This window comes from Typopeltis vanoorti, chromosome 25, assembly GCF_054136105.1.
Source record: "Typopeltis vanoorti isolate ZY-2024b chromosome 25, IOZ_Tvanoo_1.0, whole genome shotgun sequence".
NCBI classification, from domain to species: domain Eukaryota; kingdom Metazoa; phylum Arthropoda; class Arachnida; order Uropygi; family Thelyphonidae; genus Typopeltis; species Typopeltis vanoorti.
In genome coordinates, this window is record NC_143573.1 from 24,877,749 (window position 1) to 26,022,997 (window position 1,145,249).

General features: G+C 36.0%; 3 protein-coding genes and 1 non-coding gene across 4 annotated transcripts; 1 reads left to right on the plus strand and 3 right to left on the minus strand.

Moving 5' to 3' along the window:
• The first annotated feature begins 40,725 nt into the window (after positions 1-40,725).
• On the plus strand, positions 40,726-111,716 carry ATPsyndelta (ATP synthase, delta subunit). Its single transcript, XM_090414660.1, has 4 exons — positions 40,726-40,953; positions 71,488-71,641; positions 87,162-87,250; positions 111,488-111,716. Exons 1-4 carry the CDS (start codon positions 40,816-40,818, stop codon positions 111,608-111,610), a joined length of 504 nt encoding a protein of 167 aa, XP_090270786.1. The 5' UTR covers positions 40,726-40,815; the 3' UTR covers positions 111,611-111,716.
• Positions 111,717-151,005: 39,289 nt separating this feature from the next.
• On the minus strand, positions 151,006-722,658 carry LOC150092609 (inactive phospholipase C-like protein 1). The gene is made up of 26 exons (XM_090414457.1): positions 721,896-722,658; positions 681,698-681,847; positions 667,808-668,014; positions 655,360-655,401; positions 650,334-650,461; positions 625,470-625,582; positions 617,030-617,093; positions 583,725-583,818; positions 568,780-568,897; positions 547,204-547,289; positions 533,574-533,691; positions 506,388-506,559; positions 501,472-501,552; positions 491,462-491,555; positions 457,621-457,800; positions 432,960-433,138; positions 312,922-313,060; positions 289,666-289,812; positions 282,075-282,172; positions 271,884-271,955; positions 263,128-263,313; positions 247,523-247,594; positions 220,379-220,432; positions 201,435-201,527; positions 170,522-170,617; positions 151,006-151,641 (listed from the first exon to the last, which is right to left on the minus strand). The coding sequence occupies exons 1-26, from the start codon at positions 722,197-722,199 to the stop codon at positions 151,330-151,332; spliced, it is 3,399 nt and encodes a 1,132-aa protein (XP_090270583.1). The 5' UTR covers positions 722,200-722,658; the 3' UTR covers positions 151,006-151,329.
• An 89,777-nt stretch (positions 722,659-812,435) lies between these two features.
• LOC150092610 (signal recognition particle RNA) lies at positions 812,436-812,730 on the minus strand. The gene has a single exon (XR_016550549.1).
• Positions 812,731-940,467: 127,737 nt separating this feature from the next.
• alphaCOP (coatomer subunit alpha) lies at positions 940,468-1,130,785 on the minus strand. The gene is made up of 13 exons (XM_090414738.1): positions 1,130,413-1,130,785; positions 1,101,413-1,101,797; positions 1,090,452-1,090,623; positions 1,069,121-1,069,441; positions 1,037,420-1,037,621; positions 1,035,524-1,035,663; positions 1,001,874-1,002,098; positions 989,751-989,913; positions 983,909-984,055; positions 972,888-972,974; positions 957,610-957,795; positions 951,459-951,729; positions 940,468-941,979 (listed from the first exon to the last, which is right to left on the minus strand). Exons 1-13 carry the CDS (start codon positions 1,130,638-1,130,640, stop codon positions 940,841-940,843), a joined length of 3,666 nt encoding a protein of 1,221 aa, XP_090270864.1. The 5' UTR covers positions 1,130,641-1,130,785; the 3' UTR covers positions 940,468-940,840.
• Positions 1,130,786-1,145,249: the final 14,464 nt, after the last annotated feature.

The window sequence follows — 1,145,249 nt, forward strand, 5'->3', positions numbered from 1 at the left end:
TAGAGACTTGGTAGAGTTAGTGGATAGAGAATTGAAGTTCAGAGGGCATATTGCTAAGATGCCCAAGATAAATCATTGGATTACTTGGTTATTGAAGAAAACATACACTAACATAGAGAGATAAAAAAAAAAGTTATTCCTCTTTATAAGGCGTTGCTACGTCCACATCTGGATTACTGTACTCAGGTCTGGTCGTCTGGATCCTTTAGAGGAGGAAGTGGTAAAAAAGATTCAGAGGCAAGTGACCAAGTTGGTGACTGGTGTAAGAAATGCTTCCTACATTGATAGGTTGAGAGATTCTGGATTACACGGGTTACTTAATAGGCGGGGAAGATCGGATATGATAGAGGCATTTAAATTACTAAAAGGTTTTTATAAGATTGATGCAAGGAAAATATATCAGCTGTGGGACAATGGCAGAAGAACAAGAGGTCCTTGGAAACTAAGTAAGTGTCGTTAACAAGTGTATGTCGACGAAGTTTTTCGCTGGGAGAGTGGTGAATGAATGGAATGTGTTACTGTACTCAGTTGTGAGTGCATCATCTGTAAATGTGTTAATAAGAGGTATCGTATATATTGTGTGAACAGCTTGGGTGTACCGCAATAAATCTTCTCACTTCATGGAGATATCGATATAATAATAATAATAATAATAATAATAATCCCCCGAAGGAACATCGCCTTGTCGTGGCGGAGGGGCTTGCGTGCTTCAGTGATGTTGAGAGCTATTCTGGCTGTTGCATAGTTGCCAGCAGGGCCACCCCTGTCAGGCAGGTTTCAACTGAGGAGTCAGACTAACAGTGTTCCATCCCCCATCTTAATGGTGAAAAGGAAGAAGAGATCCATACCGGATCAGTCGATGCCCGGGTCATCAAGGACTGAGCCAGATGTTGGGGATTCTGGGCATCAGGCGACAAGTGGGCTACAGGACCCAGCTCTCCTTGCAGGGCAGGAAGCTGAAAAGCGACTGGAAGAAACCACACGTAAAAATGGACTGTAGAAGAAAACAGAGAAATTATGAAATGATTTTACAGATCAACACAAGAAAAACGAGGTTTCAGAAAGCGTATGCATTTAATTTGTAAACAAAAATTCCCAGAATCTGCAATAACAGAACAAAGACTTATGGATCAAAAGAATTTCATTTTCCGTAACAAAATATTTACTGAACTTGAGCTGCAAAAGTTACATAATAAACCAACAACTCCAGTAACAGAAAATCATCAGGAGGTAGCTATATCAAACTTTAAAATTCAACTCAGTAAACATCAAGCTAAGCTTGTGTAGCGCAGTGGATGTGGCGTTTGCCAACCACGGCGCTTGGCCGCACGAAGGAAGACTTGGTTTCGAGTCCAGTCGGCGACTAGAGGAAATTTTTCTAAGCCTTTTTTCGACTGGTTCCCGAGTTAGTCGATCTCTGGCACGGGCAAGCAGGTTTTTCCTCCCGGAAACTCGGGTTTTTCGTCCTGTAAACTCAAGAAAATCGACCGTAGAACCCACATTATTTCAGACATTAAATATATTGTGTTAGGGTTAGGGACCACGAGATGGCGGCACATTTGAGCCGTCTCTCTTCACTGAGTACCGCTTAATTAGTGACAGCCTTGGGCCATCTATCTCTGATTGGTACCAGTGGAGATTGAACTGCCCACTCAGTCTCCAAAAGTTAGATAGGGCTAAATGGCTTCGCCTACTCCCCGTATACGGGAATAAAAAGGCGTTAGCTGAGTTTTTTTTTTAAACATCAAGCTGACGACATACCTCAGAATGTTTTGACAGAACGGCACTGTAAAATGAAGTCAGGGATATTGGAACATATGAACTCCATAAACGACCGTATAAGACTACCACCATTAAAAGCTTTACAACAATTTAAACTAAAACAGTTCTTCTTAGACGCAAATGCAGTGGTGTTGAGAGTAAAGGAAACAAATCACCTTCTATACAGCACAGCCTGTATCATATCAGTGAAGCTTGGTTGCAAACCGAAAGAGCAAAAGCCGAGGATGAAACAATCTACACCATGGAAATTCCGGTTAGAACGAAAGGTCAACAGGCTTCGAGCTGATCTAAGCAACTTAAAGAGTTTTAAAGAAGGACGGTTGAAAAATAATAACATCAAAAACAAACTGATTAATAGGTATAATCTGGCCAACAAAACAATTGCTGAAGTTACCGAAGAGCTAAAACTAAGAATTACAGCGACTGCACAGAAAATTAAAAGATATGAAGCAAGAATAAACCAATATGTACACAATATGAAATTTCGACAGAACCGACGTCAGTTCTTCCAGTCTCTCTAGAGAAATACAAATGCAAACCGTCATTCACCTGGAAGAGAAGAAACACTCAAATTTTGGAAGTCAATCTGGGATAATCCTATTGAACACAATAAAGATGCTTCATGGATTAAGGAAATAGAATCAGAAATGAAACAAAATCAAATGCAAAATGTCATTATCACTAAAGAAATGGTCAGTTCTCAAGCTAGAAAATTAAAAAACTGGAGTGCACCTGGCAATGACAAACTACATGGATTTTGGTTAAAACATTTAACTAGTCTACATGATTGAATGGCAGAACATTTTAATTATTTGTTGCAGTCTGGCTCAGTGGAAGACGGGATGACATCTGGGCACACTTTTCTCTTCATGAAAGATAAGGATAAGGATGCAGACCCAAGTAACTTTCGTCCAAAAACATGCTTACCAAATATGCTTAAGCTGTTCACTGCAATCATAGCAAATTCCATATACCGTTACTTATCGAATAATCAGATTTATCCGATTGAACAAAAAGGCAATTTTCAAAAATCTAGAGGAACAAAAGACCAGATCCTTATTAATAAAATTATTCTCAGAAACTCAAAAAGACGAAAAACTAATTTAAACATGGCATGGATAGATTACTAGAAAGCGATCGATTCCATCCCACACTCCTTGATCCTAAAATCACTAAAATATTTGGAATTAGCAAAAACATATGTTCGTATCTGGCTACTGCTATGAAACATGGAAAACAACATTAATAGTGAATAATGAACGATATGAAGATATCAGCATTAAACGTGGAATTTTCCAAGGTGATTCCTTGTCACCATTGCTCTTCAACATTTCTTTGATACCTTTGTCTAAGATTCTGAAGAAAACAAAACTTGGATATGAAATTCCTAAATGCAATATTAAAATTTACCATCTGTTGTATATGGATAATTTGGAGCTATATGGAAAATCGGCCCAACAAATAGACTCTTTATTAAACATAGTTCGTATTTTCAGTCAGGACATCAAAATGGAATTTGGTTTAGATAAATGCGCAATTTTATCTATTAAACGAGGAAAAATTAATGACACTAGCAATTTTAATTATGATCAAGAGAAATATATAAAAGAAATTTCAACTGACGAACACTATAAATACCTAGGAATATTAGAAGCCAATGATATTCTCCACTCAAAAGTTAAACAACAGGCAGCATCAGAATACACCAAAAGAGTTAGGAATATTCTGAAAAGAAAACGAAATGGATTAAACACAATCAGAGCAATGAATTCTGGTGCTATACCAGTGATCCGATACACAGCTGGCATAATAAATTGGACAAAAGAAGAACTAGACTGCAAAACTAGAAAACTAATGACTACGAATCATGCATTACATCCACGAAGTAATGTTGACCGGTTGTACCTACCGAGGAGAATAGGTGGAAGGGGTCTGCTGCAAGCAAGACAGACTGTGGAAGAAGAAGAAATTGGTTTAAGAAATGACATCGATAATAGCTCTGAGCCAATGTTTCAAGCAATTACACAAGAGGGCCTTCTAAAGCAACAGGAAATCAATCCGATTACAAAAAGGAACAAAAAATATCCGATATATGCGCTGGAAAAATAAGCCCTTGCATGGGCAATTTCTTCGCGATACTAAGGACAAAATCGAAGTGAACAAAACATGGCAATGGCTACAACACGGATACATTAAAAAAGAAACAAGGATTTATTCTAGCAGCTCAAGAACAAGCATTACAAACAATGCAATCAAAGCAAAAATTTTCAACATCAATAATAACAGCAAATGCAGATTATGCGATCAGAAAGATGAGACAGTAGAACATTTAATCAGTGCCTGCAGCAAAATAGCACAAACTGACTATAAATACCGCCATGATCAAGTGGACCAAGTAGTACATTGGCATGTATGCAAAAAATATGGCTTTCCTACTTCTGATAACTGGTGGCAGCATAAAACAGACACTGTATTGGAAAACGAAACAGCAAAAATTCTCTGGGATTAGAATACAAACTGATCGGCATTTGGAACAAAATAGACCAAATTATCGAACATCGACAGGTTTGGATTATCGATATTGCAGCACCCAGTGATAACAACATAAACAACAAAGAAGTGGAAAAAATTATTAAATATCGAGATCTGGCAATCGAAGTTGGCCGACTGTGGCTTAAACACACTAAAGTCATTCCAATAGTTATCGGTGCACTTGGTGCGACTTCAAAGAAGCTGTCCAATTATTTACAACAATTAAAAATCAATGAAATGACCCCATATGACCTACAAAAAACAGCATTACTTGGAACAGTCCATATTTTACGACGCTACCTGACGGACTATTCTTAGATTCTTGGGTAGAATCTGAATTGTTCTGAATCACCAGTCAAATTTTTATTTATATGATATCTTGTTTTGACTGTGTATCAATTATGTGAATAAAATAATAATAATTTTTTTTTTTTTCAGAGACAACAAAGGAATGTCGCCTTCGACCGCAGGCGAAAAACGGCACATGCAGAAAACAACCGCAGGCAGTAAACAGCTATCAACAACAGAGGGAATTAAAAACAATGAAAACAACAACGGAAACCCAGGTGAGCCAGCTTTAAATGCATTACTTGAAAATAGATTACAAAACCTAAAAGACTATTTAATCGATTTTGTTGGAGAACTATTTAAAAAACATACCGCACAAATTACAGAAAAATTCAACCAATATGAGGAATTTATTAAATTTAATAATAACTCGGTAGAAGGTGTATTACAGACCGTTAGAGAAATTAAAAACTGCGTTAAAGAGCTAAGGGAACGACAGCATAATTTAATTAAAGAGACAACGGAACTACGGCAAGAACTAAACTCTTTAAAGCAACAGTACGAACTCTCAAACCAACAGCAGCACAAAAATAATTTCCTCATAAATGGTCTCCCAGATATAGCTACGGAACATCTAAGAGACCCCGTAATACAACTAAGCCAAAAAATTGGGTCTCCCATTGAATCAAGAGTCATCCAGTCAGTGCATCGGATACCACAAAAAAAACGAAAAGAGAAAATAATACCCGTCCTTCTCCCGTCGTAGTGCGACTCACCAACAGCCCAACATAAACTACACTTATAAAAGCTAGCAGGATTAAAAAGAAAACCAGTAGTCAGGGATCTGAAAGGAGACCACGACAATACCCCAATATACTTGTCCGAATACCTAACGCCACATTATCAGAAAATATTCTACCAAGCAAGGAGTGTAAAAACAGAAAACAATTACCAGTTTATATGGATAAGAGACAGCAAAATATTACTTAGAAAGACACAAGATGCAAAACCAATCGAAATAAAAACCGTAGACGACCTCAACAGGCTGCGACATTGAAAGGAATATTGACAACTCGTAAAGAAGGAACTGCACACCAACCAACATGAATGCAGACCATCAAGCAGACGTAATCACCCCGGAACATGATAATTGCCACATTCTGAAATCAATAACAGAATGGAAACAAGTGACAATCCCCCCAAAAAGGACTATCTATTCTCCACATCAACATAGAAGCATTCAAAAATACTGGCTGACCCTACAAGCTTATCTGAAGGAAGATATAGACGAAATAGACATTTTAATACTGATTGAAGTATCTACGACAAACGAAGAGGCATCCACCTACCAAATGCCACACTTCCGACAACACAAACACTGCAGACAAACAAAACGAGGAGGTGGTGTAATAATATTTACCAAACATAAACTAGAAGTAATAGAAATGAACTATAAATTAGAATACGCAGAAAACATATGCATCGAAATTAAAAACATCAAACAAGAAAACTCCCTGATATTAAACGCAATATACAGACCACCCAACTTAAGCACCACAAAATTCCTAGAAGAACTATACAGATGGCTTTCAGCCACGGAAGTAGGCACCTCAGAATACTTGATAATGATAGGAGACATTAATATAAATATTAAGAACATAAATAACAACACAGAACAATACCTAGACCTATTATTGACATATAACATAACCCCATCCATACAGTTGTATACACGAGAAGAGATAGTCGGAAACACAACAACCTCATCCTGCATTGATCATATAAATATAAGGGCCCCTCAAAACAGCCACACAGCAGCCGTCATAACATGCAAACTGGCCGACCATTTTTTCACAGCATTACAGTTATACACTGAACCAGAACCCATAAAAATCACTGAGACTACAAAACAGTATTATAGCATTCTAAACGAAACAATAGTAAACGATGAAATCAGAAAAACAGACTGGATGCAGATAACATCTTTAGACCCTGCTGAAGCTGTATATAATAATCTTAAACATGCATTTAACAAAATATATAATAAAGCAATAACAAAAATAAAAATACGCCCCCAAAAGAAACAAAATCCATGGATAACAGACAACATACTAACAGACATACAAAGAAAAGATGCCCTATGGAAACAACTTAAGAAGTCGCCGAACAATCTCTTTAATAGCTGAATACAAAAGAAAACGGAATCTCCTAACAACACAGATTAGAACGGCAAAAAGAAACTATTAATTCAAATTAATTAGCAACAAATTAACAACAGCTCAGAATGACATTAAGGAAACCTGGCACCTGATTGATGAAATGCTGGAAATATACACAGAAAGACTGCCTCAGAAACAATAAAACACAGCTTTGCCTGCAACCCCAAATCCCTCAAACAGTTGGCAAACAACTTTAATCAGGACTTCGTGAAATCTGTCCAAAAGCTACAAGAAACAATCTTTCCTTACACAAACCAACATTCTCCACTAGGTCCACGAGCTACCCAGTCGATGTGGTACCCTACAGTAACAAAAGAATAACTATCGCTGGCAATTCAACAAATTAACCCTAACAAAGGACCGGGGATAGACGGAAACAGACCAAAAGACATCAAGAAACACTCAACCAATCTACTTCTAGTTATACAAAAACTGTTAAATAAAATCGTCGAAACGGGACACATACCTGAAACACTGAAGACTGCATTAATCACACGCATACACGAAGAGGGAAAAAGAAATATTATAAGTAATTACAGACCCATCTCCACGTTATCTGTAATCAACCAAATCATGGAGCGCATTGTGCATCAGAAACTCTCCACATACGTTGAAAAATTCAAATCATAGCCAAAATACAATATGACTTTGAAAAAAATAAAGAAACAGCAACACTCCTGGAAGATTTCCCAGATCTAATAAACGCTCCATTGGATAAAAACAGAATAACATTAGTAGTATTCATTGACCTAACAAAAGCATTTGACACACTAACACACAAAACCTTGTTAACGAAACTAACCCATATCGGAATTGAAGGTCTTCTACTCCAGTGGTTTAAAGCATACACGAAAAACAGAAAGCACACCACACGTATAGGATCAGCATACAGCAAAGAGGTACATGTAGCCTGTGAAATACCGCAAGGAGCTCTCCTATCTCCCATTCTATTTAACATATACACATGCGACATATGCCAATTTCCCCTAAAAAGTAAAATCTTCCAGTACGCAGACAACACGGCCATAGCATCCATTCACAACAATGCAAATATCGCTTACACAAATATGCAACACGACAACAATCAAATCACTTACTGGTCACCTAAAAAGGGCATATATATATATAATAACTCTGGAAATACAAAGCAAATGATATTCAAAAAAACCCAAACCCTGCCCATAAAAACTAAATTTCTCACTATCCGACATTCATCCTCCTATACACAAACCGCAGAACCTAAAACCACAACCATCACACAGGTGAAAACAACACGCTATCTCGGACTTCACTTCGATGCTGATCAAAGTTGATATAGGCATACAAACTACCTACATACCAAGCTTAGGATAATAGCAAGCAAACTATACAGATTAAAAGACATTGCCCCAACCCACATAAATATACTAATCTATAAAGCATTATGTGAAAACATTTTAAGATATGCAATCACATTATACGCATTCTGCGCCCACTACAGACTTAAAGGTTACAATGGTTGCATGATAAAATGGTAAAACTGATATTCTGGGAACAACCCACTCTTATGCAGGAAGCACGGACAAAACAAAAATATTTAAGGCGAAACACTTATGCCACTACACAGTCATGTTAAACATAACTACAGCCCAACCTATAGAGTAACCAGAACAACATATCAAATAACAAGACAAACAAACTAAATAACATATAAGTACAACAATCACAACGGCAAAGCCATTGTGACTACGTACCTGACATGATAAACAAACTGCCGTTCGAAACCTAGGAGCCTAGGAGCATACAGAGAGCTGAAACAGGCACTATATAAATATTATAGCGAGAATGAAAATTAGAGCCATTCCTGTCTCTCTCTCTCTCTCTTTCTCTCTCTCTCCCCCCCCCTCCACACAAGCACACACACACAAACCCATGACAAAGCCCTTCTCAAAAACCATCACGACAAGAACACAAAGAAACAAACACACCATGTCTAAATCCAACCCTATTTGTGCAAAAAAAAATGTTAAACTGTAATAGCAGTCGAAGTCTTCCGAGCACGTACCAACAAACAGTAAAATCAACACCTGGCTTGTGATCAGTATAGGAACATAACCATGAAACCACCACCATCTATTATCTATTATCTTACTCAGATAAGCTCTGCTAAGCTTCGAGGACGAAAATTATTAACTTGCAAGTATCTGTTATTCACAATTGTAATGTTATAAATATTATATATATATATATATATATATATATATATAAATATACAGGGTGTTCGGGATAAATTTGACAGTTTCGTAAGGAAAAAGAAAATCTTCTTTGTATCTATTAAATTTAATGAATTGACAAAAAAACATTACAGGCAGAGTTAATTACAATACTATCAACAAGATTTACTCAAAATAACCACCATTAGCATCGATCACAGCTTCAATTCTGCTTCAGAACCTCGAACAAGCTGATGCTACAGTCTCCCTGGGAAGGGCCGCAAAAACTGTTTTAATTTTATCCATTAACTGGGCTTTTGTATTACTGGAAGTGCGATTGGTGTCTTTTTCAACTGCGCCCCATACAAAATAATCCATGGGGTTAAGGTCTGGGGAGTTTGGAGGCCAAACATTTGGACTGGTGAAGTCGTAGAAATTTTCAGACAACCATTTTTGACTTTTCCCAGAGGTGTGGCAAGGGGCCGAATCCTGCTGCCATACATACGGCCTACCATTGGCTACCCTTGTTATCCAGGGCTTGACTACAGTTAGCAACTCCACGAACAAAGCCCGAATTCCAATGCCAGGGTTCTTCAACACCTGTTCCTGCAGATTTGCGAGGAATTCTGCTGTACGAACGCAATCAGATCGTCTGCTAGGGATCTTTCTTCTTGCTACATCCTCGTAGTCACCATTGCAAGTCTCTAGTTCATGCCTGATTGTTTTTACTGTATTCAGGGAGCATTGGGCAGCAGTCGTAATATCCTTATTTTGATGGCGGGCACGAATCATCATGATACAAGTTATTCTCTTCCATGATTCAGGTGGGTTCCAGCTATCCATCCTTTCTGACATCTTGTATATGAATGAAGAAGGGTCCAAACTTTTAAATGAAGAGAAGTGTGTGTTAATACATGTAACTTACGGAAAAATATAATTAATTATAAATATGTCAAATTTATCCCGAACACCCTGTATATATAGTTATTACAGCATCTACGTATGCAATTTATCTGAGACATAAAAATAAATAAATTAATTAAATAAATAAATTATTATTATTATTATTATTATTATTATTATTATTATTATTATTTTTATTATTATTATTATTATTATTATTAATAATACGTATATTCTATATTCAAAAATTCTGTATAATCTTTATTGTAAATATTAGAGGAACATGTGTTCTAATTACATAATATAGATGCAAGAAAGTATTTTTTAAAATTTTAATTGAAATCCAATGTAGAAAATGCAGCAGTTAGTGTTGAATTCTGTAAAATTATAAGTTGCAATGTCACTCAAGATGTTTATTGTATTTGTAAATATTTTAGCAATCAATAAAAAATTATTATATTATCAAAAAAAAAAATCAGCTAACGCCTTTTTATTCCCGCATACGGGGAGTAGGCGAGGCCATTTAGCCCTAACTAACTTTTTTGGAGACTGAGTGGGCAGTTCAATCTCCACTGGCACCAATCAGAGATAGATGGCCCAAGGCTATCACTAATTAAGCGGTACACAATGAAGATCATCATCATCATCATCATTATCAAATTCCTGCTATGTACCCTCAAGGGGTGTACAGGATATGACAGTACTACACAAAAAAATTACATCATTACTAACTTCCTAACTACAATTTTCCTCCAAATCAGTCTGTTACTTGTCAAGACTCCAACATTATCAGATCTTATATTTCTATCGTCTAAGGCACTTTGTACCGTATCAATCCACCTATATCTTGGTCTTCCTCTGGGTCGTTTTCCTGCCAACCTGGCAGAGATCACTTGTGTTGCTAATCTTTCCTCTCCCATTCTATTTAAGTGACCAAACCACCTGAGATTAGCTCTGCTAATGCATTCCTGGATGCTGACAATGTCAAGTTCTTTCCTAATATCCTCATTTTTAATATCATGTTGCCATTAATGCCATCTGTTCACGTCTCTAATCTTTCTCAGGACTCTCATATCTGCTGTCTCTAGTCTTTGGTCAAGTGTTTTACTTCTGACCCAGCTCTCAGATCCATAAGTTAAAACTGGTTTGAACACTGTCTTGTATACAGCTAATTTAGTGTTCCGACTAATTTCTCTCTTATTCCATATGAATTTATTCAATTGACTTCCCACCATACCAGCTTTGCTGATTATGTTGTCTATTTCTATATTTAATTTACCATCTTCAGTAAAAATTGTGCCTAAGTAGCTGAAATGTTTTACTTGTTCCACAGGTTCTCCATTCACAACACAGTTGACATTTTCAATAATTCTGCCTATTTTCATTGTCTTTGTCTTTTTATTGCTGACCTTCATACCATATCTATTACAACAGCTATTCAATTTGGTCAGAGAATCTTGCAGACTTGTAGCGGATTTATTTAGAAGTATAACATCATCCGCATAAAGCAAAGAGCTGACATTAACATCTCCAATTTTGATATCAGGTTTAATACCACTTTCCTTCAAAATGTGATCCATATAGATAATGAATAACAGTGGGGATAATGTACATCCTTGTCTCACACCAGATTTAACATTAAACCATCTTCCTGTACTTCCTTCAATTCTAACTGCTGACTTACAACTCAAATAAAGACTAAGTATTGCTTGATATAATGCATTATATCAAGTATTGCTTGATATAATGCCCCATTGACACCATATAACTGCAGCGTATTGAATAGCTTCTCTCTTGGCACCTTGTCATATGCCTTTTCCAAATCGACAAAACTTAAATACAGTTCTTTGTTGTATTCCCATGCTTTCTCGACTATTTGTCGTAAAGTGAAGATCTGATCCTGACAGCCTCTATTTGGCCTGGATCCAGCTTGTTCTTCACCAAGCTTTTCTTCCACAATTCTTCTCAACCGTTTCTCAAGTATACTGGCATAGATTTTGCCAGGAACACTCAGTAGGGAAATACCTCTGTAATTCTCACATTCTCACAATGAAGATAGACGGCTCAAATGTGCCGCCATCTCGTGGTCCCGAACCCTAACACAATATATTTAATGTGTGAAATAATGTGGGTTCTACAGTTGATTTTCTTGAGTTTATGGACGAAAAACCCGAGTTTCAGAGGGTAAAACCCGCTTTCCCCTGCCAGAGTTCGACTAACTCGGGAACCGGTCGAAAAAAGGCTTAGAAAAATTTCCTCTAGTCGCCGACTAGACTTGAAACCAAGACTTCCTTCGTGCCGCCAAGCGCTGTGGTGTGCAAACGCCACATCCACTGAGCTACACAGGCTACTATTCAAAAATAATAATTTTTTTTTTAATCAGCTAACGCCTCTTATTCCCTTATACGGAGTAGGCGAGGCCTTTGTACCCTACCTAGCTTTTGGAGACTGAGTGGGCAGTTCAATCTCCACCGGTAGCCTATTAGAGATAGCTGGACCTTCTCTATCACTAATTATAGCAGCCACCGATGAAGAGGAGGCTGGCAAACAATTGCTGCCTTCTCTTGGTACTTAACCCTAACAAGATATGTCACTGTCTGAAATAATGTGTGTACTTCGGTCGATTTTCTTGAGTTTATGGGATGAAAAACCCGAGTTTCCAGGAGGAAAAACCCGCTTGCCCGTGCCAGAGATCGGCTACCTCGGGATCCGGTCGAAGAAAGACTTAGAAAAAGTTCCTCCAGTCGGCGACTAGACTTGCACTTAAGTGAAACTTCGAGCGACCAAGCACAGAGGAGGCAAGCACCACTTCCAATGAGCACACAGGCTTCGAAAAAAAAAATTATTACTATTATTATTATTATTATTATTTTCATTGTTGTTGTTCTTATCATTAGGCGTCCATGGAGTTAATGATTAGTTGCAAATCGTCGTCCATCACATACCGATCTCATCATTCCTTGACTTGATACCATTCACTGTCGCCATACTCACCATACTTCCAAACGATGCATTCCAAGCACCCACAATTCTGCATGAAAAAATAAACCCCTATTCCTAACTCCCTTGCTCACACCTTCCTTAATACAACTTCCAGGAATGTTTTTTGTTCTCTTCCAGTCTACAGCCTTTCTGTAAAAAATCTGATCCACATTAATCCGGTAATCACCTCCTCCTTCCTATATGTCCCACCACTTCGTTTTCCAGACATTCTACAATTTGCATTCGCAGAATCTCTCTTCGTACTCTATTCCAGATACCAGCCACCTTAGTCGATCTTCTCTGAACCTTTTGGAAAATATCTTTATTATTTTGAAAACCTGGTAATCAAATTTGTACACAATCCATTACATCAAACTCCAGATGTCAATGTTCTCCACAAAACTGCCATAATGCACTCTACTGATTTCACAATTGTAGGAAAATGTTTCCGAAATTTCAGCTCCTTATCCAATAATACCTGCAGATCCCTCATCTCTTGCAGGATATCTCTACCAATCTTATAATCGAAATCTCATCCGTGCCTCCCAAAGCTTTAAAATTTTACATTTGCTACGCTGAACTGAAATACCAATTCATTCGACCCATCAAAGTATATTCAGGTTAGCGTGCGAGACCACAGCCACCATTCTGCTTCTCATAGTTCTTCCAAACTTTGTATCATCAATTAACAGCAATATGTTATCACTCAAGTCCTTCTCAACATCATTTACATGCAAATTACATAGCAATTGCCTCAGAAGAGCCTTCCGATCCCACACACGTTGGTGATACCTATCAGGCAGCCAATCTCCAAACCAGTGCGGTAATCTACTAACCAACCTCATCCGTTCCAGTTTATTAGCAGCTTATCATGCTGTAACCTGTCTGACGATTAGAAAAAGCCAGATATACTTTGTGCAATGCACCAGTCACCTTGTTATAGTGTAATAAGACTGTAAACCTCTTATCATCCCTTCTATGGATTTGAACAATTTGAGACTTTTTTCACTGCTCTGGAACTCTGCTGAATCTAAGACTAATGTTAAAGACTCAAAGCTATTGTTAACGCTCTGGAACATTCCTTCAAGACAAGACACACAGCCGATACACAATAAAGTTTTATGGAATTATTGACATCAAGTTTACTCAGCTCCTCACATATTTCTGCTCATTCCGTCAGTGGGTCTTTGTCCTTCGCAACTACTCTGAAGTTCTTAATGATGATACCATCACGAGGGCTAAATATCTTTATGAATTGCTCATTTAACATTTCTACTGTATCATCCTCAGTGGTTGTCATGTTACCATTCTCTCCAACCAGTATCTTCCTTTCATAATCATTCTTTCCTTCTTTTACTGGCCACGTATCATAACAATTCCATAGTAATAATTTCGTAGAGTTTCTTTTGGATTTTTTAACATACTGTTTCTTATCCTGCACTTAGCAATAGTGCAGGATAAGAAGTAAGTTTACTATTTGCACTCCTAATGCAAATAGTAAACTCACTTCTTATTACCACTCATCTTATGCACCCACCATAATGCCTTCTCCTTCCAAATTGCGTGCTTCTCCTCCTGATTTATCCATTTATCTCCCACTCTATTTGACCACTTGACCATTGAACTGCATGTAGGAATTGCTTCTACAGCAATTTTATGAGCAGTACCCAAGCAGCATTGACCTCCATTCCTTGAGATTCTTCGTCATATGATATAGCTGCAAGATGTGAATTGGGCTTATCCATAATCATCAATCTTAAAAGCTCAGCATACATTCTTTACTGAGAAGTCCGTTTCAGCTCTTGCAAATTTTAGCTATCCATCTCTTATAGTGCGGACCTTTTATGCCCTTTAATGATGGGACAAATTTCGTAATTGTTAAAATATCCAGCCATTAGCTTCTGACACTCGCACCAAGGCAACTGTTTCAATTCCAAAGCTTTCCCCCTCCTCTGCTTCCATTCTTAAAATATCAGCTGTTTTTCAGAAGAGAAAAAAGACGTAACATTTACATTGCCACGTAAATGAAGTTAGTAACGCCTTTCAGCTCTGAGTATGCCTTATTGTCAAGTGATACTAAAAGAAGATTCGCAGAAGTTTCAAAAATACACTTTAAAATATTCATTATTTGACAATACATAACACCAGTTTATGAGCCTCAAGTCTTCGCATGCTAATTTCGCATAGATCCGAAGTTTACTAAAATATAAATTATGGAAAGTGGTTAACCAATTGGTTAAGAAATTGTTCGATTATATGCAAAACCTCCGGATATCCATTCAATATTATATTGTTAATTCTCTACTACATCATGGAGGTTTGTGTAGTTCAGAGGAAGTTGTGCTTTAATCCTCTGCCCTAGGTCGTTCGAAGTTAGACATAGGTTCAAGTTTAGTCGCCGACTGGAAAAACTTATTTTAAGCCTATCTTCGGCCGATTCCCGAATTAGTCGATCTCTGGAAAGGGAAAGCAGTTTTTTTTTCTCGCTGAAACTGGTTTTTCTTAACGCAAACTCAGGAAATCCATATTATTTCACACAGTAACATATCCTTTTAGGGTTAGGTACCAAGAGATGGCAGCACTTGTTTGCTTGTCTTTTCATCGGTGGTCGCATACAATTGGTTATTAGTGATGGGCCAGTAATCTCTGATTGGTTACCTGTGGAGATTAAACTGCCCACTCAGTTTCAAAAGCTAGTAGAGTTAACACTTTCATTGCCAAGCTGAAAATTGGAATTTCGTGTGGTGGCCAATTTTTTTTAATTTTTTTATTTAGTTAGCAACGTCCACGCGATAACGCGTGATCGACCGTTTGGTGAGAGCCCGCATCACGCGATATCGCTTGATTGACAATGAACATGTTAAAAGACCTTCCCTACTACCAGTAAGAGAATAAAATGTGTTAGATGATTTATTTTTTTTAATATGTCATATGACATGAAGATAAGAATACAGACTTCGATGCTTGACCACACAAAGAATGACTTGGTTTCAAATTTAGTGGAGACTAGAGGAAATTTTTCTAAGCATTTTTTCGACCCGTTCCATATTTATTCGATCTCTAACACGAGTAAGAGGGTTTTTCTCCCAGAACCTCTCGGGTTTTTCAGACTATTTCAAACATTAAAAATATATTGTGTTAGGGTTATGGACAACGAGAAGGCGGCACTTGCTGAACCGTCTCTTCATTGCAATGCACTTAATTAGTGATAGTCTTGGGCCAGTTATCTCATTGGGTACCAGTGGAGATTGTACTGCCCACTGAAAAAAAAAAAAAAATATATATATTTCTTTAACTCAGTTAAATAAGATAGCTATTTATATATATATATATATATATATATACAGGGTGTCCATAAAATAATTTTCCATCTTTGAAGGCATCTATAGCTAAAACCAATAAACGGAATGAGACCAAATTTTATAGAGACTTTTTAAGGCATGGGGAGATGATTTCCGTGAAAAAAAATTTAGTACCAAAATCGCATATAGGGGAAATTTTGGCGCTGGTGGAGTCGAAAACAAGCGGATAATAACATTAAAGGCATATAAAATGGAACAACATTTCGACGGTGTAAGAGAGCTGGTCATTTATTCCAGCTGGATATGTGGCGCGGTACAATGATTAATAATAATAATAATTAAACTAAAACATCAACTTGCGAGAGACACAGCATGTCGCACACCTGATGCAATTTGTTGTTCACCAGAAAGGTCAGCACATTGGAAATTGTGTATGTGGTCCAGGGGCCCTGATTCTAATGAATAAAACATTATTTCTTGTGAGTTCAATCACTACATTAATTTCTGTGTCTCTCGGGTTGTTGTTTTAGTTTAATTTTTATTATTGTTATTATCATTGTAACGCGGCATATATCCAGCTGGAATGAGTGACGCCGCTGTCGCTTACGCCATCGAAATGTTATTATTCCATTTTCTCAGCATTTAAATACTTTCTATATATATATATATATATAGAAAGTATTTTACCTTGGGTATAATAAATGTTAAAGCTACCAAGCTATTTTAAACCTGGTTTTACTCCATTTCCCAAGTAAGCAAACAGACAAATAAGTCAAGTTTGCACCTGCATGTGATGCAAGTCTAGCTGACCCTGCAGGTAGTGCAAGACCAAGGTAACTAATCTTAATATTTACCCATAATGCAAAGCACATCTCCTGGTGGAGATGTATGATGCTTTGTATAAAAGGCGAGGGGCCACTACCCAGACCGGTTTCGACCTTTATTGAGGTCTCATCAGTGGGAGCCAAGCTAGAAATATCAAGATTTTAGTAATACAGAGCTTATAAGTCAGCTAGACTTGCATCACATGCAGGCGCAAACTTGACTTATTTGTCTGTTTGCTTACTTGGGAAATGGAGTAAAACCAGGTTTAAAATAGCTTGGTAGCTTTAACATTTATTATACCCAAGGTAAAATACTTTCTACATTTATATCTCCTCCTGAGATTTTTATTTAATAAGGTTAAAAAACTTTATGGTAACTTGTTCTGGTAAAATACTTATAAGCTCTGTATTACTAAAATCTTGATATTTCTAGCCTGGATTCCACTGATGAGACCTCAATAAAGGTCGAAACCGGTCTGGGTAGTGGCCCCTTGCCTTTAATACAAAGCATCATACATCTCCTCCAGGAGATGTGCTTTGCATTATGGGTAAATATTAAGATTAGTGATCAGAGCTTATTCTACTTTTACCATTAGTTACCTTGGTCTTGTACTACCTGCAGGGTCAGTTAGACTTGTATCACATGCAGGCGCAAATTTGACTTATTTGTCTGTTTGCTTACTTGGGAAATGGAGTAAAACCAGGTTTAAAATAGCTTGGTAGTTTTAACATATATATATATATATATATATATATATATATATATATATATATATATATATATATATATATATATATATATATATATATAATGTTAAAGATGCCAAGCTATTTTAAACCTGGTTTCACTCCATTTCCCAAGTAAGCAAACAGACAAGTAAGTCAAGTTTGCACCTTCACGTAGCAGGTCTAGTTGACCTGCAAAGTAGTGCAAGTCTAGGCAATATATCGCGGATGTGTTTTCTTATTTTATTTCTTAATATATGTAGCAATAAGGTACATTAAAAGCTATGCTAATTATAAGAGCTCATATTGCAGCAATAGTACATTTAGTTTAGCGAGATTATAGAATCTGTCACATTGAAAGCAATAAAGGAACCCACCGCTTCCTTAAAATTAGTCACATTCCGCAATTATATATTAATAGTAATAATAATTATAATGCAGAATGCAAATTTAAATTGAAATGGTGAATAGAAGAAGAAAGTCATCTATTTCGGATCTGTTGTCTTCCTAGTTAAGGAGCACCGCGTTTGGCGTGCTGTAGCTTTTGCACATCAGGTAATTAGTGGCCTACCAGGCTCAGAATTTTTTGCTGAGGAACCTGGACAATGAATTAAAATAAAACTGAAGAAGAACAATTCAAACGAAAGAAATGTGCTTTAACTGAAAACAAGATTATTATTATGGATCACACTTCTGAAACACAGTCAAAATAAGATATCGTTCAAAGATACGTTTTGATGGTAATTCGATTTCTATCCAAGAACCAAAGAGAAATCTGTAAGGTAGCATCTTAATATATGGACTGTGTCAAGTAATGCCATTTCTTGCAGATCATATAGTTCACTTCGTAATGTTTAATTCTTCTAAATAATTGGATAGCATCTTTGAAATTGCACCAAGTACACTGCTAATTATTGGGATGAGTTTCGTGTCTCTAAGTCACATCCGATCAACTTCGATTGCCAGATATTGGTATTTAGGGATTTTTTTCAATTCTTGGTTGTTGTTATCGGTGGATACTGCGATGTCTATATCTCGAACTTGTCCATATTCAAGAATTCTCATGTCAGCTCTATTATGTTGCAAATGCAGATCAGATTGAATTCTCAGGTCCCAGAGAATTAACGCTATTTTATTTTCCAATACCATTTCTAATTTATGCTGGACCACTTATCAAAAGTAGGAAACCATAATTTTTGCAAACATGCCAATGAATAATTTTGACTACTTCATCATGGCGGTATTTATAATCATTTTGAGCTACTTGCTGCAGGAACTGATTAGATGTTGTTCAGTCTCATCTATCTGATCGCATAATCTGCATTTGCTGTTATTATTGATGTTCAAAATTTTTGCCTTCATTGCATTATTATGTAATGCCTGTTCTTGAGCAGCTATAAAAATCGTACTGTTTTTCTTTTTTAATATATCCATATTTTAGCCATTGCCACGTATTTGTCACCTCAATTTTTTTCTTCAGTAGCTTGAAGAAATTGGTCATGCAAGGGTTTACTTCTGCAGCGCACATTCCTGCACATTTCGGTTATTTAGTTGTTCCTTTTTGTAATAGTATTTCGTACCTATTGCTTTTAGAAAGCCTTCTTGTGAAATGGTTTGTAGCATTGGCTCAGTGCTATTGTCGATGTAATTTCTTAAACTAATTTCTTCTTCCACAGTTTGTATCACTTCCTGCAGACCCGGTCCAACTATTCTTCTTGGTAGGTACAACCTGACAACATGGCTTTGTGAAAAAATTTACTCAAGTTTTTCTTTTGTCCAATCTATTACGCCAGCGGTGTAACGGATCACTGGTAATCCCCAGTTATTCTGAAATGCAGTGGCGGCTCGCGGCTTGAAATCGTGGGGGTGCTGCAACTTTCGAAATATACACACTTTAAGTACAGCGTATACATGTTTGGATAAAATATCAAAATTATGGTAAAATTAAAAAAAAAAAAATTAAACATGAAAAAATAGTGTTTATTATCGATAAAATTCAGTGGATGTAGGTAGCCTGTGTAGCTCAGTGGATGTGGCGTTTGCCAACCACGGCGCTTGGCCGCACGAAGGAAGACTTGGTTTCGAATCTAGTCGGCGACGAGAGGAAATTTTTCTAAGCCTTTTTTCGACCGGTTCCCGAGTTAGTCGATCTCTGGCACGGGCAAGCAGGTTTTTCCTCCCGGAAACTCGGGTTTTTCGTCCTGTAAACTCAAGAAAATCGACCGTAGAACCCACATTATTTCAGACATTAAATATATTGTGTTAGGGTTAGGGACCACGAGATGGCGACACATTTGAGCCGTCTCTCTTCACTGAGTACCGCTTAATTAGTGATAGCCTTGGGCCATCTATCTCTGATTGGTACCAGTGGAGATTGAACTGCCCACTCAGTCTTCAAAAGTTAGATAGGGCTAAATGGCCTCGCCTACTCCCCGTATACGGGAATAAAAAGGCGTTAGCTGATTTTTTTTTTTATCGATAAAATTATAGAGTTTGATATAATTCAAAATTACTTAAAAATAAAATATATTCTTCTTGTTTTGTTTTATGAAAAAATATTGTTTATTATCGATAAAATTATAATTTAGTATAATTCAAAATTACTTTAAAACAAAATCCATTCCTTTAATAATTAAAGGAATGGATTTACAATTTTTGAACATTACAATTAAATCCTTTAATTGTAATGTCCAAATATTTAAAGAGACGGAGTAAACACGATAAGCACTACGAACACTCTACTACTAGCGCAAACTGCATAACAGTGGAACTGCGACACGGACAGTGCTGCTAGCGTCCTTCGCCCTCCTAAGTGCTACAACATGGATTTCTATTATTTTTTATACAAAATAAGAGAATTGTATAAGATTGTTGAAAATAAAATTAAATATTACAAGCAAATATAAATAAATTAGTAAATATATTTATATATCGAAAAAAATTTGGGTACTGGAGTTTTGCAGTGGCCATGCACGATCTTCCCCTGCTGAAATGAATACTTAATTATGTTTAATTCATTAACTTTTGTTTTCAGACTGCTTCTGACTATTTCAATGTATTCCAGTGCTGCCTGTTTTACCTTTGACTAAAGAAGATTACTGGGTTCTAAAATTTCTGTATTTAAAGAGTTGGTTATCTGAAATTGCTTTTCTATATATTTCCCCTGATCAAAATGAAAATTGCTAGGTTCATTAATTTTTGCTCGTTCAATGATTAAAACTGCAGATTTATGCAAACTAAATTCTATTTTGGTGTCCTGAGTGAAAATACGATTCGTGTTCATTAATCAGTGTATGTGCTCTGCTGATTTTTCATAAAACTTCAAGTCATCCATATACAGTAGATTGGAAATTTTAATATTATATTTCGTAATTTCATATATTAAAAAAATTTTTTTTTCTTGTTTATTTTCAGAATTCAGAAAGCAGAAAGCAAATAACGAGAGTTTAAAAACAAATCCTGCTAGAAGAATGATCAGTTTAAGGCATTAATTTGGAAAGATTTGGCATGGTAAACAGTGCTGAAATTGTGATATAAAAATAATAATAAATCAGCATACTCCTTTTATTTCTTAGAGGCAGTAGGCGAAGCCTTTATACCCTATCTAGCTTTTGGAGGCTGAGTGGGCAGTTGCCAATCAGAGATAGCTGGCCCATGTCTATCACTAATTATAGGCAGCCACCGATGAAGAGGCTGGCAAACAAGTGCTGCCATCTCTTGGCACCTAACCCTAATAAGATATGTTACTGTCTGAAATAATGTGGATACATCGGTCGATTTTCTTGACTTTACGGGATAAAAAACCGGAATTTCCGGAGGAAAAACACGCTTTCCCATGCTAGAGATCGAATAACTGGGGAATCGGTGAAAAAAGGCTTAGAAAAAGCTCCTCCGTTCGGCGACTAGACTTGAACTAAAGTCTGATTTCAAGCTACCATATCCAGAGGACGCAAGCGTCACTTCCACTGAGCAACATAGGCCTTAAATTATGAGATTTATTTGTATATTTTGTGCTTATGAATATGCTTTTGTGCTTTGCTCAGTTTTTCACATGAATTCTGTATTTGTGTTACTGCTTGTTTTGTAATTTACGTTAAATTGTCTCTGCTCAAAAATATTCTTCTGTTTAAATTTTACACATTATATTCAGCTCTTGGAATCTTTAGTCACATTGTGAACTGTTGATCAAAAGAAATATGAATTTTGTTCTTTGTTCATTTACTTTATTATTAATAGTTTAGCACATCCTCTTTGAGATTAGTTTCTCAGAAGTGAGTAAGCCTTTTTAGGATCCATGTGTGTTGAGGCTTAAGTGCTGTGAAGGATTCATGTTAGAGGTTTAATGGAATGTTATCAGTACTGAAAAAATATTAAAACTAATTTTAATACTTCGAATCGTCTCAGTCACAGAGAAATCTATAGGGATTACAAAAAAAAAAAACGTTTGTAAAAACACGCACAAATAGAATGCAATAGTGAGTGAAACTAAAGTCCTATCTAGGTCCTGCGTCCTCTATGGGCATTTGCAGGTGGCCTAGGATCTAAAAAGGGACCTCTGATAATTAATGTTTCCCAAATTGTGGGAAGTTTTATACAACCGTATTTGTTTAAATTGGGTTGATTCCTGAGTGCAGATGCAGATTCAATGAACAGTCTTTCTTTTTTGAATTTACTAAGGTGGAGCATGGTGGTTTTTTTCCCAGGAGATCCTGTGGGTTGTATCCCAAACATGGTGTGCAAAGTCAGATTAATCATAATGGTGATTGCAGACAGATATATGGCTTGTGTTCTTCTTATCGGATGGTTGCTGATCTGCCTTAGACCTATATCTGTTTGGCGAAAGTATGTTGTGATTTCATTTAGGTCTTGTTGTGCTTTGCAGAGAGCCGTGTTGATGTCTATGTGGATTGCTAGTAGTGCAGTGTCATCTGCATACTGAAATATTTGACTTCTTATGGATATGTTATGAATATCGTTAATGTATATGTTGAATAGAGTGGGTGATAATATGGGACCTTGAGGTACAGTGTGTTTTATTTGTATACCTTGACTGTGACATGTACCTATTTTTGTTACTTGTGTTCTGTTTGATGATGATAACAACAACAACAACAACAACAACAACAACAACAACAACAACAATAATAATAATAATATTGAGCATGATGAAAGTGACATGAAGGAAGACATTTTAAGTGTTTGTGAATTACATATGCACACTACCAGCAGTGAAATTTTCAAGGAATTAAATGATTTCATTGAAGAGGGAGGGAGCTCTCGAATGGAAAAATTGCGGTGGAGTGTGTACTGAAGGCGCTGTCTGTCTTATAGCTAGAAATTTAGGTTTAGTCATTCAAATTAAGAAATTAGCGAGCAATAACTTATTGTCAATGCATTGCTACATTCATAGGCAAAACCTAATCTCCAAAAAAAAAGGCAACTGAGTTTAATTAAGGCCTGTCTCAATCTGTAAAAATTATTAATTATATAAAAACATTGCTTTAAATACAAGACTGTTAGAAAGCATTTGGGATGAAATGGGCTCTGATCATCAAAATCTATTTTTCCATTCGGAAATTCGTTGACTATCCCGCGGTAAAGATCTCAAGAGGTCATATGAACTCCGAAAGGAAGTTGAGCTGTTTCCAATTGACATATTGACCTGTTTTTTTTTTTATTTCCAGGATAAGAAATGGGTAGCTAGGCTGGCATATCTTGGCGACAAAGTTTCTTACGTAAACGAGTTGAATTTAAAACTTCAAAATCCAGATACAACAATATTTAATCCTTGGAACAAGATCGAATCATTTAAAAACAAACTCAATCCATGGCGTAATATGATTACAGAAAGAAATAAGGAAATATTTCAGTCGTACTCAGATTATATTATGGAAGCAGATGATTTCTATTCACAGAATTTAGTTCCAGATATTATTGCAGCCCACTTGAAGATGTTGTTGTCGTTGTTTGAAAAGTATTATCTCGAACGTGAGGATTCCCGGAGGCAAAATATGTGGATTGTGAAACCCTTTGTCGAACACAAAGAGACAGCCCTTTCCCGTGAAGAAAGAACCCTTCAACTTATTGATTTATCATCGGACGAAGGACTGGAAATTACTTTTAATTCTATCAGTAATTCGTAATTCTGGATAAGAATGAAAAATAAATATGAAATTTATATATAAAAAAAAAAAAAAAAAAAAAAAAAAAAAAAAAAAAAAAAAAAAAAAAAAAAAAAAAAAAAAGAGCCCTGTGTAGCTCAGTGGATGTGGCGTTAGCGCACCACCGCACGAAGAAAGACCTGGTTTCGAGTCTAGTCGGCGACTAGAGGAAATTTTCTAAGCCTTTTTTTCGACCGGTTCCCGAGTTAGTCGATCTCTGGCACGGGCAAGCAGGTTTTTCCTCCCGGAAACTCGGGTTTTTCGTCCTGTAAACTCAAGAAAATCGACCGTAGAACCCACATTATTTCAGACATTAAATATATTGTGTTATTAGGGACCACGAGATGGCGGCACATTTGAGCCGTCTCTCTTCACTGCGTACCGCTTAATTAGTGATAGCCTTGGGCCATCTGTCTCTGATTGGGTACCAGTGGAGATTGAACTGCCCACTCAGTCTTCAAAAGTTAGATAGGGCTAAATGGCCTTGCCTTCTCCCGTATACGGGAATAAAAAGGCGTTAGCTGATTTTTTTTTTTTTTATAAAAAAGCAAGGAGATTTCTTCTTTGTTTTTTCCACCACATATCTTTGTGAAAATGCATTTTCTGTCATTACTGTGCTTAAAACGAAAAGAGGAACTGCCTGAAACTTTCTGATTGTCCCCGTTTGGCTATCACTTCAATACATCCCAGAATTAATAAGCTAATGGACAGAAAACAGCAAGAAAAGTTTCACTAGCCTAACTGGTGTTTAAAATTGAGAGATTCATGGATTTTTATTTCTTAAATGTGATAATAAGTGTTTCACCGACAAGTTGACATCCTTCTGCTGCTTCCCCTGCGCATCTGAATTCCATGATCAGTTACAATGCATAAATATTTTTCTCACTACCGTCTTTTTCTCAAACAAACATCATTAAAATCAATTTAATAATACAATAATCAATTTTACACTGAATAATATTATAAATATTTGGTGATCAGAATGGGATATGTCAATGACAATCAGCACAAATTAATTTAATGACGTTGGACTGAGGAAGCTACAATATGCTACATGATATCATTAGTCCAGTGATCGATGACTAATTTAAATGTAAATTTATATTTGTCAGCATGCCACACTGTTCCGATAAGTGGATTAATACTCTTTATGATTATGGCATAATTAATTATTAATACTTATGTTAGTTTAATATATGAACTTTAAAAAAATGTAAAGGCATTGACGAGTAAATCTGTTGGTACTGGGCCCTCGTCCTGTAAAAAAAAAAAGAATTTACCGGGCCGCGATCTCACAAAGGTTGAGAATTACTGATCTATTATATCTATATAGAGCCTGTTTCAGCTGTCTCTTGGTCCTTAGGTTTTTCTCTCGTCGAATGGCAGTTTGTTGATCATTTTAGGTATGTAGAAGCATCGGGTTCTCTTCCATAGAAATTATTGTACTTAAATGTTATGTAGTTTGTAGACTGTGGTCTTGTTATCTGATATGTTGTTCTGGTTACTCCGTAGGTTGGGCTGAAGTAGTTTCCGTATGACTGTGTAGTGGCATCAATGTTTCACCTAAAATATTTTGGGTTCTGTCCCTACAGCTTGTATGAGTGATAGCGCTTCTCTTTGTTTCAAGAATATCAATTTAACCATGTTATTTAGCAACAATTGTAATCTGTTAAGTTTGTAGTCTGCACATGTGCATGATGCAATTGCATATCTAAAATGTTTTCATATAATGATTTATAGGCTAGAATTTTATCTGTTTTGGAGCAATGTCTTTTGGAAATTGAGATGTTTATTTTCTGTGAATGGAGTCTGCGGGTTTTTGTATATCAACTAGTTTTGCTTTTTCAGGATTTATATATATGCCGTTTTCAATTTAACCAGTATAGGGATCAGATTCATGTTTTACATATTTCTTTAAGCTATATTTGCGGTGTTGTGAATGGTTACTATAGTTGAATCGTCTTATTATTGGAAGAACTTACTTTTTAGAGGCAGTCGGCTAATATCGTGTATGTATATTAACCAGATTGGGATAAAAAACAGTTCCTTGTGGTACTCTACAGGTTATGTAGCCCTTTACTTTGCGCTGATCCTATACGTGTGATGTGCTTTCTTGGAGTAGACGTTCTAAGATTCCGATATGTCTTAGTTTCTTCAACAAGGTTTGGTGTCAATGTGTCAAACATTGACACAAAACCAAAAATTAAAAAAGATTTAAGTCTGTGAAAAATCTTCCAGGAGAGTTGATGTTATTTTTTTTTCTTCCTTTTTTTGAAAGAGATATGGTTTGAGGATGATTTGGGATGAATGTGAAGAGTTTGCGATACACAATACGCTCCATGAATTGATTGGTTACAGACAATGTGCCGAAAGGTTTGTAGTTACCTAGTGTTTCTTTTTCCATGTTTATGTATGGGAATGACAATGCAGGCTTCATTATTTCAGGTGTGTACAGTTTTAGTATAACAGGACCTAGTTTAGGTCTGTGTTTTGATGTCTTTTGACTTGATTCCGTCTATTCCTGGTGCTTTTTTTAGGGTTTGTTTGATGAATTGCAAGTGATAGTTCATCTTTTGTTACCATGAGTAACCGGAATGAGTGAACTGCACGTTGTCCTAGTGGAGAATATTTCTTTGTGTGGGGGTGAAGAAATGTTTCCTGCAGTTTTCGGACATAGTTTACAGAGTTCACAGAGTGCTGATAAAGTTGTTTGCCAACTGTTTGAGGGATTTGAGCTCGCAAGCAAAGCTTTTTTTAATTGTTTCTAAGGCAGTGGTTTTGTGTGTGCTGTCCAGTTCATTGATCAGGTGCGAGGTTTCCTTTATGTCATTCTGAACTGTTGTTAATTTGTTTCTGTAATAGTTTCTTTTTGTGAGTTCTAATCTGTGTTGTTAAGTAATTCCGTTTTCTTTTGTATATAGCTTGTACAACTGTATTACTAGGTGACTTCTTATGTTGTTTCCATAGGGCATCTTTTCTTTGTATAACTATTAATATGTTGTCTGTTATCCATTGATTCCGTATGACTGATTTTTATTTTCCTTAATGCTTTGTTATATATTTTATTAAATGTAAGTTTAAGGTTAGTATCTACAGCATCAATAGTGTGCAAAGATGCTATCTGTATCCAGTCTATTTTTTTCTGATTTCGTCATTTACTATAGTTACGTTTACGCTGCTATTATACTGTTTTGTAGTCTGAGTGAGTTTTATGTCTTCTGGTTCAGTATGCAATTATAGGGCAGTGATATAATGGTCTGCCAGTTTACACATTATGATGGCTGTTGCTGTATAGCCTGTTTGGAAAGGTACGTGTATTTATGTGGTCAATACAGGATGAGGTGATCGCATTTTCGACAATCTCTTCTCGTGTATACGACTGTATGGATTTAATTTCCATTCTGTTATAATTGTGCGGTGTTTTTATTAATGTCCATAATGCTTGCATTTATATAACCTATTATGATCAGGTATTCTGAGGGGCCTTCTTCCGTGGTAGAAAGCCATATGTTTAATTCATCAAGAAATTTTGTGATACTTAAATTAAGTGGTCTGCATATTGCATTTAATATCAAGGAGTCTTCTTGTTTGATATTTTTAACTTCCATGGATATATTTTCTGCATATTCTAATTTATAGTTTATTTCTATTACTTCTAATTTATTTTTATTAAATATTATTATAGCACTGCTCGTTTAGTTTGTCTGCCGTATTCGTGTTGTTCAGAGTTTGATATTTGGTAAATACTGCTTGTTGGTTTGTTGTGGAAACTTCTATTAATACTAAAATATCTGCTGTATATAACTTCCTTTCTTCTGATAAGCTTGCAGGGTCAGCCAGTAATTTTGAATGCTTCTGATGTTGATATGGAGAATATATAGTCCTTTTTTGTGGACCTCACTTGTTTCCATTCTATTATCGAGTTCAGAATGTGGCAGCTGTCATGTTCCGGAGTGATTACATCTCCTTGGTAGTCTGCGTTTATGTAGGTTTGTGTGCTGTTCCCTTCTTTACGATTGGTATTAATGTGGCAGCCTGATGAGATCTTCTACGGATTTTATTTGGATTGGCTTTGCATCTTCTGTCTTTTTGAAGAATATTTTGCTGTCTTTAATTTACATCGAGTGGTTTTTTTTTCTGTTTTTACTTTCCTTGTATGGAAGGTATTGAGGTATTGCCATGAGTTAAATTCAGATACTTGGCTACTTTACACCGCTTGCCCGATAACTTTTATGAGGTTATTTTTTCTCGTGTTGTTAGAGAGTCGTACTAAAACGGAGAAGGTAAGGGAAAACCTTCTGTTTTCCTTTTTTAAGACAATTGGTGAACCGACTGGATATCTTTTGGTTCTATGGGAGAACCAATTTTCTGGCTTAGTTTAATTACCATGTCTTTTAAATGTTTAAAAGACACGGTAATTCAGTTAAGCCAGATGTTGTTTTAGAAAAATTTGTTCGTCCCATTGTCTCTAATTAAGTTATGGTGTCTTTATGTTAGCACTTTAACGCTGCTTTTAATTTCTCTAACTGTCTGCAATACGTTTTCTACAGAAATGTCATTAAATTTAATAAATTCATATTGATTAAATTTTTCAGAAATCTGTGAGGTAAAAAAATATCAGCTAACTCTTTTTATTCCCGTATAGGGAGTAGGAGAAGCCGTTTTAGCCCTATCTAACTTTTGGAGATTTAGTGGGCAGTTCAATTTCCACTGGTAGTCAATCAGTGATAGCTGGCCCAAGGATATCATTAATTTAAGCGACCGCATTAAAGAGATGGCACAACAAGTGCCGCCATCTCGTGTTCCCTAACCTAACCCAATATTTTTAATTTCTGAAATAATGTAGGTTCTACGGTCGATTTTCTTGAGTTTACGGGACAAGAAACCAGAGTTTCCCGAAGAAAACACCCACTTGCCTATGCCACAGATCAAATAACTCGGAACCGGTTGAAAAAAAGCTTAGAAAACGTTCCTATAGTCGGTGTTGACTTGTCTATCTTCGGGAGGTTTAGCGCTAAGGAGTACGAACACCAATTCCACTGATCTACACAGGCTCTTTTGAGGAATGTTTTTCAAATAGTTCTCCAACAAATATGATTAAGCAGTCTTTTAAATTTTGTAATCTATTGTCTATCAATAAATTCAAAATTGGCTCACCTGAGTTTCCGTTATTGTACTCATTGTTCTTCATTTACTCTGCTGTTGATTGTCGTGTTGGCAGTTTGGCACCTTTTGTTTTTTGCTGCTTTAGCTATTAACATCTGCTCTTTTTTTTTTTTTTGCATCGGCTGTTTCCCGCCTGCTATTGAAGACGTGGACTCCATATGTTAGGACCTTCCTGTCCTAACATATGGAGGGGAAACATGGACTTTAACAGAAGCCCTAAACAAAAAGCTGAGAACAACACAACATCGCATGGAAAGAAGAATGTTAAAAATAACATTAAGAGATAGGAAGACAAATTTCTGGATAAGATCTCAAACAGATGTCATGGATATTGTAAAATACATTAAACAGGCTAAGTGGAGATGGGCTGGCCATATTGCCAAATGCAGTGATGGGAGACGGACTAGAAAAACAACAGAGTGGAGACAAATGCATGGAGCAAGACAAAGAAGAAGACCGAGAAGAAAGTGAAGAGATGAACTGGAACAATTTGTAGGAGTGAGATGGATGGGAGAAGCAGAAAACCGAGTGATCTGGAAAATCATGGGGAAGACTTTCGTCCAACAGTGGACAGAATCAGAAGGTTGAAGAAGAAGTTGAAGACGTGGGCACTTCCACTCGTCACGCTTTGCATTCTGTTTATGCTGACATGTAGTCTTGGAAACATCTAACAGAGAAAATGCATATTTCTTTGACAGTTCCTGCATGTTATGTGTTTCCCCCCCCCTCCCTTAAGTCTTTCTGGCGTTTTTAGCACTTCAATTTTCTCGTTTTGGCGATCCTAGTGTGACTGCTAATACTGTGATTTCCTTTTTTCCTTTGTTCTCCTGTCGCATGGTTGCCATCGTATGCTTCAACTAACTTGTTACTTAACAGATACAATTTTCACATCAACATATTCAGTTTGACGAACGAAATTATTTGATACATTATATTTATTAATCCACAAGTAAAAACTGTACTTTAATATTAAAAATCTGAGAGCATCGAAATAACATGCTTGTTACCACTTGCTGCTAAAACGCCCACTTCTGATAATAATAATAATAATAATAATAATAATAATAATAATAATAATAATAATAATAATAATAATAATAATAATAATAATAATAATATATTTTTTAAAATAATAATAACTTTATTATTATTCACATATAATATTTACAATACGTACTTGCACACTAATCTGCATACAGATATTTACATGTACTGCTAACATATTTTTTTTAATAATAAATTTTTTTTTTGTATACAAGTACATTCTGTATATATCCATATATACGAGTATTTACAAAAAAAAAAAAAAAAATCAACTAGCATAACGCATAACGTTAGTTACTGGCTGGATGGGTGAAGCAAAAATGCTTTTCTTTTTCCCCTTTATCTCTGTAAGTGATACTGTGAATGAGGTATTATTGAGCTACCTGCTCGCCCTCTTGGGGCCTGAAGTTAGTGATGTTCGGTGTGTAGTAGAATAGATTTTGGTCTTCTGTATTTGCAGTGTATTGCTTCACTGTAGTTGTTGGCTTGTTTGATCAGTGGATTTGAGTGCAGGGTTGCCTTGGAAAAGAATTTCTCAGCTAAGTCGTGGAGATGCGAGCGGATGTAAGGGATGTTTACTTCTCGGTGGATCTGGGAGTTTCTTATGTACCATGGGGCATCTAGGATCATTCTTAGGCACTTGTTCTGGATTCTTTGTAGTTTTTGTATGTTGGTTTCTGAGGTATGACTCCATGCTGGAGAGGCGTAGGTGATAACTGGGCGAATTACAGTTTTGTACAGCGTTAGCTTGTTTCTTACATCTAGTTTGCTTTTGCGGTTGATCAGAGGGTAGAGTTGTGCAATTACTCTGGATGTCTTCACTCCTGTTAGTTTGATGTGATTACTAAATAGCAGTTTGCTATCCAGTTTCACACCAAGATACGTTGCTTCTGTTACCCATGGGATCTTGAGTCCGTGGAGCTGGATGTCATCCTTGCTGGTAACTTTTCTTCTGGAGAACAGCACAGCAGAACTTTTCAGGGGGTTTACCTGGATCCTCCAATCTGTTAGCCAAGTTTCTAGTGTGTTTATGCTGCCTTTCAGCATTCTAATTGCTAGCTGAGGGCTGCGAGATCTTGAAAGTATCGCGGTGTCATCCGCATATAATGCTGTAATGATATTTCTCGGGTTTGGGGGGATATCAGCTGTATAGATCGAGTACAGTAGAGGTGCTAAGAGGGAACCCTGTGGCACGCCTGCACGGATCTTGCGTTTGGATGACACTGTTCCATTTAGTTGGATTTGCATGTGTCTTTTACTTAGGTATGCTTTAATTAGTTTGACTAGTTTTATTGGGAAGTTAATTTGTATAAGTTTGTAGAGAAGTCCCTGATGCCATACCTTATCAAAGGCCTTCGCTATGTCGATGAAGACTGCAGCCGTCTGGCGATTCCAGTTAAAGCCTCCTGCTATGTATTCTACCAGACGGTGTATTTTTTGTGCTGTGGAGTGTTCTCTGCGGAATCCGAATTGTTCGTTTGGGATGATTCCGAGCTTGTCAGTGATTGCTTGTAGCCTTGTGAGTATAACCTTTTCAGTGACTTTTCCAAGACTTGATAAGAGGCTAATGGGTCTGTAGCTTTCTGGAAGTTGAGGATTCTTACCTACCTTTTTTATAGGTATGATATCTGCTGTTTTCCAGGTTGTCGGGAAGTGCTGAAATCTGATGATCGCGTTTGTTATATTAACAATATGTATTATTGCTTTTCTTGGAAGCAACTTTAGTGTTCTGTTGGTGATGCCATCAGGGCCTGGAGCCTTTTTGTTGCTCAGTTTTGCTATGATTTTGGTTATTTCCCCTGGGGTAGTGGGGGAGATGGGTTCTGAGGTATCAGTGAGATTTAATGCTTTCCTGACATGGCGATGAACTTTATAGATGAGATTAATGTTAAGACTTTTGTACGATGGGCTGCACTTCTCCTCCAGGTTGTCTATGAGGGCTTCTGCCTTTTCTTTGTCTGTGTGTACTATTCCTTGTTTGGTTTGTATAGGAGGTAAGGGCTGCCTTTTGGTGCGTAGGATTTTTAAGAGTTTCCATATGGAGTGATCTTCTGGGTTGAGTGTGGTTAATTTGGTTTCCCATTCTTGATTTCGGTGGTTTTGTAGAGCTTCTCTGACTTTTCTGTTGAGTTTGTTTAGTGTTGTTTTGTCCTGTGGTGCTCTAGTGTTGTGATATCTCTTTCTTGCTTTGTTCTTGGTTCTAATCTGGTCCATGATTTCTTCTGGGATCCTGTGGTGGTGTGGTAGAGAGTGGTTTGCTTTACTGAGGCTATTGCTTTCTGCATTTGGCTTGTTAGATTGATTATGGCTATATCTATCTCTTCTTTTTTCTGTATGATGGGTGGTGGACCAATATATTCTGGTAGAGTTTTTGCGAGTTTGTTCCAAGCTATAAAGGAGTGCTGGGGTGAGAACTGTTCTTGATTGCCTAGCCTGAGCTGAATGGGGTTGTGGTCTGATGAAAGTTCTTCTATTGTTTCTAGTTGGTATTGGTATGGGATGTTTTTAAGTATTACGATGTCCAAAACATCTGATCTTCCTGTTGGGCTGTGGTGAGTGGGCTCAGTAGGTCCAACCACAATGGCACAGTTGTGCATTGCATAGTTGTATAAAATGTGTCCTTTGGTGTTAATGGATGAGCTAAACCAGGCTGTATGCTTGGAGTTGAGATTTCCTGCTAAGATTATGGAGTCTTTGGATCCGAGGATAGAGTCTGAGTCAGATATCAGTAGTGGGATTCCAGGTGGGTTGTACGCTGCATAAATCTTCAGACTGCCTGCGTTGCTGGTGTGTACCTCCACTCCGGTCACCTCTAGGTTCATAGTTGGGAGGTCAGTTACTGTGTTATGGTTTAAGTAGCTTTTTATGTAGACAGCAGTGCCTCCTCCTCTTGCACCAAGTCGATCTTTTCTGTACATGATAAAGCCTCGGAGTCTTGGGTTATTTGCTGGTCTGAGGTGTGTTTCGTTGACTAGAATGATGTCAGGTTTGTATCTGGATGCAAATTCTTGGAGTTCCAGGATTTTATTTGTTATTCCATTTGCATTCCAAGCTACAATCTTTAGTGAGTTTGGTTTGTGTTTTCTATTCATGACAGAGGGCTGTTAGGATGGTTTGTGTTCCTTGTAGGAATCTCTTTCTGGAGGAAGGTGAGGGGCTTGTCATGCTAAATTCTTGCAGCATGGTGGCAAGCGAGGCAGTTAAGATTTTTTCTAAGTTGGAGCCTCGCTGTTCGTAGGATGTGGGGTTCTTAGGTCGTGCAGCCTCAGCATACGTTTTTTTCATGTTGGTTGGCTGTGTTGTTGGTGTGAACTGAGACGAGGGGTGAGTTGCCTGCTTGGTAGTGGAGTTGTTACCGGGAGGGGGTCTGAGGCTAGTTTTTGTTATCCCATGATTTCTTGGGTGGGACATGCATCCATTGTAATTGGCAGGGTGTGGTCCTCCACAGTTAGCACAGCATGCCGGTGTTGTTTTTGGCTTGGTGCAGGTGCTAGTCGGATGTTCTTTGCCGCATTTTAGGCATCTGTAGGGTGCTTTGCAGAGCCTTTGGGCATGCCCAAACGTTTGGCATCTGTGGCATTGTCCTGCCGATGCCTTCTTTCTTAGTGGCTCAGTTGTGATTTTGAGCACACATATATTTTTTGATTCGTATATTCTTTTTTGCGTGTTTGATATCTCTACCAGAACTAGTGGCATAGGTTTTTTATCCGATCTTAGCATTCTGCTCACTTTAACTGGGGTCAGGCCTTGGTTGATGAGATCGGCATTGACCTCGTCGGTCGTGATTCCCTCGGCAACCCCCCTGAGCACCACTTTAAGGTTCTTTTCACTGGCCAGTGCAAATGTGTGAAAAGGCAGCATGGAGTTGTCCAGCATTTTTGTAATCATGCGGTAGTCTGCGACTGATTCAGGTTGTATCTTTACCCCTTCGTCTGTGTTTCTGGCCCAGGAGTAGTTGATGTTCTGTTCTCTGAGCGATTTCGAGACTGAGGTCCACTTATGTTTGTCTCGGAGGATTACCGGGGGTACCTTTTCTTTATTTCCCGATACTGCTTGTGTGGGCGCATTTTCTTCCGTGGGATCGTCCGCGATCCTTCGCCTTTTGTTTGTGTGTTCATCTGCTGTTGGTTCTGTCTGTCTGTTGTCCTCGGCGTGTGGGGAGGGTAATGTTTTGTTCTGTGATATCGTCCTCTTCCTCTTCGGGTTCCTCTGCCTGTGTATATAGTTTAAGGTAGCCTGGCCATTCCGTTTCGAACTTTTGAAGGAGTACCTTAAATAGTTCTAAGGCTTAGTCTCTGTTTATGTGTTGAAGAAAATCTTTAACGTTGTCCATTTCTAGTGTGTGTGTGTAGGGGTTCAAAAACGATGGTAAATTCGCATGGAACTTTCGTAAAAATCTTAAAGCTTACCTTTACCTGGGTGGGTGCTGGTAAGGACATAGGTATTGCAGTCTTCAGAGTCTCTTCGCTATCTCGCTGGTAACAGTTCTTTTGGTAAAGAGAAGCAGAATAATCCAAATTCAAAAGATCAGTTCGTAGTTCCCGTTCAGTTGAAGGCATCACATTCAATCAATTCATTAAAAACAAAACTTAATCACTGCTGTAATAATACAAGGAGCCTCGGATCAATCAATCACTGACGAAAGATCTTCTAATCAACCATCAATCCTCAATCAAAATCAACTAGCCCTATTTTTTCCCGTATATATAGGGAGTGGGCGAGGCCCTATGTTTTTAGCCCTATGTAACATATGGAGACTGAGTGGGCAGTTCAATCTCTGCTGGTACCCAATCAGAGATAACTGGCCCAAGGCTATCACTAATTAAGCAGCAGCCAGTGAAGAGTGACGGCTCAACAAGTGCCGCCATCTCGTGGTCCCTAACTCTAACATTCGTATTTAATGTCTAAAATAATGTGGGTTCTACAGTCGATTTTCTTGAATTTACGGGACGAAAAACCCAAGTTTCCGGGAGAAAAAACCCACTTTCTTATGCCAGAGATCGACTAACTCGGGAACTCGTCGAAAAAGGCTTAGAAAAAATTTTTCTAGTCGCAGACTAGCCTCGAAATGAAGTCTTCCTTCGTGCAGCCAAACTACCATGGTGTGCAAACGACACATCCACTGAGTTTATTTGTATCAACAACAGCAGCTGTGTACATTTAAAAATAAATATATATGCAGCTATTTACAATTAGTACATAGGCTGCTAATTCTATTAGGCATTTTCATTTACTCTTTACAATATACTTATGACACCTGTTTTACAATCACTGTTTAAATAAGATACAACATGTCACATGCTCAATTTCTATTTTCCTTATTGTTCTATTGAATTGTTTGAGCTGTTATTTTTGTTGGTATATGTTATACAGTGATTTCAATCTATTTATAACTTCCATTATCAGATCAGTCTATTCACGTTTATATATATATATATACATATACATCCCCATACACACATATACATACATATATATGTTAGCATTGACATTTTCCATATGTACAATTGTTTATACATATATCTTCATTCTATATCTTTGTTTCACATATTTTGGATGATTATTTTATTAACAGTGAACTAAACTGCAATGGCTCCTTTTAAAATAATGAAATATGACACGAATTTTAAGTGCAAAGTGATTAAATTTGCAAAAGAAAATACTAACTCTGTTGCTGCGCGTCAGTTCGGAGTAAACGTAAAACTAGTTCGCGATTGGCGAGCTAGTTTTTCGCGAAATAACACCAGATACAGTAATAAAATCTTTTAAAAAATGTGCTATAGCTAACAAATTAGATTGCTCTGAAGATGATATTGTTTACAATGATGACGAAATTGATGCTAAATCTGATGGAGAAAAAGAATACAATTTATATGACGATATACCGGAAGATGTTGAAAGTTTATTTTTCACTTGGTTAGAGTATAATAAATTTAGTTAAATCCTTTATCCAAGTGTGAGCAAACAAAGTTTGCACCTGAAAGTATCTTCAGGACTGGGGTAAGGTGGTACAACACCAGGGCACTCCTTACAAAAGTGGAGCAAGCTACCAACACTCCTATCTCAGCATTTCCTATAATGCAAATCACATCTCCTTGCGAATATGTATAATGTTATGCATTAAGGGAAGGGCCACTACCCAGACTAGTTTCGACCTTTATTGAGGTCTCTTCAGTGGGAGCCAGGCCCAAGTGGAGATACCAGGCAGAAGCATTAGGAGGTCATCTCTACCTATAGGAGTTGCCAAAAGGTGTGCCACCCTTTTTTAATTGTCTTCAGAAACAACAGACAGTTAAAAATATCTATTTCTGAATAAAAATGAATATTCTGTGTATTATAAGACGTTGTTGATCTACAACAAAATACTAGCATATGCGAGATTGATAAGACAGAAGAACCGCTGATACAGCTATCTTAAAGCAAATTCTCCTCTTTCATTTCAACAAAAAGGTAGCAGCAAAAATTCAAGAGGCACAAAAGACCTATTACTGATTGATAAAATGATTCCGGCCTATAACAGCCTTCATCAGGTGACATTATAAAAGAAAAGAAAAAACACTAAACATTGAAGGTTAAAAAACCATGAAGAACATAGAGATTCTCTATATATAATTAGCATGAAAACGTTGTAGTTGTATTTTGAACTGTTCTTTCGTTTGTTGCATTGTTGGGGGAGTGCGTGCTTGCAGCATCACATGAACGCCAGTACATGATTCCAGCTGAATGACTATCTGGAAGGTTGTAGCTCAAGTTATTATTTAGAAGTTCAGGGTTGAGAATGATTTCCCTAGATTCTACGATTTTTCTCTCCAATTCATCATGGCAAAGAAAGATGTTAGTAGATCTGTCCCAGCGGACTGTATGACTTGGGTTTTCACCATTAGGATCAGCCAAGAAAAGGATATGGCTTGATATGGCACTGGCTCACTGTCTCTTGTAAGCAATATTCCTCCATACGTAATTCAATAGATTTGTCGGTCTGGCCAAAATAAGGAATATCACAACAACACCATATTTTGTGCATACCAGGATATTTAAGATGATGATGAAAAGGTTTTGAGAGGCTTATTAAGGAGCGAATTTTTGGAAGTGGAGTGAACAAAGTTCTGATATTGTATTTTTTAGAACCTTGGCTAATTTTTGTGAAAGTGAACTTATGTAAGGAATAGATTTATTGCCTTTAAATGTGTTTATTTCTTCTATGTGATGACTAGGAGGATTAAGAAGAAAATTTTCAATAATTCTTTCAGAATATCCATTAAGTACGAAAGTAGTTTTGAGATAGTTGATTTCTTTTTGAAGTTCATTTGGGTCATCAAGAAGAGAGCGAGCTCTATGTCCCGAGGTAGAAATTATTCCAAGTTTTTGGGGAGTGGAATTGATGGGACTGACTATGAAGATATCTGTTGGTATGTGTAGGCTTTCCATACATCGAAATTTTAAGTTTACCAGAAGAGCGGGTCAGTTTTACATCTAGAAAAGGCAGGGAACTATCAGTTTCAAGCTCTGCTCTGACTTTATACTTGGATGTCGACTATTGAGATGTTCCAGGAAATCCATTAGGGTATCATGTCCATGGCTCCAAATGAGGGATATGTCACCCACATAACGTTTTCAAACTTTAGGTGTTAAAGCAAAGGAAGAGATAGCCTTGGCTTCAAAATCCTCCAAGTAAATATCTGCAAGAATAGGGGATAAAGGATTACCCATCCCCAGACCATGATTTTGATTGTATATGGTATCTTCGAATCTAAAGTAACCGGACTTGATGCAATCGGTAAGTAAGGCCAACATTATTTTGCATAACTTGTCTTTGAGTAATGTTATGACTTCGTCTGTTGGGAAATTAGTGAACAAGGAAATTATGTCGAAGCTAGACATGAGTTCATCTTCGTAAACAAAGTCCGCTGTGATATTGATAAAGGATGAAGACTTGCCTGAAAAACATTTGAGGCATTTTGCAAGATGTTTGGAAAGTTTGTACGTCGGAGAATCAATACCTTCCACAATGGGACGTAGTGGGATGTTTTCCTTATGGATTTTTGGAACTCCATATATTCGCAGCATAATAGGATCGAGAGAGCGTAGAGACAGACGAAGGTTTCGAGACAGTTCAGTGGTAGTTTTTAATAAGTTGTTGGTACGATTTTGAAGTTCACGAGTTGGATCTCCCTCAAGTATTGAGTAGGTGTCACTTTGTAGTAATTCAAGCATCTTATTTTGGTAATCTTCAGAGTTGAGGATAGCTGTTGTGTTGCCTTTGTCTGCTGGAAGAATAATTATATCTCTGTTTGTAAATAATAATATTTGGTTAACCGATCAAGTGTTGATCAATTTTATTAATTAACTGAACCAACCAACTAGTTGGTTCAGTTAATTAATAAAATTGATCAACACTTGATCGGTTAACCAAATATTATTATTTACTAATTTATGATCAAGAAAAAAACCTTCATGATGAATATATCTCTGTTATTTTTTAAACTCTTAATTGCTTTGCGTTCTGTCGAAGTAATGTTATCTGCGGGTGGTTTTGCATTATTGATAATAAAGATGGATTCAATACGCAGAAGTTTTGCATCTTGTGAAAGGAGGAATGAAGTAACTTTTTCTATTTTGGTAAGGAGTGATTCCTTTGGGATAAATTTTGGAGAAGGAATAAAATTTAGACCTCTTCTGATTTATCATCAGCTCTACTAAGGATGCTTTTTTCTCAGTCTGAAAGTATGTGAGAAGATTTGTTAATTACGACTTTGTCAAAGTTGATGTGGGGTTTTGAGAAGTCCCTATTATTTTGTACTCTTTTTGATGTTTCAAATTTTCTGATAATTATTTTGTTATGATATTGTATTTGGGCTGCTTGAGATTCACATTTCATATTAAAATATGCCAACTCTCATTATCTAAAGATTCTTCTAGTATTTGCGCTAAAGTTCTTTTTTTGGTGAACAGAAAAGAGAGAGTACATTTTGTATTGGAGATTCTTTCAGCCAGTAGGTTTAATTTAGCTTTATGATAGCCTCTCCTCGCACGTTCTGTTGTTATATTCTCTTTAAAGGAAATAAATTTATGAAAGACAGTGTGGAATTTGCAACGTTTTAGAAAGACTAACCTGTTGATTCTTAGTCCTATCCTCTTTAGTGTTTTCTTGAAGTTTCTTTTTGTATTAGAAATAGAAGCCTCGTCATTAAGGCTATAGATGTATGACAATTCATTGCCTCGGTTGAAATACATATTGTAAAATAGAGTTGACTGAGTTGAACCAAAAGTTAGGTGAAAAAAGGGGGTTTAATAGTAAAACACGACTAATTTGGCCTTATAACAGCCTTCATCAGGTGAAATTATAAAAGAAAAGAAAAAACACTAAACACTGAAGGTTAAAAAAACTATGAATAACATAGAGTCTCTATACATAATTATCATAAGTCTCTATACATGAAAACGTTGTAGTTGTATTTAAAGCTGTTCTTTCATTTATTGCATTGTTGGGAGAGTGCGTGCTTGCAGCATCACGTGAACGCCAGTACAGGTTAGTCTTTCTAAAACGTTGCAAATTCCACACTGTCTTTCCTTAATTTATTCCATTTAAAGAGAATATAACAACAGAACGTGGGAAGAGAGTCTATCATAAAGCTAAATTAGACTTACTGGCTGAAAGAATCTTCGATACAAAACATACTATCTCTTTTCTGTTCACCAAAAAAAGAACTTTAGCTCAGATACTAGAAGAATCTTTAGATAATGAGAGTTGGCATATCTTTAATATGAAATGTGAATCTCAAGCAGCCCAAATACAATATGATAACAAAGTAAATATTATCAGAAAATTTGAAACATTAAAAAGAATACAAAATAATAGGGACTTCTCAAAACCCCACATCAACTTTGACTAAGTCGTAATTAACAAATCTTCTCACATACTTTCAGACGAAGAAAAAAACATCCTTAGTAGAGCTGATGATAAATTAGTAGAGATCTAAATTTTATTCCTTCTCCAAAATTTATCCCAAAAGAATCACTCCTTACCAAAATAGAAAAGCTACTTCATTCCTCCCTTCACAAGATGCAAAACTTCTGCGTATTGAATCCATCTTTATTATGAATAATGCAAAACCACCCGCAGATAACATTACTTCGACAGAACGCAAAGCAATTAAGAGTTTAAAAAATAACAGAGATATAATTATTCTTCCAGCAGACAAAGGCAACGCAACAGCTATCCTCAACTCTGAAGATTACCAAAATAAGATGCTTGAATTACTACAAAGTGACACCTACTCAATACTTGAGGGAGATCCAACTCGTGAACTTCAAAATCGTACCAACAACTTATTAAAAACTACCACTGAACTGTCTCGAAACCTTCGTCTGTCTCTACGCTCTCTCCATCCTCTTATTCCGCGCATATATGGAGTTCCACTTTGGACTCCTTGGAGGTGTCAAGGGGCAGCAGAAATAGCAGAAGTAGTATTACTACTACCACCACCACTAATAATAATAATAATAATAATAACTAATATATTTAAGAACTGTTTATGATATCAGGTGATCATCGGAATATGCTTCTTGTAAAATAGGAATTTTTGCAATCTTTAAGGGCGACACCATGCGGATGAATGTTTTCCCCTGGATGCTGTTGAAAACGTTATATTTCTAATATATATCTCTATCAGAATTATAATTACAAAACAAAAATGTTTATGTTTAGTAATACAGGACGAACGTTATTACATCGGTTAAGAATAAACAGGATAATAGGGGACCTAAATTTGAGTAATCGAAGAGGCTTTGCTGATGCCCAGATGCCTCTTACCTTTGCTTCACCATATCAGGTATGCATATTTAAATATTAAATTCTAGTTAGAATAGAAATTCTTCTGCCTGATGACCGGAATAACACTAATTCCATTAATAAGAATTGTGGTATGCTGTTGAATATTTAGAGGTTACTCTCTTCAATTCGCACAGTTCCAAGATATCGTTAAAAAATTTCATTCATAAAATATATCAATTACTATTTAACATTTCAGATCAATCATGAATTACGTTATCAAAATAGAAACCATTTAACAAACAACACAAAAGAGTGGCGGAAAAATCATTCATGTTTTTAAATAAATTCGGAATAATGAAATATTTGTGTACTGAAAATAATTGCTCATTTTTGCTTAAGATAGTGCCAGCAAACTACTGATTTTTTTTTCAGCCTAATTAAGCATACCACACCAAATGTATATTTTATGAAAATAGTTAAAGGATATTTGAAGCACCGTTCATTTGTATACATCCATTGAGCATATATCGGATAGTTGTGGATTTATTTATTTATTTATTTTTAAGACCTATGGAATATCAATTCAAACTGCATTTATAGCTGTAATCTAGGAACTATGATATAGAGATGAAGCCAACTTCAGGCCTCCAGTAAATAGAGCAATTGGTATCACACAGGGTGATAAAAATACGAAAGACATTAATAAATATCTCCGTTATAATCGGATTTCAATTCATAGCCTATAGATCAGGTAGAAAGTGTAAAAATACCAAGTACTTACCCTGAAAGGTGATTGAAATGGATAAATAGTGAAATTAAGTGAGTGAATAAAAATTTACATCAAGGTATTAAACTTTCTCCTACAGTGAACTTAAACACTCTCCTCTTTGCCGACAACCAAATAATAATTACAAATTCTGAAGATAACTTACAGAATGCTATTTTAGATCTAAATGAGATAGCCAAAGATTACGATATGATAATATCAACAGAAAAATCAAAAACTATGGCCTTTAAATGACAAGATCCAGCAAGAACCAAAATAGTAATAGATAACAAGATCTTAGAACAGGTGAATTCATTTAACTACCTAGGATGTAAGATCACATATGAAAATGAAAAAGATATAAACATAAAAATTGCAAAATATTTAAAAATAAAAGGTGTAATTAACTCTATATTTAAACCAAACTTAGTTCAAAAACAAACCAGACTAAAAGTATACAATACATTAGCCCAACCAGTTTTAATGTATGGAAACAAAATCTGGACAATAAAAAAAAAGAAGACAAACAAAGATTAATAACAGCAGAAATGAAGTTTATGAGAAAAACTGCAAAGTATACCCTATTTGATCACAAAAGAAACAAAGAAATTATGAAAGAATTAAACCAAGAACCAGTAATAGAAAAAATTAAAAAATATAAACATAAATGGATAGAACACATTCAAAGAATGAAAACAGAAAGATTACCAAAACAAGCCTTAAAGTACAAGCCATTAGGAAAATGAAATCCTGGACTTCTTAAATGATTCAACTATAACTTCTAAGGCCGGAACAGGCCACGCTAGGCCTAAATCCTTGATACGCATGATGATGATGAAGTGAGTGACGTGAGAAAAAAAAATTTATGGAATCGCATACTGATGATGGGTGATGAATAGTTACATGAAGCAAAGAATTCGTAAGTAAATGACAACTGTGGTAACGGGTGGGGAGGTATGTTATGAGAACTGGTCATGTATGAGGAAGATACTAGGATGTACAATCCATCCTTGAGATATTTTCTTTTAGAAACAAACAAACAAGATCCTGAGGAGTTTTTTTTATAAGTACGTCACCACTATAATAAATAACTCATAACACATTTATATATGTGGATTCTGAGCACTAATCTGAAAAAAAGAGAGAGAGCACAGTGGTTTGTTACAGTATTGTTTAACTTTTATGTTGATGAAATCGTGAGTACTTTGAAGATAATGCAGAGTTGGTAGGATTTAAGCTGGTATCATATTACTTAAATTTGATAACAATTGGATTAGCAGTATAGACTGATAAATGGAATGAACAGCTCCGTGTTGCTTAGCTCCAAGTACTGCACTTTACAGTTAGCATAGCATGCTTCATAAACTGTTGAGAAGAAATAGGATTCAGGAATAATATTGGATTGCTCTAATGATGAGGACAAATAAGTAGAAGAGTTATTATTTTATCCAGTTATGTGATTTTATGAGATGATTCTAGAATGAATGAGATCAAGTACAAAAATATTATTTTATTCAAATAGTCCCCTATTTCTGAATCTGTGAGTGAGAATCCCTTTCTCTGCATCATGGACTTCTTGAAAATTCTCATATATTTGATTTGAAAATTAAGAAACAATCATGAATTGGGACAGCTACAGCTCTGCTGAAATTTCATGATGCCTTTTGTGATATGTTATCTGATCAAAAATATCCAAATACTTGTTCATCTCGAGTCTCTCACTTTTAATTGATGTTATTATGCTTATTTTTTTTTAGTTTATTTTTTTAAATATTTTTACCTTTAATATGTTATTAAAGGCATTATCCACCTTTTGTTGCTGCAACAGCCTTCATTCTTTTGGGAAGGCTTTCCATTAGATTTTTGGATGTTGAAGAACTTGACTGTGCACAGACTTAATCTCAATCCTATCAAACACCTGCAGGATGAATTAGAACGGTGATTGTGAGCCAGGACGAATCTTCCATTAGATTGAGATTAGGTCTGTGCACAGTCAAGTTCTTCAACATCCATTTCATCAAATCCTTCCTGCACAGACATTGCTTTGTGGACTTTGTGTTGCCTTCATCAAACCATTGCCATAGAAGTTGGAAGCAAGTACAGAAATGTTTGGAATGTTATCATAGACAGCATTGTTAACACGTTCATTGCCAAGCTGAAAATTGGAATTTCGTGTGGTGGCCAAATTTTTTTTACTTGATAGCGAGCGACGTCCACCCGATAACGTGTGACCGGCCAAACGGCGAGAACTTGCATCACGCGATATCGCGTGATTGACAATGAACGTGTTAAGATTCCTTCTCACTGGGACAACAGGCTCAAAGCAAACAATGAAAAAATAGCCCCAGACCATGATGCTTCCTTCGTCAAATTTCATGATTGGAACAACACATTTGGCTCGTTAGCATTCTCCTGACATCTGCCACACCTAGCCTCATCTGTTGGGTTGCCAGATGGTGAAGTATGATTCACTATCTGGCATTGCATTTTCAGGAGAATGCATTTTCACTACTCCCAGAGTCCAATAGCAGCAAGTTTTATGCTACTCCACCTGACACTCGTCATTGCCCTGTCTGATGTTAAACTTGTATGTGATCATGTGGTCATGGATGAATGGTTGTTCTACTGTGGTTTCTTGCAGAAGCATTTCAGAACTCGGTAGCGAGTTCTGAAACTCACTACTGAAAAAAGTGTGATTTTTTTTTTCTCGCTGTGTGTCTCAGCACTTAGCAGTCCTGTTGTGCGATTTTATGTGGCCTATTATGTCATGATTGTGCTGTTGTTCCTAGACTTTTCCATTTCACAGTACCATTACTTACAGTTGATAAGGACAGCTGCAGCAGGGCTGAAAATTCGCAAACCGAATTGTTGCAAAGGTAGCCTTCTATGATAGTGGTATGTTGAAAGTTACCAAGCACTTCATTACATCTCATTTTACTGTTAATGTTTGTCTATGAAGATTGCAAGACTATGTGTTTCCTTTTATACTTGTATGAGCCATGGTCATTTTGTTTTGCCATTAAAATTACTAAACCAAAATTGAAATAACTTCAGATTTGAATATAGGTTTTAAATATCAGAGTTCAATATATTCCATAGATATTTATAATTTTGAGGTATTACCTTTTCCATTTCTTTTCCAATTGCCAGCCTGGTTGGCTAAGTGGATAGCATATCTGCTCTCCAGCCAAAAGGCTGCAGGTTCGAATCCTGCTGTGGGCATGGATGTTTGTGATTGTCTAGGAAGTACCAGTGGTGGTTGACGGTAGATGGCATTGGTATAGTTGCAGTCAGTTGGTAATTGCATGGTGGAGACTGAGTTGTAGAGCAGATGCCCTCTCTCGATGAGTCCTTGGACTCCCTGAAGGTGTCAAATAAGGAGGAGGACACTTACTGTAACATATGCTGTGATCAAATATCAGTTGCATCTGCAGGTTCTTATAATTATGTGCACCACAGTTCGAAATTGTTCATTGTTAAATGATCATTTGTTGGTGTTTACACCTTTTGTACTTTGATGTACTAATGATGTACTTTGTGCGTGCGTAATCTAAATTAAAGTGATAAGTGTGTCAAAAGTTAGCGTGGTCTCTGAAACATTAACCTGGTTTTGGCTTTTGTACACTTAAAATGCAATTTTTTCATCTGATTTTGCCACTACAGAGTCTAGCTTAGTTATAGCTGAAAGCAAAATTCTAAATACCAAATTTGATTTCAGTTTCATCTAGCCAGCAGAATTATTAGTATATTGAATTCTTGTGCCGAGTTTTTTTTAATGAAAACACACAAAACCAAAATTGAATCATGTGGAAGTATTTTGTTCTAGTATGCCTACAGACCATAAAATAGTATTAGTAAACCTAAGAATAAAGTTAAAATCTGAAAGCACTTTTAGAGTCAAAAGGAGACCGAATGTAAAAAAACTACAAGACAACAATATTCTAAGAATAAAACTAGGTAAAAACCTGAAGGAACTACCAAAACAGAATATGAACATCGAAGAACAGTGGTGCAAATTAAAGGAAATAATATTGAAATCGACAGAAAATACAATAGGTTACACAGAAAGAGAGAGTAAAAAGGATTGGATCTTGAATGAAGTAAAAAGGTTAAATGATCAAAGGAAAACCATAAAACTAAAACAGAACTATAACAGAAATGAATATAATAGATTAACCAGAGAAATTAGAAAGCTAGTTAAAAGAGACAAGAATAACTGGTTAGAAGAAAAATGCAAATTGGCAGAGAAGCTATCAGAAGAAAATAATCTCCATAGATTATATAAACAAATAGACTAAATTAGTAAGACATGGACAACAAAAATGATAATGATCAAAAACAAAGAGGGACAACTAATTGAAAGTAAAACAAAAAGAATGGCCAGATGGGAAGAATACTTTAGAGACTTATATAATAAAAACAGCTCCCAGAATATTACTATTCCAGCCACTGAAATGGAAGAGGAAACAAATATCTTTACCAAAGAAATAATAGCACACAGCATAGAAAAACTTAAAACTAGGAAAGCACCTGGTATTGATCAAATATACACAGAATTCTTAAAAGCAGGAAAGGAACAACTTTTGGAACCATTAAAAACATTATTTGACAGGATCTACAAAAATGAAACAGTGCCCATTGATTGGACCAAATCAATTATAACTCCTATGTACAAAAAAAGGAGATAAAACAGAATGCAATAATCACAGACATTAGCCTCCTCAGTATTCCAAGTAAGGTTTTTACGAAAGTACTCCAAAAAGCCATATATAGACCTAGCACTAGGAGAAGAACAAGCAGGTTTCAGACCAGGATGAAACATAATTTATCAACTATTCACCTTAAGACAGTTAATAGAAAAGACACTAGAGTACAACCAAAGTTGCTACATAAATTTCATAGACTTTCGTCAGGCATTTGGTTCAATCCGTAGAAGAGAACTATGGAAAACTATGGAAGAATTTGGAATTACCAACAAAACTATAAGAATAATAAAGAAGCTGTATGAGAAATCTGAAAGTGCAGTACTAATGGAGGACACCTTAACCAACTGGTTCCACACAGAGAGCAGAGTAAGACAGGGATGCAATCTGTCCCCAGACCTGTTCAATCTTACACTGGAAGAAGCAACCAGTAAGGCCTTAAAAAATGAAGACTCCGGAATCAAAATATATGGGACAAATGTAACAAATTTAAAATTTGCAGACGACATTGCATTACTTGCAAGCACAGAAGAAAATCTGCAATGAATTTCTTATAAAATAAAGGGAGAATGTATACAATTTGGATTAAATATAGACAAAACAAAGATCATGCAAATAGGAAAAAGAAACACCAATCTGAAAATTGAAATTGATAGTAAGAATCTAGAGCAGGTAGAAAATTTCACCTACCTTGGAGGAGTTATTGAGTACAATGGTGAAATTATAAAAGATATAAACAGACGAATCAGTCAAGCATCCCAAACTTTTGGATGACTTAATAAAATATGGAAGTCAGGAGACATCAAACAAGTAACAAAAGTAAGAATCTATGAAACAATGGTCCTCCCAATACTCTGTGGAAGTGAATGCTGGAATCTCAAAAAAGGCTGAAGAGAAAAAATTATTAACTACTGAAATGGGTTGGCTAAGAAGATTACTTGCAGTATCTCTGCTGGATAGACTAAGAAACGAAGACATAAGGAAGCGACTAAAACAAGAAATAACAATAATAGACAAAATCCAAGAAAGAAGACTGCGATGGTTTGGCCATGTGACAAGAATGGGAACAGAAAGACTACCAGCTAAAGCCATGAATACAACGATAGAAGGTAAAAGATCCAAAGGGCGACCCAGAATTAGATGGATAGACAAAATAAAAGAGGACCTGAAAACCAAATTACAATAAGTGATACCAAACTGGACAAAATTGTTCAGACTCTCCAGAGATAGACAGAAGTAGAAAGAGTTTATTCTACCTCATCATCATCCACATAGATGATAGAAGAGAGAAGAAGAAGAAGAAGAGATGCCTACTAACTGTGCAAAGAAAAAAATCACAATAGCTTGGAATAAAAGAAGAAAAAAAACACATGAAAGTCATGTACATTATGTCAAAAGTGACATCTGGTTATTGTATGCAAATGAGTGGCACTGTCAGCAAGTACATGCAAATGAGGCATAGCATAAAAGCTGATGCTTTGCAGCAGTTTTCCATTTCATATACAGAGTGAGAACAAGATATTTTGTGATAGCATAATTCTTAGATATCGCTGTACAACATCATTTAATTGATGAATTCAGATGGTGTGCCATCATAAGACTAAAGGCCAGATAGTTGCATGTGAGGCATTCCATTGTTCACAGGCAGTGTAACCAATTTCAGCAGTCACAAACAGCATCCCAGAGATACAGTGAAGGAAGACCATGGGTTACAACTGCAGCAGGTGACTGATATCTCTAATTATCTGCACAGGAGTGCTACCCTGAACTAGTTACTATCTCACATCATGTTAGCTATTGGAACATTGGTATCTGTTCCACTCTGTGGAGAAGGCTTCATGAAGGCACTCTGTATGCTAGACAAATGGCAGTCTATATGCCCCTATTCTTATGCCATAGGAGAGCATTTGAAATGGGCCAGGCTCCACATCAACTGTACTCAAGACCAGTGGGGTACTTTGTGTCAGTATTGTTTATGGACAAGTCCTGATTTGCTCTACAAAACGATACTAAGCATGCTGATCTGGAGTGAACCAGGGACACATTATCATCCCTCTAGTATTTGTGAAAGGGAGACACTTATGGTGGAAGTAGCGCTTTTGGGGATGCTGTAAAAACTCGATGTTACGAAAATTAATAAAATCTCTAGTACATCGATTTTTACTGTAGGAACACATCTTTAAAACCTTGTATATAATGTATCTATGTTTTGTATGTTTAAACTTTGTATAAAAATCCAAATAAGCCCAAAGGGAATTAACTTGCTCATTGTTACGGGGACATTTGGGGTCCAATAAACGTAACCCAAAGTGCAGGGGTAGTGAGAATATAAGGCTTGGAATTTTGTTGAGAAGGGCTTCCTGTTTCCATCTTGAGTGAGCTATCCACGAGAGGTTGTGAGGAAGAAGTGCCATTAGTTCTGGGGGGGGGAAGACGGAGTTCCCTCCACCAAGGGAATTTCCAGTCCAAAGCCAAGGATAAAATCGGAGGCGACAATCTAAGAAGAATTCCTGCTACTGGTCCTGAAGCCTTTGCCGCTTTGTTTGAGTACATGCACCCATCAGCCTACGCAGTTCTTCACCAGTCAGTTCCAGATGCCGGAAGACGCCAGTCTTGTGTCCCGTTTGGCCGACGCGATTCCTTAATGTTGCCCTGTGACTCCCATCAAGGAAAAGAAGAAAACACGGAAAGGAGATGAAAACCCCTGAAGCCCTGGAAAAGAAAAGGAAAAGAAACAAGGAGGGAAGGTGTATGCAAGACAGTCAGAGACCACGTACGTCTGAATGTTAATTATTTTATGTTTGTGATTTAAGAGAATTCCCCTCAAGGAACTGCTGAACTATTTAATATAGAAAAATAGTGGTTTAAGATACATGAAATGCTCGTAGATTTGTGAAAAAAATTATTATTGAGTTTAACGTAAGCATAATTAATTTCCCTAAGAAAGATTGGGCTAATTAAGATTTCCTTTGATTAATGTGTGTTAATTAATTGCTTATTATCACATCATAGAGCTGTTTTAATCAAAGGGAATGAAATATGCCAATGTGATTATCAGTCAATTAACTAAGTCTGTAAGATGAGAATCTAAGAGTCATATAATATGTGTGTGGTGCATGGTTGATGACTAATTATGATTGTTAATGTGCACCTAGAAATTTCTTGTTCTGTGTGAATAATATTTAGTATTTGTGATATAGAATGTATTATCTGAGATTTAATTAGAAAAAAAAAAGAGAGTTCACTAAGTATTACATTTGAGTAATTATTCAAAATTAATGAATTTCTTGTATGAATGAAGTTTTGAATTTATGTATTGTATGGTAACTATTAGATATCAATAATTAAATTTTGTACCTAATAGTTTGGTCTCATTTTCTTGTCTTTTGCAATGCACAAAAAACGAAGGAGAAGAGTGCCTATGATCTTAGAATGAATTTCTGTTTGGCATTAAACCTTCTTTTACAAAGAATTTTATAACTGCATGATACTCAATTTTATCCATTTCAAGAAATACAAGACAACACTTTTGCTTCAGACAGCTGTATAAAACAAACTACTTGATAGAATGACTTGCAATTTCACATTGATGCTTATGACAGATGTACCAACTTAAAAAAAAAAAAAAAAAAATCTTGTCGATAGTGATGATCTATGGTTGCGGTCGAGAACTTTTCAGACCACCACCTTTTATATATATATATTATATGAAAGAATGATCATTGACATTTTTTTAAAAAGAATTGAATGACTAAAACCGAGATTTAAGTAAAAAGGTTTTAATATTAAAACAGACTAGTTTCGGCTTGTAACCGCCTTCATCAGGTGACATTATAAAAGAAAGAAAAAAGAAAAAACACTAAAACACTGAAGCTTAAATAAACTATGAACAACATAGAGAGTCTCTATACATAATCAACATTAAAACGTTGTGGTTGTATTTAAAGCTGTTCTTTCGTTTGTTGTATTGTTGGGAAAGTGCATGCTAGTAGCATCTCGTGAACAGCAGTACATGATTACAGCTGAATGACTATCTGGGAGGTTGTAGCTCAAGTTATTATTTAGATGAACAGGATTGAAGATGATTTCCCTAGATTCCATGATTTTTCTCTCTAGTTTATCATTACAACGGAAGATGTTAGTAGATTTTTCCCAGCAGACTGTGTGACTTTGGCTTTCATCATTAGGATTAGCCGAGAAAAGGATATGACTTGATAATGCACTGGCTCACTGTCTCTTGTAAATAATGTCCCTCATGTGTTCTTCCATATGCAATTCGACAGATTTGTCTGTCTGCCCAAAATAAGGAATATCACAATCACACAATATTTTATATACACCAGGGTATTTAAGATGATGATGACAAGGTTTTGGGTGGCTTATTAAGAAACGGATTTTTGGAAGTGGAGTGAACAAAGTTCTGATATTGTATTTTTTTAGAACTTTTGCTAATTTATGTGAAACTGTACTTATGTATGGAATAGATATATTGCCTTTGAATCTATTTGTTTCTTCTGAGCGATGTCTAGAACGATTAAGAAGGAATCTTTCAATGATTCTCTTGGAATATCCATTAACTTTGAAAGAAGTTTTGAGATAGTTTATTTCTGTAAGAAGTTCATTTGGGTCACCCAGAAGAGAACGGGCTCTACATTCCAAGGTGGAAATTATTCCAAGCTTATGAGGAGGGAAGTGATGGGACTGACTATGCAGATATCTGTTGGTATGTGTGGGCTTTCTATATATCGATATTTTGAGTTTACCAGAAGAGCAGGTCAGTTTGACATCAAGAAAAGGCAGGGAATTATCCGTTTCAAGCTTGGCAATAAACTTAATACTTTGATGTCAATTATGTATAGAGACTCTCTATGTTGTTCATAGTTTATTTAAGCTTCAGTGTTTTAGTGTTTTTTCTTTTTTCTTTCTTTTATAATGTCACCTGATGAAGGCTGTTACAAGCCGAAACTAGTCGTGTTTTAATATCAAAACCTTTTTACTTAAATCTCGGTTTTAGTCATTCAATTCTTAAAAAAAAATTAAAAAAAAAAAAAAATATATATATATATATATATATATATATATATATATATATATATATATGTATATAAACAGAACAGTCAGGTTCTCCAAACCTGAAAAATTGTGACAAAAGCAGATAAATTAATTTATCTTAAAACATGCTGTCATCTTTGCCCGATGACTTAGCTGTCATCGGGCAAAGACTGGAGGTGGTTGTTGGTGAAATTGAAATCTGAGACGATGAAGGATTTAATGATAATTTCCAGATGACATTTAAAGTAACAATATAAGAATCAGAGGACTTGATGTGATGTCCTTAAAAGACTTGCAGGATGTTTTGTTAGAGCATAAGCCAGAGAGCTGATGCCATGCACAGTTGGTCTTCAGGCTTGTGTATCATAGGAGAGCTGTAAAGTTGTGGACAGATAGGTTGTAGCCACTTGAGTTTTCTTAGCAAATTTGGTGACTAGTTTTGGATTTTTTTAAAACCTCTTGCTGGTCTTTTAGGGCATCACATCAGGTCCACTGATTCTTACATCTAGAATTCAGTTCATTTCATCCAGAAATTGTTTGGTATAGAGATATCTTCTTCTGACATTCTCACAAATCTCAATATAATATTCCTCTCTACTAATGTTCCAGTGAAACATTTGTTAGACGTTATTGGAGATATTTTTCCACCAGATGTATTTTTTCAACATTGCCTCTGATCCAGTTTCTTTCAGTGGAATAATGTGTTTTACAAACAACAGTTTGGATTAGTGGTGGGAAGATTCCCCACCTCTACTTAGGAGACCAAATCTGCACACAGTAATAGCCCAGGTGAAGTCATTACATTGGTGCACCCAGGGAGGGGGCCAAGGGGCCCTGGCCCCCTCCAAAAGAAAAAGGAAAATCACTAGAAAAATCTTTTCCTAAATAAAATTTTTTTTCTTTTTTTTTTAAATTTATGTTGTGTCGTGTCTTCTATTTCTCTGCTACTTATGAATTAGCGGTCACATAAGGTGGGAATACCTTATAACTCTCAGGAATCCTGGCCGCTATAAACGCAAGGCGAATGAAGTAGTGCTCAGGAGCTACTTCGTTTGTCCGAGCAGGGCCAGGGGAGATAACTGGTATTATGTACTGGCGATCAGTGCAGATGCTCAGCCATAGCTCATATGCAATGCACAGTGTGTATTCTCAAATCGTCTACTCGACTCACCCCCCCCCCCAAGATTAAATCTTGATTGATCGGCCCCCTCCAAGATTAAATCCTGAGTGCGCCACTGAGTCATTATACCTCTTCACCTGAACTTTTGTGTGATATTTGGTCTCCTGAGTTTCAAAGGGATGAAAGGCTGCAGTGGAGTTAAAGTTACAAAGATAATATTAGGATTATGAAAAGTAGATTGAGGATGAATTGAGAGTTTGTGGATTGTACACAATTGTAAACAGAAGAAGGTGATGTGTTATGATGGAGACCTATACACTTCTGAAAGAGTGTTGTGGGATATACTAGTTGATGAAATATTTTGTAATCAGGGATCAATGGAATTTGAGTTTGTATGCAGTTCAAATTTACCTCACCTCTTTTTAGGGATGAGGTAGATTTTTTCTCTTGCAGAGTAGAGTGAGTGGGTAGAACAGCTTGTCTTTTGAAGTGATGAGTACATCCAGCCTGAATAAGTTTAAGAGAAGTATGCCAGGTGTTGTGGGTGAAGTATGACCTTCCTGGATGAGTCCTTGACCCTGGATATTGTTGTTAATAATAATAAAAAGTGCAAATTAAAGAAAAAAAAAACTTGGGTGTACCATTTGAGTATTAACAATTGAAGAATGAGGAGCCAGTGATGTGCATATTCTAGGATTGTTTAGAGATTATTATTTGAAAAGGTGGAGTTATTTTAAGAGATCTAATTAATGACTTTCAGGCATCACTTAAGATGAGTTTTTTGTTTTAGTTGAGGGAGGCATGTGAGAGAATGATGGTAGTGATTATTTGATATGATTTGACCAGAAGTTTTCTTTAAGATAGAGTGGTGGCTTATTCCATTTTGTGACTTGAATTGTCTTGGAGGAATAAACAAGTTCAGAGTTTCCTTCTCTTCTGTTGAGATGTTCTTCTTTTTTATTTCAAAACCTCTGCAAGTCTGATCTATGTAAGGTAGACCATAAGAATGAGCAATTCTGTAAACAGCTGGATGCTTACAGAAGGTGTTACACTCTTTTGGAAATAGAAAGAGGCCACGTATGGTTTGTGGGAGTAAATGAGTAATTCTGATATGACTTGAGTAAGCAAGCAATTTTGATGGAGAGAATTTATTGAGAAGGGAAACAGAGTCTATAATGTAAAACATCAGGATTTTGCTGTAGAGGAGGATTAGAAAATATTTTTTGGATAGCACTTCTTGAATTGGCTGAGTTGAAACGTTATTTTTCTGTCTGATTTCATCTTTTAAAATGAAAACTGCTCTTTTTTAAGGTATTAGTTATATCTAATTTTTTGTGGTGAATAGTGACAAGGTGAGGCATGAAAATGGATGCATGAAATGCCTATGCATCTTGTGTGCATGGGCTTTTGGTAAATTTTGAATGAAATTCTGTTTCCTGGTATGCTTGAGATTTGAATATTAAGACGAAAGGTTAGTTTGCCTTCATTTTCTAATTATAATGTGACTTAATTTTTCATTGGAAGAAGAGTTGAGAGAATGAGGCAATGGAACAAGTGAGATATTTCAGCTGTTCAGGTGTGTTGTTTATCGAAAAAGGAAATATGGAAATAGACAACAGAATAAGCTGAGTTGGTATGGTGGGAAGTCATTTGAATAATTTATATGAAATAAGAGAGAAATAAGATTGAAATAACAAGATGTTTTGGACATTTATGGTAGAGAGAGATGCACAAGACCAGCTAAAATGGAAGAAGCATGGTGAGGCATTTGTCGAGCAGTGACTGAAGAAAGCTGTTGATGATGAAGAGAGAACTTAGTCAAAACTAACTAGTTTTATACAAGACAGTATTCAAACTAATTTTAATTTGTTGAGAGAATGAGACAGTGGAACAAGTGAAATATTTCAGCTGTTCAGGCATATTGTTTATCGAAGATGACAAATGGAATATGGAAATACACAACAGAATAAGTTGAGTTGGTATGGTGGGAAGTCAGTTGAATAAATTTATATGAAATAAGAGAGAAATAAGATTGAAATAACAAGATGTTGTGGACATTTATGGTGGAGAGATGCACAAGACCAGCTAAAATGGAAGATGCATGGAGAGGCATTTGTCCAGCAGTGGAAAAGCTGTTCATGATGAAGAGAGAAATAGCCCAAAACTAACTAGTTGTATACAAGACAGTATTCAAACTAATTTTAACTTAGTAATTTGAGAGTTAGATTCAGAAATAAAAGTTTATTAAAGATTGGAGACCATAGGTAGGGATATTCTGATTAAAAAAAAAAAAAGGATAGTAGACAGATAGCAGAATCTTATTAGAAATGAAGATTTCTAATAGATTTATAATGAAAAAATGAAGAAAGGAAGGAAATTGTTATTATTTATTAATAATGATAACATTTCCAATGATGACTCTCCATTGATTCATTGTTAGTAGGCCCGCAGACAGAATGAATATATCTCCTATCTCCCCTTCAAGTCGTTCAGACAAAGTACTCACAATTGCTTTGGCAGCATATTCCACTTATTTTCCACTCTCCAAGCAAAAAATTTAGTCTGCACCCTTGCCAACCACACTTTTATGCAACTTCCAGGGGTAACCCTTTGTTTCCTCTTGTCTGGTCATGAATTGAAAAATTTATTGAGCATGAAACTCTTCACTCAATGAGACTCTTTCACTCCCCATTCAAAATATTATGACCACCATCCAAATAGTTTATAGTCTACCATCTTGTTATCAGAACTTCTACTACAGTTGAATTTTGTAGGAGATATGCTGTACTTCCTTATCGGGATTGCTTTCTGTAGATTTGCTAATGTTTGAGGTGGAGAATTCAAACACAGAATCTCTTGATCCACATAATCCCAGAATTCTATGAATTGAAATCCATTGAAAATTGCTGGCTATGGTAACATCTGAAATTCACTGTCCTGTTTAGCAGACTACTCCCAAATGATACTGTCAACATGGCATGGCACATTATTCTGCTAGAAGACATAGCTGTCCATTTTGGGAGACAAAATGTTTGGGGGGGGGACACGATGGATAGCTACATTGTGGCTTTCATAATACAGTCAGTCTATCTGTGGATTTCCACCTCAAGAGATTCCCAGGAAAACATTCATAATTTCATAATGCTTGCCTATCTGTTTCTGTTGGACCATGCTATCAGGTTGTTTCTCTTACAAGGTTTTTTGAATAGCCCTCCATACCAGCATAGCCAGAAACAAGATTCATCAGAAAAGGCAACTTTTTCCCCCTTTGGTCTTCAGTTTTATGACATCTCTCGGATGCAAACCATAGATATTGCCATCAATGATTAGACATAAGCATGGGTAGTTTGACTGGATGCTTATTTGTGGAGAACCATGCAGAAGTGAATACATTGAATTGCAATTGGCCTGGGAAACACTGCCAATCTTCCTGTGGTTCCATGATCAGGCATTCCACAATATTTTCTTATCTGGGGAACAATCATTGATGTGGCATGGGGGCCTGCCATTGGCAATGCAACTGCTGTTCTCTGTTCTGTCCATTATCCTTTAGCTTTTGAAACACCTTAGCTTAGGGTGACCAGACATCCCATTTTTAACAGGATTGTCTCCTTTTTCAGCCATCCCATTGTTCTGAGAAAATGCAAATTGAATGGCAAATGTGAAGAGTAGGTATCCATTTGTGGCTCTGTGGTGTGTGTGCAAAGAGCTCTGGTACTCCTTGCAAGAATGAAGATTTCTTCATCTTTTTGTTTATCATTTGCCCTCCACAAGACCCAACCATGTCACGAGACCATAAAAACACTACAGAGAATCAAGATAAGAAGCAGAAAACATCAGAAACTTCTTTCAATATACATCCCTTTTCTTGATAATACATTCAACATGCTAACATCCTATTGGAAAAATGTCACCCTTCTTCATCCACAAGGATTTGGAAGGGTTGGCAGGATTTCCAAAATCTGTTCAGGAGATATACTTATTGTAGCAGCATAAGATGCAATCAGAACAGTTACTTTGTGCAGCATCTTTTTTTTTTTTTTTTGTGTGTGTGTGTGGGGGGGGGATACCAATTATGGTTACTACTCACACTATAATCTTTTCCAGAAGCATAATATCAGAGTGAAATTGCCTCAACATACCAAATGAAGAGATTTGCTCTGAAATGAGAGAGTGACAGCCATGAGGAGAATACTCATACTTAGGGATGGTCACTTGGTTCTATCAGGAACATCATCCTTATATTCATCACACCAAATCACCAACATCTGTCAAAGCATGCTATCTCAACTACTCCTTAAGGCTGTACATCCCAAACCCTTTGTGCTGCTTTAAATTTCAGACGTGTGGTCATTCTGAAAGTGTCTATTGTGGCTCTGTCATCTGTGCTTGATGCTGCAGTAAAGACCATGAAAATAAGGATTGCAAGAGCAAAACACCAATTATGAGGGAGACAATCCAGCTTATCCAGAGTATGTGCCAAAAATGGAAGGATGAGGAGATACAAAACATAAAAACAGGAATGTGTCACTCATCTGGAGGCATAGAGGCAGTATACTACAAAAGTGGCAGCAACATCTAGTAAACCTTCTTAACTTCGATAAAGCAGCAGTAAAGACAGTGTCATCAGGGATCCAAACCTGTATGTTGATCCCACTTCTCACAATTACAACATCCCTGAATAATGTAATTTGCTCACCATCTCCTTTAAGCAAATCAAGGAAAAAAATTAATCTGGGCTCACTTTTGAGGATATGTCAAAGATGATTCCGTTACATGAAAATACACAAATAAAAAAGATAATGGAATGTGCACCACAGAGGGTCAAAGACATCTTTCAAAACCCTTTAATACATGGACGATCAGCAGATGGCACAGATATCTCTCTTCCATTTCCCCTGAAGATGATAAAATAATTTGTCAAATTAATACTCCCTCTAAGACACTAGAGAGAGTGCAGTTACACCCTCAAGTGGGAGTCATTAATGGGTACTGGCCATTATCAATCCTCTAAAAAGAAAAAAAAAAACTCCAAGATTAATGAAAACAAAATTACTCAACACTGGAAGCCAGATGATACCAGCAAATGAAATAATAAAAACATTTATACAAAGTAATTATCATGGATTCTGTCAGAGCATCGATAAAATCAAAGTTCTCTTGCAGTAGTATAAACCGATATATTTCTGCATGCAGGGGTCATACCTAAAGCTGAGAGATGATCCAGCATTACAAAATACTATCATCATTCTTAAGAACAGATGAAATGGACCACTCATGGAGGAGTCGCCATCCTTTTGGGCAACCATATCCCCCCCCTTCCAGCAAGTCCCATTCAAATGAATATGGAAAAAGTTGCTGGCCTGGTTGGCCGAGTGACTAGCATATCTGCACTCCAGCCAAAAGGCTGCAGGTTCAACTGCCGTGGGCATGGATGGTTGTGATTGTCTGTGAAAACACTAGTGGTAGTGGTCAGCAGTAGATGGCGTTGGTGTAGATGATGAAGGTAGTTGCAGTTGGTGGAGACAGAGAGTTGTAGAGTAGGTGCCCTCCCTCGATGAGTCTTTGGACTCCCTGGAGGTGTTATGTAATAATAATAATGGTATGCTGCACTTGCACTCCTCCTGCTACAGATGTCACTCAAGATGACCTTGATGACATTGTATAGCATTTATCATCCTCCTTATGTATTTAATGGAGAATTTAAGTGAACACAATACTGTGGGGCACCGCTTAAACAAATGTCAGAAGAAGAGTTGTTGAGAGTATGCTCAACAACTCTTTTGAGTTGTTGAGAAATGGTTAGATCTTCCATCAGTAATGCAGTGAATTATGTGACTAAGTATCACACAATTCTTTCTTTCTTTCAGGATTGCATGGTGGTCAGCATTCGTTGAGTAGAATTTATGGAGACAAAAACACTCGTGTTGGAGTAATTACTTTACTTACAATTAAGCAAATAACACTGAACATTTCGACCTTGATATCAAGGTCATCATTATTAGGATACCATACATATGCACAGGACACATGGAACACTACACAAAAGTTAGCTAAATCTAAATGCTTTAATTGTTTACACTAGCCTAACCTCTGGTGAAAAAAATAAAAATAAACTACTTCTTTCAATTAACATAAATAAAAATTTTAATATACATAATTAGTGTAATACACAAATGAATAAAAAAAAATTACAGTGGAACTATATCAAACACATCTCTGACTCCATCTTAAACAACCCTTAATCCTTAAAATAAGAGGACGTTAGCGATGTGGTTAGTGTAGTTCCACTATAATTTTTTTTAATCAACTGCATATTATTATACTTGTTATGTATTTAAAAATTGTTTTTATTAAAGAAGTAATTATATATGCAGTTACACCCTGAGTTACGTAAATGATATACATACAATAAAATGTTGAATTGCTATATTAAAATATTAAATATAGCCATTATATATTAAATATATTAAAATATTATAAAATATATTAAAATATATACATAATATATATATATATATAAAATATATACATAATATATATAAAATATATTAAAATATTAAAAATGGAAAATATCTGAAATCAGATTTTCTATTTTTAATATTTTTCATTGTTAGGGTGATTAAAAAAAATTCAATTATAAAAAAATTTATCAATTGTATTTGAATAATATACATACTGTAAATATGAAAGTATGAAAAATATATAATATAAAAGAATATAAAAACAAACTGAAATATTCACTTTTCAAATAAAAAAATTGTCTTGTGACGGCTAAGTTGGCTGTTCTAAGGAATGCTGTTCTGTCTGAAGTTTTATCCTTTTCGATGTTGAAGGCTGAGAGTAGTTGGGATCATCTGAGTTATATTTACTGTCGAAATAGGTCAATTTATTTCCTGAGCTATTGTTGATAGCATTTTCCTGCCTTCATACGTACGAATTATTTTCACCTTTTCTTCTAAAGTAATTGCAGACCTTTGTTTTTTAGATTTATTACCAACGCGTTCGGTTTTGCATTTGCATTCCATTTTAAGGGTAAAAAAACAACGAAACTAGCAGTGATAACAAGTGACTGAGCTAACCGTGCGAGACATCTACTACTGTACTGCAATAAGGCTGTCAAAGACGCACCTGCAAAGCTGCAAACGTGTTCATATGCATTAGTAGATTTATTACATAACTGCGAATTTAAGTAAGTCACGTGTTACGTAACTTGGTGTTACGTAACTTGGGGTGTAACTGTATATATATACACACACAACATTTTTTTTTTCTTTTAACCATTTACACCAGCCAGTGGTCAGGCTGATGTAAACGATTAACAAATTATTTAGATTTAACTTACTTTTGTATAGTGTCATGTAGCTTCTGTCCTGTGCATATGTATGTTTTTCTGATGATGAAAACGTTGAGTGTTATTCGCTTAATTGTAAGTATAGTAATTACTCCAGCACGAGTGTTTTTGTCTCCATAAATTCTACACAATAAGAGTATTATACAAGCTGCCATACTGCAATTCCTAAAACATCTAGTCAGTTTCCTTATTTCCCTAAGCCATGATGGAAAGACAATTGCACAGCAGCCAAAAAAAGCCTCAGAAGAAAGCTTGGGGTATTTTCTGAAGCTACCTCACAACAGTAAACCTCATTGCCTTCGAACTTTCCTGAGCTTGAGCCAGACACATCTGTTGTTGAGAGTCAAAAGGAATCCTGGTTCCAATATACATCCTCCATAGCAAGAACAAGTGACACAAATGAAATCTGGAACAAAATTCAGAAAATGAAAGGCAGATATACCACCTGCCAGCTCTCTATCCTTGAACACAATGGATGCACAGTTTCTGATCTAACAATGATTGCTGACATACTTGGGTAGATTTTTGCTAAAACATCAGCATCATCTTATCCCCATTCCAATGAGGGATTTAAATCCAAGAACTTGCCCAAAAAAGAAAAGCAGAAAAACAACAAATCCATTTTTTTTTTAAACTGCACCGAAGAATACAGGGGCCATTCACTAAAGAAGAAATGAAAGCTGCTTTGCTTAAGCGTGTTCAACTGCTGTTGGACCATATAATATCCATTACGAGATGGTAAAACATCTGTCACCATCATCCATGGATCAGCTGTTCTACTTTCTCAGGAAAAAAAGGCAATTATTATTGTCTTTTTTCTGAGCCACTGAAGGATCTGAAATCCCCAAATGACTACTGTCCCCATTGCTCTGACTAGGCTGCTTTTGCAAGATTCTGGAAAAAAATGGTGAACTCTCTTCTTCCATGGTTTCGCGAGAGAAACAACCTTTTTATCCAGAACACAATCTGACTTCTGAAAATATCATTCTACTATGAGTATCTAGTCCAGCTAGAGGCATCCATTCGTGATGCCTTCCTAAAATGTGAGCATCTAGTGCCGGTTTTCTTTGATATGGAAAAGGCATATGATCCTGCTTGGCAATTTGGAATGCTGAAAGACTTACACAATTTTAGACTCAGAGGGAATCTTCCTCTTTTTATCCAGATCTTATTTAACCCAATTTTCCAAGTCTCAATGGGAGCTGCTCTCTCTTTCCCCTTCATATAACCAAGAGGAGGGAGTCCCAAGATTCAGATTTAAGTGTCATGCTTTTTTGAAATCTAGGTCTACTCGATAACAGAAGTTCTTCCAACATAATGCCTTCTTTGTGAATTACCTCTCTATCTTCTGTCATTCATGTAATATGAGAGTCATAGAAAGACAGCTGCGGCAAGCCATTTACCATCTCTCAAAATAGGGCACTTGTAAACGAGTTCAGATTTTGACAGCAGAAGACAATTTCTGTGCACTCTTGCTACAGACATTGTCTTCATCTTCAACCACATCTCAGATCAGGACTAACATTAATCCCAGTTGCACCAGAAGCTAAGTTCTCGAGACTCATATTTCACAGTAAATTCAGTTTTCTGCTCTACGTTAGTTATGAGACAAGCATCGTAAAGCAGTGAACATCCATTGCATCGTATCTTCTACCTCTTGAGGTGCAGACAGGTGTTTTTTTGCTCCATCTGTATCATTCACTTGATCAGAACTTGATTATGGGTCCCAAGTCTATGCTTCTGCCAGAGAAAGTACCCTACATTGGCTGGACCCTATTTATCATCCAGCCATCAGAGCTTCAATTGAAGCATGTTGCACTTTGTATACTGGGGGGAAAATGAGCCACCTTTAATATTTTTTGTCCACAATGGGAGAACCTGTATAACCTATTGGACTGCCACATGACACTTTGATTTGCAAATAAAAGGTCTCTTACAAGTTCTAGATATTAGGGTAGACAATGTAGTCACTAAACACTACCACTGTGGTACTCTTATATACTACCATGCAGCTTTTCTTTCTGTAGATTACCGAAATTTTCCACCCTCCTATTGTCTACCAGCAGTGCAAGCATGCTGAAGAGAATACTCTGATTTTGTGCTTATCTACACAGTCTGTTCAAAATCAGAGGATCATCTAGTAGGATTTTCTGCTGTCTTGAAAGACTGCATTATATCGAACACAAATCCCAATAGATTGGGATTACAGCTGAGCTGTATGCAATAGAGTTTGCATTAAAATACATCAGACTGCATTGCTACCAAAGGATTAATACAAACTGACTCACCAAGTTCTCTTCTTCTTCTTCTTCTTATTATTATTATTACGGGCAACTCCAAGGAGTCGATAGACTCATCGAGGGAGGCCCTAACGTCATGTCAAGAGCAAGTACCTTATTTTCCGGTGTATAAGACGCACCCAAGAAATTTAATACAATTTTCTGGAAAAAACCTAAACTTTAAAGTATGATTTTCTGTAGGCAGAGGTCCAAAATGTCTTTCAGCTTCCCTATTCCCATGTTCTTCCACATATTTTGCAACCTGCAATTTGTAACTTGAAGAATATGAATGTCGCCTGTTTTTTTCCATCACTAAAATCTATGGGGAAATATCAATCTTTACCTTTATTATATAAGACGCACCCCATTTTTAAGATGAATTTTTAAGGTAAAAAAGTGCGTCTTATACACCGGAAAATACGGTATTCAACATTCACACAGTATCTATCATACCTCACCTTGAACTCATTCACAGTCATGGCACCCACAACAGACTCTGGCAGCTTATTCCACTCATTCACCACTCCAAGTAAAAAAATAGCTCTAACACCCTTGCTAACCACATTCTTGCCCAGCTTCCTAGTCCTCCCACCACCAGTCCTATTCTCAAAAATATCTTCTGAATTAATCTTATAGAAACCCTTCAGTAATTTGAATGTCTCAATCACATCACCCCTTTCCCACCTATCAACCAATTTCTGCAACCCACAAATCTTCAACCTGTTCTCATAAGGTTCATTCCATAGACCTGCTATCATCTTGGTCACTTGCCTCCGGATCCTCTCCACATCCTCCCCATTAAGAAGAAACCTAGGTGACCAAATCTGGGCACAGTAGTCTAGATGGGGTCTTATCAAGGCTCGATACAGAGGAACAATGACCTGTTTGTCTCTGCTTGTTAAAAAGTATTTTTCAGCAACCAAGTGATTTGATGAGCTGGTTTAGCCACTTTTGCAATGTGCCCCCTAAACTTCATCTCCCTATCCACCAACACTCCCAAATCCCTGGCCTCATCAATCTCCTTTAGTACAGTTTCACCAATGCGATATACTGCTGCTAATCTTTTCACCCCAAAATGCATAACCTTACACTTTGCCACATTAAATTGACATCCATTCTCCTTAGCCTAGTCCTCCAAACTATCCAAATCATCTTGCAAAATTTTAACATCCTGTGCACTCACTATTGTTTTACCCAACTTTGCATCATCAGCAAACAAATGAACACTTCCTCTCAGATCCTTTCCTATATCGTTAATGAACAAATTGAACTGTAGTGGTCCAAGAACAGAATCTTGCAGCACACCACTAGTCACTGCCTTTCTTTTGGACTCTACAGCTGAATAAACCACTCTCTGATATCTCTCCATCCACCACCCTCCTATCCATCTCACCAACCCTATATCCATCCCCATATGCTGCAGTTTACTGATTAGAATTCCATGTGGTATCCTGTCAAAGGCCTTAGCAAGGTCCAATAGAATCACTGTAAGCCCATTACTCTTATCCAGTTCAGCTGTTACTGTGTTATAAAACGTGAGCAAGTTACTGAGGCATGATCTACTCTTCACAAAACCATGCTGTCTCCTATACAGTATCCCATTTTCATCTATCCAATCCTGTATTTTCCTGTTGACTATTTTCTTCAAGACCTTGACAACGATTCCTGATATGCTGATCAGTCGGTAATTTACAACAGCAGTCTTGGAACCTCCTTTATGCAGTGGAACTATTTTCCCCTCTTTCTATCCCCTCGGTACTAACCCAGACCCAAGACTCAAATTAAACAAAATGGTCAAGGACACTGACAATTCTTTAGCCACTTCACGTACGACACGAGCTGGTATACCATCCAATCTCACAGATGTATTGACATTGAGGTTTTGTAATAGACTATTCACCTTCACTTCATTCACCACAATTCCCGTATAAGCTATTGGTTCATTCCTGCAATGTCACCACCTGGATGATATACTCTTGCAAAGTGCTCGCTCAGTAATTCCACTATATCAACTGATTCGGTTACCTCCCTACCATCGGCATTCTTTAAAATCATTCTGCCATATACATTTTTTCTTTTACTTGCAACATATCGAAAAAACTGTTTGGGATTCTCTTTAGCCTGCATGGCTAATGTTCTTTCATAATCCGCTTTTGCTTTTCTTACCACACTCGTTAACCTTCTGGCCTGCACTTTATACTGTTCATGTGCCTGCCGGTCACTTTTCTCCTTAAATTCCCTCCACAGTTGTTTCTTTTTTTGCAGCTCAAACTCAATGGTGTTATTCATCCATTTAACTCCTACTTGATTTATTATTCGGACTCTAGGTATACAATTAACCATTGCCTCATGCAACCACTTCTCAACCGCCTCCCACTCTTAATACAGTAAAAAAATCTAAAGCTACAGAAATATTCTGGGATCAAGGGAAATGAGGCTGATGATACTGCAGCTGGTCGTTTCTCATGCATCCACCATAAGTCCATACTATACACTTGATTACCAGCAGATTATCAGACACAAATGTCTATCACAGCAGGAGTCATCTTGGAATACAGAGATTAATAAGTTATACTAAATCAGTGATGGCGAACCTTTTTACCCAGGTGTGTCAAACATCTTTTTTTTTTAAATATTGATGTTGTTGATGTGATACTTGCATACATGCATTATAAATTTAACTACTTAATCATAGATGGTGACTTATACCTATCATATTAGGTTATTTATTTAATAGGACATTGATATACAATCTATGAATTCATATTATACAATTAATTTAATAAACTGAAATTACTGAAATTAGTGTTTTCATCAGAATACCAATATTTTTCAACATCCAAGGTGTGTCAGTGCTGACACGCGTGTCATAGGTTCGCCATCACTGTACTAAATGAAGCCTAAAATTAAATTGTTGTGGTCTAGTCTACTCAGGGTCCATAAACAGAAAGGTGGTCTTGCTTGGCTCTGCTTAGGTCGCAGTCATTTTACACACATCTATTGAGGGATGGGGTGATGACATGCCTTTGTGTGAGTTTTGTTACCGGATTATCCATCTGTCATATTTTAATCAACTGCCCTCATTTTGCCAATCATTATTTTAGTCACTTTCATAATCTGTCCTTGTACACTTTTCAGATTTTATGATTCATTGAGTGTCACCCTGGTTTTTAAATTTTTACAGAGTATTAATATTTACTATCTCATATAAATTAAAGATGCATTAGTTTTTATTAGTTTATTGTATATATGTTTTTAAAAACCTGGTTTTTATGAATGTTTAATGGATTTTAATACTTATTTTTAGATCTGTTTTATATACATCTTTTACATCTCTTTTTGTACACCGATTTTTGTCTGTTTATGCTGGTTTACTTATTTATTAGCTGTTGTACTTCTAATAAATGTTTTATTTGTTTTTATATACAGATTTTTAGACCTATATTGTACTTATTTATTACATGTGCTCTGTCACAGCATGACTTTAGATCCCTTTGCACAAGAATGGTGCAAAGATTGAAGTATCTAACTATTGATGTACCAGTATTGCTGGAGTGGTGGTGATGAGTTTGGAAAAGTTGGTAAGAGATCACATACAAAATTGGGTTGACAGTGAATGTATACTTTGCAGCAAAGAGCATGGACTTACTATGGGAAGGTCATGTTTCAGTAACTTGCTAATATTTAATAACATGACCGTTGAGTTTCAGTGTAGAAGGCTGTTGCATAAATTGGAAGATATGGGATTGGATTATAAACTACTAGTCTGAATGAGAGGATGACTGATTGATTGATATCAAAAAGTGGTGTATGTTTACATCATTGATGTTTAAGGTGACAAGTGTCTGCCTGTAGTGGTGAACCTCAGGGATCAGTCTTTGGACCATTATTCAATCTTTACATTAATGACATTGGGATGGTTTTGACCAGAGACAAATGCTATTTTTGGATGAATCAAATATAGGTAGGCTAATTAGGAATGCAAATGACATAAAATACTGGCAGAATGATTTGAATAAGCTGGAATTGTGGGCATTTGAAAATGCTGCCAGTCGAATGTTAGTAAATGTAAACTTATGCAGTTTGGTGTAATGAGATATCCAACAGCATATTATATTGGCAGGATTATGCTAGAAGAAACTGACCAGGTTAGGGATCTTGTAGTTTTAGAAGATAGGAAGTTGAAGTTCAGGTGTCATATAGCAGCACTTCTTAAATTTTTTCCACTCGTGATCCCTTTTCACCCGAGAAATTTTTATGCGACTCCATTTTGTCCGAGAAATATTTGCGCGACCTCGGGTATATAGGTATACAAATCAAACATTTATTGATAATGAATCATAAAGAAATTTATTTTAAAACAATTCTTTGGTATCCATATAATTTACCATTTACATAAAGAATTACAAACAATAGCTTCAAATCTGAATTAATTTTTGATCGTTGCGCATTCAGAAACCTTTTACTGTTGCCAAATTTTTCATGACACCCACATTCATTTACGCAACCCCATTTGGGGTTGAGACCCACAGTTTAAGAAGCTCTGTCATATAGCATATATTGGAAATACAACTTAGAGGATAATTGCAATGCTGAAATGAACACTGGCATGTTATTTTGCCAGGAAGTTGTTTTGCCTCTTTATGAGGTTTTGATATGACCTTGTGGACTATTATGCACAGACTCCTGGCAAGGTGATGCAGATACAGTGGAGAGGGTGCGAAGGAGAGTGTTAAAGATGATATTTGGACTCTGGAATGTAGATTATGGGGAGAGATTGGACTACAGATGCTTGCAGACATGCAAAAGAATGGCGATGTGATAGAGGCCTACAAGTTTCTGAAAGTGTCATACAGGACACCAGTAGATGGAGCTTTTCATTTTATGGAGGGTGGGTGAGGTGAGGATGAGAGGGTATGCAGTCAATGAAGGAGTTAGAATTAGATTTTTCTCTCATGGAGATGTATGATTGGAATGGCTTACCTTGCCTTTGGGGGTTGTGAGGGAGATAGTTTGAATGAATTCAAGGGAAAGTATCATGTGTGAATATGTGAACAGGAATTCACCAACTCCCTCAGTGAGTTGGTGAATCCCTGTTGCCTCTTGTAAGAATGTTAATAATAATCAGGGCCGTTTCTACATTTTGTGGGACCCTGTGCAAAATGGAAAAGCAAGGCCCCTGAAAGTTAGTAACATTTATGGAAATTTTAAATGGAAGAATATCTTGTTAATTAATTAATTAAATCAAATATGAAAAATATTTATGCACATAAATAAACAAGTATGCTCTTTAGCATTAATTTAAGTAAAGGGAAAAAATTAGTTAAAATTTGTACATGATATATTATTTTATTATGTAAATACACATTATCATATAAATACACCAGAACAATGATTTATTTAATAATATAAATAATAATATAAAAATATGAAAAAAAATCCATTTTTACTATAAAGAATGAAATATGTATAACAACTTATAAGATTTAATAGAAATCTTAATATATTAAATTTTATTTAACCTAATGTGCTTATCAATAAAATCATTTATAACGCTATCAAAATTCAAATTTTTTGCAATTTCATGCTCTATAGATATTATTGCCAAGGATGTAAAACGTTCTTGAGACATAGAAGATCGCAAATAGGTTTTTATTAATTTTAATTTGGAAAATGACCTTTCTGCTGATGTGACCATAACTGGACCGGTCAATATTTTAAATGTCGCAGTAATATTTGGATAAATATCCGAAAAATTATTTGCAATTATGAATTTTAAAATATTAATGGGTGCATCTTCTGGAACAATATTTCTAAAAATAATTAATTCATTGTAAAATTCAGATTCATCAATATCTGTATTTAATTTTTGCTGTTTGCAGCAAAATTTTAATTCATTTTCTGTCATTTTTCTTATTAATTTCATATCATAAAGAAATCCAAATGATTTTTGGTGAATTTCATACAATTCAAATCTTTTTTTGACATATTGTAGAGCAGTATCTAAAATTACAAAAAAAAAATTTATCCTAAAATTATCTTTGTTATCACCTATGTGTGATTCATCGGGGGTTTCATAATCATAAAATGCTTTTCTTCGAAGTACTCGACTTTCTTTAAATTTAATTTCTATTTCTAATAGATTTGACAGTTCTTTAGCAATCTCAAAACAGCTATCACATACAATCCTGATATCAAATCCTGATATTCTCTGCCCTTCAAAGTACTGCACAAAGTCTTTAATATGCTTAGTTGCTACGTCTATGGGAAATTTTGCATTTTGTAATACTTTACTTACAAAATTAACTTTTGACAAAAGCTCATATCAAATTACAAGGCTTAGTATGAATCTATTTGTTTATATATTGAAACCACTTTTACTTTGATAGTATTATCTGATGCAGTTTTAAATAATTCTTTTAGGGCATTTAAAAATTCTGGAATTTGAAAACATACAGCTCTAACTGATTCTATTCTACATTCCATCTCGTATCACATAACAGTTTTGAAGTTAATTGTTTAACAGATTTCTTTAATATGTCCCAACGTGAAGTTGAGGCAGCAAATAATGTATATATTTTTTGTGTAACATTAAAAAATTTTATTGCTATAATTGATGATTTTGTGACATCCCCTAAAATCAAATTTAAATTATGACAGAAGCAAGGAGTATAAAATGCCTTTTCGTTTTCATTTAAGATGTAAGCACGGATTCCCTTATATACTCCTTTCATATTCGTTCCGTTATCATACCCTTGCCCTCTACAATCTGACAATTTAAGATTTAATTTATTCAAAAGTGATTTTATATTTTCATATATACCTTTTACCAGTAGTGTCATTAGTTGTTAAAAATGTAAAAAGGTGTTCACGAATTTCAATATCTGCTTCAAATATATGTAAAAATCTAAAAATTACTGAAATTTGCTACTGATGACTAACATCAGGAGTACAATCAAGAATTATTGAACAGTACTTTGCCTGTCGTATCATATTTACAATATTTTGTTAACTTTTGGTTCCCATATCAACAATTAATTCATTTTGCACAATGAGTGATAGATACGAATTTTGTTTCTCACTTATAATTTTTTTTTCCGAACATTGCATTAAATGATCTTTTAAAAAGTGGATCAAATTCTGCAGTTGATTCTATGATTCCAAAAAAATTACCATTATGGGCTGTGTACAAAGTATCAGAAGCTAAATTATGTTCAGATAAATAAAGAATTGCTGCTACTATTCATCTTAATACATATCTTAACTGTTCTGCTTCAAATTTTATGACATTTTGATTTGCCTGATCAATTGTATTGTGATTTTTTAAATTACATTCCATTTGTGTCCAAGAACGAAATCCAGTGCATTTCATGTGCACTGGATTTTGTTCGTGCGACTTTAATCTTTCACTTACATGTTGACAGTCAGAAAAGCCATTATTAGATAAAAAATTATCATCAGAAGAAAATAATTTGCAACAAAAACAAAAAATAGAGTTGGAAGAGTTTGAATATACAAGCCATGTTCTGTTTTGCTTCTCTCCGTTTGCAGTTGTCCTGACATAGTGAGCTGTGGAAAAACACCTCTTGTTGTCATCTTTTGGAAAATCATTTTAAGTTGGAGGAGATGGTGGACCACATTGTACAATTTGTGTTATTGTTGCGTTCTTCAAATTTTTGACCATGTTGCTGGATCATCAATAGTAAATAGTTCACCTTCCTCTGGTGTCTCAGTTTTAGGATCTTCAATACTCATTGTTTGACCAAACGTCTCATGTTCTCTTCTTCCTTTGAGTATTTCAGAACTCCCGTTATCAACTGATATATCTGAACAACTATATGAGTTCAACTTCATAAATTTAAATAGTGAATTTCTTTGACGTTCCTCATTTTTCTTGTTTTCGCTTTCGTTTTTCATGCCCACTTGGGTATTTTCTTCCATAATAATCTCTCTCACTACTAGTCATAATCTAGAATTAAATACGATAGATTTAATTATAAAATAAGTTAATAAATTAAAACAAAATTACTTACCTGATAAATAAAATATTTCTAAAATAGATTATATTAGAAAATAAATAAATCTAATATAGATTGAAAACTTCTATTGAAGAAAAATTCTGATGTCAGATAACCTAAAACCAGTGTACAAAATATATTTTTTAAGATGTTTTGCAAGTAATGTCACATAAAAAATTTGCCATGACAGTACGTGTATATACTTACTTGTTCATAAAATCGTAAACTAAAATCAAAAAACTCCTTAAAATTATTAAAAACATCTGTTTTAAAATGCACTTTTCCCTCTTTAACACTATGTTGTACGATATTGTTATATATTTTAGAGTAGTTTCAAATACTACCGCTCTAACGCTACGATCTTATTTCGCTTACTATAACAACAATAGTTGGTTGTAAAATTATATACATATATTTTCTATATAATAATATTTTTTATATAATAATTACAATATTAATTTATATAATAATCTAAAAAAAAAAAAATTGATTTTATTTTTTTAATTTTTTGCGCTTTGCGGGGCCCTGTGTTGCCGCACAGTTCACACACCCATGAATACCGCCTTGATAATAATTGAAGGGAGATAATTGCATGGGGCAGTAGATGATGAGAGAACAAAATGTTATCCCTCGAAGCTCTGAGGAGGTTTTGAGCATTGGAGTGATAGGAAATATTTTGCATGGATGGCAGGCAAACTTGAATGTGTTTCAGGAGAGTAGAAGTGCATATGCAAAGAATTCATGGTAAAGTATGATAACTGTTGTTGAGCATGGAATGGATAGATCTGGTGCAGTGAATTCACTGACTGAACAGAAGTAGGAAATAATAAAAATTTCCTTCCTCTGTATCTTTCAGCATACTATTTATCGATGATGCCTCTACTTAGAGTATGACAACCTAAAATGCAGTTAGAAAAAAACGTGAATATCAAACAGTTGCAAGAGGAATTGGCATGTTTAGGTTTGTCTTGCAAAATAAAGTATTTCATTTTTCATAACGTCTTTTTCAATTAGCGTTGAAAAGAAATTAAATGCATAGTATCGGAGAAACAATTTGTCACAGTCTTGTACATATCCTTTTTTAGAGATGCATTATAAAAACATTTCCTTTTTGATTATATATACTATACTGTTGGAAAAAAAAAGTTGGTAAAACATTTAGAGTACTTAGAGTGACAGTGTCTTATCTGTGATGAAATTTAGAAACAGCATTGTTTATTAGACTTCTGTTTTATATCCTGCAGTTTAGTAACAATTAAGAATGTGATTTGCTTACATATTTATTATTTGTATATTTTAGGTATTTTTTAATAAAGTCAATGTAAAGCAAGTTGATGTTCCATCATACAGTGGAAACTTTGGTATATTACCTAATCATGTTCCAGTGCTTGCTGTTCTTAAACCTGGTGTAGTCACAGTATACCAGGAGGATGGGAGCAACCAAAAATACTTTGGTGAGTAAAAATGGAAACATGACAATCTGAATCAAACTCTGTCTTAAAAAGCTGAGCTTTGCTTTGAAAATTTAAAGGATTGGGTTGTCGGTATTTTTAACTTGTATTCTACGTTTATTTATATACTTTTATTTGTTGTACTTATTTTGGTTTTCTTATTAAAATGTTTATAGTAATTTAATATTATTTTGTTCTATTAATAAATATGTTGTTGTCTACTGCAGAGATGAGAAAACTAAGTGTAATATTCCTTCTTTGATATGAAGTTTAATATCACTTTTTTTTTTTTAAATACTGTGGTCCATATAGATTATAAATAATAGTGATTTAACACCTTCATGTTGGGGCAGTTGGAACTCTCTCACTGCCACCCTAACCATCTGGCAAGACAATAGAAAACACTGTGTCCTAAGGCATTTTTGTACTTGTTATATCGCTGGATGTTCCACATAATGTGACGGTTCTTCAATTGTAACCAGGTCTACTCTGCAGAGGAGGAACTATTGTGTTTGTTTTTATTATATATTAGAAAACAATAATTAAGGAAATGCTATATTTGATTGTGATATTTATTATTATTATTATACAGGCATCTTCATGGAGTCAGAAGACATTGCAGGAGAGCCATTATTCACACAACACTTATCATACCTCTCCTTAAATTCATTCACTGATGAAGCACTTACAGCCACCTCTGGCAACCCATTCACCACCCTCCAAGCAAAAAATCTAGTCCTGACACCCATGCTAGTGTAAAAGTATGAGGTTATTTTCTGTTACTTTGTTTCTATTATTATCCTGGGATGCTTTTGACATATATATATATATCCAGGTGATGCTGCGACAGTGTAATATATCATCACTTAATTTTATACGTTCCCCTTTTTATATTCTAGATTCCTACCTTCTGTATTTTATACTCCTTCTACCCGAGAGCAGTGGAAATATTTATTTAGATTTTATGACTGTGCCATCCATGCCTCAATATGGCGCAAGAAATATAGCACTTCCAGTAGGTTATTAAATCTTTCGCAACAAAATCTCTTTATCATCCCCAAGTTATCAATTTGCTTTGCAATATTGGGCCTTTTCTCACTTACTATTTATATCAGTGTTTCCCGCTTAGGTTCGATTTGTATTTTTGAATCAGTGCATTGCAAAAGACATGAAAATGAGACCAAACCATTATGTACTAATATATAAACAAAATTTAATTACTGATATCTAATAGTTACCACAACAATACATGAATTCAAAACTTCATTCACACAAGAAATTCATTAATCTCGAATAATTACTCAAATGTAATACTTAGTGAACTCTCTTATTTTTTGCTCTAATTAAATCTCAGATAATACATTCTATATCACAAATACTAAATATTATTCACACAGAACAAGAAATTTCTAGGTGCGCAGTAACAATCGTAATTAGTCATCAACCATGCACCACACACACATTATATGACTCTTAGATTCTCATCTTACAGACTTAGTTAATTGATTGATAATCACATTGGCATGTTTCATTCCCTTTGATTAAAACAGCTCTATGATGTGATAATAAGCAATTAAATTAACACACATTAATCAAAGGAGATCTTAATTAGCCCAATTGTTCTTAGGGAAATTAACTAAACTCACGTTAAACTCAGTAATAATTTTTATACAAATCTACAAGCGATTCATGTACCTTAAACCACTATCTTTCTATATTAAATAGTTCAGCAGTTCCTTAAGGGGAATTCTCTTAAATCATAAACATAAAATAATTTTGTGTTTATGATTTAAGCACATTAAGACTCAGGTGGGTCTCTGACTGTCTCTGATACGTCTTCCCTCCTTGTTTCTTTTGCTTTTCTTTTCCGGGCTTCAGGGGTTTCTTCTCCTTTCCGTGTTTCTTCTTTTCCTTGATAGGAGTCACAGGGCACTATTGCGGGATCGCATCAGCCATCGGGATAATGGATAGGTTTCCTCTGGCGTCTTGAACTGACTGGCGAGGAACTGTCTAGGTTCGTGGGCATGCACGTACTCAAACAGAGCGGCAAGGCTTGAACCAATAGTGCAAGATTTCCCCTTAGACTGTAACCTCTGGTTTATCCTTGGCTTCGGACTGGAAACTCCCTTCGTGGACGGACTCCCATCTATCCTCTCCGGAACTAATTGACACCTCTCCTTCTCGACCTCTTGTGGACAGATCACACAAGATGAAAACAGGAAACCCTTCTCAACAAAATTCCAAGCCTTATATTCTCACTACCCCTGCACTTTGGGTTACGTTTATTGGACCCCAAATGTCCTCGTACATGTCTTGCGCGTAGTTACGAGAACCCTGTACAACAGCACGTGACTGGCGGTTCTCGAACTTTCGCCGACAAATCCTATTCTTCCCCTTTGATGTCCTTAATCCGGCTGCATGGCCTACGGGACTTTCCGACTGATGGAGGCCGTCCCTTTTCAATACTGACCTTGAAAGACACCTGCTACAGGACTCGTAAATACGTTTCAAAAGGAACTGCCGACTTACAGACACTACCCTTGGTTTCAAACATCCTACTTCTGCTCTTAAACAATGAGCGAGTTAATTCCCTTTGGGCTTATTTTGATTTTTATACAAAGTTTAAACATACAAAACATAGATAAGGACTACAGTAAAAATCGATGTACTAGAGAGTTTATTAATTTTCGTAACATCGAGTTTTTACACTAGCCACATTGTTACACGATTTCTGCTGGGACCCCATATTCTCTCTCTCTTCCTGCTGTGTACTGAAAAGCCTTCGATATCAATCTTATAAAACCTTTTAACAACTTATATGCTTCTATCAACTTATGTCTCCACTTTTTCACCTATTAGCTAGTTTTTAAAGCTCACAGGCCTTCAATCTATTCTCATAGGGTACATACAATAGACCTATCACAGTCTTTGTTGCTTGCCTCTCGATCTTCTCAATCACTTCTTCATCTGGATATGTGTACAGTAGTCTGCATGTAGCCTTATACAGGGGAACAATGATCTCTCTCTCTATCCCTGTTTGTTAGTGCTTTCTTCTACAACCGCATAATCTGAGGCACTGTTTTGTTTACTTTTGCAATATGCCCTCTAGACTTCAAATCCCTGTCCACAATCACTCCCGAAACACCTGGTCTCATCAGCTTTCTGCAGTTCAGTTCCATCAAGATAGTACACTGCTTCTGATCTCTTTCCAAAGTGAATCACGTTACACTTGGCCACATTAAACTGGCAGCCATTTACCTTTGTCCAGTCTTGCAGATCTCTGCATCACCTTCATTTACCATTATACATAATGAAAATTATGGAAACAACTGCCGTGTTGGAGTAAAACTTTAGTTTAATATAAACCAAAATAAACACTTGACGTTTCGACCTTCACATTAAGGTCATCATCTGTAGTATACACATGTACAAAGAAACAAGTTGCACTACAATCTGCACGGCATGCTAAAGTTACTGACCAACCTTCAACTATTTGCCTGACCTCTGGTGGGAAAAAACTAAACAAAAAAACCTTACTACATCAAAGCTAGAGTCCTATCATTGTTATCTATTAGGTTACCAAATTAAATTAAGCTGGAGAGCAGCATGTTTACAAAAAGGAAAAAATTAATAAATAATAAATTTAAAAAAAAAATTACTTATATCAGTATACATATAAATTACAACCAACTGGTATGGATAGTGGCCAAAATGAATAGTTTCTTTATCCTGTTCATCGGATTATAGTTCACAAGCTGATAGCTGCTGTTATTGAAGACTAGTTGATTCATCTGATAGATGTAAGTTGATCTGTCATGGATGACCATTGCATTATCTTTGTCCGATTTTGTTATAATTATATCTTGATTAGCTTTTAATGACTTGATTGCTGCTAGTTCTGTTTTTGTAAGAATGCTACATATGGGTTTCTTTTTATTCAACATGTGTTCAATCAACTAGTCATTAATAATAGCACCTATCAGCTTGTGAACTATAATCCGAACAGGATAAAGAAAAAATCTATGAAATTACTAAGTCTGTCACTTCTTGGCCATCAGACACTGTTAAAACTTATACCCCATTACGTCCTTTCTTCCAGAATATGTGGTGTTCCCAAGGTACACTAACATAATGTTCCGCTTCGGCCGATAGTTGAGGGAATGGACAGCCCTAATTATCACCTAGCCAAGAAATTAGCATCAACTCAAGGAGTTGGTGGGTCATTCCCCCTCCTATATAAAGAACACACAACACTTTATAAACAAAATTAAAAACATAACACTCAGCAAAGATGATTTATTAGTCAGTTTGATGTTTCTGCCCTTTTCACAAATGTCCCAATTAGTGACACAATTCTTCTCCTACAGAGCAAATTTCCACCTGACATGTGGAAATTTGCTCTGTAGGAGAAGAATTGGCTCTCTTTGTCCAAGTACTATGTTCCTGTTACTTTGTGTGGCAAAATAAATTTTACTTAGAAAAAGAAGGTACGGCCATGGGCTCACCTCTATCCCCCCCTCAATTGCTAACTTTTATATGTAAGCTTTTGAGCAACATGCTCTTGATTCCTTTACTCTAAAACCTACAGTTTGGCTTAGATACGTTGACGATGTTTTCATTATCTGGCCACATGGTCGCCAAACGCTAAACACATTCCTTAGCCACCTGAACAAACAACATGAGTGTATACAATTTACTATTGAAATTGAAAATCAGAATTCACTCCATTTCCTGGAGATACAGTAGCCACACGTCTTCCCTCAGGCTGTCTATCCTTCACTGTTTACCGCAAACCTACACATGCCAGCCAATATATATATATGCTAGCTCATATCACCACCCTTCACAAACATTTGGAATCATTAACACCCTCAAAAAGAGCTATAACAATTTGCTCTAACAAACAAGCTCTTAAACAAAAATTGAAAATTATTAGCAGTACATTTATAAATAATAGCTATAGCAAAAATACTATTAATTAAGTTCTTCATAAAACTTCATCAAAAAATAATTACATCAAATTACTTCATCAGAATTCTCACCAGAGGTCAGGCCAAAAGTTGTAACAGTTGGTCAGTAACTTTAGCATGCCATGTAGATTGTAGTGCAGCATGTTTTTTTTATATATATGTATATACTCCAGATGATGACCTTAATGTGAAGGTCGAAACGTTGAGTGTTTATTTTGGTATATATGAAACTAAAGTTTTCCTCTACCACTGTAGTTGTTTCCATAATTTTCATGATGTATTCTGATCACCGTGTAAGCATGAAGGAAAGGATTCATTTACCATTGTGCTTCCCAATTTAGCATCATCAGCAAACAAGTGAATATTTCCTGTATCATTGATATACAAATTAAACAAAGGACCAGGTACTGAGACCTGTAGTACACCACTAGCCACCTGCTTTCTCCTGAACTCAACTCCTCCACAAACCACTCTTTGATATATGTCCATTAGCCATCCTTTAATCCCAATAACCAGAATTTATATCCATCCTCATTTGCTCCAATTTAATGTAAGAGTTCTATGTGGAATCTTGCCAATATTACTGAGTAGCCATTTCCATTATCCAGCTCCAATATCACTATGTAACCATTTCCCTTATCCATCTTCATTGTCACTCTATTATAAAAAGTAAGCAAATTACTAAGGCATGACCTACCCTTCATGTTGTCCCTTATAGAATATCATATTCCTATCTACCCAGTCCTGAATTTTGTCTTTCATCAATTTTTCCACTACCTTAACAACCACTCCTGAGATGCTGATTGGCCAATAATTTGTCACTTCTGTCTTGGAACCTCCTTTCTGTAATGGGACTATTTTACTCTCTTACCACTCCATTGGCACTTTCCCAATACTGAGGCTTAAATTAAATAGCTTGGTCCAAGGAACTGATAATTCCCTTGCATTCTCATAAAACATGGGCTGATATGCCGTCTAATTCCATGGCTGTGTTTGTATTAAGATTCTGCAATATTTTAAGCACCTGCATTTCTTCAATCTCTGTTCTCCTATCAGTCAATGTCACATCAGATATTGCAATGTTATCACCTGGATGGTACACCTCAGCAAAATGCTCATTCAGTAATTCAGCTATTTAGTTTGGTTTTGTCTCCTCCACCATCAGCACCTTTTAAAGTCATCTTCCCATAGTCATTCTTCCTTTTACTTTCCACATAACGAAAGAGCTCCTTAGGGTTTTTCGGCCTCATCAGCTGGCTTTCTTTCATAATTAGCTTTGGCTTTCCTTACCATACAGGTCACTGTTCTTTGTACTGCTCATGACATGCTGATCACCTTTTTTCTTTATATTCCCTCTACAACTCTTTCATTTCCTACAACTCTTGCGTAATGATGCTATACATCCATCTGACTCCTACCTGATTTATCCTTCTGACTCTGGGTAGGTAGACATTTACCTCTTTGTACAAAAATCCCTTGGCCACCGCCCATGCACCACAAACATCTCTCCTCCTCCAAATTCTAATGCCAATGCTCTGCTGAAAGCTGACTCCTCAGCTTATTATAGCCATCTGCTTTGTAATTTCCCACATATCCATTATATATATATATATATATATATATATTGCTTCATGTTCTAAGAATTTTCTTTTATTAAAATGTAACTGGTGAATAGTTACACTTTTTACATAGTAATAAGTGTAATTCGAACTCATTTCAGTTTTCAGTTATACATGTATATACACACACGCATTATGCAAATATAAGATATGAATAAATAATGTCTGATCAGCATTGGAATTTATCCACCCTTTCATGAATCCTAAGTTTATTACTTAACTTTTTTTTTCCTTTTTTTTCTGCAGCTCTACTGTCTTATCAACAATAGATAATATCACATATCACATATTCTAGTATTGTTGTTGGAGATCGACAGATGCAGCTAACTTCTAATAATACATAGGAAGATTTATTTTTATTCAGTAATTGATGAATTTTTAATCACTACATCAGGCCTACACAACTTGATTGTCTTTGAGGGCCAAACCAAACTTGAACCACCTGACCAAGGGCCAGATCACTTCAGAAATATTAGACTAGTCCACTGCAACTAAACTGAAGTAAATTTGTAAGTAGGTCTAAAGTAAATACTAATTAATATGCGTATTTAAATTTTTTAGACAGTTACAATTAAAATTATAATCAAAATTATTTACAAACATATATAGCTGCAAAATTTCTCAATAAAAACCACTTAAACATAAACACAAAGTTTACTAATAATTTCACTGAGAATATCACACTTATTCTCAGTGAAATATCAGTGACTGAATGTTACATTGTGACATTCAGAATGTCACAATGTGACACATTGTATTGCTTTGTTGCCACTATTTTATCAAAGTTTGGTGTCATGTTTGAAGTGGCCGTTCTTAATATGGCCTCTAAATGATATCACTTAAAGATGAACGCTGTTTGGTTTTGTTCTAGTTCATGACCGAATATGTTTGTTCACAAGTATATGTGCTTCCAAACATACAAAATACCTGGTAGGCAGTATCCAACAAACTTAAATTTATCCTGATCCAGAATAGAATAAAACTCTTGTAAAGTACTCTCCCTATGCTTGACCCGATAGTTTTCAGAACACTGGAGATCAATAATTTCCATCTGGAGTTCAACAGGTAGATTTCCTGCTTCGACAGAAAATGGATCCTCAATCACTTTTATGCAGACTTCATCTTTATTACTCAATGGCATTCTTTTCTGAAACTCCTCACTTAGAAGTGATATGTGCTTCTTATATTTCTCCCCCACCATTGAATGATATTCTGATGGAATATTCTGTCGACAAGTTAAGAAATGTAACATATCCCCCTTAGCAAGTTGATTTTCAAACAAACTTAATTTCATTTTGAATGCCTTTATAAGTGACATTAACTGAAAAACCAACTTATTTTTACCTTGAAGCTGTAAGTTAAGGTCATTCAAGTGACCCAAAATGTCACACAAGAAAAATAAATCTTGATTCTATTCTTCATTCATTATTACTGGAAATTTTTCCGTATCTTTTTGAGATTCCAAAAATTCAAAAAAAAAAAAAAAAAAAAAATCAGTTAACGCCTTTTTATTCCCATATATACAGGGAGTAGGCGAGGCCATTTTTAGCCCTATCTAACTTTTTGGAGGCAGTTCAATCTCCACTGGTACCCAATCAGAGATAGCTGGCCCAAGGCTATCACTAATTAAGTGGCACGCAGTGAAGAGAGATGGCTCTATAGGTGCTGCCATCTCGTGGTCCCTAACCCTAACACTCGTATTTAATATCTGAAATTATGCGGGTGCTACGGTCGATTTTCTTGAGTTTACAGGACGAAAAACCTGAGTTTCCGGGAGAAAAAACCTGCTTGCCTGTGCCAGAGATCGACTAACTCGGGAACCGAGTTAGTCGATCTCTGGTCGAAAAAAGGCTTAGAAAAATTTCCTCTAGTTGCCGACTAGACTCGAAACCAAGTCTTCCTTTGTGCGGCCAAGCGCCATGGTATGCAAACGCCACATCCACTGAGCTACACAGGCTTTTCCAAAAAAAAAAAAAATTCAACTAATTCATTTTTTTTAGAGTTACAAAGCGTGACAAAACATTCCGTGGTTCAACCAATGTACATCAGTGTGGTATGGTAGATCCCCATACTCGGCATCATTTTCTTGTAGAAATGCCTGAAACATTCTTTGTTTCAAACCCCGAGTTCGAATATAGTTGACCAGAGCAAATACTGCTTTAATCACATGATCAAACTGTGAAACCTTTGAACATGACACCTGCTGATGGATTAGGCAGTGAAATTTTGTCAATGGTTTACCTGCATGTTCAATAAATGTTACAGCACCAAACTTTTTTCTACACATAGATGGGCACCATCAGTGCATACTGCTACTAAGTTCTTGAAATTTAAGGATAGTTTTTTGCTTACACACATCTTTACATTTTCTGCAATCTCCTTTCCTGTTGTTCTTCCTTTCATTGAACACAAACTCTGTCACCTCAAAATTCTTATTAGTGCCTCTTACATATATTAAAAGCTGTGCAGTATCTTTCACATCAGTACTTTCATCCATAGCAAGCGAATAATAGACAAATTCATTAGCCGATTGTTGCAGGTTATCTTTAAGATCCTCGGTAATATCAGCCCTGCGCTGAACAGTCATACGGGACAAATTGATATTTTCAAAATTATTTTTCTTATCTGGACACAATTCAGAAACGGCAATCATCAAACACTTTTTTATCAACTCTCCCTCAGTAAATGATTTGCCAGCACAAACTATTTCTTGTAATATTTTTAAGCTTAATTTTGTGGCAACTTCATTTGCAGATATCACTTTTTTAAAGGCTTGTTGCTCACTGCTAAGGAACTTCAATAACTTTGCTGCTTTTATTTGCTTCTCAGTTGCATCGAACTTGCCAAGGTTAGGATGTTTCAATTAAATGATGTCTCAGATTGTACTCTTTCAGCACAGCGATAGATTCCTGGCAAACAATGCACACTATTTTGTCCTTAAACAACGTAAAAAAGTATTTGTCCACTCAGGGTTAAATGCTCGATATTCCAAATCGATTTTATGCTTTTTACTTAAGCTCATTATGTTGAGAATATTAATTACAAAAAACTAATGAAGAAAAACTCGCAATAATGCAGGTTATGATAACAGTTATGTAATGTATTGCTCCAGCTACAAACAATCACTACACTGTCAGAGCCAGTCAAGGTACGGTCAACTTTGTGTAATACAATTCGTTCTCGTTCGTAGACATCAAGTCATTATCACGGAGATGTAACTTTGAATTTCCCCGCAGCGACACTAGCGCTAACAAAACCTCGAATTGATTGTAATAATTTGTTTTTAAATATGACAGTAGGAATAACTCCAAATGCAATTTATTGTCAAGGTGAAAGAAACATGATTGTGATGTTAATCGCATGAACGTAAACATGCAGAGTCCTTTGCAAAAATGAAAAAATTTAATTCAATGCTAGGAAAAAGTCATCTAATTTCGTATTCCCCGTATGATTTAAAAAATTCAGTCAGGCAGATAGGCCAAAATAAATAGCATTGCGGGCCGCATGCGTCCCACGGGCCATATGTTGTGCAGGCCTGCACTACATCTGTGTGGAATAAAAGAACAGTGGAATAAAAGTGTTCCTATAGCATGAAAAACATTCTGTCCTCAACAGACACTATACTGCAGAAGCAAGAAAATCAAGCTGTTTTATTTTATTGCTAAATGCAGTACAGAGACATTTATAGTCTCTGTACTATATTTAGCAACAATTAATGTATTTAGAGACCACTAGAATGGTACTTCATAATGAAAAACACTTCCCTCCCACAGACACTATACTGCATGCATGCAAAACAGATTTATTGTAGCACTAAATTTAACTATTTAACTGAACACATCTGTCCTAACATTCTCTTTGAAATTTTCAGTTGGAAAATACATGTTACAGCTGTTCATAATATGGTCATTGGGTACAGAAAGCACACAATATATTAAAGCAAATAATGATGCATATGTGTGTGTGTATATACATGTATAACTGAAATCAGTTTGAATTGCATTTGAGATTTTTGATATCATTAAGACATTTCACAAATCCTAATTTTTCAAATAAAATTCTACTGAAAAAAGTTGCAATTAATATGCCATATAAGCTTTGTGAAAATGCATTCACCTGATTCGGAAATGCTTTCTACATATCCTTCATTTCTAACTGTGGACCTGCAGTTTAAGCATGTAATACTGTGTGTATTTCCATTTTACTTAGCTTTTGTTAAATCTTGAATGAAGATATTTCTGTAAGAACTATCTCATTCAGGATTTAACAAGTTTAAAACACAAAAGGAATATGCTTATATCTAGGTAAAAATTTGAATAACTTAAAATTCTGTAAAGTAACGTATTTTGGCAATTTTGATAAGTATATACATATGAAATTACTACCTAACTTTGTATATTAGCAATGGAAGAAATTACTATTATTATATGAAATTGCTACCTAACTTTGTTTATTAGCAATGGAAGAAAGTTTTGTAAATTATGTGTAACCAAGTAGTAACACAAGTTCAAAGTTCGCCAGCCAGACACCGGGATTAGTGAAATGGCCTCAATGTGTGAGCAGAGATAATCTGACATGGTCTAGTCACTTAAGCAGAAAAGGGACCCAGAGCAAGACTAAGATCTAGGGGAGTTGATGCAGTTTAATGTACCTTAGAAAACTGAAGTATAAGAGGAGAATTGTCAGTAGGAAGTATTGATATTTACTCTGAGTTGCATTCCTCTTGAATATTTTCCACTGGTGCTAATTGTTTCATTTCAACAGTCATCATCATCAAATTCCTGATATGAACCCTCAAGGGGTATACAGGAAAAAGTACTACATGAAAAACTTACATCATTACTAACTTCCTATCTACAATAAATTTAGTTTAATCCTTTATCCAAGTGTAAGGAAACAAAGTTTGTGCCTGAAAATATCTTCAGGACTGAGGTAAGGTGGTACATCCCTTGGCAACTCATAGCAAAGGTGTACCAAGCTCTCATCACTCCTTGTCTCAGTATCTCCTATAATGCAAAGTACATCTCCTTGCAGACACTGAGACAAGGAGTGATGAGAGCTTAAGGGAAGGGCCACTACCCAGACCGGTTTTGACCTTTATTGAGGTCTTGTCAGTGGGAGGCAGACAAGGAGTGATGAGAGCTTGGTCCACCTTTGCTACAAGTTGCCAAGGGATGTACCACCTTATCTCAGTCCTGAAGATATTTTCAGGTCCAAACTTTGTTTGCTTGCACCTGGATAAAGGATTAAATTAAATTTATTATAGTCTAACCAAGTGCAAAATAAACTTCCAACATCTTTCTCTAAATCCAGAGTAATTTAATAATAAGGTGGTACACCGGTTCTCGTAAGTGTCTGCAGCAGGTGTATACCAGATTCTCTGCTCATGTGGATTATCATATTTCAGACAAACAGGACGATCTGCTCAGGTCCGGTTTGAAACACCAGTCGTATATCCAGTACCTTGAACCCAAACAGTCTGGAATTGCAGAACATGCCATCAACACCAGACATAGAGTTAAGTGGAACAAGACAAAAGTCATTCACAAAAGTCGGTTTCCTAATGGAACGGCTATACAACGAAACATGTGAAACGTTACTTCAGTCCCCTAACCTAAACAGATCCGATGGTCTATGTCTTTCTCCCTTGCAGAAGATATAAAGCAGCAAATGCTTCCTAACATATAATTGTATACACATATATATATTTAATTATTAAAAAAATGTAAAATTATTATAATTGAATAATTAAATAATTATTATTTAATAATGAAATAACTAAATAATTAAAATAATTAAAAAAAGAAAATAATAATAATTAAATAAATTTAGGAAATTTAACCTTAGCTACTTAGGTGGCACTTTGTGAACATAACAGTTATTGTTTAATTAGCCTTGTACGTGTGCTGATGATGTCTGTGATACTCAGGTGAAAATTCTACGAATAAAGAATAATTTATGTGAGTTAATTCCGTTATTATAATAGTTAGTAATATGTCTCTAATGGTATTTCCTTACTCATGGTATTCTCTCATGGAGTCTACTCATGGTATTTCCTTACTGAAAGATATATAGAATATCTTTAGTTTCAGTTTTCATGTCACTTTTATCATCTGGTTCCTTTTACTGTACTCTTTCCAAGTTTTTTTCAGTAGCCTCCAGAACATTTTGTCACCTTCCTGATATTTATTTTCTATTTTGTTACCAGTCTTACCATGACTTTTGTTTACATACTTTTACACATATCTTAACTTTCATATGTTTTTCTCTGTATTCTCTGTTTTAATCTGCCAATTAACTTGCCAGGAACTTTCAATATGATTTCTTCTTTTCCAGAAAACTGCCCCTAACTTCTTGTGACCACATAGTTCTGATTTTTCTACCCTTGCCAACAACTTTGCAACATGCTTCCTTAACTGAATCAATTTTATTTAGAGATTGCGACTGGGACTCCAGGTCTGGTTTGTCTCTGTTTTCAAACTTTCATTTTTTTTTTCTTGAATAGTATTTGTGTAATTGAGTCTCTAGTTCACCTATAAAAAAAACTGCTCAACTTTATTTCTTTTTAAAACTTTTTTACATTTTATTCTTTTCAATATGATATTCATATTTTCCTACTTAAAACTTAGTTTTTTAATGTTACTCTCACCCACGAAAAGTTATTTGCAAACCTATAGTTCATTTTGTACCATGGGTGGGTTAAGGATTTTTTTTTTTCTATTTTTATCAATTTTATCTCTCTATATATATATTTTATTTTTAATTTATTTTTTTACATAGTCTGGAAATCCTACTCTAGAGACTGAACCTGGACCTTTTTCAAGCCAATTCAGGCCTCCAATAAATGTGGTAACGGTAGAAAAATCTGGCAGAGAAATTATTTCTCACCTAAAGACAAACACAAACGTTCTTGCCCATGGTGGGATTTGAACCCTCAGCCTGTTGGTTGGAGAGCAGGTACACTAATCATTCGACCAACTAGGCCAACAAGCGATGATCACTTTCAATTTCAAATCCCATTTATATACTTTTGTATCTTGAACTGGTGTGAGGATATCACTCTCAATGATCATAGTCAATAAGACTAATTTTTTCTTGTCTTCTCTCCATGTGAATTTGTGCACATGTTTATGTCCAAAATGGTATTTACAATCACTAGTCAGTGTTCAAAGTCAGCTGTTCTTAATTTTATGCATTTTGAGGCTGTGTTTCTCAGGAGAAAGGCTTCAGTGAAAGTGATTTTGAGTATATGTATTTTGTGACATGTATAAAAAAAACACAAAATGTCAGTCTTGTGGATTCAGCGTAGGGCCTTTGGCATTGGAGTACAAATTGAGGAAAAAGAGCGCTGGAATACCCAAAGCTGGTTGCCACTTGAAAAAATTAGTTTTTCTGAAAATGTAAATAAGAAATCAAAAAGTGCAAGCACCCTGTGCATCAAAATGACAGTAAAAAATCAGAAATTGGACAATATGGAAATAAGCTGTGATTAATTTTAAAACCATCTGAAATTAAAATTCTGTGGATTCTCTGAATAAAAATGAAAATATATGGGCATCCATATAGGAGAAAATGGTTTCTGTGAAGACATTGTGCAAAGAACAGGAAAATGATTGCTTCTACATATGTTCTCTTCAGCATCTCACATGAAGAATGGAAGAGTTGCAGATTGCAAGATTGATTACAGAATATGAGCTGATAGGCATATGGAATAAAGTATTGCTTATTATTCAAAAGGGAGAGGTCATCATTGTCAATAATTTGTTCAATGATACAACCACGTCTATTTTTGTTGGCACTCCAATAAGAATTGAAGGAAGGGAATTGAAAAGTATGGGTTCAGGCAGTTGCAAGTTAAGGTTATCAAGATCGGTTTCATTTAACTCAGCACTTGGTTGTAAGTAAATTGAGCATTCTGTAATTAACCCCATGGATAGATGATTAACTACTGTTTCCAGAGCAGAATTAAGCTGAACATGTTGAAAAGGAGTATGACTGCCTACTAGAATAGCTACTCCTCCATGAGCAGGACCACCTTCAGTTCTTCCCTTGTGTACAACAGTGAAATTCCTTAAGATAAGGTCTTCATTGGGTCTTAAGTATGTTTCCTGTAGACAGAAACAGAAAATTTTGTGTTTCAGCGGCTAAATGTTGATATCACCGGTACATTTATGCTAATATTATATATATTTTGTTTCTTACTTATGTTAGTAAATGCTGTGTTTACGGTATCAGTACTTGGTTGGGACTTTGTTAGAATCTCTGAAATGCTTGAGGAAGAATTCATGCTCATGAAGTTTTTGGTTCGGTTCCATTTCGTCACCCACCACAAAGCCATACATGGATACCCACCAACTGACAAACAATAACTACGGTCGGGAGTAGAACACCATGACTACTCTAGACAGTACACCACATCAAGTCTTGAATCCTGATCCTGGACCGGGGGATGAGAGACTTACTGCAACACCGTTGATCCTTTCAGGCAAGCCCACTAGCTGATTGATTCTGGCAGGGTCCATCCAGGACTGCTTGTCTTGCTGAAGCAGAGGCTAAAGTAGTACAAGACTACCAAGATTCCCCCTTTCCAGATGTCCACGGGATACACCCTATGGCAAACACGCTGCAGGATGTTGGATCCCAGTGATGGTGGTCTAGAAGAAAGGATAGTAAAAAAAGACTCAGGATAAGTAGAACAAAGGATATGGGAAGAAAAGCAAAGAAAAAGAGGAAGAATGAAAAGGGCTAATAATATCACTGGGAGGTCCCACAGAGAGGGACCATGAGTAAAGGACAGTTGTGGTTATCATCTGATCATCCATAGATAGGCAAGTTTTACTTAACAGAGAATTGGTTAAGGGAATAGGTTGCTTAATTACCTATTTTATATTTTATTTAATAGTATACTTTTAATTTTTATTTATTTATTTTCAGTGAGTAGTGGAACTGTCTCTGTTAATGATGATGCGTCTGTTCAAGTATTAGCAGAAGAGGCTGTAGCAGTAAACCAGCTAGATCTACAGGTATTTCAATTTGTATTTTAATTACTGCTGCTTCAAATTTTGCTAATCAAAGAGCATGCCAAGTAATACTTATTATTATTAAGAGAGACTCCAGGGAGTCAGGGACTCATCGAGGGAGGCCATATACTACACACACATGCATCAGCTATCATGCTTATTCTTGAATCCATTCACACTGCTTGCACTCACAACATCCAATGGCAATCCATTCCAATCACTCACCACCCTATGAGAGAAAAGCCCTCATCTTCCTTCTTAGCAGCATTCATTCTCAGCATCCAAGGATGCCCTTCCCCACCCTCCATAAATCGAAAAATTGCATTAATTGAAATTCTGTATGACCCTTTCAGAAGTTTGTAAGTCTCAATCACATCACCCCTCTTTCTCTTGTTTGCTAGTGTCAGTAGTATACAGATTCTCAATCTGTCTTCATAATCGGTATTCCACAATGCTGATATCATTTTTAACACTCTCCTTTGCACTCTCCACTGTATCAGAATCAAAATGGAAATCAGGAGACCAGAGCTGTGCACAATAGTCCAAGTGGGGTCTTATCAAGGCCTTGTAAAGAGGCAAAATGACATCCTTATCTTTACACATGAAAGTTTGTTTCAGCATTGCAGTTATCTTTTGAATTGTATTTGCAATCTTTGCTACATGGCCCCTGAACTTCAACTTCCCATCTATTAATACTCCAAGATCCCTAGACTCATCACTTTCTTCTAGCATAATCCTACCATATTGGTAGGATTATACGACAGTGAATATTTAATCACTTTAAAGTGCATGACTTTACATTTACAGACATTGAACTGACATCCATTTTTCCATGCCCACAATTCCAGCCTATTCAAATCATTCTGCAAGTACTTCATATCAGCAGCATTCCTGATTACCTTACCTATCTTTGCATCATCAGCAAATAGCTGTATGTCACTTTTCAAATCCTTTCCAATATCATTAATGTACAGATTGAATAACAGTGGACCAAGCACTGATTCTTGTGGTACACCTCTGGTTACCTTAAATCTTGCAGACTCACATTCCCCCCGTATACCACTTTTTGATATCTGTCAGTCAGTCAGTCAGTCATCCTCTTATCCATGCTAATATTCTATAACCTGAATCCATATTCTCCAGTTTATGCAACAGCTTACCATGCTGTATTCTGTCAAAAAAAGCCTTAGCAAAATCCAAATGTATCATGGTGTATCCGTTCCCCTTGTCTAGTTTAATGGTGAGATTGTTATAGAATGTGAGCAAGTTGCTAAAACGTGACCTTCCCTAAGTAAACCCATGTTGCTCATTGCAAAGTAGAGATTCACTGTCAATCCATTTCTGAATGTGAGCCCTAACCAATTTTTCCAAATTCTTCCCCACTACTCCTGAGATACTAATTGGTTGATAATTGAATACATCGATCTTTGTGCCACCCTTGTGCAATGAAATTACCATACATTCTTTCCATTCCTGCAGAATCCTCCCTGTTCTGGGACTCGTATTAAACAGCTTGGTCAAAGGAATAGCCAGTTCAGCTGAACACTCTTTTAGCACAAATGCAGATATCCCACCACTCCCTATTGTTGAATTCTTATTCATTTTGTACAACAGCTCTGATACCTCATCCTCATACACCTGATTTTCCTCATCCAGTGAAGAGGTAGCAGTGAGCTCAATGTCACATACACTAGGTTGATAGCTTTAGCAAAATGGGTACTCATTAGTTGAACAACCTCTTCTGCATCTGTAACCCTCAAGGCTTCTGCATTTAGAAGAGTTATGCTTTCATATTCATTCTTTCTTTTACTTGTAGCATATCGATAGAATTCTTGTGGATTGTCTTTAGCATGCAGAGCCAGTTTCTTTTCATACTCAGACTTTGCTCTCCGTACAACAGTTATGACTATTCTAGCCTGCTGCTTATAATTTTCATAACGTATGCAGATTATTCCTTCCACATTATCCTTTTCTTAGGAATCTCTTTCTTAATAAGATTACACATCCATTTGACTCCTACCATATTTATTCTTCAAATTCTTTTATATTGCATCATTTAAGTATCATTTAAATGCATAACATGCTGTCAGTATTCTTCCCATCCTGCAACTGATCCCAGTCCACTGAACTCAGTATAACTTTTTCTGAATGGAACAGTCATAAACTTAGTCACTTTCCAAGTGAGTACTCCATGATCACTGTCACCAACCGGAGGCAGAATACTTACATCTTTAACTGAAACGCCCTCTGACACTATAATCAGATCTAACACTCGTTGACCTCGAGTTCCTTCTGTCACATACTGCTTGAGGAAGTTGTCCCACAATAGCTCGTGCTCTTAGAGAATACAGAGGCAAATGTAAGAAACCTAAACACTGTGTAAAACTAGCTAGACAAAAGTCATGGGAAGACCTTGGTAAGAACATAGAAAATAAATATCAAGAAAGTGGCAAGATATTTTGGAGGTTGTTGAAGAAGCTCAGAAATGGAGGAAAGAGTACTGTAAAAGGAATTAAAAATTAAATGCTCAAGTGTGGGGGTATAAAAGTCTTACAATGGCTGCACTGCATAGTTCGGAAATCCTGGACAGAGGGATGAATTCCCAATGATTGGAGTTGAGCTCTCATAGTACCCATATATAAAAAGGAAAATAAAACCAAATGTTAGAATTACAGAGGTATTTCTCTACTGAGTGTTCCTGGTAAGATTTATCCGAGTATACTTGAGAAATGATTGAGAAGGATTGTTTAAGAGAAGCTTGGTGGAAAAAAAATCTGGATTTTGGCAAAATATAGGCTGTCAGGATCAGATTTTCACTTTATGACAAATAGTTGAGAAATCATAGGAATATAAAAAGGATCTGTATTTAAGTTTTGTAGATCTGGAGAAGGCATATGACAAGGTTCCAAGAGAGAAGCTCTTCAAAATGTTATAGTTGTATGGTATCAGTGGGGCAATACTTAGTCTTTATTTGAGTCGTAAGTCAGCAGTTAGAATCGTAGGAAGTACAGGAAGATGGTTTAACGTTAAGTCTGGTGTCAGACAAGAATGTACGTTATACCCTCTGTTATTCATTATCTATATGGACCACATTATGAAGGAAAGTGGTATTAAACCTGATATCGAAATTGGAGATGCAAATGTCAGCTCTTTGCTTTATGCAGATGATGTTATACTTCTAAATAAATCCACTAAAAGTCTGCGAGATTCCCTGACCAAATCGAATAACTGTTGTAATAGATATGGTATGAAGGTCAGTAATAACAAGACGAAGAAAATAGGCAGAAGCATTGAAAATATCAACTGCATTTGAATGGAGAACTTATAGAACAAGTAAATCTAGCAAAATAAGTAAAACGATTTTTAGTGAAGATGGTAAATTAAATATGAAAATAGCCAAGAGAATCAACAAAGCTGGTATGATAGGAAGTCAACTGAATCACCTTATATGGAATAAGAGAGAAATTAGTGAAAACACTAAATTAGCTATATACAAGACAGTGTTCAAACTAATTTTAACTTATGGATCTGAGAGCTGGGTTAGAATAAAACACTTGATCAAAGACTAGAAACCACAGATGTGAGAGTCCTGAGAAAGATTAGGGGGGTGAACAGATGGCAATATTATATTAAAAATGAGAATATTAGGAAAGAACTTGACATTTTTAGCATCCACAAATGTGTTAGCAGAGCTAATCTCAAATGGTATGGTCACTTAAACAGAATGGGAGAGGACAGATTAGCAAAATAAGTGTTCTTTGCCAGGTTGGCAATAAAATGTCCCAGAGGAAGACCAAGATATCAATCCACTTATAGTAAAAAGTGGCTTAGACGATAGAAATATAAAATCTGACAATGTTGGAGCCTTGATAGGTAACAGACTAATTTGGGAGGAAAATTGTAGATAGGAAGTTGTTAATTATGTAAATTACTTTCATGTAGTACTATCATATCCTGTACACCCCTTGATGCTAAATGTCAAGAATTTGATGATGTTGGTGAAGTGTAAATTCATATAGTTTGAATCACAAAGCAAGAATTATCCACTGAATTTTGGAATTAATAATACCTAAAATTATAACGGATCTCGGTGATTGTTTCACTACCTGTGGATGCATCTGTATATGTTATATTATGTTGTGTCATGAGGTGTCTTTTTTTATGTGGAAATTCCATCTATGGCTAAAATAACAAATGTAGACACAGATTTCAGCTAACTTCTTCCTATCGGAAACAATTTCATTTGTCTCAGACTTTATTAAAAAAAAAAAAAAAATCAGCTAACACCTTTAGGTTCCTGTATATAGGGAATAGGCGAGGCCATTTAGCCCTATCTAACTTTTAGAGACTGAGTGAGCAGTTCAATCTCCACTGGTAGCCAATCAGAGATAGCTGGCCCAAGGCTATCACTAATTAATCGGTACTCAGTGAAGAAGGCGGCTAGCAAGTGCCGCCATCTCATGGTGCCTAACCCTAACACAATATTTTTAATGTCTGAAAATAGTATGGGTTCGATGGCCGATTTTCTTGAGTTTATGGGACGAAAAACTCCGAGTTTCCGGAAGAAAAAACCCGCTAGCCCATGCTAGAGATCGACTAACTCGGGAACCGGTCGAGAAAAGGCTTAGAAAAAGTTCCTCTAGTCGGTGACTAGATTCGAATGCCTTTCGTCGTGCGGTCAAGCACCGTACAATGCAAACACCACTTCTACTGAGCTACACAGGCTCTTCAAACTTTATTATTGAAATAAATTTAATAATTTCTTTCTTATGTATGTGTATTGAAATCATATAACTGAGAAATATATTTAATAATTAAAAAAATATTCACGTGCTTGTAATTTATTGTAATTTAAATGTTAAAAAATAAATACTTTTTATTATTCGTGTTAGTAGTTAACATATGATGATACAACTGCAATGAGTTTAATGACCATGATGTATTTTTGTCTGTATATTGTATATGTTTTACTGGCCTGTTTACTGGTTGGGAGACAAAAATCTAGAGTTTTCAGGAGAATAAACCTTTTGATCTCTGTATGAGACTGGCTAACTCATTCAATGGAAAAACTCTAAAGGTTCTTCCATCCTTGACTCGATTCAAACCTAGGTTCTTTCCAACCAGAGTGCTTTGTCAAAATGAACTGAGTTATGGAGGCTCATTAGTGCTAATGAAATATTTTATAAATTCTCCCAAATTGTCTTTTTCTGAGAGGAGGCCTTTTTCTTCCATCCTTTACTGGATTCAAACCTAGGTTCTTTCCAACCAGAGTGCATTGTCAAAATGAATTGAGTTATGGAGGCTCATTGGTGCTAATGAAATATTTTATCAATTTTCCCAAATTGCTTTTTTCTGAGAGGTGGTATTCCAGTATTAATAAAATGTTAACAGGGGTCCACAGGTACTTAATTCTAGTAACAAGGCTTATACGTTGGTTAGACATAACTGGTAATTAGTTTACGGAATTAACAACGCAAATGAAGTATATTAATTAAAGGTAACTTTAATGAATCACTTCTATATTTCGGCAACGTCACATTGCCATTTTCAGGAACATAAAGATATGGTATGTGCACTCAGGAACTAACACAAAGCAAATGAGGAAGAAAGCAAGAAACTAATATTGTTCCTAATGGTGCCCTCTTGCGGGCTAATTTGGTAGTCTTGGCAGTTGGGCTGAAGTTCTCATAATGAAAGTCTCCCAAATTTGGGGCAGTTTCATGCACCCAAATTTGTTGAGGTTAGGAACGTTTTTTAGAGCTGCTGAAGATTCTTTGAATAATCTTTCGTATTTAAACTTGCTGCGATGAATTATTTTTGTTTTCTTCCAACGAATTTTATGGTGGGTATCTAAGGCATGATCTGCCAGCCGAGAGCGGCTGTACTGGTGAAACCGGATGTAGTCTTGGTGTTCTGAAATCCTGATATTTGTTGTTCTGCCTGTTTGGCCAAAGTAGGACAATTTGCAGCTGCAAGGGACCTGGTATACACCAGGTAGGTCTAGGGGAAGTGGTTGGTCTTGGAGCGGATAAGGGATGCCAACTTTTTGTATGGTCTGTAACAGGAAGTAAGGTCATATTTTTTGAGGATATTGGTTATTTTTTCAGAGGTGCCCTGGATGTAGGGGATGGTGATAGACTTGGTGTAATCTTTATTGTGGAGGGGGGGGAGGGGGGTTGTGGTTTACAGGTTTTAGTATTTTTTGGATTTTTTTGGGGTTATAGCCATTGGCTAAGAAAGTGTTGAGGATGTGGTTTAGTTCAATAGTCAGGGCCTTGTCATCTGAGCAGATTAATTTTGCCCTGTTATATAGTGTTTTTTTCACCCCATATTGTTGTGAGGGGGGGGGGGGGATTGCTGGTCAATGTATCGGCCAGTATGGGTGGGTTTTCTGTAAACAGAGAAAACCAAAGATCCATTAAGCTGGCGGGTGATTAAAGTGTCTAGGAAGGGGAGGGTGTTGTTTTCCTCTTTTTCTAAGGTGAACTGGACTCTGGGGTGTTGGTTGTTTAAGTGTGTTAGGAAGGAGTGGACTGCGTCTGAGCCATGTGGCCAAATAGCAAACACATCATCCACATAACGAAGCCAAATAGTGGGTTTTTGTGGGGCGGAGTTTAAGGCTTTCTCTTCAAATGTCTCCATAAAGAAATTGGCCAAGGGTGGGGAAAGTGGTGAACCCATGGCTGTCCCCTCTATCTGTTTGTAGAACTTTCCTTGCCAAACGAAATAGCCTGAGTTCATTGTGAACTGAAATAGGGCTGAGATATCGGGTGGAAACTTGGCTTGGATGAGCTCAAGGGTTTCTTTGAGTGGGACATTAGTGAATAGGGAGGAGACGTCAAAACTGACCATTATGTCAGTGTGTTGGAGTGTGAGGTTTTCTATACTGGCTTTAAAGTGGGCTGAGTTTTTTATGTGTGATGGTGTGTTGCCAGTGTAGTGTGTAAGCGTTTTGGCTAAATGTTTGGCTAATTTATATGTGGGGGAATCAATGCCATCCACTATGGGACGCAATGGCACATTTTGTTTATGTATTTTTGGGAGTCCATATAATGGGGGGGTCTAGAATTATAAGGTTTAAGTTTGTTGGTGACTTCCACAGGCCAAGAAGTGACTTTCTTAAGGAGTCTGTGGAGAGTTCTAATCTGTGGAGAGAATTTTATGGTGGGTATCTAAGGCATGTATCTAAAGAAATTGGCCAAGGGTGGGGAAAGTGGTGAACTACAAACAGATAGAGGGGACAGCCATGGGTTCACCACTTTCCCCACCCTTGGCCAATTTCTTTATGGAGACATTTGAAGAGAAAGCCTTAAACTCCGCCCCACAAAAACCCACTATTTGGCTTCGTTATGTGGATGATGTGTTTGCTATTTGGCCACATGGCTCAGACGCACTCCACTCCTTCCTAACACACTTAAACAACCAACACCCCAGAGTCCAGTTCACCTTAGAAAAAGAGGAAAACAACACCCTCCCCTTCCTAGACACTTTAATCACCCGCCAGCTTAATGGATCTTTGGTTTTCTCTGTTTACAGAAAACCCACCCATACTGGCCGATACATTGACCAGCAATCCCCCCCCCCCCCTCACAACAATATGGGGTGAAAAAAACACTATATAACAGGGCAAAATTAATCTGCTCAGATGACAAGGCCCTGACTATTGAACTAAACCACATCCTCAACACTTTCTTAGCCAATGGCTATAACCCCAAAAAAATCCAAAAAATACTAAAACCTGTAAACCACAACCCCCCTCCCCCCCCTCCACAATAAAGATTACACCAAGTCTATCACCATCCCCTACATCCAGGGCACCTCTGAAAAAATAACCAATATCCTCAAAAAATATGACCTTACTTCCTGTTACAGACCATACAAAAAGTTGGCATCCCTTATCCGCTCCAAGACCAACCACTTCCCCTAGACCTACCTGGTGTATACCAGGTCCCTTGCAGCTGCAAATTGTCCTACTTTGGCCAAACAGGCAGAACAACAAATATCAGGATTTCAGAACACCAAGACTACATCCGGTTTCACCAGTACAGCCGCTCTGGGCTGGCAGATCATGCCTTAGATACCCACCATAAAATTCGTTGGAAGAAAACAAAAATAATTCATCGCAGCAAGTTTAAATACGAAAGATTATTCAAAGAATCTTCAGCAGCTCTAAAAAACGTTCCTAACCTCAACAAATTTGGGTGCATGAAACTGCCCCAAATTTGGGAGACTTTCATTATGAGAACTTCAGCCCAACTGCCAAGACTACCAAATTAGCCCGCAAGAGGGCACCATTAGGACTTTAGGAACAATATTAGTTTCTTGCTTTCTTCCTCATTTGCTTTGTGTTAGTTCCTGAGTGCACATACCATATCTTTATGTTCCTGAAGATGGCAATGTGACGTTGCCGAAATATAGAAGTGATTCATTAAAGTTACCTTTAATTAATATACTTCATTTGCATTGTTAATTCCGTAAACTAATTAACAGGTACTTAAAGTTTAAGTAATACTTTTGTAAGCAATAATGCTTTTTGAAATTAATACTTTGTCTCTCATTTAATTTTGTTCAGTTAGAACTTTAATGTCTTTTATTCTTTTCCATTCTATATCATGTACATGTAGCTCTTGCATCTTTATTGTTGAGTCTTCTGGATTCACTTCTACTTATTTCATTTGAAAGGCATATTGAAGATACCCTTGATACTAGGGCAAAATATTTGTGCTAAATAAAAAATATTATACACAAGTATTAAATCCATAGTGAGTAATTTCTCTGGAATATATTTAGTTTTCATGTCACTTTTATCATTTCTGATTCCTTTTACCTTGTCTTCTCTCCATTTCAAAGCTTTTTCAATATCCTCAAGAATATTTTGCTATCTTCTTGATATGGGGTGCTTAAGGGTCAAAGCTGTATAACTGAGAGGAGACCTCCACATAGCCTTTAAAGGAATGCGGAGAACCGACCAGGGCTTCTGACCTAATGTCCAATCCTCACCTTCTCGTGGTGCACCCTGTTGGGTATCTACTTTGATACTGAACGAACGAGGATGGGCTGGCAATTTGGGATTTAGCCGACCAAATTGTATTCTTATTGGTTAAACCAAAATAAAAAATGATGGTACAACATGACAAAATTTCATGCCGGCTGGGGCGTCGCCCGGTTAAACAAGGCCCCCATTGTTTTCGCCAGGGAACCAGGGCGAACAGCGAAAAGTCAGCTACTGGAACAAATCTGAAAACAAACCCCAACTCAACATCACCAGAGTTAAAGATCGGTACTATCAACGTAAGAAGCCTGAATGGCAAAGAAATGGAGCTAGCTGAGGAATTAGATAAGTACCAGATCGACATAATAGGGGTGACTGAAACAAAAAAGACAAAAACTGGTGAGATCTTTCTGAGCAATAAATACAAAATGTTATATTCAGGCAATAACAATCAAGGAAAAGAAGGAGTAGCCATAGTATTCAACACAAAATACGAGGCTAATCTTCTTGAATGGCAGTCAGTCTCAAGTAGAGTAATGTGGGCAAATATGAGAATGGGGAACTGGACAATGAGACTTATTTGTGCCTATGGTCCCACAGAAGGTTCTACTAAGGTAGAAGTGGAGGAATTTTTTGAGGCTTTAGAAAAAGCAACTGACACAATGAAAAAGGAAAAGTTGGTCCTTGTTGGGGATCTAAATAGTAGAGTAGGAAATGACTGTGAGACATACAAAAATATTTTGGGAAAATTTGGAGAAAAGAGCAAAGCTAATAATAATGGCAAATATCTGTTGGATTTCTGCTCGGGACATGGACTGGTTATTACTAACACCATGTTCCAACATAAAAATGTGCACAAATTCACATGGAGAGAAGAGGCTAGGAATAAGAAAAGTCTCATTGACTATGTTATTGTTGATAGTGATGTTTTCTCCCTGGTGCAGGACACCAGAGTGTACAGAGGATTTGAAATTGGAAGTGATCACTATTTAGTCTTGAGCAGGATAAAATTGAATTTCATATTGAAAAGAATAACATATAAGAAAGTTTTAAAGCGAATAAAAGTTGAGCAGCTCTCAGATGTAAACTGTAGACTAAAATACAGAAATATTATTGAAAAGAAAATGAAAGAGTTTGAGAACAGGAATCAAACCTTGGAGATTCAGTGGCAAACTCTGAAGGAAACATTGATTGATTCTGCCAGAGAGGCATGTGGTGAGGTTGTGTGCAAAGATAAAAAAATCAGAACTCCCTGGTGGACACAGGAAGTTAAAGAGGCAGTGAAGGAAAAGAAGAAAGCATATCAAAAGTTCCTGGCAAATAAGTCAGCTTTTACTCTTACAGAATACAGAGACAAATGTAAGAAAGCTAAACAGTGTGTAAAACTAGCTAAACAAAAGTCATGGGAGGACTTTGGCAAGAATATAGAAAATAAATATCAAGAAGGTGGCAAAATATTCTGGAGGTTGTTGAAGAAGCTTAGGAATGGAGGAAAGAGTGCTGTAAAAGGAATTAGAGATGATAAAGGTGAAATGAAAACAGGAGAAAAAGATATCCTTGAAGTATGGAGTAATTACTTTGAAAAACTGCTAAATGAAACAAGCAGTGATGACAGCACAGTGATAAAAAACACTGACCAGGCATGCAGTCAGGAATACATATCCATACTTGAAGTAGAAAAAGCCATCAAAGGCTTGAAATGTGGAAAGGCAGCAGGAGTAGATGATATTCGACCAGAAATGCTGAAGTATGGTGGTATAAGAGTCTTACAGTGGCTGCACTGCATAGTTCAGAAAGCCTGGGCAGAGGGACGAATTCCCGATGATTGGAGTAGAGCTCTCATAGTACCCATATATAAAAAGGGAAATAAAACTGAATGTGAGAATTACAGAGGTATTTCCCTACTGAGTGTTCCTGGCAAGATCTATGCAATTATACTTGAGAAACGGTTGAGAAGAATTGTGGAAGAAAAGCTTGGTGAAGAACAAGCTGGATTCAGGCCAAATAGAGGCTGTCAGGATCAGATCTTCACTTTACGACAAATAGTCGAGAAAGCATGGGAATATAACAAAGATCTGTATTTAAGTTTTGTCGATTTGGAAAAGGCATATGACAAGGTGCCAAGAGAGAAGCTATTCAATACGCTGCAGTTATATGGTGTCAATGGGGCATTATATCAAGCAATACTGAGTCTTTATTTGAGTTGTGAGTCAGCAGTTAGAATTGAAGGAAGTACAGGAAGATGGTTTAATGTTAAATCTGGTGTGAGACAAGGATGTACATTATCCCCTCTGTTATTCATTATCTATATGGATCACATTATGAAGGAATGTGGTATTAAACCTGATATCAAAATTGGAGATGTTAATGTCAGCTCTTTGCTTTATGCGGATGATGTTATACTTCTAAATAAATCCGCTACAAGTCTGCAAGATTCTCTGACTAAATTGAATAGCTGTTGTAATAGATATGGTATGAAGGTCAGCAATAAAAAGACAAAGACAATGAAAATAGGCAGAATCATTGAAAATGTCAACTGTGTTGTGAATGGAGAACCTGTGGAACAAGTAAAACATTTCAGCTACTTAGGCACAATTTTTACTGAAGATGGTAAACTAAATATAGAAATAGACAACAGAATCAGCAAAGCTGGTATCGTGGGAAGTCAATTGAATAAATTCATATGGAATAAGAAAGAAATTAGTCGGAACACTAAATTAGCTGTATACAAGACTGTGTTCAAACCAATTTTAACTTATGGATCTGAGAGCTGGGTCAGAAGTAAAACACTTGACCAAAGACTAGAGACCGCAGATATGAGAGTCCTGAGAAAGATTAGAGGCGTGAACAGATGGCATCAATGGCAATATCATATTAAAAATGAGGATATTAGGAAAGAACTTGACATTGTCAGCATCCAGGAATGCGTTAGCAGAGCTAATCTCAGATGGTATGGTCACTTAAATAGAATGGGAGAGGAAAGATTAGCAAAACAAGTGTTCTCTGCCAGGTTGGCAGGAAAACGACCCAGAGGAAGACCAAGATATAGGTGGATTGATACGGTACAAAGTGCCTTAGACAATAGAAATATAAGATCTGATAATGTTGGAGTCTTGACAAGTAACAGACCGATTTGGAGGAAAATTGTAGATAGGAAGTTAGTAATGATGTAATTTTTTCATGTAGTACTGTCATATCCTGTACACCCCTTGAGGGTACATGGCAGGAATTTGATGATGATGATGATGATGATGATCTTCTTGATATTTATTGTTCTACCCAAAGTCTTCTCATGACTTTTATTTAGCTATCGGTACACAATAAATAACGGAAAAAAACTCACGTAGAAAGATTATTTATTAGTATAATTTTCGCCTATGTGTCACAGGCATCCTCGGTACATTAAGCTCAAAATTAAACACTAACTGACAATTCCAAAAAGCACCACCTAAGTAGCTGGTGTAAGATAACTAAAAAGGTCAATAACTTTCCTAAAAAAAAAAAAAAAAAAAGTTTTGCACATTGCTTCACTTTCTTACATTTCCTCTGTATACGTTCAGAGAGCATGCTGACTTGCTTGCCAGGAACTTCAGATATGCTGGCTTCTTGTCCTTGAATGCCCCTTTAATTTCCTGAATCCACCATTAAGTTATGATTTTCTATCCTTGCAGACAACCTCACCACATGCCCACTCTAATTGAATCAGTTAATATTTCATTCAGAATCTGCCACTGTATCTTCAAAGTTTTGTTCTTGTATTCAGCCTGTCTCGTTTTTTTCTTGAATGATTGTATGCTTAAGTTTATTTCACTTCTTATTTCAAAAATCCTCTCTATACTCTTGTGTCCACTTTAATGTATTCAATGAGACTTTTTTATTTCTTGTGTCTTTTATCCACATGGATTTGTGCATATCCTTATGTTGGAACATGGTGCCAGTAACGAATAGTCCATGTCCTGAACAGAAATCCAGCAGATTCGTTACCATTATTATTAGCTTTGTTCTTTTTCTCCAAATTTTCCCAAAATATTTCTGTTTGGTAATTGTTTTCCACTCTGGTGTTTAGATCTCCAACAAAATAAACTTTAACTTTGTTGTGTTAGCTGCCTTCTTTTCATGCTTCAATCAATTCCTCTACTTCTTCTTTAGTAGAACCTTCTGTGGGACCATAGATACATATGTCTCATTGTCCAGTTCCCCATTCTGATATCTGTCCACATCACGCTACTGGACATTGCTTACCATTGAAGATTATCATAGTGTTGAATACTATAGCTACATCTTCTTTTCTATGATTGTTATTGCTTGAATATAACATCCTATATTTGTTGCTTAGAAGAATTTTGTCTGTTTTTGTCTTTTTTGTTATGGTAATGTATTATGTTGATCTGGTACTTTCTTCTGCTAGTTCCATTTCTTTTCCATGCTTCTTATGTTGATTGTGCCAATCTTAAGCTCTGCTGATGTTGAGTTTGGATTCATTCTATTAGCTGACTTTTCACTGTCCTGATTCCCCAATGGAAACATCATGTGCCTTGTTTAACTAGACAATGCCCTAATCCACATGAAATTTTGTTATGCTGTACCATCCTGTTATTTTGGATTTTAGTGTAAGCCAATAAGAATCCAATTTGGTTGGCCAAATCCGAATTTCCCAGCCCATTCTTGTTCTGTTGTATCTAGATGGATACCTACTAATGGGATGCAGCATGAGAGGGTGAGGAGTAATGTTAGGTCAGGAGCTCCTTGTCAGTTCTCTGCATTATGCAAACGTTTGTGTGGAGGTCTCCTCCTAGTTATCCAGCCATGACTCTTAAGCTATCTGCAAGGGGGGAAAAAAAGTAACCTGCAAGAAAAAATAGCTTTTTCTTAGTTAGCTGTCCCTTCATGTGACTTGAAAAATTTCTCTACTTCTCTTTCCTGATGTAATCTTCCATGGAAGTTCATCAGGTTAGAAATTTGCTCACATTTCCATACTTGAAATTAATTTTCATTCAATAAATTTTTTTCGAATGAAAATGTGAGATGGTGTTAGAAGAAGATGGCCTGATAATTTATGATTTGGCTGACTGAACTGTATTCCATATTTTTTGAAATTGCATATATACATTATGATGTTACAATATAATCCATTATCATGAAAAGGCTGAGATGATGTCTGGTTATATAAGGTGTTAGCTGTTTGCCCTGGTTTTCAAACAGGACACCATCAACTTAAGAAGCATATACAGAAAAGAAGTGGAGCTATCAGAAGAATTGCTTATAAACCATGTAAATTAACTGGTGTCATTTATGCTAAGACCAAAATAATTCAGTGTTTTTCTAAATAATAAGGTGATTTATTCAGGCACTAAGGATCAGGGAAAGGAGGTAGTAGCAGTGTTTTTCATAACTAAACATGAATATAAACTTAAATGGAAGCTAGTTTCAAGTGATGTTGGAAAATTTCCACATAAAAAATTGGACAAAACATTTGTGCCTATATATCCCATTGAAGGTTCTAGCTGGAAAGCAGACAAATTTTCCTGAATTGTTAGAGAAGATGGTTGATTAGTGGTATGCCACGAGCATGCACATTTAAATAGCATAGTTAATATGAAGTTGAAGTACACATATACACAAAAATTTAATTGTTTACAATTAATTACAGTTAAATAAGGTTTTTTGTGTGTGCGTGTCTGTGTGTCAACTTTATACAAATTGTACTGTACAGCTCTAGCATGTAGTTCTTATCTCACTTATGAAATCCAACTTGTAAATAGTACCATATAGCTGTAGCATGCAGCTCATATCTCACTTGTGAAATTCAAGGTGATCTCTAAGTTTCAGATTGAAATGTTTATATGTAATAAACCTTCGTGTGCCTATAGAAATATTCATATAAACCATTTTATATTGGTTCATTCAAACAATTTCTGCCATGGGAATGTCAACGTTGAGTGAACTATAACCAGCATTTGGTTTTATCAGACCATTAAGTTGAAGGTTTAACTACTTCATAAACATAATTATAAAAATTCATCTTGAAGAATTTATGGAGACAAAAACCTGTGTTGGAGTAATTACTTATAATTAAGAAAATAACACTCGAGGTTTCAACCTTTGTATTGAGGTCATCATCAGGAAAACATACATATGCACAGGACACAAGCTACATAACACTACACAAAAGTAAGATAAATCTAAATGTAAGATAAAAATAAGATAAATCTAAATGTAAGATAAAAGTAAGATAAATCTAAAGTCTACCAAACTTCGTAATCTAATCGCATCAACGGTAAATGACTTGATGGAGGCTAAACACAAAAAACTCAATGTCATCATTTTGAACTTCCCGACGGAAAACGGAAAATCATTACAAGAGGACATCAACAAACTAGCTGAAGAATGCAACATTGATCCTAAGAATATTGTAAGGTGCCATTGTTTCGGGCCTATAAATAAAAGGAAGGACGGAACGAACTTTCCACTCCTAGAAAAAGTGACTTGCGAACACGTCTACAAGCACATCAAAAATAATAACAGCAATCAACAACAAGTTCATAGATACCTGTCCCCAATCATGCATATGTGCAGAACCAGACATCATTTGCACAATGGGAACAAAGACGCCAGCTTTGAAGACAACTGGAAGAAAAACGTCAAAATGGTGACAACAGTTGGACCATCGACTACAGACAAGATAAACTGGTGAAAAAACCAAGTGGTGCCACTAACAGCCACCATGGAGACCAGCATGCAGGCACAGCATAGGAAATGTGCAAGACTCATGCAGTCCAACATATGACTCACAAAACCCTACACATCCACTTCACCAACATCTGTGGCCTAAACTCCAACCTGAATAGTGTCCACTACCACCTACAGTCTACCAAACCCCACCTACTCTACCTGGCAGAAACTCGAATCTCACCCCCCCAGCACCACTTATCTCAACCTTCCAAACTACTCACTCTTTAACAACTTTCATCCTAAGAGTGGTGTCAGCGCATACATCCACTCTGACATATCTTGCCAGAGAGCACCCAACCTAGAATCACCCAGCTTTGACCTTCTTTGTTTGAAAATATCCCTTCCCCACTCAGTGCAATTCATCTGCTGTCTCTATCGCTCCCCCAACACAACCAACCACCCTGACTGAGCTCTTTAATTTCCTCTCTCTAAAAATTGACTTTCTCCAATCCCACTTTCCCAACAGCGAAATCATCCTCCTAGGAGATTTTAATGTCCACAACACTAGCTGGCTTTCCTCCTCCAGTTGTACAGATTTGCAGGCAGAGATGCTGAAACATTTGCCATCACTAATGACCTTACACAACTAATCCAGATGCCAACCAGATACCAGATAACCCAAATCACTCCCCAAACATCCTAGATCTCTTCCTCACCAATGACCCCTCCAAATACACAGTAAAAGTAGTGAGCCCCCAGGCAATTCTGACCACAACGTAGTGCTCATCTCCCCCCCATGCAACAACGTTTACACAGACACTCCCATACAAGAGTAGTTTGTTACTATAACAGTGCCAAGTGGGACAGCCTCCGCAACTTCTATGCCGCATTCCCACGGTTGGAATTTTTTGCTTCCGGCCTTCCAACCCAAACATATGCACCGAGCTTATTACCAAGGTAATCCTCACTGGCATGAATACAATACATTCCACACAGCACTGTGAACTGCCATTCCCTAATGAAACCCTGGTTCTCCAAAAGATGTGCCAAGGCTGTAGAGATGAAACACCAGACATACCACAACTGGTTGAAATCAAGAACCTCATCCTCCTTCAAAGCTTACACCGAAGTCCGTAATAGATGCAAAAAACAATCAATGCTTCCAAAACAGAGTTCGAAAGATCAAAAAGCAGGAAATTAGCTGCCTGTCCAAACGGCAGCCAAGCCTTTTGGTGTCTTGCCAAAGTAATTGGCCGTAACTTCTGTCCAACACTATTCCCACCCCAACCATACCCAGATGACTCTACTGCATCATCACCCACAGAAAAAGCCAATCTTCTGGCTTCATACTTTGCTTCAAATGCATGCATAACTAACAATGGTAAATATCTCCCAACCATTTCAGACACCCAACACACAATGTCCCCTATATCCTTTTGCCAGGATGAGATCAGAAAAATACTGTCCAAATTAGACACAAAAAAAGTCTCCTGGCCCTGATGGCATTCCCCCAATCGTTTTGAAAGTTTGTGCTCCAGAACTGACCCTTATCCTATGTCACCTATATATATACTCTCTTACTCCACTGGAAATTGGCCTATATTCAGCCCATTCCCAAGAAGGGTGACAAGTCACTGCCATCCAATTAATGCCCTGTCTTGCTTACCTCAGTCCTGTCAAAAGTAATAGAAAAAATTTTCAATTCCCAACTCCTACACTATCTTGAAGACACTCACCAAATAAATGACCACCAGTATGGATTCCGCCACTGCCGATCAACAGGAGATCTACTCGCATACGTTACTCATCTCTGGACAAATGCTATGGAGAGGTTTGGCGAATCCCAAGTGTTTGCCAAATATCTCCAAAGCCTTTGACCGGGTCTGACACAAAGGCCTGCTAGGCAAACTATCATCATTCAGTTTGACTCAGGACTTCTGTAGTTAGATTGCTAGCTTTCTGTCTGGACACACACACTGTGTGATGGTGAACGGCTCCCTATCCTCTCACCATTCAATTAATGTTGGGGTCCCACAAGGTTCTGTCCTCTCACCAACCCTCTTCCTGCTGTTAGATCTTGAATGAAGACCTTCTCATCAAAAGGATCATTCAAGATTTAACAAGAATACAATACTGACCAAGAAATACTTGTACTGTTAGTAAAGAAACAAATTGTTAAGAGAGAGAACATAATTTGAATTACCTTAAGGGAAGTAACAAGGAGGAGAAATTTGTCTGTCTAAATAGAAATTTTGTTGTTTAAAAGCATTAGTGATTAAAATATACTCTATGCAAAATGTATGTCGAAATGCTAACAAAGATCCAAAAGTTATGTGCGAGTTACCTATGATAGCGTAACGCCCGAGACGAAAGCATTCATGGAAAGTGAATCGAACATGCGTTCTACGAAAAGAGCGTTCTTCAAGGAGAAGAATTGTGACGTGATAACGTGAGGGTGAATAGGAAGGCGGCATCAGAAATTTCTGTAATCAAAAGAGGGCGTGACGAAGGAGAATAAATGTGGGTTTCAACCCCTGTTTTTTTTTGTTCTCGTTTGGAGCTACGATGCTGACCAGTGCAAGGAAGCTCTACGATGACCGACAGCAGGCTGTTCTCCGTTACTGACTGACTAGTATTGGACGAGCTGTACGCGAGATGACAGTGTCCACCAATTTGGGCCATCGGTAAAAGTTTTTACCACGATGAGACAGTGGAAGGATCCCTCTGGAAAGCAGTCAAGCTAACGACAGTGACCAGCAAGACGAGCGTTTGCCCAGCAGAGTGCAGAAAATGGCTATATGTGACGAGCAACATGACCTTCACGTGGACGTGACCCGCTGAAGCAGAAAGGTATCTAAGGACAAAGGATGGATGAAAGGGACACCGGTAACCTCAAGTGGCGGTGGTAATGTACAGAAATTTCTTATTCAATCATCAATTAGCATTAGAGCAAAATAGTGAACGAGAATTTTGTTGGATAGGAAGATGGACAATTACTTAGAGAACTTTTGAGTGATTAATGTGTTTAGTGATTTGTTAGTTCCATTGTACTGGTAGTCTGAAGATTTTGTGTGAGACCTAATTAATGTGGAGGGGCCTATATTGGCAATTGAAGTATCATGAACATGTATTTTATGCTAAGTGTGCATTTATTTATTTAACCTAAGGATATGAGTTGTATGTTTATTAATTAGAGCGTTCTTTCATTGTTTGTCAATTGATTTAGTAATGATAATGCGATATGCTTTTGATATGTTTAAACCTATTTGTAAACTCATTAGATTCTTAATAAACATGTTTTGCTATGTAAGCCTGAGCTTGAGACTAATTTTACCACTCATAAAAGTTTGAACCTATGCATAAGATAAGGGAATTTTAGAGTAATAAGGCCATGACTGCAAGCTAAGAGTTCTACAGATGCTTGAAACTTTTAACAAGATTAGGTAGCTCTAGAACTCTGGGAGTTTCTCTGAGGCAAGAATTCTTCTGTCCTAGAACTCTGACTGATGCAGCTTAAACAAACAAATTTTGTCAGAGTTCGAAAAGGAAACGATCCCAGAGAGATAGATTAGAGATCTCATTCTTAGTCGGCATAAAAGGGAATAATAGAATAAAGTTATAAGAAAAAACATCGACGTAACACTGCTATATATCAAAGACCTACTGCAATTGACCTCCAACCCAATACACAGTTTTGCAGACGACAGCACACTACACTCCTCGCTTGCATTTGATAAGCCTTACCCTACACAACTCACCTCAACCTATAGAACATCAACCACCACCACCCTCAACTCTGATCACCAAGCCATCCTACAATGGGGTTCGGATAACTTCATAAATTTCACCGGCAATAAAACCCAGTTCTGTATTATTTCCCATAAAAAAGAACCATTTATTCCCAGTATCCTTTTTGACGATACCCAAATTTCCAGACAGTTTGAGATCTCGCTTCTTGGAATCACCCTCACATCAAACCTTTCCTGGCATAAACATATCACAGCTATTGTATCCTCAGCCTCAAAAAAACTAGGATTTCTCTTTCGCTCAAGACGATACTTCACCCCCGAACAGCTGTTAACATCATACAAATCACAAATCCACCCAGCTATTGAATACTGCTCCCACATATGGGGTGGGGCCCCTAAAAGTTCTCTCAAAATGCTCGACTCAATACAGAGGAGAGCAATTACTTATCAATGATCCATCCCTTACCAACTCTCTTCCCCCCCATGGGAAATGCTCATCTGAAATAACACCAATAATTCCTCCGCTCAGTACTAAGCTCATTGGAACACGTGCAGCTGCTGCACAACATCCCTTCACAGTACACCTAGAAACAAACAGAACAAGTTTCTTTTCCTCTTCTTTCATCCTTGCAACTGCTGCACTGTGGAATAGACTCCCACCTGTTCCCAAGGAATACAATTTAAAGTCATTCAAATCAAATGTAAACAAATTCCTCCTTTCCCAACCCACTACCCATACATGGTACTAATGTACTATAGGTTGACCAACCAACCTCCTGTGTATGGGCCCAACATAAAAAAAAAAAAAAATGCTTTGTTCATTTACCTTAGCCTGACTAGGGTAAATGAACAAAGTGAAAGAAAAAAAAATTAAATGAAAATAATACTATATAAAATATATACAACAGTATAGATTAATTAATAGAATAAAATAAACTTTTTATATATATCATAATAATATACAGATGATAAAAAAAAACGAATAAATAAAAATAAGGTTTTATAGTAGAACTACGTTAAACGAAATAATTATAAAAAACTATTTCGTAAACATAATTGAATAGAAGGTTGATCCCATCTCAAGGCAACGCCAGCCTGCACTAGTGAAGTCTCTTAGAGGTTGATTCATATCAATTTCTCATAGATGTATTTATTGGATAACCTCAGATCTATCAAACCAAGGACCCTCCTTTAATCTGTGAGGGTCAGTATGAAAAAGTAATGCTCTTATTTTTCTCTAGAAAATAGGAGGCATTACTTTTTCATTCTGACTTTTTTTATTTTATTTTATTTTTTTATGAGACTTCCAAACCTACAAAATTTGTAAACCTATTAGAAGTGAGTGTAAATCATAGTGCTGTTGGTGGGCTAAGGATTTTTATTTTATTGATTTTTCTATACAGATGTTTTTTTACATGGTTCAGAAAACTTGCTGTAGAGATTAAACGTGGAACTTTTTCAAGCCACTTCAGGCCTGCAGTAGTTGGGCAGTGGTCTCACACTGGCCAAAAAATCAAATTCATCTACCACTAAGACGATTACAAATTTCCATGCCGACGGCTGGATTTAAACCCTCAGCCTGTTAGCTGGAGAGCAGTTGGAAAAGCTAACTACTTAGCCAACCTAGCTGGCAAATCTTATTGTAATCGAGGTTGTTAATGATAGTCATTACCCTTGTTTTTTCTAATGCCAACTGCATTGCACAATTCACAAATGGTGCAATTTAAATGGATTAATCCTCCATGAGTATTCTCTCATTTTTCAACAAAGTCTCCATCATGTGCTATACACTTTTTTCCATTGCTGAGTGAGATGCTGTACACAGACTTTTCATGAACAGCTCATTTCTGCTCCTCCATCATCTGAAAATCACATCTGTGGAGTGCCTCCTTCAAGGGACACAGGTGGTAGTCTGGTACTATATCTGGGTTATGGACAGGATAGGGGGAGATCAGGCCAGCCAAATGTTGCAATTGCATCCCTTCTGTGCAAACTGGTGAAAGGGCTAGCATCCTCTCAGAGAAATAAAATTTTAGGTTTCTTGTGGAGTGAACTCTTTGGATTTTTTTTTTTTTTTCCTTCTGTCATTTTCTGCAGTGTCTCTATGTACTGTTCTAAATTGATCATGGTGCCCCTTTCCAAAAAAAAAAAAAGTTCATAAACAAGACCATCTTTGTCCTAGAACACATCTGCCATGATTTTGCCCATAAAAGGCTGTCTTTTGAATTTCTTACAATTGTGAGATGATGCCATTCCATAGACTACCTCTTTGTTCCAGGATCATAATGGTGAATCTATATCACCTGTGATCATGCATGACAGAAAAGCATCCCACTCATTCTTGTAGTGTGCTAGAGAAGTTCCATGCAGGTAACTTCTTTATGTTTGTTGCTCAGCATTTCCAGGACCCAATAGGCACAAACCTACCTTGTTATACTTGATGTTATTAATGATTAACTTCATTGCACAATTCACGAGGTGTGATGTGATAGTCCTCCATGGTTGGTACATCTATTGTACTCTTGTTGTTCATGATTGCCGATGGGCTACTTTGAGGCTTGTCTCTGACTTTTGTTTCACTGCTGTTATGTTGTTACTTTCTGTTATTTTATCTATTATTATCACTCTAGTGCCTTCTAAGATTATCTATAAACTAGTTCTCTGGGGCTGTTCCCTTTTTAGACTCTGACAAAATTTGTTTGATTTGCTGCACCAGCCAGAGCCTAAGAACAGAAATTTCTTGTCTTAGGGAAGTTTCCCAGAATTAAGTGTCACCAAAATTTGTAAAGTAAATTAGGAAGCTATAGATATCTTAACTTTGCAGTCATGGCCTATTAACTCTAGAACTGTTTGTATATTCCCCTTACACGTAGGTCTGAATTTTAATTATTGGTGAAGTCAGTCTCATGCTTAGATCACACACAGGCTTACATAAGAAAACATATTTATTATATGGCTAAAAGGATTACAATATATTAGATACAATATGAGGTTAGCATTCTACCTCAAGCAAAGCAATACTAAAGGAATGATCTCAATCACACGCACAACATTCCTACTTTAGGCATATAATTCACTATTATATACATTTCATCTACTAATAATTAGCATATTATTCACATACAATTTGGTACGCATATGTTATAAGACACTATTCTAGTTCTGAACTTATGAATTATTATCAAACAATCCCTTTACAATAATTTTGGAACCATACAATACTTGGGTTCTCAGACTACTAGTCTAATAAGGTTAGAGTCCCTGAACATGTATTATCATTAAAGTTCTCCTTCCTTCAGCCAGGTTCTTATTTCTTTCCTCTCACAAAATCTTATCATTATAAAGCAAGAAAAGTCATAGTACTTTACCACTCTGCAGTGTTGGCATTGAGACCTTTTCATCCATCCTTTGTTGTGGGATATCACTGCTGCTGCAAACTGCTACCACGTGGAGGTCACGTGCTCATTTCGAAATCGCTACTCTTTCTTGATGGACATTCTCTTATCACGTAGGTCGCTATCACTTAACCTGACCTTCTTCAAAGGGAGTCCTTTGCTGTCTTTCATCGGCACCTTTTCACCGATGGCCTGCATTTGGGATCTGCCATTGTCTTGTGCATAGCCTTGCCGGACTTGCGTTAGTCAGCCACGGGAGAGTTGATACTGGTCATCGCCATCTGTACCACTGGTCTGCATAAGGGAAACAGGAACAGAAAAAACAGGGGGGGGATACCAGACTTGTGTAACCGTATTTATCCCCCTTTCCAGCGCCCTCTTTCCATGCTGGAATCTTATTCACCGGAGCCTTCCTATTCGTCCCGACGAGGCGATGTCATTTTGCCGCCTTACGGTGTTTGCTCCTTTCGGGGAACGCGTGCCCCATTCGCCTTCTACAAATACCCTAGCTTCGGGCATTACATCACCGATGGTGGTTAGTCCGCAACAACCTTTGGACTTTTGTTGGCAGTACATTTACTTTCTTGCATAGGACACAGTTTTAATACTAATATTTAAAATACTATTATGCATAATCCAATCATATTATTTCAATAGCATAGTTTCAGATGACATATTCAAATCTCAGACTTATTATCTCGTTTTATATGTTAAACATGACATCTGATAAAATGAGCTTGATTGCTAGGAGCATAAGTATGTTCTTATTCACTGTTGTGCTTCCTCTTAGATTTTGTATGAGTGACTTTTGTTGATCCCCCATTCAAGATCTAACACTGCTCTTAAAATGTCTGACCCAGCATTTAACTGTGCTCACATAAAACGTATCATCTCAATACATATTTTTTGGATGAATGTGAAATTTCATTGGACTCGGTCTTCTGCAGTACACAATTCAATCGCTATTTTCTGCTTCATTCTGCAACAGCCACCTTTTGAACCACTTGTTTTCTGAGTTCATGTGACTAATTACAGTATCGCTCAGTGTGGAGGAACTAGTCTGCTGCTGTTCATTCACTGACGTAAAGTTTTCTTCTGTGCTTGAATTTCAAGGGGGGGGGGAAAGGAGGTATTTCTTTTGCATTGTCTGTGGTAATTCTGGAGGAGAGAAGTATATTCCTCAAGTTGACTACAACTCTCAGGCTCTTCAGTAAAAGCATCCAAGACTCCTTTTGTCTCTTCTGAGCCACTTTTTTTATACATGGACTGATGTGCTACAGATTCCAGAGCCTCCCAGTATGTGGTTCAAAACAAACAAAAAAAGTTTATGCACTTTATTTTAAAAATAAAATAATTTTATTTGTAATAAGGTGTTGAGTAGCATAAAATGTTAATATATATATTTTTTTTAATTAATGTTTTTTTTTCCCAGGCTTGTCGTGAAGGACTTGCCAAAGCCCAACAGGAAGCAAATTCTGCAACAACAGATCAGACAAGGGCTGAAGCACAGATTGCAGTTGAGGTTCATGAAGCTTTAATAAAGGCTGTAGATTAAATAACCACATAGATATGTATAGTTAGTTTGTAGTAGTGTTATCTCAGCTGTTAGATTTATTTGAACTGATATTTTTAAAAGGAAATAAAAAAGAAGAAAAAAACAATCCCTCCTCACTTTTTTTCTCTCTCGAAATCTTTTATAAGTGATTAAACAATTACCAAATTCTACCTATGTCTCTGAGACTTAAGCAGTTTTACAATGCATTACTTGCTAGTGACCTCATTTCATACTTTCTTTTCAGGAATCAATTGTATGGAGATGGCAGGTTTTTTCCCTCTCCTTATTCAGACACATTGAAAAGCAAACTTGTAATTAACAATCACAAACCACGTATGACTGACTGTTATTCAGATAAGATCAAGTGTCTATCTTAATAATGAACGTTTCACTTATTTTGTGAAAATAAGTGAAACGGTAAGTTCCTTGATAACAGATGGCATTGGTATCAAGGAATTCATTTTACTGAAAAATTAAGTAAGCATTTGTGACTTTAAGGTGTTCGTACATCTGGCATCACCTTAATGCCTGATACAACTTTCATGTTCAGTTACATTTTATTTGAAATTCTGTGATAATTTCTTTCTATGGAATTTATAGCTGTCTCAACAATATATAGCTTCATTAATTCTATATTATAGTATAAAATGTGATCCATAGAAACTTGGGATATGGTTACATTAAAAAAAAAAAAAAAAGCAAAAATGAGTATCATAAAATTTTAACTTGCTTGAATCTGTTATGAGTTATCATTTGTCATATATCTGTTATGTATGAAATTTTAGTGAGCTATTAAATTATATATTAAGATCAGTAATTATTTTTAATATGCAACATAGTAAATTTCGTTCTTTAATTTAATATGATGTTACACATACTTCAAATAGAATTAATTGTAATTCAAATTAATGATAATGAATATTTGTTAATGACACGAGAACTCCCCCACTCCTCTGGGTTTTGTTAGAGCATTCTGTTGGATCGTACTTCCTTGTTTTTGATCCGCCATCTTGTTTTAACTCTGTTCTTAAACAAGTAATAAGTTGCTGTTTGATTACTAATTTAAATATAGAGAAATTTATATTTTTAGACTGCGCCACTCTATATCTAGATTAGTCTAATGAAATGTAGTGAAACCAAACATCAACTAATTTTATATCAATATTATTTCTTACGTAGGCGAGTTTATCTCTTATTTTTGAAGCTCCCACTAGGTCCGATAATTTCATGAACGGTGAGTAAAAGAGATTTAGGCAAACACAATTTTAAAATCATCAAAACAAAACATTTAATTCAGGGATATATATTATACACATAAACTTAATTCTGAGAACAAGATAATATAAATGTCTTAGCTTAACTGGTCACAACTTCTTACAGATTCAATCTATGGGCATTCTGCTATCAGACTTATAGCTTTCACAATATTAAAATAACTTTTAATAGAGTTCAATATCACAAAATCTCTTAGTAACAAATTTTACTATTATCACACAGTCAGTAAAGTCTCAATACATTAATGGTGGCAACAACTGCTTTATGAGTATACACTTTCATACTTCATACTCCGGCTGATTTCAGCAAAAAAAAAATGTTATAGTTAATGTGGGGAATAACAGGAGGAATTACACATATATCTCTGCACTGAAGTAACATAAAATTGGACAGTTCTTATCAGATAAATCCTTTGCTCATCAATTTCACTATGGGCACACTTTATAACTATATTTACTTAAGCACAATATGGCAACACTATTTAAAATAAATCTTCTCAATGATAACTGAACTATTAATGGTCACACTTCACGTGTATAGACGTACTTGGATAAAGGAAAATGCTCATTCCTCCTTTAACTCTATTACACGTAGTAATTCTTTAACTTCTAGAATTATTTTCAGTTGCCTTTTACTTTTCCGGTCCTCAAATAGTCCAATTACAGCACTAAAATTCTAGACACAGCAATCTTGCATTTACTTTGCTGCCTCTCAGTATTCTCCTCATTTGTCTGTGCTCTACTCAATGCTCCCATGTCCCCCGAATGGTCAGTCCTGAAAAAGAGAAGAGCCTCGGTTTTCTCCGCTCTCAGCTTATATTCCTCCCTTCTTTTCCAGCCCAAAATTCTTTCTAACACTCTCTTATGTCAATTCCTTCTCTGCAGTTGAATACCACATTTCGTGATCCATGCACGCGCTAGCTTCTCCATAGTAACAAACAAAATAAAATAAAAACAGAAATATTGTATAACATTATACCTTTACATACTGGTAGTGATAAATAAAAAATTAAAATATTATAATTCACATTAGGCATATTAAACTTATATATACACAATTCCTCATAATATTAAATTAGGAATAATCAAAATAAACAGAATAATATTTCAATAAAAGGTCCTATCATTGCTAACACATATTTTAGATTAATTAATAAAATTTAATAAATAAACTCAAGGCATTTATATGAATAATAATTTACAATCATGGGATTAATATCAAATAATTTTTACAAGTACATCCTTTGGGATGGTGGATTAAGTTGGATTCTGTAAGGAATATTAATAACTTAAATTTCTCCTTATTCAGAATCCAACAATTCTACATATTTGAAAATTGATTAGGATACTGTGTGTCTCAGAAGTGATCTGTTTAATATAATTCAGCATATTTGTTGCTGTTTCATGGGGCATGATGATGATGGAAGGTGGATGTTAAATGTCTCTTTACTTTATTTTACCTTAAATTCTTACCTTGTGTGTGTGTGTGTGTTTGTTGTGTTTATAATTTATTATTAAAACTTACGATTATTATCTTTAGTGAATATCCCTGTTACTTGATATAATTTCTCATGCTTGCTTTCACCCTTTTCGCTCTGTGACCACTATTAAAAATGCTCGTGTGCAAAACTTGGTAGACAAAGAAATTGCCCACGGCTAGAGCCAAATTTCTTTGATACAAATCTGGAATTAAGTCCGTGTCAGAATATGGAAAAATTTGTTTGTTAAAGCTGCGCCATCCAAATTCTTAAACAGGAAAATCTTCCTTGTCAGGGAGTTAACACTCAGAATGACACACTATTCGATAATCAAGCAATTAAAATTCCCAATTAAAAAAAAAACTTCGTATATCTTTCCTCTTACTGCAGTCGTAGCTATCCCCACAATTTTACTCACACCGGTTCTATTTTTTATGAGTGGTGCATTGAGTTCACAGATCAGGCAGTTTGTTAGATAAGAAAAAGAATGGTTTATTTCATTACTCTAATACGATGTACAACTATTAAGATCACTTAACAAAATTGAATCTCTCCTACAAAATTAAAAATGATTAACCAGGTATAACCTTAATACTCCTAGTCATAAACAATATGAGACAATATCTACTACCAGTTAAATTTCTGAATTGATCCTATTCAACTAACATTCTTGTACAAGCATTTATCTTATTCTAGATTCAAGAACTATCAGGTTATAACAAACTTTAGCAATTCAATAGTACACTGTACATGAATTCTTACTCAGAAGCTAAGACAATCTATGTTGATTAGATACTAAAGTTCTGGTTCAGTTTTGTAAGTTCAATCACTGGGCATATCCACACAAATTTGCACACTAACTGTTTCTTGCATACAAAGGAATTGAAAAGTTTCTACATTACCGAGCATCAGGATCTCTCTTGCCTTATCTCTCGATCTCCCAAAAAAATTAACACTGCTTGTTACCCCCTCTTACGGTCAGTTGTCTTCAGGTAGGACAAACTAGTGATTACTATCACGAATCACCCTTTCTAATGTGGGCGAAGCTGCTCTGCCAGGTTCGGTCCATGTGGTTCTTCATGTTGATCGGTTTGTGCTGGCTTTTCTGCTTACCGATGATTATGCCTGCACTGGATCGCTATTTGGCCGCATGGCTGCCACTGGACATCGTTCTTTTCGACCGCTCTCAAGTAACTTCTCTGGGAACCACTGGAACAGGAATCCCGAATGAAAAAAAGAGCCTCAAGTTGGTGTCGCCAAGCTCTGTATATCCTTGCTGAGCTGTTCTCCCTCTTACATCACTCTTTTCCGGCCGGCACCTAAAATTCTTGCACTCGATACCATTCTCTCCTAATTGCGTTCTCCATGCATGCCACCTGGACCTGGCATATGTGACTACCTGGGGTCATTTCTTTAAGCCGATTATCTCATTGTATACTTGGATCTAACTTTCTCATATTAACATAACTTTCACTAAATTCCAATCCTTATCGGTTTTTCAAGGACACTTAAGAATATAATACATAGGAGAATTTACAATTAAATGATTATTTCGATACTTCTGTCAACAATTTCACTTATACCTATATACAAGCATTTTCTCCGGGCATTTTTTTGTACCTGTTAAATCTGAATGAAATATTTTACAATATAATAAACCTTGCATTCAAGATTCCTTCCAAAAAAAACTTTCTTTGAAAAATTTTTCTCCCTTATATCATCTATGCACAATTTCTGTTTCATCTGGGTCTCAGGTTGCATCTAGTCTGAACAAAATTCCTTGATTCACCCTTTTCTATTTCATACCTTACATTACTATGTACTTCTCTCTGACCATAGGTGAATTCTCCATTGTTGTGACTGTGTTGTGCTCTATGTGGTGCATGCCTATTGTACCTTGGTTTTCTACTGTTCTTTCTAGGCCAATTAATAATACTAATAAAATTGATCTGAATCGCTCTTGGATAAATTTCTTCTAGACTTTCTTCTGCATTACCAAGATCAACGGGCAGTATGACGTCTGATGCGCAATAAGCTTCAGAATGATCTTTTACTCTTGAAGTGGAGGCCTCTTCTGAACCAATTTGATTGCCTGGTAACCTTTCTCTAACTCCCTCAATCTGCTCTACATTGAACTCATAAGAACTCACTCGTCATACGAACTCAATGCTTCGCATTGCATTCTTATGTTGAGTGAGTTCTTATATCTGTTCGAATGCAATGATCCTTGATTCTCCTTATTTGTTCTTCTTCTACCCAAGAGATGTACTTCATTCCGTGAGTAGTCACACGAGAATTTTTTCTTTACAAGAAAATCATTACCAAAAATCAATTTAACGTGTGGGAGAGAAATCCTGGGCAGGAGTAAAAACTCATGCCAAACACACACATTGAATTCAGGTAAGTATACTCTCAAATGTGCTGACTTGGTTGCATGAATTGTGGAGGCAGAAATTCCTGATAGTCGTACTGGCCTTTTAAAATATGAAATTCGTCTCCTCACATAGGGTTCTATGCTTTTGAAATAATCTCCTGAAATAATAAAGGTCTGGGAACCTGTGTCTAGCAATGCGTCACAATGTTTACCACATATCCTTCCTTTAACTATTATTCCCGAGGATTGTTTCTGCTTTCGTTGATCTCCCTCCCAAGCTCTGTTGGCATACATGTGGGACTTTGATTCCTCATTATTGCCTCTGCTGGATCTTCTCCTGCTGCTAAACAAATTTTGGGCAAGATGTCCAATCTTGTCGCAATTGAAACACCTAAGTGGTTCCCTTCTTTCACATTGTTCACTGACTCTCTCCGATCTCAGAGGAGACACTGCAGTATCTTTAGTTGTTACAGTCGCCAGCTTCTTCACCACAGCATCCAAACAGTCTAGCATGGATTGTTGCAGTCTTTCGACTTCCTGATGTACTATCTCAGCAGTCCTTTCGGTTTGAGGGAGAGATAGTTCAGAAGTTTTCATGGATACCACTGCCAGTTGGTTAAAAACAGCATCAAGGTGGTCCATGACGGGCTTTTGCAGATGCTTGACTTCTTGCTTAATTAATAATCAAACTTCATGCCAGTTATACCTTCTGGTAATCGGTTGGTGTTGACTGATTCAACTCTGTCCCCTTCACTCTTATATAGGTTCTTAGTTTTTCCTTCCTCTCGTGAGACTCTTTCTCTGTCTTAGGGTTACTAACGGAATCACTTTCCTTTTTGATGACGTTAACATAGCCGGTAGCAGATGCGGGACTAATGTCTCCGAGCATTTGCTCTTTTTTATTCATGGCATTGTAGCACTCTTCGATATTTGTTATTTTCCTTTTATAGGCCGGCTCCCTTAGTTCTTGTCTCACTCCCAGCCTGAATTGGTGGACAACCGCCCAGTCTAGGTGGGGGCTTATCCTCGTTGGAGACACATAGTGTTAGCAAGGGTCAACAACCTATTATAGAATTCTGTCATGCTTTCTCAGTCCTTCTGTGTACTTCTCTGCAGTTTCCATAAGTTTGGCTGCAAACTTCGAAATTTTGAAAACTGGGAAATTACTTCTTTAAATTTTGAGTAGTCTAGAGTTTCTTTCATGATAGGGGAAGAATATAGGAAGTTCTTTACCTTCCTTACAAGTTTATTACGCAGCAGGATGAGGAGCTGAAAGTCAGTCCACCTGCCCACCTTCCTTAATTCTTCAACGTAGTCAAAGAAAGCCGAAACGTCGTCGGTTTCCTTCCCAGAAAATTGCGGGAAGAGTTGCTGTGGATTGATGGTCCGAAAGAATTTGCAATCATCCATCCCAGAACTTGATGGATGAGCCATGCTTGTATATAAGTTCACACTATAATTTTCCTTCTTACACAATTTCTGTTATCAAAATTCCTTGTACCCTAAATTGCCTGATCTTAGCCCAAAACCTACTCACTTTGATTTACCAGACTCTTTGATTAATCTAGTAAATCAAATCCTGTCGGCTGCGGCATTGTTAAATTTCTTTTTACTTTATTTTACCTTAAATTCTTACCTTGTGTGTGTGTGTGTGTTTGTTGTGTTTATAATTTGTTATTATTAAAACTTACGATTATTATCTTTAGTGAATATCCCTGTTACTTGATATAATTTCTCGTGCTTGCTTTCACCCTTTTTGCTCTGTGACCACTATTAAAAATGCTCGTGTGCAAAACTTGGTAGACAAAGAAATTGCCCACGGCTAGAGCCAAATTTCTTTGATACAAATCTGGAATTAAGTCCGTGTCAGAATATGGAAAAATTTGTTTAAGCTGCACTATCCAAATTCTTAAACAGGAGAATCTTCCTTGTCAGGGAGTTAACACTCAGAATGACACACTATTCGATAATCAAGCAATTAAAATTCCCAATTAAAAAAAAACTTCGTATATCTTTACTCTTATTGCAGTCGTAGCTATCCCCACAATTTAACTCACACCGGTTCTATTTTTTATGAGTGGTGCATTGAGTTCACAGATCTGGCAATTTGTTAGATAAGAAAGGTTTATTCATTACTCTAATACGATGTACAAATATTAAGATCACTTAACAAAATTGAATCTCTCCTACAAAATTAAAAATGATTAACCAGGTATAACCTTAATACTCCTAGTCATAAACAATATGAGACAATATCTACTACCAGTTAAATTTCTGACTTGATCCTATTCAACTAACATTCTTGTACAAGCATTTATCTTATTCTAGATTCAAGAATTATCAGGCTATAATAAACTTTAGCAATTCAATAGTACACTGTACATGAATTCTTACTCATGTACAGTGTACTATCAGAGCTAAGACAATCTACGTTGATTAGATACTAAAGTTCTGGTTCAGTTTTGTAAGTTCAATCACTGAGCATATCCGCACAAATTTGCACACTAACTGTTTCTTGCATACAAAGGAATTGAAAAGTTTCTACATTACCGAGCATCAGGATCTCTCTTGCCTTATCTCTCGATCTCCCAAAAAAATTAACACTGCTTGTTACCCAGTTGTCTTCAGGTAGGACAAACTAGTGATTACGATCACGAATCACCCTTTCTGATGTGGGCAAAGCTGCTCTGCCGGGTTCGATCTACATGGTGCTTCATGTTGATCGGTTTGTGCTGGCTTTTCCGCTTACCGATGATTATGCCTGCACTGGATCGCTATTTGGCCACATGGCTGCCACTGGACATCGTTCTTTTCGACCGCTCTCAAGTAACTTCTCTGGGAACCACTGGAACAGGAATCCCGAACAAAAAAAAGAGCCTCGAGTTGGTGTCGCCAAGCTCTATATAACCTTGCTGAGCTGTTCTCCCTCTTATGTCACTCTTTTCTGGCCGGCACCTAAAATTCTTGCACTCTGTACCATTCTCTCCTCATTGCCTTCTCCACGCGTGCAACGTGGACCTCATGTACATGACTGCCTGGGATTATTTCTTTAACCCTTTAACATACAAAAACGTCTGTGACATGTCTTTTGTTTATTGCACCAAAATTGATTTTGACATATCGCAGACGTTACGAAGTTCGCATCAGTTTCAAACGAATTAGAGTTTAAAAATAATTTATATGTCAAAGGGTTAAGCCGATTATCTCGTTGTATACTTAGATTTAACTTTCCCATGTTAACATAACTTTCACTAAATTTCAACCCTTATCGGTTTTACAAGGACACTTAAGAATATAATGCATAGGAGAATTTACAATGAAATGATTATTTCGATACTTCTGTCAACAATTTCACTTATACCTATATACAAGCATTTTCTCCGGGAATTTTTTTGTACTTGTTAAATCTGAATGAAATATTTTACAATATAATAAACCTGTCATTCAAGATTTAACAGTGGAATGCATAGATCATAAATGATACAAGGAAATTGAAAACAATAAGAACTTGAGCCTGCATCATGGACATCTGGTTTGCAAGAAATTAGATGAATTGGAAATGAAATACAGAAAATATAGTTGAGTTCACACAATTTGTGTAAAAGCAGACAAAGAGCAGAATTGATTATGCACATTGCATGAACCACTTCTAATCTTGACAACAATTAAGCAGTAGAAAACTCAACTGTTTTTCCAAGTGAGCTGGCCAGTATAATTCTTATGTAGGTTCATTTCATGGCAAACCAGAAAGTGTGAAATATATAGTTATAATTATCAATAATTTAAATGCTTTTAAAATAAATAACAATTTAGGTATTTAAGAAGTAGTGGGGGGTAAAAAAAAATATGACAGAAAGCAAAATAATAATAGTGATGGAATGATATCCTTTTTTTTTTGTATAAAGAAACACATAAAGGAGCGTGGCATCTCCAAATAGAACCTATACATATCAGACTATTTTAGTATACTGAAATTAGTATCAGCAATTATTAGTGCCAAAGAGCTATGATATATACCCTCTGTCCAAAAAAGAAACTGAACTTTTTGAAAAATAGAAGAAACTAGTGGAGCCACCTGTTGGATCTTTTATTGTCGAAAGCGGCAACCTTCATTAGTGTTGTGTCAACTGTTTATGGCATTTGTTTCATTAGAAGCTGAGTTATAGTGCCAAGAGTGACAGTGTGTTTTGACAAACGATTGGAAAATTAGTTTTAAACAGAGAACTGCGATTGACTTTTGTGTTAAACTTGGTAAAAGTTTTACTAAAATGCATCAAATGCTTCAAAAAGCATACAGTGATGAATGCTTATCCCGTACTCAAGTTTACGAGTGGTTTAAGTGATTTCAAAGTGGTCGTGAGATGCTTAAGGATGATGAAAAGTTTGGCCATCCAAAAACTGGACTGAGTGAATTTAACATCCAAAAAGTGCATGATTTCATCAAAGAAAACCCCAAAATCATCCATGCGATTGATTGAAGATGAATTGGGGATTCCAAAATCAACTGTGCACATCATTTTGATCGAGAGTTTGGGCCTTCGTAAATTGAATTCGCGATTTGTTCCCCAGAAGTTGACCGATGACTAAAAAATGTGTTGAATTGAACACTGCAAAGACCTCATTAAAACCGCTCGTAAGGACTCCAACTTCCCTGAAACAAACATGGTATTTTGAGTATGAGCCCTAAACAAAATGCCAGAGTGCTGAGTGGAGACCACCAGAAGAGGGGCATCCGAAAAAAAGTCGCTTGGAGAAGTCAAAAGTAAAGACAATGCTGATTTGTTTCTACGATTCCAAGGACATTATCCACAAAGAATTCATTCCACCTTGCCAAACGGTCAATGGTGAGTTTTATCTCGAAGATTTGAAGCGATTGATAGCAAAAATTCGTTGCGTATGGCATGAATATCGTGATGCAGGCAGCTGGTCACTTTTGCACGATAATGCATCATTTCATCGTTCGAACATTGTGAGACAGTTTTTCAGCAAGTAAAATGATTTTTAGTGAAGATAGTAAATTAAATATGGAAGCAGACAACAGAATCAACAAAGCTAGTATGGTAGGAAGTCAACGGAATAAATTTATATGAAATAAGAGAGAAATTAGCTGTATTCAGGACAGTATTCAAACCAATTTTAATTTATGGATTTGAGAGCTGGGTTAGAAATAAAACACTTTATCAAAGACTAGAGACCACAGATATGAGAATCATGAGAAAGATTAGGAGTGTGAACAGATGCTATCAATGGCAATATATTAAAAATGAGGGTGTTAAGAAAGAACTTGACATTGTTAGCATCCAGGAATGTGTTAGTAGAGCTGATCTGAGGTGATATGGTTGCTTAAACAGAATGGGAGAGGAAAGATTAGCAGAACAAGTGTTCTCTGCCAGGTTGGCAGGAAAAAGACCCAGATGAAGACCAAGATGTAGGTGGATTAATACATTAAAAAATGCCTTAGAAGACAGAAATATAAGATCTGGTAATGTTAGAGTCTTGACATATGACAGATGATTTGGCGGCAAATTGTAGATAGGAAGTTAGTAATGGTGGAAGCTTTTCATGCAGTACCATCATATCCTGTACACCCCTTAAGGGTACATATCTGGAATTTGATGATGAAGTATTTTGCAGTAAAGTAAGATATAAATCTCTTCAATGTTTGTGTACAGCATTTTCAACATAGTTGCAATTTTTAACTGTAATCCTTCATGTCAGAGTGATTCTTTTGTGTTTTCTATTGTTAATAATGTGTGATTGTGTGTGTGGGGGGGGGGGGACGGTGAACATTTCCTTCACCAACTTGGTTTTGTTGCTGTCTCAAACCTGCTACTGAAAGCAAGAAATGTGCATTACCTTACACTATATCTCTAATTGTACATACAAATATTCTATAGATAAAACCATGTACAATATATTTTTATATTCTTTGTCCTTTTATTTTATAGCTTGTTGTTAATGGCAGGACAAAGTAAGAGAAACTTCCATACTGTAATCTTCTCTTCTCTCTTCTACATGTTAGGTTTACTGGCCTCTTACAGAGCTATCTTCAGCCCTTCTATGTCGTACCCATCCCGAGGATAAGTATGCCTTCTGGTATATTCTATGGCTGTAGCTGCGTGTGCTCACAGGGCCGGTTTGTCCGCTTGAGGGAGGAAAAGCCCCAGATGAACTGGGGAGAAACACCCTACTGTCCACTCCCAAGACTGGCTAACAGGATGTTACAAGAGGGATCTGTTTTAGGGCTATTGCTGTTTAACTTGCATATTAATGATATTGGTGAAGATTTGGATGGAGATGTTCAGTTGTTTGCAGATGATGCAAGTTGGGACGAACCATGAAGAGTAGAGATGTTGTGGCCTTACAAGAAGACTTGAATAAATTGAGTTATTGAGCACGGGAGTGGGGATGTGAGTTCAATGTTGCAAAATGTAAGGTTTTAAAATTTGGAAAACAAAAATGGGATGCAGAATTTATGCTTGGTGAGGATATATTGTCACAGGTGGAGGAAATAAGAGTTCTGGGGGTGATAGTGGATAAGGATATGAAATTTAGAGGACACATAGCCAAAATTGTGAAGACAACACAAAGGCTTCTGGGAATGATGCAGAGGACACTGACTTGTAGAAGTAGGGAGATTCTTGTTCCATTGTGTAAGGCTTTGATTAGGCCACACATGGACTATTGTGCCCAGGTTTGGTCACCTGGTTTTTAGAAGGACGAAGAGATGTTGGAAAGGGTCCAGAGGTGACTGACTAAGGTAGTTTCTAACCTCTGGAATGTCGAGTGTGAGGAAAGATTGAGAAGAATCAACTTTCAGAGTCTGGTTGGCAGGAGGAAGAGGGGAGATATGGTAGAGACCTACAAGTTAGTAAGGGGTTGTTATAGGATCAATGCTGGAGAGGTTCTACAGAAAATAGTGGGAGATCAGGGGAGAACCAGAGGTCATCCCTGGAAACTGTATAAAGAGGGTGTGAGTAGGGGAGTGAGAAGCAGGTTTTTTTCAAGCTGAGTTGTGAATGATTGGAATGCCTTGCCTGAGAGTGTGGTGTCTGCAGAGAATTTGAGTGTGTTTAAAGCATGGTATGATGAGCTGTGTGTATGATAAAAGAAAAAAAAAGGTAAAAAATGCAGGTACAGAAGTTGCACCTAGTAGCTTTATTGGACAATCATTTTTTGTTAAAATTTTCATTTTTACAAATTTTTACCAGGTCAAACTAATGGTTGGAGTCACTAAGTATAGAGCTCACATGTACAGTGTATTTGGAAAGAGCTGGGTGTTAAGAAAATGTTTTGGAATACTTGAAGAATAATGAAGATTATGTGATTGGTAGGTAGATGAACAATTTTTACTGAATCATTACTAACACCAGATGGTAATGATTCAACATAAACTGTAAGTCTACTTTATCATCTCTTCCAACTCGATCTATGAAGTTAGAGAAGAGAAGCCAGTTCGAATTATAAATTTTAAAGTCTCCATGTAAGATTATTTTGGCATTTAATTTTCTATAGTCTAGTTACCCTATCTTCACAGATAAATAATTAATCAGAGGCCAGAGTGGTTCTTGGAACTTGGAGAGCGGTAAAGGCTATAATGAAGTTAATTGGCTATTTCATAATTTTAAGCTTTATTGTTGACCCCAGACCCTTCACTACTGTCTCTGCATGATATCTGGGCTTCTAGTATCATTTCAGCAAGAATTTTTTTTTTCAATTCTTCATCTTTTAACATTTTCCTAATTTGAAGCATAACAAATATACCTTTTTTTTTTCCTTTTTTTTTTTGTGGCTCTAAAAATTTTGGGAATGTTTTCAATTAAAAAAGATCCATTTCTGTCCAGTGCTTTAAAAAAAAAAAAGTTTTCATGAGACTTAGTTTAATATGCACTGGTGGCAAAAATCTTCATCAAATTCCTGATTCCAAAAACCTCAAGAGGTGTGCAGCAGGATACTGTAATTTTACTACATGATAATATTCAGGTCCTGCTATTTGTTAGAAGTACTGTCAGATCTTATACCATGATGATCTAATTAGAGAAAATGACAACTTGACCTATTAGATAGTATATGATCATCCTGGTAAAACATCACCTTGCTTACTTATGAGGGGAGAGGGATTAAGTAGTAGATGCAGTGTTTCTTTCCCAAAGAATGATTCCAGCTTCTCCTAGGTTGTTTTTAAGGGATTACTCGTGCAATTTTGGAGCTCTCTAGTAGGATCATCATCCTTAATGGAGTACATGTCAGTATTAGAGTTGCCTAATTTTAATTTCATAGTCCTCTGTATCAAGAATAATAGTAATGTTTTCTGTATATACACATATATATCATCATCATCAAATTCCTGACATATACCTCAGGATCTTAAAAGATAGTACCACATGAAAAGTTACATCATTACTAACTTCCTGTCAACAATTTTCTCCAGATTAGCTTGGTATGATATCTGTCAAGATTCCAATATAATCAAATCTTTAAATTAAAGATGTCAAGAAATTCTATTCTGGTCAACTTTTTTTTTTTATGAAACTTTCATAGGTTCTACATTCGGCTTTGAAATAAGTGGATTTAATATTCACTTGATTTATATAAATTTGCATTGCTGAATCGAAGCCTTTTGGCTCTTTATTTTAGTAAATAAATTCTTTTATGGTTTCATCCTTTACCCTTTTCTAAGCAAACAAAGTTTGCATGTGAAGTAAATGCATATCAGTTGCCTTAGTATCCCATAATGCAAAACACACATATCCTTACAGACATGTATAATACTATGCATTGTGAAAATGGTCACTACTCAGTTCAGTTTCGCACTTTGTTGAGGGCTCATCAGTGAGAGCCAGACCCAGAAGTGATACCAAGGTTAAAATAATGCAGAAGTCATATTTCCATATACAAGTAGTCAAAAGGTGTTACACCTTATTAGTAAAATACTCTGGATTAGAGATAGATGTTGAAAGTTTTTTCACTTGATTATACTTACTTGGTCATGCATTACTTCAACCTGTATCACTTCTGGGTCTGACTCTCAGTGATGAGACCTCAATAAAGGTTGAAACCAGTCTGGGTAGTGGCCCATCCCATAATGCATAGTATTATACATGTCCATAAGGACATGCACATTGCATTATGGGATACTAAGGCAATTGATGTGAAGTCATTAGCCTCTATATATAAGTAGCCCAGTCGTGCAGTTACTTCATACACAAACCTTGTTTGCTTACACTTTGATAAAGGATGAAACCAATATACTTTGATAAAGGATGAAACCATCTTTAATTTATAGTACAACCAACTGAAAAAACTTCAACATTATCAGGTCTTATATTTCTGCCTTCTAAGGCACTTTTTTTTTACTGTATCAATCCACCTACATCTTGGTATTCCTCTGGGTCTTTTTCCTGTCATCCTGGCAAAGAACGCTTGTTTAGCTAATATTTCCTCTCTTATTCCACTTGAGATTAACTCTGCTAACACATTCTCAATTGCTAACAATATCAAGTTCTTTCCCAACATCCTCATTTTTATATGATACTGCCATTGATGCCATCTCTTCAGTCCTGTAATCTTTCTCAGAACTCTCTCATATCTGAGGTCTCCAGTCATTGATCAAGCATTTTATTTCTAACCCAGCTCTAAGATCCATAAGTTAAAATTGATTTGAATACTGTCTTGTATACAACTAGTTTAGTGTTTTGACTAATCTCTCTTATTCCATATAAATTATTCAGTTGACTTCCTACCATACCAGCTTTGCTAATTCTGCAGTGTATTTCCAAATTTAATTTGCCATCTTCACTAAAAATTGTGCCTAAATAGCTAAAATGTTTTACATATTCTGTAGGTTCTCCATTCAGGGTGCAGTTGATGTTTTCAGTGTTTCTGCCTATTTTCATTAAATGCTGATTTTCATACCAAATTTATTACAGCAGTTATTCAATTTGGTCAGGGAATCCTGCAGACTTGTCCTGGATTTATTTAGGAGTATAACATTATTTGCATAAAGTCAAGAACTGAGATTAAGATCTCCAATTTTAATATCAGGTTTAATCACTTTCCTTCCAGGGTTTGTCGGTTTTTAAAAACTGGGTTTAAAAACCAGGTTTAGATACCAGAATTAATATATAAAAACTAATTATTTAATTAAAAACATTAACATTTTGACTTGAAATTGCCTTGGCACAAGCATAGTAGACGAAGATGACTATTGCGAGGATTTCTTAATTCTCTTGATCTAGATAATGACTGTGGATTCCCTATGTTTTCTGACAATTGCAATCAATTTCCTAAATTGGAAAAATTTGCAAATTTTTTAGAAAATTTCCCGTAAGAGATAGCATCCTTCAGAATTATGTAAAACAAGAAAAAGGAAAGGAACTAAGTCTGATTCTTGACTGCCAAACAAGATGGAATAGTTTAGAGACCATGATTGAAAGTGTTATAACATTAAAAGAATGTGTTGTTTAGCTTTGAATGATATTGGTGATTCTCATATGTGGAATGAAGCTCAAATCCTAAAATCATGGAGCTTCTTAAAGTGTTGGGACCAGTACATCTAGCAGCTGAGGCCTTAGGGTGACGAGATGCCAATTTATTAACAAAGTAAAGGCATATTTCAATTCTGTTAAATGAACTAAAAAATTTAAAGACTGAAATTAGTTCCAAATTATTAAATGCTTTAAAAGTACGAATTCAAGAAAGAAGACAAGTATTCTGTAAGTGGATTGATAACCCTTTTGCTGTATTTGCAAAATCCACAAAAATTATCATTATTATTATTATTATTATATAAGGTGCCTCCATGGAGTCAAAAGACTCGACAAAGTCAAAAGACTCATTTCAACGAAAGAATCTAGTGTATTTCTTATTATGTATAACAAAGAAATCTAATGTATTTCCACTAGCTTCAAAACTCAATATTATTACATTATCTGGAAAAATATTGTCTAGAATATATCCAAATTCTTGTATGGAAACAAATCTGATGATGAGTATATTGGAGACGGAGAAACTATTAATCAGGGCAATGCTCTAAAAGAAGCCATGGAAAAATCAATTCATATTTTCTTGAGGAACCTGAAGAAATAATATCAAATCCGAAGACAGTGATGGCCAGATTTTCAGTATTTGAGGCAACCAGTAAAAGAACAAAAAATTTAGATTGAGAGAGAGTATTGCAGGCAATTTTGTATCTAGAATAAGAACAAGATTAAGTAATCATTCAGTGGACATTTTATGTTTTTTGAAATCATATTTCCTGAAGAAAAATACTAAATGAAATAAAAATTTATAATTTATATTTTGTATGGATTTTAGTTTAGTTTTTTTTTTATTTGGTTTTGTATGGAGTATATTTTATTTTGTTATATTTTTTTAGTTCCATAAATATTAAATAAACTGAAAAATTTTAAAATAAGTATAAATTTTTTTTACTGTTTTAATTATATATATATATATATATTTATTTATTTTTAATAAAAATTCGAAAACCGGTTTAACTGGTTTTTTGGAAATACTGGAATTTGAAAACCGTTTTTTTTCAAAAGTCAGTTTTGGTATAAACCCTATTTCCTTCATAATATGCACCCTTGTATCTTGCCTGACTTGACATTAAACCATCTTCCTGTACTTCCTTGAATTCTAAGTGCTGATTTGGAAATCAAATACAGATTATGTATTGCTTGATATAATGTCACATTTACATCATAACTAAATGGAGCGTTTTGAACACAGTCTGGGCACTTGTTAGTAGCCATTTATAAGGCATACAGTAGCAAACAAATTAATCCAAACAAATCAAATTTTTGTCAAGTTTTTGGTTTTTGTTTCAGTTCAAGTGGAAAAGTCTGAGTCAGATTTCTCTTTTAGTATTTAATATCCTGAACAGACTGTGTGTGTGTGTGTGGGGATAGACTTTGATAATACCATACAGTAAGGAATAAATTAATTCTAACGAGAATTTTCGTCAAGTTTTTGGTTTGATTTTGATTCAGTTCACAATAACTTTCGTTTTGGTTTACTATTTTCTGTTTTACTTCACTATTTTGGTTGCGTGCTGCATATTTTAACTGTGGTTAAAATATGCAGCATTAATAAACATTCTACTATGTTTATTAATAGTGTTGTGCATTTTTAATAGCGTAAACAAGTTGACATTCGTAGTGTTTTATTCATTTTGTGTAGCGATGAAATGGATACATCTCCAAGAAAGTGTTTAAAAATATCTACTCTTTCTCAGCATTCATACATCGCTCAAAAACAAATTGCTAATGAGTGTGGTGTTGGTTTGGTTACTGTTAATGCAATTTTAAAGAAGTTTAGGGAGACAGGTACCTTTTCTCCTGGGAGAAAAGGAAAACTACACTTAAGATCGTTTAATGGTTAGGAAAAGCATAAATCCAAGATTGTCTTCAGTAGACTTAAATAGAGACTTGGCAGCTAGTGGAATTAATGTTTCTGACATGACAGTTCGTCAAACATTTTTGGTCGGTCCTCCCTGCTTCCAACAATCAGAAAAATAAGAGAAATATATGCAGAAAAATAAGCTCCGGTGGGCAAAAGTGTACAAAGATTGAACTGTTGAGAAGTGGAAGAAGGTCATATTCTCAGATGAGAGCCATTTCTTTGTCCAAAGAGAGCAAGTACTCTATGTTAGCAAATCAGCGGCTGAGAAGATTTCTCCCACCTACATTCAACAAGTTCCTAAACACCCAGCTAAAAGGATGTTCTGGGGTTGTTTTACACGACTGCCCGGATCACTTGTTCCTGTTGATGGTATGATGAAAAGTGACTAATACATAAAAATATTGGAGAAAAGAGTGGTCCCAGAGATCCAGAAAGACAAAGAACTCATTTTCCAACAGAATCTCGCTCCCTGCCACACTTCAAAAAAAGTGAAAGAGTTCCTCAAAAATCACAACATCCAATTACTTCAGTGGCCAGGTAAATCTCCTGACATTAATCTAATAGAAAATTTGTGGGTCATAATGAAAAAGAGGTTTGGAAATTTAAATTGTGATACAGAGGATAACTTAATCCAATCCATTATAAAATTATGGTTTCGAGATGCAGAAATAAGAAAAATGGGTTATACATTGGTAGAGTCCATATCTAAGCAAATTAATGAACTTATTAGGAACAGAAGAGCATATAAATTATTAGGTAAAGTTGGGGTTTAATTTTTGTACTTATTTTCTTGTAAAATTAAAAGTTTTTTTAAAATGGAATGTTCAGATTAATTTGTTCACTACTGTATTTCTTAAAGGGATAATATGCTGATATTTGAATATAATCATCATCATCAAATTCCTGACATGTACCCTCAAGGGGTATACAGGATATGATAGTACTACATGAAAAATTTACATCATTACTAACTTCCTATCTACAATTTTCCACCAAATCAATCTGTTACCTGTCAAGACTCCAACATTATCAGATTTTATATTTCTATCTTCTAAGGCACTTTTTACTGTATCAGTCCACCACATCTTGGTCTTCCTCTGGGTCTTTTTCTTGCCAACCTGGCAGAAACACTTGCTTTGCTAATCTTTCCTTTCCCATTCTGTTTAAGTGACCATACCACCTCAGATTAGCTCTGCTAACACATTCCTGGATGCTAACAATGTCAAGTTCTTTCTCAATATCCTTGTTTTTTAATATGATATTGCCATTGATGCCATCTGTTCACCTCTCTAATCTTTCTCAGGACTCTCATATCTGTTGTCTCTAGCCACAGATATGAGTGTTTTTATTTCTAACCCAGCTCTCAGATCCATAGGTTAAAATTGGTTTGATCACTGTCTTGTATACAGCAAAATTAGTGTTTTGACTAATTTCTCTCTTATTCCATATACATTTATTCAGTTGACTTCCTACCATACCATATTTGTCGATTCATTGTCTGCTTCCATATTTAATTTATCATCTTCACTAAAAATCTTGCCTAAGTAGCTAAAATGTTTTACTTGTTCTATAGGTTCTCCATTCACAATTCAGTTGATATTTTCAATGCTTCTGCCTATTTTAATTTGTCTTGTTATTGCTTTTTTTTTTAATATAATTGCTTGAGAGAGTATCTGTCATATCATCGATCTGCCATTTACTTCTAAGTTATGCAATGCGTTCTTTTAATTTCTCACCAGATTTAAAATCCAGTCATTATATAATTTTCCGAAAACTTGCTTTTAGATTACTTCCAGAGATTTTCCCTGTCTCTCAAGTATCTTGTCACCAGATTTGTGCTGTACAGATTTGGTTACTAAATATGGCTTGATCAGTGTCTTATATAATGGTTCTAACATCTGTTAGTTATCTTAACTTCATTATCTCATTATAGCAGTGATTTGCACAGTTTTTATAATGTATTTCAAAAACATCTTCAGATGGTCATCTCCAAGTATAGGTGCTTGATTAATTGCTATCAAGGGAAAAGTGCAAGGAAAATATGCTGCAGATGATCACTTTATTGCTGTGTGTTGTGGTTGTTGTTTTTGTCACCATCATACCCTTGTATTTCTTTCTGCATGAAAAAACAAAATCTGGATTTCTATGTGACCTTTCTCTACTTCTGTGGTGTCTAATGTTGATTTGCCAATCATAGGTTCAGCCTATTATATAAGTATGCTATCCATCCTACAACCAGATTAACATATGTTTCTTGTAGTAATCAATCATTTCCAGCCATGTAGATGATACTGCTTTTTTCATTTTCTCAAGACACATCATTTTTACAATTTACTTGTATGTGACTAATCCTAACAGTCCAAGGTGCTCTTGCTTGCCTGTCTGGTATCTCCCATTAGAAGTAATTTAGGCCATAAAATATGTTTGTTCTCCCCCCCTCCCACTTAAAATATGTCTCTAGAGGAAATGAACTGTCTTGTTTATAGCAGACACCCAAGATATATCATTACTTGTGTTATTTACTGGTGGATTCTGTTTTAGCATGGGGATGTTGTCTGATGTCTTATATATAAATAAATATTACATCTGTATGATGATAAAATGGTTATTTTTGACCACAAGAACTATAGGAGAGTGAATGACTACTATTTGGGTTTTTTTCGGTCAACTTTATTTTAAAATTAAGTTATACCAACTAGTTGTTGTTGGCTTCATCAGGGTAAAAGATGTATAAAAAATAAGAACACTTAAACGCTAAAAACTGTTTGCACTAAAAACCATAAAATGAACTGAATACAATTGCATTTTTATAAAAGCAGAAGAACTAGTAGATCATATACACGTTATGCGTACATCACATGCATAGCGTGTGTATGATCTACTAGTTGTTATGTAGGAATGTTCTGTAGTTGGAAGTAAAATTTAATTCTGGCATGTTGAAAGATCTAATGAGGGTCTTCCGGATCTCTGGCAAAATCAATCCTTGGTTTCTATTAAGGTTTTGTTCTGAATGGAGAACTGTTGTGGCTTCTTTTATAATTCGGGAGCGGAAGTCCTCCTCTAAGTAGGGCATTGAGCTTTTATCCCATTCTATCATATGGTTAGTCCTAGCAAAATGAAAGGCTAACCCTGATTTTTGTCTTCTCTATTATTATTAACGTCTCCTATGTGTTCCTTCTTCCTGATTTCAAAACTTCTTGAAGTCTGACCAATATAGTTCAAGCCGCACGAGCAGGAGATGTTGTAAACTCCGGCATATTTAAAAAATGGATGACTGTCTTTCGGAGATCATAAAAAGTGGCGAATGGTCTGTGCATATTTAAAAGCCACTCGTATTCCATGCGGCTTGAGGAGTGGCAATCTTATTGGAAATTGTCCCCACAAACGGAATCACTATGGTAGAATTATAATATATATCTTCAGGTTGTCTTTGTGGGGGGAGTCACAGAAAAGAATCTTGTGGATCAATTTTCTAGGATAACCATTCTTTGTAAGGTTATTTTATATCAGGGACAGTTCATCTTGGAAGTCTTTATCATCTGTTATAATGAGAGAGGCTCTATTTTTTAGCATGTGTACAATGCTAAGTTTCTGAGAAATATGGTGTGAAAAAGTAAATGGTCGTATCAGCCTTACAGTTTATCGTAAACCCACCAATACAGGTAGATACTTGCACTTCACTTTGTCACACCATATTTCTCAGAAGCTTAGCATTGTACACACGCTAAAAAATAGAGCCTCTCTCATTACGACAGATGATAAAGACTTCCAAGATGAACTGTCCCTGATATCAAATAACCTTACAAAGAATGGTTATCCTAGACACTTAGCTTCTTATATCTTGCATAACTCTCAGCAGTATCTTGCCCATCTCTTTTTCTCTCCTTCCCTCCCACCTGTTTCTTCTGTGTTCATCAAGCCTTTGAATGTTAAAACATTCAAAGTTCAAAAACCACACTTGTCTAGAAATTACACTTAAAAAAGAGCTGCTTTCTCTCATGGGAAAAAGTGCATATGGCTTTTCACCCCACCCCCCCCCAAACACTCCACAACTTTATTTCTAATTTCTGAAATTACTATTTCTTTTCATGACTTATTTTTCACGGTATTAAAAACACCACAAACACTTTTATCAACAAAATTGTTTTATTAACGCTAATATTTCACTGATTTTCAACTCAGCATCATCAGAGCACAACACACATGTAAACGTGACAGTGAGTGGGTGAAACAATATAATTGCAAAAGACAAAAGATCTAAAGTCCTATTTTTGGCACCCTCTAACGGGAAAAAAAAAAAAAAAAAAAAAAAAAAACAGCAGTTATCCAGGAGTTTTTCTTAGGATAACCTCTTGCAAATTTTTGGCAAATTAATGCAACCATATTTGTTAAGGTTGGGAGAATTCTTCAAAGCCATTGCTGACTCAAAAAATAATCTTTCAGATCTATAATGACTCCTAAATAGCACATTCGTTTTCCTCCATCTAATCCTGTGTGAAGGAGTGTCCAAAGTGTGATCTGCCAGTCCCGACTTGCCATAGTAATAGTAGCGAATGTATCTTTCATGTTCTTCCAGGCGGATGTTCACTGATCTTCCGCCAAAGGATAAACTTCACCCTTTAGCACACCCAGGAGCGTATGAAGTTCCATGTGACTGTGACTTGGAACTTCATACGCTCCTGGGTGTGCTAAAGGGTGAAGTTTATCCTTTGGCGAGCAGATCAGAGTTGCCAGCTTGACATGAGGTTTGCAGGTGGTGTGAAGGCCATGTTTCAACAATACTTTGGCTATCTTTTCCGATGTACCTCTGATATAGGGAATAGAAATGGTCATGTTGTATTCTTGTGTATTAGGGGAGGGCAGAGTAATGGGCCTATGTAGTATTTTATCTATTTTGTAGGGATTGTAGCCGTTGGCTAAGAACGTATGGCGCAGGTACTGGAGTTCAGTGGTCAGAGCTGTATCATTAGAACAAATGGCTCTGGCTCTGTGTGTAAGTGTTTTTAAAATGCCGTACTGTTGGACTGGATGATGATGTGATTGTTTATGTAGGTATCTTCCTGTGTGTGTAGGCTTTCTGTAAATAGAAAAAGATAGTGATCCATCTGAAAGGCAGGTGACTAATGTGTCAAGAAATGGTAAACAGTTATTTGATTCTTTTTCTACTGTGAAGTGAATTTTGGGGTGTTGGCTGTTTAGGTAGGTGACAAAAGCATCCAAAGTGTCTTGTCCATGGGGCCAGATGGCAAACACATCATCTACATAGCACAACCACACTTGTGGCTTGTATGTAGCTGTGGTAAATACTTTGTTTTCAAAGTGTTCCATGTAAAAATTTGCTAACGGGGGAGAGAGGGGGGGAACCTATCGCAGTACCATTAATCTGTTTGTAGAATTTGCCATCTGGCCCCATGGACAAGACACTTTGGATGCTTTTGTCACCTACCTAAACAGCCAACACCCCAAAATTCACTTCACAGTAGAAAAAGAATGCTATCGTCTTGGTCACTCGCCTCTGGATCCTCTCCACGTCCTCCCCATTAAGAAGAAACCTAGGTGACCAAATCTGGGCACAGTAGTCAAGATGAGGTCTTTTCAAGGCTTGGTACAGAGGAACAATAACTTGCCTGTCTCTGCTCGTCAAAGTATTTTTTAGCAACCAAGTGATTTGATGAGCTGATTTAGCCACTTTTGCAATGTGTCCCCTAAACTTCATCTCCCTATCCACCAACACTCCCAAGTCCCAGGCCTCATCAATCTCCTGGAGTACAGTTCCACCAATGTGGTATACTGCTGCTAATCTTTTCACCCCAAAATGATTAACGTAACCTTACATTTTGTCACATTAAATTGACATCCATTCTCCTTAGCCCAGAACTCCAATCTATCCAAATCATCCTGCAAGATTTTAACATCTTCTGCATTCACTATTGCCCTACCCAACTTTGCATCATCAACGAACAAATTAACCATTCCTCTTAGATCCTTCCCTATATCGTTAATGAACAAATTAAACAGCATTAGTCCAAGAGCAGAACCCTGCGGCACACCACTAGTCACAGGCCGCCTTTTGGACTCTACTCCTGAATAAACCACTCTCTGATATCTCTCCATGAACCACCTTCCTATCCATCTCACCAACCCTATATCCTTCCCCATATGCTGCAGTTTACTGATTAGAATACCATGTGGTATTCTCGCAAAGGCCTTAGCAAGGTCCAGTAGAATCACTGTAAGCCCATTACTCTTATCCAGTTCAGCCGTTACTGTGTTATAAAACGTGAGCAAGTTACTGAGGCATGATCTACTCTTCACAAAACCATGCTGTCTCCTATACAGTATCCCATTTTCATCTATCCAATCCTGTATTTTCCTGTTGACTATTTTCTTCAAGACCTTGACAACGATTCCTGATATGCTGATCAGTCGGTAATTTACAACAGCAGTCTTGGAACCTCCTTTATGCAGTGGAACTATTTTCCCCTCTTTCTATCCCCTCGGTACTAACCCAGACCCGAGACTCAAATTAAACAAAATGGTCAAGGACACTGACAATTCTTTAGCCACTTCACGTACGACATGAGCTGGTATACCATCCAGTCCCACAGATGTATTGACATTGAGGTTTTGTAATAGACCATTCACCTCCACTTCATTCACCACAATTCCCATATAAGCTATTAGTTCATTCCTGCAATGTCACCACCTGGATGATATACTCTTGCAAAGTGCTCGCTCAGTAATTCCACTATATCAATTGATTCGGTTACCTCACTATTATCTGCATTCTTTAAAATCATTCTGCCATATACATTTTTTCTTTTACTTGCAACATATTGAAAAAACTGTTTGGGATTCTCTTTAGCCTGCATGGCTAATGTTCTTTCATAATCCGCTTTTGCTTTTCTTACCACACTCGTTAACCTTCTGGCCTGCACTTTATACTGTTCATGTGCCTGCCGGTCACTTTTCTCCTTAAATTCCCTCCACAGATGTTTCTTTTTTTGCAGCTCAAACTCAGTGGTGTTATTCATCCATTTAACCCCTACTTGATTTATTATTCAGACTCTAGGTATACAATTAACCATTGCCTCATGCAACCACTTCTCAACTGCCTCCGATGCACTATCAACATCCAGCCCTTGTAGTTTTACATGCCATGGCACTGAACTAATCAGACTCCTAAACTTGACATACCAGCCTGATAATTCCACATGTACCCTGTCTTAATTGTAAATTCCACACCTTTAGCCACCTCCCAAGTCAAGACCCAATGATCACTCTCACCAATTGGTGGCAACGTGGTCATATTCGTTACAGCCAAATTCTCAGTTGCAATTACTAGGTCAAGCACTCTCTGGCTCCTAGTATTTTCCATTACATGCTGTCACAGATAGTTATTCCTGAATAACTGCATAACATCCAATTCCTTCCTCACATGTGTCAAATGTTCCAATTAATGTTACCATAGTTGAAATCTCCCATAATAATTACCCTCCTTCCACTCATTTCTTCTATTTGCTTATGCATACTATCTCCATCATCTATTCCATCACCTGGTCTATAGCAGCACCCAACTGTATATTTTGTTCTGCTAGCCTCAATCTCACACCAAAATGGCCTCAAATGTGCTCTTTTCTTTATCCTGCAGTTCCACTTCTATTCTCCTTGGCTGTAGCTCATCAGCTATCATCAATAACACTCCTCCCCCCATTTTATTCTCCTCACTCCTGAACACACACCATACCCTTCACATTCAATCCCACTAGCTATATCATCTTCTGTCAGCTATGTTTTACTTATGCCAATAACCTGTGGATTGGAAGTGCCAACCAAGGCCAAAAATTCTTCCTTCTTGTTCCTAATACTTCTGGCATTAGTATACATGAATTGCAGAAGCCCATTTGTCCCATCCCTATTTTGATGCCTTATACTAACTATCCCATTCTGATTTGTTGTCCTTCGTACTCGCTCGGGCATATTACACACATTCATACACTCAACTGTCTTCCTAAAGTCTGCATATCTACTCCCCCCCTCCTTAGTTTCCCTAATTCTGCACATCCACTTCCACTTCATTTAACAACACCTTCTCAAGTCTCCGTACACCAAATCCATTCAAATGTAAACCATCCATCTTATATAAATCCTTTCACCCATCAAACTCACTCCACACATCCACAAATTCCACACCACTCCTCCTGCATAATCCACGCATAAAGTCATTAGCAATTTTGGCCCTCCTTCTATACTATGTCATACCACAGCAACAGACTCACCATCCTAACTCTCTCACTCTTCTCTTTTGCTACCTCAAGCAATTCCTTCAAATCCTCTCTCATAGCCATTTTGTCTCATTTCAAATCATTCATTCCTGCTACTACTATCGATTCTTTCACCCTCTGTTTTTGCATTCTAATTGACTCGCTTACATCCTTAACGTTCGCACCAGGTTGGTACGATTTTGTTAAACTCTCATCTATCACACCTCTTACTAAAGAATCTCCGTACAACACTTGCTCTTTCACTTTGTTTACACTCACTATCATACTCTTATTTTTCTTATCATACTTTTGCCATTTATTAGTTAGTATACACTCGGTAAACATTTTTGCCAACGCTCCAGCTGCCGATTTGCCCTGTGCATCGCTCCGCGTAATCGTGCGATCTCACTCACTGCATCTGTCTCATCATTTTTATTATCCGCCAATTCATTCATTCGTTCTGTATGTTTACCTTCATTCTCACTTTCAACGCCACTTCACAGCTATTTGGTACTAACTCGCAAATATCACTATTCATACCTTGCATATCACTATTTTCTACATTCTCACTTTCAAAAACGATATCACTCTCACGACCCGAAACACTCTTTAAATCCACACTTTCTGCACACATTCACTCCACTATCGTTGTCTAACCAGACTCCAACTGCTCTCCTCAAAGCATACATTTCACAAACGGTACACTGAATAAAATCCTTTAAATTAAAATTTTTAGACAAAGATGGTGACCTGGACGCCATTGTATTCCTTCTTATTGGTGCCATGTGCACAAATAATTGTATCTATCAAATTACAAATTGTAAACTCAGAAAACACAAAAAAATCACCCAGACACGCTAAGATATGGAAAGTAAATAATACTACGTAAGATTCAAGCAAATTTATCAATTATTACTTAAAATAACACTCATCTGTTCAGGAGCTCTCTACAAATATAGCCCTCTAGTGACCATATTACTATTATTATTACTATTACTATTATTACGGGCAACTCCAGGGAGTCGTTAGACTCATCGAGGGAGGCCCCAAATCATATTCATCACAACTATCTGACATTCATACAGTATCTATCATACCTCGCCTTAAACTCATTCACTGTCACAGCATCCACTACAGACTCAGGGAGCGCATTCCACTCATTCACTACTCTAAAAGTAAAGAACCCAGCTCTAACACCTTTACTAACCACACTTTTGCCCAGTTTCCATGGATGTCCCCTAGTCCTCCCACAACCAGCCCTGTTCTCAAAAATATCTTCTGAATTAATTTTATAGAAACCCTTCAGTAATTTGAATGTCTCAATGATATCTCCCCTCCTCCGCCTATCAACCAATTTTTGCAACCCACAAATCCTCAACCTGTTCTCATACGGTTCATTCCACAGACCTGCTATCATCTTGGTCACTCACCTCTGGATCCTCTCCACCTCCTCCCCATCAAGAAGAAACCTAGGTGACCAAATCTGAGCACAGTAGTCTAGATGGGGTCTTATCAAGGCTCGATAGAGAGGAACAATAACCTGCTTGTCAATGTATTCTTCAGCAACCAAGTGATTTGATGAGCTATTTTGGTCACTTTTGCAATGTGTCCCCTAAATTTCAATTCCTTATCCACCAACACTCCTAAATCTCGTGCCTCATCAATTTCCTGGAGCAGGGTTCCACCAATGCAGTAAACTGCCGCCAATCTTTTCATCCCAAAATGCATAACCTTACATTTTGCCACATTAAACTGACATCCATTCTCCTTAGCCCAGACCTCCAATCTATCCAAATCATCCTGCAAAATTTTGACGTCATCTGCATTCACTATTGCCCTACCCAACTTCGCATCATCCGCAAACAAATGTACTGTTCCTCTCAGATCATTTCCTATATCATTTATGAACAAATTAAACAGCAGTGGTCCAAGAACAGATCCTTGTGGCACACCACTAGTCACAGGCCGTCTTGTGGACTCTACTCCCGAGTAAACCACTCTCTGATATCTCTCCGTCAACCACCCTCCTATCCATCTCACCAACCCTATGTCCATTCCCATATGCTGCAATTTACTGATTAGAATTCCATGTGGAATCCTGTCAAAGGCCTTGGCAAGGTCCAGTAGAATCACTGTAAACCCATTACCCTTATCCAGTTCAGCCGTCACTGTGTTATAATACGTGAGCAAGTTACTGAGGCATGACCTACCCTTCACAAAACCATGCTGTCCCCGATACAGTATCCCATTTTCTTCTATCCAATCTTGTATTTTCCTCTTGACTATTTTCTCTAAGACCTTGACAATGATTCCTGATATGCTAATCGGTCGGTAATTTACAACAGCAGTCTTGGAACCACCTTTATGCAGTGGAACTATTTTCCCCTCTTTCCACCCGCTCGGGACTAACCCAGACCCGAGACTCAAATTAAACAAAATGGTCAAGGGTACTGACAATTCTTTAGCTGCTTCTCATACAACACGAGCTGGTATACCATCCAATCCCACAGATGTATTGACATTGAGGTTATGCAATAGACTACTCACCTCCACTTCATTAACCACAATTCCCGTATAATCTACTGGTTTATTCGTTTCTGCAATGTCACCACCTGGATGATATACTTTTGCAAAGTGCTCACTCAGTAACTCAACTATCTCAACTGATTCAGTTACCTCCCTACCATCGGCATTCTTTAAAATCAATCTGCCATGTACATTTTTCCTTTTACTTGCTACATATCTAAAAAACTGTTTAGGATTCTCTTTAGCCTGCATGGCCAATGTTCTTTCGTAATCCTTTTTTGCTTTTCTTACCACACTCGTCACCCTTCTGGCCTGCGCTTTATACCGTTCATGTGCCTGCCGGTCACCCTTCTCCTTAAATTCCCTCCATAGTTGTTTCTTTTTTTGCAACTCAAGCTTAATGGTGTTATTCATCCATTTAACCCCTACTTGATTTATATATCCAATATTTATTAATATCCTCCACTTTTCCTCTAAACACTTTGATTTCTTGCTTCTAACCATTTTACTCTATATTGTTCTTCTAGTCTTTCCACAATAATGGAACAGTATGGAGTATTAATAGAGTATATTAATCTTTATTGCTTTTTTATTGAATTAGATATGTCTCTTTTGAGCTCCACCTCTTTGGGTTTGTGTCTGGGACTGTTTCTTCCACTACTCTTGATTGCAGACACCACTTTGCAGTTCTCTTTTAGTTCTTTTCAACAATGATTTCATTTCCTTGAGCTTTTCTGTTTCCCTGTGATTTCTCTGATCTGCATCCTTTTCTTTTGGAATTTGAAACTGCAACTTCTCTTGTTATGTGGGAGAACCAAACTATCCACACAGTATCTATTATACCTCTCCTTGAACTCATTACCTGTTAAAGTGTTCCATTCTTGTGATTGTAACATAATGCAGAATTTGAGAGCAGTGGAAATGGGGAGGAACTGCTTCAAATTATAAGCCAGTCTGATTTTTTGGAGTTGTGGTCAGGGTGCTAAAGAAGCTAGTGGGGGCGAAGATTCAGAACTGGGAAGACAGCAGTAGAATTCTCTTTAATGGACAGCATGGGTTGCCAAAGGAATGAATCTCTTTACTTATTATAATAAGGTGATGAATGTATTGGACAAGGTACATGCATATGCAGTAGTATATTTAGATTTTGCAAAGCTTTTGTTGTCACATGATAAACTAGTAGTTAAATTTGAACGGATAGGGTTGGATACTAGATTAGTGCATTGGATTGGAGATTGGCTGTCTGATAGGTAACAGCAGGTTGTGTATGAGGGAGTGATATCTCAGAAGAAGAACACTAGTGGTGTGCCCCAGGGATCTGTTTTGGAGCCATTATTGTTTAATATATATGTAAATGACATTAGAAAGTGGTTAAATGGATATATATATACAATTGTTTTGCAGATGATGCAACATTTGGGAGAGTTATGAGAAGGAGAGCAGATGTAGCTTTGCAAGAGGACCTAAATAGACTGTCTGAATGGGGGAATTTGTGAAGATGTCAGTTTAATGTTGCAAAGTGTAAGGTTTTAAAATTTGGGAAGTGAAGATGGGATACAGAGGATAGGATTAGTGTAGATATTGTGGATAGGGACTTGAAATTTCATGGACATTTTGCTAAAATTATGAGGACAACACAGTGGATTATGGGAATGATGTGAAAAACACTGACATGTAGAAGTAAGGATATTTTGATTTTGTTGTGCAAGACTTTGATCAGGCTGCATGTGAATTATTGTGCACAGATTTGGTTGCCAGGTTTTCAAAAGGATGGTGAGATGATTGACTAAGTTGGTTTCTGGTCTCTGGAATATGAGGACAGATTGAGAGAATGCAAATTACAGAGCCTGGTGGATAGGAGGAAGAGGGAAGAAATGATCGAGACATATAAATTGGTAAGGGATAATTATCAGATTAACCTGGATGAGATTTTTCACAGAATATCTGGAGATGGGTAGAACGAGAGGCCATCCCTGGAAGCTGTAGAAGGTGGTTGTGGAGAAGATTTTGTGCATGGAGAGTAGTAAGTGATTGAAATGTATTGCCTAAGAGTGTGGTGGGTGCAGGTACAGTGAATGCATTTAAGTTGAGGTATGATGAGTTGTGCATGTGAGAGTGGAACCTTCCTTTCTGAAGAATTTTTGAATATGAAGAATTACTGAGGAATAAGTTCTGTTCTTCCATAGTCAAGAAATTCTTTAAGCTACCTTGGCAACTGTAGTAACATGCCCTTCAAACTTCAACTCTCTATCTACTACCACCCCCAAATCTCTAGCCTCACTGATGAAGCTATCCTCCAGGAAATATTCTCGAGTGCATTTCCACGAATGTGGTACACAGCTTGTAATCTGTTTATCCCGAAATGCATAAGTTTACATTTCTCCACATTGAACTGATACCAATTATATTTTGCCCAAACTGATAGCTTATTTAAATCATCATGCAGGCCCTCCACATCACTTTGATTAACCATTACCCTACCCAATTTTGCATTATCAGCAAACAAATGAATATTTCATGTATCATTTATATACATACAAATTAAACATCAGTGTTTCGAGCACAGAGCCTTACAGCACGCCACTAGTCACCACCTTTTCTCTGGATTGTGCTCCTCCATATACTGCTTTTTGCTCTCTGTCCTTAATTACTCTCATATTCTTATAACCAGCTTCATATTCATCCCCAGTTGTTCTAATTTGCCTCACAGAGTTCAATGTGGTACTCAGTCATGCAGGAGTTGATGCTGGCCTTGACATATTTTTTTAATACGAGTCTTGCACTGGGTCAAGTTCCTAAGGAGGGCAAGATTGTCCACTTCATAAAGGAGGTGATAGAACTCAAGCATCAAACTATAGGCCTATCTGTGTGTCAGGTGTTAGAGAAGCTTGTGAGAACTAGGATCCAGAATTGGGTTGACAACAATGGTATTATCTTTGATGGACAGCATGGATTTGCTAAAGAGAGGTCATGTTTTAGTAATCTACTTGCTTATTACAATAAGGTGACATCTCCCTTGGACAGAGGGGAAGGATACACAGTAATATACTTAGATTTCGCAAAGGCTTTTGATAAATTACCACATGATAAGTTGATAATCAAACTAGAGTGGATGGGGTTGGATATTAGATTGGAGACTGGCTATCTGATAGGTATCAACAAGTTGTGTATGGGGAAGCGATATCCAGGAAAAGGAAAGTCATCACTAGTGTGCTTCAGGGATCTGTTTTAGAGCCATTACTGTTTAACTTGTATGTATATTAATGATATTGGTGGATATTTGGATGGAGATATTCAGTTGTTTGCAGATGATGCAAAGTTGGGACGAACCATGAAGAGTAGAGAAGATGTTGTGGCCTTACAAGAAGACTTGAATAAATTGAGTGACTGGGCATGGAAATGGGGATGTGAGTTCAATGTTGCAAAATGTAAGGTTTTAAAATTTGGAAAACAAAGATGGGATGCAGAATTTATGCTTGGTGAGGATATATTGTTGGAGGGGGGGGAGAAATAAGAGATCTGGGGGTGATAGTCGATAAGGATCTGAAATTTATGGGACACATAGCCAAAATTGTGAAGACAAACACAAAGGCTTCTGGATATGATGCAGAGGACACTGATTTGTAGAAGTAGAGAGAGATTCTTGTTCCATTGTGTAAGGCTTTGATTAGGCCACACATGGACTATTGTGCCCAGAATTAGTCACTTGGTTTTCAGAATTATGAAGAGATGTTGGAAAGGTTCCAGAGGCGACTGACTAAGGTTTTAATGTTTCTAACCTCTGGAATGTCAAGTATGAGGAAAGATTCAGAAGATGCAACTTGCAGAGTCTGGTGGACAGGAGGAAGAGGGGAGATATGATAGAGACCTACAAGTTAGTAAGGGGTTGTTATAGGATCAATGCTGGAGGTTCTACAGAAAATAGTGGGAGATCAGGGGAGAACCAGAGGTCATCCCTGGAAACTGTATAAAGAGAGTGTGAGTAGGGAGTGAGAAGCAGGTGTTTTTCATGCAGAGTTGTGAATGATTGGAATGCCTTGCCTGAGAGTGTGATGTCTGCAGAGAATTTTGAGTGTGTTTAAAGCACGGTATGATGAGCTGTGTGTATGATAAAAAGGACTTCCCAGTTGAGTCTTTGACTTCATGGGGTCTTTGGGTAATAATCTTTCTCACTGACCCTTGTACTGCTCGTGAGCTGCTTGCTGGTCACATTTCTCCTTATATACCCTCCGTAACACTTTTTTTTTTTTTTTTTTGTGGCTCCTGCTTAACCTCTCTACCAGCTGAGGTGGATGAAATAGTGAGACCAACTTGCACTTCTTATCCATGTTATTCAATAGGTGTTACAGAATCATATCCAGATTTATCTGGACGTATATATGTGTCCTGGCCGGTTGGGGGGTTAATGGTACTATTCATCCATCTAATGCCTAATTATTTACCTCCGGTATATGTTGAACTACAAGGCAGGTGATTTTGACAATCCAAAGGAAGGAAGTGAGTAGTACATGTGAGAGGGTCAAGGGGATACAATCTGATATTGCTTCCTCCAGATACCACTTCATCATCTCCCATGCACTGCTAACATCCTTTCCTTTAAAGTTTTTATGCCATGGCATAGCTTCAAGCTTCTCATAATCACTTCCCTTGTAGTTCCACAAATATACCCTCATCCTGCCGAAAATTTTCACATTTGACAACCAACCAAGTCAAGACTGCATGATCAGTAACCCCAATAGGAGGCAATGTGGCCAGTTTGGTTATGAATAGTTCTTCTGATCCTATGACCAAATCCAACACTTTCATACCCCAAGTCTCTTCCATCATATGCTCCCTCAGGCAATTATCTCTCAGTATAAATTCATTTCCTCCTTCCAGCATACATCTCCTTAGTTGAAGTCTTCCATTATAATTACTCAGCCTGTACTAATTTGCTGATGCATGTCTTCCACATTATCTATGGCAGGGTTTCTCAAACTTTTTCTACAACGGAACACTTCACAAATCCTGAAATTTTCATGGAACACCTTGGTTATTTTGTAATGTATTAATTAATAATTAATTGGTAATTTAGCCGATTTATTATTAATTGATAATAATTAAGCATCAATTAAACCATTAAATTAATTTGTGCTGATTTTCATTGACATATCCCATTTTGATCACCAAATATATTTATAATATTATTATATTGTTATAAGTACGAGTGAATGCAGACCTTTTCTCCTGTGTGCTTGAGGTGGATGACTCACTATCTTTTCCATCACAAACACCTTCAATAAGAGATTTCTTAATACCAAAATTAAACAAAGTGCCTTGTCTCTTATTCATATTAGAATTTAAATCAGTATTCCTATTACTTTTAAAAAAATCACGGCACTCCGGTTTCAGAACAAGCACTTACACAGTGCAATACGAACTTGCGAAGAAACTATTCAGTATTAATTAATAGATATTTGCTAGTGTTGTAATCGGCTTGCAGGCAATTTTTATGATCGGTCATAAACGGCAGTATTCTCTTTCCCAATCGTTGAAAGATTTCGATGTGTGAAAATTAACGATAATTACTGTCCACCACATCTCCCCAATCCAAAAATTTCAACATCAGTATTTCCATGTTTAAAAATATGCCACTTGGTCACTGACATTTGCTACACAGATGTCATTTCCTTCAGTTTTGAGAACTGAGGATATGCCACTCATTGTTATAATCCGCTTGCAGGCAATTTTTATGACCCGTCATAAACAGAGGTATTCCATTTCCCAAATGTTGAAAGGTTTCGATGTGTGAAAATAAACGATACATAGATGTTATTTGGCGTTCTGGGTCTGAGCTTTTCTACATATTCACAAATATTATTCTCCTCAGAATATTTCTACTATAAAATATTTATTCTTGAAAATCACTCACTAGAAGACAAATTCCAGAAACTTCTCGCGGAACACAGTTTGAGAAACCCTGATCTATGGAACCCCTTAGCTTATGGTAGCAACCAGTCACATATTTTGTCCTATTAGCCTGAATCTCACAAAACTGCCCTGAAAGAACTGCCAGTCATCTGCCTGTCTCTTATTCTTTTGGTTGCAATTCATTTGCTATCATCACAAGTACCCTTCTCCCCTCCATCCTGTCTTCTCTGTCCTTCCTGAAAATACTCAGATTCTGTCCCTGTAACTACATCATGAACCAATTTTTGACTAGGTTCCTTGTATTCTACATCTGCTCAATGAAAATTCAACATGGATGGACTGATGTGACCCATGTCATGCTCACGGTATCATGTCTAGCAAAGTTTTTGTTTTTCCATCAAGTGATCACCTTGTCTGCTTTCTGCAGACATTTTGCTGGAATTTTGTTTTGCAAATTACTATGTCATGCTTCAAGGAAAATTCGAGTATTCTCTCTGTCTGCTTTCACTGCATCCATATTTGTCCATTATTCTTTCTCTCATCATCCATTCCAATCTTTTCCACTGATCATCATTCTCTCTGTGGTGCTGATTCCAAGATTGCATCTAAGCTAATGTATTGAATAACATTTTCTTCTTCAGTACTTTCTGAAGTGAATGAACAGATCTGAGCCACTGTGTTAAGTGGTCTTGCAGCAAATCTTGCCATTCTTTCATTTACTAGTTTGTATCCTAATAATAATTTTCTTCCTCTTTTATTGAGTACAAATCCAACCCCTGCTCCATGTTTTGTATCATTCCCAGACCAGATGATTCTTCCTCCTTTACCTACTGTGGCTCTGTCCACCACATCTCCCCAATCCAAAAATCTCAACATCAGTATTGCTCCTTTTCTTGTCGAGTTTCCAGGGTGCCCATAAAATACAGACATTCTCTCTTACCAATTATCTATTACCAATTTAGTCTTATTGTACCTTTTGGCAGCTGACTTATTAGAACAAGTCAGCTGCCAAAAGGTGCAATAAGACTAAATTGGTAAGAGAGAATGTCTGTGATTTATGAGCATCCTGGAAACTCAACAAGAAAAAGAGTAATACTGATGTTGTTCTAATCCCAATAACTCAGGTATGCAGATGTTTATGTGGACAACATCTGAGCTGGCATATTGTACTTTTCTTTTATGCATTCATACTGCACCAGATTTCAGTTGTGGTTCATTTTTTACTGTCAGTATGTTGACACTCATCTGACCAACCTTTCACGGGAGGTCACTCACATCTGAGAGATATTCCCGTTTTGACTGTAATTCCAAATAACAATCAGCTTTTGACTTGTCTTCTGTCCTTTGAAATTAGAACAGCAATTTCCTCTCTTTAGATTTTCCCACCTTAGTGGAGTAGCCTAAAGTTTTGTAATTTTGCTTCCTTTTCCTTCATATATAAATTTCAAATCCCATCCATAGTTTTGCTGATATTTTAAACAGTGATTTCTTTGCCATTCTTCAGTGGACTAAGAACAACCTTGTGAATTTCAGTGCTGGCAAAACTCGTCTTACTTCTCACAAGACATTCTTGCTTACTTTTGCTACACAGATCTCCAGGGTAGATCACATATATAGATTTTCCTTGAATAGCATGAACACACCAGACCCATAGTTTATAATATCTGCTATTTAGTGACTGATGTTTTTTTTTAATTTATCAATGTCTGATTTATTAAAAAAAAAACTTACAAAAATTGTCTTATTTTACTGTCAACATTTAACACAAAATGTGATATTTCATTCTTTTTTTACTTATTTTACACTAAAATTACAAATAAAATTGATGTATAGTTAAGGTCAAATTGTTTAATATTTATTGGTATCAAAGGAAAAATCCCTCAAATTCTTTTATTTCTGCAACTTGTAAGTTTTAACATTTTCTTCTCCACCAAGTTTTTTAATTTTTGAACAAAGCAATATTTACTTTCCTTGTCACCACCGTGTTGCTTCAATCCAGTAATGTGCTTTTATCAAGATTATGTATTTCTGAATAGGAAGTTTGATGTAGCGAAAACAGTTGATGATGAGAAATAGAACATATGTTCTGGAAGTTTGGGAGGGAGAAATATAGTATAAGGCTTGAGTTCCCAAGAGGGTTCTAATTTTTTATTATGGTCATTTGACACCCTGAAGTTTATGGGTATAGAGACCACGGTTGCATCTCTATTGTTGATTTTTTCCCTGAATTATATGTTTTATATGCATTAAGAGAATATTGTCACATTGTTTTAAGTTAGTCATTAGAGTTAACTGGCAACTTCATTGCTTGTGGTGTGATGTTTCATCGGACGTTCATAGATGTCACATAAATGATGTTAAAAATAAATGAATAACTTTCAAAGTTCAAGTAATTCATTTATTTACTGATTGGTTGATAGAAAATATAACAGTGTAATTTACAAAAATAAGGTAATGCAACAGGAAATCAACTAACTGTATACCATACTTTGGGAACACCTGGTATAAGGGAATGATGCTTAAATTAGAGAGCAAGAAAAGATAATTAAAAGGGAAGTAAACAGTTTTCCTGAATTAACAGAAGAATTTCCTTTTAAAAGATGCTAAGTTGAAAATGTGAATAAAACTGTTAAGAAGGGATTATATAGTTTTCCCAAAGTAACGAACACTCATCTTCATTAAGTATCAGACTTGCCTCTGGTTATATGTTTGAAGGAGTTTCCAGAAGAAAAAGAAACTTTAAAATTATCTTTATGTTGCATTTATTGATGCGAAGTTTGTGGGCTCTTTCACATAAGTTTTATTTAGTGCTTATAAAAGGCAGAAATATTCTGCACATTACATTCATGCATACCACAAAGAAAACTAATGTTTATTTTATATAGAAAAATATTAGTATGAATTCATTTTGTCTCAATGCAGGCTTGGGGGGGGGGGGACAGTAATAACAAATAAGGTTAGGAGCGATCCACATGTTTGAACACATAAAAGACGTTGAAAAAAGAAGAGACCATTAATCAGGCCTGGCATTCTACACAACTATTACAGGCCATCAAGTACTTTAGTAACAAGTAAAAATGTCATATATTGATCATAACTGTTTTATAAGTTTATAAGGAAATTTAAAGAAGCCTCACAAATGATTAGGATCCCTATGCAATGCAATAAAAATCAAGGCTTAATTGGTTTGTATGATTTGCTTTCATCAAAAATTTAACTCCCACAGACCTAGGATATAACATGCATGATACCACAGAATGTGATAGCAATAACTAGCAATGTTCCAATACACATACAGTAATGAATTATATGTAACAGTCGTGAAGTTATCAAAACATCTAATCTTCTTTTCTCCTCTTCCGTCTAAGACGGGTTGAGTCTTCCCTCGAGCAAAATCTTCCAGTCGAAAAAGTTCCTTATATGTTCTGCATCCCGAAATATTCTTTATTAATTTCAGCCAGGTAATTCTTGGTCTTCGAGGTCTTCTTTTTTTCAGTTTGAAAAGTATTAATTAGGACGTTAGGAAGTCTGTGTCCAATGCAAACCATCTCAGTTGTTTACTAATTTTTGATATTATTGTCTTTTTATACAATAATTCTTGTCTGACTATGCTGTTTGTTTTCTTTTCTATCCAACTTGTTCTATTTATTTTTCTTATGCATTTCATTTCAAACGCCAGCAGTTTTTTTCGCCTCTCTTTTCTTAACTGTCCACGCTTCTGCTAGATGACTGTTAGCATAATTATTGATTCATATAATTTGATTTTGGTTTCTAAATCATCTAATATGTGTAATTAATTGTTAATAGGCTTTTGTTATGTAAAAGTTTTTTGTACCAGTGTCCCTGATGATATAAGTCTTATGACTTATGCGATTTTAATTGTTTATTTTTTATTAAACTCTTTATTTACACCAAACTATCCACAGAACTTCTAAACCACAGAAACTTACATTTGCAGAATGGTATTTTTACAAATATATATTTCTACTTGATTATATCACAGGGAATATACTTTTTTTTTACCTGAAAAAGAAAATTATAATTCCATTTAAGGCAAAAACATCATGCTGGAATCATTAAGAACAATTCATTCAATTCATTTCATTTTGAGGTTCTATTATTCTTCTGTGAGTATATACAAATTTTACTCGATACCTTGCATTTAAGGTAAAATAAATGGTTTAGCTCTATGAGTATGTTGCCTTAATTATCACATTATGTACATGCTGACTGTTGGAAACCATCTTTTAAGTAGTATAAATAAATAAATTCAGTGTGATGATACAGCATTCCCCCCTTTATGTGGGAGTTCACGGTGCTATCTAGTCCCTCCAAATTTTATCTGGGCTCCGGAACCGGCATAGGCTGACGAATCAGACCTATGGCTGGATCAGTATTCCTGACTGTAATCTGTGTGTGTATCCTCGGACTAGTTTGCTTGCTTGCGGGATGAAAAACACCAGGTAAACTGGCGGAAAAAACCTTGCTGTCCACGCCCAAGACTGGCTAACTTGGCTATGGCTGACAAAGATCCTCGAGCTCCTCACGTCGTTGATGGGAATTGAACCTAGGACACTTCCTTCCCCAGGCATATGGTTGTGAAGCGCAAAGCCACTAGGCTAACCGCACTGACATTTAAGTAGTATGATTAGTGATTTACTGATTAGAATATGATTAGATAGAATTTACTGATATTTAGCATTTACTTTTAAAATAAATGCTAAATATCAGTGGATCCTAAGCCTAACTGAAATATGAATAGTTTTTTAAGTGTCTCGACATTGTATTCAGGAGGATAACATGACAGGTTCCTTAACTGGATTCAGATCTTATCACGATGTAAAGAAGTTTCATCAGATTGAGACAAAGTTTTCTATGAGGAAGCCAGATAGAAAAATTTTAAATTTTCCATCAGAAGCAGTTAATTTGGGATTAGTGTGAAGACTGAGATGTGATATGGAAGCTGGCTAAAAACAAGTTTACGTGAAAGTTATTTAATAAAATTTCTGAATGAAGTTTTATTAAATAACTAATTCTGTATTATAAATGTGATTTTTGGAAGATTGATTTTACTGTATTTTTTAACAGTAACTTTTGGTAGCATGTTCACCTTTTGATTAACCAAAAAATGCACAAAAACCTACAAGAGAGAAAACAATTTCAGCGATTTCTAAAAAAATTTACTTCACAATATCTACAAAGATTTTACTTCTGTACACTGATTACAAATTGCACTGCATGTATGTGAGAGTATCAAACAAGAGTACGTTACAGCACTATCGTTCAAACAGACTAGAGCCTATCCGTTTTACGCCTGGAAGGCCGTATTGCATCCATCAGAAAAATACCCAAGTTCTTCAGTAATTCTTTTATGCTGTATTTTTTTCTTTTTAAATCAGAATTCCATGTATGTGTGTGTGTGTGTGTATATGTATGTGTAGATACACAAGAGTTTTAATAGTTCATTAGTTGATGACTATAGTTAATGCTATCTATCACTGCCATCTTGTGGTGGAACTGGAAAGAAAACAGAAGTCATTCCATCACTGTCATTTTGGTTGCTGCTACTCTTTTCAGAATTTATTGCGGGTGGAGCAGATAATGGACCTGATTTCTTTAGTATTCCGCGAAGTCGGCCATCACAAGGAGATGTTGGAGTCAGAGGAGGTTGTTGTGCAAAAGGAGCTAACATCTGTGTGTTGAGAACTGGAGTACCAGCTGATGTAGCCTCTTCTGGTGGGCTAATACTTTCACGCTCTTTATGAAACAGTCTGTTTAAAACTGGGCCTAGTTTCTTCACCTATAAAAAAAATGAGAAAATTGTGCAAACATGTACATAAACCTCTTTGACACACTACTGTAATCCATTTTATCTGATATGTTTTAACCAGCTATTTTGCTTGGCTCTTCAAATGTTAGTAAACATTAAATCATTTAACTATGAAACAGTATACAAAATGATGCATTAGAAACATATCCCATTGAGATGGAGTTTAAACTTTTGTTCATTTGAATATTGCTATTTTACTATTTGCTTATTGATAGTAGCTGCTGATAAGCATGTCTACCTTTTCCAAGGTGAAAAATAAAAGGAGGAAGGTTTTCAATTTCAGCTTATAGAGAGAGAAGACAGATATAGCTCCATACTGTCATCACTCACAAACAATTATGATCATTACTCTTCTACAAAATTGCATAGCTATAACGCAAGTGATGTCATGGCAAATTATTTGACTCTCTTTTTGGAGCAAGAAATTCACGTGTTTTCACAGAATGCACTAAAGCAATCAAACAAAGGATCTTGTATAATATAGCAACTTCTATCACTATAACAAACTACCAAAAGTTCAGAGCCAAAAACACGAGATCAATATTGTTATAAATGAAATTCACCATACCAAACTTTCTTTGGTCCCCGTGCTTTCACTGTTGTGAAAACTGACTGCTTTTCCAACATGATTGCCTTCTTCAGGATTTTCCTCATATAAAACACACCTACCAGAACACAAGCCCAACACACCTACCAGAACACAAGCCTTAAGTCTTATTCAAAGCAACCCGTAATTTATGTGAAAAGTAGCATTCTACCCAGCTACAAATATGTGGAATATATTAAATATTCCTGTCACTGCACATGATGATGCAGGTACAGTAATAAAACACTCAAGATCAAAACATTGGTACAAGGAATCCATGTTTCCTATTTAGGTGTGAGATCAGTGCCCAGCTTATTGGAGACCTGAAGTGGTTTGAAAAAGTTCCATGTTTGGTCTCTAGAGCAGGGTTTCCGGACTATGTAAAAATAAATTAAAAAAAAAAACCCCAAAAAAATATATATAAAATTGATAAAAATGAGAGAAAATTTCCTAAACCCACCCAAGGTACAAATGACTTACTAATAACTTTGTGGATGGGAATCACACACACACAAAAAAATAAAAAATAAAAAAGCATCTATATATCAGGACTCAAAAAATACAATCACTGTCCTCTGTATCTATATGGCAAGTCAAGACACGAGATAAAAATGGGGAAAACTGGCAGACCATGCTTTGGATATTCCTTTACACAGGATTTAAAAAATAAGTGTGCTGCATAGAAGTCATTTATAGGTCAGACTATTTTTAGAATCTGTCTAAGGTATGAAACATTACCCTAAACCTCAATGAGTATGGGTGCATTCATTTGTCTACGGAGAGACATTTTAAGACCATAGCTAGCCTGACTTCTCTGCACTAATTTCATTTTTTTAGTGGACCCTATTGGTCATAATGTCAGTCAATACAAGATCAGGGGTTCTAATTCTGACCAGCAAACTGTGCACAAGGGATCTACTGATAAAATTTAATATTGACATAAAACTTTTCAGTTTTATGCATATTGTTTTCAGTTATGACCTTCAGAAGAGAGGATGGAATGCAGACCTACAGAACTTCGTGTGCAAGATTGTGGCATATTCTCACTGTAGCACCAACTATCACATTACTCATCTATTTATGAGTATCCATTTTCTGTACTCCTTTATGGCAAAACAATTTCCCAGTGGCAAGGAGTGTCTGAACTGATGGATGCCATTCTGTGTACACCTTAACAACTAGGAGCCTTATGAATCATTAAAATGCCATGACAATACTCTTTTTGAACTCCATGATATTGGTATTTTTCCTTAACTAATTTTAAACACTCTGCATAACCATACATCTAGCTATGCTATACTAACATTATATGCTACACCAATTTCTTTAGACTATGGTATACACGTTTATTCGACTCTCAGTGCTTATGATTCATTGTTCGGTCAATACATAACACATTTTCTTTTATGAGTGGGGTTGCATGATTTTCCTGAAGTGAAACAAGAACAATAATACAGCAGATGTACACTTATAGAAAACACCACAATAATGAACTATGGAAAGACTGCCTAGATCCCAGTGTTATTTGAAGCTTACTTACTGTTTATGTTAAAGCACATAACCTTCACAATACCAAACTGAATTTTCTCACAACTGATGTCACAATCCATAGCTGGTAGGTAATGCTGCATGAAGTGTGATGCAAAATAATTCCCATTTTGTTTTTAAACTAGAAAATACAAGAAAGGTGAAACTAATTTATACACTAATTTCAGATTTGGTATGGTATTTCAATAAACAAATAAATTCTTTATTTTTGATTTTGCACAAATGGAAGCTAAACCAAATTCATGTTGTGACATTAACTGTAAAGGCATGCATGGTTAGGGATAGCAAAACAAGGAAAAGAGTGGAGAGGATAAGTTCAGGTAAAATTTACACGCAACAGCATATAAATTTTTTATGAGCACTCTGCTGTTTGAACAAAGAGAGCCTGAAAAATAGCCAAGACAACAATGTTCTAGCAAAGAGGGGAAAATTTTGAGGAGAAAACTATAGCTGTGATCAGTTAACAAAGAAAATGCAGAAAATCATAAATTGATGGCCAAACGAAGAACTGGCTAGAACTATATAGCACAAAAAATGAGAACATGGGAAGATACAATGCAAGCAATAATGGGAGACAAAAAAAAAAAAAAAAAAAAAAAAATCTAGAATGAACATTTCAATTTCAACATGCTGTTAAATCTTCATAATGAACAAAATGTGTGGTCCAAAAGTAACTAAGTATTTTTTATAGTGCATATATTCAGCTCGTTGGATTACTTGGTTATTGAAGAACACTCTGATGAGCAGAGATAAGCAGATTATTATACCTCTTTATAAGATTGGAGACTGGCTATCTGATAGGTATCAACAAGTTGTGTATGGGAAAGCAATATCCAGGAAAAGGAAAGTCACTATTGGAGTGCCTCAGGGGTCTATTTTAAGTCCATTGCTGTTTAACTTGTATATTAATGATATAGGCGAAGATTTGGATGGAGATTTTCAGTTGTTTGCAGAATACAAAGTTGGGACGAACCATGAAGTGTAGTGAAGATGTTGTGGCCTTACAGGAAGACTTCAATAGATTGAGTGATGGGACACAAAAATGGGGATGTGAATTCAATGTTGCAAAATGTAAGGTTTTAAAATTTGGAAAACAAAGATGGGAGGCAGAATTTATGCTTGGTGAGAATATATTGTTGGAGGTGGAAGAAATAAGAGATCTGGGGGTGATAGTGAATAAGGATCTAAAATTTAGGGGACACATTGCCAAAATTGTGAAGACAACACAAAGGCTTCTGGAAATGATGCGGAGAACACTGATGTGTAGAAGTAGGGAGATTCTTGTTCCATTGTATAAGGCTTTGATTAGGCCACAAATGGACTATTGTGCCCAGATTTGGTCACCGGGTTTTCAGAAGGATGAAGAGATGTTGGAAAGGGCCCAAAGGAGATCGACTAAGGTAGTTTCTGACCTCTGGAATGTCGAGTATGAGGAAAGATTGAGAAGATGTAATTTGCAGAGTCTGGTGGACAGGAGGGAGATATGATACAGACCTACAAGTTGGTAAGGGATTGTTATAGGATCAATACTGGAGAAGTTTTACAGAGAATAGTGGGGGATCAGGGGAGAACCAGAGGTCATCCCTGGAAACTGTATAAAGAGGGTGTGAGAGGCAGGTTTTTTTCGTGCAGAGTTGTGAATAATTGGAATGCCTTGCCTGAGAATGTGGTGTCTGCAAAGAGTTTGAATGTGTTTAAAACACAGTATGATGAGCTGTGTGTGTGTGATAAAAGGACCTCCCAGATGAGTCTTTGACTCCATGAGGTCTTGGGGTGGTAATAATAATAATGTGTTATCCTTATTTTTTTTGTCTTATGTTCTTACTTGCTTTATTTGCTTTTCCCCTTGTTCTGTGCCCTTTAGTTATTTGTGTATCATGTGGCTTTTCTTTTATTTCTTAGATTGAGCCTTTGCTATACAATGATTGTTATATCATCGTATAGCAAATACACCATGTATCTAGTTCTACACTTTTTTTTTTCTACCACTTAAACTTTAAGATCCCTACAAAACGGTGACGCTGCTGGTGAATATGCCTGTGAACAAGGCCAATTCACGAGTGCAGATATCTATCTCCTATGCTAAAAGAAATCAAGAAAATTTATTTTATTTATGACTGCACAGTCATAAATAAGTTCATGTAAAGCATCGGAGATATGTTCTACCACCTGTGGGATACAGCTAATTCTAATTGTGGGCTTAATTAACAGTCGTGGCAATTCCCCAAATTCTTAGCATACAGGTTTGGAGGTTTTTTTTTTTTTTTTTTTTGCAAGGCAGTGCATTATACAAAGATCAGGCGATAGTCTCTATTACGCAAACAAAACACATTTATTGTAACTCAAAATAATTCTACACTATTATACACTTTTCATACAACTTATTTCTTAATCTTACTTTGAATTTCAATTACTGTCTAACATTTTTACTCTTGCCAGTTACAGTGAGAAGAGATTCTCATATTCTACAATTCTGGCTGACACTCTTCCTAACTTACGTTATGCTAATAATTCGATTTCAAACCTTGCTATCCATGACAACTCTATTAGCCTAGTAACCTTATGTCCATTGGACTTACAGTTATTCTTCCGCACTTAACTATTAATACAAGAAATCTACTCAAGTCCTTAGTAACACATACAGTCCTATCAGCACATGAGATCCTCGGCTGTTTCTGCCGATTCCTCCAATCCGTTCTGTGCTTGGTAGCTATCCTTCCGTAATTCACTTGGGGGAGTATCAACACATCTTCACCAATGAAACTATGTCAAGTGAAGGAGTCCCGCTTTCGTTGCACGAGGCAAGTTCCCTTACTTGCTACACATCACGGAAACTTTCAATGCTTCTCCAGGAATCCCACGGGTCGCGTACCGACAAATCCAATCGGGCCTACGGACTGCAGCTAGAGGACTACGAAAAAGAGAGTGATCTCCTATATACCGTTTTTATGGAGTTTCGTGTTTCATGGTCAGAGATCCCCCCCCCCCCCCCAACATCCTGTGATCACTCTGACGTCAGTGGTCTTGACCTTGAGTGTAGGCGAGAAAAATTCCTTGTTCGAATGACTTTCAGCGCTATTGTTCACTTTCAAGTCCCAGACATAATCCAGTGTAATCCTTTTTACTTGAGGTAGAACTATTTCAACACTAGGCTATTTTTACAACATCACTCCTGGATTTACATAAAGTGCACAATCTTGAATATTTATGCTATTTTACTATTTTTATGAACAATTCAGTGTTACTCCTTTTGCCAGATACCCTTTGTGGGTTTACAATCAGTATGGCAACATATAGTTTTATTATATTTACAATATATATGACCTCTGTAAAAGTCGATGTCAAAAAAAATTAAGAACTTCTAGTGCATCGAATTTTACAAAGGCCTTATGGGGACAGGTTGAAGAGTGGGTTACAGAAATTAGTTGATAGGTATAAATGGGGTGATATGATCGAGACATACAAATTATGGAAAGATTTTTACAGGATTAATACAAAATAAATTTTTCAGAACAGGTCTGGTTGTGAGAGAACTACATGCCATCCATGGAATTTAGTCCTTACACCCTTTTTCACCCATGAGAAAGGGTGTAAGGACTAAATTTATTACTGGGAGAGTTGTCAATGAATAGAATAGGTTGCCAGAGTCTCTTTGTGGGTGCCATGACTTTGAATGAGTTATTTTTTTTTGCCATAGATAGGGCTACATGTCAATAGAAGGTTTTAGTTTTTTGTGAAACATTCACTGAGGACTTATAGTTTAAGATATGAATGATCCTGAAATTTGGTGGGGAGTTCCTACCGCATGGTCTGAACTGTTTGAGTTTGCATTAAAAGTTTAAACAGTTCAAATCATGTAGCTGGAATTCAATCTTCGTATCAGCTAGATACAGTCCTAATAGAGGTTTGTGAATACATTTCGATTAAAACCTCCTTTAGATTTTATAATTTTTGAATAGGCCTGCACTTATCTGTGGCATAAAAAAAAATATATATATACATATAAAAATAAATAAATAAATAATGATAATAAAAATTTTAAAAAACCATTTTGGTATGAAAACACTGGTACAATGGATAATTTTCTGCCTGTTCAATTATCAAAAATAAATCAAGCATTATATATATATACAGGGTGTCCCAAAATTCACGCAAGAAGTAATTCTGATAGAAAACACAGGTTTTTAATTAAAAATTGTAATTTCTTATTGATTCATAAAGTATACAGTATAGGGTTATGCATGGAATAGCATATCGGGTAAATGGCCTCCACGGCTTTGCTGGCACATACGCACTCTTTTGTTGAAATTTTCCATGACCGTTTTGCATAAATGTGGCTGAATTTCGTTGATACAGCACTCAATTTCTTCCTTCAAGGCATGGGTGGTCGTGGGCTTGTTGGCATAAACCTTAGACTTCAAAAAATCCCAAAGGAAAAAGTCCAACGGCGTTGTCACATGATCTGGGCAGCCAATTCTGACCACCAAAATGGGAAATTACACGACCAAGAAATGACTCATGCAGTAATTGAATTGTTTCTCGGGCTGTATGGCATGTGGCACCGTCTTGTTGAAACCACATGTCGTCCACATCCATATCTTGCAATTTAGGCACAAAAAACTGGATTATCATGTCGCGATAGTGAGCACCATTAACTGTTATTGCCTTACCAGCCGCATTTTCGAAGAAGAATGGACCGATGATGCCTCCAGCCCAAAATCCGCACCAAACAGTGACACGTTATGGATGCATTTGTTTCTCAACAATCACTCGTGGATTTTCTGAACCCCAAATGCGACAATTTTGTCGATTAACGAAGCCATCAAGATGAAAATGAGCCTCATCACTGAAGATGATTTTGTTCGAAAAATAAGCATCCACTTGTTGTTCCATAATCCATTCAACGAACTCTCTTCGCTGTGTGGTCAGCAGGCTTCAGTTCTTGAGTCAATTGAACTTTGTAAGCATAAAGATGCAAATCTTTTGTGAGAATACGCAGTAGAGAGCTTCTCGAAATGCCCAATTCAAGATCACGGTGCCGAATTGATGTTCCTGAACTCTCAGCAACACTCTCACGAACTGCTTCGATGTTTTCTGTTGAACGACTTGTTGAAGGACAGCCAGAGTGTTTAAGATCACTAATTGATCCAGTTTCCTTGAATTTTTTAATTAATCTTTTCACAGTTGATGAAGTTAAATCACTATTCCAACCATATTTTGTACGAAAATTGCGAACTGTAGCTGCCAAACCTTTATTATTTTTAAAATATTGCTCAACAATGAAAATGCATTGTTCTTTCGTGTAGCGCTCCATTTTTAATAACCCTGAACTGTCAGCTGTCACGCTGTCTTTTTTTCTCGTTGGCAACACTTTACCGCACAAATGGCGCTAAATTTAAATCTTGCGTGAATTTTGGGACACCCTGTATATACAGTCACCCTTCGACTTACATCTGGGTTCTGTTCCATCCGGCAAGATGTAAGTCGATACATTAAATCAACAGAGTTATGAGAGTTAGGGACTTAACCTTAATAAGTATACTGTCATTTTAATTTTTAAACCTTATTATAAAACTATACTGTGTGTTACTGCCACTATAAAACAGGAGAATAATCACCCAAATCTTCCTCCAAAATCACATCTTCATTACCTTCCCTATGTGAACGATCAGGCTGTGGCTCTTCTGGTGTAACCTTTGTGTTTTTGATGAAAATGTCCAATGTGCTTTGCTTATTACTCCTCTTCTTTTCATCATAAATTTGTTCATAGCAAGTAAACGCATCATGTACTATTATTAAGTAGTGTTCAACATTGGGGTCCATGTCTTCAGCCATTTTGAGAACATTGCTAACTGCAAAGAACATTTCTGCAAGACTTTTTCACTGTAAATTCAACTCATAGAAAGTTACATTAAGTCGTCATCATTCACTTCCAGATTCAGATTGTTTGCCACTATTACAAACTTCCAAAATCATGCACAAACCTTTTCTTTTAAGCTTACATGGTGATCCGAATACATTTTTGAAAATTATAGAGACTACTACTGTGTTTGAATAAAAGCTTTAGTTTAATATAACTAAAATCTGCATTCAACGTTTCGACCTTTATGTCAAAGTCATCTTCTGGAGCATACAGCTATACACAGACAACAAGCTACACTACAATCAAACTGGTTTTTTAAAGTTACTGACCAACCGCTACAACAATTGTTGGCTTGACCTCTGGTGGGAAAAAAAAAATTATACATCAATGCTAGAGTCCTATTATTAGTGTTATCTGTTGATTGTAGAAATACATTGGGCACAACAACAAGTTTATGTATCTATCTATATACATATATTACCATCATGATTATAAACGTACATTCCAGCCAGTTGGTATGGAATGGTTTCTAATACTAGCTGAAGATTGGCTAGAGTCCTGACTTATACTGGATCTTATATATTAGGTAGGCTGAATGTGTGCCATCCAGATACTTGGAATTTTCATGCCATCTTTGTTGTTGATATTTGGGTGGTTTATCAGGATTCCGCAGGCTTCCTTAAATTTCCATTCATACCAGGTTTTTGTATGGTGTAAAGAGAGGGTGCTTTTCCAGTTGATTTGGTGTAAGGTGTTGAGCACGTGATCTGAGAGGCCTGCTTCACCATAATGGTTATATTTAATGTGTTCTTTCTTATGTATAGGGATTGTCCGTCCTGATGTACAGGTGCAGTGGATGCAATAGACTCCAGGATGTGCCAATGGGAGGAGAGGATCCTTAGAGGAGCTGAATATGGTTTTAAGTTTAGTGGGTGGCTTGAAGGTGGCACTGAGGTTATAATGTTGTAGGATTCTGTTGATTTTTTCTGATAACCCTTTAATGTATGGGATGGCTATGGTTTTACTGTAATCTAGATTCGTTTTTGTTGTTGTTTTATGGAGTATTTTATTAATAGTATTTTTGTTATAGCCATTATTTATGAATGTGTCGCTGATGATTTTTAGTTCTCGTTTCAGGGCTTGCTGGTTATGAATGGAAATTTAAGGAATCCTGATAAACCACCCAAATATCAACAACAAAGATGGCATGAAAATTCCAAGGATCTGGATGGCACACATTCAGCCTACCTAATATATAAGATCCAGCATAAGTCAGGACTCTAGCCAATCTTCAGCTATTATTAGAAACCATTCCATACCAACTGGCTGGAATGTACGTTTATAATCATGATGGTAATATATGTATATAGATAGATACATAACCTTGTTGTTGTGCCCAATGTATTTCTACAACCAACAGATAACACTAATAATAGGACTCTAGCGTTGATGTATAATTTTTTTTTCCACCAGAAGTCAAGCCAACAATGTTGTAGTGGTTGGTCAGTAACTTTAAAAACCAGTTTGATTGTAGTGTAGCTTGTTGTCTGTGTATAGTTGTATGCTCCAGAAGATGACCTTGACATAAAGGTCGAAACGTCGAATGTAGATTTTAGTTATATTAAACTAAAGTTTTTATTCAAACATGGTAGTTGTCTCCATAATTTTCAAAAATGTAGTCATGCACAAACCTTTTTAATGTCTTTTTCTATATGCCACTCATACATTGAGAGGTCACTTCGTCCCAAGCTGCAGCAATATTTTTAATAGCATGATAAATATTTAATGTTTTCCAGAATTGCATGAAAGTCTGGTCATCAGGGGCGAATGGTGGTCTTGAAATTCACGCTTGCTCTTGTTATCATTCAGGGAGTGAGAGGTGTGATTGAAGTCTGATTAATGGAATAATGAATTACTAACCATTTAAAACTATATATTTAGAAATTTATGTACATTTAATCATACAAATACAACATTTATTTTACAAATGATATTCTATCTTTTTCAATTTAGCTACTTGAATACAAATTCTACCCTACGGTTCTTCATTATGAACTGGTCAATAACATCATCATAAAAAGTTGGTAATGAATTACTAACCATTTAAAACTATATATTTAGAAATTTATGTACATTTAATCATACAAATACAACATTTATTTTACAAATGATATTCTATCTTTTTCAATTTAGCTACTTGAATACAAATTCTACCCTACGGTTCTTCATTATGAACTGGTCAATAACATCATCATAAAAAGTTGGTTGTAACTTAATTTTTCAAGCAACACGCACACTTATAAAGGCCAGCTGAAGCTCACTGGCTAGAGCTACTTTGACTGCGTATGGCGTTTGTTTAAGACGACGTGAAGAGAGCGAAAATGGCTATGCAAGCGCATGAAATCACAGTGCTGCAGCGAGGACCTAAAACTCCCACAACCGAGCAAGCCAAGGTAGCTTTGCTAGACGAGCAAGCATCGGACTTCGATACACAACACAAAGCTCAAGACGTCTTCTGTCTACAAAAATAAAAGCCTAAATGGAATGCATATAAATGCATGCATTTATTAACAAATAAATATTACTTCTTTCTCAAGTAATGAGCTTGCACAACAAGCATGGAGAATTCGCCCCTGCTGGTCATTTCCTTCAGTAGCAGAAATGGAAAAAGTTCTCCATAGATAATAAGCCTTAAACACTGCAAGAACTCCCCTATCCATTGGTTGGATCAATGAAGTAGTGTTTGGAGGGAGAAACATGACCTTGAACTTGGTGAAGATCACCGCTATAAGACGCTATAAGATGACCTGGGGCATTATCTAGAATTAATAAAATTTTAAATTCTACATTTTCTTTCACACAATAGCTTTTTTTTTTTTTACTCGCGTAACAGTTGATTAAGGCATCCTCACACAATGTTTGAGTCATCCACGACTTCTTATTACTCCGATAATGAACTGGGAGTATGCTTACTAATGTTTTTGAAGATTCGTGGATTCTCACTGTTCCATATCACAAATGGTTTCAGTTTATATCCAGCGACATTACCCATAACAGAATCATAATATGGGCATTAAGAGCTTTGAAACTAGGTATAGATTTTAGCTTTTTGTGGATGAATGCTCGCTCGGGCATTTTTTTTATGAAACAAGGATGTCTCATCCATGTTAAATATTTGCTGTGGCAAATAATTTTATCCAATTTTTCCACGAACTCCTTTGTAGCCTTCTCAGCACTTGCAGATTCACATACATTTTCACATTATGCAGTGCAAAACGTTGCTTGAATCTCATGAACCAACCAGAAGAAGTATTGAATTCGTAGTCATAATCGGGTTCTGCCTTAACGGTTATGGTCATTGTGCTAAGGGATATGCGCTTTTGGTTCAGGTCCTCTATCCATGATGCAAGTAGCTTTTCCATATCACCGATAGGACCTTGTCGTCACTATCGTCGATTTAATGGAAGTGAAAGGATCTTTCACCGCCTCTACGATTTTATCCTTATTTTTCAAAATAGTCGGCACTGTAGAATGAAACCATCTGAAGCCATGTGAGATCACATTGACGGACTTACCAGCTTCATGTTGCTTTATAATTTGTAACTTCGTTTCAAGATCAATTGCTCGCTTCTTTTTCTGTGATTCTTCACTAGGTTTTTTTATTGTGCGTGTAGTAACCATGTTGCACAAAACATCGTGAAATATTTAACGATAAATACACAAATAACCCATTTCTCAAACACAAAATCAATAGAGGAACTGTTGAAGATACATGCCGAATGCCGAGGGAGGTTTCCGCTGAAAGTGCTGTTGCCACTATGCATGCTTTACCTTACGCTCACTTGCATCTTGTTTGAAGTATAGCCGAAAATGTTATTTATTCCCTTATGGAATCATGGACGTAACTCAAACGGATGTAAGTCGAAGGATGACTGTGTGTGTGTGTGTGTGTGTGTGTATTATACATAAACTACAGTTATTTCTTTCATAAAATAATCAGATGTTTTTTTTATATCATGGAAGAAAATTCAAAATCCTATAATGACATTTCTCATATTTCAGTCTCAAAGACTTGGATAAATCACCAGGTTTGAAAATGCATAAATGCATAAATCTTCACAACTGTTTATTTCACCTTTTTAACCTCAGGTGATTTTCAAAATAAGATAAACCCTACTAATTTTTAGGATTAACCAGGCTTGTCTTACAAATAAACTTCATAAACTAAATTCTTTTCTTTCTTAGAAAAAATTTCCCATATCTATTGAAATATATTTTGAAATAAGTTTTTAAGGTATTTCCTGCTACAGTAATATTTTTACTTTGTTTTGCTTGCAATAATGCACTGCTATAGTGGTGGTGTAGGGGAGGGATTTATTCAATATACTATTCACAAATCCCTCCTGCTTTTGTTTTTTAACTGGTGCACTTCTTAAATGTGCACATGCATAACTAGAGTTTATAGGGCGACACATAATTCATTTGCTATCATAGTAATTTATTGCTATGATAGCAAATTTACACAATACCACATGTGTAAATCAGATATTTATCTATAACAAACATGCCAGTCATAGTCATATTCAAATAGTTCATATCTGATTAATGCAGATTGAAATATAATTTTTCTTAATTATTTGTTACTGATATAACCTGAAAGGAAAAAGTTTTTTCTCTTCTACACACTTTTAGTGTCTCTGGAAAGCACATGTAATGATTTGTCATGTGCCTTTCCCATAGGCAAGTATGCAATGACACAATTCATCCAGTGCCTGGCATGAACATATTAAGTAAATAGGGTCAATAAGGCATAATAATTATGACATGATTGGCCAAAGTCTTGTAAAACTGAAAAGTCCCAGAAGAGTAGAAAACAGTTGCCATACAAAGGGATTACAAATAGAGGCATTATTACTGTTACTTCAAACGTGTATTTTTGAAGTAATAAAGTTTTGTGCTACAATACAGCACAAAGGTGATGAGAGAAGAAATCTATGAGGGAATGACATGAGCTCATTATGAGTATTTTAATATTTTCATTACATGTAGCTATAAAGGTACTGAACAGAAGGGAAATATACTATGACTGGTCTGTATTTTGTGGAGTCCACAGACTGATCACAGCAGGCTACTCTCCATACTACACAACTTACTATCTACACTACTTAATCTTCCAACTGCACAGTCTACTTCCCACTAATAGCATTTTTACCTGTTAATTGCATGTGGACTCCCAATTTGCCTGAATGCAAGATGAAAAACTCGAATTTCTGGAAGAAAAAAACTTGTTACTCCAATATGAAATTGGCTGCCTCACTTCAAACGAGAAAGCCAAAGAACGGACAGTGTACTAAAACAAAAACCACTATAAAAATGATCATATAATCAGTTTGTTATGATTAGTAGAAAAAGGAAATCACAGTAAATAAAAAAGAATGTGGGAATTAAAGAAAGGATTATTTACTATTATAATAACAGAATTAACTCATAAAATATTCTTTATTAGTAGAATTATCACCTCAGTATCACAGGCATCCTCGGTACAGGTACAAAGGCTAATTAAACAATAACTGATATATTCACAAAGAGCCACCTAAGTACAAGAAGCAGTTGGCTAATGAGGCCAAATGAAATCCTTGGGAGTTTTTTCAATACAATGGCCAACAGAATAAAAAATGATTATGGAAGGAAGATATTAGTTAGTGAAAATGATAGAAGGATAACCACTGAGGAGGATATAGTCAAGATATTAAGTGAGCAATTCATAAAGGTATTTCATCCTCATGAAAGTAACATCATACAGACTTGAGAGCAGTGGAGAGGGAGGAAGAGCCCCTAACAGTGAGTGAGCAGGAGGTACATGAGGAATTGAGTAAACTTGACATCATTAAGGCTGTAGGACTTCATGTAGCATTCATTTATTAAGAGATAACTGTGCGTTATTGTCTGAATAAGTAACACACAGACACGGATGAAAATATTTAATTAAGGTGGATTAATTACAGATATTTTGATTTACGTATTGTGAATCATTGTCAGTGTAAAACAGAAATCAAAAAAATTAAACAACAATGAAGACATATGGAGAATGGAATCTCTCTTTATATTCAGTCCTGAACCTAAGGAGAGATCCCATTCTCCATATAACTTCATACTTCATTATTGTTGAATTTTTTGATTTCTGTTTTACACTGATGAAGATCGACAATATGTGAATCAAAATATCTAATTAATCCGTTAATTAAATATTTCAACTATATCTATGTGTTTTCAGAACAACACTATTAACATGTCTCTTGAACATGAGTCTTAGATTGGCCCAAATTCCAAAGAAATGAAAAGAGGACAAAATAGTTCCGCTTCATAAAGCAGGTGATAAGACTAAGGCTTCGAATTACAGACCAATCTGTTTGTCTGGAGTTGTGGTCAAGGTGTCAGAGGACAGTGAGGACCAGAATTGGGTTAACAAAGCAGCATTCTCTTTGCTGAATAGCACAGGTTTGCTATAGGAAGTTTACTTATTATAATGGATGCACTCATTGAGATTTTTTACAAGTCTTTGATAGATTGCCACATGACAAGCTGGAACAGACAGAGTTGGATAATAGATTCATGCACTGGATTGGAGATTGGTTGTCTGATAAGTATTAGCAAGTTGTGTATGGGGGGAGAGAGAAATATCCCAGAAGAGGAAAGTCACTAGTGGTGTATCCCAAAAATGTTTTGGGAGTACTGCTGTTTAATTTATATGAAAAAAATGATGTTGGGAAGGTTTGAATGGTGATATACAGTCATTTGCAGATGATGTGAAGTTGGGAAGTAGAATGGGTTGTACCAATGCAAACTGGCTTGAATGGACTGGGTTAATGGGTGATGATGGATAGGGGCTGAAATCTTGGGGACATATTGCTAAAATTGTGAAGACAGTACAGTGTATTATGGTAGAGGATGCTGACCAGGAAATCCCTGAGATGGCCTCTTTGCTCCCATACCCACCCATTCCATGAAATATCTCATCATTGTTAATCTGGTAAATTAAAATAAATTAAATTAAAAATAACCTCTTACCAACTCACATGCCTTATCATGTCCCCCACCCTTCTTATCCACTAGACTCTTGCAAATTATATTCCCTCAATCTGTCATCTACATTATAGAGACCAGAAACCTTAGTCAATTGTCTCTGAACCCTTTTCAACATCTCTTCATCCTTATGACTCCAGTATAAGGCTTTGATCAGACTGCATATGGATTATTGTGCACAGATTTGTCACCTGGTTTTCAAAAGGATGAAGAGATGTTGAAAAGGGTTCAGAGACAATTGACTAAGGTTTCTGGTCTCTATAATGTATATGACAGATTGAGAGAATATAATTTGCAGAGTCTAGTGGATAAAAGGGGGGGGGGGGTAGGCATGTAAGTTGGTAAAAGGTTATTACCAGATTAACAATGATGAGATATTTCATGGAATGGGTGGGGATGGGAGCAAAGAGGCCATCTCAGGAAGTTGCATAAGGAGAATGTGAGCAAGAGGTGAGAAATAGGTTTTTTAATGATGAGCGGTAAGTGATTGGAATACATTGCCTGAAAGTGTGGTGTGTGTGTGGAGACAGTGAATGAATTTAAGGCTCAGTATCATGAGCTGTGTGTGTGTGAGAGAGAGAGAGGGACTTCCTGCAATGAGTCTTAACTCCATGGAGGTGTAATAATAACAGTAATACAGAAGGGTGATATTTTCTCTAAGGGTGTTTCACCAGTTGCATGGATGATGAGTAACACATCTATTTATGTGCATATCTGAAGTCTTTTGTTTCTTATTTCTGTTATCAAATGATATACCTATGGTATCTGTACTTGGATGGGACCTTGTGAGGGCCCTTGTAAAATTTGAGTATGAAGGATTCATGCTCAAAGGGATGTTTTGATTTTGGGCCAGAGATCTCTGTTTGCCATGGAGTTATACATGGATGCCCACTATCTGGCAAGCAATAAATGCATTCAAAAGTGTAATATCAGAGTTTCTCCTGGACACTATATCAGCAGTGCATCAAGCCTTGGGCCCTATCCTCAAACCATGGGATAAGAGACTTACTGCAACACCATTCACCTTACAGGCAAGCCCACTAGCCAACTGATCCTGGCTGGGCCATCCAGGCCTGCCCATTTTGCCAGAGTAAGGGGAGGTGGCAAAGTAATGCAAGACTAGCAGGAAGCCCTCTTTCCTGGATGTCCATGGGTCAGACTACCCACAAGCATGACAGTAGGGCATTGAATCCAAGCAATGAGGCATATGAGTTGGTAAGAGGTTATTACAATTAACGTTGATGAGATATTTCATGTAATGGGTGGAGACAGGAGCAAGCAGGCCATCCCAGGAAGTTGCATAAGGAAGATGTGAGCAAGAGGTGAGAAGTAGGTTTTTTGATGGTGAGTCAAGAAGATGGAATAGCAAAAAAGACTCAAAAGAAATAGAGCAAAGAATAGGAAGTGTAGAAAAAGAGGAAGAATGAAAAGGGCAGGTACCATCACTGAATGATCCCCTCCACTACTATGACCAGGTGCTCAACATGGAGGGGCTATTTTTGTCATGCTCAGGAGTCAGCTGGTTGTTCTCCCTTGCAGTTAGCACATTTGAGTGTTTTGCACCTAGTTTTTATTCTCACACTCTTTACTGTTACAAAAGACAGATGACAAAGCCACAACATGCAGTCTAGCCATGACCGCATTTCTGACATTTAAAGCAGCACAAAGCATTTGGGATACATAGCCTATTAGGGTAAATGATACTACTTCTGAAAACCATTAAAATTGTTCTTGTGGCTTTCACTCCTTGATCTTTTAATTCAGGGAAAATCGCCTCATTAAGAACATTAAGGAGGTCCCACTCTGATATTAGTCCAGAAAAGTTCAGAGTGTTGTGGGGCTACCATGATGGTATAACCCAAGTGATGTTATATAAAGAAGTTTCTCCAACCATTTCTGGGAGGATGTTTCCTAGAAGAATGTCTCCTAAACATAGGTCTTTCACTAATTTTGGGGATGCTTCTGAATCCTTCTAGATAAAGAAGTTTCTCCAACCATTTCTGGGAGGATGTTTCCTAGAAGAATGTCTCCTGAACATATAGGTGAAAAGATTGGTGGCAGTTTACTGCATTGGTGGAACCGTGCTCCAGGAAATTGATGAGGCACGAGATTTAGGAGTGTTGGTGGATAAGGAATTGAAATTTAGAGGACACATTGCAAAAGTGGCCAAATCAGCTCATCAAATCACTTGGTTGCTGAAGAATACGTTGACAAGCAGAGACAAGCAGGTTATTGTTCCTCTGTATCGAGCCTTGATAAGACCCCATCTCGACTACTGTGCTCAGATTTGGTCACCTAGGTTTCTTCTTGATGGCGAGGAGGTGGAGAGGATCCAGAGACGAGTGACCAAGATGATAGCAGGTCTGTGGAATGAACCGTATGAGATGAGATTTGTGGGTTGCAAAAATTGGTTGATAGGCGGAGGAGGGGAGATATGATTGAGACATTCAAATTACTGAAGGGTTTCTATAAAATTAATTCAGAAGATATTTTTGAGAACAGGGCTGGTTGTGGGAGGACATCCATGGAAACTGGGCAAAAGTGTGGTTAGTAAAGGTGTTAGAGCTGGGTTCTTTACTTTTAGAGTAGTGAATGAGTGGAATGCACTCCCTGAGTCTGTGGTGGATGCTGTGACAGTGAATGAGTTTAAGGAGAGGTATGATAGATACTGTATGAATGTCGAATAGTTGTGATGAATATGATTTGGGGCCTCCCTCGATGAGTCTAATGACTCCCTGGAGTTGCCCGTAATAATAGTAATATAGGTCTTTCACTAATTTTGGGGATGCTTCCGAATCCTTCTGGATAAAGAAGGCTGATGTTTTCCCAATCAGACATAGTGAAGAATGAATAACCAGAAAAGACAATATAATTATATGCCTTTGATAGTTTTTTGCTTTTTTTTATTTGCTATTGATGTTCATATGGTTTCTGTACTGGGTTGAGACTTGTTGAGGGCCCTGATAAATTTCAGGATGAAAGGCTCCTTCATATAAAGAAGAAAAAATTCAACATCAGAGCTACCCACCCACCATAGAGCAACACATGGATACACGTTTTCAGTAAGCAATGACCGTACTTGGTAGCAGAATCCTGGATACCATGGCAACATCACAGTTAGTTCATCCATGTCCCTAGCCCATGGGAAGAAGACTTACTGAACACTGATGATCCTTTTCAGGCAAGCTCACTAGCCAGTTAATCCTGGCCATGCTATCTTGGACCACCTGTCCTGCCAAAGTAAGATCAGATTAGTGCAAGACTACCAGAATCCTCTTTCCAGATGTCTATGAGTTCCACTGCACAGCAAACACAGTTGCAATGTGTTGGGTCTCAGTGATGATGATGAACTGGCAAATTCTTCACTCTTTTTCTGACTGAAAAAGAGTGAAGAAATGGGAAGAAAATAATAGTTAAAGATGAAAAATGAAAAGGAGCCAACGCTATCAGTGAGAGGTCTCCATCATAAAGATGCTCCACAGGGAATGTGTATAGGAAAATAACTAAAGCAGTATCAAGACTGACTAAATACAGTGCTTTCCCTTATATCAAAAAAGGGGGAAAAAATCAGAGTTGCAGCAGAGATGGTGGGTAAAAAAGAAGTTATCCCTGGAAGTTATGTATGCTGCAAATAAAACTGAGAAATGGATATTTCTCAGTTGACATGGAGAGCATAAAAGAAAAGTGCAAAAACAGATCAGATAACTGATCATGGTCAGTTATCTGATGACCTATCAAAACAATTATTTAATAACAATTTCAGCACATACCTGTTCTATAGCATGCACGCAATCTTGTCTTGTAATTCTTAAAAGATCTATCTGGGATTGTAGGACACTCATATTCCAGAGAAAGTTTTCTATGGCCTACATATATGTAAAATTATTCTGCATTAATAAAAACATGAAGCATTTTAAAATATACTAAGATATAACAAATAACATGAGACAAATTATATAATTAAACAAGATGTGGCACAAAATACTATGTAGAATTTGGAAATGTATAATATAATACAGTACAATGTATAGCATTTAGAGCTATATATACTAAGACTTCAACAAATTCTTTATGTACCTTCAAGGGGGTATATAATAGGATACTATGATAGAATGACAAGATTAAGTTTTCATTATTAATAACTTCCTATGAACAATATTCTTTAAATTAATCTGCTATTTGTCACACCCTAGAAGTGTCAGATCTTATATTTTGATCTCCTAGGGTGTACCAAATGCATCAATCCACCTGAATCTTGAGCTCTGCACAATTTTCTACCATCTTAGTCTCAAACAGCTGATTTGTTAATCTTTCCTTTCCCATTCTGTTTGTCAGCCTGGTTGGTTGAGAAGCTCCAACCAAGAGAATCCAGGTTCAAATCCAGCAGTGGGCACGGATATCTTTTTTTGGTGGGAGATTAATTTCATTCCGTGTGAAACCACAACCCTGTTTATTGGAGGCCTGAAGTAGCTTGAAAATCACATTTGATTTCTAAAGCAAGGTTTTCAGATTACATATCACAGATTAATAAAATATTAAATATTTTGTAAAAATCTAGTCCTCACACCCCTACTAGCTATGCCTTTAACCCACCCATGGTACTAAAACACTATATATTCACAACCTTTCATAGGTGTGGGAGTAGCATAAAAAAGTTACCATACCATCTCACATTGGCTTTGCTCGTACATTTTTGAATGCTAACTTTGTCAAGTTTCTTCCTAATATCTTCATATTTAACATGAGTCTGTCATTAATGCCATCTTTTCACTCCCTTAATTTTTTAAAGAAATCTCTTAGAAAAATTAGGGGAGTGAAGAAAAAATAGGTTCTCTGATCAGTTCTTTTTATTTCAAACCCAGTTTTCAGATACATAAGATAAAACTGGTTTAATACTACTATATACTATTAAATAGATATTTTGACTAATCTCTAATTAATTCCACATAAATTTATTCAACTGACTTCTCGCTATACTATATTTGCTTATTTTGTCGACCATTTTCTTAGTTACTTTGCCATCTTCACTACTCATGGTGCCTAGATATCTGAATTATTTTACTTATACTATAAGTTCTTGAGAATGCAATGGATGCTTTCCACTTTCCAGCCTCTTTTCATGGTTTTTGGCTTTTTATTGCTGATTTGTATACCAAATTTATTACAGCAGTTATTTTAAATACTCCTGAAGATTTGCACTGTATTTATTCAGGAGTGTAATGATATTTGCACAGAATAAAAAGCTATTTCTAATTGATATCAAGTTTGATTCCACTTTACTTCAGAGCGTGATTCATATAAATAATGAATAACAGTGGAGTGGATCCTCTTACATGTGATCTTACATCAAACAGTCTGTACCACTTTTAATTCCAACTACTGACTTATAACTTAAATGCAAATTATGCACTTTATCCTGTACAATGTTCTATTTATCCCAGGTAATTGCAGTGTTCATTTCTGAACAACTTTTCTCTTGGCAGCTTATCATATGTCTTTTCAGATCTGCAAAACTAAGTTTCATTATTATTAGTATTGTATAGGCACTTCCATGGAGTCTAAAGACTCATTGCAGGAGACCCAAACTATCCACACCTTGAACCCATTAACAGACAAAGCACTCACAACCGACAGTGGCAACCCATTCTATTCATTCACAACTCTACAAATGAAAAATCTAGTCCTCACACCCTTAGTTATCATGCCTTTACTCAACTTCCAGGAATGACCTCTTGTTCTGCACCCACCCCCTCCAGCCAAGTGCTGAAATATTTCCCTTGCATCAATTCTACAAACCCTGTAAATAACTTAAATGTTTCTATCATATTCTCTTTTTCACCTATCAACCAACCTCTTCAATCCACACACTTTCAATCTATCCTCATAGGGAACATTCCATAGACCACTTACCATCTTTCCATCACTTCCTCATCCCCAAGAAACTCAGGAGACCAGACCTGAGCACAGTAATCCAGATGTGAACGTAATAATTTTTTAAATTTTATTTTAATAATTGGGAATTTACTGTTTGTCTGTTGTCCTATTGATGCTGTGGTGCCACTTTTTGAAATTGATACTTTTATTGTAATTTTGTGTTCCACTGTTGTTATTGTACTGAGGATGTCTATGATACTTATGCGAAAATTTCACAGCTAATAATTTTATTTCACGTAAGTTTAAGTTTCCATCTTTAATGTTTTGAAGATATCACTATTAGTAATAATATAATCAGTAAGACTATTTTATCATCTTTCCACGTAAATTGAATATTAGAAAAGTATTGGTAAGACTGAGGCAGGTGCAGAGTGGAATAGGATATTTAGAAAGGAGATTGGTAGTTGGAGGTGCAAGAAGGAAGGTGCCAATGGCAGACAAGTCAAAGATGAATGATTGCAGTGAAATGGTAGAAAGTAGTGTAATGCTGTGTGGGGTCTCTATGATGAAGATGTGAAAATGGAGCAAGTGTCAAAAGTATAGAGCTGACTGTGCTAGTTGAATCAAATGATGAATGGGGAAGTGTGAATGAGGTAGCATTTGACTGATTTGATTTTTATGGTGCAAAGACATAAAAGGTCACACAGCACCAGGACACAAGTCATAGCAGTACATATGGTAATTGGTTAGTAGGAAAATCACAAGCATTCATGCCCTTAGCGGGATTTGAATCTACAGCCTCATGGCTGGAAAGCGGATACGCTTTCATGGAATTTGCGAGTGTTGTTAGAAACAGTGAAGAAGAAGACTGTCAGGCAGAGAATTGTGAGTGTAATTATTATTATTATTACCACGGGCTACTCCAGGAGTCCTTAGACTCATCGAGGGAGGCCCTAAACATCATGTTCACACAGCTGTTCAACATTCTCACAGTATCTATCATACCTTGCCTTGAACTCGCTCACTGTCATAGCACCCACAACAGACTCTGGCAGCTTATTCCACTCATTTACCACTCTAAAAGTAAAGAACCCAGCTCTAACATCCCTGCTAACCACGCTCTTGCCCAGCTTCCATGGGTGCCCCTAGTTCTCCCACCACCAGTCCTGATCTCAAAAATATCATCTGAATTAATCCTATAGAATCCTTTTAGCAATTTGAATGTCTCAATCATATCTCCCCTTTTTCGCCTATCAACTAGTTTCTGCAACCCACAAATCTTCAACCTGTTCTCATATGGTTCATTCCATAGACCTGCTATCATCTTAGTCACTCGCCTCTGGATCCTCTCAACCTCCTCCCCATCAAGAAGGAACCGAGGTGACCAAATCTGGGCACAGTAGTCGAGATGAGGTCTTATCAGGGCTCGGTACAGAGGTACAATAACTTGTTTTTCTCTGCTCGTCAAGGTATTTTTCAACAACCAAGTGAGTTGATGAGCTGATTTAGCTACTTTCGCAATGTGCCCCCTAAACTTCATCTCCCTATCCACCAACACTCCCAAGTCCCTGGCCTCATCAATCTCTTGGAGTACAGTTCCACCAATGTGGTATACTGCTGCTAATCTTTTCACTCCGAAATGCATAACCTTACATTTTGTCACATTAAATTGACATCCATTCTCCTTAGTCCAGAACTCCAATCTATCTAAGTCATCTTGCAAGACTTTGACATCTTCTGCATTCACTATCGCCCTACCCAACTTTGCATCATCAGCGAACAAATGAACTGTCCCACTTAGACCATTCCCTATATCGTTAATGAACAGATTAAACAGCAGTGGTCCAAGAACAGAACCCTGTGGCACACCACTAGTCACAGGCCGTTTTTTGGACTCTACTCCTAAATAAACTACTCTTTGATATCTCTCCATCAACCACCCAGCTATCCATCTCACCAACCCTATATCCATTCCCATATGTTGTAGTTTACGGATTAGAATTCCATGTGGTATCCTGTCAAACGCCTTTGCCAGGTCCAGCAGTATCACTATAAACCCATTTCCCTTATCCAGTTCAGCCGATCACCTTGTTATAAAACTTGAGCAAGTTACTGAGGCATGATCTACCCTTCACAAAGCCATGCTGTCCTCTGTACAGTATCTCATTTTCATCAATCCATTCCTGTATTTTTCCCTTGACTATTTTCTCCAAGACCTTGACAACGACTCCTGATATGCTGATCGGTCGGTAATTTGCAACCATAGTCTTGGATCCTCCTTTATGCAGTGGAACTATTTTCCCCTCTTTCCATGCCTTCGGGACTAAGCCAGACCTGAGACTCAGATTAAACAACATGGTCAAGGGCACTGATAATTCATTAGCCGCTTCATGCAAGACAAGTGCCGGTATTTATGCCAATACCGATATGATAGTAGACAGCAATGATCATGAATGATATAATAGCTAGAATGTGTAGGAAGAAAAAACATCAGTATGTGGATGTATGGGATAAGTTTGAAGGTAGGAGAGAGCTGTTTACTGCAAATGATCTGTATTTCAGTAAGTGGTAATATGAAGCTGCATAGATTGTTGATGACTGGAGGAGAGTGTGTGTGTAGGCAGTCAGGGAAATAAAAACTAGACAATGGGACTGTGAGTGTAAGATACCAGAAATGGTGTGACATAATGGACAAAGGAAGACAAGACAGGAATACAGTGATGGCCTCCATGGAATCAGCAGAGTCAAAAGACTTGCATAATGGGGTAAGGAACTCTGGGAAGGGAAGGAAAGGGGAAAGCTACTGTGCTTATATACCAATGCAAGGAGTATTAGGAATAAGGGTCCAGAGTTTATGGCCTTGATACAGCTCGTCAGTTCACAAATCATTGGTGTTAGTGAGATGTGGTTAGTGGTGGATGCCATACTCATGAGAATAGAATGTGATGGTTATAGCATTTTTCGAATAGACAGAAAAGATATAAAAGAGGAGGTAGAGTATTACTCATGATTTTAGAAGAGTTGTGTCCTTTCAACGTGGAACCTGAAGAAAGCAGTAACGATAATGACTTTGAGGTCATTTGGTATGAGGCCGAGATAAGCAAAATTTTAGATATTTAGTGGTATGTTGCTGCAGAATAGTACCAGCAGACCAGGGAATGCTCAGACAGATGAGACCAGTGAGCACTAGGAGGGTGATAACAATGAGTGACTAACTATGGCAGCGTTGACCAGAGACAGGAAACGTGCGAGTCAGATCAAATTTCCTGTGCTACTTAGGGAGACAACTATCTTGTGCAGAATGTAGTTGAAGTAACACATGGGACTTGAGAGTGTTAGATTTGATATCACCTCAATAGTTATAATATAGGATGTCACCAATTGGGAAGGGAGATCATGTGGTTTCGACATGGTGAGTGGCTAAGCAGGTGCAAGCTTCACAGAACAAGAGATGTGTGGAATGATACAGCAGGACACTATGATAAATTAAGTAAACAGATTGGTGATGTGTAATAGCTTAATCGGTTGAAGACGAGAGAAGCTGGCAGTGCCTGGGACTTAGTCCAGAATCATTTCCTTAAGATAATGTCAGATTACATTCCTAAGGTTTGTGGGATAAATAAACTAGGAGTAAAATGGATGAATCATTAAATTATGCAGAAGCTTCTGAGGATGTCATGGAGAAGATACAAAGAACAGAGTGTCCCTGAACAGCATGAGGAGTAAAATGTGCAGGCTAGGAAGGTGACAAGTATAAGGAAAGAAAATTGGCATATGAAAAGAGATTAACTGAAGCTGTAAAGCAAAACCCTAGAGAATCTTAAGGCTATGTTGCTAGCAGAAGAAATGGTAAATATGGAAGATTGATTTAGGTTGATGGAGATGGAACATGAGTCACACCTGCTGAAAATATAGTAGAAATGTACAGTGAGTATTTTGTCAATATATTTCTTGTAGGAGAAATTAAGAGTGGTGTTGAAATAGCAAGTATTTAGAATATTAAATGGCCTCAATGTTAATACCATGTATACTATGAGACTGTGCAAAAGAGCTGGCAGTGCCATCAACTTGGTTTTTCAACAGAAGTCTGGCAACAGGAACAATCCAAGAAGAATGGAAAGAGGGAAAAATAGTGCCACTGCATAAGGGAGATTCCAAGACAGTAGTGTCAAATTATAGGCCAGTGTGTACAAGTGAAAGTGTTTGAGAGACTTGTTAGAGACAGAATACAAACCTGGATTGATGAGAATGGGAATCTTTCAAAAGAGAAGAGAGCAGCATGTGTCAAATGGAGGTCATGCTTTAGTTAACTTGGTTATATTTACTAATAAGGCAACTAGTGTATTGGAAAAAGGAGATGCTTATACAGTGATTTATATGGATTTTGCTAAAGCATTTGATAGAAAACAGCATGATAAACTACTATTGAAACTGAGCAGGATGGGTAAGAATAATCAGTTGGTAGTTTGGTAAAGGATGGTTAATTGATAGAAGCCAGAAAGTTGTGTATGGAGGTGCAGTTTCCTAAAAAAAAAAAGGTGGTAAGTGGGGTACAACAGGGTTCTGTTTTGGGACCACTGTTGTTTAACTTATATATCAATGATGCAGTTGATCATGTGAAAGGAGACATGGGCTGAAGAATGGAGATGCTGTTTCAATGTTGTTAGGTGTAAGCAGTGGAAATTTTAACAAAGGGCTCGCATCATCAAGCAAAAAAAAAAAAAAAAAAAAAAGCCGTATTTCACACAAAAACTTTTTTATTAATATAGCTTGTGTACTCCAATCAAAAAGTATGAGAGGACATCAACCTCTAAAGGCTATCGTTTTTAAACAAATATTTCATGATCTAAACATGAAATATTTGCAGACAATCAATTGTGTTAAATTATCTTACACGAGAAAAACATTTTTTAACTATCAAAATATAAGAATGAAATCATTTATAAAACATTTGATTGGCTACTGGTTTTACCATACAATTGGCTACCAGAAGGGAGAAGGGTAAAGATAGCGCATGCACTTATTTTATTTTCAAACTTGGGCACATTCGTTATAGAGGAGTTGAAACAATAATTCCAAATAATCTATACACTGCCGAATAGACTAATTTTTACTTAAATATAAAGAGCTAATAAGCTTCATTTCGGCGATATAAACAATATTTTAAATTGAAGCCTCAAAAAAGGCTGAAACCGGTCTGGGTAGTGACCTCCCTCCATAATGTAATAACAGCATACATTTCCTAGGAAATGTGTTTTTACATTATGGAAAATACCTAAGAATAGCGATCTGAACTTTCTCCACCTTTGCAACGAGTTGTCCGGTACCGTACTACGTACTAGGGTCACCGATACTTTATAGTTTACTATATTTGGCATGAAACTCTCTGATTCCAATCTTTGAGTTTCTCATTCGGTTTTGAAACAATGTGGATTTTATATCCCCTTAATTTAAAATATTGTTTATATCGCCGAAATGAAGCTTATTAGCTCTTTATATTTAAGTAACTTAATGGTTGCACCTCTTTGGAAACTCGCATAGCAGAGTATATAAGTTCCTTTCGCTATAATGAAGGGGGTTTCTCACTTCCGAAATTAAACTGCCTATTCTATGCAAACACTCTAAAAACCATAGGGAAGGCCTTAAAATCTAACCATATTTCAGAATCCCTAATTAAATACTTCCTAGGACATTTTCTCCCCTACTTCGGGACCACGGGACATGTTGATCCCAGCGCAGAGGTTGTGCCAGAATGGTATAATCCATTATGTCAACAGCTTAAAAAATTTAAAACCAAAGGGAGGGAAATCCTAAAATTAAAGCCACAAGCAAGATATTGGGAGTTCTTTCAACTTTCCAGATGTGATGTGCCAAATATAGAAACTAACATGGAAACGCTATTTCAAAATATCAGAAATAGCTGGGGACAGCCATTTCACTGGGATCTGGCATGGCGAATAGCCTATGGTCGGTTACCGGTGAAACTGGTTATGTCCCGATACAATTCAAGACCGTGCGACCCCTTCTGTGACGTCTGTCAGAGCGTTGAAACGGTCAGACATTTGTTTTACTTGTGTCCCCCCGCCCGACATGTCTGGCAGAGATTAAGCGCAGTACTGGGAATCCAGCCGCTTACACTAGAGGAAGTCTTGTACCTGCAATTTCCTCCACCAGTCAAGAAAATTCAGAAATTTACAATTTTCCTCATCAATGTAATCAAGTATCACATCTGGAAAGTGCGGAAAAAGTCCCAAATCAGCAACAAAAACATAATACAAGCCAGAATACTCAGCGGGATCTATTTCTACCTCCCTAGGTTTTTCGCACAAGAAAGGCATATACTAGGGGACGGGAAGTTTGTAAATAAATGGTGCAAACCTCCTATCTGCTGTGTCCTGAGACAGGGCCTAATCATACCGTGTCTGTTCCTTTAAAAAGTATCATGTGATCTCTTTTTCTTTCTTCACAGGTTCTTACAGTTCATATAGGAGGGGACAGATCTGAGAACCCGGGCTGCGAAGGCTTACTGCGAGGCGGTGCTGCTCCTTGAGAGCTGCATCTCTCGGGCCAGATTCTTCTCCCAAATCTTGTTTTTCCCTGTGGTGTAAGGTTGGCCAGTTCTTTGCTGCTTCTTTTATATATATTAAAAAAAAAAAAAAAAAAAAAAAAAACCGCGTTCATAACTTTTTTATGCTCTAATTCACGCATAAATTTACAATTTTACAAAATGCCTTCATTCCCACACTAATTTCACCTTTTGACTCCCATAGCTAAGTGTTCTTTTTTTTATTTTTTCGGGAAAAAATAAAATAAAATAAAAAATAAATAAAATAAAATAAAATAAAATGAAATAAAAATAAAATTCGGCTCAAGTTTTATACTAAACAGGTGTCAGGAGAGGACCTCCATAGACACCTGGTTAGTTTAATTGCTAATTTTTTAATTGTTAACTATTTTACAAACGCCTATAAGAAAAGTTTATTTCAAATTTTTTTTAAAGAATAGGTGCAAGGAGAAGATGTTCACAGACCATTTAGCCACAACCTCTGGGTTATACAGCTAAACAGGTTGACTGAGGCCTCTTTGCTACCTCCTACTATCATACTCTACCTTTCGCTCTTCCCCTCTTACTACCAGCTGACTCTCAGCAATCTTTTATACTCCAAAGGCCAATGATGAAAGACATGAACTCCCATTCTACTCATTGATGAAGCCTCAAAAAAGGCTGAAACCGGTCTGGGTAGTGACCTCCCTCCATAATGTAATAACAGCATACATTTCCTAGGAAATGTGTTTTTACATTATGGAAAATACCTAAGAATAGCGATCTGAACTTTCTCCACCTTTGCAACGAGTTGTCCGGTACCATACTACGTACTAGGGTCACTTGCATTAGCTCACGCTAGGTTCGCCGATACTTTATAGTTTACTATATTCGGAATGAAACTCTCTGATTCCAATCTTTGAGTTTCTCATTCGGTTTTGAAACAATGTGGATTTTATATCCCCTTAATTTAAGACTAATTTTTGTTAAGTTACCGTATGAGTTTGTCGCTTAATATGTTTAAAAAAAAAGTTTTTTTTTTTTTTTTTGGAAAAAAAATAAAAATGTAAACAAGAAGAACAAGGGGCTTGCAAATTTGAGAAAAATTTAACAAAGGGCTCGTGCGAGCCCCTTACAGCTCACCACTGGGTGTAAGTTATGCACTTTGGCCAGAGAAGATGAAATGAGATTTACCACAGTGGAGGAACTTTGCTTCAGGAGACATGGAATCTGGAGATCTTGGTGGATAGAGAACTAAATTTGTAAGGTACACATTGCAAAGTTGTAATGGTTATCCAAAAAATTGCTGCTATAATGCAAAGAATACCAGCATGTATGGATAAGGAGGTGATAGTTCCACTGTATAAGGTAGTAATTAGGCCTCATTTGGATTTCTCTGCACAGATCTGGTCACATGGCTATATTGCTGATAAGGAAACATTGGAGAGAGTGTAAAGGTGAGTAACTAAGACTGTCTCAGGATACCTGTGTGAATGTACAAATTTATGTTTAGTAATGACTATTCCACATCCTGAAAAAAAATCCAGCAGATTCCAACCCTTATTAATTCTGTCCTTTTGATATTGAAACCTTCATCAACCAGATTTTTCTTTTCCTTTATGTCAGCTGCCTTCTCTAATTGACATAAACAATTTGCCATTTCCTCCTTACTTAATCTGTCTGTGAGACCAAAGACCCAAATATGTTTCATTGTCTAAATCCTCCTGTTTGATGTTTGCTCACATCACTACTTGAACTTGTCTATCATTTAAGAAATATAATTATCTTCATGTTTATTGTTAAACGGTATAGCTATTCTTTACTTTCAGCAATCACTGCTGCTTTAATATAACATCTTATGTTTTCTTTATTTATTTAACGGAATTTCACTTGATTCTGTCTTCTTTGTTTCAGTAATATTAATTATGTCATTATGCATTTTTCTATTTCCAGGTTCCACTCCTTCTTCTTTGATACTTTTTACACTAATGGTACTTATTCTTGATTTCTGCATGCAGAGTTCAAATTTGTTCCAATAGCTGACTTTTAACTGTTTGCCCTGGTTCCCTGATGAAAAGCAGGGATCTTGTTTAAACTATCAACACCCCCATCCAGCAAGACATTTCATCATGTTGTACCATCAGGTTATTTTTGGTTTAAACCAATACAAACTTAGGTGGCTTACAGTAATGCCATGTCATCAGAAGCTACAAGAAATGAATGTCAGTAGTGCATGAGAAGTGGTCAGGGATTGTTTGAGAGAGGCAGTATCAGACTTCATATCCAAGTCAGGAGGATAAACTGAGTAGGGATTAAGTGGATGAAAGCAGGAACTGAAAAAAAAAGCTTTATGGAAGGAATATAAACAAAAAGGTGATAAGTATGCTCATAAGTAATACAAATGCATATCAACAATACAAATCAGATGAGAGACAATTCACTAAGCAGACCAAAGCAAATCAAAAAGTGCTTTTTCACTACGTAGCTAGTAAGAGACAGAATGATTATGGAAAAATAACTTTATTCACTGCTATATTCAGGCATAAACTTTGTTTGCTTACACTTGGATAAAGGATTAAACTAAATATATAATTTCTTGATATTATAGTTTGAGCTGGCATTGAAGTTTTCCGACCGGATGCCCTTCCTGACATCAACCCTCGCATTTATCCAGGCTTGGGACCGACACCTATTGAGGCTAGCTTGCCTCCTTCGGTAGCTGCATAAGACGAAATGCCTTAGCAAGATAGGAAAGACTCATCCCTAGCCCTCGAATACTCTAATAGCATCAGGGGGAAGGAGCAAGGAGAGGAGAAAGAAGCAAAGAAAGAAGAGGAGGGACCAGTCTACAGAATAATATAACAGATATATATTACATGAAGTAAGGCATGGTCCAGCATCTGGTACCTCGGGTTTGCCATGCCTGTACTCACTAAAGTGAGCCCTTGAGGTGAGTGGTGAGGCCAGCTATGACATATGCTATAGAAACTGTGGCCCTGAGGAAAAATAACATCAGCAGGATGGAAGTAGCAGAGATGAGAATGCTTAGGTGGATGTGCGGTGTGACCAGAAAGGATCATCTGAGAAATGACTATGTCAGGGGAATAGTGAAAGTTATGAACTTAAGAGCGAAAATACAGGAGGCAAGGTTGAGATGGTTTAGTCATGTGATGAGGAGGGAGGACGAATATGTGGGAAGAAGGGTCACACAGATGGATGTGCAAGGAAGGCGGAAGCGTGGGCGGCCAAAGAAGAGATGGAGGGAGCTGGTAGAAGAGGACTTGAGGATGAAGAACTTGGATGTGGTGACAGCCCAAGACAGGAAGGTGTGGAGGAGACTCATTATCAACAGTGACCCCACTTAAGTGGGAGAAGCTGCAGAAGAAGAAGAGAAGAAGATATAATTTCTTGATATTTTTAATTTATAGTATAACCAAAGTGACAGAAGTAGAAATAATATTTGAGTTACTGATCAATCGTTTTGCAAGTACATATCATCCAGGTGGAGATTTTGAAGTTACTGATGTGAGAATGTAGATCCATGAACTGGATGGTATTTCAGCCCATGTGCTGTGAGAATGTGCAATAGAACTGGTAGTGACTCTGGCAAAGTTTCAAGGGAGTGGAAAGAGGATGAGATATCAACTTTTCCATTACATAAAGGTGCTCCAAGTAGCAAATTACAGACAAATTAGTATCTCTGGAGTAGTGGTGAAGTATTAGAAAAACTGTGAAGGTAAAATTCAGGAATGGGTGGATAGGAATATGATATTCTATAGGAGACTGTATGGCTTTGTCGATGGTTGGCCCTGCCTTAGTAATTTATTCACATTTTATAACATATTAACAGTAGAATTGGATAAAGGAAGTTCATTATTAAAAAAATGATGGAAACAACTACCGTGTTATGGTAAAATTTCAGTTTAATATAAAACAAAATAATCAACTCACGTTTAGATTTTCTATGAGATAGCTATGGTTTTACTGTAATCTATATTATGTTCATTTTTTAGTGAAGTTTTATGAAGAATTTTATTCATATTATTTTTGCTATAGCCACTGTTTATAAATGTATTGCTAATAATTTGTCATTCTTGTTTAAGAGCTTGTTCATTAGAGCAAATTGTTATATATCTCTGTTTTTGATGGTATTAATGATGTTTTAATGTAGTGTGGTGGTGGTGGTGGTGGTGGTGGTGGTAGTGGTAAGCATTAGCATGTATATATTGGTCAGTGTGTAGTATGTGTAGGCTTGCAATAGACAGTGAAGTGAAACCAAAGCTATCCCTTACATTAAAGGGTTAGATAAAATAAACTGAATTCTACACCATTACAATCTTAATGATACTTTTAAACCATCTATATCATCTATATACTGAGTACTCTGGATGTCAGTAAAGCAGTGGGACTGGATGATATTTCACCACGAGTTTTGAGAGAATGTGCTAAAGAATTGACAGAGCTTTTAACCTCGCTTTTTTAATGAAAGTCTGGCTGCGGGAAAGGTGCCCAGGGAATGGAAGGAAGGTAAGACAGTGCTATTGCATAAGGACGGTAGCAGACTGGAAGTATCTAATTATAGGTTAGTTTGTGTGTCATCAGTAGTTGTTAAGATCTTGGAGAAATTAGTGAGGGACCATATACAGCATCGGGCAGATGAGGGTAATGTTATCTGTGAGAGTCAACATAAATTTGTGAAGGGGGCGCTCTTGTTTTAGCAATATACTAGCCTTTTATAATAGTTACAAGAGCAGTAGATGAGGGAAAGGCATATACTGTCATTTTCTTGGACTTAGCGAAGGCATTTGACAGAGTGCCACATGATAAGCTGATATTTAAGTTGCAGCACATGGGTCTGGATGTCAGGTTGGTCAACTGGATTCAGGATTGGCTGTCCGATAAGTATCAGTGAGTTGTGTATGGTGGGGCAGTTTCAAGGAGGCAGAGGGTTACAAGTGGGATCCCATAGGGCTCAGTACTGTGACCTATATTGTTTAACCTTTATATCAATGACATTGTCAGTGGATTGCAGGGGGATATTCAGTTGTTTGTGGATGATGTGAAGTTGGGAAGGGTTATTAGTAATAGTGCAGATGTGGTAGCCCTGCAAGAGGATTTGAATAAGCTAGACAGATGGGCAAATGAATGGGGGTGCCGATTTAATGCATTAAAATGTAAGGTCTTGAGGTTTGGGACACATCATGGGATGCTGCATACTCTATGGGAGGAGCTATACTGGAGGAAGTAGGGGAGACAAGAGATCTGGGGTTGATGACTAATAGAAACTGAAATTTATGGGACATATTGCAAAGGTGGTGAAGTAACACAGAGAATTGCTGCAATAATGACAAGGACACTGACCTACAGAGATAAAAGAGTTATCATTCAGTTGTATAAGACTCTGATCAGACCACATTTAGACTATTGTTCTCAGATTTGGTCCCCAGGATTTGAAGGGGATAAATTAACTGTGGAAAGAGTACAAAGGCAGATAACAAGGATGGTTTCAGGACTGTACAATGTTAGTTATGAGGATCGGCTGAGGGAATGTGGACTGCAGAGTTAGTTTGGTAGGTAGAAGGAGAGGTGATATGATTGAGACTTTTAAACTGTTGAGAGGTGGTTAGAGAGTTGACACTGAGGAGTTCTTTCTTTTGGTTGAACAGCAGGAAGGAGTGATGCCAAGGAGCCATCCTTGGAAGTTATGAAAGGAAACTGTGAACAAGAGGGTGAGAAGTGGTTTCTTTGCATGGAGGGTGGTTGAACCATGGAATGCACTGCCTGATAGAGTGGTGAGAGCAAGATACCTGTACCGAGATAAAGGTACCTGTTTCTTACATCAAACAAAAACTTGGTATGAATGCAATTTCAAGGAAGCTTGTGAAATTTTGATCAACCATCCTAATCTAAACCATAGATTTTTATACCACCATATCACAATGGTGGTATAAAAATCCCAAGAATTTGGATGACACACATTCATCCCACATAAGTTCTTTCAAATTCTCCAGCACACCCTTACTTCAGGGCTCTAAGCAATAATTTCAGCCCTTATTGGCCACCATCTATATTGTGTTTTTTCTAATTTATCTCTGAGTAATTATGCAAGAGCATGTTGCTCTCTAGCTTAATATATCTCTTAATGATTTTTAATCAAATAAATAACAGGGCTCTAGCTTTCATATAGCAAAGTTTTTTTTTTCTTTTACCAGAGGTCAGGCCAGGAGTGTTAATGGATGATCTGGGAATATAGTATACACTATACTATATTCCCAAATTTAATCTTCATCAATTTTTAACCACCACTTCAGAAATACTAATTTGCCTGTATAATAAATTTAGTTTAATCCTTTATCCAAGTGTGAGCAAACAAAGTTTGCACCTGAAAGTATCTTCAGGACTGGGGTAAGGTGGTACAACACCAGGGCAACTCGTTGCAAAGGTGGAGCAAGATACCAACACTCCTATCTCAGTATCTCCTATAATGCAAAACACATCTCCTTGCGGATATGTCTAATGTTATGCATTAAGGGAAGGGCCACTACCCAGACTAGTTTCGACCTTTATTGAGGTCTCTTCAGTGGGAGCCAGGCCCAAGTGGAGATACCAAGCAGAAGCATTAGCAAGTCATCTCTACCTATAGGAGTTGCCAAATAGTGTGCCACCCTTTTTTTTTTTTTTAATAAATTACTCTGGATTTAGAGAAAGATGTTGAAAGTTTATTTTTCACTTGGTTAGAGTATAATAAAATTAGTTTAATCCTTTATCCAAGTGTGAGCAAACAAAGTTTGCGCATTACCCCAGTCCTGAAGATATTTTCAGGCGCAAACTTTGTTTGCTCACACTTGGATAAAGGATTAAACTAATTTTATTATACTCTAACCAATGAAAAATAAACTTTCAACATCTTTCTCTAAATCCAGAGTAATTTATTAAAAAAAAAAAAAGGGTGGCACACCATTTGGCAACTCCTATAGGTAGAGATGACTTGCTAATGCTTCTGCTTGGTATCTCCACTTGCGTCTGGCTCCCACTGAAGAGACCTCAATAAAGGTCGAAACTAGTCTGGGTAGTGGCCCTTCCCTTAATGCATAACATTAGACATATCCGCAAGGAGATGTGTTTTGCATTATAGGAGATACTGAGATAGGAGTGTTGGTAGCTTGCTCCACCTTTGCAAGGAGTGTCCTGGTGTTGTACCACATTACCCCAGTCCTGAAGATACTTTCAGGTGCAAACTTTGTTTGCTCACACTTGGATAAAGGATTAAACTAATTTTATTATGATGGACAGAAATTTGAAGTACAAGGGTCACATAGCAAAATTGCAAATGCAACTAATAGGCTGCACTGTCAAACATTGAAGTCTAAAGAGCTGGAAGTCATTTTTCTTCTTTACAAGGCTTTAGAACAACCTCACCTGGACTACTGTACACTGTTTTGGTTGCCTGGGTTTCAAAAGATAAAGAAACCAAAACTGTAAACTGTGGAAAGACTGCAAAGAAGAGTTACAAAGATGATATCAGGATAATAGAATGTAGATTACAATGATACATTCAGAGTATGTGGACTGCAGACAGTGGTAACAGAAAGAGAGGTGATATGATAGAGGTCTATAACCTTCTGAGTGGGTGTTATAGGATACCGGTTCATAAATTTTTTCATTATATGGAAGGTGGGGAAGAAGACACGTGGGCATGTGTTGAAGTTAAGTTTGCGTACTGTTGAGAAAGGGATGAGAGCTAGATTCTTCTCTCACAGAACTGTGAACGAGTGAAACAGTTTGCCTATTGAAGTAGCGAATGCCTCTAGTGTCAATGAGCTTAAGAGTTTGTTTTTTGGTTTAATGGTGCAGGGACATCTATGGTTGTGTTGTGCTAGAATACATGTAATAAATAAGCAGTACATATAGGTCTAAAAAAAAAATCTGTATATCAAAACAAATGAAACATTTCTTAGCAGGTAATAAATAAACTGGCATAAACAAATAAAAATCAGTGTAGAAAAACAGATGTAAAAAAGAAGTATAAAAAAGTATTAAAATTCATAAAAAAACACATAGATTCATAATTTTCAAAAGCATATATACAATAAATTAAACTAATAAAAGCTAAAATGTATATAATTTATATGAAGTGGTAAACATTTATACTCTAAAAATATGAATGATGGCTAGTCCAGCATCACAAAACTTACACATATGCATATCATCACTCCTCAAGTAGGAATGAAGGAGTGTGTAAGGTGACTATGACCTATGTGGAGCCTAGCAAGAACAACTTCCTCTTTATGGTTCCTGAACAGACTAGACTGACACAATTTTAATTTCATGCTTGATTTGATAACTTATTATTGGTCTCCATTCCATGATAACTGCCAATGGGATAAAAGTTTGTGTCTGATGATCTGCCTGTAATTGGTGTCAAGTACAGGCAGATGATGGAAGCTCGAGAAATGAGCTGACCTAGCTTTAGCATATGCATCTTATAATAAATTTAGTTTAATCCTTTATCCAAGTGTGAGCAAACAAAGTTTGCGCCTGAAAAAATCTCCAGGACTGAGGTAAGGTAGTACAACACCGGGCAACTCGCAGCAAAGGCGGATCAAGCTCTCAGCTCCTTGTCTCAGTATCTCCCATAATGCACAGCACATCTCCTTGCAGACATGTATACTGCTATGCATTAAGGGGGGGGGCACTACCCATACTAGTTTCGATCTTTATTGAGGTGTCGTCAGTGGGAGCCAGGCCCAGAGTGGAGATACTAAGGCAGAAGCAATAGGAGAGGTCATCCTTACCTATAGGAATTGCCAAAAGGTGTGCCACCTTATTATTAAATTACTCTGGATTTAGAGAAAGATGTTGAAAGTTTATTTTTCACTTGGTTAGACTATAATAAATTTAGTTTAATCCTTTATCCAAGTGTGAGTTTGCCTGGTGTTGTACTACCTTACCTCAGTCCTGAAGATATTTTCAGGCGCAAACTTTTTTGCTCACACTTGGATAAAGGATTAAACTAAATTTATTATAGTCTAACCAAGTGAAAAATAAACTTTCAACATATGCATCTTAGTTTCCCTTAATGTCCATATGGCTTGAAATCCAGCAGAAGCATACATCCAAGTACATCCATAACTGAGAACATATTGAATCTGAGAGCGCGCACTGGATGTTTCTATAGCTCTTGCATTCTTATTGCCTGAAAAGAACTCTATGAATCTTTTTCTCTCTCTCTCTCTCTCTCTCTCTCTCTCTATATATATATATATATATATATAAATTGTGGCCCTTTGGTAGTGATGTAATCTTATGTATTTTAAAGCAAACTCTATAATGTACAGCTCAGTAGTAAAGTTATTACGCTCTAATGGAATTTGTGCAGATATAATTCACTCTGAAAGAACACAGATCTCGCCAGGTCCTCCAATTTTGAACCACCCATGTATATCGGTGCAAAATCAGAGTATTTCCTTATGTATGCATAAGTTTAAAAGAGGTATACCATGAGTAAACATATCGATATAAAATTAATAACAGAAAAAACTCACATACAAAGATTATTTAATAGTATAATTTTCGCCTGTGTGTCACAGGCATCCTCAGTATGCTAAGCTCAAATTAAACAATAACTGACAATTCCAAAAAGCGCCACCTAAGTAGCTGGTGTAAGATAACTAAAAAGGTCAATAACTTTCCTAAAAAAAAATAAATAAATAAAAAAAAATAAAAATAAAAAATCAGCTAATCTTTCCTAACTTTTTATTTTATTAATTTTTTAATTTTTTTAAATTTTTATTTTTAGGAAAGTTACTGACCTTTTTAGTTATCTTACACCAGCTACTTGGGTGGCGTTTTTTGGAATTGTCAGTTATTGTTTAATTTGAGCTTAATGTACTGAAGATGCCTGTGACACACAGGCGAAAATTATACTATTAAATAATCTTTGTATGTGAGTTTTTTCCGTTATTAATTTTGTATCTTATGTATGCATGAAAGTGCTGGTAGACAATGGGAGGAGTGGAATATTTTGGTTGCATACAGAAAGAAAGGATACATGGTGGTATGTATGAATGCCACAGTGGAAGTGTGTTTAGTGATGTCAACAGGTGTGCATGGATCCTTAAAATCTAGAACTTGTGAGAGAGCTTTTATTCAAAAAACAGAGGGTCATATGGCAGTTGATGGGTGTTGTATAAGTTCTCCCATCATGGACAAAAAATAGTTGGCAATGTTGGATGGTCTAGCAAGGATTTTATTTGCATTTCGCATAATGGAAACAACTGTTGACATCAAAACATCAAGAGTTGTTGATGTTCGATGATAACATTGGGCTCAATGTTATTGATGCTAAATAGAATCCAGCCATTGCAGGGTACTTTCTCTGGCAGAAGCACAGACCTGGGACCAATAATCAAGTGTTGGTCAAGAGTGTGATACAGATGGAGCAAAGAACATCTGTCTCTATCTCAAGAGGTGGAAGATGGGTGTGAAGGATGTTCACTGCTTCATGATTGTCTTGTAACTGATGCGAGTGAGGAAACTGAGTTTGCTGTAAAATATGAGTCCCAAGAACTTGGCTTCTGGTGCAATTGGGATTAATGTTTGTCCAAGTTGGAGTTCTGGTTCAAGATGAAGATGTCTGTGGTAAAAGTGCACACAAACTATCTTCCGCTGTGAAAATCTGAACTCACTGATGATGGTGACAGATGTTTTATCATCTCGTAATGGAAATTATCTGGTCCAACAGCAGTTGGATGGTACTTAAGCAAAACAACTTTCATTTCTTCTTTAGTGCATAGCCTGTTGTAATCTTCAGTGCAGTTCAAAGAAAACTGGATTTGTTGTTTTTCTGTTTTGGGCAAGGAACTTAGGTGTGTGTGGAGGGGAGGGGGAAAACATGTTACCAATATTTTAGGAAAAATCTCCCTAAACGTGTTGGCTGTTGCCGTTGAATCATCAACGGAGCTTCCACTTTGTTTAATGATAGAGAGCTGGTGGGTGATACATCTGCCTTTCATTTTCCAGATTTTTTCCCAGACTTCTTTGGTGTTGGTTGTTTTTGTTATGGACGATGTTTATTGGATATAGGATTTCTTTTCACTCTGACTGCAGATGTGTCTTGCTTGAGCTTGGGCATATTTGAAAGCAGTGAGATTGTTGTTGTTGTGGAGTATCTTTGGAAAATATGCCAAGATTTCTTCTCAGCTTTATTGGCTACTGTGCAATTGTCATTCCACCATGGCTTTGGAAAAAAAAAAGACTAGATGCTTTAGGAACTACAGTTGTGGCAGCTTTTGTAATACACTGTCACATGATTCACTGCATCACTGATAGAAGAAGAGCTGACCATTATAGAATTAAATTCTGCTACTGATGAGAAGGCAGCAGGCCATCTTATTCAATTTTCCATTGTGATATTATGGAGGAAGTAATTACTGCCAAATGAGCTATCTTTAGTTTCTCGCTTGATGAGTGGGAAGAGGAGGATGAGCAGATAGTTAAGTCTATGGCAGTGAATGTTCAGGTAGATATATGGAAGGCGTTGCTTCTGGAGTTTAGGAGGGAGGGATTACTGTTTTGAGCATGTGCTCAACAATTCTTCTTCTGATGTTTGTTCGAGCACTTGACTGTTATGTCCCTATTAAAAGTAAGCATGATGGTAACTGCAGTATCACATTATCAAGGTCATCTTGAGAGGTATCTGTGGCAGGAGTAATGTAGATGCAGTATGCTCTCATTATAGTTCCAACTGAGAATCAGATACCAACTGCTTCTATGTTCACATTTACTGGGACTTGCTGGAAGGAGATATGGCTGCCCACAAGGATAGTGATTCATCCATGAGAAGGTCCATCCCCCTGTCCTGTCCTTACAAATGATAATAGTATTTTGTAATACTAGATCATCTCTCAGCTTTAGGTATGTTTCTTCTGGGCAGAAGCCTGTTTATATTATACAAGATCATCCTCATCAATTTTCCTGATATGTATCCCCAAGGGATGTTCAGGTTACTATGACGGCACTACATGATTAAGTTTACATTATTATTAATCTCCTATCAACAATTTTCCTCCAAATTATTATTATTATTATTATTAGACACCTCCAGGGAGTCCAGAGACATTGAGGAAGGGCACCTGCTCTATAACTCCTGTCTCCACCACTCAATCCACGAACTAACTGCAACTACACCAACGCCATCTACCGCCGACCATCACCACTGGTATTTCCAAAGACAATCACAAACATCAATGCCCACGACGGGATTCGAACCCACAGAGCAGATACGCTAGCCCAGTGCTTCTCAAACTTTTTGAAGTCGGGGCGCATTTAAAATCCTACAAATAATTGTAGGCACACTATATACAAATTTCTGAGAAATATGTTATAATAATTAAGTCAAATATTACAGAAAAAAAATAATGCGATAAAAAAAAATAAAATGAAACATACATTAAGTTTATTCATTCTTGTGTTTATGAGAAACACGAGCCTGATGTGTCCTAGCGATTGCTTCAATGTTTGGGCATATATTTGAAAGGCAAACTCTCATTTCCTTGTCAATACATTGAAGAGTTCCTCTCTTTTTACACTTAATTGTGGTGAGGGTAGAAAATCCTAATTCACATAAATATGATGTTGAAAATTGTAGTAAAATGTTCAAAGCTTTTTTAGATATTGACACATATTCTTCTTTTATAGAAATCCAAAAGGCTTCGAGAGACAATTCCTTATGTTTAATCATCAATCCACGATCAGTGGATATAGCTGCCAGTTCTTCTTCTGTTAATGTTAAACCAAAATCACTTGAAGTTTCCATAAATGGGTTTCTAATCCAATCGTATTGTTCAGTGTTAAGTGATGGAAAATAAGAACTCAATTTTTCTTCTAAACTTGTTAAATGTTCAACTATTATTGGAAGTGTTTCATTTATGCAAGTGTTACTTAACAATGGAAACATTTCCAAATTACCTTCAACAGCTTATCTTTTCCAAATCTGTAGTTTTCTCTGAAATGCTTTCATTTTGTCAGTGGATGTGAGAATATTTTCTTCTTTCCCTTGCATGCTAGTATTCAAAATATTGAGCTGCTGAAATATATCGGCCAAATACTGTAACCTGGCAATCCAAAATTCGCACCAGAGGTGGTTACAAAAATGTAATTGTTTCATCTCTTCAAAAAATGCAAGAAGTTCTTGTCGTAGCTCGTGTACACGGGTAAGTACTTTCCCCCTTGACAGCCACCTCACCTCAGTGTGTAAAAGCAGCTGTCTATGTTGTGAATCCATATCGATACAAAGCTTTTCGAATAAACGCGATTTGACAGGTCTTGTTTTAATAAAGTTTACCATCTGAACAACTTGATCTAAAATTTCTCTTAATTTTTCTCCCAATGTTTTTGCCATCAAGGCCTCCCTATGAAGAAAGCAGTGAGTTATGATAACATTCTCATTTTGTTTTTTTTACAAAAGATGTAAGGCCCTTAACACAGCCTACCATGGAAGGGGCTCCATCTGTACAAATGCCTACACACGACTTCCATGTTAACTGCCATTTATCAAGATAGCTATTCAAAATGTTAAAAACGTCCTCACCTTTTGTAGACACACTTAATTCTTTGCAAAAAAGAAACTGATTTACTATTTGATCTTCATTAATAAAACGGACGAATGCTAAGAGTTGCGCCTTGATGGTAATGTCTGTTGACTCATCAACTTGCAATGCAAAATTTGAATACCGAAGTTTATTACTGCATACATTTTTCTCGATATCAAAAGACATTTCTATAATACGCCTGTGAACTGTATCGTTGGACAGAGGAATCTTGCTTATTTTTATTGGTGCTTCATTTCCTAGCATTGTCATGACCATTTTTTTTGCATGCAGGCAAAATAAGTGACTCACCTAAAGTATGATCTTTCATATTTTTTGCTATCAGTTCTGAGACTTGATAAGAAGCGATTTGAGCTTTATCAGAAACAGTCATTATACTTTTAAAAGAATTTGCTGCTTTTGTTTGCTGTTCAGACAATCTCTTGAAAAAACTTACAGATTTATCTTGTAAATTAGAGTGCATAGTTTTAAAATGCTTACTCAATTTACTAGGAAGCCAAGTGAAACCAAAGCTTAAATAACTTTCATTATATTTGCGAGTAGGCCGCGATTTTGCTTTCTTACTTGCACTTAACTTTTGCTCACTTCCAGAATCTGATTCTTCAATATCACACTTCTTTTTGAGAAATCTATCCATTTTATTTGGGTGTATTTATCTGAAAATAAGCAATATGCACATAACATCCACTTCCAACACTTTTAAAATAAGTAATATACACAACAAGAATAAACCATATTCTTGTTCTCTTTGCAAGAAAAACCGCTATTAATTAACATAATAATGATGTGTTGACAAAAAGAGCGGTATATCCGTAATGAAAAGGTATAATAGAGTAACTATATTTATTTTTATATCTGGACACATATTTCTCTGGAATACCACAGGGCACACCCAGAAATCTTCTAGGGCGCACCCTTTGAGAACCACTGTGCTAACCACTCGGCCAGCCAGGCTGACTGGGTGGTTAGCGTATCTTTTATTTATTATTATTTGTGAGTACTTCAAAATTGTTTCTAACATTTCATGCTTCTAATGCACTTCTGACTGAATCAATCACCTGTCTCTTTCCTGTCATCTTGGCATCAAACACCTGTTGTACTAATCTTTCTTCAATCATTCTATTTAAGTGGCCATACCACCTTAGATTAGCTCTGATGACACATTCGTGAATGCTCATAATTTCAAGTTCCTTTCTAATATCTTCATTTTTAATACGATTCTGCCATTGATGCCATTCGTTCACTTCTCTATTTCTCAGACCCCTCATATCTGTGGTCTCTAATCTTTGATCAAGTGCTTTATTTGCAACCCAACTCTCAGTTCCATAACTTAAAATTGGTTTAAACACTGTCTTGTATACTGCTAGTTTGGCATTTTTGCTAATTTCTCTCTTATTCCATATAAATTTATTCAGCTGGTTACCCACTATACCAGCTTTGCTTATTCTGTTGTCTATTTCCACATTTAACCTGCCATCTTCACTAAAAACTGTGCCTAAATAACTGAAATACTTTACTTGTTCTATAGGATCTCCATTCAGAATGCAGCTGAAGTTTTCTATGCTCCTGCCTATTTTCATAGTTTTGGTCTTTTTATTAATTTATGAGGTAGAATGTGCACTAAACTCAGCTAAAAATGGTAAAGCCCTAGGACCAGATAGAATACCAGCAGAAATAGTAAAGATATTAGAAGGTGACAACATTAACATATTAGTAAAGCTATTTAATAAGATCTATGATACAGGCATAATCCCTCAAGACTGGTTACAGTCGACCTTCATCATGCTACCTAAAAAAGTAAATGCGAAAACTTGTAATGACTATAGAATGATCAGCCTAATGAGTCACGTTCTCAAAATGTTTCTGAAAATAATTCAAAAAAGAATATACAGAAAATGTGAAGACACCATCAGTGATACCCAATTCGGCTTTAGAAACGGCTTGGGAACAAGAGAGGCCCTTTTCTGTTCTCAGATCTTATTTCAAAAATGTATTGACCAAAACAAGGTAATATTCATTTGCTTCATCGACTTCGAGAAAGCATTTGACAAAGTCCAACATGCTGAAATTATTGTACTATTAAAAAGAATTAGATTAGACGGTAAAGACATCAGGATCATTGAAAACTTATATTGGAACCAAAAGGCATCTGTTCAAGTTGATGACATTATTACAGACTCTATTAACATCAAATGAGGAGTAAAGCAAGGATGTGTGCTGTCACCTCTTCTTTTTAACATCTACTCAGAAGCCACATTTCAAAAAGTCTTGGAAGGAAGAAAGGAAGGGATTAGTGTAAATGGTGAAATCATCAGTAACATCCGATATGCCGATGATACAGCTCTTCTGGCTGACAATATTCAGGATCTTCAAAATCTTTTGGAACTAATAAATGAAGAGAGTGAAAAAATGGGATTAAAAATAAATATCACCAAAACTAAATTCATGGTCATAAGTAAGAAACCAATTCTTAATTTAGCACTTTCTTTAAATAGGAAACAAATAGAAAGAGTGGCAAAGTTTAGATATCTCGGATGCTGGTTAAATGAAGATTGCAATCCAGAAATGGAAATAAAAGTTAGAACTGAAATGGCAAGAAAAAATTTTCTCTTGATGAAATCAACACTGTGTAACCGCAGTTCAAACTTAGAGCACACATGGTTAAATGCTATTTATGGTCTGTACTGCTGTACGGTGCAGAAACTTGGACCTTAAAAACAACGTCAATAAAAAGACTTGAAGCTTTTGAGATGTGGTTATACAGACGAATGTTAAAAATCCCATGGACAGCAAAAATGTCCAATCAGGAAGTACTGGAACAAATGGGGAAATCATGTGAACTTTTAGATGCCATAAAAAGAAGGAAAACTGCATATCTTGGTCACCTACTTCGTAATGAAAAATATAAGATACTTCAACTGATTATAAAAGGGAAGATAAATGGAAGAAGAGGACAAGGAAGACAAAGAAAATCTTGACTAGCAGACATCAGACAGTGGACTGGTATGAACTCTGAGAGACTGCTCAGAGTAGCTGAGAATCGCTCAAAATTTGCCAAAGTGGTCGCCGACCTCTGATAGGAGATGGCACTCAAAAAAGAAGAAGGTCTTTTTATTGCTGATTTTCATGCCAAATTCTCATACTATTATTTAATTTAGTTAGTGAATCCTGGAGACATGCATTAGATGTGTTTAAGAGTACAATATCATCTGCATAAAGCTAAGAACTAAGTTTGACATATCCAATTCCAATATCAGGCTTGATGACACTTTCTTTCATAATATGATCCATATAGATGATGAATAAGAGAGGAGATAATGTTTATTTTTTGTCTTACTCCTGATTTTACTTCAAACCATCTTCCTGTATTTCCTTTAATTCTAACTGCTGACTGAGAACTTACATATAGACTATGTATTGTTCTGTATAATGTTCTATTTACCCCATATAATTGTAGTGTTTTGAATCTTTTCTCTTTGCATCTTGTTGTATGCCTTTTCCAGATCTACAAAACTTAAGTACAGATCCTTGTGATATTCCTATGATTTCTCAACTATTTGTCTTAAAGTGAAAATCTGATCTTGACAACCTCTATTTGGCCTGAATCCAGCTTGTTCTTCTCCATGTTTCTTTTCTACCATCTTTCACAACCTCTTTTCACGTATGCTTGCATAAATCTTAACTGGAAATCTTAACCACTTAGTAGAAAAATTCTTCTGTAATTCTCATATTCAGTTTTATTCCCTTTTATTTTTTATAGATGGGTACTATGAGAGCTCTACTCCAATGCAGTGTGGCTACTGCAAAACTTTTATACCTCCATACTAAAGCATTTCTGGTCGAATATCATCTACTCCAGCTGCCTTTTCCCATTTCAAGTTTTAATGGCTTTTTCTACCTCAAATATTGATATGTATTCTGCTTTTGTGGGGGTAAGGGATAATTTTCTTTACAGGGAATTATTCCAGGGTAAAGATATGCACAATACATCTCTATTACAGAGACCTAGCCCTTCTTTACCAAGACTGCACTGCGTGGCGAAGAGTCACATCCTTCCAGAGGTTCCCCCGTTTTCACAGAACAGTGCGGATCTAGACTGGAAAGTCAAAAAATATTCGAGAGGAAGGCAATGGCAAACCGCCTCTGTACCTTGCCAAGAACATTCCATGAACATGCCAAAAATGAGAAAACACGATATGGGTGCTGGATGGTAAGATCCCTGAGCCTGAAGGCATCCAACCTGCAACTGGGGAAGAACAGAGGGCTTCCACAAGTAGAATTAGTTTTTATGATGTGTCCAGGTCAAACCTGGAAGGAAGCTTGGTCACGAATGTTGCTGGTTGGAAAAGGGAGGCTCCCTGTTTTACAAAAAACCACAGGATTGGAACGTGGAATGTTAGAAGTATGAACCAAGGTAAGCTGGAAATAATAAAGATGGAAATGAAGCACAAGAAGCTGGATATATTGGGAATAAGTGAACTTAGATGGACAGGAATGGGTCATTTCAGTCAGGAGACTATATGATGTATTACTCAGGACATGAGACAAGTCGAAAAAATGGAGTATCTTTCTTACTCAGGAAAAAGATGGCTAGGTATGTATTGGGTTATAATCCAGTGAATGAAAGAATCATTTCTCTCAGAGTGAGTGGACCTACAATGAATATGACCATCATTCAGGTTTATGCACCTACTACAGAGGCATCAGAAGACATTGAAGAATTTTATGGCAAGTTACAAGAAGTGATAGATGCAGCACCAAAGCGAGAATTATTGGCTACTTACTGGAGATTGGAATGCAAAAGTGAGAGACACTGAGGAACAAGGAATAACAGGTCATTTTGGTTTAGGTATTTGTAACACTGCAGGGAAGAGACTAGTCGAGTTTTGTATGCAGATTTCTTTGTTTGTTGCTAACACCTGCTTTAAACAGCACAAAAGAAGATTGTACACATGGATATCACCTGATGGACAACACAGAAATCAAATTGACTATATACTTGAACAAAGAAGATGGAGAAGTGCAATTCAGTCTGTCAAGACTTTTCCGGGTGCAGACTGTGGAACAGACCATCAGTTATTAGTGGTTACAGTACATGTGAAACTACGGAAACTGAAAACAACACAAATGTATATGCCGATAAGAAAAAAAACTAAAACTGTTCAAACGACTCTTGATAAAAAAATTGCAATAAATAATGTAGGTACAAATATTTATTAAACATTTACTTTGCATTAATTTTTTATCTTTCCTAAAAGAGTACCATATAAAACGAATTATTAATACAGTAATCGATCATGGACGAATTGTATTTTTTGATTTGATTAATGCGATTTTGATATATGCGGTAACATCGAGGGATTAATTAACCACGTTGATTGAGGGATACCTGTAGTTGATTTGATGTTGTATATAATTTTTTTTTTTTTTTTTTTTTTTTGTAAATTAAAAATTTTTATTTTATTTTTATTACAACAAAAGTGAAGACTCAATCTCTTAATGGGTTAAAATGAGTTTTAAAAGAGTAATTTAGAAGTTAGGTTACATATGAGATATTCTGGGATACAAATCAGTGTGCAAGATTAATTAGGAGTTTAGTTTTGGTGTTTTCTTTTTATTCTGAATTTTAACCACTCAGAGTGTGGAAAGAGTAAAGTAATATGTATACCTTCCCTCCCACACATACATCAGGCACAGGTGGTAGAGCATATTTCTGATATTTAAAGCATCTTAGTGGATTAGGGATGTTCATTCTAACAGGGCAGTTGAGATACCTTGCTCTTAGAAATGCTAGAGGTTTAATCTTGATCTAAGCTCTGAACATATCTCACCAGGAACATCAAGGAGATTCCATTCTGATATCATTCCTCTACAAGAATTCAGTGGAGTTATTATTATTATTATCCAATAATAATAATATTATTATTATTGGATAATAATAATAATAACATGACACCTCCAAGGAGTCCAAAGACTCATCGAGGGTGGGCACCTACTCTACAACTCTGTTTCTACCACGCAATCCACCAACTGCAGTGAACCGCATCATCTACACCAATGGCATCTACTTCCCACTACTACCACTGGTATTTTCACAGATAATGCCAAACATCCATGCCCATGGCAGGATTCAAACCCATAGCCTTTTGGATGGAGAGTGAATATGCTAACCACTCTGTCAACCAGGCTCTTTTTTTTTTTTTTTTTTTTTGATACTAAAATTTTTTATTTATCCAGTTAATAATTAAATAACAAAATAAAGCTTATTTCTTTTTTTTTTTTTTTTTTCTATTGTGCTTTATGAGGTGTGTGATTGTTATTCCACCCATTGATGTTGCACCAGTAGTTCATCAGAATGTTTCTGACATGATTCCACAAGGATGTCACCAGAATGTAGTCTCCCAAAACAGTTTCTTAACTGTTTTGGTAGACCCTGCTAGTCCTTCTAAACCCTTCTAAATAAAGAAGAGTAAAATTTTCCTTATTGGCTTTTCACATGTAGCATGAATGATGAGAAAAACTGATATATTCATCCTGGTATCATGTCTTTTGTTTCTTACTTCTGTTTGACAAAGTACTGATTCAATGTATCAGTACTTGATCAGAACCTTGTTAGCACCCTGAAACATTTCAGGATGAAGAATTCATTCCAGAGTGATTTTTTGGTGCCAGAGCTCCCCCACATACCATGGAGCCACACATGGATGCCCACTGACTGTGCTCGGAAATTGAATACCAGGGCTACCATGGATACTATATTGGCACCATAGCAAGTCTTGAGCACGTTCCCAGACCATGGGATAGGAGACTTACTGCAACAACATTGATTTTTGCAGGCAAGCTCACTAGCCAAATGATCCTGGCTGGGCCATCCAGGATTGCCTGTCTTGACAAAGCATAGGCCATAGTAGTGCAAGACTATCATGATTTCCCCTTTTCTGGATGTCCACGAATATCACACTGCATGGCAAACATGGTGACAGGGCATTGGATCCCAGTGATGGTGATCTGGAAGAAAGGATAGTGAAAAAGACTACTTTAAGTAGAGTGAAGAATATGTCAAGAAAAGCAAAGAAAAAGAGGAGGAATGAAAAGGGCTGGTACCATTAGTGGGAGGTCCCCTTCACCACAGACAGGTGTCCCACAGGTAGGGGATTAGGGGTGTGGCACCAATTGCAATATCATATTAAAAATGAGGATATTAGGAAAGAACTTCATATTGTTAGTATTCAGGAATGTGCTAGTAGAGTGGGAGAGGCAAGGTTATCAAACAAGTGTCCTTTCTCAGAATGGCAGGAAAACCTGCCATCCTAGCAAAGGACACTTGTTTTGGAGTCTTGATAGATAACAGATTAATTTGGAGAAAACTGTCAATAGGAAGTGATAATGTAGCTGTTTCATGTAGTACTATCATAATATCCTGTGCCCCCCCCCCCCACTCCCTCAGGGTACATGTCAGTAAGTTGACAATGATAATTGTAAATAGGTGCTGCAGCATTCTTAATAACAGAAAAGCCATTTACCCAACTATTAAGTGAATGTATTCATACCAATCCAAACTGATAACATTCAATGACCATATTTGGAAGCATTTGGCTAATTTTGTCCTTAGTGGTGGATGCAGTACATGTGTTACTCAGCTAAATCATTATTTTATAGTAGATATTAGTGAAATTGTTATATACATTTGGTGGTATTTTGTCTATTTTTGACTGTGTAGTTAAGTCACATTGTTTAGTCAACTATTATTAAGTGATATACTTTTCGGAATCATTTTTTGTTATGGCACCGATACATACAAGAAAAATGGCAACCAAGACATTGATGTTGGCTGATATCAATGTGCGAGATTTAGTACAATGTAGTGTGTGTTTAATGTACTCATTGTCGAGAGTGAATGGTTTGAGGTATGAGAGCGAGAATGGTGAAAATATTTGTTGGAAATGTTTTGTAAGTAAGTATAAGAAATGTGAGCCATGAGAGAATGAAGTGACTGATAATAAGGATATACGGCAGAATTGTCAAAGTGTTGTGGAAAATGTAGTGAAAGCAGTGAATGATAGTGACCAAAATACAAATGAGAGTTTGAAGGAAGTGGTTGAAAGTAATAATGTGGATGATGAGATACTAGCATGGAAAGAAATTGCACGCTTACATGGGCTCCTTCACAGGACAAAACATGAGCTCGAGCGACTGAAGAAATGATTGGTGTGTGGTACAGAATGACAGAGAATGAAAAAAAGAATGAATGGGAAAAGCATAAAAGTGCAAGAAATTGGAAAAGATAGTATTGTATGGGGATTTGATGATAAGAGGTATATTTAATGAGAAAGTGATGAATATGACAAAGCTGCGCCTTGCCTCAAGGTCAAGGACAGTCAGAGAAGTTTTGTCCAGACCAGAATGAACATGTTAAGTGAATGTTAAATGATATTACAATTTATTTAACCTATGTTAAATAAATTGTAATATCAATTTATTAATCACGTTAATTTGAAAAGTGTACTATTCAAAACCATGTAGAGTGAGGAATCCCTCACATTACATGGGACTACTAAATATAATACTATATCTAATTTCAAATGAATATTGTATTTAGAATTAAATTATACTGAGAATATGTTTTTAAACTAAAATGAAAATATTTATTCTTACTTTTTCAGCTTTCCTGCCTTTTGAACTTGAACTAGTACAGTGGCTAATCAGTTCATCCCATAACTTCTCTCCTTTACTGTACAATTCAGCTAACTACATATAAGCACATATAACTACATATATACCTTACCTTCACTCAACTATTTAATGAATAATAATAACCTAAGTAATATTACAAAACAGTTATTCTAATGTTCAGTAGTAAAGATAAGCTGTTAAATTTAGTTATAGAGATTTTTTTTTTAATTAAAGATCAGCAACATCAAACATAACAACAAGCTCAAGGCTTGCAAGCTTCCCAATGGAAGTAAACTTATGTTAGTGTAATTTGCTCTATAACTAACTCATCTAAAAACTTGAAAGAGCAACTATATAAAGATGCTAAATAAGGTCACTTTGGGACATATAACCTGCATCAAAACAGGTAAATGCAACTAATTCAGAATTTATATGATAATATATGGTATAATAAAATGTGAACTAATAATATTAAAGTCTGGAAGATTTTCTATGAACAAACACAAAAGAAATTTGATGCTGATCACATTCAAAACTATGCTGCATTTACTTCACTTGAAACATTTTAAATGAACAAAACTTCCAAACAAGCAAGACAACACAAAACACCTTCCAAAATAACCAATACATTAAGGCTAAAGCATCATACCAATTTCTAGCACTTCCAGACAATAAATGTTTAAGGAATGTCAGTTATTCAGCAAGCTGTTCAAATAGCAAAAGGCAGAAAATGCCAATGTCCACTAAAATGGTGAGAGCTAATACTTAATATTTCTTTGAACCAAAATTATGAATTGTTGTTACTTAGGAAAAGGTGACAATCAGTTGTTTATAGGTGAAGATAATAGTATGGAAAAACTCCTCTATGAATATGCCTGACCTGGCTAAATAAGTTGAAACTTATTATCAATAAAAGTATCAATAGCCTGTTTGCAAGAGACAGGATAAGTTCATTTTTTGTTTTAAATTTTACTATTTTTGATATGTAAAAATATAATTATTATAAGGGCACCTGCATGGAGTCCAAAGATTCATCATGGGAGACCCAATCTATCATACCTCTCCTTGAACCCATTAACAGGTAAAGCACTCACAGCTGACTCTGACAACCCACTCCACTCATTCACAACTCTCCAAGCAAATAATCTAGTCCTCACACCCCTATTGACCACACCTTTATTCAACTTCCAGGGATGTTCTGGTCCCTCTACCCAAATGCTGAAACATTTCTCCTGCATCTATCGTATAAAATCCTTTAAGCAGCTTAATATTTCTATCATATCCCCTCTTTTTCTCTTATCAACCAACTTCTGCAATCCACACACCTTCAATCTTCTCTCATAGGGTACATTCCACAGGCCACTCCCCATCTTGGTCACTTGCCTCTGAATTCTCTCCCCCACCTTCCACATTACCAAGAAACTCAGGGTACCAGATCTGAGCACAGTAATCCAGATGCAGGCATATCAAGGCCTTATAAAAGGGAATTACAACTTCCTTATCTCTTCTTGTTAATGTGTTCTTCACTAGCCAAGTAATCTTATGTGCTACCTTAGCAACCTTAGTAATATGTCCTCTAAACTTTAACTCTCTGTCTATCACTACCCCTAAATCTCTAGTTTCATCTATTTCCTGGAGTACAGTGCCATCAACGTGATACACAGATTGTAATCTATTTATCCCAAAATGCATAACTTTACATTTCCCGACATTAAATTGACACCCGTTAACTTTTTCCATACTGACAGCCTATTTAAATCTTCCTGCAAGCTCTCCACATCACCTTGATTAACTATTATTCTACCTAATTTTGCATCATCAGCAAACAACTGAATATTTCCTTTCAAGTTATTTCCTATATCATTTATGTACAAATTAAACAGCAATGGTCCCAGCACTGAACCTGCACACCACTATTCATCGGTTTTCACCTGAATTCTGCCCCTCCATATACCACTTTTTGATATCTGTCCAGCAGCCATTCTCTTATCCACTTCTAAGACCACGGTAGCAAATTATTGACCAATCAGTATCTCAGGCGTGGTGGTAAAAGTACTCGAAAAATTGGTAAAAAAGAGAATTCAAGAATGAGTAGATAAAAATATGATACTGTTATGATGGTCAACATGGCTTTATGAAGGGTCGGTCATGGCTTAGTAATTTACTAACTTTTTATAAATAGAGTAACAGCTGAGATGGATAAAGAAAATGGCTACACGATGATTCTGCTAAATTTTGCAAAAGCATTTGACAGAATACCACATGGAACACTGTTACACAAATCAGAACAAATGAGGATGGATAGAAAAATGAGGATGAGCTGCAGAAGAAGAAAAAGCATTTTCTTCTTCTGCAGCTCATGCTTAATGATATTATTCATCCATCTCCTACTCGATTAATCCTCCTTACCCGAGGTATACAATTTAATACAATTTAATATTTAATAATAATAATGTGAGCAAGTGTGTCATCCATCTTGCACAAAGCTTTTTCATTTGCAATTCTTCTTGCAAAATATATCCTACATGTTCTTTTGAAATGCTTATAGTCTCAGCAACTTCACACACTTTTACTCGCTGGTCATCCAATACCATATTGTGCACTTGATCAATAATTTCTGGTGTTGCTACACTTTTTGGACGTCCTTCACATGGATCATCTTCAAGGCTAGTATGGCCATGTTTAAACTCGGCAGCCCATTTCTTAATTGGTGAAAACGAAGGAGAAGAGTGCCCATAAACTTTTATGAATTTCGAATGAATTTCTTTTGGCGTTAAACCTTCTTTTACAAAGAATTTTTATAACCACACGATACTCAATTTTATCCATTTCAAGGGATACAGACAACACTTTTGCTTCAGACAGCTGTACAAAACAAATTACTTGATAGAATGACTTGCAATTTCACATGAAATTCTTATGATAGATGGTCCAACTTAGAAAAAAAAAAATTGCTGATAGTGTTGCCATCTATGTCAAGGCCGAGAACTTTTCAGACCACCCTCGTATGAAAACGGCAACATCCCTTTATTCCCCCACCCACATTTACTTTCTGAATTGACTAACCTATTCAATATTTTTGCTTGAGATACTAGATTCCTCACTTGGTCATTCTCACACTCACTCGCTTCATGGTTGCTTTCACATGAATTCACTTTCTTTCACCCTAATTGCTTAAGTTTCTCTGAATTTGCAAGTCAGCATGATCAGTGACCAATGCTTTCTCCAGACATCTAACACTAAAACCATTCAGATGTTGTCCATCAGTATTGTACAAATCTTTCTTTCTGTCAAACAGAGACCACAGATCCACAAATCCTATATCATTCTTTCTGCACAAACTACATATAGACTGATTAGCTAGCAACATCCTTCTCAGCTCCGTCTCTATCATGGAGGGGTATCAGACTTACAATCTTCACCTTCTCGCTCTTCAGTTGCCTCTTCTAACAACTCCTTTACATCCTCCCTTGTAGAATACTTCTCGCCTCTCAAATCACTGGTACCAACCATGACAATCATTTCCTTTGACTCACCTTTTTGCATCTGGATATCATGACTAATATCATGAATTTTTGCACCCGGGAAACATGATTTTGAAATACTTTCATTGAGTACTCCCCTGATTATTGAGTCTTCATACATAATTTTCTTTACTTGTTTTTTTTTTGTTTGTTCGGTCAATCTTTATTATTTTTCCAGATCACATGCTTCTTTCGTTCTTTCAGCCCTGCTTGCCACTTCTGCAGTTTTTCATTTTCATGCTTTGTCCTACAAAGGATAACATTTAAGCGTGCTATTTCTTTATTGATATCCATTTCGTTTTCCTCTATTTCCATGGCCTCACATTCTACATTATTAACATAATTTCCAATCTTATTGTCGGTATTTGTTCCGTTCTCATCACCTAGACACTCACTTTTAAAACAATTAATAGATATTCTCTCTCCAGTTTCAACTTCCTTCCACATATTCTTTAATTTGCTCGATCCATACATTTCACTGAATAATATCCCGCAAATTCAAATCGCAGGCCGTCTTTGCCGTCATTGTTCGTCACATTGGTGCCATGGCAAAAATATCATAATAAAAATGTTATAAATATACTAATAATCTAAAAACCAAAATCTACACTAATACACTATAATACTTTAATTTTCTGATGTAAAAACACAGCAAAACAGATAAAATCACTAATTTCACACAAGCGCTAAATTACACGACCACTCGCAATATAACCTCTAACCTGAAATATCTAGTCTAGAGATTAATCTCCATGATGATTCCCAAACAATACTATTACTAATAATATAATATTTTAGAGGGTCCTATATGTACAAGGCCATGCTATTTCTGAACATTATTATAAGAGCCCAATTAATGATGCAAAACATACCTGAAAGATTCTACTTAAATGGCAAGAGATAGGAATGAATGTTTTAATTGCCATCAGTTTTCTGATATGTATCCTCAAGAGGTGTACAGATTACTATGACAGTACCACATGATTAAGTTTCCATTATTACTAATATTCTGCCATTACTCCAATTTTGTCAAATCTTCTATCTTAAAAGGCACTTCTGATTGCTTCAAGAAACCTTGATCATGGTCTTCATCTCAGTCTTTTTTTCTTGCCACCCTATCAGTAACCTGTTTTGGTAACCTTTCCCATTCTGTGTAAGTGACCATACCACTTAAGTTCCTTCTTGATATCTTGATTTTTAATATGACTCTGTCATCGATGCCATCTGTTTAGTTCCCTAATTTTTCTCAAACTCTCATAACTGTGGTCTCTAGTCTTTGATGAACTATTTTATTTCTAACACAAGTCTCAGATTGATAAGTAAAAATTGGTTTGAACACTATCTTATACACTGCTAGTTTAGTATTTTGAGCTATTACTCTTATTCCCAATAAATTTATTCAACTGGCTCTCTGGGATACCAGCACTGCTCATTTTATTGTCTATATCCATATTTAATTTGCCATCTTCCCTAGCAATTGTGGTTATATATCTGAAATATTTTAATGTTCTATAGGTTCTTCACTGAGAATGCAGCTGAGGTTTACTATGTTCCTGCCTATTTCCATAGTTTTGGTCTTTTTATTGCTAATTTTTATGCCAAATTTGTTGCAGCTATTATTCAGTTTAGTTAAAGAATTCTAGAGATGTGAATTTGTTTAGGAGTACATTATCTGCATGAAGCAAGGAGCAAAGTTTGATGTTAGGTTTAATTTTACATCCTTTCATCATGTGATCCATGTAGATGATAAATAATAGGGGACACCCTTGTCTTTCAACTGATTTTACATCAAGTTCCCTTCCTGTGCTTCTTTAAGTGTGACTTATAACTTAAATATAAATTATGTAATGCATTGTATGATGTTCCATATACCACAGAAGACTACAATTACGAAGTTTGTCGGGGAAATTCCCAAAACTTTTAAACAAAAAATTTTCTGTCTAACTTAGAAGCTATTTTGCCTTGTCACCTTCAAAGTACTCCCTCCACTTTATATACACCACAGCCGATATTTCTTCCATCCCTTGAAACATTTCTGGAATGCTTCTTTTGGGATACTGCACAGTTTCACTAGTGATTTTTTCTTTATTGATTCAAAACGTCAGCCTTTCAATGTCACTTTCAATTTGGGAAATACAAAAAATCTGTTGGTGCAAGGTCAAGTGAGTAAGCAGGTTGTGGAATGACCAATGTTTTGTGTTTGCCAAAAATTGACAGATTAGTAATGATGTGTGTGCAGGTGCATTCTCATGATTAAGTATCCATCGGCTTTCCTTCCAAGCATCAGGCTTTTTTTTTGCTGATAGCCTCACAAAGATGTTGCATTACCTCCAGATAATACTCCTTGTTCACTGTCTTGCCTTGTAGAAAAAATTCATGGTGAACAATGCTCTCAGAATTGGAAAAAAAATTGTCATCATCACTTTGACTGCACTTGTCTTGCTTTTTTTGGGCCACAGGGAACCTTTTAATACCCATTGTGATGATTGAGCTTTCGTTTCAATGTCATAGCTATAAACCCATGTCTCATCCCTGGTAATGATGTTCTTCAAAAAGTTTTCATTCTCATATCTGCTGCCCCTGAATGAAAAGCTCTTGTCTCACATGAACTCAAATTTGTTTTTGAAAAGGTGAAGCACAATTTTGTCTGCAATGCTATGTATGCTGAAATTTCGTGTAAGAAACTCATGATGGACAGCTTTTGAAATGTTTAATTCTTAAGCTACCTCATGACCAGTTAAACGGCGATTAGAATGTATTACTTAATGAACTTATGCAACATTTTCGTCAATTTTCGATGTTGATGGTCATCCTGAATGGGGATTATCATCAATTGAAGTTTGGCCATCTCTGAAACATTTCCACTACTTGCACGTCTGAGTCTGGCCTAAAGCCTCATTCCCAAATACTGTTTTTTTAACATTTCAAATGTCTCCATGAAAAGTTTCCCAATTTGACACAAAACTTCACACAAATCCATTGATCATAAAAATCACTCACTTTAAACAGAACAAAAAATTGCCACGTATCAAACACATGTTAACACAAACAGACGGTAGTACAATAACTAAGCAAAATATCATGTTGCGGTTTTCACTAAGTTATTTCCCTTGGAACATGTCTGAAGGGAAATAAAGGTTATACCAGTCTTCTTACCAATGTTGCCACTATATTGCAGAATATGAAGCACGCAGCTAGGAGCGCTTGTTTGGCACAATAATTCCAAAGTTCTGGAATTTCCCGGACAAACTTCATATACTGTACCATTTTTAACAGATTTTCTTTTGGCACTTTCGTATGCTTTTTCCAGATCTACTAAGTGAAAATATGATTCTGACAACTCGCATTCGGTCTGAAACCAGCTTGTTCTTCTTCACGTTGCTTTTCCCAAATTTCTTTTACCCTCTTTCTTGAATATTTTTGTACAAATCTTGCCTGGAACACCTCTTTCTAGATAAGTTCCTTTACAATTATCACCGTGTTTTATCCCCACCCTCAGTGCCATAATGAGGGCGTGGCGAAAGAGGCACTAGCCACAGGCACAACTAGGTCTGGGGCACAAAACGTAAAAAATAAAAATAAATAAAAAGTCCACTATTTTATATTGTATTTTTAAATTTCGGCAATACGCCACTTTAGACATACAAATTCTGCAACACAGTGGAATTCTGCTACATTTGGTAACACCGGTGAGTTCCAATTCGTCTCGAGTTATATGGCAATGACAGAGCCTAATATCACAAACTGAACCACTTGAACATATTATTATTATTATTATTATTATTATTCCAGGCAACTCCAAGGAGTCTACAGACTCATCAAGGGAGGCCCTAACATCATGTCAAGAACAACTATTCGACATTCACACAGTATCTATCATACCTTGCCTTGAACTCATTCATGGTCGTAGCACCCACAACAGACTCTGGCAGCTTATTCCACTCATTCACCACTCTCCAAGTAAAAAACCTAGCTCGAACACCTCTGTTAACCACATTCTTGCCCAGCTTCCATGTATGGCCCCTAGTCCTCCCACCACCAGTCCTATTCTCAAAAATATCTTCTGGATTAATCTTATAGAAACCCTTCAGTAATTTGAATGTCTCAATCATATCACCCCTTTTCTGCCTATTGACCAATTTTTGCAACCCACAAATCTCCAACCTGTTCTCATAAGGTTCATTCCACAGGCCTGCTATCAGCTTGGTCACTCGTCTCTGGATCCTCTCCACCTCCTCCACATCAAGAAGAAATCCTGGTACCCATATCTGGACACAGTAGTCCCATAACATTTCTGGGCACATAACATTTCTTTGCAATTGTTCTTTTTTTGTCTAAAGCGTGTTCCATCGCAGCATTAACTATTAATGAATGTATTTTTCCATTTTATGATTTTGTAGAATTTTGTATATCCAAATTCCCGTCTTATCCTAAACATTTGCATAGATAATCTAATACATTCTTCCGTTATCCTCCTAATGTGTCTATCTGCCCATCCCAAGTTTATTACCCTCCATATTATAATTTTAATCGCTTTATGACCTCCTTCGATATTCCATCTACATGAATCCCCCGTTTCATGACCTATCCACAAAAATTATTCGCCAGCACTTATTTACACTCATCAAACTCAGGATATAATGAAACTCAAAATCTTCTCACCCTCAATATTTCCATTGGTCTCTACATTTTGTAGATAAGAGAATTTCAAAAATCATGTAATTATCATTAGTTCTGTTGTCATTCATGACATTAGTTGTGTTGTTGCTGTGTCGTAATTATTGTAAGATATTTTCGCTCTTTTTTTGGAACAAAACATACTGAAAAAGGCAGATAATTTTGTTTATATACAACATACTGAGTAAGTGCTATAAATAATTATAATAAAAACACAAATTTAAATTAAAAAACACTTCTAGAGTAATATGCAACAAAAACCTTCCGTTGCACAGTTTAAAAATATAAGACAACCATGTTCCAACATAAAAATGTGCACAAATTCACATGGAGAGAAGAGGCAAGGAATAAGAAGTCTCGTTGACTATGTTATTGTTGATAGTGATGTTTTCTCCCTGGTGCAGGACACCAGAGTGTACAGAGGATTTGAAATTGGAAGCGATCACTATTTAGTCTTGAGCAGGATAAAATTGAATTTCGTATTGAAAAGAATAACATGTAAGAAAGTTTTAAAGTGAATAAAAGTCGAGAAGCTCTCAGATGTGAACTGTAGACTAAAATACACACAGGTTATTGAACAAAAAATGAAAGAGTTTGAGAACAGGAATCAAACCTTGGAGATTCAGTGGCAAGCCTTGAAGAAAACATTGATTGATTCTGCCAGAGAGGCATGTGGTGAGGTTGTCTGCAAGGATAAAAAAATGAGAACTCACTGGTGGACACAGGAAGTTAAAGAGGCAGTGAAAGAAAAGAAGAAAGCATATCAAAAGTTCCTGTCAAATAAGTCACCTTGTGTTCTTAGAGAATATAGAGACAAATGCAAGAATGCTAAACACTGTGTAAAACTAGCTAAACAAAAGTCATGGGAGGACTTTGGCAAGAATATAGAAAATAAATATCAAGAAGGTGGTAAGATATTCTGGAGGTTGTTGAAGAAGCTTAAAAATGGAGAAAAGAGCGCTGTAAAAGGAGTTAGAGATGATAAAGGTGACATGAAAACAGGAGAAAAAGATATCCTTGAAGTATGGAGTAATTATTTGAAAAACTGCTAAATGAAACAAGCAGTGATGACAACACAGTGGTAAAAAACACCGACCAGGCATGCAGTCAGGAATACATATCCATACTAGAAGTAGAAAAAGCCATCAAAGGCTAAAAATGTGGAAAGGCAGCAGGAGTAGATGATATTCGACCAGAAATGCTGAAGTATGGTGGTATAAGAGTCTTACAGTGGCTACACTGCATAGTCCAGAAACCTGGACAGAGGGATGAATTTCTGATGATTGGAGTAGAGCTCTCATAGTACCCATATATAAAAAGGGAAATAAAACTGCATGTGAGAATTACAGAGGTATTTCCCTACTGAGTGTTCCTGGCAAGATCTATGCAAGTATACTTGAGAAACGGTTGAGAAGAATTGTGGAAGAAAAGCTTGGTGAAGAACAAGCTGGATTCAGGCCAAATAGAGGCTGTCAGGATCAGATTCTCACTTTATGACAAATAGTTGAGAAAGCATGGGAATATAACAAAGATCTGTATTTAAGTTTTGTTGATTTGGAAAAGGCATATGACAATGTGCCAAGAGAGAAGCTATTCAATACGCTGCAGTTATATGGTGTCAATGGGGCATTATATCAAGCTATACTTAGTCTTTATTTGAGTTGTAAGTCAGCAGTTAGAATTGAAGGAAGTACAGGAAGATGGTTTAATGTTAAATCTGGTGTGAGACAAGGATGTACATTATCCCCTCTGTTATTCATTATCTATATGGATCACATTATGAAGGAAAGTGGTATTAAACCTGATATCAAAATTGGAGATGTTAATGTCAGCTCTTTGCCTTATGCGGATGATGTTATACTTCTAAATAAATCCGCTACAAGTCTGCAATATTCTCTGACTAAATTGAATAACTGTTGTAAAAGATATGGTATGAAGGTCAGCAATAAAAAGACAAAGACAATGAAAATAGGTAGAATCATTGAAAATGTCAACTGCGTTGTGAATGGAGAACCTGTGGAACAAGTAAAACATTTCAGCTACTTAGGCAAGATTTTTACTGAAGATGGTAAATTAAATATAGAAATAGACAACAGAATCAGCAAAGCTGGTATGGTAGGAAGTCAATTGAATAAATTCATATGGAATAAGAGAGAAATTAGTCGGAACACTAAATTAGCTGTATACAAGACAGTGTTCAAACCAGTTTTAACTTATGGATCTGAGAGCTGGGCCACAAGTAAAACACTTGACCAAAGACTAGAGACCGTAGATACGAGAGTCCTGAGAAAGATTATAGGTGTGAACAGATGGCATCAATGGCAATATCATATTAAACACGAGGTTATTAGGAACGAACTTGACATTGTCAGCATCCAGGAATGCATTAGCAGAGCTAATCTCAGGTGGTATGGTCACTTAAACAGAATGGGCAAGGAAAGATTAGCAAAGCAAGTGTTCTCTGCCAGGTTGGCAGCAAAACGACCCAGAGGAAGACCAAGATATAGGTGGATTGATACGGTACAAAGTGCCTTAGACGATAGAAATATAAGATCTGATAATGTTGGAGTCTTGACAAGTAACAGACTGATTTGGCGGAAAATTGTAGATAGGAAGTTAGTAATGATGTAGTTTTTTTCATGTAGTACTATCATATCCTGTACACCCCTTGAGGGTACATGGCAGGAATTTGATGATGATGATAATTACATTAAAGGCAGATCAAATGGAATAATAACATTTCGACAGTGTAAGCAACAGCTGCATCATTCATTCCAGCTGGATATGTGGTACGTTACAATGATAATAAGAATAATAATTATTAAACTAAAACAACAACTTGCGAGAGTGACAGAAATTAATGTAGTGATTGAACTCACAAGAAATAATGTTTTATTCATCAGAATAGGGTCCCCTGGACCACATACACGATTTTCAATGTGCTGTTCTTTCTTGTGTGCAACAAATTGCATCCGGTGTGCGACATGCTCTAGAGCTGAGCGTAAGGAGTCAGATTGGATGTTTCAGTGTATCAGTTAGTGGACAGTTAGTTATGGCAACATGTGAACTTAATGATTTTGAAGTAGATGGGGGGAAAATGGAAGCAGTTAACAATTTTGTGTTCCTAGGATCCTGAATTGATAAAGATGGTTATTGTACCCAAGAAGTTAGAAGAAGATTATTACTCGGAAAAAAAGCAATGACAAATTTAAGCGAGATCTTTAAAGATAAAGATATTATCCTCACAACAAAAATTAGAATAGTGAAAGCAACGGTATTCTCTGAGAAAAAGTGAAAGAAGAAAGATAGATGCATTTGAATTATGGGTTTGGTGACACTAAGAATACCATGGACTGCAAAGCAAACCAAAAATCAGTGATAGACAGAATAAAGCTATGATCATCATCAAGCAAAATTGTCATACTTCGGACATATTATGTGAGGAAATGACAGTCTGGAGAAGATGATGATGCTTGCTAAAGTTGATGGAAGCAGGAGAAGAGGAAGACCAAGAATTAGATGGTTGGATGGAGTTAAAGAAGCAACTGGAGTGCACTTGGAGATTCTGAAAGACATGGTCAAGTACAGATCAGAATGCAGAGTGTATGTTCGTGGAGCCGCCAGGAGCCGGAAATGACTCGATGGATCATAACACATACACAGTGGACAGTGTCAGTACTGCAGGTGATGGCGTGACACTCAGCAGTTGACTCAAAGCTATCATCGCAAGCGCATGAGCAAATTCTGTACTCTCTTCAATCACTTTTCATTCATTTTGCTTTAATTTAGATACCTATAAGGCTTTATTATATTTAACTCCAGATATGTAAAAGAGAAAGACTGATAAAGAAAGTGGCAGTATTAAAAAGAAAAGAAAGTCATTACATTAGAGGAAAAGCTGGAAGTCATTAAGAGATATGAAAGTGGCGCTGGTGATACAAAGATTTTCTAGACCTGGGATACCGATAGTCTACAGTTCAGACTATATAAAATAAGAGCAAAGAATACAAAGAACAAGGAATAGTTGATACTGCTTCTTTAAGCATGCAGATCACCCAAAAGAGAAGCCATTTAATAATCGAGAAGTAACATCTTCTATCACTCTGGATTAATGATTGTAACAAAAAAAAACCTCTTGGTACAAGGAATATTCAGGCAAAAGATCTCAATATTTTTACCTCATTGAAAGAGAATAAATTTCAAGAGGAATGTGAAAGCTTTACTGCAAGTTTAGAATGGTTTGAATATCTGGGGAATCTGATAGTGCTGATAAAGATTCTGCAGACAAGTTTCCTGAAGAAGAATTGCAAACGATAATTCGGGAGGGTGATTATGATGATCCTCAAATATTCAATGTCGAAGAAACTGGTCTCCTTTGGAAGCATATGCTGACAAAAACTTTCCTAGATAAAACCGAAGCAACTCAACTAGGATACAAAGTATCTAAAGATCGTCTTACGCTTTTATTAGGTGGTAATGCAGAAGGCAACTTTAAACTCAAGCCTATATTAGTTTATTATGCGCAAAATCCAAGATCTAACATTACTGAAGAAACCAGCACAACTGGAAAAGAATTTGGATTTAATGAACTGGATAATGAAGATGTGAGAAACTTGCTTGATTCCCATTCAGAACAATTAAGTGAGAACAATCTCCTTCAAGTAGAAGAGAATATTATGACTAAGACTAGAACTTGAGCTAGTTTTCAATCACAATGAGCATGCTAAAGAAATTTTGTTTCATGCTGATCCTGATATGGAATGAAGCTTCGAAGTCCGCTGAAATCTTGATAAAGCAGTCGCCAGATATGGCAAATTGCATGACAAGATGAAAAAGTGGAGCACTATTCATACATATTTACTTATTTTTTTTTATTTGTAAAAAAGTAGTTCAAATGTTTAGACATTAAATAAAAATTTAAGCAATTAATTTTTAACTTTGATGATTTTATCCTCTAATATAGCTTATATTGTAATTTTTTTCCAAATTTACACTAACTGATGGATGAATTATAATTATTCCTATTGTTTACTGTATTCACTTAACACAATTTCGCTTAGCACGCATTAATTGATGGATTAATTAATCACGTCAAGCGAGGTTTTCTTGTATAGTCTTTAAATGGTGATGATGGGCTGGGTGATAATATGCTACTAAACTGAGCTTTGGCAGCTGTCATAATAGAAACAAATAGCAAAAATATGCACAAAATATTGTAGTAAAAAAAACAAAAAACTTGTCAATAACAACTCACAATTTTTGCATACAAACAAGACAAAGCATATGATATCATTTGATAGCATATTATTTATAGCATATTATTCCTAGATATCACATAAAGCCTGTAATAGACATCTTATAAAAATGAGGTGGCTTTCATCCCTCTATAGAGGATTTATAGTTGAAATGCTTATCCATAGAAAAGAATCATTCCGGGAACCTGCTTTGTCATTCGCCTTTCATTTTATATTTGTTCTCTGCAACAGCCTTCTCCATAAAGTATTCTTTCAACACTTAAATCTCCAGCACTTCAAAAAGAATATCAAGAGATTACTTTTCTTGTGACCACTGCCCATTGCATTGGTTTTATTATTATTATTGTATGGGCACCTCCATGAAATGAGAAGACTCATAGTGGGAGACCCAAACTATCCACACAATCTATCATACCTCTCCTTGAACACACTAACAGACCTCACAACTGACAACCCATTCCAATTGTTCACAACTCTCCAAGCAAATAATCTAGTCCTCACACCCCTACTAACAACACCTTTATTCAACTTCCAGGGATGACCCCCTTCTTCTGGCCCTCTTTTTTTTTGATAAACCAACTTCTGCAATCAACACACCTTCAATCTATCCTCATAGGGAACAGACCACTCACCATCTTGGTCACTCACCTCTGAATCTTCTCCAACACTTTCTCATCCCAAACAAACCCAGGAGACCAAACTTGAGCACAGTAATCCAGATGTGGACGTATCAAGACCTTATAAAGAGGAATAACAACTACCTTATCTCTACTTGTTAATGTGTTCTTCAATAGCCAAGTAATCTTATGGGGTACCTTAGCAACCTTAACAATATGTCTTCTAAACTCTATCTACCACCATCCCTAAATATCTAGCTTCATCTATTTCCTGGAGTACAGTGCCATTAATGTGATATACAGCTTGTAATCTGTTTATCCCAAAATATATAATTTACATTTCTACATTAAACCGACATGCATTATCTTTTGCCCATACTGATAGCCTATTTATCATTGTCCTGCAAGCTCTCCACATCACCTTGATTAGCTATTATTATACCTAATTTTGCATCATTAGCACACAACTGAATATTTCCTTTAAGGTTATTTCCTATATCATTTAAGTACAAATTAAACAGCAATCGTCCCAGCACTGAACCTTGCAGCACACCACTATTCCCCTACTTTCATCTAGATTCTGCTTCTCCATGTACCACTTTTTGATGTCTATCCAGCAACCACCCTCTTATCCACATAACCAGTGTCATATCCATCCCCCATTTGATCTTATATGCATAACACAGTTCCACGTGGTATTCTGTCGAATGTCTTTACAAATTCCACAGAATCATCATGTAGCCATTTCCTTTATCCAACTCAGCTGTTACTCTATTTATAAAAAGTTAGTAAATTACTAAGGCATGACTGACCCTTCAGAAAGCCATGTTGTCCCCATATGGTAACATATTTTGACCAATTTTTTCAGTACTTTTACCATGTCTGAGATACTGATTGGTCAATAATTTGCTACTGCAGTCTTAGAACCTGTCTTGTGCAAGGGAATTACTCTTTCCACTAACTTAGAACTCTGAGAGAGCTGAGAGTTAAAGAGCTAGTGCCTAGTCAGAAGTATTGCCAGTTCCTTTGCACATTCTCGCAAAATCCGAGCTGATATCCAAACTAATCCCACAGCTGTATTTACAGATGTATTGATTCTGCAATATCCGAAGTACCCCCAATTCATCCATCTCTGTTCTTGCATTAGTGTCTATCATATGTGTTAAAGCAGTAACCTAATGAGGATGAAAAACCCTTTGCAAAGTGGTCACTGAGTAACACAACTATTTTATCTGCTTCTGTTACCTCATGATCATCTCACTCATTAAAGTTAATCTTCCTTTAATGAGTCAAAGTCATTAAAGGAAGTCATCCTTCCTCTTACTTGCTACATAACAAAAGAACTCATTTGAATTTCCTTTGGTCTGCTTAGCTAGATTCTTCTCATAATCTGATTTTGTCTTCCTTGCCATGCTGGTCACCTTTCTCTTTATATAACCTCAAAAGCATTTAAGCATTTCTTCTTCTGCAGCTTGTGCTTAATGATATCACTCATCCATTTAACTCCTATCCTCCTTACCTTATGTATACAATTTTAAATTGTTTCTGTAGATGACCCTTAACCATCTCCCTGTACTACTAACATGCTTTCCTTACAGTGTTTTATGCCATGGCACTGATTCAAGCTTCCTCCTAAGCTTGTCAAAATCAACTGCCTTGTAGTTTCACAAATATCCCTTCATGGTAACTTTGACCAATCAGAGGCAATGTGTCATCACCTTGGTTATGGATAGCTCTTCTGTACTCATTATCCTAATTTGTCTTCCAGATCATCTGTAGAACTCTCTGGTCTATAGCATCAACCAACTATACATTTCGTCTTACTGGCCTAAATCTCAGAGCAGATTGATTCAAATGAACAGCCACCCTGCCACCTGTCTCATATTCTTTTTTGGCTGCAATTCATCTGCTGTCATTAGCAGTACCCCTCCACCCATCCTATCTTCCCTGAAAATACTAAATCCTTCACATCCTATTCCTGCAACTACATCATCTGCTGTTAACCAAGTCTCACTAATGCCTATAACTTTTGGAAAAGTTGCACTAACCAATGCCAAAAACTCCTCCCTCTTGTTCCTGATACATCTGGCATTAGTATATAGAAACTGTAGAATTCCTTTAGGCCACCACCCATCTTTACTTCCTGAATTCACTACCCTATTCAATATTTTTGCATGAGAGATTAGATTCCACACTTGGTCATTCTCACACTCGCTCATCTCACGGGTGCCTTCACACAAACACACCTGCTTCCAAGTTTTCCTGAATTTGTGCTTCGGCATGCACAGTGAACAATGCTCTCTCTCTCTCTCTCTAGGACATCTAACACCAAAACCATTTAGATGCAGTCTATCAGCATTATACAAATCCTTCTTTCTCTCAAATACAGACCACAGATCCTACTTCATTCTTTCTGCACAAACTATGTATAGACTCATTAGCTAGCAACACCCTTCTTCTCAGCTTTGTCTCTATCATAGCATGGTAGGAGACTTAAATCTTCACTTTCTCGCTCTTCAGTTTTGCCTCTTCTAACAACTAACTTTACATCCTCGATAAAAGATTACTTCTTGCCTCTCAAATCATTTGTGCCAACCAAGACAATTATTTTCTTCACCTTACCTTTTTGAATCCAGATGGTGTGACTAATATCATGAATTTTTGCAACAGGGGAACACAATATTTTCACACTTTCGTTAGGTGCTCCCCTAATTATTGTCTCCATAAATAATTTTCTTCTTAACTTGTTTTTCTTTTTTATTTTCTCGATCGTTATTACTACTTCAGACTGCCTGCTTCTTTCTCTTCTTGGCTCTGCTAATTTCTTCCTGCTTCTGTAATTTTTCAATTTCGCCTTTGTCCTGTGAAGGATAACATCCAAGTGTGGTATGTCTTTATTAACGATGATTTCATTCTCCTCTATTTTCTTGGATGTATGTGCGACATTAATAACATCATTTTCCATCCTACTGTCAGTACTGTCCACTCCACTAACATTTGCTGCATTCTCATCACCTAAATAGGCACTCACTTTTGAAACATTTCATACACACTTTCTCTCCAGTTTCAATTTCCTTCCACATATCCTTTAATTTTTTTGATGAATACATTTCACACACTGCACTGCACAAAATCTCACAAATTCAAATCCTCCAGCAATGTAGTCTCTGCTGCCATTGTTCTACCACTCAATGGCACCATACTGACAAATAGTATTAAAACCTAAAAAAAAAAAATAAATAAAAAGAAAAAAAATAAATAAATAAAAAAAAATATATATATACAGTTTACATACAAACAAAATAGCTCAGTCTATCATATACCCATTTAAAAGAAAAACTGCAATAAGTTAACCTATTATTATTATTAATATTCATGCCTCCATGGAGTCAAAAGACTCATCGTGGGAGGGCCTTGCTAGGAAACAAAGTTCATCATACCACTCCTTGAACTCACTGACCGTTCTTGCTCTCACCACTCTATCAGGTAATGCATTCCACAGTTCAACCACCCTCCATGCAAAGAAACCACTCCTCACCCTCTTGCAACTTCCAGGGATGGTCCCTTGTTATCACTCCTTCCCACTGTTCCACCAAGTGAAAGAACTCCCCAGTGTCAACCCTGCATATATCGCTCAACATTTTAAAAGTCTCGATCATATCACCTCTCCTTCTTCTATCTACTAAACTCTACAGTCCACATTCCCTTAGCCGATCTTCACAACTAACATTGTGCAGCCCTGAAATCATCTTTGTTATCTGCCTCTGTACCCTTTCCACAGTTAATTTATCCCCTTCAAATCCTGGGGACTAAATTTGAGAACAATAGTCTAAGTGTGGTCTGATCAGGATCTTATACAATGGAACGATAACTCTTTTATCTCTACAGGTCAGCATCCTTCTCAGTATTACAGCAATCCTCTGGGTTACCTTCACCACCTTTGCAATATGTTCCCTGAATTTCAGTTTTCTATCAATCATCACCCCAGATCTCGTCTCCTCCAGTACAGCTCCTCCAATCGAGTATGCAGCCTCCCATCAATGTATCTCAAACTTCAAGACTTTACATTTTGCTGCATTAAACCGACACCCCCATTCACTTGCCCATCTGCCTAGTTTATTCAAATCCTCTTGCAGTGCTGCCGCATCTGCACTATTACTAATAACCCTTCCCAGCTTCATAGCATCTGCAAACAACTCAATATCTCCCTGCAATCCATTGACAATGTCATTGATATAAAGATTAAACAATACAAGTCCCAGTACTGAACCTCCTTGTGGGATCCCACTTGTAACCTTCTGCCTCCTTGATACTGCCCCACCATATACAATTCTCCGATACCTATCAGACAGCCAATCCTGAACCCAGTTGACTAACCCAACATCTAAACCCATGTGCTGCAATTAAAATATCAGCTTATCATGTGGCACCCTGTCAAATGCCTTTGCAAAATCCCCCCAAAAAAATGGCAATATATGCCATTCTCTCATCAACTGCTCTTGTCACTTTAGTATAAAAGGCAATCATATTACTAAAGCAAGAGCGCTCCTTAATATATCCAGGTTGACTCTCACAGATCTTAACAACTACTGATGAAACAAAAACTGGCCTATAGTTAGACAAATCCAGTCTGCTACCGTCCTTGTCTTTCTATGTCTTTAATTTAAGTGAATAAGGATTCCATACACTAGGTATACTCAATTTGTATTTTATAGATTGTGACAGATTTGTAAATCAAGTAGTTTTGTACTCTGATTAGCAGTCAGTTCACAAAAATAATTGGCCAACTTGTCAAAATTGTTTGAGACTATGCTGGGATAGTGTACAAATTTTAAAAGTATGATATTACTTACCAATCTCAAAATGTTGTCAGCACTGGAAGCTACAAATTTATGTTCACTTAATACCTATAAAAACAAATGGAAAGTTGTAAATGTTATTTAATATTTATATGAGTTATTTTGAAACAGAAAGTTACTTTTGATGTCATCTAATACAGTATTACATAACATGCAAAATTTTTAAAGCAGTATCCTTTAATACATGGAATAATAATTATGTCATAATAATGAGAAATTTCATGCCGGCTGGGGCATCGCCCGGTTAAACAAGGCCCCCGCTGTTTTCGCCAGGGAACCATCGCGAACAGCGAAAAGGAACTGGAACAAATTGGAAAATAAACCCCAACTCAACATCACCAGAGTTAAAGATCGGTACTATCAACATAAGAAGCCTGAATGGCAAAGAAATGGAGCTAGCTGAGGAATTAGATAAGTACCAGATCAACATAATAGGGGTGACTGAAACAAAAAAGACCAAAACTGGTGAGATCTTTTTGAGCAATAAATACAAAATGTTATATTCAGGCAATGACAATCAAGGAAAAGAAGGAGTAGCCATAGTATTCAACACAAAATACGAAGCTAATCTTCTTGAATGGCAGTCAGTCTCCAGTAGAATAATGTGGGCAAATATGAGAATGGGGAACTGGACAATGAGAGTTATTTGTGCTTATGGTCCCACAGAAGGTTCTACTAAGGTAGAAGTGGAGGAATTTTTTGAGGCTTTAGAAAAAGCAACTGACACAATGAAAAATTGGTCCTTGTTGGAGATCTAAATAGCAGAGTAGGAAATGATTGTGAGACATACAAAAATATTTTGGGAAAATTTGGAGAAAAGAGCAAAGCTAATAATAATGGCAAATATCTGTTGGATTTCTGCTCAGGACATGGACTGGTTATTACTAACACCATGTTCCAACATAAAAATGTGCACAAATTCACATGGAGAGAAGAGGCTAGGAATAAGAAAAGTCTCATTGACTATGTTATTGTTGATAGTGATGTTTTCTCCCTGGTGCAGGACACCAGAGTGTACAGAGGATTTGAAATTGGAAGTGATCACTATTTAGCCTTGAGCAGGATAAAATTGAATTTCATATTGAAAAGAATAACATGTAAGAAAGTTTTAAAGCGAATAAAAGTTGAGCAGCTCTCAGATGTGAACCGTAGGCTGAAATACACAAAGATTATTGAAGAAAAAATGAAAGAGTTTGAGAACAGGAATCAAACTTTGGAGATTCAGTGGCAAACTCTGAAGAAAACATTGATTGATTCTGCCAGAGAGGCATGTGGTGAGGTTATCTGTAAGGATAAAAAAATCAGAACTCCCTGGTGGACACAGGAAGTTAAAGCGGCAGTGAAGGAAAAGAAGAAAGCATACCAAAAGTTCCTGTCAAATAAGTCAGCTTGTGCTCTTAGAGAATATAGAGACAAATGCAAGAATGCTAAACACTGTGTAAACTAGCTAAACAAAAGTCATGGGAGGACGTTGGCAAGAATATAGAAAATAAATATCAAGAAGGTGGCAAAATATTCTGGAGGTTGTTGAAGAAGCTTAAGAATGGAGGAAAGAGTGCTGTAAAAGGAGTTAGAGATGATAAAGGTGACATGAAAACAGGAGAAAAAGATATCCTTGAAGTATGGAGTAATTACTTTGAAAAACTGCTAAATGAAACAAGCAGTGATGACAGCACAGTGGTAAAAAACACTGACCAGGCATGCAGTCAGGAATACATATCCATACTAGAAGTAGAAAAAGCCATCAAAGGCTTGAAATGTGGAAAGGCAGCAGGAGTAGATGATATTCGACTAGAAATGCTGAAGTATGGTGGTATAAGAGTCTTACAGGGGTTGCACTGCATAGTTCAGAAAGCCTGGACAGAGGGACGAATTCCCGATGATTGGAGTAGAGCTCTCATAGTACCCATATATAAAAAGGGAAATAAAACTGCATGTGAGAATTACAGAGGTATTTCCCTACTGAGTGTTCCTGGCAAGATCTATGCAAGTATACTTGAGAAACGGTTGAGAAGAATTGTGGAAGAAAAGCTTGGTGAAGAACAAGCTGGATTCAGGCCAAATAGAGGCTGTCAGGATCAGATCTTCACTTTACAACAAATAGTCGAGAAAGCATGGGAATATAACAAAGATCTGTATTTAAGTTTTGTCGATCTGGAAAAGGCATATGACAAGGTGCCAAGAGAGAAGCTATTCAATACGCTGCAGTTATATGGTGTCAATGGGGCATTATATCAAGCAATACTTAGTCTTTATTTGAGTTGTAAGTCAGCAGTTAGAATTGAAGGAAGTACAGGAAGATGGTTTAATGTTAAATCTGGTGTGAGACAAGGATGTACATTATCCCCTCTGTTATTCATTATCTATATGGATCACATTATGAAGGAAAGTGGTATTAAACATGATATCAAAATTGGAGATGTTAATATCAGCTCTTTGCTTTATGCAGATGATGTTATACTTCTAAATAAATCTGCTACAAGTCTGCAAGATTCTCTGACTAAATTGAATATCTGTTGTGATAGATATGATATGAAGGTCAGCAATAAAAAGACAAAAACAATGAAAATAGGCAGAATCATTGAAAATGTCAACTGTGTTGTGAATGGAGAACCTGTGGAACAAGTAAAACATTTCAGCTATTTAGGCACGATTTTTACTGAAGATGGTAAATTAAATATAGAAATAGACAACAGAATCAGCAAAGCTGGCATGGTGGGAAGTCAATTGAATAAATTCATATGGAATAAGAGAGAAATTAGTCGGAACACTAAATTAGCTGTGTACAAAACAGTGTTCAAACCAGTTTTAACTTATGGATCTCAGAGCTGGGTCAGAAGTAAAACACTTGACCAAAGACTAGAGACCACAGATATGAGAGTTCTAAGAAAGATTATAGGCGTGAACAGATGGCATCAATGGCAATATCACATTAAAAACGAGGATATTAGGAAAGAACTTGACATTGTCACCATCCAGGAATGCGTTAGCAGAGCTAATCTCAGGTGGTATGGTCACTTAAACAGAATGGGCGAGGAAAGATTAGCAAAACAAGTGTTCTCTGCCAGGTTGGCAGCAAAACAACCCAGAGGAAGACCAATATATAAGTGGATTGATACGGTTCAAAGTGCTTTAGACGATAGAAATATAAGATCTGATAATGTTGGAGTCTTGACAAGTAACAGACTGATTTGGAGGAAAATTGTAGATAGGAAATTAATAATGATGTAATTTTTTTCATGTAGTACTATCATATCCTGTACACCCCTTGAGGGTACATGGCAGGAATTTGATGATGATGATGATAATAATGAGAAATTGACTGTTGGATTTCTACACTCTTTTAGAAAAAATTCAGGAGAAAGAGAGTAACAAGATGGCACTTTTATGATAAAGATTTGTCTCTCTTAAGAATAGATTAGATACAAGATAATTTAGATAGGTTAGATATGGGATGGACTATAGATAGGAAATACCAATCAGTCAGGAGAGCATGAAACATTAATACACAACCGGAATAATCTCTAGAAGAAATCTTCACAAAAATCAGAGGAATTTTGTCAGAATGAGGAGACTTTTAGTATCCATACCAGACAACATTCTTCTGACCTCTTTCTGGTGAAAATTAAAGGGATCAATGAATGATAAGTAAGGAAGTGGAAGCAATAAGCATATTATTCAGTATATTTGTCAAATGGATTGTGAAGAGAAGTGATTGGTAAGTGGTGTAAAAGGGTAGAAAAAAGTATGGAATGCTTTGTTCCATAAAATCCATCCCATGAATAATTTCGTTTCCTGATGAATGCATCTGCGTTACAAATTTTAAATTTAATGAGACCAACACCGTCTTTATTGGAGACCTGAAATGGCTTGATATAGTTCCATGTTTAGCCTCTAGGGCAGGGTTTCCAGAATACATAACTCTTGGTCTGTCCAATGTATTGCAGGATTACAACATTTAGTGTATGGCAATTATGCTACCAAGAACAACAGAAACAGTGCAGATAATAAGAATATAAACATGAATGGTTTCTGTTAATTTCTTTATTACACATGGACAATCACTCTGGGATTCTTCTAAGCTGCTAGCCTGGTTGGCTGAATGGTTAGAATCATGCTTGGTATGGATGTTCGTGAATGTCTTTAGATGGAAGATGAAGTTTACTGCTCAGTATTGGATCCACTGTCCCACTTACTGGAGGTCCAAAGTGACTTGGAAAAGTTCTATGGTATCTAGAGCAACGTTTCTGGATATGGAAATAACCAATTAAAACTACTACTATTATTATTATCTGAGACCTACAGGGAGTCAGGGACTCATCGAGGGAGGCTATAAATCACCCAAATCAGGTGTCATACCTGTTACATCCTGAATGAAGAACTTTATTAAAGAAATAATTCATTCAGGATTTAACAAGTCAGAAAAATCAGCTGAGAGAAAAACTAGTACTCAAGCAGAAGAATTAAAGTACTAACTGTAAATGGAAATAATTACTTTATTTTATCAGAATTGTAAGACCATGTAAAGAACTTCGTGTATAAAGTAGTATTATACGAATGCGTAAATTAGATGCAAGCAATAGTCCAAAGGTCACGGGCGGGCTTGAGGCAAATTTAAATCTCGGAAAGTGATGCACATTCGGTTCCTGGAAGACGCTGCTATGATCTCACGATGTACCGAAGTTGCCATTGTCGATGAAAGTAGCGGGCGGGAAAGGATCGCAAAAAAAAAAGTAAGAGCGCACTATCGTGGTAAGAACAGGGTGCTGAAAAGCCCCCTGTTCTTACCACAGGGGGGGGGGGGAGTGAATGAAGAATAAAAAGGGTTTGCACCCCCTTCTCAAGTCTTTTTTTGCCTGTTTCCCTGGATGATGATTTGACTTCTCTCGTGGACCAGTGGTTCCTGGTGGTGTTCGTGGTGGCAGTTCGATATCGGAGGGTGCACCTTTCCTTTCGATGTCTGAACTTCTGCCGGTACTAAAGCGTGAGATGTCGGTAAATACGGCCTTTGCCGAAAGTACCAACAGAATACTATCGTGGACGTACATTATAACCGGCAGCTAGAGTTGAGGATGGCCCGAAACAGATCGAGAATAGAAGAGGGAAACTGATAACCATAGTGACCTACCACGTGGATGCAGGCTTATGGAAGATTTGAAAGGTATTCCAAACAAAGAAGGACAGTTCGGATGGACTGGGAGACCCTGCCCCAAGAAATGGTAAAGTACAGATTTTGTTGTATAATTACCCAGTCGGTAAAAGGGAAAAATCATTGCAGTGTATTAATCGAGTATGGACAGTATTTAAGGACTTTAAGTGATTATTTAGCAGTGGCTAATGTCCATAAGACAAATTGTTAGGAATGATTATAGATGATTGTGTCTAGTTTAATATGGTAGATTAATCCAGTAGGTAGAATATTGATTATAAGGGTATAATGTGTATATTATGTGTGCTTGTAGTGTATTAATCGAGTATGGACAGTATTCAAGGACTTTAAGTGATTATTTAGCAGTGGCAAATGTCCATAAGACAAATTGTTAGGAATGATTATAGATGATTGTGTCTAGTTTAATATAGTAGATTAATCCAGTAGGTAGAATATTGATTAGGAAAGATTAATGTGTATATTATGTGTGTTAATTCTCTAACTTGAAAGAAGGGTTTGGTGTTCATGTATTAGGGTATGAATCAGTTTGATACAATTTGGTTGTGACTAGTTTAATATGCAAGACTAACATAGTGGGTAGAATATTGATTAGAAGTGTACATTATGTGTGTTAATTCTCTAACTTGAAAGAAGGGTTTATTGTTCATGCATTTGAATATTAATAAATTTGATATAGTTTGATTTATCATGTCATCGAACTAATTGAAAGTAAGATTGATCTAAGTGTATATTATGTCTTTAGATTCCAATAAATATGCTTTTTCTTTTATACCTGAGTTTTGCCTGTGATATGAACCAAAACTACTACTCATTAACTCAAACCATAGCAGAGGGGGAGGAATTGAAAGAAAGGTATAACATGTTGTTAAAGAGGTTACGACTGCAAACCAGAATTTACTTAGCCTTAGTAGAACATTTGATTTATGAGTATAAGCTCTAAATTTATTCTTCTATGTGCACCAAAGGTCTGGAAAAATCTTCCTGAATAAGAGTCCCTTCTATTCTAAGATATTGGCTGGTGCAGCTTTAAAAAACAAATTTGTCAATATCTGAAGAGGAGACGGCCCCAGACAGAAATTAGAGGACTCGTTTCTTATAGCAAGGAATAACCTTTAACAGTCAGGATAAGCACATGAGTAAATTTAGGAACTGGCCAGAGATATAGAATTTGCTTTCTTTATAGAATGAACACGTAAGAAGTGATACAGATGTTAGAGTCAAGGAAATTTTGTGAGTCATGTAGTTAAAGTAGGGAGGTTAAAAGAATGAGGGAAGTAAAATATTTTAGGAAAAGAGCAATGACATTAAAATGGCACACACGGCAACACATAACAATGGCGGTGAGCCACACTCAAAAGATATAACAACCTTCCCTTAAATTCATTCACACTAGATGCACTTACTACCCCTAAAGGCAAACTATTCCATTCACTCACTGCTCTGTGAGAGGAAAAACCTAGCTCTCACCCCTTTCTTGACTGTGAACAAACTTAGTTTCCATGGATGCCCATGTGTTCTCTCTCTCTCCACCTTCCATATAATGCAAAATTTCATCAGATCCTATAACACATTCAAAAGCTATAGACCTCTATCCTATCACCCCTCTTTCTTCTGTCAATCAGAGTTTGCAATCCACACAATTTTGCAATCTGTCCTCATAATCTAAATCCCATAATCCAGATATAATCTTTGTAACTCTTCTTTGAACCCTATAAAGGTTATTCCTTGCTATAAGAAACGAGTCCTCTAATTTCTGTCTGGGGTCGTCTCTTTCCACAGCTATTTTATCCTCTTGGAATCCAGGAGAACCAAATCTGCACAAAATAATCCAGTTGTAGTCTTATCAAAGCTTTATAAAGAAGCAAAATGACTTCCTTATTTTTAGATGTCAAGGTTCGCTTCAATATCGCAATTATCCTTTGAGTTGTATTTGCAACTGATGGAAGTTTTTTTACTTGGCTATGCTACCAATTATATATTTGATTTAATCCTTTATCCAAGTGTAAGCAAACAAAGTTTGCGCCTGAAGTATTTTCAGGACTGGGGCAACTCGTGGCAAAGGTGGTATAAGTTCTCATCACCTGCCTTAGTATCCCATAATGATATGTGCAAGGATATGTGCTTTGCATTAAGGAATACTAAGGCAAGTGATGAGAACTTATACCACCTTTGCCACAAGTTGCCCCAGTCCTGAAAATACTTCAGGTGCAAACTTTGTTTGCTTACACTTGGATAAAGGATTAAACCAAATATATAATTGTATTTGCAACTTTTGCTATGTGATGACCATTGAAACTTCAAATTCCTATCCACCAATCACCAAGATCCTTTGTCTCCTCAGTTTCTTGTAGCATAATCCTGCTAATATAATGTGATGCTGGAAATCTCATCACACCAAAGTGCATAACTTTACATTTACTAACATTAAACTGATAGCCATTTTCGTTTGCCTAAATTTCCAGCCTATTCAAATCATTTTGTAAGTGCTGAATATCAGAAGCATCCCTGATCGCCTTGTCTATCTTCTCATCAATGGCAAACAATTGCCCATATGATGTTAGACCCTGCCTGATGCCATCAATGTACAAATTGAACAATAGTGGCCCAAGGACTGAACCCTGAGGTACACCACCTTAAATCTGGCAGATTCACACCCACTGCATACCACTTTTTGATATCTGTCTGTCAACCATCCCCTGATTGTCAAGAGTTCATATTCTCCAGTTTACGCAACAGCCTTTTGTGTGGTATCCTATCAAATGCCTTAGAAAAATCCAACATTATCATAGTGTATCCATTCCTTTTATCCAACTCGGCTGTAGCACTGTTATAAAATATGAACAAATTGCTAAAACATGACCTTCCTTTAATAAACCCATGCTTCTCCTTGCAGAGTATAGCTTGTTTGTCTACCCATTTCTGTATGCAAGTTCTTACCAACTTCTTAAATCTTCACTACCACACCATCGATACTGATAGGTTGGTAGTTAGACACATAAGTTTTTGCACCACCCTACTACAATGGAACCATCATACATTCCTTCCATTCTTGTGGTATCGTTCCTGAGCTGAGACTCAAGTTATACAAAAGGGCTAGCCAATTCAGCTGAACATTCTTTTAGCAAACAGACTAATATTTCATCTGTCCCTACTGACAAATTCTTATCCAGGTTATGCAACAACTATTCAACCTGATTTTCATGAACCTCTAACTTTTCATCTAATGTAGCAGTAGCACTGGGCACCATGTTATATACACTTGGTTGATATATCTTAGCAAAGTGATCACTCATTAATTGAACAATCACATTAGCTTCTGACACTAGAGTACCATCTGCATTCAATAAAGTTATTCTTTCACATTCATTCTTTCTTTTGCTTGTGGCATATCGATAAAATTCTTTTGGATTGCCTTTAGCTTGCATGGCCAATTTCTTTTCATACTGATTTAGCTTTCCCCACAATGCTTTACTTTTCTAGCCTGAGCTTTATATATTTCATATATTCTTCTCTCACTCTTATTCTCATGATATTCTTTCCACATCATCTTCTTGTGGATCTCTAGCTTAATAAGGCTGCACATCCATTTCACTCCCAGCCTATTTATTCTTCGAACACTAGGGATACATTCAGATACTGCCTCATTTAAGCACATTTCAAAGACTGCAGTGCATATTTTTTTCCTATTCAGTAACTGATGCCATGGGACCAAAGATAGTATTCTCCTAAGGTGATCGTAATTTCCAGCTTTGTAGTTCAACATGTAACCTGTTCTAATTGGAGCATCAATATAATTATATACTTCCCAAGAAAGCACAGCACGATCATTGTCACCAACTGGTTGTAAAATGGTCATATTATACTGGAGATTCCTTCTGACACTATGAACAAATCCAACTCTTTAACCCCGAGTTTCTTCTTTCACATGCTGCTTAAGAAAGTTGTCTTGCAATAATTCAATAAATTCCTCTTCTTTTTTATCATGCGATTTCTCATCTACTCAATCAACATTTGAAAAATTAAAGTCACCTATAATGATCACTTGTTTGGTACCATAAGGCTAAACTGGCGATGCATTTCTTCATTTCCTACAACTGAGTTGACAGGTCTGTAGCAACACCCCACCATATATTTCATTGTGTTAGCCTCCACTTCACACCAGATAGACTCAAACTCATCGCCACATGGGACATTGTTACCATCATTGTTTTCTTGCATTTTCATTAAGTCCAATCTGGGCTTAAGTCATCTGATATCATTAGTACCCCCATTCCCTCCTATCTCTTCTGTCATTCCTAAAAATAGTATACCCATTACATACAATCCGATTCTGGTAGCCAGGTTTCACTCTAATGCTACATCATATTCAATCTTAGACTATATCATATTCAATAAAGCAACTAACTCAAACCTTTTGTTTCTGATGCTCCTGTCATTTGTGTACAGACATAATAAATTACCAAATAGCCTATTCTTATAATTAGATATGCAATCTATTTGGAATTGTAGAACTTTCTTTTTTCCCTCCTCAGACATACTTAAACGGTCCAAACCTAAAGCATATTTTTTCCACCTCTTCGCCACATACATAGCCATGTTCAAAGATATTCACATCCGAACATTTGCATACCATAGCTGAACTTTCACACACATTTTTTACTATTCCTCCCTTGATGATTTAGTTTCCCTGACTCTCTGCATTAGGTCTCATACCAAGAAGTAATTTTCCCAGGCTCCTGATGCCAAATGAATTCAAGTGCAGGCCATCCCCCTATATATATTATACAAGTCCTTTCTGCCATCAGCACTTCACACATTTAAAAACTCGCATTCATTTCTTCTACAAAGCATATGCATGAAATCATTTGCTATCATCACCCTCCTTCTTAACTCAGTACTATCATATCTGGGTAGCAAACCTACAATTTTTACTCTCATTTCTTTCTCGCTTCTTCCAACAGACCTTTCGTATCTTCTCTCATACTATATTTGTTGCTATTTAAATTATTAGTACCTACCAGAACTACCATCTCTTTTACTTTTCTTTATTGTTTTTCAAATGAGTTTTTCATATCTTTAATTTTTGCCCATGGGAAACTAGAAGTGGTGACTCCCTTGGCAAGTGCAAATTTTAAGATTGAATATTTAAAAGATAAAAGTCTTGCACCATGTATGTTACTCATGCAGTATAGGTTTACCTTTGTGGGTGAAATTCACATAAAAATGCAGTCTTTGGGTTTCATAGATATGAAGCTTGGTTCTATAGAGCTTCAGAAGCCATCATTATTACTGCCTTTTTTTTTTTTTTTTTTTCTACTTTCTATTAATCATTAACACTCTTTTGAGTCTTCCTTATATAAGGATGCAGGCAGGGGTTTGCTCATTCACCTAGTGAAAGGCTTTTTGTGTGTGTGTGTGTGTGTGTGTGTGTGTGTGTGTGTGTGTGTGTGTGTGTGTGTGTGTGTAAATTATATAAATCATGGCCACTTTCTGACTGCTTGATGATATTATTACCCTTCACAGGTAATGCCAACATATACTCGATGTCCTGATTAACTCTCTTGATTGAACAGCGCCAAGAACACTTTCCTTGGGTATAAATCAAGAAGAGTCACTACAACTGAGTTGAAAAATTTCCTTCTATTGTCACATTGTACACATAACATACACTGCTTGGAAAGCAGTCAACAGACACCACAGTGTGAGGAACAAACAGCCATGGCACCCATCTTAAGATGTAGGATTTCCTTTTGCTGTGATGACTGTAGCAATCCCACAGGACATGTTTTCCACACGTGTACAATAGCAATCAATGGGAATTTTGGACCATTCTTTCTGTAGGCATGTAATGATGTCCTGGACTGTTGTGGAGCGATCATCCCTTGACCTCACTCAGTGCTCCAGTACATCTCACAGATGTTCAATAGGGTTGAGATCAGGGTTCTTTGTGGAGGCCAGTCAAGTGTGGCGATGTTCATGTCCACAAACCACGCAGTTATAACCAAAGCATTATGATACAGTGCATGTCTTGATGAAAGAGACAATGGTCATTTCTGTAAAAATGCCACAAAGCACGGAAATGCAGAGAAACTAGAATTATCAGGGTGGATGGTAGCAGTGGTGGTCTCTTGTGGGAATAGGTGTTTGGGAGAAAGGGAAATACATCAGGTACAATTCTGAACCAGTGGAGTCTGGAAGGGATAATGATACTTATAGAAACAGTGACATTTTTATTCTTTATGCTAATGCCAGCAGTATCCGGAATAAAAGAGATGAACTAGTGGTGCTGATAGAATCAGCCTGTCCAAAGATTATTAGGATCTCTGAGGCATTGTTGACAGAAGATGATATACTGACAGGAATAGATGTAGCAGGGTATAGCATTTTCCGACATGATAGGAAAGTCAAATGCAATAGTGGAGTACTGGTTATGATAAGTGATGAGTTATGTCCTCTCAGAGTGGAGGATTTGGAGGTTACTGGCACTAATCGTTTTGAAAGCATATGGTGTGAAGTACATGTGGCAGGATATGATATTTAGTGGGGTGTTGCTATAAGCCAGAAGCATAGAGGGTGAAGGGCAGATGTTTAGACGGTTGAGCTTGACTGAATAACTGATTTTCCTTTTCAGTCATTTTCGACCATAGGTGACGTTGTAGGCTTTTCCCACAAAATATTCCTGGTGAGATTTTTACAGGATAGTTCACCATTGCTTTCCCCAACCCCCCTATTTTTCCAGGCTTGGGACTGGCACATGGCTGGGACATATTCATGACTGTAATCCGTGTGTGTTCCCGGAACTGGTTTGTCTGTTCTGGGGGATGAAAAACCTGAGTTTCTAGGTGAAAAAATCCCTACCTCCATATGAGACTGGCTAACTCACCTTTAGTTGAAAGAGACCAGCTAAATGTTTCTCACGTGACTGATGGGGCTTCGTCTATACTGATTGAGTTACAGAGGCTCTCCAGTTGAGCTTGGAGAGTGAAAAAAGAATGATTTTTATGGGAGATTTTAACTACAGCAGTATAAATTGGGAGGAGGAAACTGCAAACTGTAAATTGTCTAAGAAGTTTGAGTGACAAACATCTTAGACATGTAATAAAAGGAACATTAGGTTCAAGAGTTTTAGATTTGGACACAGCATCAAAGTTGTAAGGAAGACGAAACTGGAGAAGAGTTGGGCCTTGAGATCCAAAGAAAATCCTAAGAAATTCTTTAGTTAAGTGACAAGTAGGAGGAGAAATGATTGTGGAAGAATGACATTGTTGGATAAAAATGGAAATAGAGTGACTGATGCAAAAGGACATAGTTGAGTTATTCAATGAACATTTTATTAGGATATTTCATCCTTTGCTAACTGAGATGGCATCTCTGTCCCTGGTTGGAGAGAGAGAGAGCGTGACCATGTGGTTTTCACTTAGAAGATGAATATACATGAAGGGGTATCAAAGAGAAAGGAATGTATGAGGAATTATAAGGCATGTGATTATAATAGTCTTAGATATTAGATTGGGGTAGTTCATGGATGGAGGAATTGGAAGGGCAAGATATCATCAGTACTTGGGAACTTGTGAAGGAATATTTATTAGCAGCAATAGCAAGTTGTATACTGCAAGTAAAGAAGAGACCACAATTTGATATAAAGTGGATGATAAACAATATCAAATGGGAACTGCAAGTAAAAAAGAGGTTATAGAAGAGTGGAGAGCAGATGCATAATAAGCATAAGACAGGCCATGAACTGGTATGGTAAGGAAAGCAAAACTAGAATATGAGAAGAGATTGGCCCAGAGATCCAAAGAAAATCCTAAGGAATTTTTTAGTTATGTAGCCAGTAGGAGGAGAAATGATTGTGGAAGAATAATATAAAATGGATAAAAATGGGAATAGAGTGACCGATGCAAAGGACATAGTGGAGTTGTTCAATGAACATTTTATTGGATATTTCATCCTGGAGAAAGGTTTAAATACTAGAGGGACAGGACAGGTTTGAGTTTCAGAAATGCAAGAAGAGAGCATGTTTCAAATACGGAGTATTCTGGGTGTCAATAAATCAATGGGAATGGATGGGATTTTGCCATGCATTTTGAGAGAATGTGCTAAAGAACTGACAGCTCTGTTGACCTGGCTTTACAATGAGAATCTGGGCACAGGAAAGGTGCCCAAGGAGTGTAAGATACTGAAATTGCATAAGGGAGGTAGTAGAATGGAAGTGCCAAATTATAGATCACTTTGTATTTCATCACTAATTAAGAATTTGGAGAAATTAGTGAGTGATCATTTACAGCATTGGGGAGAGGAGAGTAATGTTATCTGTGTGATTCAACATGGATTTGTTAAGAGGTGCTCTTGTTTTAGTAATCTGATTGCCTTTTATAATACTATCATGAATGTTGATGAGGTTGAGGAATATTTTTTTTTTTTTACATCCGATAGGGGTGCAACATGATAAGCTGATATTTAAGTTGCAGCACATAGGTTTGGATGTCAGGTTAGTAAACTGGAATGGGGACTAGCTGTCTGGCAGGTATCAGAGAGCTGTGTATGAGAGAGTGGTATCAAAGATGCAGATGGTTACAAGTGGAGTCCCACAAGTCTCAGTACTGGGACCTGTATTGTTTAACCTTCATATCAAAGACATTGTCAATGGGTTGCAAGGGTGATATTCATTGTTTGTTGATGATGTGATGCTGGGAAGGGTTATTAGTAATATGCTAATGGAGTAGCTCTTCAAGAGGATTTGAATAAACTGAACAGATAGACAAATGAATGAAAGTCAGTTTAATTCAGCTAAAATGTAAAATGTAAAGTTTTGAAGTTTGGGATACATCAATGGGAGGCTGAATACTCCGTTGGAGGAACTGTACTGGAGGAAGCGGGGGAGGCAAGGGATCTGGGGGTGATGATTGATAGAAACGTGAAATTCAGGGATCCTATTACAAAGGTGGTTAAAGTAACTGATAGGATTGCTGCAATACTGAACAGACCAATCCTGGACTACTGTGCTCAAATTTGGTCCCCAGGATTTGAAAGAGATATAAATTAACCATGGAAAGAGCCAGAGACGGATAACAAAGATGATATCTGAACTGTACAATTTTAGTTACGAGGGATAGGCTGAGAAAATGTGGACTGCAGAGTTTGGTTGATAGAAGGAGGAGTAGGAGGAGAGGTGATATGATTGAGACTTTTAAACTGTTGAGAGGTAGTTACAGGGTTAACACTGGGGAATTCTTTTGTTTGGTGGAACAGGTGCCATCCCTGGAAGCTGTGAGCCAGAGGGTAAGGAGTATTTCTTTGCTTGTAGAATGCATTGCTGATAGAGTGGTGAACTCTATCATTCCTTGAACCCTATGACCCACGAATGGTCATAGGGTTCAAGGAGTGATATGATACTGTGTTTACTAAGGTGGACCTCCCATAAGTCTTGTGACTCCTTGGAGGCTGGAATCATCATCTTCATAATAATAATAACAAAAGTTTCTTTACTTGTAGAATGCATTGCCTGATAGAGTGGTGAGACACAAATGGTCATAGGGTTCAAGGAATGGTATGATACTGTGTTTACTAAGGGGGACCCTCCCATAAGTCTTGCGACTCCTTGAAGGCTGGAATCATCATCTTCATAACAATAATAACAAAAGCTAAACTACACCTATAGGCAATGGAAAGAATGAAAAAGTAAATCAGTGAGCCTCCAAAAAAGTCAAGACTGCTGGAAACATGCATATTAACAAGTGCTCGCTATGGCTGTTAGTCAAGGATAATGATCAAAGACTCTGTGAGACAAATAATGGCTTTCAAAAGCACATGTTATAGAAAGATTCTATGAATTGAATGGGTCCAAAAGGAAACAAATGAAGAACTGTATTGCAAAGTAAACTGCAAAGAAAATCTAATGCAGAAAATAATTCAAAGGAAACTACAGTTTTTAGGATATCTGCAGAACGGATAACAGTAGAAAGATCAGAACCTTGATGCTTGGTACAATGGACAGTATAAATAGAAGAGGATAGCCAAGGCAAGAGTAGGTAGATGATGTAAAAGAGTGGTGCGGAAAGAATATGCGGTATTTGAGTGATCTGACAATGGACAGAGAGAAATGGCAAAGAATGTTGAAACAAGCATCAGACACAAATGGGTAGACCCATGGGCAATGATGATATTTTGGAAATACCTAAAAATCTTTACACTTGAGAAATCTTTAAATAGTTATATTTATTTATTTTTAACTTGGTCTTAAAGAAGATCTGCAGATTCTAAAAAAAGTCCTTCACTTTTTGAATTTGCTGCAATGGAGCTTCATTTTTTTGTCCATATGATTCTGGGTATAGTGTCCAAGACAAGGACTGCTATACTTAACTGTCCATGGTCATGATTACATTTGTATTATTACTTAAGGAAAGACTTGCCTTAATACTTTCGTTATCAGGTCTAATACCTTCCTTATCTATAATATGACCAAGGTAATTCACATTCTACACAAATACAGTAGCAAACAAATTAATTCAAACACTCACATTTCAAAGAAAAATTTTAATTTTGCAAGAAAATAAATACAAAAATTAAACTCCAACTTTACCTAATAATTTATGTGTGCTCCTTTGTTCTTAATAAGTTCATTAGTTTGCTTAGGTATGGACTCTACCAATGTAGAACACATTTTCTTATTTCTGCATCTTGAAACCATACTTTTATAATGAACTATATTATCCTCTGCACGGTTAGCCTAGTTGTGAGCTTCACAACTATATGCCTGGGGAAGGAGTGTCCTAGGTTCGACTCCCATCGATGACGTGAGGAGCTGAAGGATCTGCATTAGCCATAGCCAAGTTAGCTGGTCTTGGGCGTGGCCAGTAGGATTTTTTCCTCAGTTTATCCTGGGGTTTTTCATCCCGCAAAGCAGGCAAACTGGCCTTGAGAACTCAACATTATGGACATAGTGCTGACCACCTTATCCTGTGAACAGTTTGAGGTCCGATGATTAACTAATTCGACACTGCAAGGTAAAAGAGGAAAAAGGAAGATGAGATTGTATCACAATTCAATTTTCCACGTCTCTTTCCACTATGACCTACAAATTTTCTACTGGGTTAATTTCCCATGGTCAGGAGAGTTACCTGGCCAATGAAGCAATTGGATGGATTTTTGAGGAACTCTTTCATTTTTTTTTTTTTTTTTGAAGTATGGAATGGAGCAAGATCCTGTTGAAAGATGAGTTCTTTGTCTTTCTGGATCTGTGAGACTATTATTTTCTCTAATATTTATTATTATTATTATTATTATGTGACACCTTCAGGGAGCCGAAAGACTCATCGAGGGAGGGCACCTACTCTACAACTTTGTCTCAACCGCAACTACCATCATCATTTACACCAACACTATCTACCGCCCACCATCACCACTGGTATCACAATCATCCATGCCCATGGCGGGATTCAAACCCACAGCTGAGAATGAATACACTAACCACTTGGCCAACCAGGTCATTTTTATGTATTGGTTACTTTCATCACACCACAAACAGGCACAAGTGATCCTGCACCGTCATGTGTGTTAAACAATGCCTGAACATCTTTTTAGCTGGGTGTTTAGGAGCTTGTTGAAGGTAGACAGAAGTTTCTCAGCTGCTGATTTGCTAACATAGGGTACTCACTCTCTTTGGACAAAGAAATGGATCTCATCTGAGAATATGACCTCCTTCCACTTCTCAACAGTCTAATCTCTGTACACGTTTCCCCACTGGAGCTTCTTTTTCTGCATAGCTTTTGTCCACAGTTGTTACATTTTTGGTCAGTCCTCCCTGCTTCCAACAATCTTTGATGGGCTGTCATGTCAGAAACATTAAACCCACTAGCTGCCAAGTCTATTTAAGTGTACAGCAAACAATCTTGGAACTCATTTTGCTTTTCCTAACTAGTAAACAATCTTGAGTAAGTGCAGTTTTCCTTTTACGCCCATTTTCATTTTCTGTCAGAGAGAAGATACCTGTCTACCTAAACCTCTTTAAAATTTTATTAACAGTACTCAAACCAACACCATACTAATTGGCAATTTGTCTTTGAGTTATGGATGTGTGCTGAGAAATAGCACATATTTTTGAATGCTTTCTTGGAGATATATCCATTTTATAGCTAAACAAAATGAATAAAACACTATGAATGTCAACTTGTTTACACTATTAAAAAGCAGAATACTATTAATAAACATCATAGAGACAGTTAAAACATGCAGGACTCGATAAATAGCAAACTAAAACCAAGATTATTGTGAACTGAAACAAAAACTAAAACAAAAAACTTGACGAAAATTCAGTTTGTTTGGATTAATTTGTTCGCTACTGTAGTTCACATTTTGAAGCCTTTAGTTTCACTTTTGCCTCATGAATATTCTTGATTAGCACCTGCAGTAATTTTGCATATGACTTAAAATCTGGAGAAAACAGCACTCTCCACTCATCCTGCTCATAAGAAAAACCTTACAACACTCAAACATAAGCTTCAAGATCATCTACAATAAGCATCCTAAAATATCTTCCTTTTAGAGCAGTGGTTCCCAAAGTGGGAGGTACTGCCTCCTTTGGGGTGCTGGAATGACCCAGGGAGGGCAGTAGTGGCCTCATGAGCAAAAGTGGCCAGTGTAAGCAAAAAGGACAAAATTTAGGTGCTGAAAAAAATTTATTATCAAAAATTTTGATGATATAACTGTTGTATAACGTAAGTAAAGGTTGTAATGGTTGCTTTAATTTCCAAGGAAATGTACAAAATGCAAGCTACAGCCGATCGTCATTGAAGTCTGACAACAGGTCTTAAGAAGCAAAGTGTTGGCATGTGCACTTTCAAGTGAACAGGATTTTACAAGTCCAGTACACATCGGCAGGAAAATGTGCATGTCATGACAGTTAGCAATATGAAGTAGTGCATATTCGATACCTAGTCAGCCTTACACGGATTACACACAAAGCAAATTATTGTTGTTCCACTAAAACAGCAGGTTTCACGTGAGTATTTTTATACCTTTTCTTGTAAAAATCATTTCATTTAAGTACACGAGAAACTTCTAGCAATTTTGTAAATTTAACTTATTTTTTTGGGGTGCTTAAGGGTCAAAGCTGTATAACTGAGAGGAGACCTCCACATAGCCTTTAAAGGAGAACCAACCAAGGCTTCTAACCTAATGTCCAATCCTCACCTTCTGATGGTGCACCCTGTTAGGTATCTACCTGGATACTGAACAAACGAGGATGGGCTGGCAATTTAGGATTTAGCCGATCAAACTGTATTCTTATTGGCTTAAACCAAAATACAAAATGATGGTACAACATGACAGAATTTCATGCTGGCTGGGGCGTAGCCCGGTTAAACAAGGCCCCCATTGTTTTCGCCAGGGCAAACAGTGAAAAGTCAGCTACTGGAACAAATCTGAAAACACACCCCAACTCAGCATCACCAGAGTTAATGATCAGTACTATCAACATAAGAAGCCTGAATGGCAAAGAAATGGAGCTAGCTGAGGAATTAGATAAGTACCAGATCAACATAACAGGGGTGACTGAAACAAAAAAGACCAAAACTGGTGAGATCTTTTTGAGCAATAAATACAAAATGTTATATTCAGGCAATGACAATCAAGGAAAAGAAGGAGTAGCCATAGTATTCAACACAAAATACGAGGTTAATTTTCTTGAATGGCAGGCAGTCTCAAGTAGAGTGATGTGGGCAAATATGAGAATGGGGAACTGGACAATGAGACTTATTTGTGCCTATGGTCCCACAGAAGGTTCTACTAAGGGTAGAAGTGGAGGAATTTTTTGAGGCTTTAGAGAAAGCAACTAACACAACAAAGAAGGAAAAGTTGGTCCTTGTTGGGGATCTAAATAACAGAGTAGGAAATGTTTGTCAGACATACAAAAATATTTTGGGAAAATTTGGAGAAAAGAACAAAGCTAATAATAATGGCAAATACCTGTGGATTTCTGCTCAGGACATGGACTGGTTATTGGACATGGACTAACACCCTGTTCCAACATAAAAATGTGCACGAATTCACATGGAGAAAAGAGGCAAGGAATAAGAAAAGTCTCATTGACTATGTTATTGTCGATAGCAATGTTTTCTCCCTGGTGCAGGATAAAAGAGTGTACAGAGGATTTGAAATTGGAAGTGATCACTATTTAGTCTTGAGCAGGATAAAATTGAATTTCATATTGAAAAGAAAAACATGTAAGAAAGTTTTAAAGCAAATAAAAGTTGAGCAGCTCTCAGATGTGAACTGTAGACTAAAATACACAAAGATTATTGAAGAAAAAATGAGAGTTTGAGAACAGGAACTAAACCTTGTTTGATTCAGCCAGAGAGGTATGTGGTGGTGAGATTGTCTGAAAAGAGAGAAAAATCCTTCACTGCCTCTTTAACTTCCTATGTCCACTCCATTGTGGACATAGGAAGTTAAAGAGGCAGTGAAGGAAAAGAAGAAAGCATATCAAAAGTTCCTGGCAAATAAGTCAGTTTGTGCTCTTAGAGAATACAGAGACAAATGCAAAAATGCTAAACACTGTGTAAAACTAGCTAAACAAAAGTCATGGGAAGACTTTGGTAAGAACATAGAAAATAAATATCAAGAAGGTGGCAAGATATTCTGGAGGTTGTTGAAGAAGCTCAGAAATGGTGGAAAGAGCATTGTAAAATGAATTAGAGATGATAAAGGTGACATGAAAACTGGAGAAAAAGATATCCTTGAAGTATGGAGTAATTACTTCTAAAATTGCTAAATGAAACAAGCAGTGATAGCAAAGTGGTAAAAACCACTCAACAGGCATACAGTATGGATATGTATTCTTGAAGAAGCCATCAAAGGCTTGAAGTGTGGAACGGCAGCAGTAATAGATGATATCTGACCAAAAATGCTGAATTATGGAGGTATAAAAATCCTAGTGGCTGCACTGCATAAATCAGAAGGGAAATAAAACTGAATGAGAGGTATTTCCGTACTGAGTGTTCCTGGTAAGATTTATGCAAGTATACTTGAGTAATGGTTGAGAAGAATTGTGGAATAAAAGCTTGGTGAAGAACAAGCTGGATTCAGGCCAAATTGAGGCTGTCAGGATCAGATCTTCACTTTACGACAAACAGTTGAGAAATCATGAGAATATAACAAAGATCTGTATTTAAGTTTCGTAGACCTGGAAAAGGCATATGACAAGGTGCCAAGAGAGAAGCTATTCAAAACGCTACAGTTATATGGTGTCAATGGGGCATTACATCTTTGTTAAATCTAAGCTCACCAAGTCGATCCTTTCTTGTAACATTATATCTGAAAGAATAGGTGTACTCTTAATTGGAATAGAGAACAATATAATAATAAAATTAATATCCTGCAATGCTCCAACATCTGTAGCCGATAATCAAGAAATAGAAAATTTTTACATGAATCTTATACAGGCATTAAATTATAAGTCAACATACACATTCGTTGGTGGTGACTTTAATGCCAAAATAGGATGTGGGAAAGAAAACGAAAAGTTTACAGGATCACATGGCCTGGGAGAAAGAAATAGAAGAGGACAGAGATTAGCTGAATTTGCTGCAGCTGAACAACTCTTTATCATGAACACTTTTTTCAACAAACTCCTAGGAAGAAGATGAACTTGGCAATCACCGAATGGATGCACAAAAAATTAAACTGACTACATTTTAACAGACTGTAAAAGACTGGTACAAAATGTTGATACAACAGGCAAAATGTTGCCTGTTGTATCAACATAGATTCTGACCACAGACACTTCAACATAGATTCTGACTTCAACATAGATTCTGACCACAGACACTCCTCAGAGCAATTATAAGAATAGACCACAAAAAAGAACAACATATCAGGGCAACATCAAACCACAAAAGACAATCCAAACAAATAGACTACCACAAGTTCAGGAAGTACATAGAAGAGACCGAATGGACTATTAAGAACTGTTACATAAATGATGACTATATTGACTTTATTAATAAATTCAACGATTGCAAGAAAAAATCAGAAATTCCTGTGAAACAAAAGAAAAGAGAACGACTCTCACCTCAAACTATAGAACTACTGAAAAAGAGAAAAGAACTGAAGAAATTTTTCTAGAATACAAAATTATCTGTAAGTTACTAAGGAAAAGAATTCCAGAAGACTACAATGCTTTCAGGATACAAAAATTAAGAGAAGCAGTGCAGGCAAAAACGAGCCTGAAAAAAATAGAGAAAGACATAAATTTTAAAGTCAATTCCATCTGCAAACATACTAATAGAAAAAGGATAGAAGAAATTGTGCAGAATTTTTATAATGATCTCTATGCAACGAAGTGCCAAGTTACAATAGAAATGTAAGATCTGATAATGTTGGAGTCTTGACAAGTAAAAGACTGATTTGGAGGAAAATTGTAGATAGGAAGTTAGTAATGATGTAAATTTTTCATGTAGTACTATCATATCCTGTACAGCCCTTGAGGGTGCAAGGCAGGAATTTGATGATGATGAACTTTTTTTTTATTTTTTTATTTTTTTACAGATAATATCATTGGTGAACCCAAAAAAGAAAAGTAGACAATATAATACAGAATATTTGAAATATGGCTTTATTCAGTTGCCTACAAAACATTACCAATGTTTCCTGATTTGCTAAAAAGTTTTTTTCAAATGAATCTATGGAGCTTTCAAGATTAGAAGATCACTTAACAAAAGTTCATGCTGATAAAAAAAGATAAGGATTTATCATATTTTCACCAGCATCCAAACTAGATGATGATGATGGAGTGCGTATCTTTTACAACATTTCCTTACTGATTACTAAATTGGGGAAAACTACATAGCATAATGTTGGTGAAGATCTAATCCTACCAGCCATTAGTGAGCTCATACGCACTGTACTGCACAAGCCAGCCTCTGATATTATCAAGAAAATTCCTTTGAGCAATAATACAGTGCAACAAAGAACTGATGAAATGGCCCAGGATGTTGAAGACTCATTATGTGAGTATATTAAAACAACCCAGCCTCTCTATATAACTTGATGAGCCTACTTTACCAGGAAATGAAGCCTTACTTTTAGCATATGTATGATACATAAAAGAAGAAAAAATTTGCTAACTGACACTAAAGGAGAATCGATATTTCATGCATTGAATGAGTTTTTTTAAAGAAAAAGAAATCCCGCTGAGTAATATCTTGTCAGTTGCTACTGATGATGCTCCAGCGATGGTAGAGCACTACTGCAGTTTTATTCATTATCATCATACGTATCAAGGATTTAGGCCTAGCATGGCCTGTTCCGGCCTTAGAAGTCATCGTTGAATCGTTTAAGAGGATGTCCTGGTTTTCTTTTTCCTAATGGCTTGTACTTTAAGGCTTGTTTGCAGTTTTATTGCATATTTAAAAGAGGCGGTACCAAATGTGTTCACTGTACACTGTGTGATCACCTACACAGGTCATTACATTATGTAATTACAGCAGTCAACAAAATCAAAAGTCATTCATTGAATGACAGATTGTTTGGACAACTTTATATTGAAAACGATAAAGAATTCAATCACTTGTTGCTCCATACAGAAGCTCATTGGCTACCAAAGGGTGCCTGTTTGAATCGATTTTATAAACTCTTTGACTCAATGCTACAGTTTTTAGAAAACAGAGATGATTCTTTACGAGCCAACTTGATTAATTTCAAAAGTAACGTAGCTTACTGGACCAACTTGCTTAACAAATTTAATGAAACAAATCTACAGCTCCAAGGAGATGAGCTGAATTTAATAAAAACAAAAGCTGTTGTTTTTGCATTTGTGTCAGAACATGTCCTGTACAAACAAAACTTAGGACGATGAGAATTCAGTCAGTTTCCAAATCTGTCAACAGTTGGAAAAATGTTATGAAGACATGCTCAGCTATTGTCAACACTTGGAGGCTCTCCATTGTGATTTAAACCAATGATTTAAAGATATTCTTGAAATGAAAATACCCGATTGGGTTTTGGACTCATTTTCAAGTACAAACACAGAAGAATCTTTACAATTACAAGAAGAACTGATAGAAGTAACAACAAATGAGGAATTGAAATTAAAAGTCAAATACAGGTACCAACAGATGCCCATACATTATCCTGGATTGTGGGCTATAGTAAAAATGGTTTTAATCGCATTCCCATCATCATATTTACTAGAACATGGGTTCAGTGTGGTCACAAATCATCTATTAACTAAAAAGAGAAACCAACTACAAATAGCTGATTGCAGTGATTTAAGAATGCTGCTGACAAATCTAGAATCAAATATCAATAAATTGGTAGTAGCACACCAGGCTGATCCTTCTCATTACAATTGTTTTCAATATTCATCATCATCATCACGAACCATGGGCTCACTGCCCATTGATGTCTGATGCCTGTTTCACTATCTTCTTCCATCTTTCTTTGTCCAGTGCACAGTGTCGCAGTTTTTGTACACCCATTCCACACCAGTCCTTTATCTCATCTATCCATGCCCATATATTATCTTGGATTGTGGGCTATAGTAAAAATGGTTTTAATCGCATTCTCATCATCATATTTACCTCTACATCATCATCATCATCTACCTCTTCTGTTTAAACCATCCAAAATACCAAACATAAATGTCTTTATCTTCTGGTCCTCACTCATTCTACAGATGTGTCCAAATAATTGCAGCTTCTGTTTTATAATCTTCTGCATTAGATTCAGTTTTGGTTGTATCTTCTGATAGAGCTCTTCATTGGTGATTTTCTGTACCCATCCTATTCTTAGAATCTTCCTGTAACAAGTTCTTTCAAATGCCAAAATTCTTTTTCTTGATTCCTTATTTATTACCCATGTTTCAGATCGGTACAGTACACCACTGAAGATGCATGCTTCCAGTACTCTTAGTTTTGTTTGCAGACTGATCACTTTACTTTTCCAGATGTTATCCATGGCCTTGAGATTTGTTCTTCCCTTTGCAATCCTGATCTTTATTTCTTTTTACAGTCCAAGTCATATGTCAGTTTACTTCCCAAATATGTGAATTGGTCTACATTTTCTATATCAGTTCCATCCACTTGTATCTTTTGTTTCATGTTCTTCTCACCATTGTCTTTGTTTTTTCCTTATTACAAGTCCAAATCTCTTCCCTTCCTCATTCAACAGTTTCAGTGTTTTTTGTAGTTCTCTTTTGTAATTATTATCTTTATTTGTAGTTCATATGCGTAATTTATGTTTGTTTTCTTAATTTTAATAGTTATTAAATTTTCAGCTCCAATTTGTCCTATGCTTATGTGCAATTTATGTTTCTTTTGCTGACTTCAATAAATAGTTTTAAAATTTCAGTTCCAAGGTGTCTTATTTCCAAACTTCAAAAATCTCTACTAGATGCATAACAAAATGGAAATTTGTTTCTGTATCTATCTGTGTGTTCGCTTAAAACTCGAGAACTGCTGATCTGATTTTCATACAATTTTCTTTTATATGTATCAAGTAGAGCTGGTCAGGTCTTAGAAAGTAGTTTCCAAGGGGGTGCTGAATACATTTTTTTTTTTGGAAAAGGGGGAGGCAGTAAGCCAAATAAGTTTGGGAACCACTGTTTTAGTGCCATAATTTTATGAATCATTTACATGTAAACGCAAGGTAAAGATAATAATTTATTATAAAACCATATATTTCAGTCTGAAAATTACAGGCCATCTTCAGTGGCAAAAAACAATTAATACATATGAAATGCAAGAATGCAAACAATGGATTTATTTGAAATAGATTGAGCTGTGTGATTTTATATTTCCAGTAATGTTATTCTAACTGAAGATGACTAGGTAATTGTCCCAATTGAAGGATGGTGTGGAGACATTTTTTAGGATTATGAATTATTTACACATAAACACAAGGTAAAGGTACTAATTTATTATAAGGTCATATATTTCAACCTGAAAATTACAGGTCATCTTCATGTCTCCAAAACTGGATTTCTATGGGGAAAAAAAAAAAACCCTTACATTTTTTCTCCTAACTTTTGATAATGCTCAACATAACAGTCAAGACTGGATCTCTATCTTCTCAAACTGACTTTTGTAGAAACTTATAATTTTTAGAAGGTGATGATGCTATAAAAGTGATGTAATCATCACCTTCTAAAAATGTGAGTGATATTACAAATGTATGTGAGTGATATTACAAAAAATCTCTGCTCTCCTTCAGTCACTTCAGAAATGCCTAATATAACAAAGTGGATGCCAATTTGAAAATATGTTCAATTGCTTCTCTTAGAACAATATATTTTTTATAGATGCACTTATAATTTCTGAGGATTAAAGTGCAACTGATAAACTCAACATGAGTCAAGTTTGATGTTTTCAATTTCTTTGCCTGTACTGAAACATCATAGGTTAAAGTTCTCTTTTTAAATATACGAGTATGAAAGTATAATGCTTATTTTTTTAACATAGTCCTGCTTTATCTTTTATATCAAAGGCAGACATTCCTTAAACACAAGGAAATGGTTAATAAACTGTCATATGATAAACTTGTTTAACTCAAAAGTCAACTTATTTAGAAAAATTTTGATTTTTTAAAATTATTATTTTAAACATTATTTTGTGATGAAAAACACATTCACTAATTTACTATATATCTTCTGTGCTGCATGAACCATTTCATTACAGTGTACCTTTGAAAATATTTAGAACATGCTGCATAGCTTTTATGCATCCATACCATTCTCATCTCAAAGAAGAGCAGATGTCAGCATCCTGATTTAATGAGTGGCTCGTATCTAGCTCAACTCTACACTGTGACAGATTCTTCAAATGCACTCAAAGAAATAATATACTAAAAAACTGACACAGATACTCTCCTCATCCTATCAACTGAAGTGCATTCATTTGCTAAACTGCTGTAAAAATAACTTATGTCACAAGATGTCCTTCATAGCAAGTTACATAATTAATTTTCTTTACCTTTTTAAATACCAATATACAGCACTTATTGTAATACAGGATCTAAATATATACCTAACAACATAAATAAATTTCACTATACATTTTGTATTACAGAATAAGGCTGCTACTTTTCTCATCTGCATATTACCACCTTTCTAAATATTATATATCTCACTCTCATACTAGCTGACAAGCACGAGTATAGGATGCTAGCAGAGGCATACATACCAGCCACTGAATTAGAAACTTCTATTTAATACTGTGTTTCAGTATAGGCATGCAACTGCCAGTACCGATCCTCTTCAATTCCCTGCACATAGTTTGGTGAGATATGGGTTGTGAACAGCCTTCATGAAATGCTTTGGTCACTTGCTGCACAAGAGGAAGTTCTGTTTGTCCATATAAGCCTTCTGGGATGATGGCAGTCTCATTTCTGACAGACTGTCTTAGGACTACAGTTAAGCCTCTTAGAAAGCAATATAAGTTATTTTTCTGCTGATTATCCCTTGTGTTTACAAGGGATATCTAACCTTTTGCTGGTTTCTCATCCTGCTGCTTTCAAATTCATGGCTCCAGCTAGACAAGCACCCACATTAGCCCTTTATCAAACTCTGAAAGATTTTTTTTTTCCATTCCATTGTGATCAATGGAGTGATACAAGTGTTTTGCTTTTTTTGCATATACGATATGTAAGTAATGTTTATGTACATTTGCATAAAGGTTTCTAATTCAGTGACTGGTATATGTATGATGAAAATAATCTACCTAAGAAAGCAACCAATTCTTTCATCTTTGAAAAGTACTTTCAAAGTTTAAACTTTCTATAAAAAAAGAAAAAGTAATCCTCAATCATATCATATAAAATAATATTTTATGTAGGTAATGTTTTTCGATTTCAATTTGACATGTCTAAAAATGTGAAAAATGGCTACTTATGAATTATTATAGAAATTATGTAAATAAATTTTTAAATTATTTTCCAATATAATTATGATATTATGAATGCATGAAATGGAATACCTTCTCTAAGACAGTTGCAGCTCTGTTCAAACAAAAGGTTAATTCTCCATGGACTTTCAAAGATGAAATTTTCTATAAAGGAAAGAAAAAGTAATCCCTAATCTTGCATATCAAGAATCTTAATTGATTAATTTAATTAATAATTATATTAACGATATTAAAGTGCTACTTTTTTGTTCCTGTAAAGGAAAATCTAGTATTGCACATTTGGCATGCAGTTTTCATGACTAGGAATGATATATATATATATTATTATTATTATTATTATTATTACCGGCAACTCCAGGGAGTTGACAGACTCATCGAGGGAGGCCCTAACATCATGTCAAGAACAACTATTCGACATTCATACAGTATCTATCATACCTCACCTTGAACTCATTCACAGTCATCATGGCACCCACAACAGACTATGGTAGCTTATTCCACTCATTCACCACTCTCCAAGTAAAAAAACCTAGCTCTAACACCCTTGCTAACCACATTCTTTCCCAGCTTCCATATATATATATATATACATTAGTTCTACCAAATGGCAGACTGTACCCTTTTAATGGTAATTTTTGCAACAGTTCGCAAAACCATCATTAAAAGAGCTAAATCTGGTATAGCTTTTGGTAAATGTAATAAACAAAATGTGATAAACTTGCCAACTATGAAATGGCAGTCCTGTCATCTGGTCCCTTGCAAAAGCCATTGAGCACAATTTTTGTCCATCTGTGCTTCCACCTCTTTCTCACCCAAATGGCAGCATTGCAATATCACTTAAAGATATAGGTGACCTCTTGGAATCATTCTTCTCATCTAACTACAATACGGATGATTATTATTATTATTATTATTCAGGCCTCCATGGAGTCAAAAGACTCATCATGGGAGGTCCTTCCTAAGAACATAAAGTCTATCAAGACTCATCGAGGGGAGGGGGAAAAAAAAAGAAACACAAAGTCTATCATACCACTTCTTAAACTCATTGACTGTTCTCGCTCTCACCACTCCATCAGGCAATGCATTCCACAGTTCAACCACCCTCCACGCAAAGAAACCACTCCTCACCCTCTTGCTCACAGTTTCCTTTCGTAACTTCCAGGGATGGCCTCTTGTCATCACTCCTTCCCACTGTTCAACCAAGCGAAAGAACTCCCCAGTGTCAACCCTGTAACCACCTCTCAACAGTTTGCACATTGCTTCCTTCTTTGTCTTTGATGTAAGCTATGAATGATGCTGGAGTTTTTGTCTGAAGCTACTTATGATAAGTGGCTGCTGCTTCTTTTTTTTTTTTTTTGACTGCCTTGGCACACTTTTTGGAAAAGTGATATAGAATGGGAATTTTGAACAGAGGAAGAAAAACACCTACATTCCAATATGGAGGTTTTATATTAAAGCAATATTACAACAAATATCTGGAGAATGGAAATGGAATTTTTTTTTTACAGGAAGTGTTGAGGTGCCAAAGTACTCTCTCTCTTGGATTTCCTCATGTCTGAGGACTTGTGACCTTCCTGATGATACTTTGCCATTTCTTTCTCTCCTGTGCTTCTCTTATTGATTGTTCTAGTTTAACTCCAGTGATTCTTGATATTTGGTCAATCCATCTGTTGGGGAGTTTTCCTCTTTTTCTTTTCCCACACAGTTTACCCTGGATGATTACTTTTTTTCCAGGCAGTTGCCTTCCCTTCTACATATGTCTCCAAAATATTGCAGTATTCTCTTTTCAATTATGTTTATCAGTTTTGTGTGGATATTCATTTCTTCTAGGATACTTTTGTTTGTTCGCTTTTCTGTCCAAGACACTCTTAACAATCTTCTTCAGCACCAGAGCTCGAACACCTCAATTCTTCTTCTGTCATCTTTTGTCATAGTCCAAGACTCAGAAGCATAGAGAAAGATTGAAAAAACTAAGGTTTCTACAAGCTTAATTTTCATCTTTTTCAAGATGTGCTTGTCTTTCCAGATCTTGGTTAAATCAGTCATTGCTTTCTTAGCTAGTGCTATTCTTCTTCTTATCTCTTTTTTACATCCATCTTTTTTTGTTATTCTCAACTCCATGGTAGTTGAAATGGTCGACAATTTCAATTCCTTCTATATCTATCTCTTCTGCATTGTTTAAAATCATTATTTTGGTTTCATCTTGATTTATTCATAAACCGTGGCTTAGGCTTTCCCATTCTAATTGATTTAGGATGGATTTTAATTCCTGTTCACTTGTTGCTATTATCACTGTGTCATCTGCATATCGTAGGTTAGTGATTGTTCAGCCATCTAATTTAATGCCTCCAGTCCACTTTTCTAGAGATCTTTTCATTATAGTTTCACTGTAAAGGTTGAACAGTAATGGTGAGAGTATGCATCCTTGTCTTGATCCTTTTTCAAATTGGAATGCAGGGGACAGTGAATTTTCAATTCTTACTATTGCTTGATTTCCTTGATATAAGTTCTTTATGACGGTTATTAGATGGTTTGGTATTCCTGATTCTTGCATGAGGTGCCAAAGTATATTGTTGTTAATAGGTGGGTGGAAGACATTCCACTAGAGATGAAACTTGGATCTGAGTGTGATCTGAATTACCAAGAGGAGAGCACCTCAACAGTGTGCCTGGTCAATAAAATATCCAGGATGTTGGGTGAGTGGAAAGGATTGTCTAGTATTACTGTCAGAAGATAAATGATTTCTTTTAAATCATTAATGACAGCAAATACTCTTTGCTTCTCTTCCAGCTTGGTCAGTGGAAATGGAAAAAAAGGAAGCTAGTTAAAATTGTGGAAATTAAAGTCACGAAGAGAGATAACTTCTCCGTTACAGAAGTTTACATTTGTACAGATTAGCTTGTGAATACAATTCATAGATGATCTTCTCCTTCTTATTCTCTCACATTCTACCCCCCCCCCCCAAAAAAAAAAAACATATTTATATAAATGCAAAACACATACTATACAGACATGTTCAATCCTCCCTAAATTATATAATCATTATTATTCATAATAATGCCGGCCTGATTGGCCAAGTGGTTAGCATATCTGTTCTCCAGCCAAAAGGCTGTGGTTTGGAATCCCGCTATGGGCATGGATGTTTGTGATTGTGAAAATACCAGTGGTGGTGGTGTAGATGATGATTGTAGTTGGGGAATTGGGTGGAGACAGAGTTGTACAGTAAGGGCGGCCGTCGATGAATCTTTGGACTCCCTGGAGGTGCCATGTAATAATAATGCATTTATTAAACTTACTAATATTTCGCTGGTTTTCTACTCAGCATCACCAGAGCACAATGACAACTGTGAGAGGCACACAGCATTAAACTAAGTAATTGTAAAATATTTAAATTGCGAGTACTACACCCTCTGTCCAAAAAGAAACTGAACTTTTCGAAAATAGAAGGAACTAGTGGTGCCACCTATCTTTTTGTTGTCAAAAGCAGCAACCTTAATTAATATTGTGTCAACTGTTTATGACATTTGTTTCATTAGAAGTCAAGTTATACTGCCAAGAGTGACAGTGTGTTTTGACGAACGGTCGGTCATCACAACATTCATGCCACATGCAACGAATTCTTGCTATCAATCGCTTCAAAACTTTGAGATAAAACTCACCATTGACTGTTTGGCTAGGCAGAACGAATTCTTTGTGGATAATGCCCTTGGAATCGTAGAAATAAATCAGCATTGCCTTTACTTTTGACTTCTCCAAGCGACTTTTTTTTTTTAAGATGTCCCTCTTCTGGTGGTCTCCACTCAGCACTCTGGAGGTTTGTTTGGGACTCATACTCAAAACACCATGTTTCGTCACCAGTAATGATCATTTCAATGGTTTTAATGAGGTCCTTGCAGTGTTCAATTTGATACATTTTTGGTCGTCGGTCAACTTGTGGGGAACAAATTGCGAATTCAATTTATGAAGGTCTAAATTCTCAGTCAAATTGTTGTGTACAGTTGATTTTGGAATCGCCAATTCATCTTCAATCAATTCTTACAGACAATTTCAGGTTTTCTTTGATGAACACGCACTTTTTGGATGTGGACTTTGCTCAGTCCAGTTTTTTGGATGGCCGGCTTTTCGTCGTCCTCAAGCATCTCATGACCACTTTGAAATCACTTAAACCATTCATAAATGCATCAAATGCTTTTTGAAGCATTTGATGCATTGCAGTAAAACCTTTACCAAGTTTAACACAAAAATCAATCGCAGCTCTCTGTTTGAAACTCGTTTTCCAACCGTTCGTGAAAACACACTGTCACTCTTGGCACTATAACTCGGCTTCTAATGAAATAAATGTCATAAACAGTTGACACAACACTAATGAAGGTTGCCACTTTCGACAACAAAAAGGTACAACAGGTGATACCACTAGTTTCTCCTATTTTTGAAAAGTTCGGTTTCTTTTTGGACAGAGGGTGTAGAGACTAGTACTTATTACTACTAGAGAGAGATCTCTAGGGAGTTTGGGAATCATCAAATGAAACCACCTATAACCCAAACCAGCTGTCCTTCCTTTCTTCTTAGCACCTTGACTAAAATATCTTTTTTTGTGTTTTTCCATACATGTGGGTTTAGGGTCTAATTGAGACAGAATGTCATTTTCCAGTTTCTCCATAAAGAGATCTGCACAAAGGGGGGGGGGGGAAGAGGACTGCCCATTGCCAGGCCTGCTAATTGTTCATAAATCATCCCATTCCATATGAAAAAAATTAGATTTTAGGAAATTTTATTGCTTGAAAAGAGAAGCAATATTTTGAGGGGAATAGGTTGTTCAAAATGCTGATTACTTCTACTGGAACGTTAGTAAATAAGGATAGTACATCCAGGCTGGCAAGAATGTCTGTTTCCGAGATCGAGATGTTCTTCAATTTATCAACGAAATGTTGTGAATTCTTTATGCAGGTATCTGAATTACAGATGTGTGCTTTTAGGTGACGGGTGAGGTGTTTTGACAACAAGCATGTAGGAGAATTAATTCCATCCACTATGGGGCATAGAGGTATTCCATTTTTGTGCACTTTAGGAGAACCATATAGTCACAGCGTTAGTGGATGTAATGACTTTAATCTCCGTTTAAGGTCTGTTGGCCAGATGTCCATATTACATAACAAGTTGTTGGTTTCATTATGTTTTTTCCTATGGGGGTCTGAATCTAATGCATGATAGGTAGATATGTTAGAGAGTAAGACCGTGATCTTTTCCATATAATCTCTGGTGTTTAGGATAACTGTAGCATTTCCTTTATCTGCTTTCGGTGCCAATATACAACCCAGTTTATGTTCATTTCTTGAATTCAATTGATGGTCAAAATGAATATAGAATCACTAGGAAGATAAGAAGTTTGAGTTGGAAAATGAATGGGAATTAAGCAGTAATTGCTCTTTATGTTCATGGGCTTGAGGGAAAGTGGAGGAATGCCAAACTGTTCAGCCTGTTTGACAGAACAGCACACATGAAAATATCCGTAGAAGAGGCACAGAGTAAAAATAATACATCTATGAGATGGTGACTGGACCAAGCTTGTTTTATTTATTTTTTATTTTGCATGATGACACAATGGCCATGAACTCTTTTACAGGGAGGTACAGGACCATCCCTCCTAATTTTATCCGGGCTTGGGACTGGCACAGCTGATAAATCAAGCCTATGGCAGAGTCTTAAATATTCCTGAACGTAATCTGTGTGTGTTCACAAGACTGGTTTGTCTGTTCTGGGGGAGGAAACCCCCAGCTCCATATGAGACTGGCTAACTCACCTTTCATCGAAAGAGACCAGATAAAGGTTCCTGATGTCATGAATGAGAATCGAACCCAGGTCTTTCCAACCAAAGGACTTAGTCTATACCAACTGAGCTACGAAGGCTTTCACTGAGCATGTGAAGTGAAGGGTCCCAAATTACCTGAACTACTTGCTCTTTTTTAGAGAGGCCAACTCAGGTAATTGCTGCCTTGCAGACTGAGTAGGATGCTGGAGCCACTTTGATATCATCATCATCATCACAAACCATGGACTCACTGTCCGTTAGTATCTGATGCCTCCTTCATCATCTTCTTCCACCTTTCTTTGTCCAGTGCACAGTGTCACAGTTTCTGTACACCCATTCCACACCAGTCCTTTATCTCATCTATCCATTCTCTGTATGGTCTACCTCTTCTGTTTAAACCATCCAAAATACCAAACATAAATGTCTTTATCTTCTGGTCCTCACTCATTCTACAGATGTGTCCAAATAATTGCAGTTTCTGTTTTATAATCTTCTGCATTAGATTCTGTTTTGGTTGTATCATCTGATAGAGCTCTTCATTTGTAGTTTTCTGTACCCATCCTATTCTTAGAATCTTCCTGTAACAAGTTCTTTCAAATGCCAAAATTCTTTTTCTTGATTCGTTATTTATCATCCATGTTTCAGATCCATACAGTACACTGCTAAAGATGCATGCTTCCAGAACTCTTAGTTTTGTTTGCAGGCTGATCACTTTACTTTTCCAGATGTTATCCATGGCCTTCAGATTTGTTCTTCCCTTTGCAATCCTGATCTTTATTTCTTTTTTACAGTCCAAATCATATGTCATTTTACTTTCCAAATATGTGAATTGTTCTACATTTTTTATATCAATTCCATCCACTCGTATCTTTTGTTTCACTTGTAACATGCAGAATTTTTAAATAGCTTTGGCACACTTGTTGAAAAACTAAGCTATGGATAGTGGTCCGGGCTTTTGAGTGGAATGGAGGATAAAAGCTTTCATTCTGTAAAAATTATTTCGGTTATTTAGCTGGAGCAGATGTCTTGAGCTAGATAGCAGATATGGTATTGCAAGGAAAGGAGAGTAGAAATCATAAGCCATCCCATTTGGTGCTATTCGAGTGGCACAGGACACAATGCTGAGAGTGACTAGATGAAGGGCATTCTGTAAGAAAGGAGAGCATCACCATGTATTTAACAGGAGAACTTTACAAGAAGAGATTAAGGGTGTTGAGTATTATCTGGTATTCTGGTGGGCATGTGAATAACTTTTGAAAGATTGTTACTAACTGGGAATATCATTTCTGCTAGTTTGATCCATGTAATTCGAGAAAGTAAGCCATTTTTGATTTGTGAAATCTCGACATACAATCAAGCTTCTCCAACATATCTAACTACCTCTATTATCCAATGCTGAAAGCATTCTACATATTTTAAACCTTAAAATATGTAGAATGCTTAAAAACCTTAAAATATAGAAAAAAAAACAATAATGATATAAAATAAACTTCATATATTCATTTTAATTCTTTCTCAACTTTAAATGAGGTACTGTAGAATGGCTCATAAAAAGTCAGGTAAAACTTTCAACTAAGCACAACAATTTTGTATTGTCTATCTTATGAGGAGAGTCTGGCAACTTCTGATAAACACCTAGAACAAAATAATATTAAAGCAACTGATATAACCACAAGAAAGAACATACTAGTAACAGAGTTATGAAGGTAACTTATGTTCTTATATCCTCATATTCTTTGTTGAGGTTATATCAGTTGCTTTCATATCATTTTGTTATAGGTGTTTATCAGAACTTTCCAGATCCCTATTGTATATGCCCTGAACAAACTTCAATTTAATTTAATTAATTTATTATTTATTTTTTATTTATTTATTTATTTTTATGTTGAGCCCATACATGAGAGGTTGGTTGATCCACCTATAGTGCATTAGTACTGTGTATGGGCATGTTTTGCAGCTGAAAGATAATTTGTTGCTAATTAAATCTTCACCTGGTTATATGTTATAGAATGGTTTAGTGAGGGAGCATTAAAAAGTTTTTTTTTTTTTTTTTAATGGTACTTGTGACATAGCAAAAGATTAATAGAAACACGTAGACACAAGAAATTAATAATAATACTTTCATAACACAAACATTCCCATCTAAATCTAACAGCAGTGAAGGCCGGTGAAAATTTTAAGTGGGGGTACTGCATATACAAAAAACACTTTTTTTTTCCCCTAATCAGTAACGAATTTATTAATAAATAAATTTACATATTAAAAATTGCTTTTTTAAAAATATTTCATCCTCACCACGAACAAACACCAATAATAAAAGTTTCGTATTAATAGCAATGACAAGTGTAAACGAATATCGGCATTAGATCGCAGTGCATTTGTTTCATGTAACGATAATTTAAAAATATTATTCTTTTCATATTTTCAACAGTGACACTCGTCATAATTCACCCTTGTATCTATAATAAATAAATAATTATATGTTATTTTAACAAAATAAAATAAGATTTACAAAAAATAGTTCAACACGCACACACACCAATAATAAACGTTTTATATCTCACAGAAATAAGGCACGTAAGAATACTAAAAATACACTGCCGTTTGAACAGTTACAGTTGGGAATGACGTAACGTGCAATGACAAGAGCAAACGAATATCAGCGTTAGATCACAGTGCATTTGTTTCGTAATCTAAAGTGTTAATCGAACAATTCCAATTATTAACTATTCAATCAATGTCAAAACATAAGCTGTAACCTTTAACATGTTGTACTGCATTTATATAGTGTTGTAAGCATTGTTATTATTTATAAACACAAACAAAATTTAATTTTTTCATTTTTTCCTTGAGGTGCTGCAGTGTTGCAGTGCTTATATACGGGCTGCCACTGTCTAATAGATAATCATCAGTGCACAATTACAAAAGGTGAAGCAACAACAATGGATTATTATCCCTTCCAATGATATGAACCATGTGCTAGAGACACACGTTATGATAGATGGTGGTTGAATAAAATAAAATTAAAAAAAAAAGGTGGGAGGAGCTACTGCTTACCATCATCAGGATGAGAGTCTCTTAATTTTTTACTATGGGCAGTCAGTTTTTCTGATTTATGTTTGGATGGTGAGTAATTTAATTTTAATGTTGCTATAATTGTGAATGAGGAAATACCTCCATAATACATTCCCAATAATTATGTATTTCATTTACATTTATTCTTTGGCTGGATTGATAAGAGATCCAACTTTCCGAGAAAGGGACTCTCCCCTATCATATAATAATTCACTATCAGTTCAGGCATTCTAATAAATGTCCATATATCTTAGATGGAAGTCAAGGTCTCTCCAGCTCAACAGGCAGGTTTTTATTACTGTCGCTTGATCTTCAAGCTTTGGTAGATTAATCAGTTTTGACAATAACTTTTGGATGGGAAGAGGTTGGTTCAAATCCTGTATAGGACTAAGAACCTTTATCAGGGCTTTCCAGCTGAAAGTGAGTTAGCCAGTTTCATAGAGGTGGTAGGGATTTACCTCCTGGAAACTTTTTTTTTTCACCCACAAAACAGGCAAACTGATGAGAATATATGCAATTTACAGATTTAACAGATAATGCAGACAGGATTAAATATCCTATCATAAACAGTAATCAGATTTAAAGAAGCTAAATTACTGGTCTGTGACAGGCCACTGACCCTAACATGAATGAAAACAGGAAGACTAAAACAGGAAGATACTAAAATGCGATGGTCTACACTTATGTGTCTCAGAGCTTTAATTACATTTATTTTGGTCACACCTCTTTTGATAATGCACTGACATAGCATTGAATTATGACAACCTAATTCAAAGTAGAACATGTTCAGTTTACTGTAGTATAAAGATACATGTTAAGTTGCTGACCATTAGTTCAGCAACTTAATGCATCCAAAGGTACAGAACATCTGGAATGCTATTCCTGCACTCATCAGGCTATATTGATAAAGTCAATGTTAGAGTATAACATGGTGATTACAGATGAAGATGTGTTGTACCCTTGGATGCATTTGGACCACTGAACCAGTGGTCCAAAGTACCACAAAAGGTATTTTCACTTTTTATTAGGGTTTTAATGATTGATATACTGTTAAAAACTAGGAATACATTTAGCTGCGTTGTGTTGAGTTTGCTATTAATTGATTATTTTAAAAGGAGCAAGGGGAAAAAAAAAAAGAGAAAGAAGCTTCAACGATGGTTAAAATCTTTAAGATGTTTATCTCATTTTTTTATTATTTGGCTCAAAGGCATGTTACACAAAGTAAACTTTCCTTGCATAAATCCCAACTGTTGCTAGATAAAGAAATTAATGCTAAATGAGTTATGCCATCTACTCACTCCCCTTGGTTCCAAGAACAGTTTGGTTGTTTGAAATAATCATGTGTTGTTAGGATTGGTATTCTTCAAATAATTGGTAAAACTTCCAAAAATATGAAGCAGAATGATCAATTTATATCCTTTCCTAATGTCAGTTAGAGGTTCATATAATCAGTAAAACTGCAAATAATAACAACATTGTAAAGATCATAGATATAAAGAGAGATTAAAGCAAAACTTTATTTTTATAGTGAATCCTTGGATCAGAACGTGTTTTTTGACTTAAGCTCTTTTATATGGGGTGAAGTAAGACTTCATTTGTGGTACATGTTATGAAGGCTGTGTCAATGATCTAAAAGCATTTTGATTGGTGGAAAGTTTTCCATTAGGGAACTGTTAAACTTCAGATATAATGTAAGGATAGCACTGACAAGTTGCAATGTATTTTTATTGCCATGGCTTCTAAATAGTCTTAATTTTGTTTAATTTTTTTAAACTAAAGAATGGTTACTTTTGCTATTTGTAAAATGTGATTGTGTTTAACTGCACATGCTCCTATTTCTAAATAAATCTGAAATGTTTTTTGGTGCATTATGTACACAATACACAATTTAAAAAAAAAAAAAATTTTTTTTTTGAGGGGGGGGGATAAAACATTTTAGATTTATTAACATTCTTAAATAACTCCTACAATAGACTGCATTTCAATATAGATAATGAATCAAAAAAACAATTCAATAAATTTTTTAAACTTAACACCTTACTAGATCAGGGAACAATATACATGAATTTACCATACACCCAGAAGTGTAGGAAACTATCTATACTTTGATTTTTACCACCCCTACACCATTGAAAAAAATCAGTTGCACTCTTTCAATTTATAAATGCATACAGATACACAACTGTTCCCAAAGATTTGAACTGGGGAATTACCCTTAAATGAGTAATTTCATTTTTTCCCAAAAAGTATGAAAATCTAAAGCATATTTTATTCAACTGCACTTATCCACAAGAATTAGTAAACTGTGTAAATTTGACAGCTAAAATAAGTGCTACCAATGGTTGAGAGAAAATAAATATTTATTATAATAAAATCTTGAAATTTCCACATATACACAATATACACCAAGCTATAAAACATGCATTTAAACATTCTGGTTATAAAATTGTTTTCAGAAGATACTCTAAATTATCAAATCAATTAAAAATAACAGAAAAGAAAACAACCCATGACATTCTACAGTGTTGCAATATTATTTATCACTTCCCTTGTCAACCAAACTGCAATGGCACTTAGAGGGGAATGAGGATAAACACCTAGAAAAAAATTATATTAAAGCAATTGATATAACCACAAGAAAGAACAGAACATATCTTAAAACCCTTTAAACCTCATATTTCATCCAATTATAATAATTTGTTCTTTTTCTTTTAATATATAACAAGAGTTGCTTTAATATAATTTTTGTTCTAGGTGTTTATTAGACCTTTTCAGCCTTTGTATACTGGTTCTACAATAAGATTCCCACTTGAATGAGCATTATCACGATTATCATATACCCATACCCAATTTTTTTCCAATAAAAAACCAAACTAAGTAAATCCAAAAATATATATACTCCCATCCAGACAACATTCTTGTTCCTTCACATACTTAAAGATGTTGAGACGGAACCCTCTATGAGCCAATGAAGGGCTTCCCGCTTCCGACCTGTGAGATATAGAATCTTTATCATATGTTACTTTCAAGAAACAATATGCATCACACTATCAAAGGTCCAATGTAGTGTTTTAGTTAATTCTCGTTAAATCAAAGGAGTTCTAAAGGCAGCTATGGTAAAAGATGAAGGAATGTTAGAGTTTATTTAGATAATTTAAGTGAGGAGCCATCCATCTCAATGCAGGAATTCCTAACCCACCAGATTTAATGGCTGGTGAAGACAAGCAACTGGAACATCATGCGGTAATTTTAGCCAAGATCTAACTGCTTGATGTACTTGTCTATCTATTCTGTTCAAGACAGTCAAAGTTGGTTTCCCTCATGCTAAAGAATCATTTTGCAGAATTATTCTTCAGCATGAGGAAAATTGATTTACTTTTCCTCATGCTAAATAATAATATTTAATATATTATTTAATATATATATTATTCCCTTTAAACCGAATTTTAATTTTTATTTTAATATATATATAATATATATTAAAATAAATATTTTAATATTTATTAAAATATATAATATATATTAAAATAAATATTTTAATATTTATTAAAATATATAATATATATTAAAATAAATATTTTAATATTTATTAAAATATATATAATATATATTAAAATAAATATTTTAATATATATTATATATTAAAAATTGATTTAACATAACATTAATTGATTTAATAATGCAACACACTACTGAAGCTTCAGTAGAGCTTTATGAAGCTTATTGAGAAATGCCGAAAGTTGACTCGACCAAGGTCGTTGACCAGCAGTCATCCCAAGTACCACTACTTGTCTAAAATACTGATAGGTTTAAGAGGGCAGCTGGAGACATTAAAGATGAAATCCTAGACAACAACATCCATTTTCCTAGAATTTTCCTAGAAGTGGAGGAATTTTTTTGAGGCTTTAGAAAAAGCAACTGACACAATGAAGAAGGAAAAGTTGGTCCTTGTTGGGGATCTAATTAGCAGAGTAGGAAATGATTGTGAAACATACAAAAATATTTTGGGAAAATTTGGAGAAAAGAGCAAAGCTAATAATAATGGCAAATATCTGTTGGATTTCTGCTCAGGACATGGACTGTTATTACTAACACCATGTTCCAACATAAAAATGTGCACAAATTCACATGGAGAGAAGAGGCTAGGAATATAAAAAGTCTAATTGACTATGTTATTGTTGATAGTGACGTTTGTTTTCTCCCTGGTGCAGGACACCAGAGTGTACAGAGGATTTGAAATTGGAAGTGATCACTATTTAGTCTTGAGCAAGATAAAATTGAATTTCATATTGAAAAGAATAACATGTCAGAAAGTTTTAAAGCGAATAAAAGTTGAGCATCTCTCAGATGTGAACTATAGACTAAAATACACAAAGCTTATTGAAGAAAAAATGAAAAAGTTTGAGAACAGGAATCAAACCTTGGAGATTCAGTAGCAAACTCTGAAGAAAACAACGATTGATTCTGCCAGAGGCATGTGGTGAGGTTGTCTGTAAAGATAAAAAAATCAGAACTCCCTGGTGGATACAGGAAGTTAAAGAGGCAGTGAAGGAAAAGAAGAAAGCATACCAAAAGTTCCTGTCAAATAAGTCAGCTTGTGCGCTTAGAGAATACAGAGACAAATGTAAGAATGCTAAACACTGTGTAAAACTAGCTAAACAAAACTCATGGGAAGACTTTGGCAAGAATATAGAAAATAAATATCAAGGTGGCAGCAAAATATTCTGGAGGCTGTTGAAGAAGCTTGGGAATGGAGGAAAGAGTGCTGTAAAAGGAGTTAGAGATGATAAAGGTGACATGAAAACGGGAGAAAAAGATATCCTTGAAGTATGGAGTAATTACTTTGAAAAACTGCTAAATGAAACAAGCGGTGATGAAAGCAGAGTGGTAAAAAAAAATTGACGAGGCATTCAGTCAGGAATACATATCCATACTTGAAGTAGAAAAAGCCATCAAAGGCTTGAAATGTGGAAAGGCAGCAAGGGTAGATGATATTCGACCAGAAATGCTGAAGTATGGTGATATAAGAGTCTTACAGTGGCTGCACTGCATAGTTCAGAAAGCCTGGACAGAGGGACGAATTCCCGATGATTGGAGTAGAGCTCTCATAGTACCCATATATAAAAACGAAAATAAAACTGCATGTGAGAATTACAGAGGTATTTCCCTAATGAGTGTTCCTGGCAAGATCTATGCAAATATACTTGAGAAATGGTTGAGAAGAATTGTGGAAGAAAAGCTTGTTGAAGAACAAGCTGGATTCAGGCCAAATAGAGGCTGTCAGGATCAGATCTTCACTTTACGACAAATAGTCGAGAAAGCATGGGAATATAACAAAGATCTGTATTTAAGTTTTGTCGATTTGGAAAAGGCATATGACAAGGTGCCAAGAGATAAGCTATTCAATACGCTGCAGTTATATGGTGTCAATGGGGCATTATATCAAGCAAAATAAAGACAATACTTAGTCTTTATTTGAGTTGTAAGTCAGCAGTTAGAATTGAAGGAAGTACAGGAAGATGGTTTAATGTTAAATCTGGTGTCAGACAAGGATGTACATTATCCCCTCTCTTATTCATTATCTATATGGATCACATTATGAAGGAAAGTGGTATTAAACATTATATCAAAATTGGAGATGTTAATGTCAGCTCTTTGCTTTATGCGGATGATGTTATACTTCTAAATAAATCCGCTACAAGTCTGCAAGATTCTCTGACTAAATTGAATAGCTGTTGTAATAGATATGATATGAAGGTCAGCAATAAAAAGACAAAGACAATGAAAATAGGCAGAATCATTGAAAATGTCAACTGTGTTGTGAATGGAGAACCTGTGGAACAAGTAAAACATTTCAGCTATTTAGGCACGATTTTTACTGAAGATGGTAAATTAAATATAGAAATAGACAACAGAATCAGCAAAGCTGGTATGGTGGGCAGTCAATTGAATAAATTCATATGGAATAAGAGAAAAATTAGTCAGAACACTAAATTAGCTGTATACAAGACAGTGTTCAAACCAGTTTTAACTTATGAATCTGAGAGCTGGGTCATTAGTAAAACACTTGACCAAAGACTAGAGACCACAGATATGAGAGTCCTGAGAAAGATTATAGGCGTGAACAGATGGCATCAATGGCAATATCATATTAAAAATGAGGATATTAGGAAAGAACTTGACATTATCAGCATCCAGGAATGTGTTAGCAGAGCTAATCTCAGGTAGTATGGTCACTTAAACAGAATGGGCGAGGAAAGATTAGCAAAACAAGTGTTCTCTGCCAGTTTGGCAGCAAAACGACCCAGAGGAAGACCAAGATATAGGTGGATTGATACGGTACAAAGTGCCTTAGACGATAAAATATAAGATCTGATAATGTTGGAGTCTTGACAAATAACAGACTGATTTGGAGGAAAATTGTAGATAGAAAATTAATAATGATGTAATTTTTTTCATGTAGTACTATCATATCCTGTACACCCCTTGAGGGTACATGGCAGGAATTTGATGATGATGATGATGAAAATGACAATTTTTGAAACTTAAGAAGTATGCTAGGTAACAGAATTTTTTGGATTGATAATTAAATTTCTGCACTCGTTTTTGGTGTCAGAAGCTTGCAAAAAAGATTTATGAACATTGTTTGTATTTTAATTTCTGTAATAAATATAAACTTCTCTCTTCCTTTATTTTCTTATTACTATTTTTTGTCCTATCTAAGTTTATTTTACTATGACTACCAATCTAGATTAAGAGATAATAAGAACTGCAAATTTGTAAAATGATATACCTCATTCTCTGCTGCTATCTCCCAACCAGAAACTCCCTGTGTACTAGCCATGCGTAGGGATAATACTCTAAGACATTGTACAATGTTGGCATTATCTGGAAGACCACATTCCTTACAGAGATCAAGCATAGCTTGTTCTTCATCGCCCCGCATTTTCTGAGCTTCAGCTAATGCAGAGGAAGCATTCTATTAAAAAAATAATAATAATTAATATATATGAATGAATAAGATTGCAAATAATCATTAATTCTTCCAAAGAAATGTCTTCTAAAATATGTCTAACTCCTCTAAATTTCAGCTGCTAGTATTCATGTAAGGAATATATTTTATCAAGTGAAACATAAAATGCTTTATTTGTACAGTGTCACATTATGATGTCACAGTTTCTTTCACTAGCTACTCCAACCCTATCGACAGAAATCATAAGTACAAAATTACAATAAATCACTTAGGACCTACGCCACATTCAAGAGGTGAAGTTCCCCTAATCGTAATTTCTCTCTCTCTCTCTCTCTCTCACATACACGCTCAACATACCTCAATGTTACAGAGGTGATATACAGTCCATCAAAAATGCTACTGCTTTTCTGGCATCCACCTACTGGATGCCAGAAAAGCAGTTAATACTAATCAAAAAGTATGCAGAAATTTTAAAGATCAGCAATATGAGAAATTTACTTTTTGTCATATGACTGACCTTCAAATTAACCTTTGATTAATGATTGACTGGAATTTAAGCAATTAGTTCCCACAAAACAGAACTAATTAAAAAAGTTTTTGAAAAAAAATTTTTTAAATATCAATAAATACCAATTACATACTGTTTATATATGAATTTTTAAATTAGCTTTCAAAGGATGAAAATGCCTGCAGTGTGTGTGTGTGTGGGGGGATACATTGTCACCGCTATAACTTCATTTTACACAAATTATGGACTGGAATTTAAGCAATTAGTTCCCACCAGCAGATCTAATTGAAAAAGTTTTTGAAAAAAAAATTTTTTAAATATCAATAAATACCAATTACATACTGTTTATAAACTAATTTTTAAATTAGCTTTCAAAGGATGAAAATGCCCTCAGTGTGTGTGGGATACATTGCCACCACTATAACTTCATTTTACAGAAATTATGGACTCTACAACTGTGTTATAAATAATTATTTTAATTTCCTGACATTTCGACCTTCATATTAAGGTCATCATCTGGAGTATACACATATATAGAGAGACAATGATTTGATCAACAGTTATTCTACTTTCCTGACATCTAGTGAAAATAAAATTACAATAACTAAATGAAATAAAATAAATTAACTACATCAAAGCTATATTCTATTTAAGACAACATTAGAGAAGCATTCTTTCATATAGACAGTTTTATTTCAGTAAAAATGATGTCCTAATTTAACATGCCAATTGTTATATTAGATTTAGGATCCTGGATTACCTATGGTCCAATTTATAATTAACTCTTAGGGAGAAATGTTAAGTGGGTAGAATATGTGCCTTCCATATGCTTGGGATTTTTAGACCATCATTATTGTTAAGATTAGGGTGATTGATAAGAATCTCACAGGCCTCCTTAAATTTACATTCATACCATGTTTTGGTGTGATGTAAACAACAGGTGCTTTTCCAGTTAATTGTATGTAAAGTGTTCAGGGCATGATCAGAAAGACCAGCTTGAGCATAGTTTATATTCCTTTTTTCTGATAGGAATTGTGTGTCCTGTTTTCCCTATATAGAGCAAATTACAGGTGCAATGAATACGGTATACTCCAGGATGGGCCAGCAGAGGGAGTGGATTCTTGGATGAGTTGAGTAAGTTCTTTAATTTTGGAAGAGGTTTAAAGGTGGCTTTAAGGTTGTATTTTTGTAGTCTTGTTTATTTTTGTTTTTAAGTGAGGTCTTGTACAGAGTTTTGTTGATAGTATTTTGTCTGTAACCATTTTTTAGGAAGGTATCGCTGATAACTTTTAATTCATCTAAGTGCTTGTTCATTGGAGCAAATCTTCAAAGCCCTGTTTTTTTAAAGTATTAATGATCCCCAGTTTTTGTGTATATATTGGCCAGTATTCTGGTAAACATTGAAGGAAAGACTGCCAGAAGGAAGATGTGTGACAAGTGTATCTAGAAATGGAAGTGTGTTCTGCTTTTCGATCTCAATTGTGAATTGTATGCATTTGTGTTGTTTGTTTAGATGGCTGAGGAAAGTGTCTAATGTCTGGTGGTCATGGGACCAGATAGCAAAAACATCATCAATGCACCAGACTTTGGATTTTAAAGGAGAGGAATTTAGAGCATGTTGCTCAAAATGTTCCATGTAAAAGTTAGCAATGGGGGGGGGGGTAATGGTTAGCCCATGGCTGTGCCTTCTTTTTGTAGGTAAAAAGGGTTTGGCCACACAAATTAGCCAGAACATAGTACATGTGTAAAGAGTGCTGTGATATCAGGGGAGAATTTGTCCTGTAATAGAAGGAATGTGTCATTGATTGGGACATTTGTGAAGAGGGCAGAAACATCAAAACTGACTAATAAATCATCTTTTTCCAGTGTGATATCTTTGATTTTGTTTATAAAGTGTTGTGTGTTTTTAATTTGATTTTGAATTTAATTAAACTTCATCACAGGTATGTATGTATGTACTAGAAAAAACATAGTATATATAGGGTTCATTACTATCTGTGGTTTCAAGTATCCACTGAGAGTCTTAGAAGGTATCCCCCTGCATATAAGGAATAGACTACTGTAATCTTAACTGGAGACTTTGTTATGCCTTAGATCTTTTGCATACTGCTGCAGAAATGGAATGGCTAAAGTATGAATCATTATTAGTGCATTTTGTTTCTGGCTGCTTAAAAAATTTATAACTGCATATATCTTCATCTTCCATTATGCCCAGTGGTCTGTTATGGTGAACTAAAAACTTCATAACAAAGCTAATTAATTTCATGATAGGGAAGCTCATCCTATCTGCTCTGTAGGTAGGATGAACTGGCTGGTCTGTCTATCTATCTGTCTTGCAGGATGAAAAACCTGAGTTTCTAGTAGGTGGATTCCATATTTCTTTTTATTTAATTTAATGATACCATCCATGAGAGGCAGATATCATTGCATAAGTGCTATAAGCATATCAGTGCTATGTGTGGGTTACAGTAAGAATTAAGAGAGAAGTTTATTGACATTTTTCATTTTTGAAAAATTGACATTAATGACAATTAATGACATAAATGGCAATTGACATTAATGACATTGGAATAAAAGAGAAAGAGGAGCAGGTTTGGTGTGTTTGTAGCTGTTTTAACAGGCCCAGCAGAAAGTGGAAGAATGATGATTGCTAGTTCAGTGGAGTAGTGACCATGGAAGTATCTGTAGAACTGAGAGAACAGAAAGAGTGCATCTGTGAGATAAAGGTTGAAGTGAGTCTGTAAGGGAGAGCTCTAATGAGCAAAATTGCTCACCTTTGAACAGCATCAAGAATTTTTAGGGAGGTATTAGATACACTACCCCAACAAAATGAACAATGTTCTAAGAATGGATGGATTTGGGATTTGTAGAGTTAGCAGCTAGTGGTTGAAAAACAGCATCTTGATGAAGAAGAGAATACAGTTTTTTAGATTATGTGGAAGCTACTGATGTAATGTGCTTATACCAGGTGAGGCTGGAGGTAAATGTCAGTCCAAGCAGAGCCTTGTCTGGTGATTTGTGTATTACTGAGGGTAAAAGAATGTGAGGAGAGAGAGATCCCTTTTTCAAGAGAAAAGGCAAGACTGCATTTAGGTGGCATTGGAGGTGACCAGATTGTCTTACTCCATTGAAGGATGGTATGAAGATCAATGTTTGAGGCACTGGTTGAAGATGATCTTGAACCTTGGGACATGGTTTGTCAAATGAACATGACAAATGGTGAGTATTATCATCAGCAAAGCTGTGAATAGGATTAATGGTGATTGACAGTAGGTCAATTCAAGTATAGGAGAAAGAAAGTAGGTGGTAGAACAAAGCTTCAAAGTACTCCTGCATTTGTGGGGATGCTCAAAGATAGCAGCCATCCACCATGATGCAGTGAATGATCAGAGAGGAAAGCTGACTATTCAGTGACGAAGGTAGTAGGTAGATGAGAGAATGGCAATTTGCATAGCAGGTCTCGATACTAGACACGACTTTCTCCATATTCTGGAGAGGACTGAAGTGATGGTAATTGGTTGGTTATTTGATGGAAGACTTTAATCTCTGTTTTCTGAAATAGACTGGATATATGATTGCCTCCAACACTTTGGAATAAGTGTTAGCTAAGTACAGAAGGATGTGGAGACAACGTGGAGAGATACAATCAGGACGAGAAGACTTTTTTTAGTGTCCAAGTTGGTTAGCATTCAGGTTATGACCAAAGACTAAAGACCACAGATAAGACAGTCCTGAAAAAGATTATCGGTGTGAGCAGATGGCATCAATAGCAATAACATATTAAAAATGAGGATGTTAGAAAAGAACTTGACAATGTTAGCATCTGGGAATGTATTAGCAGAGCTAATCTGAGGTGGTATGGCCACTTAAAGAGAATGGGAGAGGCAAGATTAGTGAAACAAGTGTTCTCTGCCAGGTTGGCAGGAAAAAGATCCAGAGGAAGAGCAAGATATAGGTGGATTGATATGGTAAAAAAAAAGTGCCTTAGAAGATAGAAATATCAGATCTGATAATGTTAGAGTCCTGACAGGCAACAGACTGATTTGGAGGAAAATTGTAGATAGGAAGTCAGTAATGATGTAAATTTTTCATGTAATACTATCATATCCTGTACACCCCTTGAGGGTACATGTCAGGAATTTGATGATGAGGAGGAGGAGGATAATTTAACTGGCATAGTCGTTAAACAAATAAATTCGTTAAATTACAGTGTGTGAATAGTAAGAAAGCCAAAGAATAAAGTAAAAGTAGATATAACAAAATGGTGCAGATAAGACAAAGAAGAATAATAATGCCATTTGGATGAGAGAGAGATGGAAGTGCAGGTCAGCAGAAGGTATGGCTTCCATTTGGACTGGAGGCAAGAGAAGTCAAAAGAAAGCTAGTTGCAATTGTGAACATTAAGGTCACCTAGGAGGATGACCTCACTATTTGGATAGATGGACTGTAGATGGTCAAGCTTTGTGGAGGGGAAAGTTAAGAGGTCAGAGTGCTTTTGATGATTGATACAGCTGTATAAAAGAGATTGACTACATATAAATGGATTTGCTGTAAGTCAGTTGGAGAAACTGGTGCTAAAAGAGAAAATAATAACTGAAGCGAATGTAAGATCTGAGGAAGCAAGAGGTGTTTTGGAAGAGCAGGAGAGTAAGGTAGGTGAGTGGCACAAGTGAAAAGAACGAGAGGAGCAGGGAACACATTGTGGATAGGGAAATGGGGAAGGATAGGAAGACACTGCGTGAGAAGTGTAGATGGTTTCAGGAATAGATGTGTCAGTGCACAAGAAAAGTAAGATAGTCAAGGATGTAGATGGGGTGACATTTAGGTATGGTGAGGTATGCAATATCAATGATGACAGAGAGGAATGGATGGGAGGGGGAGAAGGAGTCATATTCTAGAAGCAGGATCAGTAGAAATTGTTATAGAAACAGAAATGAACTAGTGTGTATGTTTACAAATGTTAGAAGGTATTTGAAACAAGGGGAATGAAAGAGTAGCATTGATAGTTCATTTGACCAACAATTTGTTGGAATAAGTGAGACAAAGTTGAATGAGAATGACATTTTGTCAGGAATAGAGATGGAAGGAAATGTAGTCTCTGAAGACAAACAAGACAAAAAGGGAGGAGAAGGAGTGCTATTGATGATGACGAAGGAAATGTGCCTATCTAAGGCGGAGATGCAGGGGAGGGCAAATAGTGACAGTAGTTTTGAAGTAGTATGGTGCGAAGTGGAGGATATGATGAAATGTTTAGTAGGGAAGGCAGCGAGAAGGAAATAGTGGAATAAGTGTTAGCTAGGTACAGAAGAGTGGAGACAATACAAGACAGGTTTTAGCTGTGAAACACAAGGTTTGAATACAAATGGAGAGATACAATCAGAACGAGAAGACTTTTTTTTTTAGTGTCCTTTTTTTTTAAATGTTTAGGCAAATTAGTCTAGCTAATAAGAAAAGGGCAATCATTACGGGTAATTTCAATTATTATTATTATTATTAAGAGAGACCTCCAGGAAGTCAGGGACTCATCGAGAGAGGCCACATGCTACACGCACCAGCTATCATACTTATTCTTGAATTCACCACATCCATTTTCTACAATCCTTTTGTTGGAATCTTGTGTTACAGATTATCATCTCGTGGTCCACAGCAAATTCTAATATTTTTTCACCTTGTTCATTTCTTTCTCTGAAACCATATTTTACCATGACGCTTTCCTAACCATCATTATCTATTCAGACTTTGGCATTCCAATCTCCTCCGATAATTAGTATATTTTACTTTGGTATTGTTTCACAATAGAAACAATACCAAAGTGAAAAACCAAAGTTTCTAATGTAAAACAATAGAAAGCACAGATGAGGATATTAAGTCAATATCCTCATCTGTGCTGTCAGATGTGGGTGCATATATCTGGACTATTGATATATTAAATGGTTTTGCTTGAAATCTTGCTACTATGATTCGTTCATTGACTGGTTTGTAGCCTAACCGTGCCTCTCTAGCTCTTTTGTTAAGAAGGAAGCCAACTCCTGCTTCATGCTTGGTGTCATGCTCTCACCATATGACTTTGCATCCATTTATCTCTCCTGATGATGTCCATTGCATCTCCACCAATCTTAGTATATCACACCAATATCTTCATTTCCTCGCAAAGTAGTTCTAGCTTTCCTGACATTAAAAGTGTCTGTATATTCCATGTTCCTACTGATAGTAGTTCTATTAGTTTAGTTTCCTATCATCAGCTGTCATAGTACCATCTATAAAAAAGAGAATTAAAACTGAATGTGAGAATTTCAGAGTTATTTCCCTACTAAGTGTTCCTGAGTAAGATTTATGTAAGTATACTTGAGAAAAATTGTGAAAGGAAAGCTTGGTGAAAAACAATCTGGATTCAAGCCAAATAAAGGTTGTCAGGACCATTTTGCACTTTAAGAAAAATAGTTGAATTAGAAATATAAGAAATCATGGAAATATATGAAAGATCTGTAGCTATGATTTGTAGATCTGGAAAAAGGATATGATGAGATACCAAGAGGAAAGCTGTTCAAAACCCTACAGTTATGTATATATTATTAGTCTATATTTGAGTTGTAAGTCAGCAATTACAATTGATGGAGGTACAGGAAGATGGTTTGATGAGAAATCAGTGTAAGATAAGGATGTATATTATTTACACTGTTGCTTATGCATTTATATACATGATATTATGAAAAAAAGAGGTATTAAACCTAATATCAAAATTGGATATGTTAATCTCAACTCTTTACCTCATGCAGATGATATTATACTTCTAAATAAATCCAGTACGTCAGCAAGATTACCTGTTAAATTGAATATCTTTTGTAATAAATTTGGTATGAAAATCAGCAATAAAAAAGACAGAGACAATGAAAAAATAGGTAGAAACATTGAAAGTATTAACTACATCTTGAGCAGAGAACCTACAGAACAAGTAAAACATTTCAGCTATTTAGGAACAAATTTTAGGGAGGATGGCAAAATTAACTATGGAATAAAAGAGAAATTAGTGAAAACACTGAACTAGATGTATACAAGACAGTATTCAAACCAATTTTCACTTATGGATCTGAGAGCTGGGTAAAAAATAAAAGACTAGGGACCACAGATATGAGAGTTCTGAGCAAGATTAGCAGAGTCAACAGATGGCATCAATGATAGTATCATACCAAAATGAGAATATTAGGAAAGAACCTGACATTGTTAGCATTTGAGAACACGTGAACAGAGTTAACATCAGGTAGTATTATTACTTGATTAAACAGAATGGGAGAGGAAAGATTAGCAAAATGTATTCTTTATTAGGTTGGCAGGAAAAAGACCAAGATCTAGAATTGATCAAGTAGAAAGTGCCTTAGAAGACAGAAATTTAAGTAAGATCTAATATCATTAGGATCTTGACAGATAAAAGATTAATCTGGTGGAAAATTGTAGTTAGGAAGTTGGTAATGATGTAACTTTTTCATGTAGTACTATCATAATATAGATGAAAGCTATTCCAGATGAAATAAAATCTTTTACACCTCCAGAGGGGAAAAAAAAACTGCCATCTCCATATGAAACCAGCTAACACACCTTTATCTGACATCATTTTATATATGTTCTTCTACTGTGTGAGAAACTCAGCTCTTTTCAACCAAAGGGCAATATTATTGCTTCCCTGCATGTAGTATGAGGCATACATATTTGATATGCCTCCATAATATATAAGGCCTATGTTTTAAACAGCCATCTGACTGTCAAAGTTAGAAAATCTATAATATATACAAGTGGACATCTTTGATCTCTAAAAATTAGTACAGTTTTTCAATATTTTCTTATGCTTAAAAATCACTGCTGAAGTAGGAGACATCATAATCTGAATATTTAGAAACTCTGGACTTCTGAAAGAATACATGATCAGGGACCTGAATCAGTGAATAGTTAATAGAAATAAAGGAGAATTAAAAAAGAGAAGAAAAAAAAGATGAAACTACAGTAATCATAGTACCTTTTAAATTAAGAGATTTTCTTTTCAGGTAAAATGCCGTTATGATAATGATGAACTTACTTTAAATAACTCATCAATCTGCTTATTTCCAATAGTCCTAGTATTTGACCAATTTCTTTTTTTTCGACATTTCTAAAGGGAGGGAAAAGACAATCAGAATTAAATTAAACTTTTATACACAATGTGCAAACTAGCACTCTACTTAAATATTAAGTATAAAAATATATACATATATACATAATTATACATATAAGATAAATACAAAGGGAGATTTGGATACATAATTATGCATAAAAATCCTCCTTAGTACGTTAGCCTATTCCATCATCTTCCCATTGTTCTTTGTGTGCTAAGTAAATATATTACAAACATATATTACCCAAGGTTCCCAGCAACAAAGCCACTGTAAAAATTGGAATTTAAGATTTCTTTATACACATAGCTGATGGTTTTTAATAAACACAGCTGCCGTAGGAGACTTGCAATTATGTACAAGAGCCTGTACGTAATGCATCATGCTGAGACAACATTCTAAGGGTTGCTAAGGGTTATGCTAAGTGAAAGTTCCATTAATAATATATTCACTCTAAACCAAATTTTGATTTCCTTGCATTCTTTTATCACATGAAAGAAAAAAGAAAGATTTAATGAAGCCAGTGACTTATCACCTCATTATTGGCCTGTAGTATGATCTTGCAAATGTTCACACTACAGATTTTGTTAGTACATCACATTGAATAGAGATCATTATGGTTGTTTTTGTTTATTGCAATAAAATCCTATTTGTTAGCCTGGTTTACAATGTGGATGGTGTATCTGCTCACGAACCAACCAATTGGGAGTATGTTTGTAAGGAGCAAATGAATTTCACAGTTCCTATGTGAGACCATGCCATGCTTACATAACCACTTAGCCTGATTTACACCTCCAGAGGGAAAAATGGAAATATTTATAATCCCAACTATGAAATGTTGAAAAACTGGTATTTAATATGTGACAGTTTTTCAACCTTTCATGGTTAGGATTCACACAAATATTGCATGGATGAGCAACAACGTCTCTATCAAGTGTTGTGATTATTACTTATCCAAGGCTGAAGCCGCTTATCTGATCAAACAAGATGACTTTGGTGTATTTCTACTTATTGTTGATGCTGAAATAATACCTAATAAACTTTTATGTGAATCCACCCACAATATCTTGTAAATCTATAGTCACTAGTATCAATACTGTAGGTAAGCTAAGGTTAGATAATCCATAAACTCTGATCTGGAGACTAAATATGGTACTTTCTCAAACTAATTCAGGACTGATGTAAACATGGTGGTAGGCTCACAGTGGATGGCAAAAATTATCAACCACTTAAGTGATTCATACACATACGTAACTATTAAAAACAGATACAACTAATTTTGACTGAGAGATTTTACAAGAGGAATTGATGATTATGTTAATTATAATTATTATAATATCTCTTTGTATTTGCACAATCCAGTTCACTCATAAAAATGAAAAATAATTACTGTACATATATAAAATATAAAACAGAAGGTGATGCATGTAATTAAATTCTTTTTATAATCACATAAGTTATTACAAAAGACTTGCTTCTAATGGCTTTTTGTTATGATTATTATTATTATTATTATTACAGGCAACTCCAGGGAGTTGACAGACTCATCAAGGGAGGTCCTAACATCATGTCAAGAACAACTATTTGACATTCACACAGTATCTATCATACCTCGCCTTGAAAACTCATTCACAGTCATGGCACCCACAACAGACTCTGACAGCTTATTCCACTCATTTACCACCCTCCAAGTAAAAACCTAGCTCTAACACCCTTGCTAACCACATTCTTGCCCAGCTTCCAAGTATGGCCCCTAGTCCTCCCACCACCAGTCCTATTCTCAAAAATATCTTCTGAATTAATCTTATAGAAACCCTTCAATAATTTGAATGTCTCAATCATATCACCCCCTTTCCGCCTATCAACCAATTTCTGCAACCCACAAATCTTCAACCTGTTCTCACAAGGTTCATTCCACAGACCTGCTATAATCTTGGTCACTCGTCTCTGGATCCTCTCCACCTTCTCCCCATCAAGAAGAAACCCTGGTGCCCATATCTAGGTGCAGTAGTCTAGATGGGATCTTATCAAGGCTCAATACAGAGGAACAATAACTTGTTCGTCTCTGCTTGTTAAAGTATTTTTCATCAACCAAGTGATTTGATGAGCTGATTTAGCCAATTTTGCAATGTGCCCCCTAAACTTCAACTCCCTATCCACCAACACTCCCAAATCTCTGGCCTCATCAATCTCCTGGAGTATAGTTCCACCAATGTGATATACTGCTGCTAATCTTTTCACCCCAAAATGCATAACCTTACACTTTGCCACATTAAATTGACATCCATTTTCTTTAGCCCAGTCCTCCAAACTATCCAAATCATCTTGCAAAATTTTAACATCCTGTGCACTCACTATTGCTCTACCCAACTTTGCGCCATCAGCAAATAAGTGAACACTTCCTCTCAGATCCTTTCCTATATCGTTAATGAACAAATTGAACAGTAGTGGTCCAAGAACAGAACCCTGCGGCACACCACTAGTCACAGGCCGCCTTTTGGGCTCTACTCCTGAATAAACTACTCTCTGATATCTCTCCATCAACCACCCTCCTATCCATCTCACCACCCTATATCCATCCCCATATGCAGCAGTTTACTGATTAGAATTCCATGTGGTATCCTGTCAAAGGCCTTAGTAGGGTCCAGTAGAATCAATGTAAACCCATTACCCTTATCCAGTTCAGCCGTCACTGTGTTATAAAACGTGAGCAAGTTACTGAGGTATGATCTACCCTTCACAAAACCATGTTGTCCCCCATACATTATCCTATTTTCATCTATCCAATCCTGTTTCTCTTGACTAATTTCTCCAAGACCTTGACAACGATTCCTGATATGCTAATCTGTTGGTAATTTACAACAGCAGTCTTGGAATCTCCTTTATGCAGTGGAACTATTTTCCCCTATTTCCACCCCCTCGGGACTAACCCAGACCCGAGTTATGATTACTGACAACATTCATTCATTCAAACTCATTGTTAAAGATTTGCTTAATACCCACAGGGAACAAATTAACAAAAAACTCCAGGAGTATGAACATTACATACAGTACAATAATGACAGTGGAAGAAATGCTTGGAACTGTGCAAGACATAAAATCAAAACTAATGTTAGCAAGAGAAGTGCAGGAAAACCTCAAGCATAAAAATGAAGAATTCCAGAAAGAGGTAAACACTCTCAAGTGCCAAATCAGGCACATGCTACAAAAAGAACTATAAAACAAAAGACAGATTTAAGCTCCATAGTGCAATTGATTGGCACAACCATTGGCTTTATAATCACAACCACAAACATCACTTCTGTTAATCGAGGACCACAAAAAGATAAAGAGAGACAGTCACCAATCGTTGCTTTTTTTTTTTTTTACCAGCAAAAGTCTGAGAGACTGCATTCTAGCAGCAAGCAAGAAAACAAGGCCGACGACATTGATCCTAACTGACAAGTGACTCCCAACTTCAATCTACACATCTGAACACTGGATCCCATACTTTAAAAATCTTCCATACAAGGCAGGGAAAACAAAAGCAGAAAAAACTACAAGTTTCTGTGAACTAAGGATTCACAGGTATTTATGAGATAGAGTGACAATACTCGAGTTAATATAATTGCAAGAGAATCTGACCTAAGCAGTCTATCAGTTAGCTCTTCCCCATCCTTAAAAGCAAGCTTTAAAATTATTTCTAGAAACTATAGCATGGAAATCTCAAATCTGTGAGAACACATCCAGCCAGAAAATATAAATTTCAAGGTCTTTGAAGTGGACAGACAACACTTCCACAAATACCAACTTAACACAAACCTAAGTGTAAAGAAACACTGGTTTACATTGAATAACACTGCTCAACAACACCTTAATGAAAATGGACATACTAATCCTGACTGAAGTTGCAATAAATGACACAGAAGCTTATGCATACAATATTAATAACTACCAATCCTGCACCATATGTAAACCAAACAAAGATAAGGCTGCATCATAGCATTTATCAAAGAAAAATACAGCATGATGGAAAAACAAACTCATTTTGAACATGCAGAAACGCTAATTTTTGGAAATGACAAAGACAAACATAATATACAGACCCACAGACAATAATCCACACAGCCAGCTTCCTGCACAAATTAGAAGCATGGCTAAGGGGTATTGAACCCCGTACAATATATCAGTTCATCCTAACAGGAGACATTAACAAAAATGCTCTTGATCATGCTTCTTCAACCACTAACACATAACTTGATCTACAAGTCAGTACAACATAAATCCTACCATATTTGTCTCAGCTTGGTTTTAATATGCCACCTGCCCCCCCCCCCCCCCCCCCACTCCAACAATACAAAGCCATACAACACTCTATCATAGTAAACAGCATTGTCAACAAACTTATAAAAAATAGACTAAAATTGCCTAAAGAAAAAGAAATGACCCTACGATACATTATGAAAATTATGGATACAACTACCATGTTAGAGTAAAACTTTAGTTTAATATAAACCAAAATATACACTTGACGTTTCAACCTTCACATTAAGGTCTTCTTCTGGAATATACATATATATGTACAAAGAAACAAACTGCACTACAATCTACATGGCATGCTAAAGTTACTGATTAACCATTAAAACTATTTGCCTGACTTCTGGTGCTAAAAAAAAAAAAACTAACTACATCAAAGCTAGAGTCCTGTTATTATTATTATCTATTAGGGTACAAAGTTAGATTAAGCTGGAGAGTAACATGTTCATACAGAAAATAATAGATAAACAGAAAATAAAATTACTTATATAAGCATATATATAAATTGCAACTGGTATGGATAGTGGCCAATAAAAAATGAAAAATTACTTATAGTCCTAAAGCCAGGGTTTGCTGGAAACTAAATGGGCTGAATGTGTGCCATTCAAATTCTTGGGATTTTTAAGCCCCCATTATTATTAAAATTAGGATGGTTAATCAAAATTTCGCAGGCTTCTTTAAATTTCTGTTCATACTAAGTTTTTGTATGATACAAAGAACAGGTACTTTTCCAATCAATTCAATATAGGGTGTTAAGAGCGTGCTCTGAGAGGCCTGTTTCATCAAAATTATTACATTTAATGTGTCGTTTTTTTTTTTTTTTTTTTTTTTTTTTTTTTTTTTTTTTTTTTTTTTTTTTTTACGGATAGGGATTGTATGTCCAGTTTCCCCAATATAAGGTAAGTTACAGGTACAATAGATGCAATAAGCTCCAGGGTGTGCCAATGGGGGAAGAGGATCCTAAGCGGTGTTCAATATGTTTTTTAATTTTAAAGATGGTTTAAAAGTGGCATTAAGATTATAATGATGTAGGATTCTATTAATTTTTTCTGATAATGCTTTGATGTATGGGAGTGTTATGGTTTTACTTGTAATCTATAACATTATGAAATATGAAACCTTATGAAAATTATGGAAACAACTACCATGTTGGAGTAAAACTTTAGTTTAATATAAACCAAAATAAACACTCAACGTTTCGACCTTCACATAAAGGTCATCATCTGGAGTATACACATATATACAAAGAAATAAATTGCACTACAATCTACATGGCATGCTAAAGTTACTGATCAACCATTACAACTACTGCCCTGACCTCTGATGAAAAAAAAAAAAAAAAAAATCCTTACCGCATCAAAGCTAGAGTCCAATTATTATTATCAGCGTCATCTATTAGGTTACAAAATTAAATTAAGCTGGAGAGCAACATGTTTAAAAATGGAAAAAATTAATAAATAAAAATAACAATTATTGTTTTCATGTCACCTTTATCATCTCTAATTCCTTTTATAGCACTCTTTCCTCCATTTCTGAGTTTCTTCAACAACCTCCAGAATATCTTGCCACCTTTTTGATATTTATTTTCTATGTTCTTACAAAACTCTTCCCATGACTTTTGCATGGCTAGTTTTACACAATGTTTAGCTTTCATGCATTTGTCTCTGTATTCTCTAAGAGCACAAACTGACTTATTTGCCAGGAACTTTTGATATGCTTTCTTCTTTTCCTTCACTGCCTCTTTAACTTCCTGTGCCCACCACGGAGTTCTGATTTTTCTATCCTTGCAGACAATCTCACCACATGCCTCTCTGGCTGAATCAATCAGTGTGTTCTTCAAGGCTTCCCACTGAATCTCTAAGGTTTGGTTCCTGTTCTCAAATTCTTTTATTTTTTCTTGAATAATGTTTGTGTATTTTAATCTACAGTTCACATCTGAGAGCTGTTCAACTTTTATTCGCTTCCAAAACTTTCTTACAGGTTCTTCTTTTCAATATGAAATTTAATTTTATCCTGCTTAAGACTAAATGCTGATCACTTCCAATTTCAAATCCTCTGTACACTCTGGTGTCCTGCACCAGGGAGAAGACATCACTATCAACAGTATCAATGAGACTTTTCTTATTGCTTGCCTGTTCTCTCCATGTGAATTTGTGCACATTTTTATGTTGAAACATTGTGTTAGTAATAACTAGTCCATGTCCTGAGCAGAAATCCAACAGGTAATTGCCATTAGTATTAGCTTTGTTCTTTTTACCAATTCCCAAAATATTTTTGTATGTCTGACAATCATTTCCTACTCTGCTATTTATATCCCCAAACAAGGAACTTTTCATTTTTCATTGTGTCAGTTGCTTTCTCTAAAGCCTCAAAAAATTCTTCTTCGACCTTAGTAGAACCTTCTGTGGGACCATAGGCACAAATAAGTCTCATTGACTAGTTCCCCATTCTGATATTTGCCCATCTCACTCTACTTGAAACTGCCTGCCATTTAAGAGGATTAGCCTTGTATTTAGTGTTGAATACTATGGCTACTTTTGCCTGACTGAAACATTTTGTATTTATTGCTCAGAAAGATCTCTGCCAGTTTTCGTCTTTTTTGTTTCAGTCATGCTTATTATGTTGATCTGGTACTTATCCAATTCCTTAGCTAGCTCCATTTCTTTGCCATTCGTCAATAGTACTGATCTCGAACTCTGGTAATGTTGAGTTGGGGTGTGTTTTAGGATTTGTTCCAGTAGCTGACTTTTCACTTTTCACGGAGGAGACTTGAATGGACACATAAGGAGACAGAATAGAGACTGTGAAAGGGAGCATAGTGGCCACAGACTGGGAATGATGAACCAGGAAGGTTGTGGACTTTGCAGTAGCGTTTGATCTGGCAATTGTGAACTCATTTTTCTACAAGAGGGAAGAACATTTGATACATTTAGGAGTGGTAACAACAGTTCACAAATTGACTACATTTTGACTAGAACAAAACATCTTAAGGTTGTGACAAATTGTAAAGTAATTCCAACAGATCAAGTGGCACAGCAACACTGACTGCTGTGTGCAGACTTTAAAATAAGATCGAAGATAAGAACCTCTGGAAGCCATGGGATGAAGACAATTAAGTGGTTTCGCTTAAAAGAAGAGAGTGTGAGGAATCGTATTAGGAAGAGGGTGTTAGAGAGGATTTCGGATGGACTGGAAAGTGTACAAGATTGGTGGAAACATAATTCAAAAGTAATCTTGAGCTGTGCAATCGAGGTGCTTGGTGAGACATCTGGAAAGATTAGAGAGCAGAAGGAGGGTTGGTGGTGGAATAACAATGTACAAGTGGCAGTGACAGCTAAGAAGAAGGCAAAGCAGAAGCGGGATGAGTCAAGAGTGGAAGAGGACAGAGAGGTGTACAGAGAGAGAAAGCAAGAAGCCAAGAGAGTTGTGGCACAGGCGAAGGCCATGGCATATCAAGATCTGTATGATCAATTAGAAACAAAGGAAGGACATAGAAAAATTTACCAACTAGCGAAATGTAGAAATAAAGTAGCAAAGGAAATCTTACATGTGAGGCAGATCAAAGACGCTGAAGGAAGAGTATTATGGAGGGATGTGGACAAAAGAAACAGATGGAAAATATACTTTGAGGGACTTTTGAATGAGGAAAATGCAAGGACTCACAGAGAAGATGGGCAGCCTTCTGAGGGGATGGTGCAGAATATCAGTAAAGTGGAAGTGACGGAGGCCATGAAGAGGATGAGGAATGGAAAATTGGTGGCCCCGACAGGATTCCAGTGGAGGCATGGAAGGTACTGGGGGAAGAGGGAATTGACCTGCTGTGGGACCTGTTCATGAAAGTTTGCCAACAGGAAAATATACCTGAGGAATAGAGGGCGAGTACTCTTGTCCCCATCTACAAGGGTAAAGGGGATGCACAAGACTGTAAAAATTACAGAGGAATAAAGTTGATGTCCCACACAATGAAAATCCTAGAAAGGGTTCTTGATGGAAGATTGAGGAAGGAGGTAGAGATTGCAAAGGAACAATTTGGCTTCATGCCTGGTAGATCAACAACAGATGCTATCTTTGGGTTACAGCAGATGATGGAAAAGTTTCGAGAGAAACAACGGGAGCTACATCTGGCATTTATTGATCTGGAGAAAGCATACGATAGCATGCCAAGGCAAGACGTCTGGAGGTGTCTGAGGGAGAAGAAGGTTCTGGAGAAATATGTCAGGTTGGTGCGGGAGATGTACAGAAATGTGAAGACAAGTGTTCGGACTTGTCTGGGACAGACAGAAAGTTTCAAGTAACAGTTGGCTTGCATCAAGGGTCAGCATTAAGTCTGTTTCTGTTTAATATTGTAATGGAGGTGGTGACGGAGGAGGTGAGAGAAGATGCGCCTTGGACAATGTTGTATGCAGATGACATCTTGCTGTGTGCAGATTCAAGAGAAGAAGCAGGAACTAAACTGGAAAGAGGGAGAAAAGTACTGGAAGAGAGAGGTATGAGACTGAGCAGAAGTAAGACAGAGTATATGTGTTGCACAGTGGGCGGCAGCCAGGAGACAGATCTCGAGCTGGAAGGAAATGTCATCAGGAAGGTGAGGGACTTTAGATACTTAGGTTCAACAGTGGAAGAAGGAGGAGCTGAGAAGGAAGTAGGATGCAGGATACAAGCGGGTTGGAGGAACTGGAGGGAGATGGCTGGAGTGTTATGCGATAAGAGGGTGCAGATCAATCTGAAAGGCAAAATCTATAGGACAGTAGTGAGGCCAGCTATGACGTATGCTATAGAAACTGTGGCCCTGAGGAAAAATAACATCAGCAGGATGGAAGTAGCAGAGTTGAGAATGCTTAGGTGGATGTGCAGTGTGACCAGAAAGGATCGTCTGAGAAATGACTATGTGAGGGAAATAGTGAAAGTTACGAACTTAGGAGCGAAGATACAGGAAGCAAGGTTGAGATGGTTTGGTCATGTGATGAGGCGGGAGGACAAATATGTGGGAAGAAGGGTCATGCAGATGGATGTGCAAGGAAGGAGGAAGCGTGGGTGAAGAAAAGAAGAGATGGAGGGAGCTGGTAGAAGAGGACTTGAGGATGAAGAACTTGGATGTGGTGACAGCCCAAGACAGGAGGATGTGGAGGAGACTCATCATCTACAGTGACCCCCACTTAAGTGGGAGAAGCTGCAGAAGAAGAAGAAGCTGACTTTTCACTGTTCATCCTGGTAAAAACAACAGAGGTTTTGTTTAACCAGGTGATGTCCCAGCCAGAATGAATTCTGTCATGTTGTGCATCATTTTATTGGTTTAAGCCAATAAGAATACAATTTGGTTGGCTAAATCCCAAATTGCCAGCCCATCCTCCTTTGTTCAGTATCCAGGTAGATACCTAACAGGGTGCACCATGAGAAGGTGAGGATTGGAGATTAAGTCAGAAGCGCTGGCCAGTTCTCTGCATTCCTTTAAAGGCTATGTGGAGGTCTCCTCTTAGTTATACAGCTTTGACCCTTAAGCACCCCTCAATTTTCATTTTTAATCTTTTATATTTCCGCACATTAGTTGCTACTGATTTTAAATAATTCATTTGGCGTAGTATACAATAACAAATGACTGTACACCACCTGATAATGAAACAATTGCAATTCTTTCTTAAGTTCTTATTCATTTTCTTATAAAACCACTATGTTTACTGTGTTTTTTAGGCAAGCTTTTGCATACATGATATTCTTGATTTGCATACATTAGTCCACATTATTCACTACTTTGGGTAGGGCATTCAAATATTTTGCAAATGTGTTTGTTCAAATGTGCATGCATATACACCCACACAACATACCTGGCTTTCTGTTCGGCTACTCATAGAAATGCAAAGAAAAAGGGTAGTATTACACAGTGGATCACCATTATTGGATAACAGTTTAACGTGACGATAACCTAGAAGGGGGAAAAAAGTCGTATTAAACCAAGAGAATTTTTTATGTTGCTTAATGCAAAAATGTGTGAATTTTTAATTAGTTTACTGGTTATTTCAGGCACACTAAAAATATTATATATAAAACCTGTTTGGTCATCTCCACTGACAATTCAAGTTTTGTATACACCTGTAGTACATTAGTATCATGTGAAAGCTAAGGATATGTCAGAATTTTTGCTCCAGTAAGAAGGTATAGTATTTCCACCAATACCAGACCTCTGTGTATTTCCATACTAACGTTTGACAGTTCATGATAGACACTAAATGAGAAGTTTATTAGAGATACCCGTCTATTGGCATTTTAGAGTGCTGCAAGATTTCCTAAGTCTTGATACAATGGCACATGAACTCCACAAGGACAAACACTTCATATATAGCTTACTCAGTCAAACATAATGTATTCCTGTAATTCCCTTAGATTTGATATGTGGGTCTATGTCATATCCCATTGCACCATATCCTAAAAATGCTCAATGAGACTGAGATAATCTGATAATCTAAATAAAATAATAAGAATTCAGTTTAATCATTTTATATGAGCTTTCTTTTAGTCTCTGATGTTATTACCCACTTTAGCTGTATCTGTTTGGAGAGGATCTTTGATGATTATCTGCTGTTATTTTCATTCATATGTATTCATTCACAGTCCATGGTTGCATTGTAAATCATTTATCAAATTACAGCTTATCTACTGGACCATCCAATTTTGTCAATCCTACATCTGCCTATCACACTGATAAGCTGTGTCCAGCCACATGCCCAATGTTGACTTGATCTTTTTTTTTTTTTTTTTTTTTTTTTTTTTTTACAATGCATTCTCAGTATATCTGTAAACTGAATACATCTGAGACCACTGTTTTGGCCACCACAGTCCATCTGGCTGTCACAATCATGCCCCATTCAACTCAGGTTTAGTTTGTTTTTGCCTATATTATGTATATACCTGAACACAGATAGTGCTTTGTGAATTTATTTAGCATGCAAATATCTCTAAACATGCATGCTGCTAAATGACTGCTGCTGAAATTTGAATTTAAGAAATTTTTTTTTTAATTTATTTAAAAAAATTCTCTTAGCTATAAAACAAGGTATTAGGATGGGAATATTTGCATTATGTAGGATGTAAATAAAAACCTTACTTATAATGCCTTTATACCATCTCCCATGAAGGTCTGATAATGATAATTACTAGTCTTTGAGAATTTAATTCAATGTTCCAATACCTCATGTTTTTTTTTGTTTTTTTTGAAAAGTTTTATTGAATTAAGGGTGGGAAAATATTAAACTCTTTTATTTAAAAAAAAAACAAGATATTGGCATGGGCTGTTTGTATCATATAGTATTTAAATAAAAACCTTATATATAGTATCTTTATATCATCTGAAGGTCTGATAATGGTGATAATTTGTAGTCTTTGAGAAAATTTAATGAAGTCTGATTAGAAGTATACATATTAAAATACATCTATAGGGCAAACAAAGGTGCCAAGAAATGTACTTTTCTATACCTGTACACACACACACACACAATTATTATTATTAGATACTATGAACACAGTATCCTTACTGAATAAAAGAACTAAAAAATATTTCTACATTCCAAGGCCTTTCACAGACAGAATCTTCAGGAAGATTTACAAAGAACATACAAAACATTTGAAATGCTTTAAACAGCCATTATTTTACAAATTGCAAGGTAATGAACAGTCAGTCAGTCACACACATATCATTAGGCACATCAAATGCCATCTGCATATTATTGTGTAAAACTTATGGGTGATTGCTGGCATAACAGTTACTAATGTCATGAAGTATAATTCCTTAGTTTCTGTTAAATGTGTTGTGTAAGCAAGTTATCTTAGAAGACTCTTTGAACATGCTAGTATTTTACAAAAGTAAGGCACAGAAGCAGATGGCTAGTCTACACTTCTGTTATTCTGCAAGATGTGGCAAATGGACCAATCTTTTCTCCTCTCTTGTCTTCCAAATTGTCTACATGCTGTTTTATTTTTTATTTATTTTTAGGGATTTTAAAACTTCTCCCAGGCTGAGCTACGTAAACCTTTCCACAGGAAGAAGGGATCTTGTATACTGCAGGGTATTTATCAAACGGAATGTTTTCTTATGACATTGACAGATTTTAATAATTGGGCGATCTGTCTCGATGTGCTACCTGCATAGTGCCTTTGCAAATGATTTCTGGACTTGTACGGGACAGTTTTTCAAAATATAATAATTTTTTTAATAACTTCATTGAGTAGCTATTTTGGAGGAGCTGTTCAGAAATCAATTACAAAAGCATTAGTCCCTATCCTATGTTGGCAACATGTCAAAACATGTTAGTCCAATATTAAAATCCATCAACATCAGAACAGCCTTCAGGCCAGTTTACACCTTACAAAGCTTCTCGTATTCTCCCTAATGATAACATTCCATTTTATAAATCCCCTGGAGTATATAAGAACCCTTTTTCCTGTGGCAAGATGTATGTAGGTCAAACTGAGAGAAGTTCTGAAATCCATAAAAAAGAGGTGATGTGGAGAAGAAGAGATGAGAAAAGAATGGTCCTGTTGAAAACATTCTTGCAGAACATCGCACTGTAAATTGGCAATTTGCCTTCATGCCTTATTTAGAGGAAAACAGTTTCAACTAAAATGTTCAAAGAGTCATTCATGATGTAATTTGCACATGTGGCAAGGTTGAAGTAATGCAGAAGTCATATTTTCGTTGAAAGTTTATTTTTCACTTGGTTAGAATATAATAAATTTAGTTTAATCCTTTATCCAAGTGTGAGCAAACAAAGTTTGTGCCTGAAAGTATCTTCAGGACTGGGTTAAGGTGGTACAACACCAGGGCAACTCGTTGCAAAGGTGGAGCAAGATACCAACACTCCTATCTCAGTATCTCCTATAATGCAAAATACATCTCCTTGCGGATATGTCTAATGTTATGCATTAAGGGATATGTCTAATGTTATGCATTACTGAGATAGGAGATTTGGTATCTTGCTCCACCTTTGCAACGAGTTGCCCTGATGTTGTACCACCTTAACCCAGTCCTGAAGATACTTTCAGGTGCAAACTTTGTTTGCTCACACTTGGATAAAGGATTAAACTAAATTTATTAAAGTCATATTTTCATATACGAGTAGCCAAAAGGTGTCACACCTTATTATTAAATTACTCTAAGAAAGTTATTGGAAGTTTTTCCACTTGTTTATACTATAAATTAAAGATAATTTAATGCTAATGACATGAAGTCATTAGCTTCTGTATATGAGTTGCCCAAATCCTGAAAATACTTCAGGTGCAAACATTGTTTGCTTACACTTGGATAAAGGATTAAACCAAGTATATAATTTCTTGGTATCTTTAATTTATAATATAACCAAGTGGCACCACTGTTACCACATCCAAAGATAAAGCTGACCTCCTGGCATTAGTCTTTTCCACAAACTTCTGGATTGGTGAACAAGGAAAATCACCTCCTACCATATCAGAATCCAAGCATTGTATGCTTCCTTTAGTTTTTTTTTGTGCAATATTTGTTCTTCTGCTTCACCATTACAGCAAGAATTCTACAATATTAAATGTGTAATGCCAACTATATGGATTTTAACCCCATGAAGATCATACCTACAGCCTGCTCTTCCAACTTCCCAGTAAATAGGACTCCTATCCCATACATTTCTGAAATAGCCAAACCTTGCTAGAATCCTGAAGAAATAAAATTACGGTAGCAAGATTATACCTATAACCTTCTCTTCCAATGTCCCAGTAAACACAGGACTCCTATTCCATACATTTCTAAAATCTAGCAATCTTGCCAGAATCCTGAAGAAATAAAATTACTTATATTTAGTCCTATAAACAAACTACCCAATTTCCTAGCCACTACCAAACATTAATTCTCATGTTGTCTTGTGGAACCCGAGACAAGTCCTTCAAGTGCTGGATTTTTGATATGGATGTTGTTGAAATAGATTCGATGTTAGCAAGTACATAAAAAAAAGTGTTATAAATAAGGTGTTATGTGAAAACTGAGAAGTGAAAGCTTCCATCTGGCTCAAGAATGAGTATATAAGTAGGAAAGTTATTTCAGTTTTAAGGATAAACTTCTTCTTCTTTGAGTGCCATCTCCTATCAGAGGTCGGCGACCACCTTGGCAAATTTTGAGCAATTCTCAGCTATTCTGAGCAGTCTCTCAGAGTTCATACCAGTCCACTGTCTGATATCTGCCAGCCAAGATTTTCTTCGTCTTCCTTGTCCTCTTCCATTTATCTTCCCTTTTATAATCAATTGAAGTATCTTATATTTTTCATTACGAAGTAGGTGACCAAGATATGCAGTTTTCCTTCTTTTTATGGTATCTAAAAGTTCACGTGATTTCCCCATTTGTTCCAGTACTTCCTGATTGGACGTTTTTGCTGTCCATGGGATTTTTAACATTCGTCTGTATAACCACATCTCAAAGGCTTCAAGTCTTTTTATTGATGTTGTCTTCAAGGTCCAAGTTTCTGCACCATACAGCAGTACAGACCATACATAGCATTTAACTATGCGTACTCTAAGCTCTAAGTTTAAACTGCAGTTACACAGTGTTGATTTCATCAAGAGAAAATTTTTTTCTTGCCATTTCAATTCTAACTTTTATTTCCATTTCTGGATTGCAATCTTCATTTAACCAGCATCCGAGATATTTAAACTTTGTCACTCTTTCTATTTGTTTCCTATTTAAAGAAAGTGCTAAATTAAGAATTGGTTTCTTACTTACGACCATGAATTTAGTTTTGGTGATATTTATTTTTAATCCCATTTTTTCACTCTCTGCATTTATTAGTTCCAAAAGATTTTGAAGATCCTGAATATTGTCAGCCAGAAGAGCTGTATCATCGGCATATCGGATGTTACTGATGATTTCACCATTTACACTAATCCCTTCCTTTCTTCCTTCCAAGACTTTTTGAAATATGGCTTCTGAGTAGATGTTAAAAAGAAGAGGTGACAGCACACATCCTTGCCTTACTCCTCATTTGATGTTAATGGAGTCTGTAATAATGTCATCAACTTGAACAGATGCCTTTTGGTTCTAATATAAGTTTTCAATGATCCTGATGTCTTTACCATCTAATCCAATTCTTTTTAATAGTACAATCATTTTAGCATGTTGGACTTTGTCAAATGCTTTCTCGAAGTCGATGAAGCAAATGAATATTACCTTGTTTTGGTCAATACATTTTTGAAATAAGATCTGAGAACAGAAAAGAGTCTCTCTTGTTCCCAAGCCGTTTCTAAAGCCGAATTGGGTATCACTGATGGTGTCTTCACATTGTCTGTATATTCTTTTTCGAATTATTTTCAGAAACATTTTGAGAATGTGACTCATTAGGCTGATCATTCTATAGTCATTACAAGTTTTTGCATTTACTTTTTATGACTTAAATGATAAACTATTTTATGATAAACTATTCTTGTATAAAGGGAATCAGTTTTTTTTACAATCTCTTGAAGCTCTATTAGTGATCCTCACAATATAGGAAATCATTTTCCAGGAACCTACACTATATTACAGGTTTCAGACAAATGTTGCAGAGATGTTCAAAATTTTGCATCTAACACTTACCAATAACTGACCAGGGGGGGGGGGGAAGAAGAGATGCAAGTCCTCCCTTTGCAATTTAAGTTATACATTAATTAATATGACAGAACCAAGCATGATAAACTATGTTGCTTGGTTCTCTGATATCTTTATGTATGCTTTTATTAACACCAATGTCATTCTATGAATGACAAGTTTTCTTACACTTGGATAAAGGATTAAACCAAGAATATAATTTCTTGGCATCTTTGACTATTTGGTCCTCTTCCTCTCATATGAAGCTTTAGGTTACAAAATGTTAACTTAGGTATTATGTCATGTTTAATCACTTGCAAATATAAACATTACAGTTTCTTCTTCTATTTGTCAAAGAACTTATGTTATGATTTGAAAATACACTATCTACCAATAATTATCTGGACACCCCTGTTATTTGAAGTTATGGAACATTCTAGGTTTGTTAATAGCATAAAAACTAATGTACAAATAGTAGGAAGCAATATTTCATCATAGCAGTTGAATACAGGTGGTATGGCAACACGATGTGAACTCAGTTTCTTCAAGAGGGATGTCATTATGGGCTGTCACATTGGTGGCATGTCCATACGTGCCATTACCACTTAACTGGAGCATCCAAAATCAACAGTTAGCAATGTGATCAACAAATGGAGACGTTCTGGCATCACTAGTGCATGAAAACACCCAGAGTGGCTGCTGAAAAAGAGTGACAAAGACAGTAGGGTGTTAAAACAGGTGGCACACAAAAACCGGCTACAATGAGCACAGACCATCTGTGATGAATTCTGGAGTGCTAGTAACACCATGGTGAGCACTAATACTCTACAAAAAGAACGCCATTTACTGGGTTTCTACGAAAGAGCAGTGGCACACAAGCTAAACATCAAAACAACAACAACAACAACAAACAAGGTGGCTCATCTGGCTTAGTGCAAAGAGCGTGTGAAATGGACAATTGACCAGTGGAAAACAGTACTCTGGAGTGATGAATCAAGGTTCATCTGTTTCCAATGTGATGGCAGGGTGTAGATGTGGAGGCAGCCTGGTGAACGCTTGCTACTACAGTGTGTTGTACCCAAAGTATAGCAAAGTAAAGGTAGATAGTGTATGTGCCTGCTGTGAGAGATGCTCAATAGACACAATGCTCATTAAACTGTGCCTTAAACTCATTTGCTATTGCTGCACTTACAATATCAGGAAATGCATTCCTCGGTCACCTGCCTGTTTCTAAGTAAGAAAAAAAAAATTCTGCTCACGACCTGTGAAAATCTTATCTACATTAATATGGTATAAATCCCTTACCAACATGTGCCTCAATCTCATGACCTCTCTTCCACCTATTCATCAAGCATTTACAGATGGAATGCCTCTCAATCTGACCTTGTGCCTAATGTTCCAGACTAAAATAATACTGCTAACACAAGAATCATCTTGCTACAATAATCCTACTACACTACACTGGATTCTTCTCAAACTTTCATCATCTCCTCAAAAACCAGGTGACTGACCAAATCAGAGAATAGTAGCTCACAGGCAGCCCTAATAAGGCCTTGTGAAGTGGAGCTATAACTCACAGCTAAAAAAACATGAAACCAAGAATAAGCAAGTGGGAAGGCTCGTAACAAAAGATATTTTGCTAATTAACCTATGATTAATTATAAATAAATTCATAAAAAGATGAGTTTACTCAATAGCCTGAGATTAAAATATACCACAGTTTTATTAAAAAAATAAATTTTTGATTATAACAAGAATCTACAGAACATTATTTCGTGTTTAAATAATTCTTGTCTAACAGACTTTTTGTGTATATTAGTGGATTATTTAAAGATACTCACCAGTCTGCAGACACTTCAAGGGAACAGTGAACTGCCCAATAAAGTCATCTCCAATAAATTCATCATCTAAAACTACAAGCCTCAACATTGCTAGCTCAGGAACTGTAACTGTAAACTCGAAGCTTTCGTCAAAAATCGGAGAGTGACCTAAATGGTTGAACTACAAATTAATTAATTGTATACCTTAATTTTTTGAGTCTTAACTGATGTTTAATTATTATTGTATTATAAGATTATTATATATTGTTTTATTATGATGCCTATCTCTTATTACATTTATATTATGCTCTGTTTTGTTATATGTGTTATGTTATAGTCAGCTTTGTAGTCTACTTTCTTTCTCCCATATATAAACTAATGTCATAGTGATATCAAACCTCTTCTATGAATTTTATAAACTTCACACTGTTCAAAGCATTAAAGTTTTCTATGACTAAAGGTATAAATGTTGATTAACATTTTTTACTCTTCAGTGGAGAAGGATTATCACATCACCTTTAGTGCAACAAAACCCAACCGTGTCTTGGACCGACAGTTACCTGTAGCATATCCTGAAAAAAAAAAAATCCACACCCAGACTCCAAAAACTTGCATATTTTTCAGTTCACTATTTGCCTGTACAACTGCCTATCAAATACCCATTACACACACACACACACACACACACACACACACACACACACACACACACACACACACACACACACAATTGACCCTTGAACAATGCCGGGGTTAGGAGCGCAAATCCCCATGCAGTTCGAAAATCCACATATAACTTTTCTCATTTCTGGATCTACAGCTAGTTCCACTGATACCACTCACTCGATGTGATCTCTCCATGATGGACCGGGGCCATTTCTCTTTCTGCTTCTTCATTTTAGAACCCTTTTCAATTCCATCTGTTTCCTCTTGATCCCTGGTCATCCCATTTCTTTCCTGCCTACACATGCTCTCACTTCCTCTTGGAGCATCCACCTTTCTCACGCTGTGTACCCCTATCCACCCTGAGCCTCCCAGTTTCCCTGTTCCTCTTGCACACCCATTCTCTCATTTTCTATACTCATACCACTCACTTCCCCATTCATATCCACTTCTTCAATCTCTCCTGTCTTACTCTCCTGCTCTTCCACATCACTCCCCTCTCGATCTGATTCATTCTCTCTATTCACTTCTCTACCTTCCAGCAGCAGTCTCTCCAAGCGACTCACACCATAACCACTCAAATGCAGTCCATCGCTCCCATACAGCTCACTTTGTCCCTCAAACTCATTCCACACATTAACAAACTGTACTCCCATCTCCTCACACATTTCAGCCAGAATATCATTCATAATCCTTGCTCTCCGCCTCATTTCACCACAGTCATACCTAGGCAACACACTGACTACCCTTCCTGTCACACTATTCTCTTTTATCTTTCCAAGCAGCCTCCTGATATTCATTCTGACATGCTCTTTGTTCTCTCTGAAATCATTTGTACCAATTAATACTATTAACTCTTTTGCTCGCTCCCGCCTCATATCCAATACCTCAATCACTCTACTCATTTTACCGCCTGGAAAACATACTTTGTGCATTTTATCCTCTAGCACACCTTTAATAATGGAGTCGCCATACAACGCCACTCGCTCATCTTTTGTTAACTCTTTCATGCCATCATGATTTATTTTAATAGTTTTGACCTGAATTCTCTTAATTTCATTCCGCATCCATTTCATTTCTTGCCTCATCCAATCCAATTCACTTTCCGAATCTCACAACACATCCTCTCTATCATTAAATCTTTCTAACTTTCTAACTCTCGACCCCCTCCTCTCACTTTCCCTCTCATTCATCCTTCTTTGTTTCCGTACTTTCGGTCCAACATACATCCAACTTTCACTATCATTCTTCTCACTTTCACTCTCATTTATCTTTCTTTGTTTCCGTACTTTCAGACTAACATGCGTCCAACTTTCTCTATCATTCTTCTAACTTTTACTCTCATTCATCTTTCTTTGTTTCAGTACTTTCAGTCCAACATGCGTCCAACTTTTGCCATCATTTCGTCCAATACTATCCCATTCCTAGTCCCCCTCCATCACATGCTGCATTAAGTAATTAGCCCTCAGCAGGTGCATAAATTCTGTTTCCTTCCTGCAATGTCATCTTTCTTCCTTCCAGTCTACATCTCCATAGTTGAAGTCCCCCATAATAATCACTCAATCTGTGCCATTGTACTAATTTGGCAATGCATGTCTTCCATATCATCTGTGGAACTCCCTGGCCCATAGCAACAACAACTGTATATTTTGTCTTATTGCTCTTAATTTCACACCAGACTGCTTCAATGAACAGCCACCCTCCTGCCTGTCTCCTATTCTTTTTGGTTGCAATACATCTGCTATCATCAGCAGTACTACCCCCCATCCTATCTTCTCTATCATCCCTGAAAATACTAAAACCTTCACATTCAATCCCTGTAACTACATCATCTATATCATTATTGTTGATAGGGTCAAAGATATCCCTATCAACAATAATGATAGGGATATCTTTGATCAGTTCAGAATACAAGAGTATACAGGAGACTCACCATTTAGTTTTGCAGGATAAAAAAAATATATATATATTGAAAAGGAAAATATATAAGAATCAAAGTCAAGGAAGCTTTCAGCAGTAAACTATAGAATCAAATATATTAAAGAAAAAAAATGAAAGATTTTAAAACAAAAACCAAACCTTGAAACCCAGTGGAAGTCAGTCAGATGCCCTGAGAGAATATAGAGGGATGGAAAAAAAAAATGGTATGTGTAAAACTAACTAAAACCGTTATTAGAAGACTTTGGGAAGAACACAGAAGATAAATATCAGGGAGGCGGCAAAAAGTTCTGGAGAATGAAAAGCTTAAAAATAGAGAAAACAGTATCATAAAAAAGAAAAACAGATGATAAGGGTGATATAGAAACTATAAAGATATTCTGGATGTCTGATTTTTTTTTTTTTTTTTTTAAATCCCACATATGAGAGGTCACTAAACTTATCACAGTGCTAGGTGAGGGTTTCAGAGAAAGAAGTAATCCATTATCAAGTTTCTTGAAATTGCAATGATTGGGAAATAACAGTACAGGAAAAGCTGGTCCAAAGAACAAAGGTAAAAGGTAGATGGAATGAAAGCAGAAGATGTAAAATTGGTTCAAAATTAATTGGTTGATCTGTGTATGGATGTTGACCAGTGGTTGCTTTTATTTTCACGTGATTACAGGAAATCAGAGGAATAGTAGTGACCAATTTGACAGAGCAATATCCATGAAAATACCTATGAAGACATCATGTAGGAATAAGTACCCATGAGAAAGCAACCAAGGGAGACTAAGGGAGGGGAATCACTTAGCATGGCTACCCTCTTTAGTATAAAATCAAGAATTCGTAAGAAGGTCGAGATTTACAAAGTGTTAAGCAGGAGAGTTGTAGTATTTTGAAAGTAAAAGAATATATCAAGGTTTTTGGAGGCTAAGGAGTCTATGGACGTGATATGTTCATGCCAGGAAACTAGATATGAAGGTCAGCCCAAGAAGATAAAACTGATCTTAAACTAAAATCTGAACATTATCAAAAGTAAGGAGGAGTAATCAGATCAAGGAAAAGAGGCACAGAAATCCTGAATGTCAATCCCAACTGGCATCACTATGGTGCTAAAGGATGTAAGATAGAATGGCTAAGCGAAGGACTATTTGCAGAAAAAGAAACATGGACCAGGTTATGGTCAGAGTGGCAAGAAGAGGACTAACACCAGTAGTGTATTTGGAGGTAAAGCTGGTTAAGTACAAATCCAGAATGTTGCATGAGTGATGAGGATTATCTGGTAACTGGATGATTTATGTTAGCTCATTACTGATAGAAACCAAATTTTTCTTCCTCTCTAACTTTCTCTACAAAGTTAGAGAAGCCACTCCTATGAATTATGGATGTGTTGAAATATCCAGTAAAGATTATCTCATAGTTTGGGTAATTAAACTGTATGGGATCAACTTTAAGCAGTAAATAGTTAAAAAAAAAAAAAAAAGTGAATACAATCATTGGAATTAGTACCATGTTACAGGCAGCAAATGAAGGCAACAAAATAATGAGTCATGGAAATCTTGACACAGGGCAGATCATAAAAAGAGGATTTTATGTCTTATAACTTTTTCATGTAGTATCAGATCTCACATACAATGAAGAAGTTGAGGTGTCTGCAGTCATAGAGGATACCATTTCAGATTAAGTGATGAATAATAAATTGGGTTTGGATGCTTATAAGCAGTAGGGCACATCACTAGTGTCAAAGATATTGTGGAAGGTTTTTTCTTTTTTTTAATATGGAACTTTATTGTTTCATTGCATTTTTTTGGGTATATTTTTATTGTTTCTTGAAATCTTTTTTGGAAATCTTATTTTACTGTAGTGACTATAATTTATTATGCCAATTTTCATGGTAGAGAAATATTTTTAAATTTCAAGGGTGAGAGAGGAGGGGGAATAGGCAAGGATGAAGAACTTGTAGATATGACTTTCACACAGGGAACATCCAGACTATAATCCAACCAAGGCCTTGGCACTAAGCAACCATAAAAATACTATACCTTAAATTATTTCTTCCAGACACATTCTGACAGAGATAAGCAGTAGCAGGATTATTTATCAACTGATTGGGAAGCCTCCTGAAACATTACCAAGTTTATGAACAAACTTCAAGTATCTCTAAAGAGAACAAACTTGTTTATTTAGTGTACAGAAAGATTGCATACACTGAAAGATGTCTCCATGATTCATCTTATCACTACACATAAAAAACAGGAATAATTAAAATAATGAGACAGAGCATACTATATCTCTAACAACATAGAAAAAGAGAAATAAAGAAGTTAATACTCAGCCATACTCTATTTCAAAATGGATGGAAGTAAAAAAATAATCAACAAGATCTTGTAAATCCCTCCCCAACAAGACAATGAGAATTAATCAAGAATTAAAAACACTGTACTCCTATCTTATATTCAACATGTAACGGACAAAATTTCTGAAATATTTTGTCAACATGAGAAAATTAGTTTTCATTCCTTCCACTGGGATGGATTTAACTGGATATATGCAAGTGTTTGCAAATTATGCAAAATTGGTGAGAACAATGAGGAGTCAAGATGTTGTGACCTAACAGGTGAACCTAAACTGATTATATGAGTGGGCACATGTTTCCCACTCAATATTGCAAAGTGTAAAATTCCGATTACTAAATATATACATCTTTCAATTTGGTAAAAAATGATGGGAAGCAAAATCATATACTTGGTGCTGAAATTTTGAAGGAGGTAGAAGAGATGAGAGATCTGAAAGTGGTGGTGGACAAGGGTCTGAAATTCAGGAGCCACACCATAAAAGTTGTGAAGTCATCATATCAGATCATGACAATGATGTAGAAGACCTTGATGTGCAGAAAAAAATTTGGTCACCTGGTTTTTGGTGATGAGGATATGATAGGCAGGATCAAGAGAAGATTTGCAAAGGTGGTAAGTGATCTTTGAAATGTGGAATATGAAAAAAAAATGAGGGAATGTAATTTTCAAATTGAATAGAAGCCTTGTGAATAGGAGGAGGGATATGACTAAGACATGCAAGTGGTCAGGTGGTGTTACAGGTTAACATGGAAGAAAATTTCTAAAGGGAGAGAGGGTAGAACAAGAGATGGCCTCTGGAAACTGTATAATGAGGATGTGAGCAAAGGAGTGAGGAACAGGTCCTTGTGATAGTGTATACTTCCCATGATGAGTCAGCGACTCAATGAAGGTGTGGCAATAATAACATAAGATCAAGATTTCTACATCCTCCTTAACCACCTCATCTACCCTTTAAAAACCAGGACATTACAAAACTTAGTGTTTATGCAGCATATGTTATGTAGAACAAACAGAATGATCTGGAGAGATTTTCATATTAGAAACTGTTAAAGATGTAAAAAAGAAAAGAAACACAAATTGAGATTAGTCTATCACACAACTGATAAAGGACATCCTGTGCTTTGGCAGGAAACAGAAATGCAATATATGTACTTTAACTGCTTTGTCAGAAAATTCAATGAAGCATCTGGTGGCATGTTTGATGGGTAGGACTACATTTAAAGAGCTCCAAAAGATAAGTTATTTAGTTTTAAAAAAATCGTGTTATTAGTTTAAAATTAGAATATATAGTGGAGTTAATTAGTTTAGCTTAAAACGTTTGTTTTAAATAGTGTTAATTTAGTATTTTGATAAGATACGGTAGATACGTAGTGTAGCACATGACACCAATGCAAAGTAGGGCAATGGCGTCCAAATCATCGTCACTGTTTAAAGAATTTAATCAAAGGGAGTTCGCTCAGTGTAAGGTCTGTGGAATGTATGCTTTGCCAAGAGCGGCTGGAGTTTGGTTTGAGAGTGGTGGGAAAGTGTCATGAAAGCGAGGATCTAAAGTGTGTCTCAGGTCGCAAGATTAATGTAGTGGATGAAAGTCAGAATGCAATAGAAAATTGTGATGTAATGTCAGATAGCATTGAGAGTGAGTTTAGAAGTGATGTGCAGTTGAAAGTGAGAGTAAAAGTACACAGCAAGCGAATGGTTTGACTGATATAAAAAATGAAGAGTTACCTGCAATGAGGAAGGTAGCTCAGTTGCACGGAGCAATACATAGAGTGAAGCGGCAGCTGGAGCAATTACAAAAATATCTACCAAGTGGATCAGCTAACAAAAAGAAGCAAGTGTGAGATAAGAAAAATGAAAACATGATCGGGAGTGAAAGAAAAATTAAGGAGCGAGTGTTATACGGTGATTCAGTAGTAAAAGGTGCAATAAATGAGAGTTTGAAAAAATCATGCTTTCCTGATGTGAAAATTAATGATGTAAATGAAGCTATTAGAGCACAGAAGCATGAGGGCGAAAGAAATGATTGTAGTGGCTGCAATAAATGATTTAAAAGGTGAAAAGTTTGCTATGAGAGAGGACTTGAAAGAATTACCAGAGATAGCAAAAGAAAAAAAAAAGTGAGAGAGTTAAGATAGTGAGTCTGCTGCCGTGGTACGACAGAGTAGAGTTGAGAAGGAGGCCATAATTGCAAATGACTCTATGAATAGGTTATGCAGGAGTGGTGTGGAGTGAGTTTGACAGGCGAAAGAACTTATAAAGAAGGATGGTTTGCATCTGAATGGATTTGGTGTTCAGAGACTGGAAAAACTGCTGCTGAATGAAGTGAAAGTAGATGTGCAGAATCAGGGAAATTAGAGCTTTTATGGGGGGGGGGGGGGGTGTTGATGAGCAGATATGCAGACATCAGTGAGGCAGTTCAGTGTAAGAATGTGTATAATATGCCTACGTTAGTATGAAGGATAACAAACCACAATGGGATAGTTAACATATGGCATCAAGATAGGGGTGGGTCTAGGGGGCTTTTGCACTTTATGTACACTAATACCAGAAACAAGGAGGAGGAATTTTTGGCCTTGGTTGGCTCTTCCTGGCAAAAGGTTCTTGGCATTAGTGAGACATGGCTAACAGAAGATGATATAGTTAGTGGAATAGAATGTGAAGGGTATAGTGTACTCAGGAAAGACAAAGAAGAGAATGGAGGGAGGAGTGTGTTATTGATGATAGCTGATGAACTACAGCCAAAGAGAATAGAAGTTCAACTGCAGGATAGTGAAAATAGCACATCTGAGGCTATACAAGATTGAGGTCAGCAGAACAAAATATACAATTGGGTGCTGCTATAGACCAAGCAATGGAATAGATGATGGAGATAGCATGCATAGGCAAACAGACTTAATGAGTGGAGGACAGGTAATTATTATGGGGGATTTCATCTATGGTAACATTGGTTGGAAGGAGGAGAGGACACATGGGAGGAAGGAAATGGATTTTATGCAGTTACTAAGGGACAACTAACTGAGACAGCATGTAATGGAATATACTAGGGGTTTGAGAGTGCTCGATCTAGTAATTGCATCTGAGAATTTGACTATAACGAATATGACCGTGTTACCACCAATTGGTGAGAGTGATCGTAAGGTCTTGACCTGGAAGGTGGCTAAAAGTGTGGAATTTTCAATTAAGATATCATATATGTGGAATTACCAGGCTGATAAGCATGACAAGCTTAGGAGATTATTTGGATCAGTGCCATGGCATGTAAAACTGCAAGGGTTGGATGTTGATAGTGCATGGGAAGTGGTAAAGGAGTGTTTGAGGGAGGTAATGGCTGACTGCATACCTAGAGTCCGGAGAGTAACTCAAGTGGAAGTTAAATGGATGAATAACACCATTAAGCTTGAGCTGCAAAAAAAAAAAAGAAAAGAAAGAAACAATTGTGGAGGGAATTTAAGGAGAAAGGTGACCTGCAGGCACATGAACAGTGCAAAGCACAGGTCAGAAGGGTAACTAGTGTGGTAAGAAAAGTAAAAGCAGATTATGAAAGCAAATTAGCAACATAAACTAAAGAGAATCCCAAACTATTCTTTCGATAAGCTGCAAGTAAAAGAAAAAATGTATACAGCAGAATGATTTTAAGGAATGCTGATGGTAGGGAGGTAACTGAATCAGGCGAAATAGTAGAATTACTAAGCAAACACTTTACAAGAGTATATCATCCAGTGATATACTCTTGAATGAAATGAAAGTGAACAGTGAATGAAATGGAGGTGAATAGTATATTACAGAACCTTAATGTGAATACATTTGTGGGATTGGATGGTATATCAGCTCGAGTCTTATGTGAAGTGGCAAAGGAATTGTCGGTACCCTTGACCATATTATTTAAGTCTCAGCTCTGGGTTAGTCCTGAGGGGATGGAAAGAGAGGAAAAATGTTCCATTGCATAAAGGAGGCTCCAAGACTGCTATAGCAAATTACTGACCAATCAGCATATCTGGAGTTGTTGTCAAGATATTGGAAAAATTAGTCAAGAGCAAAATACAGGAATGGATAGATGGAAATGGGATACTGTATGGGGGACAGCATGGTTTTGTGAAGGGTAGATCATGTCTCAATAACTTGCCCATGTTTTATAATACAGTGATGGCTAAACTGGATAAGGGTAATGGGTTTACAGGGATACTGATGGACTTTGATAAGGCCTTTGACAGGATATTACATGGAATTCTAATCGGTAAACTGCAGCACATGGGGATATAGGGTTGGTGAGATGGATACGAGGGTGGTTGATAGAGAGATATCAGAGAGTACTTTATTCAGGAGTAGATTCCAAAAGAAGACCTGTGACTTGTGGTGTGCTACAGGGTTCTGTTCTTGGACACTGCTATTTAATTTGTACATTAATGATATAGGAAAAGATCTGAAAGGAACTGTTCAGTTGTTTGGCTATGATGCAAAGTTGGGTAGAGCAATAGTGAATATACATGATGTCAAAATTTTGCAGGATGATTTGGATAGATTGGCAGACTAGGATAAGGAGAATGGATGTCAGTTTAATGTGGCAAAGTGTAAGGTTAAGAATAGAAAGTATTTTACCTTGGGTATAATAAATGTTAAAGATACCAAGTTATTTTAAACCTGGTTTTACTCCATTTCCCAAGTAGCAAACAGACAAACAAGTCAAGTTTGCACCTGCAAGTGTTGCAAGTCTAACTGATCCCGCACATAGTGCAAGACCAAAGCAACTCATGGTAAAAGTAGAATAAGCTCTGATCACTAATCTTAATATTTACCCTTAATGCAAAACACATCTCCTGGAGGAGATGTATGATGCTTTGTATTAAAGGCAAGGGGCCACTACCCAGACCGGTTTCGACCTTTATTGAGGTCTCCTCAGTGGGAGCCTGGCTAGAAATACCAAGATTTTAGTAATACAGAGCTTATAAGTATTTTACCAGAACAAGTTAACCATAAGGTGTTTTAACCTTATTAAATAAAAATCTCAGGAGGAGATATAAATGTAGAAAGTATTTTACCTTGGGTATAATAAATGTTAAAGATACCAATGAGTTGCCTTGGTCTTGCACTACGTGCGGGGTCAGTTAGACTTGCAACACTTGCAGGCACAAACTTGACTTGTCTGTTTGCTACTTGGGAAATGGAGTAAAACCAGGTTTAAAATAACTTGGTATCTTTAACATTTATTATACCCAAGGTAAAATACTTTCTACATTTATATCTCCTCCTGAGATTTCTATTTAATAAGGTTAAAACACCTTATGGTAACTTGTTCTGGTAAAATACTTATAAGCTCTGTATTACTAAAATCTTGGTATTTCTAGCTGGGCTCCCACTGATGAGACCTCAATAAAGGTCGAAACCGGTCTGGTCTAGTGGCCCCTTGCCTTTAATACAAAGCATCATACATCTCCTCCAGATGATGTGTTTTGCATTAAGGGTAAATATTAAGATTAGTGATCAGAGCTTATTCTACTTTTACCATGAGTTGCCTTGGTCTTGAACTACATGCGGGGTCAGTTAGACTTGCAACACTTGCAGGCACAAACTTGACTTGTCTGTTTACTACTTGGGAAATGGAGTAAAACCAGGTTTAAAATAATTTGGTATCTTTAACATGTAAGGTTAAGCAATTTGGGGTGAAAAGATTAGCAGCAGTATATCACATTGGTAGAACTGTACTCCAGGAAATTGACAAAGCCAGAGATTTGGGAGTGTTGGTGGATAAGGAATTGAAGGTTAGGGGGCACATAGCAAAAGTAGCTAAATCAGCTCATCCAATCACTTGGTTACTGAAGAATACTTTGACAAGCAGAGACAAGCAGGTTATTGTTCCTCCTTATCGAGCCTTTATAAGAAGGAACCCCATCTTGACTACTGTGTCCAGATCTGGGTGCCAGAGTTTCTTCTTGATGGGGAGGAGGTCGAGATGATCCAGAGGGGGAGTGACCAAGATGGTAGCTGGTCTATGGAATGAACCTTATGAGAACAGGTTGAAGATCTGTGGGTTACAGAAATTGGTTGATAGGCAGAAAAGGGTTGATATGAGACATTCAAATTACTGAGGGGTTTTTAAAAGATTAATTCAGAGGAAATTTTTCACAACAGGTCTGGTGGTGGAACTAGGGGCCATCCATGGAAACCGAGCAAGAGTGTAGTTAGCAAAGGTGTCAGAACTAGGTTTTTTATTTGGAGAGTGGTGAATGAGTGGAATAAGCTGCCAGAATCTGTTGTGGGTGCCATGACTGTGAATGAGTTCAAAGGAAAGTATCGTAGATACTGTGTAAATGTTGGATAGTGCTCAACATGATGTTTAGGGCCTCTCTCGATGAGTCTAAGGACTCCTTGGAGTTGCCTGTAATAATAATAATAATGTTACACGCATGTACTCAATCAATAAAAACCAAGGTATCATATTTCATCTAGTGTGATCATTAATTATCATGAATCATCACACAGATCTTAGATATGATGCACTTATGTTTTGCTATCTGATAATTCCAGCTAACTATGTATTTCATAACACACAGCCATTGTTTAACCATTTTCCAGCACTGATTCCATTCCAACTTTGACTCAGTAAATATTTATCATTTATCTTATACTGACAATCTCCCAAAGTTATGTACAAAAAAGTATAGAGTAGAAAATTATAGAACTAGTAAAGTTTTATCTTAGAATTATGTGAGCTTTATGCTGCAATTCTAAAGAATTTCAATACAACCACAGAAATCTCAGCAGGATAATAGATGCCAGGTGAATGTGTCAAACTGTCAAGTTATATAGTGTAAAGAGATATTTTACATAGATTGAAATGGTCTTCACGAAATTGAGAGGAATAGAAATTTGGGAGTGATGGTGGGTAGATAGCTGAATTTCAGCTGAATAGCAGGCAAAATAGCTCAAAAAATCACTCAGATGTTAATCTCTCTCTCTATAAGATTTTTATATCACCATATCTGAACTACTCTGTACATATTTTGTTACCTGGGATTCTTGGAGATGTGCAAGTGGTGGAGAGGATCTAGAAGCAAGTGAGTGACCAAAATGGTGACTAGACTGTGCATATAAAAATAGATATGTGTTACTAATGAGTTTTATAGAGTAGATACTGAAACATTTTTGATTACATGACTGAATATATGTGTGTGTGTATGTGTGAGAGAGAGAGAGAGAGAGAGAGAGCATGGACTAGGCTTTTTTTTTCTTTTCTCATGAGTGCTATGTTGGTTAATAAGTTTAAGGAGAGGTATGACAGGCATCATATGAACCTCCTTTAATGAGTCTGAAGACTGATTGCAAGGAGTCTGAAATGGAGAGAAGTCTCACATGGAGACTTCCAACTCATCCAATTGTAAAAATCATCATAATTTACAGTTATGCATTTTTTTTTTTACAATTACTTTTCCATGTATTTTTTTTAGTTTGGGTTTCATAACCACATATCATTGGCACTTGCATGTGCCTGATCAGAAACTATGTTAAAAAATGTATAGTAGTCTAATAGCTGTAATAATTTCAATGGTCCTTTATTGTAATTCACAATTGTTAAGTACAGAGTGATATCTGTCCTTAATCATATAAAGAATTCTCCTTTCAATGATGATAATGTGTCAGCCATTACTGACTTCTTGTTTCCATTTAGTTTTCAGTGCCTGGGTGATGAGAGAACCAAGGAAAGAGAGAATGCAAACCTTTCTTTTAGGGTTACACAGTGATCAGCATTCATTTTAAAAATTTTATGGAATTTACAACCTTTGAAGCTGGCCTTTCTGATCATGCCCTGAATACCTTACACAGAATTGACTGGAAAACCACCAGCTGTCTACATCACACTAGAACATGGTATGAACAGAAATTCGAGGAAGCCTGTGAGATTATCAGCATCCACCCAAATCTGAACAACGATGGTTTAAAAATCCCAAACATATGGAAGGTATATATTCGACCATCCTCACCAAGAACAACTATAAACAGGACTGTAGAAAATCCAGTATTGTAAATCAAAAATAAGAATTGTAATACTAAAAATAGGACACCAATTGTTTCTGAAAGAAAACCATCTAAAAGAATGTTTATTCCTGCCATTGTAAAAATAGAATTTAGCTTGATGTAAAATTTTATTTTTTATTTTATTTTATTTAATTTATTATTTTTTTTTTCACCAGAGGTCACGCCAGTAGAATAACATGTGATCAAATCATTGTTTTTCTAGCTTACAGTTAATGATGTAACTCAGCTTGTTCTGTATACTTATGTACGCTCCAGATGATGATCTTCATGTGAAGATAAAAACGTCGGGATAATAAAAAAAGTTTTTTTTAACACGGTTGTAAATTCCATAAAATTTTTAAAATGAAAAAAAGAGAATGCAAAATTTCTTCTGTCTCAAGGACACTGGTGATATGAATTATTTGCTCAGATCAAGTGACATAATTATTGAAACTTGAAACTGGAAAGTGGCCTTAATGAAAAGCTCTACTTTGATACATTGTTGTTTATATAGTAGGAAAAGAAACTGTTTTATCTCTGGTAAAGAACTTCTGGATGTAAATTGTTCTTATTGTAATTAAATTGCCTGAGGTAAGATTATTTATACTTAGTTAACAGTAAGAATGAATGGAAAAAATATATCCTAAATAAGGAAACATTCAATTAATCCAAAGAAGTGACTCCAATGAACATTTATTGTTTTCGTAGGAATTAGTGAAAAACAAAATGTTCAGTCAAGCAAACTAAGTACTTGCATGTAAAAAAAAACTATTAATAGAATGAGTCAGTAAAACAATGAATATATCCATGAAAGTAGATCTCAGGGATGCTTAACGATCAAAGCTGTATAACAGAGAGGAGACCTCCACATAGTCATTAAAGGAATGCGGAGAACCGATCAGGGCTTCTGACCTAATGTGCAATCCTCACCTTCTCGTGGTGTACCCTATTTGGTATCAACCTGGATACTGAACAAACGAGGATGGGCAGGCAATTTGAGATTTAGCCGACCAAACTGTATTCTTATTGGCTTAAATCTATATACAAAATGATGGTACAACATGACAAAATTTCATGGACGTCGCCCAGTTACACAAGGCCCCCGTAGTTTTCGTCAGGGAACCAGGACGAACAGGGAAAAGTCAGCTACTGGAACAAACCTGAAAGCACACCCCCAACTCAACATCACCAGAGTTAAAGATCGGTACTATCAATATAAGAAGCCTGAATGGCAAAGAAATGGAGCTAGCCGAGGAATTAGATAAGTACCAGATCGACATAATAGGGGTGACTGAAATAAAAAAGACAAAAACTGGTGAGATCTTTCTGAGCAATAAATACAAAATGTTATATTCAGGCAATGACAATCAAGGAAAAGAAGCAGTAGCCATAGTATTCAACACAAAATACAAGGATAATCTTCTTGAATGGCAGACAGTCTCAAGTAGAGTGATGTGGACAAATATCAGAATGGTGAATTGGACAATTAGACTTATTTTTGCCTATGGGTCCCACAGAAGGTTCTACTGAAGTAGAAGTGGAGGAATTTTTTGATGCTTTAGAAAAAGCAGCTAACACAATGAAAAAGGAAAAGTTGGTCCTTGTTGGGGATCTAAATAGCAGAGTAGGAAATGATTGTCAGACATACAAAAATATTTTGGGAAAATTTGGAGAAAAGTGCAAAGCTAAGAATAATGGCAAATGCCTGTTGGATTTCTGCTCAGGACAAGGATTGGTTATTACTAACACCACGTTCCAACATAAAAATGTGCACAAATTCACATGGAGAGAAGAGGCAAGGAATAACATTGACTATGTTATTGTTGATAGTGATGATTTCTCCCTGGTGCAGGACAAAAGAGTATACAGAGGATTTGAAATTGGAAGTGATCAATATTTAGTCTTGAGCAGGATAAAATTGAATTGGGGATCTAAATAGCAAAGTAGAGTATTTTAGTCTACAGTTCACTATCAGATGTGAACTGTAGACTAAAATACACAAAGATTATTGAAAAGAAAATAAAAGAATTTGAGAACAGGAACCAAACCTTGGAGATTCAGTGGCAAGCCTTGAAGAAAACCCTGATTGATTCAGCCAGAGAGGCATGTGGTGAGGTTGTCTGCAAGCATAGAAAATTCAGAACTCCATGGTGGATACAGGAAGTTAAAGAGGTAGTGAAAGAAAAGAAGAAAGCATACCAAAAGTTACTGCCAAATAAGTCAACTTGTGCTCTTAGAGAATACAGAGACAAATGTAAGAAAGCTAAACACTGTGTAAAACTAGCTAAACAAAAGTCATGGGAGGACTTTGACAAGAATATAGAAAAGAAATATCAAGAAGGTGGCAAAATATTCTGGAGGTTGTTGAAGAAGCTTAGAAATGGAGGAAAGAGTGCTGTAAAAGGAGATGATAACAGGAGAAAAAGATACCCTTGAAGTATGGAGTAATTACTTTGATAAACTTCTAAATGAAACAAGCAGTGATGACGGCACAGTGGTAAAAAAACACTGACCAGGCATGCAGTCAGGAAAACATATCAATGCTTGAAGTAGAAAAAGTCATCAAAGGGTTGAAATGTACAAAGACAGCAGGAGTAGATGATATTCGACCAGAAATGCTGAAGTATAAAAGTCTTACAATGGCTGCACTGCATAGTTCAGAAAGCCTGGACAGAGGGACGAATTCCCGATGATTGGAGTAGAGCTCTCATAGTATCCATATATAAAAAGGGAAATAAAACTGAATGTGAGAATTACAGAGGTATTTTCCTGAGTATTCCTGGCAAGATTTATGCAAGTATACTTGAGAAACGGTTGAGTAGAATTGTGGAAGAAAAGCTTGATGAAAAACAAGCTGGATTCAGGCCAATGTCAGGATCAGATTTTCACTTTATGACAAATAGTTGAGAAAGCATGGGAATATAACAAAGATCTGTATTTAAGTTTTATCAATCTGGAAAAGGCATAAGACAAAGTGCCAAGAGATAAGGTATTCAATATGTTACAGTTATATGGTGTCAATGGGAAATTATATCAAGCAATACTTAGTCTTTATTTGGGTTGTAAGTCAGCAGTTAGAATTGAAGGAAGTACAGGAAGATGGTTTAATGTTAAATCTGGTGTGAGACAAGGATGTACATTATCCCCTCTGTTATTCATTATCTATATGGATCACATTATGAAGGAAAGTGGTATTAAACATGATATCAGAATTGGAGATGTTAATGTCAGCTCTTTGCTTTATGCGGACGATGTTATGCTTCTGAATAAATCCACTACAAGTCTGCAAGATTCCCTGACTAAATTGAATAACTGTTGTAATAGATATGGTATGAAGGTCAGCATTAAAAAGACAAAGACAATGAAAATAGGTAGAATTGTTGAAAATGTCAACTGTGTTGTGAACGGGGAACCTGTGGAACAGGTAAAACATTTCAGCTACTTAGGCACAATTTTTAGTGAAGATGGTAAATTCAATATGGAAATAGACAACAGAATCAACAAAGCTGATATGGTAGGAAGTCAATTGAATAAATTCATATGGAATAAGAGAGAAATTAGTTGGAACACTAAATTAGCTGTATACAAGACAGTGTTCAAACCAGTTTTAACTTATGGATCTGAGAGCTGGGTCAGAAGTAAAACACTTGACCAAAGACTAGAGACGGCAGATATGAGAATCCTGAGAAAGATTAGAGGCGTGAACAGATAGCATCAATGGCAATATCATATTAAAACGAGGATATTAGGAAAGAACTTGACATTGTCAGCATCCAGGAATGCGTTAGCAGAGCTAATCTCATGAGGTATGGTCACTTAAATAGAATGGGCGAGGAAAGATTAGCCAAACAAGTGTTCTCTGCCAGGTTGGCAGGAAAACGACCGCGAGGAAGACCAAGGTATAGATGGATTGATACGATACAAAGTGCCTTAGATGATAGAAATATAAGATCTGATAATGTTGGAGTCTTGACAAGTAACAGACTGATTTGGAGGAAAATTGTAGATAGGAAGTTAGTAATAATGTAAATTTTTCATGTAGTACTGTCATATCCTGTACACCTCTTGAGGTTACATGTCAGGAATTTGATGATGATGAAGAAGATCTCAATTATATTTGGTTTTTTTATTTGGTCCTGAGTCAATCATTTCCTGTATTCTAAAAGAAATGAGGTTAAAAGTCATTGCATCAATCAAATTGAACTCTTGTAAATTTACTTATCGCTGTGTGAAAACAGCCAAGTGTATCTGCAAGGATACATCAAGTGAGTATACACAACACAAATAAAAACAAATATGAGCATTTTAAACAAACTGGCACAGTCTCTTCACAGAGATAACAGAATTCTTACCTTCCTCTAGTATGTTTATTACAGATCCACCTGAATACTAAATGAATGGACTGGCAATTTGGAACTTAGCTATCCAAGCTACTGGCTAAGTCAGAAACTTTTGGATAGTCATTGGGGTCAGAATTTCCAATTCTCACTTTCCTATAGTGCATTGCATTACCAGATATCTATCTGGATATGAAATGAATGAGGATGGCGTGGCAGTTTGGGACTTAACTAAACCTAAATCAGGATTAGCTTAAACCACACAAAAATATGAAGTACAGCATGATCAAATCTTATGCCAGCTGGGGCTTATACAGTTAAACAAGGCCCCGATCACCTCCATCAGCAAATAGTGAAATGCGGATTTTACAGGGAAAACCTCAGACTCAACAGAATTGAACAAACACACTCTCTACATAAGAAACAAGTAGCAGAGAAATCACAGAAATATTGTCTCAACATATAATGTTAGGAAGACGAAGAGAAATACAAGTGAGATACTTCTAAATAAGATGCTCAGGCAGTAGTGATCAGAGAAAGGAAGAGTAGTTATAGCATTCACATTAAACACGAAGATATCTCGAATGGAAAGAAAGCCTATCTTCATATTTACTGCTAGTATTTTAGTGTTGGTATTTAAGCTCAGACAAGGGAAGAGAGAGACAACCAGCCACTGAAAAATCCAAATAGCAAGGGGAAATCATAATGCAAGAAGTAACACTCAAAAATGAAGGAAGTTGATATCTGAATGTTATCCCAGAAATGGGTAAGAAAGCTATAGGACCAAAGATATGTTGGGAGGATGAGATTAAGGGATGGCTGGAATTCATTGGCATAGAAAAGCTCAAGACAGGATAGAATGGAGAACTATGTCAAGCAGTGGATGGAAAATAGCTAATGATGATGATCAGATACAGAAGATGCTTGCTATAGCAAACTCCTAGGAATCAGAAACCTAGTGTGTTGTAGTGAATTTAGGAAAAAAATATTAATTACACTCCCACACACACTCTACTATCAAGAAACAAAGGAAATGCCAGGAAATAAAAGAACAAGAAATCAAACAAAGGAAATCACAATAAATAAAACAAAGGAAATCACAATAAATAAAACAAAAGAAATCATGAGAAATAAAATATAAGAAATCGCAGAAAACAGAACAAAGGCAATTGAAGGAAATCATATACTGATGACAAAATACAAAGGATTAGAATTATGCATACAACACTGAAAATGATAACATGAAAAAGTACAAATGCAAACAATAATGGAAGGCATAATAAACTAGAACAGTATGAAATTATAAATAAGAAAATCCAGAAATAATGTTTTTCAAAATATTATGTTAGCTTAAATTAATGTCGTTATCTGAAATTTCATAATCAACTCAACACATGCAATCTGTATCATTAAAATCAAAGATAACTGGCTAACTTCAACAGTCTGTTAACTTTATTTATCACTCAATCTCCAGTCATAAACATCTGCTTTGGAGAACATAGGCAACACATTTGACACCACTGTTATGTCAAGTCAGGAATAGCAGACCATGCCTTGGATACCCCTTCACACAAGATCTCATAGAAATAAACCAAAGTGCAACACAAAAGGTCATTACAAAAAGAGAAACTTTTTTTTTTTTTTAAATTAGTAGCAGCTTTAAAACATTCTCCACACATCTGGGAGAGTCATTTTAAGATCAAACAAACACTTATTAGTGACACATATTCATAAGAATAAAGAATAATAATTTTTATGATTGCAAACATTTTGGCCAGAAATTAACAGCCCATCATCAATGCATCAGCATAATCACAAGATGATGCTAGAACAAAAGAATGTTAATCCTATTTGAAGAGTTGAGCCAGATGATCAAGTCTCACCATAAAGGTGGTTACAAAATAAAATGATATTGCAAATAAAGCTAAAACTAAAATTTAAATAATTTTGAAATAAATTTAGATAAATAAAATAACTGAAATACAGTTATTTTATGTACTGAATGACACAGCATTGTATTAAAAAAATGGATGGGGAGAAGGGAAGCTTGCCGTTTATGAGGATGAGACTCTTTCACATCTTGGCAATGGATAGACAATATTCCAATTTAAGTTTGGGCAGTGTAGAAGTATTTTGACACTCTATTTCAATAACCACTATAACCTAAACCAGCACCAATATAAAAGTTGAGTACTGGACCAGAGGATTTGTGGTCAGTGTCCACTCCATGCCAATGGAGTGGACACTGACCACACCTAAGTAACACTTAGATGAAGTCTTAAATTGGTGTTACTTAATTTTTCAGGTTTAATGTTGATATAAGGTGTTCTTTTATTTGTTTTTCAACAGAACATCCTGTTTATCCAACGTACAAGAGGAGGCACTCATACTGAACCTGATAAACAGTACGGGGGAGGAGAGGGGAGAGAAGTGACTGAGGAGATTTTGTTGATAAGGAAGAATGTAAGGAGTAAACTATCTTTCCAGGATCTTTGCAATTGCCTCTGAGATGACTATGATGTATGGAATAATGACTTGCCGTACATGTTCAGGGTTATTAAGTTTAGGCCTGTAAGTGTTCTGAATGCATTTAAACTTCCTTGAAGTGAAGTCATTCTGTAGTGTGATGCACTGGATTATGCTCAGTTCTTGTTGGAAATCCTCAGAACTGGAGCAGATAACATGTGCTCTATTCACCAAATATTTGAAGATGTCTATGTTTTGAATGAATGATGTTCTGAATCATGTTATGTAGCTGCTGTGAGGGTGGATTTACAGTGAACAGATGTTATAAGTATTCCATATGGAGTATGGGAAAGGAGGATGTCCAATCTAATTTTTCATCCTTTTCTTTTTCCATGGTGAAGTTTATGTGTGGATGCAGGCTATTGATGTAGATTAAGCATAGATGCTTCTGGGCCTGGACAGATGGCGAACACATCACATAATGTACCCAAAAGGAAGGTTGAGTATGTATTGAGGAGGAGAATAGGGAGTCTTCAAGATGCTCTAAGTAGAAAGCAAGTGCTGGTGACAAAGGGCTTTCCATAGCAACTCCTTCAATCTCTTTGCAGAATTAGTTTCTGAGGATGAAATAGCCTGAGATTATGACAAAGTCAAACAGTTTGGTGAGAAGTCCTCTGATAACAGATGGCCAGAGGAACACTGTAAATAAGAACTGGATGTCAAAACTGATCATGATGTCTATAGGCTGAAGGGTTATTATGTTCTCTCCGTCCCCCCACACAGAGGCTCATGTGTGTGTGTGTGTGTGGACGGTATGGGAGCTTAAAAGATGCTAATTATAATGAAGAGCCAAAGGCTTCAATTTGGCGACATGAACTTATTTAAGTTAATAAATTAACTTATTTAATTTAAACAATATGGGATAAAATATCCCTTAACTTAAATAAGCTTAAAAAATGTTTAATCACATAGACATCAATATAGATAAAATACATCACTCCTCATACACTTCATGTCAATCATATATTTCAATGCAATATCAATGGTATTACAATTTTAATATGCACTTCATAATGGTAACTGGACATGTATACACATCATTGTTGATTGGGTGGTTAAGCTGTTCACTGTAAACCCACTTACAAATTGCTATATACAAAAATTCAGTCCATCATCTATCTCAAAAAAACAGGCATCTTCAAATCTTTGCTCAATACCGAATGTTATCTGCTCCAATTATGAAGATCTTTCACAAGAGCTGAGCATCATCCAGTGCATCATACTACAGAATGACTTCACTTCAAGAAAGTTTAAAATGCATGCTGGACACTTACAAGCCTAACATTAAAAACTGTGAACTTGTACAATGAGTCCCTATTCTATATTCTGTAGGCATCTCAGAGACAATTGCAAAGATCTTGAAAAGATCCAGTTTATTCTCTACATTCTTCCTATCAACAAAATCTCCTCCTGGTTACCATCCACAAAATATAAACAGTCTCATCTCTCTCTCTTTCTCTCTCCCCCTGGTGTTTACCAAGTTCAGTGTGAGTACCTCTGCTAGTATTCTGAACAAACAGGACGTTCTATCAAAAAATGACTACAAGACACTAATCTTACATCAACAACAATAAATCTGAAAAATCTGGTCTTACTTAGCATGGAGTGGACACTGACTACAACATCCTGTGGTCCAATACTCACCTTTTACGTCAAAGCTGGTTTAAGTTTGTGGTTATTAAGGACAGTGCTGAAGCACTTCTACACTGATAGAAGGAGTGAAGAACAAAACCTTAGAGGCTGAATTACAAAATCTGAAGGAAGTGGTGTTGACTGACCAAACAATGGAAGCATTTGATGTAGCCATCTGCAAGGAGAGAAAAATTATAACATCCTGGTGGACTCAAAACGAGGAAGTCTTAAAAAAGAAGAATTGTATTGAAAATTTCTGCCAAAGAGAAAAACATGAAAAAAATATCGTGTGTACAAGTAGTTAAACATGTCATAGGAAAACTATGGAAAGCACATAGAAGATAAAGACTATCTTGTATAGAAATTATGAAAAAAATATCAACTATTGCTACCTATAAACCCATCAACCAAATTCATAATCTGCTACCTTCTCCAAAAGACCAACTCTCACCACTGATACTGTCTGGAGCATACAAAGTACCATGTTCATGCAACTTATCTTACTATTGACAGATAGGAAGATCTGTAAACAAACGTATTTCTGAACATCAAGACCACATCTGTCTTATTAAACCTCACAAATCTGGCCTGGCACAACATGAAATTGAAAACACTAACCACAGGATCCATTGGCAAAACACTTAAGCTTCTATATAGATCTATACATAAACATGAATGTTTATACAAAGAAAGTGCTGAAGCCCTATTTCATTGACCTAATCTCAATCGCAGCGACTGCCTTACTATTCCGTAAGTGTAAGAAATTGTTATCTTCAATTGTATTAATTATATATGTATTAATTATATTATATATACATATGAGGGACGTCCAGAAAGTATGTTCTGTTTTTTAAATTTTTCACTGCAGCGCGGCGATGTAGGAAATTGTTATTCTCAATTGTATTAATTATATATGTATTAATTATATTATATATATATATATATATATATATATATATTTCAAAGATTTCACTCAACTTTTACACTTCTTTGCTTATAATCTGACTTTACTATTTTTTAATGCAGCAGTCTTAGGTGATAGATAATCTCCATCAATGGGTATAGAATTAACATCTTGCTTACCCAAGTGCTAAAGTGGCTATTTTTAAGTCTGTTGAGTAGGGTTTCCTAATATAGTCAATTTGCTGTGCTATATGCAAAATAGGGTTAATAATTCTTCTTTGCAAAAATATAGTATCAAAATTATGCTTGTACAGTATTTTAATTAATGTATGGATTTCATATGGGACAGAAAAGAACGTTTACAAGAGTGATGAAACTGCAGGGTGAAGGTTTTCCTGTATTACTGTCTACCTTCACTGGTAGACAGTAATACAGGAACGATTTCAAATTAAAAAGGTTCAGGTGTGCTGGGCTTTACTTTTTTGGGAGCTTACCAAAGCTTTACCAAGAATGAATTAACAGCAAAACTGACTTCAACATTCTTTATGGAAAATTTCAAAGTCAGTCTTGCTGTTAATTATGTTAAACACAAAAAAGTGGGAGCAAAGCTACTGAATTGATCAGCACAGGGAGAATGAATCAATAAGTAAAGGCATCTCATCTAAACTGAAAAAAGTTAACAGGTGTGTATTTTGGAAAAGGATAAGGAAATAGGTGTGATGAGACTGCTACCCTTCTTATTAGAGACCTAAAGTGGCTCAAAAAAGGTATTATTTGGTCTCTAGAGTAGAGTCCGCATATTATTTAATTCTTTGTTTTTTGTGGCTGTGATTCACTTCAAACCCTTGACAGCTGGATTAATCATTACTACACAAGACCAAAATAACTATATCATAAAATGTTTTAGATGAATTATGTGCATGTATACTTACCTTCATTGGATACTGTTCGAGTTCGTACCTCTGCACAATCAGATGGGATACCAAATAACTGAACTATGATATAAGGATCAATGGCACTAGCCTTGGAAGATGCCCCTTTAGGGTGAGGAAGCTGTTGAGCACTTATTAGCTAAAAAAAAATCATAATCTCTTAATAATCAATCATATAATCTCTTTCTTGCAAAAGAAAGAAATAAAGAGCAACAAAAGAGGGATGTGTGATAATGATAAAAGGTAGAAACAAAGGAGAGAAATGTTTGGCAAGTGACATATGAGATGTAAAAAAAAAAAGTGGTGCTACATAAACGCAAAAAGAAATAACAGTGTGAACACTGGGGAGGGGGGGGGGGTACTTAACAAATGGGTGATTAAATGTGTTTTTGGAAGATTTGAAAACTGAAGATGTGAAGATGCAGAAAGAACAAAAGAAACAAATGACTATTAGCAAAAATAAATGGCATGAAAGGAGGTAAGTATTTCAGGGAGAGTATACAAGACTTTTTAAAAAAAGCTAGAGAAAAAGAGAGAATTAAAATTGAAAATCTAATGCCATATTATGACAGAGGGGAGTTGAAAAGAAACATGACTCAATGCATAAAATGATTTTGATGGGAAAAAGGATTTGTATCAATATTATCACAAAAGAATTCCAGTTTATTTAGAACTCAGCCAGTTAGAAAGATTGTTGATCTGTGAGAGAAGTGTGCAAATCAGGAAATGGGGATCTATTAGGTTGGATCATGATAAGCTGAATGTACTAGGATTATGTACATACATTATATGAATTTAGATAATTATGTCAATGGTCAAGAAGTGAGGTATGATTGTTGCACTGTAGGTTACCAAATCAACCACCATCCTTATAGATCAATAGTTTTTTCACCAACACCAGAAGTATCAGGAATAAAGGAGTTTGTGACATTGAACAGTGCAGATTAGTCAAAAACTGATAAAGGATACACTTTGTGGAATAAACTACAAATGCTTGTTCACTCTACCTCCCCTTTTCAGGAGAGAAAGGGTGAACAAGACTTCATTCATTAAAGCTTTGTAAAATGATTATAGTGCCAAAAAAAGATCAACAAATCAATTGTTCCTCGTATCCCTCTCAACATGCTGACTATAGCAATGCTATCATCGTTACTTATATCTGTGGTACCTTGGGTAAAATAGCCAGAACTCTGAAAAAGTATAAGCTCTGCACTGCATTCAAACCTTATCTCAAGCTAGCAACCCTTATCTGCTCTCCCGAGAATTTTCTAGCCCTGGGTCTGTTCCAGCTGTTTACAAAGTTCCTTGTTCCTGCAGCTTATGACATTATGGTCACACTGGAAGATCTGATAACATCTGCCTAGAAGAATATAAAAATTACATCTGCTGCCATAAGTATGGTCAGTCAGATCTAGCTAACTATGCCTTGTATGCCTTGCACAGAATCAAATGGACAACTGCTATGTTCCACAACAACAAATACAATTTTGAAACACTTTTTTTTTTAGAATCAGCAGCAGATTTAAAACAACAACAACAACCTAATCTTAATAAATGTGGTGTATCAAACTTTCCAAGATTTAGGAAACTTTAATTCTTAGGCCTCCTGCTCTACACAGCTAAGGCTAGTCATCACGATCAATAGAGGGTGCTGTTGGCTAGCTCTCTTTAGACTTTCAGTCTTATCATTTCCACTTATTATTTTGTGCAATTTTGTGTGTTTTTGCAATGTTAATATTGTTTCCCAAACAATGTCTTAGTGACTGAGATGAAATATAGAACTGATTAAATGTGTTGTTTAACCATTTACATGCACTGTATTTACAAGGGTGGTCTGAAAAGTTCTCGGCCTAACAATGAAAAAACTAATTTTTAATTTCAAAATTATTTTTATTTTTCAACATGATCTCCCTTAAGACTAATACATTTATTCCAGCAATGCTCCCGGGCCATTATCCCATCCTTGTAGTGGTTCTCAGTAAGATCTGCAAAATACTCCTCTACAGCTGCAATCACCTCTTGATTCGAAAAAAAATGCTGACCAGCGAGAAAGAGTTTTAGCTTTGGGAAAAGATAGAAGTCAGAGGGAGCCAAATCTGGGGAATAGGGTGGATGTTCCAACAATTCATAGTGCAGATCCCTTAATTTTCCCATTGCCAAAACACCTTTGTGGGCAGGTGCATTGTCCTAATGAAAGATGATTTTTACTTCTGCAAATCTGGTCATTTCTCATGAATTTTTTCGACTAGTCTGGTTAAAAGATTGGAATAACATTCCCTGGTTATCATTTTACCCTTTTCAAGATAATTAATAAACAAAATGTCTTTAGCATCCCAAAGCACCGATGCCATGACTTTTCCTGCTGATGGAACTGACTGTCTTCTTTGGCACGGAACAACCGGCTTCTGTCCCACTGTTTTGACTGCTGTTTGGATTCTGGTGTGTAATAATGAATCCAAGTCTCATCCATAGTAATAAATCGATGCACAAAATCAGTTTTATTTTTGTTAAAACACTCCAAGCACTTTTAACAAAGTGCTTTAACATGAAGTGTGGCAACCATCTTGTCCAAAGCTTTTTCATTTGCAATTCTTCATGCAAAATATATCCTACATGTTCTGGGGTGAGTTTCTTGCAGGCTACTCTTTCAAGCATTGACCACAATTCAAAGTCAACAGATTCAGATCGGACTTCCAGACAACCAATCAGATGGTGGTATGTGGTTGGACATATTTGCCTCCAACTACTGTGCGCATGTGGTCCTCGTCTTGTGTGCAGGGGGCTGAGTCCTGTTGGTAGTCCACTGCCTACCATGAAATAGGTTGTTGTTTAGAGCCACACACATACACCACAGGTACTAGCATGGTATCTCGATATACTTTGGTGGAGGTTTTGACCCCTTTCTTGTAGAAATGCAACTTGGATACCCCCTGATATGTCACTCACCCCACCAAACCATCTCTGATGTGGGGGTGATAACTTCTCTGAATCCTGGGTACTACGGCATGTACTGTGCAACCATCTAGGGCATGTATCAATTGTTTTAGTGGTTAAAAGACTCTTCAATGGTGAAAATCTTCTCATATGTGAAGAGGATTTCTCTGTATCTGTTGTTTGTGTACTGTCAGAGAAGTGCCTTTGATTTTATCACCCTCTACTGCATAAGATGTAGTGTTAGAAAGTGTCCAGTAGAAAGATAAGCTCTCACCCCCAGGTCATCAGTTAGTACACATGACATCATTCTCTGAAAAAAAAAATTCATCTCTCAATCACTTTCTCAGTTCTCATAGGATTATGGCAGAGGCATGCCTTCACAGCTCTTACAAGCTGTTGTGTCTTAATGCAAGTATTCTTCTGTATTGTAATAACAGTTAATAGTCAGATACATAAACATTCTACTGATCCTGAGTGTTTTTAGCATGCTGACAATAACAGGTGGCTGCATTCCAACCTTGTGAAGTGCTATTACAGCTACACAGTTCTCATAATCTTGCCACTGCATGTTAACCAATACAGCTTGACAACTCTGTCACTACTGATAGACACACAAATGTTGGCTGCACACAGTGCCACTAATGGAACCAGGCTCACACAATTCTGTGAGCAGTGCAGGGGTGTGCAGAAGTTGTAACAGTATTTAGGGCAAGACTCTGTGTGTGTGTGTGTGTGTGTGTGTGTGTGTGTGTGTGTGTGTGTGTGTGTGTGTGTGTGTGTGTGTGTGTGTGTGTGTGTGTGTGTGTGTGTGTGTGTGTGCGTGTGTAAAAATCTTAAAAAGAACAGAAACATCATTATTTAAATTAAGGGGATATTAAATCCCACATTGTTTTAAAACCAAATAAGAAACTCAAATGAAACTCTCCGATTCCAATCTTTGAGTTTCTTATTTGGTTTTAAAACAATGCGGGATTTAATATCCCCTTAATTTAAATAATGTTTATATCACCGAAATGAAGCCTATTGGCTCTTTATATTTAAGAAACATCATTATTTTACCTTCAGATAAAGGCAATGACAGTCATCCTCAACTCTGACGATTACCACAGTAAAATGCTTCATTTACTTGAAGATAACATTACATATTCAATTCTTCAGGAAGATCCAACAAGGGAACTACAAACCATACAAACAATTTGTTAAAGACTACAAGTGAACTTCCTTACAATATTCACCTTTCTTTATGCTCTCTACATCCTCTTATACCATGCATTTATGAAGTTCCGAAGATCCATAAGGATAACACCCCTCTTTGCCCAATTGTGGAAGAAATTGATTCGTCAACTTATAAGCTTTCTAAACATCTAGCAGAATACCTCAAGTGTTTCTCCAAAAAACACCATAGATTTTGTTTCTTATATCAAAGATATTTCCATCAACGAGAATGATATTATAGCAAGTTTTGACATTATCTCATTATTTACTAATGTCCCTACTGAGGAGGTACTAACATTACTAAAGAACAAATTGTCTAAAAAGATGTTTGCTTTATTAAAGCATTGTATTCAATCTGGCTACTTCAGATATCCCGACTCCATTTACAAACAGAACCAAGGCCTAGCAATGGACAACCCTTTATCTCCGGTTCTAGCAAACATTTTCCTAGAAGATTTTGAAACGAAAGCCATATCGTCCTCCTCATTTGAACCAAAACTGTGGTTACGTTACGTTGATGACATTTTTATCATATGGAGTCACGGGTACACATCTCTCATAGATTTTCTTCATCATCTTGACAACCAACATTCTAATATAAAATTCACTGCCAAACTATATGCAATAACTGCCTTCCGTTCCTGGATGTAATTCTTACATGATGCTCTGATAGATTTAAAATCTCTATATACAGAAAACCCACTCATACTAATAGATATCTGCACTGTCAATCTCATCATTTTCCACCACAAAAGCTCGGAACTATTTCTACCTTAGGACACAGAGCACGCTCTCTTTTAAATGAAACAGATGAACTCCAAAAAGAAATTAATCACCTTTCTCTTATTTTTAAACAAAACGGATATTCTGAAAAAACGATTAAGAAATTTCTTCTGGATCCTCCTAGGCAGTGCACTACAGAAACTACTATTTTAAAAGGTAGCATCTCCATCCCATACATTAGTTCAGTCTCCAATAAATTGGCTAAAGTCCTTAAAAAATACAACATCAGGACATTTTTCACTACTCTTCCTAAAATCTGTTCTCTTATAAGCCATCCGAAGCCTATTCATCCCAACCTAAAATATCCAGGTGTATATAAATTATGATGCAATTGTAATATTCCTTATTTTGGACAGACTAATAAATCTATTGAACTACATATAGAGGAACATAAGAGGGAAATCTCCTATAAAAGATCACATGCAACTGCGTTATCCAGTCATGTTCTTTTCTCAAACAATCCTCATGATGATCTCCAAAGTCACTCAATTTGCTGGGATAGATCTGAAAACATTTTTTACTGCAGTGATGAGTTTGAAAGGAAAATTGTGGAATCCAGGGAAATCCTCCTTAATCCTGAACATTTAAACAACAATTTGAGTTACAACATCCCTGATAGCCATACTGCAGTTGTTCAATACTGGCATTCACGAGAGCCTACAAGCACGCACGCAATAAACAATGGCACGTTGGATAGAACAACTTAAAAAATACAAAGTTTTTTATATGTCAATTATGTATTGCTTTTTTACCTGTGATTCTCAGTTTTTTTTTAGAAACTTCAATTTTTATTATTATTTTCTACCTTTAGTGGATACCTGATGAAGGCTGTAAAAAGCTGAAACTAGTTGTATCATTCTCATTAAAACTTAATATTTTATCTTGGTTTAAAGTCATTAAATCTCTATTTTTAAAATGTATCATAACAACCGAGTCGAAGCTCATAATTATATATATATCTTTTCATACTGAAAATACTATGCATAATCACCATGCATGAGTTTAACCACAGAGCATGAAATCATGATAAACTCTGACAGGAAGCTACCAAGGCATCAGAAACTGCAAGAGAAGGAAGTCATTATGGAGAAAGTTGAATAAAGTGTAAGTGAACCAGATAAATTTGGTGAGAATGAAATGAACGAACATTAAAAAGTTAAAGGAATTTTGAACAAAAATGTAATATAATGTAAAGGCCCTTATAACGGTGCTTCCCTACTCTAGATTTCTCCAGAGCTTGCCAATTGAAAATGACTGTTCTTCTGACAATGCTATGGTCTGTGTAGTAAGGAAGACAAAATTGGATTAAGAATTAGTAGAGAAAGCCAATAGAAATCCTAAAATTCATACAATAAAGTTTGCTAAAATTTGCCAACATTATTCTTCTGATCACAGAAGAATAATGTTAGCAAATGTAAATGGTAGGAAGTCAATAATTAATCCTTTCATGCACATGTTCACTGTGGTGGACGGCTACTATTGGTTTACTTCACAGCTCCATGAGACATGTTTTGTAACCTGTGATGCATGCAGTCCACTCTAGTGGGTTTCCTCTGCACAGTGGCTAAGAATGCAACTTCCACAGTTGTAAATTGCTTTTAATTTGTACTGTGTAGCCAAGATGGCTGACTTGATTGCGGAAATTCATGCATGAGAGGGTTAAGCATAAATAAATGAATTATGGCATGATCATTTTCTCAGGGCATATCTTCAAGTAAAAATAATTTGACAACAAACATGGAGGGAATAGAAGAGAATGAACTGAAGGTACAAATGCCAGTGGTATCAGAAGGAATAGCAGTATATATGTTGATGGAAATTATACTTTTGACTTGGCTGTTTAAATTTGAGGCTAAGTACATGCAAGGCTCCCAAGGAGTGAAATGAAAAGAGTTTAAAAGATAGTAGTAGTTTTGTTGCAGAAAAGAGATTTTGAAACAGTGATTTATATGCTATTTATTTAATATTTGTGTAGTAGTGATTAAGGTCTTAAGAGAAGTTGGTTAGGACCCAAATTCAGGAATAGCTGGATAAGGATACTCTACAGGGCAAGGCAGCATGGGGTTTGAAATTAAGGAGGTCTTGTTTTAGCAATTCCTGAGATAGATAAGGGAAATGGATGGATGGATGTATCATGATCCTGTTCATTTGCTAATGGCCTTCCAAACTTACCATCAACCTTCATATGCATGCCCATCTTCAATGCTATTAATATAAAAACTAATCAGCAGTGGCATAAGCACAGAGCCCTGTGTCAATCCACTAGTTTTTTAATCCAATCTCAGACTCTATATGCTACTTTTTGATACACAATCAGACTATCCTGTTATCCATTTCATTTGCTCCTGTTTATGAACTTCTGTCAAATGTCTTGATGACATGCATCAGGCAGAATGATGCATGAAAGTTACTACATAAACTGGAGAAAATGGGATGGATAAAAGGATAGGTTGAATGATGCATATCAAAAAGTAGCATATAGAGTCTATGAGACAGAGCATAAAACTAGTAGAGTGTTGCAAGGCTCTGTGCTTACACCATTGCTGTTTGGTCTTTATGTTAATGGCACTGCAGATGAGCATGCATGTGAAGGATGATATCAATAAACTGGTGTTATAAGAAAATTATAATGGATACAAGTCCACTGATGTAGTTTGAATTGAAAAATTTGCAGGCTACATATTATGTATGGGACTTCGCTACAAAAAAAAAAGTGAGGAACTTGAAGAGGATTTGGAGTGAATAATGAAATTCTATTGAAATCTGGGAGCACACATAAACATGGAAAAGACAATGAGAAGGATTACTGCAATGTTCAGGAAGATACAAACAAGTAGAGACAATGATATTATTGTTTTCCTTTAGAGATTTCAATAATGTCAGGCCACTGCACTCAAGGAGAAGTATCTGAAATTCAGGAGGAGAGTGAAGAAGGGATAAGGAAGTAGTGGAAAATGGGGACATGGGTACCACGACAATATAATTTCTGTGGCCATGATTAAAGGGACAAATTAGGGAAATGAAGGCCTTCAAATCTGGATAAAGATAGAAAATAAGAATCGACAGAGATGTCAAATTTAGTAGAGCTTTTACATGCAGATGAGGGTGCAATGCCCAACACAAGGGGAGAGAACAGGGAAGTCATACCAAGACAATGAGTAAAAGTAGTTGGCAAAGGTATGAAGACTAATTTCCGTTGGTAGATGTATTATCAGCAAATGATTTTAAGGAGAGGTATGATAAATATAGTACTGATTATTGTGGTTCTCTGAGAAGTTCTTTGACATTATAGAACAATCCAAACAATAATAATAAAAAAAAACATGAAAAATATAAAAACAATACATAGATCAATATTACGCAACTTTTTTTATTTTATCCTAGTGAACTACCGCACTCAGTTTTTTTTTATTATTATTATTATGAAAGCATTCCCAAGTTGAGGGAGAGCCAATTTAGACATTTTTACTTAAACATCTATCATATCTCCCTTTGAACACATTTACCAAAGAAGCACTCAACACCTAATGGCAGCTCATTCTGCACATTCTGCTAATTTAGACATTTTTACTTAAACATCTATCATATCTCCCTTTGAACACATTTACCAAAGAAGCACTCAACACCTAATGGCAGCTCATTCTGCACACTCACCACATGCTAACAAAAGAACCTGGACCTCACACGCTTTCTAACAATACACTCCTAGCCAGCTTCCAGGGTTAACCCTAAGTTTTACCACCACCAAGTGTATATATTGTAAGATTCCCTTACTAACTTATATACATGTTTCTACCATATCCCCTTTCCTGACCACATTCCCTCAGTCTGTTGTCGCATACTCCACATATTCCACAGGTCAATTATCTTGGTTACTTGCTGCTGAATCTTTTAAGCTGTCTCCTCATATCCTTGGAACTCAGATAAACATATCTGCACCCAGTAATCTAGATGTGGTCATATCAAAGCCTTGTGAATTGGGAAAATATCATTGTTTCTACAGGTCTGAGTTCTCTTTAACAGTGCAGTTATCTGATGAGATAACTTAACCACCTTAGCAATGTGACTCCTAAACTAACTCACATTCCACAATAACTCTGAAATCTCAAGCTTCACTGACTACTTCCAAAATGCATAACTTTCCATTTCAATGTCAGTTTTCATTTTCATTTATCCATATAACCAATCTCTTCAAATCAGTCTGCAGAGATTCTGTATCAGCTACATTCCTTATCATTCTTTGTAACTTAGCATCATCAGCAAATAACTGAATATTACACTCAAGACCCATCCCAATATCATTACTATATACATGTTAAATAACAATGAACCAAGTACAGGACCTTAAAGTACACCCACTGATCATCCTACCCATAGACTTAGCACCAGAATACATCCCTTTCTGATCAGCCACTCTTCAATTCATGCAAAAAGTATATTTTGCAAACCTATCCCTTTGAGCAAGTATAACAACTTCCAATGTGGAAGCCTGTCAAATACCTCAGCAAAATCAGAAGTATCATAGTATATCTAATTCTGCTGTCACTCTGTTATAGAACATGAGCAGTTTGCTAAAGCAAGATCTACCTTTAACAAACCAATGCTTGTTCTCTATAGAGAATCACACTGTTGTCTACCCATTTCATCTGCTTTACCCTGCATTCAGAATATTACTGGGTCTTTCTGAAATTATCTTGCTAAAGTGTTCACTTAATAACCAAGTTATTTCTTGTATATCCAACACCTTTATATCATGCACATTCACTAAGATTATTCTTCCTTTTTCTTGCTACATAGCAATAAAATTCTTTTGGATTTCCTTTGGCCCATTGAGCTAAGTCCTTTTCATAATCTGATTTTGTCTTGCTCGCCATAGTTGTCACTTCTCTTCATAGCACTCCAGAGTCTCCTCATTACTCTTCTCACAGTATTTCATTCACAATAGAATTTTAACTACCTTAAAATTCTATTGTGAATGAAATAATGAAATAAGCCTCAAGCTGCCTTCTCAATTTATTATTATTCACCTGGCTTATAATTCCATAAATGCTCTTTCTTAGTCAATGCTCTCAGATACATTGTCACCCCTCCCCCAAAGTTAAAATTCTTTCTCACTAATCAGAAGCTAATGGTCAACTGATTTCTACTGATTCTCACACTATTACTAGATTCAATGTCTTTGTATCATGAGTTCCTCCTATTATTTTAATTACACATTTATCCATCCTCACCATTCTTCACTTATTAGTCCATATTTCCTTCCTAAGCAATTGGCTTTTTATAAACCTTTCTTAATGATAAAGCAATTAATCATCCCATACCTCACTTTGTTATATTTTTGTTGTATCACTGACACAATAATTAGAATCGGAGGAAATACAGTCAAGACAACTAAGGATGTGGGATCAATGTACTATCTGTTAAAATCCTATGTCCTCCAATCAGTTTATCTGTTTTTGCAAGAGGAAAAACATATATGGAGGTACAAGGGAAAAACTTAATTCATGTTCAGTCAAAAAAATAATAAAATAAAATAAATAAAAAATAATCAATCAATTAATTAAAACACTCTTATAAATGTTCCTTGCACCTTAGAGAGAATTTGAACCCAAGTTTTTCACAAACCAATTGATCTGTGCTCTGGAATCACATTTGTATTTTCTAGAACTGAACAATAAAATACGATTTTATTGTTCAATTTTATTTATTCAATCGAAGGTGAGTTAGCCGATCTCATACGGAGGTAGCAGGGTTTTTTCTCCCGGAAACTCGGGTTTTTCATACAGACAAATCGGCCCTTCAGAACACACGCAATTTACAGACATAGAATACTAATTGTGGTGGTAGTGGAGGTAGATGGTGTTGATGGAGATGATTTGTAGTACAGGTTCGGTGTAGTGGTTGAGACAGTTGTAGGTGTCCTCCTGTGATGAGTCTTCGGACTCCTTGGAGGTGTCAGGAATAATAATAATTTTGATGAAGGTAAGCAAGAAAACATAGCTAACAGAGTGTTCTATAGACAGAAAGGCAGGTGAAATACAACAGCCTTAAAAATTATTTATGTAGGTCACAAAGAAGTTATGAGAAATTTAAATTATAACAATGCAGACTGAAAAGAAGAATAAATTCAATGGAAATAATGATAATTGCTTTTATTTTTGAATGATAACTATCTCATAGTGCTTAATGGAAAAAAAAAAGATGCAAGATTAGAAATTTTGGAAGTGACTCATTTATGTCAGCTAAATTATTACAGGGAGACAGGTCACACAAAGTGTGACCTGTCTCCCTGTAATAACATAGCCTACACAGTGCTTCACACACACATACTATTACTTGTAAACCCCTTTCCTCAGGCATGACCTGACAGAGTGTGGCAGGAGGATTGTGTGTGTAGCTTACTAGGAATTCTGTTCACTCATTACTGAAAGTTTCAGGCCTGCATACTATCTGGCAGTTAGTCTGCAATACTACTATTTTTTTATTATTATTGTACCCTTAAAATGGAGATTCTGGAAAGTATATCTGATAGGTTTTTGAATGGTATTACTCACAGTGCATGGAGAAGAGAGGGAGGAGCAATCCAAGAATTCCCCCACCCCCACAAAATTCTGCAGGACAACAATGAAATTCAATCCCGAATCCATCATGTAAGATGATAGTGGTGTTTCACCACATGATGAAAGTCATCTACCACCTAGATCTAGATGACATTCTCTCTAACCAGGAGGGTATCCTTCTGCAGAAGGAATGCATACTGGGTAAGCCAGAGCCCCTTTTATGGAAACAGGCCACACCACAAGAAGGTATTGTTGACAAGTGACCAGTAGAGGCTGTATATTGAGCATTACCTGCCCATTAGTGGCCTGGTCAACCTCAGTTATACCAGAATTATTATTATTTTTAAATAATAATAACGCTAACTACTCAGCCAGCCTGGTTGGCTGAGTAGTTAGCGTATCCTCTCTCCAGCGAACAGGCTGCGGGTTCAAATCCCGCCGTGGGCATGGATGTTTGTTTGTGAAAATACTAGTGGTGGTCAGTGGTAGATGGCATTGTAGATGATGAAGGTAGTTGCAGCTGGTGGAGACGGAGAGTTGTAGAGCAGGTACCCTCTCTCGATGAGTCTTTGGGCTCCCTGGAGGTGTTATGTAATAATAATAATAATAATAATCAATAAATAAATTGTGTATGATTCACAACTGTTAATGTGTATTTACATAGCTTCAAAAGTATCTGGCATTTAATATGAAAAAAAAAAAAAGCTTTCTTTATATGTTTCACTGTAAGGTGCTAGTATGGTGAATTCCTCATATGAAAATATTATGAAGTTGTAAATAAATATGACCTAGGTGAGCTTCCAAAATGTAATTATGTTTAATTATATATTTATAAAAGTTCTTACTAACGTCTCTAAAATCTTCACCACCACCAAAGTACCTACAGTACTTTGATAAACAATTAGCACTTATCAACCATATGTCATCCAAAAGCAACAAAGAACAGTTTAGAAATATCATGAGATTGGCTACACACACACACACACACACACACACTTGAATTTGACTAGTTCAAAATGGGCTATATTATATCATACTAACATTCAAATACATTCTTTGCTAAGATCTCTCAACCAGGTGTATGTAACATGTAAACTGAATGAAGAGAGTGGTACATGAAAATGAGGTTCTGTTGCATACATTTGATGAGATATTGGCATGTATGGTAAGGGAATGTTCAGCGAAATTGGGACTTTTGACATGTTTGTGTAATTAGAGTCTCAGCTCAGGAAAGATATCACAAGAATGAAAACAATGTATGATAGTGCCATTGTACACAAAAACCTACTGTCCTATCAGTGTCTCTGGAGTGGTGGTGAAGATTTTAGAGACGTTAGTAAGAACTTTTATAAATATTTGGATTAACAGATAACTATACTTTTTAAGGAACAGCACGTGTTTACTACCTCATGTTTACTACTAAAGGGTCATATTTTAGCAATTTACTGACATTTTATAACAAGGTTACAGATGAATTGGATAAAGGGAATGGATATACTATGATACTGTAAGACTTTACTAAGGCATTTGCATAAACTGGAGAATATATGATTGGAATATAAGCTATTCACCTGGATATGTGTAAGTGGTTGATGGACAGCTATCAGAAAGTGGTATATGGGATGTGTGAAATCTGAGATTTAAGCAGACTGATGCACCCCAGGGATCAAGTCCTTGGCCCACTGTTGTTGTTGTTGAATCTATACATTACAAAAAAACAGATATGAGCTCACAAGAGATGTTCAAATGTTTGCTGATGATGCAAAGATAGGGTATTCAGAGATGCTATTGATATCCAGCAGTTCCAGAATGATTTGAATAGGCTGGAAATTTAAGCAAATTATAATGGATGTCTATTCAGTGTTAATAAGTGCAAATTTATGCACTTTGGCATGATGAGATTTCCAACACAATATTATATTAGTGGGGTTATGATAAGCTAAGAATCTTGGAGTTATGGTGGATAACTGTAATGTTGAATGAACATCGATAAGGAAGGTCATTTTATCTCTTTACAAGGCCCTGATATGATCAACATCTGGAGTACTGTGCAGAGACTTGGTCTGGATTTGGATGGGGAAAAAGAAGATGTGAAAACGGGAGCAAAGAAGAGTTACAAATATTATATCAGGATTATGGAGTGTAGATTATGACGACAGACTGAGAATATGTGGGGACAGCAGGCACTGGTGAGTAGGAGAAAGAGGGATATAAACTGAAGAAATTTTTCATTATATGGAAGGTGTAGAGAGAACACTGGAATACACGGAAGTTTGTATGCAGTTAAGAAAGGGGTAAAAGCTATATTTTTTTCTTTCGCAGAGCAGTCAGTGAGTGGAACAGTTTGCTTTGTTGAAGTGGTGAGCACACCTAGTATAAATGACTTTAAGATGGCCTCTGTCATCGAGTTCTTGGAGGTCTCAGATAATACCAATTATCTGAGACAGAATAATACCAATACAGTAAGTTTTAAAATATTTCAAATATTTGATACTGTTGATATTTGTGTTATGATACTTATGAGTCTACTGAAAAATTAGACAACCTGCTTTTACACATATTTTGGACAGTCTGAGGGGAAGACCTCCACATAGCCTTGAAAGGAATGCAGAGAACCGATCAGGGCTTCTGATCTAATGTCCAATCCTCACCTTCTCGTGGTGCACCCTGTTGGGTATCTACCTGGATACTGAACGAATGAGGATGGGCTGGCAATTTGGGATTTAGCTGACCAAATTGTAATCTTACTGGTTAAACCAAAATAAAAAATCTTGGTACAACATGACAAAATTTCATGGCGGCTGGGACGTCACCCAGTTAAACAAGGCCCCCGTTGTTTTCGCCAGGGAACCAGGGCAAACAGCGAAAAGTCAGTTACTGGAACAAATCTGAAAACACACCCCAACTCAACATCACCAGAGTTGAAGATCAGTACTATCAACTTAAGAAGCCTGAATGGCAAAAAAAATGGAGCTAGCTGAAGAATTAGATAAGTACCAGATCGACATAATAGGGGTGACTGAAACAAAAAAGACAAAAACTGGTGAGATCTTTCTGAGCAATAAATACAAAATGTTATATTCAGGCAATGACAATCAAGGAAAAGAAGGAGTAGCCATAGTATTCAACACAAAATATGAGGCTAATCTTCTTGAATGGCAGACAGTCTCAAGTAGAGTTATGCGGGCAAATATGAGAATGGGGAATTGGACAATGAGACTTATTTGTGCCTATGGTCCCACAGAAGGTTCTACTAAGGTAGAAGTCGAGGAATTTTTTAATGCTTTAGAAAAAGCAGTTAACACAATGAAAAAGGAAAATTTGGTCCTTGTTGGGGATCTAAATAGCAGAGTAGGAAATGATTGTCAAACATACAAAAATAATTTGGGAAAATTTGGAGAAAAGAGCAAAGCTAATAATAATGGCAAATACATGTTGGATTTCTACTCAGGACATGGACTGGTTATTACTAACACCATGTTCCAACATAAAAATGTGCACAAATTCACATGGAGAGAAGAGGCAAGGAATAAGAAAAGTCACAGTCACTATGCTATTGTTGATAGTGATGTTTTCTCCCTGGTGCAGGACACTAAAGAGTACAGAGAATTTGAAATTGGAAGCGATCACTGTTTAGTCTTGAACAGGATAAAATTGAATTCATATCGAAAAGAATAACATGTAAGAAAGTTTTAAAGCGAATAAAAGTTGAGCAGCTCTCAGATGTGAACTGTAGACTAAAATACACAAAGATTATTGAAGAAAAAATGAAAGAGTTTGAGAACAGGAACCAAATCTTGGAGATTCAGTGGCAAGCCTTGAAGAAAACCCTGATTGATTCAGCCAGAGAAGCATGTGGTGAGGTTGTCTGCAAGGATAGAAAATTCAGAACTCCATGGTGGACACAGGAAGTTAAAGAGGCAGTGAAGGAAAAGAAAAAAGCATATCAAAAGATGCTGGCAAATAAGTCAGTTTGTGCTCTTAGAGAATACAGAGACAAATGTAAGAAAGCTAAACACTGTGTAAAACTAGCTAAACAAATGTCATTGGAGGACTTTGGCAAGAACATAGAAAATAAATATCAAGAAGGTAAGATATTTTGGAGGTTGTTGAAGAAGCTTAGAAATGGAAGAAAGAATGCTCTAAAAGAAGTTAGAGATGATAAAGGTGACATGAAAACAGGAGAAAAAGATATCTTTGAAGTATGGAGGAACTGCTTCGTAAAATTGCTAAATGAAACAAGCAGTGATAGCACAGTGGTAAAAAACACTCAACAGGCATACAGTCAGGAATACATATGCATAGTTGAAGTAGAAAAAGCCATCAAAGGCTTGAAATGTGTAAAGGCGTAGATGATATTCGACCAGAAATGTCGTCCCTCTGTCCAGGCTCGACTTCCCGATGATTGGAATAGAGCTCTAATAGTGCCCATATATAAAAAGGGAAATAAAACTGAATGTGAGAATTACAGAGGTATTTCCCTGAGTATTCCTTGCAAGATTTATGCAAGTATACTTGAGAAACGGTTGAGACTGTCAGTAGCAGATCTTTGCTTTACGACAAATAGTTGAGAAAGCATGGGAATATAACAACGATCTGTATTTTTAAATTTTGTCAATTTGGAAAAGGCATATGACAAGGCGTCAAGAGAGAATCTAGTCAATACGCTACAGTTCATCATCATCAAATTCCTGCCATGTACCCTCAAGGTGTGTACAGGATATGATAGTACTACATGAAAAATTTACATCATTACTAACTTCCTATCTACAAGTTTCCTCCAAATCAGTCTATTACTTGTCAAGACTCCAATATTATCATTATCAGATCTTATATTTCTATCGTCTAAGGCACATTGTACTGTATCAATCCACCTATATCTTGGTCTTCCTCTGGGTCATTTTCCTGCCAACCTGGGAAACACTTGTTTTGCTAATCTTTCCTCACCCATTCTGTTTAAGTGACAATACCACCTAAGATTAGCTCTGCTAACGCATTCCTGGATGCCGACAATGTCAAGTTCTTTCCTAATATCCTTGTTTTTAATATGATATTGCAATTGATGCCATCTGTTCACGCCTCTAATCTTTTTCAGGACTCTCATATCTGCGGTCTCTAGTCTTTGGTCAAGTGTTTTACTTCTGACCCAGCTCTCAGATCTATAAGTTAAAACTGCTTTGAACACTGTCTTGTATACAGTTAATTTAGTGTTCCAACTAATTTCGCTCTTATTCCATATGAATTTATTCAATTGACTTCCTACCATATCAGCTTTGTTGATTCTGTTGTCTATTTCCATACTGAATTTACCATCTTCACTAAAAATTGTGCCTAAGTAGCTGAAATGTTTTACCTGTTCCACAGGTTCCCCGTTCACAACACAGTTGACATTTTCAACAATTCTACCTATTTTCATTGTCTTTGTCTTTTTAATGCTGACCTTCATACCATATCTATTACAACAGTTATTCAATTTAGTCAGGGAATCTTGCAAACTTGTAGTGGATTTATTCAGAAGTATAACATCATCCGCACAAAGCAAAGAGCTGACATTAACATCTCCAATTCTGATATCATGTTTAATACCACTTTCCTTCATAATGTGATCCATATAAATAATGAATAATAGAGGAGATAAGGTACATCCTTGTCTCAGACCAGATTTAACATTAAACCATCTTCCTGTACATCCTTCAATTCTAACTGCCGACTTACAACTCAAATACATAAGTATTGCTTGATATAATGTCCCATTGACACCATATAACTGTAGTACATGTCAGGTATTTGGTGATGATGATGATACTTTAAGTTCAGGAAAAAAAAAAAGAATATATATCACCATATAATATAAAATAAATAAATGAAATAAAATAAAAATCACATAATCTTCATAATTTTAAGGTCCTATCAGAGTTATCAAAAATTACGATAACGTAGTGGTCCATCAACCAAATTATTTCAATTAACTGACAAAGATGGACAAATAAATGGGGGATCTCGGTTTAATGGTGTATAGTAAGTGGCCAGTTTATTAATGATATCAATCTAACAATGTGGCAGATGAACCACTATGTGCCTTTGGAATAGTTTCCGCATGCTAGGATATAAACTCCACAAGGTTCTGGCAAAACCCATGGGAAGCATGAATGCCTATATTTCCATTAGATTTTCTGGCAGCGGATGCTCACCATGAATATTTTGTTTTCTTTTCCTTCATGGTATATATAATGATCACAAATCATTATAAAAATTATGGAAAACAACTACCTTGTTAGTGTAAAACTTCAGTTTAATAGAAACCAAAATAATCACTCAACGTTTCAACCTTCACATTAAGGTCATCATCTGGAGTATACACATATATTATTATTATTATTATATGGGTATCACAAGGTCAAAGCTGTATAACTGAGAGGAGACCTCCACATAGCCTTTAATGGAATGCGGAGAACCGACCAGGGCTTCTGACCTAATGTCCAATCCTCACCTTCTCGTGGTGCACCCTGTTGGGTATCTACTTGGATACTGAACGGACGAGGATGGGCTGGCAATTTGGGATTTAGCCGACCAAATTGTATTCTTATTGGTTAAACCAAAATATAGAATGATGGTACAACATGACAAAATTTCATGCCGGCTGGGGCGTCGCCCGGTTATACAAGGCCCCCGTTGTTTTCGCCAGGGAACCAGGGCGAACAGCGAAAAGTCAGCTACTGGAACAAATCTGAAAATAAACCCCAACTCAACATCACCAGAGTTAAAGATCGGTACTATCAACGTAAGAAGCCTGAATGGCAAAGAAATGGAGCTAGCTGAGGAATTAGATAAGTACCAGATCGACATAATAGGGGTGACTGAAACAAAAAAGATCAAAACTGGTGAGATCTTTCTGAGCAATAAATACAAAATGTTATATTCAGGCAATGACAATCAAGGAAAAGAAGGAGTAGCCATAGTATTCAACACAAAATACGAGGCTAATCTTCTTGAATGGCAGTCAGTCTCAAGTAGAGTAATGTGGGCAAATATGAGAATGGGGAACTGGACAATGAGACTTATTTGTGCCTATGGTCCCACAGAAGGTTCTACTAAGGTAGAAGTGGAGGAATTTTTTGAGGCTTTAGAAAAAGCAACTGACACAATGAAAAATGAAAAGTTGGTCCTTGTTGGAGATCTAAATAGCTGAGTAGGAAATGATTGTCAGACATACAAAAATATTTTGGGAAAATTTGGAGAAAAGAGCAAAGCTAATAATAATGGCAAATATCTATTGGATTTCTGCTCAGGACATGGACTGGTTATTACTAACACCATGTTCCTACATAAAAATGTGCACAAATTCACATGGAGAGAAGAGGCTAGGAATAAGAAAAGTCTCATTGATTATGTTATTGTTGATAGTGATGTTTTCTCCCTGGTGCAGGACACTAGAGTGTACAGAGGATTTGAAATTGGAAGTGATCACTATTTAGTCTTGAGCAGGATAAAATTGAATTTCATATTGAAAAGAATAACATGTAAGAAAGTTTTAAAGCGAATAAAAGTTGAGCAGCTCTCAGATGTGAACTGTAGACTAAAATACACAAAGATTATTGAAGAAAAAATGAAAGAGTTTGAGAACAGGAATCAAACCTTGGAGATTCAGTGGCAAACTATGAAGAAAACATTGATTGATTCTGCCAGAGAGGCATGTGGTGAGGTTATCTGTAAGGATAAAAAAATCAGAACTCCCTGGTGGACACAGGAAGTTAAAGAGGCAGTGAAGGAAAAGAAGAAAGCATACCAAAAGTTCCTGTCAAATAAGTCAGCTTGTGCTCTTAGAGAATATAGAGACAAATGCAAGAATGCTAAACACTGTGTAAAACTAGCTAAACAAAAGTCATGGGAGGACTTTGGCAAGAATATAGAAAATAAATATCAAGAAGGTGGCAAAATATTCTGGAGGTTGTTGAAGAAGCTTAAGAATGGAGGAAAGAGTGCTGTAAAAGGAATTAGAGATGATAAAGGTGACATGAAAACGGAAGAAAAAGATATCCTTGAAGTATGGAGTAATTACTTTGAAAAACTGCTAAATGAAACAAGCAGTGATGACAGCAGAGTGGTAAAAAACACTGACCAGGCATGCAGTCAGGAATACATATCCATACTAGAAGTAGAAAAAGCCATCAAAGGCTTGAAATGTGGAAAGGCAGCAGGAGTAGATGATATTCGACCAGAAATGCTGAAGTATGGTGGTATAAGTGTCGTACGGTGGCTGCACTGCATAGTTCAGAAAGCCTGGACAGAGGGACGAATTCCCGATGATTGGAGTAGAGCTCTCATAGTACCCATATATAAAAAGGGAAATAAAATTGCATGTGAGAATTACAGAGGTATTTCCCGACTGAGTGTTCCTGGCAAGATCTATGCAAATATACTTGAGAAATGGTTGAGAAGAATTGTGGAAGAAAAGCTTGTTGAAGAACAAGCTGGATTCAGGCCAAATAGAGGCTGTCAGGATCAGATCTTCACTTTACGACAAATAGTCGAGAAAGCATGGGAATATAACAAAGATCTGTATTTAAGTTTTGTCCATTTGGAAAAGGCATATGACAAGGTGCCAAGAGTTAAGCTATTCAATATGCTGCAGTTATATGGTGTCAATGGGGCATTATATCAAGCAATACTTAGTCTTTATTTGAGTTGTGAGTCAGCAGTTAGAATTGAAGGAAGTACAGGAAGATGGTTTAATGTTAAATCTGGTGTGAGACAAGGATGTACATTATCCCCTCTGTTATTCATTATCTATATGGATCACATTATGAAGGAAAGTGGTATTAAACCTGATATCAAAATTGGAGATGTTAATGTCAGCTCTTTGCTTTATGCGGATGATGTTATACTTCTAAATAAATCTGCTACAAGTCTGCAAGATTCTCTGACTAAATTGAATAGCTGTTGTAATAGATATGGTATGAAGGTCAGCAATAAAAAGACAAAGACAATGAAAATAGGCAGAATCATTGAAAATGTCAACTGTGTTGTGAATGGAGAACCTGTGGAACAAGTAAAACATTTCAGCGATTTAACCACGATTTTTACTGAAGATGGTAAATTAAATATAGAAATAGACAACAGAATCAGCAAAGCTGGTATGGTGGGAAGTCAATTGAATAAATTCATATGGAATAAGAGAGAAATCAGTCGGAACACTAAATTAGCTGTGTACAAGACAGTGTTCAAACCAGTTTTAACTTATGGATCTGAGAGCTGGGTCAGAAGTAAAACACTTGACCAATGACTAGAGACCACGGATATGAGAGTCCTGAGAAAGATTATAGGCATGAACAGATGGCATCAATGGCAATATCATATTAAAAACGAGGATATTAGGAAAGAACTTGACATTGTCAGCATCCAGGAATGCGTTAGCAGAGCTAATCTCAGATGGTATGGTCACTTAAATAGAATGGGAGAGGAAAGATTAGCAAAACAAGTGTTCTCTGCCAGGTTGGCAGCAAAACGACCCAGAGGAAGACCAAGATATAGGTGGATTGATACGGTACAAAATGCTTTAGACGATAGAAATATAAGATCTGATAATGTTGGAGTCTTGACAAGTAACAGACTGATTTGGAGGAAAATTGTAGATAGGAAATTAAAAATGATGTAATTTTTTTCATGTAGTACTATCATATCCTGTACACCCCTTGAGGGTATATGGCAGGAATTTGATGATGATGATGGGTATCTCAATGAAGTCAGAAGACTCATCACAGGAGACTCAAAATATATATACAAAATATATACAAAGAAACAAGTTGCACTACAATCTACATGGTATACTAAAGTTACATAGATTTTTTCAACTGTTAAAACTATTGGTCTGAACTCTGGTTTTAATGGTTGACCAAATCAATGTAACTTTAGTATACCATGTAGATTGTATTACAGCTTGTTTCTTTGTATATGTGTTATCCTTTGAGAAGTGTTTGCCAAACTGTGTTAGTAATAGCAATGATATCCAGGTAAGAGGCACTATTCAACCCCTGCTGTGCTTATCAAATTGCCAAAGGAATGTCAGGAAAAGATACACTTCCAGACCATCATTCTGGGTATATGGATTTATGTTGATGTTACTATAATTTTATCTTTCCATCTGCACGAAATAACAGGAAGTGGAATTTGTCACTCCCATGTGACTTTTCTCCAGCACTCTAGGTAAATGTTGATGTTATTTCATCAACTTATCTCAGCGTGATATCCTTGATGAATGACTGCTGCATTCAGATACTCGCTACCAGTCTCTGATTGTATTTTACAGTCATTTGATTAACTTCAGCATATCTTTTGGACCATACAATTCTATCAATCCTTTCTCTGCATGCCTAATACTGACTTTTTTTAATCACATTATTCTGAATATATTTAAGATATCACTGCATGTGACCATCCCATTACAGCACAAGTTTTAAATACCCTTACTGGGTCATTATCTTTACAAATTATCACTTTACATACTTAAACACACAAACAAACACACACCTATCTCCTGGAGGAAATATATTTATTCATAACCAGTGCCTGCTATAAGTTGTTAGTCATTTATTAGTCTGAATTTATAATAAGCAATAATTTGAGGTGCAGATTCTATTTAATATGAGAATGTCTCTGTTTTGGCCAATGAGTGCATGTGTTTATATACTTTGAGATTCAAAGGTGGAAGGCAGACTACAATACTGTAGGAAGTGTGGATAACGAAGCTACAGAAATCAGAAGCTAGAAACTTTGAGGGTAAATGGACAAGTCAATGATTTTCAAAGTGTATGCTGTAAAGACAGTGAAGACAATACAGATTTGTTGCTTCCCTTTGAGAATACTGATAAGAAGAGACAAAGAAATGGCATCTATAAGCATTATTATAATACATGGATAGACTGTACTTATACTGCTGTGTACAAATTCTGATTTTCAGGACTTTAGGAAGATGAAAACTCTACAAAGGGTTTGGAAACTAATAACACAATTAATGTGGTGTGCCAGCTTTTACAAAAACAGAAAATATACATGATGTGCAAAGCTGATATAACATATATGTGATCCAAACATTGTATAAGTTATTATGAAAGCTTAACAGTGGAAAAATGTCAGAGGAAAAATGGGGAGCACTTCCATTTTTGCATGAGAATGGTAAGTGATTTGAATGTGTTGTCAAAGAAAGTGAGAGATAAATGAAAACACAGACTGTGAATAAATATATTATTATTATGTGACACCTCCATGGAGTCAAAAGACTCATCGAGGGAGGACACCTACTCTATAACTCTCTGTCTCCACCACTCAGTCCACCAACTACAGTGTACCACATCATCTATACAAATGCCATCTATTGTCCACCACCACCACCACTAGTATTTTCACAGACAATCACAAACATCAATGCCTATAGTGGGATTTGAGCCCACAACCTTTTGGCTGGAGAGCAAATACACTAACCACTCATTCAAAAGAACAATCCTTCATATAGAAGGAAGTGGAGAAATCTGCATATGAAATGGTTTTTCATTTTGCCTCACCCAAGAAAATAGTTTTTTTTTCTTTTTGTTGCGGGAGAAGTATTTTAAAAGAGAGGTATCACTTGTAGTACCATAAGGGGATCTGTTTTGGGACCATTATTATTTGACTTGTATACAACGGTGTGCTTGAGCTGGCTCATACAAACTTATGCAAGCTAATTGTTAATTTTTGAAGAATTTTGTGAGCTGGTTATTAATCTGGCAATAACTATAACTGCACAGCAGAACAAACCCCAATCCACAAAGTTAGTGGCATTTGGATGATAAGCTTGTATACAATGACACAGAAAATCCAACAGAGTACACTTATTTTGGCACCTTTGTGCTATCTTTCTTCTGCCACTTTCCCTATGCAGTGGTCTGGGTAGGGATTATCTCCACTAGTAATTTTACAGAAATATGATTTTTATAATTTCTTTCAGACTAACAATGGGCAGACCCTTATCTCCTCCATCCTCTGATCTCTTCATGGAGAATTTTGAAAAGGGTTTTTCTAGCTCAAAGTACTTTGAAACCAGCTGCTTGGTGAAGACATGTCAATGATATCTTCATTATTTGGAAATATCTACCAAATCCTCCAAAATCTACTACTATTTCTTCATTCTCTTAACTCTTTTAAGCAATTATTACAATTGAACTAGAAAAGAATGCTAAATATTGATTCCTGGATGTCCTCATCATTAAGACACCTGACAATGGTGTCATTCTAGGAGTGATCATAAGCCTACTCACATGGGATGCCATCTTCATGCTTCATCTTGAATATCAACTTAAGACAGAACTTCAAGTTCTCTTGGATTTATTTGTTCTGAATGGTTATTCCAAAAAAAATTTTGATTTCAAACTGTCCCTTTCTCCATAACCAAATTGTTGAGTATAAAGACTGGATCATCATTCCATACACTGGTAATCTATCCATTAGGATTTCTACTTTCAAAGACCATAATACCAGAGCAATTTTCAAGCCAATACAAACCATTTGCAGCCTCCTCAGATCTTCAAGGACAACACACCTTTTTATAAATAGATGGGAGTACATGGAATACCATATTCATGTTGTCTGACCTACACAGGGAAGACAAGCTGTGGATTTGAGGTGGAAAAAAAGGTGTGAAAATTGTGTGAGCACAATTAGAATAACACTATAAATATATTTAGAATATATATATATATATAGACTATATAAAGAAATGTTTATGCCTGACAGTTACATATTCTCCAGTCTCTTCTATTTTGCAGAAGCGAAAGAACTTACCAGGAAGGTTTGCAAAAATTGGCTAGCTCACCTTCATTAAAAAAAAAAAAACCTACTAGATGAGATTCAAATTCAGCTCATTCTGAAAAATAACGAATCTCAAATTATGAGTTAAATGACTATATGGAAATAAAAATAGCATGGGTTGCTTAAAGGTCAAAACTAGATAACTGGGAATAAATATCATATAGTGTTTAACATTTAAAGTGTCCATATCTTCACCATCATGTGATGTGACCTATTAGGAGGTATCATATCTAGATACTGAATGAAGAGGGATAGGCTGGTAATTTAGGGTTTAACCAACCAAATTATATTCTGTACTGCTTTGAACCAATAAACAAAATAATGGTGCCACATGGGGGAAATATCATGATAGCCAGGGTGTAGTCCAGTAAAACAGTAAAAAGTCAGCTAGTGGAAGGAACTCAGAATCACTGTCAACATCAATTTAAGAAGTATCAACAGAAAAAAATAAAAATCCAACTGGCAGAAGAATGACAGAAGTACCAGGTCAACAAAATTTGCATTACTGAGAGAAAGAAGACCAAACCAATTGAGATTCTACTAAATAATAAATATAAAATGTTACATCCAGGCAATAGTGATCAGGGAAGGGAAAGATTAGCTATAACATTCAATGAAAATATGAAGACTTTTTTTTTTTTTTTGATTGGTAAGCAATTTCAAGGAGTGACATGGATGCATTTCAAATTGGCAGTTGGATAACAAACCTTATTAACACACGCCTATGGTCTGAAAGTTCTAATTCCAAAAAAATAAATGTTTCAGGGAAAATTGGATTTCTGTCCAGGGGCACAGACTAGTCACCATTTTCCCACTTGTTATACTAGAAATTAAAGATGCCAAGAAGTTATATTCTTGGTTTCATCCTTTGTTCACATGTAAGCAAACAGTTTGCATGTGAAGTCACACCAAGACTGGCTAATTGTATATAGAGGCTAATGACTTCACATCAATTGCCTTAGTATCCAATAATCCAATGTACACTTGGATAAAGGATGACAGCAAGAATATAACTCCTTGGCCTCTTTAATTTACGGCATAATCTTTAGAGGTACCTGTGGCATAGCATATTTATTAATAGAACATGCTAGACGCCTCGATTTTGCAGTTATACCTAAACGCATTCCGTATCTTGATTTTTTTTACATAATATAGAACATAATCTGTCAGGACTTTCTAGCGAAGAAGCTAACAAACTACGATTTGAAGTTGCGACTTCTCTTTTTAAAAGAGAATTACCTCCATGTAACCTATCCAATGCTGAAATCAATGGGCTAACTTCTTTAAGAAAAAAATAAAGATTTATCTATTTCAAAAGCCGATAAGGGAAAAGCTGTTGTGATCATGGATAAGACTGACTATGAGAGAAAAGTATCCAGCCTTTTAGAAGATACCTCCACTTACCAAGAAATCAGTCATAATCCTACAAATTCACAAATTAAACAATTAAATAAGTTACTTGATGAAGTTATCGGTTGGGATCCTAATTACGTGGATAAACTACGTACTTGTTTTGGAAGAACTCCTCGCTTATATGGGTTCCCAAAAACACATAAAGAAGGCTATCCAGTAAGACCTATCATGAATTGTATTGATTCGCCTACTTATCGAATTGCAAAAGTCTTATCACGTTCCTTAACTGCTCTTACTGAACACTTCAGATCGTATAAAAAATTCGACAGATTTTCTTGAGAAAATCAAGGATATTCAAATCAAAGAGTCTGAGTTATTAGTCAGTTTTGATATTGTTTCTCTTTTTACCAATATCCCACTAGCTGACACGGCTGAATTACTATATGAGGATTACCCTCCAGATATTGCAAAGATTTTCAAATTTGTTATCCACTCAGGTTATTTCAGTTGGAAAAACAAGATCTACAAACAAGTTGAAGGTACTACCATGGGTAGCCCTCTATCTCTGCCTTTGGCAAACTATTTTTTGAAACATTTCGAAGATACTATGTTTTCATCCATTCATCCTCAACTTTCTCTTTGGTTTCGTTATGTCGATGATGTTTTTGCTATTTGGCCACATTCTGAAGAACTTTACACATTTCCACAACAGATAAATAGCCTTCACCCACGTATTCAATTCACCATGGAAAAAGAAAATTCTGGTCAAGAAAAATGGAGGATGTCCAAGAAAATTCTTGGACATCCTCCTTACACGTACATCTTCTGGTACTTTATCTACATGTGTTTATCGAAAACCTACATTTACTGGCATTCATCAAAAGTTTGCTCATCACACATCTCAAAAAGTTGGCATTATCAAATCCTTAATTAATAGAGCACATAAAGTGTGCTCCTCTCCAGTAATCTTACAACATGAACTTTCCACTATAAAAAAAAAGTTAATAGAATCAAATGGTTACTACCCCAATCAAATCCAGCAGATAATTGAGTCCTATGTTCCAAAACCTCAGGTTTCTTCAACAGACTGCAGAGTTCCAATCCCTTAGGCATCTCAAAACCGATAAGAGAATTTTGAAGAAGTATCATCTGATTCCCACATATATTCCTATCAACAAAATATCTTCTTTATTGCCATCTATTTATTCACACGGTATTTGGCTGGCGTTTACCAAATACTGTGTGAATGCAATGTATCTTATTTTGGACAAACAGGCCGTTCTGTGGAAAAAAGAATTAAGGAACATCAATATTATATTGAATACATGAAACCTCATAAGTCTGGTCTAGCACAACACAGCATCAACATCACTCATAATATCCAGTGGGATAAAACTCTTCTCCTCCATAGATTCAGGTTCAAATATGAACGCCTTTTTAAAGAAAGTTGTGAAGCTATTTTACATCAGCCGAATTTAAATCGAAATGCTGTCTCTCTCTCTCTCTCTCTCTCAAAAATCTGGGAGACTTTTATTTTATGCAACCAGCAATAAAAATTAATTATCTTTAAAGGATTATTTAATTAATATGTAATAATTATTCTCCTAGCATGCAGCAACAATTCTATGTGGTGATCCACCAACTGTTCTGTACTTTGTATTCCATTCTTTTAACTGTTTGTATGACACTGAAGATGTACTGTAAATTTCAGTACGAAATATTTGTACCTTTATTAATTAAAAGTTATTACTGTGGTCTTCACGTGTTCTATTAATAAATTTACTGTATAATCAAGTGGGAAAACTTTCAACATCTATCTCTAAATCCAGAGTATTTTAGTAATAAGATGTGACACTTTTTGACTACTTGTATATGGAAATATGACTTCTGCATTACTTCAACCTTGGTATAACCTCTGGGTCTGGCTCCCACTGATGAGACCTCAAAAAAGGTTGAATCTTTGAGTCTAGCTCCCACTGATGACATTTATTAATGAAAGGCATTGGGTTTGCTTACTTCCGCGTAGAGAGGTTCTAGTCGGTGGTGGGCTTTTGCCCATCACTGGGTGGAACCACTGCTGAGCCTCCTGTCCTGAAGTGATTCAGGTCAGGAGTAATGAGTTTAGTAGTGATCCTTTAGAGTCACTCAGTGAGATTTAGAGTGATTTTGTAGGTAACACATCATTTTTGGAGAGGTATCCCCACACTTAAACATATCTCAATAAAGGTTGAAACCAGTCTAGCTAGTGGCCCTTCCCATATGGACATGTATAATGCTATGCATTATACATGTCCATAAAGATATGTGCATTGCATTATGGGATATGAAGGCAACTGATGTGAAGTCATTAGCCTCTATATACAAGTAGCCCAGTTGTGAAGTGACTTCACAAGCAAACTTTGTTACACTAGCATAAAGTTTATTGGTCTGCTAGAGGGACTCATGGTGTGTAGTGTTTGTTGAGAGTTCCTGATAAGATAAGTGTTATTTTAAGTTATCATTGACAATTTTGCTTGAATATTACGTAGTTTCGTATCTTAGTGTGTTTTTGGTGTTGTTTCAATTATTAATTTGATAAGATACGACAGAAGCATGCACATGGCTCTGGTAAGAAGGAAAATGACGGCTAGTAATAATGGGTCGTCATCTTTGTTCAATAACTGTAACATAAAGGAGATTATTCAATGTACTATCTGCGAAATGTATGCGTTGCGGAGAGTGGTTGGAGTATGATTAGATGATGATAGTGGAGTGAATGTGAGCAGAAAATGTAAGGAAAACGAGGAATTAAAGTGTGTTTCAGGTGGTGAGTGTGATATTTTTGTCAAATTTCAGAATGTAGAAAATAGCGACATGATAAGAAATTGTGAGGCTGTACCAGAGAGTTGTGAGGGCGGCGTAGAAAGTGAGAATGAAGTATTAATATAGAGCAAATTAATGGTTTAACTGATAATAAAAAAGATGAGATAGATACAATGAGTGAGATCGTGCAATTGAGCGGAGCGATATATAGGGCAAGCGGCAGCTGGAGCGTATGCACAAATGTCTACCAAGTGTACCAGCCAATAAAAAAAAGTATGATAGGAAAAATAAGAGTATGATTGTGGACATAAACAAAATGAAGGAGCGAGTGCTGTATGGAGATTCGTTAGTACGAGGTGTGATAGTAGACAATTTGACAAAATCGTACCAACCTGGTGCGACCATTAAGGATGTAAGTGAGTCTATTAGGGAGCAAAAGCAAAGGGTGAAAGAAATGATAGTGGTGGTGGATACGAATGATTTGAAAGGAGATAAAGTGGAAATGATAGAGGACCTGAAGGAATTGTTTGAGGTAGCAAAAGAGAAGAGTGAGAGAGTTAGGATGATTAGTCTTTTTCCGCAGCATGACAGTGAAGAGTTTGGAAGGAAGGAAGGTCATAATTGAAAATGACTTTATGGTGGGTTATGCAGGATGAGTGGTGTGGAATTTGTGGACGTGTGGAGTGAGTTCAATGGGCGAAAGGATCTACATAAGATGGATGGTTTGCATTTGAATGGATTCGGTGTAAGGAGATTTGAAAAAGTTAAAGGGAGATGGTAAATCCCATTTTATTTTATAGCCGGGTACAAAACTCAGATCGAAATCCATCGAATCCATAGAGTTTCATGCCGAAAAAACTATCGGCGAGCCCAAGTGTAAGTAATCACTTGGGTAGTACAACACCAAGGCAACTCCATGCAAAGGTGGAGCAAGATCTGTCACTAACCTTAATATTCTCTCATAATGTAAAACACAGCTCCTAAGAGATGTATATATACTGTTTTACATTATGAGAAGAAGTCACTACCCAGACCGATTTCAACCTTTTTTGAGGTCTTATCAGTGAGTAGGTAGACCTGGAATATCAAAGTTCTAAGTGAACCGAACTCACATATACCTCTACTATAGAATTGCTGAACTGGTGTACTCCTATATTGTTATTACTACAAACAATAAGCCAAAAGGCTATTTTACTGGCGAATAAGTTAAGTTAAAGGGAGATGGTAAATCCCATTTTTTTCGGCATGAAACTCTATGGATTTCGATCTGAGTTTCATACCCGGCTATAAAATAAAACAGGATTTACTATCTCCCTTTAACTTAACTTATTCGCAGGTAAAATAGCCTTTTGGCTTATTATTTGTAATAATAGCAATATAGGAGTAAACCAGTTCAGCAATTCTATAGTAGAGGTATATGTAAGTTCGGTTCACTTAAAACTTTGATATTCCAGGTCTACCTACTCACTGATGAGACCTCAAAAAAGATTGAAACCAGTCTGGGTAGTGACCTCTTCTCATAATATAAAACAGTATATATAAATCTCTTAGGAGCTGTGTTTTACATTATGAGAGAATATTAAGGTTAGTGACGGAGCTTGCTCCACCTTTGCATGGAGTTGCCTTGGTGTTGTACTACCCAAGTGATTACTTACACTTGGGCTCGCCGATAGTTTTTTCAGCACGAAACTCTATGGATTCGATGGATTTCGATCTGAGTTTTACACCCGGCTATAAAATAAAACGGGATTTACCATCTCCCTTTAACTTAACCTATTTGCCGGTAAAATAGCCTTTTGGCTTATTATTTGCAGAGACTTGAAAAAGTTTTGTTGAATGAAGTGGATGTGCAGAATCAGGGAAACTAGATTTATTAAAGGGGGGGAGGGAGTAGATATGCAGACCTTAGGGAGTCAGTTGAGTGTATGAATGAGTATAATATACCCGAGCGAATAAGAAGGACAACAAGTCAGAATGGATAGTTAGTATAAGGCATCAAGGTAGGGATCTAACAGGGGTCTGCAATTCATGTATAGTAATGCTAGGAGTATTAGGAACAAGAAGGAAGAATTTTTGGCCTTGGTTGGCACTTCCAGACCACAGGTTATTGGCATTAGTGAAACATGGCTGACTGAAGATGATATAGCTAGTGGGATTGAATATGAGGGGTATAGTGTGTTCAGGAATGACAGGGAGAATAAAATGGGGGGAGGAGTATTATTGATGATAGCTGATGAGCTGCAGCCAAGGAGAATAGAAGTTGAATTGCAGGATAGAGAAAAGAACACATTTGAGGCCATTTGGTGTGAGATTGAGGCTAGCAGAACAAAATATACAATTGGATGCTGCTATAGACCAGATGATGGTGAAGATAGTATGCATAAGCAAATAGAAGAAATGGGTGGAAGGAGGGTAATTATTATGGGAGATTTCAATTATGGTAGCATTGAATGGAGGGAGGAAGGAATTGGATTTTATGCAGTTATTAAGGGATAACTACCTGTGATGTAAAGGAAAATACTAGGGGTCAGAGAGTGCTTGACCTAGTAATTGCATCTGAGGATTTGACTGTAACGAATATGACCACATTGCCACCAATTGGTGAGAGTGATCATAGGGTCTTGACTTGGGAGGTGGCTAAAGGTGTGGAATTTACAATTAAGACAGGGTACATGTGGAATTATCGGGCTGTTAAGTATGACAAGCTTAGGAGTTCGATTGGTTCAGTGCCATGGCATGTAAAACTGCAAGAGCTGGATGTTGATAGTGCATGGGAGGCAGTTAAGAAATGTTTGCAGGAGGCAATGGCTGACTGTATACCTAGATTCCGAATAATAAATCAAGTAGGGATTAAATGGATGAATAACACCATTAATCTTCAGCTGCAAAAAAAGAAACAACTGTGGAGGGAATTTAAGGAGAAAGGTGACCTGCAGGCACATGAACGGTATAAAGCCCAGACCAGAAGGGTAACAAGTGTGGTAAGAAAAGCAAAAGCGGATTATGAAAGAACATTAGCCATGCAGCGCTAAAGGGAATCCCAAACAGATTTTTCGATATGTTGCAAGTAAAAGAAAAAATGTATACAGCAGATTGATTTTAAAGAATGCCGATGGTAGGGAGGTAACCGAATCAGCTGATACAGTAGAAATACTGAGTGAGCACTTTACAAGAGTATATCATCCAGGTGGTGACATTGCAGAAATGGAAGAACCAACAGCTTATATGGGAATTGTGGTGAATGAAGTGGAGGTGAATAGTCTATTACAAAACCACAATGTCAATTCATCTGCGGGATTGGATGGTATACCAGCTCGTGTCGTACGAGAAGCGGCTAAAGAATTGTCAGTGCCTTTGACAATTTTGTTTAATTTGAGTCTCGGAAATGAGGAAATGGAAAGAGGGGGAAATAGTTTCCCTGCATAAAGAAGGTTCCAAGACTGCTGTTGAAAATTACCGGCCGATCAGCATATCAGGAATTGTTGTCAAGGTCTTGGAGAAAATAGTCAAGAGGAAAATACAAGATTGGATAGATGAAAATGGGATACTGTATGGGGGGGGGGGGAACAGCATAGTTTTGTGAAGGATAGATCATGCCTCAGTAACTTGCTCACGTTCTATAACACAGTGATGGCTGAACTGGATAAGGGTAACGGGTTTACAGAGATTCTACTGGACCTTGCTAAAGCCTTTGATAGGATACCACATGGAATTCTAATCAGTAAACTGCAGCATATGAGAATGGATATAGGTTGGTGAGATGGATAGGAGGGTGGTTGATGGAGAGATATCAGAGAGTGGTTTATTCAGGAGTATAGTCCAAAAGACAGCCTGTGACTAGTGGTGTGCTGCAGGGTTCTGTTCTTGGACCACTACTGTTAAATTTCTTCATTAGCGATATAGGAAAGGATCTGTGAGGAACTGTGCATCTGTTTGCGGATGATGCAAAGTTAGGTAGAGCAATAGTGAATGCTCAGGATGTCAAAATTTTGCAGGATGATTTGAATAGTTTAGAGGACTGGGCTAAGGAGAATGGATGTCAATTTAATGTGAAAAAATGTAATGTTATGCATTTTGGGGTAAAAAGATTAGCAGCAGTATACCACATTGGTGGAACTGTACTCCAGGAGATTGAGGAGGGCAGGGATTTGGGAGTGTTGGTGGATAGAGAGTTGAAGTTTAGGGGACACATCGCAAAAGTGGCAAAATCAGCTCAACAAATCACTTGGTTGCTAAAAAATACTTTAATGAGCAGAGACAAACAGGTTATTGTTTCTCTGTATCGAGCCTTGATAAGACCCCGTCTAGACTACTGTGCCCAGATATGGGTGCCGGGGTATCTTCTCAATGGGGAGGAAGTGGAGAGGATCCAGAGACAAGTGACCAAGATAATAGCAGGACTATGGAATGAACCTTATGAGAACAGGTTGAAGATTTGTGGGCTGTAGAAATTGGTTGATAGGCGGAAAAGGGGTGATATGATTGAGACATTCAAATAACTGAAGGGTTTCTATAAGATTAATTCAGAGGATATTTTTGAGAACAGGACTGGTGGTGGGAGGACTAGGGGCCATCCATGGAAACTGGGCAAGAGTGTGGTTAGCAAGGGTGTTAGAACTAGGTTTTTTACTTGGAGAGTGGTGAATGAGTGGAATAAGCTGTCAGAGTCTGTTGTGGGTGCCATGACTGTAAATGAGTTCAAGGTGAAGTATGATAGATACTGTGTGAATGTTGAATAGTTGTTCTTGACATGATGTTGGGCCTCCCTCGATGAGTCTAAAGACTCCTTAGAGCTGCCCGTAATAATAATAATAATAAAGGATGAAACCAAGAATGTAACTTCTTGACATTTTTAATTTATAGACTAGTCACCATTGACACCTTGTTCTAACATAAGAATGTGCACAAATTTGCATGGAGAGAAGATCCAAGATGTAAACGTGTAAAAATACTTATGTGTTCGTCATACATGTTGTTTATTTTTTTGATGGTATATATTAGAGCACAGAATAATAAGTAAATAATTATTTATCAACTTATTGCTGATATTTCTCTGGTGTTATAACCAACATCTTCAGTGCACAAAAACACAGTTTGTCACAATATGCAAGACTATAACAACATGGTGTAATCAACAGACTAGTTAAACAAAATTGTAGCAGCAATACAAAGACTAAAGTCCTAATTTGGTGCCCTCTATCTGAAAAAAAAAAAAAAAAAAAGGTGCAGCTACCACACAAAACTAGAGTCCTAAAAAAAGAGAAAAAAAAAAAAAGCCTGTGATTTATTAGGAGCGTTTAGTATTTTGTTTATCTTATGGGGATTATAGCCATTGGCCAAGAAGTGTGGCGTAAGTGAGTCAGTTCAGCAGCAAGGGCACTGTCACTGGAACAGATTGCTCTTGTTCTGTGGGGTAGCGTTTTTAAAATACCATACTGTTGAGAAGGGTGATGTTGTGATTGTTTGTGTAACTAGTTTTTACTTAAGATGACTGTCTCCCAGATTTTAGGCAAATTTATGCAGCCATATTTGTTGAGATTTGGAGTGTGTTTCAGGGCTTCTGTTGCCTCTAAGAACAATCTCTCTGACTTGTAAGAGCTTCTGTGTAGTACTTTTGTTTTCTTCCACTTGATCCTGTGTGCAGTGGTATCCAAAGTATGGTCTGCTAGGTCCGAATTACCATAGTGATAATGCCAGATGTATCTTTTATGTTCAGTGATGCAGATGTTCACAGTTCTTCCTGTTTGACCGTAGTAGGCTTGATTACACGAGCAGGGCACTTCGTAGACTCCTGGATGTGATAAAGGAGGAATGCTGTCTTTGGGTGAATGGATAAGATTTGCTAATTTGACACACGATCTGAATACGGTGCGTAGTTCATGTTTATTAAGAATTCTAGAAATCTTTTCAGATGTGGATTTGTATATGGGATGGTGACTGTTTGTTGTAGTTCTCTGTGGTGGATAGTGGGAGTGATTTATTAGGAGCGTTTAGTATTTTGTTTATCTTATGGGGATTATAGCCATTGGCCAAGAAGTGTGGCGTAAGTGAGCCAGTTCAGCAGCAAGGGCACTGTCATTGGAACAGATTGCTCTTGTTCTGTGGGTTAGCATTTTTAAAATACCATACTGTTGAGAAGGGTGATGGTGTGATTGTTTGTGTAAATATCTCCCTGTATGCGTGGGTTTTCTAAAAACTTCCAGATGGTTCCTTATGGAACCATCTGAAAGATGCATGATAAGTGTATCCAGGAAGGGACAGTTTTTGTGCTCTGAAGATGCTGGTTATAACACCAGCGAAATATCAGCAATAAGTCAATAAATAATTATTTACTTATTATTCTGTGTTCTAATATATACCATCAAAAAATAAACAACACCCAAGAGGTAAAAGTCTTACTGGCAATATCTTCATGAAGGCAGAACAGTGTCCTGAACCTATTAATTTATTTTTAACAGTATTGGTGAGAACACAGACTGATAAGAAGATAATTACTATTTATTAACTTATTTGTTGATATTTTGCTGGTATTATATCCAGCATCAGAGCACATAAACAGTTTGTCATCACAGTATGTGAAACAACAACAATCTGGTATAACAATGGGACTAGTTTAACCCCCCAACCGGCCATAACGTCTATAGATGTCCAGCTAAATCTGGATACGATTCTGTAACACTCGAAAGTTTATTTTTCACTTGGTTAGAGTATAATAAAATTAGTTTAATCCTTTATCCAAGTGTGAGCAAACAAAGTTTGCGCCTGAAAGTATCTTCATGGGTAGTGGCCCTTCCCTTAATGCATAACATTAGACATATCTGCAAGGAGATGTGTTTTGCATTATAGGAGATACTGAGATAGGAGTGTTGGTAGCTTTCTCCACCTTTACAACGAGTTTCCCTGGTGTTGTACCACCTTACCCCAGTCCTGAAGATATTTTCAGGCGCAAACTTTGTTTGCTCACACTTGGATAAAGGATTAAACTAATTTTATTATACTCTAACCAAGTGAAAAATAAACTTTCAACATCTTTCTCTAAATCCAGAGTAATTTATTAAAAAAGGGTGGCACACCATTTGGCAAATACTATAGGTAGAGATGACCTGCAAATGCTTCTGCCTGGTATCTCCACCTGGGCCTGGCTCCCACTGAAGAGACCTCAATAAAGGTCGAAACTAGTCTGGGTAGTGGCCCTTCCCTTAATGCATAACATTAGACATATCCGCAAGGAGATGTGTTTTGCATTACATTATAGGAGATACTGAGATAGGAGTGTTGGTAGCTTTCTCCACCTTTACAACGAGTTGCCCTGGTGTTGTACCACCTTACCCCAGTCCTGAAGATACTTTCAGGCACAAACTTTGTTTGCTCACACTTGGATAAAGGATTAATCTAATTTTATTATCTGTAACACTCATTGAATAACATGGATAAGAAGTGCAATTTGGTCTCACTATTTCATCCACGTTGACCGGTAGGGATGTTAAACAATTGCAATGGATAACACAAAGACTTTAGATGACTAAAACACAAAGACTAAAGTCCTAAATACTAAGACTAAAGACTAAAACACAAACACTAAAGTCTTTGTGTTGTCTACTGCAATTGTTTAAACTAGTCACATTGTTATACCGACTGTTGTTATTTCGTGTACTGTGACAAACTCTTTTTGTGCTCTGAAGATGCTGGATATAATAACAGCAAAATATCAGCAAATAGGTTAATAGTAATTATATTCTTATCAGTCTGTGTTCTCATCAATACTGTTAAAAATAAATTAACATGTACAGTGAACACATAAGCCTTTCCACGTGTTTAAGTGTCCTGAACCAGCATGACATTATCTAAAGAAACCATTAAATTTTAAGCAGGAAAGAAATCAATGGAGAGAGATGATGGTATTATATTCGAAAGGAAATAAGGAGAGGAGTGGAGAGCAGATGCATGAAGAATATAAGACTCATATGCTAGGAGAGTGACTAGTATGGTAAGAAAAGCAAAATTGAAATATAGTAGAGATTGGCCCTGAGATCCAAAGAAAATCCCCAGGGAATTTTTAACCATGTGACCAGTAGAATGAGATATGATTGTGGAAGAATGACATTCCTGGATAAAAATGGAATAGAGTGATTGATGCAGAGACATAGTGAAGTTGTTCAATAAACACTTTATTGGAGTATTTCATCCTGGAGAATTAAATTTTAATATTAGAGGGATAGGGCAGGTTTGAGGTTTAGAAGTGCAAGAGGAGAGCATGTTGCAAATACTGAGTACTCTGGATGTCAATAAAGCAGTGGGACTGGATGGAATTTCGCTACAGGTTTTGAGAAAATGTGCTAAAGAACTGACAGTTCCCTTACTCTGGCCAAAGGAAAGGTACCCAAGGTGTCACAAAAGGATGGTAGCAGACTGGAAGTGTCAAACTATAGACAAGTTTGTGTTTCATCAGTAATTGTTAAGATCTAGGAGAAATTATTGAGGGATCATATATGCCATTGGGCAGATGAGCATAACGTTATCTGTGAGAGTTACACATGGATTTGTTAAGGGATGCTCTTGGTTTAGTAATCTGATTGGTTGAGTAATCTGATATATATATATATATATATATATATATCAGAGGTATTTGAAGCAGTTAATCTGTTAAAATAGGTTGCAGCACAACCTATGTGCTACAACTTAAAGTAACACGAGATAGTTGATGAGGTTAAGGCATATTCCTCCTTTATTTTTATTTTTTTATAAAGGCATTTGACAGGGTACAACATGATACGCTGATATTTAAGTTGCAGCACATAGGCTTGGATGTCAAGTTAGTGAACTGGATTGAGGACTGGCTGTCTGCCAGGTACTGGAGAGTTGTGTAAGAGGGAGTGGTATCAAAGATGCAGAAGGTTACACAAGGCTCAGTACTGGGACCTGTATTGTTTAACCTTTATATCAAAGATACTGTCAATGGTTTGCAAGGGGGATATTCATTGCTTGTAGATGATGTGAAGCTGGGAAGAGTTATTAATAATAGTGCAGATGTGGTAGCCCCGCAAGAAGATTCAAATAAACTGAACAGGATGGGCAAATAAATGGGATTATCAGTGTAATGCAGCTAAAAGTCTTGAAGTTTGGGATATATAGATGAGAGGTTGCATACTCTGTTGGAGGAACTATACTGGAGGAAGTACAAGCGGCAAGGGATCTGAGGGTGATGATTGATAGAAATAAAATTCAGGGAACATATTGCAAAGGTGGTGAAGGTAACCTAAAGGATTGCTGCAATAATGAGAAAGATGCTGACCTGCAGAGACAAAACAGTTGTCATTCAATTGTATAAAGCCCTGATCAGACCAAACTTGGACTATTGCTCTCAAAATTTGGTCTTCCCCAGGAATTGAAAAAGATAAACTAACTGGGATGGAGGCAGAGGCAGATAACAAAGATGGTATCAGGACTGTACAATGTTAGTTACTGATAGTTATGAAGACAGGCTGAGGGAATGTGGACTGCAGAATTTGGGTTGATAGAAGGAGGAGAGGTGATGTGATTGAGACTTTAAATTGTTGAGAGGGAGTTACAAGGTTGACATTGGGGAGTCCTTGCATTTGGTGGAACTGGGGGAAGGAGCAAGGATTAAGGGGCCATCCCTGAAGTTATGAAAGTAAGCTGTGAGTAATAGGGTGAAGAGTGGTTTCTTTGCATGGAGGGTAGTTGAACCATGGAATGCATTGCTTGATAGAGTGGTGAGAGCACAAACGTTCAAGGAGTGGTATGATAGACTGTGTTTTCTAGGATGGGCCTCCTACAATGAGTTTTAACTCCATGTAGGTCTGAATCATCATAATAATAATAATAAAAAGAATTTCTGTGAACTAAGCGAATTGAATAGTTGTTGCATGTTTTAAGAAATTCAAGAGAGGTCTATGAGTATGCTGGAGGGAGGAAAGGAATTAATAATAATACTAATTCTTGGATTGGTCTCACTTTTTCCATTCCACTTCAACATGTAAGAAAGCTTTTTTAAGGTCTTTTCAACTGCAGGCGAGTTAACTGGTCGTATGATAGTGTCAGGGTTTTTATTACCAGAAATTCAGGATATTTTCACCTGGAGAGACAGACTTCTTTAGTTGTTTTGGTCATAAAATTTCAACAACTAATCACTTGATAATCTCAAAGAATTGAGGGAAAAGCTCACTTTTAAATAAGTGATCACAATACTTAACAGCTTTTAAATGAAGCTATACATGAACTGGCCTCATAAGGACCTTCTTACTTTAGCCTTTTAGCATTAAAACTGACACTCCACATTTAAGGTATTCCGAAAGGCAATAGTGATAGCAATACAGGCAAAGATATTACAAGCAAAGCACATACTCTACTCACCAAGGCAGAGGTCTGTTCCTTAAAGCTGAACTCCGACATTTGAAGAAACAGAGAATAATTAACTAACTTGTAATTAAAAAAGAATTAGATGGGAAATCCTGGGAAAGATATAAGAGAACATTAGACAACTAATTACTGCATACAATACATAGTTACAATTACAGCAAAGAATTAAAGTACGTATATTTTGAGTTGAAATGATTTTAAGGGTCATGACTGTTTGATTTTTCATTACTTCTTTTAGATGAGCAAGGTTGATATATGTGGAAACAACTGTCAAGGTTCACTGTGGTTTAGAGATAATGTATTAATCTAAGTGTATATTTAGCAACTTAAAGATAGGTACTAAAATAATGAACACTCGCATCTGATACAAGGTTTTCATAAAGTGTTTCACAGAGGTGAATCATGGTAACAAAAGTAATAACCATCCTCCAAACCTCTAATCCCACAACAATTACCAGCAGGCCACTTAGTGAAAGCCAGTTGAAAGTATGCTGTTGAAAATATAAGGTTTATTTTTGTAGTAAATTAGCAATTGGGATTTGCACTTTGGTTTAATTTTATTTTTTGTAGCTTAGTATAATCGAGTGATTGTGGATCTTTGTGTTTGAAAAAGAAGAATGGTTCGCAGTCATGAGTGCAACATGTATACATGGCAGAATGCAGAAACTGAACAGATAAGAGAGGATATGAATATGCTAAAAGTGTGATATTCTGTTGGACTATGAGTTACAAGTAAATGCTAACTGACTGATGGAACAACGAAGAGTAAATGTGGGAGCAAATTACTAGGAATCACAGAATGGAAGTGAGTGAGACCATGGAAGTGAAAGAAAGTAAAGCATATGAAACAAAAGCAAGTGGTATTGTGAAAGTGAAGGAAAGTAAAAATGAGGAAATGAAAGATAGTGTAATTTCTAGGATGCAAGACTTGAAAAATGAGTTGATTAGAATGAGAAGTGAGATAAAATAATATACATAGTGAGATAAGAAGTTTGGTGGATAAGAATGAAAAAGTGCAAAAGGTTAAGATGAGGAAAGAAGAGAAAAGGGAGCAAGAATGACTTGAGAATAGCAATGTATAGAGATTCCATTACTAGAAGTGTGGTAAATAAGAGATCCCATAAGGAGGAAGAATGAGCACGATAACTGATCATTACATATGAGAAGCAGAGTTGCAAGTGAGCTGATGATGGTAGTTGTTTGAACAAATGACTTGATTGGACATAAGGAGAATATGAGGAAATTGTTGAGGAGATCAAAAAATAACAGTGTGGTTAGAAAGGCAGTCAGTGTGTTGCCAATGTAAGATAGTGATAAGTTGAGATGGAGAGCAGGGATCATTAGCAGTATGTTGACAGAGCAATACGAGGAGAAGGGAATTGAGTTTGTAAATATGTGGGATGCATTTGAGTGAAGGACTGATTTGCACAAAAGTGGTGGGTTGCATTTAAATGGATCTGGTATTAGAGACAGTTGCTACAGGAGGAGTACAGTGATATGAGCAAGACAGCAGAGGAAATAAGAGGTGAAGCAAACGATGAGAGAGAAACTGGTGAGACTGAAGTGATTGTAAATGAGAACAACAGTAATGTAAAAGATAATGATGAGAGAACAAGAATGCAAGATGGACAGGAAGACAGCGTATAAGGAGAATGGATGTTGGAAGTAGTAGTGAATGTCTGCATGAGGATGGTCAGCATGACAATGGGATGCAAAGGGTGTAGTTCAGTCGGAGGAGACAGTGTGAGGGTGATGAACGAGACTGGGAATGGTTAGTTATGGGGGAAATCATAACTGACAAGTGGCATGAGTAGGACTGGTTACAGATTTATAAATGCCAGGAGCATCAGAAATAAGGGAGATGAAATGATTTCACTGATTGAGTTTATTCACCCCAAAATTGTTGGAATAAGTGAAACATGGTTGGGTAAGGATGATATCCTGACAGGAATAGAAATGGAAGTATAATGATTTTCGTTAGGATAGAAAGGACAAGAAGATAGAGGGAGGGCTGTTGATGATGACAGGAAGAAATATTTAGTTGGATGTTGCTATAGACCAGGAAATGAGGAGGGTGGTCATAGAGAAATGTATAAGCAACCTCAGTTACCAAACAAAGGAAGAGTGATTTTAATTATGGTAATATAGGCTGGAATGAAGAGATAGCATTTTGGTATAAGGAAAATGAATTTCTCAAGAGAGAACTATCTTAGTTCGTAAGTAAGGGAAAGCATGCGAGGATTGAGAATCTTAGACCTAATAATTTCATTGGAGAATGTGATTATGAGTGAGGTGTGGTATGGCTGGCCACCTTGGTGGTGGCCAGCCATATGAAGACTTCTGTGAGGAAAGGATATGTTGAACTATAAGGCTTGTGATTATGAGAGGCTTAGGAGACAGCTTGAAGCATAGCATGGAATGAGGAGATAAGCAGGAGTCAGATAAATGTTGCATGAGAACTGACCAAGAGATATTTAAAAACATCAATGTGCAAATGCATTCCAAAGATCAAAAGGCCGAATAAAGTAGGTGTCAAATGGATGAATGAAGGGATTAAGCACAAAATTTGGAAGAAGAGGATTCTGTGGAAGCAGCACAAGATGAAGAATGGCAATAATCAATTGCATGAGAAGTATAAAGATCAGGCCAGAAAGCTGACTCAGTTATTAAGGGCAGCAAAATGCAATATGACAGAAATTAGCAAATCAGACCAAGAAAAACCTTAGAAAGGTTTTTAGATATGTAGCAAAGAGAAAGAAGAATGGTTATGGTAAGATGATGTTAATAAAGATGATAGAATAGCAACGGTGAAGAAGACAGTTGAGTCAGTGAACAATTTATCCTGATCAGGGTGATATTATGAGAAGCTGATGTGTAGAGAAAACAGGGCAGGGTGACTTAATTGTGAGCGAGCAGGAAGTATATGAGGAAAAACTAAGCATGACGTCAATAAGATTTCATGACACATCACGTGTCTTAAGGGAATGCTCCAGAGAGTTGGCAGTAGCATTGGCATGCCTGTTTAATAAGTCTTACAGCAGCACAGGTTCCAAGAGAGTGGAAAGAAGGTAAAATTGTTCCACTCTATAAAGTCGGTGATAAGGCTTCGGCTTCAAATTATATGCCGCTCTGTATATCTGGAGTTGTGGTGAAGGTACTGGAGAAATCAGCGAGAAGCAGGATACAGAAATGAGTTGATAACAGCAGTATTCTCTGTGGTCATCAGCATGGGTTTGTTAAAGGGAGATCATGTTTTACAAACTTACTTATGTACTATAAAAAGGTGAAAAATACCTTGGACAGGGGAGATGCATATACAGTGATGTACTTGGATTTTGCAAAAGGTTTTGAGAGCCTGCCACACGAGAAGCTATTAAATAAATTGAAACAGATGGGATTAAACAATAGACTTCTGAGTTGGATCAGTGACTGGCTGTTGGATAGGTATCAGAAAGTTGTATATAGGGGTGCAGTATCCTGAAAGAGAAAAAAAAAGGGGGGGGGGTCAGTATTGGTGCCATTATTGCTCAATTGGTATATTAATGATATTCGGATGGGTTTAACTCATGATCTGAAACTGTTTGCAGATGATGCAAAACTGGGGTGAACAATGCAAAGTCAAGCAGATGTAGTAGTCTTACATGAGGACTTGAATAGATTGTATGAATAGGCAGGTAAGTGGAACTTCAGTTCAATGTTGCAAAGTGTAAGATTTTGGAATGCAAAGTGTAGAGTATAATGGGATGCAAAGTATACACTTGGTGGGAAAACTTCAAAGGAGGTAGAGAAGATGGGAATGGTGGTGAACAAGGATCTGAAATTCAGGGGCCACATTGCACAAGTTGTGAAGATGTCACATCGGATAATGGCAGCGATGTGGACAAGCAGAAATAAACAGGTTTAGTCACTGTGTTTTCATGGTGATGAGGATATGTTAGACAGTGTCCAGAAAAGATTGACAAAGGTGGTCTTTGGAATATGGAGTATGAAGACAGATTCAGGGAATGTAATTTACAAAGCCTCATGAATAGGAGGGGAGATATGATTGAGACATGCAAGTTGGTCAGGCATTGTTAACTGTATAAGGAGAGCATGTGCAAAGGAGCGATGAGGGGGTTCTTTGAATGAAGAATGGTTGATGGGTGGAATGCATTACCTGAGTGTGTTGTGAATGCAAAGACATTGAATGAGTTGAAGGTACAGTTTGATGAGTTTTGTGTGTGACACTGTGTACCTCTTGCAATGAGTCAGAGACTCCATGGAGGACTGTTAGATAATATGTAAAGCTCTTTCATTTGTCCTTTTCTAGTAATTTCTTCTTCATTTAAATAGGGATACATCTTACTATACGTTGCTCTTCTAACTTTACTTTTTTTATGTTTTAGAATTAGTTAGCATCTGTGTATTTGTTGAGCCAACCAATCTTTTTTTTTTTTTTAATGATAGCAGTCTAAATTTAACTAAAGAAGACACATAACGCTTATGTTTAATCACACTGTAAAGCTGTTGATAAAGATACTAGATGGCATACCTTAAAGCTAAGAGAAGCAGAGTTCTTCAGATGTTGCATATTACTAGTTAATTTAGAACATGTTTTTGGGATTATTTTTGGAAGGTAGAGACAAGGTAGTTTCTAGGTAGACTATTTTTATTTTGAATAAGAGTAGATGAGATCTTTCATTTGCTTTTTTTTTTTTTTTTTTTGTGGCTTAAGGATGGCTTCCAGAAAGAATATCGAGAGGCTTGTTTTTATTTATAAGAATCACTTTCTCTTTTCCAATTCAAGAATTACTGTACACTTTCAAAAAAATGTTTAAATTTTACCTCATTCTCATCCTTTCTGAGAGTTTTTGCAATAATTTTGGATGCTATCTGCAAGGCAAATACTAAGTAGTACAATTTGAATCAATTAATTTTGATATTAATTACTATTAACCTTTGTATAATTTTTTGGTTCTTTTCTTTACTCCTACCCCTCAAATTTATAAACTCAAAGGGCATCAACAGATGATCATTTTATCATTAGACCATAGGCTGTTATTGTCTTGTACTTAATAGTCAAGAACTGGGTACTTTTGTTAATTATTGGAGTCATTTACATGGATGAAAAAATGCCAGTGTAATATATTTGCATTTGTTTTTCCAGAGTTGGTAAAATGGAAGAAATACAAACATTTAAGTAACTGCTGAATAGAATATAATGGTTGTTGTCATTATTGCTGATGACTGTACTGAGGTTCATCACCAGATTAAAAGCATCACATCTGGCACTGAAAGATAAACTGTCAGCTACAACTGGGGACTAAGACTTTCACAACATTTGTTAAGTATAGGTGCTTAATTTGTGCTAACATGATCCTGCAGTTTAGGAAACAGTACACAACGCAAAGAAGTTGTCGTAGCATCTGTAGATGCAAGAATGCCCATCATAGAAGTTCAAGATGCTACCTATGTATGCATGCAGAGATACCTATTATGTTCAGTAGCACATAAGAACTTCCAAACTGCAATACCAGCTTAACATAATACACATGCCTAAATACAAATGGCATTCTGCAATAAAGTACCTCCGAATCTTGGTTTCAGCTAACCTTTGAGCATTATGTATGTCAACATATTCAGCCTTGCAATGGGGCCTTGATAAATTTGCACAATTCACTAATTTCTTTCTGGACCAACTTAAAAACCCTTTTTTCACTACTCCTTGGCCAAACAACACACTACCTACCATGGTATTTATGCAATTGAAACACTCATCATTAAAGTTGGCCTGGGTGGCTGAAAGGATAGCATACCTGCTTTCCAACCAACAAGTTGTGGGTTTGAATCACACTATGGGCATGGATGTTTGTAAAAGCTTACTCTAGACGAGCATGATAGCTCTGAGTTATAGGGCTTGTCTTGATTGTTAAAAAATAAAAAAAATAATCAATCTGACTATTCCTAGAATTCAATAGGCTTTGAGCGACAATCAAAAAATAAAATGATATAACACTAAACTTCTTAAATCTTACAGTAACCCAACAAAACCAAATTTCAAAAATATAAACAAGCCTTCACTTCCAATCATGCCACTCACTCTGCATTAAGAGATCAGCTTCACATTTTCCTGCAAAACTATCCTTAAACAACTCATAAGCATACGACAATTTACAGGATAGAATACCCGAGGAAAGCAACAGTGGGTAGCTGACAACAGTGTAGTATACATCAATTACACAAAAAGGACAGGAAAATACTTATATAACTTTGGAATTCTTCCTACAATATGCAGACAAAACACAAGAACCTGCACAAAGGAAATTAAACCACCCACTAGACTTATTAGCATTCTACAGAAGATAAACTCAAGCCCAAAAACTTAGAACATCACTGCCATTATAGATATATAGTTCTAATATGGTCACACGTTTCCAATGGAAATCCTAGCTATGAAACTGAAAACAAGTGTACACAAATTCTTCTTCTTCTTCAACCTTTTGGTTCTGTCCACTGCTGGACGAAGGTCTTCCCCATGATTTTCCAGACCACTCTGTTTTCTGCCTCTCCCATCCATCTCACTCCTGCAATTTGTTCCAGTTCATCCCTCCACCTTCTTCTCGGTCTTCCTCTTTGTCTTGCTCCATCCATTGGTCTCCACTCTGTTGTTTTTCTAGTCCATCTCCTGTCACTGCATCTGGTCAGCTCATCTCCACTTAGCCTGTGTAATGTATTTTACAATAACCATGACAACTGTTTGAGATCTTATCCAGGTATTTGTCTTCCTATCTCATAATGTTATTTTTAGCATACTTCTCTCCATGTGATGTTGTGTTGTTCTAAGCTTTTTGTTTAGGGCTTCTGTTAAAGTCCATGTTTTTCCTCCATGTGTTAGGTCAGGAAGCTTTCCTTTTTAGACTCATAGGGATGTCACTTCTGAATATGTCTCTCATTTTCCTATAAGCCATCCATCCAAGGTGAATTCTTCATTCAATATTTTTTCTTTGGCAATCCTCAAAGGATAACAATTGGCCCAAATATACATATGAAGTAACTTGTTCTATTTCATGGTTTCAACTTTGACAGTTCTATGGGTTATGTATTTATTCATCATAATTTTTGTTTTTCTCTATTTATTTTTAATCTAATTACTTTGGAGGCTTCATTTAGCTGATTTAGCCTTTCTTCTAGATCTTCAAGATTATCTGCTATTAGGCCAATATCTGCAAATTTCAGATGATGCAGCCTTTCTCCATTTATGTTTATTCCTTTTGTTTCCCAATCAAGGCTTCTAAGGACTTCCTCTAGTGCAGTTGTACCATTTACCGTTGTACCGATGCCTTTTTTTATTGGGAACTTTTCAGTGTTTTTATATAATTTAATTACAGAAGTAGCATTATTGTAAATATGTTTTAGTGTTTCAATATATGGTTTCTCAGTTCCCTGGGTTTCAAGAGCTTTTAGTGTTGCAGATGTTTTAACTGAATCAAATGCTTTTTCGTAGTCTATATAGGCCAGACATAAGGGTTAATTGTATTCAATTGATTTTTCAATGAGCTGTCTTAATGTGTGAATATGGTCCAAAGTATTATAATTCTTTCTAAATCCAGCTTGTTCACAGGATTGCATTCTCTCTCGTTTAGATTTTATTCTATTATTTATCATTTTTGTGAAGACTTTATATATGGTGGGGAGTAGGCTTATAGGTCTGTAGTTTTTAATTTCTTCCTTATTGCTCTTTTTAAAAATTAATATTAGAAGTGAATTGTTCCAATTTTTTGGAATTTTTCTCTGTTTTAGATATTTATTAAAGAGTTTAGTCAGCTGTTTGATGACAGGGCTTCCTCCGAGTTTTAAGAAGTCTACCATAATTCCATCTTTTCCTGGGGCCTTTCCATTCATTACCCACAGAGCCATTTCCACTTCACCTTGTAAGATCTCAGGGAAATCGTGTTCTTCTTCACTGTACACAAATACAGATCCCATATTCCTGAGATATATCCCATGCAGTATTCTTCACATGGGATACATCACATGTAGAATTTTAAATCTGTTTTTGAAAGACAACTGTTATCCTGCTAATAAACATATGACCATCTGCCATGCCAGATGCATGTAGTGACTCTAGCCACTCCTAGAATGCAATAAGCAATAATAAACACACATACCACCATCCAGAAACAACTGCTATCCAGTGGTGTTTTGGTGAGTGAATATGAGGACTTTCCATAATTTTATTGGTAAAGAGAATAGCTTTCCCACACTTATTATAATTCAGATTTAGCTGTCTTTGAATTAGAATATCATGAAAGGGAATAATCATTTTGATTTCTCCTAGTCACAATTTTCTGATATACTATTAGTTGATTTTTTTAAATTTTTTAAAAAACTCAGATTTTTTTATCTGAGTTTTTATGAATTGTAGTCCTATCCTACTATATATTACTTTACAGCAAACTTCACTTTTCTCAAGTTTATTCTGCTATGCATTTTCTGGAAATACTCACTAATGGACAAGTGAGTGTTTAGCATTTTTTAAACTTTTTATTTTAATATCTCCTTATAAATCATAAATTAATGTATTTCTAAACCACAGTAAGCATAAAGAGATGTTAAATATATCACCTTGATAAATGAAGAGCATAAAAGTACATAATCAATGAAGAGAGAACAGAATGGGCAAAAATAAAAATAAAAAAGTGTAACCTAACTGGTATACATATGAGTATGTTATACCACATTAGCCAGAGTGATTAAACTGCAACTGAAATTGATACTTAACTACACAGATTAAAAAAAAAACAAAAAAAAAACATAGACAATGCATTAAAGTTAGAAAATGTCTGATTTAATGTATGATTATGGTAACAACTAAGTATTAATCCAAATCCAAATGATTAGCAGTTCAAGTCCTCAGTTCATTGCACTGTGAAACTTGTATAAGAGACAAATGTTAAATGAAGATAACGGCAAGAGGAACCACTAGTTTTTATTGAATACTTGATTTCTTGGGAATAAAGGCATGAATAAAATGCTGCTTAATGAGTATCATTTAGGCATATTATAAATGTGTGGGAGTTCTAGCATCAACTGATGTGAAAACTCATTTAATCATGAACCTGATAATTATAAAGTTCTGTTCCCCTTATTAATGGCATGATTATATGAACAGGATATGTTTAGATAACATTTTTTTTTTTTTTTTGTCAAGCTGTGCAATACTTTTAAAGTGTACTATGATCACTGTGTTGTCCATCATCATATAGCTGGTGAACAGATGTTTCTGGTCTGATTCTTGTAAAATTCAAAACTTATTTTGTTTTTCCTAATGATGTAAAGATGTGGAGAAATTTAGTTCTTTTGCAATTCTAATGGTCTTCTAACCATACACTTGCTGATCTGATATATCCATGAATAAATCGACTAATATTAGAACTGTTTCATGTAAGATTAAATATAGAAACATATGGTACAGACATCAAAAATAAATTTAAATGGAATAACTGCATAATTTTAAAGCATATTTTATGATAATCCTAATTGGATTGTAATAAAATTACAGTCCAATTATTTAACTGGGCTAACTAAATTTAATTATATGGACCAGGATATTTAATAAGAGATTACGGTCTAAAAATAATATAACACACACTTAATTAAATTAGGTTGATGAATCAAATCAGAGTTACACAGCTTTATTTCTATAATACTATTAATAGACAATGGCTTTTGTGACAGATATTTCCACATTCCCCACCTCTGTCCTCTCCAATACAGCATGTACTCAGAAGCAATAGCAGATGGGTAAGAGCAGAATTGCCTAATTTCTGGTATCTTATGTAATCCAGGTATTCTTCCAAGCATATACTTACTAATATTCATATAGAAAGATCAGTAATATGAAAACACACAGAAAAAAAGGAACTATTTCTAAACACCGAGACATGCTTTCATGTTTACAACTTCAGCATATTAAATCTATTTTTCTCTTCATTGGTTTTAATTCCAAACTAGCATATAAGGTTTATTTCAGTAAAATTATGGAAACTACAACCGGGTTAGGAATAATTACTTCAATTTTCCAATGTTTCAACTTTTATATTAAGATCATCATCCGAAGCATATACACATATATATACAAACACAAGCTATATTACATTTCTAACAGCAAGCCAAAGTGACAATGATTTGATCAACCATTATTCTACTGGCATGACCTCTAGTTAAAATATAAAAAAAAAAGCTACATTAAAGCTTATTCTATTTATAATATCATCAGAGAATGAATTCATATATAGTTTTAATAGCAAAAGTGGTGGCTTGATCCATAATTTAACAAGAGTCTGATATCAGAGTTATGATCATGGATTGCTTACAGTCCTAATTATATATATATAAAAAAAAAAAGCTAATGCCTTTTTATTCCCGTATAGGGAGTAGGCGAGGCCGTCCTAATTATAATTAACTCTTAAACCAAAAGGTTAAGTGGATAGAATATGTGCCATCCATATTATTGAGATTTTTAGACCATCATTAATTGTTAAGATTAGGGTGGTTGATAAGAATTTCACAGGTCTCCTTACATTTATGCTCATACCATGTTTTGGTATGATACAAACAACAGGTGCCTTTCCAGTCAATTCTATGTAGAGTATTCAGGGCATGACTAGAAAGGCCAGATTTACAAAAGTTATTAAATTTAATATGCTGATTATGTTCATTTTTTCTGATAGGAATTGTGTGTCCTGTTTCACCTATATAGGGAAAATTACAGGTACAATGAATGCAATATACTCCAGGGTGGGCCAGTGGAGGAAGTGGATCCTTGGATGAGTTGAATAAGTTTTTTAATTTTGCAGGAGGTTTAAAGGTGGCATTAATGTTGTATTACTGTTAGTATTCAGTTTATCATATTCAGTTTATTTTATCTGATATACCTTTAATGCAGTGGTTCTTAACCTGGGCAGTAGTGCCCCCTGGGGGTGCTGTGAACACTGAGGGAGGTGCTAAGTGTTATAATATTACTAATATAATAAAAGCAAAAATTCTGTATTTAATCTAGCATCCCTATTTATATTGTATGTTTGGCAACACTGTTCAAATTTATTCGCTACTTATTTTTTAGAATTTTTACATTGAAAGTTAAGTAATTGGGTTACTTTTCGGTCTGAATTTTCTACACTGAAAATAATTACTTTGGGCTATTTATAGCAGAATCCACTACTTTTCGTAACGCCCATCTGATAACCCTGGTTTGCAGTTTACATCTAGCCTGTGGTATCATGTGGTGCACTTCATTGATACTGTGTAGCACTGTAGTCCATTAAAATGTAAATTTGTTGACTTAAAAAATAATTTTGAAGCTTAAGTACAATTTCAGCAGCGTGAGTATGAAAAAAGAAAGTGCATCATATTCAAGTGAATATTTAAAATATGGAGTTATTCCATCTATAAATGAGCAGTTCCCAATGTGCTTAATATATGAAAAAACTTTCTCAAATGAAGTCTTCAAGAATGATTGAGCTTTTTAGAACAAAGCATCCAAATAAAGCAAAGAAGAATGTAGAATACTTTCGTGAATTAAAGACTAAATTTAAGACATTGTCAGCATCCAGGAATGCGTTAGCAGAGCTAATCTCAGGTGGTATGGTCACTTAAACAGAATGGGCGAGGAAAGATTAGCAAAACAAGTATTCTCTGCCAGGTTGGTAGGAAAACGACCCAGAGGAAGAGCAAGATATAGGTGGATTGATATGGTACAATGTGCCTTAGACGATAGAAATATAAGATCTGATAATGTTGCAGTCTTGACAAGTAACAGACTGATTTGGAGGAAAATTGTAGATAGGAAGTTAGTAATGATGTAAATTTTTCATGTAGTACTATCATATCCTGTACACCCCTTGAGGGTACATGTCAGGAATTTGATGATGATTAAAAAAACCACCCTGGACTTAATTGCAAGACGAGATTTTCTGCAGTTTCCAAGTCTACAAATAATAGATGATTTAATATTAGATACAGATTTGGATTGCCATTGTTTCCATCTTCTGACACTGAAAGAAGACTTGATGATCAGATTCGAAGTATTGAGTTTAAAATATCCGACTGGATCATAAATCCATTTCTTTCTGATGCCACTTCTGTTCATTCAAATTTCTGTGAAGAATTTATTTACTTGAAAAATGATTTTGAAGCTCACGTATAATTTCAGTAGCATAGGTATGAAAGATTCTGGCAAAACACACAATGAAAGTATTCTCAGCTTTGCAAGAAATAAAATTACTGCTAATTGCATTTCCTTCTTCATACTTGGTCGAGAAAGGATTCAGCTTCGTGTTGCAATTGTTAGCTAAGAAGCAAAATAGATTGCAAATAAGTGAAAGAGGATATTTGAAACTTCATTTGTCAAACACTGAACCTGATATTGAAAAATTAGCAGTATTTCATCAGGCTCAAGGTAGTTATTAATGATTGGATTATTAAATACAGTAAGCTTACATTTTTTTTGAGTAAAAATTAATTTGTATCAAAGTCATTCATTTTTAATTAACTATTAGTTGAAATATGATAATTTAGGTTTGCATAATAATATATTATAATTATCTTATTGAGTCATTAACCTAGTGTAAAATTGAGTAGTGTTCATTATGTTCATGCCAGGCCATACAAATAGCTGAAAGGGGGTGCTAGGCAAAAAAAAAAAAAGGTTAAGAACCACTGCTTTAATGTATGGAATGGCTACAGTTTTATTGTAATCTAGTTTATTTTTGTTTTTAAGTGGAGTCTTGTGAAGAATTTTGTTGATAGTATTTTGGCTGTAGCCAGTTTTCAGGAAGGTACTGCTGATAACTTTTGATTGATGTTTAAGTGCTTGTTTACCTGGAGCAAATCTTTAAAGCCCTGTTTTTTATTGTTAATGACACCTAGTTTAAGTGTTGAGTGGTAGGAGTTTATGTGTAGGCTTATGGCAAACAGTGAAGGAAAGACTGCTAGAAGGAAGGCATGTGATAAGTGTATCTAGAAGGGGTGAGTTCTGACTTTCAATTTCAGTTGTGAATTGTTTGCGTTTGTGTTGTTTGTGTAGGTGGCTGAGGAAAGTGTTTAACGTCTGGTGGCCAGATAACAAGATATCGTCAATGTATCTAAGCCAGACTTGCAGTTTTAAAGTAGAAGAATTTAGAGTACGTTACTTGAAAGCTTCCATATAAAAGTCAGCAATTGGAGATGGGAGGAATAGCGGCGAGCCCATGGCTGGTGAAAAGTATTTTGCCACACAAAATAGCCAGAACGTAGTACATGAGCAAAGAGTGCTGTGATATCGGGTTAGAATTTGTCGTGTAAAAGAATTATTGATTGGAATATTCGTGAAAGGGCAGACATGTCGAAACCGACTAATAAATCACTTTTTTTCTAGTGTGATGTCTTTAAATTTGTTTACAAAGTGTGTATTTTAAATATAGGAGGGGGGGAGGAGAATGACTACCAACTCCTTGAGTGTTGATGCTAGTTTCTTGGCTAGATGATAAATGGAGCTGTCAATACCTTCAACTATCGGCCAAAGTGGTATGTTCTGCATGTGAATTTTGGGTAAACCATAAATTCTCGGGGAATGAGTGTAGTGCAGAAGTAGTTTTTTAAATTGTATCCGAAGAGCCAGTATGTGACTGACTTGAATAATTTTTCTGTTTTCTTTTTAATCTGTTTAGTTGGGTTATAGTTTACAAGTTTATAGGTGCTGTTGTCTGCGACTAATTGATTAATTTTTGCTGGTAAGTTGTTCGGTTTAAAATAACAGTGGCACTGCCTTTATCAACTCTAGTGATTACGATGTCCTGATTTGCTTTTAAAAATTTCACAGCTGTCAATTCATATTTGGTTAGGTTACTAGTTATTGATTTAGTATTATTTAAAATGTTCAAGGTTTCTAATCGTATTTAATCAGCTATGGTGGTTGGGAGAAATCTTATGTTTCTTTCAATATGGTATATAAAATCCAATTTCTTAACAGCCCTGGGTGCCACAGCAAAGTTTAAGCCTTTACTAAGTAGCGAGAGTTCATTATTGTTCAGGGCATGGCTACAAAGGTTAATCACATGACTGTTCATTGAAGGCAGTTGGTAGCTTCTGTTATCACTTAATTCTGGTTGTTATCCTCTCTTGTTAGGCTGTTCTTGTTATCCTGGCTTGTGGTTGGCTGTTAACATTCAATGATGAGAAATTTGTCTGTTGGCTATTTGAATATTGCTGATCTTTAAGTCTAAGGAATTTGGCTACAAGTTTTACTTTATTTGTTTCCAGGATATGTTTAGCCGAGTTGTCAGTAATCCTCTCAAGGATATCACTAATATCTTGATTCAGATAACTCAAAAGTTCACATTTTAAGAAGATTTGCTCCAGTGAACAAGCACTATCAACAAAATTCTTCACAAGACTCTACTTAAAAACAAAAACTATATTTGCAATAAAACTGTAGCCATTCCATACATTAAAGGCATATCAGATAAAATAAACAGAATACTACAGAAATACAACCTTAATGCCACCTTTAAACTTCCTGCAAAATTAAAAAGCTTATTCAACTCATTCAAGAATCCGCTTCCTCCACTGGCCCACCCTGGAGTATACCGTATCTACTGCACCTGTAATTTGTCCTATATAAGTGAAACAGAATGCACAATTCCTATCAGAAAAAGGAACATAAATGGCATATTCAATTTAATAACTATGGTAAATCTGGACTTTCTGATCATGCCCTGAATACTCTACATAGAACTGACTGAAAGGCACCTGTTGTTTACATCACACCAAAACATGGTATGAGCATAAATTTAAGGAGGCCTGTGAAATTCTTATCAACCACCCTAATCTTAACAATAATGGTGGTCTAAAAATTCCAAGAATATGGATGGCACATGTTCTGTCCATTTAACCTTTTGGTTTAAGAGTTAATTATAATTAGGACTGTAAGCAATCCACGATCATAACTCTAATATAAGGCTCTTGTTAAATTATGGAATAAGTCACCACTTTTGCTGTTTTAAAACTATCTATATGAATTCGTTCTCTGATGATGTTATAAATAGAATATAGTTTTAATGTAGCTTTTTTTTTATTTTCACTAGAGGTCAGGCTAGTAGAATAATGGTTGATCAAATCATTGTCACTTTGGCTTAGTGTAATGAAATGTAATATAGCTTGTGTTTGTATATATGTTACTGTAAAAGCCTGAAAATTGATAAATCCTAGCATTTACCATAGTGAGGTGTTAAAAGTCTAAAAAATGCTTGTAAACGCTCCCATTTCGGGTTTTATGAACTTCTGGTACTAGGTTGAGTACAAACCATTTTGGTAAATGCGAGCATTTACCAACACCAATTGGTAAAAGCCTGTTTTTGTTTACAATATAATAATTTATCTTTCAATTTAAATTTCAAAACATAATGTCCAGAATAACATTAAACATAATTGTTTTATTATTTTACTAAATTTAATTAATGTATTATCAGAAAATGTTCATGCAATAAAAGTAACTTATTAATTACAATTTCCTTCAACATAATCAAATCATAATTAAACTTATTTGTTACAGCAAGGTTGACTATTGTGACATTTGGAATTATAAAGTAAATTGGCTGATTTGCACAAACACATCTTCGTGGTACGCTTCTTTGAACAGTTGTTGCAATTTTGGAATCCTTGTCCACCGATTAAAGGAAGCTTTTCTTTTTACCACTTCACCTGCACTTATTTCTTCCTTTCTGACTCCTTCGATGCTTAAAAACTTTTCTTTGCATAAACTGGTTTCTTGTGTACAATGCTTTTAGTTTACCCAACTTAGTATCAAGTTCATAAAATTCTTCGCCTTTAATGTCTATGATTACAGCTATTATTGATTTTGGATTCATCTTCGCTTTATCAATATCTGGTATTTTTATTCTAACATTTTGTCCGAGAACAGGTTTTTGGAACCTAACCTAACCTGATTCTAGATCATAGCTGCTCATACCCATCTATACTCGCACTGTACTCAGGCTTTTACCAACAGGTGTTGGTAAATGCTGCATTTACCAAAATGGTTTGGTAAAAGCCCGAAATGAAAGCGTTTACAAGCCTTTTTCAGACTTTTACCACCTCACTATGGTAAATACTAGGATTTACCAATTTTCGGGCTTTTACAATAACATATATATATGCAGGTGGTCTGAAAAGTTCTTGGCCTCGACCATAGATGGCAACACTATCTGCAAAATTTTTTTTTCTAACTTGGTACATCTGTCATAAGCATTCATATGAACTTGCAAGCCATTCTATCAGGTAGTTTGATTTATACAGCTGTCTGAAGCAAAAGTGTTATCCCTAGAAATGGATAAAATTGAGTATCGTGCAGTTATAAAATTTTTTGTAAAAGAAGGTTTAACGGCAAAAGAAATTCATTCGAAGTTCATAAAAGTTTATGGGCACTCTTCTTCGTTTTTGACAATTAAGAAATGAACCGCCGAGTTTAAACATGGCCATACCAGCCTTGAAGATGATCCACGTGAAGAATGTCCAAAAAAGTGTAACAACATCAGAAATCATTGATCAAGTGCACGATATGGTATTGGATGACTAGCGAGTCAAAGTGCGTGAAATTGCTGAGATTATAGGCATTTCAAAAGAATGTGTAGGATATATATTTTGCATGAAGAATTGCAAATGAAACAGCTTTCCGCAAGATGGGTGCCATGTTTGCTCACAGCAGATCAAAAACGCACTCACATGAAAATCTCTGAACAGTGCTTGGAGCGTTTTAACCAGAATAAAACTGATTTTGTGTGTCGATTTATTACTATAAATGAGACTTGGATTCACTATTACACACCAGAATCCAAACAGCAGTCAAAACAATGGACAGAAGCCAGTTGTTCAGTGCCAAAGAAGACTGCAGGATAGGTCATGGCATCGGTGTTTTGGGATGCTAAAGGCATTTTGTTTATTAATTATCTTGAAAGGGGTAAAGCCATAACTGGGAAATATTATTCCGATCTTTTAACCAGACTAGTCGAAAAAATTCGTGAAAAAAGACTCAGTTTGCAGAAGAAAAAACATCTTTCATTAGGACAATGCACCTGCCCACAAAGGTGTTTTGGCAATGGGAAAATTAAGGGATCAGCACTATGAATTGTTGGATCCACCCACCCTATTCCCCAGATTTGGCTCCCTCTGACTTCTATCTCTTCCCAAAACTAAAACTCTTCCTCGCTGGTCAGCATTTTTCTTCGAATCAAGAGATAATTGCAGCTGTAGAGGGGTATTTTGCAGATCTTACTGAGAACTACTACCTAACAATGAAAAAATGAATTATAAATTCATTTTTTCATTGTTAACCCTTAGAGAACTTTTCAGACCACCCTCTGTATGTGTGCACGCGTGCGTGTGCACATATATATGCGATTACTCCATACATGAAGGTCAAAATGTCGGGGAATGAAAGTAATTATTCCTAACACATTTGAAGTCTCCATAATTTTACTAAAATGAATGCTGATAACCATGTAACACTAAAAGAAAGGATAGCAGATAAGTTATTCAACACTTCACCTTCAATACTCACAAAAGGACATTCTTAGGTTTCAGTCTGTTACATCAGGGATTTATCAGCAGAAAAATCTATCCAAGCTTTTGTTTCTGTAAACTTACAAACTCCCCATCCATTTCTCATGCTGGAACTATTCTGCATCTCTCCGAAAGACCACCTTTTCCCCAGTCCTTGCATGTTTGATATTTTTTATTATGGATTGACAAACATCAGTGAGCATGCACTTATTACAATATATGGATCATATAAAATACCAGAGATCAAATGAATCCAATGTAAATCTGTGATGCTATTATTATTTTCCGGACTTAAATGAAGTCACAAGACTCATTTAAGCCTTTGATATGATAAGTGATATGATCGCCTTCGGTGGAATATACCATACCTATATACTACTGCTTAAACTCATCCACTATCTACTCGTTCACCATTCTCTCATGCAATGCATTCAATGCTCCCACCACTCTCCATGCAAAAAAACTTGCCTCTTATCCTTTTACTAACCGCTCCCATTTGGAACTTCCAAGGATGGCCCCCTTGTCCTTGCTCTTTCCCTTTGTCCTACCATATGAAAAATCTTCTTAGAGTTAACACAATAATAACCCCTCAATTAGCTTGATTGTCTCAATCATATCCCACCTTTGTCTTATAATCACCAAACTCCATACCCTCAGTCTATCCTCATAATCAACATTTTGCAGTCCTAATATCATTTTTATTATCCATTTCCCCACACTCACCGATGTTATTTCATCCCTTCAAATTCTAGTGACTAGATCTGAGCACAGAAATCCAGACGTGGTCTAATCAAAGCTTTATACAATGGGATCGCAACACTTATCTCTTGTGGTCAATGCCCTCCTAAACATTGCAGCAATTCTCTGAGTTGTCTTCACAACCTTTGTCATCAGAACTTCAAATCGCTATCCACAATCAGCCCAGGATCTCTTGCTTCCTCCACTTCTTCCACTATAACTCCAAAAAGTGAGCATCAAGCATCTCATCTGTGGGTCCCAAATTTTAAAATCCTATATTTAGTTGCATTAAACTGATATTCCCATTCGTTTGCCTACCTTTCCAGTTTATTCAAATCCTCTAGGAGAGCCAAAACATCAGCACTATTACTAATAACCCTCTCAAGCTTCACATCATCTGCATACATGAATATCTCCTTGTAGTTCTATGACAGCGTTATTGACATAAAGATTGAATAGTAATGATCCCAGTGCTGAATCCTGTGGAACTCTGCTTGTAACCTTCCTGCTCCCCCCCCCCCCCCCACACACACACATACAACTCTGATATCCATCAGAGTGCCAATCACCAATCTAATACCTGGCCTGATATAGAAACCCATAGGTCACAACTTAAAAATTAACTTGTCATGTGGCACCCTGTCAAATGCCTTCGAAAAATCCGAAAAAAAAAAAAGACAGTGTATGCCTTACCCTCATCTACTGTTGATGTTGCTATACTGTAAAAGGTAACAGATTACTAAAACAAGAGCATCCTTGAATAAATGCATGCAGCCTACATAAATAATATTGCCTTCATGTGTCCAATTCCATATATGAGTTCATACCAATTTCTGCAAAATCTTGAGAACCACAAAAGAAATACAAACAGCCCTATAGTTTAATACCTCCATCTTACCACCATCGTTATGCAGTGGCACTATCTTATCCTCCTTCCATCTCCAAGAACTGTCCCATTGCAAGACCTTCATTAAACATACAAGCTAATGGCACAGTCAGTTCTAATGCACATACCGATAAAAGACGTGGTGAAATTCCATCTAGTTCCCTAATAAGTTGCCTTAATGACATTTAGCATACTTAGTATTTGTAATACATTCTCTACTAACACTTCATCACTTAATATCCTTCCAGGAATAAAGCCTGCTGCACCAGAATGCAACATTATAATAAAATGATTAATAAATAGCTTGACTTATGTCATCTGCTTTGGTCACCAATTCTCATCTCCATTGAGCAAGGTAATCTGCCACTATCATTTTTCCTCCTACTTGCCACAAAGTGAAAAAACTCCTTGGATTGCAGCTGCAGTCTCCTCTCATATTCTAATTTTTCTCTCCTTATAATACCAGTCACATTTCTAGCCTGAGTCCTATATTCCTCTTTGAACTGTTTTCCACCTCTCTTTATATGGTTTCCATAATTTTTTTCTTCTGTAATTCCCCTTTTATTTCTCTTGTCATCCATTTGATTCCAAATTGCTTTATCTTCTTTATTCAAGGTATAAGATTTGCCATTGCTGTCAACAACTTTTTCTTAAGTATTTCTCATGCACTAATACCTCTGTTTCCCTTCAAATTCTTTCATCCAATGCAATGCTGCTGGTTTATAAGTCGATGATAATTGCCTGCCTTATTACATTAAAATTCCACATGAATTCTTTCTCTTTTGATACCTCCACATACCTATTCATCCTCTAAGTCAGAACTACATGGTCACTATCACTAATGGGAGGGCAAGTTTGACATCTCGGTCAGTACCTCTGATGCTGTGACCAAATCCAAAATACTCTTGATGCTCATGTTCCCTCCACCACATGCTGCTTGAGACAGCTGTCTCTCAAGAAATCTATACATCTATGCAATCTATACAGTAGCGCTATAGTTGAAGTTCCCCATAATGATTACTTGTTTTGCACTTGCCAAACTAATCTGCCTAAACATTTCAGCTCATCACCATTTATATTCCCTAGTCTGCAGAAACATCCCACTAAATATCTTCTCTTATAAACATCTATCTGACACCATATAATCTCAAAGTCATTAGTATTATTTCCACCATGATTTTCCTCCCTGAGAGGACATAGTTCTCCTATAATCAGTAACTCTCTGCCACCACATTTACCCTCCCAATCCTGTTGAAATATGCTCTACCTTTAATTTTTGTCATAGTTAAAACATCCTCCTCAGTTTACCAAGTTTCACTTTCACCGATACCAACAGCTTTTGGAGAGGCCAAGTCAATCAATTCCACAAACTCATTCCTTTTATTCCTAATGCTCCTAAGCATTTGTATACAGAAAAACCAGTGCATTGCCAGTATTCTTATAGCCATTACTATTCCCCTTATACTCCACCTGGCTCTCTAATCTAGTGTACTCCCTCTCATTTCTTAAGCCACTATTCCCACATGAGATCATCCCTGCTACATTCCATCTGTGCAATTCAAGTTTCTCTGCTCTGACATACTGACTTGCCCAGAAAACAAAAATTCTCTCTAAATGACAGCACCCTTCTTCTTTCAAATGTAATCCATCCCTAGCATACAGCTCTCCTTTCCTCAAATGTACTCCACATATCCACATATGCCAGATCGCTTTTCCTATATATTCTATCATCTCATTTGTGATCCCAACTCGTCCCCTTCACTCTGCATTATCAAATCAGGAATCCAACTCACTATCTTTCCTTGGATATATTTCTGATGCACTATCAACCTCTAATCTTGTGCTACATGATTCACATCACCTCTCAGATCACTCGTCCCAATCATTACTATCATCTCTTCCACATATTCACTCCTCTTCACTGTCATTACCACACTATTGTTCCACCAGGCAAGCACTTCTCTGGTACTCTACTCTGCACACCCCAAATCTCCATACACAATACACCAAATAGATTCAGTCATCCAATCTCTGGTATGCCTGGTATCCCTGACTCTCACAGCTTCCAACCCCCCCCCTTTATCTCTCTCTATTCCATGCTTCCACATTTTCTCTCAACATTCTGTAATTTCCTCTCTTCCAGTCTCTCTCTCATTCTCTCACCTTCCCTCTGATGCTGGTCTCTTTCACTCTTGTTCTTCTTGCACTAACCAACCTCTCCATCCTCCTCAATTCAGTCTTCATTTTTTTCTTTTTTTTTTCAGCAGTTCTATTTTTCTCTCCATACATCCTACTTTCAATTCACACACACAATCTTGAACATCAGACAAATCATCTCCGTCTGCTACAACGCTCAAGGCCTAAATCCATATGTATGTCTTTAATATTCTCTCCACTCTCCAACACACTAATGGTATCCACAAATTGAATTTCAACCGTTTTCAAAGTACTATCTCCAATCGTGCTAAATTCTTGTACAATAAGATCAAGATACGTATGTCTCCCACTACCTACATTTCATGCTTATACACATTTCTGTCATGTCCCACACCTGCCACATGTTTAAACAATGGGATGCATACATACCGCATGTGTAGCAAGCTACAAAATCATGAACTATACTACAAATAATGCAGTCTTTAAATAGTGGTGGGCTGGGTGAGGTGCTAAAACTGACAGCCACAATATTGAGAAATAATGAGACAACAACATCCTAACAAAATACCACACAATCATACAAAAAAAAAAAAAAATTCAAAAATTTGAATAGCACAAATTTTAAAAACAGTAGTGGTAAAGAAATAAACATAATATTTTTCTTTACTACCAGCACAACCCTTCTTTATAGTATACATACCGAGTATACTGGAAGAACAGTCTTACATAAAAGAATGCCATTTTTATTACTACACAGTAATAAATTGCTGGGGATTGCAAGAGAAGCTACAAGGGTGTCTGAAAAGTTCTCGGCCTAACAATGAAAAAAATTTATAATTTCAAAACTATTTTTATTTTTCAACATAATCTCCCTTGAGACTAATACATTTATTCCAGCGATGTTCCAGTACCATTATCCCATCCATGTAGTGGTTCTCAGTAAGATCTGCAAAATCTCTACAGCTGCAATCACCTCTTGATTCGAAGAAAAATGCTGACCTGCTAGGAAGAGTTTTAGTTTTGGGAAGAGATAGAAGTCAGAGTGAGCAAAATCTGGGAAATAAGGTGGATTTTCCAACAATTCATAGTAGAGATCCCTTAATTTTCCCATCGCCAAAACATCTTTGTGGGCAGGTGCATTGTCCTGATGAAAGATGATTTTTTCTTCTGCAAACCAGGTCTTTTCTCACGAATTTTTTAGTCTAATCTGGTTAAAATATCGGAATAATATTCCCCAGTTATGGTTTTACCCTTTTCAAGATAATTAATAAACAAAATGCCTTTAGCATCCCAAAACACCGATGCCATGACCTTTCCTGCAGTCTTCTTTGGCACTGAACAACTGGCTTCTGTCCATTGTTTTGACTGCTGTTTGGATTCTGGTGTGTAATAGTGAATCCAAGTCTCATTTATAGTAATAAATCGACACACAAAATCAGTTTTATTCTGGTTAAAACGCTCCAAGCACTGTTCAGATTTTCAGTGTGTTTTGTGAGTGCATTTTGGATCTGCCATGAGCAAGCACAGCACCCATCTTGCGCAAAGTTTTTACATTTGCAATTCTTCATGCAAAATACGAGGGCTGTTCAATAAGTAATAAGACTAATTTTACTGTCGCGAAACCACTCATCACATAATATTAATTTCTGTGGAATAAAGAAATGTTGCTGTCTGTATTAACAAGAGGTTGATAGATGGTGTATACGGGCTGATGTGCCAGAGTATCACATGACTAAACGCAAGCTTGTTTCAGCGTGCCTACGAGCCACGACCAGTCGTCGAAATGGAAGCGTCCTTGGAACAGCGTTATGCGATTAAATTTTGTGTGCGTTTGCAAAAATCAGCATTGGACACTTTTAACATGATACGTGAAGCTTTCCATGATGAAGTATTTCGAGGGCAAGTGTTTTTCGCTGGCATAAAACTTTTAAGGAAGGAAGGCAAAATGTGGAAGATCTTGAACGTGAGGGAAGACCTTCAACGTCCATCACAGAGACAACAATCAACACAGCAGCGATTTTCTTCAAGGAGGATCACAGAATTACAGTATGCCTGCTGCATGTTGTCCTGAATATTTCTGTGGGAAGTGTTCACTCAATCATGGCTGAACATTTGGGACTGAAACGGGTTTGTGCCTGATGGATTCCCCAACTCTTGACACCGGAGCAAATGCAGCATCGAGTGGATGTGTGCACAGAATGGAAAGAAAGACTGGAACAAGAAAGCGACAACTTCTTAAAATGCATCATTACAGCAGATGAAGCTTGGTTGTATCACTATGACCCTACAATGAAACAACAAAGCAGTGAATGGAAGCATCGTCTTCGCCTACCCCCAAGAAAGCAAAAACTGTAAAGTTATGACCATAATGTTTTTTGACTACGAAGGCATTGTTTACCAACAGCTGTAGAACCCGGGAATACTGTAAACGGCTCATACTATGCGGATGTTTTACGAACAATGGTACAGCACGTCAAAAAGAAGCGTCCATTGCTGAAGAATGGCTTCTTATTGCACCATGATAATGTAAAGCCACATATTGCTGGTTGTGTAGTGGACGTTTTGCAGAAGAACAACATAGATATCCTACCACACCCTCCATACAGTCCTGATCTCGCACCGTGCGATTTCTGGCTGTTTCCTCAGCTCAAGAAACCACTAAGAGGCTGCCATTTCGAAAGCAACAAAGCATGTGTAAAAGCTGCAGAGGCGGTTTTGAAAGAACTCTCAAAAAACGGACTTTCACATGGGTTTAAGAAGTGGATGCAATGTTGGGACAAATGCATCGCATCTCACGGTAGTTACTTCGAAAAAGACCACGTAAATGATGACAATTAAAGGTAATCTGTTTTCTGTATAAATATAGTCTTATAACTTATTGAACAGCCTAAGTATATCCTACACGTTCTTTTGAAATGCCTATAATCTCAGCAATTTCATGCACTTTGACTCGCCAGTCATCCAATACCATATCATGCACTTGATCAATGATTTCTGGTGTTGTTACACTTTTTGGACGTCTTTTATGTGGATCATCTTCAAGGCTGGTACGGCCATGTTTAAGCTCAACAGCCCAGTTCTTAATTGTCAAAAATGAAGGAGGAGTGACCATAAACGTTTATGAACTTCGAATGAATTTCTTTTGCTGTTAAACTTTCTTTTACAAAAAATTTTATAACCGCACGATACTCAATTTTATCCATTTCAAGGGATACAGACAACACTTCTGCTTCAGACAGCTGTATAAAACCAACTACTTGACAGAATGACTCGCAATCTCACATGGATGCTTATGACCGATGTACAAACTTAGAAAAAAAAAAATCTTGCTGATAGTGTTGCTATCTATGGTTGAGGCTGATAACTTTTCAGACCACCCTTGTACATATCACCTAGATCAGTCATACTGTTCCTTGAATTTCTTAACACTACCTACACTCACAACCTCCAAAAGGCAAGCCATTCCAGTCACACACCACTGTAAGAGCAAAAACTAGCTCTCGCCCACCTTTTTTTTTTACGCAGTCATTCTCAATTTCCATGGATCCCTTCTCATTCTATCCCAGCCTTCCATATAATGAAAAATGTTATGGATAGTGAGAAAAGTAAAATGAGTTGTGTTTTGTCTCCAAACTTCATCTTTCTATCTACTAAAACTTGAAGATTCCAAGTCTGATTAGTTTCTTCTGGAAAAAGCCCACTGGATATCTCACCACACCAAAGCGCATAAATTTGCATTTACTAACACTGAACTGGTAACCATTTTCATATACTCACAATTCCAGCCTAATCAAATAAATCTGCAAGTAATGCATGTTAGTCTCATTCCTGATTACCCTGCTTATCTTTGTATCATCAGCAAATAGTTGAATGCCTCATATCACATCTTTCCCAACATCAATATTGTAAAGAATGAATAACAATGGACCAAGAGACTAGTCACCTTAAATTGTGTAGATTCATAGAATTTAAGGTGATGTTTTGATATCTGTCAGTTAGTCATCCTCAGTAGCGTCGACAGGGTGTAGCATAGAGGCAGTCTGCCTCACAGCGCAGCTTAATAAGGGTGCTCGTTCAGCCATATTGTGGTAGGCACCGTTGCTATGCTAACAATTCCTGTTAGCGTAGCAAGTGCGAAAGAAGTTTTTCCAAGCTAAAACTGATTAAAAATTATTTGCGAACTGCAATGACCCAAGAAAGATTGGTTGGTCTAGCAACTATATTGATACAGGCAGACATAGCTTATAATTTAAATTTAGAAGAGCTTATAAACAGTTTTATTGTGCGATAACCCTGTAGATTTATCCCCTATCCCCCTTTAATTAATATTATTATGTAATCATTTTGCATTAATGTTTCTCTTGTAATAAAAACTTATTAAATCACTTAAGGAATTGAACAACATAGATACGAATATAAATTGAATTACACTTTAATAAATATTTCTGATATTTCGGCAATGTCACGTTGGCATCTTCAAAAGGAACTTACAAAAAAAGGCACATGCATGTAGGCACTACAACACAGTAACTGAGAATGAAGAGATGAAGCTATTGTTCTCCTAAAAGTCCTGATGGTTCCCTCTAGCGGGCTAAGTAGGTGTTCTTGGCCATTGGGCTGAAGGTCTGCTGATGTAAGCCTCCTAAATTTGGTGCAGTCGCATACAACCAAATTTGTTGAGGTTTGGAGAGTTTCTTAGGGCTGAGTCTGATTCCATAAATAGTCTTTCGAATTTGTATTTGCTACGGTGTGTTACTGTAGCTTTCTTCCACCGTATTCTATGGCGTGTATCCAAGCATGGTCTGCAAGTCCAAAATGGCTGTACTTGTGAAAACGGATGTAGTCCTTGTGTTCAGAAATTCTGATATTCGCTGTCCTGCCTGTTTGGCCAAAGTAAGACAATTTACAGCTGCAAGGGACCTGGTATTCACCAGGTAGGTCTAGAGGAAGTGGTTGGTCTTTAGTGGAGCGGATAAGGGATGCCAATTTTCTGTATGGCCTGTAACAGGAGGTCAGTTCATGTTTTTTTAAGATTTTGGTAATTTTTTCTGAGGTGCCTCAGATGTAGGGAATGGTGATGGATTTAGAGTAATCCTTGTTGTGGAGGGGAGAGCTGTGGTTTGTAGGTTTTAATATTTTTTGGATTTTTTTTTTTTTTTGGGTTTAACACACTTAAACTTGATTGTTTAAGTGTGTTAAGAAGGAGAGGAGTGTTTCAGAGCCATGTGGCCAAATAGCAAACACATCATCAACGTAGCGAAGCAATATGGTTGGTTTTTGTTGGTCAGAGGCTAAGGCTTTTTCTTCAAAGGTCTCCATAAAAAAATTGGGCAAGGGTGTTTGTAGAATTTTCCCTGCCAAACAAAATAGCCTGAGTTCATTATGGACTGAAATAGGGCTGAGATATTGGGAGAAAATTTAGCTTGGATTAGCTCTAAAGTTTCCTTGAGTGGGGCATTTGTGAATAAGGAGGAGATGTCAAAGTTGACCATTATGTCAGTATGTTGGAGTGTAAGGTTTTCTATGCTGTCTTTGAAGTGGGCTGAGTTTTTTTTTTATGCGTGATGGTGTGTTGCCAGTATAGTGTGTGAGCTCTTTGGCCGAATGTTTAGCTAATTTGTATGTGGGGGAATCAATGCCATCCACTATGGGATGTAATAGCACATTTTCTTTATGTATTTTTGGGAGTCCATAAATACAGGGGGGGGGGGATAGAGTTAAATGGCTTTAATCTGTTGGTAACTTCAGGCCAAGAAGTGACTTTCTTAAGGAGTCAATGAAGTTTTCTAATTTGTGAGTTGGTGGGATTGTATTCGATAGGGAGGTAAGTAGCCCAATCTAATAGAAGAGCATTAAGCTTACCTGTGTAGTCCTTTTGTTTGGTAGGGAAAAATTCTACAAACAAATAGAGGGGACAGCCATGGGTTCACCACTCTTCCCACCCTTTGCCAATTTCTTTATGGAGACCTTTGAAGAAAAAGCCTTAGCCTCTTCCCCACAAAAACCAACCATATGGCTTCGCTACGTTGATGATGTGTTCGCTATTTGGCCACATGGCTCTGAAATACTCCTCTCCTTCTAACACACTTAAACAACCAGCACCCCAGAATCAAGTTCACTCTGGAAAAAGAGGAAAACAACAGTCTCCCTTTCCTAGACACACTAGTCACCCACCAGCCTGATGGAACCTTGGTTTTCTCAGTTTATAGAAAACCCACCCATACAGGCAGATACATTCACCAACAATCCCCCCCCTCACAACAATATGGAGTGGTGAAAACACTATACAACAGGACTAAACTAATCTGTTCTAACGACATGGCCCTAAACACTGAACTAAATCACATCCTCAACACTTTCTCAGCCAATAGCTACCCCCCCCCAAAAATATTAAAATCTACAAACCACAGCCCCCCCCCCTTTCTCCCCTCCACAACAAGGATTACTCTAAATCCTTCACCATTCCCTACATCCGAGGCACCTCGGAAAAAATTACCAAAATCTTAAAACATGACCTCCTGTTACAGGCCATACAAAAAATTGGCATCCCTTATCCGCTCCACTAAAGACCAACCACTTCCCCCAGACCTACCTGGTGTATACCAGGTCCCTTGCAGCTGTAAACTGTCTTACTTTGGCCAAACAGGCAGGACAGCGAATATCAGAATTTCTGAACACAAGGACTACATCTGTTTTCACAAGTACAGCAATTGTGGACTTGCAGACCACGCTCTGGATACACGCCACAGAATACGGTGGAAGAAAGCTACTGTAATACACCGTAGCAAATACAAATTCGAAAGACTATTTATGGAATCAGACTCAGCCCTAAGAAACTCTCCAAACCTCAACAAATTTGGTTGTATGCGACTGCCCCAAATTTGGGAGACTTACATCAGCAGACCTTCAGCCCAACGGCCAAGGACACCTACTTAGCCCGCTAGAGGGCACCATCAGGACTTTTAGGAGAACAATAGCTTCATCTCTTCATTCTTAGTTACTGTGTTGTAGTGCCTACGTGCATGTGCCGTTTTTGTAAGTTCCTTTTGAAGATGGCAACGTCACGTTGCCAAAATATCGGAAATATTTATTAAAGTGTAATTTAATTTATATTCGTATCTACGTTGTTCAATTCCTTAAGTGATTTAATAATGCATAACCAATGTATAAGCCTATAATAAAAACAAAATAGCAATTGGAGATTTTCTTATATTTTTGTCTTATAATCCATCAGGGGCAATATTTAATTGTTTGTCTCAGGGGACGATCTAATGGTCGTCCTCTTAGAGGATAAGAGGACGACCCTGGTCATTCTCTTATCCTCTAACTTCTGTAAAAGACTTCCATACTGTATTCTGTCATAAGTATCATGGTATATCCATTTCCATTATCTATTTCAACTGTAACATTATAAAATGCGAGTTAAGTAGTCAAACATGATCCCTTAGTAAACTCATGTCGTTCAGTGCATGGTACAGATTCTCTATCAACCCATTTATGTAAGTAAGCTCTTACCAACTTTTCCAAAAATTTCACTACCACCACTCCAGAGATACTGATAAGTTGAAAGTTAGACAAATTAGTCACTGCACCATCCTTGTGCAATGAGGTCACCATACATTTTTACATTTTTTCCCCTCCTGTAGAATCTTCCCTGTGCTAAGACTCAAATCTTATAATCAGGTCAAAGGTATGGCTAGTTTAACTGACCAAGGCTTCAGCATCTGTGCTGATATCCCATCAAACCATATCGTTGAATTATTTGGTTTATGTATCACCTTTATAACTCCACCTCATACACTCATTCAACTAATGTGTCCATTTACCAAACCAGACAGTCATTAGCTGGATCTGCATCCACCATTTCCATTTAGTAGTTATTCTTATGCATTCATCTTTCATTTACTTGCAGCATAATGATTGAATTTTTTCAGATCGTACACCGACCCAAAACCTAAGGATGGCTTTTTGAAGATCACAACCGCAAATTCAAATGAATCAGCATGTGGCAATTTGTATAACTGATGATTATGAATAGACAAGCAGGTACATATTCAAATTTTTGCATTGTGCACAAAGGGGTCATGTGATAGCAATCAACAGGATAAATGGCAAAAGGGTGCACTAAGCAAATTGTATTTGAAAGAAGCTCTTTTCGTGAAGGAATAAAGTTGCAAACGTGGATGTCTTGTAAGGTCTCAATGACATCATCTAGATCAGACATGGGCAACCTTTCCTAGTTCGGGGGCCAAATTATCATTCTGTCTCTGAGTCAAGGGCCAGATCAAATTATTAACTAAAATAAATTAATATTAAATGAATTAAAACAAGTTGCTACTTCATATTTCATTTATTCATAATATAATGCATTGGTATAAAGCTCTACATAAATTTTATAATATAATGAACGACATAATTTAATGTGAAGATTGGCCTTGTACTTCAACTACAAGACTATCAATATTGATGTTAATATTACTTAAGGATAATTGCATAGAATTTTCGAGGTTTTCGTCCGTTATTCTTGTCCGAATTTTTGATTTATTGTATTTCATCCTCGAAAAAAACTGTTCACACGTGTGCTGCCGAAAAGACAAATGATTTTTCTTGAAAAGGTGTGTAAATTTGTATATTTTTCTTCCACTTTGACGGATTTTTATAAATAAAATTTATATATAAAAATCCGTCAAATTGTGATTGTTAAATTGTTAAATTGTGATTTTAGCACTAAATCCGCCTGAAGCTCAATAAGTTCCATCTGCAAGTTTTCTGGCACGTTATTTTCATCAGCATCCATCGGACGAGCAAACATAGCGAATGTGGCATCTTTGTTTTTGAAGTCTGCAAACCTTGTATCAATTTGCTCTATTAGTGCCTTTAGTTCATCTCCATAACAATTATAAGGGATATTTTTATGAGTTGTTAGAGTAGAAAAATGATAACAATTTTTAGCTCTTATCTGACTTTCCAACAATCTTAGTTTATTACAAAAAGCTTTGACATGTCCATGCAGTTCATAAACCAATTGTCCTTGTTTTTGCAATTTAAGATTCAGCTCGTTTAGGTATCCGGTGACATCTACAAGGAATGCTAAATCACACACCCACTCATCATCTTTTACTTGGTTAATTGTATTTCCTTTTATATCCATAAAATCTGCAATGTCTTGTCTCAGTTCATAAAATCGTTTTAACATTTTATCTTTACTCAACCACCTCACTTCACAATAATAAGACACATCTTCATAATCCGAAAATAGGTCTGGCAAATACTCCTTAAATTGGTGGTGATTAAGTGCACGTGACTTAATAAAGTTAATACTGGCTACTACTATGCAGTGAAAATTTGTTAAATTTTCCAAATGGATCTGTAATTCTATTGCTCTTTCATGAACTATTCCAATAAATCCTTTCTGTGCACCAACCATTGCAAGGGCTCCATCAGTGCATATGCCAGATAGTGAACTCCATTTAAGCCCAAATCTCTCGAAGACTGTGTTGACTGTTTCAAATATATCTTCACCGGTAGTTGTTCCTTTTAATGGCCGAAGCGCCAATAATTCTTCTGTGATGTTGAAATCGGCATCAACTCCTCGAATAAATATTGCTAGTTGTGCTGTATCGGACGCATCGGTGCTGTCATCCAAAACAATTGAAAATGCTTCCAATCTAGCAATCTTCTCTTTTAAACTTTTTTTGATATCATCAGCCATAATTTCTATCTGTCGGACAACAGTACATCTTGACAAACAAATATTCTTGAAATCTTTTTTCTTTTCAGGACATATTATACTTGCAACATCCAGCAGACATTCTTTGATAAATCCTCCTTCACCAAATGAATGCTTAGCGAGTTTTTCGCTTACCACAAAGTTGTGGTGCTGTGTTCTTTGCTTGTTGAACATTTGCTGCTGAGTATCCAAGTTCTTCTTTAACTTCTGTATTTCATCTTTTCGTAGTTGTCCATCAATTTTTGGGTGATCCGCATGTCTCAAAGTAAAGTGTCTCTTCAAGTTGTATTCTTTGTTGACGGATATGGATTCGTTGCACAGCAAACATACAGGCAAACCTTTATTCAGAATAAAATAATCCTCCGTCCAGTTGTCTTAAAATTGATGATTCTCTGCATCTACTTTTTTTTTTTTTGCAAAAACCCCTGACATTGTCCCAAATTTATAAGCAATATTGAGAACTGTCAAACAAAACTGTCTTCTACACCTCAGGCACTGAACAGAACACAATATCAACACAGGTACCGAACAGAACATAACATCAATGCAGGCACTGAACAAAGCACAACACCAACACAAGTACCGAACTGACACGTTGTAACACGTTCACACACGCCGCTAGTCAAAGTGAGAAAGAGACCTTGGTTGGAGAAAACATAGTGTGTTTTGCGCAAGTCATATGACGTCAGCTTAATGTGAGTTAGTAGAACATACCATGTTTTATCCCACCATGAATCAGACAAACTTCGCTGAAATAGATTAGGACCAGATCAAAAGAAGTAGAGGGCAGATCTGGCCTGCGGGTTGCCCATATGTGATCTAGATGATTTCAAGCAGAGAAGAATTATTGGACGGCTCGAAGAAGGCAGCAGAATTACTGATATTGCCAGAGAGTTTGGAATTTCATATAGCATTGTATCCAAGCTCTGTGCAGCATTTCAAACCAATGCAATATTTGCTAAGAGATTGCCCTCGCTCTACAATGGAACATGTAAACAGATTTTTGGTTATAACAGCAAAACATAATCGATGCGCCACCACAGCTCAGCTTTCAAGTCCACTCCATTCAAGCATAGGTATGCAGATATCTCAACAAACTACGGAAAGATGTCTGTGACAAGTAGGCTTATATGCCAGAAGGATTGTAGTCTGTGTCCCTTTATCCACAGCTCGTGCTCATTTTCAACAGGCGTTGTATCCACAAAAATTGGACAAGACACCAATGGGATACAAATGAGTTGTTTTAGTATTTCCTCCAATTCTAAATGACATTTAATCTGTCATGAAACTGGTACTGCTTACTATCACAACAATGTTTTTGAAAGCGATAGATACGGTGGTGCTGGGGAAAGTGATATGACTAGTGAACAATATTTCAATGAAATTCTTCAATGTCATGTTCCATTGTTCGATGGTGCTGTAGGCATAAAATTAATTTTTATGGATGCCAATGCCACACCACATCATACATGAGCAGTGGAGATATTTCTGGAGACTGAGGATATTGATTGCATTGAGTGGTCAGCACATTCCCATGATCTCAATCCCATAGATCGCATTTGAGCTACAACAGGGAGATGCATTGCTGGTCAAAATTCCCCTCCACAAAACAAACAAGGCTTTATCCTTGCTCTGAAGGAGGAGCAGGCCAGTTTGTCTTAGGAACTGCTGAATGACTTGGCGCTAAGCATGATATGACATTTTGAGAGCTCCATCGCAGTTCAGGGTGGGCACATTCCATACTGAAATGTCTCTCTGCACAGTTTTCTGTAAGTACTGTACATTAATTCCTTAGGAAATTTGTAACTTTTGCCAAAAATGTATTGTAATTTAATTTGTATGAAATTTAATTCATATTTTTGGTGTAATATCATTTATTAATATACTGGCAATAAATTTATGTCCACATTTGGCTGTAGTCATGAAAATTTTTTCATATATAAAAATGTAGTTCATCCTTAGCTTTTGTACACCAATGTATTAACAAGTACAACAGAAAGTGGAGCAATGACGGTTGCCAATTCACCGGAGCAATGGACACTGAAGTAGATACGAATAGAGACAGTGCTGAAACATTGCGCTTGTGAGACAGAGTTCGAAGTGAATCTGGAAGAAAAGGATCATCTATGAGTCTAATTGCTCACCTCTGGATAATGTTGAGAATTTTAAGAGCAGTTTTTAGGTGCACGCCCTCCACCCCGAAACATACTAATAAATTATATCAATAATTTATTAGTATGCTAGCAATAAATTTATGTCCACATTTGACTGTAGTCATGAAAATTCTTTTATATACAGGTAAAAATGTAGTTCATCCTATCTTTTGGACACTACTGTATTTAGCTTGCAGAATCAATTTCTTTTCATACTTGGTCTTAGGTTTCCCTAAGACATATACAACTTTTCTGGTCCATGACATAATTTTCATAACTGGCATCAAGCTCATGTAAAGTATTCCTTCCACATCATCTTCTTCTTATGAATCTCTTGCTTAATAAGATTACACATCCATTTCACTCATACCTATTCATTCTTTGACCTCTAGGAACACATCCCAATAATGAATCATTCATGTATTTTTAAATACTTCCCATGCTGTATTCTACTCGGTCACACTTTCTGGCTTAGTAGTTCAGCATACCACTTTTTTTTTCTGAATGAAACATCTTTACATTCAGCCACTTCACATACTACACATCTGTTATATTATCTGTCAACTAGTTTCTACCCTTCTTTCTTTTTTTTATTCTTACTTTTCCCCACCCATGCTATTAGAGTATTCGAGGGCTAGGAGTGAACCTTCCTATTTTACTTTGTTCTTCTTGTGCAGTGGGAGCCTGTGTTCTCCTACCACCTCCCATATGAAGAAAATTAGATACTTTCTACCAACAACTACAGGATCTTATTTACAAAATAAACAAAAAGGATATCATAATAGTAATGGAAGACTTCAATGCTAAGAAAAGACCAAACTGATGGAGAAAGAGCTAGAGAAGATTAAGTGGGATATAATAGGTATTGGGGATGCAAGGGGTGGTGAAGCGCAGTACATAGCCTCTCCCACTCAAATGCAAACTTCATCTTCTCGTGGTCCATCTTGTTCTAAAAGTACAAACAAGGCACTGGAAACTGAGTATAGGCGGTATAATCCCCACAGAATAAATGCTGTTAGATCTGCCTGTCCAGAGGCGTTAGGTAGCAGCCCTACCACTCGACTTACCCAGCGACAGGCTAGTTACCTGCCCTGGGGAAATTCAATATACTTTCAAGTCTCATCCAAAGAAAAGCGGGACAGATTATCAGGGAAAAGACCACAATTCAGTAAGAGGTAAACGAAACTGGAAAAAAGAACACATAATGAAGATTGCAACATGGAATGTGAGAAGAATCGCATACAAAGAAAAGGAACTTGATAAACAACTAAACCAAAGTAACATAAAGATATGTATAGCAACAGAAACAAAGAAAAAAGAAAAGGTACAAAAGAAACAAACAACTACATACAAATCTACAGTGGGGGTAAAAAAAGAAGAAAGAGCAAAAGCAGGCATAATGATTATGGCACATAAATCTCTAAAGAACAATATTGTATATTATAACTATTTGAAGAAAGACTAATAGAAATTAGACTCCAGAGAGGCCACATAATAATTGGTGCATATGCATCAGAAGAGGGCAAAGAAGAAGACAGTAATATATTTTATAAAGAATTACAGAATGCCACAGATAAACAAACAAAACTAACCATTTATTACTAGCAGGAGATTTAAATGCCAGAATAGGAAACAAAAAATACAATACAAACTTAGGCAAATTTGGCAAAAATATATGTAATCAAAATGGCCACAGACTGCGAGCTTTTGTCATTTATAATAATATGAGAATAATAAATTCAATGTTTAAACACAAGGAAATACATAAATATACTTGGTCAGCCAGAGGATGCAAATCAATAATTGACTAAGTTATCACAAATTTTAAATTAGCAGAGTTAATTTTAGATGTAAGAGCATATCAAGGCTTTGAATTAAACTCTGATCATTATATGGTATCAGCAAAAATTCGATTTGAACGAAAGTGGCTAAAAATACATAAAATTGAAAATTCTTATCAACCGAGTTACAAAATTTCTTCATTAAGGATCCCTATGTTAGACAACAATATCAAAAATGCACAAACTTAAAAACAGAAACTGCACATGAATCAAGTGATACAGAAGAGGAATGGGAAAATTTGAAACAAATTCTCAACAAAAGCAGCAACAGAAAGCTTAGGAATAAAGCGCAAATCAATTAGAAAAAGAGGATTACGAGACTGGAACAAAGAAATAGAAAATATAATAAAAACAAAAAAAGGAATTACCAGAAATGGCTAAATTCCAAAACAGCAGAAGCAAAAATAGAGTATAAAAGAAATAGTGCAATTGCAAAACGAGAAGTAAGGAAAAAATATAGAGAAAAATGGAACAATTTCCTAACAGAACTAGAAAAAGATATATTTAAGCCACAACCCAAAACCTATAAAGTAATAAAATAAAAATGGGTGACCTATTTCCAAAATCACTGGACAGATGAAAGCAATGAAATAAAATTTCATAAAAACAAAGAATGATCTAACAGAAAATATCACAATGTTAGAACTGAAAAATAGGAAAACACCAGGAGAAGACAATATAAATATAGAACTATACAAAAATGCATTTGAAAAATTTAATGAAAGACTTCTAAAATTTTTTTAATATTGTTTGGACATCTGTAAAATGTCCTAACTCTTGGAAAAACGCACTGGTTATCCCTATCTATTAAAAAGGAAATAAAGAGATTGCAATAACTATAGGGGAATCATCATCATAATACTAATTATGGATATAGACCATATTGGTCTGTTTCTTTCTCATTATCCATCTAATATCCTTTTTCTATAGGGGAATTAGTCTGCTAAATACAGGATATAAAATATACGCAGGAATATTAAAAGAGAAGTTAAAGAGTATTGTAGAGGACAAACTACTAGAAGAATAAAATAGTTTCCGAAAAGGAGGATCTGCATAGATCCAATTTTTACCTAAAATTATTAATCTTGCTCTAATTATTATTAGAGGAAGACCCCACAGAAGATGGATGGATAACAACATTGAAATGGAGACGAAAGAGCTGAAGCTGCAAAACTGGAAGGAGTTGGCTAAGGATATGAAAAAATGGAGAACTGTGGTGCTTGAAGCTAAGAACCTTAAGGGTTCGTGAAGCTTAAGAAGAAGAGGAAGAAGAAAATTATTAATAGAAAAAGAGAAGAGAATTTCAAAAAAGAAACACACGTGGCCTTTATTGATTATAAAAAAGCCTTTGACAAAATTAGTAGACAAAAACTGTTTAAAATATTTACCAATTTATATATATATATATGTTACTGTGAAAGACCAATATCTGGCAAATGTCGATGTTCTCTGGTGAATGTCAGCATTCACATAGTTGCTTGGTGTATGTACGAAATATTTGCTAAATATCATTATTTCTCACTTACACCGGCAAATGTCGACATTCGGCATGCACTGATGGTGAATGTTGAATAAAAATATTTTTATTACGTTAAGAGAAAAATGCAACTTTTTAATATATGATATATGTCAAAATAGGATTAATAATATTATGATATATGTCAAAATAGGAGAAAGTTTTGCTCTTTTACAACTGCATTTAGTCATGGAACACTTCTTTTTGCAATTACAGCATGTATAGCCTTGTCCTCCACTTCTCGAATTAGTTGCAGCTGCTTCTCTCAGCGACATTTCTTGAGAAGAAATCTCATCTATGGAAAGTAACTTTTCTTTACAAATTATGAAGTGATTACGGGTATAAAGCTGCTTGAGGGTACCATTTTTGTTTGCTAATTTATAAAAGTCGGAGTTTTCTATTCCAACAACAACCGCCAACACATTTCGGGCATCTGTACGACCACGGTTGACATCAAGGACTTGTATTCGTACAGTGTCACCAATTTGAGCAGGAGAAAATTTTCTTTTTGAGGTTTGTACATTTTTGTTGCTTGCAGTAGAAGATTCTCTTTCGCGGCCGCTCTTTTTATAGAAATAAACTCGTGTTGTTCAGTCAGGGCTTGATATGAAGACGTCGCAGGCTAGGTTAGGTTGTCGGCTTGTCGTTTCGATCCCCACCAGAGCTTATCTGTGCATGTCGACATATACCGGCAATGGTTAGAATGTATAATAATATAACCAAATACATCGGTCTTTCACCGACATATTTGGTACGTGTCGACATTCTCTAATTTCGGTCTTTCACAGTAACATATATATACACACACACTGGGGGGGGGGCTACGGCACCCAACCCCCTGTGTTCCGGACTGGTAGGCCAGTTCTCCAATTCTGATGCTCTGATGCCTCAACACTCAGGGTAGCCCCTGAGTGTCGCGTCTGCAAAAGGGGACTCTGCCCCCCCCCCCCCAAGTTCCTGGTAGGCTGGTTCTCCTTGAATTCTGATGACTTGAATTTTGAAGAGTCGAAAGGGGGGGTTCCCCAAATTTGGGAAGCTTGTATCCTAGAACATCAGCTCAACAGCCAAGACAACCCAATTCAGTCCACCAGGAGGCACTTTTAGGACTCTAGGACCAACGGCAATTGCCTTCTTCAGCCTCATTTGCTCATTGTTAGTGCTTGCATGCACATATCATGGTTTTATGTTCCCAGAAGATGGCAGTGTAACAGTGCTGAAATATTGGAAGGTATTGATTAAAGGTTTTTAATTAATATTTTAGTATACATTGTCATTTCCTGAAAAATTTAAAGTCAGTCATCCAGAGAATGTCCTTTCAAAGATTACTAAATATAATCTTGAATGGAATCATTGGAGGAAGACGATCAAGAGGAAGACTAAAAAGAACTTGGATGCAGTCTTTGAAGGAAAGGTCACATTTATCGAGCTTCAGAGAGATGACAGAAATTGCCAGAGATAGAACCAGATGGCAAAGAGTTACACATAGTGGGACTCAACCCATCATCTGATGGATGAGAAAGAAGATAACAAATTACCTCCTAGCTCTTTTTTATATACTTACCTGTGTAGCCCTGCATGACCCAGCCAGATAACTTGAAGATTTCTATTCATATCTAATGCTTCATTCTTTGCAGACATGCTTACAGATACTAAATAAGTTGGAACTAGACTAGTACACAATCATCCTTTCATCATAATTGCCTCCATGATTAAGTGCATTAGTATCATTAACACAGTAACATTAGTATCATTATATTATCCGGTTTACCAAACTGCCCATATTAGGTCTCGTATCAATAAATAATTTCTCCATACTCCTGAAACCAAACACATTCAAATGTATTAGAAAGATTAACAAAGCTGTGAAGTAATGATTCATCAACATAACTTAAATGTCTGCCTGAAACTGTTCAAGTTTTGGGAAGTAATCTGTGTTATATATACTTTATCACACCAGACAAAATTTTTTCTTTTGGACTATAATGGTATATGCACCCAATATGAAAACAATACATCATTGTTTTCATATTTTATTCAGTTCACACTGACCATAAAGCATGCTTGAAAATTATTTTCAATGTTTTCCACACAGCATTTTATAAACTTTCAAATATTATTAAATTGAGGTTACCAGTATATGTATGGAAAGGTTTAATTGCTGGTAGTTATTCATAACTGTGCTTCTCGGTATAAACAGCAGAAGAAGAAACCATAATTTACTAATGTTTTGCTAGCTTTCTAACCAGCATCATCAAAGCACAAATATATAACAGATTATTTTTAGAATTATCATCAGCTATGAAGCTCCTCTGCCTTCAATGAGTATGGCTATATTAATTGGCCAAAGGTCTGGGAGACAGTAATTCTAAAGACCAAATAGCAGGAACCTCTCTGAATTAACTTTACTCTTATCTGACCCCTAGAGGATGCCTCATGGATATTAGTTCCTTTTTGGTTACAATCTGAACTGTTTCCATAGCAGTCTAATTGAATGTTGTGTGTTACCAAAGTTGAAATTTATGCTCTGCTCATGCTGGTTAGGAAACCTGCAAAATATTAGCAAATTCAATAAATTAATTATTGTTTCTTCTTCTGGCGTTATTTAAACCATGAAGCGCTGATATGAATGAGTTATCAGTGTTAACAATATTAAGGTATTTTCTGTCTTGTAAATAATGCTCAAGTTTGATATAGCTTCCTGTTAAGATATTATTGTATGCATAGGTCAAATGTAACTTAATTTTTAAATCCCAATATCTGAAATTAAGGATATGTTATGGAATTGTGAATGCATGGTAGTATTTACTTTTTTGCTCATTTCTTTAGCAGAAAACTTTAGTTTTATTCTAGTTTCAATTAAGTTTAAAAAATTCAAGGATGGCTATGTATCTATGCATTTGTGTGTGAGCATGTGCATGCTCTCTATTATTATACATATATATTTATCTAGCCATTTCTGTTACTAATGGTATGTGTTTTCAATGGTTAGAACACACACAGGTTCATTTCGAAGATCTTTATATAACATAGAAACATATATTACAAAAGTCCACAGACTTACAGAAAATCTCTCCTGCCTGTAACATATCTATCATATCAGACTATCAAGCACCAAACTCGCAGCTTCCCATGTTTTATGTCTCTTCTCTAGTATTAGAGAATAGACATAAAACAGGGTTTCACTTGCTTCCATTTAATGTGCAAGCTTCTGTGATGACGACAAAAAATAGTCTTGTTTTACAAGGCTTCATTTCCCTTTGCTTGCTTTCAGTTCTCATTTCAATAAGTCATAATTATGATATGCTAGACATGCATTACTTTGGTAACTATAAGATACTGAAATACTTCAAGATATGGTTTGCAACAAGCTATATGCTCAATTTATGTTACAACTTTCTTTCTGTTTTCTTTAGAACATACATAATGTAACTCTAGTGTATTTTAACAACACCACAAAATAACCAATCTTATGAACAATTTTTGATAAATCATGGCGGTGATGGATAATAGCTGCCATTAAAATATAATTAATATTTGAATATAAGTAAATATTCACTATAATCTTATTTGGATATTTTTAAATTTAATTTTTTTTTTCAATTTCTAGCATTTAAATTAAGATATACAAGAGGTTTTTGAATTGTGGGGTGCAAGGTACACCAACTGATATAGGTAAAGCTTTATTAAAACAAATTTTAAATAATTTTTAAGATTATATAAGTTATTTGATTTGATGCTTGGTAATAATTAAGTGACTGCACACTGTATTCAAAACACAATGTAACTCTAGTGTATTTTAACAACACCACAAAATAACCAATCTTATGAACAATTTTTGATAAATCATGGCGGTGATGGATAATAGCTGCCATTAAAATATAATTAATATTTGAATATAAGTAAATATTCACTATAATCTTATTTGGATATTTTTAAATTTAATTTTTTTTTTCAATTTCTAGCATTTAAATTAAGATATACAAGAGGTTTTTGAATTGTGGGGTGCAAGGTACACCAACTGATATAGGTAAAGCTTTATTAAAACAAATTTTAAATAATTTTTAAGATTATATAAGTTATTTGATTTGATGCTTGGTAATAATTAAGTGACTGCACACTGTATTCAAAACACAGAACTACCGAAACTGCTTCAGGCCAGATTGTGGAGATGCAGAAGTGAATCAAAGATAGTTTTATCCTAACCAAATGTTTCTTAATGCACACTTCCTTTACATGAACCCACTCACAAAATGGAATATAATAATTTAACAAAAAAAAATTCAGAACTCAGTTTATTTAAAATGATATTTTAATGGTACCATCAACTGAACACACTCATTTTAAATTTATTTGTTTCTCTCACTCTCTCTCTCTCTCTCTATATATATATATATTGGCATCATTCTTCAGAAACATTTTTCATTTATAGCACTATTTTTATGAAACAAATTATTTAGTAATATGCTGATTTAGAATAGCTTGAAGCATGCAGGAATGCATCTTGAGCATGTGATACTATTATTACTGTGCTCAATGTTTCAACTTACAGTCAAGTAACAAATTTATGTACTAATCATTTGGATTAACACTTATATTCATAATTTTAAAAAAATTAAAAAAAAAAAAATTCTCTCCAGAACTGCTTTTTATACAGTTCTATTTTTATATTTGAAATTTGTTTCCTCTTTTAGTTAGGTAACTGTAAAGTCAAGTATGAGTTACAATCTAATCACTCGGATTAAATCTGAATATAGCATACATGATAATTGCAGTTCAGTCATGCTACTTCATTTCTACACTTTAATCTCCACGAATTATGTACTTTGATTCTTTGCTGCAGGTCTATGTATGGTATGAAATATTTTTTCTTTTAATTCTTTTATGCAGGATGTTTTGGAACAGATGCTTTCATTTTTTATTTCAATTACTGACCAATATATTACATGTGATGTATCAATGTGTGTGTGGTGTTCAGTTCAGCAGACATGGAGGAGGTGGTAGAGCCACTGGGAAAACATTTTCAACATGTGCACTACTAACATCCAAAACCAACTCAGTTGTCATCAATCTTTAGAAATTTTGCAACTCAAGAGATATAAAAAATTTTTCATTTATACATTTATATATAAAAAAAAAATTAAAAAACAAATAAGACCAGAGAGAGTTCTGTTATCACATTTTTAATTAAAAATAAAATAAAAATTCTCTAATCAGAAAGGACCAAGAATCTACTCAGTAGAAATGTGGTTTGAAATCCTTGATAAAAAAGGGATTATATTGATGCAAAATCAAATTAGAAAAACTAGGTATATTTATATAAAGCAAGAATAGACACTGGACTCCGAACACAGACACACACATAACTCAATAAGCTACTTCACAGATATCTTCTCCATGAATCTACAAAATGGCATTTCTGCAACTTGTCATACAATGGTGAAACAGAATGCATAATATTAATTAGAAAACAGGAACATATTGTGCTAGTATGTGCAGAATATGCACATATTGACACAATATGTACATATTCTGCAGTGAGTCAGATGTTAATTATTATTATTATACGGGCACCTGTTGGAGTCTGAAGACTCATTGTGGGAAGCACAATCTATCACACCTCTCCTTGAATCCATTAACAGACAAAGCACTCGCAACTGAATCTAGCAACACATTCCACTCATTCACAACTCTCCAATAGTCGTGAAGTGGAAACATGACATCAGATTTTGTTTAAAGAGATGATCCTCTGCATCCATCCAGATTTCAGTTTGACCAAAAATTTAAAGATGCTTGTAAAGATATCATTAATCCTCCAGAATATCTGCTTTGCTTACATTAAGACACTACTGCAACTTCCTTCCTAAAAATTAGGTATCATTAAATAAATTAGTCACAACTGAATCTAACACATTCCACTCATTCACAACTCTCCAAGCAAAAAATCTAGTCCTCAGCTCCCTACTAACCATACCTTTATTCAACTTCCAGGGATGACCCCCTTGTTCTGGTCTCTCTAGCCAAGTGCTGAAACATTTCCCCTGCATCAATCCTATAAAATCTTTTAAATAACTTAAATGTTTCTAGCACATCCCCTCTTTTTCTCCTATCAGCCAACTTCTTCAATCAACATACCCTCAATCTATCTTCGTAGGGAACATTTCACATCCAACTCACAATCTTGGTTGCTTGCCTTTGAATCTTCTCCACTATTTTCTCATCCCCAAGAAACCCAGGGTACCATATTTGAGCACAGAAATCAAGATGTGGGCATATCAAGGCCTTATAAAGAGGAATATGAACTTCACTTCATTATCTCTATATATTAATGTGTTCTTCAGCAGTCAAGTAATCTTAAGGGCTAACTTAGCAACCTTAATCTTTAACTCTCTGTCTACCACCACCCCTAAATCTATTGCTTCATCTAATGAAACATGACATCAGATTTTGTTTAAAGAGATGATCTTCTGCATCCATCCAGATTTCAGTTTGACAAAAAATTTAAAGATGCTTGTAAGGATATCATTAATCCTCCAGAATATCTGCTTTGCTTACATTAAGAAACTACTGCTCCTTCCCAAGAATTATGTATCATTAAATAAATTAGTCACACTGCCCAGAATTACAAGCTTCCTTACGCTTCTGCTACATTTGTGCATTCTATGAAGGATTCCTACATACATAACTTGATTATCTAAATTATGTATATGTATACTATAAATAAGGCTAAACTGGTCCATGCAAAACAAGATTCTAGGTAAACACATTAATACTTGAAATATTTTTATAGAACAGTGTTAACAAACATTTTCATTTCAACTTTCTCTTTTTTTAAAATTATATTATATATATATATATATATATATATATATATATGACCCATAGAGAAACGGTCACAAGATGGATGTGCCAATGCCATGGGTGAATAAGAGGACAAGAAGAAAGGAGGAATTGGTTTACATTTTTTTTTTAAACAACTGAAGGTTGTATTCTTTGGAGAAGGCAGAGTGTGAGAGATTGTCCCAAAGAACAGAAGTAGATGGAACGAAAGCAGATGCACAGAAGTTGGTGTGGTGAGTTTCAAGTTGGACTGTAAAAGGATGTTGGTTAGCTACTGCTAACCAACACCCTTTTACAGTTCAGGTTCTTGTAGTTTTGGAAGAAAATAATAGTGGCAAATTCAGCAAAGCACTTTCCATGAAAGTCTCGAAAGAAAGGGCATAAGGAAGAAACTTAACAGCTATGAGAGGAATTGAAGTGAATCTGTGAGTGGGAGCGGGGATCATTAATTAGCTAGAATGTCCTCTTCTTGACAAAATCGAGCAATCTTACAGGATTTTGGTGCATCACACAAATATGTGGGCAATATTTGTATAGTTAGCAGCTGTGAAGATCCGAAGCAGTGTGTTGTGCAAAAAAGCACACCAAGTTTTTTGTCAGCTGCAGGGGCTATGGTTGATATGTGTTTGTGATAAGAAAGTTTGGAAGTGTATGTCAGTCCAAGAAGAAATCTGATCTTATTTGGATGTCTGGATATTACTGAAAGGGAGGTATGTGAGCTCTTTTTTGCAAGATATCAGACAAATCTGAGTTTTGGAGGCACTGAAGTGTACAAGGTTGTCCTTGTCCCATTGAAATATGGCTGGAGCTCAGAGTTCAGGACACTGGTCGTGGTGGATCACAAGGATTCTAATCTTGAGCGCTACAAGGTACTGTATGTGAAATGAAAAGAAGGAATGGAGTGCATTGTCATCAGCAAAGCTATGGATAGGATGTGAAATCTGTGAGAGCAGGTCATTTATATACAAGGGGAAAAGAGTGGGTGAAAGCAGAACTCTGAGGTACTGATGCATTGGTGGGGTTGGCAGTTTTCTAAACCAAACTGCGCTGCCAAATCCGGATGAAATGCTTTTCAAATGTTGAGAGCAACTATATGGGTTTCTATGAATTTTTCCCATGGCTTGAGTTCAGAAGTGGGTGGTGAAAGCTAGATGACTGCCTGTGGATCATGAGTGTGGCAGAATCGGTTTTGCTGGATCATAAATTAAGCTGGTATGTCCCTAGGTGGTGCAGGAGTTGGCTGTCAATGACCTTATCCATAATTTTAGAGAGAACAGAAGTGGTAGCAATTAGACAGTACTTGTTGGCTGATTATCACCTTTTTTTTTTTTGGGATAGCCTGGATGCGGGCCTCTTTTCATGTTATAGAGTAGTTACCATTTTTTTTTGTTGTTTTTTTATTGATCCCATATATGAACAGTTGAGGGAGCAATAAGCACATCAATGTTGTGTATGGGTTGCAGATGAGGACTGAGATAGAAGTTAATTGATGTTTTTCATGAAGAGTTGAAAGCTGTAGTTTTTGTGGAGGGAATTTGGGAATACCTCATGAGAAAGGCTGTTCTAGAGAACAGAGGTAGATGGAATAAAAGAGGAAGAACAGAAAGAGTTTCAGTGTGTTTGTAGTTGAATAGTAAAGGGGTTGCTGGGTAGCAACTGTCTTGTACACTAGTGTCCAAAACCTAAGGACAAACACTATTCCTGAAGATTATAACCACAAATTCAGACAAATCAACTTCTGTCAATTTGTATAACTGATGATTTCAATTAGAAAGGGGGTACACACATTCAACTTTTTGAATTTTGCAAAAAGGGCCATGTGGTAGCATTCAACAGGATAAAAGGCTGCACTAAGAAATTGTGCTTGAAGGAATTTGTTTTCATGAAAGAATAAAGTTGCAAACTTGGATGTCTTGTAATGTCTCAATCACATCATCTAGATAATTTTTTGCAAAGAAGAATTATTGGAAATATTGAAGAAGGCCACAGAATTACTGATATTAAACATGACCCAGAGTTTGGAATCTCACATAGCATTGCATCCCAGCTCTGCGCAGCATTTCAAACCAACGGAATGTGTTCCAGATGTTTGCTAAGAGAGCTCCCTCACTCTACCCAGGAGCACGAAGGCAGATTTTTGGTTATAACAAAAAGTAATTGATGTCTCATGGCAGGTCAGCTTGAAAGTCGGCTCCATTCAAGCACAGGTACATGGATATCTTGACAAATTGTGGCAAGATGTCTGTGATAAGTAGGCCTACATGCCCAAAAGCCTGCAGTCTGCATACCTTTATCCACAGCTCAACACATAGAGGATATTTTCAGTGGCATTGTATCTATAAAAATTAGACAAGACACCAATAGGTAAATGTACTCTTTACAGATGAGAATTGTTTTAGTCTTTACTTCAATTCTAGGTGACACTTGATCTGGAATGAAAGTGGTACTGCTTACCATCACGAGAATGTTTTTGAAAGCGATAATTACACCAGTGCTGGGATCATGGTGGGGAGGCATTATGCTTAGTGGCTGCACCAAGAGCTACAAGTGCTGGAAAAAAGGGACTATAACTGTTGAATGATATTGCAACAACGTTCTTGAATGTCCTGTTTGATTGTTCCGTACTGCTGTAGGCGAAGAATTCATTTTTATGGCTGACAATGCCACACCACATCGTACATGAGCAGTGAAGATACTTCTGGAGAGTGGCCAGCATGCTCACAAGATCTCTACCGCATAGAACCTGCATGGGATGCAACAGGGACATTCACTGCTGCACAAATTCCCTCCAGAAAACAAACAAGGCCTTATCATTACTCTGAAGGAGTAGGAGGCTAGTGTGCCTCAAGAACTGCTGAATCACTTGGTGCTAAGCATGGTATGACATTGTGAGAGCTGCATTGTTGCAGTTCAGGGCAGGTACATTTCGTACTGAAATGTTTCTCTGCATAGTTTTCTGTAAGAACTGCACATTAATTCCTTCGGAAATTTGTAACTTTTGCGAAAAACGTAATGCAATTTAATTTGTATGAAATTTATTACATTTTTTTTTGTGTAATAAATTTAAATTACACAAAAAAAACTGTATTGCGCAATAAATTTATGTCCACATTTTGTTCTAGTCACGAAAATTTTTTCATATACAAGTAAAAATGTACTCTTGAGAGACACTTGTGACATTATAATTAGGAATTATAGAATTCCTGGTTAACATCGAACGGAACCTTAGTCATCTCTCGAGTGAAAAGACTAATTCTCTCCACCTAGAAGTTGCTTCTACGTTACTTAAAGCCAAGCTTCCTCCTTCCAACATATCTCCTGAAAAGAAAGTGCTACATTACTTAAGAAGCAACAGTCACCTTGTTATCACTAAAGCAGAAAAAGGAAAAGCGACAGTAATTATGGATTTCTTCAAACTATAGAAGAAAAATCTCTCTTTTACTGCGAGATCACTCAACATACCAAGAACTTCATCACGATCCCACCAACAGGCAACTGAAGAAATTAAATTCCCTTCTAGATTGAGGTGATAAGTTTGGATGCAGACATGATAGAAAGGTTAAAAACACATTTTGCAAGACCTCCTAGATTTTATGGTCTACCTAAAATCCACAAGGCAGATATTCCTTTTCGTTCTATAGTGGACTGTATTGATTCACCTACTTATCGCATAGCCAAATCATGCTCTTTTTTGAAAAACTCTTCGGATTTCCTAAGTAAATTTAAAAAAATATCTCATTACAACCCTACTTATCTTATGGTGAGCTTCGATGTAGAATCTCTATATACTAATGTACCTCTCAAAGAGGCTTTACAATTACTTGCTGACATCTTCCCACAAGATATTATAAAATTATTTGATTTCGTGATGCATTCTGGATTCTCATGTCAAAACAAATTCTACAACCAAGTAGAAGGAATGGCCATGGGAAGTCCACTTTCACCTGCTCTAGCCAACTTTTATTTGGAACATCTAGAAGACATTCTGTTTCCATCTATTCCCTCAAACATCCTTTTGGGTGAGATATATAGATGACATCTTTTCAGTGTGGCCTCATAACAGAGATTCCTTACCTTCCTTTTTAGTCAGAATCAATTCCTTACATCCTTGTATTAAGTTTACCATGGAGATTGAAAAAGACAACAAGTTTTCCTTTTTTAGACATCCTCCTCATCCGTTCACCTTCAGGTATTCTAACAACAACAGTTTACAGAAAACCCACTTTCACTGGACATTATATTCTCAAACAATCTGCTCATCATCCTTATCAAAAAACAGGAATCATAAAATGTTTAATCCGACGAGCTAGAACTAATTGTTCACCTCCTCATGAATTACAGAAAGAACTTTCAACTATCAAACATCACATGAAATTAAATGGCTTCTCTGAAAAAAGTACACAACATCTGTTCAATTCCTACAATCCAATCCAGAACAATGAAGAATCAATATGTCGAGTTCCAATTCCATATATTTCCAGGATTTCAGAACCAATTTCAAGAATTCTGAAGAAACACGATGTAACAGCCACTTATATCCTTATTAACAAAATATCCACCTATTTCCCCTCTTCCAAAGATAAATGCTCAACTATGTCACTGCCTGGTGTATATCAAGTTCCTTGTAACTGCAATCTGTCCTACTTTGGACAAACAGGACACTCTATAGAAAAAAGAATTCAAGAACATCGATCATACATTCTGCACAACAAATCTGATGTCTGGATTGGCTCAGCACGGGATAGAGACAAGCCAGAACATCCTCTGGTCCAAGACTCGCCTTCTGCACAGATGGCACTATAAATTCGAATGCCTATTCAAAGAGAGTGCTGAGGCCTTATTTCAAAGCCCTAATTTGAATTGAAATGACAGTATATCCTTATCAAAAATATGGGAAAGTTTAATCCGGATAACACTTAAAAAAAAAAAAATATATATATATATATATATATATATATTTTTTTTTTTTTTAAAATTGAGACTTTTAATTCCTACATTAGTTTAATGTTATTTATAAATTAAGATTATTATATGAAATTGTGAATTAATATCTATAATTTAGTCATCACTCTGATGAAATTTTTCCTCTCTTTAATGCTTAGCAATAAAATCATGTGGCTCATTCTACTGATCAATTGTTGGTATTCCACCTTGTTAAAAACTGTTCCTATGTAGCCACTGAAGATAGTCTGTCAGTTTCAGATAGAAATATTTGGCAAATATTAAAATATTCCTGTGTTAATGTGTCTATAATTCCTAAGTAAAAATGTAGTTCATCCTCAGCTTTTGTATACCGGTGTATTAAGAAGTGCAACAGAAAGTAGGATGGTTGCCAATTATTGAAGCAGTGAACATTGCAGTACATGCAGAATAGACACAGTGCTGAAACACTGCACCAGTGAGATAGAGTTTGAATTGAATCTGTAAGAGAGGGATCATCTATGAGTCTAACTTCTCAGCTCTGGATAGTGTTGAGAATTTTAAGGGAAGTTTTAGGTGCATCACCCCAAAAATTAGTATTTATTATTATTATTTCATGACATCTCTAAAGAGTCCAAGGACTCATCAAGGGAGGACACCTAGTCACTGAACCCTTACTACCTTCATCATCTACACCTACGTCATAAGTAGACCGTCCACCACCACTACTGGTATTTGTTTTTGTCTGTAAACTGAGTGTGTTCTGAAGGCTGATTTGTTTGTATAAGGGATGAAAAACCCTACTACCTCCATGTGAGATTGGATAACTCACCTTCAATTTAAAAATTCCCATATAAAGATTCCTCAAATCACGACAAAAATTGAACTTAGGTCTTTCCAATCGAAGGGCGCCATGTAGCTCACATCACCCACCACTAGACATGTACCATGGAACAGTGGCAAATTCTCCATGCTTGCTATGCAAGCTCATTAACTGAGAAAGAAGTAATATTTATTTGTTAATAAATGCATGCATTTATAAGCTTTCCATTTAGGCTTTTAGTTTTGTAGACAGAAGACGTCTTAAGCTTGCGCAGCAATAATTGAGCTTTGCATTGTGTATCGAAGGCTGATGCTTGCTTCTCTAGTCAAAGCTACCTCAGCTTGCTCGTGCAGCACTGTGATTTCATGTGCACACATAACCATTTCCGCTTCCTTCACGTTGTCTTAAACACAAGGCCATACACAGTCAAAGTAGCTCTAGCCAGTGAGCTTCAGCCGCCTTTACAAGTGTGCGTGTTGCTTGGGAAAATTAAGTTACAACCAACTTTTTATGACAATGTTATTGACCAGTTCATAAAGAAGAACTGTAGGGTAGAATTTGTATTCAAGTAGCTAAATTGAAAAAGATAGAATATCATTTGTAAAATAAATGTTGTATTTGTATAATTAAATGTACATAAATTTCTAAATACAGGTAACCCTCATATAACACGGATGTTGGGTTCCACAAAAATGCCAAGTTATATAAATCGCGTTATGCCAGACTTAGATCACATAGAAAAAGTATGTTTAGGTTCTGAAATCATTTTTTTTTAAGATTATATAAACAATGACATATCCAACAAAAAATTTTTTTTATTTAATTCAGGTATTTCATGTAAGTTAAGAAAACAATAAACTATCAAATAAATACATAGTATAAAATTATAAAAAATTATAAATTGTACGTAAACTTCATTGCACATAATACATAAATGTTTTAGGCAAAATAAAATAAGTGTATATTTTAATTGTCATCACTCTCTTCAAAACTAACATTTCGTAGATGTTCTTTATTTAAGAGTGGCCGGACGTCATCATCACTTGAAATCTCTTGGACATCATTTGTATAATTCTCATTGCATACCTCGGTTGGTTTACTTATCAAGAAGTCAGTAATAAGATCTTGCTTACCACTATGCTGCAATTTTTTATTAAGTTCATAATATGGAGCTAAACAAATATCCAATTGTCTTGTCAATTTTCCAGAGCACTCCATTGAGAGATCATTATCCATAAAATAACTTTCTTGCCAAGTCCAATCCTTCTGCTAATTTCTTTAAACTGAATTCTTTAACAGATTCATCACAATCAGAATCTTCAAAAGAACTTCCCTCGCCATTTGGTTCGACATCATCTATTAATTGTACCAGTTCCTCGTCATTTAAATCTATTTCTCCATCAATTAATTCACTAATTTCGTTTTCAACCATATCGCAAAAGTGCTCTAAATGGCCATTACTATAAAAATATTTTTTTTACATAAAAAAAAAGCATTACATATAGTATGTAACTCACCAAAAAATAAAGTGCTCAGCTTGAGATTAACACACTTATGATTTTTAATGTGCTTTCCTGGCAGAAAACGAAGACAATTTTCAACAACAAATACTTTATACGGTAAACAATTGATGTACATGCATGCTAAGGGGTATTTCCCCCTAATATAAATTCGCTACTTATAATTACATGCGCAATACGGGCAGACACAAATTTAATGAAGACAAAATTTGATTTTTAAGTCGCGCGTTGAAAAATATATGAAAAGATAAAGGGTTATTACAGTTTGTAGACCATCTTATATCGAAACCGTGTTGTATAAGTACTGAATTATACGAGGGTTACCTATATATAGTTTTAAATGTTCAGGAATTCATTATTCTGCTAATCAGACTTCAATCACACCTCTCACTCCCTGAATGATAACAAGAGCAAGCGTGAATTTCGAGACCAGCATTCGCCCCTGCCATGGAAAGGTTCAGAGAAATTCATGCTGTTTCACCTTGACATATCCAAAGCTTTCGACCGTGTGCATATGCAATGCTCTAAACAAATTGCCATCCTTTGGTCTCCTTGCAACCCTCTGTAATTGGGTAGCCAGCTTTCCTTCTGGTAGTTCTCTACAAATCACAGTAGATGGTTCCCTGTCTTCAAGCTTCACTACCAATGTTGGAGTGCCTCAAGGCTCTGTCTTGTCACCTACTCTCTTTATCCTGTACATAAATAACGTACTCACAATGACAATAATCCTATCCACAGCTTTACAAGTGATGGTATCCTCCATTCATCGTACTCATTTGACAAACCATGTAGTACTCTGACATTCCAGGCTAAAAGATCATCTACAGTTTGTGCCTTAAACATTGATCTACATACTCCTTATTCAATGTGATCAAAACATATTCTTGCCTTTTCTCTTGCAAAAGAGTCCCAGTTCACCTACCTTCCTTACTCTTAGTAATACACAGATCACCAGACATGATCAGATCTCTTTGCTTGGACTAACATTCATCTCCAGTCTTGTCTGGCATAAGCATCACATCATTAGCCTCCTCAGCATCCAAGAAACTTGGCATTCTCTTTCATGGAATAGCTGGTTTTACTCCCAACCAACTTTTAACTATTTACAAATCCCAAATCTGTCCATGTTTGGAATACTGCTCACATAGCTGCCAAATCGGTCTAAAAGCACCAGTTCTCATCTGACCACAGAAGATAAGCAAACCAGAGCTCAGTTAGTATTGGGAAGAGTGACTACCAGGAAACCATGGGTGCTGTTGGCAAGGCAGTTTCTGCTTTAGTGCTTCCATAGTACAATTGGAAGAATGATGGTACATAGTAAAATGTATCAAAGCAATCTCTTTGATTGCTTTGATACATTTTTGTTTGAACCAGGGCTTGGAACGTGAATGGGGATTATATGTTGAACGGAGGACGAAAGCCTTCATACCAGTGAGAACCTAACACCTACTGTGACATGTTCACAGCAGGTGTTAGGGTCATGTGAGTGGAAGCAGTAATCAGACCAAGCAAAGGAGTAGAAGAAATTCTGGAGGTCATAACTGGCACAGCTGCTCCTTTGTAGTACCAGAGGATGTGAGATCAGGAGTGGCTGGAGGAGCAGCGTTTTATGAGACAATAGACTTGTACAAGATTGTGGTCTGAGTTGTCAAGAGGAGAGGTGATCTATGTTGTATATCTGGAAGATACACAACGAAGTGAAGAGAGTGAAAAGGGTTATCAGGAATTCGACTGGATATATGTACGATTTGTGTTAGGTCATTACTCACAGCAAAAACTTTTTCTTCTAATCCTGCTTAGTCAATGGTATTAGAGTAGGGGAGCCAGTTGGAATTGTGGACATTGCAGTCACCCAGGAAGATGATCTCACTTATTCGGATAGCTTGATTGCAGGTGGTCAAGTATATGGTAAAGGAATGTGAAGATATCCGAGTGGTTATCAGTGTTTGAAGACCTGTAAATGCAACAGATCAATGTTACAAAATAGGACAAGGAACTTCAGCCAGAGAAGGTCAGAATAGAAGATGACTAGGATAGATAGAAGAGGTGATACAGGATAGGTGTTAGTTCTGCTATCCCACCTGTTTTTAGCACAACAGGTAGGATAACCATCAGGAACAGATGCATTGCTTGTGCTCAAGTTATTAAGGATTTTTCATATTTCTTTCTGGCAGAAAACTATGGGTGACTTGGAGAGAGCAGTTCTTAGTGGAGTGGAGAGAACTTTGCCCAGGTTACTGATTCAGGAATTGGAAGAGAAGAGTAATGCCAGTAAATTGGCCTTTAGGTGAGGTGACCATAGTACCATCTAGATGTGGAAACCTGGGTAGACAAAAGTTGCACCCAATGGCATTGGACCAGAAGACTTGACTGCCATCTTGAGAGGTGAGTTTGCAGCATTTGGTCCTTTAAAAGTAACATTTGGTTTTGTTGCTGATTCTTTTATAGCTGCTGTGTATAGGCAGAGTGATCAGCTGGAGGTTTGGTCTTGACTCATTAATGGTATGCAGATTTCTGGGTAACATTTATGCACGCATACTCGAGAAGAGGCCAAGAAAAATCATGGAAAGAAACTGGGAACAAGAAGCTAGGTTCAAGTCAAACAGAGATTGTGAAGATCAGATTGTCACTTTACAAGAAATAGTTAAGAAATAATGGGATATAACAATGATCTGTATTTAAAGTTTTCTAGATATGCTTTTGCAACATGACAAGGTACCAAGAGAAAAACTGTCCAAAATACCATAATTATATGGAGCAATATGGCAATATATAGTCTATATTTGAGTTGTAAGTCAGCAGTAGAATTAAAGAAGGTACAAGAAGATGATCTGATGTAAAATCAATTACAAAGTAAGGGTGCACATCACATCCACTGTTATTTATTATTTATGGTTCTTATTTCAAAATGGCATTAGGTCAATATTAGGCCTAATATCAAAATGGAAGATATTCAATTTAGATCTTTACTTTATGCAGATGATATTATATTCTTAAATAAATCTACTGCAGGTCTGTGAGATTCCCTAACTAAATTGAACTGCTGTAACAAATTTGGTGTGAAAACCAGCAATGAAAAAAAAGACCTAGAAATAGATATGGGCATCAAAAATATGAGCTACATTTCTAAATGGGTAACCGACTGAATTCAAGTTTACTAAATAATTTGGAAACTAAAAAGTCTCCTGGTCCTGATGACATCTCTCCAACTGTTTTCAAACATTGTGCTCCAGCACTAACCTATCCTGTATTGACTCTACAAACTCTTATACACAGCTGAGTGCATATCCAGCCTATTTAAAGGGGGAGGGGGGCCACAGAAGGCTACTATCAAACTACTGACTATCAAACTATTGCCATCACCTCAGTGCTCTCTCCAAAATAATGGAGAAAGTCATCAATAGCCAATTTCTCCATTATCCAGAGGCCCACTAATTAATCAGTGATCACCAGTATGGATTCTGTGATTCAAGGTTCGCAACTACCCTCTTAGCTTACATCGCCCACCACTGGACATTGACACATGTTATGGAAAGGTTTGGATAAACTTGTGCTGTCACTCTGGAAATGTCACTCTTGACATTTCCAGAGCTTTTCATCATGTCTGGCATCAATACCTATTAAACAAACTGCCATCCTTTGGTCTACCTACCACCCATCTGTAATTGGGCTGTCAGCTTCCTCTCCAGTTGTTCACTGCATATCATGGTTGACGGTTCTCTCTCTTCAAGCTTCACCATTAATGCAGGAGCTTCTCAGGGCTCTGTTCTATTGCCTGCTCTCTTTCTCCTGTACATAAAGGACATACTCTCTATCATCACTAATTCTATTCACAGCTTTACAGATGATAGAACTCTCCATCGATCCTACTTATTTGGCAAGTCAAGTGGTATGCAGAGATCCCAAGCGTAAAGATATTCTACAGCTAGTACCTTAAACATTGATCTACATACTATTCTTCAATGGACGAGGACAATCTGGTCACTTTCAATGCCATAAAAAGACAGTATTGCCTCTTCTCTTGCAAGAGTTATCAGCTCACAATTCCTTACTCTCAAGTGTTACACACTTCATCAGGCAAGATCAGATCTCTCTCTACTTGGATTAACATTTACCACCAATCTCTCCTGGCACAAACATATCACATCACTTCCTCAGCATCCAAAAAAAAACTTGACAATCTTTTTCATTCAAGATGCTATTTTACACTCAATCAACTCTTAACTATATACAAATTCTCCCATCCTTAGAATACTGCTGACATATTTCGAGTAGAGAACCTGAAATCTCTCTGAAAATTTTTGATTCTGTCCAGAGGAGAGCTATTCAGCTCATAGACGATCTCTCTCTTACAGATTCACTTCAACCTCTATCTCACAGATGCAATGTTTTGGCTCTCTGTTAACACAAGAGAAGTAGCATCAGCTTCCCAGCATCCATTTACTGTGCAACTTCAAACATGCCTGCTTTTTCTCTTCTTTTATTACACCTATCTCCATCCTTTGGAACAGCCTTCTACAAGTATTTCCAAACGACAATTTGTTACTCTTCGAGGTCAAACTTCAGAGTCCTCACCTGCACCCTAGACATGGTACCAATGTGCTTACATTCCTTAGACTTCTCATATAAGGGATTAATATATATGTATATATATAAAAACTAAAATGTTTCAGCTATTTATATACAATTTTTAGTGAAGATGGCAAATTAAACATGGAAACAGAATTAGCAGTCATTGAAATAAACTTATATGGAATAACAGAAATTGGTCAAAACACTGAACTATAGTATACAAGCATATTCACCAACCACTTTTAACTTATAGAGCTGGGTTAGAAATAAGACAGTTGAAAAAATGACTAGAGACCACAGATATGAGAGGAGTTCACTAAAATTAAGGGAGTGAAAAGATGGCATCAACAGCAGAATCATATAAAAAAAAAAATTAAAAAAATTAAAAAAAAAATTAAAAAAAAAACGCGATATCAGGAAGGAACCTGCCAGTGTTAGTATTCATGAATTGATAAGCAGTGTTAATCTCAGGTGGTATGGTTATTTAAACAGATGACATAAGAAGGGTTAGAAATACAAGTGTTTGCTACCAGTTGGGCAGAAAAAAAGACACAAAAAAAAACAAGACCTAGGTGGTCTGGTGCGGTAAGTGTGCTTTAGATGATCAAAATATAAAATCTAGCAATATTGGAATCCTGACTGATAACATTTGTTGTAAATCTCTCAGCAGGAAGTTAGTAATAATGTAAACTTTTCAGGTAGTACTATCAGATTATCCTGTACATCTTTTGAGGGGTACATATCAGGAACTTGATAATGATGTAACAGTTCATCATTGCTGAACAGACATTCGACAAGAGAGAATAACATAAAAAAATAAATTTCAAAAGATACAAGCTATATGCTAGAGTAATATAGTATAGTATAGTATAGTATACTCAAGATGTTATCCAATCTTAGGTCTTTCCAATAGTATCATTGTTACAGAATTAATGGAGGGTCCTCAAGTGCTTTTATAACAGTTTTCTATCAACTAGGTAATACAAAGGTACTACAATTTTTTTTTAACACTTAAAAACATGGCTATATTACTATTGTTTTTAGGACAAAAGATTCACTGATTTGTATTACATAATTCCATTTTCAATGCAATACTTTAAAATACATTATAATAACAGAATGTGTTCTCTCTATAAATCAGGACTCTAGGTATTGTATTACCAGAAACTAATCAACTTAAATATTAAGTTACTAATACAGAAGATTCAATAGGATTAGAAGCCTTTCCCAGTGCTACAAATTTTATTTCTTCATAACCAGCTGAAATTTTCATATCTCATGGTTTTGTCTTGCTTGCTTGCTTCCTTCCTGATTTACATTTACGCGTAGACCCACATTTCACCATGCAGGTATTTGAAACCAAATCTGATGGAACAGAGTGGTTGATCCTTATTCCCTAAGTGTCTTATGTCTATATATTGCATGTGTTCCTCCAGCTGTTTTCTTATTGTAACAAATGAAAAACCTGAGTTGCCAGGAAAAAAAAAAAAAAAAAACTCTGCACTGCATAACACCACCTAACTTACCATTTGATTTATAAGAAACAGAATATAGTAATATTTTATTAGTCAAATATTTAGACCAGAAATTAACTGGTCATCATCAGTGCATCAGCATAATCACAAGGTGAGGCCTGAACAAAGAATGCTGATCCTATATACAGAGCTGAGACATGGGACCCGAGGATACCATCTAGTGGGTGGTTACAATCAAGGCCCAAATTTAAAATTAAGTGATTTTAAATAAAATTTAATTTAATTAGATAATGAAATGACACAGCATTATATTAAATTACATTTAAAAAAATAATAATTAAAATGGGGGGGGGGGGCACTATTGCTTACAATTTATGAGGATGAGACTCTCCCAAATCTTGGCAATAGAGAGACAGTCATTACGATTTAAATCTGGGTGTGCAAAAGTGCTTCAGCACTCTTTTTAAATAACCATATCTCTCAGACTCTCAGAGATGATTGCGATACATGGGACAGGGACTTGCTATACAGGTTCAGAGTTTAGGCAACGGGCTTGTAAGAGTCTAAGATATATTTAAATTTCCTTGAGGTGAAACCATTCTGTAATAAGATGCATTGCATGGTGCTCAATTCTTGTTGGAGAGTTTGAGAATTGGAGTAGACGATATGTGCTCTGTTGAGCAAAGATTTGAAGATGCCTATTTTTTTGAGATGGATGATGTGCTAAATCTTGTTGCATGTAGTAGCCTGTGAAGGTGGGTTAATGGTGAATAGTAAGTATTCCAGAAGGAGTACAGGAAAGGAGGATATCCAGGAATTCTAATGACCCATCCTTTACTTTTTCCATAATGAAGTTGATGCGTGGGTGTAGATTATGAAGAATTTCTACTTACCTTTCTAATCAAAATCAACACTCATGCATCAACATCAATGCAGTTTTAGGTTTGAACAGTTATTTAAAGAGAGTGCTGAAGAGTTTCTACACCTATCAAATTTAAATGGAACGAATGTCTCTATTTCCAGATATGGAAGAGTATCATCCTAATAAATGGCAATAGTGTCCCCTCCCACTTTCATTTTATTATTATTTTTTAAAATTAAATTTAACATAATGCTATGTCATTTCATTATCTGATTAAATTTCACTTTATTCAAATCACTTAATTTTAAATTTGAGCCTTAACTGTCATCTTATTTTACTCTAATTACCCACTAGGTAGCATCTGGTGCTTGCCTCAGCTCTGTAAATAGGATTCTTTATTCTAGCTTCACCTTATGATTATACTGATGCACTGATGATGACTAGTTAGTTTCCATTCAAAATATTTGCCGTAATAATATTACTATATTCTTATGAATACATGTGTCTAATAAATGTTATGCCACAAGTGCCATTAAAACTTCAAAAATTATCATTTAGCTCAAAACACCTGATAAAGGTTCCTCATGTCATAGATGGGATTTGAACTCAGTTCTTTACAACCAAAAGGTTCATCTAAACCAACTGAGCTACAGAGGCTCTAGTTTTTGTCTAGTAATGATTAATTACAAACTTGAATAAACTAGCTTACCATTACTATATGTTAGCATGATTTTGTTGTACCTACTATATGCATGTACTCCAAATAACTGTAATAACATTCACATATTAAGAAATAATAAAACTAATTTATTCTATGTTGTACATCACATAAGGTTTTATGTGAATGGTAAGTACATGTATCATACTTAAAGGCATAAGTTTGAAAATGGCAGTAAATAACACTGAACTAGCTCTAGTCTAAAAATGCTTCTACATTAGGTATTATTTTCCTGGAAGAAGACAGTTTAAATGAGAGTAACATTTCTTTATATGCCTATATTTCACTAGTAATTTTTCCTAGTATCATTTGAGCAGGACTGAAATGTCGTATAGAAAACAATTACAAAGCAATACAAAACTGGTCTATGCTTGCATGTAATAATATCATGACAACAAGTGAAAAATATGAGGTTTTATAGGAATCTCAATGAGACCACAGTAAACACTTATCCCCACTCCTTCCACACAAACTCCTGCAAAAAACCATGATTGCAAGAATAACCTTAATGAATACTTATAGTGATAAGGGGACAAAAGCAGATAAAATAGTTAACTTACTGAGTGACACCACTTTGCAAGGGTATATCATCCAGGTGAGGTTACTAATGTGACATATTTAACAGAGACTTATGTAGAAACAAAGACAGATGAATTGGAGGTACTTAGGATATTGAAGAGTCTCTATGTAAATAGAAATGTGATAGATGGGATATCAACTTGCATTTTGCAAGAATGTACAAGGGAACTGGCAATGTCTCTGACTAGGCTCTTTAAAACCTCAGCTAAGGTAGAGTGCCAAGCCTCTGACTAGGCTCTTTAAAACCTCAGCTAAGGTAGAGTGCCAAGCCTCTGACTAGGCTCTTTAAAACCTCAGCTAAGGTAGAGTGCCAAGGGAGTGGAAAGAGGGCAAAAAAGGGAGGATCTAAGACTGCAGTAGCAAACTATAGACCAATCAGTATCTCAAGAGTGGTGGAAAAATTCCTTGAAAAATTGGTCAAAAAGAGAATTTGTGCATAAGAATATGATACTCTGCGATGGGCAATATGACTTTGTGAAGGGTCGGTCATATCATAGTAATTTACTAACTCTTTATAATAGTCACAGCTGGGTTGATTAAAGAAAATGGCTACACTATGATTTTTTTCAAAATTTCAAAGGCATTTGACAGAATATCACATGGAACTCTGTTATGCAAATTAGAACAAATGGAAATGGATATGATACTGGTTATGCAGATAAGAGGGTGGCTGCTGGACAGATATCAAAAAGTGATTTAAGCAGGAACAGAATCCTGGTGAAAGCAGGTAACTAATGGTTCTGTGCTAGGACCACTACTGTTTAATTTGTGCATAAATTATATAAGAAGTAATCTGAAAGGAAATATTCATTTTGCTGATCATGCAAAATTAAGCATGATTGGGTAATACATTAGGTAATAGTTAATCAAGGTAATGTGGAGAGATTACAAGATGATTTAAATAGCCTGTCAGCATGGGCAAAAGATAAAGGTTAACAGTTTAACGTGGAGAAATGTAAAGTTATGCATTTGGGATAAATCTATTACAGGCTTGTGGTACACATTGATTGAACTGTATTCCAGTTCTCCAGACAGATAATATTAATATTATATTATTATATTAATATTAATTAATAAGAGAGTTGAAGTTTAAAGGGCATATTGCTAAGGTAGCTCATAACATTACTTGGCTACTGAAGAGCATGCTAACAAGTAGAGATAAGGAAGTATTTCTCTTTATATGTCTTGATACATCCACATCTGGATTACTATGCTCAGGTCTTGTCACCTAGGTTTCTTGGGAATGAAGAAATGGAGGAGAGAATTCAATGGCAAGTGACTAAGGTAGTGAGTGGTCTGTGGAATGTTCACTAGGAGGACAGAATTGAGGGTGTGCGATTTGCAGAAACTGGTCAATAGGTGAAAAAGAGGGGGATATGAGAGAAACATTTAAGTTACTTAAAGGATGTTATAGGACTGATGCAGGGAAAATGTTTCAGCACTTTGCTAGATGGTGCAGAACAAGAGATCATCCCTGGAAGTTGAGTTAAGCTGTGGTTAGCAGTGACATGGGTACTAGGTTTTTCATCTGGAGAGTTGTGAATGATGGAATGGGGATGAAGTTAGTTGTGAGTGCTTTATCTGTTAATGGGTTCAAGAAATGGTATGATGATAGACTGCATGAATATTTTGGGTCTCTCGCGATGAGTCTTTGGGCTATATGAATGTGCCCATACAATAATAATAATAATGAAGCCATTACATATCTCTAATAATGTATATGGCAACTTCTCATATTCTTATGATGCATATGTAATAATTTTTGTTTAGGTTTTCATGATATAAGAAGTCCTCACAGTACAATTTAAACATAAGAACAGTATAACAAGATCACACATTTCTACGTTATCATGGGATTTGTAGAAAAGGCTATATGTTACAAATTCTATGCTCATGTCATGAAGTGTTGATTTATTTCATGAAATGTTGATTTAAAAGGATAATTCACCTACAGAAATAAAAATCAAGGTTTAATATCGCATATTTGAATATTCACTTTAATATCTCTTTCCTTAGCAGTCCATATTGACTTTAAATAGTAATGGAGAATTCCATTAATTCCAACTGCAAATTTGCAACTTATGTATCACTTATAAGGCTTCATAAATTCACATCATTACAGGTTTAGTGTTTTGATAATAGATTTACTTACACATTAATTGATGAAGTTTTAATGATTTGTCATGAAGCAAAATTGGATTAATTAGTTCTCCATTTGATTAAACCCAGCTTATTTCACAAATTTCAGTTTTTCTTAGCTTGTTCTCAAGTATACTGTATATAGATTTCATAGAACAGTGAGCCTTATATCTAATTCTGATTGCATCCTTCTCCCAGTTTAATCAAGGAACAATGATGAATTATTATATTCATTTGCAACAGTGAATTTTACAAGGTGATGTACTGCACTGATTTTAACAGATGACAACTAGATAGCCAACATGCTATAGTGAAATAGTTATTCTTCAAAATGCATTATACTTCCTAATGTATGATGATCAACTTTTGAGTTCATGGGAAATCCACTTTGAAGGAATGCATATCATGATTCTAGCAATCAGTTAATTAGTAACTAGTTATTGTAAACATACTGTTTGATCAAGCAGATACCTGTTCTACAAACAGCCACGTTATTGTTATTATTATTATGTGATACCTCCAGGGAGTCCAAAGACTCATCGAGGGAGAGTGTGCCAACAGCATCGAATGATGGACTCTTCCAACTACTAACTGTGCTCAAACTTGCTTAACTTTTTGTGTGAGCCATTAGTAGCAGAGGCTCTACCAATCAAACCAACCTTTTATGTCTATATAATATGAACACATTATGACAACCTCTCTTTTACTGGAAGTTTTTCCACTTGGTCATGCTATAAATTAAAGATGCCTAGAAATTATATTCTTGGTTTAATCCTTTTTTTATCTGTAAGTTAACAAAGTTTGCACCTGAAGTATTTTCTGGGCAGGGCAACTTGTATATAGAGGATAATGACTTCACATCAGTTGCCTCAGTATCCCATAATGCAAAGCACATATCCTTACAGACATGTATAATGCTATGCATTATGGGAAGGATCACCATCCAGACTGGTTTCGACCTTTATTGAGGTCTCATCAGTGGGAGCCAGACCCAGAGGTGATACCAAGGTTGAAGTAATGCAGAATTAATTTTTTCCATATAATGAGTAGCCAAAAGGTGTCACACCTTATTATTAAAATACTCTGGATTAGAAATAGCTTTTCATCCACTAAGGTCAACAGGATTTTTTGTTTGTTATTTAAATTATTCTCCATAGACCAGATGTTTTTTAGAAACTGGAAGAGAAGAACATATAAACTATATCCTTAACTTACCCAATGGTGCAAGTTTACAATCCTTTGTATATGGAGTCACATTAAAAAAACAATACTTATACTGTTTTTGTGCAAGTTTGTTTGGTCTTGTAGAAATAAATTTATTTTTTTCATCATTGCACTTTAGATCTACATCCAATCCTGTGATATTGTTGCCTTTATTAGCTCTTATGATGACAATGTTCTTACCATTTTTTTTTTTAGCAACTGTAAAGTTTTTAATTCTGAAAGAATGATATTCAATTAAATATATATAAAAAATCTTAGTACTAAAGTATTTGAAAGAAACAATATTAATCTCCACCGCAAATATATAACATTATCAGAGTAATCTTGGAAAACTTGAAATAAATGGGTTGCTAATCGAAAGGCCCTTGATTTGCTATTGCTCCAAATGAGTTCCTTTCTACATAATAAACAAAGAAATATGTCAACTTTCTAGTAATGCAGGTAATAACAAACCGCTTTGAAGTTGCTAGGCTATCTGCATTTTACATTAAAAAATAATGTAATTATAATAGGAGTTGTTAATCCCTCAAGGGCTTACTTTAGTGAGTATGGGAGTGGCAAACCCGAGGTACCTGATGTTGGATCATGCCTTACTTTATGTAATATACATCTGCTATATTATCTGTAGACTGGTCCCTTCCCTTCTTTCTTTTCTTCTTGCTCCTTACTCCAATGCTATTAAAATATTCAAGGGCTATGGGTGAATATTTCTCATTTTACTATTTTTTTCATTTTATGTAGTGTCTGCTTCTCTCCCAGGCATTTTGCCTCACCTAGTAGACAAAGATAGGAGAGGAAATGGGTAACACCTGTCCTTAATTACCGACTATTAGATATGAAGAAAACCTTACAGAATGTCAAGCCAGTTTGGTCATCAATGACAAAGGACTGCATTATCTTTTGGAGACACCAGGAGAGATGATGAAAAATGTGCTACCAATGACAATGACCTTTCCATGAATATAAAGATATTTAAATGTGAGTTTAGTCTGAGAAATAGATTTATGATCAGAACATGGAATGTAAGATCATTATATTAACATGGTCAACTCAAGATTCTGCAACAAGAATTAGCATGATATGAATGGACCATCATTGGTATATATGAGACAAGATAGCCAGAATCTGGAGAATTAACAACAGATGAAGGAAATCTCTTTCTTTACTTGTGTACTCCAGAAGGAGAGCAAGAAGGAGTTGCTCTCTTGATCCAAAAATATATTAAGTACTTGTCATAGGCTTTAAACCTGTGAATGGTAAACCTTGCAGTAGTAAGATTAAAGGGTAAACCACTAAATATATCTATTATACAAGTATATGCACAACAACCTCATATGGTGACCAGGAAGTGGATCACTTTTTATGATCAAATCAATAACCTGATCTGTGAAACATCCAAGAAGAGACTTTCTAATAGTACAAGAGGATTGGAATGCAAAAATCAGAATACACAGAGAAAGAAATTTTCTCCCCTTTGTCAGCCATTATGGATGAGGAGAAACAAATGAAGGGGGTATGAAACTGAATGAATTTGTTTTGCAGAATGATCTCACCTTAACTAACACACTTTATCCACATAAAAGATCATGAAAATGGACCCAGATCTCCAGGATGGAAGAATTTGGAATCTAATTAATTATATATTTATAAAAACTAAATGTAAGACCTGTATAAACTTAGCAAGAACTAGATTTTTTTTCTCAGGTGCTGACATTAAAAGTGACCATAATTTAGCCATAGCAACATTTATGTTGAAATTTGGATTTAGAACCATGAGAAAAATAAGAAGACAAAAGTTTAACCTTACACAACTCAAATCAAATACCATGAAAGAATTATTTAAAACAAATACATCATGAAAATTATGGAACAACTATCGTGTTAGAGTAAAACTTTAGTTTAATATAAATCAAAATAAACACTCGACGTTTTGACCTTAATATTAAAGTCATCATCTGGAGTATACACACATATACAAAGAAACAAGCTGCACTACAATCTACATGGCATGCTAAAGTTACTGACCAAATGTTACAACTATTGGCCTGACTTTTGGTGGGGAAAAAAAAAAACCTTACTACATCAAAGCTAGAGTCCTATTATTATTATTATTATTATCTATTAGGTTACAAAAGTAAATTAAGCTGGAGATTAACGTGTTTACAAAAAAGGAAAAAATTAATAAATAAATAAAATAAAAAAAACTTATATAAGTATATATATAAATTACAACCTGCTGGTATGGATAGTGGCCAATAAAAGCTGAAAAATTGTTTAGACTCCTAAAGTCAGGGTTTGCTGGAAACTAAGTGGGATGAATATGTGCCATCCAAACTCTTAGATCAGTAATATTAAAAACAATCCTAAAGAGAAGGATGAGTCTGGTGCGTTGCTACCAATTTATTGATATTTGCCTCTATATTTGTCAGCAGCATTCTTAAATCACCATAATCAGCAACTTACAGTTGGTTTCTTTTTTTTAGTTAAAAGATTTATGACTGCACTGAACCCATGTTCCACTAAATATGATGATGGAAATGAGATTAAAAACTTTTTTACTACAGCCCACAATCCAGGATAAAGTATGAGCATCTGATTTTGCAACCAGAACTGTTGGTACCTGGTTTTGAATTTTAATTTCAATTCCTCATTTGTTGTTACCTCTATCAGTTCTTGTAATTGTAAAGATTCTTCTGTTTGTACTTGAAAATAGGTCCAAAACCCAATCGGGTATTTTCATTTCAAGAGTATCTTTAAATCGTGGTTGAAATCACAACAGAGAACCTCCAAGTGCTGACAATAACTGAGTACATCTTCATCACAGTTTTCCGCTGTTGATAGATTTGGAAACTGGCTGAATTCTCATTGTCCTTAGTTTTGTTTGTACAGGACAAGTTCTGACACAAACACAGAAATAACAGCATTTGGTTTTATTAAATTCAGCTCATCTCCTTGGAGCTGTAGATTTGTTTCATTAAATTTGTTAAACAAGTTGGTCAAATAAGCTATGTCACTTTTGAAATTAACCAACTTGTCTCATAAATAATCATCTCTGTTTTCTAAAAACTGTAGCGCTGAGTCAAAGAGCTTATAAAATCGATTAAAAAGTCACCCTTTGATAGCCAATGAACTTCTGTATGGAGCAGCAAGCGATTGAATTCTTCATCAATTTCAATACAAAGTTGTACAAACAATCTGTCATTCAATAAAACTGCGATAGCATCCTACCATTGCTGGAGCATCATCGGTGGCAGCTGACAAGATAATATTCAGAAGGATTTCTTTTTCTTTAAGAAACTCTTCCAATGCATGAAATAGATTCTCCTTAGTGTCGGTTACCAATTTTTAGCAAATAATAATTCTTGGCAAATTTTTTCTTCTTTTATGTATCGTACATATGCTAAAAGTAAGGCTTCATTTCCTTGTAAAGTAGACTCATCAAGTGGTATAGAGAGCTGGGTTGTTTTTAAATACTCAACTAATAAGTTCAACATCCTGGGCCATTTCATCAATTCTTTGTTGCACTGTATTATTGCTCAAAGGAATTTTCTTGATAATATCAGAGGCTGGCTTGTCCAGCACAGTGCATATGAACTCACTAACAGCTGGTAGGATTAGTTATTCACCAGCATTAAGATAAGTAATCAGTAAGGAAATGTTGAAAGAGGCACGCAGTCCATCATCATCTAGTTTGGATGCTGCTAAAAACATACCTGCCAATGTTGGTTGTTTCAAAAACTTTTCTTTAAGTGCTTGAAAATATGATAAATCCTTATCTTTTTTATCAGCATGAACTTTTGTCAAATGTTCTTCTAGTCTTGAAGGCTTCACAGATTCAATTGAAAGAACTTTTTGGCAAATCAGGCACAGTGGTAATGTTTTGCCTGTAGGTGATTGAATAAAGCTGCATTTCAAATATTAGATGAATTGTTCTAATATTTGAATATATATTGTCTACATTTCTTCTTGGGTTCAGTCATGATATTATCTACAAAATTGCTACAATGCAATTTCTCATGTACCTAAACGAAATTATTTTTACAAGAAAAGGTATAAAAATACTCACGTAAAACCTGCTGTTTTATTGGAACAACAATAACTTACTTTGTATGTAATCCGTGTAAGTAAGGTACCGATTAGGTATCAAATATGCACTACATCAAATTGCTAACCACTTGTCACACAATTCAGAAGCAATCTAAAACTGATTTCATACATCTCACATATTTATAGTATTATACAGTGAACAGGTCATAACATGCAAATATTTCTGCCGATGCATACTGGACTTGTAAAATCCTGATCACTTAAAACTGCGCACCTGCCAATACTTTGCTTGTTAAGACCTGTCATCCGATTTCAATGCCAATTGCTGTAACTTGCACTTTCTATGTTTCCTTGGAGAATAAAGCAACCAGTACAACCTTTACTTACATTATACAACAGTTATATCATCAAATTTTTTTATGATACATTTTTTTTCAGCACCTAATTTTTGACCTTTATGCTTTCACTGCCTCCTTTTCAATTCAACGTCCCCTGTTGCTCATGAGGCAACTGCTTCTCCCCCTCAATTGTTCCACCGTCCCCAAGGGGACAGTACTGCAAAATTCAATGTAGTAGGATTTTTTCCTCTTTTTGCATCGACTTTTACAGAGGTCACAACTCGTAAACAAGCTAAACAATTTTTGTATTAACGTTGTAATCCAAGAAATTATCATACAAGTTTGTGCAAAACAGTAAATGTTTAAATGGTAAGATTCAAGGTCAAAGTCTTAAAAATCAGCGCAGTATTGATGTAGGAATTGTATACAATGTAAGTGATTTTTAATGTGCTTGGAGTCAGCCAGATACCAGATTCAAGGAGAGTAATAAAAGGTGGTTTAGTTCTGAAGCAGTTCCTTTTTGAAAACAGGATTATGTGTGTGCGCATCCCAGGAGAACTAAAAGTGAACATTAACATGAAGGTCAAGACCGTTTGCACGGGAATGTTTGGGGCCTCGATCCTCAGTTCAGGGATCTGAGAAATCGTATAAAGGAAGTCATCTAAAAAAAAAAAAATAAAGGAGGGAAGAAGAGGAGAAGAGAGAACTTCAGATCCAGTCAATTCGACATGCGTCGTCGGCCCATTGAAGCTGTGAGGGATAGCCATGGGAGCCGTGAAGCCACTGTAGGAGAAGAGAAGCTGGACCAACATGCATTGCCAGTAGGACAGTCTGCTAAGTGCCATGAATGTCGGACCCCTTCGGCCAATTCAGTAACACTGGTAAAAATGTGCTTCAAGCCCCACGGGGACATCCACGTGAGACAGCGGTGATAACAGAAACTTTGTGTGCACGTCAAAACCTGAAACAGATGAGAAGCCAAAGGAACCTACGAAGGAATTAGGAATGGGTATGTAACGTTAAAGAAGATATGTGAGAACATTTTGTTGTGATTGCTTAAGATATGTGTGAAATTGACTGAGAGTCCAAGGGAAATTTGTTGTGCTTAATATAGTTCATAGTTCAGGACTGGAAAGTTTAAGAATAAACTGTTCACAAATATAGTTGAAAATATTTGTTATAAATTATAGAGCATGATACTCCTAGAAATGAGAAGGGCTGATAGTTTTCTTTGAGTGTCAATATAAAATATTGCATGACTGTGCATATACTAATGTTTAATTGCTGAAATTTTATGCTTAGAGTAAAGTTAAGAGAGAACGCCTTTTTATTGTATGATATCGTATAATTGCAGTTTAGTTTAAATAAACATCTTTGTTTTGTTTACAAAGTGTGCTGTCTGATCTTTATGCAATACACCGTTACCAAAAAACCAAAAAACCAAAAAAAAAATACCGGACCTGTGTGCAAAGAAATTAAATATTAGCTATGACTGTTTAATTAAGCTTTAGGATAGTTTCAGAATATACTCTACTGGAAGTATAATTATATCTAATACCATAAGGAGAACACTGGTGGCGCAGTCGATAAATCTAAATAAATTTCCAGAGTTCTCCCGGTATCAGAAAAATACTAATCCATTGAGTAGAGTTAATAAAGAATATAGAAGGATAAAATAAGAGAAACATAGAAGGTAGAGAAAGTAAAGATAAAGTGGTAGAGTAGAGAAATTAATATAAGTAGTAAAAGATAAAGAGTAGAGAATAATAATAACATAATAGAGAACCATTAATAGAGAAAATATTTTATAATATACATTAATTAATAGAAAAACATCACAAAGAAGGCACGGCAGCAGAAGTAGAAAAGATTACAGTACCACCCACTCTAAGAACCACTGATATATGAGAGGAGTCTGAAAAGTTCTCAGCCTCAACCATAGATGGCAACACTATCGGCAAGATTTTTTTTTTTTTCTAAGTTGGTACATCTGTCATAAGCATCCATGTGAAATTGCAAGGTATTTTGCAGATCTTACCGAGAACCACTACAGGGATGGGATAATGGCCCTGGAGCATCGCTGAAATAAATGTATTAGTCTTAAGGGAGATCATGTTGAAAAATAAAAATAATTTTGAAATTATAAACTAGTTTTTTCATTGTTAGGCAGAGAACTTTTCAGACCACCCTCGTAAATACAGCACATATAAATGATCGAACAACACATTTGATCAATTCTATATTTCATCTCAGTCACTAAGACATTGTTTGGGAAACAATATTACCACTGCAAAAACACACAAAATTGCACAAAATAATAGGTGGAAAAGATAAGACTGAAAGCCTAAAGTGTAAAGAAAGCTAGCCTGCACTACCCTCTATAGATCATGATGGCTAGCCTTAGCTGTGTAGAGCAGGAGGCCTAAGAATTAAAGTTTCCTAAATCTTGGAAAGTTTAATACACCACATTTATTAAGATAGGGGAGAGAGCTTATCATCTTTCTACTGGACACTTTCTAACACTACATCGTATGCAGTAGAGGTTGATAAAATCAAAGGCACTTCTTTGACAGTACGCAAATTTTTATGGCCGATAGGTAAAATAAAACAGATTTAAATGTTCATAGAGTTTTCATTTATTATTATTATAATAAAGAAGCATTTACTCTTACAAAAATATAAAGAAATTAAACTAAAGTCAAGTAATTTATTAATGAGAAGTGTGATGCTATTTGTTTGTTAACTAGAAACTTCAGGTTTGGAGGAAAAGATGATAACTTTATTCTTAAATCCAGTTCAACTTCCAATCGGTTTCTATATTTATTTTTTTTAGAAAAATCAGTGTTGAAAAGTCTGTTTCACACTTATAGGTTGTGACAAAAGGTAAAAATTTTATCGCTTTTTCTGCTAAAACTGGGTACTCCTGACGCAGCCTCGCCATTAGTTAAGCTACTTTACTGAGAACAAAGAGACTGTGAAATGTAAAATTAATGGCGACGTGGACAGAGCACATTTTTCATCTCTATGAATTAAATTATTTATTCATTAGTCCCGATTAAACGCTATTTACTTGTATTTTAGAGTGTCATGAAAAAAAGAAAACCCAAAAATGAAACACCTAGGTTTTCGAGAGTTTTTTTAGGTGACCTGGAATTTAGCTTTCATGACCAGGTGCCGGATCGTTACCCATCATTTGGGGCATGCTGCCCTAGATGGTTGCACAGCACATTCCATAGTACCCAGGATTCAGAAAAATCATCATCCCCGCATCAGTGATGGTTTGGGTGGTGGTGGGGGGGTGACATATCAGGGGATATCCAAGTTGCATTTCTGCAAGAAAAGTGTCAAAACCTCCACTAAAGTGTATCAAGATACCATGCTGGTACCTGTGGTGTGGCTCTAAACAACTTATTTCATGGTACGCAGTGGACTACCAACAGGACTCAGTCCTCGCCTTGTGTGCAGGGGGCTGAGTCCTGTTGGCAAGAGGCAAATATGTCCAACCACATACCACATCTGATTGGTTGTCTGGAAATCCTGATCTGAATCTGTTGGACTTTGAATTGTGGTCAAAGCTTGAAAGAGTAGCCTGCAAGAAACCCACCCCAGAATGTGCAGGATATATTTTGCATGAAGAATTGCAAATGAAAAAGCTTTGCACAAGATGGTTGCCGCACTTCGTGTTAAAAGCACTTTGTTAAAAGTGCTTGGAGCGTTTTAACAAAAATAAAGCTGATTTTGTGCATCGATTTATTACTATGGATGAGACTTGGATTACACACCAGAATCCAAACAACAGTTAAAACAGTGGACAGAAGCCAGTTGCTCACCGCCAAAGAAGACAAAGTCGGTTCCATCAGTAGGAAAAGTCGTGGCATCGGTGTTTTAGGATGCTAAATGCATTTTGTTTATTATCTTGAAAAGGGTAAAACAATAACCAGGGAATATTATTCCAATCTTTTAACTAGAATAGACGAAAAAATTTGTAAGAAAAGACCCGGTTTGCAGAAGAAAAAAAAATCATCTTTCATCAGGACAATGCACTTGCCCACAAAAGTGTTTTGGCAATGGGAAAATTAAGGGATCTGCACTATGAGTTGTTGGAACATCCACCCTATTCCCCAGATTTGGCTGCTCCCTATGACTTCTATCTTTTCCCAAAACTAAAACTCTTCCTCGCTGGTCAGCGTATTTCTTTGAATCAAGAGGTGATTGCAGCTGTAGAGGGGTATTTTGAAGATCTTACTGAGAACCACTACAGGGATGGGATAATGGCCCTGGAGCATCGCTGGAATAAATGTATTAGTCTTAAGGGAGATCGTGTTGAAAAATAAAAATAATTTCGACATTATAAATTAGTTTTTTCATTGTTAGGCCGAGAAATTTTCAGACCACCCTCTTAAATGAACAACTGATGTTAAATTATTCATAGCACCCAGATGTTGCAATATTCTGCTGTATATCTTGATATTGTATGGATGTGTACTGATACGAAAACATTAAACGAAAAGAATAGGTGCTATACATATCAGAGAAGAATGGAACAGAGCAATGCGATTGGTACTAAAAAGAAGTTGTTGGAGATTTTAGGGGAGAAAAAAAAAACTAGTTTTATGTGTTTTCACTGACATTAAACAAGCATTATTGATTTAATTTAATTGATTTCATAAATACATTTATGAAATTAATGAAACAATTAGTTTAGTTTCTGAAATTACAAGATAAATGAAATATGTAAATGAAAGCCATAAAATCAAAAGAAAGGAAAGTCATATTGCATAATCATTTATCAGAAGGCTATCAAAGTAAAAAAAAAATAAATAATGGAAACATTCCAAAACAGAAAACCTCTATTTAATTACTGATTGGCAGATAAATTTAGGTTGGTGATCATTGTTGTACTTAAAAATCAGAATAAGCTGACCTTAAATATATTTTCATGTGAAGTACAGTGGAAAAGAATTACCCAGAAGTTTTTGATGAAGCTACGTTATAAATTACTTCAAACTAAGTCTGGAATTATATTCTGTGACACTATAAAGGTAAGAAATTTTATTCTTTACTTTTTTAATGACTGTACATAAATACACTTTCTGCTGTCTTTTAAGATTTACTAATTGGACATTCATGATGAAACAGACACTAAAAAAAATCTTTTTATAAAACATTAAATGAAATAAAAAGAATTATTTTTATTTTATTTAATTATCATCACTCATTTAAACAATACTGAGATGTCAGCATAATATTGCAACAGCTGGGTGCTAAAAACAACTAGTGATGAGAAGTTCATTTATACTGAAGACAAGTCCTGTACAAACTTCTTAATTATATTTAGCAGTAAAATAATCCAGAATATAACTTATACGGGAATTGTGGTGAATGAAGTGGACGTGAATAGTCTATTACAAAACCTCAATGTGAATACATCTATGGGATTGAATGGTATACCAGCTCGTGTCATACGTGAAGTGGCTAAAGAATTGTCAGTGCCCTTGACCATTTTATTTAATTTGAGTCTCAGGTCTGGGTTAGTCCCGAGGGGGTGGAAAGAGGGGAAAATAGTTCCACTGCATAAAGGAGGTTCCAAGACTGCTGTTGAAAATTACCGACCGATCAGCATATCAGGAGTCATTGTCAAGGTCTTGGAGAAAGTAGTCAAGAGGAAAATACAGGAATGGATAGATGAAAATGGGATACTGTATGGGGGACAGCATGGTCTTGTGAAGGGTAGATCATGCCTCAGTAACTTGCTCATGTTTTATAACACAGTGACGCTGAACTGGATAAGGGTAATAGGTTTACAGCAATTCTGCTGGACCTTGCTAAGGCCTTTGACAGGATACCACACAGAATTCTAATCAGTAAACTGCAGCATATGGGGATGGATATAGGGTTGTGAGATGGATAGGAGGGTGGTTGATGGAGAGATATCAGAGAGTAGTTTATTCAGGAGTAGAGCCCAAAAGGCAGCCTGTGACTAGTGGTGTGCTGCAGGGTTCTGTTCTTGGACCACTACTGTTTAATTTGTTCATTAACGATATAGGAAAGGATCTGAGAGGAACTGTTCATTTGTTTGCTGATGATGCAAAGTTGGGTAGAGCAATAGTGAATGCATATGATGTCAAAATTTTGCAGGATGATTTGGATAGTTTGGAGGACTGGGTTAAAGAGAATGGATGTCAATTTAATGTGACAAAATGTAAGGTTATGCATTTTGGGGTGAAAAGATTAGCAGCAGTATACCACACTGGTGGAACTGTATGCCGGGAGATTGACGAGGCCAGGGATTTAGGAATGTTGGTGGATAGGGAGGTGAAGTTTAGGGGGCACATTGCAAAAGTGACTAAATCAGCCCATCAAATCACTTGGTTACTGATGAATACTTTGGCGAGCAGAAACAAGCAAGTTATTGTTCCTCTGTATCGAGCCTTGATAAGACCCCATCTAGACTATTGTGCCCAGATACAGGCACCAGGGTTTCTTCTTGATGAAGAGGAGGTGGAGAGGATCCAGAGACGAGTGACCAAGATGACAGCAGGCCTATGAAATGAACCTTATGAGAACAGGTTGAAGATTTGTGGGTTGCAAAAACTGGTCGATAGGCGGAAGAGGGGGGGGGAATATGATTGAGACATTCAAATTACTGAAAGGTTTCTATAAGATTAATTCAGAAGATATTTTTAAGAACAGGACTGGTGGTGGGAAGACTAGGGGCCATCCATGGAAACAGCACAAGAATGTGATTAGCAAGGGTGTTAGAGCTAGGTTTTTTACTTGGAGAGTGGTGAATGAGTGGAATAAGCTGCCAGAGTCTGTTGTGGATGCCATGACTGTGAATGAGTTCAAGGCAAAGTATGATAGATACTGTGTGAATGTTGAATAGTTGTTCTTGACATAAGGACTCCTTGGAGTTGCCCGTAATAATAATAATAGTAATTTGGAGTAGCTATACTTTTTAATTTTTTCAACAATACACTATACATCTAGATGTTGGAATATGTCATTCCAGTTCATTTAAAGGCATCACAAAAAGTTCAGTTTTAGTTACATCAAATTTTAAATTCAGGGAAATTTCCAAGGTCATCCTACTCAGCATTTGTATGATTTTAAATGACACAGTAAGAATTATTGTATTAGTTTCACAAATGTCAATATTAAGTTGCGAGCCACCATATACTTAAAAGGATCACTGATGAGGAAGAAATCAAGATTTGAAGAAAAAATAGGGCTGTCTGATATTTAAACTCTTCATGAGTGCTAATTTCATCAAAAGAGGCCAAACATCACCCACGACAGTTGTCATATCACCTCTTAAACTCATTCACACTACTTTACAAGATCTACTGTTGAAGTAAATGCACTCACTACTTCAGCCAGCAAACTGTTCCACTCATTCTCGGTTCTCTGAGAGAAAAATCTAGCTCTCAGCCCTTTCTTAACCCCACACAAACTTAACTGCAATGGAGGCCCACTTGTCCTCTCTCACCTTCTATATAATAAAAACTTTCATCCACCAATATAACATTCTCATAGAAGTTATTGGATTTCCATCCTATCACTCTTCTTTCTCCTAATAAAGAGAGTCTGTAGTCCACATTCTTAATCTGTTCTCACAATCTATATTCCATAATCTCGATATAAATTTTATAACTCTTCTTTGCTGTGGTCATATTGAGGCCTTCTAAACAGGCAAATGATTTTCATATCCATAGATGTCGATGCTCATTTCAATATTGTTAGTTATCCACTGAGTTGTAATTGCAATTTTTGCTACATGGCCATTGAACTTCTTTCTATCCACTAACTCCAAGATCTCCAGCCTCATCAGTCACTCCATGCATAATCCCACCAACATAATATGCCATTGGATATTTCATCATGCCAAAGCGTTTAACTTTACACTTACTAGCATTGAATTGAAAGTCATTATCATTTGCCCACACTTCCAGCCTACTACTCAAATCACCCTGTAAATGCTGTGTATTAGTAACATCTCTGACTACCCTGTTTATCTTTGCATTATCAGCAAACAATTGAATCAGATCCTTCCCAATATCATTAATTTTCTGCTCAACCTCATATCTCTCTCTTCCAGAACTCATTTCCATCTTTCCAATTTACCTGCCACTTCTCTTGATTCTGCACACAGCACGATGTCATCTGCATTTTTATTCTGCAGCTTTTCCCGCTTAAGTAGGGGCGCTGTTTCTAATGAGTCTCCTCTACATCCTCCTGTGTTGGGCTGTATCCATATCCAAGTTCTTTATTCTTAGGTCCTCCTCCACCAGCTCCCCCAATCTCTTCTTTGACCGTCTCCCCCTCCTGCTTTCTCCTCCCTGCACATCCATCTGCATGACCTTTCTTCACATACTTGTCCTCCCTCCTCATTACATGACCAAAACATCTCAACCTTGCCTCCTGTATCTTCGCTCCTAAGTTTGTGACTTTCAACGTTCCCCTTATATAGTCATTTCTCAGATGATCCTTTCTGGTCACACCACACATCCACCTAAGCATTCTCATCTCTGCTATCTCCATCTAGGCATCTCTCTCTCTCTCCCCATTTCCTCCATCCAGCTTGTATTCTACATCCCACTTCTTTCTCAGCCTCTCCATCCTCTTTCACTGTTGAACCTAAGTACTTAAAGTCACAAACCTTCTTGATGACATTTCCTTCCGGCTCCAGATCTGTCTCTTGGCTGCCATCCATTTTGCAGCATATGTACTATGTCTTACTTCTGCTCAGCCTCATACCTCTTTCTTCCAGTACTCACTTCCATCTTTCCAATTTACCTGCCACTTCTCTTGATTCTGCACACAGCACGATGTCATCTGCATACATCGTTGTCCAAGGCATGTCTTCTCTCACCTATTCTGTTACCACCTCCATCACAATATTAAACAGGAATGGACTTAATGCTGACACTTGATGCAAATTAGCTGTCACTTCAAAGCTTTCTGTCTCTCCTAAGCAGGTCCGAACTATTGATTTCACATTTCTGTACATCTCCTGCACCAACCTGACATATTTCTCCGGTATCTTTTTCTCCCTCAGACACCTCCAGACTTCTTGCCTTGGCACTCTATCATATGCTTTCTCCAGATCAATAAACACCAGATGTAGCTCGCATTATTTCTCTCAAAACTTTTACATCATCTGTTGTAACCCAAAGATAGCATTTGTCATTGATCGACCAGGCATGAAGCCAAACTGCTCCTTTGCAATCTTCACCTCCCTCAGTCTTCCATCAAGAATCCTTTCTAACAATTTCATTGTGTGGGACATGAACTCAATTCCATTGTAATTCTTAGTCTTGTGCATCTTCTTTCTTATCCTATCAGTGGTCCTCCTAACAGGCACTTAAGCACCCACAACCTTTCCAAGTATCCTTGGACTTTGCAACCGCAACTCGAGGATAAGGTGGTTAAGCCCTATGCCTCCCGGTGTCTCCTATGTCTGTAGATGCGTGTGTTCATGGGGCCGGTTTGCTTGTTCTGGGGGACAAAAAAAACAGAGTTTCTGGGTGGGAAAAAACCCTACCTCCGTATGAGACTGGCTTACTCGAAAGAGAATGGATAAAGGTTCCTCAAGTCACTGATGGAAATCTAATCCGGGTCTTTCTGACCAAAGGGCTTTGTCTATACTGACTGAGCTACAGAGGCTCTGTAGCTCAGTCAGTATAGACGAAGAGTACTTTTCCTCCACTCCTCAGGGAATTTTCCTGTTGGTAAACTTTTATGAACAGATCCCACAGCAGATCAATGCCCTCTTCCCCCAGTGCCTTCCATGCCTCCACTGGGCTCCTGTCGGGGCCCAACAATTTTCCATTCTTCGTCATCTTTATAGACTTCTCAACTTTCACTCTACTGATGTTCTGCACCATCCCCTCATAAGGCTGCCCATCTTCTCTGTGAATCCTCACATTTTCCTCGTTCAAAAGCCCTTCAAAGTATATTCTCCATCTGTTTCTTACATCCACATTCCTCTTTAATACTTTTCCTTCGGAGTCTTTCATCTGCCTCACATGCAAGATGTCCTTTGATGCCTTATTTCTACATTTTGCCAGTCGATAAATTTTTCTCTGCCCTTCCTTTGTTTCTAATTGATCATAAAGATCTTGATACGGCATTGCCTTCACCTGCGCAAAATTTCTCTTGGCTTCTTGCTTTCTCTCTCTGTCCTCCTCCACTCTTGACTCATCCTACTTCTTCTTTGCCTCCTTCATAGCCTTCAGAGCTAATTTCATTTCATGTCCAACTTAGCTTTCCATACAATACTGGTAACCTATTCTGGCATGTGCTTTTTATATTCCATAACTTCTCTCACTCTTATTACCATGATATTCCTTCCACGTCATCATCTTCTTATGGATCTCTTTGCTTAATAAGGGTGGTGACATCCATTTCACTCAAAATTTGAAGAACAAAAGGATAGTCCTTTTGTTCTTCAAATTCTAGGGACACATTCAGATATCAATTATTTAAGCAGCTTTTCAAAACAAATACTGAAAAACATGAGATACTGCATACTGGAAGAGACTGAGAAAATACTTAACAGGAAGTCGAGAATTCTTTTTTTTTTTTTTTTAAAGAAAAAAAAAAAGAATCCTCTACTTCCTGTTGAGTATTTTCTCAGTCACTTCTAGTATGCTAGACTACAATAGGCTAGCAGTTTTTATTTTTAATGTACATCTCACCCACAGAAGACTGCTAGTCTATAGTATATCATCATCATCATCATCAAATTCCTGCCATGTACCCTCAAGGGGTGTACAGGATATGACAGTACTACATGAAAAAATTAAATCATTACTAACTTCCTATCTACAATTTTCCTCCAAATCAGTCTGTTACTTGTCAAGACTCCAACATTTCTATCGTCTAAGGCACTTTGTACCGTATCAATCCACCTATATCTTGGTCTTCCTCTGGGTCGTTTTCCAGCCAACCTGGCAGAGAACACTTGTTTTGCTAATCTTTCCTCTCCCATTCTATTTAAGTGACCATACCATCTGAGATTAGCTCTGCTAACGCATTCCTGGATGCTGACAATGTCAAGTTCTTTCCTAATATCCTCATTTTTAATATGATATTGCCATTGATGCCATCTGTTCACGCCTTAATCTTTCTCAGGACTCTCATATCTGCGGTCTCTAGTCTTTGGTCAAGTGTTTTACTTCTGACCCAGCTCTCAGATCCATAAGTTAAAACTGGTTTGAACACTGTTTTGTATACAGCTAATTTAGTGTTCTGACTAATTTCTTTCTTATTCCATATGAATTTATTCAATTGACTTCCCACGATACCAGCTTTGCTGATTCTGTTGTCTATTTCTATATTTAGCTTACCATCTTCAGTAAAAATTGTGCCTAAGTAGCTGAAATGTTTTACTTGTTCCACAGGTTCTCCATTCACAACACAGTTGACATTTTCAATGATTCTGCCTATTTTCATTGTCTTTGTCTTTTTATTGCTGACCTTCATACCATATCTATTACAACAGCTATTCAATTTAGTCAGAGAATCTTGCAGACTTGTAGAGGATTTATTTAGAAGTATAACATCATCCGCATAAAGCAAAGAGCTGACATTAACATCTCCAATTTTGATATCAGGTTTAATACCACATTCCTTCATAATGTGATCCATATAGATAATGAATAACAGAGGGGATAATGTACATCCTTGTCTCACACCAGATTTAACATTAAACCATCTTCCTGTACTTCCTTCAATTCTAACTGCTGATTCACAACTCAAATAAAGACTAAGTATTGCTTGATATAATGCCCCATTGACACCATATAACTGCAGCGTATTGAATAGCTTCTCTCTTGGCACCTTGTCATATGCCTTTTCCAAATCGACAAAACTTAAATACAGATCTTTGTTATATTCCCATGCTTTCTCGACTATTTGTCGTAAAGTGAAGATCTGATCCTGCCAGCCTCTATTTGGCCTGAATCCAGCTTGTTCTTCACCAAGCTTTTCTTCCACAATTCTTCTCAACCGTTTCTCAAGTATACTTGCATAGATCTTGCCAGGAACACTCAGTAGGGAAATACCTCTGTAATTCTCACATTCAGTTTTATTTCCCTTTTTATATATGGGTACTATGCGAGCTCTACTCCAATCATCAGGAATTCGTCCCTCTGTCCAGGCTTTCTGAACTATGCAGTGCAGCCACTGTAAGACTCTTATACCACCATACTTCAGCATTTCTGGTCGAATATCATCTACTCCTGCTGCCTTTCCACATTTCAAGCCTTTGATGGCTTTTTCTACTTCAAATATGGATATGTATTCCTGACTGCATGCCTGGTCAGTGTTTTTTTATCACTGTGCTGTCATCACTGCTTGTTTCATTTAGCAGTTTTTCAAAGTAATTACTCCATACTTCAAGGATATCTTTTTCTCCTGTTTTCATTTCACCTTTATCATCTCTAATTCCTTTTACAGCACTCTTTCCTCCATTCCTAAGCTTCTTCAACAACCTCCAGAATATTTTGCCACCTTCTTGATATTTATTTTCTATATTCTTGCCAAAGTCCTCCCATGACTTTTGTTTAGCTAGTTTTACACACTGTTTAGCTTTCTTACATTTGTCTCTGTATTCTGTAGGAGTAAAAGCTGACTTATTTGCCAGGAACTTTTGATATGCTTTCTTCTTTTCTTTCACTGCCTCTTTAACTTCCTGTGTCCACCAGGGAGTTCTGATTTTTTTATCTTTGCACACAACCTCACCACATGCCTCTCTGGCAGAATCAATCAATGTTTCCTTCAGAGTTTGCCACTGAATCTCCAAGGTTTGATTCCTGTTCTCAAACTCTTTCATTTTCTTTTCAATAATATTTCTGTATTTTAGTCTACAGTTTACATCTGAGAGCTGCTCAACTTTTATTCGCTTTAAAACTTTCTTACATGTTATTCTTTTCAATATGAAATTCAATTTTATCCTGCTCAAGACTAAATAGTGATCACTTCCAATTTCAAATCCTCTGTACACTCTGGTGTCCTGCACCAGGGAGAAAACATCACTATCAACAATAACATAGTCAATGAGACTTTTCTTATTCCTAGCCTCTTCTCTCCATGTGAATTTGTGCACATTTTTATGTTGGAACATGGTGTTAGTAATAACCAGTCCATGTCCTGAGCAGAAATCCAACAGATATTTGCCATTATTATTAGCTTTGCTCTTTTCTCCAAATTTTCCCAAAATATTTTTGTATGTCTCACAATCATTTCCTACTCTACTATTTAGATCCCCAACAAGGACCAATTTTCCTTTTTCATTGTGTCAGTTGCTTTTTCTAAAGCCTCAAAAAATTCCTCCACTTCTACCTTAGTAGAACCTTCTGTGGGACCATAGGCACAAATAAGTCTCATTGTCCAGTTCCCCATTCTCATATTTGCCCACATTACTCTACTTGAGACTGACTGCCATTCAAGAAGATTAGCCTCGTATTTTGTGTTGAATACTATGGCTACTCCTTCTTTTTCTTGATTGTTATTGCCTGAATATAACATTTTGTATTTATTGCTCAGAAAGATCTCACCAGTTTTGGTCTTTTTTGTTTCAGTCACCCCTATTATGTCGATCTGGTACTTATCTAATTCCTCAGCTAGCTCCATTTCTTTGCCATTCAGGCTTCTTACGTTGATAGTACCGATCTTTAACTCTGGTGATGTTGAGTTGGGGTTTGTTTTCAGATTTGTTCCAGTAGCTGACTTTTCGCTGTTCGCCCTGGTTCCCTGGCGAAAACAACGGGGGCCTTGTTTAACCGGGCGACGCCCCAGCCAGCCTGAAATTTTGTCATGATGTACCATCATTTTTTATTTTGGTTTAACCAATAAGAATACAATTTGGTCGGCTAAATCCCAAATTGCCAGCCCATCCTCGTTCGTTCAGTATCAAAGTAGATACCCAACAGGGTGCACCACGAGAAGGTGAGGATTGGACATTAGGTCAGAAGCCCTGGTCGGTTCTCAACATTCCTTTAAAGGCTATGTGGAGGTCTCCTCTCAGTTATACAGCTTTGACCCTTAAGCACCCCAATACCCCTATAGTATATTAGTATTAATAATGTGAGTTAGCTAAAGATCAGATAATCCCAAAACTGTAGGCCAAATATTAAACATTTACAAGCTACTTCAGGCATCCAATAAATAGAGTGATGGTCTCACACCAGATGATGAAATTCATCTAACAAGGAACAGAACTGTTTGAAAACCAACCTAATACCGCCATTTAATGATGAATTTGGTAAAAATTGATACTCACCTACAAAGAACACTGTGAAGTACAGAGCAGAAAGTGAGTCAAATGCTTTTATCACTTTCAGTTCCATATGCCTTTCAGAATATCTAGTTTTGACTCATAGGTACTTCATGCAGTTTAGAAATATATAGCGCACCTTGAAAATTGTTCAGGCAAACTATATATATATATATATCTTATTATTATTATTATTATTATTTTTTTATGAATGTTTATTTGAAAGTGAAACAAATACCTTGATGTGAAGAGAAGTAGACTCCATTCCTGGTATTGGTTCTTTGCTTGAGGCACTAAATAGTGACTGCTGCTCTGTAAGAAACCAAGGCTTCTGAACATAACCACAACATCCATTTTGTTGAAACCACCCTTGATACAGATCCATCATCTGACCTGCTGTCTGAAAGTTCATAGCAACTAAAAGATACAATTAAGTTATTCTACCATTTCAAAGTCATCATCAAATATAATGTACTTCCAGAAATTAACAAAAAAAAAAAAAAAAAAAAAAAAAATCTACAAAATTCTATTTATATTTCTATTTTATAGAATTTTACATTCTATAAAATTCTATATTATATTTGATAAATTTTATTCTAAATTTAAAATGTATCCTAATTTTATTTTGGAGTGAAAACTCCATAATACAAAATGAAAAACGCAATCACAAATTTTTACTCAGTAAAAATCCATATTTCATAGCATAAAATTCCTTATAGAATTTTGAGAGAAAAGTGTTCACGCTCTATCTAGTCTCCAAGATTAGTTCTGTAGAATAAATACTCTCAAAGCATGGCATTCCATACCGATAATTATCATTATTATCATCACATCCTCCATGGAGTTATCAAATGCATCATGGGAAGTTAATTCAACTGACAACATATTTATCATACTTAATCTTAAATTAAGTATTTGGTTTAATCCTTTATCCAAGTGTAAGCAAACAAAGTTTGCACCTTAAGTATCTTCAGGACTGGGGCAACTCGTGGCAAAAGTGGACTGACTTCACATCACTTGCCTTAGTATCCCATAATGCAAAGCACATCTCCTTGCAGACATATATAATACTATGCATTATGGGAAGGGTCACTACCCATACCAGTTTAAAACCTTTATTGAGGTCTCTTCAGTGGGAGCCAGACCCAGAGGTGATACCAAGGCTGAAGCAATGCAGAAGTCATATTTCCATATACGAGTTGCTAAAAGGTGTCACACCTTATTATTAAATTACTCTGGATTAGAGAAAGATGTTGGCAGTTTTTTCACTTTGCCATGAGTTGCCCCAGTGTTGAAGATACTTCATGTACAAACTTTGTTTGCTTACACTTGGATAAAGGATTGAACCAAATATATAATTTATAGTATAACCAAGTGAAAAAACTTCCAACATCTTTCTCTAATCCAGAGTAATTTAATAATAAGGTGCGACACCTTTTGGCACTCGTATATAGAAACATGACTTCTGCATTGCCTCAACCTTGGTATCACCTCTGGGTCTGGCTCCCACTGAAGAGACCTTAATAAAGGTTGAAACCAGTCTGGGTAGTGACCCTTCCCATAATGCATAGCATTATACATGTCTGCAAGGAGGTGTGCCTTGCATTATGAGATACTAAGGCAAGTGATGTGAAGTCAGTTCACCTTTGCCATGAGTTGCCCCAATCCTGAAGATACTTCAGGTGCAAACTTTGTTTGCTTACACTCGGATAAATGATTAAACCAAATATATAATTTATAGTATAACCAAGTGAAAAAATTTCCAACAACTTAATCATAAAATCCTTAACATTGCCTCCATTAACAACATAATCCAGTAATGTGTTCCTTTCATTCACAATTCTCCATGTAAAAATTCTAGTCTTCACATCCCTCTTCTCCACACTCTTCACAACAACTTCCAAGGATGGTCTGATTTTTCCCTGCTGTATAATCCCCTCTGGATTAATCCGATAAAATCCCTTCACTAACTTTTATGTCTCTATAATATCACCTCTTTTCCTCCTATCTACAAACTCTGTAATCCATATTCCTTTAACCTCTCTCCACAGTCAGCATGTTTCCATCAAAAAGAAAATCAAGTGACCAAATCTGAGCATGATGGTCCAAGTATGGTCTGATCAATGCTTTATACAGTGGCACAACCACATCATTATCCCAATGTTAGTGTACTTTTTATCATACAGACATTATGATATGCAGTCTTTGCAACATTTCCAATATTATCCTAAACTTTGGTCTACTGTCAATCATCACTCCCAGATCTCGACTCTCATCCACTTCCTGCAGTATAATGCGATCAATATAGTACACAGCCTTATATTTCTGCACTTCAAAATGCAAAACACTTCGCACTTATTAATATTAAAACTGAAGCCTCACTCATTTGTCCAAGCTAAAAGTCTATCCAAATCTTCCTGGAGGGAATTAACATCAGCAATGCTTCTTACAATTCTTCCCAACGTTGCATCATCAGTAAATAACTGAAAATCCCCAGTCAATCCACATGAAATATCATTTATAAACAAGTTAAACAGCAGGATCCCTGGGGCACACCACTGGTTACCGTCCTTTATTCAAGATCATACTGCTGGTATCATATCTATCATATTGCTGGTTATTCAGAAAGCCAATCTCTGATCCATCTAACCAATATACTATCCATTCCCATCCTCTGCAGCTTATACACCAACTTATTCATGTAATAATCTGTCAAATGTTTTTGACAGATTATTACATGAAGTCCAAGAATATCACTGTATACGAATCTCCCTTTATTATTATAACACCTCCAGGGAGTCCAAAGACTCATCGATGAGAAATTAGCTATAATGAGTGAGATCGCACGGTTATGCAGAGTAATACATAGGGTGAAGCGGCAATTGGAGCATCTGCAAAACTCTTTCCCGAGTGCCTTGGCTAATGGAAATAAGCAAGTGTATGAAAGGAAAAATAAGCATAGGATTGGGAGTGTTTCAGAAATGAAGGAAAGAGTGTTGTATGGTGCTCATTAGTAAGAGGTGTGATAGATGAGAGTTTGACTAAATCATACTTACTGGGGGCGAAAATTAAGGATGTAAGTGAGAGTATTAGAGCGCAAAAGCAGAGGGTGAAAGAAATGATAATTGTAGTGGGAATGAATGATTTGAAAGGAGATAAATTTGATATGAGAGAGGACTTGAAGGAATTATTAGAGGAAGTGAAAGAAAAGAGTGACAGAGTTAGGATAGTGAGTCTGTTGCCACGGTATGACAGAGAAGAGTTTAGAAGGAGGGCCACAATCGCAAATGACTTTATGAGCAGTTTATGCAGACGGTGTGGTGTGGAGTTTGTGGATGTGTGGAGTGAGTTGATGGGCGAAAGGATTTGTACAAGATGGATGGCTTACATCTGAATGGATTTGGTGTGCGAACACTGGAAAAAGTGTTGCTGAGTGAAGTGAGAGTGGATGTGCAAAATCAGGGAAACTAGAACTATTAAGGAGGGGAGGAAGTGGATATGAGGACATCAGTAAGGCAGTTGAGTGTAAGAATATATATAATGTGCCCGAGCCAGTATGAAGGACAAGAAATCAGAATGGGATAGTTAGCATAACGCATCAAAATAGGGGTGGGACAAATGGACCTCTGCATTTCATATATACTAATGCCAGGAGTATTAGGAACAAAGAAGAATTTTTGGCCTTGGTTGGCTCTTTCTGGCCACAGGTTATTGGCATTAGTGAAACATGGCTGACAGAAGATGATATAGTTAGTTGGATAGAATGTGAAGGGTATAGTGTGTTCAGGAGGGCCAGAGAGAATAAAATGGGGGAGAAGTGTCATTGATGATAGCTGATGAACTGCAGCCAAGGAGAAGAGAAGTTGTATTGCAGGATAGTGAAAAGAGCTCATTTGAGGCTATTTGGTGTGAGATTGAGACTAACGTAACAAAATGTACAGTTGGGTGTTGCTATAGACCAGGTGATGGAATAGATGGTGGAGATAGTATGCATACACAAATTGATGAAATGAGTGGAAGGAGGGTAATTATTATGGGGGATTTCAACTATGGTAACACTGATTGGAAGGAGGAGGAGGAGAGGACACATGTGAGGAAGGAACTGGATTTTATTCAGTTACTAAGGGATAACTATCTGAGACAGCATGTAATGGAAAATACTAGGGGTTCAAGAGTGATTGACCTAGTAATAGCATCTGAGAATTTGACTGTAATGAATATGACCATGTTACCACCAATTGGTGAGAGTGATCATAATGTCTTGACCTGGGAGGTGGCTAAATGTGTGGAATTTTCAATTAAGAAAGGGTACATGTGGAATTACCGGGCTGGTAAGTAGAACAAGCTTAGGAGATTGCTTGGTTCGGTGCCATGGCATGTAAAACTGCAAGGGATGTTGATAGGGCATGGGAAGTGGTCAAGGAGCATTTGCAGGAGGTTATGGCTGAATGTATACCTAGAGTCTGAATAGTAAATCAAGTAGGGGTTAAATGGATGAATAACACTATCAAACTTGAGATGCAAAAAAAGAAACAACTGTGGAGGGAATTGAAGGAGAATGGTGACCTGAAGGCACATGAACGGTATAAAGTGCAGGCCAGAAACGTAATGAGTGTGGTAAGAAAAGCAAAAGAGGATTATGAAAGAAAATTAGTCATGCAAGCTAAAGAGAATCCCAAACAGTTCTTTCAATATGCTGCAAGTAAAACAAAAACTGTACATGGCAGAATGATTTTAAGAAATGGCGATGGTAGGGAGGTCACTGAATCAGTCGATATAGTGGAATTACTGAGTGAGGACTTTGCAAGAGTATATCATCCGGGTGGTGACATTGAAAAAATGAAGGAACCATTAGTTTATAGGGGAATTGTGGTGAATGAAGTGGAGGTGAATAGTCTATTACAGAACCTTAATGTGAATACATCTATGGGATTGGACGGTATAACAGCACGGGTGTTACGTGAAGCGGCTAAAGAATTGTCAGTGCCCTTGACCATATTGTTTAATCTGAGTCCCGGGTCTGGTTTAGTCCCAAAGGGGTGGAAAGAGGGGAAAATAGTTCCACTGCATAAAGGATGTTACAAGACTGCTGTTGCAAATTACCGAACGATCAGCATATCAGGAGTCGTTGTGAAGGTCTTGGAGAAAGTAGTCAATGGAAAAATACAGGAATGGATGAATGAAAATGAGATACTGCAAGGCGGACAGCATGGTTTTGTGAAGGGTAGATCATACCTCAGTAACTTGCTCAGGTTTTATAACACAGTGATGGCTGAACTGGTTAAGGGTAATGGGTTTACAGTGATACTGCTGGACCTGGCTAAGGCCTTTGACAGGATATCACATGGAATTCTAATCTGTAAATTGCAACATATGGGAATGGATATAGGGTTGGTGAGATGGATAGGAGTGTGGTTGATCAGAGAGTAGTTCATTCAGGGGTAGAGTCCAAATGACAGCCTGTGACTAGGGGTGTGCTGCAGGGTTCTGTTCTTTAATTTGTTCATTAACGATATAGGGAAGGATCTGAGAGGAATGGTTCGTTTGTTCGCTGATGATGCAAAGTTGGGTAGGGCAATAGTGAATGCACATGATGTCAAAATTTTGCAGGATGATTTGGATAGATTGGAGGTCTGGGCTAAGGAGAATGGATGTCAATTTAATGTGGCAAAATGTAAGGTTATGCATTCTGGGGTGAAATGATTAGCAGTAGTATATCACATTGATGGAACTGTACTCCAGGAGACTGATGAGGCCAGGGATTTGGGAGTGTTCGTGGATAGGGAGTTGAAGTTTAGGGGGCACATTGCAAAAATGGCTAAATCAGCTCATCAAATCACTTGGTTGCTGAAAAATACTTTAACAAGCAGAGACAAACAAGTTATTGTTCCTCTGTATTGAGCCTTGATAAGACCCCATCTAGACTACTGCACCTAGATATGGGCACCAGGGTTTCTTTTTGATGGGGAGGAGGTGGAGAGGATCCAGAGAAGAGTGACCAAGATGATAGCAGGTCTATGGAATGAACCTTTATGAGAACAGGTTGAAGATTTGTGGGTTGCTGAAATTGGTTGATAGGCAGAAAAGGGGTGATATGATTGAGACATTCAAATTACTGAAGGGTTTCTATAAGATTAATTCAGAAGATATATTTTTGAGAATAGGACTGGTGGTGGGAGGACTAGGGGCCATACATGGAAGCTGGGCAAGAATGTGGTTGGTTAGCAAGGGTGTTAGAGCTAGGTTTTTACTTGGAGAGTGGTGAATGAGTGGAATAAGTTGTCAGAGTCTGTTGTGGGTGCAATGACTGTGAATGAGTTCAAGGCGAGGTATGATAGATACTGTGTGAATGTCGAATAGTTGTTCTTGACATAATGTTAGGGCCTCCCTCGATGAGTCTGTCGACTCTCTGGAGTTGCCCTTAATAATAATAATAATAATTAGTCTGTATAAATCATACACTTTTGGTAGCAATTTGCATTTATATGTGCAAGCTGAATTGCATGCAACTCTGCTGTATAATTATTACAATGAACTGGAATCTGATTGGATATGATAAAGTCAGGAAATACATCAGTACAACAAACAGAGGAGCTCATATTCTGAATTGCCAGTATAGACTGGAAGATAATCAGCATTCTGCTCTGTGTGTGCATATTAAATAATTGCATATAGAGAGGTGATGAAGACTTCCTTAGTTGCACACAATGAGCGATTAAAAGAATGCAAATCTGTGATGGAGGAATGCCATTGCATTTGGCACAGGTGATGTTGTCAACATTCATGCCAACAGTTTGCATAATCTCTTTAACATGCATACTAAAGGTACATATGGCAATCAGATGTGTATGATACTGAGCCTCCGAATGAAAAGAAAAGATATTAGTCCACTTAGGATGATCAGGAAGAGACTATTTTTAGCGCATAGTTAAGAGACAATTATATTAAAAGAATTAAAGGTTATATTAAAAAATGACCATCCTTCTTAAAGACCGATCCACCTACTGATTACTAAATCATGACCCTACACACACAGATTACAACCATTCATAGACTACTAAAAATGTTACTTCCTGGCCAGCAGACATAACCAACAAACTAAAACTCTCAGTTGTGTGTTGTGAATGTAGACACATTGAATCAGTTTAAAGCACAGTTGGATGAGCACTGCATGCAATAGTTTGTACCTCCCACGATGAATCTCTGACTCCATGGAGGTCAGATGTTAATAATAAAACCCTTTAATTCCAGCCCCCTCCCCACCCCATATTTCTGGACTTCCAAAAATCCATAAAGAGGATGTACCTCTATGCCCAATTATGCATGGTATAGACTCATCACCTACAAACTAGCTAAAGATCTAGCCAAAGTGCTTTCCTGTACTACTGGCAATATCTCATCACATACAAAAAACTCAGTCCATTTTAAGTCCACTATATAAGACCTCATACTCTGCCACACTGACTTAATGTCAGTTTTGATGTCTCCTTGTTCATAAATGTCCAACTTAAAGACACCTTGGCACTTATCCATGAAAAATTTCCTCCTGATATCTCAGCCCTTTTTCAGTTCACCGTTAACTTGGCATTTTGTTTGGCAAGGAAAATTCTACAAACAAATCAAGGGTAGTCATTAGCAGCCCCCAGCTAACTTTTTCATGGAGACATTTGAAAAGCCCTAAATTCATCCCCCCCCCTTAAATCCACTGGTCAATGTGTTTGCAATTTGGCCACACGGCCAGAACACCATACACACTTTCCTTTCCCATTTGAACAGCCAACATCCAAGGATCCAATTTGACATAAATAGAAAATAACAACAGTCTGCCATCCCTAGACACCCTAGTTACAAGCCAACCAAATGGATTCCTGACCTTCACAGAATACAGAAAACCCACCCACCCACACAGGTAGATACATCCATCAACAGTTACATCATCCCTCATACCAACCATTTGGGACTATAAAAACCTTAGTCCACTGGACAAAATTAATTTGATCAGATAACAATGCACTAAACACAGAACTCATCCATATAAAAAACACATTTTTGGCCAATGGCTACATATCCCCCAAATACAAAGAATTGTGACACCATGTATCCACACCATCTCCCCCCCCTCCCTCCCTCCATACATTACAGCAAATCTATCACCATCCCCTATATCCGGGGCATCTCAGAAAAGATGGCCAAGATATTAAAAAAAGCACAATCTTGTGACCACCTATAAACCACACAAAAAGCTAGACGTCCTTATCTGCTTCCCCAAAGACCAGCTGCAACCTCTGGATTTACCAGGAGTTTACCCGGTATTCTGCAGCTGCAACTTTCCTATTATGGACTATAGAGAATCAATCTCTATAGCTCATGCTTGCTTCACTTCTAGTGATATGGCCACATTATGCAGCTTGATTTTTCATAATAACTGAACAACCCATATAATTAACGTACTTGCATCAGAAATGTTTTTTTTCCCATTTTTTTAATGATTTCTCATTTTATCATTCTTTTATCTGCGTGTCCCTATCAACATTTTTTCCACTGCTGCAAACAGTTCTGGAACTGCTCAACTGGAATGCTATTTATGGCCCCCAGCAACATTCTTCCACTTCGTCCACATCAACAAATCGCTGCCCTTTAATCATTTTCTTTATTTGTGGGAATAAAAAAAAAAAAGTCACATGGAGAAAGAGATCAGACAAGTAGGGAAGGTGGACAACCACCATGTTTTTTTATTTTTCTTCCAAGAACTGTTGGACATACAAGGCCATGTGGGCTGGGGCATTGTCATGATGCAGCAACCAATCTCCTCTATTCCACATTTCTTGTTTTCGTCACATGCTATCATGCAGCCTTCTCAAAACATTAGTTCACTGTCAGTCCAGTAGAAACAAATTCTTTATGTGTAATTCCACTCACATAAAAAAAACAAATCAACACCTTGATGTTTGATCAAACTTGACATGCCTTTTTGGGCCATGGTGAATTTGCATGTTCCACTGGCTTGATGGTTGTTTCGTTTCTGGATCATAGCCAGAGCACCATGACTCATCCCCAAATCACAACTTTTGAAAGGTATGGTCAGTAAGAGCTTGCTTCCTCAAATTGCGGCCAACATTCTCATGATTTTTATTATTATTATTATTAAGAGAGATCTTCAGGAAGTCAGAGATTCATCGAGGGAGACACATAATACAGGCACCAGATATCATACTTATTTATGAAATCATTCCCACTGCTTGCACTCACAACATCCAATGGCGATCCATTCCAATCATGCACCACCCTATGAGAGAAAAATCTAGCCCTCACCCCATTTTCAGCAGCATTCATTCTTAGCTTCCAAGGATACTCTTGTCCTTTCCCCACCCTCCATAAATTCAATTCTTGTATGAGCCTTTCAGAAGTTTGTAAGTCTCAATCATATCACCCCCTCTTCTCCTGTTTGCTAGTGTCTGCGGTCTACAAATTTTCAATCTGTCTTCATAATCTGTATTCCACAATCCTAATTAAAACTCTCCTTTGCACTCTCTCCAACATATCAGAATCACAACGACAACAAGGAGACCAGATCTGCACACAATAGTTCAAATGAGGTCTTATCAAGGCCTTGTAAAGAAGCAAAATGGCATCCTTATCTTTACATGTGAATGTTTGTTTCAGCATTGCAATTATTTTTTGAGTTGCATTTGCGATCTTTGCTACTTGACCCCCGAACTTCAACTTCCTATCTACTAACACTCCAAGATCCCTAGCTTCATCAGTTTCTTCAAGCATAATCCCACCAATATAATACGATTGGATACCTAATCACACCGAAGTAAATGACTTTACATTTACTGACATCCATTTTCCCTTGCCCACAATTCCAGCCTATTCAAATCATTCTGCAAGTACTGCATATCAACAGCATTCCTGATTACCCTACCTGTCTTTGCATTATCAGCAAATAGCTGTATGTCGCTTATCAAATCCTTCCCAATATCATTAATGTATGATTGAATAACAGTGGACCAAGCACTGATCCTTGTGGTACACCACTTGTTATTTAAAAAAAAAATTTTTTTATTATTATTAATCTTTACTAGCTTTACATCATATCCCGACATCTCATCAAAACTTGATATAGGCCTAAGCCTTTACAAGTGTTTTACCCTATTATAGTAATTACAGCTACTATAGCCTGTTTTTTCCCAGAGACTATTAGTTTTACCCTATGCCTGTTCTAGTTATCATTATAGTCACCCTCTGGTGGCAATGCCATGCCACCAGTATGCCCTGTAGGGCTCTCAAGGAAAGAACTTTTATATCCTTCTTCGTAAGCCCAAGCTGTTTTAAGTCCTTATAAGCTATCTGTGCTCCATACACCATGTAAAGAGATGGTGCCGCTGGTAAACCTCAGAGTTGTCCCATGCTCCTCCCATATTTACTAACTAGATCTTGGTTATTCTTATAATAGTTTACCTTATTATTATGGCTATAGGCTAGTGGGTGTCCTGTTCCCACCACCTGAGCATCAACTACCCAAATGTCACCATCTCTTTTAATCACTAAGTCTGGCTTACGCAAACCTGCTATAATGTGGTTCCACTGCGGTCTCCCAACCTTTGTTCTTAAAGTGGTTGTTCAGAATGGAGACCATGGCGTCATGCCTCTGCACACGGATCCTATGGGTGCAGAAGCAACACTGGGCTATATAAGACAATGTCTCACTGTAGTGGCAGCCAGCCCTACAGTTTGAGTCGTCACTATCCCATCGAGCTGTGCAGGCTAGAGTGGGCAGGGCATTGATCCTTGTCCTGATAAGGTCAATATACTCAAACCCAGGGAGGAGTCTGGTGCCATCCTTTACCCAATCATGCTGGGGAGGCACCAGATATGACTCTTTTAAAGGAGCACCATCTAAAGAACAGTGCAGCAGAGTGCCTGTCTCATGTGTTCTGCAGGTGCTGACTCAATTAAGGTACCTTGATAATGGGACCAGCCTTTAGTCCACTTAAAGTCTTCTTGTATTAATGGGCTATAGAAAGCCTCTCTGCAGACAGGGGAAGAAAATAGTTCTAACTTTGCGATTCTGGACAGCCACAGGCGTGGGATCAGCCATCTAAGTGATGGAACCCTGAGCCCACTGTCCTTCACCCTAGCGTGGAAATATGTAGTAGGGGTGTCAGGCGGCAGTCGAAGCCATGATCTCACGGCTGAATGGATAGCCCTGTCCATTCGGGACAGTACCGAAATATATGTTCTACCAAGCACCAACTTGTGGTAAAAGTGAGGTAGGAGATAGTGGGAAAGGAGAAACAGTCTTTGCTGGGGCTTGAGGGGAGCTTTCCTCAAAGAAGCGATCCCAGCTTCTAGGTGAACATGATACCGAGGTATCCCCACTCTTCCAGGATGGTCAAAGCATGCAACTGCCTCCCGTGCAGGGAAAACTCTATAGTCTTGACTTTAAGCTTCTTCTTGTCATGACAAGAGGGGACAAGAACTAAAGAGCTGCACTTCTGTACATTAATAGAAAGGCCTCGAATAGAGAAAAAGTCAACTGCCCGGTCAAGGAGTTCCCTGCAAGTCTACATTAGTAGAGGCTACGAGAATAAGATCGTCCGCAAAGGCCATAGCATTAAAGGAAGAAGCACCTAGAGAGTAGCCTATATGGCTAGGAAGAGAGTGAAGAAACTCATCTATAATGCAGTTAAAGAAAAGGGTATATGGAGGATCACCCTGCACTGCGGGAATAGAAGTCGCACAAGACCCTGTAGCAATAGTGATAGAGCTACCCAAGTATAGCTCCATAACATAGGAAAGAAAGGATTCAGAACATCCCGCAATAGACAATGTTCATAGGAGAGCAGGAAGGGAGAGGCTATCAAAGGCCTTTTGGAGGTCCAGCGACGCCATATATAAAGGCTTAAGGCAGCGTCAGGAATCAGAGAGAAGAGAAGAAAGAAGATATATATTCCCGGCACAGCCGTCCGAAGGGACAAAAGCTCTCTGTCTATAATCATGCTGTATATGTTGCTGAAGCCATTTGACTAAGATTTTATGATAGAGTCTAAGTATCACAGGTCTAGGTCTAAACTCTGATGCATGGCTTGAAGTTTCTTTCTTTGGAATGAAGATAGTTCTTGAGGCGCGTAGGTGTGGTGGTATTGCTTTACTGGAAAAGAGAATGTCCAAGAAAATTAAATCTTGCAGGCTTGCATCCCCCCTATACCACTTACTGATATCTGTCAGTCAGCCATCCTCTTATCCATGCTAATATTCTATAATCCAAACCCATATTCTCCAATTTATGCAACAGTCTACCATCTTGTATTCTGTCAAAAGCCTTAGCAAAATCCAAAAGTATCAGGATGTATCCATTCCCCTTGTCTAGTTCAATGGTAACATTGTTATATTATGCGAATAAGCTGCTATATATATGCGAGTAAGCTGCTACAACATGACCTTCCCTTAGTAAACCCACGTTGCTCATTGCAAAGTAGAGATTTACTGTCAACCCATTTCTGAATGCAAGCCCTAACCAATTTTTACAAAATCTTCTCCACCACTCCTGAGATACTAATTGGTCAATAGTTGGATACATCGGTCTTTGCACCACCCTTGTGCAATGCAATTACCATACATTTTTTCCATCCCTGGAGAATCTTCCCTGTTCTGAGACTCAGAACAGGGAAGATTCTCCTTTTAAACAGCCTAGTCAAAATATAGCCAGTTCAGATGAACACTCTTTTAGAACATGTGCTGATATCCCATCAGTCCCTATTGCTGAATTCTTATTCAATTTCTGCAACAGCTCTAATACCTCCTTCTCATACACCTGAGTTTCTTCATCCAGTGAAGAGGTAGCAGATAGCTCAATGTTGCATACACCAAGTTGATAGCTTTTAACAAAATGGGCACTCATTAGTTGAACAATGTCTTCTGCATCTGTAACTCCCACGCCATCAGGATTTAGAAGAGTCTTTCATATTCATTTTTCTTTCTTTTACTTGCAGCATATCAACAGAATTCTTGTGGATTGTCTTTAGCATAATCTACCTGAATAAACTACTCTCTGGTATCTCTCCATTAACCACCCACCTATCCATCTCACCAACCCTATATCCATTCCCATATGTTGTAGTTTACGGATTAGAATTCCATGTGGTATCCTGTCAAACGCTTTTGCCAGGTCCAGCAGTATCACTGTAAACCCATTTCCTTATCCAGTTCTGCTGTCACCTTGTTATAAAACTTGAGCAAGTTACTGAGGCATGATCGACACTTCACAAAGCCATGCTGTCCCCTGTACAGTATCTCATTTTCATCAATCCATTCCTGTATTTTTCCCTTGACTACTTTCTCCAAGACCTTGATAATGACTCCTAATATGCTGATCGGTCGGTAATTTGCCACCATAGTCTTGGATCCTCCTTTATGCAGTGAAACTATTTTCCCCTCTTTCCACACCTTCGGGACTAAACCAGACCCGAGACTCAGATTAAACAACATGGTCAAGGGCACTGATAATTCCTTAGCCGCTTCACGCAAGACCGGTGCCGGTATACCATCCAATCCCACAGATGTATTCACATTAAGGTTCTGTAATAGACTATTCACTTCCACTTCATTCATCACAATTCCCGTATAAACTAATGGTTCCTTCATTTTTTCAATGTCAGCACCTGGATGATATACTTTTGCAAAGTGCACGCTCAGTAACTCCACTATATCGACTGGTTCAATGACCTCCTTACCATCGTCATTCCTTAAAATCATTTTGCCATGTACAGTTTTTTCCTTGCTTGCAGCATATTGAAAGAACTGTTTGGGATTCTCTTTTGCTTGCATAGCTAGTTTCCTTTCATAATTGGCTTTTGCTGTTTTTACCACACTCGTTACCCTTCTGGCCTGCACTTTATACCGTTCGTGTGCCTGCAGGTCACCCCTTTCTTTAAATTCCCTCCACAATTGTTTCTTTTTTTGCAGCTCAAGCTTAATGGTGTTATTCATCCATTTAACCCCTACTTGTTTTACTATTCGGACCCTAGGTATACAATCAGCAATAACCTCCTGTAAATGCTCCTTGACCACTTCCCATGCTCTATCAACGTCCAGCCCTTGCAGTTGTACATGCCATGGCACTGATCCAAGCAATCTCCTAAGCTTGTCAAACTTGCCAGCACAGTAATTCCACATATACCCTGTCTTAATCAAAAATTTCACACCTTTAGCCACCTCCCAGGTCAAGACCTTATGATCACTCTCATCAATAGGTAGCAACATGGTCATATTCATTACAGTCAAATTGCGAGATGCTATTACCAGGTCAAGCACTCTAACACCGCTAGTATTTTCAATTACATGCTGTCTCAGATAGTTATCCCTTAATAATTGAATAAAATCCATTTCCTTCCTCACATGTGTCCTCTCCTCCTTCCAATCAATGTTACCATAGTTGAAATCCCCAATAATAATTACCTTCCTTCCACTCATTTCATCAATTTGTGTATGCATACTATCTCCACCATCTATTCCATCACCTGGTCTATAGCAGCACCCAACTGTATATTTTATTCTGTCAGTCTCAATCTCACACCAAATAGCTTCAAATGAGCTCCTTTCACTATCCTGCAATACAACTTCAATTCTCTTTGGCTGCAGTTCATCAGCTATCATCAATAACACCCCCCCCCCATGTTATTTTCTCTGTCCCTCCTGAACACACTATAACCTACACATTCTATCCCACTAACTATATCATCTTCCGTCGGCAAGATGATATTATCTTCTCTTTCCATAGGTACCTGTCTGTCACCCTCTTCCAGGTTCTATGAATGCCCTGATGACCGGCTAGATCCCCGTCATGAAATGAGTACAGAACCCAAGGAATGATGATCTTAGGAAATAGAATTTTCTCCCTCCACCTCCCAGTGAAGTCTTGTCTCAACAACAGCTGTCTGCCTTCATCCATATGTATGTTCTCATAAAATGCTTGGTTGCGAGAGAGACCCTCCCCCCTTTTTAACCTCTCGCATCCCCCTCCATATCAGATCCGATTTCTGGGCTTCAATTATTTCAGGCTTGCCCCATACCTGAAGTTGGAGGGGTAGGGGCTTCTCTTTCCCTCTATCATTAGTACAGGTTTGATGTCTTCCTCATCAATGCAGGAGTCCTCATTCGGGCTGGGGTCTAATGATCTAGAGAGGTAGTCAGCCACAACATTGGAGCTCCCTGGAATGTAATTCACTTCCACCCTGAATTCTTGCATTTCTAGGAACCACCGCACAATTCTTTGATTCTTATCCCTCATGGATGAAATGAAGGATAAGGGCTTGTGATCCGATCTGAGGACGATGGATTGGTCTAGTAACATATAACGGAACTTTTAGGCTGTATATGATTGCCAGAGCCTCCTTTTCGATCACGGAATAATTTCTTTCAGCAGGGGACAGTCTTCTGCTTATGAAAGCGATTGGCCTGAACACTTCTCCCTCTGCTTGTTCTAGTACAGCCGCAATGGTGTCCTTAGAGGCATCAGCAGCTAGGAAGAATGTCTGGCCAAGCTTGGGATATGTGAGTACCGGTGGTTTAGTTAAAGCCTGATTTAAAGCTTGATAAGCCTCTCACTGTTCCTCCCATGTAAATTTCACGTTGTCAGTTTCACTATAGGATCCATCAGTTTGGAGCATTCAGGGTAAAAGTTTACCATCCCCCAGGTATCTCCTGACTAGTCTTACTGTGGAAGAGGGCTGTGCTCGCAGTATGGCACTGATATTACCCTTGGAGGGTTTTATCTCTTCTTCGTTTACTATATGTCCCAAGTATTGTACCTCTTTCAAGAAAAACTCACACTTAGAACACTTCAGAGGCAAGCAGGCCCTGTTTAATCTGTCCAGGACTTCATAAGGATTTCCCTATGTTCCTTCAAGGCGGAAGAGTAAATTAACAGGTTGTCCTGGAAGCACAAGACTCCCTTACCCAGGACATCAGCCAATACGGTGTTCATGAGGCTCTGAAAACTCATGGCTGAGTTCCTTGCTCCCTGGGGAAGTCAGCGCAGTTGGTATTTCTGCCACTTTGTGGTAAAAGTGAAATACTTCTTGTCCTCCTTCCTGAGGGGAATCTGGAAGTAGCCAGAGTTCAGATCTAATTTTGAAAACACTCTTGCTCCTTCCAGGCTGACCAGTAACTCTTCTATCATGCATACAAGGAAGTCGATTGGTTTGGTAACCTTATCGACTTCCCTAAAGTCTAGCACGAACCTTAGGTCTCCATTTGATTTTTCTACCAGAATGCAAGGGCTGTTCCAACGTGAGTTCGATCTCTCAATGACTCCTGCCCTCTCATACTCCAATAAAAGCTTCTCCAACTTGTCTAGGAGTTTCAAAGGGGTTTTATACTGCTTTACATATATTGTTGTCTCTGAAGTGACTTGTACTGTATGTTCTACCACATTAGTGCAGGGTAGGGAGGTGATTCCTTCTGTGAACACCATGGGATAATTTTTGTATGCCAAATGAAAGAATTCCTTGAGCTCCTCCTTATCAGAATCAGAGTCATGCAACTCCAAGGCATTCAGCATGATTCTCTCCTTCCACTCGTCATGATTCTCCTCCAACCCACCCAAGCCAATTGGCATGGCCTTACTTAGATTCCTCTCATTATCGAGACTGAGTTTAGGTAGGAAGGTTTTCCCACAGAGTGACAACAACCGATTTGCAAATTTACACACGAACTAATTTCTTCCTAAGAAGTCCAGACCTAACACAATCTGATTGCTCAGGCCCAAGATCTCAGGGAGAACTATTAGTTCGTGCATAAGGCTTATGGGGAAGCAGGGCATTGATAAATTTATGTTAATCCTGGTGGTGGAATAAAGTACAACCCTGGCAATACCCATGATTTTGTGGGGTTGTTGAAGCTCAACTAAGTTATTGTCACTCAGGGGACCCAGCTTCTTGAACAGTGAATGAGGGATGACCGATATGTGGGCTCCAATATCTAGCAGGAACTCGCAAGGGATATCTTCTACGAATCCCTTCACTAGGGTGAGGTTCCTTTCATCAAGCATCTCTGTGGGGCTTACACTCTGCATCCTATAGAACCTGTCCTTAGCATCAGCACTTGGAATTAGTTGACCTGTTAACTTCCCTCTTGAAGTTCCCTCCCTTGATCCTCTAGCACTAACTTTCTAAAGTTAACGTTCTGTGCTATGTCCACCAATATCCTCTCCTTTTCACGGGCTGCCTCAAAGCACTCATCGAGGCACTTTATTTCCTTCGTGTGTACACTCTTTTGTAATTCATGGGATAGGCCTGATCGGAACTGTTGAAGAGCCAGCCATTTGAGGTGATCTCGTTCCCCTGGTGAGGTTCTCAGGTCTCGGGATAGTGCCAATATTCAATTAAGAAAGGCATTCACTCTCTCTCCCCTTTCTTTTGAAGGCACTTGTAAAGTTTTTCAAGCCCAGGAATAATCCCTCCTTTCTTGGAAAATTTAGGATCTCTTTGAATTTTCTTGATAATTCAGAGTTCCTCCTAAAGTATGTTGCAAGTGAAAGAACTCCCTCACTCTCCCTACTAGCCTCGTACGTGTGAGCATGAGGAGTTGTATGTCGCTCCACCCTGCCCATCCCTCTAAGCTCCTCGACGTGTTCAAAAAATGCATGCATGTCGTCATCTCTTTCTCCAGAGAACCTGGGAAATAATTGCTGAGGGTTAATTGTTCAGAAAAATTCCAAATCATCTAATTCAGAACTTGTCAGAAGGGACACACCTGCTATCAGCTTACAATCAGCTAAATTTAACCTTTTCTCAAATTTTACAATTCCAATAACTGCCTGACTGCCTGATGCGAGTTCAAAACCAACTTACAGTGATTAAGGATCTATTCAATTAAATTTTTAGGGACCCTAATCACATCCTACCGCCTACACCATTGTTATGTCGTTGTTTTCCCACTATTTTCTAAACTTATATACCTCATTAATCTCTATTATCTTCTCTAATGAGAAGATAATAGAGATTATCTTCTCATGATTATCCTAACTTGATAACCTAACTTGATTCTATCCAGGGATATTCCCTTTTCGGATACTGGCAAAATTTGTATTATGCTGCACCAGCCAGTATCCTATAACAGGAAATAATTCAAGCTCAGGGAAATATTCCTAGACTCACTGGCATACACTCTAATATACACCTCACATACAGTTATATAGATTTCGGTACTTTGCAGTCGTGACCTATAATCTATTCATAAATATATATAGCCATATTCTTCCCGCTATGGTTCTAATTTCATAAATGGTAATTTGATATCTCGAATTCAGGCATGACTCAGGCATATGCAATAAAACATGTTTATTGGAACTAAAAGACAAGTACAACTAAACTGAATCAAAATACTAAAACTTCTAAATCTCTTGCTTAAATAAACAATTCAAAATTAATCAAATTCACTTAGACAGATCAAAATATTAATCATACAAGATTAGAGTGGAAAGCAATGACAATATCACATCAATTTAAGATCCTCTCATGCATGCTATTCATAAAGTACATATTATACAACTTGTTGCTTTCTCAATTAAGGTTATGTACCAAATAAAATTAACTTATCATTTCAGTCATATTCAATTAGAGATTTGTTCCTGACAATACCTTGTACAACAGAACTAGCTGTTCAAATATGAAATCTTATCAAAGTTCTCTAAAGGATTGTCCACATTACTGAATCAAAACACAGATTTCTATTTTCTATCACTTCCATAACATATAACAAAGATCTCTACATTACCCAGTTCTTTCTGAAGGTCTATTAAGTACCACGTATTGTTCTAGTCATCCTTCGATTGGCTATCTCAGCTCCTGGCTTTGTGGCTACATTGTCCTTTCTACTGCTGCTGGACATGATCTAGTTTCTGCCGTGACTAAGGGATATCTCCTCTCCTTACGATGGGACATCCAGCGACTGACACGATTCTGCATAAGCTGATGATTCGCATACGGCTCCACATGGAATCTTCTCCAGCATAATCAGGAAAGCAGCCCGCTGTCCAACATTATTGCACCCTGGCTGGTCTTTTCTCTGACCACTGGTCAAGAGTCCTCGAGATGAAAATCCGGAAAAAAGCCTTGCAACATGGCGCGCATTGCCTTATATTCTGTGTTCGAGCACCCTCTTTTTGCTGTATCCTTTTCTGCACGACCCTTTACTTTAATGCCCTTAAGTTGATACTTTACCGCCCTTTTGCTGTTAGGTGCTGTGTTTGTGTAAAGCATGCTTACATCACTTTCCGTGTAAGCTGTATCCTCCAGCATTAAGATCGATATGTGCGGTTCAGATGCGACCTTTGAACTGTTACTCATTACCTGTCTGGCGACTTACGTTATTTTAGATAGCTTAATAGGACACAAATTTAAGCTAATATTTCTTTTACATAGAATCACTAATTTGACATGATTCTCTAAATGCCTATCTTCCTTTTGACAACAAATATTTCTAATACATTACACATATTAATGCACATTCTCATATACAACAAACAAGGTCTTTCTTACTTTCTGCTAGTGTGCAGGTATTATCTTAAATTACCCATGTTAGATTCTGAATGAACAACTTCTTAGACAATTCTCCATTCAGGATCTAACACAATCTTGAAATTTTGTTTAAGTAAGGGAGTTGCAGGAGATGTATTAAGAATTTTTCTGATCGTCTTGGGGTTCACAACCATTAAGTGCAAGGTGTTTCAGGTAGTGCAGTTCTTCCTTCCTTTTAATTGACATGCTTGATATATTGTATACCCCATCTCGTAAAGTTTTAATTATGCCTAACTTTTGCAATGGATGTTGGTGTGAAGTGGCATTTAAAAATCTTCCTGTTGAGGTATGTTTTCTGTATACAGAGAAGGATAACCTTTTTTCTCTTCATTTACTTCAACAAAGATATCAAGGAAATGAAATTTTTTGTGCTGTTCTAGATCAAAAATAAATTTTATATTGGGATTTAATTTGTTCAGATAATCTCCATCATTATCATCAAATTCCTGCCATGTATCCTCAAGGGGTGTACAGGATATGATAGTACTATATGAAAAAAACTACATCATTACTAACTTCCTATCTACAATTTTCCTCCAAATCAGTCTGTTACTTGTCAAGACTCCAATATTATCAGATCTTATATTTCTATCGTCCAAGGCACTTTGTACCATATCAATCCACCTATATCTTAGTCTTCATCTGGGTCATTTTGCTGCCAACCTGGCAGAGAACACTTGTTTTGCTAATCTTTCTTTGCCCATTCTGTTTAAGTGACCATACCACCTGAGATTAGCTCTGCTGACGCATTCCTGGATGCTGACAATGTCAAGTTCTTTCCTAATATCCTTGTTTTTAATATGATATTGCTATTGATGCCATCTGTTTACACCTATAATCTTTCTCAAGACTCTCATATCTGTGGTCTCTAGTCTTTGGTTAAGTGTTTTACTTCTCACCCAGCTCTCAGATCCATAAGTTAAAACTAGTTTGAACACTGTCTTGTATATATACAGGGTGTTCGGGATAAATTTGACATATTTATAATTAATTATATTTTTCCGTAAGTTACATGTATTAACACACACTTCTCTTCATTTAAAAGTTTGGACCCTTCTTCATTCATATACAAGATGTCAGAAAGGATGGATAGCTGGAACCCACCTGAATCATGGAAGAGAATAACTTGTATCATGATGATTCGTGCCCGCCATCAAAATAAGGATATTACGACTGCTGCCCAATGCTCCCTGAATACAGTAAAAACAATCAGGCATGAACTAGAGACTTGCAATGGTGACTACGAGGATGTAGCAAGAAGAAAGATCCCTAGCAGACGATCTGATTGCGTTCCTCGCAAATCTGCAGGAACAGGTGTTGAAGAACCCTGGCATTGGAATTCGGGCTTGGTTCGTGGAGTTGCTAACTGTAGTCAAGCCCTGGATAACAAGGGTAGCCAATGGTAGGCCGTATGTATGGCAGCAGGATTCGGCCCCTTGCCACACCTCTGGGAAAAGTCAAAAATGGTTGTCTGAAAATTTCTACGACTTCACCAGTCCAAATGTTTGGCCTCCAAACTCCCCAGACCTTAACCCCATGGATTATTTTGTATGGGGTGCAGTTGAAAAAGACACCAATCGCACTTCCAGTAATACAAAAGCCCAGTTAATGGATAAAATTAAAACAGTTTTTGCGGCCCTTCCCAGGGAGACTGTAGCATCAGCTTGTTCGAGGTTCCGAAGCAGAATTGAAGCTGTGATCGATGCTAATGGTGGTTATTTTGAGTAAATCTTGTTGATAGTATTGTAATTAACTCTGCCTGTAATGTTTTTTTGTCAATTCATTAAATTTAATAGATACAAAGAAGATTTTCTTTTTCCTTACGAAACTGTCAAATTTATCCCGAACACCCTGTATATAGCTAATTTAGTGTTCCGACTAATTTCTCTCTTATTCCATATGAATTTATTCAATTGACTTCCCACCATACCAGCTTTGCTGATTCTATTGTCTATTTATATATTTAATTCACCATCTTCAGTAAAAATCGTGCCTAAGTAGCTGAAATATTTTACTTGTTCCACAGGTTCTCCATTCACAACACAGTTGGCATTTTCAATGATTCTGCCTATTTTCATTGTCTTTGTCATTTTATTGCTGACCTTCATACCATATCTATTACAACAGCTATTCAATTTAGTCAGAGAATCTTGCAGACTTGTAGCGGATTTATTTAGAAGTATAACATCATCCGCATAAAGCAAAGAGCTGACATTAACATCTCCAATTTTGATATCATGTTTAATACCACTTTCCTTCATAATGTGATCCATATAGATAATGAATAACAGAGGGGATAATGTACATCCTTGTCTCACACCAGATTTAACATTAAACCATCTTCCTGTACTTCCTTCAATTCTAACTGCTGATTCACAACTCAAATAAAGACAAAGTATTGCTTGATATAATGACCCATTGACACCATATAACAGTAGCGTATTGAATAGCTTCTCTCTTGGCAACTTGTCATATGCCTTTTCCAAATCGACAAAACTTAAATACAGATCTTTGTTATATTCCCATGCTTTCTCGACTATTTATCGTAAAGTGAAGATCTGATCCTGACAGCCTCTATTTGGCCTGAATCCAGCTTGTTCTTCACCAAGCTTTTCTTCCACAATTCTTCTCAACCGGTTCTCAAGTATACTTGCATAGATCTTGCCAGGAACACTCAGTAGGGAAATACCTCTGTAATTCTCACATTCAGTTTTATTTCCCTTTTTATATATGGGTACTATGAGAGCTCTACTCTAATCACCGGGAATTCGTCCCTCTGTCCAGGCTTTCTGAACTATGCAGTGCAGCCACTGTAAGACTCTTATACCACCATACTTCAGATTTCTGGTCGAATATCATCTACTCCTGCTGCCTTTCCACATTTCAAGCCTTTGATGGCTTTTTCTACTTCAAGTATGGATATGTATTCCTGAATGCATGCCTGAACAGTGTTTTTTACCACCGTGCTGTCATTACTGCTTGTTTCTTTTAGCAGTTTATCAAAGTAATTACGCCATACTTCAAGGATATCTTTTTCTCCTGTTTTCATGTCACCTTTATCATCTCTAATTCCTTTTACAGCACTCTTTCCTCCATTCCTAAGTTTCTTCAACAACCTCCAGAATATTTTGCCACCTTCTTGATATTTATTTTCTATATTCTTGCCAAAGTCCTCCCATGACTTTCGTTTAGCTAGTTTTACACAGTGTTTAGCATTCTTGCATTTGTCTCTGTATTCTCTAAGAGCACAAGCTGACTTATTTGACAGGAACTTTTGATATGCTTTCTTCTTTTCCTTCACTGCCTCTTTAACTTCCTGTGTCCACCAGGGAGTTCTGATTTTTTATCCTTGCAGACAACCTCACCACATGCCTCACTGGCAGAATCAATCAATGTTTTCTTCAGAGTTTGCCACTGAATCTCCAAGGTTTGATTCCTGTTCTCAAACTCTTTCATTTTTTTTAAATAATCTTTGGGTATTTTAGTTCACATCTGAGAGCTGCTCAACTTTTATTCGCTTTAAAACTTTCTTACATGTTATTCTTTTCAATATGAAATTCAATTTTATCCTGCTCAAGACTAAATAGTGATCACTTCCAATTTCAAATCCTCTGTACACTCTAGTGTCCTGCACCAGGGAGAAAACATCACTATCAACAATAACATAATCAATGAGACTTTTCTTATTCCTAGTCTCTTCTCTCCATGTGAATTTGTGCACATTTTTATGTTGGAACATGGTGTTAGTAATAACCAGTCCATGTCCTGAGTAGAAATCCAACAGATATTTGCCATTATTATTAGCTTTGCTCTTTTCTCCAAATTTTCCCAAAATATTTTTGTATGTCTCACAATCATTTCCTACTCTGCTATTTAGATCCCCAACAAGGATCAACTTTTCCTTTTTCATTGTGTCAGTCGCTTTTTCTAAAGCCGCAAAAAATTCCTCCGCTTCTACCTTATTGATGTTGAAAGTTTATTTTTCACTTGATTAGAGTATAATAAATTTAGTTTAATCCTTTATCCAAGTGTGAGCAAACAAAGTTTGCACCTGAAAATATCTTCAGGACTAGGGTAAGGTGGTACAACACCAGGGAAATCCTTGCAATGGTGTTGTACCACCTTACCCTAGTCCTGAAGATATTTTCAGGTGCAAACTTTGTTTGCTCACACTTGGATAAAGGATTAAACTAAATTTATTATACTTCTACCTTAGTAGAACCTTCTGTGGGACCATAGGCACAAATAAGTCTTGTTGTCCAGTTCCCCATTCTCATATTTGCCCACATTACTCTACTTGAGACTGACTGCCATTCAAGAAGATTAGCCTCGTATTTTGTGTTGAATACTATGGCTACTCCTTCTTTTCCTTGATTGTCATTGCCTGAATATAACATTTTGTATTTATTGCTCAGAAAGATCTCACCAGTTTTTGTCTTTTTTGTTTCAGTCACCCCTATTATGTCGATCTGGTACTTATCTAATTCCTCAGCTAGCTCCATTTCTTTGCCATTCAGGCTTCTTATGTTGATAGTACTGATCTTTAACTCTGGTGATGTTGAGTTGGGGTTTGTTTTCAGATTTGTTCCAGTAGCCTTTTGCTGTTTGCCCTGGTTCCCTGGCGAAAACAACGGGGGCCTTGTTTAACCAGGCAATGCCCCAGCCAGCATGAAATTTTGTCATGTTGTACCATCATTTTTTATTTTGGTTTAATCAATAAGAATACAATTTGGTCGGCTAAATCCCAAATTGCTAGCCCATCCTCGTTCGTTCAGTATCCAAGTAGATACCCAACAGGGTGCACCACAAGAAGGTGAGGATTGGACATTAGGTCAGAAGCCCTGGTCAGTTCTCTGCATTCCTTTAAAGGCTGTGTGGCTCAGTTATACAGCTTTGACCCTTAAGCAACCCTCAGATAATCTTTGAAAGCAATAACCTCATCCATTGTTCCCGACCAAATGACAAAAATATCATCAATGTAACGTAACCAAATGTTTGGTTTCTTCTGATAGGTTTTGAATGCATTAACTTCAAAATTTTCCACAAACAGGTTGGCTAAGGCTGGAGAAAGAGGGGGGGGGGGGGCTTTCTCCAGCCTTTTTTTCCAGAGTATACAAAATCCAGAATAGACAATCAAATATCATAGGTAACTATCAACAATTTATTGAGAAAAATACATTTAAAATATCAGTATTCTTTTGAAGAAACCCCACATTTGCTTCTCTTTTTTTATTTATATATAACACATTACATACAATAGATTCTATTCCATTTCTTATTTGCACAAAATAAGTCAACCTCTGTGATACTTACCCATCTGACAACCACAGCTCCAAAAATCTAAAGGATTAAAGTTACTGCTGTCAACTCTGTTGCTATTTGGGAAGACATGTGTCAAGAAGTTTTTATTATGGTTAACAAATTCCTCAGGTGATGCTTGGACTATTTTTGTAGCCATTACTTCAGGAAATGAAGAAACATCTGCTAATCTCTCTGGGAGGGAAAAAATATGACATAAAAAAAATTTCTTATACTTGATAAGTAATTATATTATTTTTTATCCCATAATTTATCTTATTATATGCAAACAGAAGTTTACATGTGAAATATCTCATAATTATGCAACATGTTTATAAAAAGTTGTTGACTTCACATCAAGTTTCTCTCTTCCGTGATGCACACTCCCTTCATAGAAATATTAATGTCAGTAATTCACATGCTATGGTAACACTCATTTCCCAAACCAGTGAAAACAGAGAAAGCTATCTCAATGGCAGAAATCACATTTATTACACACAAGTAGCAAACTATATTTGAAAATACCCGAAGACATTTCATTTATTCTATCCTATACCATTTATCCTATCATTCAAACAGAATGATAGAATAAATGGTATAGGATATTAAAAGGAGTGTGATTAAACACAAAAGCAAATTATAATAAATTTAGTTTAATCCTTTATCCAAGTGTAAGCAAACAAAGTTTGCACCTGAAGTATCTTCAGGACTGAGGCAACTCGTGGTAAAGGTGGACCAAGCTCTCATCACTCCTTGTCTCAGTATCTCCCATAATGCAAAGCACATCTCCTTGCAGCCATGTATAATGCTATGCATTAAGGGAAGGGCCACTACCCAGACCGGTTTCGACTTTTATTGAGGTCTCATCAGTGGGAGCCAGACCCAGAAGTGGTGATACTAAGGCAGAAGCAATGGAGAAGTCATATTTACCTATACGAGTTGCCAAAATGTGTACCACCTTATTATTAAATTACTCTGGATTTAGAGAAAGATGTCGGAAGTTTTTTCCCACTTGTACATTCTGAATAAAGGATAGTGGCCCTTCCCTTAATGCATAGCATTTTACATGTCTCCGCAAGGAGATGTGCTTTGCATTATGGGAGATACTGAGACAAGGAGTGATGAGAGCTTGGTCCACCTTTACCATGAGTTGCCTCAGTCCTGAAGATACTTCAGGCGATACTAATGTACTTGTACTAATGAAGATACATCAGTACAAGATTTTCAGATTACAAATTATTTTATTTATTTTTTATTTAATTTGTAATCTGAAAATCTTGTACTAATGTGGAACTTTTCATGCCACTTCAGACCTCCAGTAATCTGGACAGTGGTCTCATACTTCTCAGTAGAATTCCTCTTGCACCTGAAGGCATTCACAAACATCCATGTGCCATGACAGGATTCCAACCTTCAGCTTCTTGGTTGGAGAAAGGCTATCTAGACTGGTAACTTGATGGTTATTATTATTATTATTATTCCTGACACCTCCAAGGAGTCCAAAATAAAGCCTGGGTAATCTAAGAAATCCTTAGATTACCCAGGTCCTCGTGTACTATAGGTTTAAAATAACCTTTTGTGGGTTGGAGATACTTAAAAAAAATATAACCACAATAAACAGTCACAAAGTGAATGTCAGCAAACTGTGATTATTACTACATATGAGAATCAATAGAATGCAATTTTAGCAGCAATATTCTAATATGTAAACAATGTCATTCTAAATATATTCTAAATACCATTCTTCAGGACCACAATCAGAATTTCTTCAGAGAGAAATAGTATAGCTTTCACCAAACTCAACATACAATAAAAATCTTATGAAAATTAAACAGAACCTGTAAGCAAAAGTTTTCCATTGTGGAGAAATTAACTGTCACTGACTAAGCCACAGAGGCCTACAACACAGGCATAGCATAAAGATAAATCATTAATTTTTAATGGTATTAATCTTAATAAATAGAAAGAAGTATGAAGACCTCCTGTGACTTCCTGTCAAAGCCATTCTCAGTAACATTAAAATAATAATAAGAATTGTAAAGCCGCTATCAAAGTAAGTTTTCAATAGTGATAAGCAAAAATTAAAAGTTAAGGGAAAGAGCAGGTTTTATTATTAGTAAAAAGTAAATGCAAGCCTGGTTGGCCAAGTGCTTAGCATAGCCACTCTCCAACATGCAAGTTCAACTGCCAAAGGCATGCATGTTAATGACTGTCCTCAGGTGAGAGATGAATTTCATCACTTAGTGTGAGAAGACCATCACTCTACTTATTTCCCACTCCATTTTTGATAAAGAATGGAGTGGGAAATCACAAACTTTTGTCAACTGCTGCCATGACACTGCTTCAAGTTTTCTCATAAGATTGTGAGAGTAACATTTCTGTATCATATACTCTTTCCAATAAAAATTCTGAGAAGCAATATCAGACTATATATCCAAAGTTAAGATTATAAATCATGTATGAGTTAGAACGATGAGTAGTATCACTAAGCAACAATTGTAAAAAAAAGAAAATGTTGTGGAAGATACATAAGGAGAAAAGTGATCAGCAAGCTCATGAGCAACACATACAGGCAAGCAAGGCGACCAGCATGGTTAGGAAGACAAAATAATACTATGAGAAGAAATTAGCCAACCAAGCCAAAGGAAATGTCAATAAGTGCTTTCACTACACAGAAAGTAAAAGGAAGAATGACTATGGAAGGATAACCTTAATGAGTGTTGATAGTGGTAAAGTGACAGAAACAGAAAACATACTTGAGTGCTTGAATGACTTTTCAAGGGTCTATCATTTAAGTGAGGATAATGCTGAGACAGATGCAACAGCAAGGATGAATTGGAATACTTAAGATACTGCAGGATATCAATGCAAATATGGTTGTGGGATTAGATGGGATATCAGCTAGTGTATTACAATAATGTGAAAGGAATTGGAACTGCCTCTGACTAGGCTGCAACTTAAGTAACAGGTCTGGTAAAGTTCAAAGGGAGTGGAAGCAGGGTTACATTGTATAAAGGATGCTCCAAGTCTGAAGAAGCAAATAACAGAACAAATCTGTATCTCAGAAGTGGTGGTAAAGGTATCAGAAAAGTTTGTCAAAAATGGAATTTAGGAATGGGTGGATAAGAATATTGTAGTGTATGGTGAGTAGCATAGCTTTGTGAAGGATAGGTCATGCCTTAGTAATTTACTAAGGTTTTTATAATATAGCGACAGGTGAGTTGGATAAAAGGAATCGCTACACAATGATAGTGCTGGATTTTGCAAATGCATCTGATAGAATGCCACATGGAACTCTATTATGCAAACTGGAATAAATACAAAGTTGATGATTTAAACACAAGGATGACTGAAGGGTAGTTACCAAATAGTACTATATAGAGGAGCAAAATTTAGCAAAAAGTAAGTGGCTAGCAGTGTGCTGCAAGTCTGCCTTTGGACTGCTGCCATATAATTTGTACCAAATGATACAGGAAATAATCTAGTTGTCTGCTGATGTTGCAAAACTGTAATACTTAGTTAAGGTGATGTAGAGAGCTTGCGGAATGATTTAAACAGTCAGCAACAGATAATGGATGCCACGTATACCACACTGATGGAACTGTTTGTCATGAAACTAGAAACCTGAATAAGGGTGTTGGTGGATAGTGAGTTAAAGTTCGAAGAATCTACTGCAAGGGTAGCCAAAGTAGCTCATTAGCTTGCTTGCTTACTGAAGAGCACTAACAAGCAGAGATAAAGCCATATCTGGATTACTGTGTTCAGGTCTAGTCACCTGGGTTTCTTAAAGATGAGAATGTAGTGGAAAGAATCCAGAGGCAAGTGACCAAGATGATGAGTGGTCTGTGAAATACTTCCTATGATGACAGATTCAGAGTTTGTGGGTTGCAAAAGTTTGTTGCTAAGTAGAAAAGAGAAGATATGACAAACATTTCAGTTACTGAAAGAATTTTTCTTGTAGACAGGCTTATACATTGGTTATGCATTACTAAATCACTTAAGGAATTGACAACGAAGATACGAATATAAATTAAATTACGCTTTAATAAATATTTCCAATATTTCAGCAACGTCACATTGCCATCTTCAAAAGGAACTTACAAAAAAGGCACGTGCACGTAGGCACTATAACACAGTAACTGAGAATGAAGTGATGAAGCTATTGTTCTCCTAAAAGTCCTGATGGTGCCCCTAGTGGGCTAAGTAGGTGTTCTTGGCCGTTGGGTAGAAGGTCTGCTGATGTAAGCCTCCCAAATTTGGGGCAGTCTCATACAACCAAATTTGTTGAGGTTTGGAGAGTTTCTTAGGGCTGAGGCTGATTCCATAAATAGTCTTTCAAATTTGTATTTGCTACGGTGTATTACTGTAGCTTTCTTCCACCGTATTCTGTGTTGTGTATCCAAAGCATGGTCTGCAAGTTCAGAATGGCTGTACTTGTGAAAACGGATGTAGTCCTTGTGTTCCAAAATTCTGATATTTGCTGTCCTGCCTGTTTGGTCAAAGTAAGACAGTTTACAGCTGCAAGGGACCTGGTATACACCAGGTAGGTCTAGAGGAAGTGGTTGGTCTTTAGTGGAGCAGATAAGGGATGCCAATTTTCTGTATGGTCTGTAACAGGAGGTCAAGTCATGTTTTTTTAAGATTTTGGTAATTTTTTCTGAGGTGCCTCAGATGTAGGGAATGGTGATGGATTTAGAGTAATCCTTGTGGAGGGGGGGTTATAGGTTTCAATATTTTTTGGATTTTTTTTTTTGGGAGGGGGATAGCCATTGGCTGAGAAAATATTGAGGATCCGATTTAGTTCAGTGTTTAGGGTCATGTCGTTACAACAGATTAGTTTAGCCCTGTTGTATAGTGTTTTCACCACTCCATATTGTTGTGAGGGGGGGGGGGGATTGTTAGTGAATGTATCTGCCTGTATGGGTGGGTTTTCTATAAACTGAGAAAAACCAAGGTTCTATCAGGCTGGCGGGTGACTAGTGTGTCTAGGAAAGGGAGGCTGTTGTGTTCCTCTTTTTCCAGGGTGAACTTGATTCTGAGGTGTTGGTTGTTTAAGTGTAAGCAGGAGAGGAGTGTATCTGGCCAAATAGCGAACACATCATCAATGTAGCGAAGCCATATGGTTGGTTTTTGTGGGGCAGAGGCCAAGGCTTTTTCTTCAAAGGTCTCCATAAAGAAATTGGCCAAGGGTGGGGAGAGTGGTGAACCCATGGCTGTCCCCTCTATTTGTTTGTAGAATTTTCCCTGCCAAACAAAATAACCTGAGTTCATTGTAAACTGAAATAGGGCTGAGATATCAGGAGAAAATTTAGTTTGGTTGTATGAGACTGCCCCAAATTTGGGAGGCTTACATCAGCAGACCTTCAGCCCAACAGCCAAGAACACCTACTTAGTCTGCTAGGGGACATCATCAAGACTTTTAGGAGAACAGTAGCTTCATCACTTCATTCTCAGTTACTGTGTTGTGCCTACATGCACGAGCCTTTTTTGTAAGTTCCTTTTGAAGATGGCAACATGATGTTGCCGAAATATCGGAAATATTTATTAAAGTGTAATTTAATTTATATTCGTATCTACGTTGTCAATTCTTTAAGTGATTTAGTAATGAAAGGGTTTTATAGGATTGATGTGTAGGAAATATTTCAGCACTTGGCTAGAGGGATAGAATGGGGGAGAGGAAGAGGAGTTATCACTGGAAATTAAGTAAGACTCGTTAGCAAGAGTGCGAGAACCAGATTTTATACTTGGAGAGTGGTGAATGAGAAATAAGAAAGAGTAGAATGAGTTTCCAGAATTTGTTATGAGTGCTTTATTAGTTAATGTGTTCAAGGAGAGGTTTGACAGATTCTGTTTGGATTGGCTGCAATGAGTCCCCACACTTCATGCAGGTTCCATGCAATAATAATAATAAAAGTTCTTGGAAAAGAATACGTGGTTATGATCAAGATGCAAGAGCTGCATGAAGACTAAATTTGATAACTAAGACTGATTTATGCAAGCGAAGGTTTCTGTGGGTTAGCAGTTCTGGAGATAGTTTTCGGTATTGAGACCACATGTTTATTAAACAATAAAAAATAAAATGATAACTAAATACTTAAGGAATTGACAGCATACACTAGAAATATAAATTAAATCAACTTTAATATATACTTTCCGATATTTCAGCAACGTCATGTTGCCATCTTCATGAGAACTTAAGATAAAGACACGTGCATGCAAATACTACATAACAGTAAATGAGAAACGAAGCGAGGAAGCTACCATTTTCCTGAAGTCCTGATGGTGCCCCCTGGCAGGATACATTAGGTGTTCTTGGCCTTTGGGCTGAAGTTCTTCTGATATGTGTTTCCCAAATTTGGGGCAGTCTCATGCATCCAAATTTGTTGAGGTTTGGCATGTGTAGCTGTACTGCCACTCTGGGCTTGCAGGCCATGCTCTGGATACTTGCCACAGAATAAGATGGAAAAAAGCCACAGTAATACAACGCAGCAAGTTCAAATATGAAAGACTATTCATGGAATCAGCCTCAGCCCTTAGGAACATAAGATAAAGACACGTGTACTTGCGTGCACGTGTCTTTATCTTAAGTTCTCATGAAGATGGCAATGTTGCCGAAATATCGGAAAGTATATATTAAAGTTGATTTAATTTATATTTCTAGTGTATGCTGCCAATTCCTTAAGTATTTTATCGTGTTTAACCAGCGTATAAGCCTTTCTACAAGAATAAAAAATAAAAGAGTAAAAAACCCGACAAGTTTCATTCGTCATCAGGGGTACTGGTGTATAAAAGTTGAACAACAACCAAATTAAATAGTCAATTAGATGTCTTTTTTAACTTCATAACTCTTCATAATTTCATATATTCGAGGTCCGAGACAGTTAAATTTTTTGATAAAGGCAGACCAGACTTGATGTAAAATCAAGCCTTGATTTTTATTGCATTGCATAGGGATTCTAAGCATTTTTGCAGCTTCTTTAAATTTTCTTATGAAACAGTTCTTATCAACATATGACATGTTTGGAAGTTTTTTTTCACTTCGTTAGACTATAAATTATGTATTTAATTTAATCCTTTATCCAAGCGTAAACAAACAAAGTTTCTAGAAAACTTTGTAAACCATAGTACATAGGTACATAGGTAGAAAACCAATGTACTTAGAAATGACACCTGAAGCATCTTCAGGACTGGGGCAACTCGTGGTAAAGCTGGATCAAGCTTCACATCACTTGCCTTAGTAGAAGAGACCTCAATAAAGGTCGAAACCGGTCTGGGTAGTGACCGTTCCCATAATACATAGCATTATACATGTCCGCAAGAAGATGTGTTTTGCATTATGGGATACTAAGGCAAGTGACGTGAAGCTTGATCCACCTTTACCACGAGTTTCCACAGTCCTGAAGATACTTCAGGTGTAAACTTTGTTTGCATACACTTGGATAAAGGATTAAACTAAATATATAATTTATATGACATGTTTGTCTGCTGCCAGAGTAAGTACTTGATGACCAGTAGTAGTTGTGTGGAATGCTAAGCCTGATTTGTGTTCTCTTCTAAACTTGCTAAGATGTCTGAAGGTTCTATGTTAATATATAATGAGTTGATAAAAAAGATACCTAACTGGTCTGAAGAATTAAAAAGATCTTTATTAAATAAACATCCATTGGTCCCAAGAATTTATGGAGCACCAAATATACATAAAAAAGATATCCTGTTAAGGCCGATTGTAGATGGGAGAGATTCTCGGAATCTCTCCCATCTCCAATTCTCAGACCTCAAATTTAGCAAAATATCTGACAAACATGATAACACCACACATACGAAAAACAGAATCATTCATAAAGAACAGTTTACATTTCATCTAAAAAGGTAAGGGATATAAACATAAAACCTTCAGACATCTTAGCAAGTTCAGATATAGTTAGCCTCTTCACCAATGTACCTAGAAATGACACAGTGGATCTTCTTGAAAACCTTTTCCCACAGGACAAATTGTAGGACTATGCAAACACTGCATGGAAAACACTTTTTTCATTTATCAAGACAAATATTGGGAACAAAAAGGACTTGCCATGGGCCCCCCCCCCCTCTCTCCAGCTTTAGCCAACCTATTTTATGGGAAATTTTGAAACAAATGCTTTAAAAAAACTATTGAAAAAGACCAAAGGTTTGGCTACATTATGTAGATGATATTTTCATCATTTGACCGGGAATGGTAGTTGAACCGATTGCTTTTAAAGAGTATCTAAACAATCTGCATCCAAATAGAAAATTTACTATAGAATTAGAAGAAGATAAAAAATTATCTTTCCTTGATATCTTTATAGAAGTAAACGAAGGAGAAAAAAGGTTATCATTTTCCATGCACTGAAAACTGACCACAACAGGAAGATTTCTTAATGCTGCCTCACACCACCACCACCCATTTCAAAAAATAGACATAATTAAAATGTTGAGAGACAGAGCATATCTAGCACACAGATGAAGCGAAATGAAGAATTACACTATAATAAATTTAGTTTAATCCTTTATCCAAGTGTGTGCAAACAAAGTTTGCGCCTGAAAGTATCTTCAGGATGGATTGGGGTAAAGTGGTACAACATCGGGCGACTCCTTGCAAAGATGGAGCAAGCTACCAACACTCCTATCTCAGTATCTCCCATAATGCAAACCACATCTCCTTGCAGATATGTATAATGTTATGCATTAAGAGAGGGGCCACTACCCAGACTAGTTTCGACCTTTATTGAGGTCTCTTCAGTGGGAGCCAGACCGAAGTATAGATACCAAGGGAGAAGCATTAGCAAGGTCATCTCCTCCTATAGGAGCTGCCAAACGGTGAGCCACCTTTTTATTAAATTACTCTGGATTTAGAGAAAGATGTTGAAAGTTTATTTTTCACTTGGTCAGACTATAATAAATTTAGTTTAATCCTTTATCCAAGTGTGTGCAAACAAATTTTGTGCCTGAAAGTATCTTCAGGACTGGGGTAAAGTGGTACAACACCGGGCGACTCCTTGCAAAGATGGAGCAAGCTACCAACACTCTTATCTCAGTATCTCCCATAATAAAAAACACATCTCCCTGCGGATATGTATAATGTTAAAAAAATAAACTTTCAACATCTTTCTCTAAATCCAGAGTAATTTAATAAAAAGGTGGCACACCGTTTGGCAGCTCCTATAGGAGGAGATGACCTTGCTAATGCTTCTGCCTTGGTATCTCCACTTGGGTCTGGCTCGCACTGAAGAGACCTCAATAAAGGTCGAAACTAGTCTGGGTAGTGGCCCTTCCCTTAATGCATAACATTATACATATCCGCAAGGAGATGTATTTTGCATTATGGGAGATACTGAGATAGGAGTGTTGGTAGCTTGCTCCATCTTTGCAAGGAGTCGCCTGGTGTTGTATCACTTTACCCCAGTCCTGAAGATACTTTCAGGTGCAAATTTTGTTTGCACACATTTGGATAAAGGATTAAACTAAATTTATTATAGTCTGACCAAGTGAAAAATAAACCTTCAAGAAGAATTACACTATCTGACACAGAACCTCACACTTAATGGTTTTGAACCCAAGACAATTAAAAAAATTCTTAATAGAGCTCCTACAACTCCCTCATCAAAACAAGATTTCAAGAACACAATCACGCTGTCGTACATCAAGAATATCATGAACAAATTGGCTACATTGCTCCGCAAGTACGACATAAAAGTGGCTTTTCTTCCTTCATAAAAAATATCAAGATTCCTACATCCACCAAAACCTCTGCATCATCCCATGAAAAAAATCAGATGTTTATCAGATTCACTGTTCTTGTGGTATTTGTTACATAGGCCAGACAGGAAGGTCAGGAGAGATCCGCATGGCTGAACATATCTGATTTACATTTAATATCAAACTGTGAAGGAAGTGTCTTATCTGCACTGTTGTTCACTGTGGTGATGAAAAGTATCCTTGATGCCATTAACCAAAAGGAGAAACACCTGTGTTTTCAGATAGTGAATGAAACATTCAGAAAGTGAGCTATAAAAGAAACTGAACAGATGGTGTACTTCTGGTGATAAGGCTTATATGCTGGCTATACATTACTAATTATTTTTCAGGAAATTACAATGTATAATCAATATTAATTATGATAGCTATAATTAATACTTCCTATATTTTGGTAACACTGCATTGCCATCATCAGGAATCACAAAACAATGATAAATGAGACTGAAGCAAGGCAATCAAATTCAGGCCTAGAGTCCAAAAAATGGTGCTCCTAGTGGTCTAAACTGGGTGGTCTTGGCTGTTGGGCTGAAGATCTGAGGATGAGTGCTTCCCAAATTTGGGGCAGATTCATACATCCAAATTTGTTGAGGTTTGGAAAGTTTTTCCAGGACAGCAGATACCACGAATAGCCTCTCATATTTGTATTTGCTATAGTACAATAAAGTGGCCTTCTTCCAGCATATCTTGCGGTGAGTGTTCAAAGCATTGTCAGCAAGTCCTGAGTGGCTATAATGGTGGAAATAGATGTAGTCCAGTTTGCAACTGCAAGGGACCTGGTAGACAACTGGTAAGTCAGGAATGTGGCTGATCTTTGGTGGAATATATAAGGGATGCCAGTTTTTCATGTAGTCTGTAAGTGGTTGTAAGGTTGTATTTCTTTAGAATTTTTGTTAACTTTTTCGAATGTGTCCCAAATATATAGAATGGTGATAGAGTTTGTGTAATATCTGCTCTGAAAGGGGAAAGATGGGGAGGGGGGGGGAGGTCAAGGTTACAGGATTTTAATATTTTGTGGGGTTGTAGCCATTGGCTAAGAAAGTGTTGAGAATGTGGTCAAGTTCAGTAATTAGGGCACTGCTATCAGAACTAATTAATTTTGCCCTATTATACAGAGATTCTATAATTCCACATTGTTGGGATGGAGAGTGATATGACTGTGGGTGAATGTATCTACCAATATGCATGGGATTTCTGTAAAACTAAGAATGCCAGGGATCAATCAGGCTGGTGTGTTATCAGTGTCTAGAGTCATATTGGATCCTGGAATGTTGACTGTTTAGATGTGTTAAGAAAATGTTCAGTATATCACAGTCATGCAGCAAAATAGAGAACACATTGTCTACGTAGCATAGCCAAATGGATTGAATTTATGTAGAGCTAAGTTTAAGGCTTTTTCTTTAAAGGTCTCCATAAAGAAGTTGGCCAGGGGTTGGAGAAAGTGGAGAACCCATGGTGTACTATACTTCACTGAACAAATGGTAGTTAGAAAATGTACAAGTTAACAGCATCAGACTTGATGAGAAATAAAAACTTCACAAATTTAGGAAGTGTACTTTCTACAGACATTTACATCAAAAGATATCAAAAAGAATTTTAGGACCAAAGCTTCTGTGTAAGTACTCAGATTTGGGGTAGAGAGGTCCCACTGAAATGTAAATATTGAATTACCAACATTGCATTTTTGCTCATTTGGTCTTTAGCAGAGACATGAAAACTAACAAAAAGTGACCTAAGTAAAATGCCCACAACAAAAGTTTGAGGATAATGTTGGCAAAAATAAGGCAAGACAAAACAAGAAATATGGATATTAGGAATGTATACTGGAACTAGAAATTGTTCAAGTCATGCTTATAAATTCCTGCTCCAAACAGTTTGTACATATGAGAATGAACTAAAAATAAAAAGGGAAGAAATGAAAATTGAGGAGAAAAATCCAAGAGGTAGACATCGAAAAGGTGGAAAGACCAGATAAGAAAAGATTCAGAAAAAAGAAATTTGAGAGCAGGAGAAGAATATAGGAGAAAAGTACAGTAGGAAGGATGGGGGAAAACAGAGAGAGAGAGAAATGAAAATTGTGACTGAATATCAGAGGTGTTCATATTAAAAGTAACATAGCAGAATGGTGAATATCTTGGGGAGGGGATGAAAGAGTTCCAAGAAATGAATAATATTGTAGAAAATGAAAAAACATAGGAATGAGTGAAGGCTAATACAAATCATGAAACTGTGAATCACAATGAAGATAATATGAAATATTAAGGAGGGAGAGTTAAGAAACAATACTTATAATGGCTCTAAGATTAGAGGAAAGCTTGATGAGAATGCAATTAAAATGTACTTACGAAAGTTCTGGAAGAAATGAAAGAGAAAGAGAATACAGTTTGTAAATCAACTGAAAGACTATTTAGATTTACATGCTGGTTTGAACTCATTATTAGATTTAATGGAATAAACACAACACACATAAATAAGTAAACACATGTTTACTCAGTCCTATACCTATACATGTCTTCTCAGTCACTAAGACACTGCCAAGGAAACAATAAGTGAAAAAAAGATCAGACTGAAGGGTTAGCCTTAACTGTTTGGTAGGGGACTAAATCAAAGTTTTGGTAGTTTAACACAACCATATTTATTAAGAATAGATTGATTTTTTAAATCTAATGCTGATTCTAAAAAAAGTCTTTCATTGTATTTCTTAAGGCAAAGCATAGAAGTTTCCTTCCATTTGATTCTCTGCAAAGTACCCAAGGCATGGTCAAATAGATCAGACTAACCATACTTACAGTGCAGATGTATATCTTAAGTTCTTCTAGGTGGATGTTTGTAAATCTTCCAGACTGACCATAATATGATAAGTTGCAAAAACAAGGAACTTTGTATACAAACCTTATCTTCAGATAAGGTTTGAATACAGTGCAGATATTTTTATATATTGCAATTAATGAATAAGAAGGTCTGATGAATAAAAGGCAAGTTCAACAGCAAGTTCAGCCTGTGTAGAGACTTCATCAACAAGGGTTTTGATATCACTATATTGTTGAAGGGGGGGGGGGGAGATTTGTATATATATCTACCTGTGTGGGATTTTTCTGTAAACTGAGAAAGAAAGAGTGCTATTGGAAAGACATGTGGTTATAGTATCTAGAAAAGACTGGGTTCATTGAGGTGGAGGAGGAAGGAGTCTAATGTGTTTGAGCCATGTGGCCAAACATAGAACACATTACAATGTATCATAGCCTGATGGAAGGTTTGAGAATAGCAGTATCAAGAGCATGTTTTTCAAAATGCTCTACTCCGTATAATAACAGGCTAGAGGAGAGGGAGCCCATGGCTGTACCCTCAATTTGTTTATAAATGGTATCTTTCAAGTGAAGTAGTCGGAATGAATGTTAAAAAATAAAAAAAGATCAATGATATGGGGGAGGGGAGAAAATGTGTTTTAATAAATTTGAAGTGTCAGATAGAGAGATCCTGGTAAAAAGAGAGGTGACACCAAATCTTACCATGACATCATTACTATCTAAAACTAAATTTTGGATTAAATTTTGGGAAAACTTTTGGATTAAAGATTTGAAATGAGTGAAATTTTTAATATAAGATAAAGAATGACCTGTAAGTGGGGTTTGGTTTTAGTTAACTGTTTGGCTAATTTAAAAGAGGAAGGGGGGGGGGGTTAGTAGCATCTACTATGAGATGGAGAGGGTTATTGTGTTTATGAATTAAGACTGATTCAAGAGAAAAAGTTAGACCCATAGGATTTCCAGCATTCAATCTAATCTTTTCCACTTATTGTTTTGTGCAATTCTGCATGTGTTTTTTGCAAATTTAATATTTTCCTGATTTCTCAGTGACTGAGATAAAATATAGGATTGATTAGATATGTGTTTAATTATTTATGTGCTATATTTTTTATTCAATAAAATCTTATGAGTTCAAACTAGCATGCAAGTCTAAATGGTCATTTGTTAAAACTACATGAAGTAGGCATAGCACCCACAAAGCTAAACAGTAAGATATACAACAGGGCAAAACTAATCTGTTCAAACGACTTGGCCCTAAACACTGAACTAAATCACATCCTCAACACTTTCTCAGCGAATGGCTACCCCCCCAAAAAAAGTCCAAAAAATATTAGAACCTACAAACCACAGATCCCCTCCCCCCCCCCTCCACAACAAGGATTACTCTAAATCCATCACCATTCCCTACATCCGAGGCACCTCGGAAAAGATTACCAAAATCTTAAAAAAGCATGACCTAACCTCCTGTTACAAACCTTACAGAAAATTGGCATCCCTTATCCGCTCCACTAAAGACCAACCACTTCCCCTAGACCTACCTGGTGTATACCAGGTCCCTTGCAGTTGTAATGTCTTACTTTGGCCAAACAGGCAGGACAGCGAATATCAGAATTTCTGAACACAAGGACTACATCCGGTTTCACAAGTACAGCCATTCTGGTCTTGCGGACCATGCTCTGGATACACGCCACAGAATACGGTGGAAGAAAGCTACAGTAATACACCGTAGCAAATACAAATATGAAAGACTATTTATGGAATCAGCCTCAGCCCTAAGAAATTCTCCAAACCTCAACAAATTTGGTTGTATGCGACTGCCCCAAATTTGGGAGGCTTACATCAGCAGACCTTCAGCCCAACGGCCAAGAACACCTACTTAGCCCGCTAGAGGGCACCATCAGGACTTTTAGGAGAACAATAGCTTCATCTCTTCATTCTCAGTTACTGTGTTTGTAGTGCCTACGTGCACGTGCTTTTTTTGTAAGTTCCTTTAGAAGATGGCAATGTGACATTGCCGAAATATCGGAAAATATTTATTAAAGTTTAATTTAATTTATATCCTTAATTACGTTGTTCTATTCCTTAAGTGTTTTAATAATAAACAGTAAGGTAAGTGGACAATGGAATTATGCCTACATGTGTTAAGCTGAAGATTAAATTTCACTTTTCTAAAGCTCTTCATATCTACATGCATGCTAGCTTTGCTTTAATGTGAGAACAGATCAGCACAACATTTGCTACTCTATCTGTTATTAATGCAGCCATTAAGTCTTTCCATGCAGAACTGTCATCAATTCTTAATCCTGAACTAGGACTATTCTCTCTAATATATAAGATAAATTTGCCCATAAAGAATGTCTAAAAATAAAAAGAAACACATTAAGAAATACAATGATCTGCATAAATCTTTTATCAGCTGCAGAGTCAGTCATTTCAAGGTTTTATAAACTTTCCTCTAAAAGGCTCAACAAAACAACCATTAGCATCCTAGGCCACAACTTTTCAGTAGCGCCACATCAACTTCCATCTTTACACTGCATGATATTCACAACTTGCCTCCCACCATCACCAACAATATCAGGCTTGACATAGCTAACATCCTTTCTCTAGTTTTGCTGCCTAGAAGAAATCTTTCTAACAGCCAACTCCTCTCTCTCTCTGTAAATTATGCAAAGACAGTAGAAAATAATCGCTAGAGTTGATAAGGTTAATGCTACTGTGGTCATAAATGCTAGTGAATATAATCGGAAAATGAATGTGTTGCTCAGAGACCACATTACTTATAAACCACTGAAATATGATCCCACCAATTCTCAGAAGACATTAAAAAGGCTTCTTAAAAATGTCAGATCTTGGCATCTTGAAATAGGTAAAAAAAAAAAAAATGCATAAACCTAATAACCCTCTCTATTCCATAGCACATGCTACTGACTCCCTCTAATTTAAGTTAGCCCCAAGTTAGCTAAATCCTTAACCCCACTTACAGGAGTAATTCTTTAATATAAAATAAAATTTCAATTTCAAAATAAAATAAAATCTCATTTCAAATCTTTAATCCAAAATTTAGTTTCAGATAGTAACAATATCATGGTAAGCTTCGATATCACTTCTCTTTTCACTAGTATCCCTCTTTCTGACACTTCAAATTTAGTAAACAACATCCCTTCCTCCCAATATAATTGATCTTTTTAATTTTACCATTCATTCTGGCTACTTCACTTGGAAAGATACCATTTATAAATAGTTGAGGGTACAACCATAGGCCCCCCCCCCCCAGCCAATTAATTATATGGAACATTTTGAAAAACATGCTCTTGATACTGTATTCTCAAACCTTCCATCTGACTATCATACATTGATGATGTCTTCTCTATTTGGCCACATAACTCAAACACATTAGATTCCTTCCTCCTCCATCTCAACAGACTTCAGTTCACTATACAAAAAGAAAATAATAATAACTAGTCTTTTCTACATATTCTAATCACGTTTTCCCAATGGCACCCTTTCTTTCTGAGTTTATAGAAAACCCACCCACACAGGTAGATACATACACAAACTTTCCTATCATCCCACCCTCTCAACAATATGATGTTATCAAAACCCTTATTGACAGAGCCTGCATTCTCTGTTCTACCTAGGTTGAAATTAGAGCTGAAATTTCCTTCATTCACCAGACCTTCTTGTTCAGTGATTACAATGTCAAAAAGATATACAAATTAATTGTTCTTCCCATCTATTCACATCCCTCTCATCATGCTGACTACAGTAATGCTATCATTGTTCCTTATATTTGGGGAATCCCAGAAAAAAATAGCTAGTACTCTAAAAAAAAAAGTACAATATCTGCACTGTATTCAAACCACATCTGAATCATGCTGTCATCATCTGCTCTCCCAAGGATCCTCTACATCCTCTCTCTGTTCCAGGTGTTTACAAAGTTCCTTGTTCTTGCAACTTATCATATTATGGTCAAACTGGAAGATCAGCAAACATCCACCTAAAATCATATAAGAAATACGTCTGAAACATAAGTTTGGTTAGTGGCTCACGGACAATTCATTGTGGGGAAAATTCATCACAGAAAAATTCGATGAAAAACTTTTCCTAAATAGCAAAGATATATTGTATGCTGTTATTGTTTATAGAGCTAGTTTAAGATCATAGGTGCACTTTTGAGTAATTACGAGGATGGACTGAAAAGTTCTTGGTCTAACAATGAAAAAACGAATTTCTAATTTCAAAATTACTTTAATTTTTCAACATAATCTTCCTTAAGACTATTACATTTATTCCAGCAATGCTCCAGCACCATTATCCTGTCCTCGTAGTGGTTCTCAGTAAGATCTGCAAAATACTCCTCTACAGCTGCAATCACCTCTTGATTCAAAGAAAAACTCTGACCAGCAAGGAAGAGTTTTAGTTTTGGGAAGAGACAGAAGTCTGAGGGAGCTAAATCTGTTCTAATAATTCATAGTGCAGATCTCTTAATTTTCCCATTGCCAAAACACCCACAAAGGTGTTTTGGCAATGGGAAAATTTGGCAATTTTTTATTCTGCAAATCGGGTCTTTTCTCACAAATTTTTTTTATCTACACTGGTTAAAAGATCGGAATAATATTCCCCGGTTATTGCTTTACCCTTTTCAAGATTTTTAATAAACAAAATGTTTTTAGCATCCCAAAACACCGATGCTATGACTTTTCCTGCTGATGGAACCGACTTTGTCTTTTTTGGTGCTGAACTGGCTTCTGTGCACTGTTTTGACTGCTGTTTGGATTCTGATGTGTAATGGTGAATCTAAATCTCATTCATAGTAATAAACTGATGCATAAAATCAGTTTTATTCTTGTTAAAATGCTCCAAGCACTGTTCAGAGATTTTCATGCGAGTGCGTTTTTGATCTGCTGTGAGCAAGCACGTCACCCATCTTGCACAAGGTTTTTTAATTTGCAATTCTTTGTGCAAAATATATCTTACATGTTCTTTTGAAATGCCTACAGTGTCAGCAATTTCACGCACTTTGACTCGCCGGTCATCCAATACCATATTGTGCACTTGATCAATGATTTCTGGTGTTGTTACAGCCATGCTTAAACTCGGCAGCCCACTTCTTAATTGTTGAAAACAAAGGGGAAGCGTACCCATAAACTTTTATGAACTTCAAATGAATTTCTTTTGGTGTTAAACCTTCTTTTACAAAGAATTTTATAACCACATGATACTCAATTTTATCCATTTCAAGGGATACAGACAATGCTTTTGCTTCAGACAGTTGTATAAAACAAACTACTTGACAGTTTGTTTAAAACAGTTGTTTAAAAGTACTTGACAGTTAAAGTACTTGACAGTTTGTTTTATACAGTTGTATAAAACAAACTACTTAACACAATACAATGCATAGCATCATACATGTCCTTGCGGACATGTATGATGCTATGCATAACACAATGTACAATGCATAACACAATGCATTGCATTGTGTTATGCATTGCACGATGAAGGACATGTATGATGCTATGCATTGCATTGTGTTATGCATTGCACGATGAAGGACATGTATGATGCTATGCATTGCATTGCATTGTGTTATGCATTGCACGATGGACATGTATGATGCTATGCATTGCATTGTGTTATGCATTGCACGATGCTATGCTTTGCATTGTGGGAGATACTAAGGAAAGTGATCAGAGCTTACTCCACCTTTACCATGAGTTGCCTCAGACCTGAAAATACTTCAGGTGCGAACTTGACTTACCTACTTGTTTGCTTACTTGGGAAAAAGGATTAAAACTAAGTTTATAAAATTGCTTGGTATCTTTAACGTACTTGATTGAATCACTTGGAATTTCACATGGATGCTTATGACAGATGTACCAATTTAGAGGGAAAAACAAACAAACTTGCTTGTTTGTTTTTCCCTCTAATATGGTCGAGATCAAGAACTTTTCAGACCACCCTCGTATATTAAACAAAATGATAATAAAATTGCATAAATGCTATCATAATAATGTAAATCAGCATAAGATAAATTGCCATCTCTGGCTGCAATACGTCTTTACCTTTTCTTCCAATTCTGGTATTTTAAGATGAAAAAATTCATCTTTCACCTAATAACAATTATAAACATCCATGCCTATTGCGAGTTTCGAATCCACAGCTCATTGGTGGGAGAGGGTACACTATCTAGTCGGTTGTTCATCATCATAATTTATTTATAATTTACAATTTGTAAATAGGGAAACGAACTAATTATTATATGTAGCTTTCCAGGCATCTCTGTTTTGAGCCAGTTGAGTTATTTCTTGGGGGGGGGGAGAGAAAATCAGTGCTGATAAGGTGGTTAATATACTGCCAGAATTGTCTAGTTGATCTTCCTCTCCGTCTTTGTCCCTTTGAAGGAGGTGCATAAAACTAAGATGTCAAATTATGGAGAAGGAGGATGTCTCAGTTGATGTCCAAGCCAATCAAGTTGACGTTTGTGTTGAGTTTTAATCAAGGGTTTTTGGTTTGCCTCTTCTAAAATAGTGGAATTACAAATATGGTCCTTCCAAGGGTAAAGAGAATAAGAAGATAGCCTGAGAGGTTGCTTTGTAAAAACTAATTGTTGTTTCCAAGGTAACGAGAGGGTGATTTCGATATATATTTCTTAGATTCCTTTGTAGATTGAGAGCTTTATATTTTCTTAATGTCATTTACAGTATTATTTATATTTGAGCCTAAGTATTGGAAGCCTTCTACTTTTTCTAAAGGTTGATTGTGTTCTGTAACGATGGAACCTTGTGCTATATTTGTGAGTATTATTTTAGTTTTATTTCAGTTAATTATCAATCCAAATATTTTTGCAGCTTGGCATAGTTTGTCAAAGTGTTGTTGCACTTGGCTAAAGATGAGTCTATTAATACTATATCGTCTGCAGAGCTGAGGTTGTGAGTTGGTTGTTAAAGACATGATATTTCTGATTACAGTTTACTTTTGAACAGGTCACAAGAGAATTAATTATATATTTCACTTTGTTAGCATCCATCTACATTTTTTTTTTTTCAGTAAAATGACTAAATATAAAATTTAAAATTTCTTAGTATCATTAAATACTAGTATTGGAGGAAAAGGTAAAGACTAGTATTGAAGCCACAGATGGCAATTTAGCTTATGCTGATTTACATCATTATGATAGCATTTACATAATTTTGTTATCATTTTCTTTAATATAATTACTCAAAATTGCACCTATGATCTTAAACTAGCCCTGCAAACGATAGTAGCATGCAAGATGTCTTTACTATACAGAAAAAGTGCAGTGATTTTCAAAATACACATGTATTCAATAAATGAAACATGTCACCTTCTGAAATTAGTTCAAAAATATATTGAATTAGTTTAAAAAATATATCACACCTGGATGGATGTCTAAATGCATAGAACAGAAAAATAGTGAACAGTTAGTGGAATAAATATTCTTAAATATTGTGCCCTTTCTCCCTAACTATTCTTAAATATTTTGTTCTCCCTAATAACTATTCTAACTATTAATACAATAGCTAATCAGAAAAATAGGAATATGTAAATAGTTAACTATAAATATCAGTTGGATATAACTATTATCCCTAAATATTCTTAAATATCATTCCATTGTATAAGACTCTGATCAGACCACATTTATTCTATTGTTTTCAAATTTGGTCCCTAGGATTTGAAAGGGATAAATTAACTGTGGAAAGGGTACAGAGGCAGTTACAGGGTTGACACTGGGGAGTTCCTTCACTTGGTGGAACAGCAGGAAGGAGCAATGACAAGGGGGGGGGGGGGGTTTGCATCCCTGGAAGTTATGAAAGGAAGCTGTGAGCAAGAGGGTGAGGAGTGGTTTCTATGCGTGGAGGGTGGTTGAACCGTCGAATGCATTGCCTGATAGAGTGGGGAGAGCAAGAACGGTCAATAATGAGTTCAAGGAGTGGTGTTGATAGACTTCATGTTTCCTAGGAAGGTCCTCCCACGATGAGTCTCTCGACTCCACGGAGGCCTGAATAATAATAATAATAATTAATGCAAGTGTGTGGGAGGAGTCAAGGAAAAAAAACTAACCCATTGATATTCTTTAAGAGCTGAATTTGTAGGCTTGTGGAATACTTCACAAGGAAGGCTGTTCCACAGAAATCTAGGTAGACGGAAGGAAAGAAGAATGGGTATCATGTTCAGTGAGTTAACAAACTAAATGTAAAAAGATGTTTGCAGCTGTTAGTCATTATTTAGGCATGGTGAATGCAATGCTCTGCTGAAAAAGACCCATAAAAATATCTGTATAACAGATAATGTGGAAACTGATTGTGTGGGAAAGAGTGGTTGAAGAGAGACTGTGAGAGAGGCATCACCACTTAATTCAACTACCCTCTTTTGAATAACATGAAGTATATTTAGATAAATTTTTGGTTCACCATCCCAAATGAGAGAGCTATATTTCAAGGTGGGGAAGATTTGGGATTTGTATGTCAAGTTAATAGCTGGACAGATGAAAATAATATCTCAAGTGAAAAATTATGCCATATTTTTGGGAAGCTGAGGATGCTATAGAAGAGATGTGTTTGTATCAGGAATAGCAAGTGGCAAGTATTATCAGTGGATGAGAAATCTTCTTTTCACTGTTAAGATGGGCATTATCAAAAGGTAAATAGAGAAGAATCGAGGTCTTTTCTTGCAAGAAAAAAAAAGGCATTGTATTTTTGATGTAATGAGGGTGATTGTCATCATCCCCATTGAAAGATGATATGGAGGTCAGAGTTCAGGACACTGACTGTGGATGATCTCAAAGTTTAAGATGACTAAGCATTGTAAGGTAATATGAAAAGGAGGAATTGAGAGTGCTATCAGCAAAATTATGCACAGGGTTTGAGCTCAGTAAGAGAACAGTTTTGTAATGAGGAAGAGGATTCATAAAATTTGTAAAAGATTTGAACAGAACCTTGGAGAACACTCACATTAATGGTAAATCTGAAGAGAGAATGTCCTCTCTCATTACATGGAGTGAACAGCCTATGAGGAAACTGGCAATCAATTTATAAAGGATGGAATGTAGACCATAAAATTGCAATTTGTCAAAAGCTCTCAATGTCAAACCCCATGAAACTCCTTGGAAATGTTTGATTCAATAGTGTAAGGTTTTTCAGGCTTTATCATGGCACACATGTCCAGCAAAGGTTGATGTAGGCAAGGAGATCTGCTATGGATCTCCACTCACAGAATCCTGGTCTGATTAACTGAGAGTTCTCTAGTTGAAGTAGACTGCTGACCTTCTCTATTAGATGAGAGCAATACAATGATAGTTTGATCACTTTTTTATTTGTTTGAATGAGATTGGATGAGACATCAGCATGTGTTTAATGGGAAAGTGATTAGGACTGTTTAAACATTGCTGAGCCTCAAACAGCCTCACTAGGACTGTTTTAGTCTCAGCATTGGCAGTCTCTCTCTCTCAATTTAACCAAAACGTAGCAAGATAGTCCTATTACATAAAAGAGGTTCCAAGACAGAAGTAACAAAAATTAGATTCAATTAGTATTTCAAGAGGGGTGATTTGAGTACTGGAAAGAAGGTCATTAGGCAGAGAAATGGGTAGAGAGGAATAAGATTCATGGGCAGCATAGTTTTTGTAAGCAGGGAGTGTTATGTTGGTTGCTTACTTTCTACAATAATGGGGCAAGGGAGTTGAATAAGTTAAATGGCTACATTACGATACTGCTAAAGTTCGGAAAGCCATTCTGTAGGACACTTCCGAGAACCCAATCATCTAAGATGAAGCAAATGGGACTGGGCACAAAAGCTGAACACATGAATAAGAGGTTGGCTGATGAACAGACACAAGAGTATTCTATGGTGGAGCTGAATGAAAGAGGAGGAAAGTGCCACAGGGATGTATGGCATCTTCCTCCTCTTAATCTGTACTTCTGGCATACTATTGCTATTCAAAATGCTGTTCATTTTGTTCAGTATGATGATATTGGGAATGATTCGATGTGGGATATCCAGTTATTTGTCAATGCAGAAATTAAGGAAGGCAGTTAATAACAATGGTGGTGTAGAAGTTCTGAATGATGATTTAAATAGGTTGACAGTGTGGGCAAAAGATAATGGTTACCAGATCAATGTTATAAAGTAGTGAAGACATCACAAGCTGCAAAAGTAAACTAAATAGTTCAAATGCTCACTAAAATGTTAAAGAATCACACTGACAACCTAGAATAAGGAGGTCATTATCCTTCTTTATAATGCTTTGATATGTTCATATCTGGATGTGGATTTGGTGCTCTGGGTTTCTGGAGATATGCAAGCAGTGGAGATCTGCTTGTGCATTCAAGTCATTTGGTCATTTAAGAGAGGATGACCAAAATGGTAATTTATCTGCAGAGTATAATTATGAAAACAGATTGAAGGTTTGAGAGTAACAAAGTTTAGCTGATTGGGGAGAAGATGGAATATGATAGAAATTTCAAGTTAGAATACATGACTGGAGAGGAGAAAATAAAGGATCCCCTAAAGAGGTTGTTTAAGGGTCTGGTTAGCAAGGATGAGAGGACTATATTTTGGGTAATGAATGAGTAGAATGAGATGTCACAGGCAGTAATGTGCATTCTGTCAGTGAATGATTTTAATTATAGGTACGACAGGCACTGTAGTTAGCAAAGACCTTCAGCTATGAATGTGACTTAACAAGTGGCATTTAACAGATAAAAATACATTTAATACATGGAATGCAGTGTGTGAAGTACATTCCCATAATGAGTTATGGGAAACTACTTCACATATTATTTCATGCAAGTGGCATAAAATAACAATAATTATTATCGTCTGAATGCACTATATAATGAAATGAATCTGCACAACAGCAATATGCTATAAATGGATCATTAATTTTTCTTTTTTATAAGGAAAGATATAATTCTAATTAAAGAGTGAGTATTTCCAGTTTCATATTTAGCCAAAAAATGATATACATGACACCAAATAAGATGTTGGAATATCTGTTAATAGGTTTGAAAATATTTTTAAGATAAGAAATGTATTGGGAAATATACTCTTTAAAGGTCAAACATATTTTTATAAAATGAACTACACAGGAAACCCAAAATGTTGCAAGATTGGTTTGGGAGTTTGCTGGTGCAAAGACAGCAAAGTCATATTGCACCAATATAAAGTTTAGAATAGTACAAGAAGAAATATTAATTACTGCTTGAGAAGAAAATGAAGATATAAAAAGAAGCCATCAGAAAGAGGTTGAAATTTAACGAACTATGTGATCAATTTGATGCCATTTTCAATTTCCAATATTTGCTGGGTGACTAGTTAAATTTCTATGGATAAATAATGTCATGAGATAATGAAATAAATTATTGCTACTACCTACAAACCAATCAACCAGATATATAACTTGTTACCATCTCCTAAAGACAAACTCTCACCTCTAATGCTATCTGGCATGTACAAGGTTCCATGCTCCTGTAAATTGTCTTACTATGGACAGACAGGCAGATCTGTTCATAAATGCATTTTGGAACATCAAGACCATATATATATGGTCATAATAATATATAAGTAATTATTGCTAAAAATTTCATTATGAAATAAAAACATTTAAGTACAGTAGTCCCCCCTTATCTGTGGCCTCAGTTATCCACGGTCAACCCCGGTCCGAAGATATTAACATACGAAAGGTCAATTTATGAAACTTTCATAGTCTCTACAAACATTCAGCTTTGAAATAATGTTGGATCTAATATCCACTTTACCTATGTAATTTTATGTTGCCGAAATGAAGCTGTATGGCTCTTTCTTTTAGTAATAGACAGTTCGGCTAATCGCAGAGATTGTCCAAAACCAGGTCAACTCGTTGCAAAGGTGGAGAAAGCTACATATATCTGAGGTTGCTAAGATTCCATTCACATTCAGATAACTTTATTACAGTATGTTGTTATAATTGTTCTGTTTTATTATTAGTTATTGTTGTTAATCTCTTACTGTGCATAATTTATGAATTAAACTTTGTCATAGGCATTTATGTATAAGAAAAAACATAGTATATATAGGATTCGCTACTATCTGCGGTTTCAGGTATCCACGGAAGACGATGGAACCAAACCCCACGGATACGGGGGGGGGCTACTGTAATTTTATACTATAAAATCAGGATATTAAAATATAATCCTTCAACTTTTAAAATTCATGACTCAAAAGGGAGATGGACTTATTGTGTTTCACATTTATGACAAAAGTATAAAAATCTGGACAACAGAATAAGTAAATTTATATGAACCAATAAAATAAACATTCAAACAGGATGCTGAACTAAACAAACACATGTAATAACCACAGTAATAAGTTTTAATAAGTAAATATTTACGGAAATATTAAGTAAATTTACTTAAGTTTTAATAAGTAAATTAATTTACTTATTAAAACTTGAGTAAATATTAAGTTTTAATAAGTAAATCCTAAGTATCAAAGGACATCGTCAGTACAGTTAATTCAAACAATACTAAGAATAACATACAGTTAAGGCGCAGAATTAGAATGGAATTCCAACATGCGTGCAGTAGCGTGTTATAGAATTAAATTAAAATCTATCTGGAGGAGGAAAAAAAACAGATTACATTAAAATAAGATAACATATATAAAAAATTATTATTTTACAATATTTTGTATGACATTTCCCATACTTTAGGAACAGCAAGAATGTCATTCCAGTTTAGATTTGGTCTGTGTAGTAGGGCTTCAGCACTTTCTTCATAAAAACGTTCATGTTTATATAAAGATCTATGTAAAAGTTTGGCCTTTTTCCAATGGTTCCTATGGTTGGGGGGTTTTCAATTCCATGTTGTGCGAGGCCAGATTTCTGTGGTTTGATAAGGCAGATATGGTCTTGATGTTCCGAAATGCATTTATGAACAGATCTACCTGTCTGTCCATAGTAAGACAATTTACAGGAGCATGGAACCTCGTACATGCCAGGTAGCATCAGAGGTGAGAGTTTGTCTTTAGGAGAAGGTAACAAGTTATAGATACGGTTGATTGGTTTGTAGGTAGTAGCAAGTTTGTATTTCTTCATAATTTTTGAAAGACATTCGGAGGTGCCTTTGACATAATGTATGGGAATCCTATGGACTTGTTCTTATCTAGGTTGATGTGTGTGGGGAAGTGAGTGATGATTTTTTGAGTTGTTTTAAGATTATATCCATTTAGTATGGCTGTATTTTTGATTATTTCCAATTCTTTGTTTAGAGATTCCTCAGAGGAGAAGAATCTGTATACTCTGGTTACTAATGATTTAATGATACCACATTTTTGAGATGGGTGATGAGCAGAAGAATTGTGAATGTAGCGACCTGAAAATGTCGGCTTGCAATAGACAGAAGTGAAGGTGGAACCATCTTCTTTTCTTTGGATGTGTAAATCCAGAAAGGAGATACCCTGTGGAGATTCTTTTTCTAGCGTGAATTTGATGTGAGGATGAAGAAGGTTTATTTTATCTAGAAACAGGTGTAGTTCTTCTTCGGAATGACCCCAGACAGCAAAGACGTCATCAACATAAGTTTTAAAAGAGGTATACCGTGAGTAGACATATCAATACAAAATTAATAACGGAAAAAACTCACGTACAAAGATTATGTACATGTGAAACTCTACTTCATTCTCCTAACTTAAACAGATCCGACGGCTTACATCTATCCCCTTTATGGGAGATAGTACTTTACAAATCAGCTAATCTTTCCTAACTTTTTATTGTATTGATTTTTTTTTTTTGATTTTTTTTATTATTATTTTTTTATTTTATTTTTATTTATTTTTATTTTTTAGGAAAGTTATTGACCTTTTTAGTTATCTTACACCAGCTACTTAGGTGGCGCTTTTTGGAATTGTCAGTTATTGTTTAATTTGAGCTTAATGTACTGAAGATGCCTGTGACACACAGGTGAAAATTATATTATTAAATAATCTTTGTACGTGAGTTTTTTCCGTCATCAACATATCATAGCCAAATTTTTGGTTTGAGTTTAAATGTGAAAATTTTTTCTTCAAGGTACTCTAGAAACAGGTTGGCTAAGTTTGGTGATAAGGGAGACCCCGTTGCTGTTCCTTCCTCTTGTTTGTAAATTTTCTCTTTCCAAATGAAGTAACCGGACGTAATAACAAATTTGAATAATTCAACAATATCAGATGGAAAATTTTGAGTCTACCAACAAGTCTACCGGGAATATTAGTGAAAAGGGAGACAATGTCGAAGCTAATTAGCATGTCAGTTTCCAACAGTTGAATATCTTTTATTTTTGTGTGAAACTGTTGAATTTTTAATTGATGAGGCTGAGTGGCCTATGTGAGGACGGAGAAGGTTATATAAAAATATTGATCATTTGTAAGTCGGGCTGCTAATAGAATCCATGATGGGTCTGAGTGGAACATTGTTCTTGTGAAGCTTAGGTAAACCGTATATTCTAGGAGGCCTAGCATGGTATGTCCTGAGTGTTTTTATTGTTTCTTCATCTAAGGAAGTTGTTTCATCAAGTAACTTGTTGAGTTTCTTGAGCTGTCTTTTTTGTAGGATCATAATCAAATCTGGAGTACGTATTTCGATCTCGGAGTAGTATCATTTACTATCAGTCTGGTTGGTTGGTTGATTGGATAGTATAGACACTTTCTAACCAAGAGGTACGGTATCTGAATACCAATATAGGCAACAGATGTTTGTGGAAGTCATTAGGTCATCAATGTATATAGAAACAAGGTATACAGGAAACTATGATAATACATGATAAGTTCACATTACTAATTTCATATGGACAAATTTCATCCAAATAAGTATTTTTTGTCAGGAGTGCAATATTGTCAGATCTGATATTTCAGACTTCAAAGGTAACCTAACATCCTAACCGCTTCAAATCCACCTAGATCTTTATCTCACTCTGGGTCTCTTTTCTACCATGAAATACTTGTTTGGCTAACCTTTCTTCTCCTACTCTGTTTAAGTGACTTATACACTGAAGTGCCATTGAATTAGGGATAGCTACCTGTAACATATTGGATCCCCTCTGGCCCTGATAACGGCTGCCACATGACGAGGCAAGGTTTCTACAAGCTTGAGAAAATGTTTTACAGATATGGCAACCCATGCATCCTCCAGAGATGTCCCCAATTTGCTCAAGTTTGGAGGTGATGAAACACGGGCCCCGAGTACTCTGCTTGAAGGTATCTCAAAGATCTTCGATGGGATTTAAATCAGGGCTTCTCGGTGACAACTTCATTATTTCAAAGAAGTCAACAAAATGCTCCTGAACCAAGCAGTAGCCTGCCTGGAAATTAACAGCTATCTTGCTGGTAGATGCCATTTCTATTTGAATGCATGATGGACATAAATGGGTATGAATGGTCAGCTACGAGTTCCACGTACTGGGATGCATTTGGGACCTATAGTACGTGTACAACAGGTCCCAAAGATGTCTAACTGAACATACCTCATGCCATCACTGAGCCACCATGTGCTCATACAGTTCTGACCTGATATGCAGGATCCATGGCTTCATAGGATTAGCGCCATATCCTCAGTCTCCCATTGGCACTATGAAGTTTAAATTGTGATTCATCACTCCAGGCTACACATTGCCAATTTTCAATGTCCAGTTTCAATGTTCTTTGGCCCAGGAGGTATTCAAGCTCAGTATCGTGCTGTTAGAAGTGGGACTCTCATAGATCGGCAGCTCCCAAAGTTGAGACAGCGAAGTCAACATTGCAAGATCCTTACATTGACTTTCTGGCTGGAATCCTCATTCAGATGGGAGGTAATTTGAGATAATGTCTGGCCCCTATCAGTCCATACAATGCAAGTCAGATCGTGAAGTACACGATCATTTAAGACTGGTTGCTCTTTGCAGTTTGTCCAGGTGCTTGTTTTTTTTTTGCGGGAATTTTCATATTCCCAGAACACTCTTGAAACTGTCATATAAGAAAATCCAAGTTCATTGCCAATTTCGGATATTGAGTGACCCATCCAAAAGGCACATATGATCCTCAAATGCATCTAAATTTTGCACTTTTCCAATTATGCTTCTCATGATGAATACCTGAGGAAGCCAATGGTGAAAGCTAAGTATAATTGTGGAATTACCAAGCTGGTGAGTATGACAAGCTTAGGAGATTGCTTGGTTCAGTGCCATGGCATGTAAAACTGCAAGGACTGGATGTTGATAGTGCATGGGGAGGTGGTTAAGGAAGCGTTTGCAGGAGGTAATGGCTGACTGTATAACTAGAGTCCAAATAGTAAATCAAGTAGGGGTTAAATGGATGAATAACACCATTAAGCTTGAGCTGCAAAAAAAACAACAACTGTGGAGGGAATTTAAGGAGAAAGGTGACCTGTAGGCACATGAACAGTATAAAGCGCAGGCCAGAAAGGTAACAAGTGTGGTAAGAAAGCAAAACCGGATTATGAAAGGGAATTAGCCATGCAAGCTAAAGAGAATCCCATGTTAAATTGTGAATGAAGATATTTGGGAATTATAATTCTTCATTCACATTTAACATAATCTGCCGTAACTTAAGCAAGACTTGTAAATATTATTTGATGTTAATCTCTTGCTTGTAAATTATTATTCATATAAATTACTTTGAGTTAGTTTATTATTGTTTAATTATATAATTTTGGGATATGTATTAATGATGAAAGGACTCTGTATTAAAATGTCATTCAATTTATTTTATTTATTCCTGTTTTAATATTATAAGAAACTTTGCAAATATATTATAAGAATTAGTATTTATCATATTTAAATGTATATTACATGAATTGTAAAATATCCTTTTATTTTGTTTCTGTACGTAAGAGTGATTTTATGTAATTCTTCTGATTGAATTTGATTGGCTGCTGAAGGAGAAAAGGAGCTTGTTTTAGCCAGCGCGTGTTTAGAACGTGAACGGCGGTGATATGGAGTGAAGCCAGTAGATATAAGCTGAACTGGCTAGAAACGGATTTTAATTGGAAAATGAAAGTAAAGAGAAAAGAGAAGCGTTCAGGACAGCAAGGAGTGAAGTAACGGGTGGCAGTAAGGGGATTTGGGAAATGCCATAAATAGAATAAGAAAGGACCAGGAAATTAATAGGCAATTCGGAATATTTCTACGGAATTCTAAAATTATGACGGATTCCAATTGTTTTGAGGAAGAATAGTGCAAAGCTGAATTTAATGCATAGAAGATAGATTACCTAAAACGAGTGCGTCATGACTTGTGAAGCTCTATGTTTAATATTTCAGTTATTATAGTGAGGATTTCTTTTGAATAGTGTTACTTCAAAGTAACACTATTCATAACTAAGTTTTAAGTGTACCTATAGTGAATCCAATGCCGGTAAGAGCAGTCTTTTTTATATTTCAGCATGAAGAAATAAGAGTTAGCTCCGCCTGATATATCTTAACATTAACTGTGGCGTTCTACTAAAAATAGCTGAAGTAAGGAGCTTTAAAGTGTTTCTCCCTTGAAATGATAACTGCCTCATAATTAAATTAAGTTTTTTTTTTTTTTTTTTTCCATAGCAAAACCACCCAAAACCAATATATCCAACAAGGAATTTAAAGCCCTACAGGAATTGAGAAATAATAAAGAATTAGTTATCACCAAAGCGGACAAGGGAAATGCAACTGTAGTACTTAACCAAAAGGACTACAAAGGTAAGCTGAATGCTCTTCTATTAGATCGGGCTACTTACCTCCCTATCAATTACAACCCCACCAACTCACAAATTAGAAAACTTCACAGGCTCCTTAAGAAAGTCACTTCTTGGCCTGTAGAAGTTACCAACAGATTAAAACCGTTTAACTCTATACCCCCCCCCGTATTTACGGACTCCCAAAAATACATAAAGAAAATGTGCCATTACGTCCCATAGTGGATGGCATTGATTCTCCCACATACAAATTAGCTAAACATTTGGCCAAAGAGCTCACACACTATACTGGCAACACACCATCACACATAAAAAACTCAGCCCACTTCAAAGCCAGCATAGAAAACCTTACACTCCAACATACTGACATAATGGTCAGCTTCGACGTCTCCCCCTTATTCACAAATGTCCCACTCAAGGAAACTTTAGAGCTAATCCAAGCTAAATTTTCTCCCGATATCTCAGCCCTATTTCAGTTCACAATGAACTCGGGCTATTTCGTTTGGCAGGGAAAATTCTACAAACAAATAGAGGGGACAGCCATGGGCTCACCACTCTCCCCATCCTTGGCCAATTTCTTTATGGAGACCTTTGAGGAAAAAGCCTTAGCCTCTGCCCCACAAAAACCAACCATATGGCTTCGCTACGTTGATGATGTGTTCGCTATTTGGCCACATGGCTCTGAAACACTCCTCTCCTTCCTTACACACTTAAACAACCAACACGCCAGAATCAAGTTCACCCTGGAAAAAGAGGAAAACAACTGCCTCCCTTTCCTAGACACACTAGTCACCCGCCAGCCTGATGGAACTTTGGTTTTCTCAGTTTACAGAAAACCCACCCATACAGGCAGATACACCCACCAACAATCCCCCCCCCCTCACAACAATATGGAGTGGTAAAAACACTATACAACAAGGCTAAACTAATCTGTTCTAACGACATAGCCCTTAACACTGAACTAAATCACATCCTCAACACTTTCTCAGCCAATGACTACCCCCCCCAAAAAATATTAAAACCTACAAACCACAGCCCCCCTCCTCCCCCCTCCACAAAAAAGATTACTCTAAATCCATCACCATTCCCTACATCCAAGGCACCTCAGAAAAAATTACCAAAATTCTAAAAAAACATGACCTCACCTCCTGTTACAGGCCTTATAGAAAATTGGCATCCCTTATCCGCTCTACCAAAGACCAACCACTTCCCCTAGACCTACCTGGTGTATACCAGGTCCCTTGCAGTTGTAAACTGTCATACTTTGGCCAAACAGGCAGGACAGCGAATATCAGAATTTCTGAACACAAGGACTACATCCGGTTTTACAAGTATAGCCATTCTGGTCTTGCAGACCATGCTCTGGATACACGCCACAGAATACGGTGGAAGAAAGCTACAGTAATACACCGGAGCAAATATAAATACGAAAGATTATTTATGGAATCAGCCTCTGCCCTAAGAAACTCTCCAAACCTCAACAAATTTGGTTGTATGCGACTGCCCAAATTTGGGAGGCATACATCAGCAGACCTTCAGCCCAACGGCTGAAGGTCTGCTGATGTATGCCCAACGCCTTCAGCCCAACGCCTACTTAGCCCGCTAGAGGGCACCATCAGGACTTCTAGGAAAACGATAGCGTCATATCTTCATTCTCAGTTACTGTATTGTTAGTGCCTGTGTGCAACTGCCTTTTTGTAAGTTCCTTTTGAAAATGGCAATGTGACATTGCCGAAATATCGGAAATATTTATTAAAGTATAATTTAATTTATATTCGGATCTACGTTGTTTCAATTCCCTAAGTGATTTAGAAATGCATAACCAACGTATAAGCCTGTCTACGAGAATTAAATTAAGTGTTTGTTGACTAAGAGAGAATAATTACTGTAAAATTCTGGAACATTGAATTGTGTGAACCATTTCCAATTATTCGGAAGAATATAGAATTGACAGCTGAATGTTTGACCTAATGTTTTATGTTTGTTGTGAGTATTTGAACTAAGTTGATGTATAAAAGAATTGAATTATCTCATTGAATACAGATAAGTTGTGATAATAGTATTTAAGCGTTGAAGAATAAGATCTGTAAATTTAACTTTAATCTTTAAACCAAACCGAGTGGCTACTAGTGTCTCAGAGATATTTTGAATACTGTTCAATTATCTTGCTTAGAAAATTATACTTAGATGTACATATTATATAACCCTGCATTAAATGTTTTGTTTTATTGAATTCAATTTGAAGTTTGTCTGATTTTCTTTCATTGCACTGCTCACGAAAAAATTTATCGGACCTTGTGGAAGCCTTAAAAGATAATATTAACCTCGGCCTGTAGAATAGTGAGGTTGCAAACGTTAAGAGGAATCAATTGATGATTGATTCCTCTATATTATATAGACTAATCTGAATATAAGGTGGCGCAGGATAATATAAATTTCTTTATATTTGGATCAGTATCAATCAACATCTAACAAATAAAAACAGAATTTAAAGAAGTAAGGATAAGTTCAACTAACCGTCATAATTAGATCAGTAAGCAAGATGGGACGACACAACACCCAAACATTTTTTCGATATGCTGCAAGGTAAAAGAAAAATTTATACGGCACAATGATTTTAAGGAATGCCGATGGTAGGGAGGTAACTGAATCAGTTGATATAGTGGAATTACTGAGCGAGCACTTTGCAAGAGTATATCAATCACTTGGTGATATTGCAGGAATGAAGGAACCATAGCTTATACGGGAATTGTGGTGAAGGAAGTGGAGGTGAATAGTCTATTACAAAACCTTAATGTGAATACATCTGTGGGATGTATTCACATGGGATTGGATGATATACCAGCTCGGGTCGTGAAGCGGCTAAAGAATTGTCAGTGCCCTTGACCATTTTGTTTAATTTGAGTCTCGGGTCTGGGTTAGTCCCGAGGGAATGGAAAGAGGGAAAAATAGTTTCACTGCATAAAGGATGTTACAAGACTACTGTTGCAAATTACTGACTGATCAGCATATCAGGAGTCATTGTCAAGGTCTTGGAGAAAGTAGTCAAGAGAAAAATACAGGAATGGATAGATGAAAATGGGATACTGTATGGGGGACAGCATGGTTTTGTGAAGGGTAGATCATGCCTCAGTAACTTGCTCATGTTTCATAATACAGTGAAGGCTGAACTGGATAAGGATAATGGGTTTACAGTGATACTGGTGGACCTTGTTAAGGCCTTTGACATGATACCACATGGAATTCTAATCAGTAAACTGTAGCACATGGGGATGGATATAGGGTTGGTGAGATGGATAGGAGGATGGTTGATGGAGAGATATCAGAGAGTAGTTCATTCAGGAGTAGAGTACAAAAGACAGCCTGTGACTAACGGTGTGCCGCAGGGTTCTGTTCTTGGACCATTACTGTTTAATGATATAGGAAAGGTTCTAAGAGGAACTGTTCATTTGTTTGCTGATGATGCAAAGTTGGGTAGAGAAATAGTGAATGCACATGATGTCAAAATTCTTCAGTATGTATTATTAAATGAATTATAAATACAACTGGATGAAGAGAGTAATAACAAAACTTACGTATTTCTTCAGCCATTTCAAAGTCCCAGAATCTAGTTCTAGACAAACTTATTAAATCAGAAAGCACACAGGATAACTTGATCTTCTGAAAAACCTAATAAGAAATCATGCAGTTATAAAAAGAGGTATAGAATTCTTAAAACTCACATTGGAAAGTATACAGAAGCTAGCATTATTGAAAAAGAAAATGTTCTTTAGAATTTTTTTATGCTTCAAAATCATGATATATATATAATGCTGTACAACATATGTGCGAGAGGTGCTGAAAAGTTCTGATAGACACCCAGAACAATAATGATATTAAAGCAACTCTTCTCATATATTTCCTAAAAGAAAAAGAACAAATTATTACAATTTGATGAAACATGGGGATTAAAGAGTTTTAAGGTGGTTATATCAGTTGCTTTAATATCATTTTGGTTCTAGGTGTTTATCAAAACATTTTAGCATTCTCCCCCCCCCCATCATACATATACACCTCCGAATCAAAAAATTAGAATAATCAAATGAAAATGTGTTGAATGATTTGCAATTCTAATTTATTGCATAGAAAATAATTATTACCAAATATGAATTAGCATCATCTAAATCTACGTATTTTGTAGATTATATAACTATGTAAACACATAAAAATGTAATATGAATTATAAACAAACTGTTATTTGAAAACATCCACAAAATTAGAATTTTTAATGTGGTTCAAAATACTAGAATAATGTAAAAATAAATGCACAAAAATTACAGTCAAAGGGAAACATGATAATTAGTACTTTATTGAATTCCCCCACCCTTAGCTTTTATGACTATTCGTAAATGACTGGGCATATTGTTTACTAGCAGTTCACAGTCTTTTTTATCAAAACATGCCCATATGGTCTGCAGACTAGAAACGAGTTCATTTTTGTCTCTTAGGGCAACTTCTTGATAACGTTTCTTCATAATTCCCACAAACACTTGATGGGGTTTAAATCTGGTGATGCTTTCTTTTAAGGTTACATGGTGGTCAGCATTAATAGTGAAGAATTTATGGAGAGACAACAAACATTAAAATAATTACTTTACTTAGCATTAGGAAAGTAACATTCTAACGTTTTGACCTCTGTATTGAGCACATCATCAGGAAAAAATACTTATGTATAAGACACAAGCTACATGACACTGCACTATACAAAAAGTAAAATTAATCTAAATGATTATTAATCTTTTAACCTAGCCTGACCTCTTGGGAGAAAAAATAAATAAATAAAATAAAATAAAAATACATAAATAAATATATAAACTAAAAATAAAATAAATAAAATAAAATAAAAAGTAAAATTCCACAAAATTACAAACAGAACTACATTAAACATTTCTAAAGTTCTCATGTATTGTGATTTTCTTCTAGGCTTGTTCTGGTTGCTATAAGGGTTGCAGATGGATCATCTACATTCTTGGAATGATTAATCTGTCATTTTTGTTCAGTTTGGATAATGTTTTGGCATTTCACAAGCTTCTTTGAATTTTCTCTCAACCAGGTTTTGGTGCAGTGTAAGGATCTGGTGTCTTTCCAATGAATTCTGTATGGCATATTTGGAGTGTGTGGTCTAATAAGCCTGTTTTACCACAGTGGAAGTATTTAATGTGTCATTTGTGTTCGACTTTTCTGATTGGGATAGTGCGTCCTGCTTCCCCTATGTAAGGTAGGTTACAGTGGATTTTTAAACCCCTGGGTGGTCCAGGTATGGAAGAGTATCTTTGGAAGAGCTAAGTAAATTTCTTAATTTTGTTGGGGGTTTGAAGGTAGTCTTAATATTATATTTAAGTAGAGTTCTATTTTTTCTGAAATGCCTCTGATATTGGGTATGGCTATGGCATTCTTGTAATCTTTTTTTGTTTTAAGTGACATTTCTATGGAGGAATTTGTGAACTTTTTTTTATTGTAGTCATTTTTTACAAATTTTTGGTTAATGATTTTGAATTCTTTGTTCAGAGCTTGTTCATTAGAGCAAACTGTAAGGGCTATGTGTTTGAGGGTGGAAGACTTCGAGCAACAAGCTCTGGATTCAGCTAGCCAAAAGCACAAATAAAAAAAGCCAATACATACATAAAAATTCATACCACCATCCAACACAAAAACTAGGAGTCAAAAGCACCCTCAATCACAGAGCCCTAACAATTTGCTCTAATGAATAAGCTCTGAACAAAGAATTCAAAATCATTAACCAAACATTTGTAAAAAATGGCTACAATAAAAAAACCAAAAAAGATTACAAGAATGCCATAGCCATGCCCAATATCAGAGGAATAGGGGAAACAGAATGTACTATTCCAATCAGAAAAGACAAACACAAATGACACATTAAATACCTCCACTATGGTAAAACAGGCCTATCAGACCATGCACTCCAAACATGCCACAAAATTGACTAGAAAGGCACCAAGTCCTACAACACACCAATTTGTTTGAGAGAAAATTCAAAGCAGTTTGTGAAATGCTAATACATTATCCAAACCTGAACAAAAATGACAGATTAATCATTCCAAGAATGTGGAGGACCCGTTTACAACCCTTATAGCAACCAGAACAAGCCCAGAAGAAAATCACAATATGAGAGGACTTTAGAAATGTTTAAAGTAGTTCCATTTTTAATTTATTTGTATTTTAATTTTTTTAAATTTTATTTTAATTTAGTTTATTTATTTTTTTATTTTATATATATATATATATATATATATATATATATATATATATATATATTGCCGGCCTGGTTGGCTGAGTGGTTAGCGTATCTGCTCTCCAGGCAAAAGGCTGTGGATTCGAATCCTGCAACGAGCATGGATGTTTGCAATTATCTGTGAAAAATACTAGTGGTGGGGGTTGGCGGTAGATGGCATTGGTGTAGTTGGTAGACGGAGAGCTGTGTATATATATATATATATATATATATATATATATATATAATTTTTTTTCCCCACAAGAGGTCAGGCTAGGTTAAAAGATTAATAAGCATTTAGATTCATTTTACTTTTGTATAGTGCAGTGTCATGTAGCTTGTGTCTTATACATATATATTTTTTCTGATGATGAGCTCAATACATAGGTCGAAACGTCGAATGTTACTTTCCTGATGTTAAGTAAAGATGCTAAGTTAAGTTCTTCTAACACGTGTGTTGTCTCTCCATAAATTCTTCACTATGAACTTTAAATCTGGTGAGTTTGCCAGTCAAGGAATTACATTGATTTGCCTTTTCTTGCTGAAAAAGGATATCACCATCACATAACATCACTGGAATATCAAGCGCTAAACAATTTCTTGATATACTTTGGAATTGACTCTTTCATACACAATACACAGACTATCTGGACCCTCTCTGGCCATACAAGCCCATACCATGACAGAGGTTGCAAATTTCACCTAATGTTTCATTCATTCTTTATCAAATGCTTCTTGCTTTAGACACCAAACACATATCCCTTGATGACCATGGGACACACAAAACCTATTTTCATCACTTAAAAGTACCATTTTCTAGTCCTCTTGACCCCACAACATTCTCTGCTTATACCACTGCATGCTAGCTGCCTTTTGCTTGGAAGTCATAAGTAGCTTCATCTTAGTCACATGATTTAAAACTCAATTTGCGAAGACATATCAATGTCGTAGATTTAGACGTTCACACCTAGTTCTTTCCATCTCCTGTGAAAATACCTTTCACTTCAGAAGTAGTTTTTCTTCACGATATTCTTCAATCTCCTCTCACCTCTTGATGTGGTTATTACCTTTCAACCGCTATTGCAGCGATTATTTTGAAAATTCCGGTTATTAGAATACTGTCTCAATACTCTAATAACGCTTGCTTGAGAACATTTCAATTAGATATAAACTGCTGAGTATTGCCATCTTTGTGTAGAGACAGAAGTTTTGTGATATATCAGAAGCAAACAAGCTTCTGATATATCATTCGTTTGACCTGTTTAGCAAATGATTAACTGAAATCCACACACAAACGATTCCACATACGAGTCAGTCCCACAGCTACTAAAATATATGCTATTTCTATGCTCGACTCAAAACCAAATGGAAAAATTTGGAATATTCTAATATTTTGAATCACATTAAAAATTATTCTGATTTTGTAAATGTTTTCAAATAACAGTTTTCTTATAATTTATATTACATTTTTATTGTTTACATGGTTATATAATCTACAAAGTACATAGATTTAGATGATGCTAATTAATATTTGATAATAATTATTTTCTATGCAACAAATTAGAATTGCAAATCATCGAACACATTTTCTTTGATTATTTTAATTTTCTGATTCAGAGGTGTATGTATATACAACACAGTGATATATGTAGTCATCACTGATTAATTTGCAAAAAAAAAAAAAAAAAAATTATTTAAATATCAGAATTTTAATTCTTGGTCACCTAAAGAAAGTAAAAAGCTTATACTGCATAAAATTGATTGTCTGTTATGCATATATACGGTATATTAGACATCGATTTTGTATACAAATGTAAGCACATTTTATGCAGTATAAGCATATTTTATGCAACATGACAAGTGATTCAAAGATGGGAACAGATTGAGTATGGAGATATCTGAAAGCTGTTAATGTTAACAAGTCAATGTGGTGGTATCTCAATTAGCTTGAGATACCACCACATCTTAAGATAATATATGAAGTTAAACAAACCTTGAGGTGGTTTTTTAAGCTGTCTTAACAAGAGCAAGCTTAAATAAATAAATATATATATATATATATATATATATATATATATATATATATATCCTCAAGAGCTCACTCAAGTGAGTACGGACACGCCAAACCCGAGGCACCTGAAGCTGGACTATGCCTTACTTCATGTAATATACATCTATTATATTATCTATAGACTGGTCCCTACTCTTCTTTCCCTCTCATCTTGTTCCTTCCCCCAATGCTATTAGAGTATTCGAGGGCTATGGGGTGATTCTTTCCTATTTTTCTACTTCATGCAGTGGGAGTCTACCTTCTCCTCAGGTACCTGCTCACCCCCAGTTAAAAATGGTGAAGACAAATCAGAAAACTCTATACCGCACTGGTCATCACGCGGATTACCAAGGACTGCACTGGATGTTAGGCTTCCTGGACATCTAGTGATAAGTGAGCTACAGGAGCAAGATCCACAGAACCCAAAAGTAATTACTAGGAAAAAGTGGAGCATGGTTGAAAATCGACATCATATATTCCAACTTTGGCTTGAACGACACCCAAATTTGGAAATTTCATTTGAAAGGTTGATGCAGGAGCGCAGCTTCATTATCAAACACAAGATATTTAGTGAACTTAAGCTAGAAGCACTGAAAGCTCAAGCTGTAAAAGGAGACTATACTGACCCTGAACTGACCAAGAATATGAATGGAGCAGAACCAGATTCCAACGTGCAGAATGCTGAAAATCTTGAAAATATATAAATAGTTGAAAGGAAGCTATCAGGGAAGGAACAAGAACTTACAACAAAAATTATCGCGTAAATGAACAGCAACCTGGAACGAGTTAGGCTTCCAGTATTGAGACAAGTACCTCAACAAAAACTGAAGGAACTCCTACAAGAAGCCAATAAAGCTGCAAAAGCTATCCCTACTGAAACTATTGGACAAACGAATCAACTTACGTACTCAATAGCCTATGTCGTAACATCTGAATTAGGCTATAAGAATAGTGAACCCAAAAGCAGTAAGGCTCAGGAACCAAAATGGAAGCATTAACTGGAGAATAAAATTCTTAAACTCAGAGTAGACGTGAACAATTTGAAAAACCATAAGGAAAAGAAGCTGAAAAACACAAAAATCCGAATAACCTCATAAAGAGATATAATATTGGAACAGGACCTATTGATGAAGTATTAGAGGAACTGAGCAAAAATTAGTTGCAGTTGCAGCAAAAATAAGAAGATACAGTGCACGCATTGAACAGTACAAGCAAAATTCGATGTTTCGCGTGAATCAGCACTAATTTTACAAGAAAACTGATTGCTGCAGGAATGATCATCTTAAAGAAAATATAAATACCACAGACAAAGTAAAAACACTTACATTTTGGCAAAACCAATGGGACAACCCTAAGAAGCACAATAACAAGGCAAAGTAGATTGAACAAATTATGAACGAATCTCAAGAACGAGAAATGGACCAACTGAAATGGTTCAAAAGCAAGCTAAAAGGATAAAAAAAATTGGTCAACACCCAGGATGAATTATATGGCTACTGGTTGAAATATCTGACAGGCTTACACGAAAGACTTGTTAACCAAGTTAACGATGTTTTAGAAGGACAAAGCAAAGAAGAGTGGCTCACAGTAAGGAAAACGTTTTTGATCAAAAAGGATAAAGAAAAAGGCCCAAAGCCAGAAAACTTCTGACCAATAACTTGCCTGCCAACAACTTTTAAGCTACTCACAGGCATACTAGCTGATAAAATATACAGCTATCTTAAAGCAAGTTCTCTTTTTCCAATTGAACAAAAAGGCATAGCAGCAAAAATTCAAGTGGCACAAAAGACCAATTGCTGATTGATAAAATGATACTGAAAAATTGCAAACATAGAAAAACCAACCTTCATATAGCTTGGATAGATTATAAAAAAGCATTTAATTCAATGCCTCATAGTTGGATTTTAAAATTCACAGAGCTATTTGGTATTAGCGAAAACATATAGTTGCTTTTTTAGCTAAAATTAACTTCAATGAACATAGTAAAACAGTATTCTTCGAGTCAATGCTATTTTCAACTTCAAACAGGAATTTATTTATTTATTCTTATGGTCAAATACAGCAAATATGAGTATTTACATCTATTACAAATCAAGTTTTAAATTGGACAACCACTGCACTGCTCCCTTTGTAGCCTGATGTAATTCTGCTATTCCCCACAGCATGGGAAATGGGACAGGATTTCACTATATAAGACGTGGTTTGAGGAGCAGAGCATTCACAATATGGCTGATTGGCAATTTTCCATTTATGAAGTAGATATTTACATCTTCCACCTGTCCTAATTCTGTTTATGGAGGACTATTGTTTGCATGGCAGATCAAATCCAGGCGCTCAGAACACGGATCTTCAATAAGTGATCAATCAGTAATGTTAGAATTGTTCCAATGATTTCCTCCATTCATCCTCAGGAGTAAAGTTACGAGTTGCCAATAACTGTCTCTCAGAACCAAAAGAGAGTACATGATCTGAGTCCGGTTTGTAGTGGATTGCTTAGTATATTTGAGATCAGCTGTAGAGGATCTGATTTGAGTTTTTTATATTTTTTCAAAGTTGCAGTCAGTCTTCTAAGATCTGGAGGGGTGACATTTGCAGACAGGAAGAGGAGTTGATTTCAGAGTACCTGAGATAATATGTAGGGTTTGGTTCAGTTTTATATCTATTAACTTGGTATGAGTACTTCTACTCCAGACTGGGGTACAGTACTCTGCTGTTGAGATGACCAAAGCCAGGGCAGACACCCTGAATGTGGAGGCTCTGCATCCCCAGCCAGTTCTAGTCAGTTTAGAGATAATATTGTTTCTAGCTTCAATCTTATTTCCCAGTTGTTGTATATGCTTTTTGTAGGTGAAAGTTTGGTCTAGGGTGATTCCTAGATACAGGAGTTAAATTCTAGTGTATGTACAAAGAAATCAGAGTTTTGCACAGGGTCTTAAAAACTTTCAATGTTCTTTATGAACAAATAAACAAACAAAAAAAAAAAAAAGTAAGTTCCCACCCATATGGGATATATGGCAGTGCCAACAGAAAAAAACAGAAGAATCCAGGCATTTCTAATAGTGCCATATCAATAAGTCACAAGTCTACTTCTGGCTATAATGCTTTCAAAATATGCCCAAACATTCACAGTAGATCTACGATTCAATTATTATTATTATTATTATTAGAAGAAGAAACCTTCAGAGAGAGAGACTTGGACTCAAAGGAGGCCATATATCACCCACACAAAAATGCCATACCTTCTCTTGAATTCATTTGCACTATCTGCACTCACAACCTCCAAAGGTAAGCCATTCCAGTCACAAAACCATGAGAAAAATATCGAACTCTCACCCATTCTTGACCATATTCATTCTCAATTTCAATGGGTGCCCTCTCGTCCTTTCCGCACTCTCGATAAAATGAAATATTCGAAGAAGTGGCAACCTGTATGAGCCTTTCAAAAGTTTAAAGGTCTCTATCACATCACCCTCGTCTCTCCTGTTTGCTAGCCTCTTCAGTCCACAAATTATAATCTCTCATATAATTTAATCCATTTTCTCAAAGAACTACATTCTCTATGATCAATACATGGTCACTTAATAACTCAATTATTTCTCCTGTTTCTGTCACTTTCCTACCATTATCACTGAGCAAAGTTATCCTTCCATAATTATGCTCTCTCTTAGTTCCTAAATAAGCAAAAAAAATTCTTTTGGATTTACTCTGACCTACTTAACCAATTTTCTCTCAAAATCTGATTTAACCTTCTTGCCTGCACTTTGTATTTCTCATAAGCATATGGATCACTGTTTTGGTCATATTCCTTCCACAATGTTTTCATTTTTTCAGCTTCTGCTTTAAGTTGTTTCTCACCCACTCAATCCTTACACACAGTTAATCCTCCTGAACTCAGGGTATACAGTCTGATACTGTCTCCTTCACACAATTCTTGACCACTTCCCATGCACTACCAACATTCATTCACTGCAGCTTCTTATGTCATGATAGTGCTCCAAGTTGCCACCTAAGTTTGTCATAAATGCCAGCTTTGTGGTTCCACATAAACCCTTCCTTGACTGAAAATTGCATATGCTAAACAACCTCCCCGAACCTGACTGAATAGTCACTTTCCCTGATTGGAGGTAAGTTGCTACTATAGTTACAGATAGATCTCATGCTATTACCAGGTCTCCTTTCCTTTATTTCTGATATTTCAGGCATTTGTGTATATGCATTTTAACATCCCCTTGGGCCCACAGTTACCCTTGCATAATGTCATTACATGCCTATTCTGATTCAAAACCTGGGAAACTGCATCCAACTCTTCACAGTGATTTGTCACACTCACATATTCCAGAAGTGGTTAGACACATTCTTGATCGTCTTCTCCCCAGCCTCCCTGATTTTGCCCTTTCAAACTCTCACTGAACAAAACTTTCTCCAAACATCTAACTCCAAAACCATAATGATTTGCTTTAGTCTAGATATTTCCAAAGTTAATTCATACTGATATCCTCATTAGTTTCCAAAATGGCACAATTATGTTTACTCAATTACTAAGAAATATGCAACTCAATATAGAAGAGAGACTTAGGAAAAAGATGAATTACACATAAAGTAGCAATTCAAATAATAGGCTCACTATACACAAAACTGCATGTGTATTGTCATCCTCTTAGGGTGCATCAATATTATGAAATATGTATGCAGGGGTTGGTTGTTATTCACATCAGTGCTTCACGATATAAACTATACCAGAGTAAAATAATTTCTTCAACTTATTAATATTTTGCTGGATTTTCAGTTGGCATCGTTAGAGCAAAAACTGCATATGTGACAAATGCACATCACTTAATTATATAGTTGTAGAAACAATAAAAACCATAACTGAAAACAAACTAATAAGGTAACCTTCACATAGGGTGGCCAGATAAAAATGAATTAATTCAGAAATTCAGGCTAAGTGTGGTTTCAGAATGAAGGTCTTCCAGAATTTTGGCAAATTAATGCAATCATGCTTATTGAGGGTTTTTCTTTGCTATTATTTTTTTTGGAGAGGGGTGCTTGATGGCTGATAATGATTCTAAAATAGTCTCTCAGATCTATAGCAACTTCTGTGCAGCATAGTTATCTTCTTCCATTTGATTGTGTGTGTGTGATGGAATGCCCAGAAATACTAGTCCTGACTTGCCATACAGCAGATCACAGATATAATTTTTGTTCTTCAAAGTAAAAATGTAATCATTGTAAAATTGTAAACAAATATAAATGGTGATAATTACCTTACTGCTGAGACTTTCCTGGGTATCATCTTCATCAGATACTTCTCCATCAGAGGTATAATGGGAAGGCAACTTTTTACCCTGAAATATATTTGAAATCATATCAATTACTGGAAGAAAAAGCTCTTCACATTCAAATAATAGGCTCACAAAAATTCATAACAAGGAAATTCTATGATTAAATTATATTATTGTTATGCTTGCTTGCCTAGCATGGTTATTCAGTTTAATAAGTTGTGTTTTGAAAATTACTAATTCAAAGAATAGTTAAGTAAAGCAGAGCTTTTAAAATGATATCAAGAAAACAAACAGTGAAAATAAATTAAAAAAAAGCAGAGTTTATTTTTTTGGTCTAGTTGCAATAATCTGAAAAAACCAAGGTAAAGAGGTCCAGAAAATTATGTCTAAATTGCATATGTGTTCTCTAGCTAGTCTGTCTGTTTCAGACTTTTTTCCTGGAAAAAAGTTTCCAAGAAAGTGGGGAGAGAATTTTGCTATCACTGTATGAGGAGATTATCTTCATCTTTGGTTGAAAAGCCCTTACAAAGATTCCTTGCATCTCAGATGGCATAAACTGAGTTTTTTTCAAACGATTGTGTTGTAGCAACCTCAAAACTGGCACTGCTCTAACAGTTCCAGAGGTAAGAAATAAATTTTGAATGGCATTCTTTCTTGCAATGTTAGATAACTTATGGAATCTATTTCACAAATAAAGAACTATATTTTTTTTTATGCAACATTTCAACCTTCACATAAAGTCACATGATAACTTACATTATACATGTTAATACTTCTTTCAAAAATCTTTATTTTTGTTTTCAATTATCTGAAATATAAAACTCCCAACAGCTTGGTTGATCAGGTAAATGGCATTTCTACATCTTGCTTTACTGCTCATTTCAAAGTTCAAACCAGCCGAAAAAAAATTGTCCTGCAAAATAGATCATTGGTCTATTTTGCAGGACAAAAAACATGAGTTCTGAGGAGAACAAACTCTGCTCTCTCCATATGAAACTGACTAACTCACTTTCACAAAGTGGAGAACTAAAGAAATTGGAAATAAAGTTTTGGACATAGAGGATTGAAGGCAACAAATCCAGGAGGTCAAAGCTTGATTTTGGCTTTAGAGCTATAGGAAGAAGAAGAACCTACTTTCACATGAAATCATCATCATCATCATCATGCATATTAAGGATTTAGGCCTAGTGTGGCTTGTTCCGGCCTTAGAAGTCATCGTTGAATCTTTTAAGAGGACGTCCTGGTTTTCTTTTTCCTATTGGCTTGTACTTTAAGGGTTGTTTTGGTAATCTTTCTATTTTCATTCTTTGAACGTGTTAAAATTAAAAAATCTAAACATAATTGGATGGTGTTCCATCCAATTATGTTTAGATTTTTTAATTTTTTCTATTACTGATTCTTGGTTTAATTCTTTCATAACTTTCACATGAAATGCCCATATAAAAGTTCTTTGCATACTAGATCAGATTTGAACCCAAGTTTATAACACAACCAAAATTAATTTTGAAATAGCTAAAAGCAGGGAACTTGCATCCAGATGGCAATCATACCTTCTGGTCTCTTACTAAAGCAATTACAATAACTTCTGTCCAACTCTGCTCCCATTTGTTACATCCTGATAGTTTAACTGCATGATCACCTACTTTTCCTCAAATGTATGCATAGCTGATCCAAGTAAATTGTCCCCAGCCATCCCAAACACTCAAATACTTGATGCCCACCTTTGACCTTTTACCAGAAAGAGATCAGAAGAATGTTGACCAAATTGCAGGCCCAGTTGGCCAAGTAGATTGCATAATCACTCTCCAACAAACAGGTTTTTGTTTGTTTGTTGCTGTGGGACTCAAACATGGGTTTGAGTCCCACAGCAAGTATGGGTATTTAAAAGCCTGCTTTGGATGAAACTGTATAACTCCTTGAGTTTATAATTAAAAATAAATAAATAAAACAGATTTAAAGCATTTTCTGTCTTTATCAGATTTCTTGAAATGTTCTGAAGGTTTATGTTCCAGCAATGACTCCTATCTTACTTTCCTTTTCATGCTTATTCTACTGGTATCTATTCCACAGCCTGGAATAGGTTATCTAAAAAGCTGATGTTCATGTACAAACCCATTCTCTAACTAGAGAATAATGGCTCTCTCCAAAGTAATGAAGAGAGCCATTAAAAATAAAACATTATAATTTGTTTTAATGGAATGAATACAACATAGAAATATAATTAATTTTCTGGCATGGTTAGCAAAGATGTTAGCATATCTGCTCTCCAACCAACAGGAAGTGAGAATCCTACTGTGGGCTTGTAATTGTCTTTAGATTGGAGACAAATTTCACTGCCCAGTGTTAGACCACCACTTCGTCTATTGGAGGCTTGAAAAAGTTCCACATTTAATCTCTAGAGCAGTTTCTGGACCAGTTAAAAATAAAAAAAATATAAAAAATCAATCAATAAATATATATATATTTACTAAAATAAAGAGCCAAAAGGCTTCAATTCAGCGATGCAAATTTATAAAAATTAAGTGGATATTAAATCCAGCATTATTTCAAAGCTGAATATAGAAACTATAAAAGTTTTGTATGAAATTTGACCAGAGCTTACAGAAATACACGTGACGATATTTACGAGTTGCCCTAGCCAGACCTTACAGGAGAGATGATCGCTGCCCAAGTATCCATATATTTCCCTCCTATTGGTCATTTTGAAAAGGTTTCACTGGCCTGACAGCTGTTTCAAACTGATTGGTTTTCGTCAGAGACCAGGCAGAAACCTTAAGAGAGAAATAACTCTCAGTACTAAGTAACTTGAAACATTGGAGAGGTGTATTTCTCATAAGCGAACTCTCAGTCGGTGCATAAAAGTATTTACTAAAATAAAGAGCCAAAAGGCTTCACTTTGGCAATGCAAATTTATAAAAATTAAGTGGATATTAAATCCAGCATTATTTCAAAGCCAAATGTAGAAACTGTAAAAGTTTCATATGAAATTTGACCAGAGAGCTTACAGGAATATACACACCGATATTTATGAGTTGCCCTATTCAGACCTTATAGGAGAGATGATTGCTGCCCAAGCATCTATATATTTTCCTCCTATTGGTTCATTTTTGATTTCTGCCTGGTCTCTGACAAAAATCAACCAGTTTGAAACAGATGTAAGGCCAATAAAACCTTTTCAAAATGGACCAATAGGAGGGGAATATATGGATGCTTGGGCAGCGATCGTCTCTCCTATAAGGTCCCACTAAGGACACCCTCGTATAACTTTTTACATTTATTGTGTTGCGTGTTTCATGTCTCTGTGACAGCCAAAATAGAGAAATGGTTAAACTTGTTTAATTAGCCAGAAAAGGTTGGTCAATTGGTAGAGCAACTGCTACTAATGGCTCATGCCAAAGGGTAAGCAAGTTTGAGCGTGGTTAGTAGTTGGAAGGGTTCAATCATTCAATGCTGTTGGCATACTCTCCCTTGATGAGTCTTTGGACTCCCTGGAGGTTTCACATAATAATAATAATAATTATTATTATTATTATTCTGTACTGTATTCATTCCATTAAACCATTATAAGTGTAAACTAACACATCACTCTTGACATTTCCAGAGTATCTGATCATAACTGACATCAAGGTCTGCTCAGTGAACTGCCATTCTTCAGTCTACCTTCTAACCTCTATAATTAGGTAGTAGCTTTCTTTCCTCAGGTTTTTCAACCAATGCAGGAGTATCCTGAAGATCTGGTCTATCTCCTATTCCTATCCTTTCTCCTATACATAAATGAGACCTCCCAATCACCAATTATTTTATCCACAGTATTGTTGAATATAGTACTCCACTCATTCAATAAACTGTGCAGTGTTCAGACAACCCAAGCTTCAAGATCTTCTACACTTATGCCTTAAACATTGATTTCCATATGATTTTTCAATGGCACAAAGATAATCCAGTCACCTTCAACACTTCCAAAATACAGTCCTATCTTCTTTTTTCACAAAAAAGATCTCGCCTCCCCTTCCTTTACCTTCAATAAATACAAATTATCAGACAAGACAGAATCTACCACTAACCTTTCCTGGCAATAAACACATCACATTAGTTTCCTCAGTTTCTAAAAAACTAGTCATGCTTTTCTGCTCAGATGCTAATTTTCTCTCAACCAGCTACTAAATTCTTGATGCTGTCCAGAGAAGAGTAATTTGGCTGACAGGTGATCCCTTTCTCAGTGAGGAAGGAATTATCTGCCAGTGAGGACTCACTTCAACTACTATTCCAAGGAGGATCTGTTTCAACTATCTTTTTTACATGTTCTTCCATAAGTGCTACCCCCACTGACATCCACCATTTAACTGCTCTTTGCTGAACCTGTTAAAACAAGAGCAGCAGCTGCCCAACACTCGTTTACATTCCAAATGCACCAAAATCTGCTTCACCTCTTTTATTCTGCCTGCCTCTGCTCTCTGAAACAGCCTTCCTCATGAAGCATTCTTCAGCCACAACTTCAAAAAAAAACTTCCTTCATTCCCAAATTTAGCCTACCCCCCCACACCCCCACAAGACTGATATGTTATAGGTTCTTTATCGCTCATGCATGACATTGATATATACAAAAATAAATAAAAGACAGCACAGATTTATTTTGATGCTATGGTGGTATGGAATAATTTGCTCTACAGAGAGCAAATCATTCACTAAAACGAAATATATTCAAACATAAAAAAAGAGCAATATTTGCTTTGCAGCATTGTGGATCTTTAACTAATATAACTGTTTCTATATAATGTGAATGAAGCTGAATACAGATAAATATTTTTATCTGGTTTCTATTAGAAACACAATGCCCAGTTCCTGTTCCCCCAATATAATAATATTTGAAACAGCAATTTAAGAAATATTTCACTTACCTTTACAAGTATTTTGCCTCTAAGTTTCTCAGGAGATAAGTTATACGAGGGAGATTTTCCATCTTTTTCTGGTACATAAAGATGATCTTTAAATATATCTCTTAACAATGTAGCTATCTGAAGCTGATTAATGATATTACAATGATTTTCCAAATGCAGAATTAATGGATACCTATAAACAATAGGAGACAATCAAATAAGAGATCTGAATAAAACCTTAAAACAATTTTTTATAAATGATTTAAATGAAAAAAATAATAATAATAAATTTAGTTTATTAACAGAACACATCCCCAGTATCCATAACTGTCATCAATTTCCTGAACAACTTCACAACTAGACATATGAACAGAATGGTTTACAAATGTAATGATTCCGGTGTAACTACAATATAACCAAGAAAATAACTTCCTTCAAGAGAAGTAATTACTTAAGGCAGAATGTAATGGAGGTGACTCGAGGTCAAGACTGTTGGATCTTGTTATGAGATCAGAAGACATGTCCATAGCTAAGTTGGCTACATCGCCTCTGAATGGGGAAAGCGTTCATGTGGTCTTCACTTGGGAGGTAGCAAAACATGAAAATTCCAGTTACGAGAGGGTATATATGGAACTACGAGGCAGATGATTATGATACACATAGGAGGCAACTTGAAGCAGTACCATGGCATAAAGATCTGCAAGGGAAGGATGTTCAAAGTGAATGGGGGATAGTCAAGGGTTATCTGGAGGAAGCAATATCACACTGTATCCTATCCCCAAGGTCGGTAGGGTAAATCAGGTATGGCTTGATGTATAAGTAGTATCATTAAGCATGAGCTGCAAACAAAGAAAATGTTGTGGATGATATATAAGTGAGCATCGTCCATAGTAGCAGCTGCCATACACATATTACTCAGATAAGTTATTAATTTTTAGTAGGTATTAGCGATATTGTTATACATAATTGGTAGCTTTTTGTTATTTTTGATTGTGTTGTTAAGTGGTGTTTTATAGTCGGATATTATTAAGTGTTATTTTTCCAAAAACGTTTTTTTGTTATGGCATCAATGTGTACAAGAAAAATGGCAACCAAGACATTAAGGTTGACTGATGTCAACGTGTGGGATTTAGTGTGATGTAGTGTGTGTTTAATATATGCATTGCCAAGAGTGAATGGTTTGTGGCATGAGAGCAAGAATGGAAAAAATATTTATTGGAAATGTTTCATAAGCAAGTATAAGAAATGCGAGTTGTGTTGGGAGTAAAAGAATGAAGTGATTGATATTATGGATATAAGGCAGGATTGTTAAAGTGTTGCATAGAATGTAGTAGAAGGAGTGAATGATAGTGCATGAAATACAAATGAGAGTTTGAAGGAAGTGGTTGAAAGTAATAATGTGGATGATACAATGCTAGCATGGAAAGAAATTGCATGCTTATGCGGACTCTTTCACAGGACAAAACATAAGCTTGAGCGATTGGAGAAACAATTGCTGTGTGGTACAGAAGGAGAATGAAAGAAAGAGTGAATGGGAAAAGCACTAAAATGTGATAAACTGAGAGAAAACAGATAGCATCGTATGGGGATTCGATGATAAGAGGAAATGATGAAAGCATGTTTTCCAGGTGCAAAGATTAAGGATGTCAGTGATGCTTTAGGTTTGCAGAAGGCAGGCACAAATATTTGAAAGGTGAGAAACATGCAATGATAGAAGATATGAAAGAGTTGTTAGTAGAAACAAAAATGAAAATTAAGAAAGTAAAGATTGTGAGTCTGCTGCCTCAGTATGATAGGAGAAAACTGAGAAGAAGGCCATTATTGTCAATGAGAAGATTGTGCGGGAGGAATGGTGTGCAGTTTATAGATGTGTGGAGTGAATTTGGTGGCCATACGGAACCTGTATATGCCTGATAGACTGCACCTAAATGATTCTGAAATTAGGTGCTTGGAGAAAGTGTTGTTCAGTGAGAGGCTGGAAGCAAAAGCAGGGAAACAAGAGATATCAGAAGGGAAGCAATCAAGCATGTGTCTAGCCACCCCTGGGATAGATAAATATGAGTGCAGCAGTGATTATGAAAAGCCAAATGCAGTTTCCCAGGTTTTGTATCTGAATGGGCAGGTAATGACATTAAGTAAGGATAAACTGTGGGCCCAAGGGGATGTTGAAATGCATATACCCAAATGCCTGAAGTATCAGAAATAAAGGAGAGGAGTTTTTGGCATTGGTCAGCTTAACTTAGCCAAAATTATTGGCTTGAACAAACCTGGTTGTCAGAGAATAATGTAGTTACAGGAATAGAATGTAATGGATACTGTATTTTCAGGGATGATAGAAGAAATAGGGCAAGAGGAGGAGATGGCTAAGTTAAGGAAGACTGCAGATTTGATGAAAATTGTTCATTTGAGGTTTTATAGGGTGAGATAGAGGTCAATAGGACAACATATATTGTTGATTGCTGTTATAGACCTAGGGGTCATCCATTGCATATGTGTGTTGTGAATATAGACACATTGAATCAGTTTAAGGCACAGTTGGATGAGCTTTGTGTGTGACAGTGTACCTCCCATGAGTCTGTGACTCCACAGAGGTCAGGTGTTAATAATAAATTTTACTTTCATATTTATAGTGTGGTTATACCAGAATCATTACAAAGAATAAGAAAACTACAGAAGTGCAGTCAGAATATTTTACAAATTAACTGACTATATAAGTCTATAAGAGTCTTACGTGAAGCAGCAAAAGAATTGTCAGTTCCCTTGACTATATAGTTTAAGTCTTTGCTCTGGGTTAATCCAGAGGAAGTGGAAAGAGGGAAAAACAGTTCCATTGCATAAAGGAGGTTCCAAGACTGCTGTTGCAAATTACCGACCGATCAGCATATCAGGAATCGTTGTCAAGGTTTTGGAGATATTAGTCAAGAGCAAAATACAGGAATGGATAAATGAAAATTGGATACTTTATGGAGGACAGCATGGTTTTGTGAAGGGTAGATCATGCCTAAGTAACTTGCTCACATTTTATAATACAGGGACGGCTGAATTGGATAAGGGTAATGGATTTACAGTGATACTGCTGGACTTTGCTAAAGCCTTTGACAATGATACCACATGGAATTCTAATCAGTAAACTGCAGCACATGGGGATGGATATAAGGTTGGTGAGATGGATAGGAGGGTGGTTGATGGAGAGATATCAGAGAGCAGTTTATTCAGGAGTGGAGTCCAAAAGAAAGCTGTTACTAGTGATGTACCGCAGGGTTCTGTTCTTGGCCTTCTGCTATTTAATTTGTTTATTAATGATATAGGAAGGGATCTAAGAGGAACTGTTCATTTATTTGCTGATGATGAAAAGTTGGGTAGAGCAATAGTGAATGCACATGATGTCAAAATTTTGCGGGATGATTTGGATAGATTGGCAGTCTGGGCTAATGGGAATGGATGTCAGTTTAAAGTAGCAAAGTGTAAGGTTATGGGTGAAACAATTTGCAGGAGTATATCACATTGGTGAAACTGTACTTCAGGAAGTTGACGAATCCAGAGATTTGGGTCTGTTGGTGGATAGGGCGTTGAAGTTTAGGGGACACATAGAAAAAGTAGCTAAATCAGCTCATCAGATCACTTGGTTACTGAAGAATACTTTGACGAGTAGAGATAAGCAAGTTATTGTTCCTCTTTATCGAGTCTTGATAAGACCCCATCTTGACTACTGTGCCCGCATCTGGGCCCTGGGTTTCTTCTTGATGGGGAGGAGGTAGAGATGATAAAGAGGCAAGTGACCAAGATGATAGCTGGTCTATGGAATGAACCTTACGAGAACAGGTTGAAGATCTGTGGATTACAGAAATTGGTTGATAGGTGGAAAAGGGGTGATATGATTGAGGCATTCAAATTACTGAAGGGTTTTTACAAGATTAATTCAGAGGAAATTTTTCAGAACAGGTCTGGTGATGGGAGAACTAAGAGCCATCCATGGAAACTGAGCAAGAATATAGTTAGCAAGGATGTTAGAACTAGGTTTTTTACTTGGAGAGTGGTGAATGAGTGGAATAAGCTGCCAGAGTTTGTTGTAGGTGCCATGACTGTAAATGAGTTCAAAGCAAAGTATGATAGATACTGTACGAATGCTAAATAGTTGTTCTTGATATGATGTTTAGGGCCTCCCTCGATGAGTCTAAGGACTCCTTGGAGTTGCCCATAATAATAACTATAAACAGTTTAAAGCACAACTCCATCTGTAATATTTTAAATATTGACTCCATTCAATCCTATCTGCCATAAATTTAAGCAACATATTATGATCGTAGTGGTTATCCAGCAGTTACTAGCAAGAAAATTTCTCTCCTTCTGCAGAGAAATTTACTGCTTACTGCTGAAGCTCATTATGTTATGCTAAAACTTTTGCTTCAAATAGTCTATGTTAAAATATTGTGAATTAATATCTATTTCTGATGCTTCAAGGATTTCATGTACACACTTTGTATCCAGGTTATAGATCATGTTAGAATTTTTCCCCCCTGTTATCTTTGTGTTTAGAAATGGAATAGGTCGCTAAGCTTGACAGATTAAAATTCTCAATATGTCCTTTCTACTGCTTGTATATTTCTAACCATGGCATAACAATAACACACACAGGCATGGGACCTACTACCTGTAACGGACAAGAACAGGGTTGAAAGTTTGAGAAACACTAAGGAAGTGTTTCCTCATACTTTTCTGATTATGGCCCACTTGGATAAAGAATATAACTCTGCAGCTCACTGGCCTCAATCCCACTCTTTACCAATAGATCATATTGTACCACCTGATGCGAGTCTGCATATGCTGTTCATAAGTGCAAAACTGTGGAGTAGTTGGCATTGCATACATAATTTTCTACTGACAAATATAAGATTACGTTCAAAGAAAATTAGAAATTAATGACATATATTGCAGATTATACCAAAAGTGGATACACATAAATTATTCAATTGTTTATTCAAGTTAAAGCAATTAAGGAATTAAGTTTATTAACAAAAAGTACAAAATATATTAATGTGAAGCCACTGCTTTCTTTCAAACATGAGTAAACATGTTAGGTTACTAACTATGGTTATAGATCATGGTTCACTTTTTTTGTTTTCAGATAAAAAGTGTTCAAAACTCAACTGTTATATAGAAAATTTACAAACTAAGATAAAAATAATAATAATTACACATAAAATTTTCTCGCAACCCACTAGGACCATAGACCATACTTTGGGAAAAACTATTCTAATGAATTCTGAAATTGTTTTCAATATCTGTAAGCTGTACTGAGTGTGTTTCTTTCAAGAGATGACAGATGTGCTTTACACAAGGATAGCTACTAGACACTATCAGGACACACCCACAATGTGTTTAGTGCAGAAGTCCCAATGCAAGAGAGTTCTGGTAAAGGTAGCATTCATAAATTACATTTCTTAAATATAGATAAGATCTTTGAAATGATATATTTAATCTGATGGGTAAGGTTTTGACTCCAACTAATATCAACAAATTTATTGTCGATGTTAGTTGGAGACTGCATGAAAGTAACAGTTTACAGATAAGTTTTCTTTGTAGGTTACTAATAAGGGATTATTAGAAATATGGTAATCTGCATCCCAATAAAGAACAGACTATTATGTTTCTCAATTTCAACACTGAAAGATGCGAGAAACACAGAGATACTTGTAGTTGTAAACCATGTAAAAATGCAAGCATCTCTCTCTGGCTCTTATCTGTCTGCAAAGCATGCATAGGACAGGATTGCATATTTATTCCGACTGAGAAAAGACAAATGGCAAAAATATTACTCATGTAGCTCATTCAAATGTTTGGCTTATGTGAATGAAGTTATTACTATCATTATGATCGCATCTCAGAAGAGTCCGTTGGCTCATCCATCAGAGGGGCTCATTTAGACATTCAAATACCTAACATATTTGAATACATTTACTGAAAATGCACTCATACCTAATGGCATCCCATTCCAACATTCACCACACACAATGAGAAAAAACAGAATTTCATGTACTTCCTACCATCACTTCCAGCCAGCTTCCAAGAATAACCCTAAGTTCTACATCCACATTCATAAGCTGCAAAATCTCACTTGTCTACACTGGAAGTTTCCCTTATTAACTTGTATGTTTCTATCTTCTCCTATCCTGTCTCTTCCTAAAACTTTGAAAACACATTCCCTAAGTCAGAAGTCACACAGTAAAATGATACCTTCCTAGTCGGAGAATATGGATTCTGAAAAAAATACTAAACTTACTAACTGGTAGATGATCATCACCCAGTGCACAGCACTAGCTTGTGCTGTGCACTGGGTGATGATCAGCACTGTTCCAGAACAGCCTTGGTTCCAAACATGGCTGTTCTGGAACAGTGCACTACATGCCTACTGCTAGAAAGACATCAGAAGAATTTTAAAAAACACAGACACCAAAAAAGGCTGCAGGTCCTAATGAAATCCCTCAACTGTGTTCAAGAGATATACTGCCCATAAACTAACTTGATTCTCGTAGACAGGCTTATACGTTGGTTATGCATTTCTAAATCACTTAGGGAATTGAAACAACGTAGATCCGAATATAAATTAAATTATGCTTTAATAAATATTTCCGATATTTCTGCAATGTCACATTGCCATTTTCAAAAGGAACTTACAAAAAGGCAGTTGCACACAGGCACTAACAATACAGTAACTGAGAATGAAGATTTGAAGCTATCGTTCTCCTAGAAGTCCTGATGGTGCCCTCTAGCGGGCTAAGTAGGCGTTCTTGCCGTTGGGCTGAAGGTCTGCTTATGGCTGTCGTACTTTGGCCAAACAGGCAGGACAGCGAATATCAGAATTTCTGAACACAAGGACTACATCCGGTTTTACAAGTACAGCCATTCTGGTCTTGCAGACCATGCTCTGGATACCTGCCAAAGAATACGGTGGAAAAAAGCTACAGTAATACACCGGAGCAAATACAAATTCGAAAGACTATTTATGGAATCAGCCTCTGCCCTAAGAAACTCTCCAAACCTCAACAAATTTGGTTGTATGCGACTGCCCCAAATTTGGGACGCATACATAAGCAGACCTTCAGCCCAACGGCCAAGAACGCCTACTTAGCCCGCTAGAGGGCACCATCAGGACTTCTAGGAAAACGATAGCTTCATATCTTCATTCTCAGTTACTGTATTGTTAGTGCCTGTGTGCACCTGCCTTTTTGTAAGTTCCTTTTGAAAATGGCAATGTGACATTGCCGAAATATCGGAAATATTTATTAAAGTATAATTTAATTTATATTCGGATCTACGTTGTTTCAATTCCCTAAGTGATTTAGAAATACATAAACTAACTTGCGTTCTTTATCATCTATACACTATATTATACTGAGCTAGCATTTTCCCCTACAACACAGAAGCAAGTCAACAGAAGCATCTTCTTTGATATCTATACACATCTTTTCTCTAGACACATTTCATGGAAAATGTTTGGAGAAAACTGTGCTGTTGCATTTAACATTTCCAAGGCCTCTGATAGGATTAAGCACCAACAGCTTCTAACAAATTGGCATCTTATGTTCTGCATTTCTCCCTTTGTAACTGGATTGTCAGTTTTCCCTCATGAAGGATTAAAATTTGATGTTTTAAGGATATCTGTGACATAAAGACTGAATAACATAAGCATGTAAACACAAGAAAGATATTTAATTAACCAAATATTTCGGTCTGGAAATAGCAGACCATCTTCAGTGGCACTACAAGAACAGTTTTTAAAAATATATATACAAGGTGGAATACTAACAATAGCTCATTTAAAAATAGAACAAGTCGCGTGATGTTATATCACTAAGTATTAAAAGGGAATATTTTTAAGCAGAGACATGATTGAAATAAAGATTAATTAATAATATTAAATAACATAAAATTAATATGAATTAATGAGTCATTCTGATTAGACTTTCCCAGAATTTTGATATAGATATACAGTCATTCCGATTCAGGTTAGGACGATGGAGTAAGGCCTCTACGCTTTCTTTGAATAAACGTTCAAATTTATAACGGGATCTATGTAAGAAGAGAGTTTTTGACCAAAGGATGTTGTGGTTAGTTTCAATCCCATGCTGAGCCAATCCACATTTTTCAGGTTTGTTGTGATGAATGGAGGATTGATGTTCTTGGATTCTTTTTTCAAGAGAACGTCCAGTTTGTCCAAAATAGGAGAGATCACAGTTGCAGGGAATTTGATAAACTCCAGGAAGAGACATAGAAATCTTTCTTGTGTTTACATGCTTATATTATTCAGTTTTCTCTCAGTTTCTCCATTATGTATAATGGAAAGTATTCTCTCTTGGGATTTTTCCTGTGGGTGTTCCTCAGGGCTCTGTTATTTCAATCACCTTCTTCATACATATACGTAAACAACCTGCTCTCATTTTCCTCAAAATCTGTTCAGTTTTGCTAATGGCAGCATTCTCTGCTCATCCTAATCATATGAGAAACCTCGTATTAAAATCATCCAGTGTTCAACTTTCTGATCATGCCCTCCAAATGATGTTTTTTTTTAAATATAAAAATTTTACAGTGCAGCAACTGTAAAACTACTTGTCAATCTATCAATCTTTCAAAGTATTTCAAATTACAGTATAAAATCTCGTATAGAATAAAAATAGAAATATTTTTTTCTAAGTCGATTTTACATGAGCAATTAAATTACATAAAATACTTGTAATTAAAATAATGCATAACTCACTTTACTGTATTAAATCTGGTAATAACAAATGTTTAGAATATTTAAATAAGAACCACTAGAATTGTAACATAAATTAAGCTCAGACAGGATTAGGCAAATAGACCTAAGGTTAGCAAAAATCATGAAGGTCACCGGATTATGAGTTTTCCCGCCAAAATCCAACGATAGCGTGGGTGATGGAAAAAGCTCTCCAGTAAATCCGGGGGACTTAATTTGAAGAAGAGCCAAGGTTGGGAGAGTGATATAAAAGGCAGAAATTGAAGGGCCAAGAGACTCTTGTTTTGAAGTTTTATTCCTGTGCCAAGCCTTTTCCGAGGACAGGGAGAGTCGCATTCCGTGAGCAGTTCCGACAAAGATGAGAAGTTCGATAATGGCAGAGACAGTCCTTTCAAGATGTTCTACCATATGATTCTTCAATGATCTACGTGTATGCTGAATTATTGTTGCCGTAACCTAGTGCCCGATGGGAAATTTTTTTGTTTTTTTTAGGAAGAAGTGGAACATGCCTGTAAGCCTTAAGGATCTAGGACTGTGTAATGAATTGGCAAAGATTGTAAGTAGAATGTTTTAAGTAATATCCTAGATCGTGAAGTTCAAGCGACTGATGTTGGTTCTGGTAATTATTAGCATAGAAAGTACTAGAGAGATTGGAAAGCTGTACTTCAAGTTGAATGTGAATAGTAGAATATAGAGATCTAAGATTTGCTAATGTTGTATAATGCAAAAAAAACTGAATGTGGTTTAAGTTTTGCCTTTTTCTGTTTATAACGTGAGTGAAGTTAATGTATTTGTAAATGAGTGGAATAAGCTGCCAGAGTCTGTTGTGGGTGCTATGACGGTGAGCGAGTTCAAGGCAAGGTATGATAGATACTGTGAGAATGTCGTATAGTTGTGTGGACATGATGTTTAGGGTCTCCCTCAATGAGTCTAAGGACTCCCTGGAGTCACCTGTAATAATAATAATATTTATAATGTCTTTGTCTTAAAGCTTGAGCAAAAAATGCTTAAATGATCGTGTGGAGAATTAGACAAGTGACTGTATTGTCTCCATTGTGCTCTTGTTGTCTTAGAACCAATTACGTGATATGTGCTGTTTGAATTTTGCAAATAATTTGTCTTAGAATGAATAAACTAATAGCTTGCCTGATCTTGTTTTGTCAATGCACTGTCTCATAAAAATATCAAACCTGTGCGACCTTAAAATTAGAGAAATTGCCATGACTGACTACTTAAGGTATTATTTTTAAAACTTTGCTATTCTATAAGTGGTATAACTATTCTTCCTGTGCCATAACTTTAATTCAGGATGGTGCAGTCAAAAAAACAAATAAATTTTCCCTGAATTATATCGTGTAGGAAATAGTTAACACTGTATCTGTGAATGGCCTATTCTAGAGGTCTTTTACTAACAGCGCTAACACTTGTAGGTAGTATAAAGGATTACAAGTAGAGACTAACTTAATCGGCTTAAGATAGAAAAAGGTAAAGAGAACTTAACAGAAAGATTTAAACAAGTAGAAGTAAATTAGACATAAGGAAAGAGAATAAGATAAGAAAATTAACTCAGAATATTACAATAGTGCAGTAGTAACTCATTAAGTAAAATATGGAAACTGTATAAGGAGGGTGTGAACAAAGGAGTGAGAAGCAGGTTCTTTGCATGGAGGGTGGTTGGTGGGTGGAATGCATTGCCTTAGTGTGTTGTAGATGTTGACACATTGAATCAGTTTAAGATGTGGTTGGATGAGCATTGTATGCAATAGTGAGTACCTCCCACAATGAGTCTCTGACTCCATGGAGGTCGGGTGTTGATAATAATAATAATATAAAAATAAATATATATATTAACAACAGGAAAACCTCGGTCAATGCAATTAATTAATCCATCAATTAATGTGCGCTACGCCAAATCGTGTTAAACAAATACAATAATAGGAATTATTATAATTCATCCATCAGTTAGCATATAAATTTAAAAAGGAAAAAATACAGCATAAGCTATATTAGAGGATAAAATCATCAAAGTTAAAAATCAATTTCTTAAATTTTTATTTAATGTCTAAACATTTGACTGAACTACTGTTTTACAAAAAAAAATTAAGTTAAAAAGTTTGAATAGTGCTCGACTTTTATATTTCATACAATTTGCGCTAATTGGCGACAGTTTTATCAAGATTTCGGAGGACTTCAAAGCTTCATTCCATATCAGGATCAGCATCAAACAAAATTTCCTTAGCATGCTCAATGTGATTGAAAACTAGCTCAAGTTCTATTGCAGTTAGCTTCTTAGTTAATATTTTCTTCTTGTTCGCACTCTTCCTTCTTCTTCATATACATGCTGTTCTTCTAGTTGAAGAGATCATTCTGGCTTAACTGTTCTGAATGGGAAGTGAGCAAGTTTCTCAGATCTTCATTATCCAGTTCATTAAATTCAAATTCTTTTCCAATTGTGCTGATTTGTTTAATTATGTTAGATCTTGGATTTTGCACATGATAAACTAATATAGGCTTGAGTTTAAAGTCACTTTCTGCATTGCCTCCTAATAAAAGCATAAGACAATCTTTAGATACTTTGTATCCTAGTTGAGATGCTTCCGTTTTAGCTAGGAAAGTTTTTGTCAAAAGAGACCAGTTTTATCGACATTGAATATTTGACAATCGTCATAATCACCCTCCTGAATTATCCTTTGCAATTCTTCAGGAAACTTAGCCATAGAATCTTTATCAGCACTAACAGATTCCCCAGTTATTCTTACGTTATGTAGTCCAGCTTGATTTTTAAACGGTGAAATCATCCTAAACTTGCAATAAAGTTTTCATATTCCTCTTGAAATTTGGTCTCTTTCGATGAGGTAAAAATATTGAGAGCTTTTGTCTGAATATTCCTTGTACTAAGAAGTTTTTTTTTTTGGTTACAATCATCAATCCAGAGTGATAGAACACGTTCCATCTCAATCATTAAATGACTTCTATTTCTGGTGATATGCATGATTAAAGGAGCAGTAGAAACTTTTCCTTGTTCTTTGCTCTTATTTAATATAGTCTGAACTGTAGACTAGCTGTATCCCATTACAGCTACTGGGAAAAAATTTCAACTCAATATTAAAAGAATTCAAGATTGGCACTAACAAAGTAAGGAGCATCTATGGAAAAGAAATGGAACTAACAAAAGAATTGAATAAGCAACAGGTTCACATAACAGGTGTTACAGAAACAAAGAAAACAAAAACAGGTGAGATCTTTCTATGCAACAAATGCAAAATGTTATATTTAAGCAATAACAATCAGAGAAAAGGAGTAGCTATAACATTCAACACTAAATATGAGGATAATTTTCTTGAATGGAAGGCAATATCAAGTAAAGTGAAGTGGCCAGATATCAGAATATAGAACTGGACAATGACACTTTGTTGTGTCTATGGTCCCACACATAGTTCTACTAAGGAAGAAATGGAGGAATTTTTCACAGCATTAAAGAATGCAGCTGACACAACAAAAGAAGAAAAATTGGTCCTTGTTGGAGATCTAAACAACAACAACAATCATGGGTTCAACGCCTGTAGATGTTGGATGCTATCTTGGTAAGATTCTTCCACTGCATTCTATTTTGTGCAAGATGACTCAGTTTGTGTATAGAGTTTCTGCACCATTTGATGATGTCATCACCCCATTCTCTGTTTGGTCTTCCTCTTTTGTTCTTTCCTTCAATCATTCCAAACAGCAACGTTTTTAATTTTCTCTCAATGTTCATTCTACATATATGGCCAAATAGACACAATTTCCTTTTGATTATTTTCTGTATCAGGTTTTCTTTTGGTTGTATTCGTCTAAAGATTTCCTCATTGTTCACTTTCTGGATCCAGCTTATTCTCAAGATCTTTCTATAGCACTTCCTCTCGAATGCTAATATCCTCCTTTCAGATTCTCTCAGGCCTCACATCCATAGAGCATGCTGTTGAAGATACTTAGTGCAGTTTAGTGTGCATCTTTATAGCCTGGCTCTTCCATATTTTGTCTATGGCTTTTAAGATTACTGTTGCTCTGGCTATTCTAATTTTTACCTCTTTTTTTGGGTCCAAGTCATGCATCATGTGGCATCCAAGATATGTGAAGTGTTCCACATTTTCCAGTTGAAATCCTTCAATGGTAACTTTGTTCAGTAAACTCCTGCTGTCTGAATATCATTGTTTTTTCAAAATTGACATTTAGTCCATATCTTTTTCCTTCTGTGTATAGTGTTTGCAGTGTCCTTTCCAGCCTTGCTACATCTTCTTCAATCAGGACAATGTCATCTGCAAAGCAGAGGTAGTTTATTCTCATTCTATTTATTGAAATGCCTCCACCTTCTTCTTTGATCTTATAGTCTCCTTCCCAGATATGTGATGAAGATGGTTGGTGATATTGGGTCCCCTTGTCTTGTGCCTTGACTAGTGGCAAACCAATCTCCAGTCACACCTGCTATCCTGACTGTTGCTTGTGCTTAGCTGTTCATATCTTTCAACAGGCAGATCAATTTATTGTCAACACCACAGGATTCCAAGACAGCCCATGTTATATTTTGGTCAATATTATCATATGCTTTTTTGGAAGTCCAGGAAACAGCAGTATAGCTTTTTGTTCTTTCTTCGAGCTTTCTCTACTATTAGTCTTAGTACGAGTATTCCACGAGTACCACTATTCCACAAGTATTTGTTGCACTGTACTTTGATCTTTTCGAAATCTGGCTTGCTCATCAGGAAGATGTACCTCCATATGACCCTTCAGGTGTTCTGAAAGTATTTTCATCAGCACTTTGCCAAGATGACTCATTAGTGCATTCTTAAGCACTGTCTTTCTCATGAAGAAAAACCAAGACCGATTTTTTCACTCTTCGGAGGGCATACCCTGATCTCCATATTTCATTGCATAGCTTATGCATTTCTTTTACAACCAATTCTCCCCCATATTTTAGCATCTCACCTATTATGTTGTCATTTCCAAGACTCTTGTTATTCTTGAAATGTTTTATAGCTTTATTCACCTCTCTTCCAAGATGTCATTTTCAAAGATCTCTGCTGGTGGAGAGATTGCTTTTAGTTCTTTGATTACTTCTGCTGCAGTACGATTTATTTATTTTATTTACTTGACACCTCCAGGGAGTCCAAGGACTCATCGAGATAGGGCACCTGCTCTACAACTCCGTCTCCACCATTCAATCACCAACTGACCACAACTACACCAATGCCATCTACCGTCGACCATCACTGGTATTTCCACAGACAATCACAAACATCCATGCCCACGGCGGGATTCGAACCCACAGCCTTTTGGCTGGAGAGCGGATATGCTATCCACTTAGCAGGACTGATTTAGTTGATTTTTAAATAGTTCACTGCAATATCTTGTCCATCTGTGTATGATTTCAGTCTTGTCCATTAATACTTTACCATCTTCATCTCTGACTGCTATTGATCTTGTTTGCCACTTTCTACTGACATTTCTTATAAGTTTATAATAGACCTCTCTAGTTTTGTGTTCCCCATAGCACTCCTCAATGTCTTTGCATTGGTCCTCCAGCCATTTGGCTTTATCAGATCTTGCTGCTTTCCATACTTCATTGTATTTTTGATGGTATAACTGGTCTGCTGCCTCTGAATTCTCTTTTAAGTTTCAGTTCTCTTTTCTCTTGTACCAATTTCAGGGTTTCCTGAGTTATACATTTCTTATTGATCTTCTCTTTTTCAGGAATTACTTTCTCTACTGCTTTTTTTTAGTACTGTAGTCAGTAGTTCTGCTTGTGTTTATATTTTGTTGTTTAACTTGTGGTCTTAACCACCTTACCGACCATTATGGATCAAATACGCATCCTCATACGTTTCGTATCCATCATATATTTCAATGTAATATCAATGGTATTACAATTTTAATATGCACTTCCCATCCATGGAAACTTGAACATATATATACATCCTGGTCAGTAGCATGGTTAAGCTTAGTTTGCAGTATGTTTTGATATGCTGTTCTTAGCCTATTTTCATTTAGTCTTGAGATGTCTCTAACCTTTTGAAACTTTCCTTTGTATTTTTGTTTCAGTTTTATTCTTATATTCACAATCGCTAAGCTGTGGTCCAAATCAATATCAGCTCCTTGGAATGATCTGCACTGTTGAACTGATGTTCTCCATTGTGCTCGTTAATAGATCGACCTCATCTATTAATATCAGGTCGATCATATTCCTATGCCTGCCATCGAAGGAGCGCCATGTCCATTTATGACAATCTTTTTGTTGGAATTTGGTGTTGCAAATCATCAAGTTGTTATCAGTGGCAAATTCCAGAGGCATCTCTCCATGTTCATTTCTTTTTCCATATCAAAATTTTCCCATCCTGTGTTATTTAAGTGGAGGAATTTTTCACAGCATTAAAGAATGCAGCTGACACAACAAAAAAAGAAAAATTGGTCCTTGTTGGAGATCTAAACAGCCGACTACCAAATGATTACAAGACATATAGAAATGTTTGGGGAAAATTTGAAGGAAACAGCAAAGCTAATAATAATGGTAATACCTGCTAGATTTCTGCTCGGGATGAAGAATAGTTATTCCTAATATCATATTCCAACATAAAAATGCACACAAATTCTCATGGGGAGAAGATGCAAGGAATAAGAAAAGTCTCATTGCTATGTCATTGTTAACAGCAATGTTTACTCACTGGTTCAGGACACAATAGTATACAGAATATTTGAAAGTGGAAGTGATCACCATTTATTGTTGAATAGAATAAAATCGAATTTGATATTGAAGAGTGTGTAAGAGAGTTTTGAAATGAATCAAGGTTGAGTAGCTTTCAGATGTGAACTGTAGACACACATACACAAATATTATTTAAGAAAAACTGAAAGAGTTGGGAACAAGAAAAAAACTTTGGAGAAACCATTGAGCAATTCTGCCAGAGAGGCATGTGGGGACGTAATCTGCAAGGATAGAAAAATCAGAACTCCATGGTAAGAATAAAGAGGCAGTCAAAGAAAAGAAGTAAGCATATTGAAAGTTCCTGGCAAGAAAGTCAGCTTGTGCTCAGAGAAAAATATAAGAAAGCACTGTGTAAAACCAGCTAAACACAATTCTTGGGAAAATTTGATAAGAACATAGAAAATAAATATCAGGAAGGTGACATAATATTCTGCAGGCTGTTGAAAAAGATTGGAAATTGGGGGAAAGAGTACTATATAAGGAATCAGAGATTATAATGGTGACATGAAAACTAAAGATATTCCAGATGGTTGGAGTAATTACTCTGAAAGATTGATAAATGAAACAAGCAGTGACAGAATGGTGATAGAAAACACTCAACAGTTATGCAATCAAGAATAATATCAGTACTGGAAGTAGAAAAAAAAAAGCCATAAAAAATCTGAAATGTAGAAAGACAGCTGGAGCAGATGATATTTGATCAGAAATGCTCAAATATGGAGGTATAAAGTTTTACAGTGGCTACACTGCATAATTCAGAAAGCTTGGTTAAAGGGTCGAATTATGAATGACTGGAGTCAGGACTCCCAAAATACCACTTAAATCTACAAGTAACAAAAAAAATTTTACTCACCCATAGTATGAACAAACCATTGTTTCAATGTAAGCAACAAATGGAACATTGCTAATATAATTTAAAACAACCAATTCAAAGTATGTGCAATAATCTCTAAGATCTAATATGTCGCTCATTAATTTTGCCAGCCATTGTTTTTCCCCAGCATGTTACTTCTGTTCCAATTGGTACAAAAGTAATACATTACATATTACATCTGTTCCAATACCAAATGGCAATTGGTATCTGGAACCAACTACTACTCTTCTGGCAAAAGAAGTCTATTCATTTCACTCTCTCTAATCTATCAAAGTACATTTCAATTGAGTTTTGGAGAGTAATTATGCAAACAAATGCCTCTTGATTGTTGTCTATGTATCTCATATAATGGACAATGGACAAGTTTTTCCTCATTTGATTATCTGTAGAAGTACCAAGAAGAAAGAGATGCTTATCACCCATCTTCATGCTACCAGCTCAAAGATGGAGGTAACTCGTGTCATGTGCTGTTAAAATAAAAGATAAGTATTAGTAGTAAAGAAAGATATTTTGTTTATTTCATTACCAAAATTGTTTTTTTAAGTTTGCATTATTCAAATTGACATTTTTTTTGTATGTTTGTGTGGCATTTTGTTAGGATTTTATTCTTTCAGTATAGTTAGTATTGTATCTAACAGTACTGATTGCATTCGACATGGCAGCCACGAGTTTCAGCAATACACCCAGTTCCCCATCATTTAAAGATTATGTTATTCATACCATAATTGATGATTTTGTTGCTTACTACACCTGCAGTATGTATGCATTCTGTTGTTTAAAAATGTGGCAGGTACATGATGGGAATGTATATGTGTGCATGAAATGTAAGGTAGTGGGAGGTGTTGGGAGACATAGGTATCTTGATCTCAAGATTTTACAGATACTTGGGCAGTGTAGCAGATGGTTTGTCTGATGGCCATGATGGTGTGTGTGAATGTAAATTGAAAGCAGGATGTGTAGAGAGAGAAAAATGGTAACTGTGAGAATGCAGATTCTCAGGAATGAAGACTGAGTTGAAGAGGGTGATCAAAGATATAAGGACAATGAAGAGGTTGGCTAATGTGAGAATTGGTGTAAGAAAACAGCACCACACAGCAAAGGAGAGAGAACAAGAGTAAGGTGAGAGAACAGTGGAAGAGAGGAAATTGCAGAAGGTCAAGAGTGTGGAAGCAAGGAATAGTGAGATGGGAGGAGTGGGAAGGAGAGATTGGAACCTGTAAAATGGGGAATGCCAGTGAGAGAAGGATGAATGAAGGAATCTATTCAGAGTATCATGTATGGAGAATAAATGATTTGGGATGTGCAGAGTAAAGTGCCAGAGGAGTGCTTGCCTGGTGGAACAACAGAGAGTGTGGCAGTGAAGGAGTGAAATTGGGCAGGAGATGAGAGTAATGATTGGGAGGAATGACCTGAGAGGAAGCATGAATTGCGTAGCATGAGATTTGAGATTGATGTTAGACATAGTGCAGCAAAAATTTGTTGAAGGAAAGATAGTGGATGTGTTGTCCCAGTATGATAATAAGGAGCGAATGAAAAAGAGCAGTGATGACAAATGCAATAATAACAAGAAAGTGCATGTAAAGGGGTCTGGCATATGTGGATGCATGGAATATGAGAATAGAAAGAAGCTAATATACAAGACATGGATTGCATTTGAATGCAGAGAGGGGAAGGCATTAGAAATTAAAGAAATTAGAATTGCACAGGTGGAATGTAGCAGGAATGGCCTCATGGAGATAGTGTCTTGAGAAATGAGAGGTGTACATTATATTACAGAGCCAGGTGGAGTACGAGGGGGAGTAATAATGAGTATAAGAAGGTTGGAAATACACTAGTTTTTCGGTATACAAATGCTAGGAGAATTAGGAATAAATGGAATGAACTTGTGGCACTGATTGACTCAGTCTCTCCAAAGGTTGCTGGTATCAGTGAAACTTGGTTAAATGAGGAGGATGTTCTAACAAGGATAGAAATTCCAGGGTATGGCATCTCTTGGTAGGATAGGGATGATAAACATGGTGGTAGTGATGAAGTGTTACTCATGATAAGAGATAAATTGTGCCCTCTCAGGGTGGAGAATCACAATGAAGATAACACAAATGGCTTTGAGAGTATATAGCATGAGATAGATGCTTATACAATAAGATATTTAGTGGGATGTTGCTACACACTAGGGAATATAACTGGTGATAAGCAGTCAATGATTAGGAAATTTAGTTTGGTAAATGTAAATCGAGTGATCATTATGGGGGAATTCAACTATAGTGATATGAACTTGGCAGAGGAGACAGCATGAGGCAATAAAGGAACTGAATTTTTGGATTTCTTGAGGGACAACTGCTGTCTTAGGCAGCATGTGGTGGAGGTAACATGAGCAACAAGAGTTTTGGATTTGGTCACAGCATCAGAGGATCTGATTGTGATAGATGTCATACTTGTCCCCCTCCATACACACTGGCGAGAGTAACCATGTGTCCCTGACTTGGAGGATGAATAGGCATGTGGAGGTATCAAAAGAGAAAGAATTTACATGGAATTAAAAAGAAAGCAGCTATTATAGACTTAGAAACCAGCTTGCAGCTGTGATGAATGAAAGAATTTGAAGGAAGAGAGGGATATTAGTGCATGAGAGATACTTAAGAAAAAGTTGTTGACAGCAATTACAGTTGTTGAGGACTGAGAAATATAGAGTTCAGACTAGTAAAGTGGCTGGTATTGTAAGGAGAGAAAAATTAGAATATGAGAGAATACTGGAGCTGCAATCTAAGGAGAATTCCAAGGAATTTTTTCACTATTTGGCAAGTATGAGGAAAAATGATAGTGAATGGATTACCTTGCTCAATGGAGACAAGAATCGGTGATCAAAGCAGATGGCATAGTCAAGTTATTTATTAATCCCTTTATTAGAAAATTCCATTCTGGTACAGCAGGCAGGCTTTATTCCTGGAAGGATAATAAATTGTGAAGTGTTAGAAGAGGATGTATTCTGAATACTAAGTACACTAAATGTCAATAAGGCAGGGGAGGACTAGATGGAATTTCACACCTTTTACAGGAATGTGCATTGGAACTAACTGTGCCATTAGCTTGGATGCTAATGAAGATCCTGCAATGGGACAGGTCCTTGAAGAATGGAAGGGGGGTAAGATGGAAGTATCAAACTATAGGGTTGTTTCTACTTCTGTAGTTGTCAAGATTTTTGAGAAATTGGTAAGAACTCATATACAGAATTGGGCACATGAGGGCAATATTATTTATGTAGGCAGCATGGATTTGTTAAAGAGTGCTCTTGTTTTAGTACTCTGGTTATCTTTTACAGAGTAACAAGAGCAGTATATATGAGGATAAGGCATACACTGTCATTTTTTTTTTTGAGAGGGGGGGAGGGGGATTTTTCAAAGGCATTTGACAGGAGATGTCAGGTGCCACTGACAAGTTGATTTTAAGTTGCATCACATGGGTTTTGATATAAGGTTAGTATTGTAGACTGGATTGGTGATTAGCTTTCTGATATCAGAGTTGTATATGGGCGAGCAGTATCAGAGAATAGGAAGGTTACAAGTGGAGTTCCACAGGGTTGTCCTGGGACTGTTGCTGTTTAATTTTTATGTCAATGATAATGTCACAGGATTACAGGGAGATGTTCAGCTATATGCAGATGATGTGAAGCTTGAGAGAGGTTATTAGTAATAGTGCTGGTGTTTTAGCTCTTCACCATCATCATGCTTTTCAAGGATTTAGGCATAGAGTGGTCTGTTCCAGCTTTAGAAGTCATCATTGAATCTCTTTAGAGGATGTCCCAGTTTTCTTTTTCCTAATGGTTTGCAATTGAAGGCTTGTTTTGGTAATCATTCTGTTTTCATTCTTTCAACGTATTCCATCCATTTATGTTTATATTTTTTAATATTTTTCTATTACTGATTCCTGGTTTACTTCTTTCATAATTTCTTCATTTCTTTTGTGATTGGAAAAAAAGAGTATATTTTTCTTTGGCTCTTCATGAGGATTTGAATAAGATGGAAGGGTCGGCAAATGAATGGGAATATCAGTTTTATGTAACTAAATATAAGGTTTTAAAATTTGGGTTGCACAAATTGGATACTTCATACTCACTTGGTGGGGTTATACTGGAAAAAGTGGAGAAAGCAAGGGATCTTGAGATAACTGTGGACAGAGATTTGAAGTTCTGAAGTTGCAAAGGTTGTGGAACATCTCAGAGAATTGCTGCAATATTGAGGAGGACATTGACTACAAGAGATAAAAGTGTGATAATCCCATTGTATAAAGCTTTGATCAGACCACATCTGGATTTTTCTACTTAGATCTGGTCACTGGGATTTGAAGGGGATGAAGTAACTTTTGAGCAGGTGCAGAGACATATAACAGAAATAATATCAGGACTGTATACATGCTGATTAAGAGGACAGCCTGAGGCCATGCAGACTGCAGAGCTTGTTGGATAGAAGACAAGGGGGGGGGGATATGATTGAGATAAGCTATTGAAAGGTTATTATTGTGTTAACACTGAGGAGATATTTCATATGGTAGAGCGAGGACAAGGGGCCATCACTGGAATTTACTAAAGGGAGTGTTGAGTAAAAGGGCAAGAAATAAGTTTTGGCATGGAGAGTGGAAGAGCATTGAATACATTGCCTGAAAAGGTAGTGGACATGCAAGACAACAGATGAGTTTAAGGAGTGGTATGAGACTGTGTTGACCTCCCACGATGAGCTGTGACTCCATGGACGTCAGGAAAACAATAAGACTTGTTACTGGAGTCTGATTTTTTTAACTAATTTTTAGCTTACACAAATTCTTTACATTTCATGTCATTTTGATAATACTGCTCTACTACTGGGCCTATAAGTCTTCAAAGATTTATATGAATTGAACTTTATAATGAATTCTATTAAAAGGCACTACATATTTTAGAATCAATCTTTCTTTGGTTAGCAGCTAGAGGTGTCTTATATTACCTGAATGATTTCTGGCAAATCTATGCTGCAGATTTTTTGCTGAAAATTTAATGTCTAATGAAACTTAAATGTCTCCACTTTACAAAGGCCTTGGAAATCTTAGTGATCTAGAATTTCTGTCAGTAGCCCCCCAGGATATTTCTTATTCATTATAGAATGCAACTTCCTCTTCCTAGCTCATCTCCATTTGATTTCCTTGAACCCATTTGTCTTGGAAAGCATGCCATAATTGTTTTTAGTTGATGATCCCATTGTCTATTGTCTTAACTATTGTCTGCAAAGCTTTTTTTTTATACTTTCTGGTCCCTTAGCTTCTGTTTTGCAGTTTCATAGAACTAGAAAGTGTAGTTTGCATTTTCTTTCATTTGTTTCATAATAGAGAGGGATATTAAAGAACAAGAATGAAGTTTACAAAAACAACAGAAAATGGTCAACATTAGCAGTGGATTCAGACTACCTTTTCACAATGTAATGTCAATAATGTGGTCTGATCTATGACTCTTCTTTGCAAGATAACTTCTTTTTTTTTTTTTAATCACCATTTCTCAAACTTTTCTGGCTGTGGTCCACTTGTGCAAAAGCATATAACTAAGTGGCCCACTAGTGGGCCTTGTACCACACTTTGAGCAAGTCCATTTGCAATAACACTACTGAAAAGCCTTTTCATCATGTAAAATGTTCAATTATATAATTTCCCTAAGTTAATTCAGAACAAGAATTCGGTCAAATCAGAACAGATTTAAACTTCCCAGATAACATAATAGACACAATCATTAAGCATCAACTGAGATGGTTTGGTCATATTCAGAGAATGGCCCCTCATAGACTCCCATATTTAGCCCTGAATGGATATGTAGGAAGAAAAAGACCTAGAGGCAGACCAAGAAGTACTTGGATAAAGTTGCTGAAAGAACATTCCCATCTACCCAGCTATAGAGTCATAAGTGAGATGGCTAAAGATCGCAATAAGTGGAGAACCTTTCTTCTTAGTGGACTCAACCCATTATCAAGTGGATGAGATAAGAAAGAGAAGTTAATTCACATTGTACACTGTGAAAATAAACTTATTCCAATACTATGTCACTACTGCATTCCTATTTAAGGGTTAACACGTTCGCTGCCAACTACGAGTATACTTGTAGTGGGTAAACCTGCTTCACAAGCCAGCTACGAGTATACTCGTATGACGCTTAATGCCGGGAACGAGATTATTGTATTGACCTTGAAGAAGTGAAAATGCTTGGCTTGTGGGGCTAGCCTCAAAACTGTGTATTCTCATAGACCGTATATGCTCTGTACAAGCCAACTACGAGTATACTCATAGGACGTTTACCTCCGGTAACGAGATTATCGTACTGACCTTGAAGAAGTAAAACTGCTCGGCATAGGGGAGCAGACCATGCCAAAGTAGCGTGGCAGCAAACGTGTTAAAGAAGGTGTTGGCAGAATAAAAAGAATATAAACTGGTCTTATTTTGTATTACAGTTGGCAGTTTCTCATATAGAGAAACCTATGGAGAATTCATAACTATAAATTCACAATTAATTTTTAATTACAGTTGGTAGTGAAACAAATGAAAATTGATCTTCTTAAATTATGATTATTATTTTTGTTTAATGTTATCTCTGATTTTTATAAGAATGACAATAACTTACAAGTTATACAAAATGAAATGTTGCAGAATACTTATCTATTTATTTCAAAATTAATCTATGGACACATGGTAGGTGTGAGTTTATAACAGACAGAGAGATAAACAATGCCACCGGTTATCATAGATTTGAATTACTTCGTATTTGAGTAACAGCAGAGAGGCATATCTTTGAGAGTATCTTCATGCAAACTAACTTTTGGCAGAGACACACAGTCTACGAATTAATTATATAAGATACTATCTCCTACTATAATAGTTGAAAATGAAACTCCTTTATCACATTCATGGAAAGATCAAATAATTTAATAGTGAATGAGATGATGTTTTGTAAAGAAAAAAAAAGTGTACATGTGCAAAAAAATAAAAATAAATAATAATAATGATGATAATAATAAAATAACATGGTTTGAATTCATTTAGAAGAAGGCCGAAAATTCACTCACCACTTGTCTCCGATAACTTGCCTATGGCGAGGACAAGTGGATTTCCTTGAATAAAGGTTTTCAACCTTTATCCAAGTGTAAGCAAACAAAGTTTGCACATGAAGGCGCTCCTGCGTCTAGCTCCCACTGATGAGACCTCCATAAAGGTCGAAACTGGTCTGGGTAATGGCCCTTCTCATAATGTACAGCATTATGCATGGCCGTAAGGATATGTGCATTGTATTATGGCAGTGTTTCTCAAAGTGTGGTACGCGTACCCCCGGGGGGTACGCGAAAGGTCTTCAGGGGATACCTAGCAATTTTCAGCTATGTCATTAACGCATGGAATCATTAAGAAAAAAAGAATTATTTTAAACGTATATTTCTCAATAAATTATATATTATGCATGAATTCTCCTACTTAAATTGAGAGTTACTATCGCCATGATGTTCACGTCCTGGCGATAGTAACTAGCTCCCTGCGGTAAACAACATACCCTCCCCAACAGCGTCACTAAACTGAAGATGCAAGAAAAACAAGTAGTTTTATTGTATCACTGAATAGTGAAACATTTGCAGTCTGCGTAATATATTTCTCAACAAATAGTGCAATTAGAGAAGACAACTGGAATAAAAACAGCACTAACTAACGAATCACATCTCCCCACCAACAGAAACTGCTGTATAGACTCAAGCAAAACCACATGTTGATGGTGCAACATATGGTTTTGCTTGACACCACCCTGTTGTGAACGTGTTAAAACTAAGAAATATATAGTGAATGTGTTTCAGATATTATGGAATTCGGTTGAAGAGAATTAGCATTTCAACTCAACTGTTGGTTTGTCTTTGTATTTGGTTTGCGAAGCAGAGATAGCTGCTCTATCTCTATTGGCAAACCATTGCAGTCTGTTTCACCCTCTGCCTTTACTTTTCATTAGTTATTTGTGAAGAATTGTTCATTACGTATCTCAAGTCTTGTAAATTACTGGTAATTTTTGCTTGAAATAATAGGAAAGAAGATGAAGCTATTTGGGAGATGACTTTGACAATGCACACAAGGAAACTGTTCTCAATGCCAAAAGTATCGATAGCGAATAGGAGCTTCTTGGTAAGTCACACCATTTTCATTTTTTTTTCTGAAAACTTTAGTTTCCAAAAATCCCTATGTATATATCTCGCAGCATGATTTTTTAGCTTTCATTTTTGGGGAAAAAAGTACAAGTTATATTCGAGTAAATACGGTAATTTTTTTAACTTTCAAATTCTTAAGTATGGATCATTGGTTAAAGACTGGATTTATAAAACGCACAAAAGAGAGCAATATAACAGATACAAGTAGCTGTAAGCAACAAGAAAACGTTGATATTGTATCTGGATCAAATGAAATTGATAAGGGTGTGTCGTCTGACATCTCTAGAGAACCAACTAGGAAGAAGATGAAAAATCTTCATAAGTATGATATGAATTACTTGAAATTGGATTTTCATGGACGGGAAATGAAGAGGAACCTATTCCAAATTTTGTTCTATTAAAAATAAATCACATTTTTTTGTTTACATGAACATATAAATTCAAATAAAATAGACATTTACAATGAAATATATTTTATTTATTTATTATTATTTTGATAAGGGGGTACTTGGTAATAATAAAAATTTAAGAAGGGATACACGGATATCTGAAGTTTGAGAGGCACTGTATTATGGGATACTAAGGCAACCGATGTGAAGTTATTAGCCTCATGTTTGCTTACACTTGGATAAAGGTTGAAATCACTTGGATAAAGGTTGAATACAATTTCTTGGCATCTTTAATTCAACAGTATAACCAAGTGAAAAAAAACTTTCAACTTCACCACATTACCCCCCAGCTGAAAAAATCAATCAGTGTCTTCTTAGAGTTTGCCAATGAGACTCCAAAGTTTGGTTCTTGTTTTCAATTTGTTTCATTTTTTCTTCAATATTTGCATAGTTGAGTCTACAATTTACCTGTAAAAGCTACTCAACTTTAATTTTTTTCAAAACTTTCTTACTTACTCTTTTTAATGTGATATCCATGTTTATCCTGCTTAGTGATGTACACTCTTGTATCCTGAACTAGCATGCTGATATCACTATCAACAATGACGTAGTCAATGAAGCTATTTTTATTTCTTGTGTCTTTGCTCCATGTGAACTTGTGAACATCTTTATGTTGAAAAATTACTTGGCAATGACTAGTCTGTGTCCTGAGCAGAAGTCCAGTAAATGCTTGCCATTATTATTAGTTTGCCTTTTCTCCAAATTCCTATATGTCTGGTGGGATTCATTTCCTACTCTGCTGTTCAAATCCCGAACAAGGACTACTTTTTCCATTTTCTTTATGTCAGCTGCCTGTTCTAATGATTCAAAAAATTCCTTCACTTTTCATTTTCAGGAACTCCTGTCGAAGTTCTTTTGCTACAGTCATGACATCTGCTTCCATTCCTAATCGCTCCAGCCTATCCCGACACTTCTCACATACATCGATGTTTTCATTCTTCTCATTTAGCCAAACAGTCCACAAATCCTTCACATTCTTCGGCGCATACATGTAGCAGTTTCCACAACGCATCCATTGCAAAAAATCCAATGCAGAGCCAGACTTTCATATAGATGCCCTCCGAGCCGTTGACGTACATCTCTTGTTGGACGCCATCTTTAGATGCTGAAGTAGTGAAACAAACAGCAGCGAAAACACAATATATACCACAGAGTTTCAAACAATAACACCACTGAAAGACACTTGTATCCAACTGAAGCACAACTGCAGCACAATTTGAGACAAAAAGCCACACTGTACTTTAATTTAAAAACACATTTTCTAGCACAACTCAACACGACTGCCACATTCACTAGCAACACTAGCGCCCCATCAAAGGCTTTGATACAGCCACATCTGGATTACTATGCAGAGATTTAGTCACCTGGGCTTTCCGGAGATGCAGAAGTGGTAGAAAGGATCTAGAAATCAGCAATCAAGACTGTAAATGGTCTTTTGAATGCTCCCTGTGGATTGAAAACAGGAACATAAAACCTGTTTATATACACATCAAGCCAGCAACAAGAGGATGTGCTTGCCATCTAATTTTTAAATGTCATTACCTATGTTTCAATCATCAGGTTTTATGTTCCTTTTGTTCTTTATTTTAAATTCTTAGTTCTGCTATTTTAAATTCTTAGTTTGATTTTTTTTTTTTTTTAGTTCTTCATCTTCAAGCACCTTCTAATTATATACCATCTCAGACTGATCAAGTCCTGGCCCAAGTAATACATGATCCTCATATTCAAAAAATGCATACCTTTTATAATATAATCCCATTTATTTAGTATCTTTGTGACTTAGCTGGATAAATAAAATAGGGGTGCTCCATTACCAAAGAATAGCTTTGCTTTTTTTTTTTTTTTGGTTTTTATATCATACAGAAACATATTACTTTACCTTTACAATGCTGGATAATATTTTTGGAGGTAGTTTGCCATTCTGTTCCAGCCCAAATGTTGATATCTGTCCTGTTTTAATATACTAAATCATCTTTAGCCTATACCCTCTCTCTCTCTCAAAAAAAAAAAATGTAATTATTAAATTGGTTTTTATATAATTATAACTGTAAAAGTGTCTGGGCTACTTCAATCTATGACAAAATTTTCTAAATGATTATTATGTAATCTTATTTTACTTACAAAAAAAGGAATTTAAAGTTAATATCACAAATTAATCTTTTAGTGTTTAAATATCTGAGGAACATTTTGTAGTTAACTGTCTTACTTACGGAGATGAGACAAAAGCATAGTCGTTAATAACCTGAAGTACCTCAATTAAAGGTATTTTTGAAGTAAGTGTATTGCCATGGTACACAACTGGTCCACTCTGACCATCCCAACAGTCCACTGTAAAAGGGCAGAAAAAAAAAGTTATTACTTAAACTACTACTACTACACACACACAAATATAGTGATAATATTTTGCAAAAGTTTGGACAAGCTAGTAGTTAGATAAACTGGTCACTTTTTTTCTATAGATATCCAAACAAGAAGGGCTGCTTCATGAGAAAGAACATGGTGAAAACACAGCATTATATTTGAAATCAAAGCTATGAAATGATTGCTAAGCAGAGTGAAAACAAATGATCTGAGAGTTTTAAAAATTAAACTCTAACAAACTATTTTTTATTTTTATTTTTTTGATAATAAGGTGCGACACCTTTTGGCTACTTGTATATGAAAATATGACTTTGGCATTACTTCAACCCTAGTATCACCTCTGGGTCTGGCTCCCATTGATGAGACCTCAATAAAGGTCAAAATCGGTCTGGGAAGTGACTCTTTGCATAATGCATAGCATTATACATACCCATAAGATATGCGTTTTGCATTATGGGATACTAAGGTAAGTAATGTGAAGTCATTAGCTTCTATGTACGAGTTGCCCCAGTCCTGAAAATACTTCAGGTGCAAACTTTGTTTGCTTACACTTTGATAAAAGGATATTTAACAAAGTGTATAATTTCTTGGTATCTTTAATTTATGTAACAAACTATGTTTATAGCAATGGAAAGAGAAATTCAACATGAGTTGTTATACCAAAGTGATAATTCCAATGATGCCACTAAGAACAGAATAAATAATCAGATAAAATTGAAGTACAACTGAGTGTACTTCGATTTTATTCCACAAAAGTAGTACCCACTTTTCGTGGGCATTTTTATAGAATGTTTTGTAAAAATCCTTCATGTGTAAATTCAACTGCAGGTAATATGAATAATTTCAAAACTTCATCTGTGTGTGCAAAAAAAAAAAAAAAAAAGTTCAGTGTAGACTACTAGAAACAACAAATAATGTTTGGCAATTCTCAAAAATCAACATATCAAACCAGAGAACATCTGTAATAGTCAAAAGAAAGAACATTACACTAAATGATTATATGGATATCTCCATACAGTCAGAAGATTCATCGTGAGAGACCCATTTATTCACACATAGCCATCATTCAAACAATATCTATCACATAACTATTACGCTTTTTTTTTATAATGTTAGTCAAGTAGCTTTTATTTTATCATCCTACATGTTTCGCCAAATTTTCTATCAGCATCTTCAGGGAATACAAATTAGTAAGCTATATGAAGGTAACAGACTAGGTTATAACTGATGGTTCTAATTCGTACAAAAAATTAGTATTAGTATTACTATTTGGAAATTTTTAAGATCACCGAAAGACCCTCATTCATTCTACAAGTACTCTGGAGTATATAATATACCTTGCTCATGTGGTATTAGTTACATAGGTCAGACCTCTAGAAGCTTTGAAACGAGAAAGAAAGAACACATAGGATATGTCAGAAACAACAGACAAGACATTTCAGACCTTTCTTGCCATTTTGCCTCTACCAACCATCACATTGAGTGGGATAAGAGCCTTATGCCCTATGTAGAAGATAACTACCATTCAAGAACCTTCAAAGAAGCAGCTACAGTCGCCCGTAAAATTGAAAACCAAAACAAGAATCAAGGTCTAACCTTACTAGAAATTTGGAAAGCTTTAATCAGATCATTAAACATCAAAGAAATGAACTTAGGGGTGCTTAAGGGTCAAAGCTATATAACTGAGAGGAGACCTCCACATAGCCTTTAAAGGAATGCGGAGAACCGACCAGGGCTTCTGACCTAATGTCCAATCCTCACCTTCTCGTGGTGCACCCTGCTGGGAATCTACTTTGATACTGAACGAACGAGGATGGGCTGGCAATTTGGGATTTAGCTGACCAAATTGTATTCTTATTGGTTAAACCAAAATAAAAAATGATGGTACAACATGACAAAATTTCATGCCGGCTGGGGCGTCGCCCGGTTAAACAAGGCCCCCGTTGTTTTCGCCAGGGAACCAGGGCGAACAGCGAAAAGTCAGCTACTGGAACAAATCTGAAAACAAACCCCAACTCAACATCACCAGAGTTAAAGATCGGTACTATCAACGTAAGAAGCCTGAATGGCAAAGAAATGGAGCTAGCTGAGGAATTAGATAAGTACCAGATCGACATAATAGGGGTGACTGAAACAAAAAAGACCAAAACTGGTAAGATCTTTCTGAGCAATAAATACAAAATGTTATATTCAGGCAATAACAATCAAGGAAAAGAAGGAGTAGCCATAGTATTCAACACAAAATACGAGGCTAATCTTCTTGAATGGCAGTCAGTCTCAAGTAGAGTAATGTGGGCAAATATGAGAATGGGGAACTGGACAATGAGACTTATTTGTGCCTATGGTCCCACAGAAGGTTCTACTAAGGTAGAAGTGGAGGAATTTTTTGAGGCTTTAGAAAAAGCAACTGACACAATGAAAAAGGAAAAGTTGGTCCTTGTTGGGGATCTAAATAGTAGAGTAGGAAATGATTGTGAGACATACAAAAATATTTTGGGAAAATTTGGAGAAAAGAGCAAAGCTAATAATAATGGCAAATATCTGTTGGATTTCTGGTCAGGACATGGACTGGTTATTACTAACACCATGTTCCATCATAAAAATGTGCACAAATTCACATGGAGAGAAGAGGCTAGGAATAAGAAAAGTCTCATTGACTATGTTATTGTTGATAGTGATGTTTTCTCCCTGGTGCAGGACACCAGAGTGTACAGAGGATTTGAAATTGGAAGTGATCACTATTTAGTCTTGAGCAGGATAAAATTGAATTTCATATTGAAAAGAATAACATGTAAGAAAGTTTTAAAGCGAATAAAAGTTGAGCAGCTCTCAGATGTAAACTGTAGACTAAAATACAGAAATATTATTGAAAAGAAAATGAAAGAGTTTGAGAACAGGAATCAAACCTTGGAGATTCAGTGGCAAACTCTGAAGGAAACATTGATTGATTCTGCCAGAGAGGCATGTGGTGAGGTTGTGTGCAAAGAAAAAAAAATCAGAACTCCCTGGTGGACACAGGAAGTTAAAGAGGCAGTGAAGGAAAAGAAGAAAGCATATCAAAAGTTCCTGGCAAATAAGTCAGCTATTACTCTTACAGAATACAGAGACAAATGTAAGAAAGCTAAACAGAGTGTAAAACTAGCTAAACAAAAGTCATGGGAGGACTTTGGCAAGAATATAGAAAATAAATATCAAGAAGGTGGCAAAATATTCTGGAGGTTGTTGAAGAAGCTTAGGAATGGAGGAAAGAGTGCTGTAAAAGGAATTAGAGATGATAAAGGTGAAATGAAAACAGGAGAAAAAGATATCCTTGAAGTATGGAGTAATTACTTTGAAAAACTGCTAAATGAAACAAGCAGTGATGACAGCACAGTGATAAAAAACACTGACCAGGCATGCAGTCAGGAATACATATCCATACTTGAAGTAGAAAAAGCCATCAAAGGCTTGAAATGTGGAAAGGCAGCAGGAGTAGATGATATTCGACCAGAAATGCTGAAGTATGGTGGTATAAGAGTCTTACAGTGGCTGCACTGCATAGTTCAGAAAGCCTGGACAGAGGGACGAATTCCTGATGATTAGAGTAGAGCTCTCATAGTACCCATATTTAAAAAGGGAAATAAAACTGAATGTGAGAATTACAGAGGTATTTCCCTACTGAGTGTTCCTGGCAAGATCTATGCAAGTATACTTGAGAAACGGTTGAGAAGAATTGTGGAAGAAAAGCTTGGTGAAGAACAAGCTGGATTCAGGCCAAATAGAGGCTGTCAGGATCACATCTTCACTTTACGACAAATAGTCGAGAAAGCATGGGAATAAAGATCAAATAAAGAACAAAGATCTGTATTTAAGTTTTGTCGATTTGGAAAAGGCATATGACAAGGTGCCAAGAGAGAAGCTATTCAATACGCTGCAGTTATATGGTGTCAATGGGGCATTATATCAAGCAATACTTAGTCTTTATTTGAGTTGTGAGTCAGCAGTTAGAATTGAAGGAAGTACAGGAAGATGGTTTAATGTTAAATCTGGTGTGAGACAAGGATGTACATTATCCCCTCTGTTATTCATTATCTATATGGATCACATTATGAAGGAATGTGGTATTAAACCTGATATCAAAATTGGAGATGTTAATGTCAGCTCTTTGCTTTATGCGGATGATGTTATACTTCTAAATAAATCCGCTACAAGTCTGCAAGATTCTCTGACTAAATTGAATAGCTGTTGTAATAGATATGGTATGAAGGTCAGCAATAAAAAGACAAAGACAATGAAAATAGGCAGAATCATTGAAAATGTCAACTGTGTTGTGAATGGAGAACCTGTGGAACAAGTAAAACATTTCAGCTACTTAGGCACAATTTTTACTGAAGATGGTAAACTAAATATAGAAATAGACAACAGAATCAGCAAAGCTGGTATCGTGGGAAGTCAATTGAATAAATTCATATGGAATAAGAAAGAAATTAGTCGGAACACTAAATTAGCTGTATACAAGACTGTGTTCAAACCAATTTTAACTTATGGATCTGAGAGCTGGGTCAGAAGTAAAACACTTGACCAAAGACTAGAGACCGCAGATATGAGAGTCCTGAGAAAGATTAGAGGCGTGAACAGATGGCATCAATGGCAATATCATATTAAAAATGAGGATATTAGGAAAGAACTTGACATTGTCAGCATCCAGGAATGCGTTAGCAGAGCTAATCTCAGATGGTATGGTCACTTAAATAGAATGGGAGAGGAAAGATTAGCAAAACAAGTGTTCTCTGCCAGGTTGGCAGGAAAACGACCCAGAGGAAGACCAAGATATAGGTGGATTGATACGGTACAAAGTGCCTTAGACGATAGAAATATAAGATCTGATAATGTTGGAGTCTTGACAAGTAACAGACTGATTTGGAGGAAAATTGTAGATAGGAAGTTGGTAATGATGTAATTTTTTCATGTAGTACTGTCATATCCTGTACACCCCTTGAGGGTACATGGCAGGAATTTGATGATGATGATGATGATGAGAAATGAACTTTCATGATAATTACATCATGAGCCATAACGAATAAATCACGGGCATTGTCTCGCACAATACTAATTTTTTGTATGAATTAGAACCATCAGTTATAACCTAGTCTGTTACCTTCGTATAGTTTACTCATTTGTATTCCCTGAAGATGCCGATAGAAAAATTGGCGAAACATGTAGGACGATAAAATAAAAGCTACTTGACTAACATTATAAAAAAAGTGTAATAGTTATATACATAATAGTCAAGAAAAAATACCACACAATATCTATCACACTTCTTAAACTCATCCACATGAAGCACTCACAACCATCTCTAGCAGCCCATTCCACCCATTCATCATCCTCTTAGCAAAAAAAAACCTAGTCCTAACATCCTTGCTAACCACAGTCTTATACAACTTCCACTGATGACCCCCAGTTCTCTACCTTCTTTTCATGTATTGAAAGAGAAGTTTTCAGTGTCAATCCTATAAAACTCCTTTAATTACTTAAATACTTCTATCGCGTCTCCTCTTTTTCGTCTATCAGCTAATTTTTGAAGCCTACAGACCACTACAAACCTATTCTCGTAGGGAAAATTCCACAGACCTGCCACAATCTTTGTCCCTTGCTTCTGGATCCTCTCCACAACTTCTTCATCACCACAAAATCTGGTAGTCCAGATTTATGCACACTAGTACAGATATGGCCTTATTAGTCATATAGGGGAACAATAAGCTCTCTATCTCTGATTGTTAGTGCTCTTCAACAACCAGATAATTTGATGAGCTGTTTTGGTTTATTGGTTACCTTTGCAATATGCCCTCTAAACTTCCAGTCCACAATCACAGCCAAGTCCTTATCAGTTTCCCACATTTCAGTTCCATCGATATAATATGCAGCTTCTGATATCTTCCCAAATTGCATCAACACTGGCTACATTAAACCAGCAACCATTTACCCTTGCCCATAATGCTAGTCTGTTTAAATCTTCCTGCAGGATTCTCTGCATCACCTTCATTTACCAATGATCTTTGCAGTTTAGCATCCCTCCACATCCTTTTCTTTGTGTGCAACTTGTGCTTAATGAAGCCATTCATCCATCCAACTCTAGCTCTGATTTCAGGTCTGATACATTCAGATATTGCTTTCTTCAAACACCACTTGACCAACTATGCATTAACAACATCTCTCCTCTACAAATATTTATGCTATTGTTCTTCTGAAAGCTGACTCCTCAACTTTTCATAATCACCTGCTTTGTAATTCCACATATATTCCATTCTTAATAGAAAATTCTGCATATCTGGCAATCCCCCAGGTCAAGACTACATAATCACTTTCTCCAAGCAAAGGCAACATAGAGATTGGTTAATGTCAAGTTCTCTAATGCAATGATCAGATCCAGCACTCTTGAACATTGTGTGACTCCTCCATTACATGTTGTCTCAGGTAATTATCTCGACCTGTACTCATCATGTTAATTTGCAAGTGCACGTTATCTACATTCTCCTGAATACACCCTGGATTATAACAGCAGCCAATTACATATTTAGCCCTGTTGGCCTCTATTTCCAGGTATCCTCAAATGAACTGCCCTCTGAATCCTTGTCCCCTAATGCACTCTTTCTGACTTTAATTCCTCTGCTATCATTAGCAAAACTCCTTCCCTCATTCTGTTCCTTCTGTCCTCTCTTAAGATTACACTATATTCCTTGAATCGTATTCCCATGACGATATCATCCTCAGTAAACCATGTCTCACTAATGCCTATAATTTAGCCAACTTTTGGTTAACATAACTTTTGTTATGTTGATAAACTTTAGCATGGCCTGATTACTTGGTGTAATCAGGCCATGCTAAAATAGGAAGGAGAAAATAGGCAGAATCATTGAAAATATCAACTGTGTTGTGAATGGAGAACCTGTGGAACAAGTAAAACATTTCAGCTACTTAGGCACAATTTTTACTGAAGATGGTAAACTAAATATAGAAATATCCATACTTGAAGTAGAAAAAGCCATCAAAGGCTTGAAATGTGGAAAGGCAGCAGGAGTAGATGATATTCGACCAGAAATGCTGAAGTATGGTGGTATAAGAGTCTTACAGTGGCTGCACTGCATAGTTCAGAAAGCCTGGACAGAGGGACGAATTCCCGATGATTGGAGTAGAGCTCTCATAGTACCCATATATAAAAAGGGAAATAAAACTGAATGTGAGAATTACAGAGGTATTTCACTACTGAGTGTTCCTGGCAAGATCTATGCAAGTATACTTGAGAAACGGTTGAGAAGAATTGTGGAAGAAAAGCCTGGTGAAGAACAAGCTGGATTCAGGCCAAATAGAGGCTGTCAGGATCACATCTTCACTTTACGACAAATAGTCGAGAAAGCATGGGAATATAACAAAGATCTGTATTTAAGTTTTGTCGATTTGGAAAAGGCATATGACAAGGTGCCAAGAGAGAAGCTATTCAATACGCTGCAGTTATATGGTGTCAATGGGGCATTATATCAAGCAATACTTAGTCTTTATTTGAGTTGTGAGTCAGCCGTTACAAGTCTGCAAGTTTCTCTGACTAAATTGAATAGCTGTTGTAATAGATATGGTATGAAGGTCAGCAATAAAAAGACAAAGACAATGAAAATAGGCAGAATCATTGAAAATGTCAACTGTGTTGTGAATGGAGAACCTGTGGAACAAGTAAAACATTTCAGCTACTTAGGCACAATTTTTACTGAAGATGGTAAACTAAATATAGAAATAGACAACAGAATCAGCAAAGCTGGTATCGTGGGAAGTCAATTGAATAAATTCATATGGAATAAGAAAGAAATTAGTCGGAACACTAAATTAGCTGTATACAAGACTGTGTTCAAACCAATTTTAACTTATGGATCTGAGAGCTGGGTCAGAAGTAAAACACTTGACCAAAGACTAGAGACCGCAGATATGAGAGTCCTGAGAAAGATTAGAGGCGTGAACAGATGGCATCAATGGCAATATCATATTAAAAATGAGGATATTAGGAAAGAACTTGACATTGTCAGCATCCAGGAATGCGTTAGCAGAGCTAATCTCAGATGGTATGGTCACTTAAATAGAATTGGAGAGGAAAGATTAGCAAACAAGTGTTCTCTGCCAGGTTGGCAGGAAAACGACCCAGAGGAAGACCAAGATATAGGTGGATTGATACGGTACAAAGTGCCTTAGACGATAGAAATATAAGATCTGATAATGTTGGAGTCTTGACAAGTAACAGACTGATTTGGAGGAAAATTGTAGATAGGAAGTTAGTAATGATGTAATTTTTTCATGTAGTACTGTCATATCCTGTACACCCCTTGAGGGTACATGGCAGGAATTTGATGATGATGATGATGATGATGATGGGTTAACATAACTTTTGTTATGTTGATAAACTTTAGCATGGCCTGATTACTTGGTGTAGATGCTCAAGTATCCAAAATTTAAGTGATAAGGTAAATTTCACCTCAAGATGATGAACAGACAATATTTGAAAATCCTTACAAGATGACTGAACATAACTTTTTTGTTAATATAAACTGCATGGCTGCATTGCTTGAGGGATAAACCTCAGAAGTCTAAAATACTAATGGATGTGATATTCAAACCAAAGCATGTAGAATATGCTTAACTTCAGTAAAATCCAGTCAGTTTGCAACAACCAAATCCTCTTCACCTTGCACTGGTAGCCCTGGATATATCCCTAATTCTAAAACATTGAATTATGAGACTGCAAGTATACTTCAGAAAAAAGTAATAGAGACAAGTCAAGGTATGGATTCCATATTTCTCAGATGAAATGGCAAAGTTGCTATTGCATCTGTAAAATTAGGCACCATAAAGGAGTAGATGGGCTTCAATGCCTAACATAATGTCACTATTTATTTAATGGAAGCTGGAAGTAGCTAAAAATAGTTTGGACTCAGAGGCAAAAGGCTGGATTATTTTTTCCCGATTTCTTCTAACACACATTATGAGTGATCTTCAGAATTATGTCAGATGTCATGATTAAACCCAATATTTCTTATGGTTGAGTGTACAGCTATAAAACAATTATTTTAAAGACCAGCCTTAGATAATATACTGAAACAAAACTAATGGTAATGCTTTATTCCAGACTAGATGGTGAATGATCTTATTACCACTATTCTTCTCCATGTACTAGGAGGGAATGCAAGAAATGTGTGTGTGGGGGGGGATGATGAGCCTAGAGTTTCCAGAGGAGTTGGGTGAAATTAACCATTTGTAAAGAGTTCAGTAAAGCATTCATTTCTGTTTCCACACTCCTCCAAATTTTGATTCAAACACCCATGAAAAGTCATGCAAAGAGAAATGATTACATGTGTATAAAAGACAAAAATCCTAGTCTTCCACAGAATCATTACAGAAATATATGTGGCCTTAGTTCCAACTTCACTGTTTATTGCTTACTACTCATCTTTTTCCACATTAAACACTAATTCTTCTGTCTCAAAGGTGGCATCTGTGTATTTTCAATCTGTTGTACCATGTCAGTTTCCAACTGCACTGATGCAGCAGATAGAAATTCTGAGAACTCTGAATTACCCGGAGAACATATATCTTTCTCACTAGTATCCCATCTAAGTATGCTGTGTATGATATAAGCCCTCCAGGAAATTCAGATGACAATGTAGTTTTTTTTTCCCCTCCCACAGAGCAAACAAACACAGCCAAACTCAGCTATGTATTTCCTTGCATTATTATTATTACGTGACATTTCCAGGGAGTCCAAAGGCTCATCAAGGGAGGGCACCTACTCTACAAATCGCCATCTCCACCACTCAACCTCATCCACAAGCCGCCTCATCTACACCAACACCATCTACTGGCCGCCATCACCACTATTATTTTCACAGACAATCACAAACATCCATGCCCACAGCGGGATTTGAACCCGCAGCCTTTTGGCTGGAGAGCGGATACGCTAACCACTCAGCCAACCAGGCCGGCATTATATTTTGCTTGACATTATAAAAATGTCAAGCAAAATAATCTTTGCAACTTATGTACCTAATTGGAATATTGCTTTCATTCTTTCAATCTGAACATCTGTACTGATGTGTATCAATGAAACAGTTCTTACTGGTAAGGAAACATTCACCGAATGCTTTCCTATCAGATGTTTACTAATATTTCCTACCACCATTCCCCTTTAAATTCTCATCTCTTATTTACATACTCTGTGCTATGACCTCTGTTGCAGTGGCATATGGCCCTTCTTTCCTGAAAAAACAAAAAAACAAAATTAACTACAGCATACTCATGATTTAAGTCTCAACTTCTACAAGAGAAACTAGATGGTGTTTATCAATAAGATGTGATCACATATCCTAAATAAGATCAAAACATTTCTAAATACACTACCTGGCTTTTATATTCAAAAATTTAAAGAAACAATACAAAATGCAGAAATTTAGTAAGAGAGAAAGAGGTGATCACTAATGTGTGCAGAGTTACAAAGGGGACACATTGGAAAACACAATGTTCACTGAAGTTTAGTTAATTTCTAATTACCACATAGGTTTTGTATAATTTTTGAAATGGTTCAAGTCACCTTGTATATAGCAAGGAATTTTGTCAGCCTGATTGGTTAGCAACAAATTTTGCTAGCAGTATGTTCAAGTGGATAGCATCTCTACTCTCCAACTAACAGGCTGTGAGTCTGAATCCCAGTATGGCATGGAAGATGTGAATGTCTACCATCATATCTTTGCCAGTCAAGAACAGTGTTCTTCCCAAAGAAGGAAGATGCATCTGTATCCTCTGACTACTATACAATTACATTTGCTCCTGTTTTCTTACATCTCTTTCATAAAGTGTAAGCCAAACGTCTGCAATCATACACATGATTTTAGGCAGAAAGCCTTCATCCCTGTGGATGGCTGTACTGAGAATATCTTCATTCTCTTCTCTCTGAATCCTGATGCCAACTTCAGCCTTTCTTTATGGCATCTCTGGACCTGCAAAAGGCCTTGATAGTATCTCCCTTCAAGCTCTGTCTATTGCAGGCTGTCCAGAAGCTTTTCTCATTTGCACATCAGAAATTTACTCTGCAAATTCCCTTACTATCACCCTGGGCTCAAAATCAACATTCATCCAACAGTTAGGGTGTACACCAAAGAGATCTCTCTCTCTCTCTCTCTCTCTCCTATTTTCTTCAGATGTGTCATTGATAAGTCTCTTTCTTCACCCTCATCCAAGCTATATTGGCTCTTGATAGAACCACTGCTAATGTATGGCATTTGCTGCTAATGTTATACTCACAGCCTCTACTAGAGAAGGCTTGCAAGAACTCCTCAACCAAGCAGTCGACTTCTTTCAAGTTTGAGCCTTAAACATCAACATGACAAAGTATGCTTTCTCTTGTTCTCTCAGGTGGAGGCAAGAAATTATTATTATTATTCATGACAACTCCAAGGAGTCCGAAGACTCATCGTAGGAGGACACCTATTGTACAACTCTCCGTCTCCACCACTACACCGAACCTCTACCACCAATCAACAACATCAGCGCCATCTACTGCTCACACCACAGTTAGTATTTTTTGTCTGCAAATTGAGTGTGTTCTGAAGGGCCGATTTGTCTGTATGCAGGAAGAAAAACCCTGCTACCTCCATATGAGATTGGCTAATTCACTTTTGATTGAAAAAGTCCATATAAAGATTCCTCCCATCATGACGAGAATCGAACTTAGACCTTTTCCAATCAAAGGGCGCAACGTACCGTCGTTCTTCCAATTGCGCTACAAAGGTGCTTGAAGGTTAAGAGTTTTCCCTGTGTGTGTCATGCATTCTATCTCAGTTCTGCAGGAACGGCGATATCTTGGTGTACTCTTCTCTCTGACAGGCCGTTCCTCTATCCCATCTACTCTAGGAACTTTTTTTCTTCTGTCTCTCTCTGTAAAGCTCCACTTAAACCTCAACACTTATTCTGAATATTCCCTTCTTTCTAGACTCTACCATACAGCAGATGACTATCCCTGGTTCCAATGCTGTCAGTCAAGAACAGTCAAGAAATAAGACGTGGCTTCAGTGGGCACGTGATCACCAATGCTGGACAGCTGTCAAATGGAAAAATATTGCATGGTCTGACAAGTGTCACTTTGTATACTGTATCAGTATCAGAATATAGCAGCAACAACATGAAGCCATGGATCCTTCCTGCCAAGTAGCAACAGCTCAGGCTGTGGCAGGTGTAATGGTTTGGGAATGTTTTCTTGGCACACATTAAGTCCCCTGATACAAGTTGACTACCATCTGAATGCCACAGTCTATCTTAAAATTACCACTGATCGTGTTCACCCATTCATGGCTGAAGTTCACCCATTGTCAAATGAATATTTCTAGCATAACAATATGCCATGTCACAAAGCACAATAGCATATTGAAGTGGTTCAAGGAACATGAAAGTGAGTTTCCTATATTTTGGTGGTCAGCTCACTCGCTAGACCTCAATTCAATAAAGCATCTCTGGATTGAGATGGAACAAGCAGTTTGCAGCAATACCATGCCACCATCCAATCTGCAATAACTAGGTAATGCTATTGTGACAGTATAGACAAATATCCCAGAGAAACATTTTACACACTTAGTTGAATCAATCCACAGAGAATACAGGCCATTCTTAAGGCAAAAGGGGATCCCACTCATTATTAAATGCTGGTCCTAATAAATGGCCACTAAGTGTAAAATAGTTATATAGTTTTAAGAAAAACTGAGGTGCTCTTAACTACTGACCTGAGTTAGTGATGTTAATTTGCATTGGGTACTTTTTTCATGTCTGTCTTTCTCATCAGTATTCTTATTGTTTCTTGTTCTTATCTTCTAACATACAAAGTATTGCATGTTGCAAGCACATATATTTCTCAAACTTATCTTTACTTAATGAGTCTACTACTGAGTACATAGCACACCATAGCACCTTGATGCCAATTCTTAGAATTCTTACTGTAATGCTAAAAATATTCAAATTAACTGAAAGAGGCACCAGTAATCCATATTAATCCTACATCAACAAAATAGAGAATAAAATATTAGGATATTAATTTGGGTCTCTTAGAAGACAGAAATATAAGATCTAATAATGTTGGAGTCTTGACAGATAACAGATTGATTTGGAGGAAAACTATAGATAGGAAGTTAGTGGTAATGTAAGTTTTTCATGTAGTACTATCATATCCTGTATCTTGCAACTATTAGGTTGCAAGATACAGGATATGAGTTGCAACCAAATTGCTGGCATGTAACCCTTGAGGGTACATGTCAGCAATTTGATGATGATGATGATGAATTTGGCTCTGTTCACATCATAAATGAAATGAATAAAGTGCCAAAGTTCCAAAATTAAAAATCAACTATGACCAAGAAAGGTAATTTCTTACAACAGTATATAAAATAAAAGAAATCTCATCATGATCGTAGCACTAACCTTTTATGCAGCGGCATCCCATTTTAAGAGCAGAAACATATCCTTCTACACCTGAAGGTCCTTTCAATTGATCTTCTAGTAAATATCTATAATAATCATTGATAAAATAAATAAATATTGTAAAAAAAAAATAGAATTAAGCAACAAAAGTGAATGCTATCAATCTTTACATTTTCTTGCAGATTTTTTTTTTTCTGAATTTGATAAAGTTTAAAAATTTAATGCTTAAAAAAATACCCTTAAAATTTAATATATTTTTATTCATTGTGCTTATCTACAGGTTGGATAAATTTCCCTCTATAAAAGAAAGCTTTAGTTTCCAAAAGAAGATCCATTCACTTCAATCAGAGATAAGCTAACTTAGACTCTTCTAGACAAACCTTGAAAAGTCTTACTATCTATGACAGGATTGAGACCAGGTTGTTATTATAACAGGGTAGATATAACTTTGCATCTACGCCTAATACTTACAAGGTTAACCCTATGACTGGTAAAATCATGCAGCAAATACATTAATATCAAAATATTCATCATTAACAATGCTTCAGGAGTAGCTATAAAATTCAACACTAACAGGTTATTTCAAATAGGGTGATGTAGGAAAACTTCAAAATGGAGAATAGCCCATTGAGACTTATTTGTGCTTATAGTCCCACAGAAGGTTCTACTAAGAAAGAAGTGAAGGATTTTGAATAATCAGACAAAGAAAAAGGAAAATCTGCTCCTACTTTCTGGTCTAAAACAGAAGAGCAAGAAATTAACAACCATGTTCCAGCATATAAAGATGTGCAGAAATTCACATGGAGAGAAGACAATAAATACGAAAACTCTAATTGAGTATGTTTTTGTTGTTAGTCATATCTTTCCAAAAGTTCAGGATACAAGCGTACATAGAGAGAATTTAATATAGGAAATTATCTTCACCATTTAAGTTTAGAACAGGATTAAAAGTGAATATCATACTGAAAAAAAAAAAAAGAATATGTAAGAAAGTTTTAAAAGAATTCAAAGTCAATCAGCCTTCAAATGCGAGCTGTAGACTCAAAAAAACAAATATTATTGGGAAAAAAATGACTTAGAAAACAAGAACCAAACTTTGGAGAATCAGTGGAAAACTCAAAAGAAAGGAGTATTGATTGATTCATCCAACGATGCATACAGTGAAGTTGTTTTACTTACTATTATAATAACAGAATTAATTCATGTAAAATATTCTTTATTTGTATAATTTTCGCTGAGTATCACAGGCGTCATCAGTACAAGTACAAAGGCTAATTAAACAATAACTGATATATTCACAAAGAACCACCTAAGTAGCTAAAGTTAAATTTCCTAAATTTATCTTGAAAAAAAATATATATAATATAATATAATATATATATATATATGTGTGTGTGTGTGTGTGTGTGTGTATACAATTACAAAGTTAGGAAAGATTTGCTGATTTATAGAGTACTATCTCCCATAAAGGGGAAAGATGTAGACCATTGAATCTGTTTAGGTTAGGGGAGTGAAGTAATGCTTCACATGTTTCTTTGTAAAGCCGTTCCATGAGGAACCGACTTTTGTGTTCTTTTTCCAATGAACTCTATGTCTAGTGCTAATGGCATGCTCTGCAAGTCCAGACTGTTCAGGTTCAAAGTACTGAATATATGACTTCTTCTAACCAGATAAGAGCAGATGATCTTGTTTGTCCGAAATATAACCCACAAGAGCAGGGAATCTGGTAGGCACTTGGATAGCGGAGATGTGGAAGCTTGTCCTTTGGAGGCGTGAGGAATGTAGAGATTTTTCTGATGGGTCGAAAGGCAACACTAATATTTAGTGTTTTTTAACACTTTAGCTATGTGTTCATTAACGCCTTGCACATAGGGGATAGGTATACGTGTTATTTCTTCTGTAGTAGAAGAGGATGCTGAAACACGATTACACAACGCTCTTTTTATGAAGGAATTCTTATAACCATTGGATAAGGAGGAGGAATTAATATACTGTAATTCTTTTTGTAATAGTTCTTCTGAAGAACAAAAGGAGTGGGCCCTAGAGTATTCTATAAATCAGCAAATCTTTCCTAACTTTGTAATTGTATATATATATATATATATATATATATATATATATATATATATATATATATACACACACACACACACACACAAATATTTTTTTTTGCTTTTGTTTCAAAATAAATTTAGGAAATTTAACTTTAGCTACTTAGGTGGCACTTTGTGAATATATCAGTTATTGTTTAATTAGCCTTTGTACTGATGATGCCTGTGATACTCATGTGAGAATTCTACTGAAAAAGAATATTTTACATGCGTTAATTCCGTTTTATAATAGTAAGTCATATGTCTACTCACAGTATTTCCTTACTGAAAGTGAAGTTGTTTACCAGGACAGAAAAACTAGAAGATCATGGGAGGTGGAGGTGGAACATTAAAAAGCATATCAAACGTTTCTGTATTCTCTCAAGGTCAGCATATGCCTTGAGAGAATACAAAGAAAAAGCAAGAAAGCTAAACTATGATTTGTAAAAGTATTATTATTATTACGTGACACCTCCAGGGAGTACAAAGACTCATCAAGGGAGGGCATTTACTCTACAACTCTCTGTCTCCACCAGTCATATCCACCAACTACAACTAACCACAACTAACACCAATGTCATCTACCGCCCATCACCACTAATATTTCCACAGACAATCATAAACATCCATGCTTGTGGCAAGATTTGAACCCGCAGCCGTTCGGCTGGAGAGCAGATATGCTAACCACTCAGCCAACCAGTATCTAAACATAATATAAAAAAGTGGCAAAATGTCCTGAATACTATTGAAAAAAACTTACACTTAATGGGGGAAAGAGTATAAATGGAATGCAAGAAGAGAAAGACATAAGAAATCAAGATAATGATATTTTGGATGTCCAGAGTAATTACTTTGAAAGACAAAAGAAAAACAGTGACAAACATTTCTCTTTCTGTCACCGTTTTTCTGTCATATTCTAGAGAAAATATAACTGGAAATATAAAGCAATACATCACTAAATTCCCAAGCACAGTATATTATAACAGAACTATATGAAACGTTCATATCATTTACTTAAATATAAAGAGCCAACAGGCTTCATTTCGGTGATATAAACATTATTTAATGCAAGTAGTCCTAGGACTACTTGCATTAGCTCATGCTAGTAATCGCCGATACTTTTATAGTTTATTATACTATATTTGGCATGAAACTCTCTGATTCCAATCTTTGAGTTTCTTATTCGGTTTTAAAACAATGTGGGATTTAATTTAATATCCCCTTAATTTAAATAATGTTCATATCATTACTAACTTCCTAATGGCAATTTTCTTCCAAATTAATCTGTTATCTGTTGAGATTATAATTATGACAAAAAACAACGGGGGCCTTGTTTAACCGGGCGACGCCCCAGCCAGCATGAAATTTTGTCATGTTGTACCATCATTTTTTATTTTGGTTTAACCAATAAGAATACAATTTGGTCGGCTAAATCCCAAAGTGCCAGCCCATCCTTGTTCGTTCAGTATCCAGGTAGATACCCCACAGGGTGCACCACGAGAAGGTGAGGATTGGAAATTAGGTCAGAAGTCCTGGTCGGTTCTCTGCATTCCTTTAAAGGCTATGTGGAGGTCTCCTCTCAGTTATACAGCTTTGACCCTTAAGCACCCCTAAAGCATAACAAGGATTAGTATTGAAGTTTTGTAGATCTGAACAAAGAATATGAGATACTCTCCCACCGAAAAAAAGTTTACAAAATGCTGTAGTTATATGGAATAAATCTGACATTACTTGGAGCAATGCACAGTACATATATTTAAGTTGCAAGTCAGCAGTTAGAACTGAAATAGCAGATATATGGAGATTGATGTAAAACAAGGCATAAGACAAGAAAGTGTACACTATCTCCACTCTTATTCATTTATATGGATCATATTGTGAAGGCAACTGGCATTAAACCTGATATCAAAATTGGAGATATTAAATTCAGTTCTTACTTTATTGCAGATGTTATACTCCCAAATAAATTCAGTACAAGTCCTCATTAGTATTTTTTTAATTAACCCCTTCCATATGATGACTCCACTGTCAATGTCACAGAAAGTTTTTGATACTCTGTGATAGAGCCTCCGGAGCTCAGTTGGGTTTTTGATGGAGTCCAATGGTTGGAAAAATCCTAGGTTTGAATCCATTCTATTCATGAAAGTATCTGTAGAACAGGCATAAGACAGAAAACGAACATCTGAGAGGGACTGAAGTGTGTGTGTGTGGGGGGGGGATCATTAATTAAGTGGACTGCCATCTTCTGGATAGCATGAAGCAATCTTAGAGAGGATTTTGGTGCATCACCCCAAATGTGTGAGCAATATTCCATGGTTGGTCAGATTTGGAATTTGTATAGAGTTAGCAGCTGTGTCACAAAGCTACGTCCTTATGACAGGAAAAATTGAAGATGTAGGTCAGAGGTCTTTAGATATCTGGGTATTACTGAAAGTTAAGGGAAGGGATGTGAGATCTTTCTTTGTAAAAAAAAAAGGACAGGACTGAGTTTTGGGGGCATTGAAGTGTAAAAGGTTGTCTTTATTCTACTGAAATGCAGCTAAGAGACTGGAGTTCAGGACAATGGTCATGGTGAATCCTAATGGTCTAACAATCGAGCACTACAAAAGTTAATCAAAATGAGAAATGGAGTGTACTGTCATCTGCAAAGCTATGGATGGGATTCGAAGTAAGTCATATATTGGAAGAAGACAATGGGTGAAAGTACAGAACCCTGGGAGCATTCCTGCATTGGTGTGGAAATCTGGGGAGAGGAAACCATCCACCAATAGCATCTAGCACTGTTAAGCAGTGAGAAGCTGTAATCCAGTTGCAAAGGGTGAAAGATAGACCATAGGATGGCAGTCTACTGAGAAGAGCTCTCTGTCAAACCTGATTAAATGCTTTTGAGATGTTCAGAGCAACCACCAAATTTGTCCATAGCTTGAGTTCAAAAGTGGGTAAAAGCTAGAAGGTCAGCTGCTGATCATGAGTGTCAAGATCCATGCTGCTGGGTCAATGATTAAGATGACCCAGCAGCATGGATCCTAGTGCAGGAGTTGGTTGTTGATGACCTTCTCTTATATGACTATTTTAGAGAGAAAAGAAGTAAGAGCAACTGGACGTTTGAGTAGTTTGTTGGCTAATTTTTATCACCTTTCTTTGGAACAGGCTGGATATGAGTTGTTTCCATGCTGTAGGGTGGATATCAGTTGAACAGGACTTATCAGAAATTTGATCAAGACTCATGAAGATTACTAATGAAAAGTTTTATTTAAAAGAATAACTATAAATTTTTCAAAAATTTCCATTGAAGATATATCAAAGAGATGATAGGTGTTTGTTCTGAGGCACACATTTTTAACACAATAGGTGGGATACTATCAGGAGTGGATGTGTCGTGTTCAGGTCATTAAGGATACTTCAGATTTCTTTCTGAGAGTAAACTATGCATGACATGAAGCAAGCAGTTCTTGGTAAAGAATAAGTAAAGCTGGTATGGTAAAGAGCCAAATGAAAAAATTTATATACTGTGCAACCACAGATGCTCAACCCCTCAACACTTCTGCACATGTCAGAAGAAGGCGAATCCATTCTGATAATACGGTAATCAATGCATTTTGTGGGATGAGTGTTTATTATTATACGTCGGAAAATTAGCTTTTCTTTTATGAAAATTCCAGTTTTTAAAGTAGTAACTATTTTGCTTATACAACAGTTGGAAACTTACATATAAAGCATGTGATTTAGTATGTTAGTAACGAATTTGTACATTGCTTTATTCCTTTCTCCCCTTCAACATGAACTGACACTTCTTGGTATGTTGCCAAACTAGGGTCTCATATCTGAGGTCGGACAGTAGCATATAGTCAAATTAGTCAAAACAGTGAACTAGCAGTATACAAGACAGTGTTCTCACTCATTTTAATTTATGGATCTGAGAATTGGATTCTGACATATAAGGCTAAATTTAGAGAAAAATTAGTAACAGAAAGTTAGTAATAAGGGAAACAAATCACACAGAACTATCACAGTATCTTATAGTCCTTTCCCTCCCCCCACTCCTTTAAAGCTACATATTAGAAATTTGACCAAGACTCATGAAGAAGATTACCAATGAAAAGTTTTATTTAAAAGTTTTTTTTTTTTAATTTTATTTTAAAATTTTCCATAGAGTAGAGACGGCAGATATGAGTTTTGAGTAATTAGAAGAGTGAAAAGAGAGATGGCTGGAGTGTTATGCGATAAGAGGGTGCCGATCAATCTGAAAGGCAAAATCTATAGGACAGTAGTGAGGCCAGCTATGACGTATGCTATAGAAACTGTGGCCCTGAGTAAAAATAACATCAGGCAGGATGGAAGTAGCAGAGATGAGAATGCTTAGGTGGATGTGCGGTGCGACCAGAAAGGATTCTGAGAAATGACTATGTGAGGGGAACAGTGAAAGTTACGAACTTAGGAGCGAAGATACAGGAGGCAAGGTTGAGATGGTTTGGTCATGTGATGTGGAGGGAGGACGAATATGTGAGAAGCAGGGTCATGCAGATGGATGTTCAAGGAAGGAGGAAGTGTGGGCAGCCAAAAAAGAGATGGAGGGAGCTGGTAGAAGAGGACTTGAGGATGAAGAACTTGGATGTGGTGACAGCCCAAGACAGGAGGATGTGGAGGAGACTCATCATCAACAGTGACCCCACTTAAGTGGGAGAAGCTGCAGAAGAAGAATGAAAAGAGGACATCAATGAAAGAAGGTATTAGGAACTCAACATTGTTAGTATTCAAGAACTTCTGAGCAAAGATAATCTAAGTTGGTTGGTTACTTAAACAGAATGAAAGAGGAAAGGTTAGCAAAACAGCTATATGATGCCATAATGGCAATAAAAACACCAGAGAGGATGACCAAGATCTTCCATGTGAATTGATGAAGTTAAAATTACTTTATGAGACTGAAATATAATATATGACTACTTTAGAGAAAAATTAGTAACAGGAAGTTAGTAATAATGGAAAGAAATCACACAGAACTAGCAACAATATGTTATAGTCCTTTGTCTCCCCCCCTCACCCATTTAAAGGCACTTATCAGAAATTTGATCAAGACTCATGAAGAACTAATGAAAAGTTTTATTTAAAAGAATAACTATAAATTTTTCAAAAATTTCCATTTATTTTCATTTCGCCTACTTAATTTATAAACCCTATAGTACCGATTAACAGTACTGATTTTAAAGGTAACAAGATGAAACTGAACAACCAATTTTGATGGTTACTCTTGCAAATTTGATGACTGCAATATTTTAATTCATTCTCACAAGGAACCAAGAAACAAAGTAAATATTCTGTACAATAACTAGATGCTAAGTAAAGATACCAAGTTTCAATTAACTAGTAACACAAGTTAATTGAAAACTGGTTCTTGAAAACTGGTCATGCTACACTGCGTTGCCATTTATTACCAATGCTTTTCATTTATAGGATTATATGTTAAATATAGTGCTGAACTTATTCTTCCAAAATGTTTAAAAATAATGTGGTTGGAATGTTTATTAAGAAAGCAAAAAGTTTTTTTCCATGATAAAGCTTATTTTAGAGATTACTGTGCTGTTAAATAATTTTTAACTGTGCTGTTAAAAATTATTTAACATATATATATTATATATGTTAAATAATCAGCATATTAATTATTAACATATGTTAATTAATAATAATGTGTATATATATACACACACAAAGTAAGATACACTGCACATTCAAGATGCTAAGAGTTAATAAAAAAAAATAATAAAAAAATAAGTAAAAAATACTTTGATTATAAACAATTACATCTTGTATTTTTAAGAACAATACAAGACCCCTGCAACCATTACATCCCAAGATAAAAACAGGGAAGAAGAGTTTGAAAATGCATCAAGGCAAGGTATTGCTAGTGCAATAAATGACGTTGCTATCTCACACACAAATGGGAGGATATTAACAGATGAGGCCTTTCTAAGATGTGGAAGTAAATCTTAAGAATAGCAACATGAAATGTCAGAACATCGTACAATCTGGAAAAACTTGACAACCATCTCCAAGAAACAGAAAATATTAGAATATAAATTATGGGACTTAGTGAAGTAAGATGGAAAGAAGCTGAAAAATTCAAAAGCAACAACCATACAATTCAGGTGACCAAATTGTGTAGTAATAGTGATGAGGAACAACAACTGTATGCTGGGTTACTGGCCCATTAATGACAGAATAATAATGGTGAAACTTGCAGCCAAACCTTTTAAGATAGTCATAATTCAAGTATATGCCACTACTACAGAACACCAAGAGAATGAAAATAATGAATTTTACAAGCAAGTTCAAGACAATTTCCACCACAAAATCAGATGACGTATTGCTAATAATGGGAGATATGAATGCCAAAGTTGGATCAGAAAAAAAATCTTCAAGATGCATGGAACATTATGGATTGGGTCACAAAAATGACAGAGGAGACAAACTTATCCAGTTTCATGAAGAAAATTGCTTGTGATAATTAACACAGTGTTAAAACAACATCCAAGAAGAATTTACACCTGGAAGAGTCCAGGAGACCTAACAAAAACCAAATCGATAACATCATGATAAGGGACATCTCGTATTGTTAAGAACAATGCAAGACCCCTGCAACCATTACATCCCAAGATAAAAACAAGGAAGAAGAGTTTGAAAATGCATCAAGGCAAGGTATTGCTAATGCAATGAATGGTGACATTCAAAAATTGCGTTATACAATTTTTATAAGCAAGAGATATCCAGGAGCAGACATCAACTTGGATCACAATCCAATAGTGGTAGCAGCAAGTTTAAATTAAAAAACATAAAAAAGAGCGAGTCAAGTCCAAAATATGATACTAGTATTCTTAAAGAAGCCAGTATAAAGGATGAATTTGCATCTGAATTCAATAAAAATGTGAATAATATACTTAGTAAGATAAGTGTAACAAAGGAAACAGTTCAACAGAACTGGGATGTGTTCAGAACAAACACCCACGAAACGTAAAAAAAAATATATATTATCTAGAACTGAAAGGAAACCATGGATGACTAAGGAAATACTCAATACGATGGAAGAAAGGAGAACACTGAAGAACATACCAGATTATAAGAGAGTGAACAAACTCGTAAAAAAAGAATGCAGGAAAGCGAAGGAAGCCTGGTATGCAGAAAATCTCAGAGAGATAGAAGAACTGGCTAATACACACAAAGACAGAGACTTATACAATAAGATAAATGAACTAACATATAAGAAAGAAAAAGCATGGGAAGTAATATCTTAAAATCACAAAATGGTAAACATGGCAAACAAACATGAAAGAAAGGACAAAATGGTAAATCTATCATTAATAAGGAGGAAATACTAGGAAGATGTCAAGAATACACAGAGCAACTATACTAGAAGAAAAACTTAACACAAACAACCTAGATGACAGTGATATTCTTGTAGTGAAGTATATAATGGAATAAAGTGATTAAAGGACAAGACAGCAGGAAGCAATGAAATCACAACAGAAATGTTAAAAGGTCTCAATAATATAGGCATACATGCTTTGACAACGGTATGCAACCAAATTTACAATGCAGGATATCTACCAAAAGACCTGAGACACTATCTTCATACCCATTCGAAAAAAGCACAATGCTACAGAATGCTCAGAGTATAGAACAATTAGCATAATGAGTCATGCTGCTAAAATACTACTAAAAATTGTTCTGCAAAGAAACAAAAGAAAATTCAATTGGGAAATAGGGGAATATCAATTTGGATTCAAAGACAAACATGGAACAAGATTTTGTATTTTCACTCTAATAACAATAGAAAGATATCTTGAAAAAAAGAGACATTTATATATGCTTTGTAGATTACACCAAAGCTTTTGATTCAATCAACCATATGAAACTGATCAAGTGCCTCAATAAAATCAGAGTGGATGGAAAAGATATAAGGTTGTTAACAAATCTATACCAAGAGCAAACAGCAGCAATAAAAGTTGACAATAGGATGTCTAAAGAACATTTACAATTCAAAGAGATGTATACTGAAGAAATATACAAGGAAGTTGAAAACATAAAAGGAGTATCAATAGGAGAAAACAGCAAAAACAATCTAAGATATGCTGACAATACAATTCTATTAGCTTCTTCTTCCTAACATGGATTTTAGGCCAAGTGGCCTGTTCCAGTCTCATGCCATCTCTTTGTTGGTCTTCCAATTCTTCTTTTTCTACTTATTTTGTATCTGTATAACACTTTTGGTAGTCTGCTGTTGTCCATTCGATTTAAATGTTCTAGCCATTTTTGTTTATACTCAGTTCTATTGGCAGAAAATAAAAAAGACCTAGAAAATCTAATCAACAAAGTAAGAGTTATGAGTAAAGAATATGGTTTGTTTTTTAATCCCAAGAAAACGAAGACCATGGCAATAACCAGGAAAAAGGCAACATTTAAAATTGATATCAAAATAGATGACATACCTGTGTGTGCATATGTTATATATACCTGCTATCAGAATTTTATCAATATAGTTGAGGAATCCTTATATAAGCATTATAATGAACTTGCAGAGTTGTATATGGAGGTGAAGGTGTATATACCAGTGTATTGTGCCTATGGCAGTATTTGTAGATTCTCAGTTAAATGTTTCTCTGAAGTATGTGTTTATATTTTTGTGTGAGGTATTTTTATTTGGTATAATTGGTTTGTATTTGACATAAGATTGTATGAGCCATTAAGCCTAATGTTACTATTGTGGTAGTGATGTTATTAAACCTAATATTGCTATTGTGATCGCATGGTAGTTGTTAAGCCTAATCTTGTCATTCTCTGAGCATGTGTACTTGGTGTTAAATTGAAAACTATTGATTATAAGTGTATAATACTGAGATGATTATTTGAAGCAACGTATTTTTATTGTTTAATGTTGTCTGTGTCATGATGTGTTTGATGAAGCATTTTGGCAATTCCTGCAGTTTTTTTAAGTAGTTAGGGGAATAGTACTTGAAAGAATCCAAATTCTCTGGATAAAGAATCCTAATATGAATTTATTATTTTAATGCTAGTTCAGAACTCAATATGATAACAAGATCACAGAAAATTTGCTTGAAAGAGCACAATCACAAAGATAATATATTAAGTGATTTTGATAAATTAACTAGTGAAAGTTTGGTGGATGTAACATTATCGTGTGAGGGAATGACTCTTAAGGCTCACAGAGTAGTTCTATCTGCAAGCAGCTCTCTTCTATACAGCATGTTTTTAGAGAACTCAAGTAATCATCCTGTTGTGACATTAAGTGAATATAAACTTTAATGACTTAAGGTTGATGGTCCAATATATGTACCATGGAGAAATTAATATTTCACAGGATATGCTTCCATCATTGTTAAAAGCTGCAGAGTTGCTAAAAATGAAGGATTTTTTGGAAGTTGCTAATAAGCACTATGCTTCTGTGGAAGGCACACAGCAGGAAGCTTCAGGTAATGAACGTCAAGAAGCAGAGAAACCGAGCATGCATGGTCATATTGTGTCCCAAAGAAAACAGCATTCAAAGAAGGAAACCCAAAGAAAACAGCATTCAAAGAAGGAAACACAGATAAATAAGAGTCAACAAGGGAAATCATCAAACATCCTATGGACTTAGATCTGAACATTACGAGTCAAATGGCCAAAAAGTCTGATATAGGTAATGTAAGGCAGCCGTTGTCAGAGATTAAACATCTTGAAACGATGGTTTCTATCCCACTTAATAAAATTAAACTGGGTAAATATTTGAAAACAACATCTGACAACTCAAGTGACACTGTTATAGATGACTTGGTATCATTCAAGGATAAGGAGTCAGACTTGCCAAATGAGTATGGTCATCTAAATAAACATTCAAGTGGCCCTGATCTGAATGCCAACTGTCAGGTGAAGGTCTATATACCAGTGTATTGTCCCTATCAGTTTCTGATTCTTCAGCTAATTCTCACCTACCAATCAAAATCCTGGGTAGTGATGACAACAATCATTTCATCAATTCAGATGAATGTGTGCATACCAGTGTATTGTCCCATTCAGTTTCTGATTCTTCAGCTAATTCTCACCTACCAATCAAATTCTTGGGTAGTGATGACAACAATCCTTTCATCAATTCAGACGAATGTGTGCATACCAGTGTATTGTCCAATTCAGTTTCTGATGCTACAGTTAATTCTCAACTGCCAATCAAAATCTTGGGTAGTGATGACATCAATCCTTTATTTTCTAGTTTTGATATGTCATCTGAGTCAACCATTTCTTCCATAGTTGCTAGGAATGTCAATCCAGATTACTTAACATCTTTATGATCTTCTGTGTGTATGGTATCATTTCTTGAATCTGATGTCAAGGTAGAAATGAAAGATAATGCAGTCCATTTCACATCTTCTAACGTATCAACTGTTTTGCCTGCATTACTTGACTCATATAAACACCGAAGTTTTAGTGTAATATATGATGATACATCTGGTTTGGCTAATGTTCCAAGTTTAAGTGATCATCAAGACTTCACAGTTAAGTGCCATTAGTCTCATAGGAAACATTCCTTTTTTATACAGCCATATCCCAATGTAACTGATAGAAGCATGTAGAGTAAACTGTGTTATGCAAGTTCTCCTGAGACAAAGGAACTGATATTTTTAAATGACTGTAATATATTTTATAATTTTGATCTGACCAAATTGTATAGCCTATATTTCAGCATTCCAATATGTTCTAATGTTTTTTATGGACTAGAAAGTATGGGGGGATTAAGAATGACATGGAATGAGAATGACAGATTATTTAGTAACGGATTAAATGAGTGTGTGCATGGAATAAATAGTGCAGAAATACATACACAGAGATTGCTGAGTGATATGTATTTCTCATGTATTTCTCTGTGTATGTATTTCTGCACTATACAAAAGAATGTGGGAAATGATCAGGGACAAAAACAAGCATCAGTGGGGGTAAAGGTTATCAAGTTAAAAAGGAGCAGAAAAGATATTGTGCTGTATGGGGATTCTATAATTAAGGGTGTGAAGGATGATAGAGTAATTAAAGCATGTTATCCTGGGTCAAAAATTAAGGATATAACTGAGGCTGTGAAATTGCAGAAAGATAGAGCAAGTGAGATTATTGCAGTTGTAGGGACGAATGATCTAGGTAGCAAAAGATTTTCTGTGAGACAGGATCTGAAGGATTTAATGATAGCAATGAATGCAAAGAGTGAGAGTGGAAAGATCATAAGTGTGCTACCAAGATTTGATAGTGATGAATTAAACAGAAGAGCAATTATAGTAAATGGAATGATGTCAAGATTGTGTAAAAGCTTCTGCAATGAAATGAAACTGAATATTCATTTTATGAATGTCTAGGATGAGTTTGATAAAAGGAAGGAGTATTTTAAGATAGATGGTTTGCACTTAAATGGATTGGGTGCTTGGCATTTAGAATATTTATTGATAAAGGATAGAGTAAATGGTCAAAAAACTGGGAAACGGGATTTGCTAGGTAGACAGGTGACAGAGTCAACTGTAAATAGTACCGAAGTTATTAATCGCCATGAATTTGGGATTAATTTAATCCCAAATCTGTTGCCGCTGTATGATAGAGAAGAGTTGAGAAGGAGGGCCATAATTGCAAATGATGCTATGCGCAGGTTATGCAGGAGGAGTAGTGGGAGTTTGTGGACTTATGGAGTGAGTTTGATGGGTGAAAGGACTTATATAAGATGGATGGTTTGCATCTGAATGGATTTGGTGTGCTGAGACTGGAAAAAGTGTTGCTGAATGAAGTGAAAGTGGATGTGCAGAATCAGGGAAAATAGAGCCATTGGGGGGGGGGGGGGGGGGAAGGAGGTGGATATGTGGATATCAGGGAGGAAGTTGAGTGTAAGAATGTGTATAATATGCCTGAGCTGGTACGAAGGACAACAAATCAGAATGGGATAGTTATAAGGCAACAAGATAGGGGTGGGACTAAGAGGCTTCTGCACTTCATGTCAGGAGTATCAGGAACAAGAAGGAAGAATGTTTGGCCTTGGTTGGCTCTTCCTGCCCACAGGTTATTGGCATTAGTGAGACATGGCTGACAGAAGATGATATAGCTAGTGGTACACAATAAATAAATGTCTACTCACGGTTTACCTCTTTTAAGATATAGCTAGTGGGATAGAATGTGAAGGGTATAGTGTGTTTAGGAAGGACAGAGAGAATAAAATGGGGAGAGGAGTGTTATTGATGATAGCTGATGAACTACAGCCAAGGAGAATTAAAGTTGAACTGCAGGATAGTGAAGAGAGCACATTTGAGGCTATTTGGTGTGAGATTGAGACTAGTGGAATAAAATATACAGTTCGGTGTTGCTATAGACCAGGTGATGGAATAAATGATGAAGATAGTATGCATAGACAAATAGACGCAATGAGTGGAAGGAGGATAATTATTATGGGAGATTTCAACTATGGTAACATTGATTGGAAGGAGGAAAGGACACATGTGAGGAAGGAAATGGATTTTATGCAATTATTAAGGGATAACTACCTGAGACAGCATGTAATGGAATATACTAAGGGTTCGAGAGCTTGACCTAGTAATTGCATCTGAGAATTTGACTGTAATGAATATGACCATGTTGCCACCAATTGGTGAGAGTGATCATAATGTCTTGACCTGGGAGGTGGCTAAATGTGTGGAATTTTCAATTAAGAAAGGGTACGTGTGGAATTACCGGGCTGGTAAGTATAACAAGCTTAGGAGATTGCTTGGTTCAGTGCCATGGCATGTACAACTGCAAGGGCTGGAGGTTGATAGTGTATGGGAAGTGGTAAAGGAGCGTTTGAAGGAGGTAATGGCTGACTGTATACCTAGAGTCGGGATAGTAAATCAAGTAGGGGTTAAATGGATGAATAACACCATTAAGCTTCAGCTGCAAAAAAAGAAACAACTGCGGAGGGAATTTAAGGAGAAAGGTGACCTGCAGGCCCATGAACAGTATAAAGCACAGGTCAGAAAGGTAACGAGCATGGTAAGAAAAGCAAAAGTGGATTATGAAAGGAAATTAGCCATGCAAGTTAAAGAGAATCCCACCAAACAGTTTTTTTGATATGCTGCAAGTAAAAGAAAAAATGCATACAGCAAAATGATTTTAAGGAATGCTGATGGTAGGGAGGTAACTGAATCAGTTGATATAGTGGAATTACTGAGCGAACACTTTGCAAGAGTATATCATCCAGGTGGTGATATTGCAGGAATGAAGGAATCAATAGCTTATACGGGAATTGTGGTGAATGAAATGGAGGTGAATAGTATATTACAAAACCTTAATGTGAATACATCTGTGGGATTGGATGGCATACCAGCTCTGGTCTTATGTGAAGCAACTAAAGAATTGTCAATGCCCTTGACCATTTCGTTTAATTTGAGACTTGGGTCTGGGTTAGTCCCGAGGGGATGTAAAGAGGGGAAAATAGTTCCACTGCATAAAGGAGGTTCCAAGACTTCTGTTGCAAATTACCGACTGATCAGCATATCAGGAGTCGTTGTCAAGGTTTTGGAGAAAGTAGTCAAGAGAAAAATACAGAAATGGATAGATGAAAATGGGATACTGTATTGGAGACAGCATGGTTTTGTGAAGGGTAGATCATGCCTCACTAACTTGCTTACGTTTTATAACACAGTGACGGCTGAACTGGATAAAGGTAATGGGTATACAGTGATACAGCCGGACCTTGCTAAGGCCTTTGACAGGATTACACATGGAATTCTAATCAGTAAACTGCAGCATATGGGGATGGATATAGGGTTGGTGAGATGGATAAGAGGGTGGTTGATGGAGAGATACCAGAGAGTAGTTTATTCAGGGGTAGAGTCCAAAAGATGACCTGTGACTAGTGGTGTGCGGCAGGGTTCTGTTCTTGGACTACTACTATTTAATTTGTTCATTACTGATATAGGAAAGGATCTGAGAGGAACTGTTCATTTGTTTGCTGATGATGCAAAGTTGGGTAGGGCAATAGCACATGATGTCAAAATTTTGAGGATGATTTGGATAGATTGGAGGACTGGGCTAAGGAGAATGGATGTCAATTTAATGTGGCAAAGTGTAAGGTTATGCATTTTGGGGTGAAAGGATTAGCAGCAGTATACCACATTGGTTGAACTGTACTCCAGGAGATTGACGAGGCCAGGGATTTGGGAGTGTTGGTGGATAGGGAGTTGAAGTTTCGGGGGCACATTGCAAAAGTGCTAAATCAGCTCATCAAATCACTTGGTTTCTGAAGAATACTTTGACGAGCAAAGACAAGCAAGTTATTGTTCCTCTGTATCGAGCCTTGATAAGATCCCATCTTGACTACTGTGCCCAGATCTGGGTGCCAGGGTTTCTTCTTGATGGGGAGGAGGTGGAGAGGATCCAGATACGAGTGACCAAGATGATAGCAGGACTATGGAATGAACCTTATGAAGATTTGTGGGTTGCAGAAATTGGTTGATAGGCAGAAAAGGGGTGATATGATTGAGACATTCAAATTACTGAAGGGTTTCTATAAGATTAATTCAGAGGATATTTTTCAGAACAGGACTGGTGGTGGGAGGACTAGGGCCATCCATGGAAACTGGGCAAGAGTGTGGTTAGCAAGGGTGTTAAAACTAGGTTTTTTACTTGGAGAGTGGTGAATGAGTGGAATAAGTTGCCAGAGTCTGTTGTGGGTACCATGACTGTGAATGAGTTCAAGGCAAAGTATGATAGACACTATGTGGATGTTTAGTAGTTGTTTAGGGCCTCCCTTGATGAGTCTAAGGACTCCTTGGAGTTGCCCATAATAATAATAATACCTATTCAAGCAAGTAGACAAATTTACATATCTTGGCACCTTAACAACAGAAGCACAAGAAAAATAATAAGTAGAATTGAAGTAGTTAGAAATTTTAACACAATGAAAAATGTCCTGACATCTAGAGATCTGAGCATAAAAATAAGGATAAAGTTAACAAAAAGGAAACCGGTCTGGGTAGTGGCCCTTCCATTAATGCATAGCAGTATACATGTCTGCAAGGAGATGTGCTTTGCATTATGGGAGATACTGAGACAAGGAGTGATGAGAGCTTGGTCCACCTTTGCTCGGAGCTGCACTACTTACCTCAGTCCTGAAGATATTTTCAGGCGCAAACTTTGTTTGCTTACACTTGGATAAAGGATTAAACTAAATTTATTATTTAGTATATATGGTCAATACTATTGTATGGTGCTGAGACATGGACAATATTAAAGGAAGCAGAAAATAAAATAAAATAAAAGCTTTCGAGGTGTGAATTTTAAGAAGAATTATGAAGGTATCATGGATACCTTCATAATTCTACAAAATGATGAGGGAAAAAAGAAGTCTTCTTAAAACTATTAAAAGAAGAAAGGCCAAATACTTCAGACAATTGCTAAGACAGCACAGCCTTCAAAAAGTGGTCATAGAAGGAATAGTAGAAGAGGGAACTTGGAGCAGCAATCTTAAGAACTGAACATATTTCTTAAGATTGCTTGAAGTTGCTGGAGAGACATAGTAGTCAACCTCCTGGACGAAGACAACTGATGATTGTCAAGAACACAAGGTAAAATATTTTAAAAGTTAACATAAAAAGTCCATGGATAATTGAGACTCCAAAAAACAGTTTAGAGTTGGAAGTACAGTAAAATATATCGAAAATAATAAGAGAACCAGAATGTAATGTTTAAAATACTGAGATAACAAAACAATATGTCCTATGAAATTGATCAGATTTTTTGCATAATGACTCTCTGTTGAAAATGACAAATTTGAATTTGGCTATATGGTGCTATTAGTGCATAAAGACAGATGCAACAAGTGATGTGCACTGTTAAAAAAGAAGTATTAGTAGTAATGAAAGATAGTGTTTATTTCATGACAACAGTGGTATTTAAGTTTGTGCTATTCGAATTGACAATTTTTTTTTTGTATACAATTGTGTGAAATTTGTTTGGTATTTAGTTGGGAATTCTACAATCTCTGTATTGTTTCCACACGTAACAATTATATTCAGCATGGCAGCCACCAGTTCCAGTACCAGCGATATCCTTCCCCCATTTAAAGACCATATTATTCATAACCTAGTTGAAGATTTTGTAGCATGCTATGCATCCTGTGTGTACATGTCCCATTGTTTAAGAATGCGGCAGGTGCAAGACAGGAATGTGTAGGCAGTAGGAGGTGCCGGGAGGCATGAGTGTCTCGATCTCGGATTTAGCAGTGGTGGTGATGGAGATGGTTCTTCAGAAACAGGTGATTTTCAGTTTGTGGATGGCAGTAGTGTGTTGGAGGATAAAGAGGATGTTAAAGATCTACATATAGATTTAGCCTTGGGTACTTAAGTGGATGGATGCATTTTGTCTGATAGGCACGATTGTGTGCGAATGGCAATTGAAAGCAGAATTTGCAGAGAGAAATAAAATTGCTGAGAAAGGAGATGAATGGAATGAAGAATGAGTTGAGAAGTGTGAATGAAGAACTGGGGAGGACAGAGGTGTGGAAGTGCAAGAGAAACGAGAGAAGGTGTAAGAGGACAACATCAGAGAGAAAGGGGGGGGGAGACAGGAAGGCAAGAGAATGAGAGAGAGACAGAGGAAGAGAGAAAACTGCAGAAAGATAAGAGTGTGGCAGCAAGGGATAGAGAGAGAAGAGGGAGAGAAATTAGGGAAAGAGAGATTGGAAGTCATAATAGTCAAGGATGCCAGTGAGAGAAGGATGAATGAATCTGTTTGGAGTGTTATGTATGGAGATTTGATGATTTGGGGTGTACAGAGTGGAGTGCTTGCCTGGTGGAATGATAGTGTGGAAATGGCAGTGAAGAGGAGTGAGGGTGTAGAGCAAATGATAATCATGTTTGGGACGAATGACCTGAGAGGTGGCGTGAATCATGTAGCATGAGATTTGAGGTTGATGTTAGAAATAGTGCAGTAAAATGTATCCAAGGAAGGATATTGAGCATGTTGCCTCACAATGATAATGCAGAGTGGAGGAGAAGAGCTGTGATGATGATTGTGATGATAATAAGAATGTGCAGGAAAAGGGGTCTGGAATATGTGGATGCATGAAGTATCTTTAAGGATAGAAAGGAACTGTATGCAAGAAATGGATTGCATTTGAATGCAGAAGGGCACAGGCATTTGGAAAGACTGCTGGTTTCTGGGCAAGTGAGCATGCTGTGAGAGGGAAACCTCATGTCAGGATAGTGACTTGCGAAATGAGAGGTGTACACTATATTACAGAGCCAAGTGGAGTATGAGGTGAGTAATAATGACTATAAGAAGGCTGGCAATACACTGGTTTTTCTGTATACAAATGCTAGGAGAATTAGGAATAAATAGAATGAACTTGTGGCATTGATTGACTCAGTCTCTCCAAAGGTTGTTGGTATCAGTGAAACTTGATTAACTGAGGAGGATGTTCTAACAAGGATAGAAAATCCAGGGTATGGCATATCTTGGTAGGATAGGGATGATAAACGTGGTGTTGAAGTGTTACTCATGATAAGAGATAAATTGTGCCCTCTCAGGATGGAGAATCACAGTGAAGATAACACAAATGGCTTTGAGAGTATATAGCATGAGATAGATGTTTATGCAATAATATATTAAGTGGGATGTTGCTACACACTACGGAATATAACTGGTGATGAACAGTCAATGATTAGGAAAATTAGTTTGGCAAATGTAAATCGAGTGATCATTATAGGGGAATTCAATTATAGTGATATAAACTTGGCATTGGAGACAGCATGAGACAATAAGGGAACTGAATTTTTGAATTTCTTGAAGGACAATTGCTTCTTAGGCAGCGTGTGGTGGAAATAACATGAACGTCAAGAGTTTTGGATTTGGTCACGGCATCAAGGGATCTGATTGTGACTGAGATGTCATACTTGGTATTATTAACCACATAACAGAGATTCCTTACCTTCCTTTTTAGCCAGAATCAATTCCTTACATCCTTGTATTAAGTTTACCATGGAGATTGAAAAAGACAACAAGTTATTCTTTTTAGACGTCCTCCTCATCCATTCACCTTCAGGTATTCTAACAACAACAGTTTACAGAAAACCCACTTTCACTGGACGTTATATTCTCAAACAATCTGCTCATCATCCTTATCAAAAAACAGGAATCATAAAATGTTTAATCCAATGAGCTATAACTAATTATTCAACTCCTCATGAATTACAGAAAGAACTTTCGACTATCAAACATCACATGAAATTAAATGGCTTTTCCGAAAAAAGTACATAACATCTGTTCGATTCCTACAATCCAATCCAGAACAACTAAGATTCAATACGTTGAATTCCAATTCCATATATTTCCGGGATTTCAGAACCAATTTCAAGAATTCTGAAGAAATATGATTTAACAGCCACTTATATACCTATTAACAAAATATCCACCTATTTCCCTTCTTCTAAAGATAAACGCTCAACTATGTCTCTGCCTGGTGTGTATCAAGTTCCTTGTAACTGCAATCTGTCCTACTTTGGACAAACAGGACGTTCTATAGAAAAAAGAATTCAAGAACATCAATCATATATTCAGCACAACAAATCCAATAAGTCTAGATTGGCTCAGCAAGGGATAGAGACAAGCCACAACATCCTCTGGTCAAAGACTCGCCTTCTACACAGATGTCGCTATAAATTTAAACGCTTATTCAAAGAGAGTGCTGAGGGCTTACTTCATCACCCTAACTTGAATCGAAATGACTGTATATCCTTATCAAAAATATGGGAAAGTTTAATCAGGATATCCTTATCAAAAATATGGGAAAGTTTAATCAGGATAACACATTAAATATATTTTTTTAAATTGAGACTTATGAAATTGTGAATTAATACCTATAATTTAATCATCACGCTAATGAAATTTTTCCTCTCTTTAATGCTTACAATGTAACATCATGTGGCTCATTCTACTTTTGGATGATCAATTGTTGGTATTCCACCTTGTTAAAAACTGTTCCTATGTAGCCACTGAAGATAGTCTGTTATTTTCAGACTGAAATATTTGGCAAATATTAAAATATTGTTGTGTTTACGTGTCTATAATTCTTTTTACGATAATGCAGTACTTGTTTAAAAAATCTTTCATCATCCAGCCATGAACCTCAGGTTGAAAACTACTGTACTACAATGCAAGCACAATAGATCATCATCACTGACACTATATAAAAAGGGTTACATCATTATTAACTTTAATTGATGTTCTACTAGTGATGTTCCATGTCTGAGCACCATACACGAATGTTCAACATAAATTGTTGCATTGTTTTGAGCATATGAGATTAAAGCATAAAAAGAGAATTAAAATACTTGTTTCAACTGTTATTTTAAGTATAGTAATACAGTAACATATGAAAACAACCTTGAAAATAGTGAAATATTTTAAAAAGGTTAAATGAAGATATTAAAACTAAACTTACGTATTATGGGAAGATGAAATAAAATAATGAGAAAGTGGAAGAGACATATCTTGACATATGGCTCTGTGCATAGGATGGAGCACATCGCATTCCTCAGATAGCAAGAGTAGAGTAAACCCTGCAGAAATAAATGTGCAATTACTAAATTTTAGCTCCAACATCTGGAAGAAACTGATTCTGAATGCCAAGATAACCATTCAATTGAATAGCTAACTGAATTATATTTGTATATTAACAGAGTATACCCAATGATATCACCTATAATAAGATACATACCGTATTTGCAGGCATATAAGACGCAATTTTTTTTTTGAAAATAAGTCTGAAAAACAGGGTGCGTCTTATATGCTGATACTAAGTTTTTTATTACTTTCATTTCTGGAAATTTTCTTTGTTCCAACTCAGAAAGAAAGAAATCGTGCAACTAGGAAGTTCCGAGTTAGGCGATTTCTTTCTTGCTTCCTTGCGGTGTGTGAGAGCATTCCAGTTGCGTAGAGTTCAGTGGATGCATATGCTGTCATCAACATTCACAGCTGTTAAATCACAGACATGCCGTTAAATTTTCTCTAAATTTCTTGGTAAATTATGGGTGAAAAACGTCGCCATTGCTACAATATTGCATACAAGTTACATTGCATATGCTAAAGAACATGGAAACGGCTGCAGAGGCATTTCGGGCCACCCCAAACTGAGAAAATGATAAGAACTTGGCAGAATCAGGAAGAGGATCTAAAAAAAAAGCAACTCACAGTAAACATAACCTACGAAGTGGAACTGCAAAATGGCCAGAACTTGAGGCAAAACTGAATTCTAGGATTTTAGACAACAGAAAAGTGGGACTTTCAGTGTCTACAAAAATGAATATTCATCGAGCGAAAGTGATGGTCACTAACAGAGGGATCACCAACTTTACTGGATCAGCATCATGAAGAGAAACCAGCTATGTATGCGGAATAAAACAAAAATATCACAAAAGATGCCAGCTGAATATGAAGAAAAAATTATTGAATTCCATTATGTAAATTCATTATAATATTCAGTGATAAAGTTTTTTTCCTAAAAAATGTGTACAAAAAAGGGGGTGCATCTTATAGGCTGGTGCATCTTATATGCTGGCAAATACGGTATATCAAAAAAGAGTAACTGTAAACAAAGGAAGAAACACAGGAAATAAGAAAATTCTAAAGTAAAAGATGTAGTGATTTACCAGTTTAACCAGGCAATACGCTTCTGTGGTTGTTGTTCATTCTGTTAAATAAATCTGGTATACCTATATATAATCAAAAGTGTTTTTGATTGGAAAGGGCTTTGAATTAATCTCTTTAATTTTCTACACGGAGTAAGGTAACAACATGTCCCAAAATCAGGTGACAGCTGCAACAACATACCAATTTCTGCCTGATACTCCTTCAGCTTTGAGTGACTAGCTGGTGTCATCTCATCTTCAAACAACTCAAATTCTATTTGATCAATTTAAAGCAGTAATTTTTATTTGCCATTCTGGGTAATAAAATTTTGGGTACAAGACTCATACATAGTCTTCTTTCCAATAACTAAGAATTCCAGAATACTATGTGATCTATGTAACAGACACTTGAATGATGCCACATCCACTGACTAATGTGATATCATGTGATATCACATTAGTCAGTGGATTATACAGCAGTATCATGTGATACTGCTTGATGCAGTATCACATGATACTGAAGGTAAAACACTATGCACAAGAAATGTCCTGTTGGGAAAGTGGAAGGGAATCAGAAAAACTAAATGATAAAGTCCCACAATATAAAATACTAATAAAAAGAAAACATGAGAATTAAGAGAAAACACACAAGAAAATACAATGCAACTTAAATTGCACAAAGCAAAACAAGCAAACATTCCTTCATATAATAATGTTATCACAATATATAACACAATTACTGTAATATCTCAACAAAATGAAAATCAAAATATAAATTGTTTAGTTCTTGACTATTAGCTCAACTTATTAACTGCAATCTTCAATAACTAAAAACGAGATTAATAGAAATAACATTACTAATCAGTCCAGTTCTGCTCTTCAAAATCACAATTGCTATTCATTAATTTGTAACTTATATTTTTGTCAAATTGTCTTATTGCAAATAACACATTATAAATAATCAGGTATTATATGCTATTCTTTGCATTTCCTGCATAACGTAACCTCCAGTAATAAAAACATGCAAAAAGACTTTGACATAGTTGACTAACTTAATGAAGCAGTTTAGTGACAATACAATAAACCATACAAGAGAGGAAACTTACTCTATAGTAATATGTTACATAATCAACAAGAAGGGTGTTCCAATGAGTTAACTGTATAATTGTTGCTTAAGCACAGGGGAAAAGATCAGAAAGAGAAAAAAAAACACACACACATTATTGCAATCTCATAAAATTGTGTGCTGTTCAGTGTGCTGCCCAAAAAATCAATGGAAACAATCTTCCTCATCTCTAGCTAGTGCGCCTCCCAATCCAGATAAACACTGCCACCATTCAGAAAAGATATGAAGTAATATAAAGAGAATAACTTTTACTTTGACAGGAAAGGCAGCAATCACTATCAATCATGTATATGGTCTTAAAAATTTTGATCTCCAAGAATATGCTACTGTGATACGAAGTTGTACAACAATGCAACACAAACTTTTATTTGAGTATGTATGAATGCTTCTTTCTGAGGAAATCAGTATGACAGTAGGATAGTTGCTGAGTTCTTAGCTCGAGTCAATGTGATGTTAAAACAAATAATCAGGTATTTTGATTATAATTTTGAGAAGGATATCTAATAAGAGATCTTCATCAACTTCCTCCAATACAATCTACTCCCATCTACAAACAGATCAGACAGCACATAATCAGCCCCACTTTGTAATGCATCACTCTAACACTGTTTTCTCTACCGCATTAATCAAAATCGGTAATGGCTTGAATGGATCAGCAATGCCGTTGTGACTAAAGAAGCTGATCAAGTTTGCCTCAACAAATTCTTCTATAATTTGTTGAGGTAATCATTCTATAAGCTCTTATGCCTCAGTGCTTAATTCCTCAGAAGAAAAAGTTAACTTCAATCACTCAAGATGTTCATCAGGTGCAAAAACAGAGAAAGAAGCTCATAAGACAGAAGATACATAAAATGTCTGTTTTAGACATCAGTCTACTCTATGAACTCCCCTGAGTTGTTGGGAAACCACATCTCATCTCTGTGAACATAGACATTTCTGAGTGATTAGTGAATGGAGCTTTAGGTCAACTGACAAGCATTCAATGCTTGTCAGTTGACATGCATTCTTCAAATGCAAACAGACTTTAGATCAAATTTCCAGATGTTCCACAAGACAGCTCCCTAACCAAGAAATGAGGTTCTCAGTACCTCCAATCATGAAACATCAGGAATGGACTTATTACTTATTCTGATGCTATTCAATCTGTGTTTTTCACCTTTATTCAATACCTTTCACCATGGATTTGTAAATGTGCAACTGACAGTGCCTCTCCAAAAGGAGTTTGAAAGGTTAACAAGTAATCCACTGTGAACCTTATAACTCTTTACTTTAATTTGAGAAAAAAGACTTATCCATTCTTTCTCTTCATTGTCGAAATCATCCAGCTCATTCTAAAGATCTCCTAGATGCAATTTCTCAGCATTGCCAGTATTAATAACAGTAGTACAGTAGGTATCCACCGAAACTGAATTAACGAGGATGGACTGGAAATTTGGGACTTAGCCAACCAAATTGTAGTGCTCTCCATTTTCTTAAACCAAAAATATATATGATGAAGTATAATAAGATTTCACCCAGTTAAATAAGCGCCCCCCCCCCTCATTGTTTTCATCAAAAGCTAGGACAAACTGTGAAATGTCACCTATTGGAACTACAACTCAACATCTAAAAGAAGAACAAACCTAATGTCAGAAGAACTGATGATAGGAACCATCAACATAAGGAGCATTAATGGAAAGGAAATTGAATTTGCATTACTGAAAAAGTATCATATAGACATAATTGGCATTACTGAGATAAAGAAGAGAAAACAGGTGAGATTCTCCTAATTAATAAGTATAGGATGTTATATCCAGGCAGTAAAGATCAAAAAAAGGAAGGTGTAGTGACAGCATACATCAAACATGAAGATAAACTTATTGTTTGGAAAGAAATATCATGCACAGCTATGTGGGCAAACTTCCGAATGGGGAAATTGAAAATTATTTGTGCCTATGGCACCACAGAAGTTTCTCCAAATGAGGAAGTGGAGGAATTTTTTGAATCATTAAGGCAGGCACTTAACATAAAGAAATTGGAAAAAATGGTCCTCCTGAGAGATCTATACAGTTAAGTAGGAGATGAATCCCACTAGGTATACAGAACAGTTTTAGGAAAATTTGGAGAAAAGGGCAAGGCTAATAATAATGGTAAATACCTGCTAGATTTTTGCTCAGGTATGAACTAGTGATACCTAATGCAATGTCCCACAAATTAATGTTTCTGGGGTAGCTATGGAGGAAAATGGGGGGGGGGGGGGGGGGCTGAAAAGTTCTGATAAACACCTAGAACAAAAATGTTATTAAAGCAACTCTTCTTATATATTCTACAAGAAAAAGAACAAAATTTTGCAATTTGATGAAACATGGGGGTAAAAGAGTTTTAAGATATGTTCTTTCTTGTGGTTACATCAGTTGCTTTAATATCATTTTTGTTCTAGGTGTCAATCAGAACTTTTCAGCTCCCCCCCCGTATAGACATTAACATCGTCTTTTCTTTTTTAATGTAACTATTTATATTTGTTACGCAGCCACCCAAAAACATTAACAGCTACTACAACAACACAACAGGATTTCCAGAATGGCAAATCTATACGATAACCTAGTTGGCCAAGTAATTAACATAACTATGTTGCTATGGGTTCAAATTCTATCATGGGTAAGATGCTTTGCAAATATCTTTAGATGGATAATAAATTTCATTGCTTAGTGTGAGACTACCATCCTGCTCATTTGGAGGCTAGTGGCTTGAAAACACTCATTCAGAAAAGATTGTAAACCTGTGGTAAGTTAGTATTGTGGATGGGTCATGATTTTTTTTTCTGTTTTTATTTATTTTATTTATATATATATATTACCTAATCCAGAAACTCTACTCTAGTAACCAAACACAGAACTTTTTCAAATAAGCAGAATGGTAGTTGTCTTACACCAGGTGATGAAATTCACTTTCCATCTAAAGACAATCACAAATATCACATAGGATCTGTACATAATAAGATGTCATTTTCGAACTTTTCCATGAATAAGTGCAAGCAGGGAGGAGATAAAGGGCTTCCATCTAGAATCGCAAGATGCAAAAGTTATTTGTAGATTTTTCCATTCAACCAGAAAAAATCCGAGTTTATTTATAGAGTTGATATTTATAGAGTTCGGAGATGCCTTGAGGGAACAGATTATTTATAATGAAAAGAAACACACATATTAACCACAGTGAAAATTATTTACTTGTAAATATTTCATCCTAAGTATCTTAGGACATCATCAGTACAGTAGTTTAAACAATAATAGGAATAACATACAGTTAGGGCACATGATTACAACAGAATCTCATTAAACGTGAGACGTGTTACAGAAGTAAAATAAAAATAATTATTATTTTACACAATTTCGTATGACAATTTCCCATAAATTTGGTCTGTGTAGTAGGGCTTCAGAACTTTATATAGACGTTCATGTTTATATAAAGATCTTCGTAAAAGTTTAGACTTTTCCCAATGGATCCTATGGCTTGGATTTTCAATTCCATGTTGAGAGAGGCCAGATTTCTGCAGTTTAAAAAGACGAATGTGGTCTTAATGTTCCAAGATGTGTTTCTGAACAGACCTACCTGTCTGTCCAAAGTAAGACAATTTGCATGAGCATGGAATCTCATAAATGCCAGGCAACATCAAAGGTGAGAGTTTGTCCTTAGGAGAAGGTAACAAGTTGTAAATTTGGTTGATAGGTTTGTAAGTAGTGGCGTATTTCTTCAGAATTTTAGAAAGACGTTCGGAGTTGCCTTTGACGTAAGGTATGGGAATCCTATGGACTTCTTCTTGTCTGGTTTGATGTGTGGGAAAGTGACTGATGATTATTTGAGTTGTTTTAGAATTATATCCATTTAGGATGGCTGTATTTTTGATTACTTCTAATTCTTGGTTTAGAGATTCTTCAGAGGAGCAGAATTTGTGTGCTCTGGAAACTTGTGATTAAATAATGCCAGATTTCTGAGATGGATAATGAGCAGAAGAATTGTGAATGTAGTGACCTGAGAATGTAGGCTTGCGAAAAAAAGACGTAGCGATGGAACCATCTTCTTTTCTTTGAATGTGTAAATCCAAAAAGGAGATACCCTGTGGAGATTCTTTTTCTAACGTAAAGTTGATGCGATGATGAAAAAGGTTAATTTTATCTCGAAACAGTTGTAATTCATGTTTGGGATGATCCCAGACTGCAAATACATCGTCGACATATCTTAACCAAATTTTTGGTTTGGGTTCAAAAGTGATATTTTTTCCTCAAGGTTTTCTAGAAACAAGTTTGCTAGGTTTGGTGATAAAGGAGATTCCATTGCTGTTCCTTCTTCTTGCTTGTAAATTTGACCTTTTTTTTTGAACCCAAACCAGAAATTTGGTTAAGATATGTCGACGATGTATTTGCTGTCTGGGATCATCCCGAAACCATCTGGGAACACATCAAACCAGACAAGAAGTCCATAGGATTCCCATACCTTACGTCAAAGGCATCTCTGAACGTCTTTCTAAAATTATGAAGAAATACAATTTTGCCACTACTTACAAACCTATCAACCAAATTTACAACTTGCTACCTTCTTGTGGTATCTTCGAAGTGGTATCAAAATCTAATTGAAAGTAAGTAGATGTGTCAAAGTAAAATTGAAATTTTTGACATCCCTCATATAACAGTAGAATTGCTTTTGTTAGCTTTAAGTATTATGATATCTTTATTCTTCTTTAAATTAGACAGTGCTCTTTTTTCTAAGGAGCTAATGTTCTTTTTAGGAGGATGAGAAGACAAGAGAAGAATCACAGTCTTTAATCTGGTTGTATCAAATTCCGACCAATAAACCCAGTTCAGTTATCTTATTAAATTAATTTGGTGGTTGAAAATAACATACTGATCACCATCACTAGAATTTTCACACACAATCATCCATGCCCAGGGCGGGATTCGAACCCGCAGCTTTTGGCTGAAGAGCAGATTAAGCTAACTACTCAGCCAACCAGGCCAGCTTGTTGGCCAACTGATCATAATGCTTAATCTAAGTATTTATTGGAAATGAAATAAATGCTATTAAACAACACCATTTCTCCTCTTCATACTGTCAGCAGTAGACAATTCTTCAAAAAGACACTGTTGTAGTTAAAACAGCATTACTTTTTTTTTTTTTAAATGTACATATTATTTGTATAGCCAATAATTGGTGGAATTAATTTCACTTCTTACATAATCCATGAAATTTACATTAAAATGACAAAGCCTGTTAACTATGTGGTTAAATTGAAGTGCCAGTACTGTCTCATAACTGCTATATGATATGTATGGCATTGTTGTCTCGGAGGAAAAAAAAAAAAAACTTAACACTATGATGTGTTTAATTATGATAAGAGAAAGCTTCCTATTAAAATTCATAGTGTGAGCTTTCACATTATAAAATTTGCAAATTTTACAAATCAACACATCATATACGTTCGGTAGGGCCTAAAATTTTATAATTAATTGCTAAATTTGGTATACAGCTTCCTATATACTATTATTATTAATTTACTCTGTATCATAGAGAGATGTTAAGTTTTTTTCACTTGGTTAAACTATAAATTAAAGATGCCAAGATATTATATTCTTGTTTTAAGCTTTTATCCAAGTGTAAGCAAATAAAATTTGCACATGAACTACCTTCGCGACAGGACTACTCGTATAGTATATAGAGGTCAATAACTTCACATCAATTGCTTTAGTATCCTATAATGCAAAGCACACATTCTTTTGAACATATATAATGCTATGCATTATGGGAAAGGCCACTAATCAGATCAGTTTTGACCTTTATTGAGGGGTCATCAGTGGGAGCCAGACCCAGAAAAGATACCAAGAAGGTTGAAGAAATGCAGAAGTCATATACTTCACATATGCAAGTAGTGAAAAGGTCATGATTATCATCAAATTCCTGCCATGTACCCTCCAGGGGTGTACAGGATATGATAGTACTACATGAAAAATTTACATCATTACTAACTTCCTATCTACAAGTTTCCTCCAAATCAGTCTGTTACTTGCCAAGACCCCAACATTATCAGATCTTATATTAAGATCTGATAATGTTGGGGGTCTCTTGTCTAAGGCACTTTGTACCGTATCAATCCACCTATATCTTGGCCCTGAGATTAGCTCTGCTAATGCATTCCTGGATGCTGACAATGTCAAGTTCTTTCCTAATGTTCTCATTTTTAATATGATATTGCCATTGATGCCATCTGTTAATGACTCTAATCTTTCTCAAGACTCTCATATCTGCGATCTCTAGGCTTTGATCAAGTGTTTTACTTCTGACCCAGCTCTCAGATCCATAAGTTAAAACTGGTTTGAACACTGTTTTGTATACAGCTAATTTAGTGTTCTGACTAATTTCTCTCTTATTCCATATGAATTTATTCAATTGACTTCCTACCATACCAGCTTTGTTGATTCTGTTATCAATTTCCATATTTAATTTACCAACTTCACTAAAAATCGTACCTAAGTAGATGAAATGTTTCACTTGTTCCACAGGTTCTCCATTCACAATGCAGTTGACATTTTCAACGATTCTACCTATTTTCATTGTCTTTTTATTACTAACCTTCATACCATATCTATTACAACAGCTATTCAATTTAGTCAGGGAATCTTGCAGACTTGTAGCGGATTTATTTAGAAGTATAACATCGTCCGTATAAAGCAAAGAGCTGACATTAATAACTCCAATTTTGATATCAGCTTTCCTTCATAATGTGGACCATATAGATAATGAATAACAGAGGGGATAATGTACATCCCTGTCACACACCAGATTTAACATTAAACCACCTTCCTGTACTTCCTACAATTCTAACTGCTGACTTACAACTCAAATAAAGACCAAGTATTGCTTGATAATGCCCCATTAACACCATATAACTGTAACATATTGAATAGCTTCTCTCTTGGCACCTTGTCATATGCCTTTTCCAGGTCGACAAATTTTTGTTATATTCCCATGATTTTTTAACTATTTGTCGTAAAGTGAAGAGCTGATCCTGACAGTCTCTATTTAGCCTGAGTCCGGCTTGTTCTTCACCAAGCTTTTCTTCCAAAATCCTTCTCAAACGTTTCTCAAGTATACTTGCAAACATCTTACCAGGAACACTCAGTAGGCAAATACCTCTATAATTATCACATTCAGTTTTATTTCCCTTTTTATATATGGGTACTATGAGAGCTCTACTCTAATCATCGGGAATTCGTCCCTCTGTCCAGGCCTTCTGAACTATGCAGAGCAGCCACTGTAACTTTTATACCACCATACTTCAGCATTTCTGGTCGAATATCATCTACTCCTGCTGCCTTTCCACATTTCAAGCCTTTGATGGCTTTTTCTACTTTAAGTATGGATATGTATTCCTGACTGCATGCCTCGTCAGTGTTTTTTACCAATGTGCTGTCATCACTGCTTGTTTGATTTAGCAACTTTTCGAAGTAATTACTCCATACTTCAAGGATATTTTTTTCTTCCGTCTTCATGTCACCTTTATCATCTTTAATTTCTTTTACAGCACTCTTTCCTCCATTTCTAAGCTTCTTCAACAAAATCCAGAATATTTTGCCACCTTCTTGATATTTATTTTCTATGTTGTTGCCAAAGTCCTCCCATGACATTTGTTTCACTAGTTTTACACAGTGTTTCGTTTTCTTATATTTGTCTCTGTATTCTCGACGAGCACAAGCTGACTTATTTGCCAGGAACTTTTGATATGCTTTCACTGCCTCTTGAACTTCCTGTGTCCACCATGGAGTTATGATTTTTCTATCCTTGCAGACAACCACACCACATGCCTCTCTGGCTAAATTAATCAGTGTTTTCTTAAAGGCTTGCAACGGAATCTCCAAAGTTTGGTTTCTGTTCTCAAACTCTTTCATTTTTTTCTTCAATAATCTTGGTGTATTTTAGTCTACAGTTCACATCTGAGAGCTGCTCAACTTTTATTCACTTTAAAACTTTCTTACATGTCATTCTTTTGAAAATGAAATTCAATTTTATCCTGCTGAAGACTAAATAGTAATCACTTCCAATTTTAAATCCTCTGTACACTCTGGTGTCCTGCGCCAGGGAAAAAACATCACTATCAACAATAACATAGTCAATGAAACATTTCTTATTCCTAGCCTCTTCTCTCCATGTGAATTTGTGCACATTTTTATGTTGGAACATGGTGTTAGTAATAACCAGTCCATGTCCTGAGCAGAAATCCAAAAGGTATTCCATTATTATTAGCTTTGCTCATTTCTCCAAATTTTCCTAAAATATTTTTGTATGTCTCACAATCATTTCCTACTCTGCTATTTAGATCCCCAACAAGGACCAACTTTTCATTTTTCATTGTGTCAGTTGCTTTCTCTAAAGTCTCAAAAAATTCCTCCATTTCTACCTTAGCAGAACCTTCTGTGGGACCATAGGCACAAATAAGTCTCATTGTCCAGTTCCCCATTCTCATATTTGCCCACATTACTCTACTTGAGACTGCCTGCCATTCAAGAAGATTAGCCTCGTATTTTGTGTTGAATACTATGGCTACTCCTTCTTTTCCTTGATTGTCATTGCCTGAATATAACATTTTGTATATTGTCACCTAATTATTAATTTACTCTGGATCAGAGATAGATGGCGAAAGTTTTTTCACTTGCACCTACTGATGAGACCTCAAAGGTTGAAACTGGTTTGGGTAGTGGCCCTTCCCATAATGCATAGCATTATACACATCCAAAAAGATGTGTGCTTTGTATTATGGGATACTCAGAGAACTGAGGGGAAGTCATTAGCCTCGATATACAAGTAGCCCTGTCATGAAAACATTTCACATGCAAACTTTTGTTTGCTTACACTTGGATAAAGTATACAACTAAGAATATAATTTCTTGGCATCTTTAATTTATTAGCATATATATGCATATGTCAGTATATAATCATGTCATAGAGCAACCGAAAGAACAATGGGATATTGTTCCCTTCAATTGGAAAAGACCATAGTTCAATTCTCATTGTGTCAAAGGAATCTTTATATGGGCTTTTTCACTTGAAGGCGAGTTAGTTGATCTCATACAGAGGCAGCAGGGTTTTTTTCTCATGGAAACTCAGGTTTTTCATTTTATATACAGTCAAATTGGCCAATCAAATACACACAATTTACAGACAAAAATACTATTTGGTGGTACTGGGCAGTGCATGGCATTGTATGTTGATGGTGGTACCATTGTGTACTTGAAGATTAAGTAGGAGAGAGTTGAGCTGTGTTTAGTGAAGTGGTGTGCCCTCCCTAGATAAGTCCTTGAACTCCTTGGAGGTGTCACGTAATAATAATAATAATTAGCAGAGCTAATCTCAGGTGGTATGGTCACTTGAACAGAATGGGCGAGGAAAGATTTGCAAAACAAGTGTTCTCTGCCAGGTTGGCAGGAAAACAACCCAGAGGAAGACCAAGATATAGGTGGATTGACACGGTACAAAATGCCTTAGACGATAAAAATATAAGATCTGATAATGATGTTGGAGTCTTGACAAGTAACAGACTGATTTGGAGGAAAATTGTAGATAGGAAGTTAGTAATGAGGTAAATTTTTCATGAAGTACTATCATATCCTGTACATCCCTTGAGGGTACATGTCAGGAATTTGATGATGACATATTGATAAGGTAGCCCAGAAGATTACTTGCCTATTGAAGAACACATTAACAAGTAGAGATAAGGAAGTTGTTATTCCTCTTTATAAGGCCTTGATATGTCCACATCTGGATTGCTGTGCTCAGGTCTGGTCTCCTAGGTTTTATGAGGATGAGTAATAGGTGGAGAAGATTCAGAGAAGAGCAACCAACATGGTGAGTGGTCTGTGGAATGCTCCGTATGACAATAGATTTAGGGCGTGTGGATTGAAGAAATTGGTTGATAGGAGAAAAAGATGAGATATGATAGAAACATTTAAGTTGCTTAAAGGATTTTATAGGATTGATGCAGGGAAGATGTTTCAGTACTTGGCTAGAGGAACCAGAACAAGGAGTTATCCCTGGAAGTTGAATTAAGGTGTGGTTAGTAGGGATGCGAAGACTATATTTTTTTGCTTGAAGAGTTGAATGTGGATTGCCAGAGTCAGTTGTGAATGCTTTGTCTGTTAATAGGGTCAAGGAGAGGTATGATAGATTGTGTGGATTGTTTGGGTCTCCTATGATAAATCTTCGGACTCCATGGTGGTGGTGGTGGTGTCAGTACAATAATAATATTGGAGATTTATGGCAGACCATGAAGAAAACATGGATTCAGCTATAGGCATGCCATGAGATGCCTTCAACGATAGAAAAATTAGGACTCCATGAGGACTAAGAAAGTTAAAAGAGGCAAAGAAAAATAAGATGTATTGAATGTTCTTGACTAAAGTCAGGTTATGCTCTAAATTAGCACAAAGAAAAATATAAGGAAGTGAAGCACTGTGTAAAACTAACTAAAACGTTATGGGAAGACTTTGGTAAGAACACAGAATAAATATTAGGAATGTGACAAATATTCTGGAGGCTATCAAAAAAAAAAAAAAAAGCTTACAAATAGAGAAAAGAGCACTGTAAAAAGATCAGAGATGATAAAGGTGATATGAAAACTGAAGATTAAGACATTCTAGATGTCTGGAGTAATTACTTAGACTGCTAAATAAATCAAGAGCAGTGAAAACAAAGAGGTAGGAAATGTTTAAGAGGAATGCAAACAGAAGTACATATCAATACCTGAGGTCAAAAAAGTCATCAAAAATCTCTGAAATGTTGAAAGGCAAATTTCATAGTGCTTCTGAATTCCAGACAGTTTGAATTACACAGTGTGACCACTGCATAATTCAGAAGGTCTGGTCTGAGAATCAAATTCCAGATGATTGGAGTATAGCTCTCATAACATCCATCTACTGAATTACGGAAGAATTTCCCTACTGAGTGTCCCTATTAAGATTTATGTGAGTATACTTGAGGAAGGGTTAAGAAAAAATGGAAGGCTGGTAAACAACAAGCTGGATTTGGGCAAATAGGGTTGTAAGAATCAGATTTTCAATCTACAAAAAAAACAGTTCAATAATAATTGGAATATAAGGAGGAAAAGGGATATAAAAAGGTGCCAAGGGAGAAAAAAAAAAGTGTAAAATTATTCAAAATTAAGTGGATATTGAATACCACATTATTTCTTAGCAGAATAAGAAACTCAAAGATAGGAAATCTAATCTAAGAATTTCATGCTGAATATAGAAAACTCTATATATAAAGTTTGACGAGTCCAAGCATAAGCCAACACCTGGTAGTGCAATGCCAGGGCAACTCGTAGTAAAGGTGGAGCTCTGATCACTGTCCTTAATATTTTCCCATAATGTAAAACACAGCTCCTAGGAGATGTATTACTGTTCTACATTATGAGAGAAGGTCACTACCCAGACTGGTTTCGACCTTTTTTGAGGTCTCATCAGTGAGTAGGTAGACCTAGATGTAATACTAAGGTTCCAATAGTCAGAGCTTATTTCTTTACTGTACAAGTTGCCAAAAGGTGCACAAATACAATTACTGAAATAAAAGCTAACAGGCTTCAGTTCGGTGAAGTAATATTATTCAAAATTAAGTGGATATTGAATACCACCTTATTTCTTAGCCAAATAAGAAACTCAAAGATAGGAAATCTAATGTAAGAGTTTCATACCGAATATAGAAAACTATATAAAGTTCGGCGAGTCCAAGCGTAACCCAACACCTGGTAGTGCAATGCCAGGGCAACTTGTAGTAAAGATGGAGCAAGCTCTGATCACTGTCCTTAATATTTTCCCATAATGTAAAACACAGCTCCTAGGAGATGTATTCCTGTTCTACATTATGAGAGAAGGTCACTACCCAGACCGGGTAGATTTCCTATATTTGAGTTTCTTATTTGACTAAGAAATAATATGGTATATCCACTTAATTTTGAATAATATTACTTTGCCGAAGTGAAGCCTGTTAGCTCTTATTTCAAGAAGTGTAAAATGTTATATGGCACAAGTCTTTATTTAACATGTAAGTCAGCAGAATTGAAAGTATAGAAAGTTGATCTGATATTAATTAGGTTCTAGATAAGGGTGTACATTATCTTTACTTTATTCATCATCTATATGGATCATAACATGATCCGTATTGATTCATCATCTATATCGATCATGTTATAAAAAAAAAAAAGTGACATTAAATCTGAGATCAAAATTGGATGTTAACCTCAGCAATTTACCTTATAGAAATGATATTTATACTCCTAAATAAATCCAGTACAAATCTGCAGGATTTCCTGATTAGATTGAAGATCTGCTGTAATAAATTTTGTATGAAAATCAGTAATAAAAAGGCAAAGACAATGAAAATAGGCAGAAACATTGACAACATCAACTATATCCCGAATGGAGAACCTACAAAATAAGTAAAATATTTCAAAACGTTTAGTGAAGATGACAAATTAAATTTAGAAATAGACCACAGTTTATAATGATATAACTTTTTCATATTTTACCATCATAATATCCTATAACGTAGGGGTACATATCAGGAACTTGATAATGAACAAAATAAAATTAAACAGCACCTCTAAAAACTCACCATCAATAAGCATTTGTTTGTTCTGCCTGGCTTCTAGAGATGGTTCGTACTGCTCTATTATACTCAAACATTTTTCTTCAGTCATTCCATACATCTATAAAATGAAACAAAACCATATGTATGTGTATATATATCTTGATAAGTTTAATAATATCACATTTAAAATAACTCTGATGAATTTAGAGTATTATTATTATTATTATACTTCACAACTAAAATCTACACATAAAGAATCTTCATGACTAAGTTATTTATATTTAATCTTTTATTTTAAAAAAATAATAATAGGAATCCCACCCACTAAAAGTAGTGAACTGCCAACAAATCAATATTAGCACTATGGATCAGCAAAGGATTAAATCATCTGAAAACAACTCTGCTCTGGGGATCAAACATAGAACTTTTCAAACTGCTTCAGGACACCAACAAGAAAGGCAGTAGTGGTGTTAAATATCATATCAGCTGCTCCAGTTATGTTAATACTCTCTGCAAAGAGACCGCAATTTGTTCATCATTTTAAAGAAACTGTTTTTATACCAAGTATTAAGTTTTACATGAGTTGAAATCTGACTGATGCAATGACTTAACTGTTATATTTAGAAACCAGAAAATGATCGACTCAAACCAAATAAAAAAATATGCATTTAATGAAACTAAATAAAACTATATACATGGTAAATGTAATTAAATTAATGACTACAAAACTATTTGGATCCAAGGCCTTCCAAATACAAACTATACTTTGAGATTTCTTTTATCTTTACAGGATAAATTCATTCTTTCACTGACTCATTCTATTATTGGTTTATTTAACATGTACATAATCAGTCTACTAGACTAAGCATTTTGTTTTTCACAACAAATTTCCACAAACAATTCATGCACACTTGTTCAACTAAGCAGCAGGTAAGAAGTCAGTAATGGCTGATATGATATCTTTGATAGCAGAAAGAGAATGTCTTTACAACGAACGAGAGATACCACAACATTTAACAATTATAAATTACAGTAGAGAACCATTGAAATCATTACAACGATCTGATAATCAGTAAGTACAATAAATATCAAATACTTTATAATATTAACATATGTGGGTGGCCTGAAGAGTTCTCGGCCTCAACCATAAATGGCAACACTATCGGCAAGATTTTTTTTTTTCTAAGTTGATACATTTGACATAAGCATCCATGTGAAATTGCAAATCTTCTACCAAGTAGTTTGTTTTATACAGCTGTCTGAAGCAAACGTTTGTCTGTATCCCTTGAAATGGATAAAATTGAGTATCGTGCGGTTATAAAATTCTTTGTAAAAGAAGGTTTAATGGCAAAAGAAATTCATTCGAAGTTCATAAAAGTTTATGGGTACTCTTCTCCTTCGTTTTTAACAATTAAGAAATGGGCTGCCGAGTTTATACATGGCTGGACCAGCCTTGAAGATGATCCACATGAAGGACATCCAAAAAGTGTAACACCACCAGATATCATTGATCAGTGCACGATATGGGATTGGATGACCAGCGAGTTAAAGTGTATGAAATTGCTGAGACTATAGGCATTTCAAAAGAACATTACATTTTGCATGAAGAATTGCAAATGAAAAACCTTTGCGCAGGATGGGTGCCCCACAGATCAAAAATGCACTTGCATGAAAATCTCTGAACAGTGTTTGGAGCATTTTAACAAGAATAAAACTGATTTTGTGCATCGATTTATTACTATGGATGAGACTTGGATTCACCGCTACACACCAGAATCCAAACAGCAGTAAAAACAGCGGACGGAAGCCAGTTGTTCAGTGCCAAAGAAGACAAGGTCATGGCATCAGTGTTTTGGGATGCAAAAGGCATTTTGTTTATTAATTATCTTGAAAAGGGTAAAATAATAACTGGGGAATATTATTCCGATCTTTTAACCAGACTAGAGAAAAAAATTCGTGAGAAAAGACCCGGTTTGCAGAAGAAAAAAAATCATCTTTCATCAGGGACAATGCACCTGCCCACAAAGGTGTTTTGGCAAAGGAAATAAGGGATCTGTACTATGAATTGTTGGAACAACCACCCTATTCCCCAGATTTGGCTCCTTCTGACTTCTATCTCTTTCCAAAACTAAAAACTTCCTCACTGGTCAGCATTTTTCTTCAAATCAAGAGGTGATTGCACTTACTGAGAACCACTACATTGAAGGAATAATGGCACTGGAGCATCACTGGAATAAATGTATTAGTTTTAAGGGAGATTATGTTGAAAAATAAAAATTATTTTGAAATTCTAAATTCGTTTTTCCATTGTTGGGTGAGAACTTTTCAGATCAACCAGGGAAATATCAATTTCCTATCAGGCACATCGCAAATGCCAATTACACACTATTATGAAACCAAAATTAATAAAATACTAATGTAGAGAAACAACTGTAAAAAGATTCATAATTGTAAATTATTTATTTATTTCTTATGGTGATTCAACAGCCATGAGCCTCTTTTTACAGGGAGGTATGGCACACATTGTAAATTATGACTATTTTTACAGTGGTCTAATACTAGGTAATGGAATTCATCTACCACCTAAAGACATTCATAAACAAACATCATGATCACTGTAGGATGCATATCCCCAGCACATTGAAGAGAATGGATATAGATAAGCAGGCTGGAATTCCACTATATGGCAAGAGTTAAAATAATCTATTGCCACACATTAGGAGATAAAAGCAAATGAAGAAAATAGTCTTGAAGCAAATTAAATTGTTTTTCCTTGATTGTTTGTTTTGATTACAGTTGATCCTTGAACACAGGTTTGAACTGTGGGGGTCCACTTATATGTAGATTTTTTTCAATAAATATATTGGAAAAATTTTTTGGAGATTTGTGACGATTTGAAAACACTCTCATACGAACCACGTAGCTTAGAAATATCAAAAAAATAAGTGTCGTGAATAAATAAAATATATGTCTATTTTACCATTTACTACCATAAAATATACACAAATCTATTATAAAAAGTTAAAATATATCAAACTTACACACACATGAACACTTAACTGACCATACATGGCACCATTTGCAGTTGAGAGAAATGTAAACCAACGTAAAGATGCAGTATATTAAATGATAACTGCATGAAATTAACTGTTATTAATTAATTAGTGTATCAATGCATTTATTAATTATTCATATCATTTATTAATTAATTTATTAGTGTAGCAATCAATGAATCATTATACCTGCAAATAAATATGAATTTCTTTTTCACATTATCTTTTCATTTTTGATGGCTAGTGTCGGTAATATGTATAACACGTATAGTTGAAAGTTTATTTTCCACTTGGTTAGAGTATAATAAATTTAGTTTAATCCTTTATCCAAGTGTGAGCAAACAAAGTTTGCGCCTGAAAGTATCTTCAGGACTGGGTTAAGGTGATACAACACCAGGGCAACTCGTTGCAAAGGTGGAGCAAGCTACCAACACTCCTATCTTAGTATCTCCTATAATGCAAAACACATCTCCTTGCGGATATGTCTAATGTTATGCATTAAGGGAAGGGCCACTACCCAGACCGGTTTCGACCTTTATTGAGGTCTCTTCAGTGGGAGCCAGGCCCAAGTCGAGATATCAGGCAGAAGCATTAGCAGGTCATCTCCACCTATAGGAATTGCCAATTGGTGTGCCACCCTTTTTTTAATAAATTACTCTGGATTTAGAGAAAGATGTTGAAAGTTTATTTTCCACTTGGTTAGAGTATAATAAATTTAGTTTAATCCTTTATCCAAGTGTGAGCAAACAAAGTTTGCGCCTGAAAGTATCTTCAGGACTGGGTTAAGGTGATACAACACCAGGGCAACTCGTTTGTTTGCTCACACTTGGATAAAGGATTAAACTAAATTTATTATACTCTAACCAAGTGGAAAATAAACTTTCAACATCTTTCTCTAAATCCAGAGTAATTTATTAAAAAAAGGGTGGCACACCAATTGGCAATTCCTATAGGTGGAGATGACCTGCTAATGCTTCTGCCTGATATCTCGACTTGGGCCTGGCTCCCACTGAAGAGACCTCAATAAAGGTCGAAACCGGTCTGGGTAGTGGCCCTTCCCTTAATGCATAACATTAGACATATCCGCAAGGAGATGTGTTTTGCATTATAGGAGATACTAAGATAGGAGTGTTGGTAGCTTGCTCCACCTTTGCAACGAGTTGCCCTGGTGTTGTATCACCTTAACCCAGTCCTGAAGATACTTTCAGGCGCAAACTTTGTTTGCTCACACTTGGATAAAGGATTAAACTAAATTTATTAAACACGTATAGTGTTTAGTATCATATAAGACAATATTGATGTAGGTACTGACAGGTAGACAATTCATCTCGTATACAAACAATGTAAACTCAAGGTATCAAAAAATACAGTACTATAAATGCATTTTCTCATCCTTATGATTTTCTTAATAACAGTTTCTTTTCTCTAGCTTATTTTATTGTAACAATACAATACATATAACATACAAAATATGTGATAATCGACTATGTTATTGGTAAAGCTTTTGGTCAACAGTGGGCTATTAGTAGTTCAGTTTTTGGGAAGTCAAAAGTTATAAGTGGATTTTCGGCTGCACACCTAACAAAGGTTGGCATCTGTAACCCCCATGTTGTTCAAGGGCCAACTGTATATAAAAAGAATCAAAGCTCTTTGCTGTTTTTGGGGTCTATCCTTAATTCATTAGGGATATTAGGTCTGTCCAAGGAAGTGATTTGTTCACAAGTGACAAATAGCCAGTCAGCATTAGTCAGTCTAAGGAAAGGGGAAAACTGATTCACATAGCGGTGAACAAGCTGACTTATGCACACCAGCTGTGCGAATCAATTTTTTCCCTCTCCTGAAGCTGAACCACACAGGCTAGCTATTCATTATTCATCACTTGTGGCTCCTTCCCTCTTTGTAATTGGAGATAACCAAAAAAAGTAGACTGCTGAAATTTTCATGTGATTTCTGATTTTAGAGGCAAAAACTACACACGTTCACTATGAAGATTTCAAATAAATGACAATTTAATATATCATGACATTTCAAAATTTAAATACTTTTAATAATTTCATATTCTTCTAGTTCTCTTCTTTCTTGTATGTCTGAAATTATTGTCTACAATTGCACTTTTCCTTGTTTTTGTGCACCTCATGTATGGCTACTTCCAACCTTTTTTGTTCTGTTGTCAAGAAACAATTTTCCACCATTCCCTTTGTAATGTTTCCTATTATTTTCTTTATTTAATGATCTCAGCTATAGTTTTCTCCTCAAATTCTTTAGTAGAAGATCATGTTGTCTTGGCTTTAGGACCAGGTATTTTTATTATTCTTGCTTTTATTAGGTCTCCCCACCCCTCAGCAGCAGTGTGAACCACAAAAGTGTAATAACCAAAATTCTATCTACCACTGCAAGCTGGTTTACCTTTATTTATCTTTGCCACTCTTTTTTTTTTTTTTAATATATAAAAGTGGAATAACAACTTCCTTATCTCTATTTGTTAGTGTGTTCTTCAATAGCCAAGCAATCTTCTAGGCTACCTTAGCAATATGTCCTCTAAACTTTAACTCTCTATCTACCACTGCCCCTAAATCTCTAGCTTCACTATTTTGTGGAGCACAGTGTGATACACAGTTTGTAATCTGTTTATCTCAAAATTCATAACTTTACATTTCCCCATACTGAACTGATAACCAATATCTTGTGCCCTTACTGAGAGCCTATTTAATTCATCCTGCAAGTTCTCCACATTGTCCTCATTAACTATTATTATACCTAATTTTGTATCATGAGCAAACAACTGAACATTTCCGATTTGACTTCACAAAATCAAAGCAGAATCACAATATAGCCATTTCTTCTGCTATCCAACTCTTCTGCTACTCATGACTTTAAATTTTTCAGGAAATGACAACGTTATTTGTTAAAAAATTTAAGTATCTTTGATATCTTGGGTCTCTTTGATCTAAGGTATCTTTGAGTGGGACATTTGTGGTTAAATCTCATCCAAGCCAAATTTCCTCCTGATATCTCAGTCCTATTTCAGTTCATCATGAACTCAGGCTATTTCATTTGGCAGGTAAAATTCTACAAATAGATAGAGAGTACAGCCATGGATTCTCCACTCTTCCCCCCCCCCCTCCACCTAGCAAACTTCTTTATGGAGACTTTTGAAGAAAAATAATTAAACTCAGCCCCACAAAAACCCACTGTCTGGCTATACTACGTGGATGATGTGTTCTCTACTTGGCCACATAGTTTAGACACATTCCACAACTTCCTAACACACTTAAATAATCAACACCCCAGAATCCAATTCGCCTTGGAAAAAAGAAAACAACAACAGTCTCCCTTTTCTAGACACTCTGATTTCATGCCAACCTGATGGATACCTGGCTTTCTCTGTTAACAGAAAACAGACCCGTACAGGTAGATACATTCACCAACAACACCCCCCCCCTCACAACAATATAGGATTATAAAAACCTTCTATAACAGGACTAAATTAATCTGTTCAGACAACAATGCCGTAACTACTGAACTTAACCATATCCTTAATACCTTCTTAGCCAATGGCTACAGCCCCCCAAAAATCCAGAAAATATTAAAACCTAACCACAACACCCTCCCTTCTTAACAGAGATTATACTAAATCTATCACCATTCCATATATCCAGGGCACGTCTGAAAAGCTCACAAAAATCCTAAAAAAATTATGACCCAACTACCTGTTACAAACCACATAAGAAATTGGCATCCCTTATCTGCTCCACCAAAGACCAGCCACTTTTCCTAGACCTACCTGGAGTATATCAGTTCCCTTGCATCTGTAAACTGTCCTATTACAGCCAAATAGGCAGGAAAGCTAATATCAGGATTTCCGAACACAAAGGCTACATCCGTTTTCACCAATACAGCCACTCAAGACTTGCAGACCATGCACTAGATACCCACCACAGAATATGCTAGAAGAAAGCCACTTTAATACACCATAGCAAATATATTTATGAAAGATTGTTCTTGGAATCAGCCTCAGCTCTAAAAAAACTTCCCAAATCTCAACAAATTTGGGTGCATGAGACTGCCCCAAATTTGGGAAGCCTGTAACCTTAGAACATCAGCCCAACAGCCAAGACAACCCAATTTAGCCCTGCGAGGAAGGTACCTTTAGGACTCTAGGACCAACACCAGTTGCCTTCTTCAGCCTCATTTGCTCATTGTTAGTGTCTTATTTCTTAGCCGAATAAGAAACTCAAAGATAGGAAATCTAATCCAAGAGTTTCATGCCAAATATAGAAAACTATATAAAGTTCAATGAGTCCAAGCGTAAGCCAACACCTGGTAGTGCAATGCCAGGGCAACTCAGAGTAAAGGTGGAGCAAGCTCCAATCACTGTCCTTAATATTTTCCCATAACGTAAAAATGCGGCTCCTAGGAGATGGTAGTCTGGGTAGCGACCTTCTCTCATAATGTACAACAGTAATACATCTCCTAGGAGCTGTGTTTTACATTATGGGAAAATATTAAGGACAGTGATCAGAACTTGCTCCACCTTTACTACGAGTTGCCCTGGCATTGCACTACCAAGTGTTGGCTTACGCTTGGACTCGTCGAACTTTATATAGTTTTCTATATTCGGCATGAAACTCTTAGATTAGATTTCCTATCTTTGAGTTTCTTATTTGGCTAAGAAATAATGTGGCATTCAAAATCCACTTAATTTTGAATAATTTTACTTCGCCGAAGAAGCAAGTTGGCTCTTATTTCAGTAATGAGTATATCATTACTGAAATATCAGTGAGGTGATTATCAATGTTTCAACTCCTATCATCTATACTCTAACAAAAAACCTGTCATTATCACAATTTTTCAACATATATTCTCCATAACTGATAAGAATTTAGATAATAAAATTAGCAATTTAACACAAATCTATATTAACTGACCATATCCATATTCACAATTAATTGACTACACCAATACCATAGCCAAGATCCATGTGATCAGCCCCAAACCAAAGACATCTCTTCTTCCTACAAAATATTAAAGTTTCCTTACATACATAGAGCCTGTGTAGCTCAGCAAAAGTAGCATTTGTGCTCCATAGCACTTGGCTGTCCAAAGAAGGGCCTAGGTTCAGTTCTAGTCACCCACTACAGAAACAATATGTAAGCCAGGCCTGCACAACTTGATTGTCTTTGAAGGCCAAACCCAACTTGGACCACTTGACCAAGGGCCAGATCACTTCGGACCTAGAATCTTAGACTAGTCCACTGCAGCTAAACTTAAGTTAATTTGATACTAGGTCTACAGTAAATACTAATTAATATTCATATTTAAATTTTTTAGAGTTACAATTAAAATTATAATCAAAATTATTTACAAACAGATATAGCTGCAAAATTTCTCAATAAAAACCACTTAAACATAAACGCAAAGTTTACTAATAATTTCACTGAGAATATCACACTTATTCTTAGTGAAATATCAGTGACTGAATGTCGCATTGTGGCATTCAGAATGTCACAATGTGACACATTGCATTTCTTTGTTGCCACTATTTTATCAAAATTTGGCATCATGTTTGAAGTGGCTGTTCTTAATATGGCCTCTAAATTGATATCACTTAAAGATGAATGCTGTTTGGTTTTGTTCAAGTTCATGACCGAAAATGTTACTTAATGTTACGCTTTTTACTTAAGCTCATTGTGTCGAGATTGACAATATTAATTACAACAAACTAATGATGAAAAACTCATAATAATGCAGGTTATGATAAGAGTTATGTAACGTATTGCTCCAGCTACAACCAACCACTACACTGCCAAAGCTAGTCAAGGCATGGTCAACTTCGTGTAATACGATTCGTTTTCATTTGTAGACATCAAGTCGTTATCACAGAGATGTAACTTTGAATTTCCCTGCAGCGACACTAGTGCTAACAAAACCTCGAAGCGATTGTAATAATTTATTATTAAATATGATAGTGGGAACAACTCCAAATATTTATTGTCGGGTTGAAAGAAACACGATTGTGATATTAATCGCATGAACGTAAACATGCAGTCTTAGTAAAAATTTAATTCAACGCTAGGAAAAAAATCGTCTAATTTCATATCCCCCCGTATGATTAAATAATTCAATCAGGCAGATGGACCAAAATAAATAGCAGTGCCGGCCGCATGTTGTGCAGGGCTGACATAAGTTTCTTCGACCAGTTCTAGAGTTAGTCAATCTCTGGCATACTGGCATTTCGGTTTCACAGCAGTTCATAACTGGGCCAGATATCTGATTGGTGGTGGAGATTGAAATACGTCTTCACCCTCCAAAATTTAGATAGGGCTAAAAGAGCCTTGCCTACTCCCTATAAGGGAATTTTAAAAAAAATAATAAATACATAAAATAAAAGGCATTAGTGGATAACATATGTAATACATATAAAGCCTTTAAATATATTTTCAAAACAACCCAACTATAATCCTTTCCTTCATGGTTACATGGTGATCAGCATTCATTATTAAAAATTCTGGAAACAACCAACTGTATTACAGTACAACTTCAGTTTAATATAAACCAAAATAATCACTCAATGTTTCAACATTCACATTAAGATCACAATCTGGAGTATACACATATATAAAGAAGCTTGGCTTGTTTCTTTGTATATACAAAGAAACAAGCTTCTTTGTGTATGTGTGGATACACACACATACATGCCATAACCAAGATCCATGTGATCAGCCCCTAACAAAAGATATCTCTTCATCCTACAAAATATTAAAGTTTCTTCCATACATAATAAAGCTTTCTTTTTTGTATATACAAAGAAACAAGCTTCTTTGAATGTATGTGTATACTTCAGATTATGACGTTAATGTGAAGGTTGAAACATCAAGTGATTATTTTGGTTTATATTAAACTGAAGTTTTACTATAACATGGTGGTTGTTTCCATAATTTTTAATAATGAACCCCAACTATAAAATTGTATTCACCATGAATCAAAAAAAGATTCAAACAAATAAAAAAAATATTTGAATATCACAATGTTGAATAGAGTTTCGCTAATCAATCAAACTGATTCTCTTCATATAAACTCTACCATTAGATCACTATGGTCCTGGCTGCAGGAATATTTTAAAGATTAATATGCTATCCCAGATAACCTGACTAGCAGTAGTAAATTAAAACCAGACCCAAAATAAAAATCTATAACAGCAAAAATTGAAATTGCAGCCCATGCTTGAGAAGAAAACTGTACACCACAAATCAAAAAAGTGATTAATTAAGTATATTATTTCTGGGAAAACTCCCATGTTACTCCTCATTATAAACTATTATAATACAGCTATATTGCCTGCTTCAGTTTAGGAGTGCCCCTGTTTAAATGTCATTGGCTATTTACTCATGGGTTCTTAGGGCATTATGAGTGTAGATGTACTAAAAAGTATATGTAGCTTAAGGAATAGAAATTGCACATACCTTTTTCTGGGTGTTGTGGCTTTTCCTCTGTCTGCGATGTCGAGAACTGCAGAGTGTGTGTGTGGTGTGGAGGGGGGGGTAGGCAGTTTGGTAGAATAAGTTAGAAAAAACCCGGGTTTTTTTTTTTTTTTTTTTTTCGTAATATATAGTACATATACTTTTATATAGGGTGGGGAAAAAGTGAAAGGGTTAATTTTTTTAAAATAAGGAGGGGGAAGGGGAAAGGTGGTTGACGGGGTGTGGACCGTTTCGACTATTCGTGGTCATCATCGGAACATATTGGGAAAGTGGAAGCTATGTCAGGTCGGGTGGGTGCTTCAGAGGTGTTTGTGTTGTCTCCTATTGGTCGGGATTGTGACCTCAATTTAATGTTGTGAAGCTTCCAAACCTCGGAGATTATGTAGGGCCTGTGTACGTTGATCGAGTTCGCGTCACACTTTATAGCTATTGTTTCCGATATTCTGAGCATTGTTTCATTGTCTTGTCTGTCTATTATGATGGCCTTGTCTATCTGCGGGGTGTGTTTTTGTTCAAGGGCGTGAACAGCTATTTCCGTTTTTCCTGTGCTTTGTATACGATTTTTCTTTTTAATGTTGCGTTTTTTAGTGTTTAAATGTTCTGGAATAGGGATGTTACAGTCACGGAAGTGTTCTTGTAGTCTTGCCCATAAAGACCTGATGGTGGAACCTGTGTAGGTGATGTCACAGTCTTTTTGGCAGGGAAATTTATAGACTACATTGTGCTGTTCAAATATATCTTTTTGTGTGTGAGGTTTGGTGGATTTTAGGAGGTTAGCCAGTTTTTGGCTTGTGGTGAATACCAGTTTGTAGTCAGTATGTTTGAAGATGTATTTATAGGCTTTGTATGTGTTTTGGGTGTATGGTAGTTTGATAATTTTTTGTGTAGGGAAGTTCGTTTTGGTACTTGGGTTGTTTTGGCGGTTTTTTGCCGTCTTGTTTGCGTAGTTAATCAGTTGTGTAGGATAGTTACGATTTAAGAAGATCTGTGTTAGTTTTTTTATTTCAGCGTTTAGACTATTTTGATTGGTTGAAAATTTGTGAGCATTTATGAATTGTGATAAGATGACGGATTTTTTAACAGAATACGGATGGTATGAGTGAAAATGGAGGTAGTTTCCGATGTGTGAGGGTTTGTGGTATATTTTCGTGGCTATTTTGTTGTGTGTTCTGGTTAATGTCAAGTTTAAGAAGTTGATGGATTTGTTCTGTTCGGTTTCTGTGGTGAATTTTAACCTGTTGCTGTAGCTGTTTAGGGATGTTTTTAAGGTGGTGATGTGTGTGGGATTTCCAATGCACAGAATATCGTCCACGTATCTGCCATAGAAGGTGATGCCGGGGGGAAGGGAAGGGTGGAGTAGAAGTGATTCTATATGTGCCAGGAATAATTCCGCTAGTTGTCCACTGATGTTTTGGCCCATGGGGAGTCCAAAGATTTGTATGTACATGTTGTTGTTGAACTTGAAGAAGTTTGCCGAGATTACTAGTTTTATTAAGTTAATAATGTCAATGGGCGTTAGTTTAGTACGAGAGTGTAGGGTGTGGTCTTCTGTGAGTAGTGTGTGTACGATGTCTAAAGTTCTGGGGACGTCCACGTTAGTGTATAAAGAGGCCGCATCTAAAGAAGTGAGGATGTCTTCTTGGGATAGGGTTAGGTCTTTTATTTTATTGAAAAGGTCGTCCGTGTTTTTTATCGTGAAGTTTGACGTTGTAGTTAGTGGTTTGAGGAGTTTCGCTACGAATTTTGATAAAGGGGCTGTGGTGGTATTTTTGTAGGAGACTACTGGTCTCATCGGGTACCCGTCTTTGTGGGTTTTTATTTGTCCGAACATACAAGGGGTGCGTGTGGTGCGGGGGATTGTGTTTTTCAGTGTGGTTTTGTCAATTTTATTTTCATTTTTTAGGATGTTTGGTAGAATAAGTTAGAAAAACCCGGTTTTTTTTTTTTTTTTTTTTTGCCTACCCCCCCCCCTCCACACCACACACACACTCTGCAGTTCTCGACATCGCAGACAGAGGAAAAGCCACAACACCCAGAAAAAGGTATGTGCAATTTCTATTCCTTAAGCTACATATACTTTTTAGTACATCTACACTCATAATGCCCTAAGAACCCATGAGTAAATAGCCAATGACATTTAAACAGGGGCACTCCTAAACTGAAGCAGGCAATATAGCTGTATTATAATAGTTTATAATGAGGAGTAACATGGGAGTTTTCCCAGAAATAATATACATAATTTTCTTGTGTCTTATAACCATACAACCCCTAACATTGGCTCTCTACTCATAATTCCCCCCCCCCCCACCCCCCCTCGATCACAAACACATTAAAATCAGCCTTCACCTAACGCACATACCAACATAAGCTTATGTCATGGTCGCACGTCACATGTTCAATGAGTGCATAAACTTTACAAAAAGTACATACCAAAAAACCATCCTAACATATACCGCTCAAAAAATACACATAACATTCCTCAAAAAATGCCTCGATCACAACATCACACCAAAATTCGCGACGGTACGCGGCAACAGCACAATTCACGGAAATAAACAAATCTGCTACCGAGCATCCCGTGCCCTCATAAAACAAGCCATAAACAACAGATTTAAAAAGAAACAACAAGCATATTCATACATTCACAAAACAAAAAACAGATTGAAAAAGCTACTAACCACTAATGAATGGGCAGTTTTTTGGGATAATACCCAATCACACATCAACGACTACACGCTATTATTAGAAGATCGACACGCAAAGAAATGGTACACACTAACAAACACCCAATACAACAATCGCGCTGCTTCCAACCCTTTGGATATTTCCGCCTTAGAACACACAAAAAACAATTCCATTATCAATCTATCACACCACAATCTCACGCCCGACGAAATCACCATCCTGAACAAAGGGTTAAACTTTGGTGTTTCCCCAAAATACATACAAAACAGAGACATCATTACCGAAATGCAAGCGAAATTAGAGTATGACCCTAACAAAGAAACTATATTCCACAAAATTAACAACATCATAAACAGTAAAATAATAATTAAACCCAACATCATCCCCAACCTACAAGAAGCCCTTCTATCCCTAAAGAAGGGCCCGAACATTATTATCAATAAAGCGGACAAAGGGGACACCGTAGTCATCACAAACCAAGCCGATTACCACAACAAGATAACAGCCATCTTAACCGACCCACACACCTACCGAAAAATACAAATTGACCCCACCTCCGACCTCATAAAACAAATCAACGATACCCTACACATCCTAAAAAATGAAAATAAAATTGACAAAACCACACTGAAAAACACAATCCCCCGCACCACACGCACCCCTTGTATGTTCGGACAAATAAAAACCCACAAAGACGGGTACCCGATGAGACCAATAGTCTCCTACAAAAATACCACCACAGCCCCTTTATCAAAATTCGTAGCGAAACTCCTCAAACCACTAACTACAACGTCAAACTTCACGATAAAAAACACGGACGACCTTTTCAATAAAATAAAAGACCTAACCCTATCCCAAGAAGACATCCTCACTTCTTTAGATGCGGCCTCTTTATACACTAACGTGGACGTCCCCAGAACTTTAGACATCGTACACACACTACTCACAGAAGACCACACCCTACACTCTCGTACTAAACTAACGCCCATTGACATTATTAACTTAATAAAACTAGTAATCTCGGCAAACTTCTTCAAGTTCAACAACAACATGTACATACAAATCTTTGGACTCCTCATGGGCCAAAACATCAGTGGACAACTAGCGGAATTATTCCTGGCACATATAGAATCACTTCTACTCCACCCTTCCCTTCCCCCCGGCATCACCTTCTATGGCAGATACGTGGACGATATTCTGTGCATTGGAAATCCCACACACATCACCACCTTAAAAACATCCCTAAACAGCTACAGCAACAGGTTAAAATTCACCACAGAAACCGAACAGAACAAATCCATCAACTTCTTAAACTTGACATTAACCAGAACACACAACAAAATAGCCACGAAAATATACCACAAACCCTCACACATCGGAAACTACCTCCATTTTCACTCATACCATCCGTATTCTGTTAAAAAATCCGTCATCTTATCACAATTCATAAATGCTCACAAATTTTCAACCAATCAAAATAGTCTAAACGCTGAAATAAAAAAACTAACACAGATCTTCTTAAATCGTAACTATCCTACACAACTGATTAACTACGCAAACAAGACGGCAAAAAACCGCCAAAACAACCCAAGTACCAAAACGAACTTCCCTACACAAAAAATTATCAAACTACCATACACCCAAAACACATACAAAGCCTATAAATACATCTTCAAACATACTGACTACAAACTGGTATTCACCACAAGCCAAAAACTGGCTAACCTCCTAAAATCCACCAAACCTCACACACAAAAAGATATATTTGAACAGCACAATGTAGTCTATAAATTTCCCTGCCAAAAAGACTGTGACATCACCTACACAGGTTCCACCATCAGGTCTTTATGGGCAAGACTACAAGAACACTTCCGTGACTGTAACATCCCTATTCCAGAACATTTAAACACTAAAAAACGCAACATTAAAAAGAAAAATCGTATACAAAGCACAGGAAAAACGGAAATAGCTGTTCACGCCCTTGAACAAAAACACACCCCGCAGATAGACAAGGCCATCATAATAGACAGACAAGACAATGAAACAATGCTCAGAATATCGGAAACAATAGCTATAAAGTGTGACGCGAACTCGATCAACGTACACAGGCCCTACATAATCTCCGAGGTTTGGAAGCTTCACAACATTAAATTGAGGTCACAATCCCGACCAATAGGAGACAACACAAACACCTCTGAAGCACCCACCCGACCTGACATAGCTTCCACTTTCCCAATATGTTCCGATGATGACCACGAATAGTCGAAACGGTCCACACCCCGTCAACCACCTTTCCCCTTCCCCCTCCTTATTTTAAAAAATTAATCCTTTCACTTTTTCCCCACCCTATATAAAAGTATATGTACTATATATTACAACAAAAAAAAAAAAAAAAAAACCCGGGTTTTTTCTAACTTATTCTACCAAACTGCCTACCCCCCCCCCTCCACACCACACACACACTCTGCAGTTCTCGACATCGCAGACAGAGGAAAAGCCACAACACCCAGAAAAAGGTATGTGCAATTTCTATTCCTTAAGCTACATATACTTTTTAGTACATCTACACTCATAATGCCCTAAGAACCCATGAGTAAATAGCCAATGACATTTAAACAGGGGCACTCCTAAACTGAAGCAGGCAATATAGCTGTATTATAATGGTTAATTAAGATTTTCAAAAGGCAAAACAAAAGATAAAGATACACATCTCAGAAACCCTAGAAATTATAACCAATATTAAAATCAATAAATATTCACAGCCCCTACATGCTCTTGGAGAATTAGTGACAGAACAATATTAAAATTAATCCCATGTTTTTAACTAATAAGAAAGCTCTTGGTTCTCCGATGCTATCTATTTAGAGAACACCACCAATCTTTCACTATTATCATAGCTTAATTTATTGTTCCTTCCTCTGGAGATGAAATGACCATGGTCTCACCTTTCTGTTGATTTTAAACAAACATAGCATTGTTTATTCTTTATTATTTTATATTAGTACAAGAATTTTGCAGTATCATATGTTTTAGCCATATCACTATATGATAAAAGCCAATGAGGTAACTGTGCAGAATATTTCTTAATATAATGAGTGTGCTATAGTATTCTTACAATTCAATAAGAGCTACATGAAATTTTATTTCAGAGATATCAATATTGTTACACTGTGTTCATTACAGTGCATTTCTACTGTAATATACTAGGGTCTCCAATTTTATATTAATATTATTATGTGACACCTCCAGGGAGTCAACATCTCATCGAGGGAGAATGTGCCAACAGCATCGAACAACTGAACTCCTTCCAACTACTAACCGCGCTCAAACTTGCTTAACTTTTTGCATCCTATTAAGAAATTTTAATTGTTTATTTTAATACTTTTCATTTATCATAATTAGATAATCATCAAAGAAATGCATTATACTGAAAATACATTACATTCATTGGATGGCTTCATAATGAAGTACAAGTCATCTTGAGTACAATATACTCCAAGTATCTGATTAACAATCTTCACACTTTAATTTTTCCCTCAAGCAACAATAACTATTGTTACTTGATCTCTTTTTTGCAGTTATGCATGTGGTCTTAAGTTTAAGACTGATTTCTGAAGGAGTCAAATACTCCTAAAGCAGTATGGATGAAGTGAAACATGTTCTACATGCTTCATATGTATACTCATTGTAAAAATGTATGTACGTTTATTTTTCTTTGCTGTTTATCGTACACATACATATTTTGCTTCTTTTATAACTGTATATGCTTCATGATATAAGCACCAATCTCTTTTTTTTACACTGCAAAGCACAATTATGAATAAGCCAAAACCTAAAACTATCTACACTTTTCTTTATCAAACTTGTATGAGAATTCCTACTCAGCATCAGTAAACACTGTTTTACAATAAAAATATGTAAATATTCAATCAGATAAGGATCTGAAAGTCTTGACCTGAAAACCCACAATAAATAAAACTCAAATCAAGGTTTCTCAGAGTTCAATTTAGTTCAGTTCAGAGTTCAAACATTAACCAACAAACAAGAAAGCAATGTTCAGCTAATAACACATTTATTTCATCCTAAAAAAAAAAGCAACCAGAAGTTCATTCACAGCTACAGTGGTGATTGTTCTTATGTATTCCCAACACAAAGGAATTTAGATTAGATGGTTAGAAAATTTGTTGGAAGACTGACATTTTGAGAAGAGACCTTGAAAGAGCTAGGGCAGTTAGAAGCATTTTTTGAAAAATAATGAGAATACTTCTGTTTCTGTTGCAAACATCATTAAATTTCCTCTAAACCTCTTCCAAAAATGTTACATAATTTAGGGATGATCCTAGTATTTTGCAAGTATGTTAATAGTCAGTAACAAGGGAAAAAAAATCTTACACATGAAAGATAAGGTCTGGGGTTTAGTGAACAAAGTAATCATATCCAGAGCAACCTCGACATAGAAAGTATACAATATGGCTTCATTATTGGTAGATTAACAAAAACTAACTTGTTACTCTTTTATGAAGAGTTTATGAAGGAAATAGATTATGGAAATGGTTATGGTGCAATTTATCTGAATTTCAGTAAAGCCTTTCATCAAAAAGGAATCGATCATCTGGTGAGATAGAAAATTGGTTGTTGATAGATTGACAAGTGTTTTGAGAAGAGGTTTTCTAACAGCTAGGCAGTTAAAAGCAGTTTTAACCCACAGTTTAGTTTTAGGATCCAATTCTTGTTGAATATATCAATAAATGATTTATTAATATTATTCAAAAATTTTAAGAGTATAATTTTTTTAATCTGCTGAGAACATGAAATCAGATAGAGTGATCAACTGTTCAGATAACACCAGTTCTTTAAACAGTAGGATGTACTCAGAGGATTGTATGGACAGAGAGAAAAGTGGGAGCTTAAAATTTTATTTTAATAAATTAAGTACATAAAATTTGGGGAAAAGTAGTATCAGATAAAAGTTAAATGGTTTTAGAAAGAGTTAATGAAGGTTAGCTTTAGAAAAAAGTTAATTATATAAGGAATGGGGTATTTTGGTTGTTAAAATTTAAGTTTGGGAGTCATTGTTTAGACCACTATTAAAACTCAAAATTATAAGATTTAATTAAAAGCACTACTTGAAGGATGGAAATTATAATACTCGTGTCAATCTCTGGCCAAGTCAATATTGGATTATGGCTCACTACTTTCTTCATCCAGAATTTCTAATGTATATCATGAAAATTAAAGGTACTCATCATATCATATATTTGTAAATAATACCACAGGAACAAGTTGTTATTCTGGTTAGTTGGCTATAATGAATTTTATTTCATGTAGCATTCTACCTATGGGATTTTGGTTGGGCCTCTGAAGTGGTATGTTAAAGCATGTGAATTTGTTATCGTCAAGAGTCATAATGAGAGTAAACTATTATGACAATTATGAGAATCAATTAGCTATAATTTGCTGAATGTATGTAATAGGGCACTTACATCTTACATGTGAGGCAGATCAAAGATGCTGAAAGAAGAGTATTATGGAGGGATGTGGACATAAGAAACAGATGGAGAATATACTTTGAGGTACTTTTGAATGAGGAAAACGCAAGGACTCACAGAGAAGATGGGCAGCCTTCTGAGGGGATGGTGCAGAACATCAGTAGAGTGGAAGTGACGGAGGCCATGAAGAGGATGAGGAATGGAAAATCGGTGGGCCCCGACAGAATTCCAGTGGAGGCATGGAAGGCACTGGGGGAAGAGGGAATTGACCTGCTGTGGGACCTGTTCATGAAAGTATACCCGAGGAATGGAGGGCGAGTACTCTTGTCCCCATCTACAAGGGTAAAGGGGATGCACAAGACTGTAAAAATTACAGAGGAATAAAGTTGATGTCCCACACAATGAAAATCCTAGAAAGGGTTCTTGATGGAAGATTGAGGAAGGAGGTGGAGATTGCAAAGGAACAATTTGGCTTACGGCAGATGATAGAAAAGTTTCGAGAGAAACAACGGGAGCTACATCTGGCATTTATTGATCTGGAGAAAGCATACAATAGAGTGCCAAGGCAAGAAGTCTGGAGGTGTCTGAGGGAGAAGAAGGTTCCGGAGAAATATGTCAGGTTGGTGCTGGAGATGTACAGAAATGTGAAGACAAGTGTTCGGACCTGTCTGGGACAGACAGAAAGTTTTCAAGTAACAGTTGGCTTGCATCAAGGGTCAGCATTAAGTCCGTTTCTGTTTAACATTGTGATGGAGGTGGTGAGAGAAGATGCGCCTTGGACAATGTTGTATGCAGATGATATCTTGCTGTGTGCAGATTCAAGAGAAGAAGCGAGAACTAAACTGGAAAGATGGAGAAAAGTACTGGAAGAGAGAGGTATGAGACTGAGCAGAAGTAAGACAGAGTATATGTGTTGCACAGTGGGCGGCAGCCAGGAGACAGATCTTAGGTTCAACAGTGGAAGAAGATGGAGGAGCTGAGAAGGAAGTGGGATGCAGGATACAAGCAGGTTGGAGGAACTGGAGGGAGATGGCTGGAATATTATGTGATATGAGGGTGCCGATCAATCTGAAAGGCAAAATCTATAGGACAGTAATGAGGCCAGCTATGACGTATGCTATAGAAACTGTGGCTCTGAGGAAACATAACATCAGCAGGATGAAAGTAGCAGAGATGAGAATGCTTAGGTGGATGTGCGGTGTGACCAGAAAGGATCGTCTGAGAAATGACTATGTAAGGGGAACAGTGAAAGTTACGAACTTAGGAGCGAAGATACAGGAGGCAAGGTTGAGATGATTTGGTCATGTGATGAGGAGGGAGAACAAATATGTGGGAAGAAGGGTCATGCAGATGGATTTGCAAGGAAGAAGGAAGCGTGGGCAGCCAAAGAAGAGATGGAGGGAGCTGGTAGAAGAGGACTTGAGGATGAAGAACTTGGATGTGGTGACAGCCCAAGACAGGAAGATGTGAAGGAGATTCATCATCAACAGTGACCCTACTTAAGTGGGAAAAGCTGCAGAAGAAGAAGATGTAATAGGGCACTTATGTATAAATATATCAAGCACTATAACTACTTAAAAAACCAAGTAAGAACATAAAATTAATAACTACAGCCTACTCACACTAGAACAAACTCATAGGGCCACAGAAGTAATGTTATAGTGAATTTCCTTTAAAACAGTACTGTGACTATGCATAACTTGAATGAGCATTTTTAACAGTTTGTTATATTTGTGTTTGTTAGAGTAAATGTTGACAAAATTAAATTAAAACTATAGTGACTTCAAGATTCATCCATATTTACAAAATTAGCATTATCAAAACTTCATAGACACTATAAACACACTTAACATTTTAACAGCCTAAGCCAAAATGACATAATAAATTTTCAGTGACAAGGGGATCTTGAATAACAATCTAGACCTTTCAATCTTTTATGCATAATATAACATAATAGTGCTGATTGCAATAATCCAAATAATTTAATTCTATATCTGTTCATATTATTACCTTCAATGGCTTAAGTCTCAAAACCTGGCTTTGGTCGATAACAGTTAAATATATAGCTTTTATTCGTTTTAGAAATTATGGACTTTACAACCGTGTTATAAGTAACTATTTTAATTTCCTGATGTTTCGACCTTCATATTAAGATCATCATCTGGAGTATATACAAATATACAAAGACAAGCTGAGTTACATTTCACACAGTATGCTAAAGAAATAATGATTTGATCAACGGTTATTCTACTGGCATGACCTCCAATGAATATATATATACGTATATAAAGAAATACAGATAAAATTAATTATTTAGAAACTACATCAAAGCTAAATTCTATTTAAGATAACATAAGAGAAGCATTCTTTCATATAGTTTTCTTACAGTAACAATGATGTCCTATTTTTAGCATGACAATTGTTAAATTAGATTTAAGATTCTGGATTATCTACAGTCCTGTTTATAGTTAACTCTTAAGGAGAAAGGTTTCATGGGTAGAATATATGCCTTTCATATGCCTGGGATTTTTTATACCATCATTATTGTTCAGATTGGGGTGATTGATAAGAATCTCACCGGCTTCCTTAAATTTACGTTCATACCATGTTTTGGTGTAAACAACTGGTGCTTTTCCAGTCAATTCTATGTAAAAGATGATGTAAACAACTGGTGGGAACTTTCTTGTAAAACAATTATGATCGATTTATGGCATTTCTGTTTCTTGTCAAACTACTTGGTGGCCTGTGTTTGTTGTATTTAAGACTACTCTTGATTTGTGCTGTCTTCTTTCATCAATCTTTTTGTGTCCAGACATGCCTATTTCTCCAGACCATCCCATCTGGCCTACATAGCAAATGCCACAGTAGAGCAGTGGATTTTGTAAATTGATTTTTTCACATGATATAAGAATTTTGAGAACTTATATATTGGTCAAAAAAAAAAGCCATTTTGATGTATTCACAAAGCTGTGTTGCAACTTTGTCTATAACATTCTGATGCGAGATAAAGTGATTGCATTTCTAAAATCTTGGTTATTTAAAATAGCTGTCAGAGGCATTTCAAAAATTTTGTTAATGATATTTAGTTCATACCTATTGAGGGGAAAAAAGTATGCCTAAAGAAGCACAGTTTTTCACTCCTTTTTTCTGATGTACAGGAAATGTTGTAGGCTCTATCTTGTAATATTTTAATCATGCCTATCTTTAGCAATGGACGTTGGTGTGAAGCAGCATGTAAAAATCTTCCAGTTGTGATAGGTTTTCTGAATACCGGAAAAGATCAATCTTTTTTTCTTCATTTACTTCAAGAAGGATGTCAAGGCTGGTGTTTAGCATAATGTTGTTTAAGGAAATTGACAACAGAAATACTAGATAATAACTAAAAAATATTTAATTATTACTTCCTATATTTCACCAAAGTTAAATCGGCATCTTCAGGGATTAATACACTGGTATTAAATACATGCACGTAGGCACACTTCAGTAACAAAGACGAAACAAGAAAGATACAAGATGACCTAAAGTCCTATCATTACACTACCTATGTGGTTGGCGTAATGATTTGGTTGGCTTTGGTTGGGTGTTCTTGGCTGTTGAGCTAACTGTCTGCCGATGAGGATATCCCATATTTATTTAGGTTGGGATAGTTGGTAGGAGCTGCAGCAGATTTGAGAAAAAGCTTCTCAAATTTAAAATGGATATTAAGGAATGGTAATTTTTTGCAATTTTCCAGTTCAAGAGTGAATTTTATGTTTGGGTGCAAGCTGTTCAGATAATCTTTAAGTTGAGTTAAGTCATCTGTTGTTCCTGCACGAACTACAAAAATGTGTTGATATAAAAAACCATTTTTATGATCATTTTCAGTAGTATTCTTTTGAAATTCTCCATAAAGATTATCTAGAGTTGGTGATGGGAGGAAGGGGTAGCATCGCAACTGTAACTGAACAAATGTCATAACATGGTGCCCTATGGGCTGCATAGCCATCAAGTTCATTTGGAGAAGTCAGGCTATTTGGTCTCCAAATGTTTGTCTCTCATATCTTTGACAAATTAATGCCACTATGCTTGTTGAGGTTGGGGAAGTTATTACCTACCACCTACAACACACTTCCACCATCAATCTACCAATCTATGCAAAGCAGACTAAACTGCAAGTATAAACACCTTTATGCACTCCAGGAAGTGCAAGAAAATGAGGTTAATCTATAGTAGAATTAACGAAGCAGATTCTGACCTAATGTCCAATCCTCATCTTCTCGTGGCGCACCCTGTTGTGTATCTACCTGGATACTGAACGAACAAGAATGGGTTGACAATTTGAGATTTAGCTGACCAAATTGTATTCTTACTGGCTTAAACCAAAATACAAAATGATGGTACAACATGAGAAAATTTCATGTCGGTATGGCGTTGCCCGGTTAAACAAGGCCCCCGTTGTTTTCACCAGGGAACCAGGGCGAACAGCGAAAAGTCAGCTACTGGAACAAATCTGAAAACACACCACAAACCAACATCACCAGAGTTAAAGATCGGTACTATCAACATAAGAAGCCTGAATGGAAAAGAAATGGAGCTAGCTGAGGAACTGGATAAGTACCAGATCGACATAACAGGAGTGACAAACAAAAAAGGCAAAAACTGATGAGATCTTTCGGAGCAATAAATACAAAATGTTATATTCAGGCAATGACAATCAAGGAAAAGAAAGAGTAGCCGTAGTATTCAACACAAAATACGAGGCTAATCTTCTTGAATGGCAGGCAGTCTCAAGTAGAGTGATGTGGGCAAATATCAGAATGGGGAACTGGACAATGAGACTTATTTGTGCCTATGGTCCAACACATGGTTCTACTAAGGTAGAAGTGGAGGAATTTTTTGAGGCTTTAGAGAAAGCAACTGACACAATGAAAAATTTGTCCCTTGTTGGGGATCTAAATAGCAGAGCAGGAAATGATTGTGAGACATACAAAAATATTTTGGGAAAATTTGGAGAAAAGAGCAAAGCTAATAATAATGGCAAATACCTGTTGGATTTCTGCTCAGGACATGGACTGGTCATTACTAACACTATGTTCCAACATAAAAATGTGCACAAATTCACATGGAGAGAAGAGGCAAGGAATAAGAAAAGTCTCATTGACTATGTTATTGTTGATAGTGATGTTTTCTCTCTGGTGCATGACACCAGTGTGTACAGAGGATTTGAAATTGGAAGTGATCACTATTTAGTCTTAAGCAGGATAAAATTGAATTTCATATTGAAAAGAATAACACGTAAGAAAGTTTTAAAGTGAATAAAAGTTGGGCAGCTATAAGGTGGGAACTGTAGACTAAAATACACAAAGATTATTGAAGAAAAAATGAAAGAGTTTGAGAACATGAACCAAACCTTGGAGATTGAGTGGGAAACCTTGAAGAAAACCCTGATTGATTCAGCCAGAGAGGCATATGGTGATGTTATCTGCACGGATAGAAAAATTAGAACTCCATGGTGGACACAGGAAGTTAAAGAGGCAGTGAAGGAAAAGAAGAAAGCATATCAAAAGTTCCTGGCAAATAAATCAGCTTGTGCTCTTGGAGAATACAGAGACAAATGTAAGAAAGCTAAACACCGTGTAAAACTAGCTGAACAAAAGTCATGGGAGGACTTTGGCAAGAACATCGAAAATAAATATCAAGCAGGTGGCAAAATATTCTGGAGGTTGTTGAAGAAGCTTAGGAATGGAAGAAAGAGTGCTGTAAAAGGAGTTAGAGATGAAAAAGGTGATATGAAAAGGGGAGAAAAAGATATCCTTGAAGTATGGAGTAATTACTTCGAAAAATTGCTAAATGAAACAAGCAATGATAGCACAGTGGTAAAAAACACTCAACAGGCATACAGTCAGGAATACATATCCATACTTGAAGTAGAAAAAGCCATGAAAGGCTTGAAATGTGGAAAGGCAGCAAGAGTAGATGATATTCGACCAGAAATGCTGAAGTATGGTGGTATAAAAGTCTTACAGTGGCTGCACTGCATAGTTCAGAATGCCTGGACAGAGGGACGAATTTCCAATGATTGGAGTAGAGATCTCATAGTACCTATATATAAAAAGGGAAATAAAACTGAATGTGAGAATTACAGAGGTATATCCCTATTGAGTGTTCCTGGTAAGATATATGCAAGTATACTTGAGAAACGGTTGAGAAGAATTGTGGAAGAAAAGCTTGGTGAAGAACAAGCTGGATTTGGGTCAAATAGAGGCTGATAGGATCAGATCTTCACTTTACGACAAATAGTGGAGAAATCATGGGAATATAACAAAAATCTGTATTTAAGTTTTGTCGATTTGGAAAAGGCATATGACAAGGTGCAAAGAGAAAAGCTATTCAATACGCTACAGTTACATGGTATCAATGGGACATTATATCAAGCAATACTTAGTCTTTATTTGAGTTGCAAGTCAGCAGTTAGAATTGAAGGAAGTACAGGAAGATGGTTTAATGTTAAATCTGGTGTCAGACAAGGATGTACATTATCCCCTCTGTTATTCATTATCTATATGGATCACATTATGAAGGAAAGTGGTATTAAACATGATATCAAAATTGGAGATGTTAATGTCAGCTCTTTGCTTTATGCGGACGATGTTATACTTCTAAATAAATCTGCTACAAGTCTGCAAGATTCTCTGAGTAAATTGAATAACTGTTGTAATAGATATGGTATGAAGGTCAGCAATAACAAGACAAAGACAATGAAAATAGGTAGAATCATTGAAAATGTCAACTGTGTTGTGAACGGAGAACCTGTGGAACCTAATTTCAGCTACTTAGGCACGATTTTTTGTGAAGATGGTAAATTAAATATAGAAATAGACAGAGAGAAATTAGTCTGAACACTAAATTAGCGATATACAAGACAGTGTTCAAACCAGTTTTAACTTATGGATCTGAGAGCTGGGTCAGAAGTAAAACACTTGACCAAAAAGTAGAGACTGCAGATATGAGAGTTCTGAGAAAGATTAGAGGCATGAACAGATAGCATCAATGGTAATATCATATTAAAAACGAAGATATTAGGAAAGAACCTGACATTGTCAGCATCCAGGAATGCATTAGCAGAGCTAATCTCAGGTGGTATGGTCACTTGCATGACCATACCACCATAACAGAATGGGCGAGGAAAGATTAGCAAAACAAGTGTTCTCTGCCAGGTTGGCTGGAAAACGACCCAGAGGAAGACTAAGATATAGGTGGATTGATAAAGTACAAAACCTTGGCCTTAGACGATAGAAATATAAGATCTGATAATGATGTTGGAGTCTTGACAAGTAACAGACTGATTTGGAAGAAAATTGTAGATAGGAAGTTAGTAATGATGTAAATTTTTCATGTAGTACTGTCATATCCTGTACACCCCTTGAGGGTACATGGCAGGAATTTGATGATGATGATGATGAGATAGTTGAATGAGTGGTTTGGAAGTGGCATGGAGATTATATTTGTGAAGAAATTTAGCTATCTTTTCTGATGCACCCTATATATAAGGAATAGATCAAACACAGCTAAACTTAAACCAATAGTGTGGCTAAGCTATGTATATGATGTGCTTGCTATTTGTACTCATTGTCCTAGAAACATTGGATACATTTTTAACATACATAAAAAGGCAGTATCCAAAGATAAACTTCATAACAGAAAAAGAAATTAAGATTTTTTCTCCTTCCTAGACAGACTAGTGACACAACTATCTAATGGTTTATTATCCTTTTCTATATATAGAAGGCCTACACATACAGAAAGGTGTTTACTTAAAATAATCACATTACCGCCACCCATCCCAACAGTACAGCAGCCTCTAAGCATTTACACACTGAGCAAGGGTTATTTATTGAAATGACAGCTCTTGAAACAGAGCACAGGTACCTTTGCAAGACTTTTTAAGCTAATGACTAACCCCGATAAAATACTGCATGTACCCCTCCTGCAAACAACAGGAGAGATTCATGCATCACAAGATCTGAGCAAATCTATTCCATCTCTTACACTCAAGGCACATAAGAAATTATAGCTAAATTTCTCCAAATATAATCTCCATTCCACTTTCAAACCACTCAAAAAATAATCTCTTAGACCTATAAGTCTGGGAGACTATTTTTAGAATCGGCATCAGCTATGAAACATTTGCCCAACTTTAACAAGTATTGCTGGCATTGATTTACCAAACATCTAGGAGATAGTCATTCTGTGCTTTGAAGATGCTAGATAGAAAACCAACAAAATATTATTAAGTTCAATAAATTATTTTCTATCTTTAGGTGGTGTTTATACTATGAAGCTCTTATATATTTGGTTTAATCCTTTATCCAAGTCTAAGCAAATAAAGTTTGTGCCTGAAGTATTTTCAAGACTGGGACAACTTGTGGCAAAGGTGGTATAATTTCTCATCACTTGCCTTAGTATCCCATAATGTTACCAATTATATCAAATATATAATTGGTAACATAGACAAATGAAAAAACTTCCATCAACTATGAAGCTCTGTTATGAATTACCAATAACAGTGGAATGAAATTACTTAGAGCATGGCATTTGCAATCAGTACAACATGCTGCATGAGAATTGAAAACTGTTTTTTTTTTTTTTTTTTTTTTTTTTTTTTTTTTTTTTTTTTTTTGCAGCAAGTAGAGATACAGAGATTTCAGTTTATAAGTTGGTTCATGGAATTTACAGAATTGAAAGCAGACATCTGCACTTTCTAAAGTAAGCTATACTAGAGGGCAGGTAAAAAAAAATAATAATAAACAAAGGATTTGTAAAGAAAGGAAAAGATTTAATTATGAGTTACATATACTATAGAATGGGAGAGGAGCACGAGTAGAACTAGAGGCAATCGCTGGAAACTGTATAAAGAAGGTGTTAGCAGAGGAGCGAGGAGCAGGTTCTTTGCATGAAGAGGGGAATGTGTTGTCTGAGTGTGTTGTGAATGTAGACACATTGAATCAGTTTCAAGAACAATTGGATGAGCTTTGTGTGTGATAATGTGTACCACCCAGAATGAGTCTGTGACGCCATGGAGGTTAAATGTTAATAATAATAACATCAGTTCAGCTAGTGGTGATTACTCAGTATATGACTCACCTGCTATTCCATTCTGAAACCCCATTTTCCTAAAATATAAAAAAATAGTCAATCTCATACTTTATGAGATTGGTTTCTTCTAGTTTCTACTCACAAACATATTACTAACACTGAACACACAAATTGAAGTAATGTTACATATAAGCTTGGCAGAATGAGAGCAGTGGATAATGGGGTTTGTGACATTTGTCATCCTCGATGGGGACTTTTGGCTGAAGATTGATCATAATCATATCTATCCATATATGGTTTTCTCAGTTTCCAAACACACCTGATGAAGATATTATTTCTCCTGAACTACAGCTCACCTACAAATCTCTACTCTGCTTTTGCTTATGATACTGATTTCATATTTCAGGGGGAGCAGTAAAAAATCCTCTATTAAAATTTTCTGATTATCCAGAAGAGCAGTTTATTTAACTATAATAAATTTAGTTTAATCCTTTATCCAAGTGTGAGCAAACAAAGTTTGCGCCTGAAAGTATCTTCAGGACTGGGTTAAGGTGATACAACACCTGGGCAACTCGTTGCAAAGGTGGAGCAAGCTACCAACACTCCTATCTTAGTATCTCCTATAATGCAAAACACATCTCCTTGCGGATATGTCTAATGTTATGCATTAAGGGAAGGGCCACTACCCAGACCAGTTTCGACCTTTATTGAGGTCTCTTCACTGGTCTGGGTAGTGGCCCTTCCCTTAATGCATAACATTAGACATATCCGCAAGGAGATGTGTTTTGCATTATAGGAGATACTAAGATAGGAGTGTTGGTAGCTTGCTCCACCTTTGCAACGAGTTGCCCAGGTGTTGTATCACCTTAACCCAGTCCTGAAGATACTTTCAGGCGCAAACTTTGTTTGCTCACACTTGGATAAAGGATTAAACTAAATTTATTATACTCTAACCAAGTGGAAAATAAACTTTCAGTTTATTTAACTGATGAGTCAGCTACCTGATCAATTAGCTGAATTAAATGAAATGTCACTCATACTCTCTCTCCACTTCCCTCTAAATGTGCAAAACCTCTAGCAGCAAGTAGTTTGCATCTGCACAGCCTGTATTCAAACACACAAACCACTGGAGGTCGAGGAAGTGAATGAGGAACCTTCCTTCTTCAGATTATTTTCCTGATAATTCCAACAAGCATTCAGAGGAAAGTAAATTCCTCATCTTGTTCTCAACCTGTAATTCACATCTATACAAATTCTGGAAACTTTCATTCATGACTGATAAACTCAAATTTCAGATGTCCCTCAGCAGAGAAAAATTATTAACAGCAAGAGGTTTATGTAATTTCTACTTGTGTAATAAAGTAGCACAACTTTATGGAAAAGTTCTGCATTTTTATATCTTACTTTTCTCCCTCTAATTCCCTTTAAACTGCATAAAATTAAACAGGTACAAAACAGAAAAGAATAGTACAGCAACACATAAATCGGTGTATTCCATAGCTTTCTGGTGTATTAACCTGTTTGCACACTCTTTATGCATCTAGAAAAAAGGAAGTTTTAAATAAATGTTTATGTTTTAATTAGCAGAACTTATAGGACAGGATTGGCAACCATTTTAAGTGTGTGCCAAAATTGACAAATCTTTGATGCAAAATTTTCTCATGTGCCAACCGAAATTTTGGAAAACATATTATTATTTGGTGTCTTAAGTATTGGGAGAACCTTTTCAAATAATCAAAAGTCACACTATAGTGATAAAATCAAAGAATATAGTAAGAGTGATTATTGTAAGTCATGTAAGATTGAATGAATGTAAAAATTAGTGACGGAATTTTTACTTAAAAGTCCTTCTACCCTGTTGATAGCATGGATATTTTTTATTTGCCTTTAAGTGTAATTCTAGCTATATTTATATATATAGCATAAATATGAATAGAAAAAGGAGGAAGAAAAAAAGAAAGTCAAGCGACAGGCAAAAAGAAAAACATAAATTACAACTGAATGACCAAAGTCGTACAACCACAACTGCTTTCTTCATACAGCTTCCAACTTTAATGAAAATCGGATCACGGGGTAAAAATGTGGACACAGATGTATGGACACTGACAGAAATTATAATTTTGACTCAGAAAATCTCATCATAATCACTCTCTGCATAAACCTACCAAGTTTAAGCAAACCAAAAATTAGTACAATTATAAGCCTACCTACACACATGCAAATGAAAGAGAAGAATACACATGCCATCTAATCACATGCAGATAATACTTCATAATCCTGAATATTGATAATACATTTCACATAACAATAACTTATGTTTATGGCAATGTAAAGAAAAGTTGCATTTATATGTAATAAATTAATCATATTAATTGACAATAAATACTTTCAAATCCATATTTTAATGATTTACGATTTAATTAAATCCAAATCCACATGTATACACACACTTTAGAAAACTGATAAATTCTTTACGAAACATGAAAAAATATATAAAATGATGGTAAAGGAGTCATGCAAAGTCTGGCTGCCTGGAAAATGATGCAACTGAATGGGACAAAACTTGAATGCCAGTATATCCCAGGGATAGATGGCTTGGAAATAGGATGTGTGTTTCATTTTCTTAATGCTTATTTTTACTATAACAGTTGATAGTGTTTGTTTCTTTATTGCATTTTTATTTGGAATCACTCTACTTAATCAAATTGTATTCTATTAAGTTAAAATATAGAACTCAGCGAAGATGTTGGATATGTATTCATTTAATTATTTTTTTAAGGTGAGCCCTGGGTTGCATGCCAGAAAAAGTCATTGGCGTGCCATGTTTGGCACGTGTGCCAAGGGTTCCTCACCTTTGTTATAGGATATAATAAAATAAGTAAATATCAAATGCTAAGACACTGTCTAATCAGTGCATGGATACCCTAAAAAGAACTGAAATTACTATACTCTTTTTCAGATTATCTTGGAAGTAAAGAAATATACTACAGGCCATAATGCTTCCGGAGGTGGTGGGATGTTAGTTCGCTGTTACTATGGCAACAGTGAGGCATGTCATGTTTGTAACTAAGCACATACGTAGAAAATCCCCCAAAAGCCGTCATTGTCGAAATCACATTGTCCATTCTACATATAACATTACATTATGATTAGTAATATGAAATTGCACAGCCAAGATGACTCTATACGACTCTGTGCCTTTGGATTTTCTGGAATTAACTGACAGGCTGTAACAAAGTAGACATATAGTTTATTATAAACTGGCTTAAGATAAGCAATGATTGTTTATGTTATGAAGTGAACTTCACTTGTCACAATGCACATTTCCGAACATGACATTTTATTACAATAATATATACATAAACACTCTTATCCCTTCATTAATTTAATGTTTGTGCGGTTAGCCTAGTGGCTATGCACTTCACAACCATATGACTGGGAAAGGAGCGTCCCAGGTTCGATTCCCGTCAAAGACGTGAGGAATTTAAGGATCTTCCTCAGCCATAGTCAAGTTAGCTGGTCTTGGGTGCTGGCAGTAGGGTTTTTCCCGCCAATTTATCTGTCGTTTTTCATCCCGCAAGCAGGCAAACTGGCCTCGTGAACACACACACGGATCTACAGCCATAAACACCTAACTCCCCATGAGGGGGAGCTCAACTCACCCCAATAGGGACAGGGGCGAAAAATGGAGGAAACTCCATACAAATAAATAAATAAAAATTAATTTAATGAGGTAGCTTCTCAACACCACTCAGGTGTTGTTGTGCGTAGTATCATCAGATTGTGCATCTTCACTAAATAAAGATTCAGAGCTAGTATCTACCGTGAAACACACGTTTTCCACCACCTCATCTATCATTCCATCAAGAGTCCGAATTTTTCTTCTTCAATAATACGGGTTATGCAACTTTTCCATGTGCACTCAGTAATTTTTTGAAATCCTTCCATGCCCAGTCTTTCAACATCTAAAATTTTGAAAGTTGTATTTTTAGCTGCAACATGCCCCTTAATTTGTGCCCAGATGAGTTCTATGGGGTTCAGTTCATAATAGCATGGTGGAAGATGAATAACTGTGTCCTTTCTGTTTGCCAATACTGTTAATGCGATATTTTTGAAACTGACTCTTGACATTTGCTACCAAGTTCAATAGTTCTGTTTTCACCATATCAGAAGTAAAACCAATTCCTTTTTCCTTCAGCCACTTCTGAATGTCCTTGTTGCGTGTATACCCCAAGATTGCACATTTTCCAGTCGGACAGAATGGTAAGGTGTATTGTCCATTACAATAATGCTGTTAGCATCAATGGTTGGCAAAAACATGTTCATGAACCAATGTTCATAGTGCTTTCCATCCATTTCTTTATGATAATTGCCTTGTGATTTCTGTGCTCGTAAAATTTCAAGGGTCCCTGGTACAAATCCATCTTTGCTGCCAGCATGCGTTATGATTATACAAGATCCCTTTCTACTCAGTGCTTTCAGACCTGTCGTTAAGCCCAACAAAAATGCTTGCCGAGCACTTTTTACTGTCGTAGTTTTTACCTGGAAAACTTTAGTGCAAGTGTGACTGGCATTCACCCAGGTTTCGTCTGTACATTCAATTTTTCATCCCTCACAATGATATTTCCTGATAGAACGCAAATATTGGCGACACCATAAAATTATACATTCCCTTTCAAGTAATGCTGATAATTGCTTTCTTGTGGCGTAAACAAAACCAAGGTCCTTTAACAACCGGTAAGTTGTTGTTAATGAAATGTGAGGGAGATCATCATTGTTTACAGCAGTCATTACTATATATATATATATTGTAGGAATTTCGTTCTTTTGGAAGAAATCGTGCACGTTCTGATGAACTGCTGACAGTGTAAAGTCATCATATTTCAGCGAGCATGTGCATGATCCTACAGTGTTAGTCCTCTTCTTCCTGGGTGAATGTCCCATCGTGATCAGTTCCTTCATGTGTTATACTGCCATCTTGCTTACAACTGTCAGTTCTGTGTTTGCTTCATGATATTGTCCACTGTTTCATCAGGATTTCTCATCCGTAAACCAGCATAAACATTTAGTATGATGTGCTTTTCAGAGCTTCTCAGACTTTGCCTTTAGGATGCATTACTAATTTATTACTACCACGAGTGGGAATACAAGAGCCAACACCACCAGTCATCTCTGCCATGTTTAGGGTAAAGTCGGTGGATGTCGGAGACCATGTGATAGATAACTGCATTTTCCATTTGGAATTTCCATTCAAAATAAGTAACCTGTAACAATTTAATGGTATGAATCATACAATTCTAGCATTAGCAAGTAAGGAAGTAGTAAAATAATTATATACAAAGTATCACATAATGTGATAACGTAAAAAATTTAAGGAATTATTTTATGCAGTGTAAGCCTATAGTATGAATGGTAAGAAAAGCTGGAAATGTACCTTATTCTGCTACTTCCAAAATAAACTGAAAAACAATATAGTATTCATCTAATTATAAATAATTGTGGCAAGCATTACAATTGAATATAAATACAGAATAACAAAGTCTTACCCCTTGTTCACCTTCTAAAAATAGCTGCAAATCTTCCAGAGTCATGTAGTCTTTACCTGAATATCTATACACAGAGATAGGACAAAGAATTTAAATATGTAAATATCTCAAAAAATAAGATTTAAATTTTGGCATTACACTGTATTATGAAAAGCAATGAGCCAATATAACCTCCAAAATTGAAAATGTAGATAAATGTAATATCATGTGACATAATACAAAATTTATTAAATAGCCTTTATAAGGTGGGAAACTAGCCCATAATGTGCATTAAACGACTTTATAATATGCAAAATCAAAAGAATAATTACTGGTTATTTGTTGCATAAATGAGTAAGGCAATTTCTTCTTTTATTTTGCCATCAATAAAACTAAAAATGAAGATATCCTTCAGAAATGAAAGATAATCATGAAGATATTTGGAGTAGCCTACAGCATACCTTTAAAACTGAAGTCAGTTTTCAAAACAATACAAAAGATTATGAATTACATTGAACCTCAATAAATTACTGACTTAAACCAGGCAAATGGCATGGATATCATCACTATGATACACTGATAAATATCCTCAGTGAAACAGAATTTTTACATAATAACCTGGATAAAAATATCCAGGTTATTTGCAAACATTTTAATAATTTTGAAGCTTCTCCTTAAGCTCCTCATGTCAACATGAGGAGCTTAAGGATCTTTCTCAGACATAGCCAAGTTTGCTGGTCTTGGGTGTGGACAACAGGGTTTTTCTCCCGTTTATCTGGTTTTTTTCCCTCCTGCAAGCAGGCAAACCCATGAACACAAACAAATTATAGTCAGGAATATTTGAGTACCAGCTATAGGCCTGATTCATAAGCTACTCCAGTCCTGAGCCCGGATAAAATTTGGGGATAAAATTTGAGATGGTTCCGTACTTTCCCGTAAAAGGAGCCTCACGACCGTTATATCATCATATGCTATAATAATAATTTTGAATATCTCTTCAGAACAGATTTGAGAAGAACTGATCAAATAATGCAGGTTAATTAGTAACCATCTAAAACAGTGTTTCCCAATCTATTTAGAGTCACGATCCCTTTTATAATAGCCAAGTAACCTGCGACCCCCAACACATTTTGCATAAAAAGCTATTTTTAATAGGGTAAAGAAACCACATTAAAAATAGATTTTTCATAATATAAGTCTAAAATAATATTTAATTAACCTAACATTTAATGTGACTTGCATCAGGACAGTGAGCTTCAAAATTCATGGCTGAGTGTTTGTTAAAGCCAACCTCATGTCATACTCAACATGCAGTCTGTTTCTTGCTTTTGAACCATGCAGCAAATGCCCTTTGCTTGGGGAGCAAGTTCTATCACTTTTGTCTGAAAGCCTGACTTTGACCCTAGCATAGCTGGCACTCCATCTGTACAAATGCCACAGATTATTTTCCACTGTAGTCCTCCAGTTTCAAAAAAGGTAATCATCTTCTCCATAATATCTTCACCTTTTGTAGTAGTTTCAAGTGCACTAAAGAATAGGAACTCTTCTTTGATGTCATTTGAATGAATATATTTCACGAAGACAAGCAACTGAGAACATGAACTTACGTCCATTGATTTCAACTTGAAAAGAAAACAATGGAGAAACTTTGATTTCATTCAAAACCTGCTCTTTCACGTCTACAAGCATATCTGAAATACACCTCTGAATAGTGTTACTGGACAGAGATATTTGTCGCATCTTTATCTCGCTGGCTTCCCCAAGAATTATCTTCACCATACAGGGTTTGATAAGTGTTTCTCCAATTGTGTAAGGTATTTTTTTGTTTGGCAATTTCCAATGTGACTTCACATGATGCTTGCACTGCTGCTTCATTCTGTTGCTGAAAACTTCTGTGGGATCAAGTATCTTCCCTTCATTTATCAAAAATCAGTGTTACAACCACTAGTAGAATATTGCACTGTAACAATACTGAAATAAATAAGTGTTGAAAACCTGTGTGGTGAAGTTTCCTATAAAAATAGTTGCAGCTAAAAATAACCATGGCAACTTCCCCTTCCCAGAAAACACTTTGCAACCCCTTGGGAGTCATGACCCACAGGTTGGGAACCCAGGGTCTAAAAGAAATGCTTCTGCTTTTGTGTAGGTTTCCAAAGGTTGCAATTACATAAAATAAATAACATCAGATCATTTCATCTTCTATTTGCACATAAGACCCTTATTGCCAAGCGATCTGGCTTTTAAAAGTGAACTTTGCAAGTATAAGGGAGGTAATTCATGTCTTTCAAATATGCTCAAAAGGCAACAGTGGGTAAATCTGGAATGCAATATATTCAAATGCAAAGAGATTTTTACTTCATATCAAATCCACTGGTCTAGTTGGATTAGTATCTCTATGCTATCTGTGGAGCCAAATCAGAGCCATCAGCAAAAAATTTTAAATATCTTAGGTGATAATATAATATTCATCTGCCTAGTGCAAAGCAGCATATTGATTAAATTAAAGATGTCAAGAAATTATATTCTTGGTTTCATCCTATATCCAAGGCTGAAATCAAGAACCTCATCCTCCTTTAGAGCTTATACCGAAGCCTGAAATAGATGCAAAAAAAAAAACAATGCGTCCAAAACAGAGTTCAAAAGAGCAAAAAACAGGAAACTAGCAGCCTGTCCAAATGGCAGCTGAGCCTTTTGGTCTCTTACAAAAGCAACTGGCCATAACTTCTGCCCAACACTATTCCTGTCCTTATCATACTCGGATGGCTCTATTGCATCATCACCCACAGAAAAAGCTAATCTTCTGGCTTCACACTTTCCTTCCAATGCATGCATAACTAACGATGGTAAATGTCCCCCAACCACTCCAGACACCCAACATACAATGCACCCTATAACCTTTTGTCAGGATGAGATCGGAAAAATACTGTCCAAATTAGACACAAAAAAGTCTCTTGGCCCTGATGGCATTCCTCCAATTGTCCTGAAAGTTTGTGCACCAGAACTGACTCCTATGTACTCTATCCACAAACTGGAAACTGACCTATATTCAGCCTTTTCCCAAGAAAGGTGACAAGTCACTGCCATCCAACTACCGCTCTATCTCGCTTACCTCAGTCCTATCAAAAGTAATGGAAAAAAATCATCAATTCCTAACTCCTACACTACCTTGAAGACACCCACCTAATAAATGACAGCCAGTATGGATTCCGTCGCTGCCAATCAACAGGAGATCCGCTCACATATGTCACCCATCTCTGAACAAATGCCATGGAGAAGTTTGGCGAATCTCAAGTGGTTGCACTTGATATCTCCAAAGCCTTTGACTGGGTCTGACACAAAGGCTTACTAAGGAAACTACCATCATTCAGTCTGACCCAGGAGTTCTGTAGTTGGATTGCCAGCTTTCTGTCTGGATGCATCCTGTGTGTGATGGTGGATGGCTCCCTATCCTCTCAACATTCAATTAATGCCGGAGTTCCACAAGGTTCTGTCCTCTCACCAACCCGCTTCCTGCTTTATATCAATGACCTACTTCAATTGATCTCCAACCCAATACACAGTTTTGCAGATGACAGCACACTACACTTCTCGATTGCATTTGATAAACCTTACCCTACACAACTCACCTCAAAACACAGAACATTAACCACCACCACCCTCAATTCTGATCTCCAAGACATCCTACAATGGGGTTCAGATAACCTCATCGATTTCAGTGCTAAGAAAACCCAGTTCTGTACTATTTCCCATAAAAAAGAACCATTTTTTCCCCAGTATCCTTTTTAACAATACTCAAATTTCCAGAGAGTTTGAGATCTCTCTTCTTGGAATTACCCTCACATCAAACCTCTGCTGGCATAAACACATCACACCCATTCCATCCTCAGCTTCAAAAAAACTAGGATTTCTCTTTCGCTCAAGACGTTACTTTATCCCTGAATAGCTGTTAACATTATAGAAATCACAAATCTGCCCAGCAATTGAATACTGCTCCCACATATGGGATGGGACCCCTAAAAGCTCTCTCAAAATGCTTGACTCAATACAGAGGCGAGCAATTAGACTTATTAATGACCCATCTCTTACCAACTCCCCCCCCCCCCACTTTTGCACAGATGTATGGTTTCTGCAGTATGTATATTCTACAAATATTTCCATGGGAAATGCTCATTTGAAATAACATCAATAATTCCTCCACTCAGTACTAAGTTCATTGGAACAAGTGCAGCTGCTGCTCAACATCCCTTCACAATACACCTAGAAACAAACAGAACAAGTTTCTTTTCCTCCTCCTTCATCCCTGCAACTGCGGCACTGTGGAAGTCTCCCACCTGTTGTGTTTCCCAAGGAATACAATTTACAGTCATTTAAATCAAATGTAAACAAGTTCCTCCTTTCCCAACCCACTACTCATACACAGTACTAATGTATTATAGGTTCATAAACCAATCTCTTTATGTTGTGCCCATGTGTATAGGCACAACATTAAAAAAAAAAGTGTAAGCAAACAAAGTTTGCGCATGAAGTAACTTCACGACTGGACTAATTGTATACAGTGGCTAATGACTTCATATCAATTGCCTTAGTATCCCATAATGCAAAGAACACTCTCTTTCAGACAAGTATAATACTATGCATTATGGGAAGGGCAACTACTCAGACCTGTTTTGACTTTTAATCAGTTATCATCATAAGGCATCAGACCCAGAAGTGATACCAAGGTTGAAGTAATACAGAAGTGATATTTCCACATACAAGTAGTCAAAAGGTGTTAACACCTTATTACTAAAATACTCTGGATTAGAGATAGATGTTGAAAGTTTTTTCACTTCGTTATACTATAAATTAAAGATGCCAAGAAACTATATATATATATTTAGTAATAAGGTATGACACCTTTTGACTACTTGTAGATGGAAATATGACTTCTGCATTACTTAAACCTTGGTATCACTTCTGGGTCTGGCTCCCACTGATGACACCTCAATAAAGGTCTGAACCAGTCTGGGAAGTGCCCTTTAACATAATGCATAGCATTATACTTGTCAATTAGGACATGTACATTGCATTATGGGATACTAAGGCAACTGATGTGAAGTCATCAGCATTGATATACAAATCACCCAGTCATGAAACCCAGTTTGCACTTCACTTGCAAACTTTGTTTGCTTACATTTGGATAAAGGATGAAACCAAGAATATAATTTCTTGGCATCTTTAATTTATAGTATATATATATATCAATTGCCAAGTGAAAAACTTTCAACAACACATTGATTATTAGAAGCCTGAAGTGGCTTGTAAAAAGTTCCATGTTTGGTCTCTAAATAGCAGATTTCTGGATAATGCAATTCTTAACATATCTGCAATTTAGTCCTAGGGAAATAATACTAAAAAAAATATAGTATAGTTAGTATCATGGGTAACCTATAAGTTAGCAACCTCTTCACAGATAGACAGGAATGATAAAAATAAATAAATAAATAAATAAAAATCTGCAAAATCATGATTGTGTAACAAGGTTCTCTAAGAATTTTCTGCTGATCTTGGGAAAAAATAAACAATTTGGTATGCAAACTATGTGGTGTAAATGGAACCATTTATATTTCATAGCTTATACAGTATTTAAGATGCAACTTGAAAAAAAAAAAAAGATAGTGACTATCACTACTGTTATTGACAATCTGCTATTTATTGGATCATGTTATTATGAAAAGTGATTAAATCTAACATACAAATATGGGATATAAAACAGTTCTTCTCACAGGATATTATGTCTGAAGAACTGGGCATAATATCCTCTATTCTTTCATAAAACTGATACAGTTATTCAAGTCTTTAGGCCAAATTAATCCACATACAACCTATTTGTGAAAAGGATTACAAATCCTTACCATCAAAACTACTGTCCAATTTCCCTCACCTCAATTCTTTCTAAAGTAATGGAGAACCATCAACATTCAACTTTTTCACCTTGAAAGCACTCAACTAATAAACAATTACCAATATAGATTTCACCAATGCAGATCAATAGAGGGATATACTTACCTATGTCACCCATCTCTAGACAAATACCACTGAAAAATTTAGCAAGTGTCAGGTAGTAGCTCTTGACATCTCCAAGACTGTGTCTGATACGAGTCTATTAAATAAGTTCCCATTATTTAGTCTATCCTATGACCTCTGTAACTGGAATGCCACTTTCTGACTGGACACATGCTACACATGATGGATGAGGGTACCCTGTCTTCTATGTATCTAATGCTGGAGTTCCACAGGATTTTGTTCTCTCTCTCACTCTCTTCCTTGTAATATATCAAGGACTTGCTCCAGTTGACCACAAACACAATACACAGTGTGCTATCAGTCATTTTCCTGATGAAGCATACAAACTATGCCCTATACAAATCACACAACCTCCAGAGCAACAACTTCTATTGTCCTTAAAGGAATGCCTCAGGAAGTTAACAGGAGCCTTGGCATATCCGTTTAACATAACCCAAGTCCCAAAAAAGTGGAAAGAGAATAAAACTGCACTACTTCACAAAGGGGGGGGGGGAGATAAGATAGAGGCTACAAATTACAGACCAATCTATGTATCTGGGGTTGTGGTTAAGATGTTGGTGAGGGCTAGGATTCAGAATTGGGTTGATAATAGTAGTTTTCTTTGTGATGGTCAGCATGGGTTTGTTAAAGGGAGATGATGTTTCAGCAATCTTTATGTACTAACAGGGTAACAACTCCATCGAGCAAAGCACGATGCATATACTATAGTGGAATACTTGAATTTTTCAAAGACCTTTGACAGAGTGCAACACAACAAGCTGGTAACTAAACTAGAAACAGATGGAATAACAGATTAGCAAGTTGGATAAGTGACTGGCTGTCAAGTAGCTATCAGCAGGTTGTGTATGGAGTGACATCTCAAAGATCACTACTGGTGTGCCATTAAGATCTGTTTTAGGATCATTATTGTTTAAATGGTTTGTTAATGAGAATGGAACAGGAGTAACTGGACATATGCACCTTGCAGATGATACAAAGTGAGAACTATGAGGAGTAAAGAAGATGTGGCCTTACAGAAGGATCTAAATAGAATTTGAGTGAGCAAGCGAGTGAAATTACAAGTTCAGTGCTGCAAAGTGTAAGGTCTTGAAATTGGATAGACCCAAATGGTAATACAGATGAAATATCAATTTATTTATACTTCATATCTATATTATTTCAATAGCATTCAAAATATGATTTCAATGGGCATTTCTCATCCATGTAATAATAAGTGCAAACACATCAAAGCCAGTAAGGGGATTAACAGGGAAATTCTGAGGCAGGTGGAGCAGATAACAGATCTGGAAGTGTGATCGTGGTGGACAGAGCCTGAGTTTAGGGATCACATTGCTAAAAACTGTGAGCACATCACAATTGATTATGGCAATGAGGAGGAATTTAGCATATAGAAGCAAAAAGGTTTATGGTTCCTTTGTATAACAGCGTGATCAAGTCGCATATGAACTACTGTCTGATGATCTAGTCATCTGATTTTCAAGAGAATAAGGATATCTTGGAGTTCAGAGATGATTCATTAAATTAGCGTTGGATCTTTGGAATCTGGGATATGATGATAGAGTGAGGAATGCAATTTGTAGAAACTTGTGAATAGAAGAGGGGATATAATTGAGACATGTAAGTTAGCAAGGGATTGTTACTAGATCTGGAGGAATTTTTTTTTTTTGTAGAACAGATGGAGAAAGAGACTATCCCCTATAAACGTATAAAGAGGATGAGCAAGAGAGTGAGGAGTAGGTTCTCTATATGAAACTAGATGGTGAATGGAATGAATTGCCTGAGTGCTTATAACTTATTCACAATGTGAAACTTGTGAATAAGTTATAAGCACAATTTGATGATCTTTTTCATGTAAGAATGTTAGCCTCCTGCAAGAGTCTTGACTCTTGGAAGGCCAATGTTAATAATAAACACTTTTTCAATTAACTCTATATATACACACACACACACACTCTTCATCATTTTTGTAAACTTTGTCTTAAGAAATATAAATGCACATATACTTGTATACACTATGTTGTACAAGTTTGCTTTACATGCACTCGCAGAGATATACAATTAAATTAGAAGAATCAGTAACAAAGATTTCCAAATGTTTGTTTTGTTCCCAAACTCGATATTCTAATACATATATGCTTTCACTTGATTTTAAGAAACACATTTAAGAAGTGACTACAGAAATCCCTCAATTATCAAACCACAGCGAGAGAGCAATTTGCCAGTTGGATAATTGCAGGCTGGATAACTGAAGATCTAATTACAAGATTCTATATACCATAAGTAAGTTGACATACTAACCCATTCAGAGTTCAGTTAAGTGAATGTTCATTAATTTGAAGGTTGGATAATTGAGAGACTGCAATAAGCTAAATTACTAAATAATATTATTACCCACCTTACTAACAAAAAATAAATTTCTGGTCTTGTAGATGTTTCTTTAAAGATACTGATGAAATCACTACTGTCTATTCTTCCTCTTTCTTCTCCAAGCTTTCCGTGTTCAAATTCCTAATTTAAATAAAGTGATAAAGAATATACATAACTAGTGGCGTTACACATCTAATCCACATACAAGAAGTTGTAGAACATACAGGATGTTGATGTTGTAGGCAGAAGTTAAGGAGGTTTTTTTTTTTTTTTTTTTTTTTTTTTTTAAAGCTGGAGGTTACAGCCATTATTAGGAACAATTAGTGAGAAAGGCAGTTCAAGAAAACAGACACATGGAATCAAAGAGGAAAAGCAAATTTGGATAAAATATGTTGGGTAGCTGCTACTAGTGTTAAACAGTCTTAGCGGTGTGGAGAAATGATGGATACCAGTCCAGCAAAACAGTGCCCATTAAAGTAAGCTTTAAAAAAAAAAAAAAAAAAGCCTAAATTAAGACCATCTGTTAGCAAAATTCCTTCCTCTGGACAACATTAAGTTTTTAGAGTTTTTGGTGCACAACAGCAAACATAAGAACAGTATTCTAAGATTGGGCATATTAGAACTAGAGTTGGTAAACTGGATGACAAGGAGCTTCGAGTGGAAAAGGATGTTTTAATAAGGAAGCTAACGATATGTCTATGCAGGAAAGAGGTAAATACTGGCCCCAAAAACAGATACAATTCTATCTGGTGATTTGTGCATTATCAAAGGTAAGGGAAAGTGAATTGAGATCCTTTTTGTAAAGAAAGATTCTAGCAGCACTGAGGGTGACTAGGTTACCCTTGCCTTATTTTAGAATGGTTTGGGACAATAATAATATTATTATTATTATTGTCCCAAGACCCCATGGAGTCAAAGACTCATCTAGGAGGTCCTTTTTATCATACAGTTCACAGCTCATCATACCGTGCTTTAAACACACTCAAATTCTCTGCAGACACCAGACTTTCAGGCAAGGCATTCCAATCATTCACAACTCTGCATAAAAATAACCTGTTTCTCACTCCCCTACTCACACCCTCTTTATAGAGTTTCCAGGGATGACCTCTGGTTCTCCCCTGATCTCCCACTATTTTCTGTAGAACCTCTCCAGCATTGATCCTATAACAATCCCTTACTAACTTGTAGGTCTCTATCATATCGTCCCCCTCTTCCTCCCATCCACAAGACTCTGCAAGTTGCATCTTCTCAATCTTTCCTCATACTCGACATTCCACAAGTTAGAAACTACCTTAGTCAGTCGCCTCTGGACCCTTTCCAACATCTCTTCATCCTTCTGAAAACCAGGTGACCAAATCTGGGCACAATAGTCCATGTGTGGCCTAATCAAAGCCTTATATAATGGAACAAGAATCTCCCTACTTCTACAAGTCAGTGTAGTCCACATCATTCCCAGAAGCCTTTGTTTTGTCTTCATAATTGTGGCTATGTGTCCACTAAATTTCAGATCCTTATCCACTATCACCTCCAGATCTCTTATTTCCTCCACCTCCGACAATATATCCTCACCAAGCATAAATTCTGCATCCCATTTTTGTTTTCCAAATTTTAAAACCTTATATTTTGCAACATTGAACTCACATCCCCATTCCCAATCACTCAATTTATTCAAGTCTTCTTGTAAGGCCACAACATCTTCTCTACTCTTCATAGTTTGTCCCAACTTTGCATCATCTGCAAACAACTGAATATCTCCATCCAAATCTTCACCAATATCATTAATATACAAGTTAAACAGCAATGGTCCTAAAACAGACCCCTGAGGCACACCATTAGTAACTTTCCTTTTCCTGGATATCACTTCTCCATACACAACTTGTTGATACCTATCAGATAGCCAGTCTCCAATCCAATGCACCAATCTAATATCCAACCCTATCCGCACTAGTTTGACTATCAACTTATGTGGTAATCTATAAAAGCCTTTGAGAAATCGAAGTATATTACTGTGTATCCTTCTTCTCTGTCCATGGAAGCAGTCACCTTATTGTAATAAGTAAGTAGATTAGAAAGGGAGGTCAAAACATGACCTCCCTTTAGCAAATCCATGCTGTCCCTCAAAGATAATACCATTGTTGTCAACCCAATTCTGGATTCTAGTTCTCACAAGCTTCTCCAACAACTTAATCAACACCTGACACACAGATAGGCCTATAGTTTGATGCTTGAGTTCTATCACTTCCCTTATGAAGTGGCACAATCTTACTCTCCTTAGGAACTTGACCCAGTGCAAGACTCGTATTAAAAATATGTCAACTCCCTGGCACATTCCTTCAGAATACATGGTGATATATTATCAAGTCCCACAGCCTTATTTACATCTAGTTTGCTCAACTCTCTATAATCAACTGCTCTCAATCTTTCCATGAAGTCACATTCACAAGATTGAAAGATGAACCTTTATGAACTGCTCATTAATTATCTCCACCACACCTTCTGCAACAGCTGTCTTTATACGATTTTCTCCAATCAATGTCATCCTTCCATAATCGTTCTTTCTTTTGCTGGCTACATATCAAAAGAACTCCTTAGGATTCTTTTTGGCTTCATTAGCTAACTGCTGTTCATACCTCTCTTTAGCTACCCTCACCAACCAAGTCACTCTCCTTGCCTGGTCTTTGTAATCCTCATGGAATTGGTATTTCCAGTTCTCTTATGCTGCCTCCATAATGCCATTTTTCTCTGTATCGCAAGCTTAATCTCTTTATTCATCCATTTCACATCTACCTTAATTAACCTTCTCACCCTTAGAATACATTTAGAGATTGCATCTACTAGATAGTTTTTGAAAATCCCCCAAGCTGCATTGCTCTCTTTTTTCAGCTAACTCCTCATTCCATGCTATGCCTGCAAGCTGTCTCCTGAGCTCTTCATAATCACCCCCCCCCCTTCTAGTTCCACATGGAGATCAATTTTAAGACACTGGGTTGCAGAAGATCTTGGAACTTGAGATGTTTGTCCACTGTGCTGTTTATAATTGAGTTGGAGGAATGGCATGTATTGTCATGTCACAAAACTATAAATAGAATTACTGCTCAGTGAGATAGTTATTTATGCATAGAAGAAAGAGCAGAGCCCTGATGCATTCCTGCATTGGTGAAGAAGTGAGAAAGCCATCCACCATGATATGACAGCCATCCACCATGACATTCACCTTGGTCAACTAAAGAGAAAGCTGGCTATCAAGAGAGAAGGTAGGTTGAAGGATGTTAATTTAGAGAGCAAGTTTCAATGCTAGTCAATCAAACATTCTAGTAGTGTCAAGAGCAACAGCATAGGTTTCCTCAAACCCTTCTACAGTATGTGTCCAGAAATAGATAATGTAGGCTGAAATCTGCCATAAATCAGGTGGTGGAATCTGTATTGGTGATTATTAACTGGTGAGCTTCTTGTTAACAAAGCAACTGACTGTTGATGACTTTCTCTAATACCCCAGCAATGGTAAGCAGTTTAACAGGAGATTTCTCTTTTTTTGGAATGGACTGAACATAGGCCAACTTCCATGTAGTGAAAATGCCAGCTAAATATGAAGGAGTATACATACAACAGGTGTTAGGTTTAGAGCACAAGTTGTGAGACATCAGGACCAGATATCACTTTGGTATTTGAGTTATAAGATTCTTCTGATGTATTTTTTCCAAACAAGAAGTATTTGGTGCACTGTTTTGTATGGGTAGGAAGTGATTCACCTTGGTAATATATAAAGGAATCAGAAGAATAATAACAGGAGACCAGCTTTCTTTTTATATATTGTAACAGTGGTGCCATCTGCAAGAAAGAGGTGAAAGCATAGATGAGCAGAAGTTGCACAAAATGGTCTTTGCAAGGGACCAGAAGACAACTGCAATTTGGACTGAAAACATTTCTGAATATCTTCAATGTTCACAACTTAAATGGGCAGATTTTTCCAATTTTCTTGATCAAACCTGGAGGATGCTGAGGTGTTTGCTGTTAATTAATGTAAATGGTCTACCTACCCAACAGAATATCTGATAATACCATTCTCCATACATCCTTGACTTTTCTAACCATTTTTCATTCCAAACATACTGCGAATGTCAATTATCATAATGTAGACCATAACCTTGTTCATGTTTCAATGTCACTGGGATCCATTTCTAAAATATGCAAAGTGGGATGATCTCAGAGATTTCTACTCTTCTATCCCAATGCTTGATTTGAATCCCACTGCAAAAAAGGATGTTTGTGAACATCTTCAGGTAATAGATGAATTTCAATGCCTGATGTAAAACTACCAGCCTGCTTTAAATTAGAGGCTTAATGCGGCTTGAAAAAAAAAAGTTTCCATGTGCAATCTCTATAGCATGAAATGGATAACCTTACTCTATCCTTTAATACCATCCAATAATACATTAGTATTCACAGGGATATAAAAATTTATTTGAACCCCCCGCCATAATACGTTAGCATTAGTACTGCGAGTACTAATAGTAATGTATTATAAGGATGGGATTGAAAAGAAGCAACATAAAGGAACTAAGGGTGTATGCAGAATGGTGCTACAAAAATCCCACAAATCCCATATGAAAATAAACAATCAGGAGTTAAAGAATTTACAGGACTCAGGTTAGTAGTAAGATGCTATGTAAAGAGCTGTACAGTCTATAGAAGAGGTGTTGCACATAAGCTAAACATAAATCATGGCAATTAACACCAGTCAATGCAAAGAACATTACTGATCTGTATAGTTTTTCCAGTTCATGGTATGGAATGTCAAGTATTCTACTCTACACTCTTTTCCATGGATAAGTGTGGGCGTGACAGATGCCTGTACATGCCTTATTCCTGAGTGCATCTCCCAAATTGAGATGTAATGATGGAAACTTAATGGTCCAGAGCTGTTTCTCCTGGTAGGGACTCAGATCTTCAACTGTATACCTGTGAGGGTGAACACCAATGAACATTTAACACATCTGGATAATACACTGCTCCTAAAATTGTTGCAGTTTTACGGAAAAGACCCATGTGTCTTTCTCCATATATACCAATGCACTATATATACTGCAATATGGACTGAAGGAAACAGTGTAAGAAAAAACCTAGTGATGTGCATAGAGTCCCAATTTCATCTCAAGAGAACCACCTTCTGGATGAATTGAAACATCTAGTATGGGATAGACAGCATGTTCAGTAATGGCACATAAACTGTGGTCATCTTGAAGGAAGAATAATCCAAAATGCTAAATTTGTTATCAAACTGGTGGAGAAAATGACTAATGATGGTGCAGGATCAAAGAGGGTTATAAATGCTATTGAAATGTGGATAATTCAGGTTTCGGTGAAATATATTGCTCTCCCATCTCTTATTTCAACACAGTGTACATGCACACTGCTAAATAACTGGAAAATGTTTATTACCTTCCTGTGGGGACTAGAAAGCTGAAAGTGAATAAGCATTTTCCAGTTACTTAGCACTGTGTATATAAACTGTTGAAATAAGAATTGGAAGAACAATGTTAAGGTAGTTTTGGGTTAATAACCAATGAGAAAAATCCTGAAGTTTTGGATATTTGTTTAAATAGTCCCCTGCTCAAAACAGTATGATCACTGGGAGAAATGCTGCATTTATGATGGCTATTGTTATATAGCATGAGGTGTGTAAGGTGTTTGTTGTTGATCATGAGAGAAAATGCACAAAAAGCAATAAAAAAATTTTTTTTTTAAATTCATAACAGGGGACAAATAAGAGAAGACAAGGTAGTTTGAAGATCCACATATCTAAAATTTTCTCCCAATTAGCAAATGTCAACTGTAATTAAGAAGTTCAAAACATGTATCACTATCATTTCCAGAGAATATTTTAGCTTAACATTATTACTATTAAAAATTTGAAAAAAAAAATTAAAAATTAAAAATTAAAATTAATGCCTCTTAAAAGGTAAAGAACTAATATTCAGATGCCTGGTCAAAAGAGGGCTAAAGACATTCTCCAAGATAAATTTCATTACTGCAGTGCCTAGAGCTAAATCTCAGAAGTCTAAAACACTACAATATGAAGTACATTGATCATCAGTGAAGTCTATATCCCTGTAGCCAACAAACATTAAACCAGACAGGCAGAAACTATCCAGGAGTAAACTAATGCAGGCATGAGTTGAGGTGTAGTATGCATATCCACTACAAAGGATAGGCCAAGCCTTGTACTATTAGGCACTTTGCTTATTGGAAGCAATTGATTTTAACTTCCAATAAGCTCAAAATTTGATTTCATCAATAAGACTAATTTTACTGTGGCAAAACCACTCATCACGATATTAATTTCTGTGGAATAAAGAAATGTTGCTGTCTGTATTAACAAAAGAGGTATAGATGGCGTATACGGGCTGATGTGCCAGAGTGTCACGTGACTAAACGCAAGTGCTCATCGGTGCGCCTACAAGGCGTGACCAGTCTTCAAAATGGAAGCGTCCTTGGAACAGCGTTATGCGATTAAATTTTGTGCGCGTTTGCAAAAATCGGCATCGGACACTTTTAACATGATACGCGAAGCTTTCCATGATGAAGTAATGTCGAGGACAAGTGTTTTTCGCTGGCATAAAACTTTTAAGGAAGGAAGGCAAAATGTGGAAGATCTTGAACGTGAGGGAAGACCTTCAACGTCCATCACAGAGACAATGATCAACACAGCAGCAATTATCATCAAGCACGTCAAAAGGAAGCGTCCATTGTTGAAGAATGGCTTCTTATTGCACGATGATAATGCAAGGCCACATATTGCTGGTTGTGTAGTGGATGTTTTGCAGAAGAACAACACAGATATCCTACCACACCCTCCATACAGTCCTGATCTCGCACCGTGCGATTTCTGGCTGTTTCCTCAGCTCAAGAAACCACTAAGAGGCCACCATTTCGAAAGCAACAAAGCATGTGTAAAAGCTGTGGAGGCGGTTTTGAAAGAACTCTCAAAAAACGGACTCTCACATGTGTTTAAGAAGTGGACGCAACGTTGGGACAAATGCATCGAGTCTCACGGTAGTTACTTCGAAAAAGACCATGTAAATGATGACGATTAAAGGTAATCTGTTTTCTGTATAAATATAGTCTTATTACTTATTGAACAGCCTACGTACTACTCATATCAGTTATCCCAACTGCAGACGCATTCAGTCTGATATATCAAATAAGAGAATTTCGAACACTGAATCCTCTCTCTTTTTGATCTTTGGTTAGAAATCTCTCTCTCACTCACACTATCAAATTCATCTCCTATCTCTGTCACTTTTCAAATGAAACCAGATATTCTAAATTTATTCCTTTTCTTTAAATCATTAATTTTCCTTTGTCAACCTTAATAGAATTTCCAAGATTTTTAATGTCCGATACTTACCTGTTCCAACTAAAATGATCTAGCAGGTAGATGCTGAAGCTTTTGCTATTGCCAATAATTTCAATAAATCTACTACAAATACAGATAAACCCAACCCTACATGCTGGATTTTTTTGGCCCTTACAAATATACATGGATATCATCTGTCCTCAAATCTAGTATTAATTCCTCTTTCAGGTTGCAACACACAGCCATTCTCACTCGTGTTGTCAGGAATTATAAGAATGTCAAGTATGATGATCTTTGTGATTTACATGTCTAATTTCCTTGGTTAATTACTGTTTTGAGTAATCTAATCCAAAGCATTTGCACTAAATTCGCTTCAAACACTACAAATTCTCATCCCTTATACAGATTCTCCACAAAAAAAAAGTGCCAGAGCTGGACAAGAGAAGTCACGATATAACAGCTGCTTTTCATCAGAATCTTGCTTTTCTGTTTATACTAAAGCTCAAAAGAATTTTAAGCAAACTATCTACACGTATGTAACTGATTCTGAAGGGGCTAAAAGTATGGAATTCTGACTTTCAGAATTTTGGCTTCTGAAATCATGAAATCTTGCAACATGTCCAAATAAGTCACAGTTCTATTGCATTGTTAAAAAACTTAATCTACAAGCTTCTTACTTTTATTTCCATTCTTGCATTCATAATCTTGGTAAATGTCCTCCTACCATTCCAAATATGGAATGGTAAGAGCATTTAATACCCCAAATGATATTTTTTGTAAAAAGCTTATCTAAATTGAAGGCAAACAAAAATTCTCCTGATCCAGATGGATCCAGTTGTTTTGAAGGTCAGTGCTCTACACTACACAGTTGAATTCTGCTTTATGTTTTCTTTATTTTCTCCTATTCCACTACATGTATTTATAGTTTGGAAATTAGCACACATACCTAAGATTGCAACAAATCTTTAACAAATTACCATCCAATTTCTCTCACTTCCAATTCTCTAAAGTAATAGAGAAAACCATTAACAATTAAAGAATACTAGCTTCCAGCTTTTCAACTAAACAAATAATTCTTAGTGTGGATTTCACAGCTGTCACTCAACACGAAATCTTTGTGATTAAGCCACCTTTGGATAAATGCCATGGAAAAGCTTGGGAACCTCAAGTGTCTGATATCTCCAAGTATTTGATTGAGTTAATATAGAAGCCTATTAGGCAAGCTTTCATCATGTGGTCTGTCTTCTGACCTCTATCTAGATTGCTAGCTTTCTGCCTGGAAATAAATATGTGATGGTGGATGGATCTTTATCAACAAACTTTGCAACTAATGTTAGAGTTCCAAAGCCTTTTTTTTTTTTCATCTATGGTTTCCTTCTGCATATTAATGTCTTTCTCCAGTTGATTGCAAATCCAATATACAGTTAGATTTACAATACACGTTACATTTTATTGCATTCCTCTTTCTCATTTGACGAATTTGCACACTATATAACCACCAAAATGTTGAAAGTATCAATTTCTACAACCCTAAATTGTGATCTTCAACAGAATTCTGACAGCCTGGTTAATTTCAATGCTAGTTAAAATCAATCTGTCTTATTCCTGGCAAAAAAGAAGGAAAAATACTTCTAGCAATCTGTCTCACTTTTGACAAAACCCATTCAAAAACCCCAATTCAAAAAAAGAGAATTAAGTTGATAAATGATCTTTATCTCACCAGCTAACTGTTCTCTTTCAAAGACAACTAAAATGACGTGTATATTCTGTCCACTCATTGATCATATTCCATTACAACAAAATCAGTAATACTTGACAAAACAGCTATTTGTAATGATCAGCATTTACCAACAGATGCGATAACCTGTTTATAACATAAAACAATCAGCATCACCTAAATAAAACTGATAATTAAATTAAACTTCTGATTTTTATTTTTACTTGTCAACTAAAAGCACATTTTTCTAGCCCTGTCTTATTAGAATTAACCATCTTATTATTGCAGTAATTAGGTTTCTAAGAAGCCATGTTACTTGGCCACTGATAATATCAATGCAGCTAACGAGGATTTAACATGTTCATGCTGTGGGCAGCGTCTGTACGTACATAAACTGCTGGTGAGAAATAGCTTTAGTGTATGTATGCTGCTTCCACTTCAAGCAGTTGCATTTTCATGAAGCCTATATGGCATATTAGTTGCAACTTTTTTGGTAGAATTTTATTTGTAAAATTAGCATTTGTGAAGTGTCTGAACGATATTTAAGTCAGTTAATAAAATTATTAACTGACTTAAACACCGAGAAAAAATATAAGAGATTTAATAATATATATATATATAATTTGAAAGAGAATGTTAGGACAAATGTGTTCAGTTAATTATATTTAGTGCTACAATAAATCTGTTCTACTTGCATACATGCAGCATGGTCTGTGGGAGGGGAGTGTTTTTCCATAGTGTCATTCTAGTTGTCTCTAATTACACTAATTGATGCTAAATATACTACATAGACTGAAAACATCTCTGTACTGTATTTAGGGATAAACAGAGCTATTTGTTTTTCTTGCTTCTGCAGTATAGCATCTGCTGAGGTTGGAATGTTTTCCATGGTAAAGGGACATTTTTCTTCTACTCTTTGAAAACAACAGACGTAGTAAAAATTTATCTATTCCTGAATAAAAACGAATACTTCTATTACTAAAGAAAGAGCCATGAAGCTTCATTTCAGTGATGTGAAATTACATAGACAAAGTGGATACTAGATCCAACATTAGTTTGAAGCCAAATGAAAGCTTTGTAAGTTGACCTGAGAGCTTACGAGAATACAATCCTTGGCATCTCCAAGTTGCTTTAATTTGCACTACTTAAAAGACACGAGTGTTGCCCAAGCATCCATATAGTTGCCTTTTATTAGTGCATTTGATAAAGGTTTCACTGGCCTGACAGCTGTTTCGAACTGGTTTTCGAAGAACAAAATACTAGCATATGTGAGATATCTGTTATTGATAAAAAAAAGTACCACTGACAAAAAAAAAAAAAAAAAAAAAGCAGTGAATGTAGAATTCACAAAAGCATGGATAATATCAACATTAATTGGATATTATACATCCTGTATACTGAACATCAGTAAACATAAGAAAATTCTTAGAAAATTAAGCAAAATATAAATAAAACAGAGAAATAAATAGATATAAATTTTACAAGATGATCTACTGCTCCATCAACCCACACGTATTCCTGCCACACTTTAATGAATCACTTGATCAACATTATTAGTTCACTGGATTAACCCCTCCTTATAGTTACTTATTATTTACCGAACTGCCAAATATATACAGTGAATGTTTATTATTGGTTAGTTATTTATATTTTGTAAACAAATCTCTTTCCCTTAATGATGGTTCACATATTTACATCTTTGAGTAATTCAAACGTACCAACTAAAGATAGCATTCTGCTGCTCCATCAACCTACACATATTCCTGCCACACCTCAATGAATCACTTGATCAACATTATTAGTTCACTTGATTGGTCCCTCCCTATAGTTACTTATTACTTACTTACTTAACTACCAAATGTATACAGTGAATGTCCTCCGACCCAAGCAGATTTGGTTACAATTAAAAAACTGTTATAATAAATTTAGTTTAATCCTTTATCCAAGCATAAGCGAACAAAGTTTGCACCTGAAGTATCTTCAGGACTGAGGCAACTTGTAAAGGTGGACAAAGCTCTCATCACTCCTGGTCTCAATATCTCCCATAATGTAAAGCACATCTCCTTGCGGACATGTATAATGCTATGCATTAAGGGAAGGGCCACTACCCAGACTGGTTTTGACCTTTATTGAGGTTTCGTCAGTGGGAGCCAGACCCAGAAGTGGTGATACTAATGGGAGCCAGACCCAGAAGTGGTGATACGAGGTGCCAAAAACCTTTTGGCACCTCGTATAAGCAATGGAGAGGTCATATTTACTTATACGAGGTGCCAAAAGGTGTATTACCTTATTATTAAATTACTCTGGATTTAGAGAAAGATATTGGAAGTTTATTTTCCACTTGGTTAGCCTATAATAAATTTATATTATATTATATAATAAATCTATAATAAAGACAAGGAGTGATGAGAGCTTGGTCCACCTTTACAACGAGCTACCTCAGTCCTGAAGATATACTTCAGGCGCAAACTTTGTTTGCTTACGCTTGGATAAAGGATTAAACTAAATTTATTACAGTCTAACCAAGTGGAAAATAAACTTCCAATAAAAAACTGTTACAATACATTACACTGTGGCTGAAATTTTTACCAGCCACAGTGTGTTTTTTCTCATCCCATCGCACAGTTGGATGACTGCGACAGAGCTATAATCGTACCAACATGATGTGTTAAATATTTTAAAAAAATTAAATAAATGAAAGATGCTTTTCACACAAAACTATAAGTAATAGGAAACAGGTCACAATAGAATGAAGACATTGTCATGTGAACATGACAAAATAATATTAAATATGAGAAATATCAAGTTCCAGAATTAGAAACAAGTTAAAAGTCTGAAAGATAATGTAATAAAGTATGATAACAAGGAAGAATGAAGGGTATAGTTACATAAAAAGAATAAATGGGAAAAGAATGCCCAGAAAGATATCAGAGGCAGAGTAGAACAGACAAAATACAGAGAAAAACATAAAAAGTGCAAACTAAAGATGTAGAAAGCAAGACTGGCATGCATTCTACATTTTAAATAATTGCTAACTGCAGATACAGATACAAAATAAGTGGAAAAAGAAGAATCGGAAGACCAAGAAAGAGATGGCATGAGACCGGAATAGGCCACTTGGCCTAAATTCCATGTTAGGAAGAAGAAGCTAACTGCAGAAAAATTTATAAAACAAAAGGTTTGACTTAAAGATTCTACTTTAAAAAAAAAATGTCATATCAAATGTTATTTTATGAGCCTAACTTGTCATACTTTTCTAATGTCAAATCTTGTAAGTAAAGTAGAAATAGTCTGCTGGAACAGTGAATAAATGATAAACTTTCTCCCCACCCAACCATTTCTGCAGAGTTCAGAATTCATTTTTCACTTTGTTATAATGAATTCTTGCTATAATAAACAGAATGAACCTGTTCACTAAAATAAAGTATCGAAAAGTCTAAACCAAGCCAATAGAACATCACTGCTACATGTTAACGATGCCTATTTTTCCTATGCTGATAATTAAGTTTAATGGAATATAGTATTAGCACAAAGAAATAATTAAATATAAGTTTAACCACATCGCCGCCAATATGGATAAAATACATCACTCCTCTACACTTCGTATCCATCATATATTTCAATGTAATATCAATGGCATTACAATTTTAACATGCACTTCGCATCCATGGTAAACTGGACGTATATATACGTCTTGGACAGTTGGGTGGTTAATAATTGCAATATTTCATTCTGTACAAAAGGCATCTTCTAAGATACAATATAAAATTTTAATAATGTGTGTGCACGAGTATACACAAACACACAGTAAGTGGAAGAGAAGTCTCAAGGTCCTGGGTGAGAGGATCTTCTATTGTTGCTGATAGCTAGCCTTGAGTGTTGGGCAGGAGGTTTAAGAATTAATGTTTCCCAAATCTTGGGGAGTTTAGTACAGCCATATTTATTTAGATTATGCTGGTTTTTTTTTTTTTTTTAAATTTACTGCTGGTTCCAAAACAAAAAAGTCATGTGTGTAGGTCCCCCCCCCCCAATTCTCCACAAAGTATCTAAGACATGGTCAGCTAGCCATAACTGACCACAATTGTGACAAGATGTATTTCTTGTGTTCCTTGAGGTGGATGTTTAACAGATCTCCCAGTTTGTCCATAACATGACAAGTTGCAAGAACAAAGAACTTTGTGCACACATGAAACAGAGGGGAGAGAGTTGATCTATAGGAGAGCAAGTAAAAACAGCCTGAATCGTGAGATGCAGCTGCTTTTGCAGGCTGCAAGCAGTTTAATCTAAATAAATATGGCTGTATTAAACTTCCTAAGATTTGGGAAATGTACGTCTTCTGTCAACTGCCAAAGCTAGCTAGCTACCATCACCAACAGAGAAGCCTTAAGAGGGTGCCTACCAAGATGATGTCTCTGCAAAAGAGACAGATGTTTTCGTTACATTAAAACTAATTATGAGCTTAAGCCAGCACACCTAAGCCTTAACATATGTTATTCTCCCTATGGCAGTGGTTCCCAAACTTTTTCCAATTCTCGGCACCCTTACTGAATCCAGGTTTTCCCAAGGTGCCCTATGTCAAATTCTAACAAGTACACTTTGCAAAATAGCGAATAATTATTTTTAATTAAAGGATTAGGTAAAAATAAATAAAACACGTATTTAAGATCACAAAAAAGAGTAATTAAACAAATTCAACTAATTATCATTAGTGGGATGGATGAGCCTGTTGATCACCACACATTTTCTCAAATCTTGGAATTAAACTGGACACAGCCACCCCAATTTCCTTCTCCACATTGATTTTCGCATGATACTTAGTTTTTATCACAGCGACCGCCGAAAATCCAGCTTCGCACAAATAAGAAGTCGCAAATGGAATTAAAATTCTTTGAGCTTTTTCACTCAGAAGGGGATATTCATCTTTTACTGATATCCAAAATTCAGTTAATTCCATGCTGCTAAATTTTGTTTTCAATGTATTGTCGCAAGACAACTTATAAGATTCTCTTCTGCAGCAGTAAAATTCAGATGGAGTACTGGCATTAAATGGATCTTGAATCCATGCAAATTTATCGATATTATCATTTTGAAAATATTTCTCAAACCAGGTGATAAGCTGTGATAAGTGTTCTTCAAAAATGGATTTCATACCTCGAGAGAAATCAACTCCATTGGAGGTCAAAAACTGTTGCAAGGGAAACATTCTTTGCCTCTGTCTTCATTCATTTTTTTTCCATAGTTTTAGTTTTTTTTTTATAAAAGCTGAAATTTTCTCAATCAACTTTAAAAGGTGCATGTTGCATCCCTGCAGGGAGAGATTCAGAGCATTCATCTTTTCAAAAATATCAGATAATATGCTAGTTTTACCAAAAAATCTTCATTCACAAAATTTTCGGTATACTTCTAGTCTTCTTCTTTAAGAAAAATATAAATTTCCTGTCGCAGTTCAAACGTACGAGACAAAACATTACCACAAGAGAGCATCGCGAAGTGCTGTAGTACAACAAAGACGTGTGCTCGGATCTCATATCCTCACATAGTTTTTTGGAAAACCTTGCCTTCAATGGCCGAGTTTTTATAAAGTTTACTACATTCACTATATATTCTAAGACCTGGTTCAATGTAGGACTCAGATATTTTGATGCGAGTGTGCTTCCTTGTGAATAATGCAATGGGTCCACAGTGCATCAGGGGCTTTGCTTCGAATAAGTGCCTGCAATCCTCCATAATAGCCAGACATAGAACGAGCACCGTCAGTACAGACACCAACACACTTAGTCCACTTCAAATTATTTTCAGATATAAAAGTATCAAGGATCTTGAACAAGTCTTGAGCCTTGGTACCAGCAGTGATACTTGTAGAAGAGAAGGTCTTCTACAATGTTATTACCATCTAAAAACCGTATATAGCAAATCAAGTGAGCATTATTATTATCTGTGGCCTCATCCAGCTGCAACCCAAGTTCCTTCCCTTGTATTTTTTCAATTAATTGATCATTGAGGTCCTCCGCTATGTGCTGTATACTGCGACTGATGGTGTTATTGGACAAAGGCACTTTTGAAAGCAGCTTCCCAGCAGACTAATTGATCATAATGTTCACCATATCTACAGCAGCTGGTAGAATGAGTTCTTCTGCGATGGTATGAGGCTTCTTATATTTCGCAATTCTATGTGCCACCTTGTAAGATGCTAGCAAAGCATTGCTTAGTATTGACACCTGCTTATAAAAACTACCCTTTTGTTGATTTAACTTTCTGGTAAACTTTCTGGTAAAGTAGTCACGAGATGTACTAATCATGCTGGGATGATTGGTTTCTAAATGGCATTTCAACTTACTTGGTAGCATGCACTCTGGTGCTAAAACTGTTATACACAGAACACACTGCGGCCTCCCTTCACCATTGACTTCTGTTGAAGTAAAACCAAAGTCTGAATAACTGTCATCATATTTTCAATATTTACGCTTCTTCACACTCTTGCCACTATTTGATGGTGTGCCCTCTTTATTTTCTCTCTCACAATGCTTATTACTGTTTAGTAAAAAAAAACGATCCATTTTTAAAAATACATACGAGAAGAATACTTCAAAAACTTCACTTGACTAAATCACAACAATATTCAGTTGATACAATCTCCGAAAACTAATTCAACACTAAGACCACGTGAAAGTGACAGCTATTTATATACGAACACAAAGTACCGAGAAAGTTCGAGAAACTACTAAAACAATCGAGAAACTTAATTATTGTAGATGCCACATCCTATCACATTGAATTGAAAATGGAAATAAAATTATGAAAATTTTGTAATCATGGCACCCCTGTAAGGAAGCTGCAGCTCCCCAGAGTGGCACGGCACACACTTTGGGAACCATGCCCTATATGGTATTATAGTCAGAGTTGACTGTATTTAAGTTTCCAACAAGAACCAGTTCTTCCATTATGGCAGTTTACCTTTATAAAGGTTAACATATTTCATTCTGTCCATGCAGTTAGCCTAGTGGCTATGCGCTTCGTAACCATATGCCTGGGGAAGGAGTGTCCTGAGTTCGATTCCCGTCGACAACGTGAGGAGCTCAAGGATCTTCCCCAGCCATAGCCAAGTTAGCTGGTCTTGGGAGTGGACAGCAGGGTCCCCCCCCCCCAGTTTTAGGAGATTTCATTCTCACCATCATGTTCAAAAACAAAAAAGCAAAAATAAGTTGCATTTAATTTTTTATTCATGCATCATCAATCCACTTTAAGCTTTATCCCTATTCAACAAATTTATCATTATTTTGATAAATTCCTGATAAAAACAAAGGGCCTGGTTTTCATTATAAGGAAATGCCTCATCTGGCATATTATTTATATTACTGTCACAGCATCAATAAATATACAAGTGAAACACCTACTATAAGGATGACCACAGGAAAGTAAAAAACACCAAGTAATAATTCTCAGATTTCTCCACAATGAAGAACTCTGCAGATAACACTGTTTTTAAATCTAATTCAATCACTCACTACAATAAACTACCAGATATTACAAGCTTCCTAACTATACTCCTAAGGCAACTTCCACGGATCAACCCAAGTTCTACCCCTTACGTGCCACAACATGCAAAATCTCACTGTAAAATCCTCTTACTAACTTCAATGTTTCTATCATATCTACTCTTCTCATTCTATTACTCAAACTTTGAAGGTCACATTCAATCAGTCCATCATTATAATGTGTGCAATTCTACAAACAAACCATATTTTCAAATGTCTTCATCTCCTTGGAGCCAAATGACTATCACACACAGCAGTAGTCCAGATGTAATCTTATCAGTCTTGTAAAATGGGAGAAAACTTTTTTTTCTTACAGGTTAGCATACTCTTTGACAGTTAAGTCATTCAATGTGCAATGATTTAACCACCTCAGAAATGCATTTCCTAAACTAACTATCCACCATAACTCACAAATCTCTAACTGCTTGCAGCAAATTCCCATTAATATAACATTGCCTCCAATGACCTCCATTCAAAATGCATAACCTTGCACTTCGCAACACAGAACATTCATAGTAATTTGCTGTGGATACCAGACTATCCTCAATATCACTAATATACAAGTGAAATGACCCAAGTACACAACCTTGCACCACTGGTTACCCTTCTCTTCCTCCTAACGCTATACACGACTTTCTGATACCTGTTAGTCACTCACACTTCTATGCACGTCACAAATTTATTTTGCGTAACCATTCTCTTGGAATTTGTATAACAAGCTCTCACATAGAATCGTGTCAAAAGCCCAAGCATATTGTGTTATATTCATTCCCCTTATTCAACTATGTTGTTGCTATCATAAAACATGACCAGACTGCTTAAGCAAAACTTCTCCCCCCCCCCATCTCCTTAGGATGCAATTTCTAATCAGCGTCTATAATACCTTGATGACCACACCAGGGATACTGTCTGGTCTATAATTCTCTACATAAGTCCTAGAACTATGCATTGGGTGGGGTGGGAGTGGACATATAGCTTTGTATAATAGGATTACCTTGCTCTTCTTCCACTTAAGAATCATGCATATGCTTAGTCTCAAACTTAACAACCAGGTCAAGAATTGCCAACTCTCCTGCATATTCCTTCAACACCTGTCATTAATATCCCATCCAAACAAATTACTGTATTGAAATCAAGATGCTGCAATAAAATATCTTTAATACTACTAGCTCACTTGCCTCTATTCCTTCATCCCTCACCTCTTTGGCATCCAGAGATCAAAACGGCCTGCCCAGAATGTGCACTATACTAAAATGGACACAACTATTTCTAGTATACATATGATACTTTCCTTCTATCTGAAGTTATTCCAGTTATTTTTTTTTATGGTCATTCTTCCTTTAACTTGTACATAGCAATAAAACTTTCTCCGATTTTTCTTGGCCTGTTCAGTTAACTTCTTTTCATAATCAGATTTCAGTTTCCTGATCACAACCTTACTCTCCTGACCTAATCTTCAAGCTGCTCCCGAGCCTCATCATCACTCTTTTCAGCAGTTCCCATTTTTAGGTTTTATTCATTCATTTCACTCACATGTGACTTATTCCTAACTCTGAAGATCAACATCTTCACTTCAGATAATGCTCTTTTTCAGATACCCTCTGACTATTTACTATGCAAAGTTGAATCCTCCACCATGAAGAGTTTCATGCCAAGGCAATATTTGCAAGCTGCTTCTCAGATTATTATAACAACCCACCTTATAGTTCTGCATATGCTCCTTCTTAGTTAAATTTCATGTGCATTATCGTATCTCAAATTACAACTCCATGATCACTCTCAACACCTGGAGACATAAGTCATCTAATTTATAGACAGATTCTTAAATGCTATTACTAGATCCAATGTTCTTGTATCACGAATCCCTTCCATCACATGCTGCTTAAGGTATTTATCTCTCAACGATTCTTTAAATTCTCTTTACTTTGCCTTGCATATTTTCTCCTCCTTCCTTCCAGTTTATATCCCTATTAATGAAATCACCCATAACAATAGTCCTTCTCTTCTCTTATCTATACAATTTACCCATCTATGTCTATGCAGATACTCCTAATCTGTAGAAACATCTAACTGCGTATGATTTTTTTCCTGTTGAACTCAACACCAAACAGTCTTAAATCCATTGCAGATGGGTGATTTCATTAATAGGGATATAAACTGGAAGGAAGGAGGAGAAAATATGCAAGGCAAAGTAAAGAGAATTTAAAGAATCGTTGAGAGATAAATACCTTAAGCAGCATGTGACATTAAGATACAGTGTATACACGACACTTATCAGTGTCATGTGTATACACTGTACAGCGTGATGTGTGTACACATTATGCTGATAATGTTTGAATAACTCTTAAAACGATTAGTTCAAATAGCAAACTGTAGTTAATTCTCAAACAAATTCCCTCCATGTTTTCAATGTTTACGCTTTTCTTTCTTCAGAAAGTAGCACAGCCATACCTGTGATCATCAGTAACATACTATCATTTTCTCATTATTCAATATGGAAACAAATAACAAAATAAGCATAACTAGTATGCTTTGTTTGGAACCAGATGAATAAATTTATATAGAATAAAAGAGGAAAAAAAATAGCCAAAAACATCAAACTAGCAGTATACAAGACAGTATTCAAGCTGATTTAGCTTGTGGATCTGAAGAGTTGAGTTAGAAAAAAAAGAAAACAAAGCAATTAATCAAAGACTAGAAGACCATAGATATGGCAGAGTTCTGAGAAAAATTAAGAGAGTGAACAGATGGCATCAATAACAAAATCATATTAAAAATGAAGATATAAGAAAGTAAACTTGTTATCAGCATTCACGAATCTAAGCTATATGGATACTTTAACGGAATAGAAGAGAAAAGGCTAGCAAAGGAGGTGATGCCAGCATGGCAGAAAAGGAATAAACAAACATTCACATTATTCAAATACGAATGGTTTGCAAAACCTCGATGTCAGAGCAAATTTGCATCCTGATATCACAATTTAACATCAGAAATGCCAGAATTCACTTGATGCAAAGTTGTGATAAATTCTTAAAATAGAAACCTATAGAATTCCCTTCTCATTTTGATTGTAGGATGGGAATTTTATAGGTGTACATAGATGTCCATTGGTGTCTTCATCATCCCCCATGTTATACATGGTCAAGAAGCAAAAACCAATCTGTTTCACTGAGAACTCCAACCATTTTTTTTCCTAAACTGTATGCCTAAAACATCAGTTAATTTCATTCCAAATTATCAAAGTGCTGAATAATCACATTTTTGTAACTAAAGACAATATTAGCAAGAATTCTGCAGAAAGAATGCCATACCAAATTTCTTTGAATGAGTTTTTTTTTTATGTTAGGCCCATATACGAGAGGTTGGCTGGTCAACCTATAGTACTTTAGTACCATATATGGGTAGTGGGATGGAAAAGGAAGAACTTGTTAAAATTCGATTTGAAAGCCTGTATATTGTATTCCTTGGGAAATACTTCAGGGGGAAGACTGTTCCACAGTACAGCAGTAGCAGGGATGAAGGAGGAGGAAAAGAAACTTGTTCTGTGGGTTTCAAGGTGTACTGTGAAGGGATGTTGGGAGGTGGCTGTATGTGTTCCAATGGGTTTAGTACAGAGTGGGGGAATTATTGATGTTTCAGATGAGCATTTTCCATGAAAATATTTGTAGAATATACAAATTGCAGAGACTAAACGTCTATGTGAAAGTGGGGGGGAGTGAGTCGGTAAGAGATGGATCATTTATCAGTCTAATTCCTCTCCTCTGTATTGAGTCAAGCATTTTGATTTTGAGGGAGCTTTTAGGAGCCCCACTCCAAATGTGAGAACAGTATTCGATAGCTGGGCGGATTTGCGATTTGTATAAGGTTAACAGCTGTTTTGAAGTGAAGTAACATCTTGAGCGAAAGAGAAAGCCTAGTTTTTTGGAAGCTGAGGATGCAATGGTTATAATGTGACACCAGGAGAGGCCTGATGTCATGGTAATTCCAAGAAGAGAATCGTCTTGTCTGGGGATTTGAGTGTTATCAAAATACTAGAGGAAAATTGTTCTTTTTTGTGGGAAATAAGACAGAACTGGGTTTTACTAGCGTTGAAATTGACAAGGTTAACTGAGCCCCATCGGAGGATGTTTTGGAGGTCTGCGTTAAGGGAAGTTGTGGTTGATGTTCTGTGGGTTGAAGTGAGTTGTGTAGGGTAAGGTTTATCAAATGAAATGGAGGAATGCAATGTGCTGTCATCATCTGCAAAACTGTGTATTGGGTTGGAGGTTAACTGAAGTAGGTCATTGATGTATAGAGAGAAGAGGGTCAGTGAGAGAACTGAACCTTGTGGGAGGATAGGGAGCCATTTACCATTACACATAGTGTTCGCCCAGACAGGAAGCTCGCAATCCATCTGCAGAAGTCCTGAGACAGTCCAAATGATGAACGTTTGCTTAGTAAGCCTTTGTGCCAGACCTGGTCAAAGGCTTTAAAATCACCTTCAAGGTAGAGTAGGAGTTGAGAATTGATGGCTTTCTCCATCACTTTAGATAGAATTGAGGTGAGTGAGATAGGGCGGTAGTTAGATGGGCAATTTGTCTCCCTTTTTTGGGAATGGGTTGAATATAGGCCAATTTCCAGGCTTTGAGATATATACCAGTGGAGTAAGATAGTGTATACAGACAGTATAGGATAAGAGTCAGTTCTGCTGCACAGCCCTTCAGGACAATTGGAGGAATGCCATCAGGGCCAGGGGCTTTTTTTGTGTCTAATTTTGACAACAGATTTATGATCTCTTTCTGGCAAAAGGATACAGGGGGCATTGTATGTTGGGCAGTTGGAATGACTGGGGGACATTTGCCATTGTCAGTTATGTGTGCATTGGAGGCAAAGTGTGAAGCCAGAAGATTAGCTTTTTCTGTGGGTGATGTTGCAATTGAGCCATCTGGGTATGATAGGGGTGGGAGTAGTGTTGAGCAAAAGTTGCGACCAATTGCTTTGGCAAGAGACCAAAAGGCATGGCTGCCGCTAGGACAGGCTGTAAGTTTCCTGCTTTTTGCCCATTCAAATTCTGTTTTGGAATCATTGATAATTTTTTTGCATCTGTTTCGGGCTTCAGCATAGGCACTGAAGGAGGATGGAGTTCTTAATTTGAGCCAGTTGTGGTATGCCTGGTTTTTCATTAGTACAGCCTTGGCACATCTTTTGGAGAACAAGGGTTTAGATAGGGGGATGGCAGTTCAGTGTGGTGTAGGGAATGTATGTTATCATGTAAGTGAGGATTACTTTGGTGATGTGTTCGGTGCATATGTTTGGATTGGAAGACTGCAAACAATAGTCCAACCATGGGAATGAAGCATAGTAGACTCGGAGGCTGTCCCATTTGGCGCTGTTATAATGCCAGACTACTCTTGTGCAGGTGTGACTGTGTAAGCATTGTTGCATGGGGCAAGAGATGAGCACTAGGTTGTGGTCAGATTACCCAGGGGGCTCACTACATTCACTGTATTTTTGGAAGGGTCATTGGTAAGGAAGAGATCTAGGGTATTTGGGGAGTGATTTGGGTTATCTGGTATTTTGGTTGGCTTGTGAACTATTTGTGAAAGGTCGTTGGTGATGGCAAATATTTTGGCGTCTCTGCCTGCAGGATCTGTACAACTGGAAGAGGAAAGCCAGTTGGTGTTATGGACATTAAAATCACCTAGGAGGATGATTTCGCTATTAGGATAGTGGGACTGGAGAAAGTCAACTTTTGAGGAGAGGAAATTAAAGAACTCTGAGTGACTGGTGGTATTGGGAGAGCAATAGAGACAGAAGATGAATTTTACTGAGTGGGAGAGGGATATTTTTAGCCAAAGATGGTCAAAGTTGGGCGATTCTAGGTTAGGTGCTCTCTGGCAGTGTATGTCAGAGCAGATATATGCGCACACACCATCCTTGGGTCGAAAGGAGTAAATAGTTTGGATGGTGCAGGGAAAGGTGAAATTTGAATTTCTGTTAAGAACAGTAGGTGGGGTTTGGCTGACTGTAGATGATAGTGAATGCTATTGAGGTTGGAGTTGAGACCACAGATGTCAGTGTAGTGGATATGCAAGGGTCTGTGGGGTATGGCTTTGACTGCAAGGGTCTTGCATGTTTCCTATGCAGTGCCTGCATACTGGTCTCCTTGGTGGCTACTAGTGGCGTCACTTGGTTTTTGCACTAGTTTGGTTTGTTTGTAGTCTATGATCCAGCTGTTGTCTCCATTTTGGTGTTTTTCTTCTAGCTGTCTTCAAAGTTGGCGTCTTTGTTCCCTTTATTCAAAGGTTAAGTCAGGTCGAGCACGTACACATGATTGGGGGCAACTGTCCTTTAGCTTGCTATTTATCACCATTATTAATTTGGAAGTGTTTGTCGGTGTATCATAGATCACTTTCACGAGACGTGGAAAGTTCGTTCCATCCTTTCTTTTGTTTATGGGACCAAAGCGATGACATTTGATGATATACCTGGGATCGAAGTTTGCATTCACCTGCTAGTTTGCTCACTTCTTCTTTTAAAGATTTACCGTTTTCCTCCGGGAAGTTCAGAAGAACGCCGTTGAGTCTCCTGTTTTCGGCCTCGAGCAACGGGTGTACTGTTGATGCGATTAAATCACGGAGTTCGTTAGCGGGTACAGATGCACTTGCAATTGGCCGCTGGTCGTCGAGTATCTCGAGCTTTGTTTCCAACTTTTGGATTTTGGATGAGAAAGTATCGATCGTGTTATTAAGGTGTTCGAGATTTTCAACTCATTTACCTAGGTTCAGCAGTTGTTTAACAGAAGGAAGGCACATTGAACAGAAAAAGGGCTGGTTCAATTCGATAAAAAACTTGAGCGTTGATGCATCTATTTTCGCACAGGAAGTATATAGCCAGTTGCAACAGAAATTGCACAATATACCTTTTTTTCCTTTCGGTAACTTCGGTTTCGCAACTGCGGCACTTTGTACTGTCTTTCGGTTTGTTGGCTATCGGCTGCTACACTGACGGGACTAGAAGTAATCTTTCATTGTTGGCCTTTATTGCCGCCATCTTTACTTTGCATGGTAGGCATATTGGGCGCTTTCACGTGGCTGTTTTTTTAATTGAAAGATAACTGATATGAAGGACTATGGGTACTTACGAGTTGTGTAGAAGTAACTGGCTCCTTAGTACCCTCTGTATTCCGTTTACTGATTATTTTGCACAAAAAAAAGATACCTGCAATTACGATAAAATTCAGGAGCACAAGTTTAACGAAACTTATTCAAAGACGCTGCCTATGAATGAGTTAAAGTTTACTCATGTTTCCAAACACTTAACTGCTATTTTGACTCTGGATCTCAGTGTCTAATCAAAGCATGATCGCATTCGACTATTACAAAATCAGCACTTTGTTCATGACAGGTGAACTTCATTGGTAGACTTCCATGCACACTTGATGTTTGTTTCTGTTCATCACTGAAAACTTGTCTTGTGCAACCTCAGCTCAAGTTTAATCTGACTGCAACAGTGTATTAATACTTACCAATAATTACACTGTTACATTTTAGCATTAATGATAATTTTTCCATTCTCCAACAAGTGATGAGCTTTCTGGATAGGCAGATCTGTTATATCAGTATCTTCAAGAATCATTGTTTTTTCCATTTATAAAATGATTGGGTCACATGAATATAGCTGCTCTGCTCACTGCTTCTAGTCCATGGGCAAAAACTTGAAAGTTTTATAGCACATCTTTGTCTTAAAACATAAGAAATATCTTTTTTTACATCAGTGAAAGAAAATAAGCTTTTATGAACCAAATAAGGCATGCACATGTGTGCGTGCGCACGCACACACACGCACGCGCGCGCGCGCACACACACACACAAAATGACAACTGTTGCACTGCTCAATTACAGAATGATAAATCACAACCTAGTGCATCAATGAGATTTGATTGAAGATGTTAGTTTTGCAAGACTCAGGCTCATTACTTTTCAAATAACACCCTAATTCCCTCTGCGCGCATGCGTGCGCGCACACACACACACGCGCACACACACACACACACACAGATTGTTGTTGTTTAAGAAGTAATAGTTTTCATTCTTTCATTCAGTTTCTAAGTAGATAACATCATAAACAAAATTATTTATAACTAATTTTCTTAAACTTCCCACAATAAGTACTAAAAGTTTTGTTTAGAATAAGAAAATTAAGGATTGTTAATAGCAAATGAGTGGGAACATTTAACTCATGAAATATCCTTTCTATACAGACTCCCTGGAGGTGTCAAATAATAATAATAATAATACTTACCATAATTTTCTGCCTTAGCCGAACTGTGCTGAGTTGATTATTTAACTTTTTCATAAGAGAAATTGTCTCCAATTCACTGAGTAACCCTTTCTGATTTGTGTCTGCTTGTTCAAACATTTCCTTGAGCCATCTGGTATAGTTAAGTTGCATATAAATGTTAAATGGAAACAATGTTTTTATGGGAAGAGTCAGAGATTATGAAAGTTATTAACTGAACAGAAATCAGACAACCATACAAAATGTTTGCTGCCTCCCAGTACTACTACATCTATTACTCTCTTCTATCCTAAAAATCAATGAACTTATTCCACTTTATGGCTAATAAGCTATGTGACGTGAAAATCTTGGTAACAAGCATGACATAAAATTTCAAACTAAATTATTACAAAGCTAAATGCCTGTCATATAATACAAAAAAGTACAATAAAATGTTGCATGTATATCTTTATCACTTAAGAATAGCAATGTCCAGGCAAAAAACAAATTTTGGTGTCAGTTCAGAACTTTAAGTTAGCTAGATGAAATAAGAGCTGATGTTTTGAAAAAGTCACAGTCCTCTTCTCCCTATAAGATGTGTGCTAAGAGAGTGATACATGAGTAAGAAAATTTAATGCAAAATGCTGGTATTTTGAATGGAAATATCTAAAATATTCTGAATGGAAATAACACCAAATCTACGACAGCTGTTTTGTTCCTACTCATCAAGTTCAGTGTAAATACATTTATCCCACCATAATTAACTATTCATTTAAACAGTTCAAAGTGTTTTATGGTATTTACAATTTAAGCTGGTGATTTGTAAGTAATGATAATTTATGTGTATTTGGAGATTATCAAGCTAATTCACCCAATGGTAAATTTATCAAGTGCAAACTGGAATTGTTGAGATATAGTAAATTAAAGTACTGAATGTTTAGGTTACAATATTCAGTAAAACTGAGATGAGATGTGGAATATAATATTATTTTACTACCTCCCATGTCCATGAGATAAGCATGGAATTCCTATTAGGAATCTGTTTCACAGAATTACAGTCTATGAAACAACTGCATTGTGAATGGAGAACCTACAGAATAAGTAAAACATTTCAGCTAGCTAGACAATTTTTTTTTTTTAGCAAAGATGGTAAATTAAATATGAAAATAGACAACAGAATCAACAAAGCTGGTATGATAGGAAGTCAACTGAATCAATTTATATGGAATAAGAGAGAAATTTGTCAAAACACTAAATTAGCTGTATACAAGACAGTGTTCAAACCAATTTTAACTTTTGGATCTGAAAGTTGGGTTAGAAGTAAAACACTTGACCAAAGACTAGAGACTGCAGATATGAGAGGCCTGAGAAAGATTAGGGGTGTAAACAGATGGCATATTAAAAACGAGGATATTAGGAAAGCACTTGACATCATTAGAAACCAGGAATGTGTTAACAGAGCTAATGGTGGTATGCCACTTAAACAGAATGGAAAAGGAAAGATTAGCAAAACAAGTGTTCTCTGCCAGGGTGGCAGGATAAAGACCCAGAGGAAGACCAAGATATAGGTGGATTGATACAATAAAAAGTGCCTTAGAAGATAGAAATATAAGATCTGATAGTGTTTTAGTCTTGACAGGCAACAGATTGATTTGGGGGAAAATTGTAGATAGGAAGTTATTAATGATGTAAATTTTTCATGAGTACTATCACATCCTGTACACCCCCTTGAGGGTACATATCAGGAATTTGGTGAAGATAATAACAAATTTAGTTATGGCATTCTTTCTCTTATAATTTAGTTTTTCAACTGTATCAGAACAAAAATACAACCATTTTCTGTACATTTTATTTGTCTCTTAATTATTTCTATATCTTTGTTTAGTTTCTAACATTCCCCACCCCATACTGTGATTGACTGCTTTCATTATTATGCTACATATACCGGCCTGGTTGGCAGAATGGTTAGCTTATATATCCACTCTCCAGCCAAAAGACTGTGGGTTTTTATACAGCTGTCTAAAGCATACAGCTGTCTGCTTCAGACAGCTGTATAAAAACAATCCTGCTTGTTTTTATACAGCTGTCTGAAGCAGAAGTGTTGTCTGTATCCCTTGAAATGGATAAAATTGAGTATCGTGCAGTTATAAAATTCTTTGTTAAAGAAAATGCCAAAATAAATTCATTCGAACTTCATAAAGGTTTATCACATTCTTCTCCTTCGTTTTCAACAATTAAGAAATGGACTGCTGAGTTTAAATTTAGCCGTACCAGCCTTGAAGATGATCCACGTGAAGGATGTCCAAAAAGTGTAACCACACCAGAAATCATTGATCGAGTGCACGATATGGTATTGGATGACCGGCGAGTCAAAGTGCGTGAAATTGCTGAGACTATAGGCATTTCAGAAGAATGTGTAGGATATATTTTGCATGAAGAATTGCAAATGAAAAACCTTTGTGCAAGATGGGTGCCACACTTGCTCACAGCAGATAAAAAAACACACTCGCATGAAAATCTCTGAACAGTACTTGGAGCATTTTAACAAGAATAAAACTGATTTTGTGCATCGATTTATTACTATGGATGAGACTTGGATTCACCATTACGTACCAGAATCCAAACAGCAGTCAAAACATTGGACAGTAGCCGGCTGTTCAGCGCCAAAGAAGACAAAGTCGGTTCCATCAGCAGGAAAGACCATGGCATCAGTGTTTTGGGATGCTAAAGGCATTTTGTTTATTAATTATCTTGAAAAAAGGGTAAAACAATAACCGAGGAATATTATTCCCATCTTTTAACCAGACTAGATGAAAAAATTCGTAAGAATATACCCGGTTTGCAAAAGAAAAAAAAATCATCTTTCATCAGGACAACCTACCTGCCCATAAAGGTGTTTTGGCAATGGGAAAATTAAGGGATTTGCACTATGAATTGTTGGAACATCCACCCTATTCCCCAGATTTGGCTCCCTCTGACTTCTATCTCTTTCCAAAACTAAAACTCTTCCTTGCTGGTCAATGTTTTTCTTAGAATCAAAAGGTGATTGCAGCTGTAGAGGGGTATTTTGCAGATCTTACTGAGAACCACTACAGGGACAAGATAATGGCACTGGAGCATTGCTGGAATAAATGTATTAGTCTTAAGGGAGATTATGTTGAAAAATGAAAATAATTTTGAAATTATAAATTCGATTTTTCACTGTTAGGCTGAGAACTTTTCAAACCACCTTTATAATTGCAGTTCGTTGTAGCTGGGTTGGTGAATTGAGTGGTGGAGGCAGAGAGTTAGTGCCCTTCCTCGACGAGTTATTGGACTCCTTAGAGGTGTCATGTAATAATAATAATATATTCTTCCATTCTATTTCGATATTTTCATTTGTATTCATGTTGATAAATTCTGTTCTAATTTTCTTTGATACTAATACTTTGTTTCTAATCCCTCCCTCCCTATAACAATTTTATTTTAAACATATGGTTAAAAGAGCCTTATCTACTCCCTATGAGAATAAAAGCCATTAGTGGATTGACTTATTTTTATAACATACTTTCTACTGGTATTTTTATCTGTTTCATATTTAGCTATTTCAGAAGTATCAGCATGTTTCCAATTACTACATTTAGATACAGATCATTATACAAACTCCTGTTAACTCTGACATCTTTTAGGCTGGTTATCTTTTTATTTCCTATTTTGTAATTGATTATAGATTTAAGGCCTCTTGCTTCCCATAAAAGCAAAGTATTTGTGTACTTCTTTATGCCTATAAAAGGAATTTGCTATTTTCAAATTTCTGAATAAGGCAAAGTCTATTCATTTTGTTCCATTCTTATTTTGATATGATTTCCCATACAGTCTTTTCTGGGTACGTTATCAAGGGCAGGCTTATAAGAATATGGAAACTTTCAGTAATGAGAAGCAGAAATTCCATCCAAGTATGGAAGGAAAGTGGTTTCTGTATTTGAATATAGTTTTTTTTTAAGGATAACCATTATGGATAAACTGATATCTAGTTCTTGATTTTTATAGTCATCTCATAAGATTTAAAACTCTCTTTGTTAGAATATCAAAATATACAAAGTACATGGAATACAGCTACAAAACCAAACTGAGAGAAAAATTTCTTATCCCATTATTTTAAAGAATTGATTGAAATTATTTGCTCACATGGAATACTCAATAGGAATCAAGGATTGATTCTGCACAACATACATAAGTCATTTATATAAGCACCTATAAAAAGTATAAGCACCTATAACACAACAGTGCTGTGTGTGTGTGTATGCATTGAAGGGGGGGGAGCAAAGGTGAGGGCTAGGAAAGAAAAAGCTTAGTGACATTTTTTTTCCTTAAAGAATTTAGAGGTCGTAGTTGTTGGGGAACACTCCAGTAAGAAGGCTGTTCCAGGGAACAAGGGGGATGGAATAAAAGAGGGAGAGGAGAAGCAGAAGGTTTGGAGTGTTTGCAGTTGTACTGAAATGGGATGTGGGACAGCAGCTGCTCTAATTTTCAACAGGCTCAACAAAAAGTAAAGGAATAATGGCTACCAGTTCAGTGACCATGAAAGTACCTGCAGAAAATACAGAACTGAATCAGTGCATTTGTGGGAGAGAGCTTTAGGTGAGTCAGTGATCATCTATGAGACAAACTGCTCTCCTTTGAACAGCATAAAGAATTTTTGAGAGGATTTAGGTACACCATCCAACACTTGAACAGTATTCTAAGGATGGGAAGATTTGGGATTTGTATAGTTAGTAGCTGGATGGATGAAAAGTAGCATCCCAAGTGGAAAGAATGCCTAGTTTTTTTTTTTTTTTTTTTTTTTTTTTTTTTTGCAGAGGCTGAGAGAGTTACTGATGTGATCTGTTTATGCCAGGAGAGACTGGAGGTAAATGTTATGTCCAAAGAGAGAGAGATATCAGATAATGTTTAGTGATTTGTGTATTACTGAGGGTAAGGGTAGGTAAGCTGAGTGTATAAGCATGCATTTTAAGTATGCTACCATGAAAAAAATTACTTCTGCAAAATGTACAATAAACCAACAAAGGATATTTTTCTCTCATCCTCTGCCTTTCATCTAGTGTATCTGGAGCTGGAATGAAATATTATAGTTATTACTGATAATATCACAAATTTATACAAATATCAAATCATTCCATTTCAAATTTAAATTTGTTATGTAAGAACTATAATGCAAACTAATTTCTTTTTATATGAAATTAACTATTCTTATATAGTCAGTTATAAAAAAAAATATACATATGCACATGCATGGATTATAAATGTGCAGGGCATGACAAAGCAATTAGGTCCATAAAAATTAACATAACATTTCCTTTGTAGTATTCTCTCTGTCAACAAAGGTTTTTACTTACATATCTCGGGTATCTTGGAGCTAACTACCAGTAAGGTCATTTATAGAGATAACCTAATTTAGACTAGTATATTGCTGACTTAGTTATAGGCATAGCACTCCTGCTTTTATTTAAAATGGAGTCAACACTGGAAAATGATAAAAATAAAGAACATGGTTTTTGAAGCACCAAAACAAAATCAATTTCTTGGGCTGTTAGCCAGAAAAATATAAAACTGATACTGGAATGCTCATAGAAGTAAAACAATAAAGAGAAGTGAAGAATTTGGAATTGATAATCGAACTGTATATGAAAATTATGATGAATTTAGAAATCTGCTGAATATCTTAGTAATTATTGCAATATATATATATATATATCCAAAGAAGGTTTCCGAATGCAAAAGATGAGTTTTAAAATAACCATTTTTAAAGAGAAAGGCAATTATATTGGAAAATATAGTTCTGAAACCAGTAACGCAATAATGAGAAAATTTGGACAGGTAGTAAACAACTGGCAACAGACTGATAGAAGCATGCCATATATTTTCTGCACAAATGTTTGTCCCCCCACCCCCCAGCTTAAAAATATTTTCATGGTTGCTTGAATACTGCTAACAAACAAATTAAAATTGCCATATACCTTTTCTGGTGATATCCTCATAAGGTACCAGACATGATAATCTTAAAGATTTGATGATTAGTTTCCAATCCATCCAATCCCCCTAATTTATATGCTTATCGGATGTGATTTGACCATCTCAGACATTTTGATCTTATAAAGCACTCCAATTATATTCTGTTTGTAGAACAATCCATACATATCTTGTTTTTTCCTTTGGGTCTTCTTGCTATTTTTGTTTCAAATGCTTATTTTGCTCATCTTTCATCTCCCATTCCATTTAAGTAACCATATGATCTTAGATTCATTCTGCTTACCTTTTTGTTAATGATAAAGCTTTATTCCTGATAGCTTCATTTTTAATGATTCTGCAACTGATGACTGTCACTCACCTAATTTTCATCTAAAATCTCATACATGTCGTTCCAGTAATTGGTAAGTTTTAATAACCCAGCTCTTCAAATCTACATCTTAAAATTGAATACTCTTGCAATACTTGGTCTTTTGTCTGATTTTTCTCTTATTCCACATACATGTATTAACTCACTTATCATTACATCAGCCTTACTTATTCCATTATCTATATCAAAATTTAATTTGCCATCTTCTATAAAAATCATGCTTAAATAGAAAAAAAAAATAATAATAATAATATATATATATATATATATATATATATATACAGGGTGTTCGGGATAAATTTGACATATTTATAATTAATTATATTTTTCCGTAAGTTACATGTATTAACACACACTTCTCTTCATTTAAAAGTTTGGACCCTTCTTCATTCATATACAAGATGTCAGAAAGGATGGATAGCTGGAACCCACCTGAATCATGGAAGAGAAAGAATAACTTGTATCATGATGATTCATGCCCGCCATCAAAATAAGGATATTACGACTGCTGCCCAATGCTCCCTGAATACAGTAAAAACAATCAGGCATGAACTAGAGACTTGCAATGGTGACTACGAGGATGTAGCAAGAAGAAAGATCCCTAGCAGACGATCTGATTGCGTTCGTACAGCAGAATTCCTCGCAAATCTGCAGGAACAGGTGTTGAAGAACCCTGGCATTGGAATTCGGGCTTTATTCGTGGAGTTGCTAACTGTAGTCAAGCCCTGGATAACAAGGGTAGCCAATGGTAGGCCGTATGTATGGCAGCAGGATTCGGCCCCTTGCCACACCTCTGGGAAAAGTCAAAAATGGTTGTCTGAAAATTTCTACGACTTCACCAGTCCAAATGTTTGGCCTCCAAACTCCCCAGACCTTAACCCCATGGATTATTTTGTATGGGGCGCAGTTGAAAAAGACACCAATCGCACTTCCAGTAATACAAAAGCCCAGTTAATGGATAAAATTAAAACAGTTTTTGCGGCCCTTCCCAGGGAGACTGTAGCATCAGCTTGTTCGAGGTTCCGAAGCAGAATTGAAGCTGTGATCGATGCTAATGGTGGTTATTTTGAGTAAATCTTGTTGATAGTATTGTAATTAACTCTGCCTGTAATGTTTTTTTGTCAATTCATTAAATTTAATAGATACAAAGAAGATTTTCTTTTTCCTTACGAAACTGTCAAATTTATCCCGAACACCCTGTATATATATATATATATATAGGTTTTATTAGGTTCTCTATCAAAAATGCAGGTTCTTTCGGTTTTTCTGCCTATTTTCAGAATTAATCTTTTTATTGCTGATTTATATCAAATTTGTCAAAATTAACAATTTGGCTTAAGAATTTTAAAAGTTACAGTAGATTTATTTAAGAAGACAATGCCATCTGCTTAGAATAAGGAACTGCATATACAGTATTTGAAGGTTAACATCGCTTTCCTTAGTGATGAATCTATGGTTGATATAGATTATTAATAACAGTTGAAATGGCAAAGAACATTGCTTCCATTTCAATATCAGAAAGCATCCTGAAATTAGCCTAAGAGAGTCCAAAACTTCTTGTTGACACCATATACTTTTAAAGGATACAGTTCCAAAGGTATATTTTAGTGCAATGCACTAAAATATACCTTTGGAACTGTGAAGTACCTGAACCACATCTCTGTTTTCAGCATAGTAAGGCAGCTTTCTCACAAATGGAGGATAGTGAGTGATCAGCATCCACAACTTGTATGTCAATAATGACAATGTCAACTCCTCTCTTTACTACAAGGTCGGCTTTCTCAATCCTATAACAAGTCTTATAGTCCAGCAAGATTCTACTACTGTTATTTAAAATTTGTTCTTTAACTTATTCTCTACAATCCTCACTACTGCATACTCTGCAGTTCTTGTTACTTCTGCAAATTAGCAGAAGCTCAAGTTGATAGAACCCTGAATGAAGTGGCTTAAAAAGTTCCATATCTGATCTCTAGAGAAGATTTTCTGGCCTATGCAAAAAAAATTTTTTAAGGTTAACTCTACCAGGAGGTAATATATTTTCTACATGCTCCATTGCATACAATGCACATATTACATGTAGCTTCCTGAATAACATTTATATTAAATTTATGTTTACATTTTTGTATCAATATTCATCTTTACATTTTTTTTACTTTTACAATACATTTATACACATGTTACACTACATAATTCAAACATAAGTAATTTATGTTACATTAAATTGACTGGAAGAAGATCTTATTGGCAAACATTTTGCTTTCAATATTTTTAATTTGCAGTCAATTTCTGAACATACTATAAAAAAGAATTATATGATAAATCATGCATGTCATTTATTTTATTTAATAATTTCTCCATTGTCTCCACTCCAATATTACTCTAACCCATTTCAACTTGAATACATTCTAATTAGTTACTTTTACCTCTGTCTTGTGGGCTAGCTAATGCCAACATCAGCAACTCGCAGAGGCGTATTTGTTTAGTGTCTACAGTCTACATAGTACAGTCACCTGAACTCATGCAAATGGTGATGGATTTTTGTAGATACATGGATTTAAGCAAAGTAATTTAGTACTCCCAATTTTACAGGTTATAGTTAGACAAAAAAAAAGGGCAACATTAATATGAGAAATATTACATTAGCAGAATGCATTAAACGCTCAAAATGTCACTGTACTGTCAAAATTAAAGCAGAAAACAACTGTAAATTCATTTAAATTTGAGTGGCTGGACAAATGTGTTGAAACAGTAATGTCCATGTCAGCATTAACTTAAGAGCTTGTGACTTTTGCTATTGTGAGTACAGACCAGCGTACACATTGAGACTGACTGGAAACTTGTGTGCAAAATGTTTTCATGCAGACATCAGCTAACAAAAATTAGAGGAAATATTGGTCAAAGTATCTTTTCCACTCACAAAATCCAAACATACTCTACTAATATTTCCAAATCACAACTTCCACACATCATGCAAACCTTGATTTTCAACAATTTCAATCCTGTCTGGGATATAAGCACTTATCAACTAAATATCAGTTGACCAGTATCATATAGAAGTGGCAAAGTTTTTTCTGATGGAAACTTAGGTTTTTTTCATCCTTCTAAATAGGAAAACCAGCCAGAATACACAGTTAACAGACATAACATACAGATTCCATAGGCTTAGTTGGTTCAAACCAAGCTATAATTCCAATACCTGAAACATAAAACTCTTATTTTGCACAAATGAGAAAGAACATAGGGCACAACTTCTGTGTATTCTCCTCTATGATTCCTTTTTTCAGTAACAATATCCAATGATAATGCTGATTTCCTGTAGAGTCTGAGAGGAAAAAAATGATCTGCTGTCATTCTTTTCCAACTACTGTATAAATGCCTACCTACATCAAATTATCTCCAGATGAAGACATTATATTTCTAGAACATGGAAAAATCAGACCTTACTATCTACAACCTGGCTTTAAACCATCGAATAAAATGGCACCAAATTAATTTAATATGTGGCAGCAAATTGATGTTTCAAAATTTGCTTAAAGAATTTTTTGAGAACTTCCTATATCAACAAAAATAATTCAACATCCATCTCAAGGATATGAAAAGTGGTCAATTATCTGATATAAACATGCATTTTTTTTTTTAATACAGCATTCAGTTATCCATTCATCTACCAAATCTCTCATTTCCCAGCTGCAATTGCATTGCTATATGCAAAATTCAATTCATTTTGTACTGTGGACTTATTCTCATGCTACTCAAAAAACTGGCTAATCATAAAAAGTTACTTTTATGATTGTCATGTCTTAATTTTTAAATGTGAGTTCATTATAACAGCTATTACTGACTAACACAGAATTCTATATTCTTTAAGCCTGTTTCCAGAAAATTCAATTAACTTCTATGATAAAATGCAACATGCATGCATTTCCTGGGATATACTCTAAGCACCTTTTCTGTGGAAAGTAGGATAGCACTCCTAAGCTGCTACTACCAATCGAAACTTCAGATTCTTTCCACAAAATAAAGAAACTGATTTAGTTTGATAGCAAATAGAAATCAAGCATCAGATTTCTATTAAATAATGATTTTTTTTTTTTAAAGTTACTATAATTTCAGTCAAAAGCTACAGCAAAATTTAGTCCTGTCAAGAAGACTTAAAAGTGTTTACATATTGTGTATCAACAGCATGTATTTTCAGACTTTTTTTTTTTCAGGGGCAAAAGAAAGTTTTCCAAAGAATAAACATCCTCTGCCCAGTGCTGTGCATCTTATACCAGCTAACTCAGTGTTAGATGAGAAGACAGAAAATCTGTCCCATCAAAAATGAAATTCATATGCAGGAGATCAACTTTGTTGGGGGTGACAGAGACCTAGATATAGTAGCATCTAAAAATATCACTTAAGGAGATTGATATGCATGAATCAACCTGAAATCCAAGCTAAGTTAGGATTCATATTCCAGCATAAGAATAAATAACCAATAAAAACAAAGGGTGGTTATATGCAACTAGAATATATAGAATGAACTGGTAAATGTAATCAATTAGATAAGAAAGAATTATACTTATGTTTTAGGTAACTGTTGAATCTTGTGTGGTGTAGAAATGTGTGTGTGAGTGTACGTGCATTATTATAATTCATCTTTTCATTATACAGATTGTAAAAAAAAAGAGTAAAAATGACTTCTGATCCAGATTGGAACACCTTTTTATTCTGAATCACCAACAAATCCATGACTTATTTTGAAAGGATCACTCTAAGACTGCACTATTCAACTAATCAGCTTATCACTCCCTCTCTACAGCAATTCCTTCTACTTGATCATTGCCCTTTACTATTTGCCATTCAATATTCAGGACTGGGTAAAGACAGTGTACTTTTATTACTCTAAGCGTAAAACAGTTAACATAGAAGTATGCACCTCCGTTGCATGTCTTGCAAAGTTAATTTAAATGAATGAATTCAGAAAAAAAGGACAGTTTAAACAACTTTTGCAAGTACCAAAGGATCATGTAATAAATTGTTACTTCTGTATGAATCTGGATTTTCTATGGAAAAAAAAAATTCTGGACCTGAAAACTTAATTTTTCAGTAAGATCAGTGCCTCACTCTTTAGATCTTCAGCACTTGCTACATCATAACCAGAAGACTGCATTGAATTATACTAAGAGATGATGCTCCCAGTGAAGATAAAAAGTTATCAGATGAAAGCATTGATGAAGCTGACCATAAATCTCACAGAATGAACAGAAGAAATCAAGTAATCATATAAAGTTTTGAATTTTTAGAAACAAAATATCTGAAATGCTTGGATCTAGTTGTCAAAATAGCAGAACATATTAACTCTGGGAACTAAAATTTCTGTTTTAGAAACAAATTTCTAGATTCATATTTGGCAATCTTAAGAATGGAATTTGCCATGATGTAGATGGTCTTGTTTAGAGAAATGAAGTTTACAAGCCAAGCTTCTTTGTGGACTCTTTCAAAATAAAGTTTAAATTAGTTTTGCAGCATTTTAAAAACTAATGAGAATCATTAGTTTTTAAAATTTATTCCTATCACCTGTACAGATAAGCATAAAGGAGACTTGAAAATGTGTCTTGGTTTGTGGAAGTAATAAGGTGCAAGAATTACCATTGAAATGGTTGAGGCAATTTGAAAATAATTCTAATACTGGATATGCAAGGAAGATTTGCAAAACACTGCTGTCTTTTTAGCTTGGGATAAGGCAAAAAGAAAACTCCGTAAAAGCATTTGAAAAAAAGACATCATCATCATCATCAAATTCCTGCCATGTACCTGCAAGGGGTGTACAGGATATGATAGTACTACATGAAAAAAATTACATCATTACTAACTTCCTATCTACAATTTTCCTCCAAATCAGTCTGTTACTTGTCAAGACTCCAACATTATCAGATCTTATATTTCTATCGTCTAAGGCACTTTGTACCGTATCAATCCACCTATATCTTGGTCTTCCTCTGGGTCGTTTTCCTGCCAACCTGGCAGAGAACACTTGTTTTGCTAATCTTTTTTTTTTAATTAGCAAAAAAAGACCTGTATTTATTTAAGTCCTTTATTTGAAAGATTTCCAAAAACTGAGATCAACGTTCCCTCTAATTTTAGCCAACCCAAGTGAACATGATAAAGATTTTGTGCACAAGTGATGCTTCAAATAAATAAAACTTTCAAACATCATCCCACATTCGGCCTTTTGAAATTATTATTCTCCTCGTATCTAAATATTTCACTAGGTGCAATTCTCATGCTGTTCTTTGACATTGGTGTGTGGCTGTTTCAACCCATTTGTTCAGCCACTCAAATTTAAATAAATTTGCAGTGCTTTTCTAGCTTAATTTCAACAGGGACATTTTGAGGGCTTAACACATTAAATCTTCTTCTTCTGCAGCTTATCCTTAAGTAGGGTCGCTGTTTTTAGTTAATCTCCTCCACATCCTCCTGTCTTGGGCTGTAACCACATCCAAGTTCTTCATCCTTAAGTCCTCCTCCACCAGCTCCCTCCATCTCTTCTTTGGCCACCGGCGCTTCCTCCTCACATCCATCTGCATGACCTTTCTTCCCACATACTCGTCCTCCCTCCTCATCACATGACCAAACCATCTCAATCTTGCCTCCTGTATTTTCACAACTTTCACCATTCCCCTTACATAGTCATTTCTCAGATGATCCTTTCTGGTCACACCGCACATCCACCTAAGCATTCTCATCTCCGCTACCTCCATCCTGCTGATGTTATTTTTCCTCAGGGCCACAGCTTCCAGTTTCCATTTAACGAACTAAAACTATAATGTAATATTTCTCACATTAATGATGTCCTTTTTTTCATCTAGCTATAAGGCAAAGAGAAAACTCTGTTAAAGCATTTGGAAAAAAGACAAGTATTTATTTAAGTCCTTATCTGCAAGATAAGGACTTAAATAAATACAGGTCTTTGCTTTCAAAAAACAACATTGCTTTTAAAACTTGAAAGCAATGTTCCTTCTTTAGCCAACCCAAGCAAACATTTTGTAAAACTGCAAGTACTAAATTAATTTGCTTAAATTAGCATAGCTACAAAAATCCATTTTACAAGTATTCAAGTGACTAGTAGTCTAGAGAGTAGATAATCTAAACAAATATGCCTCTACAACTTGCTGAGATCAATATCAGTTTATCCATAAGGCAAAGGCTAAAAGTAATCAATTAGGGTGTATTAAGCTGGAATGAATTAAAGTAATATTGGAGACATTGGAGAAGTTACTAAATAAATAAGTGACAGGTATGATCTATCATATAATTCGTTTTGATAGTATATTAAAAAATTTACTGTAAATTAGAAATTCTGAAAGCCAAAATTTTGTGTGTGTGTGCAGTTAATATGCATGTGCACTCCATTTTTGACCAATATCTGTGTGTGTGTGTGTGTGTGTGTGTGTGTGTGTGTGTGTGTGTGTGTGTGTGTGTGTGTGTACGCACGCACGCACATGCATACAACTTAAAAGGAATATTGATTGAGAGCTAAACTTAAGAAGGTATATTTATTGGACATCAGATTAGTGAAGTATTAAAATGATGAAAAATTTAACAAAGGTCACAGTAAAATAGAAATAATAGCCCAGGAAGTGCCCAAAGACATTACTAAAGAATTTTTAGCAACACTGAAGCTGAAAATTATCAAGAACTATTTGATCAACTTATAATGAAGTAGTACAAGATAAAAATATCACTGAAGATTTGCTTTCTTCCTTCTCCTTGATAACTTTTTTTTTTAATTTTCTTATTCTAAGTACAGTAAAATATGCAAAGACTTTCAGGAATTTCAGCTGTTGATATTAATTTCACAAAATAATTTTTTTCTATGAAAATTTTATGTATTAATTCTGTGCTAAAATATATGGAATATATTTTCATTAATGATATAGGGAAGGATCTGAGAGGAATGGTTCATTTGTTCGCTGATGATGCTAAGTTGGGTAGGGCAATAGTGAATGCTGAAGATGTCAAAATTTTGCAGAATGATTTAGATAGATTGGAGGTTTGGGCTAAGGAGAATGGATGTCAATTTAATGTGGCAAAATGTAAGGTTATGCATTTTTGGGGTGAAAAGATTAGCAGCAGTATATCACATTGGTGGAACTGTACTCCAGGAGATTGATGAAGTCAGGGACTTGGGTGGATAGGGAGTTGAGGTTTACGGGGCACATCACAAAAGTGGCTAAATCAGCTCATCAAATCACTTGGATGCTGAAGAATACTTTGACGAACAGAGATAAGCAAGTTATTGTTCCTCTGTATCGAGCCTTGATAAGACCCCATCTTGATTACTGTGCCCAGATATGGTCACCTAGGTTGCTTCTTGATGGGGAGGAGGTGGAGAGGATCCAGAGGCAGGTGACCAAGATGATAGCAGGTCTATGGAATGAATCTTATGAAAACAGGTTGAAGATTTGTGGATTGCAGAAATTGGTTGACAGGCAGAAAAGGGGAGATATGATTGAGACATTCAAATTGCTGAAGGGTTTCTATAGGATTAATTCAGAGGATATTTTTGAGAACAGGACTGGTGGTGGGAGGACTAGGGGACATCCATGGAAGCTGGGCAAGAGTGTGGTTAGTAAGGGTGTTAGAGCTGGGTTTTTTACTTTTAGAATGGTGAATAAGTGGAATAAGCTGCCTGAGTCTGTTGTGGGTGCTATGACAGTGAGTGAGTTCAAGGCAAAGTATGATAGATACTGTGTGAATGTCGAATAATTGTGATGGACATGATGTTTAGGGCCTCCCTTGATGAGTCTAAGGACTCCTTGGAGTTGCCCGTAATAATAATAAATATACCTGGAATTTGAATCCATGTTGACCAGTGATTTCTTCTATAATTCAATACTCAAGCGACTGTTCAGTTTATAGTACATTAGTATCATGGATAAGCAGAAAGTTGAAAGGGAGAGAAAAGAACCTTACTAAATTGGTTTTAACATTCTGCAGCAAAGGAGACTGTTCCAAAAAAAGGCAGTAACAGAAGAAAGGAATGAATGAAAAAGCAAAAAGTTTGGAGTTTAATAGCTGTTGCACATACTTCAATAAATTTTGAAAAGCAGAGAAATTATTGATGACAATTCTGATAAATAGTGACCATGGAAATATTTGCAGAATATGCAAGAAATATAATAATACGAAATAGAATATGAAGTAGAAATATAACATATAAAAAAAAGGGAAAAAAATAGTAAATGCCTGTGTGAAATGGTGGAGTGAACTGGTGAGAGTTAGGTCATTAACCAACTAATTACATTCTTCTATACTGAGTCAAGTATTTTAAGGGAGCAAGTAAGGACACCATCCCCAAATGTTAGGAGAGTATTAATTGGATGATGTGTTAAAGTAGTTATAATAGCTGTTCTGAGGCAAAGCAATACCTTCACCAAAAGAGAAAATGAATTCTTCAAAAGATCAATATTTGTAATATGTTTATACCAGCGAGACTGGGAAGATTCTTAGATAATCCCAAGAGAAATTTCATCTTGTGTAAAGATCTTACGGATTATCATCCACCATTGCACATAAGGTGCATCCAAAACTAGCAACTCAGTAGCAAAAGACACCATATGATTGGAATTTACTTGACAAGCCTTTGTGCCAAAACTGATCAAATGCTTTAATGATACAAAAAGCAACCATATAAGATTCTCCAAATCACTTCCATGTCATTTTCCAAATGATAGGCAACATAAGCAAGCAGATCCACTGTTGATTAGCAGTGGAAGAATCCATCCTGGCAATCATTTATTAATTCAGAGGTTTCAAGGAACCACAGAAGTTGTGTTAATAATTTATGTCATTACTTTAGAAAGACCTGAAATGAATGAAAACTGATGACAAAATCCCCTTCTTCTGAAAAGACTAAATATAGGCTAATTTCCAAGCTAATGCAAAGTGACATAAAACATCAACTCTAGAGCACAAACCTTCAAAACAATCATCAGGACTAAGAAACTTATTAGTATGCAAGGAAGGACAAGATTCTTCTGCTCTTTTCTGAAAATAAAAAAAAAGGAATGCTGCATGACAGGAGGGCATGTATCAACATTATCGAAGCAAGAATTGGAGGGGGGGGGCAGAATAGTTTCCCCCCTCATGAGAAAAAGGCAGTAAAGCAACTTGATTGTAAATTAAGTGGAACAGGGTTGAACAAGAGTTATGGCCAATAGCTTTAGCAACTGACAAGAATGCATGGTTGATGTTCGGACATGACGCCAAGTTTCCTGCTTTTAGTCCTTTCAAAATCAGTTTTTGATGTGTTGATAATTTGCTTTCAGCTATTTTGGACTTTGGTATAAACAAAAAAGGAAAACAGAATTTGATGAAAGCCAACTGCGATAAGACTGATTCTTCTCTTATAGAGCCTTGGTGCATTTCCCGAACCAAGGCTTAGAAATGAATGGGCAGTGAATTTGAAGTGAAACAGAGAATAAATGTTTCTATACTAATAAGAATTGCTTCACTGATTCAGTGCAAATGTTTGGATCAGGACTGAATATAATTCAATCCTGATCCAAAAATTATGTGAGTGTTTCTCCATGGAAGAAACAAACAACACCAGGTTGTGGATCTGAAGTGCTGAATTTGATAGTGAAGCAGAGATTTTTATCCAAAGATTAAAAATATATAAGTTGGACTCTCTAAGAAGGATTATCAGAGCAAACATGCCCAAATACCACTTTTGAGTTAATTACAGAGTGAGCAGTGGTCAAAAGACTGAAATTGGACTTTCTCTTAGTAAAAGTAGATGCAGTCTTGCAGACTAAAGATGAAAATGTGCATTGCTGGTTAAATGAAATTAAACTAAGACCACGTGTTTGTAATGAGAATGTGAAAAGTTTTTGGAGATTTGCCATGTTTCATATGTAATATTTCTCTTTGCTACACTTTTCATGGTTGTTAAGGTGATTTGAAATTGAGAGGGACATAGAATACACAGTAAGATTCTTATTAGGCCATACACAGGGACAATTTCACATAACTCTTCTGTTACATAATTTAATGAGAAAATTACTTACAAATTGTTTTTTATTGACTAAATCATAAAACTTAAGAAAAATATTTATAATTTATGGAGTTAACTTACACCTAGAGGCACCAATAAGAACATTGAGACCTGTGACCCAGATGTTTGCTTCTTCAGGAGTGGATGCTATTAAGTCCAATGACTCAAAATTCTCATTATATATAATGGAAAATGCACAATCTTCAGAGTAACCACCAGTAATTTCTCGACTTCTAAGGACATCTGTGCTCTTTCCCATTCTTACTTCACGCATACACCTAATGGGAACTATCATATGAAATTACTACAAATAATGTAATTCTGATTAATGAAATAAGATTAACATGATGAATCAAATGTTCTCAAATATTGGAATTCCATACCCCTAGTAATATATATACACACACACACACACACACACACACACACACACACACACACATATATATATACAGGAATACCTTGGTCATGCAACATGTTATGTTCCAGACCACTGACATACGGTAAATTTTGTCTTATAGCAAATCACTGCCCTCTCTGCTCTCCCCAATTGTTAAACTATTACATGCATCTACAGCATTTTTTTAAGCAGTCATATATGTGCATAAATAAAGCATTTATTTATGTAACATATGCAAACAAAAAATTCATAATCATTTTCACAAATGAAAATTATTCTGAATGGTTTGGTTTGAGAAAACACACTAACCAGTTTGGTCATCGATCTACATCATTAAAAGTTTTTCCCATTTCAGCAATAACATTGTCATGTTTATGAATAACTATAGTAATAACTGATGTGGCACTCTTTACTTCACTTATAATTTCATCTTTGTTTTTAATAACTGAACAACAGTTGTGCTAGGTAAGTTTAGACAGCAGCCTCTCTCAGTATCCACTACACCATCATTACAAAATTTAATAATTTTAATCTTAGCATGAATGTAATAGCTTTACATATAGTCTTCTTTTCACTGGAGCATCTTTGAATTTTATCTGTCATTATTAACAATAATAAAATAAAATAATAAACAGTTTATAATTCACAGCGAAACACCAAACCACTGAAAATTAGCAAGCAACAACATCATAAATAAACTGAGTTCGCAAATACTGTACATTGTTTGATTCACTGTGGCATCATAAATGTATGAGTGGGTTGAGGTATTACTGTACATAAATTTATTTATGCTGATAACTAGTGATTTTATTAGGAAGGTATGATTAAAAGAGCACATTTATCTATTTATATATTAAATAAGTTAATGAAATTCAAAACTGTTTCAAATTTTTAAACAATCAAGATTTTTTCAACAAGAATGTGCAAGCTTGCTTGACTTGATAGGACTAAATACAAAAATGAAAAATAAATAAATAAAAATAACTAATACAATCAGGATTCAAAATCTTAGGGACATCCTCATGCTAAAAGGTGTGTGTGTGAGAGAGAGAGAGAGAAATAACAGGCAAAAGTTATAACCCGAGTATCTTCAAATGGGAGATGATAGTGAAGAAGAGGCAGGCCAGTAAGAGAGAAACTAAGGCCACATGCAAGTGTCTTCTTGAGTGTAAAAAATCAAGCCAATGTTAAGGCATATAGCTAAACACAATTGAGAGAGATAACAACCTAAAAAATTCAAAAGATATGCTAAAACTGGCTAAGCACCTATGAAATAAACAAGGACCACAAGAAGTTTATCTAAATGCAACAAGCAAGAGATGTTCTGCACAAAGGAAAGATAACAGCAATCACTGAGGATACTCTGTCCAACCAAAACAAGCATCTACATGTAAATTGTAAAATGGTGCATGAGTGATGAATTTTAAATTCTTTTATTTCACATGAACAGAAGAAAAAGATCATGACAACATCAAGCTATGAATTTGCCATACTTGATCACAACAATGCAAGGTGAGATGTCGAAAATAAGAGTGAGACAGGAATAGACAGTAATGAATCTTTTCTTAAAACATACAATGGAGAATTTTATCCAACTTCTCAACAAATCATGGCCTCAGCAGTGCTCCCACATGCTATTCTGACCACCACATCCCAGGCACAGCAGACTTGGCAGAATAGTGGCAGCAAACTATTTTATTTACTAGCTCATTAGAAAATCTCTCAAACATTACCATTAAAACCATCTAATACCAATCTGCAGAATAACTGTTTTAAAGGTGTACTCTCAAAAGGAAGAAATATTCAATCTCTACATGTATCACATAAATCTGAAAATATCCACATTGACTGCTGGAAGAAATGGGACAGGGGGAAGAAAGCAGCAGACTGGGTGACCTGCTCTGCAATTCAAACATGGTTTATGGGCACTTCAACCTTCCAATAAGCAAAGTGGTAGGTATTTTATCAGGTAGAGAAATGAAATTCATCTACTACCTAGGTTTGGCTCTTCCTATAAGTGTATGTGGATGCCACACCTCAAGAGCTATTTTGGCAAAATGGAGCAGTCTCTTTTATAATAACTACTGTAGTCTCAAAAAGATAAAGTTAAATGAGTTTTTAATTGAAGGATATTAATTTGGCATACCTGTGTGAAAAGTTTTTGAAGGTAAAGATGATAAAATAACTTGGTGCAAGACTTGATCAGAGCTGAGATGGTACATGATTAAAAAGGTAGTAGGCATAAGATAATAATAACAGTGTAGAAACACACATTCAGATAGTCGAAATATATGAATAAAACTAATAATAGAAAAAAAAATAAAAAATCAGTACCAAAAAGATGAACCATACAAACTAGGAATTCAAAAGAAGCGAAAATAAATAAAGAATATATAAAAAACATGTTATATAGAACAGCTCCCTTCATGTTGCCCATAGACTTCCGACAAAAAGAAATCCAAAGAATCCTCAATAACCTCAACAGAAACAAGGCCACTGTATTAAAAAATTGTGCCCCAAAGCTAACACCTATCCTATATCGCCTCTTCAATCTATCCTATTCAACTGGCATTTCATGCTGTAGGGTAACTGGCATTACCCTACAGCATGAAAGCAGTTCCACATTCAGCCCATCCCAAAGAAAGGTGATAGAAGTCAACCAACAACTACCGTCCAATTGCTCTCACTTCTGTTCTCTCTAAAATTATGGAGAAGGTTGTCAACAACCAACTCTTGAACCATCTAAAGTCATATCAACTAATCAATGACCAGAAGTATGGATTCTGCCATTCGCAATCTTCAGTTGATCTTGTTGCTGCCCACCTCTGGACGCAAGCCATGGAAATATTTGGAGAAACTCACATGGTTGCCCTTGACATTTCAAAGACATTTGGTCAGATTTGGCACAGGGACCTACTTAAACTGCCATCATATGGTCTGCCTTCCTCACTCTACAACTGGATCACCAACTTTCTCGCTGGTCACTCAATACATGTCATGGTGGATGGTTTACTCTCCTCAGATTTTTCCCCACTAATGCAGGAGTACCTCAGGATTCTGTTCATTCATCCACTCTCTTTCTCTTGCATATAAATGACCTGCTCACTCAGACTTCCAATCCTATCCGTAGCTTTGCTGATGACAGTACACACTATTCCTTCCCTTTTCAACAATCCTTGTAGTGCTCAAGTATTAGTATCCTGTCTGATCTCTCACAAAAAAAAGCTCACATCCTTCCCCCTTACCTTCAGTAATATTGAGGTATCCAAACATGATAAGATTTCTCTACTTGGACTGACCTACACCTCAGATCTTTCCTGGCACAACCACATTTCAACTATAGCTTCCACAGCTGCCTAAAACCTTGTTTTTTTTTTTTTTTTTTTGCACAAGATACAACTTCACACCTGCTAACTCTATACAAAGCCCAAATCAGTCCAGCCATGGAATACTGCTCCCATATTTGGGGTGGAGCACCAAAATCCTCCCTAAGATTGCTCGATTCTATCCAGAAGAGGGCAATCCAGCTAATTAGTGATCCCTATTATGGGATCTATAATATTATGATGGAGATGATTGTAATAAACTGAGAAGGTGGCTTAAAGCAGTGACTTGGCATTAGAGGCTACATTCTAGAGGAATCAGACTGCAAGAGAAGTATTCAAAAGATATCTGAAGGAAGCTATATCTGAATGCATTCCTGGAGTTAGTAAAATTGCAATGGGATTAAAAATGGATGATTAGCACTTTAAAGCAGAAGCTGCATAAAAAGAAAATGTAGTGAGAAAGAGTGATGATGAGACTCAAGGAGCAGCATCAAGAGCAGGCTAGGAGAATGATGGCACATGGTGAAGAAAGCAAAAAAAAAAAGATTATAACAAGTTAGCTGAACTAACCAATAGAAATCCAAGAAAATTTCAACATTGTTTAGCAAGTGAAAGGTACAATGACATTGAAAAAATAACCTTAGTGAAAGCAGATGGCAGAAAAATGTCAGAAGGCATTAGAAATATCTGAATTGTTAGGTGTTCAATTTAGGAAATGATACATTTCGGGAAGACCAATTCACTCTCCAGATACTTAGGAAGAGGAAATGGATGAAAGAATCAAGATAAATAAGTTGGAAATATTAAAGCTATTGCAAAAGCTTGATTTGAACAGTATAGTGTACAGGTATCCCTTGATTAACGCGGTTAATTAATCCCTCTATGTTACCGCGTATATCAAAATCGCATTAATCAAATCTAATAATCAATTGTAAAAATTACAATTCGTCCATGATCGATTACTGTATTAATAATTCGTTTTATATGGTACTCTTTTAGGAAAGATAAAAAATGAATGCAAAGTAAATGTTTAATAAATACTTGTACCTACATTATTTACTGCAATTTTTTTTTTATCAAAAGAAGTTATCAAGAGTAGTTTGAACAGTTTTTAGTTTTTTTCTTATTGGTATAAATTCTACAATAACAAGCAAAATGAATCTCCAGACCTTGGAAAACAAGCAATAAATCATAAAGAAAAAACTGCAAATATAATACATGATGGTAAAAATTAAGTGGATATTGAATCCAACATTATTTCATAGCCGAAGATAGAAACTACAAGAATTTCATGCCGAATATATAGAAACTAAAAGTTTCGGCAGATGCAAGCATAAACAACCTTATGGACAACTCGTAGTAAAGGTGGAATAAGCTCCAGACACTTTCCTTAGTACTTTCCATAATGTAAAGCTCCTAGAGGACATGTATGATCAATAAGCCTTTGGCTCTCTATTTCAGTAATACATGATGGTTTATTTATTTTCAGTTACAATCTAGAAATTATTGAACAAAGAATTAAAAAAAATAAATAAATAAACCATACTATAGTGACATCGGAGATCGCGGTATCTCTCAGATACCATTTACTGTCAAATATCACAAACCTTGACATAACATGTGTTAAACCAAACTGACAACAAAAAACAGTGTGGAATATCACTCGTAACATATGAATGCACAGCTACTCATGACCTAAGCTATACACTGAATTGCGTAAGAATATTTATATTAAGCATTTTGCATGTATCTGTCATATCAGCTGCGAGCTCCGAAGGGTTAAAGGTGCGTTAATCAAAACTCTTGCCATGTATATCAAGGGATTGTCGTAATTAATTTCACTGTGGTAATCAAATCCCGTGTTAAGCAAGGGATACCTGTAATCAGTTGGGATATTGGCCCAAAAGTTGAAGCAACGTGCAAGAGTCAGCTACTGCTTCTGACTTGGTTGTTCAACTTTAGTCTCATCACATGACTCCTAATAGGGAGAACAAAATATTTTCATTACACAAGGAGTGAGAGCTATGATTGATGCAACAAATTATAGACCAATCTATATTTCTAGTGTGATTATCAAGGTTAAAAAAAAAAGCTATTTAGGAACTGCATCCAAACAGAAGACAGGAGAAATGGATAAGGAAAATGGGTATACCATGATACTTCTGGATTTTACTAAGGAATGTTAAAGAATTCCACATGTGAAGTTGTTATACAAACTCAAAAGGGATGGCATAAAAATGGACTTGTGAAATAAGAACTGAAAACATCACTTTCTGATACCTATCAATCAGCTACTCTTATCTGACTGACAGGTATCAGAAAGCAGCATATAGTACTGAATCTAAAAGAAGGAGGTGGAGTATCACAGTGTGTGCTATATTTGAACTATCATTGTTTAATTTGTATATTAATGATATTGGGAACAAACTAGAAGATGGTATCCAGTTATTTGCTGATGATTCTAATTGGGGAGAGGGGGTAATGGATGCATTTGTAACAAAATCACCTCCACAGTGACAGACTTGAACAGACTAATTCTATCGAAATGTTGAGTGTCAATTTAACATTTCAAGGTCATGCATCTTGGACTGATGGATGACCTTGAGCATCAGATTAACCACAGTGAGATCAATGTGGGTGAAATATATTGCTCCTAATGCTATTTGTATCCATCATATTTCAATGTAATATCAAAAAGTATTACAGTTTTAATGTGCACTTTGCATCTATGGCAACTTTGATGTGTATACACATCAAGGCTGGCTGGTTGAGTGGTTAATGGAAATTTGTCTGCATATACACAATGAAAGTAGAAACTTGGGTTATGATGGACAAAGAAATAAAGTTTAGGAGGCATAGTATTAAGGTGGTTAAGGCATTTCAGATAATTGCAATGTTAAAGAGAGCACACTGACTTGTTAAAGAGAAAAATATAAAATAAAATTATATATATTACAAGTCCACATCTGTGCAGATATGCTTGTGTCAATGTTCCAAGAAGACTTAAAAAGATTAAGGGAGTAATCATGATAAATGGCCACTGGAATTTTATGAGGACAGATTGCAAGAATGATCTTCAACATGTGAAGAACAGATGTGGAAGAAAATATGACAGAAGTTAGTAAGGAGATCATGTAGTATAGATGTGAGATTTTGCAGCTCATGAAAGATGAGAGAAATCAAGGTCATCCTTAGAAGCCGACTAAAGGTGTGGTCAAGAAACATGAGGTTCAGGTTCTCTTCATGGCATGTGGAATTGGCTACCTTAGATGTGTGCATCTTCTGTTAATAGATCTTCAAGAAGAGACTGTAATAAGTACTAAAGCAGGAGTGACTAGACAGAGCCTTTCCCCTTTGAATCCTTGAACACCTTTAATGTTCAAGGATTCAAAGGGGGTGCTATGATTATATAGCAACTTAAAGGTGCTATATAATCATAGCACCTTTAAGGTGCTATGATTATATTATCAAGATCAACTTTTACCCAGATCAAAGCTTAAAAACAGAGATCTGATCATATTACATGATTTCTTGAATATTTATTTTAAAGTAAAAGTGATTAATTTAAATTTGGTCTAAATCCAACTTGTTCGGTTTTTCTTAGCCTTTTCCAAAGTACGAGAAAATGTTAAGAAAAATTGGTTACCAACTGTCTAAAAACCTGCTTCAGATTAACCTTTATTTGCATCACCTTTGGAATATCCAATGCATGTTGGGATTTAAAGTATTGATATACATACTTCTGATTACATCAGCCCCCAATGTTTTCTACCATTGTTCTATCTTTTGTTATTTAATTTTTTTTTCAAAAAAATTAGATCCAGAATCTTGTTTTTATATAATTTCAGTGATCTCTAATTCATTTTATAGTATGCTTTCTTCCATTTCTAAGCTTTCTCTCATAAGTGCCAGAACAATTTGCCTTCATGATATTTTTTATATTACTTCCAAAATTATTATTATACAGGTATCTCCATGGAGGCAGAAGACTCATTGTGGGTCTCCCACAATGAGATTTTGTGCATAAAGGATCTCCAAACCATTATGCACAAAATATCTCATACCTCTTCTTAATGCATTCATTCATTAATTCATTCACTGACAGGGAACTCATAACTAATACTGATAATCCATTCCACTCACTCACTACTCTCTAGGTAATAAAAATTACACACCTTTATTAACCACACTATTACACAACTTCTAAGGATGACCAGTAGTTCTCTTTCTCTCTCTATTTGTCATGTATTGGAAAATTTTCTTGGTGACAATCTCATTGAATCCCTTTAGTAACTCATAAGTTTATCATGTTCCTTCTCCTCTGCCTGTCAACCAATCTTTGCAACTCACACACACCTTCCACCTATCTTCATAGGTGGAAAGTGTGCAAGGTATGTACATCTCCTGATCCCCAAGATCAGCCAAATCTGTGCACAGTAGTCAAGATGAGGCCAAATCATAAAGTCATAAAGAAGGATAATAATCTCCCTATCTTTACTTGTTACTGTTTTTCAACATCCAAGTCATCCTTGTTTTTTAATATTTTATCAACTTCTGAAATATGCAATCTGAACTTCAACTCTGTCCACCATTACCTCCAAGTCCCTAGCCTCATCAATTTCCTGCAACAATCCAGTACCATCAATGTGATACGTAGTAACCTTTCAACCATAAGTGCATAATATTACACTTTGCAAAATTAAATTGCCCATTATCCTTCACCCACACTGTTTTTCAGCATTTAGTCAACTTTGTGATCTACAAGGGTGGTCTGAAAAGTTCTTGGCCGAACAATGAAAAAACAGATTTATAATTTCAAAATTATTTTTATTTTTCAACATAATCTCCCTTAAGACTAATACATTGATTCCAGCAATGTTCCAGCACCATTATACCATCCCTGTAGTGGTTCTCAGTAAGATCTGTAAAAACTCCTCTACAGCTGCAATCACCTCTTGATTCGAAGAAAAACGCTGACCAGTGAGGAAGAGTTTTAGTTTTGAGAAGAGATAGAAGTCAAAGGTAGCCAAATCTGGGGAATAGGGTGGATGTTCCAACAATTCATAGTGCATTTTCCCATTGCCAAAACACCTTTGTGTTTTGGGCAGGTGCATTGTCCTGATGAAAGATGATATTTTTCTTTTGCAAACCGGGTATATTCTTAAGAATTTTTTCATCTAGTCTGGTTAAAAGATGGGAATAATATTCCTCGGTTATTGTTTTACCCTTTTTTCAAGATAATTAATAAACAAAATGCCTTTAGCATCCCAAAACACCAATGCCATGACCTTTCCTGTTGATGGAACCGACTGTCTTCTTTGGCACTGAACAGCCAGCTTCTGTCCAATGTTTTGACTGCTCTTTGGATTCTGGTATGTAATGGTGAATCCAAATCTCATCCATTTCATTTCATCTCATTCATTTAGCTTATATGCTAAAAAAGTATAACCTACACACAGCATATAAGCCCTACTGCAAACTTGCTACCCTTATCCGTTCTACGAAAGATCAGCTCCCTCCTCTCTCTCTGCCTGGAGTTTACAAAGTACCCTGTTCCTGTAGGCTTGCGTACTTTGGACAGACAGGCAGATCAGCATCCATCCGCCTGGAGGAACACAAGTCGTACATCGTTAAACACAACTATGGCCATTCAGGCTTGGCTGACCATGTTTTGGACACCACCCACAGAGTATCATGGAAGAAAACCACCATGCTCCACCACAGCAAATTCAAGAAAGAGAGACTATTCTTAGAAGCAGCAGCAGCTCTCAGAAACCAACCAAATCTTAATAAATACGGGTGCATTAAGCTTCCAAAGATTTGGGAAACACTCATCACCAGAGGTCCCACCTTACATTCCAGGCCACCTACTACCGCCCTTAGAGGGCGCTCCACCTAGATAGGACTTTAGTGTCACCCACGTGGTTGGGTTTAGTATTGTAAGTTTTTGTGTGCATGTTACATTAATTGTTTTTGTAATCCCCGTAGATGTCCTAGTGACTAGGACGAAATATAGGAAGTATTAAATTCTATTTTAATTCTTTTTGAGTGTTGTAAAAAATCCATTAAACCTCCAACATAAATAAAGCTCCAAGTACTGTTCAGAGATTATCATGTGAGTAAGTTTCTGATCTGTTGTGAGCAAGCGCATCGCCCATCTTGTGCAAATCTTTTTCATTTGCAAATCATGCAAAATATATCCTACACGTTCTTTTGGAATGCCTATAGTCTCAGCAATTTCACGCACTTTAACTCGCCAGTCATCCAATAACATATCGTGCACTTGATCAATGATTTCTGGTGTTGTTACACTTTTTGGATGTCCATCACGTGGATCATCTTCAAGACTGGTACAGCCACATTTAAACTCAGCAGCCCATTTCTTAATTGTCAAAAATGAAGGAGAAGAGTGTCCATAAACTTTTATGAACTTCAAATGAATTTCTTTTGGTGTTAAACCTTCTTTTACAAAGAATTTTATAATTGCATGATACTCAATTTCATTTGTTATAGACAACAATACTCAATTGTTGTCCCATTTCAAGGGATATAGACAACACTTTTGCTTCAGACAGCTGTATAAAGCAAACTACTTGATAGAATGAATTGCCATTTCATATGGATGCTTATGACAGATGTACCAACTTAGAAAAAAAATCATGCTGATAGTGTTGCCATTTATGTTCAAGGCCGAGAACTTTTCAGACCATCCTTGTATTTACTGGGTTTCTTGAGGGATGAGGAAGCAATGGAGAGGATTCAGAGGCAAGTGACCAAAATGGTGAGTGGCCTGTGGATTGAGAAGTTGGCTGACAGAAGAAAAAGAGAATATGATAGAAATATTTAAGTTACTTAAAGGATTTTATTAGACCGATGCAGGGGAAATGTGTCAGCCCTTGGCTAGAGGGACTAGAACAAGTGGTCATCCTTGGAAGTAGAATAAAAGGTGTGGTTAGTAGGGAGTAGATTTTTTGCTTGGAGAGTTGCGAATGAGTGGAACAGGTTGCCAGAGTCAGTTGTGTGTGCTTTGTAGTCTGTTAAAGGAGAGGCATGATGGATTGTGTGGATATATTGGGTCTTCCGCAATGAGTTTTTAGACTCCATGGAGGTGCCTGTATATAATAATAATAAGAAGAAGAATATTTATACATTTTTTATGTTCAAGCCCTGATGAAGCTACTAGTTCTATTTTAGCTGGTGAAACTAGTAAGTGTATTTTTCATATATTAAAGACTAATAAATTTCCTTGTTGTTACTGAAATCTTTTTAGTCATAAAAAATTTCTCTTTAAATATACCACTCAGTTATTCAAACAATGCTTTCCTTCTAATATTGTTAAACATTTTGATTTCATAATTTGTTCTGTATATTGTATGGTTCAGAATAAATTACTATTATAATATGACACCTCAAAGGAGTATGGTTCAGAATAAATTACTATTATAATATGACACCTCAAAGGAGTCTAATGGATTCATTGTAAGAAGGTCCTCTACTACACACAGTGTAAACTAGATTCTACTCACATCATCTACCCACTCACTAATAGCAATTTTTGTTCTATAAGTTGCATGAGTTCTCTGGCTGATTTGTCTGTATGCATGATGAAACCCTGCTACCTGGTTAACTTGCCTTTAACTGAAAATGTCCATATAAAGATTCCTCTGTCACAATAACGGAATTCATGTCTCTTTCAAATGAAGAGCACACGATTGTCCTGTTTCTTCATAATGCTCTATGGATGTGCTGTAAATTATATCAAGCAAACTGAAGTTTGTTTTCTTTCTCATGCTCTTGCAGACTATGAAACAATATTGTCTACTGAGCAATATTTCTCCAATTGGTCCAATGCAATCAACTGCAGGATAACTATAAATAGTTTAATTTATAAATTGTAATTAAATATACACAGAGTGGGAGACAATGTGTTTGTTTTAAGATATATTAGAAAATGATAATGAAAGAGAATGCTATATTTGGTTGGTATGTTTGAATTACTCAAAAGGTGTAAATATAATAGTTAATTTGGAAGAGGAGGATGAAGCTTACCTCCTTCAACTACAATCTGCAAAAACTCTGGCAGAAAATGGGACATTCAGTAGATCACTGTTTCCCATTGTAAATATGGGTAAAAAAAAATTTATAAATTATTTATAGAAAATTATATAAAAAACTTGGCTAATCAGTGTCCTAAACATGTCAGTTCACACTTCATGCACACATTTGTCTGTACTTGCGACCATACACCTGGGGTATTAATGCAAATGCAATGTTTATGCATCGAAAGTGTCCTCTTCATGAAGCATTAGTATACTATGTTTAATTTTAGGAATCATGCAAAGCCAGGAAACAGTTAGGGAAGTCTTTGACACGAATAAATGCAAAAACATAAAATTGGTAACATTGCTATTCCGTGGGTGTGCACCGCACACCTAGCACACCTTGAATATATGCCCCCTGAAAGATATGTAGATGATATGATATCTTTGTAGTTTGGAATTGTTCTCCCTCTGATATAGGAAACTGTGCCCAAGTTCATCCTAGAATACAGTTCACATTATAAAAAGAAAAAATAATTAGCTTTTTTATTTTTGTAGATCTTAGTTCTTCGTGAAGACAGTAGTCTTCACATCAACATATTTCAAAAGAAAGTACATACAGGGCATTACATCCACAAACAGTCGCACCATTATCCTTGTAAGAAAAGCAGGACAATTAAAACCTTAATACATCATGCTCATTTTCCACATTCTAAAGATTATGTACTACAAACATTACAACATGCTAAATCAACATTCCTAGCTAATGGCTTCAATGAGATCTTTATCAATAAAGCATTCAACACTTATAAGATTCCCTTCTTCAGCTTAAGAAATTACATTTCAGTTCCATACATTAAAGGTATATCAGAATGCTGCTAAAATTCTCAGTTCAACATTCATGTAGCATTTCATCCTGTATAGAAAATTTACTGCTCTTTATTTACCTAAAGACAAGCTTCCTCCATTAAAAATTCCAGGCTAGGTGTCTACAGATTCCTTGCTCTTGTGGCCCATTTTGGATGATTTAGAAAGTCTGCCTCTGCTCATTATGAGGCACAAAATATATAACAAGTATCATGAACCTGAGCAATCTGGCCTTGAACATGCAATCTGCCAAACACAGGATCATTTGGAAAAATACAAAAACTATGCATAAAAGTAGATTCCTTATGAATATTCCCTATTAAGAAAGCTATGAAGCATTATTATAAAGTCCTTAACTTGATAGTGTATGTCTCTCTCTTATAGGAAATAGTACTTCAATAAGTTAATCCTTCCTAGTTTTAACTCAAGTAATGTATTGAACATTTGTTAGTTTACAAAAGCAATCATAGCACTTTGTTTTTTTTTTTCTGTTAAGCTGTGGTATTGTATATTGTTCCATTTTGTGAGCAGATGAAAATTATACTAATAAAAGATTTAAATTTTATGTAAGTCACCTGTCTTTATTTGGTAAAAATATTTCTTTCTTTACAAATATTCCATTAGCTGATACTTTGAAACCATTATAAACAAAAGTTTTCCTTCTGACCGTTTTAAAATTGCTTGAATTTTTAATCAACAGATATTTCAAGTGTTTGTATAATTTAACATGAAAGGCTGAACAAAATCCTATGGGGTTTCCCATCTCACTTACATTTGCCAATACTACATGAGTAACTTTGAACACCACATCCCCAATTACATCATTCCCCCCCAAGCTCTATAAAGGATGTGTCACAATGATATCTTCATATGGAATACTTCTCAGTCAGAAATAGAAATTTAGTTCGCACTATAAATGGAATGCATTAAGTCTTTAAGTAAAACAGAAACAGGATAAAAATTTTGTAACTTAAAAAATAATAAATTATTCAATTAGTAGTTTATACTACAGTAAAAATAATCAAAATTACTTTCAAATTTCAAAATTACATATTAAAATTTATTATTCATCAATTGGTAGAGCCTCTGCTACTAATGGCTCAGTAAAAAGTTAAGTGAGTTTGAGCGCAGTTAGTAGTTGGAAGGGATTCAATCGTTCAATGCTGTTGGCACACTCTCCCTCAATGAGTCTTCGGACTCCCTGGAGGTGTCACACAATAATAATAATTATTATTTTTCCAAGAGTACTGTTCTAGAATTTGTTTACAAAAGGAAACAATTGATTATAACTATTTTATTAAAATCTATCATTTAAAAAATAAGAATGAACAAAACATACGACGTGCTTTTGCCAATTTCTTTGAAGATGGTATCCATCGAACTGCAGCCAAATCTTCTTCGAGCGTGAAAAACCTCCTATACTGCCGAGAACTAGCTTTTACTTTTATTAAACTACTTCCATTGATCATATAGCGCAAGCAGTCCACAGCTGAAATAAATGTGTAGTAGAAAAATATATTAGTTACTATAATTACTTTAACAAGAAACCACTTCAGATTAACAATAATTTGTTTAGTCATGTGGATAAACTTGGATGATGGCTGCTATTCATCTAAGGTTTTACAATATAATTCCACAACACCAAAGGAACAAAATAAGGTATTTATCTACTAATTATTTTACTGGTTTTCTACATAGAATCTTCAGAACAGTTATCACGGTACACAAGCAATAATAATCAGGTATTAGTAATAAAATTGTAATAAATATAAGAAAAGAACCTGGGGTTTCCCGTCTACTAATTTGGTGTTCTCTAACGTTGAATAACAAGAAGTTTATGTGTGCAGCAGTTGTTAAGTTAGATTTAGTGTTAAAATAGCAGTCTCCAATATTTTTGGCAAATTAATACAAATGCACTTATTGAACTTGGGGAGTGTTTCATTACTAGTGTCAATCCAAAAAAACAGTCTCTCTGACTAATTTCTATGTAGCACTCTGGTTTTCTTCCATCTAATTCTATATAAAAAAAAGTTTCTGAAGTATAGTCTGCTAAGTCCAAACTTGTCATAATAGTCAAAAAGTTTGAAACTGTCAAACCATGCTTGATATACCCTTTCAGAAAGGATTAGATGGAAAACCCAAATGTTATAAGTAATTGTATGTCAAACTGTTTTGGAAGCCAGCAGCAGCAATGAAACACTCCCCAAACTTCAAAAAGCACATATGTATTAATGTGCTAAAAATAAGGGAGACAGTCATGTTAAGATCCACTCCAACTTGTAAATCTCTTTTTATGAAACACTTTTTGTTTTTATCCACAGAGAGCAAAAAATTAGGATTGTAGTTCTTTTCTTATGTTGTTACAATATTAAATTTTTCTCACTAATACCTCATTGTCAGTGCTATTGTCTGTGGCAACTATGTTCTGAAGGTGCTGGTTAGAAAACCAGGAAAATATTAGCAACTAAAATAAATATTATTACAAGACATTTCCAGGAAGCCAGGAAATTATCAAGAGAGGATGCATATCAAAATCAACACCACCTGTCATACCTTCTTTTGATTTCACACTATCTACACTTATCACTTCTGAAGTTCAATCAATGTTCATTTCAACATTGCAATTATCCTCCGAGTTGTTTTTGCAATTTTTACTATATGGTCTCTGAACATCGACTTCCTATCTACTAAAACTCCAAGATCCCTGCCTGGTCAGTTTCTTCTAGAATAATTCTGCCAATATAATATGCCACTGGATATCTCATTGTACCAAAGTGTATAACTTTACATTTACTAACATTGAAGTGACAGCCATTTTCACATGCCTACAATTCTAGTCTATTCAAATAATTCTGCAAGAACTGCATGTCAGTCATATTCCTTATTACCCTACCTATCTTTGCATCATCAAGAAATAGCCATGTTTCTCCAGTCAAAATCCTTCCCAACGTCATTAATATAAAGAATGAACAGCAATGGACCAAATACTGATCCCTGGGGTACACCACTAATCACTTTAAATCTTGCTGACACACCACTTCATGATATCTGTCAGCTGAGCATCCAAACTAGTAGATTATAATACAATCCCATATCATCCAACTTATGCAACAACCTTCCTTGCTGTGTCCTATCAAAAGCTTTAGCAAAGTCCAAAAATACATAGTGTATCCATTTTGCTTGTCTAATCGAACTGTAACATTATAAACTGTGGGAAAATTGCTCAAACATAACTTTCTCTTAGTAAGCTGTTCACTGCAAGTATAGATTCTCTGTATGTGAACTTCTCCAAAATATTCACCACCTCTCCAGAGATGTCACAAATGGTGACATCAATCACATGACATCTATGTAGGTTATGCAGTTTGTTGATCCCTCAGTTATCAGAGAGGAGTAGCTCTTTTAAAGCTGTACCTTTCTGAAGTTTCCCAGATGTAAGGGCATTAGATTTTTGTGTGTTCTGGGTTTGTGAGTCTGAAATTTGCAAAAGAGTTTGGCAGAATTCTCAAAATAATTCATTACATACTTTACAGGAACTCACCTAACCTTTCTGAATCTGGTGAGATCACTTAAATGTATGCTTGACCCACAAGTGAAGATCACAAGACCTATGACATATAAATGCCATGTAGAGGCAAGAAAGAGGAATCTGATGTGTTTTTTGAACAAGTTAAGGCTGTAGTCTTTGGGGAAGACAGTGAGGTGACTGTTCCAAAGAACAAAGGAAGATGGAATGAAAGAGGAGAAAGACAAGTTGGTTTGGTAAGTTTGGAGCTGCACTTAAATGGATAGTGACTAGCTCCTACTCTTGAACTAACAGTGTGAAAGAAAGTGGAGGATAATGTCAGTTGAGCAGAGCATCATCCCATGAAACTGGCAAAAGACAGAAACCACCAATATCTACAAGAAAGGGATCACCAGTTAACTGGAATACCCTCTTCTGAATAGCACTATGCCATCTCAGAGAATTTGGGTGCACTATTCCAAACATGCAAGAAGTGTGGCATGGTTGGGCAGATATGTGATTTATGTATTGGCAGTGGTACAGGTGAGAAGAAAAGCATAGGTTTTTTTTTTTTTTTTTTTTTTTTTTTTGGCAGGTCAGTAGCTATGGCTGACCTATACATACTGCCTTTCCTAGCACAACCATATCTTAGCCATAGCTACTATAACTGCCAAATATATTTTCTGATCATATTTGGATATCTGAGTATCAAAAGTTTAAGTGGCATGAGATTTCTTGCAAGAAATTAAACAGGACTGAGTTTTGGTAGATTTAAGTTTCCAGTACTGTCTTCACCTGAATGAAGTAGAGCAAGGAGATTAGAGTTTAGGACATGGGTTATGGCAGACCACAATGCTTCTAATAAATGAGTACCTGTCAGATGAAAGAGGAATGGAGTGTACTGTCATCAGTGAAGTTATGGATAAGATTTGAAGTTGGCAAGAACAGGGTCATTTATGTATGGGCAGCAGAGTGGATTTCCTCTCCTCTGATTTCTCCATCAATACTCCTGCAATGATGGGGAATTCTAAGGAGAAGAACCATTTACCATGATGATAGTGAGTAACCAAATTGCAAAGGATAACAGACAGACCACAGGATGGTAGTATGGGCAGGCATCAATAATAGATCCATATGAGCAACCAGATGAGTTTCTCCAAACATTTCCTTTGTTTGAGTCCAAAGGTGGGTGATGCACATTAGATCAGATGTGGATTGAGAGTAGCAAAAATGAAAGTGCCAGTCACTAGTAGTTTGCCTCCAGGTGACGTCTGCTGATTATAACTTCTCCATAGTTTTTGAGATAAGTGAAGTGAGAATTGGACAATAGTTGGTTGGCTTGCTTATCACCTTTTTTTTTTTTTTTTTTTTTGAAATAGGCTAAAAAAAAGTTGAAATAGAATGATTGAAGAAAGAAAACATGGAGTTTTTAGTACAATGAGAGGGGTCTGTCAGAACTCAATGCCTTGTTCATGTTCAAGTTATTCTGGATTCTTCTGATTTCTTTCTGCACTATAAAATACAGAGTCTCACAAGGTTTTTGGTGCTAGGAATTATCCTATTTTTAATATATGTAAACGATCTGTGTGAGTACAAATGTTTTAGTAAAATAAGAAACTAAATACATATATTTCACCTTAACAGATAAGCTAGATCACAATATAACTATAAAATGGCATAAAACAAATTGTACTGATACTCAAAATTGCAACTGCAGTTTAATCCAAAAAAAAAAAAAAATCGATCAAGTATTTGGGCCTTTGATTCACTCTAAGTTGAGGTTCGTAATTAACAGAATATTTTATGTTAAAAAAATCTGTCAATTCAGCATTTTTAAGATGCTTATATTACTCTTGGGTAAATTCATCACTGCAATATGGTATCACCTGTTGAAGTGGCGATTACTACAACAATCTGCTTCCTTTGATTCGAATACAAAATAGAATAATCAGAGCTATAGTCATTACTAATACCTTCGAATATTCAACTAGTGCCATTCTTAACATTTTGCCGTTACAGAAACTTTAACTATATAACTGTATACTGTAATATAAGAACTAACACTGTAAATTTTTCTGTATATAATGTAGACTATGGTTTACATTGTGGCTGAAATTTGCTGGTAGTTCCCAAGGCAAACAAAGAAATTTTTCACAAATCATTTGAGGACTTAGCAATAAGCAGCTATAATAAATTGCTTATTAAAATAAAGTCTATAACATCATGTTACACTTTTAGAAAAAAGACTGATAGACTATCTCATGGGACTAAATAATGTTGACTTATTTTTTATATGTCTCAGGAAGCCGGCCTGGTTAGTCGAGTGGTTAGCGTATCTGCACTCCAGCCAAAAGGCTGCGGGTTTGAATCCTGGCGTGGGCATGGATGTTTGCGATTGTCTGTGAAAGTACTAGTGGTGGTAGTCGGCGGTAGATGGCATTCGTGTTAGATGATGAAGGTTGGTGGAGTAGTGAGACGAAGAGTTATAGAGTAGATACCCTCCCTCGATGAGTCTTTGGACTCCCTGAAGGTGTGATGTAATAATAATAATAATTAATTATTTTCTGTATGTATTCATGTGCCCTCACAGATAAAGTCATTTAATTTTTTAGTGAATGTATTGCCTACATTGTATTTTTATAATAACCAGTATGGCTACAGCCCTTGGTTACACACATTGTGTAGTTCTAATCTACTTCCAGCCGACCTGGTTGGCTGAGTGGTTAGCATATCCACTCTCCAGCCACGAGGCTGTGGGTTTGAATCCCACCTAGGACATGGATGTTTGCGATCGTATTGTCTTTCACCTTCATACATTCACCCGGACAAATATGTATACACTCCCAAAATGGAGTGGGTCACCATGAAAGAGGTAGACCCATCAGAAGTAATCAACAGCAGACTCTGCACCAAGCAGGATATACCACTAGGAAGAAGAAATATTACTTTTTACTAATCTATTATTATTACTTGTATATTCTTTTTTGTGACAGAAGTGAAGTCTATCTTGTGTATCACTTCCAAATATGGGGGATGTCCAGAAAGTAAGGTCTGATGGGCTAGAGAAACAAAAATATACAAGGAAAGATTTCAGATGTTTGAACAGGTGAAAGTTGCTTGGCATGAGGTCAGTCACTAAACATGGTCACCTACTTCGTTCATCATTGTGCACACCTGTGCTTCCTTCGTTAAAAAGTCTTACCCATCTTCCTACCATTGAATCACTCATTGCGTGTTCTCCATAAACCTCAATAATTTGCCAATGAATTTCAGCTGCTTTAACATTCCTCACATTCAAGAAACGGATAACTGACCTAATTTCACATGCAGTGGGCGATTCAATTTTCTTATACATTATAAACACACACCAAGAAGTGTACGCACTGCGAGAATGTCTGAAAATGGCACCAATGCCTTGCTAAGGAATCAACAAACTCAGCATGCATGCACACCATTGCAATCGCAGCGCTGCAATGAAAATATTTAAAAATGGAACTTACTTTCTGGACGTCCCTTATACTTGCTGCATCTGTTGTATTATATTTTCATTGGTATTCCTTATTCAGTGTTTTTATAAATAACACTGAAATTTATAAATATAAATTTTTGGCTGTATCATCTGGCTTCCTAGGGCAAGAGGTTTTGTTTTCATTAGTCTTGGATTTTTTTCTTTTTCAAGAATTGTGAATGCCAATATCCATCATTTCTTCTGCTTCATACTAGACTCCCCTAGGGCATAGGTATATTAATCGTTTTATCTTCCAGTGGAGGAGCAGAGGTATCCATGCTATCTGTTAACAGGACATTGGTTAAATGGTCTGGAGGCATGTCTTTGATCCTCTGTAGCACACTTTTCTGAATAAGAGGATTTTCAAGTAGTGGAGCCATATTTGGACATATCCTCAGGAGTGAATCCATATCAATTTTACTCTTTGATTCATTCTAAGAAGACAGTGAGTGAGCAAGTCATACCATTCCAGAACGTAGTGCCTATGAGAAAGTGGGATTGACATAAGCGTCAACATCCCTACCAACTTTCTTTACAGTTGCCTTCTTGGCATAAGAGTTTAGCAGATGTCATTGCTACTGTTGTGGTATACTGCTCTTCAACATCCTGATAGGTTATGCATTGCTCTGTTTTTATTTTGGAATCTCCTTTTTGTTCTTCCATCTTTGGCATACTTGGGAGTAGACTTTGTGGTCACCCTTACAGTTAGAGCATTTCAGTGTTTTGTTCTTACAGTCTTTGTTCTCAGGATCTTTACTGCCACAACAAGCATACATGGCAGAGCCTTGACAGGCAAGTGATGTGAAGTCATTAGCTTCTTTATACGAGTTGCCCCAGTCCTGAAAATAGTTCAGGTGCAAACCTGTTTGCTTACACTTGGATAAAGGATTAAACCAAGTATATAATTTCTTGGTATCTTTAATTTATAGTATAACCAAGTGGAAAAACGTCCAACAACTTGCTCTAATCCAGAGGAATTGAGGTTTTACATTCTGCGACATGGGATGTCAGTTCTCTTTATACAAGTGGAATATTATACATGAATATGCAAGTGCTGTCCTTGTAGAGGAACAGTGTAAGGTGTAGTTTGGACAGATGACTTAGATAATAGCTGTCGAAATTGCTAGCTAAGGTTTCATTAGAAATAAGTCTGGTGTAAATAACTGTAGGTGGTGGCAGTGATAGAATGATGCCCATCATTTATACTGCTGTCAGATCATGATAAAGTGAATATTATTATTATATTATACAAAATTAAGTGGATATTGAATCCAACATTATTTCAAAGACGAATATAGAAACTCTAAGAGTTTCATGCCGAAGATATAGAAACTATATAAAAGTTTCGGTGGATCCAAGCGTAAGCCAACCTAGTTCAGGCTAGGGCAATTCGTAGTAAAGGTGGAGTAAGTTCTGATCACTATCCTTAGTATTTTCCATAATGTAAAGTACATCTCCTTACGGACATGTATGATGCTATACATTATGGAGGGAGGTTCACTACCCAGACCGGTTTCGACCTTTGTTTAGGTCTCATCAGTGAGCAGGTAGACCCAGATGTAAATACTGAGGTTGATGTGATGCAGTAGTTATTCTTTACCATACGAGTTGCCAAAAGGTGCACCAAGAATTACTGAGATAAATAAAGAGCCAAAAAGGCTTCACTTCAGCAATGCAAAATTATATTATACAAAATTATATTCAGCTTTGAAATAATGTTGGATTTAATATCCACTTAATTTTGTATAATATAATTTTGCATCGCCGAAGTGAAGCCTTTTGGCTCTTTATTTATCTCAGTAATTATTATTTTATTCATGACACCTCCAAGGAGTCCGAAGACTCATCATGGGAGGACACCTACTGCACAACTACTCTCCGTCTTCACCACTACACCAAATCTCTACTACCAATCATCTACATCAACTGCCCACCACCACTACTAGTATTTTTTGTCTGTAAATTGCGTGTGTTCTAAAGGGCCGATTTGTATGTATGAGGGATGAAAAACCAGACTTTCCGGGAGAAAAAACCCTGCTACCTCCATATGAGATCAGCTAACTCACCTTCGATTGAAAAAGTCCATATAAAGATTCCTCCCATCGTGTAGAGAATCGAACTTAGGCCTTTTCCAATTGAATGGCACAACATACAGTTGTTCTTCCAATTGCCCTATGGGGCAATTGGAAGAACTTTTTCCATATTGGAAGAACAGTTTCCATATTGGAAGAACTTCCAATATGGAAACTGTTTTTTGTAAGATTTATTAATATTGTTTTTTTTTGTGTTTTTTTTTGGTTGAATTTGTTGTTTTTAATTTTTTTTTGGAATAATTTTTGTGATCCACAAGTCCTTTATTATATGTGGGGAGGAAGAGATGGAATAAGATAATGCAATGTGAGGCAAGACCTTACTTGGATGACCAAACATGGCAGCAAGCCACTTTGGTGATATTTTACATAGCAATGAAAACACATCCACCTAGTTTAGTTAGCATTTCTTTTAACTAGAGAAAGCATGTTTTCGCAATGGCAAAAAAAATAGAGATTTTGTGGAAAAAATTTGGCGGTACTGACTATAAGAGGCTATATATTTCATATCAACAGCCTTTTAGTATCCAAACAGTTTACATAAATCAATTTTTATAGCATTTTTGTGAAAAATTAGTATTTTTAACGTCTCAGTGAAATACTTTCACAGAACTGTCATAAAAGTAATGTTATATCACAAATGTGTCAAGTAATCAAAAATCAATTTTTAAAAAAATTCTTCTTCTTCTTTTCCAGGCTTATAGGCCAAGTGGCCTGTTCCAGACTCAATTCCATCTTTTTAAGGGTCTTCCTCTGCATTGAGTACCTTTTGGGTGGTAATTTAGAATTTGTTTAGGTATTCTGCTTCTATTCATTCTTAGTATGTGTTCTTTCCATTTTTCTCTATAGCAAATAACTGTTTCATTTAGGGAGGTTGTAATTCCAAGTTTTTTTCTGATTTCGCTGCTTTTCATTTTGCCCATTATTGTGACTCCTTCAGTTCTGCACAGAAATTTCAGTTCGGATGATTCAATTCTTCTGTCATCTGCTTTTTTTTTTTATTGTCCATATCTCACTACCATAAAGTAAGGTTGGTTTAGCTACTGTATTGTAGATTCTTATTAGTGTGTGTTTTTGTACATAATTGGGTTTAAAAATTTTATTTATAATGCCTGTTACTTTTAAAAAGTTCGATATCTTTGGTTCTATATCAGCTTCATATGACATTGTGCAACCTAAATATTTGAATGTATTTACTTGCTCTATTATTTTATTACTATTTTGCTTCTTATTGGATTAGCACCTTTGAAGGTCATGACTTTTGTTTTGTCAGTTGATATTTCCATACCATATGTTTTTATCAGATTATTTAGACTCCATAATGATTTTTGTAGTTCATCTTCATTATTTCCAAGGATTATTTGGTCATCAGCAAAAAGAAGAGTAGCTAATCTGGTGTTACGGTTTATCTTGAATCCTCCTTCATTAGTTATCTTCCATTCTTTTATGATTTTATTTATGTATATATTAAATAAAACTGGTGAGAGAGAGCAACCCTGACGTACTCCTTGATTTATTGGTTTCCAGCTTGATGTTGAATTATTGTACTTCACAGATATTTTATTATCTTGATATATATTATATAAGGCTCTAAAGAGTTGGTTTGGTATTTCATATTCTTCTAGGATTTCCCATAGTTTTTCTCTGATAATTTTATCAAATGCTTTGGTGTAATCTATAAAAGTTATGTGTGTTTCTATGTTCATTTCTCTGTATTTTCCAATTAATAATTTTAACGTAAATGCAGAGTCTATGCAAAACCTGCCTTTTCTGAATCCATTTTGCTCTTCTATTAATTTTGGGTCTACTATACGTTTAAGTTTATATGCTAAGATTTTTGCATATACTTTATAACAGGTAATAATAAGCTGATTCCACGATAATTGTTACAATCAGATTTGTGTGCTTTTTTTGTAGATGGGAATACCTATTGCTTTGGTCCAATCTTGTGGGCATTTTCCTTCTTTCCAGATCATATTATAAAAGTTAAGTAACCTGAGTGAGAATTCAAGTCCTGCATATTTGATAAGTTCCAAGTTTATACTGTCTTCTCCTGGAGCCTTTCCTGTTTTGCTTTGGGTTAATGCTTCTGTTAATTCTTCTAGAGTGATGTTTTCCAAGTTATCAGAGATGTTTACAAAGGGTAGTTTTCTGTTTTGAATGTTTTCATCATACCATAGATCTTGGTAATAATTTTGCCATGTTTCTATTTTAATGGTATTAATATCTGCTTTTTCTCTAGTTTCATTGCTTAGATCATTGAGGATTTTATATGCATTAGGTCTTTTGAGCATACAGTCTCTCTAATTTTGTTACAAAATTGTTCCATCTGTTTCTGTTTATTCTCCTGCATGCTGCTTTTGCTATTGCTTTTTTTTTTCTGCTGTATTCGATTTTTGATTCTATTGTTTTTAGGCTGAGCCAGTTTTTATATGCTTTTTTCTTTTCTTCAATAATGCATTTAATTTCATCATCCCAGTCCCTAAGGCCTCTTTTTCACTTTTTCTTTGTTCCTAAACTTTCTTTTGCAGCTTTTGTCATTATGGTTTTTAGGTTTGACCATTCTTCTATGTTCTGATTTTGTTTTATACTTGTCATCCAGTTCTTTATTCTTTTTTGGTACAAGTCTTTAATACTACTGTGTCGTCCAAAAGTCTAACTTTGAAAGATTCAAAATTTCTATTTTCCTCATGCTTTTTTGTTGTTTTCCCATCTTGGTTCCCATTTTATTTTTCCAATTAAAAGGTAATGATCTGATTCTATTTCAGATCCTCTGTATAGTCTTGTATCTATTATCATTTCTGACATTTTGATATTGCTGATTATGTAATCAATAATACTTCTTGTGTCTCTTGCTTCCCAGGTGTATCTGTGGATGTCTTTATGCTTGAAGGTGTTCATTATTTTAAGGTTATTGCTTATAGTAAAATCTCTTAATCTATTTCCATTTCTATTACAGTTAAGTTCTCGGATAGGTCCTATGTTTGGTTTATATGATTTTATTGGATTCTGAATATATAGAGATTGGAGTAATTATTATTTGCTTCAGAATCCAACATGATCTTCCATCACAAAGGCTAGACTTGTAAGTATTATTTAATGTAAACAACTTATTTTACAATTTAATATTCATATAACTACTTTAATTTTATCTAATATTTAATTAATTAATCAAAGATATATATATTAATAATGAAGACTGTATTAAATATTATTAAGCTATTTTATTCATTACTATATTAATATTATAAGAACTTGTATTTGATAATTTAACTGCGCATTAATTGAAATGTAAATATTCTTTATTTATTCCTATTTGTAGAAGTTTAGCGGTATGCAATATCTCAATTTTATTATATTTTGTTTGGTTGTCATGGAGACGTATGTAAGTGAGTGAGCACATTTTTGGAACAGCACGTGGGGAGAATGTTGAAAATTATCGAAAAGAGTTTTAGTCAAAGAAATCACGAGAACAATTTAGGCAGGAAGAAGGGATATAAAAAGGAAGAATGGTAAAATTATAGATCAGAGAGAGGATTGGCATTAGGTTGGAATCGGAGCATTCGGCATTCAGAGTGCAATATTAGAGAGTCAGCAAGTCACTCAAGCAGCTATTTTAAGTCTACTAGTTGAGAAGCAGTTAGCTAATAAGTTGTAGGATAACAATTAAAGCTACGGAAAACAGCTGAAAGACTATTAAATAGACTAGCGATACTTGAGTTGAGATTTAATTTCAGCGCCGACCTTTCAAGGACATACGGAACCTTGAAGCAAAGTACGAAGTTTCTAGAGAATAGTAGAGGCTGTGAAGTTGAAGTTTACCGTTAGCTGTGTTTAGAATTATAGTGCCTAAAGAATTATTTGAATGCAGGAGGAATGAACAACTATGCATATAAAACCTTAAGATAAGGAATTATTGTGTATTGCCTTAATTCATGAGTGATCAGTAGTACTTCATGCAAGAACGTTTGTTTATGTGTACAGTGACCGATAAATAATTCAGTTATTGCTTAGAAGATTTATTTAACGAGTGTCGTATACTGTTTAAGTGTTTACAGTTATAAAAAGTGTTTACGTATAAGTAGATGAAGAAAAAAGATTATTGGTAAGATTATTCCAACCTTTAATAATTCTATACAGAGAAGTGTGCGAGTTTCATCCTAGAATTTCCTTATACTAACAATAACTATTGCAGAAGTTAGCTAAAGTGTAAATTTAAAAGTGTTTGTTTGTGAAGAGATATTACTGCAATTTTTGTTATAATTGGAACTTAGGAACTGTAAGAAGACTGTATTATAGAGATGACAGATTTACCATGGTCTGAGTTTGTATGATTGAATTTATCAGAGAAGCTAAAATGTTTGTGATATTTTAATTACTGATTTGAAGTTAAGTGTAAAATTTGTGATTTTAAAATTAAATGTTTGTTTTTGTTAATCAAAAGTTGTATTTTGCCTGAATCTCTTTTACTGCACCATTCATAAAATATTCGAACCAAAGCGGGTAAGTTAAGTAAGTTAAATATACTCGGCCAGTATATATAATAACAACATATTAAGGAGAGATAGTTGAGAGTTGGTTTATCTTCAATTCTTGAACTAATTCAGATGTAAAGTGGCGCAGTCTTTAAATATAAATTTTCTTTATATTTGAATTAGAAATCAACTTACAACTTATCAATTAGTTAAGAACATCGTAATAGTAATCATGTCGGATCCAAAGTATAGATTGAGATGAAGTAGGATCCAACAATTTATTGCCAATTCTTGCATTGAGATCTCCTATTACCAAAATGTGATCCTTAGGATTGGTCTTATTTAATATGTTCTGCAGTTAGATGTACAAGTTTTCTGAGTCTTCCTCTTTTCCTTCTTCAGGTGCATAAGTTCCAATTACTGTCATATAGCCTCTGTCTATTTTAATTTCATTTCTATTATTCTATCGCTCCAAAAGTTGTAATGGATATTGTTTCTAAGAGATTTATGTACAAAGATCATTACACCAGATTTAGCTCTCTCTTCTGCTTTTACCCCACTGTATATATAGATATAATTTTCAGTTTCGTCTGTTCCTCTCTGCTTTTTTTTAGATTCTGTAATTACTGCTATTTTTACATTTCTTTCTTCTAGTGCTTGGTCCAGTTCTATGATTTTATGGTGGATACTTCTCGCATTCCAGGTGGCTATATTCCAATAGGTGTATTTCTGCTTTTTTTTTTGTTTTCATAATTTTCTTCTCTAATCCTTATTCCAAGCTGGTTCGTTACCAAAAATGTCTGTCCGTTTACTATCTTCATGAGTCTTTTTAGTGGGTTTTTACTTTCACAGAACTGTCATAAAAGTAATGTTATATCACAAATGTGTCAAGTAATCAAAAATCAGTTTTTAAAAAAATTACTGTTGTAATTTGTTATCGGAAAAGATTTGTAATTTTTAAAATTTAAAATTTTTGTAAACAAGACTGATTTTATAATGACAGCATTATCTTCAAATGTAATAAGAGAAAATAGGCAACTGTTGAGGTAATCAGCATTATTTTATAGGTCATGGCTGAATGTTGACAAACAAAAAGGGCTACAAGGCCAATCGCAGGCACAGATGTTTAGTGAAATGCAATGAGAGATGAATGTCATTTCAGACAAGTCCACTTATACTGCTAGGTGATTGCAGCTATAGTGGTATTTTGCAGATCTTGCTGAGAACCACTACAGGGATGGGATAATAGTACTGGAGTATCGCTGGAATAAATGTATTAGTCATTAGGGAGATTATGTTGAAAAATAAAAATAATTTTCAAATTATAAATTTGTGTCTTCATTGTTAGGCCAAGAACTTTTCAGACCACTCTCATATGTTTTCAATCCTCATCAACCCATTCGTGGCATATTACACAACACACACACACGTTTGATAAGAAAAGCAGCATTTGTGTAAGTTTGATTTGATATACCAGGCTAGAGGGTATATCCTTGTTTTGATCTTTTCTGGCTAAAAATCTTTAGTCTTAATAGCACGAATAAATTTGTCTATCACTCTCCTAATACCACCAAAATTAGTTTGTTTTTTTTTATTTATTTTCTCTAAATGTTGATTTACTAATAGTAAAATTATTTCCAAACATTTATAATTTCAACTGGCTTTCTTTATTTCCAACTATACTGATCTTTCAGATAGATGCTCAGGTATTTGCTATCGCCAATAACTTGTTGTGGGCTATCCTTAGCCCATTCAAGACACTGATGTATGATATCCCAAAGGAATAAAGAAAAAAATCCCACCCGTTAAACAACCTTTCATGGGTGGGATTAACCTTAAAAAAAAAAAAAGGCAAAAAAAAAACACTAATCCACACTAAACACACTTTTCTTACTTAAAAACATGGGTTCTTCAAGAAGTGTACCAAGACACCAGTCCAGAAAAAAATCAAACATATTGCAACTTTTGTTTGAAAATCACCCTTCCCCTTCCAGTCAAATTCATTTGCTGTCTCTGTTGCTCCCATAATGCCACCAACCATTCAGAGCTCTTTAATTTCCACTCACATTGATTTTGTCCATTCCCAATTACCTAACAGCAAAATCATCCTCCTAGGAGATTTGAATGTTCCCAACACCAACTGACTTTCCTGCTCCAGTTGTACAGATCTATCAGGGTGAGATGCTGAAGCATTTGCCAACACTAACGACCCAGAATACCAGATAACCCTAATCACTCCCCACACACCCTAGATCTCTTCCTCACCAGTGACATTTGGAAATGACCCTTCCAATTACAGTTAATTAATGTAGTAAGTCCCTTAGGTAATTCTTACTACAATTTAGTAATTGTCTCCTCCTCCCATGCAACAATGCTTACACAGTTACTCCCACAAGAATAGTTTGGCATTAAAACAGTACCAAGCGGGATAGCCTCCGTGACTTCTATACCTCATTCCCATGGTTGCAGCCTGTACAAACAGCAGCCCAGTCTTTTGGTCTCTTTCCAAAGCAATTGGTCATAACTTTTTCCGAACACTATGCCCACCCTATCATACCCAGATGGCTCCACTGCATTATCGCCCACAGAAAAAGCCAATCTACTGGCTTCACACTTTGCCTCCAATGCACACATAACCGATTATTGTAAATGTCCCCTAACCAATTTAGATGCCCAATATGCAATACCCCCATGTTCTTTCACCAGAAAGATATCAGAAAAATATTGTCTAAATTAGACTCAAAAAAGTTCCTGATGCTGATGGCATTCCTCCAATTGTACTGAGGTTTGTGCATCATAACTGACTCCTATGTCACCTGTGCATATCCCACAGCCTGGAAATTGGCTTATGTTCAACCCATTCCCAAGAAGGGTGACTGCCTTATCTCACTCACCTCAGTCCTGTCTAAAGTAATGGAGAGAACCATCAATTCCCAACTCCTACACTACCTTGAAGTCACCCAGATATTAAGCGACCACCAGTACGGATTCCATCACTATTGATCAACAGGAGATCTACTCTCATATATCACCCATCTTTGGACAAATGCCATGGAGAAATTTGGTGAATCTCAATTGGTTGCACTTGATATCTCCAAAGCTTTTGACCAGGTCTGGCACAAAGGATTACCAAGCAAATTCCAATCATTTGGTCTATCCCAGGACTTCTGAAGTTGGAAACACTATGTTTCCTGGTGAATGATTCCTTATCCTCTCACCATTCAACTAATGCTAGGGTTCCACTCAACAACCCTCTTTTTTCTATATATCAATGACCTACTTTCATTGACCTCCAACCCAATACACAGTTTTGAAGATGACAGCACACTGTACTACTCCATTTCATTTGATAAACCTTACTCTACACAAATCACCTCAACCTACAATACAACTACCACCACTACCCTCAATTCAGATCTCCAAGCCATCCTCTAATGGGGTTCAGATAACCTCGTCAATTTCAATGCTGGAAAAACCCAGTTCTGCGTTATTTCTCACAAAAAAAAAGAACCATTTTCTCCCAGTATTATCTTTGACAACACTCAAATTTCCAGAAAAAAAAAAAAGAGATTTCTCTTCTTGAAATCACCCTGCCTGGTCATCATCGAGCCTGGTCTAAACAGCAATATAAATGATGTGCACCATCAACTACAGTCATCTAAACCAGAAGTACTATTCCTATGAGGTTGTCAGTTGGGATTATGATAGCCTGATCAAAACTGATATACCATGCCAAAGACTGCATATCCTTGAATCTCCACTGTTTGATCTGCTTTGCCTCAAAATTTCCATTCGAGATCAACCTGCCCTTTTCATATGTTCTCTCTATTGCTCTCCAAACTCCATCAACCACTCCGGCCTCTTCAACTATCACTCTCTAAAGCTCGACTTTCTGCAGTCAAAATACACCATTAGTGAAGTCATCCTTCACTAATGAAGTTGGGGACTTCAATGTCCACAACTCACATTGGCTCCCCTACTCCAGTTTCAATGACCTAGCAAGTAATGATGCCGAGGTGTTCGCAACCAGCAATGACCTATCTCAGATCATCAATTTTCCTACCAGAATATCTGACAATCCCCTTGAATTTTGCAACACAATTGATCTCTTCCTAAGAAGTTCCCCTTCTGGGTATACTGTAGTTGTCAGTTCTCCTCTTGGTAGCACAGATTACAACCTCATACAAGTCTCTTTTACCACAGAACAACCTTCACCACCAGTCCACAGTCTAGTGTCCTTTGACACTGCAAAGGTGCCAAATGAGAGGACCTCTGCGACTTCTATTCCCATGGTCTGACTACTACTTCAGTTCTTCTAATCCAAACACTTGCTCAGACCGAATAACAGACATCATCCTCACCGGAATGAAGGCTTTCATCCCTTATTCCACTTCAAATTCTCAGCCACCATCCAAGCCTTGGTTCTCAAAAAAGTATGGCAATACTGTAAAAGAAAAAACTTCTACTTACCACAGCTCAAGACAAAAACTCCAGCTGCCCACTGTACAGCTCGCAACCATTGTAAGAGAATCATCATCAATTCCAAGTCAGACTTTCAAAGAGCCAAATGCTGCAAACTCACCTCCGGTCCAAATGGCAGTCGCTCCTTTGGCCCCTTGCCGAGGCCACTGGATGCAACTTCTGTCCGCCTGAGTTTCCACCACTCTCACAACCCGATGGTACTTAGCTACCTGACCTAAGAACAAGGCCAACTTACTAGCAACACTCTTATTCTCTTCAAATTCCTGCATTGATGACTTGGACAAAGTTCCTTCCACGCTACCAAGAACACTTCCATCATCTCACCCATAGTCTTCCAACAAAATGAAATCCCAAGAATCCTCAATCACCTGAACACAAACAAGGCATCTGGTCCTGATGGTATTCCAACTGTTATGTTAAAAAATTGTGACCAGAGCTAACACCTATCCTGTATTGCCTCTTCAATCTATCATATTCAACTGGCATCTAGCCTACAACATGGAAGCAGGTTCACATCCAGCCATCCCAAAGAAAAGTGATAAAAGTCAACCAATGAACTACCATCCAATTGCTCTCAATTCTGAGAGCAACTGGACTCTCTCGAGTCCAATTGCCCTTGAACCACCTAGAGTCATACCAACTAATCAGTGACCAGCAGTATGGATTCCACTACTCACAATCTACAGCTGATCATCTTCTGGACTCAAGCCATGGATAAATTTGGAGAAACTCACATGGTTGCCCTTGACATTTCAAAGGCATTTGATCAGGTTTGGCACAGGGACCTACTTAAACTGCCATCATATGCCACAACTCTACAAATACTCTCCTCAGGTTTCCCCACCAACACATGAGTAAATCAAGGTTCTGTTCTTTTACCACTCTCTTCCTCTTGTATATAAATGACATGCTATCTTAGACTTCCAATCCTATCCATAGCTTTGCCGATGACAATACACTCCATTCTTAAATTTCATTTGACAAACCTTGTAGTGATCAAGTATTAGATTCTTCAAGATCGACCATAATGAATGACCTGAACTCAGATCTCCTAGCTATATCTCAGTAGGACAAGGATCTTGTAAACGTCAATGCCACCAAAACACTCCTGTCTGATCTCTTGCAAGAAAGAGTTCACACTCCTCCCCTTTACCTTCAGTAATACTGAAATATCCAAACACTATCAGATTTCTCTACTTGGAATGAGCTGCACTTCTGATCTTTCCCAGCACAACCACATTTCAACTAGAGCTACCGCAGTCACTAAAACAGGTGTACCTTTTTGCATAAGACACTATTTCACAGCTGCTAACTCTATATAAAGCCCAAATCCAACCAGCCATGGAATACTGCACTCATATTTGGGGTGGATCACTTAAATCTTCTCTAAGAATGCTCAATTCTATCCAGAAAAGGGCAATCATCTGGCTAATTAATGATCCCTCTCACATACCCACTTCAATCCTTCTCTCACAGATGTTCAGTTTCTGCTTTGTGTCTCTTCTATGGACAGTGGACAGTATTTCATGGACAGTGCTCTGCTGAATTCGTCACTATTATTTCTCAACTCTCCTCCAAAATCATTAAAACAAGAGTCCCTGCTAACCAACACTCTTCAGTCTGTCTTGAAACTCATCAAATCAACTTCATGTCTCCTCCTTCATCCCATCTACTTCTGTCCTTTGGAACAGTCTCCATCACTCTGCCTTCCCAAAAGATTTACAACCCTCAGCTATTTAAGCAAAATGTGAATGGATTCATCCTTTCTTCTATTCCTTTTGCTCGCTCACACACACACACACACACACACACACACACACACACACACACACACACACACACACACACACACACACACAGCACTCATGTGCTATAGGTCTTGCAGCCATTTGTGTGTGGATCATATTAAAAAAAACCTCTCCTGGCATAAAAACATTACAACTGTTATTTCGTCATTCTTTAATTTATTCTTTTTATTGTTGTGTTCTTCTACTTATATCACTTATCTTATTCACAGTTAAATCTATTCACACAATTTGGCCGATTCTTAGAAAGATTAAGTATATTAAATAAATTGACAAAGGGTAGACTTCTGAATAGAGTCCGATCCTCAGCAATGACGGTCTGGAGTTACCTCCTATTCAGGTACTGGCAATATTTATTTGATCAAGCTGCGCCAGCCAGATCCCTAGGCCAGAAATTCCTCTTAACCAAGGAGTAACCCTCAGAAAATATACTAAGTAAATCAATCTATTAGTTATTCCTTATCTCAATCTTATCTATCTCTCTTAAAATACTTTAGTTTGCAGTCGTGGTCTTTGTCATATAATTCACTCCCACTCAGGTTCAAATGTTAGCAAGCGGTGCATTGGATTCAAATCAAGGCACAAAACAGGTTAAGATAATCAAGATACATTTATTAGATTCCAAAGATTACACATTTACAATAAAAAACACTCAATAGGAATAGAGTTATCCCAAGTTATAAGATTAGACATAACTGTAATTCACATATCACATCACATCTAAGAATAGGCTCATTTCACTACACAAAATTCTAGCTAGCATCCATTAAATATCTTTACTATCTTACACATTCTTAAAACATTCACATCAATAATTCTATAGATCATTACTTATAGCAAATTAACTACTACTCATTCAGACAAATATTAAGGAAACAGCTTATAGATTCTAGACACTAGTATCCAAATCTCACTATAGTCCTTCCTACAAGTTTAGAGTTTTATAATCTAACATCTCGTTTCTTCCATAACACAATATTCCGTTCTTTCTTAACAAAGGAATTATAAAAGGGTTTTATATTACCACATTCTTGTAACTTATTCCGTTTATCCTTTCGTTATAATTTCCCTCCAAATGTTCGATCTCATCCTTGGCGATTAACTCACGGGCTAGGTTTGGCCTTCATTGTTCTGTTCATTCATCGCCTTCTCGACTGGAAACAGCATGGATTGAATCGATCCACGTGGACATATGTGGCAGCCAATTTCTTCAGGCTTACTTGGAAGAATACCTAATATTTCTTCGTCTATTCTTTCTGCCCAACATCGCGAACCGACAGCAGAGAATAGCTGCCCACTATCGACTAGATCGCGAACTGGAATTCTTCCCGACTCCACCAGAAACTCTCCAGCAACTCCAGATGAAAAAACCTAAAAAGCCCTGAATGGGGGGACAAACTCATTTTATACCTCTTATCTCTAGCACCCTCTTTCACCCAAAACTTTCTGACACTTTCTTTTTTGCACCCGACTCCTATTTTCATTCCTATCTTCCTGGAATACTTCGTACGCATGCCGCGTCTTCCCAGAAAACGCTGTGCACATGCCGTTCGCATGTAAGCAATTTGCTGTTGGCTATACAATTTATCCAAAGTTGTTGTTAATGGACTTTGATCCTTCGTTATTATGCTCTAACACATATCTTATAAACTTCTTACATTATAATCTTTTTACAAATAAATGACATCTTTCACCTTTAATTAATATTAAAAAATTTGTATTAGTATAATTCTTTAAACAAAATTGGTATCTTCACTTATTTACAAGCATTTTCGTTATTGTTTTAGCTAAATTTGTTGGATCTTGAAACAAAAATAATTTTCCAAGGAAATCCTTTCATTCAAGATCCAACACAACCATTGCCTCCTCAGCTTCTAAAAACTAGAATTTCTCTTTCACTCAAGACATTACTTCACCTCTCAACAGCTGTCTGTCAACCTTATAAAAATCAAAAATCCATCCAACTATTGAGAACTGTTCTCACATTTGGGGTGAGGTCCCTAAGAGCTCCCTCAAAATTCTTGACTCAATACAGAGGAGGCAATTAGATTGATTAATTAATAACTCATCTCTTACTAACTCACTCCTCCCACTTTCACATAGGCATATGGTTTCTGCAATATGTGTATTCTATAAATATTTCCATAGCAAATGTCAACATGAAATAGCATTGATTCCCCCACTCTGCACTAAGTCTGCCAGAATGTGTAGCTGTCGCCCAGCATCCCTTCACAGTGCACCTGGAAAACCCACAAGGTAATACATGGTGCTAATGTACTGTAGGTTAATCAACTAACCTCTTGTGTATGGGCTAAACATAAAGAAATGGCTTTCACTGAAATATCCATGTTCCTTTTCTGTTTATACTTATCTTGAAATACTTGAAAGTAATCAACATAACCAAAACTGACTTTGAAAAGGGTAAAAGCAGTTAACTTCCAATGCATACAAATCTTAAGGGTAGACAATATTTATTCCCCAGTATGAGACAACCACCCTGTTTAGTAAATAACTGAAGTCACTTGAAAAAGAGTCTGGTTTGGTTTCCAAAGCTTGTTTCCCATATTCTCTAAGCACATTTATATTAATAATGTATAACAGCACTTTTGTAGGCAGGATTTTCATTTTATATATATAAATATAAAAAGGCAGTTAGGTATTCTGGTCCCTTGACTACTGATTGTAAAATTTGTCTAAGCTTGCTTTCCATTCCATTAGCTTTTTTCTTGTATGCTACTGTAGCCTTTCATGGCACAAAATTGGCTTAGTAGTCTTTGCACCAGTACACCCAAAACTTACCTATCTCTTTTGCATCTTGATGGTCTTATTGCACCACCAAAGAAGAGATAAAGTCAATCTTCTGGCTTCTTATTCTGTTTCTAGGGTCTGCAGTGATGATCTTAGTAAATGTACCCTACTTCCAAAAACTCAACATTTAATGTCCTCTTTGAATGTCTACCAGAAAAAGATTAAAACAATCTTGTCCAAATCAAGTACCAAAAAGTCTCTTGGTTGTAATCACAAAAAGTAATTGTGCTGATGGTCTGTGGTCTAGAAATGATCAGCCTTTAGCTGCCCTATTCTACTGGATAGTATAAACCTGAAGCCTGGATATTAGCTCATATTTAACCAATTCCTAAGAAGAAGACAAATCATTACATCAAATTACTATTCTCTTGTTCTCTTAAAGTTCTCTCCAATGCTAACCAACAGGACTGATAGATAGGATGGTTGCTTCCAATACCTAAAGGCCTATTAAGCAAGCAAATATCACAAGCAATCAGGGCCTTCAGAAAATTACATGTTCACTGCCTATACTGCAATGTTACCCAATGTGGTATATCACAGTTGATGATGATCACCCCCCAAAAAAAAATATTTAATTTGAAAATATTAAACTGAGAGTGAAAGGTTAAATTATCATAGGAGATTAACAGTTTGGGTGGAAACCACTTATGACTTTTTCAGCTCATAATGAGCATAAAAATTCCTGGAGCTCATTAAACTCATTACTAGCTTTTTCTATTTGTACATTACAAGTGGTGATGAATGTATCTTTTTTCTCAACTTTTGTAAATAATGCTAGAATACTGGAAACCTCTATTCTTTCACCTGCTCTTTTCCTTCTATATATCAATGACTCTCTATAGGTGACTGTAAATCTAAACCACGATTCTACTGATGGGACACCGTACTCATTTCTCATCTGACAAAAGTCGCACAATATAAATTAACAAACCCAAAATATGTTACTCTAACTGTTTATCCATGTGTTTTGATAACCATATTACCAATGCTAGCAAACCTATCCTGTTTATTCCCTTCTGACAGCACTCAAATCTCTGGATAAAAGAGAATTTCTCTTCTAAGGACAACTCTAACGTCCTACTTTCTTGGCATAAACTATTACCAGTACTGGATTTACCTTCCTGGCATCTAAAAAAGTAGGTTTTTCTTTTTTGCTTTGGGCAATGCTTGCCTTCTGGGCTATTAACTATATATCAAAAATCTTAACCAGTGAATGCTATTCTTAGATTTGGGGGTGCAGCCATCAAGAGCTACATAAAAATTATCACCTCAAAATAGAAGAAAGAAAGAAAAAATCAAAGCAATTAGACTGATTACCAATTCATTTCCTAACCAATTCACTTCTCCCTTTGCATAAATGTTTGGATTCTCCTAATTCACTTTCTACAAATATTTCCATGGTCACTGTCCTTAAAACTTATGGAAATATGTAGTTATTCACGAATCCTTTGTGGCTCAAATCAAAACTCAGGAGGGTGTTCCAAAAGATATGCCTTTTGGAAGAGCCTCCCCTCCTATTTCCCAAAAAATATAATACGCATATCATATCAAATGTTCAATTTTCATTTTAGAAATTATGGACTTTACAACCGTGCTATAAATAACTCTTAATTTCCTGACATTTCGATCTTCATATTAAGATCACCATCTGGAGTATAAATATAAATATACAAGGACAAGCTGCGTTACATTACACACAGTAAGCTAAAGAAACAATGATTTGATCACTGGTTATTCTACTGGCATGACCTCTAGTGGAAAAAAAAAAAAAAAAATTACAAATTAATTAATTATTTAGAAACTACATCAAAGCTAAATTCTATTTAAGATAACATTAAAAAAAAACATTCTTTCTTATAGTCTTCTTCCAGTAACAACGCTGTCCGATTTTTAACATTACAATTGTTATTTTAGATTTAGGATTCTGGATTATCTACAGTCCTGTTCATAGTTAACTCTTAGAGAGAAAGGTTCTGTGGGTAGAATATGTGCCTTCCATATGCTTGGGATTTTTAGACCATCATTATTGTTCAGATTGGGGTGGTTGATAAGAATCTCACAGGCTTCCTTAAATTTGCGTTCATACCATGTTTTGGTGTGATGTAAACAATTGGTGCTTTTCCAGTCAATTCTACTAAAGTGTTCAGGGCATGATCAGAAGGGCCAGCTTCACCATAGTTATTATATTTAATGTGTCGTTTATGTTCCTTCTGTCTGATAGGAATTGTGCATCCTGTTTTCTCTATATATGGTATATTACAGGTGCAATAAATACGGTATACTCCAGGGTGGGTCAGCAGAGGGAGTGGGTCTTTGGATGAGTTGAGTAAGCTTTTTAATTTTTCAGGAGGTTTAAAGGTGGATTTGAGGTTGTATTTTTGTAGTATTCTGTTTATTTTATCTGGTGTCCCTTTAATGTAAGGAATGGTTATAGTTTTATTGTAGTCTGGTTTATCTTTTTTTTTTTTTTTTATTGAGGTCTTGTAGAGAATTTTGTTAATAGTGTTTTGGATGTAATCATTTTTTAGAAAAGTATTGCTGATAACTTTAAATTCATCTGTCAGAGCTTGTTCATTGGAGGATCTTCAAAACCCTGTTCTTTAGAGTATTAATGACACCTAGTTCTTGTGTTGGATGGTGGTAGGAGTTTATGTGTATATATTGTCCAGCATGTGTCGGCTTCCAGAACACAGTGATGGAAAGACTGCCAGAAGGAAGACATGTGGCAAGTGTATAAAGAAATGGAAGTGTGTTCCGTTTTTCGATCTCAATTGTGAACTGTATGCATTTGTGTTGTTTGTTTAGGTGGCTAAGTGAAGTGTCTAGCAGCCATTGGACCAGATCGCAAAAACATCGTCAACGTATCTAAGCCAAACTTTGGGTTTTAAAGGAGAGGAATCTAGATCATGTTGCTCAAAATGTTCTATATAAAAGTTAGCAATAGGGCAGGATAATGGCTGTGCCTTCTTTTTGTAGGTAGAAAGCATTTTACCAAACAAAATAACCAGAACGTAATACATGCGCAAAGAGTGGCGTAATATCTGGAGGGAATTTGTTCTGAAAAGAAGTATTGTGTCATTGATTGATTGTGTCTGTAATTACACCTGTAATATATAGGGGAAACAGGACACAATTCCTATCAGACAAAAGGAACATAAACGACACATTAAATATAATAACTATGGTGAAGCTGGCCTTTCTGATCATGCCCTGAACACTTTACATAGAATTGACTGGAAAAGCACCAGTTGTTTACATCACACCAAAACATGGTATAAATGTAAATTTAAGGAAGCCTGAGAGATTCTTATCAACCACCCCAATCTGAACAATAATGATGGTCTAAAAATCCCACTCATATGGAAGGCACATATTCTACCCATGGAACCTTTCTCTCTAAGAGTTAACTATAAACAGGACTGTAGATAATCCAGAATCCTAAATCTAAAATAACAATTGTAGTGTTAAAAATAGGACATCATTGTTACTGAAAGAAGACTATCTATAAGAAAGAATGTTTTTTTTCCATGTTATCTTAAAGAGAATTCAGCTTTGATGTAGTTCCTAAATAATTAATTTGTAATTTTTTTCCCACTAGAGGTCATGCCAGTAGAATAACCATGATCAAATCATTGTTTCTTTAGCTTAATGTGTGTAATGTAACTTAGCTTGTCCTTGTATATTTGTATATACTCCTAGATGATATTCTTAATATGAAGATCGAAACGTCAGGTAATTAAAAGTTATTTATAGCATGGTTGTAAAGTCCATAATTTCTAAAATCAATGCTGATCACCGTGCAACACTAAAAGAAAGGATCCAATGTTCAAGTATTTTACTTTCACCTCAAATCTCAGTGGCCTTAGGGTTAGCGTATCTGCTCTCCAGCTAAAAGGCTGCGAGTTCAAATCCAGCCGTGGGCATGGATGTCTGCGATTGTCTGTGAAAATACTAGTTGTGGTGGTGAACAGTAGATGGCATTGGTGTAGATGATGTGGTATGCAGTAGTTGGTGGATTGAGTTGTGGAGACAGAGTTGTAGAGTAGGTGCCCTCCCTCGATGAGTCTTTGGACTCCTTGGAGGTGTCAAATAATAGTAATAATAAAATCTTATAACACAAGGAAGTTTATTCTATTCTCTAAGGCTACAATCACATCTGGACACTAGCAAAAATTTTGACTACTGTATTTGATGAGTTAAGCAAACTGAGTACAGCTCAAAACATATGAAAATTGAAGTAATATAAATTTGCTGAATTTTTGTTAAGACATCAGTTGATATATACAAGAAAATAAATAAATGCACAAGAAAATAGACACGTTGCTTAAAAATAACCTGTTTTTTTTTGTGTTCAAAATATCATAGTTATCTTCAGTATAATTTGGAGTAACTAGCATTTATGACAGAGGAATTCATAATGCAGATATAATATCACGAGGTAGAAAAAGCAGCATAGTTTAATTATATTTATTTATTGTATAGCATGTACACATGGTTAAAAGACAATAAGATAAAATACACATGAATATAGATAAGATACACATATATGATAATATAAATAAAAAGTAAAACATCTACATTCAAGCAGATACAAACACGAAATTTATGACAAGCATCAGACAGAAGATTAATCATATTTTAACATTTAGGTTTTTAAACCAACTGATCGCCTCTGGGGATAGGTCAAAGATATCCTTAAAGTCACGTGGATATGCTGTCATCTCACATTCCTGTACTATATGGCAAATGGTTTGGGTCTCGGCTCCACAGGGACAGTGGCGATTTGATATCTTACCCTACTTAGAAAGCAAGTCTCCGCATACACCATGGTCTGTACGAATCCTGTTAGCTGTCATCCATATATTCCTTGGCAGGTCAAATCCAGATGGTTTTTGGAAGATATTTATGTAATTACGAACTTCAGGTGATACTGCTTGGGACCATAGTACATCCCACCTACTCACCATACTGTCATTCTAGCTAAGAAGAAGATTATGGGCATATTTTATGGCAGGTCTTCTGGATTTTAGTCTATTAGATAAAGCATCTGGAATAAATTCATGCATTGGGAGGTTTTGGTTATTTAAAACTATTATAAATTTAGTTTAATTATAACTACCTTATGTCATGTATGCTTATGCTATTATTGCATTTTTGATATCATACTAAATGATGACTATGATACTTTGAACAAAAACTATAAATGAAAAAGGATATTTATGTAAATAATCTGTTTATAATAATAACAATCTGTAAATTGCCTATTTATTATGCTTGAGTATAATATCCTAAGTACTATAAGAATATTATTATTATTATTATCCATGGAGTCAAAAGACTCATCGTGTCCCCCTTAAGAAACACTAAGTCTATCATACCACTCCTTAAACTCATTGACCGTTCTCGCTCTCACCACTCCATCAGGCAATGCATTACACGGTTCAACCACCCTCCACACAAAGAAACCACTCCTCACCCTCTTGCTCACAGTTTCCTTTCGTAACTTCCAGGGATGGCCTCTTGTCATCACTCCTTCCCACTGTTCAACCAAGCGGGAGAACTCCCCAGTGTCAACCCTGTAACCATCTCTCAACAGTTTAAAAGTCTCAATCATATCACCTCTCCTTCTATCCACCAAACTCTGCAGTCCACATTCCCTCAGCCGATTCTCATAACTATCCTTGTACAGTCCTGAAACCATCTTTGTCATTCGTCTTTGTATCCTTTCCACAGTTAATTCATCCCCTTCAAATCCTGGGGACCAAATCTGAGAACAATAGTCTAAGTGTGGTCTGATCAGAGACTTATACAATGGAATGATAACCCTTTTATCTCTGCAGGTCAGTGTCCTCCTCATAATTGCAGCAATCCTCGTGTGTTACCTTCACCACCTTTGCAATATGTCCCCTAAATTTCAGGTTTCTATCAATCATCAACCCCAGATCTCTTGTCTCCCCTACTTCCTCCAGTATAACTCCTCCCATAGAGAATGCAGCATCCCATCGATGTTTCCCAAACCTCAAGACCTTACATTTTGCTGCATTGAACTGACATCCCCATTCATTTGCCCATCTATCTAGCTTATTCAAATCCTCTTGCAGGGCTACCACATCTGCACTATTACTAATAATCCTTCCCAGCTTCGCATCATCCGCAAACAACTGAATATCCCCTTGCAATCCACTGGCAATGTCACTGATATAAAGGTTAAACAATATAGGTTCTAGTACTGAGCCCTGTGGGACCCCACTTGTAACCCTCTGCCTCCTTGAAACTGCTCCACCATACACAACTCTCTGATACCTATCAGACAGCCAATCCTGAATCCAGTTGACCAATCTGACATCCAGACCCATGTGCTGCAACTTAAATATCAGCTTATCATGTGGCACCCTGTCAAATGCCTTCACTAAGTCTAAGAAAATTGCAGTATATGCCTTTCCCTCATCTAATGATCATAAGCATTATAGAAATATCACTGGTTTTTCTATCAAAACAGGTGTTTTTGAATCCCTCTGCTTGGGACCAACTGTTAAACTGTGAATGAAATTGTTTTGTATATTTTTGTTTTTTTTCATTCACATTTAACATATATACCATATACCAAGCAAGACTTGTGTAAATATTATTTAATGTAAACAACTTGTTTATAATTTAATATTCATATAACTACCTTTAACCTTATCTAATATTTAATTATTTAATCAAAGATATATGTATTAATAATGAAAAGACTGTATTAAATATTAATAAGCTATTTTAATTATTATTATGTTAATATTATAAGAACTTGTATTCGATAATTTAACTGCGCATTAATTGAAATATAAATATTCTTTATTTATTCCTATTTGTAGAAGTTTAGCGTTATGCAATACCTCAATTTTATTATATTTTGTTTGGTTGTCATGGAAACATATGTAAGTGAGCGAGCACGTTTTTGGAACAGAACGTGGGGAGAAAGCTGAAAGTTTACTAAAAAGGAATTAGTTAAAGAGATCACGAGAAGAATTTAGGCGGGAAAAACGGAGATATAAGCAAAGAACGCTGAAAATAAAAATAATAAGAAAACAGAGAGAGAGAGGATTGGCATTAGGTTGGAATCGGAGCATTCGAGAATCACAGTGCGATAATAGAGAGTCGGCAAGTCACTCAAGCAGCTAATTAAAGTCTACTAGTTGAGAGGCGGTTAGCTAATAAGTTGTAAAATAACAATTGTAGCTACGGAAGACAGCTGAATGACTACTAAATAGACTAGCGATACTTGAGTTGAGATTTAAATTCAGGGCCGACCTGTCAAGGACACACAGAATCTTGAAATAAAGCACAGAGTTACTAGAGTAGTAGAGGCTGTAAAGTTGAAGTTTACCATTAGCTGTGTTTAGATTTATAGTGCCTAAAGAATTATTTGAATGCAGGAGGAATGAACAACTGTGCATATAAAACCTCAAGTTAAGAATTATTGTGTGTTGCCTTATTTCATGAGTGATCAGTAGTACTTTATGCAACAACGTTTGTTTATGTGTATTGTGACCGATGATTAATTCAATTATTGCTTAGAAGAATTTATTACTTATTCACCTACTTATTTACGTATAAGTAGGTGAAGAAAAAAGATTATCGGTAAGATTATTCCAACCATTAATATTCCTATACAGAGAAGTGTGAGAGTTTCATCCTAGAATTTCCTTATATTTAACAGTAACTATTGGTGAGAATTAACTGAAGTGTAAAATTAAAAGTGTTTTCTTGTAAAGTGGTATTACTGCGATTTTATTGTATTTGGAACTTAAAGAACTGTGAGAAGACTGTATTAGAGATAACAAATTTACCATTGTCTGAGTTTGTATGACAGTATGATCAGAAAGGCTGAAGTGTTTATAATAACTTAATTAGTGATTTGATCTTAAGTGTAAAATTTGTGATTTTAAAATTAAATGTTTGTTTTTGTTTATCTAAAGTTGTATTTTGCCTGAATCTCTTTTACTGCATCATTCATAAATTATTCGAACCAAAGTGGGTGAATTAAGTAAGTTAAATATACTCGGCCAGTATATATAATAACAACATATAAAGGAAGGGTAGTTGAGAGTTGGTTTATCTTCAATTCTTGAACTGATTCAGATATAAAGTGGCACAGTCTTTAAATATAAATTTTCTTTATATTTGAATTAGAAATCAACTCACAACTTATCAATTAGTTAAGAACATCGTAATAGTAGTCATGTCGGATCCAAGGTATAGATTAAGAAGAACTAGGATCCAACAAAATGGTGCAGTCGGCAGGATTTGAATTCACTAAAAAAGATTGTAATATTAAGTATTAAATTTTGTAATAGTAAGGAGAATTTAAAGATAAATTAAGTGCATCAAGTGAATTGGTTGTAAACTAGAATCAGGCAAACTGAGAAATTATTTTAGGATTCTTTTTTTTTAAAGTTATTGTTAATAGATTAATATGGCAGTTTCATCAAGTTCTAAAATGGAAGATAGTGAATTTTTTCGTACAGTAAACCCACAACAAGTTTTTCCTCGGTTTTCAGGTGAAGAATCAGATGATGTACTGTCCTTTTTTACTTATGTTGAAAAACTTAGAGAAATAGAAAATTGGATGGATTTCAACTGTTAATTTTACTCAGAAGTAAATTAATAGGCAAGGCTAGAACATATTTTAATTCATCCCCTATTCTTAAGGAAACATTAAAATACAAGAAATTTAAGGACGAACTAATCTCTAGATTTTACCATACTAAGTGCAACCTTCGAACCCTTATAGAGCTCCACGAATGCATACAAGATGACAAAGAAGATGTGACTAATTATTTTAACAGATTGGTGAACATTGCTAAATCTATGAAGGTGTCCCCTACAGAAAAACCTCACTTAGATTGGATTGTGTTTCAACAATTTCAACTGGGATTGCATAAAAATTTAAGAGAGGTCACTTACAAAAAAAAAAGGCTGTCAGTTTAGAAGCATGTTATAGTCTGGCCAAAGAAAGAGAGAAAATATTGGAGGAAATTCAACAAATATACTCCATGAGACAATCATTTATGCAGGACTGTAATGATCAACTTACACCTTTACCAATTCTTGAATACTTTCCAAACTGTAAAAAAAGGAAAGAGATTAAGAATGAGGAAGTCAATGTAGATAACTCTACCACCTTGAGTAACAAACCAGGTTCACTAGACTACGATTCCCATAGAATGCAAAGTGTGACAATGGCCAAAGAGAATGGTGAGTTACCTTTAACTCTTGTGCAAGGTCTGATTGGAAGAATTCCATGCAATATTCTTTTAGATACTGGAGCCCATATATCAGTTATTTCTAACTCCATGGTGAATAAGCTTGTTGATGATTTTTCTGATAACATCACCCTAATTCAGAAACCAGTAAAAATCACGGGAATTGCTAAAATTGAACTGATTGCCACAAGAAAAATAAATGCTGAAATTTCCATACCTTGTTTTCCAGTAGAGTTCTCACATGAACTCATTATCCTTCCAGAAGTTGCTGACACGAATGACCAGATCATACTAGGACTTGATTTCCTAGAGAAAAATAAATTCCTGTGTGACTTTGCCTCTGAAACCATTTCCTTGTGTGGCGTGAGTTATCAATCAATATACAATGAAGACAATAAAAAGGAACTATGTAACAAGATGGAGATTGAAACCTTAAACCTTGAAGACGGATTAAGTGATAAAAAAAAGAAAATTGTTGCACGAAGCTATTAATTTAGCAGAATCAAAAACCGATAGAGTAGAAATAAGGAAATTCATTCTATCAATTTTCCAAAAATATCCCCAAACATTCACTGAAGATATTAGCTCATTGACCTGTACAAACAAAGTAAAGTAGAGCATTCCATTGAAATCACTTCAGAAATGCCTATCTACACTAAGCAGTACAAAACCCCCCTTAAATATCTAGATAGACTTCAGATCCTTCTGAATGATTATGAAAGAGCTGGGATCATAGAAAAGTCTAATTCCAGATGGAATAGCCCTTTATTGTTGGTAGAAAAACCTGATGGAAGTCTGAGATTTATATTAGATCTGCGTGAGATTAATAAGGTCACTAAGCCCATTGATTTTCCTCTATGTAACATAGAAGAGCTCCTGACTAGTCTAGAGGGAGCAAAATACTTTTCAAAATTGGACCTGAACTCTGGCTATTTCCAGATACCTCTTAGAAAGGAGGACAGACAGTTTTTTGCCTTTACCACTCGATGGCAAAAATACCAACTCTGTCGGCTTCCTCAAGGGGCCAGAAATTCAGCTATGAGTTTTCAGTGTCTGATGAACACTGTACTCTCAGACATGTTAGGAAAGGGAGTCATATGTTTCCAAGATGAGCTATTAATTTACACCCCAGACTTAACATCACATGAAGAAATTTTAGATAATGTATTAAATAGACTAAATTTGTCACATCTATCGTTGAAGTGCTCAAAATGTAAATTCTTCATGAAGAAAATTGAATACCTAGGACATGTTGTCAGTGAGGCTGGAATAATCCCCACTCAAGAAAACATCTCTGCCATTCTAAGAGCGAAAATACCCACCTCTGTGAGACAAGTACGAAGGTACTTAGGAATGGTAAACTTCTATAGAAAATTTATTCCAAATTGTTCTCAAATAATGGAGCCCATAATTAAATTAACTAAAAAGGGGGAAAAGTTCATTTGGGGAAAGGAACAGGAATCTGCGCATAAATCCTTAAATTTAGCATTAACTAGATCTCCTGTGCTCACTCATCCCACTCTTGGAGAACCCTTCTATCTTGCAGCAGATGCCTCGAATGACACCATTGCAGCTGTAATAGAACAAAAGAATAAAGAAGAAATTAGACCCATTGCATTCCTAAGTAGAAAACTATCTGCATCAGAAAAAAATTACTCAGTTATTGAAAAAGAAGCACTAGCTATTGTGCATGCCTTAAGGAAATTCAGATACATGTTACTGGGACAAGAAATTTTTTTAAGATCGGACCATAAACCCCTAACTTTTTTATCCACAATGAAGGATAAAAACCAAAGGATTATTTGATGGGCCTTAGAATTACAAGAGTTCCAAATACAGATATGTTATATTCCTGGAAAACTTAATGTAGTTGCCGACTACTTATTCAGGGCCTTAGATGATAAAGTAGATGAAAGTACCAGTGCAAAAGGAAAGATAATGAACTTGATAGCCAAGGCAAATGAGGGAGAAGAAAACACAAGAAAACCCCCCACACCTTCAGAATTGGAGCAAATTCTCCATTATAGATGCACAAAAATTAGATCCAACATGGGGAGGAATATATCGACGAATCAAAAATTGGGAGAGAATCTTGGAGGAACACTCCTTTTTTGCAGTCTATTCCTAGTCACCCTTTTCAAGCTATAGCCATGGACATTATAGGTCCACTCCCTACTACCTCTAAAGGAAACAAGTATATACTTGTTGTAATAGATATGTTCTCTAGGTTTCCAGAAGCCACAGCTATGAAGAATCAAACTGCACAAACAGTGGCTGACAAGTTTCATATCTTGAAATGATCATTTAAGATGATCATTTCAAGATATGAAACCCCCAAACACTCCTCACTGATCAAGGTTCAAACTTTACAGCTGAAGTTATGCTTCAATTATGTAAATTATTGAAGATAAAAAAGCTTTTCATTACTCCCTATCACCCGCAAGGAAATGGAATGTGTGAAAGGATGAATCGTACCCTGAAACAAACCCTATCCAAACTTGCAGATAATCACTTATATAATTGGGATAATTTCCTTCCACACACCCTTTCTGCCTGTAGAACAGCCCTGCATGCTGCTATAAAAGAAGCCCCTGCTGTAGTTTTATATGGTTTTGAACCACTGTTTCCCAGTGATTTCAAGGACTCGCATGCAAACTCAGGATTCCCAGACATTGATGAGTACCTTAACAATATAATCTCTGAAAACAAAGTTGCATATGACCTAGCAGCAGAAGCCAGTCAAAACAGCTCACAAAAGGCTAGAGCCTATGCAAATAAACTAAGAAACTACAAGGAATTAAAACCTGGAAACTTAGTACTTTTACGACAAGAGCATAGTAACAAGAAAACAGGAAAGTTTGGAAAATGTGCAATAGGACCTTATGAAATTGTTGAAAAGACCTGTCAACTTTCGAATAAGAGAATCTACAGGATTGAAAAGAACTCTAATTGTCCACTCAGACCGATTGAAATTGTTCAAGAAGGGACCTGACAAATTAGTCTGCCTAGGAGATTCTCTAGAGGCAATATGGGGAAAAGAAAGGAATTACCATAGAAAAAGTAATTACAGAAGGAACACAAATATTACAAAACAACCAAAACACAGTAGTATTAATGCAGAACATGAATTGAATTCGGACAGTCCCATACTACAGACATAGAAGACAAGCTGAATTTGATAATGAAGGTAACAAGAAATTTAATGAGAAAGAGAATGAGAATAAATGCACAAGTCATAATAAGGAAACAAGTTTTATTCAAACTAGGTACTACTTAAGAAATCGAAAAAGAAATATGTAGACTAATTCCTCCATAAAAGAGCTTAGTGTGAAAAATTTTTCTTAAAGGAAAAATTTTTCATTAGTTTTCTATCAAAACAGGTGTTTTTGAATCCTCTGCTTGGGACCAACTTTGATAGTTTCTTGAATTTATAAGGATTCTCTCTTATATAGACTGGTCTGCAATTGTGGTCAAAGTATTAGAGAAATTGGTTAGAAATTGAATACATGACCTGGTTGATGGACATGAGATTATTTATATGGTCAGAAGGGTATATAAAGGGCAGGTCTTGTTTTAGCAACCTGCTTACATTTTTATGATAAGGTGATGAGTGCAATGAATAAGGGAGATTAATATATGGTGATTTTTCTTGGGACTTCTAAAAGTCATTCGATAGATTACCACATAACTATACAAATAAATAACGGAAAAACTCACGTAGAAATATTATTTAATAGTATAATTTTCGCCTGTGTGTCACAGGCATCTTCAGTACAATTAGGCACAAAAATTAAACACTAACTGACAATTCCAAAAAACGCCACCTAAGTAGCTGGTGTAAGATAACTAAAAAGGTCAATAACTTTCCTAAAAAAAAAAAAAAAAAAAAAAAAAAAAAAAAAAAAAAAAATTTAATACAATAAAAAGTTAGGAAAGATTAGCTGATTTGTAAAGTACTATCTCCCATAAAGGGGATAGACGTAAGCCGTCGGATCTGTTTAAGTTAGGAGAATGAAGTAGAGTTTCATATGCTTCTTTATAAAGGCGTTCCATGAGAAACTGACTTTTGTGAAGAACTCTTGTCTTTCTCCAATGAACTCTGTGTCTAGTGAAGATGGCATGTTCTGCAAGTCCAGACTTTTCAGCTTTAAAGTATTCAATATAAGATTGGTGTTCTTCTAGCCGAATGGAGGCAGATCTTCCCGTTTGTCCGAAATAACATAATCCACAAGAGCACGGAATCTGGTAGACACCTGGATGATTAAGATGTGGAAGCTTGTCCTTTGGAGAAGCGAGAAAGGTGGAGATTTTTCTAAACGGTCGAAAGGCAACAAAAATATTCAGTGGTTTTAAAATTTTTGCTATACGTTCACTGATGCCTTGTACATAAGGGATGGTAATGCACGTTATTTCCTCTGTGTTTGAAGAGGGAGACATATTAAATCTACTCAAAGTTCTTTTAATGAAGCAATTCTTATAGCCATTAGATAGAAAGGAAGAAGTTATATCGTATTTCTTTCTGTAAAAGATCGTCTGTAGAACAAAAGGAGTGGGCCCGATGAACCAGTGTTTTAATAGTTCCTGCCTTTTGACTGGGATGGTGATGAGATTCCGCATGGATATAGTGGCCTGTATGAGTCTTCTTTCTATAAACTGAGAAATGTAGGTTACCATCTGGTTGGCGAAGAATTAGAAGATCTAAAAAGGCTAACTGCTTATTTGATTCTACTTCTAGGGTAAACTTGATCCTAGGATAAGTTAAACGCATTTCATCCTAGGATCAAGTTTACCCTAGAAGTAGAATCAAATAAGCAGTTAGCCTTTTTAGATCTTCTAATTCTTCGCCAACCAGATGGTAACCTACATTTCTCAGTTTATAGAAAGAAGACTCATACAGGCCACTATATCCATGCGGAATCTCATCACCATCCCAGTCAAAAGGCAGGAACTATTAAAACACTGGTTCATCGGGCCCACTCCTTTTGTTCTACAGACGATCTTTTACAGAAAGAAATACGATATATAACTTCTTCCTTTCTATCTAATGGCTATAAGAATTGCTTCATTAAAAGAACTTTGAGTAGATTTAATGTCTCCCTCTTCAAACACAGAGGAAATAACGCGCATTACCATCCCTTATATACAAGGCATCAGTGAACGTATAGCAAAAATTTTAAAACCACTGAATATTTTTGTTGCCTTTCGACCGTTTAGAAAAATCTCCACCTTTCTTGCTTCTCCAAAGGACAAGCTTCCACATCTTAATCATCCAGGTGTCTACCAGATTCCGTGCTCTTGTGGATTATGTTATTTCGGACAAACGGGAAGATCTGCCTCCATTCGGCTAGAAGAACACCAATCTTATATTGAATACTTTAAAGCTGAAAAGTCTGGACTTGCAGAACATGCCATCTTCACTAGACACAGAGTTCATTGGAGAAAGACAAGAGTTCTTCACAAAAGTCAGTTTCTCATGGAACGCCTTTATAAAGAAGCATGTGAAACTCTACTTCATTCTCCTAACTTAAACAGATCCGACGGCTTACGTCTATCCCCTTTATGGGAGATAGTACTTTACAAATCAGCTAATCTTTCCTAACTTTTTATTGTATTAAATTTTTTTTTTTTTTTTTTTTTTTTTTTTTAAGGAAAGTTATTGACCTTTTTAGTTATCTTACACCAGCTACTTAGGTGGCGTTTTTTGGAATTGTCAGTTAGTGTTTAATTTTTGTGCCTAATTGTACTGAAGATGCCTGTGACACACAGGCGAAAATTATACTATTAAATAATATTTCTACGTGAGTTTTCCGTTATTTATTTGTATAGTTATGTCTACTCACGGTTTACCTCTTTTAAAACTTAGATTACCACATTACAGATTGGTGCATAAGCTGCAGAAGATGGGATTGGATAATAGACTGATTAGATGGACTGAAGATTGACTTTCTGAAAAAAGTTGTGTATGATGGACTAGTGTCTCAAAAAAGGAAGGTGACCACTGATGTGCCTCAGAGTTCTGTTCTTGAGCTCCTGCTGTTTAACTTATTTGTTAACGATATTTCATGTTGACTGACTGACTGGGGATCTTCAAATGTTTGCTGATGATACAAAGTTAGGTAGAATTATCAGGATTATTGCTGATGTTAATTCTCTACAGGAAGATCTGAACTGACTTTTAGCTTGGACAGATTGAGTGCTTTTGTAGTTTTAATATTAATAAATACAAGTTGTTACACTTTGGGGTGCAGTGATATAAGGCTACGTATTGTACCGGCAGAGCTGTACTTAGGAAGTGGATGAGATTTGGGATCATGGTGGGTGGTGGTAGAGAGAACTAAAGTTCCAAGGGCACATTACAAGTGTTGAAAAACTGTCCATCTTATTTCTTCTATAATAAAAAGTACATTGATATGTATGGATAAGGAGATAGTGGTGACTCTATATAAAAAGGCACTGGTCCGAGAACACATGGGCTGTTCAGTTGAAATTTGGTTCCCTAAGATGAATGACCAAAGTGTATCAGGTCTCTAGTGTTGGTCATGCAGAATGGTTGTGGAAAGGTTGATTACAGAGTTTGGTAGATTAGAGGAAAAGTGATATGATAGAGACCTTCAAGTTGGTTAAGGGATTCTACCAGATAAATACAGAAGGAATTATAAGAGATGGTAAGAATGAGAAGCCACACCCAGGAAGTTGTATAAAGATGTGGTGAAGGATGCGAGGAGTAATTTTTTTACATGGAAAGCTGTTGGCGAGTGGAACGCATTGTCGGAGTGCATTGTAAATGTAGGGAGTGCAAATAATTTCAAAGTTCATCATAATAGACACACTGCTAGTTGAGTGGGCTTCCTGATGTGTCTACTGATTCCACAGAGGTTACTGTAGTAATAATAATATCTCAACAACAACAATAATAATATTTAGCAAGAGTACAATGACAACATATATAACAGTGTAGGTGATTAACATGGAACAGTGACTAAATTTACACACCTACTGCATATACTGAAAGTTACTCAAATGTGGTTTATCACAGTTGATGATTACCCCAAAAAAAATATTTAATTTGAAAATATTAAGTTGGGATTGAAATTGATTGTTAGTGTCTCTTGTATATCATACAAGAGACACCAACAGTTTAGGTGGGACCATCTTACAAGTTTTTTTTTTTTTTGCTCATAATTAGCCTCTAAGGCTCAATCACAAGAATTTACTACATCTGCCCCTTATAAGAAAAGTTCTATATATAGAACTTTCCAACTAAAGCATGTTAGATCCCAGAGAGAGGTGGCAGGATTATTTTTTTTATTCGGGGTAACAATAAATTTTCTTTCTGGAAGCATGCTAAAGGGTTCTGTAAATACACACATACATCCATAAATGATGAATTGTTTATGGCAGATAATGTTTAAATAAATGGCATTTACTTAGGAGTTTACAGAATTTGCATTAAATGCCTGCAGAGAGGGGAACTCACTCTATTTGAGGATGAACGAAATTAAATAAAGAAAATGCACAACTATCTAAAGCAATACCAGAATCTTATCAAATCAGAAGAGGAAGGGAATGATTTGCAAAATTATATGTATAGAAAACAGGTATAAAAGCCTACTCTGAACAAGCTTTTGAATATTTTCTTAAACCTATAATGCTTGTTATTACATTTACAAGAAAATAAAGTAATGATTGTGGAACACAAAATGGTAAGAGTTTATCAAACTAACACTGTAGATCATGCAGTAGAAAGGACAACAGAAACAGAACATGTGTCTAACGTTGGAAAATGCGCAAAGAACAAGTAATGAACTAAATCAACAGCAAACAAGTGATAAATGGTGCCAATGTAAGTAGTGAACATGGAACATTATATTCTCTGAATGAATTTAATATGTCACTGTTAATGCTGTAAATGACCCAATATAGCTTGCTGGTAGCTACTGTGATTTACCCATAGGGAAGAAAACTAAATATTAAACTGGAAATGAAAGGCTTATGTGTGATATGAGAGAAAAAGCAATTTTAAATAAGAAATCTGTTTTGTTTGGGGCTTTTTTTTTTTTTTTTGTTGTTGTTTTGCTCAAGGAGGATCAGTAATGATGATAAGTATTATATGTATTCCAACCAAATTCCTACAGCAATAAGAAAATAATAGTTATAATAATAAAAGGAACAGAAATGTTTGGCAAGGCTCTTCTATTCATGAACTACTAAGTATTCTACTTCGTCAGGGATGGTTTGGATAAGAATCCAAACTTGGTGCCATTATAACTAGACCAGGTGTCACAAAGCAAGAAATATGAAAGACATAAGTTTTCAAGCATTTATTTCTATAAATTAAACTTCTCTGTAGGAAAAATGCAATTTTTTTTTTCTTACAGGTAAAAAATTTTAAATTTAATTTCAGTAAACTTTGCTTTATCATCAACGAAGTATAAAGTTTTTCTTGCTTGGTTACAAGGTGAATTATACTAAACAAGAAATTACATTTTTCTTTAAATCCTTTACCTTAAGCATGAACAATGTTTGCACATTCAACTAGGCTACTTTTATAAACAGGCAGATGATTTCACATCGATATGTATTACTGATGCAATGATTTGGCTCTCAGCATCACCATGGATCTAGATCCATGTGATGTGACCTTCATCACTGTAGTCCTGTGGGCACTGGCCTGTGGTTTAGATCCTACTGATGCAACCCTGAACAATATTTATCAGAGCGTGCTTGCTCAACAAGTAAAATGTCTCCTGTTGGCTAAAGCTTGACTTGATGGTATGTTTTTACCTGCTGCTATACAATGCCATGGTTTGGCATACTGTCATCAGGCAAAGCCACTGCTGAGCATTCTGAAGAATGTACAGTAATCTTTTAGATCACTCAGAGTTTTTGGACACCCTCCATACTTTTATATAACAATCTAAACCAGTATAGGCAGTAAACTTTCCCATAATGCACAGCACATGCATGTACAAAAGGAAATATGCTATGCTCTATATGATAATAATGCAGTGTGATGCGAGGGTATTAACCCACATACAAGGAACTTAGTCATGATGAAAACTTCATGTACAAGTTGTCTAATGCTTGAATAAAGATTTAAACAATATCATAACTTCTTGTCTAGTATAATGCATTAGCTAAGTGTTTGATAAGGGTATCATGATCAAATTATTATGCAATCAGTAAAAGAGGGAGAAGAACAAACCTACTTAAATTTCATGTTAAAAATATGCTCGTGTTCAGCGAAGGAGTCATAACTATGATTTTTAACTTTTTTTTTTTTAATGTCTCTCTACTCTTGAAACCTCTCCTATCCTTAATGTTTTGAGCCTCCATCTTGTGGAATTTTGTATGGTGGTTTAGTGAATGGGAGATACTCTCTGATACTACAATAAACACCTAATTTTTTATTAATTATTTTTATAAAAATTCGATCACTCTTGCTTGTTACAGTTCTTGAAAACGCAGCTTGAATGCTGGATAGTGCTTGCCATGATGTTTAGGGCCTCTCACGATGTGTCTAGGAACTCTATGGCACCCATAATAATGATAATAAACAAAAAACCGCAACAAAAATCATGCACTGCTGTGATAATGAATATCCTTCTTAACTTACCGTTTGAAATTTTGCGCTCCGCTGGGAGACTAGAGCCACTGTGGAATGATACCGATTTCGGCCTTTGGAGAACCCCACAACGGTGTTTGCTATCACTGCTCTTCGTAGCCGGAGAACCCATCTGATTCTCTAATTGTGATCCATCTCCTTCAGGCAAACTAACTTCTTCACTGTCATTGCTACACATATTTCTAGATGTTGAATCCGGTACTGAGGCTGCTTTCGAACAATGTTGATGTTCTTTAGAATTCTGAATAAGTGGCGGAGACGTTTCCAATCCAAGTTTACTATCTTTTGACGACATGACAGAAGAAAGAGAATAAATACAGAGACTCACTAATTAAGCAGTTCAAGTTTGGCGATAATTCCAATAATCGTGGGGGAAAAGTTCATAATCACCGACATCATAAAAGCCATATCTAGTATATTTAACGAGATTTTTAAAAACAATAAAAAATGTAGTGTAAAATTCATAGGTTTTTATACCTAACTGAATCATGACAACCATAACTTCTAAACAATTCGGCGAGACCTACGGTAAGCCGGGATGCTCGAAGCCGGCACGAGCATCATTTAAATAGCTGTTGTATGTTAGTGGAGCCCATGATATCCTCTTATAAAAGATATCCAAAATATCTATCCCTGGGTTATAATAAATCCGAACATTGTAATTTGCGTTGTTCACCACAGATTAAAACTAAAAATTCTGTAAACATATCCATGCCTCTTAAAACACCAACGATGAACTCAGAACCAAGGTAGATATAGGTCACAACCATCGACTATTTCAAGCACAGGAATAACCGCTAGAAGGCGCGTGCAGTTGCTAGAGTAGGAGGAGCTAACGAATATACCAAAGAAAAGTCAAAAAGGTATTTAACCATGTATCACTCTCACATTTTCCCTTAATTCAATTTATCAATTGAATATTCACTCTGCTTAGAGTCAATGCTGCTGGGGGGGGGAATAACTGCTTAGCCTTTCACATTACTTTTCATGTTGCAAAATACGATTTTAAATGAGATAGGCTTCACTTCTAAAACAAGGTATCGTTCATAACACATTGTGAGTGATAAGGGTGATGTGTAATAATATTTTTTTATATGATGGACTTCGCTTCTTATATATAAAGGTCTGGTATGTGTGTATATACACACACACACGGTGATCAAAATTAAAGTGTCCACGTTTACGGCTTTGCGGAGCACATCCGTGATCCAAATACTGCGAAACTTCGCAGTAATACATTGTACGTCATGCGGAAGTGATATCTGAGAGAGGGGGGGTCCAAAATTCACCACCAGGGGTTATAAACACTAAATGCATGGGATTTGCATATCACGCAACTGGGCAAGTACCAGGAGGGTTTAAAACGATGGGCGTGGGATTTTTCCTTTCATTCTGATTGTTAATACCATCCACAGTGATGACACTGACCTTGACCCAAAATGATTTGCACATGAAATGGTGTTACTTAAACAATTGTAATGATGTTGCTGTACTCTGCGCTTTTCAAGAGGCATGGATATGTTTACTAAATGTTTAGTTTTAATCTTGCCAGGTCGACGAAGTCCACTATCTCCATGTGCTCTGCGATGAATGATTAGTCGTCTTGAAGAAATGAGATCGTTGGGAGTTAAACATGGCGGAGGTCACAAACCAGTCAGCTCACAACTGAATGAAGATGCTACTGCTATTGTAGGGCAGGCCATGAATAACAGGGTTGGTTCCTCTAGCGCACATGCTATATCACGATACATGGATATGCCTTACGTAAGTCTCGAAAATTCTATGATGATTCTACATTTCTACTCAAACCTTGACACAGGAGTTGTGCCTGCAAGACTTAGAAGGTTGATGGATATTCGCCTTTACATTTATTAATCGAATGGAGTTGGTCGCTGCGTAGCTGTGGATGATTTTGTGGAGAGATGAGGCTCACTTTCCCGTTGAATACCCACAATTTCGGGGTAAGGGCCACGCAAAATCCGCATGCGAATTTTGCTACTGTCTGGTGCGGGTTTACAGCTTCGTTTATCATTGGGTCATTGGACATTCGCCAGTCGGCTCCTGTGATCTTCTCAGTTACTGCCGAGCGGTATCGCGATATGATAAACAATTTTTTGTGCCAAAGTTACAACAGTAGCGTCTATGCATGGATTTAGTCATGTTCATGCAAGATGGGTCCCCTTCACACATCGGTCGATCCGTATAATTCGAGAACATTTCATGGAAACCAGAGTGATCTGTCGTGCGTTTCCCACTGCATGGCTGCCTCGTTTACCTGATCTGACTTCCCTATGAGTTCTAGCTGTGAGGATTTCTCAAAGACAGGTTTATCAGGATAACTTGATAACTTGCAAGCCCTGAAAAACAGCATGACACAGCATTTGCACAACATAAGTCCCAACCAGCTGCATTCTGCCTTTGAACACACTGTGCAAAGGATACAGTTTGTGGCATACATTGGGCATTGAATAAATGGAATTGAATTGAATAAATTTGTTATTTTTGCTTGTGTCGCTTTCCTCCTTCTTAAACATGCAGAAAAATTGCTAAATCTACATTCGGTACATCATACATCATCCCTGGTGGTGAATTTTGAAACTACTTTTTTTGTCAGATATCGCTTCTGCATGACTCAGAATATATTCCTGCAAAGTTACAACATTTGGATCACTGGGTGGCACTTAGCAAGGCATTTAATAGGGATTCTTTAATTTTGATAATCTTTTGTGTGTGTATATATATATATTGATAATCTTTTGTGTGTGTGTGTGTGTGTGTGTGTATATATATACAGTATATTTATTTATTTTGATAATCTTTTGTTTATATATATATATACAGTATATATATATTTATTTATTTTTCAATTAAGCACAGAAACATTCACGTGGGTGAAATATATGAATGATATCATTTTATTATTACCATTATTATTATTACGTGACACCTCTAAAGCTAACGCCTTTTTATTTCCGTATAAGGAACAGGCGAGGACGTTTTAGCCCTATCTAACTTTTGGAGACTGAGTGGGCAGTTCAACTCAAGAAAATCAACAGTAGAACCCATACTATTTTCGGACATTAAAAATATTGTGTCAGGTACCACGAGATGGCGGCACTTAGTAGTCATCTCTTCACTGCATGCCTTAATTAGTGATAGTCTTAGGCCAGCTATCTCTGATTGGCTACCAGTGGAGATTGAACCGCCCACTCAGTTTCCAAACGTTAGAAGAGCTAAAACGGCCTTGCCTACTCCTTATACGGGAATAAAAAGGCGTTAGTTGATTTTTGACACCTCCATAGAGTTATCGCGGTCGGGCTTTCTATTCTATTCCACACATCTCGCCTTCTCCCCTACTGCTTAATCTTCGAACTACACATAACTGACCGTATTCGCTGCTTAATTTTCTAACTACACATGACGTTATACACTACCCACCATCAACAGCGATATTTTTTCTGCAAATTACTTGTGTTCTCATAATCAACTGGACTGTATGTGAGATGAAAAACGCGTGTTTTGGGGAGGAAAAGCCCTGTTTCCTCCATATAGATTGACTAACTCACCTTCAATTGGAAACAAAACATATAAAGATTCCTCTCGTCATGATGAGCCCAGTTTTTTTTTTTTTTCAATAGAGGGGTGCAATGCCCAATTGTTCTTCCAATTGCAATATGAAGCCATTGAAATCATCATCCTCTCTATTTGTATACATATTATTTCAATAGAATATCAATAGTATTGAAATCTTAATTAGCATTTCAAAAGTGATCTAAAAGTGAGTTTTCTGGATTAGAAATTAGCTGTCTGATAGGTATCAGCAACTAGTATATGAAGGATGATATCCCACAATAAGAAGAAAGTCATCACTAGTGGCACGCCTCAAACAGCAGCATAGTTAGGCTTTTAGCGCCCTTGACAAATTCGTAGCTAATTTGAAAGTTCGATAATTAGTAAAATATTTTACAATTGACGCCATTCGAATTATGGCGCCCTTGCCCACTTACTCATTGCCAAAGCTGGAGCCAAAAGGTTTTTTTTGGGGGATCGTTCTAGTTTAATTTATTATGTTATATTATGTTAAATGTTAAACTTTGTTAAATTTTAACATTTAACAAAGTTATGTTAATTTTTTGGGAATGGTTTATATGTTAATATATATTCGGAATGGTTTGAATGATGATATGTAGTTGTTTGCAGATGATGTGAATTTGGGAAGAACTATGAAGAGTGGAAAAGATGTAGTTTTGCCAGAGGACGTTACTAGACTGAGAGAATAGGGGTGAGTGCATTGCCATTTCAGTGTTACAGAGTGTAAGATTTTAAAATGTGAGAAGCAAAGATGCAGGTTCTTATAGGAGATGGAAGTAATAAGTGATCCTAATGGTAGATATGACCCTAAAATTTGTTCCTAGTTTGGTAGATATCAAACGAGCTATGGAAGTGTTCCAATACTCATAAAATGCTCTAAACCTATACACATTTTAATTAATTATTTCATTATTTTATTTTATTTGTAGCTCAGTGGATGTGGCGTTTGCACACCACCGCGCTTGGCCGCACGAAGGAAGTCTTGGTTTCGAGTCTAGTCGGCGACTAGAGGAAATTTTTCTAAGCCTTTTTTCGACCGGTTCCCGAGTTAGTCGATCTCTGGCACGGGCAAGCAGGTTTTTCCTCCCGGAAACTCGGGTTTTTCGTCCTGTAAACTCAAGAAAATCGACCGTAGAACCCACATTATTTCAGACATTAAATATATTGTGTTAGGGTTAGGCACCACGAGATGGCGGCACATTTGAGCCGTCTCTCTTCACTGCGTACCGCTTAATTAGTGATAGCCTTGGGCCATCTGTCTCTGATTGGGTACCAGTGGAGATTGAACTGCCCACTCAGTCTCCAAAAGTTAGATAGGGCTAAATGGCCTCGCCTACTCCCGTATATACGGGAATAAAAAGGCGTTAGCTGATTTTTTTTTTTTGATTATTTATTCATTTTATTATTATTATTATTATTATTATTATTATTATTATTATTATTATTATTATTATTATTATTATTATTATTCATCTTCAAGGCCCACCTTTCCTAATTGGATTGTGGGGGAAGCAACTGCAAGAGGAACTTCCAATGGTCACTATCCTCTGCCACCAAGCTTAGGTGTTCTGGTGGGACTCCCAAACGTGTCCACCCAAGGTTTTGGATAAAATCTATCCAGTGAGTCCTTGGCCTTCCACGTGACCTCCCATCAATGGCAAAGAATGCCTTCTGGGGGAACCTCTCTTGTGGCATTCTGACCAGGTGCCCGTACCAACGTAACTGTGATCTCTCAACACGAAAAACAGCAGTTGAATATTGAGGATTTCCCGAATTGCAGAGCTTCTGAATCTGTCGAGTCTTGTCATCCCCGCAACCCCTCAAAGGAACCTCATTTCAGCGGCTTGGATTTGTGTCCGCATTCCTTTGGTCATTACCCAGCTCTTATGCTCATAGGTGAAGAGGTGAGGATGGGAACATAAACTGTATTGAAGACAGCCAGCTTTGCCTTCTGGCTTAACTCCTGCTTCAATACTACCGAATGGCCAATCTCCCACAATATTGTGCATGCTGAGCCAATCCAAGTATCTAGCTCTACGTCCCACTTTCTATTGCTCTTGAATATCGAACCAAGGTATTTAAACTTCTCCACCTGCCTCAGTGGGACTCCACTCACATGTAGAGTACAATGGGATGGTTGTCTTGAGACTAAAACTGTTTCAGTTTTGGCCACATTGATCTTCATTCCGGCTTCTGCACAAACAGCTACAAACCTATCCAGGGTCTGCTGGGGCTCATCTGTGGAAGAGCTAAACAGAACTAAGTCATCTGCAAAAAGCAGATGTCGAATGCTAGATCTTCCAATTCTGATGCACTCACAGCCAAGGCAGTGAGTGTGGCAGAACACACCCTTGGTGGAGACCAATGGAGACTGTGAAAGGTTCAGACTTTGTGCTGTTTACCCTCACACAAAACTCTGGCCATTCATACAGGGACTTGATGGCAGCTAATTGTTGGCCATCCACTCCTCAAAGCTTATCCTGAGGAACGAGTCATATGCGTTCTTCAAGTCCACAAAACATGTGTAGACATTCTTGGCATATTCCCAAGATTTCTCAAAGACTTGTCTTAAAGTGAAGATTTGGTCAGTTGTGCTTCTACCAGGACAAAAGCCACATTGTTCTTCCTGGAACTTTGAATCAACTAAGCTCTTGCACCTTCTTTCCAAGCACCTAGCATATATTTTCCCAGTCAGGCTGAGCAGAGGGATGCCACGATAGTTGATGCAATCTCTCTCGTCTCCCTTCTTGAAGACTGGTATTATTATGCCTGTCTACAATTGCTTTGGTACTCGCCGATATATCTAAGTAGCTGACACACTCGAGTCAGCCAGAGACCACCGTCTCGATTTAAGGCTTTTAGCATTTTGGGCCGAATTTCATCATCACTAGCAGTCTTACCCGATTTTAGCGATTTTATTGCTAAATAGACCTCTTCTGCTGTGTGACTAGTCATCACCCCGATCTGCACCTTTTGGATGTCCACAACTGCTGGGCCACCTGAGTTAAGAAGGCTGTCAAAGTATTCCCTCCATCTGTGGAGGATATTCTTCTCGGTTGTTAACAGTGCAGCATCCGAGGCCTTCATTGCCCTTGCTATACACGATTTCCTCCCTCAAAGGTGGCAGATGTCTGCCAGAATACTTTGTTTGTATTTGCATAGGATGAGTCTAACCTTTCTCCAAAGGTTTTCTCCAAGCCTTCTGCTTTGCTGTGCCACAAATTATATATATATATATATATATATATATATACATACACTAGGGGGATCTTCCCTAGTGTACCCCCGAGTTCCGGGCTGGTAAGCCGGAGACAAAAAACGTGACATAAAAACGTTTCAAATTTCGGCTTAACTTTTTATATATAAAGAGTAGCTATATATGTATATATACAGGGCCGGTTTTATCATTAGGCGAACCTAGGCAATCGCCTATGGGCGTCAAGATTTCGAGGCGCCAGATTTTGCTACATATAAAACTAACAGGAATTCCATAAAATTCATGTATGTAAGCCTACCATTTCTTTGCTGGACGTATATACACGTTCAGCAAACCTGGATAATATTCTGTCCACCTGCTGAAAGAACATGGATAAGAAGTGTAGTTTGACAGTCATGTCCATTAGAAGGGGCAATAATCCTTCACGCTGTAAAGAGCACTTGACTAGATTACTTGGCGTATGTAGTAGCTATGTTTAGTTGCCTACAGCAACGAAGGCAGTTGCTTGCCGTTTGCTCAGTAACCGGAATCTAAGTTATATCAGACTAAATACCTATTAGTTATATTCATTTTGCTATTTGTTTTTATCGTATAATTATAGTTTTTAATGCCAGCGCAAAATAAGAAATCTTTCATACTTTCTTCACTTCATATTGTATCACTATGACAGATCAATGTCACTATCAAATTTTTGGCTAATTATTTTAATCACCAATACATTTTAAAATTCTCCCAGAACTTGATTGAAGATAATTATTTTTGTCAAACAATTATTTTATAAATTCATGAAAATCCGAATCTAAAAATGAATACAGTCTCCATCTGTTCCAAATTAAGTTTTCTTTTTTATTCATAATCTTAGTTTGAAGGTTAGTTCACAGATTGCGCGAAGGTTCGCACTTTTAAATTTTGCTTTATAGAGAATCATATGTAAATCTTGAATCATATCATGTAATGCATAATTTTTATAAACGTAATCTGTAGGTTTTTGCATTTCAACTTTCTTGTTTTCCCACAATCACTCCCTACAAATCGAAATAAACGGTAGTTATGAAGTCAACTGTTATGTACATATTTTCGGTATTATGCGGCAGTTTTGAAGTAGCGATATTTTCCCTACACTTTATCTTTCGAAACATGTGTAGGTGCATGCATCAAAATGAACTTTTATTTCCAAAATTTTCATAACAGAATTAATTCACCTTTAATGGCTAACCCCCCCTCCCAAAATTATCACCACACACACACACACACACACACACACACACACACACACACACACACACACACACACACACAAAATACTGCTATATAACATATGTGCACTCTCTTTTTGTTTGAATTCGTTATTTTTCCAAAGTAATTGTACTGTTGCAGTTTCAAGCAAAAGACAAAGGCGAAGAATCTCTGATAAAATACTATTGGATATAAATTTTTGATATTAAAAAGACTCACAATCGGAAACACCGACTAATGCAGTTTAACATCATTTGTTGTTCATTAAAAAAAAAAATTGTTCCTAAAATTGAAATGTGCGACCCATATAATTTTATTTTGCAAGGAAAGGAAGCAAAATGTCATATTTATTTCAATAAATGTTATTTAAAAAATATAAATATTTGACATAATATTTCCAATGTAAACAAACGTTTTGATTATTTATTTTCGAACATGTGAAATTCGTTTTTATTTGGGAAGAGACACAATAAATAAATTGTGCAGCAAAAAAGAGTCAAATATCGTAGGACAGTAAAGAAATTCCAAAGTAATACAGTGCACATAAAGTCAATAATCCGTTAACGGCGAGGGAGGGGATAATTGCATTTTAACAGATAGAATGCTGATAAAGTTTCATCAGCATTCTACATTTTTATTAGGTCAAAGGGATCTTGAGTATATTTGCAAACAGACATATTCAACATAACTTAGCCAGTTTTGTTGTAAAAAGTGCCGCATTTGAAAAAGTATTAGCGGCATAATAATAAAATAGCAAAATTCAAAATGTTTCAGAATAACTTGATAATTTTGATAATATCAAAATTATGAAGTCCTTTTAATTATGAACTCTATAAAGATATATTTAATAAATTGGTTGCATTTTTGTGTTTTTAATTAAATAAACTAGTTTCATTTTGTCACAGATGGTTTTCGCTTCTGAACTACCTGGACTATTGTTCTTATCAATATTACTAAATTCCAGTCTCCTTCTCTGGAAATTAAATTTTCTCTTACGTTTCTGAGACAACAGAGGTTGTGTGTGTGTGTGTGTGTGTGTGTGTGTGTGTGTGTGTGTGTGTGTGTGTGTGTGTGTGTGTGTGTGTGTGTGTGTGTGTGTGTGTGTGTGTGTGTGTGTGTGTGTGTGTGTGTGTGTGTGTGTGTGTGTGCGTGTGCGTGCGTGCGTGCTGCTATTTGTATTAATTAGTGGGTAAGAGCAGTTTTTGACAATGAGGTTAACAGCAGAGAAAGCTAGGAGAAAAAACAAAAACATATACTTGCTTTGTTAATTTTCAGAAAGCATTTGACAGTATTGACCAGAAAGTGACATTAGCAGTTCTGGAATCCTATGGAATTGATAAAAAAAATACTAATAGCTATATTAAAAGATGTTTATCAGAATGCAGTTGCAGCAGTTAGAATAGGTGATGATTTGGGGAAATGGTTTAAAACAAGCAGAGGTACTAGACAGGGAGACCCAATATCACCAAGCATTTTCATCGCATATTTAGAAAGAGCAATCGATAAAATGAAAGAAGATGCCAAAGGAATATCTATACATGGAATGAGAATTAACAATCCGAGATTTGCAGATGACATTGTTATTATTGAAGAAGACAAAATAGAACTACAAAAACAACTGAAACTGTTAAATGAGGAAGGGAAGATATTTGGACTTGTTATGAACTTTGAAAAAACAAAGACAATGGTATTTGGTCAGAAGAACATTTAACAAAAGATACAAGTGGATGGAACTGATATAGAAAATGTAGAACAATTCAGATATTTGGGAAGTAAACTGACATATGACTTGGACTGTAAAAAAAAAATAAAGATCAGGATTGCAAAGGGAAGAACACATCTGAAGTCCATGTATAACATCTGGAAAAGTAAAGTGATCAGTCTGCAAACAAAACTAAGAGTATTGGAAACATGCATCTTCAGCGGTGTACTGTATGGATCTGAAACTTGGGTAATGAATAAGGAATCAAGAAAAAGAATTTGGGCATTTGAAAGAACTTGTTACAGGAAGATTCTAAGAATAGGATGGGTACAGAAAATCAGCAATGAAGATCTCTATCAGAAGATACAACCAAAACAGAATCTAATGCAGATGATTATAAAACGGAAGCTGCAATTATTTGGACACATCTGTAGAATGAGTGAGGACTGGAAGATAAAGATATTTATGTTTGGTATTTTGGATAGTTTAAACAGAAGAAGTAGACCATACAGAGAATGGATAGACGATATAAAAGACTGGTGTGGAATGGGTGTACAAAAACTGCAACACTGTGCACTGGACAAAGAAAAGTGGAAGAAGATAGTGAAACAGGCATCAGACATCAACTGGCAGTGAGCCCATGGTTCGTGATGATGAAGAAGAGCAGTTTCTATATCACATAAACAGAGCATTTGATTTTCAAGTTTATTATTATTTATAAATTAAATTGATTTTTCAGTTCATTTTATGTGCATCAACATTCTAGTAATTTTAGGGTAAAATGTAGAGTAAAAAAGTGGTTGTTAGCGAGCATAGCAAGCTATCGTTACTATTGATTGCTTCTACGTTTTAACTAAAGCTGGAATTATTATGCTTATTACTGCAACTCAAAAAAAATGAAATCTGGAGTTGAATATATATATATATATATGGAAATGTTGACTTTTATTTTCAATAAACTAAAAAAAAAGTGCTTATTTTTGAGTCCTCATAATGATGTTGCGCCTCGTGTCTCCAAAAGTATAAATGCGGCCCTGGACACCGCCTATTTGTAATGCTAGCGATGAACGCACATTTTCTGTACTTAAACGCGTTAAAAATATTTGTACAATTCGTTAAGTCAGATGCACTTGAGAAATTTGTCAATTATGTTCATAGAAAACGATGTAGTTGAATTATTAGATTATAAATATATGATAGATAAGTTATAACTATATAACTTATAAGGTATATATAATTGATAAATACTTCATTAAGTAAATGTATAAAAATTTATTCGTGAATTACTGAATAGTTTAAAGTCCATATTTTTTATAATTAAGTTTATTTTTATTTATAAATATTTCAGTTACTGGATTTTGAAAATGGATAAAAAGAAATCGGGTTTTCAATATCGCAAACGTAAAGCGGAAAAGGAAGAAAGTTTGAAAAACAAGGTGTATTTTTAAAATATTTTTGCCGAGAAAATCGTAATCGAATACAAGAAGAAAATCTTCAAGATTATTCGTTGAATAATTCGTCCGTAGTTTCGATTAATGAATTGAAGGAGAATTCTATTATTTGGTATCTAGCAGATACCAAAAATTGGATTAAAACATCGAAGGAGAAATCTACAGATCATATGAGTGTTGTTGACTCTGGAGCTGATTGTTTTACAGATTCGATCATAAAAGGATTTGATTTTACAAATTTAAATTATAATGATTTAGCAACTTGGTATCCTGTAAAATTTTCCAATATCAATCAATTACGTCAACTATTAGTTGAACATGGACCTGAACAGATTCATAATTTTGATTTTCCGAAAGATAACAATAATAGAAGATTTTCAATGACTCATTATACTCGAAGACTATTTAACGGCGAGACAATGCTGCGTTTGTGGTTATTGTATTCAAAATCCACGGATTCTGCATTTTGCTTCTGCTGTTTATTATTTGATCAATGGCGGATTAACCTTGCTGATTCTGGATTGAGAGACTGGAAAAATGCGTCTTCTATTGTAGCTGCGCATGAAAAAAGTCAAAGACACGTTGAAAATTACCATAAGTGGAAAGAATTAGAAATTCGAATAAAAGAAAAGAAAAACATTGATGAAGAGAACTTGCTAGTATCAGAAAAGAGGAGAAACATTGGGTGAAAGTATTAGAACGACTCTTTGCTTTAGTTCAGACGTTAGCTATTCAAAATTTATCATTTCGAGGAACAAATGAGACATTGTTTTCGCATGGAAACAGAAATTTTTTGAAATTTGTCGAATTTCTAGCCAAGTTTGATCCAATAATGAATGAACATCTTCGAAGAATGAAAGATAAAGATACATATTTGCATTATCTTAAAAAAGATATTCAAAATGAAATAATAAACATATTCGTCAATGCTATAAAAAAGAAAATTTTTAGAATCTGTTGTGGCCCCAAAATATTTTTCCATAATCATTGACTGTACGTCCGGCATTAGTCACACGGAACAAATGAGCATAGTACTTCGATTCGTAAACACTAGTAATAGCACGGTTTCTATAAAAGAGCACTTTTCGGGATTTATAGAAATAAAAAATACCACTGGAGAATTTTTATCAAATGAAATACCAGGAACTCTATACAAATTTTCATTACCAATACAAGATTTACGAGGTCAAGGATACGATAACGCCAGTAATATGAAAGGTGATGTAAAAGGTATGCAGCGACGAATTTCAAATATTAACCCGAGAGCAATGTATGCACCCTATAGTTCACCTTCATTAAATTTAGTAGTAAATTGCACTGCTAATACTTTAGATGCCACAGCATTTTTTGACGCGGTACATCGTCTATGTGTATTTTTTTCCGGTTTGACTCGTCGATGGGAATACCTCAAAAGACACATAATTTTACATTTTACACTCAAACCAGTCTGTGATACACGATGGGAGAGTCGAATTGACTCATTAAAGCCCCTAAGATATAATTTGTCCGATATTTGCGAAGCACTGCAAGAAATATCTCAAGATGATAGTTCATGTGGATTAAGTGGAAATACCATGAAATTAGACGCAAGTAGTCTTCTTAAAACTTTAAGGAAGTTTAAATTTATCGCATCCTTAGTAATGTGGTATAATATACTTTTTGAAATAAACTTTATAAGTAAACAACTTCAGAATACAAGTCTTGATATAAATGGTTCCATAAATTGTATTAATGATACAAAGAATTTCTTAATGAAAATCCGAAATGAGGATGAATTTGAAAAGATGTTAACAGATGCGGAAAAAATCGCTGAGGTTTAGCTTAGGTGTAATGCCTAATTTTGAACAAGAAAAAGTTAAACTTAGAAGAGAAAAAAAAAAGAAAGAATTTGTGTATGAAGCAGAGGATGAATTCATAACAGAATTTAAACAAAAATTTAAGGTAGATTTTTATTTTTCAATTATTGATACCGCAATTGCATCTGTTGATGAAAAATTCAAGCATATGTCTACAATTAACGAAAAGTTTGGTTTTCTTTTAAATATATATGAATTTCAAAAAATTACTTCAGCAGAACTGCTTAAAAATGTTTGATATTGGAAAATTATTTAACACATGATAATTCTAGAGATATTGACGGAACAGATTTATGTAGTGAATTACAAATAATAGCAAGGCGAATTCCAGAAAATACTTCCTCTTTAGATGTCCTGTCATACATACGCAAAAATAATTTATAAAATAGTGTTTTAAATGTGTTTATTGCTCTGAGAATTTTTTCGACATTGCCAGTATCGGTAGCAAGTTCAAAAAGGAGTTTCTCGAAATTAAAACTTACAAAAACTTACACTCGCTCTACGATGGCTCAAGGAACGACTCACTGGTCCAGCAATAATATCTATAGAGCATGAAATTGCATCTACAATCAATATAGATGAATTAATTCAAAACTTTGTCAAAGCAAAAGCCCGAAAGATTTTCATAATTTTTGTATTTAAGATGTAATAATTTTCTTGCTATACAGATATTAGGAGTAATCATATATGTATACAAATCTATTGGTTTTGATTAATAAATTTTATATATAAACATTTATATATAAATGTTCATAATGATATTATTTTTATAAATATCCACATGTGTAGGTGTACGTGTGCTTGTGTGAGTATGACAAAATATATATACTGCAATCCCTCGATTAGCGATTATTATTTTATTAATGTGCCTAATTCTTTAAAACAGGAGCATTAATAAAACAGACTAATCTAATATAATAACCTATGGGAAAATGTATAATTCGTTCCTCAGATTTCTTTTTTGAACCTTAATTTTTTTATAAAAGAATTAAGGTATGTCTCAGGGTTAGTTAAAGTAAAATCATGAAGCTGAAAGACAATAAAACACATTCAGAATATAAATTTTATTATTCTACTTCTTAACAAAGAATTGAGCTAACGTAGTTTGGCGGGCATTTTTTTCTTTTTTTCATACAACGGACGGTATGGCCCTATTGCCTCTTCTGCAAATTTTACTGCTTCTCTATTCTTCAGGGTCAGCCTCTACATTGCTGCTTAAAAACTTCGCTTGTACGAAAATATTATACGGCGCCGATTGTTATAATCCGCTTGCAGGCAATTTTTATGACCGATCATAAACAGCGGTATTCTCTTTCCCAAATGTTGAAAGGTTTCGATGTGTGGAAATTAACGATACACAAATGTTATTAGGCGTTCTGGGTCCGAGCTTTTCGACATATTCTCGAATATTATTCTCCTCAAAATATTTCCACTATAAAATATTTATTCATAAAAAATGCTTAGAGAACTAAAATGACAAATTCCAGGAATCGAGGAACACAGTTTGGGAAACCTTGGTATACATAGTGTACATAGAAGTACTGTAGTATTCCATTAAAAATAACTTTGTAAAATGTTTTAAATCGGTAACTAAATTATTTCATTCTGATCAGTTATTTTTTAAAATAGTTAACCATAAAATGTATAGATAGAAAATTTTTAAAATCTCTAACATTTATTTTTAATATGTATATAGGCGCACTAATCGAATTTGGGTATCGAAAAAAATGACGCACTAATAACTGCATAGAGACATTGTAACACTCTAATTAAACCTTTACTAAAGATTACTTTATGTTTTTCTAAACTTGGACCCTATTCAAAACAGTATGCCTAAGATATCTTAAAATTAAATCTGCTGACCTCTTTTATTCTCATAGTGAGTAGGCGAAGCTGTTTTAGTCCTATCTAACTTTTGGTGCTTTTCTCTTTTCAGTACCACACTGTCCGATTCTTCTAATTTGTTTAGTATTCTTCTTCTTCCTAACATGGATTTTAGTCCAGGTGGCCTGTTCTGGTCTCATGCCATCTGTTTCTTGGTCCGATTTCTCTTTTTCCACTTATTTTATATCTCTATAATATTTTCGGTAGTCTGCTGTTATCCATTCGATTTAAATGTTCTATCAATTTTTGTTTATACTGTCTTATATAGTAACTATTGGTTTTATAATCAGGGATTGTAAAATTTCTTCATTTGTTTTATGGTCCCACTTGGAATATCCGGCTGTTTTTCTGAGAAATTTCATTTCTGATGTTTGAGTTCGTTTTTCATCTTTCCTTTTTATTGTCCATGTTTCATTTCCGTATAGTAGAGTTGGTATTGACAAGACATTATATAGTGAAATAATATTTGGTTTACAGATCAAGTATTGATAAAATTTCGCCTTTTTACATTTTAGGATTTCAAAACTGCGTACCTTGATTTTCGTGTCACCATTGAAAATCAAGGTACCCTGTTTTGAAATCCTAAAATGTAAAAAGGCGAAATTTATCAATACTTGATCTGTAAACCAAATATTATTTCATTAATTCATATGATCAAGAAAATAAACCTTCATTATGAAAGACATTATATAGTCTGATTCTAGTGTGTTTTTGTACTAGGGATGACTTAAATATTATATATTATTTATTATGACATTTGCTTTGACAAAGTTTCATATTTTATGTGTCTATGTCATTTTCTTCTTCGTATGATAAGTCACATCCCAAGTATTTGAAAGTTTTTACTTGTTCTAATACTCGTATTTGATTATCTATCACTATATATATATATATATATTTTTTTTTTTTCTTTTTCAATTCCAGGTAGTCCAAAGACTCATCGAGTGAGGGCATCCACTCTACAACTCTGTCTCCACCACCCGTAATCCACCAACTGACCCCAACGCCATCTATCGCCGACCACACCACCGCTATTTATTTCCACAGACAATCGCAAACATCCATATATATAATCTTTTACAATACATTTAAGAAATATATACTGGAAATATTGTCGTACTCCTCTTGATATATCTTTCCATTTTGAGATGTGTTCGAATTTAACTGCTATTTTTATTTCCTGTATATATTTCTTAAATGGATTGTAAAAGTGGATTTGGTATATTTAAATCGGTTAATATTTTAAACAATTTTGGTCTACTAATTTTGTCAAAGACTTTTTCATAATCAATGAAGGCTACATGTGTTCCTTTTTGAAATTCTCTTCTCTTTTCTATTAATAATTTTCGAGTAAAAATTGGATCTATGCATTGATCGGCCTTTTCGGAAACCGTTTTGTTCTTCTAGTAGTTTGTCCACTCCAATACTGTTTAGCGCCTCTTTTAATATTCCTTCATATATATTTTATATCCTGTATTTAGCAGACTAATTCCCCTATAGTTATTACAATTGACTTTATTTCCTTTTTTTATAGATCGGGATAACCAGTGCTTTTTTCCAAGAGTTAGGAGTTTTCTCAAGAAAAAATCTGAAAGATTTCTTCTTGAGAAAAGACTTCTGAAATTTTCTGAAAAAAATTTCAGAAGTCTTTCACTAAATTAACTTATTTAATATATTATTTCATTTAATTAATTAATTTGTTTAATTAAATGATTACATTTAAATACATTTACTATTTAATATAATAATAATATAATAATTTATAATAAGTTTAAATAAATTTAAATACATAATTAAATTTAATTAATTTGTTAATTTCTCATTTAATTAATTTGTTAATTTCTCATTTAATTAATTTGTTAATTTCTCATTTAATTAATTTGTTAATTTCTCATTTAATTAATTTGTTTAGTTCATTAGATAATAGATCTTATGAAGCTGAGATATTAAGGACACACCCATTCTAGTAAGAATATTTTTTCAGTACTGCTTTAACATAGTTTCAGTAATGCTACGCAGCTGCCTAAGAAATCAAAAAAAAAAAAAAAACATGTTTTGTGATGGCTGCTTTTCTAATGATATGAGAAATTACTTTAGTTCTTTTACTAATGTCAGGGAATTATTACAATCAACTAAAGACTGGGCTGGAAGACAAGAAGATAATCAAGCCAGTAATATAATTACGATTTCGTTTGTTTTCACCAATGAGGACTTCTTTTTTAGCTCTTTTAAGGCTTCAGAGGCTTTTACAGTTTTCGCAATGGCCTTAGCATCCGTATTAGACAGTGTGGTTCCAAAAGCAACCAACATATTGAAGGTAATGGCATAATAGTTAATACCACACTATGACTATGGTATATTATTTGTTAGTCATTTTTCTCCCATTTAATTATTGAGTATTATATTGAACACAGTCATTCTGTTTAATACTTCTTGTTATTCCAATATTGGAATGATATTTACTAAATCACTCTAATCTTGGCATCACTTTTAAAAATACTAAATCTTTCAAAATTATCACTCCCATTAAAAGCCTCGATTTCTGACTTACCCATAGCCACTGTCAATATTTTGCTCTAGTTTGATAGCTACGATATAAAACTTATTATACTAAATTGAAAATAATTCATAATAAATTTCTTTATAGATTTATAGAGTGACAAGTTCTTAAAAACAAGCATTCAAAAATATTATTCTCTGAGATACGAGTATGTTACAAATATCTTTCCCAGTCAGTCTCAAAATGCATCCGTTTTGCTTAGACAGCCTCACTTTTTTTTTTATCTGATCCACACACGAATGATCACGACACTATAGTAAATCAGCGTCAATAGGCAAGACAATAAGAACGAGCATAAGAAACAGAAATAGACGGGATGAAAGAGAAGGCAGTAAAGTTGGCTCGGAGAGTTTCAAGATGGGATTTCAAGTTTCAAGACTGAAAAACGTTGAGTAGTAACTCTTGTTCTAATGATTTTGGAGGAAAATTGAGGAATAATAGTGACCAATTCAACAGAGTACTGTCCATGAAATTATCTGTAGAGGAGGCACAAAGCAGAAACTGAACGTTTGCGAGAGAGGGATCGTTAATTAACCAGATTGCCCTTGCCCTCTTCTAGATAGACTCGAGCAATCTTAGAAAGGATTTTGATGCATCATCCAAAATATGGGAGCAATATTCCATGCTTGGAACGGATTTGACATTTGTAGAGTTAGCAACTGTGAAGGTGTGTGAAGTAATGTCTCCTGCGAAAAAGTACACCAAGTTTCTTGGCGGAATCAGAGGTTGTGTTTGTGACAGGAAAGGTTGAAGGTATAGGTCACTCCAAAAAGGGAAATGACCATGTTTTGACATCTGAGTATTATGGAAAATAAGGGAGGAAGAGAGATGCACTCTCTTTCTTTCAAGATATCAGACAGGACTGAGTTTTGGTAGCATTGAAGTTTACGAGGTTTATCCTAGTCCTACTGAGATTTAGCTAGAAGATCAGAGTTTATGACAGGATGTGGTGGATTGAGGATTCTAGTACTTGAGTACTACAAGATTTGTCAAATGAAAAGGAGGAATGGAGTGTACTGCCATCAGCAAAGCTATGGATAAGATTGGAAGTCTGTAGACCGGATCGTTTATATACAAGAGAGGAGTGGGTGAAAGAATGGAACCCTGGAGTGCACCTGTATTGGTGGGGAAAATCTGAGCAAAGGAAACCACCCACCATGATGAGTAGTGAATGACCATTGGGAAAGTTAGTGATGCAGTTGCAGAGGTGGAAGGGACCACAGGATGGCAGTTTGATAAGTAGGCGCCTGTGCCAAACCCGACCTAATGCTTTTGAAATGTCGAGAGAAACTACGTCAGTTTGTCCTAATTTTTTCCATACCAAGTTATCAATACGTGACAACCCCTTCTAATATGCCACCACACTTGATTTCGTTCTCTTGACTAAAGCAAAGAGAAAGAAATCAAGTGTTGTGGTATATTAGAAGGGGTAATCACGTATTCTAGTACAGAGTTTATTGATTTATGTTAGGCCATTGCTAATGGCAAACACCTTGGCATCTCTGCCTGCTTGAGAAGGGAAGACAATGTGAGTTATGGAAGTTGAAATCCCCCAAGAAGCATAACCTAACTATTAGGGCATTTCAAATGTAGAAAGTCAGGTTTGGAGAGAGAGAGAGAGTTGAAGGGTATGTTGAAGAGGTCTTTATCGCTCTTCAAATGGAGTTTGGAGAGCGATGGAGACAGCATGTGAAAAGAGCAAGTTGGATTGGTAGAGAAATTTTGAGCCAAAGTAGATTAAACAGGAAGGAATTGAAGATTTTGCAATCTCTAGCATTGTATTTTTTGAAACAGGTGCCAACCTTGTTGCGGAAAAAACTGTCTAATGTGTACTTTGGACAGTTGAGGTTGTATATCATGTGCATAAAAAATAAATAAAAATAAAATTAATTAATTAAAAAATTAAAGCTGAATAAAATAAAAAAAAATTATTTTTTTGTTTAAACTTTATTCATGTTTAAAGATATCCTTCATTTTTTTTACTCGATTCACTTTAATTGATGAAGGCTCTTCGTGTAAGAGACGGGATTTGAACCCAAGCCATTTTAACCTGAGGTCATCGTCGAAACCAAGTTACGTAGACTAATCATCAATATAAGATCCATTTTTTTTTATTTGTTAGAATATTGTAATTATATTTGTTTTGTGAATTCCTAAGTAAAATAGGTCTGTATAAGAAATATAAAGAGACTATCTAAAACCAAAATATTTCTTTCTTAAAAACGCAACTTCAAGGTTGGTCGATGGGTAGCGCCTCTGCTACTAATGACTCAGTTAAGTAAGTTTGAACGCGGTTAGTAGTTGTAAGGGGTACCAATCGTTCGATGCTGTTGGCACACTTTCCCTCGATGAGTCTTTGGACTCCCTGGAGGTGTCAAATAATAATAAAAAAATATAAAAAATTCGCATGCATATATACAGACCTCTATTTCATAATTATGTAACTACACATTTTAAAGCGTCTAATTTGACATGAATTCAGAAAACTGTTCCAGTCACAAAACGTTGGTTAATTTAGTTGCATCAAAAACAGCCTTCATCACAGCCTTATCTTTTGATTTTTATTATTTCCCCTTCCTGCTGTTTTTCATTAATATTTTTCTGCATCATCATTCAGTTTTCTGCTGCTTGCATCTTGCATTGTGTCTCTGTCTCTGTTCGTCATTCTTGTCTATGTACCGTTGTTGCAGCAATCACTTGTTTCTCAAAGGCCTATCTTGAAGATCCTCCTCTACTGTATATACTACTGCATTTTTACTTTAATAACAGAATTACCCCCTTCTAATTCAGGATTAGCTCCTAACTCCAATGCTCTTGTTTAATTTTCTCTTCCTCAGCATATGAACCTTTAAAGTTGTCGTGTCGATACCACTTCTCATATTTTTCTCTCCAGCACTTGAAATAATACTTTCATATAAAATTTTATATTTGCCCGGAGGTGGGGGGGGGAGATAAATAAATTTCAAAATTCGAATTTTTGTCTGCGGCTTTTCTTTGAAGATAAAAATGATACCCTTCGAATTGTAATGTGCTGTGTCATGCGCGAGTGGAGCCCGGGATGATTATATGAACATGTATATCATCGTGTCAATTGTAGAATGAAAAGCTCTAAAATTGCATTTGTCTTTTGCTAGCATTATCAACATAATGTTTCGTTTTGATCAGATCTGCTATACAAACACAGGAATACACGATAAAGGAATATGAAATTACTCGAAAAAGTGTCATTTTGTTTTAGATTAATATACATATACTACAGTTTTAATGTTTAATGTTTAGCTTAGAAGTGTAATGAATCAATCCCATGTGCAAACCATGTAATTTAATTTTCATTATGAGCATCAAATAAGGAGGTGACTGTATTCCTGTTAGAACTCTCGAAGAAAGACTGTTAGAGGTTCGATTCTAGTTGTAGACTGGAGGAACTTTTTTCTAAGCTTTTCTTTGCCGATTTCTCTAGTTAGTCATCTTTGGGAAGCAACTGGTGTTTCTATTCTAGAAACTTCTGTTTTTAACCCTGCAGTTCAATAACTGATCGTAAAACTCCCACTTTTAGGATTTGGTGCCATAAGAAGTTGGCACTTTTCTTGCATCCTTAAAAGCCTTAATTAATTGATAGTATGAACTTTCAGTCGGGGCTGAAGGATAGAGACCTGCTTCCTTCCTTCCGATCTTAAATTGGTCGATGGGCAATTGGACTCTATAAGAAAGGTTCTAATATGTGATGTTCATAAATCCTAATCAGTCTGCAGACAAAAATGAGCTTCAAATTGTACCGACACTGCAGCCCACAGTATAGTTTAGACCAGGCGTGGGCAACTTCATTCTATACGAATGAAGTTGGCCACGCCTTGAAGTTGGCCAAAACTTGAAGTCAATGTCATGGCTCTCCTCCATCAACTCCCTGCAGGAAGGGAAATGTACCAAGTCTCCACTGATTAGGGTTAATTTAAAAACCTTCAGTCGACTTATGAACTCATCTAGGTGTCCAACTAAATCTGAGATTGTTTGGTTACGTCCCTGTAACTTCACGTTGAGTTCATTCATGCGGTGTGTGATGTCTGCTAGAAAGCTGTTAAAATGAGGATCACATAGTTTTGTGATTGTTCTTTATTTGTCTTCTCGTGTTCCTCTATTTCTGTTTTATTTCCTTTCTCAAAGCAAAAAAACCGTTTCAAACATTTTTTCTGCTTAGCCAACGTACTTCTGTGTACAACACTAAATCGCCATATTCTGCCACCATTTCTGTTAGAAAAGAGAGAAACTTGCGGTGTGTCAAGGCCCGATGTCCGCCCTTAATTAGATTCGCACACTTCATTACAGTTTTCATAACATCCTCTAACTGCAGACTTTTACCACACAGAGCCTCCTGAAATATAATGCAGGGCAATTGATTACCGGCTTCCTTAATAAGCCAACTAAGCCTGTTTGAATACCACGCATTGATGAATATAACTAGTATATCAATCATAAATTCTGCGGTCGAAACTAATAGCTAAATTGATAATGCATAATACTATATTCACAGATATGTTAAAACGAACATACCTTATTCGCCATGGCATGGACGGACTTTTTTCTTTGTGTGTGTGCAAATGCATGTGTGTGCACTCGCATGTTTTCTGAAATTTTCAATTTCAGAAAACATCTCCTTGTTGTTGCTCTTGACTTTTATTCAAATTTTGTTTCTTTATTTAACAGACACACTCTTTAAACGATCAAAGTAAACACCTCCCATTATACCAAGAATGGCCCATTGCGTATACCTCCGATGATCAAAATGATATCAGAAGAATTCTTAATAGTGCATACTAACAAGCTCCTCTTGTTTAAAAACATATCAGCTTCCTTCCTTCTTATTTCTTGACCATTCATCACACATGGCCTTCATGTGCTATACAACCTCTCGAATGTGCGGGTTGGTATTTTTTATTTTTTAAGTTCCCTGTCCAGGCGGTATCCCCATCAACTCTAATGATTATTTGCAGTCCAGAATTAACATCCATCCTGTATTGTCTGTAGAAGTTTTCTCTAAAGGTGCTCGTCTCACATCCATTCTACATCATGAAAACAAGCGTATATTTTGTCCATCTCAGTGAATTAAAAGTTAGCTATCAAACTGTAGTCCCGTTACGTTTATCTCACTCATCTCAAAACAATAGAGAAGTTCATTAACAGCAAACTTCTGCTCTATCTGGAGGTCCGCCAATTTAATTAGCAATCACTAATGTTTATTTCATCTCTCTCTCTCTCTCTCTCTCTACTGTAGAGCTCCTAGTCAACTTTACCTACTAACTCAGTGGGGAAAGTTAACTATACTTTATACACAACTATAGGAAGGTTTAAAGAAATCTGGTCTAGCACAGAGTCCTCCTTAACAAGCTACCATCTCATAGTATCTCTTCCGACTTTTGAAACTGGATCTCTAGTTTCTCTTTCGCTACATGCTGGAGGATGGTTTCATTGCTTCGTATTTACGCTGTTCTTCCTATGCATTAATGACATTTGGTCATTAATTTCAAATCCTACCCACAGATCTCCTTGCCATTCTCCATGGAATAATGATAATCTTGAGTTGACTTATTCTTTTAGCCTTTTCTGGCACAAACACACTATATCAAAAGCCTCCTCATTTACCAAACATTATCGTATCGTCTTCTGTTTAAGATATAACACCTATACTATATAAATTCCATAATTTTTATGACGAATCAAAAATTTCCCTAAAGATTCTTAATGCTGTACGGAAAAAGACAACTCACATAATAGATTCTCGCTCTCTCAGACTCTCGTTCCAGTCACTTTCTCACTGATGTTCTATTCCTACTCGCCTCTACTTCCCTTTTAAACCACTATTCTTAAATTCGTTACTTCGCCTTGACATACAAACCCTTTTTTTGAGTGAGCTATAGTTTATGATTTTATTTTCTATAGAAAGCAGAGATAGCTACTTTTTTTAACGTTTGGTATTTGTTTTGATATTGCTGGAACTTTTCAATATTCGCCATAGTATCTTCACTTCGGATATTAAACATATTATTAATTAACTTCAAATTTAAAGGCAGGGGCCACTACCCAGACCGGTTTCGATCTTTATTGAGGTCTCGTCAGTGGGAGCCAGACCCATAAATGCCAAGGTTGAAGTGATGCAGAGCTTATAGATTTTACCTAAACAGGTTGCCACAACGTGCTTTGACCTTATTAAATAAAAATCTCCGGATAAGAGTAAGATGTAGAAAGTTTTTTAACTTGGGTATACTATGTTAAAGATACCAAGCAATTTTATAAGCTAGGTTTTAATCCTTTTTTTTCCTAAGTGAAGCAAACAGACAAATAAGTCAAGTTTACCCCTGAACGAAGTTCGAGTCTGAGGCAACTCGTAGTAAAGGTGGAGTAAGCTCCGATCACTTTCCTTAGTATTTCCCCCTGGGTCTGGCTCCCACCGACGAGACCTCAATAAAGGTCGAAACCGGTTCTGGGTCCTGCCTTTAATGCATAGCATCATACATCTCCGCGAGGGAATGTGCTTTGCATTAGGGGGAAATACTAAAGAAAGTGATCGGACCTTACTCCACCTTTACTACGAGTTGTCTCAGACTTGAACTACGTTCAAGTTTGAGTCAGCATTTTAAACTTTATATATATATATATATATATATATATATATATATATATATATATATATATATATATATATATATATATATATATTGAAGTTTGGTGGCTTTCTGAAACTAGACTAATCTCAGTGATTGAAATACCTCCGTCCTCTCCTCCAAGTGAGTGTATTCTCTTTGAAAGTTTCACATACTCTCAGAGAATAATTATCAAATTATAAATCATTTATCCAACAACTCCAATTTTAAATTGTTTTTATGTCATAGCATCAAAAAACTGCAGACCGTTGTTATATATAAACAGTTCCCACAAAGGGAAATATCAACAAACTGCCTTTGTCAAATCACGAATTATAGCGCATCAGCACAGTCCTAATAACTAGTCTATACAACTGTTACAGTAATTAGCATTAATAATGGGTATTAAGCATAATTCCTAGGATAAGCATATATTATCAAATGTGTCCAAGTTTAGAAAGACTATATATTCACTGCTTGGAAAGAAGTCAACGGACACCACAGTGTGAGGAACAAATAGCCATGGCGTCTATCTTAATGAAATGTAGGACCTCCTTTCGCTGCGATGACTGCAGCAGTCCTACAGGGCATACTTTCCACAGGCGTACAATAGCGATCAATAGGAATTTTGGACCATTCTTCCTATACGCGTGTAATGAGGTCCAGCCCTGTTGTGGAGCGACCGTCCCTTGACCTCACCCGGTGCTCCAGTTCATCCTATAGATGTTCAATAATATTGAGATCAGGGCTCTGTGGAGGCTAGTCAAATTGGTGACGTTCATGTCGACAAACCACTCAGTTACAGCAGCAGCCTTGTCTTGCTGAAAGAGACAATGGCTAGTTCCATAGAAACGCCAAAAAGTAGGAAGCATTGTATTGTCCAAATACAATGCTTCCTACTTTTTGATCAGATATTCAGATACCTCTTGGAGTTCAATGTTCGTGGCACTACAAACAGAGGTCTGAGGCTACAAACAGATTCGAATCCGCGATCTGTTTGTCGGAGGATGGATACGCTAAGCACTGGGCCAACCGGACCGGTGTGTGTGTGTGTGTGTGTGTGTGTGTGTGTGTGTGTGTGTGTGTGTGTGTGTGTGTGTGTGTGTGTGTGTGTGTGTGTGTGTGTGTGTGTGTGTGTGTGTGATTAAGAAACTCTTATATTCTTGAACGATGAATTGTCGAATAACTAATGAGGTAGAAATAAAACAAACCATGCTTATCAGTTATTAGGTAAACACTGGGACAGTGGCGCACCCGGGGGGGCGGCCCTTCCTCCAAAGAAAAAGGGAAAAAACACTGCAAAATTTTCCAAAAATATTTTCCTAATTAAAATTTATTATTTTTTTTATTTATGTTGTGTCGTGTCTTCTATTTCTATGCTACTTATGAATTAGCGATCACTGCAGATGCTCAGCCATAGGTCGTATGCGATGAGAAGTGTGTATTCTCAAATCGTCTACTCAACTTGCCCCCCCCCCCTCCGAGATTAAATTCTGAGTGCTCCACTACACTGAGAAATATTACTTGAGGTAACTTTTTCAGCTTTTCAGAACCTAAGAAATAGAAAAGTTTATATTGAATGGAATAGAATCTGTTAATTAAGAATACGAATTATCCTAGGCATGCACTCAAAATTCCTTGGATGTATTGAGACTGCCATATCATTTCAGTTCTTCGTGAGTGGGTAGAGAATAAATAATTCTATACTTCACTTGTCATTCACAGTGAGGATCAGATACTTCTTTTCAATCGTGGTGGGTCTTAATTTGCCCAAGAACACACAATTATTTCCGTACATATAGGTTCAGGAAGAATAAGATTGCTCCCGCGAAAACAGATTTCGCATGAATATACTATGTAAAGACAGCTTTGAAACATTGCTGGATTGTCTAACTTTAAGCTCATTAAAAGGTGTACGCCTATCCTTGTATAAAACATTATTATCCATCTTTTAAAATAGTTTTATACGCTATTTCAGGATACGCACGAAATGTTGAGCAACGGACCTACTATTAAACAGTTTTTACGCAAGTACGTAAAGTGAAAGAAATATAAATTTATATTTCTTTCACTTTACGTACTTATGTAAAAAAAATTATTTATATTTTAAATATATATATATTTGTTATTGATTTAAAAAAAAAAAAACTGTTAAGAAATATGCAAAAATTCCGTTTTTTTTAAATTTTTTTTTTTAATTTCTAAATTCCCTTATCTTGCACACCACCAAAATCCCGCCATTATATAGGGAAGTGTTTTTGCTTGAATTAATTAAAAAAAAAAAAAAAAGAGAGAGAGAATTTGTGTTGTCTCTTCTCTCCTTTGAGATATTGACAACTATCAGCTTGATTTTCCTTCAGGTGCTCCCCACATGTAAAGCATGCAGAAAAGGAATCATATGCGTTTTAGAAGTACTTTGTCTCCATATATGTACTGCATATACACAGTCGACCCTCTTCTTTTGATTAATAAGATTCTTGTTACGAACAAAGTTTAAATTTCAAAAGGAAATAATCTCTTGTCAAATTTATGTCAAGACGCTTTTGAACCTCCATCTTTTTTTACGAATTAATTAGTGATTTGCGTTTCTAAATAAATTATTGTTTCGAAGATATTTGTAGTTCCCTTACCTGTTGACATAATTTGTTTTTCCTATTGCATCCTTTATCCATGTATAAAGGATGGAATAGACTTCCTTGTGTTTTGTTTTGGGAGACAAAACACAAGACACTCAGAGTTATGCAATTAAATCCCCTTCACTTTTTTTTCTACAAATCAGCTCTCACGATCAATGTCAAAAAGATGAGTATAAGGTAACCAAAAACAAAATAAATAAAATGGATATTATTAAACTAAAGAGATATTCATTCATAAGAAATATTCATTAAATTAGAGAGCTATTAAAATCATAAATGTGAACAAACCATCCTTGATGTTCACAGCCAGATATGCGCAGTGAGTTGGAAATGAGTTGCGCTTGCGCCATTCAAAAACCAGCACGTAGTAACCAATGAAAAGTAGGTCCCACGAATACTGCCCCACATTTTTGATCGCGTGTTTTTTTTCTTTCTTTCTTTTGATTAAAAAGAACGGTGAATGACCCTGAATCTTCAAGGTCATTTATAGTGCTGCAGTCCGAATTGTTTTTTAACAGTTAGCCTTAGAAAGTTCTGAGATCCTTAATCTAACTACGTTTTTCCCACAAATAATTTTGACCTGACCCGTTTTTTTTTTTTTTTCACTTTTCTAATCCTCTTTCTTTCAAATGATTTATACCTGTACATTTATGTATTATATCTCTCTCATTTGATAAATTAATCAATCATCATTTGATTTGCCGTTTGTTCCTTTACGTCTTTATCTCTTTGGCCTTGAATTCCTGAAATCTGAAGGACTGGTTTATATAAGAAATTGAGTGGATTTAATCACATGGCTTTTTTTTTTCGTTTGTGTGTGTGTGTGTGTGTGTGTGTGTGTGTGTGTGTGTGTGTGTGTGTGTGTGTGTGTGTGTGTGTGTGTGTGTGTGTGTGTGTGTGTGTGTGTGTGTGTGTGTGTGTGTGTGTGTGTGTGTGTGTGTGTGTGTGTGGATTTTTAGGTGCTGAGTTCAGAAAAAAATAGGAAAAAAAATTCCATCGCCCACCAATTTTACCCAATTTCTAATTTTATCGTTTTTATTAGTAGTATTTGGATTTAAATTCAGCTAATTGGTATTTATTTTCATTCTTCTTTATTTACAGCTAATTAGTGGTATAAGTGCTTTTTTGAAGTGCCTTTTTATGGTAAATAAAGAAAAAAATTTTTTCAAATATTTTTATTCCAAAAATGTTTACGAAAAGTTTTAAATAGTATTATTTTACTGTAATATTGAGATTCTTTGTGAAAAATCCTTACATGATAGAGAAAAATGGAAGAGATATTTGAAAACAGTTTATAGTTTCCAGACAACTTTTCATGATTCGAATTTTGCAGGCCTGTGTTATTATTATCATCACGTGATACCTCCATGGAGTCCAAGGACTCATCGTAGAAAGGCACACTACTCCATTACAAATCATCGTCTCCCTTACTTAATATTCCAACTAAACAACACTACGATCATCAATACCCAATTTGATGATCGTAGTGTTTTGATGACCAATTTGGTGTTTGTTTGTGTATCGCTTAAGCTATCAATTAACATTGATTTCACATTGTTTGATTTCGAGACAAGGGGTTTAATTAAATATATTTACATAACGCTTTTCACATCACACGTAAATTCAAATCCTGTACAGGACAAAAAGAACGTTAAGCTTTAGCAAACTCAGACAAAGGTTACAGAATTTTTCTATAGTAAAAATAAACTGACAAGTGAATAATTGACAGATGATAATATATTCATCTTATGAATGTATTACCATCTGTGTTTGGCCACCTTAACATTAATTCTATGCTATTAAACTCATTAATGTCCTAAAATTATTTTCAAGAATGTGCTACTGCAAAACATTTTACATTCTTTATTGTTAATTCTAATATAGATATGAGAGTTTCGTTCAGAATCGTCTCTTGATTTATATCTCTGTGTTAAAAAGATTAAGCATACCGTTTTTTATTATTATTATTAAAACATATTACTTTATCTCTACTAATAACATATATATATATATATATATATATATATATATATATATATATATATATATATATATATATATATATATATATATATATATATATATGTTATTAGATATATATATATGAAATGTTTATTTAATATACTGCTTCATTTGTAATGCAGTTATTACAAATCAATGGTGGCCGGTGAAATTTTTAAGTGGGGGTGCTGCATATATAAAATTTTAAAAAAAATTATTTTTTTCCTAATCAGTAACCAATTTATTAATAAATAAATTTACATATTCAAAAATTTCTTTATTAAAAATATTTTACCTCACCACGAACAAACACCAATAATAAAAGTTTCGTTTCTCACAGAAATAACGCGCGCAAGTATACGATACACTACCCAAACGATCACTGTCGGATTCACTTGTAAACGTGCAATGACAAGCGTAAACGAATATCGGCGAGGCTAGCCGCAATTGTCCTAACGTGATAATTCTGCCATTGCGTTAGATCGCAGTGCATTTGTTTCGTAATCTAAAGCGTTAATCGAACAATTCCAATTATTAACTATTCAATCAATGTCGAAACATAAGCTGTAACCTTATGTTTCGACATTGAACATGTTGTATTGCATTTATATAATGTTCTAAGCATTGTTTATTATTTATAAACACATATAAAATTTAATTTTTTCATTTTTTCCTAGGGGGTACTGCAGTGTCGTAGTACTTATGTACGAGCCGCCGCTGTTCCAAATATAAATAAATATTTTACTTTGTTTGTTTGTCAATAGAGATTTTTTAATTGCGATCCATACTTAGTTTATGATATTTCGAAATGATTAAACTTTCTTTCCGCTTTTTAACTCTTTGCTTCTCAAAATAAACACTTGCACCTGTGTTTTTGTTGCTATATGAAAATCATGGCAAATTTGATGCAAATTTATTGAAGAAAATTAGATCCTTGTGTGTGTATATCTAACCGCCTTCCACAGGAAAAGCGCACTTCATCGGATTTATGAATGACTATGAATCACAGTTTCACTATATCCATCATATATGTATTAAAACGTATGCGAATTGATCATTCGCATACGTTTTGTGGACAGACAAATATTTTAAAAAAGACAACTGGCAAACAATTAACGAAAATGAAAAGGAAATAACTAAAGAATTAGAAATCAGCCTGAAAGAAACAAGAAACGGAAAATCACCTGGAGAATATAAGCTAGATTCAGAACTATATAAATACGCAGGAACAAGGTTCAAAGAAAGACTCTTATTATTTTTAAATAAAATTTATTCAACTGGTACCCTCCCCCCCCAATAGAATGGAAAAAAGCAATTGTGTTCCTATCTTTAAGAAAGGTAATAGAGATGACCCTAAAAACTATAGAGGTATCAGTATACTAAATTCCTGTTACAAAATATATAGCAGAATCTTAAATAGCAAACTAATGAAATATTCCGAAAACTTTATTTTAGAAGTACAGAATGGATTTAGAAAAGGACGATCATGCATAGACCCGGCCTTTTGCCTAAAATTAATAATAGAGAAACGAAGAGAATACAATTTAGAAACACATATTGCATTTATTGACTTTGAAAAAGCATTTGACAAAGTTAAAAGAAACATATTATTTAACATATTAAAAGAAAGACAAATACCAAATAATATCCTAAAAGCTATCACAAGTATATATGAAAATAATCAAATACAAATAAGATTAAATCACGAGCTATCATATACGAGAGAGATAAACCAAGGGGTCCCCTCTCAGCAACTCTTTTTAATATCTACTTAAATGAAATAATAATAAAATGGAATAAAATTTTACATCAAGGAATTAAACTTTCTCCTACAGTAAACTTAAACACTCTTTGCCGACGACCAAATAATAATTACAAATTCTGAAGATTACTTACAGAAAGCTATTTTAGATCCAAATGAGATATCCAAAGATTATGGTATGATAATATCAACAGAAAAATCAAAAACTATGGCCTTTAAAGGACAAGATCTAAGATAGTAATAGATAACAAGATCTTAGAACAGGTGAATTCATTTAACTACCTAGGATGTACGATCACATATGAAAATGAAAAAGATATAAACGTAAAAATTGCAAAATATTTAAAAATAACAGGTGTAATTAACTCTATATTTAAACCAAACCTAGTTCAAAAACAAACCAGACTAAAAGTGTACAATATATTAGCCCTACCAGTCTTATTAGTATGGAAGTGAAATCTGGACAACAAAACAAAAAGACAAACGAAGATTAATAACAGCAGAAATGAAGTTTATGAGAAAAACTGCAAAGTATACCCTATTTGATCACAAAAGAAACGAAGAAATAATGAAAGAATTAAACCAGGAATCAGTAATAGAAAAAAATTAAAAAATATAAACATAAATGGATGGAACACGTTCAAAGAATGAAAACGGAAAGATTACCAAAACAAGCCTTAAAGTACAAGCCATTAGGAAAAAGAAAACCAGGACCTCCTCTTAAACGATTCAACGATGACTTCTAAGGCCGGAACAGGCCATGCTATGCCTAAATCCTTGATACGCATGATGATGATGAATTGATCATATGTTGGTTTTTACTGAATTTCTCATAGTTGCCCGTGAACAAGAAATTTGCATTACCAAAAAACAAACGATTCCTGTCACAAGCTTCATGCCATGAAAAGTAACTAAATTTAATAATGTGAATACGGATTTTCGCTATCGTGGTATTTAGGCCACTCGTGTGAGTGAAATCCGTAGTTATATTCTTAATCGCAAACTATAATAACCATCTTATACGTCATATCAATGCCAATTGGATGGTATTTCAGATTCGACGACACTTCGCATCCATGATGGGCGACTAAACGCGCCGTGGAGTTTAAAACTGTTCAAACGATTTTTGTGTATAACAGAACGTTTTCTTAATTGAAAGGGAGATGGCAAATCCCGTTTTATTTTATAGCCGGGTCCGAAACTCGGATCGAAATCCATAGAGTTTCCTGCCGAAAAAACTATCGGCAGGCCCAAGTGGGTAGTACAACACCAGGGCAACTCCATGCAAAGGTGGAGCAAGCTCCATCGCTAACCTTAATATTCTCTCATAATGTAAAACCCAGCTCCTAAGAGATGTATTACTGTTTTACATTATGAGAAGAGGTCACTACCCAGACCGCATACATTTCCTAGGAAATGTGTTTTTACATTATGGAAAATACCTAAGAAAAAAAATACATAATGTAAAAACAGCATACATTTCCTAGGAAATGTGTTTTTACATTATGGAAAATACCTTAGAATAGCGATCTGAACTTCCCCACCTTTGCAACGAGTTGCCCGGTATTGTACTACGTACTAGGATCACTTGCATTGGCTAACGCTAGTGTCGCCGATACTTTATAGTTTACTATATTCGGCAAGAAACTCTCTGATTCCAATCTTTGAGTTTCTTATTCGGTTTTAAAACTATGTGGGATTTAATATCCCCTTAATTTAAGTAATGTTTTTTTGTAACGTTTTTGTGTCACGTTTTTTGTCAAGTTATTTGAAACGTTTTGAAACTCAGGGGCTACCCTGAGTGTCGAGGCTTCAAAATTCGAGTCATCAGAATGCAAGGAGAACCGGCCTACCAGTCCAGAACTCGCGGGGTTGGGCATCGTAGGCCAGGGGGAGGGCAGAACTCCCCTTTCGAGTTTTCAAAATTCGAGTCATCAGAATTCAAGGAGAACCGGCCAATCAGTCGGGAACTCGGGGGGGGGAGCCGTAGGCGTCAAGGGGAGGCGACCCCCTAGTATATATTTATATATATATATAACAAACGTTTATCACATTCATTCTCTTCATAAATTTTTCTTATTGCAAAAGCGAAATTATACTCGAGACAGTCGGAGTACAACTCACTTTCTTATCTCCTGATTTATTATTTATTCTATGCTCAACTCTTCAAAACGGGAATATACTCAATATTCCGTGATGCATGTTAACTTAAAAGAGGAGTAATTAATATATATATATAGTTAAACAGTTAGTACATTTTACGTTTTATCATTACAGTTTACAATTTACATTTACATGTAAATACTTCTCTTGTTCTTTTTGCTTTAAGCTTCAGCTTGTTGCATCTTCAAAACTTCAATGCGGGCAGTCTGTCATTTTCTTGATCTACCATGTGGTCTTTTTTATATCTGATTTTACTATTCTTCTTGTGTCCATTCTGTTAACACGTTTATTCCATTCTGATCTTCTCTTTTTTTATCAATTCCTTTATAAGTTATAATTGATATTTCATGTCGTTTTCTTTTGTTTACTTTTTTATTCTGTCAAATTCTGTTTGCATTTTTTTTGTTTGTATTATTATTTTACTGTGTAAGTTAATAGTGGAAAATAAATATATATTTATATGTATTCATGTCGATACTTTGCAGTGGTATCTTTCTTGATGCTAGTACTTTAAGAACATCCGGTAATCTAATTATGTTGAAAACGATAATCGGGTAATGACAATGAAACAGATAAATATTGGGTTTGCTAAATTCTACTGCTTTTTCTATTACATACTTGCTTTATAACAAACATAGCATCTGTATACGATCTTCCCTTAGAGAATCCTCGCTATTCATCGTTGTGATTTATTCTTGATTCTAATTCTTCCTTGATAATTTTTGTACATATTATCAAGGAAGAATTAGAATCAAGAATAAATCACAATTCAGTAGGAAAAATAGTTTTCCTACTGTTCTCTTTCTATGACTAGTATATTTATGTATTCACAAATTTCTTTTCTTTGATTTTGGATCATTCTCCATACTTTGTTCTGTGCTCCGTAAAAGTCAGATTCCAATTGTTTAGAATGATTCCCAATATTTTTTTTCTTTATGAGTATTATTTTGTTATTTCGTTTATTTTTTTTATAATTAATCTTATTTGGCTATATTAATCTTATCTTGTAAATGTTTATTTTTTATTTTATTTATTTCATCATTTAATTTTTGGTTTCTGATAACGCTTTCATCTCTTCCGTATACCAGGGAGTGCAACTGGTTTTGCCTTTTTGAACAGAACCAGTTCTGTCCGATTGCTTCATATGCTGCTTGTTTAATATTATTTTTGAATTTATAATATCCAACATTTTGTCTGGTTTTGATCTTGTGATTAAAGAAAGTATTATTTATTCTAAATTCGTTATCTGTACAAAATTAAAGCAATCTTATTCCATTTGGGTTTTTAGTTATTTCCAGGGCCGTCTTAACAAGTTCGAGTACCCTGGGCTAAAAAAAAGGTGGCACCTTAATCACATTGGATTGAGCAATAATTAAATAATACATATAATTAATTGCAAATTATTTTAAAATATATCGACATTATACATTTTTATTTAATTCAACAATATTTATAATATAATAAAAGATAGTTTATTTGTATTTATAGAAATACACACAATAGAAAAAAATCTTAAAAAAATTCTAATTTACATTGTTTTAAAAACAATTGAACATACTCGGTTCGTAAGCGCCCTTGGATCAATGACGCCTCTAGGCTATAGCCCATTTAGTCCAATGGATAAAGAGGCCCTGGTTGTTTCATTGAATCTTTGACATGTTTCTGGTATTACACTGTTTCCAATCCTTACATTTAAGTTTCCTGATAGTATTATTAATTCAGCTGATGACATATTTTTCATCGTTTGAAAAACATGCGAGTTTTATTTAATTCATATTCCTTTCTTTTTTGTTTATGATATGAATGCGGTTTTTATATTTTATTTATTTAATTTTTCTATTAATTCTTCTTGTTTTTGATTTAAGGAACGAACTGGAACTGGATAGTCCGGTTACATTTTGTTTGTTTCTTTGAGCGTTTAATTTTTACATCATACAAGCGTATTTTAGTCAACTTGCTGATGCCAACTGCGTTAGCCGAGCATGTTAATGTGACCTTCATACCTATGGTGGTAGCTTATACTACCCGCATACATCGCCCATTCACTCTCTCTCACCACGTTGAGGTAGCAGCTAGGATTGAGAGAAACTACCGACCTATTCTCCTTTAGACACATAAGACCGAAATTTATTTCCTTCAGTTCCTCTGTTTCTTGAGACTCTCTCTCTCTTATCCAGCCATCCTTTTCTCTTTTCTTTCTTTTTTCCCTGTAATTCTTTGTCGACTCTGTTTTAGCCTTCTGCTTTTTTTTTCTTTCCTCCAGGAATCCACACCAAGGTCATCCTTTGCATTTTAAGACCGATCCACTTTATCTACATCTTGTTATTTCGCTGGCAATACGTTTTTTTTTTTTCCTGATTATATAAGTCATCATTTGCTATGGCGAAAGGTTTTCAAATTATTTTAAATTAATGTTTGAAATTATTTAGTTTGGCTTCTTGCTTCTTTGTCCGTTTCTATGTCTTAATTCAATATAGCAACAACAGTGCATTGACATTGTAACTAAAAAAAAAAACAAACTTATTTTGGTTCAAATACGATATTTGAACAACTTCCTTATATTATTCAGTCGTCTGAAAACAGTACTTTTTTTCTATCACTTATCGTACTTCTTTTCCCATATGTTTTCATTTTTCGTTACATACTGTATATTTTAATTGGGTTACCGGGTTAAAGAAGTAGACTCAACCTTCCAGCAATGAGAAAGGCCTTCAACCAACAGTGGAAATGATACAGACTGAATATCATCATCATATTTATATTCATTTATGTTTAAATAAGATTTTTCCTAGCACTAAATTATTCAGATGTAAATACTAGTGTGTTAATAATAAACCCAGCAGCCTTTTTAGCTTCATTTGCAATAGTATCTATCTTTCAACTTTCTGTCTCTCACTCGTTCTCATTCTTTGGAGGATTTTTTCAATTCACTGGATCTCATATTTTCACACATTATTTAATTTTAAGCCTTTTCCTCTATATATATTTTCAAAGTCTTGTTCGATAACCATTCTCTGTTCTCACTTCCTTTCTTAGCACAAAGAATCTCATAAGATCTCAATATCGTATTGTCCTAAACTTTTCCATTTCTTGTTTATCACGATTTCTGTGCTTTTATCCCTTCCTTCTTTGTACTCTCTCATTCTCCAAAATTTTAAAATGCATTCCTTACATAATGGAAAAACTTCGTCCATTTCATTCATTTTTAATTAAGGTACTTCGTATTTCATTGTTCCTGCTTGACTTTCACGTTTCTTTTCTTGCACGCATTTCATTAAGTTAAGCCATCATTAAATAATGATCACTTCCTAAATCAGATCCTCGCCTTGCATTAATATCTAAGTGCGAACTCCTAAAGCTGTTCTTACACATACATATATAATTACACGCTCTCCCGAGATTGACTGGGTTACCGCTGGAGAAGTAGACTCAACCTTCCAGCAATGAGAAAGGCCTTCAACCAACAGTGGAAATGATACAAACTGAATGTCATCATCATATTTATATTCATTTATGTTTAAATAAGATTTTTCCTAGCACTAAATTATTCAGATGTAAATACTAGTGTGTTAATAATAAACCAAGTTGTTTATAAATATGACATTAGTACTTACTATATAATTCGCTAGTATTAACGTCTTCTTCTTCTTCTTCCTAACATAGAATTTAGGCCAATTGTCCTGTTCCGGTCTCATGCCATCTCTTTCTTGGTCTTCCAATTCTTCTTTTTCCACTTATTTTGTATCTGTATAATAGGTAGTCTGCTGTTGCCCATTCAATTTAAATGTTCTATCCATTTTTGCTTATATTGTCTTATGTAGTAATTAATTGGTTTTATTTTCAGGGATTGTAAGATTTCTTCATTTGTTTTGTGGTCCCACTTGGTATATCCAGCTGTTTTTCTGAGTAACTTCATTTCTGCTGTTTGAATTCGTTTTTCATCTTTCCTTTTCATGGTACATGTTTCACTTCCGTAGTAGAGTTGGTTTTGACAAGACATCACATAGTCTGATTCTAGTGTGTTTTTGTACTAGGGATGGCTTAAGTATATTATTTATTATGCCATTTACTTTGACAAAGTTTGATATTTTAGTGTCTATGTCTTTTTCTTCTTCATATGATAGATCACATCCCAAGTATCTGAAAGTGTTTACTTGTTCTAGTATTTTATTATCTATCACTATTTTACTTCTTATTGGGTTTTCTCCTTTGAATGCCATTATTTTTGTTTTTTCTTTAGATATTGTCATTATATTGTTTTGAGATATCATTTAATGATATTTGTAAATCATCTTCTGATGTAGTTAATACTATTTGATCATCTGCAACTAGTAGTGTATCTATCTTCATTTGAGGGTCATTTGTATTCCAAATGGGTTATACTGTTTCCAGATTGTTATAATTTTATATATATATATATATATATATATATATATACTGAAAAGCAGAGGTGAGAGGGTACATCCTTGTCGTACTTCTCTTGATATATCTTCCCATTCTGAAATGTGTTCTAATTTAACTGCCATTTTATTTCTGTATATATTTCTTGAATGGATTGTAAAAGTTCGTGTGGTACGTTTAAATCGGTTAATATTTTAGACAATTTTTGTCTACTAATTTTGTCAAAGGCTTTTCCATAATCAATAAGGGCCTCTTGTGCTTCTTTTTGAAATTCACTTCTCTTTTCTATTAATAATTTTAGAGTAAAAATTGGATCTATGCAGGATCGGCCTTTTCGGAAACCATTTTGTTCTTCTAGTAATTTGTTTTCTAAAATGCTGCTTAGTTTCTCTTTTAATATTCCTGCATATATTTTATATCCTGTATTCAGCAGACTAATTCCTCTATAGTTATTGCAATCGTCTTTATTTCCTTTTTTATAGATTGGGATAAACAGTGCTTTTTTCCAAGAGTTAGGAGTTTTTCTGGACATCCAAACCATATTAAAAAATTTCAGAAGTCTTTCATTAAATTTTTCACCTGCATTTTTATATAGTACTATATTTATATTGTCTTAACGTATGCTTGTAAATTAGTCAACGGACACCCTCATGAGGAAGGTGCATCGTGCAATGTAACTGTAGCTGGTATAAATTCAAGGAATGCGATGCTCCCAAGTGAGTGCATCTGTATCTAGGTGAGATGGTTGCGAGAAGGAACTGACGGAAGACGGAGTTTGAAAGAGGAGTTGTGATGGGTTGCCATGTTGTAGGCGTACTCATTGACAAGCTGGGCCATCCCAGCTCAACAGGCAGTGATACCACACTAAGATGGAAGCGCAGTGATTCAGCAGCAAGTACTACCCGCAGTGGAAGACCCACCACACTCAATGGTGCAAATAGCGTGTACAGTGTGTACAGTGCTTAGAAAGGTGTGTTATGGAACGACGAATCACGTTACGCCCTCTACCGAGCAGGTGGAAGAGTGTGGCGAATGCCCGGTGAATATCTCTTACCAGAGTGCGTGACCTCAACTATAAAATTCGGAAGTTGGGGTGTGACGGTGTGGTCCTGTTTTTCCTAGTTTGGCCTCGGACCTCTGTGGTGCCACGAACATTGAAGTTCGAGACGTATCTGAACATTCTGGACAATGCAATGTTTCCTACTTTGTGGCGATTCTACGGAAACGTCATTGTCTTTTTTGGGCAAGACAATGTCATAAGGTTGCTGTTGTAACTGGGTGGTTTGTGGACATGAATCACCACACTTGACTGGCCCCTACAGAGCTATGATCTCATCCCTATTGAACATCTGTGGGACGAACTGGAGCGTCGTATGAGGTCAAGGGACGACCGCCCCACAATATTCCGGACCTCATCACATGCCTACAGGAAGAATGGTCCAAAAATTCCCATTGATCGCTATCCTATGCTTGTGGAAAATTTGCCCCATAGGATTGCTGCGGTCAATGCAGCGAAAAGTGGTTTTCTACATCTTATTATGGTGGGCACCATGGCTGTTTGTTCCTCACACTGTGATGTCCGTTGGCTTCTTTACATCTCATCTCATCTTCTTTATACCCGCTTTTACCTTGCGGTGTCGAGGGTCCATTGATCATCGGACCTCAATCCGTTTACAGGATAAGGTGGTCAGCCCTATGCCCCGGTATATCCTATGGCCTGTAGTGTTAAGTTCTCAAGGCCAGTTTGCCTGCTTTGCGGGATGAAAAACCCCAGAATAAACTGGGGAAAAAACCCTGCTGTCCACGCCCAAGACTGGCTAACTTGGCTATGGCTGAGGAAGATCCTTCAGCTCCTCACGTCACCGACGGGAATGGAACCTAGGACACTCTTACCCCAGGCATATGGTTGCGAAGCGCATAACCACTAGGCTAACCGCGCGGACTGGCTTCTTTACAAGAAGTGTAAAACAATATTGGTATACTAAATTGCGATCTATAACTGTAAATTATTACATTTTTTTATACGAAACTATAATTGCGTAGCGCATTTGTGGTGTGTGTGTGTGTGTGTGTGTGTGTGTGTGTGTGTGTGTGTGTGTGTGTGTGTGTGTGTGTGTGTGTGTGTGTGTGTGTGTGTGTGTGTGTGTGTGTGTCCGATAGCAACCCCCAGAAACTAATTTATTTCCTACATGCTCCATTGCATGCCATGCATACATTACACTTAGCTTCCAAGTAGCTAAGTGTAATGTATGCATGATTAACATTTATATTAAATTTACGTTTACATTTTTATCAATATTCATATTTATATTTATAGTTTTACATCTGTATGTACGTATTTCTATATTTACATCCACATTCACATTTATATTTTTATATCTACATATATCCCCGCGGTTAGCCAGTGGCTATGCGCTTCGACCAGATGCCTGGGGGAGTGTCCTAGATTTGATTCTCGTCGGTGACATGAGGAGCTGAAGGATCTTCCTTAGCCATAGCCAAGTTAGCCGTTCTTGGGCGTGGACAGCAGGATTTTATCCCCCAGTTTATCCCGGAGTTTTCCTCCCACAAAACAGGCAAGCATGGGATGCTACCGGAAATAAGGAGTAACCAGTGGTGAGCGCCTCCGTAGCGCAATTGGATGAACAACGGTACATTGCGCCGTTCGATTGAAATAGGCCTAAGTTCGGTTCTCGTCGCGACGGGAGGAATCTTTATCTAGACGATTTTAATCGAAGGTGAGTTAGCCGATCTCATACGGAGGTAGCAGGGTTTTTTCTCCCGGAAACTCGGGTTTTTCATCCCGCATACAGACAAATCAGCCCTTCAGAACACACGCAATTTACAGAAAAAAAATACTAGTTGTGGTGGTGGTGGTGGTGGAGGTGGGCGGTAGATAGGTTGATGGAGATGATTCGTAGTAGAGGTCTGGTGTAGTGGTTGAGACAGTTGTAAGTGTCCTCCCGCGATGAGTCTTCGGACTCCTTGGAGGTGTCACGAATAATAAGGGGCTCGCGCGAGCCCTTTGTTAAAATTTTCTCAAATTTGCGAGCCCCTTGTTCTTCTGGTTTACTTTTTTATTTTTTCAAAAAAAAACAATAACATTTTTTTGAAACATATTAAGCGACAAACTCATACGGTAACCTAACAAAAATTAGTCTATTCGGCAGTGGATAGATTATTTGGAATTATTGTTTCAACTCCTCTATGACGAATGTGCCCAAGTTTGAAAATAAAATAAGCGCATGCGCTATCTTTACCCTTCTCCCTTCTGGTAGTCAATCGTATGGTAAAACCAGTAGCCAATCAAATGTTTTATAAAATATTATAAAAGATTTCATTCTTATTATATTCTGATAGTTAAAAAAATGCTTTCCTTGTGTAAGATAAATTAACACAGTTGATTGTGTGCAAATATTTCATGTTTAGATCATGAAATATTTTTTTTAAAAATGATAGCCTTTAGCGGTTGATTGTCCTCTCATACTTTTTGATTGTAATTTGTATACAAGCTCTATTAATAAAAGTTTTTGTGTAAAATATGGCTTTTTTTTTTTTTTTTTTTTTTGCTCGACGATGCGAGCCCCTTGTTAAAATTTCCATAGCTCACCACTGGGAGTAACCAACCTATTCTGCGGGATTATTGGTTACAGAAGCTTACCCGGCAAAATGTGTAGGCCTGCGCGAAAGCGTAACATACGTTGATGATTTACATATATTTGCACTATATAATCCAAACGTTGTGAGTAGCTTATATTATATATTATATTAGAATGATTGGAAGTTGATTCTATTGGCAAAATTAAATAATTCTGACTAACAGTTTTGGATAACTCTCTATTTTGATACTGGGCGCTCGTCTCCCGAAGTGATGATATGTTGCATTAGGGTCATCCGGATGGAGTCCAGTGGCTGACAGTCATACAGGAACTGACTGTCTGTTAAAAGTAGGGGCAACAAATGCATAATGGTGATTTCGGAATATAGAATCTTTGTAGATAGTGTCGTAATTTTCCACGTCCCGTTTGGTTAATCCTAATGAGATGGCATCTATTTCCAGCCGGAATCTGCTTCTGATACTTTGTTGATCGTTTTTAGATGTTTTGCATTCTTCTTCCCACAAGTTTAGGCTTATTTTTTCTGCAAGTGTTTTTATAGTAGATTTCAAGTACTTTTGGTCACTTGTTTCTAGCCGCTTCTTTACCGGTGATCCGCTCGCTCTCGATTCCTACTACCCCAGTATGCGCCTTTACCCAACAAAACTTGATCTTCCATCCCTCTCGAGTGAGATCCCAAACCAGATTTCTTGTCTGTTCTATCAACGCAATATGGTTGCTCTGGTTTTGCATGCCGTCTATAGTGCTTCTACTGTAACTGTAAATCGTTGCTGTTCTTTTGATGAGAGGTGTTGGCTTCTAATTCCCGAAGATGTTGAAGTAAATAAACTACAGTAAAGCAAGTTCTTCTACTTGGTTGTTGGAACAGAGGGGATGCAATTTAAATCCCCGTTCTTGTATAATGGACTGTCTGTAAAATACTATGAAAGAACAACCGACATTTCCCTCTGTTTTGCTCTCATTAGTGTATATGTGATAATCGTCACTTTCAGAGCTTCCTTCTCCTTAATATATGTGTTCGTTGCTGTGTAAAGCCACCTGCTGCAGTGAAGCAAAAGTTCTTAGCGGTCTGGATCAATGTTGGCATTTCCGTTATATCTTCCGGAAGTGACTTCATATATAAGATAGAATTCTTGCATTTTCAGGCAGATCGGTGTTAGTCCAGCAATAGCACAAGCTGTTTCGAAATATATGTTCTCCTGTATCCTTTAATTATTCGTATGGCTGTATGGAGTTGAACTCTGTTTAACGTTTGTTGATTTTTCTTAGATTTTAGTGTACACCATGTGGGCGTAGCATAAGATATCAATGGTAGTATAGCTCTGGTATATATTGTTTTTTAGCCCTCGTTGATCTAATCTCCAGTTTACCTTTGCCGATTTAGCTAGAAGGATTACTACACTATTTGTCAGCTTTTTTTTCGGCAACATATAAGATGTGTTTTTTGAAGTTAAATATGTTGTCTATTGTTACTCGTAGATATTTTAGCTCACTGGATACTAGAACGTTTCTTTTAGTAAGGCCTTTATAGGTTGTTTTGATGGAGCACGTTAGACTTAGTGCTATTGAAAGTAACTTTCTTCTCAAGTGCAAACTCCACAATTTTAAAGAGTTCTTCGTTGGTCGTTACTTCTTACTCTAAGAGCCTCGTAGCTCAGTCGTTATAGACGAAGCCCTTTGGTCGGAAAGACCTGGGTTCGATTCCTGTCCGTGACTTGGGGAACCTTTATCTAGTCTCTTTCAACTAAAGGTGAGTTAGCCAGTCTCCTACGGAGATGGAGGGTTTTTCGACCCTCAAAACAGATAAACCAGCTCGTGAACACACACGGATCTACAGTCATAGTTAATCCCTCATTAGGAGGGCTCAACCAGTCCTAAGGGACGTGGAGGAACGGGAGGAATCCCATACGAATAAATAAAATCTAACTCTTATGCCGTCGAGTCATCATCATCGCGTTATCGATGAAAGTTATGACTTTTGTTTCACTGGTCCACAGCGAGAAACTTGTGGGCAGTAGCGGATGTCTTTCGTTATAGTTGTGGTTTTCAGTATCATAGTTGCTCTTCTGTCTGCAAAATAATTTTTCGTAAGGTAGAGTAGATTTTGAACATTTGAAATCTCTTAATTGAGTAATTCTGCCTAGCCACTACGCAGCATCGAAGGCTCCTTGTATATCGAGTGCGATCAGCAGTATGTCTTTTTTTTTTTTTTGCTGTAGTCTGCCTTCTGTGAATTTTTTTAACCTCCATAATTGCGTCCACTATGCTTGATTGAGGTGTGAATGCGTATTGCTTGCTGATTAATAGTTCACTTGAATAGACAAAGTGCATTACTCGGTTTATCAGAAGTTTTTTAGTACCATGTACCAGCGACGTTCATGAAAGTTAATTGGCCTATATTTGCTAATTTCGCTGAATGTTTCTTTCCCTAGTTTTTATTATGGGTATAATTTTAGAGCGTTTCCATAATAAAGAAATCGCCCTTTCTTGAGACATTCTTTGTGTAGTTTTGTTATGAATTTGGGGAACTCGACAAATATTCTTAAGAGTATGTCGCTAGTTATTCCGTCCTCTCCAGGGATTATTCTTAGATTCATTGATCTTAATATTGATTCGATTTTATTAGACATTTATTTTTTATTATTTGACAATATAGGTGGCGCTTTAGTCTTGCTTGCTGCAAATTGATATATACATTTCCAATAATTTGATGCAGTCGAAACAACACACAATTTTTTCCATGATTCTGTTTTTGCGTTTGTAGTTTTGGACTGATAACTGTATTTGGCTTTATAATAGTTCTATTGTCTATCTACTCTATCTTAAATCTTGACTGTTGTAGGTTCGTTGATAGAGTCGTCTGAGTGCATTTACACGTTTTCTTGTTACTGTTAGTTCGTAGATTTTCTTAGATTTTAGTGTATCCTCAGAATACCCAAGAAACTAAACATCGATCTGCGATCGATGTTTAGTTTCTTGGGTATTCTGAGTTTTTTGGTCGCAGGATTTTTTCAGACATGATGAAAGCGCATATATCGGCTTGTATTGATGCCCAGATGTCTCAGTACTTGTGTAGGTTAAGCTGTTGTTCCCTCATGACAGCAACGTGATGTTCTTTGGATTTTGCAAGTGTATTTAGATTCGTTTTCTTAGTAAAGTACTTAAAGTTACTGCAGCGGTTTGTCTCGTGTATTCTGTTTAAATTTTTGTTACTGATGATGAAACTTAATACGTGATGATCAAAACAACCTTCTTCTTCCTCGCATCTCCACTCAGAAATCCGGGATAAAATAGCTTCGTTTGCTATTATATTATATAGTCATATCAATAAATTTGCTGCCTCTAGTATATTTTCAAACGACGAGGTATTGCTGTCGTTGCTTTAGTAGGTGTAGGAGTTTGATGCTAAAAACTGTTCCCATAAAACAAAAATAAAATGGACATTGCTATCCATTGAGAGATTAGGTCGTAACTGATGGTAAAATTCAAGAAGTTGCCTATTTTTTGTAAGTCGTATTTTATGTTGCTATGATAGTCCAGATACATACTCACAGCAAACGTTCTGATTCCGTGGTGCTTAATTTCAATAAGTACCGAGTCCTCGTTGTTGTGCTGAGAAATTAAAATTGCCTCGACTTCAGGGTTGACCACTAGTACTGCAGCTCTCTTTTTTTTCTGATCCTTGGAAAACATTTTATAATTAGTTGGAAAGCCACATATTTTGTTGTTGGTGTTGTCAGGTTCTTGTATGAATGCTAATTCTATGCTTCTTCTTTTTATACATTCCGTTAAGTTATTTATAGCCTTGATAGAGCGTTGAAAATTTATTTGAAGGCATGCCAGGAAAGTAGTGCTGTTTCTGCTAATTCTGTTATTGCTTTTCATAATCGATGTTTTGAATTTTGAGCTGTCTGTAGTAGTCGAATATCGGGCAGTCTTTGCTTAATGTGTTTGCAGTCGTGTTTGATTTTGGCCTACTTATTATGATTTTAGAAGTTTGTACAGTTCATCTTGGATTCATTTCGTTGGCACTCGCTGAGCTTGTGTTCCTTAGAGCTGAACGGACAAGTGGTTTTTTCCCTACTTCTTACCCCAACTTTCTCTTGTACGAAGGTGGAACTTAATGCAGTTAAAGCACTTCGGAACGCTTACGTAATCTGAGCCAGCCTTTTAACACCGGTTTTCAGAAATTTTATCTTTCTCATTGGATCACTTCAATAATCAGGATTTGTCTTTTTCGTTTTTTCTTTAATTTGTCATTATGATTTTTTGTGTGAGCTTTGTATCCCCACCGAAGAATTCTTCGTTCTACAATCGTAGCGAGTCAATTGCATTGTTCGTATCGATTTTCCTGAAAATATATAATTAGCCTTAGAAGATCTTTCTTACTTGGATTCGTCAAATGTATCCCCACGTGTAGAGAGCAACTATTTAAGAATGTTGCTAGTCAGTAATCGTTAGTAGTGTTGATCAAAACAGGAAAAACAAAGGATCTTTAGGAATTCGATAAGGGGCTTTTGTGGGTTCGAAATCGTGGCTCAATCCTGGCTTGAGCCACGATTTCGAAAACAGCTGAGCTGACTGGTTTCTCAAAAAGTGAAATATCCTGTGTGTAAGCAGTGGGAAAATATCTAAGAGGCATAACTGTAGTCTTAAGACAGGCATCAGGAACGAAATCGCCGTCTTCTGAAAAAGCTTGTACGGACAAAAAGAACTTTCTGTGTGCAAAAATTAACCAAAGCATTTAATAAAAGCTGTTCGCAACCCATATCTCCCCCGAACTATGAGCAAGTAATCGAAGAGGATCGTCTACAGTGGTTGGTGTCAGGAACACCGTGACAGGACACTGGAGGACTGGAAAATAGTCATGTGGTCCGAAGAGTCACGATACACCTTGTTTTGTACAGATTCTAGGCCGACAGTTTGGGGAGAGCTCCGTGAAGCAACGAGCCCAGCTTGCTTTTTAAACACAATGCAAGGTTTCTGGAGGTAGTGTTATGGCGTGGGACATGTTCTGTTGGTACGAACGGATCCCCTGATATCGCTGCGGTTGTCTCCTCCAAAGAATATCTGAACATTGCTACTGATTTAGTCCATCCTGCAATGTTGACTTTTTATCCAGTGGGTGGACAGTAGATTTTTCATGACCGGCAAATCTACTGTCCATCACGTCTCACAAAGTGTTCAGCAGTGAGTCAGCGAAATCCTCTTCCTTCAAATCTGAGTTAGTTAAAGGACTGTCTGGTGAACGCCTAATATGTTGTAGACGTAGATGTTTCTAAATCAGTGGCCGGTATGTGCATAAATAACTACTACAGGGTGTCCCAAAATTCACGCAAGATTTAAATTTAGCGCCATTTGTGCGGTAAAGTGTTGCTAACGAGAAAAAAAAAGACAGCGTGACAGCTGACAGTTTAGGGTTATTAAAAATGGAGCGCTACACGAAAGAACAACGCATTTTCATTGTTGAGCAATATTTTAAAAATAATGAAGGTTTGGCAGCTAAAACAAAATTGTAGCATTTGGGGTTCATAAAATCCACGAGTGATTGTTGAGAAACAAATGCATCCACAACGTGTCACTGTTTGGTGCGGATTTTGGGCTAGAGGCATCATCGGTCCATTCTTCTACGAAAATGCGGCTGGTAAGGCAATAACAGTTAATGGTGCTCGCTATCGCGACGTGATAATCCAGTTTTTTGTGCCTAAATTGCAAGATATGGATGTGGACGACACGTGGTTTCAACAAGACGGTGCCACATGCCATACAGCCCGAGAAACAATTCAATTACTGCATGAGTCATTTCCTGGTCGTGTAATTTCCCGTTTTGGTGATCAGAATTGGCCGCCCAGATCATGTGACTTAACGCCGTTGGACTTTTTTCTTTGGGGTTTTTTGAAGTCTAAGGTTTATGCCAACAAGCCCACGCCTTGAAGGAGAAAATTGAGCGTTGTATCAACGAAATTCAGCCACATTTATGCAAAACGGTCATGGAAAATTTCGACAAAAGAGTGAGTATGTGCCAGCAAAGCCGTGGAGGCCATTTACCCGATATGCTATTCCATGCATAACCCTATACTGTATACTTTATGAATCAATAAGAAATTACAATTTTTAATTAAAAACCTGTGTTTTCTATCAAAATTACTTCTTGCCTGAATTTTGGGACACCCTGTATAACAAAATAAAAGAAGTACAGTGCAAGTGATTAGTTTTTCTTAGTACATCATTCTGGGAGGTTGGATTTTTCTCTCTCAGAAACTCAAGTTTTTGATCTCACAACTAGGCAAACTTTCCCGAAGAACACACATAATTTATACTCAGAAATATATATTTAGGCATGAGTTATCCTAAGTGGTTGCGAAAGCAGTTCTTGGCAAATTTGGCTTTAATGGTCTGTAAGTGCTGCCGATTATTATTATGAACAGTGGCAGCTCGTGGCTTCAAATCATGGGGGTGCTGCAACTTTCGAAATATACATACACACTGTAAGTACAAGTGTATACGTGTTTGGATAAAATATCAAAATTATGGTAAAAATTAAAAAAAAAAAAAATTAAACATGAAAAAATGTTGTTTATTATCGATAAAATTATTTAGTTTGGTATAATTCAAAATAACTTAAAAGTCAATTAATTAACAAGTCAATTCATTTACAGTAATCATGCATGTCGGGTCTAGTGTAGAATACTCGAAGTTCACTTTCAAGTTTTTCTTTGTTGATCATGCGATATGCTTCAGTGGTCAATTTTATTTCTTCTGTAGGCAATTTATTCTTAAAATTAGCTAATTTATCCTTGTTAAGTAATTTAGCAGCTACTAAATGTTTAGTGAAAGAATACCTTGCATTTCTGAGGTCACAATTGTCAATAACCTCAATAATGTTCTAAAATAAAAACAATAACAAATGTTATGTCTTTAATTGTAATGTCCAAATATTTAAAGAGACGGAGTAAACATGATAAGCACTACGAACACTCTACTACTGGCGCAAACTACATATAAACAACAGTGGAACTGCGCGACGGACAGTGCCGCAATTACGCTAATAGCTCGCATCTCATTATGACGTGCATATGCTTGCGCGCGTAGCAATATGACACTGTGGTAAACACAGTGCTGCTAGCGCCCTCCTAAGTGCTACAAGATGAATTTTTATTATTTTTTATACAAAATAAAAGAATTGTATAGGATTGTTGATGATAAAATTAAATATTATACGCAAATAGAAATAAATTAATGAATATATTTATATATCGAGAAAAATTGGGGATGATGCAGTTCCGCAGTGCACGAGTCGCATTTTCTTTGAAAGAAAATAAACTGTTGTTGTTCAAAATGGATTATTATTATTATTATTACATTCTTCCGCAAACGGATTCATTTGTTCAAAGTGTCAAGTTTTGTTTAGTTTTCTTACTGAAGTATAGCCGAAAGACTTCACTAATAAAAGTAAACATACGGGTTCCTGGGCAGAGCTTGTGTCCTTAAGTAGTGTAAACCAAGGCAACTCCGCTGTAGAAGATTATATTCTCTTAAGCTCTCTGGAAAAGTTTCAAAACCTTTTTACTGATAAAGTTACATGGAATATAAGTAGCACATGGTGCAAAACTTACGAGAGACATCGGAGACGACATGACATCTGCTCTTCGATTTTAAAGACTTGGATCTGGTTAAAAAAAATGAGTTACTCAAGTTACCCAAAAAACTGAACTATTAAAAGTCGAATGCGCGCTTAAACTAAATGACATTTTTACAGCTGTATTTAAAATTGTATGTAGTTACTGTAATAAATACACTTGAATTACTATAATAAAATTATAACAGTTCAAAGCTCTAGTACCTCCTCCACAGTGGATGAGTTTTTTCATCCAATAGAAGTAGCATTGAGCTCCATATTACACATACGAGTTTGATAACTCATAGCAAAATGGGCCCCTCATTGGTTGACCAATCTCTTTTTCATCTGCATAACATCCTCATTTAGTAGATTTATTCTTTCATATTTATTTTATTTCTAAAATAACGATAAAAATTCTTTCGGGTTGCCTTTACATTGTAGAGCCAATTACTTTTTATACTCAGCTTTTCGTACAAATTCTTGTAACTGTTCTGGCCTGCGCTTTATAATTCTTACGACTCGTCTTTATATGGTATTTCTTCCACATCATCTTTTTCTTAAGAATATCTTGTTTAATAAGGTTGCACATCTATTTCATACTTAGCTATACATTCTTCAAACTCCAGGGAAGCAGTCTGATATTTTATTATTCAAGTATTTTTAATACTTTTCATGCAGTGCCGATATCCTTCCCAAATAGTAACCGAATATTCATATTCTCCTCAACTGTTCATAATTTTCTGCTTTGTATTTTGTATTTAAATCTTCTGAATAGAAAATTCATATACTTAGCCATTTCTCAGATCGGTATAGCATGATCGCTGTCACCCGCCGAAGGAGTATACAGTCATGTCTTCAAAAGAAAATCTCCTTTGACACTATAATCAGACTTCGAAAATCAAAACACTCTTTGACTTCGAATTTCTTCTGTTAGGTTTTGCGGGGGGGAGTGTAATAACTAAAACAATAGCTACCGGTTCTCATTCTTTGCTAGCAGAAAATACTGAAAATTTAAACTAGATGAAAAGAAAACTTAATATTTTTTATATTATTTATAATATTATTTAATAAAGAATATTACAAATTTCTAAATGTACCGCATCCATATGTCTCCTGTTACTGATAATAAAAGGTGCCAATACACTGCACTGATGTGTACTGTCTCTCTCCCCCCCAAAAGCACTGCCTTCTGTCACATGTGCTGCTTGAGGAAGTTGTCTCGCAACAGCTCAAAAAATTCAACTTCATTCTTCTGGTGGGGTTTTACCTTTTCTCAACGTTCTGATAATTAAAATCGTCTATCATGATTACTAGTTTAACACCCATCGAGTTGGTTTGACGATGCATTTCATCTAACCAGTACTGATTCACTAGATCTGTAACAACATCACCATTTTTCTCATCATAGTTCCTTTTACTAAACACCAACTCATACCGATAGCTTCCAAGTCAGTGCTACATGTAAAATATCGCAATCGTAGCTTCCTACCTTAACTGGGCTAAAAATCATCCGATATTATTAGCAGCACGCTCCTCTTCCCCTATCTTGTCTACCCTTCCTAAACATAGCTCATTCTAGGCTTTTTTTTTTTTTTTTGCATACTCATCTCTGTAGTCTACATAACCCAGTTAGACCAATTGTAGATCTCTATTCGTATCTAATGCTTCACTTATACAGCAGACACATCAGTTCTTTACACAACCTTGTGCAATTGAATTATCATGCATTCTTTTCACTTCCATAGATTCTTCCCTACGCTAAGATTCAAATATTATACATAGGTCAAAGGCACAATCGTTCAGCTGAACACTCTTTTAGCATTCATGCTAATATCCCGTCAGACGTCCCAATTCTTATCCAGTTAATGCAACAATTCTGATACCTCCTTCTCATACATCTGAGTTTCTTCATTCAGCATAGAGATAACAACATTAAGCTCTATGTTGCAAACCCGGTTAACAATTCTTAGCAAAATGGGCACTCATTGAAAACAATCTCTTTTGTATCAGCCACCCGCATACTGTCTGCACTCAGTAGAGTTTCTTCCCCATTTATTCTTTCTCTTATTTGCAAAATAAGTGTAGACTTCTTTTGTTCATCTTTACAGAGTGAGTTTCTTTTCATGTCCAGCTTGAAATCTCCTTATTATCTCCAATCTATGAAGTACACTACAGATTCGGACGATACACTCTATTGATAACGTTGTATTAGTACCTACCACACAAACACGCCTATGTGAAGAGAGATTCCCCACAACTTTCAGATGATGAATGTCCATTCATGGCTAGGTATGAACTATACAGATCAAACGCTAGTATTGTTTGAGTAACGAATCGTTTGTATCTAAGCAACTCTTCTATTGAAGTAGAGCCTATGGCGTTCAGTACGTATTGAAATGAAAACTTCTATAGCTGTGAATACCTGGAACTCACATGGTGCTGTGAATACCTGGAACTCACATGGTGCTGTGAATACCTGATGACAGGGACGGGAGAACACAACTGGTGTCTCTCCGACTCTTTCTTGGATTGCGTTTCATTATTCGTTTCCCCTCTTTTAATGACATAAGAACAGAGTTTATTCTACAGTCACACAAACTAATTGATAACTAACTAGCACAGAACAAAAGACTACAATGTTCCTATAACACCTAACAGCTGCCTGAGTGTGAGAGTATGGGTGAAAGACTGTTGGTGGAAAGGGAGAGTGACGTAAGAGAAGCTGATCTGTGGTGTATGGGAAGAAAATGATTGGATAGTGTAAAGGATTTGTACAAGTGCCGGGATGTAGAGTATGAGCAAGTATTATTACATATTTTCAGAAAAAGTAAGGGGGAAGACATCTCAGCGCCATATTTTCTAGTGATTCTAATAATGAGAAATATGCTAACCTGTTTATTGAATTGTCTCAAGTAATTACAAGCAAAAATAAATTCAAAAGTGCAATTAGACATTTTTTCTTGCTGCACTTGTAACTCCCTACTACACCTCCAGTTAGATGTTTTGTAACAACAGATTAGTGACAGTCACTAATCTGCTGTTAGTTCATTCTACTAACGAGCAACCTGTCATGTGAACATAACCAAAGTAAAAAAAGAACGTCAAGAGTTTAATATACTTGACTTGAAAACAAGGATGTTGGTACGCGCTGTCTAAGTCACAAGGGATCTGGATCTATGTCTCATTCGGATGTGGTAGGTTTTTCCCCTCTCAAAAACTCACATTTTTCATCCGGTAAGAGGTAAACTGTCCAGAGAACGCGCACAGTTATTATATAATACTCTCATAGCCTTAGGTAAATAGACGCCATTATTCCAAACAGTCCTGCTTAGATCTTTGTTGGTACCTAAGTAATATTTGACTTAGTGGCTATGATATACACCCTCTGTCCAAAAAGAAGCCGAACTTTTCGAAAATAGAAGAAACTAGTGCCGCCACCTGTTGTATCTTTTTGTTGTCGAAAGCAGCAACCTTCATTAGTGTTGTGTCAACTGTTTATGACATTTGTTGCATTAAAAGCCGAATTACAGTGCCAAGAATGACAGTGTGTTTTGACGAACGGTCGGTCGTCACGATATTCATGCCGTATGTGACGAATTCTCGCTATCAATCGCTTCAAAACTTCGAGATAAAACTCACCATTGACTGTTTGGCCAGGCGGAACGAATTCTTTGTGGATAATACCCTTGGAATCGTAGAAACAAATCAGCATTGTCTTTACTTTTGACTTCTTCAAGCGACTTTTTTCGGATGTCCCTCTCCTGGTGGTCTCCACTCAGCACTCTGGCGCTTTGTTTCGGGCTCATACTCAAAACATCACGTTTCGTCATCAGTAACGATCGTTTCAAGAAAGTTTGAGTCCTTACAAGTGGTTTTAATGAGGTCCTTGCAGTGTTCAATTCGATACTTTTTTGGTCGTCGGCCAACTTGTGGGAAACAAATCGCGAATTCAATTTACGAAGGCCCAACCTCTCGGTCAAAATGTTGTGTACAGTTAATTTTGGAATCCCCAATTCATCTTCAATCAATCTCACGGACGATTTCGGGTTTTCTTTGATGAAATCACGCATTTTGTGGATATTAACTTCGCTCGGTCCAGTTTTTGGACGGCCCTGTTTTCGTTGTCCTCAAGCGTCTCACGACCACTTCGAAATCGCTTAAACTACTCGTAAACTTGATACGGGATAAGATAAGCATTCATCACCGAATGTTTTTTGAAGCATTTGATGCGCTTAGGTAAAACTTTTACCGAGTTTAACAGAAAAGTCAATCGCAGCTCTCTGTTTGAAACTCATTTTCCGACCGTTCGTCAAAACACACTGTCACTGTTGGCACTTTAATTCGGCTTCTAATTACTGTAAATAGAAATGTCAGATAGGAAGATGCTTAAGCAACTAATCGATGGCCTGCCCGAGGGCTGCTTCAGAACCATTACACTCCTTTCATCTACAATAACTAAACTGGTCTAGCCAGTGAATAAGTTAAAGCAACTGCCAAGGTTTCTTTCAACATTACAAAGCAAACATCGTCAGCTGGACAAATCGTGAATTAATCGCTTACAAATCAATCTGCTCAGACACAACGTTATCGTCTTGGGGAAAAAAAAAATCATTCAAATGCAGTCATTTCCTGTGCTTCATTTTAAATAAGATTAATTCTCGCATGTTCCTCTCTCCCTTGAACACGGAGGTGGACTGTGCGCATCCTTTAATTTATCGATATCGGAATGCAGTTCAGGTCGGGACTCAGTCATTCCATAAAAGCCCACACAAGCTAAACACTTTTGTCAGCTTTTGTTGTCGTTGTTGTTGCCCATTTTTCTTCACAAAGCCTGCAATTTCGCACGAAAAATCGCATCACCTGGTTGTACTTAACTTCAATGCTACATGTTTATTGTAATTATTACTTTTTTTTACTAAACATCATAACTTCTGATTAGCATCGCTGATGTTTGTATAATACAAAACCAGAGAGGGTAATAATATGAAATAAAATTAAAAATTACTACATTGATAATATAGGAAAAAATGAGAAAGATGAGTATAGCAATTTTGCGATGAAATGAATTAGAGATAAGACATACAGGCAGATGGTTTTACAAATTCAGCCAGAAGTCACATTTGATAAGATAAAACTTCCTTATACTCATTCTCGAATTACAGTATTAACACTTAACGACAAACTTCTCAATTGCTGACACTACTATGAACCACCCGTCTTTACAGATGGCTTGATTTTCAGCTTTTTTTATGTGATTTGTTTATACTTTGATCCTTTTATCATAATGAGATTTTTGATCTGTTTTCTAAATATCTGTTGAACATAATCCTTTTTTTTTTGAAAGTAAACTAATTATGAAGGCATTATGAAATAGATTAGAGACTGTTTTCGTTTGTAGTATCATCAAAATGATCACTTCAATATGCTAACCTTTTTATTTATGTTTTACGAGTGTTACGCTCATATATTTTAACAATATTTTCAACCATTGGTCAAAATATTGAACCATGGTATTTTGAATTTTGTTTAAAATATTGAACAAAACAATGGTTCAAAATATTGAACCATATTCTCAACCATAACATCAGCAGAATCTCTAGAGATTCTGCTGAGTAATAACAGAAAAATAACAGCAAACTTTGTAAAAACAAACCAGTAGCCATGACACCGGAAATCATGTGGATTTCTGACGCTCGCGCGCGCGCGCACGCACACACACACACACACACACACACACACACACACACACACACACACACACACACACACACACACACACACACACACACACACACACACACACACACACACACACACACACACACACACACACACACACACACACATTAACAGGGATGCCCACATAATGCTGACCTTGAAAACAATTTCAATACTTCGAGGTATCGATTCCACCAGATTCGGAAAGAACTTCATAGGTTGGTATCTTATGCTAAGCAAGCATGCTAAATTCCTGAGAGGGTAATAATATTGATTGCTGTCACAAATCTTTGGAAACTCAGAAACTCCACCCCGCCTTCCCTGTCAAGCATAACTCGCCTCACTCACTAGCTGAAAAAGCCCTTATAAATGCTCTATGGTTCCCCATTTCCATCGAAAAAGCAAATGTCGCTACTGCACTACGGAGTTTCGTCGCAACTGCCCCTACTCTACAACATACCCTCACCCCTCAAAATACCATTATAGATTCGATTCTAGTAGCGATTACAATCTTTTCGGCCGATTCCAGAGTTAATCGATCTTAGAGAGAGGCTAAGTAGTTCCACCTCCTGGAAGAAACACAGATTTTTATTCCTACACACCAGTAAAATAAGCAGTAGAACACATAAAAATTATGTGAATTCCTAATCTTAACTGGTGTTTATTGGATCATATGATCATTGAGATCCGGGGTAATAGAGATTCCTTCATTGTCGGAATGAAAGAATATCTAGTGAAAGGCAAAGCCGTTTTTCTATAGTCAAAGCACTTTGGATTAAAAGTTTGGCTTATGTGAAATATAAAGTGTTTACGGACAAATATAATGTATGAGGAGATTCATACTCGCATATAAATTCATTAGTAACTCAAGATCTGTATGGAAAAAACACGTGCTAATATTAAGTGCTACAATTTACCATACAGTGAAACTCCTCAAGTAACGAACAGAAAAACCAAATCTCTCAGAGCCTTATGAAATGAGTGCCATTTCAAGTTTTCATCTGAAATCTGTGGGGGACCAAAAAAGTGCAGTTACCTACTGCTAATATGACACGTCATATTACATTATATACAGTGCAACCAAATTTGACGTTGAAAAAATCTCCAGTTATAATTCAGTTATAACTGGAGACCGGAGAATATCTCATATTCTAAAGAAATCTCCATAGTTGTATCAATTTACGTTCCCTATTACTTCAGGTTCCGAACGACACAACTACTGAAGCCGTGGCACTTGGTTCTACCAGGGAAAATAAACTTGCTGCTGAAATGAATTCTCTTGTTCATTACTGTCTTCATTCACAAATGTAATCTATCCACGATATGAATTATTCTATTGAGAGAGATAGAGAGCAAGCAGCACACTGCATATAATCATTGACTCACTATAGTTTAAGCTGGGGTAATGGAGCTCTCTTCATTGTGAATGAAAGAACATCTAGTGACGTTTTTTCATGAATGAATATTTAAAATGCAGCTGAATGCTTTTGCTATGCATCCCAATTCTATAAAAAAGTATTAAATGCTTCGCTCGGAGTATTTTATTCCAGTGCTGATAATCTGCTTGGAAAGAAGGTAACGGACATCAGAGTGTGAAGAATAAACACCCATAGCCCAACCTTAATAAGATGTAGAATCTCCTTTCGCTGCGATGACTGCAGCAATACTACGGGGAATACTTGACACAAACGTACGACAGCGATCAATGGGAATTTTGGACAATTCTTCCTGTAGGCATGTAATGAGGTCCTGGACTGATGTGAGACGGACGTCCTTTGACTTAACCCTACACTCTAGTTCATCCGACAGATGTTCAATAGGGTTGAGATCAGGGCTCTGTGAAGACTAATCAAGTGTGGTGACGCTCATGTCCAGAAAACACGCAGTTACAGCAACAGCCTTATGACTCGGAGCATTGTCTTGTTGAAAGAGACAATGCTCAGTTTCACCGAAAGCCAGTAGGAAGCAAGGTCAATGTTCGTGGCACCACAAACAGAGGTACGAGGCCTAATCAGGAAAAAGAGGACCAACCATTACACCTCCACCTCCGAATTTCATAGTTGTGGTTATGAAATCTGATAAGAGACGCTCACCGAGCATCCGTCATACTCGTCTGTCTGATCATGTTGTAGCATGATTCGTCGCACCATAACACAGTTTTCAACCATTGAATATGACGATGCATGAAAGTTTATTTTTCTCTTGGTTAGAGTATAATAAATTTAGTTTAATCCTTTATCCAAGTGTGAGCAAACAAAGTTTGCGCCTGAAAGTATCTTCAGGACTGGGGTAAGGTGGTACAACACCAGGGAGACTCCTTGCAAAGGTGGAGCAAGATACCAACACTCCTATCTCAGTATCTCCCATAATGCAAAGCACATCTCCTTGCCGATATGTATAATGTTATGCATTAAGGGAAGGGCCACTACCCAGACTAGTTTCGACCTTTATTGAGGTCTCTTCAGTGGGAGCCAGGCCCAAGTGGAGATACCAGCCAGAAGCATTAGCAAGGTCATCTCTACCTTGTGATGGTATCTTGCTCCACCTTTGCAAGGCGTCGCCCTGGTGTTGTACCACCTTACCGCAGTCCTGAAGATACTTTCAGGCGCAAACTTTGTTTGCGCCTGAAAGTATCTTCAGGATACTTTCAGATGTAAGGTTAGGACTGCGGTAAGGTTAGTTTAATCCTTTATCCACACTTGGATAAAGGATTAAACTAAATTTATTATGACGATGCATGTTGGTTCAGATAATGTGGGACTTGCATATTGCGGTCCTACCACGGAAACCCATGTGACGAGCTTCGATTCTGAACGTTTTTGTTCACATTCGTGTTCAATTAACAACAAAACTTTTTAATTAACAACAAAACTTTCTAATTCTTTCTGAATTATGCTTCAGTATTGCAATTAAGGTGTCTCTGCATACAAAAGTAGTCGGTTGGAATCTTTATAGGGTACAAAGTTTCATTTGTACTCTTAATAGGGTACAAATGAAACCTCTGTCATCGATGATTTGTTTGCTATTTATTCACTGTTAATGGTGTATAAGAGGTCCTTTTAATAGTATCGTTCAGCGTACATTTTGTCTTACGTATCCATACTTAAATTTAAACAGTTGTGTAAGTTCAACTTACACGACTGCTTAAATAAAATCTTTCCTTCAGAAACATTATCCTAGATCTGACCATAACCTAATACTTTAGCGCGTACGAGTGATAAAGTCTTATCGGTATACAGGCAGTCTCAACACGGCCTTCACCCAACCAGATAAAGCTTTAGCCCTTTGATAGATGATGCTGATATAAACACGTGGATATGAGTTTATAATGGCGAACTTACTGACGTTACGGGATCATGCATGTAGCGTTACAAATAAAAAAAAAATACTTATTAAATTATTCTTGTTATTTAACTTATTATTAAATTTTCTTAAGGTATAGTTACTAACTGGAATAATTAATTTTTTTAAAAAACAAAACATGCTTCAATACAGTGACGTAATATTGTAGATATGCATCATCCTGTCACACATACTCTCTCTCTCTCTCTCTCTCTCTCTCTCTCTCTCTCTCTCTCTTTTAAAAGCCTGATATCATTCAAGAATGAATGATAAATGTTTATGACGTTTTCGCAAGAATCTAATAGGAAATACTAAGGCATATTAAAATGAAGTTTTAAATAACTGTAAGAATTAACTCCTGCGTAATTCTTACAGTTACGCAGGAGTTAATTTATTTTCCTTAAATTGGGAATAGTAATCATATTTAGTCATTTTTACAGTATCTATTATACTTTGCTTTGAACTCATTCCCAGTCGCAGCTACAACATACTCTGACAACCTATTCCACTCAGTCACCACTCTCCAAGCAAGAAATCTAGTCCTCACACCCCTGCTAACTACACTCTTGCTCAATTTCCAAGGATGGCCCCTAGTTCTACCACGACCATATCTGTTATGAAAAATTTCTTCTGTATTAATCTTGTAAAAAACCTTCTGTGTAATTTGTGTCTTAATCATATCACCCCTATCAACTTAATCATATTTACGCCTATCAACCAATTTCTGTATTACAAATCTTCAACCTGTCCTCATAAGGTTCATTCCATAGACCTGCTGCCGTATTGTCACTCGCCTCTGGATCCTCTCCACCTCTTCCTCATCCCCATGAAACCGAGACCAGATCTGCGCGTATAAGTTTAGATAGGGGTCTTACCAAGGCTCTATAAAGAGGTATAATAACCTGATTGTTTCTGCTCGTCAGGATATCCTTCCGTAACCAAGTAATTCGATAAGCTGCTTTAGCCACTTTTTGTAATATGCCCTCTAAACTTCAACTCCCTATCCACCAACGCCCCCAAATTCCTGGCTTTATTGATTTCCAGGTGTACAGTTCCATTTAAGTGGTACACAGCTGGTAATCTTTTCACCTCAAATGCATAACTTTACACTTTGCCACATTAAAATGATATCCGTTCTCCTTTGCTCAGACTTCCAGTCTATCCAAATCATCCTGCAAGTATTTAACATAATCTGTATTAACTATTGCTCTACCCAATTCTACATCATCGGCAAACAAATTTTTAGTTCCTCCCAGATGCTTTCCTATATCATTAATATACAAATTAAATAGTAGCAGCCTAAAAACAGAGCCCTGTGGCATGGCATGCCACTAGTCACAAGTCTTCTACTGGACTCTACTCCTGAATAAACTACTCTCTAATATCTCTCCACCAACCGCCCTCTTATTTACTTCACCAACTTTATATCTATTTCCATGTGCTGTAATTTATTGATTAGAATTCATGTGGTATCCTCTCAAACGATTTTGTGAAATCAAGCAGTATCACTGCAAAACTATTGCCTTTATCCAATTCAGCTGTCACTGTATTATAAAACCTGAACAAGTTACTGAGGCACGACTCATCCTTCACAAAACCATGTGGCCCCCATATACTATCCCACTTCTGTCTACCCATTCCTGTATTTTGCTCTTGATTAACTTCTCCAATACCTTGACAATGATTCCTGATATGCTTAACGGTCGATAATTTGCCACATGCCTTAGAAGCTCCTTCATGCAATGGACCTATTTTCCCCTTTTTCCATAATGTAAGTCTCGGCTGTGAGCTAGTCACCCCCTTGGGACAAACCAAGAGCCAAGACTTAGATTAAGCAACGTAGTCAAAGGCACTGACAATTCTCTAGCACCTTCTCGTAAAACTTGGGCTGGTATACCATCTTCCCATAGCTGTATTCACATCAAGGTTCAGTAATATGCTATGCACCTCCACTCCATTTACCTCAGTTTCCATATAAGCTTTGCCTCTCTTGTTATTGAAATATCTCCACCTGAATGACATACTTTTGCACAATGTTCACTTAGTAATTCTACTATTTCGCCTGATTCAGTTACCTCCCTACCATCGGAGGGATATGTGTGTGTGTGTGTGTGTGTGTGTGTGTGTGTGTGTGTGTGTGTGTGTGTGTGTGTGTGTGTGTGTGTGTGTGTGTGTGTGTGTGTGTGTGTGTGTGTGTGTGTGTGTGTGTGTGTGTGTGTGGAGGCATAGGGCTAACCACTTTATCCTCGATACGGTAACAGTAGTTAAATTATTAGAAATTCCTTGACACCCCAAGGTAAAAGACAAGGGAAGGAATAATTATAATAAGATATATGTGTAGAAAGTTTTTAACTTGGGTATATTATGTATTCAAGATACCAAGTAATTTTATATAAACTTGGTTTTTAATCATATTTCCCAAGTAAGCAAACAGACAAGTATGTCAAGTTTGCACCTGCACGTAGTGCAAGACTGAGGCAACTTCTGCAGGTAGTGCAGGACCGGGCAACTCATGGTAAAGGTGGATTAAGATCTGATCACTTTCCTTAGTATTTTTCCCCTAATGGCATGCACATCCCCTTGCGGAGATGTATGATGCTATGCATTAAAGGCAGGGGTCACTACCCAGACCGGTTCCGACCTTTATTGAGGTCTCGTCAGTGTATCGTGTATAAAATGTTATCTAGCTCAGAATGCTAATTTAAGTTTCATAGGTTCTAGTTTGAGTTCTTTATCATTGAGTCATCAACGAATGGTAACCATAAAAAACAGCGAGTAAATATTCAAATAACCTCCTCCCTACAAGAAGCGAATTAAGTCGACTGGAGACCCCTGGCGGTAAAATTTACGCCCGGCCCCCCTCCTAATTTTTTTTTTCTACATTTGGAAAAGTTGACATTTCTCTTGCAGCCTGATATACTTGTGTGGCAGTATTGAATTTGTCTTTATCTTTTTTAAAAAATAGTAGAAACTGTGCCGATTCATCATGCGTAATAATATATATCGTTCTTATAGATCCATTTTAATTTTTCCACATAGTTTGCATCCCCTGGTGGTTACCAGGCCCGACACCCGCTTGATCCACCTCTGTTCCCCACCTTCCTAAAAATGAGCACTGGGTTCGCATTTTAAAGAGGTCTCCTTTCTACAACACTAAGATCCATGGTGTTATGTTCTACGAATCGTTTTCATTATGTTAAAATTGAGCGACGAGAATATTATATTCAGCAGGTATGTCTAATTCTAATATGTGATGAAATTTTGTACTTAAAAAAGAATCGTGTTTATTATTTTTTTCTGCGTCTATATTATACCTCATTTCTTTCCTATAACATCCCAAATATTACCAAGCTTTGACATCTTTGAAATATATAATCCATGAAAATGAAAAATAAATCCTTAGCTTGTCCACAGTACGAATGTACTCAAATAAACCTTTCGTGGGTGAAATCAACATAAAAAAAAAATTACAAGTCATGCCTTGCCCGTAAGGCGATATACATACCAGAAGCTTGCGGATTTGATGTATTTCTATGAAATAAAGAATCTGGAGTTAGCTTTTAAAATTCATTGCGAAAATCGTTTTGTTATCCTTATCTCTAACAGTACCAAAGAAGGTTTGGTCGCTTTGTTGAGCGGAGAAATTTGTTTGGAGAATCGTCCATACTATAACACGGTGTTCTTCTCGCATCGTTCAACTAACTTCGATCAAATTTGCAATATACACATAGCGGGCACTCATTTAGAAATCTTTCAGCAGATGTACGTAAACTTCACTTGCGCATCGTCAGACTTCTGTGCAATATTGGGCTTTTCTTATATTTAATGTTCTATGACAGGATAACAAAATCGTGGTCTGCCAATCCAGCAGTCCCGACTTGCGTAATGTTGGTAGTGAATGTTTCTTGTGTTCCTCAAGGCGATTGTTCAACAAGAACAAAATAAATATCTTTGTTTCTCCGTAGTATAATATCGTAATTTCCAAAAGAATATATTTATGGAGAGGTGACAGTAATTCGTTTGGTAGTATGCATTTCCAAAATTCGATTAGAATTACGCCTAAGACAATGAAGCATTAACTTTCTTAACTACCTCTGCTCAGCCGGTTTTCTGATTTTCCTGATGAAAAACCTAATACCGTTTCATTCTCATTTTCTCAACGACTTCTTTCTCATTATGAAAATCACCTTCATCTGATTCAACTGAAGGTAATTTAGCGGGTCTAATAAGACCCGCTGATTTAGCAGGCAGAGTGCTTCCTCCAGAAGACGGTGTTTTTCAATCCTCAACACGAGCACACTGATGGGATAATGCATTCAATTAAAAACATAATATACTGTCCTCATGATTTTAGTTGCTTTGCTATAATTCCAACACCAGATTAAAAAGCCTATAAAAGGTTTCTTGTATGAACCCAGGATTTTTCAACTGCAAGTTGAATGTCATCTCGTAACGCAGTGATGTTATGGAGGCGCCCCACTTGGTACGTTATTTCAGATGGCATATTCAGAATCATCGAGAGGCTATCTCTATGAGACGAGTGTAATTATGTTTGTCGGCTGTCCGATTTACTTGTTTCTAACAACGACAATTTAGAAGAATGTTAAAAAAAAAAAAAGCATAATTTCCAGCTAACTCAGCTTTAGTTTGAAAATGTCTCGAAAATTTTCCATGCAGAGGTAATTAGCACATTTTTTGTTCGATAAATTTGTTAACTCAAAACACGAACTGCAGTTTTTATTCTAAATAACATTTAAAACCAAAACGTATTACTTTGATTCTAAATGTATATTCTCAAGGAAATACCAGTCTTATGATTAATTTATTCATTTTTATATAAATTAAAAAACAAAACATCTGCCATGATATTGGCAATCCTGGTGGATAATATATGTAACTCGCTGGTAAACAAGTCGTTCAAATTTTTAAGGGAAAGGAGTGAACACTTAATTTTGAATTCATTTAAACTTCAAAAACATATCTATAATTATCTCAGCTTTGTGTTAATATAAAAACGTCGTTGGGTGAATTATAAATATTATTAATAAATAATATTTATAAATTATCCTGAAAGGTAATTATACTACTAATATTGTTTACAAATAAATTGTATTTATTAATGACGTCAACTTTGCATGAGAACAATATATTAGAAAATGAATTTTCTAGTTCCTTTATTTCGAAATAATCTAAAAAATAATAACTGCAGCGGAAATACGAAAATTTAGGGAGGGGGAGACACTGTATTATCCATGAAACTTCTGCAATTTTTTACTATTGAAATGAGAACGGGAAAAAAAAAATATGCTTGTAACATTTGCAGTTGTCTTGAGTGAATGAATTCGCACTAGATTTCAGCTTCTTAGCGGCAGACGATTTCGAAGTTTTGTTTTGCATACGTAGCAGTCGGAACGAAAACAACTGTATGTTGAAGTGCTAATCGAGGATAAAATGCTTAGTTTTCAGTGAAATAAGTTTTATTTTTCATGTGCATATTTCTGCGCTCTCTTCTAAAGAAAATTCTTTCAGTTTAAGGTCGATGTACACGCAATAAAGTAAGATTTTTATTATTTTGCCATAGTTAATTTGTGATTTTGCATATGGAGCCTACGCGAAGTATTCCTCATAATTTATTATCATAATAACACTTACGTCTTCATGTATTATGTGATTACTACATGATGATAGGCACTAGATTTCCAAAAGCCTTGAAGATAACGCGGTACCATTCGCTGTGTAGTAAAGCTTAGCCACGTGTAACATTTACTACTTAGAGAATTGCTAACTAACTTGCCTCAAAACGTCTTAATTCCAGCATGGCTTAGTAGTAATGTTAATAAGAAACGTTTGCGGCAAGAACAACAGCCTACTGTTAGCATCAAACACTCACTTCTAGTACGGACACAAGGTCAAAAATGTTTTTGTTCTGTGAACGAGCTTTTGACATCTTGCAGATCCCCGTTTAGGAGACGTGTAATGGCCGCTGTTGTATAGACCACAGGAAATACAAAGGACTGTTTTCTACAGGGGAATAAAAAAAAACCGTATATGTGAAACAAGTGATTATTTAGAGATTTTTTTTTTTTTCAGAAAGACAATAACGAACTGTACGACATGAATTACTTTGTAGCCATTCACTGAAATATAAAGTCATTCATTGGCTTTATTTCAATCTACAGTGCATGTTATGAATTCAACAGATTTCTGAACCCAGACAATTTAATTAACTTTCTATCAGTGGCGGCTCGTGGTTTGAAATCGTAGGGGTGCTGCAACTTTCGAAATATACAGACACATTGTAAGTACAGTGTATACGTGTTTGGATAAAATATCAAAATTATGGTAAAAAAAAAATATTAAACATGAAAAAACATTGTTCATTATCGATAAAATTATGCAGTTTGGTATCATTCAAAATTATTTAAAAATAAAATCCATTATCATAACCCCAATGATGTTCTAAAATAAAATCTATAACAAATGTTATGTCTTTAATTGTAATGTCCAAATATTTAAAGAGACGGAGTAAACACGATAAGCACTACAAACACTCTGCTACTGGCGCAAACTGCATTTAAACAACAGTGGAACTGCGCGACGGACAGTGCAGCATTACGCTAATAGCTCGCATCTCATTATGACGTGCATATGCTTGCGCGCGTAGCAATATGGCACTGTGCTAAACACAGTGCTGCTAGCGTCCTTCGCCCTCCTAAGTGCTACAAGATGGATTTTTATTCTTTTTTATACAAAAAAAAGAGAATTGTATAGGATTGTTGATGATAAAATTAAATATTATAAGCATATATAAATGAATTAATAAATATATTTATGTATCGAGAAAAATTGGGGGTGCTGCAGTTCCTCACTGCCTATGCATGAGCTTCCCCTGCTTTCTATCATTCCTAAAAGGTGTTTTTTTCTCGTATTATTATTATTATTATTATTATTATTGCACAGAGGGAGCTGTGTATGCATATGAACGGGCCCACGGTGTATCGCTGCTCCCGTTTTTTTTTATAGTTTTAAAGTGGTTCCAACTCCTGTTTTTAATTTGAAAGTGTTCCAAATTAACTCTACTTTTCACGCCAAAGACGGTGATATAAAATTCACCGAAATCGGCTAAGAAGAAACCAAATTTTGAAGTTCTGAAAAGTGAACAGAGAGGACCGTGGTCAACAACGAGTGAAGAACAAAGGACGTCGCTATCTTTACAATCACACTACAGTTCCTCAAGGGGAAAAAGGTGAGTCATGAAGTGCATCAAATGCTTGAAGGATTTATCATCAGACGGAAATCATATAACCTGTAAGAAATGCAGTAGGATTCTACACTTTACTTGTGCCGGCCTTTCAGTAACAACCTGGCAACGCAAGTCCAATGCAACACGCGAGGAATGGAAGTGCCTACTCTGCAGGGAGAACAAATAAACGCACCTAAGGCCTACGACGCAGCCGATTATACCGGAGGCAAAATCACACGACGAACTGAAAAAATACAGGTGAGTCCTATAATTTGAACTCCTTAAATATACTAATAGAAAACGGTCTAGTGACTATAGGAGCCAACTTAGTAGATCTTGTGCAAGAACTCGTTGACAAACAGAACGTACAAATAACAAAAAAATCTAGCGAATATGAAGATTTGATCAAACATAATAATTTAGCAGTGATAGAAGTGTTGCAAACGGTAAAAGACATCAAAATCAGGATTAACGCACTAAATGAACAGGCAACACAATTAGATGAAAGAGACATCCGAACTCTGTCAAGAACTTCATTCCCTAAAACAACAATACGAACGTTTAAATCAGCAACAACATAAAAGAGATCTTGTCATAAACGGTCTTCCTGAAACTGCACCTACAGAAAATCTCAGACGTAGTTTTAAAATTATGCCATGCAATTGATACCCCCCCCCTACAGCTTAACGACATTCAGACCATAAATCGGATTCTTAGGAAGAGCAAAAAACAAGGCTCCAGGACCCGCACCACTCATAGTTCGTCTTACAAGCAAGTCTACAAGAGACAATCTCATAAAAGCCAGCAGACAGAAAAAACCAGTTTCCAAGGACTCGAATGCATTGCAAGACAATACACCAATCTTCCCATCCGAATATTTAACACCATTCAATCAGAATCTGTTGCACCAAGCAAGAAAAGCAAAAACAGAAACAAATTACCAATTTTTGTGGATCAGAGATGCCAAGATATTCTTGAGGAAGTCACAAACTTCAAAGCCGATACATATCAAAAGCTCAGAAGACAGAAAGACTTCCACAGTGAAAAAAAATCTCCTAATTAGTTCAAAAAGAAGACCACAACACAAATGAATGTGAACCATCAAAACGGATGCAATAACACCAGAATATATCGGCAATTTCACTTTGATCAGACTTTTCAGATCATTCATTTGACCTCTCAAACATTAGCCTACTTCCAACACAGCAACCAAATCAATAAAAAATATCTAATCGGTGTCATCCTCAGATAAGCTTATTAAAAAGCTTCGAGGGTGCAATCTGAGACATTACATCTCAACCGAGATCAACAGAAAGAAGGGAAAAAATATATATATATTAATATTTATTACATTTAAGTGCTGTTAAAAAATGTAGTCTTATTCAATTGCAAACTATAAATTACCATCCATAGTAACTATTATTAACACATTATACACACAATAGAAAATTTGTATGAAATTCATTCTTAAAAGAAGACAAAAAGTAGAACTAGAACAGCATGTTTTTTAAACGCATAATATGCAATCATAATTTTAAAAAATAATAATCATTGAATTAAAAAATATTATTATTATTATTATTATATGTATGTAATTTTTAGAATTTTTAAATTTTGTCATTTCTAAAATTTTATAAAGTAATTATTATATGTATGCAGGACATAATAAAGTGTTTAAAAAATTATTAAGAGACCTCCAGACAGTTAGGGACTCATCGAAGAAGGCCGCATACAACTCGCACCAGCTGTCATACCTGTTTTTAAATTCGTTAACACTACTTGTACACACGACATCCAGTAGCAATCCATTCCAATCATGCAGCACTCTATGAGAGAAAAATCTAATTCTCAGCCTCTTCCTCCTCTTCACTGCATTCATTCGCAACTTTCAAGGATGCTCTCATGTCCTCCCCCCCCCCATAAAATGAAGAATTCCATCTATTGATATCCTGTTTGATCCTTTCAGAAGTCTGTGTCAATCATATCACCCCCTCTTTCTCCTGTTGACTTGCATCTGCATTCTTCAAATTCTCAGTCTGTCTTCATAATCAGTATTCCACAATCCCCATATAATTTTAGTAATCCCCTTTGCATTTTCTCCACTGTACTTACTGGAACCACCACGGAAACCAGGGGACCAGACCTGAGCACAATAATTCAAGTGAGGTCTTGTCAAGAGGCAAAATGACTTCCTTATCTTTACATGTCAAGATTCGTTTCAGCATTGCAATTATATTTTGAGTTGTATTTGTAATCTTTTCTACATGGCCCCTGAACTTCAACTTCCTATCTACTAACACTCCAACATCCCTAGCCCACATCAGTTTTTTCTAGCCTAATCCCACCAATATAATACGATTGGATATCTAATCACGCTAAAGTGCATGACTTTACATTGACTGACGTGCATTTTCCCATGCTTACAATTCCAGCCTATTCAAATCATTCTGCAAGTACTGCATATCAGCCACATTCCTGATTACCCTACCTATCTTTGCATCATAAGCAAATAGCTGTATGTCGCCTGTCAAATCTTTCATAATATCATTAATGTATAAATTGAATAACAGTGGACCAAGGACTGACCTTAGGGTACATCACTAGTTACTTTACATTTTGCAGACTCACATCCTCCTTATGCCACTTTTTGATATATGGCAGTCAACCATCCTCTTATCTACACTAACATTTTATAATCTAATTAAGCAACAGTCTTCCACGTCAAAAGCTTTGGCAAAATCCAAAAAGTATCATGGTATATCCATTTCCCTTGTCTAGTTCAGTGGTAACATTATTATAGAATGTGAGCAAGTTGCTAAAATATGACCTTTCCATAGCAAACCCATGCCGTTCATGGCAAAGAAGAGATTCTCTGTCAACCCATTGCTGAATGCGAGTCCTAACTAACTTTTCCAAAATCTTCACCAACCCTTCTGAGATATTGAATGGTCAATAATTGGATACATCGGTCTTTGCACCCCCCCCCCTTGTACAATGGGATTACCATACATTCGGGATGCAATTCTAGCTCGCCTCCACGTGGTGCATCCTGGGTAACGTTAAAGAGCTAGAATGACTTGACCATCCAGACTATCTTAGGATCTCATGGATTAGTGTACATGCATATGCAAACAATTTATCAGGTTATAATGACGGAAACTAGGACTCATCCTGTCAACCAGAAGTGCCCTAAAACTCGGTCCCTTGGACAACTGCTCAGAGTCTTCCAGCTGAATATAGAAAGTATCAGCAGGGCTAAGAGTGAATGTCTTACTAGACTTCTTCATGACAACAGAGTTGACATTGCCATCATACAAGAAACCCATGCAAGCAATGAGAAAGTGGCTCCATTCTAGGTTTCAATCTTATAGGAGCAACATACCATCAGTTGCATGGTGGTAGCTACCTATGCCCAAAATTCACTTATAAGGTCCGTTTCATTTCTACTAGCGATGTTTTAAACATATCTACCGTTATTATAGAAGTTAACGACCTGAAAATAATTAATATCTAGAAGCCACCATCTACAAGCTGGCCTGATGAAGCTTTTTCCAGCCTTAATGCATCCTGCTGTTTAACAGTCATCATACCCAATGAGGTCATAGAGAAACTGATGCAAATGGTGCCAAGCTATCCGAGTGGGCAGAGGCAAACAACATACAGCTGATTTTCGATCCCAAACATAACTGCATTTTTAACCCGGCTAGATGGAATAGTGGCACCAATTCTGACTTATGTTTTGTAAAAAACCAATCAAAGGGCCTCCTAGTGCCAACCAGCCGTCTTGTTTTAGGAAGATTCCCACACAGTCAACATCGTCCTGTCTTTATTGAGGTAGGCCCTCAAATCCCAATTACTGAAACTACATCAATGCCACATTGGAATTTTGCCAAGCAAGGCAAACTGGAACAGCTTTTCATTAGATCTAGATAAAAATGTGCGGTGGATTCCATCACAACCTTATAACTACTGAATATTTGTGAAAATAGTAATTTCTACAGCCAAAAAATACATCCCTAGAGGTGCTAGGAAAGAATACATACCTGGCTGGAGCAAAACTAGCGAAGCACTTTATAACGACTTTCTGAATAGTGGACGTGTGGATGTTGCAGATGATCTTATTGACAGCTTAAATGAAGCTAAAAGGAACAAATGGATTGACACCATGGAAAGGTTGAACTTTAAACATTCAAGCAGGAAGGTATGGAGCCTCCTTAAAAAGTTGGGTGGTAATTCCCATCGCCTCAATGCAAAAGCTGCTGTTAGTGTCAACTGCATTGACAATCGGATAGTGAATCTGTCCAGAGCTAAATCAGAAAAAAACACACACTAAAATAATTAGGAAGGAATTGACCAGACTTAAAGAAGGTTGTTCTGAAGCCACCAATCTATCGAATCCATTCACCAAAGAACTTCTAGCTGCTCTCCAGGGAGTGAAAACTGGTAAAGCGCCTGGATTTGATAATATTCATCCTGAGTTTTTAAAAAACTCTGGACCAAATACAGTGGAATGGTCGACAGAATTCTTTTCTAATATTCTACAGAGTGGTAGATTACCAGCAGAATTTAAAAAATCAAAGATAATAGCCATCCTAAAACCTGGAAAGCCCGCTGATAAACCTGAAAGCTCAGTGTCTGTCTTAAGTTACTAGAAAGATTTATTTGCAATAGATTTAGTCCAATTATTATTGACACTCTCTCCCTCATGAACAGGCCGATTTCATGCCTGGGCGAAACTGTGAAGGTCAAGTTTTGGCCCTAACGATGTTAGGGCCAAAACTTGATCACACATATAGTTATCACACTTGATAACACATAGAATCTGGTTTGGAAAATTGCCTTAAAACTGGTGCTGTCTTTATAGACTTGACGGCTGCATTTTACACCGTATGGAGGAAACGCATGGTCTACAAGCTCCTTAAAATACTGAAATGTAAAAAAAATGACCCATCTGATCAACACTATTCTATCTAATAGAACAATACAGGTAGTTCTAGATGATGACATGAGCAAGCCAAGAACACTTAACAATGGACTCCCACAAGAGTCAGTTTTAGCTCCTCTTTTTTCAATTTGTATATTTCTGACCTTCCAAGGACAACTTGTAGAAAATTCGCATGTGCGGTTGATTTATGCATCACATTCCAACACATTCGAAGAAGTGGTTTAGCTCCTCTAGTGACCTAGAGGAGCTAAACCACTTCTTTGAGAAGTGGCGTCTTATTCCAAGCAATTACAAGACTGAAACGTGCTATTTCCATTTGAAGAATAGAATGGCACGAGACATCTTAAGAGTGCCACTACATGGGAACATACTACCGCACAATTTAATCCAAAGTATCTGGGTATAACTCTGGCAGAACCCTCTCCTTTAATAGACATCTCCCCAATATTGCTGCCAAACTCAGAACTAGAAATAACATACTGCATAAATTTGCTGGAACAACCTGGGGGAGGGGGGTGATGCTCCCAAATTAAGGACATCTACTCTGGGCCTCGTCTACTCAGCTGCCGAATACTGCTCAGCTGTCTGGCTGAACAGTGCACACGTTAAATTAATTGATATTGTGTTGAATCAGTATCATTTCTGGAACAATAAAGACTACTCCATCGTATTGGCTACCAGTTCTGAGCCACATGCAACCGCCACAACTACGAAGCCAAGACAACCTGATTCGTGAATATAACAAACTTTGCCAGAACCCACTGCTTCCTATACACTCTGATATGGACAGCTTTACATCGCAGAGGCTTAAGTCAAGACACCCGCCTATTATAACGGCACAACAACTTGTCACTGAGGGCCATGATGCAACAATAGCATGGCAGACGGAATGGACTGCCAAAGCTCCGGTAATCTGGCAGACTGTCTTTAACCCAAACAGCCCTCCATCAGGGTTCAACCTACCTCGAAAAGTATGGACCTCCCTAAATAGGGTTCACACCAGTCATGGTAGGTGTGGAGCTTCCTTATTTACTTGGGGAATAAGACCAAACTCATCTTGTGACTGTGGTGAGGATAACCAAGCTATACAACATATCACATTTGACTGTCCTCACAGAGCCTTCATGGGATGAGTATCTGACTTTATAACAGTTTCGACTGATGCTGTTGACTGGTTGTCTAACTTAGACATTCAATTTTAATTGTATGCTTATTTGTATATGTATATATGGCTACAGTGTCACTTCACACTATTGTATTCTTTAATGCATTTTGTTGTCTTGTATGTGTTTTTTTTTTTTGGGGGGGGGGGTAGCATATGCATGTATTCTTCTTAGCCAAACGCTAATTAAATAAATAAGCCATACATTCCATTCCTGTGGAATCTTTCCTGTACTGAGACTCAAGTATAGAAGTCAGCGAAATTATATTCCTGATAAAAGGAATAGAAGTCAGCGGAACGTATTTTAGCATATGTGCTGATATCCCATCAGTCCCTATTGCCGAATTCTTATTAAGTTTGTTCAATAGCTCTAGTACCTCTCCTCCTACTCATACACTTAGTTTCTTCATCCAATTGTAGCAGTGAACATAATGTTGCATATACCAGGTTGATAGCTTTTAGCAAAATGGGTACTCGTTAGTTGAATAATCTCTTCTGCATTTGTCCAAGCGATAAGGACACCTGCATACATTTGCATTCAGTAAAGTTATTCTTTCTCATTCAATCTTTCTTTGACTTGCATCATGCGATAGAATTCCTTTGAATTGTCTTTAGCTTGCAGAGCCGGTTTATTTCATCGTCAGACAGCTTTCCGTACAGCAGTTATACTCTTCTGATCTTTTCCTTATAATTTTCATAACTGACCTCATCGTAATGCATACGGTATTCCTTTCACATCATCTTTTTTTTTTTTTTTTACGAATCTCCTGCTTAATAAGATTATACATCCATTTCACTCCTACCCTATTTATTCTTTGAACTCAAGGGACATATTCCTATATTGCATCATTTAAGTATTTTTAAATGCTTCTCATACACTATCGATATCCTTCCCATCAACAACTGATACCATGGTTCAGAACTCAGCATGCTTCTAAGTTGACCATAATTTCCTGTTTTCACGGATGTAACTTTTTCTGAATGAAAAATTCATACACTTAGTCATTTCTCAAGTGAATATCACTGATCACTGTCACCATCTGGAGGCAGAATAGTTATGTATTTAATTGAAACCCCTCTGACACTATAATAAGTTCTAAACATACTGAATTAAAACGTTTATTCAGATACACGTAAATGTCACTTTCGCAGCCTTATATGCAAAATACTTGGGCATATGCATCACTACGTTCTAAGCAACTATTTAAAAATGCTGGTAGTCAGTAATCGTCAACAGCTTGATCTCAATAAGAAAAACAATGGATCTTTCGGAGTTCGATTAGGGGCTTATTGTAGGTGTCCTTCTGGCTGGAGCCACGATTTCGAAAACAGCAGAGCTGACTAGTTTCTCAAAAGGTGAGATATCCTGAGTGTTTAATCAGTAGGTAAATAAACCACATTGCTTTTCTAAGGGGCGTAACTGTGGTCTTGAGACAGCGTATCTGGAACGAGATCGCCGTCTTTGAGAAGTCTTGTAAAGAACGAACAGAACTTCCTGTGCGCAGCAGTTGACCGAAGCATTTAATGAAGGCTGTTCTCAATCATTATCTCACCGAACTATGCGCAGAGAATTGAAGAGGATCGGCATTAAAGGTCCAACAGAATCAGTCCAACACGGTATTAACAGTTTCTAATTAAGTGGCTGTTATCTGAACTCGAGTTCCTTTTGTCACATATTGCTTAAGGAATCGTCTCGCAACAGTTCAATACATTCAGTTTCATTCTTCTCATGATTTCACAGCTACCCCTTCAGTGTTCAGATAATTAAAGTCCCCCATTATGATTATTCGTTTCGCACCCATCATCTTTATTTGGTAATGCATTTCTTCGCCACTAGCAACCTATCCACTAGGTCTGTAACAACCCCCACTATGTATTTGATCTTATTAGACTCAACCTCACACTAGACGCCTTCAACCTCACTGCCACATTAAAAACTGTTACCAGTATTGAAGTGATAGGTTTCAACTCTAACTGGATCCGAGTCATCCGATATCATTAGCAACATGCCCCTTCCTCTTCTATCATGCCTATTCTTCCTAAAAATACTCTACACTTTACACTTGATACCAGTTAGTATGTCTGCTTTGGTAGCCAGGTCTCGCTGATGCCTACAATCTGAGGTCCAACGTATTGACCAAGTCAACAAACTCTACGCTTTTGTTTCTGATACTCCTAACATTCGTGTACAGACATAATAAATTTCCTCCATGCTTTTTTTGTATATTCTTCACCGTAGTCTGCGTGACAGTTGGATAATTTGCAGATCTCTGTTCTTATCTAATCTCTTTTTTATGCATCCATCCTTGCGCATGTTTGATAAGTCCCAACTGGACAAATACAAAATCGCACTCTCCTCATTATCATTTCCACGATAATTCCCATTCCCATCATTAACAATGCGACATAACATTGTCGCTCTTGCACACGAATTCTCACCATTCCTTCCATCATCATTTAGTTTCTCTGACTTTCTGGTGTAAGGTTTCATGCCATTTAATCATTTCTCGAGATCCCTGATACCAAACGCATTCAAATGTAGGTCGTCCCTCTTATACAAATCCACTTCCCTCAAACTCACTCCACACATCCAAAAACTCGCATCCATTCCTTCTACACAGTCTACGCATCGAATCGTTTGCCATCATAACCTTCTTCGTAATTCACTTCTATTATATTTAAGTAATATACTTAGTAAGATTTTCACTTTCTTACTCTTCACTCTCGTTTCTTCCAACAATCTTTTCATATCCTCTCTCATACGAAACTTATAGAAAGTTGAGTCGTTCATATTTACAAGACTCACGATCTGTTTTGCGTTTCTTTTATGTTTTTCAATTGCATGTGCTACATTTTTAATTTTTGTTCTTGTAAAACTTTAAGTTATATAACCCACTCATCAATGGCATGTTTTATGATAAAGTCGCCATATCAAATAACATCATTTTTTTTATGGTTGCTCCCACCCATGAAAGGTATTTGCAAATAACTTATTATATATTTGGTGCCATGGGCGTATAAGAATTTTTTTTTCTATTTTTAATTCTTTTTGGTATTTTTATTTTATGTTTTACATAGTCCTGAAAGTTTGTTCTAGAGACCAAACACGGGACTCTTGCAAGCCACTTCAGGCCTACAAATAAGCGTGGTGGTGGTCTTATATCGGGAAAATTCATCTTCCATCTAAAGACAAGTACAAACATCCATGTACAGGATTCGCACCTGCAGCCTGTTGGTTGGAGAGCGGGTATGCTAAGGCCAGCAATGGCCCGGTTGACTGAGTTCTTACAGTCAACTTTATCTTTCTGATTTTCGTTACGTACTAACTTACTGGATTCCGTTCTTTCTTATCCTTGTCACGTAACTTTCTTATCCTATCCTTTAACAAATGATGTGTGGTTACTGCTTATGTTAGTGTGATTGTTCCGTGAAAAAATTTAAATTTTGTCCGTTCGTTGCAGATTAAGAATCGTAATCCACCAATGGGAAACTGCAAACACCTGAACACAATTTATAATTTATAACACTATTAAATTCAAATTATTTTAGGAATATGAACTTTAGTATTAAATTATGAAATAAAATATTCGAATATCAAATAAAAATCAAATACTCTAATTCTTCTGTTCATGAGTAAATTTGTCACTTCCTTTTTTTTTTTTTTTTGATATCTTTCTATGCAAGGTAAACTCAAAACTGTATTGGCTTACCTTTCTCGCTTATTAACGATGATCCAAACATTCGCAAGCGTGTTCACGATATGTTCAACTCGTGCATCACAAGTTTGTATAATACGTTCATTATATACTTAATTTTTCTCTGTTTGTAGTGATGGAATGGGAGGGAAGGAGGAATGGATGAGCTCTCCATTCAGAGTGACTCACAAAACGGAATAAAAGAAATAAAGAAATATCAATGCAGAAGTCTTCTGCATTGATTTAACAGAGTGAGTCCATCGTCCTGCTTATTTGAGGGAAACAGTTACTTAGTTGTTATACCACTCGCTGTGATATGTAAAAAGAATTACATTCATTGTCAATTAGCACTGAATCAAAAATTTAATTATTAAATTTACCATTCTGTATATAAAATTTGTGATTCAGTGACAATGATAAAATTTGTGATTAACAATAAATGATTTCTTTTGGAGCAGAATGTATTTTAATGTCAGAAATGTCTATGTTTAAATTACGTAGATATATATATTCTTAAATTTACCAGTATTAATCAGCCTTTGAGCTCATTGTTCTTCTCAAATGAACCATATAAAAGTTTGAACGCTATTACGGCTGATAACTGAAATTTGCTCTTAAGGCAGAAACATTCTTAACAATCAAGCTTGTCATCGCGTGTCAAGGCCGAGCAGTTTATCATCACGTTTTTCGTTTATATCACGATCAGATGAAGAAAAGGTTGGCCCTTCGCATCCTTCATTATAAATGTATGTCTTTCATTACACATACAATGCTTATACTTTTGTTTAGTAAACATTAACCTACAACAGGTGTTTAGTTACACATTTTACAGACAGCTAGTGGAATTCGGTTTAATCCAATACCATGAGGTCCATTATGATGATCTTCTTTTAAAGTTTTATTCTTGGAAAAACTTGGAAAAAAAATCACTTACTAGTTATCATAAGGACGTCTTGGAAATACTAAAATATCTGTGGAATATCCTTCCCCTTCTTATCTTTCTAATATAGAAAACGGGACGCTGTGTTCCGATCCACATACTTTATCTTCGATGGATCGATTAATGATGTCAGTTAGCAGAACCCATAAAATGTTCAGCATGAATGACAGCAACTAGGTAGCAGTCAGTAAAACCCTGAAAAGTATCATTGAGTTTTGCTTAAAGAATGGATTTTTAGAATAATTTGAGAGCTACAAAATATAATTATTACTTCTGCGAATGAGCACAAGTGACGCTGTGTCTTACACAAGGATGCGAAATACACTGTGCGATGAAATAAATATCCTGAAGGATGATATACGCTGTGTATGATATCTTCGTATTAATGCTTCAGCGACTGTTATAAAGTTGATTTGACTCAAGTCAGGCTAATAAATGATGTTCTTTTCTATTTCGGAATAACCTATGAGGAAACTTCATTATCGGATCTTTCACAGCAAATGAAACTAGATCGAAACATAAATTTTATGGTGAACATTAGCCCCATTCGGACATTGTCAGAATTACTCATTCAGGTTTTCAAGATAATCATAAAATCTCTAATCCCCTATGTGCACCTACCAAATGTAACATAATGAATCCAAATGGCAAATCAATCAAAAATTCCTCGAAATCCGGTTCAGAGATAATTCCTAACTGAAAAAGTTGATGCTCCCTCTTAATTCCTTTTTTTTTCAACATGGGCAGGATGATTCCTGCTGAGTCCAAAAGTTATTAGGATAGATATAGTAAGCAATTTTGTGGTTGCTTAGTATTAGGCCATGTCAATTGAAGCCACAAGAAAGATTGTATTAATAATTACGTATATTCTCTAGTCTGAGGAGTAGAAAACAAATTTTTCTGAAAAAATACCTCTAATCTCTCAGCTAATCAACTTTTATTGAAAAATCCTTATAAATGTTTAAGTCCTATAGAGGATTCATTTTTCCCCTGAAGAGCACGCATGGTCGATGGTCGTTCTTCCCATTTGCTAGAGACCCAATATAAATGTCGATGAATTTAACAACCAATTAGGCGATACAATCATATAGCTCAGAACGAACCATACTATCTGGATGTTTAGTGGTCTTCCTATGAGTCAGCAAGAGAAACTGACCTGACAAAATTTTACTTCTGACCCACAGTATCGAGTAAGAGTAATCCTATTGACTCATGTGAATAGAGAAATCCCAACCGTAACAAATCCATCCGTTTGCTGAATTTGCCGCTGTTAGGAAAGGATCATCATTGTTACTTTGGCTTAGGGATCTAACTCACCTTCTGAGAATTGTACAGATGGTTTTCTTTTCCTGTAGCTTGAAAATATCGATCTTCATTATTCACGTTCATTAAGTGCCCTTATAGCCAGTAGGGCCATTAATCCATATCACTGTTTTCTATTTTGCACGCACTTTAAATCTCTCCATTGTTCAGCCATGCTGCCATCTGTGAGATCTCATCCTGATTCCGATGGACTTAATTTTTTAGTTAAGGAATATCCACCATGCTCTTTGTTTTTGGACAGGAAATCGCATCTAAAAGTAAGTCAGATAATTAGCAGAACGTAGGATTTCGTCACATAAATAATAACACCTGAAAAGATAAATGTCTCCCTAACAGCTAATTCCACAGTGCTACTAACTTTCTTAGCTCGGTTGATTATTGAAGGTGCTCTTGGATTGGAAAGATCTGGATTCGAATCCGGTGGATGCGAAGAATATTTCTAAGGACTCTTCAACTGAAAGTGAGTTAGCAGGCCTCATATGGAGGTAGTAGGGTTTTGCAAATCGCAAATCAGACAAACCAATTACAAGAACATACGCAATTAGCAGACCTTATTGCTTTAATTGTTTCGGCCATAACTACAAATAGCCATAGCCATAGACACAACACTACTCATCTTAGTACAAATTTGTATATTTTTTCACGCTTTCTCATCACTGTATCAAGTTGATCATTTCTAATTGTTAACTCGATAGTATTAATAATTCTTCGGATGGTACAAAATTGAAAATTATAGATTATTCCGAAGGAAGGTGAGACGACCGTATGACATTGTTTCTTCCTGGGAGTGGTGTTAGTTTTGGTTCCTGGAATAGTCTGTCTTTCCTATTAATATTATCATTCAGTTCAATGGTATTCTCATTGGTAGATTGAATGATAACTTGTTTAAAGTACGTATTGCTGCAAAGCGATACTATATTTTGTAGGTCACATGTCATCGTAGCAAGTGTGTTGTGACGCTACTATTAAGTAACATAATGACAAGCATTACGACCTAATATCAGAGTTCGAGTTTTAAGCAGAGCATTTTATGCAGAAGTTATTGCCACAGCTTTTCTCCAGTAGTTGCAATTTGCAGTAGTCCCTCGCAATGAAACTGAATATCTAATTGAAAACGGGTCTTTTATATGCGGGAAGAGAAGCTAAAATTTACATGTATGTTATCCCACTATTTCACCAGCTTAATAAAGAGTTATAATGGCTACCGCCCACCAAAGCACACCATTTCGCCAGCTTGGTTCCGAAAATAGTCAATAAGTATTGCATAAATGCATTTTAAAATAGCAAAACCACAGTATATAACAAACTTAGCAGACACTGGTTACGTTTCATGTTGGAAGTACTCCAGTTACCTTCTGCCAGCTGTAGTGTAGGTGGTAACGAACGATGTGAAGGACCAGAGCACTCACTAAAACGATGCCGCACAGACATTTTGCTCTACTCGAGCACGCGCGCGCACACACACACACACACACACACACACACACCATTTGAAATGTATATATAGTAAACACAAAACACCTTCAAAATAAAACGACACATTACAAAATGCACTAAGGCAAAAGAGTACAAAATCTTTTAATTAATTAAGGGTGTTTTCTCACATTTAAGTACAAACCTAACTCGGCAGTTCAGTTTGTAAAAAGCTACTGCTATTACCACACAAGCTAAGGGTTTGAATCAGGCGTGAGGCAAGCCTGTTTCCAAAAGTCTGCTCTGGAATCTTGTGTAGCTTCTTTAGTCTATAATGATTGTCGTAAAAATAAAAAAAATTATAAAAAAAAGCTGAGCAAATGTGTTGTCAGGAAAAAAATTTTAAACACAATAATTCTATATTTTGTACCTATTATTCTCCTATTAAAGCATTATTTAAAAAAAATTTTCTCACTTTACAAATAATCAAAAAAAAACTACCTCAAAACTCCTCAATTTTTTATATGATTCCTACCTATGAAAGATTGTAAGCCTGTGGTACATAATTTCCATTAGTGAACTAAGGATTTTTTTTTCTATTTTTATTAATTTCCTATTTTTTTTGTATTTTTATTTCTTACACAATCCAGAAGAAGATATAATAGAAGCCTTGCTCTACAGGCTAAAACCTTTTCCAACCTAATCAGGTTCCAGTTCTCACACAGTACAATGAAATTGATCTTCCACCTAAAGACAATCACACACATCCATGCTCAAGGAGAAATTCGAACTCGCAGCCTGTTGGTAATACGCTAACCACGCGGCCAACCAGGCTGGCAAATTTGAGGAATGTCAGCTTAAGAAGTGAAAAAAAAACTTTTCAGAGCCTTGAAAGCTCATTAAGCAATGTGGTTCTATGACTCATTTAAGCTAACAGAGAACAGTGTGTCAAATCCTACCAAGCATTTATCAAAATTAGGGTGATGTCACCAGGTAGTGCGTCACAGCAGTCTCCAGTGAAAAATATTATTAGGCTTCAAAAATGATAAAAAAAAATAAAGTAATAATAAATAAAAACATTGACTATTTGTTGCTGCATTGGCCTTTGTATATCACCCCTTTTAAAGTCCTTCGACGTTTCAAATTTTCCGCTAATATGCCAATTTTAAAGAGGTTTTTTTTTTTCTGTTTTTATAATTCCACTTAACGAAAGTGTTTGGAAAAACTTATAGTACATTAGTTAAGAAACAAATTTTCAGCCGTCCGTCCTCCGATAAATAAGGCGATAGTCTCATACTTGACGATAAAAATCTCAGAGGTGAAAGACTTTAACGTACATGTCAGAGTGGAAATCGATTTGATACCTTTTTGGTTGCAAACCGAAAACGCCATCCACTCGGTCAGCTAAGGCTGATGAATTACCTTTTTTGATAAATGCCTGTTGAAATGAGGAACCCACGAATTTTATATCTAAAATTTGTATAACTTAGAATTTAATGACCAATATGGTTTGGATAGAGACATTGGAAGCGGTATAATTAGTTTTTTTTTCTTTTTGGAACCAAAAAATATCTTGCTGCATCTCTGGCTGAAACTTATTTAGTTGAACGATAGAAGAACTGCTTTGATAAATTTTCGAAGTACTTGTACTCTATCGTACAACACTGAAACACTGAAACTTGCCTTTTAAAAAAGTGTTGATGATTTTACATAACTGTTTTCCTGGATGCAGAAATGACATGCATATCATTTCATCACCCATCGTTTGATGAAGAAAACGTCTTTTTTTTTTTTTTTTTTGTTAGGAAGAAGGCAAAATCGACACTAAACTAGGGGATTCCAATGGCTAAGGATTACACCACCCTAAAATTTGACATGGATATGCATAATTTGACAATAGGCCTAAAAGTGCAGCATCTTGTTCTCTTGAACTGGACCTACATATTCAGATTTCGTACAAATTTAGATCTAGATCTAAAATTTAAAATTTAAGATCTAGATATAAAAGATAAAGTTTATATCTCGTACAAAATTATTCAACTTCAAACAGAATTGAATAATTTTACACGAGATCTAAATTTTACCAAAATACAACCTTAAACATTATGATCAATATAGCGAAATAGCGAAGTATCACAACGAAAAATATGCGAATTCAGCTAATTCTCAAAATTTAGATTTTTTTTCTATGCGTTTGTTTTTCAACTGTGTTAATGGAGAGAAACATTCGGATTACCGAAACATTTAGCGATGCACTAAATGCCATTCTTCTATACTTGAAATGGACTATACTTGAAACTTTCAAGTATTCTTTCTATACTTGAAAGCTATGCTGTTCGAAGTAGGCAGACAATAGGCATAAATCACGAACAAAAGGCTCTTTTTTTTTTTTTTTTTTGGCAAATTCAGATTCACTCGCATAACTAGCTAGCTATAACTTACGCTGTAGCCTACCTTTTCCCATAGACTAATGCTATTCTATTGGCAAAGCTCGTCTACAGCTGAATGAAAATCAGAGAAAGAGAAGCGAATAATGCCAGTAATTGTATTTTGCTAAAATAAAGTGACAACATCAGTGGCGACTGGTGAAAATTTCAAATTTATACTTCATATACAAAATAAAAAAATAAAAAAATTCTTTTTTTCCTAATCAGTAACCAATTTATTAATAAATAAATTTACATATTAAAAATTGCTTTATTAGAAATATTTCACCCTCACCACGAACAAATACCAATAATAAAAGTTTCGTATTTCACAGAAATAACGCGCGCGAGCATACGATACACTGTCCAAACGAGCAGTGGCGGAATCACTTGTAGCGTGCAATGAGAAGCGCAAACGAATATCGGCGAGTCTAGCCGGAACTGACCGAACGTGATCATTCCGATACTGCGTTAGATCGCAGTGCATTTGTTTCGTAATCTAAAGCGTTAATCGAACAATTCCAATTATTAACTATTCATTCAGTGTCAAAACATAACCTTTAACATGTTGTATTACATTTATATAATGTTGTCAGCATTGTTATTATTTATAAACACAAACAAAATTTAATTTTTTTCATTTTTTCCTTGGGTGTTGTGCAGTGTCGCAGTGCTTATGTACGAGCCGCCACTGGACAACATACAAATCGAAAAACGGACTATGAAGATAACCCGGGAAGCAAACAACATATGAGCCTTTATATAAATGTTTAATTATTTGATGAGAACAAGGATAAAAAACAGTCTAATACGACAGGAAGAAATTATGCTGAAAAAAAATGATCGAAATATAGTCTGTTTTTATTTTTCTTTCAGTTATTTTATATTTTATTTTTCATTTATAGCACGTTTCTTAAACTACAGTAAATATAAAGAAAATAAATATTTAAAATAATTATTTTAATAATTTTATTATATATATATATATAAATCAGTATTTGTTTCAGCACAAGCATTTTGAATTTACAGCAAATATTTGTAATGTAAAAAAGCGAAAAACACGCCTCTTATAAATGTAAATGGTTAACATTCTGGCTCAATGACTGTCAATGTCTAAAACGGAAGATGCGAAGCGAAATGAACACCACTTCCGGCTGCTCTTTTTTCCTCTCAGTAACATAAAACTGGCCTCGAACACAGTTTTATAGTAGTGTAACCTGACTGTAACAGTATAAATGGAACGAGGGTAATTCGGAGAATTTATGCCTTTGCATTCCTAGATCAACGTAAGTCTATTGGTGGAAGGCTGATAATAAATTATATTAAAATAACAAGAAATGTTCTAAATTAAGTATGTCAATCTCCCCCTTCCAAAAATAAGTCTGGATCCTCCACTTAGAAGAGGAGTTTTACGTTCCAAATGGCTGATTGGAATCAGTAAAGTGGCAGACAAGTGAACTCAGAAAACGGAGATACGCACACTTTTTGAGAATCAGTGATTTAAGTTATAATGTTTTAGCACATGCTTTATAGTTGCGTCGCCAAAGTAACAAAATGAATAGACAAGAGAAGAAAGGAATGTTAAAAGGATTTTTGTTGGCAGAAGAAAGCAACTGAAAGGCTAGTTCATAGGCCGTGCTAAAACAGGGAAAAGTAGGTAGTTCGTGAAGTCTGACGTAACGTAATCCTCCAAATGGAGTGGATTACAACTTATTTTTCTCGAAAAACTTGAAAGCCTTACGGTTTGCTTCTTTCTCATAGAAAAATCCGGAGAAATTTTATGAGTCACGTGACCACGGTATCGACTTGGAATGTGAAGGCCGAGCTCAGTGGCAAGCAACGAGACACGATCGATACAGAAACAGGTGCATTCAGACTCTGCTGTGTAATCCTTTCCCACCTGATGCTAGTATGGCGTAGGGGATTTGCACAGCCCTTAAAAGATGCTACCTGGAAAATCATCTCTGAAATATGAGATTATAATCAGGAAAATGCAGCTTGTTTACCCATAAATAAAAAATGTGTTTTCGCCTTAAAATCCGATGTTTTTTTTTTTTTACTTCCTGATTTCTGTAATAATTCTGATAAGCAGAATATTTGAGAAATGGCATAAAAATTATCTAGGAATGCTAGAGGTAGAATTAGAGTTATGAAGTTCAAAGTTGGATAATTCTTAATATTCTTCGGCAACGAATAGCAGCACTTGAGGATCTCGAGAAGACATTTATTACATCCGTCTTTTGGCAAACAAGACAGCAGCAGCACCCGAGGCATGCTTGCACTATTGATTATAAAATTAATTCAATTTCTCTTTGTCCTAAAGTTATTATTCTCTAAAAATGACTCAGAAATATATTTATTATAAGGAGAAGGTTGAAAACAGCGGTGATTTAAAGAAGAATATTGTGAATCCGACCTTCAATTATTCACATAAATCATGCAAAAAAGAAAATAACTTTTAATTAAGAAATATCTAACAAAAATGGTCTTGTTTCGGATGATTTCCTATAGACAGATTCTTTCAGTTTTGTGCTCAACGGCATACTGTACGCACACTAATGGAAAGCATTGATATTTTAAAAATATTCTTTATTGCACGTTCATATTTGTATTTAAATTTCAGGTCTTAGCAACTTATTTCGAGAAGGTTGGAATTAAAATATTGCAACAATCTCGTTAAGCTGTTTACGCAAAGCACAGACCCAGACGACTGTTCACTTATTCACATATAGCGATCCACTTTCAAAATATCTGAATGTAATTCGAAATCAATTCAGGATTAGCAATAGAAATATCTTCTATTAATAAAACGATAGCACTACTCGAGTGCTAAATTTTAAATTGTTCGAAAACTTGTTTTCAGCATCTCCACATCGATGAACCATGGTGATATTTACTACCATTTTTGTCTCAGCCCTCATATATCTAGGACGTGCTGACCTAGTTGGGCAAGAGGAGATAGCGTCTCTGCTCTCCAACAAACAGACCAAAAGTTCCAAAACCACTGTGGCATAAATTTTATGAAAGTCTTTAGCTGGTAAATGAATTTCATTATCCAGTATGAGACCATCACCCTGCTTATCGAAGATTATTTTATTTTCTAACTTTGTACAGAAAGAGTGCTACATGCTATGGTCCCACGTGTAGGACCAGAAGAGGCCTAGGTCTCGGCAATACCTTGTGCTATCCAACTCCTGACCTGGGGATCTGAGACGTCATTCTCTGGTAAGTCCTCCATGCCGCCAGTGTACCCTGCAAGGCATGCAAAGAGAGTATCTTAAAATCCGAGAATCCAAAACTTAGTAAGTCCATATAACTCTGTTGACAAGATACACATTTAAAAGATACAGTTGCAGAGGTAATTTTGGTACAATGTGATGTTCTTCCTGAAGTATCTGTACCAAGACTTGGTTTTCAGTATACTCGTAGTAGGCAGCTTTTTCTTATGATGTAGGATACTGATTGGCGCCCCCAGCACCCACAACTTGTATGTCAATTTCCACTAACTCATCTCCTCTCTTTAAAAGGTCAGGCTTCTGTAATCCAACGTTAGTCCAGTAGTAGGATTGAACTGCTGTTATCCAACCTTTGTTCTTCAACCTCTTCTCTATAACCCTCATTATTGCATTGTGTCTTCTGACACGGACTCCATGTGTGCGATAACAACATTGAACAATGTGAGTTAAAGTTTCTATACTCTGACAGCTTGCTCTGCTGTTCTTGACATTACGAGTTATACGAGCTCGAGTCGGCAGAGCATTGATTCTTATCCTAATTAAATGTAAATATTCGAAACCAGGCCGGAAGCAAGTTCCATCCTTGATCCATTGATGCTGAGAGGGAACTTGCTTAGATTCTTGTGCAGCACCATCGATCGAATAGTGCAACATTAAAGACCATCTACTTTGTTCAGCAAGGCAGTGGCTTGGGAAAGTTCTGAAGTGGCTTGAGAACGTTCTGTATTTGGTCTCTAGAATTTCCGGATTACCTAACACTCAGCTAAGCTATGATGCTGAAAATAATAATAAAAAAACACCTAAATTCTCATCAGTATCGTTATGGATTGTCGTGTGTCACATGTTAACAACTCTTTACAGTTGATACGAGAGTGTGCCAAATGAAGGAAGTGAAGTAGAACCATGTAACTTACTCATTATTCTACATATCCCCCAAGTGTTATACACTTGTCACAACACTGCTGCATCCTTTGCAATCCTCTGAGAAAAAAGTCTTTCCCCTTGTTGCACAAACCAGTCCTCAGCTGCAGATATGACTTCATCTGGGGTAAATTTTGTTCCTTTCAAGTGTTTTTTTTTATAAATTTGGGAATAGGAGATAGTCAGATGAGGCCAGGTCTGGCGAATAAGGTGGGTGAGGCAGACATTGAAAGCCCAAGTTATGTATTGTCTGTTGGATTTCATGAGCAGTGTGAGCAGGTACGTTGTCCTGCAAAAGCAATATGCCTCTGCTCAGTTGTTGAATAAACTACTACTGTAACAGTTTTACCTTTTCTGATGTATTTTTACAGCATCCATGTCCCAAAAAACAATGGCAAGACCTTCCGTACCGACTTTTGGGTTCGGAACTTCTTTGGCTGTGGAGAACCTTTGTGTCTCTACTCCATTGACTGTTTACAATTACAATACAAGCCAAAAAATTTCCCCATGATTTCTTGAAATGGCCCCAAATTCTTTGAGATGACAGCACACGTTCTCTCTTTTGGTCAGCATTCAAACATTTGGGGATCCACATCTCTGAGATTTTCTGTGCGTCCAGATGTTGGTGGATAATAACCCAGCTCGTTCCCTGGATATCCCCAGAGTCTTTGCAATGTTTTTGCATGTATTCGTCTATCATCAAGGATCATAACGTGTATTGCGTCGATGTTTTCAGATGTGATCGCTATGGAAGGTCTTCCTGAGCCATCTGACAACTGTTGGGTATGTGGGGCACAGTCCCACACAAACAAGCCTTAATTGCGGACTTTTGTTGCAGCACGAAAAACGTGATGATGGCCCTCACCTCTGTGTGTTCGAACTTCTTCAAAACCTCTGACATGGCTTCTTATATATCCTAAAAGAAAAATAACAAATTATTATAATTTGATGAAATATTGGGATTAAATGGTTTTACGATTCTTGTAGTTATATCAGTTGCTTTAATATCATATTTGTTCTGGGTGTTTATCAGAACTTTTCAGCTCCCCCCCCCATACTTTGTAATTCTCATATTCAATACACAATATATGAAGTTTCAAGCAGAGCGATATTTTCTGATGTAGCCGCTATGAAAGAACGTGCCTTTTTAATATCTACACCAATCCTCAAACTGGTGAAATACATTTACTGTTTTTGATAACTTTAAGACATCAGTGCATATTAAAAATGTAATTTTAGTCAGGACGGGATCCTTTTCAGAACATCCTCATCTGCTTAATGATGATGACTGTTCTTCTTTATCTCCACGAGAGGAACAAAACATCCCCATACTGAAACGAACCTCGGCTGGTTCGGTGGGCTGAGTGAAGGATATCTGTGAATGTTGTTAAGTGGTAGACTGTTTTTGTTTCTCGCTGTGGGATCGTGAGGAGAAAAATATCGAACAACCACAATGCTGGTTGGGCATGGCGATGATGCCCAACAAGCATTGTGGCGCCCAATTAAGCAAATGATGCCCAACAAGAGAAAGTACAATATTTACTTCTAAGAGCAAGGTTTCCGAATATCTCACCCTTGGTCTACCCAACGGTATTATACAATAAATTTACAACCTTTCATGGGTGGAATTCAAATAAAAACAAAGAAACAAAAACAAACGCCAATCCCTTGAATTTCCTTTTAGAAACTGGAGACTTTCATCCTGTAAAACAAGCAAACCGACCGGTGAACACACATAATTTACAGACATAATATTCTAGCTGTTCTAAATATAGTTTAGAATATTTTTTCTTTATTTATCAGTGTATTTCATACTCAGGTGTAACATACCTGAGTATGCTGAGTTAGTTACACCTTGTTTTTTAATAATAATAATAATAATATAATAATAAATTAAAAATAAAAATTCACATCTTGAGAAAGATGTTACTTTAAAATTTTCAAACTAAAAATGCCTGGAAACTACGTGTATGTGAGGGCCTCCGATTCGAAACCGATGCATGTAATTGATTGCACAAGTTGTTACTGAGCATGTTACAGACAAGAGCAGAGGGAAAACGTCTCCAAGAAACAGTCATGCTATAAGAAAGCAAATTAAACAATAAATTGAAAGCTGGCCCATCTTCTCAAGATACGAGAACCTGTCTCGATTTTTTGACTTCGAAAAGTTGGTAGAAGATAGTCGTAATATTTATACTGGTAAGCAAGTAATACGGAAATGATCCGTTTTTGTAATCATATTCTTGTATAGTCACATCATTAGTTTTTACAGCAGTTGAACCTAGAAACATGTCTCGTCTAGAAAATCTCAACTTTTGAGATTTCCTAGACGAGATATATTTCGGTCTTGCATGAATCTTCATGCAAGACTGAAATATATATATATATTATTTAATCTAATTTTAAGTTTGTAATCAATAAAAGCATGCTTGGATGATACCGAGATTATTTTTAAGTATATTTGCTTGTACTCAACTTACCCGGTGGTTCTGGCAGAGAAGCAATATGGCGATATATAAAAATATTTGATGCATCACTAAGCAACTGTTTACTAACGGTTCTTTGATTCTAGAAAGTAATAGCTTATAAATTTATCTCAGTAAGCTTAAAATCATGTAGACATCTTTCCCGAACCATGAGTGCACGAGAGTATTGAAAATGAAAATACGCGAAGTTCACAGGCTGTAACGAAACATGCAACAGATAAAAGAAGTATTTTAACATTCTCAGTAACTGTTTATTTAGTTTCAATTGCCCAAAGTATATTTGTGTTTTAAGCTAATTTTCACGCTAGTCACTGCAGTTTTTTTCGTTTGCAAGGGATCTCATAAATGTTTGATGGAAATCGATCTTTATAAGCACCGAAATACATAGAACTAACAGGTGAACGAAAGCATGATTATACAGTAAGAATAAACGAAGGAAAGAAAGCATTTGGCATATTACGTTGAGAGTTTGTATTAATAAAATGTTTAGTATATTATATAATTTATATTATTAAAATACTTTTAATATTGTACTGCATTTTACTCGGATCGTTGAGTATACGTGTGTTTATAATTGTATTATTATTACAGTCAGTATTCATATAAAAAGATACTGACTGGAATCATCAGCTATGGTTTCATGAACTCAGAGCAATTTCTTCAACATATGTCGAGGGAATAGTCAAAAGCCAGTTAAGTTCAGTAAAACAGTCCTTCTCATCTAAAAGCAGTTCAAGTTGAAAAGAATTCCTTCTCTCCGAAAGGGGAAAAAATATCGATCGCAGCGTAACTGACGTTATGGCTGCTGCGTTTTAGCGATTCTCTCAAGAAAATTACTTAATTAAATGCAGAGCGAGAACGAGAGTAAATGAGATTCATTACGCGTCTAACAGCAGTTCGTGTCAGGGCTAATGATTATTAGACTGGGGGGGGGGGGGCGAAGAAGTGAATTCGAAAGAAGGAGACGATTTCCTTATCAGCTAAGGTGGTTTTTCCTAATTAAGCATGTAAAATTATTAATCAGTTTCGCTGCTGCTTCATCACACGTACTCCGCAGATTTCCTGTCTTTACGACAATAAAAACGACGATTGCAACATCCGTTATCAACTAAGACGTGTGCGATGCTGAAAAACAAATAATTAACTTGTTGCTTAAATCTGGGCCACCCAGACAGCTAATCATCTCTCATATCGGCCAAATAATAATAAAAAAAAAAAACTTCCTTTCTCTAGCTCGTGCGGTGAAACGTCATTAATCAACGCTGTGCAAACTTAGGAAGTTTCAGAGCACGATACTCGCTAAATATTTGCTGTTGTTTACCCTCGGGAAGGAGAGATAGATAGATGGATGGATAGAAAGAAAGAGAGATGGAGACAAAACACATACAATAAAAATGATCATGCAATAAATCTGGGAAAGACGTTTGTTGCAAAACGAACAGTCGACTGTACTTGCTTGTGATGATGTCTATTCAATGACACACACACACACACACACACACACACACACACAAATTCATGAAAGTAATTGATTATTTAAAACTTACTTTACATTACACACGCGATTGTGCTAGTCAGCACAATAGATCCTCCAGTTATAGTGCAAAACCGGACCGAAGATTGCCACTCGTGTAGCATAATATTTTTTTCGCCATTCACATTTAATGATAATAAATAACAATTGTTTCGTTTTGTTGGAGGGAAATGATGACTGGTATAATGTGTATATAGACTTTTCGACCAAAAAACAAATGTGATTTTTAAAAACTGACATTGGGTTTTATTAGATCGTAATATAACCGATGATTATACCGACAAGTTTCGCCACATATACTTGTGACTTCTGGGTTTAAGAAGAACATAAAAAATAATACAATAAATGGTACAGACGTGTAGGAACCGTTACACAAAAGTGAACAGTAAACGTAGAAAGTGGCACACTGGTCAGTCATTGTGATAGTTGGCAGAAAGTTCAAGTCTGACGTGAGGAAAGATCTGATAAACAAATTCCAAAGATTACATGGAATCATCCCTTGTTTTCTGCTGAGTGTGCCTTGTGAGTGGATAACCATCGTAGATTCGTTGATGTTGCGGGCATTGAAGTTGACCTCTATGTAAGGCATAGAGCTCATTAAATAGAGCTCATAAATAGAGCTCAGTAAATTCCAGGATGTTTGTGGAAAGAGTTGTGATCCTTACGTAATAAAGTTCGTCTACTCACAATGGGTTTGAAAGCCGTGAGATTTTAGGCGATTGGTGATTTTGAGAGAAAGTCTACCAATATAAGGGATCGAAATTGAGGTTCTGTAGCGAATATCGGGAATTTGTTGTGAAGCAGGAATAGAGAATAATAATCTTTGTACCATTTTCTTAGAATATCCATTGCTCACCAGTTATTATTATTATTTATTCACATGATTGGTACACAGTCAAAACTAGATTTAAACAACATTATTTAAATAGCAATTTAACTGGTGATACAGAACAATTCAGATTCTACCCAAGAATCTAAGAATAGTCTGTCAGGTAGCGTCGTAAAATATGGACTGTTCCAAGAAATGCTGTTTTTTGTAGGTCATATGGGGGTCGCTTCATTGATTTTTAATTGCTGTAAATTTTTGGACAGCTTCTTTGAAAGTGCGCCGATAACTATTGGAATAACTTTATTTATTTATTTATTATTATTATTATCATTATTATTATTATTATTATTATTATCATACGGTACCTCCGTAGAGTCGGGAGACTCAGTGTGGGAGACCAGACTAGCTATTATACACACAAAACCTCTCATACCTTACCTTAAACTCATTCACTATCAGAGAACTCACAAGTAATTCTGGCAATCCATTCCACTCATTTACCACTTTCCATGCAAAAAATCTGGTCCGCACACCCCAACTATCCACACTCTTACATAATTTCTACAGATGACCGCTAGTTCTCTATTTGTCATATATTGAAAATTTTCACTTGCATCAACGTTATAAAAATCCTTTAATATATGAAGGGTTTCTATCATGCCCTCTATTTTCTGCCTATCAACTAAACTTTAACCCACAAACCTTCAACCTATCCTCGTAGGGAGTATTCCACAGACCTGCCACCATCTTGGTCATTCGTCTTTGAATCCTCTACCACCTCATGGTCCCTAAGAAACTCAGGTGACCAAATCTATACGCAATAGTCAAAATGAGGTATCTTTACTGTTGTCGTGTTAACATCCAAGTATTCCTTTGAGTTATTTTACCAATTTTTGCAATATGACCTCTGAACTTCAACTCTTTGTCCATCATTATTCCCAAATCCCTAGCCTCATCAATTTCCTGCAATCCAATACCATCAATAAAAGAATTGGGTCCGATTTTATTGAGCTGGCCGTTACTCAACGCCTATTCACAGACGCGATCCCACTGCTGCATGCTGCGGAAGCTTTTGCCCGTTGCGTTTCCACCCTGGGCAGGTTCGCTTCTCGTTAGTCAACCTAGTAACTCTGAGCTCGTTCTAAGTCACCATGACGCCGTGCTTTGTGCAGACATCCGATCGACACAGAAACGTTTGCGAAACAGGACTCCAGTCCTCAAACCATCCACTAGTTCAAACCTCCAAGCAGATGGATCACAGGAGATCCACAGCTCCTGGAAACTTTTGCAATTTCCAAAGTAGAGACTGTAATTCTTCTTTCATTTTTAATCCATCCCTTGTAATAGAGATTGCCCTTTTCTTGAGTATGTGTATATTACCTATTTTTTCTGATATATGGAGCAATGAGGAGGAATGTAAGTAACGACCATTATGAGGGGCTTACGGTATACTCTAAAAGAGAGAGAGAGAATGAGAGAGAGAGAGAGGTCTCCTCCTTCTTCTTTTCTTTCTTTCTTTCTTTTTTAAAATTAAAACATAGGAAAGATAATTTTTCTTCATTTTCTAGTTCTAAAGTGAATTTCATTTTATGGAGGAAAGAAAATTGCGCCCCTCAGCAGCACTCTATTTTCAGATAATAAATACGTCATCTACGTATCTCCACCAAAGTAAAGGCTTTTGATTTATAGTTTTGAGAAAATTTTCAGTTTTCCACGAATAAGTCAGCACATAGAGGAGACGGAGGACCTCATTGTAAGGCCAGATAACTGCTTGTAAATTTTCCCATTTTATCTGAAATAATTTGTCTGGAGACAATGCGTAAATAGTTGAGAGATGTGGAGAGAGAGAGTCATCCATAGAGAGAGAGAGAGAGAGAGAGATTCATCCATAAGTGCCATAACTTGGTCCACAGGAACATTGGTGAAGAAGGATACAATATTTAGACTTGCTAGAATATCCGATGGTGAGATGGAAATTTCTCCTAATTTTTGTACAAAGTGTTGCGAGTTTTTTGATGAGGGAGTCCGTATGTCTAATATGCTCCTTTAGAAGATTATCCAGATGTTTTGATAACAGATAAGTAAGCGAAGTAATACTATCTACGATAGGAAGAAAAGGAATATCAGTCTTGTGAACCTTCAGCGTGACATATAGTCATGGAGTTAAGCGGGTACATAGATTTCAATCTTTATTTAATTAATATCTGTATGTTGCGTAAAAGGTTATTGGTCTCCTCATAATTTGTCCAAGTAGGGTCATAATCTAATGTCGTATAAGTGGAGGTATCTGAGAGTAACGATGAAATCTTAGTAGTGGTTATGAGTAGTTGGTGGATTAAATGGTGGAGAACGGAGAGTTGTAGAGTAGGTGCCCTCCCTCGATGAGTCCTTGGACTCCTTGGAGGTGTCACGTAATAATAATAATAATAATAATAATAATAATAATAATAATACTGTGTATTACTAGTCAGATTGCAGTTTAAATAATATCTTGTTTTGACTGTATATCTGGAGTGACAGCAAAGTTGAAGCCTTTCTTTAAAATGCTAGCTTTCTCTAATGTTACATTATGATTAGAAATGTTTATTAGCACTTTTTCATCAGTAGAGTGACTTTCAGGACGAACTTTTTTTTCGTAAAGGGCATTAATGTTTTTTTTCTTATTTGTCTGTTTGCTGGAGGTTAGGAAAATGCTATTGTAATAAGAGTGGATTATATGATCTAACAAAGACCATCTAGGTTGGTATCTGTGCAGTTTGATAGAATATTGCGCAAATGCACGACACGACAAATCAACTTGGTTCAGTGCATAGCTTGTGGATTGCATTCTCTCATGTAACAAGGCAAACGACACTTTTTGATCGATCTGTTTAGCTCTTCTAGAATGGAAATGTTCTTTGAAATATTAAAAGATCGAGAATGTTATTGTTCCTACATCTTTTTAGAAATGCAAGATCATTCAAAAGTTTGGCTTTCTTGCATTTTAATTGTTCTAGTTTACTTACCTTTCTTTTTACTTCCTCATCAACCCTGTTCACTATGAGTATGTAAAATTTATTATACATACACTTAAGAAAAGCGCTATCTCTATTACAAGATAACGGAAAAATGAAAGAATAATTACAATCTCCACTCCAACTGCTCTTGGGCAATGGATGTTTTAAGAAAATAGTACAAAGAATACTATTCTCTACTGCTCCTCCACAACAAATTCCCAACATTCGCTCTACAGAACCTCGGTTTCCATCCTTTATATTGGTAGACTTTCTCTCAAAATCGCCAATCACTTAAAATTTCATGATATAAGTTTGGAAATACGACAAAAAATGAACATATTGGAGACGTGAATAACAACAGAGAAGACAGCTCTGGCATATCTTTCCACATCTCCCATACTTAGCATAATATTGAACAGGACAAGAGCTCCATGCCTTACATTTTAAGTAAGGCATGGAGCATAGAGGACAACTTCAATGCCCGCAACATCAAAGAATCTACGATGGTTATCCACTCACAAGGCACACTCAGCAGAAACCAAAGGATGATTCCATGTAATCTTTGGAATTCACTTATTACATCTTTCCTCACGTTATACTTTAACTTTTCTGCCAACTATCGCGCACACTTAAAATTCTCTATCTAATTAAATTCAACGAAATAAAATAGCTCTTTAATGCACACAGTATGAGGATGTCTATACATGTCCTTTTTTTCTATGTGCCTTGATGTGAAATGTTGAACTATCGTGCATTTAGTCGTGAGTTGGCTAAGATTAGACAATCCAGTTTGTCTTCTCTGGATCAGACGTTAGCCACTTCGGGTTTTTAATAAGCAAGTCTCTAAATAATGCCCACTGATGGATTCAAACCGACAGCCTGTTAATTGGAAAAACGAATGAGTTCTCCACTCAACCAACCAGGCAATCAGACAACATTGTGCAATCTACATTTGTTGCTATGACAATGGAAATTGCTATATTAAATATAACAGTGGAAACTAATTTGTTGCGGTAACATTTGCCCAAAACGTTTTTTTTTTTTTTTTACATAGACTCAAAATGTTGGGGATCTCTCTCTCTCTCTCTCTCTCTCTGTTCCTGTCCTTCTGTTATTGACAATACTTCTCTATCAAAACACAACAACACGAGCAAGTTTTAGCAGTCCCAATTCACTCAAGTTTTTTGATTTTTTCAAAAAAAAAATATTTTTTAAGTTGTCGTTATTTGGAATTACAGCCGAAGAAAATAAGGGTGTGTGAGGCCAGTGTGTTATGTCTGTAAATTTTGAATTCTTCTGGTCGGTTTTCTTGTTTTGAGGGATGAAAAATTGCTACCTTCGTATAAGAGCGGCTATAATTTTCTTTAAGGTTTTCAAAATATGTCAGCTACATCTGAAGCTACGTTTTGGATCTGAAACACTCAGCATATTTCTAAGAAAAATTCTTCGAATTTTGTAATGTCATATCGTTCAAGGTAAATGGTGTCCTCTCCCTTCAGAGTGACATCATTTAAAGATGGTACAAAGCAACAAGAATGACTTGCAGAATGATAGTGACAGCTATTATGATACGTGCGCATCATAGTACCTGCCTTTTGCTTTTTTCCTTTGTATCTCCAAAGATGTGTTCTTGGATTAGAAAAAAAAAAAAAAGACTGAAATTAGTATTTCTCTACTTGTGATGCTCGGTAGCTATTATTGCCTCTTCTGTAGACGGCCAGAGTGGACTCAAGGAAAAATAGTATATATAAATAGTTTTATTACGTCTATATATAAAATCAATTTTTTTCTTTAGTTTAAAACCATAATATATCGTTTTTACAGCTAATAAATCTCCGTTATATGAATGTAACATTTGGCATTGAAATTTATTAAGGAAAGGATAAAATTATCTATACGTTGATTGCCTTTTAACTACTCAGATATTAATGACAGTTTTTTTTCCTCCTTGGAAACAGAAACAAGTGTTTAAAGTTTATTATCTAATGCACACTTGAAAGCGTTGAGTTGCATTTTTATTTGAAGTTATTAACAGCATCATTTCGGGTACTCGTGCTATTTTTTATCACGAAAAGAAACAGTTTATTGTCTTCGTACTATTTAAAGTTGTTTTCTGCAGCTGTGAATAGATCCAAGGAGAAACAGAAATAATCTAAGCAGTCAGATTAAATTGTTATAATAATTTCGTACAATACGATCAAATATTACCGACACCTGGTGGTAGTAATACAATTATTATGGAATATAATAATAGTTTTTGGTATGCATTGTTTTTATGTGTCAGTACAGCCGCATAAACGTATTAAAATTCAGATCACGTGTGTAATTTGTTGACATAAAAGGATGACGTCATTTAATGCAAGTGAAATGACTTTTGGCTCTAGAAATTGCATTCTCTTCGCTTGATCTTACACAACTACTGTTAATCAACAGTCTTCTTCTCGGCTGGTGTTTCTTATCTTCCGTTATAATTGTATTATTACCACCAGGTGTCGGTAAAATTTGATCATATTGTACGTAATTATTTATACAAGTTTAAATGTTTCGTGTTTGTTTATATATATCCAAATTTCTTATTCGTATTTATAAAATATTCAAGACTGTCATCCGTGTCTTAAGGATAGCTCACAACTATTAAATACCTCTCTTCCATCTCCATCTCTGTGTGTGTGTGTGTGTGTGTGTGTGTGTGTGTGTGTGTGTGTGTGTGTGTGTGTGTGTGTGTGTGTGTGTGTGTGTGTGTGTGTGTGTGTGTGTGTGTGTGTGTGAGAGAGAGAGAGAGAGAGAGACACACACACAAACAGGCGCAGTATAAACGCAATCCTGGATTCCAGCTGCCTGGAATCTGGGATCGCAGCCATTAGAAGGAAATCAATACCACTGATGATGTATTTGTCAAATACCGAAGTTAAAAGATGATTATCTCTCTCTCTCTCTCTTTACAAGACAATATGTGCACTTAACACTGTGTGTGTTATGTTATGTAGAAAGCGAAACAATCTGGCATTTTTGAGTTCCGTGTGCTGTCAGGTCATCAGCACTTCTAGTAAGCTAACTGCCGCAACTACTGCATACGTCGCAGCCGGTGTACAGTAGCTGTACATCGCGCAGGTCGATCATCGCCAACCCTGCAAGCAGCACCGCTACGCATCATGTAGACGCTGCGAGACGATAAAGAACAACAACGGGGTACGTGTATCGGTGGTCTTGGCACAGCTTACAGTTGACCCACGCAATGTTGGCTTCATTTTATGCAGTGTGTCATAACTCGTTTTTAAACTGCACAAAAAATAGAAATTATCATCGTTTTCTTTCTGGTATTTGCCTCAGATCCGCCCACTGATGTATAATATTGGAACTTGCACGGCCATTGAAAGAGTATAATATAACAAAAATGCAAATTAACTGAAATTGCAAATCTGTAACTGGACGTTGGACGTTAAATTATATGTGGCGTAAATATAATTTTTACAAATTTGTCTTAAGTATAAATAAACTGATTTTAGCACACATTTAATCTATATTTATAATTTAATAAAGAGAGAGATTAAAAGGAGAAACACGTACTTCTACTTTGACTACGTTTTTAGTATTGATTTCTGATTTTTGCACATGGTGTTTAATTGGGAAATACACTTCAGTCGAGGAACCTAAATTTTAATTTAGCAGACGATTTAAAAATCATATGCTGTGTGATAAACGACGCGAGTACGATGCGATTTTATTGAAGGCGGCCTTGAATGTCGCTGGCCTTGAGATACTGTGCAAGGAATGGAAATGCAACACGTTGTTGGCTGAGAATCACACAAAAGCACTTAACCCTGTGTAGATACAGGAAATCGTGAGTATTTAGGAGAGTAGCTGTTCTTACATTCTTCACTGTGCACATTTTTAGCTTCCCACAGTGAATGAGCTTTCGCAATTACACCGGAACGAGGAAGACTTAATCCCATTTTTCACATGCAATGCAATCATGGCGTGAGTTTTGATCATTACTCTATCACTGCTCGTAAGCCTTTGAACTAGCTGTGATACAAATGATGGTGAAAAAAGTATTCGTCAGTGCACCAACCGATATTATACTGTTTTATACCTCGTAGCAATTTAAATAATACTGATAGGGAACTGGGCTGCATAAAGTGCCCGTTTTCCTTTCATAGACTTTTCTTCCAAAATTCTTTACTGATAAGGAACTGGGCTGCATAAAACTCATGACTTTATTGAACATTAGATGATCGAGCTGATATTCTGATGATTGATGCTTTTTTCCGGGTTAGATTGTGATTAGTGACAAACTTAATAATAAAACTATATGCATTCCCACGTAAAAATAAAATTTAACATACAACAAGAAGCGGAGAATATTCTGACTTCAAATGTTTTTGGATGGAATGCATAATCTGTAGCACAATGTACAAACGACCTTCGCTTTTAGGTAAGAGGATACTTCACAAATTTTAAGGGAAGATAAGATTCAGAAATATTTTACTCTTCTTGTTTTAAATATAATTTAAAATGTTTTTATATGTGTGTGTGTGTGTGTGTGTGTGTGTGTGTGTGTGTGTGTGTGTGTGTGTGTGTGTGTGTGTGTGTTAAAGATACCAAGCGTTTTATAAGGTAGGTTTTTTAATCCTTTTTCCCAAGTAAGTAAACAGACAAGTAAGTCAAGTTTGCGGCTGCAAGTAGTGCAACACTAGGCAACTCGTTGCAAAGTTGGAGTAAGCTCTGATCACTTTCTTTAGAATTTTCCCCTAATGCAAAGCACATTTCTTCTTCTTCTTAAAAAAACCCTTTTTTCCCAAGTAAGCAAACAGACAAGTAAGTCAAGTTTGCGGCTGCACGTAGTGCAACACTAGGTAACTCGTGGTAAAGGTGGAGCAAGCTCTGATCATTTTCCTTACATTTTCCCCTGATGCAAAGCACATTTCCTTGCGGAAATGTATTAAGGTAATCGTCACTACCCATACCGATGTCTGGCTCCCACTGACGAGACCTCAATAAAGGTCGAAACCGGTATGGGTAGTGACCATTACGGTTACCTTAATGCCTAGCATCATACATTCTCCGCAAGGAAATGTGCTTTGCATTAGGGGAAAATTCTAAGGAAAGTGATCAGAACTTGCTCCACCTTTACCACGAGTTGCCTAGTGTTGCACTACTTGCAGCCGCAAACTTGATGTCTGTTTGCTTACTTGGGAAAAAGGATTAAAAAACCTAGCTTATAAAATTGCTTGGTATCTTTAACATATATTATTTTATTTTATTTATTTTGCTATGATTTCTGTGGATCTTTTCTGAATCAGCCACAATGTACTGCCGGTAGATGGGGTTTGCATTCAGAACCAGTTCTTTGATATACTGTACTGTATATTAAAGGAAAAGTGTTTTTCCCAAACCAAAGTATGAATTACTGCATTAAGAGAGACGGGGTTTTTTTTGGGAGGGGGGGGGAAGAGAAAATGATTTTCGCATATACTGGAAGATCAATTTAAACAAATCGATCGCCTAAACATAAATCCAGAATGCAGATGGTTTACTTGATGTTTATACGAAACCTAATTTAATTCCTAGCAAAAGTCTAAAAGCAAAGGCTTGAGAATTTTCGAAAGGATTCTGTTATTTTTTCATTGATGAAGAAGAAGATCTAGTGGAACTGCCTGCTAAAGTTGGGATTCTCAGATATCAGAGCAGTATAAAAAGTACATGACGATATTTCTCCAGATTTATAAAGGAATGAAGCAAGAGCAGAAGAATGATAATTTCTTTGGTGTAGTAGCATAAATCGCTCTAAAAATAAAAAAAAAAAAAGTAAAAGGATTAAAATAAAGTAAAAATTTTAGTTCACGTCACAAAATTAGGGAATATATGGAAATTCTATAGGGAAGGTAGGGAAAAATTAGGGATAAGAGGATCATTTCTGGAGAGAGAGAGAGAGAGAGAGAGAAAGAGAATGTTACAACTATAGTATACTTAATGGGGTAGGAACAGTTCAATAGCATTTTGATGAATGACAACATTTGTTAAATGCTATTTAATCCATCAGATGGCGTCATCTGTAATCAGCAAAGGAAATTTATAAAACATGTTAGCTCATGAAGGATTGTAAAAGCATCGTCATCATTGCTAGATAAGCTAATTTGACATGCATTTGCTATCTTTAAAATAAAAGGATAAGTTAACAATTAATAATAATAAATAATAATCAGTGGCAATTGCAAGCCATTAAGATCCACCACCTACCCAAAACGATAAGCTTAGGATAAGGTGAAGTCTTAGGCCTAAATTGCATTCTTCTAAAGGGTTTGCCTGTTGCTTGATGAAAAACCGATTGTCTTGGAAGAAAACTTCTCCCCACCTACTTATGAGACCGGCTAACTCATCTTTAATTGAAAAGCCTTTATGAAGGTTCTTACCGTCTTAGATGAGATTCGAGCCCACGTCTTTCCAACCAATAGGCTTCATCGAAACGAATGCTCTTCGGATGCTCTAAATTAGCATTTAGAGAAATTAAAACACGAGTGATGACGATGTTAACTAAGGAAAGAACTTGATGTTCATTTACTCGAGAATTTGGAAATTCATTCTGCAATGATATTCATCATTGTCAGTAATGATGAATTTCACTGAAGTATCGAGTTTTTATATAGTGAGAAATTAGTTGTTGTTTTTAAGTATTTGGAAGATTTGATTTTTTTAAGGGTGAATTTTTGTGACTCCCGATCATATAATTCTATTAGGTGGACTAATAGATTTGACAATCCTGAAACCCTACTCTAGATACCTAACACAGAACTTTTTACGACACTTCGGGCTTCAATTAACGGTGGTCTCACATTGGGTAATGAAATTCACTTGTCACTTAAAATATTCACAAAACATCCATCACGGTGAGATAGGAGCCCACAGGTTTGTTGTTTGAAAATGGACATGCTAATCACTCGGCCATCCAAGCCCACAAATGCATTCCGTGCATCTTATTCTTCATACAGGGTGATCAATTTGATCAATCCTGTGTATACACACGGATCCTTGTGCAGTTTTAAATGTTTATAACTTCCGTTCTATACATGATACCATCAATCTGAAAGAAACAAAAAGAGTAAGTGAAAGAATTTATTGCAGTTTTACATTTTCTTAGTAGTGTTAATTCTCTTTTTAGTTCCTGTTAAGTTTTTCAATAAATTAGTGACAGAATCTTCCAGCAACATTGGGTGGACTTGAATTTTGTGAAGCCATTTGATCAATGCTAATTATGCAAAGTAAAATAAATATATAAACAAAATAGTAAAATAAATATAAATGAATAAAAATAAATAAATAAAAATAAAATAATAAATGATAATTATTCTATTTAAAGGCTAGACTATTCTTTTGAAAGGATTCATTGCAAACTGCTTGCAAAACTTCCCATTTGTTTCGATTAAAGGAATTTCGTAATTAGTTTGATAATTATTTAATCCGAATTGTTTCGTGATTTTAATGATTAAACTTTGGATAAGGTACAGCTGGTTTTCCACTTCAGGTAACAGATCGAGTAAGGGTGTAATCTGAATTTATTTTTTAAGTTTCATCCTTGGGTAACGAACTTATTTGGTTATTTAATCCAGTTAAAGTGTAAGAATAAAGGGAAATGGAGACGAAACAGCTTAGCATCTATCAAAATAATCCGATATCGTAGTCATATCATATTTTTATTCATCGCTGACATTATTTAAAATCAATATTTACTTATTTTTGTGCTTGCAATATTTATTTATTTTTGTGTTGTTTCTGATGTATTTGGTTTGAGTGTCACTAGAGATCCAGCAGTTTCTTTTACTGACAATCTTTAAGCATACTTCAATAGGATCGATCTCCCTGCAGAGGCATTTTTACTGCGTCATCCAAGTCTTTTGAATGCATCTGTTCCCAAGGTAACTACGAACAAGTCTTTTATCAGTTTTGCAATACTAACAAAAGGAAGACACTCACTGCTTCGCTGACAAAGAGTGTCTCGCAGCTTCGAAACTCTATTTCCACTATTGACGACGACAAGCTGGAGATCAAATGAAGGGTTGAGAGCTGTCGACAGCAGACATTTTTCTGAACCACGGTGTACTGTATTCATAATGGTTCTTCTGCTTTTATTTTGAGATAGCAATAGAAGTTCATTCATCTTGCAGTTGCTGTTTTGTCATACGGGGGAATGCATTGTCCCAAACAAAATCATTTTTAGTAGTTTAGATATAAACTTTTAATGAGAGGCTTGTTTTTTTCTGAGTAAACGATTTACTTAGTTTATTCTATTATTGGTATCGAATTAGAAGTTAATGATTATTTTATATTTTTTTGGAAACATATGAAGTTAATTAGTGCCAATTTGTTCAGTGTAGTTTGTAAATATATTTGATAAGCTTTTCGTTATCTTACACTATCTTGCCCGCTCTTGTATAAACGTTTAACGGTTGATTGTATGATGATTGTGTTTGCATTTGTAACTTGCTTGAGTGCATTGCTTCATTAACAAAATAAATTACATATCAAAATAACAACAAAACTGACAAAACGCTTTGGCTGATAAATTAATGCATATGGTAATTATATATTGACTCATCCATAAATTACGTAACTGTGTTTGGCAGATTTTTAGACATCCCCCCCCCTCTCTTTTTCACGAAATTATTCATAATCTCCTTCAAAACCAATAGCAAATAGCAATCTTCTAAACTAGAAGTTTCGTGAAATAAAAACGCATATAAAATCTATTAGCAGCTTATTGTATTTAATAACAAATTAGTAAATAAAATCACTAATTCATAAAGTAATTAACATTTTTTGTTTTAATATCTTCACTTTCTCCTGATCTCGTTATATATTGTTTACATTGTAGTCATCCATGACTACAATATGCTGAATGATGGCATCAAATTCATTCCACTTCATCCTGGTGACACCATTTACTTCCTGAGCAAATTGCCGTGAAGCAACAATCCCCGGGCATTGTTCGTCATGTGTCTGGTTACATGAGTGCATGAGCTCGCTTCGATTTTATAAATGCTTTCAGAGAATCTAATCTGTTTCGTTTATGTTGCGACACAGTTCACAGACCACAAATCTGGAGCGGCGATGAAGTGAGTTCACAATAAGCTCTCAATGCGATTAAAAAAAAAATATATCTTTGAGAATAAAGTACTCTTAAGTATACTTGTAATTGCCTCCCTCCACACACCAACTACTGAAATCGTATTTCATTAGAGACTCCTTCCAATGTTTTTTTTTTTAATATATTTTGAGGGGGGAGATCGAAATGATGTATCGTTATGTTATTTTACTAGTTGCTTTCACCATTATGTACATCGCACAACTTGTTTTGTTTCTTGTTTGTTAAATTTACTTGCAACTTTAACCAAGTAAGGAGATTATTCTTCCTTTTCATGGAGAAATTGCAGAAGCACGCAACCAGGATGATATCTAAGCTTTCGGATGGGGAATAAGAAGATGGATTAAGAAATTGCTGTGGGAAGTACAGTTTGTCAAATAATAATAATAATAATAACAACAACAGGAGGTATAAATAAAACCAGATAACTCAAAGCAACATTTACATGGAAACTCACGAAGACCTCATTGCACGCAGGACGAAATGACCTTTACTGCATGTGAAAATATTAACGATTACAATCTGAACGAATGTTTGCAATTCTGTCAGAATGAACAAAGCCAATCGCACTCTAGTGATGAAGAAATCATCAACCTTTTGTTCAATCAGAAATTCAGATTATCAGCGGTTCTGAAAAATGAGAACGAAAGTGATAACGCTTTCAAAGTGAGTTTTAATTATTATTATTATTTCGTGACACCTCCAAGGAGTCCAAAGACTCATCAAAGGAGGACATCTATTCTAAAACCCTCCGTCTCTACCACTTAATCTACCAACTACACTGGACTGCCAATACCATTATCATCTACACCAACGCCATCTACTGTCCACCACCACCAATAGTATACATTTATGTAAATTGTGTGTTCTCAAGGCCGATTTGTTTGTATGAGGGACGAAAAACCCGAATTTCCTGGAGAAAAAAATCTGCTACCGCCGTACGAGATCAGCTAACTCACCTTCAATTGAAAAAAAAGACGGATATTCCTCTCGTCACGACAAGAATCGAACTTTGGCCTTTTTCAATCGAAGGGCTCAACGTACCGATGGTCTTCCAATTACTTTACGGAGTATATTTATTAATCCAATTGCTTTAAGGAGGAGGTACGTAATCATGCACTCAAATTTCAAGACTACAACGTGTAGTGTAGTCAATTTTTTCTTTTTTTCATGTATGTGAGTGCACAAACAGTTTAAAGGTAGAAGTGAGTGTAAACTTGTGTCTCACTGTAGCAGACCCGCCACAATGCAACTGAAAACTACTCCTCTTCAGCAAACTGCACGAATTGAGAAGACCCAAAAATGCTCTAATGTCTTTGCATTATTTCATTGGATCCAGCGAGACTATTTTAGTCACAAATCTTTGGAAAGAGGTTGAGATGATCTCCACCTTTCATCATCATCGCTACAGTTCACTGTGGATTTCTAGCGTGCTGGGAACAGGCATTATTCCTAATTATAATTGCATTTATTTTTGTATACGCGTATGTGTTCCGCGTTGAGTTGCTTGCCAGTTAAAAAACCAGAGTTTCTTCTGAAAATATTATTATTATTATTATTATTTCGGGAGACTCCAGGAGTCCTTAGACTCATCGAGGGAGGCCCTAAACATCATGTCCACACAACTATGCGATTACATTCTCACAGTATCTATCATACCTTGCCTTGAACTCGTTAACCGTCATAGCACCCACAACAGACTCTGGCAGCTTATTCCACTCATTTACCACTCTAAAAGTAAAGAACCCAGCTCTAACACCCCTGCTAACCACACTCTTGCCCAGCTTCCATAGGTGTCCCCTAGTTCTCCCACCACCAGTCCTGATCTCAAAAATATCTTCTGAATTAATCCTATCGAATCCCTTTAGCAATTTGAATGTCTCAATCATATCTTCCCTCCTCCGCCTATCAACTAGTTTCTGCAACCCACAAATCTTCAACCTGTTCTCATATGGTTCATTCCATAGACCTGTTATCATCTTAGTCACTCGCCTCTGGATCCTCTCCACCTCCTCTCCATCAAGAAGGAACCGAGGTGACCAAATCTGGGCACAGTAGTCGAGATGAGGTCTTATCAAGGCTCGATACAGAGGTACAATAACTTGCTTGTCTCTGCTCGTCAAGGTATTTTTCATCAACCAAGTGAGTTGATGAGCTGATTTAGCTACTTTTGCAATGTGCCCCCTAAACTTCATCTCCCTATCCACCAACACTCCCAAGTCCCTGGCCCCATCAATCTTTTGGAGTACAGTTCCACCAGTGTGTTATACTGCTGCTAATCTTTTCACCCCAAAATGCATAATCTTACATTTTATCACATTAAATTGACATCCATTCTCCTTAGCCCAGAACTCCAATCTATCTAAGTCATCCTGCAAGACTTTGACATCTTCTGCATTGATTATTGCCCTACCCAACTTTTCATCATCAGCGAACAAATGAATTGTTCCACTTAGATCCTTCCCTATATCGTTAATGAACAGATTAAACAGCAGTGGTCCAAGTACAGAACCCTGCGGCACACCACTAGTCACTGAATAAACTACTTTTTGATATCTCTCCATCAACCAACCACCTATCCATCTCACCAACCATATATCCATTCCCATATGTTGTAGTTTACGGATTAGTATTCCATGTGGTATCCTGTCAAACGCCTTTGCCAGGACCAGCAGTATCACTGTAAACCCATTTCCCTTATCCAGTTCAGCCGTCATCTTGTTATTAAACTTGAGCAAGTTACTGAAGCATGATCTACCCTTCACAAAGCCATTCTGTCCCCTGTACAGTATCTCGTTTTCATCAATCCATTCCTGTATTTTTCCCTTGACTACTTTTTCCAAGACCTTGACAACGACTCCTGATATGCTGATCGGTCGGTAATTTGCAACCGTAGTCTTGGATCCTCCTTTATGCAGTGAAACTATTTTCCCCTCTTTCCACACCTTCGGGACTAAATCAGACCTGAGACTCAGATTAAACAACATGGTCAAGGGCACTGATAATTCCTTAGCCGCTTCACGCAAGACCCGTGCCGGTATACCATCCAATCCCACAGATGTGTTCACATTAAGGTTCTGTAATAGACTATTCACCTCCACTTCATTCATCACTATTCCCGTATAAACTAATGGTTCCTTCATTTTTTCAATGTCACCACCTGGATGATATGCTTTTGCAAAGTGCGCACTCAGTAACTCCACTATATCGACTGATTCAGTGACCTCCTTACCATCGTCATTTCTTAAAATCATTTTGCCGTGTACAGTTTTTTTCTTGCTTGCAGCATATTGAAAGAACTGTTTGGGATTCTCTTTTGCTTGCAAAGCTAGTTTCCTTACATAATCCGCTTTTGCTTTTTTTACCACACTCGTTACCTTTCTGGCCTGCACTTTATACCGTTCGTGTGCCTGCAGGTCACCTCTTTCTTTAAATTCCCTCCACAGTTGTTTCTTTTTTTGCAGCTCAAGCTTAATGGTGTTATTCATCCATTTAACCCCTACTTGTTTTACTATTCGGACCCTAGGTATACAATCAGCCATAACCTCCTGTAAATGCTCCTTGACCACTTCCCATGCTCTATCGACGTCCAGCCCTTGCAGTTGTACATGCCATGGCACTGATCCAAACAACCTCCTAAGCTTGTCATACTTGCCAGCACGGTAATTCCACATATACCCTGTCTTAATCGAAAATTCCACTCCTTTAGCCACCTGACAGGTCAAGACCTTATGATTACCCTCACCAATAGGTGGCAACATGGTCATATTCATTACAGTCAAATTCTCAGAGGCTATTACCAGGTCAAGCACTCTCACACCCCTAGTATTTTCAATTACATGCTGTCTCAGATAGTTATCCCTTAATAATTGAATAAAATCCTTTTCCTCACATGTGTCCTCTCCTAATTCCAATCAATGTTACCATAGTTGAAATCCCCCATAATAATTACCCTCCTTCCACTCATTTCATCAATTTGTTTATGCATACCATCTCCACCATCTATTCCATCACCTGGTCTATAGCTGCACCCAACTGTATATTTTATTCTGCCAGTCTCAATCTCACACCAAATAGCCTCAAATGAGCTCCTTTCACTATCCTGCGATACAACTTCAATTCTCCTTGGCTGCAGTTCATCAGCTATCATCAATAATACCCCTCCCCCCATTTTATTCTCTCTGTCCCTCCTAAACACACTATAACCTACACATTCTATCCCACTAACTATATCTTCTTCCGTCAGCCATGTTTCACTAATGCCAATAACCTGTGGCCAGGAAGAGCCAATCAAGGCCAAAAATTCTTCCTTCTTGTTCCTAATACTCCTGGCATTAGTATACATGAAATGCAGTGATCCCTTAGTCCCACCCCTATATTGATGCGTTATTCTAAATGCCCCATTCCCATTTTTTGTCCTCAGTGCTGGCTCGGGTACATTATATACATTCTTACACTCATCTGTCTCACTGATGTCTGCATATCCATTCCCCCCCCCCTCCTTGGTAGTTCTAGTTTCCCTGGTTTTGCACATCCATTTTCACTTCATTCAGCAACACTCTTTCCAGTCTCCGCACACCAAGTCCATTCAAATGCAGGCCATCCATCTTGTATAAGTCCTTTCGCCCTTCAAACTCATTCCACACGTCCACGAATTCCACACCACACCGTCTGCATAACCTACGCAAATAAAAATAATAAATGAAATAAAATAGTCGTCTGTGCCAAAGATCGAAATCAGCTTCAAAAAAAAAAAAAGTTCCTGCGAATAGAACCTTTATAATGGCATGAAAGTTACGAATTTACCGGGTACCCTTATTACTCATTGAATACTTTGAGAAGCCAGATATTGTAATGATGGAAGACACACCCTTATTCAACTACCTCGTTTAGTGCCTTGCAACGTTTATATAATTAAAAAAAAAAAAAAAACTAACTCATTGAGGTCACTTTTGAATGGACCAAAGTATGAATATTGTGGCGTCTTTATTGAAGTTAAAACAGCATTTTAAAATGTGTTCAAAATGCATTTCAAAAATTGACAACAAATTTGGAGCGAACTCACTGAAATGGAGAAATAAGCGTTTAAAGTTTTTAGAGGTAAAACTCCTTTAAATCGTTCATAATTAAATGTATTTCTTTATTGAGTTGACGATGCCGACTTTTGTGTGTTGGGACGAGGAAGGTAATGAGAGACAGAACAAATATACTTATTACATTATTCTTATTTGACCAGATAAGCCAAACGTCCCCCCCCCTTTCAAAAAAAATTATTTTATTTTCCCCTCATGTTAAAGGAAAATGTTCCCTTTGAAATCGCTCGGGAAACATACTACATATCGACATGACTACGAATACAAACCGTCTCCTCCGTAACAAGCTTTCGTTGATCCACGAACTTGTCTTCCACCAGACTGAGTAGGTTTGCGATATGGCAGTTATTTTTCTGCGTAGTAAATATTATTCAAGAACAACAAAATAGGTATTGGTATTCTCTTCATTGATATTTTCTGCACGAGTTCTCTCTTCCCTTCTAGGATGTATACCAAGCGCACGTTTCTAGCAAATTGCTTCGGCCAATATCTTTGTTTCTTTTATTGGAATATAATTTCCGATTAATTCAAAACAATCTTTCGACTTCCTGGTTTAATAATTGCTGATAATCACTGTCATTTTATTCGTAGTCGCAAATGCTACGGTTTGGTTTTGTTAGAAGAGAAAAATTTGTATTTGGAAATTAAAAAAAAAGAAAAAAAAGCAAATTTTCTAGAAATTCATTTGTTCCCTAATGTTTAATAAATTACGTAAGCTATTTCTGGGCATAAGCGTGATTAGTTTCACTTAAAGTGTTCAAGAACTCTCTGAGGACTTATACCATAGCGAGTCTCTCTATGGCAGTAGGCGAAGGAAACATGTTTCTCCTAAAGATTTTGGAATAATGCAACCTTCAGCACAAGTTATTTGATATTATATTACTCATGTTAAAAGACAAAACAAATTCCACAGTTTTTTCTTATTACCGCCTTTTTTATTAGTTTTTTAGGAGTCCACTGTCTTGCTCTTTTCGGCTCTCTTAAGATCCCCACAAAGCCGAAATACTTGTTCTCAAGTTATGCAGTTCGTGTATGTAATCTATAAATTGTTAGTCCAAATCATAACTTGAAGAAAGCCTTGAATAACTTTCTTTTCCATTAACTATTAGGGTATATGAATGTCAAACGATAATTAGACTGTTTCAACCATGGTGACAGTACGCTGCTAAATATGTTGACTGTATTAATAAGTATTGTGTAATAATATACGTGATGTTTAGTTTATTTCGCAGCAGCAATATGTTTTATTTCTATTATTTTCTCATAAAAAGATATGGCAATTAATAGACAGTTCTTGAAAATAATTTAGTTGCCACGGAATGGTTCCAAACTTGTTAATATTCAATAATTTTGCTGTTAAAACATTCTGGTCACTCTGTCGGACAGTCGATGTCCATGTTGTGTTGGATTTGTATATTCGTGTTGCCACTAGCAATAGAATTTGTAAAAGAAACATGGGGGGGAGGAGATATTCATTCTTGAGAGGTTGCTGATTGGCTTCAACTTATAAGAAATAATAGTGAACATTTAATTTTCGCACTGCAGTTTTAGGTAACATTAGTTGGTAAATTATGGAGGGTGTTCGCCAAATGATATATAGTTCTATGTGGATGAATAGTTTGCGCTGGTTCTTTGGCTGACCTGGGTGCTCATCTAATTTTTGTATATCTCTTCACCACGGCCACTGCTGAAACAAACAAACAAAAAGTGCGATTGTTGTCGCATCCCTTATTAGGTGGAGGACGATGAATCCAAAATCTGATCGATTACGTTTCGAAACTTTTGAATTTCTATAGCACAGGAATTTTACTCGGATTCAACAAACGTAAAAAGTCAAGTAGTAAGACACTGGTTTAAGTTCGCGAAAGATAGATGTAAGTCAACTTAAGGTTATTATTACATAAGTTAGGGAGAGGCGAGTAGTGCAGGAGCAAAGGTTCTGCTTATTTCATTGGCGGATTGCCTTGCTTACGTAAGCGCTTTAAAAAAAAATAGCGAAAATTTCCCTTTAGAATTTTTTCTTTTACGAAGCTACCCTCACGTGAAATATTCAAGAAGACTCATGTCAGAAAACATCTTAGGTGATCGTGATTAACAGGGCAATGGGACGGAAAAAAAAAAAAAAAACTCCCACCGGAATAGTGTTTAATGCAAGTCAAGAAAATTTCGAGATTACTTACACTTTTTTTTTTTTTTTTTAGTACTGGAATGTTGACTTCTTTTTTTCTTTTTATCGTTTTGGAGTGAATTTGATGATATGGTGGTTTGAATTCACAGATAACGAAGTAAAGCTTTAATTGAACAAGCATAAACAATGTCCATTTTACCAACTGTATGTTCCGCGTAAGGATTTGAATCTGGATTTAAAAATTGTTGAATGATTGATTTTAATAATATCTTAAATAATTTCGAAGCTAAATTGAAAGATCGGAGCAAGTCCTAGCATTGTTATACACAGACATGCTCTATGCAATAAATTTGACTATTTGCACGCGAAGTATATCCACTGAAATATTTGTCGCTTCCGTTCGTGTCGAATTTCTGTCGCGTTGTCCGTTCAATATTTGCATTTAACCCCTTTTGTATGTAAATATAATGTAGAAGTAGGATATCCATAATACGTACCTACTATTAATAGAATTACTGGTACGATTCTGTTTTGCAGCACAGTATTACAATATATAAATTATTCGAGAGTTAAATCGGATTCCTTGAAACTAAAATTTCTAAGAATTATGCTTTTTTACTTTATTCATTTGTGTATTTCCTGTTTTCTTTGACTATCCCTCCTTACTCGATACGGACAACACTACCTTAATCGCTTTTCCTTTTCTAAAATGACCCTATTTCTGGAAGTTTTGGACACTCCCGATTTCTTCCATCTTGGAGCCGACATCTGTGGAAGAATTGTAATAGAGGTCGACGCCTGAACTGTAACAAAGAACAGGAAATTCAGTATGTTGCACGATAATGGGGAGGCTGGGAAATATGGCTTAAAAACCGATTTGCCGCTTCCCTGATCCTCGAATGCCACAAAATACAACCGATAACTGACCGCGTTTTGTTGAGAATTTAAGCTTTAAAATGAAATTATAATAAATAGTCCTAAAATATTTATTAGCATATTAATGATCAGGGTTCCAAAAATAATATTTTTTTAAAAATTAATCTTTACACTTGATGGGAAATCGAAACGCTACAAGGCGCCATATAGAGTTGGGAAGTATAAAAAAAGCTTAGGGGTGCCTTAAAAAAACACTGATACACTAAGGGTGCCGTAAACCGAGAAAGGCTAGAGGTTCCCGAACTATTTTGTTATTTCCCAATGTTTCAGTATTCGAAACGTCATTCAACCACATTGTACGTCTCATTTGCGACATCGAAACAGATGCAGCGGTTTGTGCAAATAAATTTCTGAAATGGAGAAAAAGTATAACGAAACGCAAATAATGCACTCAGGGGAACGTGTTTTCTTGTAGTGCAGTGTTTCTCAAACTTCAGATATCCGCTTACCCTTTCTTAAATTTTCATTATTAACAAGTACCCCCTTATCAAATAATAAATAAATAAAATATATTTCATTGTAAATGTCTATTTTATTTGAATTTATATGTTCATGTAAACAAAAAATATGATTTATTTTTAATAGAACAAACTTTGGAATAGGTTCGTCTTCATTTCACGTCCATGAAAATCCACATTTCAAGTAATTCATATCATACTTAAGATTTTTCATCTTCTTCCTAGTTGGTTCTCTAGAGATGTCAGACGACACACTCTTATCAATTTCATTTGATCCAAATGCAATATCAACGTTTTCTTGTTGCTTACAGTTACTTGTATTTGCTATATTGCTCTCTTTTGTGAATTTTATAAATCCAATCTTTAACTAGTGTCCATACTTAAGAATTTGAAAGCTAAAAAATTAATATTTACTAGTAGGATATAACTCTCACTTTTTTCCCAAAATTAAAGCTAAAAAATCGTGGTACGAGATATATGCGGGGATTTTCGGAAACTAAAGTTTAGAGGGGAAAAAAACTGAAAATGGTGTGACTTACCAAGAAGCTCCTACATTCTATCGCTACTTTTGGCATCGAGAACAGTTTCCTTGTGTACATCGTCAAGGTCATTTACACAAATAGCTTCATCTTCTTTCCCATTATTTCAAGCAAAAATTACCAGTAATTTACAAGATTTGAGATACCTAGAGCAGCTATGAAGAAGTGCATATGACTGGTCTGGTATTAACAAAAGATCGCGCGAACCAAAGACAAATTAGTATTTCGACAGTTTAATTGAAATGTTAATTCTCTTCAACCGAATTCCATAATATCTGAAACACATTCACTATATATTTCTTAGTTTTAACACGTTCACGACGGGGTTGTGTCAACAAAACCATATGTTGCACCGGCAACATATGGTTTTGCTTAAGTCTATACAGCAGTTTCTATTGGAGGGGAAATATGATTCATTAGTTAGTGCCGTTTTTATTCCAGTTGTCTCTAATTGCACTGTTTGTTGAGAAATGTAATGATTCCATGCGTTGATGCATAGCCGAAAAGTGCCCCCTGAAGACCTTTCGCGTACCCCCGGTGGTACGCGTACCACACTTTGAGAAACACTGTTGTAATGGATAAAATTAACTTTGGGGGGGGGGGGGGTTAGAGTTAGCTGATGCAATAAACACGCAATCGGAGTACTTACGGAGAAAACTATTTGTAAAGCTCGTGTGTTAATTCTTTCTCTATCTTTTGAATGAAAGAATAAAAATGCTAATTTCATAGAAAATGTTAATCCTGTTTACACTCTCGAACTAATAGTTATATTCTACTTATACTGCTGTTATTTACAAAACAAGTAACAGGGAAAATATACATCAGAATTTAACACATTACATAATATTTAAAGCGTGAAAAATCAGCTAAATGTGCTTCGCATCTTATTGATACTTATACTGCGTGAATTCGAGAGAAAGTTTTCCTCTATTTCTCTCTCCTCCACACAATCTCTCATTCCTCTTCCAAGTCTACATTCAACACTGCATAGCAATATGATTTAGTAAAGTATGCACGTGCGCGCACAGAAAAACCAGAATCTTATTTACGAAGTGAGGCAGGAAATTTCGTACATCCCGGATGGGCGGATTTCCGATGGAAATCTGCTTATGAGTAGAAACCAAGTGTGACGACCTATCGTGAGATCAGCTGTCGCTGGACGTCCCATTTCACCTGGACAGTTCAGATTTTGGATAGCGTGTCTGGTTTTAAGGGAATGGGGCGGAGAAGTACACCAAATGAGTTGGTGGCAAAGCCGACACACACACACGTTATATCAGACATAACTGCAATAATAATCGCTTGTTGGTCAATGCTATTGGTGAGTTGCAATAAATAGTCGTAAGAAATTTGCCCCAAAATGTTTGTTAACATGCCTATAAACTAAAGCAGTATTCTAATAAAAGCAACAGAAACGACAGAGAAAAATGTAGCGAAAATATCCCTATGCGGACACTTTCGTTCCCCTCCTGCCTTTTGTGGACACCGAAGGTAAAAAAAAAATATACAAGAATTACGTTAACAGAAAATGCTTTTTAGAAACATGCATATTTGGACAAATGCTTCATCGATGGCAACAGCGTGGACAGATTATATCCACTTCCAAATGAATTATGCATTCAGCTGGTGAACTTCTATGGAACAAAAAGAAATGATTTAAACGAATAAATGATGTTTTGTGTAGAAATGCCATTTAGGCCTAAAATGTCCAATATAACGGAAACTGTCAGTTTTGAATATATAAAATTTCAATCGAATTCCATCTGGAACTTGAAGCTTTTTATATGGGTTTATTCAACTACATAGCAAGCTTAATGGAGCCACCCCTTATTAAAGTTCATATTTGGAAGAATAATTGGTGAAGTTTTTTCGTCCAAAGATGAGTTATCAAATTTCCCCCATCTCCATATTTGAGAGTATCACCATTTATGTAACGTATTTTATAAAAGTGTTTAGCAGTTTGTCTTAAAATATGTTTTTTTAATTTTATTTACAGTAAAATGATGTGCAATCCTGACACGTATAAAAGATTGATGAACATTATGCTTCTTCCAATTAATTCCAAATATTTCGATTTGGAAACTCGGGACAAAGAAAAAAAAATTCACTTCACTCCCATCTGCTCTGCATTTGTGTTTAGAGTTCGGATTATGATTTTTTTTTTTCTTTCTCTTCTCTTCGACGTCAAATACTTTGCCGTGATAGGCCATTGAACAGAGAACGTTAAGATAAGAATTTTATTTTTCATTAAATTTTTTCCCTTCTGGATCTGTACTTCCTTCTTTAAAACTAATGCGCCATTACATACAATCTTGCATTATACGCATTTCCAAAGGAAAGCTGAGAGTCTTGGAAAATCGATATTTGCCGTCGTCCCTTGAAACATGTTGCTGTGCCAGCATTATCAGTAGATAAGAGGTTTCTACGTGTTCGTCCTTCCTAAGAATGGGAGCATAAGTGTAGGAACAGCATACTATATAGGATCTTACTACACAAAACTTAAAGTAAATGAATCGCTCTAATATGGAGGTAGCAGCATTTTTAACCCTCAAAATAAACTAGCCAAGTAGGACATTTTAATTTGGATATATGAATAGTGACTAACAATAGTCGTGACATACGACTTCGTATGATTTGAAGAAAGTGGGGCAATTTGCATTTGAACTGCGTTTATGGAAATATCTACAAATAACGGATGCAGAAGAAGCTCATTGCTGTGTCGATCCTGAATCAATGGGATAATTCATTATCCCCCCCCCCCAATTATTTTTATAAAGCTTGCAGAATTTATCATTTGCATCTCAGTGTAAAATTTTTTGCGTGCATGTCATCCAAACACACCATTTTGAAAAATCCAGTTACGCAAGAAAATCTGGCCATCGCTGGCACAGCCCAACAGGTCGTGTACATAATACATGCTCTTACCGACTAGCGACCAAGCACGGAAAACACTCGTGTCTGACCGGCAGAAACTAGTCTGTGGCTGCCTACCCCGAATTGATTTGTCTGCGCCGCTGCTAGCATGTCGAACAGAAGTGCAGCCTTATACCATCCACAATTTTTTTTTTTTAAACGTAGTGTTGTAAGGTTTCTGCCCAATAATTTCTCTGTAGCAGCTTGCTGTCAATAATATTTGAAGCAATTACAGTTGTTCTCTGACAGATCATAGATATAAATCCAAGATTTTTGATTATTTCATGTATTAGCAGATGAGAGGAAGGATTTCACTTTAACTAGATTACAGAATTAACTACAAATTTAATATAGTGCAACTAAAATATATTATTAAATTAATTAACCTTTCATCGTTTTGTTGAATTTTGACTTCTTCCATAGGTATAAACACGTAAGCGTACGAATGAATGTAATTAACCCCAAGTAAAACTGAAGTAACGTGTGCCATATATACACACACTTTATGAATGACAGCCCTGCAATGCTCAAAGGGAAATATACGTGGTTTTAAGTCAACGGCACACAACAGACAGATATTCTTTGTAACCAGTTATCTCGCTAGACCAGTGTCTCTCAACCTTTTTAGGATCATGCTCCACCTCAACGTGTCAAAGATTTTGATGCCCTCCTCTCTAGCATAATAGTCAGCCAAATTCTGAAAGAGTATAATATAAATATGTACATGTAAATTTTGTAATTGCCCCTAAAAATATTCAAATTCTCCCCACGTTGAGAAACACTGCGCTAGACATAGAAACAAGCCTGAGCACGCATGCAATTTTAAGACAAAGCACATTCGTCTCATGGCCGTAGTCGTTTGTTAATTAACATTAACAAACTGCGACACTTAAGTAATCTTTATTTATTAATGATACTCGCAGCAAATGCTTGATTTGTTTGGAATCAAACGCAGTACATAATGAAAGAATTATAAATGGCAACTAATGCAAACTACTGTTGCACAAGTATAAAGTTGTTGATGCATTTCGTTTACTCTCACATTTTTTTCCCTATCGTAATTCCATGTTTAGCATGTATTCAGACAAAGATACTTCAATGATATGAGATAATCTCGTTTTCCTTGAAAGATTGCTGTGAAATGATCTATTCAACCACAGCCTTTTTTTTAGTCTCGGTCTAGACGAGATGTTTCTTACACGTGTATGCATTGCTCACAATGAGAATATTTTGTAATATAGCTATCTCCCTTGCTATTATTACTGCAATTATAATTTCCCAACCCTCTTTTTAAAGGTTGGCGTTATAAATTAAGAATTAATTTACAGCGCAAATTGTCAGAAAATTTTACGTGTTCGAGATTATTAAGGGCACTAAAGTGCGCTGGCCGCTGTTATACTCTCTAACTGATTCTTGAGCCTTTATCAGGTGGCTGGTTAGAATCCAATTTAGGAGGTGAAAACCTTTTATGAGACTTTTTGTCACTGAAGATGAGTCAGCTGATCTCACACCAAGGTGGAAGGATTTTCCTCCTGGAAACTCGAGTTATTCATTAAATAGATTTTCATTAAGGTTTGAAACTGTGCGCAGGGTTACTTCATTAAGCCCTTAACCATCAATTGTACTACAATCTGTGTTTTTTGCCATTTATAGATTGGAATCCCATAAAAGAAAGTATATATACGTTTTTGAGCACCATCATGAGCTACTGCAGCATACTGCTTCTCAATTAAAGCTTCCGTGGAGCGGAAATGACAAATACTTGATGGATCCAGACTTTCTTAACCATTTCCATGATGTGACTTTGCGATCACTGTCAATTAATAAAACTTGATTCCTCAGACTTCCTGCAGCAATCTTCCTTCTGTCATTGGTTAAGCTGATGTATTCTGCAAAGAGTAAGGAGATTCCCTAAAAATAATATGCAATTCTTGACACTTGTTCATCAAAGTGGATTGAGAAATTCGACTGTTTTTCAATAAAGATTTAGATAAATTCCATGGCGATAAACTATTTTTTCCTCATCAGTTTGCAGGAGCAATCCACGGAGGACGTCGACGGGCACTGCGGATCTTTAAATTTGGCCAGAAACATCCTTTTTATTTTTTTATTTTTATTTTTATTTTGTGACTCTGTCCACAGAAAGTTGTAATCCTTTAGTACATTTGTACCTTGGGCGAACTAACGATTTCTTAATTAGTTTATTTTTATATTGCGGGGGAAATATTTCCAAGAGAACAAACACTGAACTTTCAATCCACTTCAGGCCTCCAATAAGTGGAGCATTGGTCTCATGCGGGCAATAAGGTTCATCTCTCCCGAGGAATACGTTTGCTTTTCAGCCGAGGAATACGTTTGCTGTTTACTATCTGCCTAACATGCTGCAAGTTCGAGTGGCATGAATATTCATAAAGTGTTTGGGTTGTAAATGATTTTCACCCTCCTCCCGGTGTGAAACCACCATCCTGTTTATTATTTTACTACCTTATCTAGGGACTATAAATTTACATTCCTGGCAGACTAGGCAATGCACAGATCCTGAGAACCTATCTAGAATAAGGCAAAGAATCAGCTAATAAAGCGGTTTTAAGTTGTCCCATTCTTCATTTCATTTTTTCATTAGCCCTACCCGTGGAGGCAGTGCTAATAAGGCATTACCAAACACTATAACATGGTCAGAAGATCATCATATAATGGTCATTCCGCATCATCCGTCTGCGGATTACCAAGGGACGCATTCGGGTTTTAGGCAGAGGGACCCGTTGAAAAAATATGTTACAGTCTCCCTTAGACACCATTCCTCAGCACTCTGCTAGAGAAAACTCCATCAATGGGCCCGCTACCTGTTTGGGGAGGTGTTTAGGGGCAGCGCAAAGAAATGGTTCTGCAAAAGGACGGAAATGGCAATGACAACGGCACCAGACTATGGCTTTAGGCAACTGGAACATCTTTTCTCTGACAGGGAAGGAAAAGGCACTGGCCGAGGAAGCCAAGCGCCACCAACTAGATTTAGTCGGGCTTTCTTCGACCAACAGGAGAAGCTTTGGAACTGTCGACCTGGATGAGGGGGGGTGGAAGCTCTACTACTCTGTGAGCACAATATCTGCTCAGGCAGGTGTGGGGATACTCACAAGCCCCCAGATGCCAGACTGTGTTGCTGAGTGGATCCCATTGGGGGACGGGTATGTGTGTTAAGGCTCCAGGTGAAAAACCACAACGGCTCTGGTGCAAGCCTATGCACCTAATCTGGAGTCAGAATACTCTGCCTTCCTAGAGGAATTGGATGCTGCTTTTGACAGGGTGGCAGACATGGAATCAGTCCTGCTAATGGGTCACTTCAATGCACATGTTGGAACAGATGGCCAGACATGGAGGAGGAACGGAGATCCTGATCTTAATGCGAATGGGTTGAAATTATTGGACTTCTGCTGTACTAACAGCTTGTCCATAATGAATACCTTCTTTCAGCACCGATAAGGCCAAGTGTGTCCATATACCCGGTACATGGATACATTTGGACAAAGGTCTCTTGCTGACTTCTTTATAGTCTCAGCAGATTTATTTTCCTCAGTGCTGGACGTTCGTGTGAAGAGAGGGGCAGAACTGACAACTGACCACCACGTTGTCTGCACTGTATGGCTACAGAAACCAAATGCTACCATCAATGATGGTAAACCTAAGCAGCTATACCGCGTGAAATGGGAGGCATTGGAAAATAAGGCTGTAAGGGAGAAATTTACAGATAACATCTCCTCCAGGTCTCAAAGAGATTCCAAGACATACTGCATATGTTGAGGAGGTGTGGGAGCTGTTCAGAACAGCTGTCACTGCCTCTGCACTCTCATGCTGTGGTAAAAAGCGACGGGCATTGAAAAAAGTCACCTTGGTGGAACCAAGAGGTCCAAAACGCTGTCCGGGCAAAAAAGGAGGCCTACCTAACATGGCTTAGAGTCAGGTCACCTGAGATGTGTTTCCGATACACTGAGGCGCGAAAAGCTGCTGCTGAGGCAGTAAAGACAGCAAAGCAGAAGGCTTGGAAATCCTTTGCAGAAAGATGACTCATCCTATGCAAATGCAAAGAAGATATTCTGGTAGACCATCCGCGGCCTTCAAGGGAGGAAATCGTGCACATGAAGGTCAATTAAGGCCTCTGATGGTGCACTTTTAACAAATCTTCACGGATAACACAGATGGACGGAATACTTTGAGAGTCTTCTTAACCTCTTGGATGTCCACAGCTGTCGGGCCATCCGGGTTAAGAAGACTCTCAAATCTTCTGGGGCGATGACTAGTCTCGCAGCAGAAGAGGTCCTTTAGCAATAAATTCGCTAAAGGGCAGGGCTGCTGGTGATGATGAGATTTAGCCCAAAATGCGAAACGCCTTAAATCGAGACTGTATTTTCTGGCTGACTGGAGTGTGTCAGGCTGCTTGGATATCTGGGCGAGCACCAAAGCAGTGGCGAACAGGCAACATAATACCAATTTTAAAGAAGGGAGACCAGAGAGATTGCAACAACTATTGTGGCATCTCTCTGCTCAACCTGCCGGGGAAAGTATATGGTATATGCTAGGTGCTTGGAAAGAAGGTGCAGGAGCATAGTTGAGCCAAAGTTCCAAGAAGAAGAATGTGGCTTTCGTCCTGGTAGAAGCACAACTGACCAAATCTTCACTTTAAGGCAAGTCTTTGAGAAATCTTGGGAATATGCCAAGAATGTCTACACATGTTTTGTGGACTTGAAGAAGGCATATGACCGGGTTCCTCGGGATAAGCTTTGGCAAGTCAAGTCCCTGTATGAATGCCCGGAGTTTTGTGTCAGTGTAAACAGCACAAAGTCTAGACCTTTCACACTCTCCGTTGCATAATATTTATGGACTAGATTGATAGGTACAGCTGAAGCAGTGAGTGTGTCAGAATTGGAAGATGTAAATTGGACGTCTGCTTTTTGCAGATGACCTAGTTCTGCTTAGCTCTTCCACAAATGACCTCCAGCAGACCCTGGATAGGTTTATAGCAGTTTGTGCAGAAGCTGGGATGAAGATCAGTGTGGCCAAAACTGAAACATTTGTGGTCTCAAGACAAGCATCCCAGTGTACTGTACACGTACACTGGGATGGTTAAATGGGACTCTATTTGCCTCAGTGGTGCTCCACTGAGGCAAGTGGAGAAGTTTAAATACCTTTGGGACCACTTTCCATCCACGAGTGATGGAAAGTGGGACATTGAGCTAGATACTCGAATCGGCTCAGCAAGTGCAGTATTGCAGGAGCTTGGCCGTTCGGTAGTATTGAAGCGGGAGTTAAGCCAGAAGGCAAAGCTGACTGTCTTCAATACAGTTTATGTCCCCATCTTCACCTATGGTCACGAGAGCTGGGTAATGACCGAAAGAATTCGGAGACGAATCCAAGCGGCTGAAATGAGGTTCCTTCGAGGGGTTGTGGGGCTGACAAGACTCGACAGAGTCAGAAGCTCTGCAATTCGGGAACCCTCAATACTCAACCGCTGCTTCTCCGTGTTGAGAGATCACAATTACGATGGTACGAGCACCTGGTCAGAATACCACAAGAGAAACTCCCCCAGCAGGCCCTCTCTGCCAAGCCAGAGGGTGGAAGGCCAAGGACTCACTGGATAGATCATATCCAAAAGCTTGGGTAGACACATTTGGAAGTCCCACCAGAATACCTGATCTTGGTGGTGGAGGATCGTGACCATTGGAAGTACCTCTTGCCGCTGCCTCCCCACAACCCAATTAAGAAAGACGTGCCTTGAAGATGGATGGATGGATTCTTCATTTATTTTTATTTTTTATCTGGGTATTACGTGTCACGCGGATTTCTTGAACTCGATTGTTAGCTGAGTACAGCTGGATTAGTGATTAATGTAGAATAATATGAGTATGGGATATGCTACAGTTAAATGCTAATGAAAGTAATGAAAATGTTAATACAGATGAAAGGTAAAAAACTTTCTACATCTTACCCTCATCCTGAGAATTTTTATTTAATGAGGTCAAAGCACCTTGTGGAAACTTGTTTAGGTAAAATTCAAGTAAGCTCTGCATCACTTCAACCTTGGCATTTTTAGGTCTGGCTCCCACTGAAGAGACCTCAATAAAGGTCGAAACCAGTCTGGGTAGTGGCCCGTGCCTTTAATGCATAGCATCATACACCTCCGCAAGGGAATGTGCTTTGCATTAGGAGAAAATACTAAGGAAAGTGATCAGAGCTTACACCACCTTTACCACGAGTTGCCTCAGTCTTGCACTACGTGCAAGCGCAAACTTGACTTACTTGTTTGTTTGCTTACTTGGGAAAAAAGGATTAAAACCAAGTTTATATAAAATTACTTGGTATCTTTAACACAGTATATACCCAAGGTAAAAAACTTTCCACACACACACATATATATATATCAATGATTCAAGTTTTCAAAATATGTCTTACATTAACATTCATCTGTAGCATTTCCCGTAATCATATTTTAATTATTTCTAAACGATTTCCTAGGGGTATTCTGTTAAACCATTAAGCTTGCTAATCCAGTCTCGTAACCCAAAGTAGGTGCACCAAGCAAATCAACGTTTTACCAGAGATTCAGCTAATTTTTTTGACTGCTTGTAATCGTATCGTACGTGTAAACGCGACCTTTTGTTTCGTAACTAATGTTTTCAAGAACACAATCACAGGTTATCAGGATGACCTTGGCGATAACGAGCTTAAATCAGTTGGTAACATTTTTCCAGTGAACGCAAATGGCTGCCAAGGGTAGCTACAAAAACTTGGAAAGTTCACGTTGAGCAGTTTTGACTTTTTTTTTTTCTGTTGTCATTAAGAGTGGAAGTTACGCAAAAATCTTCCTGTTCTTTCCTTGCTTTCTCCTTGGAAACAGAGAGAGAGAGAGAGAGAAAAATCACGAATATAAACTACAAACGCCGCAAAAGGACGTAACGTCACGAGGACTCATAGGCTGCCCTTTGTTCCTGAAATATCCATCTTGTCAATAATTCATTAAACAGCGTCGGACATTTCTTTTGAAATAATATTCCACATGAAGAGAATTTCATTAAAGCTCATCACCTGTCCTTAGTGCTTAATGTCTCAAGTGGAAAGTCAGCGAACGGCTGCACGTACTCGTTGTCATGGAGATCGCAAATGCATTTCAGTTTCTGGTGATTTATCTTAAATATCGATGGCAGATATTTTAAGATCGTTGATATTTCTTCACTATCGATCTCGTTCTATAAACTGTGTGCCGGTCAGCAGGGAGGAGCGTCAATGGAAAGATCAATTCGTTACGAGCTTACCTTAAAGATAGACAGCAGTCGGTCAAAAGTTAGATTTTTTCAAAAGAAAAAAAGCAGTTGCACAAGTAATCCAACACTGTTGTGTTAATTGCAAGTGATTAAAAAAATTTGTCAGAAAATCAGAAATCTTAATCTGGTATAAGAGCTTCATTTCGATCCTGATCTGATTCTGATTTTCCTTTCAGTCGTTTCCGACTGTAGGTGACTTTGTAGGCATTGCCCACAACGTATTCTCGGTGAGATTTTTACAGGGTAGTTCACTATTGCTTTCCCCAAACCCCTATTTTATCCGGGCTCGGGACCGGCATATGGTTGGGACGTAATCATGACTGCAATCCATGCGTGTTCACGGGGTTGGTTTGCCTGTTCTAGGGGATGAAAAAAAAAACCCTACCTCCGTATGAGAACGGCTAACTCACCTTTATTCGAAAGAGACCAGATAAAGGTTCCTCACGTCACTGACGGGAATCGAACCCAGGTCTTTCCGATCAAAGGGCTTCGTCTTATACTGACGGAGCTAAGGAGGTTCCAGTTCGATCGTATGCTGCTAATATGTATTAATAGCACCTGACCTCGTATATTACCTACATTACATTACATTAGCCAGGCGCTATCAGCCTGGGGGGACTTTTGGCCTCAAGCACCACATGTCGCCACTGGGCACGGTCCTCTGCGACTGTCCGCCACGTTCTTGTCTCCAGCCCGACAGCTTGCAGGTCTTCCTTCTCCTGATTCGCCCATCTCCTTCTCGGTCTCTCTGGCGGCCTCCCTGATCGGGGTCGGGCCTTCCACACTTGTCTGAAAGTCCTTTCGGGGCCCACATGGTACAGGTGCCCATCCACTGAAGACGTCGGGCTCGCAGCTCCATCAAGACGTCTGCCGAGTTGTATAAAGCATGTATGGCAGCATTAGACCGCCTCCTCCAGACTCCGTCTGCTATGACCCCTTCCATAGATACGTCGTAGCATCTTGTTCTCGAATACTCTCAGGTGATCGGCTTGTCTCGCCGTGAGAGTCCACGCTTCAGCACCGTAGAGAAGAACAGGCCTGATCAAAGTCTTGTATAGTCCCACCTTTGTAGTCCAAGACAGCAAGCGCGAGGCGAAAAGGGGACGCACCTGATAATAGGCCACATTCGCAGCATTTATCGGACTCTGGGCATCAGCCTCAACTTTGTTGTCTTCAGTCACGAAAGAACCCAAGTACCTAAATATCTTCACCCTCTCAAACTGAGCAGCTCCCTCTGGATTTTGAGCAGCATGGCGACTCATAAAAAGGTATTTTGTCTTATCGGCGTTTATCTTCAGGCCAACTTCTTCTGCAGCTTCCTCAAGAGCAGTAACCAATGCCACTGCGTTGTCCCGTTGATGCGTCATGACGTTCAGGTCGTCCGCGTAGCCAAGAATCCTAACTTGTCGACTCCACCTGCCACTTGCTGTGTGTTTCTAATTACTTTTTTCAACACTAGATTGAATGAAGAGAATCGAAAAAAGCCCATCACCGTGCTTCACACCGGTCTGTACTCGAAACGGGTCCGTCAGGTCACCTTCTGCTTTCACTCTTGCTCTCGAACCATCTACGCACACCTGCACCATTTTTCGGAGTTTTCGAGAATGTATGCTGCGTGTGTCTTACCCTTGACCTGGTGATGAAATTCATCTACTGAACTAAGACATCCATGCTCGCAATTGAATTCGAATTCCAATGTGGAATTGTTTTTTGTTGCCCTCAAAACATCGTCTCTCTCAAGCGAAACTTTGGTCATACTGAAAAGCATCTCTTCGCTGATATCTCTAAAGAAATATTTAAACTCTGCTGTTGCATCTTTTTCAGTGCAATTAACGCGAAGATTCTTTGCCTCCATTCATTGTTCGTTCAAGAGCTAAAATCTCCAGTAATCCTGTTAGGAAGGGCATTTGGAAAAACAAGCCCATCCATTATACGATGCAAGGAACGGTGGTAAATGCTTTCCAGCTGAGTAGACACGCCTCATACGGAAGCTGAATTATTTTCATTCCTTAAAGAGGAATGAAATCGGTCACAAATCATAATTTATCATCATCAAAGTGAAATTGGTTTTTGTCTAGGCAGCGTAATCGTAACCAGTAGATGTCAGAATTATAGAGATTAGTTATATAAAAGGAAATTTTTATTTTAATGTGTGCGTGTGTTTAAGGAAAAGATGAAAACTAGCTTTTACAAGGAAAGGCTGAAGTGACTTCACATTCATCTTCATCTCATTACAATTTGTTCATTTTGCTGTCTTAAGCCTACTATTTCCAGAAGAGGGAAAAAATATCCGATGAGAGATTGCCTAGTCACTGTAAATTAACTTACAGTAACCTTCCTCCCTTCTTTAACAGTTTTCTACGAACCGCCAGTGCTTAAATCTACTGTTTCAAACTGGAAAAGCAGCAACTAAACCTTTGTCTGTGTGAGATAAATATCACGATTTTCAGAACAATCGATGCTTCTGTCACTGCTATCTGCTCGTGTCAACATCTACAGTGGCGAAAAAAATCTCTCCGAAGTATGATAAAAGAAAAAAATGTGTAGCATCTTGACAAGAGATGCAATTAAGAATCTTTTTGATTCTGTCCGCTTTTTTTTTCTTTCTTTCTCATTTTATTTTTGATTCTATGTTTATTCGCTGGAACAGAAAACAATGTTGAGTCGAATTCGTTTCTTTGCATGCAAAAACATTTGTCTTCTGCTACAAATTTTTTTAAAGGGAAAGCTTTTAGTCAAGGATTATAAAGACGATAAAAGAATAAGCGGAAAGAAAAAGATTATTACGTTTAATTTTAATGACTAATTCGTGAAAATAAATTGCTTGAGCCAATTTCACCGCTGCCTTAAGCGTCGTGTAGTTTTAGTAAGTCTTTTTTTTTCTTTTTTTAAGCAATTTTTGTTAGAGATTGAGGGAACAATATCGATCTTAACGCAGTAAAGTAGTAACTCTTGGAAAAGCGCAGATTAAGTATTGTGAGCAACAGTGGCGGCCGGTGAAAATTTTAAGTGGGGGGTGTTGCGAATCTAGCCGGAACTGACCGAACGTGATAATTCCTACACTGCGTTAGATCGCAGTGCATTTGTTTCGTAATTTAAAGCGTTAATCGAACAATTCCAAATAGTTAATCATTGGAATTGTTCGATTGACGCTTTAAATTACGAAACAAATGCACTGTGATCTAACGCAGTGGCGGATTTATCACGTTCGGTCAGTTACAGCTTATGTTTTGACATTGATTGTCAAAACATAAGCTGTAACCTTTTAACATGTTTTATTGCATTTATATAAAAAAATATAAAAAATCTCGGACATCAAAAGGATAATGGGAGAATAGTATTTTCGAATTCAGCTAGTAAAGGTTAGAAAAGAGATAAACACGAAGGAGTACAAGGAATATCTTGGATTAGAAGGAGTATCTTGGAAGTACAACCGACAGCATAGTTCAAACCACAATACTATCCTAAATAAACGAGTCTAAGCATTGCTAGCTGTCCTTTTTCTTGTTCTGTATCCCATAATCCGATCTTCTCTAAGCTCATGCAAACAGCATGTTTCACCGAAATAGTTTCCAGCCAACAAGACATTTTCACCTTCAGATGGAATTCTTGAAGACTCAATATCGTAGGAAATGCATTCCCTTTGACTTCACTTCGTGGAACCGAATAAATGAATACATCACATTACTGCTGCATAAAAGTACCAGCGCTGAGCCGACCGTCAGTGTATCGGGAACAGAATTGCTTCTACAAATAGGTAGGATACAGTAGAATTTAAACAGATCTCGAAGTGTCAATATTTTAACGAGAAACGGTAGACTCCTTTCCTCGATATGCTTTATCGATTGGCTAAGGTTGCTAGACCATTCAAAATGCGACAGAATATATTATATTATCATGGCACGACATTTAAAGGCATTGAAGAATGTTCTGCATGATTATAACCAGGGGCGACTCGTGCATAAGCACGGGGGAACTGCAGCGCCCCCAAGTTTTCTCGATATATAAATATATTTATTAATTTATTTATATTTGCTTATAATATTTAATTTTATCATCAACAATCCTATACAATTCTTTTATTTTGTATAAAAAATAATAAAAATCCATCTTGTAGCACTTAGGAGGGCGAAGCACGCTAGCAGCACTGTGTTTATCACAGTGTCATAATTGCTACGCGCGCAAGCATATGCACGTCATAGTGAGATGCAAGCTATTAGCGTAATGCGCACTGTCCGTCGCGCAGTTCCACTGTTGTTTATATGTAGTTCGCGCCAGTAGTAGAGTGTTCGTAGTGCTTATCGTGTTTACTCCGTCTCTTTAAATATTTGGACATTACAATTAAAGACATAACATTTGTTATAGTTTTTATTTTAGAACATTATTTGAGTTACGATAATGAATTTTATTTTTAAGTAATTTTGAATTATACCAAACTGTATAATTTTATCGATAATAAACAATATTTTTTCATGTTTAATTTTTTTTTTTATGTTTACCATAATTTTGACATTTTATCTAAACTCGTATACACTTGTACTTACAGTGTATATATTTCGAAAGTTGCAGCGCCCCCACGATTTCAAGCCACGAGCCGCCACTGATTATAACAGTTTTTGTTTATCTTATTAGTGTGCTTATTTTTCCCTGATCCACACAAGGATAGTCATTTATCTGCAGATGTTTCCTATCATTACCGTCAATTTTTTTTTTCTCATCTAACAAGCGAACTTAGCTATTTCCAATTTATAGCCATCATAAAATAAACATCACTAAGAACACAATGTCCGTAGGCCAGAACCATACATCCAAACTGTTTAAAAACGTCAAAGAAATCCTTGATTTTTTTTTAATTTACTTTCCCTCAGCAAAGATGGAGAGAAAATATACTTTTATTGATGGTTTCTATTTCGTTGTGCTGTTCGTCAGGGCTAGCTGTCTTTTGTCGAACTGCATAAAAGTGTTTTCCTCTATATGCACGTGTGATTATAGAGCAAATAAGTTCTCTTTAGCCAAACAATAGTTCCATTTTACAATTTTAATCTTCCGGTGCATAACATTAGTGAAATTACTTGTGGCGTTCAGAGTTTTCAGAGAAATATTAATCTACAACAACCTTTGTCATGGTGAAATGAATAACCGAGATGATAAAACCCACGCCAGGAACTGCAGTGCTTGTAAATGTTGTGCTTAGTGTGAGTCTTCTTCTTGTCTTCAAGGATTAGGCATTTGCCTGTTCCGGCTTTACTGGTCTCTCTCTCTCTCTTTCTCTCTCTCTCTCTTTTCCTTTTTTTTATTTTTTTCACGCCTTGGTTGTCCAGTTATGTACAAAAAGGACTGCTGAACACTATCAGCAGCCATTGTGCACTCCAAGCTGGCTGGGCTGAACATACCCCTTCCCTCACATAGATGTAGCCAGTATCTCATGAGTTAGCCGGTATCATACTGTGATGCCACGTTTTTTTTTTTTTTTCATCCTGCTGAATAGCAAACCAGCTAGAACACGCAGTTTACATAATAATGCAAGACCTTATAGCCTTAGTTGCTTCGGCCGTGAGTCCAAAACAACAGCAACCAATATTTGAATCAATCACGCTTGAACTGAACCCGCACAGTCAAAAGAACCCCCTGCATGTTCAAAAAGAATCCAACAAAGACCTCCAATCATCATCCAGAAAAGGAAAAATAATGCTGAAGTGCTCTACTCTAACGTATTTTAATGGACAATTTTACCTGGTCGATATTGGTTGGTGTTATCCCCACCATTGTACAAGGCGAAGCGAAAAATTAGTTAAAAGATAAATTCCTCTCCTTCAGATCAGAAATAGATCTTTATCTTAGCCAGCCTGATCTTCAGATTTCAATCCAGTTTTCTTTGAGATTTCTCTAAAAGGAGGATGGAAACCAATTATATTAGGTAAAATTTATTGGAAATATGGACTTGGTTAGCCAGGATGGTTAATATCGGCCCTGCTACAAACTGCTATGTTGGAATCATTTCTGTGGAATAAATATTCGTGAAAATCTTTAGATGGTAGACTATTTGCTTTGTCAGTCTCAGACCAGTAACCTACGTATTGCATCACAGAAGTGGTTTAGAAAAGTGTCAGCTTTAGATCTTTAAAGCAAGGGAAATCGGATTATTTAACTTTCAATCAACCGCAGGTTTTAAATGTGCGATAGGTTTAAAACATTTCATGGGTGGACTTCACATTAAAAAAAACAAAAACGAGAGAGATTCCTCCACAATAAATGAGTTTGCACGTGAAATCCAGAAAGTATAGTGCAATTCCCATCTGCTGAAATATAAAAATGGCAGCAAGTAAGAACTTATTTTTCCAAAAACACTGCGGGTGTATGGAAACATATGAGGATTCTGCTGATAATTGGTTTAAAAGCCGCAAAAAACTATTAGCATTTGGTGATTTTGGTATTCTCCACTGCCAACGTATCTCTAAAAGCTCTCTTCCTCACCCCCCCCCAAAAAAAAAAATTCTTTAGATTGGAATTTGTGAGACCGACTGATATTCTTTGCACGCGAAATCTCAAACTCTCTAACAAGTAACAAAAGAATTGGAAGGTTATACTATGATATACACTGCTTGAAAATAAGTCAACGGACACTCCCATGGACAAAGCGCATTGTGCCGTTTAGCGGGTATAAATTGGAGGAATATGATGCTCCCATGTCAGTGTGTTTGGGTAAAATGACTACGAGCAGAGAACTGACGGAGTTTGAAAGAGGCGTTTTGATAGGATGTTATGTTGAAGAGCCATCTCAGGTCAACAATCCGTTCACCTGGGACGGCCTCACACGGTGATACGATTCTGAGACGAAAGCTCAGGGAATCAACTGCAGGTGAACAACTCACCGAACGCGATCGTTGGGTATTAAGAAGGATAATATGCAAAAACCGCTATTCGTCGACCAAACACGTTAAATGAGGAGTTCAGCGGATCGTCTGGATGAATCTGCACATAAACATTAAGAACCGAGGCTCACAGCATTACCCGAACCAACATGCGCTGTTATCTTTAGTAGTGTAAAGAGCGTGTACAGTGGGAAGTGAATCTTGGAAAGCTGTGTTATGGCGCGAAGAATCATGCTACACCTTCTACCGAACAGATGGATGCCCTGCGAACGTCTTACCAGAGGTTGTAACCCCAATTATGAAATTCGTAAGTGGCGGTGTGATGGTATTGTTCGGTTTTTCCTGGTTTAGTATCGGACCCCTATTTGTGCCTCAACGAACTTTGAACTTCGAGAGATCTGGACAACGTAATGCTTCCTACTTTACGTTTCTATGGAAACACCATTGTGTCTTGCCGCAAGACAATGCACTGTGTCATAAGATTTCTGCTGTATCTGCGTGGTTTATGGTAATGAACGTCATCACACTTGACTGGCCTCCACAGAGCCCTGATCCTCAACCTTATTGAACATATCTGGGATGAACTGGAGCGTCAGGTGATGTCGAGGGAAATCCGCCTCGCAACATTCTAGGACCTAATTACATTCCTACAGCTAGAATGATCCAGAATTCCAATTGATCGCTATCGTACGCTTGTTGAAAGTATGCCCGTAGGATTGCTGCAATCATCGCAGCGAAAGGATCTCCTACATCTAAAGTCGGGCGCCATGGCTGTTAGTTCCTCACACTATGGTGGCGACTTCTTTCCAAGCGTGTTAGCGAGAGAGATCAAAAGGACACGTTGTCGTCTATCCACCCTCATTCAACAGAACATTGACCATACGCTTCTTAAATTGGTTACTGTTCTCTCTATTGGTTACTCTACTGTTCACTCATTCCACTTATCAACAAAAAAAATTTAGGCCTCTCCTCCTTCTGCGAGCCTAAAAATTGTCTAAAATTCGAACTTTTCCTGAATTGGTATCACACGGTCGTAGTAAGGTTTCTCCCTTAGAAAACAGATTTTTTTCTCTCGCAAGCCAGAACAAACCACACAGTTGATATACACAATTGCAGTGGTCTCCTAAATTCAGTCACTTGGTTGTCATTCAAAGTAACTAATATGTGTGGGAGGCGACCTTTCATCAGGTCAGTATGTTAATAAAAATTTGGTGTTTATTGGGCACTCACAGCATCCATTTAAAATGAAAAGGACTTGATGTTTTAACCCATATCCCAACTTTAGTAGCCACGAAAAGGCCCATTCCCAGTTGGATAATTAGATGGCGTCTTCTGAGAAAATAATTTTTACATTTTTGAGTGATCGCGAACGTTTTATGTCTGTCCATTGTGAGTGTTATGCAGGATGAAAATCCCGGAGTTCTGGAAGAAAACCCGCTACGAGATCAGCTAACTCGTCTTCAGTTGAAAAGTTTGATGTTTCCTGCATCCTAGAAGAATTTTATGACAACATTTCAATTGCTCGACGGTACTTATGGTATGCCAGAAGTCCATAATACTACGCTGCACAGTCCTTCATGACAGAAAAATAAAGGACGTGGTTAGGAGATCAGAAAATTACGAACAACTGTGTATGTAATTTATGAAGATAAGTCCAAAGCACATTTTTGCATCATCTTCCGATCATAACCCGAAGACAGATCTCAAGGTTACACGAGGATATAATGAACTTCGAATATGTTGAAAATTAAGAACTACTGAATTTGCTACTGAGTAAATACTCACTCGTTCGCCCACACTGATCACAAAACTTATTTTTGAACACTTGCGGGGCTACGCTCCTAGAGCCCAATTTACTATTGGTTCATCTGATTTCGAATATGGGATGTGAAGTAAGAGTAACATAAATGCTTACGAAAGAATGTATCCGATTTCATGTAACAAATGCAAGTTGCAGAGCACATCTCCAGTATCTGGAGAAATACATTTAAGAGCGAATTCCCCAGTGAGGCTCTCAACTAACCTCACTATTACAAGTGCTAATAACTATCAAGATCATGGTGTAATGGTCATGATTTCACCTTTTAAAATAGTTTGTTGTGACTTGTTTCTCTAAACGAGAAGTATTCCACTTATGTTCGTTAGTCGTGACTAAGAATTAACATCCATGAATAATAAGGACTTTCGAAACACTTGTTAAAACATGTTTTTCGAGTGCCTCAAAAGTTTGGATTCTTGACACTTATCTCCCATTCCTCCTAATCTGACAAGGCACGTACATGTAGCGTACTTTCCGAGAAACATACCGCTCTTATCGCGAAAATGCATATGGAATGACGCATATGCTTGCGTTTCTATTTCTGCTGCTAGTTTTCAAAGATAGCTGAGTGAAGCGACGTCCTAGTTGTTTATACAGACTGCTGCTAGAGGATTAAATCAAAGATGGGCTTCACTAGCAAGATCTGACGAGCAAAATTAACAAGGTTTCGTTCTTTGAGTTGGATTAGAAGCCTTTCTTAAACTTCATATACACGTGTGTGATTTCTCCAGTAAAATTTTCTTTACGCTAGATATGCTTTAATCCAATAGTACTAGTACTAGTACTACTACTTCATATATTGAAGAAAAGAAAAGAAATTTGCGTTTTATCTTAATTAAAAATTAAAATCTTAATTCAAAGCTAAAGAATGTTCTTCAAAATATTTTCCCCTGTTTATTTACGAATTTATGTTAAATGCGATTATGTAATCAAATAATTGAATATGAATCTAGTTCCTTATGAAATATTCCGCTAAGAAAAGAATTTTAACATGATAGATTATTGACAATGCGTCACTTTCGGCATGAGTTGCCTTGGTAATGTATCCTAGTAGGCTTTTCGAAAAACATTCCGATTTATGTAAACAAAAAGTGACACACAAATTGGCATCACCGCTGTGGTGCAGACCATAGTTTGTTGTAGGTCGAGGAAAGCAACCGTAAACTGATATCGCTTGACATTAATAAATATCTACAAACTTTGAAGTCAACTGACAGATGTTGTTGTTCGTAAATAAAAACTCCATGACTATGGCCCATTGTAAAACATGAAGAATATTCTGTCAAGAAGGGGTATTTGTGAAACAAGGCAGGTGATTATGACATGCTTAGGAAGAAGCTTAAATCTGTACCATGGCATAAAACAGTGCAAGGTGTTAGTAGTGCACGGGATATAGTTAAGAGTCTTCTAGAGGAAGCGGTATTAAATTGCATAACTAGGGTAAGGAGGGTTAATCGGGTAGGAGTTAGATGGATGAGTAATATCATTAAGCACGAGCTGCGGGAGAAGAAAATGAAGAGAAAAGTGACAAGCGAACTCATGAACAGTATAAGGCTCAGGCAATAAAGGTAACCAGCGTGGTAAGGAAAGCAAAATGACATTGTGAAAAGAATTTAGCCAAGCAGGCCAAAGAAAATCCCAAAGAGTTCTTTCGTTATATGGTAAGTAAGAGGAAGAATGACTATGAAGATTGACTTTAATGAATGGATGGTCACGAGGAGACAGAAGCGGATAAAATTGTTCAGTTATTGAGTGACCACTTTGTAAGCATTTATCTTCCTAGTGAGGTTGCTTTAACCTATGTGACAGACGCTAATGTGGGAACAGAGGTGGATGAATTGGAGATTCTTAGGATATTGCAGAATCTCAATGTAAATACCGCTGTGGGATTAGATGGGACATCAGCTAGGGTTTTGCGAGAATGTGCAAGGGAATTGGCAATGCCTTTGACTAAGCTGTCTAATTTATGTCTCTGCTCTGGTAGAGTGCCAAGAGAGTGGAAAGAAGGCAAAATTATTCCTTTGCATAAGGGAGGTTTTAAGAATGTAGTAGCAAATTATAGACCAATCAGTATCTGAAACGTGGTGGTAAAACTGCAGGGGTGTAGTCGCGCCAGGGCAACGCCCTGGTACTTTTTTAAAACTATCAACATTTTTAAATTCATTATAATAAATTATAAGAATTATAATAATCAGACTTATAATGCAGTTCCAGCTGTCGGTCAAAAAATAGCAGCTTTGCCGCTATTATTATATTAGTTATTATAAAATATAATATAATATAATATTAATTGAAATATATAATAATATAATAATTAATATAATATAATATAATTAAAATTAATATAATAATAATAAATGCCGCTTTATGCTCTGGATTTTGTTTCCAAGGTAGAGCCCTGGCACTATTTCTTTTAGGACTACACCCCTGGGTAAAAGTACTACAAAAATTGGTTTAAAAAAGAGAATTCAAGAATGGGTAGATAAAAATATGATACTCTATGAGGGTCAACATGGCTATGTGAAGAGTCGGTCGTCTTAGTAATTTACTAACTCTTTATAACAGAGTAACAGCTGAGTTGGATAAAGGAAATGGCTACACGATACTTTTGCTGGATGTTACAAAGGCATTCGACAGAATACCACGTGAAACTCTGTTAAGCAATTTAGAACAAATAAGGATGGATATGACATTGGTTATGTGGATAAGAAGATGGCTGCTGGACAGATATCAAAAGGTGGTATATGGAGGGGCAGAAACAGGTAACTAGTGGTGTTCCACAAGGTTCAGTGCTGGGATCATTGCTGTTTATTTTGTACATAAATGATATAAGAAATAACATGAAAGGCAATATTTAGTTGTTTGCTGATGCGAAATTAGGTAGAGTAACAGTTAATCAAGGCGATGTTGAAAGCTTTCAGGACAATTTAAATAGGCTGTCAGTATGTTAATGGTGTCAGTTTAATGTCGAGAAATGTAAATTTATACATTTTGGGATAAATAGATTACAAGCCGTGTATTACATTGATGGCACTGTACTCCAGGAAATAGATGAAGGTAGAGAATTAAAGTTTAGAGGACATGTTGCTAAGGTAGCCCATAAGATTACTTGGCTAGTAAAAAACACATTAACAAGTAGAGATAAGGAAGATGTTATTCCTCTTTATAAGGCTTTCATACGCCCACATCTGGATTACTGTGCTCAAGTCTAGTCCCCTGGGTTTCTTGGGGGAGGAGGAAGCGGTGGAGAGAATTCAGAGGAAAATGACCACGATGGTGGGTGCCTGTGGAATGTTCCCTATGAGGACAGATTGCAGGTGTGTGTAAGAAGTTGTTTAATAGGAGAAAAAGAGGGGATAGTTTAAAGGATTTTATAGGACAGATGCAGGGGAAATGTTTCGGCACTTGACTAGAGTAACCAGAACAAGGGGTCATCTGGAAGTTGAATAAAGGTGTGATCAGTAGAGGTATGAGGACTAACGTTTTTGCCTGGAGAGTGGTGAATGAGTGGAATGGGTTGCCAGAGTCAGTTGTGAGTGCTTTGTCTGTTAATGGATAGATTGTGTGGATAGATTGGGTCTCCCACGATGGGTCTTCGGGCTCCATGGAGGTTCCGTATAATAATAATAATATCACATTCGAATGTTATTTAAACTACACCCAAAATATTCGCTACTTCTAACACTTAATCACTGATACCAGTCATGCTGTATGCGCCCTCTTATAACAAGTTTGAAATCATATAGGGAGTAGTACTTAAGGTCAAGGGATTAAAAATGACTTCCTAAAGACAACACCGACGACTTTTTTCCTCATCTTTTTTATGAAAAGATGGAAGCGTGATGGTGCAGTAGCAACCAGCAACAATCTAGAAGAACCGAAATCGAAGAGAAGACGACCTTTGTCTGGAGAAGTTTAATAATGACTGCGAGTTGCATGCACAGGCTTCCGCGTTCCTTCTCATCCGTCCCTTAGGACGAGTTGAGTGCTCTAATGAGGGGTTTACGACGAATTGATGCAGCCGGCTGTAGATCCGTGTGTTCAAGGGGCGGCCGGTTTTCCTGTTCTGAGAGACGAAAATCCCGAGTTTCCGGGAGAAAAAACCCTCTACCGTCGTATGGGACCGGCTAACTTACCTTTAGTCGAAAGAGACCAGATAAAGGTCCCTCACGTCACGGGGCTTCCGCGTTAGATGCGCAGTTCAGAAGCCTCTTTTCTTTCTTGAGCTCCCAAACTTGTCAGCAAAAAATAAGGTTGTTCAAAAGGATGACATTTATTTATTGGCCTGTGTCGTGTTTTGGGATTTCAAGCCTGGCTAGAGGACATTATGAGCTGTCGTATCTTAAACTTAGGAGCTTTTGTGACATGGGGGGGGGACTGTTTCATACAACTTTAAAAATATGACCCCCATTGACCAACATGCATTGATGTTTTAGAGAATTTCGTGTTGGCATTTCAGCAGTTCTGTCAATGATAGTAGATGACTTTGTGGTAAGTTGACATAATGATTCCACTGTATCTTATCTTCAGTACAAAGGCTTGTCCTAACACTATTTCCATGTGTTTTGTTACTTTAAACTTTATTATACTTTATGAAGCTAATTTTGTAAGCACTAAATGCGTTCGCAATTGTTTACAAAGTCAACTATGAAAGCCTCCGTCGAATGAAAAGAAGCCAGAGGTCAAATCTTCTACAACGCAGGGGATCTTTTACAACAAGACTATAAGAACACACTTCGATCTTTCATAAGCACTTGAAGCTGATTTAGCGGGTCTCATACGGAGGTGGAGTTTTTTTTTCTTTTCTTTCTTTCGAAAAAAAAAACTCGAGTTTTTATATCCCAAAGCAAACCGGTCAGATAATACACGCACCTGACAAATCCATCTATGATTACTTAGAAAAGATGGTTAATCTTATCTTGACATTAAGTTTTCATGAAGACGATTTGTTTGAAGGTTTAAAAGGAAATTCGGATTGTTTGCTTCGTCTCCGAGCCGGATTTTATTCGTTCACTACAACAAAGAAAGAAACATCTGCTCGTTGCACTTACCCTTAGGACTACAGCATAACATCGATCGATTGCACTACGACACGAAGACAGACTTTTATATCTTCCCATTAGGGTGAATCAGAAGTTAGATAAACACGTTTCCTTTCTTTCCATTAAGGTTGCTCGAACAGTCACAGCCCCCCTCACAATCTTTTTTTAATGCTGTTTCTTGATATGGAATAATTTTATTCAACTTATTTATGTAAAGGATGTTTGATGAATTTCAACTGCCTTTCTTTTCTTCTTGCATCTGGGAATGATCACGCAATACACCATAAAAGTTTTATTTCTTATCTACCATTATTTTCATTCTGATATCTTAAAATAGGTTGGAAGACATCTCCAGTTGTTTTGTTACTCTTAATCGATAGCGAAGCAGCCAGATTGTTCTCAACCTCAAGTCACAAGGGAAGAAAGAATTATTTCATCACAAATAGGATCGAAGATAAGACAAAACTGAAGTAATACCCATTTCTTGAAAAACTGGCAAACAATGATTTTTTTATCCTTTTAAAAATAGCTCTTTCGTTGGATCATTTAGGTATTATTGCTTCAACTTCAACCGCCTTTTTCAGGTAATTATGGTTGGGTTTCAAATAAAGGGAACCATTAAAAGGACACCCTGGGTCTTAGGAAGTATTCTTTCTTCCAAAATATTTTGGAAGAAAGAATACTTCTTCTTTGCGACTAAAATCAATCTCACTTCCATAAAACTAACTTTCACGACTCTTCATGAATAATAAAAGAGCAATAAATTGTATATTTACTATATGGCAGTTTCTGTTGTATAGCACAATAGGAATTAGCCATTACGCAAAGCACCCGAAGCTGGAACATCAGCGAATAAAGAGCCAAAAAAAAAAAAAAAAACTATTTCGTCTTATCTCTGAATCAACATTTAAGGTTTTAAAGCACTCGTTTTAATTTCAATACACGTGTAACAATGATCAAATCGTTTCCCAAAGTGTCTCAATATCAGGAGATTGATTATTGATTGCTCAGAAACAACTGAATAGAAATTATTCAGAAATATTCGATAATTGAGTTGATTTGAAATTCATGGCGTCTTTTTCTTTTCTTTTTTTTTTTTTTTTGATGAAATGTGTCTAAAAGAATTAGAGCAATAATGTCAGAAGTTGATATTTACATGCGCAATTATTTAGATATATTTAAATAATTTTTTTTTTCCCCAAACTGTTTCAAATGTTGAGATGCATGCTTCATGTTTGCTATATCTAGGTGGAAAGAAAACGATTGTTTTCTTAGCCGAAATTAAGAAATCATCTAAGAACTATGATTACTGATAATCATAATAGGCTCTGAAATCTTTTTTTAGCATTCTTGAATCGAAACCCACTTTGAAGAAACAATGATTACTTTGCAGCCTAATCACGTAATGTATATATTAAATTGAAATTAAAAGGATTGATTTGCACAGAATTTTATGATTTGTTTATTAAAATTAGGATAAAAGTATTTACTATTTCTTTTCTTTCATGCTTACGCGGTGATCAGAATACATTTTGAAAAATTATGGAGACAACTACCCTATTATAGAGTAAAACTTTAGTTTAATATAAACCAAAATCAAACTCGATTTCGACCTTCATATTAAGGTCATCCTCTGGAGCATACACAATATATACAAGAAACAAGCTGCACTACAATCTACATGGTTTGCTAAAGTTACTGACCAACCGTTACTACAATTATTGACCTGACCTGGTTAGGAAAAAAAAAAACCTTTACTACATCAAAGCTAGTCTTATTATTATTATTATCTATTAGGTTACAAAACTAAGAGTTGGGCTGGAGAGCAACATGTTTATATATATATATATATATATATATTAAAAAAAATGTGATTATGCATAAATTTCAACCAATTGGTATGGAATAGTTTCCCAAAGTCCTAAAGTATGCTAGATACTAAGTAGGCTGAATATGTGCCATCCAAATTCTTGGAATTTTTATGCCACCATTATTGTTGAGATTAGAGATCAGAATTTCACAGGCTTCTTTTTTTTTCTTTTTTTTTTAATATAGATATATATAAACATATTGCACTCCAGCCCAACTCTTAGTTTTGTATCAAGGTCATCCAGAGGATGACCTTAATATGAAGGTCGAAACGTCGAGTGTTGATTTTGGTTTATATTAAACTAAAGTTTTACTCCATAACAGGGTAGTTGTCTCCATAATTTTTCAAAATGTATTTACTATTTCCTTTGTGATTCGGATGGTTATCTTAAACATACCACTCACATGGGTTTAAGTTTTCTAATGCCCTCGCAGTCTCAGCCCAATTGCTAATTACCAGTGGCGTAACTGGGTGGTGGTGGTGGGGGGGGGGGGAATAGGATCAGGACGGCAAAACTAAGAATTGATTTCTATTGCATTACTTGTTCTGCGAATCTCCTGAATAAGTGAAATATTTAATAAATAAGATCATTCAGTCACACGTGGGCGAATGTGAAAATGACCATTGAAAGTGGGGGAGGGAGCATGGGGATGACAGCAGCAACAACCCCTCTCCCAGGGCGATAGTTTACCTAGTAACGCCACTGCTAATTACTCGGTAATGGCGTCTGAATGGAGCCGAGTTATATACATTTTCGGACAACTCTCAGCATGTAGACAGCACTGCGTGAACCTGTTTATTCAGAATATTATTCGTGTAAACAGGCAGGGGGGGGGGGAAATGCAATGGACAGTCTCTTCTCTTTTCTCAATTTCCAACTCACTTTGAAGCCAGTGATTGTGCTTGTAACTTGCGTGTGTTCTGTTAGCCTCTTGTCATGAACAGCATTTCAGTCTTTCTCAGGCATATAATATGAAACTACTCGACTGCGAATGCATTATTTCCATGACCAATCAAATCGCTGATTAGACTTATCAACGTTTCTCGTGCTATTGACAAATTTAGGGATGCTGTCAATGGCACGTTATAACTAAGACGCACATTCGAGAATGACGCACAACTACTGCCTGCCTTAATTGCTAGAGCTATTTGGTGTCTACTCACATCGCTAACGACGATATGCTTTGGTCTGAAAGATTTTAATTCAAATCCTTATAGAACGCGAAGAACTCTTAAAATCGCCTTTGAACTGGAAGCGGTTACTCCATTCTAGGGTAGCAGAATTTTTCATCCCTAAAACAGACAGACCGCCTACGGAAACACACATAATACCGTCTCATAGTTCTAGTTTAGTAACTTTGGCCGTTATTCAAAAAAAAAATCCCAACCTTCATCTACTCAGGTGGAACTTCAGCATTCGTGCACTCCGAAAGACCAACGTAAAACAAGTCTGAGTTCAATTTGAACTTCCTGATCCGGAAGCTCTGTTTTTAAATAACAATGTAAAGCATTTTAGGATAGGCGTGTATTTGTATGTTGGAACGCGAAATGGATCGCGCATGCAATTTTGCTGAGAGCTTAACGTGTCAAGTCTACAAGTAAACTGTTTATGGTCTGTTCCAATCAGAGCCATTGACAATCATGGGTCTGATTGGAAAGCCAGACGAGTGCAGAGAGAAACTAGGAATATCAGAACATTGACCAGTAGTCAGTGTTCTAAGGGATTTTAAGATCAAGTGTTATAGAGATGATCAGTTATATACAACAGCACCCGTTATAGCGATATATATCAACTAAGAATGAAATGCGTCGTTTTTTTATTTATTTATTTACTGAAGGAAGAGGAAGCGATTTTGTTGTAAGACTTTGTGCGCCAGCTTACGACCAGGAACTCCATCTCACTTTAGGAATATCTCGCTAATTGCGTTGCTACCTTTAGTGTATATTTTTGGACGAGTTCCTGTTGGCGTGGAGGTTTTTCGTAGTTGACTTCACCACCTCTGACCTTGTGCGGGGAGAGATATTAAAAACGCATTCAGCAATTTCCTTTCACCTAACTCAGAAAGAGAGTAGTTAAGTTCCAGTTTGTTTCCCAGGTTCAGAAGCCTATTTCCTTGGACAGTGTCGTAGGATACGTGTAAATTATACTACCGTTCAGCATTAGATTGGATGGAATGATTTCGAACACTTTCATCTTCGCTCTATACATAGTATTTGTTCACATGATCAGGGTGAAATTAAATATAATATACTGTACATTAGATGTAATGCGTACGAGATCTCAATTTATTCAAAATCGTCTAAGAGAAGCGCTGTATTGAAAAATTATAGTTTGCACCGGTATGCATATTCAAAAACCACAAATTAAAAAAAAAATTAAACATCGTTGTGAAGTATATCATTGCAATTTCTCTATAATTGATAGTGTGGAGGAATTAAGGAGGAATAAATATCCTAGTTCCAAACTCTTTCCACGTGACATCAAAATGCTCGCAACAAAATAATGTTGGACACAGAAGCTTGACTATCTCCTATGCTAATTTTTCGTTTAACCTTTCGTTGGCGAAATTATTATAACATTTATAGTATATCATCAATTTTCATCTCGCCTAGCAACACTGTTGGCAAGATGAGGGTTAATAATACGGGAAGCTGCTCTAGAGACGAACCTTTTCGCTACTTCAGGCATCCATTAGTAAAGTGATAGGCACACTCGGCGATGAAATTCATTGCAGCTACCACTTAGACATTTAAAAAGCATCAGCCATGCTCGCAGTGGGATTGGAACAGACAGCTTTTTGGTTGGATGAAAATCGGTAAATCCCCGATGGTAAAAGGTCAGCGAGTCCCTTTTGTAATGACATTTTCAATAAATTTCTTCTTTACCGCTTCCTCTTCTATTTTGCTTTTTAAATGTGTTTCACTATAAATTTACAATTCCCACTCAGCGACTCAAATGATGTTGACACGAATTATGATTACGCATTGGCTGAATGGAATTTAATAAATAAAAAAAAATTGGTATTTAGGATCGCTATTAAAAATGTAGAGCATGCTACTTCCGGTTTCTAGTGGCAAAACAAAATTATGTCCGAAGTATATAATCCAGAAACGGGTTGATGTGCTATATTCGCACTATTCACTGTTGATGAATATTTTTGCAAAAGCGCCACCACTCGAGCAGCCCCAAGCTCGTTGTATGTAAACAATCATAAACACCCCTTTCTTCCTCTTGTGTTTTAATTCCCGTTTTCGTAAGTAAAAACTTTTTTTTTTTTTTTTGGCGTGTGCGTCTCAGTACGTCTTTTATGATATCAAAGTATAGATCCAGTTATCAAAAATGCAAAGAATATTAATTGCATTCATTCAGGGGCGAATTCTCCATGCTTGCTGCGCAAGCTCATTAATTGAGAAAGAAGTACTATTTATTTGTTAATAAATGCATGCATTTATAAACATTCCATTTAGGCTTTTATTTTTGTAGACAGAAGACGTCTTAAGTTTGCGCGGCATTAATTGAGCTTTGCGTTGTGTATCGAAGGCCAATGCGTGCTCGTCTAGTTAAAGCTACCTTGGCTTGCTCGGTTGTAGGAGCTTCCAGGTCCTGGCTGCAGCACTGTGATTTCATGCGCGCGCATAGCCGTTGCACGTCGTCTCACTCTGTTGCTTAAACACGGGCCATACGCAGTCAACGTAGCTCTAGCCAGTGAGCTTCAGCCAGTCATTACAAGTGTGCGTGTTGCTTGGGAAAATGAAGTTACAACCAACTTTTTACGACGATGTTATTGACCAGTTCATAAAGAAGAACCGTAGGGTAGAATTTGTATTCAAGTAGCTAAATTGAAAAAGATAGAATATTAGAATACAACAGGTCGCACTTCTAGAAGAAAGGTTTTTTTGAGGGGATGTAAGAATTTTTATTCGAGTTATGGTGTTATAATTAAATTACAGTTAAACATTTAATTCATCTCTATAGGGGATGTCCAGTGACAAATTTTATTCTTCCGTAAATGAATGTGCGCAAAACGGAGATTGAAATGCGGCCATATAAACGCCATATTAAATATTCCCCGCTGTCAAAGCAATATCCGTCGTAGCTGCCTCTCTTCGACGCAGCACACCATAACGAACATTTCAAGCAGCTGCTCCGATTGCCCACACCATTTGAAGGTCACGGTTTGAACTTTCCGATGCTGCTCCTCGTCAAGGCGCTCTTGTCGCCTGGCGAGAGCTGTTGCCGCAGTCAGCAAACGAAAGCGAAAAGCAACGTACTGCCCACTTCAATCAAACATTGTCGAGGCACGTCGGAATAGTGTGCCTTGTTCCGCGTCAGCCTTTCCAGTCCAAATTGGACGCGTACATGGTGACCGACATGAGTGCCTCTGGTAGCGCAAGTGACGTCCTTGAATTGTGCCACTTTAGACACACTTCACTTATTTACTACAATAACGGCTGACGAGTTTTAGCAGAAATATTAATTCTTACTCAACTTCAAAATTTCCTCAACTGGCAAAGTATTGCATATTACGCAACTTTACTGTTTGAGTAAAAATACCATTGAGAGGTGCAATTACAGAAATGGAATTTGCATCGTGTTTTAGGATACAAGAATTCCAATAGATTCATCGATATGAGGGGGGGGGGAAGCAAGCAGACTAATTCGTTCTACGAAGTCGCGTGCGTGTTACTTTTTTCCCTCCAGAAGATGCTTAAACGTCCTAAGTGCTTCTCATTACAATTTTTTATTATTATTTATTAAAAATAAATAACATGACGTCCTTTCTGTTCTTCTTTGTCTATACTGTATAAATGCTGAGTAAATAAAGACACCTGGATATCACTGTACAACAGTTTCCTTCTTATCCAACAGTTTACTTCTTCTTAACAGATATACACTATGTACATCGAAACAGTTTCGGAGCAGAATGTGGCACATTTCACATCCTCAGCCCAAGATTTTGAAAGCACTGCGCAATTTGGCCAGAAAATCACTTGCCAGCTCTCTCACCTTGGACAGCGCCGAACTTGATGTACTGCCGTCAGTAACAGTCTCGAAGTTTCTGCCATCAGAGCGCATGCACGTTCCCTGGAGACATATCTGTGGGAAGAAAACTAATCATCAGTGCACGTGAAATAATAATACCCTGACTCATGTTACAAATATTATTTATCCTTATTATATTCAAAGGGCTCGTCCCTAAATTACGTAGCGTCATTTCGTAGGTTTCGTATCAACTAAGAGTGCTACAAAATGGCAGCTTTTTTTTATAGTGGAACTGTTATATAGGGATTTGTGTGTGTGTGTGTGTGTGTGTGTGTGTGTGTGTGTGTGTGTGTGTGTGTGTGTGTGTGTAGCAAAATATAGAAAGCATTATGTAATTTATGAAAGAGCCCATAGTGTATCAAAAATTGTAATTTAGAAAGCGAATTATATTTAGCACCAACTTTAGCATCGTCTTTCTTGAAGCAAGGAAGTAAAGGCTGAGACAGTATTATCACACACGTCATTGGTTGTGAGTTGCTTGTGTTGCACTGTTTTTTAAAGACACGATCCTGAATTAACGTATTTTTCCCATTTCCGTTATGTTGTTTTTTTATTAGGAAGTTTCATTGATACAAGTTATTTCGAAACTCTTCACACAAGTTGTTCGAGCGACGTGTGCTAGCAGCTTTGTTTTGTATGTTCGTATATCCATCAGTTCATTAACTGCTTCACGCCTACGGACAAGCAATGAGAAAAATCCAAAATAATGAACTTCTACCAGGCAGTCTTCTTAACGAGTACAAATTTCTTAGTCGTCGATCCACAAAGATATTTTCTTTACAACAGCAAAAACGTATTTTCAGCTCAGTGACTGAATTTGGCATCAAATCAAGTGAGTGTTACTTTTCTCGCCCACTCTCTTCATTTTTGCATTAAAGATATTCGTCCATTGAACTGTAAATTCCATGCAGAGTTATGTGTGGCTGGAGAATGAATCCACAGCATCTTTTTTATCCTTTCTGCAACAGACATTTCCAAGGTTTCTGTCCTGTAGAAACACTGGAAGGTTCTTTCCTCGGCATCTACAAAATTAGTCTTTTTCTACAAGCTGTAACTTCTACGCAATTCTTAATATTTTCCTATTATCAGAAATCTCTGAAAGTGATCAAGAGAGGGAAGCACTTACCTTTCCACTGCCGCAGTGACTTCCATCTAATGCGGGATGCGCAGGCGATGCCCACAAGCCTGACAAACACCATAATTCTCGGCATATATCCTGTGAGTACACACATAGAAATAAACATAAGGAAAAAATAAATATCGAGACATTAATTACTGACTAAAACATTAACGAGCATATTGAATTGCTGTTTGGTTTTTAAGGATTTTTATTAAAGATGTTATTAATTTTTTTTTTAATTTAGCTAAGTGGTTTTGATGTAACTGTATATATATATATCTCAAAGAGCAGCAAGTTGAAAAATAATACAGACAGAAGGCAGCATCAAAATCTAATAAGCAGTTGCACAAAAGGAACAAATAAGTGAAGTGTCAGTTGTGAATAACGATAATTAAGTAATAAACAAAATGTTCGTGTTTACTGAACTATTATTTTCCCAGCAGCTGGTCAACCTTTATTGTTGTGCTCTTCTCTCTCAGACCAAACCAATCTCTTCAGCTAAGATGCGAATAGGATTTTATAAGGTGAGTGTCAGTTAGCTTGTCTCATCTGGAATAGCAGTTTTCATCGCACATAATACAAGCACAGAGTAGGAGAAACACATCCCACCCCATAAGAACAGTTGATTTTGTCGTAGGTAATATGAAACATCCTTTTGTGTGCAAAATGGTGTTTCTCTATTTTAAACTACTAACCGAGTAAACAGAATTTCTGCAAGTGCCTGACTGGATTTTCTTTCTGTGAATTTTAAGTATTTTGAAGAACTGATGTCCAAACCTCACTGTGATATTTCCAGTAATGCGATTTTTTTCATTACATTAGCAGTTTTATTCGTTCGAATTTGAACAAGAGCGCTAGTTATGAATCAGGAAGCCAACAGAAAATATTTTTGTAAATTCACCACTACCTACCCGTTACAAAGTTCAATCGGACATAGTTGTGGAGTTGTCGTTGCTGAAGAAAAAAAAAAAAAAAAAAAACATTAGAAAATGGAACATGGAAAACAATGGAAAATTCCCCCCCCCCCCAATAGTTTTCTTTTATCGTAATGTTTGGATTTTGAAAGGCATTTTTGGCATTTCTGAAAGGATCATTTCAAAAATGCCAAAGAGAGACGTGCATTGTTTTAGGACATGTTAATGTTTACGCATTGCAATTCAGTCTTTTAAGTGCGAAAACCATCTGAGATTACCTAACTGAAGATGAGCTGTGAAAGTTCTGTAAAAGACTTCTCATGCCCCTGGCCGGATTTCAGCCAAAGAAAGCCCCTTTAAATGTACCAGCTTCTAATGAACGATCGGACTCCCAAAGATAGTCTTTCTGTTTGACAATGTTTTTCGGGACTTTCAGAAACTTCGACTTTTAAAATAGAAAAAAAATAATAATATTTTAACATGAAGAACAACATCTACTTACGTTGAATGGTTCCTTCTGCGTTTGGTAAGGTTTGTGATTTGGACCAAGAGCCATCTTGCATTGCTCGTTCGGTGGAAACCGCTGCCCTGGCAATTGTGAATCCTTCTCGTGATCCATATCAGGAGAGTAAGGTTTGTTATCATCTGTTAAACAGAATCCTTTGCCGTTACTGCGAGAAAACAAAATTACACCGTTAATGCCGTTGGAATATTGATTAATGTTCAAAAAATTAATTAAACGAGATTTTACGCAAGTAATCTTCATTCAAAATTTAAGATAAAAACAACTCTTTAAACTTCTACATGTAAAACATGCACGGTAATGATCTGTGGTTTTTTTGACATGCGTTATTCCGACAGTTAGCTGTCGCATCTAGGAAAATTTAAATAAACTGTGGCTTTACTAAAGAATCACTTTCACCATGGCTTACTTCAACTTTCTGGTATTTCGTTTGTTAGGAAGGATTGGAACATGAAGCGAAAAAAAGCCATCTTAGTTGAGGTTGAAAGGAAAGAGTACAGTAAACCAGTATTTGATACATTTTTGTGACCGAGAACCAATAGGAAATCAAGCTCATTCCGCGTGGCCCACCTCCACAAATCACAGAAGTTCTTGGATACGTGTAGTATTGCAGTATTCAAAGGATGTAAAACTTATTTTTTAAAGTAATATTTGTAATACTGACAAACAAATACTTAAATTATATACTTTTAATAAGCTGATTCCAAAAATTATTACAAAAAAAAAAAAAACAATTTTATTAACAGAAATGTTGATAAAACTGTAATGAACTTAAAAATTCCTGCCATGAATAGATTCTACTAATTCACAGACGTTCAATCGAAAAACCGATGCAGTCAATTGGGCTTCGTTTGGGGATAGGACCACAGAAAAATGTCTGTGCATGATGCTAGACTTTTGAAATGATTTAATTATGGTACTTCAAAAAGACAGAAACTCGATGCATTAATTAGGTTCCAGACCATTGACTATACTGATGAGACATCATGGAGACTTACAGTTTAAGTAGCATGATAACGCCACCTGCTGGCGATGAAATGTGTCCATAGTTTACTGAAATTTTCGAAATGTTTTTTAGAGTTTCATACACAAAGCGTTGGTTTGTGTTTAACTGTGGTAAGTTTATCTTTCTTTAAGTTTATAATAAGTTTATGATAAATTTATCTTTCTTTTAAATAGAAAGATTAAATCGTTATTTAAAAAGACATATTCTTAGATGGTGTTATCTGCTATCGCCTTAGATATTCCCCAGAATTCGACAATAAAAACAGTTCGTCAATAAGGAGGAGAAGAAACCGTATGGATAGTGGCAAGTTCTGAAAGTTAGTTGGGTGTACCTGCAGAGGGCTCAAATGCTACACAATCAAGTCGTGTGTCGCTGTAAACGTGAATACACTTCTCCGTAAAGAGAGACAACCCACATCAGTGTGAGAAGTAAAATTCTCGCTCGCAAAAATGTTAACACAAGTTGAGTTTGCCACAGGAAACTTTATCGTCGCAGTATTTAAACTTATGGGACTTTCTAATGCTACCATCGGCAGTTTCCGTAGGGGGAGGGGGGGGGGGGGAACAACCTAACGACTGGTGACGGCTCGTGTCTTGAAATCGTGGGAGTGCTGCAACTTTCGAAATATACACACTGTACGTACAGTGTATACGTATTTGGATAAAATATCAAAATTATGGTAAAATTTTTTAAAAAAATTAAACATGAAAAAATATTGTTTATTATCGATAAAATTATACAGTTTGGTATAATTCAAAATTATTTAAAAATAAAATCCATTATCATAACCCCAATAATGTTCTAAAATAAAATCTATAACAAATGTTATGTCCTTAATTGTAATGTCCAAATATTAAATAGACAGAGTAAACACGATAAGCACTACGAACACTCTACTGCTGGCGCAAACTGCATATAAACAACAGTGGAACTGCTCGACGGACAGTGCCGCATTACGCTAATAGCTCGCATCTCACTATGACGTGCATATGCTTGCACGCGTAGCAATACGACACTGTGGTAAACACAGTACTGCTAGCGTCCTTCGCCTTCCTAAGTGCTACAAGATGGATTTTTATTATTTTTTATACAAAATAAGAGAATTGTATAGGATTGTTGATGATAAAATTAAATATTACAAGCAAATATAAATAAATTAATAAATATATTTATATATCGAGAAAAATTGGGGGTGCTGCAGTTCTGCAGTGCCTATGCACGAGTCGCCCCTGCTGACGACACAAAGTTGTATGCTCGTTCAGAAATGGTTCATACTTCAAATTCCTGTTCTTGGATTTTTATGGTTTTTTTTTTTTTTTGTAATCCCTCACCTTGTGGTGGGGGAATCTATGGACGCCGTTGCCTTCAGAGAATGTGGTGAGAACTGTAGTGAGATGTCCTGTCTTATAACCCAAGAAAGCTATTCAAAATGTCTGCACATCACACTGATAGAGTGCGAGAACGCTATCGTTTTGATAACGTCCCCCCCCCCCCCAGTTTTCCATTATGGGAAGATCGACTTTAAGCTGGATATTTCTTGACTGCAGGTAAATGGACTGGCCTGTCACGTGTTTAACCATTTCTTCGTGTAATCTTTGTGTTCCTAATTTAAAAACATTATCGCTGGAGTTTTGCGCTTTAGTTTTTTTTTTTTTTCATTCTCTCGCTCTGTGCAAAGAAGTTTTAAATATATTAAAAACAATTAAATCCATAAATAAAAATATTGAAATATTTTGAAACTTAAAAGTTTCGAAAACCAATAGTCTAGGGTAGAGCGCGTGTGCGTGCGTGCGACAGGGCCCCCATGCTTATTACAGAACATAAATATGAAATTCATGGATCCATTATCACTACAAAGCAAAAGCAGATGAAGCTTTCAAATTAGTCGATTTGTGTGGCGGCAGTTACGTTTATCGAGGTATCAATGAAGATATAATATCAGTTCTCAGACCGGCGTCGCCAACGCCAGTCGTCTAGCAACCACTTCCACAACATAACCTGACTTTGCCGACAAACGAATAAGACTAAGGGAAAACTGTTGAAGTTCAAACCGTAACATGTAAAATATTTTATTATTATCATTATTACGTCACACTTTCAAGAGTGCAAAGACTTATCAAGTATAGATCATTGGTTAAAGACTGGATTTATAAAACGCAAAAAAGAGAGCAATATAACAGGTACAACAAGAAAACGTTGATATTTTATCTGAATTAAATGAAATTGATAAGGGTGTGTCGTCTGCACTGTCGATGCCAGGTTATTTTGCGTCCTAGGCAAAGTTTACAAGTACGCCCCTTATTTCGCAAGTTGGATATTTTTTTAGATGAAATTTTAAATATAAAAAATAAAAATTATTTTGGCATGCTTTATTAATAATATACAAAGTAATACACAATATGTATAATATATGAAAATCCAATTTTAATTTTTCTTGCCTTCAATTTTGCAAAATTTTGAAAGTTTTGCGCCCCTTCATGGCTTGCGCCCTAGGCGGTTGCCTAGTTTGCCTAAATAGTAACGCCGACCTTGGTCGTTCGAAATCTCTAAAGAACCAGTTAGGAAGAAGATGAAAAAACTTCCCAAGTAGGATATGAATTACTTGAAATGTGGATTTTCATGGATCGTGTCAGGAAATGAAAATAAGAAGGCTTTATAAGCTTCATATCGTGCGTCGCTATTAATAGCAAAAAGTGGTGTAGCGGAAACAACTGGTGAAACTTTGGTCAAGCCTGCAGCAAAAATCATAGCAGAAATTATGATCGGACATAATGCAAAAAGGTCTTTTGATCGGATTTGCCTTTCAAATAGTACTGTTCATCGAAGAATCACTGAAATGGCTGAAAATATAAAACAAATATTGTTGTCCAATATACGTAAGAGCCATATTATGCGTTGCAGGTCGATGAATCCACCGACATTACAATTTTTGCAAATCTTCTAGTGTTCGTTAGGTACGAAAAAAATCAAAATCTTCTTGACGACCTTTTATTTTTCCAACCCTTGCCAGAACACACAACAGGGTAAGAAATATTCAACAATATAAACAAGCTTGATTGGAAAAGCTGTGTTGGAATAACGACGGACGAAGCGAAATCCATGGTCGGATCTAAAAAGGGCTTGTGTCGACTTTGCATCTGGTGCAACAGCTTGAATCCTTGAAACAAGCATGTTGCATACACAGGAAGGCTTGGGGCTACACATATGATGGCTATAGACCTAAAAAAAGTTCTGGATGAAGCTGTAAAAATCATAAATTTTATTAAGGGCCGTCCTCTAAATGCCAGACATTTCTCTCAACTTTGCGAAGAAATAGGAAGCAATCATACACAACCTTCTTTTCCGTGCCGATGTTCCTTGACTTTCTCGTGGAAAAGTCCTTACTCGTTTATTTGAACTTCGGAATGAACTACATGTTTTCCTTGATGAAAAGTTTGAATTGAAAAAGCATTTACATAATTGGAAATGGCACAGTCAATTAGCATACCTGGCAGATATATTTACTGTATTAAATAATCTTAATTTTTCTTTACAAGGCAAGGAAATTTCTATATTTCATGTCCAAGATAAAGTGAACGTCACATTGGCAAAAGTCGGTTGCTAATGGAGAAATTGACTCGTTTCCATTTCTTCATGAATTGCTAGCAAGTTCAAATAAACAAATTGATCATGATGTGCAAATTACTATCATGCAACATTTACAAAGCTTACAAATGAATCTAAAACATTATTTCCCTGATACCCTTTCAATATCAACAAATCTATGGCAAAGGGTCTGTCTCCAATAGAAACATAGCTTTTAGAACTAGCTTCCGATGGTTTCCTAAAAATTAAATACAGCGAGAATACGTTATCATCATTTTGGCTACAAATACAGAATGAATTTTCTGAATTAACAGATAAAGTTCTAAGGTTCATTTCAAGAAGAAGAGGAACTGCATTACAGATGTCGAACCGCATCTGAGATTGAAATTAACAACTATAGAGCCAAATTTTGCTGAAATGTTATCCCACCATAAGCAATTTCACTTCTCTCATTGATGATAAATTATTTAAATTAAATAAAAATTTATAGTATCTTTATAAATTTTGTTCTATTCAAAATAAATCATTTTTTGTTTACATGTAAATTTAAATAAAATAGACATTTACAATGAAATATACTTTATTTATTTATTTATTATTTTTTTGATAAGGGGTGTACTTGGTAATAATAAATTTAAGAAGGGGTACACGGATATTTGAAGCTTGAGAAACACTGGCTCGTAGTGGAAGGTCCCGCGGTGTGGGAATTTCAGGAAATACGGCCCGAATTTGGGTGCGGGTCCGTATTGCAAAAAAAAAAGTATTGAATAAATGTTACTAGTAATAAATTTATTTAATCACCATTTTTTGCATGTTGAAACTACAAGAAACAAAACCAACAGCGACTAACTTCAATGTGAAATGTGTTTCGTATTCATTGCAAATACTTAAGATTAAAATGTGGTACTTTCTTGTATGAAAGAAAAGCACCATGTGCGCAAGGAATAACGAAGAATATTCTAAGAAAAACATTCTCACCCGAGAAATGACTCCATGTATGCATTACTGCAATTCGACCAAGTAACTTTTCCCGGTCCAGTTTTTTCTGACATGATGTACTTCTCAGGGTCGCAGTTGTTCCCTCGACCATCGTGTAATATCCCAAGGCTGTAAAGATAAGAATTAATTAAAAAAAAAAAACATTCATAATATTTTCTTTCTCGTGAACTTCACATATATTATGTGTTGTTTATTAGTTAATACTGCATATTTAATACTGCAAACTTGTTTTAATAAATTTATACACTCGTAGTCACCGGTATAGGAATAGCATTCCATTAAACGGCCTTTTTTTTTCTCTTTAAAATGTATTTTCTGCAAAGAACACGCACGTTTGCAATAATTCTAACTTACGAGATTTGCGCACAGAAAACTTACCTGTGACCCATCTCATGAGCGATGACGAACGCTGCTTCAAAATTTGTACCTTCGTTGAGTGTGCAACTGTAGTTACGCTGACACATTCCATTCACCCATGCCAAACCTGCAAGTTTTAATATTCGATATTAGACTAGTGTAGGTATTGATTATACACAATTGGATTCACAGAAAATCCAACGTGAATGCACAACATTAGATTCCTTGCACCATGCTAGCGTAATGCGATGCATGTAAACAACCATAATAATAATAAATTCAGAGATAATAAATCAGAATATACAAGTGACACCCTGTGTGTGTGTGTGTGTGTGTGTGTGTGTGTGTGTGTGTGTGTGTGTGTGTGTGTGTGTGTGTGTGTGTGTGTGTGTGTGTGTGTGTGTGTGTGTGTGTGTGTGTGTGTGTGTGTTTCGGAGAACAAAAATGAATATACAGAGGAAATAGAAATTGCTTTCGATAAAAAAAAGCTTCATATTTCCTCCAATAAATATACGATTTTAATATATATTGAAGTGGGAAATCCATGAGAGAATTTGAGCTGTCACATACATAGAGATTAGCGCCATTATAACAGCGTAGGAAATAATAATGACGTTGTTAGCATTGCGTTATGCTAATATTTGATAGCTGAAGGTCATGTTTTGATTTTTATCTGAAGAAGCAAATGTCCCAACCAAATATGCATGTGGAGCCTGTAATCGTAGTACTGATAAATTTTTTTTTCGGGTTTCTGATAAATTTTTATATGAGTACTGTTTCCTGATCGAGTAACAGTTAACGTTTAGGTTTTATTAAGTTTTCTTTTTTTCATATTCTATAGTGAAGCGCAATCTATTACTGAAGTTATTCAGGGATGTTTGTATATTTGAAATGGTTTGTTTTCCCCACTACAGAAGACATCGTCAACATAACGTCCATCTAATTCTCTCCAAAAGGTTTCCTGTGTTTTCAAGTTTGAATAAATTTCAACAAATTTATTAAACTTACTATTTTACTATCATTAATATCATATTAAGTTCATCCGCATTTACAATCTCCATTTCAAAGATCATTATTGCCAAAAGAAACAAGGGTAGGCAACATATATGATCATTTTATAAAATTTTTATTTCAGTTTTTAATTAAAAAATCGAGATGCAGCCCAAAAACATCTGTGGGCACTCCATAAGATAAAAGCTTGGCTTATCGCTTTATATCCAAGTAGTACTAAGCAATATCTTGATACAATGCCCTTCCAAAACAAGAAAAAAACGGTCGAAGGGGGACAGCTTGTATAGTGTGGAGTATGCTCCACAACGAGTTCTCATTAAAAAATATAAAAAAAATCACATCTGACACCCGTAGACGCTATATGATCACTCCCATACCTCGCCGGATTTTGGGAAGAAAGTCCTCTGGTGGAATAAGTGATAGGGTTGCAGATTCCCTTTCCACACAGAGTTCGTTGGATAATCACAAACATCCATGCCCATAGCGGGATTCGAACCCGCAGCCTCTCGGCCAACCAGGCCAACTTCTCCTAGGAGTTACGTAATAAACAGTGTGATGTCCGTGAAGAGAAATATTGACGATGCCAACACTCAAGTTATTCTAGAATTTTAAAACTTTTGTGCAGCAAAATCAGTGATATGCAGGATCTGAACATTTTAAGACTTTGCAGAAGACATCACTGAACACCAATTAAAAGTGATATGCAGGATCTGAACATTTTAAGACTTTGCAGAAGACATCACTGAACACCAATTAAAAGTGATATGCAGGATCTGAACATTTTAAGACTTTGCAGAAGACATCACTGAACACCAATTAAAAGTGATATGCAGGATCTGAACATTTTAAGACTTTGCAGAAGACATCACCGAACACCCATTAAAAGTGATATGCAGGATCTGAACATTTTAAGACTTTGCAGAAGACATCACCGAACACCCATTAAAAGCACACAGCAACAAGAAATAAGTCAATATACAAACAAATCAAAATAAACATAAAAACAACGGTAGTTGTATTGATGTAATACAACTTCCGGTGAACATTTATGTTAATATGGTATAAATACGCAGAGGGGCTCCGCTCCTGTTTCTCAAACGCTAAAGAGAATCTTCCACTCTCCCCTTGGACTGTTATGGCATCAGTCGTGAACAGTTAGTACTCTTCATTACAGCGAAAAATCAATGCCTCGCGATGTCTGCGCAGTTCAGCCAAGACGACCACCAATTTGTAGTGGCTTAGTGTCATCGATGATTTCTTTTAGAAGGCAAGCTTGTATTAGAAATCTTGTTCTATTCAGAGTTTCTATCGTATGCTACTTTCTGAGCGAATATATTTACAACACTTTCTTTTATTCGCAAATGGCTTACGTTCTTTGGTATTCTCGTTGCGTTTTTCATGCTTACATTTCTTTCTTAAATTTCTTTAATCCTTGTAACTTTCCTTCCCAGCTATGTCCCCCACCTCTAAATATTTTCAAAAGTCGTTGTGCAGAGTCCTCAATTGGCTAATCAGAAACTTAAATGACAAGTTAGTTTAATTCTGAAATAATGACTTTGTGTGCCAGAAGCAGATTGGGAGATGAATTGTAGGGACTGCTCTGAGGTCAATTGCTGAAAGCGCTGCATAGATTTAGCATAAAGTTAATTCTTTGTAAACTAGTTGTCGAGAACGTTGCAGGAATGTTTAGTTATGTTTAGAATATGGTTAAAATTTCATTCAAAAACTTTTAGGAATTTTTACTTCAAAAGTAAAAAAGTCAATATTTCTGCAAAGCAAATGGCAGATTGCTGTGAATATAATGCCACATTTTTGTACAAAAGTTTTTCAGGCTATGGTATAATTCTCGATGATTAACTTCCTTCCGAAAAATCACTTTCAGTTGATCCTGAGATACTGCATCATCTGTTGAGACTTTCCCGGTCACAAAAACGCGTCAATGCTGTTCAAACTTGATATTGTTTTGCCCCAAGAAAATGGTCCGATGCAATCTCCCCCTACTTGTCAGTAGAAATATCGAGAAACCTTGCATGAATAACTGGCGTCTACTTCAATAATTAGCGAAGCGCTGTGATCCTGATAAGTAGATTACAAGTCCACAACAATGTCATGTTGTGGACGTGTAATCTCGGGGGAAAAATGTACCTTAGGCTGATTCCATAAGAGTACCTATCAACGACTTCCATTCTCAAAAGCCCATCGAGAGCCATTGTGATTCTAACTTATTGCCAAAGCAACCAAGATTGTGTGGGGAAATGTCTGTTAACTGTGCGCGTGTTCTTCAGGCCGGCTTACCTGTTTTACGGATAAAACAGATTTTATCCCAAGTTTATGGGAGGCAAACCCTTCCATCTTTATATAAAGATAAAGAGCCACTTACTCGCCTTCAATAGATAAGCCCTTATAAAGGTCCTTGCGTTCTAGACGGGATAGTTCCACTCCATAATTCATTGCTTTCACCTCAGGCCAGGGAGGAAATCGAGATTGGTTGCTAAGAGTTTCAAAGTTCTGACTTGGTATCACAAAGGGATCGAACTACTTTTGGAGAGATGGATTAATGCCACAGAACATAATGGAACATAATCTGTATAAATAAAGTTGAAATGGTATGTATGTGTGTGCGTTCTTGCAAAAAGTTGAAAAGAATAAACCGATCCTGTTGAAAAACCAAGTAGCATTGGATATGCTTAGGTTGGATTTGGATTATCTCTTACGCCACTTGGTTATTTCATCTGAGGTTTCTGATATTGCGAATAAACTCTCGAGTTTGTGAGCGTCCCATACTGACCTCCCGAGCACAACCAGGTGCAAATGATCGAGAGTACTGCGCTGATTATAAATATTTATAGTATTATAAATCAGATTAAGGAGTTACTACTCAGGATCAGCTACTCCATAGAATTTTTCGAATTCTATGGAGTAGCTGATCATGGAACACCTGCGCATAAAATTAACCTGAAAATCGGTGCGTCAATCATGTTGATGAGACACTCGAGAACCAACCTCATGCAACTGTTCTGCTACAAGTGAAAGGCCTCCAATATCAGCTTCACGGAAGCAGCAATGTTGATGGAAAGGGCAAGTTCCTTTTCATCCCAGCTATCTCCTTGAATTTAAAACACTTCTAATTTCCGGTCGGCGCATGCTTCGCGATGGCTATTAACAGTTCACTAGGCCAAGCATTCCTGTTTCACTCACAGCAGCTGCGTGTGGCATTCTTCAGGGTGAATAGCAGTAAGGATCTTCACATATGCTCCCCTAAGGAAAAACACTTAATGCAGCTTATGAAGAAGTTTTGATATAAGTGAGGCCGTATAATAGTTTAATGTAAACGAAATATTAATTGATTCATATTACATGTATTTTATTAATATGATGAGTCTTTAGTGTTTGTTTTTGAGAAGTACTTCTCTTTGAAGGGTGTGTTGCTCTATACTGGAATGATAGACGCAGCAATAGGATAAATTATTAATGCATAAATGAGAGTTAAAGAAATCAAGTCTTACCTAGGACCTTATCATTATTAATACCATTGACTGTCTTTTTAAAGAGATTCAGTCTGTAAATAAAAATAAAAAAATCGGTAAATTTATATCTCTGATAAAATTTCTTGAATATAAACTTACGAAGTAAAAATAATGCAAAAACTGCGATAAAACTAATATCAAGTGTGTTTTATGAATAGTTCTGCGTCGCCGGATTCAGTCTACTTAGAAAACCTTCTACAATTCTACCCGCGGAAAGTTTTAAACTTAGAGCATATTGCTATGCATACTCTAAAGGTTAGCATGGAGTACCCTCCTGCTATGAGTCCTTGGACCCTTTTGGAGGTGGCGCGCAATAGTAATAATAATATAGTCCAGTTCTTGAGCAGCAGCTTCGATTATGTTTTCCAAGAAGATCGTGCGAACCGCTCTTTGGGACAGAATCCATCGATGCTGCACTGAACTCTCAATCATCATCACTCCGTTTTCGACTACGCATGCGTAAGCAGCAGCAGTTGCATCTTTGTGTTCAACCGCAAACGCACACAACCTGCTTCTCTTGATCTTTCATTCCATCTACCTATGTTCTTTTGAAATTCTCTCTCATGAAGTGTTTCACGGCTTTTCAAAAATAAATAAATAAATAATATTTTAGAGAGAATATATATATATATATATATATATATATATATATATATATATTCTCTCTACTATAAAAATAAATGGAATGCAAATAAGAGTTTTTTTTTATACTTTAAATCATTTAAAAAATTATATGGAATTGCATCAGTAATGGCACTGTTTAAGTAATTTTGAATTATATAAATAAAATGCTTCCAATCAGTCGGATATTATAAATTTAGTTGAATCCTTTATCCAAGTGTAAGCAAACAAAGTTTGTGTCTGAAGTATCTTTAGGACTGAGGCAACGCGTGGTAAAGGTGGGCCAAACTCTCATCACTACTTGTCTTAGTATCTCCCATAATGCAAAGCACATCTCCTTGCGGATATGTATAATGCTATGCATTAAGGGAATGGCCATTACCCAGACCGGTTTCGATCTTTATTGAGGTTTCGTCAGTGGGAGCCAGACCAGGAGGTGGTGATACTAAGGTGGAAGCAATGGAGAAGTCATATTTACATATACGAGTTGCCAAAAGGTGTCTCACCTTATTATTAAATTACTCTGGATTTAGAGAAAGATGTTGCAATTTTTTTTTTTGCACTTGGTTAGACTATAATAAATTTAGTTTAATCCTTTATCCGAGTGTGAGCAAACAAAGTTTACGCCTGAAGTATCTTCAGGACTTCGGGTAGTGGCCCTTCCCTTAATGCATAGCATTACACATGTCTGCAAGGAGATGTGCTTTGCGTAATGGGAGATACTAAGACAAGTAGTGATGAGAGCTTGGCCCACCTTTACCACGAGTTGCCTCAGTCCTGAAGATACTTCAGGTGCAAACTTTGTTTTCTTACACTTGAATAAAGGATTCAACTAAATTTATTATAGTCTAACCAAGTGCAAAAAAACTTCAAAAAAAAAAATTTCCAACAGTTGGATATTATGAAAGATTTAAAACAAAAAGAGAGAAAGAAAAGATATATTGAAAGAATTAAGCCATAATCAATAACGGAAATAAATGCAATAATAAATAGTAAGAGTGCAGCATAGAAAGAATGCCATATGAAATTCTACCCAAGAAGCTAATGAATTCCAAATCTAAAAGTAATATGAAAGAAAAGTAAACTTGGAGAGAGAGAGAGAGAGAGAGAGAGAAAGAGACTGAAACAAGCTTGCCGATTGCTTGAATCAAATTACACAACTTCAGATTAACATCAATTCTCCTCAAAGTTCGACGGAGATCACAAAGTATATAAATTTGTGTCGTATTACTTACTTACCCAGTCAGCATTAATGCATGATCCCAATGTTCCGCCGAAGATGAAGGGGGATTGCGGCGTGCCTGCCAATAGCAAAAATTATCCAAGTAGCGGTCGATGTCTCCTCCAGCAGTGTTTGGAGCGCTCTGAAGGAAGAAATGGATGCATTAAGTAATGTGATATATGGATTTCTCTCTCCATGCGATACATTAATAGGATATATTTATCAGAAACATGATGTGACTTTCATTATGATTAATAAATAATTATTGCAAGTTTTAAGTAAACGGGGTTTAGTTTTAACGTTTTTCACCATAATCGGGTTACATTTCATCCCATGAAGGAAATGCGTGCATATTTATTAAGAAAGAAATTTGACAACCTGGTTAGCGGAGTGGAAATCGTACCCGCTCTCCAACAAATAAGCTGCCATTTGGAATGTTTGAATGTTTTTAGACAGTAGATGAATTTCATAACCAGGGAGGACGCCACCTGAAATCAAACAAGGAACATTTCAAGCCTCAAGTAGCTTGAATAAGTTTCTTGTTGGTTTGTAGAACAGTCTTTTCCAAATTATGTAAATGAAATACAAACCAACACACGCACATACACACAGAAAGATGCTCGCTACCTCTTTGGTTGAAAAGACCTGAGTTAGAATCACGTGCATAACGCGAAGGACCTTAACAGGGCTTTTCAATCAAATGTGAGTTAGTCGGTCTCAAACAGAGATGGAAGGTTGCTCTCAAAACAGGCAAACAAGCGCCGTGAACATGCTAATCTACAAACAAAGGATACTATTGGACAAAGAAAGTAACTGGAAATCGCCTGGTTTTATAATAATTTCCTAATAGGTCGAGGAAAAAAGTTATTTATTCCATAAATTTGTGGACTATCCTTTAAGAACAAAGTGGGCCATATTTTAGTGCACTCCGAAGCTTCTGTTTATAAGAGACGTATTTATAAAATCCCAGTTGACTTGCTTCCGAATGGTGAGTTATAGGAGTTATTCTCCTGTCGAATATATCGAAGATAATATAACATATCGAATACTGATATGTTAAATTTATATTCAGTGCAACATCAAACTATTTCAATCGCTAAAGTTGATACATTGCTTTTGCCACTGAGTTTTTTTTCCCATTTTTTTTTTAAATCCAAATCAACCAGTGACTGAGTTATGGATTAACGACAATATCAATAACATTCACCCTGTATTAAAACGATCATTGCACACGGGAGTTGACAACTGCTGTACAAAACATTTTGTACTACATTCATATGTGTATACAATAAATAAAAGATGCACCATAGCTAAAAGACGAGCAAACTCTACACACACACACACACACACACCTCTCAACTTGATATAGCGTTTATCCACCTATCCGTTTGGATTTTTGCTTCATTCAAACGATGATGTGCAGTGGGGAAGGCGTACCTGATTACGGATTGCTCTGCGTTTCCATCCCAGGTAACTGATGTATCCTACAAGTCTCGTAGGATATAAAACAGTACCCAAAACTCGTCGACTGAGTAGAGGATAACCTTCAGCCTCAATTGAAGTTATGGCTGGATGTAATACAGCTTCATAATGTAGATTTCAGTGTATATACAGATCTCTTGCTGCCCGCTGTGCTAGCGGAACTAGTACAAGATGCTGTAACAAGAAGTTAAGACATGTAATCCAGTCAGTTTATTGCAAGTTCCATTGCAGATATTGCATATTTAATCCAATCAGTCTGATCGTAGTGAATTTCATTTAAATGACGTGCAAATCCCTCACTCCGGAAATTTTAAATGCCGTGAATAAATGATAATTTAAAGTCAAACCCATTGACTTAAACTGTTCCATCCTCAACCTTGGGCCTCGCAAACTAAGAGCAACGCTAGCGCCAATTTGTGCTTTCCTGAAATCTCGTGCGATTTGGACCTCTACGAAGACCACCGTTATTATTTTTTAAACGTTATATAGTTTAAATCGTCATATATCAGACATCAAAGAGAAATATATGGGGGGGGGAGTTGAATCGAAATGACAATGGAATGGTTTGGAGAGAAGGAGCGAATTAAATCTGATAATTCAAAGTGGAGTGGGTTGATAATGAAGATGCGTAATACAGAATCCTTGCATGCCGACTTGAACAGACTATGGCAAATATTAAACTAATATACAAATATTAATATTATTTTGATGTTGTTCAGTGCGAGATTATGCACTTTAGATTGAGTATTATAATGGAAATTTGGTGTAAGTGGTTGAAGCTAGAGAATAAGGGATAATACTAGACAGTGAATTAATTTATAGGCCACACTGGTAAAGTGGTTAAGACATTACATCGGATAAATGCAATGTTGAACGAACTTGTAGGAACCAGGAAATATATCTTCCACTCTACATCGCCTTAATAAGTCTGCTTCTGGACTACTGGGTTCTGATATGGTCGCCTGGGTTCCATGGAGAAGACGAAAACTGCCCGGAGAACATACAAATACCTCTGGGTTTCCTCAGCTTCACGTAATTTGTAAACATTCCCCTCACTCCTGAAAGAAATGTTCCATTTTTTGTTTTGTTCTGTTTGTGTCCTAAGTAATACCTTACAGTTTACCATTTCTCCTACAGCCCGTCATGTGAATATCCACTCCACAACCATAGTAAAAGTCTAAATAAACTTTGTGTTATAAAGGAATTATCTGCTTTATAGCTATAGATTAGCTATAAAGATTAATTATAGATTTTTTAATGTAAAAAGAACAATCAGGACTTACCACTCCTGGTTTCAATATTTCCAACTTCACTATAACAAGTTTGAATTTGGTCCACATGGAGTTGTAATTATAGATCAGTTGCACCTAAAAAAGAAGAAAAAAAAAAGGCATCATCAATTTTATCACATAAAATATAAATAAAGCATTATTCTCTGAAAAAGAAATTTCTTAGGTTCATTATTAGTGAAACGACTTTATTCATTTGCACCTTAAAATATTCTATCCGTGACGATTTTCATGTTGAAGTGTTGAACGAATCATATAAAGTTATATTAAAATTATTAGGAATGAATGGTAAAAGAAACTCTCGTATCTATGAAAAATACCAGCTGCTACATATATTTCGAACATGATCGGCGATATGCGATGTCATCAACAGTGACCATAAATACCGTTTTCGGTTCCCATGTAGTGACACAAACATTGCATGTACGTAAACGCCACTTGGATTTGAACAACCACAAAAGAATATCGTTCTCGAAGATACTGACAAAAATCAATTTCAAACCTTTCATTTCTTTTAAAATTCCAGTTAAACTAGTGTATATGCATTAGCTGTTAATGATCAGAGGCCCATGCAGCAAACTGTGACTGAAGTAATAATTTGAAAGTATTTGTATACAGATACCATATTTTATAACAAATATTTTCAAGTATGCCAAATTCCAACTCCAATATTTCCCACTTCATTTGCGAATACCATAGCTAGCTTCCTGCTGTGATCAGCACTAATGGTAATTTAATGTACTCCAGTGCTGATATTTTATTAATGAGACAAATCATTAAATTATAAGCGAGTTGAATTCAAGTCATTTTAACACATTTTTTGTGTTTTTGTGTCTGCTTCTTAAAGAAGTAATTTTGCTTCTCACGATGGTCACGAGCAATATTTCGACATTTGTCTGGAGAATGAATGATTATGTAAAAGCGAACTTCCTGCTGCGTTATGTATTTGATATTGGTGGGGGGGGGGGGGGACGAGAAGCTGAACGTTTGGCCTTCCTAAGAGATAATAGTGTAAAGGGATTAGATTCTCATTTTTAGCTAAATCTCCGGATTTTTTTGGCTTTCGCACAGAAATAAAGCGGTCTTTGCTACTCAAAAAAAGGGTCGAGTAGCGTGCAAACTGGTGTTATCTAAACCCTCCCATCGAAAGGACGAGGAGCTAAAATAAAGCCGGAACACTCTATAAAAATTTACGATAATCTTCATACATAACACACGATTTGCATTTTTCATATTTCAGGCTACAAAAGTGTTCGCTAGCTGATGTACGCCTTATTTTTTACAAAATCTCTATGCTGCGAGCGAGTATATTTGAATTACATCGAATGAATGGCCATTCACACACGTTTACTTATTGAACATCCATTATTTTATACCAAGCAGACAACGCTTACAACATGGATATTTATTACCATTATCCATCTTTGTAAGCGTTCGGGAAAACGTATCTCAAGAGGAAGCCTTCATTTTTATTTTCTTTCAATTCTTCATTCATTGGTGTATTCAATGGATGCAATGACTTGAAAAACAAATAAACGAGGCATACGCAACATGTACACTTTCTTTTAATTTATTATAAGTTTACCTACAAAAATAGAAAAATATTATCCCGCAGAAGTGCTCGCAGAAACTTGATCAAAAGTTTGTATACATTTTTCTGTGTTTTTAAGTTTCCTAAGTCCCACTCTATGACTCTGCCTGCTGTTACTGAAGATTGCCATCTAGAAGCGTGCTGCATCATAATCACAGTTAACATTATCCCCCTTGCATATATATCACATACGCTATGTGAAATACTGAAGAGGTTGCACTGTGTTGTGGGCGCCAAACTATGAAAACCGATTGGTCATGAACGAAACGTGAAGGTAAAGAGCTACATTGGACCTAGACTCATTCCTTAAAATTTAAGAAACGAAAATAACAGGAACATCGAATACAAAAGTGAGTTTTGGAATAAAGTAAACTTCAACATTCCGTGGAAAAGTTTGTATTGATATTGAGCAGAGGATTGTCAATAAAGATGATGATAATAACAAGAACATGATTTCCAGGAACAGAGTTTCAGTGAGGAATCTTGAGTAAAAGTTATAAAGATTTTGAACTGCGTTAAAAAGCTTGCTAGAGTGTGCTTTCAAAGTTAAGATGCCAGATGCCTTTTCACTCGCTAAACGAAATTAGTTGCTATGGTAATAACAGCAGGTGGGAAATCAGTCATCGCATTTCTCACAATAACCAGGATTCGAATCAGAAGATTGCAGAGCATCGATTACTACATGCAGGTCGCTAAAGGTCGAGTCCTCACTTAAACTACATGGGGACGGAAAAAGGAAGATATGCGCTATCGACAAGAAAACTCATGCAATTAACGGACAAAAATATATCATATAATAGTTGGTAGTTATAGCGAAAACAAGAAAAGTCTAGAAAATAATATTTAATATTTCTATGCTGTTTGAAAAAAAAAAAATTATATAGGCTGACAAAGAGTAGCTCTCACGTGGATGCGACACCTTGAGCGACTGTTCTTTGTCCATATTTTAAACTTTTATAAGGGGAATTGCGAGAAGTGTACTATTATGAGAATCCCGATCAGGTCCAAATAGCCAGGCTCTCAGAAAACAGGGACGTCGAGTCAAATGTCTTTTGCTAACCTCATAGCTGCAGTGGGCGGTTCCACCTCTATTAATAGAAACGCTTCGCGCCGTTTTGTAAGCCTTTATTCACTGTGCAAGGGAATCGATATCTGCTCAGAAGATTTCGTTTTGCTGAGTTAAGTCACCAGTCTGTGGTGTAGTCAATATGCAATAGGGAAAGACTAAACTGATTAGGGCTCAATAATAACCAAGGTCTCATCTCGCTGAGTCAAAACAAACGGGTTTGGTAGCTTCTAATTCAAGACTTTGCATTTTACATTTGATAACAAAATATTTTGCATCTCGGCATTTCTTGTTAGAATTCATGCTTTGAATAAAATCTAACTGCGTCACTGGATAAAGGATCCAGTAATATTTTGTAAAGTATTGCTTTTAGAAGCTGAAATGTATCGTACTATCAACATAATCCTGCTTTAAATTTTGCAAATTATCAATTATGATTATACAAATAATCATGTCTATAAGATAATTGTAATCATACGATTAAAACATCATATATTATACACGTACGCTCAAATTCTACAAAGATGGCGTTTAATTCTGAGTGAAATCAGCGATCGAATTCGATCGCCTGCTTAACACCTTTAAATGGATTCAAATATCAATCCACTTTATCTGAGAGGAGTTACTGAACGTATATAATCAAAGTAACTTCCTTTAATTCCATAATTTTACATGGCACTAAAAGATTTCAATATCGGTGCTGCGCTGTTTAGTGAGCAGATTTTTTTTTTTTTTTTTTTAATAGTGCTGGCTAACGAGTGTACTACTTACATGTTGTCAATGGCACGGGAGAGAGCAGTAGCTACATGAAGAAAGAAGAAAAGTTTCTGAATGTCTATACACTGCTTAGAAAGAAGTTAACGGTCACTCCCATGAGCAACGTGCCATGTAACGAGTCACATGTTTGTAGCCGATATCAACTGGAGGAATGTGATGCTCCCTAGTCAGCGTGCAACTGTATCCGGGTGAAATGGCTATGAGAAGGGAACTGATGGAGTTTGAAAGAGGCGTTGTGATTGGGTGCCATGTTGCAGTCTATCTGTTCGGAAAATTGTTGACAAATTGGGCCATCCCAGGTCAATAGTCAGTAATGCCATACTGAGATGGAAGCACAAGGAGTCAACTGCAAGTGCTATCCCCAGTGGACGACCCTCTACACTCACCTAAAGTGACCGTATGGTGCTATAAAGGATAATACGGAAAAACTGCCATTCATCGGCCGACACGTTGAATACGGATTTCAGCGCATCGACTAGAACATGAGTCTGTACAAAAACATTCAGAGCCGAGGTTCACAACATGGGCTTCCTTAGCAGGACGCAATATGCAAGCCCAACATTACCTGAACCAACATGCACCCTCGTCTATAGGGTTAAAAAGAGCGTAAACAGTGCTAGTTGAAAGCTTGGAAAGCTGTGTGATGGAGCGACGAATTGCATTACACCCTCTACCAAGCAGATGGATGGGTGTGGCAGATGCCTTCCGAACGTGCGTAACCCCTCAACTATGAAATGCGGAGGCGGCGGTGTGATGGTGTGATCCTGTTTTTCCTGGTTTGGCCTCGGAGCTATGTTTGTGGTGCGGCCAACATCGAGAGGTATCCGAACATTCTGGCCAACGCAATGCTTCCTACTTTGCGTAGTTTATGGTAATGAACATAACCACAGAGCCCATCTCAACCTTATTGAACATATCTGGGATGAATTGGAGCGTCAGGTGATGTCAAGGGACATCCGCTTCACAATAGTCCAGCTCTCATTGCATTCCTATAGGAAGAATGGCCTGAATTTCCAACTGATCGCTATCGTACGCTTGTAGAAAGTATGCCCCGTAGGACTGTTGCAATCATCGCAGCTAAAGAAGGTCCTACGTCTCATTAAGGTGGGTGCCATGGCAGCTTGTTCCTCACACAGCGGTGTCCTTTGACTTCTTTTCGAACAGTGTACGGCAGTTATTTTTGACATACAAGATGGCCAGCTCTGCTTTGTATAACGCAATGAGATTATACGTTTTCAGCACGTCAGTAGGATTTTAAGTGAACTCTGATTAGGAACTGTATTATCCGTATTCAACAGAGAAAGTAAGTTTGGATATATTCAAAGCAAACTGGCAATTAAAATGTACACAAAAGGAAAAAAAAAATCTTAGTCTAGAAACTTTTATTAAAAGATAGCAATCGAATATCTACGAGTACTGGTGTACGTTTTGCTTTTATTTTTTCAGTTGTTTCCCATGTTAGTTGATGGAGGTAAGTATGGTTTCTCACAAAAAAAAGGACTAGAAACGCTAGATGGCGCCGCACTCTTCACCGTAGTCTACCAATTGTCTGTGTAACCATGAATTGAAGGTGATGACTAAGGGTTCAGACGGGCTACATGCCGATGTCCAAAAGAAAATTTCGCCTTTTTTGGGGAAATGAAACAACCTTAGAGGATTTATTTGTCGATTTATTTATTACCATCCATTTCGATATAGTTTCAGATATTCTCTACTTTTCAAAAAGCAAAGTTTGTTTGCGTCGAATGCCCACCAAATATCGTGGCCATTCTCATCGAATGGTCTCTTTCATATTAGAAAAATTTTGAAGACAAGCTGATCATATTTTATAAGCATTATGAAACATGAACAGCTTGTTCTCACACTCCCTAAATGTAGTTTTCCCATCTTAACTTCGAGCTGTGTGTTTGTGTGTGAGAGCATTCTATACAACCGATGTAAACAATTTGTCTCCAGTCTTATATTCTGTACGTGGGAATATACCAGCATTGATGTCTTTGACGGTTACAACTATTGATAGTTCGTAGATTGGACACCTGTGAAAGATCGTAATTAACTTTTTTTTAGTGTTCGGTATCTCTCAGATGATGTGTGGGTGTCTGTTTCACTGTGTGCGATTCATCAGTTAGGCTTGCAGTGAAACAGAGTTTAGATGGAGATATCTATTTTAAATATTTTGTTGGACTTTCTTAGTTGGTTTTTACTTTTAGACATTTTTGGTTTTGCAATATTTTTATGTGTATGTTGATTGATTAGAATCACCTAACTAATTAAAGATAGGATGTCGGTGTGTCGTTACTGTTGTTCACTGCCTGTTCTTCGGCCGATTTGTCTGTTTAGCATGATTAAAAAATCTTACAACCACCGCTTGAGGCTCGAAAACTCAGCCTCCAGCGAAAAGGTATTCAAGGTTCTTCGCGTCTTTTACGAGATTCAAACCTAGGTCTTTTCAACAGAATGGTAAATGCCGCGATGTGCTCGCCCCTGACTGCGCTATGGAGGCGTGGTGGATATAACAGTGTCACTGTGGGCAAGGAATTGATGCCGAAAACCCAAGTGCAAAACAGAAAAAAAAAATCAATAGCAATATTTTAAAGAATATTAAATGTGTTAATATTTATTAACATTATTCTGATGTCTGAATTCACTCATCCCCTATTGCTAAAATTAGATTTTTTTTTTTACCTGGTTCATTATAGTGAGAACAGTTGTTATTAAAGACTGGACTCCGTTGATAGGTGATCTCCTAGAAAAGTTCCGATAAAGCGGATTGTCCACGAAGATTGCTGTTTCGATTATCTTAGTATTTCTAGAGGTATCCCGTCGATATATGCGGTGTGAAGATTCTGGTAAGGACTTTTCGTTTGTTGACACATCCCTGGAAACTAAAATCAAACGCTAATTTAATGTAATATAAGGGAAAAAACATATGAAATACTTCATTAATTACTTATAAAAAAAATAACTTTATTAAACATCACCTGTGTTGTTCAGAATTGGGATTTCCCACTTTCGATTTGGCAGTCGAAGGAAGGCTCCAAATAAAATGTAGCTCCAGTAGATAAATTCTTTAGGCGATGGAAATCTACATGAATAATATTCTTCACTCATTCGGTATGAAGATAACATTTTGGGGGTGGTTAGCTTTGCTGATGAATGTCACATCAAAGAAGCGATTGGGAAGCAGAGCACCAACAGTGGCATTCGTTGGATTGGAAGAGCGAGATGTGTTTTTATCCCAAACACCATAGGGATTGTGTTGTTACTCATGTGACAGTAAGCTTTTTTTTTTCATAAATATTTAATTATACGAATAAAAAAAAAATCACCAATTGTTGTGTAATATTCTTTCTGGAAATGTGGGATGTTTTAAAAGTGCTAGTGTCTCAGGGGACAACGAGAGAAAGTTCTACCCCTCAGTAGAAGTAAGTAATGGTTAGCCCATCCCATTAAAAACAATTTTACATCAATAAGAAATTGTTTTGAACATTTTTGTTAATTAGGTGTCGCTGAAACCGTTAAAAGAATTTGTACGAGTTGTTTGCGACAAAACCTTATTCGAATGATTATTATCCGAGTAAGGTCGCGGAGATCTAATGAGGCGCATAGGATGACCCTGTTCAAGATCGTGAAGCGTGTGTAGTATTAGTGTCACCGTTTTTCTCACAAAAGGTTTCCAAGGCTTCCACATGAGTCTTGGGTCTCATACGGCGATGATAGGATGTTTTTTTCATCACGAAAAAACAGGCAAAGCGGGTAGAAGAACACGCAATTTACAGACATAATACACTGGCTCCATAGCCTTAGTTGCTTCGGCTACAAATCCAGAACAACCAGCCAGTCTGACATCGCGCAAACATCCGTGTTATAGTGGATTCGAACCTACAGTCGATTAATTTTAGAGCGAAGACTCTCTGTGTAAACAGATCTAGCATTACAGACATAAAAAAGGTGTTTTTGTTCCTTCTTTCTTTTTTTTTCTTTTTTTTTTTTTTTACGTAGCAGAAAAATCAGCCCAAAAATCAACTGGCAGTCATAAGATGATTATTGCCAGAAGAGAAGGGAATCCACACAAATGCATTTGCACCGAGTCACGATAGTCTGTCACCATTACATCTTAGAGGAAATGCATGCAAAGAACAGAATGAAACAATTTGTTTGATGAAGCTTACTAAAAGCATACTTCAAATATGCAAACTTTGTACTTGAAAATTTCATGTTTAGTCTCAAAAGCGGTATTTCTGGATTATCTAACCCTTAATCCACCAACCGTACTAATCATAATGTACATTATAATCGGATAACAACCTTTCGTTAAAAGAATTTGGTCGCAAGCATCAACAAGCAAGGGGAATTCCAAATTTCATCAGTTATTTTTCTAAACATCTAGTAGTTTGTAATTATACGATATTATTCTATAGAGTATCAAAGAAGTTACAGAAATGCTGTAACGTAAAAGCAACTGCTTACCTTTGCTGTCCACGCCACAGAATTCTTGGATGTCGCTGTCTACTCGGTATAATACGTGAGGGAATTTTCTGTTCCCTGTAGGACGAAGGCTTCTGGGATAGACGTGATGCCATGGTTTTAATGCAAAATGTCCTTGCTCCGTCGTTATGATTCCTGACTAAGAAAGGACATAATTAATTACTGCTTTAGATCATTAAGAAAATAATTAATTTAGGTGGCTAAAATATTATGTCACTTAGTAGGTTAAACTAACATTTCGCTCTCCAGGAAACGTAAATTTCTTAAAACTTTAATTGTTGAAAATCCTGTCACTCCCACCAATTTAGTCGATTCTTATTTCTTAACTTAATGGGTCTGTCGGCACTGATTGTCGTATGAAGCAACCTGCTTAACTCTCTTTTTTTTTTCTTTTTTTTTTGCCATATCTCTCTCTCTCCTACACTTTCTTCATTTTCTTGTAAGTTTTTTAGGATTTTGTCCGTGATACTTAAGTTAAAAATTGCATTCATCTAGCGGCCAGGAAGTGCAACTAAGCTATGCTTCCTCAAAGCACCTTAAAGTTGTAAATTATTAAATGAAAATACGACACAGCTAACTACGCAAATGAGTATAGTTAGTTTTGTATTATTATACGAGTATTATTTATAGTAGTATTATTTTATTATTGTAAGATGCGATGATTAACACAAATGATAAATGACTATCACTATACAGTATTTTGAAACGCCAAGCTATGAAAGACACTATTGGTCTACAGTGGCAGAATTGATACTGGTGAACGTTTTAATTGAGATGTAGCATAAATGTTGACTATCACTTTGCTTCTTGGTGGCCTGATGTGGCTGTTGCCATATTTGGTAACAGGTTACTTAATATGCCTTTATGACGAAAACAATCAAATGCTATAGAACATAAACAAAAAAACTTCCTGTTAATCTACAACGACAGAATTCATACTGGTAATCGATTTAGTTGAGAGCATACGAGGGTGGTCTGAAAAGTTCTTGGCCTAACAATGAAAAAACGAATTTGTAATTAAAAAATTTTTTTTTCAACATAATCTCCCTTAAGACTAATACATTTATTCCAGGGATACTCCATTACCATTATCCCATCCCTGTAGTGGTTCTCAGTAAGATCTGCAAAATATCTCTCTACAGCTGCAATCACCTCTTGATTCGAAGAAAAACGCTGACCAATGAGGAAGAGTTTTAGTTTTGAGAAGAGATAGAAGTCAAAGGGAGCCAAATCTGGAGAATAGGGTGGATGTCCCAACAATTCATAGTGCATATCCCTTGATTTTCCCATTGGCAAAACACCTTTGTGGGCAGATGCATTGTCCTGATGAAAGATGATTTTTTTCTTCTGCAAAACGGGTCTTTTCTCACGAATTTTTTCATCTAGTCTGGTTAAAAGATCGGAATAAGATAGTTCAAGATAGTTAATAAACAAAATGCCTTTAACATCCCAAAACACCGATGCCATTATCTTTCCTGCTGATGGAACCGACTTTGTCTTCTTTGGCACTGAACACCAGCTTCTGTCCACTGTTTTGACTGCTGTTTGAATTCTGGTGTGTAATGGTGAATCCAAGTCTCATCCATAGTAATAAATCGACGCACAAAATCAGTTTTATTCTTGTTAAAATGCTCCAAGCACTGTTCAGAGATTTTCATGTGAGTGCGTTTTGATCTGCTGTGAGCAAGTGCGACATCTATTCTTGCGTAAAGCTTCTTCATTTGCAATTCTTCATGCAAAATATATCCTACACATTCTTTTGAAATGCCTAGTCTCGGCAATTTCACGCACTTTGACTCGACGGTCATCCAATACCATATCGCACTTGATTTCTGGTGTTGTTACACTTTTTGGATATCCTACACGTGAATCATCTTCATGGCTGGTACATCTACAGCCACGTTTAAACTCTGCAGCCCATTTCTTAATTGGTGAAAACGAAGGAGAAGAGTGCCCATAAACTTTTATGAACTTCGAATGAATTTCTTTTGGCGTTAAACCTTCTTTTACAAAGATTTTTATAACTGCACGATACTCAATTTTATCCATTTCAAGGGATACAGACAACACTTTTGCTTCAGACAGCTGTATAAAACAAACTACTTGATAGAATGACTTCTTCAAACTGGATACTAAAATGCCTGGAAATTAGTCCATATTTAACCCACTCCTTAAAAAAAAAGGGGGGGCGACAAATCTTTGCTATGTAATTACCGGCCAATTTCTCTTGTTTCAGGTCTTTCTAAATAACGGAGAAAATAATTACTTCTTCTGTGCTATCTTGAATCCTCTCAACTAATAAACGATCACTAGTATGAATTTCTCCAACAGGATTCTCTTGCTTATGTTGCCTTTAGAGAAATGCATATGAGCGAAATCAGTTGCTCTTGAGACATTCAACCGCATGTTGTCGCATGACTGAGACCACTGCATACAATCGATAATAAAATTTTTAATTAGCACGAGTGAATTCTAATAACTGAATCAGCATGGCTTATTTTTTCAATCCGATATTATGTACATATCTGCATTTTAAAAAACGTCGCTGTGTATGGATCGCTTCACAAATGTAGAGAAAATTATTCTACAGCCTGAGGTTGAAGGGAACCGCTGCAACAGCTGGGATCTACTGTGGTTAACGAAAATGACTTACATAATATTGTTTTAAAGGAAAAGATGGCAAAATGTCTTCAGTTGCGCTTAAAAACTGGTTATTACAAAATGCATTGAGAGACAGCCTAATATCAGGAAAAAAAAAATTTAAGACTTGGGGGCTGGGTAATGCGATTTTTTAGGAGGTAAGTAATGCTTTCATTGCAATAGCTCTCCACCCAAGAGAGAGGCAATATAGTTCGAAGGCGCTTTGATTTTTCCCACACGTTTCTCAATACAATCTCTCTCAATAAATATTCTGCTGCGTGCGTGCAATGAATTTTTAAAGAATCAAAAACTCGACCCTTCAGGTTTTTAAAACCATTTTCTCAGCCTTCGTTTGATCCTCATTTTCAAATGGATTATACTCAGAGAAAATAATAAGCAGCCCGATGGATTCAAGTCCATCTGCAGGAGAACTTTTCATAACCTTCAAACCCAATCTCTATCACATCTGTTGAAGTAAAAGTCTTCATCGAGCGTTGTTCTGTTGGAAACAGCGATTGCCATTTCCCCGTATGGTCCGATTAATTAATTGTTTCAAGTTTAATCAAGGTATCCATGAATGCAGTACTAATATTTTTTTTTTAACTTATATATATATATATATTATTTTTTTAACAGATGATCAATTTAGGTGGTTGTGTTGTCTGGTTAGATAATGTAATATTCTCTCTCTCATTTCCATCTTTATTACTGAGAAACAAAAACACACATAACACTGACTTATTTATGCAATCCGTTGACAGCTGCAAAACTTAAATTAAAGATACCAAGAAATTATATACTTGGTTTAATCCATTATCCAAGTGTAAGCAAACAATGTTTGGGCCTGAAGTATCTTTCAGGACTGAAGCAACTCGTGGCAAAGGTGGTATAACTTCTCATCACTTGCCTCAGTTTCCCATAATGCAAAACACATCTCCTTGCGGACATGTATAATACTATGCATTAAGGGAAAGGCCACTAGCCAGACCGGTTTCGACATTTATTGAGGTCTCATCAGTAAATTATTCAGTGAAAGTACGACACAGCTAACTACACAAATGAGTATAGTTAGTTTTGTATTTTTATACGAGTATTATTATTTTAGTGTTATTTATAGTTGTATTATTTTATTATTGTAAGCTTAAGTGGGAGCCAAACCCAGAAGTGGAGATACTGAGGTGGAAGTAATGCAGAAGTCATATTTCCATATACTAGTTGCCAAAAGGTGTCACACCTAATTATTAAATATACTCTGGATTAGAGATATAGTTGTTGATAGTTTTTCACTTGGTTATATTATAAATTAAAGATACCAAGAAACTGTATACTTAGTTTAATCCATTATCTACCTCAGTATAGTTCGCCCACCGATTAGCGATCCTTCGACACTTCTGCGCATGTTAGAAAAAGGAGAATCCAATCCGATAATAGGGTAATCAGTCCGTATTGTGGGATGAGTTGTTTATTATTACCGGGGAAAATTAACTTCTCTTTTATGATTATTGTAGTTAACTATGTTGCTTGTATAACAGTTGGAAAATTTTACCTATAAAGCACACGTGATTTCGCGTGGTGGCGACCAATTCGGACGTCCTTCATTTCTTTCTCCCCTTCAGCATGAATCGACTATTCTTGGGAAGACGCGAAGCAGGGACCTACAAACGGTGGGCGAAAGAGTCGAAACCGGTCTGGATAGTGACCCTTTCCCTAATGCATAGCATTATACATGTCCGCAAGGCGATGTGCTTTGCATTATGGGAAACTGAGGCAAGATGAGCACTTATACCACCTTTGCCACGAGTTGCCTCAGTCCTGAAAGATACTTCAACAAACTTTTGTTTGCTTACACTTGGATAAAGGACTAAACCAAGTATATAATTTCTTGGTATCTTTAATTTATAATATAACCAAGCGAAAAACTTTCAACAGCTGTAAAACTCTTGTTGCGATCTCTCGTAAAATAAAATTGAAAAAAAAAAAAACTTCCCACGCTATTGGGTTCACTGTAGCGTGAATATGTTAAATGTATGAAATCGCTCTTCTTTTAAACCGGAAACTGACAAATTTAATGGCCGTCACACGCAAGTAGCGAGAAATTAGCTCTCTTTCTAGATTTCACAACACAAATTATTTACAGTTGTGAGTTTCGAAATTAGTATGCGAGGTGAATGTTGAAATTAGAGCTGTTATGTTAGAGATGGCAAAATATTCTAAAAGAAATTATAATCTGGATGCTAGTAATTTAAAGGGGGAAAACGTGTCTAGAACGAAAGGAGATTCTCTGCAGTGCAAACATCAGAAAGAATCTTCTTGAACTACAATCGCTATCCATATATGCTATTCAGGGATCTCTGATTATAAAATTTTTGACACTCTCGTTCTAAGTAGGGTGATGGTGGCTGTGAAATCTCTCAGTGCAAATTTACTGACTTTCAACTACTTGACAATCAGTGGTGGCTCGTGGCTTGAAATCGTGGGGGCGCTGCAACTTTCCAAATATACATACACACTGTAAGTACAGTGTATACGTGTTTGGATAAATTATCAAAATTATGGCAAAAATTTTAAAAAGAAATTTAACATAAAAAAATATTGTTTATTATCGATAAAAATTATACAGTTTGGTATAATTCAAAATTACTTAAAAATAAAATTCATTATCGTAACCCCAATAATGTTCTAAAATAAAAACTATAACAAATGTTATGTCTTTAATTGTAATGTCCAAATATTTAAAGAGACGGAGTAAACACAATAAGCACTACGAAGACTCTACTACTGGCGCAAACTGCATATAAACAACAGTGGAACTGCTCGACGGACAGTGCCGCATTACGCTAATAGCTCGTATCTCACTATGACGTGATATGCTTGCATTCATGGCAATATGACACTGTGGTAAACACAGTGCTGCTAGCGTCCTTCGCCCTCCTAAGTGCTACAAGATGGATTTTTATTATTTTTTATAGAAAAAAAAGAGAATTCTATAGGATTGTTGATGATAAAATTAAATATTACAAGCAAATATAAATAATTTAATAAATATATTTATATATCGAGAAAAATTGGGGGTGCTGCAGTGCCTATGCACGAACCGCCCCTGTTGACAATCATTGGACTCGACCATGTATAACAACGTCAAAGGGAAAAAAAAGTTTTTATCAAATGTTTAATCAAACATTGATTAAGGATCTGATCTCAGTCTTGGTCCACAGGCGAACGACATCATCACATTCTTTAAATTCAATGAAGATATTTATTGCACTCTTCTAAGAAAAAGAAAAAGGATTGAAGATAATGATAAAAAAGAGGTTTTATGAATTTACACTTTTATATGGTTCTTAATAGTTTTTTATAGCTTTAATACTGTTTCATAAAATCTGTATGTGAGTTTTATTGTTGGTCTTTTTATTGTTTTTATCAATAAACATCCTTTTCACCTTCTTCAAAATACAAGTAACCCTGACACTTACCAATTCTCCGTCTGATTCACAAATGGAAATTGCAGTGACCCCTTTCGAATGAGATAGGACGCGACCCTGAAAATGGCACTGGGACGAAACTGCGTTCCTTTCTAGTACTTCAGAGTGATGCACGGAGTGGCGAACAACGATCGTAGTGTTTTCGCTAGTGACGTCACGGTTAGGAAACAATTGCAGATAAAAGGTGGAATCGCGTGATTTGATGATGACTAGAACTTCCGCCTCTGATTTGTACACTATGCGGGGATACACCAGTTCGTGTCTTGAGCCTGGAAGAAGAGTAAAAAAATAGTTCGAGCACAGACAAAAGCGCGCGAGACTTCTGAATAAATACATACTCGTATATATATTATTTCAAAATAAAACGAATTAATTATGGCAGATTTATTTGCATAGTATCATGCAAAGATGTACAAACTTTTGGTTCTAAGATTCTAGTAAGAAAATTATTCGCTGGTTCTCTAAAGTGCTTAACATTCGCTATCTAGACCAAATGAGGTCTATTTGCGCTGCATATTCCCAAACGTGGGCGAATATCCTCGGGAATGGTGTTCCACATATGAACTGGAATACCCAAAAAGTAACAGTTATGTCGACGTGCACCACAGATCAAACGCTGCTGATATTCTGATGTTCTTTAAGTTCTTCCTGTGAATCTAAGGAGCTTATGGAATTTTCAGAATGCTTTGATCGTTGGATCCATATCAGTTATTTGCCGTTGCGTGCTATAGCAAATTGTTGAACACTTTCAATCAATATGAGCCATTCCGTGATTTGTTTTGTACTTTCGTTTTCTCTAGTTTCACGTCATAGAAAACTGAAGTGCACAATAAATAGTAGCTGGTTTGATAGATGAAGCAAACTATCGAATAAGGGATTGTCAACAGCCATAGATAAGTCGCTCCACACCGTTCTTGATATCCCACCCACCCACACATCAATACTTACAACTATTTTACAAATATATTGCTGGTATATATTACATATATACCAGCAACTATTTCTTTCCCCTGCCCTTTCTGACGCAGTTTAAGGCACAGATGGCATTGGGAGGGAGAGGGGTTTGATAGTATAGTACTTTACGTTGGCGGTTTTCCCATGCGAAACACGATGTTGATGAAAAATACTCTCGCAGTCATGAGCACCGACCTGCATCACCTTCCGGTTGCTCTGAACCAGCCGAAATATTGTTTATTTATTTATTTATTTATTTTGCCGTGCTGCTAGTTCTTTGAGTCTTCGTTTCATGTAACGAAACACTGCGACGTAAGAAGGCATCTAATGCTCCATGACAAAGGTCCATGTTTCATAACTATGTTCCAAAGCAGCGTAGCAAACTCTCTTCGTTTTAACTCGACTCCACAGCACGTATCTGTGCGATGTATTGTGTGCCACAGCTGCCACTTACATTCTAGTTTGTCTGCGCCAGCAAATTCTCAACGTCTGTAAAGAAATCGGTCTGCCAAATATTAACTGGTTGGAGTAAAATTGAATCCTATGGATATTTTAATATAGTTTAGTTTCTATCATTAGCTTTTCTTTGATTTTTCTTTCATTCCTAATTATAGCTCTTCATTCATAAACAGATGTTGCATCCCGGGAATCCAAAATTAGTTCTTTATGAAAATAATTGCGTTTAAGACTTCACTTTTTTTCTTATTTTAAAGTGCCTTTACGATTTAAAAAAAAAAATCATCACTGGACTACAGTTTTTTGATTTACAAGATAACATAAAAGTACAAAATAATTAACAAAGGGACTGTTGTATTCTTATACTGACTTGTGGAAACGACAATTAGAAATATTTTACATTTTATCTCTTCTGTGAATTCATTATTCACTTAGTATTAATTTAAAAATAGATAAATAAACTTTTTTTTTTTGGAAGAAAGCGAAGTATTTAGATGTATTCTAACTGTAAGGTATTGCATACTTTGATGACTGTGGTGGTCAGAGAAGGCAGCTACGGCGTTTTCTATCCAGAAGAAAGATATCTGTAAATATAAAAAAGGAGGTTAATAACTAAGAACGTTAAACACATAAAAGAGAATAATAATAGAATAATTAGCCCCGAACAAGTGTCTTTCGGTTGAAGGACACGTTCGGGACTAATTTATAAATTATGTAACGGTGTTTTCCGGATTTTAGATTCCTCTTCCACTGTGTCAAATTATAACATCCCTCAAAGTTTTAATCTCCGATGAACGATGTTTTACGATTTAATAAGACAAATATTAGTTATTAATATTATTACATTTATTTATAATAGAATACAACATATATGTACACCGGTAAGATGCATCCTATAAACTTCTTCTCATTTACTAAAGGGAAAAACCGTACTTTTAGTTCTAAATTTTTAGAAGCCAGCAGACAGCCGATTTCTACAGCTCACCATCACAGAGGTTGAGTTTCTGCCGGTTGAACAGGTTAAACTGGTCGTAAGTTAACTAAAAATTAAATGAAATATCTGCACTCATATTTTAAGTTTAAATAAAATACGTCGTCATGACCAACATTTTTATACACAGTCAGAGTTTTGAGTGACTAAGCAACAGATCAAGGAGTTCACCCACTTGATGGATTTCTATAGCTTAAAATTTTGCAACTAAGTGGTTATCGGTGTCAACCAACGATAAAATTTCGTAAAGCCCAATTTGAATTTCAGTACTCCAACTTTTGAAGTTTCAGAAATATAACTTTTTTTTTTTTTTTAAATCGAAAACTGCCCAAAATATAGATTGGACATTGTGAACATTTTCCATCAGCACTTCTTCGTATATGTTTATTCTGTTATCACTTCGGCTTAATGTGCATGTTGAGTTTAACTAAAATTTGGATACCCAGTTGCTATTTATATGCTCCTGAGGGGTATAAAATTGATATCAGTGCTTTACTGGACCTAAAAATACATTCAAGTAGCTTTTGTTGCTGAAGCACGTGCAAAAGGATTGCCTATCACATTCCAAGCAATGCAACTAAAGGAAAGAAAAAATTGCCAAATCCTTTGGAATAGATAAAAGAAAGTTCAAAGCAACTAGAAGTTGTGTGGCCGATATATGCGTCGTGTGTATCATCAAGGCTTCCTCCTGACTTTGAACAATAACTGCTGAACCTCCAGAACTACATGATTCATTTGATTGAGGGGGGAGGGGGATGAAACTATGTCAAATGTAAATGCAGACGAAACAACAGTGTTCTTCGATAGGCCTTCATATTATACTGTCAAAACGGTGTTAAAGGGATGAAGATCATGAGCATGGGGTTAAGAAAACCATCATAATCACTGTGATGTTAGGTGTAATTGCCGATGGCAGAAAGTGCACAAAATTTGGATATGCGATGGATAAGCTAAAAAGAATGGATAAGGTGGTCTGAAATTGACATTTAGGATCTCCATGACCAATTCTGTGTTGGTTCTTTACGTTTCGTGGACACACTTGATCAGATACAGAAAAAGCTCTCCGAAAAACGTTCTGACGTGATTGCTTTCCCTGTTGGCATCAAGCCAACTCAAAACCATTTCAGGAGCATTTGCGAGAGAAATATAAGTCCTGGCTGTTGTCCGAGAGCTTTTTTTACACCTAATAAGATAGAGAGAGCACCTGCATCAAACTTGAATAAGTATCGACTGCTGGTAAGAATATGCCAGAGACAATAGCAGAGCAATAATTTAATAAAAGCTACACCTCATTGGATGCCACAAAGAAGATACTTGATTGGAAAACGACACCAATCACCGTCGATTCAGAAGAATAAGATTTTAAATGTAAATTAGTTTCCGACTCTGATAGTGATACTGTAGTGTTTGCTCTTTATTATTTAGATACTGTCAATAAATTGTATCCTGTTATAATATTTTTTTTCTTCGTTAGTGACACTGAAAATGATGGCGTGTCATGGAATCGGGGAAACACCGGAAAGTAGATTATATTACTATCGACAATCACTTTAAGTGGAGATATTTTCATTCCAGAATGCTTTATTATATTGCGTATATTTGTTTTCTCATACTACTCCCACACACTATTATAACTATTCTTCTTCTTCATGTAGCTTCCTCAGTGAGAGGGTGCAGCACCATGTCCTTCCAGTTCTCTCTGTTGGTGGCTTTCCTTTTTGTTTCTGCATAGCCATGTGATCCTGTCCATGATCTTATATCTTCAAGCCATGTCCTTCGTTTTTTGTCTCTTGATCCTTTTCCCATAATTTTCCTTCTAAAAGTGTTAATATCCTCTGTCCTGCTGAACCTCTCAGTACATGTCCTGCCAATCTCATCTTTCTCTGGATCATTTCCTGTAATAAAGATCTCTGTGTTCTCATTCTCTGTAGGACATCTGCATTTGTCACATGTTCTGTCCATGGGATTTTCAGAGCTCTCCTATAGCACCAGATTTCAAAGGCCATTATATGTTGCCTTACTCTCTTCTTGAATATCCAGGTCTCACTTCCATACGTGAAAATTGGCCACACTGATGTTCTTATCATTCTTTTGTTTGTCTCCGATACTCACAGAACTTCTGAGCAGATCTTTATTTTTCTAGAAGGCATCTTTAGCTATGGCTGTTCTTATTTTTATTTCTTTATTTCTTTAGCTACTGTTATAGCTATTGCAAAACCTATAATATCAATATTGCCGTGTACATACTATAACATAGATTGAACCCCGATTTATAAAGATTATAACACGAAAATCGTTTGTAAAGGTTCTTAGATTCATCGAGTTCCTTATCGCTATTAGTAATAGCAGCTTGAAATTCCACAAATCTTAACTTTTTATATATAGTAATCCAACTGCACACTAGAATGTTCATTTGTAGTAACTGGAAGAAAGTTGAGGAGAAACTTGGTTGTATAATGAAACCTGTGGAACATTCATGGCTAAACATACACACGTAACTACAGTAATAAGATTCTTAATGAGTAAATATTTCCTACTAAGTATCATAGGATATCTTCAGTACAGTTAATTCAAACAATACTAGGAATCACATACAGTTAGGGCGCATGCGTACAATGGAATCCCTCTACGTGTGCAGTAGCGTGTTATAAAATGAAATTAAAATATATCGGGAAAAAAAAAAAAGGTTACATTAAAATGAAATAACATATATAACATTATTAACCGGTGGGCCGCCCCCCCCCCTAGGAGGCCGCGGAAATTTTATAGAACGTTTATAGTTTTTAAAATTTTGAAATCACTTAAAATAATTATATTTTGCTTCTTATTTTATTTTGTTTCAAACTTGTATCGTTTTGTATTAATAATCTGAATTATGCAGTTTAATGCAGTAGTTTCTTTTGTAGGCGGCGCCACATGTCGACTTTTCGCTGCTGGCAACACTGCAAGTCGTGACATCTGCCTACTTGGACGTGATTCTCTGAAGTTTTAAATAACACTAGTACGAATGCATAGAACTTAACGTTGTTAAGTGCTACTTGAGTGCAATTACTTTTCGAAACTTTCAGTGCTGTAATACCGACTTAAAATTTACCCCTAAAATGAGCAAACAAAGAACATTATTTGATTTCCTAAATAGAGTAAAGTTGATTTCTGTTTTCTGATTTTTTTTTTCATTATAATCAGAAAGTAAAAACCACCATTTTAAAAAAGTTTAATTATTATTATTATTATTATGTTACTACAAACTAGGGGGCCGCGAAAATATTTTAGGATACTTAGGGAGCCACGACTACTAAAAGGTTAAGGACCACTGTCCTTCATAGGACAGTGGTCATAGGAAAGTGGAAATATCTGTAGAAAATGCAACTAACAGAAATATCATGTTAGTGTGAAAGTGAATATAGTGAGTTGGGAGAAGAATGTTGTTAATCAATATTTATTCTCTTATGTGCTGTATCATGGATTTTACGAAGCTCTTAGAGAGGCCACTTCAAATGTGAGAGGGATATTCAATGACAAGCGGGATCTGTGATTTGTATAGGTCGTCAGAAGTAAAGTAATGCCCGGAGCAGGAGTGGCTCGTGCATGGGTACTGCGGAACTGCAGCGCCCCCAGTTTTTCTCGATATATAAATATATTTATTAATTTATTTATATTTGCTTGTAATATTTAATTTTGTCATCATCAATCCTATACAATTCTCTTATTTTGTATAAAAAATAATAAAAATCCATCTTGTAGCACTTAGAAGGGCGAAGGACGCTAGCAGCACTGTGTTTTCCACAGTGTCATATTGCTACGCACGCAAGGATATGCACGTCATAGTGAGATTATTATTGTTATTATTATTATGTGACACCTCCAGGGAGTCCAAAGACTCATCGAGGGAGAGTCTGCCAACAGCATTGAATGATTGATCCCTTCCTACTACTAACCGCGCTCAAACTTGCTTAACTTTTTGCTGAGCCATTAGTAGCAGAGGCTCTACCAATCGACCAACCTTTTGCTGGCTAATAGCTGGCTTTCATGCCAGCTATTAGCGTAATGCGGCACTGTCCGTCGCGTAGTTCCACTGTCGTTTATATGCAGTTTGCGTCAGTAATAGAGTGTTCGTAGTGCTTATCGTGTTTACTCCGTTCCTTTAAACATTTGGACATTACAATTAAAGACATAACATTTGTTATAGTAATTTTTAAGTAATTTTGAATTATACCAAACTGTATAATTTTATCGATAATAAACAATATTTTTTCATGTTTAATTTTTTTTTTAATTTTTACCATAATTTTGATATTTTTTCCAAACACATATACACTGTACTTACAGTGTGTGTGTATATTTCGAAAGTTGCAGCACCCCCACGATTTCAAGCCACAAGCCGCCACTGGCCCGGAGAGTAGGAAAAAAGTAAACTAATTTCTTAGATGCTAATGAAAAGATATTCGTGTGTGCCAATAAAGGTTAAATTTATCCCAAAAAAAGAGAAATTTCTTCGTGTTTATAGATTTTGGTATTGTCGAAAGTAAGAGTGAGAAAAAATATTGGAGAAGCTTATTAACTTTCAGACAGTCGAATTACTTCTAAGTTAACAAGGCTATCAGAACCTCACCGAAGAATGGTTTGAAAATCATAATTTACGTTGGTAGAAATACAATGTAGAGAGATTTTGGCGATTGGTTCAGTGCAACATTTGTATTATCAGCGGTTAACATTTTTTTTTGTAAAAAACTTATGAAAATTTTGAATATTCATTTATCTTTTATGAAGCGTAGTGTGGTGTATGTGAACGCTTTCATTTTTCATTTTTATTTTTATAAATATTTCTATGTAAATTATGTGCATTTAAAATTAATGACCACTCTGATTTAGCAATTATTAATTATAAAGATATTAATTATTTTAATAATAATATATTATTATAAATATAATAATTGAATTAACCTTTTAATGAAGAGAACAGAGATAGAAATGGAATAAAATGTAGTATTACATCGGTGAGCTAACACTACATGATCATTCACAATAAATAGAGAAAGCTTAGATGCAAAATTTATAAAAATTATATATTAATCGACAGTAAAGAAATTTGGAGAAGTAATAATAAGCATAAATAATCTACATAAATAATTACAAACTATAACCTGCCTAGATGGGCTTTCATACTACATAATTCAAGATAAAGCGACCAATGTAGGCAGTTTATAGCTTTAAAGGCGTATCGGTAACGTGGATTATTTATGATTATTATTACTTCAAATAGTTTATTTACTAACGATTAATATATAAATTTTGCATAGTTTTGCGTAATCTTGTCACAAAAAATTATCCGACTGAAATAAAAAATGCGATAATTAGGGGAAATTCAGCCTCCAGTAGGCTGAATACGAGCAACAATTGAGAAATTGTCCTCTGAAGAGTTGGCTCCTCTCAATCTTACCAGATAGATATACTGGAATTATTGCAAATATGTTGAGTGAACGTTTAAAGCTGTTGTAATGATCAGGTGAACAAGGAAGTGAGAAGATAATTTTATATTATATTATATTCCAAAGGCAGACAATTGCTCATTGTTGGCAAGTGGAAGCAGATTCTTTCACTGGCTTAGAACTTCTCTAATTAGAAAGTATCAGCAGAATTGTATGCTTTTACTGCGTGTGTTTCATGAATTCATTGTGGAAATTTGTGCAGGAAAATAGCAGCATTGGATAGTGAAATAATATAAGCCAGCGGCTTCCGAACTGTAGAGCTCTCCCCGCCAGAGGAGAGACCCATTCTGGGGAGAGAAAAATCAATGATTATTGTGTATTTTCGAGCGCAACTACCTCATGTCCTTGATATTCCATCTACTTATTTTAATATAAAATAGCATTAAAAACACTTGCAACTCCCAAATTATTTCTTCATAATTTTTGAAAGACGTTCGGAGATGCCTTTGACATAAGGTAGGAATCCTACTGGCTTGTTCTTGCGTCAAAGGCATCTCCGAACGTCTTTCAAAAATTATGAAGAAATACAAACTTGCTACTACCTACAAAAGTTAAAATAATAACTTTTTATATATGTTATCTAATTTTAATGTAATCTATTTTTTTCCATCCAGATATATTTTCATTTCTATAACGCGCTACTGCACGCATATCGAAGTTCCATTGTAATCATGCGCCTAAGTGTATGTTATTCCTAGTATTGTTTGAATTAACTGTACTGACGATGTCCTTTGATAGTTAGGATGAAATATTTACTTACTAAAACTTATTACTGTGGTTATTACTTGTGTTAGTTTAGTCATGAATTTTCCACAGGTTTCATTGTACAATAAACTTTGATTTCATTTAACTTCTAAAATTGTTATCAAATTCTGCAATGCGCAGTTATTCTGCCCATACGGTTCCCGTAAAAGCATAAAAGGCGCAAGAGGGCTTCGCTTTAAATAGTTTGAAAACCACTGACACAAGCAGTTTATTTAATTCGTAGTTTATTAATGGGGTGTAAATGCATTTTAGATTTATTGATAAAACAGGTATTAATCATCAAGCCAATAATAAATAGAGAACTTTTTTTTTCGATCATCATCACATTCCTGATATGTACCCTCGGGGGGGTGGGGTACAGGATAATTATGATAATACTACATGAAAAAGTTACACCATTCCTACCTTCCGATCAACAATTTTTCCTCCAAATTCATCTGTTATCTTTTTAAAACTCCAACATTATCAGATATTATATTTTTCTCTTTTAATTCACTCTTTACTGTATCAATCCATCTACATCTTGATATTCCTGTGGGTTTTTTTTCCTGCCATCCTGGCAAAGAACACTTGTTTTGCTAATCTTTCCTCTCCCATTCTGTTTAAGTGACCACACCACCTGAGATTAGCTCTGCTAACGCATTCCTGGATGCTGACAATGTCAAGTTCTTTCCTAATATCCCTGCCACTGATGTCATCTTTCTCAGAATTCTCATATCTGCAGTCTCTAGTCTGGTCAAGTGTTTTATTTATAACCCAGCTCTCAGATCCATAAATTAAAATTTGTTCGAAGACTGTCTTGTATACAGCTAATTTAGTGTTTTGGCTAATTTCTCTCTTATTCTATATAAATGTATTCAATTGACTACCTACCATACCAGCTTTGTTGATTCTGTTGTCTATTTCCATATTTAATTTACCATCTTCACTAAAAATCGTGCCTAAGTAGCTGAAATGTTTTACTTGTTCCACAGGTTCTCCATTCACAATGCAGTTGATATTTTTAATGCTTCTGCCGATTTTTATACCAAATATATTACAACAGTTTTTCAATTTTTGTCAGGGAATCTTGCAAACTTGTGCTGGATTTATTCATAAGTATAACATCGTGTGCATAAAGTAAAGAACTAAGATTAACATCACCAATTTTGATATCAGATTTAATGTCACCTTCCTTCATAATGCGATCCAGATAGACAACGAATAACAGTGAAAATAATGGCACCCTTGTCGCACACCCGATTTAATATCTTTAAACCATCTTCATGTATAGCGCCTTCAATTTTAAATGCTAACTTACAGCTTAAATAGAGACCATGTATTGCTCGACATAATGTCCTATTTACATTATGTAGATAACTGTAGCGCTTCGAAGAGCTTTCCTCGTGGTACCTTGTCATATGCTTTTTCCACGTCAACAAAACAAATAGAAATCCTTATATTCCTAGATTTTTCAACTATTTGTCTTATAGTGAATATCTGATCCTGACAACCTCTATTTGGCTGAATAGAGGTTGTCAACTTCACAAAGCTTCCCTTCCACATTTGTTCTTAGCCGTTTCTCAATTATATTTGCAAAAATCATAATTATGATAATACTATGATTATGATAATATCATAGTAATTTCATAATTATTATATTATATTATAATTGGTGATGATGAAATGGTGGAGAGGATTCAGAGGCGAATTACAAAGATTGTTGCAGATCTGTGGGATGTTTCCTACGAGGATAGATTGAAGGTCTCTGGGCTCCAAAGCTGATAGACGTAGGAGAGGAGATATGATAGAGGCATATAAATTATTAAAGGGGTTTTATAGGATTGATACCGATGACTTTTTTAAGACCAGTGCAGGAAGGGAGAACGAGGAGGCATCCCTTGAGATTGTGTAAGTGTGTGGTTAACAAGGGGATTAGGATTAGATTGTTTGCTTGGAGGGATTGCGAATGGGTGGAATGTTGCCAGAGGTGGTTGTGAATGCTTCGTCTGTGAATGAATTTAAGTAGAAGCATGTCAGAATAATGGTTAGTGTGTCAGTGGAGGGTCTCCCGCGATGACCCTTCTGACCCCATGGAGACACCGTTATAATAATAATAATAATAATAATAATAATAATAATAATAATAATAATAATAACAATAATAATAATAATAATAATAATAATACATACCAGGAACACTCAGTAGAGAAATACCTCTATAAGTTTCACATTCATTTCTGTGGGACCATAAGCACAAGTAAGCTTTATTGCCCATTTCTCCATTCTCATATTTGTCCACATCACTCTACTTGATATTGTCTGATATTTTTCTTAGATTGCAGACGTTTGTAGTATATAAGTTTTAAATATCCACTTGTGTTAATTTCGGATAAGTATTGTTTTATCAAATTGTCAAAATTTCTTATATTTTAAATAAATCCAAAATATAAAAATCGAGATACTTTACACAAGATATTTTGAGATATTTTACTTAAGTTTATTTTTGCTATTGTTGTTAAAAAAAATTAAGAAAAAAAAAGATATATTCGGATCTCAGGTAGATTTTAGTCTTTGTGATTTTCAGTGTCTAAATGCTGTATATTGCACGTGAATTAATACGTGATATTTTAATTAGAATGCAATTATCTTAATGATGGTTTCACTTATGGATAAACTAAACGCTTTAATTTTAAGATGTAATGTTTATGTACAAGGGAAAAAGAAGAAGAAAAAACTGGCAAAATTTTAGTTAATGGTGTCCAAAGGACAGCTTTCATGTAGAACGCCAGTGTAATACAGACTTCTACGTCCGTATTGCACTTTTATGTTAATACAATAACACGAAGCAACTCCCGACAGTTTACTAAGCATCCCAAAGAATATCGAGCTCCGTGTAAGCTATGACTTTAACTTCTCCATCACAGACATTTTGTTAGGGGGAAAAAATCCATCACCTTTATTAACCATTCTAGAACGTCAGCATTGTAACTAAAAAAGTGAGTTCATTGAAAACTTCATTTCCTTGTAGGTTCCTATGTAGCCACTACTTCTCCTCTTTTACATGATATAACTTAGTGATATGGCGAAAAATATCGGAAATATTTCTCTGAAAACTAGCGCCTCTAATAAAAATGCGACCGCAAAATTCGATTGGTTGATTAAACTCGTTATGTTATTTCCACTTAAAGTGTAGAGATGAACTGAAAAAAGCTGTTGTGGATTTAATAAAGATCGGTGAAGAGTTTATTTGCGAGTAGTCATTAATGAGACTAGTTTGGAAAGGCTTGAGGTAATTATGTAAGAATTTGATGTTCTAGTAGCCCCTATTAGTATTACATTCAAATATGTGCGAGTGAAAGCCATTTGAGATCACGAAATAATGCAGCGAACAAATATTCAGACTCCAGTTCTTTATATTATCAGTAAATAATTTGTGATGGCGTTGTCTTAATCTAGTTTCGCATTCGGATTCAATGCATTGATACAATTCTAAAGTCGGATAATACTTGGAACTCATTCAACACCTCATTGATTTAATTGCTCAATACTGAAGTCTGAAACGTACACTAACTTGTGATTGAAGTACGTTTTGAGAATTAGTTGCACGGCGCAGGCGGACTTTCTTGGACATTTGCAACTCAGTCAAAAAAGTTAGAAAATGCAGGACTAGGATTTGATCTACGTAATAAGTAGAATAAACAGAATGCATGCAGTATTTTTCGCAGAGATTTTTCTAAAAGGGGAAAAGGTCTATGTCTATTTTTATCCCCCCCCCCATACTACCAGCTAAAAACTATTCAATACAACGATGAAATTCGCCAAAATGAGAAATTTCTTGTTTTATTGGCCAGAGAATACTAAATCGTTGAGTCCCACCCTTCCGACTTACGCTATTGGCATGTCTGAATATATCGAGGTGGGTGGGGGGTAAACTGGCCACAACATGTACCTTATGTTCTCTAGTAAAATTTGTATCTTTCGAACATTGTGTTTTATTTATATTTTTATTTTGCTAGTCTTTGTTAAATTCCTCACCTGTTGTCTTTCAAGGATGTATAATAATTGTTTCCAATATTCGTATTCAGTCCTGGCACAAAATTCATCATTAAAAATAAGAGCTGAGTCTTCTACGTAATATACCAATTAACACTAAAATAGGTATTGCTTATGCTCATTAAAGATGGCATGACAAGAAAAATGACTTAAAGACTAAAGAAACGTTTAAATCTTAGGGGGAAAAAACGTTCATAAACTTGGCATAAATCTGCTTGCAATAAAATTGCGCCATTGATTTTATCTTGTGTATTTTGCATGCATTTCAAAAATAAAATAAAATAAAAAATTAAATCCTTACCAGTAGATATAGATGAAGACACCTCACTAACACCTTCGCCAGCAGGTTATCCATGCTGTCCTGCTAGCTTCTGTATAGTAAACGGTAAGGCAAATGTCGCACGTCAGAGATGCCTATACACGTTTTTTTTTTTCCTTTTTTATGCCTGGCAATAGGCACATGTTGTCAAAGTCACAGTCTAGAAGTGTTTCCGTAGCACCACCTGTTAACTTCGATCACGTGATCTCTGGTATGGGTAGTGGGGGAAATGGAAAACAATACTGCTTTAGCTGACTGGCGGTCACTTCCTGCGTTTGCGTCCAAGAGCCATTCAGAATCAGTAGCTTCTAATTGTGCTATTGCATAGGTCTCCTTTGTTGGTACTGGGACCACAGGAAGCTTGTTGAATACCCATGACGCTAGAAATCGTAACCAAATGGCATAATCTGGCAAATGTTTCGGGTACACAGCTTCACAACCACTGTTATCTCAACAGCCTCCAGTAAGTGAGGGAGGGTATGCTAGACCCTCACTCACTCACTCCCAATATTACGAAACTGCACAAACTGAAATTGTATGTGTGTGTGTGTGTGTGTGTGTGTGTGTGTGTGTGAGAGAGAGAGAGAGAGAGAGAGAGAGTCTGACCTTCATCAGTTGCATATTTACCCAGCAGCTGAAGATCTGAAAAGTTGTACTGTTTGTGGGAAGCGTTTGATGTCTCTCGTCAACGACTGTGTCAATCCAATTTTGCGTGTCGTGCTTGAGAAGTGGGACGTAATCACAACATAATCACAATGCTGTATATTATGTGCGCACTTGAAGGCACACATGACTGTTACACAATTCTCCGTCTATCTATCGTCTTATAGGATTCACCTTCTACATTTTCACATCCTTCAGATATTGAGTCGCGAAGTGAATACGAAGAAAAGATGAAAATAATTTATCATTTAGTAAATTATTTTCATCCTTAATGTATTAGATACAGCTAAAAGTATAGTCCTTTTTTTTTTTTCTGGAAACGAGTATCTGCAAATTCCATTTTAATATAAGTTTGCTTTTCAGTGGCATAATTTGTGCGCGAATTTCGATTTAAAATTAAAAACGTTTGTTTCTAATTCGCATAATTTGTGCACAAATACAGGTTTGAAATTTTAATATAAATAATTGCATTGAAAAATTAGCAATAATAAATTTTAGAGGCCGAGCTAAGTATTATTTTGGGTCCTCCACCCGAAGGTTCGATAAAATTACTTTCTTCGTAACCCCATTTTGAGATTCTTAAACTGCCATTGCAGTTTTCCTTCCCAGAATGCGAATTCATAAAGTGATGTGATATGGCCGGAATTTGAACTTCACAACACGAACCTTGAGCTTCGAAGGAAGGGGAAAAATTAATTCTTGGTGTGGGATGAATTTAAATTAAAACTCATAAATCCATTATTTGCCTTTTTAAATTTTATGATGATTTTTAACTACAACAATTTCTAGATATAAATAATTTTCGCCACCGCGCTCATTAGAACAATTCTGCTTTTTCTGCTAGTTCGTGTCGGGAGGGAGTAAGTGTAGGGGTATACAGGAGATACTCTTACGCTCAGGTCACGCATGGACAAGAGCGTAAGACTTTCTGTGTGGTATCCCGCTAAACAGACAAAACTAACCAGAAGAACACGCGCATTCCTTCTGCAAATAACGGCGATGCATTTCTGAAGCCTGATACTCAGTTAGTGCCTGAGAATGACAAACCTCGAATTCTCTTGATGATCTGCTTTAGTTCAAATTTTCGTGTTCCAATCTGTTATCTTTATTTGCTTCCTCATTGCACTTCAAATTCTTATAACTACGCTGACCTTTACCGCTTACGCGAAACTTGATCATCTACATTTCAAACACTTAAGTTTGAAAAACTTTCAAACAGTAAGATTGTTTTCCTTCATGACATGAACGCTCACAACTGGAAATGGTTTTCCTTCTTCGATCTTGATCAATCTGGCAGAGATACAGAAATATTCACTGTGTGAAAGATCATTGCTAAAGATCTTTCACACATTAGCCACCTGCCTAACAAAATACCCAACAAAATTTGTTGGGTATTTTGTTAGGCAGGTGGTGAAGATGACAAAATCCTTTGTCATCTTCACCATCCGACAATTACTCTAAATATCAGATCTCCTCTTGATAATTCACTCCATAACTTTATCCAAGTCTCCTTTGCCACTATAATAGTGCCAAATAGGATGACGTGTGTGATTTATATTTCCCCTTTCCTGGGGTTGACTACTATTTTCGCTTTTCGGGTTCAGACACCTGCTCCATTCACTCTAACTGAATAACTAAAATAATCCTTACTGGAATGAAGGTCTTCATACGTCATTCCACCCAGAAGCGCAGATAACAATCGATTCCACCTTTTGCATATCCAGATATTACAATTGTAATATCAATGAAAGACAAATCGGATCTCCCGGCTTGTCTCCAGACTCCTGCATTAATAATAGAGGCCCCCTTCATCTGTTCATAAATGACTATATCTCTAAATGGTTTAGAGATATAGTCATAAACTATATCAGTTTTGCTGCCAACAATGTCTTAAACACCGATTTCCATGTTATATCTCAGTGTGTTGTTTAAGATGACCTTGTCAGCTTCAATGCCACCATTATTTCACACAATAATGACTGTACTTCATATATCGCATTTAATAATAATCTCTTCGAAAGATCAGATATCTATTCTTGGAGCGAGTTACATCTCCCTATTATGCCACATCCATAACTGCCTCTTCAACCAAAAATGTGGGCATATATTTCTGCTCAAGACATTATTTTTCGTCTACGCAACTGCTAACAGTATATATATATATATATATACTGTTATATATATATATATATATATATATATATATATATATATATATATATATATATATATATATATATATATATATATATATATATATATATATATATAATCAGTCATCTTTGTTTTAAACAACTTGAGATGTCTCAATTCTCATTTAACACTGCATCAAGTTTTGGATGTAAGGCATAATTTATCCATATCGGACATGCATACCCAGCAGATGGAAAATATAACGACAGATCTGCAATTGTAAGGGTATCAACAGATGCACCTCACTTAGAAGTAGGTTTTTACCGAATGTTGTTCCTTACACTAACTTTAGGCCTTGTTTTTTTATACAGGGTGGTTCAAAATTCCACGTACAACTTTAAGGGGAGGTAGAGAACATCAAAATCAACCATATTCACATAGGAAAGCATGACCGGAAACGCTACCCGAAAGTGATAGGTGGCGCTGTTCGCCAGCGCTCAAGTGAGCAATTGGAGCTTCCTCATTCAAGCTTTCGACGTTGTACGAAGAACATGCGTAGTTTTACGAACGCTGAGATGGCAGACATGCATCTCGTTTACCATATTATGTATCCAACTACTATTGAACTGTTCAGTTACGCCTAATAAAGTTTTTTACACTACTTACTGCCTTGTGTTCTTTCTGTATCTTTGTGTCCCTGTTAGTACCTTCCGGTTGTGTTTCCGGTCATGCTTTCCTATGTGAATATGGTTGATTTTGATGTTCTCTACCTCCCCTCAAAGTTTGTACAGGAATTTTGAACCACACTGTATATATCAGGTCACTCTTCACCGTTTGGTCTAAAGTGACACCCAGCTATACTTGGATGCTTTTGGTGTATTCGAACTCTATTATTAAATGTAATGTTTAGAGATAGAGATCAGCTTCATGATGGGTTGAGGCGAAATGGCCTATTTTCATTTGGCGAAATTAGATTGCAAGATTTTTTTAATGAATTTTCAAATTTAAGAGCTAGTGGCAGTCTAGCTTTAATCGTGTTAGTCCGAGACTTGTATTGCAAGAACTTGATCATATGCAACGCTGTTTGTGCCAGAACAAATTAGCATTAATTAACACAGTTAGTATAACATTAACATAATTAACAGATTAGCATAAATATTGAAAAGATGGCGGAAAAGCCCGCATCCTTGTGGTAATGGTTTCCTTAAATTTTATTCATTATTTATTTTGGATGTAAGGTATCTCCTTGTGCCATTGCCTCTTCTTGTCAAAGAGTCACAAAGAACCATCTGTTTCCTAACAACGATAGTAAAAGAAGTGCGAATTTGTAGTGTTTGATAATGTTATATCAATATTTCTAAGGAGAAAGCTATGATTGATAGTGCCATCGACAGCAACGCAGTCAACTAGGAAAAGTCCTATCATAAGCTTCCTTTTAACTACGAGGACGTGCTGAAAACATGTGATAATCACCGTGAAGAAGTTGACATGTCTTCTTATATATCCTAAAAGAAAAAGAACAAATGATTACAATTTCATGAAACATGGGTGTTCAAGGATTTATAGGTGTTCTGGTAGTTATGGGATTTATGGGTAAACAAGGGTGTTCAAGGAGAGCGATACTCGCTCTCTTTGGACAAAGAAATGGCTCTCATAAAAGAATATGACCTTCTTCCACTTCTCAACAGTCCAATCTTTGAACACTTTTCCTACTGGAGTCTCTTTTTCCACAAAGACTTCGGCAATAGTTGTTTCTTTTTTGGTCTGTGGGCAGTCCTCCCTGCTTCCAACAATCTTCGACGGATTGTCATGTCAGAAACATTAATCTCACTAGCTGCTAAGTCTCTATTTAAGTCTACAGTAGACAATGCTGGATTCATTTTGCTTTTCCTAATTACCAAACGATCTTGAGTAAGTGTGGTTTTTCTTTTTTACCCCACATTTTCTCTCTGACAGGACATGGGTATTAACAGTACCCAAACCAACACCATATTCGTTGGAAATTTATCTTTGAGTCGCGGATGTGTGCTAAGAAAGGATACATATTTTTGAATGCATTCTTGGAGATGTAGCCCATTGTATAGCTATACAAAATGAATAAAACACTAAGAACGTCAACTTGTTTACACTATTAAAAACGCACAACACTATTAATAAACATCGTAGAGACAGCTAGAACAGTTAAACACGCGCAGCACTCAACCAAATAGTGACAAAATAGTAAACAAAAACCAAACGAAAATCAAAATGTTGATGAAAACTCGGCTTGGTCAGATTAATTTGGTCGCTACTGTATGTTCTTTATTGTGGGTTATGTCAGTTGTTTTAATATCATTTTTGTTCTAAGTGTTTATCAGAACTTTTCAGCCCCTCCCCCGGAATCTTGTTGCTGTTTGAGATCCATAGTGGATCAGTTTTGTTTTGCTTGGTTTTAGAAATGAAGAATTATGACAGTCTTCCAGATTAATTATTAAATTAATCTGGAAGTTATTAAATAGGCATAAAATGCAGCTTTGGGGACAAAAGTTAATATTTGTTTATTCACGAGTCATCTACTCCTGTAACTGTCCCTCTTTTAGCAACTTTGCAGCCATATTAAATTCTATTATGTCAAAAAGGTGAACGAAAACTATCAGTCTGGCTTCTTTTTATTCTCCTTTTCTGATTTGAGACTAGTGTTATAATTATTTTACCATTTTAGATGAAGTATGAACTATCTAATGAGCACCATTCAGGAATTTCATTTTAAAATAAAATCTTTATCTACTCTTCTGATAAGGGTCCATGCTTTCCTTCTTTTTAACCTTCCACTTCTCGCGTCCTGGCCATTGCTAGCGCAGAGGACAGATTATCACCAGCTCATGCGGTCTCTCTTGAAAAAGGATCTCTTTCTTTGCTTTGGCTGTTATTGAAACCCCCTGCAATATACTGTGTTCGACATCCTACTGCAATTGTGTTAATTTTTTTTTTTTTGTTCCCAAGTTTGCTGTGAAAGATATCCAACTTGTTCTTTTTAACAAATCTTGAAGCGTCATCGAAAATGACCGAAATTAGGTGTCACCACTCTCTCTTAATTTGAATAGTGATAGTATGCATGGTACAAGAACTGAGATATAATTTGAAATCCCAGAATCATTGCCCCACATCTCCACTATCTTTATTAGTTAGCTGATAACCAATAAAGATAGTGCTAATAACCAATAACCATGTAGCTGTTAAAATCGTGCATAAATATATTTGCTGTTGTATCTCAAGGTAGTTAATATCCTTGAAATTTTGTGCTAGTGAGTGTGTAAACAGCTGAAACTGTAAAATTTCGTACCTCTACGGTGATGACGTAAATGTCTTCGTATCATATAAAGTGAAGATCTGATCCTGAGAGCCTCTATTTGGCCTGAGTCCAGCCTAATCTTCACCAAGCTTTTTTTCCACAATCCTCCTCAACCGTTCCTCAAGTATAATTGCGAAATCTTAACAGGAACACTCAGTACAAAAATACCTCTGTAATTCTCACATTCAGTTTTATTTTCATTTTTATATATGGGCACTATGAGAGTTTTCTACTCCAATCATCCGGAATTTGCCCCACTATTTAAGCCTTCTAAACTATGCAGTGTAAGAGTTTTATACCTCCATACTTGAGCATTTCTGGTCGAATATCATCTACTCCTGCTGCCTTTCCACATTTCAGGCCTTTGATAACTTTTTTCTACTTCAAGTATGGATATATAATTTGTAAAATATGTAAAATTTGTGAGTATCATCGCTTAAAACCACACTATCGCCTAAGTGAAATTTTAATTAATAGGCTCCTCTTGGGTTCCGTACAAATATTTCCAAACACTATCCTCGTTGTGAATATTAACTTCCGAAGGAGCCATACCGATCGTGCGGTGTGGCGTAAGGTTATGTACAAGGGTCGGCAATACTTTCGTGTAACTTGTAGATCTTCGTTTTCGATGTTCTGATAAATTTTTCTGCAATGGGTGCTTTCATTTCGCTCCTGGTCGTGTAGAAATGAATATTATGGTTCTTAAACAATGCACGAACTTTCTGGTTGCAAAACTCTTTTCCTTGATCAGTGTTTATGTAACATGGCACTTCTTCTTTATGTTTGTATGTTTCTGTAAAGTTTTGATATTCCCAAAACTACTCACTGTATTAGGATTATAGTAATCTGCTAACTTTTACATCACTAACAATAAGATTTTTTTCTTTGCAGATGAAAATCGAGGACCATTGCAAAAGCGTCAGCTGATTTTTTTTTTTTTATAGTACTGCTGCTTATGTTTGTGTGTTGTGAAATATGAATTCTCGTATGGGAAACAGTATCAAAAACAGTCAGTCGGACATGTCTCATCAGTGAAATGTTACAAGAAAAACACAACAGACAATGGTGATGTCAGAAAAAACCCTATTTCTGTATATTAGATTCAGAAAATACAATATTGTAAATAATATTTCAGTCAAATAAAATGTGTAAACTTAAATGAACAGATTGGTGTCGTTGATGTGTTCTCCATATTTAAGAAAACACGTCTATGTTTGAAGTCATTGTGAATTCACACACAATTTTTATTTATTTTTTATTTTTTTGCTCAGTTATTCTGTTTAGAATTTTAATTAGAAGAGTAATGAACTTTAAGATCTTAATGAAGTTTAAGATCTTAAACATGACATAGAAGCAGTAAAACTGAGATTCCAATAATTAATTATTTTAGAAGACACAACATGACGTCATTGACCGATGGTCCCCAGGAAAATTCCAAGCATTCCATACCTATCTTATCTCTAACCATTACTCACAATTCCACACGCGAACGAAAGACACAACGTGACATCAATGACGGATACTCCCCCCCCCCCACGGAAATTCCAAACATTCCATACTCTAAAACCCAGAATTCCATACTAAAATCATTACCCATAAGCCACTACTGAAAACAAACAAAAACAAGGCACTCGCACCCACAACACACAGGAAGTCACACCTCCTCACTACAACTTCCTTTTTCACTTCAAGTCAATGACGTCATTTATCTACATCTAATAACAACACATACCCATGACACTGATGTCACTTCCCCCCTTTTAGCCTACCCGTATTTGGTTTAAAGTGTCCGACCAATCACGACACGTTTCCTGCGTCACATTCCCCACCATTTACCCTATCCCTATTTGGTTACTAGTGCCTCCCCTACTACTTTCCTAATATTGTTTGAATTAACTGTACTGATGATGTCCTAAGATACTTAGGACGAAATATTTACTTATTAAAAATAATTTATTTACTGTGGTTACGTGTGTATCTTTAGTTAACTATTTTCAGTTGATCCTGTGGGATGTGTTCATAATTGTGCAAGCAAAAGTCACAGAACGTTTTTATTTTAGCTAAGCCAGAAAGTAAATTATACCTAAGAAATAAATCTTATTTTCATCTTTTAGCCAAGTGCGAATAAACAATTTTATACGTGATGTTTCTTCATGTGCAGAACGATCAGGCATTATAAGAGAAACAGTTGACTTCATACTGAATTGTACCAGTGTTCCAAAATGCACAAAACTCTTCCACATACGTTATGAAGAGTCAAACTCCAGACATCGGTTTAAATTTTGAGGTACAGTTTGTTCAAAAGGGCACAGGGATTCCAGCAACTACTAGTAAATTGAGTTGTCTTTTAGATCATTATCACTCTTAACTAGTCTAGGATACCGAGTCTCTGCAATGGCTGTGTCAAACAGCACTGTGCACATCAGCAACGTACGCATAAGCACTACTGTGGTTAATATTTGCTTTATGCAACAGCAAGCAAAAGCTCACCCGAGTACTACTGGAATTAATCCAGAGGGAAATGTCTGTTTTCTTAGGGTAAGCATGCCCTAGCGCAGTAGTACAGTTTCGTAATCAATGCTTGAGGATCCAGGTTTAGAGCGATCATTTTAGATCAATTACTAAGTATGAAAACCTGAAGTTTTTTTGTTTTTTTTGAACAAATTGTACTTCTGCGAACGTCAAAACTACCCTAGATAGGCTAGAAATGCATAGCAATATACGAATCTGAAATGAATTATACTGGAGCAAATCGATGTAGCGTCAATTGCTTCTATATACAGGTAACCTATTCCTGAAGTAAAAGTAAATTGGTGAAAAGGTAGATTTAATGTACAGTTCAGCAGCGGGGTTATTTTACGTTCTTCGAGATGGAATTTTGGCAGATTTTCTAGCATATCCATCACAGGCCAGGTACATGTAACTTTGTATAGGGAAGCAAACCACTCTTTATGGGAACTGATAAGGGTAGTACAGAAAGTGCATGTCTTTTAAGTTGAATTTTTTCTGAGGTTTCCTCTGATATAGGAAACTATTTCTAATCCCTATAAACACCTGACTAGGAGATTATATTTGCTAGCCTTAGACTACCAGGTGGGTTAAGAGTCCCTGTTGGCATAATGTTTGTAAACATTAAGGGGATTCGATGAATTCATTGTTTGAAACCATGACCCCTGAAGTGGCTAATTAAAATTCCATCCTCTAAGATCATGGATTCTGTAATTCTAATGAACCTAAATGGTACTAACGTACAAAAGGTTTACTACCTTCTGTAGGTCAGCATCATTTTAACGTACACATTATAGTAGTAACATTACTGTAAGCTGTGGGTTGATTGCGGAAATTTGTATTCTGTTGTAATAAGAAGGTATAGAAGATGTTAGCTGTGAAAGATGTCTGATTAAGATGATGGCTCTGTTATTGATTACTCTTATACCATATTGCTGGGTAGAGATGAAGGAAACGTCTGTGAATATATCTGCCTTGGGAGGGAATTTTCTCTGGCTTTAAAGTATGCAAGTAAACATTCGCTTGTAGAAAAATGTCCCCAAACATTAATATGTAAATTACAAATACCCATTGTGAAAACTCTGAAGTCAGATTAACTCAGTGTGAGGATCAGACTTATCCATTTCTACAAAAATAGCAAAGAATAAAAACAGTGAGTCGGAATGCTGTACCAAAAACATTTCTGTATTGGAAGTGGCCATTGAAGACTGATCTATATTTCTCAACATAAAACAAAATCAAATTTGACAAGCCTCTCCATTTATAAAGATTAAATAATTAATGAGAACTTCAACTGCTAGTTTACGTATACATATGCAGCATTTCCGTGTCCTGGTGAGTGTGGAAAGTTATACATGCAGTGCAGCATTACAAATTGAAATATAAAGCCATTCCAATTCAGCAGAAAGGAAACTGCAAAAAATAAAAGCCCTACTTTCATATATGTCCTGGAAGTTGTAATCATTATTTAGAAAAAGCGCAAAATAATATTTTTTTAAAAAAATGTGCTCCTTGATAGAATCTTCATTATGCAGCAATAAGGAGGCTACTACCAACCTCAAGATTTTAAGCTAGCAGGATACTTCAAGAGATACCATTGATCTTCAAACTGAAATATAATATTGATTGCAAAAGAATGAGAACCAATTAAATGAAAAATTATAGATGGTTATGCTGTATACTGGAGAACATCAACACGAGAGCAGAAAAATGGGTTGGCCGTTTTATTTAATAAATCAACTGGCAAATAAAATTTCAAGAACACACTTCCGTAAATGGTCAATAGTAGTTAATTTAAAAACAAATCGTACCACTTAAACAAGTATCTTCTCCTCCCCCTGACAAAAAAGTACCAAATATTTTTGACATTATGAAGTTCTACAAAAATAATTATACAACAGCAAGAAATCTCTAGAGTGGAAATAAGTCAATCCCAACTGTTAAAGGTAAACACGAAGAAATTCAAACCAGCTCCAGATATAAGAGAAATACATGTTTACAGCGAAATTAATTATTTTAGAAATGAATTAATTTCTAAAAAAATAGAAATACTACGAACAGGAGGAAAGAAATAAGAAAAAACAAGAAGTAGATCAAGTATGTTTACTGCAAAAAGGATTTAGCCCTTTTAAAGTTGGAAAATCAGTAGGCAAGTTCGTGGCTACCGGCAATCTCAAAAGTAACCACTACTGCCTCACCCTGTCTAAATCCCTGACATATTGTCTGAAATTGAGCCCTGTGGAAGATGAGGCTTCCTTCCTGGAAACTTGGGTTGTTCAACCATGCCTGAAAAAAAAAAACTTGACTGTAGAACTCACACTTACAGACAATAATAAGGTTTAGGGCCAAGAGATGGCGGCAGTTGTCCTCCTCCATTGCAGAATAAAAAAACATTAGATTTTTTATTTTTAGGAGGTATTGCACAAATATAATGCAAAAGAAATAACGGAATAATACATCGTGCCTTGCGCGTTGAAAGGCAGTGCTAGCCGATGCTGTTTCGTACCGTTACAGTGCGATCCATCTGGCAATGAGGCCATAAGAATGGAGGCATTAAGGCAGCTGTTGAAAGTATTTGGCCGCTGTTTCCTTCCTACGCTGCACTATTCGGATGTGACGAGCGAACACCAACTCGTCCTCAGACGACTTAGGTACTGGTCTGTGTGTTTGTGTTTAGAAATGAAGTCACCATATTGCGATCTATTGAGACTCATCCACTCAGAAAAAAATGTAGTTTTCGACAAGGACGCACTGGGTATTAGTTTGTATCTTATCAAATGTTTTACACAAACAGAAAAAAAATTACGGATGACTTAATGTGTCTCTAGCTCTTTAAAAACTGCATAAAAATCTGGCTATTGAGAACTGTTGTTAATACAATGCTATATATGTAGATTAGTCAGTCCGACTTACAAACAGGTCTCCGTTCCGATGATTCCATCATAAATGGAAATCACTATACATGGTGGTTCAAAATCCCACGTACAAACTTTGAGGGGAGGTAGAGAACATCAAAATCAACCCTATTCACATAGGAAAGAATGACCGGAAACGCCACCGGAAGGTACTAACACGAACACAATGATACAGAAATAACACAAGGCAGTAAGTAGTGTAAAAAACTTTATTAGGAGTAATTGAACAGTTCAATAGTAGTTTGATACATAATATGGTAAACGAGGTGCATGTTTGCCATCTCAGCGTTCTTCGCATGTTCTTCGTACGAAGTCGAAAGCTTGAATGAGGAAGCCCCAGTTGCTCACCTGGAGAACTGGCGAACAGCGCCACCTATCACTTTCGAGTGGCATTTCCGTGCTTTCCTATGTGAATATGGTTGATTTTGATGTTCTCTACCTCCCCTCAAAGTTTGTACGTGGAATTTTGAACCACCCTGTATAAATCATACGTTAATAATTAACATGTCTGAATTGCTAAAAGGTGTGTCAGTTTCATTACATTTTTTAACTTATTTTACTCTTTGTTTATAGTGAAATAACACAATGTATTATTTCACGATACAAAACTCAGAGCGCTTTGTTGCATTTCCTAATATGAAGAATTTGCAGCAATGCGTCGTGAGGATGGGTTTTATTAGATGCTTAACGCTTGGAGGATCTGAGCTCGTCTTCGGGAAGTGAGAGGAGTGTGCTTCTTTAAAAAATTGATTGTCCAACTTTGGTCTGCATAGTTTGCCTTTTCTTTTCTGCATCATTCTGTCTACCTTACTAAGTTACTCCATTTTGATGTTTATTTCCGTAAACAACCGAATGTCTTATTAACAGAGGGAAATGAAATGTCTCTGCCAATTTTTTTTCGTTATAGACTTTGGAGGAATGGATTATCTTCATGTTCTTCTGCAACTTTCTGTGCTTCTAGCTCCCTTCCGCGAATTGCTTTGCATCGTCAAGCCACAACCCTCAGTTAACAGCACTATCTTGTCATTCGCCTCTTGTAAAGTTTCGTCGCATCATGTGAATGCAAGAACATACAATGTTACAATCACAAGGATGGAATACTTTAATGTACTGCTCATTTAACACTTTCACTACATGCTCCTCAGTGTTTATCATTCTCTCTTTATCACTGGCCACATATCGAAAAAACTCCCTAGGATTTCTTTCAGCATAATTTTCTAACTGCTGCTCATACCGCACTTTTGCTACTTACTGAGTCACTTTCCTTACTTGCTCTTTGTACTCTTCATGTAACTGATTATCTCCTCTCATCTTGTGCCGCCTCCACAATGCCCTTTTCTTCAAGATTACACTCTTCAATCACTCACTTTACACCTGACTTAATTTCCTGACCTTTGGAATATACTCAGTCCTTTCCTCTTCCAGATAATTCCCGAGTAGAGACCAAGCCGCATTGATTTCCTTCCTATGCAATTCCTCATTTCATATCACTGCAAGCTGCCTTCTGAGTTTGCCATAATCACCTCCTTATAGTTCCACATATTTCTTTCTCCTAAAAGGCCTGAGAGTGCTAGCCATCACTTCATGGTCACTTTCACTCACTAGAGGATGATGTCACACTTCATTTACAACAATATCTTCTGATGAGATAATCAAATCCAAGATCCTCGATCCACGTGTGGCCTCTGTTACGTACTGTTTAAGGTAGTTATCCTTTAAAAACTCAAATTCATTCTCTGTGATTGCTGATGGTCTCTTCATTCTAGTTCATATTACCATAGTTGAAATCGTCAATAACGATTGCCCTTTTATTAGCCAGACTTTGTTTATTATTTATTTTCACTGCCTTCCACATTGCCAGGTCTATACAACACCCTACTAAACATTTCATCATCCACTTCGCATCATACTGCTTCAAATCCACTAACAGTATTTGTTCCTTGCATCATCAGTAACACTCTTCTTCCCTTTTTTGATTTATCTGTCTTCGAGTAAAACTAGATATCTCTTCACTCTATTCCTGTCAGAATGTCATCCTCATTTAACCATGTTTCACTTACATCTACCATTTTGGGGCGAATGAACTCTATCAACGCTACAATTTAGTTTCCCTTGTTTCGAATACTATTAGCATTTGTAAATATACTAGCTCATTTCTATTTCTATAACAAGTCCCACCAGCCCTATTTCTTGGACATGACTCCTCTACACTTTCTCCTGTCTATCATCACTGATATTACACCTCTTCCCAGACCTAAATTCACTATCTTAATCCTTTCTTGCGCACTCACACATCTACACTTCTTACCCAGTGTTTCCTTATCCACCGTCACTTCACACATTTTCCTGTTCATCTTGTATTCCTTCTCTCTCATTCTCTTCACCTCTTTATTCACATCACTTCAGTTATTCTCTCTTGCAGCAAGCGTTTCTCCAACTGACTCACACCAAATCCCTTCAAACATAGTCCACCTCTTTTATACAGATCTATCCGTCCCTCAAACTCATCCCACACATTCACAAAATGAATTTCTTCTTTGCTAGCATACCATTCATAATCTCCGCTCCTCTTCTCAACTCATCATATCTGGCATTCACGGCATCTCACAATTTCGAAAAATCCATGGCACTTGCATTCGTCTTTCGCGCCATCTTACGTTTCACCACTATTTCATTCACGCTCAAAGCTGCACACAAGAAAAGCATAAAAAATATAATAAATACAAAATTACAGCTACATCGAGCACTGCCTACCAATCACAACTATCATTAACAATCTTTAAAAAAAAAAAAATCAACTATCGCTAATGCAATACACAATTTCAATTTTAAACTTCTTTTCACAGCGATCTCTATGAACACAGGTTTCTCTTCGCCACCATCTCTAGTTTCAACCATCACGTAAAACAATAAATACATGTTCCAATCATTATTACATCTCCAGGGAGTCCAGACTCATCGAGGAAGGGCACCTACTCTGCAACTCTCCATCCCCATCACTTACAGCGAATTGCATCATCTACACCAACGCCATCTACTGCCCACCACCACTAGTATTTTCACAGACAATCACATACATCCATGCCCACGGCGGGATTCCAACCCACAGCCTTTTGGCTGGAGAGGAGATACGTTAACCCCTTGGCCAAACAGGCCGGGTAATGCAACTCGTCAATTATATATTATAGCACATTAACACTATGCACATAAAAAAATGTCGAAGCTTATGAAGTTAAAGCTCAAATCCTACACAATAATGTGTTCGTTGGTTGGATCAGCTGTTCCAAGATAGCCTCAAATCTGAACATTACAGACGATTTGAAGTAACAATAATACTTCCTGGTTTTGACTTTTAAGTAATGCATCCATTGAGAAGTCTGAACTAAACCTAACTCAATCACTAGATTTTCCAGCCCACTTACAGCATTTAATTTCTGAATTGTTCCAATGATAACGTTTCTAATTACAGAAAATGCTAATTCAGAGATTGTTGTGAAATGAAGCAAGCGTTTCTTCCAATACTTGGGCAGATTCATTGCCTTAATTTCCTTAATAGAATTGCCATACTCTGAAGATAGATTCCATTTATTAAAATTGAGAAAAACATCACGTGATGTAGGAAGGCAAATTAGAGGCACTGGCGTAAATGTGCGGTTCTATCATGCAAAAAATACCTGGTATTCCTCACGAGCGAAAACGTTGAAAAATAACTGTGTAATAATGCAGAATTAAGTTAAAGCTTTTGTTTTTATGAATTTATCTCATAACTAAAATTAAACCCATGCACAAAGGAGGGTTCACTTACTAATTACAATTAAAAGCTTCCTTTCATTTATATTGAGAACGTTATGTAGAGGGGGGGGGGGAATGCTGAAGTACTTCTAACTTCTGCCATCCAAAGGAATGAACTAATCGGCTAACCCCTTTTTATTCCCGTATAGAGAGTAGGCAAAACCGTTTTAGCCCAATCTAACTTTTGGAGACTGAGTGGGCAGCTCAATCTCCACTGATAGCCAATCAGAGATAGCTGGCCCAAGGCTATCACTAATTAAGCGGCACGCAGTGAAGAGAATGGCTCAACAAGTGCCGTGGTCCCTAACCCTAACACAATATATTTAATATCTGAAATAGTGTGGGTTCTACGGTCGATTTTCTTGAGTTTAGTGGAGGAAAAACCCGCGTTTCCAGGAGAAAAATCCGCTTGCCCGTGCCAGAGATCGACTAACTCGGGAACCGGTCGAAAAATGGGTTCAAAAAATTTCCTCTAGTCGATATCAAGTCTTCCTTCGTGCGGCCAAGCGCCGTGGTATGCAAACGCTACATGTGCTGAGCTGCACAGGCTATGGAATGAACTATCCCGACTATTTTCAGTGATATCTCATAGTACATGAAAGATTTCCAACTCCACATTAACCAAGACAAATTTTGTGATTTTTTTCCCTCCGTATTCCTAACACTCAAAAAGTGACTTTAAGCGGCATGCTTATGAGATAAAAGAACTGGTCAGTCATCAATGACGATTATTTCAGAATGTCCGAAAATAAACGACACTTCCCATCCCTTAAGCATAGAAAGATATGAACTGCAGTTGGCACAGGTGATTCTAATCCATATTGCATAGGCATCAAGAAGTTATTTGGGCATTTTTTCCATAATAATGAACCTTGCTGAAGTATAGCCAAAGAGTTGATATACTCAAAACAATCTCCCTTTCTTGACATGTGATTTTTTTTTCCTGATTATAAAAGACGGGTTAGAATAGATGACACATTCAAACTTTAAGTTATTTTTGCTGCATGCAGTGTTTGCGTTCATCCATGCAAATATGTGCAAGATAGTTCTGATAAAACTGCTTTGGGCTTTAATATTAGTCGATAAAATGTAAAACAAAAGAGATTTTTCGTTGTGGGAGGGAGAGAGAGAGAGGGGGGGGTTCCTTCACACACACACAAACTGACCGTAGAACACACAGAATTCAGACATTACCATGCATTTTCTTCATTTGTATGCAAATATTGTGTTAGAATTAAAAGCGCATAAAGCACTGACATGATCTACAAGATACCAGAGCTATATTTCTGTGCACCGACCGAAACTGACCTGTAAATTTAATCTGCTGATTAAATTTCACATCAGATTAGCACCATTTTAAAGCAACTCAAACACTATGTATTTTTTAGATGAAAATATTATATTTGATTTTTCTTTGCTAAATTTTAAAAGTAAATAGAAGGAATTAATATTTTTTCATGGTCATGTGGAGGCATTGCAAAGCACACATCAGATCAAAATAACAAGCAGCAATTTAATTATATTGCCTTCTAGTTGTTATGCAAATAATAATGTACAAAATCAAGTACCTAAATCAAAATCAAGAGAAATTCTTTCATAAAATACGAAATTCTTTTATGGTCATACAAAGTATCGAAAGATTGGAAAAAGAAAGAACACTTTTAAAATGGGAGGAAGGAAGACAAAAAACGGGCAAATGCTTAATAATAGAACCATTTGGATTCAGATAAGGGAGTGGAATGATTTCACATGGTCTGAAATGTTTAAAAGGTCATTTATCACAGAAATAGGATTCTAACAAGAATTTTTATAAATGGAAATTTTGCTGCAAACAGCCAGTCTATGGAGATGTAGAGAATGAATATATGCGTGCAGGTACTATGCGAATAAAACATTTTAAAAAATCAAGCTTTAAGTAGCTCTTAGCTAAAGAAGGGGGGAGGGGTATGTCTCAGGATAAAAATTTCATATAAAGCAGTTTTAATCATCCAAATCTGAAGCTGGAATAATTTAAGGCAGTAGCATATTATTATTATTATTATTATTCGTGACACCTCCAAGGAGTCCGAAGGCTCATCGCAGGAGGACACCTATTGTACAACTCTCCATCTCCACCACTACACCGATCCTCTACTACCAATCATCTATATCAGCGCCATCTGTTGCCCACCACCACAGCTAGTATTCTTTGTCTGTAAATGTAAATTGAATGTGTTCTGAAGGACCTATTTGTCTGTATGCAGAATGAAAAATCCGAGTTTCCGGGAGGAAAAAACTGCCTCCGCATGAGATCGGCTAACTCACCTTCGACTGAAAAAGTCCATATAAAGATTCCTGCCGTCATGACGAGAATCGAACTTAGGCCTTTTCCAATCGAATGGCGTAACGTACCGTCGTTCTTGCGCTACGGAGGCGCTTTTATGGCCACTTATAATTTACAGACAATGCTTCGCTAATTGTTACAGAATCTGCTGGAAAAGAGAGAGAGAGAAAAACCAATTACAGAAATAAACATAAGTTCCAAAGATGTTCTTAAATGTCTGCTTAAACCACGGGTTCTTTGACCATTGAGCCCTTCAAGAGTTTCTCGACCCCCCTCTATTTTACTATTATGTAATTATAATAGGACAAGCAAAAAAGACGCTTATGTGAGTTTTTAGATTATTTTATAGTTAGTGTTTATTGTATGTATATGTATAATATAGTATATATTATTATATTACTATTACTAGTAATATCACTGGTATTACTAGTGATATTAATAAACTACTGGTATTACTACCAGTCCTGCTCAACTCTTCAACATAGAGAAGTTTAGTTCGTGAATGAATAACGATTGAATTATAATATGTATGTTGATGAATTTTAGAACATTAACGCTCACTTGTATGTCGATGCGCAAAAATGAGACTGGGGTTGAATACGTCTAAGTAAATAAGAACCGCGCACAGGTTGCAATCTCGCTCCCGCCACGCCAGCCGAGCAGGAACCACACAAATCCGTTTATTGGTAAATACGTCATTTTGGCCTACTTGATTGGCCTCTGTAACTATTTTCATGACCTTGCTCCATCTTACAGGTCCTATTCATGTCACTGTTCCCACGATTCACTCTTAATTGCGTTGTCATTCAGGATGCAGGTAATCCAAGTTAACCAAATTAAATATTACCTGTACAATGATGTCTTATATTTTTCTATCGACCTCTGAGCCCGAATTGACCCCTGGGGGTCGATATCGACCAACCACTGGCTTAAACTATCCCAACATCAGCAAATCTGAACATAAAGTGCAACAGTACCAGATCTTACCCACTAGGTGACTCATTTTAGGACTTTTCCCCCCCTCTTTGCTTGTGTATTGTTCCTTGAAGTACAGAAAATAATTATCTGTGTTGTCATCCAGTGTTTAAAATATTCATATTAAGTGAGTTTTTTTTATTAATTAGATTTAATGCTCTGTTGAATAAAATGATAGGATAAAATTCCATTTGTAACTGGAGTTACAGTGAGTTGAATTTTGGCCACTATGATTCTAGACAGGATCGATATAAATTCTGAACTTTTTGACACTATTTGTGGTTTACGGAAAAGGGCTTAAACATACTATGTAATTAGTTATACTGAGCTATTAACGTATAATTTGAGTTGCATCATGCAACTATCTGTCAATTATAGTTACTAACGCCTGGAAGGCGTTTTTTTTTTTTTTTTTTTAGATTGTGAAAGTTTTAATAGCATCGGGAAAATACACTGACTTAATTGCGCTTAGCCATTGTTAAATTAAGATAATTTTAAATTTAAAAATGGCGCCAAACACTCTGCAGAACAATGGAGCAGTGCCAAATGCTGATAACTTGGAAATGATAACCTTTACATACCGAATGGCATAAATGAAGAAAATTTAACATGAAATTTCCAGATTAAAAGGGATAATTCCAAAAAACGATCAGGGAGTTACAGAAACGTAGACCTAAAACAGAAAACGAAAAAGAAGGGGAACAATAAGAGGAAGGAAAGAGCGAAAATTCGGAAGTTATCAATCAGAATATTCTAAGGGGGAAAAAGTAATATGGTACAGTGATTCAATAATTAAATCTGTGCTTAATGATGGAATCACAGAGCTTTCCGGGAGCTAAAATAAAGGATGTGACAAAGGCGAGAGAGAGAGAGAGATAAGAGATCTGCTTGTTGATCTACTTGGTAGAAGAATCGAGAAAGTAAAAATGGTCAGTTTATTACCTAGATACGATAGTGATGAATTAAGGGCTATGGTAGTAAATGTCGCGTGGTTAGCCTAATGGTTGTGTGCTTCGCAACCATATACCTGGGGTAGGAGTATCCTAGATTCGATTCCCGTAGACATGAGGAGCTCAAGGATCTTCCTCAGCCATAGCTAAGTTAGCTGGTCTTGGGCAGTAGGGTCCACCCCCCCCCCCAATTTAGCTGGGGGGGGGTTCATCCCGCAAGCAGGCCCCGTGAACACGCACACACACAGACAATATCGTAAACATTTAGGTGTTTGCTAAGGCATTTAATAGAATACCACATGAAACGGTTGCATATAGTGGAGAATATGTGATTGGAATATTACTTATTGGCTTGGATAAGTAGGTGGCTGACAGGCATATCAGAAAGCAACATGAGGGGAAGGGGGTGAGTCTACTAGATTTAAGGTTACAGTGGTGTGTCCCAGGAATGTCGGACCACTGTTGTTATATAAATTAATGATACTGAGAAGAGCTTGGAAGTACATCTCCAACTGTTTACTGATGATGCAAAGATAGGCAATTGGAGATTCGACTGAGATACTGCATATACAGAATGACTTGAATAGGCGATCAACAGTGTTGCCCTCAGACCAGGGGAAAAGGGGACCATTCCCAGGACCTCGCATATCACATCTCAAACACAAAAAATAAATTTATTAAATAAGAGGTAAAAATGAAATATTTATATATTTAATATATAAATTATATATAATTTATGAATTACCTATGTCTATTTATTTTGTTACTCATGCAGCCATGAACAATAATAATTCAGTCTTCTTTGATATTTTTTCCCGCCTATCTGTCATATAATATCCATACCTTTGCACATAATCTTTTTCGATTTTTATCGTTATGAAGGTTTGTCAAGGTAGGACAACTTATTTAAGTTTGTTCGCTTGACTTAGTTTTTAAATAGCTCAGTGAAAGTGATGCTTGCATCCTATGTGCTAGGCTGCCTGAAGATAGACTCAAGTCTATTCGCCGACTGGAAGAACTTTTTTCTAGGCCTATGATTTGGTCTCCAAGCTGCAAAGAATTCGGGATTATGGAATGTAGAGGCTCTATATATGGAATTCTGTAATCGTTAGATTACAGAATAAGAACATAAGCTCAGCCAGGTCATATGTACACATAGTAGCCACTGAATTAGAAACTTATTTAATACCATGTTGGACTCTTTAGTCTGAATTACGGTATGTGGTTTGATATATATTCCATAACGTGTTGGATTGCATCTATCTCTACAACGTACCAGGCAGTCCTTTAACTGACTCAGATTTGGCCTTCTGGGTCTGTTTTGCTAACATATCCCATACATACTCAATGGGGGTTCAGATCCAGACTTTGTGGTGGCCAGGGAAGATGGTGGGAGTTGCTGTCATTCTTGAACAATTCTTGCAAGATGGACAGTAGCACTGTCGTTCAGAAAACGTCACCTGCTGGATAAAAATTAACACTGTAAGACGGACTTGATCAGCAACAACTTTCAGATATTCCTTTTAGTACACGGCCAATTGTCCGGCAATATCAAGGGACCATTCTGTATCAACAGAGCATGACACCTCCAAAACCTTGAGTTGTATTTACAAGGTAAGCTAGATTCATTACTTTGGGGGAGAATCCACCAAACTCTGCCTACTGTCAGCAGCAAACAAGGTGTACCAGGACTGGTCAGGTAAAAAAATGACTTTCTTCCGGGGTCCAGTCAGTGTTTCTGTAGACAAACTTTCCAGTTCTTTGCAACTGCCAATACCAATCCTCTTTGATTCCCTGCACATAACTATGAGATATGGGTCAGGAATGGCCTTCATTAAATGCTTATCAATTGCTGTAAACAAGTTGTGTTTGTCTGTACAAGCGTTTTCAGACATTGATCTTGTTCCACTGATTAAACACCCGGGATATCTTACCTTTTAAGAAACCAGTCAGCTCTGCTGTTTTCAAAATTGTTGTACCAACCACAGGGACACTCCAATAAGCTCTTTATTGAACTCCGAAAGAATTTGTTTTCCCATTCTGATCAGTAGCATTCTTAAATAGTTGCCTAGAACATGTGATTAAGTATTCTGCATATATGCTGTGTAAATGACATTTGTTTATACATATATCCACATAAGTTTCTAATTCAGTGGCCAGATATGTATATGATGTCATTACAATTTGATTTCCCCTCCCCCAAACTAAAACAATGTGATATAATGAATATTTTTGTATTGATTTGTAATTTTGATGTAAAAATCAAAATTTCTGAGTGGAAATTACAGGATATCATTTCATAAAACTTTTTATTATATGGAAGGTATAGAGGACAAGGGGAATTTTAAGGGGACCATGGATAAGTTTGTGTGTGGTTAAGAAAGAGGTGATAGCTAGATTTTTCTCTCACAGAACTGTGAATGCATCTAGTGAGAGTTTAAGGAAAGGTATGACAGATGGAGTGGGTGATGTATAGCCTCCCTGGAGATCTAATAAAAGTTTAATTTTCTTTGGCTATAATATCCACCATTACTAACATCAAATGATAACCCTCATACTGGCTTGGTTCAAATTCTTCCACAGGCATGGACGTTTATCCATGCATGTGGAAGAATTTGAACCAAGATATGTTTTATCGATCAGTGAGAGAGTTACCCTACTTATTGGTGGAGTGAATGGCTTAAAGTTCCATGTTTTAGTGTATAGGGAAAGGTTAGGTTAATTTGGATTTACAACCGAAGCAACTCAGGCTATGAGGCCAGTATATTGCATGTGTGTTCTTATGTTCTGTGAGAGGAAAAATCCTGATAAAGGTTCTGTGCATCTTAGATAGAATTTAAAACCAGTTCTTTCCAACCATAGGGAATCATTGAATGAGCGACGGCAGCTGTCTAGGGAAAAGTTTCTGGATAATGTAAACAACAAAAATTCCTTAGTTCATCCATGGCACTAATGTATTATAGGTTTAATCTCTCAGGGGTATGAGACAAAATGTGATGCAATTAATGGCATCACCATTTGATTTTAGTTTTCTTTCCACAAGGGTCAACTAAATCAGTATTTTTATTTTCATCCAGTTCAATCAATATTAGCTAATACATACTATTACAGTAATCATTACATGGCTGTCCTTTCTCGTCAAAATATACCGTTACTGATATATCAAATAATCTGCTATACGTATATTGTGAGGACATATATTCATGTATATATTAAAGAAGTTTGGTAGATGATTTTAAACACCTAATGATACTATCACTATGCCAAATGGAAGTCTGAAGTGGTCTTCAGAACATATTCTCCCTGGTCATGTAATGTTTGGCTTATTCGTTCACCACAGTAGTCACTAAAAGTTTTCAATCTGTCATAGACAGCTGCTATTAAAAAAAAAAAAAAAAAGCAAAAAAAAAAAGCTAAACTGTACAACAAATGTTTCAGGTATATTAGGAAGAAGAGGGCACATATCTTCTAATCAATATTTATAGGAAAACAATCTTTTAACTTAATTATTAATCGTTGCCCACACAATCACTATATACCAAGGGAATATGCACAGTTTCACCATACCAACTTTTAGGAAGGAGCAGTAATATTTTGTTGCAATGATTTTTCTTTAAAATAGCATTGTGATACAGATACCATTGTTTCCTTAATCTGAAACATTTGTTGTTCAGTTCAACTTTTCAGAGTACAAAATCACCTTATTAATATTTATGACAGAATCTTTTAACCTGATTTAAGCACTGTTGCTATAACCAACTAATAAGGCTCACATGAATAATTTGTTAACAACTGTTAGAATAGCATTAAGAACTATGGGAAAGTGGTCATGATTTTGTTCGTACTTTAGTAAAAGTGGATTGTAATGCTCTTCCTGTTAAATTTCAAAGGCATACATATACAGCGTATCAGAAAATTTCAACCTATTGTTAACACAATATTATTCTTAAAATATTTTGAACATAAAGTTAATTCTGATTTTAATAAATGTATTACTTCATCAAAAACAGTCCGTTTATTGTACTATGGATGAATATAGCCAAAACACATTACTGCAAAATTATTATTATTATTATTATATGGGCACCTCTCTGGCAACCCATTCCACTTATTCACAATAACTCTCCAAGAAAAAAATCTAGTCCTCATATCCCTACTAACCACACCTTTATTTAACTTCTAGGGATGACCCTCTGTTTTGGACCCTCTAGCCAAGTGCTGAAATATTTCCCCTGCATCTATCCTATAAAACCCTTTAAGTAACTTAAATGTTTCTATCATATCCCATCTTGTTCTCCTATCAACCAACTTCTGCAATCTACAGACCGCTCACCATCTTGGTTGCTCATCTATGAATCTTCTTGTCACCAGGAGACCAGACCTGAGCACAGTAATCGAAGCATGGACTTATAAAGAGGAATAACTTCTTTATCTCTACTTGTTAGTGTGATCTTCTGGGTTACTTTTCTGTTAAGCAGACTCTGCAAGGTGGACTTGCACTCTTCAAAGCATGTTTGAGCTACAGAGGAAGTAACGTGAATCTTTACAACTGTTCCTCCATCTCTGTGGAACCCAGGAAACCACATCTGAGCACAAATAGTCCAGGTATAGTCTTATCAAAACCTTGTCAAGTGGAAAAGGAACTTCCCTTATTCTTATAACTTTCTCTTTAACAATGCAGCCTCCAAATTCAACTGTGTCCATCACCACACATGGGTCTCTAGCTTCATCAAAAAGTTTGTTTTATTTTAAAAAAAAAGACCCCCACACATGGCGTTATAAAGACTCCACTTTATAACCCCAAGTTGGCATCTCACATAATTATAACCCTTCTTCTATCCATAAGGTTAAACTGTCTCTGGAGGTCAATCCTCTTCAGGTGACACTAGTCTACAGCAGTATCCAACTAGGTTCGTGGGAGGCAAAGCACAAAATAGCTTCAAAACCATTGATGTTACTCGTATCACTACCATTCAAATCTACTCCAGTTGGATTTGATTCATCTGCAATCATTAGCAATACTTTACATTAGCATTCGAAAAAAATTAAAACTATTCTTAAGTTCATAAACAATAAAACATCAAAAATTATTTAAACTATATATTTCAGTTTCCCCATAATCAAAGCAATATCATGGAGAAAGAACAATCAAAATTTGTGTCTATTAACAGATACACTGAAGAGAGTTGGTTTGTTCTGAGCTTTGTTTTACCCCCCCCCCACACACACCAATATGTAATCAATCCCATTCTGTCCTATATGCAACAGTATTTTTCTTGTACAGTATCAATGTAAGGCACTTTGTACAGTATCAATCCACCTATATCTTGGTCTCCCCTGGGTCATTTTCCTGCCAACCGAGAAGAGAACACTTGTTTTGCTAATCCTTCCTTGCCCATTCTATTTAAGTGACCATACCACCTGAGATTAGCTCTACTAATGCATTCCTGGATGCTGACAATGTCAAGTTCTTTCCTAATATCCTCGTTTTTAATATGATATTGCCATTGATGCCATCTATTCATGCCTCTAATCTTTCTCAGGACTCTCATATCTGTGGTCTCTAGTCTTTGCTCAAGCATTTTACTTCTGACCCAGCTCTCAGATCCATAAGTTAAAATTGGTTTGAACACTGTCTTGTGCACAGTTTAATTTAGTGTCCTGACTATTTTCTCTCTTATTCCATATGAATTTATTCACTTGACTTCCTACCATACCAGCTTTGTTCATTCTGTTGTCTATTTCCATATCTAATTTACCATCTTCACTGAAAATCGTGCCTAAGTAGCTGAAATGTTTTACTTGTTCCACAGGTTTTTCGTTCGAAAACAGCTGACACATTTTCAACGATTCTGCCTATTTTCATTGTCTTTGTCTTTTTATTGCTGACCTTCATACCATATCTATTACAACAGTTATTCAATTTAGTCAAGGGAATCTTGAAAACCTGTAGCAGATTTATTTAGAAGTATAACATTGTCCGCATAAAGCAAAGAGCTGACATTAACATCTCCAATTTTGATATCATGTTTAATACCACTTTCCTTCATAATGTGATCCATATAGATAATGAATAACAGAGGGGATAATGTACATCCTTATCTCACACCAGATTTAACATTAAACCATCTTCCTGTACTTCCTTCAATTCTAACTGCTGACTTACAACTCAAATAAAGACTAAGTATTGCTTGATATAATGCCCCATTGACACCATATAACGGTAGCATATTGAATAGGCTTCTCTCTTGGCACCTTGTCATACCTTTTCCAGATCGACAAAACTTAAATACAGATCTTAGTTATATTCCCATGCTTTCTCAACTATTTGTCGTAAAGTGAAGATCTGATCCTGACAGCCCCTATTTGGCCTACATCCGGCTTGTTCTTCAAGATTTTCTTCCACTTTTCTTCTCAACCATTTCTCAAATATACTTGCATAAATCTTGCAAGGAACACTCAGTAGGGAAATATGAGTAATTCTCACATTCAATTTTATTTCCCTTTTTAAATATGGATACTTTGAGAGCTCTACTCCAATCATCGGGAATTTGTCCCGCTGTCCAGGCTTTCTGAACTATGCAGTGCAGCCACTGTAAGACTTTTATACCACCATATTTCAGCATTTCTGATCGAATATCATATACTCCTGCTGTCTTTCCACATTTCAAGACTTTGATGGCTTTTTTTACTTCAAGTATGGATATGTATTCCTGACTGTATGCCTGTTTTTTACTATTGTGCTATCACTGCTTATTTCATTTAGCAATTTTTCGAAGTAATTACTCCACACTTCAAGGAGATATCTTTTTCTCCCGTTTTATTGTCACCTTTATCATCTCTAACTTCTTTTACAGCACTCTTTCCTCCATTCCTAAGCTTCTTCAACAACCACCAGAATAATTTGCTGCCTTCTTGATATTTACTTTCTATATTCTTGCCAAAGTCCTCCCATGACTTTTGTTTAACTAGTTTTATACAGTGTTTAGCATTCTTGCATTTGTCTCTATATTCTCTAAGAGCACAAGTTGACTTATTTGCCCGGAACTTTTGATATGCTTTCTTCTTTTCCTACACTGCCTCTTTAACTTCCTGTGTCCACCATGGAGTTCTGATTTTTCTATCCTTGCAGACAACCCCACCACATGCCTCTCTGGCAGAATCAATCAGTGTTTTTTATAAGGCTTGCCACTGAATCTCCAAAGGTTTGGTTCCTGTTCTCAAACTCTTTCATTTTCTTTTCAATAATCTTTGTGTATTTTAGTCTACAGTTCATATCTGAGGGCTGCTTAACATTTATTCGCTTTAAAACTTTCTTACATGTTATTGTTTTCAATATGAAATTCAATTTTATCCTGCTCAAGACTAAATAGTGATCGCTTCCAATTTCAAATCCTCTGTACACTCTGGTGTCCTGCACCAGGGAGAAAACATCACAATCAACAATAACATAGCCAATGAGATTTTTCTTATTCCTTACCTCTTCTCTCCATGTAAATTTATGTACATTTTTATGTTAGCACATGGTGTTAGTAATAACCAGTGCATGTCCTGAGCAGGAATTTAACAGGTATTTGCCATTATTATCAGCTTGGATCTTTTCTCCAAATTTTCCCAAAATATTTTTGTATGTCTGACAATCATTTCCTACTCTGCTATTTAGATCCCCAGTAAGGATCAACTTTTCCCTTTTCATTGTGTCAGCTGCTTTCTCTAAAGCATCAAAAAATTCCTCTACTTCTACCTTAGTAGAACCTTCTGTGGGACCATAGCCACAAATAAGTCTCATTGTCCAATTCCCCATTCTGATATTTGCCCATATCACTCTACTTGAGACTGCCTGCCATTCAAGAAGATTAGCCTCGTATTTAGTGTTGAATACTATGGCTACTGCTTCTTTTCCTTGATTGTTATTGCCTGAATATAACATTTTGTATTTATTGCTCAGAAAGATCTCACCAGTTTTTGTCTTTTTTGTTTCAGTCACCCCTATTATGTCGATCTGGTACTTATCTAATTCTCCAGCTAGAATTAGATAAGTACCAGAATTAGATAAGTTTCTTTGCCATTCAGGCTTCTTATGTTGATAGTACCGATCTTTAACTCTGGTGATGTTGAGTTAGGGTGTGTGTTCAGATTTGTTCCAGTAGCTGACTTTTTGCTGTTTGCCCTGGTTCCTTGGCGAAAACAAGGGGGCCTTTTTAAACCAGGTGACGCCCCAGCCGTCATGAAATTTTGTCACGTTGTACCATCATTTTGTATTTTGGTTTAAGCCAATAAGAATACAATTTGGTCGGCTAAATCCCAAATTGCCAGCCCATCCTCGTTCGTTCAGTATCCAGGTAGATACCCAACAGGGTGCACCATGAGAAAGTGAGGCTTGGACATTAGGTCAGAAGCCCTGGTCGGTTCTCCGCATTCCTTTAAAGGCTATGTGGAGGTCTCCTCTCAGTTATATATCTTTGATCCTTAAGCACCCCTGGTAATTAAAATAACATTTCAAATCCTCCAGATAGAGGATTTGAAATCAGTATTTCAACCGTGGAGACAATAGCCACACTAAAGAAAATGGTAATTATCTAAATTTCTTATGACTTCTTTTTCAACCTAGATGAGTCTACTGCTGGATGATCTCCCCAATTCCATTTCAGCTTTTCTCATCCACTACTTTCCAGCAATCCTAAGAATTTCATCTTACAATCTCTTCCTTAGTCATCCCCTTTTCCTGCTACCATTTCAATCATAATTTAGGCGATCTCATGTTGAAAGATGTAACAATGCATAATGTAATTGATGTCCTGTACACCTGTTGTCAATCTTATCAAATAGGAGGGTATCCTGTCTGTCTCATATCAAGCATATTCCTTTCTATTCTTGTCTGTTAACTTCAATTTGTGAACCACATCATGAGTCAAACTCCAGGCTTCACTGCCATATGTAATTACAGGTAATTATTAATTATTTAAAAGCTTTCCTCTTTAGTCATCCTCCCCAAAGCCATCCAAATCTAGTTAGATGACTTTTGACAGGATGAAAATAGCACAAGAAAAAGGAGTGTGCTGTAAAACTAATGAAACAAAAACATTGTACTTATCAAGTAAAGTAATCATCTAATAATGTCTTGGAGGAAATTAACTAAAACTGTCTTTCTTTTATGAGCATCTTTCTCACAATATGAAATAGTTTTAAAATATAATTCAATATTTTAGTGATGTAAACTACATTCTCTTAACAAAAATATCATATATAAATTTTCTAGTATCCCATGAGTCTTCAAATAGCAAATTAATTTCCATATTCCTAAAATAATCAGGGTATATTAATGATAATTACTGAGAGTCTTTAGTCTGCTCAAAAATGTCTCATGGTCATGCCATTAAAAATTGTTTGAAACTACAATATTCCCAGGTATTGATGGAACACACACACACAATTAGTATAGGTTACTAATTGAACTAGTCAATTTATGAACTTCTGGTTCAGTTCAATAATAACATTCATTACCACCAATTGCACTAACATCACAGATTGTTACGGTGTATTATATAATTTTGTATTATTTATATCTGTTCATTGTCTAATTTCAAAGTTAAAATGAATGGAAACTATTTTAAAAAAGATAATCAGCAAAATCAACATATAGGAGCAGCATACATCATTCAGAAATATGTCTACAATCACAGAGGAACAAATAATAAAAAGAATATTGAAGGGATCAACTTAAGAATCAAAGCTAGTTCACTAAAAGGAAACCTGCACACAGTTTTTTTTGAGTAATGTGCAAAATTGACTGTACTTTCTGATCTAATGTCCAATCCTCACCTGGTGTTCCCTATTAGCACAGAGAAAAATGTAAAAAAGCATACAGTGTGTAAAATTAGCTAAACAAAATATGAAAGATAAATATCAGTAAGTAGCAAAATGTTCAAGAAAGCTATTGAAAAAAATTTGAAATAGAGGAAAGAGTACCATAAAAGGAATTAGAGATGATAAAGGTGATATGGGAAAACAACAACAACAACTAAAGATATCCTCGATGTTTGCAGCGATTACATTGAAAAACTCAAATGAAACAAGAAGAGTAGTGATAGAATAGAGGTGGTGGGAAATATTAATAAGGAATGCAATTGGAGTTAATATCAGTACTTGAAGTAGCATAAGCCATTAAAAACCTGAAATGCAGAATGAGTGGAGTAGATGATATTTGACCAGAAATACTCAAATATGGAAGTATGAAATTTTTATCTGGCTGCACTACATTAATTCTTAAGGCATGGTCAGAATGTCCAATTCTGGATGACTGGAGTAGAGCTCTCAACTTTCCCATTTATAAAAATTACAGAGGAATTTCCCTACTGAGTGTTCTAGGAAATATTTATGCAAATTTAATTGACAAGAGTCTAACTGTGAAAGAGAAACTTGGAGAACAAAGCTGGTTCAAGCCAAGTACGGGTTGTCAGATCAGTTTTACTTTAAGACAAAAGTAAAACTTTTGTCTTAAAGTTTTAAGACAAAAATGAGACTGCAAAAAGGATCTGTATGGTTTTGTTGTAAATCTGGAAAATGAATGTACGGTACCAAGAACAAAACTATTTAAACCACTAGAATTATACGGTGTAAATGGGATATTATACATGCATACCCCTCTGTCATATGACATGTTAGGTTCTGGACCACCATCATATAGCAAATCGCTTTTTTTCCCCCTTACTCATAGATGCATGTAATTGTTTAGCAGCCATATGTGAATAAAGCATTTATTTACGTCAGATACTAGAAAAATTCAGAATAATTTTCACAAATGAAAACGTTATTCTGAATAGCTTGGCTTAAGGCAATCTCCTACCCAGTTTAGTCATCAATCTATGTTATTAAAAGTTTTGGCAAGTTTGTGGTAGTATTAAGTATAGTAATTTACATTCACTAAGTGCTTTATTTTTTGTTTGTAATAACTGTAACAACAGTAGTGCAAGGTAATTGTAGCCTGTGGCCTATCTCAGTGTTCGACAAATCATTGTCACTAAATTTAATCATTTTAACCTTATTATCTAATGTAACAGGTTTACTTGTCTTCTTTTCAGTGAAAACAACAGAACCCTTACTTTGAATTTTATCTGCCATTATTAAAAACAATAGTTATAAACAGTTTATAACTCACAACAAAACACAGAAATGTAGCAAGGTAATGATATTGTAAACAAACTGTTCATGAAAACCACACATCAGCTGATTAGTGGAATCATCATGTCACTAAAACTTTCATCATATGAGCAGATAATTCTAAAGCAAAGCATTGTAAGGTGGGGTATTACTGTATTGAGCAATATGTTATCTATATTTAAGCTGTGTCTGTCAGCAGTTAAAAATTGAAGGAGGTACATAAAGATGGTTATATGTTAAATAAGGTATAAGACAAGGGTGAATCACAGTGGAGATATACTCATCTATATGGATCACAATATGCAGTAGAGTGGCATTAAACTGGATATCAGGTCTGTATTTCATGCAGATGATGTTATATAACTCCTAAATAAATTCAGTATAAGGATTCCTTAACTAAACTGAATAACTGCTGTAAATTTTGGTATGAGAATCTGCAATAAAAACAGCATGAAACTGAAAACATCAGGTGCATCTTGAATGGGAAATCTACAGAACAAGTAAAACATATCAGCTCTTTAGACACATTTTTTAGTGAAGATGGCAAAGTATATTATATATGGCAATTGACAACAGAATAAACAAAGCTGGTATGGAGTCATATGAAAATCTTTATATTCAATAATAAAGAAATTACTCAAGTAATTTCTCTACACTAGCTGTATACAAGAGTGTTCAAACGAAACTTATAGATCTGAGAGCTGGGTTAGAAATAAAACAGTTGATCAAAGATTACTGATTGCAGATAAGTTCTTAGAAAAATCAGAGTGAAAAGATGGCATGTGGAGAGCTAAGCTAGTATAGTAGTTTGCTAAAAGACCTCCAGTAAGATTGAGATCTAGGTGGACTGACTAAGTTTGAAGTGCTTTAGAAGACTGAAATATAAGATGTGACAACGCTAGAATCCAGACAAATAATCATTTTGAGAAAAACTGTCATTAGGAAGTTAGTAATCATTTTGTACTTTGTTGAAGTAATTTGTTGAAGAATACAGAATCACTGAGAGTCCTCTATTAAGATTCAGTTAAATCTTACAATATCACATATCCATCTGATAGTATGAAAACTAGGCTTTCATGAGGTAGGTAGTTTTATTAGGTTATTTCCCAAATTTGAAAGCAATGGGAGGATTTAAAACATCTCTCTGAAATAAATTCTGGCATTCTTCTTCCATCTCTGTTGAGGGATTAAGCATCACTAAACATAATGAAAAAAACTAATTACAACTAATACAAATAATTAAGTGAGAGGAATATTATACTGTGAGGCAGATACCAGCCAATAAAGAATAGATAATACAATTTTATTCTCTGAAAATAATATTTCAAGTATTCATGTACTAAAGTATAATGATATTTTAGTGAAAAGAATTGGAATTTTTGTATAACTTTCAAAAATGTTTGTATGCACTCAAGACAAATTTATTATATTTCTTTAAAATTATTATTTCACATACATGCATTCCAAATATTATTATGCAACAGCTTCATACTCCTACCAGCTGACATGGAAAATTATATACATCATCAGTAATTCTGGAAGGTAAGTGGTGCAAAGTTTTTTATTAAGTAAAATAAGAAAAAAAAATACTGCATTCAAATCATTTATAATTTATGGGGGAGGGGATAGAAGGAATGCATCAAAATTACTGAAATAAAGAAATAAGTGCTGATCATTAGGGTAATTAGGCTGATAATTAAATGATGCTACTAACTGTAAAGCTTACTGAAGAGAGTTTGCAACTATATATTTTGCCAATTATCAGTCACTACCTATCTAAACTGTAGAGGACTAATGCGCAAACCAATAGTATCCTTACCGACTTCAGCAACTGAACATACTTTACATACAATACCCTTATATTCTGGAAAATAGCTGGCTTGGCACATAGAACACTTTGTCTCAGGTTTTCCTCTATAAATAGGTTTATAGGTATGTGCACAAAGAGAAAATGGATTATGCTCATCATATTGCAACTGATGTTGATCAGCTGGATTCTTATCACAGGCTTGTAGAATTTTTCTTGTTTGGGCAGCCACTTCGGGCCTGGGTCCGAGTTCTAACAGACGGCGAGCAAATGATGCAGCTGTCTTGTAATTTTTAAGTTTAAAGAACAGATTCAAAGCAGTTCGTAATGTTAAAATTTGATGTATTGGTTGAAGATTGCAATGTGTAAAGTATGCAGCCATTTCACACGTTCGCTTCTGTTGTTCAAGTGTTTCCTTTGGCAATCCCTTACGTTCTAATTCAAGTGAGAGTCCCAAAATATATTCACGACAAATCTCTAATAACTGCTGAGCTTCAACAATATCTTGTTTTGTATCAACAACCAATAAAAGAATACTCAAAAGCAATATACGGAACTTCTCAATAGCCTCCTGAAATTTACCTGAAGTTGTAAGCTGATAGCATGACTGAAGACGCTGAATTAAGTCGTTCAACTTGCATCCAACAGCAGGAAGTCCACTTTTTGCACCAGCTTCCTTCCAGTTACGGTGAGGATAAACATAAAGAGTTGGCAAGTAAGGTAATGCTTGAATAGCAATACGTCCTCTGGAATATACAGTTAAAAATAATTGCTTCAAAGGTTCAAAATTTACAACTCCAACTTGATCATAGAGCAGACGGAAGGCAGTTTCAAAAGAACCTGCAAGAACATGATCCACTGCTAGCTTTGAGTTGTTAACCCAAATCTGTGCTTGTGACACTCCTTTTGTAGGAGGTACAAAATAGCCTTCTTCTCCTGTTCCTATAGTTGTACAAGGTTCTAATTCTGGAAGAAGCTCCAAATCTTCATCCTCAACTTCCCAACCACCACCACCATCTTTACCTTCAGCAACCTCTTTTAATTTTTCTGCTGGTTCTCCTGCACCTTCTTCATCAAGGGCTAGCTCAGTATCATCTCCCCATCCTGAAAAATAAATATAACTCCATAAAGCAGTCAGACTGTATATATAAAGGTACATTAAATAACTAATCTCCAATTATAAAATCTCCTGTATACACATTACACAAAAGAAAATTTTGAAGCAGTCAAAAGTAAATCCTTACTATGGATGAAAACATAGTAAGGATTTATAATGTAATATTCAAATGAAGGGATAGATAATTGGTACGTAAAAAATTTGATTGCATGCAACTTTTCAATATCTTCAAGAAATTCACTGTAAGCTGATAGCATGCCTGAATACACTTAAGTGAGTGATTTAATTTAGTGTCATTTAACAAAACAGTTTGAGTCTGAAGTAAATTTAAGTAGTTTCTAGCAAATATTTAAAAATAATCCTCTTTAGATACTATCTTACTCCCCCAAATCTTCCACACATGAAAGGTTTGGAAATCTATAGTACATCAGTTTGTGAGCAGGCTACAGAATTTTATAGTTTTTAATTTAATTTTTTGTATTTCTTATTTATTTAACCATGCTGTACAGACCAAACATGAAACCTTTACAAATCACTTCAGGCTTCCAATAACCAGGGCAGTGATTTCACACATATTGCATGATGAAATTCATCTCCTACCAGTGGTCTGTTTTGAACCTGCAGCCTGTTGGTTGAAGATTATGTTAACCACTTGGCCAGCTAATTGTGTGTGTGTGCCTGGTTGTTTGCCTGTTCTATTAGGTAAAAAACAGGAGTTTCTGGTAGGGAAAAAAACCCACAACTTTTATACAAAACTAACAAATTTTCAAATGAAAAGCCCTTTGTTCTAGATAATATTTGAACTTTCTAAGCAAAGGGCATCATCAACTAAGCCAAATGGGAAAAATGCTATTTTCAGCATTTGATTCATAATGTTGGCCCATTATGAATGAAATCAATTGAGAGAGAGAGAGAGAGAAGAAAAACAACTCAACTAGATGTCTTTTCCATGACATTTTACTTCAAATACAAGCACTGTTCTCAATTCTGTTTAAATAAACAAGCCACACCTTACTTCTGTTTATGTTCTTGAAAATAGTAGTAATGTCAAGTTAGATATTAATATATTTCAATTTGTAAAAGTGACTCAGCAACTGATACCTGCTCTTTTGTCATAATTTTTACAGACAAATCTCTTATCTGGTAGTTCCCAATATTTGATTAAATGTTTTAATTCTAATACAGTTCTTAAGATCCATATGTTAAAAATGGTTTCAATATTATGTTGAATTTTTTCTTGACAATTATTCATAAGATAAAAAAACTAAAATCTATGCACCCACTTACTCCTAGATTGTATGGCCTTCCAAAAATTCATAAAGAAGGTATACCATTATGTCCAATAGTTGATGGAATCTATTCTCCCACTTACCAACTGTCCAAGTATCTTGCGAAGATTTTACAACAACACATTCATGTCTCGGATACTTATATTAAAAACTCAAAACATTTTATAGATAAAATAAAAAACATCCCTATTTTTGAAGAGGATATACTAGCAAGCCTGGACATTACATGTCTGTTTACTAACATTCCAGTGGTTGAAGTCATCAACATCTTAGACAACTTGTTCCCAAGAAACATCATTACTTTGTTCAATCACTGTTTAACTTCTAACTATTTTATTTGGCAAAAAACGATCTACAAACAACTCACTGGATTAGCTATGGGTAGCCCCCTCTCACCTCCTTGTGCTGACTTATTCATGGAAGATCTAGAGAAAAAAATCTTAACCTAGATCATTCCAAAACCGAAAATTTGGTACAGATGTGTAGATTACATCTTTATCATTTGGGATCATACGAAAGAAGAACTAATGAATTACCTCAACCAAATCAATAGTTTCCACAATACCATCAAATTCACATTAGAAATGGAAAAAGATAAAAAACTGCCATTCCTTGACATTTTAATAAAGAAACAATCCAATAATAGTATCAACCTATCTGTATACAGAAAACCTACAAATACTGGACGTTACCTCCATTTCAACTCAGCTCATCACATAGCTCAGAAACTTAGCATTATCCATAGTCTCAAGAAAAGAGCTATACAGTATACGACAGACAAGGATGACCTACTAACGGAATTAACCACAATATCCAGAGAACTTTCTTTAAATGGTTACCCAAAAAGACTCTATAACAAGGTTCTCTTTACTGATATACCACATCGACAACGTGATGACGTCCAATACATCAGTACAATTACGATTCCTTTTGTCAGCAACCTTTCCAAAAAATTAGCTAACCTTTTAAAACCACATAAGATCAGAGTGGCATTCAAACCAATCAACACTATTTGGAAATTTTTAAGATCACCGAAAGATCCTCGCCCATTCTACAAGTACTCTGGAGTATATGATATACCTTGCTCATGTGGTATTAGTTACGTAGGTCAGATCTCTAGAAGCTTTGAAACGAGAAAGAAAGAACACATAGGATATGTCAGAAATAACAGACAAGACATTTCAGGCCTTTCATGCCATTTTGCCTCTACTAACCATCACATTGAGTGGGATAAGAGCCTTATGCCATACATAGAAGATAACTACCATTCAAGAACCTTTAAAGAAGCAGCTACAGTCGCCCGTAAAACTGAAAACCTAAACAAGAATCAAGGTCTAATTTTACCAGAAATTTGGAAAACTTTTATCAGATCATTAAACATCAAAGAAATGAACTTTCATAACAATTACGTCATGAGCCATAACGAATAAATCACGTTAACGAGACACGCACAATACCAATTTTTTGTATGAATTAGAACCATCAGTTATAACCTAGTCTGTAACCTTCATTTTAGCTTACTAGTTTGTATTCCCTGAGGATGCTAATAGAAAAAATTGGTGAAACATGTAGGAGGATAAAATAAAGCTACTTGACAAAGATTATATAAAAAAAGTGTAATAGTCTTATGGTTTCAATATTATTTTATGCTATGACTGATATTTCTTTTCATCTCACAAATTTATCAAATATCTTCCTATTATATCAGCCTTGTTTTGGATTTCTGGCTATTTTCATGATTTAGGTCATTTTATTCTGTCAGGCAGATGCGTAAGAATGGTTATTTAATTTCACTGATGATAATGGAAGACCTGTACTGAATTTATTTTGTAAATATGACACCAGCTATTGGCATAAAGAATTAAATTTAATATTTAAACCTCATCTTGAATCTCACTTTATTTAACAATGTTGTCCATACATTCAACTACCTTTTTGTATACCCTCAAATTTTGTAAGACAAGCAAAGATACACATGTTCTATAAATGCATTTGCACTATAGACTCTACCACCAAATATTTCAATGTCTCTTCCCATGTCATATGACTGGGCAGACCCAAAGATCTAACAATAGTCAAAATGGGAGAGACAAAAAGTTGGGTCCATGCTGTGCTTAGATCCAAATTTTGATTCTTTGGAACATTTTGTCTAACAATTCCACTATTAACTCTATCCATTTTATTTATGTTTAGTTTAAATATTGTAGAGACTATTTGTTGTAGTGGTATAGGGAACAATAGCAGTCAGCTGGAAAAAATATTCCTTATAATAATAAGCATTGTAATATGTAGCAAAAGAACCAATTTTCCCTTTTTCATTGTGCCAGCTGCCTTCTCTAATGTCACAAAAAATTCCTCCATTTTTTCCCTTGGTAGAACCTTCTGTGGGACCATAAGCACAAGTAAGCCTCATCTGTCCACATCATTCTACTTGATATTGCCTGCCACTAGAAGATTATCTTTATATTTAGTGTTGAATACTATAGCTATTCCTTCATTGTTATTGCTTGAATATAATATTTTGTATTTGTTGCTTAGAAAGATCTCACCTGTTTTTGTCTTCCTTGTTTCATTCATGCCTCTTATGTCAATCTGGTACTTATAAAATTCTTCTGCTAGTTCCATTTCTTTTACATTATGCTTCTTATGCTGATAGTACCAATATTGAACTGGGATGTGTTTCAGGATTTGTTCCAGTAGCTAACTTTGCACCGTTCACACTGCTTATATCAGGTCATCCCAATAGTAATGTCCTTTTTAGCATTAAGTTTTGAAAGGATATAAAAGATAAATCACTTGCTAATTTAATCAAGTATATATTCTCCATTTGAATCAATAACGCTCTTCCAATATTGTGAAAGCTTCCATTTCTATAGAATTGAGGAGGTTTGGAGGCAAAGAAGTCGCACAGGCTCAATTTCAGCACCTCCAATGTTTTATTGTTTTTTCATTAATAAAATTAATAAAGGCTTTTCCCAGCTGAGTTCTTGCACTATGAAGGTGTGCATTATCACGGTGAAAAACAACACCCTTTTGACTGACCAGAGAACACCTCTTTTCTTTCAGTTTTTCATTCAATCAATTGAGTTGTTCACAGTATACTTCAGCTATGATTGTTTTGTGGTAAGAGTTCAAAGTGTACCAGCCATATCCCACCAAATGCTTAACAAAACATTCTGAGGATGAAGGTCTTGTTTTGGCTGAGGTTCAGCCAGTTCCCCTGAATCTACCCACTGCTTTTGATGCTTAACATTCTTGTAAAGTATCCACTTTTCATCACCAGTGATTACACGACACACGGAGACTGAAGCTCTCGAGAATGAAGAGCAGTGCAGATGTTGATGCACTCTCTTTGATTGTTGTTCGTCAGTTTGTGAGGAACCCATTCGCAGAGCTTAGACACTATTCCAAGTTCTAGCAATAGTGGCTTCCAGCACATCATTATCGAGAGAGACAGGACGCCATCCAAGCTAAAGTCCCCTTGTGAAAATTTTTGGAACCACTTCTGGTGCTTTCACACATTCAGCATTGTTGCCTTTTTTGGACATATCATAAAACATGATGTGACCAAAGATGATGGTCACTGAAGAGCACATGATAAAACATGATGTGTTCTTCAGTGACCTCTATAGTAATAAAAGGTTATTTAAACAATAACTTATCTATTAACTTATGCTTCTTGCAAGTTGGAATTCCTTAGAATGAGGCTGCCTCAGCTTAGCAGTACTTACAAAGCTTTAAAAATTCATATTCAGACAAACTGAGACACATTTGAACAAGTACAGTATAAAAAACATTACTTTGGGGATGCCCCGATACATTCTATTTATATGAACATACATCATCATCATCAAATTCCTGCCATGTACCCACAAGGGGTGTACAGGATATGACAGTACTACATGAAAAAAAATTACATCATTACTAACTTCCTATCTACAATTTTCCTCCAAATCAGTCTGTTACTTGTCAAGACTCCAACATTATCAGATCTTATATTTCTATCGTCTAAGGAACTTTGTACCGTATCAATCCACCTATATCTTGGTCTTCCTCTGGGTCGTTTTCCAGCCAACCTTGGAAGAGAACACTTGTTTTGCTAATCTTTCCTCTCATATTCTATTTAAGTGACCATACCACCTGAGATTAGCTCTGCTAACGCATTCCTGGATGCTGACAATGTCAAGTTCTTTCCTAATATCCTCATTTTTAATATGATATTGCCAATGATGCCATCTGTTCACGCCTCTAATTTTTCTCAGGACTCTCATATCTGCGGTCTCTAGTCTTTGGTCAAGTGTTTTACTTCTGACCCAGCTCTCAGATCCATAAGTTAAAACTGGTTTGAACACTGTCTTGTATACAGCTAATTTAGTGTTCCGACTAATTTCTCTCTTATTCCATATGAATTAATTCAATTGACTTCCCATCATACCAGATTTGCTGATTCTGTTGTCTATTTCTATATTTAATTTACCATCTTCAGTAAAAATCATGCCTAAATAGCTGAAATGTTTTACTTGTTCCACAGGTACTCCATTCACAACACAGTTGACATTTTCAATGATTCTGCCTATTTTCATTATCTTGTCTTTTTATTGCTGACCTTCATACCATATCTATTACAACAGCTATTCAATTTAGTCAGAGAATCTTGCAGACTTGTAGCGGATTTATTTAGAAGTATAACATCATCCGCATAAAGAAAAGAGCTGACATTAACATCTCCAATTTTGATATCAGGTTTAATACCACTTTCCTTCATAAAGTGATCCATATAGATAATGAATAACAGAGAGGATAATGTACATCCTTGTCTCACACCAGATTTAACATTAAACCAACTTCCTGTACTTCCTTCAATTCTAACTGCTGACTTACAACTCAAATAAAGACTAAGTATTGCTTGATATAATGCCCCATTGACACCATATAACTGCAGCATATTGAATAGCTTCTCTCTTGGCACCTTGTCATATGCCTTTTCCAAATCGACAAAACTTAAATACAGATCTTTATTATATTCCCATGCTTTCTCGACTATTTGTCGTAAAGTGAAGATCTGATCCTGACAGCCTCTATTTGGCCTGAATCCAGCTTGTTCTTCAAGCTTTTCTTCTACAATTCTTCTCAACCGTTTCTCAAGTATACTTGCATAGATCTTGCCAGGAACACTCAGTAGGGAAATACCTCTGTAATTCTCACATGCAGTTTTATTTCCCTTTTTATATATGGGTACTATGACAGCTCTACTCCAATCATCGGGAATTCGTCCCTCTGACCAGGCTTTCTGAACTATGCAGTGTAGCCACTGTAAGACTCTTATACCACCATACTTGAGCATTTCTGGTCGAATATCATCTACTCCTGCTGCCTTTCCACATTTCAAGCCTTTGATGGCTTTTTCTACTTTAAGTATGGATATGTATTCCTGACTGCATGCCTGGTCAGTGTTTTTTATCACTGTGCTGTCATCACTGCTTGTTTCATTTAGCAGTTTTTCAAAGTAATTACTCCATACTTCAAGGATATCTTTTTCTCCTGTTTTCATGTCACCTTTATCATCTCTAATTCCTTTTACAGCACTCTTTCCTCCATTCCTAAGCTTCTTCAACAACCTCCAGAATAATTTGCTGCCTTCTTGATATTTATTTTCTATATTCTTGCCAAAGTCCTCCCATGACTTTTGTTTAGCTAGTTTTACACACTGTTTAGCTTTCTTACATTTGTCTCTGTATTCTGTAAGAGTAAAAGCTGACTTATTTGCCAGGAACTTTTGATATGCTTTCTTCTTTTCCTTCACTGCCTCTTTAACTTCCTGTGTCCACCAGGGAGTTCTGATTTTTTTATCCTTGCACACAACCTCACCACATGCCTCTCTGGCAGAATCAATCAATGTTTTCTTCAGAGTTTGCCACTGAATCTCCAAGGTTTGATTCCTGTTCTCAAACTCTTTCATTTTCTTTTCAATAATCTTTCTGTATTTTAGTCTACAGTTCACATCTGAGAGCTGCTCAACTTTCATTCGCTTTAAAACTTTCTTACATGTTATTCTTTTCAATATGAAATTCAATTTTATCCTGCTCAAGACTAAATAGTGATCACTTCCAATTTCAAATCCTCTGTACACTCTGGTGTCCTGCACCAGGGAGAAAACATCACTATCAACAATAACATAGTCAATGAGACTTTTCTTATTCCTAGCCATGTGAATTTGTGCACATTTTTATGTTGGAACATGGTGTTAGTAATAACCAGTCCATGTCCTGAGCAGAGATCCAACAGGTATTTACCATTATTATTGGCTTTGCTCTTTTCTCCAAATTTTCCCAAAATATTTTTGTATGTCTCACAATCATTTCCTACTCTACTATTTAGATCCCCAACAAGGACCAACTTTTCCTTTTTCATTGTGTCAGTTGCTTTTTCTAAAGCCTCAAAGAATTCCTCCACTTCTACCTTAGTAGAACCTTCTGTGGGACCATAGGCACAAATAAGTCTCATTGTCCAGTTCCCCATTCTCATATTTGCCCACATTACTCTACTTGAGACTGACTGCCATTCAAGAAGATTAGCCTCGTATTTTGTGTTGAATACTATGGCTACTCCTTCTTTTCCTTGATTGTCATTGCCTGAATATAACAATTTGTATTTATTGCTCAGAAAGATCTCACCAGTTTTGGTCTTTTTTGTTTCAGTCACCCCTATTATGTCGATCTGGTACTGAATTCCTCAAAAAATTCCTCAGCTAGCTCCATTTCTTTGCCATTCAGGCTTCTTACGTTGATAGTACCGATCTTTTACTCTGGTGATGTTGAGTTGGGGTTTGTTTTAAGATTTGTTCCAGTTCGCCCTGGTTCCCTGGCAAAAACAACGGGGGCCTTGTTTAACCGGGCGACGCCCTAGCCGGCATGAAATTTTGTCATGTTGTACCATCATTTTTTATTTTGGTTTAACCAATAAGAATACAATTTGGTCGGCTAAATCCCAAATTGCCAGCCCATCCTCGTTCGTTCAGTATCAAAGTAGATACCCAACAGGGTGCACCACGAGAAGATGAGGATTGGACATTAGGTCAGAAGCCCTGGTCGTTTCTCTGCATTCCTTTAAAGGCTATGTGGAGGTCTCCTCTCAGTTATACAGCTTTGACCCTTAAGCACCCCTATATGAACATACTACATTGTTTAAGTTAATTTAGTGCCTCCATTCCATTTTTCTAGAGAACTTTTCATTATAGTTTCACTGTAAAGGCTGAATAGTAATGGTGAAAGTACATATCCTTGTCTTGATCCTTTTTCAAGTTGGAATGCAGGGGACATTGAGTTTTCAATTCTTACTGTTGCTTGATTTCCTTGATATAAGTTCTTTATGAGGGTTACCAGATGGTTTGGTATTCCTGATTTTGCATAATATACCATAAAATATCTCACCTCATACAATCAAAGGCCTTGGAGTAATCTATAAAGCATAGATCAAGTCTTAAGCTGAATTCCCTTATTTTTTCAATTATTTTTCTGATGTTAGATATATGATCTCTAGTCCCTCGACCTTTTCTGAATCCTGCTTGTTCTTCTGAGATCTGATGGTCTATAAAACTTTGTAATCTCTTATAGATAAGAGCCCTGATAGATAAGACTAATTTGGAGGAAAACTGTAAATTGGAAGTTGATAATGTAAACGTTTCACAATTAAAAATTAAATTGTTTGGGTACAATCAAAGTTCTAGGCTCAAGAAAATTTGTAGGGAGAGAGTAAAAGTTATAATTATTTCCAATGAATGCAAATCCTTTTGAAAACATTTATTTCCAAGAACCAGTCAGGAAAAGAGAAAGACTCTTCTGTGTTTACTGTGAAACCCTTATTTGAAATGATCTCCTCTGCATCAACTGCATTGAGCATCTGTTGCATAAACAACAAACAAAAATAAAAATCTGAACTTAAGGCAATAGCTGTCTTTCTGAAACAGCTAATTTTCATGTTTTATCTATCCCAGAATTTTAAAGGAAACAAAAAAAAACTTTCATTTTGAATCGTTCATTTTTAAAATCATGCAGTTTAGGACTTTATGTGACCTTAATGTAAGTATAAAATATTTAAATAAAAGTAGTTATTATTGAATTCCATGTCTTTACAAAAATTAATTTTTTAATAACTAACAAATGCATTAAAAAAACTACCTTCTATAAGACCATCATCTGTTAGCTCTGCAGCCATAGCCGTCTTACGAGACATCATTGCTCCTTCGAAGAAACTTTTTGAAACACTTAAAAGTGGCCAGTTTTCTTCTGATTGCATAACTGGACATGGTGGTTGTAAAAGAACAGCACTAGGATCAGGCTGAGGAAGTTCAATATCAGTATCAACTAGGACACTCTTTAGATTCTCTGCCTCTTCTTTAAGACCATGAGTGACAGCACATAAGTAGGCAACAGATGTTTGACCACATGTCTATATATATATAAATGAAAATCCATTAATAAATAATTTGAGTTAATCTTTTAATGTGAAGAAAACTGTAGTTTGAAAAAAAAAAAAAAATAAGAAGAATGCGATGCACACGATACTTCACAAATCAGTAATGATGAGTTAAAAAAAAAAAAAAAAAAATCAGCTAACGCCTTTTTATTCCTGTATATACGGGAGTAGGCGAGGCCATTTAGCTATCTAACTTTTGGAGACTCAGTGGGCAGTTCAATCTCCACTGGTACCCAATCAGAGATAGATGGCCCAAGGCTATCATTAATTAAGTGGTATGCAGTGAAGAGAGACAGCTCAAATGTGCTGCCATCTCGTGGTCCCTAACACAATATATTTAATGTCTGAAATAATGTGGGTTCTACGGTCGATTTTCTTGAGGTTACAGGATGAAAAACCCGAGTTTCCGGGAGGAAAAACCCGCTTGCCCGTGCCAGAGATCGACTAACTCGGGAACCGGTCGAAAAAAGACTTAGAAAAATTTCGTCTAGTCACCGACTAGACTCGAAACCAAGTCTTCCTTCATGCAGCCAAGCGCCATGGTGTGCAAACGCCACATGATGACTGCCAGTTTATGAATGTCTTTAGGCAATGAATTAATATCGTTCCCAGTGTGAGATCATAATCACCTTGCATATTGGAAGTATGAAATGGTTTGAAACAATTTCTACATTTGTTTGGTCTCGGATTAATTAATCCTCTGCCAAACTGTACCAATGTATGTTAAGTTTATAACTTTGTATGCATGGGATTTACACATAGATGTATTTATAATCAAAAATAATTATTTTATTTTTCTTCCCATCTTGTATTAAATAACAGAAAAAAAGTGAGTACAGATGGTACCTATGTAGAGAAGAGAATACATTTCAAATTGATCTTCTGCTCTACAATTCAGCTAAAAACAACCATGAAAAACTATCAGTTGAAAATAAGAAACCATTAATGCTCTTCAGCAGCAGGGTACTACTCAGTAGATGATCTTCATTGTCTGGTGAAACACCACTACCTTGCTTACTATAGGCTTAAAGTGGCTGTTGCTATGTTTGGTTTTCAGAGCAGATGCAAAACATTTTGGCTCCAATGTTTTTCAATTAGATGTAGGCAGAAACATTTTTGCCTACATTGAAGCTCATTGGTAACAGGGCTGTCTGGCTGTTCAACTTGCCACCCTGGAAGAAACATCTGATTTGATAATCTTTCCCCTCACATTCAGTTTAATTGACCATATACTTCACATTAGCTAAGGCTTATGAATTCCTGATGCTAACAAAGTTCCTTCATTATTAATGCTTCTACCATTGATATCACATATGCCTCCCCCCCCCCCCCAAAAAAAAAAAAACTTTTATCTGAGCCCTCAGATCCATAAGTTAAAACTAGTATAAATATTGTCTTGTATACTGCTAGTTTAGTGCTCTAATTTCTCTCTTATTCCATATAAATTTATACTGATTTCTGACTTATGGCTGGAAATCTTGTTCTTTTTTAATTGATTTTACTCTTTGTTTATAGCGAAATAATACAATTTAAAAATTATAACATTTGTAAATTGTATTATAATATGATTGTACAGTAATCTAGTAAACAGATCATAATCATGCTCAATCATTTCCCTAGTATGGGGTAGCATGTAGATCCCACCAGCCATATGGCTGAGGGAAGCACTATATATGATTGTACAGATACAGCATTGTACTGCAGTAAATAATGAAACATGAGTGAGAGCTTCCCTGTACTTCAGATGGAAACACAGGAAGAAGCTAGAGGCTTCAAAGCGGCTGCTTATTAATGATTCATTAGAAGAGGCAGGAGAGTCTAGGTTATCAACAACAAATTCTTCAGACTCAGAAATTACAATAATTTATTCTGATGATGGTTCACCATATTCATAACTTGTGGAAGGCTGATTACTACAGAGCGAGGTAACAGCAAGAGTGGGCTTCTTTGCCTTTTCTTTTCTGCAGCAAGCAATTAGAGCCTACACCATTCTAACTGCTTTGATAAATCTCTGAATGTTGACATCCATTTACACAAACATCTGAGCCTTATTAACAGATGCACCTTTGCCAATTTTTCCCTGTAAACTTTTGGAGTGCTCAGCTTCTCTTCTCTCTTTTTCTTCTGCAACTTTCTCTGCTTCTAGTTGCATAAGATCTTCATTTGCAAGCTCTTCTTAAAAAAACTCCCACTAACTGTGTTACTTGTTAATTTTCCAACTCTTTAACTAACTGTACTATCTTGTCACCAATCTATTGTAAGGTTTTTGGCTTTATTTTTGTTGAATCCAGTGAATGCAAGACTGTATTTTCAGCAGCTTCTTCCAAATGCAATTCAGATACTTTGTTGTCACCCCACTTCATATGGTATCTACTTTCTTTGTACTATGCAAGATATATTCCTTCCAGAGTTTCTAAAGGTTATCTCTCCCTTCAACAGCAAGCAGCAATAAACGATGCTCAATGTGTTGCAGGATGAGATGCTTTTCGGTGAACATGTTAATAGGATTCTATTCTTGAGAGACACTTGTGACATTAAAAGAATTATAAACACGTTAACAGAAGAATATTTTAATGTTTGCCAAATATTTGAAAGTCTGAAACTAACAGACTATCCTCAGTGACTTGATAGGAATACAAACAATTGATCATTCAATGTATGTTTGTATTATACCTTGTAAAAACTGTTCCTATCAAGCCATTCAGGATAGTCTGTTAGTTTCAGACTGAAATATTTGGCACACATAAAAATATTCTTGTGTTAACGTGTTTATAATTCTTAATGCTAATAGTAAAATTTACTTATATATTTATGAGTATATATAATTTATTTGTTGATTGTGTTTACTCCTCTATGATCGTATATCCTTTCCTTAAATCTTGGCTTATGTTGTTATTTCTATTTTTACTTGTTATTTCTTCAACTCAAAAATTTTGTCCTATACAATTCTTGCACTCTACCCTTATTATTACCTCTAACCCTTGGCCACTATTAGTGTATTGCCCACGTGTGCAAAACTTTATGGACAAAGGAAATGCCTCTGGCTAGAGCCAATTTCTTTGGTAGAATACTAATGTTAACCCTGTTTCAAATTTTGGAAAATTTATTTGTTCATGCTGCACCACTAAAATTCTATAGATAAGACAAATTTCTTTATCTAAGAGCAAACACCTAATATGGTGGCATATGTTCTTGTATCCTTTCCTTTTCTATTTTTAAAACACAATAATCTAATATATTCTTATTTCGCACTGCAGTCGTGACTATCCCCAATATTTTTACGCATAGGTTCTCTTTATGAGTAGTACATTGAGATTAGAGATCAGGCAAGTTATTTGGTTGACAAGAAAAATTTATTCATTACTAATAAAGCAAGTTACAATTATTTTTATAGACACTAACTTAACTAATGTTGGTATGAAAGGTAAATAAGATAACTCAACGTACCATGGACATTCTAGTTCCCTCACAACATGAAATATTATCTAATACTATTAAAATGGGATGTCCTTCTAATTACGTAACACTCCTAGATTATTTTCACACAATTAATGGTTCAAGAACTACCAGACAATGACAAAGTGAAATATTTTCACGCTGCACTTTTCCAAGTTTTCTGACTCCGATCAATCATTCCCTATTCATGGCTCAACTCCTAAAGTCCTACAACAATTCATAAATCACAATTCTAATTAGTCCCTTTTGCCGTCACAATCTAACTTTCTTTGTATATAAAAATGGAAAAGTTCTTACTTTACCGAGGTGTCGGGATCTCACTGGCTAATACTTGCGATCATCAATTGGAATTATACGGCTTGTGTTTTTTCATCTGGTCCCTTTTCAACGAGGTTACCTGGCTGATACGTTCCTTAGGTTTTTGCTTCTGGGAGGTAGATATGCAAATACGATCACGATTCGTTGCCTACGATGTTCATGAAACACTGCTGCCGATGTTGGTCCACGAGGTTCTGCATTTCCTTTTCGGCCTATGCTGACCTTCTGCTATGCCGAAACCTATACGCACATTGGCATTCTACTTGGCCGCATAGCTGCTCTCATTCATCTCACCCTGACCTCACTGGAACTTCCTTTCCCTGGGAACGAATGGAACAGATCCGAGGCAAAAAGCCTCGTTTTTGTGTCGCAAAAAAAAAACTATATACTCTCTCGATGACCTTCACACAGCACCTCAATTCCTCTGCACTCCGTTCTAATGCTTCTCGTTCTCATCCATTGGAGACCCCCACCCCCCCATGCAATGTAGACCTTTGCGTACGTGGTGGCCTGAGGTCATGATTTAATCTTCTTATCTTGTCTGGGGTTTTAGTCCATGCAGTTAGCCTAGTGGCTTTGCGCTCTGCAACCATATGCCTGGGGAAGGAGTGTCCCAGGTTTGATTCCCGTTGAAGACGCGAGGAACTTGATCTTCCTCAGGCATAGCCAAGTTAGCCGGTCTTGGGCACAGGCAGTAGGGTTTTTTCCCCGTCAGTTTATCTGGCGTTTTTCATCCCGCAAGCAAGCCCTGTGAACATATGCTTCTACAGCCAAAAATATATCCCCCTCCAGCGTCAGACTAGGCGATAGGTCAGTTGGAAGTGGTACTAACAAGAAGTCGCATCTATGGAACACGCGGATCCCACATAGGAAGCAGGAATAATGTGAATAATGAAAGAAGATGATCTTGTCTGGGATTTTAGCCTAATATCCGCATACTAACACTTCACCCATTCCTAAATTGCTTCCCCCTCCCCTTTTATTTCATAAGGCATTTGACAATACAATATTCAGCAAATTTCAAATCAAGGATATTATTATCATTTCATTTACATTCAATTTCCTTTTATTAATATACAAGTATTACTTTGAAAATTTAGATACTTGTTAAATCAAATCTGAATGAAAGTAATACATTATAAATTCTCTTTCATTCAAGATTTAACAATAGGATAACCATCGAAAGTACAACTGGTCATAACTCGTATACGTCAAGGACCAACTGTATAATCATTCATCCGCATAAAGAGCTGAGATAAATTTTGATATCATCTTTAATACCACTTTCCTTCAAAATGTGATCCATAAAGATGATGAATAACAGTGGAGACTGTGTGCATTTTTAGGAACTTTTAACATTTCTGAATTTTTTAATGCCTTCTATGGGATTGGTTTTATATACATCACAATCTTGTATATTTATGAACTGTTACATCAACTTACCTCTAGAAAACACTTGACAGAAAATCAAAAATTTGAAAGAATTCTTTAATACCCTTCCAAGGTACATCTGAAACTTATTCTCAACATACATTCATGTTTAAATTAATTAGAATTACTTTCTCTTTTATTGTGAAATTTGTGTTTTAATCATTTCAGCTTTTTTGTATCAGTTTAAGGGTAATTTGATTTTATCATGCTCCACAATAGCTTTGCTAATCTATTTATATGAAATCAAGAGGAACAAAATGAATTTCAGATACAGATAATTCTAAATAAGTTTTAATTTAAATTATACATATTTGGGTCATAAAATACTTAAAAATGAGACTTTTTGTGGTTATGAGACCATCGGTACTTTATATTAATAAAGTACCAATAGTTACTTTACCACCAAAATTACATTTCATAATAATGCTCAGTGATTGTTATATTGACACTGAGCATTATTATGAAATGTAATTTGATGATTTCATACAAAAAGTAGTATAAAATCATGATAGCCTCCTTGTTCAGTGATTTTCAGGACATATAAAAGCATACTAACTAAAAATCTTAAACTTGCTGTGCTAAATCTTCAACGTTTGATAGTACATAAGATATATTCTCCTCTTAGTTTTTTTTTTTTATTACACCTACCTTAAGTATTTTTACTCTCTCAGAAACATCTCCCAAATATAAAGCATTCTGAAATTGTCCACTTGTATCCTTTCTGATCTCTGCAATCCTCATCATCTTATGTAATTTTTCCAAGTTTCCTGTTATTAGATACAGAAATGAGAGCTTGTCAAAGTTTTTTGTTCTTTGGTATGCCATTTCTACCACCTAAAACAAGAAAAAAGAGAGAAAAATAAAAACAGGCATCACCAATTCTTGGCATGTTGGTTAGAGGAAGTGTTAAAATTTCTAGGTTTACATCATATACATTGGCAATTACAGACCTACAGTTCACCTATTCTTTACTAGCATAATCAGTGAATACCACATTAGATCATACCAAACAATGGTGTAAGTACAAGTCACTGCAGCCAAATTAAGCGACCAGCTCTTGGCTTTAAAGACGAGCTGGCCTGTTGATCAAGTGGTTAGTAATCCTACTCCTCTGCCATCTGGTTGCGAGTTTGAATTCCAACACGTGCATGGCTGTTTGCAAATGTCTAAAGTAGGAAAATATTAAGGGAGAGGAAAATAAAAACAGGCATTACAAATTCTTTTGGCTGGAAGTTTCAGTGTCCTGTTTTTGGACACTTGAGGAGGCTGGAAAAAGTTCTATGCTTGGTTTCTAGAGAAGTGTTCCAGATTATGCAAAAAAAAAAAAGTATGTGTAAATTTACCTGCCCCCCCCCCCCCTCACTGCCCACATAATACTAATATACTATAGGTTTACAATCTTTTCTGAGTAGACATCAAATAAAGTTAACTAAATCCTATTGATATCATCATATTGATTTTCAGACAGCTAATCCAGTTTTAAACTGATTTTAATGTCACTACCTCAGCTAACTTCTCAAGAAAAAATTTGATCATCATCATCAAATTCCTGACGTGTACCCTCAAGGGGTGTACAGGATATGATAGTACTACATGAAAACTTTACATCATTACTAACTTCCTATCTACAATTTTCCTCCAAATCAGTCTGTCAATATAGAAAATGATGGTACAACATGAAAAAATTTGAGTTAAAAGTTAATCCACATACAGATTTCACATTTATTATGGAATTATTCAAAATGCATACTAAATAATATAGGCTTCCTTTGCTGAAAAGTGCCTGATATAATTCTTATGTCAGATGGTTATGATTTTTTTTTTTTCACTGTAGCATAATATACCTTCATATTCTTCTTCTTCCTTTCCAGTAATAGGCCTAGTGGCCTGTTACGATCTCTTCCCATCTTTTCAGAGGCCATCCTATATTCCTTCTCCCTTGGGATCGATATCTCTGTATCTCTCTAGGGAGTCTTCCTTCACTCATTCTTTTTGTATGCTGTCTCCAATTCACTCTATAAAGATCGATGTAGTCGAAAACAGATATCACCTCAAGTTCCTTTAAGCTATCATTATTTCTTTTAAAGTCTAGTCTATTATTTATATTCTTGTCTTCTCCATATATTTTACTCCAGTCAGTCTGACTGGAGGGAAGAAGTAAAGCAGCTTCGCTCTCTTGACATTAGGATGTGGATTCAAATCCCACTGTAGACTTGGATGTTTGAATATATTTAGGTGTCAATGAATTTTACAGCCCAATGTCAGACCACTACCCAACTTATTAGAGACAAAGCGATCTCAATATGTTCAATATCTCATCTCTAGAGAAGGTGTCTCAATTATCTAACCCATACCTTAACCACAATGCTAGCATATGATAGTTGTACACCTTTTATGGATGTGATTTGCACACAATAATAACTTGTAGTGCACTACACATGCAATAACTTCGTGACTTGATTCTTTTGCATCTGAAAGTTAACCTTGCCACAAGTATCCACTACTAAGAAAGAATAGTAACCCACTTCATAGATATAATTTAACCTTTACTGAGGTTTCAACTAAAGGACTACAGACTCATGGAGATAATGTGGTTAACTTGACTGCAGATGCTATTTCTCAGGATACAAATAAAAAAATTGCACCAGCATATACTCTGAATGTGAGATAGTCATGGGAAGATTTTTCCAAGTTCAGTAATACATTATATTTAACAATAAATTATATTCTTGTTTCTATCTATATAAAATGACCCAAGCATAGGTTGGTCAATTGGTAGAGCCTCTGATACTAATGGCCGCACGCAAAAAAGTTAAGCAAGTTTGAGCACGGTTAGTAGTTGGAAGGGATAATCGTTCGATACTGTTGGCACACACACTCCCTCGATGAGTCTTTGGACTCCCAGGAAGTGTCACATAATAATAAAATAACAGAATGTGTATAACTTGCTTTTCTGTATACTGAGAGCAGTAGGTTTGAAGGATTCATCACAAATGACGTCCGTGCGGTTAACCTAGTGGCTGTGCGCTTCGCAACCATATGCCTGGGGAAGGAGTGTCCTAGGTTCGATTCCTATCACCGACATGAAGAGTTTAAGGATATTCCTCAGCCATAGCCAAGTTAGTCGGTCTTGGGCATGGACAGCAGGGTTTTTTCCCCCAGTTTATCTGGGGTTTTTCATCCCGCAACCAAGCAAACCGGCCCTGTGAACACACACGGATCTACAGCCATAAATACTTAACCCCCCATGAGGGGGCTCAACTCGCTCCAATACGGATGGGGGAGAAAATGGGAGGAAACTCCATAAAAATAATAAATAAATAAATCACAAATGACCCAGGATGAAGTACCAGATGCATCTTTCAGTATTGATTCAGTGAATCTAAGTCAAAGAAGAAACTTTCTCAAACACATATCTCAAATCAGGTGAAATCTTTCTAAGCAACAAATACAAGTTGTTATATTCAGGCAATGAAGGAGGAGATATAGTATTCAACACCAAATATGAGAATAATTTTCTTGAATGGCAGGAAATATCAAATAGAGTGATGTGAGCAAATATCAGAATAAGGAACTGGACAATGAAACTTATTTGTGCATTGTGGTCCTGCAAAAGGTTCTACTAAGGAAGAAGTAGAAGAATTTTTAAGGCATTAGATAAAGCAGCTAACACAACAAAAAATGAAAGTTAGTCTTTGATGGAGATTTTAGAAAGGGTGGTAAATTAGGTTAAAAGATATCAGATCCTTAAAGGATATTAGAACAGTTGTCTCACTTAAATTTTAAAATAAAAGATATAAAGAATTCAGACAAAAGGCTAATTGTGCATTTTGATAGGTTAAGATCATACCTATTAACAAATGATAGTTTAGTATTTTAGGAGATGATTTAAATGGAATATTAAAGGATGTAGGTTTTCCCAATCCAAATAATAAGAAAGCAAAATCTTCTAACGATAAAACAAAATATCAATCTAATTCTTCAGAAAATTCAATTGTTGCACCAATCTCAAAGCTTTCAATTTCCTGATGAATTAAAGTTAAGTTTTAAAATCATCTATATCATTGTTTCTCAAACTTCAGATACCCGTATACCCCTTCTTAAATTTTCATTACTACCAAGTATCCCCTAATTAATTAATCAATAAAAAATCAATTAACAAATTAATTAAAAGTAATAAATTAATTTAAAATATTAATTAAAATTAAACATTTATCTTATTTGAATTTATATGTTCATGTAAACAAAAATTATGATTTATTTTTAAATTTTGGTTCTCTAGAGCAGTGGTCTCCAAACTTTTTTGATCGCGTACCCCCAAGACAGAAAAAATAAATAGCGTGTGTCCCCAATTGATTGAGCAAAAATCTATTGTAATAAGTATTATAAAGAGGAAATATGCCTTGTATCATCATATAATAATTAAAAACACTACATATTTTTACTTTGACCCCTTGATACTTTCACCCATAAGAATCCCTTAGGGTGCTTAAGGGTCAAAGCTGTATAACTGAGAGGAGACCTCCACATAGCCTTCAAAGGAATGTGGAGAACCGACCAGGGCTTCTGACCTAATGTCCAATCCTCACTTTTTCGTGGTGCACCCTGTTGGGTATCTATCTGGATAGTGAACGAACGAGGATGGGCTGGCAATTTGGGATTTAGCCGACCAAATTGTATTCTTATTAGCTTAAACCAATATACAAAATGATGGTACAACATGACAAAATTTCATGCCAGCTGGGGCGTTGCCTGGTTACACAAGGCCCCCCCTTGTTTTCGCCAGGGAACTAAGGCGAACAACAAAAAGTCAGCTACTAGAAGAAACCTGAAAGCACACCGCAGGTCAACAACACCAGAGTTAAAGATCGGTACTATCAACATAAGAAGCCTGAATGGCAAAGAAATGGAGCTAGCTGAGGAATTAGATAAGTACCAGATCGACATAATAGGGGTGATTGAAACAAAAAAGACAAAAACTGGTGAGATCTTTCTGAGCAATAAATACGAAATGTTATATTCAGGCAATGATAATCAAGGAAAAGAAGAGTAGCCATAGTATTCAACACAAAATACGAGGCTAATCTTCTTGAATGGCAGTCAGTCTCAAGTAGAGTAATGTGGGCAAATATGAGAATGGGGAACTGGACAGTGAGACTTATTTGTGCCTATGGTCACACAGAAGGTTCTACTAAGGTAGAAGTGGAGGAATTTTTTGATGCTTTAGAAAAAGCAACTGACACAATGAAAAAGGAAAAGTTGGTCCTTTATGGGGATCTGAATGGCAGAGTAGGAAATGATTGTTAGACATACAAAAATATTTTGGGAAAATTTGGAGAAAAGAGCAAAGCTAATAATAAAGGCAAATACCTGTTGGATTTCTGCTCAGGACATGGACTGGTTATTCCTAACACCATGTTCCAACATAAAAATGTGCACAAATTCACATGGAGAGAAGAGGCAAGGAATAAGAAAAGTCTCACTGACTATGTTATTGTTGATAGTGATGTTTTCTTCCTGGTGCAGGAGAAAACATCACTATCAAGAGTGTACACAGGATTTGAAATTGGAAGTGATCACTATTTATCTTAAGTAGGATAAAACTGAATGTCATATTGAAAAGAATAATATGTAAGAAAGTTTTAAAGTGAATAAAAGTTGAGCAGCTCTCAGATGTGAACCATAGACTAAAATATACAAAGATTATTGAAAGAAAAAATGAAAGAGTTTGAGAACAGGAACCAAACCTTGAAGAAAACACTAATTGAATCAGTCAGAGAGGCATGCGGTGAGGTTGTCTGCAAGGATAGAAAAATCAGAACTCCATGGTGGACACAGGAAGTTAAAGAGGCAGTGAAGGAAAAGAAGAAAGCATATCAAAAGTTCCTGGCGAATAAGTCAGTTTGTGTTCTTAGAGAATACAGAGACAAATGTAAGAAAGCTAAACATTGTGTAAAACTGGCTAAATAAAAGTCATGATAGGACTTTGCTAAATGAAACAAGCAGTGATGACAGCACAGTGGTAAAAAACACTGACCAGGCATGCAGTCAGGAATACATATCCATACTTGAAGTAAAAAAAAGCCATCAAAGTCTTGAAATGTGGAAAGGCAGCAGGAGTACATAATATTTGACCAGAAATGCTGAAGTATGGTGGTACAAAATTCTTACAGTGGCTGCCCTGCATAGTTCAAAATGCCTGGACAGAGGGACGAATTCCCAATGATTGGAGTAGAGCTGTCATAGTACCCATATATAAAAATGGAAATAAAACTGAATGTCAGAATTACAGAGGTATTTTCCTACTGAGTGTTCCTGGCAAGATTTATGCAAGCATACTTGAGAAATGGTAGAGAAGAATTGTGGAAGAAAAGCTTGGTAAAGAACAAGCTGGATTCAGGCCAAATAGAGTCTATCAGGAGCAGATCTTCACTTTACAACAAATAGTTGAGAAAGCATGGGAATATAACAAAGATCTGTATTTAAGTTTTGTCGATCTGGAAAAGGCATATGACAAAGTGCCAAGAGAGAAGTTATTCAATACGCTACAGTTATATGGTGTCAATGGGAAATTATATCAAGCAATACTTAGTCTTTATTTGAGTCAGCAGTTAGTTAGAATTGAAGGAAGTACAGGAAGATGGTTTAATGTAAAAATCTGGTGTGAGACAAGGACGTACATTATGCCCTCTGTTATTCATTATCTATATGGATCACATTATGAAGGAAAGTGGTATTAAACATGATATCAAAATTGGAGATGTTAATGTCAGCTCTTTGCTTTATGTGGATGATGTTATACTTCTAAATAAATCCACTACAAGTCTGCAAGACTCCCTGACTAAATTGATAACTGCTGTAATAGATATGAAGGTCAGCAATAACAAGACAAAGACAATGAAAATAGGCAGAAGCATTGAAAATATCAACTGCATTGTGAATGGAGAACTTATAGAACAAGTAAAACATTTCAGCTACTTAGGCACGATTTTTAGTGAAGATGGTAAATTAAATATGGAAATGGACAACAGTCAACAAAGCTGGTATGGTAGGAAGTCAATTGAATAAATTCATATGGAATAAGAGAGAAATTAGCCAAAAACACTATAAATTAGCTGTTATACAAGACAGTGTTCAAACCAGTTTTAACTTATTTATCTGAGAGCTGGGTCAGAAGTAAAACACTTGTCCAAAGACTAGAGACTGCAGATATGAGAGTCCTGAGAAAGATCAGAGGTGTGAATAGATGGTATCAATGGCAATATCATATTAAAAACGAGGACATTAGGAAAGAACTTGACATTGTCAGCATCCAGGAATGCGTTAGCAGGTGGTATGGTCACTTAAATAGAACGGGCAAGGAAAGATTAGCAAAACAAGTGTTCTCTGCAAGGTTGGCAGGAAAACGACCTAGAGGAAGACTAAGATATAGGTGGATTGATACTGTACAAAGTACCTTAGATGATAGAAATATAAGATCTGATAATGTTGGAGTCTTGACAAGTAACAGACTGATTTGGAGGAAAATTGTAGATAGTAAGTTAGTAATGATGTAAATTTTTCCATTAGTACTATCATATCCTGTACACCCCTTAAGGGTACATGTCAGGAATTTGATGATGATGATGATGAGATATTTTTACACATTATTTTTATTATTAACAGCTTACAAACATATTTATTACAATATTTAATGTGAATAATGACCTTGCATTTCTTTCATAATTTCTTGAAATTTGGTTTGATGGCTTCTGATACTGTGATACGTTGTTTCTTTAAATTATCTGCAACGATTTCTATACATCTACCAATAGTATTTGCTGATGGAATAACATTTTAGTTTATCTGCATATTCTTTTCCATGGATTATTTCTATCATTTTTATGACGGTTGGGAGTACAAGTGTTTCCCCAATGGTGTGTGGCTTTTGGTCTTTCGCAATTAAGAATGCAACCTCAAGAGATGCCTCCAAATAGTTATCGTTAATTTTGTTTTAAGTTGTTGGATTGAGAATTACATGTCTTCAAACATCGTTCAAAGAATTGTAAAGATTTGTGTTCATGTTCAGGATGTTCAGTTTTTAAGTGTCTTACTAATAATGATGGTTTCATACTTATATTACATAGTGTCTCATGACACAATACACATGTAGGACGAGGTTCATTGTTGACTATCATTGATGTAAATCCCCATTTAAAGTAGTCTTCTTGATAATATCGAACTTTCTTGGGCAAGGTTTTGTTAAGTTTCAGATTAATGTTTTTATCACTTAATTTAACTGATAACGAACTTGTTTGAATAGAAGAATCAATCCTATCTTTTCCTTGTTGTTCGTCTTCAATTCGCGGTTTCTTTGGAGAAAATTTTTTTAACCATTTATCCATTTTCTGAGGGTTAATTTGTAAAATTTATATATAATTCAGTTACTATTGATAATATCAAACACTTTTAAAAAATGTAAACAATTTTGATAATATTAATTCACTATTTCTAGTGTAAAAGTAAGCACAAAAACAATATATACTAAAAAATCATTAAACGTACTACTAATAGTCAAATAATTAATACAACTGTGGTGTCATCTGTAGATAGCAGGATAACTAAGCAATTTTCCTCTCTAGTTGGGCTTATCAACACTAGGATGCTCTACAAACAATGGCAATAATAAGAAGTAAGAGAGATTTACTCCCTAGTTTTAAAAAACACGAGAGCTTTGCCATGAACGATTATGTGCGCAAAGTCGCCCAATGTGCGCTATTCGCAAATTTAAGTTTACAAGATCTTTATAACATCTTTGTCTATATTAGATATATGTTTAATTGGTGAAAGAAAGTAATATTCTTTATCTTTAATTAATTACTTATTTTTTTCCTATCAATATAAAACTTTTTTTGACGTATTCCCACGTATCGACTTGCGTAACCCCTGGGGTATGCGTACCACACTTTGGAGACCACTGCTCTAGAGATGTCAGGCAACACACTCATCAATTTCATTTGATCTATATGCAATATCAACATTTTCTTGTTGCTTACAGCTACTTGTATTTGCTATATTGCTCTCTTTTGGGGATTTTATAAATCCAATCTTTAAATAAATCAATAAATCCCAAAATTAAAGCTAAAAAATCGTGTTGCGAGATACGTGCAGGAATTACTTTTGGCATCGAGAACAGTTTCTTTGTGTGCATCATCAAAGTCATCTACCCAAATAGTGTCATCTTCTTTCCCATTATTTCAAGCAAAAATTACCAGTAATTTACAAGACTTGAGATACGTAGAGCAGAGAAGAACTGCATATAATTGGTGCGGTATTAACAAAAGATCGCGCAAACCAAAGACAAATTAGCATTTCAACAGTTGAGTTGAAATGCTAATTCCCTTCGACTGAATTCCATAATATCTGAACCACATTCACTATATATTTCTTAGTTTTAACGCGTTAACAACGGGGGTGGTGTCAAGCAAAACCATATGTTCCACCGGCAACATATGGTTGTGCTTGGTCTATAGAGCAGTTTCTGTTGGAGAGGTTATGTGATTCATTAGTTAGTGCTGTTTTATCCCAATTGTCTCTAATTGCACTGTTTGTTGAAAAATATGACTCCTTTAATTATGCATAGCCGAAAATTGCCATGTACCCCCTAACAATCTTTTGTGTACCCCCGGGGGTACGTGTACCACACTTTGAGAAACACTGATCTATATCCTAATAATACAAAAAATGAAGTCACTACTGGTTGATTTTGTTGTGCACATGAAGATATGCATAGCAAACTAAGTTATACAATAACACAGAACAGCAAATACTGTCTACAGTGAATGCATCTCTTCGAATGCACAGAGAAAAAAACTCTATGCTAATAAAGGGAAGACGTTCATATTGTACACTATATTTACAATACTAAGGTGATTAATTCTAATTAACTGAGAGAAGCAATATTATTTACACAAAATTTTTTCAATATACCAATGACTTTCAGAAACTGGCTGGCACACATCATAAATAATAATAATATTATGGAAATTGCTGTGAACAAAAAAAAAAAAAAGTACAATCAGAATTCAGAGCTAAAAAAAAAGCTTGAATAGCACTTGCTAGTAAAACTAGAAATTACAGATAATTCATTTTTTGGATGATAGGATCTTCAAACTATAGTTATGGAAATATTTATCATCATCAAATTCCTGATATATACCCTCAAGGGGTGTACATGATATGATAGAACTACATGAAAAATTTACATCATTACTAATTTCCTATCTACAATTTTCCTCCAAATCAGTCTGTTACCTGTCAAGACTCCAATATTATCAAGTCTTATATTTCTGTCTTCTAAGGCACTTTTTACTGTATCAATCAACCTATATCTTGGTCTTCCTCTGGGTCGTTTTCCTGCCAACCTGGAAGAGAACACTTGTTTTGCTAATTTTTCCTCACCCATTCTATTTAAGTGAGATTAGCTCTACTAACGCATTCCTGGATGCTGACAATGTCAAGTTCTTTCCTAATATCCTCGTTTTTAATATGATATTGCCATTGATACCATTTGTTCATACTGCTAATCTTTCTCAGGACTCTCATATCTGCAGTCTCTAGTCTTTGGCCAAGTGTTTTACTTCTAACCCAGCTCTCAGGTCCATAAGTTAAAATTGGTTTGAACACTGTCTTCTATACTGCTAATTTATAGTGTTTTGGCTAATTTCTCTCTTATTCCATATAAATTTATTCAGTTGACTTCCTACCATACCAGCTTTCTTGATTCTGTTGTCTATTTCTATATTTAATTTACCATCTTCACTAAAAATCACACCAAAGTAGCTGAAATGTTTTACTTGTTTTATAAGTTCTCCATTCACAATGCAGTTGATATTTTCAATGTTTCTGCCTATTTTCATTGTCTTTGTCTTTTTATTGCTGACCTTCATACCATATCTATTACAACAGCTATTCAATTTAGTCAGAGAATCTTGCAGACTTGTAGCGGATTTATTTAGAAGTATAACATCATCCGCATAAAGCAAAGAGCTGACATTAATATCTCCAATTTTGATATCAGGTTTAATACCACATTCCTTCATAATGTGATCCATATAGATAATGAATAACAGAGGGGATAATGTACATCCTTGTCTCACACCAGATTTAACATTAAACCATCTTCCTGTACTTCCTTCAATTCTAACTGCTGACTCACAACTCAAATAAAGACTAAGTATTGCTTGATATAATGCCCCATTGACACCATATAACTGTAACATTTTGAATAGCTTCTCTCTTGGCATCTTGTCATATGCCTTTTCACATCTACAAAACTTAAATATAGATCTCTGTTACATTCCCATGATTTCTCAACTATTTGTCATAAAGTGAAAATCTGATCCTGACAGCCTCTATTTGGCCTTAAAGTAGCTTGTTCTTCACCAAGCTTCTCTTCCACAATCCTTCTCAACCGTTTCTCAAGTATACTTGCATATATCTTACCAGGAACACTCAGTAATGAAATGCTTCTGTAATTCTCACATTCAGTTTTATTGCCCTTTTTATATATGGATACTATAAGAACTCTACTTCAATCATCTGGAATTTGTACCTGTGTCCAGGACTTCTGAACTATGCAGTGCAGTCACTGTAAGACTTTTATACCTCTATACTTGAGCATTTCTGGTTGAATATCATCTATTCCTGCTGCCTTTCCACATTTCAGGCTTTTAATGGCTTTTTCTACTTCAAATATGGACATATATTCCTGACTGCATGCTTATTGAGTGTTTTTTTACCACTGTGTTATCACTGCTTGTTTCATTTAGCAATTTTTCAAAGTAATTACTCTATACTTCAATGATATCTTTTTCTCCCATTTTCATGTCACCTTTATCATCTCTAACTCCTTTTAGAACACTCTTTCCCCCATTTCTGAGCTTCTTCAACAACCTCCAGAATAATTTGCTGCCTTCTTGATATTTATTTTCTATGTTCTTCCCAAAGTCCTCCCACGACTTTTGTTTAGCCAGTTTTACACAGTGTTTAGCTTTCTTGCATTTGTCTCTGTATTCTCTAAGAGCACAAGCTGACTTATTTGACAGGAACTTTTGATATGCTTTCTTCTTTTCCTTCACTGCCTCTTCAGCTTCCTATGTCCACCATGGAGTTCTGATTTTTTTTATCCTCACAAAGAACCTCACCACATGCCTCCTTGGCTGAATCAGTGTCTTGTTCAGGGTTTGCCACTGAATCTGCAAAGTTTGGTTCCTGTTCTCAAACTCCTTCATTTTTTCTTCAATAATATTTGTGTATTTTAGTCTACAGTTCACATTTGAGACCTGCTCAACTTTTATTTGCTTTAACACTTTCTTACATGTTCTTCTTTCAATATGAAATTCAATTTTATTCTGCTCAAGGCTAAATGGTAATCACTTCCAATTTCAAATCCTCTGTACACTGGAAATATTTATATGATGATTTAAAATTAAAAAAAAAAAAAAAAAATTTGGGGTGCTTAAGGGTCAAAGCTGTATAACTGAGAAGAGACCTCCACATAGCCTTTAAAGGAATGCAGAGAACCGACTAGGGCTTCTGACCTAATGTCCAATCCTCACCTTCTCGTGGTGCACCCTGTTGGATATCTACTTGGATACTGAACGAACGAGGATGGGCTGGCAATTTGGGATTTAGCCGACCAAATTGTATTCTTATTGGTTAAACCAAAATAAAAAATGATGGTACAACATGACAAAAATTCATGCCAGCTGGGGCGTCGCCCGCTTAAATGCCCCCGTTGTTTTCGCCAGGGAACCAGGGTGAACAGCGAAAAGTCAGCTACTGGAACAAATCTGAAAACAAACCCCAACTCAAAATCACCAGAGTTCAAGATTGGTACTATCAACGTAAGAAGCCTGAATGGCAAAGAAATGGAGCTAGCTGAGGAATTAGATAAGTACCAGATCGACATAATAGGGGTGACTGAAACAAAAAAGACCAAAACTGGTGAGATCTTTCTGATCAATAAATACAAAATGTTATATTCAGGCAATGACAATCAAGGAAAAGAAGGAGTAGCTATAGTATTCGACACAAAATACAAGGCTAATCTTCTTGATTGGCAGTCAGTCTCAAGAAGAGTAATGTGGGCAAATATGAGAATGGGGAACTGGACAATGAGACTTATTTGTGGCTATGGTTCTACTAAGGTAGAAGTGGAGGAATTTTTTGATGCTTTAGAAAAAGCAACTGACACAATGAAAAAGGAAAAGTTGGTCCTTGTTGGGGATCTAAATAGCAGAGTAGGAAATGATTGTGAGACATACAAAAATATTTTGGGAAAATTTGGAGAAAAGAGCAAAGCTAATAATAATGGCAAATATCTGTTGGATTTCTACTCAAAACATAGACTGGTTATTACTAACACCATGTTCCAACATAAAAATGTGCACAAATTCACATGGAAAGAAGAGGCTAGGAATAAGAAAAGTCTCATGGACTATGTTATTGTTGATAGTGATGTTTTCTCCCTGGTGCAGGACACCAGAGTGTACAGAGGATTTGAAATTGGAAGTGATCACTATTTAGTCTTGAGCAGGATAAAATTGAATTTCATATTGAAAAGAATAACATGTAAGACGTTTTAAAGCGAATAAAAGTTGAGCAGCTCTCAGATGTGAACTGTAGACTAAAATACAGAAAGATTATTGAAAAGAAAATGAAAGAGTTTGAGAACAGGAATCAAACCTTGGAGATTCAGTGGCAAACTCTGAAGAAAACATTAATTGATTCTGCCAGAGAGGCATGTGGTGAGGTTGTCTGCAAGGATAAAAAAAATCAGAACTCCCTGGTGGACACAGGAAGTTAAAGAGGCAGTGAAGGAAAAGAAGAAAGCATATCAAAAGTTGCTGTCAAATAAGTCAGCTTGTGCTCTTAGAGAATATAGAGACAAATGCAAGAATGCTAAACACTGTGTAAAACTAGCTGAACAAAAGTCATGGGAGGACTTTGGCAAGAATATAGAAAATAAATATCAAGAAGGCAGCAAATTATTCTGGAGGTTGTTGAAGAAGCTTAGGAATGGAGGAAAGAGTGCTGTAAAAGGAGTTAGAGATGATAAATGTGAAAATGGGAGAAAAAGATATCCTTGAAGTATGGAGTAATTACTTTGAAACACTGTTAAATAAAACAAGCAGTGGTGAAAGCACAGTGGTAAAAAACAATGACCAGGCATGCAGTCAGGAATACATATCCATACTTGAAGTAGAAAAAGCCATCAAAGGGTTGAAATGTGGAAAGGCAGCAGAAGTAGATGATATTCGACCAGAAATGCTCAAGTATGGAGGTATAAAAGTCTTACAGTGGCTGCACTGCATAGTTCAGAAAGCCTGGACAGAGGGACGAATTCCCGATGATTGGAGTAGAGCTCTCAATAGTACCCATATATAAAAAGGGAAATAAAACTGAATGTGAGAATTACAGAGGTATATCCCTACTGACTGTTCCTGGCAAGATCTATGCAAGTATACTTGAGAAACGATTGAGAAGAATTATGGAAGAAAAGCTTGGTGAAGAACAAGCTGGATTCAGGCCAAATAGAGGCTGTCAGGATCAGATCTTCACTTTACGACAAATAGTCGAGAAAGCATGGGTATATGACAAAGATCTGTATTTAAGTTTTGTCGATTTGGAAAAGGCATATGACAAGGTGCCAAGAGAGAAGCTATTCAATACGCTGCAATTATATGGTGTCAATGGGTCATTATATCAAGCAATACTTAGTCATTATTTGAGTTGTAAGTCAGCAGTTAGAATTGAAGGAAGTACATTATCCCCTCTGTTATTCATTATCTATATGGATCACATTATGAAGGAAAGTGGTATTAAACATGATATCAAAATTGGAGATGTTAATGTTAGCTCTTTGCTTTATGCGCATGACGTTATACTTCTAAATAAATCCGCTACAAGATTCTCTGACTAAATTGAATAGCTGTTGTAATAGATATGGTATGAAGGTCAGCAATAAAAAGACAAAGACAATGAAAATAGGCAGAATCATTGAAAATGTCAACTGTGTTGTGAATGGAGAACCTGTGAAACAAGTAAAACATTTCAGCTATTTAGGCACGATTTTTACTGAAGATGGTAAATTCAATATAGAAATAGACACTTTACGAATCAACAAATCAACAAATCTAGTGTGGTAGACTGTCAATTGAATAAATTCATATGGGATAAGAGAGAAATTAGTCGGAACACTAAATTAGCTGTATACAAGACAGTGTTCAAACCAGTTTTAACTTATGGATCTGAGAGCTGGGTCAGAAGTAAAACACTTGATCAAAGACTAGAGACCGCAGATATGAGAGTCCTGAGAAAGATTAGAGGCGTGAACAGATGGCAATATCATATTAAAAATGAGGATATTAGGAAAGAACTTGACATTGCCAGCATCTAGGAATGCGTTAGCCGAGCTAATCTCAGGTGGTATGGTCACTTAAACAGAATGGACGAAGAAAGATTAGCAAAACAAGTGTTCTCTGCCAGGTTGGCAGGAAAACGACCCAGAAGAAGACCAAGATATAGGTGGATTGACACGGTACAAAGCGCCTTAGACGATAGAAATATAAGATCTGATAATGTTGGAGTCTTGACAAGTAAAAGACTGATTTGGAGGAAAATTGTAGATAGGAAGTTCGTAATGATGTAATTTTTTTTCATGTAGTACTATCATATCCTGTACACCCCTTGAGGTTACATGGCAGGAATTTGATGATGATGATTTAAAATTATGGTCTTTTTATACTATCCCCTAAGAATTTTCTTCAGATATATTTGCGATTTATAAATAAACAATTAAAAACTGATAAAACAATGAAAAAAAAATCGATTTTTCTTTAGGTTTCTCAACTGCATGAATTTATGTTTGATATAATACCTACCTGGTGATTACCCTGCAATAAAGCAGCCTCGCCTAATTTTTCCCAGCAATTCTTATCATCTAGTGTTCTAGCAGCATCCAAAGCAACCTGCAATACAAAATTTTTTTCATTTATGAATTGACTCCCCACCCTGCCTTTTTTTTTCTTTTTTTTGTTTCTACATGTATACAACAGAAATATCTAAGCATTCTAAGTTAGTGAAATTAATCTATGTAAAAATGACTTACAAATGTTTTAAGAGACAACATAATAAGAAGTTCAATATAAGGAAACACATAAACCTTAGTAAAATTTTAGCAAATTAATTTTACTAAAGTTTTTATTGATTTTACAACTCATGAAACATCTTTTGTGCAGAACAGAAATCAGAATACAAGAGTTAATAAAAAATAAAAATAAATTTAAAAAAAAAATGCACTAACAATGGAAATCTCATTCATGTAGTCACATGCAATGCTATGTTTAAAACTATAACATTACTGGGAACTAATAAAATTATATATTTAATATAGTTACAGATTCCAACTTTACAAATTTTGCGAATGTTTAAATGAACCATTTAGTTGGTGTAAATCCCATGTTTGGCCTTGATAGATTGAGGAAGTTAATCGATTGAATATAACTTTGATGCTCAGAAATATATTTTCAATTAATCTGCTTCTTTGGAAGAAATAAAATAAGCTGCAAGAACATGTGATATAATATACACCAGGTAGCAGCAAAGGAGAGAGAGAGAGAGACCTTGTCTTTAGGGGAAAATAGTAGCCAATGGATATAGTTAATGGATTTAAATGTTTCAGCAAAATGAAATTTCTTGAGAATTTGTAACACATTCAGAAGTGCAGTGAATTGAAGATGCCAAGAAATTATATCCTTGGTTTAATCCTTTATCCAAGTGTAAGTAAACAAAGTTTGCATGTGAAGTAATTTCACAACTAGACAACTCATATATAGAGGCTAATAACTTCACATCACTTGCCTTAGTATTCCATAATGCAAAGTTGTGAAGTTCTGAATGTTGAAAGTTTTTCCACTTGGTCATACTATAAATTAAAGATGCCAAGAAATTACACTTGGATAAAGGATTAAACCAAGAATGTAATTTCTTGGCATCTTTAATTTATAGTATAACCAAGTGGAAAAACTTTCAACATTCAGAAGTGCCTTTTTACATAAGGAATTGAAATTAATGAATTCATCTCCTCCTTCAGCTTGATAGTTTGTTTCTTGTAAGAGAATTTCTTGTGAAGAGCAAATTTTGAGGTTGAGAAGGAGCAGATGTTAGATTTATATAACATTCAGTTTTCGATAGACAAACATAGAGAGAGAGATAACTGTCTCCTTTTTGCCTTTGAGGCAGAAATCTAGAAAGTATAATGTTTTTTGTTTCTTTTTGCAGAGAAAAGTTCATTTGAAGAAAGAATTGGAATTCTTGATACATTTCCAGATGGCATGAACAAAATGGATCTAGAGGTCTGGAATTATACTTAAGGTTTTTTCTTCCAATATTTACAAATTTGCTAAACTGGGAGTAAACAGGAATTAATAGCAATTCCTTCTATTTGTCTGAAGTGATCTTCTAGGAGGTAAAATTTCCTAAGTGTCAGGAAATGAAACTTTGTAAAAGGAAGTAATATCAAAACTTACCATGATATCAGAAAGAGTGAATTTTGTATCTGATTGGACAAGAATGTAGGGTTTTTTTTTTTTTTTTTTTTTTTTTTTAAAGGTGGGACTGCTGATGGAATTAACCATTGGTCTTAGAAGATTGATAATTATTATTAGTAATAAAATTATTGATGCTTACCAAAATTAAGGTAACATCACTTACCTAAGGTGAGTACACAGGTTATATTAGCTCTGCTTACACATTCTTGAATCCAAAAATCATGTTCTTTTCTATCTCTTTATGTTTAATATGGATCATCCCTAATTGTACTTAAAACTTTCATAACTGCAGTTTCCAATCTTGATAACTGTTTTATTTCTAACAACAACCCTTAGATCCTTAAGCTAAAACTGATTTCAATACTGTCTTGTACACTGCTAACTTCATGTTATGGCTCATTTGTCTCTCGTATCATATAAATTTATTCAGCTAGCTTCTTCTGATCATACCACCCCTACTTATTCTGTTATCTATTTCCATATTTAATTTGCTGTCTTCAATAAAAAATAAATCTAAATGGCTAAAATGTGTAACTCATTTTACAGATTCACTAAGGCAGAACATAGTTTTCTTATCTATGTTAACAGTGTTAGTCTTTTGTTGCTGATTTTCATTGCAAATTGTGACTATCATAGTAAATATTTAATTTGGTTAAAGACTAAGACAGAAGAAGCTTTATTTAAGAGAATAATACCACGTGAGTTTGAATGTCAGGTTTAATACCACTTTCCTTAATGTGGATTGTATGGTTTATAAAATAACAGTGGTAATGGTGTACAATCCTGCTTTGATATCAAACCATCTTTGATTGCTCCCTCATTTCTACTGCTGATTTGCTATAACAGCAACCTGTATGAATGGCTCATAAACTACATATGAGAGTAGTCTGAAACGTTCTCGGCCTCGAACATTGATGGCAACACTATCAGCAAGGTTTTTTTTTCTAAGTTGGTACATCTGTCATAAGAAATTGCAAGTCATTCTATCAAGTAATTTGTTTTATACAGCTGTCTGAAGCAAAATTGTCTGTATCCCTTGAAATTGATAAAACTGAGTATCATGAAGTTATAAAACTCTTTGTAAAAGGTTTAATACCAAAAGAAATTCATTTGAAGTTCATAAAAGTTTATGGGCACTCTTCTCCTTCATTTTCGACAATTAAGAAATGGGCTGCCGAGGCTAAACGTGGCTGTACCAGCCTTGAAGATGATCCACGTGAAGGACGTCCAAAAAGTGTAACCACACCAGAAATCATTGATCAAGTGCACGATATGGTATTGGATGACTGGCAAGTCAAATGCATGAAACTGCCGAGACTATAGGCATTTCAAAAGAATGTGTAGGATACATTTTGAATGAAGAATTGCAAATGAAAAAGCTTTGCGCAAGACAGGTACTGCACTTGCTCACAATATATCAAAAACGCACTCGCATGAAAATCTCTGAACAGTGCTGGAGCATTTTAACAAGAATAAAACTGATTTTGTGCATCGATTTATTACTATGGATGAGACTTGGATTCACCACTACACACCAGAATCCAAACAGCAGTCAAAACAGTGGACAGAAGTCGGTTGTTCAGCACCAAAGAAGACAAAATCGGTTCCATCAACAGGAAAGATCATGGCATCTGTTGGGATGCTAAAGGCATTTTGTTTATTAATTATCTTGAAGAAGATAAAACAATACTGGGGAATACTGTTAAGTTCTGAATGAAACTAAAATTAAATTATTTCACGTTTCCTACAGACTTAACATGGGCTTGCATTTTTGAATCAATTATTGATATATCAGATATGCTAAATTGTTGTAATGTACTAAAATATTAGTAGATTTTTAATAGGATTATTAAAATATTAAACAGACTTTTTCATTGAATTATGTTATAATGTAAAGTATTGCAAAGTGCTTAAATGCTTAACCCTTACTGCTCTTGTGTAAGTACTTATAAATTGCTGGGAGAATGGATAATCCGATTTAGTAAAAGTAGCTGGAATCTAAAACACATGCATCCTTTTGGTAAGCACGCTAGCTCCCCCCCCCCCCCCCCACACTCATACACTCTGTAGATCACGCTAGAATTCCAGGTGTGGCGCTGAGTTATGGGTGACATAGAGGTGAACGTGTGGCGTGCAATTAAAAAGTCGTGTAGCGCCTAGAAACACTCTCTTTTCACTCGGGATCTCGTGCCTTCCTGTGGTTATGCTATTGTGTGTGGAACCTCCTCATGGCAACTTTTAGTTCCCCGTTTTCGACGTGGATTTGAGACAATGACTGAGGAACTATGCTGTGAAATTCCCGAAAGTTTACCGGTCGGCAATCAGCTCAGCAGAAGATAGTCACCGATGCTTACGGAAATATCATTGCGATGTTAAGCCAGTTCACCAGAGAACAACGTCTATCTAATTTAGGCGGCAGAGATAAGTACAGCTTGAAATCTTGAAGAATGCCTCAGAAAAAAAGCAGAATGAACTTGGAGTCAAAAGTGATTGTCCAGACGAGATATGTGATGTGGCCAAACGATTCCCCAGCAGTTGGTAACGTACAGTCTATGTTCTTTTTTTAGTAAATGTGTAATAAGAAGAATGTCTGTAACTTTAGGAAGGACTCTAGAGATTGTTTCTTTTAATGATAGAGTAATTATGTGAACTTTTTGAATGAATTAGTGCGAGAGCACATGGAGCCTAGAGATTGTTTCTTTTAACGATAAAGAAATCTTGAGAATTTTGTAAATGAAATAGTGTGAGAGCACGTGGAGTTATCTTACTATTCAATTAACAAACGTCCTTAGTATTGGAGAATGAGTTGGATCTATTAAGTAGAATTTGTTAACTATGTATGAAGTTCTTTGTTGTGCATACTATGATAGAGATAGAGAATTGAATAATTAACACTTATTCCTTAGAAATAACAGATTACTTAATTCTGTGTAGAACCATAATGTGTAAGATGTTTCGATTTAATTATATGCTTTGTTTTTTAAGTATAACTGATGATTTGCTTGATTTTCTTCTCTATTGCACTTTCTCATTAAATACGGACCACAGCAGGAGATTAATTTATAGAGAGGCTACGACTGAAATAGTAATTTATAGTGAAGTAAGATTGCATGCTAAACTGAGTTCTGGTTCCTTGATTCTACACTCTTTGATAATCTAGGATTCAGGGTGGTGCAGCGGAAAAAATAAATTTTCCCTGAATCTGAAAAAGGAATTAGAACCAGTGTTGAGACAAAGGAATTGGTATTGGCCATTAGAATTCCCTTTGTCCTCCCCCAAACCACTAGCATCGTTCTTATATGTAAAGATCGGCCAAGAGAAATATAGAAGTTAAGAAAATAAAGTCTTACTAGAGAAGGATTTTACTAAGGGCACAGATACAAGTGCAACATAAGTGTAATTAAGAATACAATACATATTGAAATAAATAAGAGATAAAATTTTACAATACTATTCCGATCTTTTAACCAGACTAGACGAAAAAATTCCTGAGAAAAGACTCAGTTTGCAAAAGAAAAAATCATCTTTCATCAGGACAATGCACTAGCCCACAAAAGTGTTTTGGTCATGGGAAAATTAAGGGATCTACACTATGTATTGTTGGAACATCCACCCTATTCCCCAGATTCGGCTCCCTCTGACTTCTATCTCTCTTTCCAAAACCAAAACTCTTCCTCATCAGCATTTTTCTTCGAATCAAGAGGTGATATGTAGCTGTAGAGGAATATTTTGCAGATCTTACTGAAAACCACTACAGGGACAGGATAATGGCACTGGAGCATCGCTGGACTAAATGTATTAGTCTTAAGGGAGATTATGTTGAAAAATAAAAATAATTTTGAAATTATAAATTTGTTTTTTCATTGTTAGGCTGAGAACTTTTCGGAACACCCTCGTAGTGTAACAAAAGGTTACACTATGTAGTTTAGTAATGTCATCCAGGGTGTGGTCTGGTTAAACAAAACCCTGCTGCTTTCAGGGAACAGGGCGAACAGTGAAAAAGTCAGGGAATTAAAGATATGTAGCTCCATCAACATAAGTGTCAACTGAAACGAGAGAAGTATATCAATCGTGGACATCGGTGTTACTGAGAAAAAAAGAAAATAAACAGGTGAGATCCTGCTAAATAATAAATACAGGATATTATATTTGTGCAGTAGTGATCAAGAAAAGTTTGGAGTACTGCTGGTGTTCAACAACACAAAAATAAACTATTTGATTGGCAAACAGTTTCAAGTGGTTATGTGGGCCAATTTCAAAAGGAGGATTCAACAATAAAACTTATTTGTACCTAGGTCCCAAAGAAGGTTCTCTTAAAGAAGAAGTAGGAATTTTTTTTGCAGCATTAGAAAAAGGAAGATGGCAAAATGGAAATGCTGGCCCTTGTTGGAAACTAATTAGCAGGATAGTAAACGAATCCCAGGCATACAGAAATGTTTCAGAAAAATATGGAAAAAAGTGTAAAGCTAATAACAATGTTAAAAATGTCTGCTGAATTTCTTTTCAGGACATGGACTAGTCATCAGTGAGACCATGTTCCAACACGAAGATATGCACAAATTTACACAGAGAAAAGATACAAGGGAGAAAAAAAAGTCCACTGAGGAAAATAAAATTATGTGAAAATTACAGAAGAATAATTGAGTGTTCCATATAAGATTTATACAAGTATGCTTGAGACAAGACAAAGAAAAATTGTTAAAAGGAAAACTTGAGCAAGAAAATTGGACAAGCTAGATTCATAATAAAAAGAGGATGTCAGGATCAGATTTTCATTTCAAGACAAATAGTTAAGAAATCATGGGAATACAACAATCTGTATTTAAGATTGGTATATTTGGATAAAGCACATGACAAAAACTGTTCAGTTTATGGTGCAAACAGAAAATTATACCACGCAATACATAGCCTATATCTGATTGTTAGTCAGAAGTTACAATCAGTCATAGGAGACCAAGAATATGGTTTGATGTAAAATCAGATAAAATCACTGCTGTTATTATTCATCTATATGAATCACATTATGAGGGAAAGTGGCATTAAACCTGCTATAAAAACTGGAGTGGTTAATCTGAGCTCTTTATGCAAATTACATCATGATACTAAATAAATGCAGTACACATCATTAGATTCCTTAACTAAACTGAATAACTGCTGTAACAAATTGCATATGAAAATAGGCAATATTATTGCCTATTTTCATAAGAGATGATGAAAATTGTCAATAATACTGAGAGAGAAACTATATAACAAGCAAAACAGTGTTTGAACACTGTCTTATAAACTAGACAACTGTGGTGTCATTTTTCATCAAGTGAAATTACACCAGACTCATAATTACATGCATATCTATGAAGTGATAAGAATTCTTCTCTCAAGATCACTAGAAAAGATGTACTATTAATTACCTGAGACACCAAAAGCTCATTAGGAAGAGAAAGACGGAAATCTGGAAGGAAAATTGCAACAATGGCATTCATTACTAATATCTCCTAAATGAAAATCTCTCTCTTAATTTTACATTTTTGTCTAAATCCCTTATATCACACTGTAAATGATTCCTAACACTGAAAGACATCTGATGTGATAACAGAAATGAATGCTACAGTATCAAAAAAGTACTTTGCATGGAGTATCAACTACTGAAGAATTTATTAAATTCAAAGGTTCAACATTGTGTGAATTTAACATAGTCAAAAGTTTGTAATACCTAGATGTTCAAGACAAGTTGTTTCTCTTGAAGATAATGGTGTTACACAGAAACTCTTGACTACATTAAATTCATTAAAATCAAGATTGAATGTGCCTAATCAGAAAAGGTTTACTAATGAAAAATGCTTGTGGAATTGAGACATTATCAGAACAAGATTTTGATACATTTTATCAAAGAACTCGGCAGCTGATATCTGAAAAAAGGGAACTTAGAAATTTTAGTTCTGGTGCTAGCAAAGTGAAAAATCATGAGGCATCAAAATCAGTTGATGGAAATGTTGATCACTTAGAAAATGAAAGTTCATCTCAATTAGCTCTATATCTTCAAGGCAGAGATAGACAAATCTTTAGTAAGTACTATTTAAGACCAGATACTAAAAGACAAAAATTATTATTTTTATTTTAATGTTGCAATAGTAAACCAATAATAAAGGAATATATATTTCATGTTACCATGTATATATATATATACACACACACACACACACTTTTTTTTATGTTAAGAAGGGACCTATGTAAAGAAATTGTTTGTTTAGTTAATTAAAACTGAAATAACAGATGTATAAAAATACCATTATGTTGATAAAATTATGTTTGTTAAAATGATATTCTGATGCATGAAAAATATCTTGTAGTTTGCTGTTAGTAGTTGACTAGCAGGGCTGTTAAGCTTAACTGTGCCTCATGGTTTAGGTCACTAATGGAATTATTTTCCTATTTAACAGCAACATCAAGAATTAGCAAGATGTAAGCAATTTCTTATATCATTGGAATTAATTCATATTTACAAATTTAGGGACACAACACACACATGTTGTTATTGTATTAATAATACTTATCATTAATATAATAACAATTGATGTTTTGACGCTTGTATTGAGGTCATCATCAGAAAAATACACGTGTATATGAAAATAAGGTATATGCTCTTGCACTCTACAAAGGTAAGTTGAATCCAATCATTGAAATTAAAATACCTGTAGGATTTATTTTATTTATTTTTAATACTGAAAGCATGAAATAATCATCCAGTGGAAAAGAAACACTGCACTACCAACAAACTCATCCAATCCATCATTACTGAAAAAAAAAAACTTCCCTCTGCTATCTGTGATACCCAGCTGTTGTGACATCATTCATGCACTCACACAAATCAGAGAATACAGTGTATACTGTACTGTGAATGAATGTATGAAATGTGAATGAGTGTATGAAATGAATAGCTAATGGACACAGAGGGAATACATACAGAGACATTAAAAAAATTAATAAAACAGATATAAAGAGAAAAGAGAGTGTTGTGAATAATTTCTTTTAAGAAATAAAAGAAAAATATAAGGAATGACTAGTTTTTTGTGGATTCCTTATTATTCAAGATCCCATCGAGAAATTTTGCCTCACTGTTATAATTTTTGGTTTCTTCCTTTTTAATTGAAAATTAGATAAGAAACTATTCTGTGTGTTTGTGAAATTACAGTTCCAAGTAAAAATGCAGGATGTTCCAAAATAGTTCTGTTTCAGTGCTGAATAGTTGAAGTTTATGAGAAACTACTCATGTTTTTAATATCTGCTTTTAAAATAAGCTTAAGATGCTTACAGTGAAGTAATTGAAGATACAGATATGAGTTGTGCAGTTTTTTGTGTGATTGTATGCAAGGAAATTTGTTGATGCTATTTCTCTTAGAGAAGTTAAGGATTGATGAAGAACATGTGTACTGACTTTCTAGAACAAGGTTGGCCAAGTTTTCCGTTAAGTTTGAGTCTCTGACTGCAATAAGTTAGCTACTGCTTTTGCAGATAAATTGTATTTTAGAAGACCCAATGTTTAAGGGTTATGAATGTGCATGTGAATTAGTAGTAGGGTCACTAATCTTTTTAATAAACAATTTTATTCCATATGTTGTGTTGACACACACACACACACACACACACACACACACACACACACACACACTGTTAATTAAAACATAAAAAAGAAAAATTAGTTTTCAAGTATGCAGCATAGTGAAACATTGAATACACAGGTCTGGGTAGAACCTGTAAAGTTAGGGTAAAACATATTTACATTAAATGAGAAGATTATAACTATATAATAAAACTTTTTAACAAATGGTTCAGCCATTTGTTGAAGTTTTATTATATCAAGAATCGGCACTCACTTCTTAATTTACGATAAGTTTCTGTTCTGCAATCCTATTGTGAATTGGAAATCACTATATGAATCGTAAGTTATGTTAACACTCAACATATCCGAATGCTAAAATGTGTAGGTGTGTTTTTTCTGTTAACATTGAGTTAATACGATGTAAAAATTATAACATAAAATTTCTGGATAGAGTACTGCACTCTAATGAAACCTGAGTGTACAGCTCTGTGCACTTACCACTAAAATAATCAGATAAAAACACATGCAGCAAGAGTAATTCTTCAAGCCTTTGGCTTTATTAATTACTCTGTTATTAATTGGGCTTCTTTAAAAATTTGTACATTATGTTCCATTTAGTCTGTACAGGTTTCCTTTCCTTTTCTGCATAAATTTCTCTGTAGCAAGCAATTTCAGTTTACATAATTTGGTCTATTCTGTTAAATATCCCCAATTTCCTCAAATAACTGAACTACCTAATTAACACAGGCTATGCCAATTTTTCACTGTCAACTATTTTGAATACTTGACTTTTCCTTCTTGTTCTGCTTTTTCTCTTACTGCAATTTCTATGTTTATATCTCTGTAATGTCTTTGTTTGAGAGAGCTTCTTTCACAGCTTCCAACTCAACTCCTTAGCTAGCAAAACTATCTTGTTATCAATCTTTTGTAAGGCTTTGTCAAATCTTATAGATATAAACCAGAGACTTTTGAAGGAATTTAATATCTTGCAGATGCAGCATAGAGTGAGGTGACAGCATATTGTATGAATGGTGTTTGGAAGAAGCTGCTGAAAACATATGCTCAAACACCATTCATATAATCTGTGTCACCTCCAAGATATTAAATTCCTTCCAAAAATGTATGAGGGTTTCTCATCCTCAACAGCAGCAACAGCCTGAACTTAAATAATATGACAGTAGCAACACCCTGCTCCATGGGTTGCAGGAGTGAGCAGGTATTTGGTGAACATATTAATGGGATGACCATCGTAAGTATGTGTTTATAAGCTGCATACATAAGCCAAGGATCATACTTTGATTTAGTTTAATTTAAAGTGATCATTCCCAATCCTCCTAGGCTTCAAATTAGTCAGTACTTTCAGTACATAGGAAATGAGGCAATAAGGATTACATCCAGCAATTTGCAATACACTACAAGAAAACTATGTTCAAGTTTAAATTATTCATAGTCCAATATTTTCATTCATACTACCTTTTCAGCAATACGTGATAAACACCACAACTAATATCAATAAATGAACAAATGCTTCTATTTTAGACTTCAGTAATGCTGATTAAGAGAATTTTTCACTTTTGTAGTGAAAGCTCTTGAAAATTAGAAGAAAAACAATCTAGAGAACAGATTAAAAATTAGAACAGCATATCTGACTAGAATGAATAACTGAGAACAGATATTCAGGGAAATTAATAATCTTCTATAAACAGTCAATCACATTTATAACCTACATCTTTCTCTCACACACACATAGTGTTACCTCTATATTCCCACATTCCAAAGCCAGAGCAAAACGGGTTCTTTCATCTTTAACAAAGTGAAGTGCTACTTCTGGATAACCCTTTTTCTGAAGATAAGCAATAATAGACTGTCCTACTAATTTGGCATTGCGAACCATATGCAGAACCTATAAGATTCAATGAAATCACATTCAAATAATTCAAGTAAGAAATTCTCAATTATCTTCTATTTATTACCTTTTCAACATTTTATATAACTTTAATATTTCACAGTGCATGAATAAAAAATACACAATAGTTCTTACACACTATAATCCAAAACCAAATGGTGATAAACCGATGCTCAACAAATCAACTGAAGGAACTAACTAAATAGCTTCTTTATAGCAAGTTTGCTATAATGAATTTATTTTAGAAAAGACTAATGTTATGGAGATTTGGCTGTGACATTCCAATGATGTGTACACTAGCAAGTTCACTTTGAGTGAGATTTAGTGTATGATAATGTTGCTACTTGGTTTTTAAATGGCTGAAATCTCTAATGGTCTTAGGTAAAACTCCACTTTATTGCATGCTACTTAAAAGATTACTATTAAATGAGGTGGAAGGTTATAACCTCCTTACCAGCCACAACATGTATATAGATGTTGATCAGAACAATTTTATGCCATTTGCTCCATTACAAAGGTGTGATAATCCTCAGAAGAACAACTAACTTGATTTAATTCATGTTTGTAACTATGTCTCACTTGCAACAAAAAAGGAATTGTTGCTAACAAAAAGTATACAGATATATAAAATTAAATGTATACAACATATTTTTCCATTTCTAGTCTTTAAAATGTGTATTTTATTGTTAATGCCAAGACAAAATGAGAGATAATTAATGTAAAAAAAAAAAGTTTGAAGTCATTTACTGCATGTAACTATTGTATTATCCATAAGAAGAAATATCAGAAACAATTTGTTTAACACACACACACAAAACAGAAATGATTTCTGATTTCTGACATTCTTTTCTTTCAATTACTTATTTTCTGGCTAATACAATATTTATGTGCAGTAAATGATTTCCAAAGCTTGGCTTACTCATTGACGGTTGGTCACAAATTTTAATATTGATAATAATAAAACTTTTTATTACTATTATTATTTTATTATATTATTAAAAAAAGAGAATGCTTTTTTTTTTCCATTCATGAACTTTGTTCAAGAAGATTATTTTTATAAAACAATTAGGATATAAGCAAATCATGCATGTTCAAATATTTAAGAATTCATTCCTTATTCTAAACTTTTGTTTATTTTTTTTTATTCACAATCCAAGTTAGAAATCATTTCATAGAATGCATATGCTTTCTATGCTTGTAGAGTTTTTCTTTATAGAAAATAAAAATCTTCTATATATATATATATATATATATATATATATATTAGTGTTCCATACATATCACAAAATTTACAATACATGTGAGAAAAGTAGAATTTAAAAAAGTCATCAACAATATATCAAGCTGCAGTCTCATTCCCAGCTTTTCAAGAATTACTTATTCCACATCAACTAAATTATGAACCCATTGATCTCGGTGTAACTTGAAACTAATGCAATAAAATATATAAATTAATTCTTATAATTATTTTCAATGCAGCAAAAAGGGAAGAAAATCATGTTTTGTTAAAGTATTGTTTTTGAAAATCACTTCATACTTTCACAAACTCTCTTTCATCTAAAAAAAAAAAAAAAACTTTCAACTAATTTTTTATGACATAAATATAAAATAGATTTTAATACTGAATTTATTTGTAAAATAATCATAACAATTTCAGCTATTCCCTAAAGAACTGAATACTAATCCAGAGGGGAAAATCAGTGGCTGGAATAATTAATTTAGTGAGAAATAGCTCTATTGAAGTTTTAGAAATGCTTCTTTCAACAGAGAAAACAATATTCTTTGATTTCATTTTTATTTATTCCTTTGAAAGAGTAAAATGAAATAACTGATTTGGGATATATTAAAATGTAAAAAACTCCTTACAAAAAAAAAAAAAATCCAAGGAAATCAAATACTAATAAAGTAGTTTTTATTTTATTTATGTATTTATGTTGAGTCCATACACGAGAGGTTGGTTAATCAACCTGTAATACACGTTAGTACTGTGTATGGGTAGTGGGTTGGGAAAGAAGAAACTTGTTCTGTAGGTTTTAAGGTGTACTGTGGAGAGATGTTGAACATTAGCTGCACATGTTCCAACGGACTTAGTACTGAGTGGGGAATTTATTGATGCTATTTTGGATGAACATTTGTCATGGTAATATTTATAGTCCATGACATTTATGTCATGGAAAGATAACTTTACTCAGTGCTGATGGTAGAAAAGTAACAGAAGCAGAAGAAATAGTTCAGTTACTAAGTGATCACTCTGCAAGGGTATATCATCCAGGTGGTGACTTTGCCGTTACTGAGGTAACAGAAACTGAAGTGAGCATTGAGGTAGTTGAACTGGAGGTACTCAGTATATTGAAAAATATCAATGTGAATACAGCAGTGGGCCTGGACAGTATTCGGCTTGTGTGCTACAAAAATGTGCAAGTGAATGGGCAATGCCTCTGAAGAATTTGTTTAATCTAAATCTCAGCTCTGACAATGTTCCAAGAGAGTGGAAAGAGGACAAAATGGTTCCATCACATAAAAATGGCTTTAAGAGAGAAGTAGCAAATTACAGACCAGTTAATATCTCTAGAGTGGTGGTTAAAGTATTGGAAAAGTTGGTTAAAAGTAAAATGCAGGAATGGGTAAGTAGGAATATGATATTTTATGGGGCAGCATGGTTTTGTAAAAGATAAGTCATGCCTCAGTAATTTACTAACATTTTATAATAAGGTGACAGCAGGACTGGATAAAAGAAATGGCTACATCATGATATTCTGGACTTTTTGCAAAGGCACCTGACAGAATACTGCATGAAAAACTATCACATAAGTTGGAGCAAATGAGAACGGACATGAGGCAGGTGGCACAGATAGGGGGATAATTGATAGACAGAGGGTGGTGTATAGTGAAGTGGATTCAAGGCAAATGAGGGTGACTACTGGAGTGCCCCACAGCTCCTACTAAGACCACTACAGCGGAAGATTTGAAGGGTATATTTAGTTGTTTGCCGATGATGCAAAACTAAGGAGGGTAACACTTGATAAAGGTGATATAGATATCTTACAGGATGACATAAATAAATTGGCATGTGAGCAATGGTTGTCAATTCAATGTTGTAAAATGTACTTCAGGATGAAAAGGCTATATACTTCATATCACACTGATGGTACCAGTATACAGGAAATTGATGAGGCTAAGGATCTGGGGGTGATGGTGAATAGGTTTAAGGAGATGTATGATAAGTATTGTGTTAATGGATAGAGGAGTGGGTCTCTTGCGATGAGTCTTTTGACTCCATGGAATACCCATATAAATAATAATAATAATGATTCTTATCAGTTTTGTATTCTATCTAAACTTTATGATCTTGAAAATTTGCATCCCACAAGATATTTTCATTTGAAAAGAGATTTGAAATTCAGAGGACATAATGCAAGAGTTGGTAAAATAATTCAGAGGATTACCCTGTTGCTGAAGAACATACTGACAAGTAAAGTTAGGGAGGTTATTATCCCTCTTTATAAGGCTATGATTCCGTCACACATTGACTATTGTGCATAGATTTGGTCACCTGCATTTCTTGGGAATTGGGAGGTGGTGGAGAGGATTCAGAGACAAATGACCAAACTAGTGACAGATCTGTGCAATGTTCTCTATGAGAATAGATTGAGAGTGTGTGGGTTGGAGAGTTTAGCTAACAGGTGGAGGAGAGGAGATAAGATAGAAACTTATAAGTTACTAAAGGAATTATATAAGATTGACACAAAATAATTTTTTTCAATAGATGGAGTGTAGAGGGGAAAACAAGGAGTCACACTTGGAAGTTACCTTAGAGTGTGGTTAGTAAGGGTGTGTAGACTCCTGTAGATACTTTAATTGAAGAGCAGTGAATGAGTGGAATGGATTGCCAGAGGTGGTTAAGTGCCCCAACAGTGAATAGGTTTAAGGAGATGTATGATAAGTATTGTGTTAATGGATAGAGTGAGTCTCTTGCAATAAGTCTTTTGACTCCATGGAGTATCCATATAAATAATAATAACAATAATGATTCTTATTAGTTTTGCATTCTATCTAAACTTAATGATCCTGAATCCTTTCCTTCATGCTTACATGGTGATCGGAATTCATCATGATAGTCATGGAAACAACTACTGCATTAGAGTAAAACTTTAGTTTAATATAAACACTCAACATTTCGACCTGCACATTAAGGTCATCATCTGGAGTATGCATATATACATATATATACAAAGAAACAAGCTGCACTACAATCTACATGGTATGCTGAAGTTATGATCAACCATTAAAGCTATTGGCCTGACCTAATAGATAATATTATTATCTATTAGGTTATAAAATTAAATTAAGAGCTGGAGAGCAACATGTTCACACGCAAAAAAAAATTACTTATATAAGCATACATATAAATTACAACAAACCAGTATGGATGGTGGCCAATAAAAGCTGAAAAATTGCTGAGTCCTAAAGTGAGGGTTTGCTAGAAAACTAATTGGGCTGAATGTGTGCCATCGAAATTTTTGGGATTTTTATGTCACCATTAAGATTAGGGTGGTTAATCAAACCTTCACAGGCTTCTTTAAATTTCTGTTCATACCAGGTTTTTGTATGATGTAAAGAACAAGTACTTTTCCAATCAATTTGGTGTAGGGTGTTAAGAGCATGATCTGAGAGGCCTGTTTTCCAGCAAACCCTGACTTTAGTACTCTAAGCAATTTTTCAGCTTTTATTGGTCACCATCCATACTGGTTTGTTGTAATTTATATGTATACTTATATAAGTAATTTGTTTTTGTGATAATAGATAATATTAACAGGTAATATAATAATATAACAGATAATAGATAATATTAACCTAATAGATAATATTAACAGGACTCTAGCTTTCATGTAGTAAAGGTGATTTCTTTCCCTACAGAGGTCAAACCAATATTAACGGTTGATCAGTAACTTTAGAATACCATGTAGATTGTAGTGTGCTGGTTTCTTTGTATATATATGTATACTCGAGATGATAATCTTAATGTGAAGGTCGAAATGTCGTGTTTATTTTGGTTTATATTAAACTAAAGTTGGACTAAAACATGTAGTTGTTACTATAATTTTCATGATGCATTATGATCCTGAAAATTTGCATCCTACAAGATATTTCATTTTCTGAATTCAACTTTTTTTTTTCTCTCTCTCTGTAAAGACACTTTTGGTCAAATAAATACTTTTTTTTTTCTAAGTTTTTATAATAAAGCTTAAAAAATGAAAGAACAAAATCAAAAACAGTCAGTCCTCTTCCTCCTCCTCCTGAAATGAGACAAGAAACTTGAGCAAGGCAAAACATTATGCACAGGCTCACGTGTCTAGATGTCAGTACTGACAATGCCATTGTTGGAAAGACCTGAGTATGAGTACCGTTATGATATGAGGAACCTCTATATGGCTTTTACAACTAAAGGTGAATTAGCCAATCTCATAGGGAGGTTGGCAGGGCTTTTACTCCTGGAAACTTACATTTTATCCTGCAGGACAGACAAACCAGCCAGAGAATACACAGTGATTATATAAATGAGAATTGTCTATCATAGCATTAATTAGGTTTCTATGAAACTAAAGTTATCAGGCTGTGATGACTAAGGTATAATCACTACAATCCTAAAATTTAAACTAGTCAAGATATTTTAATACCACAGAGCACTTACCTCTTCGTACTTTCTGTTAACCAAGGCTAATTTGAAGCGATATTCAGTAGGATCAATGCCTAACACTCGTGGTCTGCATTCTCGGTCTAAGCAATAAACACTGGTATCTTTTACTCGAGTAATATATATTGGAACATCCAGAGTTCGAATAATGCCATGATCACTATTAAAAAATGCTAATATCAAAAATGTATTACAGAAATTATTCTAAGAAAAAAAATGCATTTTGAACATTGTTTTAGCAATTCAAAAACTCAAAAAAGCAATGTTTATATTTTTTTTGGAGGGGGGAGATTAATTTTTAATTTAAAAAAAATAAAAATAAAATTAAAACAAATCTTGACTAGGATATGAAGTTCTTGGGAAGAAAAACTATATCATACCAGGGATGAAAAATAATTATTAAACTATTTACACACCAATGTTTTGCTAGCATTTATCCAGGCACTTAATTGACCTAAATTCACAAAAGCCACATGCTTGATGAGAATTGGTGATCTGCAATTAGTACTTTTGGAATGATGAGAAAATAATGCATCATGACAAAATTTATTTAAATTATTAGTCAATTAGTTCGCTGCTGCAATTCAAAGAGTTTTATTAGGATCAAATCTATTTTCCAGGAAGAGTTGCTGTAATGTGAAATTAGATTGGTTTCATTTCACTGGAGCTGTCAACATCAAATGCCTATAGCATTATCAAATTCAATTCTTTTCAATATAAGAATTTTTTTTATGATTTACACTGAATTATATAAATTTGTTTTATAATAATATATAAAAAAAATATGACCTGAATTCTCAAATTCTCAAAGATTACACATTGGGAAATTAAACTAGTGTGTGATCATTGCCTTCTATAGTCACCATTTCCACTGGTTTGGTGTTTTCAGTGATTCTTCTCCCACTCATTTGTTCCATATAAATATCTAACTGGCAACCATGTTATCATTTTTTTTTTATTGTTATCTATTTCCATATTTGATTTGTTGTGGGTTAAAAATGTGTTGCCTATTCAAAAGAATTCTATTCTCTGTTAGTCTAGTCAGCTAAATAGGTAGCATAATCTGTTTTATAAACTATAAGCTATGGATTTGAATCTCGCTGCAGCAAACATGGTTGAGACCGTCTGAGTAGCAGATGATTTACATTGCTTAGCAACAGACCACCACCCAGTTTACTGAAACCCTAAGTGCCTTGAAAAAGCAGTCTCTCTCTGAACAAGGTTACAAAATAATCTCCTGGATTATTATTATTGTACGATAGGTTTTCAACTTTAATATGTGGAATCATGTTATTTAAAAAAAAGAAAAAAAAGGCAACATTGATTAGGAAAAGGAAGAAGTTGTTGTAATCTTCAACATCAAACATGAAAATAAACTTCATAGAAGGCAGCTGATAAAGAAAAAAGGAAAAGCAGGTTCTTAGCAGAGATGTAACAACAGAATAGGAAATAAATACCAGATATAGAAATGTGATACTCTGAGCATTTTGGTGAATCTCCATTTGTTATTTTTTTTCTATTTTCATACCAAATTTATTCATGCTGTTAGTTAATTTGATGAGTATTGAGATCTGCAATATATTTGTGAATTCAGAGAAAGTTCACATTAAATCATCAAAGTTGCTAACCACTCGGCCAGTCTGGCTGGCTGAGTGGTTACCGTGTCCGCTCTCCAGTCAAGAGGCCGTGGGTTCGAATCCTGCCATGGGCATGGGCGTTTGTGATTGTCTGTGGAAAAAATAGTGGTGGCGGTCAGTGGTAGATGGCATTGGTGTAGTTGGGGGTCAATTGGTGGATTGTGAGTGGTGGAAACAGAGTTGTAAAGTAGATGCACTCCCTCAATGAGTCTTTGGACTCCCTGAAGGTGACAAATAATAATATAAAAAAAAATTAAAAAAAGTCATATTATGCTGAATATGACTGTGCAAAAAAATGAATAGCAATGGGCAGAGTTGAGAAGCCTAATATCCCATAAAGGAGATAAGCCGCAAACAATCAGATCTATTGACTTTGCTCCAATCTCAATAGATCTGATTGTTTGCGGTTTCACTTCAATGCATTTCCATAAATGTTACCTAGACCAGTACGGAAATTACTCTGTAATTCTCACCTCGTTTTATTATCCTTTTTATAGATGTATTCTAAAGAACTTTACTCCAAACATCAGGAAACTGATCTTTTGACAATGTCATCTGAATTATGAAATATACCTTGATATATATATATATATATATATATATATATATATAGCTCTCCAATATACCTCCATATCTGAGCATTTCCAGTTGAATATTACTTACTATTTTAGCTATCTTTCACATATCAGGTTTTGATGGCTTTTTCTAACTCAAATATTGATATGCATTCCTGATTGCATTCCTCTCTTTCTACCACTGTTCTCTCACTAATTGTTTCATTTAACAATCTTAAAAAGTAATTTCTCCAGACATCTAGAATATCTATCTTCTATTTTGCATTCCTTCCACTCCCCTGGGACCTTACTAGAGCTGAGACTTAAGTTAGCCAGCTTAGTCAGAAGTGGTGCCAATTCCTTTTAGCACTCTTAATATGCAAGTTGATTGTTGTGTAGATAGTGGAATTGTGTGGAAATGGAGCATTAAGTAATGGAGATAGTGGCTTGTGCAGAATACCCTCCAATGATAAGTCCTTGGAGGCGTCTGTAATAATAGTAATCAGAGCTCCAGAAATCCCTTCGGCCACTTGCGAGAGACCACTTATAAGAGACAAGTGGCGAGTGAATTTTCTGCCTCATTCTAAATGCATTTAAAATATATTATTTTCTTCACGAAATTTACATCCCCCCATTTTAAAGCACGTCTCATTCACTGTCAAGTTATTTGTAAAAAAAGTCATTGAAGAAATTTCATTTCTATCATCATCATCATCAAATTCCTGCCATGTACCCTCAAGGGATGTACAGGATATGACAGTACTACATGAAAAAATTACATCATTACTAACTTCCTATCTACAATTTTCCTCCAAGTCAGTCTGTTACTTGTCAAGACTCCAACATTATCAGATCTTATATTTCTATCGTCTAAGGCACTTTGTACCGTATCAATCCACCTATTTCTTGGTCTTCCTCTGGGTCGTTTTCCTGCCAACAACACTTGTTTTGCTAATCTTTCCTCTCCCATTCTATTTAAGTGACCATACCACCTGAGATTAGCTCTGCTAATGCATTCCTGGATGCTGACAATGCCAAGTTCTTTCCTAATATCCTCATTTTTAATATGAAATTGTCATTGATGCCATCTGTTCACGCCTCCAATCTTTCTCAGGACTCTCATATCTGCAGTCTCTAGTCTTTGGTCAAATGTTTTACTACTGACCCAGCTCTCAGATCCATAAGTTAAAACTGGTTTGAACACTGTCTTGTATACAGCTAATTTAGTGTTCCGACTAATTTCTCTCTTATTCCATATGAATTTATTCAATTGACTTCCCACCATACCAGCTTTGCTGATTCTGTTATCTATTTCTATATTTAATTTACCATCTTCAGTAAAAATTGTGCCTAAGTAGCTGAAATGTTTTACTTGTTCCACAGTTTCTCCATTCATAACACAGTTGACATTTTCAATGATTCTGCCTATTTTCATTGTCTTTGTCTTTTTATTGCTGTTCATACCATATCTATTACAACAGCTATTCAATTTAGTCAGAGAATCTTGCAGACTTGTAGCGGATTTATTTAGAAGTATAACATCATCCGCATAAAGAAAAGAGCTGACATTAACATCTCCAATTTTGATATCAGGTTTAATACCACTTTCCTTCATAATGTGATCCATATAGATAATGAATAACAGAGAGGATAATGTACATCCTTGTCTCATACCAGATTTAACATTAAACCATCTTCCTGTACTTCCTTCAATTCTAACTGCTGACTTACAACTCAAATAAAGACTAAGTATTGCTTGATATAATGCCCCATTGACACCATATAACTGCAGCATATTAAATAGCTTCTCTCTTGGCACCTTGTCATATGCCTTTTCCAAATCGACAAAACTTAAATACAGATCTTTGTTATATTCCCATGCTTTCTCGACTATTTGTCGTAAAGTGAAGATCTGATCCTGACAGCCTCTATTTGGCCTGAATCCAGCTTGTTCTTCACCAAGCTTTTCTTCCACAATTCTTCTCAAGTATACTTGCATAGATCTTGCCAGGAACACTCAGTAGGGAAATACCTCTGTAATTCTCACATGCAATTTTATTTCCCTTTTTATATATGGGTACTATGAGAGCTCTACTCCAATCATCGGGAATTCGTCCCTCTGTCCAGGCTTTCTGAACTATGCAGTGCAGCCACTGTAAGACTTTTATACCACCATACTTCAGCATTTCTGGTCGAATATCATCTACTCCTGTTGCCTTTCCACATTTCAAGCCTTTGATGGCTTTTTCTACTTCAAATATGGATATGTATTCCTGACTGCATGCCTGGTCAGTGTTTTTTTATCACTGTGCTGTCATCACTGCTTGTTTCATTTAGCAGTTTTTCAAAGTAATTACTCCATACTTCAAGGATATCTTTTTCTCCTGTTTTCATGTCACCTTTATCATCTCTAATTCCTTTTACAGCACTCTTTCCTCCATTCCTAAGCTTCTTCAACAACCTCCAGAATAATTTGCTGCCTTCTTGATATTTATTTTCTATATTCTTGCCAAAGTCCTCCCATGACTTTTGTTTAGCTAGTTTTACACACTGTTTAGCTTTCTTACATTTGTCTCTGTATTCTGTAAGAGTAAAAGCTGACTTATTTGCCAGGAACTTTTGATATGCTTTCTTCTTTTCCTTCACTGCCTCTTTAACTTCCTGTGTCCACCAGGGAGTTCTGATTTTTTTATCCTTGCACACAACCTCACCACATGCCTCTCTGGCAGAATCAATCAATGTTTTCTTCAGAGTTTGCCAGTGAATCTCCAAGGTTTGATTCCTGTTCTCAAACTCTTTCATTTTTTCTTCAATAATCTTTGTGTATTTTAGTCTATAATTCACATCTGAGAGCTGCTCAACTTTTATACGCTTTAAAACTTTCTTACATGTTATTCTTTTCAATATGAAATTCAATTTTATCCTGCTCAAGACTAAATAGTGATCACTTCCAATTTCAAATCCTCTGTACACTCTGGTGTCCTGCACCAGGGAGAAAACATCACTATCAACAATAACATAATCCATGAGACTTTTCTTATTCCTAGCCTCTTCTTTCCATGTGAATTTGTGCACATTTTTATGTTGGAACATGGTGTTAGTAATAACCAGTCCATGTTTTGAGCAGAAATCCAACAGATATTTGCCATTATTATTAGCTTTGCTCTTTTCTCCAAATTTTCCCAAAATATTTTTGTATGTCTCACAATCATTTCCTACTCTGCTATTTAGATCCCCAAGAAGGACCAACTTTTCCTTTTTCATTGTGTCTGTTGCTTTTTCTAAAGCATCAAAAAATTCCTCCACTTCTACCTTAGTAGAACCTTCTGTGTGACCATAGGCACAAATAAGTCTCACTGTCCAGTTCCCCATTCTCATATTTGCCCACATTACTCTACTTGAGACTGACTGCCATTCAAGAAGATTAGCCTCGTATTTTGTGTTGAATACTATGGCTACTCCTTCTTTTCCTTGATTGTCATTGCCTGAATATAACATTTTGTATTTATTGCTCAGAAAGATCTCACCAGTTTTGGTCATTTTTGTTTCAGTCACCCCTATTATGTCGATCTGGTACTTATCTAATTCCTCAGCTAGCTCCATTTCTTTGCCATTCAGGCTTCTTACGTTGATAGTACTGATCTTTAACTCTGGTGATGTTGAGTTGGGGTTTGTTTTCAGATTTGTTCCAGTAGCTGACTTTTCGCTGTTCGCCTTGGTTCCCTGGCGAAAACAACGGGGACCTTGTTTAACCGGGCGACGCCCCAGCCGGCATGAAATTTTGTCATGTGGTACCATCATTTTTTATTTTGGTTTAACCAATAAGAATACAATTTGGTCGGCTAAATCCCAAATTGCCAGCCCATCCTCGTTTGTTCAGTATCCAAGTAGATACCCAACAGGGTGCACCACGAGAAGGTGAGGATTGGACATTAGGTCAGAAGCCCTGGTCGGTTCTCCGCATTCCTTTAAAGGCTACGTGGAGGTCTCCTCTCAGTTATACAGCTTTGACCCTTAAGCACTCCATTTCTAGAGCAGTGGAAATAAACTTTCTGGATCTGATATGCTTAATTTGAACACTAAAAGCATTCACTATTAAAGAATTGCCAAAATACTTTCAATTTCAATTGCTGGTTTTCGCTAAAAGCCATAACATAAACTAATAATCTTCACTTCTTCCTTTCTCTTATCTCCTTTTAGGTTCAGAACTTAAATTTTCTTTCTATGTGAAAGACTATGAAAAAATGAACAGTCATAAAAAGTTAGCCTGATATATCATCTTCCCCCAGGTGTCCTGTCAACAGTGTCACATCATAACAATTGATAACTTTTAAATATTTTTCTTTCTATATGAAAGACTTCATAAATATAAGCTAGAGTTCCAAAAATTCCCCAAATTTCTCTCAGAGCAGTAATATACTATTCTTCTTACTTCACACACACCACTAACCATCATACTTCCGGTTTTTGTTTCAGTAATGAATCTAGAAAAATGAGTCCCAGTTAAGAGTTATCATCAAGGTGCTATACTTGAAAACAATACATCTCGCATACTTCAAGCAAAACAAGTCAATTTTTCATATTATGAATGCCTTTAAACTAAATTTATCACTTCCAATAATGATATTTTTGTAATCAAATCAATGTCTTCCTTTAGTTCACCTCCCCTGTATATATAGTACACAGAACACATGTAATAGACATATCTATTATTTAAAAACAATTAACTGTGCTTTTCTCACTATAATTTTATTAACAAAAGAAAACAATAATTATAAACAAAAATTAAAATTGACACAATTTAATTAATATACTGTGGTACATCTATATATCTTATTTTTCCAACATCTTTAAACCTTTAAGTAAGTGTGCAATTGTAATATAGCATTGTCTTAAGTTTATTTTTACAGCTCATTACATGAATTAACTTAGTACAATTAACTACTTCAACAATTTAAATAATGAAGACTTTTTTAATACTGTTATATAAAAAAATACAATTATTTTGCAAAGACAAGTCAAAGACCATATCATGTGACTCGGTACATCATGAAAAGTAAGCTTAGTAGTTTATATCAATTAACCTTTCATTATGAACAATAAATGATAAAAATACTGATAATCAAACTGGGTTTGATTATTTGTTTGTGTACATTTTAAACTCATATTAAAGAAACGCATATTTTTGTATAATTCTGTGGAATAGGTATGGAAATTTCAAGAATGCATTGCTTTTTTTTTGTCTTCCTAACATTTAATTTCTTAAACATCACTTATAATAATATTTATAGAAAGTACATTGATACCTCAGGCTAGTAAACTTTTATTGTGGCTGGTAGATTTAAGACGTATTTCTGAAGCCCACCCATCCATCAGCTCACTGGACATCACTGCCATATGGTCACTCCTTTCCTTGGTAATGTTTCACACCAGTCCTTGCCAGGTGGTCCTATCATTTGCTTTTCTGGAGACATCACCTCTATTATCTTCATAGAGTTAACATCTCCAGTCAATTGTCATATCAGTCATTTCAGACACTCCATCCATCCATCTCACTGAAGGTCTATCCTTTCCTCTTTTTCTAGGGACTTTACCTTCTATTACTGTTTTGAGAAGTCCTCCTTCCATCCTTCTGATGTGTCCAAAGTATTTCAGCTTTCTTCTGTCACTATCTTTTCTAGCACCCATCCATTTGACTGCCTTTCAGTATACGATATCCTCAACAGCATTCTGTAACACAAAAGCCACTATCCTTTTCCTATCAAACTTCTTTAGGTTCTAGGTCTCACATCCATAAGTTGCTGCATCCAGAATCCTCAACTTTGTTCCTGTGAAGATGGATCTATCCTTCCAAATTTTAGACAAGTCTCTGACCGTTGTTTTAGCCATTGCTAGTTTTCTTCTGATGTCTTCTGAATAGCAATTCTTCACATTAATAATGGATCCCAGGTATTCAAAATTGCCGACTTCCTCAATTTTTTCTCTGTTAAGGTACACGTCTCTCAGGAGCCTCCCTGTCTATATTTCCTTTGAGAAACATAATCTTTGTCTAGCTAGGATTGAGTTGAATTCCTCTGTTCTTACTGATCTTAAACTTTGTTAAGGATTCATCCTAGTTCTTCTTTGTCATTACAAGAGTACTGTATCATCAGCACACCTCAGGTTACTGATCAATCTGCCACCTATCCTAATTCCCATGTTCAACTCATCCAGTACTTCATGCATGACGTCCTCAGAATAGATACTAAACAAGTGAGGAGAAAGAAGTTTTTTTTTTGTTGACCTAATTTAGCCAGTCAATTAATCCAACACCTGTTCTTACTGTGGTTTCCTGCTCACTGTATAAGTTAGCTATCAACCTGATAACGTGTTGAGGAAAACACATTAATTTCATTACTTCCCTGCAAATTCATAAGCTGAATGCAGTCAAAAGCTTTGGAGTAGTCTAGGAAACACATTACCATAGGGGGGGGGGGTGTAAATTCTTTATACTTTTCAATGATCTGATCTCTGGTAACCTTTCCTTTCCTAAAATCTGCTTGTTCCTCAGGCATCTCTGCCTCAATCCTATTTGGAATGATCTTTAATTAAATCTTGCTTGAATGATAGATTAAACTAATAGTTCTATAGTTCTTGTAATTCTTCATATCTCCATTCTTGTGCAGTGGTATGAAGACCAACTTCTTCCAATCTCTGTGCAATGATCCTGTTCCCATATCCTTATAATCAATCTTTGAAACACTCTTATCCCTCCCATCCCCTGCGGCCTTAATTAACTCTGCTGGGATTCTTACTATTGTTAAACTGTTTAATTGCTCCTTCAACCTCATGCCTAAGTGGAGGAGGTTCCAAATAAAAATTTTCCTGGTGAGAGGGCGCCTCTAAATTTTCTTTTTCCTCTCTGTTGTACAGTTCCTCACAGTACTCTTTCCATCTGTTTTTAATTTCTAGTTCTTCTGTTAGTACTACTCCATTCCTATCTTTGATGATATTCAATTTGGGCTAAAACTTGTACTTTAGGTCACGAACTAAATGAAACATTCTTTTATAATTGTGCCTCTTCGTCTGGAATTCTATCTCACACTTATGAGCATAAAATTTTCCTTATCCTGTCTAATGACTTTTCTCACTTCTCTATGTAATCTTTTATATTCTTCAATCCTTGTATCTCTTTGTTTCTCCAACCACCTCCTTTTGATCAAATTCCGTGTTGAATGTGATATCCATGGGTCTCTTGGGCTTCTAATGGCCTAGATACTTCTTGGCTGTATCCTCAATTATGGCCTTGATCCCTTCCCACAGAATTTCAGGTGAGTTCTCCTCAGTCATCTCAAAAAGATTGGTCCAACCATGTGGAAGTTCCTTCTGTGAACCCATTAGGGAATACTCTGACATCCAGTCTTACAGAATGGACCTGACTTGAAGGTTTTGGAGTCTCAGTCTTACTTTGGCTTTTACTAGCTGATGGTCAGTACCACAGTCTGCTCCTGGACAAGTATGCACATCGAAGATGCTTGTCTTCCACTGTTGGAGCCAGGATGAAATCAATCTGGTGCCTTGACCTATCAATGTTAGATATCCAAATATAGGTCCATCAGAGTGTTTCTGGAAGCATGTATTAGCAGTAACTAATCTATTAGCATAGGCAAATTCCAAGTCTTTCACCACAGGTGTTATATTCACCCAGACCAAACATCCAACACTCAGGTCTCACTCTCATACTCTTTCCCACTTTTGCATTAAAGTCCCTTATGATGTACATTCCTTCTTGGCAGACAGTCCAACACAGTCTGTAGGTTTCTGTAGAACTTCTTACTTTCTTCATCAGGCCTCTGTGTGGAGTGCATAAACCACGATGACTGACACATCGGTAGGATGAGTCTCAAGTCTAATACAAAGTATCCTGTCATTAAAGGGACTATACCTAAGAAGAACTCTTGCCTAAACTTTCCTCAGTACCACAGCTACTCAAATGATGTTTTGAGTCACCTCCTCCTGAATAAATAACTAGTTTACTGTCCTGGTTTTCGAAATGACATTCTCCATTCCAATTGGTCTCTGCAGTTCCCAGGATGTCTATTTTATACCTTTCCATCTCTTTACAAACATCAAGTGCACTTGTAGGATATCTGTTATTTTGGGATATCAGATTATCTTACATTATATTTTTTTAGCAACAGCCAATTATGGTTAAATAATAAAAAGGAAAGGACAAGTTTTGGTTTCATTATTTATCATGTATGTAAACATTTCCTAAATGTATAAAAAAGCATTATTTATTGAAATAAGTAATGTTTATATAAGAAATTGTTTATACTTACAGCCAGTCAGAAACTGTTTGATTACAATATTTATTTGTAAAAAGGACTTACCTCTAACTTAGCTTTATTTATTTCTGTAACAAACTTGAAAGAAGAAAATATTGAACTTTCCAACAACGTCTTCACACCATTAAAGAACTGCAATCTTGTTTACAACAAGCAACTTTCATCTGACCACAATGTTGCTTACCACGTCAGGCAGTAGTGCATTTGCACATACTTCCAAAGAGGAAGTTGAATTAGTAAGTGAGAGAGAATAATAGAGCAGCTGTTGCATTGATTAGAACAGACACACCGTTCTAAAAAAAGTTGGAAGTTTACGGGAGAAAAGGAGTGTAAAGAAATCCTTAAGCCAAAAAATTGGAAAAGAGCATTATTAGGGAAACAAAGGGTTATTCCAATATGAAAGGATGAATTTCTTTTATATGAAGCTAAGTTTTGACATAGATAAAAGTGATATATAGTTTCTCCTGAAGCAATGGACAGTTCCTTTCCAGGATGCTAGAAAATTTATTCTTGGATTACAGCTATTTCATGCATGAAGGTAATGAAAGCAGTGTTATGTCTGCATTAGATACCTGCGCTGATTTTGTTCAATTGTAGTCAATAATATATCCCCCCCCCAACAGATTACGCTCGATCAATTCGTAAAATATTATTTAACTGCTAAATGCATGCATGTTTAATAGGTATGCAAATTATTTTCATGGCAAATATTTTACTTTAATTAAAGCCAATTGTTTATCTATAAGTCAGTAATTTTGCTACCCAATAAATGAAAAACTTGTCTACACCTGTATTTCGGCTATGTACATACAGCTTTTAAACTCTTTACATGCACTTTGTGTAATTGGGACAGCTATTTAAATAGGCCAAATTATGCTATTCTTGATGTAGCTCAATTAACTGGAATCCACTGTAATTTAAATGTAACTCTATTGTTCAAAGCATATAGTAGGATACATCTGTAGAGGCACTGTCTTATTTCAAAGTATACAAAGTAGTAATTCATGACAAAACTTCTGGTACAGAACTATGTAGGAACTGGAATGCAAATAAATAATTTACCAACTAAAATTAATTATTTACAAACTGGTATTTTACTAGCTCAAGCTGTCATTATTGTTATCAGCAACACTTTAACAATATATACTTAGTGAAGACATGAAATGACCTAGATAACAAGGCCAGTCACATGCGTGGAGGGTGACAATGGCACTCTTCATGGGATTCCTCTTATTAATACTGATGAGTAGATAGGGCAGTGTACAAGATCAGGTTCTACTCACATCATTCCAACAAAATAGATACAAAGAACTTTGCCAACCCATTAAAAGAACAAACCAAAGTGTCTACAGCATCCCTGTTGAACTCTGTATTTTGGACAGACAGTAGACTGCCATAACATATCATGGAGAAAGATTACTTCACCAGATTGGAAGAAAGTCAGGGTACTTCATGAATCCAAGTTTAAATCACAGAGACCATTCCTCGAAGCAGCACAAGTTCTACAGAACCCAGGTAACTAAGTGAACGTGGCCATACATAGTAGGTATAATTAAAAATAATAAAATATTAACAATAATAAACAATAAATATAAGACATACCCATTGGTTAGAGCATATTTAATATGATTGGATGTCGTATAAATAAAGACCCCACTGTCATCCCATGCACCACTTTTAACTCTAGTATTTTCCTGAACAGTGCAAAGCAAGTCCATCCGACGATTGCAAACATTAATAGCATGTTTACTAAGGAAAGCTACATGACTCATATCAGAACTCCATATTACATATTTTACTTTAGGTGCCTTTACTGTGGCTACAGACCTGAAAAATATATATAAAAATATTTTATAAAATATTAATAAAATTTATTTTAAAAAATAAACAAAAATGAAAAAAAAAAAAAAAAAAAAGAAATTTCACCTATAAGGAAAAAAAAATTCACATATTTGCATTATGATTTTGATGGTTATGGAAATCATCATAGCAATTTATACATGCATATTCAGTTAATCCAGCTTAATATGCCTTTTTTCACCAGGAATTCACTCTGACAAAGTTCTATCTCAAAATGAGCATCATCTAGTGTCCTAGCAGCTGGTTCAACATTGAATCTAAGCAGCTTTCGGTTCTTTCTTGACTAGTCTAACATTGTGTTGAACACAATGTTATCCTTTTCGGCTTTACTTTTTTTTTTTTTTTTTTTTTTTTTTAGGAACAAGACTTTTGGGATACTAGGATATTGCCAATGTTTTAATAAACCTCTCCCTGAGAGTAACAACTGATTTTGTTCTATTCCAGGATCAAAATTGGATAGACAGCTAATCTGTACATTTCTGAATTTTCATTCAGACCTCTTTGGTATCAGTTAATCTGGTGATGGAAGATGACTCAAGAGTCCTTTTGGTTCTGATAGCAGATGTGCTATGCCCAAGCATGACGTATTTGCAAGCAATTAAGTTTAGTGTGGGGCTTGGTGGGTGGGAGTGGGGATATATGCAGAAGACACCACATGCTTTGTTTTGAGCTTTCTTAGTTGTAATACATTCTGAATTCTACCATAGTTAGGTAATGGCAGAAACTGACTTGAGGTTTTGGGACCAACTGTCATAACAGCCAGAATTATACTTTCTATGTCATGTTTTAATGCTTCAGTGATAGAAGAGAGGCTGAATGGTGCAGAATTTGATTCTGCTAAGGATGAGAAGAACATTCTTCTAAGCTTGATTTTTTTCTAAAATTGATTTTTCCATTGTATAGCTATGATGGAATACATGATTGCCCATATAAGAAAGTGGATGTCATGGGATCTAATCATATTATTCTCTACTTCTCACTTAAACAATGAAAACATGGATGATGAAAAAATTATGTGGACAGCAGTGAATGTTTGGGTAGGTATGTGGAAGAAGGTGTTATTTCTAGCATGAAGAGATTGTTTTAATATGCGTGTTCACCAATTTTCCCTCTGATGCTAGTTCACGGACTACCCCACACTAGTGAAGTTCCACATTAGAAGTATTCATGTTTACGAATTTAGGAACACAAAACACATGTGTCAAAATGATTATTTTACTTATTATTAATAAAACAACTGACATTTCGACCCCTGTATTGAATTCATCATCAGAAAAATACATGTGTGTATGAAAACAAGCTACATGCTCTTGCACTCTACAAAGGTAAATTGAATCTACACTGTTAATTGATCTTTTACTTAGTCTGACCTCTAGTGGTAAAAAAACAAAAAAAAACTTCAAGTCTTCTTGTATTGAGATTTTTCTTTGGCTTGCTCTGGTTGCAAATGGGTCCTCCACATTCTTGGAATGGTTAGACCAGCGGTCAGCAACCTTTTTGGAGTAAAAAGCCATTTTTAAAATTATATCTGTTAAAAAAAAATTTAGGGAGCCGCACACAGTAATGAGCAACCAATGGTCCGCAGGCTGCATGCCAGTTTTTTGTGCGGTCCATGGTGTTCATTTTGTATGGCAGAATTAGTATATTTTATTTAAAAATCTATTTTATGAATGTTGATTTTTACATGTGGATTTATTTGTGCAGGTTAAAAAAAATTTAAATATACCTAAATAATGGAAAATAAATTAATACTATCTTATAAAGAAAAAGAAAATATTCTTTATGCGGATCGAACCAAGTATTTGATTTACTATTTAATTGCTCATCATTGCTTTAAATTTAGAAACTACACTGAAAAATATTATAATTAAATTATTTATTCAGTTTTTTTACAGTAACACGTTATTATACTTGTAAAACACAGGGTGGCATGTCACACGAAATTATATATTTTTAAATATTAAATAATAAAACAAATATTTCCTCCTCCTTACTAAAACATATGTATAAAATCCAATAACATACCTATTTCTTTAATTTTTTTAATTTAAAATATCTACTTAGTGTGACTTTTGCTGTTGAACTTCTTGGGATAGTTTCTAAATATGCGGCATATACGCTGTAAATTTCATTTTCAAACATGACGAAAGACTCAACGTTGTTTAGTTGGTTTCTCAACTTACTTTTAATAAAATTCATATTAGAAAATATTTGCTCACAGAAATATGTCAATCCGAAAATCGATAGAAGTCCAAATGCATATGTTTTTAACTGAATGTAAGTGTCTGGTAAACAATTCCATGTGTCAAATACAATCTGATCTTGCTTTTTAAGATCTTCTATTTCAAACCATTTGTGTTGTATTGCAAAGGTAGATTTTTGTCTTTCCAACTCCTCCAGGTCAGCTTCAAGATTTCTAAATTTTGAATTCCACAAATCCTTGGTTTTCAGGTCCTCTAACTCAAGTTGAAATGCAGCCTCATCAATTCCAGCAAAAGGTGAAAAATTTAATTCGGCAAGATTAATTTCAAGTGGTTGCAATAAAAATGACATAGTTGCCTTGTTCTTTCTAAACTCCTCAAATCTCCCATTAAATTCAGATCGCATATTTACCACAATTTCTTTGAAAAAGGTTACATTTATGGAATTATTATCAGCTTGTTCTTGTTGATATTTCTTCAACGTAGGAAAATGTAATAATATGCCTTTCTCTAAGTCTGTTGCAAACAAATATAATTTTTGTTCAAACACAATCACTTCTTCTAAAAGCAAAACTGCTGTATTTCCCTTTCCCTGTAGTTTCTTATTTAGTGCGTTTAAATGGGAAGTCATATTCACCATAAAGTAGAATTTTTGTAACCAATAAGTATCTTCTAACTGTGCATATTCAAGGTCTTTTTGTCTTAGAAACAACTTAACCTCTCCAAGGCAGGTGGCAAATCACATCAATACCTCACCTCTGGAAAGCCATCGTATTCTGCTATGCAAAAGAAGATCGGAATATTCGCAATTGATTTCTTTAAGAAGTTCACAAAATTGCTGATGATGTGGTGGTCTTGCCATTATTTTGTTAACAATTTCTACAACCAAATCCATCACTACTGTTATCTCTTTTGGAAAAGTTTGTGCACAAAGTATCTCTTGATGGATTATACAGTAAAAGGAAAATACGTCATGCAAAATTTGTTTTTTAAATAAAGAAACAAAAGCGTATTTTGTACCTTTCATGCTCGACGCCCCATCTGTCGCAATAGATATTATTTTGTTAATATTAATACCCTTACTTTTCAAGCAAGTGGTAACAGCAGATTCAATGTCTTCTCCATGAGTTTGTCCTGTAAGTGGCAGTATATTGAGTAATTCTTCCTGAGGTCCTTGAGAGTTTACATATCTACAAATAAGTACAATCTGTGCAATGTCAACCACATCGCATGATTCGTCACAGGCAATGGAGAATCCTGGTGTTGAATTTAGATCTGTAACCTGCTGATTTGTTATATCTTCTGCCATTCATATAGTTCTGTCCTTTACAATCTTAGCAGATAATGGCATGTCTTTTATTTTTGTAATTATTTAAGCTTTGTTTTTAAAATCGCAGAAGAGAAATTTGATTCCTTTCTTTTAAGCTTACACGGTGATCCGAATGCATTTTTGAAAATTATTGAAAAAAAATATCCCATTCCTCTCCCAAATAAGCAAATGATGCTTTAAAACACTACACAAGCCAAATCACCACACTCTGTGAAATCTCCAAAAATGTTTTATCTGGAAATATTCCACTGAAACATAACCAGAAGTCATGCCTACGAAGGGAAAAAAAAAATTATAACAGTACAAACACGGTAGTTGTCTCCATAATTTTCAAAAAGAAATTTGATTCTTTCACGTATTCGCCGTCCGTAAAAGGTTTTCCTCATTTAACAACTTCTTGAGCAGCCACAAAACTAGCAATAGGTTTATTTCTTGATGCTTTTATCCATTTGAAAAATGAACATTTAGTTAGGAAAATGAACATTTACTTATATTAACATAATAATATCTTTGCGTTGCAGCTCTTCTACTGCCTCTTTTCTTTCATCTCCATGTGGATATGCTTTGTCAAATGTATCGTGTTTGTTTAAAAAATGTTTTTCTATATTTGATTTTTTATTGTTTGGCATATTAAACACATTGGAAATCCTGGTGTATTTGCTACAAATGCATAGGTTTCGGTCCATTCACTTTTAAACTCCCGATTTTCTTGTTTTATCTTTCTCTTCTTTGCTGACATTTTAAATACTATAAAATATTTTTATTTTGTTAATATTTAATTTAAAGTCTACAATATTCACATTACCTAACACAATCACCAGTAAATGAAAGCACTGCAACATCCACTAAAAAACCTTTACTTATTTTAACAAAGTGAGTAGATTTACAGACCACACCTGCACTATATGCGAAGACAATGGGCACGTTCAGACAAGGAAGTGCTACCGTAGCGCTACGTGCTAACTTAGCGCGACGTATTTGGTTTAATAAATTAAGATAACATAAAACATAACTTAAGTTTAATTATTTAATTAAAACTCATGATTTTTTTTGCAAGTGTTATGTTTCTCATCATATTCATAAAATAATTAACACAGTCCATCATAGTAATTCTTACTACCGGATCATGAATCAAATCAGGAAGATTATTTCTTTCCATTCCCGAAGACAAAACCTCTGTCACATGAGATTTTATCTTTTAAAAAATGTTTTCTATGGGATTATGCATGTACGAATATGATGAAAGTAATTTTAATTGGTATGAATAATTAAAACAAATACTTGACAAATCAGTGGATTTATGAATTCCTGCATATGATTTCAAAGAGTTCAAACATGAAAGTATTAAATTTTTCAGCATCGCATGTACTATTTTCAATTGTAAAATATCCTTAATTTATTGCAAATCATATATTTAGGGTTTTTAATTTCTAATTTAATAAATAACATTCATTTTGCATTATTCAAAAATAGATTGTTCAATAACGAAAAGAGCTGCAATTATTCATTCAAAGAGCCGTATGCGGCTCCGGAGCCGCAGGTTGCCGAACCCCTGGGTTAGACAGTCATTTCTGTTCAGGTTAGGATTGTGCTCGAGCATTTCACGTGTTCTTTAAATTTCCTCTCGAACCAGGTTTTGGTGTGGTGTAGGGACTTGGTATCTTTCCAATCAATTCTGTGGTATGTCTGAAAGGCTGGTTTTTCCAAAAATGGAGGTATTTAATGTGTCATTTGTGATTGTCCTTCGTAATTGGGATGGTTCGCCCTGTTTCCCCTACATGTCGTAAGTTACATGTGCATTGTATTTTGTAAACCCTTGGGTGGGCTAGGAGTGGAAGAGGATCTTTGAAAAAACCGAGTAGTTGCCATACATTAAATCAACAGAGTTATAGGGTTAAGGGAATTTTGTCGGGGGCTTGAAGGTGGTTTTGATGTTGTACTTGTGTAGTGTTCTATTTTTTCCGAAACGCCTCTAACATAAGGTATGACAATGGCATTCTTGAAATCTTTTTTGTTTTTAGTGGTGTCTCTGAGGAGGATCTTGTGAATAGTTTTTTTTACTGTATCCATTTTTTATAATTGTATGGTTGATGATCTCGTAATCCTGGTTTAGAGCTTGCTCATTGGAACAAATAGTTTGAGCTCTGTGTTTAAGGGTGCTTATGACACCTAGTTTTTGTGTTGGGTGGTGGTAAGAATTTTTGTGTATATACATGCCTGTGTGTGTGTAGGTTTGCAGTATACTGAGACAGCCTGAGGGAAGAAGTGTGACAAGTGTGTCTAGGAAAGGAAGAGAGGTTTTTTTTTTTTTTTTTTTCAATTTCAATGATGAATTGGATACTTTTGTGTTGTTTGTTCAGGTGGCTAAGGAATGTCTTTAGTGCTAAAACCGAGGGGCCAAATGGTGAAAATATCAACATAACTGACCCAAATTTGGACTTAAGGCACGCTGACTCTAGAGTTCGTTGCTCAAAGTCTTCCATATAAAAGTTAGCTATTGGGGATGGGGGAGGGGAGGTGGTGAGCCCATGGCTGTACCTTCTTTTTGAAGGTAAAAATTGTTTTGCCACATGAAATATAGTACGGGAAGACTTTAGCAGGGTTTATTGTGTGTGCGTGTGTTTTTTTACCACTAGAGGTCAGACTAAGTAAAAGATCAATTAACAGTGTAGATTCAATTTACCTTTTTCAATTTTTTACAACACTCAAAAAGAATTAAAATAGAATTTAATACTTCCTATATTTTGTCCTAGTCACTAAGACATCTATGGGGATTACAAAAACAATTAATTTAACATATACACAAATAACAAACAATACTAAGCCCAACCACGTGGGTGACACTAAAGTCCTATCTAGGTAGAGCACCCTCTAAGGGCAGTAGTAGGTGGCCTGGAATGTAAGGTGGGAACTCTGGTGACGAGTGTTTCCCAAATCTTCGGAAGCTTAATGCAACCGTATTTATTGAGATTTGGTTGGTTTTTGAGAGCTGCTTCTAAGAAAAGTCTCTCTTTCTTGAATTTGCTGTGGTGGAGCATGGTCGTTTTCTTCCATGATACCCTGTGGGTGGTGTCCAAAACATGGTCAGCCAAGCCTGAATGGCCATAGTTGTGTTTGAAGATGTAAGACTTGTGTTCCTCTAGACGGATGGATGCTGATCTGCCCAAAGTACGCCAGCTTACAGGAACAGGGTACTTTGTAAACTCCAGGCAGAGAGAGAGGAGGGAGCTGATCTTTTGTAGAACGGATAAGGGTAGCAAGTATGCAGTGGGGCTTATATGCTGTGTGTAGGTTGTACTGTTTTAGTATCTTGGCTATTTTTTCGGATGTGCCATGGATGTAGGGTATGGTGATGGCATTTTTAAAATCTTGTTGACGAGAAGGACGGGGAATGGGGGAGGAGTTGATTATGTTTTTGATACTGTGATCGCTGTAGCCATTGGAGAGGAAAGTGCTGTGTATGTGGTTAAGCTCAGTAGTGAGGGCAGTTCCACTGGAACAAAGATTGTGGGCTCTCTTGGTAAGAGTTTTAATAATGCCATATTGTTGAGAGGGGTGGTGGTGGTGGGAGAGTTTGTGAATCTATCTGCCTGTGTGTGTGGGTTTTCTGTATATGGTGAAGGTAAGTGTATCATTAGGCAGGCGTGTGACTAAGGTGTCTAGGAAGGGTAAACAATTGTTCTTTTCCTTTTCCATAGTGAACTGGATTCTTGGGTGTAGACTATTGAGATGACTGAGGAAGGAGTCTAACGTGTCTGGGCCATGAGGCCAAATAGAGAACACATCATCTACATATCTTAGCCAGATAGAAGGTTTGAGTGGGGCTGAGTCTATGGCTCGTTTTTCGAAATCTTCCATATAGAAATTGGCAAGGGGGGGAGAATCGACCAAACCGTGAACTTTGGTCGATTCTCTCTGGCATTTCGGAAACTTCCGCACAGACAGAATTCCAAAAAATAAAAAATAAACACATCAAGAAATATAGCAACCTTGTGAAAAACAAACCAACCACAAATTCAACCGCTCCAGACAGTAATAAACCTCTCTTCCAAAAGGCTCAACGACGATGCCGTCAGTGCTCTTTGCCTCGGCCGTAATTTTGCCGTCTCTCCGAAGGAAGTGCCGGTGCTTGACGTAATGGTGAACATCGAACGGGGAATCGGTCGCTTACCGTCGGAGATAGCTAACAACATCAGACTTGACGTAGCCAACATCCTCGCGCATTCTTCGCCGCCAAAAAGTAATTTATCATATGCCCAACGCACGGCTCCTGAAACTACGTAAAGAAAAAAGTATCGTCATCACCAGAGTGGATAAGGGTAATGCCACAGTCGTTCTTAATACCAGTGAATACAATCGTAAAATGAACATTATCCTCCGCGATCGCGCTGCCTACATCCCGCTAGAACACGACCCCACAAAAACACAAGTTAAGAAACTAAAAATCTTACTCAAAAAAGTATCTTCCTGGTCCCCTGACGTCACGAAAAAACTTAAACCTTTCCGCTCCGATCCCCCCCCCCCCCCCCCCCCCCCCCCCCCCCCCCCGAATATACAGTTTACCAAAAATCCACAAACCCAATTCCCCACTCAGGCCTATAGTAGATGCCACCAATGCACCTTGCTATAGACTATCTAAACAGCTGGCCAACTCTCTGATCCCCCTCACCGGAAGGTCCCCTTCCCACATAAAAAACTCGACCCACTTTAAACCCCTCACAGAAAATTTAACCTTGAATAAGACAGACATATTGGTAAGCTTTGATATCTCCTCTTTGTTTACCAATATTCCCTTAATTGACACCTTATCTCTCTTAGAAAACGTTTTTCCCTCTGACATCTTAGATCTCTTTTCCTTTGCCATTAACTCTGGGTATTTCTCTTGGAACAACAAAATCTACAAGCAGATAGAGGGAACTGACATGGGTCCCCCCCCCCCCTTGCCAATTTCTATATGGAAGATTTCGAAAAACGAGCCATAGACTCAGCCCCACTCAAACCTTCTATCTGGCTAAGATATGTAGATGATGTGTTCTCTATTTGGCCTCATGGCCCAGACACGTTAGACTCCTTCCTCAGTCATCTCAATAGTCTACACCCAAGAATCCAGTTCACTATGGAAAAGGAAAAGAACAATTGTTTACCCTTCCTAGACACCTTAGTCACACGCCTGCCTAATGATACACTTACCTTCACCATATACAGAAAACCCACACACACACAGGCAGATACATTCACAAACTCTCCCACCACCACCACCCCTCTCAACAATATGGCATTATTAAAACTCTTACCAAGAGAGCCCACAATCTTTGTTCCAGTGGAACTGCCCTCACTACTGAGCTTAACCACATACACAGCACTTTCCTCTCCAATGGCTACAGCGATCACAGTATCAAAAACATAATCAACTCCTCCCCCATTCCCCGTCCTTCTCGTCAACAAGATTTTAAAAATGCCATCACCATACCCTACATCCATGGCACATCCGAAAAAATAGCCAAGATACTAAAACAGTACAACCTACACACAGCATATAAGCCCCACTGCAAACTTGCTACCCTTATCCGTTCTACGAAAGATCAGCTCCCTCCTCTCTCTCTGCCTGGAGTTTACAAAGTACCCTGTACCTGTAAGCTGACGTACTTTGGGCAGATCAGCATCCATCGGTCTAGAGGAACACAAGTCTTACATCTTCAAACACAACTATGGCCATTCAGGCTTGGCTGACCATGTTTTGGACACCACCCACAGGGTATCATGGAAGAAAACCACCATGCTCCACCACAGCAAATTCAAGAAAGAGAGACTTTTCTTAGAAGCAGCTCTCAAAAACCAACCAAATCTCAATAAATACGGTTGCATTAAGCTTCCGAAGATTTGGGAAGCACTCGTCACCAGAGTTCCCACCTTACATTCCAGGCTACCTACTACTGCCCTTAGAGGGTGCTCTACCTAGATAGGACTTTAGTGTCACCCACGTGGTTGGGCTTAGTATTGTTTGTTATTTGTGTATATGTTACATTAATTGTTTTTGTAATCCCCGTAGATGTCCTAGTGACTAGAATAAAATATAGGAAGTATTAAATTCTATTTTAATTCTTTTTGAGTGTTGTAAAAAATCCATTAAGCCTCCAACATGATGTCCTCACAGCACTTAAGCCTCTACACATGCAGTTTACCTTTGTAGAGTGCAAGAGCATGTAGCTTGTTTTCATATACACATGTATTTTTCTGATGATGACCTCAATACAGGGGGTCAAAACGTCAATTGTTATTTTATTAATAATAAGTAAAATAATCATTTCAACACATGTGTTTTGTGTCCCTAAATTCGTAAATATGAATGCTGATCACCATGTAACCTTAAAAGAAAGACATATTAGAAGTATAAAAGCTGCAACACTGGAATTGGATTCAATGTTAAATTGTGACAGGATGCGTGGTTAGAGAAGTGCAAAAAGACAGACAATTTTTTTTCAAATTTCAATTAATTATATTAAATCAATTTATTGTATTTTTTTGTCTTTTATGAGTCTGATAGATGCAGTTGATTAGACTTTAAGAAAAACTTATATTTTGTATTAAAGTGGATATTGTAAAGTAGATATTGGGAGTGCATAAGGATCAAAGCTATATAATTGGGAGGAGACCACATAGTCTCCTCCCAGTTATATACTCTTAATGTCCCATCCTCACCTTCTTGGTGCACCCAGATAGGTATCTAACTGGATAATGAACAAATGAGGATGGACTGACAATTTTGGATTTAGCCAACAAAACTATTTTTTTTCTTGGCTAAAACCATAATGCAAAATGATGATACAGTATGGCAGTTTCTCATGCTGGTTGGGGCATTTCCTGGAACAAGGCAATCGTTTTTTTGAAGGAATCAGAGCAAACAGCATAAAGTCAACTACTGGCACAAATCACAGAACACATCCAAACTCAACATCAGCAGAGTTCAAGATTGGTAGTATCAATACAAGAAACATCAACAGAAAATAAACGGCACTATCAAAAGAACTGGATAAGTACCAGATCGACATAATAGTGTCAATAATGGGACTGAAACAAAGAAGAGAAAAAAAGGCAACATCTTTCTAAGCAACTAATACAAAATACTATATTCAGACAATAACAATCACATAAAGAAGAAGAATTAGCTATAATATTCATCACTAAATACAAGGATATGCTTCTTGAATGGCAAGCAATATCAAGAGAGAGAGAGAGATGTGGGTAAATATCAGAATGGGGAACTGGTAAATGACTTTTTGTAGATATGGTTCTACAGGAAGTTCTACTAAGGAAGAAATGGAGGACTATTTCAAGGCATTAGAGATGGCAGCTGACATAAAAGAAAAAAAAGAAAATTTTGTCCTTGTTAGAGAACCAGACAACAGAGTAAGATATGATTATCAGACGTATAGAAATGTTTTGAGAAAATCTGGAGAAAAGAGCAAACCTAATAACAATTGTAAGTATCTGCTAGATATATGTTTTGGGACATGGACCAGTTATTACTAATATTATATTAGTAATATTATAACTAATATTACTAATATAATATTAGTAACATTATATTAATAATGTTATAACTAATATTACTTGTTAGAGAACCAGACAGCAGAGTAAGATATGATTATCAGAAGTATAGAAATGTTTTTAGAAAATCTGGAGAAAAGAGCAAAGCTAATAACAATTGTAAGTACCTGCTAGATATATGTTTGGGACATGGACCAGTTATTACTAACACAGGGTTAGTAATAACTGTTACAAGATAAAAATGTGCACAAATTCACCTGGAGAGAAGATGCAAGAAATAAGAAAAAGCCCGTTCACTATGTTATTGTTGATTGCAATGTTTTCCCACTAGATCAAAATACAAGAGTACATACAGATCATTTGAAATTTGAAGTGATCGCTATTTAGTTTTGAGAAGAATAAAATTGAATTTTGTATTGAAAATTAGAGAGTGTAAGAAAGTTATAAAACAAATCAAAGTTCAATAGCTTTCAGAGGTGAAGTATAGACTAAATACACAAACATCATTCAAGAAAAAATTAAACAGTTTGTAAAAAACAACCAAACCTTGGAGATTCAGTGGCAAAGACTACAGAAAACATTGATTCAGCAAGAGAGGCATATCTTGAAGCTAGCTGCAAGGATAGAAAAGTGAGAACCCCATGGAGGACTCTGGAAATTAAAGAGGCAAAGGAAAAGTAAGAAAGCAAAGTGAGTAAAACTAGCTAAAAAAAAGTCATTCAAAGACTGATAAAAATATAGAAAATAAATATCAAGAAGGTGGCAAAATATTCTGGAGGCTATTGAAAATGCTTAGAAATAGAGGAAAAATTACTGTAAAAGGGAATCAGAAATGATAAAGGTGTAAATGAAGATAAAAATACTCTAGATGTTCAGGGGTAATTACTTTGAAAAACTGCTAACTGAAACAAGCAGAGTCAACATGGTGATAAAAAAACACTCAACAGGAATGCAATCAAGAATACATATCTATACTTGAAGGAGAAAAACCTGAAATGTGGAAAGGTAGATGGATAAATGACATCAGAAATGCTCAAATATGGAGGAAAAGTTTTATAGTAGCTGCAATGCATAATTCAGAAGGCTTAGTGAGATGATCATATTCCAGATGATTGGAGTAGAGTTTTCATAGTATTCATCTACAAAAAGGGAAATAAAGTTGATTGTTGTGAAAATTACACATGTAATTCCCTACTGAGTGTTCTTGTTAAGATTTATGCAAATATACTTGAGAAAAGGCTAAGAAAAATTGTGGACGGGAAGCTTGGAGAAGAACAAGATGGATTTAAGCAAGAGACCACCAAGATATCAGATTTTTACTTTAAGACAAATAGGTAGAAAATCTTGGAAATATAACAAGGATATCTCTAAGTTTCATAGATCTGAAAAAAAGCATATGACAATGTACCAAGAGAAAGTCTCTTCAAAATGCTACATTTATATGGAGTAAACGAGACTTTATATCAAGCAATACATAGCCTCTATTTGAACTCTAAGTGATCATCATCTTCATCAAATTCTTCACACATAACCTCAGGAGAGATTGGGGATACACAATATTACAATAGTACGACATGAAAAGTTACTTCATTAGTAACTTCTGATCACAATTTTCTTCCAAATTAATCTGTTATCTCTCAACACTCTGATATTATCAAATCTTATATTTCTGTCTTCCAAGTCAATTTTTACTGTATCAATAAACCGAGTGGTATTCCACTGCGTCTTTTACATGGAAGCCTGGCAAAAATCACTTTTTAGCTAATCTTTATTCTCCCATTCTGTTTAAGTGACTGTACCACTAGAGATTAGCTCTGCAAACACATTCCTGAGTTAGGTATCTACCTGGATACTGAACGAATGAGGATGGGCTGACAATTTGGGATTTAGCAAACCAAATTGTATTCTTATTGGCTTAAACCAAAATATAAAATGCTAGTACAACATGACAGAATTTCATGCTAGCTGGGGCATAGCCAGGTTAAACAAGGCCCCCCCCCCTGTTGTTTTTGCCAGGGAACCAGGGCAAACAGCAAAAAAGTCAGCTACTGAAACAAATCCTGAAACATACCCCCAACTCAACATTACCAGAGTTCAAGATCGGTACTATCAACATAAGAAACCTGAATGACCAAGAAATGGAACTAGCAGAAGAATTGGATAAGTACCAGATCAACATAATAGGGGTGACTGAAACAAAAAAGACAAAATCTAGTGAGATTTTTCTGAGCAATAATTACAAAATGATATATTCAGGCAATGACAATCAGGGAAAAGAAGGAGTAGCTACAGCATTCAACACAAAATAGGCTAATCTTCTTAGGCATGTGGTGAGGTTATCTGCAAGGATAAAAAGATCAGAACTCTATGGTGGATACAGGAAGTTAAAGAGGCACTGAAGGAAAAGAAGAAAGCATATCAAAAGTTCCTGGCAAATAAGTCAGCTTGTACTCTTAGAGAATACAGAGACAAATGTAAGAAACCTAAACACTGTGTAAAACTAGCTAAATAAAAGTCATGGGAAGACTTTGGTAAGAACATAGAAAATAAATATCAAGAAGGTGCCAAAATATTCTGGAGGCTGTTGAAAAGCTCAGAAATGGAGGAAAGAGTGCTTTAAAAGGAATTAGAAATGACAAAGGTGACATGAAAATTGGTGAAAAAGATATCCTTGATGTATGGAGTAATTACTTCGAAAAATTACTAAAAGAAACAATCAGTGACAGCACAGTAGTAAAACAGGCATGCAATCGAGAATGCATATCCATACTTCAAGTAGCAAAAGCCATCAAAAGCCTGAAATGTGGAAAGGCAGCAGCAGGAATAGATGATATTTGACCAGAAATGCTCACATATAGAGATATAAAAGCCTTACAGTGGCTGCACTGCATAGTTCAGAAAGCCAGGACAGAAGGACACATTCCAAATGATTGGAGTAGAGCTCTCATAGTACCCATATATAAAAAGGGAATTAAATGAATGTAAACATTACAGAGATGTTTCTCTACTGAGTGTTCCTGGTAAGATTTATGCAAGTATACTTGAGAAACGGTTGAAAAAGATTTTGGAAGGGAAGCCTGGTGAAAACAAGCTAGATTCATGCCAAATAGAGGCTGTCAGCATCGGATTTTCACTTTTGAACAAATAGTTGAGAAATCATGGAAATGTAACAAAGATCTGTATTTAAGTTTTGTAGATCTGAAAAGGCATATGACAAGGTGCCAAGAAAGAAGCTATTCAAAATGTTCCAGTTATATGGTGTCACTGGAGCATTATATCAAGCAATACTTAGTCTTTAGTTGATCGTAGTTAAGCAGTTAGAATTGAAAGAAGTACAGGAAGATGGTTTAATGTTAAATCTGGTGTCAGACAAGGATGTACATTATCTGCATGGATCACATTATGAAAGAAAGTGGTATTAAACCTGATATCAAAATTGGGGATGCTAATGTCAGCTCTTTGCTTTATGCAGACGATGTTGTACTTCTAAATAAATCCGCTACAAGTTTGCAAGATTCCCTGACTAAATTGAATAACTGTTGTAATAGACATGGTATGAAGGTCAGCAATAACAAGATAAAGACAATGAAAATAGGCAGAAGCATTGAAAATATCAACTGCATTGTGAATGGAAAACCTATAGAACAAGTGAAACATTTCAGCTACTTAGGCACGATTTTTAGTGAAGGTGGTAAATTAAATATGGAAATAGACAACAGAATCAACAAAGCTGGAAGGGTAGGAAGTCAACTGAATAAATTTATATGGAATAAGAGAGAAATTAGTCAGAACACTAAATTAGCTGTATACATATACAAGACAGACAGTGTCCAAACCAATTTTAACTTATGGATCTGAGAGCTGGGCCAGAAGTAAAACACTTGACCAAAGACTAGAGACCACAGATATGAGAGTCCTGAGAAAGATTAGGGGCATGAACAGATGGCATCAATGCCAATATCCTATTAAAAATGAGGATATTAGGAAAGAACTTGACACTGTTAGCATTTAGGAATATGTTAGAGCTAATCTCAGGTCACTTTAACAGAATGGGAGAGGAAAGATTAGCAAAACAAGTGTTCTCTACTAGGATGGCAGGAAAAAGACCCCAAAAAAAATCAAGATATAGGTGGATTGATACAGTAAAAGTGCACTAGAGGATAGAAATATAAGATCTGATAATGTTGGAGTCTTGACAGGTAACAGGTTGATTTGAAGGAAAATTGTAGATAGTAAGTTAGTAATGATGTAAGTTTTTATTGTTGTACTATCATATTCTGTACACTCCTTGAGGGTACATGTCAGGAATGATGATGATGACATATTCCTGAATGCTAACAATGCAAAGTTCATTCCTAATATCCTCCATTTTTAATAAATTATTGCCATTAATGCCATCCAATCACTCCCCTAATCTTTCTCATAACTCTCATATCTGTGGTCATAGCCCAGTGGGATACCATCACTCCCCCCCCCCCTTTTCTGGAGACCAAACATGCATTGGAAAAGTTTTAAGTTTGTCTCTAGAGAGGAGTTTCTGAATTATGTAAAAATAAATAAATGGTCATTCTGCTTTCTGTTATGCTTGGCACCATACTGAAAATAACTCCTTCATTCTCTTCATTATCATCAACAGGGCCGGCTTAACACAATAAGCAGGTGATGAGTAGCATCGGGGCGCCTTCTTCAACAGGCGCTGAAGTGAATAGAAAAAAAATAAAATAAAAACACATTTTAATATTAGCATTTATTAAATGTGAATATGCATTAAATATATTGTAAGAAATATTGCAACTTTTAATAACATTTAGCAAACAATGCAAGTTATTGTTTTCTATGTGTAGCATAGAACTGGTGAAAGCACTAGACAAGCCTGGTGTTCGTCCTGGATGTCTCTTTACAGGGGATGCCCTTACACAACCGACTTTCTTTTTTTTTATAAACAGCATGAATTTGCCAGTTAGGAGGCGAGGCACACACATGTAACTGGCTTAACCTCTATTAGGAAGTGACATTTGGGCATTGTTTATAAATCATCGAATTGTTAATTGCTAAACACACAGTGAATATGTAGTTAATCCACACTGAGGTAAGTAGATTCAAAATTTAACCTAAGGCTTCACAAATAAAAGAAAAAATTATGCATTTCTTAAGTATTTATTTTTATTTTTTATTTACATTTAAGTTTTATGTCAGGATGGAACTCCTGGAACTGAATTATAAATAACTACTCTAATTTTCATTACCGCTGTAAAATAACCTTTCGTTGGTAGAAGCATCGATATATATGATAAAATTATCTAAGACATGTCCTATACGGAATTGATTAAAATTTTATGTTCTTTTTTTCTTTCTTTCTTTTTTTTTTTTTTTTTTTTGAAGTATTGTAATCCTCCTCCCCCTCCCCCATGCCATGACCGCTCATAGTAACTGAATTATCATTATCAATATATACTTTCTTCTAATTTCGTATTTCATACTTTTCACAATATGTACACTTCGCATTTGATATGATTAAAGATTTTCATATTATGTATAAAGCAAAGTCATCAAAGTGTGAAGTTGAATTTGTGAATACTTCACAAATTGCCTTCACAGGCAATCTGTGAAGTATTGCACAAAATTTGATTTTGAACAAAAATAAAAATAACATAATCTGGAACATCGACAGCTCATTTTTTTTCTTCGAAATATTTCAAATAATTATCTTGAATTAAGTACTTCGAGAACAAATAAAATGTATTGTCAACTAAGTGATTAGACAAAATTATCACACAAATTAAAAAATGACATTGGTTCTCCAAGGTAATGCAATATTTAAGTGAAGTATGCAAGGATCTCTCATTTTGTCCTGGCATTAAAAATTGTACAATAAAAGGAAAAAATAAAAATAATTTCTGTATTTCTATCCAATATAACTAAGCATCCAGTTACCCAGCATAGAACAAGGAACTGCATTTCTTGTTATAGGCGACTAAGATGCAGCTATGATCATGAGATAATGTAGTTAAGTGTTCTCTTCAGTGTGAAGGATTATCACACCTTCTAAAGGACATAACAGCCAAATTTACCCAAGGTCTTTCAACAGACAGCATGCATTGTATCCAGATATTGCTGGATGTATATAGACATCCTGGCCAGTTAGAAGGTTAATATATGTATTTTTCAAAGTATACAATTTTACATAAAATATACATGCTCCGAGTTTTTAACCTTTAAATTTTAACTACATTAAAAAAAAAGTAAGGGTCGCTCATCTTAAAATCGCATCGGGGCGCCAGAACCCCTAGAGCTGACACGGATCATCAAGATCCTAATATATACTCTCAGGGAGTGTACAGGATATTATGATAGTACTACATGAAAAAGTTACATCTTTACTAACTTCCAATCGACAGTTTTCCTTCAAATTAATCGATTATCTGTCAAAACATCAACATTATCAGATCTTATAGTTCTGTCTTTTAAGATGCTTTTTACTGTATCAATCCATCTTGGTCTTCCTCTGGGTCTTTTTATTGCTAACCTGTCAAAGAACACTTGTTTTGCTAATCTTTTCTCTCCCATTCTGTTTAAGTAACCATACCACCTAAGCTCTTTTAACACATTCTTGAAAACTAACATTCACATGTTCTTTCCTCATAGCCTCATTTTTAATATATTATTCTCAGTGATGAAATCTGTTCACTCTTTCACTCTCATATCTGTAGTATCCAGTCTTTTTTCAAGTGTTTTATTTCTAATCCAGCTCTCAGATCCATTAGTTACGATTGGTTTGAACACCGTCTTGTATACAGTTAATTTAATGTTTTGATAATTTCTCTCTTATTTCATATAAAGTAAAGAACTAAGATTAACATCACCAATTTTGATATCAGGTTTAATACCACTTTCCTTCATAATGTGATCCACATTGATAATGAATAACAGTGGTAATGTGCACCCTTGTCTCTTACCTGATTTAACATCAGGTAATCTTCCTGTGCCTCCTTCAATTCTAATTGCTGACGTACAACTGGAAAGAGACTTTAATATAGCCATTTAAGTAATGCTGAGAACCTATCAAAGCTCCTAACCTAATATCCAGTCCTCACCTTCTTGTGGTGCACCCCGGTAGTTATCTAACCGGATACTGAACAAACGAGGATGGGCTGAAAATTTGGAATTTAGCTGACGAAATTGCATTCTTATTAGCTTAAACCAGTGATGAGCAACCCACAGGCTGCATGCAGCCCTCCAACTACTAACCTGCAGCCCACTGAAATGTTGCACTTCATTTAGCTGAAGTGTAAAAATTTTAGCAAAAGGCACGATGTGTTATCAATATGAAGAACACATTAAGAGGCCATATGAAAAATATTTGCTTGCGACAATAGTTCTCATGATTGTGCCATTTGCCTTTGCATTTCCAGTCACACACAAGCAGTCATGCTTTAACGATATATGAAAGTAGTTGTATCATTATTGAATAAACATATTAATACAAGTTCTTTCAAATATTAAACAAATTATAAATTTATAATAGTAATATAATTTTTTCATTAAAAAAATTTTACAATTTTTTTTTTTATTTTTAACAAATAGAACCCTGTGTTTAATCAAGTTCAAAATCTAGAAAATGCAACGTTGAGGACGAAAATCATCAGTTTAACAAACGATCAAAAGATGGACATGCGACTATTTTTTTTTACTACATAAAAGACAATGCTGTTTGCAAGATATGTTGTGAAAAGATATTTATTCTCAAGGAATATAACATCAAGAGGCATTATAAAACTAAACATTCTTCAAAATTTGACAATTTGCAATTATGGTTGTGCAAAGACAAAATGAATTAACTGCAAAAAAAAAAAAAACTTAAACAATGGCAAAATGTATTTAGAGTTGCTTCATTAACCACAAAATACTGCAGTTTGTGCATGCTACATTGTTAGTCAAATTTTGGCAAAAAGAATGAAATCATTCTCTGGTGGAGAAATAGTAAACAAATGCTTACTAGAGGTAGCAGATGTCGTTTTCCCTAATAAAAGAGATAATTTCGAAAATCAGCTTGTCACAATTTACAATTGCAAGAAGGATTGATGATCTTTTGCAAAGTATCGAAGAAATTTTTCAGGGACATATTTCTAAGTTAGAATGGATTTCTTTGGCTTTGGATGAAAGTTGTGATATTAGTGATGTGGCACAACTTGCTGTCTTTTTGAGAGGAACAGATTCTAGTTTTAACATCACCGAAGAATATGCATCTTTAGTTTCATTGAAAGGAACTGTTCTTAATCAATTAAATATCCCGATAGAAAAGATTGTCGATATAACAACAGATAGAGCTCAAGCCATGTCTAGTATGAATGTTGGTCTGTAGGGATTATTATCTAGAGGCATAAAAAGATTAACAGGATTCAAAATAAATATTTCTCACTGCATTTTTCACCAAGAAAATTTGAGTGCAAAAGTTTTGAAGATGTCCAATGTTGTTCCATTGATCACTAAAATTGTAAATTTTATTAGATCTCGAAGACTGAATCATCATGAATTTAAGGAATTTTTGAGAGATATGGAAAGCAAATATGGCGATATCCTTTTTAACACCAATGTTCGATGGTTAAGTCATGGCACAATGCTTAAGCGTGTGTACAATTGGAAGAGCAAAATTCAGTTATTCTTGGAGATGAAAGACAACCCATTTCCAGAATTTAATTACAAGGACTGGATGTGCAACTTTGCATTTTGCATTGACATTACTCAACATTTGAACGAATTAAATGTAAATCTTCAAGGACAAAACAAACTTATTAATGAAATGCTCGATAAAAGCCTTTGAAAATAAACTAAAAATTTGGAATCAGCAACTGGAATCTAATAATATGGCTCATTTTCCAATTTTGAGAAAAGAAAATCCACCTGTAATGAAAAAATATGCAGAGGGAATACAGAGACTACAAGAATTCAGTTCGTGGTTCAAAAACTTATGTGAAAATGAAACTAACTTTGATATTTTCTCATAAGTACTACAGATAAGTACTACCAAATAAACTCATTATTTGCCTGGAATGGGTAGCAAGCAATGAAAATTTATTAGTTAGAAAATAACTCTTATAAAATCAACAAGACTAACATTTCGAATCTTATTTCTTAGTTCAGTGTTGCTTTGCAAATTAATTATTTCATTTAAAATTCTTTTGGGAACCCTTTCAACATCTATATTAAAGGGTGATGAGAAAATAAAAATTAGTTTCATTTTTGCATAAGATTGATACAGTAAAAACACCTTAAAAGACTGAACTATAAGATCTGATAATGTTGATGTTTTGACAGATAACAGATTAATTCGGAGGAAAATTGTTGATTGAAAGTTAGTCAAGATGTAACTTTTTCATGTAGTACTATCATAACATCCTGTATACTCCCTGGGAGATATATCAGGATCTTGATAATGATGAAGAGAATAAAGTAGTTATTTTCAGTATGGTGTCAAGCGTAACAGATCAGCAGCAGCAGCAGCCAAGTTATCTTTGGTAGGGGAGTTAAACATGCAAGATTTTGTTCAGTGCAGCATTTGTGAGATGTACTTGTTGCAAAAGATGAAAGATTTGTGAAATGAAAGTGAGATTGGGACATGTGATAGTGGAGTAGAGAATATTGACAAATCTTCAAAAAATGTGCCAGTGATATGAATGAAAGTGCAGTTGTTGAAGGTCAGGGGAATGAGGAAGACCATAAAAAAATAATGCACTTACATGGAGTCCTTCACAGGGCAAAGTGTGAGACTGAGGCATTTCAGAAAGGCAACTAATAGAGCTGAGAAGAAAAAAAAAGCAAGAGCTGAGAGGTAAAAAGGAAGAATATCTTATCATCAAATTCTATGATAAGAGAACTTAACGAGGGCATGACTAAATCTCGTTTCCCTTGGGCAAAAACTAATAAGTTAGTGAAGCTGTCAGGATACAAAAAAAAAAGGCAAAGTGAAAGAACAAATTGTTTGGGCTAATAATTCAAAAGGAGAAAAATACTGTATGAGAGAAGAAGCGTAAAAGAGCAAGAGAGTGAAGACTAGTCGACTGCCAATCCATGACAGAGGAGAGTTGAGGAGAGGGACAATGACGACAAATTAAATCAATATGCAGTTTGTGCAGAAGGAATAGCGTGGAGTTCATATACGTATGGACTTTTATAAGGCTGATGGACTACAATTAAATAGATCTGGAGTTAGGCATCTTGTGCACTGAGAGTATACAGTTAGCAGCAACAGAAATGTAGCACACCAACTACAACAATTTGGTCAGTAAATCAGAGAAACATCTGAAATGTTACACTCTCCCACAATATTCTGAACCTGTGGTTGTTCATGTAGCTCCTTAGATTTGATTATAGAAATTAACAAGCTTTTTTTCCTGTTATGGAGCTCCCTATTATAAAAACCTGTTTTTTTAGCCACAATTACTTTAAAATTAAGTTACTGAAAGGAAAGTGTTATTGCGTTACTTAATGCAAACCATAATATGATGATGTTTGCCTGTTTTTGTAGTATTGGCTCTTCAAAATTAATAGACTCATTGGAAGTACATTAATTTTCAGTTGTTTCAAAAAGTCATTAGAAATATGAAACTTAAAACTATGCAAAAGATTGTAGAATAAGAATGTTAAAATTAAGGAATAAAAAAGCAAAGAAACTTGGGGTCGAATTGTAGTAAAAAGGAGGAATAAATAGGGAATGAAAAACAGAATATGAAAATAATAGTAGATAAAATATAGCAAAACCCACAAGATACGAACTATAATATAAGAATAATATAGAGTATACGATAAAATCAGGAATAAAACTGGAGCAGAAACAACTTAAAAAATTATATATAGAAACTGAAAACATAATAAAAATATAAGTGTGCACATTTAAAAGTAATGTTAATTATTAACGTTTCTTCATCAGGGAATGGAACCAGGCAAACAGTGAAAAGTCAACTGCTCGAACAAATCCCGACAACATCAGCAGAGCTGAAGACTGGCACAATCATATATGTGTCAGTCTTGGAAAAGAAATAGAAGTAGCAGAAGAACTGGATAAGTACCAGATTGACAGAAAAAAGGTGAGATCTTTCTAAGCAACAAATGCAAGATGTTATATTTAGGCAATAACAATCAGGGAAAAGAAGAAGTAGCTATAGTATTCAATACTAAAAGATAATGAGGATAATCTTGAATGGTAGGCAGTATCAAGAAGAGTGATGTGGGCAAATATCAGAATCATGAACTGGATATTGAGACATTTGTTCCTATGGGAATGAGGAGGACTGAACTATCCCACAGATAGTTCTACTAGGGAAGAAGTAGAGGAATTTTTCATGTTAGCTGTCTTCTCTAATGGCTCAACAAAAAATGGAACAATCAGTCCATATTGGAGATCTACACAGTAAAGTAGGAAATGATTACCAGACATAACGTTTTGGAGACATTTGGAGGGAAGAACAAAGCTAATAAATAATGGAAACTGAGAGTCCAAAAAAAACAGCATACCAGGTGTTAGCCTGCAGGATTCCTGATGACCAATAAGGACCAATTGTTCCATTTTTTGTTGAGCCATTAGAGAAGACAGCTGAGACGAAAAATTATTCTACGTCTTCCCTAGTAGAACTTTGATGATTATTAAGCATGCAAGAAGATAATGCATGCACGAAGTTTCAAGGGAAGCCTACAGGAGCCTTTGAAACAGAAGAGGTTACTATTTTCACCTAAATAGAAAACGTTAACTGCAACATGGAATGTTAGAACAATGTTTCAAACTGCAAAGAAACAAGAAGTTATGAAGGAAATGAAAAGTACAGAATATATGTTTTAGGAATAAGTGAGATGAGATGGACATGTTCTAAAAGAGTGAGAAATGTAGATGGATATTAAATATTGTATTCAAGATCAGATGAAAGTCATGAAAGAGGTGTTGTGCCTATATTTAATGCAGAGACTAAGCTTGATATATTGGAAGTCCATAAGTGATTGGATAATAATGACAAGATTATATTCAAGATGTATTAAACTGACCATAATACAAGTTTATGCACCAGCAAATGAGAAAGATCTTGAAGAGAAGGAAAATTTTTATGATAAGTTACAGAGATGCATAGAACAAGTACCAAAGCATGACATATTTATTCTTATAGGTGACATGAATGCTAAAGATGGCAAAATAAAAAAATAATAATAAAGATGAGAGAGCAGTAGGTAATGAAGCATGTGGTTTAAGAAATGAGAATTGTGACCTACTGGTTGCATTTGATGAAATGAATAATTTTGTGATAGGAGGAAACTTATTTAAACATAGACATGCATAAAATGGCCTGGATATCACCAGATAAACCCAAATTGCTGATATTGGATCTGATCATTACTTAGTAACAACCAAAATTAAATTAAAACTGCATGAGATTAAAAAAATTCAAAATCAAACAGAAGGATAAAATATTATATGCCTAAATTAAATATGAATGAGATCAAGAAACATTTTTCTATTATGATAAAAAAATCAATTCCATATTTTGGAAAATGAGCTTGAAAGTGATAAAGTAGCAAGCCCAGAAGACATGATCGAAAAGAAATGGAAAAAATTTTTTAAATTGTATAAAATGAGGTTGCAAGAGACTGAACACTAAGAAAGGGGAAAAGAACAATGATTAAGTTATCAGACAAGACCAGGAAACTCAAAGTAAGGTATAAAATTAAAATGATATTTGAAAATGCTAAATCCCAGACAGAGCTAAAGAAATTCATTTCAGCAATTATAGAGAGAAAGGGAAGTTAATTAAATCTGCAAGAGAAGATAAACCAAATTATGTGGACAGTTTGGCAGAAGCACAGAAAGGTGCAACATTAGAACACACTAAAAGACTGTATGAGATGACATGGAAAATATGCTCTGAAGAAAAGAAGCAAGTAAATGCTATTAAAAATAAAAATGGTTTGCTGCTAATTGAAGAGGATAAGATTGTTAGAAGATGGAAAGAACACTTCCATGAGATTTTAAGTGTAGAAAACAATATAACTGACACAATTAGAAGTTCAATAATGGAAGAACCTCCTGTGAGCATAATTTAAATATTATATCAAAACCTACAAATAAAAATTAAGTAATGAACATAATAAAGAAAATGAAAAATGGAAAGGCTTCAGGCAATGATAATATAGCAATAGAACTGCTTAAGACAACTAAAGAAATGGCTGATGATAAACTGCAACTGATCTTTAACATGTACTAGAGACTGGAAAGATACTAACAGTGAAAAGAAGCAATGATAATTATAATCCCTAAAAAAGGAGATCTCACCAGATGTGAGTATTGGAGAGGAATTAGTCTACTGTCAGTACTCCAAAATTTTTCTATAAAATATTCAAAAATAGCTTTAAAAATGAAGTAGAGAAGATATAAAGGCATGAACAAGCTGGTTTTACAACAGGGTGGAAGTACTGCACATCCCATTTTTACTTTAAAGAACATCAATGAACAAAGCATAGAACTCAGAAATCCATTATAGCTAAATTTTATTGATTTTGTTCAAGCATTTGACAGAGAAGCATTATGGTTAATTAATAAAAGTTATGGAATTACTGAAAAATATGTGAAAATAATCAAAAACATGTATAAGGGGAAATAAAAGTGTTACAGCACAGCAAACATCTGAATAGTTTGAGATAAGACCTGGTGTAAGAAAGGATTGTGTAATCTCTGCTTTACTGTTTAACACAGCCATTGAATTATGAGAAAAGTTACAGGTGTAAGAAGAAGAATTAAATGGAATCCGATGTCACAGTTAGAAGATCTAGATTATGTTGATAATGCTTTTGATGTCATCAAAATAAAATGATAACAAGCAAAATCGGTAGACTTGTATAAAACAGCTGAAATGGTTGGTCTAAAAATAAATATGACTAAAATAAAAGTTCTTAAACTAAGCAGCAAAAGAAATTAAAATTGATCAATATTCCAAGAAGTTAAAAATTTTACATACTTGAAAGCAAATGTATATACTGAAGGTGGAACTGACAGGGATATAATGCAAAGAATGAAAAAAGCAAATATTGCTTTCAGAAAATTTAATATATGGAAATCATCATCAAAATTTAATATATGGAAATATCATAATAAAACCAAAATAAATGTCTTCAATAGCAACGTTAAGGCCATATTATTATATAGAGATATGGAAGCTGATCAAAAAATAGAAAGCTAAATTAAATAGATCTCAAACAAAATGTATGCGTAAAATATTAAAAATATTCTGATTGTAGGAAAAAAAAAAAAAAAAAACATTACTGATGAAATTTAAAAAAAAAAAAAATGCAGATGGAAATAGATAGGACACATACTAAGAATGGACAGCAGAGAGAGAGAGAGATTCCTAGAGTAGCTTTAGCATGGATCCCAGAAGGAAAATGGAAAAAGGGAAGGCATAAATTATCTTGGCTGAGAGTGACAGAAAAAAAAAAAAAAAAGAATGGCTAGCTGGAAGAGAAGTTGAACTGGTGGCTCAGGACAAGAGATATTTGGAAGAAACAGATCTCGGCTGATGTGCCATGAGGCACAACGATATTAAGAAGTAATAAAAATAGTATCTGCTGGATTTCTGCTCAGGACATGGACTGGTTATTACCAACATAAAAAAGTGCACAAATTCACATGGAGAGAAGTTGCAAAGTCTCATTCACTGCTATTGTTGACATATGTTTCCTCAGAGGTGTAGGTTCCAATGTCCAATCCTCTGTGTACTCACATGCGTACACAGAGGACTGGACATTGGAAGTGATCACCATTTAAGTTCTGAACAGGATAAAATTGAATTTTTTGCTGAAAAGTGGAGAGTGTAAGAAAGTTTTAAGACAAATCGAAGTTCAGCAGCTTTCAGAGGTAAATTGCAGACTCATATACAAGAGAAACATTATTCAAGAAAAAATGAAAGAGGTTGAACACAAGAACCAACCTTGGATATTCAGTGACAAACTCTGAAGAAAACATTGATTCAGCCAGAGAAGCATGTGGTGAGATTGTCTGCAATGATAGAAAAAATTATGGTGGATTCAGGATGAGAGAAAGTGGCAGTCAAGGAAAAGAGGAGAGCATATCAAAAGTTCCTGGCAGGTAAGTCAGTTTGTGTGAATGCAGAATACAGCAAATACAGAGAAAAATATAAGAAAGCAAAGTACTCTGTAAAGCTAGATAAACAAGTCATGGCAAGACTTTGGTAAGATCATAGAAAATAAATATTGGGAAGATGGCAAATATTCTGGAAGTTATTAAAGATGCTTAGAAATGGAGGAAAGAATACTGTAAAAGGAATCAGAGATGATAAAGGTGACATGTAAACTGAAAACAAATTCTAAATATCTGGAGTAATTCGAGCTGTTTTTCCACATTTCAGGTTTTTGATGTCAATACCAGAAGTAGAAAAGCCATCAAAAACCTGAAATGTGGAAAGACAGCTGGAGTAGATAATATTCGATCAGAAATACTCAAATATGGAGATATATAAGTTTTCCAGTGAATACACTGCATAATTCAGAAGGCCTGGGTCAGAGGGTCAAATGCCAGATGATTGGAGTGGAGATCTCATAGTGCCCATCTATAAAAACGAGAATAAAATCAAATGTGAGAATCACAGAGGAATTTCCCTGTCAAGTGTTCATGGTAAGATTTATGCAAATATATTTAAGAAATAGATATGAAAAATTTTTGCAAGCTTTCCTTCCTTAGCAAAAAAAAATTTTGCTAAAGAAGAAAAGCTTGCAAAAGAACAAGTGAATACAGACCAAATGGAGGTTTTCAGGATCAGATTTTCAGTTTAAGAGAAACAGATGGGAAAGCATGGAAATATAACAAGGATCTGTATTCATAGATGCAGAAAGTGCATATGACAAGGTGCCAAGAGAAAAGCCATTAGATCAAACTTACAACTCAATACATACTCGATATTGAGTTGTAAGTCAGCAGTTAGAATTGAAGGAGGTACAGGAAAGTGGTTTAATGTTAAATGCAAGACAAGGGTGTACATTATCTCTATTGTTATTCATCATCTATATGAATCACATTATGCAAGATATTAAAGTACGACAAGAAAAAATTACATCATTAACTTCCTATTGTTGATTTTCCTCCATATTAATCTGTTATCTGTGAAGACTCAAAAATTATAGGATCTTATATTTCTCTCTTCTATGATATCTTTTGTTATATCAATCCTAATCTTAATCTTCCACTGAGTCTCTTATTGTTTTAGTAGAAAATTTTGTTTTGAAAATCTTTCCACTCCTAGTCTGTATAAGTAAACACACCACGTGATATTAGCTTTGTAATACATTCTTCTTGAATGCTAACAATGTCAAGGTCTTTCCTGATATCGGCAGGAAAGACCTTGACGTTGTTAGCATTCAGGAAAGACCTTCATTTTTAATATAATATTGCCATTGATGCCCTCTGTTCAGTCCTCTAATCTTTCTCAGAACTCTCATATTTGTGTTCTCCAGTCTTTGGTTAAGTGTTTCTAATCCAGATCTCAGATCCATATGTTAGAACTGGTTTGAACACTGTCATGCATAGAGCTAGTTTAGTGTTTTGCCTAATCTTATTCTATATAAATTTATTCAGTTGACTTTCAATCACACCAGCTTTGTTAACTCTGTTGTCATCATCATCATATTCCTGCCATGTACGCTCAAGGGGTGTACAGGATATGATAATACTACATGAAAAATTTACATCATTACCAACTTCCTATCTACAATTTTCCTCCAAATCAGTCTGTTACCTGTCAAGACTCCAATATTATCAGAACTTATATTTTTATCTTCTGAGGCACTTTTTTACCGTATCAATCCACCAATATCTTGGTCTTCCTCTGGGTCATTTTGCTGCCAACCTGGCAGAGAACACTTGTTTTGCTAATCTTTCCTCGCCCATTCTGTTTAAGTGACCATACCACCTGAGATTAGCTCTGCTAATGCATTTCTGGATGCTGACAATGTCAAGTTCTTTCCTAATATCCACATTTTTAATATGATATTGCCATTGATGCCATCTGTTCACACCTATAATCTTTCTCAGGACCCTCATATCTGTGGTCTCTAGTCTTTGGTCAAGTGTTTTACTTCTGACCCAGCTCTCAGATCTATAAGTTAAAATTGGTTTGAACACTGTCTTGTATACAGCTAATTTATTGTTCTGACTAATTTCTCTCTTATTCCATATAAATTTATTCAGTTGAATTTCTACCATGCCAGCTTTGTTGATTCTGTTGTCTATTTCCATATTTAATTTACCATCCTCACTAAAAATCATGCCTAAGTAGATGAAATGTTTCACTTGTTCTATAGGTTTTCCATTCACAATGCAGTTGATATGTTCAATGCTTCTGCCTATTTTCATTGTCTTCGTCTTGTTATTGCTGACCTTCATACCATATCTATTACAACAGTTATTCAATTTAGTCAGAGAATCTTGCAGACTTGTAGTGGATTTATTTAGAAGTACAACATTGTCCGCATAAAGCAAAGAGCTGACATTAACATCCCCAATTTTGATATCAGGTTTAATATCACTTTCTTTCATAATGTGATCCTTACAGATAATGAATAACAGAAGGTATAATGTACATCCTTGTCTGACACCAGATTTAACATTAAACCATCTTCCTGTACTTCCTTCAATTCTAACTGCTGACTTACAACTCAAATAAAGACTAAGTATTGCTTGATATAATGCCCCAGTGACACCATATAACTGGAATATTTTGAATAACTTCTCTCTTGACACCTTGTCATATGCCTTTTCACATCTACAAAACTTAAATACAGATCTCTGTTACATTTCTACGATTTCTCAACTATTTGTTCTAAAGTGAAAATCTGATCCTGACAGCTTCTATTTGGCCTGAATCCAGCTTGCTCTTCACCAAGCTTCCTTTCCACAATCTTTCTCAACCGTTTCTCAAGTATACTTGCATAAATCTTACCAGGAACACTCAGTAATGAAATGCCTCTGTAATTCTCACATTCAGTTTTATTTCCCTTTTCATATATGGGTACTATGAGAACTCTACTCCAATCATCTGGAATTCATCCCGTTGTCCAGGCCTTCTGAACTATGCAGTGCAGTCACTGTAAGACTTTTATACCTCTATACTTCAGCATGTCTGGTTAATATCATCTATTCCTCCTGCCTTTCCACACTTCAAGCTTTTGATGGCTTTTCCTATTTCAAGTATGGATATGTATTCCTGACTGCATGCCTGTTGATGTTTTTTAACACTGTGTTATCACTGCTTGTTTCATTTAGCAATTTGTCAAAGTAATTACTCTATACTTTAAGAATATCATTTTCTACAGTTTTCATATCACTTTTATCATCTTTAATTCCTGAGCTTCTTCAACACCCTCAAGAATATCTTCCCACCTTCTTGATATTTATTTTCTATGTTCTTACCAAAGTCTTCTCGTGACTTTTGTTTAGTTAGTTTTACACAGTGTTTAGCTTTCTTACATTTGTCTCTGTATTCTGTAAGAGTACAAGCTGACTTATTTGCAAGGAACTTTTGAAATGCTTTCTTCTTTTCTTAAGTGCCTCTTTAACTTCCTGTGTCCACAATGCAGTTCTGATTTTTCTATCCTTTCAGACAACCTCATCACATGCTTCTCTGGCTGAATCAATCAGTGTTTTCTTCAGGGCTTGCCACTGAATCTCCAAGGTTTGATTCCTGTTCTCAAACTATTTCATTTTTTCTTGAATAATGTTTGCGTATTTTAGTCTACAATTCACATCTGAGAGCTGCTCAACTTTTATTCGCTTTGAATCTTTCTTATATGTTCTTTCCAACACGAGATTCAATTTTACCCTGATCTTTCCAAATTTAATTTTCAGTTTTCACTAAAAACTTTGCTTAAATAGTCAAAATGCTTTACCTGTTCTATAGGTTCACCATTCAGGATGTCAGTGATGTTTTCACTGTTTCTGTCTATTTTCACTGTCTTTTTATTGCTGATTTTCATATTAAATTTATTACAGCAGTTATTCAATGTAGTCAGGGAATCTTGCAGACTTGTACATGATTGATTTAGGAGTGTAACATCATCTATAACAAAATCTGCAGCCAAAAACATCCCAGTAAAAAAGAATGGTAGTCCATGGATTACAAAAGAAATACTAGAACAAATTGAAAAAATGAAACAAATTAAAACAACAGATTGGCAAGACCCAAATTACTTGAACCTGAATAAAGCTATTAAGAAATCTTGTCAAAACAACAGATTTATTCAAGACAGTTAAGGATATAACCAAAAAATTCAAACCATAACTTGATATAATTGCAGAGGAAAATGGCAAGATCTTAAATGACACTAACATACCCAGCTATTCAACAAGAAGATGAAGGGGCTATTGAAAACATGGAAATGGAACTGGAGATCCTCAAAAGTGAAGTAGAAGAAGCAATCAAAAAATTAAGGAATAACAAAGCTCCAAGTCCTGATTCAATACCGGCTGAAATGCTGAAAAACCTTGGAGAGAATGCTGTCATCAATTGGATACATGATTTATGCAACAAATTCTGGAGGGTGGCCAAATGACTGGACTAGTTCCACTAGTATCCCAAACTACAAAAAAGTCAATCACAACAAATGTGAAACTACTGCACTATTGCCCTTATCTCACATACCAGCAAGATTTTACTACATATTATTAAGGAAAAATTACAAATTTTATAGATCATCAGATCTCAGAAGAATAAGCAGAATTCAGAAAAAGGTCGAGGAACTAAAGATCATATATCTAACACCAGACAAATAATTGAAAAAGCAAGGGAATTCAACTTAAGCCTTTATCTATGCTTTATAGATTACTCCAAGGCTTTTGACTGTGTGAGATATTTTATGGGATATTATGCAAAATCAGGAATACCAAACCATCTAGTAACCCTCATAAAGAACTTATATCAAGGAAATCAAGCAACAGTAAGAATTGAAAACTCAGTGTCCCCTGCATTCCAACTTGAAAAAGGATCAAGACAAGAATATGTACTTTCACCATTACTATTCAACCTTTACAGTGAAACTATAATGAAAAGTTCTCTAGAAAAATGGAATGGAGGCATTAAATTAGATGGCTGAACAATCACTAGCCTATGATGCGCAGATGACACAGTGGTAATAGCAACAAATGAGCAGGAATTAAAATCCATCCTAAATCAATTAGAATGGGAAAGCTTAAGCCATGCTTTACAAATAAATCAAGACAAAAACAAAATAATGGTTTTAAACAATGCAGAGGAAATAGATATAGAAGGAATTGAAACTGTCAACAATTTCAACTACCTTGGAATGATAATAACAAAAAAAAAGATGAATCTAAAAAAGAGATAATAATAATAATAAGAATAGCACTAGCTAAGAAAGCAATGACTGATTTAACTAAGATCTGGAAAGACAGGCACATCTCCAAAAAAAGACCAAAATTCCTCTATGCTTCTGAGTCTTGGACAATGACAAAAGATGACAGAAGAAGAATTGAGGCATTCGAGCTCTGGTGCTCGAGAAGATTGTTAAGAGTGTCTTGGACAGAAAAACGAACAAACAAAAGTATCCTAGAAGAACTGAATATCGACACAAGACTGATAAACATAATTGACAAGAGAATAGTGCAAAATTTTGGACACATGTAGAAGAGAAGGCAACTGCCTGGGAAAAAAATCATCCAGGGTAAACCGTGTGGGAAAAGAAAACAAGGACCCCCTCCCCCAATAGGTGGATTGACCAAATATCAAGAACCACTGGACTTAAAAAAACAATAAGAGAAGCACAGGGGAGAAAGAAATGGGGAAGCATCATCAGGAAGGTCAAGTCCTCAGACATGAGGAGATCCGAGAGAGAGAGAGATAACATCATCTGCATAAAGTAAAGCACTGAGATTAATTTTGATATCAAGTTTAGTGACACTTTTGCCTCATAATGTAATCGATATACATGATGAATATCAGTGCAAATAATATGCATCCTTGTCTCACACCTGATTTAACATCAAACCATTCTTCTGTACCTTCTTGAATTCCAACTGCTGACTTACACAACTGAAATATATACTCTGCTGCTCAATATAATGCCCCATTTATGCCATATCACTGCAGTGTTCTGAACAGTTTTTCTTTTGGCAACTTGTCATATGCCTTTTCCAAATCCACAAAATTAAGATGATACAAATTCTTATAATATTCCTATGATTTCTCATCTATTATTGTTTATATAAAAACTGAATCTGTTTATATAAAAATGTTGTTTTTAGTTCAACTGTGGATATAGGAGTGTTGCTGTTTACAGAGAATCCAATTTTCTTTTTAGAACAGATTGCCAAATAATAATCCTATAGATGACAACAGAATCTGGAGAGTCATATTCATTTAGTATTTATTGATTCTGAAATCATCTGAGCATTCTCTCAACTTCAGCAATGGATGTTGCCTGCAACTGCTAGGGCAATAATCCTATAGATGACAAGAGAAATCGTTTGCAGAGTCATATTCATTTAGTATTTATTGACTATTAAGTATTTATTGATTCTGAAATTATCTGAATACTCTCTCAACTTCAGCAATGTAAGTTGCCTGCAACTGCTAGGACAATACCAAGTTTGGCCTATATGTTGCTGGAAACCATCAAAAGCTTTAAAAATATATGCCTCTTTATTCTCTGCTGAATGCAGAGAGTGTATATTTTTAAGTATCTAGTTACTCTACAATGAGTGACAGGTAGCTGCTTGTAAACATTAAGACAGAGCAACTAAGGCTATTGTGTGAGGCATATCATTCCTTATTCATCACTTAATAACTGCCAGGAAGATAACCAATTAGTATTATCAAACTACTAAAAAGTAGCTAAATATTATGTTAGTTAACATACCTAATTACATTATAATATTAATACAGGGTCCATGCGGTTAGCCTAGTGGCTGTGCACTTCGCAACCATATGACTGGGGAAGGAGTGTCCCAGGTTCGATTTCTGACGAAAAAGCGAGGAATTTGAGGATCTTCCTCAGCCATAGCCAAGTTAGCCAGTCTTGGGTGTGGGCAGTAGGGTTTTTTCCGCCAGTTTATCTGGCGTTTTTCATCCCGCAAGCAGGCAAACCAGCCCCGTGAACACACACGGATCTACAGCCATAAATACCTAACCCCTCATGAGGGGGCTCAACTCGCCCCAATAGGGACAGGGGAGAAAAAGAGAGGAAACTCCATACGAATAAATAAATAAAATTAATACATGAAGAACTATTAAACATTAAAAAACTAGTTTTACCTGCTCTGCTGTACATCAAACAACACTAATCCCTCTGTATCTCTAAGTAATAACATTCCAGTACCAGCATAAAATATCTCATCACATGTGGGACTTTGAACTTTCTTAGTTACCTCATTTTTCATATTCTTTACCACCAGCTGAAAAATTCATTTTTATATTTTATTGAAATGCACAAAACCAAAAGGCACATAATATTCAAATCTATAACACGCAGATTAGAGGTAATACTGTTATCTATTATTAAATAATTGTATCTGTGTGTAATAAATAAATTCTCTAGTATCTTTAATTAGATAATGGGTATACCTGTTTTAGTCCTAATTATTTTTATGGATATCAACAGGCAGCCATTATTCTTCTTTAGTCATCACTGGTCTGATTCATGGCTACTGATTATTCTGAAGGCATCAAGCATGGTATATTGTTTTCAGCTATGCATATGCCCTGATAACTGGTGTTACTTTCTTAGAAGGCAAGTTCTGTTTGATTTTTCTGAGTTATATGGTTAAAAATCTAAATTTATGGGAGAAAATCCTATTTGCCTATGCCAAAGATCAACTAACTTGAGAAGTGATAGGAAGAAGGCCTAGAAAAAAGTTCCATTAGTTGGCAATTGAAGCCAAAAACTATAATGGTCTTTCTTGTGGCAGTCTAGTATTATGGAACTATTAACACTGCATTGAAGTCACACAAGTATCCGTATACGTGTATGTACATTTTTGTATGCATGCATGTGCACACAGTGACAAATACATACTTTATGCGAGTAATAACATTAATAAACACAATGTTAGGACTTGAGGAAATGAGAACTCTCATATGCATGAATGAGCCCTTATATGAATGTTTTTGTAACATTCATATGATTTCTCTCTGTGATTTTTCTTTATCACAGAGAAAACATTACTCATAGTGAGGATTTTTCATCATTCTGTGGGATGAAAAGATTTTAGATATTCTCCAAAATCTTTTCATCATCATTTCTTCATCAAATGTTTTCATTCTCCAAAATCTTCACACACATGCATGTATATATATAGTTTGCTAAATTAAGCAAACAAATTTGTAATAGCAGTAAAAATATTATATTTTTACTGGCACCTGACATCAGTTAAGCAAATGGCTTTTACTAAGTTTATTTGCTACTTGTGTGTATGCACATGTTATCAAACTTGAATAAGTACTTCTATAGTGCAGTTGGAAGAACAACTGAGACAATGCACCCTTTAATTGGAAAAGACTCGAGTTCAATTCTTATCATGACAAGAAGAATCTTTATATGAATGTTTCCAATTGGAGGCAAGTTAGCCAAACTCATATGGAGATAGCAGGGTTTCCTCTACTGGACACTAGGTTTTTCATTCGGTATACAGACGAATTAATAGACAAAAATATTATTAGTGGACAGCAGATGGCATAGTGTGTAGTAGATTGGTGTAAACAGCGGGCTGTGTGGTGCAGAGTACCCTCCCATGCCCAGTCCTTAGAAGTGTAATGCAACAATACATAATAATAAATAGTAACTACACATTTATTTATTTTACAGTTTATAAATTAATTTTTCTCTCTATCAAGAGTTCATTCCAATGAATTTTTATACTTTAAGAACAAGAAATCAATATCCCCACCCTCACGAATTGTTACCAGACCAGAAACTACACTATGGAAAGTGTGGCCCTATACTAATTATGCATAAATGCAAACCCTGTACTGTTATGTATAAATGAAATGTGATTTCTCCATATTACATAAAATAGAATTTTATGTAATCTATTATAACATAAGATGTTATAACTTAAGAGAAGTTGTAACAGATTTCTGCTGATACACAGCTATATGGCTGAGGCTGACTGTATTTATTTACTAAATCACATGTAAAAATGCATAACTTACTGTATGAGTTCTATCCAAAACTGCAAATCTGTTTCTTGCAATCCATACAGATGTTAATCCTGAAGATCTTTTACATTCTGCTGTTTCAGGATTCTGTGTATCCAAATCCTTTGGCACGAGATATAAATCATATGTACTATTGTCCACATTACTTGTTCTTGTACTTAGCAGAACAGCATTCTCAGCAGGATTATATGATAAACTAAAAAAATAATTGATTAATCAGACTATTATTTTTGAATTAAATCAACTGAATTAGTTGATTTAATTCAACTAATTTAGTGTATAAATAAATTTCGTATATACATCGAGTATTTCATACATTTGAAAATGAAAATACAAACATCACATCATATAAATGCTGACTGTATCTGCATTTTATTTTTAAGCAATTCATTTAAATCCAAAGAGCACACTGAAAATATCCAAAGATATCAGACTATCCACAGCATACAAAAAATTATACATTAAATAATTACATGAGAAGCGTTTGAATGTGGGTAATTTGTTCACAATACAAAAGAATTCTAATAATCTGAGATAAAGTTTTTTTTTTTTTTTTTTTTTTGAGATACTGAAAGTTAAAATTTTGCAGTTTTGTAAGAAGTTATAATGCACATTTATAAATAAGCAAAATTTGTTACATATGTAACATATAAGAGGCATGCAAATCAAGAGGCAAGAAAGTGCAAATCAAGGTTTCCAAATGAGCATTATTATTCTATGGCACTCCAATACAAGTTTGCTATTATAAGAGTTGACTGTACAGTATGTGAATATACAGTATATCTCAAATGGAATTTGAACTAAGAACAGTTGAAGAAAATGAAAATACTTAATAATAACTAAATTAATTCTGTAGATATTTTGAAGATATTTTCATTTATTCATGACACATTTCTAAGTAAATAACAGTTTTGCAAAACATCATGAACACATATTTACTCCAAAAGCAAATAATACCTGGAACATATCATATTACAGTAATTGACCATTTATCTGACCACAGTGAAAATTTAATTTGTCTTTCTGATAACTGAACAGTCATATAAGGGAAGGGTACAATTACATGGTGCTGTACCAGAAGTCAATGACACAGAAGGACCAGGTAACTGATGGATCATTGTTTTGATGGTTGGATAAATGGAAGTTTATTATTATCTGATAGTGGAATGCCTGATGGATGAAAATTCATTAGGCACCTTGAACATTCTGGATTAGTGACAAGAAGAGGATCTGCATGGATTCCTATAGCATATGTCACATAGTAAAAGGTACAAATACAACTCAGAGGATAGGATAATTGCAATCTTGAAGCAAACCTTGACATGTAAGGATAAGAAAGTCATTTTGCCTCTTTATAAGGCTTCGATAAGCCCCACCTGGATTCAGGGATAAAGAAGCTGTGGAAAAATTGCCAAAGATTATATCTGAATTATGGGATTTAAATTATGAGGACAGATTGTGAGTATGCGGATTACAAACTCTGGTTAATAGGAGAAAGAGGGGTGATATGATAGAGGTCTATAAACTTCTGAACAGGTGTTATACGATATGGCTGATGAAATTTTTCATTATATGGAAGGTGGGACGAGAACACAGGAGGGGGGATATCCATTGATGTTAAGTTTGTTCGCAGTCAAGAAAGGGGTAAAAGCTAGGTTTTTCTCTCACAGAGTAGTGAGTGAGTGGAATAGTTTTTCTTTATGGGTAGCAAGTGCATGTGTTAATGAATTTAAGGGAAGATGTGATAGCTGGTTTGGATGATTTATAGTCTCTCTCGATGAGTCCTTGACTTCCTTGAGGTCTCAGATAATAATAATAATAATATAAAAATTATTGAAAAAATCCTGAGCCAATTTATGGTTAAGGATTTTTAAAACCCACCGTACATTAATACAATGGATTTACTAAATCCATTGTATTAATTAACCTTTTGTGGTTGGGAGACAAAAAACTTATATGCAAGAAAATTATCCCTTTTTTTTCCCTTTCTTTTTCTTTTTTTTTTTTTTTTGAAAATGAAAACAAGTTTCTGTGGTTTACCAGTTCTGTGGGAAGTTTTCAGTATTGAGTCATCCACATTATGATGTAATTAAAGAATTTAATTAAAAAAAAAAAAATTGAAACCCAACAAGTTTTGTAAGTCATAAGACTTACATCATCAGGGGTACTGGTACAAAAAGTTTTATGCAAAAAAATACTATAAACCAGGGATGGCCAACCTATGGCACATGCTCCAAAAGTAGCAAACTGGATAATTAGAAGTCGCACATTGGACCCCAATGATAATAATAAAAAAGTAAACCTATTTATGCAAAAAGTATTGACCAAAAACCAATCTGTAGAAATAAAAAAGCTAAAACTTAGTACTTATTTTTAGTGATTTTATTGTTTCGTACACATCTTCGTACACATTCACTTGTTTGAGCCTGAAGCACCAAGCATTAGCAACAGTGGTGCATCACAGGTTGTTGTCAGTCAGTTTAAAACTGATACTTGTGCATTACAGAGTTGTGTTTTGTTTGTCCTTTGTGAGCATTTGCAGTTTTGTACTTTTTTGAAAAGCCTCGTTTTTACATTCAGTTACTCATCACAGTGCAAAAGAAAAACAGAAGATGATTGTAGGCATGAATTTAATGAACAGTGGGAAAAAGAATTCTTATTTATAGCGAGTCCTCAGGAAAACCATTGTGTATTGTTTATGAAAACACTTTCTTACATTAAAAAGACATGATAAGAGCAACTGAAAGACCTTGTCTATGCTTGTACTTTCTTTAGCTTTGGACGAATCTGCTGACATATGCAATGTAGCCCAGTTAAGCATTTCTAAGAAGAATTAATGATAATTTTAACGTTTTTGGTACTTACTAGTCTTGAATCACTTCATGGAAAACAAGAGGTTCAGACATACTTGAAAAAGTAAAGTCATGCCTAAAAAATCTACAAGTAGATTCTAGTAAATATATCATGTTTACATTAAATATGTCTGTATTAACATATTTTTTACAGGGAGTTTTTAAGAGTATAAGAGTTGAATGGCACATGTGAACTCTTACATGAAAAAATTGGCACATGGAACTTAAAAGGTTGGCCACTCCTTCTATATACAATTAATTACACATATTAGGTATTATGATAGCTTCACAACTGTTACATACAAATGAGAAACCAGAATAAAAATGGTCAATTCATTACTGTTGGAAAATGCTGCTAGTTGTTGCTATCACTTTCTGTGGCATCACGTGTCATAGCCTAGGTCCATGGCAGTTAAATTTTTGATGAAAGCAGACCATACGTGGTATAAAATTAAGCCTTGATTTTTATTGCATTGTGTAGGGATTGTTCTTGTAAAACAATAATCAATATATGATCCCTTTTTTTTTTTTTGTTGCCAAACTACTTGATGGCCTGTAGTAGTAGTGTGGAATGCCAAGCCTGATTTTTTCAACGTCTTTTACTTGTTCAGACATGCAGATCTCTCCCGACCTTCCTGTCTGGCCTAACCAATACCACAAGAGCAATGAATCTCATAAACGCCGGTTTTTTCATGGAGGTGATGTGGAGGTTTTGGTGGATCTTGAGATTTTTCATAAAGGTAAAAAAAACACTTTTAAATTGTACTCACAGAGCAACATAGCCATTTTGTCCACAACATTCTTTAAGGAGGGTAGTATGATTGCATTCTTGAAATCTTGTTTAAGTAAGGAAGTTGTAGGAGATGTATTAAGAATTTTTGCTGATTGTCTTGGATTCATAACCATTAAGTGCAGTTCTTTATTCCTTTTAATTGACATGGCTGATATATTGTATGCCCTATCTCGTACTTTTTTTTTTTTTTTGGTTCGTTATAAATGTTGCTTTAAGTGCAATTACTAGAAGAACAAAATGGTTTCCAAAAAGACCAATCCTGCATAGATCCAATTTTTACTTTAAAATTATTAATAGAAAAGAGAAGAGAATTTCAAAAAGAAACATGTGGCCTTTATTGATTATGAAAAAGCCTTTGACAAAATTAGTAGACAAAAATTGTTTAAAATATTAACCAATTTATACCAAACCAACTTTTACAAGCTATTCAATAAATATATACAGGAAATAAAATAGCAGTTAAATTAGAACACATCTCAGAATGGAAAGATATATCAAGAGGAGTACAACAAGGATGTACCCTCTCACCTCTGCTTTTCAATATATATATATATATATATATATATATATATATATATAAATAAAATTATAACAATCGGGAAACAGCATAACCCATTTGGTATACAAATGACCCTGCAAATGAAGATAGATACACTACTAGTTGCAGATGATCAAATAGTATTAGCTGCATCAGAAGATGATTTACAAATATCATTAAATGATATCTCAAAACAATATAATGACAATATCTAAAGAAAAAACAAAAATAATGGCATTCAAAGGAGAAAACCCAATAAGAAGTAAAATAGTGATAGATAATAAAATACTAGAACAAGTAAACACTTTCAGATACTTGGGATGTAATTTGTCATAAGAAGAAGAAACTGACATAGACACTAAAATATCAAACTTTGTCAAAGTATGATATTTTAGTGGCATAATAAATAATATATTTAAGCCATCCCTAGTACAAAAACACACTAGAATCAGACTATATAATGTCTTGTCAAAACCAACTCTACTATGCGGAAGTGAAACATGTACCATAAAAAGGAAAGATGAAAAACGAATTCAAACAGCAGAAATGAAGTACCTCAGAAAAACAGCTGGATATACCAAGTGGGACCACAAAACAAATGAAGAAATTTTACAATCCCTGAAAATAAAACCAATTAATTACTACATAAGACAATATAAGCAAAAATGGATAGAACATTTAAATCAAATGGACAAAAGCAGACTACCAAAAATATTATACAGATACAAAATAAGTGGAAAAAGAAGAATAGGAAGACCAGGAAAAAGATGGCATGAGACCGGAACAGGCCACTTGGCCTAAACTCCATGTTAAGAAGAAGAAGTGCAATGAGTGTACGATTTGTGTGTCAAGTTTATTAGTTCATTTACACAACTGCATTTAGTTCAATACAATTATGCAAAAAAGAAATAATTTTCCAATAAGTATAGGATGTTAAGTATTTAGGAGCAAACAGAAATAACTGTATCATCATATATTTTATATTAATCCAACATGCAAACAGGTTTCGGAACATGTAGCATATTAGAGTTCTCTGCAGGTATGTGTTAAAAGAGAACAAATTTATCACTATTATTTGTTGAACAGCTGGCGGTTGCAATCTGTGGAGAAACTTCATGAGGAAAGCTGTTCTAGATAGAGGCAAATAGAATGGAAGTATTAGAAAAAAAGTAAGTTCGGTAGGTCAGCAGTTGAACTATAAATTGGATATTTGACAGCTGCCTCTCATGTTATTATAAGTCTGATGCAAATGGACAACATAATGGATGCTCGTTCAGTGGAACAGCACCTAGAGAAAAGGCATAAAAGCTGAAAAATATTTGTGAGTGTGAAAAAAAAAAATTATCAATTAATCACTCATCTTCTGGAGAATATCAAGAATTTTAGAGTTCATTGGCAGACCAGACCACCTGAAATGCGAGAATAGTCTTGTAAAGTTGGAGAGATTAAGAATTTGTATTGAGCAGAAGAGAACATCCATTGTTTGGTAGTTGAGGAGGCTGCAAAATCAATGTCTTTGCACCAAAATAGGCTCTAACCTATCTTAAAGATAAATGTCAACTGAGCAAAAAATTATCTTGTGTGATGAGGTGAGTATTATGAAAGGCAGGGTAAATAAACTAAGGACTGTGTTTTAGTAATACTGAAGGTTGTCATCACTCCAGGATCTTGAAGTCTGGAAACGTTTGAGTACTGACAGGTTTATGAAATTAGTAATAAGAGAAAATGGAATGTATCATCAGTGAAATTAAAGATCCAATTTGAAATTAGGAAGAGATCATTTCAGTGGGGAAATGAAGTGGTAGAACAGAGCCTAAGACACTTCCTACATTGGAAGGTAGAGAATCCTGAAGAGAGAAAGGAATTCACATTCAGTAAATGACCGAAGGGGGGGGAAAAAAAGGCCACCAATTATAATGAATGGAAGGCAGATAACATGAAAATCTGCTGAGTAGCCCTCTATACAAGACCCTATCAAATTCCAACTGCAACAGCACTGGTTTCTCTGAACCTTTCCATAACACATCTGGAGGTAAGTGGTGCGAGCAAGAGCTGCTATGGGTTTGCAGTGGCAAACTTCTTATTGGTGGTCATAGATTAAATTACTAAACCACTATTAAAAAACTAGCAGTTATTAACCTTCTCCATTATTTCAGATAGAAAGGAGGATATATGGGCTTGTTTCCAGGGTATGGAATATGGAATACATGCTAGCCGGGTGTAAAAATGTGTGAAGTTGATATGGGATAGGTGTTAGTTATGTAGTATAACTATTTTAAGTGCAATGGGAAGGGTGGTACAATCAGGAAGAAATACTTGTTACACTTGTAAATCACAATGTTATCTAAGAGTTTTCTGATAAATGGTCACAGAAAGACGTGGTGAACTGTTCCTGGTATGGCTAGAAATGATTTGTATTAGGTCATCTATAAAGGAGGAGAAGAAAATGATGATAGTAAGTCCACTTCTCTTCAGTTTGTTGCAGTTGCATCTGGAAAATATACAAGCACAGATGAACAGAAGTTGCACAAACTTTGCAGAGGACCTGAAAGCATAAATGTCATTTGTAAAAGAGGTGAGTTTCTACATTCAGCACTTTTAGCTTTGAGAGTAAGCTAGAAGAGATTTACATCTCTTCTGGCTTGGTCAGAGGAAAATGAAAAAAGGAAGCCAGCTAGATTTGTGGACATTAATGACATTAAGGAAGGGGACCTCTTTGTTTAAGTACGAGGATGGTCTGAAAGGTTCTTGGCCTAACAATGAAAAAACGAATTTATAATTATAATTTCAAAATTATTTTTATTTTTCAACATAATCTGCCTTAAGACTAATACATTTATTTCAGCGATGCTCCAGCACCATTATCCTGTCCCTGTAGTGGTTCTCAGTAATATCCCTCTACAGTTGCAATCATCTCTTGATTCAAAGAAAAATGCTGACCAGTGAGGAAGAGTTTTAGGAAAAGATAGAAGTCAGAGGGAGACAAATCTGGGGAATAGAATGGATGGATGTTCCAGCAATTCACAGTGCAGATCCCTTAATTTTCCCATTGCCAAAACACCTTTGTGGGCAGGTGCATTGTCCTAATGAAAGATGATTTTTTTCTTCTGCAAACCGGGTCGTTTCTCACGAATTTTTTCATCTAGTCTGGTTAAAAGATCGGAATAATATTCCTCGGTTATTGTTTTATCCTTTTCAAGATAATTAATAAACAAAATGCCTTTAGCATCCCAAAACACCGATGCCATAATCTTTCCTGCTGATGGAACTGACTTTGTCTTCTTTAGCGCTGAACAACCGGCTTCTATCCACTGTTTTGATTGTTGTTTGGATTCTGGTGTGTAGTGGTGAATCCAAGTCTCATCCATAGTAATAAATCGATGCACAAAATCAGTTTTATTCTTGTTAAAATGCTCCAGCACTGTTCAGAGATTTTCATGCGAGTGCGTTTTTGATATATTGTGAGCAAGTGCAGTACCTGTCTTGCGCAAAGCTTTTTCATTTGCAATTCTTCATTCAAAATGTATCCTACACATTCTTTTGAAATGCCTATAGTCTCGGCAATTTCATGCATTTGACTTGCCAGTCATCCAATACCATATCGTGCACTTGATCAATGATTTCTGGTGTTGTTACACTTTTTGGATGTCCTTCACGTGGATCATCTTCAAGGCTGGTTCCACATTTAAACTCGGCAGCCCATTTCCTAATTGTCGAAAACGAAGGAGAAGAGTGCCCATAAACTTTTATGAACTTCGAATAAATTTTTTTTGTCGTTAAACCTTCTTTTACAAAGAATTTTATAAACCACACGATACTCAATTTTATCCATTTCAAGGGATACAGACAACACTTTTGCTTCAGACAGCTGTATAAAACAAACTACTTGATAGAATGACTTACAATTTCACATGGATGCTTATGACAAATATACCAACTTAGAAAAAAAAAATCTTGCCAATAGTGTTGCCATCTATGGTTGAGGCCGAGAACTTTTCAGACCACCCTCGTCGTTGGTCTGCAGGAAATCTAGCTTTCACGCTAAGAAATCTAAGAAGTCAGAGTGAATTTTCAGCACTGAGGGAAGTAGAAAAATGGATGATATAAAATGGGACTAGGAAACCTTAAGACAGATATGGTCCAAAAGAAGGGATTCTAGATTTGGCATTCTCTGAAATAGTACATCAAACTGCACAAATGCAGCAGAAGGAATCATATTGGACATAATCTGGAACAATTATGTTTAATGATACTATCTGCTGTTCGAGGTTTGGTCAATAAGAGGAAGTCAGGTCTGAATGTCTGTAAGTGTCACTGTTTTAGTTTACGATTAATGTCACAAATGTGAAGGGAATAAGGTAAGTGTCAGTTGGTAAGGTTTGTGTTTTTTTTTTGTACAATTGTTTAGAGAATTTTTTAAACCATAATGATGCTATAATTATATGACATCTATATTAATATTATAAAATGTATTTATGCTACATCAGGAAAATCCGAAGTCATTTTAGATCATTATTGTTTTTCAATATGAATCCTACACAAAAGATGCATCCTATTGTACAACAATACTGTTGGGGGAAGCTAAAGATTAGATAATCTAGAAATTCTGCTTTTGAAATCTACTTCATCTACCAACTAAATATATTTTCAAATCCCACATACAGCCATGCCTGAAGTAGGATTCGAACCCCTAGCCTGTTGGAAGGTAAGTCTATCACCTCATCAAACTAGGCCAATGGATTATTTAAAAAAACATGAACTGCATGATAATATATAAAGAAAATGCATTTTCTGGAGAGAAAAAAAAAACATTTCCTTCTCCATATGAAACTGGCTGGTCACCTTCAACTCAGAAGCCCTCATAAAGCATTATTGCTTCTTAGAGAGGTCTTTAATTCAGATCATTCTGAAGTGGGAGGGGAAGGAGTAAATACATCATCCTCAAGACTGTGCTGCAGAGGTAATGAGGATGCAGGACAGGAGTTTTTATATCTAAAATGAGAACAATGCAAGTAGATTGGCGGGGGGGGGGGGGGGGGGGAAGAAAAGAAAAAACTTTTTTTGTTACTTTACATAAAGTAACCCCATAGCGCAATTGGAAGAACAACGGTACATTGCGCCCTTCGATTGGAATAGGCCTAAGTTCGATTCTCGTCGCGACGGGAGGAATCTTTATCTGGATGATTTCAATCGAAGGTGAGTTAGCCGATCTCATACGGGATAGCAGGGTTTTTTCTCCCAGAAACTCGGGTTTTTCATCCCACATACAGACAAATCGGCCCTTCAGAATACACGCAATTTACAGACAAAAATACTAGTTGTTGTAGTGGTGGAGGTGAGCGGTAGATGGCGTTGATGGAGATGATTCGTAGTAGAGGTTCGGTGTAGTGGTTGAGACAGTTGTAGGTGTCCTCCCACGATGAGTCTTCGGACTCCTTGGAGGTGTCACGAATAATAATAAGACTATCATATCTCAGTCCTGAAGATATTTTCAGGTGCAAACTTTGTTTGCTTACACTCGGATAAAGGATTAAACTAAATTTATTATAGTCTAACCAAATGCAAAATAAACTTCCAACATCTTTCTCCTAATCGAGAGTAATTCAATAATAAGTTGGTACACCTGTTGGCAACTCATATAGGTAAATATGACCTCTCCTTTTGCTTCTGCCTTGGTATCACCACTTCTGGGTCTGCCTCCAGTGATGAGACCTCAATAAAGGTCGAAACCGGTCTGGGTAGTGGCCCTTACTGTAATGCATAGCATTATACATGTCCGCAAGGAAATGTGCTTTGCATTATGGGAGATACTGAGACAAGGAGTGATGAGAGCTTGGTCCACCTTTGCTGCGAGCTGCCTAAGTGTTGAGACCTTACTTCAGTCCTGAAGATATTTTCAGGCGCAAACTTTGTTTGCTTACACTTGGATAAAGGATTAAACTAAATTTATTATAGACTAACCAAGTGCAAAATAGACTTCCAACTATCATGTTGACGAGATTGATCAGACCTCACAAGATCCTCTGAAAGGACATTTATAAGCACAACAGAGCAAGGGATCAGTCTATTCTGATGAATCATATGATAATTGGAACAGAATAGAAAAGTCAAGGCATGGTAACAAATATATGTTTTTGCATTCACTGTCTTAAATTCAGCTGGCTACCAATTTGTTTACCATTTAAGGTTGCAAGTGCAGGATATTGTGCATGTTCTGGAAGGGACCAAGAAAGATGTTTATCCTTTAACTATATAGTAGAAATAAAAAACTTTGTATACCAAATAATGAGAAGAATAATAATTATATTTTTCAGGATGCATGCACATCTTTTCAGATACATCTTTTCTAAGGGATTGCTATATGACAGATTTCTTCTGTTTTGGTTTTCTGTTAAAGGCAAGTCGCACTTTATGTTGAAGGAGGTGTATAACCATATGCAGAAAGTCCAAAGTGATGTACTTATATTTTTGTCAAGCAGAGTATCTAATGTAGGTTCTGTGCAATATGTTCAAACACCTACTTTCTAATTCAACATAATATCAAGTCTTTTGCAAGTATTTGTTAGTAAAAGTGGTTATCCTAATGAGCTATTAGTAAACTAGTGATATAAGAAAAAAAAAAAAAAAAAGGCAAAGTTCAGTTTGATTTAATTTCCATAGTGAACTAATGAACTAAACAAATAAATCGCCTGACGTTCCTAAAACGCTGCCGGGATAACAAAGTGATCCCCAACTGTGTCAAATTGAAGCACCGTTTCACTTCCGAGAAAGCTCTACGCATTTATAACCACACTAGCTTCGCCCTGTTAAGAGAACAAATTACCGCGACACGCGTTCTCCTTGCCGACAAAAACAAAAACGTACGGGCGCTAGAGGAAGAGCTTTCTAACACACTCGGCCTTGATCTATGGTCGATACTCCATGACATATCATGCACATCGGCAAGAAAGGAATTCGAAAAAATACGTAGTCGGCACGTAAAAAAATACGAAAACCTGACCAAGACTTCTACTTCTGTACCCCAGCCACCACTTAACACAGTAGTCAACCTCTCGTCGGCAGTTTTAAAGCCTGAAGTACTCACCGCACTTTCACGTGGTCACAATTTCGCCCTAGCTCCAAAAAGGATTCCTGCTGAAGAAATCATGATTCAAATAGAGCGTGGAATTTGCAACCTGCCTATCCATATCGCCAACAACGTGAGACTGTATGTAGTCGGTGTTCTCACTAAAGCCAAACCTCCAAAATCCAACTTATCCAAAAACGAATATACAGCCCTACAAGAATTAAAAAACAACAAAAAAATAGTAATCACCAAAGCTGATAAGGGAAGCGCCACTGTGGTACTCAATCAAAAAGACTACAAAGGTAAGCTAAATTCCTTAATACGAGACCGTACTACTTACCTCCCCATTGAATATAATCCGACCAGCTCTCAGATTAGAACTATCCACAGACTCCTTAAGAAAGTCACTTCTTGGCCTGTGGAAGTCACCAACAAGCTTAAACCTTATAACTCTAGACCCCCCCGATTATATGGATTCCCAAAAATACATAAACAAAATGTGCCATTACGTCCCATAGTGGATGGCATTGATTCCCCCACATATAAATTAGCCAAACATTTAGCCAAAACGCTCACACACTACACTGGCAACACACCATCACACATAAAAAACTCGGCCCACTTTAAAGCCAGTATAGAAAACCTCACACTCCAACACACTGACATAATGGTCAGTTTTGACGTCTCCTCCCTATTCACTAATGTCCCACTCAAAGAAACCCTTGAGCTCATCCAAGCCAAGTTTCCTCCCGATATCTCAGCCCTATTTCAGTTCACAATGAACTCAGGCTATTTCGTTTGGCAAGGAAAGTTCTACAAACAGATAGAGGGGACAGCCATGGGTTCACCACTTTCCCCACCCTTGGCCAATTTCTTTATGGAGACATTTGAAGAAAAAGCCTTAAACTCCGCCCCACAAAAACCCACTATTTGGCTTCGTTATGTGGATGATGTGTTTGCTATTTGGCCACATGGCTCAGACTCACTCGACTCCTTCCTAACACACTTAAACAACCAACATCCCAGAGTCCAGTTCACCTTAGAAAAAGAGGAAAACAACACCCTCCCCTTCCTAGACACTTTAATCACCCGCCAGCTTGATGGATCTTTGGTTTTCTCTGTTTACAGAAAACCCACCCACACTGGCAGATACATTCACCAGCAATCCCACCACTCCCCCTCACAACAATATGGGGTGATAAAAACACTATATAACAGGGCAAAATTAATCTGCTCAGATGACAAGGCCCTGACTATGGAACTAAACCACATCCTCAACACTTTCTTAGCCAATGGCTATAACCCCAAAAAAATCCAAAAAATACTAAAACCTGAAAACCACAACCCCCCTCAACAATAAAGACTACACCAAGTCTATCACTATCCCCTACATCCAGGGCACCTCTGAAAAAATAACTAATATCCTCAAGAAATATGACCTTACTTCCTGTTACAGACCATATAAAAAGTTGGCATCCCTTATCCACTCTACCAAAGACCAACCACTTCCCCTAGACCTACCTGGTGTATACCAGGTCCCTTGCAGCTGCAAATTGTCCTACTTTGGCCAAACAGGCAGAACAACAAATATCAGGATTTCAGAACACCAAGACTACATCCGGTTTCACCAGTACAGCCGCTCTGGGCTGGCAGACCATGCCTTAGATACCCACCATAAAATTCGTTGGAAGAAGACAAAAATAATCCATCGCAGCAAGTTTAAATACGAAAGATTATTCAAAGAATCTTCAGCAGCTCTAAAAAACGTTCCTAACCTCAACAAATTTGGGTGCATGAAACTGCCCCAAATTTGGGAGACTTTCATTATGAGAACTTCAGCCCAACGGCGAAGACTACCAAATTAGCCTGCAAGAGGGCACCATTAGGACTTTAGGAACAAAATTAGTGTCTTAATTTCTTCCTCATTTGCTTTGTTAGTTCCTGTAGTGCACATACCATATCTTTATGTTCCTGAAGATGACAATGTGACATTGTCGAAATATAGAAGTGATTCATTAAAGTTATCTTTAATTAATTTACTTTATATGCGTTGTTAATTCCGTAAATTAATTACCAGTTATGTCTAACCAACGTATAAGTCTTACCACTAGAATTATCAGATCTTATATTTCTATTGTCTAAGGCACTTTGTACCGTATCAATCCACCTATATCTTGGTCTTCCTCTGGGTCATTTTGCTGCCAACCTGGCAGAGAACACTTGTTTTGCTAATCTTTCCTTGCCCATTCTGTTTAAGTGACCATACCACCTGAGATTAGCTCTGCTAATGCATTCCTGGATGCTGACAATGTGAAGTTCTTTCCTAATATCCTCATTTTTAATATGATATTGCCATTGATGCCATCTGTTCACACCTATAATCTTTCTCAGAACCCTCATATCTGTGGTCTCTAGTCTTTGGTCAAGTGTTTTACTTCTGACCCAGCTCTCAGATCCATAAGTTAAAACTAGTTTGAACACTGTCTTGTATACAGCTAATTTAGTGTTCCGACTAATTTCTCTCTTATTTCATATGAATTCATTCAATTGACTTCCCACCATACCAGCTTTGCTAATTCTGTTGTCTATTTCTATATTTAATTTACCATCTTCAGTAAAAATCGTGCCTAAATAGCTGAAATGTTTTACTTCTTCGACAGGTTCTCCATTCACAACACAGTTGACATTTCAATGATTCTGCCTATTTTCATTGTCTTTGTCTTTTTATTGCTGACCTTCATACCATATCTATTACAACAGTTATTCAATTTAGTCAGAGAATCTTGCAGACTTGTAGTGGATTTATTTAGAAGTACAACATTGTCCGCATAAAGCAAAGAGCTGACATTAACATCCCCAATTTTGATATCAGGTTTAATATCACTTTCTTTCATAATGTGATCCATACAGATAATGAATAACAGAGGGGATAATGTACATCCTTGTCTGACACCAGATTTAACATTAAACCATCTTCCTGTACTTCCTTCAATTCTAACTGCTGACTTACAACTCAAATAAAGACTAAGTATTGCTTGATATAATGCCCCATTGACATCATATAACTGCAGCATATTGAATAGCTTCTCTCTTGGCACCTTGTCATATGCCTTTTCCAAATCGACAAAACTTAAATACAGATCTTTATTATATTCCCATGCTTTCTCGACTATTTGTCGTAAAGTGAAGATCTGATCCTGACAGCCTCTATTTGGCCTGAATCCAGCTTGTTCTTCAAGCTTTTCTTCTACAATTCTTCTCAACCGTTTCTCAAGTATACTTGCATAGATCTTGCCAGGAACACTCAGTAGGGAAATACCTCTGTAATTCTCACATGCAGTTTTATTTCCCTTTTTATATATGGGTACTATGACAGCTCTACTCCAATCATCGGGAATTCATCCCTCTGTCCATGCTTTCTGAACTATGCAGTGCAGCCACTGTAAGACTCTTATACCACCATACTTCAGCATTTCTGGTCGAATATCATCTACTCCTGCCGCCTTTCCACATTTCAAGCCTTTGATGGCTATTTCTACTTCAAGTATGGATATATATTCCTGACTGCATGCCTGGTCAGTGTTTTTTACCACTGTGCTGTCATCACTGCTTGTTTCATTTAGCAGTTTTTCAAAGTAATTACTCCATACTTCAAGGATATCTTTTTCTCCTGTTTTCATGTCACCTTTGTCATCTCTAACTCCTTTTACAGCACTCTTTCCTCCATTCCTAAGCTTCTTCAACAACCTCCAGAATATTTTGCCACCTTCTTGATATTTATTTTCTATATTCTTACCAAAGTCCTCCCATGACTTTTGTTCAGCTAGTTTTACACAGTGTTTAGCATTCTTGCATTTGTCTCTATATTCTCTAAGAGCACAAGCTGACTTATTTGACAGGAACTTTTGATATGCTTTCTTCTTTACCTTCACTGCCTCTTTAACTTCCTGAGTCCACCAGGGAGTTCTGATTTTTTTTTATCCTTACAGACAACCTCACCACATGCCTCTCTGGCAGAATCAATCAATGTTTTCTTCAGAGTTTGCCACTGAATCTCCAAGGTTTGATTCCTGTTCTCAAACTCTTTCATTTTTTTTTTTTTTTTAAATCTTGGATAATTTTAAAATAAATAAAATTAATTAAAATAAAATTAAGATTACTAATTATATGAAGTGCCAAAGGCTTCAATTCGGCCACATGAATTTATTTAAGTTAAGGGATATTACATCCCATATTGTTTCTTTGCTGAATAAGAAACTCAAAGAGTTTCTTATTCGAGTTTCAAAGAGTTTCAACTTAAATAAGTTCATGTCGCCGAATTTAAGCCTTTGGCTCTTCATATAATTAGTAATTTATTAGGACACCTTTTTCGCAATTCTCATAGAAGTGATGTAAGTTCTGTTCGCTACAAACTTGGTATTAACTAGGTCTACCTACTCACTGATGAGACCTCAATAAAGGTGTGAAACCGGTCTGGGTAGTGACCTTCTCTCATAATGTAGAACAGTAATACAGCTCCTAGGAGCTAAGTTCACATTATGGGTAAATACCAAGAATAGTGATCGGAGCTTGCTCCACCCTTACTATGAGTCGCCTCAGTTTGCACTACCAAATGGGTCAGGTGTTGCACTATCCAGGTATTTGCTTATGCTTGAAATCGCTGAACTTTATATAGTTTCTATATTCAGCATGAAACTCTTCGAGTTTCTTATTCGGCTAAGAAGCAATATGGAATGTAATATCCCTTAACTTAAATAAAATTAAGATATTATTTTTATGGCTATTTAGCCTATTTTTGTTTAGGAGTACCCCTTTTTTATAATGTCATTGGCTTTTTTACTCAATTTTTAGGGCATTACGAATGTTTTAAAGACAAATATATGAAGAATATATAGGAATAATAATTCAGACATACGTTTGTAGGATGCTGCTGGTTGTCTTCTTATTCAGCAGCATCTGCCGTATGGTGATAAACATTTATCTACTGTTAAAAGTAGGACTGAAAGGAAGGAGGGGGTGGAAATGTGGGAGAATTATCGGTAAGGCAAGAGGTGTGTGAATTTTAAACCCAGATTTTTTTAAGGGTGGGACAGATAATTTCTTGGGAGGAGGGTGAAAGATAGAACTTTTTGGGGAAGGAGAAGGATATGATGGGATAAGATCAGGGATGGAAATAACAGGGTGTGAGCCATTTCGATAGTGCGTCGTCTTTGAAGCTCGTGGAGGCTATGTCATCCCAGCTTGGTGTTTTTGTCTTTGGCGTATCTGTGTTGTATTCTATTGCTCGGAGTCGTGACCTAATTTTTATGTTTTGGAGTTCCAACTCTTGGAGATTATGTAGGAGTGGTGGACATTTGAGTTTTTGTCACATTTTATGGCTATCGTTTCCGATATTCTAAGCATTGTGTTGAGTAAAAAGCCAATAACATTATAAAAAGGGGTAGCTAAAAAGGTGTTACGAAGGTCCCTGAAGTCAGTTTCAAGGGCTGTGTCGTTTGAACAAATAGCCCTGATCGGTGAGTAAGTGTTTCAAGGAAGCAATACAGTTGAGATAAGTTGTGGTGTGATTGTTTATATAAATGCCTTCCTGTATGTATGGGTTTTGTGTAACCAGAAAAGGACAATGAACCATTAGGAAGTCACATCACCAGTGTATCTAGAAAGTGGACACACAATTGTTACTTTCTTTTTCTATCATGAAATTTATGGGGCATGAGGCCAAACAGCAAGAACGTCATAATGCAGCCAGCCATTGGGTAGTGTAGCCATGTTGGGTGCTTGGTTTTCAAAATGTTCTACATAGAAACATAGCAGTCCCATCATGCTGTTTATACAGTTTTCCTTTTCATAAAAAGCAACCAGAATAAATGGTGAATTTGAACAATTCAGTTATATCAGAGGAGAAATGTGACTGAATGAGGTCAAAGGTGCACATGAACAGTGAAGTAATGCCTAAGTTGACCACAATGTTAGAATCCATCTAGGTTAAATTTGCTAAATTAAATTAAGTTAATAATTAAAAATTATGTTTTAAAGCGTGGAGAATTTTTAATAAAAGAGGGAGTAGCCTGTGAGAGGGGGAAAGGGTGATTTGGATAAATATTTGCCCAGTGGATAGGGAGCTGTGAACTACTGGACAAAAGGGATTAGGTTGGTGAATTTTTGGGATCCCATAACTCATACTATAACAACATAAATCAAACCCTGGGTGGTTTGACATGAAAAGGTTTTAGCTTTTTGATAATTTCTTTGGGCCAAGATGTAAATTTTTTTAATAATTATATAAACTTTATTCATTTGAGATTTGGAAAGATTCCAATCTATAAATTGATAAGTAGAGGAATCCTTAAGAAGAAAATTCATTTTTCTGTTATGATCCATTTGGTTCATAATAACAATTTCATTTCCTTCATCAGCTTTGGCTATAACAGTATTTCTGTTCCTGTATAATTTTAAGTGCTGATACTTCTTTAGGTGGAATGTTATTCCTGGGAGGTTTGGATTTCATTAGAATACTGGCCGCTTCAAGACAAATGCTATTAGCCAGTGTGGGTGAGAGATCATAAACATCACATTCCATGCTAGTTATTTTCATAAATCATACTTTTATTGGAAGCAATGGTGTAATTATTCCCTCAACTGAGTGCAATGACAGTGTCTTCTGAGAGTGCCTGTGATGACAGATTCACCACTACATGTTCTTGAAATAGCTGTGGTTGGAAATCGTTATGTTGTTGAAGCAGTGGTGCACTCAGGATTTAATCTGGTGGATGAGGGGAGTTGAGTAGATGATTTGTGAATAGACACTACACATTGTTGCATACGATCTATGACTGATCATCTGCAGCGATCGCCAATACATGAAACCCATGATCTCCTTTGGCCCAGCTCGGGCAAACGAAGTAGCTCTCAGTCGGCCTGAGCGCTACCTCATTTGCCTTGTGTTCACAGCGACCGTGATTCCCGAGAGTTACAGGGTATTCCCACCTTATGTGACCGCTAATTCAGTAGTAGTATAGAAATAGAAGAGACGACACAACATAAATTTAAAAATTAAGTTAAGGGATATTACATCCCATATCGTTTCTCAGCCGAATAAGAAACTCAAAAGAGTTTCGTGCCAAATACAGTAAAAACTATATAAAGTTCGGCGATTCCAATATCCCCATTCGGCTCTTCATATCTAATAATTTATTAGGACACCTCTCGGCAATACTCATAGAAGGGATGTAAGTTCCGTTCGCTACAAACTTGATATTAAGTTGGTCTACCTACTCACTGATGAGACCTCAATAAAGGTTGAAACCGGTCTGGGTAGTGACCTTCTCTCACAATGTAGAACAGTAATACAGCTCCTAGGAGCTAAGTTCACATTATGGGTAAATATCAAGAATAGTGATCAGAGCTTGCTCCACCTTTGACATGAGTTGCCTTAGCTTGCACTACCTTAAGGGTCAGTTGCTGCAGTATCCAGGTATTTGCTTACGCTTGGAATCGCCGAACTTTATACAGTTTTTACTATATTCGGCACGAAATTCTTTGAGTTTCTTATTCGGCTGAGAAACAAAATAGGATGTAATATCCCTTAACTTAGATATGTCACCGAATTGAAGCCTTTGGCTCTTTATATCTAATAATTTATTAGGACACTTCTCGAAAATACTCATAGAAGAGTTGTAAGTTCTGTTCGCTACAAACTTGATATTAACTTGGTCTACCTACTCACTGATGAGACCTCAATAAAGGTTGAAACCGGTCTGGGTAGTGACCTTCTCTCATAATGTAGAACAGTAATACAGCTCCTAGGAGCTAAGTTCACATTATGGGTAAATATCAAGAATATTGATCGGAGCTTGCTCCACCTTTGACATGAGTTGCCTCAGCTTGCACTACCTTAAGGGTCAGTTGCTGCAGTATCCAGGTATTTGCTTACGCTTGGAATCGCCGAACTTTATATAGTTTTTACTATATTCGGCACGAAACTTAACTTAAACAAGTCATATGTCGCCGAATTGAAGCCTTTGGCTCTTCATATCTAATAATTTAAAAATTAATTTTAATTAGGAAAAGATTTTTGGAAAATTTTTCCAGTGTTTTTTCCTTTTTATTTTGCATCTGTGATCATTAGTATGGTAAGTCAGGATTAGAAAGCCATACTTTGGTTACTCCTTCATATAGGATTAAATGGAGGAAGGCATCAGTATTACATAGAAATGACTATAGATCTGAGAGACCGTTTTTAGAATTAGACAACTGCCCCCCCCCCCCCCTCCTCCTCTTTTAAATTAGCCCAACAGTTAGCTAAATCCTTAACCAAACTTACTGGTCATTCTTCATCTCAAAAAATTCCACTCATTTCAAATCCTTAATCCAAAATGTAGTTTTTAAATAATAATATCGATATCATGGTAAGCTTTGATGTCACCTCTCTTATCAATATCCCTCTTTCTGGCACTTCAAATTTACTAAAAAAACTATTCCTCCCACCATGATATCATTGATTATTTTTAAATTTCACTATTCATCCTGGCTACATCACTTGGAAAGATATCATTTATAAACAGCCTGAGAGTAAAGTCATGGGCTGTCCCTCCTCCCCAGCCAATTATTGTATGGAGCATTCTGAAAAACATGCTCTTGATACCACTATTCTCAAACCTTCTATCTGGTTAAGGTGCACCGATGAGTTCTCTATTTGGCCACATGGCTATGTCACATTACTCTTTCCTTCTCCATCTCAACAGATAGCATCCCAGAATCCAGTTTACTATAAAAAAAAAAAAGAAAAGAAAAGAAAATAATAATAGCCTGCCTTTTTGAGATACTCAAATCACATGTCTTGGCACCCTCACTTTTTCAGTTTACAGAAAACCCACCCACAGAGATAGGTAGATACACAAACTTTCCTATCATCCAATCATCCTTCCTCTCAACAATATGGTGTTATCAAAATCCTTGTTAATAGTTTCCAATCTCTGTTCTACCTAGGCTGAACTTACAGTTAAACTCTCATTTATTTGCCAAATCTTCCTGTCCAATAGATACAATGCCAAAAAGGCCAACAAATTAATTGTTCCTCATATCCAACATGCTGACTATAGTAATGCTATCATATCCAGGACCCTCAAAAAAGCCAAACTCTAAAAAATTACAATCTCTGCACTGCATTCAAACCTCATCTGAAGCTGGTTGTCCTCATCCACTCTCCCTTCTCTCTCTGTTCCAGGTATTTACAAAGTTCCTTGATCTTGCAATGTATCATATTATGGTCAAACCAGGAAATCTGCAAACATCTGCCTAGAAGAGAATATAAATACATACACCAGACCCAACTGACCATATAAATGTATGGTCAGTTGGGTCTAGCTGACTGTGTCTTGGATACCTTGCACAGAATCAAATGGAAGAAAACTGCTATGATTTACTACAACAAATACAAATTTGAAATACTTTTTTCAGAATCAACAACAGATTTAAAAAAAAAAAAAAAACTCTAATCTTAAATATGGTCATATTAAACTTCAAGATTTGGGAAACTAATTCTTATGAGGGGCACCCATAGAGGGTATCCCTCATAAGACCTCAGGCTTTCAGTCTAATGTTTTCCATTGTAATGCTTTTACAATTTTAATATTGATTCCCTGACTATGTCTCAGTGACAGAGATGAAATATGATATTGATTAAACATGTTTAATCAATTCTAATTTCATTTTTATATAATTTTTATAGTTTAATTATTCATATGTGCTGTATTTATTCCATTAAACTTCATAATGACAATAGTGTGGCCATGTAAACAAAATGGGAGAGGAAAGATTAGCAAACAAGTGTTTATTGCCAGTATGACAGGAAAAAGATCCAGAAGACCAAGATCTAGGGTTTTCATATGGTTAGAAATGCCTTAAAAGACTGACATATTAGATCTGACAATACTGGAAGAGAACATAAACATCACATTCCATGCTAGTTATTATTTTCATAACAGATAATATATTCATTTAGAGGAAAATTATCATTAGGAAATTAGTAATGTAATTTTTCTTGTAGCACTATCATAATATCCTGTACATCCCACCCCCCTTCCCTTGAGGATACATATCAGGAATTTGGTGAAGAATAGTCATATGTTAAGCTTTTCCATAGATAGGAAGCCCACTTTTATTGCCAGATCATCATTTATTTATAATTTTACAATTATAAATAGGGAAACCAATCAAAACAAAGAAGTAGTGTGTGGACACTAAGATAGGACTTGGAGGTTGTTATGACGTGAAGACCAGGCTTCTCTGTCATATGCTAATTGATGGATCTCTGATGCAGAGAGTTGAGGGGAAATGGGGAAAATATTGCTGATGTATTTCCAATATAGAGTTTGGGGTCTGCCTCTTTTTCTTTTTCCATCTGGAAGGGCATAGAGGACCAGAGCATCAAAGGGTACAGAGAGTGAATGTCTAAGTTGGTGGCCAAGCCATTTTAATTGGTTTCTCATCTCAAAGGAGACGAATCTTTGTCTCCTTTGAGATGAGACTCGAATTTAATTAAGACTTCTGTGGAACTGCAGTGCTTTCTGTTTTCTTGTTTTTAATGTATGTTAAGGAATATGAGATGTGTGATCCAAGGTATACAAGTCCTCTACTTCTTCAAGGTGATCATTTTGATTTATATAGATGTGCCCATCTATCTGATGTTTTAATATCTTTGTTTTTTGGGTTTATTTTTAGTCCAAATATTTCTGCAATTCTCCTAAGGCTGTTGAAGTGGTTTTGGGCATCTGTAATGTTGGAGTCAACGAGAACTATATCATCTGCAAAGCTCAGGTCTTCAAGGTGAATCTGTATACATGGGTCTTTGATAAGGATTCCAGATTTAATTTGCATTAATTTAAAAATATAGTCAATCACTATTGGCAGATACATCATAAATATTCCCATCTATCTGAGAGTCAGATGTGAGCCATAAATTACTATAAAGAACTAACATTCACTCATTTGATGCACAAGAATATAGAGTGAATCACTTTAGCCACATAGTAATTCTTCAGACAGTCTATGTTGATAAAGAAAATACCACTTACCTACAACAGCAAACAATATCCAACAGAAGACACATCTGCTATGTAAGAATTCTATACAAAAATGGGATTTTGAAAAATTGCATGTATATGCACACTACCATATATACACACACATGCAATCAAAACTAGCAGATCATGCACTGGTAAAGCCTTCAACACAGGTTCAAATAATAAATAAAATTTTTAAAAAATAATATAATTTTTCTGTTGCAACATTTTCTTGTGGCTGCAATAATTTACAAAAATCTGAGAGAGAGAGAGAGAGACTGCAATTCAAAGACAATCTTCAGCCATGTTACATCTGCACTCACATATAATAATCCAAGATACAGGATCATGTTCTCTGAAATTCCAATACAATAATTACATGAAGACAACTTATATTATAAAAAAAAGCAATAACATATAATAGTCACACAGGAGCACCTGTGTAGCTCAGTGGGAAGTGATGTGTGCTGTCCATGACACTAGATCACTCAAAGAAAGAGCATTGCAAGTTTAATTCTAGTCACCAACCAGAGGAACTTTTACTAAAGTTTTTTTCTGATCAGTTCCAGAGTTAGTATATCTCTGGCAAGGGCAAGTAGGTTTTTAATTCCAGAAACTCAAGTTTTTTGTCCCGTAAACTCAAGAAAATCGACCATAGAACCCACAACATTTTCAGACAGTAAACAAGATGTTAAGATTAAGACCACAACAATAAAAATATCAACATATCACAATCAAATTTTAAGTTTTTTAATTATCATTCTATTGTTTTTTTTAATGATTCCATGAATAGGTTAGTCAGAAATGAAGATAGGGAGGGATACCTGCAGCAAGATCCTGTTCTGTTCTCAGAATACATACCTTTGAACTGATAGAAAGTATTTTCTATACAGTGTTTGAATAGAATGATAATATCAGGTGGGGAAAGATCTCGAAGTGGCTCCAAAGTTTCTTCTCTAGATACATTTGTAAAGAGGTCAGTAATATTTAAGCTTGCTAGAAGGTCTGATGGTTCAATTATTATTTCCTTCTTTCAATTAACTATAAGCAATTTGTGATGACTGATTCTGTTTTTCTAACATGCAATGCCATCACAAGAGATAAATATTTCAGCAGACTCTGGATAAGTGACTCTGGCATCTACAATGGGTCTCAGTAAGTTCTTGGAACTCAGGTGCCTGTAAGCAAGACAGATTTTTACTAATTCCAAGTCAGTTGTCAAATTTTTGCAAAATAAATGACTTATCAAGTCATTTATTTTGCAGACTTTTCCTATATGTCCTAAGATATCAATAAATAAACAAGACTTTGTGGTCACCCTTCCTTAAATATGCAATGTTGTGGACAAAATTTCTCAGATTCTCCAAAGTCATGGCACAAAAGTGACTTTTGCTCCACTATACAAGATTCAGATTTTTACAGCCTCTGCGATCTCCTCACCCCAACTCCAAGAAGCCAGGTAATCTGCAAGATTCATTGTTCATGCAGCAAGCATTTGTTATGTTGGTCAAACAACATATTCAGCACAGTGCATTTCAAAGATTTTGAAAAGAGAAAAAAAAAAGAAAACACAGATCTGATTTAACTTATCCCACACTATCAATGAAGGTCACCCAGAATGTCTGAAAAAAAAAAAAAAAAGCTGTATGTTGAACATAACTATTGTCAGAAAATGTAAAGATAACAAAATGCTACACTGCCACTCAATGCAATAAGGATCCAAGCAAGATCATGCATCAAGTGTGGTCTTCATTCATCAAAAAAAATAATAAAATATCTCACATTAACAGACCCTGGCTATAATATGCATCACGTTGTTTTACAAGACAATATCAGCTAGTACAGCTGCTTTCACATGTTCGCTGTTTATTTTAATTTTCATCTGCTGTATTATTTTTATTGCTTACTATGATACGTTACATGCCTCTAGCTATTTACTCTTATAAGCACTTCTGACGACGTGCACCTGTTGGCACACAAAACTAGTCAAGCTATTGTATGTTTATTTTTTTTTAAATTATTTATCTAATACAGATTCTTGTTACGGGGTAATTATACCAGAATTTTGAAGAAGGTCTTTACAACCACAGAAATCTAGAATTTTTAAGGATCGTGTTATCCGTGATAAATGACTATCAGCAAACACCATTATACAGCAAACAATTTGCATAGTGAACTTCTGGGGATGAGAGAAATAGTCTTATAGCGCATGGTTCATTATAGCAAATTTGGGGGAGGGGGGGGGATTATGAACCCATATACCATTCCCAGGAAATAAATAACCAAGAAGGTGTTGACATTCAGTTTGGTAATTATAGCTTCTTGAACTTCTCACATCAACCTTCAGAAAGTCTTCTGGGATTTGCTCACCATTCTGACAGAGCAAATTAACTATGCCTTGATTTACTTCTTTATCCATGCATTACAGAATTTCAAGTATTAGTAGTGAAATCACTGAAATATTTTAAACGTTGAGAAACTGCTGAACACAATCATCTACAAAAGAGTGATAAACATGGGGAGAAAATGTAGCTGATGTCACTAAACAAAGGAAATGGTGATAAACAGAACAAAGTCAATGGCGAGAAATCATAAACTGATGACAGACCACATGAATTGATAGCATATATAAAGCACACACAACAAAAACATGGAGAACTTTAAATGTAAACAATAATGGAAGACATAAAGAGAATTAGAAGAGCATGAAATTATATAATAATAAATCACTAATGCCTTTTATTCCCCAAAGGGAGTAGATAAGGCTGTTTAGCCCTATCTAACTTTTTGGAGACTTAGATCAATCACACAATAAAAAGCTGAGGTCAGCTTGAAACAATAAAATAGTTTGTCAGGAATTTTGTGGATTTTCATTTTTATAACATTTTATTTTACATCCTTCACTCCTAAGCCCGTCAGTGATGTGAGGAACCTTTATCTCGTCTCTTTCGACTAAAGGTGAATTAGCCTGTCTCATACAGAGGTAGGGGGTTTTTTCACCCAGAAACTTGGGTTTCTTGTCCCCCCAGAACAGGCAAACCAGCTCTGTATACACACACACACACACACACACACACATGGATTACAATCATGACTACATCCCAGCCTTATACCAGTCCCAAGCCCAGATGAAATTGGTGGTTGGGGAAAGCAATGGTGAACTACCCTGTGAAATTCTTTGTGAACTACCCAGGAATACTTTGTGGACAATGCCTACAAAGTCACCTATGGTCGGAAATGACTGAAAGGGAAAACCAGACAACCTCCACATCCTTCTGTCTTGGGTTGTAACCACATCTAAGTTCTCATTCTCAGGTTCTCCTCCACCAGTTCCCTCCATCTCTTCATTAGCCACCCATGCATATCTTGCATATCCATCTGCATGATCTTTCTTTGCACATACTTGTCCTCCCTCCTCGTCACATGACCAAACCATCTCAACCTTGCCTCCTGTATCTTCACTCCTAAGTTTGTAACTTTCACCGTTCCCCTTACATAGCCAATTCTCAGACGATCCTTTCTGGTCACACCACACATCCACCTAAGCATTCTCATCTCTGCTACCTCCATCCTGTGATGTTATTTTTCCTCAGGGGGGCCACAGTTTCCATAGCATACGTCATAGTTAGTCTCACCACTGTCCTGTAGATTTTTCCCTTTAGATTGAGTGGCACCCTCTTATCAGGATACAAGCTGGATAGAGGAACTGGAGAGAGATGGCTGGAGTGCTACCCACTTCCTTCTCAGCCTCTCCATCCTCTTTCACTGCTGTTGAACCTAAGCATCTAAAGTCACTAACCTTCATTATGACATTTCCTTCCAGCTCCAGATCTGACCCTTGGCTGCCATCCCCTTTGCAACACATGTACTTGGTCTTACTTCTGATCAGCCGCATACCTCTCTCTTCCAGTACTCTCCTCCATCTTTCCAATTTACCTGCCATTTCTTCTCTTGATTCTGCACGATGTCATTTGCATACAACATTGTCCACGACACTTCTTCTCTCACCTCTTTCATCACCACCTCCATCACAATATTAAACAAGAACGGACTTAACACTGACCCTTGATGCAAACCAAGTGTCACTTGAAAGCTTTCTGTCTCTCCCAGGTCCAAACTCTTGTCTTCACATTTCTGTACATCTCCTGCAACAACTTGACATATTTCTCTGGTACCTTCTCCCTCAGACACCTCCAGACTTCTTGCCTTGGCAACTCTATCGTATGCTTTCTCCAGATCAATAAGCACCAGATGTAGCTCCCATTGTTTCTCTTGAAACTTTTCCATCATCTGCCATAACCCAAAGATAGCATTCGTCGTCGATCGACCAGGCATGAAACCAAACTGCTCCTTTGCAATCTCTACCACCTCTTTCGGTCTTCCATCAAGAACTCTTTATAGGATTTTCATTTTGTGTGGGACATCAACTTTATTCCTCTGTAATTCTTCAGTCTTGTTCATCCCCTTTACCCTTGTTAAATAGAGGCAAGAGTACTTTTCCTCCACTCCTCAGGCATTTTTTCCTGAGGAAATAATGTTCATAGAAGTTTGCCTGTCGGCAAACTTCTATGAACAGATCCTACAGCAGGGATTAACTATAAAATATTGGCCTTTTCAAATCGGCATTTTTTTTTAAAGTTCGTAGTCAAATTTCTGTGTGCTATTGCATGTTGGTTTACCTTTACTTGTCTCCAACTTGATTTTTCTTTTTACTTGTTCTGCTATAGCTAACAAGCTTTTGTTTTCACCCATGTCTTAAAAGTTGATTCACAATAAATATTACATTTTTTTTTATGTGACCCCAGTGATGAAGGGTTGTTAACCTACAGTACATGAGCTCTATAGTGGATTAAGGATTTTTTTTTTTTTGCTATGTTTGTCTAGTCTTAAGCTTTTCACGAACCATTAAGGTTCTTCGCTGTGGACTTCACAACCACGATCATCTCGAGGATAAGGTGGTTGGCCCTATGTCTGTAGATGTGTGTGTGTGTTCAGGGGGCTGGTTTGCCTGTTCTGGGGAAAGAAAAACCAGAGTTTCCAGGTGAACCCCCTCCCCCTTTCCTCCATGTGAGACCAGCTAACTCACCTTTAGTCAAAAGAAACCAGATAAAGGTTCCTCATGTCTTGGATGGAATCAAACCCAGGTCTTTATGACCAAAGGGCTTCGTCTATACTGACTGAGCTATGAAAGCTCTTTTTTGCTATGTTTATTAATTACCATATTTACTCGAATATAATTCACACTTTTTTCCCAAAAATTAAAGTTGAAAAATTGTAGTGCGAGATATATGCAGGGATTTTCGAGAGCTAAAGGTTTTCATGAAAAAATTAAACTGACATTTATAAGTAAATCCTCGATATTCATTACAATTTATAATTGATCATTATTTATAAAATGAATGCATTTAAATTTTAATTATCAATGTTATTTATGCGATTGACCGCTCACTTTCATCAAGCAATATATTAAATCTTTAGCAACAATGCTTCTGTAATTAAATTAAAACAAACAGTTTCATTATGGCTTGTCCTTTTATCATTTTGGAATCATAAGTTCACCATGATTTAAAAAAAAAAATAAACTGAAAATGGGTGGCTTACCAAGAATCTCCTATTCGCTATTGCTACTTCCGATCTCAAGAGCAGTTTCCTTGTGTGCATTGCCAAGGTCATCTACCCAAACAGTATCATCCTTTCTCACATCCAGGGCATTAGAGATGCTGGTTTTTTAAAAAAAACTCTTGGCAATTATTTCTGGCAAAATTATGTACCAAGCTCTCAAAATCCAGTTGCACAATAGTTTTAATGATGGTCTCTTAATATTTCCTGCGAAGTCAGGTCATAGTCACTGGCTGCCATCCACTCCATGTAGAATTTTTGTACATAGTCCTTGAATGATTTCTTAATTGATACACCTAAGGGTTGTAGACAAAGTGTAAGACCACCAGGAATAATGGCCACATCGGTCTTCATATCCGAAAGTTGTTTTGCTATTTCAGGTCCTAAGTGTCTGCAGAAACTATCCTACATGAGGAGAGCTGTGTATCGAAATAAAGTCCCTGTTTGGCTGTTTATCCCAAACTGCTCTAATCCGATCTTGAACCACTGTAGTGTCCATCCACCCTTTTCTTGAACTGCTACATGAATTCCAGGGATATCAAAGGGGAAATTTCCCCTTTGAGATTCTTTTCCTATTGAATAAGGAAGCAGCTCTATTCCATCAGCTGTTATTGCAAGCAAGACTGTCCATCGGTGTTTATCACTTCCAGTTATGCACATTGTCACATTTTTTTCACCGTTTTCTGTTATTGTTGTTTGATTGCGAGACTCGATGACAAAGGCAAGCCTAAGATTGTTGAGTTGAAATGCTGATTCTCTTCAACCAAATTCCAAAAATATCTGAAACTGCCATAACAACATTCACTATCTATTTCTTAAAATTTCAAACTTTTTTCGCATGGAAGGTATAATGCAAAATTTTTTAATTTCTTTTTTCGTAAAGTAAAATCAAGGGTGGGAGATATACGTGAGGGCAAGCTATGTTCGAATAAATATGGTATGTAATTTTTCTTTTAAAGACAAGTCTACGAAACCCAAGGAGCCATACAAGCTCATCTAGAGCAGGCTTTTACAAACATCTATGCTCATGGTGGGATTCAAGCCCATAACCTATTGGTTGCAAGGGCTATCCACCTGACTAACCAAGCAGCATTTTTATCTAAAAACCTCCCCTAACTTTTCCAAGCCACTTCATTCCTCCAAGAAGGAAGCAATAGTCTCACATCAGGCAAAGAAATTCATCTCCCATCTGAAAAGAAATACCTACCTGCAGCATGTTGGTTGAAGAGTGAATACACTAACTACTTGGTCAACCAAGCCAAAAATTTAGTCTGTCGATACAAACATCAAAGCCTAAGATTAATTTTTGTTTTACTTAAACTGAAATACTTTGATATCACATACAAACTAACTGTACAAGGCAAAAAAAAAAACAAAAAAAAAAACTAGTTTCGTCTTTTCTTTTATTTCTAGTTTTAATAGAAAACATGAATTTTATGCAACACTTTCCACAGCATTAGACCTAACAGTTGCATTTTGAGGACTGTGATATTATTTGTGAGGAAATTTAACTATCAATATCAAGGTTTTTGTGATTTTATTGTTTGCAGCAGAAGGCTTAAAATAACATTGTTCTAAATAGGATAACTGAAATTGGGTTTTTTGGTCTGAATTTGATACAACTAGTTTTGCCACATTAACTAGTGGCTTCTTCTGGGTTTGATGAACATACAAATATAAACTTAAAGCAACAAGTTTTGATTATGAATCAATACATAACTGAAAAAATTATACCGAATACATAGGAACCGTTACACAATATAAATATATGGAGTGTGGATGATGGCACATGATCAGCCATTGTTCAACAGGTGCACCCTATAGTTAGCCATGAAATTAAACTCTGATGTGCGGAGAGATCTTATAAATGATTTCCGAATGTCACATGGGATCATACCTTGGTTTTTCTGTTCAGGGTACCTTGTGAGTGGATTACCACTGTAGCTTCTTTTATGTTGCAGGAGCTATAGTCATCTTTACCAATGAGTGTTGGTAAAATGGAATACCAATCCTGAACTGTCCTCTCTGTTGTTGATGATGTCTCCAATGTGCTCCTTTTGTCCTATTTCTAGACTTCTTGAAGTTTGTCCAATGTAATTAAGGGCACAAAAACATGGGATATTGTAAACTCCAGGGTGTTTATCGAAAGTTTATATTCCCTACTGTCATAATCGGTTTGAAGGCTACTCTAATGTCGTGACACCTTAAGAAACTGCAGCTAACTATAGGGCACACCTGCTGAACAATGACTGAGCATGTGCCAGCATCCATGCTCCACGTATTTATATGGTGTAACAGTTCTTATGCATTCGGTATAATTTTTTCCGTTATGTACTGATTCATAATCAAAGCTTATTGTTTTAAGTTTATATTTGTATGTTCATCAAACCCAGAAGAAGCCACTAGTTAAAGTGGCGAAACTAGTCTGTTACTAGTTGCATCAAATTCCGACCAATAAACCAAATTTCAATTATCTTATTTAATTAATTTCATGGTCAAAGATAACATACTGATCATAACATTGTTCTATGGGACTTAGGCTTTTTTCCACAGTCCAATATATTAGTGTTTGATAAAGTGCATGTTTAACATAACACTATAACTAACTACTGAAAGTCCTGAACAATTCCCTATAGGCACAATGCTACTATAAAGAAATTCACTATTGGAAACTATTCCTATGGTCCCTGAGAGTTTGTTATAATGAAAGTTTACTGTACATCAGTAACCATATTCATAGCATATTATTTAGTGTACTGCTTAGCTGAATGTTCACTGATAGCTAAAGAATCCCAACAGTAATAATAAATATTTCTATATAGGTCATATACCATGTAAGCCACATCATATAAAATGCACTATAAAGTTTTTGATAAATACAAAAGTTAATAATAAAAATGTCATCAAACTTTAAACTTACAAAAATATAAACCAGTGAACCTCTACTGTAGAAAAATTATGCATGTTTCACTGACTCATTTATCAGAATAGGAAAAAACTTGAAACGGGATTCAAAATGTTTATGACTATGAGTATTACATAAAAAAGTCACATATGTTAATAATTAATGATGAAGTAAATGCTTTATTATTATTTTTTAATCTATGAGCAATGTGAAAGTAATTACCATGAATTATTAGTATTTGTCTGAAGAGCTCAATTTCTTTAATGTATGTATCCCATTTAGAAGGAAAATGTATGAGATATTTTCCTTTTGGATTTATTAGTAGACCATAGTTATTCATAAATATTTAATTGTCGACAAGTTTTGCCAGCTAATTCTATCTGGCTTCTTCAGGACAAGAAAATAAGTACAGTTTACTGGTAAAAAAAGAAGAATGGAGTAACACAGTTAAAATTGAAACTAACGCATAACATCAAGAGCATGGAGTCCACACTCTATGCTCTTGATGTTACGCGTTAGTTTCAATTTTAATTTAACTGTGTTACTCCATTCTTCTTTTTTTTTACCAGTAAACGTTGTACCTATTTTCTTGTCCTGAAGAAGCCATACAGAATTAGCTGACGAAACTTGTCGACAATTGTATATTTATGAATAACTATGGTCTACTAATAAATCCAAAAGGAAAATATCTCATACTTAGTGTTAAGTGACCAAATATAAAAAGTTACAATAGAAGGAAAATGATTAACTTAAGCACAATAATGGATTTTTTTAAAAAAATTAACATAAGCAGATAACCAGGAAATGTTTTACTTTAAAATGTGCATATAAATGAATCAAATAAATATGGAAATCTCACCTAAATACTGGACATCTACTTCCTCCTCGTAACTGAAGTACTGCAACATCCTTCGATGTATTGAAATCTAGTCTGCGTAAGTAGCGTTCTTTTACATAATATAATAAATTGGCATGAACAGCAAAGGCAGGTCTTTCTCTTTCCAGTTTAAATATAATCATTCCACTATCATGACCAGCAGCAAACAGATTAAGAGTTGGATGAGCTGTAAGGATCCAAAAACGGTCATGTTCCCGTCTAAATGTGTGAATGGTGGTGCGTTTAGACATATCCCAAACACGAATACTCTTATCTTCAGAGTTACTCAAAATCAACTCTTGTCTACATATAAAATACAAAATATAAATTAACAAAATAAATACAAGTAAAAATATCATAATAAAATATTATTATTATATGAGTATCTCCACAGAGTCAGAAGACTCGTTGCAGGAGACCTATGGTTCAAACAATACCTATCATATCTCTCCTTAAGCTCATTCAATGACAAGACATTCACAACCACCTCTGGCAAACCATTCTACTCATTTGCTACCCTACAAGCAAAATAAATTAAAATCAGAAAATTTCACCAATTCTAACCACAATGGCTGATAAATCCAAAGAAGATAATTTTCTGCACATTTGTATTAAAAAAAAACAGATAATATAAAAAAAACCTATTTCACTATCTTCAGGTCTTTAGGGAAAATTTCTGTAATGTGATTTACCAGAGAGAAAGCTAATTCAGGTTAAGCATGCTGGTAAACTTCATTCCAACTTACCAATGACCTTAAATCTGAACTTAAATTACACACCTTCTAAAGGAACATTAAATGTGAAAAAATAAAAAATGTACAGCATTTTGTAGCTATAACTGTAAAACAAAAAAACTGAAATGGTTATATTTGGGAAGTGACCATTACTGGGCACTAAGCAGGATAAAAATGAATATCACACTGAAAAGAACAGTGTGTAAGAAAGTTTTAAAAAGAAAAGTTGAGCGGCTTTTACATGTAAATTGTAGACTTGACTATGCAAACATTATTAAAGAAATGAAACAAACTAAAAACAAGAAACAAACCTTGGAGTCTCAGTGGAAAACTGAAGAAAACATTGACTGATTCAACTAGAGAGTATGTGGTGAAGTTGTCTGTAAGGATAGAAAAATAAGAATGCCATGGTGGACATAAGAAGTTAAAGAACAATCCTGGAAAAGAAGAAAGCATACCAAAAGTTCTTAGCAAATAAGTCAGCAGATGTTCGAAAAGAATACAGAGAAAAATGTAACAGACCTAAGCTATGCGTAAAAGTAGCTAAGCAAAAGTCATAGGAAGACTGGTAAGAATATGGAATATAAATATCAGAAAGGTGACAAAATGTTCTGGAGGCTACTGAAAAAAAGCTTAGAAATGGAGGAAAGCATACAGTAAAAGGAATCAAAGATGATAAAGGTGATATGAAAACTGAATATAAGGATATCTCAGATGTCTGGAATAATTACTTTGAAAGACTGTTAAACAAACCAAGCAGTGATGGAAATGTACTAGAAAATTTTCAAGAGGAATGCAAAGGAGTACATATGAATACTTGAGGTAGAAAAAGCTGTCAAAAACTTGAAATGTGGAAAGACAAATGGAGTAGAAGACATTTGACCAGAAATGCTTAAGTATGGAGGTATAAAAGATTTGCAGGTGGCTACACTGCATAACTCAGAGGGCCTGGTCAGAAGGTCGAATTCCCAATGATTGGAGTAGAGCTCATAGTACCCATCTAAAAAAGAGAATAAAGCTGAATTTGAGAATTACAGAGAAATTTCTCTACTAAGTGTTCCAGGTAAGATTTATGCAAGCATACTTGAAAAGCGGTTGATAAAAATTGTGGAAGAAAAGCTTGGAGGAAAATAACTTGGGTTCAGGCCAAATAGTGGCTGTCAAAAATCAGATTTTCACTTTAAGACAAATATTTGAGAAATCATGGGAATATAACAAGGATCTGTACTTAACTTTTGTAGATCTGGAAAAAGCATATGACAAGGTGCGCACACAAAAGCTCTTCAAAATTCTTCAATTATATGGGGTGAATGGAATATTATACAGAGCAATACATACTCTTTATTTAAGTTGTCAGTCAGCAGTTAGAATTAAAGGAAATACAGGAAGATAGTTTAATGTAAAAAAAATCAGGGGTAAAACAAGCATGTACATTATCTCCACTCTTATTCATCAACAACAACAGCAGTCCCTTCTTATCCTGGAGGATACGTTCCAAGATCTCCAAGGATATCTGAAACTGCAAATAGTACTGAACCACATATATACTAGTTTTTTTTTTTCCTATACATACCTACGATAAAGTTTAATTTATAAATTAGGCACAGTAAAAGATTAACAACAATAACTAATAAAAAAATAGAATAATAATAACAATATACTATAATAAATTATCTGAATGTAAATGGAATCTTAGCAACCTCAGCTTATCTTTTTTTTTTATTATTATTATTTATTATTTCATGAAGTTGAGAATTTTCACCTTTTCACTTAAAAGGAAGCACTTTATGGCTTCTCTTTGGCATATCCAAATTGCCAGCATCACTTCACTACACTTGCACAATTATTAAGTAATATAAGGGTTACTTGAACACAAACGCTGCGATACCATGACAGTCAATCTGATAACCAAGAACTACTCAGAACGGGGCACAATTTAAAACTTATGAAATGTTGATTTCTGGAATTTTCCATTTGATATTTTTGATACAAAATTAATAATGGAAAAAACTCATAAGTAGCTGGTGTAAGATAACTAAAAAGGTCAATAAATTTCCTAAAAAAAAAAAAGTTAGGAAAGATTAGCTGATTTGTAAAGTACTATCTCCCATAAAGGGGATAGATGCAAGACATCGGATCTGTTTAAGTTAGGAGAATGAAGTAGGGTTTCACGTTTCTTTATAAAGGCATTCCATGAGAAATTGACTTTTGTGAAAAACTCTCGTCTTTCTCCAATGAACTCTGTGTCTAGTGAAGATGACATGTTCTGCAAGTCCAGACTTTTCAGGTTTAAAGTATTCAATATAAGATTGGTGTTCTTCTAGCTGAATAGAGGGATCTTCCTGTTTGTCCGAAATAAGATAATCCGCAAGAGCACAGAATCTGGTAGACACCTGGATGATTAAGATGTGGAAGCTTGTCCTTAGGAGAAGTGAGAAAGGTGGAGATTATTCTAAACGGTTAAAAGGCAACAAAAATATTCAGTAGTTTTAAAACTTTTGCTATACGTTCACTGATGCCTTGTACATAAGGGATAGTAATGTGCGTTATTTCTTCTGTGTTTGAAGAGGAAAACATATTAAAACTACTCAAAGTTCTTTTAATGAAGCAATTCTTATAACCAATTCTTTTACTGAAGCAATTCTTTCTTATAGATAGAAAGGAAGAAGTTATATATTGTAGTTCTTTCTGTAAAAGATCGTCTGAAGAACAAAAGGAGTGGGCCCGATGAACCAGTGTTTTAATAGTTCCTGCCTTTTGACTGGGATGGTGATGAGATTCTACATGGATATAATGGCCAGAATCTATTTAAAACATAAATTGTTTATTGTTTATAAACTGAGAAATGTAGCTTACCATCTGGTTGGCGAAGAATTAGAAGATTTAAAAAGGCTAACTGCTTATTTGATTCTACTTCTAGAGTAAACTTGATCCTAGGATGAAATGCGTTTAACTTAATGAGAAATTGTTGAAGTTCATCCGAAGAGCCATTTCATACAGCAAAAATGTCATCGACATATCTGAACCAATGAGTAGGTCTGGGAGAAATGTTGTCAAAGATACGTTGTTCAAAATGTTCCATAACGAAATTGGAGATAGCAGGAGAAAGAGGATTACCCATTGCTGTTCCTTCAATTTGTTGATACAACTTATTTTTAAAAGAAAAATAACCGGAATTTATTACAAAATCAAATATGTTTGCAATGTCTGAAGGAAATTTCTGTTGTAGTAAAATAAACTTATTTGATATTTTTGGACAGCAACTAAGTGACAAACAGGCTGGTAGCATATAAGGTACAGAATGGACACACTGGACAAAGGAGCGATTCACGTCCTGGGCAGTGAAAGATTTCATCATGTTACTCAGAACGCTATTTAAAACTTATAAATTGTTTATTAATAAAAGAAAGAACATGAGTTTAAAGGTTTTTCATCCCGTAAACTCAAGAAAATTGACCGTAAAACCCACATTATTTCAGACATTAATATATTCCTTTCTTTTAGTGTTACACGGTGATCAGCATTCATTTTTGAAATTATGGATTCTACAACCATGTTAAAATAACTCTTTTTTTAATAACAAGGATCAAATCATTGTTTCTCTAGCTTACAGTTTGAAATGTAACGCAGCTTGTCTTGTATATTCATATATGCTCCAGATGATGATCTTGATATGAAGATCGAAACGTCGGGATAATAAAAAGAGTTATTTTAACACGGTTGTAGAAGCCATAATTTCAAAAATGAAGATATTAACATATCCTGTTAGGGTTAGATGGCAGCACTTGTTTGGCGGTCTGTTCATCGGTGGCTGCCTATAATTAGTGATAAACATGGGACAGCTATCTCTGATTGGCTACTGGTGGAGATTGAACTGCCCACTAAGTCACCAAAAGCTAGATAGGGTTTAAAGGCTTCATCTACTTCCTATAAGGGAATAAAAGGTGTTACCATATTATTGTTATTATTATTATTATTAAAAGAAAGAACCACAAGGATTGATTTTGGTGATGTAAAATTACATATGCAAAGTGGATATTAGATCCAACATTATTTCAAAGAAGAATGTTTGCAGACACTATGAAAATTTCACAAGTTGGCCTGACAGCTTATGAGAATACAATCCTTGGCATCCCCGAGTTGTCTTAGCTTACACTACATAAAAGTGCATGAGTACTGCCCAAGCATCCACATATTCTCCTTTTATTAGTGCATTCGATAAATGTTTCACTGGCCTGACAGCTGTTTCAAACTGGTTGGTTCTCTTCAGAGACCAGGCCTGTTTATATGCAGGAATCGTCTCTCCAAAAAATTAGGTGATCCCTTAAATCTCCCAACAATAAGCGACCTGAAGGATCATTTAACTCAGCGGTAGCGCTGCCGAGTGACAGGTTCACCCTACTACTGAGCAGAAATGCTCATATTCCGGGAAAAGCATCCACTAAGGCAACCTCGATACATGCTACCCCCAAAAGACCCAAATCCCCGGATGCTCAATAGCACTCTCACTATGTAAGTAAAGGGAGTTTCTCCAAAAATTAAGCGATCACCCCCAGATCACGCTTAACTCAGCAAGTGGCCTGAAGGATAATTTAACTCAACGGTGGTTCTACTCAGTGACAAGCTCACCCTACCACTGAGCAGAACTGCTCATATTCCAGGGCTAAACATTCAAATCACCAACATGGCCCATCCCAGAAAACACCAATCCCTGGACGCTAAAGCTCTTCTAAGGCAGAAACCTTAAGAGAGCAAAAACTCTCACAGTACTAAACAAATTGAAATGTCAGAGAAACATATTTTTTGTACATGAACTCTCTCTCAGTGCATAGTTAAAAGTAATTACTAAAGAAAGAGCCATAAGGCTTCATTTTGGTGATGTAAAATTACATTGACAAAGTGACTATTAAATCCAACGTTATTTCAAAGCTGAATGTTGGTAGAAACAAGTTGCACTGTTATGCACTAATAAAAGGAGAATATGGACACCTGGGCAGCACTCATGTCTTTTAAGTAGTGCAAGCTAAGGCAAATTCTGAATACTGAGGATTGTATTCTCGTAAGCTGTCAGGTCAACTTACAAACCTTTCATAGTTTCTACATGTATTCGGCTTTGAAATAATGTTGGATTGAGTATCCACTTTGCCTATGTAATTATATATTGTTTATTTCTGGAATTTTTGGAACAGGGTTGACTGCAGACAGCAAACACACAGATAAGGGGAGACTAGGTATATGGATCACATTATGAAAGAAAGTGGCATTAGGCATGATATTAGAATTGGAGATGTCAAACTTAGTTCTTTGCTTTATGCAGATGATGTTGTGCCTCCTAAACACTCTAAGTGAAAACCTCCAGGATTCTCTCTAACTAAATTGAATAGCAGCTGTAACAAATATGACATGATAATCAGCAACAAAAAGACCAAAACTATGAAAATAAGCAGAAGTAGTGAATACATCACCTGCATTCTGAATGGAGAGCCTATAGAACAAGTAAAACATTTCAGCTCTTTAGGCACAGTGTTTATGGAAGATGGCAAGTTAAATCTGAAAACAGATAACAGAATAAGCAAAACTGGTATGGTTGGTAGCCAGCTGAATAAATGTATATGGAATAAGAGAGAAATTAGACAAAACACCAAACTAGCAGTTTACAAGACATTGTTCAAACCAGTTTTAAGTTATGGATTACGGAGTTGGGTTAGAAATAAAGCACTTGATCAAAGACTAGAGACCACAGACATAAGGGTTCTGAGAAAAATTAGAGGAGTAATCGGATGGCATTGATGGCAGAGTCATATTATAAATGACAATATTAGAAAGGAACTTGACATTATTAGCATTCAAGAACGTGTCAGCAGAGCTAATCTAAAGTGGTATGGCAACTTAGAATAGGTGAGAAAAGATTAGCAAATGTCTGATGCCAAGATGGAAGGAAACAGACCCAGAGGAGACTAAGGTTAGGTGGACTGATTCAGTCAGAAGTGCCTTAGAAGTATAAAATGTTAGATATTTCAATATTGGAGTTCTCACAAGTAATAAACTGATTTGGAGAGAAGTTATTTATAGGTGATTAATAATAATGTAAACTTAATCAAGTAGTGCTGTCATAGTAACCTGAACATTCCCTTTGGGGATACATATCAGGAGAAGGGTGATGATATATTTGGGAAAGCATAATAAAGAAAAATCAACTGCCTCAGAGAAAGTCTTTTGAGAATATGACGACTTCATGCAGGATCTAACATTTTTCCATTTCAGTTTCAAAACAGCAAAAGCCGATCACCTCTATTTTAAGTGAGTTGAGAGAGAGATAAAAAGAGAAATGCTACACATACTGCTGAAAGGCTTGATATCGCAAAGTACATATGTGAAAATTTTATTTCATTTTATACTTTAAAGTTTACCTCATCTTTTGCCCACACATGGTACTGATATGCTATAGGTCTCGAGACCTTTTGTGTGCAGGTCCAATTTACAAAAAAAGAACAATTAGTAGCAGAGCAAAACATGTCCACCTACAAAATAAACCAAATATTCCAAACATTTCTACTCTTCCCACAAATATGCATCACTTCAGTGAAGTCAATGTTAATGTGCATGACCAAACAGTATTATATATTAGATTAAACCACCCATACAATGTCATAACAATATAAATGCCATTCGAGTTGGGACACTGCCTAATGTTTTTGTTGCTACTGGAAAGATCTACAGAATTTAAGACAAACAACAACAACAACACATGAATCATCGATGGAAAAGAGGTGGCCTTAACAGAAGAATTACAGAAACCAAATTGATAATTGGAGTTACAAAGATAAAGAGAACTAAAACATGTAACTGCACCATGGTGAGCAAGTAAGAGGTGCAACTGTAGCATTCAACATCAAGATAAACAGATCAAACGGGAGGTAAACAAACTTCAAAATGGAAAATGCAACTTTCAGCCTATAGTCTCCCACTAAAAGTAGCAGCTGTGAAAAAGTAGAAGTCTTTGGATCAATATATCGTTGCTACTATGCTAAACTAAACTAGCAAATGAGAAAAAATACGTTTCACATTAAACATGTGTTTATCTATAACTGATGGTCAAAAGTTGTCCAAATAAGTTAAAAAGAGTGCTATAGTGGTAATAACTGGAAAAGTAAATTCCAAACTTGAAGGCAATGATTTTTAATTCAAGAATGAAACTGTTTTATTCTTTTTCTCTTCTGAAAAGTAGCCAAATCTAGATTTGCTAGTTTAGCATGGTGGTGATGATATAAGAACAACTGGTTCTTGTTGGAGCGCTAAACAGTACAGTGAGGAGTGAATGACAAGCATACAGAAATGTCATGGAAAAGCTTAGGGGGGGGTTAAAATAATGATGAAATACTCGATGAACTAACTTGATGAATGGCTGCTAGGAGATGCTAATACTAATATGTTAATAATAAATTAATACTAATGTCAATACTAATAATATATTCCAACATAAATGAATGCATAAATTTACATGCAGAGAACACACATAAAACAAGAAAAGTCATCAATTATTACTGAAAACAACTGATAAGACACAAGTTCCGTAAGGCCACCTCTATCTACATTGAATCTTAAACATTCACACTCCTAGTATTCACATGTTCCAAACATCTTCCACTCACTCACTTTCTATGTGCATATACTGCTCACACTACTCACTTCTAATGATGGTGACTCATTTCTCCCCACTTCTCACTCCAACATGTATTATCCATTGCGTGAGAATTGTGGAAGATAACCATCATCACCTTAAATGTCTATCACATTACCTTATTTTTGTCTAACCACTAAACTTCTCAACCTTGTCCATTTTCAGAGTTCTCATGGAAAAAACAAAAGACTTTGTAAACAATAATCCTTTAACCACTTCACCAGCCATTTTGAATCAAATACACATCCTGATATGCTTCGTATCCATCATATATTTCAATGTAATATCAATGGTATTACAATTTTAATATGCACTTCGCATCCATGATAAACTTGACGTCTATAGACGTCTTGGCCGGTAGCGTGGTTAAGCAGCAAAATTTGAAGAAAACAGTAAATAATTCAAACAAGTAAAGTGTGTGGTGAAATTGTTTATAAGGATAGGGAAATCAGAATTCCATGTAACCTCAAAAGGCAGTGCAGAAAAAAAAAGAGAAATCTAATCAAAAGTATCTAGAAAGTAAATCCACAAGAAAGCATAGAGAATACAGACAAAAATAAAAAAAGTGGTATAAAGGTCGTGAAACAAAAGTCAAAGTAACTTTAACATTGGTACAATACAGAAGATAAATATCACAAAATATCAATACATAAGTAACAAACAAGACTATACTTAACTGGAAGCCAGATTTACCTATTTTGAGATTAAATTATTTAATGACAGAACAACTTTCAGTCTTGTTTCTAGACCATTGTAAGTGCTGAAAGAAAATGCAAAGCCATTTGACAGGATTCCACATAGAACTCTGTTGCATAAATCGAAGCAAATAAGAATGGATATGAATCTGGTGATTTGGATTAGAGGACGGTTGATCAGAGAGTGATTTATTATTATTATTATTATTTGACCATCATGGAGTAAGAGACTCATTGTGAGAGGTAGACACTATTGCACACACAGCTCATCCAACTGACCTCTGCCTAGTAACCTTTCTCTTTTGGGATACTGCACCACCACATACAACTTTCTGATACCTATCTGACAGCCAGTCACTAATCCAACTCAGACGGCTATTATTTATTCAATCCCATCTGTTTCAATTTATTTAACAGCTTATCGTGTAGCAATCTATGAAAAGCCTTTGTAAAATCAAAGTACATCACTGTATATGCATCTCCCCCATTCCAGGTAATTGTCATCTTGTTATAGCACACAAGTTAGCAAGTAAAACATGATCTCTCTTTAACAAACCCTTGCTGATAACCACAGCAAGTTACCTGTTATCAACACATTCCTACTTCTCACAATCTCTCTCTAGTATCTTCACCACAATTCCAGATATTCAGATTGGCCTATAATTTATAGCCACAGCCTTATCACCACCTTTATGCAGTGAAACAATTTTACCTTCTTTCCATTCCCTTGGAACCTGTGCTGTTGTAAGACTTATTAAACAGGTATGCCAATGATACTGCCAATACCCTGGAACATTCCCTTAAGGCGTGTGGTGATATGTCATCAAATCCTATTGCCTTGTTGACATCAAGGTTATTTCCTCAAATTCCTCCTGCTCACTCATAATTAAGCCATCCTCTCCTATGGCCTGTAGACTTAAGTTGCTCATGATTCCACCCTGATGAGGATGAAACACCCTTATAAATTGATCACTAAATACTTGGACAATATCTTCTGCAGCAGTTACCATTCTACCATTTTCATCCATTAACATTATCTTACCATGATCATTTGTCCGTCTACTTGCCACATATCAAAAAAAAACATACTAGAGTTTTTTTTTTGCCTGATTTGCCAATTTCTGCTCTAACTGAGTCACTCCTCTGGCTTATTCTTTATTCTGCATGTAACTGATTATTACCATAATTCATCTTGTAATGCCACCAAAGTACCTCCTTCTTCCAGATTTTATGCTTAAGCTCCTCATTCATCCACTTTACACCTACCTTATCAGTCTTTTGGCTTTTGGAATACATTCACACATTGATGCTGTTATGTATTTTCTTTGTCAGTTCTCAAGCAGCATTTCCTTACCCCTCAAATCCTCGTTCCATGCTATAGCTCCAAGCTTTCTTAAGTATGTCATAATCACCAGCTTTGTACTTCCACATATATCCTTTCCTCACAGAAGTCTGCATTTGTGGATAGTCACAACTCAGGTGATCACTTCATGATCACTCTCATCAACTGGAGGAAAGCGTGAAACCCCATTCACAATTACATCCTCTGATGAAATGATCAGATCTAAAACCCTCGATCCTCACCTGCCCTCCTTTACATGCTGCCTGACATAGTTATCTCTCAAGAACCCAAGAATTAATTTTCCTTATTCCCAATTGCTATCTCTTAATTCCAATCTATATCCCCATGATTAAAGTTGCCCATATTAATTACTCTTCATTTGTTCACTAATCCAAACTGTCTATGCACTTCTTAATCATCACCCTTCACATTCCCTGTCCTATAGCAACATCCAACTAAATATGTCTTCCTATCAAACATCACCTCATACTGCATGCCTCATAACCAATGCCACTATTTCTCTCTTTCATGTCAACTTTATGTGGACATAATTCCCCTGCTATCATCAACAGCACTCATCCTCCCTTCTTGTCATTTCTGTCCTAGCGAAAAATACTGTAGCCTTCCATTTCTCTTCCAGTTAGGATATCATCTTCATTCAACCATGTTTTACTTATTCCAATGATTTTGTGATGAATAAATTCAATCAGTGAAACCATTTCAACTCCCTTATTTCTGATACTTCTGGCATTTGTAAGCAAACATAGCAATTCATTTTTAGGTCTATAGCCAGTCCTATCCAAGCCACTTGTTAGTTGTGATTTCATCACTACACCTGCTCTTGCCCAATCACCTTTATCACTGCTTACCACATATATCCGTTCAGTCTTAACTTCCCCACCCAAATTGCAATATACTCCATCTCCATGCACACATTCACTGCTACTTTTAACATCCATGCTCTCTATGCCCTGTCCACCTTTCCCTATGGAGGAGTTGGGTCCAGAAGAAAGGCAATTGACCACAGACAAGTGTGTCAAGTGTAAACCACAGGGCTCAGCACTTCATTCTTTGTTGTTTAATTTGTACATCAATAATATAGGAAATGATATGACAGGAAATATTCGGTATCTTGCAGATGATGCTCAACTGGGAAAAGTGATGGTAAATGAAGACGATGAAGATCCTGCAGGAAGACTTAAATTGCTGCCAGTTTAATGTGGCTAAGTGTAAGGTTTGGGAAGAGGTCAGAAGCTGTTTACTATATTGATGGAACTGAAATGCAGGATAAAACCAGTGACCTCGGGTGATTGTAGACATGGAGTTTAGAGGGCTGTGAAAGTATACAAAACAGAACATCAGATTAAATGGTTGTTGAAGAACACACTAACAAACAGGGATAGAGAAGTTACTGTTGCTCTATATAAAGCTTTAATAAGGCACACCAGACTACTGTATGCAGATTCTGGATAACCAGATTCCAGCGGGATGAAGAAGTAGCAGAGAAGATCCAGAGGTGAGTGACAAAGATTGTAGCAGGTCTATGGAATGCTCTTTATGAGAATAGATTGATAGCTTGTGGGCTTCAAAAACTAGCTAATAGACAAAAAAAAAGAGAAGACATGACAGAAGCATATAAGTTATTAAAAGTGTTTTATAAGATTGAAAATGGTGTTAGATTTTTTGCTTGGCAGGTGATGAATTGTGTTTCATCAGTAAATGAATTTAAGGAGAGGTATAATACTTTTTGATACAAGCAATACCTGTATAATAATAATAATAGAACAACAATTAAAAATTATAGCACATGCTATAATATACAATGTTAAAAGCAGAAGGAGATCTCAATCTGTAATCGTTAGAATTTAAAAGAGAATTACACTAAATTACTATTTGGGAGGGGGGGGGGATTATTTAGCACAACCGTGAGGGAAGTTATCCTATTAAATAGAATAACTTCCCAAAACTGGTCAGAAAACTTTTTTAAGCAATCATTCTATTTAGGTTTGGCTGATGAATATGAGCTTCAGAGCTTATTTTTTAGTCTTTTTCCACTGAAAAATGTAACTGCCAAGACCCTCTTATTCAGAATCACAGAACTGGATGTAGTCTTTAGGTTCTAAGTGTACTCACACAGACCAACATGTCTGTCCATAATACAAGAGAATGCATTAGCAAGGAATTCTGTAAATACTTGGAGAGGAAAGAGGACGATATTTATCCTTTGGAGGACATAAGAACAAGTTTAATTTATGAACTGGATGGAAGAAGGCTTTCTTTTAACTTTAACTATCATTAATAAGCATTACTAACTTTATAACAGAATGAAGGCTGAGTCAAATAAAGATAATGGCTACATTGATACTGCTGGATTTTCCAAAGGTAACTCACAGATACCACACGAATCTTTGTTACACAAATTAAAACAAATGGGGATGGATATGAAGCTGGTTATTTGGATACAAGGGTGGCTGGTGGACAGATACCAAGAAGTGATATATAGAGGAGCAGAATCCAGGAGAAGGCAGATGAATAGTGATGTTTCTATCATATTCCCTCTTTTTTTCCTGTCAACCAACTTCTGCAATCCACACACTCTCAACCTATATTCATGAGGAACATTCCACAAACCACTCACCATCTTGGTAACTCACCTCCGAATCTTCTCCTCTGCTTTCACATCTCCAAGAAACCCAGGAGACCAGACTTGAGTACAGTAATTCAGATGTGTACGTATCAAGGCCTTATAAAGGGAACAGCAACTTCTTTATCTGTAGTTGTTAATGTGTTCTTCAATAGCCCAGTAATCTTATGGGCTACCTTAGCAATCTCAGCAATATGTCCTCTAAAATTTAACTCTCTGTCTACCACCACTCAGAATGAAATATGTGGTGGGGTGTTGCTACAGACCTGATGGTTCAATTGCAGGGAACAAAGAAATGCATTGCCAATTCAGCCTTAAAGGTACCAAACGAATGGTCATCATGGATGACTAATTTTCCAAACATTGATTGGGTAGAAGAGAAATCTCACAATTAGAAAGAAGAGGAATTTATTGAATTGTTGCGAGACAACTTTCTCAAGCAGCATGTGAAAGAAGGAACTTGAGATCAAAGAATGTTGGATTTGCTCAAAACATCAGAAGGGGTCTCTGTTAAGAATATGGCTATTTTACCTCCAATTGGTGACAGTGATCATGCTGTGCTTTCCTGGGAAGTATCTAATTGTATTGATGCTCTGATTAAAACAGGTTACATGCTGAACTACAATGCTGGAAATTATGATCAACTTAGGCGAATACTATCTATGGTCCCATGGTGTCAGTAATTGAATGGGAAAAATGTCAGCAATGCATGTAAATCTTTGAAAACGATTAATGATGTGGCTAAATGTATCCCTAGTGTTCGAAGAATAAATAGGTTGGGAGTGAAATGAATGTGCAACCCTATTAAGCAAGAGATCCACAAGAAGAAGATCATCATCAAATTCCTGACATGTACCCTCAAGGGGTGCACAGGATATGATAGTACTACATGAAAAATTTACATCATTATTAACTTCCTATCTACAAATTTTCTCCAAATCAGTCTGTTACTTGTCAAGACTCCAACATTACCAGATCTTATATTTCTATCGTCTAAGGCACGTTGTACTGTATCAATCCACCTATATCTTGGTCTTCCTCTGGGTCGTTTTCCTGCCAACTTGGCAGAGAACACTTGTTTTGCTAATCTTTCCTCGCCCATTCTGTTTAAGTGACCATACCACCTGAGATTAGCTCTGCTAACGCATTCCTGGATGCTGACAATGTCAAGTTCTTTCCTAATATAATCAAGAAGAAGATGATGATGTGAAAAGAATATCGTGAGAATAAGAGTAAGAGGAGTTATGAAATATATAAAGCTCAGGCCAGAAAAGTAACGAGTATTGTGCGAAAAGCTAAATCAGAATATGAAAAGAAATTGGCCATGCAGGCTAAAGGCGATCCAAAAGAATTTTATCACTATGCTGCAAGCAAAAGAAAGAATTAATGTGAAAGAATAACTTTATTGAATATAGATGGTACTTGAGTGTCGGAAAATAATGAGATTGTTCAATTAATGAGAGCTCACTTTGCACAGTGCTACTGCTACATTGGATGAAGAGTTAGTGGTTCTTGAAAATGAGGTTGAAGCATAGGAACAGATGGAATATTAGTCCATTAGCTAAAGGATATGCTTGTATAACTTGAGTCTCAGCTCAGAAATGATACCACAGAAATGGAAGAAATGTATGACAATTCCATTGTAGAAGGGTGGTGTAAAAACTGATGTGTCTAACTACTGACCTATCAGTATCTCTGGTGTGGTAGTGAAGATTTAAGATAAGTTGGTAAGAACTTGTATACAAATTGGGTAGACAAACAAGCTATACTCTACAAGAAGCAGCATGGGTTTACTAAAGGAAAGTTAAGTTTTAGTGATATGCTCATATTTTATAACAATGTTACGACTGAGTTGGATAAAGAGAATGGATACACTATGATAATGTTGGATTTTTCTAAGGCATTTGATAGGATGTCACATGAAAGGCTGTTGCATAAACTGATGAATATGGGATTGGAATATAAACTCTTGACTTGGATCAGGGGATGGTTGACAGATATCAAAAAGTGGTATACAGTGAGTGTGATTTAAGGTGACCTCAGGGTTCAGTCCTTGGGCCATTATTGTTCAATTTGTACAATACTGACATCATGCAGGGTCTAACATCAGATGTGCAATTGCTTGCCGATGATGAGAAGATAGGCAGGGCAATCAGGAATGCTACTGATATTCAGCACTGGTTGTCAGTTTAATGTTAGTAAGTGTAAAGTTATGCACTTTGGCATGATTAGAGTTCCAGCAGCATATTAGCAGGATTATGCTACAAGAAACTGAGGAGGCAAGGGATCTTGGCATACTGGTGAATAGGAATTTGAAGTTTAAAGGTCACATAGCAAAAGTTGCAAATACAATTCAGAGGATAATTGTGATGTTGAAGCGAATCTTGACACATAAGGATAAGGAAGTTCCTTTTGCCTCTTTATAAGGCTTTGATAAGATCCCACCTGGATTACTGTGTGCAGATTTGGTCTCCCTGGTTCCAAGAGGATAAAGAAGTAGAAAGGGTTCAAAGAAAATTTACAAAGATTATATCTGGGTTATGGGATTTAGATGATGAGGCCAGATTGTGAGCATGTGGATTGCAGACTCTGGTTAACAGGAGAAAGAGGGGTGATACGATAGAGGTCTAGAAACTTTTGAATGGGGAGAGAAGACAAGGCATCCATCCATGTAAGTTAAATTTGTTTGCAGTCAAGAAAGGGATAAAAGCTAGGTTTTTCTCCCAAAGAGAAGCAAGCGAGTGAAATAGTTTGCCTTTAGGGTAGTGAGTGCATCTAGTGTGAATGAATTTAAGGGAAGGTATGACAGCTGGTTTGGGTGATTTATAGCCTCTCTCGAAGTCTCAGATAATAATAATAATACAAAAATGAAATATAAGTCATAACATGCTTACCAACAGCTCATAGCGAAAGCATGGTATAGTGTTGATTCTAAATGAAGAGAAATGAAAATTGTTAATACTTCTTTCAGAATCCAACATAATCCTCCATGTCAAAGGCAAGACTTGTAAATATTATTTATTGTTTGTCTCTTGCTTATAGTGTGTTATTCATATAATTGCCTTGAATTTTGTTTATTATTATTTAATAATATAATCTTAAGTAATGTAATAGTAATAAAAAGGATCTGTATAAAAATATTATTCTTTTAATTTACTTTATTATATATTAATATTATAAGAAGCTGTGCATGTATATTATAGAATTTGTGTTTATTATGATTGAATGTGATTTATATGAACTATGGATTATTTCTTTATTTGTATTTCTGAAAGAGAATGTATATATGTAAGTTTAATGTACCCTATGTGAACTATGATATTTTTTTTATTTCTCATTACTGAAAGAGAAAGTAATTTTATGTAATTCTGCTGATTGGATTTGATTAGCTGTTGTCAAGGAAACAGAGTTAATTTTAGATAGCACATGCGTGGAGCGTGAGCTACGGTATTCGAAGAGAGAAGAAGTTGATATAAGCTGAACTAGCTAGAACCAGATTTTGGGTGGGAAGAATGAACGTATTTAATTGGAGAAGGAAGGTGAACAGAAGAAAAAGCTTATGGACAGCAAGGAGTGAAGTAAGGGGTGGCAGTAATGGGGATTTGGAAATGCCGTAAATAGATTATGAAAGGACCAGGAAATTAATAGGCAATTCGGAATATTTCTACGGAATTCTAAAATTACGATGAATTCCAGTTGTTTTGAAGAAGAACAGTGCAAGGCTGAATTTAATGCATAGTAATAAATATGGAATAAGTAGATTACCCAATACGAGTGCATCGTGACTTATGAAGCTCTGTGTTTAACATTTCAGTTATTATAGTGAAGATTTCTTTTGAATAGTGTTGCTTCAGAGTGATAGTTAACTACAGTTTTAAGTGTGCCTATAGTGAATCCAATGTGTAAAAGATGTAACCCAGTAAGAGTAGTCCATTTTTTTTATATTTCAGTGTGAAGATATAAGAGTGAGCTCCGCCTGATATATCTTCACATTAACTGCTGTGGCGTTCTACTAAAAATAGTCGAAGTATGGAGCTTTAAAGTGTTTCCCACTTGAAGTGATAACTGCCTCATAATTAAATTAAGTGTTAGTTGACTAAGAGAGAATTAGAAAATTCTACTTTAAGAATAATTACTGTGAGATTCTGTGACATTGAACTGTGTGGACTATCTTCAATTATTCGGATGAATATAGTATTGACAGCTGAATGTGCGATGCCTAATGTTTTACGTTTGTTATGAGTATTTAGACTAAGCTGATTTGCATTTTCTTGTTTTTAAAGTTTTACTTAAATGTACTTGTTCTATAACCCTGTATTAAGTGTTTATTTTATTGGATTCAATTTGCTGTTTGCTTGATTTTTCTTCATTGCACCGCTCATAAAGTTTATCGGACCTTGCGGAAGCCTTAAATATTTATTTTAAACTCGGCCTGTAGAAAAGTGAGATTGCTAAAGTTAGTTGATGATTGATTCCACTATATTATATAGACTAATCTGAATATAGGGTGGTGCAGGATAATATAAATTTCTCTATATTTGGATTAGTAATCAACCAACAATTAATTAAGATAATAAAAAACAGATAATTTAAATAAGAACTACGTTCTAACAAGATGGCAGATTCAGAGCCAGGATGTACGATCCAACAATAGCAATGTGCAACTACAGAAGACTACAAAATTTCACACGATCTCACACACACAAGATATATACAATTTCACTATCTATTTCTGCATGGTTCTTTAAGAATTATTTCATACAAGTAAATAGTTCAGTTAATGAAACATAATTTTAATTTACATCTGGCCTTTGTCTATACATATGCTAAATTCACTAACAATGGAAGTAGCTACACTGGTGCAAACAAATGAAATATAATTAACTTATATGAGTAAAATTTCAATGCAAAGCAAGATTTACAATTTCATATACAGTAATCCCTCAATTATCAGACAACAGCTGGATAACTGAACGGTTGGACAATTGAAGGAACAAGTGGTACTGTACCAGAAGGTTGCCACACCAATCCATTGAAGGGTCGGTTACTTGAAAGTTTGTTCCATTTGAAGAATGGATAACAGAGATCATTGTATGTTTGTGACAGTGTAAAACCAAACATAATTATATTTATGTGGAATCTTCAAAACTAATTACCAACACACTTTTGATATTAAAACTCTAGCTGGTTATAAATTTTCTTCTTTAATTTGTTCTACAGCAGTTTTATTTAATGTAAACTTAAATCTTCTGCTTCAAATTACACGTTTCTGTTGTTAGTGCATTTATATTATGAGAACTGCACAATTGATTGCTTGTTTTTATATGTATATATAGTTGTGCATTGTTTACAAATTTATGTTTACATGCTGCATTAATTTTTAATGAATATAGTAGAAGATTCATTTGAAGTTTAGTGTATTCAAGATAAGAATTATAATGTAATGTTTCAGCTATGTTTAAAATATATAAGCTAAAAAGATTTACTTAATTCTCTCAAAGCGTAAAATCTTACCACTTTCAAGCAAAGCACCATGAGTATACTAAGTAATTGGGGAGCAGCTTCCCTCAATTCATGAATGAAGCAGAACTGGAGAATGTGCAAGTGGAAAGAATATGCTAATTAGTAACCAGCTGAAGAGAGCTGTGTGAGAGAGATACAGATATGAAAAGATAATAAAGAATATTTGGAACAAGTTAAAAAAATTCCCATTAGCAGATCTTCCATAAAAAAATTTTGAAAAGATTTTAGGCGTTGCATTACAAAAGGTAACTGGAATAACAGTTGTGAAAGAAATTAAAGGAACTTTTGGAACTTCATAAATGAAATTTCTCCTATAGAAAGAGAAATGTTTATCATACATTAAATGTTCCATTTGAACAGTAACAATTTAAAAGCAGTTTTGGAAAAGAGTACAGCAAGTGGAATTTCAAGTTTTTGATCATCTTTCTTGGAAATCTTTAGTATAGGAAGGAGGGGGGGGATCTAGAAGGAGAAAGAAGAAGGGTTATTTTATGTAAATTTTCTAGAAGGCATTAAAGGAAGAATGTTGGACAATGATCAAAAGTCAGGTTTTTAATTATCCAAGGCTGAACTTTCTGTATATTTTACTATGAAAATAGAAGCTACAAGAGAAAAGTAGTTTCCAGGAAAAGACCACTTCTGCTGAAGAGATAAAAATCTGTTTTGTTCAACTTTTATTTGAAGTGCAGCTGAAGAGAGAAAAGTTGGAGAGAAAGATTATTATTAGCTGGCATATTTTGGGCTCAGATAGTGTTGTATGATGGGTTCTGTGCCATGGTATCAGTTATTGGATGGGAAGAATATCGACGGTGCAAAAACACTTAAATGATGCAATATGAGAACGTATCCCTAGAGTTTGAAGAATAAATAGAATAGGAGTGAAATGAATGTGTAATCTAATTAAGCAAGAAATTCATAAGAAAAAGATGATGTGGAAGGAATATCATGTGCATAAGGATGATGTCAGTTATAATAACTACAAGCAGCAGACCAGAAGAATCACAAGTGTTGTATGGAAAGCTAAGTCCGGTTATGAAAAGAAACTGGCTCTGAAGTTAAAGACAACCCAAAAGAATGCTATCATTATGCTGCAAGTAAAAGAAAGAATGAATTTGAAAGAATAACTCTACTGAATGCAGATGGTATGTGGATGACTGATGCAGAAGTGATTGTTCAACTAACGAGCAGCCATTTTCAACCTAGTATATGCAACACTGAACTCATCGCTATTTCACTGTATGAGGAAGTACTCAAGCTGTTGCATAAACTGAATAAGAATTCTGCAATAGGAACTGATGGAATATTAATATGGATGTTAAAAGAGTGTTCAGCTGAACTGGCTATTCCCTTGACCAGGCCATATAATTTGAGTCTCAGAACAGGGATGATCCCACAGGAGTGGAAAAAATGTATGGTAATCCCATTGCACAAGGGTTATGCAAAGATCAATGTATCCAACTATTGACCGATCAGTATCTCAGGGGCAGTGGTGAAGGTTTTGGAAAGGTTGGTTATGGCTCATATGCAGAAATGGGTTGACAGAGAATCTGCTTTGCAATGAACAGCATGGGATTACTAAGGGATGGTCATGTTTTAGCAACTTGCTCACATTCTATAATAATGTTTCCACTGAGTTGGACAGTGGGGAATGAATACACCATGATACTTTTGGATTTTGCTAAAGCTTTCCAAGAGAATACAGCATGGAATACTGTTGGAAAATATGGGATTGGATTATAAACTATTGGCATGGATAAGAGGATGGCTGACTGACAGATATCAAAAAGTGGTATATGGGGGAGAGGTGAATCTGCAAGATTCAAGATAACCAGTGGTGTGCCTCAAGGATCAGTCCTTGGTCCATTGTTATTCAATCTGTACATTAATGACATTGGGCAGGATTTGACATGTGACATACAGTTATTTGGTGATGAGAAAGAGGGATGATGTGACTGAGACTTTACAAACTGTCTGAAAAGATTATATAGAATTTCGGTAGCTGGAAGTTTTCATTTTATGGAGGATCGGAAAAGGATGAAAGGGCATCTATGAAAGTTGAGAATGAATGCTGTCAAGAAGGGGGTTAAGGCTAGATTTTTCTCTCATAGAGTAGTACATGATTGGAATGGATTACTGTTGGATGTTGTGTGTGCAAGTAGAGTGAATGAATTCAAGGACAGGTATGACAGCTGGTGCAAATAATATGGCGTCCCTTGATGAGTTCCTGACTCCCTGAAGGTCTCTCTTAATAATTATAATAATAATAGATGTGATTTGTTTAATTATCTGTTTAGATTTTAAAACAATTTTCTGTTGTTAAATTTCAGGATATCATATATTTCTTTTAATGTATCTTAGTATTATTAAACTTTTTTATTTTTTTATACAAAATGTGAAGATTCAATTCACTTAATAACTGAGGAAGTTTAGACTGAGAGTTCAGTCTAAACTTTTTTTTATAGAAATTTGAATATCACTTGCAGCCTATTTTTACAATTGGTCAATTGATGACAGTATTAATAAACTAATAATAACCAAACCTTCCACAGATACATCTTATCAAATTTTAGTATAGACAAGTAAAACCAAATTTCATCAAAATTTGCTTAACTAGAATAGTATAAATGTACAAACAGGCAAAATAATGCTAAAAGGTACTTGTATTGTAACAAAAAACTCCTAAAAATTATTTACCTTGGGTGAAAGATAACACAAGAAACATTATTATAATGTCCACGACAAGTATCTACTTCCCAAGCTTTAGAGTCATTCATCCTCCATAACTTAATCTGCTTATCATCTGCTCCTGACACTATAAGAGGCATTGTAGGATGAAAAGCAGCCCAATTCACTCCTCGGTCATGACCTATACAATAGGTATAATTATAAAAAAAGATATTTAAAAAAAAAAATTAGCTTTCAAATGAGCTGAGCTAGAATGACTAGAAAAGTGTTTTGCAAGTGGTGAAGCAAAGAAAAGTTAAGAAAAGAGAGGTATGAGTAAGAATATTAACGACCAAAAAAGGAAAATAAAGAGACGTATGTAAAAAATAAAGGGAAGCATGTGGTTAACTTCTTTGCAAGGATCGAAAAAATCTATATGTTATGGTGAACTCAAGAAGTTCAACAAAGTAATGAACAGTTAACCCATTAGCCAGCCTAAGGGCAGATGTTGGCACAACTGTTGTGAACAAGTCAGCTGTGCCAATTAATTTTTCCCTTCACTTAGGATAACTAATATAGGATAGCTGTTCATCATACATCTCTTCCTCTTTGTAACTGAAGGTGACCATTTATAAAGTTACCTGACTGCTGAAGTTTTCAAGGTTGCGTTTGATTCTAATGGTACAGTTTGCCATCTTTAGTTCATTATGAAGATTTCTATAAGTGACATTAAGGTATCATAACATTCACCATCAAATACTTGATGTGTATCCTCAGGATATGTACAGCAATATAACAGAACTACACAAAAAGGATAGATCATTACTATCTTCCTATCAAAATTTTCCTCCAGATTAATCTGTTAGGACTACAATATTGTCACATTTTATATTTCACACTTCTAAGGCACTATTTATTGTATCAATTCCCCTAGATCTTGGTCTTCCTGTGGGTTCACAGTCTGTTTTTTTATTGCTGATTTTCATACCAAATTTATTAAAGCAGTTATTCAATTTAGTCAGGGAATCCTGAAGCACTGAGATTAATATCTCCAATTTTAATATCAGGTTTAGTGACACTTTCCCTCATAATGTAATCAATATCACTGATGAATAACAGTGGAGATAATATGTATCCTTGTGTATGAAAGCAAAAATCGGATACTGACAACTTATTTGGCCTAAATCCAGCTTATCCTCCAAGTTTCCCTTCTGCAATTTTTCTTAGCTTCCTCAAGTATGATGGCATAAATCTTATCAAAACACTGAGCAGAGAAATTTCTCTCTACTCTGATCCCTCTGACAAGTCTTCTGAATATGCAGTATAGCCAATGTAAAACTGATTCCTTCATATTGCAGCATTTCTGGTCGAATATCATTTACTTCACCTGCCTTTCCATATTTCAGGTTTTTGATGGTTTTTCTACATCAGATATTGATATGCACTTCTGATGAGTGTTTCCTATTATCATGCAGTCACTGCTTGTTTCATTTAGCAATCTTTTGAAGTAATTAATTTAGAATATACTTTATCTTCAGTCTTTATATCACCTTTCTCATCTGATTCCTTTAACTATACATTTTTCTCCATTTTTTTTGCCCAATTTCCTCCAGAATATTTTACCACCTTCCTGATATTTATTTCTATGTTCTTACCAAAGTCTTCCCATGAATTTTGTGAAGCTACTTTTAAAAAGTTCTTTGCTTTCTTACATTTTTATCTATTCTCTCAAAGCATATGCTAACTTACTTGTCAGGAACATCCAATATGCTTTCTTCTTTTTCTTGATTGCCTCTTTACAGAGGCAATCAAGAAAAGTCCATCATAGAGTTTTGAATTTTTTTTCTATTCTTGTAGACAACTCCACTACTGATTTCTACTGAGTTTTTAAGCTTAGTTTGGTTATTATTTTGAAACTAAACTTTAATTTTTATTTGAGTCTACAGTATTGTCACAATTGTCACAGTGAATATCTTAATATTCACTGCTGAAAGCTGCTTGACTTTGATTCTTTTTAAAACTTACACTTTTCTTTTCAATATGACATTCAATTTTATCCTACTCAAGGATAAGTATTTCAAATCCTTTATACACTGGTGAGTACTAAACCAGTGTGAAAATATCACTTTCAACAATAGTACAGTAAATGGGACTTATTTCTTGCATCTTTTTTCAATGAAAATTCATGCACATCTTTATGTTGGAGCAGGGTGATAGTAATGACTAATCCATGCCCTGAACAGAAATCCAGCAATTACATTAACTTTGCTCTTTCTCTAAATTTTCCCAAAATATTTCTTTGTCTGATAATCACTGCCTACTTTTATGTTTAGATCTTCAATAATAAATATATTTTTCTTTTTCTTTATATCAGCTGTTTTCTCTAATGACTCAAAAAATTCCTTCACTTCTTCCTTAGTAAAATTTTCTGTGGAACCCTAGGCATAAATAAGTCTGATTGTCCAATTATCTATTGTGATATTTGCCGTCATCACTCTATAGCCTGCCATTCAAGATTATCGTTGCATTTATTGTTAAATGCTCCTTTTCCCATAATCATTACTGCTTCAATATACTGCCTTGTATTTGTTGCTTGCTTAGAAGAATCCCATCTTTTTTGTTTTCTTTATTTTGATAACATCTATTATGTCAATTCAATACTTATCTAATTCTTCTCCTAGTTGCATTTCTTTTCCATTGATGACTAGGTGACCCCTAGTCAGCATGAAATTCTATCATGTTGTACTGTAATTTTCTGTTTCTTAAGCCAATAAGAATATATTTATCAGCCTATCTTCATTCGTCAAGTATCCAAGGATACCTACTGACAGAGTGTATTATGAGAAGGTGAGGATTGGACATTAGGTCAAGGAGCCCTGGTTAGTTCTCTGTATTCCTTAATAGAGTAGTATGTGAAAATCTCTTCCAAGTTATCCAGCTTTGATCCTTAAGTAATTGACCCTTATCATAACATTTCAAAATTTAAACATTAATTCCGGATTTTCATTTTTATAATTTCATACTCTTCTGGTTTTCATGTTTCTTATGTGTTATGCCATCAGTGTACAATTTCCTGCCTTTCTTTTGCTCTATTTCTCAACAATACTTTGTTAACTGATCTCAAGCTAGTTTTCTTCTTAAATTTATCACTATTGGCCTATTCAGCATAAGGCTATGATGTCATTGCTACAAAGTAATGGGTATTTAGTACATACCCATTTATATACTAAATACCAATGGGTATTTAGCACATATTACTTTTGTTTTGGGGTTTTTGACTGCTCTCTTCTGTTTAATATGTCATTTGTATTCACCTTTTTTTTCACATTGGGATTATGTGTCTTGTTTTTCCACTATGTAAGGTAAGTTGCAAGTGCAGTGAATTTTGTATACTCCTGGGTAAGCAAGGTAAGGAAAGGAATCTTTAGATGAGATGAGTATGCTTTTTAATTTTGTGGGTTGTTTTAATGTTGCTTAATATTGAATTTATGTATTGTTCTGTCCATTCTATCTGATCTCCTAATGTTTATCTTATTTTTTATGATTTTTTTTATGGCCAGGCCTTCCACTAACATTTGCAGGGCTTAGGGCAAGAGTACAAATGGAGGCCCATATATTATATGTCTAGACATGTAAAAGTTATAAGCCAAGCTTACAAACAGCTAAAGGAAATGTTCTATATTCCTACCTTGACAAATATTTTTCATAATAGCAAAATTGAAAAATAGGGGTAAAGGTATTTTTTTTATGAATGAAAGTCAGCAAAAATACCAGACAGCTGAATTAAATTATTACTGTGCATGTCTTAGTGTTCTGTTAATTATGTTGGTGATATTTGAATGAATAATAAAATAGATATACATAATTCATAAATTATTATATTTATTCCATAAATTTATTTTCTTGCCTTCATTTCAGCAAACTCACTAATTATATTGTCATAATCAACATGTTCATATACTTTGTGTTCTACTGACTAATGCCATATCAGACAACCTTTCAAGATAAAAAAATATACAAGATTTTTTTTTATGTTGTACCCATACACAAGAAGTTGGTTGATCAACCTTTAGTGCATTAGTACCGTGTATGGGTAGTGGGTTGCGAAAGGAGGAACTTGTTTACATTTGATTAAAATGACTGTAAATTGTATTCCTTGGGAAACAAAGCGGGGGGGGGGAACTGTTCCACAGTGCAGCAGTTGCAGAGATGGAGGAGGAGGAAAAGAAGCTTGTTCTGTTTGTTTCTATGTACTGTGAAGGGGTGTTGAACAGCAGGGGCACGTGTTCCAATGAGCTTAGTACTGAGTGGAGGAATTATTGATGTTATTTCAGATGAGCATTTCCCATGGAAATATTTGTAGAATATACATATTGCAAAAACCAAACTTCTGTGTGAAAGTGGGGGGGGGGGGGTAAGAGATGGGTCATTAATAAGTCTAATTGCTCGCCTCTGTATTGAGTCAAGCATTTTGAGAGAGCTTTTGGGGTCCCACCCTATTCAATTGCTGGGCGGATTTGTGATTTCTATAATGTTAACAGCTATTCAGGGGTGAAGTAACGTCTTGAGCGAAAGAGAAATCCTAGTTTTTTAGAAGCTGAGGATGCAATGGCTGTGATGTGTTTATGCCAGCAAGGTTTGATGTGAGGGTAACTCCAAGAAGCGAGATCTCAAACTGTCTTTAAATGTGTGTATCATCAAAAAGAATACTGGGAAAAAATGGTTTTTTTTATAAGGGAAATAGAACAGAACTGGGTTTTATTAGCATTGAAATTGATGAGGTTATTCGAACCGCATTGTAGGATGGCTTGGAGATCAGAATTGAGGGTGGTTGATGTCCTGTAGGTTGAGGTGAGTAGTTGTGTAGGGTAAGGTTCATCAAATGTAAGGGAGGAGTGTAATGTGCTGTTGTCTGCAAAACTGTGTATTGGCTGGAAGTCAACTGAAGCAGGTCACTGATATATAGCAGGAAAAGGGTTGGTGAGAGTACAGAACCTTGTGGAACTCCAGCATTAGTTGAATGGTGAGAGGATAGGGAGCCATCCACCATCACACACTGTGTGTCCAGACAGAAAGTTGGCAATCCAACTACAGAAGTCCCAATCCAACTACAGAAGTCCTAGGTCAGACCAAATGATAGTAATTTGCTTAGTAAGCCTTTGTGCCAGACCTGGTCAAAGGCTTTGGAGATATCAAATGCAACTGCTTGAGATTTGCTAAACTTCTCCATGGCATTTGTCCAGAGATGGGTGACATACGTGAGCAGATCTCCTGTTGATCGGCAGCAATGGAATCCATACTGGTAGTCGTTTATTAGGTGGGTGTCGTCAATGTAGTGTAGGAGTTGGGAATTGATGATTTTTTCATTACTTTAGACAGAACTGAGGTACGCGAGATGTGGCAGTAGTTGGATGGCAGTGACTTGTCACCCTTCTTGGAAATGGGTTGAATATAGGCCAATTTCCAGTGGAGTAAGAGAGTATATATAGGCGACATAGGATAGGAGTCGGTTCTGGTGCGCAAACGCTCAGGACAATTGGGGGAATGCCATCAGGGCCAAGAGACTTTTTTGTGTATAATTTGGACAGTATTTTTCTGATCTCATCTTGGCAAAATGATATAGGGGGCATTGTATGTTGTGTGTCTGGAATGGTTGTGGGACATTTACCATCGCCAGTTATGCATGCATTGGAGGCAAAATGTGAAACCAGAAGATTGGCTTTTTCAGTGGGGGATGATGCAATAAAGCCATCTGGGTATGATAAGGGTGGGAATAGTGTTGGGCAGAAGTTAAGGCCAATTGCTCTGGCAAGAGACCAAGAGGCTCGGTTGCCGTTTGGACAGCTGCTAGTTTCCTGCTTTTTGCTCTTTCGAACTCTGTTTTGGAAGCATTCGTTGTTTTTTTGCATCTATTTTGGGTGATTTGGTATAAACTCTAAAGGAGGGTGGGATTCTTGATTTCAACCAGTTATGGTATGTCTGGTGTTTCATCTGTACAGCCTTGGCACATCTTTTGGAGAACCAGTTTAGTTAGGAAATGGCAGTTCAGAGTAGTATGTGAAATATATGTTTCCATGCCTATGAGGATTACTTTGGTAATAAGTTCGGTGCATATGTTTGGGTTGGAAGGCCGGAAGCAATAGTCCAACCATGGGAATGTGGCATAGAAGTTGCAGAGGCTGTTCCACCTAGCACTGTTATAATGCCAAACTACTTTTGTATGGGAGTGTATGTGTAAGCATTATTGCATGGGGGAGGAGATGAGCACTAGATTGTGGTCAGAATTACCCAGGAAGCTCACTACTTTCACTGTGTATTTGGAGGGATCATTGGTGAGGAAGAGATCTAGGGTGTTTGGGAGAGTGGTTTGGGTTATGTGGTATTCTGGTTGGCATTTGAACAAGTTGTGTAAGGTCGTTAGTGATGGCAAATGTTTCAGCATCTCTGCCTGCAAGATCTGTACAACTGGAGGAGGAAAGCCAGCTGCTGTTGTGGATATTAAAATCTCCTAGGAGGATAATTTTGCTGTTGGGAGTGGGATTGGAGGAAAATCAAATTTTAAGGAGGAAATTAAAGAGCTCAGAATGGTTGGTTGCATTAGGGGAGCAATAGAGACAGCAAATGAATTTGACTGAGTTGGAAAGGGATATTTTCACCCAAAAAAAAGGTCAAAGTTGGGTGATTCTAGGTTGGGTGCTCCCTGGCAAGGTATGCCAGAGTGGATGTATGCACAGACACCACCCTTGGAACAAAAGTTGTTAGAGTGAGTAGTTTGGAAGGATGAGATAAATAGTGCTGGTGGGAGGTGAGATTTGAGTTTCTACCAGTAAGAGTAGGTGGGGTTTGGTAGACTGAAGGTGGAAGTGGACACTATTAAGGTTGGAGTTTAGGCCACAGATGTTGGTGAAGTGGATATATAGGGTTTTGTACATATGTTTGCCCACAAGGGTCTTGCACATTTCCTATGCTGTGCCTGCATACTGGTCTCCATGGTGGCATCACTTGGTTTTTGCACCAATTTAACTTGTCTGTAGTCGATGATCCAACTGTTGTCATCATTTTGACGTTTTTCTTCGAGTTGTCTTCGAAGCTGGCATCCTTGTTCCCTTTGTGCAAATGTTAAATCTGGTCAAGCATGTATGCGCGATTAGGGATGAATTGTCTTTGCACTTGTTGTTGATCACTATTATTAGTTTTGATGTGCTTGTCCTCTGTTCAACAATGAACACTGAACAGAGGACAAAACTCAATGGAGGGAAAAGAATCCACAGAACACTCAACCCAACACACTGAACGAATGAGAATGGTGATAATTTTCCTGTGCATCATTAAGTCTAAATGATGACTTGCAGCTTAGTATAGGCTATATATTGCTCTACATAATGTTCCATTTACATAATACCTCCAGGGGTTCATAAACTCATCTTGGAAGGCCACTCCTACACTCGCTAAGCTAAGCTACGCGCGCGCGCGCGCACACACACACACACACACACACACACACACACACACACACACACACACACACACAGTTAACTGTAGCATTCTGAATAGTTTTTGTTATTATTATCCTAAGACCCCATGGAGTCAGCAACTCATCTAGGAGGTTGCTTTTGTCATACACACAGCTCATCATAACCGCACCTAAAATGCATTCAAATTCTCTGCAGACACCACACTCTCAGGCAATGCATTCCAATCATTCACAACTCACTATGCCAAAAAACTTGCTTTTCACTCCATTGATCACACCCTCCTTATATAGCTTCAAGGGATGACCTCTTGTTCTCCTGCCATTTTATGAAAAACCTCTTCAACATTAATCCTATAACAATTTGTTACTAACTTGTATGTCTCTATCATACAACACCTCTTCCTTCTATCCACTAGATTCTGCAGATTGCATCGTCTCAAATTTCTTCTCTCTCAACAAATATTCATCCTTTTGAAAACCAGGCGACCAAATCTGTGCACAGAGCCTTATACAATGGAACCAGAACCTCCTTACTTATACAAGTTCAGTGTCCTCCACATCATTCCCAGAATTTTGGCAATATGTCCTCTAAATTTCAGATCCTTATCCACCATCACCCCAAGAACTCTTATTTCCTCTGCCTCTAACAACATATATCCTCACCAAGAGTAAAAAAATTCCACATTTCATCTTTGTTTTCCAAATTGTAAACCTTTACATTTTGCAACATTGAACTGGTATCTCTACTTCCATGCCCATTCACTCAATCTATTCAAGTCTTTTTGTAAGGCCAGAACATCTGCTCTATTGCTCATAGTTTGTCCCAACTTTGAATCATCTGTATATTCCCCATCTTCCCCAATATCATTAACATACAGGTTAAATAGCAATGGCCATAAAAAAAAAAAAACCTGAGGCAGACCACTAGTGACTTCCCTCTTCTGGAATATTGCTCCTCCAACCCAACTTGTTCATACCTATCAGACAACCAATCTCCAATTTTTGAATATTAACTTATCATATGTTAATATTGCCTTTGCAATATTAACATATGATAAGTTAACATATTCAAAAGCCTTTGCAAAGTCTAAGTACACTACTGTGTAGCCATCTCCCATATCCAATGCTGCTGTCATCTTACTGTAATAAAAATAAGATGATTAAAACATGATCTTCCTTTAGCAAAGCCGTGCTGTCCATCAAAGATAATACCACTGTTGTCAACCCAATTCTGGATCCTGATTCTAACCAGTCTTTCCAACACTTTAATCACAACACCTGACACACAGACTGGCCTATAATTTGATGCTTGAATTCTGTCACCTCCTTTATGAAGTGGTACAATCTTGCCTTCCTTCCACTCCTTTTGAACTTGACCCAATATAAGACTCATATTAAACAAATACGTCAAGGCAGATGTCAACTTCTGGTACATTCCTTCAAAATACAAAGTAATATATTATCAAGTATCACAGCCTTATTAATATCAAGTTTGCTTAATTCCCCATAAATATACCTCTTCCTCATTCACAGTCAGTCTCTTCCTCATCATCCACTGCTCTCAAACTCTCTATGATGTCATATTCACAAGGATGAAAGACCTTTATCAATGGTTCATTAAATATCTCAACTATGTCCTCTGCAGCAGTTGTCCTTATACCATTTTTTCCAATTAATGTCATCCTACCATAACCATTCTTATTTTTTCTGGCTACATATCGAAAGAACTCCCTGGGATTTTTTTTTTTTTTGCTTCATTAGCTAACCTGCTCATATTGAACTTTTGTTGCCCTTGCCAATCAAGAAACCCTCCTTGTCTGTTCTTTGTATTCCTCATGGAAATGATTATTATCACTCCTCTTATGTTGCCTCCATAATGCCTTTTTTCTCTGTTGCATGCTTAATCTCTTCATTCATCCATTTCACACCTACCTTATTTAATCTTCTGACCTTTGGAATACATTTAGACATTGCTTCTACTAGAAAGTTCTTGAATGTCACCCAAAGAGCATGATCTCCTTTTCATCCAACTCCTCATTCCATGCCACAGTTCCAAGCTGTCTCCTGAACTTCTCATAATCACCAGCCTTGTAGTTCCACATACATCCTTTCCTCACAGAAGTCCTGACATGGCTGACAACCACATAATCACTGCATGGACACTTTCACCAACTGGACATAGATTTGACACCTCATTTATAATAACATCCTCTGATGAGATGATCAAATCCAAGACCCTCAATCCTCTTGTGCCCTCTATTACATACTGCCTGAAGTAGTTACCCCTCAAAAATTCCAGAAACCTGTTTTCTTTACTTCCAACTAGTATCTCGTGATTCCAATCTATACTGACATAATTAAAATCACCCATAATGATCACTCTTTGCTTGGTTAATTTGCTTATACACTTCCCAGTCACTACCAAGTCTATAGCGACATCCAACATTCGTTCTATTCACCTCTATTTCACACTATACTGCCTCAAAACCATTACCACTATTTCCCTCTCTTTTCTATCATCAATAGCACTCTACCTCCCTTTTTATCTTTCTATCTTCATGAAATACATCATACTCTTCAATCTCTATTCCTGTCAAGATGTCATCTTCATCCAACCATGTCTCACTTATTCCAACAATTTTGGGGCGAACAAAATCAATGTAACCATTTCAATTCCCTTGTTTCTAATATGTCTAGTATTTGTATGCAAACATAACAGCTCATTCCTGGATCTCTAACAAGTTTCACTTATAGTAATTATTAGATGCGACTTCTCCATGCTTTCCTTCAGCCATTTCTTTTTCTCCTTACTCATCCTCCCAGAACCCTCTTCGAATCCAACTGTTTTCCCTACATGCCAGGTCATCCCCTTCCCTTTTTGTCTACACACACATTTCTCTTGGTACCTTATTATACTGCTTTTCTAGATCTACAAAACAAATACAAATACTTGTTATATTCTTATGATTTCATATACATTGTCTTAAAAGAAAAAATCTTAACTCTTATTTGTAATGAACTAGCTTACTCTTCATGTTCCCGAATTCCCTTCAACAATTTTTCTTGAATCTTTCCTTCATGCCTGCTTAATGGAAGCCTAAAGCAGCTCACAAACATACTACTCTCTTGAGTAGGTTTTTCAGATTATCTAATCCAAGTCAACTGAATGTACTATAGAAAAATGTGTTTGTCAATCTCCAATAATACTGTACATCATATAAACAGGCTTATATCAGATTAAGATAAAATTGATAAAAATATATAAATAAATCCTAACCTTTATGATCAAAAAATTATAAAGGTAGATGATGGTATTAGAGGAAAAAATGAATAGTAAATATAATATAGTAAAGAAATGAAAAATACAATGTCAAGAGATTTATTCACAAAACACAAATGGTTGTATTGCATGTATATTTCTTAGATAGCAAAATCAAAGTTTCTATATATTATTAATGCAATTTACTATTTCATTTATCAACTTTTGAATATAAAGAGGGGAAAAAATCTTATCTACCTTCTAATACATGCTTAACTACAGCATCTGAACTCCCAAATAAATCTGTATGACCTGGATTCTTTAAGTGTTCCTCTAAGCCACCTGGTCCAGGAGCTACATTCTTCTTTCTAAGACCTGAAATATCCCAAACTCTTACTGTCTGATCTAGAGAGGCAGACACAACCATATCCTCAGATGGATTGAAGTGTGCACACATCACATAATGATTATGACCAGTCAGCACACAGATACAGGTGCGAGACTGCCAGTTCCATATGCGAATTGTCTGATCATCTGAAGCGCTGAGTATCCATGGATATTCATGATGAAAAGTAGTGGTACGGATATAATCTAAATGTCCCAAGAGAGTAAAGGTACACCGACGCTGCTTATAATTCCAAACCTATGAAAAAATATTATATACACATCACATTAGCAGACAACCCACGTTTTATTAGAGCATTATATAAATCAAAATTTAACTCCAGCTTATACCGTTCCACATTTTTATGAAATGTAGTTTTATGAAATGTCGGTCCAAGTTGAAAATTCATGAAAACCAAAAATGAACTGACAGCAGCTTAAAAATGACTCTTAGGTGGTTATTTAAAAATACTTCCACATAATTTATTAGTAATTAACAATTACTAATAAATTTGTGGTCATCATATCCAATCACATGGTAATCACATCTAAGTGCAATCAGAGAGAAAAAAAAAGCACTTCATGAAGCAAGATGTACATATACAGGAACATCAAATATTTTTGCTGAGAATAGTATTCATTGAGGACTGCTGCAGTTAAACTGCAACAGTCCTAGTGATATAATGACTTATGAAACTAAATTATTTTCCAATAGGCCTAGAGAAGTTGATAAGATGCACTCCAAGTAAGACCATTATTATTTAACATTTCTGGTTCTTCTTCACAAACACAGCTTCTTTAACTACCATAGAAAAAATAGAGCAACCACCTCCAAGTTCGTGTCGTTTCAACAGCACTGTTTCACATTTACATTTTGATCAAGGAATATACATGTTGTGATCAGTAGGAAGTTAGAAAGGTTGTAAAGAGATAATACACCAATGCCATGAGTGAGCTAAGAATTTTTAATTCTTTAAAAAAAAAAAAAAGTGGAAGCCCTGCTATATATGTAAATTTGAATAATTGAAATTTACAAATTCATAATGAGGAGGAAAAATCTACAAAAAAAAATTAATGGTACTGCTCTGGGTCCATTTCATTTGGTGTTGTTAATACCAACAAAATAAATTATGAATAACGTTAAACACTTAAGCATGTCTATCAGATCAAATAATAAGTGACCATATACTCAGTTTACAGGAATATACTGTCTTAACCAAGGTGGCTCAGGAATTGGCAACACATCTGATAATTTTCTTCCTGTCCACAACAGAAATTTATCCCATCATTATAATGAAATCATAGCCTTCAAGTATGAAGAGAAACTATGAGCACAGAAATTTGGCTTGACCGTACTTTTTCCTCTAGCAAACATTTATATGGAGGGGTTAAAGCATCTTGCCAGCAAAATATTTTAGAGAATATTTATTCTCTAAAATAAATATGCTCTAACTTTATTCTCTTAAGAGAAACTTTATTCTCTGAAGGGAATAAAGTTTACCATTTCTTGATGTTCTTAATAAAATTCAGACACACACATACACATATCAAATTTATTCTCAACATCTGACCTCCATGGAGTAAGACTCGTCGTGGGAGGTATACACTATTGCACACAATGCTCATCCAACCATGGCTTAAATTGATTCAGTGTGTCTACATTCACAACACACAGAGGCAATGCATTCCACTCAGCAACCATTCAAAGATCCTCACTCCTCTGCTCATATCCTCCTTATACCGTTTCCAGTGAAGGCCTCTTGTTCTACCCCCCATCTCATATTCTATGAAATATCTCCACGTCAACCTGATAACCCCTGACTAGTTTATATGTCTCAATCATATTTCCCCTCTTCTTAATATTCACAAGGCTTTGAAATGTACATTCCCTCAATCTGTCCTCATACTCTACATTCCAAAGACCACCTTTGTGAATCTTCTCTAGACCCTTTCCAACATATCCTTCACCATGAAACCTGGATACCAAATCTGTGCACAATAATCCATATGAGGCCTGATCGAGGTACAATGGCATCATAACTTCTTTATTTCTGCACATCAGGATCCTCTGCATCATTGCCATTATCCAACGTGACATCTTCACAACTTGTGCAATGTGGCCCATGAATTTCAGGTCCTTGTCCACCATCAATACCAGATGTCTCATCTCCTCTACCTCCTTTAAAGTTTCCACACCAAGTATATATTTTACATACCATCATTGCTTACCAAATCTCAAAACCTTACACTTTACAATATTCAACTGAGAGTTCCATTTACCTGCCCATTCATGCAATCAGTTCAAGTCCTGTAAGCCCATAACATATGCTTGACTCTGCATTGCTCTCCCCACCCCATTTTTGCATCATCTGCATATCACTAGTTAAACTCATCCCAATATCATTAACATAAAAATTGAACAACAACGGTCCCAAAACTGACCCCTGTGGTATACACCACTAGTGACCTTCCTCTTTCGGGATACTGCACCACCATATACAACATTCTGATAGCCAGTCATTGATCCAACTTAGAAGTCTGTTATTTATCCAATCCCATCTGTTTCAATTTAACAGCTTGTCATGTGGCAGTCAATCAAGAGCCTTTGCAAAATCCAAGTACACCACTGTATATGAATCTCCTCTGTCCAAGGTATTTATCACCTTGTTATTGCTGATAACCACAGAAAATACTGCTGTTATCAACACATTTCTGTATCCTACTTCTTACCAATCTCTTTCTAGTACCTTCAACACAATTCCAGATATAAAGATTGGTCTGTAATTTGTAGCCACAGCCCTATCACCACCTTTATGCAGAGGAACAATTTTAATTTCTTTCCGCTCCCTTGGAACCTGTGCTGTTGTAACTCATTAAATAGGCATGCTAATGCTACTGCCAATTCCTTGGAACATTCCCTTAAGATGCATGGTGATATGTCATAAAATCCTACTGCTTTATTGACATCATGGTTATTTATTTCCTCAAATTCCTCCTGCTCACTCACAATTAAGCCATCCTCTCCTCCTATGGCCTCTACACTTAAGTTGCTCATGATTCCACCCTGATGAGGATGAAACAAACTTATAAATTGATCACTAAATACCTCAACAATATCTTCTGCAGCAGTTACCATTTCTACCATTTTCATCCATTAACATCATCTTACCATGATCATTCTTCCTTTTACTTGCCACATATCTAAAAAAACACTCTAGGGTTTTTCTTTCCTGATTTGCCAAATTTCTGCTCTTATTGCATTTTTGTTTTCTTTACTAACTGAATCACTCTTCTGGCTTGTTCTTTACTCTGCACGTAACTGATTATTACCATAATTCATCTTGTACTGCCACCAAAGTACATCCTTCTTCCAGATTTTATGCTTAAGCTCCTCGTTCATCCAAGTTACACCTACCTTATTCAGCCTTTTTGCCTTTGGAATACATTCACACATCGATGCTGTTATGTATTTCTGTCAGTTCTCAAGCAGCATTTCCTTACCCCTCAACTCCTCGTTTCATGCTATAGCTTCAAGCTCTCTTAAGCATGTCATAATCACCAGCTTTGTACTTCCACATATATATCCTTTCCTCACAGAAGTCTGCATGTGGCTAGCCACAACCCAGGTGATCGCTTCATGATCACTCTCATCAACTTGAGAAAAGTGAAACCCCCACTCACAATTATATCCTCAGATGAAAGATCAGATCTAAAACTCTCGATCCTCACCCCCCCCCTCCTTTACATGCTGCCTGATATAGTTATCTCTCAAGAACCCAGAATTCATTTTCCTTATTCTGAAATGCTATATCTTCATTCTAATCTATACCGCCATAATTAATATCACCCATAACAATTTTCCTTCCTTTGTTCACTAATCCAAGTTGTTTATACATTTCTTCATCACCACCCTCTAAATTCCCAGGTCTATAGCATCATCCAACTAAATATGTCTTCCTCTCAACCTCCATGTTACACTCCACTGCCTCATAACCATCTTTCATGTCTACCTTATGTGGACATAATTCCTCTGCTATCATCAGCAGCACTCCCCCACCTCCCTTCTTGGTGTTTCTATTTTCATGAAAAATATTGTATCCTTCCATTTCTATTCCTGTTAGAATACTATCTTCATTCATTCAACCATTTATGTTACACATGCACATGTCAAATTAGTCATTTTCATAACTCATTTTCAACATTCACCATAAATCCATGAAAACAACTTACATTCCCACTTCAAACATCCTTTTGAAGCCAAAAGTTAGAAGTTATCAAAATGCTCAAAAATTCATATTAAACCATCCTTCAAGAAGAACTGATGATTCAAGAAGAATTCCATTACCAACCCTCATGTATGTTTGCTTATCTTCTTCGGCCTATAAATAAATTTCAGTTACTCCTACCCAGTTTTGTCAATAATAGTAAGTTCCATTCCTCCTTTTCATTTGACAAAAACTATGCTGCATTAAAACATTCTTCTTTTGATATTCTATACCCAATGCATTAAACAATGACTTCTTTGCAATTCTTCAGAAGGATGAGAATAGATTCATCAACTTCATATTTCCCAAACAGTTCTCTCTTCTTTCTGATAAGAAAGATTTCAACTTGCTCTTATCTTTGATAAGATGTAAATTTCAGACAAGATCAGATTTCTCTTCTTAAAGCCAAAATAACTACTTTAACATAGGTACATAAGCTGACATACTTAGAAAAAAATTAAACATGGAAACTTAAACTTTCACAAAGTAAGTTGATTAGTTGCAAAATTTTTGCTGAAGTAAGGCATCTCAGTACAATAATAACAACGAAACACAAAATAAAATTACAATACAAGATCAATTTTAAAAAACACCACTACAGTGTTAATAGGCCAACAGTCAATAAATTTCCAATTATTAATAATAAAAATAATAATACAATAATAATCAGGAATTTTCATTAAATTATATAATATTTTCCATAAAGTAGATAACTGAAGGCCATCAGATCTGTTTAAGTTCAGTCGTGTAGAAATCCCTCCCCTCCTTACATAACTGCACTTTATACGGAATTTACTTTTATATAAAAGTTTAGTTTTCTTCCAAAAGACTATGTTTAGTTCAAGATAGCATGTTCTGCTAGGCCAGACTGTTCAGGTTCAAAATAAGGTTTCCTGTATTTTTAACCTGTACAGCAAAATACATGGCAGATGGCAACAGATCTGCCAGACTATTCAAAGTAAGACAAACCACAGGAGCAAGGGATCTGATCCTGACACACCTGGAAGGCTGAGTGGGGACAGTCTTATGTAAAAGTATGATGAAGAAAGGAAGGCAGAAATCTTCCTGACAGGAAGAAAGAATACTTTAGAGGTTTCAGAACTTCAGCAATATGTTCAGAAATTCCTTTAAAATATGGGAGTGGACTCCAAGACAATACCACCAAGAGGAGAAAAACAACCACCTAGCCTTTTTAGATATTTTAATTCTTCATCAACCAAATGGAACTTACAATTTTCAGATTTTAGAAGAAAAAAAAAACTCATACTGATCCATACTATTTCTCATCATCTTAATCAAAAAGGTTGGAACTGTTAAAACCTTATTACACTCTGCTCATAATATTTGTTCTACTGAAGACCTTTTAGAGCACGAATTTAATTATATTAAATCTGCTTTTATGAAAAATGGCTTCAATCAATACTTTATCAAGGAAGCCTTGACCAGTCTCTAGATCTCCTAAAGATATCATTCGGATTCCACTTCCATACATTGAAGGAATTTCTGAAAGTACAGCTAAAGTTCCAAAACCTTAATATTGCAGTATCCTTTTGTCCTGTCAGGAAAATTTCTACCTTCCTTTCTTCATCTAAAGATAAGCTTACTTTGAACTTTTGGGCAGATCTGCAGCCATCTGTCATGAACAACATAAAGCAACTAAACTCGGTCTTCTGGACAAAAACTACACTTTTACATAAAAGTAGATTCCTTGTAAAGCAGTTATATAAGGGGAGCTGGGAGGCCTTTATAACCAACTAGACAACAGATCTGATGGTTTTTAGTTATCCCCTTTATGGAAATTATTATAATATAATTTTTATGCAAATTCTTGATTATTATTGTAATTTTTTTAAATAATAATAATTGAGAATTTAATGACTGCCTGTTGTCCTATTTACACTCTAGTAGTGGTTTTTAAAATTGATTCTTTCACTGTAATTTTATTTTGTGTTCCATTGTTGTTATCGTACTGACAATGCCCATGATACTCAGGCAAAAATTTTAAAGCTAATAAATTTATTTCACATAAGTTTAAGTTTCATCTTTAATTTATTCCATATTTTTCTTCCTGGGCTGACATATACCTAGCTTTTATGAGCAAAGACATGATATCCTGGATATCATGTTTGTGTTAGTTGGTATCTAAAAGCTTTAAGCTTTTTTTTTTTTTTTTGCTTAAGCTACTTCTCACCCATACAAGTGATAACATGAATCCCAAATTATTTACCTAACTTTTGAATACTGTTTTCATACTTGGAGTGGCGTGGCAACCAAATAATATCTACTAACATCCTGATGATGTCCAGAAGAGGATATCTGGTTAATTAATGTCCTCTCTCTCACAGGTTCACTCTAAGGTTTGTCACAGATGTTCCATTTGTGCCTTATGACTTTTTTAACAAGTTTCAGATGTGCTATTCTAGTGACTTCACTTACATAATTTCTCTCCTTTTTAATTAACCAACACCTGGTCACCGTTTGACTTGTGTGACTAGGTGTTGATTCAACTTCTAAGAAATTAAGAATTTGTAATTTTACTTGTGGAATGGCTTTTCTCATATGGTGGTTGCCATAGAATATAATATCCAAAATAAGTAAACATTAGCAACCTTCTAACCTAAATGATCACAAATAGCACTAATTTGGTCTGGTGTTTATATTATTATTGTTATTTTCCTAAACCCTCATGGCAGGAGGTCAACACTAGTGAACACAAAGTCTATCATACCACTCCTTAAAATCATCCACAGTCTGCCATGTTCACCACCCTCTCAGTCAATGTATTCCATGCTCCTACCACTCTCCATTCAAAAAACTTACTTCTTATATTTTTACTTGCCACCTCCTTTTACAACTTCCATGGATGGCCTCTTGTACTTGTTCCTTTCCCTCATTCTACCATATGAAAAATCTCCTCAGTGTTAATATTGTTAATAACCTTTCAACAGCTTAAATGTCTCAATCATATCCTCCCCTTTGTCTTCTATACACCAAACTCTGCAGTCTACATGCCCTCAGTCTATCCTCATAATCAACATTGTACGGTCCTGACATTTTTGTTATCCATCTCCGCACCCTCTCCGAGGTTACTTCATCCCCCCTTCAAATCCTGATAACCAGATCTGAGCACAGCAATCCAAATGTGGTTTGATCAAAGCTTTATACAATGGGACTAGCACACTTTTATTTCTTGTGGTCAACATTCTCCTCAATATTGCCACAGTTCTCTGAGATGTCTTCACAGCCTTTGCAATATTATTATTATTATTATTCGTGACACCTCCAAGGAGTCTGAAGACTCATCGCAGGAGGACACCCACTTTACAACTCACCATCTCCACTACTACACAGAACCTCTACTACCAATCATCCACATCAACGCCATCTACCGCCTGCCCACCACCACCACTAGTATTTTTTAGTCTGTAAATTGCGCGTGTTCTGAAAGGCCGATATGTCTGTATGCGGGATGAAAAACCCGAGTTTCCGGGAGAAAAAACCCTGCTATCCCCATATGAGATTGGCTAACTCACCTTCAATTGAAAAAGTTCATATACAGATTCCTCCCGTCACAATGAGAATCGAACTTAGGCCTTTTCTAATCGAAGGTCGCAGCATACCGTTGTTCTTCCAATTGCACTATGAAGGTGTCCATGGAACTTTAATTTCTCTTCACAATCACCCTAAGAGCCTTTGCTTCTTCCACTCCCTCCAGTATAACTTCACTAAGTGAGTATGAAGCATCCCTTCTGTGCATCCCAAATTTTAAAACCTTACTTTTAGTTGCATTAAATTAACATCCCCATGCCTTTGCCCACCTTACAGCTTATTCAAATCCTCTTGAAGAGCCAAAACATCAGCACTATTACTAATAACTCTCTCAACTTTCACATGATCTGCAAACAACTGAACCCTGTGAAATTCCACTTGTAACCTTCCTTCCTACTCCCTGATACTGCTCTCCCATATACAACTCTCTGAAATCTATCAGAGAGCTGATCACCAATCCAATTCACTAACCTGATATCCAAACACATATGATGCAACTTAAAAATCAAAAATTTCTTAATGCCTTAGAATAATCCAAAAAAAATGACAGTGTATGCTATACCTTCATCTACTGCTCTTGTTAGTCTACTGTAAGAGGTAACAGATTACTTAAACAAGAGCACCCTTTAATAAATCCATGCTGATCTGCATAGATAATATTACTCTCATCTGCCCAATTCTGTATGACTTCTTACCAATTTCTCCAAAATCTTAACTACAGAACAAATACAAACAAATACAAAATCTTATCCACCTTCCACTCTCAAGGAACCTGCCTCATTGCAAGACTTTTATTAAAAAGAAAAGTTAATGGCACAATCAGTTCCATAGCATATTCCCTTAAAACACATGGTGAAATTCCATCTAGAAAATCTAGATATTCCATCTGCCTTAGTGATGTTTAGTGTATTCAGTATTTGAAATACATCCTCATCATTCAATTCTAACACTTCATCACTCATTATCCTTCTAGGAATAAAGCCTGTAGTACCAGGATGGAACACTCTAATAAACTGATCAGTAAATAGCTCAACTATGTCATCTGCTTTAGTCACCCAATTCCTATCTCCATCCTGCAAGATAATCCATCCACTATGATCTTTCCTCCTACTCACCATATAGTAAAAAAGCTCCGTGGAATTCTCCTTGAATTGCAGTGTCAGTCTCCTCTCATATTCTCATTTTTCTCTCCTTACAATATTAGTCACTTTCCTAGCCTGAGCCTTATATTCTTCATGCAATTGTTCTCCACCTCTCTCTATATATGCCCTCTATAATATCTTTTTCTTCTGCACTTCCCCTTTTATTCCTTTTGTCATCCATTTGATTTCAAATTTCTTTATCTTCTTTACTCAAGGTATACAATGTCATTGTTGTCAACATTGCTGTCAACTAATGATCCCTCTCCATTTAAATTCTTTCATTTATTGCACTGTTGCAAGCTGGTTTGTAAGTCAATGATAGTCACCTGCTTTATAATTCCACATAACTTCCTTCTGTTTTGATACCTCCCCATACCTATTCATACTCCAAGTCAGGACTATATGATCATTCTCACCAACAGGGGGCAAGCATGCCATCTCAGTCACAATCAGATCCTCTGATGCTATGACCAAATCCAGAACTCTCGATCCTCATGTTCCCTCCACTACATGCTGCCTAAAGAAATCCAAAAATCCTCTGCCCAATTTGTATCACTATAGTTGAAGTCCCCCATAATGATCGCTCACTGCCAAACCTAATTTGCGTAAACATTTCCTGCTCATTGTCATCTATATTCCCTGGTTTGTAGCAACATCCCACTAAATATCTTGTCCTATAAACATCCATCTCTCACCATATACTTTCAAAGCCATTAATGTTATTTCCACTGAGATTCTTCACCCTGAGAGTGCATAATTTATCTCTTATCATGAGTAACACTCCACTACCACTATGTTTACCTTCCCTATCCTGCCAAAATAGGCTATACCCTTCAATTTCTATCCATGTTAGAATATCCTCCTCAGTTAATCAGGTTTTACTGATACCAGCAACCTATGGAGAGAATGAGTCAATTAATGCAACAAACTCATTCCCTTTATAATTTTAATGGATAATATAGCCTACTTTTGTTTAGAAGTGCCCCCTTTTTTTTTTTACAATGTCATTGGCTCTTTACCCTAATCTTAGAGCATTACTGAAATGTTATAAAACTGATATATGGAGAATAAAATAGGAGGAAAATTTGGACATAACTTTTTTTTGGGATGTTGTTTTCTGTCTCCTTATCCCAACGATGTGCCTTCATCTGCTGTTAAGCTGTTACAGGAAGGGTTTTTTGGGGGGGGAAAGTGGAGGAAAAGTAATGTGGGGGAATTATTTGAAATAACCTGGGATTTTTATATGTATAATATTATTATTATTAAAGGTAGGTAGAGAGTGTTTGGGAGGGAGTGAGAGAAGGAAATGAAGATAGAAATTATTTCTTGGGCGAAGAGGAGGGATTTAAGGGAAAAAGAGAGGGGTGAGAGTAATGGAGTGTGAGCCGTTTCGACAGGCATCATCTTCGGAACTCATGGGGGAAGAATAGCCTTCCTCCTTCCCAGAGACAATGCCTGTTGAAACAGCTCACACCCCGTTACTCCCCCCGACTGTTTTGCATAAATCCCTCCTCTTCCCCCAAAAAATAATTTCTATCTTCAGATCCTTCTGTCACATTCCCCCTCCAAAACGCTCCCTACCTGCCTTTAATAATAATATACATATAAAAAATCCAGGTTTTTTTCAAATAACTCTCCCAAATTACTTTACTCCCACTTTCCCCAAAAAACATCCCTTCCTGTAATAGCTTAACAGCAGCTGAAGGCACATTGCTGGGATAAGGAGACAGAAAATAACATCCAAAAATTACATTAGCTTTTGCCCATACTGACAGCCTATTTAAGTCATCCAGGAAATTCTTCACGTCGCCTTGATTAACTATTATGCTACGTAATTTTGCATCATCAGCAAACAATTAAATATTTCCTTTCAGGTTATTTCCTATATCTATGTACAAATTAAACAGCAATGGTCCCAGCACTAAACCTGGGGCATGCCACTAGTCACCTGTTTTCAACTCGATTCTGCAGCTCAATATATCACTTTTTGATATCTGTCCAGCTATCATCACTCTCTTATCCATTTAACCAGTGTCATATCCATCCTCCTTTGTTCTTATTTGTGTAACAGAGTTTCACGTGGTATTCTGTCAAATGCCTTTGCAAAATCATCGTGTAGTCATTTCCTTTATCCAACTCAGCTGTTATTCTATTATAAAAAGTTAGTAAATTACTAAGGCATGAAAAGCCTTAGTAATTTACTAACTTTACAAAGCCATGTTGATTCTCATACAGTATCATATTTTTATCTACCCATTCTTGAATTCTCTTTTTTACCAATTTTTGTACTACTTTTACCATGTCAGTTTAATGTGGCAAAGCGTACGTTTATGCATTTTGGGATGAAAAGATTACCAGCTATATACCACATTGATGAACTATATTCCAGGAAAGTGACACCAGAAATTTGGGAGTCTTAGCAGATAGAGAGTTAAAGTTTATGGGGAACAGAGCAAAAGCGGCTAAAGCAGATCACTGGATTACTTGGTTACTGATGAATACTTTGACGAGCAAAGACATGCATGTTAATATTCCTCTTCATTGAACCTTGATAAGACCTTATCTTGACTACTGCACAGATCTGGTCACCTGGGTTTCTTGGTGATGAGGAAGAGATTGAGAAGATCAAGAGGTGAGTGACCAAGATGGTAGTAGGTCTATGGAATGAACCTAACAAGAACAGGTTGAAGATCTGTGGGTTAAAGAAATTGGTTGACAGGTGGAAAAGGGGTGATATGATTGAGACATACAAATTACTGAAGGTTTTTACTAGATTAATACAGAAGAAATTTTTCAGACCAGGTCTGGTGCTGGAAGAACTAGGGTTCCTCCTTGGAAATTGAGCAAAATACAGTTAGCAAGGGTGTTAGAACTAGATTTTTTTTTGTTTGGAGAATGACGAATGCATGGAATAGGTTGCCAGAGTCTGTTGTGAATACCATGACTGTGAATGAGTTCAAAACAAAGTATGATAGATACTGCTTGGGATGATGTTTGCCCCCCCCCCCTCCCCCAATGAGTTCAATAACTCAGTAGTGTTTCTCAACCTGTGGTCCATGACTATGGGACAGGTGGTCTGCAGGCAGACTTAAATAAATAAATAGATATATTTTTTAATTATCCAAACAAAACAAATTAAAATTGAATAAGTAAAAATTATTGAAATAAAATGGATACTTAAAAAAACCAACAAATAGCAGCAGAATGATGAGTAATAAAAGAGGGGTGAAGTGAACAACAATATGGTTTTATTGCTTCTGCCTTCCCTTGCTGTTTTGTCAGATTTAAAGTAAACATGTATTATCCACATTTCAAACAACTGCTTGTTGTTTATTGATTTCTATTACTGAAGGTTTTCCTCCTTCAACAAAGGCTCAGTATACCTTCAGAATTGCTAAGTGATACTTGGACAAAGTGTGTTGCGAGTTAACCCCAGTATTTATATATTTTTTGAAAACATTTTTTAATAATGGAAAAGTAGCTTAGAACTAGGACTTTGAAAAGAAAAGCAAATGAAACAGGTAATGCTAACTTTAATTGTGACACACGTGTTGCAACGGCAAGTAAATCTGATACTATTAAAGTAGAAGTAACAAGCAGTTCAAAGAAAAAATACAGTATAAAATATAACAGTTCATATTTGGAATTCAGGTTTACTTGGTGTAGAGATGAAAGTGAACAGAAACCTCAATGTGTTTTGTGTTATGAAGTGTTGTCGAAAGAGTGCATGAAACCTGAAAAACTCTGACGACATTTAGAAACTAAACATTGTGATGTGAAAAATAAGCCAAATGAATTTTTTCAGTGATGCTTAGGGACATTAAATCATGGGAAAGATACAGTTTCGTCCATGAGTTCAATTAATAGCAAGGCACTGGAAGCATCCTATCTCTTAAGTTTGCGCATAGCAAAAACAGGGAAAGATCCTACTTCCAGCTATAAAAGATGTGGTAAAAACTATGTTTGGCAACAAGTTACTAAAAGATGTTGATTTGATTCCTCTTTCAAATGACACTGTTGGTCTCAGAATTAATGATATGGCAGGTGACGTAGAATCTCAGTTAATCGAAAGAGTTAAGAAGAGCTCTTATTATGTATTATAAATAGACGAGACCACTGATGTTACAAATGATGTGCAGTTAATATGGTACATAAGATATGTGCATGATAACAACATTCATGATGATATTCTGTTTTGTTTGGATGGAGCTTGCGCTCTAACAGGCATGCATGGTGGGGTTGATTCTCAGGTCAAGAAAGTAGCTGCGGATATGTATTGGGTACACTGTTTCATACATTGGGAAGCGTTAGCCTCCAAAGGGATGCCATCAGAATTTAAAACTGCTATACAACGATGTAAAGCTAGTTAATTTTATTAAGGCTCGACTGCTAAATAACAAACAATTTTCAATACTCTGTGATGAAATGGGCAGTGAATATATACAACTTTTGCTTCATTCTGAAATTTGCTAGTTTTCCAGGGGAAAAGTACTAACAAGGTTATTTCAATTAAGGCATGAAGTTTTATTGTTTGTAAATTAATGTAATTCTGATTTTGCATCACATCTTGTTGATAAAGCATGGTTATCAACACTATCCTATGTTTCAGACATGTTTTCGAAATTAAATTATTGGGATTACTGAGACGTGGTTGACAGAAGGTGATATAATAACAGGAATAGAAGTCGCTGGGTATAGCATTTTTCGTCAGGATAGGAGGGGAAAGCGTGGTGGTGGGGGTACTGCTTATGATAAGTGATGACCTATGTCCTCTAAGAGTGGAGGCTTTGGAAGGAAGTGAGACAAATGATTTTGAGAGCATATGGTGTGAGGTAGAGGTAGGCAAGACAGGATATTTAGTGGGGTGTTGCTACAGACCCAGGAGCAATGGAGACCAGGAGATGTTTAGACAGCTAAGTTTGGCAAGTGCAAGAAGAATGATTGTTATGGGAGATTTTAACTACAGTAGTATAAATTGGAGAGAGGAAGATGCATGTAGCAATAGTGGAATGGAATTTCTAGAATTCTTGAGGGACAAATGTCTTAGGCAACATGTAACAGAGGGAACAAGAGGTTCAAGAGTTTTAGATTTGGTTATAGCATCAGAAGAGTTGATAATAACTGAGATGACATCTCTCCCACCGGTTGGAGAGAGTGACCTTATGGTTTTGACTTGGAAAATGAATAGACATGCAAGAGTATCAAAGAGAAGGGAACTTATGTGGAATTATAATGCAGGTGATTATAACAGTCCTAGATGTCAACTTCAGGAAGTTTCATGGAGGGAGGAATTGGAAGGCCGGGATATCGTTAGTGCGTGGGAAATTGTGAAAGAATATTTGTTAGCAGCAATGGTAAGTTGTATACCACGAGTGAAGAATAGGACACAATTTGGAGTAAAGTGGATGACAAACAATATTAAACAGGAATTGCATATGAAAGAGAGCTATGGAAGAGATATAACGAGACAGGTGAAGAGAGGATGCGTGAAGAATATAAGACACAGGCCAGAAGAGTGACTAGTGTGGTAAGGAAGACAAAACTGGAATATGAGAGGAGATTGGCCCTAAGATCCAAAGAAAATCCTAGGGAATTTTTTAGCTATGTGGCCAGTAGGAGGAGAAATGACTGTGGAAGAATGATATTGTGGGATAAAAATGGGAATAGAGTGACTGATGCAGAGGACATAGTGGAATTGTTCAATGAACACTTTATTGGAGTATTTCATCCTGGAGGAGTCAGTTTTAATGCTAGAGGGATAGGGCAGGTTCAAGGTTTAGAGGTACATGAAGAGAGTGTGTTTCAGATATTGAGAACGCTGGATGTCAATAAAGCGTTGGGAGTGGATGGTATTTCACCACGAGTTTTGAGAGAATGTGCTAAGGAACTGACAGTGCCTTTAACCTGGCTTTTCAATGAAAGTCTGGTTTCGGCAAAGGCGCCCAGGGAATGGAAGGAAGGTAAGATAGTGCCATTGCATAAGGGTAGTAACAGACTGAAGTGCCTAATTATAGACCAGTCTGTGTGTCATCAGTAGTTGTTAAGATCTTGGAGAAAGTAGTGAGGGACCGTATACAGCACTGGGCAGATGAGGGTAATGTTATCTGTGAGAGTCAACATGGATTTGTGAAAGGGCGCTCTTGTTTTAGCAATATGCTAGCCTTTTATAATAAAGTTACAAGAACATTAGATGAGGGAAAGGCATATACTGCAATTTTCTTAGACTTAGCAAAGGCATTTGACAGGGTGCCACATGATAAGCTGATATTTAAGTTGCAACACATGGGTCTGGATGTCAGATGGTCAACTGGATTCAGGATTGGCTATCTGATACGTATCAGAGAGTTGTGTATGGTGGAGCAGTTTCAAGGAGACGGAAGGTTACAAGTGGGGTCCCACAGGGCTCAGTACTAGGACCTATATTGTTTAACTTTTATATCAATGACATTGCCAGTGAATTGCAAGGGGATATTCAGTTGTTTGCGGATGATACGAAGCTGGGAAGGATTATTAGTAATAGTGCAGATGTGGTAGCCCTGCAAGAGGATTTGAATAAGCTAGATAGATGGGCAAATGAATGTGGGTGTCAGTTTAATCCAGCAAAATGTAAGGTCTTGAGGTTTGGGAAACATCGATGGGATGCTGCATACTCTATGGGAGGAGTTATACTGAAGGAAGTTGGGGAGACAAGAGATCTGGGGTTGATGATTGATAGAAACCTGAAGTTTAGGGGACATATTGCAAAGGTGGTGAAGGTAACACAGAGGATTGCTGCAATTATGAGAAGGACACTGACCTGCAGAGATAAGAGGGTTATCATTCCGTTGTATAAGTCTCTGATCAGACCACACTTGGATTATTGTTCTCAGATTTGGTCCCGAGGATTTGAAAGGGGATAAATTAACTGTGGAAAAGATACAAAGACGGATGACAAAGATGGTCTCAGGACTGTACAAAGATAGTTATGAAAATCGGCCAAGGGAATGTGACTGCAGAGTTTGGCGGATAGAAGGAGAGGTGATATGATTGAGACTTTTAAACTGTTGAGAGGTGGTTACAGGGTTGATACTGGGGAGTTCTTTCACTTGGTTGAACAGCAGGAAGGAGTGATGACAAGAGGCCATCCCTGGAAGTTACGAAAGGAAACTGTGAGCAAGAGGGTGAGTAGTGGTTTCTTTGCATGGAGGGTGGTTGAGCCATGGAATGCATTGTCTGATAGTGGTGAGGGCAAGAACGGTCAATGAGTTTAAGGAGTGGTATGATAGACTTTGTGTTTCTTAGGGGGAACCTCCCCTCGATGAGTCTTGACAGACTTTATGTTCTTAGGAAGGATCTCCCACGATGAGTCTTTTGATTCCATGGAGGCCTGAATAATAATAATAAATGAACTAAATCTCTCCCTTCAGGGAAAGTGTTCACCTGTTCTTGATGCCTATGAGAAAATAAAGGCATTTCAAAAAAAATTGGTGTTATGGATTAGTTACGAAAAAGACAGACAATTTGCACCTTTTCCAACATTGGAATCCTTTTTAGTGGAAAATATTTTTGTTGATTTTGAGTTTATGAAAAGGGTTTGTAACCACCTCAAAACTCTGAAACAGAGTTTTGAAACATATTTTCCAAATAACTTTTATAAGAAATTTCTATGGGTTCACGGTCCATTTCAGGCTTACAGTCACGAGAATGACCTTTCGTTATCGAAAAAGAACAGTTAATTGAGCTTTCAAGTGACAATGGGCTTAAAATGCAATTCCATGATCTTGGTTTAGCTCGATTCTGGATCTCGCCTCCAGTGAGAAGTGAATTTCCCGAATTATCTGAAGCAGTGAAATTCGTTATGCAGTTTTCTACAACCTATCTTTGTGAGAAAGGATTTTCACTGCTCCTTCAAATAAAAACAAATACAGAAATTGTCTTAGTGTGTATGTAGATCTTTGACTAAAGTCAACCAATATTGAGCCAGATATCCAGCAACTCTGCAAGGGCCGAGAAGCTCAACCATCTCATTAAAAGTAAGTAGTAATATAATTATATCATATAATTTATTTGTTTACTAAAAATTAAAACTTTGTTCAATGATGATACACTTTTAATCATTTACTTCCAATTTAATTATGTTTCCATATGTATTCAAAACACGCTTTTAGATTTATTATGTTATAAATAGCACAGTTTTTCCTAAATGCTCGTAATCCCTACATAAGTTTTTTAAAAAATTACATAACTTACTGGCCAGTAGAATTGTTTTAGGTATTTTACTGGTCCATGGGCTTACAAAGGTTGAGAAATACTTCAATAACTCCATGGAGTTTTTTTTTTTTTTTTTTTATTTATTTGTGTGGGGTTTCCCCATTTCCCCAAGCATCCAGATAATGGTTCCTCACATCATGGACAGGAATCAAACCCAAAGGGCTCTGTCTGTCCAACTGAGATATGTAGGCTCACTCCATGAAGTAGCCTGTAATAATAATAATAAATCTGAGGAGAGAAAGCCATCTACCATGACACACAGTGAATGGCAATTGAGAAAGTTGGTGATCCAATTGATCCAAGAACCAAACCTGATTAAATGCGTTTGAACTGGCAAGGGCAACCACATGAGTTTCTGCAAATAGCTAGAGTCCAGAGATGGGTGGTGAAGGCTAGATCAGAGGTAGAGCATGAGTGGCAGAATCTATACTGCTGGTCACTAATTAGTCAGTAGGTCTCTAGATGGTATAAGAGTTGGTTGTTGGTGACCACCTCCATAATTTCAGAGTTAATAGACGTGAAAAGGGAAAACAAACAATAGTTCATAAGGTTGACTTTCATGTATGCCTCCTTCCATGCTGTAGGGTAGATGCCAGTTAAATAGGATAGACTGAAAAGGCAATACAGGATATGTGTCAGTTTTGGGGCACAAGTCATTAACACAACAGGCAAGATATCATCAGGACTAGATGCCTGGTTTGTGTTCAGGTTATTGAAGATTCTTTGGATTTCCTTTTGGCAGAAGCCTATGGGTGACATAGAGAGAGCAATTCTTGTTGGATTGGAGGGAACTTGGCCCATGTAATTAATGCAGAAATTGGAAAAGAAGAGCGATGCCAGTAAGTAAACCTTGTCTTTAGGTTAGGTAACTTCAGTACCATCTGGATGTGAGAGTGGCAGAAACCTGGGTGAGCTGAAGTTGCATCCAATGGCCTTGGCAAGAGACCAGAAGAATGCCATTTGGACAGGAGGCCAGTTTGCAGCATTTGGCCCTTTCAAAGTCCGATTTAGATTTGGTGATGACTCTTTTCCAGCTGTTGCAAGATGCAGTACAGGCAGAGTGAGCAGTTGCAGGTTTGGTCTTGAGCCATTCATGGTATGCAGAGGTTTTCTTGTTTACTGAGGTAACACACTTTTTCAAGAACCAAGGCTTAGATGGTGGCTGTGAATTTGGAATGGAACAAGGGATGAAGACCTTCATTCCTGTGAGGATTATTTCTCTTATTCAGTCTCAGCAGGTGTGTGTATCTGGACTGCTTCAGTTGTCCTTCCTCACCCACCATAGGAAGGAGTAATAGAAATCATGGAGGTAACTTAAATTCCTCCTTGATGATCTGCGATATGCCATTGCTAATGGCAAATACCTCAGAATGCCTGCCTGCTTGATCTGTGAAACTGAAGGGAAGCTAATGCGAGTTGTGGACATTGAAGTCTCCAAGAAGGATGATTTCACTACTAGGATATTTAACAGGATAGGGTCTGTTTCCTCGGCAAAATTACTATATCAGTTACAAACATGGTAGTTACTTCACCAAGTAGCTGTGCTTGCAAATTAGTTTATTAAAGAGTGTAGGTTTGTGGGATATTATAGTTGTTGACTGATGAAATAGAAATTTTGTTATGCTTTCCAAGATGATGATGATAACTTCATTAATTTAAAGGTCAAATAAAGTTCCTAAGTGCTAAGTTGGGCCTTCATTTTTTTTGTCTACTATTTTAAATTTTTTTTTTTGGCATGTGTTGTTTTTGCGATATTTATAATTTGGTTGATTCTATACTATTTTATATTAACGGAGAAACATGAATAAGAAATTTCACTCCATAGGAATATACAGGTATCCCTTGCTTAACGCGGGATTTGATTAACACGCCGAAATTAATTGCGACAATCCCTTGAATACACGCCAAGAGTTTTGATTAACGCGCCTTTAAACCTGTGGAGCTCACAGCTGATCTGACAGATACATGCAAAAATGTTTAATATAAATATTCTTACACAATTCAGTGTATAGCTTGGAGGTCATGAGTAGCTGTTCATTCATATGTTACGAGTGATATTCCGTACTGTTTTTTTAGTTTCCAAATCTTTTAGTTTCTATATATTCGGCACGAAACTCTTGAAGTTTCTATATTCGGCTATGAAATAATGTTGGATTCAACATCCACTTAATTTTTTCCATCATGTATTATATTTGCAGTGTTTTTTCTTTATGTTTTATTGCATATTAGCACATGCTAGTAATGAATGTATCTCTCAGATATACCTCGAACTATGCTGCAATGTTTACCCCTGCGAGCTCCACAGGGTTACATTTACCACGCAAAAACATGCAAGCCTCATGGCGTGAGCATGATGACATCATTCCTCCTACGAATTATTAATACACTAATCTATCATGGACAAATTGTAATTTTTACCATTGATTATTAGATTTGATTAACACGTGGTAACATCGAGGGATTAATTAACCGTGTTAATCGAGGGATACCTGCATATGTATATACACAAATTAAAAAAAAAAAAAAAAAAAAAAACATTTTCATTGCATACAGGAATCAGAGATAGAGGGCACTGGAAGGACTTTATCATATATCTACTCACTAAAGATGCCCTAAATGTCTGCTGGCAGTTCATTCCATTCACTCGCAATGAAAAGAAGCTAGACCTCATGTTCTTCGTGACCCTTACTCAGCTTTCAGGGGTGACCTAAGTTCTCCACCGCCTGCAATGAGCTGAAAATTTCTCCAACGTCTAAATCATAAGAATTCTTTACTAGCTTGATGTTTTGATTATTTATTTTATTTACTTAGGGTATGGCTCACACATGAAAAGTTACATTACATTAATTCTTAATATATACAGACATAGTAATAGACATATGTACAATTGATGTTTCTGTCATATTCCTATTTCTCAAACTTTGAAGCCCACATTCCTTCAGTCTATCTTCACATGCAAGTTCTACAAGCCCAATATGATTTTGGTTAGCTCCACATAACCCAAGTGACCAACAGTAGTCCAGATGTGCTCTTATCAGATATAGTGGAAGAATAATTTCCTTATTCCTACAAGTTAGTGTTCTTTTCAAAACACTGCAGTTATCTAATGGTATCTAATTCTCTGTTCACTATTATCACTAAGCCTAGCATTATCAACCACATGCAGCAAACTTCCATGAATATAATACTCAGTCTGGAATATCTTCAGCCCCAAATGCCATAACCTTAGCAACATTACACTAATGCTCATTAACATTTTTCAATAAAATCATTATGTTCAATTCAGTCTGTAAGGATCCAGCATCAGAAATGTCCCTTATCACCTGAACAAACTCGAAATCATTTGCATATACTTCAATGCTTCCCTTTAGACCATCCTCAATGCCATTAATACACAAGTTAAACAGGAAGAGAACCATGTGGCCTATTCGCCAACTTCATTCTCTTAGATTCAGCTTCTGCATACATCACTCTTTGATACCTGTCGGATAACTATTCCAATTCATGCCACAAGCTTATTTTGCATACCCATCCCTTGGACTTTGTATAATAAACTTCTATGTGGAATTTATCAAGTAATTGATAAAATCTAAAATAATCACAGCGTATTCCCCCCATCCAACTCTACTATCACCTTATTGTAAAATGTTAGTAGATCAGTAAAACAAGACCTACCTCTAACAAAGCTACGCCATCATCTATAAATGAAGAAGTCTCTATAGTCCATATATGAACTAGAGAGGCATGCATCTAAAAGTTATCCAACCACTTCTAGATGCAGTTTCTCACAAGTCTCTCTAATATCTTATTACTAGAGAGAGAGAGAGAGAGAGAGAGAGGGGAGATATATATATATATAGACTGGCCTACAATCGAATTATCTTCCCAATCATCAGTAATCATGTTCATGTTGAGATGAACATGACTCAAACAGCCAGGTTTTTTGGGACATAGTTAATTCTCTAGCACACTGCCATGTCAGCAGACTCCTGCAATATTTTTAACATTTTTACTTCTTCCACCTCTATCTTTTCATCCATAGCAGTCTCAGCTTCTGGAGAATTAATGGATGTGCCATGAATGTACACTTTACCAAAATGATTACTTAATAATTTAGCTATTACCTATGCATTCAACAACTTTTCTGCCATCTGTATTTGCTAAGGTTATCCTACCATGATAATTCTTCTTTTTACTCATTACATAGTGAAAGAATTCTCTCCAATTTCCTGTAACCTGTTCAGCTAACTTTTATATTCTGATTTCACTTTCCTCACCATGGGCATCTAACCTGGTCTGTTCTTTGTACTACTCATCAGATTTCACAAAATATAAGTTCCATAATATTTTCTTTTCATGTGGCTCCAGCTTTAAAGCTGCATCCATCCATTTCACATCACTGCAATTAACTCTCCTGACTATGGGAATGCAGTCATGGCATCCTTTAAACCAGGGTTTCCCAAACTTTTCCTAGGACGGAACACTTCACAAATCCTGAAATATTCACAGAACACCTTGATTATTTTGTAATGTATTAATTAATAATTGTTAATTTAGCTAATTTTTATTAATTAATAATTGATCATTAATTATTAATTATTTAAATATCGATTAAACATAAACATCATTAAATTAATTTGTGCTGATTTTCATTGACACATCCCGTTCTGATCACCAAAAATTCATAATATTATTATAAGTAATTACAAGTGAATGCAGACTTTTTCTCCTATGTGCTGGTAGTTTTCCCTTCCTTTTGCACATCCTGGAGATCGCTTTGTAGGCTGGTGGTGGATGACTCACTATCTGTTGCATCACAAACACCTTCAATAAGAGATTTCTTAATACCAAAATTAAACAAAGTCCCTTGTCTCTTATTCATATTAAAATTTAAATCTGCAGGCCTATTACTTTTAAAAATCATGGCACTACGGTTTCGAAACTTTCACCCTACAATACGAACTTGCGAAGAAAGTATTCAGTATTACTAGATCTGAGAACCGGATACAGACTACCTTGATCTTCAATTTTAGTGGAAAAATTTTCTTTATACTTCCTTGCTGATTGGTCACTAACATTTGCAACACAGATGTTATTTCTTTAAGTTTTGAGAACAGAGGATATGCCACCCATTGTTATAATCCGCTTGCATGTAATTTTTATGACCGGTCATAAACAGCGGTATTCCCTTTCCCAAATGCTGAAAGGTTTCGATGTGTGAAAATTAACGATAATTCATGAATGCTTCCACGTTTAAAAATACACGGCTTGGTCACTAACGTTTGCTACACAGATGTTATTAGGTGTTCTGGGTATGAGCTTTTCGACATATTCCGAATATTATTCGCCTCAGAATATTTCCACTATAAAATATTTATTCATGAAAAATGCTTAGAAAACTAAAATGACAAATTTCAGGAGAACTTCTCACAGAACACTGATTCACCTTCTGTGTAATATCAGTGGTATTACAATTTTAATATGCACTTCACATCCATGAAAGTTCTTACATAAATTGCCACTAACCCAAAACAAATCTCAGTGGTTACGTTTACCAAATGGAGGCAAAATGTTTATTGAGTTCATGAGCAGATTCTCAGATGTTATTCATCATAGTCAATATCCACTTTCTGTCCACTGCTGGAAGAAGGCCACCTCTCAAGGTCCTCCATTCTGTCCTATCTTGAGCTTTTTCTAAGCCACTGAGTTCTAGCCATCTCTTTAATTCCATCCTCCTAGTTTTTCTTTGGTTTTTCTATAGATATGGGATTAAATAACAGATATCAGCAGATTGTGTATGGAAGAGTAGTATCTTCCAAAAGAAGAAGGTCACTATTGGAATGCCACAGAGATCTGTTTGGGGACCATTTTTGTTTAACGACGCTACTGGCCAAGACGTCTATAGACGTCAAAGTTATCATGGATGTGAAGTGCATATTAAAATTGTAATACCATTGATATTATATTCAAATATATGATGGATACAAAGCACATGAGGATGCGTATTTCATCCATAATGGCCGGTAAGGTGGTTAACATGTTAATGTTAATAACACTGGGATGAGCTTAACTAGAGATATGCAACAGTTTACAATGATGCAAAGCTGGGAAGAACTATGAGGAGTAGAGCAGATGTTGCCTTGTACTAGGATCTCAACAGACTATGTGAGTGGAGCTATCAGTTTAATGTTGCAAAGTGCAGTCTTGAAATTTGGTATGTAAAGTTGGGATGCAGAGCATATAATTAATGATGAAATTTTGAAGAAGGTGGAAGAGATGAGAGATCTGGTGGACAAGGACTTGAAAGAACATCACAACAAATTATAGCAATAATGAGGACCCTGACATGTAGAAGCAAAGAGGTTATGGTTCTCTTGTATAAAGCATCAGGCCATATATGGACTACTGTGTACAAACTCGCTCATAGTTTCAAGGGTATGAGGATGTACTGAAGAGGGCCTAGAGAAGGTATACTAAGTTGGTCAGATACAGGGAGAGATTGAGGGAACGCAACCTGCAGAGCCTTGTGAATAGAAGAAGTGGGAATATGATTGAGACACATAAATTGGTGTGGGATTGTTGCTAGATTAATGTGGAGGAGATTTTTTTTCATAGAGTAGAGGGAGACAAGGCTGTATAAGGAGGGTACGGGCAAGGGAATGAGAAGTACATTTTTTGCATGGAGAGTGATTAGTAAGGGAATGCATTGCATGATAAATGTGGAAACCATGAATGGGTTTAAGGTCTTTGGGTTTTTCTGGTTGAATGGTCTTTTGGGATAAGATAAAATGGACCTTCCACAATGAGTCCATTGACTCCATGGAGATCAGAGGTTAACAATAATTAAGTTCTCTTTCCATCTCTGGGCTGGGATAACATTCATATATCAACTTTGTCCATTTTTAAGTGTTGCTTCTTCCAGTGCGACCATTGCCATTTAGATCTTTTAATGGCTCTTAAAATGCCTCTCACCTTAGTCTGAGCTCTATCCCAAGTAGAATCAATACAACATGTTAGGTTTCAGATCACTGTCATAGTTAATCACAAACTTTTTTCTTTTTTTACTTATAGATGCATGTCATGTTTAATAATGGTTTTAAGCAGCAATATATGTGCCAAATGATATAAATAAAGCAATAATTTATATCAGTTAAGCAAACGAAAAATTTAGAATAATTTTCACAAACATGAAAGTTATTATGAATATCTTGCTTAAGGAGAAAAAGGCCAATCAGTTTGGGCGTCAATCTACACTATTAAGTTTTTCCATTTCAGCAATAAGATGGTCAAGTTTATGGATAGCTGTAGTATTAACCAGTGTAGCACTCTTCACTTTATTAATAACTGCAACAACACCTGTCTCAAACTAATGCAGCAAGTGACAACATCATAAACAAATGGAGTTCATGAAAACTGTGCATCAGTTGATTCAAAGGAGTGTCACATATCAATAAAACAGTCATGAGTGAATGCAGTGTCGCATAAATGGGCATTTGTTATAATTGAAGAGTATATGAGCAGATCATTGTAAAGTGAAGTTTCGTGAAGCAGAGTATTACTTTACTGTGCTTTCTATCATGAATGGCAATACCAAGCAGTTATCTTTCCATTTTCCTATGAATGATCCTCAAGTTATCAGCCAATTTTTTTGGTCAAAGTCCATGTTTCACTTCCATATATCTTGACTAATACAATTGTCAAATATTTTGCTTTTAAAGCAAATTAGAATATCTCCTTTGATTGCATCATGATGTTTTCCAAAGGCTACCTGGCCAAGGTGAATTCTTATAACTTCTTCCTCATAGCCTCCCTCTTTGTGATTTTTTGTCCTAAGTAAACAAAGAAAGTTACAGTATTGATCTCATGGCATTACTTGTGTGATGGCTTTTTGGTTATGCTTTTATTATACAAAATTTTTGTTTAGTCTTTATTTATATTTAAATAATCCTTTCTCTTTATTTTCGACATTGATTCATTGATCATTTGTTTCAGGTGTTTTGCTGATTTCCTAAAAGAACACTGTCATTAGCAAATCACAGGTGATTTAGCTTGTTCCCATCTACTATAATTCCTGTATTTTTCCATTCCAAATTTTTTAAATTTCATCCAGGGCTGCTGTAAACAGTTCAGATGAAATGGTCTCTCCATGTTTAACTTTTTCTTTTTTTTAAATAGGAAATTTCACATTTGCTCTTGATTTTATAATCAGCGAACGCCTTTTATTCCCTTATAGGGAGTAGGCGACGTCTTTTTTTTAACCCTATCTAGCTTTTGAAAAAAGATGGTTGAATTTTTATACATATAACCAAATACATGTAAATCAATTTTCAATTCCTTAATTTTTTTTTAGAGAATTTTTTATTTTTCTTTGAACCCAAACATAAGAGGTTGGTTAATCAACCTATAGTATGTTATTACTGTGTATGAGTAGCAGGTTGGGAAAGGAGAAACTTGTTTACATTTGATTTAAAAGCCTGTACACTGGATTCCTTAGGAAACACATAAGGGGAAACTGTTCCAAAATGGATGATGAAGGAAGAGGAAAAGAAACTTGTTCTGCTGGTTTCAAAGTGTACTGTGAGGGAATGTTGCACAGCAACTGTGCATGTTCCAATGGACTTAGTACTGAGTGAAGGAATTGTTTATGCTATTTCAGTTGAATATTTGCCATGGAAATATTTATAATACAAAGGGAATCAAAACTGGCTAATGTAGAGACTGAATCAAATGCCTTTTGAAAAATCAATAAAGGCCAAACATAATGATTAGTCTTATTGCGCATGTGACCAATGATAATGCTGTAGTTTCTGCTGAGGGAGTATTCTGTTGGTAATTTTTGTAAAAATTTTGTATACTGTTAAAAAGAGGCTGATAGGGCAGTAATTTTTATTATCCTATCAGTCTCCCTTTTCAAAAACTATAATAAGAATAGCATTATTCCAAATCTTTGGTATTCCATCATAGCTTTAATCTATAAATTTTACTTAGCACAGTCACATCTGGTTAACCACCTTCTTTCAAACTTCTATCAGTATCTCATTTATACCTAGTACCTCTATCTATTCATGCTTCCCATAGAGTACTGAACTTCTTTTAAAACATCAGGCATGTTTCTTCCTCTTCAATTTAGAGTATTATATTTTTGTTTTCATACTGTCTAAGTTTTGGAGTTGTCATATAATTTGGCATAAAAAAATCCTATTGTTCTAATGATCTTTTTTTTTTTTTTTTATGTTGAGCCCATACACAAGAGGTTGGTTGAGCAACCTATAATACATTAATACTGTGTATGGGATGAAAATGGAGTACTGTTTAATTAGTATTCCATTTTCATCTTTAAGGGCAATTAATTTATTTTATACCATGATTAACTCTATTCTCACTCCGGTGCAATTCCAAGTCCTCTTTAGTTCATCCTGTACTCAACTATGCATTCTATCCTGCAAAACTACTTAAGACCAAAAGGCTTTAGTTGAACTATTTATACTAAAGGTCATTCCCAATCTCCACTCTAGTTGGCTACAATTCATCTATAATCAAAATCAATTAGAAATACTTCCCCTCCCCAATTTTTCATATTTTGCATGTCTTCCCTGAATAGACTGTATTCATCATGTTGTGTCCATGTAACGATATCCTCTTTTGTCAACCAGGTCCCACTAATGCCAATGACTTTTCATTTGCATTTACTAATGCTTAGAATTATGTTTATTTTTATTATTACATGACACCTCCAAGGAGTCCAAAGACTCATCGAGGGAGGGCACCTACTCTACAACTCTCCGTCTCCACAAACTACAGCAAACTGCAATTACACCAATGCCATCTACTGCTCCCCCCCCCCACCAACACAAGTATTTTCACAGATAATCACAAACATCCATGCCCACAGTGGGATTCGAACTTGCAGCCTTTTGGCTAGAGAGTGGATAGATAATGTTGAGACTTAAGGGCTGACCACTTGAACAATCAGGATGGCAAAAAAGGGATAGCATGAACACAGTCCCTTACTACCAAAATCTCCATGCTCCACCTATCCCAATTTGGAAAAGTAGCAGAATCAACAAATTCAATAGTGCAAATGTGGGAAAACATCCTTGAGGATCAAGGTTTTTCCCATGCCAGATAAATAATCCTGATTTATTCCTGATGCTTTTTGCAATAGTGTACAATAACCAACCATCAACCTGACAAGAATTCGAACAACTCTTAACACCTGACCCATTCACACACAAGCATTCATTCACTCATTTCTTCCTTGTTCCAATTCCTCAAATGAAATCTGTAATCTAATTACATCCTAACCACATTCCTTCAGCCTATCTATATAATCCACCTAACAGCCAAAACTTGGAACCCACCACCTGATTGTCATTTCCCTGCCTCGACAAACTCTCCTCCACCCTATGGCAATCTACCCAACTTTACCACTCTGGCTAAGATGCCAATCATCCTCAGTAACCTGCAAACTGTCTATCTCTCACACACACACACAAAATGTATTCCATAGATCAACATACACATGCTCTCTTCCTACACGTCCTTGCTATCATGTAATTCATATTCATTCCCCTTATTCTCAGCTCTATTATCATACCTGGTCAACAATCAATGTCTACTCTCAAGACCTTTTTTGATTCACTCTGTAATCAGTAACACTCAAATTCTGTGCTACCTCATTTACACTACTCCAAAAATCATTTATTCCAACTCTACTAATTGTTCCACCTCTCGAACACATTTTCAGCATCTCTTTAGATTTTACATCCTTGACAAATGAAAGCTCCAAATAGCTATGATTTCACTCTCTTTTTTTCTCTTCCACTATTCTACATTCAAAGCTGCTACTATGATCAATACTTTCAATGCACCCCCTCCCATTTACAAGCACCCTTCCTCTTCCATTTTCAGCAGCCAGTCTCACACCCAATTCAATAACTCATTCTACACACACACACACACACAGTGTTCAACTCCTCAGCTTCATCCTTTTGTTAGTATGGAGCTTAGATCTTGTGTACAACCTAGTGAAGAAGCTGTCTCTTACATTAAAAACATCTAGTTCTTTCCAAAAAAAAAACATTTGGAGACAAGGTTTTGTTACTGCTCAAATTAGATCAAATGCCTGACAGCATCAGCTGTTTACGTATATTACTTCAATTACTGCAAACACCATCGGAGATTAGTCTACTCGGATGTCAAAATTAGGTCTCAAATTACCTGGCATCCACATATAATGGCAGCTTATGTATATGTATTATATATGTATCGCATTACATATTATATATGTTGGACACCATTTGAGGCATGGGGGATGCATTACAGAAATAATTCAGGGAACTATAGAAGGAAAGAGGCCACGAGGCAGATCAAGAATTTCATTTATAAATAACATAATGATGCTAACTGGCGCTAAGAGTTATGAAGAGATAAAAAGAAGATCACAAGAAAGGATGTTATAATGTGCTGCTATAATTACCAATCTTCGGATTGATGCACCAGAAAAGAGGGATACTTATTGCCTGTTTTACTGCTTGATGACTGTCGAAATATTTTCCAGAAAAGTTTAAATTTTTGACTGGAAACACGATGACTTAACAGTTTAAAAATTTAATGATTTTTATAGTTTTCCTAACCATGAAAAAAAAAAAAAATTGAGATATCATACCTTTATTTTATAATCATCTCCTCCAGAAACAAAAAGCGGTTGTTGATTGTGAAAACAAATCCCTCTCACCGGCCCATCATGTTCATCAAATTTATCTAAAAGAGTACACATCCGGTAATCCCATAACTGTATTATACCATTATGCAAACTGGCCAATACCCATGGTCTCTTCGGGTGAAAACTCAAACCTTTTACTCTGGCTGACTTTGTTTCGAATTTGGTCAGCATTGTGAAATTACGGATTATACACAAATGCCTAAACTATGCAATGCTTTAAACAAAGTTTACACACATTTAATTCAAAATTATGTAACAAATTAATACAAAATGCTCATATCAATCCCAGGTGACACTAAACTACCAACGTGGCGACGATTTGTTGTGTAGTATCACTACACGGGTAGTAGCGACATCTCATAATTCTTCGCATTTCAGTTAACAACATCTAACACATCATTAAATGTTTAACTATCAACGATCAAACTACAAAGGTAAATGCATCGTTTTATTTTTAAATATTTATATTTATATTTATTATAGAGGAATAGCAGAATGGAGGAGTATGTTCGCATTTTGCTTGTACAGCTGAGGGTTGTAATCTTTGGGGGCGGTAGAGTGGAGGAGGATGTTCCAAAGGACAAAAGTAGACCGAATAAAAGAGGGGAAAGTGAAGTTGGTTCGGTGAGTTTTAAGGACTGCAAAATGGTGTTAGTTGGCAGGGGTCCAGTTTTAATGATTTTGGAAGAGAGTGGCGGAATAATAGCTGCCAATTCAGCAGAGCACTGTCCATGAAAGTATCTGTATAAGAGGCACAAGGCAAAAACTGAACGTCTCTGAGAGCAGAGAGAGAGAGAGAGATACTGAAGTGGGTACGTGAGAGAGAGAGAGAGAGGGTGGGATTATTAATTAGCCAGACATCCCTCATCTGGATAGAATCGAGCAATCTAAGACAGGATTTTGGTGCATCACATCAAATATGGGATCAACATTCCATTTCTGAGCGGAATCGGGCTGTCTATAGAGTGAGCAGCTGTGAAGTAGACTTGTACAAAAAATACATCAAGTTTTATTCATGGCCGCAGAAGCTGTACCTTGTGTAGAGATTGCTTGAATATAGCAGTATCAGACTGCATACCTATGGCCAGGTTGATAAACCAAGTTGGAATTCAATGGATTACTAGGGATATGAAGTAAGAGCTACAAAAAAGAAAACATTGTGGAGGAAATATAAAGAAAAATTAATCAGCATACTCATGAGAAATACACAGTGCAAGCAAGAAGGGTGATTTGTATGATTAGGAAGACCAAATCAGACTATGAGAGAGAATTAGCCAAATAGGCCAAAGTAAACCCAAATGAGTTTTTTCGTTATGTATCAAGTAAGAGGGAAAATTACTATGGTAAAATGACTTTAAACAATGCTCATGGCAGGAAAGTAACTGAACCAGAAAAAATAGTTGAGTTGCTGAGTGATTAATTTACAAAAGTGTATCATCCAGGTGGTGATTTTACAGTTGCTGATGTTACAGATGTTACAGAAATGCATATCAACATTGAGGTAAATGAAGAAGAGGTGTTCAGCGTATTAAAAATATGAGTTTGAACACAGCAGTGGGATGTGATAGCATGCAACCTGTGTACTAAGTGAATGTGCAAGAGAATTTTCATTGCCTCTGAGGAAATTGTACAATTTAAGTATTATCTCTGACAGGGTTCCAAGGGAGTGGAATGAGGGGAAGATAGTACCATTGCATAAAGGTGGCTCCAAGAGAGAGGTAACAAACTACAGACCAATTAATATATCATGAGTGGTTGCTGAATTGTTGGAAAAGTTGGTGAAAGGTAAAATAAAACAGTGGGTGGATAGCGATACAATACTCTATAGTGAGCAACATGGCTTTGTAAACTGTACATCCTGCCTTAGTAACATATTCACATTTTATAATAAAGTGACAAGAGAATTGGATAAAGGTAATGGCTAATCTATGACGCTGCTCTACTTGGGCACGGCAATTGACAGAATATTACATGGTAAACTATTACAAAAACTGGAGACGATGGGAATGGAAATGATGCTAGTAGCATGGATACTGGTAGCTCATGGACAGAAACCAGAGAGTAGTATATGGTGGAGTGGAGTCAAAGAGAATGATGGTGACTAGTGAAGTACCTCAGGGTGCACTACTGGGGCCACTATTCTTTAATTTGTATATCAGTGGCATAAGGAAAGATTTAAGAGAGGATATGCAGTTGTTTGTTGATGATTTAAAAGTGGGGAGAGCAGTAGTTCATAAAGTTGATGTAGATTCCTGCAGGATGATTTAAATAACTTGGCATTGTGGGCAAAGGAAAATGATTGTTAATTATTTGTTGCAAAATGTAAGTTATGCACTTCGGGTCGAAAAGGTTGCATGTGGTGTGTGATATTGGTCTGTAGAATATTGATGAGGCTAGGTAGGTACTAAGGGTGATGGTGGACAAAGAGTTAAAGTTTAGAGGGCATATTGCAAAATTTGATAAAATAGCTCAACGAATTATTTGGATGTTTAAAAACAGGCTAAGAAGTAAAGATAAGGAAGTTATTATCCCTTTTTATAATGCTACGATTCGGCAAAATCTTGATTACTGTACGCAGGTTTGGTCGCTTGTGTTTCTTAAAGACCAGGTGGTGTTCTCTAAAAATTCAGATTCAGAGATGAGTAACCAAACTGGTGATAGGTCTGTGGAATATTCTTTACTATCATAGATTGGATGTTTGTGGGTTACAAAGTTTATTTGATAAGGGAAAGAGGGGATATGGTAGAAAATTCTAAGATATTAAAGGGGTTGTATAAAATTGATGCAAGTGATAATTTTCATATATGAGAAATAGCCAGAGAACCAGGATCCATCCGTGGAATCTGTGTGAGGGTGAGATTAGTGAGTGTTTGCGGATCAGTTTTTTTTTTTGCGTGACAAGTGGTGAGTGAGTGAGTGGATTGGATTAGATTGTGAGAATTCGTTGTCAGTCTCTCCTTGAATCCATACACCCTCTCGGTGTATGGATTCAAGGAGAGATATGATAGAATTTGGGTGTATGATTGTTGATTTGGGTCTCCCAAGATGAGTCATTAGACTCCATGGAGATGCTGAAAATAATAATTATTACTATTATTGTTATTACTTGACACCTCCAAGCAGTCCAAAGACTCATCGAAGGAGGACACCTACTTTACAACCCTCCGTCTCCACCGCATCAGCTACACCAACGCCATTTATTGCGCAGTACCACCACTAGTGTTTTCACAGACAATCAAATACATCCATGCACACGAGTATGAACGTTACAGTTGAATAATGTGACCTCTGAAGAAATGTTAGGAACATTGCGAGGAATAAAGACAAAATTAACGGTAACGATAGAAACACTCAAGCGCGAAAATGAAGAACTGCGGAAAGAGGTAAACACACTCAAGTGTCAAATGGAGTACATGCTACAAAAAGAAAGAAAAAAAAACTTAAAATTGAGGGAATAACAAAAGAAAATGCAGAAGACTTAAGCAACATAACGCAACTGATCAGCAGCAAAATTGGCATTCAAGTCGCAAACACGGACATCACATCTATTAACCGAGGCCCACAAAAAAACAAAGAGAGCCCGCCACCAATCATTGCTCGTTTTACCAGCAGAAGTCTGAAAGACTCCATTCTTGCAGCAATCAAGAAAACAAGGCAGACAACAACGATCCTAACTTACAAGAAACTCCCAACACCAATCTGTATAACGAAACGCTGGACTCTATACTTCAAAAATCTTTTATGCCAAGCAAGGAAGACAAAAACAGAGAAAAACTACAAGATCCTGTGGACTACGAATTCACAGATATTTATCAGAAAGAATAAAACACTCGACTTTATATAATTACAAGTGAATCCGACCTACACGGCCTACCAATATAAAACACAATCTTCACATCAAAAATAGAAATCACTTAAAAACTATATAATGGAGATTTCAAACAAAGGCGAACATATTTCACATCTTCTAATGTATCAACCGTTTTGCCTGTATTAATTGCTCGTATAAACACCGAAGTTTTAGTGTAATATATGATGATACATCTGGTTTGTCTAATGTTCCAAGTTTAAGTGATCATCAAGACTCACAGTTAGGTGCAGTCAGTCTCATAAGAAACATTCCTTTTTAATACAGCCATATCCCAACGTAACTGATAGAGTGGAGTAAACTGTTTTGTGCAAGTTCTACTGAGACAAAGGAACTGACATTTTTAAATAACTGTAATATATTTTATAATTTTGATCTGACCAAATTGTATAGTCTATATTTCAGCATTCCATTATGTTCTAATGTTTTTTATGGAATAGAAAGTATGTGGGGATTAAGAATGACAAGGAAAGAGAATGACAGATTATTTAGTAACGGAGTAAGTGAGTGTGTCAATGGAATAAGTAGTGCAGAAATACATACCCGGAGATTGCTGAGCGATATACAAAAGAATGTGGAAGAAGATCTGGGACAAAAATAAGCATTTGTGGGCATAAATGATGTCAAGTTAAAAAGGAGCAAAAAAGATATTGTGCTGTATGGGGATTCTATGATTAAGGGTGTGAAGGATGGTAGAGTAATTAAAGCATGTTATCCAGGGTCAAAGATTAAGGATATAACTGAAGCTGTAAAATTTCGTAAAGGAGCGTGCGAGATTATTGCAGTTATAGGGACGAATGATCTAGGTAGCGAAAGATTTTCTATGAGACAGAATTTGAAGGATTTAATGATAGCAATGAATGCAAAGAGCGAGAGTAGAAAGATCATAAGTTTGATATCAAGATTTGATAGTGATGAATTAAACAGAAGAGCAATTATAGTAAATGGAATGATGTCAAGATTGTGTAAAAGCTTTTGCAAAGAAATGAAATTGAATATTCATTTTATGAATGTCTGGGATGAGTTTGCTAAAAGGAAGGAGTATTTTAAGAGAGATGGTTTGCACTTATATGAATTGGGCTTGACATTTAGAACATTTATTGATAAAGGATAGAGTAAATGGTAAAAAACAGGGAAACAGGATTTACTAGGGAGGCAGGTGATACAGTGAGCTGTAAATAGTACTAAGGTCATCAATCTCTGTGAATTTGGAATTAATTGTTCCCAGAAAATTAACAGCATAGAGAGAGTGGGCTAATTCGCACACAGGGAGATTATGGGAGGAAGGGAGTTTTGCAGTTTGTGTGTACTAATACTCGAAGTATTCGGAATAACTGCGAAGAATTTTTGTCATTACTTAGTAGTACAACTTGGCCAAAAAGTATAGTGAGACTTGGTTAACTAAGAATGATACAGTTATAGGGATTGAATGTAAAGGATACAGTATTTTCAGGCAGGACAGAGATGACAGAATGGGGGAAGGGTTTTACTAATGATAGACGAAGCATTAAAGGCAAAAAAAGGTAGAAGTGCCTCAAGGTGACAGGTATGTAGAGGGCAGTTCATTCGCGGCTGTTTGGTGCGAGATAGAGATTAACAAGGCGAAATATGTAACCGGTTATTGCTATAATCCATGGGGTATAAGGGAGAATGTAGATAGTATGTACTGAAAAATTAGCAACATGAGTGAAGGTCGAGTAATTATTATGGGGGATTTTAACTTTGGGGACATAGATTGAGAGAAGGAATAGTCTCAAGGAACAAAGGAAAAGGAGTTTATACAGTTGTTAAGAGATAACTACCTGAGACAGCATTTAATGGAAGGGACAAGAGATTCTAGAGCGTTAGATCAGGTCATAACATTGGAGAACATATCAATAAGTAATTTAATTACACTCTCTCTACTTGGGGAAAGCGATCGTGTGGTCTTGACCTGGGAGATTGTAAGATGTGCTGAATATTCTGTTAAGAAGGGGTATATGTGGAATTACAAGGCTGGTGATTATGACAAGCCCAGAAGACAACTTTTAGCAGTGCTATGGCATGAGAATTTGAAGGGGTGAGATGTTGATGGTGCATGGGAGATTGTCAAGGAGTAGTTAAAGAAAGATGTATCAGACTGTATTCCAAGAGTCAGAAGTAGAAATCAAGTAGCAGTGAGATGGATTAATAATATTATTAAGCAGGCGTTGCAGATAAAGAAAAGATTGAGGAGGAAGTATAAAGAGAAGGTGATGAGCGTTCCCATGAGCAGTACAAGGTACAGGCAAAGAGAGTAACCTGTATGGTAAGGAAAGCCAAAGTTAATTATGAGAGGAAGCTAGGAAAGATTACTTTGAAAAGTGTTGATGGTAGAGAAATAACAAAAGCAAATCAAATAGTAGAGTTGCTTAGTGACCATTTTGCAAAAGTGTACCATCTTGAATGTGATAGTGCAGTGTCAAATGTGTCATTGACTTAAGAGATGTCATGGTTTGACAACATCAAGACGTGGAAAGGAAGAGCAGCACCAACTGCTCCGATTAATGCAAGTACGCAGTTTGCTCATCAAGTTGGTCGCTGACCTTCGATAGAAGATAGCACCATAAAAAGAAGAAAAAGACCTGATGAGAGTCAAGAGATAGACGAAGTAGAGGTGCTTAATATATTACAGAACCTTAATGCTAACACTACCATTGAGTTACATGGCATATCGGCCCATGTGTTACGAGAATGTACAAGAGCATTAGCACCTCCTCTAACCAGGCTGTTTAATTTAAGCCTGAGTTCTGGCAAAGTACCATTAGAGTGGAAAGAGGGGAAAATAATTCCACTGCACAAGGGAGGCTCCAAGACTGTGGTTGCAAATTATAGACCGATCAATATATCTGGAGTGATGGTCAAGGTTTTTGAGAAATTGGTAAAAATTAGAATTCAGGACCGGGTGGAGAGCAATATGATACTTTATAAGGGACAACATGGTTTTGTGAAATGTAGATCTTGCCTCGGTAACTTGCTTACTTTCTATAATAAAGTAACAGTAGAGTTGGATAAAGGAAATCCTAACTCAGTGATACTGCTGGACTTTGCAAAGGCATTCGACAAGATTCCACACGGAACTCTGTTGCATAAATTAGAGAAAATGGGTATGGATTTAAATCTGGTGATTTGGATTAAAGGATGGCTGGTGGATAGATATCAAAGAGTGGTTTAAGGAGGAGCTGAGTCCAGGAGAAGGCAAGTGACTAGTGGTGTACCTCAAGGCTCAGTGCTTGGTCCTCTATTGTTTAATTTGTACATAAATGATATTGAGAATACTTTGAAAGGAAATATCCACTTATTTGCTGATGATGCAAAATGAGGAAGAGCAATAGTCAATTCAGATAATGTAGATATTTTGCAGCATGACTAAAAGGCTGACAGTATGAACTAAAGTAAATGTGGCTAAGTGTAAGGTTCTTCAGGAGGATGAGATCACATGCTGTTTACTATATTAACTGAACTGCAAGAAGTTGACGAGGCAGGGGACTTGGAGTCATTGTGGACAAAGAACTTAAGTTTAAAGGGCATATTGCAAAGATTGCCAAAACATCACATAAAATTACATGGTTGTTGTTGAAGAACACACTAACAAGTAGGGATATGGAAGTTATTGTACCATTTTATAAGGCATTAATAAGACCACTATTGTGCACAGATTTGGTCACTTGGATTTCTTGGTGATAAAGAAATGATGGAAAGGATTTAGAGGCGAGTTACAGAGATCGTTGCAGGTCTTTGGTATGTTCCCTACCAGGATTGATTTGAGATCTGTGGGCTCTAAAAACTAGCTTATAACCATAAGAGAGGAGATATGATAGAAGTATATAAATTATTAAAGGGGTTTTACAAGATTGATACTGATGACGTTTTTAAGACCAGTGCAGGAAGGCAGAGAACGAGGGGCCATTCCTGGAGATTATTTAAACGTGTGGTTAACAAGGGTGTTAGGACTAGATTTTTAACTTGGAGGCTTGTGAAGGGGTGCAATACATTGCCAGAGGTGGTTGTGAATGCTTCGTCTGTGAATGAATTTAAAGAGAAGTATGATAGGTATTGTGTAAATAATGGTTAGTCTGTCAATGTGGGGTCTCCCACGATGAATCTTTTCACTCCATGGAGACACCAAAAAAAAAAAAAAAAACAATCAGCTAGCGCCTATTTGTTCTCGTATAGGGAACAGAGAAGTAGGCGGGGCCGTTTGCCCTATCTATTTAAGTAGGCAATTTGTGTCTGTATTTTTTACATGGATATCGACAATGCATGGAGACACCGTATAATAATAATAATAATAATAATAATAATAATAATAATAATAATAATAATAATAATAATAATAATAATAATATTCAGTCAGACAATATAAACTTCAAGGTGTTTGATTCTTTGAACAAATGGTCAGACAACATTCCACCAATTCCAACTTCACTATCGTACACACAAACATAAGAAGTATAAAAAAAAACACTGGCTTACATTCATAACACTGTTCAACTACGCAATCACAAACATAGATGCGCTAATACTGACCGAAGTTGAAATAAACGACACAGAAATTTACGCATACAACATTAATAATTACCAAACCTACAACTATGAAGACAAAACAAAACAGGAGGTGCCATCGTGGCATTTATCAAAGAAAATACAATGTGACTGAAAAACAAACTCATTTCGAACATGCCAAAACAATAATTTTGGAAATCACAAATAGCCACAAAAAAAAATGTTTGTAGCTATTTGTTATTTCCAAATAGCCACAAACACAATAAATGCATACACAATATAAATAGCCACAAACACAATAAATGGCATACACAATAAACGCAATATACAGATCCCCGATAATAATCCACTCAGCTTTCTTCATGAAAGTTAGAAGCATGGTTAAGCGGCATCGAACCCTGTGCAAACAAACAAACAGGCTCATCCTAATAGGAGACATTAACATAAATACTCTTGACCACGCTTCTTCAACGACTAATACATACCTTGATATACTAAGTCAGTACAACATAAATCCCTACCATTAACTCCCCAACAAGAGAAGGAATACTCACTAATTCACTAACACAATCATGCATTGATCATATCAACATACGGGCTCCCATCCATACATAGACATCATCATTAATTAACGTCAAAATTGCCTATCACTACTTTGTCTCAACTTCGTTTTATTAAGTTACCTACCTCCCCACCACCACCATAAAAGTCGACAAAACTCGATCATATTAAAGAGCATTGTCGAAAACTGTGTAAAAAATACAGAATGGAAATGCCTACTTATAATAAATGATCATGTAACATTATACGAGAATTTTCAACTAAATCCTACATAAACAAGGCGACAAACAGACAATAATCCATGGATAAATGACGACATACTAAATAGTATTACTGTAAAAGAAAATCTATGAAAAAACTCAAAAAGTCATCCGGTCACACACATTTACGAACATTATACAAAAACAATAAATCAACTGACAACAAAAATTCTTAAGGCAAAAACTCACTACTACTTCCAAAAATTCATGGAATATAACGACAACATGAAGCAAGCATAGGCTACAATCAACGAACTAGTAACTCGAAAAAAAAAAACTTCAGCACAAGATTTTATTGCAAAAAGCTTCGGTCAGGACACAAACCAAGAGAACTAGCAAAGTCATTCAACCATGTCTTCACAAACAGTATCACACAACTCAAAAAAGACAAACTACCAACGATCAACAAAAACCACCCACAAAAAGTCATCAACAAACTATGTGTTTTCCACCCGTAACAAAACAGGAACTGAAAGAAGCACTCTTACAAATAAACCACTACAGGAATAGACAAAATAAGACTCCCAGACCTTTTAACACACTTTGAACAAATAAATCCAATACTTTTGAGATTATATTCGTGAACATAATATTAGACACTGGCCTTATTCCACAACAACTGAATATTGCAATAATTACGCCAATTTACAAACACCGAAAAAGAAACGATACTCAGAACTACAGACCAATAGCTACCTTACTAGTCATTACAAAAATTCTAGAAAAAATAACACACACCAGACTACAGAACTATTTACAGAAGTACAACATCATCTCGCAAAACCAATAGGGCTTTCAAAAAACAAAAACCCCATCACTTTATTAGAAGACATCGCCGACACAATAAACAAAGCTCGCGACAAAAACAAGTAAACCGTCCTTATACCGCTAGACTTAACCAAAGCATTTGATACACTTGAACATGACATAATACTCAACAAACTATACTCAATATAAGAGAAACACTGCATACATGGTTCAGAAACTACCTCTCAAACATAACACAAGTAATAAAAATAGGTGCATGTCACAGTCGGGGTATACAAATAAAACACGGTGTCTCTCAAGGCGCCATAAAGCACAACAAGACCTAATGAATTCACAACATATTTCTACCAAAACGGAATTGTAATCAACGACACCAAAGCACAGAAGTTGTTAATACACAACCCAGGAATCATGCACCACAATCGATATACTGTCACACATACCACTGCAGTAACAACAAAAATACCTGCCAGTGTCCCGAAATCAAACTTGTAACACATGAAAAATACCTTGGTTTCTATATAGATTGCCACCTTAAATGGACAAAACATATAGAATACCTACACACCAAACTCCGGATTATCGCAGCAAAACTCTTCCACATAAAAGACATTATTCCATCCAACATATATAAAAACTCCTATATCATGGTATCTGTACTCAGATACGTATAATAGTCGATGCAAACACATCAAGCAACCACCTAACAAAATTAGGAATATCACACAGGAAAACTGTGTAAACAGTGATTTGGACTCGCAACAAACAATATCAGACCAGCACATGGCGACACACAGAATCCTGAGCATTAAAAACCTGAAATAAACACTACATAACATTAACAAGGAATTACTTCAACATCACCTATCGAAACCACAGAGACACATGTCGTATAACACGACCTACAACAACACTCTACACCCCTCAACAACTTCAGATACCCACGCAACTCAACAACCTACCATGACATTTGAAACACATAGATAACTACAGAACATTAAAACACGAACTCTGGAAAATATACCAACAAAGTTAATATACCAGTAACACTAATATACACATCACAAATCATCCAATGCCTACATCCCATACATAAACAGTAACAACAATATAAATAGTGAAGGTTAAATCCCACTCTCTTCATAAAAGCTAACCCAAGCTTCGAAGTAGGTGGGATAACTCGCCTCACTTATCTACAAGTAATCCTTATAATCAAAGAATGAATATTATTATGTAATAAAACAGTCAGTAGAGTATATAACAATAATAAAGATACTGATATTAAAATAAAATTTTTTGTATGTATAAATAGCCGGTATAATAATAAGCTATGATATTGATATTGAAAATAAAAATTAATAATAATAATTATGTACATTGATATTTTTTAAAAAATCACTGTACTCATGTAGAGTACAGTGATTTGTATTGAACAGAAAGTGTAATAGTATACTTTGCTATTACATTTTATGTTCAATAACAAAAGAAATATGAAAATACTCTGTAAGATGATAAATAAATAAATAAAAATATAATATTATTATTTGTGTATATTATTATTAGTGTTAATGGTTTCTTAACTTTGTTGGTATATTTTCCAGAGTTCGTTTTTTAATGTTCTGTAGTTATCTACGTGTTTTAACTTTCTTGGTAGGTTGTTGACTTGCGTGGGTGATGTGATCTCACAAAAGAACCGTATGAGTTGTTGGAGGGTGTGGGGATGTAGAGAGTTGTTGTACGATATGTGTCTCTGTGGTTTCATTTAATAATATTAACAATAATTTTAATAACAAATATTAATTATTATTAATTAGTAATATTATACTATATTATATTATATTAGTATAGTGTTATTATATATACTAAATATATGCAAGGCTTGTGTAGCTCAGTGGAAGTGGCAAAATTCATCTGGGGGTTCTAACTATGAACCCATCAGAAGATCCACAATATTCCACGACATTGAGGCGGGAAGACTCGGCTTAATAAACGTACACCTAAAATCTCTAAGTGCGAGAGCAAAAATCATAGAGAGAGCTTACACAGAGGAAAAAGGGTGGAGCGGATATATAATATATTATATGCAGAAGATAATGCCCGACATAGTAATATGTTCCCTTCCGCATTCGAGTGGCAAAACACCAAGAATGTTCCACGAGATTGCGGAAGGCTACAACTTCATCAATAATTACATTAGAATAAACGAATTCTTGAAGATTAGATCTAAAACATCACCCATCCAACTCACGCGCACAGTTATACCATCACCACAACACCGGGAGATTGAAAGAGGGACATTAAGACTATTAAACGCATTGAAAAAAGCTTTCAATCTGCCCATAAATCCAAAATTAGAAATCTTCTACTACAAAGTACACCACACTTGTTTGCCCACCAAAATATGGTGCGAACAAGTGCGAAAGGGATCCCACTTCAAGATCCCGCCAGATGTCATTTTTGCCCCAACCAGAAACACTTTACCACTTAATGATATACTGCCCTCACATTTCCCAAATATGGAACACGGTTCAAACATTCAAAAAACATAAAGACCTTTAACAGAACACACATTATACTGGTTAAACGAAGGTAACATTAACACAACTAAAGCAATCATCATCATAACAACATTGTACTCGATCTGGACATACAGATACGACCAAATCTACGGAAGGGAAAGAGGACCGGACATATTCAGGAAAATAAACAACATATTAAAAGAAATAATCACCGATATCATAAACAGAAATAAAATAACAAAACACCAATGGCGGAAAATAGGTCTCATCTCAGAATTCGAAGAACAACTGCAAATCATAGAAATAAAGGACCCACCATAAATAAATACATAAACAAACCCATACACGACTTTTTGTAGAACGCGAAAGGATAAAATAAATATACATAAACGAATGAAAAACATATTGTACACTTTTTCATTAAGCTGTATAACCAATTTTACATTGATTGCTTTATACTATAATTAGTTGTATTTTTGTGAATAATATTGGTCAACTATAAAGGTTGTAGTTTAGTTTTATGTATCAAAAATGTCAATGGCAGTCTATATAGTGGAAGAATGTGACGACACTCTACTGATCCGCTGGGTAATCTCAACTCTCTGCCAAAATGTAACCCTCTCTTTTATGTTAAAGCAACACTGCATATGTATATACAGAGTTGCAATCCAAAAGAGATAATAATGGCGGAATAAACCATGTAATGATGTACTGCAAAAACAAATTTTAAAGTAATTATATGTAAAGAATATGTATGATATGTAAAGTAACAATCCAAAGAATTGTAAAATAGTCTTGGTGGAAATAGACAGTGGGCATGTTATAGTGTTGTATATGAAAATAAAATATCAATCTAAAACCATTGTATATAGAAGCAAACATCGTATGCATGTAAATAGCAATTCATTTCTTTAGATAAGATAAGAGCATTCTATCCAATCAATATGTAGCTTATGCTATATGAAGAAAAATTACTGCTCAAAGAAATGAAAAGGACTTTAGGTGGAAATAGACTCTGAGCATGTTATAATGTTGTACATGAAAATTAAATACCAAGGTAAAAATTGTATAGGGAAACAAACATCGTATGTATGTAGATAGCAACTTATTTCTTAAGATAAGATAATAGCATTGTATCAAATCAACTTGTAATTTATACTATATGATAAAAAATGACTGCTCAAAGAAATGAACAGGACTTTAGGTGAAATAGACTCTGAGCTTGTTGTAATGTTGTACATGAAAATGAAATACAATATAAAACAATTGTATATGGAAACAAACATCGCATATATATATATATGTAAATAGCAACTTATTTCTGAAGATGAGTAATAGCATTGTATTAAATCAATATGTAACTTATGCTGTATAAAGAGAAATGACTGCTCAAAGTATTGTAAAGGACTTATGGCGGAAATATCCTCTGAGCATGTTATAGTGTTGTACATGAACATGAATTATCAATGTAAAATGTTTCCTTTGAAAAGCATGCTATGTACATATTGTATATATCTGTAAATAGCTGTATATATATTTATTCTGAATGTATATAGATGCTTTGGATTAATAAATACCTAACCTAACCTAACCTAACCTAACCTAAACGCCAGTGGATGTGGCGTTTGCACACCACGGCGATTGGCCGCACGAAGGAAGACTTGGTTTCTAGTCTAGTCGGCAACTAGAGGAAATTTTTCTAAGCCTTTTTTCAACCGGTTCCCTAGTTAGTCTATCTCTGGCACGGGCAAGCTGGTTTTTCCTCCCAGAAGCTCGGGATTTTTGTCCCATAAACTCAAGAAAATCGACCGTAGAACCATATTATTTCAGACATTAAATACGAGTGTTAGGGTTAGGGACCACGAGATGGCAGCACCTGTAGAGCCGTCTCTCTTCACTGTGTGCCACTTAATTAGTGATAACCTTGGGCCAGCTATCTCTGATTGGGTACCAGTGGAGATTGAACTGCCCACTCAGTCTCCAAAAAGTTAGGTAGGGCTAAAAACGGCCTCGCCTACTTCTTGTATATACGGGAATAAAAAGGTGTTAGCTGATTTTTTTTTTACTTAATTATGGCATAATCATAAAGAGTATTAGTGCACTTATGTATACGGTGTAGCATGTTGACAAATATAGTACGCATTTAAATTAGTTATCATGCACAAGACTAACACAACAATAATGTAGTTTCCTCAGGCCAACATCATTAAATTAACTTGTGCTAATTTTCATTCACATATCCCATTCTGATCACCAAAAATTTATATTATTTAGTGTAAA

What these genes read in the sequence shown, in the direction of transcription:
- ATPsyndelta (XM_090414660.1), top strand. Translation starts at nt 40,816, where the DNA reads ATGTTTATGTTTAGTAATACAGGACGAACGTTATTACATCGGTTAAGA. An exon ending in CCTTTGCTTCACCATATCAG is followed by an intron (nt 40,954 to 71,487) that starts GTATGCATATTT and finishes TGTATATTTTAG; the next exon opens with GTATTTTTTAATAAAGTCAA. An exon ending in GAGCAACCAAAAATACTTTG is followed by an intron (nt 71,642 to 87,161) that starts GTGAGTAAAAAT and finishes ATTTATTTTCAG; the next exon opens with TGAGTAGTGGAACTGTCTCT.
- alphaCOP (XM_090414738.1), bottom strand. Translation starts at nt 1,130,640, where the DNA reads ATGCTGACCAAATTCGAAACAAAGTCAGCCAGAGTAAAAGGTTTGAGT. An exon ending in AGAGAGTAAAAATACTTAAG is followed by an intron (nt 951,730 to 957,609) that starts GTAGGTGTAATA and finishes ATATATATATAG; the next exon opens with ACATGTGGTCAAACATCTGT. An exon ending in AGATGATGGTCTTATAGAAG is followed by an intron (nt 941,980 to 951,458) that starts GTAGTTTTTTTA and finishes TTTATTTTTCAG; the next exon opens with GATGGGGAGATGATACTGAG.
- LOC150092609 (XM_090414457.1), bottom strand. Translation starts at nt 722,199, where the DNA reads ATGTCGTCAAAAGATAGTAAACTTGGATTGGAAACGTCTCCGCCACTT. An exon ending in AGGAAAGTCTCAGCAGTAAG is followed by an intron (nt 491,556 to 501,471) that starts GTAATTATCACC and finishes ATTTCTTATTAG; the next exon opens with GTTTTTCAGAAGATCAAGTT. An exon ending in CTACTTCTCTTCACATCAAG is followed by an intron (nt 313,061 to 432,959) that starts GTATTTGTTTCA and finishes ATTTTTTTTTAG; the next exon opens with CTAATAAGTGCTCAACAGCT.